The sequence below is a fragment of the Alternaria infectoria genome (assembly GCF_024043175.1).
Source record: "Alternaria infectoria strain BMP 0036 chromosome Unknown scaffold_10, whole genome shotgun sequence".
NCBI lineage: Eukaryota > Fungi > Ascomycota > Dothideomycetes > Pleosporales > Pleosporaceae > Alternaria > Alternaria infectoria.
The window spans coordinates 440195-1337658 of record NW_026250699.1 but is presented as its reverse complement, the minus strand read 5'-3'; the positions used below and the strand labels follow the sequence as shown (position 1 = coordinate 1337658).

At 51.3% G+C, this 897464-nt stretch overlaps 297 protein-coding genes and 2 non-coding genes across 299 annotated transcripts; 155 read left to right on the top strand and 144 right to left on the bottom strand.

The window, feature by feature from the left end:
• Nucleotides 1-30945: 30945 nt before the first annotated feature.
• On the top strand, nt 30946-31671 carry J4E92_006882 (uncharacterized protein; the record flags this gene model as incomplete). The annotated part of the gene is made up of 1 exon (XM_051498247.1): nt 30946-31671. A coding segment is annotated over one exon (726 nt), but the record flags the coding sequence as incomplete, so codon positions are not given.
• Nucleotides 31672-35904: 4233 nt separating this feature from the next.
• J4E92_006881 (uncharacterized protein) lies at nt 35905-38564 on the top strand (the record flags this gene model as incomplete). Its single annotated transcript, XM_051498246.1, is given in 2 exon segments — nt 35905-35913; nt 35925-38564. The coding sequence occupies 2 exon segments, from the start codon at nt 35905-35907 to the stop codon at nt 38562-38564; spliced, it is 2649 nt and encodes an 882-aa protein (XP_051351972.1).
• A 388-nt stretch (nt 38565-38952) lies between these two features.
• Nucleotides 38953-40328, top strand: J4E92_006880 (uncharacterized protein; the record flags this gene model as incomplete). The annotated part of the gene is made up of 2 exons (XM_051498245.1): nt 38953-38961; nt 39060-40328. The coding sequence occupies 2 exons, from the start codon at nt 38953-38955 to the stop codon at nt 40326-40328; spliced, it is 1278 nt and encodes a 425-aa protein (XP_051351971.1).
• Nucleotides 40329-41509: 1181 nt separating this feature from the next.
• Nucleotides 41510-47408, bottom strand: J4E92_006879 (uncharacterized protein; the record flags this gene model as incomplete). Its single annotated transcript, XM_051498244.1, has 2 exons — nt 41510-46825; nt 46872-47408. 2 exons carry the CDS (start codon nt 47406-47408, stop codon nt 41510-41512), a joined length of 5853 nt encoding a protein of 1950 aa, XP_051351970.1.
• Nucleotides 47409-49221: 1813 nt separating this feature from the next.
• On the bottom strand, nt 49222-50168 carry J4E92_006878 (uncharacterized protein; the record flags this gene model as incomplete). Its single annotated transcript, XM_051498243.1, has 2 exons — nt 49222-50001; nt 50055-50168. 2 exons carry the CDS (start codon nt 50166-50168, stop codon nt 49222-49224), a joined length of 894 nt encoding a protein of 297 aa, XP_051351969.1.
• Nucleotides 50169-51935: 1767 nt separating this feature from the next.
• J4E92_006877 (uncharacterized protein) lies at nt 51936-52913 on the top strand (the record flags this gene model as incomplete). The annotated part of the gene is made up of 1 exon (XM_051498242.1): nt 51936-52913. One exon carries the CDS (start codon nt 51936-51938, stop codon nt 52911-52913), a length of 978 nt encoding a protein of 325 aa, XP_051351968.1.
• Nucleotides 52914-54627: 1714 nt separating this feature from the next.
• J4E92_006876 (uncharacterized protein) lies at nt 54628-58113 on the top strand (the record flags this gene model as incomplete). The annotated part of the gene is made up of 3 exons (XM_051498241.1): nt 54628-54785; nt 54854-56621; nt 56668-58113. 3 exons carry the CDS (start codon nt 54628-54630, stop codon nt 58111-58113), a joined length of 3372 nt encoding a protein of 1123 aa, XP_051351967.1.
• Nucleotides 58114-58453: 340 nt separating this feature from the next.
• J4E92_006875 (uncharacterized protein) lies at nt 58454-59835 on the bottom strand (the record flags this gene model as incomplete). Its single annotated transcript, XM_051498240.1, has 4 exons — nt 58454-58614; nt 58673-58966; nt 59017-59087; nt 59138-59835. 4 exons carry the CDS (start codon nt 59833-59835, stop codon nt 58454-58456), a joined length of 1224 nt encoding a protein of 407 aa, XP_051351966.1.
• A 683-nt stretch (nt 59836-60518) lies between these two features.
• J4E92_006874 (uncharacterized protein) lies at nt 60519-62012 on the bottom strand (the record flags this gene model as incomplete). Its single annotated transcript, XM_051498239.1, has 4 exons — nt 60519-61063; nt 61114-61646; nt 61733-61877; nt 61949-62012. 4 exons carry the CDS (start codon nt 62010-62012, stop codon nt 60519-60521), a joined length of 1287 nt encoding a protein of 428 aa, XP_051351965.1.
• Nucleotides 62013-63278: 1266 nt separating this feature from the next.
• J4E92_006873 (uncharacterized protein) lies at nt 63279-64726 on the top strand (the record flags this gene model as incomplete). The annotated part of the gene is made up of 4 exons (XM_051498238.1): nt 63279-63401; nt 63450-63699; nt 63745-64507; nt 64567-64726. The coding sequence occupies 4 exons, from the start codon at nt 63279-63281 to the stop codon at nt 64724-64726; spliced, it is 1296 nt and encodes a 431-aa protein (XP_051351964.1).
• A 513-nt stretch (nt 64727-65239) lies between these two features.
• Nucleotides 65240-66667, top strand: J4E92_006872 (uncharacterized protein; the record flags this gene model as incomplete). Its single annotated transcript, XM_051498237.1, has 3 exons — nt 65240-65490; nt 65541-66387; nt 66440-66667. The coding sequence occupies 3 exons, from the start codon at nt 65240-65242 to the stop codon at nt 66665-66667; spliced, it is 1326 nt and encodes a 441-aa protein (XP_051351963.1).
• A 77-nt stretch (nt 66668-66744) lies between these two features.
• Nucleotides 66745-68522, bottom strand: J4E92_006871 (uncharacterized protein; the record flags this gene model as incomplete). Its single annotated transcript, XM_051498236.1, has 2 exons — nt 66745-68109; nt 68514-68522. The coding sequence occupies 2 exons, from the start codon at nt 68520-68522 to the stop codon at nt 66745-66747; spliced, it is 1374 nt and encodes a 457-aa protein (XP_051351962.1).
• Nucleotides 68523-73192: 4670 nt separating this feature from the next.
• Nucleotides 73193-75150, top strand: J4E92_006870 (uncharacterized protein; the record flags this gene model as incomplete). Its single annotated transcript, XM_051498235.1, has 5 exons — nt 73193-73217; nt 73286-73317; nt 73369-74550; nt 74599-74863; nt 74915-75150. 5 exons carry the CDS (start codon nt 73193-73195, stop codon nt 75148-75150), a joined length of 1740 nt encoding a protein of 579 aa, XP_051351961.1.
• Nucleotides 75151-75889: 739 nt separating this feature from the next.
• Nucleotides 75890-76929, top strand: J4E92_006869 (uncharacterized protein; the record flags this gene model as incomplete). Its single annotated transcript, XM_051498234.1, has 2 exons — nt 75890-76614; nt 76668-76929. 2 exons carry the CDS (start codon nt 75890-75892, stop codon nt 76927-76929), a joined length of 987 nt encoding a protein of 328 aa, XP_051351960.1.
• Nucleotides 76930-79224: 2295 nt separating this feature from the next.
• On the bottom strand, nt 79225-80280 carry J4E92_006868 (uncharacterized protein; the record flags this gene model as incomplete). Its single annotated transcript, XM_051498233.1, has 1 exon — nt 79225-80280. The coding sequence occupies one exon, from the start codon at nt 80278-80280 to the stop codon at nt 79225-79227; it is 1056 nt and encodes a 351-aa protein (XP_051351959.1).
• A 2181-nt stretch (nt 80281-82461) lies between these two features.
• J4E92_006867 (uncharacterized protein) lies at nt 82462-83786 on the top strand (the record flags this gene model as incomplete). The annotated part of the gene is made up of 2 exons (XM_051498232.1): nt 82462-82466; nt 82508-83786. The coding sequence occupies 2 exons, from the start codon at nt 82462-82464 to the stop codon at nt 83784-83786; spliced, it is 1284 nt and encodes a 427-aa protein (XP_051351958.1).
• A 2456-nt stretch (nt 83787-86242) lies between these two features.
• Nucleotides 86243-87581, bottom strand: J4E92_006866 (uncharacterized protein; the record flags this gene model as incomplete). The annotated part of the gene is made up of 3 exons (XM_051498231.1): nt 86243-86639; nt 86687-87291; nt 87339-87581. The coding sequence occupies 3 exons, from the start codon at nt 87579-87581 to the stop codon at nt 86243-86245; spliced, it is 1245 nt and encodes a 414-aa protein (XP_051351957.1).
• Nucleotides 87582-88081: 500 nt separating this feature from the next.
• On the top strand, nt 88082-92648 carry J4E92_006865 (uncharacterized protein; the record flags this gene model as incomplete). The annotated part of the gene is made up of 3 exons (XM_051498230.1): nt 88082-88520; nt 88571-92118; nt 92169-92648. 3 exons carry the CDS (start codon nt 88082-88084, stop codon nt 92646-92648), a joined length of 4467 nt encoding a protein of 1488 aa, XP_051351956.1.
• Nucleotides 92649-99271: 6623 nt separating this feature from the next.
• J4E92_006864 (uncharacterized protein) lies at nt 99272-100399 on the bottom strand (the record flags this gene model as incomplete). The annotated part of the gene is made up of 2 exons (XM_051498229.1): nt 99272-100359; nt 100393-100399. 2 exons carry the CDS (start codon nt 100397-100399, stop codon nt 99272-99274), a joined length of 1095 nt encoding a protein of 364 aa, XP_051351955.1.
• A 1210-nt stretch (nt 100400-101609) lies between these two features.
• Nucleotides 101610-102544, bottom strand: J4E92_006863 (uncharacterized protein; the record flags this gene model as incomplete). Its single annotated transcript, XM_051498228.1, has 2 exons — nt 101610-102479; nt 102539-102544. The coding sequence occupies 2 exons, from the start codon at nt 102542-102544 to the stop codon at nt 101610-101612; spliced, it is 876 nt and encodes a 291-aa protein (XP_051351954.1).
• Nucleotides 102545-105581: 3037 nt separating this feature from the next.
• Nucleotides 105582-106177, top strand: J4E92_006862 (uncharacterized protein; the record flags this gene model as incomplete). The annotated part of the gene is made up of 2 exons (XM_051498227.1): nt 105582-105588; nt 105651-106177. 2 exons carry the CDS (start codon nt 105582-105584, stop codon nt 106175-106177), a joined length of 534 nt encoding a protein of 177 aa, XP_051351953.1.
• Nucleotides 106178-106621: 444 nt separating this feature from the next.
• On the top strand, nt 106622-107816 carry J4E92_006861 (uncharacterized protein; the record flags this gene model as incomplete). Its single annotated transcript, XM_051498226.1, has 5 exons — nt 106622-106666; nt 106723-106783; nt 106835-106914; nt 106966-107570; nt 107624-107816. The coding sequence occupies 5 exons, from the start codon at nt 106622-106624 to the stop codon at nt 107814-107816; spliced, it is 984 nt and encodes a 327-aa protein (XP_051351952.1).
• A 9596-nt stretch (nt 107817-117412) lies between these two features.
• On the bottom strand, nt 117413-118730 carry J4E92_006860 (uncharacterized protein; the record flags this gene model as incomplete). Its single annotated transcript, XM_051498225.1, has 2 exons — nt 117413-118480; nt 118722-118730. The coding sequence occupies 2 exons, from the start codon at nt 118728-118730 to the stop codon at nt 117413-117415; spliced, it is 1077 nt and encodes a 358-aa protein (XP_051351951.1).
• A 4202-nt stretch (nt 118731-122932) lies between these two features.
• On the top strand, nt 122933-124022 carry PCN1 (DNA polymerase delta processivity factor; the record flags this gene model as incomplete). Its single annotated transcript, XM_051498224.1, has 4 exons — nt 122933-122937; nt 123367-123373; nt 123399-123404; nt 123540-124022. 4 exons carry the CDS (start codon nt 122933-122935, stop codon nt 124020-124022), a joined length of 501 nt encoding a protein of 166 aa, XP_051351950.1.
• Nucleotides 124023-125288: 1266 nt separating this feature from the next.
• On the top strand, nt 125289-126330 carry J4E92_006858 (uncharacterized protein; the record flags this gene model as incomplete). The annotated part of the gene is made up of 2 exons (XM_051498223.1): nt 125289-125293; nt 125415-126330. 2 exons carry the CDS (start codon nt 125289-125291, stop codon nt 126328-126330), a joined length of 921 nt encoding a protein of 306 aa, XP_051351949.1.
• A 3649-nt stretch (nt 126331-129979) lies between these two features.
• J4E92_006857 (uncharacterized protein) lies at nt 129980-131691 on the top strand (the record flags this gene model as incomplete). Its single annotated transcript, XM_051498222.1, has 3 exons — nt 129980-130077; nt 130124-131083; nt 131136-131691. The coding sequence occupies 3 exons, from the start codon at nt 129980-129982 to the stop codon at nt 131689-131691; spliced, it is 1614 nt and encodes a 537-aa protein (XP_051351948.1).
• A 1609-nt stretch (nt 131692-133300) lies between these two features.
• J4E92_006856 (uncharacterized protein) lies at nt 133301-134122 on the top strand (the record flags this gene model as incomplete). Its single annotated transcript, XM_051498221.1, is given in 2 exon segments — nt 133301-133304; nt 133323-134122. The coding sequence occupies 2 exon segments, from the start codon at nt 133301-133303 to the stop codon at nt 134120-134122; spliced, it is 804 nt and encodes a 267-aa protein (XP_051351947.1).
• Nucleotides 134123-134418: 296 nt separating this feature from the next.
• On the bottom strand, nt 134419-135377 carry J4E92_006855 (uncharacterized protein; the record flags this gene model as incomplete). The annotated part of the gene is made up of 2 exons (XM_051498220.1): nt 134419-135317; nt 135374-135377. The coding sequence occupies 2 exons, from the start codon at nt 135375-135377 to the stop codon at nt 134419-134421; spliced, it is 903 nt and encodes a 300-aa protein (XP_051351946.1).
• Nucleotides 135378-137051: 1674 nt separating this feature from the next.
• On the top strand, nt 137052-137704 carry J4E92_006854 (uncharacterized protein; the record flags this gene model as incomplete). Its single annotated transcript, XM_051498219.1, has 2 exons — nt 137052-137187; nt 137283-137704. The coding sequence occupies 2 exons, from the start codon at nt 137052-137054 to the stop codon at nt 137702-137704; spliced, it is 558 nt and encodes a 185-aa protein (XP_051351945.1).
• Nucleotides 137705-138226: 522 nt separating this feature from the next.
• Nucleotides 138227-139319, top strand: J4E92_006853 (uncharacterized protein; the record flags this gene model as incomplete). Its single annotated transcript, XM_051498218.1, has 3 exons — nt 138227-138316; nt 138414-138483; nt 138538-139319. 3 exons carry the CDS (start codon nt 138227-138229, stop codon nt 139317-139319), a joined length of 942 nt encoding a protein of 313 aa, XP_051351944.1.
• Nucleotides 139320-139446: 127 nt separating this feature from the next.
• J4E92_006852 (uncharacterized protein) lies at nt 139447-140367 on the bottom strand (the record flags this gene model as incomplete). The annotated part of the gene is made up of 2 exons (XM_051498217.1): nt 139447-140162; nt 140364-140367. 2 exons carry the CDS (start codon nt 140365-140367, stop codon nt 139447-139449), a joined length of 720 nt encoding a protein of 239 aa, XP_051351943.1.
• Nucleotides 140368-140944: 577 nt separating this feature from the next.
• J4E92_006851 (uncharacterized protein) lies at nt 140945-142503 on the bottom strand (the record flags this gene model as incomplete). Its single annotated transcript, XM_051498216.1, has 2 exons — nt 140945-142431; nt 142479-142503. The coding sequence occupies 2 exons, from the start codon at nt 142501-142503 to the stop codon at nt 140945-140947; spliced, it is 1512 nt and encodes a 503-aa protein (XP_051351942.1).
• Nucleotides 142504-143785: 1282 nt separating this feature from the next.
• Nucleotides 143786-144616, bottom strand: J4E92_006850 (uncharacterized protein; the record flags this gene model as incomplete). Its single annotated transcript, XM_051498215.1, has 1 exon — nt 143786-144616. One exon carries the CDS (start codon nt 144614-144616, stop codon nt 143786-143788), a length of 831 nt encoding a protein of 276 aa, XP_051351941.1.
• A 907-nt stretch (nt 144617-145523) lies between these two features.
• Nucleotides 145524-147256, top strand: J4E92_006849 (uncharacterized protein; the record flags this gene model as incomplete). Its single annotated transcript, XM_051498214.1, has 3 exons — nt 145524-146102; nt 146153-146393; nt 146454-147256. The coding sequence occupies 3 exons, from the start codon at nt 145524-145526 to the stop codon at nt 147254-147256; spliced, it is 1623 nt and encodes a 540-aa protein (XP_051351940.1).
• Nucleotides 147257-149512: 2256 nt separating this feature from the next.
• On the bottom strand, nt 149513-152226 carry J4E92_006848 (uncharacterized protein; the record flags this gene model as incomplete). The annotated part of the gene is made up of 4 exons (XM_051498213.1): nt 149513-150727; nt 150776-150826; nt 150876-150998; nt 151048-152226. 4 exons carry the CDS (start codon nt 152224-152226, stop codon nt 149513-149515), a joined length of 2568 nt encoding a protein of 855 aa, XP_051351939.1.
• Nucleotides 152227-153579: 1353 nt separating this feature from the next.
• J4E92_006847 (uncharacterized protein) lies at nt 153580-154299 on the bottom strand (the record flags this gene model as incomplete). The annotated part of the gene is made up of 1 exon (XM_051498212.1): nt 153580-154299. One exon carries the CDS (start codon nt 154297-154299, stop codon nt 153580-153582), a length of 720 nt encoding a protein of 239 aa, XP_051351938.1.
• Nucleotides 154300-155115: 816 nt separating this feature from the next.
• Nucleotides 155116-156185, bottom strand: J4E92_006846 (uncharacterized protein; the record flags this gene model as incomplete). The annotated part of the gene is made up of 2 exons (XM_051498211.1): nt 155116-155621; nt 155675-156185. 2 exons carry the CDS (start codon nt 156183-156185, stop codon nt 155116-155118), a joined length of 1017 nt encoding a protein of 338 aa, XP_051351937.1.
• Nucleotides 156186-156949: 764 nt separating this feature from the next.
• On the bottom strand, nt 156950-158662 carry J4E92_006845 (uncharacterized protein; the record flags this gene model as incomplete). Its single annotated transcript, XM_051498210.1, has 3 exons — nt 156950-157281; nt 157331-158320; nt 158368-158662. The coding sequence occupies 3 exons, from the start codon at nt 158660-158662 to the stop codon at nt 156950-156952; spliced, it is 1617 nt and encodes a 538-aa protein (XP_051351936.1).
• Nucleotides 158663-159111: 449 nt separating this feature from the next.
• J4E92_006844 (uncharacterized protein) lies at nt 159112-160539 on the bottom strand (the record flags this gene model as incomplete). The annotated part of the gene is made up of 1 exon (XM_051498209.1): nt 159112-160539. One exon carries the CDS (start codon nt 160537-160539, stop codon nt 159112-159114), a length of 1428 nt encoding a protein of 475 aa, XP_051351935.1.
• A 295-nt stretch (nt 160540-160834) lies between these two features.
• On the bottom strand, nt 160835-162014 carry J4E92_006843 (uncharacterized protein; the record flags this gene model as incomplete). The annotated part of the gene is made up of 3 exons (XM_051498208.1): nt 160835-161279; nt 161324-161961; nt 162009-162014. The coding sequence occupies 3 exons, from the start codon at nt 162012-162014 to the stop codon at nt 160835-160837; spliced, it is 1089 nt and encodes a 362-aa protein (XP_051351934.1).
• A 404-nt stretch (nt 162015-162418) lies between these two features.
• Nucleotides 162419-163675, top strand: J4E92_006842 (uncharacterized protein; the record flags this gene model as incomplete). The annotated part of the gene is made up of 5 exons (XM_051498207.1): nt 162419-162515; nt 162567-162729; nt 162780-163036; nt 163086-163147; nt 163205-163675. 5 exons carry the CDS (start codon nt 162419-162421, stop codon nt 163673-163675), a joined length of 1050 nt encoding a protein of 349 aa, XP_051351933.1.
• Nucleotides 163676-164474: 799 nt separating this feature from the next.
• J4E92_006841 (uncharacterized protein) lies at nt 164475-166227 on the top strand (the record flags this gene model as incomplete). Its single annotated transcript, XM_051498206.1, has 5 exons — nt 164475-164481; nt 164999-165397; nt 165451-165647; nt 165698-165845; nt 165899-166227. 5 exons carry the CDS (start codon nt 164475-164477, stop codon nt 166225-166227), a joined length of 1080 nt encoding a protein of 359 aa, XP_051351932.1.
• A 99-nt stretch (nt 166228-166326) lies between these two features.
• Nucleotides 166327-167329, bottom strand: J4E92_006840 (uncharacterized protein; the record flags this gene model as incomplete). Its single annotated transcript, XM_051498205.1, has 2 exons — nt 166327-167009; nt 167062-167329. 2 exons carry the CDS (start codon nt 167327-167329, stop codon nt 166327-166329), a joined length of 951 nt encoding a protein of 316 aa, XP_051351931.1.
• A 477-nt stretch (nt 167330-167806) lies between these two features.
• On the top strand, nt 167807-168787 carry J4E92_006839 (uncharacterized protein; the record flags this gene model as incomplete). Its single annotated transcript, XM_051498204.1, has 1 exon — nt 167807-168787. One exon carries the CDS (start codon nt 167807-167809, stop codon nt 168785-168787), a length of 981 nt encoding a protein of 326 aa, XP_051351930.1.
• A 74-nt stretch (nt 168788-168861) lies between these two features.
• On the bottom strand, nt 168862-170681 carry J4E92_006838 (uncharacterized protein; the record flags this gene model as incomplete). The annotated part of the gene is made up of 5 exons (XM_051498203.1): nt 168862-169488; nt 169538-169908; nt 169955-170130; nt 170177-170470; nt 170515-170681. The coding sequence occupies 5 exons, from the start codon at nt 170679-170681 to the stop codon at nt 168862-168864; spliced, it is 1635 nt and encodes a 544-aa protein (XP_051351929.1).
• Nucleotides 170682-171810: 1129 nt separating this feature from the next.
• On the top strand, nt 171811-172239 carry J4E92_006837 (uncharacterized protein; the record flags this gene model as incomplete). The annotated part of the gene is made up of 2 exons (XM_051498202.1): nt 171811-171817; nt 172052-172239. 2 exons carry the CDS (start codon nt 171811-171813, stop codon nt 172237-172239), a joined length of 195 nt encoding a protein of 64 aa, XP_051351928.1.
• A 1896-nt stretch (nt 172240-174135) lies between these two features.
• On the top strand, nt 174136-175549 carry J4E92_006836 (uncharacterized protein; the record flags this gene model as incomplete). Its single annotated transcript, XM_051498201.1, has 2 exons — nt 174136-174994; nt 175056-175549. 2 exons carry the CDS (start codon nt 174136-174138, stop codon nt 175547-175549), a joined length of 1353 nt encoding a protein of 450 aa, XP_051351927.1.
• A 1226-nt stretch (nt 175550-176775) lies between these two features.
• Nucleotides 176776-179219, top strand: J4E92_006835 (uncharacterized protein; the record flags this gene model as incomplete). The annotated part of the gene is made up of 2 exons (XM_051498200.1): nt 176776-176902; nt 176953-179219. 2 exons carry the CDS (start codon nt 176776-176778, stop codon nt 179217-179219), a joined length of 2394 nt encoding a protein of 797 aa, XP_051351926.1.
• A 490-nt stretch (nt 179220-179709) lies between these two features.
• Nucleotides 179710-180722, top strand: J4E92_006834 (uncharacterized protein; the record flags this gene model as incomplete). The annotated part of the gene is made up of 2 exons (XM_051498199.1): nt 179710-179716; nt 179740-180722. The coding sequence occupies 2 exons, from the start codon at nt 179710-179712 to the stop codon at nt 180720-180722; spliced, it is 990 nt and encodes a 329-aa protein (XP_051351925.1).
• A 3822-nt stretch (nt 180723-184544) lies between these two features.
• On the bottom strand, nt 184545-184958 carry J4E92_006833 (uncharacterized protein; the record flags this gene model as incomplete). Its single annotated transcript, XM_051498198.1, has 2 exons — nt 184545-184897; nt 184952-184958. 2 exons carry the CDS (start codon nt 184956-184958, stop codon nt 184545-184547), a joined length of 360 nt encoding a protein of 119 aa, XP_051351924.1.
• A 1819-nt stretch (nt 184959-186777) lies between these two features.
• On the bottom strand, nt 186778-188472 carry J4E92_006832 (uncharacterized protein; the record flags this gene model as incomplete). The annotated part of the gene is made up of 1 exon (XM_051498197.1): nt 186778-188472. The coding sequence occupies one exon, from the start codon at nt 188470-188472 to the stop codon at nt 186778-186780; it is 1695 nt and encodes a 564-aa protein (XP_051351923.1).
• Nucleotides 188473-191290: 2818 nt separating this feature from the next.
• Nucleotides 191291-191681, top strand: TIM10 (protein transporter tim10; the record flags this gene model as incomplete). The annotated part of the gene is made up of 2 exons (XM_051498196.1): nt 191291-191388; nt 191483-191681. The coding sequence occupies 2 exons, from the start codon at nt 191291-191293 to the stop codon at nt 191679-191681; spliced, it is 297 nt and encodes a 98-aa protein (XP_051351922.1).
• Nucleotides 191682-192473: 792 nt separating this feature from the next.
• On the bottom strand, nt 192474-193947 carry J4E92_006830 (uncharacterized protein; the record flags this gene model as incomplete). The annotated part of the gene is made up of 2 exons (XM_051498195.1): nt 192474-193619; nt 193942-193947. 2 exons carry the CDS (start codon nt 193945-193947, stop codon nt 192474-192476), a joined length of 1152 nt encoding a protein of 383 aa, XP_051351921.1.
• Nucleotides 193948-195080: 1133 nt separating this feature from the next.
• Nucleotides 195081-196606, top strand: J4E92_006829 (uncharacterized protein; the record flags this gene model as incomplete). Its single annotated transcript, XM_051498194.1, has 2 exons — nt 195081-195176; nt 195233-196606. The coding sequence occupies 2 exons, from the start codon at nt 195081-195083 to the stop codon at nt 196604-196606; spliced, it is 1470 nt and encodes a 489-aa protein (XP_051351920.1).
• Nucleotides 196607-197119: 513 nt separating this feature from the next.
• DLH1 (carboxymethylenebutenolidase) lies at nt 197120-197870 on the bottom strand (the record flags this gene model as incomplete). The annotated part of the gene is made up of 2 exons (XM_051498193.1): nt 197120-197349; nt 197864-197870. The coding sequence occupies 2 exons, from the start codon at nt 197868-197870 to the stop codon at nt 197120-197122; spliced, it is 237 nt and encodes a 78-aa protein (XP_051351919.1).
• A 3261-nt stretch (nt 197871-201131) lies between these two features.
• On the bottom strand, nt 201132-202925 carry J4E92_006827 (uncharacterized protein; the record flags this gene model as incomplete). The annotated part of the gene is made up of 4 exons (XM_051498192.1): nt 201132-201203; nt 201256-201990; nt 202050-202631; nt 202773-202925. The coding sequence occupies 4 exons, from the start codon at nt 202923-202925 to the stop codon at nt 201132-201134; spliced, it is 1542 nt and encodes a 513-aa protein (XP_051351918.1).
• Nucleotides 202926-203405: 480 nt separating this feature from the next.
• On the bottom strand, nt 203406-204791 carry J4E92_006826 (uncharacterized protein; the record flags this gene model as incomplete). Its single annotated transcript, XM_051498191.1, has 3 exons — nt 203406-203589; nt 203638-204412; nt 204464-204791. The coding sequence occupies 3 exons, from the start codon at nt 204789-204791 to the stop codon at nt 203406-203408; spliced, it is 1287 nt and encodes a 428-aa protein (XP_051351917.1).
• Nucleotides 204792-205298: 507 nt separating this feature from the next.
• J4E92_006825 (uncharacterized protein) lies at nt 205299-208055 on the top strand (the record flags this gene model as incomplete). Its single annotated transcript, XM_051498190.1, has 4 exons — nt 205299-205472; nt 205660-205726; nt 205964-207287; nt 207413-208055. 4 exons carry the CDS (start codon nt 205299-205301, stop codon nt 208053-208055), a joined length of 2208 nt encoding a protein of 735 aa, XP_051351916.1.
• Nucleotides 208056-210305: 2250 nt separating this feature from the next.
• Nucleotides 210306-211189, bottom strand: J4E92_006824 (uncharacterized protein; the record flags this gene model as incomplete). Its single annotated transcript, XM_051498189.1, has 2 exons — nt 210306-210522; nt 210582-211189. 2 exons carry the CDS (start codon nt 211187-211189, stop codon nt 210306-210308), a joined length of 825 nt encoding a protein of 274 aa, XP_051351915.1.
• A 488-nt stretch (nt 211190-211677) lies between these two features.
• Nucleotides 211678-212576, bottom strand: J4E92_006823 (uncharacterized protein; the record flags this gene model as incomplete). The annotated part of the gene is made up of 2 exons (XM_051498188.1): nt 211678-211767; nt 211818-212576. The coding sequence occupies 2 exons, from the start codon at nt 212574-212576 to the stop codon at nt 211678-211680; spliced, it is 849 nt and encodes a 282-aa protein (XP_051351914.1).
• Nucleotides 212577-212856: 280 nt separating this feature from the next.
• J4E92_006822 (uncharacterized protein) lies at nt 212857-214173 on the bottom strand (the record flags this gene model as incomplete). The annotated part of the gene is made up of 3 exons (XM_051498187.1): nt 212857-213598; nt 213659-213904; nt 213953-214173. The coding sequence occupies 3 exons, from the start codon at nt 214171-214173 to the stop codon at nt 212857-212859; spliced, it is 1209 nt and encodes a 402-aa protein (XP_051351913.1).
• A 4741-nt stretch (nt 214174-218914) lies between these two features.
• Nucleotides 218915-219781, top strand: J4E92_006821 (uncharacterized protein; the record flags this gene model as incomplete). Its single annotated transcript, XM_051498186.1, has 2 exons — nt 218915-219096; nt 219154-219781. The coding sequence occupies 2 exons, from the start codon at nt 218915-218917 to the stop codon at nt 219779-219781; spliced, it is 810 nt and encodes a 269-aa protein (XP_051351912.1).
• Nucleotides 219782-221777: 1996 nt separating this feature from the next.
• Nucleotides 221778-223384, bottom strand: J4E92_006820 (uncharacterized protein; the record flags this gene model as incomplete). The annotated part of the gene is made up of 4 exons (XM_051498185.1): nt 221778-221861; nt 221971-222403; nt 222452-222663; nt 222719-223384. The coding sequence occupies 4 exons, from the start codon at nt 223382-223384 to the stop codon at nt 221778-221780; spliced, it is 1395 nt and encodes a 464-aa protein (XP_051351911.1).
• Nucleotides 223385-223760: 376 nt separating this feature from the next.
• RPL20A (60S ribosomal protein L20A) lies at nt 223761-224738 on the top strand (the record flags this gene model as incomplete). The annotated part of the gene is made up of 4 exons (XM_051498184.1): nt 223761-223764; nt 224115-224299; nt 224350-224526; nt 224580-224738. The coding sequence occupies 4 exons, from the start codon at nt 223761-223763 to the stop codon at nt 224736-224738; spliced, it is 525 nt and encodes a 174-aa protein (XP_051351910.1).
• Nucleotides 224739-225039: 301 nt separating this feature from the next.
• Nucleotides 225040-226179, bottom strand: J4E92_006818 (uncharacterized protein; the record flags this gene model as incomplete). Its single annotated transcript, XM_051498183.1, has 3 exons — nt 225040-225196; nt 225245-225712; nt 225842-226179. The coding sequence occupies 3 exons, from the start codon at nt 226177-226179 to the stop codon at nt 225040-225042; spliced, it is 963 nt and encodes a 320-aa protein (XP_051351909.1).
• Nucleotides 226180-227598: 1419 nt separating this feature from the next.
• J4E92_006817 (uncharacterized protein) lies at nt 227599-229854 on the bottom strand (the record flags this gene model as incomplete). The annotated part of the gene is made up of 2 exons (XM_051498182.1): nt 227599-229730; nt 229848-229854. 2 exons carry the CDS (start codon nt 229852-229854, stop codon nt 227599-227601), a joined length of 2139 nt encoding a protein of 712 aa, XP_051351908.1.
• A 908-nt stretch (nt 229855-230762) lies between these two features.
• On the top strand, nt 230763-232696 carry J4E92_006816 (uncharacterized protein; the record flags this gene model as incomplete). Its single annotated transcript, XM_051498181.1, has 2 exons — nt 230763-230946; nt 230994-232696. 2 exons carry the CDS (start codon nt 230763-230765, stop codon nt 232694-232696), a joined length of 1887 nt encoding a protein of 628 aa, XP_051351907.1.
• A 718-nt stretch (nt 232697-233414) lies between these two features.
• On the top strand, nt 233415-234463 carry J4E92_006815 (uncharacterized protein; the record flags this gene model as incomplete). The annotated part of the gene is made up of 2 exons (XM_051498180.1): nt 233415-234021; nt 234078-234463. The coding sequence occupies 2 exons, from the start codon at nt 233415-233417 to the stop codon at nt 234461-234463; spliced, it is 993 nt and encodes a 330-aa protein (XP_051351906.1).
• Nucleotides 234464-240252: 5789 nt separating this feature from the next.
• On the bottom strand, nt 240253-242523 carry CAT1 (catalase A; the record flags this gene model as incomplete). The annotated part of the gene is made up of 2 exons (XM_051498179.1): nt 240253-242244; nt 242293-242523. 2 exons carry the CDS (start codon nt 242521-242523, stop codon nt 240253-240255), a joined length of 2223 nt encoding a protein of 740 aa, XP_051351905.1.
• Nucleotides 242524-249465: 6942 nt separating this feature from the next.
• On the top strand, nt 249466-250773 carry MDM12 (Mitochondrial distribution and morphology protein 12; the record flags this gene model as incomplete). The annotated part of the gene is made up of 1 exon (XM_051498178.1): nt 249466-250773. The coding sequence occupies one exon, from the start codon at nt 249466-249468 to the stop codon at nt 250771-250773; it is 1308 nt and encodes a 435-aa protein (XP_051351904.1).
• Nucleotides 250774-252592: 1819 nt separating this feature from the next.
• J4E92_006812 (uncharacterized protein) lies at nt 252593-254800 on the top strand (the record flags this gene model as incomplete). Its single annotated transcript, XM_051498177.1, has 2 exons — nt 252593-253339; nt 253391-254800. 2 exons carry the CDS (start codon nt 252593-252595, stop codon nt 254798-254800), a joined length of 2157 nt encoding a protein of 718 aa, XP_051351903.1.
• Nucleotides 254801-254967: 167 nt separating this feature from the next.
• Nucleotides 254968-255804, bottom strand: J4E92_006811 (uncharacterized protein; the record flags this gene model as incomplete). Its single annotated transcript, XM_051498176.1, has 1 exon — nt 254968-255804. One exon carries the CDS (start codon nt 255802-255804, stop codon nt 254968-254970), a length of 837 nt encoding a protein of 278 aa, XP_051351902.1.
• A 482-nt stretch (nt 255805-256286) lies between these two features.
• J4E92_006810 (uncharacterized protein) lies at nt 256287-257234 on the top strand (the record flags this gene model as incomplete). Its single annotated transcript, XM_051498175.1, has 1 exon — nt 256287-257234. One exon carries the CDS (start codon nt 256287-256289, stop codon nt 257232-257234), a length of 948 nt encoding a protein of 315 aa, XP_051351901.1.
• A 1942-nt stretch (nt 257235-259176) lies between these two features.
• J4E92_006809 (uncharacterized protein) lies at nt 259177-262800 on the top strand (the record flags this gene model as incomplete). The annotated part of the gene is made up of 3 exons (XM_051498174.1): nt 259177-259272; nt 259322-262465; nt 262516-262800. 3 exons carry the CDS (start codon nt 259177-259179, stop codon nt 262798-262800), a joined length of 3525 nt encoding a protein of 1174 aa, XP_051351900.1.
• A 962-nt stretch (nt 262801-263762) lies between these two features.
• J4E92_006808 (uncharacterized protein) lies at nt 263763-265112 on the bottom strand (the record flags this gene model as incomplete). Its single annotated transcript, XM_051498173.1, has 3 exons — nt 263763-264906; nt 264962-264994; nt 265045-265112. The coding sequence occupies 3 exons, from the start codon at nt 265110-265112 to the stop codon at nt 263763-263765; spliced, it is 1245 nt and encodes a 414-aa protein (XP_051351899.1).
• Nucleotides 265113-265751: 639 nt separating this feature from the next.
• Nucleotides 265752-267965, bottom strand: J4E92_006807 (uncharacterized protein; the record flags this gene model as incomplete). Its single annotated transcript, XM_051498172.1, has 4 exons — nt 265752-266096; nt 266145-266975; nt 267034-267803; nt 267863-267965. 4 exons carry the CDS (start codon nt 267963-267965, stop codon nt 265752-265754), a joined length of 2049 nt encoding a protein of 682 aa, XP_051351898.1.
• A 1601-nt stretch (nt 267966-269566) lies between these two features.
• Nucleotides 269567-270502, top strand: J4E92_006806 (uncharacterized protein; the record flags this gene model as incomplete). The annotated part of the gene is made up of 2 exons (XM_051498171.1): nt 269567-269732; nt 269781-270502. The coding sequence occupies 2 exons, from the start codon at nt 269567-269569 to the stop codon at nt 270500-270502; spliced, it is 888 nt and encodes a 295-aa protein (XP_051351897.1).
• A 4-nt stretch (nt 270503-270506) lies between these two features.
• Nucleotides 270507-271485, bottom strand: J4E92_006805 (uncharacterized protein; the record flags this gene model as incomplete). Its single annotated transcript, XM_051498170.1, has 3 exons — nt 270507-270745; nt 270795-271318; nt 271376-271485. 3 exons carry the CDS (start codon nt 271483-271485, stop codon nt 270507-270509), a joined length of 873 nt encoding a protein of 290 aa, XP_051351896.1.
• Nucleotides 271486-272556: 1071 nt separating this feature from the next.
• Nucleotides 272557-273205, top strand: J4E92_006804 (uncharacterized protein; the record flags this gene model as incomplete). Its single annotated transcript, XM_051498169.1, has 4 exons — nt 272557-272689; nt 272880-272993; nt 273041-273090; nt 273149-273205. The coding sequence occupies 4 exons, from the start codon at nt 272557-272559 to the stop codon at nt 273203-273205; spliced, it is 354 nt and encodes a 117-aa protein (XP_051351895.1).
• A 74-nt stretch (nt 273206-273279) lies between these two features.
• Nucleotides 273280-273371, top strand: J4E92_006803. Its single transcript has one exon. It is a non-coding gene; the product is annotated as a tRNA-Asn (tRNA).
• A 549-nt stretch (nt 273372-273920) lies between these two features.
• J4E92_006802 (uncharacterized protein) lies at nt 273921-274647 on the bottom strand (the record flags this gene model as incomplete). The annotated part of the gene is made up of 2 exons (XM_051498168.1): nt 273921-274463; nt 274525-274647. The coding sequence occupies 2 exons, from the start codon at nt 274645-274647 to the stop codon at nt 273921-273923; spliced, it is 666 nt and encodes a 221-aa protein (XP_051351894.1).
• Nucleotides 274648-278196: 3549 nt separating this feature from the next.
• Nucleotides 278197-279405, bottom strand: J4E92_006801 (uncharacterized protein; the record flags this gene model as incomplete). The annotated part of the gene is made up of 1 exon (XM_051498167.1): nt 278197-279405. One exon carries the CDS (start codon nt 279403-279405, stop codon nt 278197-278199), a length of 1209 nt encoding a protein of 402 aa, XP_051351893.1.
• Nucleotides 279406-280052: 647 nt separating this feature from the next.
• J4E92_006800 (uncharacterized protein) lies at nt 280053-283169 on the bottom strand (the record flags this gene model as incomplete). Its single annotated transcript, XM_051498166.1, has 2 exons — nt 280053-280963; nt 281300-283169. 2 exons carry the CDS (start codon nt 283167-283169, stop codon nt 280053-280055), a joined length of 2781 nt encoding a protein of 926 aa, XP_051351892.1.
• Nucleotides 283170-283726: 557 nt separating this feature from the next.
• J4E92_006799 (uncharacterized protein) lies at nt 283727-284608 on the bottom strand (the record flags this gene model as incomplete). The annotated part of the gene is made up of 1 exon (XM_051498165.1): nt 283727-284608. One exon carries the CDS (start codon nt 284606-284608, stop codon nt 283727-283729), a length of 882 nt encoding a protein of 293 aa, XP_051351891.1.
• Nucleotides 284609-286349: 1741 nt separating this feature from the next.
• Nucleotides 286350-288010, top strand: J4E92_006798 (uncharacterized protein; the record flags this gene model as incomplete). Its single annotated transcript, XM_051498164.1, has 2 exons — nt 286350-286602; nt 286656-288010. 2 exons carry the CDS (start codon nt 286350-286352, stop codon nt 288008-288010), a joined length of 1608 nt encoding a protein of 535 aa, XP_051351890.1.
• A 422-nt stretch (nt 288011-288432) lies between these two features.
• J4E92_006797 (uncharacterized protein) lies at nt 288433-288911 on the top strand (the record flags this gene model as incomplete). Its single annotated transcript, XM_051498163.1, has 3 exons — nt 288433-288469; nt 288534-288626; nt 288715-288911. 3 exons carry the CDS (start codon nt 288433-288435, stop codon nt 288909-288911), a joined length of 327 nt encoding a protein of 108 aa, XP_051351889.1.
• A 3261-nt stretch (nt 288912-292172) lies between these two features.
• Nucleotides 292173-292951, bottom strand: J4E92_006796 (uncharacterized protein; the record flags this gene model as incomplete). Its single annotated transcript, XM_051498162.1, has 2 exons — nt 292173-292773; nt 292824-292951. 2 exons carry the CDS (start codon nt 292949-292951, stop codon nt 292173-292175), a joined length of 729 nt encoding a protein of 242 aa, XP_051351888.1.
• A 275-nt stretch (nt 292952-293226) lies between these two features.
• J4E92_006795 (uncharacterized protein) lies at nt 293227-294012 on the bottom strand (the record flags this gene model as incomplete). Its single annotated transcript, XM_051498161.1, has 2 exons — nt 293227-293818; nt 293870-294012. The coding sequence occupies 2 exons, from the start codon at nt 294010-294012 to the stop codon at nt 293227-293229; spliced, it is 735 nt and encodes a 244-aa protein (XP_051351887.1).
• A 586-nt stretch (nt 294013-294598) lies between these two features.
• On the top strand, nt 294599-295349 carry J4E92_006794 (uncharacterized protein; the record flags this gene model as incomplete). The annotated part of the gene is made up of 2 exons (XM_051498160.1): nt 294599-294753; nt 294803-295349. The coding sequence occupies 2 exons, from the start codon at nt 294599-294601 to the stop codon at nt 295347-295349; spliced, it is 702 nt and encodes a 233-aa protein (XP_051351886.1).
• An 871-nt stretch (nt 295350-296220) lies between these two features.
• Nucleotides 296221-296902, bottom strand: J4E92_006793 (uncharacterized protein; the record flags this gene model as incomplete). The annotated part of the gene is made up of 2 exons (XM_051498159.1): nt 296221-296820; nt 296873-296902. The coding sequence occupies 2 exons, from the start codon at nt 296900-296902 to the stop codon at nt 296221-296223; spliced, it is 630 nt and encodes a 209-aa protein (XP_051351885.1).
• A 239-nt stretch (nt 296903-297141) lies between these two features.
• On the top strand, nt 297142-298166 carry J4E92_006792 (uncharacterized protein; the record flags this gene model as incomplete). The annotated part of the gene is made up of 2 exons (XM_051498158.1): nt 297142-297675; nt 298080-298166. The coding sequence occupies 2 exons, from the start codon at nt 297142-297144 to the stop codon at nt 298164-298166; spliced, it is 621 nt and encodes a 206-aa protein (XP_051351884.1).
• A 1867-nt stretch (nt 298167-300033) lies between these two features.
• On the top strand, nt 300034-300937 carry J4E92_006791 (uncharacterized protein; the record flags this gene model as incomplete). Its single annotated transcript, XM_051498157.1, has 2 exons — nt 300034-300334; nt 300387-300937. 2 exons carry the CDS (start codon nt 300034-300036, stop codon nt 300935-300937), a joined length of 852 nt encoding a protein of 283 aa, XP_051351883.1.
• A 5481-nt stretch (nt 300938-306418) lies between these two features.
• On the bottom strand, nt 306419-307239 carry J4E92_006790 (uncharacterized protein; the record flags this gene model as incomplete). Its single annotated transcript, XM_051498156.1, has 2 exons — nt 306419-306965; nt 307019-307239. 2 exons carry the CDS (start codon nt 307237-307239, stop codon nt 306419-306421), a joined length of 768 nt encoding a protein of 255 aa, XP_051351882.1.
• A 1351-nt stretch (nt 307240-308590) lies between these two features.
• On the top strand, nt 308591-309871 carry J4E92_006789 (uncharacterized protein; the record flags this gene model as incomplete). The annotated part of the gene is made up of 4 exons (XM_051498155.1): nt 308591-308760; nt 308814-308838; nt 308888-309140; nt 309189-309871. 4 exons carry the CDS (start codon nt 308591-308593, stop codon nt 309869-309871), a joined length of 1131 nt encoding a protein of 376 aa, XP_051351881.1.
• A 440-nt stretch (nt 309872-310311) lies between these two features.
• J4E92_006788 (uncharacterized protein) lies at nt 310312-312977 on the top strand (the record flags this gene model as incomplete). The annotated part of the gene is made up of 5 exons (XM_051498154.1): nt 310312-311043; nt 311092-311370; nt 311420-311535; nt 311582-312364; nt 312419-312977. The coding sequence occupies 5 exons, from the start codon at nt 310312-310314 to the stop codon at nt 312975-312977; spliced, it is 2469 nt and encodes an 822-aa protein (XP_051351880.1).
• A 139-nt stretch (nt 312978-313116) lies between these two features.
• On the bottom strand, nt 313117-313776 carry J4E92_006787 (uncharacterized protein; the record flags this gene model as incomplete). Its single annotated transcript, XM_051498153.1, has 2 exons — nt 313117-313676; nt 313734-313776. The coding sequence occupies 2 exons, from the start codon at nt 313774-313776 to the stop codon at nt 313117-313119; spliced, it is 603 nt and encodes a 200-aa protein (XP_051351879.1).
• A 268-nt stretch (nt 313777-314044) lies between these two features.
• On the top strand, nt 314045-316567 carry J4E92_006786 (uncharacterized protein; the record flags this gene model as incomplete). Its single annotated transcript, XM_051498152.1, has 1 exon — nt 314045-316567. One exon carries the CDS (start codon nt 314045-314047, stop codon nt 316565-316567), a length of 2523 nt encoding a protein of 840 aa, XP_051351878.1.
• A 3116-nt stretch (nt 316568-319683) lies between these two features.
• J4E92_006785 (uncharacterized protein) lies at nt 319684-322278 on the top strand (the record flags this gene model as incomplete). The annotated part of the gene is made up of 3 exons (XM_051498151.1): nt 319684-319969; nt 320019-320720; nt 320768-322278. The coding sequence occupies 3 exons, from the start codon at nt 319684-319686 to the stop codon at nt 322276-322278; spliced, it is 2499 nt and encodes an 832-aa protein (XP_051351877.1).
• A 693-nt stretch (nt 322279-322971) lies between these two features.
• J4E92_006784 (uncharacterized protein) lies at nt 322972-323673 on the bottom strand (the record flags this gene model as incomplete). The annotated part of the gene is made up of 1 exon (XM_051498150.1): nt 322972-323673. The coding sequence occupies one exon, from the start codon at nt 323671-323673 to the stop codon at nt 322972-322974; it is 702 nt and encodes a 233-aa protein (XP_051351876.1).
• A 1039-nt stretch (nt 323674-324712) lies between these two features.
• Nucleotides 324713-326156, bottom strand: J4E92_006783 (uncharacterized protein; the record flags this gene model as incomplete). Its single annotated transcript, XM_051498149.1, has 3 exons — nt 324713-324880; nt 324939-325710; nt 325783-326156. 3 exons carry the CDS (start codon nt 326154-326156, stop codon nt 324713-324715), a joined length of 1314 nt encoding a protein of 437 aa, XP_051351875.1.
• Nucleotides 326157-326756: 600 nt separating this feature from the next.
• J4E92_006782 (uncharacterized protein) lies at nt 326757-329953 on the bottom strand (the record flags this gene model as incomplete). Its single annotated transcript, XM_051498148.1, has 6 exons — nt 326757-326987; nt 327038-327595; nt 327648-329048; nt 329101-329409; nt 329467-329696; nt 329749-329953. The coding sequence occupies 6 exons, from the start codon at nt 329951-329953 to the stop codon at nt 326757-326759; spliced, it is 2934 nt and encodes a 977-aa protein (XP_051351874.1).
• Nucleotides 329954-330958: 1005 nt separating this feature from the next.
• Nucleotides 330959-333872, bottom strand: J4E92_006781 (uncharacterized protein; the record flags this gene model as incomplete). The annotated part of the gene is made up of 4 exons (XM_051498147.1): nt 330959-331465; nt 331517-333525; nt 333752-333807; nt 333859-333872. The coding sequence occupies 4 exons, from the start codon at nt 333870-333872 to the stop codon at nt 330959-330961; spliced, it is 2586 nt and encodes an 861-aa protein (XP_051351873.1).
• An 807-nt stretch (nt 333873-334679) lies between these two features.
• J4E92_006780 (uncharacterized protein) lies at nt 334680-335395 on the top strand (the record flags this gene model as incomplete). The annotated part of the gene is made up of 4 exons (XM_051498146.1): nt 334680-334791; nt 334842-335014; nt 335066-335281; nt 335339-335395. 4 exons carry the CDS (start codon nt 334680-334682, stop codon nt 335393-335395), a joined length of 558 nt encoding a protein of 185 aa, XP_051351872.1.
• Nucleotides 335396-337280: 1885 nt separating this feature from the next.
• Nucleotides 337281-338291, top strand: J4E92_006779 (uncharacterized protein; the record flags this gene model as incomplete). The annotated part of the gene is made up of 3 exons (XM_051498145.1): nt 337281-337361; nt 337597-337700; nt 337751-338291. 3 exons carry the CDS (start codon nt 337281-337283, stop codon nt 338289-338291), a joined length of 726 nt encoding a protein of 241 aa, XP_051351871.1.
• Nucleotides 338292-341205: 2914 nt separating this feature from the next.
• Nucleotides 341206-343739, top strand: J4E92_006778 (uncharacterized protein; the record flags this gene model as incomplete). Its single annotated transcript, XM_051498144.1, has 6 exons — nt 341206-341766; nt 341816-341855; nt 341908-342001; nt 342097-342403; nt 342669-342733; nt 343709-343739. The coding sequence occupies 6 exons, from the start codon at nt 341206-341208 to the stop codon at nt 343737-343739; spliced, it is 1098 nt and encodes a 365-aa protein (XP_051351870.1).
• A 2653-nt stretch (nt 343740-346392) lies between these two features.
• J4E92_006777 (uncharacterized protein) lies at nt 346393-348402 on the bottom strand (the record flags this gene model as incomplete). The annotated part of the gene is made up of 2 exons (XM_051498143.1): nt 346393-347533; nt 347633-348402. 2 exons carry the CDS (start codon nt 348400-348402, stop codon nt 346393-346395), a joined length of 1911 nt encoding a protein of 636 aa, XP_051351869.1.
• Nucleotides 348403-351571: 3169 nt separating this feature from the next.
• On the bottom strand, nt 351572-353221 carry J4E92_006776 (uncharacterized protein; the record flags this gene model as incomplete). The annotated part of the gene is made up of 2 exons (XM_051498142.1): nt 351572-353068; nt 353171-353221. The coding sequence occupies 2 exons, from the start codon at nt 353219-353221 to the stop codon at nt 351572-351574; spliced, it is 1548 nt and encodes a 515-aa protein (XP_051351868.1).
• A 273-nt stretch (nt 353222-353494) lies between these two features.
• J4E92_006775 (uncharacterized protein) lies at nt 353495-355005 on the top strand (the record flags this gene model as incomplete). The annotated part of the gene is made up of 2 exons (XM_051498141.1): nt 353495-353509; nt 353671-355005. 2 exons carry the CDS (start codon nt 353495-353497, stop codon nt 355003-355005), a joined length of 1350 nt encoding a protein of 449 aa, XP_051351867.1.
• An 800-nt stretch (nt 355006-355805) lies between these two features.
• Nucleotides 355806-357644, top strand: J4E92_006774 (uncharacterized protein; the record flags this gene model as incomplete). The annotated part of the gene is made up of 2 exons (XM_051498140.1): nt 355806-356783; nt 356832-357644. 2 exons carry the CDS (start codon nt 355806-355808, stop codon nt 357642-357644), a joined length of 1791 nt encoding a protein of 596 aa, XP_051351866.1.
• A 3650-nt stretch (nt 357645-361294) lies between these two features.
• J4E92_006773 (uncharacterized protein) lies at nt 361295-362965 on the bottom strand (the record flags this gene model as incomplete). The annotated part of the gene is made up of 1 exon (XM_051498139.1): nt 361295-362965. The coding sequence occupies one exon, from the start codon at nt 362963-362965 to the stop codon at nt 361295-361297; it is 1671 nt and encodes a 556-aa protein (XP_051351865.1).
• Nucleotides 362966-363274: 309 nt separating this feature from the next.
• On the top strand, nt 363275-364067 carry J4E92_006772 (uncharacterized protein; the record flags this gene model as incomplete). The annotated part of the gene is made up of 2 exons (XM_051498138.1): nt 363275-363770; nt 363823-364067. The coding sequence occupies 2 exons, from the start codon at nt 363275-363277 to the stop codon at nt 364065-364067; spliced, it is 741 nt and encodes a 246-aa protein (XP_051351864.1).
• An 853-nt stretch (nt 364068-364920) lies between these two features.
• Nucleotides 364921-365531, top strand: J4E92_006771 (uncharacterized protein; the record flags this gene model as incomplete). The annotated part of the gene is made up of 2 exons (XM_051498137.1): nt 364921-365321; nt 365375-365531. The coding sequence occupies 2 exons, from the start codon at nt 364921-364923 to the stop codon at nt 365529-365531; spliced, it is 558 nt and encodes a 185-aa protein (XP_051351863.1).
• Nucleotides 365532-366317: 786 nt separating this feature from the next.
• Nucleotides 366318-370649, bottom strand: J4E92_006770 (uncharacterized protein; the record flags this gene model as incomplete). The annotated part of the gene is made up of 4 exons (XM_051498136.1): nt 366318-367949; nt 367998-368224; nt 369278-369532; nt 370058-370649. The coding sequence occupies 4 exons, from the start codon at nt 370647-370649 to the stop codon at nt 366318-366320; spliced, it is 2706 nt and encodes a 901-aa protein (XP_051351862.1).
• A 1081-nt stretch (nt 370650-371730) lies between these two features.
• Nucleotides 371731-372816, bottom strand: J4E92_006769 (uncharacterized protein; the record flags this gene model as incomplete). The annotated part of the gene is made up of 3 exons (XM_051498135.1): nt 371731-372531; nt 372584-372681; nt 372738-372816. 3 exons carry the CDS (start codon nt 372814-372816, stop codon nt 371731-371733), a joined length of 978 nt encoding a protein of 325 aa, XP_051351861.1.
• A 637-nt stretch (nt 372817-373453) lies between these two features.
• On the bottom strand, nt 373454-375381 carry J4E92_006768 (uncharacterized protein; the record flags this gene model as incomplete). The annotated part of the gene is made up of 4 exons (XM_051498134.1): nt 373454-374203; nt 374253-374998; nt 375074-375169; nt 375231-375381. The coding sequence occupies 4 exons, from the start codon at nt 375379-375381 to the stop codon at nt 373454-373456; spliced, it is 1743 nt and encodes a 580-aa protein (XP_051351860.1).
• A 2905-nt stretch (nt 375382-378286) lies between these two features.
• Nucleotides 378287-378830, top strand: J4E92_006767 (uncharacterized protein; the record flags this gene model as incomplete). The annotated part of the gene is made up of 2 exons (XM_051498133.1): nt 378287-378364; nt 378411-378830. The coding sequence occupies 2 exons, from the start codon at nt 378287-378289 to the stop codon at nt 378828-378830; spliced, it is 498 nt and encodes a 165-aa protein (XP_051351859.1).
• Nucleotides 378831-379419: 589 nt separating this feature from the next.
• On the top strand, nt 379420-380697 carry J4E92_006766 (uncharacterized protein; the record flags this gene model as incomplete). The annotated part of the gene is made up of 3 exons (XM_051498132.1): nt 379420-379889; nt 379948-380591; nt 380642-380697. 3 exons carry the CDS (start codon nt 379420-379422, stop codon nt 380695-380697), a joined length of 1170 nt encoding a protein of 389 aa, XP_051351858.1.
• A 1366-nt stretch (nt 380698-382063) lies between these two features.
• On the bottom strand, nt 382064-382782 carry J4E92_006765 (uncharacterized protein; the record flags this gene model as incomplete). The annotated part of the gene is made up of 3 exons (XM_051498131.1): nt 382064-382324; nt 382374-382538; nt 382588-382782. The coding sequence occupies 3 exons, from the start codon at nt 382780-382782 to the stop codon at nt 382064-382066; spliced, it is 621 nt and encodes a 206-aa protein (XP_051351857.1).
• Nucleotides 382783-384101: 1319 nt separating this feature from the next.
• Nucleotides 384102-385453, top strand: J4E92_006764 (uncharacterized protein; the record flags this gene model as incomplete). Its single annotated transcript, XM_051498130.1, has 2 exons — nt 384102-385228; nt 385300-385453. The coding sequence occupies 2 exons, from the start codon at nt 384102-384104 to the stop codon at nt 385451-385453; spliced, it is 1281 nt and encodes a 426-aa protein (XP_051351856.1).
• Nucleotides 385454-386086: 633 nt separating this feature from the next.
• Nucleotides 386087-386464, bottom strand: J4E92_006763 (uncharacterized protein; the record flags this gene model as incomplete). The annotated part of the gene is made up of 2 exons (XM_051498129.1): nt 386087-386356; nt 386417-386464. The coding sequence occupies 2 exons, from the start codon at nt 386462-386464 to the stop codon at nt 386087-386089; spliced, it is 318 nt and encodes a 105-aa protein (XP_051351855.1).
• Nucleotides 386465-386789: 325 nt separating this feature from the next.
• J4E92_006762 (uncharacterized protein) lies at nt 386790-387793 on the top strand (the record flags this gene model as incomplete). The annotated part of the gene is made up of 3 exons (XM_051498128.1): nt 386790-386828; nt 387055-387292; nt 387366-387793. 3 exons carry the CDS (start codon nt 386790-386792, stop codon nt 387791-387793), a joined length of 705 nt encoding a protein of 234 aa, XP_051351854.1.
• A 1031-nt stretch (nt 387794-388824) lies between these two features.
• Nucleotides 388825-389658, bottom strand: J4E92_006761 (uncharacterized protein; the record flags this gene model as incomplete). The annotated part of the gene is made up of 1 exon (XM_051498127.1): nt 388825-389658. One exon carries the CDS (start codon nt 389656-389658, stop codon nt 388825-388827), a length of 834 nt encoding a protein of 277 aa, XP_051351853.1.
• Nucleotides 389659-390176: 518 nt separating this feature from the next.
• J4E92_006760 (uncharacterized protein) lies at nt 390177-391464 on the bottom strand (the record flags this gene model as incomplete). The annotated part of the gene is made up of 3 exons (XM_051498126.1): nt 390177-390547; nt 390596-390768; nt 390818-391464. 3 exons carry the CDS (start codon nt 391462-391464, stop codon nt 390177-390179), a joined length of 1191 nt encoding a protein of 396 aa, XP_051351852.1.
• A 113-nt stretch (nt 391465-391577) lies between these two features.
• On the bottom strand, nt 391578-392504 carry J4E92_006759 (uncharacterized protein; the record flags this gene model as incomplete). The annotated part of the gene is made up of 1 exon (XM_051498125.1): nt 391578-392504. One exon carries the CDS (start codon nt 392502-392504, stop codon nt 391578-391580), a length of 927 nt encoding a protein of 308 aa, XP_051351851.1.
• Nucleotides 392505-393724: 1220 nt separating this feature from the next.
• J4E92_006758 (uncharacterized protein) lies at nt 393725-394926 on the top strand (the record flags this gene model as incomplete). Its single annotated transcript, XM_051498124.1, has 2 exons — nt 393725-394176; nt 394224-394926. The coding sequence occupies 2 exons, from the start codon at nt 393725-393727 to the stop codon at nt 394924-394926; spliced, it is 1155 nt and encodes a 384-aa protein (XP_051351850.1).
• A 750-nt stretch (nt 394927-395676) lies between these two features.
• ATP1 (Alpha subunit of the F1 sector of mitochondrial F1F0 ATP synthase) lies at nt 395677-397738 on the bottom strand (the record flags this gene model as incomplete). Its single annotated transcript, XM_051498123.1, has 6 exons — nt 395677-396341; nt 396394-396507; nt 396569-396765; nt 396818-397213; nt 397267-397475; nt 397667-397738. The coding sequence occupies 6 exons, from the start codon at nt 397736-397738 to the stop codon at nt 395677-395679; spliced, it is 1653 nt and encodes a 550-aa protein (XP_051351849.1).
• A 903-nt stretch (nt 397739-398641) lies between these two features.
• On the bottom strand, nt 398642-399372 carry J4E92_006756 (uncharacterized protein; the record flags this gene model as incomplete). The annotated part of the gene is made up of 4 exons (XM_051498122.1): nt 398642-399103; nt 399152-399211; nt 399268-399291; nt 399340-399372. The coding sequence occupies 4 exons, from the start codon at nt 399370-399372 to the stop codon at nt 398642-398644; spliced, it is 579 nt and encodes a 192-aa protein (XP_051351848.1).
• A 631-nt stretch (nt 399373-400003) lies between these two features.
• Nucleotides 400004-400672, top strand: J4E92_006755 (uncharacterized protein; the record flags this gene model as incomplete). The annotated part of the gene is made up of 4 exons (XM_051498121.1): nt 400004-400252; nt 400305-400385; nt 400434-400592; nt 400646-400672. The coding sequence occupies 4 exons, from the start codon at nt 400004-400006 to the stop codon at nt 400670-400672; spliced, it is 516 nt and encodes a 171-aa protein (XP_051351847.1).
• Nucleotides 400673-401295: 623 nt separating this feature from the next.
• J4E92_006754 (uncharacterized protein) lies at nt 401296-404149 on the top strand (the record flags this gene model as incomplete). The annotated part of the gene is made up of 3 exons (XM_051498120.1): nt 401296-403657; nt 403706-403975; nt 404028-404149. The coding sequence occupies 3 exons, from the start codon at nt 401296-401298 to the stop codon at nt 404147-404149; spliced, it is 2754 nt and encodes a 917-aa protein (XP_051351846.1).
• A 499-nt stretch (nt 404150-404648) lies between these two features.
• Nucleotides 404649-405737, top strand: J4E92_006753 (uncharacterized protein; the record flags this gene model as incomplete). The annotated part of the gene is made up of 3 exons (XM_051498119.1): nt 404649-404747; nt 404832-405407; nt 405471-405737. The coding sequence occupies 3 exons, from the start codon at nt 404649-404651 to the stop codon at nt 405735-405737; spliced, it is 942 nt and encodes a 313-aa protein (XP_051351845.1).
• A 4642-nt stretch (nt 405738-410379) lies between these two features.
• J4E92_006752 (uncharacterized protein) lies at nt 410380-412107 on the bottom strand (the record flags this gene model as incomplete). Its single annotated transcript, XM_051498118.1, has 2 exons — nt 410380-411883; nt 411935-412107. The coding sequence occupies 2 exons, from the start codon at nt 412105-412107 to the stop codon at nt 410380-410382; spliced, it is 1677 nt and encodes a 558-aa protein (XP_051351844.1).
• Nucleotides 412108-413826: 1719 nt separating this feature from the next.
• J4E92_006751 (uncharacterized protein) lies at nt 413827-415013 on the top strand (the record flags this gene model as incomplete). Its single annotated transcript, XM_051498117.1, has 2 exons — nt 413827-414018; nt 414189-415013. The coding sequence occupies 2 exons, from the start codon at nt 413827-413829 to the stop codon at nt 415011-415013; spliced, it is 1017 nt and encodes a 338-aa protein (XP_051351843.1).
• Nucleotides 415014-415201: 188 nt separating this feature from the next.
• Nucleotides 415202-416914, top strand: J4E92_006750 (uncharacterized protein; the record flags this gene model as incomplete). Its single annotated transcript, XM_051498116.1, has 3 exons — nt 415202-415583; nt 415633-416025; nt 416079-416914. 3 exons carry the CDS (start codon nt 415202-415204, stop codon nt 416912-416914), a joined length of 1611 nt encoding a protein of 536 aa, XP_051351842.1.
• Nucleotides 416915-417210: 296 nt separating this feature from the next.
• On the top strand, nt 417211-417945 carry J4E92_006749 (uncharacterized protein; the record flags this gene model as incomplete). Its single annotated transcript, XM_051498115.1, has 1 exon — nt 417211-417945. One exon carries the CDS (start codon nt 417211-417213, stop codon nt 417943-417945), a length of 735 nt encoding a protein of 244 aa, XP_051351841.1.
• A 2608-nt stretch (nt 417946-420553) lies between these two features.
• J4E92_006748 (uncharacterized protein) lies at nt 420554-423179 on the bottom strand (the record flags this gene model as incomplete). The annotated part of the gene is made up of 3 exons (XM_051498114.1): nt 420554-421298; nt 421347-423034; nt 423084-423179. The coding sequence occupies 3 exons, from the start codon at nt 423177-423179 to the stop codon at nt 420554-420556; spliced, it is 2529 nt and encodes an 842-aa protein (XP_051351840.1).
• A 712-nt stretch (nt 423180-423891) lies between these two features.
• J4E92_006747 (uncharacterized protein) lies at nt 423892-425030 on the top strand (the record flags this gene model as incomplete). The annotated part of the gene is made up of 3 exons (XM_051498113.1): nt 423892-424420; nt 424472-424889; nt 424940-425030. The coding sequence occupies 3 exons, from the start codon at nt 423892-423894 to the stop codon at nt 425028-425030; spliced, it is 1038 nt and encodes a 345-aa protein (XP_051351839.1).
• Nucleotides 425031-425402: 372 nt separating this feature from the next.
• RPS15 (ribosomal protein S15) lies at nt 425403-426095 on the bottom strand (the record flags this gene model as incomplete). The annotated part of the gene is made up of 4 exons (XM_051498112.1): nt 425403-425647; nt 425698-425819; nt 425899-425956; nt 426059-426095. The coding sequence occupies 4 exons, from the start codon at nt 426093-426095 to the stop codon at nt 425403-425405; spliced, it is 462 nt and encodes a 153-aa protein (XP_051351838.1).
• Nucleotides 426096-426944: 849 nt separating this feature from the next.
• On the bottom strand, nt 426945-427341 carry ALTA5 (60S acidic ribosomal protein P2; the record flags this gene model as incomplete). Its single annotated transcript, XM_051498111.1, has 2 exons — nt 426945-427214; nt 427270-427341. The coding sequence occupies 2 exons, from the start codon at nt 427339-427341 to the stop codon at nt 426945-426947; spliced, it is 342 nt and encodes a 113-aa protein (XP_051351837.1).
• Nucleotides 427342-427839: 498 nt separating this feature from the next.
• J4E92_006744 (uncharacterized protein) lies at nt 427840-428994 on the top strand (the record flags this gene model as incomplete). Its single annotated transcript, XM_051498110.1, has 2 exons — nt 427840-427845; nt 427900-428994. The coding sequence occupies 2 exons, from the start codon at nt 427840-427842 to the stop codon at nt 428992-428994; spliced, it is 1101 nt and encodes a 366-aa protein (XP_051351836.1).
• A 540-nt stretch (nt 428995-429534) lies between these two features.
• Nucleotides 429535-431712, top strand: J4E92_006743 (uncharacterized protein; the record flags this gene model as incomplete). Its single annotated transcript, XM_051498109.1, has 2 exons — nt 429535-430323; nt 431038-431712. 2 exons carry the CDS (start codon nt 429535-429537, stop codon nt 431710-431712), a joined length of 1464 nt encoding a protein of 487 aa, XP_051351835.1.
• Nucleotides 431713-432037: 325 nt separating this feature from the next.
• J4E92_006742 (uncharacterized protein) lies at nt 432038-434821 on the top strand (the record flags this gene model as incomplete). The annotated part of the gene is made up of 4 exons (XM_051498108.1): nt 432038-432046; nt 432077-432471; nt 432519-433394; nt 433486-434821. The coding sequence occupies 4 exons, from the start codon at nt 432038-432040 to the stop codon at nt 434819-434821; spliced, it is 2616 nt and encodes an 871-aa protein (XP_051351834.1).
• A 1069-nt stretch (nt 434822-435890) lies between these two features.
• On the top strand, nt 435891-436787 carry J4E92_006741 (uncharacterized protein; the record flags this gene model as incomplete). Its single annotated transcript, XM_051498107.1, has 1 exon — nt 435891-436787. One exon carries the CDS (start codon nt 435891-435893, stop codon nt 436785-436787), a length of 897 nt encoding a protein of 298 aa, XP_051351833.1.
• Nucleotides 436788-437427: 640 nt separating this feature from the next.
• J4E92_006740 (uncharacterized protein) lies at nt 437428-438665 on the top strand (the record flags this gene model as incomplete). Its single annotated transcript, XM_051498106.1, has 2 exons — nt 437428-438453; nt 438501-438665. 2 exons carry the CDS (start codon nt 437428-437430, stop codon nt 438663-438665), a joined length of 1191 nt encoding a protein of 396 aa, XP_051351832.1.
• An 833-nt stretch (nt 438666-439498) lies between these two features.
• Nucleotides 439499-441353, top strand: J4E92_006739 (uncharacterized protein; the record flags this gene model as incomplete). The annotated part of the gene is made up of 2 exons (XM_051498105.1): nt 439499-439784; nt 439894-441353. 2 exons carry the CDS (start codon nt 439499-439501, stop codon nt 441351-441353), a joined length of 1746 nt encoding a protein of 581 aa, XP_051351831.1.
• A 1814-nt stretch (nt 441354-443167) lies between these two features.
• Nucleotides 443168-444850, top strand: J4E92_006738 (uncharacterized protein; the record flags this gene model as incomplete). The annotated part of the gene is made up of 3 exons (XM_051498104.1): nt 443168-443293; nt 443344-443430; nt 443480-444850. The coding sequence occupies 3 exons, from the start codon at nt 443168-443170 to the stop codon at nt 444848-444850; spliced, it is 1584 nt and encodes a 527-aa protein (XP_051351830.1).
• Nucleotides 444851-446865: 2015 nt separating this feature from the next.
• Nucleotides 446866-448802, top strand: J4E92_006737 (uncharacterized protein; the record flags this gene model as incomplete). Its single annotated transcript, XM_051498103.1, has 2 exons — nt 446866-446891; nt 446969-448802. 2 exons carry the CDS (start codon nt 446866-446868, stop codon nt 448800-448802), a joined length of 1860 nt encoding a protein of 619 aa, XP_051351829.1.
• Nucleotides 448803-449600: 798 nt separating this feature from the next.
• On the top strand, nt 449601-450287 carry J4E92_006736 (uncharacterized protein; the record flags this gene model as incomplete). Its single annotated transcript, XM_051498102.1, has 1 exon — nt 449601-450287. The coding sequence occupies one exon, from the start codon at nt 449601-449603 to the stop codon at nt 450285-450287; it is 687 nt and encodes a 228-aa protein (XP_051351828.1).
• Nucleotides 450288-450916: 629 nt separating this feature from the next.
• NUO49 (NADH:ubiquinone oxidoreductase 49kD subunit) lies at nt 450917-452394 on the bottom strand (the record flags this gene model as incomplete). The annotated part of the gene is made up of 2 exons (XM_051498101.1): nt 450917-451675; nt 451726-452394. 2 exons carry the CDS (start codon nt 452392-452394, stop codon nt 450917-450919), a joined length of 1428 nt encoding a protein of 475 aa, XP_051351827.1.
• Nucleotides 452395-452625: 231 nt separating this feature from the next.
• Nucleotides 452626-453867, top strand: J4E92_006734 (uncharacterized protein; the record flags this gene model as incomplete). Its single annotated transcript, XM_051498100.1, has 3 exons — nt 452626-452664; nt 452718-452822; nt 452881-453867. The coding sequence occupies 3 exons, from the start codon at nt 452626-452628 to the stop codon at nt 453865-453867; spliced, it is 1131 nt and encodes a 376-aa protein (XP_051351826.1).
• Nucleotides 453868-454461: 594 nt separating this feature from the next.
• Nucleotides 454462-455468, bottom strand: J4E92_006733 (uncharacterized protein; the record flags this gene model as incomplete). The annotated part of the gene is made up of 2 exons (XM_051498099.1): nt 454462-455244; nt 455340-455468. 2 exons carry the CDS (start codon nt 455466-455468, stop codon nt 454462-454464), a joined length of 912 nt encoding a protein of 303 aa, XP_051351825.1.
• A 1187-nt stretch (nt 455469-456655) lies between these two features.
• On the bottom strand, nt 456656-457725 carry J4E92_006732 (uncharacterized protein; the record flags this gene model as incomplete). The annotated part of the gene is made up of 3 exons (XM_051498098.1): nt 456656-456915; nt 456965-457554; nt 457664-457725. 3 exons carry the CDS (start codon nt 457723-457725, stop codon nt 456656-456658), a joined length of 912 nt encoding a protein of 303 aa, XP_051351824.1.
• An 803-nt stretch (nt 457726-458528) lies between these two features.
• On the top strand, nt 458529-461602 carry J4E92_006731 (uncharacterized protein; the record flags this gene model as incomplete). The annotated part of the gene is made up of 5 exons (XM_051498097.1): nt 458529-458577; nt 458776-459017; nt 459073-460917; nt 460968-461417; nt 461468-461602. 5 exons carry the CDS (start codon nt 458529-458531, stop codon nt 461600-461602), a joined length of 2721 nt encoding a protein of 906 aa, XP_051351823.1.
• Nucleotides 461603-463633: 2031 nt separating this feature from the next.
• On the top strand, nt 463634-464997 carry J4E92_006730 (uncharacterized protein; the record flags this gene model as incomplete). The annotated part of the gene is made up of 5 exons (XM_051498096.1): nt 463634-463676; nt 463735-463896; nt 463974-464537; nt 464591-464858; nt 464919-464997. 5 exons carry the CDS (start codon nt 463634-463636, stop codon nt 464995-464997), a joined length of 1116 nt encoding a protein of 371 aa, XP_051351822.1.
• A 674-nt stretch (nt 464998-465671) lies between these two features.
• J4E92_006729 (uncharacterized protein) lies at nt 465672-467666 on the bottom strand (the record flags this gene model as incomplete). Its single annotated transcript, XM_051498095.1, has 3 exons — nt 465672-466203; nt 467070-467450; nt 467494-467666. The coding sequence occupies 3 exons, from the start codon at nt 467664-467666 to the stop codon at nt 465672-465674; spliced, it is 1086 nt and encodes a 361-aa protein (XP_051351821.1).
• Nucleotides 467667-468543: 877 nt separating this feature from the next.
• On the top strand, nt 468544-470045 carry J4E92_006728 (uncharacterized protein; the record flags this gene model as incomplete). Its single annotated transcript, XM_051498094.1, has 2 exons — nt 468544-468651; nt 468708-470045. The coding sequence occupies 2 exons, from the start codon at nt 468544-468546 to the stop codon at nt 470043-470045; spliced, it is 1446 nt and encodes a 481-aa protein (XP_051351820.1).
• A 307-nt stretch (nt 470046-470352) lies between these two features.
• ATP3 (atp3 gamma subunit of the F1 sector of mitochondrial F1F0 ATP synthase) lies at nt 470353-471239 on the bottom strand (the record flags this gene model as incomplete). The annotated part of the gene is made up of 4 exons (XM_051498093.1): nt 470353-470372; nt 470422-470644; nt 470698-471149; nt 471209-471239. 4 exons carry the CDS (start codon nt 471237-471239, stop codon nt 470353-470355), a joined length of 726 nt encoding a protein of 241 aa, XP_051351819.1.
• A 205-nt stretch (nt 471240-471444) lies between these two features.
• J4E92_006726 (uncharacterized protein) lies at nt 471445-473137 on the top strand (the record flags this gene model as incomplete). Its single annotated transcript, XM_051498092.1, has 2 exons — nt 471445-472070; nt 472120-473137. 2 exons carry the CDS (start codon nt 471445-471447, stop codon nt 473135-473137), a joined length of 1644 nt encoding a protein of 547 aa, XP_051351818.1.
• Nucleotides 473138-474248: 1111 nt separating this feature from the next.
• Nucleotides 474249-474823, bottom strand: J4E92_006725 (uncharacterized protein; the record flags this gene model as incomplete). Its single annotated transcript, XM_051498091.1, has 2 exons — nt 474249-474541; nt 474595-474823. The coding sequence occupies 2 exons, from the start codon at nt 474821-474823 to the stop codon at nt 474249-474251; spliced, it is 522 nt and encodes a 173-aa protein (XP_051351817.1).
• A 2554-nt stretch (nt 474824-477377) lies between these two features.
• J4E92_006724 (uncharacterized protein) lies at nt 477378-479447 on the bottom strand (the record flags this gene model as incomplete). The annotated part of the gene is made up of 2 exons (XM_051498090.1): nt 477378-479031; nt 479080-479447. 2 exons carry the CDS (start codon nt 479445-479447, stop codon nt 477378-477380), a joined length of 2022 nt encoding a protein of 673 aa, XP_051351816.1.
• A 1966-nt stretch (nt 479448-481413) lies between these two features.
• J4E92_006723 (uncharacterized protein) lies at nt 481414-483927 on the bottom strand (the record flags this gene model as incomplete). The annotated part of the gene is made up of 1 exon (XM_051498089.1): nt 481414-483927. One exon carries the CDS (start codon nt 483925-483927, stop codon nt 481414-481416), a length of 2514 nt encoding a protein of 837 aa, XP_051351815.1.
• A 2639-nt stretch (nt 483928-486566) lies between these two features.
• On the top strand, nt 486567-488023 carry J4E92_006722 (uncharacterized protein; the record flags this gene model as incomplete). The annotated part of the gene is made up of 3 exons (XM_051498088.1): nt 486567-486957; nt 487013-487301; nt 487348-488023. 3 exons carry the CDS (start codon nt 486567-486569, stop codon nt 488021-488023), a joined length of 1356 nt encoding a protein of 451 aa, XP_051351814.1.
• Nucleotides 488024-489374: 1351 nt separating this feature from the next.
• Nucleotides 489375-490683, top strand: J4E92_006721 (uncharacterized protein; the record flags this gene model as incomplete). The annotated part of the gene is made up of 2 exons (XM_051498087.1): nt 489375-489498; nt 489569-490683. 2 exons carry the CDS (start codon nt 489375-489377, stop codon nt 490681-490683), a joined length of 1239 nt encoding a protein of 412 aa, XP_051351813.1.
• Nucleotides 490684-491255: 572 nt separating this feature from the next.
• On the bottom strand, nt 491256-492031 carry J4E92_006720 (uncharacterized protein; the record flags this gene model as incomplete). The annotated part of the gene is made up of 2 exons (XM_051498086.1): nt 491256-491934; nt 491991-492031. 2 exons carry the CDS (start codon nt 492029-492031, stop codon nt 491256-491258), a joined length of 720 nt encoding a protein of 239 aa, XP_051351812.1.
• A 1899-nt stretch (nt 492032-493930) lies between these two features.
• Nucleotides 493931-497653, bottom strand: ARG4 (argininosuccinate lyase; the record flags this gene model as incomplete). Its single annotated transcript, XM_051498085.1, has 5 exons — nt 493931-494035; nt 494087-495451; nt 495499-495695; nt 495750-497258; nt 497314-497653. The coding sequence occupies 5 exons, from the start codon at nt 497651-497653 to the stop codon at nt 493931-493933; spliced, it is 3516 nt and encodes a 1171-aa protein (XP_051351811.1).
• Nucleotides 497654-498597: 944 nt separating this feature from the next.
• Nucleotides 498598-499501, bottom strand: LCL3 (putative endonuclease lcl3; the record flags this gene model as incomplete). The annotated part of the gene is made up of 2 exons (XM_051498084.1): nt 498598-499050; nt 499130-499501. 2 exons carry the CDS (start codon nt 499499-499501, stop codon nt 498598-498600), a joined length of 825 nt encoding a protein of 274 aa, XP_051351810.1.
• Nucleotides 499502-501006: 1505 nt separating this feature from the next.
• Nucleotides 501007-504406, top strand: J4E92_006717 (uncharacterized protein; the record flags this gene model as incomplete). The annotated part of the gene is made up of 2 exons (XM_051498083.1): nt 501007-503226; nt 503276-504406. 2 exons carry the CDS (start codon nt 501007-501009, stop codon nt 504404-504406), a joined length of 3351 nt encoding a protein of 1116 aa, XP_051351809.1.
• A 1233-nt stretch (nt 504407-505639) lies between these two features.
• J4E92_006716 (uncharacterized protein) lies at nt 505640-508024 on the top strand (the record flags this gene model as incomplete). Its single annotated transcript, XM_051498082.1, has 3 exons — nt 505640-505675; nt 505726-505880; nt 505993-508024. The coding sequence occupies 3 exons, from the start codon at nt 505640-505642 to the stop codon at nt 508022-508024; spliced, it is 2223 nt and encodes a 740-aa protein (XP_051351808.1).
• Nucleotides 508025-509171: 1147 nt separating this feature from the next.
• Nucleotides 509172-510139, bottom strand: J4E92_006715 (uncharacterized protein; the record flags this gene model as incomplete). Its single annotated transcript, XM_051498081.1, has 2 exons — nt 509172-509596; nt 509644-510139. The coding sequence occupies 2 exons, from the start codon at nt 510137-510139 to the stop codon at nt 509172-509174; spliced, it is 921 nt and encodes a 306-aa protein (XP_051351807.1).
• A 515-nt stretch (nt 510140-510654) lies between these two features.
• J4E92_006714 (uncharacterized protein) lies at nt 510655-511304 on the top strand (the record flags this gene model as incomplete). The annotated part of the gene is made up of 2 exons (XM_051498080.1): nt 510655-511050; nt 511113-511304. 2 exons carry the CDS (start codon nt 510655-510657, stop codon nt 511302-511304), a joined length of 588 nt encoding a protein of 195 aa, XP_051351806.1.
• A 2803-nt stretch (nt 511305-514107) lies between these two features.
• J4E92_006713 (uncharacterized protein) lies at nt 514108-515284 on the bottom strand (the record flags this gene model as incomplete). The annotated part of the gene is made up of 2 exons (XM_051498079.1): nt 514108-514235; nt 514285-515284. 2 exons carry the CDS (start codon nt 515282-515284, stop codon nt 514108-514110), a joined length of 1128 nt encoding a protein of 375 aa, XP_051351805.1.
• Nucleotides 515285-519674: 4390 nt separating this feature from the next.
• On the bottom strand, nt 519675-524203 carry J4E92_006712 (uncharacterized protein; the record flags this gene model as incomplete). Its single annotated transcript, XM_051498078.1, has 10 exons — nt 519675-519769; nt 519993-520488; nt 520534-520575; nt 520636-520788; nt 520844-520994; nt 521048-521718; nt 521771-523230; nt 523282-523411; nt 523754-523930; nt 523982-524203. The coding sequence occupies 10 exons, from the start codon at nt 524201-524203 to the stop codon at nt 519675-519677; spliced, it is 3597 nt and encodes a 1198-aa protein (XP_051351804.1).
• A 3279-nt stretch (nt 524204-527482) lies between these two features.
• Nucleotides 527483-530115, bottom strand: J4E92_006711 (uncharacterized protein; the record flags this gene model as incomplete). The annotated part of the gene is made up of 2 exons (XM_051498077.1): nt 527483-529544; nt 529607-530115. The coding sequence occupies 2 exons, from the start codon at nt 530113-530115 to the stop codon at nt 527483-527485; spliced, it is 2571 nt and encodes an 856-aa protein (XP_051351803.1).
• Nucleotides 530116-533595: 3480 nt separating this feature from the next.
• Nucleotides 533596-535596, bottom strand: J4E92_006710 (uncharacterized protein; the record flags this gene model as incomplete). The annotated part of the gene is made up of 1 exon (XM_051498076.1): nt 533596-535596. The coding sequence occupies one exon, from the start codon at nt 535594-535596 to the stop codon at nt 533596-533598; it is 2001 nt and encodes a 666-aa protein (XP_051351802.1).
• Nucleotides 535597-537580: 1984 nt separating this feature from the next.
• J4E92_006709 (uncharacterized protein) lies at nt 537581-540351 on the bottom strand (the record flags this gene model as incomplete). Its single annotated transcript, XM_051498075.1, has 5 exons — nt 537581-538237; nt 539373-539985; nt 540066-540092; nt 540152-540267; nt 540328-540351. The coding sequence occupies 5 exons, from the start codon at nt 540349-540351 to the stop codon at nt 537581-537583; spliced, it is 1437 nt and encodes a 478-aa protein (XP_051351801.1).
• Nucleotides 540352-540922: 571 nt separating this feature from the next.
• Nucleotides 540923-541940, bottom strand: J4E92_006708 (uncharacterized protein; the record flags this gene model as incomplete). Its single annotated transcript, XM_051498074.1, has 2 exons — nt 540923-541597; nt 541647-541940. 2 exons carry the CDS (start codon nt 541938-541940, stop codon nt 540923-540925), a joined length of 969 nt encoding a protein of 322 aa, XP_051351800.1.
• Nucleotides 541941-542656: 716 nt separating this feature from the next.
• J4E92_006707 (uncharacterized protein) lies at nt 542657-543121 on the top strand (the record flags this gene model as incomplete). Its single annotated transcript, XM_051498073.1, has 3 exons — nt 542657-542729; nt 542782-542927; nt 542981-543121. The coding sequence occupies 3 exons, from the start codon at nt 542657-542659 to the stop codon at nt 543119-543121; spliced, it is 360 nt and encodes a 119-aa protein (XP_051351799.1).
• A 514-nt stretch (nt 543122-543635) lies between these two features.
• Nucleotides 543636-544886, top strand: J4E92_006706 (uncharacterized protein; the record flags this gene model as incomplete). The annotated part of the gene is made up of 3 exons (XM_051498072.1): nt 543636-544090; nt 544173-544552; nt 544606-544886. 3 exons carry the CDS (start codon nt 543636-543638, stop codon nt 544884-544886), a joined length of 1116 nt encoding a protein of 371 aa, XP_051351798.1.
• Nucleotides 544887-546609: 1723 nt separating this feature from the next.
• On the top strand, nt 546610-547317 carry J4E92_006705 (uncharacterized protein; the record flags this gene model as incomplete). Its single annotated transcript, XM_051498071.1, has 1 exon — nt 546610-547317. The coding sequence occupies one exon, from the start codon at nt 546610-546612 to the stop codon at nt 547315-547317; it is 708 nt and encodes a 235-aa protein (XP_051351797.1).
• A 3765-nt stretch (nt 547318-551082) lies between these two features.
• On the bottom strand, nt 551083-552183 carry J4E92_006704 (uncharacterized protein; the record flags this gene model as incomplete). The annotated part of the gene is made up of 1 exon (XM_051498070.1): nt 551083-552183. One exon carries the CDS (start codon nt 552181-552183, stop codon nt 551083-551085), a length of 1101 nt encoding a protein of 366 aa, XP_051351796.1.
• Nucleotides 552184-552579: 396 nt separating this feature from the next.
• J4E92_006703 (uncharacterized protein) lies at nt 552580-553069 on the bottom strand (the record flags this gene model as incomplete). Its single annotated transcript, XM_051498069.1, has 2 exons — nt 552580-552762; nt 552833-553069. 2 exons carry the CDS (start codon nt 553067-553069, stop codon nt 552580-552582), a joined length of 420 nt encoding a protein of 139 aa, XP_051351795.1.
• Nucleotides 553070-553347: 278 nt separating this feature from the next.
• J4E92_006702 (uncharacterized protein) lies at nt 553348-554265 on the bottom strand (the record flags this gene model as incomplete). The annotated part of the gene is made up of 1 exon (XM_051498068.1): nt 553348-554265. One exon carries the CDS (start codon nt 554263-554265, stop codon nt 553348-553350), a length of 918 nt encoding a protein of 305 aa, XP_051351794.1.
• A 1370-nt stretch (nt 554266-555635) lies between these two features.
• PRP10 (U2 snRNP component prp10) lies at nt 555636-559232 on the bottom strand (the record flags this gene model as incomplete). The annotated part of the gene is made up of 1 exon (XM_051498067.1): nt 555636-559232. The coding sequence occupies one exon, from the start codon at nt 559230-559232 to the stop codon at nt 555636-555638; it is 3597 nt and encodes a 1198-aa protein (XP_051351793.1).
• Nucleotides 559233-560679: 1447 nt separating this feature from the next.
• On the top strand, nt 560680-562631 carry J4E92_006700 (uncharacterized protein; the record flags this gene model as incomplete). Its single annotated transcript, XM_051498066.1, is given in 2 exon segments — nt 560680-560684; nt 560702-562631. The coding sequence occupies 2 exon segments, from the start codon at nt 560680-560682 to the stop codon at nt 562629-562631; spliced, it is 1935 nt and encodes a 644-aa protein (XP_051351792.1).
• A 480-nt stretch (nt 562632-563111) lies between these two features.
• Nucleotides 563112-563855, bottom strand: J4E92_006699 (uncharacterized protein; the record flags this gene model as incomplete). The annotated part of the gene is made up of 2 exons (XM_051498065.1): nt 563112-563407; nt 563465-563855. The coding sequence occupies 2 exons, from the start codon at nt 563853-563855 to the stop codon at nt 563112-563114; spliced, it is 687 nt and encodes a 228-aa protein (XP_051351791.1).
• Nucleotides 563856-564885: 1030 nt separating this feature from the next.
• J4E92_006698 (uncharacterized protein) lies at nt 564886-566241 on the top strand (the record flags this gene model as incomplete). Its single annotated transcript, XM_051498064.1, has 6 exons — nt 564886-564920; nt 565043-565289; nt 565340-565377; nt 565425-565526; nt 565575-565824; nt 565888-566241. 6 exons carry the CDS (start codon nt 564886-564888, stop codon nt 566239-566241), a joined length of 1026 nt encoding a protein of 341 aa, XP_051351790.1.
• Nucleotides 566242-568027: 1786 nt separating this feature from the next.
• On the top strand, nt 568028-569528 carry J4E92_006697 (uncharacterized protein; the record flags this gene model as incomplete). Its single annotated transcript, XM_051498063.1, has 5 exons — nt 568028-568316; nt 568365-568452; nt 568503-568916; nt 569051-569386; nt 569438-569528. The coding sequence occupies 5 exons, from the start codon at nt 568028-568030 to the stop codon at nt 569526-569528; spliced, it is 1218 nt and encodes a 405-aa protein (XP_051351789.1).
• A 406-nt stretch (nt 569529-569934) lies between these two features.
• J4E92_006696 (uncharacterized protein) lies at nt 569935-571564 on the top strand (the record flags this gene model as incomplete). The annotated part of the gene is made up of 2 exons (XM_051498062.1): nt 569935-570171; nt 570227-571564. 2 exons carry the CDS (start codon nt 569935-569937, stop codon nt 571562-571564), a joined length of 1575 nt encoding a protein of 524 aa, XP_051351788.1.
• A 296-nt stretch (nt 571565-571860) lies between these two features.
• J4E92_006695 (uncharacterized protein) lies at nt 571861-575376 on the bottom strand (the record flags this gene model as incomplete). Its single annotated transcript, XM_051498061.1, has 1 exon — nt 571861-575376. The coding sequence occupies one exon, from the start codon at nt 575374-575376 to the stop codon at nt 571861-571863; it is 3516 nt and encodes a 1171-aa protein (XP_051351787.1).
• Nucleotides 575377-575817: 441 nt separating this feature from the next.
• Nucleotides 575818-576246, top strand: VMA21 (vacuolar ATPase assembly integral membrane protein vma21; the record flags this gene model as incomplete). The annotated part of the gene is made up of 3 exons (XM_051498060.1): nt 575818-575915; nt 575975-576066; nt 576113-576246. 3 exons carry the CDS (start codon nt 575818-575820, stop codon nt 576244-576246), a joined length of 324 nt encoding a protein of 107 aa, XP_051351786.1.
• Nucleotides 576247-576716: 470 nt separating this feature from the next.
• J4E92_006693 (uncharacterized protein) lies at nt 576717-577888 on the bottom strand (the record flags this gene model as incomplete). Its single annotated transcript, XM_051498059.1, has 3 exons — nt 576717-577522; nt 577573-577650; nt 577702-577888. The coding sequence occupies 3 exons, from the start codon at nt 577886-577888 to the stop codon at nt 576717-576719; spliced, it is 1071 nt and encodes a 356-aa protein (XP_051351785.1).
• A 1204-nt stretch (nt 577889-579092) lies between these two features.
• Nucleotides 579093-580774, bottom strand: J4E92_006692 (uncharacterized protein; the record flags this gene model as incomplete). The annotated part of the gene is made up of 4 exons (XM_051498058.1): nt 579093-579269; nt 579320-579559; nt 579611-580254; nt 580306-580774. 4 exons carry the CDS (start codon nt 580772-580774, stop codon nt 579093-579095), a joined length of 1530 nt encoding a protein of 509 aa, XP_051351784.1.
• Nucleotides 580775-582172: 1398 nt separating this feature from the next.
• Nucleotides 582173-582464, top strand: J4E92_006691 (uncharacterized protein; the record flags this gene model as incomplete). Its single annotated transcript, XM_051498057.1, has 2 exons — nt 582173-582177; nt 582224-582464. 2 exons carry the CDS (start codon nt 582173-582175, stop codon nt 582462-582464), a joined length of 246 nt encoding a protein of 81 aa, XP_051351783.1.
• Nucleotides 582465-582797: 333 nt separating this feature from the next.
• J4E92_006690 (uncharacterized protein) lies at nt 582798-584699 on the bottom strand (the record flags this gene model as incomplete). Its single annotated transcript, XM_051498056.1, has 5 exons — nt 582798-583313; nt 583364-584017; nt 584063-584193; nt 584245-584527; nt 584580-584699. 5 exons carry the CDS (start codon nt 584697-584699, stop codon nt 582798-582800), a joined length of 1704 nt encoding a protein of 567 aa, XP_051351782.1.
• Nucleotides 584700-585472: 773 nt separating this feature from the next.
• J4E92_006689 (uncharacterized protein) lies at nt 585473-587322 on the bottom strand (the record flags this gene model as incomplete). The annotated part of the gene is made up of 2 exons (XM_051498055.1): nt 585473-586550; nt 586661-587322. The coding sequence occupies 2 exons, from the start codon at nt 587320-587322 to the stop codon at nt 585473-585475; spliced, it is 1740 nt and encodes a 579-aa protein (XP_051351781.1).
• A 1988-nt stretch (nt 587323-589310) lies between these two features.
• On the top strand, nt 589311-591342 carry J4E92_006688 (uncharacterized protein; the record flags this gene model as incomplete). Its single annotated transcript, XM_051498054.1, has 2 exons — nt 589311-590702; nt 590833-591342. The coding sequence occupies 2 exons, from the start codon at nt 589311-589313 to the stop codon at nt 591340-591342; spliced, it is 1902 nt and encodes a 633-aa protein (XP_051351780.1).
• A 1368-nt stretch (nt 591343-592710) lies between these two features.
• J4E92_006687 (uncharacterized protein) lies at nt 592711-593163 on the top strand (the record flags this gene model as incomplete). Its single annotated transcript, XM_051498053.1, has 2 exons — nt 592711-592936; nt 593075-593163. 2 exons carry the CDS (start codon nt 592711-592713, stop codon nt 593161-593163), a joined length of 315 nt encoding a protein of 104 aa, XP_051351779.1.
• Nucleotides 593164-593590: 427 nt separating this feature from the next.
• Nucleotides 593591-595063, top strand: J4E92_006686 (uncharacterized protein; the record flags this gene model as incomplete). Its single annotated transcript, XM_051498052.1, has 2 exons — nt 593591-594751; nt 594806-595063. The coding sequence occupies 2 exons, from the start codon at nt 593591-593593 to the stop codon at nt 595061-595063; spliced, it is 1419 nt and encodes a 472-aa protein (XP_051351778.1).
• A 71-nt stretch (nt 595064-595134) lies between these two features.
• Nucleotides 595135-596217, bottom strand: J4E92_006685 (uncharacterized protein; the record flags this gene model as incomplete). Its single annotated transcript, XM_051498051.1, has 1 exon — nt 595135-596217. The coding sequence occupies one exon, from the start codon at nt 596215-596217 to the stop codon at nt 595135-595137; it is 1083 nt and encodes a 360-aa protein (XP_051351777.1).
• A 1241-nt stretch (nt 596218-597458) lies between these two features.
• Nucleotides 597459-597544, bottom strand: J4E92_006684. The gene has a single exon. It is a non-coding gene; the product is annotated as a tRNA-Asp (tRNA).
• A 521-nt stretch (nt 597545-598065) lies between these two features.
• J4E92_006683 (uncharacterized protein) lies at nt 598066-599392 on the bottom strand (the record flags this gene model as incomplete). The annotated part of the gene is made up of 3 exons (XM_051498050.1): nt 598066-598300; nt 598354-598524; nt 598572-599392. 3 exons carry the CDS (start codon nt 599390-599392, stop codon nt 598066-598068), a joined length of 1227 nt encoding a protein of 408 aa, XP_051351776.1.
• A 4080-nt stretch (nt 599393-603472) lies between these two features.
• Nucleotides 603473-604640, top strand: J4E92_006682 (uncharacterized protein; the record flags this gene model as incomplete). The annotated part of the gene is made up of 4 exons (XM_051498049.1): nt 603473-603475; nt 603526-603577; nt 603639-603935; nt 603982-604640. The coding sequence occupies 4 exons, from the start codon at nt 603473-603475 to the stop codon at nt 604638-604640; spliced, it is 1011 nt and encodes a 336-aa protein (XP_051351775.1).
• A 50-nt stretch (nt 604641-604690) lies between these two features.
• Nucleotides 604691-606722, top strand: J4E92_006681 (uncharacterized protein; the record flags this gene model as incomplete). Its single annotated transcript, XM_051498048.1, has 2 exons — nt 604691-604696; nt 604929-606722. 2 exons carry the CDS (start codon nt 604691-604693, stop codon nt 606720-606722), a joined length of 1800 nt encoding a protein of 599 aa, XP_051351774.1.
• Nucleotides 606723-607137: 415 nt separating this feature from the next.
• J4E92_006680 (uncharacterized protein) lies at nt 607138-608130 on the top strand (the record flags this gene model as incomplete). The annotated part of the gene is made up of 3 exons (XM_051498047.1): nt 607138-607155; nt 607202-607273; nt 607327-608130. The coding sequence occupies 3 exons, from the start codon at nt 607138-607140 to the stop codon at nt 608128-608130; spliced, it is 894 nt and encodes a 297-aa protein (XP_051351773.1).
• Nucleotides 608131-608201: 71 nt separating this feature from the next.
• J4E92_006679 (uncharacterized protein) lies at nt 608202-611064 on the bottom strand (the record flags this gene model as incomplete). Its single annotated transcript, XM_051498046.1, has 2 exons — nt 608202-609162; nt 609212-611064. The coding sequence occupies 2 exons, from the start codon at nt 611062-611064 to the stop codon at nt 608202-608204; spliced, it is 2814 nt and encodes a 937-aa protein (XP_051351772.1).
• Nucleotides 611065-612381: 1317 nt separating this feature from the next.
• On the top strand, nt 612382-613834 carry J4E92_006678 (uncharacterized protein; the record flags this gene model as incomplete). Its single annotated transcript, XM_051498045.1, has 3 exons — nt 612382-612448; nt 612503-613561; nt 613617-613834. The coding sequence occupies 3 exons, from the start codon at nt 612382-612384 to the stop codon at nt 613832-613834; spliced, it is 1344 nt and encodes a 447-aa protein (XP_051351771.1).
• Nucleotides 613835-616360: 2526 nt separating this feature from the next.
• Nucleotides 616361-616942, bottom strand: J4E92_006677 (uncharacterized protein; the record flags this gene model as incomplete). Its single annotated transcript, XM_051498044.1, has 1 exon — nt 616361-616942. One exon carries the CDS (start codon nt 616940-616942, stop codon nt 616361-616363), a length of 582 nt encoding a protein of 193 aa, XP_051351770.1.
• Nucleotides 616943-620760: 3818 nt separating this feature from the next.
• Nucleotides 620761-621303, top strand: J4E92_006676 (uncharacterized protein; the record flags this gene model as incomplete). The annotated part of the gene is made up of 1 exon (XM_051498043.1): nt 620761-621303. One exon carries the CDS (start codon nt 620761-620763, stop codon nt 621301-621303), a length of 543 nt encoding a protein of 180 aa, XP_051351769.1.
• Nucleotides 621304-623197: 1894 nt separating this feature from the next.
• J4E92_006675 (uncharacterized protein) lies at nt 623198-624356 on the top strand (the record flags this gene model as incomplete). Its single annotated transcript, XM_051498042.1, has 2 exons — nt 623198-623563; nt 623613-624356. The coding sequence occupies 2 exons, from the start codon at nt 623198-623200 to the stop codon at nt 624354-624356; spliced, it is 1110 nt and encodes a 369-aa protein (XP_051351768.1).
• Nucleotides 624357-625077: 721 nt separating this feature from the next.
• J4E92_006674 (uncharacterized protein) lies at nt 625078-626054 on the top strand (the record flags this gene model as incomplete). Its single annotated transcript, XM_051498041.1, has 2 exons — nt 625078-625085; nt 625517-626054. The coding sequence occupies 2 exons, from the start codon at nt 625078-625080 to the stop codon at nt 626052-626054; spliced, it is 546 nt and encodes a 181-aa protein (XP_051351767.1).
• A 794-nt stretch (nt 626055-626848) lies between these two features.
• Nucleotides 626849-627670, bottom strand: J4E92_006673 (uncharacterized protein; the record flags this gene model as incomplete). Its single annotated transcript, XM_051498040.1, has 1 exon — nt 626849-627670. The coding sequence occupies one exon, from the start codon at nt 627668-627670 to the stop codon at nt 626849-626851; it is 822 nt and encodes a 273-aa protein (XP_051351766.1).
• A 599-nt stretch (nt 627671-628269) lies between these two features.
• Nucleotides 628270-631469, top strand: J4E92_006672 (uncharacterized protein; the record flags this gene model as incomplete). The annotated part of the gene is made up of 2 exons (XM_051498039.1): nt 628270-628706; nt 628760-631469. 2 exons carry the CDS (start codon nt 628270-628272, stop codon nt 631467-631469), a joined length of 3147 nt encoding a protein of 1048 aa, XP_051351765.1.
• A 186-nt stretch (nt 631470-631655) lies between these two features.
• Nucleotides 631656-633128, bottom strand: TRM5 (tRNA(m(1)G37)methyltransferase; the record flags this gene model as incomplete). The annotated part of the gene is made up of 2 exons (XM_051498038.1): nt 631656-632800; nt 632855-633128. The coding sequence occupies 2 exons, from the start codon at nt 633126-633128 to the stop codon at nt 631656-631658; spliced, it is 1419 nt and encodes a 472-aa protein (XP_051351764.1).
• Nucleotides 633129-633669: 541 nt separating this feature from the next.
• Nucleotides 633670-638598, top strand: J4E92_006670 (uncharacterized protein; the record flags this gene model as incomplete). Its single annotated transcript, XM_051498037.1, has 2 exons — nt 633670-633730; nt 633779-638598. 2 exons carry the CDS (start codon nt 633670-633672, stop codon nt 638596-638598), a joined length of 4881 nt encoding a protein of 1626 aa, XP_051351763.1.
• Nucleotides 638599-639130: 532 nt separating this feature from the next.
• Nucleotides 639131-640442, top strand: J4E92_006669 (uncharacterized protein; the record flags this gene model as incomplete). The annotated part of the gene is made up of 3 exons (XM_051498036.1): nt 639131-639463; nt 639525-640190; nt 640281-640442. The coding sequence occupies 3 exons, from the start codon at nt 639131-639133 to the stop codon at nt 640440-640442; spliced, it is 1161 nt and encodes a 386-aa protein (XP_051351762.1).
• A 1640-nt stretch (nt 640443-642082) lies between these two features.
• On the bottom strand, nt 642083-643930 carry J4E92_006668 (uncharacterized protein; the record flags this gene model as incomplete). The annotated part of the gene is made up of 2 exons (XM_051498035.1): nt 642083-642331; nt 642383-643930. 2 exons carry the CDS (start codon nt 643928-643930, stop codon nt 642083-642085), a joined length of 1797 nt encoding a protein of 598 aa, XP_051351761.1.
• A 2508-nt stretch (nt 643931-646438) lies between these two features.
• On the bottom strand, nt 646439-647589 carry J4E92_006667 (uncharacterized protein; the record flags this gene model as incomplete). The annotated part of the gene is made up of 3 exons (XM_051498034.1): nt 646439-647223; nt 647276-647459; nt 647521-647589. The coding sequence occupies 3 exons, from the start codon at nt 647587-647589 to the stop codon at nt 646439-646441; spliced, it is 1038 nt and encodes a 345-aa protein (XP_051351760.1).
• Nucleotides 647590-648231: 642 nt separating this feature from the next.
• TIF1 (translation initiation factor eIF4A) lies at nt 648232-649657 on the bottom strand (the record flags this gene model as incomplete). The annotated part of the gene is made up of 4 exons (XM_051498033.1): nt 648232-648242; nt 648298-649299; nt 649356-649499; nt 649624-649657. The coding sequence occupies 4 exons, from the start codon at nt 649655-649657 to the stop codon at nt 648232-648234; spliced, it is 1191 nt and encodes a 396-aa protein (XP_051351759.1).
• Nucleotides 649658-650119: 462 nt separating this feature from the next.
• Nucleotides 650120-652073, top strand: J4E92_006665 (uncharacterized protein; the record flags this gene model as incomplete). The annotated part of the gene is made up of 2 exons (XM_051498032.1): nt 650120-650472; nt 650897-652073. The coding sequence occupies 2 exons, from the start codon at nt 650120-650122 to the stop codon at nt 652071-652073; spliced, it is 1530 nt and encodes a 509-aa protein (XP_051351758.1).
• Nucleotides 652074-652283: 210 nt separating this feature from the next.
• Nucleotides 652284-653429, bottom strand: J4E92_006664 (uncharacterized protein; the record flags this gene model as incomplete). Its single annotated transcript, XM_051498031.1, has 3 exons — nt 652284-652407; nt 652457-653214; nt 653310-653429. 3 exons carry the CDS (start codon nt 653427-653429, stop codon nt 652284-652286), a joined length of 1002 nt encoding a protein of 333 aa, XP_051351757.1.
• A 335-nt stretch (nt 653430-653764) lies between these two features.
• On the top strand, nt 653765-656563 carry J4E92_006663 (uncharacterized protein; the record flags this gene model as incomplete). Its single annotated transcript, XM_051498030.1, has 1 exon — nt 653765-656563. The coding sequence occupies one exon, from the start codon at nt 653765-653767 to the stop codon at nt 656561-656563; it is 2799 nt and encodes a 932-aa protein (XP_051351756.1).
• A 296-nt stretch (nt 656564-656859) lies between these two features.
• Nucleotides 656860-658804, bottom strand: J4E92_006662 (uncharacterized protein; the record flags this gene model as incomplete). Its single annotated transcript, XM_051498029.1, has 2 exons — nt 656860-658325; nt 658378-658804. 2 exons carry the CDS (start codon nt 658802-658804, stop codon nt 656860-656862), a joined length of 1893 nt encoding a protein of 630 aa, XP_051351755.1.
• Nucleotides 658805-661701: 2897 nt separating this feature from the next.
• J4E92_006661 (uncharacterized protein) lies at nt 661702-662510 on the bottom strand (the record flags this gene model as incomplete). Its single annotated transcript, XM_051498028.1, has 2 exons — nt 661702-662413; nt 662506-662510. 2 exons carry the CDS (start codon nt 662508-662510, stop codon nt 661702-661704), a joined length of 717 nt encoding a protein of 238 aa, XP_051351754.1.
• Nucleotides 662511-664557: 2047 nt separating this feature from the next.
• Nucleotides 664558-667275, bottom strand: J4E92_006660 (uncharacterized protein; the record flags this gene model as incomplete). The annotated part of the gene is made up of 6 exons (XM_051498027.1): nt 664558-665754; nt 665804-666065; nt 666115-666653; nt 666709-666751; nt 666843-666937; nt 667192-667275. 6 exons carry the CDS (start codon nt 667273-667275, stop codon nt 664558-664560), a joined length of 2220 nt encoding a protein of 739 aa, XP_051351753.1.
• Nucleotides 667276-667689: 414 nt separating this feature from the next.
• Nucleotides 667690-669176, bottom strand: J4E92_006659 (uncharacterized protein; the record flags this gene model as incomplete). Its single annotated transcript, XM_051498026.1, has 6 exons — nt 667690-668106; nt 668154-668539; nt 668593-668749; nt 668802-669009; nt 669063-669114; nt 669170-669176. 6 exons carry the CDS (start codon nt 669174-669176, stop codon nt 667690-667692), a joined length of 1227 nt encoding a protein of 408 aa, XP_051351752.1.
• Nucleotides 669177-670174: 998 nt separating this feature from the next.
• Nucleotides 670175-670536, top strand: J4E92_006658 (uncharacterized protein; the record flags this gene model as incomplete). Its single annotated transcript, XM_051498025.1, has 2 exons — nt 670175-670328; nt 670382-670536. 2 exons carry the CDS (start codon nt 670175-670177, stop codon nt 670534-670536), a joined length of 309 nt encoding a protein of 102 aa, XP_051351751.1.
• Nucleotides 670537-671775: 1239 nt separating this feature from the next.
• J4E92_006657 (uncharacterized protein) lies at nt 671776-672846 on the bottom strand (the record flags this gene model as incomplete). The annotated part of the gene is made up of 4 exons (XM_051498024.1): nt 671776-672306; nt 672371-672427; nt 672490-672645; nt 672697-672846. The coding sequence occupies 4 exons, from the start codon at nt 672844-672846 to the stop codon at nt 671776-671778; spliced, it is 894 nt and encodes a 297-aa protein (XP_051351750.1).
• Nucleotides 672847-675310: 2464 nt separating this feature from the next.
• On the bottom strand, nt 675311-676843 carry J4E92_006656 (uncharacterized protein; the record flags this gene model as incomplete). Its single annotated transcript, XM_051498023.1, has 6 exons — nt 675311-675404; nt 675452-675521; nt 675568-676187; nt 676233-676351; nt 676415-676474; nt 676526-676843. 6 exons carry the CDS (start codon nt 676841-676843, stop codon nt 675311-675313), a joined length of 1281 nt encoding a protein of 426 aa, XP_051351749.1.
• Nucleotides 676844-677015: 172 nt separating this feature from the next.
• Nucleotides 677016-678601, top strand: J4E92_006655 (uncharacterized protein; the record flags this gene model as incomplete). The annotated part of the gene is made up of 3 exons (XM_051498022.1): nt 677016-677325; nt 677373-678343; nt 678392-678601. 3 exons carry the CDS (start codon nt 677016-677018, stop codon nt 678599-678601), a joined length of 1491 nt encoding a protein of 496 aa, XP_051351748.1.
• A 72-nt stretch (nt 678602-678673) lies between these two features.
• On the bottom strand, nt 678674-679704 carry J4E92_006654 (uncharacterized protein; the record flags this gene model as incomplete). Its single annotated transcript, XM_051498021.1, has 2 exons — nt 678674-679596; nt 679668-679704. The coding sequence occupies 2 exons, from the start codon at nt 679702-679704 to the stop codon at nt 678674-678676; spliced, it is 960 nt and encodes a 319-aa protein (XP_051351747.1).
• Nucleotides 679705-679973: 269 nt separating this feature from the next.
• On the top strand, nt 679974-680713 carry TVP23 (Golgi apparatus membrane protein tvp23; the record flags this gene model as incomplete). Its single annotated transcript, XM_051498020.1, has 3 exons — nt 679974-680070; nt 680158-680493; nt 680559-680713. The coding sequence occupies 3 exons, from the start codon at nt 679974-679976 to the stop codon at nt 680711-680713; spliced, it is 588 nt and encodes a 195-aa protein (XP_051351746.1).
• A 197-nt stretch (nt 680714-680910) lies between these two features.
• Nucleotides 680911-682367, bottom strand: J4E92_006652 (uncharacterized protein; the record flags this gene model as incomplete). Its single annotated transcript, XM_051498019.1, has 4 exons — nt 680911-681265; nt 681333-681552; nt 681641-681988; nt 682175-682367. 4 exons carry the CDS (start codon nt 682365-682367, stop codon nt 680911-680913), a joined length of 1116 nt encoding a protein of 371 aa, XP_051351745.1.
• Nucleotides 682368-685471: 3104 nt separating this feature from the next.
• J4E92_006651 (uncharacterized protein) lies at nt 685472-686768 on the bottom strand (the record flags this gene model as incomplete). The annotated part of the gene is made up of 3 exons (XM_051498018.1): nt 685472-686273; nt 686325-686713; nt 686763-686768. The coding sequence occupies 3 exons, from the start codon at nt 686766-686768 to the stop codon at nt 685472-685474; spliced, it is 1197 nt and encodes a 398-aa protein (XP_051351744.1).
• Nucleotides 686769-692545: 5777 nt separating this feature from the next.
• Nucleotides 692546-693629, top strand: J4E92_006650 (uncharacterized protein; the record flags this gene model as incomplete). The annotated part of the gene is made up of 2 exons (XM_051498017.1): nt 692546-692699; nt 692755-693629. 2 exons carry the CDS (start codon nt 692546-692548, stop codon nt 693627-693629), a joined length of 1029 nt encoding a protein of 342 aa, XP_051351743.1.
• A 209-nt stretch (nt 693630-693838) lies between these two features.
• J4E92_006649 (uncharacterized protein) lies at nt 693839-695400 on the bottom strand (the record flags this gene model as incomplete). The annotated part of the gene is made up of 5 exons (XM_051498016.1): nt 693839-694031; nt 694094-695053; nt 695127-695132; nt 695185-695289; nt 695342-695400. 5 exons carry the CDS (start codon nt 695398-695400, stop codon nt 693839-693841), a joined length of 1323 nt encoding a protein of 440 aa, XP_051351742.1.
• A 250-nt stretch (nt 695401-695650) lies between these two features.
• J4E92_006648 (uncharacterized protein) lies at nt 695651-698648 on the top strand (the record flags this gene model as incomplete). Its single annotated transcript, XM_051498015.1, has 4 exons — nt 695651-696434; nt 696483-696833; nt 696880-696966; nt 697015-698648. 4 exons carry the CDS (start codon nt 695651-695653, stop codon nt 698646-698648), a joined length of 2856 nt encoding a protein of 951 aa, XP_051351741.1.
• An 889-nt stretch (nt 698649-699537) lies between these two features.
• Nucleotides 699538-701301, top strand: J4E92_006647 (uncharacterized protein; the record flags this gene model as incomplete). The annotated part of the gene is made up of 3 exons (XM_051498014.1): nt 699538-699850; nt 699898-700068; nt 700118-701301. The coding sequence occupies 3 exons, from the start codon at nt 699538-699540 to the stop codon at nt 701299-701301; spliced, it is 1668 nt and encodes a 555-aa protein (XP_051351740.1).
• Nucleotides 701302-704551: 3250 nt separating this feature from the next.
• Nucleotides 704552-706816, top strand: J4E92_006646 (uncharacterized protein; the record flags this gene model as incomplete). The annotated part of the gene is made up of 1 exon (XM_051498013.1): nt 704552-706816. One exon carries the CDS (start codon nt 704552-704554, stop codon nt 706814-706816), a length of 2265 nt encoding a protein of 754 aa, XP_051351739.1.
• Nucleotides 706817-709418: 2602 nt separating this feature from the next.
• Nucleotides 709419-711158, top strand: J4E92_006645 (uncharacterized protein; the record flags this gene model as incomplete). Its single annotated transcript, XM_051498012.1, has 2 exons — nt 709419-709426; nt 709511-711158. 2 exons carry the CDS (start codon nt 709419-709421, stop codon nt 711156-711158), a joined length of 1656 nt encoding a protein of 551 aa, XP_051351738.1.
• A 1875-nt stretch (nt 711159-713033) lies between these two features.
• J4E92_006644 (uncharacterized protein) lies at nt 713034-714217 on the top strand (the record flags this gene model as incomplete). The annotated part of the gene is made up of 2 exons (XM_051498011.1): nt 713034-713504; nt 713558-714217. The coding sequence occupies 2 exons, from the start codon at nt 713034-713036 to the stop codon at nt 714215-714217; spliced, it is 1131 nt and encodes a 376-aa protein (XP_051351737.1).
• A 348-nt stretch (nt 714218-714565) lies between these two features.
• J4E92_006643 (uncharacterized protein) lies at nt 714566-715133 on the bottom strand (the record flags this gene model as incomplete). The annotated part of the gene is made up of 2 exons (XM_051498010.1): nt 714566-714758; nt 714805-715133. 2 exons carry the CDS (start codon nt 715131-715133, stop codon nt 714566-714568), a joined length of 522 nt encoding a protein of 173 aa, XP_051351736.1.
• A 1033-nt stretch (nt 715134-716166) lies between these two features.
• Nucleotides 716167-720484, bottom strand: J4E92_006642 (uncharacterized protein; the record flags this gene model as incomplete). Its single annotated transcript, XM_051498009.1, has 3 exons — nt 716167-720081; nt 720224-720266; nt 720363-720484. The coding sequence occupies 3 exons, from the start codon at nt 720482-720484 to the stop codon at nt 716167-716169; spliced, it is 4080 nt and encodes a 1359-aa protein (XP_051351735.1).
• A 1932-nt stretch (nt 720485-722416) lies between these two features.
• On the top strand, nt 722417-723676 carry J4E92_006641 (uncharacterized protein; the record flags this gene model as incomplete). Its single annotated transcript, XM_051498008.1, has 1 exon — nt 722417-723676. One exon carries the CDS (start codon nt 722417-722419, stop codon nt 723674-723676), a length of 1260 nt encoding a protein of 419 aa, XP_051351734.1.
• An 854-nt stretch (nt 723677-724530) lies between these two features.
• J4E92_006640 (uncharacterized protein) lies at nt 724531-726467 on the top strand (the record flags this gene model as incomplete). Its single annotated transcript, XM_051498007.1, has 3 exons — nt 724531-724810; nt 724862-726139; nt 726196-726467. 3 exons carry the CDS (start codon nt 724531-724533, stop codon nt 726465-726467), a joined length of 1830 nt encoding a protein of 609 aa, XP_051351733.1.
• A 1599-nt stretch (nt 726468-728066) lies between these two features.
• J4E92_006639 (uncharacterized protein) lies at nt 728067-730076 on the bottom strand (the record flags this gene model as incomplete). The annotated part of the gene is made up of 3 exons (XM_051498006.1): nt 728067-728426; nt 728476-729565; nt 729763-730076. The coding sequence occupies 3 exons, from the start codon at nt 730074-730076 to the stop codon at nt 728067-728069; spliced, it is 1764 nt and encodes a 587-aa protein (XP_051351732.1).
• A 674-nt stretch (nt 730077-730750) lies between these two features.
• On the top strand, nt 730751-732729 carry J4E92_006638 (uncharacterized protein; the record flags this gene model as incomplete). The annotated part of the gene is made up of 3 exons (XM_051498005.1): nt 730751-730987; nt 731047-731669; nt 731736-732729. 3 exons carry the CDS (start codon nt 730751-730753, stop codon nt 732727-732729), a joined length of 1854 nt encoding a protein of 617 aa, XP_051351731.1.
• Nucleotides 732730-733476: 747 nt separating this feature from the next.
• J4E92_006637 (uncharacterized protein) lies at nt 733477-734283 on the top strand (the record flags this gene model as incomplete). Its single annotated transcript, XM_051498004.1, has 1 exon — nt 733477-734283. The coding sequence occupies one exon, from the start codon at nt 733477-733479 to the stop codon at nt 734281-734283; it is 807 nt and encodes a 268-aa protein (XP_051351730.1).
• Nucleotides 734284-734520: 237 nt separating this feature from the next.
• Nucleotides 734521-735295, top strand: J4E92_006636 (uncharacterized protein; the record flags this gene model as incomplete). The annotated part of the gene is made up of 2 exons (XM_051498003.1): nt 734521-735162; nt 735215-735295. The coding sequence occupies 2 exons, from the start codon at nt 734521-734523 to the stop codon at nt 735293-735295; spliced, it is 723 nt and encodes a 240-aa protein (XP_051351729.1).
• A 493-nt stretch (nt 735296-735788) lies between these two features.
• On the bottom strand, nt 735789-736832 carry J4E92_006635 (uncharacterized protein; the record flags this gene model as incomplete). Its single annotated transcript, XM_051498002.1, has 3 exons — nt 735789-736076; nt 736134-736322; nt 736383-736832. 3 exons carry the CDS (start codon nt 736830-736832, stop codon nt 735789-735791), a joined length of 927 nt encoding a protein of 308 aa, XP_051351728.1.
• Nucleotides 736833-737877: 1045 nt separating this feature from the next.
• J4E92_006634 (uncharacterized protein) lies at nt 737878-740897 on the top strand (the record flags this gene model as incomplete). Its single annotated transcript, XM_051498001.1, has 3 exons — nt 737878-738407; nt 738485-740708; nt 740760-740897. The coding sequence occupies 3 exons, from the start codon at nt 737878-737880 to the stop codon at nt 740895-740897; spliced, it is 2892 nt and encodes a 963-aa protein (XP_051351727.1).
• A 2109-nt stretch (nt 740898-743006) lies between these two features.
• J4E92_006633 (uncharacterized protein) lies at nt 743007-744279 on the top strand (the record flags this gene model as incomplete). The annotated part of the gene is made up of 5 exons (XM_051498000.1): nt 743007-743020; nt 743123-743212; nt 743377-743508; nt 743663-743691; nt 744041-744279. 5 exons carry the CDS (start codon nt 743007-743009, stop codon nt 744277-744279), a joined length of 504 nt encoding a protein of 167 aa, XP_051351726.1.
• A 939-nt stretch (nt 744280-745218) lies between these two features.
• On the top strand, nt 745219-745836 carry J4E92_006632 (uncharacterized protein; the record flags this gene model as incomplete). The annotated part of the gene is made up of 1 exon (XM_051497999.1): nt 745219-745836. One exon carries the CDS (start codon nt 745219-745221, stop codon nt 745834-745836), a length of 618 nt encoding a protein of 205 aa, XP_051351725.1.
• Nucleotides 745837-746470: 634 nt separating this feature from the next.
• J4E92_006631 (uncharacterized protein) lies at nt 746471-747269 on the bottom strand (the record flags this gene model as incomplete). Its single annotated transcript, XM_051497998.1, has 2 exons — nt 746471-747004; nt 747057-747269. The coding sequence occupies 2 exons, from the start codon at nt 747267-747269 to the stop codon at nt 746471-746473; spliced, it is 747 nt and encodes a 248-aa protein (XP_051351724.1).
• A 548-nt stretch (nt 747270-747817) lies between these two features.
• J4E92_006630 (uncharacterized protein) lies at nt 747818-749142 on the top strand (the record flags this gene model as incomplete). The annotated part of the gene is made up of 3 exons (XM_051497997.1): nt 747818-747977; nt 748041-748525; nt 748573-749142. The coding sequence occupies 3 exons, from the start codon at nt 747818-747820 to the stop codon at nt 749140-749142; spliced, it is 1215 nt and encodes a 404-aa protein (XP_051351723.1).
• A 530-nt stretch (nt 749143-749672) lies between these two features.
• On the top strand, nt 749673-752006 carry J4E92_006629 (uncharacterized protein; the record flags this gene model as incomplete). The annotated part of the gene is made up of 3 exons (XM_051497996.1): nt 749673-750578; nt 750631-751001; nt 751052-752006. 3 exons carry the CDS (start codon nt 749673-749675, stop codon nt 752004-752006), a joined length of 2232 nt encoding a protein of 743 aa, XP_051351722.1.
• A 1183-nt stretch (nt 752007-753189) lies between these two features.
• Nucleotides 753190-757776, top strand: J4E92_006628 (uncharacterized protein; the record flags this gene model as incomplete). Its single annotated transcript, XM_051497995.1, has 6 exons — nt 753190-753330; nt 753615-754469; nt 754562-755314; nt 756217-756318; nt 756705-757687; nt 757737-757776. The coding sequence occupies 6 exons, from the start codon at nt 753190-753192 to the stop codon at nt 757774-757776; spliced, it is 2874 nt and encodes a 957-aa protein (XP_051351721.1).
• A 672-nt stretch (nt 757777-758448) lies between these two features.
• J4E92_006627 (uncharacterized protein) lies at nt 758449-759687 on the bottom strand (the record flags this gene model as incomplete). The annotated part of the gene is made up of 2 exons (XM_051497994.1): nt 758449-759473; nt 759531-759687. The coding sequence occupies 2 exons, from the start codon at nt 759685-759687 to the stop codon at nt 758449-758451; spliced, it is 1182 nt and encodes a 393-aa protein (XP_051351720.1).
• Nucleotides 759688-759813: 126 nt separating this feature from the next.
• J4E92_006626 (uncharacterized protein) lies at nt 759814-760206 on the bottom strand (the record flags this gene model as incomplete). The annotated part of the gene is made up of 4 exons (XM_051497993.1): nt 759814-759859; nt 759912-759966; nt 760018-760047; nt 760098-760206. 4 exons carry the CDS (start codon nt 760204-760206, stop codon nt 759814-759816), a joined length of 240 nt encoding a protein of 79 aa, XP_051351719.1.
• A 255-nt stretch (nt 760207-760461) lies between these two features.
• GCN5 (histone acetyltransferase) lies at nt 760462-761979 on the top strand (the record flags this gene model as incomplete). The annotated part of the gene is made up of 3 exons (XM_051497992.1): nt 760462-761009; nt 761066-761891; nt 761950-761979. The coding sequence occupies 3 exons, from the start codon at nt 760462-760464 to the stop codon at nt 761977-761979; spliced, it is 1404 nt and encodes a 467-aa protein (XP_051351718.1).
• A 2842-nt stretch (nt 761980-764821) lies between these two features.
• On the top strand, nt 764822-766864 carry J4E92_006624 (uncharacterized protein; the record flags this gene model as incomplete). The annotated part of the gene is made up of 2 exons (XM_051497991.1): nt 764822-765267; nt 765322-766864. 2 exons carry the CDS (start codon nt 764822-764824, stop codon nt 766862-766864), a joined length of 1989 nt encoding a protein of 662 aa, XP_051351717.1.
• Nucleotides 766865-768564: 1700 nt separating this feature from the next.
• On the top strand, nt 768565-770796 carry J4E92_006623 (uncharacterized protein; the record flags this gene model as incomplete). The annotated part of the gene is made up of 5 exons (XM_051497990.1): nt 768565-768635; nt 768681-769089; nt 769136-769238; nt 769292-769860; nt 769915-770796. 5 exons carry the CDS (start codon nt 768565-768567, stop codon nt 770794-770796), a joined length of 2034 nt encoding a protein of 677 aa, XP_051351716.1.
• A 712-nt stretch (nt 770797-771508) lies between these two features.
• On the top strand, nt 771509-772690 carry J4E92_006622 (uncharacterized protein; the record flags this gene model as incomplete). The annotated part of the gene is made up of 1 exon (XM_051497989.1): nt 771509-772690. One exon carries the CDS (start codon nt 771509-771511, stop codon nt 772688-772690), a length of 1182 nt encoding a protein of 393 aa, XP_051351715.1.
• Nucleotides 772691-772775: 85 nt separating this feature from the next.
• Nucleotides 772776-773510, bottom strand: J4E92_006621 (uncharacterized protein; the record flags this gene model as incomplete). The annotated part of the gene is made up of 1 exon (XM_051497988.1): nt 772776-773510. One exon carries the CDS (start codon nt 773508-773510, stop codon nt 772776-772778), a length of 735 nt encoding a protein of 244 aa, XP_051351714.1.
• Nucleotides 773511-773681: 171 nt separating this feature from the next.
• J4E92_006620 (uncharacterized protein) lies at nt 773682-775919 on the bottom strand (the record flags this gene model as incomplete). The annotated part of the gene is made up of 1 exon (XM_051497987.1): nt 773682-775919. The coding sequence occupies one exon, from the start codon at nt 775917-775919 to the stop codon at nt 773682-773684; it is 2238 nt and encodes a 745-aa protein (XP_051351713.1).
• Nucleotides 775920-776635: 716 nt separating this feature from the next.
• J4E92_006619 (uncharacterized protein) lies at nt 776636-777093 on the top strand (the record flags this gene model as incomplete). The annotated part of the gene is made up of 2 exons (XM_051497986.1): nt 776636-776651; nt 776720-777093. The coding sequence occupies 2 exons, from the start codon at nt 776636-776638 to the stop codon at nt 777091-777093; spliced, it is 390 nt and encodes a 129-aa protein (XP_051351712.1).
• A 619-nt stretch (nt 777094-777712) lies between these two features.
• On the bottom strand, nt 777713-779374 carry J4E92_006618 (uncharacterized protein; the record flags this gene model as incomplete). Its single annotated transcript, XM_051497985.1, has 2 exons — nt 777713-779166; nt 779215-779374. 2 exons carry the CDS (start codon nt 779372-779374, stop codon nt 777713-777715), a joined length of 1614 nt encoding a protein of 537 aa, XP_051351711.1.
• Nucleotides 779375-781098: 1724 nt separating this feature from the next.
• On the bottom strand, nt 781099-782642 carry J4E92_006617 (uncharacterized protein; the record flags this gene model as incomplete). The annotated part of the gene is made up of 2 exons (XM_051497984.1): nt 781099-782262; nt 782316-782642. The coding sequence occupies 2 exons, from the start codon at nt 782640-782642 to the stop codon at nt 781099-781101; spliced, it is 1491 nt and encodes a 496-aa protein (XP_051351710.1).
• Nucleotides 782643-783343: 701 nt separating this feature from the next.
• Nucleotides 783344-784783, bottom strand: J4E92_006616 (uncharacterized protein; the record flags this gene model as incomplete). The annotated part of the gene is made up of 8 exons (XM_051497983.1): nt 783344-783369; nt 783422-783456; nt 783510-783632; nt 783687-783921; nt 783968-784095; nt 784260-784492; nt 784538-784545; nt 784600-784783. The coding sequence occupies 8 exons, from the start codon at nt 784781-784783 to the stop codon at nt 783344-783346; spliced, it is 972 nt and encodes a 323-aa protein (XP_051351709.1).
• A 524-nt stretch (nt 784784-785307) lies between these two features.
• On the bottom strand, nt 785308-785921 carry J4E92_006615 (uncharacterized protein; the record flags this gene model as incomplete). The annotated part of the gene is made up of 5 exons (XM_051497982.1): nt 785308-785472; nt 785535-785635; nt 785747-785780; nt 785832-785870; nt 785919-785921. The coding sequence occupies 5 exons, from the start codon at nt 785919-785921 to the stop codon at nt 785308-785310; spliced, it is 342 nt and encodes a 113-aa protein (XP_051351708.1).
• Nucleotides 785922-786099: 178 nt separating this feature from the next.
• Nucleotides 786100-786404, top strand: J4E92_006614 (uncharacterized protein; the record flags this gene model as incomplete). Its single annotated transcript, XM_051497981.1, has 2 exons — nt 786100-786195; nt 786246-786404. 2 exons carry the CDS (start codon nt 786100-786102, stop codon nt 786402-786404), a joined length of 255 nt encoding a protein of 84 aa, XP_051351707.1.
• Nucleotides 786405-787896: 1492 nt separating this feature from the next.
• J4E92_006613 (uncharacterized protein) lies at nt 787897-788757 on the top strand (the record flags this gene model as incomplete). Its single annotated transcript, XM_051497980.1, has 1 exon — nt 787897-788757. The coding sequence occupies one exon, from the start codon at nt 787897-787899 to the stop codon at nt 788755-788757; it is 861 nt and encodes a 286-aa protein (XP_051351706.1).
• Nucleotides 788758-798228: 9471 nt separating this feature from the next.
• On the bottom strand, nt 798229-799070 carry J4E92_006612 (uncharacterized protein; the record flags this gene model as incomplete). Its single annotated transcript, XM_051497979.1, has 2 exons — nt 798229-798825; nt 798879-799070. The coding sequence occupies 2 exons, from the start codon at nt 799068-799070 to the stop codon at nt 798229-798231; spliced, it is 789 nt and encodes a 262-aa protein (XP_051351705.1).
• A 1836-nt stretch (nt 799071-800906) lies between these two features.
• J4E92_006611 (uncharacterized protein) lies at nt 800907-802858 on the bottom strand (the record flags this gene model as incomplete). The annotated part of the gene is made up of 2 exons (XM_051497978.1): nt 800907-802625; nt 802679-802858. 2 exons carry the CDS (start codon nt 802856-802858, stop codon nt 800907-800909), a joined length of 1899 nt encoding a protein of 632 aa, XP_051351704.1.
• Nucleotides 802859-803849: 991 nt separating this feature from the next.
• On the top strand, nt 803850-805479 carry J4E92_006610 (uncharacterized protein; the record flags this gene model as incomplete). Its single annotated transcript, XM_051497977.1, has 3 exons — nt 803850-804413; nt 804462-804875; nt 804928-805479. The coding sequence occupies 3 exons, from the start codon at nt 803850-803852 to the stop codon at nt 805477-805479; spliced, it is 1530 nt and encodes a 509-aa protein (XP_051351703.1).
• A 288-nt stretch (nt 805480-805767) lies between these two features.
• J4E92_006609 (uncharacterized protein) lies at nt 805768-806581 on the top strand (the record flags this gene model as incomplete). Its single annotated transcript, XM_051497976.1, has 2 exons — nt 805768-805894; nt 805947-806581. 2 exons carry the CDS (start codon nt 805768-805770, stop codon nt 806579-806581), a joined length of 762 nt encoding a protein of 253 aa, XP_051351702.1.
• Nucleotides 806582-807328: 747 nt separating this feature from the next.
• Nucleotides 807329-810630, top strand: J4E92_006608 (uncharacterized protein; the record flags this gene model as incomplete). The annotated part of the gene is made up of 2 exons (XM_051497975.1): nt 807329-807333; nt 807414-810630. The coding sequence occupies 2 exons, from the start codon at nt 807329-807331 to the stop codon at nt 810628-810630; spliced, it is 3222 nt and encodes a 1073-aa protein (XP_051351701.1).
• Nucleotides 810631-813423: 2793 nt separating this feature from the next.
• J4E92_006607 (uncharacterized protein) lies at nt 813424-814195 on the top strand (the record flags this gene model as incomplete). The annotated part of the gene is made up of 2 exons (XM_051497974.1): nt 813424-813912; nt 814019-814195. 2 exons carry the CDS (start codon nt 813424-813426, stop codon nt 814193-814195), a joined length of 666 nt encoding a protein of 221 aa, XP_051351700.1.
• A 1008-nt stretch (nt 814196-815203) lies between these two features.
• On the top strand, nt 815204-816499 carry J4E92_006606 (uncharacterized protein; the record flags this gene model as incomplete). Its single annotated transcript, XM_051497973.1, has 1 exon — nt 815204-816499. One exon carries the CDS (start codon nt 815204-815206, stop codon nt 816497-816499), a length of 1296 nt encoding a protein of 431 aa, XP_051351699.1.
• Nucleotides 816500-816837: 338 nt separating this feature from the next.
• Nucleotides 816838-817974, bottom strand: J4E92_006605 (uncharacterized protein; the record flags this gene model as incomplete). The annotated part of the gene is made up of 1 exon (XM_051497972.1): nt 816838-817974. The coding sequence occupies one exon, from the start codon at nt 817972-817974 to the stop codon at nt 816838-816840; it is 1137 nt and encodes a 378-aa protein (XP_051351698.1).
• A 682-nt stretch (nt 817975-818656) lies between these two features.
• Nucleotides 818657-820808, bottom strand: J4E92_006604 (uncharacterized protein; the record flags this gene model as incomplete). The annotated part of the gene is made up of 2 exons (XM_051497971.1): nt 818657-820517; nt 820567-820808. The coding sequence occupies 2 exons, from the start codon at nt 820806-820808 to the stop codon at nt 818657-818659; spliced, it is 2103 nt and encodes a 700-aa protein (XP_051351697.1).
• Nucleotides 820809-821095: 287 nt separating this feature from the next.
• Nucleotides 821096-822178, top strand: J4E92_006603 (uncharacterized protein; the record flags this gene model as incomplete). The annotated part of the gene is made up of 2 exons (XM_051497970.1): nt 821096-821276; nt 821334-822178. The coding sequence occupies 2 exons, from the start codon at nt 821096-821098 to the stop codon at nt 822176-822178; spliced, it is 1026 nt and encodes a 341-aa protein (XP_051351696.1).
• A 1411-nt stretch (nt 822179-823589) lies between these two features.
• J4E92_006602 (uncharacterized protein) lies at nt 823590-825416 on the top strand (the record flags this gene model as incomplete). The annotated part of the gene is made up of 4 exons (XM_051497969.1): nt 823590-823788; nt 823854-824848; nt 824901-825038; nt 825216-825416. The coding sequence occupies 4 exons, from the start codon at nt 823590-823592 to the stop codon at nt 825414-825416; spliced, it is 1533 nt and encodes a 510-aa protein (XP_051351695.1).
• A 1787-nt stretch (nt 825417-827203) lies between these two features.
• On the bottom strand, nt 827204-828744 carry J4E92_006601 (uncharacterized protein; the record flags this gene model as incomplete). The annotated part of the gene is made up of 3 exons (XM_051497968.1): nt 827204-827295; nt 827350-828437; nt 828491-828744. The coding sequence occupies 3 exons, from the start codon at nt 828742-828744 to the stop codon at nt 827204-827206; spliced, it is 1434 nt and encodes a 477-aa protein (XP_051351694.1).
• A 2329-nt stretch (nt 828745-831073) lies between these two features.
• Nucleotides 831074-833898, top strand: J4E92_006600 (uncharacterized protein; the record flags this gene model as incomplete). The annotated part of the gene is made up of 3 exons (XM_051497967.1): nt 831074-831253; nt 831304-833771; nt 833823-833898. 3 exons carry the CDS (start codon nt 831074-831076, stop codon nt 833896-833898), a joined length of 2724 nt encoding a protein of 907 aa, XP_051351693.1.
• Nucleotides 833899-835262: 1364 nt separating this feature from the next.
• J4E92_006599 (uncharacterized protein) lies at nt 835263-838426 on the top strand (the record flags this gene model as incomplete). Its single annotated transcript, XM_051497966.1, has 4 exons — nt 835263-835670; nt 835717-837614; nt 837664-838170; nt 838219-838426. The coding sequence occupies 4 exons, from the start codon at nt 835263-835265 to the stop codon at nt 838424-838426; spliced, it is 3021 nt and encodes a 1006-aa protein (XP_051351692.1).
• A 764-nt stretch (nt 838427-839190) lies between these two features.
• On the top strand, nt 839191-841038 carry J4E92_006598 (uncharacterized protein; the record flags this gene model as incomplete). Its single annotated transcript, XM_051497965.1, has 1 exon — nt 839191-841038. One exon carries the CDS (start codon nt 839191-839193, stop codon nt 841036-841038), a length of 1848 nt encoding a protein of 615 aa, XP_051351691.1.
• Nucleotides 841039-841264: 226 nt separating this feature from the next.
• On the bottom strand, nt 841265-843575 carry DUS3 (tRNA-dihydrouridine synthase 3; the record flags this gene model as incomplete). Its single annotated transcript, XM_051497964.1, has 3 exons — nt 841265-841352; nt 841403-843316; nt 843364-843575. 3 exons carry the CDS (start codon nt 843573-843575, stop codon nt 841265-841267), a joined length of 2214 nt encoding a protein of 737 aa, XP_051351690.1.
• Nucleotides 843576-843963: 388 nt separating this feature from the next.
• J4E92_006596 (uncharacterized protein) lies at nt 843964-844808 on the top strand (the record flags this gene model as incomplete). The annotated part of the gene is made up of 4 exons (XM_051497963.1): nt 843964-843984; nt 844126-844260; nt 844309-844409; nt 844457-844808. The coding sequence occupies 4 exons, from the start codon at nt 843964-843966 to the stop codon at nt 844806-844808; spliced, it is 609 nt and encodes a 202-aa protein (XP_051351689.1).
• A 569-nt stretch (nt 844809-845377) lies between these two features.
• On the top strand, nt 845378-847250 carry J4E92_006595 (uncharacterized protein; the record flags this gene model as incomplete). The annotated part of the gene is made up of 3 exons (XM_051497962.1): nt 845378-845514; nt 845560-846152; nt 846205-847250. The coding sequence occupies 3 exons, from the start codon at nt 845378-845380 to the stop codon at nt 847248-847250; spliced, it is 1776 nt and encodes a 591-aa protein (XP_051351688.1).
• A 2554-nt stretch (nt 847251-849804) lies between these two features.
• J4E92_006594 (uncharacterized protein) lies at nt 849805-850531 on the bottom strand (the record flags this gene model as incomplete). The annotated part of the gene is made up of 3 exons (XM_051497961.1): nt 849805-849898; nt 849948-850052; nt 850203-850531. The coding sequence occupies 3 exons, from the start codon at nt 850529-850531 to the stop codon at nt 849805-849807; spliced, it is 528 nt and encodes a 175-aa protein (XP_051351687.1).
• A 3803-nt stretch (nt 850532-854334) lies between these two features.
• J4E92_006593 (uncharacterized protein) lies at nt 854335-856174 on the top strand (the record flags this gene model as incomplete). The annotated part of the gene is made up of 4 exons (XM_051497960.1): nt 854335-854395; nt 854467-854514; nt 854579-855568; nt 855618-856174. 4 exons carry the CDS (start codon nt 854335-854337, stop codon nt 856172-856174), a joined length of 1656 nt encoding a protein of 551 aa, XP_051351686.1.
• Nucleotides 856175-856395: 221 nt separating this feature from the next.
• J4E92_006592 (uncharacterized protein) lies at nt 856396-857107 on the bottom strand (the record flags this gene model as incomplete). Its single annotated transcript, XM_051497959.1, has 2 exons — nt 856396-857051; nt 857101-857107. 2 exons carry the CDS (start codon nt 857105-857107, stop codon nt 856396-856398), a joined length of 663 nt encoding a protein of 220 aa, XP_051351685.1.
• A 382-nt stretch (nt 857108-857489) lies between these two features.
• On the bottom strand, nt 857490-858332 carry J4E92_006591 (uncharacterized protein; the record flags this gene model as incomplete). Its single annotated transcript, XM_051497958.1, has 2 exons — nt 857490-858244; nt 858302-858332. 2 exons carry the CDS (start codon nt 858330-858332, stop codon nt 857490-857492), a joined length of 786 nt encoding a protein of 261 aa, XP_051351684.1.
• Nucleotides 858333-858900: 568 nt separating this feature from the next.
• J4E92_006590 (uncharacterized protein) lies at nt 858901-860037 on the bottom strand (the record flags this gene model as incomplete). Its single annotated transcript, XM_051497957.1, has 1 exon — nt 858901-860037. One exon carries the CDS (start codon nt 860035-860037, stop codon nt 858901-858903), a length of 1137 nt encoding a protein of 378 aa, XP_051351683.1.
• A 2056-nt stretch (nt 860038-862093) lies between these two features.
• J4E92_006589 (uncharacterized protein) lies at nt 862094-863635 on the top strand (the record flags this gene model as incomplete). The annotated part of the gene is made up of 2 exons (XM_051497956.1): nt 862094-862213; nt 862268-863635. The coding sequence occupies 2 exons, from the start codon at nt 862094-862096 to the stop codon at nt 863633-863635; spliced, it is 1488 nt and encodes a 495-aa protein (XP_051351682.1).
• Nucleotides 863636-865122: 1487 nt separating this feature from the next.
• J4E92_006588 (uncharacterized protein) lies at nt 865123-866631 on the top strand (the record flags this gene model as incomplete). Its single annotated transcript, XM_051497955.1, has 4 exons — nt 865123-865184; nt 865309-865389; nt 865457-866266; nt 866319-866631. 4 exons carry the CDS (start codon nt 865123-865125, stop codon nt 866629-866631), a joined length of 1266 nt encoding a protein of 421 aa, XP_051351681.1.
• Nucleotides 866632-869338: 2707 nt separating this feature from the next.
• On the bottom strand, nt 869339-870244 carry J4E92_006587 (uncharacterized protein; the record flags this gene model as incomplete). Its single annotated transcript, XM_051497954.1, has 1 exon — nt 869339-870244. The coding sequence occupies one exon, from the start codon at nt 870242-870244 to the stop codon at nt 869339-869341; it is 906 nt and encodes a 301-aa protein (XP_051351680.1).
• An 898-nt stretch (nt 870245-871142) lies between these two features.
• Nucleotides 871143-872687, top strand: J4E92_006586 (uncharacterized protein; the record flags this gene model as incomplete). The annotated part of the gene is made up of 1 exon (XM_051497953.1): nt 871143-872687. One exon carries the CDS (start codon nt 871143-871145, stop codon nt 872685-872687), a length of 1545 nt encoding a protein of 514 aa, XP_051351679.1.
• A 66-nt stretch (nt 872688-872753) lies between these two features.
• J4E92_006585 (uncharacterized protein) lies at nt 872754-874849 on the bottom strand (the record flags this gene model as incomplete). The annotated part of the gene is made up of 4 exons (XM_051497952.1): nt 872754-873682; nt 873744-873995; nt 874047-874213; nt 874269-874849. The coding sequence occupies 4 exons, from the start codon at nt 874847-874849 to the stop codon at nt 872754-872756; spliced, it is 1929 nt and encodes a 642-aa protein (XP_051351678.1).
• Nucleotides 874850-875844: 995 nt separating this feature from the next.
• On the bottom strand, nt 875845-877350 carry J4E92_006584 (uncharacterized protein; the record flags this gene model as incomplete). Its single annotated transcript, XM_051497951.1, has 1 exon — nt 875845-877350. The coding sequence occupies one exon, from the start codon at nt 877348-877350 to the stop codon at nt 875845-875847; it is 1506 nt and encodes a 501-aa protein (XP_051351677.1).
• Between the last annotated feature and the right edge of the window lie 20114 nt (nt 877351-897464).

The window sequence follows — 897464 nt, the reverse complement described above, 5'->3', positions numbered from 1 at the left end:
AGGCAGAAATAGGCAGATATTTACGCAATTATTCTAGTAGCTATTTTCTATAAAAGAAATAGCAATTCTCTATAGTTATTCTTTACCTAGCAATAATATTATTACCTTTTACCTATTATCTACTTTGTAATTAATTATTACAATCTTTATTAGTTATACTATTTATTATAGTATTTAACTACTTTGTTCTAACAAAGCTATATTCTATTATTAGAGAATAGTTCTTGTTACCTATCTATTCTTTACATTATTTAAGTAAGTTATCTTAGACATTTATATTCTTAACTAAGAAATTCTCTTAATCTATACTTTCTAAATCTTTTATTAACTTTTTTAATACTATAGTTTTATTACTATAGTTTTAGTAATTTAGAGCTTAAAGCATTTACTAACTATTTAGTACTTAGTACTAAGTACTAAGATTTATAATCTATAATATTACTATAATCTTAAGAGAACTACGTAAATACTAGTAATAATAATAATATTCTATCTTATTTATCTTCTTTTCTATAAACTCTACTAGTAAGCTAAAATATCTAATTTCTATACTTAGATATAACTTTTCTTTTTTATTTATTATTATAGTTTTCTCTAGCTTTAGCTACTTATACTAAAAAGTATACTTTAGTTAGTAAGTTTTCTATAAATTACATAGTAATTTAAAGCTATACTATAATTTTATTCTTAAGAAGACTAAAAAGTAAATAAGTTTTTTAGGCTATATACTAGTAATACTTTATTAAGCTTTATTCTTAAAGAGGCTTTTCTTCTAGTCTATAAACCTTTAGCTCTTAATATATACTTTTATAATCTTACTACTAATACTTCTCTATATCTTATATAAGTATAATAGATCTAGCTAATGTTAACTATAATCTAAAATCTTAGCCTACTTTATACTACTTATTTATAAACATAAAAGCTTTTTTCTAGTAATAAAGCTATTAACTAGGTTAAATAAGTTGCTTACAAAACTAAATTTGTAAAGACTTAGTAATATATTAGTTTAAAAATTGTAATTATATTCTAGCTCTATCTATAGAGTATATATATTAGTATTTTAAATATAGCTTTTAAAGTGTATTATAAGAAGTAGTAGTATATAAATAGATCTATTAGAGAGATTATTTATTAATATTTCTAGTTATTATTAATATTATTATTCTATATATATAAGAAAAACAAAAGTTAGAAGAAAGTTAAAAGAACTAGAAAGTAGTATAGAAGAGAGTAGAGAGAGAGAGCTAATTATTATTATAAGATAAATAGATATCTATTCTTATAGAAACCTATCTATCTAAAGAGCTATAATATACTATAATTTAATTTACTAGTTTCTACTTTATAATAATATCTTATTAAAAGTTTAAGACTCTTATCTACTACTATTTATTTCTACTTTTCTTATATCTACGCGTTTTATTGTAATAGAAGTAATTAAAATACTTTCTCTAGTTTTACAATATACTATCTAGAATTTCTTATTTAATATTTTAACTAAACTTTCTAATAATTAAACACTAACTATACAAAGTATCTAGAAAGATCTAGAATTAAATTAGATAAGCTGTAAAACCTCGCTAGATCTTAATATTTAATACTAGAGTTTGTAGAGATACGTATAAAAAATATTAGTTATCTTTAGCTTCTTTAAGCTAGGTAAAAAGTTAAAATTAGTACTATAACTATTAACTAGAATATTATCTTCTTTACTATATAGTTTTAATTAGAGAGAGTATAGAGTTAGGTACTAATAGTAGCTACTAATTTATAGCGTATTTATAGAAGAGTACTTTAACTATAAGAGTAAAATATACGCTTTAGTAGAATAGAAAAAAAGCTAATTATTTTAGCATTATAAGTACGTTTAGAATAATTACTAAGTAGTAAAATAAGAGTTAGAAATCTCTAAACTTTACTAGTAACTCTACTATTATATTAGTTATCTAACCTATATTAGTAATTAAAATATTAACTATAGTAGTAGTAAATATACTAGTAGTATTAGGTATATTACTATTACTTTAATAAGGTTGCGTTCTAGCAAGTACTTTAGTACTAGAGTTTATAGTTTATAACTTATTTATCTCTAATTTCTAATTAATTAAAAATAATATATACATAGCTTAATAGTAAGCCTTACTTTATAATACTAATATCTTTTATTAGCTTTTTAAACTAATACTAAATAGTTATATATTATAGTACTAAAGCTATTTATAAAATATAATTATTACTAAATAAAAGCTTTTAAGAATACTACTATATTTATACTTATTATACTAGTCTGTTTAGCGTATATATAAGTATAAGAATAGCATCTTTCTATTACCTAAGATAAATTACTACTAAAGTAGTATCTATAATCTTAATTATTATACTTTTATCTTATAATATTCTATTTTATTATAAGAATTATTAAAGTAATTCTTTCTTAGCTATTATTAGTTTAATACTACTAATAAAATTAACCTTAAGATTACTTATAATTATTACAAATAAGTCTACTAAAATACTAAATAGTATAAAGTAAGATAGCTATATAGCTTAGAAATTATTTTAGAAAATTTAATGCTTTAAATACTTAATTTCTAGTTATTATAAAATAATTAAAAGCTTAGATAATAAAATACTAAGTATAAGTAATATAATAAAGTAGTATAAGTAATTTAATAAAGAAAATAGAAATCTATTTAGTTAGTAAGAGTAGCTATAAAAAAGACTAGTACTTACCTAGTATTCTAAGTAATAAAGTATAAGTAAGAAGTAGAGAAAAAGCTCTAGAGTAAGTTTTTACTTATATCTAAAGGTCTTCTCTCTTACTACTATAACTATACTATATAATTGTAGTTATCTTTATATCGAAAGAATCTTATAGAGATATATTCTAGCTATTAACTAAAATAATTACCTATAGCTTCTATAAAGAGCTTTAAGCCTAAGTCTATTACTCTAGCTATTTATTACTATAGGCAGGTAGAAAGTCTATTTTTCTAGAGACTTAACTTATTTAGAAGTCTCTAAGCTTTAGTATCTATTTTATAATTAAACAAAATCTAGATATAACTTTAAGTACTAATAGTAACTACTTCTCTTATTTTTATTCTAGCTATAGATATATAAAAAGTCTTTTTTATTAAACTATTAGCTATTAAACTATAATTAAAAAATTTATCTTCTAGTAAAAGAAGCTTTCTAATTATTAGTAGCGTAATTCTTTATTAACTACTAGATTACTTCTTATAATATAGTTTAATATCTTATAATTTTAATATTATAATAGAAAGTAAAATAAAAAACAAAGAGTATAGTTTTTAAATATTTAGTAAACTAAAAAAGTTTTTTTCTAAATATAATACCTTTTAGAAGGTAATTTAGTTCTCTACTAGAGTTATTACGTATAACGTGTAGTAAGCTATTATAGAATTGTTTATTCTTACTATATATTAAAAAGCTTAATTGTACAACTTACATTAGCGTACTAAAGCTTAGTATAGATATAGTTGTTTGTATAAAAAGAATTATTATCTTTCTTTTAAAGTTAGTATATAAGTATATATAACTTAGATAGCCTAAATCTTCTTTTAACTTAAGAACATTTATATTAGTAATTTTAGAGATATCTAGAATTATCTCTATTTTAATTAGAGAGTTTATATAGTGTTCTAATTATAGATAATAAATTATCTAGGTTTTAAGTATATAGCTAGAGATTTAATTCTACCTTTCTTATATAGTAGTAAGAATCTAAAGATTTTTAAATCTTTTATTCTTTATTATCTTTTTAGTTCTAATAGTAATAACTCTAGTAGCTTAACTTAAAGACTAGTTCTTACTATATATTTAAGCTTACTAGAAAAAAGATTAATAAATCTATCTATACTCTAGATTTAATACAAAGTTGTTATTAAAACTTTAATATAATATAAAACTATCTACTAACTTTCTTTTTAAACTTATTCTATCTTAATATTTCTCTTAGAATTTTTATAATAAGATTATAATACTAAATCTAGAAATATAAGTAAAGATAATATAGTTATTAAAGCTATTAGAATACTTCTCTAGAGAGAATAACATTCTAATATATATTCTCTACTTCTTAAGTAGTATATTAGCAAGAATACTATTTAGGTAAAATTATTTCCTATCTATTAAATATAAGAAATATAAAATTCTATATTTATAAGTTTCTATAATACTTATAGTTATAAATCTAAGAGACTAGTAAACCTTATTAAAATATAACTATAAAGTAAATATATAATTATACTTAAGCTTTCTATATAGTATAATATACATTAATAAAGATTTAGAAATTAGATTTATAGTAGATATACTTAAATAGCTAATTAATATAATTTAAGAAAAAAATAGCTTAATATATATAGTATTTAATTATAAAAGTAATACAGTTCTATTAGCTATTATAGATAAAAATCTTCTTATAAGATAAAGAAATAATTAAAAGTAAATAGCTTAGTCTCTTTCTAAGCCTCTTAGATAATTATCTTTCTATACTAATAGAGCTTTTTAGTATATAGTTTATATATATTATTATATACATCTTATTTAAATATAAGAAAGTTTAACAGAATAAAGCTAATTAACTAGCTAATAATTTTCTAAAAGATTAATACTTTTTAGCTACTTTAAGTTAAAGATTATCTTATAATTATTAATACTCTTATAGTAGTTAAGATATTTAGTTTTAAATAGATTTACTTATATTAATAAAATTAACTACTTACTATAACTTTATTTAAATATACTAGTATAGAAATTAAGGTATAACGTAGTTAAGTAATATAGTATATAATTAGAGTATAGGTATATTTTCTAAATATATTATTTTATAGTAGATAGTAGTATATATATTCTTACAAAAGTTCTAGAAATTAAAACTAAACTATAAAGTTTAATACTTCTAAACCTTATATAAAAGTTAAAAAGTAAAAGGCTAGATTTTAGTCTAGATTCTTTAAAAAAAAAAAAATATTAGTATTCTACGCGTTCTATATACCTCTAGAAAGGCATTTAGAAGTTGTCTATATCTTAACTACTTACATTAGCTTCTAGAAATAACTCTATTAACTCTTAGTAATATTAGTAAATTATTTAGTATAATTATTTATAAAAGATTTATTACTTTTAGAAATTGTAAAGCTAATCTAACCTTTAACACTTTTACTTATTTGTCTTTTACTTTAATTAAGTAAAGTAAGAAGTTCTTTAGCTTACTACTAAAATTCTACTCTTATACCTAAGTAGTAACAAAAACTAGAATCTAATAGTATATTTTTAGTTATAAACTATAATTAAAAATAATAAGTACTAGGTTATATACTTAGAAAACCTTTACTTTAATAACGTATTATATACTTTTACTATTAATAAGACAAATTTAGTAGCTTATATATAAACGTTTAGTAATTAAGTAAAAATATAAGCGCACTATCTAAATACTTAACTACTATACTTTAAATAATTTTACTCTTTAAAGAGCTTATTACTAAAACTTAAGCTTATATTTTAAGTACTATTCTTTAATTTTATTTATTTAAAGCAAATATAATTCTAAATAGTAGATCTATAGTTTACTAAGTTAATAATAAAGCTTGTTTTTTAGCTTAATTATCTTATTAAATAGATAAAATAATAACAAAAGCTTATTACTAAGTTATCTTAGTAACTAGTAGTAGTATTTATATACTTAGTTCTTTAATTAGTACTTCTAAAAGATTTTTAAAGACTAATTCTAAACTTACTAGTATAAAAGCTATCTTTAGATATAATAATTAGAATATTATAAAGAAGTATTTTCTTAAGAGTAGTATATACTATATAAGCTATTACTATATTATAATAAGAAATATACTAAAATAGTCTATTTCTTTTATTACTTTATAAAATGTACTAGTATAGAAATATAAGTATAACGTAGTTAAGTAATATAGTATATAATAATAATATAAGTATATTTTCTAAATATCTTATTTTATAATATAAAGTAGTATATTTTTTTTAAAGAGTTTAAAAATTAAAACTAAGCTATAAAGTTTAATACTTTTAAATCTTTTATAAAGGTATAAAAGTAAGAAGCTAGAATTTAGCCTAGATTCTATTAAGAAAGAAGAATAGAAGAGTATTTACGCGTTCTATATACCTTATACTAGAGGTATAAAGGTACGTAGGCGTTATATATATATCTTATTACTCTCTAGAAGCTCTATATAAAAGTAGAAGGTAGAGAGAGTTTAGTTCTTTTATAAGCTTCTAATATAGATCTTATCTTATTTCTATTAAATAGAATACTTAAATATATCTTTATAATTTTCTAATTATTAAGACTATTACTATATATTTTTAAGTTTTGTAGTTATTTATTTATTATACTATTGTTAAGTATTAAGATTAGAGTATTTAGTTAAGTAAGCTTTTATTACACTAGAGTATTAGTACAAAGTTAAGTAATAATCTATAGTTAGTAAGTCTATATAGTAATCTTATTATAAGTATATATTTTAAATACTTTATACTAACTATATTTAACTATAGAGTTTAAAAATACTCTTTCTATAATATTTACTATAAATATAGTACTTTAATAATAATATTAATTATAAATTATATAAAGTAATAGTAATAAAGGCTCTTCTATTACCTATAAGACTAGGTAGAAAACTAAAGTACTATATTAGTAACCTTTAGTTAGTAATAGAGTTAAAAAATAATCTAGAGAAAAGTAGCCTAAAAGAGATTATTAAAAATCCTAATATATAGAAACTACTTATTTTAATTTTTTTATTTTTTATATTTTTATATTTGTTATAATTTCTTAAAGATTTACTAATATATCTAATAAAAAGTAAAAACTTTCTAGACTAGATATCTTTTTTATACTTAGAATAGAAAGTATAAGTCTTATAATAAGAGTTATACCTAGTATAATAGAATATAGATAGTATATTTAACTTATTTGTTTTTTTAGAAACTCTTAAAAGAAAAACCTCTAGTATATAGCTATATAATAAAGCTAAAAAAAAGCTTTTATTAGAAGAGTAAAAAGTAGATTTAAGTTATTACTACTAATAGAAGACGTCTTATAGCTTAATATATAATAAGTATATACTACTCTACCTAAATAATATTATTTTATAATATTATAATAGTTATAAAAAAATAATTTTATTAGCTTAGTAAGATAGATAAAAAGCTTATTAGTTTTAAGCTAGTAATCTAAGATAAAGTTACCTTTATTATACTAATAGTAAGTAATATCTTTCTTAGCTAAAGAAAAGTAGCGCTCTACTAGTAGTAAAAGCTAGTATATATATAGTATAGTGTTAGGCTATACTAATAAATATGTTATATTAGATAGAATAAATAGTTAGTATATTAGAGAATAGCGTAATATAGCTAATAAGTTACTAGTAGACGTATAGATATTATATAGATATCTTAGATTAGTTTAAAAGCTTTATACTAGTAAAGATAGACTTTATTACTTTATTTCTTTTTAGTCTTATATAGGTATATAAAGCTAGTATAAGTACTAGTAAAGAGTCTAGATAGCTATTAGTAATATAGAATAAATACTAAGTAGTTAGCTTATTTTAATTACGTATAATATAAATATTATATTATATATAGTAGAAGTAGTATAGATATAAGTATTATAGTAAGTTATATATCTAGGCCTATGTTAAAGCCTTTAAAGTTTAGTATTAGATTTAATATAGAGTTAGGTTATTATATAGTTATTAAATTTTAAAAAACGTACGCTATAGACTCTATCTTCTAGACCTAGAGAGAGTAAGCTTTCTATAGCTATTCTAAAAGCTATCTAGAATTATAAGATTAGTAATATATACTATACTATATAGAGTATTTAGACTACTAGTTATTTTTATTAGAAATTCTTTGTAAACTTTATAAGCTATTACTATATTATTTCTATTAAATATTAATCTCTTTATAATACTTTTTAATAAGCTATAACCTTATTAATAAACTTTTATTATTAGAAAGACTAATTTTAAAACGCTTTATAGTTATTATCTACTATATAATTACTTAACTTTATAAAAGAAGTATTTATAAGCTATATAGCTATATCTAAGAAATATAAGTAGTTAAGATTAAAAATTATCTTTTTAATTTAGTTTACCTTAATATTCTTTTAGACAAAGTATCTAATGTAGAATTTATATACAAAAATAAATTATTATTTAAACTTTTACTATCTTTTTATAAGCTTATTAACTTAAAGCAAAGACTAGCTAATAGCTTATTACTAAGTTTATTAGAATACATATAAGCGCATATTTAGTATCTAAGCTTTAGCTAGTAGTTATAGAAATAGTAGCTTTAATCTAAAACTTAAATTTATTATAGCTTTAAAGCTATTAATTATCTAATTAAGTATTTTAAAAGAAGTTTAATAAATCTCTATTATATTACTAGCTATAAAATACTTAGTACTAATAACTAGCTTTTATTAAAACTAAAGTAAAATTTATAGCTTTAGCTATTATATATATTTACTTAATAGTACTTCTATAGCCTTTCTAATAAGTAAGCGCTACTACTAATTCTATTATAGGTATTATTATATACAGATATAATAAGGTACTAAAACTAAAAGTAATACTTTTGTAGTACTTTTAAATTATAGTAATTTATTTATATAGAGTAGAGTAATAATATATAGTTAGTAACTCTATATAGTAATCTTATTATAAGTATATTTTCTAAAAATCTTATTCTTACTAGATATAACTATATAAATAGAAAAAAACTCTTTTTATAGTATTTACTATAAATATAGTACTTTAATAATAATAATATTATACTTATAGAAAGTAATAGTAATAAAGAATTTTCTAGTAAACTTAAAGATAAACTTAAAAGTAGTAATAAGTAAGCTTTAGAGCTATAAAGCTATTAAAGTATAAAGTTATTTTCTATCTAGAGTATAAAGGAGAAATAAGCTTTCTAAAGTAGATTATTATAGTAAAAATAGAAGGCTTTTAGTAAATGTCTTAGTAGTAAAAGTAAACTATTAAATAATGTTTAATAAAAGCTATTTCTTTAACTAAAAATAAAGTATATAAGTAAGTAGAAAACTATATTAGAGGTAGTATTAAATTGTAGTATAATATAAGTAAACTATAGTAAGTAATAGTATTAAATTAGAGTATAAAATATAATAGCTAAGAAAAAGATTATATAAAGCTCTAAATATAGAGAATTCTTTTTTTTTCTATATTCTTCTTAAGACCTTTTTATACTTCTAAAAAGTTTACTAATATATCTACTATATAAAAAAATCTTTTTATACTTACTATTAACGCTTTAGTTTCTAAAAATATATATAGATTTTAATAATTAAAACTATAATAGTATATACTACTTTAGTAGTTTAAACTAGTTGTATATAAAGTATATTAAACTTTTTACTTCTTTTTAGAAAGTTCTTTATAAAAAAATTATAAAATATAGCTATAAGAATAGAGCTAATAATAAACCTTCTTTAAAATAGTAAAAACGTAAATAAAAATAATTTATACTAATAAAAGTTGCTTTATAAGTATATTTTATTTCTACTAAATAGACTTTCTTTAAAAAACTCTAGTAATTATAAGAAAATAATATAACTAGCTTAGTATATTAGATAAAAAGCTAGCTATAATAGTAAAGATATAAGTAACTAAAGTTAAGCTTAACTTTATTATATTTATAAAAAGTAATTATTTTCTTTACTAAAAAGAAGTAGCGCTTTACTAGCTATAAGAGGTAGAATATATATATAGTATAGTATTAAACTATACTACTAAATATATATTAATAAGAAAAATAAGTACTTAGTATACTAGAAAATTATGTAATATAGCTACTAATATAGCTAGGTGTATAAGTAGTTACGTATTTAATATAAGTTACTAGTTGTATATAGATATTATATAAGTATCTTAGGTTATCTTAGATTATTTTAGATTATCTTAGAAGTCTTATACTAGTATAGATAGACGTATTATATTACTTTTAAGAGTTACGTAATTATAAAAAGCTAGTATTAGTACTACTAGTTAATAGTTAAAATAACTATTAGTAATAAATTATAAATCCTAAGTAGTTAGTTAATTATAATTATATATATAGTAATAATTATATTAGTAGTAGTAGTAGTAGTATAAGTATAAGTATTATAGTAAGTTATAAACCTATAATTTTATTAGAGATTTTTAAATTTACTATTAGATAATATAGTAATATATTATTACGTAATTATATAATTATATAATTACTTAATTTTAAAATAAGTACGCTACAAGCTCTATCTCTTAGACCTAAAGAGGTTAGTACTTTTAAAGAGTAATACATTTTTTAAATATACTAGCTAAATACTCTTAAATAATATTTAAGATATAACTACTTCTTTTAGTAGTAGATCTAATAAAATAGAGTATCTATTAATATATCTATAGTTTATAATAGTTACCTACTCTACTATAAGCTTGTTATAAACCTAGTAGTATTATTTAATTATTCTAAATTTTCTTAATTGTTTTAATTACTATTTTTTTTCTTAATTTAAAGTTTCTATTATTAATTATTCTTTAATAATAAATTTTACTAGCTTAAGTTTTTATAATAGTATTATCTATATTAAGTTAAAGTATTTAAGAGTAAATAATATAATTCTTATTAAATTAGTCTATAAGTATAAAACCTAGTTATACTATATTACGAAATTAAGAGCTAGCTAATTCTAGTACTATTCTCTAAGTACTTTACGTATTTAGAAAAGCTACTATATATTTAACTTCTAAAGAAACTAGTTAATATATATACTTTTGTACTAAAAGAGTTCTTTTAGATAAAGTATTTAAGCTTCTTTTTAGTATTTAACTTTAATTTAACATAGAAGATATCAAGGTTTATACTTTCTATAATATAAATATATAAGCTTTAGAATCTTTACTATAGATTATAAAAACTATATCTATAAAGTTATATTCTAAGATAAAATTACAGAAGTACTAATCTAGAAAGAAGGTAGATAAAAATATATTTTAGAAAGTAGTCTAATTTAAGTATATTATTATTACTTTTCTTATGAATAGTTATACTTTTAAGAAATAGAAAGAAAGATAGCTTTTAAAGATATAGAAGATAAAAAGTAGAAAAAGAAAAAAAAGCTAGAAATAAATCTTTGTACTCTATTATTATAAGTAAAAGTCTAGTATATCTACGCTTCTAAAACTTTTACCTCTTAATTCTATTAATATTACTTTTTTACTAGCTTTATTTAGTTATTATATACTAGACTTAGAGTTATAATCTACTATTTATTACTACTTTAGAGCTTTATATTAGAAATAGTTTTTATTACCTTAAGTTCTTAGAGATTTATTTCTATTCTTTTCTATATTTCTAGATCTTTTTACTACTAACTTTAATACAAAGCTTCTAGATATTAATAGAATATAAAGAACTTTTTAAAGCTTTATTAAGCACTTTTTTATTATCTATCTAAATTATATAGTATTTATTCTTTTCTATCTCTTATTATAAGTGTATTAGATTAAAAGCTATTAAGCTTTATAGCTAAGTTTTTAATTCTACAACTTTTAGAAAAGTATCTTCTACTTAATATTCTAGAATAAGATATTTAAAAATAGACTTATACGTTAACTTTATACTTAACTACTAAAAGTTAATACCTTAGACCTAATAGAGCTTAGTAGACTTACTAGAGCTTATTAGATATAGTATATTACTAGCTATATATATATTACCTTAGGTAAAGAATATAATCTTAGTTATTCTTATCTTTTTAGATTATATTTGTCTAGTAGTCTAAGATTAAGTTCTTTTAACTTATTTATACTTAGATATCTATACTACTATGTCTAATAAGGTAGTTATTATAATACTAAACTATGTTATAGTAAGTATAATATATATATAGAAATACTTCTTTTCTACTTTCTTTATAATAGAGACTTTAATCTAGTAAAAAGTAGTAGAGCTATAACTTAGTATATACTATATCTAATTAGACGTTTATCTTTCTATATTATATATATTAAACTATTTTCTAATTGTCTTTAGTTCTAGACTTAGCTACTTTTTATTTTCTTTATTTATACTTCTTTTATAATAAAAGTATTAAAAAAAAAGTTACTTAAGCTTAATACACTTCTTAACTTCTTTCTATAGATATTACTTTTTAATATAAATAGAATATTCTATATATACTATATCTTAACTATAAAAACACTAAGAAACTACTTAGTATATTCTTTATCTTAATTCTTATAATTTAGAGATTATTTATTTATATAGCTAGTAACTTCTTAGTTTTTATTTATAAGATAAAGTTAAATATAATAATCTATATATAATATAATATAATATTATAGTTTCTATTATAAAATAGCTAGAACTTTTATAAAAAAAGAATTTTACTATTTACTTTTAGTGCTTTATAAAACTCTTAATACTATAGTAGTAAAAAGTCTTTCTAATTATAGAGCGCGTAATAAAGCTCTATAAAAGATATTAACTACTTAGAGTAACCTTTTTTCTATATAAATCTTATACTAGACCTTCTTTATAAAATTATACTCTAATAAAACTAAGTATTATTAATTTTCTATTATTCTAATTAGTTGTTCTTCTTTAAGTACAGAAATTTAATACTAACTATTTTTTAATATAATTAATTATTAAAAGTATATTAAACTTCTAAGTATATAGTCTAATAACGTAATTACCTCTTAGAACTTCTTAAAGTATTAGTAAATAATTATTTTATTATAATTACTAAGTATATAAGCTAAAACTTTAAAATTAAGATTTCTTTATTTAGTTTAATATTCTTAGTACTTAAAGAAGGTTTTAAAATAAGCTAAACTTAAATATCTTTAGGCTAATCTTTTACTTTAGGTTTTAATAGATATTTAAACAATACTTATAGAATTTTTTTTAATAATTATATTAAGCTAAATTTACTACTTTCTTTTACGTTTATTATATATTATAAATTAAGTAAAGTTTATAAGAAAATTATACTTATAATAAAAGAAATTTAGCTTTTTTACTATAATATAGACTTATAAATCTAGCTTTTAGGTAATTATTATAGTATTAAGAGTATTAAGAATATTTAGCTTTAAGTAAATTTCTATTTCTCTATTTTACTACTTTTTTTTAGTAATACTAATCTTTTTACTATTTTTAAAAAACTATAGTCTATTCTCTAATATTTAGACACTAAAAAGAAAAGAAAACTTTTATTTAAAATACACTCTTTACTTCTAAAGTCTAGTAGACTACTACTTATAAGTATAGAAACCTCTCTAGGTCTAAGAGATAGAGTCTATAGCGTACTTTTTTTAAAATTACATAATTATATAATTATATAATTACGTAATAACGTGTTACTATATTACTTAATAGTAAACTTAAAAATCTCTAATATAAGCCTAGATTTATAACTTATAATACTTATACTTATACTACTACTAATATAATATTTACTATACGCGTAATAATAATAAGCTAACTACTTTATAATTATTATATATTACTAATAGCTATCTAGACTATTAACTAGTAGTACTAATACTAGTCTTATATAACTATATATCTCTAAAAAGTAATCTAGTAAGCCTACTACTAGTATAAAGCTTAATCTAATCTAAGATACTTATATAACGCGTATATAATATCTATATAATTACTAGTAACTTATATCTTATATATAATTATCTCTAAGCCTAGCTATATTAGTAGCTATATTATATAACTACTACTTACTATCTATATTTACTCTTACCTACCTACTTACTTATCTACTTACTTATTCTCTATCTATACTAATAAGTTCTTAGCTTTTACTACTACTTTCTATACTTTATAATAATACTTAGATTATTCTAGAGCGCTTATAACTACTATTTCTTAGCTTACTAGTTTAGTTACTACTATACTTATACTTCTAGCTTATTTTTTTTTCTTTAAATAATTCTAAGTATCTTTAACTTCTAAAGTAAACTTTAAAAATAAAGTTCTTTATACTATATATACTTATCTACTACTATAACTACTAGCACTAGCTTTATTATAGTATAAGTATATATACTATTTACTATTTTCTAATACTTAAATTTCTTCTAAGTAAAGACTTTATCTTTCTTCTTTTTTATAGTATAGTATATAAATAGTATATTTATCTAAAATAGCTTAATTATAAAAAGTACGTTTATATAAAGATAAGTATATAGTACTAGATTTTCTAAATTAAACTTTACTAGAAGAATAATATTTTAGAAAGTTACTATTATATTATCTAAGTTAGTATTATATATCTAACTTCTAAAGTATAAAGTATTAAAAATTATATTAGTATTAGTAATACTTATACTATAAGAGACTAAGCTTATTAGTAGTACTAAATAACTATTATCTAAGCTAAGTATTAAAAAGTTAGAAGTACTTACTTAAGTAGTAAGTATAGAGAGAAAAGTAGTGTTTAATATCTTTAAAGTAATATTAGTATTAGTATTAAATTTAAAAGTAGTATCTAGATATTTAGAGTTTATAAAGATATAAAAAGCTTTTAGAGATATAAAAAGTTCTTTAAAATAGAAAGTTATTAGATAGAAAAAAAAAAAAAAAGAAAAAAAGTATTCTCTATATATAAAGCTTTTTATATTCTTTTTTAGGCTACTATTCTCTATACTATAGTTTATCTACGTAAATATTATTTATATTTTATAGTAGTATAGTACTATAATTTAATATTACTCTAGACTTAGAGTTTACTTATATAGTGTCTCTATTTATCTAGCTCTATAGCTAAGAAAAAAGCTTTATTATACTACGCTCTACTTTTTACTCTTTTTACTAAAACTTTTCTATTATTACTATTAGTATCTATACTTTAGAAAGCTTATTTTTACGTTAAATTCTAAAATTAAGAATATTTTAATATTTTTATAGTCTAATAGCTTTATAGCTTATTTATTACTACTTCTAAGTTTACTTCTAAGTATACTAAAAAAGCCTTTATTACTATTACTCTTTATAAGTACGTTATTATTATTATTATTATTAAAGTACTATATCTATAGTAAATATTAAAGAGAAAGTTTTATTAAATTTTATAGTTATATATAGTAAGTATAAAGTATTTAGAAAATAAACTTATAATAAGATTACTATATAAAGTTACTAACTACATTTTATTACTCTACTTTATATTAACACTTTACTATAATAAGTATAGAAACTATCTTTTAAGCACTAGAAAGTTTGTAAAAAATCTTATTTATTCTTTCTAAATTATTTAGCTCTAGTAAAAAACTTTAAAAAGTAGGTCTAGTACTTAGTATCTATACTTAAGAGAAATAAATTTAATTCTTTATTTATACTCTCTTCTTATTATAGTTAAAAAATTAACTTTTAGAGAAAATAAAAAGGTAAACTTATTAATTAAATTATATATTATATTATTATCTAGCTATTTTATACTAGTTTAAAGCTCTAGTATATTTACTAGTTTCTAACTAATCTTTATCTATAATCTTACTAATATATTTTTATAAGAGTAGTAAAATTATCTTATTAAATATATATAGTTATGTAAAGAATAGATAGGTAATAAGAACTATTCTCTAATAATAGAATATAGCTTTGTTAGAACAAAGTAGTTAAATACTATAATAAATAGTATAACTAATAAATATTGCAATAAAGTAATTGCAGAGTAGATAGTAGGTAAAAGGTAATAATATTATTGCTAGGTAAAGAATAACTATAGAGAATTGCTATTTCTTTTATAGAAAATAGCTACTAGAATAATTGCGTAAATATCTATCTATTTCTGCCTAAAGATAAAGATTTATAATTAAATCTACTTAATTTCTATTAATTTCTAGATTTATAATCTAAGTCTACTAAATTCTTCTTATCTTCTAGATTTATAATCTAGACTAGTACTAATTATATTAGTTTATGCGTTGTATTGTATAGACTAATAATTAGTTTATTACTAGATCTTTTAGCAATTATAGAAAGAGAGATAAGAAGATAAGAGTTATTAAATTACGTAATAACTCTAATATTAACTAGGCTAAGACAAATAGAGGTATTTTAGAATCTCTTAGTATAGCAGATTAAAACTAGCTACTAAAATCTTAATTACGTAAGTAATTAGATTTACTAGGAATTTTTCTAATTTATTAAGAAATAATAATAAGTGTAATCTTAACAAAGCTTAATAATAAAAAGATAATAATAACTAAGTTATTATAATCTTTACAAGTTACTTTTATTCTTATTAGATTCTAACTTAAATTATCTTTAAAAAATCTTTTAATTAAAAGCTTTAATTATAGAAGTTTCTACTCTAGTAAATTACTAGTAGTTACATAAAATTTTAAGTAAACGCTTAATAGCTAATATAATATCTAGTTTTAATAAAAAGCTTTGTCTTAAAGTCTATATTTAGATCTATAGCTATATATATTATACTTTGTTATTTAAAGTATTTAGTATAAAAAAGATAAGAGTAGATTTGTTTCTAGTGTAGTAAGAAGTTATTAGCCTCGTGTTTTATAATAAGTAGTAAATAGTAATACAAGATATTTTAATTCTTTCTATAATAGATACTTAAAAGATTAAAAGCTTTTAAGCTATTCTATACTATTCTTCTAAAGTTAACCTACTATATTAATAGTTACTTACTTAATTCTAATTAGAAGTATAGTACTTATAAGATTATCTTTATTTATCTAATAATATATATATAGTTAGCTTTTATTACTAAGCTTTTAAGCTTATATAAAGTAAGTAAAAGAATTAGAATCTTTAGTTCTTTCTTAATTACGTATTCTTCTAATTTCTATACTTTTACTAAGTAGTATTATAGTAATATACTTAGAATAAGAAATTTATTAAAGCTTATACTTATTATATTTAGAAAATATCTCTATATTTTATTTATATACTATATTACTTATCTACCTTATAACTATATTTCTGCACTACTACATTTAAAAAAGTAAAGATTATTATAGTACTCTAGTAGTAGTACTAAGCTTATAAAGACTAATTCTTAGAAAAATAAGTTACTTTCTCTTTAGTTAATAATAAGAAAGCTTATATATATAGTACATCTTATAAGAAAAAATTAAATAATATAGTATATAGCTTATTATATAGTATAAGATAAGAAAGTAGATTAAAGTATTATAATAGTATTATTTTAGATAATTTATACAAAATAAAATAGATTTTATAGATAGTAGCGTAGTAATAATCTTAAGTAAGATCTTAAATAGCGTTTTTTTAGATTTTAGATAACTTAAATAAAAGCTTTAATAGTATTTTTACTTTAATACCTTTATCTCTAATACTTATTACTAATACTACTAGTATATAACTAGACTAAACTAAACTAAGTAAGAATATTTATTCTTAACAAACTAGTAGAAGTAATAAATATATTAGGTCTATAAAATAGAAAGCTAAGATAAGTATATACTTCTAGCTTTTCTATCTTAATTATAGAAATATAGTATTTATACTATCTTTTACTATTTAAAGAAAGCTTCTTTAAAGTACTATTTTTAGTATATTTCTAAATAATATTTTTTTTAAATATAGAAAACTAGGTTTCTTTGTTAAAAAAAGTATTAATAACATAGTAAAGTATATAGATTCTAGTAAGTAAAAGATGTTAGCTACTAGGCTCTACTAGATACGTCTTAGCTAGTACTATAGTATTAAGTCTATTAATAATCTACTTATACTAATACTTTTAGATAAATATATTATTACTATCTAAGTAGTATATATACTATATACTATATATAACAAAGTTCTTTAAGATGTTTAGATACTTTATTAAAAGACTTACTTATAAAAGATTCTTATCTATAAATAATATTTTAATAAAAAGTACTTTATAATTTTTCTAGATTAATACCTAGGCTAGTCTTTAATATACGCTTTTTAATTTCTTTTCTTTAGTGTTTTTTATAGTATATTACTATTAAAGAGTTAAAATTCTTAGATTTTATACTATCTAGAAAGCTATAGTATTTTAATCTTCTTACTAGATAAACCTTTAATATTATTAGTACTCGTCTAGCTTAAATTTTAAAGTTTTAGATATTTTAGCTATAGCTAAAGTAAATACGTATAAGATTTGTAATTTTAATATTAGACTTAAGTTAAGAAAAGCTAGATAAACTATAGATTATATTAATAATTAAAAGTATATAATTGTTGTTGCAACAGGTGTTTAAGTACCTATTAGGTTAATTACGTGCTTTCTCTCTTTTATACTAGTATTTTACGCGCTTGCCTATATATATTACACTACTCTTATCTAATCTTATAAGAGTAGTAATTATAATTCTAATTACCTAAATCTATTATTTCTAGCTTAATTTTCTATATAGTTATAAGCCTAGCGCTTTAAAGTATAGGTATTACTCTCTCTACGTAATAATAATGCTGTAAATAATATATTTAGACGCTTCTCTAATCTTTATTTAACTTTTTATCTTATAATAAGTAAGATAACTAGCTTTCTATAGCTCTCTTTATATTAACTACCTACGCTTATAGTAGCGCTTCTCTCTAATAACTCTAAGTATATTAGTAATACGCGCGCTACTTACTACCTCTTCTATAAGTAGCTATAAGTAACTATAGCCTCTTAGTAAGCTTAACACTTATTCTAATAAGTAGCGTAATTCTTAAGAAACGCTCTACTTAGCCTAAGTAGTTTATATAGCTTAAATTTAACGCGCGTTCTCTAGAAGTATAGAAAAAGATTAACTTAGTAATACTCTTCTCTAGAAATAGCCTTTTTAAAGCTTCTAATTATTCTATCTACTTAAAGAAGAAAACTAGTAAGCGTAATAAAAAGGTACTCTAAAATAAGAAATTAGTAGTATAAAAGCTTAAATCTACTCTTCTAGTAAGTACTTAAAGTAGGCTTAGAAAGCTTAAGAAGTAGGTTAACGTAACTATTAATCTACTTCTACTACTCTTAGTATAGATTAAGCTAGCTAAGAGCTAAGACTAGTTTCTTTATATAATTATAAAGTCTCTTAAGATATAACTATAGCCTTATAATAATTTAACTAAAAAGTAGATTAAAAAGAACTACTATACTTACTTAAGTAAGGCTAAGCTAGTAAAGACTAACCTAGAGTAGTAGTACTATAAGTAGAACGTACTCTATATATGCGTAAAGGCGTATAAGCTTTCTAAAGTAGATAGTATACTTACTACTTATAACTTTCTTAATACGCTAATACTTAAAATAGTAATAAACTAAGTAATTTAAATAAAGCGTAATATAATTACTACTTAGGCGCTTAGTATAAAGATCTTTATACTTCTTTAGCTTAGAATCTTCTTTTTAGCGCTTATATAGTATTAGGTAGTCTACTCTAAGTTATATAGAATTTTTACCTTTATTAGAAAAGCTCTATCTACTAATAAGGCTAGCGCTAAGTTTAAGTTACTAAACTAAGCTAAGCCTACTACCTACTCTTACGCTACTTTAGAGTTTTAGACCTACTACTAGCTTATTAAAAAGTACTATAATATACTTACTACTATTAGAGCTAAGTAGAAGCGCTTTTAATAGCTCTTATAAGAAGATAAAAACGCTATTATTAAATACTTAGGTATAAAGTACTTTAGAAAGGCGCGTATAAAGCTTATTAGTAAGAGATACTCTATTCTAAGTCTTTTAGAAAGCTTATATAATAATAATAGATACTCTATAGGCGTAGTTACTACGCTTCTTAACTTAGGTATACTTTAGCTAACACTAGGTATCTACTCTACTATAGACTATAACGCTTACTCTTTCTTAGCTAGTACTATTCTTAATAATAAAGTAGCTATCTACTTAGTTAACTACTTCTCTCTATTATTAGACTTTAAACTAGCTAGAACTCTTAAGATAGTTAAAATAGGTATATAGGCTTTTTTTATTCTTAGTTATAGTACGTATATTCTAAAGAGCTTTATTAAGCTCTTAAGCAGTAAATGCGTTAATTTTACACTTACTAGTGTTATAGTTATAGAGCGCTTCTATATTAATATAGTCTTAGAAGCTTGCCTTAATTAAGCTAGAATTTAGTACCTAGGTCTTAATAATACTCTTTGTACTAGCTTACTAGTAAGAAGTACTATAGTAGCTACTTTATAGCGTAAGCTAAACTTTACATTTATAGAATATAAGCCTATTACTATTTATAATACTTTTATTATAAATATAATATCTAGAACTAGGCTTAGCTTTACCTCTTAGCTGCGCAGTAACTTAGAAGACCTTTAGTATACTTATACTAGGCACTTAGACTCTAAGGCGCTTAAGACTTTTATATATAATACTTAGAGAGTAAGAATTAAAGAGCTTATATATATATAGTATAAGTTCTACGCTCTAACTTATATAAAGTAAGTTATCTCTTATTAGCTAAAGAAGTAAGCTTTCTAACTCTTTTAGAGAATTATATAAGACCTTTTTAATATACTTAAAAAGCGCTTAGAAAAGAAGTAGATTCTACTTATTAAGAATAAGTATAGTAGTAAAGTCTACCTTTATCTACTTTTTTCTAAAAAGATAGAAGAGATAATAAAGGCTCTTAAGAAGTTTTAAGCGCTTATCTAGACCTATTATTATCTACTTATTATAAAGATTAGCTTTAATAATAACTCTTTAACTAATCTATAGCGTAGTAACTTACACTATAAAGTATAGATAAGAGAGTATAGTATTATACTAGAGCTTACTTCTTTATATACCTATAAGCCTAATAGAGTAGCTAAAAGAGCTAGATAAGAAATTATTACTAAATAGATTAAGATAAAAAAGAGAGCTAATCTATCTAAGCACCTCTAGATAGAGGTAGCGCTTACTACTACTTAGCTCTATAATATAAGTCTTTTATATACTTATACTTTACGCTCTTCTAATAAGAAGTTAAAGTAGTAGTTTATAAAATACTTTAGATAGTATTAGCTTAAGCTTATAAGAAGAGCTTCTACTAATCTATAATCTAATTAGAGTAGCGTATACGCCTATAAGTATTACGCCTATTCTTTAAATAAAAATAAAGTAGCTAGACGTAAGCTAAAGAGCTTTAAAACACTACTTAGAGAATATATTAGTTATTTAGTAGGCTATTAAGCTTCTAATATATACTATATATAGATTTTATTACTAAGAGAAGTGTTTACTACGCGTAATATAATATTTAATAAGTAGCTCTTCTATAGTAGTAGAGAGTAGAAGCCTTCTAAAGAGAATACTTATATTATAGTTAATATTCTCTATAAGAATAAGTAGAAGAACGTAGTAGAAGCCTATAATAAGCTTCTATTACTCTTTTAGTAAGGTAACGTAGATAATAGTAAGCTACTACCTAACTAAATAGATAAGCTACTTAATAGCTTATTAGAAGCTTATCTAAAAGAGTTAGGTCTTATATAAGTAGATCTCTAGGCTAAAGAGACGTAGAGAGTATATATAAAGCTTACTAAACGCGCTATAGAACTACTATTACTAGAGGCTATACTAGAGCTTTCTAATATAATAAGTATTACTAAGTAGCTTAGTAATAGACGCGTTAATTCTAGTAAGTACTAGTCTATAGTAACTAGATTAGTAAGCTTATTAAGTGCGTAGAGAGATAACTTCTAAGGTAATAAACTTCTATTACCTATAGTAATAAACGTCTCTTAGAATAAAGAAGTACTTAATAGCTCTCTACTTAATTTATAAAATCTATCTACTAAGTGTAAGTATATAAAAAAAGTCTATAGACCTTCTACACGTAAGAGTAAGTGTTACCTAAGTAGTTATAATAATTATAATAATCTTAGAGGTATAGATATCTACGTCTTACTATTTAACTCTAAGTAGCTTAATAACTTAGAAACCTACTATAGCGCTTCTAATTAGTTATTAGACTACGCGTACGTAATACTATATTATATTATTACTACTATAATTATAAATAAGCCTAATAAAGGCTAAGTCTATTAGAATAACTTTTTAATACTTCTAATACTTTAGAAGCACCTCTATAACTATCTCTATAGAGATAAGTTTAAAGTAGTAGCGCGTTAGAAAATTAATACACTACTTATAGCTAATACCTAGAAGAAAGTAGAGTATATAAGTAGTAAAGAACGCTTTCTACTACTTAAGTAGGTCTTTACGTATAAAGTAAATAAGAATAGCTACCTTATAAAGTATAAGGCACGCCTTATAGTGCGCAGAGATATATAAGCTAAGAATACACTAGCACTCTACTTAATCTATACTACTATGCTTACTACGCAATTCTTCTATCTAGTAATAGCTATTACTACTAAATTTAATATAAAGATCTAGTAGCTTAATATTATAGCAGCCTTCTTAAACACTAAGATTAGTAGTAATAGGCTAGTATACTATAAGCTTCTAGATAGCTTTTAGAGAAAGAGCTACTACACTAAGCTTAAGAAAGCTCTTTATAGTATACGTAAGAGCTCTTTTCTCTAGTATAATAACTTCTTAAATACTCTTTTAAAGCTTAGCTTATAAGCTAGTAAAGAGAAGCTCTATTTATACTATAACGCTACTTAACACGTCTTTATACTCTTCTATATAAATAATATTCTACTTATATTTACTAAGTTACACTACTTAGAGGTAACTAAGCTACTTAGTAGAATTAAAGAGACCTATAAGATTAATAATAGAAAAGTAGTAAACTAGTTCTTAGAGGTACGCGTTATATATAATTACTCTATAGATACTATTTTACTACTTTATAATATCTATCTTAATAAGGTTATAAAGAAGTTTAGTTTTAAAGATAGTAGCTACTTTCTAGAAATACCTCTACTAGCTAGTAAGCTTTTAAAGCACTAAGAGAACGCTTTAAAGTAGAAGATTAAAGCTTATTAAAAGTGTATTAGCTTAGTATTATACTCTACTATTATAATATACTCTAACGTTATATATATAGTTTTCTAGCTCTCTTAGTTTCTAACTAATCTCTCTCTAGCTTACCTTAAGGTAGTAGAGTATCTTATTATATACCTATACTACTTGTAATATAAAAGTATTATATATAGTAAAGAGGTAAAGTTAGATAAAAAGCTCTAGATCTATAGAGACGTAAGCTTTATAGATAATACTAAGACGCGCTACTTCTCTTATAAGTTTATTATAATACTATTTAGAGGCCTAATTATATAGTAGACTACTTGCTAGTTAATAGTTATAACCTTAACTACTAAGGTAAAGCTTCTTACTCTTAAAGCTATTACTAAAGAGACTATAGCTTTAAAGCGCTTATTTACTAAGCTTTAGCTACTTATTACTAGCGCCTAGTAGATTTTCTATAATAATTAATAGACTATTAGACTTATAGTAGAGAGTAATAAAAGAATTTCTACTAAGCTCTACTATATTAATATTTAGAATATATAGCTTTACTAGAAGTATAGTAAAAGCTCTTTTAAAGTACTTTATAAGCCTACTATTAATATATTAGTAGATAAGCTTACTAAGTACTTACCTAAGTAAAAGTTTAAAGCCTTTAAGAAGTAGCTAAATCTAAGATAGATAGCTTATAAAAATACTAATTAAAGCTTATAAGTAAGTAATAAGTATAAGAAAAGTTAGTAAGTCTAATTATATATTTATAGAGTAGTACTAGACTTTACTCTAGGCGCTCTATAACTAGATAAAGAGATCTTACCTTCTCTCTAAACACTTACTACCTCTCTATATAGCTAGTGTAAAAAAGCTTCTATTAAGCTACTATATACTCTAACTACTTAGCTTTACTAGTTAAAACTAAAGGTATAGGTAGAGAAGATACTTACTTAGAGCTTTTAACTTTACTAGAGGCTATTAAAGCTGCGTTGTCTACTTTAGCCTTAGCTTCTATACAACTATAAGCTACTCTATACTACTTAGTCTATATTAGTAAAGCGCTAATTCTATAAACTCTCTCTTTATTTAAAAGAAACTTAATAGCTACGTATAGCTTATTTTATTTTTACTTACTTCTAAACTAAAAAGAGTAGATAAACTTAAGAGCTATTAGCTCTATAATCTTAGGCCTATAAATAGTTAGTATAAGTAAATAGTAGTCTAGAAGTTTAAAGACTTATATAAAGTTATATAAGTACCTATAACTATACTACTTATACTAGATATTCTTTTTACTTACTTAGTTAAAGTAAAGTCTCTTACTATAACTAGTAAGCGCGCTTTAGACATACTTAATATAAAGTATTACTTTTAGTAGACGTAATAGAGAGAGAGTACTAATAAAGAGTCTAGGCTACTTCTTTTTCTTCTTTTATTTTTTGCGCACTACTATACTTAAAGCTTACTTCTTTTTATTCTAAGAAGTAGAGGCCTCTCTAGTAGTAGTAGTAGTAGTAGTATTATAGTAGATATAGATAGCTTAGCTAGTAGCTATAGCTACTAGGCGCTATTAAACTTATTTTTACTACTTATTAGCTAAAGAATTTATATAAATAGCTATAGTAAGCGTCTACTAATAAGTTAGACAGCTTATAGACTAATAGGCTATTAGCTTATAGTTAAACTACTTACTAGAAGTAGTAACTAGTACTATAAGTATCTAAAGTATCTTAGAGATAATCTTATAAGCTACTAGAGCTTTATATAGTAACTAGTAGACGCTTTAGAGTAAGATAGAAGCTTCTAAAAAGTACTTATAGTTAGTATTTTAGTAATTATTAAAGCTAAAAATATTAAAGAGTACTAGCTTTATTATTATTACGCGCGCCTAGACGCGTATAGCTTTACTTAATTATATAATACTTACATAAGTAGCGCGTAGCTAAAAATAAGTAACCTATATATAATATAGCTTACCTAGAAGGTATATTATAATAGGTATTTAAGTACCTATTAGGTTAATTACGTACTTTCTCTCTTTTATACTAGTGTTTTACGTGCTTACTTATATATATTACGCTACTCTTATCTAATCTTATAAAGGTAGTAATTACAATTCTAATTACCTAAATCTATTATTTCTAGCTTAATTTTCTATATAATTGTTAATACTAGTTTATTATAATAGTAATATATTAATTTTAAGTAGATTAATAATATAAAGCTAGTAATTCTATATAGTAATCTTATTTTAGATATATTCTATATATACTAATACTTACTATATATAATTTAAGAGATTATCTAGCTTAAAATACTTTTATAGAAATAAAAAAAGTTTCTATACTAGTAAGTTAATTATATAAGCTAGTAATGTAGTAAGTTTATAACTACCTTCTAGTAAAACAGACTATCTTCTAAGTATTAAACTTATTTTTAATAAGTATTTATTCTATTTCTAGTAATAATATAACACTATTATCTTTAACTATAATAAAATATATTTTAGAAAACTTAATATAAGCTAAAATAGATAAAGTAATAAAAATAAAAGATAAAAGAGAATATTTAATGTTTTTTATCTAAATATTAAAGTTTTTAATTTTTATTTCTATTTAACTTATAGTTCTATATATTTTTAACTAATAAAAGTATTAAACTAAATTTCTCTAATTTATTTCTAAGTCTTCTTTAATATAAGAGCTTAAAATAAAGTTATTCTACTAAGTTAGAACTAAAAGGTTTTTTACTATTTTATTAAAACTTAAGTTAATATAGTAGAATATTAATATAGAGTAGAGTAATAAAATATAGTCTAGTAGCTCTATATAGTAATCTTAATATAGGTATATTTTCTAAATACCTTCTATTTACTATAATATAGTAGTATATATTATTAATAAAACTCTCTTTATAACGTTTACTATAAATCTAAAGTATTAATAATATACTTATAAAGGTAATAGTAATAGAGAACTATTTAGTATACTTAAAAGTAAACTTAGAAGTACTAGAAGTAAGCTATAAAGCTATAAAGTTATTAAAATTCTAGAAATATATATTTAGATAAGCTATTAAAGCTAAGTTAAAACTAATAGTAATAATAAGTAACTTCTATTAGTAGAAGAGCTAAAATTTAGAAAGTAGTATAAAGTTTAATAAAAGCCTCTTTATTAGCTATAAAAGTAAGAAAATAACTATAGTTTATATAAAAGTAAATATCTTTATTAAGATTAATACTATAGTTAAAAAAATTATTACTTTCTATAGTATTAATATAAAAGCCTATATACTTAAATAATTCTCTTTACTAAAAATATTTTTTTCTAACTCTTTAAAACTTCTAAAATATTCTACTTTTTTTTAATAAATAATACTTAGTTTAAATTAACTTCTCTTCTATACTTATAAAGAATATTCTTATCTTTAATAGTATCTAAACGTCTAGCGTTATAGAAAATACTAACTTAAATAATATTACTATATTTATAAGTAGTTTAATTAATATTATAGTCTATACTAGCTACTCTATAATAGCTATTATATAAGCCTTAGCTATAAATATATAGCTAGTAAAGTACTAAAGTAAAAGCTTTAACTTTAATAGTATTACTATAATAAAGTTAATTAATAAATATCTAAAATAAGTAGTAAACTTATATTTTATAAGTATTTAGACCTTTATTTATATAAACTTTTCTTTTACTACTTATATAATTACTTTTAGGTAGCTTTTATAACTCTAAATACTAAATACTAAACTAGTAGCTAAAGTAAATAAAGTACTAGTAACGTTAAATAAGTAAGTATTTATTAACTTTATAGTAAGTAGTAGATTTAATAGCTAAAAGTAAGTAGTACTTTAACTAATTTAAAGAACGCTAAGTATATAGAAAGTAAAGTATTATACTATAAAGATAGTTATATAATATATTAGTTAATATAGCTAGCTTATAAGTAATTATATATAAAATATAAGTTACTAGTAATTATATAAGCTTTATATAAGTATCTTAGATTAGTTTAGAGACTTTATACTAGTAGTAGACTTACTAAGTTACTTTTTAGTATTAGAGGTTATATAAAATATACTTTAATACTAGTTAATAATCTAAATAGCTATTAGTATTATAGTATAAGTATAAAGTAGTTAGTATATTATAATTACGTATATAGTAAATATTATATTAGTAGTAGTATAAGTATAAGTATTATAAGTTATAAATCTAAGCTTATATTAGAGATTCTTAAGTTTAAATTTAGAGTCTAATATAGTAACGCGTTATTATATAATTATATAATTTTAGAAGAAGTATACTATAGACTCTATCTCTTAGGCCTAGAGAGAAAAAACTTATATTATTTTAAGCTTAGGTTTTAGCTTCTTTACTTAATAATTTAGATTAAAACTTTTTTTTAATCTAAAGTAGACAGTTTAAAAATATTCTTTTATACTTACTAGTAATAGACTTTTCTACTAATAGACTATTATTTTCTATTTATTAGTAATCTATTAAGTCTATAGCTTAAGCTAGTCTTAAATAAGTTTAGTTTATTATTAGTATATAGAAAAGTATATTTTTAAAATCTAGAAAATAATAGCGTTTAGTAGAATAAAATAATAATCTTTAGTAGTAGTACTTTTAGTATAGCTATAGCTTATAGTACTTAGACTAGTAAAGTATAGAACTTTTCTAGAATTACTAATATCTACTTATTCTAGAATAAATTATTAAATAATTATATATTCTTAATAGCTTATAACTAAAAGAGCTTTTAATAATAAAGTAATAAAATACTTAAATTCTAGTAAGTAAAGCTATATATCTACTCTATATATTAATTATTTATTATTTTTTTTCTTTTACTTAAAGTAATTAAAGAAAATAAAAATATTATAAATTCTTACTTATAGCTTAATATAATACTAAAGCAAGTAATATTTTATGCTAAATAAGCTCTTAACTATATCTATAATACTTAATACTTTTACTAGAACTTTCTTAAGTATTACTTAGTCTAAAGCTAATCTTATTACTAGTTATACTATTTTACTTTTTACTTATATTAAATATATTTTTATAATCTAGTTTATTACTTACTAAAGATTTTAGTAGAGCTATTTTATAGTTATTATATAGACTTTAATTAAAGCTATTATAAAAGCTATTATTAGAGCTTCTTTAGTCTACTCTACTTATATCTTATTCTAAGATATCTTTTTACTATAATACTATAATAAAAGTATTTATTAGATAGACTAAGATTCTTTATAGTATTTTATTATAGCTAAGATCTTAATTTATTTATAACTAAGATATAAAAGTATAATTTAAAAGTTTACTCTATTAAAATAGTTTATTATAATAATTAGTATATTAGTATTTTTAGAGTTTTATTAAGAGTAAAGCTATTTTATTTATTATAGTAGAATGTTAATATAGAGCAGAGTAATAAAACGTAGTCTAGTAACTCTATATAGTAATCTTAATATAAGTGTATTTCTTAAACACCTTATATTTACTATAATATAGTAGTAAGTATTAATAAAACTCTCTCTATAATATTTACTATAGATATAGTACTTTAATAATAATAGTAACGTACTTATAAGAGGTAATAGTAATAAAAGCTTCTTTAAAGAACTTAGAGAACTTAGAGAACTTAAAGAACTTAGAGGTAGTAATAGGTAAGCTATAGAGCTATAGAAATATTAAAATTCTAGAAATATACGTCTAGATAAGCTTTTAGAGCTAAGTAGAGGCTAATAGTAATAATAGGTAGCTCTTATTAGTAAAAGAGCTAGAATTTAAAAAGTAGTATAATATTAACTAAAAGCCTTTCTATTAGCTATAGAAGTAAGTAAATAACTATAGTTAGTATAAAGGTAAATATCTTTATAGAGGTTAATACTATAGTTTAGAAAATAGCTATTTTACGTAGTATTTATATAAAAGCTTATATACTTAAATAATACTTCTCTTTACTATAAATTTTCTTTTTTAACTTCTTAATACTTTTATCTCTATTCTCTAATATACTCTACTTCTTTCTTAATAGATAATACTTAGTCTAAATTAACTTTTTTTCTATACTTATAGAGAATGTTTTTATCTTTAATAATACTTAGACGCCTAGTATTATAGAAAATACTAACTTAAATAACCTTACTATATTTATAAGTAGCTTAATTAACGTTAATATTTATACTAGCTACTTTTTAATAAGTATTATATAAACTTTAGCTATAAATATAAAGCTTATATAGCGCTTTAGAGAGTACTTTTACTTTAATAGTATTAATATTATAAAGTAGATTAATAGATTAAAGCTAGTAGTAAGCTTATATCTTTTAAGTATATAGGTTCTTATCTATATAGACCTCTCTTCTACTACTTATATAATTACTTTAGAGTAGCTTTTATAACTCTAGATACTAGATACTAAGCTTATAGCTAGTATAAATAGAGTACTAGTAATACCTAATAAGTAGATATTTATTAACTTTATAGTAAGTAGTAAATTTAATAGCTAGAAGTAGATAGTACTTTAACTAATTTAGAAGGCGCTAAATATATAGAAAGTAAAGTATTAGACTATAGAGATAGTTATATAATATAGTAGCTAATATAGCTAGCTTATAGGTAATTATATATAAAATATAAGTTACTAGTAATTATATAAGCTTTATATAGGTATCTTAGGTTAGTTTAAAGGCTTTATACTAGCGTTAGACTTACTAGGTTACTTTTTAGTATTAGTAGTTACGTAAAACGCACTTTAATACTACTAGTTAATAATCTAGATAGCTATTAGTATTATATTATAAATATAAAGTAGTTAGTGTGTTATAATTACGCGCGTAGTAATTATTATATTAGTAGTATAGTTATAAGTATTATAAGTTATAAATCTAGGCTTATATTAGAGATTTTTAAGTTTAAATTTAGAGTCTAATATAGTAACGCGTTATTACGTAATTATATAATTACGTAATTCTATAATTTTAAAAAAGTACACTATAGGCTCTATCTCTTAGGTCTAGAGAGAAAAGCTATTTTATTTATTATTTCTATAATTTATAATAATAACTTCTAATATAAAGTTTAACTATTATATTTTTACTTAGAAAGGTAAAGATAACTATTATTTATATATATAAGATATAGATTAATATTCTTAGCTAAAATAATAATAGATTAAATAGAAAGATAATAATATTTAAAGTGTACTTTTAGTATAATAGTAGTACTAGATAATTAGTAGCTATATTATAGTTTTTACTATTATAGTTTCTTTTAAAAACTAAGCTATAATATATAAAGTAGTTATTATAGTTTAATTAAAATATTTTAAGTATTTAGCTAGTAATTATATATAGAAAGATATTTATTTACTAATATAAATATTACTTTATATAAAGTCTTTCTTTTAGTAAATCTTTAGATATTATTACTAATTAGTTTATATATAAGCTTTAGTAGTAATAGTAATATATTCTAGATATATTATTATACAAAAATCTTAAGTTCTCTTAGTAGTTTTAAGATAACTTAGAAGCTAGATATTATTTAATATCTTTTTACTAAATATAAGTTATTAAGATATATATAAGCTACTATAGCTAACTCTATAAACCTATAAGTCTACAAATTACTATAACTTACTATTGTAATCTGTACTAAGAAGAGTAAAAAGATCTATCTCTAAGAAGCGTTAGAGACGTGCGATTGTCTAATATTGCTATGCGTGTAAGTTTAGCCTAAGTTAGTCCTGCGCCGCAACCTGCAGCCTAATCGCGGGCTACTATAGTTAGCATAAGCTACAAAGGCAGGTCGTCTCGGCGTCCCGCGCTTCCTGGTTACCTTCAACCTACACATGCCGACATGTCTAGAGATATTCTTGAACCAACGGACAGCGCAAAACCACCGGCCTACGAAGTCTATCGCGAAGCGCAGCAGCCCATCGGTCTCAGTCTCGATGCCCAGCGTCTAAAGTGGGCGCTCGACGGCCCATTGAACCGCGCGATCGAGGTCATGCAGGCCATCAATTACGATCCCAACATCGCGATAGAGCCATATTGTGACAAGACAGCCTCGAATACCACCTGGCATCCGGTATCTCAATCGCCCCTCACCGAACCCAAAACTTCCTCCGTCATCGTTCACATTGACATTCTCGAAGACTGGGAGTTCCAGTGGCTCGAAATGCACCGCTTTTGTCATAATCCTGAGGACAATGGAGAGGACCCCGATGAGTTTCTCTTTGGAGAGCTTCAAGATTACGATTCGGACTCAGACGAGGTGGAGGAACCGCATCTATTAAGGTGTTGTCGCGCTGATCGGCCACGGAAGAAGGGTGAGACGCTCCTCGTCAAGGCCAGTGGCGCGTTCCTTACCATTCACGACTACGTCTTAGCGGTACACCCCTGGTTGCTAGGCCGACGTGAAGACATCTTTGGGGCAGAGGGGGACTTGAAGAAGAATGAGCCTCTGGCGGCAGACACCAAGTTGATGATTAGCTATGGTTTGCCGGACCAAGTGAACTTCGAAACAGTGGAAGATTGGCGAAAGAGCATGTCAGTAGATACTGTGAAGAATGACACCGCGGACTGGCGCTCCTCCGTCTTTCAGCGGCCTCTCGACTGGTCGTTTATGGACGGTTTCAACGGACCGGCCCCGTCGTGATATACCCCATGGATACAGGTGCACATGGAGAGCGCAGTGGGAAGTATTGTGTCGAGCGAGGTTTGTTTAATTTGCTTAATAGAAAACGATAGGATCAAGTGTGTGGTAAATCACCTAAGAGCTGCAATCAACACGCTTTCATTGAGACAGTGTTTTCAAGTACTAGGCTGGCGGAGCTACAATCAGCCTCTTGCTACCTAATCCATTCTTGCATTCATCGTACATCAAGCTACCGGAGCCCTTACAATCTTGACGATGATATCTTGATGTTTTGCGCCTGAGGCCTTGTAAGCAGGAGTGCTGTATGCCGGGTCCTTGTCATCAACTGTGACCCCCATCATACCGCCTCCAGACCCGCACGCTCCCAGCAAAGACTCTGCCATCTGAGCGGATGTCGCCTGTGCACCACCGTCGATAGTGCGAGCAAGGTCATAATAGGTGACCGAGGAGTTGGTGCGTGGTTTAGTGTGTTTGGCGAGCACAAGCACGGTCCCGGCGTCGGCTATTGGTAATCCCCACTCCGAGCAGTCAAACTCGGGCGGCATTGTCCATAGTGGGTTGTTGCTGTTGTCCGCCAGAAATCGCAAGTACGACGCGGCGTATGCGATGTCGGCCTCGTCGATGTTTTGCGCCTCACCACCGCCAATTCCGTAGCAGACACGGCCGCTGGTTTCGCCGCAAGTTTTCTTTTGAATTGTGGCTTTTGTTCCCCCTCTCAAGTTCGGTACGGTATCTCGAGAGCTTCTAGATTTGTGGCTGGACCCTAGAGCGGGAAAGATAGAAAGAAGGAGGAGTCCGAGTATCTGCATGACTGCGCTGGCGGTTCAAGAGAGTGAGTTTGCAGTGATGTTATGAATGTCACGATATTCGAGGAATTGCTGAACTGGCTTGATCAGAAACAAGTTCCTCGCAGCGGATGTTTCAACCCACGAGATGAGTGCACAAATGACATTAGCCTCAAATACATGCACATAGCCTTAATGTATGCAAATAGCCTCTATATTAGTGATCTCGTGTCTGCACATCGATAACAAGCGTGATCGTAATCACGGTCAATTACCTAGGTACCACGTCGCTTGCCGGATGCAACCCTAACTGTGTCACCAACCGCTACCACAACCATTCATCAGCACAGAGACCTCCCTGAGGTTGAACCCGTCATCTTTTATCCATTATCATTTGATCAGTACAATTAATAGCAATGCATCGTGGCTCGGTAGCAGTGCGGGACAATCCTACGACAACATTATTATATTGCGATACGCAGGGGCAACACTGCCGTGCGTTACACGACGTAGACTTCAGGCTATGTTGGATGCAGCATTCTGTCGATCGCTCAACGGTTTTAGTACCGAGCTTCACAGAGGCTTACCCGAATCCACAGTGCGCATGCCACTGGTGTCCCGACGACCGCCCGATTTTCGAGGCAGACGAGTTTGTAGGGGAGTGCACCTACTGGTATGTTTCTACCAGTCCATGTAGCTCAGCGCATCGTTCAACAAGCACTAACTTCTCACCTCATTCAGTCCAAAGAGTCACGTCGCTCTGTCCTCAAAAATGTCTTCTTTCAGAAGGCAGACATTGTTCACCATTCTTTTCACGTTGGCATTCTTCCCAACCGAATCGATCGCTGATGATTGCCGACCCGTTACGTGGTCCAACGATGCAAAGATTGCTCGTTTTGCAGAGATGACAGGTACTGCTACGCTGTCGACGCCAATCACGAGTTCTGTGAGGAACACTGGCGGCAGAATCAGGATTCTGGAAGTGAAGCCTGGCGAACTCAATTGTCGAGCTTGGGCCAGAACCCACGAGCATGTCAACTATTATACTTGCACAGAAATCTGCGACAAGTATCAAATCACGACCGACTATTTCTTCTGGTTGAACCCAACGCTGAAGACGGATTGCTCGGATATCCAGCCAAGATCGAGGTACTGTTACGATGGCTGTAAGTCTTCAATTACATACTCGTTCGAGCAAGATCAAGGTGCCAAGAATTGACACGAAAGATGCTAGATATCGAGCCTGTGAGGGCCTTGGATGGTCTTTGCGGCCCAAAGCACAATAATGCAACCTGTCTTGGGACCGAATTTCCGTGCTGCAATGCCAATACATTCACTTGCGGCGCATCTGAGTAAGAATCTTAGCAGAAACAGAAGTAGGAAAATCGAACTCAGCCTGACAATCATCTAGGGAGGATTGCGCTGATGGCACGTGTTACGAGGGCGGCTGCTTGGGGGACAAAACATACAGCACCGACGGTACCTGCGGTTTTGCACACAGGGATCGGCTTTGCGCAGGAAAATGGGGAAATTGTTGCAACCTTGACGGCAAGTGCGGCGATGGTGCATCTTTTTGCAATTTTGATTCTTGTCAGTCAGGGAACTGTACGCGTGCATCCCCCACTGCGACTATCCCGTTACCATGGCAGACTGGGACTACACCGGATGGTAGCTGTGGAGGCCCAAACAAATACACTTGCAACGTGGTTTATGGGGGCTGCTGCAACAAGAATGGTCAATGTGGGATACTTCCGGTTGACTGCGGTGCCGGCTGGTGAGTCTCCCTTCCGAACTCCATGAGACCCGCCCAGAATTCGTGTCAGCTGAAACTGACATCAATAAACACGTAGTCAACCTCAGTTTGGGCAATGCGGCTCTGCACCGTCAACGAGTGTAGTCAACTTGCGTTCATCCTCGTCCTGAGGCAGAGCATCTTCTACTTCGACTTGTCACTGGAGAGCTTTGACCTGCTTGGGGTAGCATGGCGAATTTCATTAAGCGTTGTGTCCGCTTCAAGATGGACCAAACAGCATGAATTATGTTTTCATCGTATTCTGCAACATTTGGCGCTCTGCTTGCTTTAGAACGTTTTGGTTCCACAGTAACGTGGTGAAGCCGCGCAGCCACGTCCTACGCATGGCTCTATCCTGACTCTTGCACGCTCAATATGCATTCGCCCTTGTCTATTGGCACTCAAATCTCTGCTGCATCTGTCTAAGAAACATGGGGGTACAAGCTTTGATCCAAATGACGTGTAACATATAGTTCATTTGCGCAACAATCTGGTGGCTGCGTGTGCTCGTCTGGATGTACAAGAAATTATCAATGCTTGGGCTTCGGACACTCTACTTACAATCTTCTCATAAGCAATGAGTAGGGATACCTTGGGTATCGATTGAAAGGTATATTGCCAATCTACCTGGCAGATGTCTATGAGTCTGGTACACTGTTGAGCAAGGACTTTGGCTAAACTCTAGTCTTACAAAGTCGAAAATCAAGGTGGTGTAGGGCTATACGACGGCTTCCACGGGTCAAATGTACTTCATTTGCTCCCAGTGTAGTCTCCTGCGTGATAGCTTCTCTGGTCGCTACACAGTATTGTCCTTATTACCGAAGGTGGATATACCGCTCAGGAAACAACATTGCACCCTGAGAAGAGACCTCTCTGCTCCTCATTGTCATCCCAAGAATGGCTTCATTGTATTTCTTGACGTGTCTTCTGGCCTTTCAAGGTGTGCTACTGGGACGTCTGGCCCTCGCTCAGCTCGACCAGGATTACAATGTCAGACGGGTGATCGATCCGATTACCAACAACTTCGTGGATGGATACTTCTAGTGAGTTTGGGATGACATTAGAGAGCTTGAAACTCGGCGACTAACGAGAGACTATGCAGCCGTCCCAATCCGAATGCGGCGGAGCAGCGCGTCATCGATGTCTCGCCAAAACAAGTGGTGCTAGTATATAACTGCAACTATTTGAGAGACATCTGCGAGAATGCCATGAACTGGTATAGCAGTTCACCACGAGCACAAACTGGTAGTACCAGTACACGTCGAACTCGTTTGCCAAACAGCGTTTTCGGCTATGACTTCAACACTGGCAAGAGAGCCAGATTCCGATCATACCAGCGTCGATCACAATCCTGCCCTGGATCTTGGAAAAACATTCATCCTTGCCCCGAGACGAGCCAGCGAGACGTAATGCGAAACGACGGTGTGTGGTGGCACAAAGATTTGGAGCCTGGCACTTCTATCAATCAGATTAGGAACCATCGCGTGGGCGCGATCACAACACTTTCCAAAATGCGGTACACGTGCGATGAATTTCCACCAGCTACATGGGTAGAGGGCGGAGGGGATCGCAGCGATCCTAACGTAGCATCACAGACACGCTGTGCTGCCATGAGTTGTGCACGAGGATGTAAAGCCGAACAGAATTGGCAGGCCGATGCGCATGGTAAGCTACAGCGTCAGCTCAAATCTATCATCGAAAAGCAGAGACGGGATTCTGGTTTCCGTCTACATCCCACGTATCAGAGCAAGGATAGCGTAGCATTCTTCCACTTCAGAGCCATCAATTCGGCGGACGGCGTCGCAGCAAGGGTCTGGACGTTTGACGACCCAGCCGGTAATGTGCGTTCTGACGAGAGAGTCGTCAACCAGCAAAGACGAGATGCACCCGAGACACACTATGCAAACATTTCAAGCAATTTGTTTGGCTCGAGACAAGGACTGGACATGGATCGTATCCAAGAGCTGATTGACGCCGGTCTTGGTAGCCAGTACATCGTCCCAGCAAATGACTCCGACGGTTACGACTCGTGGTCCGATGCGGATCTGACCGGCACGACGATCCCAATGTCTCACATGAACTCCACTCGCTGGATGGATGAGGAGGACGATGACGATGACGACATCTTCGACGAGCATTACGATATCGATGAAGAGAGTGAGATGGAACGACTTGAATCTCGTGAAGAGTCTACAAATGTTCAAACTGAGCCCCGCAACGAACAGGTGTCTCCATCGTACCCCATAGTCGCACGACAATCTGACACTAGAACCATCTCCGGATCTGATGTCACTCCCCTCTTGACCAACGCCTCACTGTCCGACCTGGAAAAAGCGCGAATCATCGTTGAGAAGGCTATCGCGGAGTCTTCCAAGCTCAACCAAGCCCGATTGTTGAACCCTATGCGAAACAACTATGGGCTGAAGCCTGGCACTTTCACCGGGCAGTCAAAGGCCAAGCGTCATCTACGTGTAAGAGAAGACGGCACACCGGTTCCACCCCTCCTGAACATTACCGACAGCATCGCGAATGCTGCAGCTCTAGTCGCTGAAGCTGATGCAGTTGGCATACCCGGAAATTTGACAAAGCGCGCTGTGCCTGCCAAGGGCACCTACTGGATGGGCAGTATCGCCAGGAAGGGTACGGTACCATGGGGCGATAACGCGACATACGCAGTATTCCGGAATGTGCTCGACTATGGTGCAGTTGGTAACGGTATTACAGACGACACCAAAGCGTTTAAAGCCGCCATGCTAGACGGTAAACGTTGCGGCAAGGGCTGCAACGGCTCTACACTCAAGAATGCCATCGTGTATATACCGCCAGGCACGTACCTGATCTCGACTACCATTCCGATGCCATTTGGGACGCAAGTAATTGGAGATGCAAACGATAGACCGACCGTTCTGGCATCCAAGTCGTTCATCGGTATGGGAGTGTTGTCGACAGACGAGTACACTGGTGGAGGGACTGGCGCGGACGGTCTAGATGAGGAGTACTACATCAACACGGCAAACTTCTACCGGCAAATTCGCAATGTGATTATCGACGTTAGACAGACCCGTGCTTCACAGAAGGTCTCCTGTTTGCATTACCAGGTTGCTCAGGCCACGAGCACCCAGAATGTACTCCTGATCGCCGGCCCGACACAGAATGGCATGTACGCTGAGAATGGCAGCGGTGGGCAGATATCAGATATAACCTTCCAAGGTGGAGCTATTGGTCTATATGGTGGCAGCCAGCAGTTCACAGCGCAGCGCTTGAAGTTCGAGGGCTGCACGATCGGTGTCCATCTCATCTGGGATTGGGGTTGGGTCTGGAAGTCCATTACCATGAACAACGTCGGTACAGGTTTCAAGCTTGTACCCGACAGTACTTCTGGTGCAGCGGCGGGCAACATTGGCTCAGCGTCTTTCCTCGACTCATCTTTCAACAATGTTAAGACAGTGGTACAAATTTCACCTCCCACTTCGACGGTCGGGTCAGGCAGTACCGGTCTCATCCTCGAAAATATCAAGCTTTCAGGCGTGGGTACTACCGTCGCCGATACAGGAGGAAAGACAATATTGGCCGGGTCCTCATCCAAGATCGACGAATGGGCCATGGGCCCAGTCTACAAAGGCTCGGCTGATAAGAAAGACCGCAAGTTCACCACGGGAGAGAAGGTCGGAAGTTTCCGTCGTCATTCAACACTTGTCGATAACGATGGGGCGTACTTTGAGCGTCCCAAGCCTCAGTACGAAGACCGTTCAGTGGGCGACTTCGTGCACATCAAGGACCTTGGAGCCAAAGGCGACGGTATCACTGACGACACGGCGGCGTTCCAAGCTGCACTGTATGCGAGTCTGGGAAGAATACTTTTCGTAGATGCTGGCTCTTACATACTCACTTCGACAGTGACGGTTCCCAGTGGCTCCAAGATTGTTGGCGAAACATGGTCTCAGTTGGTTGCTTCCGGGTCTTATTTCGAAGATGCGCTCCATCCCAAGGTGCTGCTCAAGGTCGGTACCAACGGCCAAGTAGGAGATGTAGAGATGCAGGACCTGTTCTTCACCACAGTCGGGGCAACGGCTGGAGCCATCCTGGTCGAGTGGAATCTGAAAGCATCGAGCGCTGGATCGGCTGCGCTATGGGATTGCCACGCACGTGTTGGAGGCGCCACCGGGACCAAGTTGACGCCAAAGGAATGCCCACCAGTCACCAGTGGTGTTGATCAAGGCTGCAGTGCCGCGAGCTTGATGTTTCACCTGACGTCGTCTGGCTCCGCGTATCTCGAAAACGCGTGGTTCTGGGTCGCAGATCACATGATTGAGTAAGTACGACCTGTTTTCCCTCGGCCAGTGCCTTTGGCTAACCCGCCTGCAGTGATCCCGATCTCGAAAGCGGTGCCAATAACATGGTACAAAATTCGGTCTATGTTGCGCGTGGCTTCTTGGCCGAAAGCACCGAGCCGACTTGGTAAGCTCAGCTCAATCTCCGCTCTCGCAGTCGTCGCAGTCAGGCTAATCAATACTAGGCTTTACGGTGTTGCATCCGAGCATGCTGTGTTTTATCAGTTCAACTTTCACCGAGCCCAAAACATCTTCGCGGGTTTACTCCAGACAGAGTCACCATACTATCAACCCACGCCATCTCCACCCGCTCCCTTCAAGTCCGCTCTTGGCGTCTTTTCAGGTGACCCAACATACGAATGTGCGGCTGGCGATGAGTTCAGTGGGTGTGACGAGTCGTGGGCGATCATAATGCGAGAATCGCAGAATGTCTTCATCGCAAGCGCGGGCCTATACTCGTGGTTTTCGACGTACGCGCAGACCTGCATCGACCAGCAACTATGCCAGAAAGCCCTGCTTTTGCTTGAAAAGAACTTCTCAAATGTCAGGATTCAGCACCTCGTTACCATCGGCGCCAAGTATATGGCAGTCATGGATGGCAAGGGCATACTAGCCAAGGATAATCTCAATGTCGATTCCCACCCCTTCTGGTCGCAGATATCGGTGTTGGATGTCAGCAGCAATGGCTCCATGTACGACGAGTACATCTGGGTAGACCCCAAAATCTGGGACATGGAACAGCCAGCGTTTACTTGCTCACCCCCTTGCAATGTCAAGATTCCCCCGTGGACCCGTGCTACAAGCACACTGAACTATCCACTGATCACGGTCAGCGATGGCGAATGGACAAGCACCATCACGAAACCGCCCATGACGATATCGGAGTGGGTGTTTGAGCCAGTGACACTGACTGGACAAGCTGTCAACCAGAAGCGCCAGGGCTTCGAGGCTTTTTGGCCCAAACCCGCGACCACACCCCACTGGCCTTCGGTGATCTACGCCGGTCCAGATGGTGATTCTACCACAGTAGGGCCTAAGATATCCTTTCCAAAGCCACCTCAATCTATCGGTCCCAATGCGCAGCCTCCACCGACGGGTAGCTGGCCCAAGAGGCAAATTCAGCCTATCATTGGTCAGATCGAGGAGCCGTTGGTCAAGGAGTGTGGCTTCATAGACTGGGTTTGCTTCACCGAACCATGGATCTTCGGCGACAACAACACCAACTCTGATGGGGATAACGGCGATTTCGACGAAAACTGGGAAGACAGCTGGGTCGTATGTCCAATACCGAGCAGTTCCTCGTCTAGTTCGACCTCTTCCAGGACGTCGACGAAAACGACAACAAGTGAAGACCCGCCGGAGCCTACGGCATCTCCGCGCGAAGGCGATCCAATGCAGAATGAAGTCGACTGTTACGGTGGCCTGGATCAAAAGACGGAGCATACGCGCATGGACAGCGCCATCCACGACTTCTGCATTGCGATAGGTAGCTCGGGTGACGTCTTCAAGGAAAATTACTTCAAGTCGTTAACTTACACATTCTACCACAGCACGGGAACCGGTGTCCAAATCCTCATTTCGCTCAGCGTCGACCCAGGCTGCCAGTTCAAGTATGACTACGACTTGTGCCACAAATACCTGGAGGTTCCTGTCAACAGCTGTCAATGTGGGGGTGTGAACGGGAAGCAGGGTGGGTTTCTGAATAACGACTGCTACGAGTGGAGGATTGATCCGCAAACGACGTTCTAATCGCAAAGCTCCGTTCTCTAGCCGATTGCTCTGTCGCGAGCTTGTAACATAGGATGTCTATGTTTCCTTTGTAGTATGCAATAGTCGATAGTCAACGAGGTATGGAAGCCGTACGGGTCATCGAATCGATCGCCTGCGCGCAATCGCTGGTCGAGGAGCGCATGTTCTCATACGAAAAGCGACAGTTCGTACCTATTTCATGCCCAGCGATACGTGCTCGTGCCATTGGCTCATCGCATCATTCACATGAGCGACTATCTGCGATTTAGCTCTACTCGAACTCTTCGTCAAGGTACGGAGTCGTAACTACTCTCTGAGATTGCCTGCAGCAAAAAATTCTTCAAAAAGAGTGCAGCGCGGGAGTAAGTAGAGACGATCCGTAATATCCCGCGAACCCCTCAAGCGTAGGCCGACCGCACTAGCTGGTAGTGGCTGTAGCGAGGCTGTAGACGGTTTCTCAGTTGTGCAAATCGAGATCGGTGTGTGCAGGAACCCTAGCGAATACATGTGCCATCATCCTCCATGGGTCTGGGTGAAACTGCGGCCTTCTTCAGCGAATAGTGTTTACAATCTCAAGAGAGAGCCGGCTTACTTCGTTTCGGGCATGGTCGCAGCGCCGAGATAGGCATGTTTCCGATGAGCGAGAAAACTTCAGTGAATGATCTTGTGTACAAGGTGATCTCCATTCAGCTATTTACGGCTGTTATATCGGTGACTTTCAAACCCGGAAGTACAAAAGTTTCGCAAACTTCAATACGATAATAGTACACCTGATACAGGCAGCAGCCAAAGAAGAAGCGAGCGACAGTCTGAATCCAACGAGCACTTCGTGTGTGGACTGGGTAACAACTTCAGTAAAGGAATGACAAAAGTGCCTCCTCCCAAGGCACATGATACGAACTCAAAAAACGTCCAAGCTGTGGTAAAGAGAAGAAGATGTTGACTATATGGACATTGCTTGGAAAACAAGGGCTCTCAAAACGACACGCAGTCGCGAAGCAACGAAAGTTGGACAGCGCGAAGAGACAAAGGAACTATGTCGAGTGTTTCCTAAACTCGCTGTCATTGGCGCACCTCCCGGTAGGAACACCGCCAACGCCATGCTGCGAAAGACGTGCTTAAAATGTAATATCAAGTGCGCAATTTATTAAATATGTGCGGGACAGCTGCCACGATGCTGCCTAGGGGTCCACTGGACTGTTCGCTCGGAGAGTTGGGTCTGGGTCGGGTGTCGTGGCAGGCTTTGCTTTGGGCGTGGGATCCGGATCCGGATCCGGACTAATCGCGTCCTTCTGCGCCTTGGGAGTTTCGATGACAAAGTCAGTCACATCATCGCCGGGTTCTTCGGGAAAGAGGACTGGCGGTGTGAGCGACGTAGGCGCGACTGCAGGTACGTCAAGGCTACCCTCATATTCCTCTGCCGCACGCTCCTCTGTGATCATTGGAGGCGGAGAAGAAGGTAGGGTTGAATCTGGCTGGCCAGGGTCTTCGACAGAGATGACGCTGCCTCTGCTGTTCGTTCGCATCATCTCAATTCCAAGTTTCGACGTAGACTTTGGTCTTGACCTTGGACTCCGAGTGCGCACTGGAGCATGACCCAGCTCGTCGTCTTCATCGTCCCCAGACTCCGCCGATTCGTGTTTGCGAGTCTCCAGAATGCGACGTTTGGCACCGACTTGCTCTGTCGATCTCTGGCGGCGGATCGTTGCCTCCTCGAGAACGGCTGGCGCGGAGTCCCCGTGGGGCAGGTCAGGTGCACCAACACGATTGGGAACAGCTGCTTTCGCATCGGCATTAGCTGCATCGTCGCAAATCCCTAAGCCACTCATAGCTCGTGCGATGTCGCGCTCCCGCCAATCGTCGGCGTTGTGAATTCTAACTGGCATATCCTCGCCTGCACGACTATCGTTGTCACCGAAGAAGCTAGAACTAATAGAGTCTTCGCGGCTCGAACCTCGGTAACTGGCAGAAGGGACGGGTGGGTATCCTGAAGAATTCGAGGTCGTGGGGCTGTCCTCCTGACGCGAAGACTCTTGTCGAAGCCCAGAGGGCATCATCGATGGATACAACTGGTTCGGCGTCCAGCCTGGCGGGGGTGCTTTCCATTGGCACAGTCTGCTCAACGTGTCCGTAAGCTTCGCCACAGTAGGAGGCTTTTCGATAAGTGCATCGAAATAGTGAGGCGCCTGCAGCTCCTTCAGGTATCCAGTAACAGCGACAATCGGAGTATGCGTATTGGCGTTCTTGGTGTCTCGGATCATGCGAGCGACATCTGCACCATTGACCTGAGGAAGGCGGAACTCCATCATGATCACATCAAATTTGACCTCGCCCATCGCATATCGTATAGCTTCTGAGCCATTGGTAACGGTCAAAGTGCGGCAGCGCAACTTCTCGAGCAGCTTCTCCATGACAAGCCGTGACACTGGGTGGTCCTCGCAAATCAATACGTCTAATGGCCGGAAGAAAGGACCGTCGCCAAAGCTGATCTGCGAGAGTCTTCGAGAACTCTGACGTCGTCGCTGGACACGAAGCAGCGCTTTCGCACGAGAGTCTTCCGTGTCCGACGACGATGGAGACACATCAAGCACTTGACTCCGGCGCTTGTAGTGCCCAGGTAAGAGATCGCGCACAACATCGTCCTCTTGAGACCCAAGCGTTTGGGACCGAGCACGTGGTGAAGAAGCATTGGTTTGTGCCGATGACTGGCGTTGTCCAGTGACGGGCTTCTCTTGAGAAGCCACGGGAGGTGCCGACGGTGTCTTTGAAAGCCTGTTTGGTGAGACAGCCTCTGGCGATGGTCGCAAGCCTGACACACGTGAAGGATCGAAGAAGCTTCCAGGTTGTAGCGAGGATGGGTTGCTAGTCGAATGTGACAACGTAGACGAGCTACTAGACGTCTTGCGTCGGTCATGTTGTCCCGTGCTGAACTGTACGAGTAGAGGAGATGAGGGCTGTGAACCACGACTTGGCGAGGAATGTGGCCCGCTCATTGAGGGAGAAGAAGGTCGTCCGGTGGCTCTATTGGAAGATAGCGTACGTTTGAGTGGGCCGGGTAGCATCGGGCTGTTCTCCAGCGATGGCGATGGCGACGTGACACTGGGCGACTGCAGAGGCGGTGCGGGCTTGTTTTGTGGAAGCATAGCTTCTGCACGCAACTTCTGGATGACGTCCTTGTTTGCTTTCTCCAGAACAGGCAAATTCTTGTAACTGAAATTACCAAAGTCGTCAGTTGCCATTGGTTCACTGAGTCTCCTAGACCGGCCTTCCCGCACATGAGCTGGGATATGAAGAGGGATCAGTCCTCGCTTCATAGTCGAGACAGTCACCTGGGAGCGTACTCTAGACAACGCATCGTGTGGTCGGTCAGGATAATCGGTACTTGGGGTTCCTGCTGGTGTAGTAGCTTGGTCTTCAAACTCAGGACTGAAGTTTGCCATGGCGGCTCCTCTGGTGTCGAAATATTCCGTATCCTCTGGGTTTTCAGGAGCAGGAATGAAGGATGCTTCGTCATCCCGCAAGGTCTCCCAGTTGACATCCGCAAACCACGGATGGCTGCGGATTTCCTCTCCACCACTAGCGTATTTGTCGTCCTTGTTCGCTCCAAGACGGTATGCAGGATCAGAGCACATCAACCGATTCATCAGATCCTTCGCATCGTCTGATATATCGTATAGCTCATCATCATCCTCTGGCCAGTCGATTCTACGCGCGAGAATATTTTGGAACACCTCATCGGGCGTATCAGCGTGGAATGGAGGATATCCGTACAAAGATTCGAAGAGGATGCAGCCTAAAGACCACCAATCGCTGACTTCATCCTGCCCATTACCAGCGATAGTTTCAGGGGCAAGATAGTCCGGTGTCCCGACGAATTTGCGGTGGCTATCTTCTGGGTCGAACAGAGCCATGGGTGGCGGTGGCATTGCTGACGACGAAGGCGCCAACGCACTATTTTGAGCTACTGCAGAGTGACTCAGAGAATGTGTAGCAGGGTAGAGGTCGGGAGAACCATCGTCGCTGTAGGCCTCCTCTTCTATCGGTGACCGTCCACGAGGCTGACCAAAGGAATCGTCAGCTATACTGAAGCGACGGAACATGGCTTGTAGCGCATCACTGTCTTGGCTGTCGCTCCGAGTGCCCGAAGTCCGCCTTGAAGGCTCACGACTTTGTTGGGAACCGTCTCGATTGAGGCTAAAGTACGACGGTTGACCGATGTCTCCAGCGAGAGCAGGTGTCATGGATGGCGTCTGTGAAGGCGAGTGGTTTAAGTCAAAGGATGCAGATCGTGAAGAGCCTACAGACGTAGCGCGATGGAACGGGCCGGTTTTGAGCAGGTCCGGCGCAGGCTCGACAGACTTGAGTGCACGTTTCTGTCGGCCAATCATACCCATCCGCGATAGACCGAAATCAGTCAGTTTTAGATGACCTTTTCCATCGATGAGCAGGTTGTCCGGTTTGAGATCGCGGTGGACGATACTTCGACTGTGCAAGTGTTCGACACCAAGTACCACCTCAGCGAGATACTTCTTCGCCCAGTCTTCTGGCAAAGCACCCAGGACCTTGATGAGCGAGGCGCAATCGCCACCGTTCAAGTATTCCATGACGAGATAGAGATAGTCTTTGCTAGAAAAGGTCCAATACAGCTTGGCAACAAAATCACTCTCGCCTTGCCACATCATGATAGCTCGCTCAGCCTTCACGTTGGTGACCTGGTTCTTGGCTACCATGTCGGCCTTTTTCAATACTTTGATAGCGTAGTATTCACCGGTGGACTTCTTCTTGGCGAGGTAAACGCTTCCGAAAGCGCCTTTGCTGATGGGCTTGATGATCTCGAAATCCTTTATTGACGGAGGAACTGCGCGGGGCTGTGGCTGAGTGGTGGGAATTAAACGAGGAGAGACAGGTCTTGGGCCGTCTGAACCAGCAGTAGACGACTGTCTCCGGTGATGATTTAGAGCATGCACCATTGCCGGCGAAGAGAATTCAGTAGTCGGCAAGATCGGTGACGTGATCGGTGATTGTAAGGCTTCCATGCCACTAGGCAGGCGCGGCTTGTTTGTTCGCAGAGGTGAAGATGGCGGAGGTATCATGGAACGGGCAGGCGAATGTTGTCGACTAGACATGACGCTCGGCAAGATCAGACTTTTGCGTTTGCGTTCACGTGAACTGGCTACCCTACTGAGTCCTACGTCGGATGTCGCTGGTGAATCAGCTCGGCGAGGGCCAGATAACACGGATGAACGCATGCTGGTATCACTCTCAGCACCAGCATCGCTCTCGAAATGCATGGATTGGCGCTTGCTGTGGGTCGCTATACTGATGGCGCCCGCGTGCGACCGCGGTGTTTGACAACCCCCTTTAGGACTGCTAGATCGATTTGAACCGGCTACAGAAGACTCACGCCGTCCGACTCGTGCTGGTAACGAGGCGTCAGAAGTGTTACGGAGAGCTTGTGCCATGGAAGAAGGCGCATCGAAAGATCCAGGGAATATGCCTTCTTCGCCGGGAGCTGTATCGGTGTCATTGGCGTCAGATTGAACCTCTTCTTCGGGTCGCTCGTCTTCAGAGGAGCTGTCCTCGCCGGCAGCGATACGAGCAGCTTTCAGGATCGCGGCCTCGATGCATTCCTGAACCAAGATGTCGAATTCAATGCGCAGTCGTTCAGAGTACTCAAGCACCCTCCTATGGCGAGTGACTGCATCGATCTTTGCCCTGGCAAGCCTGCTGGTATCTTCACACAACAGCTTCAGGCCCTCAGTGTGGTCGACCGAGCCTGTAGTAGGCGATTGCCATTGAAGAACTTGCGAGATACGGTTCTCCGACTGAGGCGATTGTGTGCGAATCTCCGTGGCTGCTTGACCACGTCCATTGTCCTTGACTGCTGGTGTGTTGATCTCAAGTGCGGTGTCACACAAGTCCAGAACAAGCTCAACGATGCGGGCTAAAGGTCTGCGGACAGCAAATGATCGCGCGCGATGATGACCAAAACCAGACGAGCGCTCTGAGCGTTCGCGTGATCTTGACGGCGGCGAAGCGGGAGAGTTGCGTCCAGAGGGTGTGCCAGACGATGGCGTCGATGTTGCGTGGATGATGAGGCCCTTGTACTCGGCGGGCTGAATTGGCTGTACCGAGTCTACTGCCGCAGCTCTTGAACGCTGACTGTGAGACTCCAGTGTGTCGAGGACCTTGACGATGGCATTGCGGTGCTCAGCAAGAGTCTCTTGCGCCATCTGCACATCCATCTCTGCACGATGCTCTTGTAGACACAGTTCAGAGTGCTTCTCGAACCACCAGGGTGTGATTTGTCGTTCGCAGATTCGGCAGAGGACTGGTAGCGGCGGGGCGTGTTCACCCGGGTTGGTTGCGCTCTGCTCGGCGAGGCCAGTGAGGTAATGGGCGAGAACCTCAGCGCCGACTCCGAGAGATTCCACGAGGACTTCCGGTAGGTCGATTGTCACTTCGCGAATGATCGATGGCCGGACCATCCACATAGTCTGTTGCGGTTAGTATAGTCAGAGGTCAGGATAGATCGGTACGTACATGGCTCTCTGCTCCAGTCGTTCGGTCGTATACCATAATTCCTTGAGCCTCGAGGTTCAACAGCTGCTCCTCCTCTTCCTCTACGTGGGTAGGCGACATTGGCATTGACTCCGGGGCCTCGGCGGCGTGCCTCGGTCGCTGCTTGCGCAGGATGGAATGAGGGCCCAGTCGTACGGTGAAACGGGCAATGTGACTCCGGGAGTCGTCTTTCCTAACCGACTCAATCGTCTCGGCGAAACCGTCGGCACCGCCGCATATGATTTCGAGTACAGGCTTGCCCGTGACTTCCTTGGGCAGGGAGCCAATGACGTCGGTCCACGAGGGGCTGACATAGCGGATCTTGCCCTCGAGGTCCAGGTCCATGATGATGTTCAGACTGTGCTCGGCGGCCTCCTTGAGGTCTGCACGCTCGTTGCGCATGTCCTGACTAACACTGCGCTCCATGTTCTGTCGGTGGCCGCTAGTGCCGACAGCCTCCTGCTTCAGGGCAGTGACTGCGGGCGGGGCCAGCGTCGGGGGTTTCTTCTCGTCGGCCATGGCTGCGGTGGGTGGTGCTATCGTCGCGAGAGCCCGTCGCCGGGGGGAATTGGGCGGGTGCCCGAGGGCTGGCGGGTGCTGAGCTATGCGCAGAGAGCTGCCAGGACCATGGTGGGAAAAAAGCGACGGTCCGGGAGAGTCGGGCGTGCAGCTGGGGAAGGTACGCGTTGACGAGCAGTGCGGTAGTGCTTGCTGACTGCAACGAGAGTGGGTCTCGAAACCGGGATGAGGGGACTAGACGAGCTGCATGGTAGTGCGAGCGTGGTCGAGGGCGAGGGGAGCAATTGGGCGATGTAATGAGCGTCGCGGGCTGGGGATGGACGAGGGCGGTGGGCAGCAGGCGGCGGCCGTGGCAGTCGTCGCCGTCGTGGTGGTGGACGGGGCGAGAGGGGTATACAATGGGCGTCGTCTCAGCCGGCAGCACAAGGCGTCGGCAGAAAGGCGTTGACAAAAAAGAAAGCACGCCAGGCGGGCGGATGAGCAGCTGCACGCATGGGATGGGCCTCGTCGGCACGCTATCCAGCTGGCAAAAGTCCCCACGCAGCACCCAAGCACGCGTCGAGAGAAAGTCACACGCAAAACAGCCGTGCACTGGTGCGCGCGGAGCTAAAGGGTATGCATGATGCTGGTGTAGGGAGGGTGCATTCACTGGCCCGAGCGCCCGACCGTGACGGCACATCCTGGCCGCCAACACAACGGCAGAACCTCTCGCGGGCTTGTCCAACAACACGGCCACAGTGCTGCGGCATTGGCAATCAATCGCGAATCAATCGAGACGGCCGTTGGCCTGTCGACAAGGCGGGGTACAGCACTGCAGCAGTCCTCCCTCTCTGCTCCCATTGTCATGACCTGCCGCAGACTCCCCCTCTACTGACCGCTTCGCTGCATGCTCCCGGTAATCCCTGGACGAGTGCAGGCCGTTGTGCTATTTGCTCGCCCATGTCTTTGGTCAGCTTGGGCAACACGAGACGAACCACGGGCAGCGCACTCCCAGACTGCCTGCGCGCACCTAAACACTATTCTGCAAAACAGCGCTTGTGTGTAATCAGCCCTTAGTGATCGCCAGCCCCTCCCCAGGGCCGGCTACGACACAGCCAGAGGACGACTATTCCCGTCGGACAATAACTCGAACGGCTGTGCAGCATCGCGAACGCATGTTCACGCCATCATCAGCCGAGCACCATCGCCGCTGCCCCCTCGACAAGACGGCCCAACGTTGCACGACTGCCCTCGTTATTGCGCGCGACAACAGACGAGCCCCTCGCCAGGACCTGCAGCGTCGCCGTGGATACACCACCTGGGGAGACGTGCAGATCGCTCCTGCCCGCCCAATCACACCCTCGTCGCATGCACCTCTGCTCCTTCCCCGTCTTGCCTGGATGCGGCCCAGGCCCGCTACGTCTGCAACTAAGCCCGTCCTGTCGGCGGTCATATAGACAGTACACACGGCGGAGCGAACAGCTTGCTATTCCCGCTCCGTACACTTCCTATTCGACCTTCGCCTGGTGAACCACGTCCAGACCTCGACGTTGGATGCATCCAGGCAACTACCTGGGTTTGAGTGCCGCATCACACCCTCACAACACTAGCTCTGCGCTACTGGCAATCGCCACCTGGACCACGACGTGCGTCGAGTCTGGAGTAATAGAATGGGTTTTGTTGACACAGCACTGCTGCTACATGCTACGGCACCTCCCTATTCACCGACGCCGAATAACGAGGATGACACGCGTGGACGATTGAGTTTGTCACGTGCTCCTCCGAACGTTCGTGAACTGGTGCTTCCAACTCCAGTTGGCAACACTACCATGCTCTAATCGAAATACACTGCCTCGGGCTTGTGTACACAAATCTTCCCCAATGCGTCGCTCTTCAACACCACCCTGGGATCCTCTTTGCTTGCCTTGACCTTCTTGCCGTCGACCTGCTTTTCTTCGTACAGAACCTCCACAACCTCGCCGTCAACGTAGCCAGGGAGCGAATGCCATTGAACTTTCTGGCCCTTCTTCGGCACACGGGTTATGTCGCCGGCAGCTGCAATAGGCTTATCGTGCTTGTTGACTGTGCTCTTCTGTCTCTTGTTGGCACTGGGAGCCTCTATGTTTGCGCCACGTCCTCGCTTTTGACCTGGATGATCGTCCTGCGGGGGACTCTTGGATTTCCGGCTGCTCTCCAAAAACTTCTGGTATGCCCGTTGATCCTCCTCCATGTGGTCCGGGTCGTCCCATTGTGTCGTGCAGTCCGTCTTGCTCTTCTTCTCGATCTTGGTAAAGCCACTCTTCTCGCCGTCTTTGGTCGCGTCTTTCTTCGCTTGTGCAGCCTTGGAGGTGTTGGCCACATGTTGCTTGCCCTCTTTGCCTCCCTCCTGCTTCTTGGCATCTGTCTCCTCCTTCTCCTTCTCGCTCATCTCCTCCCATGCCTTCTTCGGCAGGTAGCGGTGTTCCAAGCCGTTCTTGTCTTTTGCGCTTCCGCTGCCGTCCTTTGTCTGCCACTCTTCTTCCGTCCACTTATCCAGATGCTTCGCTTTCTCGTCCTTCTTGTCTGTGGTATATCCTCCACCGCGTTTCTTGTACTCGGATGCCATCATCTGTGCCTGCAATTGTCTATGTCAGTGGTGCAAAGGACACTCGCACTAGTGGAGCCTACCTTTCTGGCTGACCATTGGCCGGGCTCACCTCCCTTATCACCAGCTTGGATCTCCTCCTTGACTTCATCACGCAGTTGCGGATCCGTGTATTTGTCGTCGGTCTTGGAAGGCATTTTTGATGAGACTGAACGAAGAGCAAGTCTGAGAGGAGTCGTAGTCACACGAGGTGCGCGATATGCAGCAACAAGCAAAAAGGGTCGGGGGAGAAGCGTGCGATACATTCCAGAAGAACAAGCGTCCAGCAAACAATCTTTGTACTACCCCAGATTCCCTCCACTGACGTACAGGTACCTGCGCAAGCTTCAACCGTTCTCATCTTAAACAGCCAGCCACCCTGAATCACCTACATCATGAAGTCTTCACGATTCCGTATGGCGGCCAGAGCACCTTGGAAGCTGGTAGAGCACGTCTCGTTCCTCTCAAACGCGCGCCGGGATGACATCAATGACCTCTCGATAGACCCATTCGGGTTGGTGTGAGCGCTCGGACCTGATCGTGCGCTGAGATCGAGGAGAAGCCAGCTAGCGTGCGTCTGCCAGATCACCCACCAGACGTCCATGCCTTCTGGACTACCTAGGAAAGCGCGACCCAACATTTGTGCGCAGGCTGCTGCTTTTCCCAGCCACCCTTCTCATTTTCCTTGCTTTGACAGGAATTTGCTTATGCGTCAACTGTCGGATGGAAAAAGCTCCTTGGGCGATGTCTGCCCCAAGCCGATATGGGCCGGTCCGTAAGTAGCGTGCCACCGGTGTGTGCTATAGTTAAGTGCAGCCACCGCCCGGCAGATATTGCACATTGTCTTGGATTCGTCGGTGCGAGCAACTCGCACATTCCCTTCATCGTGTGTCTGGTAGCAACGGCTCTCAAGCCAATATCAGTGCGACTTTCAAACGTATCGTCGCGATACCGAAGCCAATGGCCCCTCTCGCAGCGAGGTCACACATATAAACCAAAGTACTTGCCGCAGACTTCGCAGGGCATTATCGCAAGCCATCATCGTTCGTTCTACAATGGCTCCATCTGTAATCTCTTCATTAGTGGTGTAACATGACAGTACCTTTTGTGAAAATGTCGGTCGCATCTCGCCGAGAAATGGAAGATTCGTCAGCGAAACCCTACACAATGAGACAATGCTCCCGTCACCTCCCAGAGCCATTGATGTCGCATGGGAGAGTGTTCGTCTTATACCTCTGCCTTGGTAGTCGTGCTGAAAGAGGTCCCTTCGTCCCGAGCAGCCGACGTCTTGTACATTAGTGACTGGTGACAAAGCAAGTCAAATCATTTTCGATTTTGCGACTTTTCCGATTGGCTCACATCTTTCGATGCAATGAATGTGGGCTCTGGCTAATGTACGTTTTAGTAGAAGTACGGTACACACTACCTTAGCAAGAGCTGTAGGTACCCCTCCATCATGGTATTCTGGGCGCGCCTTGACTGGAGCCAGGAGTGCAAGAGGATCGACCGTCGTTCCGTTCATCGGATTCATCTAGATGTGATGGAGAGGCTAAGATACCAATGAAGTCACAGCGACGCCTTTCTTCCATGCGGCTTCTGATGGCTTCCATATGCCTACTAGAATCCACATCTTCTACACTCGATGAAGGCTTCCGGTCGTGTCCTAGGGCACACTACAACATGCCGGCGTCCTTTCGGCCATGAGGTAGGAGTATCTAGGCCCGAGAAGGAGCGCCTGACTTACCCCAACAGGTGTCTACGGAAAAGGTCTGCCAAATACTGGACACTACTACAATTCGTGTATGACGCAGCGCGACCAGTGTGACATAATGGGAGTCGACGTCGCCATATAAAATCGTGAGCATGATATCGCAGTAACATATCATACTGATTTCATTCTACTATCTTCACCTCCAGACTTGAAAATGCGTCTCACACCATTCCTCTTCGTGGCATCCGCCACAGCCCTTCCCGCCATCTTCCGCTCACGAGCAGCTCTTGCAGATGCCCTCCTGCCCGAAATATCCCTCCCAATCGACTACTCTTTCGGCGTCCGGGTACCAACATCTTCCAACCCATCATCATCTAACCCTCTGGCACTACTTGTGAACGGCTACACAGTCAAGATCCCACTCATCGCCAGTTCAGGCACTCTCGTCTCATGGATAGCCAACTATGCAGACGGAAAGGCATACAACACACAGTTCACTTCCATCAATCCCTCGGCACCTAGAAACATCACTACGGACTCCGACTCCACCTCGCAGCAAGGTGGAAACAGCGTCTCAAACGCCACAGCACTGGCAGACGGACGGCAAGCTCGTGTCGTCACAACATCCTTCTCCTCAGGCAACGCCGCATCCGCCGCAGCTGCCGCCCTCGACGGCACAAACTCCGATTCCACGTCCTCATCCGGCGCCGCAAACAGCACAGCAGTAGCTACAACCAATGCCCTAGGCGAAGTCTTCATCTTCACCTCCGCCAACACGGCAAACGCCCTAAACTCCCAGTCCATCAAGAACGCCAAAGGCGCCGAAGCAGCCTCATCATGCGCCGCCGACTCCGGGCCTGCTGCGTCCGCGCAAGCAGAGCAAGTTAATAGCCTTTACATTCCTATTGGCACTTCTTCAGACGGCAAGGAAACACAATGGCTGAAGAGCTCGGCTTATGCGGCGTGTGCGGCGGGTGTTGATTCGCCGAATCAGGGAGGTAGTTCGAGTTCGGGGAGTCAGTCTAGTTTGACGGGGGTTAAGAGCAGTGTTACGTGTAATGGGGCGACAAGTACAGATCAGACGAAGAGCACGACGTATAAGGTTAGTGTTAAGGGGAGGTATACGCTGTTGAAGGGGTTTAATGGTGCGGTGGGTGGGCAGAGGGTTGCTGATAGTAAGAGTCAGTGTTAGATGTGTCGAGAGCGTTTGATCTGCAGCGAGCTTTGTAAAGCCCTTCAAGAGTATACATGTATCTTCTTAGTTTTTACTTTTCACTTAGTTGGATGGCATGTCTTGAAACCTGCAATATTTATCACAATGCAACAAACATCGACGTTTCATTTCATCAATCCTGCCTTTGTGTGAACATTATCATATACTCTCTTAAGTATGACAAAATTCTCAACATCATTTTATTCGCTCTACTGAGTATCTTCATATCCTGCTATCTGGGGAACCGGCCCCGGTCCCCTTTCACTTTCACCTTGGCGATCTCGTGCGCACCTTCACTTTCTCTTACTCTGCACTGACGCTGCTATTGACAAGCCGCATAGTGCATACTGACTCCTGAATTAGACTAGCTTGACGCGCGCTCCGCTTTGATAGAGACAATAGCAGAAGCTCAGTTACCTTTACGATGTGAAGACCCTTGCTGTGGAAGACACTCACCTCCTCATCGACAAGCCCATTTGCACATCATATCAGCGACATGCTTGACTTACTGTCTTCATTAATCTTCACACCTCTGGCTAGCAAGACGCCACCCCCCGACGTTTCGGACTTGACATCGTGCCTCCTCACCTCATATCCGCTCCAAAACACACCCTGGCGCGATCCATACTATCCCATATATGGCCACAGCCCACTGCGAGTAGAATACAAAATGCACAATGCATGGCCAGACGAGCGCAATGGTGAGGCGACAAGTCCCTTGATGTATCGCGACTCCTCCACACCACTCTCACAAGGGCCAACGTCGGCCCCAGCCAGCCACGAGATTTGGACTTCTGAGCCCGGCGAAACGCTTAAAGTCGAGCAGGGTGATACAGGCTATCGAGGTCCAGCGGCCAATCTGGTAGCCAGCAGACTACTACAGGTAGAGGCCAGTAAGACGAACCAGCGCCGTGAGAATGAAGACATCTACCGTATGCGAAGTATTTTGGACAAGAAGCGACGACAATGGGAAGATCGCATGGCGGTTCTGCTGGGTGAGAAGATGTTGGCAAATGGCATCAATCGACATCTGGGAGCCACGGAGGTGAAATATCTACCCGAAGATGAACACACAATGGGAAAAGGGACAATTGGTACAAACGGGCACCGAAGAATGCACGAATTCCTGCACAGCAAGGACAAGAAGAGGAAACGAAGTGTTGAAGACATTGGAGATGAGATCACGGATGATGAGAGTACCAAGAGGACGCGGACAGTGCCTCGGGGCATATTGAAGGTGCATACAGAGAAGAAAGATCGCCTATTAGCCAGCAGACATACCGGATGAACACGACATGGACCTGGCATACAAGAGACAAGTCAGACGCAGACGGAGTACAGCGATGTGGAACCACATATCGCGCCTGCATGATCACCCCAATGTCACCCAAATACGCTACAAATTCAGTCCGGATGGACGAGTATTGGCAGATTCACCGCCATGAGATGCCGAATATCCGCAAAGGGTGGAAAAGGAAGTTTGACTGCAAGATGGGACCAAGTGGAGATGAGTGGGTAATGGATCATGGGGCAGGGAGCATGGGCCTCCATCGCCAAGATGCGGGGAGAGCTCCTCCCCAACACAGCCGGAGCCATGCAAGGTACCACAGCTGCTGCAGCGTGCTGTTGACCTTGTCGACATTTCCACACCGCCTCGACCGATTTCCAATCCCCATCTCCAGCCTCATCCACCATGGGAGGAGAATCGCACCGCAACATGCCCGTGCCCGTGGCCAAAGACTACCCACAGCTGGCGGCTGGTCCCGTTGGCAAGCAGATCCACAGCATCTACCAGAGCCGACTGAGGCAGTTTCTCGATGCAGGACAGTACAGGGAACAGAGTCTGATTGGGTGAGTCTCAACCTTCGCGCCTTCCTAATCGTCTGTCCCCAGCTCCAACATGCTCATACGTCATACAGCAAGCTCACCGAAGCTGTCGCGTCCGGTACCGACTGGGTGAAGCTCTCCGTCTACTCGCCCCCGAACCTCTCGCGCCCGCTCTTCAAGGAAGCCACCTCCCATGCTTTCCACCCCACCAAAGTCGGCGAGTCATTTGGCCCCAGTTGGTCTACCCACTGGTTCAAGGTTCAGCTCACGGTGCCCAAGCACATGCTCGACAAGGAACATCTCGAATTCGTCTGGGACGCAAACAACGAGGGCCTGATTTGGACCGAAGATGGACATACTGTGCATGGACTGACGGGTGGCGGCGAACGCACACAATGGATCCTGCCCAAGGAGTTCAGAGACGGCAAAGAGCATACCTTCTACATCGAGATGGCCTGCAACGGCATGTTCGGCAACGCTCCCGGCGGCGACTCGATTCAGCCACCAGACCCAGACAAGTACTACACGCTGCACACTGCTGAGGTCCAGGCGGTCAACCTGGAGGCGAGAGGGCTATACTTTGACTTCTGGGAGATTGGAGATGCCGCTCGCGAGTTCCCTGGGGACTCGACGCAAGCCCACGATGCCCAGCAGGTCGGCAACCGCATCATCGACACTTTCATTGCGGGCAATGGAAGCCAAGAAAGCATCAAAGCATGCCGCAAGATTGCGGCTGAGTACGTCGGCAAGGACGTAGACTCGCACACAGTATACGAGACCGACCAGGAGGCTATCGTACACGGTATCGGCTACTGCCACATCGACACGTGCTGGCTCTGGCCGTTCGACGAGACCAAGCGAAAGGTCAACCGATCCTGGTCGAACCAGTGCGACCTCATCGAGCGATACCCCGAGCTTCGCTTCTGCTGCTCACAAGCGCAGCAATACAAGTGGCTCGAGCAGTACTACCCTTCCACATTCGATCGCGTCAAGAAGAAGGTCAAGGAAGGCAGCTTCCAGCCCATCGGCGGTAGTTGGGTCGAGCATGATACCAATCTTCCTGGCGGTGAGTCGCTCATCAGGCAATTCTTGTACGGCCAGCGCTACTTCGAGAGCAAGTTTGGCCAGCGGTGCCGCACTTTCTGGCTACCCGACACTTTCGGATACTCGACGCAATTACCACAGATCTGTCGCATTTCGGGTATGACCAGATTCCTGACTCAGAAGCTGAGCTGGAACAACATCAACAACTTCCCACATACGACATTCAACTGGGTCGCGTTGGACAACAGTCAGGTCATCTGTCATATGCCGCCATCTGAGACGTATACGTGCGAAGCGAACTTCGGTGACGTCAAGCGCAGCGTCACGCAGCACAAGTCTCTCGATCAAGACAAGTCATCGCTGATTGTCTTCGGTAAGGGAGACGGAGGTGGTGGCCCGACATGGCAGCACCTTGAGAAACTCAGGCGATGCCGTGGTATCAGCGACACTGCTGGTCTGTTGCCTCGCGTCAAGCTAGGCGACTCAGCAGACGACTTCTTCGACCGTCTGGAGAAGAAGGTCGAGAATGGTACTGAGCTCGTGACATGGTATGGCGAGCTGTACTTCGAGCTTCACCGTGGTACATACACTACACAGTCGAACAACAAGCGCAACAACAGGAAGTCGGAGATCATGCTGAGGGACATTGAGTACCTGGCGACTTTGGCGACGGTCAAGAACGGCTTCGGCAAGAAGAGCTCGTACAAGTACCCGAAGAAGGACATTGATGACATGTGGGAGAACGTGCTTTTGTGTCAGTTCCACGACTGTCTGCCTGGAAGCTCCATCGAAATGTGTTACGACGACTCCGATCGGGTATGTGGCTGATCCCCAAACTTGACTTTATGACTGACCTTTTTAGATTTACGCCGAAGTGTTTGCTACTGGAGAGAGGCTGCTTTCCGACGCCCTTGCTGAGCTTGGCTTCAACGATGAGACTAGCTGGGACCAAGACACCAAGCTATTCGCGATAAACACCTTACCATGGAGCCGTACCGAAATCATCAAGTTGCCGAGTGAGGCAAGTCGAACAAAGTATAGTCCTCCAGGGGCAGAGTACGGTCTTGCTCATCGTAACGGATCTCAGAAGGGTTTGGGCGCTCTGGACGTGTTCCCACTCCACTCTGCGTATCCTGCTCAGAAGGCGACTATTGAGGAGATCCATCCCAATGTCTACGAACTCCGCAACTCGCAATTCGTTGTACAGGTCAACAACGGTGCCATCACCTCACTCTTCGACATTGCCGCTGATCGCGAACTGATCCCGAAGGGTGCCAAAGCCGGTCAGCTTGTAATTTACGACGACAAGCCACTTTACTGGCAAGCCTGGGATGTCGAAGTCTACCACCTTCAGTCCCGGCAGGAACTCGAGCCCAGCAAGGTGACCATTGCGGAGAACAGCGTTCACCGTGTGAGCCTGGTAATCGAGACTAAGGTCTCAGACAAGTCGTGGGTCAAGACAACCATGAGTCTACCTGCAGCCGTAGGAAACACACCCAGTGCTATCGAGTTTGACGCAGAGATTGAATGGCACGAAACAATGAGGTTCCTCAAGGTCGAGTTCCCAGTCGACATTGTGAACACAGAAGCCAGCTACGAGACGCAGTTCGGCATCGTGCGCCGACCCACGCACTACAACACCACCTGGGATATGGCCAAATTCGAAGTCTGCTGCCACAAGTGGGCCGATCTTTCCGAGGCTACCTACGGTGTCTCGATCCTGAACGACAGCAAGTACGGTTTCGCAGTCGCCGGAAACGTCATGCGTCTGTCACTTCTTCGCTCTCCCAAGGCCCCCGACGCCCACGCCGACATGGGCAGCCACAAGACCCGCTACGCCATTTTCCCCCACAAGGGCGGTCTAGACGAACGCACAGTGCGCAAGGCTTTTGAGTTCAACAACCCGCTCAAGATCGTTGGCCGCCAGGGCCTGCACGCCCCGCCATCCACCATGCACAGTGGTCTTCTGAATCCCTTCCATATCTACGGCGCACCCAACCTCGTGCTCGACACCATCAAGCGCGGTGAAGACGACGAGGATGTCAGCCGTGGTGAACTGCCAATCAAGAAGGGTCATTCGATTATCCTACGCATCTACGACAGTCTGGGTGGAAAGAGCAAGGGCGTGCTTACTTGGGGTGACGTCGATGTCAAGAAGGTGATCAAGGTCAATGCGCTGGAGGACGAAGAGGGCGAGCCGCTGGACATAAGCGACATGAGGGTAGGAGCGGAAGAAGTCAAGGAGAAGGGTGTGCCAATCGAGATTCGCGCATTTGAAGTGGCGAGTTACAAGCTGTTGTTGGCGTAGGTATGGTCAAGGTGAAACGGTTGAGGGGTAATGAGTAATGAGAGTATGGGGTATAACATGGACGGTCCTTCGATCACTGGAAATGTCTTTGTTGGAGTACTGTCCGGGCGTTGAGTATACATAGTTGGGCATCAAGCATGAGCAATATTACGTGTCGTATCCAGTACGGTCAACCCGTTAATCAACATCAAGGTGAAAATAGTGTCATTGTGTCCAAAACGCCTATGATGCCGTACCCCATGCTCTATATCTCGATTGATGCCATCAAGCTACCGTGATCCTAGTATGGGCTTGGTTACACTCGAGACTAGCATCCCGCTCGCCTTGCTGGAGTGCAAACCTAGTGGATGCGATCCAACTTGAGCCTGTTCCTGGCAATCTTGTCATCGACCGAATCTGTCTTGCCAGTGATGCGTGTAATGTGCGTGTTCTGGTTATCGACCTCCTCGCCCATCGCGCGACCGAGTTGGTTGAGGTTCTTGGCCATGCCATGAAGTTGGTCTGTTGAAAGAAATCTTTTAGAATGCACGCATCAATGGAATAGATGGGGAGTACGTACCCAAGTTGTTATCGATCTCGTTCTCCATCTCGTCATCCTCCTCGTCAGCCTCGAACTGGAACTTCGAACGTGCAGCCAGCGAGCTCTTGTTGTTGCCCTGTGGACCACCGCCTGTCGCCAGCTTACGCTGAGCTTCGTTTGCGCGGGCTCCGGACTCCCACTTGGCCCGGTTGGTTTGCTCTCGGGTGTCGCGGTCGCGTGCGTGCTGGTCCATGGCTTGTTGCATCTGCTTCTCGCGCTTCGAGTTGCCTGTGAAGGGGTTGGGGACGATGGAGAACATGCTTGCGTTGATGCCTGGAGATGGGTTAGTCATGAATGATACGTGTTGAGGGGTGTGTCCTTACGGGCCAGTTCCTTAGTCTGTCCATTTGCTCTGTCGCTCTGGATAGAGGCAAGGTCGAGATTGCGTTCCGTGCTAGAAACGAGTTAGCTGTGTATAAACGTGTCCAGATCTGTTTGACGTACTTATGAATACGCTCTCCCTGTGCTGCTAGTGTCCCTAGAGTTCCTCGACCGGTTTCCAAGGCCTGCTCAGCTAGACGGAGAGCGTTCCTGGTGCTCGCAACATCTTGCTGCTTCATGAACTTGATCTCCTGCTTTGTGGCGTCGATGTCTTCTTCTTCTTGTTCTTCAGCCGTCAATTGTCGGTCCTCGTATGCTCCGTAGCCACCAGGCGCAGAGCCATAGCCGCCGGGGGCACCAGCTCCGTATCCGCCACCGGGCGTGCTTCCATAGGCACCGCTTTGCCCAAGAGCGCTAGGCTGCTGAGGTGGCTGCGCTTGCTGGCGTTGGGGAGCGTTGCCGAACAGCTCGTTCCTGCCTGCCTCGGTGCTCATGGTGTCGTTGGACGCAGTTCTTCCAAGGCCTCCGTAGCCGCCGGGCCGCTGTGGTGCGCCTCCGCCATAGCGATCGGCTCCATAGCCTGACTGTGCGCCGTAGCTGCCTCCTTGCGCGCCATATCCGCCTGGTCGCTGTCCGTAGCTCTGGCCCGGGCCGGTGACAGCGGGCGTCTTCTCTTGGCGGAAAGAGTTGTCCTGGCCGTCGTTCGAGTACGAGGGGGGTGGTTGTGCGTATGGGTCCTTGCCTACAGGCGCGGCATACGGGTTCTGGGCAGCTGGGCTCTCCTTTCCGCCCTTGTCCTTCTTCTTGGAGAATAGTCCCATGATTCAGGTGTAGAGTTTTCGATGTGGTGAAGAAGACGAGGAGATGAGTCGCGTCTTGTAGGCGTCGACGTCAGGGGTGGGTGCGGTGAGTGCTGACGGGTCGGGGAGCACCAAGGGAATTGTGGGGTGCGTTCCAAGGTTATCGATTGGGCGAGCCAAGGTTCAGGGTCTCGCGGCGGGAACTCGAAAAGTGAATGAAGGAAGGCACGAGATGAAGAGGCGATGCAGTAGTATATGAATGTCACAGGTAGAGGAAGTCGCGTTTGAGCAATGAATGTTTTGCAGCATCTGGTGTTTCAATCATTCGAAGCGCCCAATGCCGCTAGCGAAGGCGGAGCCCTGGGGTGAGTACGCCACCGCTTGTGGCTGAGGGCCGCTTGCAAGGAACCGCTCGAAATAGCTACAAGAGACGTTCCAACCGTGGGTTCGAGTGAAAGAAGGAAAAAATCTGCGTCTTGTTTCGAGAGTGTGTCCTGAGCAGCGAGTTCCAAACTCGAGTGCGAAGATTGGTAGGACTGTCGCATGGTTGGGCCCACATCATTTGGTCCCTGCAGCCGCACTCAGGCACCGCACCTAAATTGGCCCAGTTAAGATCCACCTATACGCATATGTCGAACCCTCCGACATTGTCTGGGTATCTTTCCTCCTGCAATCTATAGCGTGGATAGCTAGCATGTGCAAGACTACGTCGTCCAAATCGCGCTGTCCTCTTCATGTGTGACCTCTCCGTCAGAAGAGGGTAGATCCTCGTGCTCCTCTTTTGTCAAGATCTCGTTACCCGTCACCACGGGGAACGATGTCAAGACGCGGCTAATGTCTCCCCACCATACTTCGCCAAACCTCCGATACCAATCAACTGTAGCCTTTAGACCTTCATCAAAGCTCGTCTTGGGTTCCCAACCCAGGGCGCTCAGCTTGGTCCCGTCTGTCGCATAGCGCTGGTCGTTGAATGGTCGATCTTCCGTATGCTCCACCCATTTCGATAGCTCGGCAGGGGAGTCGTGGGGTATTTCGAATACATCTAGTAGCCTGCAACATATGTCTGAGTTCGATATCTCGTCCTTGGACGCGATGTTGTAGATCTGACCAATGTCGCCTTTGTGAAGTATGGTGTCTAGCGCATCGACAATGTCCCCTGCGTACAGATATCGTCGTGTGGGTGAGCCGTCGCCGTGGAGTAGGAGCTTTTGTTTTCGCTGTAGCAGCATGATGAACTTTGGGATGATCTCTGCATAAGTCAGCTCAGTCTCATTAACCCTAGAATCTAGGATGGCATACTCTCGGGAAACTGATGTGGCCCATATACATTGTTCGCACGAACGGTGATCAGCGGCAGCTTGAAGCTACTCCTGTACGCGCTGACCATCATCTCTGCCGCCGCCTTACTCGCCGAGTATGGGTTTGTAGGAGCCAGTATGCTGGTCTCGCCCAGGTCTGCCGCTCCGGCAGGTACATCGCCGTATACCTCATCTGTCGAGATATGTATGAACCTGTTGACACCATGTTCTCTGGCTCTCTCAAGCAGAACATGGGTGCCATATACATTGGTGTTCGTGAATTCGTAGGAATTGCCAAAGCTAAGGTCGACGTGCGATTGTGCCGCGAAATGGAAGAGCGTGTCGATTTTGTGTTTTCGCAAGACGCGCTTTACGTCCGCCGGTGACGTGATGTCACCCTGCTCGAAGGTGAAATTGGGTCGATCATCGAGGATTCGCGTGTTGTTGAGCGCAGCGCAGTAGTCCAGCTTGTCGAATGATACGACATTGTAGTGTGGGTATGTAAGTACCAGATGCCGTACGAACCAGCAAGCTCTACTCGCTGGTCAGTTGTGATGCATCATAAGGGAGGTTCAAGAGACGCACAGCTCACAACTTCCCGTGCTCTCGTCGCAACGTACATGAAGCCAGCTCCACCAGTTATCAAGATGTTCTTCGCATCAGGTAGAGGCTCGAAGTTGGTGCTGCCAATAAGTATCGGTGCCTGCTTCCATAGCTCCTGCTTTACATGCGACCTCGCATTGAGAACGGTTGACCGTCGCCGGCCTGGTGCTGTTAGCGTCGGGGTTGGACTGTGCCTTGCATTGCATCGTGCAGGTGCCCAGGTGGAGACTCACGCTTTACGCCATTGGTGCCACTGGGCACATAGTGGGCGCTGTCAGAGCCTTGGATGGAACCCATAGTAGCGGTAGCTTCTGTCGTCATCTACCAAGAGTCGTCGAACGCTTGCTTGACATGCTCGAGTTTAACATACAATAAGTTGTACTGGTCACGTATGCGCGCGCTGCTGGCCGCGTGTCTGCGACGAGCGCGATTCAGCACTAACCCGACACGGAGATGCATCCGTCATTGCGCGTTACGTCATCAGAATGGCGAAACTGCTCGACACCAGCTGGGCGAGAACGCTGCACCAACACCGCATATGCCCGCATTCCGATACAGCGAATCGTTGGATCCCGATACATACCACGCATTGGAACTTCGTTGAGCGAAGATTAGCCTTTCCGGCTCCGTAAATACCATATCTACATCACCGAAAGTCGAGCGATCAACGCTATGCATCAGTCTGAGCGAAAGGCGCATACTCTTCTACCTTGAAACCAAAGATCTTTTTCGGCTGGCCAGCGTAGTCTGCTCCACGTGTTTGTAGTTCAACGGAATCCAGTACAGGAGGCATGATAGCGAGTGCGTTACATATACCCCGCTTTTCCCCCAGCCCGTCAACACCTATCTACGCGTCTCGTAGCTTTCGCAGCGAATTGGATATGTCGGCGCGATGCACGTATTGCGGATTACGCATGTCTTTATTTCCGGCCCTCCCGCGAACAGCCAAAGCGGGCTGCCCCACCACGGTAATGTGGGGATGATCCCCCAGTCGTTGCCGTCGATTATCTGTGAAGCAACGGATCTAATCATGTAAAAGGACCAAGTATAAGCAACTCACCTAAGAGCTTTGGTCATCTCTGGCACCGGATTCTCTGCGCACTCCAGCTTTCCGGTTTACTATTGTGCTAATCGATTTCTGTGATTGCGAGCATGTGGGCTACTTATCTTCTTCTTCTGGGCATCATCGCTCTTGTACTAGACTACGGTCGCATGCTGTACCTAAGATGGCGAATGGTAACTGCCTACTCCTTTGCTATTCTCATGTTGGGCCTGTCACTAATATGCCAACAGCCTCCAGGACCATTGCCTTGGCCTATTGTTGGAAATACCTTTAGTCTACCGGAAGAAAAGCCTTGGTATCTCATGGAACAACTATCGAAACACTACAACTCACCGCTCATCACGTTCTGGATCGGGCGGTTAGTTGCACAGCAAACCTAACGTTATAGACTGAGAATAATACGGCATAGGAGACCGACAATCTGGATTAACGACGCATGGACTGCAGATGAGCTTCTCGTCAAGCGAGCAAATATCTACAACTCTAGACCCCGCATGCTGATGTTCGCTGAGCTCATGTCCGGCCAAATGAATCTGCTGCACAAATACACGTACACAAAAGAACAGCGTGAAAGGTTTCGCGACCTTAGGAGAGTTACCCACCAGGGTGTTGGGATACAGCAGGTCAGCATAATACACAGGGTATCATGGTGCTCATACTAACGTTACCAGATAAAACGCCATCGAAGCCTTCAAGACGACGAAAACAAGATAGTAGTATGCGACCTACTCGAGACCCCCGACAAATTCGTAGCTCATTTCGAGCGATACGCTACGAGCGTTGTGTCCATCATCGGCTTTGGACGTCGAATTGGAGACATACAAGATCCGTTAATCACTGAAGTTATCGCTCAGATGCAGACCTCTGCTAAGATGGCCGTCGTCGCCAAGGATTTCCCGCGACTGATGGAGACCTTCCCATGTAATTTTCGAACCCGTTTACTCAAATCCATACTAACAAAGACAGGGCTGGCCAAGTTTCCCAATTGGATGGCTCCCTGGAAGCGTGATACTCGACGTTCAGCAAAGCCCAAATACGGCCGCAATGATTTCTTCTATGCTTTGGCTGAAGAAGCCAAGCAATGTCCAGAAGAAAACTACTCCAAGTATCTGTTTCGCGAAGCACCTCACCTCAATCTTCATCCTCTCGAGATCTCCAATCTCGCCGCTAATCTACTCGGTGCTGGAGCGGACACATCAAGTAGCACTCTACAAACAGCGGTACTGGCCATGCGCGCATTCCCTGAGACCCTTGAACCCGCCTGGGAAGAGCTTGACCATGTAGTAGGCCGATCACGAAGTCCGACGCTCGATGATCATCTTCCATATCTACGCGCTTTCGTCAAAGAAGTTTTCCGTTGGCGTTCGGTCGCAGTGATAGGAGGTACTGCTCATGCACCTACCCAAGATGACTATTACAACGGCTACTATATCGCGAAGGGTACCTGGGTGCAAGGCAACGTTTGGGCGATACATCATAACGAGCGCGAATTTCCCGACCCTGATCGCTTCAATCCAAGGAGATTCCTCGACACGGATGATAAGAGACCGTTTCCTGGTGAGAAGGGATATATGACTTTCGGATGGGGTAGAAGAAGTTGTGCTGGTCAAGCGTTGGCTGAGCAGGGAACGCATCTCAGCATTGCGCGATTGGTGTGGGCATACAAGGTGGAGCCAGAGTTGGACCCAAAGACGGGGGAGGAGGTGCCTGTTGACATCTTCAAATTCACGTAAGTCGTGTTTCGAAACCCCAAGGCTATGAAGCGTTATCGGTACTGACGTTTAGCAGGAGCGGATCGAACTGGCGGCCCCAGCCATTCAAAGTCAAGTTTACACCCAGACACGAAGAGATTAAGCAAACCGTTATCCGAGAGGCGCTGCAAGCACGGCAAGACTTGGCGAAGTATGATCGCGAAACCAAGTACACGTTCAGCACTTTCTACGAGTAGGGATTGGCTGAGATACGATATCATTCATGGATTGTATGTATGCGCCGACTCGCGAGGTTGATCAACTCTCGAAATGGCAAGGTGTCGGGCATTTCCATACACCTTTGCATGACACCCCTGCCAGTGCGGAGAAGACATGGGTTTCTCCTCACTGCCCCACGATGCTAACCTCGCCTGACTCGTAGGTTTCGCTGTATAAGGCTGCGATCCCTTCTTCTCGCAGATGGATACTGGTCAGTCCCTGCGTGGGCAATAATGACAAAACTTCAGGAGACGTCCTTGTGGGCGAACCGCAAATGCTTACTAATATGCGCCGCTGTCGCTATCGCTAGCATGCAGTACGGCATTGATACTGCTGCAGTTGGTGGTCTGCAGGCTATGCCTGGATTTCTGATGGTCTTTGGGTATGAGGACCCGACAAGCCCGCTTGGCTATGGCATTGATGCAAGTCCACATAGCCTATGACATCGCGAAAGTTACTGACGCGCAAGATAGTCGACGGTGCAACAGCTCATGACCTCCTTGCTAAATTTGGGTTCATGCGTATCTGCCATCGCTGCCGGTGTCTTTGGTGGCTACTTCGGTCGCAGGAAGGCCTTGTGGCTCGCATGCATCATATGTCTGGCTGCAGTGTCGGTGCAGATTGGCTCTACCTCCAAGGCCGGTTTATACGTAGGTCGTCTGTTGCTAGGTTTCTCCAACGGCTTCTTTGTCGTATTCTCGACCGTGTACTGTAGCGAAGCAGCACCTGCGCATCTCCGGGAGTAAGTTTCCGGGTCTCTTCGCGGACCATTGATATACTGACGACGAGCAGAATCATGGTCGGACTCTTCTCTTTCTACGTGAATCTCGGAAGCATCATTGGTTCCATCATCGACAACTACACTTCACGCTACCTCTCGAAGCTCTCCTACCAAGTCCCCCTCGCCTGCATGTTCATCGTCCCGGTTCTACTCGGCACAGCGCTGTTCTTCGTCCCCGAGAGTCCGCGATGGCTTCTACATCGCGACCAACATGATGCGGCGCGCAAGTCCCTCGAGCGTCTTCGTTTCGACCATGGCGAAGAACTAGAGTTGGAGTGGGCGGAAATGATTCGTGGCGTAGAAGAAGAGCGTAGGCTTAATCAAAGCTCAGGCTTCTTGGATCTCTTCCGCGGCAACGACTTGAGACGCACACTACTTTGTTGGGGCACAATTGCCAGCCAGTCAGCGAGTGGCGTCTGGTTCTTCATCGGTTATCAGACCTACTTCTTGGCCATTGCTGGGATTACGAAAGCCTTCGAGTACAGCATTATGAACTCCTGTATCGGGTTCATCGGTGTTCACCTTGGTCTTTTCTCCATGAACAAACTCTTTGGCAGAAGGACGATTATGATTGCCGGGGCAATAGCGTGCGGTCTATGTGAACTTGCTTGCGGGATTGCAAGCAGCGTAAAGCCCGACTCGGTCGAGACAGGAAACGTATTGGTAGCGTTCACGGCACTATTCCTGTTCTGCTACAATGCCGGGGTGGGCGTTGCGACCAGTCCCCTAGCGACAGAGCTTGTTAGTTCCAGGCTTCGAGCCTGGACGGTGGGCAGCGCGAATGCTCTTGGATACTTCCTGGCTTGGCTAATCGGCTTTTGCTCGCCATATTTTATCAACCCTCAGGATCTTGACTGGGTAAGTAAGCATGCGATGGAATCTCCTGTCTATGAAACTGACAAGATCTTAGGGACCACAATACACGTACATATGGGCAGCTTCGAACTTCATTTCTGTCGCCTGGTTCTACTTCTTCCTCCCGGAGACGAAAGCGCGATCACTAGAGGAGCTAGATGAGATCTTTGAAGCCAAAGTGGCGGCACGAAAGTTCAAGCTGTATGAGTGCAGGATTGTGGAGGATGCAAAGCATGATGTTTATGGGAAGGAAAGTGTTGAGACAACAAAGCAAGCTGCTTAAGGGACTGTGTGTATTTTTGGCAGGTGTGAACTTAGACGCTGCACACTCTATGTTATTCTGCAGCTTTGCATCCACATCTATTCCTCCTCATTCTCGTGAGGTACTTTCACTCGGATTCTCACGATCTCATCAGCGATCGTGGAAGGGTCATCTGGTGCGGGGAGTTCATAGGACATTTTCCATCCCAGAGAAGGCAGAGCCAATACTTCTTCACGAGTCCGACTGGTATGCCAATGCGACTCCTGAAACCAGTCTGAGATCCATTGCCACGGGATCAATGCCTTCTCATAGCTCGTGAAGTCAGTCGTGGCCTTGTAAGTTTTGTCATCAACGGTGAAAGTAGATGATGTAGCAGTACCACGATCTTCTTTGTGGCTGAAACTCGCGACGGCAAGGGCAGCGATATCTGTGTATTTCATTGCTATCTTGCTTTGGTCAGCGACGAATTGATGGAATCGGATGCAACGGCCTTGGAAGATTGCCCGTTCCCAGGAGAGACCGCATTCGGGAAATGCGAAAATCCCGGCTTCTTCCTCGTTAGCAAAAGCTTCCATCGATAGACCTTGGGGATCATTGCACTTGAAGGTCGGAAATTTGTCGAGACAGTGGGCCAACTCATGGAGCAAGACGTGGGCGAGAAGGAATTGGGGTCCAAGGTTCTGTACGCTAGATGGAGGGGGAGGACCAGAACTATCTGTCACAGTTGTCTCGGAGTCTGGATCGAGCACTTTGCGAAAGAATGAGTGCAGGAGTACGCAAGGACTTGTCGGTGCTCCCCTCTCTGGTCGAAACCGCAAGCCCTCGCCCATCATATCGGCGCAATAAGCCAGCATACCGTTACGTACCTTGGCACTCCTATCCGCTTCGCGCCAATTGCAAAGCCTTAGAACCTCGTTATAAGTCTTGTCATTGGTCGCGCGGTCTGAGAAGGTTGTTCGGAGTTCATCAAAAGCGAAAGTCAATGCCAAATCCATGTCTGTCGGGGTACGGTCGGATGCTTGCACCTTCCAGGTCAAGACGCTAGCTAAGTTGCTAAGCTTCTCCCTCCAGTCGGCCATCAAGACGGAGGGGTGTTCGTTCTGAGAGGTCGAGGTGTAGATTAGTGGTGGCGGTTCATCTCTTACGAAGGTCTGGGAAGGCAACGTCCTGCTTCTCATCTGATGCCAGAAGTAGTCGAGAACTCGTTCGTCTCCCACAAATCGACTCGCAAGTTGCAGACCAGGCTTCATGTTATCGTACATGTTCTGTGAGACGCCAATGAACCGGTCGCGAGCGAAGATTGGTGCAATCTCGTTGCTGAGACTACTTGTACTCGAAGTGACATTGAAGAAGCCTTGTTCTTGTAGATACTGAATCGCTTCTTTGCGCACGTTATCGACATGGCCTTTGAATTCGTGCATGATTGATGAGATACGAATGATCATACTACCTTGTTCCGGGAGCTTTAAGTGTGCTATGGTATGTGTTTGCTCCTAGCAAAGCGTAGGCCTCATGTGCTACCTTTCTCACACTGAACGCAATGATTGCTTTATAGCACCTCATTTTGCCACACCATATGACAGGAAAACAGTTTGAAAAATTGTACGTGTTGAAGGACTGAATACAATCTACTGATTTGCAAGGCAACACCATTTCTACATCGTAATTATATACATGTAGATCGGTACATTTATCCTTATGTATTCGAAACAGGTTCTTGACTAAAGCCATGCCAAAATGCCGAGTGTTGCAGCTACAGCTAGAAGTGTCGCGCCAAGCGCGTGCTCACCCAAATTGCCTGTCGCCGCGTCTTGTTTAATTAGCAAGCTGTGATAGTGATACAGACTTAGATAAGACGGGTGCATACCTTCGACATCGGGAGTCTCCGTTGCTTCAGCGCCATCCCCTTCTGACTCAGTGGTGGAAGGCGACGCCTCAGTGGACTCGGGCGTCTGAGTCTCTGAGGAAGTAGACGGTGTCGATGCGACTCCGGTGTTGGATGATGATATCGCTGAAGTCGAGCTCGCAGACACGACTACACACGGTCCACCAAGGAAAGGGTACGAAGAAGGAGCCATGTCGTTGACGCAGTCAAAGAAATCGCTCCCATTGTCTGCCTCGCACCACTGAGTGCAGTCGTTCAAGATACGGATCTCGGCATCATTGTTGCAACAGGATGTGATGTTGACGTCGTTTGAAGGAACGTTGACCTGGCAGATCTGGCCTGTGAGTCCTGTAGTATTGAGACCATTAGGAGCAATGCCTGGAGAACAAGACGTAGGTGTAGGCAGTGCTTCGCTCGATGGAATCGGAACGAGTGTCGCTGCGACCGAACGGAGTGTTGAAGTCATGGTGTTGGGGAGAGGTACAGTCTCTATAGTGAATGCTGAAGTCATGATGTTGGTTAGAGATTCAGTCTCTGTGAAGAATGCGGAAACTAGGAATGAGCGAAGTAAGAAGGCGAAGAGGAAGAGCACAATACGTTATAATGCTCAAGTATACCTAGGTAGGTAGCAGCGATGCAACAAACGCGACGTCATCTGTCATACTGGAAGCCGACCGACCCGGAACCGTGTCTTGGTATATAGCCAAGACAGAGTAAGGCAGAATGAACATAACATCATCCTTTGTTGTCTCAGTGCATCGCCCACTCTGATGCCGCCTGGGAGCGCGCCAAGAGCGGGCACGGTTAGCGCGGCACTACTGGCGCCTTCAGGTACCCGTGCCTCTCACACCTCTACTTCCAGTTATCCGGCAACCTTGCGATACGGTACGCCCTATTATAGCAAGGCTTGAAATGATGTTGCTTTTGCGATTCAAGAAGAGGTAAGATCGTCGCGGCTTTCGCATCAAACGGAAGGTTGCAGCGTTGCGGCAAAGTTGACGGCTATTATACTACCGACGTTTGTGCTATCTAGACGCGTCCCTGACATGAGCTCTATGTTAAACATCGATTCTGTTTATACAGCGTGCTTATTAGAACAATGAGAGGAGGCTTATTATAATCGTTACACACGATGTTCGATAGCACTCACTGCTTGAGGCTGGCAAACTACAAGAGTGAGCAGCCAAGATGCAGTGTTCGATTGTATCAGCGTGTGCAGCAGTCGCTGTAAGCCGTTTGAGCAACTATGTTTTTGACAGTCAGGGGCTAGTTTACCCGCTTCGTGCTTTTCCATGGGCAACGGCTTCACATACTCCTACCCAAGAGTTGGAGGACGTGAACTGTCGCCGGAAATGAAAGGAAAAATGGAGTTTTCATGTTATCTCGCGCGAGGGTAACATGCCAACAACAGCAATTTCTAATTTATATAAACTACAACTTAGTTCTTTTGTAAATATAGTTTTTATACTGTTTACAAACTACTAAACTAGTAGTTCTATAATCAAGAGATTATCTAAAAACTAAGTTCTCAGCTTCTTAGATTCTCGACTTTGTCTAGTAGTTACTTCATCAATGTAGTATCTATCCTACTATCTATTATCTACAATAACTAAAATAGCGAATTGCTAGACTAGTGGTTCTGTAATGTGCTTCTTATCTTTTCGGTAGAATCTCCAGAACGCCAAATCGTCAGGGCGGGAATTACACAAATCTGCTTCCTACCTTTGTATAGAATTGCGGGATCGGCAAGATACTAGGGCGGCAATCATACAACTCTAATTCCTACCTTTCTGTAGAATTGCCAGAACGGCAAATTGCTAGTGCGGCAATTCTACAAATGTAATCCTGATCTTTCTGTAGATCTGCTAGATCGGTAAGATACTAGAGCGGCAATCCTGCAAATCTAATCCTAACCTTTCTGTAGAATTGGCAGAACAACATAATGCTAGAGCGGCATTCCTACAAATGTCATCCTAGTCTTTCCGTGGAATTGCCAGGACGGCAAATTGCCAGACCAACGAATCCACGAATCTGCTTCTCATCCTTTCTGTAGAATGACCAGAACAGCAGATTGCCAGAACGGCGAATCCACAAATCTGCTGCTCATGCTTTTTGTAGACTTGCCAGAACGTCGAAATGTCAGAACGTCAGATTTCCGAAAAGTCACGCTGCCAAAACGTCAGATTGCCAGAACGTCAGATTGCCAGGACGGCATTTCCTCATATGTATTCCTAACCTTTCAGTACAATTGCCAGAACGTCAAATCGTCAGAACGTTAAATGGCTAGAACGTCAAATCGTCAGAACGACAAATAGCCATAACATCAGGTTGCCAGACCGTCAGGTTGCCAGACCGTCAGGTTGCCAGACCGTCAGATTGCCAGACCGTCAGATTGCCAGACCGTCAGATTGCCAGATCGTCAAACTGTCAGGACATCAGACTGCCAGAACGTCAGACTGCCGGAACGGCAAATGGCCAGAACGGCAAATAGTCAGAACGGCAATTCTGCAATCCGCTCCTAATCTTTTCTGCCTGTGGACGAAAATACCAATTCCTTTTTGTCGCAGAACTCACTCCGGCAAGGCTCTAGACGAGCATTCTACGTAGTTATACCTGGACAGATATAGACAAGCCCGCAAGAAGCTTCCCTACAAGGACGCTTCCCCGCAAAGCTTAAAATACAATGATCACATTTGCTAGGGCGGTAGACTCGTGGAACACGACACTAGTGACTGGCAGCTATGAGCTATACGAGGATGAGGATGTTGAAGTCTTGATTGAAGGGCTAGTCTAAGCTCTTTGTCGCTTGCTCCTACGTGTGCCCTCTTGCTTCATCATGACCACTGGCTGCTCCTTGTCGGGCTCCTTCTTTATACGCTTCCGCTTGGCAGCCTCCTTCTTGGCTGTTGTATGTTTTTGATCTTTTTTGCGTGTGAGGGTAAAAAGAGCTTTTTTTTGGTTGCAGCGGTGCAATGATCGAACGTGACACTACGGTGACGGACAGCAATGAGCTGCCCAGTTGTACGAGGGTAAGGGTGTTAACGTGTTGATTGTAGGGCTGACCTAAGTTCTTTGTCGTTTGGTCCTGCGAGTTCCCTCTTTTTTCACTGTCACAGTCGGCTCTTCCTCAGGCTCCTTCTTTATACGCTTCCGCTTGACGAACTCCTTCTTGACTGTCTCTTCGAGAACAACGTCCTCTTCCTCCTTTTTTACTGTCACCTCTTCCTCCTTGACCTCAACCTTGGCGACAACCCGATCTGAGAATGCCTTGAGGTCCGCCGTGAACAAGACGGAATGCGCCCATCCAGCTTCTTTACCCCACAGCTTCCGAAAGAGGTTTCCAATGGCAGCGTATGTAGCAGCGGTCAAGCTGCTGTGCTTGCCCTTGCCGAACCTGTAGTCTTTCTGCGCAATCTGCCAGACATGGGTGTCGACGGGTACAGACTCGGACCAGCCGAGCCCAAAGAGACACACACAGTCTGCGACCTTTGGACCGACACCGTGGAGGGCAAGAAGCTCCTCATGTGCTTGGCGATATCCTTCTCGACCACCTTCAAGCATCTCTCCAGCGGGCTTCTCTTCTATGCCAAACTGTGGACACTCTGGATTGCTCAGGTCTTCCAGCCACTTTAAACCTTTGTCCTCGGAAACCATTCGCGCAGTCTTCGCGATGTACTTGGCGCGATATCCAAACCCAAGCTTCATGAGATGCGCTTCGACGTCGGGGCCCGAGAGGGCATCGGGTGTGGGGAAGTCGTGGTAGGGTATGTCGTCGATGGTGCCTATATGTGGTCCGTAGTGCAAGCAGAGATTGTGTACCATGCCCGATATGCGACTGATATTGTTGTTGCTACTGCATATGAACCCGATGAGTGCCTCCCAAGCATCTTGTCGCAGGATCCTGATACCCGTGAACTTGGGTGCGCGCTTCTTGAAGTTGGCGTCGGAGGCTGCCCATTGCTCGTACAGCTGGCCAAGATTGGGCGCGAGGTTGAAGTAGTGCTTGATAAGAGCAGCGGTATCGTCTTCTTCGGGGGCGACCGAGGGAGCTTTGGAAGGAGGTGGCGTAGGGAGAGCGGTGGTGACAGGCGGGTATGTGGCGCGATAATGGAGATAGTCGGCATCTTGACGGAGGGAGAGTATGCGGCCATGCAGAGCCATTGACCACACGTCATCAGCTGACTTGCGCCATCTGGTCGCACGTTAGGAGATGTTGCGACTCGAGTACTGAGGCAGAGAAAGATACCTGAATGATTGTCCACATCGCAAAGTCGTGTTGATGCATAGCTCAGTGAGGCTTGTAGGCAGCTTGTGCCACTCAGCAGCGCGTAAAGCCATTGTCGTTATAGTCGCGGTCTGCGCCAGGAGTGAATGATGCATCATGGTCTGGCCTCGGTGACAGGGGTAAGGCGCCAAGGGAACGGCGCGCTAAGGCAGGCCCCGACTTTCTCTCACACGTTTTCCGCGACGGCAACCGCAACCACCGCACAAGCATCGCGTCCTAGAGCCGGGACTGTTGCGAGTTGCTGATTCATCCACTGTTCCTTGATCAGATCTGCTAATTGCAGCTTCTCCCGCCATCTCACTCCCGACAGCAGCAGCATCTTACGCGGCTGAACACACGACGGCGCAAGAGCTCCTAGCAGCCACAACCGCCCACTATGAACGGCGATAGCTATTCCAGAGGTAAGCGAGTCTATCAGTACACGTACTGACTAGTGCACAGCTCCCAGAATCAAGACTAACAAAAGCAGACGGTGGCCGATCCAGCGGATCGCGCAACTACGTGAGTGCCGACACTCGTCGCGACAAAAGCGAGCGTACGCTGACTGAACAGTCCTCGAGAGATGACCATCGCGATCGCGGCGAACGGGGCGACCGTGGTGGCGACAGGCGCCGCCGTCGTTCTCGCTCCCCACGCCACGGCGGAGGCTCCCGCCGCGACTACGAGGTCGACACGTACTCTTCCAGCCGCGACTACCGTGAGCGCGAGCGCGAAGACACATACGCCCGCCGTGAGCGTCGCGATGACCGGGGCGAGCGTGGAGCAGAACGTGGTGCCGAGCGCGGTGCCTGGGGCGATTCCTACTCCCGACGCGACCGACCTCGAGGAGGAGACCGCGACCGTGACGACGACCGTGGCCACCGACGGGAACGCGGAGACCGCAACGAAAGGGGCGGCGACCGATTCGGAGGCGAAGAGCGCAGAGGCGGACGGGGAGGACGCGATGGAGGCTTTGGCGGCGGACGTGATAGGATGCGTGCGCAAAAAGAGGAGTCTCCGCCATTCAACAAGCCGCGCGAGGCCACACCAGACCTTACTACCTTCACAAACATCCAGAAGCGCGAGCGTCGCATGACGCAATGGGACATCAAGCCTGCAGGCTACGAGAACATCACCGCCGAGCAGGCCAAGCTGTCGGGCATGTTCCCGCTGCCGGGAGCTCCTCGCGCTGCGCCAATGGACCCGTCCAAACTCGCCGCTTTCATTTCGCCCTCCGCAGGAACCGCCACCGCTGCCGCCCTTGCAACATCTGGCGCGAAGCAGTCGAAGCGTCTCTATGTACACAACCTGCCCCAGGGCTGCACTTCCCAAGAGATTATGGAGTTCTTCAACAACCAGCTCAATGGTCTCAACGTGGTTTCTGGCAACGACCCCTGCCTATCAGCCCACATTGCTACCAGCAAGGAATACGCTGCATTGGAGTTCAAGGCAGCCGAAGACGCGACCCTCGCCCTCGCTATGAACGGCATTTCCATGCGCGATGACGGAGGCGCACCTGATAGGTCGGGTTTGTCTATCCGCCGTCCCAAGGACTACATTACTCCCACCGCCGACGAGAACGCATACCCGCCTGGCGACGAGGTTTCATCTGTTGTCAAGGACAGCCCCAACAAGCTGAGCATTGTCAACATCCCCACCTACATCGAGGAGGAGCAGATTCGAGAGCTCGTCGAGACCATGGGCAAGCTCAAGGCCTTCACTTTGGTCAAGGACACCGGCACCGACCAGCACCGCGTAGGCATCCTCCTAATCCACCGAATCCACTGAACTAACTCAGCCCAGGGTATTGCATTCTGCGAGTATGCTGACAACGGAGTTATCGACGCCGTTATCGAAGGTCTCAACGACATCCCACTCGGTGATGGTAACCTCAAGGTTTCGCGCGCAACTGTTGGACTTCAGCAGACGACTGGTCTCGACGGTGGAGTTGGCGCCATCTCAATGTTGGCAGGAGCCAGCGCTGCTGAGAACCACGAGCACAGCCGTGTCATCTGCCTGATGAACATGGTCACCTCGGACGAGCTGCTCAACGATGATGAATACGAAGGTAAGCTCGGCAACATCACTGGAAACATTGCACACTTCTAACATCGCACAGAAATCAAGGAAGACATCGAAGAGGAGTGCGGCAAGTACGGACCCATCATCGAGACCAAGATCCCCCGCCCCGCCGGTGCCCGCGTCAACCTCGGTGTTGGCAAGATCTACATCAAGTACAAGGATACAGAGTCCGCGCAGAAGGCTATCAAGGCGCTTGCCGGTCGTCAGTTCTCCCGGAGAACGGTTGTCGCGACAGAGTTCTCTGAGGAGGGCTTTGACGTTGATGCCTGGTAGATTTGAGATTGTTTGAGTTGCGCGTTCGACTTCTTCGGGTTGTTGCAGTTGCACGCCATTATTGCCGCGTTGAGGAGTACCAAAAAGAGAGAGTGAAGCTCAGCATTTGTACACTAATTTGGTTCCAGGGGATGTTAGTATGCCCATCGCTGAGATGGTACGAGTATGTGATCGTATCTTGAATACCTAGGCTAGATAGAGTGCCAGAGTGCGCTCAAAGTAGCTTGCCTAGATATCACACCGCATTGTTATTGCACTCGATGAATTTGCCATGTGAACACTGTTTACCGATGAAAAGGTGGTGGCCTTAACCGCCTACGGCAACGTTGGACCGCCCGTGGGATGATGATGAATAGAAGCTAATTCCGCCTTAATGCCGTAGCTGCCGTCGCTAAGCCCGACGCTACTGAAGATCAGAGAATCGTTTGGTCCGTCACGGTCCTATGTGGTTCGTCGCACTCCACAGTAGCTTGTTTTGGCGTGAGTCTCAAGGATGCTACGCAGGAAGGTCTGGAACTCGGTGATATCATATCCCAAGAATATACCCTCTCGGTGCGGGACGGAGAGATTGAAAGCGAACCCCCGCGTGCCGTCAAGGTGCGCGCTTGCCCTAGTCAAGCGCGACCTTCAAGCCCACCGTGATATCACGACGTTAAAAGCGCAGGACCGCCCTCAACATCGAAAAGCTTCATCACCTATTCAGACCAATACATCCCAGGCTCGTAGCCCAACAACCATCATGGCGAGCATCAGGCGTTTCTTCTACTCCCAACTGTTTGTTACGCCACCCAAGCCCACCGGCGACCTAACTGGCAAGACTGTCGTCGTCACTGGTTCTAATGTCGGTCTTGGAAAGGAAGCCGCACGTCACTTCACCCAGCTCAACGCCTCCACGGTCATTCTCGCCGTGCGCTCCATCGAGAAAGGCGAGGCAGCGCGCAAGGACATCGAATCAACCACAGGCCGCAGCAATGTAGTCAAAGTCATGCAACTCGACATGTCATCCTACCAGTCCGTCCTCGATTTTGCCCAGAAAGCAAGCAAAGAGCTCGAACGAGTGGACATCGCAGTCCTCAACGCCGGCGTTACCCGCGCCGCATGGGAAGTCTTCGAACAAGACGAGTCTACCATCACCGTGAACGTCGTTTCTACCTTCCTGCTGGCTTTTGCGTTGTTGCCTAAGCTTAAAGAAACGGCAAGCAAGTTCAACATGAGACCCACGCTTACCATTGTGAGCTCTGAGGTGCACGAATGGGCGACTTTCGACGAGAGGAAAGCACCCGAGGGCAAGCTCTTCGAGAGACTGAACGAGAAGGTCGTTAATGGGAAGGATGTTAGCCTAAACAACCGGTATCAAGTTAGCAAGCTACTCGAGGTACTCTTTGTCCGCGCATTCTGCGAGCGATACCCCGAATCGCAAATCCCAGTCACCGTCAACCTTGTTAACCCTGGCTTCTGCCACTCGTAAGTCTACTGCATTCCTCTTCACTGCCTGTCTCAAGCTAATCTTTTGAAAGCGAATTCGGTCGCGAAAATGGAATCGCCCTTGCGATTGCACGCTTACTGCTTGCGCGGAAAACGGAAGTCGGATCGAGGACTCTCACGCACGCTGGTATATCGGGTGTTGAGACGCATGGGAATTATCTCAGTGATTGTGAGATTACTGAACCGAGCCCGTACGTGCGGAGTGAGGAGGGGAAGAGGGATCAAGAGAGGGTTTGGAAAGAGCTGACGGCGAAGTTGGAGGGTATTAAGGCTGGGATTACAGAGAGCTTTTAGGGCGGTGATACAATGAATCTGCTTTTGAACTACATGAGCTGCAGTCAGTGACGCACAAAGCTCACTTCGACTGGCACAGAAACTCTTGGTTGGGTATTTTCGCCTGTGTTTTTGAGTTAACCCCTTGCAAAGTCCCGACATTCACCAGTTCTACGCACACACACGCTCAACTGAGAGCTCAGGTCTATAGCCATGGCCACCGGTATGAATACTGACTACCCCGTCGTGCCGATTCAAAGATATCTCGATGCTGTCGAAGACATGGCCGTACCGTCTAGACGCACACAGGGTATCGGCCGCGCATATATTCGTCCACCGTTGTCGTTGTTCGAGCAACTTCCGTTGGAAATTCGTCAAGAGATTTATGGATGGCTCGGCTTCCCCATCGGCGGCAAAGTATGGGAGCCTATTGCCACGAAGCAAGGTGGAATGTGTGTACGCCCGACTCTACAATATATCCTCTTCCCAAGGTGGGATTTGTTCCCAGAGGGTTTTTATGATATTAAGTATGCGACTACTCATTCACCAATACAAAAAAGGTGGGATTGCGTGGAAGAGGTAAATCACACGAGAGCAACTCGTACGTCACTAAAGCTCTGCAGCTATTCAGTTGGCGGTCTGGACTTCTATTCGTCTCTACAGGCATTCGACGCGAACTTTGGGATACGATTTTCCAGAGCATCGACGTAGTGTTTGGTTTCCAAGTCAGCAGCAAGGCTGTTCATTTCAGTGACCCACACGGAGGAGGGAACTACGGCAATGATCGACCGAGGTAAGCTTACCACATTGCCTAAATCACTAGTATTCGAGTCTGACCTTTCAGGGGCTTCTATCGCATGCACCTCCGGGATGAGCAATTTGCCAATCTGACCAAGATCACTCTCACCGAGAAATGCGGTCATACATATTCCATTGACAACCCTCATCGCATGGCCAAAGTATCACCCCGCTCTATACTAGTTCGCCAAGCGCATTCCGTACGATACATCGCAGATCACTGTCGCTTCCTTGTCTCCTTCCGGATACAACCTTACCTCCAAGGCTCCGTGACTTGGAGTTCACGTAAGCGCCGTGGTCTTCGTGGCGTTGCGCCAAAGTCTACAGAAGCTCTCATCCAGGCCATCGTATACCTCGTAGAGACGTGTGAGCATCTAGAGACCATCTGCATCCGATACGTAATCGAAGTTCACGAGACAGAGGACTGTTACCTGGATCAGAGGCTGTGCGAGGACTACTTCAGCGATTCGTGCAAGTGCCGGGAGCGAGACTATGAGTTTCTAGTACCAGAAATGGGTTACGTGGAACGTCTAGAGTGGGCAGAAGAGTGGACAAGGGATCATCTTGATTGGTTGCGGATGCAGAATCCAGAGTGGGAAACGTTGTAGCCTCGCGACGTTTAACGCAGGTGATGATTGTGTGTAATATCCCGGAAGACGTCAAATACTCGGAACAAAGCTATAGCATGGAGCTTCAACTACTCCTACATACACTCAATGACTTAATGTCCTGAAGAACGCTTGTATCGCGCGCCAGCCTAAATTCATCTCACTGCCGGTTGCTTGTCCTCACAAATCTATCTGAGCCGCAGGTCTCGCGATGTTGGTGCGCCAGGTGTGCGCATTCACTGGGTTCTTCTGGTAGACATTGACTTCGAAGAACTTGTTGTGAGCCGCACACCTGAAGTTCTTATACCTAAAATGCTGTTATTCACAAATAGCGTCAATTCATTGTCTTCGCTCCACTCACGTGTTCACCTTCTCGAAGTCTGCATCAATGAGCCATTGCTCAGTCACCTCAGCGAATGTGATATCAGAACCAGTAACAAAATATCTCTTGCTATCCAGTGGGCCGTACTTAGTTTGTTTGACAACTTGAACTGCGAATGTAACGTTGGTCGCTAGCGGCCCAGTACCAGTGTCGCTTGCTTTGGGGTAATTTGCCCAGTCCATGAAGATCTCGAACTTGGATTCGTGGGACAGATAACGGTTCCTATATCCCTGGATATCTGAGCAACAGAAGATCGAAAGCATGACAGGTAAGCAAATTGGATATCCGTTATAGTAAGCGGTTTCTGTGGCAGGGTAATGAGCTTCGCAAATGATGTGTCGCTCTTATAGTTGCGCAGTGTTTGTTAGCGACTGTCTCACAGCAGATATGAACAATGAAGGCCCATTACGTGCAGTTTGTATCACTGGTTCTTGCGACTATGGCATAGTTGGTGAGAAGGTAAGGCTCAATTCGTCTATACTACACAAACTACAACTAAAGGGTATCGTCTCATCTAATCATAAACTCCTAGTTCTTGAGCACGTAACGGTACCTGGGAAGGCCCTTCTCAAAGTCAACGATGACATCGTTGGCCTCGGACATAGGCCTGACCTGAACCCAAGCCTTGAGGTTGGTCTTCTTGGCCAACTCCAACATGTCGCGGATGTGCTGCCTGGTACCGATCAAGCTACCAGCGATCTTCAAGTTCTTGAAGATGAGGCCCATGGGGGAGAAAGAGGGCAATGGGTCGTCGGGAGCGCCGAGCTGAACGAAAGTACCGTTGACGTCGAGGAGGTTGAGGTACTGGTCGAGAGGGAAACCACCGGAGATGGTGGAGATGATGATGTCGAGGCCGGCGGCGTTCTTGTTCATCCAGTCGGGGTCCTCGCCGGTAGCGATGAACTTGTCAGCACCGAGCTCGAGAGCATCGGCCTTCTTGCTGGAGGAACGGGAGATGGCAACGACCTCGTCGCATCCGAGAGCCTTCGCGAAGAGGAGGGCGAAGTGACCGAGACCACCAATACCGACGACACCGACGCGCTTTCCTGGGCCGGCACCGTATGAGACGAGAGGGTTGTAGACAGTTACACCACCGCACATGAGGGGGGCGGCGAACTCTGAAGGAAGACCATCGGGGATGGGGATGGCGAAAGCGGCAGGTCCACGCCAGTTCTTTGCGTAACCACCCATGGCCTTGTCACCAGTGCTGTACTTGGCGTTGTAGGTCATGACGAAGCTGTTGCAGTTGCTCTCCTGCTTGGTCTTGCAGGGCCTGCATCCCTCGCAGCAGTCGCTCTGAGCACCAACACCAACGCGGTCACCGACCTTGAGGTCCTTGACATCGTCTCCTACACGGGTGACCTTTCCGATGATCTCGTGACCGACGACGAGGGGGTAGTCTGAGGGGCCCCAGCCGGAGCGGAGAGTGTGGATGTCGGAGCCGCAGACACCGCAGTGGCTGATCTCCATCTCGATGTCGGTAGACTCGAACTTCTTGGGGGTGTAGTCACCCCATTGCATGTTGCCATCGGCGGCGGAGGGGTCGTGGGCGACCCATCCCTTGAAGTCTGGTGAGGAAGACATGATTGTTTGGTGACGTTACTGAATCGAGGGAGAGTGATAAGTAGTTGTGAGTGAGGTTAGGATTGTTTGATGAGATGCAGAACCTACTACTACTTCTCGTCAGTCTTATACCTATACACATTTTCTAGAAGTTTTCCAGCATTTGTAATACATCAAGAGACGGTATGAGGTTGCCGTTTCGTTATCCTAGTGTTTTGCTCTTTCGCCGATCTACGCCGACGGCATCGGACCCACTTTGACGACGTTTTTGAGCCTCAAGCGGTGCGTGCGCACCATATCCGTTAAACCCGCCCTCACCGGTCCGATAAGGGTATGGGTCTGAGGCGACAAGACTGCAAAACTCTCGGACGAGGCTCGCGGTGAAGACGTCAATCTGGAGCCAGTCCCGTAACGTGTATCATCGATCTGCCGCGACACGTGGAAAGCTCAAGGAGGAAGGCGTTTCGCGCAGCGCTAATCTAGCTCCCGTTGACGTGTCGGGATTTAGAATCGGTTCGAATCTTTCTGTGCTTCTAGACCTGGTGGTGTTGTTATGTCAACATCTCAGAGATCTCCCTTTGCGTTGACCGCCAGGCTGAACACGCGCGCTTTCTTCAACATACAACCCACCTCATGCCATTGTCTCATGCACTTGGCCTGACACTACCGGTTTTTTTATCTCTCAGAAAGGGCCGGGGTTGTCATGCACAAGATCGTGTGACCGGAAGTTGCATCATGACAAGTTAGCATATCAGGGACCAATTGAAGTAATCGCAGATCTCAAGGAAAGACACTGCAGTTTTATTAGCGGAGAGGTTCCTTCTCACCATGCAAGTTTCTCCTTTATCCACTCAAGACCTTTTTTCAGCGCATGCTTCGCTTCTTCGTACTCTTGCCACTGAAGATTCACTTCGGCCCTTTTACGTTCAAGCGGTTCGCGTCCTGGTATCGAAAGCCTTGCGTCATAGGTTTCGGCGCCATTATCGAGTTTGATCTTGATGATGCGCTCCTCTTCGACATGACCGCAAAGGAGATCCCATACATGTTTCGTCACTTTGTCGAGTAAGAGTGTTGGTTTGTTGTCTTCGTATCGACAGATAATTGGCAGCTTGATGGAGAATCCGGAAGTGCGAGACCTCATCTCCAGGGGTAGTGTTCGTTCTCCGAAACCATGTTCGGAGCCATATAACGCCTCATCCAGGGCCTTGAGCGCACTTGTCCTCATAGACACTGTAAGCTTTTTTAGAGACATAGAAGATTAGCTAGCCAGAGTATGTGTGTAGAAGTTGATTGTGAGTTGCTTCGCGCAGATGACAAGGATCTTAGGTACTGTGTATTTTGCTTACCGGTAAGCAAGCCCAAAATTGCGCTGAAGTCACGCCTGCGGTTAGAGTGACCGTGCAAGAACCTTTCACAGTCGCTCAATGACAAGTCATATGTAGCTTGATGGAATCCTTGAAGGCGTGAGTTGGGCAGCGCCACGACTGCACCACGAGGCGTTTTAGCGTAGCACTTCCAGGCGCTGCGTCCGCGGGTATGTGAAGCATGGCGGTGAATTCTGGATACCAATATAAGAATATCAACAAAGTTAACAAGCTGCTGATAATGTAGCGATGAAGAACAATGGCTATGTTGAATTGCAGCTGTTGCATCGTGAAGATTGTTGGTGTTGAGATCTCGGGAGACATGGGCCGAAGCGGAAATGACGTCTAGCGTCTTGGCAGTCGTCATAGCCCAAACTATCGACAATTCCAGGGAAACCACGATGCCCTTCTACAGTCCCGAATGCGAACGTGTGACGTTTGGAGTCCACGCGGAAACGAGCATTATGGGGTCAGTATGGACGAAGTGCAGCGGGCAGCATTGTGAGCAGTTGAGCCCATGTCTTCAGATGATTGAGACAACGGCCACGGCTACGAGACATCAACAAGACCGCCTTCTTCACTGTGTCTAGGTGACTGTATAGTCTTTGCATGTGCGACAAACAGAGAGTTTAGGTTTCACATCATGGACGCCAGAACAAAGAAACCAACACTTATTTCATTGACAATGTATGCCCGTTGGAGCCTTACTCAAAATCTGACAACACCATCTCTCCCCGTCAATATTCGCGGTGCGCGAGTCGGAATTGGACGAATTGACTATCGACACGACCCCATCACGTGGAGAACATGGCGCCTGTCGAACCCTTGACCGATGAGCATGCCGTAGGCGACCAGACTGAAGCTGATGCGGTCTCTGTCATTAGCGATGATGAAGACATTGGAGAAGACGCGCGTAAAGATGTCCCGCTACCACCAGAAGTCAAACGCGGACCTAAAGATGAGCCTTTCGAAACTCTTAAGCACAAAGCTTCACAGCTCATCCTCGATCTTTTTCCTGGTTACTGCGCCCGAGACGTAAAGATCGAACGCATGCAAGACGGAGAAAACAATCGCTTCCTCAGCGTCACGCTTTGCAAGATCCCACCCAAGGCGCCATGGTACACTACTCAGAGAATTCTTGAGCTACTTCAGCCATGTCTTACAGGTCGGCCGACACGTCAAAATAAGCGAAAGCGTCTTGTTCTCCGCATACCACACCATCCTGATCAACACATGCACCATCAAGCTGTGATGCTAGCGTATCTAGGCCTGAAGCTCGAACATCCAGTCCCCAAGATTGTCACCTTCGATCCGACCGCAGATAACGCGCTAGGTCGATCATACATGCTCCAAAAGCGGCTGCCTGGCCAACGCCTGAACGTCCTCTGGCCAACGTTGAACCAAGCCCAGCGACTCAGTGCCGTGCGAGCCATCTCCACCATGCTGCTAAATGTAAGGAAGATAAGGAACAAGTGCCCTGGTCCCATCGGCATCCGCAACACGACCCGGGACCTTAAGCACGATTTCGTCAGCACAGAGCCGATACCCGTTCCCCGTTTCCGAAACATCAACCACCAAGTAGGCTTTAATGTCGCAATTTCAGAGCCGCAAAGCACGAAAGACTTCTTGCTCGATCTCTGTGCTCGCCAGCGTGCACATGCGACTGCTGCGAAACAACCTGGTGGCAAAGAAGTCTGGGTTAGGATCGTCAAAGTGATTGAGACATTACATGAGTCCGGCCTCATCCAGGATTCTTCACCGTTCTACTTCTACCATGGCGACTTCCATGCACGCAATCTTCTCGCCTCTGTCACTTCGGAGTCAGAAATAGCGATCACTGGAATTGTAGGCTGGGATTCTGCGCTATTTGCGCCGGCTTTGATGAGCACGCGCGCCCCATTCTTCCTATGGAGTGGCAATGTTGGCGAAAGAGGCGAGGAAGGCGGTGCGTTGGTCGAACCGGAGGGGGCGGATTTGTTGGAGGCTAAGCGTGCTTTCGAGGGTGTTGTGGGCGACAGCTTTCTGAAGGAGGCTTACTCCCCAGCGCTGATTCTCGCGCGCCGGTTGTGGCGCTTTCTGGTTACTGGTTTCACGAATGGTGCAGATATCTTTCTTGCGGAGGAGATTGTTGAGGAGTTCGAGAGCTTACACTCATCAGCGTAGGCTGGGTGTGGATGAGCAGTAAGGAGCTATCGTGACGTAGGGTCAAATTATTCGCCGATACGGTGGTAGCCGGTTAGAAAAACTCCAATTACGTGGTTTAATAGTAACGCGCTGCGATTGTACTAGGTGTTGACTCGGCAGCAAAGATAAAGAGGCTTCCTTCTCTGCAACGAGGTCGCTATGCCATCGCTTCCACCCCATATACAGGCATTCAGATTGGTATACTTACATTCAGTCATCATCGCGCTCCTTGAGGACAGCAGTCCTGCGATCAAGATCATACGCGTCGTCGTATGTATCGAAGAAAGCGGGTTTTGGGATACCCTGTAGTTGGTGGCCACACGATTGCCAGCTATTCGATACCCAGCCATCTGGACAATAGAGGTGCTGCATGTACTCATTCGCAATCTCTTCATTCGCTGTAGGCCATGCTTCAATAAAAGCTGGTAGAACTGTACACGTATAGTCAGTACGCGGAACGAGACATGCCAGTTGTGGGGTTGGCCTTACTATCTCCATGAGTGCGAACTTTGATGACAAAGTCAAAGTGAATCCCGCATTGTCTGCACTGGATGGCATATTCGTGGAAGTTGAAGTGTGCGTCAATCTCCGTCTCTGAGACGTCATGATTCTCGCCCAGCACATACATTATGATGCCAAATTTCTGAAGACGAATGCTGCCACTCTGACATGCATCAAGTAGTCTTTGGACATGTGGATCGCATTGAGGTCGTTCATACCGCAAGTCAAACACGCCTCGCCCGCCGCAAGAGTCCCAGCCCTTGCTGAGTACGAGTGTTTCCAGACCCATTGGCAGAAGCTTGTCGAGACTTCGCTCTTCCGGCTTGTCGAGAGGACCTTGCGTGGGTTAGCAAGTTACAGATCAATGACGGGTATTGCATACTAATCAAGAGTTCAAACGGTACAGCAAGATACCGCAGACTGGCAAACTTTTGGAGTGTACCCAACCTCGTATCGCTGTATTCACGGCGTTCGCACAACTCCAGAGCTTGAAGTCCGGGTTGTAGCGTCTCCAACAAGGCCTTAGCCTGAGACCACTGCCACTGAGTATTGCCTGTGGCATGTGTTGACGACCCCCAAGAGAAGGATGTAAGTGCCTTGCATGAGCCAAGAAGATTTTCCAACAATTCAAGATCACACTCGAAGTTTTCCAGTCGTATTTTTTCGACCCTGGACCTCTTCGGGGGACATCCCCAGGTAAAAGGGGGGTCGCTGAGACTGGATTCAAGGTAATCGTGGTCTGACAGGACCACTTCCCGTAGAGAGTCTAGCCGAAGGATGGGCGCTAACCAATTGATGTGCAATCCTTGCATTCGGATACTCAGTCTTTTCAGCCTTGTGAACTGGTGCACACGACCATAAGGGAACCCTAGGCTTGCGGAGAAAATAGGTAATAACGCCGCCTGTGGCTGGCGCTGGACCCAACTCGGATTCTCTCCTTCGGCGCGTGCTGCTCCTGGACAACAATTCAGGGCGACGGTCTCGATGTTGGGCGTGAGCCACAGGATCAAGGCTGACTCCAAAGCACTGTATGCGTCTTCACCTTTGCGTAAAAGTGTAGCATATTCTTCTGCTTGAGATATGCCGAGACTCTCCATCTTAGAGCAAATCATCTGTATGTCTTGAAAGCTGCGGATGCGAGAGCTCATGTGCTCGTCTCCGATAGATACCTGGCCAACCTCTTTCATCTCTTTTACCAACGCACCTAACGCAGGGTTGGTGATCAGACTCCTGATGAATCGGGTTGATGGTTCGGTATCGTAGCAATGATCATATTTTCTATACATCATGGTTGTGGCGGCGCGGTTAAGAGAGCGGCATGTCAGAGCTACCGATGCGTAGTCGAGAATCGGCCGTCGGGGCCGGATTGCGTCGCCTTCGAGGTCTGTCACTGTAAATTTACTCGTTGGGTGCACAATATCGGGTAGGTATTCCAGGATTCTCAGTAGTATCTCGTCCGGTAGTGCACTGATGTAATCTCCCTTGTTTGTCGATGTGTCCTTCGAAAGCGGGAGGGATTCTGACAGCCTAACGCCGCCTCTGGCAAGGCTCCATGTGGTCGGCCGTTCGCGGTCCGTCGCCTTGACCATGGTGATTGATGGGACTTTCGAAGTATGGGTCGTTGTAGAGACGTATGTGCCTGGAGAGGATGGGATGGATCGCACGAAGGCGGGCCCCGGCGGTCAAGCTCCCGAGGTCGCTCCGGTTGCCGCTAAAAACCAAGTTTGACCCCACCCGGCTGCTCCGCCGACGCGTCGGTTTCGCGTTCGCTGCGACGCCTATCTTGGCGACACTTGACCATGACATCGACACTCAACAGTAGATACGAGACTCACTTTTGGACGCGGTCAAATCGTCTGCACCTTATTCTATCAAGAAGACAATAACACAGCTATTTTGCCAGCGCCGCTGATGCATCGAGACTCAAGTCCTCCTTAAGCAGCCACAGTCTTTACATGGAAAGGATAATCTGTGTACCCCTTTTGCGGCGGATCAGCGCCATAGAAGGTGTCGCGATCATACTGATTCAGCTCTAGGCCCTCAGCGAGGCGCTTGGGCAGATCCGGATTCGCTATGAACCACCGACCGAATATGACGAGGTCAGCATCTCCGGACTCTACCTTCGGCGCGGCATTGTCTCTATTGAATCCACCAGCCGCAATGAACTTCACGCCACCCTTCTTTAAGATGCTTCGGAAGTTGACGAGCGTGTTGCCCTTGACCTTCACCGTCGCCTCCGCCTCCACGCCCTTGCCTCCTTGTGTGGTGTAAGCGGCCAGAGCGTCCATCTTGGCTTGCTCGTCGAGGACTTCATCGAAGCGCGGTTCGACCCTGGCTATCGTCAGCATCAGCCTGGGGACCGAAGTGGTTCAACTCACATGTGGACATATGCCGGCCTCTCACCCTGCGGGAGCGACGCGATCTTCTCGCATAGGTACTCCCAGTGATCGTTGGGATTGCTATCCTTGGTGTTCTGGAAATAGTTGTATGGGCTGAGACGGATGCCAACTCTGTCAGCACCGATGGCTTTGGAGCAGGCTTGTATGACTTCAAGCGGAAAGCGACTGCGACCTTCGATTGATCCGCCATACTGGTCCGTTCTCTTGTTGACATTGTCGTGTAGGAACTGATCAAGCAAGTACCCATTCGCGCCGTGGATCTCGATACCGTCGAAACCGGCCTCAACCGCCTTCTTCGCGGCTTCTGCCCAGGTCTTTGTCAACCCTTCGATTTCTTCAACAGCCAATGGCTTAGGTGGATGATCGGCGCACGCGACACCGTCAAGCCAGCTACCTTCCATGGGCACGTCGCTCGAGCTGACCGTTGGCGCTCCGGCCCGGAAGGACGGTGGACTAGCACGTCCAGTATGCCACAGCTGGCAGAAGATATACCCGCCTTTTGCGTGGACAGCATCGGTGACCTTCTTCCAGCCGGCGATTTGGGAGTCCGAGAATACACCCGGTACACCTGGGTATCCGCTGGCCTAGTACAAGTCAGCACGTTTGCTTCGACTGGTCGCGCACTACCCACGTATTTGGCAATGTCAGTGGCCTCCGTCAATTGCAATCCGCCCTTGCTTGCGCGTTGGCTGTAATACTCAATGTGTAGCTCTTTCGGTACGAACACTCCATCTTCCTCTTTGGTTGCTCGCATGCGTGTCAATGGCGCCTGCACTATTCTGTGCTCGAGATCCAGAGCTCCGAGTTTGAACGGCGAGAAAAGCGCAGTCTCTTTGAGTGGCTTGAAGCCTGTCGGGCTATCTGCTTTCGGCATATTTGTTGGTATCGCACTTGCACTGATGACTGCAAATAGGAGAGAATGAAGTCGTTGCTGCCACAAAACATTTGTAACAGCTACATGGCTGCTGCTCAGGGTCTCCTATGTACCTGGCGCTAGTGCCAGAAACGGTGGTCGCCATCGCCGCAGATCCCATGTTGGGGAGTGGTGTTTGCAGATACAGAAATGGGGGAGGGGCAGAGGCAGCAAAGCGTGTGACGAGGCTGGTGTTTGCGGAGTACGAACGAACAGCCATCTGTACGACGCTGTTGCGCTGTGGTCCAAGAGTGGGGTACTGCGGGCCCGGCCATCGGAAAGGCGAAATCGTCTATCATCGGAACAGTCGTCTCGCGCCAACAGACCAATCAGCGATAGCATTACGTGAGAAGGGTGTGAATACTGCGGAAACGGGTGTTGGGTAAGGATATTATGAAGAGAACATCGCGTTCTCTATCGCTTCGGCCTCATTACCTGTCTGCTTAGGCTTGACACCCGTCATGTCTCTGCCGATTCCGCCGAAAAGCAGTGCAGATCCGCCGCGGGGCCTTTCCGCTACCGAAGCCCTTACACCTCTCATCGAGACGACATTCAGAACACCGGACATAACAACGTGGATTAACGGAAGGAGAACGATCATCACGAATCCCAACCCGCATTGGACTCTGCTGGACTACATCCGCGCTCAGCCGAACCTCAAAGGCACGAAGCTGGGATGTGGCGAGGGTGGATGTGGTGCATGCACCGTTGTTCTGCAGGTTGCAGATTGGCAGTCTGAAAAGAAGAGAATCAAGCATTTATCGGTAAATGCGTGCCTGTTTCCGCTGGTCGGTATCGACGGCAAACATGTTATCACCGTGGAAGGCATCGGTAATGTTGGCAGACCGCATCCTCTGCAAGAGAGGATCGCGAAGTTGCACGGCAGCCAATGTGGCTTCTGTAAGTCAACGAGGCTTTGTTTCCTACACTGAAACTGACTATCTCCATAGGTACGCCTGGTATTGTGATGAGTTTGTACGCAGTGGTGCGCAACGCATACGACCCGGAGACGAAGAAGTTCCATCTCAGCGCACGAGAGATCGAAATGGAAGGTCACTTGGACGGCAACTTGTGCCGCTGTACAGGTTACAAACCGATACTTCAAGCTGCAAAGACATTCGTCACCGAGGATCTGAAAGGTCAATTAGCAGAAGAAGACGAGCCAACGACTGCCGACGCCGAGAAGTTTGAGAAAGATGTCATTGATCTGACTCGCAATGGCTGTGCAGGTCCTTCCAAGGTCTCCTGCGGGCGACCGGGTGGCTGCTGTAGGGATAGCCCGTCCGACAGCAGCTCAACAGACACCAAGTCAGATACCTCGTCACCTCCAACGGAGCCAACATCGGCGTCAGAGGACGAGCACATCACTGCCATCCTGGATGCAAAAAAACAGCCGCAACCGGATCCCGAAATTAGCGGCGCAGACTACGCGAAACCGCTGAAGAGTAAAGAGCATGGTGCGGCTGCCGAATCCAAGACTGTCACATCCACTGTCGAGGCACCGGCAGCGACTTCAGAGAAGGGTGTCCCCAAGATCGAGTTCTCTGAATACGTTTTTGATACCGAGCTCATCTTCCCTCCTGCGTTATGGAAGTATGAGCCGCAGCCGCTGTGCTACGGTAACGACAAGAAGATCTGGTTTCGTCCTACAAAGCTCGAGCAACTTGTGCATTTGAAAGATGCATACCCTTCAGCCAAGCTCATCGGCGGTGCCAGTGAAGTTCAAGTGGAAGTTCGCTTTAAGAACTCCGACTTTGCTGTTTCCGTGTACATCTCAGATATACCAGAACTGAAGCAAACGCGGATCCCGAAGCATGCTGAGCTTGAGACAGCCAAAGAACTCGTCGTTGCAGCGAACACCCCGCTCACTGAGCTTGAGGAGATTTGCAAAAAGGTTTACACAATGCTCGGAAAGCGTGCGATGGTGCTAGAGGCCCTTCGCAAACAACTGCGATATTTCGCGGGTCGTCAGATTCGTAACGTTGCATCGTTAGCTGGCAACATCGCAACAGCATCGCCAATCTCAGACGCCAACCCTGTGCTGCTTGCGGCTGGTGCTACCCTGGAAGCTGTAAACAAGAAAGATGGCAGCGTCGATCTCCCGATGTCAAGTTTCTTCATCGCTTACAGAACCACATCACTCCCGCCTGATGCAACGCTACATCGAATTCGAATTCCTTTGCCTCCGGAAGGATCACGAGAGGTTCTCAAGGCTTACAAGCAAGCCAAGCGCAAAGACGACGACATCGCAATCGTCACGGCTGCGTTCCGAGTGCGTCTGAATCCTGACGGCCTAGTGGAGGATGCTTCGATCGTATACGGCGGCATGGCGCCTATGACGAAAGAGTCACCCAAAACCCAGACTGCCCTCTTGGGTAAGCCCTGGTTTCATTCGGAAACCCTTGATGCTGCTCTCACGACATTGTTACAGGACTACGATCTTCCATACGGTGTTCCAGGCGGCATGGCAGACTATCGGAAAACACTTACCCTGTCGCTTTTCTTCCGGTTCTGGCACGAGTCTGCTGCTGAGTTTGGTCTTGGCAACGTTGACGAGCAGGTGATTGATGAGATTCACCGGGAGATCTCCAGTGGTGCTCGCGATGATTACAATCCCTACGAGCAGCGCGTAGTAGGTAAGCAGGTGGCACATCTATCTGCTTTGAAGCAGTGCACTGGCGAGGCGGAGTACATCGACGACATGCCACGATTAGATCGTGAGCTATTCGGTGGACTTGTCATGTCGACAAAGGCCCACGCTAAAATCCTGAGCATCGATTGGGAGCGAGCGCTTGAGCTGCCTGGTGTTGTTGGCTACATCGATCGACATAGCATACCCGCGGATGTCAACATCTGGGGTTCGATCAAGAAGGACGAAGCGTTCTTTGCTGAAGACAAGGTTCTCTATCACGGTCAGATCATTGGCATGATCTATGCAGAGTCAGCCTTGGAAGCTCAAGCGGCCGCGCGGGCTGTGAAAGTCGAATATGAAGAACTACCACCAATTCTCACTATCGACGAAGCTATCGCAGCTCAAAGCTACTTTCCGCATGGAAAGAATTTGAAGAAAGGTCTTGCAATCGATGACAAGATGGGCGACGCCTTCGCCCAATGCGACAAGATATTCGAAGGTGTGAACCGGCTAGGTGGGCAGGAGCACTTCTACCTCGAAACGAATGCAGCGCTATCCATACCTTCCGGTGAAGACGGAGCTATGGAGGTCTGGTCGTCGACACAGAACACCATGGAAACTCAAGAGTTTGTTAGCTCAGTGTTGGGTGTGCCAAGCAATCGCGTCAATGCCCGCGTGAAGCGCATGGGAGGCGGTTTCGGTGGCAAGGAGTCTCGCAGCGTGCCGTTCGCCGTATACACAGCGATAGCTGCTAGGAAGGAAAAGCGGCCAGTGCGTATCATGCTAAACCGCGATGAAGACATGCTGCTCAGCGGCCAGAGACATCCTTTCCAAGCTCGTTGGAAGGTCGGTGTTTCGAAAGAAGGCAAGCTCATCGCGCTTGAAGCTGATGTCTACAATAACGCTGGTTTCTCTCAAGATATGAGTGGGGCAGTCATGGACCGATGTCTGACGCACTTTGACAACTCTTATGAGTGTCCAAATGTGTTCCTGCGTGGTCACGTGTGCAGGACCAATATCCACAGCAACACTGCCTACCGAGGATTCGGAGCGCCTCAAGGCATGTACTTTTCTGAAACCGTCATGTACAACATTGCTGAAGGTCTGGGCATGGATGTGGACGAACTACGATTGAAGAACCTCTACAAGCCTGGACAACACACCCCATTCTTCCAAAAAATTGACGAGGATTGGCACGTTCCGATGCTTTTGCACCAGTTAAGCAAGTCTGCCGACTACGAGAACCGGAAAGCTGCCATCAAAGTCTTCAACTCAAAGAACCGATGGAGAAAGCGAGGTATCTGCCTCGTTCCTTCAAAGTTTGGTCTTAGCTTTGCGACAGCTCTACATCTCAATCAAGCTGGCGCTTACATCAAGATCTACCATGATGGTAGTGTACTCTTGCATCATGGAGGAACGGAGATGGGTCAAGGCCTCTACACCAAGATGTGTCAGATAGCAGCGCAAGAGCTTGGCACCCCGCTCGATGCCATCTACACCCAGGATAGTCAGACGTACCAGATTGCGAACGCATCGCCTACCGCTGCATCATCCGGATCAGACTTGAACGGCATGGCTGTCAAGAATGCATGCGATCAGATCAACGAACGATTGAAACCATATCGCGAGAAGTTGGGAAAAGATGCGCCACTGAAGGCGCTCGCTCATGCAGCTTATGTCGATCGTGTCAACCTTGCTGCGAACGGCTTTTGGAAGATGCCGAAAGTTGGGTATACATGGGGTGACACAAATCTGGAAACCGTCAAGCCTATGTACTACTACTGGACCCAAGGAGCGTGTTGTTCTGAAGTCGAACTTGACCTACTTACTGGAGACCACACCGTGTTACGGTCTGACATCATGATGGTAAGCGCTGCTTCATATGCGTCGATTATGGCCTACTAACAACGCTGCAGGACGTCGGTAACTCCATCAACCCAGCGATAGACTACGGACAGATTGAAGGCGCATTCATCCAAGGCCAAGGTCTTTTCACCATCGAAGAGACACTCTGGACTCGAAACGGCCAGCTCTTCACTCGGGGTCCTGGTACATACAAGATCCCCGGCTTCAGCGATATCCCACAAGTATTCAACGCCAGTATGCTTCGCCACGACAACGACGGCAACCCGCTGTCGTGGAACCACTTAAGGAGTGTTCAAAGTTCCAAGGGTATTGGTGAGCCACCGCTCTTCCTGGGATCAACGGTCTTCTTCGCGCTGAGAGAGGCGGTGTTGGCAGCGAGAAAGATGAACGGGAAGAACGACGAGGGGTGGAATTTGGATAGTCCGGCGACCTGTGAGAGGCTCAGGTTGGCGGTTGGAGATGACCTTGTTGACCGGGCAAGAACGGTAAAGACAGAGGGAGAGACGAATTTCTTGGTTGCTGTAGCGTGATCATGGGTATGGGAACACGCGTTCACCATTCCATATATCATTTCATTCAATGCAGGTATCCATTCTGCACGGCGCTTCTCTTGCGCATTGCTTTTGCGAGGTTTGACGCGTCCCGCACGCGTGCTACTCTTTGCTTGGCAAGAACATAAGTCGATGCTATCGCCCGTTTGAACAACTCCTACCGCGAATACATTATTCCTCTTCCGATAGCCTTCATTACAATCTCGTCGGTTGAGAAATGCCTATCGCGCAGCTTATCGGAAAGCGAAGCCGGTAACGATGACCTCAGCGGTGGCATGACTAATGGTCGCGCGGCAGTGTGTCAAGGAAGTCGCGTCGGGCCATGATAGAGCAGCTACCAACACCAACCGCATCCCTTGCATGAACGCAGCTTGCCTGAACAGGTTCCTAGAACTCCCGCGTCCTCCAATATGACAGCTCCACATGAGGCCACCATGGTTTATCCACATGCGAACCATGCGCGGCGGAGATAACCGCAAATTCTCCGCGCCTTGCTGCTGACGCGCCCGACAATCGAGCAGCATCGTCAACCACAGCATACGTACCTGCTGCCGTCTGCAAGGTCGATACACGGAAACCAAGATGAAATGAACGCGCTTGACGATGGATGTTGATGGCGTTGGGAAACCTCACCCCCACTCTTGGAAATGCGTTCCCAGAGCTACGCCACCACGCGCAACCCCGCCCACTAGCGGCACGACTCAACTCCACACTCGGCCGCGATAGTCGGACTCCTCGACCCCGATAAGCATGCCTCTATCCGATGCGATATCGTATAGCATTCCGGGAAGCGGAGTCTTGAGCCTCTCTTCACCCCATTTCATCTCCAGTGCCCCCATCCTTTGATCAGATCATCGAAATAATCTCTCAGATTCTGCGCTATGGCATCCACTACTGTCGACAGTGCGAGCTCAGGGACCCGCGGGCGCAAGAGAAGGAATTTGAGCAAGAATGAAGGGAAGAAGTATGTCTGCACGAATGACGGGTGTGGGCGGTCTTTCACTAGAGCCGAGCATCTGCAAAGGCACTTGCTGAATCATTCGACGGGAGAATACACGTGTGATCGATGTAGGGCTCACTTTAAGCGGAGAGATCTTCTTGGTAAGAATGATGCACTCTTTCCTTAGCTTCGAGAATGCATGGCTGTTCCTGCCCGTGAGCTGCTCTTCGCTGAGACGCACGGACCTACATGCCAGCAAGACGCCGCGCTCCTTTCGTGCTACAAGATGGAAGAGCTTCGCCTCATATACCGCATCTGAACTCTTGTTTGTTGGGTCTCGCATCGGATGTGTAGAATCGCGTTGTTGCTCTAGTATTGATCGTGGTCACTAACCCATTTGCGCAGAGAGGCACATCAGTCGCCATCGGCAAAAAGACGAAGAAGCCGGCGCTGAGGGTTGTGGAGTGCTCAATACCCGAAAGCGAATGTGGAAAGATGCCGAAGGCAAGATAGTCACGAAGAAGCCCAATTTATCTAAAGACGGTCAGAGAACCGGTTCGCTGTCGCTATCGCAAACCGAGGACCTCTTGCAGTCAATGCCAGACTTCGCCGAGTTCGCAACACATCAGGGCCTGCCTATATCACCACCGACATCGAATGGGCCGTCCCAACCCCATTCATTGGACGATAGAGACTCCGGCATAGGAATTAACTACCCCCAAACAAATCTCGATCTGAATAGCATTCCTTCATCTAGTTCATACTCGCCCACAGATCAGCGCTTCTGGTCCGCCAATACCACGCAGTCATCAACCGAGCCATTTACCTCTGCGGTTCACGACGATGCGCCATTTGACGAGATATTCAATCCAGATACAGCGAGTTCCTTTAATGCGCCCTTCACAACCATGAGTAACTACAATTGGCTCTTTGATATGGACTGGACGAGGAACGACCAGGCTCAACAAACGATCATAGAAGACCCATTCCCTTCCCTACCCTTCGAGGATAATGCGGTGTCTCAATCGATCCAGGGTTTAGATTTTCAATTGGAACAGGTGGACATGGAGGGGCCGCTATCGACGGTTGGCCAGTTTGGCTCACTTCCGTCCCAGCCAAATGAGTCTCTTCAACACCAGCACCATCACTCACCGACTGCACAATTGATCACGCCGCCGATTGATGACGCAATTAAAACAGCTGGTCCGCCGTCTAATAATGAGCCCTCCGTACTAGCGACAGACAACAATGCTTCCATCGACGTTGAGCGACCACTGTCTTTGCTGCAACCATCGCGAAGCCTACCGATCATTGATGAGCTAGCTCGTCAGCAGCTGCTCGATCTCATTGACATTGTACAACCTACTGTACCAGACGGCAGCATAGTCATGCGAGACCATCTGCTGCTCTCTTTATCATGCTTGCAAACATACTGCGATCTGTTCTTCACGCGTTTCAACACCACATATCCGTTGATACATATGTCTACTTTTGATCCATCAGAGGTCGACACACTTCTTCTCGTATCAGTCTTGCTGTTAGGCGCAACATATGGAGAGAAAGACGCACACCAGCTCGCAGTAAGTGAACTCGCAATATGGTCTTCAAGCTCCGACTGACTCGAACTAGGTATGCATCCATGACGTGCTGCGTCCACAGATCTTTGCCAATGCCGGGTTCTCGGCGAAGCCAGATCTCTGGGTCCTTCAAACTATCCTATTGGTCGAGTGTTTCGGTAAAAGCAGAGCTGGACAAAAGCAACACGACATGTCGCATCTTTTCCACGGCTTACTCATCAATCTCATTCGCCGCAGTGATTGCCAAAGTATCCGACCACCAACACCGGAAGAAGCCACGGATGATCTCGAAGATGACTGGCGGACATGGTGCGAAGCAGAGCAAAAGAAGAGGTATGTATTCATCAACTGAACCCTCACGGCACCTAGCTCAAAGTGCGCAGGCTGGCGTTCCTATGCTTCATGTGGGATACGCAACATGCAGTGCTTTTTTGCCAGTCGCTTTGTATGTCCGCTTTCGAGCTGCGCTCCAACATGCCATGCGATCAGGCTATCTGGGAGGCAGACTCAGCCGAGACATGGCATCAGTTGCGGCAGAGGCAGCCAACGACCCCATTGTTTCTGTCGTGCCTGAAGATGTATTTGCACCCCGATGCTGCGACAATACCCAAGAACCTGAACTCGTTATCCCGGTCGTTACTTCTACATGGCTTGATGTCTGTAGCATGGGACATGCAACGGCGCGACCAGACATCATTGGGCGTCATTGAGTCAAACCCACTCGGCAATTGGCAAGCTCGTCTCGCGGCCTCATACTCCGCGTGGCACGCAGACTACACTGCTTTCTGCGCCGCATATATTTCGTCGCTTCCACCATCCACACCCTTCCTCGCCAAAGAGTTCCACGTCTGCCGCACCGCCACACTAGCGCTTTATCACGCCGCCCACATCCTGCTCCACACACCCTTCCTGGACCTCCAAATCTACGCTGGCTCACGACATATCCTTGGTCGCCCAGTCGCGCGCCATGACTACGCACGGTCTCAGCGTGTAGTAAAAAAATGGGTAGCGGAGAACACGAACGAAGCCGGGAAAGCAGTCTGGCACGCCGCCGCTCTCGTCAGCGAAGGCGTGGAAGTTCTCGACGGCGATCTGAGCTGTTCAGACATCAGTGGAGGGAGACTTTGGCACCACCCTTGGACCGTGTACCTTGGTACGTTGGTGGTATGGGGTGTGTGGTATGCCCGGCCATCTCCACCACCACCATCTGGCGATCAATTGCCTCAGCATCTCCAGCATCTTGACGATGAGGATGAGATTATCTGGGATCCTGCTGCGGAAATGAGGACGTTGCTTGGCTCCATTCTCGTAGCTCAACCTGAGAAGCTGCTTGAAGCTGACAGTGAAGGCGTTTTCGCTGGCGGTATGGGGAAGAGGGGAACGAACGGGCTTGCAGCCGTCGTGAGCAAGTGTTTGAGTAAAGTGCGGTGGGCTGTCGTTCACGATGGTATGATGGTACTTAGAGGGCTTGTACAGTGGCGTTTAGTCGGCGGTAGTAATGGCCTATGAAATGCCAAGATCTAGAAATTTCATCGCGACATCTATCTCTTCGGCACCTAGTCGCTTCTTTCTCCTCGTGTAATTCCAAGCCATCTATGACGGTGACCCAGAGTCCTTACAGGCTTCTTATGTGGCCACTGTGCGTTCACTGTTGCTGATCTGGCCGGGCTATCACCGTTGGCGGTCGAGGATCGTGAACTAGGAGTCGAAGTACCCGAAACAGTGGTAGGCGTGCGCATGTTCTCTGTGTGTTCGGTGACATCGGCAGTCGATTCAGTTGTCGGGCTATCGTGCGTGGTTGCGTATTCTTCATAGAGTGTTTTCACCAGACTAGCAGCCCAGGACGAGTCACCTAACCCCAAGCGATATCGAATGGACGAACCGAGCGCAAAGGCCTTTAGCTCGCTAGCCAAGTTCAGCTCAAACTGAACGTACTTTGCTCTGGTGGCGGCCTTTGACTCCTGGTGTATGCGCTCGATACGTGATTTCTCTGCCCGATACCGCTTCGTGTGGGTTGATGTACAGGAGTGATACAATCGAGTTTTCGCAATCTTGAGCTGCTTGTTTGCGGCCGAATATCTCTGGGCGGCCAACTGCCTCGGGCCAGCGCACTCATCTAGATACCTCTTGCCATATACTGTTAGCAGATCTCTGTACTTTTGCGTCAGAATGACGAGGGAGCTATCTTCGACAAGCCAAGCAATGCTCTGAGCATCAGCAAGCAACTCCTCAAGACGGTCCAGATTCACCTCCGTGAACTCGTGTGCATACGCATTGCGGATGAAGCGAAGAGATTCAAGCCTTCTCTGGATGATCTTATAGAGGTGGCGCCAATGTTCGTCCTCGATCAGGAGTTTTTCAAAGTCCCAGATAGATAAACCTTCGGGGTCATTCAAGTTCTTCTCTTGCATTACATCGGGAAAATAACGTCGGCCAAATACGAATATGGCTCGTTTGAACTGTTCATGAACATCCCCCAGAATGTGGTGTTGGACTTGGTACGGCACCATGACCACGACATGTTTCGTAGCTCCACGGGCAGAAGTGGACCCCGGACTAGAGCCCAACTGCTGACCTATCGTGTCTGTCTCTGGCTCGATTGACAACACAGACGTGTTTTCTGCACGGAGTCTCTCAAGATAGTCGCCGGAAAAGAGCAGCTTAAGGCTAGTGACCTTGCTTTGCTTTTCAAGGACATGTTTTGACATCCCATCAAGCTTTGTGGTTCGCTTCAGGTTCTCCAGTGTTTCATTATAGAATGAACTCTGAGCTGCGCGCCAACGCTCCATCGCTTGAATCTCCTGTCGTAGAGTAGAGTGAGAGGCTCTTGTGAACGGATTAAAGGGCCGCCTCAACGTCGCAGTATCGATGGATGCATGCCCGAGTATTCGAAGCTGTCGGTACGATTGGTCGATGTCGTGCAGGAGTGCAGAAATCGTGCGTTTCTGAAGGCTCTTTGCTGAGCCCCTAGTTTCGTATTCTCGTGCCTTCGCCAACAGTATCGCGGTCGATTCACGAAAGAGCCTCGTTTGCTCATCCGGCGGTAGCCTTGGGGCAACGCGCCTGAACCAACCTTTTGCCATGTACTCATCATTGGCAAGCGACCTCTCAACGAATTGCGTGAAAGATTTTCGGGGCTCCGCCTTCTCCCCCTCTAGATTCGTGCCAGGAGTCTCGTCACTTGCTTTTATCTGCTTCTCATATTCAACGATATGATCTTTGTGCTTACACAAGAGCCGGAGTCGGCGCCTTAAGCGATCCCGTGGTGCCTTTTGTCCTGGCACTGTGCGCTTGTACATTGATCTCGTCAGTATGATATGAGGCCGTAAAAGCTCCAACAATGCAAGAGCCGCTGCTCTCTTATCAGAGGGTGTGGGCAAGAGTTTAACGTAATGCATCCATGGCATCGTGGTCGGGAAGCTTTTGTCGTCATCGATCGCAGCGCTAAGCGAATGAATTGCAGCTTCATGCCGTGATGTTGCCTCTGATGTCACTTCGTGTACAACATCTGCATCGTGCTTCGTACTTGTATCCAGGGCTGTTCCATCGCCCATTGATGGGTCGTGTTGCTGGGTGGCACGCGTCTCTTCCTCATCATCTCGCCTCTGCAACCCTTGCGACAACCACCTTGACGACGAGAACTGTATGCCTGCTGGCCTGCGCGAGACTCGGACCTTGCTATTCCAGCTTTGTCCCAGCGATGGCGTTGTTGTGCTTCGTGACGCAAGCCATGCGCGGCAACTTGCATGCGGAACGAGTGCGAGACTGCGCCAGAGAGAGTCAAAGTGCATCAATGATAAGGAATATGCGATGAATCATCGAAATGGACGCGTGAAGGGTATGGCAACGCGACGACAATTGGGGCTGCTATCTCGAAGGAAAATGTGGATCGAAGAAGGCCGTGCGTGCTAGTGGCTGCGCTTACCGCATCGGGCGGTGTCAACGCCATTGCTTGAGGGCGGGAACAGCGGAACGCAAAGCAATCCAAGCGGTGACTCTTGCAAAGAATGAGGTTGCATTCGTGTATACATTCCATCCACGCAACCTCTCGAAGTCACCCAGAAAGATAAACCATGCAGCTCTGCCTAAGTAAAGTATCTCCACATCTCACTCTCTTCCCCGTCGCCCAATTCGCTAGTTCTCACATCATCCGCCCTCAGTCTAACACCTTGCACTTTGTCTCTGCGTCGATTCTCCAGCTTCATCCATCCTCCCAGCCACAGTGTGAAGCAGATACACGTAACATTACAAGCCGCAGTTGCATAAAGCGTCGGCACATACTTTGGCGCGTACTCTTGTCTAAAGGTCGCAGCGGAGACGATGCCTCCAAGATTGCCGAGTCCGACCATGAGGCCGGTCGTAGCAGCGCGAGCGTTCTCATTGAGATTGTTGTTATTGTGCCAAGAGTGTACGAGACAGGAAGGCACGTACGCTCCTGCACATAGCAAGAAGCAAGCGAAGTATGCGACGGCTTTGTTGTTGAGAACGTCGATGGTTGCGAGAACGATGAGTCCGGCGAGAGAAATGCAAAGAGCGCCGCAGATGTGGAACGTGCGTTCGCGGAAGAAGTCGCTGCTGTACGTTATGCAGAGCAAGACGACGAAGCCCACCGCGTTTGGCGCTACGGTCCAGAGATTGGTCTTGATGACGGAGAATCCGAGGCGTTGGACGATCTGAGGCAGAAAGTTCGAGGTCGTGCTGAAAGCTACAGGGTAGGTGAAGGCGATGATGCACCAAGGAAGCATCTTCCACGTGTTCCACTCCTTGAAGCACTCTCTCATGTTAAACTCGTGGGAACCGGATGAGGATAGATCGCGGAGTGTACGACGTTCGGCTACGTTGCGTTCAGCCTCGTTCAAGAACCATGCCGATTGAGGTGTCGCTGGTAGCCAGGCATACGCTATCAAAGCGAGGACTATAGTAAGAGCGCCCTCTATGATGAAGAGAAACTTCCAGCCCGGGATGCTGATATGCTCAATCTGAAAGACGCCAAAGGAAATGAGGCCGCTGAAGGCCCCGGCGAGAAGTGCACTGCCAAAGAAGAGTGCGATGCGGAAGCCGAGTTCGCCGCGGGTGTAAAATAGCGTGAGGTAGAAGACGACGCCAGCGAAGAACCCGGCCTCGAAAGCACCGAGGAGGAGACGGATGACGAGCATGCCTGCGAAGTTGTGTGCTGCGCATTGGAAGAGAGCCATCGCGCCCCAACCTACCATCACTGCGGTTTATCGTCAGCTCATGTTGCGTGATCTGGAGAACACGGACTTACAAGTCGGAAGCATAACTCTGCCACTCCATTTCTTCGTCAACATGTTGAGTGGAAGATCGCAAAGTCCGTTCGGGATGTAGAATAGCAAGATCAACAAGCTATACTGTTCGCCAGTAAAGCCGAGGTCCTTGTCCATCCCATCTGTCTTTGCATTGCCCAGGTTCGATCGGTCAACGCTTGTGCCGGGTCAGTCTACCATGAAGGTGAGAGTATGAAGGAGACGAGCTCACCTGTTGAAGAAGTACATCAGCGAGAGGAATGGCAACAGATAGAAGTCGAGCTTTCGGACTGCATGATCTATCAACATGTGGTTATTGTTTGGTAATGATGAGTCAGAACATACCATAGGCGCTCTCCATGTTTTTGTCGAAAGTGTCAATGACTATACCAGCTTCTTCTTTCGATGTGCTCGAACCGGATAGCCTTCGGGGCTTCTCTTCAATCATGGTGATGTCTTTCTGCTGCTCGACTGGCATGGCAAGGTGCGCACTGAAGCAAGGGAGGACCTGAGAAGGTCGAAAGTACTAGAGAATTTGCTGGCTGGCTATCATACCAGTATTTGCTCAGTAAAGCGCGATGGCTTTAAGTAGCATCCTGTCATATAACATCTGAGCTGTTACTCATGCATGTACAACGCCACTGAGCCTCCCATTTTTGAAACCAGTGCACATGCGTCTATCTTGCCTATCGCCACCGAACAGATCAGCACCGTAGCGCATAAACGGTGTGAACCGAGCGTGCAGCACATTGGGGCCCGAAGGATCGCGCTGCAAGCGATCTTTATTGATAAAGCGGAAGTCTGAAAGAGGAATGTTGATAAGAGTGGGGGAGAGACACATGCAGAAGACTGACTAGGTGCAGCGGACATATACTGGAGATAGGCGTACGTCTGGCTAATGCCAAGCCCGCAAGAGAAGGGCTTGCCAGAGTTTCATACGAGTCTCCGTGGACGGGAGCTTTGTTACCATAGCCATGGTTGCGATACGCTGAAGCCAAGACTTACATTCGACACGTGAGTTGTTACCATGATGGTAGGAAACAGCGGTAATCATAGTCATGAATCTATCTCTGCCAGGTCGATACCTTGAATTCCCTTCAAACTCCAAAGCCATGCACTGGAATCTCGAAACTGTCGAGATGACCCAAAATGTCCGCTTCTACGTATCTCGCAGGAACTGCTCGTAGTATTCGTCCATCCATTGTACAGCAGCCATCCCGTTCTCCCTGGTGCCGTCGGCGAATCTCCGCACTGTTCCGACATAACCATCTGGACGTACGTTGACAACAACGACTTCCTTCTCATCAAGACCGTCCAGCCATTTGCCCATGCATGTCTGTTTCCGAGTGTCCTTGTCTGGAACATCATCGAGGTATAATGTGAAGGCGGACTCGCGAAGTACGGCTGGTAGGTCTCGGATTTCGAAGTTGTTGCGATCCTCGTCGGTCACTAGAGCATACGTGAAGACACCACTGACGGGAGTGTATCGCTCAGGCAAGACGAACTGATCGTGGGGTGCTGCGAGAGGTGGCTGCATGGTGTATGAGGCGTTGCCAGCAGCTGTTACGCGGCCAACGTATGAGTTGTTTCCTATGTGTGAGTGGCACACGTTCTCCAAGAATGGCATGGACGCATGAACATTGTGGGTAAAGAAGTAGACGCGGAATTGACCGAGGGCAGGTATGTCGGTCTGGATGTCGACCGGATTGGCATCGATGTAGCGTGTGACCTTGGCAGGTGGCAGCAGGTAGCCCGGTTTCAGATGCCCTCTGTTGTAACCCTTCGCTTGGACGTTGACAGTATTGAGGTCGTAGCTGACACCGTAGCCGGAGATGAACGCGACGTTCTTCGCGAAGTTTGCCGCGAGCGCTACGGGGTCTCCGTCGTGAAAAGCATTGGCGTGCTCGTAGTCGAAGTCGATTAGGTCTTTGGCAATCTTCTGTCGTTCCTGCTCGTATGATTCGAGTAGAGCAGGCTTCGCAAGACCGCGCGTCGCGAAATTGAGCTTCCAGGCCAAATTCCACGCGTCCTATAGAGAAAGAGAAGTCAGTACATGTTTTGCGTTCATTTCGCCCTGTCAGCACTTACATGCATTCCTGTGTTCATGCCCTGCGCCGCCTTTGGAGAATGTGTGTGGCTGGCATCGCCAGCGATAAAGACTCGTTGCTCGTCGTCCGTGAAACGCGCTGCAACTCGCTGTCCAATCTTGTAGCGTCCGAACCACTCGACTGTCTTCCACTCGAGACGGTATGGGTGTAGTATAGCCTGCGCCCGTTTTTGTACAAACTCTTGTGTAGTCTGTTGGGCTCCCATTGCCTCTGTCGACCCTGGCCGCAGTTCGATGTATAGACGGGTCAGACCTCTCTCGCGAGGAATCATCAAGACAGAGCCTAGAGCGTCTGACTGTATGACCACCTTGCTCCAGATATCGGGAAAGTCGGTTTCGAGGACACCATCGAGCACGCCCCAGACAGCATCAGTTGATGAGCCCACAGGTGTCGCTCCCGGTATGCAATGGCGCACTTTTGAGTGAGCTCCGTCGCAGCCGACTACGTACCGTGTGGCGAAGGTCTTCTTGGTGTGACTGACGTCTTGCTGACAGTTGACCGTCAGTGGACGGATAGACATGGGTGTGTAGTCAAAGCTGACAAAAGCTGTGTTCCTAGAAACGACGACGCCCCTTTCACGCAGGTCGTCTTCCAAGACCCCTTCGACCATGCCCTGGTGTACCAGCAAGATGTATGGATCAAGCAAGTCGACTACCGGTGGGTAGTGAATCTCCCGACCAGTGCGGTGAAGCGATTTGTCGGCCGTCGACTTCCAGAAAGCAATGTCATAGATCTTGACACCCTTTCGCAGTAACGGCTCGGCAAGGCGCATCTGTCGCAAAGTCTCGATCGTCTTTGGTTGGATTCCGTCGGCGCGTCCGGTCGAGGTGCGGTCGGGTCGGTCGTCGATGATGCGCGTCTTGATACCATATCGTACCAGGTTGTCGCTGTCACTGTTAGATGGTGTTTGCTCAATTGGGCTGCATTACCTACGCAAGCATCAGACCGGCTGGTCCTGCACCAACAACCATCACATCGCTCATGAAGCTTGAGTAGTCATCGTCTCTGGTATACGAGATCTGCGACGCAACCTCCAAGCTGTTTCCCGATGAACGAGACTCAGAGTCTGGCATCGCGATGCCAGGAGCCATCTTCTGTCTGACCGATGACGGCGGGCTATTGGACGTTGAGCGCTTCATCAGGTTCCATAATGAAGGAGCCATGCTATAAGGCATATGGGCTGCGCTGATGACCGGCCACTAGGGGCAAAGATGGGGGTCCGGATATACGTGTGGAGGATGGAGGGGCATCGTGACTCTCTGGCAAACATCTGCCCATTTTGATGCCATTGAAGAGTGCCATGGCGTCTGCAAGAGTGCGTCAACATGCTGCTGACCGCGAAAATGCTTGCTGCGATGGGGTGATGCGAGGCAAGGGGGAATAGCAGACACATGCACTCCGCCGTGGACGCGTTCAGTCCGGCGGGTGGGAGCGCGCGCCCGTCCACCTCGGCATCCCTGCATCGTCTCCCCCACCTGCGCCCCAAACGCCAGCAACACTACGCGCCTGCGAGTGTGATCAAAAGCCGATGGCTCTGGAATTGCCGTTATCTATACCATGCTGACGTTGTGCGATGCGTCTGATATGCGGGCATCGTTGATCGATTCATGAGTGACTTCCACGCCTCTCCAGTGCTCCCTCCCAGCCGTTCAACTACGCCCAATATGACGACATCTGAGTTACCGCAGTGGCTACAAACTGCTACTGAGAAGCGCAAGCTACGGGACGATGCTATTCAGAAATTTATTGATGCACAGGCACCGCTGGCCGAGGTACTTTACGCTCGAACGCGCCGAAGACACACATTGACGACGCCAGCAACCCAATGGAACCGGCGGATCCCATAGCAATCAAGATGTAACAGCCATCGACAATGTCCGACTCATTCCAGAAGCCATAAGGTCGCGTGCTGTGACGGCATCGCTGCTGCTCAATGCCTACATCAACCGGTGAGGTCCGCGGTTTGCTCCCGTATCGTACCATTCTCACGCCACATCTTCCAGCGCCATAGACGCCCACAAACGAGTACGACCCCACCACCGTATCCTAAGCTGTGAACGCAGAAATTTGCTAACATCTCTCCAAGACGAACTGGCACGTGCCCAACTCATGTTTATGCCCACATCAAAATACCTGCTGATTTACGCAGCCTCACGGAGATCCTCTTTGACGATGCGATCAGCCGAGCCAAAGCATTGGACGATCACTTTCGAGAAACTGGTCAACTGGTGGGACCCCTCCATGGGGTACCCATGACTCTTAAGGATCAGTTCGATGTGAAAGGCTACGATAGTACCCTTGGATATGTTGGGCGCGCCTTCAAACCTGCGCAGCAAGACTGCGTACTGGTGTCGCTTTTGAAGGAGATGGGCGCGATCATCGTCGCCAAGTCCAACCTGCCACAGAGCATCATGGTACGTCTTGCGATGAGCTTTCGCGTATGGTAGCATGACACTCATATCTTTCAGTGGTGCGAAACCGACAATCCGCTATGGGGCCTCACTACTCATCCGAAGAACGCCAACTTCACCCCTGGCGGCTCCACCGGTGGAGAAGCTACGCTTCTATCACTCCAAGGCACTGTGGTCGGCTGGGGTACTGATATTGGCGGCAGCGTGCGAATACCTTCACATATGAACGGGTTGTACGCACTGAAGCCTAGCAGCACTCGCCTACCATATCAGGGCGTATCCGTATCAACTGATGGTCAAGAACACGTTCCCTCGGTCATTGGGCCGATGACACGCGATATGGGGTCGCTTACTGCAGTCACCAAAGCTGTCATTGATGCAAAACCTTGGGAACAAGACCCGAAGTGCTGCCCGGTAACATGGCGATCTGAAGTTTTCGAAGATGCGCGTACACGACCGCTAGTAGTTGCTATCATGCGAGATGATGGAGTTGTGAGATGCCATCCGCCCATCACCCGCGTTTTAGATAAAGTCGCCGCAAAGCTTCAAAAGGCCGGACATGAGGTTGTATCGTGGACTCCGGGCACCCTCCATCAAGAGTGTATTGATATCATGGTAAGTGCTTGAGATCGGTGTATCCATTCCGAGCTAACGAGGATCAGGATCAGTACTACACAGCAGACGGTGGTGAAGACATCAGGCGGGATGTTGCTGCGGGTGGAGAGCCATTCATACCGCACGTAGAAGCCCTCGTCAACAGGGGAAAGGCCATCTCCGTCTACGACTATTGGCAGCTGAACAAGAAGAAGCTCGCGCTACAGAAGCGCTACCTCGACCTCTGGAACTCGACAAAGTCTGAAAGCTCTGGCAAACCGATTGATATTCTCCTCACACCCGTCATGCCTCACTCTGCGGTACCTCATCGGAAATGCAGATGGGTAGGATACACCAAAGTCTTCAACTTCGTCGATTACCCGGCAGTAGTACTGCCAGCTGGTGAAGTCTCGCAAGAGCTTGATAGTGAGGCTGCGAAGAAGATGGGCGAGTATGAGCCTAGGAATACACTAGATGAGTGGAACTGGAAGACCTTCGATTTGGACACAATGGATGGCATGCCGATAGGTATTCAGGTCGTTGCCCGAAGATTACAGGAGGAGAAGGCTCTAGGTGCAGCCACGGTTATCGTCAGCATATTGAAGCAGGCCTAGGACAGGTCTCTGCTATCACCAATGTATCTCGCACGTGTAACTTGTCCAAACTCGCATTGCAACTGTCCGCCACACGTGCGTTGCTCTGCAAAAGTACAAACGTGAAGATTGCGCTTTCCATACTAGTTGCCGAGTTCGCAGGATGAACGCTAATGCACGTGTACACGCGAGCACGCGTTGATAAGCACCGCAGCAGCCGTCGGCAGGTACAATGAATCATAGCATCACCCCACCTTCCAATCGAGCAATCAGCTCCACCAGACGGGTTACCCAGCATTGGCGGTTCGAAGAATAAGCGGGGTAGCTACGCATGCTATCATGAGCTATGCGACCGTCGCACTTGCTGCGCGTTTGCAGTAAATCTCACTGTCTTTCTTCCTGCCAGAATCATCGCGTCAACTTCTACTATACTGCAACATTGTCGCATCTGGAATAACAAAAACTATGGGAAAGAAGAAGGTTCTCGTGAGCTATGGAGTTGACATCGATGTAAGACTTGTTGTGAGCAGCAAGTTCTTGCGCAATTACTGACTGGGCGATACTAGGCTGTTGCTGGCTGGCTTGGTTCATATGGAGGTGAAGACTCCACGAGTGACATCAGTCGGGGTATGTTTGCTGTCTGGCACTGGATGTCGGGCTCTTGCTTACATGATGCAGGTCTCTGGGCTGGAACAATAGGAACCCAGCGCCTGCTGAAGCTTTTCGACAAGTACGGAATCAAGGCAACATGGTTCATCGTAAGCCCCAAAGCTTTCCAAAATCAAGATCGCTGAACTGATGGTCCATAGCCTGGCCACTCTCTCGACACCTTCCCCGAAGACTGCGCTGCTGTACGAGATGCAGGACACGAGATCGGACTACACGGCTACTCGCACGAGAACCCTGCCGACATGACCTTCGAGCAACAACGCGACGTTCTTGACAAAACCTACAAACAACTCACTGCTTTCTGCAATGGCAAACCTCCGCGAGGCTCCGTCGCACCCTGGTGGGAGACGTCCAAAGAGGGCACCGAGCTCCTGCTCAGCTACGGCATCGAATACGACCACTCAATGTCGCACGAAGACCATCGCTGCTACTGGCTACGCACGGGCGATGAGTGGACCAAGATCGACTATACCAAGAAGGCGACAGAATGGATGAAACCCCTCACGAAAGGGAAAGAAACGGGTCTGGTAGAGATACCGGGCAGTTGGTACATTGACGACCTACCGCCAATGATGTTCATGAAGAAGAGCGCGAACAGCCATGGATGGGTAAACCCTAGGGACGTGGAACAGATATGGATGGACCATTTCGATTACTTCTATCGGGAGTACGACGAGTTTGTCTTCCCAATGACAATCCACCCGGACGTCAGTGGAAGACCACATGTTGTGCTCATGCATGAAAGGTACGTCGGATGAGAACGTAGGATACGAAGAAGCGCGCTAATAGAAGTGGCAGAATCATCGAGCATATCAACAAACACGAGGGCGTGGAATGGGTGACCATGGAACAGATGGCGGACGACTTCAAGAAGAATAACAAGGTACCCGAGAATGCGATGATGCCATCGCCGCGCGGTGAAATTCTGAAGCTGCAGAAGGAGGGGAAGGCGTACTCTCTGCTTGATTACGATGGACCTGTGCCAAAATAGCGACCAGATAGTCCCATTGCTGTATAATTCAAGAGATGCGCAGAACTTCATTAGCCGTGACATCAGTCGTCTCCACGTCTGTGAATGGGACGCGCGTGTCTATCTCGGAATGATCGGAACAGGATTCCGCAGGTTGGAGCTATGGCCACCGCGTTACTGCATACCCCTCACGCCAGCCACCTGTGCATCTTCCAACCATGACGTTCCCCCCACTCTTGCATCAATGCACCAAACGACCATCCGTAGACGCGATTATGCCTTCATACCCACCAATCGAGCGTTCCCCCATCTTGGACCTCCACTGCACCAGAGCTCGGATGCCGGACTAGCTCGATAAGCGCTATGGACTTGACCTCCTTGCATCGGTCCAGTGACTGTCAGCCAACTAGCTGTCACGCGTATCAATCGCGATAGGTGGGTGAGCATGGCTATGTGTGATGACGGTTCGAGTATTGAATGTATGCTGGAAGTGTTTACACTCTTCATGGACGATACGTATTGACTGTAACGCTGGCATCGACCTTGCTTTTTCCTTGGTTATCCAATACTGAACTTACTTTCTTTCGTTGAGAGCTTCAAACTTGTGACATCATGGTTGGTGTTAAACCCCAGATTATCCAGAAGCAGCATAGAGATGAGTCCAGCAAGCTCGATGTAAGATTCGCCGATGAGCCTGGAAGAGCGACAGCTAATGAGAATATCAAGGTCATAATCGTCGGCGCTGGTTTAGGTGGTCTCGGTGCTGCCATATCAATCCTACTCGCCGGTCACAATGTACACATCCTCGAGTCTACGTCAGAGATAGGCGAAATCGGCGCCGGCATACAATGTCTCCCCAACTCATCGCGCGTCCTCATAGCCTGGGGTCTAGAAGACTACCTCTCGAAACACGCTACCTCGCCGCGCCTGTGCAACATGATCGGTTGGAAAGGCAATAAGATAAGCGAGATGGACTTCCACGAATACGAGAAGGAATGCGGCACACCCTTCTGGGACTTCCACAGGGCGAACCTGCACATGGGACTGTTGGAAAGAGCGGTGGAGCTTGGCGCGAAGCTCACGACAAAGGCGCGTGTCGTAGACGTTGAGTACGAGGCCGATGTGGAGAACAACGCCACAAGAGCCATCGCCGTGTGTCAGGACGGGACAAGACACAAAGCCGATCTAGTTGTAGGCGCCGATGGCATCAACTCGAAATGCAGAGAGATACTGCTCGGCCACGAGGACCCCCCACAACTCACTGGCGACCTGGCTTACCGACTACTGCTCAATACCGCGGACATGTTGAAGGATCCTGAGCTTAGAGGATTTGTGGAAGACCCGCAGGTCAACTACTGGATAGGCCCAGATGCCCACGCCGTCAATTACGTCCTCCGCGGTGGCAAGCTCTTCAACATGGTCTTGTTGGTGCCAGATGATATGCCCGCCGGCGCGAACACACTTGCTGGGAACGTCGAAGAGATGCGTGCCCTATACAAAGACTGGGATCCACGGATACCCAAGTTGCTTGCACTCTGCCAGGAGGTGGCCAAGTGGCGGCTGATGATTCGGCCTGGTCTCGATCCCACTTGGTCTCATGAAACTGGTGCATACACCATCCTCGGCGACGCTGCACATGCCACTCTTCCCTATCTTGCATCGGGCGCTGGCATGTCATTGGAAGACGGACATGTTCTTGGCCTATGCTTAGGTAAGATCAAGAGCAAATCCACGGCAGAGAAGAAACGTGCATTAGCAGTTTATGAACGCTGTCGTCGCGAACGCACTGAACGAGTCGTCTCCCGTGGTAACCGTCAGCAATATCTGTACCACGTTCACGATGGTCCTGAACAGGAAGAACGCGATCGTACGCTCCGCGCTTTTGGTGAGTTCAATGGTAAGGGAAGGATAAGCAAGGAGCAATATGAAGAAAAGGGACTAAAGGTTGGCGATGACCCTTTGGCGTGGAGATGGGGTGGTGTGGGAAGCTGGCTCATCACATATGTTTGTGAAGATGATGTTGAGAAGAAGTGGAAAGATTACGAGAGAGAGACGAGGGCTGAGGCAAGAAGTAATGGTGAAGTGAGGGCTGTGTTGTAAATTACGGATGATTAATGAGGTTGTTGTTGGTATTGCCGACGTTTTATGAAGAGCTGTATGTAAAGAAATCATCCAGCGTTTATCCGCTGGGTATATAATTTGTGTCAATCGAGCTGTCTCTCCGAAATACCAGGTGTCTGCCTAGAGAAATATCTGTCTACGCCACAGCCTGCAGGGTCTGTTGTGAGCAGGCATCAGCGCCACCACCATGCACAGCCGCAATGCTGCCACCATCGTCACTGACGCCAACAAGCCAAGCAGGCAGAACAACACGTCAGTCACCTTGAACTCTAAACATTCAAGCACCGAGATGATGCATGAAGTAACCTACGTGTCAGGCTCTCATTTCCCGCCTTCCAAAAGACGTGGCATACCAGCAGTGGTATAAACGCATCAGGCTGACCACTCCGCCCCATCTACCATGACGCAGCGGGCGTCACGAGGTACTTTCAGTGTGTAGCGGAGGAATAGCAATGCTTCACGTTTTCCGACTTGCATCGTCCGCTTCACTGTTTGGGAGACGAGGGCAAGTTGTAACTGATGCCCAACATGGTCGAATCGTATATCAAGATAGCGCATCTTCGTGCTTTCTGGTTCACCTTAGCTCCCGTCTCGCATGCTGCTGCTGTGCCCTGCGGGGCACGTTTTCTTCGCGCAACGAAGTGCTGTCATACCGCCGCCACAACTTGTCGATTACATTTTACCTAGGTACTCAGCCACGGTTGGGGGGAGCTGTCAGGCGTTGAGCTATCCGCCATTGCTCGGATTGGCTGTGTCGGACATATGAGTATGCTTATTCGCTGACTGAGAGTACAACGATGGATCTAGTGACCTAGATCGCTCTAGTATGCCTTGCAGGACTTACAGCGCTACCTGCACTCGTGCGACGTGGACTCGAAGCAAAAGAATAGGCAGACAATCTAGGGTCATCCCGGATACCCCTCAGGGCGACATCAGATCGTTTTGCGACACGTTGGACTTGCTAACACATAGCGTGCGCCGAGACAAGTCGACATTTCTTCCTGAGGCCGCCCTCTTGAGTCCGAAATGCCGGTATGGGCGCCCCCCGCCATGCGTAGCAGAGACGGTCATTCGTCCACGTAGGTTGGAGGACCGGTGAAGGAGAAGGCAACTAGTCGCCAGCTAATCGCAAAAGCGAGGCAACCACTGCCGTCAGCTTGGGTTGGGCGGCATCCGTTCCGACAGTTACTTTTCAAACATATCACTCGCCTCGGAATTCCTGTGGCAATGAGCTGTCCACGACACAAGGCAGGCATGATGAGCTGTCGTGTCCGAAGTGTCTCTTCGAAGACAGCGGCTCTTTGTGCCCTCCCAACAATTAGCTCGGCGGTCCTGATGTGACTGGTTAAAATCGTTGGCTACCCGGCTCCTGGGATTTGCATGTACTTACAACCGTACGCCTCATCTTTGGTAATCTGACCTTACTCACTGAGCTTGAACCGATTGCTAGGTAGACCAGGCCTACGATGCGGCCATGATGCCTGTACGGACAAACCGACCGTACAGATGGTCTCCCGATTTTGGCGGTATGGTTAGTAAAGCGACGCAAACTTCAAAGTGTTAGTGACTGTGCTAAATCAGATGCAGCATAGTCCAGATGAGTACGACCGAGACGAGACGTTCGACGATCCAGGCTTCCATGACGAGCACACGCTCGGACAAGACTACCATCCCGACTCATTACCATCAGCGGAGTACGCTTTCAACCTCTGGTCGCCGTCTCTGTATCAAGCTGCGCAGTATGCGTATCCGGCCTCTCTGCCGTTGAGGCAACTTCACAATATTCCCTCTGTAGATCGCGAGACACCGCCTGGAGAGTCATGGCAATCACCGAACACAGTCGTTCCCTCGCACCGAGAGGACAACCAGAGCCATGTGCAGTCATGGATGAACGGTGTGAGTCAACTACACCGTGGGAGCGTATTTGAAACGAGTCCCGTGGATCGTAGATCAAGCTCGACGTTAGACGACGCTAGGCCTCCAACTTCCGGTCATGGCAAGGGGCATGAATGTACCAAACCAAAAGCAGCTAAGTGAGCAGCCCGTCTTATCTCCTTAACGTCCGTTATTGACTTGCCCACAGCAAGAAGACAAGTCTACGATGCCTAATATGCGTAGATGGTACCCCCTTTACTGGCCAGTACGCGCAGCGGAACTTGAACCGCCACATGGAAAAGCATAACCCGTGCGCCGGAGCCAGTAGTCGAAGGCATATCCGTTGCGGGCAGCCAGGATGCGCGTCGACATTCGGACGGGAAGATGCATTGCTCGTCCATCTCAGGCGAAGCCATCCAGAGCTAAACACGCCGCCTGCGAAGAAGCGGAAAAGAGAAGACTAGACCATAAGACGCAACCAAAATCTTGTTCATTGGATCCTTCATAGGCGTTACAATCGGGGTCTTCTTTCGGGTTCGCGGATGGTGTTTCCATGGGTTCTTTAGAGCTTCGGTCTTGCATCTCAGCGTCGAAGCACAAACATGCGTGCTTATAGATTCCGCAGGATCGTTGGTCATTCGTACTACCACTCTGTAATCCCACGTTGTTAGAATAAAGTTAGCGTAACGTTGCTTCTTGCTTGTCGACTGATGGTACGACCAGCGCACTTGACGCCACCTGCTACATCTGTCGTGTAAGAAGGTCTTCCCTTAGGCTGTGTATCATAGCTTGCGAAACTACTTGCCGATAACCTCGATAGCGGACATACAAAAAGTTTCGTAGCATATCAATAGGTTTTTGAATAAGACATAACCATGCCGTCCGCGAAGCCTGACATCGTTTCGTGCTGGTGCTGCGGAGAAGCCTTGCCAGCCTTCGACGACACTGCGATGACGTATGCTGATGGTCGGACAGCGTGTGCAAGGTTCCAAATCCATCTCGCAGCGTGCTACGAGCAGCTTTAGAGTACCATGCTTCGTAAGTTTGCTGATATCCCTCTCGAACTCTACATGCAGTGCATCACGTTGCGTGCATGGATGATTCGTCTTCCCATGCATTTACTGCCCAATGTGGCGAGGGCGCAGCCTCGGGCCAGAAGGCCGCCAAATCCTCCGACGCATTGACAGCTTCAATGACTTGATCGGTGAGCATGGCTGGTTGAGGCGCCATCTTCAAGCATTCGAGATTCGCAGTCGCTGCATTTGACGAAGCTCCCAGATAGTGCAGCTTGCAGAGAAGGCAAACTTGCATGTCCACGATTGCATAGCTTCACCGCTTTTTCTTGCGCGAAGTCCTCTGCATGCGCACCCCGACATAATTTACCGCAGGTTATGGACTTCGAATGTGGGGGCTCTTTTGGTAGGTGAGAACCATCGGAGAAAGGCCAAGAGTAATGCAGCCATGTTGCTACTGCTCGTGTGTGTAATCCTTTCGACCAGTGTCGATCAGTGCGCGCAGAGTGTGCATGCACATATCGCACTATTTAGTAAGAACCCTGTTCACTTAGTGCCATTTTGTCGAATAGCTGCACGCAGTAATGATCAAAAGCGCGACGAGATGTGATTCGGGCCGTCATACATTCTTCGACCTAAGCCTCAGGTGTATGTACACTCCCGCTTCCCAAACCTTGTTTGCCGCGGGTCGTGTGGCTATGCAGCCATCTTCGTCATCGCCCTAGTAGCACGGCAAATCGAAACGTCGGTGTATGGGAGAGCGTAAAGAGTTTCTTTGTTCCGCAGGCCCGGGTCGCACCCACTACTATGGAGCCAAGTAGCCGGGTATACCTTTCGCGGCGGCAGTGAAAGAGACTGTTTCAATGGGTTGACTCTTTCCCAGAAGGGCACCCCTCTCGTTCCTCCTTTTCTGGATCCTCGTAGTTCCTTGCACCATAGTAGCGACCCCAGTGGGACAGTGAATGTAAGCATATGGGTCCAGAAATGTATTCGCCTGCTGTGCCTCGAAGTGACGCCTTTGCCGACAGACAGTGAATGCAAACATGCTTCATCATGCGGGAAGTTGCTCCCTGCGAATGGGAAAGGTCTCGGGCCGGCCGTGCTGATCGGTCAGGCACGATTGTGCGAGAACGTGTTCCACTAATAGCCGGTGCTGCGCCGGTCACGAGCCGTCCCGTCAACCCACTCTCTTTTTCGAAAAGACCGTCCTCGATACTGCAATATGCGTACCTGATCGGGAGAGCCCTTGATAGACGCTAGATGTTGGCGAAACGCCATGCGGCTTGGTATTCGTCACAGTGCCGCTGCAAGTAAGACGCGCAGATGGCAGGCACGGGCGACCGAGGCTAGAACGTATATTATACTCGTCCGATCCGCCCGTCCTGGGTCCTGTTGCCTATATCCGTGATATAACCATCAGATCTTGTACTAGTCTGACATTCCATTACGGCTATCCAGTCAAGAAGGTGCTAAGACGAGCATACAAGGGCTAGAATACAGCTGGATTTGCTTGTCGATTGGACTCGTATGAGCATTGGCCTTGTCAATGCGCTTTGAGCCTTAGTGGCGGGAAACCGATGGTCTACGCCTAGTGTTCAGAGATAAACGACTATGCGCGCACATGGCTTCAGGGTAGCCCGGCAGAAAATAAGCGTATATGCTTTTCCTGGTATATCTGCCTGCTTCTTGGGGTGGTCTTTGAGGATAAGCGTCCCGCTGCAGCAGCCGCAGCCGCAGTACACATTGAGCGACAAGGCCCATCGCATAAAGACCAACAAGTGTCATGTGCTGTGCCGCATCTGGTGCTACTGTTGCGTATCTGATTGGTGTACTGTAAACTAACGAATGTCGCACAATCCCTTGCCGTTTAAGTTGAGACGCAGATACGTCGACAGGGCTGATCCGCGTTCCGGTTCGACACTCGAACACGCGGTGAGGCGCGACATGCCCTGGCGTCGACTTTGCCGACTGTCGTGTCTCAGCTCAGGGTCCTCCATCGGCTCCAGCGCGTCTTCTTCCCCAATCGAATCGGTCGCCGTTGGATACGGATAGCGGCATAAACACTGTGCGGACCCCAGGTCACTAACGAAATCGCTCCTGCGTTCATTCTGTTTCTTTGCATCTGGAAGACTCTGGTTTGTAAGACTGGTTTTTTGTGGGGTAGTCTCTAGTTGAAGCGTGATAAAACTGACGGAGACATAGCGCACGGAGGTGCTTCGCTGAACTCAGTACAATTTGGAGGCCTTCGGACGAAATTCGCGTCACCTCATGGGCGTCGTCAAGATCGTTCTCTTGAAAAGATCATCCCTTTTCATATCTCTTCGTGGCCCAACCCTGCTCCACTTTGATCCGGGACGTTGTTGGGTAGCTCTGGCCGCATGGCGTACGATCAGACGCAGGGTGGCGACGAGGGCTCGTGGTCGCAGCGAAGCGATGCGTATAGAAGAAGAGCCCCGTTCCCAGCGACAGTAGTTTGCGATACTGGAGCTGAGCAGACTTTGAGAGTAACCGCACCTTCATCCGGATTCGGCGGATATCCTCAGCTCTGGGTGCCGGTATCGCCTGAGTATCCTCAGCCTTATGGAATACACTATCCCAACAGTGGTTACCAACAACCTCTGTCGCCAGGACACAATACCGTCGAGAGTAGTGCATATCAAGGTCATACTGACGCAGTAAGCGCTCCGCAGAGTAGTCCCATCGCGCAATTTGAGTACGCACCACCGAATCCCTTCCCTGGTGGGCACCGGTATGTGTCTGGATAAAGTCCAATATCGTCCGCCCGCTGACTGAGTAATAGCTACGTAAGTACCTATCCACCAATAGGATACAATACGCATCAAGGATACCATGCCATGGGAACGACCCAAGCGCCTTTGACGAACTCCATGAGTGCTAGCTAGTATGTGGTCTCCTCAAAGTTCGTTCGCTTATGCTGATGTTGCTGTGAAGCCAGGGTCCAACATATCCTTACGTGGCTCCGGCATCGAGCGTACCGGCGTCGCCTCCTACTGCCATATACCCGATACCGCCGATACAGGTTCCTGAAGGATCCCACATCGACGCCGAGTATAGCGTACCGTGCCCGTATCGCTGCGGAACCGTTCTGACAGGTGTACATGCGCTGGGAAACCTAACGCGTCACCTCAAAACCCAGGCTTGCGCAGGGTCCAGTCGGGCGAAGGTTCGTTATCCTTGCCCCATCGACGGATGTGGAAGACAGTACGCTCGTTCGGATGGGTTGAGAGTGCATATGCGCAGACGGCATGGTGCGCCTCCACCTGTGCCGAGGACCGATGGCGTCGTTGATGAGGATGAAGACTGAACGAGTTCCTGGCGGTGCCGTCTGTGTGGAGGGTTAAGTCGGCCCGATACAGCCATTCACAAAGAAGGCATTTTGTATGCTCGCTGGTCGTAGCTCTTTCATTATCCGTCTCTTTTGTGTGTTCATCTGTCAATTTTGACTCTTTCTGTTATATCGTCGATATCTTGGAGGGTTTGCTGCGCGCATATGTCGGTGTTGATGACGGAAAGAGCAATCAGGCGGTCTACGTAATCGGTAAAGGTCAGGGTCGTTAGCTGCGCTTTCCGCCGGAGACCCGGAAGAAGGCGCTCATGTCGGGGCGTTCGTCATCGGCAAGAGTTATAGAACAATGGTAGAATATGGCAGACTCAGTTGGGGCTCACCATGACTGGCGTGAAGCGATGGGTGAAGTGACGATGGTTCTCGGGGAAAGTAGAAACGGCGTCTGAGGTTCATGGCAGGGGCACTGAGGCGTCAGGCAGCCCAACGGGAAGGATCACCCGGTCGTCTTGGGCAAGAGCGGTTAGTCCACGGGTCGCAGTCGATCGTGAACCCAGTTTCAGCTGCTCCTCATCACCCTGGAAGCGGAACGTCACGGGCGTTTTTGCAACTGCCATCCAAAGCATCTCATGTTCATTCGATCCAGTAGTCATACGTTGTCCATTCGACTCTGCGCACGGATGAATCACGCCTTTCGCTGCTGAGGTCATCTGTCTTGCCTCCCATGTTGGTGGAGTAAGATTGGACCTAGATGGATGCCGTTTGCGCAAGAGCAAGTGACAGCGTCTCGCATCGTCATACAGTACCACGTACCTGACGTCAATACAATACGTATTGAGTGCATGAGGTGGTTTCGCAAGCCCTCGCATATGCAAGCTGTCCCAAAAGGCGTATACTATATAACTTGCCAATAGCCGCATCTCGCTACCGTGAGGTCCAGGGATGGTCAATTCTCCGCGGCCAACACCCGTCAGCCACGTCGACGCTCCATGGCCCGGAAGCCAAGTGCCGAACGAACGACAGATCGTTTGAGAGCACCCCGGCTGTGGTTCGCTGTGGTGGTATTGATATTTGTCATTACTATTCTGTGTGGATGTTCTGACCACAAGGTATGCGTTATAGACATTAAGCCTTCGACTCCAAGACATGTGTAGGAAAGTAAATGCGACCGCGGCAATGGTATAGCGTAAATGCCCAAAATCAAATTGAGACCCGATGCGCGCCAAGAAGTAGAGCAAGCGAAAGAAACGCGGCATCTAGCGACCGTCGTTAGTCCAACCGTATAAACAAAAGGAAAAGATGCCTCAAAGGCTCGTAATTCGAGCGCCAGCAGGGGGCGCCGAGACTCGATGTGGTCTGAGATTGATGACAGACTCTAATTCTCTCAGCATGTTGGTACTCGCATCTCGCTGCTCACGTAGCGAAGCTTGCCGAACGCGGTCTTCTTGGATCTTCTGCATCCGCTCTTCTCTCGACATAGTGGCTCGTGTCTTGGGTATAGCAATAGCTTCGAACACTTCGTCGTCGGAATTGCTGCCTTGATCGCTCGACGGAGCACTCTGATGGGGGCTCAGCAAGTCACCATTGAGGGCGCGTAGAGCATCAGACGGACTGCCTTCATCTACAGCAGTCAGGCCGCCTAGGCTTGGAACTGGCGAGCGCAGCCCACTCGATGCCTGCGATATTCTGCGTTCGTGGCGATCGATGTTCAGAGCCAGCGCGTTCTTGCCAGCTTCCCAAGCTTGGACCAAACTCTTGAGATCCGCGCCAATGGAGTCGTATTGCACTAGGAGAGAGTGGCCCAGATCGGTTACGTCTTCCGTGTCCTCTAAGCTTTTGCTGGTCTCTTCGCGAAGCACCTGCATCTTGGCCTGCAATCCTCGGATGCCACTCGACAGGCCCGACAGTTTGCGCACGGAATTTCGTATCTTTTCTCGGCCAGGGGTGGGTGCAACCTTGGCCGGCGATGGGAGTACGAACTGCTCTTCCTCGGCGAGCACGCGGTTGAACTTCTCACTCCATTCTCCCACAGGACGAGCCGTATTGAGCATCGAATCTACGACTGTGGACCACCGCGCAAAGTCAGGCTTGCCGCCGTCTGCCTCCATGGCAAGAAGGGAGCACAGGTATACGCGTCGGAGAATGGACAATCGATACTGCAGGATGCGCAGCGCTTTCAGCGTTTCGGCGTCATCAAATTCGGATTCGCTGTAACTCAAGGCGGCCTCTTGCATGTCCGGGTTGCTGATTTCGTACACATCGAGGTACTTTTCCAGATCATCCTCTTGTATCAATTGCTTCAGATTGTGACACTGTTCGGCGAGGATGGGGACGATGTCGGCGTATGCAGCGCGGAGGTTCCGACGCAGTCGCTGGCAACGGCGGGTCTGTCCCCTCTCTTCCATGCGCGAGATGGGAGGCAGAGGACTGCTCCTGCGCGACGTTAGTGTGGATACCATGGGCCGTGGTTAGATGGGAACGTACAATCGATAGCCACGAGAGACGAGTTCGACCTCCTGGATCAATGCAAGGGCAGACGATGTCGAGGCTTCGAACGCCTGCAGGTTCGCGACCAGGTCGGATGCGCCCTTGACTGCCTCCTGCCTCAGATACTGCAGCCATTGCCGTCGCAGGTACGTGTAGCCGGCGGTAGCAATGGCAGCGAAGACGAGAATGACCAGCAGGGTCCTACTCTTGCTGAATGCAGGTTGGCGTCGCGACCAGTGAACCAGCCATGCCAGTATGAAGGTCGCCGTGCCAATGAAAGCGGCGCCGACGGGGTTTATCGCTGCGACCTTGAATTCGTGAGGGCCAGGGCGTCCGTTGGCCGCGAAGCTGGGAATGGCGGATGCGCGAAGGCCTCCCTGCTCGCCGAGCAGCTGGGAAGCGACGATGAGGTAACGGAACTGCTCCAAAAAGCGCTCATTGTCGGCGCGCCCAATGCGAGAGTTGACGGCTTTCTAAGTCACGTTAATAAGCATCCATATGCTGCCGGGGGAATATCGCAGTCGTACCGAACACGCCGTGTGTATGCGAGCGATGGAGCCATGGCGGGCGTGGATGCGCAGCGGCTGGGGCAGCCTGTCTCGTATCCGCGATTGCAGCGTCGAAGGGCCTCGGGGCGCGAAGCTCTGCGGGAAGGCGGATTGCGATGGGGATTGCGCTGGGGAGTTGTCGGGTGACCCAGTACCTTGACCTAAGCCACAGCGGTTAGCATCCGCAATATCGTCATCGTCGTGGTGCGGCGGGTCGCACCTTCTAGTAACTGCGCAAGAGGCGAGCCGTCGGATATGATGTTCTCCATGTCGCTACCGCCGCATGGTGCGATTTCGAGTGTTGTTGTAGGGTCCCACTCCAACGCTTGTGATGACTGCGGGTGCTCTAGGCTAGGGAGGGAAGGTGCCCGTGATATGGAAATGGCGGGGATGGCTGCTGCAGGGGCCGGCGCGTGTTGTGCGTGGGATCCAATCGTGGGCGCTGTCAACGGGGAACGAGGCGGCTGGTGGCAGGAAAGGAGCGTGGGAGACACATGCGCGGTGTAGGTGAGTGTGAGTGGTTCTGGTAGTAATAGTGGTATAGGTCAGGGTCCGGAAATGAACTCGTGATTGGTGTGAAACAATCATGGGGAACGTTCGCTCGTTTACGCACCCCTCGACAAACGTGCCCCTGGTTCCTTGCATACGCGCGCCTGCTCTGTCCTCGAGGCCGACGTGTGCATGACGACCATGGCATGTGCGTGCATGCCACAGTGTGCATCGTCGTTTCCCTGCTAACATCTGGCTACACACCAACAACACCTCATCTAACGGCACTCTTAACTATCTATCACTTCCAAGGGCCGCTCACTCGCTCTCCGATATCGAGGCTGCGAGTCAGCCGCACGTCCTCCGACATGCCATCCTAGCCCTCGCACTGATGCTCCGGACTAATCTGTCCATTCCCATCTCCGCCGCATTGTATTGGCACCGGCGGTACACCAATTGCGCAGTTGCTGCGATGCACTCGGCCTTCCATTTCGACAATAACGTTGCCATGTTCGAAGAAGCGGAACCGCCTAAATTGGGCACCAAATGTGAACTTTACCCGCATTATGCTTTATCGGTACAGCGTTGCCCGGGTACCTGAGCAGTCTGCAATGTATGGTACAACCAAAGAAACAGCCGTTTCTATCCATGGATAATCGATAACGCTATCGATGACGTACCTGCAGCATCGCATCTACAAAAGCATGTGGCTTGCAGATCCCGCAAAAGCAACCTCCAGGTCGCATCAAAATTCTCCGTGCTGACCGCGGAAGCTAATGGAAAGGTGAGCCTCAAGCTTACAAAGCATGGAACGGCCGCCTGGTGAATATCCTCCCGTGGATAACTTCGGCGTTACAGACGGAACGAAACCGCAGGTAACGTACTGAGCACCATGTATCGATAACATCTCGAACTCGCCTAGATGTCACCTCTGACCGCTCGCCGCCACTGCCTCCTTGGCCGGATATAACTCTTATGGTCATGAGCATGGAAATGTCGCGAAATAGTCCTCCTTCGGTGCTTGATGCGCAGACTTGTCCGGGTCGGTGACTGAGTTGCAGACTAATCAGTCAGCTTACACTACACCTACACAATTCAATGACGAACAACGTTCGGCAACTCCCATTCGTCTTCCAGTCTATCCGGACGTCAAGGACAAGGCTGCGCCTCTGGACAGTCATAATGTGACAGGGTAACAGAACGCCACAGATTGTCAAGCAGGCTGCCTCTGGTAGCAATCTATCTTGACTTTATACTTTATGTATTGTCTTTGTCACGACCATGTGTAGCAATTATTGCTTTTCCCAACTAGCATTCATCGTTTTCTCATCAGCATGGACAACAGTATGATCGAACGTTTACTGACTACTGTCGACCTGATCAACACCAATCTCGATACATCACCTGATTCGTGGCAAGACCAATTGCCAGCCATTCAAAACATTACTGCCTCCTTCGAGATAAACGATACGACTCCCGACGAAGCACGCCGGCATTGGCAGGTACCTCTCATCAGCGTCTTTCAGCGTGTGGCTTTTGTCGATGCTGATCATGGTGCTGTCAAAGACTTAGCAGACTGGTGCCTGCGTCAGCTACTAGTTCTTCTACAAATATACCCAGAAGACGTCGACATCCAGGCTCGTGAGTTTTATCCAGATGATGTCGAGCAACGCTGACTGCTGCAGTAATTGGCCGCAACTGGTTACTGCGAGCGCAGAGGGCTTTGTCAAGCATCTCTCGGGCGGAGAGGGCATCTTTGAGCAGCGAAACAAGCAACACGGGATCGGCAACGAGGGCTTCGGTTAAGGCTGAAGAACGACTGCATGAGCCAGATTATGTCGAAGCCAGAGGATTGCTTTTACCAGCTACCGAATATCTCCAGCGTGCAGTATACGTAGCGACGGAACAGGGAGTGGTTACAGGTTACCTGCTGTCTACAATAAGTAAAGCCACAGTTGATATGTTCTCTCGTTAACTTTAACCAGGCTGCCGAATCCTTCATGAGTCTGGGAAATGTCACATCAGTAAGAGCCAACGGTCGATATTTTCAGCATGCGATTGCATATCTACGAGCCGCGAGAGAAATGCCAAACTACTTCCTGGCCCCACATTTGGAACGGTGAGTGCTCGTCCTGTACGATGAAGCGACGCATCGGGCTGACAGATCAAGGTATCTCGAGGGATATGGTCCCCTGTATGACGATATATGAGTGTATGTAGAGAACAGTAATCTCATTGAATAACTAGAGCGAAACCTAGATTGTGGAAATCTTGCTGTCAGACAAATTAAAGGGTGATGTGACAGGTGTTCGTAAGTCGTTCGTGTGCGCGGGCGCATCCATGGATGATGGCAGGGTCCAGGCACGGGCCACCCTCCACTCAACTCCACTACCGTCGGAAGGTCCAGCCAGCACTGCGACTACCCCAAGCAGCCAGCACAGCATCATCGCGCATTCACACGACACTTCGCGCATTCCACATACATCGCGGGCCTTTCCACCGCCTGCATATATCTACGACGTCACAATCGATCCTGCACAGAGGCGCTCCGGACGAAGCAGCAACCACACGGCCGAACTCATCGCCCGTGTCTTGACCGAACACCTATCTCCGCAACAACCAGTCGGGATCTGACGCTTCAATTGTCCGAGATCACAAGACATACACAATGGCGGCATCGGCACTGAACGAAGAGCGAGAACTCGCCATCCACCCAATTGTCGCAAGCAGCGTACAGCACAACACCCAGGTACGCCTTCCACCAAGCTCTTTGAGCCATATTGCGCGACATCAATCTTGTCTCTCTCTCGCTTTAATCTTCTTGGACTAACACAGACTCAATACAGGTCATCTCCAACATCCGCAGTCTCACCGCATCACTCTTCGGCGTCGCCGCAGGCACATTAGGCCTCGAGTCCTACACAGGCTTCATATTCTACCTCCTCGGATCGCTCGTGGTATCGGCGCTGCTATTTGCGCTCAAGACAAATGGCAAGCCCGGCGCATACTTTTACCGGCCGCTGGGTGACTTGTGGCTGGGCGATGTGTTTGGAGGGTTGAGTGGATTCGTTCTTACTTGGACGCTGTTCTATGGCTTGGTCAGAGCATGAGAAGGCAATGTTGCGATATAAATGGACTATTGGGTTGAGTGCGCATGTATACCACGGATGGTATGGTATCGATGGCTTAGAGAAGTGCTGGGCTTCAACGGTTGTGCGGTGGACATGGCCGCAAGTGACGGGTGCACGAGATACAAGCACATGGCCATGGAAAGAAGCATTCGGCGGCAGCTCAGAGGCTATGCGGTCCGTGCAGCTGGTAGAGTGAGCGAGCAGTAGTCGAAGGTACGAAGAGTGCTTTCGTGATGCGGATGGGTTGTTGATGCATCACCTCATCATGATACCCACCTGAATACATTGACGCGATGTTTGATATCTGAATCAAATTGACATGACAACGCATGTTCTGGAATGTTGCGAGCCCTCTAGTAGAAACGTAGTATCATGTCAGACACTCAAATGACAATGAACATATTCATTGTCAGGAGCAATTAGTACTACAGCAATCCGGAACAAGTCAAGCACGAAGGGTATGGTCTTGGCGGTACTTTATGCCCTGTGCTGAGTTAGCGCGTGGCCGACGCGTTCGCCAACCACTTTCGCGTTCCCCTCCATTGATTGTTGCCTCCACCGCAATTGTCTCCTGCACCACCACGCTTTGTATACCCCCGTCAGCGTTATCGTACCCTCTTAATCTCAATCCACAGTCAACAGTATGTATCTTCGTTGACATGTGGCTGACATAGTTAACCATCTGCAGTGCTCGAGGCAAAACTACCCCAGGCCCAAATCCTCAAGAAGGTACGTTCGCGTAGGAAGCGTAGCAAAAGCTCTTCTGACAGCAACAGGTCGTCGACGCCATCAAGGACCTCGTACAGGACTGCAACTTCGACTGCAATGACTCGGGCATCGCGCTCCAGGCCATGGACAACTCGCACGTCGCACTTGTTTCCATGATGCTCAAATCCGAAGCCTTCGATCCCTTCCGCTGCGACCGCAACATCGCGCTCGGAATCAACCTCGGTTCTCTTACAAAGGTTCTTCGTGCCGCTGGAAACGATGACGCCCTTACCATCAAGGCTGAGGACTCGCCTGATGTCGTCAACCTGCTCTTCGAATCCAGCACCACATCGAGGCTGAGCGAGTATGACATTAAGCTCATGGATATCGACCAGGAACATCTCGGTATTCCTGAGACGGACTACGCGGCAACAGTCTCGATGCCATCGGCTGAGTTCCAGCGCATCTGCAGGGACCTAGGCGCATTGTCCGAGTCAGGTACGTCCCGAACCAGACGCGACAGCGCGACAGCACACTATACAACAAACTAACTTTGCTACAGTTTCGATTGAGTGCACCAAGGATGGAATCAAATTCGCGTGCTCTGGCGACATTGGTTCGGGCTCCGTCATCCTCAAGACATCCACCAGCGTCGATAAGCCAGAGGAGAACGTTTCGGTTGAGATGAATGAACCTGTCTCACTCACTTTCTCTCTCAAGTACCTGATCAACTTCTGTAAGGCGAGCGGGCTGTCAACTCAAGTCAAGCTCTGTCTATCTAGCGAGGTTCCCCTTCTTGTCGAATACCCCTTTGAGTCTAGCTACCTGAGGTTCTACCTCGCACCCAAGGTATGTATCTATCCCATAAGACACCAACACATTGCTAACATGAACAGATTGGCGACGAGGACTAAACGCATCATGACTTCATTCACGCACGAGCGGCATGTTTCCAGGATAGATGTGGGGGATTTGCGGCGCAATGGCTTTGATATGCATCGAGCGTCTGTTAGTTCAAGGTTCTGGCGTGCGACATTGGCGAAAACGCGGTGCCGCGTGGTGTGTTCCGCGCCCTAGGCACAAAAGGAAAGCTACTGCCCCACCAACCGGTTCACGTCATGTCGCGGAATTTCAGATAAGGAGATCAACAGTAAATCAACAACGTACCCCGCCTGCACGCTCTATTTCACCCCACTTACCTGACTGTTTCTTACTATCATACAATATGGCCTCTGACACGCTGATACCGGACACGCGCGTGCTTGCGATTGCCAGTCATGTAAGACTCACGCGCGGGACATTGTTTCTTGCTAACATGCTATAGGTGGTCCATGGGTGAGTCGCGTGTCGTCGCGGTAGATGCAGTACACTGACATTGAGCTGAGCTATGTTGGGAACAAAATGGCCACTTTTGTCATGCAATCGCTAGGTTGCGACGTCTCTGCGATCAACACCGTGCACTACAGCAGGTAGCCCATTTCCGTCGACTGGCGCATAGCTAATATCTCAGGCAACCACACCGCATACAAGCAAGTCAAAGGCACAAAGACATCCGCGAGCGAAATTCTCGAACTGTACGAAGGTCTACAGCAAGCGAACCTTACCAACTTCGACGTACTCTTGACCGGATACATGCCCAGCGCCGAGGCCGTACAAACGATAGGGACGATTGGCAGAGATATCAAGTTCAATGCTGGCACGAAGCCGGGCAGCTTCTTCTGGGGTAGGTTCATGTGCGAGGTCGCACGATGCAGGACTGACCAAGGCAGTACTCGATCCAGTCATGGGCGACAATGGCAAGTTGTACATTCCGGAGGATGAAGTACCAGAGTACAAGGGACTGTTGCGCGAGGCAGATCTCATACTCCCGAACCAGTTCGAGGCCGAGTGCGTATATCTGAAGACCGGTCCAGCACATACAGCAGTTACTGACAGAGACACAGACTACTATCTGATACCCCCATCACCGACCTCAAGTCCCTCGCCGCCGCCATCCAAGTCCTCCACAAGACCTACCAAGTCCCGCACGTAATCATAACCTCCCTCCGCTTGACACGCGACAACCAGACCATACCCTCGAGACCAGTGTCCAAAGCCGGCACCGGCACCCACACTCCCTCAGACCCCCATCACCTCGACGCATCACCCTCACACCCAGCCCCCCAACTCCGCGCCCCCCAAATCGACCTCTCCGACATCGAAAACCTCACCATCATCGGCTCAACCGCAACCTCGGACTACAAACCGCGTCTCTTCCGCATCGACACCCCGCAACTCCCGCTCTTCTTCTCAGGAACAGGAGATATGTTCGCCGCGCTCACGATCCCGCGGTTGATAGAAGCCGTACACGATGCATCGACACCCGACTTTGATCTGCATGCGAAACCGAGCTGGCGCTCACCAGACGACGTTCTAGCTGAGAACTTGCCGTTGGCGAAAGCGTGTCAGAAGGTGCTTGCGTCCATGCAAGCGATACTCACACGCACGACGACGGCGTGTCAGGAGAAGATGGCTGCGTATGATGCGCGTGCTGCGAAGGAAGGGCGGGGTGAGGGTGATGAGGCGGATGAGGAGGTTGCCAAGAAAAGGCATTTGGCGCTTATGAATGCGAGTGAGGTAACGGTTCCGCGGTATGTCAAGGAGATGATTGATCCGCCGGATCTGGAGCGGTTCAGGCCACGGGCGGTGTATGAAGGGCAGAGTGTACCTGCGGATGTTGGGGAGAGGAAGCCGGATGAGTTGAACGTGCTGCATTTGGGTGTTGGCACGAAGGATGGTGGGGCGATGCAGGTGCTTCAGTCAGGGACGCAGGGCAGGGTTGTTGGAGAGGAAGAGAAGACGGAGGCGGGTGATTCATGATATCTGGTTGTGTAGACGTTACGCGTTGAATTCTATGAATGCCGAATTATCGTCAGTTCGTGGCTACGATCAACGGCTGAAGATGTGTTTCAACCCAGACCACCTCATACAAGAAAAAAACTAAACAGGTCTGCAGACTACATTAAAACAAGAACTTGCAAAGTAGGCGAGCTAACGTCAACGTAGGCTCTAGAGTGTTCATTTTTTTCCTAAGTTGGCGTGCAGCCACCTAAGCCTTCACACTGTCCTCGGCTACTTCTGCCACCTCGGCAGCTTCTGTCGCGGTCTCCGCCGCCTGGGTTGCAACGGCCGCCGCTGCGCCAAAGCCTCCTGTGCTGCCGAAGCCGCCAGCTCCACGTACGGTATCTTCCAATTGGTCGACGACGACCACACTGGGCATAACGACGCGCTCGACGATGAGTTGGGCGATGCGGTCACCGATCTTGACGGGGAAATCGTTCTCGGATAGGTTGGCGAGGATAACGCCGACGGGGCCGCGGTAGTCTGCGTCGATTACGCCGGCGAGGGTGTCGATGCCGTGTTTGTAGGCGAGACCGGAGCGGGGTGCTACTCTGCCATCTATTGAACCATGGTTAGTATGATGTCTACGGTAACCCCCTCAAAGGCTGGAGTATAGGACAGAATACGTACACGTCCCATCCGGTACTGAGATCTTGATATCCGTCGCTACCAATGCTCGCCCCCGCGCTGGAATCACAGTCTCCACTGCACTGTACAGATCGTGTCCAGCGGCGAAAGCGCTTCCCTTTGTCGGCGCCTTGGCATTTGGGCTCAGCAATTGTACTTGCAATTGTTGCTCCGCCGCCGCTGCACTAGCTAATGACGAGGCACCGACTGGCGCTGAAGGTTGTAGTGCTGCCATGTTGTCGTGGCTGGGAAGGTGTGAAGCTGCCAAGGGTGTTGGTGTCGCGGCGCCCGAGTCTGTTCCTCGCGGTAGAGTGGAGGCGTGCGAGAGAGGAGTGGGGTCAATGACTTTGGTTCGCTTTGGGAGGGGTGATGATGGCAGAGACGGCGGTTCGTGGATGGGAATTGGCGTGTCTGACATAATTTTTGCGACAATGGAAGTTGAGTTGTTTGGAGGGGCGGTGAGGGTGGACGAAAGACGCGTTTGGTGGGGAAGAGACGACGCGTTGCGGTGTGTTGTCATTGGCTGGTTGGCGAGGGAGGTGCGACTTGCTTCTGTTGACCGTGAGCACCTTTCTCTTTCTATGACTTACTCAAGGTTCTGCATCAACTTGATGTTTGCCAGAACGAGAAACCATGACATCTCCTGGATTAGAGCTTGAATCAAGTGTTGGGTCCTCAGACTACTTGTAACCCTCCTGTAAGCACCGAACTCGTCTCAAAAGTCGATGAGATCTTCCTCTATTGCAGAGTACCACATTGAGCTTGAAATGATACAATGGTAGTGGAGAGCTCCAAGAGCAGATGCGATTGGTGCCAGGTCGAGGGACGTCGCTTGCCTGGCCATCATTGCTTTCTGCTAATGGCGAGGAAAGGTCGCAGTCGCTTGCGAGGGTATATGCGCATTGAATGTATCCATTCTTAGATCCGGGGCAGGGCTCGTCATTCACATGTCAAGCGCGTACTGTGTTCCGTGGTAGACCTGGTGCTGCGTGCGCATGTTTTTCAGCTGATGTCGTGTCTCTCGTGACCTCGCAGACAGTGGCGGGAACATTGTGGCTTGCGTCGATCCCCCGCATTGATGTGCGCACTGCGCAGCCTGCAGATGCTGTCGTCATGTCTCCAGGGTTATGAGGAGGCGCCTGAGATCCTTACGATAAAATCGCTCTCGATTGAGACATTGCAGTCCAGCCATACATCAAGGAGTACTTCATGAGAGTGTGTCATGACATGCTCATACCGAGAACACTACGGGTCAGTGCCTCCGACTTCTCGGATCGGAGGAAGCGACTATCCGGCCTGGCGCCAGCGTGCCTCGGCCAAGCCGTCTTGGCTCACGAGCTTGAACGGGCATCCTACGAGCTTGACCTGACCTGCGAATTTGGCACAAACCCGTCAGCTCTGCAAAATCACCATCATCCTGGCACAAATGTCACGAGACAGCTGGATATCGAGTCTCGTGATCCCCATGAAACTCGTACTCCACGGGGAGTCACGCTGGTGTGACGCGCCCCATGCATAGTGGAGGCGACTCCGACCTTACCAACTCTCCGTGCCGCGATTCTCTCTAGACACGCCATATCGGAGCCGCCTTGGTGGATCTCGGTATCCAGACCACATGACCAGCCGTGTTCTGTTCCAAGAACACGTCTCGAGTGGACCCCAATTATTGAGCGGAGTTGCTGCCAGACTCCATGCATACGAGATTTTCGCCTCCAGATGCATTGCGCAGCTACACACTACCGGACTGCCAGCCCTACATCGGCTAGGCCAAGAAAATCCTCCCGACAGTTCGACCAAGCGCTGGGTGCATGGTTCGAGGCTACAGTAGCCGCCCCATCTGGTTGGCCGAGACCACGCCATCGTGCTCTAGCATGCTTGTTGAGCCTCACGGAGGGCATGGGAACTAATGCACCCCGTTTACCCTGGGGTCTTTCTGCGACTTTGGCGCGGCCAGAAGCAAAATCCTGCACGCTACTCATCTCCCCACCTCTTCGATATGCGCTTGACTTCCCACAGACTACCCGCTGGTACCAGCTCTTCGGCCAATGTTAGCAACACCGAGCACCGGAGTCGCGATATTCCAGAATCCTTCCACGACCATACTGCAAACAGCTGGATGCCGTCTGTCTAAGCAATCGCGCATGGAAAGGCTTGTCTGCATACGCGTTGCCAATTGGTGATCGTATTGACCAGCGAAACATCACGGATTCGTTGAGTAATGTGCTGTGCCCGTCTGGCGATCAACAGCAGGCGAACATCAGTTGATGGTTTGCTCCGCAACCACGTCTATCGAGCAGAGGCGATGAACGGTGTCTGCCTGCATACCAAGATGCATCCCCGCAAAATGAGGTCAGTGGTTCATGGCTTACACGCACCCGACTTGACAGGTCATGACGGCTAAAGGCGACGCTTACCATCTAGTGTCCTATCAGCTAGCTGCTCCTACGCCCCGTCTTCGCCCCGGCACGCGACTGTCATCTCACTGTTGGGTGCGTGTGCCAGCAGACTGACCATGCGTGTCACGTAACCCGACGATATTTGCCATCGTTTTCCAGCAACACGAACGTGGGACCGCTGGATAACGTTGCGCTAACTGAATCTCGGCTCCATGATTTCCAAATCTACTAGAATTGGCTCACGATGATTTGAACGCTATGGCATCCACAGGCCAGCGACGTGCTAGTGGTCAGCGTCTGGTCTGCTCTAGCTCCAACACCATCATGGCTAAGACCACCCACTAAGCTACCCCAGTCGCTTCGGACCTACTGTCGCTAGCCTGCTGGCCAGCCGCGGGACTAGCGCGCTGACCCCATGCTTCCAGTCTCCAGACTAGACAGCTGCCCATGGAGATCCCCAGGCTCGGTGAACAGTTCCCCAAATGTACTTAAAGATGGGCAGCCCGCCTTGGAGTGATAGTCATCCTCATCCGAGTACTCAACCATCTCTCTGGACTTGAGTCTTCCTTCCACACCCATTTTACTTTCACAGACAGTCGCCAATCATGGGTCTGATGCTGAAGAAGCCTGAGGGCGTAGCTGGCTCGACCGCGCCCGCCATCTTGGTCGGCCTGTTCGTTGCCTTTGGTGGTGTTTTGTTCGGGTATGCAAACTCGATCCCTCTTCAAGAGTTCTACTAACAAGTATAGTTATGATACTGGTACCATTGGTGGCATTCTTGGAATGCACCACTGGCGACAGCTTTTCAGCACTGGCTACGTCAACAAGAAGGACAACATGCTCGATGTCACCGCCGAGCAGACCTCCTTGATCGTCTCTATCCTCTCTGCCGGTACCTTCTTCGGTGCTCTCACCGCAGCACCCACTGCTGATTTCCTCGGTCGCCGCCTCGGACTTGTTGTCAGCAACATCGTCTTCTGCGTCGGTGTCATTCTCCAGACCGTCGCCACTGCCATCCCCATGTTCGTTGCCGGACGTTTCTTCGCTGGCTACGGTGTTGGTATGATCAGTGCCACCATCCCGCTCTATCAATCCGAGACTGCTCCCAAGTGGATTCGTGGTACCATTGTCGGTTGCTACCAGCTTGCTATCACCATCGGTCTTCTCCTCGCTGCTATCGTCAACAATTCCACAAAGGACAGGACCGACACTGGCTCCTACCGTATCCCTATCGCTGTTCAATTCGCCTGGGCTATCATCCTCTTCACCGGCTGCATCTGGCTTCCTGAGACTCCTCGCTGGTTCATCAAGAAGGGCCGCCCAGAAAAGGCTGCCAAGTCTCTCTCTACCCTTCGCCGCCTCAACGTTGACGACCCGGCTCTTGTTGAGGAGTTGGCTGAGATCACTGCCAACCACGAGTATGAGATGTCTCTTGGCAAGGCCACCTACCTCGACTGCTTCCGTGGTAACTTGGGCAAGCGCCTTTTCACTGGTTGCGCCCTCCAGTCTCTCCAGCAACTCACTGGTGTCAACTTCATCTTCTACTACGGAACATCCTTCTTCCAGAACTCGGGCATCAGCAACCCCTTCGTCGTCACCATGATTACTTCCTGCGTCAACGTTGCCTCCACCTTCCCCGGTCTCTACCTTGTCGAGAAGTGGGGTCGCCGCAACCTTCTCCTCTTCGGCGCCGTCGGTATGGCTGTCTGGTAAGTTCTGACTGTACGAAGTACAAATGAGACATATACTGACTTTCTGCAGCCAATTCATTGTTGCCATCACTGGTACCGTTGCTGGTATCGACAACCAGGCTGCCCAACAGGCCTTGATCGCATTCGTCTGCATCTACATCTTCTTCTTCGCCTGCTCATGGGGCCCTGTCGCATGGGTTGTGACTGGTGAGATCTTCCCTCTCAAGGTCCGCGCCAAGTCGCTCTCCATGACAACTGCATCCAACTGGCTCCTCAACTTTGCCATCGGATACGCCACCCCCTACATGGTCAACGACGGACCCGGAAACGCCAACATGGGTGCCAAGGTCTTCTTCGTCTGGGGCGGATGCTGCTTCATCTGCATCTTCTTCGTCTGGGCCATGATCTACGAGACCAAGGGTCTTTCCCTCGAGCAGGTCGACGAGCTCTACGGCAAGTGCTCCCAGGCCTGGAAGTCTCCCGGCTTCGTTCCTTCCATCTCCTTCCAGGACGTACAGGACATGCATGCCGACAACCGCCGTGCCAGCCTTACCGATATCGAGGCTGATGCTTCCCGCAAGAGGAGCGCTACCTACACTGAGTACCCTGAGAAGACTGTTGTCTAAGCATCTACTCCACGGAGCTTACGAAGAGTTATGAGAGATTCCCTACCACACTTGTAAATACCCGACTAGCTGTTTGATTTTCGCTTGATAGCGCAGCATTGTATATATCCATCATCTATGAATTATGATACTATCACTTCATCTACATTACCACATTACCACATGCTGTGCTTCCCCTCTCATTCCACCTGTTTTCAACCCCCATCTTCGTGTCTATCGGACTCATTCCACCGGAACGAATATAGCTCATAGTCCAGCTCTCAGATAGGCCTCGCCACTTGTGCGCCATTTTCCCAGCATGTCTTTAAGCGGACCAACCAGCGTGCGGGCCGTCTCACAACTGTATCTGCCATCGACATCCAGCCGGAGACACTCCGTGACGCCACGCGCGCTTTCCCCAGATCTACCCCAACTTTAGTGTTAAGGCTAAGCTAGCGGCGGACTTGCATCGAGCCGCTTGCAACCTTGATATGCATCAGATACGATGGCTTTTGGTCAGATGTTTGATCAGCGAGTGTGATGGATTGCGGAGATGCGCGTAGGTTGTGATCAATAGTGGATGTGGCTTGTCTAGAGATGCTAGATAGTGAATTTGGGTGGTAGCATGTGTACATGCATGTGACAACCCCTCGTTGTTTCAGGATCGACGATGGAGTAGCTTTTGATCTGCCAAAGGATTTGCGGCTCGATTTAATGATCTGTATAATATAGTGCGACGACGGATGATGATGCATTTTGCTGTTTTCAAGACTCAAGCTTTTCACTATGGAAACCTAAATTCCGGGTCGAAGGGTGAGTTGCAACGCTGCGAGCGTGTCCTATATCCTCAAAAACAAGGCTGCTTGGTGTTTTTGGTGAGTCTTAAAGCGAGTTTCAGCTTGCTTCAGAGAAGAAGGATCCAACGTCGCCCTGGCTTCGTTGCTGGGTGGCTGATTCTGGACGTTTGATTTCGCAAACGGAGAGAGGCGGTGGTACGTTCACAGCAATGGCAATTACACCCGCTTTTTGACAAGATCAACATAGTATTTAGCTTAAGCTGACACTTGAACATCTTTTGCGTATACTATTGAAGTCACTCGTATGGACTTTTCTCCAAGTTTGACGGCCGTGATGACCTCATCGTAAACATTCTTTCACCTTTCACTCACTCCAACAAACACCAGACAGATGAGACCACAAAAAGCTTGGCAGGGTCCATATCAAACGCACAATTGTGTATGAAATCTCTGATTCGAGCCTTTTGCTTATACACCACCGACGAGCGTTTCGCATCTTCCGAAATCCATACCACACTCAAACGAAAGAACCCTCAGATATGGCTAAGCTCGGCGTCGGATACGAAGTTGAGATTGAGGAATACACCTGGGAACTTGGGACTGGTTTGGACTCCAAGCGCCACTCGCTCAAATGGTCGGAACAAGATTCGGAAGGTAATGGAAAGTCGTGGTCGCTCTCGAATTTCATCTTACCACCCGACCATCGCTTCTCTTACACAGCGGAGAAGAGATATCTTTACTAGTAAGTCTTTCTTTGACACATTCAGATATCTTCTAACCTCGCATGTAGCACGCCTGGCGGGATCGATATACGCACTCGACTTGGAGAAAGCATGGGTAGACGTACACCGACAGCCGCCGGGAAGACCAAGCTGGAAACACTCCCAATCGCAAGTCTCATCATCACCCAGGGACGGGACTTCGTGTCCGAACTGTTCTTTTATCATTGGGAGCAAATCACCGGACGCAAGCTCTCGAATGTCCTCCTACCCGGGTGGCTCGGTGGTTTTCGCTTCCACCCGGATAGTAGGTATATTGCAGCGTCGTTCTTTGCTCAATCTGAGACCACACGCGCACTACCTTTCCCTTCGAAGGACTTGGACCCAGGCTCGATCGCCCGCTATGTCGCCAAAGTCCGGAAAGACTACTTACCCGCCAACGTCGGAGACTTGCTGTGGCTGATCGATCGGTTCTTGAAGTGGACGTTTCCTCGCGGTGACTACAAGCTCGACTTGATTCCGCTTTCCTGCGATCATCCCGACTCCATCTACCAACTCATCAAGACTTTTGGCGAAGAGGGAAGGTACCGACATCACCCTCACTTCCGAACCTTCCTCGCTTTCTCCAAGATGAGTGACATGGGCTCGGATGAGCGCGCTGTCACGAACAACACTCTGGTTATAGCTGCGAAAATCCTTGCAGGGCAATACACGATGAAGCGCAAGAGGGCAGAATTTCGCTTCAACGGCGGGGTAGTATCCGAAACCAGGAGCGTACTCATGCTGAGTGAGGACTGGCCTTCGTACAACGTGTGTCAAGAGGACCCAGAAGAGCTCAAACAGGACATTGTACTTATTTCGGACTTGACGGACGATGAGGGTTGCGATGGCGAAGAGGACGATGATGTTGATGGAAAGGATGATAAGAGCAAGTGAAGACGGCGCGTTTGCTGGAGGTGGAGTGACTAGAGGTTTCAAGTGATGAAGGAAAGAAGATGACAAAGTTGGAAGAGGGTGGAGCAAGACTTACGGCTTCTAAAAGTGCCCATTGTATGGGTCTGCTATGCCGCATTTGTCTCACTCATTTTGGTGCTCAAGAAGCGACAGTGATTAATGGAAATATTGAAATGGCCTATAATTACTTGGGTTTGATATACGTGGCATGTCCCTGGAGAGATTCCTCTAACGACGTTTCTTACACTATTGTGACGGAATCGCACTTTCTTACGACCCTAATCTTCTTCCCCATCATCGAAAATTCCACATACCTCCAGTTGAGGATAAGCCGCATTCCACTCTTTCAAAATCTCCTTCGCCTCATCATAGTCCATATTAGACCAAATTCCCATGATAGCCAATCTGGTGATATCCCTCGCAATCCTGTACTCAGGCGTATAGGCCAACTTGCAATAGTCCTCTCCGGCGGCATCCTCAAACGTCTTCTTTACGGCAGCAAGATCGACGTCTTCCGGTACGTCGTTGGCATCAGCCTCTTCCGGTTCGTCATCGCTCTCTTCGAAATTCCACAGCCAGTATGGGGACCGGCAATTCATGAAGGTGGGGGCGAAGACGGTTTCATCCCAGTCTAGGATCGCGGAGAGGGTAGCGGTGGTGGGAGAGGTAATGTGGATGAGCATGTTGCGTGGCTCGAGATCCATGTGTGTGAGTGCGTAGATGTTGTCGTTGAGGAAGCCGAGCGTGTGTAGATGCTGAATGATGGCTGTAAATGGCTTCCAAGGGTTCAGAAATTTACGATTGAGGGTTAGGTCGAATGCGCGTTGACGAGCGAATTGTGACAAGAGGAACTCTTGGACAGTTTGAGGGGTAGCTGCCACAAAGGGCTCATTGGTTTGGCGAAACGCATTTCGTGGTGGGCATTGTAAACGCAGGAGCTGCGGTTCTGATGATCCAGCGAGAATGCTGTCTGGGTTCAATGTGCCAGGAGATGGCGACTGGATCCTGCTCATCTCCTTTAGTGCAGAGCCTAGATCTCGCGCGAAGGAGATGCGCTGCTGCGTGTTGAGCTCAGAATAGACGTCAATTACTGACTTCCCCGGAACACGTGGCTGGATCGTGTATCGGCTACCAATTGGGTTCTCAGTCGAGAAACTGAAAGTCTTGATCCTGGGTACTGGAATGCTTGTCGCTGCAAGAAACTTAAGAATCGAAACTTCGTGCTCAACCCACGCATGCTCCATACGCGGTATGCGCAGCACATAGTCTCTGAGCTCCGTCTTGCGTAACATACCGGGACAAAACGTTCGAAGAAACCAGCGTATCTGCCGCTCAAGCCAGCTAGCTTGATATTGAGAACCGTCGACCTGGATGTTGATCACGCGGTTGTAAGAGCCACCATCCATACGTGTGATGGTAAAGGAGTCTTTAGAGAGATTCGGCCACTCCTTTTGACATAGCTCAACTACCTTGACCTGGAAAGTTTCGAAGGGCTCATGTTCGAACATTTCAGTAGAGTTAGTCGAAACGTCGGAACTCGCGATAGAAGCCGAGTCATTCCCAGTATCTCGCGCGGGCTCCGTCTGTTCCAAAGGCGTAGCGCTGGGTGACATCTTCGTATCGGACATATTTCCAGACCTATGGAGTGGTGGAGTCTGATTGGCAAACTCCAATAAAGGAACAGCGGTGTTCAACGTTATAAGAGGTCCTGAGAGCGTTGTGTGAAATGTAACAGTGCCGGAGGGCGACTTTCACAAAGAGAGTGTGGGACTCAATCCGACCCGAAAGGTTTCCGTGTGCGAATGAAGCAGCAAGATGAAGAACGAGGGCTAGAGAAAAGCAGTGGTTACACTGCTTTTCACCTTAACGCCCAATGGCCTGTCCCAAGAGTACTTAAAATACGCTGAGAACTCTCTAATCAGTCGAGTATAACACACGTATCAATTCACACCAACAGTCAACCGAACAGACTTCCCGACCCTTTTCAACTCTTACTATGGCACGAAAATATGGATCCAAGGTAACACACCACTGCTGGTGTGGACAGACTGGCTGGTGCAGAAAGCACCTGTTGCGATGTGAGGCGCACGGAATTGACTACTATGCAAGCGGTGGGTGCCAGGCTTGCGAGGGAGTAGCTGACGCTGCAGACCGAAGAGAATACAAGGAGCGACAAGATCAGAAGAAAGAAGCCGAGGAAGCAAAGAGAAAAGAAGAAGATGCCTGGTTCACGAGAACCAAGGGCCGGAAGTAGAGCTTGATAATAGGTAGAGTCGCGACTGGAAAAGCGACCACGCGTAGGTTGGGTAAAGGATGCGAATTCTAGGTGGCGTACCCGGATAAATTGAGGATGAAATGCTTTTCTTGAAATGTTTGTATGTTGGTGTTGGCATGAATGTAGCTTTGCTCTCCGAGATGGGTTAACAAAGAGAATGAGACAAAGAAAGTGGATTGGTCAAAACCGGTCCTGGGACGCATTCGGAAGTATTAGTCCTGTTGTCTTTAGCCATGACTGAGTGTTCAGATCTAGGTATGCTGTTTGGTTTGATGTCTTGTCGCTCAGCATGTATGCGGGGCGTGTTGTATTCGTTTGTGAGGCACGAGCCGACCGAGCTCGAGGAGACAACTGCAGCGTCCTGAGTACGGGCCAGGGCAGGGCCGCAACACGAGGTTTGCTATCATCAGCAGCACCATAAGAACTGTACCCATACGCTAGCAGAACTGTTATCTGACAACAACCAGTAGTCTGAACGACGTTGTATCTTCCGCAATGCATCGGAGGTGGCCGAACCTTCCTTTGTCGCCATAGCTCAGCGCCCCACTGGCAAACCTCGGCTGGCGTCATCCAGTTTCCCCAAATGATCCCCGCGTCGCGTCGCACTCTTCTCTTCCTTCCTTTCCTTTTCCCACCATGTCAACAACCGCCGTACCAAAGTTCAGCCCTGGTGAAGCTGTGACCGAGAAAGATGGGTTGATCCATGGCGTTTCGGCGCAGGAGCTGCAGGTTTTGGGCGAGCAGTGCTTTGATGCGAGGGCGAGGGCTTATTGTATGTTTTCTGGAGTTTTATGATGCAGCGCATGGTGGTAGAGGGTATTGAAGATACCTAAACAAAAGATTGGTGCTAACATAATGTTTGATTAGGCCCATACTCCCTCTTTCGCGTCGGCGCATCCCTCCTCCTGACCACTTCCTCCGCAACCGATACATCCGCCGCGCACACCATAATCGGCGCAAACGTAGAAAACGCGGCCTACCCCGTTGGAACATGCGCTGAGCGTGTCGCCATGGGTACCGCTGTCATCGCAGGCCACCGCATCGGAAGCTTCAAGGCTGTTGGCGTTACGACCGACATCGACGACTTCTGCTCGCCGTGCGGAATGTGCAGACAATTTCTGCGCGAATTTCTGGCACTAGAGACACCTATCTTCATGTTCAACAAGGAAGGAAAGTGGATTGTGAGGACGATGGGCGAGCTGCTTCCGCTCAGCTTTGGGCCCGACGTGCTGCCACCGAGGGAAAAGCTGAGGCAGAACCAGGAAGATGATAAAGCGAAGACGGCATAGAGTGTGTCATGGGAAGCAGGCATTGGCGGCGTTGTGAGGCAGATACCAGGGGTTTGAGCATCTTGAAGGGCGTTGGTGGGAGGTGTACGAGTATGATGGGACTGGCTGTCAGAACCAGGTGGTGAATGCTATACAACAGAGCTTCAAAGCTCACAAATGCACATATTAAAATCTTCCTCACATTTGCATCCCTATCATGTGTATACTCATTGGAGCTGTTCGTAAAGGAAGCTACCCTGGCTTTCTCCTGCCCCACGAGAGCCCCGCGGAAGCCACCATGCAGCCCGATAAGCTGCCGATAAGCTGGCATCCCTCCCAGCAATCGTACGCCTGTTCCGCATCTCCGCGCCCCGTGGATATGTACACTGACATAATACCTCCTGCCCAAGCAAGCAGCTGTCAATCAATAATTGACAATGATGTGATGTCCTATAGACGCGCTGTTGCGCGTGTCTTCTTTTTCACGTTGTCCTTTATTCGTTGCGACTTCCTAATTCCGAAGACCGGTGGATATCTGTAACCATGGCCAACAACACGAACGGAACTGGCGTTAGGGAGGCTGGTATCACTGATTCGGAGCACTTCTCGCCGTATAGAGCAGATGGGAAATTGGTAAGTTAATAACATTGCGAGAAACGGAACGGAAGACCCAGAAAACCTCGCGAAACAAAGCATAAAATGGAGTGGCTAACATTGCGATATGATATAGTACGGCTTCGTATGCGTAGTAACAGGCGCAACACAACTCGTAGGAAAAGCAATCGTCGCTGAACTCGCCGGTACATCACAACCCCTCAACCGCACCCACAACCACTTGCTAACACTCCTCCCAGCCCACGGCGCAGCATGCATATACGCCTGCTCCTCGCTCCCCTCCGAACCCTACGCCGAACTCGCCGACTCAATAAACGCACAATACCCCAACACAAAAGTAATCGGCTACCCCTACAAGATCAACTCCGAAGAAGACACCCTCGCCCTCATCGACGACGTGCTGAACTCCTGGGGCCGCCTCGATGTCTGGACATCTTCGACCGGTCTACTCGGCCCGCCGTCCATCAACCAAACAGGTCCGAAAGATCTGTACGCCGCGTTTGACACGAACGCCATGCCGGCTTTCTTCGCGCTCAAGTACGCGCCGGCTGCTATGCAGAAGACGACGCCCAAGGGGAGTTATCCGAATGCTGCGCCGAAGGATGTTCCGTATGGGAGTATTATTGTTGTGACTAGTGTGGCGGGGACGTATGGTGGGTGCTGGGCTCCGGCTTTTACTATGGCGTCACATGCTGCGCTTGGTGTTGTGCGCTCTGGGGTTTTGGTGCTGAAGGGGACGGGTGTGCGTATTAATGCCATCACGGCTGGGCAGATTGATGTGGGTGTTGATCTGAAGGACTGTGGGGTTAAAGAGATGGCGCAGGGTCAGTTTCCGCCTGCTGCGTTACAGGGAGAGGAGAGTCAGAAGAGGACGATTGGGCTGGAGAGGGCGGGTAGGCCGGAGGAGGTGGGTAGGACGGTGGGGTTCCTGGCGAGTGGGTTTAGTAGCTATATTACGGGCGCTGAGTTGAGGGTTGACGGCGGGGCAGGGGTTATGAACCCTATCACTGTTCCTGTTTAGAGTAGACGAATTGCGACCATGGCGCTGTTGTAGCTGTTGGTGAAGAGAAGATGATCGATGGCTGCATTTCTTCGGCATCTCGAGTCGTAGTATCGTACAAGAACCTTTCAATCTTCCACCACACCATCTAATGCTGCAGCACAACCGGCGCCCCCTTCTCCCAATTCTCAATGCTCTCTTTGATATTGACCCAATACCTCAACTTAACCGCCTCGCTCTTCGCAGCCTCTAAATCATCCCTCTTAAACGCCTTGTCAATTATCTCCGTACTCTCTGCTATCCTCTCTTCATTCCGCTCCCGCATCTCCACCAAATCTTCTTCGCTTTCTGCCTCTTCTATGCTCTCTCTGGCGTCCAACACCTCCATCAACAGCTCCGGGTCTTCTACCTTCGCTGTCTCATCTTCCGCTACCTCTATTCCGCGTAAGGATAGCAGATATTGTGCTCTTAGAAGCGGGTTCTGGAGTGTTTTGTAGGCCTCGTTGATGCGTGAGGAGAGGGCTTCGGCGCGTTTCTTGTCGGCTTGGGGATGTAGATCGGGGTGGGCGCGGGCTTGTAGTTGAAGGAATTCCTTCTTGAGAGCGGAGAGGTCGATGGCGAAGGGGCCGTTTGGCGGCGGGCCGGATGGCAAGGAGTTGGGGAAGAAGGAGTAGTGTGTTTGTGGAACTTGGGACGATTGCGCGGTGGAGGATTGTGGTGTCTCGAATGGCTTTTCGACTTTATTCGAGCTGGAAGAGGAGGATTGAAATCGACGTGATATCGTCTGGGGCGGTATGCGATGTGCGCAGAGCATGCACGGTGTTGCGCTTGGTCGCGTGCGGAATGGCGAGGTGGTGGTGGTTTCTGTGAGGGATGCGCGGATTCTGCGCGCTGCAGATGAACGTATAGATCGCATTGTTGAGATATTAGGAGGTGTATGGTACGATGATTAGGATGCGCGATGCAGTGGTGAGTTTCGTGGTGGATGTGAGTCTTCTAGAAGTGCGGCGGCGAGAGATTTCCGCGTCCAGTTCCGAATGGTTACGTCATCCATCGCCGTCTCACCCATGGCGATTATCGAGAAGCGCTGGCACGAATACACTGGATCGTTTGGAAAGCTCTGCAGGGTGTATCGTGCACTATCATGGGAGAGAGCTATAGTTTCTTCGCGGTCTATGAGAAATCCGGCCTTCTGAATGTTCTTTATTTTTACTACACTCATGGACAGCATACCTAGGTAGCTGACTACGAAAGTAAATTTCGGAGTGCTTCGACGCAATTGATGCACCCAGAGATATACATTGTTTTTTTCAAGAAGAGCAGCCCATTCCAGTGCCTCACAGACATCGATAGAATCGTCCGCAGACGAGGCCACGGATTCGCGTAGAGAGCATCATTCCTGCCTAGGTATCGCAGCTCGCACGGCTTGTTGTGCTTTTCTAGCTATGTATTCGGGCCATCAAGATGAACTCTTGACGTTGTTGAGTTTAAATTGCTCACCGTATCATGCATGATACGTACACCAACAGGCCAATAGTCTCGTGATATCAGTCGTTGCAGACGTATTCAACAGAAGAACCTCTAACGCCTGGCTTCGTGGGCTCATGACAAAGGCAGAGTATACCCAAGTGCAACCAAGATACATGTCAAGTAGGTTTCTGCTCACTATCCTCATCAACACCGCTTTGGCGAGGTTTTTCTTTCGCCTCCTCATCAGCCTCACGAACCCGATCCTCAAACCGTCGCAGCAAACGCCCAGTGGCTTCTACATTCTTCCGCATCTGCTCAGCATCCTCTTTCAGACGCTTGAGGTGCTCAGCGACGTGGAAACCGCTATCGGCTTCGGATATCTCACTGGCACGGGCGGCAGCGTGGTCGAAGTGTCGCAACAATTCTTTTTGTCTTGACCAGGTTGTGCGGATTCGCTCGGTGGCGATGCGCGGGCCACGGTGGTTGCTCTGAGCAACCTCGGCTGAATCGTGTGGAAATTCGTACGGCGCCGTGATGGATTGGGATGTTGCATCTGACTCGACGCTTGATCCTGTTTGCTCGATTTGCCGTAGTTGCTTCAGGGCATCGCGTTCGTGGTACTCGAGGATTGCACATCGGGTAACTATATCAGCGGCCATGTTGTTCAGCAGCTGGATTTCCCGTCGGAGCAGATCCTTCTCCCCGTCTTCCTCTGCATGCTGATAAAACTCGTCTTCTTTCTGCCCAAGATATCCCCAGACGTATTGCCATTCCGAACCGATCTTGTTCTTGAGCTCCCGAACTTGCTCCAACCAGTCTTGTATTTTGCTTGCATCTCTTGATTGGAGATTGTCTTTGTACGCGCGGTAGCCGTTCTCTACATCGGGTCCGGCAAGTTCACCCTCCTTGAACTCGGTCTGGAAGACAGTCTCTTTGTCCATCTCAGCCTTCAATGCATGCAATGGGCTACCATGCGGTGACTGCTGACCACCAGGACCACCGCTAACTCCTCCCATCCCTCCGATACCGCCGAGTTGTAGAGGACTCCGAAGAATAGTCATCGTCTGAGACGTGTGGAACCAGAGCGCGAGTTTGCCGATTCGAGAAAGAGACGATTTGGCCTTTTCGTTCTCCTGCAACTTTTCATACTCTTTTTGGCGGTTTGCCATTGTTGAATAATCATAGAGCTGGAGGAGTTGCGGGGGCAGGCGAACGATGTAGAATTGTCCGGCCTTGTATCCGAGCGCACACCCAACTGTAGCCGCTCCGAAGAATCGCGCGAAGCCGTAGACGCCGGGTAGAGCACGCGGGTTCAGTGCCAGGAATGCGCCCACCACTCCTCCCCCAAGTGTCGCATCTTCCCACGTCCAGTGCTTTGTCCGTTCCCATAGCTTACCCGGCTTGGGCTGTATCCCTTCCAACTTGAAGACGCCCCGGTGCAGTTCATGTTGCCCATAGATTCCCGAGGCGGTAAATGTGAGGTCTACGGCACCGATCAAGGCGGCGGACTTGAGGAACACACCAGGTCGTGAGCGGCCAACAAGGGCGAAGCCGCCAGTCACGGCTGCAGCGGCAATTGAAGATCGCCATGGCGATGCGATAAGGTCGCGTTGTGTAGCGATTGCGCCAGGTGGTCTCCCGGTGATGGCATGCTGACTCTCGCCTGGGTTATGTTAGGATACTACAGCTACATCTGGTCGCGTAACTCACCTTCAGGAACCAGCAACCGCACCATGGTGGATTATGACTTTTCCAGCGTGTGCAAAGGTGCAGGTAAAGCCGTGGTCGCCATCGGAGGTTGATGTTGCGACGTTGATGCGGCGTAGACGGAGGTGCTGGAAGGTACGCGCGCTTCCAAGATTCCGAGGAGCGCGTCCATGATGTCGAGGCGAAGATGCAGCGACCCTTGCGATAGCGCATCCGCCGCGACAATCGTACTTGAATACCCTTGCATTACCACTGTTATCACCAGTACTGAATCTCGGTAAATTGTGTGCACCTGGAAATGCTTGTGGTATGTTATTTTGTCCTGGAATCATTCTGTAAATCTCCAGGCTATTGCATCTTGTTGTACGCATCGTTGATTTAACTTAGTGTACTGCTTGTTTGGAGTGGCAAAAAGGAGATTGTGTATAAAAGTACCATGTCAACCTTACAACTTGAGTTACTTGAGCTTCTGACCATCTCAACGACCAATGGTCAAGTCACTCCAGGACTATCAGTGTGCATCGTCTCTACCATCGAAAGCTAGTCAGATTACCCCTCCATCGTTCGTGTTCGTGTTGTGGTCCCCACATATGCGAACGCAGCCGCCCGACACTGAGCCGTAGCTCCACCATGACTCAACCAATTACTTCATTATCAACATGGGTTGTCGATGCAGGGCGGGGCTACAGGACGCGGCCAGACCATTTGCACTCAGATGATATTGTTACTAATTGGCCATCACTCCATCAACAGCTGCAACAGCAAAAAATGGTCTTATGGTGTATGTACCAAGCATTCGTCTTCCGACCAACAATTTCTGACATACAACAGCTAGTGGTATGATTCTCGCTTAGTAAGTCAACTCAAACATGAGCCGCTATCATTCCTTCCTAACACCTTCAAGGGGTAAACCCAAGCACAGCTTGCGAGAGGCCCCGCGTTCGAGTCGCGGTAAGACCCATCTTTTTTGCTCTTCCAGAGGCTCTGGCAGTGTCAGAGTGATAAGGATTGGCAGCAAGAACTCTTTTTGCATCATCAGGTAGACTATTTAGGTAACTAGAGTGGTGGGTTGGCAGATACATATGCTCCCGTTAAGCAAATCAACTTAGTTGTACGGTAACGTGTGAAGACTTGATATGTTTAGTGCGCAGCGATGTGATACTCTATCTCGAGACAGAGAGAATGCCTGCATTGCGATTATAATCTACCATTGCGTATGATTGACCCGGAGAAACTTCGAACACGCCTACACATACGTCGAAAGACCATTGAGAAAATAGCAGTAGTTCAGCATCTACTATGTATCGTATCTACGTTCCATTTGACTTCGCAGTATTACCCTTCTGATTCTGCGCAACCCCAAATGTAGCTCCACCGTCCTCCATAAACCTCCTCTCCTCCTCTGTACTGGTCCTACCCAAGGCAGCATTTCGATGCGGATACCTACCAAACCGCTCCACTGGATCCCTGTGTTCCTTCGCAGCTTTCTGGTAGTTCTCAATCAACATCTTCGTGCCATTGTACCCGTCCAACCCCTCGAGTTCTCGCGCGAACTCCGCTATGATCTCCTCGGCGAGATCGTGTGCGGACAGATCTTCGCTGTGCATGAGCGGCATGTAGAACCACGTCCTATGCGCGGCAGAGAAACGGAGCGCAGGATGTTTGTCGGGGCGGCCAATGGGCGATGCGGGGGATAGAAGGTTGCGAACGAGCGCATCGCCCATGCGATCGTAATGCCCATACACCAGGCGCAGCCCTTCATCTGTGCGGTAGATATTCCGCGGCATCTGGTCTAACAAGAGTGCGAAGCTGAGTGCTGTCCATGCTGCATCTTCTCCTGTCGCGCCATCTGCCTTGTTCTCTTCCTCCGCAACGCGCGCAATCTCGTCTAGGAAAGGTTGCGCATTCGCTTCTGGGAAATTCTCTGGGCCAATAGCTTTAAGGGCTTTGCCACAGACATCTCTACATTGGCCGTCGAGGGCAAGTCGCTCTTCGGGACTGCCTGCGAACCAGCGCTTTGCGATGCTCATGTCAAACTCCTTGCCGCTGGTGTCGACGCCAGGGAACCATATGTCTGTTATCTTTTTGTACAGTGTCTTGTTGAAGATTGCAGAGTCGAGTGAGAAGGTAGAGGTAGACATCGTGCGCGGTAATGTGTTCGGGACGTTCAGCGATTGGAGGTTCGACGGGCGCAGACTGGACAAATACAGGCTGGATGTGAGGAAGCGCAAAGGCGTGCGAGCTGTGAGACGAGTAAGCATATCCTACGATGTCAGTTATGAGATTACACGCGCAAGGCTTTATACGTAGAGCTGAATGGACTCTATGACGCGCCTCGTGAGCTTGTGGTGCGCCTGAATCACGATTCTCTGGCTGCCTGGAGGAACGATGGATGCGCTCGGTGGCTACGAAGAGCCGACAGGGACGGCTGACTAAAGGACTGCCAGAATTGCGGATCCAGGGTCGCTCGGCCTTCGTCGCGCACTCTGATTACCTGAGACAATCTAATCATCCTGCGCATGTCATCGCAATGGAGGTAGTGTGTAGACAAAGTTAGCAGTACGCGACCTGTCCTTCCAAGGTTGGTGGTGAAGACTACGCGACGGATATCGGCCGACCTTGTGTCGGCGCGCAGTTTTGGAAGTACGCGCTACGAGACCTCGAGACCTTCCCCAACACCAAACTCGAAGTCTTCCAAGGTTGTACACGGACTGAATACGTCGGAAGTTGGAGTAACGTACATGTCCAAACAAACTCACAAGCTCACAAGCATGGCTCCAGGACTTACTCCGCATTCCCCTCTCCCGCTTTACGTATGCAAAGGGTACCTAGGTAGGATTCATCCACCCGAACATGTGGGGAACCTGCATGATCATGCATCAAACACTCTACGCTTCGCGATACGTTGATATACCATGGGCATATCCGCGCATGCCAAATCGTTAAGATATGTGGGTTGCTAGAGGACTACTCGATCCATCCTAAGTACTTCTGGTCAAGTTTCCTCTCCAATACTCATTGAACGATATCGTCCCCACGCAGCCCCACATGTATGCCATCACCCTCATCCTGTTCTCCTTTGGAATCTTTCTACTGTACAGGCGATACAGCAACAGACCGCCAACTGGCACGAAGGCCGCGCCAGGTCCCGCTGGTCTTCCGGTTCTTGGGAATGCACATCAATTGGGCCAGCAGCCGCACCAGCAAATCACTGCGTGGGCTCGCGAGTACGGCGAGGTCTACAAAATCCGTCTTGGCTGGAACGACTGGTACATGATTTGTTCTCCCGAAGCATGTAAGGAGATTCTGGATAAACAGTCTGCGCATACAAGCTCTCGAACGCCGTTGCCGGTATCTGGTGATGCACTTGGTGGTGGCATGCGATTCCTGTTTATGGAATATGGACCGGAATGGCGGAAGCTGAGAGGCATCAGTCATAAGCTTTTGACACCTGCTGTCAGTGCGACGTTCAAGCCCAGTCAGGATTTTGAGGCGAAGATGTTGCTTGAAGAGATACTGAAGGGTGCAGATGCAGCGAAAGGGAATGGAGTTAGCTACAAGGCCATCCGAAGATACACTGTGAGCGTCATCATGACTAGCACGTATGGGCGACGCATTCCAGAATGGGTGAGTAGTGCATTTGAACACATGAGAATATCAATGCTGACATGTGGCAGGATTGCGACGAAGTGCACGGTATCTACGACATAATGAACGACTTCTCCACGATCGCGAAACCAGGGACGTACCTAGCAGACACGCTTCCGTTTCTCGGCAAGCTCCCCCCGCAACTACAATGGTGGCGTAAGGGCGTCAAACCTTACTTTGACAAACAAGCCAATTTGTGGATGTCTTTCTGGAGTACACTCAAGACTCAGATGGAGACCAAACAGGCTCCGGAATGCTTCGTCAAGCAATGTGAGTGACGCCGCTGTAGGAAATGTACGTGAAGCATGTACTGATATCCTACGCCTCTAGTCATTGAGAGCGATTACGAGAAGCAAGGTATCAGTGAACTGCAGGCGGCGTTCCTAGCTGGTAGCATGATAGAAGCGGGCAGTGAGACAACATCCGCGGCACTCAACACTGCTATTCTCTACCTCAGCGCGAACCCGGACGCACGACAGAGAGCAATCGACGAAATCAGAGGTGTCGTTCCGCCTTCCCGATCACCGACATTCGAAGACGAACCACAACTACCCTATATCCGTGCCATCGTCAAAGAGACTCTACGCTTACGCCCTGTCACCAACATCGGTACGCCACATTACACGACTGCACCGATAACGTATAAAGGTATCCACATACCTGCCAAGTCAGTTGTATGTCTACAACAATACCCGATACACTACGACTCCAACGTGTTCGAGGACCCTAATAGCTTCAAACCCGAGCGCTATCTGAACCACCCTCATGGAAGTGGACACTATGCGGCCGGCCCAGCTGCAAGCCGCGACCACTGGGCCTTTGGTGCGGGTCGCAGGATCTGCTCGGGCGTGCATCTGGCCGAGAATAGTATGTTCATCGTGCTAGCCAAGCTGTTATGGGCTTTCGACATCTTGCCGCCGCTGGATCAACAGGGAAATGAAGTGCAGGTAGATACCAGCGATGAAGCGTTTGATGCTGTCGGAAGCACGACCATGGCGAAGCCGTACATGGTGAGATGGAAGCCGCGCAGTGAGGAGACTAAGGAGACGATCTCGAGAGAAGCGACTGAAGCTAGGAGGGATGGATACGTACTGAGGGGTGTTCGTGTTGGTGAGGAAGGTGTTGGGTTGTAGGCATGCTGATTTGGCTGTCACATGCGCCTGTTAGTACTTATCCCAAATTTGTTCAGACGTGCTTGCCCTGTTCTGATTTCGTCATCGCGCTTGTTGGTTGTTTGCCGCATGCACTTACCTAGGTAGACCGGGGCTCTTTCATCCCACGGCTTGTCCCTCTCTCGCAGTCGCCTTCCATCTTGATCGCGACTACCCCAACCAGAGAAGCATCATCCCACGTGTTTATCATGTCGTCACCAAACAACAAGACTCAAGATGGTCCGCAGCCACCGCCGAACACAATGCCTTCCACGCCCCCTCGACCAGCCTCATTAGACAACAGCCCATCTCTGCAAGACGACAATATGAGCTCTAGCTCAACACCCACCAACTCACGGGGTTCCAACTTTTCCCCAGCCGATTGTCGCACCCTCCAAAAGATTCTCCATGACGTACGCAGCCCTTCACCTCTCTCCGCAACGTCGTACTTTGACGAAACACCCGCAAAGAAGCTCGATATCACTGCAACACCTACTAGTAGCCTCGCGGAAGAGCGGGTCGCCCAGAAGGAGAAGGTGTTCGATTCTGGTGATGAACGAGAGGGAGGCTACGAGGATGAGGATGACAGTATGGAACTGAGTGATGGCGAAGACGCTTTTGGTATAGACGGAAAGGAAGCCGGGGACACAATCGAGGATGTTATGAATCTTCCTGGTAAGACTGCGCCACCTGCGCCTGTTCAGGACTACAGCAGCTTCTATGCCCACGATAAGCCCACGCCTGATGAGCCTGGCAAGCTGCAGCTTCGTCGGTCTTCGATCGAAAAAGACTTGAAGGAGCAATGTCGACAGCAGGAATGCGCATCGGCTATTGCTGCAACAGACGGCGTCTTTGACACCGACGCGCCAAACCACGGTATGTCAAGCCAGGCGTTAGCTATCGACGAGGGCAGTGATCTCAAGAATCTACAAGAAGATATTGGGATGCACCCAGTGGAAGACGAACAGGTGGCTGTCAGTGCGCTTGGTGTGAGTACCACCCATGGAGAGCTTGATCGACGTATACTGAATCTGTAACAGTCCCTTGAAGCCTACAGCGACCTACCTCGAGCGCAAATCTCATCCCGCAACGTCCGCCGTGCGTCTGAAGATGCACTACCAGTGTCTACCTCGTTCATCGCCTTCCCTTCCCCTGCACGTGCCGTCGTGCAAACTCCCAACGGCAGACACATCGACTTTGCGCCTTCAGCTACTACACCAGACACGCTTTTGACGAACAATTCCGGTTACTTTGATTCTCGCCAAGTCAAACATAACACGCCGCACAAGAGCCGCCGCAGTGCCTCTTCGCCGACAGAAATTGTCGACCTGGCACGGGAGGCTAGAGTGGACGAGGAGGAAGCGGCAGAGCAGAGGGAGCTGATAAATCTAGATCGATTTCGGGACATGGATCTTGCACCGATAAAGACTGTCATGGAGGGCGGACCAGCTGGCGACTTGATCATGTGCGGAACTCCTGCGAAAGCCAGTGACAAAGCCCTCTTTCTCCAAAGCGCATCGGATGCCGTGGACTCCGAGATGGAAGATTGGATCGACCTACCACGCCCGCAGTCCAGACTGCCTTCACCACGTCGACCAAACTTACTTGTCGAGCAGGAAGAGGAGAATGACGCCGATGTTGAGGAGTCAGATAGTACATCTGATCCAGAGGATCAGCAGCTCGCTGGCCTCCAACGATACCCTACTTTCATCACTGTCATCAGCATGATACCAGCGGCTATCTTCTGGGCTACTGCTGCATCAGTCGTTGACTGTAGTACCAAAGCATTCGATACACTCATCGAGAAGCTGACTGGGCTAAAGGTCTAGAGTGGGACTGGGCTCCAGTGCAACACCATTACTGTGTTTCCAAGAAGGGGACCACTAGGAGGAAATCGCGCGCTGCATGATTGGAATGAAGTATGATATATTAAGTAGATGGCCATGAGAAACACATTGCTTTTCGAGACCTCGGATCCGCATCCTAATTCTGCCTGTCGCTGTGCAACACCGTTACTATGCGACTCAACGCCACCCAATGCAAATCGTATACACCTTCCTGAACCAACAAACCCTCCGTACTGTTCTATACCACGCTGTTGAAGCGTCCCGAACTAGCTCTGATCACAATCAAAGACCACCAAGAGATCTTTATTTTTGGTTCTCTCAATCATCCTCTTCCCCACAGGCCTTGCAATTGAGTAATTGAAAGGCACTGCTGAGAAGAGGACGCTAACCGTCACCGGGAATTCCTTTCGCCCTCTTCTCCTTCGCCATCGACCTCGTCATCCCCGTCGTCGTTGCCGCGACCGTCGTAATCCGTTAGATCGTCGCTCATGATGTGTAGTATTTGGCTGAACGTTCTGCTCTTCCATCGGCCCATGCCTTCCATGAGGTCTGAACAATGTAGCAGAGTGCGGCGAGCAGCAAGATAGCCACCTTCCAGTGCGATTCCCGTTATGCTGAAGCTGCCGCCGCGGTGTATGAAGTTGACGACTTGGGTAGCGTCTCCGAACCCTATGGGCGATTGTGGCGTATCGATGAAGCCGAGTTGGCCGACGGAGATCCAGTCTACAAGGTCGAGGAGTTCAATGCAAGAGTCGCTCATGGGTCTGTTGTCGGTTGGTGGGAGGGCGAAGATATACAGGCCAAGGACGAGGGCGGCGTGGAAGAGCGCGACTACGCTGTGGGGGTTGACGATGTCGCTGACTTTGCGGTCGAAGAGTAGCTTGTAGATGTGTGCAGCGTGCAACACGCTCCTTCTCGCGCTTGGTGTTTGGCACCACATCGAGATGTCTTCTAGAGCGTTGACGGCAGGCTCGGGACCGGAGCGTCCTGCTGCGAGTTCGAAGTAGCGTATGTTTGCTCCAAGGACCATACAGGAGGCGTGCCAGAGGACGGCGGAGTTCAGATCCGCAGTACGAAGTGCGTCGATTGAAGAGCCGGAGAGGTTCACCAGCAAGGGAAGGATATCTCGACTCCGGGCATCTTCGGCGTATATCCGCCAAGGCTCAAGCTGCTTCTGGTTTCCTGTCGCGGGAGCAAGCCTGTCATTGCTCTCATAGATTCGCAGTAACAGGAGAGTCAGTAATGATCGGAAGCTTGATGCGTCGAGCTTTAAGCCTGGGGTCGGATGGAACGATGGTGTTATCCTCTGTGAGTGTATCCTCGCACCGCGCTGTACGAGATGGAACCACTTCGCCGCACTGTTGACGTGGTAGAGCGAGTAATCTGAGGGCGGCAGAATCTGGACTGTCTCGGGGCGAATCATTGGTGCTGTCGAGAGGTAGCCTGCCCACCAGCAGTCTGCTTCGATAAGACCAAAGATGATGCGTTTGCTGCATTCGACCTTTGACCAAGCCTTCCATTTTGAGTCGATATCGATCATCTCATCCAAAAGAGTATCTATCTTCACGCCCTCGTTGGCGGAGAAGAGACCTTGGCTTTGCGCAAACTAAGAGAGTCAGTCATGTTCGAAAGCGTGGTACAAGCGGCAACATACCCCGATAAGCTCGGCATACATCTTCTCTGCCTGCGCGATCCGACTTTTCCGCTACGTGAACGTTAGCTCATGACTTGCATGATCGATAATTACTACCTACTCCGGTGATGGAGGCTAGATTCAGGGCTAGCAAGCTAGTGGCAATGATCCGCATTTGCCGATGCGGCGGATGATCTGTTGTTGGAAGGGTCTGTAGCTCGGCCAACGCGAGTTGTAAAACAGCCTTGTCAAGGGTCAGTATATGTGAGATGTACAGCTATCGCATTGCTTACCGGGAATGTGCGAGTGACAAACTTGGCTGCACCTGCGGTACCAAGAATGCTCAGGCCGATGAGACACATGCAAAGTAGTAATGGTCGTGGCGCATTCTTTGCAGAGAACGTCGGAATGTGGATAATCGGAAGGGTTGGGTGGAAGTAGTAGAGATACATCTCGAGAGCGATGTCCAAGATCTCAGCGGGGGGAAATTGTACACCCTCGATGCTCGGACTTCCTGCGGCATCACCGCTCGAAGATGCAGTGTCGCCATATGATTCAGATCTTGGTGGATTAGATGCCGGTAAGTTGTGCAAGGCGCTTTGAAGTCTGCCTCTGCACTCCTCGTCTAATCCCCATCGCGAGTTCCGCCGCTCCCTTTCACTCATGGGCGTTTCCATAGCTCCAGAGCCGACCTCCGACAGTATGTTGGTACATTCACACGCTACAAGGTTCTGCCACAGATCGGGCATAAGCCGGGAGGATTTGCGATTCCGGGAGGGCCAACAACTTTGGACTCGCTGGAATCGTTCTCGCGGCACTCTGCTTGCTATTGAAACACTGCTGCCCGATGGACTGGCCTGGTTTTCTGGGAGTGCTTGGAATGCTCCGTGCTCGAAAAAGCCTTCCACGCCGAGGTGATGCGATCCTTGGGGAGTGTTCATATCGCCCTCAAGCGGAAATAGCCACGTTTGTAACGCATCCGCAGGAGTGCGGTTGGGGACTGGGTTGTTGCTTTGAACGAGTTCGAAAGCCCACTGGTCCAAACTTGAGACATGGCCAGCTGGCGAGAACGAGAGCGCTTCCATAGCTGGGTCGATAGGTGGACCCATACTCTCATGAGGATTTCGATTTGACATCTGAACATTCTCGGCACGCGCAATAATCATAGGCGATGGTGACCGCCAGGGTGTGTCTGTTCCAGGCTCTAGATGTTGGGCCGCGTTGATCAGCGCTTCGATCCGGTCCTCACCGGGTGACGGCGGTTGTAACCGCGATGAAGAATGACGGCCATCCGTGGGAGGTGATAGATGCGCATTGTAGTGGTTATTCACATTGATCTGCGGTATTTGCGACTCTCTCCTCCTGGACATGGGCGAGAAGTTGGAGTCTTCGCGGATCAATGGTGTTGCTGCTGGAGTCGGGCCGTTTACGTTCCGTGAGGCAGATGGTCGTGATGTTTGATTCTCGTCCATGGAGTTGTGTCGGAACTCTTGCTGGTCGTTGGTGTTTTGTTGTTCATTGCTCTTCATCCGGTTCATCGCATTCTGCGCATGGCCTTTGCAGTGCCGAAACAGGACATCGCTATATGAAGAGGTTGGACGCTAGTACGGAGGTTTTTCATTGGGGGCCTCACCTGCGCGAGAAGTGCTTTTTGCATGTCGGGCACTCATAGGGGCGCTCTCGTGTGTCTGAGATGGTGTTTAGCTCACGGCTGATGATGGAGGTTTGAGATGGACGAACGGGACCGCTCGTGCCGCTTCACGTGCTCTACTGGAATCGGGGTCAGTACACTGTCTACGCGCGTTCGGCAGCCACGTACACTTGGTGAATGTGCGATCGCACATGCTGCACTGCTTTAACGCCATGTCGCTCGTCGCAAAGATTTGATGTGTTGGCTGATGATCGGAGGACCCTTCGCAGGCCGGAGTCTGCAGGTGCTGTCGGTCGCCAAGCGATCGCGGCTGCGGGGGAAAGCAAGACCATGACTCGGCCTAAGCATTATAGGCTCATCTCAACTCATCTACAAAATGCATATAAACCTGCAATCCTGCTGCTGCAGATTGCGCCGCGCGCACATCTGCGCACCCGAAGACTACAGCTGATCCTTACGTTGGTGGTCCATAGTCGCCGCTTGGAGATACCTCCGGCGCTCGGGACCCTCATCTGATCGCCAAACACCGTACCAGCTCCTAGCACCACCGATCGCTCCGTGCCTTATCACGGCCGTTGGATGACGAGGTAAATGCTCCTTTGAATCGCCCTCAAATTACCAGACTTCTCGAAGGATTTCGTCCTACACCAACCCCGGATCGACTCGCATGTGGGACTATGAGGCGTACGCTAGTGGGGCCTCCCCTGACTGCTGACCGTTGTTGGAATCATCCACTGTCTCATTCGCCTCATTAAGGTGGCTAGCTGTGCTTGATCTGGTGCGCAGAATCAATCAATTGCTACTTTGGATATCGGCTAGTTGCGTTTTGTTGCGTCAATCTTCCGCTAGAGGGTCGCACATCAGACAATGGCGTCTCAGATAAGTAATCAACTAATCGACACTGAATCGCCACAACCACAGCGTCAGGTACTAGCAAGTTCGTGACATGTCTTTGCCTAGCTCGACGAGATTGTGAGGCTGTATAGTATTGGATGTTTGGTCAATACGCAGGGGCATGCAGTTGGCCATGGTTAGATACCCTCTGCCTTCGGCGGTATGTTGAAGACTCCGATATCAATATTAAAAATAGGCAAGCGAAGCACATCATCCTGAGCAGAACGGAAAGTCGGAGATCATTCGCACCGATACTTCCATTTTCAGAACACGAGGATGTCTATGCCACCTTGGCGAACATGTCCAACACTGCGGAATACACCACCAACAATACGCCACCACCAGGTCCAAACCTTAAGATCTTCGCCACATAGCCCTTGTACAACGCTCTGAACCCTTCTTCCCTCGCAACAACCCCCAAGCTCGGCCACGCCCAAGCGTACTTCTGCCTTACACCAGGCGTCTTGGCAACGCTCTGTATACGACTCTTGACAACATCTAGTGGTGTGTTGAACGTCGTCCCTACAACACCTCCTACGAACCCTGCTATGAGGTCGTTCCCCATCTTCTGCTTTCTTGGATTGCTCGAGGTTGCCGGGGCAGGCAGCTGAGCCCGTACCTGGAAGATGCAGCCAAAGTACCCGGCATTCCATACTATATGTCGCCATAACGTGGCTTCAAAGCCGTTGTACAACGCCAATGGACCTTCTTGGCGGACTACCTTGACAAGACAGTCGAGCAGCCCATTGTAGCGTGACGCAGATGTCTTGTCTTGAAGTCGGATCTTGAGGAGCTCGAAGGGAACGACAACAAGAGACTCGGTTGCGCCAGCGCTGGCACCGGTGAGGATGGCGAGAGGTTGGGTCAGGCTTGGGGCTGAGAAGAGGCGTTGATAGAACTGCGTGAAGGAGTCATTTGCGGAGAACTTGATAGCACTGTTTTCAATCAGTCGCAATCGACGAAGACATGCAATCGGGTCGTACCGCTTGGGAACCTCCATCAGTATAGGAGCAGTGATGCCGCGATATAATCTTGATACACCTTCATTGCGAATGATCTTTCGGAAGCAGTCCAGAACACCATTGTACCCTTCACCATCGATAACTTTGCCACGCTGAAGCTGGATTCGTGTTTTGACTACATCAAGTGGGTACCTATCTACATCCTTAGCACTCTCTTCTGACCTCCGATACCAAGACAATCTCACATTACCAAAATCTCCGATATCCCAGCTACAGCCCCAGCAGCAAACTGATAGCGGAAAGGCAGTGGTGCTGCATCGTTGTCATTGCCAACGGTAACATTCTTGGTCGCCATCTTGAAAACACGTACTCTGTACTTTCACGCGTTCAGCACGCCGTTACCAGCCATGCAGCCCTTCCACCATCCACCACACTACCAGTACGCCTCCCATCCCCACTACCTCCATGATTCCACACGAACGGCTCTTGCAATATCAAGACCACATGGCACATGCAGGGCACAATACACCCGCGATATGGCCAAGAGCACGTCGCGTGAAGGACGTTGTGGGGTGCATGGCGATGGCGCATGTGGGGCCAGGCGTTCCGGTGAGATGTGGGGCCTACGCGAAACGTCACTTTGCCGACAATCGACACGCGGCTCAGGAAATTTTGGTGGCTGACTCTCGGACAGTTGCGTCCCAATGCGTCGGAAGAATCGGACCTCGGAGATGAAATTGTCTGAATCATGTGAGGACGTGTGTGCTCGCGCTTGGTACTCTAGTTGTTTGTTTTCGGACGCGTCTTCGCGATGGGAATTTGGAATACTGGGTACGCGACTACTACGCCACCGTCTATGCGACTACTTTCTTCTCTCTCAGCTCTCTGATACCGGCCTCGTCGTACCCCAGTACGTCCCTCAATATCTCATCCGTATGCTGACCCAACAACGGCGGCGGACTCCTGATCCGCGGCTCTGCTCTCGAATATTTGACCGGATGATTGACAAGCTTCACCTTGCCTACAGCAGGGTGCTCAACCTCTTCGATCATATTACGCGCAAGAACATGCTCGTGCTCGACCGTGCCCTTGATGTCGTTGACAGCTGCGTATGGCATCCCGCTTCCCTCGAAGATCTCCAACCATTCCTGCGTTGTCTTGGTCATGAGCTCGGCCTCTACGAGCGTGTCGATCTCGGTACGGTGCTTGACACGGAGCGCGTTCGTAAGGAAGCGGGGATCGGTTTTCCATTCTGGACGCTGTAGCTTATCGCAGAGAATGCCGTACAGGCGGTCGTTGCAGCCGCCGACTGCGATGTTGGTGTCTTTTGTCTTGTAGGCTCGGTAAGGTACTACTGTTGCTATGGTAGAGTCAGCATGGCCATTCTGGCACATAGTTCATGTATGCGCTCACCGTGTGCAGTTCCCCATCGTCCGCTATCGCCCTTCCCTGTCACCAGCGCGCTGCTGGCGATGTTTGCCAACCCCGCGACCTGTACGTCGCTCAAACTCGCGTCGATCCACTGACCTAAGCCGGTCTCTTTCCGCGAATACAACGCTGCTTGTATGCCGATCGCAGTGTACATCCCGGTCATGATATCCGTCACCGCCACGCCGACCTTGACTGGGGGCCCGTCGCGCTCGCCAGTGATATGCATCAAGCCCATCTCGGCCTCAACCATGACGTCGTAGCCCGCGCGGTCGCGGTATGGCCCTGTTTGCCCATAGCCGGTGACAGACGCGTATATCAGAGAGGGATTGAGCTTCGCAAGCGTCGCGTAGTCGAGCTGGTACTTGGCGAGTGATCCGGGGAGGTAGTTTTCGACGAGGACATCGCACTCTTGGGCTAGTCTATGGAGGATGGAGATACCGGTGGGGTTGTTGAAAGCGAGTCCGACAGACTTCTTGTTGCGATTCACCTGCATGTTGTCAGCAATATGAACAACATAGTTGTGCTGCAAGTCGTACAGAAAGATAGTATGCGCTTTCGCCGGGGAATTGACGCTCGACGCCATCGGTGTAGGGCGCATCTGGTGGACCCCAAGATCTCGTGTCGTCGCCTCTTGTAGGATGCTCGATCTTGATAACGTCCGCTCTGAGCGCTCATCAGCATATGTGATGTATGAGTTTACGTCTACTGCCTACCCCAGATCTCCAAGAATTTGTGTACAGTATGGCTACTTGATGTTAGCGACCATGAGCCTCCGGCGAGGAAACATCTACGTACTCCTGCAAGCACCCGCGTCATATCCAATACTTTGATGCCAGCCAAAGGTAGTTTCTCAACCATATGCTTGTCTACATCGCTCTTCGTCGCAATGTTCCTCCTCCATGTTTGCGACGTTCGACTCGCGATCCGATTAGCTGCATGTCGAAAGTGTGCGCATTGTGCCGCTTTCGCGACATTTCCAAAGTAATACATTGTCTTACTCCAGACCTGCCATGCCAACACGCAGTCATGTTAAAGAATACGAGCATAACTTCTTGAAATTCCTTGCCCCACATGACGCTTGTGGGGTCGGCAAAGGGTATGGAGTGTGAATGCACAGACGTTTCTAGTTCGCTATGCCAAAACTTGCGATGCTCATTGTGTGGAATTGGAATTATCGTGTACATGTAGTATCGGAGAATGCAAAATTACATCGCTAAAACGCCTATAACGCTCAAGACCGTGAAAACAAAGGCCCAATCATGCGTGGACGCCGTTCGTCCCGTTGGTCTTTGATTCGGGGCTCAGATATTGCTTGAGCTCCTCCGCGTGAACACCATCTGTATCGCTGGTGTTTGCGCCATGTGAAAAGCCACCAAAGTAGTATGGTGCAAGCCTCTTCTTCTCAGCGATCTTGTCGTCTTTGATCCGGGCAAGCAACTCCTGGGCTCTCTTGTTGGCGGAGAAACGGTCGGGAAGAGCATCCCAGACCTTGTAATCGGTACCGTGGGTCTCGATTGTTCCGCAGCCTTTACGAGCGTACTCAGTAAAGAGGAATAGACGGCTTGATTCGACCATGATGGTCAATTGTTCTAAGAGGTTGTTAGTACGTATGACCACTCGGCGATGCGGTTAGCTTACCAGTCAGTATCTTCTCGGGCTGGCTCTCGTGTATCCGCATGCCGTGCTGGTATCCCTCATGGAATCCACCGTGAGGCGTGTGGCCACCCTCGAAACTACCACCGCCGGGCTGGAAGTCGTCGCTTCGTCCAAGACCTTGTCCGTACAAACAGGCAAGGAATTCTGACGCGGAATTGCGGTGGAAGTATGGTAACCTGAAAGTGTTGGTCGCAACATCCCATCTTGGGCCGAACCAGAGGAAGTCTGCGAGTGGTGTCATGGGATCGCGGGATTTAGCTGTGAGCACTGTGAAGATCGAAGGATCAGTGTGGTCGATAGATGTGCTGTTCTGTGACGAGAACTTCGTCAGATCGTATTTGTACGGTACGACATTGCCGTGCCATGCGACAAGGTCGAAGGGGCTGTGGTCTTGTTGGATCGCGACGAGCTGACCGTTCGTCTTGTTGACAATCTGCCAATCGACGTGCAGATCATCATCGATAGCAGCTACCGGGTAGAGGAAATCGCGAGGATTGGCAAGACCGTGGCCGCCTAGTGGGCCGAGATCAGGAAGCTCCCACATAGAGCCCCATACTTCTGTGATGTAGCCACGCGCCACTGGCGTACCCGGTGCTAGATTGAGGCAGAAGCGGATGCCGCGCTGGATGACACAGATTTCACCGGGCTGTAGGAAAATCTTGCCCATCTCTGTCTTGATATCTAGATTACCCTGTTGGGCACAGATGAGGAAGTCACCGTCGGTATTGCAGAACGCTCGCTGCTCCATACTAGAGTTAATCATATACACGTATAGCGCAAGACCCTCCTTGATGTTTGGGTCTCCGCTACCGCAGAGAGTATGCAGGCCATCCGCGAAGTCAATCTTCTCGTCGTCTTTTGGCAGTGGGAACGGACGCCATTCTGCTTGCTCGGGAAGCGTGTCGACCTTGGGATTGATGGACAAGAAGCAGTTTGTGATGTTGGACTTTGTCTCGATAGGAACGTAACCCTCTGTCACACGTTAGCCAATGTCTGCGAGAACTTGCCGCAATACGTACTGTGAGCAGCCGCTGGTCGACACCGGTACATATAAGTGCTGAAGTTGTGTGCACGTGGAGCTGCGAACGCTGAATACGTAATGCCTTCAGTGTAAAGTCCAAACCGGACTTCTTGGGGGTTGTTCTGAGCGACAGGTAGAGTGCCAGGAATGACCTCAGACTGATGTCGGTTTCCCCATCCTGCTTGGTAGTCGTAAGGATCGTTTGCACGCGTTGGCTTCAGTCTTTGGAGATCGGTGAAGTGAAATGCCTTTTGGGGGTCGGTAACGAGCTGGCGTTCTTTGAAGTCTTGCATGGTGTTTAGCGTATGACGATGATTGTAGGAGTGATCTAGCTTACCATGTAAAGATTTCAGCCTTATATTGGAGTATCCATGGCCGTGGAATGCTAGGCCGACATCTGCCGCACTTGGGTGGTCCGGCCTGCGCATCGTATGTGGTGGCGGGGCCCGACCCTGATAATAGCGGGGTTTCCGTTTCGGTAACTGGGCTACGGGAGCTGTGAGAGGCCCACATAGTGGCCGCGACCGGGTTAGTGGAACTCGTCAGATGAAAGTATGATAGCCTTTCCCACATGGAGGTCATGGTAATGTGGACGTGGCGCACTTGCGGGGTTCTTCATTGCTTCTGAGAAGAGCACCAATCGAGAATATAGTGCTGACTCAGATGAACCAGTCAGAATGTGGTTCTCCCTCATATCTACGCATGGCGATTGTTGTTCCCTGATGAATGACATGGATGTGATCTATTTGGATGCAGCTAAGACCTCGTCCACCATGAGTCCACATGAGCCTAGATAGTTCTTTGCATCGCACAATGAGCTCAGCTCTTCGCCGGAGATCTTATCGGTAATCTCGGGTCGTGTCTGTAGAGCTTCCAACAAGCTGGTGTCGTTCTCAATGCTTTCTTTGCATGCCTCGTAGACAACGTCGTGAGCTTTTGACCGACCGACGTGCGGAGCAAGACCCATCATGACAGCTTCTGCGACAATAAGACCTCTAGTGGAGTAGAGGTTCGTGAGCATCTGCTTCGAATTGACTACCAGACCAGAGAGCGCAAAGTCAGCTTGGTACAGCGCTCCGACAGCCATAACGAAGCTCTCCGGGACGGCCACCCATTCGAGATGCCATGGACCGGAAGCACGCTCGAAGTCCGATACCATGCCATCCAGCACCAAGCCAGCATTCGATCGCAGGACCTTCGATGCGGCTAAGATGACCTCGCTCGAGATGGGATTTCGCTTCTGAGGCATAGTTGAGGAAGCACCGCGGTGTGGTACAAAGGGCTCTGACACTTCCGAGAGCTCATTGGAAGACATGATGATAATGTCTAGGGCAAGCTTGCCGAGGGTACCACCAACAAGCGCGAGATAGTTGGTGATCTCTGCAACACCATCTCGGGCGACGTGCCAGGTGATCGGAGGATCTGTCAGACCCAGGTCTCTTGCCATTTCCTTTCGAACACGAATGCCATCATCGCCCGAACCTAGTGAAGCCAAAGAACCTGCGGCGCCTCCGAACTGTACCATCAAGGCGCGAGGTTTGAGCTGCTCAAGACGCTCGAGATGTCGTTGGAACCCAGATAGCCAAATAGCGCACTTGTGGCCAAAAGTGATAGGAAGAGCATGTTGAAGATGGGTGCGACCAGCCATGGGCGTATCCCGGTGCTTTCTTGACAGGTCTTCGAGGTTTTTGATGACGGAGCGGAGTGTGCGCTCAACGATCTCGAGGCCCTCCTTCATCTGCAGAATGCTTGCCAGATCCATAATGTCCTGTGTTGTTGCTCCCCAATGCACGTATCGCCCAGCCTCCTCACCGCACGATGCAGAGAGCTGTCGCACCAAAGGAAAGATGGGGTAGCCGACGATTTCAGTTTCGTTGCGTAGCCTATCGTAGTCCAGTTCGACTTCGCGAGCTTTGGCCGTCACAATCTCTCCGATATGAGATGGTATGACATTGCATTTTGATTGTGCTCTTGCCAAAGCAGTCTCAGCATCAACGCATCGATTGATATACGCTTTGTCGTCGAAGACCTTTCTGATCTCATCGGTTCCAAACAGCGTACGGAAGATTACTGAGTCGATAGCGCTCACGCTGCCGAGAGATCGCCGTTGGAGACGAAGGGTGGTTTGCCGGGGGATGGCACGCAGTGGGACGCGTCGAAACAGGAACATGATGTGTGTTGCAGTGGGTGCAGCACCTCAATGAGTTACGAAGGGGAGGTGAAGCCCCAAAAGGAGCTCCAGCACTATGCAAGACATAGTGGCCTTGAAGCGGTGGACGTGTGGGACGCGGGTGCAGCCAGCATCCATGGATCGTGTGGGGAAGACAATGCCGGCCTCCAAGCTCGGAAGCGGCCAGCCTCTGCACTCCACGCTAGCGATTGGAAGTGGCTAGACTCTTTGTACACGTGACGCACGCGACACTTTCGTGATTTGCATCATCAATGCTTAAAACATTTCTACGGAACTACGACTCTCGAACGAACAACGAAGCAACACCTAAGCCGGTACTCGCGCACATGCTGACAATACCCATCTCCTTGTCCTGGCGTAGCAGCTCGCCGAACAATGTGGCAGTCTGCCGTGCCCCGGTCGCGCCGGTGGGATGCCCAAGAGCTATCGCACCGCCATTCGGATTGACCTTGTCCTCATCGAGACCCAGCTCCCGAATGCACGCAATGGTCTGGCTTGCGAACGCCTCGTTGAGCTCAATGGTGTCAACGTCTTTTAGCCCAACGCCTGTCCACTTCAGCAATGCTGGTATGGCGTATATCGGGCCAATGCCCATCTCGTCGGGGGCGCAACCCTTGACCTGGGTGCCAACGAAGCGGCCAAGTGGCTTCAATCCACGTTCTTCAGCCCACGAACGTCGGGCGAGTATGGTAGAGGATGCGCCATCCGATATTTGGGATCTGAAAGGTCAGCTTTGCGAGGACTTTGAGTCATGTCTACTTACGAGTTGCCTGCGGTACTCTTGCCGTTCTCGCCGAACACAGGCTTGAGCGTCGACACTTTCTCAAAGGTCAACCCATGCCGAATGCCGTCGTCCTTGGTGACCTCATGCCCGGCAGGCTGGCCTGTTGCCTCGTCCATCCTCTGAACCGTCACGGGCTCGATCTCCCAATCAAAGCGACCTTCCTTTTGGGCGCGACTTGCGCGACCATGGCTTCGCACCGCATATTCATCTTGCGACTTCCTGTCAACCTTGTATCTTTCCGCTACGTTCTCAGACGTGATTCCCATAGGCATAAGACAGTCGCGCGCATCTTTGACGGTCGACCCAAGCAGCGTGGGTGAGACATCGGCTGGGATGCCCCGCGAGCTGTAGTTTCTCGACATGCTCTCTACACCGCCAGCCAGCCCCACGTCAATCTGACCCACCATGATCGAGTGTGAGATGTGGGTGATGGCTTGTAGACTGCTCGAGCATTGCCGGTTGACTGTATGGAAGGTCGTCGAGTTTGGAAAGCCGGCATGATTGAGCGCCATGCGTCCTGTCTTCGCGAAGCCCAGTTCGGCGAGTACATTCCCAATCATAACATCGTTCACGTCGACCTTTTCGATGCCAGCTCGCTGTACTGCCGCTTTCATAATCTGTTGTATTCAGCAACGGTGCAGCGCGTTCTCCTGCCGAGACTCACCGGCATCAGGATGTCTTCTGGATGAGCATCTTTGTAACCGCCCTTGAAACTACGATTGATTGGCGACCTGACCGCAGAAAGTAAAACTACATCGTTCGGGTTTTTCTGCAGCACATTGCGCGCGGCTTTGCTAAAGGATGCCATTTCGGCACAACGACTGACAATCTACGCGTCGCATTGGTACAGGAATGCCTATTGTATGATCTCACAGGGCCGAGAAAGTGCCGCATCGTGGTTGCGGCGAGAGCTGTGGCGGGGCGACGTGTATGTGTGGGGCAGGAGCGAGAGACCCCTCCATGCCGACTCGGGCAACAACGCAATGATGCTTGCCGAATCTAGCTTGCATGCGGACGCGACCATTTACTCTGAACATTTTCACACGCAAACTGATCGCAACAAGACATTACACGATGGCGCTGCCGAACAAGTACCAGAATGGCAGCATTGACTCCTCTACCAAGGGAGTGTACAGGGCATCGCCCGTCAAGCTCATGATATACGGAAATGGTAGGCAGACTGCGGTTGCGGATCGAAAATAAAACTTACGTGTTCGCACAGGAACGAGCAGCCAGCTTTCAGATGTCATTGCCGAGCTCGGTGCTACAAAGGCCTTCATCATCACCGGACGATCCCTATACGAGAAGACTCCCGTGATCAAGAACATTGAGAAGACACTTGGTTCTGCGCATGGTGGTACATTCAGCAAGATCGGTCAACATGCGTATGTGAAGAGCTGTTGAAGTATTAACAGCGCAGGCTGACAAGTCCAAGGCCGATTGGAGATATCAGAGAAGCCACCGCGCTGATGACAAAGTCCGGATGCGATGTACTCATATCGATAGGCGGTGGTTCACCCATCGACTCAGCCAAAGCCATTGCATACAATATCCACGCGGAGACCGGAAAGTGGATACCTAGTATCGCTGTACCAACAACACTGAGTGTAGCTGAGACGACGCAAAACGCTGGCTTCACCACCGAAGAAAAGCACAAGATCGCCGTGAGCAACCCAGAACTTGTACCCAAGGGTAAGCACGATGTCGGATGGTCGGAGAGACTTAGGCTAATCAAATTCAGCTGTGGTATACGATGGTGAACTTGCCGTATACACACCCTTGAACCTCTGGACAAGCACAGGAGTACGTTCATCACCTCCCCAGGCGCTGAAGTAGAACCTATCTCTGACACACTCGCAGATTCGATCACTGGACCACGCAGTTGAGCTGATGTACCACCCTCTCGCCGCCGAGATCCCCACAAAACGCATGTCTCTGGAAGCTATCAAGGATCTCTTCACATACCTACCGCAATCGAAAGCCAACCCTAACGACGCCGAAGTGCGAACAAAGCTCTTCGTTGCTTGTTACTCCTCACTCTTCCCCTTCCTGTACACCGGCGGAGTCGGCCTCAGCCACAGCATCGGCCATGCGATTGGTGCAACATATAGCATTCCGCATGGCATCACCAGCTGCCTCAGTCTCGCACCGACGGTACACTTCAAGGCGAGCAACCAAGAGGAGGCGAAGCAAATCGCCAGGATCATCCCATACATCGGAAAGCAAAGTACTGGCAGCGACGAGAAGGACTCCCACGTCGTTGCCGATGCTATTGCTGGACTGGTCGAAGAACTGGGACATAAAACCACGTTGACAGCTGTAAGTGTCTGAAGCATGTCGAGGAGGCCATTGCTAACATCGCATAGTACAACGTGCCGACTGGCGATGCGGAAGAAGAGGCTATCGCATCGCGTGCGCTACACAGCAAAGATCACAAGGACTTCGCTAGTTGTAAGTTGTCGTGCCTTTTCTCCAGAAATCCTTTAACTGACATTCCTGCAGTGAAGCAAATCGTGCACGACCTGTACTAACCGACTTGATGGGTTTGTCATGTAGCGTCTATAGTAATACATATCTACCAACTCTTCAATACAGACGTCCCAAATGTGCCCGCAGCTCGTCAATGACCATCAGCCTTTCGCACACGCGTTGGCGCGTCAGCACGTGAGCCAGCTTTGGCCGCTCGGCCTTGGAAATGTTTTCCACGTTGCCTTTTTCCGCGTGTGGCTTCGCCCAATGAACGTGCGTTTTGGCCGCAACCTCCGCATCTTGGCCGGCTAAGTCCTCATCCACCTCCGATTGTGGAGCTTTGCTCTTACCCGCCATCGGCACGGCATTTGCATCGGTCTGACCCAATCGGTTATCTGCTGTCATGCATGCCCTCGTGGTGCTCGTGTGGGGAGCGTCATCTCCGCTGTACGCCACAATTCTACACGCGGTCTTCGTGCACTGAGGTTTGTGGAGAGTCTGACGCTTCAATCTGGTGTCGATTGAGCTGAGCTTACACTTTGAAATTGGACAACGTCATCAACAACCTCTGTGCCATCGCAAGCTGGGACGAACGCTTCGAAGCCTATCGCTTCAACTTTCATTTCTCGATACTTCGCGACTCACGACTACGAACCTCAAGATGCAACGTTCTCTCCTTTTCTCGGCGCGCCGCCGCGGCCCAGCGACGGGCATGCGATTCTTCTCTGCCAGCGCGTCTCGACCAGCTATCAACAAGATCGTATCCTCCGCGCAAGAAGCTATCAAGGACATGAAATCCGATTCGACAGTTCTGGTCGGTGGATTCGGCTTCTCTGGAGTCCCCAACACCCTCATCAACGCTCTACGCGATCGGAGCGACCTTACAAACTTCACAGTGGTCAGCAACAACGCCGGCATGCCAGGCGTAGGGCTTGGACAGCTTCTGGAGACAAAGCAGATCGGCACGATGATTGCGAGTTACATTGGAGACAACAAGGTGTTTGAGCAAATGTACCTGAAGGGTCAATTGAGTCTGCAGTTGACCCCTCAGGGCACCATCGCAGAGAAGTGCGCTGCTGGTGCTGCGGGTGTTCCGGCTTTCTACACACCAGCGGCTTATGGAACAATAGGTACGCGAGTCTCGCCATGATTTGACAAGTGCAGGGCACAGCTAACACCTTCCAGTGCAAACCGGCGAACTCCCTGTACGATACAATACCGACGGCACCATTGCGAAAATGGCCCCTCCCAAAGAAACCCGCGAGTTCAACGGCAAATCCTACGTCATGGAAGAAGCCATCTTCGGTGACTACGCTTTCGTCAAAGTCGCCAAAGCCGATCGTCTCGGCAACTGCCAGTTCCGCAAAGCACAAAACAACTTCAACGAAGCCATGGGCAAGAACGCGAAGATGACGATTGTCGAGGCCGATGAGATCGTTGAGGATGGAGAGATCGCTCCAGAAGACATTCACCTCCAAGGCATATACGTCAAGAGGGTGATCAAGAGCACAGTGGGCAAGGAGATCGAGCGGAAGGTCTTCTGGAAGAGCCCCGAGGAGCAGAAGAAGGCACTACTGGAGGGTGGTAAGTTCAAGAAGACAATCGCATGAGAATACCGTGGCTAATGGTCTTGTTAGGCTCAACCGAATCATCACAGAAGCGCGAGCGCATTATCAAGCGCGCAGCACAAGAACTGAAGGATGGCATGTATGTCAACCTCGGTATTGGCATGCCGCTGGCAGCACCTGCCTTCCTACCCGAGGGCACCGAGATCGTTTTGGAGTCTGAGAACGGAATCTTGGGTATGGGACGGTATCCCAAGCCTGGCGAGGAGGTAAGAACACAATAACAGAGAGGTGTTGACAGTGTGGCTAATGCGCTCAGGACCCCGACCTTATCAACGCCGGAAAAGAGACCGTGACTTTGATCAAGGGTGCATCAACTTTTGGTAGCCACGAGTCCTTCGGCATGATCCGATCAGGCCGGATAGACGTCGCCATGCTGGGTGCCATGCAAGTGAACCAATACGGAGGTTCGTTCCATACTGTTATCGTGCATACCTTTCGTCCCACTAACTATACCTAGACCTCGCAAACTTCATGCTTCCCGGAAAGGTCAAAGGCATCGGCGGCGCAATGGACCTAGTCGCGAACCCCACACAGACCAAAGTCGTCATCACCATGGAACACGTCGACAAGAAGGGCAACCCCAAGATTCTGAACCAATGCACATTCCCTCTCACAGGACAAAAGTGCGTGAGCACTATCATTACGGACCTGGCAGTATTCGACTGCGATCGCGTCGAAGGTTTGACCCTGAAGGAGCATGCCAAGGGCGTCACCGTGGATGAGATCAGAAGCAAGACGGAGGCGCCATTCAAAGTCAGTGAGAATCTGAAGGAGATGAGCGTGTAGGGGAGATGAGCAAAAAAGATACCAAAGAAGAAATTCCAGCACTGAGCGCGCGAGCAAACACTCTCTACCCCTTCGTCAAAGGCTTTTGCTAATCCAAGTTTATCTACTACCACCCTCCACAGCATCCAAAAACACATACGCCGGCGCCGGCATATCCTCACTGATATCACCCCAAGCACTCCAATGTTTCCAGACCAATTTCTTCTCCTCAATCTCATCCGCAATCGCAATCGCCATATCCGCGACACTAATCCCTGTCAACCTCCCCTCAAACACATCTTTACCTTCCTGCTGCTCCCCCAGCAACACCATATCATCAACGCTGGTCTCATACTTCCCAGTCCTCTTCCCCGGACGGTACAAAGCAGACGGCGAAACAAAACTCCAATCAAAGTTCTTCCGGTCTTCAAAGAACATGTACGCCGTCCGCCCCGCTTTGATAAAGTCAGACGCGTTGTCTTTGGCGCGGATTTGTTTCTCGTAGTCCGCTATTACAGTTCTGTCTTCTTCCGTGGTCGTTCCCGAGCTCTCTGCTAATCTGGCTTCGCGGTATCGTCGCAGCGAGGTACCCATGATACCGAGGCGCTCTTCCATGTATGCAATGTGCGCTAGTGATGTGGAGATGGCGCGGCGGTAGGCGAGGAAGAAGTCTGGGTGGTCGACGCAGGAGATGTTAGTGCCAGGAACGTGGAGGGAGCCTGCGCCGCCGACAAAAACGAAATACGATGCGGGTCGTAGCTTGTAGGCTAGCAGGATCTTGCGAACGGATTCTAGGAACGGCACTGTTATGGATCAGTCACTGGTTATTGGTATCTTGAATTGGCTGAGACGTACTGTACAGCAAAGCCCCTGGACCAGCTGTATGCGGTCCAAACTCGCTGACCAAGACATCGAGGCCTTCAAAAACTTCCGATAGTTCCTCTATCGAGACTTGGTCGACATCTACTGGCCTGGGGATGTAGCGCGGATGCTTTCCTACTTTCTCAGGGTTGCGTGATATACCAACAACGGTATGGCCTCGGTTCAGCAGCTCGACGGTGAGATAGGAACCGCCAAAACCTGCAGGGCCGATAACACCTATCCGGAGGGGCTTTGAAGACATGGTGTAATAGGATAAAGATGAGGGTATCTGTGATTGCGCTCAGATTTTGGCACTTGAGTGTGAAGTAGGTAGGCACATGTCGCGTCGCGTTCACATGACCACCATGCTATGTCGTCAAATGCAAGGTTACGCGTGTTCAAAGGCGACGAGTTCGGAGTAGTACGCCGAGGTTGTTGTATTGGGGAAAGGCAATTGGGGAAGTGAGGGGATGATGTGGGGCTTGGGTAAACACCAAGGAACGAATGACGCTAGCCGATCAAATGTGTACATTGGAAGAAAGACGACGAGCGTTGTAAACTGAGGCATATTGAAGGGGAAAAAGTACCAGAAGGTTGATCCTACTACTGTTTCAAGATAGAGTATCACTTGGAAACATGACGTCGGCAGATAACTACGCATTCATCGGTGAGCATTCTTACCCAGTACCTTAGTAGGCATTACTAACAATGGCAAGGTCTCGGAGCGATGGGCTACGCAATGGCAGCCAACATCCGCAAGAAGATAGACCTATCTTCGACCCTCTACATCAACGACATCAACACCTCGGCGTGCTCCCGCTTCAAAACCCAATACTCGTCGCACGGCCCTGTAGAAATCGTCGCTACAGCGCGCGAAGCAGCGGAAAATGCGAAAGTACTGATATCCATCGTACCAGGAGGTGAAGATGTAAGGAAAGTGTATCTAGACGAGAAAGACGGAGTGATTGCAGCGAAGAAAGACCAAGACAGGGTAATGCTAGAATGCAGCACAATCGACGTCAACACTACAAAAGAAGTAGGCCAAAAGCTGAAGGAAGCGGAGATGGGAACATACATCGACGCCCCCGTATCCGGCGGCGTCCCAGCAGCAGAAGCAGGCACACTATCGATGTTGATCGGCCACCCACCGCCAGCGCAAACACCAACTTCTTCGGCTTCTCCGGGCTCTCGAATTACGACAACCCTCACAATGCTAGGTCCACCATCCAAAGCCTTCTACCTGAACACCCTCGGCGCCGGTCTTACCGCCAAGATATGCAACAACTACCTCTCCGGCACCATCCTCCTCGCCACCGCCGAAGCCCTCGCGATAGGCGTATCTCACGGTCTCGACCCCTCCGCTTTGTACTCCGTGATCAAGAACAGCACTGGTCAGTCCTGGATGTGCGATCACGTTATGCCTATCCCCAATGTGCAGAATGAGTATTGGGTGCCGAGTAACAGTGGGTATAAACCGGGGTTCAAGACGCAGATGATGCTGAAGGATCTGGGGTTGGGTATCGAGAGCGCGGGTCAGGTTGGGGTGAAGCCGAGTATGGCGGAGAGGGCGTTGGAGGTTTGGGAAGAGGCGGCGAAGGACGACAGGTGTGTGGACAGGGATGGTAGCAGTATATATTTGCATGTTGGAGGTCTTCTACCGAAGGGTTACGAAGACAAAGGCAGGAAGAATGAGGATGGAACGTGGGTGTTTGCGGAGTAAGGCTTCTGTCATCTTTAATATACATAGTGGTGTTGCGAATCCGTCTTGATGCACTCATGTAGTCTTCATACCGTCTACTTTCCTTGGAAGAAGTTCTGGAAGACCTCCATAATGGCATCAAACCCAGCTGTCTCTCCCAGCTTGAGTACCCTCTCATCTCTTCCAATCTTCGCTGGATCGCCATCTGGAACCCATCTGCTCGTGACACCATCGGCACTAGGCCCATAGACCTTGGCACACAGCTTGTCGGTCTTTACAGGCGGCCAAGGGTCCTCACCGTTGACGAATTTGATGAAGTCTTCTCCGTACTCTCGTGCTACCTTCTGCTGCGCATCGTCCAGGTGCTCGTTGTAGTTCTGGAAGAGGTACGATACATCGAGAATGTGGCCTGCTTCGCCCTTGAAGCGACCTTCCCAAGGTATTCCTTCGTTGAAGTGGTAGAGGAAAAACTTCGAGTCGGGTGTGTTGGGCCAGCCTTGGGCGAAGGCACGAGCGGGCGCGTAGAAAGATATTTCGGAACCAAAGCGCAATATTGAAAGCATGGCTTCCTCGTCCGGAATCTCGGGCGTTATCTTGTAGGATGTGAGAAGCTGTTCCGCAACCTCTGGCTTGGCGGACAATGTGGCGTTGCAGGAGTCAATGAACTTTTGCGCGACGCCCGGCTTGCGAGCATCGAGGCCAAGGTATGCAATGATGTTTGCCTAAAAAAAATGAGCTCACACATTCCGAGAATCACGATCTGAAACTTACGTCCAGCTTGGACTCTCCGATCATGAAGGCCTTGCACCACTTCCTGCCCGGCATCATGAAAGCTGGGCTGTCTTCTTGAGATGAGACGGTAAGGAAATCTGGTGAGCCTGGCATGGTATCTTTGTCAACGGAAGGCAGCATCACTGCTGTGGGTGGCACCTTCTGCCATAGATCATCCAAGGGTATACTGAGGAGGGCCTTGATACGATCCTCAGGCGACTTGTCCGTCAGGCCAAATGCTTCGATGGCTTTCTGATACGAGGACTCTGCCACAAAATCTGGGATGGGCTTGAACAGTAGCACAGCTCCTCCAGTACTAAGACAGCGCTTCATCAGCGGCTCCTCCGAGCAGAGCAATACTGTCGCAGACACTGCGTACGTTAGTCGAGCTCTAGATCAACAGCTCCCAAAACATACGTCCACCGGCGCTCTCTCCGCATACTGTGATCTCATCTGCATCTCCTCCGAATCCACCTATGAACTTCCTGATCCATTGCAGGGCCGTGCGCTGGTCGTGAAAGCCGTTGTTCGCTTTGTATCCTGCTTTGCGCAATTCTTCGGAAGTCGCAAACCCTGTGAAACCCAGTCGATAGCTGTATCTGTTAGTAGACGAGGTGTGCTTCAGGTTGTAAAACCCACTTGATGGTAATGCCGATGATGGGCTTTTTCCTCTCGACAGACATCTTCACAATGGGAGCTGGATCATAGTGCGGGTACCAGCTACTCCCAACAGCAAAGCCGCCTCCATGTATGAAGACAAAGACAGGCAACTTCGCGTTGGAATCAATAGCTCCATCCTTATTGGTCGGCACAGTGATGTTAAGGTTCAGACATTCGAGGTCGGAATGAGTCGGAACCTCTGGAAGTGGCAAGGAATGTTGAATGAAGCCGAACTCGCGTTCAATGGCACCGACTGGAGATACTGGAGGAGGACTATTCCATTAGTAAGTGGTAACCGGTGCCAACAGTTGACGTACCCAAACTTCGTGGCATCCGTAGTTCCAGATCCATAGCTATCAACAAGCTTGGGTGCAGCCAAGCGATCGTTTAACGAAGCATACTTCAGGCCAAGGAATTGGACAGCGTCATCTACTGGCTTTCCTTCTATTTCACCCAGGTGTTGGTGCTTGAGGGTCTCCGACATGTTGGCTGCTGCGTGGGATGGGATGGTAGGAAGCAAAGGATCGTTCCATAGACTAACGGATTGTTTACTATTGCCTAGTGTCTGTTTGGATTGGCCGAAGGAAGTTGCGCATCCCTGAAGCTGCTTCTCTGGAAGCAGGTACGTTGGGGGCAATGATGGTCCGATAATTACCCCGCACCTGTACCTGCCATTTCAGTAGTGGGGCAATCACCCGCGACCAAACGTCGCGTGCGGGATGTGGGGGTACTACAGCGACTGCGCCTCGCATCGATGAGGATATCGTAATTCGCTCGATATCTGAGTTCGGCAATTAGCAAGCATGTGTTCGGCTAGATAGGGTGCTACCTAGGTAGATGCACATGTTACACGCAGTCAGCTTCTTGCACAAATGACACCAACAATGGAGGCCGGCCTCCCTCGTACTGACGCCTTTGTCAGTCTTGCTCTCCTCGATGGCGGCAGCTTTCTGGGAGATCTGAGTCGCTTGCATGCTGGTGAGAGTGGCACATTCCGCATGTACAACTGGGCGTTTTACATATCGCACCAGGGAAGACACATACTTTGGGATCTTGGGTTGGATGAGGTGCGTAGGCCAATGTCGGGTTTGGCTACCACAATATTCTTCTGACTAGTTTCTTAAAGGACCGAAGTTGTTACACCCCTTGGGTTAACAAGTTCATGTTGGATATCGTCAATCACGTCGGACCACGGAGAACTATCGTTCAGCAGTTGGCGCAAAGAGGCGTGGCTGCGGAAGATGTCGATACTGTCTTGTTCAGGTATGGATCCAAGGGTGGCGTGAATGAAGTTCGCTGAGCAGCCTGCAGCCACGCTCATTGGGATCATTCGAGGCCTATCAGCGATTTATTTCCAAACGCGATGGCATACTTTGGTCCCGGCACGAGAGCAGCATGTCAGCCAGGGCATATGAGAGATCCAAGCCTACAGTGGGACGGCCGCTTCTTCGACCCGGAGAACTCGACAGAGAAATGGGATGAGCTACACGGCGTGTGGAAGCCCTTTGGTCCGTTCGAAAGAGCACTGGACTACTTCGGAGACGGCAGCTTCTGGATCCTCGACGCACCTGGCCATATGCCTGGTAACTTGGCTGCTGCTGCAAGGCTGCAAGATGGCGAGTGGGTAATACTTGGCAGCGATTGTGTGTTGTCCTAGGAAATTTCTATTGGCGCTCGCTAATCTTGTGCTAGGCTGTCATTCGCGGTACGTTAAATTGATTGCACCAGGCGTTTGCTGACGTGCATGGTGTATACGATCGGGCGTTTACTGACCGGTCAGGGATTTGCTGGACGGCACGCGAACAATTGCGGAGTTCCAAGGCCCAGGGGCAGTGAGCATGTCACTGCATACAGACCTTTCTTCAGCGAAAGAAACAATCGCTAAGATAGGACTGCTTGAAACCAAGTTTGGTGCTCATACAGCGCTCGCACACGATGCTAGCTGGCTGAAGAAGGGCACGGACCAGGTGCTCATGTCACTGCTGGACGACGAGATGCGAGTCGCAGCCCAGGAAAAGATACCGTATGATGAGATACCGTAGATGGAGTTTGAGACACGAACCAGATTTAGTAAACGGATGTTGGAGGCCTGATGATCAGTAAACGCGTCGGTGGGTTCGCTACGCGTTTTTTCGTGGCGCGATTGCTGTCCGCAGGTTAGACGCACGAATGTGGAATGCGTCAACGTTGTCTTGCTAGATGTCGATAAAGCAACAAGCCAGACGTGAATTGTTTTGAGGTCGCTTAGAGAAGTAAATGCAGACGTCCCTTAGATTTATCTACTTTGTTGCTGCCCTCTTAGAATAATAATATTTATTCTCTATTACTAATTAAGGTACTTAAACTAAATATAACTAATATTTACTTAATACTTATAATTAAATTCTATTTTTAGTTTTACCTTTTTAACTTTATAACTTAATTAATTTTTTATTAAATATTAATTTTATAAATAGCTTTAATAACTACTACTATTTATACTTAACTAAAACTTCTTTATAAAACTTTCTTAAAGTTCTTATTTATATTTTTTTTTTTTTTTAATATAGCTATTTTAATAGTATTTACTTAGTATTAAATATTAATACTAAGCTTAATATTTAAAATATTAAATATAAAGTATAAAACTTATATAGTATTTATACTATTTATATAAGTATAGAGTTTTTTATTTATAAAAACTCTTTAAATACTATATATACTATAGTAAAAAGCTTAATAATAGAGATTTATATTAGCTATATAAATAAGCTAAAAAACTTAAAAAGTAGCTTTATATATAGCTTTATTAATATTATTACTTATACTAGTTTTTACTAGTATAAACTTTAAAAAAAATACTAGTAAAGTAGTAGCTAAGTTAAATAATATAAAAAGTTAACTAAAAAGTAGCTTAATATACTACTTTTTATAAAGTATAAGTATTATATATATTAAAAAAAAAGTTTTAAATCTTAATAAAAAAAAAAAGTATAAAGCTAAAAATACTAGTAAAAATAGTAGTAGTAGTAAAAAAAGAAGTAGTAGTAAAAAAGCTATATAATAAATATTTTTTATATAAAAATTTATATTATTATAAAGCTTTATAATATTTAGTTACTTTATTATTATAACTAATAAGCTATAGTTATTATATTATAATTTTTATAGTTATATATAAAGTAATTATTATTACTTAATTTCTTTAAAAAAAGCTACTTTACTAAGTAATCTTTAGGTACTAAGCTATAAGGCTTAGCTTAAGCTTCTCTAAGCTAAGAATATATTATATTTACTTTTATTTTATAACTTTTTTAATACTAGTAAAGAGCTATACTAGACTTAGATACTTTCTTAATAATACTTAATAGCTTATATATTTATCTTAATGCAGACGTGTATTTTGCTGGGCGATGCTCGCGCATAGTCTATTCTAAGGTTTTGAGTTGGCTGTCTCACCCTAGCAATCACGCTAAAGACGCGCCTACCTCAACACCAACATCATGACGTCTCGCGGCGCAGGGTGCTGTAGCGCCCACACTACAGACAACGCCCCGCCAGCCTTACAAGATATACCGCAACCTAGGAGCCTAAAGCGCGTGATAGGCAATGGCAACGGAGGAGATGAAAGAGATGTTCAATAGAGGATACGTGGTGACGGCAGTGGCCATGGCTCAAGCAAGCAACGCCATCTTGTCACACCCTGAAGTCCATCTCCAACATCGCAAGCCTCTGACGATACGGGATCGATGCTTCCACGGTCGCAATTTACAAACATGCGCCTTTCCAACACACGCTAAAGATATCCCACCACCAAGCGCCACAGGATCGCTTAGTGCTGATTTACTCCACTCAAGCGCCAAGATGCCACGATCGGGGGGCCTGGATCAGCACAACCTCATATACCTAGGTACTTCCATCCTCCACACCTAGCAGACCTTACACTTTAGCTCTTCACAATGGCTCTTCGTGACCTACCATGGGTGACGATACTCTTCTCTGGCATCATTGCGGCGCTCGCATATGGCGTAATGAGACTGATCCAAGTTCGGCGTTTCTACAAAGATGTCGTACGTGGGCAGAACCCGGCACCGGCTATAAGCAAGACAGTACTGACAGTAGATCAGCCCAAACCGCCTCATAGCTTCTTCTTCGGCCATTTGAAACTGCTCGGCGAGACCTTCAAATCACTACCCAGTGATGTACATTACCAGGCAGCGGTGGTTACGATCGCCAGGAAGTACAACATGCCAGGTGTCTTCTACCTCGATTTGTGGCCTGCCTCATTTCAGCAAGTTGTGGTGACAGATCCGGATGTTGCACTTGACATGACAGTCATCCGGAATCACCCCAAACATGAAATGGAGGCAACTATGGTCGACCCCTTGATTGGAAGCGGCAACATCGTCACAACGAACGGCCCACAATGGAAGTATCTCCATAAGATGTTGAGTCCTGCTTTCGCCACTTCGCACATCACCAACATGAGGCCGATGGTTGCTGACGAGGTTATGAAATTTCGGTCGAAACTTTCCGAGAAAGCTGAATTGGGTGAGGTTTTCAGGTTGGAGGACCATACTCTGTGCATGACGTTTGATGTCATATCGACTATGACCTTTGGTCGATCTCTTGACGCGCAGACCAAAGGTAGCCCTGCTCTGCAGCACTTTGAAAAGATGTGCCGTGCTTTTATGATCACGCGAGAGTCTCATAATTACATCCGCAACTTCTTCGTCAACCGGACGGTTTTCGCCGAACGCGCAAAGTTTGATGCTATTGTGGAAGGGCTCATCAAAGAGAGATTCGAGATAGTCAAACGTAAGAAGCCCAATGAAGTCCCTGCATACTTGAACTTCGTGCGGCTAACACATAGCTGCAGGCGACAAGCTCGATCTCTCGGAGAAGCGAGGACTAGGGATCATGGACCTCATCTTGCGAGACTATATTGCAGAGCGACAGGGTGACGTAAAGGAGCTCGACCCCCAATTCACCAAAGATGCTCTCACACAAGTAAAGACTCTTTTGATCGCTGGACTTGGAACTACGTCGGATACCATCTGTTTCGGAGCTATGCTGCTTAGCGTTCACCCTGAAGTGGTACAAAGGATGCGCGAAGAGCACGACCGTGTTTTCACCCCTGGTATCGAAGCGACGTACGAGATGCTGAAGAGGGAGCCGTATAAGCTGAATGAGCTTACCTATACGAACAACGTCATCAAGGAAGTCCTGAGGTTCTATCCGATAGGAAATACCGCACGCAAGGGCATCGATACTCTGACGTATCAGGGTCGCGAATGGCCGACCAAAGATCGCATGATCTGCCCCGTCCAACTGGCTATGCATATGGATCCAGCGATATTCCCAGGCAAGTGACATCTATCGATCCTTCTTTGTGACACACATCCGGTTGCTAATGCTTCGTCCAGATCCGCTCAAGTTCGATCCAGACCGGTTTACACGAGAAGACCATCCGCGGCACGCCTGGCGTCCATTCGAGAGAGGACCGCGTGCGTGTCTGGGCCAACCGCTGGCTATGGACGAGTTCGTGATCGTATTCCTGCTGACAATACGCGATTTCGACTTTACTTGCGCGGATCTGAAACCCAACAAGACGCCTCGAGCAGAGTGGAATAATCTGGATCTGACATTCGGTGATCGCGCCTACCAGGAATTTGTTTTCGAGGCCAAACCACGAGACGGCATGCCGATGACCGTTAAGAAGCCCAACTGGCCACAGTAAGCGCGGCAACGGCTGCCAATTCGGGTCAATAGACGACATCAGTGGCGGTCGCTAGTATGGACCATCCCAGGGCTCCTGCTCCGCAACGCATGTGTGTATGTATTGACTCGGAAGGGGCGGATGGCGGATTGGGGTCGACGTGTCATGGGAAATTAGGAAATGTGCCATGGCTGTCATACGGTCAAGTCTTATTGCCTGATGCACGTCGACAAACTGCCGCGCGACACTGGCGGAACCTGGGGTAGGTAACTTCCAAGGTTGGAAGCATGGCTGTTGAGGCATAAGCAAATACCATCAAGGTTCCATCCCGTCTTCCGTCAGCCCACATTGGCGCATCCTTTGCGGAAGCTCGGCTGATGCTTATGCGAGACCATCCTGCAATTCCAGTATTTCACCGACGTCTTGTGCGTGTAGCTGCCGTGCCTTGAACTTACCGCTTCTCGGGTGTGGTGCTTACAGTCGTAGATTTACATTCAGCCTGAATGCATAGCCAGGCGCAGCCAATCGGAGGGCGGGGAGATCCACTTAGCACGAACCCCTCACAGATTTTGCAAGTACCATGGGGCTCCGCATGCGGCTCGGGTACATTCTTGGCTGCCGTATGCCTCTGGGCCAAGCATCGGGAGTGGCTTCGGACACAAGACTGGCTCGGCGCTCGGAAATAAGTGGACTTGCGACCGCTGCTCAACCGCGTGGCCGACGAGACCATGACGTACAGGAATCGTGGGCCATGGTGTTTACCAACCGCGTGCTGACGCAGGGTCGGTGACTACGGCTATTTACTGTGCTATAAGACATGGAGTGAGGACGACGACGAGCTGCATCCGGACCATCCGAACCAAACCAGACAACCGGCGTCATGTTTACCTCGACGCGTGCGCTGCAAGTGTTGGCCTTCGCTGCCACAGGAGCGTATGCTCAATACGTGTTCCCGGACTGCAGCAGTGGACGTTTGAGCAATGAGACCATCTGCGATCCTTCGGCGTGTGCGTTCATCTCCACTACACAACATTTCGTCCATACTAACGCTTTCCAGCTCCGCTAGCTCGTGCGAGAAACCTCGTGTCTCTCTACACTCTCGAGGAGAAGATCAATGCTACGAGCAGTGGCTCGCCAGGCGTTGCTCGTCTCGGCATACCACCTTACCAGTGGTGGAACGAGGGTCTTCACGGCATTGCTGGCCCTTACACCAACTTCAGCGATGAGGGAGAGTTTAGCTACTCCACCTCGTTCCCCCAGCCCATCTTGATGGGTGCGGCTTTCGACGATGAACTCATCACCGAAGTTGCAAAGGTCATCTCCACCGAAGCGCGTGCTTTCAACAACGCGAACAGGACTGGTCTTGACTTCTGGACACCAAACATCAACCCGTTCCGTGACCCTCGCTGGGGACGCGGACAGGAGACACCCGGTGAAGACTCCTACCATCTGTCTTCTTACGTCCAGGCCTTGATCCACGGTCTCCAGGGTGACGCGTCTGACCCGTACAAGCGTGTTGTCGCAACTTGCAAGCACTTCGCAGGTTATGACGTTGAGGACTGGAACGGAAACCTTCGCTACCAGAACGACGTGGAGATCTCTCAGCAGGATATGGTTGAGTACTATCTCGTTCCATTCCAGGCCTGTGTCCAAGCGAACGTCGGTGCTTTTATGTGCAGCTACAATGCGGTTAATGGTGCCCCACCATGTGCCGATCCTTACCTGCTGCAGACCATTCTGCGCGAGCACTGGGGCTGGACGAACGAAGAGCAATGGGTCACATCCGACTGTGATGCTGTTCAGAACGTCTACCTCCCGCACCAGTGGTCATCATCTCGCGGAGGTGCTGCCTACGACTCACTGAAGGCCGGTACCGATCTTACGTGCGGTACTTACATGCAGGAGCACCTCCCCGCTGCTGTCCAGCAAGGTATTTTTGATGAAGCTGTCCTTGACCAGGCTCTTGTCCGCCAGTACTCCTCGCTCGTCCGTCTCGGCTACTTCGACTCTGCCGATAACCAGCCATACCGCCAGCTCGGTTTCGACGCAGTCGCCACCAATGCTTCGCAAGCACTTGCACGTAGGGCCGCTGCCGAGGGTATCGTTCTGCTGAAGAACGATGGTACACTGCCACTCTCTGTCGATTCATCGATGTCAATCGGACTTTTCGGTGACTGGGCAAACGCAACCGACCAGCTCCTTGGTAACTACGCCGGTGTTGCTACATACCTTCACTCTCCTCTGTATGCTCTCGAGCAGCTCAATGTTACTATCAACTATGCTGGCGGAAATCCCGGTGGCCAGGGCGACCCAACGACCAACCGTTGGTCCAACCTCTATGGCGCGTACTCTACCAGCGACGTCCTAATGTACGTCGGAGGTATCGACAACAGCGTTGAGGCGGAAGATGACGACCGTACTTACCTCACATGGACTGGAGCTCAGCTCGATGTTATCAGCCTGCTCGCCGACACCGGAAAGCCAGTCATCGTTGTGGTCACTGGAGGTGGACAGATTGACAACACTCCTCTTGTCAACAACCCCAACATCTCTGCCATTCTCTGGGCCGGATACCCTGGTCAGGACGGAGGTTCCGCCATCATCGACATTGTTACCGGAAAGACTGCCCCCGCTGGACGTCTACCTACAACCCAGTACCCCTCCAACTACATTGCCCAGGTCTCCATGATGGACATGAACATGCGCCCTGGTGAGAACAACCCTGGTCGCACCTACAAGTGGTACAACGGTTCCGCCGTCTACGAGTTCGGTCACGGTCTGCACTACACCAACTTCTCCGCTGAGGTCACGAGCGAGCTTCAACAGAGCTACGCCATCTCTGCCCTCACGCAGAACTGCAACAGCACTGGAGGTTTCCTCGAGCGTTGCCCCTTCGTATCTGTCGATGTCGAGGTCTCCAACGACGGCGATGTTAGCTCTGACTACGTTACTCTTGGCTATATTGCTGGAGAGTTCGGTCCTGCGCCCCACCCCAAAAAGTCGCTCGTCTCTTACAAGCGCCTTCACAACATTGCTGGAGGCTCATCTGCCACTGCTACTCTCAACCTCACTCTTGCGTCTCTTGCCAGGGTTGACGAGATGGGCAACAAGGTCCTGTACCCCGGTGACTACACCATGATGATCGACAACCACCCGCTTGCGAGCGTCAACTTTACCTTGACTGGAGAGCATGCGATGCTAGACATGTGGCCTCAGCGTCCTAACCAGACTGCTCAGGGCGTCGAGTACGTTGGTGACTACTGGTACGGAGGTTATGGTAGCGACTATGGTGCTGAGCCTGCGGAGTTCCAGAGCACCATGTAAATGAGCTCTTGTATACCTATATATATGGAATGTGTATAGCAATCGACCAAATGACTGTCATATATACTGAAAGACTTGCAACATCTGAATCCAGTCTTGTCTTCATCCTCACCTTCACCGTCGAGCCTGCGCTCGGACCATTGATTCTGTTTGCTACAACGACTAGCTCTTTCCACCTTTTGCCATCCGCACCTTCCTACACATTTACCCAACCTCATTCGTGGACGACCAATCGACACAGCGATGACGCTTTGCGACGAGTGCGACAACGAGGGCGCACTACGTTGCGTTGGTTGCGGCTCCAGCTGGTACTGCTCGAAAGAGTGCCAGAAGAAAGCGTGGCCTCTTCACAAGATTCTCTGCAGGTCCACCAAGGACTTCCAAGACCGCCCCGAAGCCGAAGGACCTGGTGAGAAATACACTCGCGCTATCTACTTCCATCCCGATGAAGGCGCACCGCGATTCGTGTGGCTCAAGACCGTGACCAAAGATGGAGAGTACGGACACCCTTGTCTCGCAGCTTGCCCCGGTGTGCTGGCCGCCAACAACGAGAAGGAAACAGAGTCTGGAGAGGACATTGGTATGACAGATATGAAGATCCGCCATAATCACGCCCTCGCCCGTCGTCTCCCGTACAACTTGGTCTTGTCCTACCGCGAGAACTTTCTCCACGATGGATCGACACACAACATGGCCATCGACAAGATCATCGACTCCAATTCTCCTCACCTACACGCCTGGCGGGGTCCGATGATTGCGTATGGGACTGATGCCTTCGATGACGTTCCTTTCAGTCAAGATCCGTCTTACAGCCAAGATCTCGGTCCTTCCGACCTTCGTATTATCGCGCACAAGCTCAACACTTACTACTTCAAGTACGCAATTGGTTCGACGATTGAGGACATCAAGGAAGAGTTGAGTAGTGTAGTCGGCGTACGCATCAACTGCGATGGCGATGTCGAAGTTGAAGGTCGCCCTCGCTACGAGCCTATGGAACTTCCGGCCTACCGTTCGTTCTTCCACGCAGCCACCGATGTCTCAGAGCACATTGAGCTACCCATCGTTGTCCAGCGCCTCCCCGGAAGCATTCGCAAGTGGGGAACTAGGGCGAACACCAGTTCTTCTCCCTATACCAACACTGGAGCTACATTCCTCAACATTGGCTGCAAACCCGAGCGTAAAGAATGGGGTCTCAACTTCGGTCTCGCACCACTGGAATGGCAGGACTCTGTTTGCAGTGTCGTCGTAATGCGCAAAGACAGGAAAGCACTGCTGCCGGGACATGTCGACGCGCTTGTCAAATACCATCAGGAGCATCTCATGGGGTTCTTCCAGCATGAGTCCGAGACTACGTATGGAGGTACGGAGGATGAGGTGCAGCGGGGCAAGGCGCGAGTTATGGAGGAGATCACCAAGGAAAAGTTTGAGGAGTATTACGAGGCTTGGAAGCCGTGGCAGGCGGACGAGGTGATATTGCAGCAGGTCTCGCCCTACGACTTGTAGTGCTGCTGCGAGCTCAGTACCGGGTCGGCCTTGACTTTGTTCCTTCGTCCCGCAAGACTCAACGTCGCGCGAGCGAACTTTGAACTTTTTCGATTCGTAAGGACCTGAAGTAGAAGACGCGCCTAAATCGCATGGATATTGGCAATGGTTTCAAGAAGGGTCCTGACCTAACTAGTCATTAGCAAAGCTCGAACCATATAGCATGAATCCATCCAGATCACACTCTCGATTCGTAGATTTGGTGATGTAGTATCTTCCTTCATTATTGTCTAATATATCCTGTTCCCAACCAGCCTACAACTTGCTCTTAAACCCGCCTACATCCTTAACAATCATAACCGACATCGGCTCCCTAAGTAGGTCCTCCCCGTTGACCGCCGCTTGTAGCTTCTTCAATCCCGCGCTCTTGGCGTGGAACATCAGAGCATCTTTGTCCGCATATCTGATGGTTGTCAGTTTTGAATTTACCCCAGACATTGCGGCGTGACTTACGTTTCGAAGATGACAAAGCTCGGCGCGTCGCCCTTGGTTTCGCGCTGTAGGTGATACCGGGTCGTGCCGGGTTCAGTGGCTTTTACTTCTTGGGCTGCGATGTTGAGCAGTTCCTCTACCTGAGGATCATTAGTTATTTGCAGATGATGAGATACCAATTTCACGCGTACCCTGTCTTGGTTGCCAGGCTTGGGCTTGAGGATGGCGATGATTTCGTAGCCTCTGGACATGATGACGTAATGTTCGACGCGCAATTGTTGGCTTGGAGGAATGCAAATGTCTGAGCGCGCAAAAGAGCTATAGTATGCAGGAGTATTAAGAGATACGGGATATTCAGATGACGCAGCCAAGCCACAGGTCGCATCGTTGAGCTCGTCGCCGTCAGCTTACTTTCTCCGCTTTCTCAAAGTAGCGCCGAACCGAAAGATGCCGAGGCACGATTCAGGAGGCATCCACGCGTCGCAGCACATACTGCGCGTTAACTTTACTACCCGTCACATCACGGTCGCAATGTATAGCGGTTTTGTGACGAGAGTTGCCGCTTGGCAATACGGCTGCATACTCCACACGCGCCTCTGCCGATGCAGTTCGCTTGCAAGCATCGAGGGGTCACGAGGTGCGGGGCAGACGCGCACCCAGTCCGTGCCGCATCATTCACTCTAATACCTAGGTACTTATGATTCTAGTCATCACCATTTTCAGATACATTGACAATCATATTATCCTTGTATACGTCAGCATAGTATTCAGATAAGCTCTGGGAACTTGTACGTGCTTTCATATGGCAACGCTTAGCGCGATCTATTCTTCCAAGGTTGTTGTCGGTGCCAGGGTCTTGTTCTGCGAATTACATCCGATTGACCAAGGTCACCAGGAGCAATAACAGTTCGATAGATGGATCAGTCTGAAACACCGAAACCGACAATAGACATGAGCATGACAGATTTATCACTTGAATCGTTGTCGTCCGAGAAAGAGAGACTTTTAGCAAGGCTCGATCAGCTCGCAGACGAAATGTCCAAGGAACGGGCCGCACAGCTTGAAGATCCCCAAGCCGAAAGGGCCGAGTCTGGAGATGAAATTGTAGTGACAACGTCAGTCGGTGAAGGTCATGTTGACGTTTGTCCGGCTGCTGGACGGCGGTCGGACTTCACCATGAGCTGGGATGCGTGGGGGGTGTGCGTTCGATCGGGCTGTCCAGCATGTATCCTACGCCGCAAGATCGTACTGGACTCTGGGTACACAATGTCTCAAGACTCTCAGGACTTGCCCGCCCTCGTTCTTTATGATCACGACCTTCTATTCGACAGCTTTGAGTTTGATAAGAAGCTTTTCGAATGGGTCGTCGAAAAAAGCGACCTGGTCGAGGAGTCTGAGATATATGACAGACAAGTGAAGTTCGGTGGCACGGGGACTTACGGGCCAGATGTTGGGCGAATGCTACAACCATGTGATCCGAGTTTCGGGGCGAATCTACCCATGGCATTAGACTGGATCAACAAATGCGACAATGAGCATGCTTGCAGAACCGATAAGCTCCCACCTTTGCCGAAGAGGCTACTGGATCTCCGCGATGGAAGAGTACGGCTTGCTCGAACAGAGGGGAAGCGTGGACACTACGCTTGTCTCAGTCACCGATGGGGCTCAACCCTGATGTTACAGACAAACGCGGTAACAATGAAGAAGTTTGAACAGGATATTCCGTGGCTAACCATACCACAAACTTTCCAAGACGCGATTACATTTACACGTGGGCTTGGACTCGATTACCTATGGATCGATTGCGTGTGTATAATCCAAGACGATGCAGTGGACTGGCAGAAGCAATCCGGTGCGATGGCTGAGATCTACAGCAACTCCTATGTTACCTTGGCAGCAGCTGTGGCTGAGGACTCTAACTCTAGACTCCTGTCTCACGGCGATCGGAGGTGTAATTTTGAGAAAATGCCTGTCGAACTTACGGTAAATGGAGTCGAAATTCCTGTATTTGGCAGACAAGCTTTAGAGCACGGTTCTTTTCCGTTGCTAAAGCGCGGCTGGGTTCATCAGGAACGCCTTCTTTCGCCTCGCATCATCTACTTTACCAGCGAGGAGCTGCTTTGGGAGTGCGTCGAGAAAAGAGATTGCGAATGTGAAGGCCATCATGGTTGGGATCCCCGAGCTAAGATACCTAGAGAGTCCGCAGCCGATGGACCCAACGATGAGGCCAGCGATGAGGCCAGCGATGAGACCAGCATTGGTTCCAGCGATCCCTTCTCTGACATGATGGACCCCAAAGACCCCCACGAGATGTGGCGTGTTATCGTGACCGACTACTCCACACTGGACCTTACCTTCCCAAAAGACTGCTTACCAGCCTTGTCTGGAATCGCTCAAGTTTTCGGCAAAACAATGGATGACGATTATGTAGCCGGCTTGTGGAAGAAATTCCTCATATCAGATCTGCTCTGGTTCAGGAGTCTAGAAGAAGCAGAAATGATCGCAGAACACTGGAGAGCGCCATCCTGGTCATGGGCGTCTACACAATCGGTAGACGAGGTTCAATTTCATGAGGTCGAATGGCCGCTTGCAGAGCTTGTCGAAGCGGTTGTCGAACCAGCGGGCAGGGACCCTTACGGGGAGCTGACCTCTGCATATATCCGGATCAAAGCGAAAGGAGTTCGCGCAAACATCCAGCGTGACCCAACCTCGCCGACAGGATATACTGTAACTTTCCGTGCGGGTGACGACGCCCCCCTTCGCTTGAATCATCATGTTTGTCCACTGTTCAGCTTACGAACAACCAAGATCAAAGCGGAGGCTCTACAGCAAGTTATCATTGTCCCAATTGGAAGGAAGATCACATCCTATGGAGTAGCGATGCATTCAATACCTGAACATGGACTCAAGATTACATATACATATCCAGATGAGGCGCTATCATGTCTCCTAATTTCCAAGGACAAGACCGCTGGAGAGCGATGGCAGCGGATTGGGCTACTGCACCTTGGAAAATTTCCATTCCGGAACAAGGAGGATTGTACCGCTACTGAGGTATACATGCCGCGCGTATATTTAAAGCTGAAGAGGCAGTATGGCTTGTCAGACAAGGAGATTCAGTCGAGATACGAAGAAGGATTTGAAGCTCAAGAGGCCATTTTTCGAGCTTTCGATGACGAGCCTATGCAAGAATACACCCTTTGGTAGCTATCCACCTTCGCAGTCGTCACCGAGTTTTACCCTAGCTCCATGAACATTATGCTTTACCAAGAAGAGCGTGACTTTGGGCCTCGCAAGATGTTCCATCATAGATATGGGCAGGGCCTTCTCCATCATATCAATCCAGCGTTTTCATGCGTCGTCACCACTGCCAGTGCTTTCCGGCTCGATGACTGCTCTAGCCCCAAGATCATACCTATCACCTTCGCGCAGAAAGTAAAACCTCGCATTGGACGGCGGCAGGGGCCTCTCCCAGCTTCCTTCTCTCGACCAGAAACCACCATCGTATACCAACGCATACGTGCTGCCGATGACTTCCATCTCGTTTTTGTTGACCACCAGCGCGGTGTCTTCGTCGATTGCCAATCCTAGCAGCTTCGGGTAGGCGTTCAGGATCTCGAACATGTCGAAGTGCCTGTTGCGTACAAGGACGTGCTGATCGATGGCCGAGTTCTTCAAATATCCAAAGCCGACAGTATGATCGCCTGCAGAACTCATTAGCCTTTTTCTCTCTGGTGACGTGCATCAGAGAGGCTCACCTATCATAATGGTGTTGTTCGCGGTGTCACCACGAGCAAGGAAACTGCCAATGATACTCGCGCCAGCACTAGATCCAGAAATAACACCTCCGGCATCGAGAACATCCTGAAAAGCTGCTTCGGTTTTGGTGCCAGCGTAGGCATCCACGAGCCTCCATTGTCTGCCTCCACCGAAGAAGACGCCCTTCGCACCCAATAATGGAGCAATGAACTCATCGGTATCGGCAACCGCGGGATCATATGTATGCAATACCGTCACGTTGGTGGCACCATATTTGCGGAACGCTACTGCGGTCGTAAAGTTCTGATCGTATGTGTCCTCGCCGCCTGCCGTGGGAACCACAACAATCGATGCATCGGGGCCGCCAGCAAGGGCAATGATGCGCTGGTAAATGCTCTCGCTCTGCAAATTCCCTCCAACGATTACGAGATGGCCGTTTTCTGGACCGACATAGGTTGTGTTGGTGTCATTCGTTCCGTAGATGGGAGTCGCGATGGCCGTAACCGCAAGAGCAGCGGTATAGAAGAAAGTGGTAAGCCGCATAATGAAAACGTTGATACCCGACGGAATAGATAGTACTTAATGCGACCTCTTTCTTATCCCTTCTATATTTAATAGGCAGATTTAGTTATTATGTATCTTGTGTGTATTATAAGAGTTATAAGTAGCTTATTATTAATAAGTTATTATAGTACTATAAAATAGAATAGAACTAAATTTTAAGATTTTTACATATACTATATAAGTTAAAGAAAAGTATAGAAGCTTTATCTTTATAACTCTTTTTCTTCTCTTATATATAATATAATAGTATATCTTACTCTCTAGTTTATTACTTTTCTTATTTAGAATCTAAATAACTTAACTACAGCTATAATTACTTTTACTATCTTATTTAATATTATTACTACTACTTTTTTAGCTAAAAATACTACTTTTAAGTAATTAGCTATCTTATAAGCTCTTTAGTATCTTTTCTACTAAAAGTTATACGTAAAGCTTTTACGTAACTTAAAGATATATACCTACTATATAAATACTTAATAAGGTAAGTACTTACTATATTTTATATAAGTTCTACTAATATCTTAGAACTTATACTAGTAGCCTAAGCCTTTATCTAAAATAAGTAAGTAATAGTATATAAGCTACTAATAAAGATAATACTTTTTATATACTAGCCTACTCTAAAGAAGTAGTAGTTTATATATTAGGTATCTTTTACTAGTAACGTTAAACGCTAAAGAAGAATAAACTATATACTTACTCTATATAACGTATAAGTGCTAATATAAATAAATATATAAGGCTTAAAAAATAGTACTAAAAATATAATATTAGATAGACAATAGATAATAAAATATATAAATATTTATATTGTAGATAAAGCGTTTAGAGCGTGTGTAACGTGTATGCACTTAATGCGAAAGCCTACTACATATACCGTACACTGTCAGTGACGGCATCTTATCACATAGTTGATGCTGGGCATCGCATCATCGTGGGTCTTGATCTAATTGGGCGGAGATCGACAGCACCTGCCTGAAAGGTATTAAAACCTCAAGGGCAACCCCACTCACCCATTTCCCGGAGCATTGGCACGGAGATGCGCGGCGCAAGATGGAAACGTTTCGCACGGAATTGGTGATTTAAAGATGGAACTTAGGTACGATCTGGTGAGAAGAGTGAAAACACGCGGGGCGCTAAGCGAGGTGATGATGTCACGCGTTCGGTATCTTCGATTCCTGGATATGATAGATTACTGCTACCATTTCTTTTAAGACAATCCATCGCCTATCCTCAGTTAGAAGAGATTGGCATCCTTTCACCATTCGGCGTAGCTGGGCTTACGAGGCCAAATCATGAGTGCTAAGCTGTCCCACATTTTGCCAAGTGATATACAGCCTTCTTGGTGAAGAAACTCTTCCCGATGTCGCAACCTTTGTTCATATCTCTTCGCTTTCTTCGATATCGATTCTTGATTTTTGAACACCTGAGACTGGTCTGGTAACATTCTGATGACATCATCCGCGTGGTAGACGAGCTCCACTGGATGACCCTTGCCGTTGATGTAGACAGCCGGACAGCGCCTATGGCTTCTGTAGTCCTCGTCCTCGAAGACTTGAGACAGAACGATGAATACATTCAGTCTCAGCTGTTTGAGTGTGAATGAGGACTGGGTGTAGCTGCTGACACCGTCGCGTGATGAGCGCAACCGAACAGTTATGACCATGGAAGGGCGCGATTGATACGTGGCTCGAAGCAGCTCGATTATGTTGATGCGAACATCATCCATATCTTGATCCTCTGGCCGAACACTAATTTCAAGCAAGAGCTGGAAGTTTCTCGCCAAGAGGTCGACGTCGCTGGCGAAACCGTGTGGCCAGAGTTGGGCTTCATTCTCTGAGTCGGCTCTTACCATACGCAATCTCTCTATATATGAGAATCCGCCAAAATTGGGTCGGAGACCTTCTGAAGCGAGCATGAAGACGAACGAAGTGGTTCTATACGCATGGTATAGGGCGTCTGACCGTATCTTGCGATTGACACGGAACACAGGGGACTTCCACGGCGGCAGTATCGTAGAGAGCGGGCTAGCGAAGAGCTTTACGGTAGGCTGGACTGCATATGCAATGATAGCATGATAAACGGATGCAGGTAAAGCTGAGAGCTCCGGTTTCCGCGGAATTTGGCTCATAGTGACTACCTTCCCTTCATCTGAGCATGAGAAAGTAGATTGCACGTTCGCTTCGGGGGTAGTGCTTGCGAAGGTAACTGTGCCCATGGTCCCTTCAACCCTCAAGATCACCGATGCAAGTAGATTTGAATACCGTCTGAGGTTTAGCTGGTCTTCCTGAGCGATGGATCTGAAAGCGTTGTTGAATATGGCGGGCGCATCGTTATAACTTGGAGTCTCGATCGAGACTTGCAGCATTGCTCCAGACTCGGTCCAAAGCAATCGTAACAACGGCAGCAAGTCGAGAGCGACTACCCAAGTGGGGCCGTGATCTTCCTCCAGCTCGGAAGACAAAGCGGTGTAATCGATGGTGACATGTCTCAGGAATTGCGCCCGAGGACCGAGTTGTTCGGACCATCTCTTGAAATAAGCCTGTTCATACCAGGATGACACGAAGAAGTGGTTCCGTTGATATAGAACGCTGGCAGCTTCCCAGTAGACTTGGCGACAGCTGAAAAGTAGCCCAAAATCCAGCGCCGCTTCTGATTCGACACCTCCCCAACGTGCGCCCGTGTCCCATACGAAGAGTTGTTCATTCAAGACGTACAGTAGGTCGTATATCTGATTTCGGATCTCTGAGGGGAGCGAGATGAAAGAATGTGCGCTTGCGTCCGCCGGCAATGAGTACGTCTCTAGGATTGCCCTAACCCTGTCTTTCTTGTTGGATATTGCGGTGGTTGATTGCCTGGCTCTGTCATGTGCTGACAAGAGACTTGATATGGCCGTCTGCTGTTGAAGGCCAAAATTTTCGTTGGGATCGTTCGAGCCGAGACGTGTCTCCATGGCAGAAATGATGATGTGTAAGAAACAGTCGAGTGTAAAGTGCAGAGGAAAGAACGAAGAGTAGAAGACAAACAGTAGTAATCCACCGCAGATATAGGAAGTAGAAGTCACGCGCTTTGCGCCTTTACCTACACAGGCGGCCACTTACCGCATGCGGCCTCGTACGCAACTTCGCCGCTCTCACCTCGGAAAGTGGGTCCTCGTCAAGGCGCCCAATTACTTACCACGCAGCTCTCAGACCTTCACCCCATAGCGCGATCCTCAAATCATCCCACACCCTGATCAAGCTACCCGGAACTCGATTTTCGTCATCAGTCATCTCCTTACCCTCCCAAGTCTTTCCGCCCACAGGCACTAAATGCTTGAGCCACCTAGCGTAATGCTTACCGCGCTCCTCTGCTTTTGTTGGGTTGCTCATATCGTGGGTGGCGCCGTGAAACCTCGGCCCTCGGGGCTTGTTTGGATACGTGATCTCTACGGCGATACCAAAGCCGTTGATGTAGACGTTTGGGCATGTCCATCTGAACCTGCCGGGCTGGGCTTGCAGTACGTGAGATAGGATAACGAAAGTGTTAAGCTGTACATGGCGGAGGGTGAAGGCGCTTTCGTAGTGCGCCGTGTGACCATCTTTCCCAGGGCAAGTAAGTACGCATTTGATGGTGGCAGTAAAAGGTTCGTCCCATGTTGTCGTTTTAAGTAAGTCGATGATACTGACCCGTAAGCTCTCTAATGACGTTCTCTCGCAGAGATCGAATCGAAACTCAAATTGGACAGCCTTCATCCACCGCAGAATTGTTCGTGCGTCTTTTGTAGCCGTTGTCTGAGCCGCCTTCGCCTGATTGTCATTACGTCGTTGCCTAGCTTCGCGAGCCAGGCGCCAAGACATCATCTTTCTATCGATCACTCTTTCGAAAAACGTCACCGACAAAAGTTTGCGTTGTTCGGCGGCTGCTCTGGCGGTCGCCCTAGCTAATCTTTTGCCAGGTCTCCGTTTTGCTTCTTCTTTGACTCTGTGAACCGCCTCTGGGGCTATCGTGGCGGCCGTCCGAATGTCGAGCACGTCCATTCTCAGCCAAAAGAACAGGTGTGACATATCTCCATATGTTGCGCGTTTCGTGTGAATGTTCGTAATAAATGTGAACGTGTTCGAAGTGTAGATACTGGGCACGATAACGCCGAGGAGTCTCGGACGCTTCTTGACCAGGTTGAGCAGGTGAAATACCGGAAATATGCTTGTCTTCATGCCGAGGACGATGACTATGCTCTCAAGTAAGCTTAGTGCGTGTTCGCAAATTGTTCCCAGGACATCTGGTGGGAGGAAGAAGAGATTGGAAGTCGATTGGATGTGACTCTTGTGTATTGCCCAACTGTCTTCAGGAACTTTGAAGTTTATATTGGGCGCCAAACAACCAGTGATGGTGTGCCATCTGATGTTACCTTTGATCACAGACCTGTTAAAGGTGATGCACGAAAGACGGCGGCCTAAATCGCCAAGTCTACGAAGATCAAGTGGATCTTGTCTCACAAGTGTGTACAACGTTCCTTCCAGTAAGTCTTGATCCGGATCTTGATCCGGGGGAGATCTCCAATTGGAGTAACCCAAACGTAGGCGAGCGTTCGTGTAGTCTGGTACCGATGGGATTGACGGTAATTGTGGACTCAACGTGAAGTCAACCCACAATATTTCTTGAGGCGAGCCAATCATGCTGCTTAGTAAAGGAAGGAGATCTATACGCTTGTGGGGGTCGTCGTGATTGGGAAGGGTCGGTACAGATAGATCAACAACGACTGCTCTCAAGAGCGGGATCTCTGACCCAAAACACTTCAGCCAGGATCGAACAAACGGCAGGTGATCCCTGTCCCGGAAGGGGGAACAGTTACGCCGATTTTTGAACATGACTGTCGTCCCGTACAGGATCACACCCATGCCTTCGCGGTAGATTTGTCGGCAACACCGAAGCAGCTGTACAGACGGTATGTTACAGAAGAACACAGAATCGTTGGTTCCCAGACGTGGTGATGCGTTCATTGGCCTTCCGTCATCCGTTGAAGCAGCCGTGTGCGTGACCAATATAGTATGATTAAAGTCCTCGAAGACGTATTCGTAGATCGGATTCCGCACCTCAGGGGGAAAGCTTGTGAGGAAGCCATGATTCTTCGAAGGTAGCTGCTTGCGGATACGTGATCTGGATTTCATCGCGACAGAGACGAAGAGACGATACCAGAAATCGATCTTGGGGAGGCATACTTGTAGTAGCAACGAGAGTGGGCTTTGCGGTATCTGAAGTTTGTCAAACAGCAATATATGATCAGCTCGACAAGAAAAGCTTGAAGTCGTCGACTTTAGATATCTCATTGAGATATGAACAGTGTCTCTTCTTCATTGCAGGATCCCGGAGACTCATGCTGATGACAGCGAACTCGAATCTCGCCATTGCGCCAGATGCCCGGGGGTGCACGAGGTGATAGATGCGGCTAATGACTGAGAGAGCGAATGAAAGATGTAAAGCGACGTGATCAGTAGATGTGGCTTTGAAGTTTGCCAAAAGATGAAAAGACCCGTGGACCTTGGTGGCATGGCGCTGACGTACCGCGTCACCAGCGCTGCCATGCCGCACGTCCCCCACCGCGCACCCAGCTCCAAATTCCTGCTCGCGCGACATCATCGCCCGCCGTCACCCATGTCCAAATCCATCACCACGGCCACTCCACCCCAACAAGCCACCACTTACCCGTACCGTACCTACCAACCCAACCAACACGCCAATTGCGCACCCCTCGTCAACCCGAGAAAGGAAACAACCACCCACCACCCAGGATGTCAATGTTCTTCGGTCAAAAACCCCAAATCTCTTCGGAGCAAAAGATTGCACAGGCCGAAGCGGAAATCGACATGGTTTCCGACATGTACAGCCGGTGCGATCATCACCCTCCCATCACTCTGCCCCAACCCTCCCTTCCCCCCCAATCTTTCCAACTAACAAGCATTTACTAACTTCCACCACTCCAGCCTCGTCAAATCCTGCACATCCAAATGCATAGACACATCGTACCGCGAAGCCGATCTCAACAAGGGCGAATCCGTGTGCCTCGACCGCTGCGTATCCAAGTTCTTCGAGGTCAATGTCAAGGTTAGCGAGAAGATGCAGGGTGAGGCGCAAGGAAAGCAGGGTGGTGGTGGCGGCGGCATGTTCGGTGGTGGAATGTAAAGAAGGACACTATGTGGAATGCGCGATATGCTGAGGCTGGATGATATGGACATGCCTCGTCGTTTTCGCGTTGGAATGTGACAGGTCTTGCATTTGGAAGCAGAGGCGCCATGTTGTCGGGTGGGCATGGCTGTGGAGGAGCACAATATTGCAGCAAATGTTTCTCTAGTTGGAGATGCTGGAGGATTACTCTGCATGCTCCACTCCAGCCTCTTGACGTGCGACTGTTCATGTGGTTGCAGTCTCAGCAATGATCTAGCACGATACCAAGGACATGTACAATACAAAGTTTATGTTTTCAATTCGACCGGTCTATGTATCAGGGTATCTCCCAATGTCGCACCTTACGTGTTCATATGTAAGTGCAGTCCGGTCAACTCGTTCAGTATTCAGCCACTCCGTCTTCTAATCATTAGGTGATGTCCTTGCTGAATAATGAGCAAGACATCGTGTCGGTCCATGAGCGTGTGCTTTCATAGCATCGCGAAACCGTAAACTCAGGCAATCGTTGGGTATCGTACATTCGTCCCGCCATGGTGTATCTCTCATGTGAAAGAAGTGTCGATAAAAGGAAATGGAAGTGTACAAGCGGTCATCTGGTCCAGTAAAAACCGGAAAACCCAGATCTACGCAACAAGATCAAGTCGTAGATATGACCTTGCGTCAACCATGCAAAGAACGAGCCTTGAACAATAGCCGGGTGTGGTAGCAGAGCATACGAAGCGGTGCTCAAGGCGCGCTATTCCTCGTTAGCTGTTGGTCTGTGGGTACATCAGAAATGCCAACATACCTTCAACATGCTGTATGAAAGCCCGGCATAAATCCTCGGCGAATCTCCTCTCTCGATCGTTTGCGTTCAAATTTAGGTAGGAAACTCTTGATGTATCTCGTGGACTCAGCATCCATCGGCGTGGTGTCGAGTAGCTCGCGCAGGCGTGTGAATTCGGACGTGACGCGATCGGCATGATATTCCGCTTCAACAGCACTCTTCCTCGCTTCCATCGCGGCGATGTTGGCTTTTCGAGAACTATCGGCGGCCGAAATGATACACTGTTTATTTTGTACAGTCAGGACAAGCTCTTCTTCCGCAATGGCTTTCAATCGGAGGGCTTCATCGGCGGTGTTAATTCGCAGGGCTTCACTTACCTCTGCAATCTCCACGTGACGCAGACGCTCTTGTGAGTTCTCAGGTTGCGCATCTATACGGTCGACGATGTCGTGAAGCATCTCATCTGCGTGGCTCGGCCTTCCAGGCGATGGCTGTTCGGCCGGGGTGGCTCTACCGCTGGGAAATGCAGCGAACATGCCTGGCTGGAAGCTCTTCTTATTAGAGACGTGATCAGACTCAGTCTCCAGCTTCGATTCAGTCTTTCTTGGCAGATGAACTTTCGAGAGGCTCTTGGAATCGCGCAAGACCTTAGCGAGCGAGCTTCGCGTGCTACTCATGAATCCTTGCTTGGATGCCGCCGCTTCTGGTGATTTTGGGCTTGTCTTCTCACGGTTGAACAGGTTGCGAATGCTGCGTTTGGCTTTGATCCTGCTCGTAACAGTTTCCTTATCATGGTTGTCCGGGGGTGTATCTTCTGCAGGTGACGAAGAGACTACAGGTGTGACGTGGCGGCGAAAGGGCTGACGGGCTTTAGGTATTCCACGGCCCAATGCGTTATCAATACTGATCGACCTGGCAGTCTCCGCGGTCCTTGGCTTGGGAGGAGCCTGGGTGCGGGCCGTCTCGCGTGAAGGCTCGGCGTGAGGCAGTGACGAAGAACTCAATTCGGCAGCACTGCGGTTTGCGGTCGAGTCGTCCTCGACAGTAGGGTAAATCGAGCTTGGTGAGGGACTCGCGTTTTCGCGTGCTGGTGCTGTCCGTCTGACTTTGCTCACGGTGAGGGAGTCGTCGGGTCCTGGTACAATCGTAGGCTCAGAGAGCTCTTCAAGCTGTTCCTGATCTATCGTCAGTACTGTCACGTCGCGTAATCGGGTTCACATACCTGATAGGCGTCCCAGGAATCAACAGGCGGTTCAGAGGAATCTCGAAGCAACGGTACAGACCTGGGCTCAGGTGTAGGCGTCACGGATCTATCTGAGATCGGCGATACACTGCGCTCAGTCTCTACAATTACCTCAGGTGTGTCACTGACAGTTGTCGCGTCTGGGAAGATCATAGACGGAGACGAAGGTAGCTGGGGAGAATGAGCGTCAAGACTAGGCTTCCTCGCTGGCTGCATCGACCGGATGGGACTGATCTTAACAACTGGACTTCCATTTGCCGTGAGTTCTGCCGTGCTGTGCACTGGTGATGTAGTCGCAATGCTCAAGGATGCTTTGGACGTTGTCGCTCTGGTGAGGCGACTGGCAAGAGCACCTAGAGAACGCGGCTGAGAAGAACGCTCTGGTAGTACCGCGGGGATAGCGGGTACTGCCGGGATGGAGTCGCGCTGACCGAGAATGACTGCGTCTGCATCGGCAGAGATCGTGAGGATAGGTCCAGTTCCTGAGCTTGAGCCCGACGCCGTCGAATGCCATGAGAGGCGCTTCACCCTGTTGCCTTCCTTACCATTGGAAGGAGTTTGGCGGCCAGAGTTGATCCTGCTTCGCGTAGGGAGCGAGCTCCTCTTGGAACTCAGGCGAGGAGGAATGTTCTCTGGGGCGAGAATGGGCCAGTTCTCCAGGGTCGGGCTCGGCGTAAAGGCATCCACCAAGGTGCGCGCAGCCTTGGGAGGCGAGTTGGGGTCTACCACCTGCGCCACAGGCGGACTCGGCAGCGGTTTCTCGCTTTGAGGGCGACGAGGGAGGCGTGAAGTGCCCGTAGGCGTCGTCGTCGCGCGCGTTGCCGGCGACAATGCCCTCTCAGGCAGCGGACTTCTCACGCCAAACGAGGCCGGCCGTATGCTGGGTATCTTTGATTTGTTAGCGCCCGTCATGTTAGCATGTGTTGACAGCTTTGACAAGCTGTCAGGAGGTCACAGCAAAGAGGTTCGGCACGTGTCGGGGCGAGGCGGTCGCGATGCGGTGGGAAGGCGCCTGAAGTTTCTGTTGTAGCTGCCAGATCTGGAGTTCTGCGCACGGACGCGTCTACTCATAGAGGAGCAGTGATGGTGAAAGAGGAAGTCCGGACACGTGCAGTGCACTCCTACTCTTTCTGGCATCGCTGGTGAAAATCACACACCGTCCCATGATTTCGGTGTCAACTTTGATGACCCGTCCCCGGGTTTTGGCCATGTTCTCTACATCACGTTGTGCAGTGTACAGAAGAGGAGAGTGGAAGTCGCGATGTGTGAGGTCATCAAAGCTCGGGCCATGTTCCGTTTGCGAAAAGGCCAGCCAGACGCGTCAGGATGCACCAACCCTTGCACTGTATAGCAGACGACCAACTCGCGCAACGCTCTTTCTAGCATCATGGCGAAGACATACAAGCAAATGAAGGAGGCCTGGGTGTCTGGACACACCGGGAGCTCCGTAGCAGACGTGAACAGCGTCTCGCTCGCAATGCCTGTACCGTACACACACCCACTACTCAAGCAATGCACTCTTACTAACCGCATGCACAGCTGAGCATCCTACTTTGGTCCGTCATCCAGTCGCGCATGCGCCTCTTCACGCCGTACACGCCGCCTGCCTTCCTCGTCGACTTCCTGCTCAACTGCGGTGCCACGTTGTTCGCGACTACCATATACTCATCCTCGCCATGGGTCCTGAATCTCCTTCTGCTGCTCCCGGCAATCACGTTATACGTCTTCGAGAAACCGGTCGCGGTGAAGGACGCTCCAAGGCCGCCGAAGATCGATAAGTCGGTAAAGGACACGAAGCTCGATGCGCTGCCCGTCAAGCCGTTTATAACGAATTACCGGGGCGCGATGATGGTTATAACGTGTGTTGCTATTCTGGCAGTCGACTTCCGCGTCTTTCCGAGGCGCTTCGCGAAAGTAGAGAATTGGGGTACATCGCTGATGGATATGGGTGTGGGATCTTTCGTCTTCACAGCTGGGGTGGTGTCTGTCCGGGCGTCTCTCAAGGAAGGAGCTGGTCTTCAGCCACTGTCAAAGCGCTTGACAGCATCGGTCAGACATGCCATCCCACTGCTGGTTCTAGGCATCATACGACTCATCTCTGTAAAAGGACTGGACTATGCCGAGCATGTCACGGAGTATGGTGTACACTGGAACTTCTTCTTTACCCTAGGCTTCCTTCCCCCATTCGCCGCTCTCTTCCAGACGGCCTTTGACTTGGTACCTTCCTACGCCATCCTCTCTTTTTCTCTGGCTGCCGTCTACGAGATTGCTCTGGACTGGACTTCCCTCGGATCCTTTATACTGATAGCTCCACGAACGGATCTCTTCTCTCAGAACCGAGAAGGCATATTCTCTTTCTTCGGCTATCTCGCCATTTTCCTTGCAGGCCAATCTTTGGGCGCCTCCGCACTACCTAGGCAACAGCAGATCCCAAAGGATGCGTCATTCCAGACGAAGCTTCGGCAATCCACATTCGGAAAGCTGATCATGACCTCCATGCTTTGGACAGGGTTATTCTACTTCTCAACTAGCTACTACGGTCTTCGACTCCCTGTATCGCGCCGCCTAGCCAATCTGCCCTATTTCCTCTGGGTCTCGTCGTTCAACAGCTACCAAATTACCATTTGTTACGCTATCGAAAGTATCCTCTTTCCGAACTTGTACAAAGCTACGACCAAAAGCGAGGAATCGCGGAGAAGCAGGGATGCTACCAGCACTGTTCTTTATGCTTTCAACCGCAATGGTCTTGCAGTCTTCCTTGTGGCGAATCTGCTCACGGGTTTGGTTAACATGACGTTCCCGACCTTGCACATGAGTGTTGTGCAGTCCATGGCAATACTCGTCGCATACATTGCTGCGGTCACTGCAGTTGCGGTGGGCCTAGACATGTACAATCTTACTATAAAGCTGTAGACTTGCTGTTCGTAGACTACTGCAATGCGACTACTAAGGAATTTATCCACTTCAAGCCTTCTCATGATTGAGAATCATAGAAGTACATTACTCCGTCTCGTAAACCGCCACCTGTTCGTAAATCTTCCCTCATAGATGCACCGAAGCGAGATCACTACATATCTGTCACACCTTCTCCGGGTCGTTGATACCGCCGTTGGTAATGATGTACGTCGCCTCCTTCTCCGGCATGTCTAACGCAGTCTGTCAGTAGAGGTAGCAAGAGTAGTAGCAACGAAGGATGACATACCGGGAGAGTCTTGGATCTTGGCAACACGCTCCTCACCCCGACCCTTACGGAGCAGAATCCTCGTAGCAGAGGCGTGAGCAAGAATGTGGCCACCGATCGGCTTGCGACCGTCTGCGCCAGCGAAGAGAGCGCTCGCACCAGGGTCACTCTGAACTTGGTTTGTCAATAGCACAGCGACATTGAACTCTGAGTGATGTTAGCAGATATCAAAGATTGGGAGTAATCTATCGCGCACCTTCAGCGACATGCGTTAACTTGGAGAGGAACTGGTTGAGCTTCTGCTGGCGCTCATTCAGTTCACCTCGACCTGTATAATCGACACGAAACAGGGCCATGATGCTGTCGATGATGAGTAGTCGGTACTCGTTGCTGACGAAGAACTCGGCGACTTTGTTGAGCAGCTCCATCTGATGCTCCGAGTTAACAGCGCGAGCATAGGTGATGTTGTCTTGGGCTATGGACGGTCAGTAGAGACGCGATAGGGATGTGAGAACGGTACCCACCAGTCTCAGGGTCGACTCCAAAGCGCTCAGCGATTTGGGCTATCCTCTCAGGCCGGAAGGTACCCTCGGTATCTGCATTGTGGTCAGCGGCGTTCGAAGAGAGCGACATCCAACGTACCGATGTATGCTACTTTGCCTTCTGCACCACCCATATCCTTCGGCAGCTGCGCAATGACGGACATGGTGTGTGACAACTGGGTCTTTCCGCAGCGGAACTCTCCGAAGACCTCACTGATGCTCATGGTTTGGAAGCCACTGTTTACCGTCAGCGGCAACCCAAAGAGAATCGACTGGGTGTGCACTCACCCTCCGAGGACTGCATCGAGTGCCTTGCTACCAGTGGAGATCTTGATGACACGCTTGCGTAGATGCCCGAGCTCATGGGCGGTCTGGAAGCCTCCACCAGAAGGCTGCGACGTATGTCAGTGATGCGCACTCAAGTGATGGCCTACTGCAGTGACGTACCTGGCATTTGGCGATGGCGTCCTTGACTTTGTCGACCTTGATCTCACTGAAGCCCTTGATCTTGAGGAGGTTGCGACGAGTAGCCGAATGCACGGATGCGATCGTATAGTAGCCGTTTGACTTGAGCTTCGAGATGTCGACAGCGCCGATGCCGTGCGCCTGGATCGCATCGATGTCGACGATGAACCCATCCTATACGTGGTTAGCCAAGATCCCTCTTACTGTAGAAAGAGGCAGTCACTCACATCGTTGTTCGAGTCGTCGCTGGCCACTGAAGAAGCACCCATAGTAACTGCTGGTGATAACTGGCGCGAGTTGAGATGAAAAGGAACGATACGAACGAATTGCGAATGATGTGTTTGCGAGTGACGCTGCGAAGAATGCGAGGAGAGATGAGAGAAAATTCTACGGAGGTGAGATTGTGGAGGGAGGCATGATGGGAAGGAGCGCTAGGCTCAACTCCACGTGTATGACTGAGAGGAAGGAAGGGGTAGCCACCACCAACACGATGGCCTCCAACCCTGAAATAAAGCTGAACGTGCACCGGCTCGATCGTAAGCAGAATCCGAACACAAAGACGGTGATGTATGTCCCAGTCTAGTATGTCCATAAATCGCGACAACTCTTAAATTTGGGCAGCTCAGATGCTTACGGCCGCGACCGGTTACAGCAACAAAGTCAGACCTTGGCAAGTAAAATTTCATGATTGCATATATTCGAAATAGATGATACAATCTAGATCTATCATATGCAAGCACAAAGTGTAAACATGATAACAGACAGATATACCGACTCAGCTCCCGACAAACACACACAGTCTCCTTCACTCTTCCCCCTCAACCCCGGGGGGCACTCTTTCCACACCAAACCACCACAGCCGCCTCCAGCTCCATAAGCGAACCTGATCTATCCAAGCAAATTCGCATCAACAACGCTTCTGCCGAAGCCGCAGTCGATCCAAATCACTTGCATGCAGACAGGCCGCCGTCCAAATCGCCAAGCCGTCGTCTGTCGAAATAATGGTAGAATGGTTGAAGTAAGGGATACAATGTTCGTGGGGTATCAGTGTAAGAATCGTGAAGAACTTTTGCCGTATCCGTTGATGACTCGTGAATGCGTGAGATATGCCGATATGATGCTGAGATTGGCCAAGAAAACGATTGTGATGAAAGACAAACTAAGGGAAGGCATGGAAATGCATGCCAGGTAAGCCAGTGGTCGCCGTGATATTACTCGATGGTGGACCTCTGGCGAAGCTCACAGTCGTCTAAGCGACAGTAGCGGTGGGGGCAGCGGCCGGGACGGGAGCAGCAGCGACAGGGGCAGCGGTAGCATCGCCGTTGACCTCAGCCTGTGTGCAGTCGCGGGAGATGTGACCGGTCTCGCCGCAGCGGTAGCAGGTCTTGCCGGCAGTGTTCAATGGGCCGCCGTTGGGAGCAGTGCAATCGCGGGAGATGTGGCCTGGTTTGGTCAGAAATGTAACTAGAAATGCGCTCAGTTTACTCACCAAGCTTGCCGCAGGCGTAGCACTTCATGGCTTGGGCCTGGCAGTCACGGGCAAAGTGATTGGGTCCACCGCACTTGTAGCAGGTGGCCGGGCGAGCGCCGCCAGCGAAGCCGCCACGGAAACCTCCTCCGTATCCGCCACGGGGAGCACCAGCGCCGCGACCCATTCCAGGGTTGGGGCAGTTGCGGGCAAGGTGACCGGCGATACCGCAGCTGTAGCAACGTCCGCTTGTGCCGGCTCCGCTCAGGCGCAAAGTCGGGCAGTCAGCCTGGACGTGTCCGAGACCCTGGCAGTGGTAGCACTGCTTGGCTGTTCCTTTGTCAGCCCTTCATTCTCTATATGTATAGCCCCCTGTGTTCTCGACATGCGCCAGGACTCGGGGTGACGTACTCTCGGTGGTGCGTGGGTGCGGGCATCCGTTGGACTCGTGGCCTGGCTGCTTGCCTGTGCAAAGGTTAGTCCATAGTCGCAAGTGGTGGTTAGGTGTGGTCTTACAGTTGTAGCAGAGCCTCTCAGACGAAGAGCAGACCTCTGCGCGTTATTGTTAGTCGCATCATCTTGTGGAAGTTGCCTCGTTGCGCGAGGTCACGCGATGCAGATACCGCAGCCAGAGACGATGTTCGCGATACATGTCCCGATCATGCGACTGCAGCGCGCGCGCCGAGCAGATGCGCGGATATCGCTTACCGGCGTAGTGGCCAACGTTTCCGCACTTGAAGCACGCACGACGAGATAGAGAAGACATGATGATGTTTCTCTGCGTATATCTGGGCAGCGTATAAGTATGTAGTCGGTGGTTGTGTGAGCAGCGAGGAGGAGTGGATCGCGAATGAGGGGCGGTTGGTGGTGTGTTTGCTGCGACGTGTGCTTTGATCCTCTGGTTTGCTCGAGGGAGTGCGCGCCGAACAGCAGGATTGATAGGCGCACGTACCTGCTTCGTTTACTTCTTCAATTTCTTCACCTGCGTTCGCCAGTCAGTCGCAGATTTTTCGAGGGGCTGTTGTCGAGGGGTAAAGACTGCGGACGGAGCACGCGCCAGGGCGGAACCTCGCGCGCACCCTCGAGCCGGAGGAGTTCTCGGCAGGCGCAACCTACTTTCTTTCAACTTTCCAGACCTTCTTCCCGCTGCAACACTTCTTCAACCTCCTGCCAGTGGTGTATGTGGTGAGAGAATGAGGGGATCGTGGAATGTTCGGGCAACGGGCAAAATGCATCTCCCATGACGGTGGTCCCTGCTCCGTGCGCTAGCGAAATGCGCAATCTGGTTCTTCCCGAGGTCGAAAGTGCGTCCCAAACGGCCCCCAATTGCATCATGCGACGTTTCAAACGACTGCAACCTTACCCTCTTCACCCTAGACGACTTCCGTCTCCTATCCTCGTGCAGCAAAGGCGCTTTCCTCATGCCGTCGGCCCCTGACCTATCTTTTCCAGTTCCTCCGCTGCTGCCGCCAGCTCGAGAACTATGTTTCTGCCCCGCTTCATGACACCATTGCCGCAGTCGCATGTCTGGAGCTAGGACATAAAGTTAGCTTCTCCACAAGTCAGTTAGTAATCACCCTTTGGGAGGTCCAGATATGTCAGAGGCGCCGAAGAGGCAAGTGGCCGATATATTCATAAGTATTCGTGTCTATGTATTATTCAACGCCAACAGTAGTGGAGCTTCTGTTGTAAGTGTGGGTGGCCATATTCCTTACTCTACTGTGTCGTTCCGAAGAGAAGGTCTCGGGGCGTTTGCACGTTGCATCGAGATTTGTAGGTCTTCTAGTCTTCAGACTCGATGACCGCAGGTGCCTTGATTGTCCTGCTCTTGAGGAAGTCAAGGCCTTCGCCACCCTGTTTTCGATTAGCATATAGTCTCATATCTCAAACAGCCTCGAGAACTTACGTAGGAGATCAATGGTGAAACTTCGACGTAGGAGTCGGAGTCCTCGCTAACGACAGTCGCACCGGCGGCTTGCACCCATTTCCTGCCCTGGGTCATGATGTCCGCCTTGCTGGTATCCGGGTCGTCTTCACCAGTTCCGCGAGCGTTCTTCAAGGGCGAGAACTCGTCCTCACGCTTCACTTCCATGCATGCAAACTTCTCGAGAGTCAGGAAGGGGAAGCAGTCAAAGACAAACTGCTCCAGCTTGATGCCATTTGGCTTCTCTGGCTTGACTGTCTCTCCGGTCTCGGTGTTGACGAAAGGAATCTTCTTGCGGGCGACGTGGTGAGGCAGCTTCTTTGCCCACTCTGGAATGCTCTCGAGAAACTTGTATGAGTAGTAGTGGTTGACAATGTTGGCAGCACGGAACTTGAGCAGGCTGGAGTCCTTGGAGTCCTTGGCCTCTGCGTCCTCGGTAGAGATTTCCGAGTATTCGACAACATCTGGCTTGCCGTTCTTCTGCAGGATGAGACCAACGGACTCCTTGGCGTTGCGCTTGCGGACGACCTTGGTAGCAATGTCCACGTTCTTCGAGGCGGAGAAACCGATGAAGACGGGGTCGGCGACCTTGACGAGGCAGTTGTCGACACAGTAAGCGTGAATGTGCTGGATGCCGCGCTTGCCCATGTCTTGTACGACGCCGGACTGGATGAGAGCTTGGTAGAGACCGCCATTGCCATCGGGTGCGACGGCGACCTAGTTATTCTTAGTATGTTGTCCTGGTCTAACAGTACCCTGGATGAGAGCGAACGTACCTTTGACTTGCTCTCCAGCAGGATCTTGCCCTCGTTCGAGATGCATGGCAGGACACCCTGCTCGAAGATGACGACGTTCTCCTTCTTCAGGCCAAAGTAGTTGTGCTTCTCGAAGAAGTCGGCGGTAGGGCCGCGAGTAGGCCCGCTGGTCATGACGTACCACGGGATGGTTACGCTCTCCTTGTTGTGCTTCTTGGCGGCCAACATCTCGGCCTTCCTGATCCTCTCACCCTGCAGCTGGAACAGGCTCTTCTTGCTAGGAAGGCCAATGTCGAAGCATCCCTTGGGCGCTGAGCTACCCAGACGGGTGCCCTGGCCACCAGCCATGAGCACAACCGCGACCTTGTTCTCGGCGATCAGGTCCAGTCCGCTGTCGTACCACTTGTCGAGGTCCTCCTGGGAGGATGAGAGGACGGAGGATGTGGCATTCTCGGGGAGGGGCTCGAGCTTGTTCTCGCTGGCTTCGGTCTCGGCGGGGTGGAGGGCTCGCTCGGTGATTTCGTTGATGTAGTCGGGGCTGAAGTTGCTCAGCTGCTCGAAGAGGGTTGCCTTCTCGGCTGTGGAGAGCTTGTCGTAGAAGGCCTAATTGCGTCTGTCAGTAAAGATGCATGTGATGAGCACAAGTCCTGGGGCACGTCGCGGGGTTGAGCAAGCCATGCAGTGCTCACACAGTCCAGCGAGGTGCTCCCAGACTTGCAACACCAACGCCCGGGCTGCACTTACAAAAACCTGCTCTTGGCCAGCCTTCTGGTACTTGGCCTTGAGCTCGTTCAGCTGCTCCTCTGTTGGCTCCTTCGCCGGTGTGCCCTGGGGTGCGCCCCCGGTGATGTTGAGCTTCTCGAGCGCGCTGTTGACGGTATCCTTAATGGCGTCCATGGTGATGCGGGGTATTGGCGGGGTAATTCGTGCAATGCAGAAAGAGGTTGCAATTGATCTCGAAAGTGTATGCTTGATATACACACTGAATTCGTGGAAAGGTACAGTTTTGCTGGCTCACCGCGTCCTTATGAAGATTCGACTGCAGCATAGCACTGACGCCTCGTGTTGCCCCACTCGGCGTGCGTCCCTGCTGCACATGGGTGCGATCGAGCCTCCCGAGATCGTCAGCGCCCGCGTCACTAATTTTAGACCTGTTGTGTACCCTTCGTATTTCAAGAGCTGCGACTACATCGTAAAGCTAGCAGTATGGCCAGTCGCTTAATGCCATTCATAACTACACAATCCCAACCAGAGCCTCTAGTTGAGCAAACAACGAGCAAAATATATGCCGCTTCAGCGAAATGCTTAACACCAGGCCATCCAAAAAGCAAGCCATATGCAACTCCCGCAACGCCATGACGTCGTGTAACCATCTTACTAATGTCCGTTGACCTCCGCCTTCTCGGGCTCAGCAGGCTTGAGCGCTTTCTGCGGCGCTGGGTTCAGTATGCGAGTGGCGTCGATCAAGCCGGCGTTGGGGTTCAGCTTAAGACCAAAGCCTGGAAGGTCGAGAGTCTTGACGTCGAGATATCCCTTGGTGGGAATTGGCTCGTTGGTGAAGCTGCACAGCATTAGCACAACACTTTGCGCGAGCGGAAGGGAAACTTACAGGTTGCCGAACACGGGCAACACAGACTTGCCATCTGGTGAGTTCGCGAGGTACTCTTGGAAAGGCGAGTTGGCCTGAGAAACGACGAAATGGTACGAGTATGGTCCACTGGCGTGAGGAACAACGGGAATATCGTAGGCAGCAGCCATGGCCGAGATCTTGATGAGCTCAGTCATACCGCCAACCCACATAACATCGGGTTGAAGAATGTCTAGGTTGCGGCCTTCGATGAGTTTCCTGAAGCCATATCGTGAGTACTCGTGTTCGCCAGTGGTGAACTTCATGCGGGGGTGAGCGCGCTTGATCTGCTCAAAGCCGTCTGAGTCGTCGGGCGACAAGCACTCCTCCCACCAGTTCAAGTTGAGGTGCTCAGTGGCCTTGACCACTTCGATGGTGTAGGGTACGTTCAAGCTCATGTAGCAGTCGACCATGAGGGGAAAGTCTGGCCCCACGCTTTCGCGATGCTTGGTGAGGAATTCGACATTCTTCTTCAAGCCTTCGACACCCTCACCAGGGCCGTACGGGAGTGGAACTTTAGCGCCGAAAAAGCCCATCTCCTTTGCTGCCGCTGGCTCGGGACCAGTGCAGTAGAAGTTGAGCCTTTCCCGGGTTGCTCCACCAAGCATCTTGTATACGGGCTCGTTGCGAATGTGGCCGAGCAGATCCCAAATAGCAAGATCGATGACCGAGATGACAGCGACTGGAAGACCCTTGCGACCGTAGAACATGGACGCGCGGTACATTTGCTCGAACATGTGATTTGTGTCTCTGGGATCTGGCTTGGATCAGAATGAAGACTCGTAGCGTCGCACAAATGGATACTCACCTTGGCCTATTAAGAAGCGCTCAAAGTGTTCAGCGACTAGCCAGCACGCTGGCGGCCCTCCAAAGCCAGTAGCGAAACCTTTGGTGCCGTCGCTGGCCTCGAGCTCTACACAGAAAGACCCCAGAACATTGATTCCCCAGCTGGTTCTTGACTTTCGGTACTGCTCATATCCGCTCATGGGAGTGGATATCTTGCTGTCGATGAGCCAATGTCCGCCAGCGACATTATGGTAGTCTCCGCCGCTGCCGGGGCCCTGTGTTATGAATGTTCGCACGTGTTTGATGGTCGGGAAGGAGCGCGCTGCGCCAGAGTCTTCGGTGGAAGGCATGATCACGTCAGGGAGAGGAGTGTGGAATCGACAAAGTAGAAGATCACAGAGTATAGAGGAGGGGTAGATAAGTGCACGGAAGGTCAGAAATGGTATTTAAACCGCGGGACAGCGGCGTGCCAGGCTTCGCGTCTGATCAAGAGGGTCCCTCGGTCCATCTCGCTGCGATTTGCGACGATTTGCGACGACTTTGGAAGAGCCATTGATACCTGGGCTAAGAAGTGGAGCGCGAACGCGTGAGTAGGCGTCGCTGTGAGGCGTTCGGCACCCAGGTCGGAATGTGGACAAGGCCGAAGCATGTGTTTTTGCTGACGAGTATTGTACCGAAAAGCCAGCGGCCCACTCGGTGCCACCAATCGAAGGATGCGGAGGGCGCGCTTGCCGGTCTATACGATTTACGATATCTGGGGTAGGGAACTAGAGCGTGCAGGCGGGGCTGCAAGAGTAGAACCCTCGGTGTAGCTCTTCCGAACCTGCACGCCCCCAATCGCATTCGCTTTCATCATCATGGACGCCAGCACAACCCACCAGCAGGCGGCAAGTCCAAACGGCACTGCGAAGCTCTCCAACCACTCTCCTGGCGATGCGCAAGACTGGAGTGGTGATGATCGCTCCAGCGACGAAGAAGCCCACGACAGAAGCCAAAGCGGCACGTCGAACAAGCGGAAGCGGCCGCTTTCTGTGAGTTGTGAGACATGCAGTAAGTGTGACACAACATGATGAGGCTGTTGAGGCTCACCATGCGTAGAGCAGCGAAAAGTCAAATGCGACAGAGGCGCGCCTGCCTGTTCCTGGTGCTTGAAGAACCACTCAGCATGCGTCAGTTGCGCCATCCACTGACATCACCCCCAATACTCAATCGCATCAGGTCTACCTTCCGCGCAAGAAGCCCGGCCTGCGCGCTGGCTATGGACGGGAGCTCGAGTCGAGACTTGGTAAGTTGCGCATCCTCACCACCCTGTTCTGGAGTAGCCGAGGTCTGGATAAGCAGACTGAAGTTTGCCGTCATCGCTGGCAAACCTCGCGCGCCCACAGTCACGACAGTGCCCAGGTGGGACTTGATGGAGGTCACGACTGTCGCGCAGCTTGACTAAGCGGGCGCTCCTTCTGTCCGCCAGCCAGAGACCCTACAGGGCAATCGCGACCACAGCTGACAATCGTCCCTTCCTCAGACAAGCTCGAAGCGCTCCTCGTCCAGCAGCAGTCGCAAATCAACCATCTCTCCAGCACCCAAGTCGCCACGTCCGGCCCGTCACCGCAAGAGGTAGCCGCGTTCCGAAGCCCGCCCGTCATCCAAACCCCCCATATACCGCGTCCCGAAACGGCCCTCTTCATCCAGAAGCCCACGTTCCCTTCGCAGAGCGCAATACAGAACCAATATGGCAACGGCGTCACGGACAACAGACCCACCCCCTCGGTCACGGGGAATGGCTACCAGTCCGAGGATGTGAGCATGAGCGGTGGCTTGTCCAGAGATGGCTACACACCATACAATGAGCAATACCAGCCGGCCATATCGAGGACTCTCGGCCACGCGGATGCCGACTTCCCACCGTACGACCTTCTGTATGGCCTCGTCGATCTTTTCTTCAAGCACATCAACACCTGGTGTCCCATCCTCCACCGCCAGAGCACGCTGAACTCACTTTTCGGAGACGCGACGCTAGAAGAGGCCGATCGAATCATACTACACGCAGTTGTCGCAACGACTGTCAAGTTCTCTACCGACCAGCGCTTGTCTGCCGAGAAGCGCACGCGCTACCACAAGAACTCAAAAGAGAAGGTCCTGCTGTATGGCATCGAGAACAGCTCTGTAAAGTCGTTGCAGGCGCTTGTGATCCTCGCTCTGGACGTTGTTGGCTGCTCCAATGGCCCTCCCGGCTGGAACCTTCTGGCTCTTATTACGCGCTCAGTCGTCCAGCTAGGACTGTCGGTCGAAAGCTACTCACCGAGCGTCGCTCCACAATTTGCGTCAATATACACTTTGCGCGCCATGACGCTACCTGAGCCCAAGGACTGGATCGAGGAAGAGAGCCGACGCCGCCTTTTCTGGATGATTTACGTCCTAGACCGGTATGCGACCGTTGCCACGGCTTTCGAATTCGCTCTCGACGAAAAGGAGATCGATCGTCGGTTGCCGTGTCGCGACGACATGTATGCGCGAAACGTGCCCGTCGAGACGCGATGGTTCCACACTTCGACAAGATCTGACTACAGCATGAACAGACCAGAAAACTTAGGCTCCTTCTCATACTACGTCGAAGTCCTAGGGATTCTCACACGCATCCACAAATTCCTCAAGAAGCCTGTAGACATTACATCGTTGTCCGACGTCGAGACCTGGCAAAGCGAGTATCGTGAGCTTGACAATGCCATCGAGCAATGGAAGTACAATCTTCCTCAAGAATTTGGCAACTCTGCGAGATTGTTTGCAAAGCCGGGTATGGGACAGAATTTGGACAGTGGTTTGGTGATGCTCCATGCGGCCTTCCACACGTAAGTTTGTCTTCCCTTTGCCTTAAGGAAGAAACTAACTCTGGCAGCACTGTGATTCGTCTTCACTCATCTGCGGCGTACCCTACCCATCGTTCACCCATCTTCACACCGTCCTTCAGCGCTAGCCAGCGGTGTCTCAGTGCTGTTGAGAATATCACAGCCTTGTGTGCTACCGTACGCGACAACGGTTTGCTGAGCAAACTTGGCCCGCCCTTCGCATTCTCGCTCTGGGTAGCCGCACGTGTTCTCTTGGTCCACGGATCCACCATCGATCACCGAGTCGATCAATCCATCAACCTCCTGGTCAGCACTCTCCAGGACATGGGTCAGTACTGGGAAGTAGGCACGCGCTATGCAAGTCTTCTTTCACGCGTACTTTCCGAATATCAAGAGAGCCAGGACACCCCCGCTGGTGCGAATGGTGAACGCGTGACACCTTCAACCGTCAAGATCCTCGCCGACATGCGACGATGTGCATTTGATCTCGACTTCCTCATATCCCGTCAACCTAAGCTCAGCAACAAGCAAAATCTGAAGATACCATCGGTGACTCCAGCTCGAACACCTGCAGCGAATGAGCTAGAGTATCTCGATGTGTTCGACTTCTTCAACATGCCTCGACTCCCTGTGTCGATAGACGGAGCCATGAGTTACCCTGCGCCAGACGGCAACATACAATTACCGGACGGCGGGTTTGGAAACGAGTCGAACATTACCAACTACATGGTCGATGCGAGCTCAGATTGGTTTATGAAGCAGTCGGCATAATATTTCTTTTTGTGTCTTGGGTGCACGGGAAATGGACTGTAAAAGTTGGTTGATCTTTCGGTACATAACTATGCGTTTTGGACCCTGTTCATAGTCTTGTCCATACAATCTCTTCTTACTTTGAATGATACCCTATTTTATCTCTCATAGACTCGGCTGTCTTATCACCAGTGATCTGTGCATGCAATGAGTCCAAGCAGCTCGATGTTCAGGACCGTCCCTGGGCGTGGCTTGTAGTGTACGCTTGTCCGGAACCGCTCATTCCGATCGGAATGCCATCGGTGCGTTATCTGCATCCTCACTCGACCTCTGTAATCAACACTTGACAACACTTTTCGCTGGTCAAGCATTACTGTCCTCTCATCTACTGTAGTCTACGCAATTGCTTACATACTCTACCACGAGTGGGTCGATTTGGGATTCGTACAAGACTGTGTAGAAGACAGTCGCCGTTTACCGTCGGAATAGCCTGGTGAGACTCGGGATACGGGATAGCGTACAAGGTATGGGTGAATCTTACTCCGCCGAACTGAACGTACAAGAGAGATGAGTCATTGACATTCATATAGCTCTGTGCAATCCTTGAGCATTTGATACCCAGACTGAATTCAACGAAGAACTCGCATTTCGGTCTGAATATCGTCAAAGCATCTCGTCATCATCAACACCCTCAAACATCTCCCATATCGAAGCTATCTATTATCATCCAACCACCCATCATGGCTTCCGAAAAAGACCAACAACACGTCCTCATCCTCGGTGCTGGCGTAATCGGTCTAACAACCTCACTCGTCATATCCCACACGTACCCCACTGCCAAGATAACCGTAGTAGCAAAGCACTTCCCCGGAGACCGCTCCATAGAATACACATCGCCCTGGGCGGGCGCCAACTGGTCTTCTATGACCCACGACAACGGGCCACTTGAGAAATACGACGAGGTCACCTTCCACCGTTTCGGCGAGCTTATCGACGGGAAGAGTGTATTTGGTTGTCAGACTCTGAAGGCTGGTGAGACGGAAGGCATCGATGGGGTAAATGGAGGGGGCAATGAGGCGGGGCTGGGGAGAATGGGTATGTGGGCTGCATTCGACGAGCCGATTGAAGAGGCGGGTGTTTTGACTGAGGAGACGGGGAAGGTATGGTACGATCAGTTAGTCGGGGGTTTGAGGAAGTTGGGTGCAAGTGAGCTGCCCAAGGGAGCGAGCTTTGGGTTCGAGTTCCCAAGTACGTTCAGGATCAACACCCAGGTTTATCTGCAGTGGTACGTATTCCTGTTCCTCATTCCCATGATGCAAAGTCCTAGCTTCAGTGCCATTGATACTTCGCGAGACTGATCTTGTACCAGGCTCCAAGCTCAAGCTTTGTGCAAAGGCATCAGTCTCGTGCGCCGACACTACCCTTCCGTCTCAGAAGTCCTAAGCGACCACCCATCCACCACCCTTCTAGCGAACTGCACCGGTCTCGGCTCCCTCAAACTCTCCGATATCAAAGATACGAATCTATACCCAACACGTGGTCAAACACTACTGGTCGCCGAACCCAAAACGCCAATCACCAGAATGTATGAAATGGAACGAGTCAAGTACGACCATGCTATCCTACTTGCCTTCCTCCGCCCACCTGACTATTTTCTGTGTATTCAGTTTGACTGACGGTTTGAACTAGGTTTTTCCGATCTCCAAAGAGAATCGATCCCACGACAACCTACGTCTTCCCCCGTCCGCTAGGCGGCGGCGTGATTCTAGGTGGCAGTCGACAGGACAACGATTGGAGTGAAGAGTGGGATGAGGAACTCGGTCAGGATATCATGAAGCGGTGCTGTGAGTTGTGTCCTGAGTTGGGGAAGCCGGAGGATCTGCAGGTTATTGGGCGGAATGTGGGCTTGAGGCGTAAGTGTTATCGTGCGAGTCAATTCATGGGGGCTGGCTGACAGTATCTAGCGTCCCGTAAGGGCGGCCCGAGAATTGAGACGGAAATGGGCAGGTGGAAGGTCCCGGTTGTGCATTGCTATGGGCATGCTGGGGCGGGATATCAGTCTTCGTGGTGAGTACCCTGAAGCTCGGCTGTGTCGACAGTACAATACTAATGTTTCTTGCAGGGGCACCGCCGAGCGCGTCGTTGAGCTCGTTCAGAAGATGCTGACGCCCAGCTCGAAGCTATAAATGCTACATTAGACACTCTCAGCTGATCCAAACCAGGGTTGACTTCACCCAGCCAGCTATCATTCCAACTCCACTCTTGCTTAGCTCACATCTTCTCCTCTTTCCTCCCCTCATCCCTACTATTCCACTCCCGATCAAAAACCTGCAAACTCCTCTGTGCAGTAGGCACGACATCCAACGCCTTCACACTAACCCTATCCTTCTGACTCAGCATGAACGCTGCAGCTTCCGCAACATCTGGCGCAACAAGAGGCTCGAAGCCCGACATGAAAGTGTCGTAGCTCTGCTTTTCGTATCCAACACTGCATATCGTGTCAGCTCGAAGCACCGTCGCAGCACTAAAACAAGAAAGGGATCATACCGTTGTTCATGGAAGTTTGTTGCTACAACACCGGGCCGTAACGCGAGAACTTTGATATCAGTACCCACTAACTCCGTCCTCAGCACGTTGGTGAAAGCCTCCTGGCACGCTTTGCTAGCATGGTAGACAGCCTCGCCTGGGAACGGCGGTACCTCCAGTCCCGTGGTGCTGGTCACGTTCAGGATCGTCCCCTTGCCACGCTCCTTCATCTTTCCCTCGTTCAAAACCGTATAAGCAGCGAACATGTACCCATTGATGTTGGTGCTCGTCATTGTGATGATATCTTGGATCTTGAGGTCGGGGAAGCGTGACGGCGCACCTATAGCCAAACCGGCGTTGTTGATTAGAACATCGATGTGGGAGACTTGCTGGACGATGTTTGAGACGGCGGTGCTGAGGGATGTGTGGTCTTGTACGTCGACGACTGATGTGAAGATCTTCAGGTCTTTGTGTTCTTTTCTGAGTTCGTCGGAGAGGGCCTTTAGCTTGTCGTCTGAGCGTGCAAAGAGGATGAGTGTTGCGCTTTCAGCGGCTAGTCGACGTGCAATAGCTGCGCCGATGCCCATCGAAGCCCCTGTGATGAGGACGGTTTGGTCTTTGAGTGACATGGTAAGGAATAGAAGTATGAGGATGAGATGGACGGATGAATTGAGATAACAGTTCACTTGATGTGAACACTCGGGACTGTTTTGTTACGACTGACCGTGAGAAGACGATGAGAATGACAATGATTACACAGGGAGTACATGTGCGGAGGATGAACATGCTAGTAGGCTTTCGGTGGAGCAAGAATGACGTCATCAGCATCGCATTTGTCATCTATGAATGATGTCCGATGTGTATAACACGTTGCATTGGGTGTGTAGTAAATATAGTCCATAAGGGTATCTCTGTAAACAATCATTCTGACAGCGTGAGTCATGTAGCAAGTCAAAGGTCTCAGGCGTTGGCTTACAATTCGTATCTGGCATTGCCATCGCAGCGCGAGTCCGTATCTTGTGAAGAGCGCAACTTCCAGTCGCTTATGCTTATGAGCTTTAGACTTGGAATAGTCGAGGCATGTCGAAGAGTGTTGTTGGCTGTTCGGTAGGAATCATCAACCATCCCACCTCTGCGCCTCTTTGTTATAACCGATGAGCTTGAGGTCGATGTTGAGGGTCTTGAGCATCATGTCCATCGTGAACGACTGCATCAAGGTTAGTATCATGAAGTACGTGTACATCTCCGCGCACTCACATCATCGTCTGCTCCCTTGAACGTCTCCTTCTCCTCCTCTCCTTTGCCCCTCTCCGAGTCCATCTCGGCGTAGCGATCATACGCTTCTTCGGAAACCTCACCACTCTCTTTCGCCTCCTCCATCTTCTCACGTTCCGCCTCCATCTCTTCTTTATCCCATTGCATCTGCCGTTCCTTGGATTCTTTTTCACGTTCCTTCCATGCGCCTACCCCGCCCATCCTGTTGACCCTGTCTCTAGTGCTACCAAACAGCTCTTCCGCCGCCGCACGACTTGCTGTACGCCATTTGTCGACCAGTACGACCAGGTCGTCATCCTTTGTAGACGTTGCCAGGGTCTGAGCTTGTGTAAGCATCTGGATCTCATTGCGGATTTGCATGATCTCGCGTGCGACCGAGGGTTTCGACGGTGCCTTCTTCGACGCGACACGTGACGGGGTAGATAGGTTCGGACGTGAGACGAGAGGTTTCGAGACACGTGGTGTCACCTTAGACGTTGCTGGCGTTTTGGGGGGTTGCATAGAGGCGGTACAGGTGGCCGCTTGCTGTGCGCCATTGCCTGCAGGGGCGGTACTTCTAGCAGGAGCGATGGTTGTCCTAGGTGTATCAAGCGCAGGAGTGTGGACCTCAGGCGGATCTGAGGATGGCGGGTCGTCGCCTATGCTGGGCTTCAACGGTGTGCGGAACGGCGATTTGAACGGCTTCTGGAGCGTTTTCGTGGCTTCGTTCAGCCGGCGACGTTTGGCTTGCGGGGTCGACATCTTCGCGGGTGTTTGGGCATTGGTGTGGGTGGTCAATTCTCGAAGTGGGGGGGGGGGTGGTGAGTGTCTTGAGACTGGCGATGTCATCTGTCGCTTCTGATTGCGGATGGTCTGACGCGTCGCGCTAGAGCCTCGTCATCACGTGTCCATCAGGGTGTCTTTTCTAGGAACTGACGACCAGCAACTCTATCAAATCAGGTAGGTACGCAACTCATACGCGTTTTATGATAGACTCAATTTTTGGGACGAACGAACGTTGTATTGTGATAAGCACCATGATCTAAGCATATACATAGCACAGCGGCCCCGAGGTAGTAGAGAAGAACTCCTTGCTCGCGATGTGGTTCTGACCTGGCGGTGCCACCACATCCAACTCCTGCTGATCTGTCGGTTTACCTTTGGGACTGTTGGGTATCGACCAATGGGTGCCGCCTTCGTACATGCTTGTGCGAGACTTGACCTCCTTCTCTTGATACATGGCCCACATCCACCAGTGCCTGTCCAGCTGACCATGATGCAACCAGAAGGCTGGCTCCGCAGGGCTCACATAGACATCGCCTCCAGGATCACCCCAGATAGAGAAGTGACCGCCAATGTGCAACGCTGAAAGGCTGTTCGTCGCGTTGGTCTGGAGTGTGTCCTGGAAGGTACCAATGGCCTTATTGGTGGTGATATGGAATAGAAGATCTTGAGGCCGGAGGTAGCGCTCGGTGAAGAAGTTGCTTACGTCGCGACGGTGGCAACGTGGATTGTCACCATAGCCATCGGCGCGTGGGTTTGGTGGGATGTTGAGTTTAGGGTCCATGGTGGGCGCGAGGGGACCAAGACGAATGGTCAAATTGGTGAAAGGACCTTTACTGATACAGCCTCCTCCGGGTCCACCAGGAAGCGTCTCACCCGGCCATAGACTCATGCCTGCATGCGGTCCGATTGGATCACCATTCCCACCCATGCTCCATTCGTCGCCGTTGAAGATGGGGCTGTTAACGAGATCGGTGTACTTGGCCCAGTTCCAGTAGGGTCTGTGATGAGTAGGCGAGGTTAGTGTATGCTTTACACAAGATCTAAAGAAGAATACTCACTGGTAGCCTTTGTAGCCACATTCCGTGCGAAGCGCTGTTTCGTAAGCCCATATGTAGTAACGGTGCCAGTGCATGAAGTTTGCGGTGGCGTGAACCGTCGGTGTCATGTTCATATGCACCACAACAAAGTCTTCATAGCGAGACTTTGCTCCAGGATATTGACCAGCAGGAAGTTTGGAGGGCGCCTTGAGCATGCAATTGACGGCCGTGGTGTATGCTTTCCGTTCCTCTTTCGTGAGGTCGCCGCTATCGTGTGTTAGCATCATGACCGTGGCAGTGCCCAAATTTACTTACAACTCTTTGCGTACAGCAACAGTGTCCTTGTTACATGTCGCAGGCCTCGTCAGACCGTCTGACAGCGTCCCATCCAGTACCTTGTATGCATTTGCGAGAGCTTGCTTCTGGACGCCGTCGAGGGTAAGCGTGTCTTGCCTCTGAGTAAAAGGAGATGCTGAAGCGCTAGAGAACAGAGACAGAGATGCCACAAGGGCCTTGACAACCGCAATGCCTGCCATCGATTGATTTCTGGCGATTCAGCTAAGTGCGGATCTCAATGCTTTTATGTCGAGCACCATGATCAGCCTCCTTCTCCAATGCAGGCCAACATCAACCGTGCCATACTACTGCATGTGCTGGGTCATTTATTTAGAGGGTTGCCCGACGTGGGGCGAAGTTCTACAAAGCTCTGCTGTAATGAACACCCTTGGCATGCAACACACGTACCGACGAAATACTGCTGTGCAAGGGTGTTCCAATATCATGACTATCTCAACGAACAGCCATTCCTGTTCATGGGGTCTGCAGCATGCCATTCATGGTGGCCACGAGTGGTCACAGAGTCCATACTTTTGATGTCCAAGACCTGAGCTGCATCTGACCGCGTTGATGAGCGGCAGTCAACTGGAAGCGGTCAGCATCCTTGTATGCAATGTAAGGCGCCTGGTCAGGACTGTGAAATCAACTCCGATTTACTTTGAGATCGAGCTTTCCCCGTAATAAGCTCTAAAGGTTGTTTCTGTTGTGCGATGGCGAAGACCCTCGTGATACCTCGTCTCTTAGGTTGAAAGTGTCGAAAGCTACAAACAGGTTCAGACCAAGCGCCCGAAGCTCTTGATGTTCGTGGTCAGCGTACAAGTATGTGCCATTGGCAACAGGAAGATCGTCGTTGCCGTTATTCATCCCTTGCAAGCCAGATAGTCCCAACCGGACAATATGGCGTATGTAATACCGGCTATGATACCCCTGGTGTTCGGTAGGATTCTGCCGGGCGCAAGGTGTGTTTGCCAAGCTTGTACATGTTTCGATGAAACTGTAGGACATCAACATTGATTACTACTCAGTACACCTGAGGTGGTGGTATTCGTCAGCTGCGCCACGTAATTCTGCATCGAGGCATTCGCAAGGAGATGCGCGATACCTCATATAATGCACAGCGCGGCAGACTCTCCGGTAGTGTTCGCGTGTATGGAGGCGCATGGCGCTTGCTGAAAATGCATGCCGACGGAGGCTTCCATCAACTTCGCGCCATGCGTAAGAAGCCGGCCATTTATCTTCTCGTGAAAACTGGTGATGCTTAAGTAGATCAGCTTGGGAGAGCTTCGGCGACGTCCTTGGCGTCCAATTCGATTGATTGAAGGATCAGGATCCCTGGCGGTGCGTCGCCTTCGAACGAAAAGCACATCGAAGTAGATGGTAGATGGGGCGTATGCTTACAACCGGACGGAACACGGCATATGCCGAGGCCTGTCCTTGCTAGATTCAGATACTGTTGAACAAGTGTGGCGTGCGCTGTTGGATCGGGCTGCGAGCAAACCCAAGCAGAGCGGCGGAGCGGCGGAGCGAACGACGCAAATGGAACCCAATAGAGAGCATACTTTCGTGGCTTGAGGAGACGACTGACGATGCAATGACTGTTGGCGATCATTCCGATCTGCAGATGAGGGCAGCTCACACAGCTTGGACGGTGCGACATGTGGGACATGTTTCGGCTGTCAAGCGTGATGAAGAGGGGTAGAAACGACGAAGAACGGCGTTGTGAGAGCGGAAAGCTCTGCCGCACATCGATGCGTCACAAAATGATGCGTCCAAAGCATGCTGGGTGCTGCTGCCGTAATTTATGATGTTGCGGACGTAGTGAAACTGCGCTGTTACTTTTCCAACCCTAGAGGCAAATGTCAAAACATCAACCCCAGCAATTGCATTCTGCGTACGACAGACACTACAATGGACGATAAAGCCAAGGCATTCCTGGCTAATGTGGAAGGCGGAATCGTGCCAGTAACATGTCACGATGATGTCTTGCGAATCGCATACATTTATATCGATGAGGGGCTGTGGGACAGCCAGGGCGTATATGATGTTGTGGAGAAGCTGCACGCGCATGGCTGGTCTTTTGGTGAGGACGAGCTCCGCTTCAATCGGTAAGCTACATCCTCATATGAGAATCCCTCATACCGATGTACCCAGCACCTGCACGTGTGTGACTAAGATAAAACAGTACCTTGGATATATTTTATCTCGCCCAGATCGCAGCAGCCTACTACCGCTGGACCGACCAACTAAATGGAGACGACCCTCTCACCTTCTCAGACTTCGACGCCTTCTACACTGCGCACCATGACCTCTTGAGTCCCACAGCCTGGCGCTCCTACTACTCCACCGCATTCCTTACCCAACCCACCACAGCACGCTTCTACCGCATGCCCGACCTCCAGGATCTTCCGGACTCGTCCTCCCCACTGTGTCTGCCGCGTGACAATCCGGTATCCAAACACGTCCTAAAGCTCCCCCGCTGGGCTTATACTGTGGGGCGGACTTGCCACAGGCAACCGTTCCTTCCATTTGACACGATTACTGAAATAGCCCTCCGCACGCTTGACACAGCCTTGACACGCCTACACGCGGCCTACCCCAGCACACCCCCCTTTTCAGAACCACATGCGCGCTTCTGGCTAGACGAGTACTGCAAACCTCCCATCGCAGAATCGAAACAAGAAGCGTTGTCCACGAACACCAACACCCAGCTGGAGGGAGAGGAGAAGATCCCTTCATCTTCAAGTCCTACATCTGACGCATCGCCTCGCAAGGACAACCGCGAAGCATGGGGGCCCCATCACTTTGGGCTCAATGTCGCGTCGGGGTTGTATGATATACACAGTTTGGAAGCACAGTACCTCGCACAGGTTTCTTCGGGCAAGGTTGTCGAACCAGAACCTAGCAAGCCAGTGTTTTTCTGGTGTGGGATACCGGATGGAGGGACTGCAGATCAAGCGTTGCAGAGGGGGTGGCAGGAAGAGATTGGGAGTGAGGAGGAGGTCGAGTTCCTAGCCGCTGTTGCGATGGAGGAGACAGCCGGACTAGGAGCTGGAGCAATCAAGGTGGATGAGTTGGACTGTTCAATCCGGTCACATATCCTACTAGCGGTCATGCAGGCTGCGGTGGTAGAGAACATACAAGAGAGAGAGTATTTCTTGGGGGAGCTGGAGAGGCGGATGGTACAAAAGGGGAGGATTGGTGAGGAAAGAGCAGGGAGGTGGGTTAGGGAGGCCTTGGAAATTATGGTGCCTTATGTACGCGTGTGGCAGGGCAAATGGCCTGGTGCAGAGAAGAGAGGGGAAATGCTGCGCCGGATCTTGGTGGAGAATCCACTGCTCTTTGCGCGCTGGAAGTTGTCGCCTGTTCTAAGGCAGTTCGCTTTTGACGACGCAAAAGTTGACTGTCTCGGCTGCCAAGCGGCGTACTGTTAACTACTGTCGAGATCCTTTCACCCGGGTAGTAGACAACTGTTAGCATACCCTACTGGCGAATGTAGTCGACAATCGTGTAGTATCTACTGCCTAATACAGGCCGATACCTGGGTGGGCTCAAAGCAGAACTTGTGTCGCAGGACCGTGAATCTTGCTAATGATCAAAGCTGCTTTTGGACGGCTTTTGTAAGCTGTCATGAAATTCCACCGTCGCGGTTTACCACGCTGCGATGCCGCTTACATGTTTGCTTGGAATTCCCTTCTCTGGAAATCCTCGTAAGCGGCTACCAGAGATCGCCCCCCACAAAACTGACGTTGTATTCAAAGGAACAACGGCCAATGCGACAGCGGCTGGGTGCTGCTGCCGTCATACATGATGGTTGCGGACGTAGTGAAACTGCGCAGCCGTTGGGTTCCCTGATAGTGTTGCGCGCCATGCCGGATGCGGGCTTAATTGGCAGCCATGGAGGTAACGTGAAGACGCGAGGACGCGTCGAGGGGCGCTTTTCTTTGTGCGTGCCTGGCCAGCTCCACCGACGCGACCCATCGCGTCCGAGGTTCATTGATCAGCGACGCATAATTTCACGGCATTAGGGACCGTGTCATGGTCGCTGACATCGCCTTTGCCAGCCGCGAATCCTGTCATTGCGCGGAGCCGGATCGCAGCCTCGCGCTACGCCTCTCTCCCACCATCGGTCCTTCAACACGACATTTGCCCCTCAGGGGAACGCCAAACGGCCTCTAGTTGGGGCCTCCGGTGGACGGCCGCAATTCGTTGATTCGCGGATGCAAGCGATGAGCCGACGCTGGCTGTTGCACCGCGGCGGCGTCGATTGCTTTTCGCAAAGTTTCTTGGGTGCCTGGCCAAAGCTTCAACCCTTCAGAGAGCCCTGCGCAAAGAACGCGACCAGTCATCTCATCACTCTATCGTGCCGTGCGAATGCTCGTCGCATGCCTCAAGCAAAAAGCACGGTTTGAGACATTGGAAGTGTCGGTCCTCAGGTCCTGCTAACATGTCCTGAGCGGGCTCAGTTGTTTGCGGCAGAGGAACACGCCATGCCACCGGCGCACAACTAGCGCCATCAGCCTTCTTTGTTCCGCTCTTGTTTCACAACCTTGCACAAGTGTTACTTGGTCCAGGACCGGGGGCTCAGCCGTCCTGACTCTTAGCTCTGGAAGAGGCAAAGTGGAACATGTGATATCGCGTTTACGCGTTAGGTCCATTTACGCGTCCAATCGCGTCGCAATTCACCCTCACCCTGGCCGAGGGCCGGAGAGTGGCCTCCTGTGAGGAGTCAGGTATATATACACGGCTGCAGTCGCCTAGTACTTGCATGCTATCGTCCTATTTGCCCTACGACGTTTCTGCCTAAGGATCTTTCGGAGTCGTCTGCTTTGCCTACTTGTACTCGTACGCTTGCTGCCTACTCACTGCACCTATAAGTATCAGCGATACCTCTTCGCACCGGATCCATCCATCGTAACCACAGCATCTCAGCATCGCGTCATCATGTTCTCATCAAGCCGCACGCGCCATCAAGAGGGCAGCTTTTCGAAACATCGCGCATCCAAGTCCAAGTCACACAAGAAGAACCCCTCCTTCAGAGACTCACCGAGGAGAGTAGAACGACTAGCACAGCATGCCCAGGCATCATCACCACAATCGAACCAAACTTCTCCAACATTGGGAAGGTGAGTTTGTTCTCTTACGATGAAAGCCGAAGAAACTTTGCTGACAACTTTCATCAGTGCCATCATCACTATTTCCGTCGGCCGCGAGCAGCGACTCTTTGCAGCGCACGAAGACGTTCTATCCCATTCTCCCTGGTTCCAGACTCTCTGCAGCGGTCAGTTCTTCCAGTCTACCAACAAGCGCATCGACCTACCCGACGAAGAGCCCGAAGTCTTCTCATCGATCCTCGAATATCTCTACAAGGGCGACTACTACCCGCGCATGGAATATGACAAGAAGCGAAACAGCTGGAACCTTGAAGATGGTGGCAACGCCAACAACGCCCACGAAGCCATCGTTCAGTCTTCGGTTGGACCGATACTGAAAGACACGGTCATCTACTGTCAAGCCGACAAGTACGGACTCCAAGAACTGAAGAAGCTTGCGCTCAAGAAGCAGGGCCTTCAATCTGGCATCCAATGCTCGACTATCTTGACCTCCGCCCGTTACGCATATGCCAACACTCCTGACAACGACTCGAAGCTTCGCGCACATTACCTCGCGCTCATCATCCGCGCCCGACACACATTTAAGCGCAGCGGCACAATGCAGAACGAGATGGAGAACGGCGGCAAGCTCTTCTTCGACTTGTTCGTTGCCATGGTCAACCACATGGACGACCTTTCAGCGAAGTCACCGCACTAGGTTGCTGTCCTCACATTTGATCCTTTCGAGCTTCCCTTGACCAGCTTGCCCTCTTCATCGCCCCCAACTAATGACTCCTTTCATCTGCTATTTCTTGACCTTCTTGTATATACACCTTGCGTTTCAGCCTCGCGGCTATGCCTTTTCTTTACTGGGTTCTGCTTCAGTCTGGGTTTGTTGCTGCACGGCGTTACGGTCTGGATATACCTTTCTGGCACTCATTCACGCCACTGTTGTACTATACTTATCTCTTTACCTGGCTTGGTTTGCCTTGTCTTTCGCGTCTTCTCTATCGGCCTCAAAATTGCCTAGATGCGCAGGCCTTTTCGCATTGGTTCAACTTTCCTCTCTGCATCTCAAGACAGAAAACACTTCCTGGCTGTCATGCTACCAGAACGTTTGCGCTTTACTTATGTTCTTCGTCGCGTCTTCGACTCTTCTTTGGGGAAGCCAGTTGCTTCTCTACAATTGTTGCAGTATCAACTGCAGGACAGCGGCATCAAATTGTAACAGGATATGGTCGTATCTTTCGTACTATGTTTCAAGCGATTAATGATAGCATTCAATATCACGAACACTTACGCTTGGATTCTTGAGTACCGTATCTAACCTGACGTGATGGCGCAGTATTCTATTTAGGCCTCCAACTGCTTGTAGCGACCATGCTGCTCAGCCTTGATCCTCCGTCTCCACACTGGCTTGGCTGATATCATTGGCCGGCAACACGGCATCTACGCAGTACACACTTCACAACCTCCAAGTATATAGTTGGAACGATAACCAAGCGCATGTGGACTTGATGTTACAGTAGACACCGTGATTACCATATCCGCAGTACTTGCCAGTTTTGTCACAACTTTACACACCACGCAACACGATTACCGCAAAGCCACCACCATGTTCCCCGAAAAACCACCTCGACACTCAGCCCAAGCCATCGGCGCAAAACGCGTCGGAGGCAAGAAAGTTCCAAAGCAGTATCGCAAATATCACCCAAACCATAAGAACAACAGTAAAACGGGGGGCAATGTCGCTACCAAGTTTGCGCATAACCTGATACGCGGAGTGAAGTCTATCATCGAATCGCTCTAGACGTGGTTACCTCCGGAGCAAAGCAGCACGGTACATTGCGACTAAGGCATGTGGGCTGCGAGCGGAAGCAGGAGAAAAGAAGGAAAGACAGAAAGGGTGAGCCGTGAGCTGAGGTGCGTCGGCGAACGCTATACATGACGCCAGTCCGGGATGAACCATACAAAGCGGGATGGGGAACGAATGCAGCGTCTTGACGATGCCCGAAGACAAAGCCAAGTGGATAAGCAGGACTGGGCATGGAGACGAGGGAACACCGCCGATCAACACGCGTTGACTCATCTTGTCAAACGCTCCACATGCGCGGACTAGGCGTGGTACTGGTACTTGCTGGTACAGTCACAGTTATTCAGCCGGCATACTTCGCTGTTCATGCAAGATGCGACAAGGACACCATCTGCACGTCGAAGCGAGGCGGAAGCAATGTATCGCGTCGCGTCGCGTTGGGCTGGTAGTGCAAGTGGGGTAAAGATGGACAGGGCGGCGGATTGGGTGTGGGCGGGGGCCTGCAACGCGATATCAGCTGAGAGGGCGACAGCGCGTCTGTGCGGGACGCGGCTTGGGGTCCTGCACCAGTCACTGGCCGCGTCGAAGAGCCGGCTCGTCTCACGAACCATGCAAGGGAGGGGTTAGATAAAGGAAATACCAGGGATTCAAGGTTTGAGGCAGATCGGTAGCATTTATTGAGATATTGGCGATTTCAACTTGCCTTCCTTCGTCGTCAATCCCCACTTGGCGCGATGGTGTGGTGCATCGCACATCGTCGTTCCATGCGCATCGAGGCTGCTTACACATGCGATCGCGCATCTGCTCCCAGCTTGGACAGTGACGTGTCGTGGTTCGTGATTGTGATAGAGCAAGGAGTTGATCTGTATGGTAGTCGGGAGCAGGCCGACGTTTTTAGGCATCAGACCCCTGTTCCCGGAAATGCGCCCTTCTTGTTCATGACTACCATGCCGTGTTCGCGCGAGATGTAGCCTTTCATCAGACCCTGCAATCTGGGTTAGCCGAGTGGGTTCTTGGTGTGACATCCGTGACGAGGCTGCCTCAGAGCCGGGTAAGACCTATAGAAGCCCAACGCTGGGGCATAGCGTACGCACCTTGTAAATCTGGTTTGCCAATAGGCACTCGACCTCGTCGTCCTCCACTGCTTGGCCGCTGCCTTCGCCTGCAATACCCATCCTGAGCGCGGCGGCAAAGTTTGCTAGCGGTACTCGCGACTTCCGTATCCGGTCCTTCTCCGTCTGTCCTTCTTTGAGATCGTCAAAGCCACCAGCGAGGTAAACCTTTCGGAGAAGGTTGCGCAAAGCGATGTCGCGGCTCCGCTCCAGAGTAAGGAAGATGCGCCGTCTGACAAACTCTGGTTCGCCTTCTGCCAGTGCCTTGTCGAAGCCCGTAAGATCGCCTCGTTTTATGCAGGATACGAGGGGGCCGAAAATGCGTTCTAGACGAGGGGCTTCGGCGAGTAGGCTGGCGGTGGGAACCTTGTGTTGAGTGATCAGGCGGCAGGGAATGAGGTATGTGAGTATGAGCCTGAACTGTTAGTTCCGAGGAGTTATCCGTTAGATTGACCTAACTCACGATTTGTTTTGTTGCGACTTTGACCAGCAAGATTCCCATGCCTGTTGCAAGCTGCTTTCTGCCTTGGCGTAGTCCTCTTGCAGGAACGCCAGCACTCCAAGATAGTATTTGTATGTGACTCTATGCGCCCGCGGGTACAGCTCGAATGTAGGTAGGTCGGACTGTGCTTCGATCGATCGTACAACGTTCTTGGACAGGCTGATTGCTTTCAACTGGATACATGCGCATTAGCTATTGTTACACCATGCAATTTGTGATGGGGCTTACTTTGAAATACGTCTTGAACTGAAGGTTGGCTATGCAATATACACCCCACTTTCGCGATTGTGACATGTCGGGGTTCCTGTCACCCAGACAAAGGGCAAAGATCCTGTTGAATACTCGCGCAGCTTCTTCAAGCTTCTGATTTTGAGGTGCTGTGCTCACGATATCGTCTGAGTAGCCGGTGTTGAGAGCTGCTGGTTTCGACTTGGCCAATTGCTCGTCTGCTTTGATTGCTATCTTCCTAAGATGATTTGCAGTGAAGTACAGGGTGAATATGGCCCATGCTGGTAGCAGTCCACCAGATATGTGCTTGATGAAGATGCTCGTCAGGTCCTTCCACGTATCGTATACTGCCAGGTATTGACGCTCATTCAGCTTGCCCTGATTTGCTGCTTCGTCGGTCTTGATGATCTCTTTGACAGCGCGCCAATAAGTAGCAATGATATCAACCCAGGGAGAAGCCTTGGCCTTTTTGGGGTTCATTCGCTGTTCGAGCGCATAAATAACATCGCCTTCAATCTTCTCGTCACTGGATGCGCGGTAGAAGTCGTATAGCCGGCCAGGGTCATGCGCGGGTGCGACTGGACTGAAGAAGTCTGCGACGGGTTGCGCAAGGCCACTGGCCAGTGCCTGATGGAAAGGCACGAGTGCAGCTTGCATGGCGGCCATGAGGGATTCGGTCGGGTTACGGGATGTCGGTTGTCGCGTGAATCTGAAGGTTTGCGCGACTTCAGTTGGTACTCTCAGCCCTTTGACATGGTGCGGATTGTTTGCTGAGAACCAACTGGTGGGTGTTCTAGTGGTCCTCGAGGTGGTCGGGTGTTTGGGCTGTTTGTTCGCCGACGTCCATAGCGCCTGCCGCCAAGTTGTTGTGGGCCCCTGCTCAACTCGGCTAGCGCGCACAAGGTGGTGTCGAATTCGCTTGTCAATCCACGATGGAGACGACCTGACTGAACTTCTCAACTCAAGGTACTAACCTCACAGCACAATCAAGGTCAGTCTACGTCGCCAGCTCGTGCCCATACCGCCCGCTAACCAGTCGCAGATGGGTAAGCAATTTTCTTCGTCCGCAACACCGTCCCGTCCAGCAATTGCAGCCGATGGAATTTTCGAACGAGGCCAGCGCGACCATGACCGTCTCTCACCATCGCGATAAAACGACACCGAGCTGGGGTTGAGTGGGAAGGAGCTTTGGTGGTGTGCATGCACAGCGGACAGGCCAACGGCGCCGAAAACTTATGACAACGGCAGCGAAGCCCGTGAGATCGTCCGCATGCGACAAATTCGAATACGACCGTACTCGATTGCCCTAACCCGACCGCCTTCCCCAACCACGACTGCTGCAATTGCTGGACTAGGACAAAATATTGTTATTGAAGCAGTACTGACGATGCTTCAGCACGCTTCCAGGAATACCAGATCATCGGGCGCCATCTGCCCAGCGAGACCAACCCCTCGCCCAAGATCTACCGCATGCGCATCTTTGCGACCAACGAGGTTGTCGCCAAGTCGCGGTTCTGGTACTTCCTTGGCAAGCTCCGCAAGATCAAGAAGGCCAACGGTGAGATCGTCTCCGTAAACCAGGTATGTCGAGGCAGCAGAAGACGGCGCTACAACAAACTGACCCGGTTCAGATCCACGAGAAGAAGCCCCAGAAGGTCAAGAACTTCGGTATCTGGCTCAAGTACGACTCGCGCTCCGGTACCCACAACATGTACAAGGAGTACCGCGAGATGTCCCGTGTCGCCGCCGTCGATGCTCTGTACCAGGATATGGCCGCCCGTCACCGATCGCGCTTCAGGTCCGTTCAGGTATGATCAAATCGACTCAGCCGTCTGCGTCAAATCACTCACACTCAATCTAGATTCTCAAGGTTGTTGAGGTCGAGAAGGCCGACGACCTCCGCCGCCCATACATCAAGCAGCTCCTCACCAAGAACCTCAAGTTCCCGCTGCCCCACCGCATCAACAAGAAGGTTGGAAAGAAGGTCTTCTCCTCTACCCGACCATCCACTTTCTTCTAAGCGTGTTTCTCATTACGGAGTGCGGTCTGGATGGGAAGGGATGTTATGGGTTTCCCTCGGTTATGCATGCTTCACGAAAAGAAGTACATTAGGAACGAATGAAAATCCCTGATACCTCCATTCGGCCGTCGGTGCGCGTGATGCAGTTTGGGGTGCTAGCTAGCCACGCGCGTGAAGGCGATACTTGCAGGGACGTCGAACAAAGGCGATACCGAGGGATGAGTTGGACGATAGACAATGAAGTCATGCCAATACACTTGAGCAGTACATGTTGCATTTCGACCCATTTTCTAACATGCGATTAGATCTTCGCCCTCCCTGTTGGCGCCACCTTTGGCCTTCCCAGTGTGTCTATTGGCATCCACCATGGGTACCCAGTCACATTTGTCTTGTCCATGGTCCCCGTGAAATTCGCCGGCCTCTTCTCCATGAAGGACTTTACGCCCTCGGTATTATCCCTGTTGCTAGTCAGTTTATGGATACCAGTTGGTAGCAAGGAGACTTACGGCGATCCAAACAACTCGTAGATGACCCTGCTATCCAACAAATGCTGACCCTCAGGACTCCCCGCATCTCTGTACATAAGCTCCTTCATCAGATACGTACTCACGCCACTCGTATTCTTCACCACGTCCTCTGCAACCTCGAGCGCTCTCGGCAATACATCTTCCGCCTTGTCGCACACCTCCGCAAATAAGCCATCCCAGACCTTGTGGCTAGCAAGATAGGTGCTGCCTGTCGTCACGGCCTGCATAGCGCGACTATGGCCGATCAACCGGGGCAGGAAGAAGGAAGAACACGCTTCCATGATGAGTCCACGACGCGAGAAAACAAAGCCAATCTTCGCCGATGCATACGCTATGCGGATGTTCATGGGCAGCGTCATGGTGATGCCGATTCCCACTGCAGAACCTTGCAGCGCGGCGATGGAAGGCTTGCGGCAATGATGGATGGCTAGGGCTACGCGCCCGCCTCTGAATGTTCCTTCTGTTAGCACACTGTTCTTTGCCAATTTGACCAACCCAGTCTTGCTCTCTTCGACCGCGTGATAGCGGCTTGGAAAACACGTTATCCACCCATAGCATAAGGAAAGTTAAACATACCCATCCCGATGATCCTGCACCCTCTCCGCATCCGCCCCATTAACCCCCTCCCCAAACCCCTCATCTAGATCCGCGCCCGCGCAGAAAATCCGCCCATCTCCGGTCACCACGATGCATTTCACCCGCTCGTCGGCATCGAACATGCCGTATGCTTCTTCGATCTCCGCGCGCATCGTGTCGGTGAAGGCATTGTGGTTTCCGGGTCTGTATAGTGTGAGGATGATGACGGATGGTTCTTTTTCGTGGTGTTGAGTGCGGATTTGGGTGAATTTGAGGTCGTTGTAGGAGGTGGGGAGGTGGATGTCGGGTTTGTGGCGGGGGGTTTCTTTGGCGGGCATTTTGGCTGGAGTTTTGGGTTGATTTGAATGGGTGGGTGGATGACAGAAACGATTGACGTCTTGGGGAATTAAATGCTGGTTACATGCGCGTGGTACGTACGTACCCCATGTTGTCCGGGAGCGTGGTTGTCGCGTTGATGATGCGGGGAGACGCGGAACCGAGGTACGCGTTGGCGGTGTTCGACGTCGAAGCTTGGGTTCGGGTAAGCTCACCTCAGCCATTACAGCCTCTTTACACGGAAGATGCTTGTGAACACTATCTTTGTTTGCGGGGTGATGAAGTTATCCAAGCATACGATATAACACCTCTTGCGTGTTATGGAATTAATGTACATTTGTCAAAAACGCTCACGGTTGCTTAATCATGTTGTCAGCAGAACGCTGCTTCTTCAGTGTGAGAGGATGCAATGTCCAAATATCGTCTTTAATGGCCAAAGCCAAGTCGCTTTCTACTATTACATAGTGGTATCATTTCTCCGTACGAGACATCTAAGCGGTGACCTCTCCGTCAGCAAAAGCTCTGCCAATTTCCCTTGCAACTCCCAATCTGAGCACCGCAATAATATCTTCACTCTTTGCACCCTTCGGGAAGCCTTTCCGCCAATCCCACCCGCGCTTACTATCGTCTACGTGTCCACCCTTGACAAAGACCGTCGAGCCCTCTGCACTCTGACCATCTGCGGAGCCGAAATCAATCGAGCCTATAAGCGAATATTGGCTTGACGCTGTCGTCAAATTCGATGTCGATTTCGATAATTGTTGAGAGGCGTTGGGGTCGTGTGCGGAGAGGAGGGTAGTCGCAAGTACTTCCTCACATTGCGTTCGGATCATGCTAGGTGCGGTATCAAGGTCCTCGATGGCCGCGAGGAGGTCGTACAAGTGGCGGAGCGTCAACGTGCGCTTGGGTTGGTTGACAAAGATGAGTGCCTCGCCTAGCAACGGTAGGAGAACGTCGACTTGAACCACAGTTTCTATCTCTGGATCGTACAGTCCTCCACGAATGCTGGATGCCGCACTGGCGATGATGACCATGAGCGCGTTCGCTGCAGCCCGTTTCCGTGCCATGGGTCGATGTGCTGGCTTCTCTCCGGGCTTCAGCAACACCTCTTCATCTCGTAGGTCGTAGTATTTGCGTATTGTTGCGTAACCGCTCAGGTGGTTTGAAAGGAGGGAAGCTGCCTCGGAGTCTAAACTTGCGAGTTTTGTCAGGGTCTGCTTTGGTGAAGTAATGAGCGAGTTGAGCGACTCGTCCAGTTCATCTAGAGGCGGATAGGCGGTCGACTTGATAAGGCAGTGGGCGACCAAGACCCGTAGCACCTCCTGGATCTTTTGTGCGTCGTGGGCACGGGCGTAGTAGAGCAGTGTATCGCCATAGCTCTCGGTGTTGGTGCGGAGATGGTCGGCGTATTTCTGCAACTGTCAGCTTGTATCCGGGAGTGTTCCTGCTCTATAACATACCTGAGCGATGATGACGGCATGCTGTGAGAGGCCCAAGTTATGGCAAAGCTGGGTGATCTTGTCGACACGAGCTGAGGACTCGAGTTGCAAGTCGTTTAGTATCCGCTCGATGCGCTCGTTTGCTGTGATGCCGTCGTCCAGTCTACCGAGAATCTGCACCGCGATCTCCCATCCTTCTTTGGATGTCTGACCGTCTCTAGCCTTGAGTTCGCCCCTGGAAGGCAACAAATTGGCGTAGGCAATAAGTATGTCGTCTTTTCTCACACCCTTCGGCTGTTGCTGTTCAGTGTAACTCAGGACCATTAGATCACTCTGGTCGAACTGATCCATCAGGCCCCTTGCGCTTGTGAACCACTCTCCTGCACTGGCAAGCTCCGCGACTGCAGAGGCCATGGTGAGGGACCATCCCTGCAAGATTTGGAGAGCGCCCTCGATGTTGTCATCAAGTATACATGCTATGCCTACCTCGAAAGGGTCGACAGCATTGACACTGAAGTCTTCGTCGCTGTTCTGGATGACAGCCGCCAACGCGGAAGACAGCCGTTGGCAGTACGCTTTGACCGGAGTCACGTCGACAGGGCGCACTCGTTGAGACCGCATGATGGAGCGACGGCTTGCGGCCAGACTACCCTGTGCGGAATCTTCCTCTTCTCCATTCCACCAGACGCTCAGACCCACTACTGCTTCGATCCAGTCGGCCGATAATTCGAGGATCGCTTCTTCATCGCCCAGCAAGAGCTTGTAGACCGTGCTGAGGGCCTCGTACACTGACCAGGGCACTTTACTTTCGGCTTTGCGACTGGCCACACTAAGCTGGAAGCTTGCCTGAGTTTGCGATATGCCAAAATGTGCCGCCTTGAAAGGCTGGGAGATAGAGTGTCGGCTCACACTTTCGCCCTCGGCAAACTCCTCCAAGCTAGCACTCACTTGGTGAACGCGCTGCCTAAAGATGCTCCAATCGTGTCCCTTGATGTCCCAATCCTCCGATGCGATGGCTGGACATTCCCGGAGGAGATCGATTGCTTCCCGAAGCGCGTGGTTTGCGTATGAGAGGTGTGACCCGACGTAACCTGAAGTGCCCAATCCGTCGTGTTGAGCTGTCTCGGCGTGCTCAAGCTGAGCGCCCTGAAGTAGTCTCATAGTCTGCGAGAAGTTGCCCCTGACAGTAGACACATGGACAGCTTCCCAGAACGAGGAATGTCTTGAATATCCGCGGGTCTCCTTCAACACCAATTCAGCCTCGACCTGAGGGAATGTGCTGTTCAGCCAGTCGAGCAGCACTCGCGGGATGGGTGTGTATTGTTTCGAATCGGTTCGCGCTACGAGGGAGAGGGCGGAGGCTCGCTGGTTTAGGCCAATCTGTGGGGGATTGTGAAGGGTCAGCAGAAGAGCAGCAAGCTGGCGGGCTTGCGACAGCTCCTGTGAAGTCGACTTGTGTGCATCTGGCCAAGTTGCGATCAACTCCTGAGCGACTGTGCCAAGCACCTCAGTCCGCTTGTCTGGCGAGTCTGATTGAAGAGACTCGTGAACTCTCTCGACCAGACGCTCCGTCTCCAATATGATTTGGTCGGACTCGCGCAGAGCCTGTCGGTCGCTGTTGGAAGTCAGGCCCTTGGCGAGCGCAAGGAGATCGAATCGCGTTTGTTTTGCGCCTGACCGCACCAAGGCTGGACTTGGCTCCATGTCGGTTGCGCTTGTTCTTGAGACAATTGACTGGGAGAACCTGTTCTGTGTCTTGTTGCGGCGCTGCGGTGAGAGCGGCTCGTCCTCCTCGGTGCCCTCATCTTCGTCCATGTCGTCATCTTCTTCCTGATCTTCGTCCGTGTACTCTTCTTCTGATTCGCCCTCCGCGTCCTGGTGTAGGGTGTGTGTGGGCGCTTGGAACTGGCCAGAAGTTGCGATGCGTCCGCGTTGTGTTGGGGGCCGTCCGGAAGTCGAAGTGCCTATTGAGCCGAGCCCATTGCCTTCAAACATGCTTCCTTTGGGCGGTGAGCTGCCAAACAGCGAGTTGCTGGCGTAGTCATAGCTGTTCGGGTTGAAGGTTGGGCGTGCATTGCCGAAGAGTCCTTGGTTCATGCCTGGCGGCGGGCCAGCTGGTGTTGAGGAGGGATAGTGCGATTCGTCTAGGGGCGGAGGGCCAGCGGGTGTGGTCGAGGGTGCGTGTAGGCTGTCGTCGTAGTAGCTGCGGCCGGGTGTTGACGGTGGTCCACGAAACATTGCTCTCTAGTCGCAAGTTTACCTGGGTACGCGGTGGAACAGGCGAACAGGGATCCAAATCCAAGGTATTTTCTCCACTTAATTTCCCAGTTCACACGTTGCGCCGCACATGCGCCGTAATGAATTATTTCGCGTGGTGAAGGGATTTGATTGTTCTCGGACTAGCTACTGTCGCGGTCGCAAAACATAAACTCTGGATGAGCTCCAGCGACGCGCTCGGCTTGGCGCGTCCGCGGGCCGGCGTCCGGCGAAACCTTCCCCCGGCTTCACAAAGTGCGCGCGCCGTGCAAGAGCGGCACCTGCGTCCATGGATGTCTTGCTCGCAGCTTGCTTTTAGATTGCAGACCCGCCCGGCTATCTAGACTCGACGACACGTGCGCATGATTCACGACGCATGCCTAGTTCATCCCGCTTGTCTTGACTTTTGGTTTTTTCTGCTCGTTCCTGGTGGCGGCGCCATGAAAGCGTGCCTTCGCAACGAATCAGGCGGCGTGCATACCCCGAGATGGTGTGGCTGCCACCCGTGTTCAACCCCGCTACGGGCTGTTTCTGGTAAATCAATATCCCATCACCCTCACTAAGTCTTTTGTCGAGTCGTGGAGCGCAGGGGTCAAATCACTTGGTAATGCCTAGGGTTCCTTATTAAGGTACCCGATGCTAGACTGCGCCGTCGCCAGCCTCCGCCAGCATTAGCCTACAGCTGACGTACCGTGCGACTCAAAAACGGTTGGAGCCCGCTGGTCGACCACACCCGCTGCTTCCGTCGCCTGACCCTACTCTTTGCCTTTTCCTCGTGCGCGTTGTCCTACTTGAATGCTTCTCATCTCTAATGTGTAATGCTGCTTGCTGCGCACTCATACCCCTCGGCCCACCTCTGACGTAGTGCTGCCCATCCATAGCCCGCCATCATGGCGCTCTGGTCCACCGCGAAGACGCAGTCAAAGCAAGGTTTCGACAAGGTCTACACGTGGGTTGACAAGCTCGGTGTCCCCGTCAATCGACTGTCCAACAAGGTCGGCTCTGAAGCCTTCTGGCCTACAACGCTAGACATCGAGTCGGACAAGGCTGCGAGGATCCTCAAAAGCTTCTGCAGTACGTCAACTTCCGATGCGTCCCGCCAAGTACTAACACGTCCGCAGAGGATGGTTTCTACCAGGAAGAAGACCGACCCATCACCACCGACGTCCCCAAGGGAAAACAACGAGTCCTCAAGAAGATACCCTCCAAGGTCATCCAGAACGCCAAAGGCCTATGCATATTCACGACCATGCGGTCCGGCCTTTGGGTCTCCGGATCTGGCGGAGCCGGCATATTGGTCGCACGCAAGGCCGATGGAACATGGTCACCCCCGTCAGGCATCATGATGCACACCGTGGGTGTAGGCTTTCTCGTAGGCGTAGACATCTACGACTGCGTGATTGTCATCAACTCCGACAAGGCCATGGAGGCATTCCAGTCCATCCGCTGCACATTGGGAGGTGAAATCAGTGCAGTCGCAGGCCCAGCCGGCGTTGGCGGCATACTGGATTCGGAGATCCACAAGCGACAGTCACCACTTTTCACGTATATCAAATCGCGAGGATTCTATGCTGGCCTCCAATTAGACGGAACTATCATCATCGAGCGAACAGACGAGAACGAACGGTTTTACGGCGAACGTATAGGAGTCAAAGACATTTTGGCAGGCAAAGTGAGGCACCCGCCTTACGAGATAAGGAGACTCATGGAAACTCTCAAATCGGCTCAAGGCGATACAGACGTGGACGAGACTTTGATACCAGACGAGGCGCCACCTGCCGACTTTGAGATTACAGGTCCGGAAGACAAGACATTTGGTATTCCAGATGCTGTTGACCCCGACCCGTATGGCGTACTGGCATTACAAGAAGCTGGTCTAGAGATCAGGGAAGCTGGCACACACAGCCGTCCGGCAAGTGAACAATTCGAGTTCAAGCCGAGCCCCACAAGCCCCATCTACAACACTTTCAGAAACTCTACATTCCGGAGAAGCATGGACCGCTCGAGCTATGCTGGCAGTCGGCCAACGAGTTGGCGCACAAGCACCATCAGCGGCGTATTGGAACCCCGGACGCCAACAGTTGACATGAGCACCCAGACCGACGATCTACCGCCACCACCTCCGACCATCAGAAAGTCACCCCCCACGCTACCGCCAAGAACAAGCGTCGCACGCACACCTACTCCTCCCATAGTGGAAGTACCCGAGACCAGGGTCGAGCAAGCTACTCCGCCACGAGCTAGGAGTGTAGACAGACAGGCCGAAGAAGCAACACCTACCGCTGCAGGAACAAAGACAGACAAAGCTGCCGGCCCAAAGTCCGACGGCTCTCCTCGGAACTCCATAGCCACTGAAGAGGCTCATGATTCCGAGTCAAGTTCCGATTCGGAATCAGACGAAGAGGAGGAAGATGAGTTTGAGGAAGAGCCAATCGTCCACGAGGTCCACCAGGCCGCTGCCCCACAAGCCATTCGCGCACGCGTCGTCCAAGTTGCCAAGCCAATGCCTCCTGCTCTACCGGTCAGAAATCCATTCCGCAACCGCGTCTCAACGAACTCAGACGGCTCCCTGAACTCTCCAACCGTACCGAAGCATAGCCCGGAATCAACCCCCTCGCTTATGCGCGGTGATTCAACTTCTTCTCTGTCCTCCGTAGAAGACAACAGACTCGAGCAGATTGGCAACAGGCTCAAGCCCAAGTATTCTCACGAGCCATCACCTGATGACGAGAAGAAGGAGGACAAGGACGACGCCTTCCACTCGCTTCCAGAGTCCCCGATGAAGAGCATTCCAGGAGGTTTCAACTCAGCGACCGACGTCTAACATCCAATCGACTTCAGCCTCTCTCTACACCGCCCTTTCGCTGCACATATAGAGCTGGGATGACCATCTCATCCTGGACTACACCCTCACAGATTACGCTTACAAACTGGCGTTGCGACCCCAAGCGCATGATTACTGCGTCTTGCCACTTGCTTATTCGGCTTGGCCAAAACGCAACCATGCCCGGTCGATCACCACATCCTGATAGGAGACAGCCTTTCACCGTCGTTACGAATTATGATTCCCATTGATATCCACTTTATTGCTTTACTTGCCCTGCTCACGCATGGCTCGCCATAGCATCTGCATGTATCTAGTGCCATTTTAAAACTGCAATTCGTTTGCTTGTATACCGATAGTCACCATATAAGAATATTATGTCTAATTCGAATCAGCACATGTCTGGCCTTGTTCAAGGGTGATATATAACAAATTCATGGCTCATCTGGAAGGCAGTGAGAGCGTGGGCGACTGGCTGCGCTAACGCGGCCGTGACACCCCTGCCAAAATTTCGTGAACGGAATTCCACCATGAGCTCGACTTGCGCAGACACGCAAACCTCCCCACCAGCATTTGCACCCTGACGTACTGAGTCAGCGCGCTTCTTACATATTGCGCCCGAAGCCGATCTGCAAAAAGTCTCACACCGAGTCCTCTCGAAGGCCGACCGACACACCTTCCAACCACACAGCGCCGCCCGTCGCAACCCACACCCGCAATGGCACCCGAAGCGCCGCCAAAGACGAAGAAGTCTAAAGCAACGCCGAAAACAGTCGCCGACTTCACCGTTCTTCCCCTCACATTGCCCACGCTGTCTGGTCTGCCAGCGCACTGCAACGATGCAAAGCATTATATCTACGTCAAACCACATGCGCCCAGCATACCCACCGCCGATGACGAGCGCAGCCTCTTTGTCGCAAACATGCCCATCGATGCCTCCGAGCGCAACATCCGCGCGCTCTTCCAAGAACAATTAGGCGGCTCCATGGTCGAGCGCGTCGAGTTCGATGCCTCGGTCCCCGCGCAACCAATGCACAAGCGCTGGAAGAGCGATAAGCCTACGACGCAAGACGACTCAGCTACCTCCAGAGGCAAGAAGAGGAAGAGGACCGACGACGCGGCAGTAATAGCAGAGGGTGTGGTGGAAGACGCCGAGAGCGCGTTACCACGGTTATGGAACAGCGAAGTGCGAAAGAGCGGGAGCGGCGCCGTCATTGTCTTCGTAGACAAAAAGAGTGCGAGGGGAGCTCTAAAGGAGATCCAAAAGGCCGTAAAAGAGGGCAGAAGCATATCCTGGAAGGGAGGAGAAGGACTAGGCGTTGAGCGTAAGTCTACACAATCCCCTCTACACTCATCCCACGTCTAACCCAAAAAACAACAGGCTACAAATCCCACAACTCCCTCATCTACCCAACCTCCACCCTCCTCCAAGCCTCACTAAACGCCTACCTCACCCAATTCAACGCCCTCGAAACAGCGCGGAACCGCATTCGCAAGACATCCCGATCTGTTCCTGACGAGGAGGGCTTCATGACGGTTACAAGAGGCGGTCGCGTTGGGCCGGCTAGGCTGGAAGAGGCGGAGAAGAAGAAGGCTGAGCTGGATGAGCGCAAGAGGAATCACAGGGCTACGGATGACTTTTATAGGTTCCAGAATCGGGAGAGGAGGAAGGAGGCTGAGGGGTTGCTGAAGAGGAAGTTTGAGGAGGACAGGCGGAGGGTGGAGGGTATGAGGGAGAGGAGGGGGAGGGTTAGGCCGGAGACATGAGGACGGGATATGTGGTGGGCGTGTGATGAGGACTTTCTTTCAGGGAAATTGCTATATATGAGTCTTTGGAGTGCAGCTGCACGCAGCTTGTGCCACCACATGAAGTTCTTACTGAACTGTTCTCTTCAAATCACGACTCACTCGGCATGGCACACTTGTGAAGTAGATGAAAGCGATAAGTTCGTTCAAGATCATAAATTAGCACTCGTAAAACTCAAAATAACAAAGAAAATAGGAAACCAATCTCGATTCTTTCCTTGAAGAAAGAGAGACGAGTGTGCGTAGACCAACGACCTAAGTCATCCCATTCCCGTTCCCATATGCATTCCCATTCGCAATTCCACCACTCATTTCTTCATCCTCCCCTCCACCTGGGTTCTGTCCAGGTAGTGTTTTCGTCTGAAAACAAGCTTTGTTGAGCCGACGGCTCCCAGTCTTACTCCCACTCCTGCGAAACTGGCACATGGAAATCGATTGCGCCCCTTGGGTTTGGTCGCCTTCTATTCCATTGCAGACACTATCGCCTTGCTTGTTTGATGATTGGCATTCGCGCAGAGGAATCGCTAATGGAAGTGCGTGATGCGGCTCGGTGCTTGCAGAAGAGCGGACATGGTTGGCATGGGACGTACGGTCTTTCCGATTGTCCAGATAGTCGTTGTCGAAAGTGGTCTGGACTGGTTCCAGAAAGGAAGACAGGCCGTTCAGCATCAGCTGGACTGCGTTGCTGCTCTTGCTGTTCCCATTTGCAGCAGCGATTGGCATAGACGGTATACCTTGGTCAGATTCCGTATGCACCTTCTCCCAGACTAGTGCTGAGAGACCGCGAGGGAAGGTCTCAGAAGCCTTGAGCGTGTTGCATTCCCAGTACAACTGTTCACCCAAATGGAGGAAGCGTCGACTGAGTAGGCGGTCTTGTAGTGCCCATGCACGTGTATCCCAGCCGAAGTTGGGTGTAGTCAGGATGCCAGCTGGCAGCAAGGCAGAAGCCGGCTGTCGACCTGGAGTCGGGCTTGTGCTGTTTGCTGATCCAAGTAAGGACGCCGGGTAGTTCTTTTCAGGTATGCCCGACATGACCACTTCGCCAGTCAACTGGTCAAGTACGACTGTCAGTGCTGCGTTACGGAAGGTGGACGCCATCCTCGTGCACTCTTGTTGCTTGTCTTCTTCCGAATCTTGAAGCACACATAGTGAATCTAGCCAGCAATAATTGTGGCCCAGGCGGTGTGCTGTCGCAATCGCATTCGCGACTGTGATCGGGAGTGTTCCTAGTGGCAGCTCACTTCGCATGGTCAACAGCGTGCTGCTGGAGAGTACTGGCTGGTTGTCGCCCCATACGTAGCTCAAAGCGACATATTCGATAGTCGACTTCAGGCTGTCGGTCTGCACAATTCTCGCGCGAATCGTATCACCCGGACTGCCCGGAAGGATCTCGATCAGACGTGTGGGTAGGTTGCTGGCATCGCGCTTTGCTGTATGGTGACAAGCTTCGTGAGTGTGTCTACACTCGTCTAGCCAGCTCTTCGCATTCGAAAGGCTAGGCTCTGACTCGGTGCTGTTCTTGCCGTGAGCGTGGGACTGGCAGCAGGTTTCGTCGCCGCCTTGGTGAGCAAGCGTCTCTACTCCGCCGAGTTCCTCTTGTGGGCCAGGGTATGTCGCCTTGTCGTTCGGCCAGTTGAGACAGCATGGTGCGGGAGTAAAGATCATGGTCAATGATCGTGCGTCCGGCCGCTCATCTGGATCGGCACTCAACATGGTCTGAAGCGTACGCACAACGGTCTGCTCCGTCGTGGTATCTGCCTCAGCCAGGAATGCGGCAAGCTTGTCTTGTATACCGGAGACGTCCTGCCAGTAGTGCTTGCCAGTACGACCGCTGAATGTCTTGCGGAAAGCTAACCATTCCGTGTTGCCTTGGCTGAATGATACGGACGCCATCTCGGCGAAGACACAACCAAGACTCCATATGTCAGCTGCCTGCTTGCGAGTAAAGCCCTCAAAGACTTCAGGGGCGATGTATTGGCGTGTTAGCGGCTTGCGCTGGTCATCGCCCACTTCTTCTGCGGAGCTGACGCCAAAGTCGCTGAGCACGACGTGTGGGAATTCCTGATCGCCTTCTACGATCAAGATGTTCTGGGGCTTGATGTCCATGTGCTTGACAACAGGTCGCTGCTCGTGAAGATACCTCACTGACGAGGCAAGACAGCCAAACATCTTGGTAATAGTCTCTGGCAGGTTGGCAGGCTTCTGCAGCGCTGTTCGCTGCAGCCATCCTGCAAGCGTTGTTTCCGCAACGGGTGAGAGGAGGATCGACATCTTGTCGCCTCTAGAGTAGGCCCCAAGGAATCGAATAATGTGAGGGTGGCGAAGCTTCTGAAGAACGCTGACTTCCTTCTTGAGCTCCGCAATCGCAGTCTGGTCCCGGTTCTTGAGTGTCTTGCGACCGACGTGGAGTCCCGTTTGCTGATGCACGACTTCATCGACCGTACTAAAGCCTCCGGAGCCCAGAAGCTTGACACTTAGGAATGACGTCGTTGATGGACGTAGTTCTGTCCTGGATAGTGTCATGGCCGTATTGTCTTGAGTGGACGTCGTTGGCTTCGTATCCAATGATGCGTCGGAAGGCTGAATATCTGGATACTCTGGGCTGGAGAGAGGTGCGGCAGATGACCCTGGAGCAGCAGCGGCTACATCAGCCCTGGAATATTTCCAGTGAGGGTGTTCTGATAGTCGAGCATCCGTTCTACTGCCTGAGGATGAGTCCAGGAGTACACTCCTCACGGACTGGGAGAGCCCATCGCTGGCCAGAGAGATCTTGTGGTCTTCCTCTGTAGCAACGTGGCTGTTTTGCAGTAGTTGCTGATCGGTCGTTTCAGGTGAGATCGATGACTGAGAGATGTTCGGCGAAAGTGTAGTGGGTTTGATAAGTTGGTCCGCACAATACAACTGGCTCTCACCGAGTTGTGAGAGCTGGAATTGGAAGAATCCGCCGCTTGATGACTGGCCTGCAGAACCGCCGCTGCCGCCCGAGCCAGTGTGTTTGGAGCCACCGTCACCCTGTGGATGGAAAGGCGGTTGAGGGGAAGGCTTGCCACCGAAGCCGCCATCGCCTGGCCCGTCGTCATTGTCGTCGTCTGCGGAATCGAGGCTGTCGTTGTCTTCCTCGTCGCGCCAATCAAGCATAGTTTTGCCTTGCTTGAAGTGATCCGCAATGTGATCTATTCGTTCTTGTCTCGTCTCGAAGCGATGTCGGCAAAATCCACACTTGCGTGGGAATTCGGTCTCGGAGTACACGGTGCTGGCCTCGTCGAAGTCCTCCGCGTTCATCTCAGGGTGGATATTGCGGAAATGCTGGACAAAGTGGTACTTTCTGAAGCACGGTCGAACGTTATCGACACCCCCGACTGTACACAGGCTGCAGACCCATGATTTGCATGGGTAGCCTTCTTCCTCATTCCGCTTCCAGTCATTCTTACGGCCATACCGCTTGCCACATTTCCGAGTGCACTGGTAAATTTTTCTGGGGTCCCTACCGAGCAACTCCAGGTCTTCGGTAGGTGTGCACCGCTTCTTACCCCGTGTGGTGACTGACTGTACGGTGACAGTAGTGTTGTCGCAATTTGGAGACGAGCCGGGGGTGACCGTCTCTCCGAGTGCTTGTTGTATCGTGTTCCCATAAGCAGTGTATGCCCCTGAAAGCTCTGTTTGGTACGTCTGATCATCCCAAAAGAGGTCGGGCTGCTTCTGCTGCCGGTCTTGTTGGATGAGTGCTGTTTGGGACTTGTAGGCCGAATCGCTCTGGTTACCACCCATGCCCTGCTTCAAGAGCTGACCGAACCAGCTTCGGATGGCATCTGCAGGCTCACCGGTGAGCTGGCTTAGTGAGTCGATGTGCCTATCACTTTTGAACTGTTAGCATTGATAAACTTTACTCTGGTCTTACACACACGTATGCGCTACATGATATCGAAGCTGAGGAGGAAGTCGCCGGCCAGGGGATACATGTGTGCATGACTCGGATATGACCACGAAGCACAGCTCCTCGCACCCCATAAATGCATGGACGGACTTCCCTCTGGCCGTGATATCCGTCTCGCTGAACAATCTTGGTCGGAGGTCATGAGCTTACCTGGGCAGCACATTGTATTTATGGAACCACGTTGCGCAGACATCGGCTGCTTCATCTGGAAGACCTTCTACGGCCACGGGCGGGGTCGCCTCCAGACCCCAGCTGGATGTCGTCGTTGCAGGAGGTGTTGGGAATAATGGGAAATCAAAGCTTGCGTGACGCTTAGACTGAGGGTAGTCCTGCGTCTCAAGCTGCAGCGGCCGCTTGCCAAGCGCATTAAACTGCGTAGGCATGGCATCAAATGAGTGAAGTGGTGTTGGCGGATATGCCTTCGCGGTATGTTGGAGCTGCATATCAGGTGTGAGCTGTGCCATCCATGCTGGGGTCGCCGAGGTGTCATCCAAGGTCTGCCACATGGTTAGCAATTATGCGATATGGCGAAGGTAACAATAAGCTTACCAGACTTTGTTGCATTGTGCACTGCTGAGGGTTGGTTTCGAATACAGCCGGATCAATGAAAGATGATGATGCAGAAGTATCGATACCCTCGTCAGCGAAGAAGAAGCCAGAAGTGTTATCCGCTGGCGTGTACGACTGCTGCTGCTGCGGCGTCGCAAACATGTTGCTGAAATCCATGTTGGTGTCAAAGGCGAAACCTGCGCCCTGATGGTCCATGACTATGTGTGGTGTATTTGTCAGAGGGCGTTCAATTTCGTCGTAGTAGACGGTTAGCAATCACGGGCTCAAAGAAAGAGCGTGAGCGAAAATGATGGAATGTGAGTGTTCAGGAGCCTGAGGCTTGTCGCTCAGTATTTTAGATCAAAGGGCGCTGCGCCCACGAGTGTTGCAGTCGCTTTCGGAGTCATCCACGCAGCCCTTCAGCTCTGGGAAAGGGCGATGGAGATCCTAGGTTTAGGCAACCGGTCAGACGATTAGTGGGGAATCGCGGTAACTTTACGACTCCGCCAAGACGGTCGTTCGAGACACGATTGTGGCGCTGGGAGACCTGCGGGATTTGGCAAACCTCGTGAATCTTCCCAGTCGCCTTATATTTTCTCAAGGCGTGTCTAATGTAGGGAGTGCGAAATAGTGATAAAGTTCGGACGCGTCGTAAAATTCGGTGTCAAGGTCGAAAAGAAACGGCCGCACATTCGTAAGCGCTAATTTACTGTAACGCCCTTTTCTCGCTGCGCATCCAGATGGGGTTAGCCGAAAGTGGGGCGTGTGGCTGAGCTGCAGAAGATACGGAGAACGCGAACTTGATTGCATCCCCATATTGAGGTTTAGCTGCTTTTTCGACGGTGTGCTACCTAGGTATTCAGTAGTATCGCATATTCATCTCCCTGGACTTGCATAGTTTCTGCTCTAGCGAAACGCCATGTACACTAGTCAGTCGCTATGCAGCCAACCTTGAAGTGAACCACCCCCGCGTCCAGAACGATCCTTTGTCTGGGTCAGTGTGAGCAAACCAGAAACTCGAAGCATGTTGTAAACAGCGATACATACGATTGCTAGCAGAGTCGGTGTTGGTGGACGCCGTCTCCCCCATGTGTCACAGGGTCTTGCTCCCGCATTTTGGAATATAATCTCGGTAGAGCAACAACGAACATGAGTGGCTTGGAATGTCGTGTAAAATTGTTCATGTGGTATCATTGAAAATTATCTACGTTCATGAAAGGAAGGATCTCTTGGCCTCGTATCATCATCATTCTCTTCCCATCACGCCTTAAAAGGCAGCCATCTGGTTAAGCCCAGCAGTCTCGCGCTCAAAGTTCTTGTGTTGCGAGATGCTGAACAGGTACGCGCTGGTGAAGTCCTTGGCCTCCTTGGCCATGTTGACAGCCTCCTTGAAGCTATCGGCGTGAACTTGACCAGCAGTGACGACACCGTAGCTGTTGACAACATCAGCAGCAGCCGAGAACTCCATGCCGGGAAGGTCGACAGCCTGCTTGATGAACGACACGCCTTCGCCGGTAGCGCCGATCGCCTTCAAGTGACCGAAAGCTTCGCGGATCCAGTGAACAGCGCGGCCATTCTTGCGCAGGGTCTCGATGGACTTGGCGCCACCAGGCACGAAGACACTGTCGTACATGGTGGAGCGCTGGCCCTCAAGGTGGTGGTCTGCTACAACGCCGGAGCCGCTCTTGTCCTCACCTTCCGCGAAGATCTTGTTTCTCCTGGGAGAGATGGTGAAGGGAAGGGCGCCGGCAGCGGTCAGGGCGGCCTTGATGCCGTTGTAAGCGACCTTGTCGTAACCATCAGCAATGAGAATAGCGACCATGCGGGTGGCAATGGTAGGCTTCTCGGGCATGAAGTCCATTTGCGATAGACCCTTGGCCTTCTTGTTGTGCTTGGGGCGAGTTTGTTGAGTGGGCACATCGCTACCAACCATCTCCGCAACCGTCTGAGCAAGCTCAAGATCAATCTCGCAGAGACGCTCACAGAGGCGCTTGTAGACCACAGGGTCGTCGCAGTGGTCGAGCTCAAAGGCAAAAGCGTCCTTCATGTGCATTTTCTCGTTCTCCGACATGGAGTTGTAGAAGAGCTCGGCCTGGTTCTTGTGCTCCCTGAACTTGCTGCTCTGCATGCGAGCCTTGATACCGGCGGTCTTCTCTGGGTAGTCGATGTAAGCACCCTCATTCTCGGTGGCAGGGGGCACGGTCTGGTAGCGGTTAGGCCAGTAGTTGACCTTGCCCTTGGTGATGGTGTGGCGCATGGCACCGTCACGGTTGAAGTTCATGACGGGGCAAACTGGCTTGTTGATTGGCAACTCTTCCCAATTAATACCCAGACGAGAGAGCTGAGTGTCCTGGTAGGAGAAGTTGCGTCCTTGCAAGAGAGGGTCGTTACTGAAGCCGATACCAGGAACAATGTGGCTTGTGCAGAAGGCGACCTGCTCAGTCTGGGTGAAGAACTCGTCAGGGTTCTGGTTCAGCTCGAGCTGACCAATGTATCGGATAGGCACCAGCTCCTCAGGCCAGACCTTGGTAGCATCCAGAATGTCAAAGTCGAAGTCGTGCTCGCGAGACTCTGGGAGAACCTGGATACCAAACTTCCACTTGGGGTAGGCGCCGCTCTCGATAGCCATCCACAAGTCTTTGCGGTGGAAGTCAGGGTCTTGACCAGCTATCTTGAGTGCCTCGTCCCACACAAAGCTGTGTACACCGAGCTCGGGTGTGAAATGGAACTTGACAAAGCTCCTCTCGCCCTTGGCGTTGACGAGTGTGTAGGTGTTGACACCGAAACCCTGCATCATGCGGTATGAGCGGGGGATGGTACGGTCGGACATGGCCCACATGAACATGTGCGTCGCCTCTGGGTGCATGTACTGGAAGTCCCAGAAGTTGTTGTGTGCAGTTTGTGCCTGGGGGATTTCGCAGTCAGGCTCTGGCTTGCCGGAGTGAATGACATCGGGGAACTTCATGGAGTCCTGGATGAAGAAGACGGGAATGTTGTTGCCAACGATGTCCCAGTTGCCCTCCTCTGTGTAGAACTTTACGGCAAAACCGCGAACATCGCGCACGGTGTCTGCGGAGCCACGGCTACCCAGTACAGTGGAGAATCGTAGGAAGACGGGGGTCTCGCGCGATGTGTCGGTAAGGACGCCAGCTGAAGTAACGTCTTCGGCCGACTCGAAGAGAGTGAACTTTCCGAAGGCGCCGGAACCACGGGCGTGGACAACACGCTCGGGAATGCGCTCGTGATCGAAGCGGTGAATCTAACATTGTTACTACTCAATCTTGGTGGCCAGATCTAGTCTGCATACCTTCTCACGGGCGAAGTGGTCCTCCAAAAGAGAGGGACCGGTCTGGTCATCGGTCGCCACCTTCAGCCAGTCGTCGGTGTTGTTCTGCTTGACACCGAAGTCGCTGGTGATGCGCCACTTGTCGTCGTGTACATCCTTGGTGACGGCTGCGAGCTGGGCCATTTTGCCAGTCTTCTCGCCAGTGAGGCCCTTGGCCTTCTCTGCGACGTTGCCTATGATTTCGGACGCCATTTTGTCGAGTGTGCAAAGATTGAGTCGATTGGCGATGTCAATCGGTGTGGTGGCCGTTTGCTGCGCGCGCCGCGCCCGTCTTTGTACTGCCGGGACTGTTTACTTTTCGACGTCATAGCGACGTGTGTTCGCTGCACTTCGGCTTGGAGTTGCCTAATGCTTCTACCGTACAGCTCCATCAGGACAGCGACTGCGTGTTTGCGACGCGCTTGAAAGTGGAGTATGTGGAGCCCAGCCAATGGTAAAGAAGATGATGTTCGATCATCGTGATTGAACGTTTGCATCGACTGCCGAGCGATGCCGATGTGCCACGCGAGACTCAACTTTGCCATGTACCCGGCAGCTAGTCCCTGCCATTCGAGAATCGCATGCTGAGAAATGGCCTTTGCTGAAGCCCATCCTGGAACCCGCCACTACATTTTCTTTCTAGCGAACCAAGACCGAGTCGTCCGCGAATGTGAAAAATGCCGTTGCTCGCAAATATCCTGCTGTGACGTCAATGATGGAAAACCGTTAAGAGGCCCACGTGTGGATGCCCCGCACCGCCCCCACCAGCTGCATGTGCCAGAACAGATCATCACGATATTCTGGGCTGCGAGAGCTTCAGGCGCGAAGGGAGGGGATCGCAAGAAGAAGGTCCAGAATATTCAGGGCGACGAAGACGAGTTCTCAGGCTGCGTCGGGCTACGCATGGTCCGGCACATAAGCTTTCGCACTCGCTCCTGGCTCCTAAAACGTATCGCATCTTCCCCGACAAACTTTCCTAGAGCTAGCAACTCACCATTAACGCCGGACACTACGACGACCGTTGGCTTGCGTGCGAAACGCACATCCGCCGCGTGACCTGATCTTGGCGAACCGCGAAAGCCGGATGACTACGCGTCTATAGCCACACATAACGTCCGGAACTTTTCCTGGATCAATGCTCGCTTTGCAGCTTCATGCAACTCGAGTAGGCCGCTCTACGCTAATGCCGGGGTTGCTTTTTCGCACAGTAGGCCACTGGATTGCGAAGCGTTGATAGCGCGCTTCACAAAATCATCTGCTAGCCTATTTTGCACAGCGTGTATATGCGACTGGCTTATCTCCAAAGTCACGATGTGTTGACGCTGATCTATGTTATTTGCCGATGGTGTTTCGCAAATTAGTAGCAGCAAATGGTCTTGCCGCATCCTGCATCCGCCATGAGCCGTGATGTTCCGGACAATCCTTCCGCCAATGAACCACGAGTACGTTTTGCAGTGGTTAGCATTGCCTGCTCGGTCGCTTTGCCTGATGATCGACAGGCATTGTGCGTGTCAATTGTACCTTGCATCTATACCGAAGGCCTCCGCGGCTTCCGGAAGTTACAGTTGTCAAACGGCGGAAAAACTCTCTCGTCGGCATTTTGGCAATGGAACCGGTACGTCAGTAGCCTAAGCTTCGCTTTCGCTTAGAGGGGTGATATGAATGCGAGCATCCAAATTATATCTTATCACATCAGTGAACTAACCGTTGGCTTGTGCTAAGGCAGGCACTTTCGATATAACCCTTATGTCGTTCATGTTGTCGCTGCCTGAAAAGGTGCGCAAAACGCCCGTTTGGCCGCTTTTCTAAGTATTGATGATCTGCTGCTAACCCCACAAGCTTTATCGGTTTCAGTGTCCAATGCTTTCGAGTACGGATATAGATGAGCAACATTTATGCGGAGCTTGTACGCACCGTGAGGCTGCAATGGGCTCTGGAGCTGGGTTCCGGTAACTACCGCTGTCCATGGATGCATCTCCTGTGGAGCTGCATCCTAGCTGCATGTGCAACTATATTCTTTCTCACCCTATGCCAGCGAGCTTTCTGTTTCGGATGCAGGCCGTACTGTAGATGAGCTGACAAGGGAAGAGTCTCAACAACATGTAAGATTGCTTATGATGTCGTCGATTATAACCAAGAAGTCATAACGGTGCCGAGAGTAGACGAGACACCCTGTCCGTCATGAGGCGGGGCAGCCCCGGTCCTCATAGTTGCTGATCAGGCGTACGCCGAGGTTGACGCATGGCTTTGGTGCTAGTCATGGCGGCGGCCATGATATATGTACAGGTGGAGTGGGGCATGCTGTGCCTCTTAGCAATTGCTATCCTGATAGGAATGCTAGCGAGAGGAGCTGCCAACGGTTTTGTGGTCAGCGGAAGAATGTAAGGATAGGGCCGCTGTCACAAGCGCACCGTGGCATAGCGTGGCCTGAGCTAGTGCCTTCGCGTGTGGTAAGCGCAACCGAGATGCGCATCCTGGAGATTACCGCCAGGCTGACCTGAACGGCGCTGAGTCGCAAGTGATCCTTTGAGAATTGTGCGTGAATCGGCCGGCACTCGCATGGGCACTGGTGTGGCTCTTCTCGTAATCTCCACCTTGTACTGCACTGATCTGCGGACGATGCTGATCGTTGATCAGCTCTCGAGTGTGGTCGACTGCCGAGCAACAGCCGGAGCAGGTGACATGAGGCTGCTGTGATGCGTGGAGACGTGGGACAAGCCACACACAAAGGGGAAAACGAGTCACATCTTAATCTTACAGCCGCGAGCCTCCGTGCCTCAAACGTGGATGGATCTGCCGAAACACAACCCTGGCCCAAGTGGGCGATAGCCCCCAGGCGAGGGCAACAGACTTTACAGGATTGTTGCAGGTAGAAAGACGTAGGTTGCTTCTGCGCGCCAGTTCTGCAGTCGCGCGGACTTGATTCCTGCGTCTCGCAAAACGAAACAGTCCGCGTTGCTTTTTGATCACCGACGGCGCATCTGCACTTGTGGAGCTCCAGGTCGCACAAGTCGATCAGGTAAGAGCGGGCCGTGACGCTAGGCCGCGTCGGGCGAAGCGCGCAAAACTACCCCTGTCGCCCGTTGGAGACTGCTTGTGCAACACATTTTTTTGACAGGCTAGGTACACAGCATGCGACGAGTAGCGCCTGTATCTCGATCGCGGTCCGTAAGGGGACGTGTCCATTCGTGTAGGATGGCTCTGCGCTCCAGGTGACTGCTCGTACTGTTGCCGGGATGTGGAGACGGGCAGTCATCACGTCTGGTGAGCGACGGGCCAGCTGCGCAAGCCGGCTCAACCACGATCCCCTTCATACCGGCGCTGACGTGGTGGCTCATTTGACGGGCGTGATGTCGGCTAGATGTTTGCAATCCGCAGTTCGTTTGGTGCCAGGGTTCTAAATTGGGTAGGCGACTGAGGTGAGGACGTTTCCATCTCGTCTCGACTCATGGGCGTAGGTCGCAATCACTACGCTAAAGCTTGCGTCCAAATTTGGCCCACCGAACAACTAGACTCGACAGCAGACGCTTCACTTGACCTCGCCCTAAGGTAGCTGTCGTGGAGTTGCGTTGACGTTATGCAAGGACGGCCCTTATTATTGCCTCCAATGTTCCACCCGTGGTGTCCGTCGCGCTGGAATCGACAGCGCATGACGAGGACTGTAGAGCCCCGGGCGTGTTTTCATCATGTCGAATTGCATTCACAAGGGTGCCATGTGCCAGCGATGTGCGGTCGCGACAGGAACCAGGGTGCGTTTATTTGGTCGACGACCACTTCTGCTTGAGTCGAGGCGTGAGTCAGGACGCGCAAACAGACTCGGGCGCTGGCCGCCGACAATGCGACTGAGGTCAGTTGGCGATATCCACATTGGCGTCACAGGCGAGCATGCGGCTATCCGTCTGGCACAATGTTGCAACTAGCCTTGTAACGTACGGACTATTGCAGTAGTGGAGGTCAACGTCCATCAACAGCACATGTTGTACCGTACGAGTAAGATGCAGACGAGAGAGTCAGCCCTGTATGGTCTGATGCACGGGGCCCTCATCCGACCAGCCAAGGGAATGTGCTGCCGCGGCGAGAGTGCTGGCGTTGCATGTCCTGTTTGCGTGGTATCCAAGTACCTCAGGCGCAGATGAATGGAAATGGACGAGCATCGGAGCTGGCGCAGCGGGTGTTTCCTGGCAAAGTGCCGGGTTGACTCCGCAAGTGTGCAGACCCTGGGCAGGTGAAGGAGGAGAGCAACGGTCGTCGGGTGTCCAGGCACGGCGATTGGGCCATTCACGGCGTGTTGGTCACAGCACTGGCGCTCGACAAGGAGGCGGGATCACCCTGGCTGATGCGATGCTGGCTTGCTGGCTGCAGCTAGGCGTCAAGGCTAGTAGCTCCGCGTATGTATGTGCTTGCCTTTCCGCACGGAGCCAACGGCTGTACAAGACTGTCGCGTCTTGTTGCAAACGGGAGCGAAGGTAATCTAAGAGCTTTGGAGCGTACCGTCAGACTGGCTCGCTGCCATGTCGAAGTTATAAAACTCTCGACGCTGCCCGCTGCATCCCCTCTGGACGCTCCGACCAATTCCTCACCCGCTCGACCAAGTAGACCTACCCTGCTGCTGCTCTTCTGCTCTCCTCCCCGACCAGTCCAGCACCATCCCACGCCCGCCAACAAGCTTTGATACCTCCGCCGGCCGCCTATCTTCTCCGCGTCACGCTTGTTTTTTGGCCTGCCTTTCTTCTTCCTGCTCCAACTCCGTCTTCTCCTCTGCTTCCCCGCGAGCCCGTTGAGCTGCGCTCCGCACGGCAGTCTCGCCCTCACCTGCCTGCAAGAAGAAAGAGCTCCCGTCCGCCAGCCAATCAGCGCCCCCAAGCTGCCACCCCGCCTTCCTCGTCTCCCACGCCGCTGCAGAAGGCGCTACCCCCGCCGTACGACCGCGCCTGCCCCATTCGCCGGCCCCCGCCAACATGTGCACCAAGGTCGTACACAAATATGGCTGCGGCCACGAGATTGCTGAGAAGGCGCCATGCGCGACGTCAAGAACAGCTCCTTGCGGCGTCTGCAACACCAAGACCGTCAAGCACGACGAGAAGTGTGATAGATGCGACCATTGAGACAGGTGCGCCCGACCCTCCCCAAACCCTACGCGTCACACGTGTCTAACCCCCCTCGTCCTATAGTGTACTCCCGTCAAATTATTCGCACGATACCCCATCACGGCCAGCCAGTCACCCGCATCGAGCCCGCCTTCGCACTCGCATTCCAACCACCTCCTCTCTCTTAGCTTCTCGTCGCGCGACTCTCTGGCCCTGATACACAGCTAGCTCCCCATTGAGGCTCTAGCCCTAGGACTGCATTTCACGGCGTCACGGATTTCAAAAAAAGTATTGGTCCCCTTTGGGTATTGTCTCTTAATTGGACTGTGGGCACCGCAAGTCCGGCGTTTTGGATACAGGCTGGTGTTGCGAGACACTTTCTTACTCGTGCCACTCGGCAGCTTTCTTACTACATGGATACCACGCTCTCCTAATCTTGTCGCGCCATGCGCCGACGGCGAACCGCACCGGTTCTCTCTTCTTATCTTGTCATTGTTATCACTATATCTCTGTCTGCAGTCTCTGGCGCTCCGCGACGTTGACACGAGGGGAAACGGCCAGTATACGAGCAAGTCAATCAAACCCTGGGCATCCGAGATGGGCACTTCGTCCTCTCTCGGATTGCCATAATTCATCTGTTGAGCCCATTCTTCTATTGCGCCGCCTCCGCGGATCTCGAGACCGTCGCGGCCCAATCAATCTGCGCTGATCTGCGGTACAGTATCACGCATGAGGAACATATGCAATGCCGTTTTTCGCCAATCGCCCTGGCTTACGGCCTCTGCGATGCCATCAATCACATTTCATGTAGCTCTCGAACCACGTCGGCGAGCTGCGCCAATCACGCGAGCCGCCTATTTGCTCTGTATATTGGGTCTGACTCCCTTGTATACCAGCCCTGCACTAATACCCAGGTAAACGAGACGACGTGGTCAAGGCACCGTCTATTCTAAGCCCGTGATAGGATGCCATCAATCAAGCTCCAGTCTTGTCATGCAGCACATGCTAGCATGTGCACCGGGCACAAGTCTCAACCTGGGAACAGGAGCGTCGCCGTCGTATGATGCTCAAAATATGGCTGTCTTATTACACCTCCGATCATGCTGAGGGACGGGCCGTAGCATGTTCAACGCCGTAAGCTTAGAGGCGTCTCTCCCAGCCATGCTGCCACATGTATCTCAGCCTCCATGGCCGCCTGAAAACTCTCACAGTAAACCCAGTCCAAGTGAGTGCAGTGCTTTCATGTGACCAACAGCAAAGCCGCGGCCTGTGCAGACATGTATCCAGATCGCCAAATAACCGAGACTCTTGTATATTGGCACCTGATATGCGTCAAGCTCCGCACTGGTCATCTGCAGCCAACCGGGTAACGCGTCTTCTAGAAGGCATTCAGCCTGACCACCTTGACGGTTCAACCGAAGACTGAGCCACATAGACGCAGCAATAGCGTCCTTTGTCATGCGTGTGATTGTGCACCGGCCCCATCAGGCTTTTCTCGCCACGCTGTTGAAGCTAGTATGGTTGATTGAATCGACACTCGAGAGCGCCGTGGCCCCTCTGAATTGGCATCTTCAGTCTAATTTAATCCCCTGTGGTGGGTGTTTTGCATGTACCAGTGCCGACCCTTGTGACTACCACTCTATCCCTTGCTCTTGATTCCGCGAGACATCACATGGTCGATCTGCAGCAAGGCGCTTGTACTAGTACGTGCAGCGACGCAAAGCGGCTCCTTTCGCTTCATCAATTAGACGACCTTCGCTCGAGTGCAGTCGCATCCTGTGCCAACTTGAGACAACACCGGCAGCGGGTCTCGCTATGAAGTGTTGAGTCTAGTCGGCTCGGGGTCGGAGGAGTGACAGGGTGTTGATGCAGACGCGAATAGCTCATCACACCCGCACGTTTCGTGAAGAAATGAGATGCGCAAGCGATGACTTCGTTGTCAGGATGATGAGTGGTTCGACGGCTCGGCGTCGTTTGTGCGCTCGGCCCGGTAGTCGCTTCCTCATTCGGCCTCGGCAGCCGCGAGTTTCAATGTTCTGTCGACAACCCCAACCTCCACTCCGCAGCCATGTCGATTGATATCAACTGGGACACCATCACAGGCGGTGCAGAGGGCTCCGCGCGTGCTGAGACGATACGCGCCTTCATCCACGACCGGTTTCAGCAGGTGACGCTGCCACGCTTCATCCGCTCAGTTCACGTGCACTCATTCGACTTCGGCAGCGTACCCCCGGAGATTGAGATTAAAGACATATGCGACCCACTACCTGACTTTTACGAGGATGACGAGGACTACCCAGACGAACAAGGGGACGGGCCAGAGGAAGGCGACACGCAGCATGACGCCAAGTCACGCGACTCCAGCAACCCACCCAGTCGTTCACGAAGGGATAGCCATTCTAGGGAACGAGACCGAGAGGTAGACTTGGAGGAACACACTCCCATTCAGACCAGGTTACGCCCTTTTCAACCTCTTCCTCGGCCATCCACGAAACGCGCGTCATTGGCTCCCAACGAACTAGGCAGCCCATTCTTTCATGGAGCACTCACGCCAGGCATCCCTGGTGGCACCTCCAATATGAACTACTTCCATCTACCTTTGAGTGCAGGTCTCTCCGGCGCTACCACGCCTCTTGCTGCTGTAGCTGGTGCCCAATTGCATAATTGGCTTGAGAACCCTCACGGTCGGCCAACTACGCCAACAAATATGCGTCTGCGGAACGCAGCGTCCATGAACTCGCTAACCCTCACACCGCAATCTCACCCAGATCCAAGTTCAAGGCCTTCCTCAAGGCACCAACAGGACGAGGGAAAGAGGCCGTCCTTTGCCGGATCAGACGACGGTACTTCTCAGCATAGCTATGCGCGGACACCGTCTGCGTCTCCTCACCGCATGCGTGAGAAGAGTCCTGATGACATACAGGTTGTGACACATGTGCAATACTCCGGCGACATCAAAATGTCACTGACAGCGGAAATACTGTTGGATTACCCGATGCCAAGCTTTGTCGGCATTCCTCTTAAGCTAAACATCACCGGACTCACCTTTGACGGTGTTGCGATATTGGCATACATCAAAAAGCGGGCCCATTTCTGTTTCTTGTCACCAGATGACGCAGATGCTCTAGTCGGCGGCGAGACCGGCTTCAACGGTCTTCAAACAGACGCACAAGGCCAAAACCCGCGGCCTGTGCAACGACCCAAGATCGGAGGTCTGCTGGAAAACATCAAAGTCGAAAGCGAGATAGGTGGCCAGGGCAGTGGAAAGCAGGTCCTCAAGAATGTCGGGAAGGTGGAGTCTTTCGTGCTGGAGCAGGTCAGACGCATCTTCGAAGATGAGTTTGTCTATCCAAGTTTCTGGACGTTCCTCGTTTAGAGCTCTGGAAGTCGCTCCGCGTAAAGAGCGATTGTATGTATAATTGCATGCGCTACATACATTACATGTACAGCCAGCCAGCCTCAGCAACGAAATGGCGATGTGACATTCCGCATCGGCATTGTTCACCGCCAACGGTGGATGGGATTCATTCGAGCACAGCATTTCATCCGTCCATTATGGACCTTAACACACGGCATGCATGCATACAATTTCGGGGTCACACAACAGCGTTTTTCCCCACCCGAGTGACAAAACTAGTGTCTCACGGCAGAAAAGAGCCTTGTAGCAAGCCCTTCCTTTGTGTTCACTACAAGGGTCATACGGCAGACGCTCCGAGAACGTGGGTTACTTGCAGTCACCATGGGCACCCGCAGAAGCGATGAGGGACGGCATTTTGACAGCTATGTTACTGACAGCGGGTGTGACGGAGTTAGGCCACGTTGGTACCTTCAGAACAGGGACAAGGACAAATGAAGCATTCTTTTGAGCCGTTAGTGCGAGTGTAACCTGCCTGTCAAGATCACTACCCGTCGGCGTCGGCATCGGGCCCATACAGACAAGCCTCGCACCGCGGTTGTGTCCCGTCAACTAGCGCATTGCCCATCAACCTTGTTATCATGTGTGTTGATCATCGATGCCGCATCCTGTCCCTCGTTTCCCGCCATTCCCGCCTTCATTGTAATCACCCTGGCTGCATGCGCCCTTTGCTGGCATACAGGTATGCATTTCGCCAATGATACCCACATACGATGTTGTGCATTCAACCTCACCGGTCGTTGAACCGCCTTTGTACCGACTGACCAGTGATATAGAGGCACGACAGATCAGACCCAACAGATTCCGTACAGAGTCTGCAATTCCCCCAGACGATCACATTGACGCAACACCTTACTGCTAGAGTACTGCAATGGCCAATCCCAGTATGCCAACAATTCGCAATCTGGTAGCGCAATCTCACCACGTAAACTGAGATGAAATTCATGCCTCTCAACATCAAACACGAGCGCCTTCTAATGTTCTCAATCACATGCGACCTATTCTTGGACAATCATAAGATAGAGTTTCGATAACCCTTGGAATGGATGACAACCATGTCGCATGCTTTGCGCAATATTACCGTACCTTGTGCCGTTATTGTCACATATAGGCTCTTGGGGTCATAGTACCGGCAAGGATTGCGGCGCTATGGCGTGTCTTGCATGGCGGAAGTTGTCACGTCCGTCTACAACTGCTTTAGCCAAGCAAGCAACAGCACGTTCTGGTAAAGTTGAATGGTTTAATCTGACGATGATTGCTCGAATATGGCTGGACTGCGACGGTAAGACTACAGAGGTCGTACGAAAACATCCCGAAGCGGGATGCTCATGCAATAATGAAAACCACTTATATGTCCACGTCTATGCATTCCTCAATGGTCTTCGGCGCCCCGAGAGTTCACACTTCCCAGGCTTGGCACATCCATTTCTTTTGGAGGACGGCATAGAGGTCAATCTGTACCGATACCACACCATTGCTGATCGGTCTACAGCCTGGCGTATTTGTTACTACTGTATGAAATTGTCGCCAGCTAACTATAGTTTCCATCACTAATCTGGTTGACATCCGATCAGGCCTCCAGGCATTTTGAAACTTGGATGATGTGCATGCACCGTGCCTGCTGGTTAGGCTTGCCGACAAGGCCGCGTTCAAGCGAGGCTGGCTGACTGAGCGCGAATGGGCCAATGACGCACACCATTCCCCACATCGCGACCCCGCGCGTCATGATCCAAAATGACGCAGGACGCGCCTGTGCGCCCTGACGCTACTCGATCCACTCATGAGGCTGCGAAACTTCGTGCGCCACGCCCGCGTCACTCGAAATGCGCGGCTGCCTATGTTCAGCAACCGCAAACGCTATCAGTATGAGCGTCTGCCATCGCCTACTTGTATACGCCTATTGGAGCTCCTACCAGTGACAAGCAACGGCATCATTCGCTGCTCGTTGAAGGTTACTGAGCTTGCAGATGCGTCTTCCTTCAAAGCTCTGTCATACACATGGGGTAGTCCGCAAGCCAGTTCCGTATCAGGAACATCGAGACAGTATGAAGTAGGACTGAAACCTGCATCGAACGACGAAGTAGACTCGACCCGCCACCACACTATCATATGCGATGGCTGTCTTCTCAAGGTCACCAGTAACCTTCGAGATGCACTGCAAATGCTCAGCAACGCTATCAACATGCCACATATGCCGAAAACCCCGACCTACTACTGGATAGACCTTTTGTGCATGAATCAAACAGACATTGAGGAGAGGAATGCTCAGGTTGCCCGTATGGGTGATGTTTTCAAGAAGGCCGATGGAGTTGTTGTCTGGCTAGGCAAAGAGGATCAGTACACGCTGGATGCTGTCACTACCATGCGGAAGATAGCGGCTATTCCCGAGAAACACTGGCCGCTAGTACCTTACACATCTTTCTACAATCCCGAAGAGAGTCAGCTAGTATCCTCTACTGGTCTCACCTTCTACAACTGGCTAGGCTTCATAGTCCTCATCAACCGCCCATGGTTCAAGAGGGCTTGGGTGAGTGTGTAACGAATAGCTACATGCACAGCCGACGACTGATTCCATCAGGTCGTTCAAGAGATCGCACTTGGCAAATCGGCTCTGGTAGTCTGTGGTAACAAGGTTTTTCCTTGGGAAATTCTATCCAAAACGCTGTCTTTTGTCAAACTCACGAGGTGGTATCATCATCTCCATGCAGACAAACTAAAGCATGTCAAAGAGCTGCGGAAACATCCTGGCATCTACAAGCAAATTCTCAAGTCGAAGCTAGCTGTCGGCATCAGCCCTCTATATCTCAATGACACCCGGCTATTCGCATCTTCACTGATCGGAGACGACGGTCAAGCGACCAAACAACCGTCTTTTCGGAACCTGCTCGACAAGCACCGCTTTTCAGAGTCTTCAGATCCCAGGGACAAGGTGTACGCATTTCTCGGCCTGGCCAACCGGGGTATGTCTCCATTTCGCACGCAGCCCAACGCACTTACGCCGGATTACAATCTCAGTGTACATGAGGTCTTCACCCAAACTACAGCGGTACTCATGTCGTCTTACAAGAACCTTTCGTGGTTGTCACACGTGGAGGACTCCTCGCAAAGAAGGATATCGGGGTTGCCATCCTGGGTACCCGACTTGAGCGTGCCACTTCAACCTTACCCGCTTCGCTATCGTGGTCCGGCATACTGGCATGCTGCTGGCAACCGCGCCTGGCGTCCGGATGTAGAAAGCATGAAAAGAGGACTTCTCCCGGTCCAAGGACATCGATTAGATCAGATTGACCAGACCTCTCTGCTTACTGACGAATCAGAAGACCCTCCGGCGGTATGGGCAAGCATAGTGAACCTGGCCCTTGCGCTTGACTTATCCTACCCCGACCCAGGCGGCACTGGCAAGGCGCCATCGCGTGTCGAAGTACTATGGCGAACGCTAACTACCGACATCTACAACCATACATATCCTGCTCCTGTAAAAACAGGCGAGCTCTTCATTGATTACATCCTCAACCTCCAGATCCGGCATCGCTTGACTCCATGGTCCAGCGCTGACGATTTCCAACCCCACCATTCGCCATTAACAGAGTCTGTATATCCAGATTGGCGCAAACTCCTCGAGCTCGAACCACCGGACTCGCCGTACAGCTTCGACTCATATTCTAAGCGCTTAGTTGCCGTGGTGGAGAGTATGTTTAATGGTACATATTCGCCAATCGGGCTTGCGCAGCTACAACATGAGCTTGATCAAAGCGCGGGCCGGCAGCGAAGACTATTCAAAACACACGGAGGGTTCATGGGCACCGGAGCGAGGTCGCTGCGTGTAGGCGACGAGGTCTGGGTGCTGTATCGCGGTGGTCTTCCCTTTGTGCTGCGGCCTTTGCCTAATGGCCGTTATCGTCTTGTCGGAGAATCATTCGTGTACGGGGTGATGCATGGGGAAGCTCTGATGATGGATCTTCGGCGACAGAATATTGTTCTTGAGTAGGATGCTTGAGTCCGTGACAGTGGGAACTAAAATGTCCAGGTACTCGATATGTTCCCGTGCTATTTGCCGCCACGACAACAGCGCTTTTTACTTTCTAGTACCCCTTTACTTCGCGTGATATATCCTATCGAATGTTGCAACAACTATCGCTCCTCAAGAATGGTTCACTATACGCACACAAAGTACTTCTCCTGCAACGCATCATGCAACCTTCCAAACACACCTCCATGCCACGTCCGAAAATCGTCCCATTCTTCAGTGGGCATACAAGAAACCATCATGTTCACCCATCCACCCACAATCAAATCCGCATAGTTCGCCGTCTCACCCTCCAAGAACGGCCCCTCTTCATGAACCATGAAAAGATCTGCCAGCGACTTCAGCGCCGCCTTGAATGCTACCTTGAGCTGCTCCCTAGCCTCGCCTTGAATGCAGATACTATCCCAGGAACCCAAGTGAGCACGTTTGCTCATCTGTGCTTTCGCGGCGTCTGCCGTCTCGGGATTAAAAGGCATATACTGAGCAACAAGCACCACGTGAGCAGAGAATGTGGCGTCGACGTGCGTGTTGAACTTTGCATACGCCTCATGTTTGGCCCCCTCGTTCAACGTGAGGGGCGCATAGAACATGGTGTCCTTATTCGGACTCTCGTAGTCAAGTCCAGTGTGAGTAGACTCTTTAGGAAAAAGACAGCGGCCAGAGTTGGGAAACGTGTCTTCGAGGTAGTTGGCGATGTCGAAACTATCTCCGATGACCTTGTCTGCGGACAGGTCTTGTAGCATGGGTAGGGTGTGGAAGTCGGATCCATCGTCTAGCTTACGTGTGGCTGGGCAATTGAGTCCCTTGCGGACGGTGAAGATGTCGAGGAGATCGACCCAGGTTGTTTTGAAAGGTACGCCTTTGAAGCTTAGGGCGAGGCGGGCTTTGGAGGGGTTGGGCGCGTAGGAGCGGGGTTGTATTGGGGAGGAGATGTCGTAGAAGACGAGAGGGTTGGAGTCTGTCATTTTGGCAGTGTTTGTTGGTATAAGAGTAGAGATGATGTGTTACGAAGATAGGTGGGGTAGAGATGTAGAGTCAGGTAGCCGTGATGTGGAAGAGATGCAGACCATGCACGTAAGACTAAAGGAGCTTGGCGGGTTGCGGGGTGATACGTGACATGAAAAACAGTAGCGACTTGTCTTCGAATCTGTTGCAAGAGTTTACGATGGGGTTTGACAGGTCTCACGATGTTAGCTGATGTCGACTGAGTTGGTGCTCCTGCCGGTATCTCAGACAGGGCAAGAGCGCACGGACCCGAAAGCTGCTGTTAGAAGCAAGATGGATCTTGTTCCTGTGGAGCAGACACTGTCCCCACGAGCTTTGACGCGTCTGCAGTCCATGAAACCGATTTTACGACGGGGCGTTCATACTCGTTTGTTCGGCGTGTAGTGGCCGATGTGAGCAGCATCGGGCAGGTTCACGCGTGTAGCGATGACTAACACAGCGAATGACTGGCTCGGCACCAGCTCTTGTCCTCGTCATAGGCCAGCCGACTGCTCACACGCGCGATGGGTGTCGCATTCCCTACGAGTGCAATGCGTGCGGCGAGAGTATATATGCTACGGCTTTTGGACTAGTAGCAGACAAGACAACTAAATGCACCATGTCCGCCACTCTGCGTGCAAACGCCTTGGACTTCCTAGACGTCGAGCACGATGACGAGCTTCCTGGCTATGACGAGGCTATGCCAGCTCCTGCCTACGGCGCACACGACGGGCCCCTCGCTACCTACTGTCTCCGCCAGTATGATCGCAAGATACAGATGCTCGCCGCCTACGATGCGCCCATCGCTCCCTCGTACCGGATCACAACCAACAGCTTCCGCGTCTTCTCCAAGAAGCCGGAGATGGAGGTGCTCCATACTTCGCAGGACATGCGACAGCGCAACATAGCCGCACTGTCCTATGACAACGACGGAGGCTTCCCCTGGCGGCCCCGCGCGCATTTCGATTACACCGTGGAGGATGGCTCGTGTACGCGGTACAAGATGGAGTCGATGAACTTTGAGGACTGGAGCTGCACCATCGACGACAAGACGTACGTCTGGGCACTCGACATGCGACCAATTGCATTGGTGCTGAGCGACAAGGACTCTGCCAAAGTCATTGCGCGCTTTACATTCTCAGACAAGGGCGTGCTCGCGCTGAGAGGTGCAGAGGTTGGCGACTTGGCCATCTTCCACGACGGACTGACGCTGGCGCCAGGCGGTATCGACAAGGTGGTCTGTGGTGTCATGATTGTCGTTACCTTCTTCAAAAGAATGGGTAGGAACTATACGAACCCGAAGACGGATGGACTGGGGCGAGTCGGGTCGGTGGCCAGCGAGATGCCGCTACCGTCGCTGCATCGGGGCTCGACAGCAGGCTACTCGAGTTTGGGCAACTGGGCAGGATAGCATGCATGTAGCTGAAGGTTGGATATTAGATGGTGCAATGCAGATATTGGCTGACCGAAAGACGCGAAAGGTACCATGTTGCTGTGCTTGTGCCACGCGTGGAAGGGCCGAGAAAGCACCTAGAGATGAGATGGGTGTCGATCTGGGGCATGGCCTACCAGAGCGTGGGTGACGGCGTCATGAGGCTAGAAAACGGCGTGACAGCGCTCGCGCACTACTCGAGACAGCGGCGCGGACCGGGTAACGACTGCTAGCAACCACCTAACAGCCGTTGTAATGTTCGCCACAGTTATCGTTAGCTCTCTTTACTAGAAACTAGTACACTACTTAAGGCAACTATTAGTTATATTACTACTACTACCTAGCCTATATAAATATTTATAGCTAAAAATCTTCTACTACTAAACCTTTACTTATATATAACTCTAAAAAAATAGCAAATATTATACTAAATATAAGCACTTTCTTTCTACTCTTACATTTAACTTAGTCTAACTTATAAAGCTTACTATTTATAACTACTATATTATAGCTATCTTACTATATAACCTAAATAGTAATACTTTACTTATACCTAATAATTATAGTAATAAGACACTTTTATAGTAGTACTATTATAATAACTAAGAGCTTCTCTATTAGTAAACTAAGAGAACTTAGCTTACTACTATCTAGCTTAATCTTCTTAGTACTACTTATAAAGCTTATACTAATAAAAAGCTCTTAAAGCTAGATAAAGTTATAAGAGAACTTCTAGTAATTAAGTCTAGAACTCTAAATAGTTAGAAGAATAACTAAAAAAATAATAATAAAATTAAGGGCTTATGCGCTAAACTTAGCATTAAGATAGCTATTTATAGATAGAATAATTAATAACTATAGCCCTAGCTTCGCTTAAAATAATGTTTCGACGTGATGTTTTATTTCTTTGTGCCGGTGGCTTCATGCCAGTCATGCCTCGGAGGCGACGCAGGCTAGGACGCTTAACCCCTATGCGCGCCCGACCCGGGCGAAGGTTCTGGATCGCACCGACTCGAGCCAATCTGCCGATCAAAAGAGCAGGTGGAGACGGGCCCGTCCAAGACGACAAGGCCATCCCCGCTTGCCAAGTCGCTCGAACTCGTGTTTGCTGGTGGAGAGGCAACGCTGCGAGGGCGCCCCAAACACCACAGAGCAGACAGCGTGGTGACACCGAGTGTGGCTGACAGCAGTGCGCGTCCAGACTTGACGCCTCTGCACAGCGCAATCTGCTCTGTCCATGCATTGCCCTGGGCCAGCTTGCAAGCTGTGGCGAACCAAGCCTTCGCCTGGGTCTGGAGCCATCAGCCCATGTTCAACGTTCGAGGCGTCTAGCCCGAAGGGACCAACGCCTAATCTCGCCCCGGGAGGCCCGCCCTCTGCCCTTTTCCACCACCGTGGACGCGACTGCGACCTGCACCGAGCCGCCGCCGCCGAGCTGCTCGTCCAGCTTCACACTCATCGCCCGCGCCCGCCAGAGCACCCGCTCGTCCTCTCTTTTCGCCAGTCCGCTGCTCGCAATCGTTCGCCCGGGACCTGCGGCCAAAAGCAATATAAACCCTGCACCACCAGAGGCCGACGCACCTGTCGCGCTGCTTCGGGCCTAGCAGCCTTGGTCGTGCTTTCACTCCACCTCGCCTGCGTGCCTGCCCTCTGAGCCGCGCCCCAGAGTAATCGAGATCCTGTACTGATCGTCGACGATACGCTTGGAAAACTCCGCCGCCGCCCGCTGCGAGGAATGGGATTCGCACATTCCCCTCTGTCTACCCACAACACCCGCCCGTCATCGCGTCTGTCAGCTCGCCGGTACCGCTTGGACAGCTGAGTGAGATCCGCCCCGGCTGCGCATTCTCCCACTATTCCCGGGCTGCGTTGCTCCCCTCAAAGCACGTCGGTCGAATAGCCTGCGACTCCTCGCAGAGCCATGGTCAAGATGCGGATTCCCATCCGCGAACAGTTGGGATGTCTGGTTCTGCTGGCGTCCATGATAGGCCTGGCCGTCATAGCCGTCGCAACATGGGTATATATCGACGCTGCATACTCGTCCATGCTGGTACTGACTTTGCCAGCTCACCAACCACAACTTCGTGCTCAACATCCGCTCGACTCGCCTGACGCTGACAGCCTCGCTCAAAGCCGCCCAGCTCTCCTCGAATCTGAACTTGATGCAAATCCTCTCCCAGCAGGCTGCGAACCGCCTCTCCCCGCAGGCCGCCCTCAACCGATACTACGACGGCAACACCTCGGACGCGAACTGGGCCCGAGTCGACGAGGACTACGATGCCATCTTCTCTGGTGATATGCGGACCCGTGTGGCTGTCCAGGCCCAGATATACCCCTTCAATTCCTCCGAGCGCTCCGTCTTCCACCGGACCGCACAGAGCATGAGGGACGTTGTGCTGCCCATACTCAAACCCGACGGCACGAATGCGACGCTAGGCGATGACGAGTACGGCTTCATTCCCGAGCTCTACCCCAAGTTCTCTGTCGAGACGATTCCCTACAACGACACCTTCAACACCTACAAGGCACACTACGAAGGCAGGACCATTGACAACACGAGCTACCTCTTCACCGGGCCCTACCGCGTTAACGAAACACTCAGCTTGGTCTCGGTCACTATACCCATCATCAACAACACGTCCAACATTGACACCCTAGGATGGCTGACGGCTGTCCTGGACGCGTCGCTGATTACCAATGTCGTCAACGCCATGGAAGGTCTGGACAACAGTGGTCTTACCCTGCTGTTCGGCCCGGACAATGCCACGAATACCTTTCCTCCGGCATATCTGTACGACGCCGATGCCCCCAACGCTCCCGAGAACGTACAGGTTCGCTACCTCGCCCCGCCAACACAGCGAGCAAAGGTGCAACGGCATGGCCAATACGACACCTCTCTTGACCCGCCTCCGTTCGACTGGGCAAGATATCCCGCCATTCGCAAGGGTTTCACCAAGCCGACCGGCGCCACGAACAATGCTGGTAGCATCATCTCCACCAGAAACGAGGATGGTGACGATGTTGCCGTTGGATACGCTGTCGTTAACAGTCCCATGGTCGACTGGATGATTGTGGTAGAGCAGACCCACGATGAGGTCTGGGGACCCATCTACCACCTCCGGAACGTCATCCTTGCCTGTGTGTTTGGCACAATGGGTGCAATGCTACTTCTGGCGTTTCCCGTGGCACACTTCTCCAGTCAGCCCATCCGAAGATTACGCGACGCTACCAAAAAGACAGTAGCGCCTCACATGTTTGAGGACGACGACTTCAGCTCGCAAAACGACGGCGCCAACGACAGTTCGGAAGATGCGGCCCTTGCCCGCAAAGAGGGCTTCTTTGGTCAAATCATACATTACCGGAGAAACGCAAAAATGAACCGAGCAGAGAAGAAGGAAGCCGAAAGGCGGAGACAGTTCCGCATTCCAGGCAAAGTCAAGGACCGTAAACACTTCATTCACGATGAACTCACGGATCTGACAACGACCTTCAACGAGATGACGGATGAGTTGATGATGCAATATGAGAAGCTGGAAGAGCGGGTAGCACAAAGAACAGCTGAGCTCGAACAGAGCAAGAAGGCGGCCGAGGCGGCCAACGAGAGCAAGACGCTGTTCATTGCGAACATCTCGCACGAATTGAAGACGCCACTCAACGGCATTCTGGGCATGTGCGCCGTGTGCATGTCGGAAGACGACCCAAACAAGTTGAGACGGTCGCTAGGCATCATCTACAAGAGTGGAGACTTGCTACTCAATCTATTGACAGATCTCTTGACGTTTAGCAAGAACCAGGTCGGTCAACAGCTCAGTCTTGACGAAAAAGAGTTCCGGCTACGGGACATCAGTTCTCAAGTTTTGGCTATTTTCGAAAAGCAAGCAAGAGAGGGCGGCATTAAGCTCGCTGTCGAATTCGAGGGACCATACGAAAACAACCTGGACGATAGCGGACGGCCGAACGAGCTTCGCGACCTCGGACCTTTCGGGCTTGGTCGACTCAAGGACATGGTTCTGTACGGCGATCAACATCGAATACTTCAGGTGGTCATCAACCTGGTATCGAACAGTCTCAAGTTTACGCCACAGGGTGGTTCTGTCACGCTCACGATCCGTTGTCCTGGAGAGGCACACATGTCAGACAGTCGCAAGGCGTCTCTGCAATCACGGCAGAGCTCAACGCGCAATTCAAAAACTCGCGTAAGGGCCTCCGCTTCAGAGGTAGGGTCTGTCTCAATTGCGACACCGAGCGACAACTTCGGAACTGCCAACGTTATCAACGTCATGGGCAAGGGAGATGCGTTCTCCCGCTACATGGCTCAGGAGCGAGCCCCAACACCGCCACCGGGACGGTGGTTGTCTTTCGAGTTCGAAGTCGAGGACACTGGTCCAGGTATTCCCGACCATCTACATGCCAAGATTTTCGAGCCTTTCGTCCAGGGCGACTTGGGTCTAAGCAAGAAGTTTGGTGGCACCGGTCTTGGCCTGAGTATCGTCTCGCAGCTGGCTGGTTTGATGAAGGGCACGATCGGTCTCAAGAGTGAGGTCGGACACGGAAGCGTCTTCACTATGGTAATACCGTTGAAGCACCTTACAAGTCGGGCCGACAGTACAGCCAGCTCCAGGAACGTGAACCTGGAAACCGGGACACCGCGCCGTAGCTTATCGATCGACGAGCCGCCGCGAGGTCGCTCACATGATGACGCGCTTTCGGCCCGCTCGATACAGTCCGCTACAAGTGGCCCGATCGTCGCTGGGAACACCGCTGCTACTGCTCCGTCCGGGCCAGTTGCCTTTGACACCGATACCCAGCCTCGTCTTGTCGGCCTTAGTCAGCCTTTCTTTGCTTCCAATGCGCCATTGGAATCACCAAACTCGCAGGTCGCAGCTATGAAGCGCGTTGAAGCCGAAGCTACAAAACGTGGAGACAAAGTCAAGGTTCTCGTCGCCGAAGACAACAAGACAAATCAAGAGGTCGTACTGCGCATGTTAAAGCTTGAAGATGTGTACGATGTCACTGTCGCAAAGGACGGTCAGGAAGCGCTCGACTTGGTCATGGAAAGTATGGAACGCAAAGCTCCATACAACCTCATCTTTATGGATGTCCAAATGCCCAACCTGGACGGTCTGCAATCAACGCGACTGATCCGGCAGTCTGGTTTCTCGGCCCCCATTGTCGCTCTGACAGCTTACGCGGAGGAGAGTAACGTGAAGGTATGTAATCAGCGTTCTCATCTCGCTACTGTCATACTAACAAGCCATAGGAATGCCTCGACTCAGGCATGGACTTCTTCCTCTCGAAACCTATCCGCCGCCCCGCCCTCAAACACGTCCTCAAAACATACTGTCCTACTATTCCAGAAGAGGAGTCGGACACAACGCCACCCGGTTCCGCGGTCTTGACGCCGAAGCCAAATGGTGTAGCGGTGAAGCCTGCCCCACCAGCGGCGGGGTCCACGGCGCCATTCACCATCGTCTCGGGAACGAGCGATAACCGGCGTGCCGATGAATCGCCAGCCATATCGCCCATGACCTCGCCCGCAGCGTAGCGCTAGTGAGGCATTATCTTGCTGCGCTCCCATCTGATCTTTCTCGCTGGGTTCACCATCTCTGTCCAGCGACACCTCTGTCTACGAAGTTCCTTGTAATGTCCTAAGCACGATACCACTTAATCGCTACTTTTCTAATCTCGTTTGCGATCTTGTAGTTTTCCATTTTCTTTTGCGGCAAATGTACATAGCAAGCATGGCGCTGGTCGGGTATGGGGTCGATTTCCCTTTTTTTCTTCTGCTAGTCACATATCATCTGGGTGTGCGTTTTGGCGTTTACTCTTCGGCCTGCAATTGCCAGAGCCTTCTTATCGCTGGGCTTATTTCTTTGGAGAGATTCTGATTTGTCGTCATTCTTGAGGGTGTTTTCTTGGTGTTGATCAACGGGGCGATGTAACGTCCGGCGGGGTCTTTTACTAGGCAACAAAACATTTGGCGGGGATCTGGGATGAATCAATTGAACTTATCTTGCAACGCCATGTTGGCTGTTGCGCAACACTTAAACTGTCTGGACTGGTTGTATCAGTGTGTTGTCCTTGTGATACTCTGCGATAGATGTGAATATTTCACGAGATGGAAGATCTTGCATCTTAATACCACCTTGTGCAGCGAAGGTGCGCTGCAGTCTAAGTTGGCATAAAAAGGTATAATGACAAAATCCCAAGGCAGTGTGGTCTTCTAGGCCGACGGTTTTATGTGGGTGTTAGACTTTTCCTAGGATGTTGTGATACTATCCGCTTGTCTGCAGTGTCCTCACGTGAAAAAGGAAAGAGTAATGGGATGATTTTGTCTTTTCTTATATATCAGGGCTAGGGAATCTGAGATAGACACGATTATCTTTTGGCATCCATCATGATGTCTGCTAGCTCAACAGTAGTATCTAGTACTATACGCAGACGTTCGGGGCGTTAAGCACCAACGCACGCGTGTCCGAAACCGCAATGTATGAACAATGACCAGACTCAAAAAGAGCCCTCCAGATCGGAATCTCCATCAGGATGTGCGTAGTAGCCGGCGAACGGGTTAGGAACACTCCTCTTGGGACCTTCCAAGCCAGTCAAAGCCTTAACAAACGCCTCGTCTTCCAAGTTCTCTCGTTCTGAATCATCCATGAGGTCGTCGTCAACAATGCCGAAGTCAACTTCGACAGAGTTGTCGATGAACGCCATAATATGGTTCATGTAGGAGTCAGAGCGACGGCCCTCCAGACTTTGGTCTTCTCGCACCTTCTTTATCCACTTTGCCTGCCAGGCTTCCGGCGCAAGTTCGTAGTAGTCCGAGACGATGTACTCCGTTTGCTGGCACTTCTCCCAAGCAACCACAGTGACTACGGTACCCTCCTTCATCAACGCGTTGACAACGCGACGTGAGCGCTGCAAGACCGGCGTACAGTATATGAGAGCACCATTCCATTCGAGCTTGATCGTGAGGTGGAAACCCTTCTTGACTCGCACATCCAAAAGCTTCTCAAGATGGTACCCGAAGATGTCTAAGCCCTCCTTGCTCTGAATGGGGTCTTTTGATCGGCCTCCGTCTTGGATGTAAGCGTCCGGCGCCAGGGTGAGCTCCAGGCGACGAATATAGTCGAGAGGTTTGACGCCGAGGTGGAAGTGATCTTTAGACAGGAAGTGGGTGAGTTCATGGAGGTTATTAGCATCCAACTGACGGCCGGACATCTTGCGATAGTATGCTTTGGCGACTTCCTTTGCAACGTCCATACCGACATACTGGTGCTGGACCCAGAGTGGAAGCTCCCACCAAAGGAAACAGCGACAGTTGTCTCCCATGCAGGGTACGGACCAAGGCGCCAAATTGATCTTGTCCTGCCCTCGATGGCCAGTGGACGCGAAGGACCGTGGGAAACTTGTAGTGCTCGAAGTCTTCTCGTACAAGGTCACGTCATCGAAGACTAGCCTGAGCATGGGCTCATCCCAGACGTAGTCGTAGACCATCTCGCGGAGCTCTGGTGGTAGAGTGGTGTGGAACTTGTCGACGAATTTGCGGCACAGCTTCTCAGCGACGATGCGGCTGAGGTGATGACATGCCCTGCCTACGGTCTCTCGCCTGGTCTCGAGCTCTGCAACCTTGTTCTTCAATTCATCAAGCCTGCGTAGGTAATTAGCTATAAATCCTTGTGCGATCGCTCCAAAACAGGACCTACTCGGTCTGGACAGAAATCTCTTCTGCGAGAAGCCTATAAGGTATGAGCAATCGTTTGTAGATGTCGCGAATGTTATCACTGACCTTGACAGCTCTGCCTCGGTTGCCTCCAGCGTGGGCGCGTTGTCGCGGAAAGAGCTTGCGTTTGCCATGCTAAGGACTCAAATGTAGATTTTACGCTGAGAGTGTTTTTTGTGAAAGTATTGGGAGTCGTAGGCGTGGGATAGCGGATGTCAGGGTCCGCGCCAATGACGCGCTAACGCAATACTGGTGGTGTCACGAGAAAGGGACCGAGCTTTGAGACACCGGGCAGTTACGACGTTCGTGTTGCTGTTGAAGAGAAAGGGTATGAGTAGAGTGTTGATTATGATTGAGACAGTCCTTCCGGCCTTGGTGTCGCGCGTCTGTAGTCTAGAATCTTGCATTGACCCGTCCTCGTCGTCCATCCGCGGATGTGTGTATGACGGCCTCGCGCCGTATCTGTCTTTTCGAGCCTCCGTTTCCCCATTTGCATATCCCAATGCCTCATCCGCCGTTCATCCATACCTTGGTCCTTTCTCGCCAACTGCCGACGCTTGTCTCGTCCCTGAGCCTAGTACCATCTTCAAAGAACGAAGCCTCAGAAGAGTACAATTGCCCGAACGGAGGAGGAGCATAGTCTATTCTAGACTATTGCTGTACGCCCAAATGTGGCGATGGCGATTGAGAAGGTCGGGAGAGGGAGCAGTACTTCTGAAGTGGCATACAGCGCAGTTCGCAATCCATATGGATAGCCTCGATGTTCTGCCCCATCACCTATCATAGGGAGCGTCCGTCCTCATGATGTATATCTCGCCAACGAGAACGACTAGACCGACGAGCATGGTGATCGCAATGATGGGCAGATTGACGCGCGCAAACTCCAGACCGCCAACACGGATGTGCTTTCTGCCCAGGATATCGCGCCAAAGCATGCCCGCCAGCGATGCACTGAAGGCGAGACTGAAAGCACCATAATTGACACCGATTGCCATGCTGTATATGGTGCCCCAGAATGTTCGATCGGAAATTGGAATGCCGTTCTGACGGTGGATTTCTTGCCACGATTGAACCACCCTAGAGATGAGAATTGTGGTACCGATGTTAGTTCCAGCAAACTGGTCCAAGGTTAGCTACTGGAGTCTTATGGTGAAATACACACTCACGTTACACAGTATGACTGAAACGAAGCCCATGCCTCCAATCGCACCAACTGTTCCAGTCTTCTCAACCCAGTGGTCCCACCCATGTGCAAAGACCGGAACCCAGCCCTTGGTGACCAAAGCCTGGACCAGCACGAACATGCAAAAGGCGAAAGGAACGAGCGCCAGCGGGAGGTGATGAAAGACGGTCATAGTTGTCGGAAACGTCTCTTGTGCCCATCTATACGTGTCTGCGACGAGTGATGCGAGGGTGGTTGGCATCGGCCTCTTGGCTGGCTCTAGCTTCTTCTCGTCCTGCGATACGAGTTCAGCGCCCATCATCTCTCGTGTTCGACCGCTCAATATGTGACTGGACGCCTCAGCCGGTGGCTGCGACTTCTCCTCGGGGTTCTGGGCCGTTTTGTGATCCGCTTGAGTCGCAATCGCGTCCAGCTCTTCTTGTATGACAGACTGCCTCCTAGTCTCAGCTCTTTCAGCAAGTGCGGCCTCTGCCCTGCGTCGGCCCTCGTGGGCGATCTTACGTGTCTCTGCCCGGTTGAGCCAACCCATTGTGAGATCGAAGATAAGCATGACAAATGCAGCGGGTAAAGTGACCCAGAACACCGGACGTTCATGAGAGCCTTGAGAGGCAGCATTGATCGCCAAGACAGTAATCAGCGTAGCTGCCATGATGGCTGCTCCAAACATTGCGCCTTTCCTATCCAAGAAGGGGTTCAGGACTTCCTCGAGGGATAACTTCTTCTCTTGTTCGTCGTCATCACTGTTGGGGTCGCTCTCGTTCTCTTCTAGTCCACCTTTGGCGAAGGGAATATTGGGATTGATCGGTTTCTTGTTCTATTGGAGGAAGCTTTGTCAGCACATACTATAACACCTCGCTTGTGGGGGTGCTTACCTTGAGCTCATCTGGAAGGTCTTCCATCTTGATAGAGGCGGGGATGAGAGATTCGTCGTGGAAGATGATGTACAACAAGAAAGGATACAGTACAACTCCCGTGACAAGAACTGGTACGATAATGTTGGCCGTGTACTTGATGAATGTGATCCCAAACGCGCCGGCCAAGACTAGGTTGGTCGGGTTGGATGATACCAGTATCGCCGATGCGATGTTGGCGACCGAGAACTGTGTGAAGATCCACGCCCTTGGATGCTTGATGTTGCTTGATACACGCGTCATGTACGACAGGAACGCAGTGCCAGACAAAATGACCGGATCGTTACCGATGAACGCAGTGAGAAGGAAGAAGAAGGCATACAGGTAGAAGAAAAGCCGGTGACCGACTTTCCCTCCTTTCTGCAACACCTTGAAAGCTAGCCATCTAATGAGACCGGAAGCATCAACAGAAATGGCGATGTAAGCAAGAGAGAGGAAGAACAGCATGATATCGTATGGAACAATACCCTGATCACCCAGGGTGCCACCCTTTACTTCTTTTGCGCCAATAGCAAGGATGGCTAGTAGAAAGAGATCCGCTACCAGAGGTGTCGTAATGAAGTTCATGGGAAAGTCGAACCGGACGAATGGTCCAGGCTTGCCATTCCGGACCCTCGTTGGGTGTTGTGGTGGTGCAATGATGCGCAACGCGCTCATGGTCTTGACGAATGGGGTCCATATTATCCGCGGCACATAGATGGGTATGTGGAATGGAAAAAGAACATTGATGTCTACAAACATTTGCTCGTTAGTCCGCCATCTGCAATGTCAGTACACACACGCTACTTACTTGTCAATACGAAAACAATGAGCGTCACTATAGAGCGCCACTCTTTGATCTTGCTAGTATCAAGGTCAGGCCTCTCTGTCTCTGTGGCGCGCTGGTTCAACATGTTGCGCCCCGTTGCAATGCTGGAAATCCACACTGCAAGATGATCTTGGGGCCAGAAAAACCCCCAGGAGGTGTCCTGACGTTTAAAACGTGCAAGAACAAGCTTTTGGGTTCTGGGTAAGGGCCGATTGATGGGTACGTACGCCCGCTAGACGTTGCAGGCGATCTGTGAGCCGGCGTGCCTGGACCTCCGTCGCAACCGTGGACTTCAGTACCGATGCCGAGAAATTGCTTGTACGATGACACGCGACATGGGCATGGCGGCAGGCAAGTGAGGCTCTTGTATTGTCGCGACATCTGCAGCCCAGGAGGCTGAGCTCGCAGCCCAGGATGACAAGATGATGGCATCTCGGCGCCGGTTGGGCCGCTAGCGAGTAGCGCCTCCCGTATCGAGAAAGGGTCCAGCGCTGACAGGTCATGCCTTCCACTCAGCCTCTCGCCCTATGCAACTGCGACAGGCGAAGACGATATAGTTCACCGGTAATCTGCATTGCCCCAAACCATTGGAGATCTACATGGCACGCCTTACCCCGGAGTCGCGCCCTTATGCGCGCTGCGCAATACCTATGCCGCTGCTCTTCCTTCGTGACGGCTCATCCAGCAATGTCTTCATCTCATCTGTCTTTACCCATACCAGGGAAGCATGTCTGCAACTACAGCGCTATCCGATTTTGCGACCGCTACTTCGTCCGCTACAACGTCTAGCCCAACGCTACAAGTTGTCTGTGCCTGGCCCATTTCGTCCAACTATGGAGCAGGGTCGCGTGTTAGTACCAACTCCTTCCCACGTGTAGAGTGGGTCTGGACCTATCAGAAAACTGATGCATGAATACAGATCCTGTACTATGTTCTTGTTGCCGCATGTGTAACTTTTCGCAAAGCAGAATGGCTACGGAACACCTGTCTGGCTGCCGTTTTAATTCTGCCGGCCATCTCGGCCCTGCAGGCCCTCGTGCTAGCAGCCGCGCATACGAATGGTCAGTATAACGGCCACCAAGAACTCCAAGAAGCGCATTTCTGACCAAGAACCCTAACAGGCGGCGTCGATATGGATATTTACGGCGTAAGTTCTTGGTGCTAATATGCTGTGCGACAAACACTGATCGATCGTTTTCGCCTGTGCAGGCTTTCCAGTTCTGCGCAATTGGCATTTTAGCAGCGCCTCTCACTGTGAGACTGTCGCGAACTTATTTCCAGTCTCCTGGTCGCAACATCATATTTCTCTGGACGATACTGATCCTGATGGGGCTGTTGGCGCTCTGCGTCGAGTTCTACCGGGTCACTCCAACGGCCTGTAGCAGCGACGATGATGGGAATTCTTTCCGAGGTGCCGCTAACTTTCCGTACGAGCATGCTACTTGCAATCTGACTTGCTCTGAAAGCGTGGGTCCGAATTCTCCGATGCGAGGCGGATCTGCCGCCGACGTGTATGTCATTCCCGTGCCGCGCATCCTGACTTTCAACGCCGCCATGCTGCTCTCGGCCGGATTTTGCATACCTGCGATACTGTCCTTGATCTTCACCTGGGATAAAATTCTGGAGATCAACTGGAAAAGACGGCGTCACGTGGAGCCACTAGACGCTCGGATCGAGGGCGCCAACATGACCGTTGGAGAGATGAAAGGTATCAACAACGTCGTGAGAAAGTTCTTGAGTGTCATAGAGATCCCCCTATTCGGCGGAGTGATCATCACAATCATTGGGGTTGGCGAAGCAAATTTCTTCAGTCCTCAGGTGCGGTACATGACGGAACCTATGGCTTCGATTGGTGAGTTGTGTGACGCAGTGGTATGCTCGGTGCTAACAGAGTCCCCAGGGCAATGGTCACCCATAGCTGGAACAATCCTGGCCGCACTTGGCTCTCTATATATCCTGTGGTCGACTGGTGGTGACGAGGCTCAGCAGGGGAAGCCTGTGGATCATTATGAAAACTCTGGCTCATCGCGCCCCAGTCGTAGTAGCGAGCGACGACCATCTCCGCGGCCTCCTTCCTCCAACTACTTCAGCCCCAAGGGTATTGCAGAGAATGGCTTGGGTATACGCTCAGAGTCGCCCAATGCTATTGAACTGATCCCGACTATCACGCATCCCGGCTCCGAACATCCTCAACCCAGCCCTTCTTCTCACGATGAACAACAAGAGAATACCCAAGCTGATCAGCCGACGGCCGGTAGAAACGTTGTGCGTAAATGGCTGACGTCTGCTGGCAATTACCTGGGCGACGCTGCGCATGAGAAGCTCGATACAGATCATGTCGGCAACGACGAAGACACTCATAGGTTTCCCGAAGTTCCTGGCGAGATCCTACGAAATCCCGATCTAGAAAGGATCAGTCGCACGTACAGTAAGCTCCGCGAAGAGAGGGAAAACAGCGTATATGCGGCAAGCATTGCATCTACATCAGGTATCGAGGGCAGTACATCTCCGCCACCTATACAGGATTCGCCGCGTCCCGATATCAGCCCTGTCCGACGACCAGAACGAAGGGCTACGCTGGAAGTACCAAAGGAAGTGCATCGTAGAAGCGAGAGCCATTGACAGGTCACAGGCCAAACCAGGCTTCCGATACGGTCAGATGCGAAGGGACGCTATGGCCTACCCCTACTGCCCAAATACCTTCGACACTCGGTCCGAAGTCGTCAGTGCGGTAGTTGCGCTCTGGCGTATCTTTCTTCGAGCTTGTTGGTGTGGTACTGACGCCAAACACGTTGGTCCACTGCTTCAGCGTCTCGTCGTAGTTCTTCGGGCTCAACGTTCCATCTACCGAGCCATGCCAGAATTCTTGAGAAGTCAGTACGTGGTTCACAAGCGCACGAGACCTGGAACTTACGCATGCGCGGTCGGGTTCCGTTGTACCCGGGATCCATCCCTCGAACTACGTCACCCCAGTGCTGCGCGGTCGAGATGGACTGCCCGCCAGAGCAGGTGTTATTCCATGCTGCCGCTGCTCCGGATGCAGAGACGAAACATCCAGCCGGTACACCCGAGTATAGAGACACTGCGCTGATGAGCTCGGGATAGGTGGCGGCCAGAACGTTGCTCATCATGCCGCCTGAGGAGCCACCCGTAACGAACACTTTCTTGGGGTCAATCTTGTACTTGTCGATCGCATAGATGATCATGTTCGCGATCGCGTTCGAATCGCCACCGCCATTATGCGACAACGAAGCTTTGCTGGACACGTCCCAGCATTCAGTCGTGGAGCTCGGCCAAACCGTCACGTAGCCTTTGCTATCCGACCCTTTCTTCCATGGAATCAGGGAGTTTTGGAAATACTTCTGCGCCGATGACTGGCATGAGTGGATCGCCACGACTAGCGCATCGCTCTTGACCTGGTCAGGCACATATACCCACCTTGGGTGGCGTGTCAGTCAATTGCAGCCTTGGAAAGGAGGGGCGCGGATCACTCACATGCCTGGCTTTGCTCGCGCGCTACCGCCATAGTTGGGGATCTGTGTCAATTGCGCAGCGAGAACATCTGAAGCAAGTGCTAGGGTTGCAAAAAAGGTTCGGGTGAGCATCTTGGAGGAGCTGGAGGTAGTTTGACAGTTCCATGTCTGAGCCTGGTCACTATATACACGCATCAGCTCCGCATTGACAGAGTGGGGTCGACTTTCATTCGTGGAAGTTGACATCTTCGTCTTGTCATGTAGTGTCCGAAGCCTATGGCGCCACGTGAGGTGCAATGTTCATCAGAGCGTTTGTTAGGTAGCTCCGGATAAAGGGGAAGATGCTCGCAATCAAGCTTCATACCAAGCATTTTTCGCACATTACCCGCATATGTCTGTATCCCTGCATTCCACGTCTACCACTTTACAACTGCCGATACGAAACAGGAGGACTTGATGTTACTGGTCGGCCCATCCTCAGAGTCTAATCCAGCTACTCTAGGTGCCGGACGAAGCTCGACGTCAGGCGCAGCTTTTAGACAAGCCTCGCGACGCCTGGAAAGTAGCGCAATATAGGGACAAGTCAATGAGCAAGTGCTGATTACTGAGGCCCGCGGATAGAAGGGTGGCTGCGCTGAATATCTGGTACGTTATATGAGGCCGACATTGGTGCCATGTGGGGAGCTTCGCGCCGGTCGTCCTACTTTCTTTGAGGAACTTTGAGCAGACGACAAGACAGAATGTCTTCCTACGGATAGATCAAATTGCTCGAACAATTACTTGTAATCGCATTCCGATCAGGGTAAGGACACTCACGATGTGGCGTCTTCTTGGATACACCGCCGTACTCTTAGCCCGTCGGGTCTCCGCTCATGGCGGAGCTCTGAACTATACTGTCGGAGACACATGGTACCCTGGGTAAGGTCAAGATGCAGAGTCCTCAAAGAATGTAAATAAGTCGATCCAGTTAACGCTCTTCACAGCTACGATCCTTATGGCGACCAGGCCATGCAGGACGCTGCCGCATGGATGCCACAACGAAAATGGATTTCCAACAACCCCATTTTCGAAACCACCAACACATCTCTTTCCTGCAACACCCCCGGTACACCCGCTCGCGCATACATACCCATTCGCGCGGGCGAAAACATAACCGCCGTATATGCGTACTGGGTGCATACCGTCGGTCCTATGATAGCCTGGATGGCGTACTGCGACAACGCCGAGAATGACTGCACGACCTTTGCTAGCGAGACGGCAGATTGGTTCAAGATCGGCGAGAAGGGGTTGTTGGAAGGAAGCATCGAGACTGGAGAGTGGTTCCAGAAGGCGTTCAGTACGTGGGACGGAAGTCCAAGTCTGTGGAGTGAGACGGTGCCTGTAGGGCTGAAGGCGGGAAGGTACTTGGTGAGGCATGAGATTATCAGCTTGCATTCCGCAAATAGTATGTGCATGGTTCCCTCCTCTAGTTGTAGCTCCCCGAACATGAGGGAAGGTGCAACGCGCTAACTATCTGGGGTGCTCAGAACCCCAATTTTACCCCGAATGCGCGCATTTGGAAGTCACGAATGATGAAGAGGAAGGCTCGATTCCCAGCGAGGAGTATATGGTCAAGATTCCAGGCGTATGGAGTATGGAACGTACGTATGCTAATGTCCAGAAAGAGCATGCGACTGATCGTTGATAGAACCCGAGATCAATATCGACATTTATGACCCCGAGGTCTTGGTAAAGACGGTACGTTCGATAGAGACACGGGTTGCTTCAAGTGCCTTGTGCTGACGACATTACCTAGGTATACAACATCCCGGGCCCACCTGTATGGACTGGAAAGCCGCAGGTCGACGCGTAGAAGGCGTGATGGACTGAGCACGCTCCGGAATCACGGCCCAGTCAATCGAGGATTTGCACATCACAATTCAGTTATCCTCTGTGGCGCAATTGGCTAGCGCGTCTGACTGTTACAGCTCGCAGTAGCAGTCATCAGGAGGTTGGAAGTTCGAGCCTTCCCGGAGGAGTGAATTTTTTTGCTGCTTGTGCGGACAAGACGGTAGACTGGCGTGGATTGACGAAGGAGTACATTTTTGATGCTAGGGTTGTGGGTAGCATGGAGTGACAGCTGCCGAGGATCCACCTGGCTGTGGGATTACATAACCGGCAAACGTCATCGATTAGCGCTATGGCCATGCTCCTTCCTGCGCGTCCTCACAACAACACCACGCGTCGACACATACACAAGACGTCGAAAGCGGCAATTCATATCATCATGACGCGATACAACGCGTGTTTCAATGTGATCGTGATATTGTACGTTTCAAAATTCTCATTCGAAGTCTTTTGCCGCCTGACTGCCGAAGCTCTCCAGGGCTAGCACTATCCCAATGCACACTCCATACCATCCACCAAACCTATGCTCGCCCACACGCCACGCTATAATGTCGCCTTCCTTCGACAGACTTTGAAATATCGAGTCATCTCGGTCATCCGGTCTTTCCACGTGCAACCAGCCTTGACTTGGCGAGCGTCTTACCTCCTCTTACGCCGGTCTCACCTCTAGACCCCTTATCTCACTTGGCTCTCTGTCTCTTGGCTTTCTTGGTATCTTTTCGACGGGGTCGGGCGGGAGTCGTAGTGGGTAGGCATGGTGGAGACTGTCCTACTTCCTGGGCAGTATCCTCTTGGTCGACATCAAGCTCCTTCTCGAGAGTTTTGCGGAACGCGGCTTGGTCTTGCAGCTTCCGGTAGCGGTTCTTTTGAGGTTCGGTCATCCCTTCCTCCTTCTTCAACAACTCCTGTTGCTCCGTCTTGTTTGCCACCGCTGCATCATGCTCAGCCTTGAATGACTCGAAGATGGCCTTCCATTCGACCTTGACATTCGGGTAGTTGTTGCGCGCGTTCTTGACGTCGAGGTTAAAGCCCGCTAGGTATGGGTGCACGGCGCATCCTTTGGGGGAGATACACTGAAAGCGCTGCCCACAGATCACGACCTCGTTGTATGTGTCTAACTTCTTGTCCTGGTCGACAACGGGAGCAAGACACCAGCAGAAGTGCAGCGCGCTGACACATCTCATTGAGGGGCCGCCGCCGCACTCCTTGTCTTCGCAATGATGCTGTGGTTGGAGAGGTCAGTGTATTCTCTCAACACAATTCCAGTCCCTCCCGGCTACCTACAGCGCTGCTCATTCTCTCTTTGGTACGAATGTTCCTCATCATGGCGGCGTTGCTGTCGTTCTTGATATACTGGCCGAATATCTCGTCCAGGTCCAAGGAACTCTGTCGCGCGTAGTTGGGCATCTCTGTGGCGATTGCATTCGATGTTTCCTAGATAGTAGAGGTTTATGGGTAGCGCAATCAAGCAGATAGGGTCGGGAAAGTCGTGTAGGTCAGTGAGGTTGTACCTTTCGTCGGCAGAACGAAGGATCACTATTGGTTGTTGCAAGAGTTGTACGCCTTTACTACTCGGCTAATAGGCACTATTCACATTGTTATTGTTGTGGTTGCTGCCTATCTATTTACTCGGCTTAGGCTGCCTCGCTCGCTCCGAGTATCGCCGACATTGTGGTTATCTATCCCTACGAGCTTCACTGGAATAGTATCTGCTGAGAGCCCCCTCAGTACATTCGCACTTAAGGTCATGATGATCGGCCTATATCACGATAATCTGCTCACTGTTCCCCTAGCAGCGACTTGTACACGACGATGCAGACATAACGACTGGATATTTAATCAAATAAATCTGCGCAGCTCCTCCTCGATTCTACCCCGAGAAGAATACACCGCATTAGACACGCTTGTCTTAGTACACCTATACATATACTACAATCATAGACTCTCGGCTAGGCTCGCATAGGGAAGCATAGTCGAGGACTTAATTGAATATAGGCGATAACAGTCTTTATTAAGCTCTTAATTAGAGTTTTAGTAGTTATAATTAGGTGTAACATCCTGCAACGCCTAACCTACAAGAGACGAGGAGTAGAATTTTGATGTACTAAGTAAGACTATACACTCTCTGCAACTATGTTTAAGCCTAGTTGATTGCCTTACTACCTGTATCGAGAGACTCTGTGGTACAAAAGAATTATTTGGTTAAGAACAGTGCGGAAGGCAGCTGTCGCATTAGCTATGGAACGTGCTAAGTAATGCAGCAGAACGTTATACACTGGAAGCCTAGCTACTATCTCTACATCTATACACAATACGAAGACAAAATTAACATACAGTAGCTAACACCGTGATGCTCTTAAGTGAGTAGTCAAGAGAGACGCATCTGCCTCAGTAGCACAACATAGCGTCTCTTGGTCCTCTCGTCCATCAATCCGCACGTGTCTCCCACTCTTTTACGACACATGCTTCCTTCGACAGAGGGCGCTAATTGGGCCTCGTAGCATCTTCTTCAGTTCCTGATTTTCGTATCAAGTCTATTGCCAGCTCTAGCAACCCTTGCCATCCGTCATGAGTATTCAAATCTTTGATAAAGGTCGACAATATTACCATGGTCTCGACATCCGTCTCTAGTTTGTACGCGGTTCGATCGTAGAAAACACTGGAGGTATCGCTTGCGGTCATGCGTACTTTGTTGCTTATAGCTTCTATCATCTCCATTGACTGTTGCTGGATGTTGTGAATAAGCTGAGAAATATCGCCTGAAGCATGAGAGGCGAGTAGTGGTACATCAAGTGATGTGAACTTTGCGAAATCACTGACATACTCATGCGCGCGGGAAAATGTCCAGAAGAAGCCATCAACTGCATGGGTGGCGCAGGTAGTGGCGCATCGTGAGTCGCAAACTCCGAATACAACGTACGTATAACAAGACTCCGATCGCGTTGGCAGTTCACAGCACCTGGTCAGCTCGGCTGTTACGTCACTTTGCCCAGAAATGGTGTGCCATCGTGGCGTATACATTGCGACTTCGAGTCGCATGGAGACGGCGTGGTACGTGTTCATAGCTATAGCCATAGCCATCTCCATGGAGGAGCCTTCAGTGCGCGCGTACCGACTGTCATCGTCACCGCGTGGTTGCATAGGCCAGGCTCTCATCGGTTCCAGACTAACGTGACCGCCCATGTAGTCGTCTCTTTGTCCTTTGATAACATAACGACTGTACTCTTCGGCAAATTCGAAAGGAGACTTCAGGAAGTTTAGCGCCAAGATTTGCTGGAGAAGCTGCCATACGGTGAGGCTATAATCGACGATATTGATGAGCCTCCAGTTTTCTTCAGTCCCCTCGAGTAGGCCAAGTAAAGCGAAAACACCGTCTAGAGGGACTGATCGAGATAACATTCCAAAGAGCTCAAACAAATCTTCAAATGTTCTCCATGCTACACCTCGATAGCGTATGAGAGCGAACATCTTGTTTTTACTTTGCACTACGTCCTTCCATTCGTTAAAGAAAACGACTCCTCGTATGGTCTTCTCCAACTTGTTGTAGGGAAGTTTGTGTCTTCCCGACAATAAGTGGACGTCTTGTGCAAGAAGGAACTCCTGAACGATCCATATCCGTGACCAATACTCTGCTTGTAGTATGTACTTCTCCCGACGTCTTTGTCGTGTATGCTGGCGTTCATCTCCTCGGCATCGATAGTACAAATCTATTATGTACTGTAGGTCGAAAATGCCGGTATGAGGCATCGGCTCGTCGTAGCCAAGCCAGCTGTAAACGCACTTGGCGCCAGAATAGATTCGTTTCATCTCTTGAACTTGATGACTCCGCTCTTGAATGTCGTCCTGATTGATGCATATGGCATCCAGCCATATGACCTGCGGTTCGCGACGGCTGCGGAAGGCTTTCAAAAAGCGAAAGAGATTGTCTCGCACTTGAAAGGGCTCGCCATCCAAGAGTATAGATCGCTTCGGCTCGGGTGGACCCCAGACATAAGATCCAGCGATATATTTATCTCGTTCGCGTGAGATCGAAGACGTGAATAATTCGCATCGTATTGAAGAACCTTGGCGCCGGCTAGGCAGCACGCGCAAAAGTCGGAAACTGTCGCCGTTATGCAGAAGAGGCGAGTACCGGGTAGAGGCAGTCTGCCGGACTTGTGTTGAGTTGGTAGAGACACTGGTGCTTGTGTTGTTTGTTGACATAGCGAATGCCCTGGGCATAAGGTAAAGCTCCGGTTTCGACTGTGAGATGCGAGGCAGCAGTTACGAATGAAGGGGGTTTCTGAGGAGATATACTAACGGGAGTTGACAGAAACGAGGGAGGCTGAGCAACGCCACAGACTTGGCAGCTGACATCGGTACTAATACTGAGGCCACACCGATCGCATCCTCTGCGACAAGTTTCGAGGTCATCATCGCATAAAATGAAAGGCGAACCAGTTAGTTACACTGTATATTCATCACGCGGAAGACGATTATAAGGCCGTGACTATGAAAAGGTGTCTGGCGTGATGTACAGGTCGTGTCAACTCACATACCGACAGATGTAAGGGTCCAGGATGAGACGCAAAAATGGCGATGGAAGATATGCGGAAAGATGATACATGCATGGAGGTTGCGCCGTTGAAGAGAGCTGGATGCTTTGATAGCGACGGAAGGCGTCGTGTGCAATGTGAGAGATGTGGCTGCTGCTGTGAACCTGGACGAACAGGTAGCATTAGAGGGCCGCTACTACAAAGAAGATGCAGGATGCAGCGACAGAGCTAGCTCTTCGTGGAGCGTACCTGACTCTGACGTGTTCATTGTGCAGGATTCCGCAGCATATCAAATGGAAACACAGCGTACATCTCCATAGCGCAGAGTATATCAGGTACATATCGGGAATACGAGCTTGTCTGTATTGCGAGCGTTGTGGCCAAAAAGCAGCCTCGGGACTCCAAATACAGCTGTGAGTTGTTAGTCCCCAAACTCGATGAACTCGCCGTTCCTCCCTCCCGACAGCTGTTCCGCCTTCTTCTCCCATTGTCCCATAAACCACACCGGCCAGCCTCTCGCTCGTTTCCCATACGTCCGTCGAAGGGGCTTCGACACAGAGTGTGCAGTCTCGAGGTATGTCTCTCTGAAAGTATTCCACAACTGTCTACCTCCGTCATCTGTAGCCAAGGGATCGGGAAAGTATGGATCGTTACAGGTCACCGCTGTGACTAATCGCTGTATGGCGGCTTCGGGTCGATCGAAGGAGAGGAGCGAGGCTTTATCGAAATCGAGGACGTAAAGGCGCATTTCATCTGACATATGATGTGTTCGGTCCCATCGGTTCTGTCTCCAGTTGGGTTTCGACATCGGGGCGCCGAGAACGAGATTCGGCGGTGAGGAAGAGCAGAAGGGCTCAGAGGTCTCGAGATCGTTGGCAAGAATGACTTGCTCCCCATCCCAGTCATTTTCTCCTCCAAGTACAAACTCGATATCCATACCGTCTACGAGGGCATGCCAGTGTATGATAGCCAGGCCTGTAGCCATTTCTTTTGCCAATTCCATCGCCAAGTTGTCGTCGAATGGGAATGATGTGAGGTCCTCCCTTGTTAAAGGAAAGTTCCAAAGATTGTCCGACCTACACAACGGTTCGTCCTTGCGTGTTGCCAGTCCAAGATATGGTCGCACAAGACAAAACTCGTTCTCGGGATTGGCGAATACCGCGGCTTTGGATGTAGTGAACTCGTAGCGCGTCATCAGAGCGTGTCGAAACTCAGAGCCTAATGTAGGAATAAGGGACAGGGAAAACAGGAACGGTGCCGTCTCCTTGTCCTCGGCTTCCGTGAAACAGCCGGCGAATTCTGCCCAAAAGTCTTCTTTAGCTTCATCTGCTATCCAGCCCTTGATAGCTGGCACCCTGGGAGTGTAGTCTTTGATTTTCCAGTCGCGTTCTGACTCCGTCAACGACCGATGTACGTGAGCCGTCAGCCGTATATCATTCCATAGTGCGTCTCGGTTCCGACCAATCTTGTTTGCAGCCGTGGAGAGATCCACGCAGGTGTAGATGGTGCCGCATGTGCCGCGACCGATAACGTGGAGGTCTATGGGGTTGTCGTCTAATGCGCGCGCCGGGCTTATTTGGGAGCCATCTCGAAGGGTATCGTTCGCGTGGCCATGCTGTGTTTGCGCCATTGTGGCAGCTCTGCTTTGAGAATGGGTGGGCTAGATTGCTATTAGAGTATCGGCAAGGTCCGTGTTATATTTCTCAACAGGTGCGACACTGTCGTTGAATATCAGCCAAGTGCGGTTGACTCAGAGAGCGAGCCATGGTTCGTTCTAGCATGATTCTCCAGTCCAGGCATGCCAATTGGAGCGCGCGCAGACTTTACGCTAAGTGTCTTCATCGTTCGTGCCAGAGTAGATGGATAGAGTCGTCAGGTTGCGATAGCTTGCATGTGTGAAGCCGATATCGTAGTCGTTCGTGCTCGCATGCGCGTGTAACAATCCGCGTTCTGGGGCCGTGCCCGGGCTAGCCTGAGAACGCTTGGCACGTGACTACGCGACAACGATGACGCCATCTCAGAATCTGCCACTTTCTAAGTGCGGCGAACGTCTGTCATGGTGCAGGTTTACATCGCTGTTCTACACGCGTTGGTTATCCCTCAATCGTGATCAACAGACATTTTGGTATAAGATGTAAATTACAGGACCTCTCATTGCGCTCGATGCATCGAAGAACATCGAGGCTCGTACATCGTGAGCGTACAGATTTTACATACGTCTTCTGCACCTCTCATGCGTGCTTGTACTTCATCATCCGCAAGCCATATAACACATTCTCATTCCTCCACGAAGAATCTGGCCGCAAAAACGACATCGTTCTCACTGAACACTCCCTGCCTCTCACTCTTCACCTGCCTTAGAATGCCCTGTTTGTTCTTCTTGTCCTTGCTCTCTGCGTACGCGATGACACAATCCCGGTTCAGCGATGGGTTGCTGTTCGTCTTCAGACGTGTGGGACTGCGAGGCTCCTTCGGTAGGGTGCGGTTGAGGTTCTTGCGTTTCTTCGTAGCCGAGGATTGAGGTGTAGAGGGTTCGTGGCGCGCAAGTTGAGGTGTCGTTAGAGTTGAAGTGAGCTTCACTGGAGACGGAGTTTCATTGCCGCGACGTGATCCGCGCAAGTTTTTGCGTTCCGGTGAGCCATCCGCTTGCGGAATAGGTGCAGGAGACGATCTAATAGGTGCTCGAGGTGACCGGGTATATGAAATGGGCTCCATATCAGGCTCAGGAGTTGTATGTAGGCTGGATAGAGGAGAAGATGTAGCAGTGTCCCAGATCTTAGAGTTCTGGACGACCGGTATCGCGATCTTGGACGATGGAGCTGCGTCAGGCGTGTTTCTCGGTTTGGCGAAAGAGCGAGATCGACGTAGTCGCGCAGATGCTTCACGAAGTATCTCTTCTGGATCCTCGAACCAGAATGGATTTGCCTTTGGGCCTTGTACACTGAGAATGTTGTTGCTAGAAGTTGTACGACGCGAGAGTCTTGATTCGGTTGCATGTATACTCTGGTTGCTTGAGTCAGCATCCAGCTGGTCACCATGCAGCTTGACCTCCTCTACTTCAGGTCGTTCACCCGTTAGGATGGAGTTCTTGACAGTAGATGCGGGTTGTTTAAACACAACATTCGGTTGGAAAGCGCTGGTCTCTTGTGGGTTGTCGATAGCGAGGGGCAGGTCAGTCTTCGCGTGCTCTAATGGCGATGTAGGCGGCGGCGTTCCCATCCGGACCGTACTTTTTCTTGACCCGCGAAATTCGGTGCTTGCCTTCTCTGAATCAATAGATCTCTTCTGTTCATCATCTCCTGGGACGATATCCTGTCGAGTCGGATTCTGAACGGGGCGATTGGAAGCCAAGTCTAAACGCAGTTCAGGCTCCCACCTATGATCCACTATAATTGATCTATCTTGCCCATAAACTACCAAGCGTCTGACCACGATGTTGGAATTTGTCTTCATCGACTGTTTTGGAGGAGATGCTTTCTTCGGAGAGACACTTCGTTTTGGCTTTGTAGGTACTGAGTACAAACCTGCCGGCGGTAACGGCAGGGACAGTCTGCGATCAAACGGCGGAAATGACAGGTGTGGTGGCCGAGATTCCTGATATCCATGGAGGTTTGCGACTTGTGGTAACATGTTTGGCTTGTAGCTCTCGGGAGCTCCGCAGAAGTTGGGCCCCATACCGGACATGGTGTAGTCTCGACGCGTGTATTGGCTTTCGGGTAAGCCACCACGTGGTTCTCCAGGCAGAGAACCCGCATGCGGCCTATGACTTGAGGGTGCTTGCCTGAGCCCTGGTAAATGTGTAGGAAAAGGTGATGCGTACTGGTGACCTGGGCCCTGAAAAGCCGTGGGAAAGCGATCGAGCGGACTAGACGTCAGGCCGGCGTTGTCGCCCGGTATCTGACGCATGAGATCACTGGGTGCGACTCCTCCCAGTGTTGGATCCGAGAATTGAAAGGTATATGGTGATGGGAGCATGTGAGGCGTTTGCGAGTTTGGGGTCAGATCTGGATTCATCATCTTCGGAGTGAACCCTGCACGCGACGTGAGCTCCGCTTCTGAGATGCGTACTGCGTCGTGCGTATGCGCTCGTCCAGTCTCCGGTGCGCGCGGTATGTTGGAGGTATCTGCACTTCTTCGAACTGGTGAAGACGTAATTCTTGCATCTGTAATGTTTGGTGCTATCAGTGCTGGAATGCTTGATCCGACACCGGCGAGTGGTGGACTTGACAGCGTCAAGGGTTCCATGGTTAGAGCTGATGGCAAGACAGGTGACATATCCCGCATCGTCTGCACTCCGGACCGGAGAGCCCGTTTCTTTGTATGAGACCCATACTCTGGATCGCTGTCGCCTTCTGCATCGACGTCGATGACCTCTGAGCTCGGCTCGATGGTATCTTGAGGTTCCGCGTCACTCTCACTCTTGCCAGGCGCATCGACACGTAGATGCATAGTACTGCCGTCGGCTCCGAGCACGAACGGGTAACTCTCGTCAATCATGCGCTTCGGTGCCTTCAAGTAGCCCACGCCGCTAGTGAGCTTCCTACCCTCTCCAGATGTGATGACCACGTCAATGACTCCGAACGTCTTTCCACCCGGTCTCTGCATAGTGTGTACTTGCTCCGGCATCTGCGTTGTCGCAAGCGCGTGGAGGAACTCGGCAGTAGGAGGTATGTTGCCTTGTTCGTCGGTACCCCGTTCGCGTGCTTCAGCTTGGAGCGCCTGGCCAATGTGTTGCCAGCGCTGTTCTACCGAAGGTGGTGTGTTCTTCTTCGCAGTACTGCCATCTGCGGCGACTCCGGGTGGCAGGATGAGCCATGGCCGCTCAGCGAGAAAGTCGACTCTAGTGCCCGCGAAAACCTGGTGATGGTCTTTCGAGCCAGATTTGCCGTCGTAGTTGGGCATGGCCAAACATGCGGCGAGTGTTCCATTGAAGAAGACTTCGATCTTGAGCGATGTTCTCTGGTTGTAGAGGCCGGAGACATAAGTCTGGTCGGAGAGGTTGACGTGGAGGGTAAGTGCTTTCAGTGTGCGCTGCGAGACATCTGGGAAGCTATCGTTAGCCGCGGTGGTGCTCTTAGTATTAGGCAGAAGATGCGCACCCTTGGTCGCTCCCTGTACATCCCTAGAAGCTTCATCTTCGTATATGTCATTCCCGACCCGGGTCTGCATGAAAGGCGCTTGTGCAAGCCAGTTGAGCTGGAAGGCAGCCTCATCACCGGGGAAAGGCACTTGCTCTTCCTTCAACAACTTGCTCCCCAACAGCCTCTTTTCAGCCAATGCAGACTGCTGCTTGGCTGCCTCCCCCTTTCTCAGTATGATCTTTGCTGTAGTCGTATCACTGAGCGGAATCGCGCCCAGGCGCACCGAGACGCCACGCGCGAAGTAGGTAGGCATATTTGCAGGTGAAAGAATATACACGTATTATGACATGGCCGTCGCAAGAGGCAATGCCGCACTGCCCGGCGATTGGAAATTCTCGAGTCGGTTGGGTGCGGTAAGGCCGTCTAGAGCGTGTCGAGCATGGTGGGGGTGTATGGGGGACGCGTTGCGGTGACCGAGCGCTGCTGAAATCGCGTGACGTATATCGTGGGCTTCCGTTTCCGGCAGGTACCTCCAGTGCTCTTTCCGCGCACTCGTCCTCGCCGCCGTGGCCAGACTTGCGTCAATACACATCCTACCTGACGTATGGCAATCTTAAATGTACACAGGTGCCATGAAAGTGGATTTGGCTATGAGAATATACACGCGATGAATAAAAGTGATGGAGATGCAAATCAAGCAGCTTTGAGAAACCCCGACGCGCCGGCAGACCATGTAGAGAGAAGACTGAGTGTAACCATCCCAATCGTAATGAGTCATATGCGCACGAGGAGATACTTACAAAGAACGCCTAGTTTGCGTATGATTTCGCCTCAAACGGGTGCGCAGCTGACGGCAGCCGATACCATACATCAGAGCTCGACTTCACCCCCGGACTCAACGAAGCCTCCGCCGCTTCTTTGCTGCTCGGTGCCGTTGACGCCCCAGTCGTCGGTAATGATGCCAATCGGTGGACCGCCTAGGACATCGCCTAACTCGCCTATAGTCTTTTCGTACACACTCGCAACACCGCGCTCTTCCCAGTCCTCATCTTCCTCATCGTCGTCATTATCCTCGAAGCCTTCAAAAGTCACAGCGCCTTGACGCCCACCTGCCTCTGCCTCTGCCTCTGCCTCTTCTTCTGTATCCGTGTCCATAGCCTCACCTACATCGCCCTCGTCACCGACCACGCTGTCTCCGCTCATTACACGGGTGACCGTGAGCCTGGTCCGGTCTACAACGCCCTTCAAGCGAACCTTGTCCGTTGTGGTGACTGTACGACCATTCTCAAACCCAGGTAAGAACTCTCCGGTCGCAGTATCGTGCCCGGTAAGTAAAGAGGAGAAGGCGTAGTCGAGTTTCGAGAGAAGACGGAAAGTAGCCTGAGCGGAACGCGTTGAGGAATCGAATAGTGGGAGGAAGTCGGCGGTGAGGACGGCGAGGTTGAGCAGATAGGGTATCTGGAGGTTCGGTGATCCAGATACCCAGACAACATCTACCAGGCCATCGAGGTCTTTTGCGACTTCCCAGAACGCCTTGTATCCTTCCTCCTCGCCCGGCGCTGGCTTAAGCTTTCGGTTCGTCATGCGGTTGTCCACTCGCTTCTGGATGCTGTTGACGCCATGGTCGAGGTAGCGTATCAGATCAGATTCCCTCGGGCCGCCGGGCTTCAACGGGTGTTTGCGTGCTTGTGGGAGGGGCGACGCATGCTGTGACGGCGCGGACGACGCTGGAGGAGTAGGGATTTCGGCCATACTAAACACCCGGAGCCTACGTTGACTTTAGATCGCCTGATTTGCATAATTTTATCTTAATGTAGGCTGCAAACCTGTTCAGCTTTTCCGTTGTGCAAGGTGATAGTGTGTATATGGTTCCAGGGTTTTGTTCACCGTCACGGTGGTAGGTGAAGACGCAAGGCAGTGGGCGAGGGGTGAGGTGCAATCGTCATTCTACGCCGTAGGGTGAGCGCGTTCTTCTTCGTCGCGTGCGGGATCGACCCGCATCGTGAATTTTGAGCTGAGAAGTTGCACTGGTGCTGCGATAGCTGAGCGCGGAGCTCCTGATGGCGAGATGACGTTCGCGGAAGGTTCCTCCGTCATCCCAGCCCGTGCCCTGGATCATCCCGCAACACCACCTGCATCGACAGCAGAGCATCACCCAATTGTCGCCAAACCTCCGACACCGCATCTACCTCTGCCGTTGCTTACCATCAATCTGTTGGTGGGCTTTGTTTTGTCATCAGGTACTCCTATCACCGGAGAACCTGCAGTAGCTGAGGCAACGACAGTCACGCTCACGGCTTTTCCAACGGACACAGGATACGTTTCCGCTAGGAATGCGATACGAAGGAAAACTTGCATGCTTCGGAATAGCATGCCATCGGAGTTCAGCTGCTATGCCGTGTATCTCACAGCAAAGTAAGCCGCTGCCGCCATCGGCCCGTCCTGAGTGGCCAGGAGCAAGACAAGGGCGCTGATTAATCACCACCGCGCCCTTCTCCAACGCGTGCGCGTGCGCCCTACATGCAAGTTTCATACGTCCGCGACGCCGATATGCATGTCTAATTAAGCCGCCAACAATCAACCATGTCAGTATACTTATGATGGTCCACCAGGCGTCGCCCCTTTTCTGGAAGTTTTCTTAGCTGCAAGAAAGGGAAAATTTGCTAACAAACGCAACTTCGGAGAGCCCCGATTGTTGGATGAGGTTGAAACGCGACGTTTATTGACTCTACCACTTAACGGCATAACGTTGAAAATTTGCAATGAAGCCTATGACAAAAGGTATCCACCCGTCGTGTACTCTCAACGCGAGTAGTCAGGAACGTGTCGCGCTTGTTCAACTTTTGTGGCATGAGAACCTGTAGGGCTGGTTTGAGGCACATAACTGACCGCCAGAGTACCGCTATGGTTGGTGGGCGGGCCGCAAGCTAGCACGTTCGCGACGGGCAAGATCACAGAATCTGAGAAAAGCACATTCGAGACCATGTAACTTGTGGAGACGTCCTGATGTCGTCCAGTACTCAGCTTTGCGGAAATGTAGAGACAGGCACCTGTATGGGCTTAGCGCACGACGCTATTGGAGTCAAGGGCGTGGTTTGTGATGGATGCAGGATGACTCCCCCGCGTATCCGACGGCAAAGCAAGCCATCGCTCAGCGCATCATCCATCTGCAGCATGCAACCTTCTCATCACCTACCAGCCCTAGTTTTGTGCCGCTTGCAAATGACTCAACCCAGGGCGTGCCTGAGTGCCATGTATAAGACAACCTTAAGGCCCACTTGTTTGTGGTGCAGTCCTGGAGCAGACGTCTTATCTTCACTCGCCACCTACTAGTCTGATCTCTGCCTATTTGCACTACCCCAGCTGCCCAGCTCTCAGCTTCTCCGCATTCGAGACGTCTTATCTGAGCAGGCTTGTTCCCCGCTTTCTGGTGCGACCTCGCCTTGGCTATTGCGACTAGCAAGCCGACCTTAAGGCACGCGACAGCATCGACATGTCTTCTTCATCGAACACATCAGTGTTTGCGCCACCAGACAGGATGCAGGCGCTGGGCAATCAAATCGGCTACAAGGTCCGCAACATCTCGCATCATGGCCAGCCTACCATCGTGATCGATCTCAACGACAGCAATGGCCACTGCCACAAGTTCATCACAAGCTATTCTTCCATGGATACTATCGAGGGCACAGTCACCATCACTGCACCGCACGATACTCGTTTTGAGGATATCGACATCGCATTCACTGGTAAGCATAGATCATGCACGAACTTAGCAATGATCGTATCTGACAGCATACAGGTACAAGCCAGGTATATGTGGATAGGATGACGACTACGCCAACAATGACAGGACGAACAGAGGCAAAGCACCGGTTTTTGACTCTTAGACAGCCAATAGACCAATCAAACTTCCCCTCCCCAAGAATTTTTGAAGCTGGAAGACCCTACAAGTTTCCCTTCACATTTACCATCCCTTCGCAACTACTACCAAAAGCCTGCTCGCATACAGTAGTCTCGGACCACATACGCGAAGTACATCTCTCACTACCACCCAGCATTGGCGATCCCGATCTTGCTGGTTTTGGCAGTACACTGCTTGACGACCTTGCACCGGAAATGTCAAAGATCACCTACGGAATCCAAGTCAAAATCGCGCACACCCGCGGATCAGAAGGCATCTCGGTGCTTGCTGATAAGCTGAAGAAGGTGCGCGTGAAGCCAGCCTTTGCAGAGCAGCCCCCGCTGAACATTGACCACAATGACGAGTACCGATCGCGACAGGAAAAGACAGTCAAGAAGGGTTTGTTCAAAGGAAAGCTCGGGACATTGTCTGCGAAGACTATTCAGCCGCCGCCTCTTGTCATTCCGGGCGCAAGATCAACAGAGGGCAGAACGATCACGACTATGGCCAAGTTAGTTCTACGTTTTGATCCCACAGAGGAGACCAGCGCACCACCGAAACTCGGTTCATTAGGAACAAAGATGAAGGTCGTGACCTACTACGCCTCAGCTCCTAGGCAGAATCTACCGACGCGGTCTACGCTCGGGTTCGATCTGTCGCAAGGCCTGTACTCCGAGTACGTGCCGCTGTCCAATCTTTGCATCGCCTCCGCCCAATGGGAAAAGCACGATGCGGCACAAAACCCTAGCCCAGAAAGCCTAGTTCGACGCGACTCTGGTATTAGCGATTGCTCAACTCTGAGCGAAGCGGAGAAGGCCTTTGCGATTGGCATACTACCTGCATCCAAGGATTACAAGCAAGGTGCCTTCTACACAGCACAGATCTTGGTGCCAATCACGCTTCCTATGACACAAAACTTTATACCGACATTCCATTCCTGCCTCATCTCACGAACATACACCCTCGCGCTGCAGTTCTCCGCTCACGGAAGCTCGAGTATACACCTCAAGGTCCCGATCCAGATCTGCGCCGAAGGCAGTGATACTGGTATTGAAAATGCTAGGGCGAGGAGTGTTGAGGAGACGGCATTCAGAGCTGCCTCTGATGTCTTTGCTCCACGCAGCGTTGCGCCTCCGAGCCCTGAGACGGCTCGCAGCGCAAGTGTTGGTACGCGAGAAGAGATGCCGCCCGGCTATTCAGCTTTTGCGCCGCCCAGCACGAGGTACAGCGTGAGCCATTCAATCGTGACCTGATGATGTTCCAGGTTGTCACGGGAGGATCAGTGACGAAATCAAGATAATTTTTGTTGCGCAACACACTGACGATTATCGAGCGATGTTTTTCTTGGAGAAGGATTTCGCTTTTCGGCGTCTTGGTATGGAAGAGTGGCAGGGTTTTCATTCATCGCACCGCAGCTCATACTCTTTTGGAGTCGCCTTTTTCTATCGTTAGATCGCTCACCAGATACCCATACATGTAGTAATGAACTTAATACGTTGTCAATCTCATGCTAGTTGCATCTTCTGCTCTTACCCGTTTCCCAAGATAGTGTCATCGTGTCTTGGCACGTCCGTGCTGGCCCTCGGCAGCTTCCCAATCATTTCATCCTGTGGCACCACATCAGCACACCATCACTCACGAGCATCGCTTCTCATCAAACCAACGCAGGGAAATAATGGCCGAGCATCCGTCTTTCACATTGGCAGGCTTGTGTAAGTGCTACGACGCCATCTGCGTGTCTGGGTGTATGAGAGCTGACTGAGAAATGATGTGCAGTGGCCGTCGGAGGAACTGCTGGCTATCTCCGAACACGCTCAACACCAAGCCTTGTCGCTGGAATCGGATTGGGTGCTTCGTATGCTCTTGCTGGTAAGCTGTTTAGCCCATAGGCTGTGTTTCCGGCTGCATTGGACGTATACAGCTGCTTGTGAGCGCTTCAGCTAACCTGCGATCCAAGGCTACCGTATCAAGCAGAACCAGGATTACGGCACTGAACTTGCGCTTGGCAACAGCATCATGTTGATGGGCTCTGCGATACCGCGCATCATGAAGACCGGCGGACGCGCGCCTGTACCGATCGCTCTGGGTGCGACTGGTGCGCTGGCGACTTACTACTACCAGAAGAAGGTACGCGAGTTCAGGTATGGTGTCTGAGAAGCATTCAGTCTCTTTGAAAAGAGGGCTATCATGAAACGGCGGTGACGCCTTGTACAACTACTCAGGGTGGCTATATACTACCCTGCTCTACTCTTGAGTATCAATACCCCACTCCCATTCTCTTCTACTGAGTATATCCTCTCCCGCGCCGTTCCTTCATCTCCGATGCCCTCAAGCTTCGGGCTTCGCTGCGCAATCATCATCATACCATCAAGCTGTACCCATGGACCCGGTGCCATCCAGTACCGCAGTGTTTGATATATGCCAAAGCAAGACGACAACAGCACAATCGCGAGGACGGCAACGGCAACCCACTCCCAGCCTAGACGCGGACTGGACCCGTACAATTGCCATTGAATTGGATAGGATACAATCTTATCCTCCGATTGCGAAGGCAGAGATAACGGAAGAGGAGACCAGTACTTATTGCTCATGCTGAGGATGTTCTGGAATAGGATCCCTATGATGATCGACAGGCCAATGGCGTCGGAGTTCACAAGTGGATCGATTGCCTGTAGGTTGCGACTCATCAATAGGAATTGCGGCAGCAATCTTGTCGATGGAACCAATAGCTCAAGCCTCGGCATGACGTCCCGTGCCTGCATGCCTACTTCATTGGCAACATCAAAGTCGCTTGCAGTCGTGCGGTCGTAAACGATCTTCTGGTTCAATTCAGCGCCGTAATGGTTAAAGCTAAGGTCGGGACTTTCCCTATCCACGATCCACACATTGACTGCGTATAATCCGTGTCGGAACAAGCTGGAACAAGTGGCACCGGCAAAGCCTAGGGATGGAACTGGTCCAAAATCGGTTATGATCACGGCTTCCGACGATTCGTTTCTAGCTGGCGGCCGCACAACGATTGACGCCTCCGGGTTCAATGACTCCATTGTCGTGCAGACAGTGTTCAATACTGGCAGTATGAGCGTCAGGTTACCGGTCCAACCGATCGATGAAGATGTTGGCTGATGGTCCGTGTTCCTGAGCCAGTCGTAGACACTGGTTACTTGCCCATCGTCTGCGGAGGCCGTCTCGACTGACCCATTTGATAGGCCGAAGTCGGTATTGAGTGCAGTCCAGCGCTTCCATGAATCTCCGTCCAGCCGGTAATTATACACATGCCTCCAGCCTTTCCGCGTTTCCTTTACCGTGGATACAACATGCGTTAAGCCGGTGAACGCGAGAGAAGCGGACATGCCGAGCGCCCAGTCCCATGGTGGGTAGCCTTCCCCTCCAATATTGGATTGGCCGACACCGAGGATGTTTAGCCAGTCCACGCCGAGGAGTGATACTTTGGGATACTCAATCCTCATTGTCGTTCGGTCATGTGCCGTCGTTTTCCAACCGTTCTGGTAGTTAGGATACCAACGCTTCTTTGGTATAGCCACAGTATTCACGGCCAAGCCTTGCAACATAACCGAGACAGATACGCAAAGACAAAGCAAACAGCGAGCAACGCTCTTCCAGCTCAAGCTAGACCTTCGCCACCTTGTGACAAAACTGCTGACAGTCATCCACGGCTTCGTCAACTCCTCTCTCAAACCAAAGTCGCTGTACTTCACACCACGCGTATCACCCACTACAGGCGTCTGAGCCATCCAGACTGTGATAAAGAATGAAGCCATATATTCTAAAGAGCTCACCAAGAGGACATCGAGGCTTTTGTTGAAGAAACCAAGAAAGGCTAGCTTGAGATCCGCATCTACTTCTTCCCCAAATACACGGCTCAGGCCTATGGAGATGTATCTGCGCATCGCTCCGAGCGAGATTCCGGTGACGACAATTCCGATGGCAGACATACGAATGGCTAGCATCCAGTAGTCGGCGAACTTCAAGCCCGGTCGGGTCGCCACAGCTGGACGGTGTCTGATCTTGGCGTATATATCCTTGGCGACTACCACGAATCTTTCTCTGATGGCACTGTCAGTTCGAACGAGATGCAGCTGCCGGGCTATTACTTCAAGGCTATCATCATTTTGTAGCCGCGCATCCTGTTCGACAAACTCTTCGCTGGCGCTTTGGGAGCCATATTCTTGATCTGTACACAAATGGCGTTTCGTCGCTACGCGTCAGTCGCGAGGCTGTTGGTTTTCGCAAACGATTTCAAGAAATATCAGAGGCTCAAGGGCGGTTATATCTTCCATGGTAAGCATGCAAGGCTGAGAATGTGGCGAGGCTGAAAGATATACATATGGCGTGTTGGCTGCATGCATGACAGCCACAAGCTGCACGAATGTCCTTATCTGTACGACAAGACATGCGCGACTTCCACGAATCACACCCTAGAGAGAGGTAAAAGCCTGGTTTCTCCACCATTGACAAGGTTCGAGGCGAAGAATATCAACCACATACAGGTACAAGAGCAACGCGTCATCCAAGCCAGCGGATGCTACGACAAGCGACTACGACTCTTTCCGTCAACTGTTGGAGGCGTCGCAAACTTTAAGCGGGCTAGGAGTGCCAGAGTCTGTCCCCACAGAAGTAACTTGTGAGCCGAGCGTGCCACGTTCGCCTTCCGCGCGTCCCTTTCTCGCCGAATGGCCAGCAAGCGACTCCCATTTCTTTGCGCCAACCCCGTTATAACCGCCAAGACCACACCCAGAACACCGCTTGCATCAATATAAATCCACATGCACACCATCCATCGGGTATATGCCAATAGTGTATGTCTGCCTTTCCGCTCCGACAGGCTCGTTCGAAACCCCAGAGGCAATCCGGATATTTGGAAAGACTTGGAGAATTCGAATCACCGCATAGCTAGCTTCCATCAATGCGTAATCCTCTATCCGGCATCAGCATTTCGCGACTCAGAAATACACCGTTGTTCGCTTACTACCTAGACAAAGTCTTGGGCCGCCATTGAAGTCGACGAATCCAGCGCCTCGACGAGCCTTCTTAATCAACTCGCCACTCTCCCACCTTTCTGGCCGGAACACTCTTGCGTCTAGACCATAGATAGACTCAATACGGTGTAGGTGGTATACCGACCAGACGATCCTGGCGCCCTTAGGCACGAGGACGGGGGAAGTGCCATCTGGGCCTCCGCCTCGGGGCAATACGGTAGCTTTGTTCGTAAAGCGGAGATTCATCGGCAATGTTGGGTACAGTCGCAAGACTACATTCGTCAACGCGTGTCAGAAATCTGGCAAATGTGAAAGATGTTCAAGATGGACTGGGCTTCGAGACGTCAATGACATGCGCGTCGACACCACGTATCCAATATTCGATTATAGGTAATTACAGCAAAATTCTATCTCCTCATTGCACGTTGAAGTCATCTCCATGCAAGAAAGTCCAAATCCAATCATGACTACCTTGCCGAGCTTGGTATTCCAGCTTCACGTTCATGGTCTTACCGAGTCTCCCCTTCATCTTGTCCAACCCATCTAGTAATTCCTTAGTTGCTTCAGCATTGTACCCATAGTACGATATCTGAACTTGGGTCAACGCCGGCAGCTTCTTCAATTCCTTGGCAAAGTGTCTCGACATCCACTTTCGGAGTATGTACTCATAGCGGCCAAATTGTACCACATGAACAGCCTTTCGCTGAGAACTTGTCGCATGGTTGAGCCAATACATTAAACTGCCAAAGTGGTAAAAGCGAAAGACGCTGATATGGCGGGAGTACGCAGCAGCTTCCGAGCAGATCTGGCGGCTGACACGAAGGATGGCGAAGCGGTGCCTTGGTGCGGGGAATTCAGACGCACGCTCTTCAAACACGGATCTATATCTGAGCGGTTTGAGAGGTCCACCCCATGCTGGGCGGATGATAGGGTTTCCGATAGCGAGCTTCCAGATCATGGCGCGGATTTCGGCAGGAAGTCGTAAGAGGGGCGATTCTTTGGCGTTGCGCTGTACGCTACACTGGCATTAGTATTGTAAATTTAGATGTGGTGGTGCTGAGCTTACATAGCAATCTCGCTACCGGTGGGTTTGACATTGAGTAGGCCGTCTCTGGATTTTCTGTAGCCGCGCTTTCCTCGGCGAGGCTTGTCGTTAGGTGTGTCGATCTGAGGAGTAGTTTGAGCGGCCGACATGTTGAGTTCAAAGTATAATGGATGCGTTGGTAGGGCGGTGGAGAGAAAACAATCAAGCCAAAGATATTCTTTTATATCATAGCAAAGGGCTGCTTAGGGTGAAAGATCGCCCACTCTGGGATATGATAGATCTATACTGCTAGTGAAAGGAAATACGAAATGAAAAGAGTTTTGTGGGTAAGATGGGGTATTTGACTCGCACGTTCGCAATGAAACCAGACCACTTTCAGTGTACCTTTGCCAGAGGAGAAGAAAAATAGCAACCACCTCAACCCTTAGAAGTACAAGGGCTGTCTCTCACTCCTGACGAATTTGATCTCGCTGTTCTCTGTCTCATACAGACCTTTCATGAACTGCCAACCGCGTTCTTGCAGCTTCTTGCCATCTTGCGTGAAATCTCTTATCACTATGCCCACAACAAGCTGTACGTTCTTGAGAGAGGTCAAATTTGAAGACAGTCGCTTGTCTCCGTGGTCGACCATGATATCCCACATACCTGGTATGCCGTCGTGAAGGTCGAGCCATTGCTCCGGAGGAGAGGACGCTACGCAGGGATAGAGGCGTACCGAAGTGACAGCTTCAGCAAAAACCGAGGGAAAGTATTCGATCCACATATTGAACACCTGGGGATGTATAGCTGAGAAGGTGTTCGAGCTGAAGGGTAGCAAAGCGGTTTCAGCAAAGACTTGTCGGCAGACAGCGAGCAGAGCAAGGGTGTTCTTTGAGACCGTCATATTCTTTGCGATGCCTTGATATTCGTTGTAATCGATGTGGAATGTCTTGCCACCAAGTGCGTATCCGAAGATCAAGTGGCGAATCTCTGCTGGCAACCGCAACAATGGGGAGTTCCGCTGGTTCTGTCTCGCGCTGTGTTCAAGTCAGTGAACCACTTGAACCCAAGTCGATGGAAATACTGACATCTTGAGGTACTTCCCCGTCTTTTGCTCAACATTGAGCAGGCCGTTTGCATGAAAGCGAAGCTTCTTGTGACTGCGCTTGGCTACTCCTTCACCAGTGGAAGCCTTCATGCTCTTGGCGACGGTCGCAGTCTGGTTAGGCATTCGGGATGCCATAACGAGGTTGTCGATGATTTGGAAAGTGTAGAGTAGATGTGTAAGGAAAAGAGTAGAGTCGAGTTCTACTTGTGGGACTGTCGGGCCTAGCGGTCAGGTAAAGGCGCAGGTCGGGCTTACTAGGTGAGTCAGAAGAGATGAAGTACCTGAGACGAGCGTGATGTAGGAGGCGAAGGTGGGTGAGACGAGATATAATGTCAAGTAGCAGCACGAAGTAGATGGTAAAGTCCACTAACCATCCTCGTCTCCAACAGTAACGGCGCTCGCTCACACATGTCGCGTGAGGTGAGCGACGATGCGGCGTGAATTAGGTAGCAACCCATACCCAGTGATTCGTATCACCATCAACATCGTTCCTCCCCTCGCCAATCTCTGATCACTGCCACGTGCTTGCCGATTCGCTCAACGCACGGTCACACGCTAGTCTTACGCTGCTGCCTTCGTAGTAGTCCTCCGCTGCCAGGTCTTTCGCCGCTTTTACCTCAAAGGTCAATCCATCTCTTGATTGTACCCCAACCCAGAACACCGCGCATTGCTGGAACAACCTCAGTAATTCCGACGACCTGAACCATCAATGGCGCCCCGCAAGACCGCCGCCGGCGACAAAGCTCCGAAAGCACCTGTCACCAAAAAGTCCGCAAACAAAGTCATCAAGCGACCGGCGCGCGGATACCACAAATTTCGAAATGGCTTACTGAATGTCACGCCCAAAGGTGATGAAAAAGAGCTGTGAGTGTGACCAGTCTTTCTGTAAGAGCAACAGCTAACCGTCTGTCAGCGTCAAACAAAATGAGAGTTCTCCGCTGCTTCGTATGCCTGCTGAAATCCGCAATACAGTCTGGAAGCTTGTGTTGGGAGGGAAATTGTATAAGACAGATGCGAGAGGGAAATTCTATCCTTCACTAGCAGAGCCGAAGAACGCCACTGCTCTTCTGAGAACCTGTCGTCAGATCTACTCCGAAACCGCAATCATGCCGTTGGCTCTCACGGTGTTCTCCATATCTTCTGTCCAGCGGGCAAAGAGATCCTTCGGAAGATTCAAGCTACGGCAGCGCAAACAAATCACGATACTACAATTCGACATCGTTTCGCCCGAAAGCGTCATAGAGCTCACAGAGTTCTTCTTTGTGCGCAACAAGTTTATACTTGCTGACTCGCTGCCCGCATTGCAAGAGCTGCGAGTTGAAGTATACTCGGCCCAAGATCCAATTATGACCCGCGAGAAAACGGAGGAGGCTGTACACGAGTACCTCGAACCAAGCATCCGAGAAATGTCGGTCGAAGTAAAGGTACACCAGACCAATCGACCATGGTCTGGTCGTTGAAACTTGTAAGTCGACCAGATATGAAGCTGTGCGCATAGAACCATGCTAATGAAGCTATAGTCGATCCTGCAGTCCTTCGAATCACTTGATAATGAGATTTTTAGGCTATCTCATTCGACGGGTTGGAGACGGTTCACTCGCTGAACAACTCAAGTCCAACACGGCAGGAGCACTCACGTATAAAATAACGACACTTGACAGCGTTGCGGCGACCTCCCATTTAGCTACTTATCAAAAGTTTTTGCTGGATATTGAGCTTTCTTGTCTTCGATATTAGTGCTATTCTGGATAAGGTACCAGGGAGATAGATTGAAGACGCTGCTTTCATGACTTCAATGAAGATTTTGTTCTCACAACGGTATACCTAACTGATTGCTGGAATGCAATCAATTCTGCCGATTCTTATAGATTGTAGGTGCCGTGACCGTGGTCCAGAGAAGTCGCTAGATATGCCTCGGCGCAACCAAAGCTGCTGATCAGCTATGCGTCTCTTTCCCGCCTTCCGGTACATGTCGTTGTCTCAACTTCTTGACCCTGGTTCTTGTAACAGTCAGTACAATGATACGGATAGTATGTTGTGTGGTTGTGGAGAGAAGTGGTGCTCAGTGAGAAGATTATGAGTCGTCTTGGAAAGCGCCAGACGAGTCAAGAGATCAGGCCGCAAGCAGTCTTTCACCCTCGTCTCAAGCCTGTCGCCGGCTACGCCTAAGGATGATAACTAGGGTTTCATCATTGCATATGGGGGTGAAGAGAGAAGAGTACCTACGACTTGAGTCCGGCTGAGTGTTGTATCTGTTCCAAGCCAGCAGTTGGGGTGGAGGGGCTGCTGCATTGAACAATAGGTTGCCCATCAGTTGTCGTTGTTGTCGATTCAGTAGTCCAAATCGAGGGTCTCGTCCTTTTGCACGTCGGGCCCGTTGGCCTGGTGCCAGGCGTCCCATTCGTCGCTTCCATCGTCACTATCGCCGCTGTCTGCGCCGTCGCGCCCACTCCGTCTGCGCGGCAAGCCTCTCTCCAGCCTTCTTTCTTTCCTCCTCTTCGCGTATCTATCCCGCTTTCTCTTGGCCTTGGCTTTTGATGTGGCACTGTTGGTCGCCCACTGTTGCTTCTTCGGTTCTGCAGACGCATCAGGCAGCGTCTTGTCGACATCAGCCGTGCGCGAGGGGTCTTCTTGCGTGGGTGGAACAGCCGGCGCTGGACTTGCAGAGACAGCGTTGTCGTCAGAGATTTCGCCATTTTCCTTCCGTACTCGCCGTTTGCGGAGCATTGCATGGATTTCGGAGTGTCGAAACATGGCGATTTGCTCGTCGGTCAGGGTGCGCTTCGTGCCGTCGGGGTAGTAGCCCAGCCCATCGTCGGCTTCGTCGTAGTATCCTTCAGCTACTTCTACCTCTGGCTCGAAGCCGTGAAGTATGTGTTCTGGCGGCGGCGCGTGTGGAAAGTGTTGCGCATGGAAGGCGCGTAGGTCGTCCTGGGCTACTTAGCGACTGGCTACGGGCGCGATACTTGACTGCTGCACTCACGGTAGTGACGGTTAGTATCTGAAGCTCCATGGCGGGTATTTGAAACTCGGAGCGACTGGATTAGACGCGCTCCAGGGCGCGGGGTGTCACGTTGGTGAAGGCATGTGAGGAAAAGAAGAGTTGGTCCCCAAGCTCGGAAGGCCCCCGTGGACCCGTCGCGTGGTCACGAGGTCTTGGCTTCACCGCGGCATGACGTCTGTGCTCCCATCTTCAACGCCGCGTTCACCCAGAACCTGTAACGACACCCTAATGCACCATCTGGAACGATCATGAAGCCCGCATCTTTCGTCGCATATCCCCTCGCAACCATCGCCCTCACCCTTGCCACGTCTGCGCAAGCCCGCCCCTTCGACAGCATCATCCAGTCGTTCAACATCCTCAGCGAACAGTCACCTCTCCGAGACTACATCATGAGCAATCCTGAAGGCCAGGCGACTACTGGCGTCATCATATCCGATGTTATCGGCAAGACGCAGAACATCGCCATCTTCAGCGGCCTAACACGTGACATCGACGCAGTCTCCGGCCGCCTCGACAACGCCTCGCAGAATGCCACAGTGCTGGCACCGAATAACAGCATCATGCGCGACCTGAAGAGGAAGCCCTGGGAAGACCCCGACGACTACGATAGTTTTGGCGCGGACGCATACGAGGGCACCAGCGGCCAAGACCGAGCGCGGGGCAACCTCGAGCGCTTTGTGCAGCGCCACATCATACCAGAGAGCCCGTGGGAAGAGGGCAAGAAGGTCAAGACGCTTGCGGGCAATGAAATTTGGTGGGAATCCAAAGACGGCCAAAAGAAGGTAAGCCATGCCGCTATGTCGGTAGTCCCGCCCTCTGGTTGGCACTGCCCCACCATTCGTCCCACGCCCACACAGCCATCGATATATTCGTATCTCGCTGTCAACTTTCCATCAATTCCCTGTAGAGGACAGATGGCCGAGCTGGTTATGGCGCCAGGTTAAGGTTTCTTAACATTAAGTCTACGGTATTTCATTACCTCCAAGACATCCTGGTCACGAAAGTGGCGTGGGTTCGAGTCCCACTCTGTTCAGCATTCGTCTGGCTATAGTCAGATACTCCAGGATCTTTTTTTGCCCATGTTTTGGTCATTTTTGGCCATTTTTGGATTTTTGCTCGCATTTACCCAGCGACTAACTTAACCTGGTCCAAACTCTATATGTTCCCAGCTAACACAAGCCTACAGATTCAACCTGCCGACGTCGAAGTGACCAGCATCGCCGACAAGGTATCCAATGGCGAGGTTTGGGTTCTTGGAGGCTCTCTCGGATAGACATGATAAACTTATAAGATCCCACCAGTCGCACCGGTGACATCGCATCCGCTCTTATCCGATTTTTGTTCTTACGGACGATCTATTGCGATTGTACGTACTTGTTTCATGTCGAGCATTAGACGGTATTATGACAAGCCAGCTTCAACTTGGTGGATGTCACGGCCCCTATAGATTATGAACCTTCTTCACGATGCATTGTGTTCTGATGTATTTGCTCGCTACGCTGCATTCAATTCGTACCTACTGTTGCAGATCCTTAGCCCAACGACCTTCTTCTCCACTTGGATAAGTCATGAGGCCAGGCGTGATGTCAGATTCTGTATGGGATTTGTCTGAGCGTACTTGCTCTCTTCTGCGAGACCAAGATTTCGAGCGTCATGCACATAGCCGCAGTAACAATGGAAAAGGCTGCAGTGATGAACGAGGTGTTCAACCAGCCTCGATTGGCACTCGGAATGACAACGACGAGGCTGAAAACTTCAGGATAGAGGCGGTGTAGGCTCCCATAACCACCAATCCTGCTTGAACAACGCGAAGACTCATGGGCCATGGATCATCAGTCGAGGAGGGCCGGTACAAGATGTCATTCGGCCTCTAATTGTGTAATGGTTGTCTTCGCTGTCTATCAAGGCCGAAGGATCCGTCCGCACTGCAGACTTGGGCGCTTGTCATCAATTCTGGCATCGTGGTGGTGGCAACATCATCGCAAATAGCCAGGCGCAGGGCTTTTGGTGCAGTTGACGTGGAAGCCTGGACACCGCATCGTAAGAAGGCAATGTCATGAGCGTATTGTTCTGGTAGATGCAGCCCATCGTGATCCGTAGAACGCCATTGTCGCACAGCATCTACTGCTGCGAGGCAGAGTCATCTGATACCGCGGAAGCGCGCCAGCGGCATACAAGAAATGTCGATCCGGGGCCATTTTGTCGCTGTTAAAAGACTTCGGGGTTCTATTGCGCAGCAATCCGGGATGAATTGTGCTTGTTGCCTTACTTTCATTCGCGCACTCTCTGTGAGCCGCTCCCGAAGTAACAGCGGTTCTAGCTTGCCGGTTTGAGAGCGTAGATGGTGACTCTCGACGGCGGGGTTGTCGAGGTTTGGCGGTCTTCGGCCCCTAGGTTCGCTTGCCAACTAGCAGGAGCACTAAAGTCAAGAGCTTCAGCGCTGCTTCCCCATAGCCGTCAAGTCCAATCCTTGACGATATCCTTACGACTGCAAACCTTCCCGCGCGGAGCTTTCGGCACGGGTCGAGCCAGCCATCATAGCGTGTAATGATCAACTTCCAGGGGATGTTCCCTCAGCATGCATGTCCACACACCATCCCACGACCCCGGTCGACTCTTTTAACGCACCAGCATAGCCTCCCAAGGCCACGGAATACAGCGCTTGCTATAGCCCTTGATCGCGCGTGAATTATACATGTGGCTGTCTCGATCCATGTGCAACCGCGTCGTTCCCTGAGCTCGTCGTCGAGCCTATTGCGATGTCTACAGTCCCATTTCCGGTGAGGACTTGCTTGCGTCCGATTGTTGTGGTCCCAGAGATGGCCTCAAGCGGTGTAGTGGACGGTGAGACATGGGGGCAATGATTCGATCTCTTGAAGGCCAACTCATGCATACTCTGCGCTTCGGCGCGGCATTCTGGTGTCGCATATCTGCCTGACAGCTCAGCATGAGGCTCTTGAGGAGTGAAGGGTGGCGACAGGTCCGTAGTCCTTGTTGCGATGCCATCTCTCATCCGATGGACAAGTCGACTGTCAGCGAATCGTACTTATACTACTGAAGGCTGCTGGATGGCAGCAGGACATCCTTCACAATATTTTCCAATATATCTTGCACTTATCCCAACAAGTCAATTCGTCGTCATGTCAAAGCAAGCCTGCTCTGAGCTCGGTGGTGGACCTTCGGTCAAGGAACGCATCCAGGCTCTATACGATCACCGCGACCGCTTCGGAAAGATCGCCGAGTTTCCACAAGCTGGAGTCTACCTGACAGTACCAGAAGATCTTGCTAGAGTTCGAGCATACGTGGAAAGCGAGGTCTTCCGATGTAGGAGAGCCGTCAACTGCTACCTGCAGAAGAGCGTACAGCCTGGGGAACCCTCCCCCACTGAGGCCACTCATAGGGAGGTAATGATGCCTTACGTCGAGGCTATACTACTTTTCGGTTTGTGTACCCGCGAGTTTGGAGTTGCCCCAATAGCTGATAGGGTTTGAAGGACGTGTTGTCGAAACTTCCGAGAAATTTACTTCGTCTTCGCCACCCTCGAAGAAAGCCATGGACTTTTGGCGCGCCTGCAATCGTGTTAAAGTGCCTGGTATACGCGCAGCAAACGGAGAAATAGCTTCACTGTTGTACGGCCAGCGCGGTCAACCTATACCGTATGATATGGCCACGGTGAAGGACGAAAACCTCTCGCCGATGGCGCAATTTATCTGCGATTGGGTCATGGACCCCTTGGTCAAATACATCTCTGGACCTCCTAGGGACCTCTTTTCGAAACTACCGATGTACAAGCGAAGGGTTCCGGTCGAGGGCAAAGACAGCAGTCGCCGGATCTTCACCAAGAGTACAGTAGAAGGCGTTGCTAACGCATGCGTCTACGTGTTGGCCATACTGATCTTGATCGCCCCGATCGCTACCTTCACCGTCGTCGGTGAACAGTCGCAAAGAATTGTGATCATTCCGCTATTTTGCCTGCTCCTGGCTGCATCAGCACAGTTCATGGGTACCAGCGCAACGCCTTCCTTCATAATGGTGATCGCGTAAGAATACACCATCACCATTTTACTCTTACCAGCGTGTACTGACATTGTAATAGATACTTCCAGGCGATGACCTTTAACTTAGATAACTAGAATAACGGTAGCTAGATGGGTGAGTGGTGGTGTTCTAGTTGTACCGCGACGGCACTGCACGCCTGGTTTCTTTCACCGCCTGTTCGGACTAAGACCAAAACGGAATGGGTCTGAACTCCACAACACCACGTATCGTACCCCCTGTATCAATCGAAACATCACGAGCTATCGTTTCAAAGTCTCCGAATTTCTCACCAGTTTACCCACAAAGACTTATGTGTCTAGCCACATATCCTGCGATTGTGCATCGGGCCGTTCAGCGATCCAGATATTGACATCCCAAAGCTGTTTCGACGCGACGCTGCCATGTCCAGTCTTCGCTGTTGCTAGCGGGTGACCTGTCGTCGCGTTCCTCATCATGGGCAAGTTTTATCTTGCGCAAACTCGACAATGCCTTCGTAGCTTCGTCGTATCAAAGGTGCAGCAAGCTTCAATGCTAAGAGGGCAACTATCTCGGGTGGTCGTGTCATGCGCTCGCCTGGTCTGCTACCGTCCTGATTCGCAAGGCTGCCTTCTGCTGTTTGTCTGGACCATCGATCCGTTTCCGATACCACTCAGCCACAGGTCGCTTAAAGACCCCCGGGGCCACCAGCACTCCTAATTTCAGGAATGATACAGCGCTAATATTTCTACTTCTCCAAAGAGACTACCTCGCAGTTTTGTTTGGACCAAGATCATTCCACCACAAGCTCCTCCGTTCACTCCAGATTGAGACCAGACGCGTCCTTCTCTTGCTGCTAGAGCGTCATGGCTGGCGAGCGTACCCTGCGAGACATGCCTCTGATCACTGAACGTGATATCGATGACATTGGTAAGCTTCACATGTCCATGAGTGATGCCCAGATAGAGCTGACTGCAACCCAGAGGAGGAGTTTACCACGCCGACTCCGCCGGCGAGTGAGGCACCTAAGAGCGACAACGAAAGAGGGAACGAAAACGGCAGCGACAGCACAGAACCCAGCAGACAAACTACATCCACACGCGGTGGAGCGCATGCAATAGCTCCACGATCACGCCGCCGGTCTCAGTAAACTCGGTCGACATTAGAGAAGCTTTATAACGCGTCGCGTCGTTGGTTCCCCTCCAATTCACTCTCACACGGACACGCACACACACACCCTGACACACATGTATGAAAAAGGCAGAAGGAATTCTGAATCCGTAGTCATCGGCAAAGGGGATGTAATATCTACGGAGACACGCTGCAGTCATCTTCTCATACAGCCAACCTGTACTTTGAGCAGTGCTCGTCAATCGTGTACGTAGCACTCAGGCAGCAATAGTTTACAGTATTTAAAGGGTGGCATTGTAGGTCGCTCTCGCAACCGGTGTCTCCTTCATGTATTTGCAGAGTGTGCAGGATCGTACGCGTGCAACAGGCCTTGGGCACTAAGACGAACGACAACGCAAAGCCACGATCTGCGCCTCGTAGTTCATCTCATGGACCCCCTCGCGGCCAGCTTGTAGTCATACGATGCCGTCTCCAGCAGCATCCCTGAACTGCTATCTTATGCGTATAAGTAAAACCTGGTCCTCCAAATCCATGGAGTTGCTACACTGGAGTTCAAAAGCAGACAGTCCAGCTTCTCAAACGCGTGAAGGAGACTTGCAGGAGCTTTCAAAACCACCGAGTGAACCGTTATTGTATGACAGCCTCCCCATAAGCTGGGCATGCCACTGTGCTCATGAACAGCATGCCCCTATTGCTCGCCTAACCTAGCCACTGCGCTAGAAATAGTGCTACATCCATGCTACACCATCATTTGCGCGGCATTTGTATGTGGGGTTTTCTTGGGTCGATTACACGCTGTACCGGAAAAGGTAGGTGCTTTCGCGTCGTGGGCAAGGTCGCGTAACGTTCGGCGGAGCATGCGCTGCTAGTGTACGTGGGGATGGAAGTCTGGAAGGATCTAAAGTCGGCTTTTGAGATCCTGTTAGCTTTTTTCAGGAAGGGAGCGCAATACGGAGACAAACGTGGTGGGTACCTACCTAGGTATAAAGGAGGGATTCACCCGCCCCGAGACTTGACAGCTCGAGCCTTACAGACCTCGGGAGCGTTCCGCACTGAGACTGAGATTTCCGGCACAGTAGTCGTTCGTTGCTTTGCTTTGGTGCTAATCGAAAATATGGAAGAGTCTTTCCAACCATTACAGACGCTGGGGGAGGTATGTGCTTGAGCCAGCGTGGCGAGAAGCAGTGCTTAGTACGAGAATGATGTTCAAAAAGCCTAGCAAAAAAAGAGATAGAAATTAAGAAGAGGTGTACGGGAGGTGATGGGGGTCTGAGAGTTCAGAGGCGGACTGCTGGGAGACCAGAACGCACTGGCGCTGTGTGCCAAGGCTGCCCAGGTGAGGGACTTCGGCACGACGGGCAAGATCCGCGCGACACGATGAACTTATCACTATTCTGGCTTTGCAGGAAATATTATCCAGTCGATCTATGAGCTGTTGGAGTCGAAGACTGATTGCTGCTCACAGGAAATGCGATGGTAATCGGATTAGTATAAGGGTGCGAAGTCTGGCACCTTCACGCATGATGCAATACCACCAAGCGACGTTGAGACGCCCGTTTTGGCTTGCTCATTCAGCATCTGATTGCAACACCCTCATGAGTGCTATGTACCGCGCGCAGCCCCTACACCAGTAATTCAACAGCGGTACCTATGACACCGGGGACTTCGTCGTAGTCCCAGTACTTCAGCATCACACTCTGCTGGAGACTTTGTTGGTGGATCTTCTCACTATTTGTAGTCATTAGGCAGCAAGGACTATCGAGTTTATTCGAGGCTACAATGCGCGAGCTGGCTGCGGGACGAGTATGAGCAGCAATCAGCTGCAACCATGCTAGGCCTTACGCCTTTCCCTGCTATCCACATAGCCAGCCAAATGCTTTCTGCTCCAGTTTCAACACAGCAATAACTGCGTATACACTCGTCCATACGCAGCTTTCATCTTAGCGTCGCAGTGTACGCCCTCTCTCTAGCAACCAACCGATGCCCAGGTGTGCGGTTGAGATAAGCATTCGGGGCAGTTTGTAATAAAAGAACGGTCGATGGACAGACGCGCCGATGCGGGGCGCATGTAGGGCGAACAGGAGGGTGGTATGCTGTTGCAATTGGTACGCTTGCACTCGGCAGTGTGATGCACCTAGCGTCAAGGGTTTGATACGGTCGGAGAAGGGTAGCCCTAGATATTACTTTTGTGAGCAAGCCACATGTGAAGCCACAAGGCTATCAAATGTCCCAAAACGTCTCACAGTGTGTATTCGTGTCGTCCTGCATTCATCCCGTTGTAGCCTCATGCGTCGGGTTCTGGAGACCCTATAGCAATGGCATTTGAAGACCGCGTCAGGGGTCTTGTTACAGCGCACAAGTATAATGATTCGCAGGTACCTTGGACAAGATGTCAGATATGCTCATCTCTAAGTGTCATGTGTGATGGATGCGTCCAGCTGCATCTCTTCACGCCTTCACAGAATTGCTGGGTGGTTGCGAGAAGGCGCGCGGATAACCACTGAGAAAATGCAGATTTGTTCCAGTACCATTGGTGGAAAGCTCGCTTGCTCGTATGTCGAAAGCAGCAAATCCCTGAAGGTAGGCAGAAGCGCGGTTCGGTAGACTGAAGCGAGCTCAGTATTCGCGCTTTCGATGGGCGGGTTTCTTCAATCGATGGGTCGTCTTAGTCTGCATGCACTGGAGATGTATGAGCTACGTCTTGAACGAGCTGTCAACGAACGAGGTGATCAAGCTGACGAGTATGGATGAGTGTGTACTTACATTGTAGTTTTGGAGTATGGGTTTTCGTGAGCATGAAGATTCCAGGTACTTCAGATGATTGAGAATGAGAGAGACAAAGCCAGCAGTTCGACGGGAAAAAGAATGGAAACAGAGTCGCGTGTAGGATTCTTGGAGGCTGAGCCAAGCAGTGGTGCGTGTTGAGGCCACCCTGCCGCCGACAGGGCGGCGTTATCCCCCGGTGGGCGTCACGTTGGTATCCGGCATCGGTGCCTAGTCGCTTTCAACTTGTAAGTCAGACGCATGTCGTCGCTGTTTTGTCTAGCCAAAAGGTCAACAGTATTCGAAAGCATAAGCAGAATATGGCCCGCAGCGAGGTTTGTTGAACTCAGCTCCGTATCACGTTCTTCAACGGCCGCCGTTAGAGACTACTCGAGTGAAGGCAACATCGCGCGCACCAAACAACCATGAACCATTCAGAAAAGATCTGCGCTATGCATGCTGAAGTATTGGTCAGGTCAGGTGCTAGTTGTTTCATCTCCACATGTTGTGTGGAAATGTTTACCGTGAGGCTGATGCACTGGCTCACGGTACTCTCTGGGGATCGTCCTGACGCCACAAGGCCGTGCTCGGAGTCCTCCGCCTGCAGCGTCCAGGAGACTCGACCTTGGCTTGCATACCACTCTTGTCCGGGGGTTAACATGAAGCATGATACGTTTGCGACAGACGTGTTGGAGAAGACAGGCTCACAACAAGAAATTTCGCCTATGGCACCCAAAGCACAGGCTAACGCCGTCTGGAAACCCAGTATGCGCAAGAAAACACGGGGTTTGCGAAATAATTAGTACACCGGGCCGTTACCTCTCTGCCCAGAGAATGAACCAAACAGACCAAACGCCTGTGCGCGCATCCAAGCTACGGTTGTGCTTGCCGACCTTCTCTTTCTAATTCCGCCTACGGATTGGATACTCAATGCTCGCTTCTGTTTGTTCATAACGGTTACTACTTGGCCAAATCATGATGCCCAGTGTGCGTCGTGCATCCCAGCAGTCGCATGATGACTTCATGAAAGTCATGCGGTTCTAGACGGTGCAGAAGAGATGCCCAGTCAAGACAAAGTGAGTGAGGAGCGTGAGTAACACTAAAAACTGCAGACAACAGGAGCCTAAGCACATCGGTGCAGGAGAGGAACAGAATGGCTCGATTCGGTCAAGAAGCAGCTGTAATCGTTGAGGCGTTGTCGAGATCGTTTCTGGGAGGTTATCTCGGTCATGAAATAATCATCTAGTACCTGTCGAAAGTAGATGTGACTTGGAACAATGTAATAGTAATACTGGATGCCGTACCCTTCTCTTTGGGTCGAAGTTTTCAATCCGACAGTGGCTTCCTGTTGGACCAGTATCGCGCGATTAGCCCCCTACACCTTCCTTCCGGAAGCCTACTCAGATGGTATACCGGCATCCCTGACAACCATCCGAGCTAGGCCCTCTGGTGCTCCAGAGCCTCAAAGGGATGTCAAGCAGGTGGGGTATCGCTATCCTTTCCGTCTCGAGATTCCCGGCCTGTGTCCAATACGCGCCGGGCGCGATAGTCGGCCACTGCCCGAACGAAGGGCGTTTTGTAGCATTCTGGAGCTCCAGTGAGCCAAATGATAGCCAATCAGTATTCCCCACGTCCTCTACCACCCCTACCCCTCCGGCCTCCGCGCTTCTTGCGATCCCAGTTGCCCCTAAACCCGCGACCGCCTTGATGGCCGTTCCTCTCGTCGCGCTCGCGGTCTTCCTCTTCTCTCCTCATCATCTCGCGCTCGCGCTCTATCCGCTCTGCCTCAAGCTCCTCGGGGCTCTTCTCCACGCGCACCTCAGGCTTCTTGAGTTCCGTGGGGAACCGTGGGTGTGCACCGTACTTGCAGCCCTTTCCTTCAGGACAGAATCCGCAGAGGTAGAAAGGACACAGCTTCTCCTTCTTGTTGTGTTTGAGTGCGCAGTATGGCCCGAGTGGACAGAAGCCTCGATCGTAATGTGGACAGGATGGGCGCTTGGCTTCGGGGTCGATGTGGAGGTAGAGACAGTCGTCACCGTTAGAGCACGTCTGTGTTCGAGCGTAGTAGGAGCACTCGGGCATTCGTCGTAGGTTGTACTCGTGGAGGAACTCGCATGTTTCGCCCTTTTTACACAAGCCACGCAGCCAATGTTTGCATACGAGACTGGGATTTGTTAGTCTATGAGTGCACATGTGCTCCATTGCAAAGCCGCATACTTGTTGTAGGATGACGAGACGTTGTGTTTGTTTGGACACCTGTTTCCATCGGGACAGTGGCCTTGGAGATACGCTTTGCATACTGGACGTTCGGGACTGAGGCCGAAGCGATATTCGCGCCGAAGAAACTCGCTGAACTTGAATGTATATTGTGGCTGCTGAGCTTCTATCGGCTTCGGTTCAGGCGCGGGCGTTGGTACGGGGTTCATAACTTCAGTCATCGCGGCGCGCTCTGACTACCTCATGTGGGTGAGTAGTATGCGATAGTCGCAAAAGGACAGGGTTGGGGTGCCGTGTTGCTGTTGTGACGCCGCGGGAGCCCGCGCGATCACCAACCTCTAAAGATCAAGGGTCGCGAAATCACGTGGACGCTAGTGCTGAGGTTCATTGTTCCGGCCCGACGGCGATCACCGTACTCTCGCATCCACATCTGCAACTTACCGGATGCGTATCACATGGCAGTTACATCCCGCTCGGCCTTCGACCTACCCTGATCTACCCACTACATGTGCGTTTCCTGCGTGCCGTCGAACCGATCGTACGACCCTGAGACCCCCCACGCATACGACGCTTCACGGTGCTCACTTTGCTCTTCTCGGCCCGTCGATACGCTTTGCAGGAACTGTGATTTCTCATCAACGCGTTCGCAGTTATGATCGTTTCCAGGTTTTGCTTCCGTGCGGGGTCGTCCCTCCACCTAGTCACCATTCCTGCAACACGGCGTTTGATGCTCCTTGGCTGCTATACTTCTAGCCGCTTGCGTCATGCCCTCTCCCCACAAGGATCCGGAAAGCCGTTCCTGGTCGTGTAATCAGCAGTCAATATTTCGTCTGTGTTCCACAACAATTTGAGGAAATGTCTTCGGCTCAATATTGACTGCTTCGATACACAGTTTCGCATCACTATGTCCTTGCACTTCCGTTGATGTGGGTAGAGCTAAACCGTTTTGTGGTGGATTTCATCGTTCTACTCTTGAAGCACTAGGCCCACATTACGAGGTCGGAATATTGAGAAAAACTGCAACCTCGTACGCGACACAGTCCTGCTTCACGCGATCATGGATCCTTGGGGTGGTAGTCTAGTGTCTATTTGTAGTCCATCAGTTGCCAGACTGGGCCTCACCGTCTAATCTGTAGTAAAGCCACTATAGCAAGGCCTGCATGGAAGCCTTCGTCCTTTCTAGGATGATTGCGCGGTCCGTCGGTCTCAAGACGATCATCCGAAGCATTGCATCACCGATGGCCTCTGGTGCCACTATTGATTGCGTTGCATTTATATTCATATACAAGCAAGAAGTGCTTCAGAATTACACTGGACAATCTCGACCTATTCCTTCGCCTTCTCTTGCCTACTAACTTCTCGGCCACAGAATCTTCGACGCATACAACTCGTTCTTTTCGAACTACTGACATACCTGTACATTTTCGTTACCAAGACCAAATCTCAAAACCAAGACGAAAAGGAACTTCCGATATCCGTCCAACTTTGATCCTTCAAAGTCCGGGTACCCGCCTATACCTGCAGGGTATTCTGACGTGCAGCGAGCTAGGCTGTAGCTGACGACGACCGAAAATGAGCCGACACTACTTCAACCCGCCTGGTCACGACACCACTTTCTCTACACCGCTGCAAGCCATGTACTGGAACGGAGTCTATTATCCTAACTGGCGCATCTATCGCGACCAGCCACCCGTGTCGCTGAACTACGATGTCATTTCGCACGTTTTCTATGCGTTTGCCTGGTACGCTAAGTGCTGGATAGAGTTACTGGGTGAAAGGGCTAATACGGTCACAGGGTGAAAGACGATGGAACTGTCTACGTAAGTATGTCAGATGTACAGAAGTCTCACCGACTGACTCGCGTTGTAGCTGAGCGATGAATGGGCGGATGCTCAAATCGAGGTTCCAGGCACTGACGACATTCCTGCAACGAAGGGCTGCCTGAACTCGTTTGCTCTATTGAAGCGAAAATACACCAGACTACGGGTTGTACTGTCTGTCGGTGGAGGCGGGAAAGGCAGTGAGCCTTTTGCTGGTGTAGCTCGAGACCCTGCATGCCGTGAGCGTTTCGCTCAGTCGTCGCTGGCACTGGTACAGCAGTTTGGAATCGATGGAATCGATAGTCAGTTCTACGAACCAAGTTGAGGAGCCTCTACTGATCATGCAATAGTCGACTGGGAGCACCCTTCAGATGCCAGTCAAGGTCAGGATTACATCGCTCTTCTGGCTATACTTCGTCAGTACTTGCCAGCCCCTCAGTACACTCTTTCTTCGGCACTTCCAGCGGGCGAATGGGCCCTTCAACACATCAACCTGGGACATGCTTCGCACTATCTGGACATGATCAACCTTATGGCTTACGACTACTCTGGACCGTGGGTCAGCAAGTGCGGACATCAAGCTCAACTCTTCACACCACACATCCCGCACAGTCCCGAGGCCGCCATATCGTGCCACTCAGCTGTCTCGTACATGATGCAGCAAGGTGTTCCAAGACACAAGATTGTCATGGGTGTGCCAGCATATGGCCGCAGTTTCACCGGAACCCGTGGTATTGGCCACTCGTTCTCTGGGCAGGCAGGAGAGGAGGGCACATTCGAGTACCGAGATCTACCACGTCCGGGTGCGGAAGAGCACGTAGACGAGCAGCTGGGCGCAGCCTACTGCATTGGTGGTGATGGAGGCCTAGTCACATACGATACCCCGCACACAGTCAGGATGAAGGCCAACTACGTGCGTCAAAACGGACTAGGTGGACTATTCTATTGGACCGGTACAGGGGATGCAAGCTCGCTCACACAGAAAGACCGCAGTTTAGTATACAACGGGTTTCTGGGTCTCTTCCCGCAATAGTGCCTGGGGCGTAGGAGTAAGCCCCGCATTTCAAAATTGAGTGGTATCCAAATGTATTCATAGACTTTGATGTGCATGAGTGTTATGTTTGTACTTTGTATACGTTCAAAAGCGATGTTACCACACGTCAGGGTGCTCTAGCGCGATGAGCTCGGACCTCGGAGTACGGGACCCTGATTGAGGACGCGTGGGATATTGGCTTGTGAAGCATGGGGGACGTCAGGCAATTGCCAATAATACCAAATCGTGCGTACTGCGTCCTAGATAGATAGGACATCTCTCGTCTTAATTTGCACCCCGGCCGTGCCTTCCTTGCCGCTGCGACGACTGCAACCGTGTACCGCGAGCGCATGCCATTGACGCGGACGCCCGCCGAACCACATGCCTGCGCCCTCCACCTCGCTGGAATCTAGTACGCAGTCCCAGTAACACCCACAAGCATGGATTCCGCGCTGACGCTCAATGCAGCTTCATACGACCCCATCGATCACCTGAACGCCATCTTTTCCCACCCCGCCGCGCTCTCGTCCGTATCTGCCACGTCGGATGCCCTCCGCAGTTACCAGCATGACCTCGACGAAGACATCGCGGGCGTCGTCGCCTCACAGTCCACAGCCGATGCCGACAGCGTGCAGCGCATCCAGGCCGCCAAGGCAGAGCTGGCTGACCTCTTCAAGAAGATCGAGAGCGTCCGAGAGCGGGCCATGCAGACGGAGCAGACCATCACCGAGATGACTGCAGACATAAAGCGCTTAGATAGCACCAAGAAGAACCTGACGCTCTCCATGACAGCGTTGAAGCGCCTTCAGATGCTGACGACGGCATACGAACAACTACGGAGCCTCAGCAAGTCGCGGCAATATCGGGAATGCGCACAGCTTCTGCAGGCTGTGATACAGCTCGTGGCACACTTCAAGAGCTATCGCTCGATAGACCAGATCGCAACGCTGAGTCGCAACGTGGCAGATGTGCAGGGCGAATTGCTGGAGCAGGTCTGCGAGGACTTTGAAGTGACATTCGCCAAGGGCGAAACAGCCCAACGGAAAGGGATGCTGGCGGAAGCATGTCTGGTCATTGATGCGCTCGGAGAGCACGCTCGTACACGGCTTATCAACTGGTATTGCAATACGCAGCTCCGCGAGTACCGTCAGGTCTTCCGGGGCAACGACGAGGTGAGCCACTCGCATCTATCTATGGCAACACCCCGCTGACAACCGCAGGCTGGATCCTTGGACAATATCGGGCGAAGATACAGCTGGTTCAACCGGATGATGAAAACATATGATGTCGAACACGCTTCCATCTTCCCAGCCTACTGGAGAGTGAACGAGATGCTGGCCAACTCGTTCTGCGAAGGAACTCGCGAAGACTTCAAGTCTATATTACAAAAGGCTGTGCGGAGAGGCGACGGGCAGAGCCTGGACGTCGAACTCCTCCTTTCGTGCTTACAGGAGACGCTGGACTTCGAACACAGCTTGGAAAGGCGGTTCTCCAACGAGGTTTGTGAAGACAATCTATCATATTGTAATATGTACTCACTCCCCGCAGTCACGTTCTTCGATGGACACAGTCGCTTCTAAGGACGATCGTCCACATGGCTTTGGCCAGGCCATCTCCGAGGCTTTTGAACCCTACATGAGCCTCTGGGTCGAGTCTCAAGACAAGTAGGTCACACACACGTACCTGTCGGGGAAAAAGCTGACTTTTTAGGCAACTTGCCAATCTTATGCCAAAGTATCGGCAGCAACCCCTCCGAAATCCAGAAGAGGATTTCTCGCACCAGGCTGTGATACCTTCATCAACAGAACTGTTCCAATTCTATCGTATGACCTTGGCGCAGTGCGCCAAACTCTCGACTGGAACGAGGCTACAGGAGCTATCTATGACTTTTGCCAAGTATTTGGACCAGTACGGTCAGCAAGTGCTGTATTACTTCCTTAGTGAGAAAGCAGGACCGCAAGGACCATCTGTCGAAGACGCCATCCTCATTCTCAACACTGCGGACTATTGTTACATGACCTGCAATCAACTGGAAGAGAAAATAAGAGGTCGTATAGACGAAGAGTTCAAGGAAAAGGTCGATCTGCAGAGCCAGGCGGATGCCTTCATGGGTATCGCTAGCGCGACAGTCCGAATGCTTGTCCGGAAAGTGGAAATCGCATGCGAGCCCAGCTGGAGGGAGATGCGTAACACGCCTTGGGCAAAGCTCGAGAGCGTTGGCGATCAAAGTTCCTACGTGGGAGAGCTTCTGCGTAACGTGAAGGAGAGATCTGGAGAAATCCTGAAGTATCTTCACAAACAGCAATATGCGCGAGCTTTCAGCGATAACCTTGTCGACTTGATGGCTTCCACGTACATTGCGAACATAGTGCAGTGCAAGCTGATCTCCGAAGTTGGTGCGGAGCAGATGCTGCTAGATTCATACGTGCTGAAGAAAGGCTTCACGGAGCTACCCACGCTCAATGAGGAGCCTGGCACAGCACCACCAGCAAGGTAAGTTCTAAGTCGCTCCTTTTTGGCGCAACGTACAGCTAACTCAATTATCAGCTTCATCAAACGCGTAAACCAATCAATGTCTAAGATCGATCCCCTCCTCAAGACACTCCAAGTCCGCCCCTCGCCACCAGAGGCCCTCGTACAAGCCTACCTCATCCACATTGCCGACAAATCGGACACCAACTTCAAGAAGATCATGGATCTCAAGGGCATCCGCAAGGCTGAGCAAACCCAGCTCCTCGACCTCTTCTCTGCCTTCCGCGCATCGCCTAATCATGAAAACCTCGTGCAGAACTCGCCTTTCCTTACTCCACTGCAAATCCAGACAGGAGGTAGCGTTGGTAGTGCGGCGGGAAGTGTGATGGGTACGATGGGCACACCAAGTCTTGGTGGAGGCAGGTTTGACGCCACAGGTCTGGGCAACATGCTCGTCAATGCAGCGAGAGATGGTGTTGATCGATTCGGTAGTCCTGCGCCGGGTCAGCAACAACAAGCTGGAGGTGCTGATGGAGGCGCAAACCTGGAGAGTAATCTGAAGAACATTGGCAAGTTCTTCAGAAGAGATGTCGGAGGGTTTAGAGGCTTCGGACGCAGTGAGGATGGACGATAGGCACGCTGAGAAGACGCGCCCGCTGTTGTATATCGATAGAGATTCGAGGCAGTAATATGATAACATGAAAAGAAGATGTATTCTAACATCGATGGGTATCAAAATCCGTATTCCACACCATATCCATAACTTGGCGTCTTCAAGACACAAACAATGACTGTTCCTCATCATCGTGTTCTTCCTCCATCTCAGGTCCCCTCATGTAGACATCGTCACTTCCGATCAGCCCTTCACCATCACTTATCACCATGGCCTCTCTCCGTCTCCTCCTTAGATCCCTCTGCGAACCACTCCCCACTCCAGGCTGAACGACATCCCACCTGAACCTGTTGTTGGGCAACAACCCATCATCCCTCCAGACACCCATGTCGCCCAACAAATTGAAGGCCAACTGGGCGCGATGCAGTACTTCTCCGTCTGCACAATACAGGTCTTTGATAAGCAGGTCCTTGGCTGACTTGGAGGCGTAGAAGCGTGTGCATAGGATCTTTGTCGCGGAAGCGCGGATATCGTTGTTGTGACTCGTCGCCAGTGTCAAGAGCGAACTTGTCTTGATGGCATCTTCTTGGTGGGTCGGCGGTCCGGAGGGGATGGCGCGGCGCTGCTGGGGGATGTTTTGGGGGTCTCGGATCTCGGTGAGGGTGCGGATGTTGTTGAGGCCGTGGGAGACTTGCTGGACGGCTATGAAGGTGAAGACGCCTGGGAGATGGGTTAGCGGGGCTGATAGCGTGAGGTTGGTGGCAGAGGGAGTTGTACCGAGGCCGAGCCAGAGCCAGTGGTCGGGGATGTTGGATGCCATCGCGAAGAGTAGTTGGTCATGACGTGAAGCCTATGGCGGCGAGGCCGGAAGCATGATGCGGTCGTGGAGTCAGTTGCGCGCGGGCAGTCATGGCGCTCGTCGCGTGTGAAAGTGGGGCGCGGCTCACAGGTGGCGCTAGACCAGGATCACCATGCCCGAAGTTTTGGCTCTCGAAATAATTTCAGGTCGACCATCTCGAGCCGCCCACGAGCCTCGCAACGCCGAATTCTCTATCGGAAGGTCTCCAGGCTTTCGGATACCCGCAACGATGCCGCCCTCCCAGCTGAAGCGGCTAAAAGCCTCTCTGCGCGAACAGGGCATCACCGGCCCGCAAAAGTCGAAGAAGCAGAAGAAGTCGCAATCCAAGAACGCCGACCACCACGAACGGAAAGCCTCTGCGCTCGCCTCGATTCGCGAATCCTTCAATCCCTTCGAGTTCAAGCACCTTGCGCGCCCTCACAAGCATGAGTACGTCTCTGCGCAGGCTGAGAATGCCCCCAAGAAGATCCTCGGCCGGCCTGGCGTTACGAAGAGCGCGGGTGAAGAGGCACGAAGGAAGTCGCTGCTTCCGGAGATGCATCGCAAGAACAAAGTTGGAGGCATCCTGGATAGGCGGATAGGCGAGGATGACCCGACTATGAGCTTGGAGGATCGTGAGATGGCGCGCTTCGAGAGGGAACAACAGCGCAAGAGAGGTGGCAACGTATTCGATCTCGAGGACGATGCTGATGAGGTGGAGCTCACCCACGGAGGACAGTCTCTTCGTTTTGACGATGAGATTGGTGAGGAAGACTACGACGCGGCTAGCATTGCTGGATCAAGCGACGGCGAAGATGGCTTCTTGAAGAAGAAGAGGCGGAGAGACGATGACGATGAAGACGGCGAGGTGGACGGCGAAGCGGCTGCAGATCAGCCAGAGCGCAAGAAGAGCAAGGCAGAGGTCATGAAGGAAGTCGTGGCCAAGTCAAAGCAGCACAAATACGAGCGCCAGGCGCAAAAAGAGGACGACGATGAGCTGCGCGACGAACTCGACAAGGACCTCAACGACGTGCTGTCTGCCCTGCGAGGACACATCAACAAGAAGCCCGAGCCCGAGAAGCCAAAAGACCCCCAAGTCAACGAGTTTGGCATGAACGCCGACCGCGCTGCGCTCCTCGCTGGAACCACACAACAAGACAAGGACAGAGAATACGATAAACGCGTACGCCTGCTGATGCAAGACGAGCGAGCGAAGCCAACTGAGCGGACAAAGACGGAAGAGGAGAAGGCCAAGGAAGAGGCCGACCGCTTGAAGGAGCTCGAACAGAAGCGGTTGAAGAGGATGCGAGGAGAGCCAGTCAGCGACGACGAAGAGCCACGTAAGAATGGTGTCGAGGAGTCAGAGGAGGATGAAGATGAAGATGAAGACGACCTTGCCGATGATGCTGCCGAGTTCGGACTGAAACTGCCAGGCCAACTGCGACCAGAAGGCGTTGAAGATGAGGACGACTTCATCATGGACGACGATCTCGTGGCTACCGACTCGGAAGCAGACATGTCTGACGATGAGTCTGATGCTGGCTCTGCGATCGATGATACCATGGCCATGGATGAAGAGGATGCAGACTTCTTGAAGCACGTCATGCCAGAGCGGAAAGAGCAGCCCAAGGCTGTGAACGGCGTGCTTACTCTCGCCGCCGAGCCTTCGTCAAAATTGGCCTTTACATACGCGTGCCCGCGGTCTCACGAAGAGCTGCTGAAAGTTTTCAAGGACGTTGCTCCCAACGATACCTCCACTGTCATCCAAAGAATACGTGCGCTTTATCACGCTGGACTACACCAAGACAATAAGCACAAGCTTGCCGACTTCGCATGCGCGCTTGTTGATCACGTCTCCTACCTGTCGAACCAGACACCAGCTGCGTCGCTCGCTGTCATCGAAGCCATCATCCGTCATATTCACTCCATGACGCGGTCGTACCCAGTTCAGATTGCTACCAAAATCCGACAACACTTAAAGCAGCTTCAGATATCGAATGACCCAACTCCTGGCGATCTGGCTCTACTTGCAGCCATTGGCTCCATCTTTCCCACCTCTGACCACTTCCACCAAGTCGTCACTCCCGCCATCACTCTCATGGCTCGCTGGATGGGACTTACCTCACCTGCTTCTACTAAAGATGTTGCAACCGGTGCATTCATCGGTGCGCTATGTCTCCAATACCAAAGGCTATCCAAGCGATACATCCCCGAGTTCATCCGCTACACCGGACTGTCCCTCAAATCAGAGCACGCCACACCCACTCTCCTGGCCGCCCACAGCAAGAACGTCATCACAGCCGCCGAACTCTGGAGCGCCTCAACAGCCTTCATCGAGATCTTCACCCCGCTGCTCGCCCCCCTCAAATCCGCAAACCAAACCTCCACCCACCAGAACCTCCTCGCCCGCCTCTCCCTCGCGCGCTCAAAACGACGACCACTCCTCCTGCACCACCACCGCCCCCTCCCCATCAAATCCAGCATTCCCAAATTCGAAGAATCCTTCGATCCCAACCGCCACTACGACCCAGACAAGGAGCGCTCAGAAGCCAAGAAGCTGCAGAAGGAGTACAAGCGCGAGAGGAAAGGTGCGCTCAGGGAGCTGCGCAAGGATGCCAACTTCATTGCGAGAGAGACGCTCAAGGAGAAGAAGGAGAAGGATAAGGCGTATGAGACGAAGTATAGGAGGCTTGTGGCTGAGATTCAGGGTGAGGAGGGGAGGGAGAAGAATGCTTATGATCGGGCGAAGAAGGCTAGGAAGAGTGGTAGATAGATGGTTTTGTTGTGGAGGACCAGATCGGTGGATTTGCAATGCATTTGTTATGGCGTTGACGAGTCGATTGTTTTGTTGCGGCAATAAGGTTGTATCGAGCATTGCTATGGCTTCGTGAAGTCGACGTATATTCGACTACAAAATGGAATCACTATGACGTTGGTTCCTGAGCGCACAGTCACACATTCACTCGATTCACAATGCACACGTTCTTGAACTAATACTGCTACTCAATCGGGTTACCACTATATTTACTTCGTAAGCTTGGGTCGTCAACTTGTTGCTCACTCTTTTGAACCACACACTCTCAAGTTATATACCGCTTCAAACCATAACCATGGCCTACGTCCAAACAAAGTCCGAGGCCGCCGCATCTATGTGCGAACCAATGTAAGCTCTTGAGAACACCCCATCACCTCACCGACGCAAACTGACATCAGCAGAACCCTTCGCAACCAACGCAAATCCCCACTTCTTCGCCTCCCAGCCGAGCTTCGCAATCAGATATACACCTACGTACTAGGCGGCCATGAAATCCGTGCAGAAAGTCGTCCCCACGGCTGTGATATGTCCAGTCATCCTCCCATCCAACTATCCCACAACAACGACAGTTGGATTCGACCACACCACTTCCTCGCGCTAACAGCCACATCGCGACAATTGCGCTCCGAGACAGAGTGGCTACCCTTCAATCTGAACATCTTTCAGGCCCACCACAACCGCGGCTTCCAACATTTCCTTGGGACTCTGACATATCGACAGCGCAACGCTATTCGCACTATCCGACTGATGAAGGTGGGCTATTACTACCTTCCTAGGCATAACAGGTCGGCGGCAGGGTTTCTGTTCGAATGTCGGCATTTACTTAATGGGCTTGAGAAACTTATTAATGAGCGCACGGACAAGGATTAGGGTCTACGTATTGAGGTGCCGGTGATAGGGGGTTCTGGTAGAGAAGAAAGTGGGGGTGAGTTTGCGGGTTAGAGATGAGCGTCGGTAGGACGGAGTTGTTCCAGGACGTGATATGGAGTTGAAGACGGTTGGAGTGGGATTAGTGTTTGGCAAATCAATCCTTTGGTTCGTGTAGTATGATGATCTGGATACTTTTGAGTACAGAGTCTAAGTATTCATGGATAAGAAGCTTGTAGATTGAATAACCAAGTCGCTTCGCCGCAGGTAGCTCGATATACTAGACTAATATCAAATCTTTCACTTCTTTAGATATGCTGTGTCGTAGACTCCAGGCTAGTAGAAGATGGACAACCACACCTGTCTAGTGCCTTCATTGCATGGGTGTGGGGAAACCCTGAAAACTCTTAGAAGGATCGCCATGAACTATCTCTTGTGATAGACGTTATGCGCCGTAGATTTATATGACAGTGGGTTTCGAGCGGGCACATCTCTTGGATTACGGCATGACGACATCGGCCTAGATCGGACGGGCGGACTGACCCGACTCAGTCCTGGGCCTTTAGGGTGGAGGCATCGTGTCGTGAGAAAGTAATTGAGGTGGGCAAGCGGTGGAAACCGAGTACGTAGGACTGAGGGTCAGCCAAGAAGGAAGTCGGAAAGCGCTGACGCCGAACGCGCGAGACTAGCTTGATGTGGTCGCAGCACCTTTTGGAGTAACGCATCCATATCTTTGAGGTGTGCATCTCAATCAGAGCGGCATAGCTCGCCGCCCACTCATGGAAATCTAGAGCAGAGCTATCGTGAAAACCCATCAACTGTGTTTTGCTGAGTTTTGAGCATGGACAAAAGCGGTATGCACTTCTTGTGTCCAGCCTTCCTAAAAGAACCTACACCCCATATTTAAGTGGCGGCTGCTCGCTTAGTAAGGACCAGTTTTCCCCACGTGCGGGCTGGCATCCTGCAAAGAACCTTAATTGCACCCACAGACATCTTTTTCACGACAAACAGCGCCGGTTCTATCACGGGCTTATCGTGGTAGGCTGAGAGAATTGCCCTGGATTGGATGCAAGTTCCCGTCGAGGATCCAAGTGCCGTCTCAACGTACCCGCACAGCCGGCTTTCCCCAGAGCATGACGTCAGATGCTATTTTGCGACATCACGACTGCGCTCAACCAAGAGCCTCGGAGTTCTGAAAATGCCGCCTCTTACCATTGGAGGATCTTTCGATGCAGAGTCAATTTGTCGCACACACTGTAGGTACGCGTCAGGCTAGCTGCTGTGCTCAGCGTGGTTGCTCAAGACAAACACATGATGTAGCCGCACGTCAGCTGGAAATACAATTACGATTACTCGGAAGGATTTGGTGTGCCAATTGTGCCACACCTCAACCGTTTTCCAAGCTCACTTGGCGGACTCGCACCGAAGTCGACATCTTTGCTCCCGAGCACGCAATTCCGGCCTTGAATCTCTATTGGACACTAGTGCGAACCGTCAGCGACCATCACATCCTTCGCGCCCCATCCCTGTCGCCGCACCCGCACACCCTTGCAAGCTCGACCCATCGAGCATCAGATTGTTGCCGGTACCGCGGCGAAAAGCGTCACGGTCGCTAATAATCACTTAGATCTGATCGGCATATCAGGGCATTATGTCACTTGTCAGATCCCTTCACTCGGGCTTTGCTTGGAAATACTTCCTACCCATCTCATCCTCTCTATCGTAGCAGTGGCCTTATTGCCTCGACATTCCCCCTACTGCGCATAAACTATTAGCGTACGTCAACACCAACTCCGATCCAGTAACGGAAGCGATCACGCAATTTCTCGTCATATCAAGCAATCCCGAGGCGTCGTAAAGGCTTCGGTCCTTCCCACATCCAGGGCACTCAAGCTTCCCAAGCTACCTTGACTTCGAAGCTCACAGGCCGATCCTGGAGCCCAGACCGGCACAGCACCACCGCCATTCGTCCCAGAGAGACCGCGTGCGCTTCACTCCAAGCCTCCAATTGCTTGCGCTGTGCTTGTTCATACCCGCCCGTTCGGTGGACTGCATAGATAAGCTTTCGGACGTCCGTCAGCTCTTGTCGTTGCTTCTAAGGCTTATTCGGTCTTGTCAAACTTAGTACTGGGTTTCAGGCACGTGGCATTCCAGTGCTGATCCAGTGCATCTCCGTTCGAGCGCGTTGGAGACCTCTCATCGCAACGATGGCTTCTACAGCCAGTAAAGTCGGCGAAGGCCTGGCAAAAGTGTTCGGCATCGACTTGCACTACCGGAATGAAACTGGCTCGGAACGCATAACTCGAGGCGAAAGCGTCTTCACCATCGACTCCGCAGACACCTATGTCGAGGAAGAACCTACCGCGAAGGAATGGATCAAAGACACTCTTCCCAGTGGGCACGAGCTGAGAGAATACTGCTCCAGCTTGTTTCCGTTTCTTTCCTGGATAGGCCGATACAACGTACAATGGTTGATTGGAGATCTTGTTGCTGGTACGTCACATTTTAACAGTATCATTGTATAGCTATTAACTTTTGTCAGGTATCACTGTGGGCGCTGTTGTAGTTCCTCAGGGTATGGCCTATGCGAAGCTCGCTGAGCTTCCAGTCGAATTCGGATTGTACTCTTCCTTCATGGGTGTACTCATTTACTGGTTCTTTGCTACCTCGAAGGACATCACCATCGGACCCGTTGCCGTTCTATCCACAGTCACGGGCGGTGTCGTGCTGTCCGCAGAAGAGAAACTTGCTGGCCAAGACATCTCACGAGACATGATCGCGTCCGCCTTGGCCATCATTGCCGGATCAATCGTTCTCTTCTTGGGTCTTGTCCGCATGGGTTGGATTGTGGACCTCATCTCACTGCCTGCTATCTCGGCTTTCATGACCGGCTCTGCCCTTAGTATCGCTGCTGGGCAGTTCCCTGCCATGATGGGTATCACAGGATTCTCGACTAGGGACCCCACGTACAAAGTGGTCATCAACTCGCTGAAGTACCTTGGACGAACCGATCTCAACGCATCATTCGGCCTGACCTGCCTGTTTCTCCTATATGCGATCCGGTTTACCTGCGGTCAGCTAGCAAAGCGCTTCCCCACCCGCGCCAAGCTGTTTTTCTTCATCAACACCCTGCGAACGGTGTTCGTCATTTTGCTGTATATCCTATTCAGCTACCTGGCAAACCGAGAGCACAGGGCCAACGGAACCAAGCCGATCATCAAAACCCTTGGAACTGTTCCACGAGGTAAGATGCTTCCTGAGCTTGATCAAACTCATTACTTACATTTCCAGGCTTCCAACACGCGCGCGTGCCCAAGATTACGATTCCCATCATCAAGTCCTTCGCGACCGAACTCCCATCGACAGTCATCGTCCTCCTCATCGAGCACATCTCCATCGCCAAGTCTTTCGGACGTGTGAACAACTACGTTATCAACCCATCGCAAGAACTCGTAGCCATTGGTGTCTCCAACTGCCTCGGCCCCTTCCTGGGAGCATACCCCGCGACAGGTTCTTTCTCACGTACTGCCATCAAGTCCAAGGCTGGTGTGCGCACGCCTTTTGCAGGTGTCATTACGGCCGCCGTAGTGCTACTGGCCATCTACGCACTCCCAGCTATGTTTTGGTACATTCCCAACGCAGCGCTATCGGCAGTCATTATCCACGCAGTGCTGGACTTGATTACCCCGCCAAACACTGTATACCAATTCTGGAGGATCTCACCGCTTGAAGTTATCATCTTCTTCGTTGGTGTTCTCGTCACCGTCTTCTCCAGCATTGAGAATGGCATCTTCGTCACGGTGTCAGTGTCCGCAGGCATGTTTGCTTTCCGTCTCTTCAAGGCCAAGGGCCGCTTCATGGGTAGGGCCAAGATCCACTCCGTGATTGGCGACCATCTGTTGGACCCAACCGAGGAAGACAAGATGTCGCCGCCTGGTGTTCGGCAAAAGCCCTCGGAGGGAGAGCACTCTGTTCGTGAAGTCTTCCTACCCATCGATCACAAAGACGGATCCAACCCAAGCATTCAGCTGGAAGACCCTTACCCAGGTATCTTCATCTACCGATTCAGCGAAGGCTTCAACTACCCCAACGCAAACCACTACCTCGACCAGCTCACCGACATCATTTTTGCGAAGACGCGCCGTACAAACCAAGCGACCTACAACAGACCGGGAGACCGCCCATGGAACGACCCTGGCCCTCGCCGTGGCAAGGATACCCAAATTACCGACGACCGACCCACGCTCAAGGCTATCATCCTCGATTTCTCTTCAGTCAACAATGTCGACCTTACTTCAATTCAAAACCTGATCGATGTAAGAAATCAGCTCGACAAGTACGCGGCCCCAGACACCGTCGACTGGCACTTCTGCAACATCAACAACCGCTGGACCAAGCGCTCGCTCGCCGCCGCCGGCTTCGGCTACTACACTCCTGAGATGCCGGATAGCGGCATCACCCACCGCTGGAAACCGATTTTCAGCGTCGCCGAAATCGGCGGCTCCGACTCTGCCGCCGCGGAAGCAGAAGCACGCGAGAACCTCCTCGCACAACGCACATTATCGCAAGTACGAAGTCGCGACATTGAGGCTGCGCATCCCGACTCGGGCGATAGCTCCGAGACGGGTAGTATCACCAAGCAGCTGGAGCACAGCAAGGCGTATGGACACGCCGATGCGCAGGATGCTAGACATAGGGGCCGGATAGCGGTTGTTCAAGGGCTGAACAGGCCGCTGTTTCATGTGGATGTTACGGCTGCGCTTAACAGTGCGTTGGCTAATGCGCAGAGGAAGAGTCACTAAGCAGGGTGTTGCGGCCTTTGCGTTTGTGGTAATAAGGACGAGTTTTTCTTTCAGTACATACTATATAGAGATGATATCTATTTGCGCTCGGCTGTTTGCCTTGAGTGTTGCTTTTCCTGTTCAAAGACTAGTCCTACGATCTGCGTGCGTGATGACGTGAGCGTGCGATGTCGCTCTTGCTGGTAGCTGACGTGAGATGGTTCGTTAGGCGGCCATTTCGTCCTTTCTAGATTGATCACGATGGCAAAGGTGAGATCTGGTCGGTCATGGTGTCTTTGATGATTGTTTTCATTCCATTTAGTCCATTTTGGTGCTTCTGCTCCTGCTTTCGTACGCGTGGGTATATGTACCGCGTCATGCCCCAAATACAAAACATCAACGCCATGCTATGCTCTGTCCAGAACCATGTTTGCTTGCATCCATACAGTGAAAGAAAAGTCCTGCTCCTCGTGGTGAAAGCCAGATGCTGCCCCCAAGATGTCCGCGCCTGCTTGAAAGTCCCGCTCTCTTTGCGCAGACGTTCATGTTTCCAAAAAATGTGCTGCCTGAGTTGTGATACTGTAAAGGTGTAGCGACAACACTGGTTCTTGCTCTTCGTTGTTCCATGCCTGATGTCGTACAGATGACATCAGCGTCTTTTTCCTCCCATGTCCTGCGAACTCTCATCCCTGTGAGCTCGCAAACGATCGACGTCTAGTTGTACGCTTCAGCTGGCAAAGACTCGCGACTTTGTGCGAATAGAGCACCGGCTTGCTCAATGTTCCACTGTCCAGCTTCCAGGCACTGAATAGCGTAGTCGCGCTTAAGATTGGTTTCGCGCTGAACGTAAAGAATCATCTCTTCCTTCCTCTGCTGCTCCGGGTCGACGATTGCAGGTGCGGGTGTTGGTGTGGTAGCAGCCGGTATTTGCTGTGCGTTTGCTGCGTTGTTGTTTGCCGGTGCGTCAGGACGGACCTGATTGCCATTCAAGATTTTGAGTTTGGGGAACCACGAGACGATTTCATCTTGCCAGTTCGGGTTGGGAAACGGGTCGACGATGAGGTGTTCGACGTTTCTGAAGCGGCCTTTCCATGGCTTTAAGGCGTCCAGCGTCGCGAAAGCGTTGTTGCTTAGATCCAGGTTTTGAATGTGGCGGAAGTGGTTGCAGAGTTGGTAGACGGCGTGTGTGTTTTGAAGGTTGTTGCCGGCGAGTGTGACGCTGTGGATTGCTGCTTCTTTCGCTTCTTGCGTCTCGAGAATGGCGTCGCAAACAATCATGAGGGCGGGAAAGAACTTCTTTTGTGCGCCTTCCGATGCGAACATGCCGGATTGGAGAATTTCTTGGTCGCCGGCAATAGTTGATAAGTTCAACAGCTTGTTGGTTGCATCGTAGCGTCGTCCTAGGAAGCCTTCCATCAGCGGATATGATGGATTTGCCTTGAGTCTTTCCAGGGTTTCTTTGTCGATCGCCGGCTCTCGTGAGCGATTGTCTGTGCGATTGTCGTGCTGGAAGTGATTTTGGCCTCCCCTGAATCCTCGTCCTCGTCCTCGTCCCCTGCCCCGTCCGCGTGAAGACTCGCCATCGACCATCATCTGATCGTCGTCATGGTTTTGTGGTGTGAATGAGACGCTCCAGTTCCCGCGTCCTCGGCCGCGACCACGTCCTCGCCCACCTCTTGGTTGATCGTTCATGTTCATTGGAGTATGTTGGTTGTGTGTTAGAAGTGGAAGAGATTAATCAAGCAAGACTGAGCAGATGGGATTGTCTATAAAGTCGGAAGGTCTGTGCGCCGCCAAGCCACAGTTTTCCAGTTCGTCCAATTGTCATTGGCCAAAACCCATGGAACCTTCGACGTCGACCAAGTTCACTGCTATTGTGCTCTTGCTGTCACCTATTGTTTCATGCTCTTTAGTCATGCCCACTTATTGAAAATCGTGATCTGAGTGCAAACAATACGGTTCTCTCGTGCTGACTCCTCGGGTTGCAATCAGGCAGCAAGGCAGTCACTTTGATGACAGCCCAAGGAAATTGATCCCGTCAGCCAGCAAAGCCATCCACTAAGCTCTCTCCTGTCGACCCGGAGTGTGATTTAAGGGCCTTTGAGGCTCTAGTTGCACAATGCTTTCTATACTTACCAAAAGACCATGTTTTTGACACCCAGAAATGTCAGTATGATTGAACACAGGAAAGCAATGCATGTCATCTGGTAGTCGACTGAGACCGACAGTAAAGTAAGTGTGCGTTTGATAGATTTCCGATCTAAATGATACAAGCCTGGTTCAGAGGAAAATCTCTAAGTCCTGATACCTCTCCATACCTCCCACCACCTACCCCACTCTCCCAGACTTGTAGCGGGAGTCTACTCTTTCCGTTGATGTCCCGTGACGCCAAAAACTCCACACATGAACGCGCGTAAATGCAGCAATGAGACGACCTTCAGGCAACAATCGTCATCTAGTTTGAGTGGATCTTCTTGATCCTGTTGACACCCTCGTACAACGCGCGGTCCACGGCCGCAGCGACAGTAAGAGTGCCACCGATCACGGCGCAGAGACCGACGAGGAAGCCAGAGAAGGACTTTTCACGGGCTTCGCGGTTGATGACCTTCATAGGTGAGATGTCCTATTGCAACTATTAGTAACCATATCAAGCAACAAGGAGTTGGTGCTTGGAAACTTACATAAGAAAAGAAGACACCGGGGATACCACCCCGAGCGTGGATCCTCTCCTTGTGGCCCTCCTTCTCATCAGAACCACCCTGCAGACTCCTATGATGGCTGGTCACAGAGTACTGGTGCGTCTCAATGCTGCCCTTGTATGAAGCATCAATGGTCGCGCCAAGGAGCTCGTCATGTTTTGCGGAACGAGGAAGCTGGTTCTCCCAGCCGAGTGGCAAGTAAGCGGTCGACACGACCTTGATGAAGTACATGAAGTTGTAGGCCTTTTCGTCGGTGTGCTGCTCGGTGTTGTCCAGAGGGTTGATGTGGTGGTTCGACCATCCACCAGCGCCAGAGCCTGCGTGCTTCCTCTGCATGTCTTGGACAACGACATCGCTAAGCTGGGGGCCGAAGCGAAGCTGGTGAACCTTGTGGGTGAAGGTATGCGCGTACTCGTCTTTGAAGTAGTTCTCGAGATCGTGAACGTGTAGGTTGCCGTTCGAGAACGATTTTCCAGGCGCGATGTGAAAGTTACCGACAACCTTGTTGACGCGGATGCTACCCTCAAGACGGCATCCTTCCTGACGTTGTTGGTCGAGATGTTCGGCGTAGTGTTCCCGCTCGCATTGTTCGACTCCCTCTCCACGACCGAAAGACCAAGATATCGAGGCGTATGCGTCGCGGACTTCGTCGCAGGTATTGCAGCAGCCGGGTTTGATTGCGTTGGTGGGGGCAGGTGCGCCGTAACATTCGCCGCAGTAGTCGGGAGCAAGATGTGACGCTTCGTCCGCATGCCTGAAACCGTCGTTAGCACTCTGTTGCTTCCCGTGTATGTCTGCGCCCAACAGCGACTCCTTGTAGACTTACAGATCCAAAGCCTTGATATCAATAACCTTGCTACCCTCCTTCTCAGGGCTCAGTCGCACCTTGTTGATGCCATGCGTGACACCCATCTGCAACTCTCCGGAAACATCCATGACATCGAGTGTGAGCAGCTCGCATGGTACCCGTGGGAATGTTACGTTCAGGGCAATTTCCATGCGTTCGCCTCTGCCCTTATCAACCACCAATTCCGGTCGCACAGTCACTCTCCTGTAGTCGGCCCACTCGCCCCACGTTAACCAGAAGATAACCAACAAGCTGACTATGGTGACGATTCCACCAGATGTAGTGCGCACGCGCGCATCTTCGACCGTCTTGGTGAAGGCGTCGAGCCTCGTGAATCGCGATTTGGCGGGCATAACGGCGGGTTACCGCTGCAGGGTAGGCGTAATTGTAGGAAGTTGGTGTGAAGCCCTACAGTAGAAGGCAATTGGGGTCGAGACCAGTGGGGTTGAGGGTGTAGCCGAACGTTGTCTCGAGACGTGGTCGTAGCTCGCGTCTTGAACAAGGACCGAGTTGACTTGAACTGCAAACGCAATTGGCGCTGCTTGTTGAAAGAGGTGAAAGCGAAGGAATGAATATCAGCACTGTCCGTGCAAAAGCCGCAGTATCATCGTACAGAGAAGAGAACTGGCAAGCAAGTCAACGCGTGGACGCGGCAACGTTTCGGCTGGACTAAAGGACAGCTATGCGACTGAACACTAGCTCCGAGCGCCGCACCACGCTAGCGTGCTTCGGGTAGAGGCGCATACCGAGCACGTGGAGCTGCAGCCCTGGAGCGGTTCACCAATACCAGGAACCGTTTAGAAAAAGGGGGAATGGAGAGTTGCAGTCAAGTTGTACACAGAATCGAAGTAATTTCATTAGGTCTTAGAGGCATGCAGGATGCTCTGTCATACCGCTATTCAAAGGTGAACCAGATTGGCGTTATGCCATCTGAGGGGCATATTATAAATAGCCTACGAAGCGAGAACGTTTCTGAGCATGCTGTTGAAACCATCACTGAGCTTGTATAGCTCCACGATAGGTGGCTTTTTCGGTTCGCCTGCCTTTCTCCGAAGCTTCTCAGCAGCGCGCGCTCGGCTCTTGCGCTCAGCCTCAATCGGGTCTGCGATATCTGTATCGTCCATGTCTTCCGAGTCGGTGGAGTCGCTACCATCATCATCGAGTTCAAGATCCTGGAGGTCCATCTGTATCTCGTTAGTATATGGCCAATATGTTGTCAGAGAGGAGAACGAACCGCGTTCAGCCCAAAGTCGCTCGACTTGAAGCCGGCGATACCACCCATAAGCGGATCAGGGTCATCACCACCGCTCGCCATCTTTTGCCTTGTCTTGTCCGAATGCCACTTCTTCCTCGCCATTTGCCACTTGATCAGACTGTTGATCTCACGAATGGCCTTGTTCTTGTCGATCATATTTGAATCGATTCCACCCTGGAAGAGCGCATTCATATCAAGCTTACCGCCACTTCCAGGGCCGTGACGCAGGAAGTCCAAGATACCCTCTAGCCATCCCATGAGCTGGTCGAAGAGACCGTTGTCATGCTTGTGCACCTCGTGAACGAACTTGTAGAAGTTATCCTCGTGGCGGGCGCACAGATCTATGAAGGCCTGCACGGTTTGATTGGGGTCTGCAGAAATTTCTTGCCGTTGACAAGCTTCGATGGTTTTGATGGTGTCATCGGCGAACATGGCGAAGTCGGTAATACTGTTGTAAACGTTTGCGGATTTGTATACACGGACAAGAGGTTCGTAGAAGATGGTGAACAAATCCCGGAAGAGCTGCAGCGTGGTCGGCTAGAAGTACGTCAGTCATTCATCGCTGAAATCGCCTTTCCGTCAAACTTACTTCTTCGATGATCTGGAGCATCATGAGCTTATCCCTCTGTCTGAGACACAGCTTCAAGTATTGCTTGAGGTGCGCGAAAAGCTCAGCGCCAGATCGCATCTCCTTCTCGACCTGACCGGTCGCGTTAGTAGCTGTGCTGACGGTGCTGCGGGTGCTAGCTCTTCTGCTGAGGCGGCTCGATCTCACATTTTCGACCGCGTTGTTCCATGCAACGTAGGCATTGAAAACCTTCTCCACTTGTTGCGAAGACAATTCTGGTTGGAAGAACTCGGAGCGCAGTATGGTCACGACGACATCGACGTTGTCGCGCGCAGCTTCTTGTCGAATCGCTTCCTTGACACCTTCATCCGCTTGTACGTATGCTTTGATCTTGTCGCAAAGAACATCATCCTTGATCCTCGTGGAAGCAAGTGTGTCGATCGTCTTCTGTACAGAGTTGACACCGTCGTTGATAGCCATACCAAATATACGCTGAAGTAATGAACGAGCGCCGAACGGCTGTGCAAGGAACAGATCCAGAACCCCACTCATGACGGCTGCAGGGTTGGCTATCCTAATGACGTTCTTGAGGACACCGTAAGGAACGAGAGAATGTATGCGTTTCGCCTGTGCAAACAGCTCGGGGGAATTGTCCTCGGCTAGGAACAAATGGTAGATGGTAGCAGCCACTTCTATCCGTAACCACTCTGCGAACTTTTGGTACTCTGGCTTCAGGTCTCGGATGGTGTTCTTGACTCTGACCTCTTGGAACAGGTGTGAGAGTCCATTGCTCTCTACAATTTCTCTCCTGAACTTCTCCATGTGGATGTCAAGCTCCGCTGCTCGCTTCCGCGCGACTTCGTAGAACTGCTTTTGTTCCTCGATGCGCTTCTTGTCCATCTCTTCTCGCCTCTGGATGTCTTCCATTTCTTCCTCATTGACCTCAATGGGATCGTGTGTCAGGAATTCAGCCATGGCACTTGACTGGGCGATTCGCTCGTTGTGTAGGAATGATCGGAGGAATGCGCGAAGAGAAACACGTTGTTCTTCCCTGTACAGCTTACGAGGAGCTTTGTACGCTGAAAAGTCCGCTGAGGCTCTCGGCGAACGTCTTCCTAGTGATGTTTGTGAGGCGTTCTTCTTATGTCCGCCCCAGAGATAGCTACGCAAACCACCGCCACTGCTCTCAACAGGTTCAGGAGGGGGAGGTCCTTGCGTAGATCCTGACGAGATAGAGCTAATATCGTCGTCATCAGCACTTGATTGTAGGAGGCCATCTTTCGCATTCTTCCGAGGCAATGGAGCGAGCACTTTGCCGGGAAGTTCGAGACGTATGCGTTTGTGCAATTGAACGAAGTCTGCGTATCGGCGGCCAATGTAGAAGTCCTTGTCTCCGTCGTGCTTTACACGTATGAGGTACTCCTGCAAACGCATAATTAGGTTCTGTCTTCGGCCAAATTGTACGCCTACTTACCGCATGCGTGTGGTAGCGGAGATGTCTCTTCACCGATGTTGTTCTGACGCCTGCGACATTGACGTCCCAACCATTGATAGCGTGTCCGCTCGGCTCGTTCATTGTAAGACCCTTTTCATCTGCCTGTCGGTCCACGATCTCCATCTCGGCAAAGCGTATTCTTTCTTCGTAGCCTGACGCTGTGGGGATGCCAGAGACCATCATCAGCTCGACCAGCTTCTCGGCTTTGAGCGCTAGCTTTCTCCTCTTCGTTTCCTCCAGGCGGTCTTCTGAGGATGAGATGTCCTTGCTCGCAAATGACTCCAGGAACTAGAACGGCACCTTTGTCAGTTCCCTCTCTACGCAGTATGACCTCATACAACGTACAACTTGTAACTTGTCCTGCCAGAACTCCTTCTCTTTGGCCTTGTCCAAAAAGGGAAAGTTCCGGACATGATTGACGAATATGTAGCGGAGGAGGGGCAGCTCTGAGTCTTCCGGCGCAACTTCGCCGGCATCTGAGCGAAAGGGTGCGCCAAAGCGTCGCAGCGCTGTAGGAGAGGAGAGTTCGGCGATTTCGTACTTTGTTTGCTGGGAGATGAGTTCGCGCTTGAGGTCTGCGCTATCGTTAGCTTCGCCACGGGCTATGGATGATGTTGTACGGCTTACAGTGCTCTTGTTTGCCTGTCAATATGGAGCCCTCTGGCGGCACCGACATGGTCGAGAACTTGGAGTAGGACGTGTCATTGCGCTGAGGCACCGCCGGCCGCGCGGGCTCGCCAAAGTTCTGTACTGAGGGCTGAGGATTCATCGTGGTGGGCTCTGTGGCACCGTTGAGCTGGATGGCAGGCGGGGTGTCGAGGTTGGCGGGCATAGTTGGATTAATAGCAGCGTTAACGCGCGGGCTAGGGAGCCGCGATCCGAAAGAAAGAAGATAAGGTGTAGAAGGAGAAGGAATAGCGAAAAGCAGACTTTGGGGTCCCTGCAGATGACCGTCGACGCGTGTTGTATGACGCCTGACTAGCACCACGGAGTACCTGTGGCTGCAACTGAGGCTGGTGCACTGCGGAGATGCGGGCACGGCACCAAGGACAAGAGATACGATGGGTCTGCACCGCCCGTTCTTGCTCAAAGTGGATCAATTCAATGCTTGTCGGCACTGAAGCAGAGTCGGGCGCGTAAAGGATTGTGGCTGAGTGACGCAACCCGATGTCTTAGCTCATCTGACGTATGGAGCGCAGAGGCCCACGAGGCCAAACAAAGGAAGGAACGGCATCCTATGTCTTGGCCATGTTCGCCCGTCGTTTCCCATCTCGTCTGCACAATACGCGTCGCGTATCCTGGGAATGAATACGAGGCGTTCTGGTTGAACTGACAAGAGTACCCCTCCTCGGAACGGTGCCTAAGACTCGGAAGTACCTGAAATCGGACCGCATTCGGCTCGCTTCTGCTCTCGAAGATCGCACTCGCACATCGCCAGGCCATGCATGGCTGACTGACTCCCCTTGGCACAGCCTGTCACTCATATTGAGCAAGGAAATATGACATCGAACACGTTCTGGCCACGGGCCAAGATATCTGATTGACTAACTAGTACAACATCACGCCGGGTACTATCGTGTGCGAACATTAAGGTTTTCAGTTGCAATTTGACTAAGGTTGATATCTACTCAATTGTACTCGTACAAGCCCGATGGGTAAATAAATCAAAATGCCAGTCTATGGCGATAATTAGCCCAGGACGCCGGCCTGTTCTGTTCCCAAATTGCTGCCAAGGCCTTTCATGGCATTTCGGCAGAAGAATTCAAGTTACCCACGCTAACGCCAGCCCACTTCACATCTTACATGATAACCACCAATGCACTCGGAGGTCCGAGGCTCAGTAGTTGAGCTCGCCACTGCCACCACCGCCAACCGCATCCAAGTCTTCGTAGCTCTTGATTGATCGGCCTTGCACAGACTGTACAGGTCCAGGCCCGCCCTCACCGTATCGCTGAGGGCCTTGACGGCTACCACGAGGTGGAGGGGTCAATCGACCGCCGTTAACAACGGGACGAGCACGGCCGTCACGAGGTTGACGATCGTAAGGTCCGGTACGGTTGTTGAAGCGATGGCCGCCTCGTCGCATAGGTCCGGCACGGTCATCGTGGGCAGCATTGGGGTCCCAGTTACCGCCCATAGCAGGATTGAACAGAGCGCCCAAATGCACACCGTTCTGCATACCGTTGTTTGCCATTGCCATGTTCATGTTGGCCAAGTTGAACCCCCGCGGCGTTCCAGTGGCCTGGACATGATTGCCCATCGGGAAGTGGCCATTACTGTTGGCATCACTACGGGATGGAGCAATATGCGCAGGGTCGACAACATAGCTGTTGACCAGTCGCAGCTGTTTCGCATTAGCAAATGTATCCTTACAAACATTCGTGTAAACACTTACGTCCTTGTGTAATTTCTCAAGCCATTCAGGATGACGCTTTTCAGTATGCTTTCGCCAGAAGTGCTGGCCTTTGAACAACTTTGTGCATTCCGGAACCTTGCAGCGCCACTTGGATTCATCCTCCTGTTTGACATAACGTGAGAGTTCATCCTCGATAGCTTCATCTAGAGGCTTGCCGCCGAGCTTGCGGATATCAACATTTTCCGGCTCAAGTAGCTGTAGCAGTTTTTCCTCATACGTCTTCACCCAGTTGAATGCTCGTTGAAGTTGTTGTTGGTTCTTGGTACTCAACCGCATCGGCTTCTTCTCTTGCACAGGACTACCGCCCTCGCCATTCTCTGCGTCACCTGAAGACTCTTGCTTCCTGTAAGGAAAGAGGTCTCCGGTAGCCGTAGCTCTCGCGGTAGCCTTGGCCGCAGTTGTAAGACTAGCGCGCGGTCGGCGAAGATGTCCTCCCGCGCACTTGCGAATCAACTCGTGGACCGAGTCGCTCTCAAAGACGCAGAAGAAGCAGAAGTTGTAGACACGTCGGAGATACTCGATGAGGAGATCGAGCTTCTTCTTCTTGGCCAGCAGCTCTTCATCATCCACTTCATCATCGAAAGCACCCTCGTCGTCTTCCATGGTTTCATCTTCACCCTCCTCCAGGTCTTCTGGATCCCGCGCTTTCTTGGTCGGCACCGGGGCATTGGCTGGGGGCTGAAGCCAGCCTTTCGAGCGCAGAGCCTCGACACGTTCTTCGATCTTACTGACACCGTCGACGTTTGAGAACTCTTCTTCGTGTTGCGCCTTGAGGTCGGAGTCGAGCTTCCTCACGAGTCGTTCAGCAAGCTCTAGATCACGTTCGATTCTCTCAGGCGCAGAGAAGAGGTCCCAAAGTGCCTTCTTGCGAGGAGCGGCAGGAGGTTCATGAATGCCGACATGGCAGGTGAAATTGCCACGCTCTTCATCGATCACGGTCTTGCCGTTGAGAGCTTCGAGAGCCTTGTGAGCGGTAGACTGTGGGCCTTGGGCAGCTTCGGGCTTATCCTCAACAGCCCCTTCTTCGGCATCGTCATCGCGTCCATCACCACGGTCGTCGATGACCATTGGCTGCTCATCGCTTGGATTGAGAATGACCCAACCGATGCGGTGGCACTTCTTAAGTGGGTTAGGGTCGCTCATACTGAGCCACTTGAAGCCGCCAGGGCCTTCTCCTAAGTGCTCCTTGCAGAACTCCTCGACCTTCTCGCGGTTGACTGTGGGCGCAATGGTCTTGATGAGTAGCGTAGGCTGGAACGCAGTCTCATCGCGGATCTCGCCGCCTTTGCAAGGCAACAGATCGCCGACGCCCAGCACTTCGTTGGCAGCCGTTGTCTCGCCCTCTTCCTTTTCCACGATTCCTCCAGCACCGTTCGAATCGTTTTTGTAGATGCCTTCCAGCGTGAACTCGTCGAAGTAACCCTCGTCTATTTGTCTCTCCCACTCCTCATAGATGCCGTGGCGATATTGACGGAGCTTCTCCTTGAAGGCCAAGTCATAGTCTGGGTCGTAGCGCTCCTTGAACCACTCTTCGTTCTTATGCTTGTCTACAAACGTCTTCGCCATCTGGACTTGTAGCTTCTCCTTGTACTCGTCATACGCGGCCTGAATCTGTTCGCGCTCCTTGCCCCGTTCCTCTCGAGCCTCGCGCTCGCCTTTGAGACCTGGTTTGCGTCCACCGTTCTTTGCGCGCTCCTTCTCCTCCTTCATGAGCTGCTCCACACGCCACCACTCTGCAAAGTAGTTGAACCCGACCTGGTATTCGAGGTGCATGGGGTTCGGGACCGGGTTTGTGGTGAAGGTCGGCGCGAAGTTGTCCTGACCAGGCACGTACCGATCGATGCCTGCCTGCACGGGCGGAGGCGAGGAGCGTCGTCGGTTGCCATCTCGGCGGGGGCCGTCGTAGTCGCGCGCGCGATCAGGTTGGTATCGGTCGATGTTCTGAGGCGAGCGCGATCGACGCCTGCCTGCCCTACGGTCTCCGGAGCCTTTGTGACGCATGTTAGCTCAGTCTGATGTTTCAGAAGCGATTCAAGATGAGGTTCAGAAATGATGCCGGTCATGTCCAGGAGTCATACAGCGACGCCAAAGTACGCGCAATCGGTCTGTGCTAACAGCGCTTGGCGAGAGAGGCCCGAAGCAAACACGCGGCATAGTTTCGCGTGACAGTGAAAAGGAAAGTCCGTCACGTCTCAAAAAGGATATCTGGCTTACCTGGTGAGCGGCGTCTGTACGAATCCGCGGGCGGCCTGGAGTCCTCACGCGTGGCACTGCGAGCCGTCAGCATCGTACTTTGCGCACCGTCTTCTGCACCAACATACGTGTACGAGTCCATCGCTGCGGTATGCACGCGTGATAAGATGGTGAATGGTTATGAATATGTGGCGCGAAATCGAGATAGGCAGTCGTGTTAGGCGGCTCGGAGTGAGTGTAGTGCAGCGAGCCTGGGGGCAGCGCGCGTAGTCTTCGGTTGCTTTGACGCGCAATCTCGCCGGGAGTATGCGCTGGGTGGGAGTGGATGCTCGACAGGCAATCGGCGCGGGTAGCTGTTTGCCATGATGGCTCGGTCAGAGAGGGAACAAGTCAGGGACAAGGTGACGGAGAAGGAATGCGATTAGTAACGAGGAAGAAGAGGCGGGTAAGAAGTGACAAGAAGCCGACACGCCTGGTGCGATTGAGAGCACACGGGCAGCGCCGCAGGAAGATAAGGTCAGAGAGGCAGCTGGAGGGAGGCTGGGCGCAGGGCCACGGGGACGAAGCTGTCCGAGCTATCGAGACAGCTGTACAAGAGGAAGAAGGGGTACGAACAATGGGACAGCTGAAGGACGAGAAGGTGCACTCACGATGTGCTAAAGTGACTCCCGGGCAGAACGATGCCGGTGGAGAGGGCGATGGCAGAGAGAAGGGTGAGGTACGTCGCGGAGGGCTGGAGAGACCCGAACGACGGCTGAGACGGGGCTAGCGTTCCACGCGGAAAGTGGACCCGGCCTTCCACGCGTTGGCCGAGGCTGTGATTGGCGCTCCGAAAATATCACGAGATGCGGAGTGCAGGTACAGGACGCTTCCTCTTCTGGCGACGTCTTCTGTTGCGTAAGTGACATTGATCGACGGTTACACACAAACCTCATCACCAACCGCCATCATGACGAGCTACATCCCCTCTCTCACGCTTCCCAGCTTTGCCTTCGAGAACCCTGCAGTTGCTATCCTGCTACCTGTTTTGTGTGGAACGGCCACAGGATTTGCCATCAGCCGTAAGTCAGTGGTAGACTCGTACCGGAATGGTTTTCTGATTCCAAAACAGCAAGTGTATCTCAGACAGCATACCGAACGCTGAAGCAACCTCCACTACATCCTCCCGGTTATGTATTCGGACCAGTCTGGACAGCACTCTATGCCACCATGGGCTACACAGCCTATCGCGCGTACACTATTGGAGCGACGTCTGCTAACCCCAATACTGTTGCTCTGGCGAAGGTATGAAAATGCTATGCGCGATCTGCTAGTATCCGAGCTAACCCGGTGCAGCATGGAGCCACTCTTTACACTATCCAGCTCGCCTTGAATCTCGTGTGGACTCCTCTCTACTTTGGTCTCGGTCGTCCCATTCCCGCTTCAGTTGACATTCTCGCTCTCGGTGGAACTCTTGCCTACCTTATCAATATCTGGGGACAAGTGGACCCAGTTTGCGGATGGCTGCTCGCACCCTACCTAGGTTGGGTCAGCTTCGCAACATACCTCTGCGTAAGTACCATCACCATTCGACGTTCGTGAAATGCCAAAGGCTGATGCTGCAAACAGATTGGATCAGGTTACCTGAACAACTGGGACTTCAGGGCCATCTCGAAGAAAGATTAAGATATTCGTCGGTATCGACTAAGTCTCCAGAAAAGGTTACATCTCCACATCACTTGACAGTGTAACATAGATCCTCTTACGGGAGCTAAGTATACACATGTACTATCATATTGTCCAATAAATGTACATTACAATTCCTGGAGATACTGGTGCCCTCCCCCCTCCTTGACACTAACGTAACAAACTATTGTCATGATATTTGGCAAAGACGTTTCATCGAGTCCGAGGCCTCTCGGTTTCATTATCATGGTTTAGCCACTGCATATCTACTTTGCAAGTAATACAAAGTCTGCGCGGACTTAGCAAGCTTGCTATAGAGTGAGCCGGTGGAAGTGGTTGAGCACACAGAACTGGTCTGTAACGGAGAAAGAGACACAGGAAATATGAGCGAAAGACATTGAGCATGCGAAACAGACATCTGACAGGAAAGTGGTTGTACAGGATTTAAGCACTACACCAAGTCGTGACGTTTTACTCATACGTTCCGGGTTGCGGAGGCCTATAGGTCTGTGCACTTTTTCTGATTCATTCTTCACTATCGCCTCATTCTACGACTGCCTGATCCGTACCCCCTGGTTCTGGCATTTAGATTTCCAATCTCGCTCATTCCAGAGCCCTTCGACGGTCTCGACTACTCAACTTTAATATTGTAATACTATGTTACAAATCCAGTCGACACAACAACCACTTGAACGAATGGAGCAGGAAAACGATGGCCCAGAAGCTACAGCTGCACTCGCTGCCCTGTAGGTCATATCTCTTCTAGTATGGACTTCAGCTAACAGCTTCTAATAGCACTCTTCAGAATCAAGAGCAATGCGTTCTTCTCCGCCTTCCCCCAAAGCTTCGAAACGCAGTCTATCGGTACGTCTTTCAAGAAGACGACATAGAGATTTGCGCCCCAATTGGCGAGAATACCAACAGTGATCGTCACACACATTATCCTAGACAGAACCTACAGCTTCTCGGGACTTGCCGTCAAATCTATACCGAGGCCAGGCTACTTCCTTTCGCCTCGAATACATTCAAGGGTGGTCATTGGGCACTACGAAGGATTACAAGGCTTCTCAGTCGGGATCAAGCCGATGCCATATCGACTGTGTACATTGTGATCGATGACTATCACTTCAGTTTCGCCTTGGATGTGTCAAAAGACGGGAACTCATTCAAGAATTTATACGCGCCAGCCCGTTTGGTTTTACGTGATACTTTGCTATCGACGTTAGAGAGGCTTGCGATGCTACCGGAACTAAAGCAAATTCTTCTCTCTCCCTCGAAATACGAGGGCAACCCCTGGAAGCAAATCTGGAAAAACGGTTGGGCAGAGGATTGCAGACAGCTGGTAGTAGACGCATTGCGACAGCAGACAACTCGCGGGAAAAAGATAGAAATTTGTTCGCTGGTTGAAGAGTAACGGTATTGGATTTGGGTTTCTATATTGTGGCATCGAGACAGCCGATAGGCCACAGTAAGGAACTGGGCCGTTTGTGCTGTGATTTCATGTCGCCTCACCGACCCTATCGGCAGTCCGGGTTCGCATTTTGGCCACATCTAGAATCCATGAGCTGTTAAAAACCTGTTCAACTCTAATTCCAGTCTTTGCTGAGCGTCCATTACGCGAGGACAATGAATGATGAAGCAACCCATTTGTCGCATCTATGGATGCCAACCTTGGAATGATATCGGGGGGTTGCACCTGACCTACGTACCAAATCAGATGCTACCTGTGAAGCCGTGCATATCCGAGGCCTCTGGATGACTGTATTGTAGCCAGCGAGTAGTCGCTTTCGGCGTCTTGCTCCGAGTACGTGGAGTGAATGTACTCAACTGCAATACGAGCTCTTGTGGAACACGGGAAAACGTTTCTGGGTTGTATTATCCTGTCATGACACTGTTGGGAGTGAGTTACACCTTCCAGATTGTGAGCGTGGCAGCATTCAAAGATATCTCTTTTGGCGACGATGAGGTATGTCCTAGCACGTCAACACATCTAAACACTCCACGTATACTCAGTGAAACGTCCACGGGTTCGTTCGGGAATGCTCATTACGCAAGCACGTCATCTGGCCCTCACTTTCTCGCAATGGTTCGCGCCTTCCCTACACACCGTCCTTCTTGTTTACCGCCCCACTTTCCTCGCACATGCTCAAAAGTGATTACGCAGCCTTCTTAATCTTACCATCAGCACTCATAGCTCCCAGGGCTTTGTATTCGCCATGTACTCGTCCACTGAGGCTATGCCTGTTCCCGAACGTGTACTCTACTACGATCGCAGTGTTCTGCTCATGGAGCGTCTCGCAGCAATGTGAGTACTGGATATCGCATTTGTTGTACTGCTAGCTAACAAAGACACAGCTCACAGCGCAATCACCGAAAGTCACCCCTCCTTCGTCTTCCGGCAGAACTCCGCAACAAAATCTACAAATACGCTTTCCTCTCCCATCCAGTCCGCCCAACCCGTGAGCACAGAGAGTGGCCACACTGGGCATATCCAAGATCACAATTGAACCTACTGGAGACCTGCCGCCAGATCTACTTCGAAGCCAACCTCTTCCCGTTCGCCCTCAACGTTTTCGTCGGCTACGCAGAGCATGTCATCGAGCTGTTGTTGACGACTTTCACTCCTTCCCAAACCGACATTATATCCGATGTACGGCTATATGTTGACGCCTTCGGAGTGTACAGGGATGGCAAGATTCCAGAGGCCGGACTCAAGGCATGGTTCATTGAGGAACTGGGGGACCTGTGTCAGCTTGTCAGTCTGAAAGACGTAACACTGATTTGGTTTGGTAGTGACATTGAGGTTGTCAAGGAGCACTTGAATGCGACAGTGCTGGACGTCTTCAAGGAGGCGGGTCGAGGAGATATCAAGGTCGCGGTCCGGTACTTCGATTGAGGTGTCGTGTGTCTGAGTGCATGTTACATTTAGCTTCTACTGTATTACTTGTCGGAAATGAAACTCTTGTCATCCATTAATCCTAATCAGCCCCATAACGGAGGTGATTTGCCCTAAGCTGCTGTACCAGTGAGATCGCACTCTGGAGGTGTGCGCAGCGCTTGACACTATCATAAAGCAATTGGGTCGTATGCCTCCTGGGTGTGGTCTAGCTGGACGATAAAGAACATGATCGTTGAACATTCCGCTGTGACTGAATTACTTCAAATGAATTCTCCTTTGGGTGTAAAGAGAAGATGTTCAGCTAAAACTAAGCGTGCGAACACCGAAAGACTGTGGCGTCAGTTCCCTCCAGGGTGTGGGCGCAAACAGGCAGCACGTGACGTGGACCCTGCCAAGAGCTGCCGCAGCCTAACCGCTTGTATTATTCTTTGTTGCCCCACGCTCTGCTTTGGCAAAACCTCACCAACAACCGCCCGCCGAACGCCGAACCTCAAATCTCGCTGCAGTGGAAGGGGTGCGCATTACTAACAAGTGAAAGTGACAGATTTCCTGACCCGCCAGAGCTAACATGGCGCCGCTCGGTCCGCCTCCGTACACGGCCGAACAGCTCCAAGCGATAACCTCACAGGAGGAACGTATTCGCGCCCAGGCAGAGCTCACCAGTATGTGAAAGCCGAGTCGCAAGGTCAGAAATATACTTACGATCTACTTCTAGGCTACATTACGCGCGCCAGGAGAGAGAAGCAAGAGAGGGAAGAGCGCGAGAGGCTTCAGTCGAACGCTTATTCTGGCTCTGGTTACCGCACCACCTCCGGCAGCTTCAACCATTACACTCCTCCCTCCATTCCTTCCTACGCCCCCGTTCATAACCCCGTCTTCAATCCCGTCTACACCCCCGTCTCTAATACTTCCTACAACCCTCCGTACAACAAGTTCAACCAGCGCGGTGGCTATGGTAGAGGCAGAGGCCGTGGCGCCGTAGGCAGAGGCAGAGGCTACACACCCTACCACCCATACGCGCGTCCTCCCAATGCACCTATGTACACTGGATTCGCTACTGATTCCAATGGCACAAGTATCGTCACCCAACCACGCGAGGCCAAAGAGAACGAGGATCCAGCGCAGGCACCGGCGGCCAGCACCAGGTCCTCATCCAGAGATCACCAGCCGACCGAACCATCAAGACTTTGTGCCAACTTCACACATACAGGTATTTCGACGAAACGACATTTCGGGTCCTTTCCTCACCCATTGTTCGCCTCTAACTTTTGTCTAGGTCGGTGTTCCATCCCGGGTTGTCCTTTTGGTCATGATCCGGACACACAAACCGTATGCAAGTCGTTTCTCTTCAAAGGTGTTTGCTCCGACAGCAACTGTCAGCTATCCCATACTGCATCGTCGCACAACACGCCTACGTGCCAGCATTTTCAGGCAGGTCGATGCACCAAAGAAGACTGCCGCTTTGCTCATGTTCGTGTCAATCCATCTGCACCGAACTGCGAAGCTTTTGGACGCTTGGGCTACTGCCAGAAAGGAGACACCTGTGCCGAGTTGCATGCATATGAGTGTCCCACCTTTGCCAACACGGGAGAGTGTTCCTACACTGGTAGGTATCACTATCCACACGTTCGTCTCGCATCTCGCATGAGGAAGACCACTCGTCTGTCCTCTCCAGTCCAGTCCCCGCCTAACTCCCCGGTTCGTTCTCCGGCTCATTCTCCTTCGTCACACACCCCTGCTACTTCGGACGCTCCAGAGGATGATATGGATACTGCCGAGGATGCTCATGAGTGGATGATGCCGAAGGCTGGAACTTCTCCGAAGCCACAGCAGTTCACACAACAGGCGGACTTCGTTGCCTTTGAGATCGACGACGAGTAGCATGGCCCACTCACTGGATTCGTGACATCCGGACATAGTATGTGCCCCTCTGCTCAGCTTCCATTTCGGTCCTTCCTAATTTGAGGTTTCCAAAGTTTCGAACCCGTGGTTTTTTCCGACCTGGTAGGTAATCTCTGGAACCTTTCTAGCTTGTCTTGACTCTTGAAGGTCCAGAGCTATTCATGGCGTTCAGGGTTCTTTCGATGATACCCCCTCTTACGATTTCCTACCTCTCTTGTCTTTTCCTTGTTTCTAATCGAGCGAAATCTCTCGTTCCTGCTGCAAGTGTATCACACGACCCAATGCGACGTTGTACGCTTGGCGGATTTTGCACAGAGGCTCACGAAGTCGCTGCTGGCTTGCTGATGGATACAGTCGTCCCATGAAGGACATGTACGTGAAAGATCACAGAAGAAGAAAACGTGTAAAAAAAATGAAGAACTTAAGATAAATCTCTTCCGTCTGCTGTGTGATGCCATAGACTGCTACACGTAGCCAGTCGCCTTCTTCAACAGGCACTAATTAATGCTTCGACGCGGGCATCAGTAGCGTCAGGTACCATGATTCCTAGTGTGAGACGGGCTATTAGGCTTGACACCCTCATAGAAAATGTTCCCTCTTCATTGGAATGTCTTGTATGTGTTCGTGATAATGGTCTCACCACATACGTATGTCTCGTACCGCAGTATAACTACGAAATTGTGATTGCTGCGGTTCGTGGCGCTGCGTCTGACATATGAGGCGCGCAGTGGAGGCTGAGACGGGCTGCGGCTACCGCTTGGCCCTCGTCCTACAGTCAATCGTGCCTTACAATTCGACAGCCCGCGCCGGCAGGACCATGAGCGCTTTCACCTTTGCGATGAATCTACGGAGATATAGGACCACCCTCAGAATTGAATAATACCCGCCGCACGACGCTCGCTTTCCGTTGCGTGAAGTTACCCTTGGATATTGTTAGGTCTCGAGCCGCGTACCCCTTGCCTACGCTGGCAACGCGAAACTCGACGCGACAGCTCCTTTGCGCACCACCATGGCGCTCAAAGACTTGCTGAAGAAGAAGGACAAGATTAGGGATGAGGGCGCAACTCCTACGTCACCCACGGGCCCTACGCTGTCTCCCGATGTCCCAGAGTTCCAGTTCTTCCGCACCACGACTTCGACGCAAGAGACCATCGAGCCGCCCAGCTTCCCCGGCGATCCCACGCGCGAGTCTCCTCTATTGTCGCCGACGTCGCGCGGCAAGTTTGGCCGATTCAGAAGTCGCAGTAGCGCTTCCTCTCAGGGATCGCAAGCAGCTGGTGGGGAGCAGAAGCATGACAAACTGGCGGAGCGGTTGCACTTTGGACGGAGCAGGTCGAGCAGCTCAATAAACGTGCCGGACAATCTGCCAGAAGTCGGAGGAGACGGCGTCGCACGAACAGAGGAGGAAGAGGCAAAGTGGGAGACGAGGGCTACGGTGCTGGTCACACATTCGCAATACGGATCTAGTCAGCCCAATACACCAAGCCACGAGTCTGCGAATCCAATGTCACATGGACGACCGACGAGCGCAAGGAGTCGTAGTGGGACTGTCGGTGCGCCTGCGGACGAGGTATGCATAACTCTGGGAAAGGGCAAGAATTGGTCTAAGCTTTGCATAGGAGACGATCCAAGAGGCCATCCGTCTGCATGAGAGTAGTAGTGAGTAGTTACACGAGGTGGGTTTTCATGATGAAGCTGACAGGATGACCAGATCTTGAGGCCTCAACAGCGCTCTTCGGCAGACTCGCAGAACCAACGGGTGCGAACAATGCTTTAGCGCAGGTTCTCTACGGTCTCGCATTACGGTAGGTTCAGCCTCACTGATCGCAGCCTAATATCACCAGAGCATACCTGGATGTTGCCCTGGATGTTGCCCAAGGCAGTACTGACTAGAACATAGCCATGGCTGGGGATGTGAGCCTGACCAGGAACAAGCTGTCCAATACCTGTCCATGGCAGCGGCGAACAGCGCTGAGGTTGAGAAACTCGCCCTCGGAGCCGGCATGAAGAAAGGCGGTGCAGCCAAAGGGGAGCTCGTGCTGGCCATGTACGAACTCGCCAACTGCTTCCGCAATGGCTGGGGTATCAAGAAAGATCCCGCAGCCGCAAAGCAATACTACGAGACCGCCGCCAATCTAGGTGACACAGATGCGATGAACGAGGTAGCCTGGTGCTATACCGAGGGGTTTGGAACGAAGAAGGATAAGGTAAGCAAGCCGTGTCGTCTCTCCTCAGCCCAACTGTGGCCGTCCTGCAGTGCACGCCTGCGTCACCGGTCAATGTCGACTCGTTTAGAGGTTCATGCGATAGCGACGCGAACGGTCAGCCCGGAGGTCTTGTACAGCCTCGACCTCAGCCATCACGCGCAATATGCACTGAGACACGACTTCCCCTCGTTATCCCGCCTCATTGTTTGGGCAGCATTGATTGTATTCGGATTAAGCGGCAGGTATGCTAACTGCGCCTCGCCAGTTCAAAGCGGCTCAGTTTCTGCGCCTCGCGGAATCCAAAGGGAACAAGACGTTAGGCAACACATGGTAAGCCCCATAGATTCTTTCCTTCATCCCCTTCTGTATCGAGCACGAAGAGCGAGAATATGCCGGACCGAGGACCACCTTGACGCCGTGTGGATGGAGCACATGGTGGTCACCACGAGCAGCCATCACGACCTTCATCCGCGCGATCCCGTTCCAGCCGGTGTTGCATCCTCAATCAATCCTCAACACCAAGCCACCATAGCAACCAGACAGGATCCAACAATCCAACGCACAGCGCTACTGTCCGCATCGGCCGACCGGTTTCAACGCGCATCTGCCAAGCATAATCGATTGGCCCTCGATGCACCGTTTTGAACAGTCCTGCTCGCTTAGTCGATGCGGACGCTGGACGGCCCTCGCCCTCACCCGCAGCACGACCTGTCACACTTACTGCCAGTTCCCCGCTACGCACACATGATGGCATTCGCAAAGAAAAACTTGCCCAGTAGCACATGTCCCGTTTGGCACAAGCCTCGCTCTCCCGTTCCAATAATGGATAGTGGCATGCCTCCAGACCCGTTGCGCTGGGTGCATAGTACACACAAGCTTGTCTACGGGGATACACGTGGCGCGTCGCTGGTGGCCTCGGTTCCGAAGCGGAAGAGTAAGCGGAACGATGGGGAGGTTTAGCCAATTATGACGGAACCACGAACGTTGTGGTGTGTGTGGAGCACAGTCAGATGGTGCATTTACGGATGGTCTGAGCAAAGCTGGAGATTGAGTTGCATTGATGGCGCGACAATGGTGGTGCTGAAAGAGAAGCGGAATATTGTATGACGGCTATCGCGACAATGACGGCAGCCTCGGGACGACGACCAACGACCCATCAACAACTTCATCACGATCTGGATCTGGGTCTTTAGCCCGCAGTAGTCTCGGCATCCCGTTGCCTTCTTGGTCTGCACCGACTGGATACCGAGGATGTTTTGATTGATTGGTGGGATGAACAACGTGCTGACTTATCTCTCTCTACAGGATCTGGAAGGACAAATACAACCCCAAATAAGGCGCGATCCGCAACCCGCTTACGGACAGGTCCTTCCGTCCCGGTCCGACTCTACTTCAACAAGCCTTATCCTGGAAGTCATGAGGGCACACACCCGGAAGTGGTCGTGTGAGGACAGTGACGGAAGCCTGGTTCCTTTCCCGCGCGGGGAAAGGGAAAAACAAGCTATTGCTTTTGCTTTTCCTTTGCTCGGAAACTCACACCGTATGTCTTGCATAACGTTATTTCCAATAATTCACACTATTGCTGGCCTATCATCATCGCCGTACTATCTTGATTTTTTCCTTTACCCCCCATGACTGTTGCTTAGTTCACACGCTATCGTTTGCTGAGGATGCACGTAGAGTAAGTGGCTTGCTGAAAGGCCGTCATCTGGATCTGGGAAGCGAAGGTCCGGAGGGCTGTACACGGACAATGTCTCTGGTACGCGATAGGCTATGTTTCCGCTTTCAGAACGTGGGGAGCATATGGTGTGGCACAGCAACGGCGTATGTCGTAGTACAGCAGCCCGTTTCTTGTTAGTTTGTCAGATGAAGCTTGCTGGATGTTGCGTTTTAGGCGATGGTGTGTTTACCCGTATCGGATCGTGTGTGACGGTCAAGACATCGGTCTTTGGCCTTGCCCTTCTGATGTCCCCTTTCGATAGATCGTCCTCCCCAAGTGTCCATGTATCGTATATCGTGTTGACTACTGCAGGGAAACTGACCCTCTCTGCTCAGCCACTCACACCACGCATCTCAGGCTTCCCGCGACCCATCTGATCCCCTCAGAAAGAAGCGGTCCGAATATGAATCATCCATCATCCATGATACCATTCTCTGCTGCATTAGCCTCTCTATTCATCGTGTTTCACCATAGCTGCACGCTTCTGCACAGTCAAGTCAGATCCTTTCGACATGTTACCAATCAAGGTAGTTAACATAGGGTGGGGCGTAAGACAACATTCGTCATCCATCGGACGAGGGAAAAAAAGGTGGCTCAGCCCCACTGAGGGCCCGATAACTTGCATATTGCATGATATGCTGGACCCTGTGGTAAATCCGCAGTCCGCAGACGTTACTGTCCAGGTCTCACCTTGCGAGCAGAGTGGGGGATGTGCAGTTTTTTTCGGGCTATTGTTCCGCGTGAAGGAAGGTAATCGGCTGGGTGGCTTGCGTTGGCGAAGCGTCATACCCACAGTAAAGAGAGTGAATTACTGGACATGGTGAACGGCTGTGCAGTCAAAGGGTACGTGCTTCAGGCCATGCATTATGCACCGCGCGTAGACTTGTGAAGCATGTCAGAAAACCCGCGGATGGCGCGTTTTCCCGGTTGCTATGGAAGGGAGATCCTTTCATGGACGCTTCGCGCGATGCGAGGCACGCGACGGACGGTCAACCGCGTGGGTCCTCGACGGAAAAGCCGTAAGTGGAGAAGGGTTAATTCACACATGAAGCGGTGGAGACATGGACTGGCAGTCGATGAATGATTCACTGCGACCAAGTGGGCGGGCTGGCGTTGTCAGATGCAAGAGTCTCGAACATGGCAGTCAGTGGCGAGGACGACGGGTTTCACAGACCAGTGGGTGAAGTCGGGTGCACATTCAAGGAAGCGATGTAAGCGCTGGAATGGAAGGGCATCCGATAGCATTACTTGACTCGTTCGCACTTCTCTCCTCGCCAATAGAGTGGGCGACTACTTAGGTACAAAGACATTGTCCCGGTGGTGCCATGCCAACCAATTGAGCCCTGCCCACCAAGGCCCTGTGACAAAGGTCGCAGAAACGGCCGCATCTGTGACGCGACAAGGGAATAATCGTGAAAAAGCTGGTATCTCAAAACATGCGCGGACAACAGGTCCGGAAAGGGGGTATTACGAAAAGTGGTAGCGTAAGTAGGTGGCCGTGAGAAGCGTAAAGGTCGTAATAAAACTTATGTTAGTCGTAAGAGGAGGAGGAGGAAGGGGGGAGGAGAAGGGGAAAGCATCGTCTCTTTCAAGCAATAAAACAAAACTTGTAATCATCCTCCTCGCTCAAGTACCAGAAAATAAGAATGCTGCCAATCTGTCTCGCTCTCGTGCCGTCATATACAACTCTCGTCGTTTGTCGTCGGATACATGTCCCATGTCCTTCGTTTCAATCTCTCTCCATATCTCGTGGTAACGTTAAAGGAAAATATCCAACGCTCGCTACGCTTTGCAGTAAATACACAAGATGAAGCCAACCGCGAATGTGTGCTCGCTCTGCTCGCTGAACCAGTCTGATGCCAAAGGGAAAACCAAAGTACAAAGGAAACAATAAACACAAAACTAAATAGGTGAAGTCGTGAACCAGGTCTCGACGTGGAAGGAAAACAACCGCCATGTTATGCTCAAGCGAAGAAGGGTACCTGATGAGGTGGACCCAAAATTCGACGTTGCCGTCCCATATTGTAGAAGACTGGCAAGCGCCAGAGCTGTGGTAGAAAGGAAAATGGCGATGCCCATCGTAGGCGCTCAAAGGAGAAACGCGCAGAAGAACGAGGTTCCAGCCGGACCATGATGCAACTTGTGACCCTATAGGCACCCCTGTAGAAGGGGTGCTAAGAAGTGAAGCGCTATGCTGATAAATGACAAATGCAACTTAGGGGAGTACAAAGGAGAGGTAGTTTGTTGGTAGTGATCGTGGTGGGGCTATTTAGCCCATGTTCTCGACTTTGGTGCCGTCGGATGTGCTGGGTCGGGACATGGCAGCAGACTCCTCAACGATGCGCTTGAACTCGTGGACGACCTCGGGGGCGATCTTGTCCCAGAGCAGACTGCGAGTGTAGATCTCAGCAGCAGAGTCGCCCTTGCTTTGCTCACGCATAGCGGCGAGGGTCTCGGCAAGGTTGCGACGGTGCGATGGCTGAGAGCCGGGTGACAACGGGTCGCTGAGGTCGTCGCTGGTCATGCTGTAACGCGAGCGAGTGAAGTCGAGAGACGTCATGCTGTTGTACTGGTCGGGAGTGATGGAGAACAGCTGCTCGTGCTCTTGCTCCTTGGTAGGTCCAGTGAGGTGAGAGTGCAGTTGGTCGAGGTGCGAGCCAGAGATACCAGCAAGCTCAGAGCCAGACATGGTAGTCTTGGGCCAGGCCATGCCGGAAGGTGTAGGCTCGAGACCGGTGACGTGGCTGGCAATGAGACCTTGCTCGCCCATAGCGCTCGACACACCAGCATCCTTGAAGATGCTGTCGAGAACGGTAGCGGAAGCAGCACGGACCTCGTCGGGCATGCGAGGAATGGGAGGAGCGGCACCACCGGACTTGCTTGCGACAAATGCACCGCAGAGCAGGAGCATGAGCAGAAGGCCAGAAGCGACGGGCTTGTCCTCGTCCTTGCGGGACACAAGGGAGAGCTCTTGGTTCTGCTGAGGAGTGGGCTGGTCTTCCGAAGCGAAGTCGTTGACGAAGATGTAGTTGTCCCAGTCGCTGTTGCCCATGTTGAGGTTGTCCATCTCAGAGGCGAAGTCAGTGAAGGTGCTGCTGGGTGCGGCAGCCATGCCGGTGCTGCTGGCAGCCTCAAGGCGCTCGGTGAGGACCGAGACCTTCTTGCGAAGCTCGCCGGTCTCGAGAGTGTGGTTGCGCACAAGCTCCTCCTTGTCGAACTGCAGCTGGTTGATCATGTGGTGCATCTCCATGGACTCATGGTGCCACTTCTCCTTCTCAGCGACAAGGGAGTCGTACTCGATGCGCATGGAGGCAAAGTCATCTTGCATCTGGCAGATCTTCTCCATCCACTGCTTCTTCTCCTCTTCGAGCTCCTCGGTGTGCTTCTTCTTTCGTTGCCGGGAGTCAAGTCTATGATGATGTTAGCTGATGAATAGGGAGAGGATAGACCAAGAGGTAGATTGGACCAAACGTGGAGCGTGGAACCAAGAACCAAATGGGAGTACGTACGCGGCCTGGCGGTTGCGGAGGAGTCGTTTTTGCTGCTTGAGCTCCTTGAGGTCCTCTTCGTTGGTGCAGCTCTGGATGAGGTTGTCGATGTTGACGAGGGTGCGCTCGGCCGGGATGTCGAAGCGGGCGTTCTTCTTGCGGATGCCGCCGTCACGACGAGGAGAGAAGGAGCGGGGAGGGGTGTTGGGCCTCATGCGCTTGGGTCCGGGCCGTGCGTCCATCTCCTGCTGGTTGAAGGCCATCCAGTCGGAGTGGGTGTGGGGCGACATGGGCTGCTCTGGGGCTGAGGGGAAGACGGCACTAGGTCGGACATTTTGGTGCACGGGGAGTCCGTGGAAGGGCATCTGCTGCTGCTCGACGAAGGGTGCCGCTCCAAAGTCACCGGGGCCGAAGGGGTTCAGTGGCTTGGGGGCTGTGGGCGTCCTGGAACCAGAGTTGTCGGTCACGGGCCATGACTGCTGGCCGTAGGTAGCAGCTTGGTTGGGTGGTAACCGGGCGAAGGGGTTGTTACTTTGCTCGGTGAAGAAGGGGTTGTTGCCGTTGGTGTTGACGACGGAGCTGGTGGCGGTGCGGTCGACAAACTGGCCGGCGGAGAAGTCCTCCCAGATGGAGGTGTCGGGCGAGAAGATGCCCTGGGTGCTGGTGGTGGGCGACATGAGCACGGGCGTGTCCAGGATGGTAGAGTCGAGGGTGGCGTTGTCGTCAAAGGAAAAGGCGGAAGGTTTCCTGTCGAGGTTGTTCAGTGTGGAATTCGGCCTGTGAAAATCCATGTGATGTGCGTTGTTGGAGTATTGATGGTCCATGGCGGGCCTATGTATCAAAGTACCGGTGTGGGCTAGGACTGGCGGTGTGGATTGCTCTTTTCGGTAAAGGTGATCGCAGGATGTCCCCAGCGATTGTACTCAACTTCAACGGTTGCGGGTATTGGGGCAGGAAGACGGGCAGCAGAGGCGATGCGCGTCTGATAGCGAGCGATGGGCAGGTAGCGGCTCAGTGAGGGTCTGGGTGGTGGCAGGTGAAGGTGGGAGAGGGGGCTTAAAGCATGGTGGTAGGCTTCGGGCGGGGTGTGCAGGAAGCGCAAGCCTGCTTGAGCGCGACGACCGGGGTCACGCTTCCGTGGGATGCATCTGGGCACGAAACCGAGCAAGGCCCTGCGATAGGACGCCCCAATAGCGTCGGGTATTGATGCATCATTCCAGCACTCTTCCCAGCAGCGACTGGCTGGGGTTGTCCTGTCACGCCCGCCATGGGCCCATTCACCCTCCGCACCGATTACCCAGTGTTTGCCCTGGGGCCGGCGCTGCACGTCGCTGGACGAGCCGTCTGCGTAAGTGATGCTTTGCCGTTTGTCGCGCGCCCGCTGTCACGCATCTGCCTCTGGCTTTGGCTTCACGGGGACAGGGCCTTCTGTCACTGCCGCCGTCTACCAGACATGGCGCTTGGTACGACAGCTGCCACAGCTTCGGCTCAGCTCCCGTGCCGCCCTGCCTGTGCTCTGCGCTGCTGCACCGCTGCTCTGCCTCTATCGATACGCAGCATGACTGGCTAGCCTGCGCGGGCCGGCCCATGTACTGCCATATTCCACCGGACAACCCCATCGCGATTCGCCTATACCCTCCTCGGCCGCCCGCCGTGAAAACTCTGCTCGAAAGAGTCAAGATGCGATGCGCGCTTGTCGAAAAAATACCCTCCCGCAACTGTGGGAATTGCTGTTTCGTCCTGGTAGCGGCGCATCGCGGGCTTACAGCGTAATCGCCATCATGACTACTGTCTGCTGAGCACGACGCGGCCCGCCTAAGCCCCGGCCGCCCTCACGCAACGACACCCCGTCCCTCACCACAGCACCACAGCCACTCGCAGACGGCAGTTGGCCGTCAGCCGACTCTGATCTCATTTCCCTTCCTGCGCAGGGTGAGCCCTCTTGGCCGCCTCGGTGCTCTTCATCATGGTGTCATCTGTCCAAGTTCCGGCGCCCTCTGGCGTCCGCGAGTCATCTCACCGCTCCCTGCCCGCACCACCCTTCCCTGTCTATTTTGGCTTTTCGACTACCGTTCCTGTACTTCCGTGTCCGCTCTCGTTATTATCGTGGGCAGTTACTTGGTGCAAGGTACCAAGCGGCCGCCGCTCCGTCTGGCTGGACTCTTCTGCCTGCCCATCGAGAGGCAAACACCGCAGCCACAGCCTGCCGTCCTGTGCCACCCTCGAGATCCGACTGTCTCTTTTACCGAGGGTCTGGAAACTCTCCAGATTTTCCCCGCCGATCATTGGTCACTTTTCGCAAATCCTTATCATGCTTGCTTGTTGCCGCTTGTTATTCTCCCGCCGAGCATCATCGGACGGTTTGTCTCAAGTCTCGCATGATGCCCGTAGTAGGAAAAGTAGGACGCTGCGAAATCTTCATCTCCACCCCAATTACAATCTGCACGCCGTAATAGAGCCTTGCTATGGCGGTTTGTGCGCCCTGCCCGTGCCGTGCAACGCGTACTGCGGCTACTAAGACATCCATCCCCAAGCCAAACTCTCCAGATCGCGTTACACCAAATCAACGCGCCGTCTGTCGGAAATGGCAACGCGTCATTCTTCTTGTTGACAAGCTAGGTCAACTCGCCGACGCGTAAACGCTGCTCGCGCTGCATCTGGATCGGCCGTGGCTGTTGATCCTCTCTATCATGGCGCGTACTGTGGCTCGCGTTACTCGGGGCCAGGGACTGCATACTAAACCGAATGTAATGCTCCACTTATTGTATTCGGATGCTTCCGACCTGTCTACCCTGAGACGAGGGCTTCCAGTTGACCGGAACCCGCTACAGACGCTGATGCAAGAGGATCAAACAGACATCATCAGAAACACGTTGAAGCCCAATCTCTGGGGCGCATAACATGAATGGCCCCAATTCACGTCGACTAATCGTGTCTGTCAAAAAGGTGAGGCTGTAGCGGTGAAAGACCCACTCTCCGCATCCGCGCATGGGCCATCATCACTAGAACCTCGCCGTCATAGTTATTCCTGTCGTAGGGAATGTCCACGATCGTTGACATCTTGGCACCATGCACCGAGTTTTGATCTGAAACAATGAGTCACTCGTCTTCTTTCTCCGCACCCGGCTTTGACGTGGGGCCTGCATACCACCAAAAGCTTAGAGTACCGGCCGATGACGGCAAGGGCGTGGAAGACGGTGGAAAAGCTAGAAGTCGAGGCCATTGTGCCTTTACTCCATCGTAGTGGACCTGAAACACTTCGCGGGCCCGGTTACGCTTCCCGTCGGTCGTCCATTATCAAGCTAGACTGCCGGCCGATATCCAAGAACAGTCTATCGCACGTCTTGTTCCGATGTCGATCAATTTGCGGTGAAGAAGAAAGATTCTTGAATGTTCTCATCATTGCGGTGAAGAGACAGATTTGCTTGCTGAAACGGACGTGGTGTGTTTTGGAAATATGGGTAGATTCTTCCATAGAGAAGGTGACGCGATGCTACAGCCGGAAGGATAACCACATGCCTCTTCCTATGCGATGAATGCCGAGCGGTCTTCCGTTATCTCGCGATGATGAGCACATCACGACCACGCGAGCCGGATTGTGAGATTGGCATGTTGATCCAATGGAGCGCGGAAACGGGCAAGCAGCGGTGAGTTTCGGAATCGAAGAAAAGCAGCGAGCAAACATGTGAAGGAGGCTGGGTTGAAGAATGACGTTGCACACTCGTAGTTGCGCAACGTACTGTAAATTCGTTACTCCACGCGCTCGGGAGTACTGGGTATCTCGGTTCAAAGCTATGGACATTCTGTGTTCAACGTCCCCGTTTCAGTGTAGAGAGGGAAAGCACTAACCTTTGTGTCTCCTTTCAAACGTATGGCCTCCGCTCCCCTTGCTTTTGTCGCGTGTTCGTGGCTGTTGCCGTCTGACGTGATGAGTCATAGCGTTGTGTAGCAGCTCTGTTCTCATATTCCGCCGTTGTCGTCCCTGGCCCACAACTTGACAGTGCGATCTTTGCCTCCACTGACGATCCAAGACGCGTCACTCGTTACGTCGGTACTGAAAACAGGACCTGAGTGACCTTGAAGTGTCTTGCAGTGTGCCCAGTCATCTGCCGAGAAGATCTGAACGTTTTTGTCAAAGCCAGACGAGATGACAAACGTAGAGGCTTTCTTTGGTATGACTTCTCCTTCACTGTTCTCCTGTAACGGTACTCCGCTGGCCGGTCCATCTGTACCCTTAAACCATCGGAGGTCTGTGACACCTCCTGTGTTGGCTGCAATTGAGTTTGTCTCTCTCATCGCTCGAACGTCCCAGCACTTCATGAAACCGTCACCTGAACCGGACAGAAGGCGATGGCCGTCCGTTGACCAATCGAGACCGTAGATGGGCTTGATGTGGCTCTCCAACATGTAGATGACACGACCTGTACGCACATCCCACACGCGGCCGATACTGTCAAGGCCAGCACTTGCAACCAATGATCCATCACCGCTGAAGCTCACGGTATAGACTTCTTTTGAATGACCCTCTTGCATGAGAAGTTCCTGACCGGTGTTGACGTCCCAGAGTCGCCATGTCGTGTCGTCAGAAGCGGAAGCCAGGTATTGTCCCGACGGATGGAATGCTACTCTGCAGACGCGGTCGGTATGGCCTTCGAGGGTACGTAGGGGCTTGTCGTCATCCAGCGACCAAAGCTGAATCTTGCCCCCTGCTCCGCCAGATGCGAAGTTTACGCTAGAGGTTGAGACGTTGCTACCTTGTAATGTCGCGCCTGGCATCCAGTCTATGCCGGTAGCACGCTCCGTGTGTCCACCACGATACGCCTTCTTCTGTTCCAAGCTGGGAATCTCCAACAGCGCAACCTTTCCGCCCCAGGTACCATATGCGACATACTTGCCGTTGGGCGAGACGCGCACAATGCTCACTGGACGATCTGCGGTTTGCGACCCATACAGCTCGAACCCCTTGAGACGGTCCTTGATCTTGTTCCGGAACTCGACGTGGGTTTTGAGGGGAATGGTAGCTTCGCGACGCTGGAACGCGACGCGCTCCTTTGCGCGGGGTAAAGAGTATTTGGCCATGTTCCGTCGCGCGTCCAGTAGCGACTGCGTGCCTTGGGTATAGAACTCTTCCTGCTCATCACCCGGGGCTTCCTCCGCATCTTGCATGTCGACATCTGCCGCATCCTCGCCTAGTGCTTCTGCTGCCTCTGCAAGCAAAGCTCGGAGTCGGTCGCGTCGCTCAGAGGGCCCCTCGCCGAATAGGGTGATGGGCTCACCTCGCGATCGCAGCTTGGCTTTGACATCGCGGTCGGCGGTCGGTACGATTAACTGCGCTGCTCGTCGTTTGCGGTCGAAGTCCTCCATAAGGGAATGGGCCGACGCGTTTCCTCCGCCGGGCATGGCATGGTTACGGTCGAGCGGGACACTGGAAAGGTCGATGCCCTCCATCGCATCAGCCTGGGGGCTATGGTCAGCTTTTATGCGAACAGAAGTTGCGACTGAGCTACGAAGCCCGCGATGCTTCTGCGCCAGCCTATCGCTGCAACTCAGGGTACGTACCGCGCCATTCTCCTCCTCAACATAGGCTTGTCGCGCCGGGTGCATGCTCATGGTGACTACGGGTCCCGCGGCGGGGAAGGATGTTGGTGCTCGGGGGAAGTATCTCGAAAAGAAGTTCCGAGCCAGACCACGGGTTTAGGCGATAGGGCTGAGCTAGCGCCGGTTATGTCATACTCCGCGTTTGAGACGAAGCTTGAAGCACCTGCAGTGTTTGGTCTAGACGAGTATGCTCTGCAGGTAGAGACCAGATCTCAGTAAAACAATGCCTTTCTGTTATTCCTAGTTTGCTATTGGGGTATTTCCTGCTATATCTACCCAACAAGCATGCTTCAGATAATTGTAAGTACTCCACGAACTAGCCGATCGGCAATGACGACGGCCAATGTGATTTCTTAGCCCAGAAGTCCCTTTTCCTTCAACATAATTTGTCGCAGAGGTACGGCACCGCCAACAGGCGCTGATTCTGCTGCCAATTCCCACGTACTGACTCCCCTCTCCAGGCTCTGGCTGTGGCCATGTCATTTGCGATTACCAGCGCTGCGGGCCTTGCGCGACTTCCACCTGTGTCGCGACGCGCCTCATCTAGTGGCCTCTTCCTGTTTGCTCTCGCCGCATCTCCATTGGCAGCGCCTGCCTCATCTAGTCGAACAAGCGGCCTTCATTCGCAGCGCATGCCTTCCAATTTCGCACAACCAACCTGCCCGCTGAACAGAGATACCTCTCCGGCCACTGTCGGCTTACGCTCCTTTCATTCGACTTCACACAACTGGCGGAGTACGCCGCAATATACATACCATGTTGCGGCATCCTACTCAGCCAAGCAGGATCGCTTCAATGCGGAGCAGAATCTGTTTACACGACCGCTGCATGACCCCAGCAGTAGCAAGGTTGAGGACCTGCGCGAATGCAAGGAGGCCATAGACAAGCGGAAACGAGCGAAAAGTGGCCAGGATGCTTTCTTTTTCAGCCAGGTGGGAAACACAAAGACCACGACATTTGGTGTTGCAGATGGAGTAGGAGGATGGGTCGAGTCTGGATTGGACCCCGCCGACTTCTCTCACGGATTGTGCGAGTACATGGCTTGCGCCGCGCGCTCATGGCCGCACGGATTCAACACGACAGCATTACACCCGAAAGACCTCCTCCAGGTCGCGTACGACGAGGTCACGGATGATGACACCATTGAGGGTGGTGGTAGCACCGCATGCCTGGCTGTTGCCGAACCGGATGGCAACGTCGAAGTAGCCAACCTGGGAGATTCAGGATTCATGCATCTAGGACTCAATGCCGTACGACACTTCACGCAGCCTCAGACGCACGCCTTCAATACCCCGTATCAGCTTTCCAAAACTCCCCAGCGCATGCTCGTGCAAATGGCCGTATTCGGAGGCCCATCCACACTCTCGGATATGCCAAAGGAGTCGAGTATAACGCACCACAAAGTACGCCATGGCGACGTTCTACTCTTTGCAACCGATGGTGTGTGGGACAACCTGAGCCCACAGGATGCGCTCGGTATTGTCAGTCGTCACATGGTCGACCTGGGTGCTTGGGTCGAGAAAGATGGCACCATTGAGGTTGGACAGGATCTAGCAAAGCTGGTACAGGCCGACTCAGCTCGTAAAGCTGACAGCTCCTCCCTCCAAGCCAAGGTGGCTGTTGCGATCGCGAAGGAGGCAAAGGTGACGGGGCTTAACACTCGTCGGGATGGCCCCTTCGCCAAAGAAGTACAACGATACTACCCTGGGGAGAATTGGCACGGTGGCAAACCGGATGACATTGCTGCTGTGGTAGCTGTCGTGCTTGAGGATGCACCGCAGCGCGCAAAGCTATGATTATATGCATTAGATCTCTGTTGTTTGGCTGCATGGGTAGGCGATGGCGTTTTGGAGAGGACTCAGGCGCGGAATCGGAGGCGTATCTGCGCATGCCACTATGGGTTGGTAATCGTCTCAGCGTATGAAGTTCAGTGGTGGTTACGACTGTTTGAAGATTAGATAGCGACATCAAAAGATCGTTCATTACATCAGGCCCTCTCGATACATCTCTTGTGTAGATGCAGAGAGTGGACATGAAGCTGGGTGTGTTTAGATCACGGTATATTTGCTGTGGTTCTATCTCAGATGGGCAGTTTGCCCAACGTTCACATGATGCATGCATGCACTGTAGACAATGTAGACTATCAGCATCTATGCCATATTCCTACTCGCTACATTGATCATCTATCGACTACCTAGGTATTGATGCTACCATGTCTTCATCTGATGGCAGTAGGGTCACACGTCAAATCACTGATTGCTGCAACGTCTAAATGTCAAGACAGATAGAATGCACAGGCAGGCCTAGTCTTGCATAGCGAAGCAGCTTTGACGTCAAACGTGTGGGGCATTTTGCAGCATGGTGCCTCGGCTGTTTGTTTATCGCAGTTACCTCAGCAACGCGGCCACGCGAGTCTCAGGATTCGCGCGCTACCTAAGTATCCATGAACGCCAACTTCAACCCATCTTTACCACGAAATCGCCCGCCCACCTTCCGGATGAATGCGCAACTAACCCTTAGCTAACAATCGCTATCCACGTAACCCGACGAGCACATAGAAAGCAACGCGCTTGCCGAATCTCGACGCGACAATCGAATGGCTACACTTTCTCCCACGCCCTCGTATGGGCGCATGCGTGCGCATTCCTCAATACGACCCAGGAGAGACTCTCCGCTATCCGTACTGGGGCAGTCGCAGGGCTTCTCAGCGGATGCGCCCATGATGCAGAACATCAACATTGGCGACAGTTCCGATGATGAGATACCACAACCAATGAAGCTCAGCGCTTTGACGACGGCACTTCTTGCGCAAGGCAGTGACGTCGATTCGCCTGAGAAGAGGAAACCCAAGCTGAAGATATCGCGCAATGCCTCTGGCTCCAACACGCCAGTGCAGGATACCGTCACACCTGCACCAAGTTTGCGAATAAAGCGAGTGCCACTGCGAGGTGCGCCCATGAGACGGTTTCGGAGGACGCCCCAGAGCGAGGAGGAACACCATCCCTCTCAAGACCAGGAGAACATGCCCATCTCCGCGGTCAAGTCGCAGCCTGAGAACGTCCCGGATTCCGTCCTGAAGGTCACCGGTTCTGTCATGAAGGTTGCAGAGGATCGCCATATGCAACCACAACCAGAGCACCAATCACCGATACAACGATCTTCGCAGCAACAAGAAAAGCAGATGCCGCTCCAGGCGCTGAGTGCGAACACTCCACGACGACCGGCACCTCCGCCGCCGCCGAAGATGTCAGTGTTGGAGACGGCGACTACTGCTGCTGGAGCAGCCACAACGAAGACGAGAGAAAGAAAGAAGAGGAGCACACTATCAGTCAATGGAAAGCATTACTCGCAAATGGACAGGATAGGAAGAGGAGGCAGTTCGGCCGTGTACCGCGTCATGGCAGAGAATTTCAAGCTTTTGGCGCTGAAGAGAGTCAAGCTTGAGGATGCAGACGAAGCCACTGTACGGGGCTTCAAGGGCGAGATCGACCTTCTACAGAAGCTGAAGAACGTTGACCGCGTTGTGCGACTATACGATTGGGAGGTCGATGAGCAACGTCAAGTGCTGAGTGTGGTACGTGTATCTTGAAACAAGGCAAAGTTATATACTAACATGCCCCAGCTTATGGAACTCGGAGAATCTGACCTCGCCCGTATAATACGAATGAAGCTCGATCCCGCCGACGGAGACGGCAAACTAGACCTAAGCTTCACACGCTACTACTGGAAAGAAATGCTCGAATGCGTCGGCGCAGTCCACGACCACGACATTGTCCACTCTGACCTAAAACCCGCGAACTTTCTCCTCACCTCTGGCCGCTTAAAGCTCATCGACTTCGGCATTGCCAACGCCATCGAAGTCGACCACACCGTAAACGTGCACCGCGACTCGCACATCGGTACCCCAAACTACATGTCTCCAGAGTCGCTCGAAGACTCAGCCGGTGGCGCCCGAGGCCTGCTCTCCAACGGCAACGGCTCCAAGGACATGGCGCTCGGCAAACCCTCGGACGTCTGGAGTCTAGGCTGCATCCTCTACCAAATGGTCTACGGCCGCCCTCCCTTCGCACACATCACCAACCAAATGGCGCGTGTCCTCGCCATTGTAAACCGCGACTACAAGATCGAAATCCCCGACCTCGGTGTCGGCGATGTCCGCGTCCCTCCCGGCCTCAAAGCTACGCTCCGTCGCTGCTTGCAACGCGATGCCTCGCGCCGACCAAACGTAGCCCAACTCCTCGACGAGCGAGATCCTTTCCTCTACCCCGACGGCGGAGAAGACCTGAGAATACCACAGGAGTTGCTCGGCCAGATTATCCAACGGGTCGCAGATCGGTTTAGAGATCCGAATAAGAGCCCGCCCACCGACGATGAGATTCGTCAGTATCCAGCGAGTTTCTACGAGAAGATTAGACAGTTGCTGGAAAGCGATTGATCTTTGTCTTTCTTCTCTTTGATGTACTCTTGTCTATTCTTGGTGCTCCGTTTGCGGACACTGGCATGTACATACACGCCTTGTTTTTCTTTGTCTCTTTTCCCATCATCATCATGACGACTTGGCGCTGGGGTTTCTTTGCTTATCTCCATCTTGGGTTGTTTATTCTTGCTGCTGTCAGCTGCTACATTCTTGCTACCCACTTCTGTTCGCGCGGTATCGCCGCTTTTTTGAGCGTTGAAGCGTCGTCTTCCTTGTCAGGGTGTTCTATTTGTTTGGAAAAGGCGCATTGTCTCTTTTCGTTGGATGAACTCATGAATGGCGGTCTCACTCTAGTCGCATACGGTTTCTTTGGTTCGTTGTATATACCCGTGTTGGAGAGTTGGGGAAATCGATTCTTTTAATCGTTTATTGGATGATTTCATGCCGCTTGTGATATCGTGTGATGGTTCATGTGTAGCAACAGACGGCAGTAGACCTCAATGGTTTCTACATACAGTTTTGACGCTCTGACCTATGATCCTGAAGCAAAACAAAACTGTGTCAAAAGTACATGGTTATGCATCGAAGAGGCAGGCACTTTGGGAGTTGCTGGGTGCATGCAATGTATCTAGGATACCCTTCGAGAAAGAAGCTCGAAGCGTAGTCCCGTGAATTGTACCTCTACGAATCCGTTCTCACACTGGGAACTGTCTTGCCGATCACAGGTCTCATCACTTCGCACCGCAATACCTTCTCAAACAGGCATCTATCTGATGCGGATTACTTCCACCCGCCGGTTGCTTCTTCCTGACTCATATGAGAAGGCTTGAGTAGTGCCCAAACGTCTTTCTGCCAGGGCCCTAGGCCAGCCACCATAATCGTCATCAGGAGTAATAACCCCATCCATCGCCTCTCCATTCATGACATCACACATATAGGCTGGGAAAACAACGAGGAAGTGTGAAGCAGTACGACGAAGAACCATGGGTGTTGGACAGCCAAATAGAATCCATATCTCGTCATCAGTCTCCACCAGAGCTTTCCCTTCCGTGATGGCAAGAGTGGTGGCAGTAGATGTTGAAGCCAAGCATCCGGATGACAAAGTCTTGTGTGCTAGCTGGACGAAATGCCCGAAGCGCTCAGTCTGGTTATGTGTTTTCTGAATAGCAGCGGATAGACTTTCGAGGTCGAGCCAGCGAAGACATGGAGGGCGGAGATCACGGAACTTGCGCAAAGCTCTGAGTGTAACTTTCAAATCTCTCTGGGATTTATCGTAGACGTCCGTTGCGTAAGGAAGTAGATCGACAATGCGAATCCCAGGAGTGACGAATGAATAACCAAGCAGGATACCCGTGTAAAGAACGATTTCGTTGCGGCTAAAATAGTCAGGACCTATGCGGAGCTCGGAAATGGCTGGGCCAATGATCGTGGATCCGAGCTTCTTGATATCGTCAAAATTACATCCAGTGGAGTCTGTAGCAGAAATGAATAGATGTGATAAGACCGAGAGTGGAGAGAAGGCGTTGTTGGTAGATGAGAGTGTTTCGTTGACCTTAGCATACCGAAACCCCCTAGCGCGTAGAACATCGTCTTCGTCTTCGAGACCAAAAAAGGGCGTACCGTACATAGGCAAGTTGCCTGCGGCGTGAAAAGGGCCTGAGAAATAGTCTGCGTTTCCCGGCAAACCCCAATCTGGAACCCATGAAGGCAAGCCCTTGACAGCAGGATCTGAGTTGTTGTGAATTCTTGCCAGGGCCAGAAACTGGAGGCCGTTGCATTTGAATGGCAGTAGTCGAGTGACGCGTTTATAGCGTTCAGTAAGGCTCTGGTCGTAGCTCGTTTCGGTTCCATCGTCATTATAGTCGATGACTAGGTTTAGAGTGGCAATCACCCGATCTCTTGCCTCCGTTGCGTTCAAGGCCTGTGATAGCCGCAACATGCCCAATAAATAGATCGGACTTGTGCTCAGCGACGGACCCCATTTTATGGGATCAAGTTGCCAGTCGGCCTTTGGCGTGAGGAGGGAAAAGTCTGGTTGGAGAGTATGTGGATCGACTGGCACTTTGTTCTTCATCATCTCCCGCCAATAAGCTAAGTTCCGTGCTGGGGCCTTGGTGGTTGACACGAGCGGTCTGAACAGACTCCACACATTGTCTACGCCGAAAGGCCCCTCGTCACGAGCCGACTTTCGGAACATCTGATGTTGGAATGCCATCAAGCAGTCCCCGGTGATAGCCACTCCCCGGCAGTGGAATACCAATTTTGGAGCAAAGGCAAGTTCCTGTTGTATCCAGAGTCTGTCCCAATACTCGTTTTGAAGAATTGGGAGAAGTGGCTTCCAAAATTCGGGATCGTCGCCCAGCTGATCCTTAGTGCTTTGTAGGTGAAGTGTGAGGAGCCTCTTAACGACAGGACTCTTAGGATCAAGCTCCACATCAATCCAGACTCTCACAGTTCTGCACCGAGAGTATATCTCTTTCATCAGATAAACTTGATTACCGCGTTCTTCATCGTCGCTTTGATTAATGCAAACAGCGTCTGCCCAAATATAGCGCACACTGTGTGGTAGACGCACATGCCTCAGAGCATTCTCGAGTGACGGAGTCACAGGGAAAGGTTTGTCCTTGAGGATTATTCTACCCGTGAATTTCGGGTCTCCCCACCTGTACGAGAGTGCATCGTATACCGGGTTGCTTTCAAGTGCCGCAGTGCGCAATCGGCATCGTAACAGATCGCTGAATTCCCCAGGGAGAAGCTCGAGGATTCGAATATTGCCCTTCGTCTCCATGCGGTATTTCTCAACCGAAGCAGTGAGGCATAAAGCATCGTCAGGCAAATCTGGCAGAGGGAAGGTTCCGTCATTCTTGACCAACCATCGAACACCGTTTCCCAAAGGTAAGTAGTTATAATCTCCAGGATACTTGTTCATTTTGAACGGCTTCTGGTCACGCTGTCTTTCGAGCTGTTTTGTCGCTGTAATATCGCTCCGTGGAATAAAAACTACCAGGGTGTATGATCAGTCGTCACCATCGAGAGGAAAGCGATGCAGTACATATCTGGGTACTCACATATCCGCTAGCGCAGCAACTCCAGCGGTGTAGTTAAGGCGCATGGATAGACTCTGCACGACGGCTGTTCCGAGCACAACAAGCAGACCAGACAAATTAGATAAGACCCCAAATACTACGCCGCAGATGAACTCAAGGCACTGATGTTCAATGCTGATAGCGATAGACCATACCTGGGCACTGATGCGCATCGAGCGGGGCTAAAACTGAGGGCACCAGTAGCATGTAAGCTGACTCCAAATGTACTGCAGCTATGTTGCATGCGTGCAGCATTCGATAAACATATGAAGGAGTGGGTAGATTCGTGTTCGTTCCAAGTAGAAGGGGCCAATCAGTTTTCCTTCTCAAGAAGACAACCCTGAATCCGTGGATGGGCATCAGAGAATGTCACCCCTAGGACCTCTCTGGACGAATGATAATTGAAATTGGGAATATCCGCTATGGAGCCATAAATACTGCACCCAAGCATAGAAAAAACGCCATATGAATGCTCCGTGTCCAGTGAGAACGCCAAAGCGATGCTACATATGATAAACACCGCTACCCAACGTTCATGACCAACCCTTCAATGGAAAAGAACAAAACCTGGCCCAAGTATGATCACTCATCAGCCTCCTCGTTCAGCTGCTTACGCTTGATTGCAAGATCCGCCTTCTGCTTGTCGATTTGAGTTTGTGCGCGCTTCTTAAAGAGGAAGTTGGTGTGTCTGTCGCGTGCTTCTGTGCTTTGGACAATAGCTCTCTCCAACTCTGCGATTTCGCCCCGAAGCTGCTCTTGACGCTGTTCCTCTGCTGCGGCGGCCTCGTCCACCTCATCGACGTCCTCATCTGAGTCTTCGTCGTCGTCGTCATCATCGTCGTCTGCAGATGTCGCGGCTGCGGGTGTAGAGGCTGCCGTCTCGGTTTCGACAACCACGTTTCCGTTCTGGCTGAGAGCGTGCATGGCGACGTCGTGAGCGGTTGTTGGCGTGTCGGCTTGTTCGACTTGCACGTTGTCGTTGTTTGCGAGCAGGGCCTTCAGTTGGTCGTTGTCGCCCTGGAACTCGACCTCGTCATCCATGAGTCCTTCGGCAAGCATCTGCTCCAGTTGGTCGGCATCCATTTCTTCCACTTGAGTAGCGTCTGCCATCTCCTCGTCGTCGACCTCTTCTTCTGAACTCGACTCCTCTGAACTCTCGGCTTCGCTATCTACCATTTCATATTTGGTTGATTCAGCAAGCTCGTCGGCTTCCAGTAGTCGGTGTAACGATGCTTCGGCGCGCTCAACGTCGATGTATGATTTGCGTGGGCGGAAGCGTCGCTTGCGGGCCCACTTCATAGGTGGCGTCAGACCGTGGGGAAACCGGTGGGTATCTGGCGAGATGTAGGATGGCAGAGGGTACTTCTTCGCTTCCTCCTCGTTCTTAACTTCGTCCAGGACTAGCAGCATCTGGCAGACGTCTGCGGTCTTGACCCAGTCCTTCTTGTTCCAACTCTTCAGTGACTCTATAACTGCGGGTAGCTCGACCATAGTCGCAGCGTAGTGGCGGCCTTGTACAGTGAGCATAGCCCGACGGCCCTCGCGGTCGAAGAATCGGAAGTGTACGCCGGGCCCTCCCTGTGACACACTCTTGCCGATGGTCTTCTCTTCGATAGATTTGCGCAGTAGATCGCAGTCTGGACCTGGCTTCATACGCAACACAAACTGAGACTCGATTGCCGGATCAGGTTCCGCCTCTTCTGCCTCGCTGTCGTATCCGACACCATAGGGTCTAACTGGTGGCTTTCCAGCGCCTTTGACCTTTAGGATGGCTGGTCTCGCCGAGGTCATGCTTCCCTTTGGTTTGATCGAGAGCTTGATAGACTGAGTGCGGTTGTGTGACTTGATAGGCTGGGGCGGAGGTTGTTGGACTGCGGCGTAATCGTCGTCGTCGTCGCCGCTGTCGTTGGCCATGGCGAGGCTCTTCGCGGTGGGTTTCGGCTTGCGCTTCGCGGCAGGTGAGTCGACATCGTCGCCGTCTTCGCGTGCCCTCTTCTTGGGTCCAGGCTTTCCCGGGGGAATAACGTTGCCGCTTTCATCGAGTTTAGGCTTCTTGGTGTACTTGCGCTTGACTTTGGCACCTTCGCCGTTCTGGCCATCCGCAGGCTCACCCGCCGCGGGTCCTGAGGGCTTGAACTTGATCTTGAGACCTCCCGGCTTCGCGGAAACGGGTGTAGGCGCGTCGGCCGGGGGAGGTGCGGCGGGCGGCGCATCGCCAGAAGGCGCACCCAGGTTCTTGAGTTTGAGCTTCATCTTGGGCCGCGGTACGGGGAGTTTCGTTATTCAGGACGGAGTTTTCGGACTGCGCGCCTGGGTACGCGACATTTGCGAGGGCGCGCGGTTGTGGGAAAGTTGGGGCAGGTGAGTCGGAAGCGTTGGCATTCCACGGGCGGCGGCCTTGGCGGTCACCGCAGTGAAGGGCCAAAGCTTTCCAGTCGCGTACCTTCACTTTCCTTACACTCGCTGCGCCGGACAGTCCCACCATGCGCCTGCTGTTCCCGCCCTAACAGCACCACACCACAGCGGACCTCTGCATCTTCCATCGCCCGCACCGCCGCCAGCATGTCCCAGAACGACCTCTTCCTCAACTTGCTGCGGCCCGCCGTCCTCCACATTCTACGCGCCACGGGCTTCCAACACGGCAAACCCTCGGCCGTCGACACCATCGTGGACCTCACGGCACGCTATCTATCTCTACTGGCAGAGCGCACAGCCTACAATGCCTTCTCCAACCACAACGACCTCACACCAGACATTAGCGATGTGCGCATGGCGATGCAGGATTGCGCCCTTCTCGTGCCCACCATGACAGCCGGGGAAGAACTGTGGAAGGAAATCCTGCGCAAACCCCTCGATGAGTACAACGAGGAAACGGGCGCCCGCGAGAATGAGGCAGCCCGCCGCGACGCCGAGGACACAGCAGATGTGACCGAATTCATTGAATGGGTCAAAGGCGATCAGAACAAGGAGATCAGGCGCATAGCGGGTATCTACAAGCCAGTTGCGACGAATCCAACAGAGCAGCTTGATCAGGAGGAAATGGAGGATTACCTGAACAGTATGTCCGATTGCCTTTCAACACACCTGTATACTTACTAAGTGCTCCCTAGCTCTCATGAAGAAGCACAGCAAGACCGGCGTCGAATCACGTTTCCAAGGCACCGTTCTGGGAGTCCCAGCCGAACCCAAGACCATCAAAATTGAAGGAGGAGGCGCCGAATCGATAGAAGAGTGGTGTCGCAGAACCCGTGAAAGAGCCGCTAAAGCAGCCGAATCGAAACGAGAGAGCCGCGAAACGACAAACACCGTCGAAACAAGGGAGCCCTCGGCGGACGTGGAAATGGAAACGGAGTGATATCTGGCTGTTCATTTTTCAAGCATAGCGAAGGCGTTTGGTCAGGAATCATCTTTAAGGCGTTCAGGGAGATCTAGGCTATGGGCTGGTCGGCTTTGTAGCCCACAGGGTTGCTCATGGGATTGTTAGGAGTTCGAGCTCGCGTGCTCATCATTCCACGGCCTGTAGTGGTTACAGTGCGTATACCTCTATCATACATTAGGCGATACGAGGTTGTGGCGATGGTATGATATTTATTCCTACAATCAGCAGCATAACACTAGTTGAGTAAGGTCGTCCGAGGCGTGTTTCATTAGCAAGCACGCTCTCCGTCCAAGAGAAGTACTGAACCTGCCACCTACTATATCAGCAAGTAACAAACAATACTACAAATACTATATCTGTATGTACAACTCAGAAGTCTACATTAGTGCACCATTCTTCACCTCAGTACGTTAATTTTATTGTAGGCGGCAGCACAGACGAAGACCTGTGTGTATCTATCTGGTTTCTCGTTGCACGGCCGCATGCAAGTTTTGGGACCGATCTCGCACCTAGTCCTCCCGCCATCGTGCCGCGCCGATACCAATGACTACGAGACAAGACTAAAACGCGGCTCAGACGTTTGTTTTCCACGTCCTCACATGACAACGGCGCGCATTGGTGGGGCGGGAATGAATGACGGGCCCACCCCGCAGACGTCATAGCAGTGGCAGATAGCCAAAACAATATCCTCGAGAGCTCCAGCCTGATTTCCCATATACAAACCCAATCCACATAATTTCCAACTCACATACTTTGTACATCCAAATCCTCACCTGTCAATTGACATTCTACCTACCCACAACCACAACCACATCTACCAACACCAACCATGTCCGGTCTCGATCCCAAGGGCCCCTCGCAGCCCTCTCTAGACCAAGCCTACACCACACCCGGCAACCCAGCGCAAAAAGACCCAAAAGAGCAAGTCCAGACAGAGTTCAACGCCACCGACAACGCCGCCACCGTCGACCAGCGTATCCCCACCAAGCAAGCCACCGACGCCGAGGGCCTACGGAACGCAAAGTTTGAGGAAGGCATGGGCGTACACGGCGCACCAGCAGGCGAAGAGAGGAAAGGTCTGACTCATGAGGACGTAGGAAGGCACAAGGAGTTGGATGGGCAACAAATGGCTGCACCAGGCGAGGGACGTGTAGCCGATGCGGTGGCTCAGGGAGGGAAGGGTCTGGGTGGTGGTGGAGAGCAGCCTGATCTGGCGAGCGATCTGGACAGGTGAGTGGTGGATGCTATATGAGTGGGTTGGATGCGTGCTAACAATCGAATAGGAAGAAGGCTGAACAAGCTGAGGCGAGAGAGGCTATTAAGCAGTCAAAGGGCGAGGCAACACAGGCTGGTGGTGCATTGGGACAGACTGGTGGACCCGCCAACCCCGTCGACAACTCGACGCAGGGTGGTGGTAACTACCCCAACTCTAGCTACTAGATCTTTCTGGTCTAGAGGCGAAGCTGAGGACGCTATCTTGGGTTGTATGGGCTTCTTGAAGAAGTTGGCTAGTATACCTGCAGGCTTAGGGAATAGCAGGAGCAATGCACACGATATGCCATCGAGTCAATGTTCATTATCAGTCATACGACCCCTTCGTTTTGAAAATGAACAAAAGTACACGAAGGCTTGATGTTTGTAACCTACAATACAAACGACTTGCTGACGAGCATCTTCGTGACAGACATGACAATCGACAAAGGTGGGTAAAGACGTTGTCAAGAATCTATTCAGAGAAGACATGCGAGCATGGGAACACATCTACTTACTGTTCCTTGATATCGAAGGCAAGGATGGGAAGATGGGTAAGAGAGGAAAGGATATGACCAAGTATCACACCAACGCAGACATGTGTATTTTGATTATTGTATTTTTCTTTCTTTGAAGCCCGGTAGCAATAGCTACGCGAGCAATAACGTTATGCGACAGTAACATCGGTACGTTATGTGAGCGCCCCTAGGGACAGCGTCACTCTCTATAAGCCCAGCAAATCTCTACCATGTACGTCGACGAGCGTGAATAGACAAAACCAAGAAAGCGCCAAGATGCAGACCTACCACAGCTGCTCCATAGGAAGTCAAACTGGTGGTCAATACATCGAACGCCGAAGATGAAAAAAGCAAACAGCGCAGACCCAACGTTATATACATCAGCGACTCAAAGAGTCAAGCGAAAGGGGGTGAAGGAGGAAGGAGGAAGGAGGAAGGAGGAAAAGGATACATGGGCTCAAGGACCCATGTACGCGTCGAACTGGAAGTTACTCATGTCGGTGGGGACAGGAAGGTTGGGGTCGAAGAAGGTGTTGTTGTCAAACACCATGGGCTCATTCGCATGCATGTTCATACCGTAGTCCATGTATTGATTTGGGTCAATAGGGACTTGGTCCATCATGGGTACTTGCATGGGCATGGCCATGGGAAGCGGCTGTTGCGACGGAGGGTAGGCGGCAGCGGGAACAGCAGTGTTGTCTACTTCGTACGAAGAAGTGTCGAAGGTGTTGTCGATCTGTTCAGACGCGTCGTTGTCGGAAGCGCTTTCGGGTGACTGAGGAGTGGGCTTGTTGTCGACCTCCACCTCTTTGATCCAGTTTTGCTTGAGATACTCCATGGGAGGGTGGTCTCCGCCACCGATGCCACCACGCTTCTCGTCGTTCTTGCCCTTCCTGCCCCTCTTGCGGGGATGGAAGTGCGCACGGCGAAGGTGAGCGGCGGCGTTGTAGTACGCACCGTACACCTTCTTGTTACGGCAGTGCTTACAGTTGGCGAGGAACTTCTTGTCGGCTGAAGAGTCGACGCAGATGTAGCCCTTCCTGCGAGAGGCATGGGCGCGAGCAATGTGACGGTCAAGCTCATGTGTGCCACGGAACCCATCGGGTCGCTCGTTGCAAAAGTTACACTTGATCTTTGGGTGTTGAGGACGCACGTACGGTGTCTTTGACAGGACACCGACAGTCTTAGAGGATCCATCCTCAGACCTTATCCTTGTCATCTGAGCATTTGATGACGCAGACTCGGTCGCATCATTGTTGTCGATTGCCTTCGGGGCAATCTTGCGAGACGCAGCTTGCGCGTTGATCTCGCGTTCGCGTTGCGATTGACGAGAGTTGGTCGATGAAGGTGCAGAGACCTCGCTCGAGTAACCCTCGCTTGATGAAGCTGAAGTCGACCTCCGCATATCCTCCGCCAGGCACGACTGATCGTTGTCGGAAGACGCAAGTGCATGCGCACTTGCAGGAACAGATGAAGAAAGGAAAGCTTCACTGGAGGAGCCAGTGAAGTTGAGAAAATGAGAACCATCAGCGGACTCGCTGATGGGCTTGGATGCGACGTTAAAGGAATAAGGAAACGACCCATCCTCTGGGAGGATGGGCATACATGAAGAATTTGACTGATTGCGCGACATGGAAATGTTATCAAAAAACAGAGGGTTGTAACTACCCTGACGACTCATGTTACTAGATTGAGTAACAGGCGTCATCAGAGCGGTTGACGGTGTGCTGGGTGAAGAGGCGTCCGAAGACGAACTCCACTGCAAGCTGGGTGTCAGTTGCAACTGTTGTGAATGCTGGGGGGTGGGGAGGGAAGAAGAGTTGTCTGGCTGGATGCAGCTGCTGACGTAGTCGCCAACACTGTACTCAGCGATGCTGTTGTAAGCAGTCTCTGGCATCGACTGGAGAGTCGGCTGTCTTCGCATGGAAGTGTCAGAGTAGAGTGTGTAGTCGGTGTTGGACTCTTGGGACATTGAAGGCCAGCCAGAGTAGGTGGTGTTTGAGCGGTGTAGATTGTCGGTCATGGCCGAGTCTGAGCGGTTCATGACGGGAGCAGAACGAGTCCGGTCCATTGATTCGAAGCCAGTTGTCTAGTGGGTGTTAGATCAGGGACGAGAAGACCAAAAATGTGTCCATACTGGAAGCTGGGTCATATTTGACGTGTTGAAGGCCATTGACCGTGGGACCTGGTGGGCCATGGAGGGTTGCGACGGTTGGCAGGCAGCCTGGAACCACGCGCGGTTTAGCTCCTCCTCTGAGAGGTGTGCGTTGCTCATGCAGAAGTCGTGCTTGGCTTGTTCGAGGAAGGCGACGTAGGTATTACTACTACTACTGCTACTACTCGCAAGAGTCGAGGCCATGACGTCTGAGGGGTGGTGGGATGGGATGGTAAGAATAGTGGTAGCGGTGTAAGAAGCAAGCTGGGCGAAACGATGATCAGCAACAACGGCCAAAGAAGGGCTTGTCTGTGCAGGAAAATCTTACGGTGGTGGTAGATGGTGGTGGTGAAGAAGGAAGCAAATGGGGTAATGTCAGAATTGCGAGGCGATGAATAAGTGAGAATGCGGGTTGCGAAGGGGAAGATGTGCTTTTAGCACCACCTGGGTGCATGGGGGACGAGCGATGCGCTGGCTCGTGTCAGAGAGCGTCTGACGAATGCGGCCCGCGCTGAGCGGTGGACGAAGGGCCAAGGTGAGCTCAGAAGGGCTATCCTCGCCGGCGATCGATGCCATCCGTCTGGCGTTTCATTGGACATAAAGGGGCGGAAGCAATTTTCATTCGCTGCCTCACTTTTGGCACACGGAAGCCAACACCGTGGCCCTGGCCACTCGATCCTGGGGACTCCCCAGTGCTACCCTATCGTGAACCCACACTCGGTGAGGGACCACCAGGTTTCATGCGTCCATTCGCATTTGGCAAACTGTGCTGTCAGTGGCAGAGGCGTCACCCACACGTTTTTCCTCTGGCGCCGCGCCAATGTCCGTCTTATTCCCAAAGCGTCTACCGCACGGCTGAATCGCCAGCCATCAGTCGTCATCGCCCATGGGTACGCGAAATGCGGAAACGGCGGATCGCCATCAATTTTCTTCCTCGCGTTAGACATGTCAGCAGAAGAAGAGTCCAGGCTCAATGATCGTCTCCCATACTGGCAACCGCCAGCCCATGTGTCGTGAACTACCCGTTCAGGATGGCACCTCATCGCGATCACACCTTGGCAGAACATCACCCCAGGTACCCAGGTACCCCGGCCTGAATCGTGACACGCGGCTCATCTCCCTAAGGTTTGATTGATCCAATCTACACTATTGCTATCTTGGTCATGAACTTTCCATCTGCTGTCCGCGGCCTGCAGGGGACTTGAGAAAGGCTGCGCCAGGAAGGCCTGGTGATAGCAGTCCTCGCAGCCTGCTCCGCTTACGTTTTTCTGGTGGGTGCATAGAAACCACAGATGACGCGGACGAGAACGAGGACTTCAACCCAGGAGGACCTTGTGTGACACGGGGACCCATTGGCCCTACCTCCCTCACGCTTGATACGCTTGCCTTGCGGGCGACAAAGTCCTCCATCTCTTCATCCATGGCGTCGCTCATCTTTAGACTTTGTCGTAGCCAATACTGGTCAAAGGTGGCTTCAGTAACCTTTGCGACCACACCAAACTCCTCGAAAAAGATTACTATACTGTCCAGCCCTGCGGAATCCGATGTTCGCCTTCCTGGCGAGTCTAGTTTGGGGTCAAACGTAAATGGGTCAAGCGTTGCGACAGAATCTCTGCGAAGCTTAGCTGGATGCTCTGCCAGCATGATGGCCCCGGGTAGATAAACTCTCCGCCGTTCAGCCGCGTCAACATCTCCACGTTGGTGTTTGCGCTTTAGCGTATGGTGGGCTTCTACGTTTGGCCGTGCGGAGGAGGGCGAGTGGGTTGTATGAGCAACAGGTCTGACAGACCGGACTGACTTCCGACCCCACGAGCGAGATGAGCGTGGGCTACCTGAGGTTTCACTTGTCCCAAGCCGCTCTGGTGGTGTTGCGTAACATTCTCGTGGTGTTTCTAGCATCGAGCTGGGCGAGGTCGGTAATCTCTTCGACTCAAAGTCCGCCAAAGCAGTGTTCAGAGTGTTTAGCGTTCCAAGCTGCTTGTGTTTCACAGTCTCCTGCCCTCGTGATTTCTCGGGAAAGAAGCCGAGAGCACGCGTCGTACGATGAGGTGTCGCCTCGTTATCCTGGCATAATGGTGGTTTCGGCAATGCCTTGCGTGGTCCCAATCGCCCGTCCCTGGAGACCTTCTTGGTGTCCAAACAGTTCGCAACCCCCTCATCCGACTTCGGCCGCCTTCTCCTTATTGTGTTCGAGTAGCTCAACCTTACACTGATCGCTCGCCGTGGCTCCAGGGGTGGTGTAGCCTGTGCTTCAAAGCCGCCGGGAGGTGCTGTCTGGGACTTCTTCCTCAACCGTGGCCGATCTATCATGCTCTCATCGTTGCCCCAGCTTTCTCTCCATTGTCTCTCCTCATATCTGAGCGTCGGTGACGTTACTCTGATTGTTGGTCTTACTGGCGACTCTAATTGCGTCGGCGAAGGAGGTGATCTCGGTGGGGTCCGTTGTTGTAGAGCGGCTTCGTTGCCTTCTTCTGCGGCTTCGTCTTCGGACGAATAAGAGGAGGGTGAGAACATCAAATCCCAGAGCCCGTCGTACATGCCTATGCTGATGTCGCTCGTAGGGCGGCCTGCGAAGTTTGCAGACGGCAGCATCTCGACAGGCATGTCATAGTAATCTTCTGCAGAGTGTGCCATATTGCAACAATGATGATTAGAAGTGCAGAAGTGAGCCAACAGATGCACATACACACACACCTCGATGACGATAGCGTTGCTTAAAGGCTCCCTTTGTTTACACATGGCTGCACTGATCCTGCTGTTGCACAGACAGAGACGGGAATGCATTCCGATATTTTGGAGGACAAAGAAAGGCAACCGTTTGGGGCGAAGCGCGTACATACACCTAGACAGGAAGTTCTCTATCCGCCAACATCAAGTCCGTAGCCCCGAACCTGATCAAAGTCGCTTACTTTGGGGGTAGATTCCCGGGCTGTAATCCTCTTTCAGCCCGAATTCGCCCCTTGCATATGCGCAGTCGCCGAGCCTCATCAGCACAACCACCAACGCGATGCTCAATAACCGGAACATTTTCCACATGCACGCCGTCTATTTTCAGATGCCCTGCATATGACATCTTCCTTGAACCGTGTGACGTTTCTTGAGGTACCGTTTATTCCAGGTGTGCTACGTTTGCTGTAGTGTCCAGCCTTGAGTGGACATTCACGATACTGGGGAATTGCAAATAACTACGTTGCCTAGGAAGCCTGCTTGTACGTTGGGTTCTAGAGATCTTGTTCTGTACCTAGGTTGAGTACAATACGTTCGTCTAGGTAGATGTGTACATTCTCGCGTATAGTTTTGTTTCATTAGAGTAAAAAACTGTACATACGTGATAGGACATAATTCTGCCATACTCTTTTGTCAATTCCTCTTATCGAAGTCCAAGTTACTTAACACAATGTCCAGTATCCGAAGACTCCTTCAAACCGCGGGAGTCTGGCTCAGCGATTTGGGGCCCGCGCACAGCATATGTAAACATGAATTGGTAAATTGCCTGATCATTGACAACGCTTAGCAAGTCGTATGAGGATCAAGCGGCCTCATATACTCGGACAGAAGACCGCTATGTCGCTCAAAGGCACGAAAAAAAGGCGACCGAAAAGAGGATTTTGTACAAATCATTACATTTACTTATGCATTAACGCCAGTCTTTGACACTAGATGTGCTTTGCCATAGACGCTTGCTTTTATCATCCTGAACGGAACCATCTCCAGCTCACAACATAGGAGTCTCCTCCCTCTCGCCAATGACGTTGAGGAAAGCAGTGTGTACATGGCCAGTCAAGTCACTGGCTTGCAGCGACCTGCCCTTCTCCTTGAACGCCAGCTTCGAGCACTCCCTAGTGATGCATGATCCACCATACGCCGCAAGAGCAAGCGTCTCGCTCCTCGACATCTCAGTGCCAATGTCCCAGATCTTGTCGTGGTATGCTTTCCTGTACGCCAATAGGGTCGCCAGACTGCCGGTAAGAGTGTCACCTTGGCCACCAGAGCGCTTCAGGCCACCCTCGCCCTCAGATACGAGTGTGTGCGAACCGTTGGAGATGTAGTCCTTGGCGCCCTTCTGAATGATGGTGACACCGCCGAATGCCTTTGACAGCTTGGCGCACAGCTCTGAGGGATCGCCTTCGTCGACATTTACGCCCTTGGCCTTGGCTAGCCTTGCGAACTCGACAACGTTAGGTGTGAGAATGCATTCAGTGCAGCCGTCCACAAGTTCCGGCCTTGTCTGAGCGAGGTAGAGGCCGTCGGCGTCCAGCACGAATGGGATGCCCTGTTTCCTTGCCTCCTGGATGACCTGTGCGCAGGTTTCTTGCATGAGTTCATCGCGACCAAGACCAGGACCAATGACAATGACGTGGAGACGTGATAGCATGGCTACTACTTCCGAGGTGATGCTGTCTGCGCTCTCGGACTTGGCGAGGTTCTTTGATTGACGCATGTATGGGTGAACCATGAGGTTGGGAGAATATGTCTTGATTACCGCACCGGCGCCAGGTTCGCAAATTACATGGGACTGTAGAAAAGTGAGCACGTTGTTCAATACGAGAATGTCTGGATGTTCCTACCATGTCGCAACCTAGCTTTGCAGATGCCATAGCAGAGAAGTAAGGCGCACCAGTGTAGTCTTCACTGCCACCAATGACAGCTACACGACCCAATTGACCTGTTCGAATACATTAGAATCCACGTCGGGGGCTAGTATCATAGATCATTCTTTACCTTTGTGAAAGCTCTCGAGCATGGGCGGTACCATGTTGTAGACCTTCTTGAGTAGGTCTTTTCTAGTTGCGCTGGCCATCTTGAAATAGTGTTCAGGGTGTTGATTGATGTATTGAGTGTTTGTACGACAAAAAGTATCGAGTCTCGATTGTTGTTAATAGCTGCGAGGAGCTTTGCGCGGCTATGGTTTTGTTATGGAGCTCAACGCGCGAAGAGTACGTCATAATGATAGCGGGGCATCCATTGCTCCACGCGATGCGCGCGCCACACATTACCATGATACATGCGCAGAGAGAACAAAGATTTGAAGAGTAGTCAATGTGATCACTGTCAAAAACAGCAGCGGCATGTTCAAGAGATAACTCCAAGTGTTATTGATTGCTAAGACAGTCTCTTACTCCGCTAAAGCTCACTAATCTCCGAGAACCTATGAAAGAAGGCGCATGTCGCAAAGAATAAGCCCGCGTCTTCTCATCGGACTCCAATAACCCTGCTTGTTCAGCACTATATGTATATACACGGATGACCCTATCGTCCAAGTACGAAAGCTGGTGCGCCAGCTGTAGAGATAGCCGAACGCGTTTTGCTAAGGCATGCTCGTACCAACCATCGCAAGCCGTTGCGCTTCAGTATTGCAGTCAGGTTACTGCAGAAAGACAACCGCAACCGAGCCGAAGACGCCAGTTCCTTGCTCATTGCTCATGAGCGCGCCGCGTTTAGGTGGACGCATCATCTGTTGCCGCAGCAGCAGTCTCAGGCTCAGCTGTCGCCTTCTCGACGCCTTCTGCACTCTTTTCAGCATCTTCTTGCGCTGCAGGCGCATCCTTGATGACCTCTTTGTCGGCTTCCGACATTTGCACATCGCCATCCTCGTCAGCGGTCTTGGTGACGGCAGCATCGGTATTAGCATCGTCCTTCTTATCTTCCTCTGTGGTCTTCTCAGCAGACGGCGCCTCGTCTTTGGCAGACTCAGACTTCTCCCGATCTTCGCTCTTGACGCCGTTGGCAGCAGCAGGCTCAGACTCAGACGCCAGAGCAGGATTCCACTTGGAGAGAAGGTCACTGGAGCGCTGCTTGAAGTGGTACGCGTCCTCCATCGGGATAGTTTCAAGCTTCTGAATCGCCCTCAGTACCTTGTGAACCTTGGTTTTCCTTATGACATCGGCCTCGAGATCCTCGTGAGCCTCAAGCTGCTTCAGGTACTCGTCCATGCTCGTCATATCCTCGTCTTTTGGTTTCTGGTCGCGCGAGAGGAAGCCCTTTTGCAAGCGATGACGGAGGTAGAGAACTTGCTTCTCGCGCTTCACTAGCCGCTCCTCTTCGGTCAGAGGAGCCTCCTCTGGTGTTTCAGGCGCAGCTTCTTCACTCGCCTTCTTCTTAGTCTTGGGCTCCTTCTTAGGTTTCGCGGCCGATGCGGACTTTGGTGTCTTGCCAGTCGTCAACTTGATCTTGGGAGTCTTTACAGCCTGTAAGCAAATTAGAGTGCGTAAGTCGACGGGTCTATGCGGTGCATACCTTCTCGTTCTCGCCATCGCTCTGATCATCCTTCTTGCGCTTCTTAGTGGCCTTCGCCTTCTTTGCAGGGGCAGCATCGTCGCCAGCTTCTCCCATCTCAACGTCTTCTGAGTCGTCAGGGGCTGTGCTTTTACGCTTGGCTGACTTCTCAGCCTTCTCCTTCTTCTTTTGCTCCTTCTGCTCCACGTCTTCTTGCATCGCAGATTCGTGGGCAGCCAGCATCTCCTTGAAGTGTGCCAGGTCGTGACCCCCAGCCGCGATTTGATACGCTTCCCAGAGCTGCTTGTTCTTCTTGCCTTGATTGCCAGACTCCACGTCCTTCTTCACCTCCTCGATGTCGAATGACAACAGCTCAGTGTTGACCTGCCATGCGAATTCGTTGGTGCCCAGGAACATGACCGGGTATCTCCGATCCTTAGCGTTTTTGCCGCCCTCGAGAAAGTCTTCGCGATATGTACCGTCAATGCGCTTAGCACTGACAGGACGTTTGCTAAGCAGCGACTCTGGGAGCATTTGTTCATCGCAAACAATGACTGGCCACGGCTGGTAGCCCCGCATGGCGACCATGAACATGTCACCAGGCGAGACATTCAGACGCAGCTCAGGTGGCGGCTTCTTTCCCTTCTTAGCCGGTGTCTTCTTCTTGTGCTCGGGGACACCTGCGCCTGATTTGCGCTTGCCGTTGGCAGCCTTCTTCGGTGCTGGGGTGCCATTCGTTGCTGGCGCGTCGGAGGCAGGGGCGGCATCTGAGATGATGGGTTAGTACGCGATGGTAATACGCTGGTAGCCCGAGGCTCGGAATCACGCATGGCTGGACTTACCTGCGTCGTCGCTGGCCGTGGTTGGCTCTGCCTGCGCGTCAGCAGTGACGTCTTCCTTCGCGGCATCGTCTTTTTGAGCAGCGTCGTCTTCGGGAACTAGTTCGCGATCGCGTTAGCTACTGCGCCCTGTAAATTTCACGAGCAGATGATTGGTTACCTTCGGCGACACCTGAGGTGGCTATGACACCGTCCTCAGCCGGCTTTACCTCAGCGACAGCAGGCTCTGCAACAGCGTCTGAAGAACGCGTCGGCAGTTCAGCAGTGTTGGTGGTGTCCGCAGACACGGGTGGGTTGGCCTCGTCCGCCATTGTGCGAGTCGAGCTCACGCTTGTACGATGTCGTGTCGACGCGTAAGGGAGGCGCAGATTCGCGAATTACCTCGTCGATGTGTCGGGCGCGATGGCAGTGTCGCGTGATTGATGGTCGACCGGGTAGATCGATGGTGCGCGGTGGGTGAGGTGGTTGGGTCGTATTGTGGTGGTGTGGGGAGGGCAAGAAAGAAGAGATCGGAGACGCAACTCTTGAACTTTCCAGCGACGCCAGGCGCAGCACGTGACGTTCTTCGGCTTGCACGCACCACACGAGCTATCGCGTTCGAAAAAGCGCGAGGTAATTGGGATTCGTTCGTTTAGGCACCGGTGAAGTTTTGGTAATGTTGCAGCAAGTGTGGCGTGTTTGCTGCGTCGTGGGAGGTTTCGCGCGATGCGATGACTTGGGTCCGTGCAGGAGTACAGCCCTGAGAGCAGCCGCGCCTCCGGCCAAGCAAACCCACTGTTCTGATACTTGTGCACGAAGCTTGCTGATGATGCGAAAGTGACGGTTTTTCCACGTCGGCGCAGCTCTTTCGATTATGCCTTTCTCGCTTTGATGAGCTACGGTGAGCGGTCGATCGGCTGTGACTGAGAAGCCGCCACTGACGAGCTAGACGAATCCCTCGAGGTAAGAGCGCAGGCCGATGGCAGCGACACTTGTTGAGACCACCTTTCCCAGCTCTTTCTCGTTCTGTGAGGTCAGTGTGCTCGTCGCTAGAAGATGACGCTCGTGTTGCGACGATGGTGAGATATGAGCGGCTAAGTTGCGTGGCACCAAGTGAGAACGCTGAGCTGCGGGGTTTTGGACGTGCTCAGGGTAGGCTTGTCAGGGTATTTTGCATTTCGGTTACTACTAGAACATCGTCAGCTTAAGTATTGTTGAATTTAGATAAAACAAAGAAACACTCACCGTAGTCTAGCCTGCACTTTACCAAAATTCCGGATCTTACCATCGAGACAAAGCCAACGACCCTGCCAGCTCCATTGTCCCCTATGCCTTCGCGACCTCTCTCCTGCGCGACAGCTCTAGCTGCGCAGTCAAACTTGGGTGCAGATGAATACATTACCTAGATTGGATGAGATGGCCAGGATTTGAGCTCGCAGTCAAGCTGGCGTTATGGAAGTTTGGTACTTCTACCTTGATGAAGTACACCGCGACGTCTCCAAGGCGCTTCAGAGAGACCTTGTAGTATGATAGACGATATCAGTAAACCCCACCTCTAAAGACCGACCATCATGCTGTGTCAGTCCCATGATGATTGAAGCTTTGCTGTTCCTCGGATCTACTTTTCGGGCATCATGAACTCGTTAACCTGGCTGCGTACTTCAATACAGGCCGGTTCTTACGTCACTGTATCCCTGTACAGATCGCACAAGTTCCATCTCTTATCCGAATTCTCAGACGTGTCTTTCTCGAGTGAGTGAAGGCGCAATGTAAATGAAGATGCCCTGTACAGAATTGGAAAGGTAACAACAGCGGGACTTTGCGTACGATATGCAGGGAAAGTATGCATCGGAGAGGATCTGTAACCAACTCAAATACGGGATAGGAGCGCAATCATTAACGTGCTAATGGCCAGAATCTTGAGCCTCGACAGCGGTATTCGAAACAACACTGCGAGACCTAGGAATGGCCATGCTCCCGTACTGTCTGGATCACCTTGTAGAACCCGGGGATAAACAAGGGATGCACATCTGTTGCGCATGACAGATTTCCTAGAATAAGACATAGGGTCAGTAGTATCTTCAGTCAGGATTGAGAATGGTTCCCCCTAGATGGAAGGCTTCCCCGGATTGTCATAGTCCGAGACGGGGGTGGCCCGCATCCGCGTGATTATCGATAAGCCTGCATCTGCCGTCTCTTGTGTAATGCCCACGGCGGTAACACGGTTGTATATCGCTTCCAGGTGTAGACCCATGCTTGACCATTGTCTGGTGATCCGATATCGTGCAAATGCTGTGAAGCAAGATGGCTTGCTTTCTATCGCCTCGAGTAATTCAGTCGCCGGCAGCGTTCCTTTTTTGGATATGTGCGAAGCAATACCGAGAGACCCAATACGAAAATGTCCCCTGTTGTGGTATGCGATGATGATGATCATGATGGTTGTCGCGACCTCCGAACATAAAGCGCCCCGACAAGAGGCCTCGTCAAAGCGGCTTTCACAGAGCCAAGGCACGGGGGCCAGCACCAGGCCAGTATCGAGGCCTCAGCCATGCGGTCCCCATATCCATCAATGCCTTCGTCCGATATGGTTACTAGTGCGATGTATGCGATTGTCGTTCGTCCGACCGGTTTACGTGGGCGATCGAGGGGCAGTGGTGCGCTGGTAGTGCCATCGTGTGGTCGTCGTGCGGTACATAAATATTAAGAGTACAGAGCGGATATGCGAAATCTGCACATGAATGATGCAAGACATGGACTTGCTCGCGATGTGAGGGCGTTGATGGTGTTCGAAGCGGGCGGCTCCCACGAGCGAGACCTGTGGTTGTCGCTAGTGGACCGGCCATCACGTGTACCTTTAAGCGCTGCAAAACCATGTGTGCCCTAAGAAGAGCCGCAGTCTGAAAGTCCAATCTGGTCACGAAGACCAAGCTGACACGTGAAGGATGTAGCATGGAAAGCGGATTAGTCGGGACGATCAGACGGCAATGTCGAGGGTGCAATCAGGATACCTGCGGCCGTACCTGGGTAGGCTTACGCAGGTGCTTGCAGGCCGGCTAGAACATCTGTCATACGTTCTGAAACACACACAGGTACTGCAAAAGCCTTACCCGCTAGAGCCCGGTCCGCGCATGCTGCAATTACTAGCGCAAGGCAATCGAGGACCCGGCGATCTGCATCCCTAGCTTTCCTCTGAAAGTTGCGTAACAAACATCCCCGCAATATCTTCCCACCAGAACAATGGCAACTGAAGCGCCCACCGCCAACGGCACCTCTACCAGCGACTACCAAGCACTATGGGCGGACAAATACCGTGGTGTATGTATGCTCGATTACCCAGCATGCCAGGTCTAACGACCCGCAGGCCACCGTAGAAGACCTTGACCCCCCGCCTGCGCTGTCCATCCAGCCCTCGGACCCCATATCATGGGCGCTCATGTCCGGTCTTGAGCGCGACTACACACACCTCACAGTCATCTCGCAAACGAACCGCGCCCTACTCGGCTACATCAGCATCCCCCATCTCCAGCAACTCCTCAAAGAGGGTAAAGTCAAGGACAGCGACCCAGTTGAGGCTGCCATGCACAAGTTCCAACGTCGCGGCAGGCGATACAAGGTCATCACCACCGAGACGCCTCTGGAAGAGCTCGAGGAGTTCTTCGCCGGCGGGGTAGACGGAAGCGGGAAGCAGGAGTTTGCGGTGGTGACAGACGCGAGCAGGAAGTTCGTCCTGGGCGTGGCTACACGGGCGGATCTGGAGAATTTTGCGAAGAGGAGGGCATAAGCTGGCTTGGGATGCTCAGTGATGGGCAATGGAATAACCTCACAGGATGCATTGCAGGCGTTTATCTGGTATACCCTATGGCAATGCTATGGAAGCTCAATTCAACACGGCTTGGAGGACGATGATCCTCAGAAAGTAGTCATCTACGACACATGCTCTTTCAAAATATTATAAATACGTGTTTGCAGTACCCAGGCGTATCAGGCCCTGCGACAGCGCCAGAGGTAGTGATGATCTCTAGCCTGTCCACGCTGCACTAATACCTAAAAACGTGTACAAGATCATGTCCCGTAGATCATGTCTGTGCAACCTTACTCGATTATGTTAAATCTCCTTAATCTTTACATGGCCGTTTCTCGCGCGATGTGAACCGTCGACTCCCCCACACGTCATGGTAGACGGCAATACCACTTGCTGACTCATGTCCTCACATTCCCGATCCATGGTCGCCATGCGCAAACCGCATTCTCGGGTTCCCCACACACCGGAAGGTAGAGCGACGGCTCCGCATGGTTTTTTGGGTTGAACATTTCTGGACGCAAAAGTCCTCAACAGAACTTTTTCTTTCTCTGCATACTCCATCGCTGGCATGCTCGCACCTTCCTTTCGCATGCGCAGTAGACCCCTCCTCCAGCACCAACCATCACAAGCCTGGAGACTCGCACAACGAAAGTCGCCTGTGATCGTCTCCCCGCAACGTTTGAGATGGTCTTCTCAGCAAGCGTCCAAAGCGCAAACGGGCGCTGGCACGACTACGCCTGTTCCTGATAACGCTGCGCCGCCCAAGTCCAAGTTGCCTTTCTACTTCGAGGCTGGATATGCGCTGTTCGCAAAAAGGCCTTCGCGGCCGTTTCCTCCGCCTTTTCTGTCGCTGCCTTCGACGAGTTTCTCTGAGCCCCTGAGTACGCATAACAAGAGTCGTGATCGCCGGCCGACTGTCAACGGGCAGATGATAAGAGGCGTCACAAACGGGGACGATGCGGTGCTGGTCAGTGAGAGCTTTATTGCAGCGAACGACGGCGTGGGCGCATGGGCAACAAGAGCAAAGGGTCATGCTGCGTAAGTCGCGTGCCACCCGGTCGCTTCAAGATGTACAAGTGCTAACTATACTCTGCAGTCTATGGTCCCGCCTAATCGCACATTTCTGGTCCCTCGAAATCGAGAGCGCATCCTACTCCTCCACCTCACCTCCAAACCCCGTCACATACCTCCAGACCGCATACGAACTCACAAAGCAAGCGACCTCCTCGCCCAACGAATGGCACGGCACGACCACCGCCTGCGGAGCGCTTCTCGGTGCAGATAACGAGCAACCCGACCACCCTTTACTCTACGTAACGCAACTAGGCGATTCCCAGATCCTCGTTATACGACCGAGTAGCAAGGAGGTCATATACAAAACGCAAGAGCAGTGGCACTGGTTCGATTGCCCGCGGCAGTTAGGGACTAATAGTCCAGACACTCCGGACAACAACGCAGCCATGGATTGCGTAGAGATTCAGGAAGAAGATGTCGTCCTGGCAATGTCGGATGGCGTAGTAGATAACCTGTGGGAACATGAAATCGTAGAGAACATCTGCGAAAGCATGGAGAAGTGGAACGGTGACAAGGAGAAAGATACAGAAGATCAGACTTATGCTGATGGTATGCAATTCGTAGCGCAGCAGCTGGTCAATGCTGCGAGAGAGATTGCTCAAGACCCGTTTGCCGAGAGTCCGTATATGGAGAAGGCGATTGATGAGGGCCTGTCTATTGAAGGAGGTACGTACAGCTAGCTACATGCGCGAGGTTCTCTGCTGACATTATTCTAGGAAAGCTTGACGACATTAGTGTCGTAGCTGCACAGTGTAAACGGCGCAAAGGATGAAGTCACGAAACGCGGTTTTGATGACTGAACTTCTGCAAAAGACTACAGGTCTCACCACGCGCCGATGACCCCGGAAGGCACTAAGGTTCCGCTCTGGCCACGGGAGGCCACATGGCAAGGCCATGGAAAAGTACCGGATCACAGGTCACACCTTGTACCTCCGCGAACGGCCTTGCATGCGTGTGTTACTGTGTCATAGCGCCGCAGCGCCACGCCGAAGCCCGAGACATATATCGCGCCGAGAAGCGTATACTAGTATCTACGCGAAAGCCGCGAAGAAGTATGCAATACACCGCATTAATGTCAGGGACGTAGTAGAATGAGGATTGGAAATGAATGCTCAGGGTTGCGATATGTAAAACGGTCTAGAGTACAAATGACCATCGGAATATTAATGGGCGTAGTTGCAGTACAGACATTCTCTATCCATCCATATCATCATGTTTTGAGGTCCTCCATGGCGCGTGGGCAAGGATGTGATTCAAGCGTTTAGAGGGAAGCAGCGATTAAACCGATCATAGTCGCCTTTTCCCTTGCTTTTCAAACTTAAATGGCGGGGGCTTGCATCGATCGTATGCTCTCTTCACTGGGCGGCACCGCCAACACCGCTTCGCTTCTGCATAGGAAGAACGCGGTCCCGTTAAGCATGCTTTGCAGAGAGCGTGCTTATAGACAGCCTATGACTTGGGAGTACCCTCACGAGCCGGTGATCCTGTGGGTGAGCGAGTGACACGACGTCTAGCCCTACCGGTTTTGCTGCGAGATCGTGACCTGCTAGAGCTAACGGATCGTTTACGCTTTTTGATGTCGGCGCGAGAACCGTTTGAATCGGCCCCAGACGAAGTAGAACGTCTGCGCCGCCGCGGTCGTGCAGGGCTTATAGACATAGAGCTCGATGGGGAGCGACGCCGGCGGCGGGGAGGAGTTCGTGATCGCGAACGTGATCGCAGCCTGGGTGCTGGTGAGCTCGACTTGTTTCTGACTGGTGGGGAACTAGATCGCGAAATGGGCCTAGGTGGCCTCCTGCTGTCCCGGCTTCGAGACCGGTCTCTCCTTCGTCTTGCAGGTGGAGACTTGCTACGGGAAGGAGACCGACGACGCGCACGACGAGGAGGAGATCTTGAGCGGTCAGCTGACGGGGAACGCCGCGGTCGACGTCGTGGTGGTGGAGATCGAGAGGGTTCTGACGATGGTGAGCGACGTATACGACGAGCTGGTGGAGATGCAGAACGACTGCCCGAGGGTGAGCGACGACGCTCGCGAGACCTGTCGCGACGGCCTCCACGCCCGCGACCACGACCTCCTCCAGGTATGTAGACATCGCGCTCGCGATTCGGTGGGGAGGGTCTTCGTCTCCTGTCACATGTCAGCAGTCTTGATCTTCAGTGTAAATGCGAAGGACATACGGTGGTGATCTTGAGTCGCGATCGCGACGCGGCAGTCCTCTGTCAAAGTCCCTTCCACGTCCTCTACGATCACTACCACGGTATCGTCCTCCTCCTCCGCCACGGCCACGTTCAGGGCCACGCTCGGGTCGTTCCGGACGCTCGCTCTGACGGAACGAGTCAATCATAGCGTTCTGCGCTTGTTCTTCGGCACGACGAGCATCGGCAGCGGCTTTGGAAAGCTACGAGTTGTCAGCGATGGTAAATGAGCAAGCCTCCGACCTAACTTACCTGCTCCTGTTGCAATTCGGCTTTCTTGGCTTCGAGCAATTCTCGGGGCACACCCATGGGACTATCCTGCGCACTCAGCATGAGATCCCATAGTTCTTTGCAGAAAGGTGCCGTCTCCTTGTTGAGGAAGCCCGTGAGCTGAATCTGGATTTCCTTGATTTTGGGCTGCGTCCGTCAGCAAACATTCCGTTGTGTCAACTGGAGGGTTACTGACAAATTGATTCTGCTCAATGAGATTGTAGCACGTCTCGACCACAATGTCGTCTTCGTCACCGAGGATAGTGGTGATCCTGTTAGCAATCCACTTCTTCATCAGGTCGATGTTGACTTTCTCGATGTCGACCTTCTTGTCAAACTCGGGAGGGAACTTTGTCGCCTTGAGGCGCTTCTGATCGATGCTGAGCGCCATTTTGAGGACTTGAGATAGTGTGCAGTTGCAAGAGTAATGGGGTGACGCGTGTGCGGGAAGACGAGTTCGCGACAGTGAAAGCTGGAGCTCGGGCGGGCCCATCTGCGGGCTTGGCGGCAACCACCGGGAATTACGTCGTTCATGCAGGTACGACCGACGCTAACGCTGTCGTCACCCGTCCCAACCCTCACGCTTTCCCTGCCACATCTTGAACTCAGACACTACAGACCGCGATCCGCGGCAAACACTGCATTGCTGCGAGCGTACCACCTCATAAAAAAGAAAATCCGAACAGGTCTAGAGCCTACATTGACGTTAGGTTACCTACTTTGCATGTTTTTATCTTGATGTAGGCTCCACAGTGTTTAGAGTTTTCCTTGAATAAGGTGGTACGCTCGAGATACAAGGCCTTGCTATCATAGGCATGAGTCTACTGTACTCACCTTCGAACAACATCAAAGATTGAAGATGCGATGCGTGCTGCATGTCTTGAGGTAGAGCGCGGACCGCATATCTATATAAGCTACCGCCGGCAGACAGTCGCACACTAGGAACGTAGTAAGCACGTTTTATAATAACACAACCTCATGTCTCACGGCGGCATCTTCAAGGAAGACTCGCTGATACTGCCGCAGCGGCTGGCCTAGATGGAGACGCAGTCTCATCCAGCACAGCTCATAGAACTGCTTGTTAACGAATGGCAGCTCAGCGGCAGTGGCTACCTCCCTCATCAGTCGCACAGCCACCGCGGAAACGATGACGAAGCGCATCGCCTTAAAGGGATCTGCTCCGGCATCGACTCCATTCATCCATCAGGAATAGAAACACAAGCTAAGGCTTTAAGAAGTAGGCGGCTCCGCTGTGCTCAGGCGGGTCTTTGGGTGGCTCCCGCTCTCTCTGTTGTAGATGACAAATCGCCTGAATCTCCAGCCTCCTCTACTATCTCGTCGAAGTCGGCAGGGTAAGAGCTCCGGAAATAGTAGAACTCGCCAATCTCGACCCGCTCGATATCCGTGTCGAAAGCGATCATGCAGTGGCCGCGATCGCTAAACTCAGCAGTCCAAGTTGGGAAAGGCTGAACGCGTACTTGCTGTATTTACGCATCTCTTCCTGCCGTCACCCGATCAAGATGTTTGGGTCAAGGCTTCTCTTTCTGTTCCAGAGTCAAGCTATCTCGATCAAATAGGATGTGGCCACAACCATCCACTTACCTGGGCCAGCATACCATTTTCTCCCGCGTCCAATCTCACCGCTCGAATTGCTTCTCATAGCTCCTCCTTAGCATCTCTCGTCTATCATTAATTCCATCCGCACTTGTCATGGCGGGCCAAGCTGCGGCTTCGGACGTGCCTCTTGTGGAGCAACCCGAGAAGCATACCAAGCCCAAACGTCCTCACAAGCCTGCGAAGCCCGGACATCATGGCAGACCCGTACCACCACTGCCTGTCGAACCGCCTCCTAACCCATATCCTGAAGACACCGACACAGCTGCACCTGAGCCAGATGATGAGCCAGAACCACCGGAACTCGATTTCAAACCTCCTCCCAATCCACCAGAGGAGGGCCCTGGTGAAGCTCAGACTGATGGACCTGCTGAAGAGGCACCTGAAGCTACCCCAGAAGAGCCTGCAGCTGAGCCTGCAGCTGAGCCTGAAGCTGAGCCTACCCCGGATCAACCTCCCGCAGATCCTGCACCTGGGCCGGATACAGAACCTGAAGTTGCCCCCGAAGAACCACCAGCAGACCCACCAGCCGAAGAGCCTGAAGCTGCAACCGAACCTCCTGAGCCTGTAGAGGAGCCCCCTGAGGAAAAGCCGTCTGAATCTGCCGCTGAACCAACACCTGAGGGCGCACCGGAAGAGCCAGCAGCACAGCCTCCAGCTGAAGAGCCCGAAGCTGCTCCTGCTCCAGTCCAGCGTTCGGCAGATCCTGCACCTGAACCTGTCCCCGAGGAGCCGACAACAGAGCCACCAGCTGCAGAGCCCAAAGTTGAAACACCCGAGGAGGCTACATCAACAGAACCTGAGCCGGAAGCAGAGCCAACGTTGCAGGTGCCTGCTACAGAGCCCGTTGAGACAGAACCTGTAGAGCCTCCACCACCAGCTGCCGAGCCTGAACCTACGCCCGCGCCTGTTGAGAGTGCAGCCGAACCGGAGGTACCATCTGAACCAGTTCCAGATGCACCAACAGAACCTCCACCCGCACCACCTGTCGCGGAAGAGCCCGAGGCAGCACCGGCGACTGAACCCGAGGTCGCACCGGTGTCTAGGGCAGTAGAGCCAGAAGCACCAGCAGAAGTAGCACCCGAACCGGAAGCAGCACCTGCATACACTGCCGCAGAGACCGAAGACCTGCCTCCTCAGCCTCCAGAAGCGCCTGCGCCCGAACCGGCACCGTCTGTAGCAGAAACTGAGGCACCAGCCCCTTCCGTAGCCACTACTGCCACGTGAGTACACTAGCTCCTCCTCCGATATCGCTATACTACACTACCCTTACTTTCATACTAACATCCACCAGCAAAACCCGCAAACGCGACAAAGTCAAGCTTCTCGCAGCAATGCGCGCACCGCCCGAGTCCGTCCCTATAATGGTGCTTCTTCGCCAGAAGAAGAAGGCTGGTGAGGACGTCAAGGCCATTGCCGATGCCATGCTCGCGGCTGCGGGATCTTGAAGTGAATTGGAAGATTGGTATTTGGATCGTGGTGGCGAACTTCAAGTCCACCTAAGAATACCCTCCACCTGGCTTTGACTACCTACCCCTATGTAGATGCTACTCGTAGCTCAATTTCATCATTACCCTTGTCTTCATTCACGTGTAACGCCTCTTCTCTGCTTCATACCGTACATGATAAAGATCGAACCCCTCGTAGCATACTCTTCTTTGCGTACTACAACACGTGTAAGAAGGTTGCTGTGTTGATACAAAGGTAGCCCAGACGGCTACAATTCCCTGGAGCCCTCAATAAAATCTTCCCATCTATCGATGTAGACTACAGTACACGAGATGCACCTGGTGTCTCCTGTTCAGATTCTGTCTTGTATACTGCAACTCCGCGCAAGAAGTTACTGATGACATGAAGTGACGTGTATGTAGATACCACAATGTCTTCCTCCGTATTGGCGTTCCCATCCATTCCGTCTCCTCAATGCCCACCGCACAAGCTCTGCTATCGACCCTGACCCCAGACAAGGCTCGCTCTTGACCTTCGCCGCAGAGTCCCATCTTCTCGCGCTGGGCTTCCCCCAGCACTTCTCTATGCTTGCACTCATTATTTTGTAATCTCATCCTCAACCTCAACCCTCTTCACCCGCCAACAGCCTTCCTAACCAAACTCCTCGCTTCCTCCAGGCCTCTGCCCAACTCGCCCCTCTTATGCGCCTCCTTAACCTCGTAGTGGAATTTCAGTAGGTCTTTTGCGCGCTTCAGCTCTGGGTCTTGCTCATCGTCCACCGTTGTTGTCGTTGTTGGGTCTGTTATTGGTGTCTTTGCGGCGGCATCGTGAGAAGATGGGAGTGACGTGGAGGTAGAGGCATTCGCGTGCGCGGATACGAGGGCGAGTGCTGCGGCGGGGTCCTACATGCGAATCTGGATTAGAAAGGGTATACGTTTGTTGGTGTAGGGAGGGCAATGTACACAGACGCGCAGGGAGACGAGGTCGGATAGTATTTCCGCGAGTTGCATTGTGTTTCCTTGGGTTTGCGCCATTTCTGCTGTTGCTGACGGGAAGCTTGGTTCGGCGTGTTTGGTAACAGCTGTGTAATGCAGCGTGTGCGGGTTCTGATAGTTTGGTTGCGATGCGAGCGCAAGTGGGATGCATGTGGCCTGGAAGCTCTGACGTTCACCCCACATCTCGGTTCCCAGCTCCCCGTGGCGGGCAGGGGCCCAGATCAAAACTCCCGTCAATTGCCGGCTAAGTACTTTGCCGAAGACGGTGTGCGACTTTTGTTCTCAATCATCTCTGCGTGATTTTGGGTCATTGTCTTGAATACGTTCGTTGGTTATCATTATGGCGAGTATCCAGGCTATCCGGGCAAATTGCCGCAAGGTACGTGATTTCGTGTCATGTTCGCGCTATCAACGGATTAAGAGAAGAAGAAAGGGTTGAGAAGTCGCGTGAAAGTGAGGGCTGCAGTTGTAGAGTTGCTCACTTGTCGTCACATGTGAAGGCATATGCTGTCTCTCTGGCATACGTGTTATGAAGCTTGAGCTTGGGAACATTGAACGGAAGACATTTAGCAAAGACGCTCTTCGTGCAATCTAACATGTGACAGGTCATGTGCATAGGCAGAAACTATGCAGACCACATCAAGGAGTTGTCGAGTGCTACGCCTAAGCAGCCCTTCTTCTTTCTGAAGCCACCGTCGTCTATCTTGCTGCCAGGCGCTGGCCCAGTCCTACGCCCACGTGGTGTAAACATGCACTATGAAGTTGAGCTTGGTCTCATCATGGGAAAGACATTGAGGGATCTACATCCTGAAGATACCAAGGGTGCTATGGATGCTATCGAAGGTACTTAGAACGCCATACATCCAGCCAGATATAACAGTATATCGAGATCCATCCGACTGACATCCACGACCAGGCTACATTCTCGCTATCGATATGACAGCTCGTAACGTGCAGGACGAGGCGAAAAGAAAAGGACTCCCATGGTCTATCGCAAAAGGCTTCGACACGTTCATGCCCATCAGCAACTTCATCGCGAAAAACAGAATCCCAGACCCACAGAAAGCACACCTTTGGCTCTCAGTCAACAACGAAATGAAGCAGTCTGACAACACTGAGCTGATGCTTTTCCGAATCCCGAGACAGCTGAGCGACATTAGCAGGGTCATGACACTGGAGAAGGGCGACATCGTACTTACGGGAACCCCCAAGGGTGTGGGCCCAGTGAAAACGGGTGACGTTATGCGTGCAGGGCTGAAGGTCGATGGAAAAGACATCGAAGAGGCAAACTTGGAGGTGCCAGTTGCGGATCGCGAGGGGTTGTACGAGTTCAGCGAGACATAGAGTCAGTTCCCTAATCGAAGGCAATCAATGAGGCTCGTTTGCTTCCGATGGATACCAAAAATCATCGAGTTCCGATACCTCTTGTTTCGTCCTAAGAGGATTTTTTCTAGTGCCAGACCCAACAGCTAGCTCAACTCGGCTGCCCGTACTGCGAGAGCTCGAAGGCTTAGGAATGGCCTTCAAACGTGACAGTGGCGCTGCTGCTGCTTTGCGAGGTGACTTCTTAGCTCTGTCTGCCACAGTGGTATGCATATCATCGCTCTCGCTATGTGCAATCCCTGTCACTTTCTGCGGACTGCGTAGTACAACAACGAGTGACTTTCGCTGCTCCTCATTGGCAGCGCTCGGTCGAACTGGGGAACGATTCACCCTCTTGGCGGCGGAAGTGGTGGCTTTAGGTATGTTCGACTTGGCAGGACTTCTCGTTACCAACTGAGTGGGTTCAATCGCCGTATTCTTGCTTTGATTTGCAGCAGCATTGCGCTTTGCGGTTGCTGGAGCTCTGCCAATGGGACGTATCGCTGTGCTGGATCTGGACTTGATATGGTCTGATCCTTGATCATGGGCAGTCTTTTGCTTCTTGCGCAATGAAAGAGCTGGCTCGACCAACTGTGTTGGTGGGAGGAGTAATTCGCTACCTATTACATGAGGCTTCCGCTCTTGAGCATCCTGTTCTTGAATCTTCTTGGCTTGAGCGCGAGTCAGCCTTTGAGTGTGGGGCTCCTTTGTAGGCTGCTTTCGCTTCCGTGTGATGGTTTTGTCGGTCAACTGTGTTGGAGGCGGGGCGACTCTGGCACGTGGGCGAGGCTTTCGTGTAGGAACCGGCACTGGGGCTGGGGCTGGGACCGGAGCCGGGGGCGAAGGATGAGTAGGGCGGCTGTGATAGACCAGCTGTGTCGCAACTGGAGCAGCATATACTGATTGATCCGATTTTGGAGCAGGTGTTCGGATTTGTCTCTGTTCCTCTGCCAGATGTGGCAACATAGAGTTGTGGATCGAAGGTCTCTGCATCAGTCTCTGTCTTGCTGACTTCACTGGATGACCTGGAGGCACAGCTGGAGTAGACGTATCGACTGGTCCCCTGAAATAGTCGTTAGCGTTACAAAAGGTCGTTGCGAAGGTCGCTCTTGCCTCTGTCTTATCTCTGGACTCTGGGGTACTTGAATCTCTTCACGTACAGAACCCGGCATGAGTATCAGGTCTTCATCGTCCGTGTCACTTGTTGCTTCTGAAGTTTCGGCGTTGGGTAACTGAGACGGTGTCATAGATCTCAGCATGCCATGCTGAGGCCTGGAAACGGTCTGTGGGCCAGCGGTGTTAGAATTGGAGTTGGGATCCTGCCGCGTAGATTTGAGCCGGGTGACTTCTTCTTCTAAACTCTTGATCCGACGCGCGTCTTGATTACGACCAGCTTCGAGAAGATCAAGACGTCGAAGAACACCCTTCAGTTCTCTAGGGACATGTTTGAGCTTGTCGAGATCGTCCACAGCATGAGACACAACACTGTCCAGCTCGATCTGCTTCTGCCTGACGTGCTTGTTCGTGTCGACGAAGATGCCGAGGCGCGTCATCTCGCCTGCTGCCCACTTCTCGAAAGCCTTGTCGTCATCTTCGGCCTCGATCGCTGCGAGTTGTTGCTCCAAGTGTCGGACCCTCGATGTAGCAGCTTCGGCAGCCTCTGCAACGTGTTCGGTAGATCTGATGCGGGCTTCGTATTCTTCATGATGCTTCTGAAGTGTTCGCATCTCCGTGAGCAGGTGGGCGTGCTGTTGTTTCATCTCTGGCCCCCATAGCAGCGCCTCCGCCGATGCGAACGGCATACGTGAGTCGACATCTGTCGCCGAACTAGGTCTTCTGGGACCCATTGCGAGGGGATGCGAATCAGTGACGTCAATGCGTTAGCTAGTACGATGCGGTGATGAGGGTAGGTGATGTTGCCGGTGAGGCCAAGTAGAATACGCTACATGAGAGGTGACGAGAATGACTGGCTGTGTGCGCCGTAAGATGAGAGGCGATATTCGCGACGCGATGGTGGGTCCAGACGAGAGAAGCAGGCACGAGGTTGGGTGTGGCTTCCTCAGTCGAGCAGCTTCACCGAGCTGGCACATCTCCGCCACCCCATCAAGGGATAGACTGGACACCACCTATAGACGTGAATAGAAGCAAACAACCTGGAAATCTGCATCAAGTTAATAGTTTGCTGACTTCCGTTCTGATAACAACGTAGACTGCAGCGCACCTGCAAAGGTTCCTTTTCAACGTGGTGCGGCAACACATTAACCGCAACGCCTTAACGAAGACCAGATCAGAAGACAGTTAATGAAGTAAACTCTTTCTTATTTCATGCTACCTACTGGGCACACCCCACTTCCACTCAATCAGATCAAGCAGTACGCTTCGGTCCTTTCGGCGCATCTATTACATCATCTCTCTTCATGATGCGAATCTTCGTGTCTTTCTTTGCGCTATCTCCATCCGATTCAGATTCCTTCGGCCGTTCCGCCACACTCTTGTCGTAGCTACTCGGGTCGATACCAAGAATGCCACCTACATTGTTGCGGTCACCAGGGACAGAAAATTCGCGGAAGGCATAGCGCCATTCGTTCAGGAAGCCGCGAATAGCCTTGCCAACTTTGTCCTTGCCGTTCTTGGAGTGGTGACCTGTTCCTGTAATAGCGTAGACCGGACGCGAAGAAGAGCTGTGCTTGAGAAGGATGCCTTCGAGATACGAAACCGACTCATCTGGATGCAGACCTGGGTAATGTTAGTCTCGTCATGAACACACGACCTATCTCGACGTACCGTGAAGATCAACATACAGCTCTCTCGAGCCGTCGCTGTCCTTATTGCGATCTTCGTAAAGGATACGAGCAGCTTCACGGTGAGCTTCACGCATCAGGTTGTTCTCACTCTGCCCCCTAAGACTAAGAGCTTTAGCCGCGCGCGAATCGCTGCGATTCCAAGCTTGAGCAGCGCTGTGGTATGTTAGCGGTGGAATATCGTAGGACGAGGCATGCCGCTTACCTCTGCAAAAACTTGTTGCGCAGACTGCCATGCTTGAAAGCCTCGGCGCGAGCTTTGAGATAAGCCTGATTGCCCTTCTCACCTGTCTCCAGCCATGGAATGTGCTGAGGAGCGGGTATCGCCTGGGCAGCCACACTGTTCTCACGAGAGCCTGTAAAGCTCTTAGTCGGTCTCAATCCCTTGCGAGCCGGAGTGGCAGGAGCCGGAACAGGCGACATGCGAACGACATCTGCAAGATTGTTAGGTCCTGGAGCATCTTTGTGATGGCCATGTCCACCTCGCTTGCCGTGGTGACGCTTTCCAGTCTTAGCAGCAGCAGCGGAACCCAGACTAGGGAAAGCGTCGTTATCGTCGACTGCGAGCACCGAAGGTGTGGTGGCACGCGAAGTCTGGCGACTGCCGGTTCTAGACTGCGGGCGGCTACCGCCTCCGGGAGTGAAGTTTGCAAAAGGACTAAGTCCTGGTGGAGGGCGTGTGGGGCCACCACCTGTCAGGCCGTAGAGCTGTTCCAGAGAGGTCGCGGCTGATGTTATCGAGGGTGTGCCTAGGGGAGAGCCGTTGTAGTGGAGTGTGGGGAACTCATAATCGGACATCTGGAAGTTGGGTATTGGTGGAGTTTGGACGTCCGACACAGCCATACGAGCCATGAGCGCAGAGGGGTCATGTGAGAAGAGGCATGTATCGCCAGCTAGACAGTTTCCATTCAGAAAGTATCTGTATTGGGTGTTAGCCTGGACTACCTAGAGAGCTGTGTATATACCTACTTGCACAACGTCTTGCTGGTGTCATGGCTGAATCTGCAGTCTGCTCGCGCGCAATGTCCGGTTGACAGAAAGTACTTGCACACGATGTTGCTCTTCTGCTGGCCCACGGGTGTACTAGGCCTGAATGCTGGGCTCATAGACTTCCCGATGACGTATCCTGGGTGCTCGGAGGGCGTGGTAGGGAGTTGTTGTACGTCCAGTTGCTGTCCCATGAGTGCGAGGAGAGCGGCACTGAGGTCGTAGCCATTGGCCTCCAAGACCTTCTCTAGCTCTTCGTCTGATCGGTCGTCCCTGAGAATCGAGCGCAACATGTCGTATGGGCCCATGTCCATGGTCTGGGGCTGGACCCATTCGGCCGCGGCACCGTTGAGCGTGCCGTCGCCCAGGAGAGACGACTCAGTGCTCGCGGCGTCATCGTTGACTAGCCAGTCGACGGAGTGGCCATCGAGGTCGCCATACGACTCGGTGTTGGGACTTGCACATTCGCTGAACTGGTATGCGCTCAGGCTGGGGCTGTGGGGGATATGCGGTGTGGAAAAAGCAAGGCGAGGCGAGGGTCGCGGGGAAGTAAAGGGGGACGCGGTGGACGACTTTGTGCGCGCGAATCCAGGTGGCATGGGGAAGCCCGGCGGAGGGTGTACCATGCGCGGCGAGGCGTTGACAGGAGTAGGGGCGCGATTGGCCTGCCAGGGAGCTGGCGAGGGCCGGCGGATGATGGTATGGCGGCTCGGAGGAGAGCTGGACAAGCTGCCGGCGTCGCGATAGCGCCACAGGCAGTCCAGGACGATGTTCTCGAGTGATTTGCCCGTGAGGTTGGTCTCCTTGCGCATCAGCTCCTCGAGCTTGTCCGTCTTGTCCTCCTCATCCAGGGCCTCGTCCTGCAGCACAGGCAGCGCCTTCTCGTACAAGTCGTCGGCGACCATGGCGATTACTTCCAAGCAGGCAAAGGATACTGGGCGATGGGTGTTCGGGTGTGGCGCGCAGGACGGGTGAGGTCAGAGGTCAGAGGTCGGGGTCCAGGTCGAGACAGGAGGCCGTCGGGGATGATTACAAGTACTGCGGGTAATGGCAGAGGAGCGACCGGCGCGTCACAGGAGGAATGAAGCTGCAACGAAGGGCAATAACCAGTCCCGCAGCCTTCTTCTGCAGGACACACCAAGTGCGCCAAAACGGGCAGAGTGATGGAATGCCTGGGGCGATCTCGAGCGCGAATGAAGCTCAAGGGACTAGGCTCAACTACGTAGGGGTGGGGGATGCTTGCACCGTGCAGCAACGTCGACCATACAGCGGGAACGGTAATCTCCAGCACTTGCTCCCGGTCTGCCCTACATGGCCCTGGAGCCTCGAGCGGGTGGTGATGCGGTGCGTGTGCGTGTGAGTCTCAGCTGAGCGAGGATGACGACTGGGGCTGGATAAGAAGTGCTGCGATGGCATTCGTCGGCGGAAAAACAAGCTGCAACATATGCCTCAAGTACTTTCGAATAGGGCTATGGGCGCCACAGACTGCGAGAGGCTGAGTAATCACGTGCTTTGCGTCGTGTGGGTCCGCGGAAACATCCATGGATGCAGTACGTTGTAGGTTGCTCGGAGCTGTCTAACATGACCAGAGCACATGTCACACACAGTATATGCGCATACAATGCTGCAATCACCTTATACACGAAACAACTTGAACAGGTCTGCGGACTACATCACGACAAAAACCTGCAAAGTGGGTAACCCAACGTCAACGTAGGCTCCAGGGTGTTCAGTTTTTTGCTAGGTTGACTTGCAATCATCGAATTATAGTTGTCCCACGCGCATGCCGAGCAAGACTGCTTTTCAACTCGGGGCCGATCTGATCTAATCGCCTAATGCAGGGCGGATCCATGGCGGATGCACCGCGTTCGTCCGCCCGGATGACGATGAAACCCAGAGCTCTCCAACAGCGCCCACACCACACTAGCATTAGCATCTCACACCAAAGCTGCCTCCGACGCTCCACTACCACCACGCGGAATGTCCGTCTCCAGTTGTATCAGCTAGCATCTCCCATTATCCTTCTATTCAATTCCCTACCGCATTCACATCCTCTTACCTCCGCATACTTCCGCGCCACTCCGTTAGGCGCACCTCCCCGTATCGTATAGAGGCATCTATCAACATGCCAGCGAGCGATTATGATGTCCGCGCCCTTGCGCTCCCTTTAGACGATGAGGAAACAGGCCAGACGCCAATATGGAGCCGACGTCCGCAATCATCCACCTTCCGGCGCAACGCATCGCACCACAGTCAACAGAGCTCATGGCGGCAGCGCGCCATGGACAAGTACGATACACTCTCGCGACGAGTCCTCGATCAATATAACAAACTTTCTCCCCTGCAGAAAGTGCTGTTCTTCGTAGGAAACTTGGTGCTGGCAGTGGGCGGCATACTGTTCCTGGTGTACAACGAGCGCATATTCGGGGCCCTGTTACCCGTCGCGAAGAAATGGAGAGACGTGACGGCCGGATGGCTGATCCTCTGGGTCTTGATCTTCATCGTATCATTCCCGCCATTGATTGGCTATTCGAGTTTACTCACCATAGCCGGCTTTGTCTATGGCTTTCCCAACGGGTATGCTTCACACGTCATTCACAACATGCAATCTGACAGTATACCAGTTGGTTCATCGCCGCGACAGCAACCGTCGCCGGCAGCACAGCATCCTTCCTCCTCTCGCGCACCCTCCTCAAGTCTATGGTCCACCGCCTCATAGCCAATGACACGCGCTTCGCTGCCCTCTCCCTCACCCTCAAACACGACGGCCTCAAACTCCTCATCATGTACCGCTTATGCCCGCTACCATACTCCATCTCCAATGGTGCTGTCGCAACCTTCCCTACCGTACACTGGGCATCATACGCTCTAGCCACAGCCATAGTATCACCTAAGCTGATGCTACACATATTCATCGGCAGCCAGCTCGAGAAGATTGCCGAGAGTGGAGGCAAAATGGACCCCAGCACAAAAGCTCTATCCTACGTTTCCATCTTCATTGGTCTCGTTGCGGGTGTTACCACGGGCTGGCTCGTATACCGCAAGACCAAGGCCCGCGCTGCACAGCTAGAAGCTGAGGAGCGTGCGGGTATCCGTCGCATGAGTATCGAGGACCTTGAACATGAATACGCGGACGACCCGGGAGCGCTGGAAGCTGCCGAGAGATTACGCGAGGAAGATGACGATATTAGTCTCCGCACCACGTGGGACGATGAGTACAGAGATGAGCCACCCGAGACGGGTGATGCCGTGGAAATCGGCGACGATCCTTTCAAGGATGGCGATGCCAGTGACGGAGAAGAACGGGGACGCGGAAGGCAGAAGTAGACGGTCCTTTTGCTTAGATCGCTTGGATAAGGCGCGTACCTACTATAGACTACTAGAATTGAATCCGCATTGTCAAACAGCATTTCCTTCCAACTATGTTGTGAGACAGGCATCATCTGGCTACAAGCCAAGGGAATAGGCTCTGGATTTCGTTCCATATTCCAGACATTCTATATTACGTTTGCCTGCTACAGACAAGTTTGCGGTTTTAGAGAGTTTTTGATACTGGTCCTGGGAGATGTTCAGCGTTTGCCCCATTGACAGAGGTGTGGAGTATGAAGCAATTTACATATACAGGGTACCGCCACTATTTGTATGCTACCCAAAACGATCACGGTATGCCCCAAGACGATAGCTAAACACCACAGACATGACTTTCTCCCTGCGTAGTTTAGTATTAGTATCACCATCATCGTCATATGCGTCAGGAACAACAAGTATAACAGAGGAAACGTTCATTTGTCATATACAGAGCCTCCACCATCCCACTTCCATGAGCTGAAAAAGAGCCGTATATGTACCGCTAACAGGAGCACAGGGAATCACAAGAGGTATTCGTCGACCAAGGTAGGCGTGCGTTGCCAGGCTGATGTCAATGCAGAAAAACGAACAAATCTTCCATATTGAGACACAGCTGATGGCGAGGACGCATCTTCTATTATACATCTATTCTCAAAGACCAATCAGCACTTTTTTGGCCCCTCAGAACATTGGAATAGACAGTACCCACTCTTCCAGCCTTCAACTCGTTTATGCCGCGAAGCTCTTGGTGAAGCTCTGTGCAACCTCCCTGAGCTTGGACTCGAGGTCCTTGCTGAGCGCACCTTCCCGGTCGATCTGGTTGAGCATGTCCTGCTCGTTTGATCGGAGGTGGGCAAGGAAGTCAGCCTCCCACTGAAGAATCTTGCTGACGGGTACGGAGTCGAGGAGACCGTTGATACCAGCGTAGATCAAAGGAACCATCTCGTTGACGGCCATGGGAGAGTACTGCTTCTGCTTAAGGAGCTCAGTGAGACGCTCACCCCTCGAAAGTGTCTGCTTAGTCGCAGCATCGAGATCGGAACCGAATTGGGCGAAAGCAGCAACCTCACGGTACTGGGCCAAGAAGAGCTTGAGGGAACCGGCGACCTGCTTCATGGCCTTGACCTGGGCAGCGGAACCGACACGGGAGACAGAGAGACCGACGTTAATGGCGGGACGGATACCCTTGTAGAAGAGCTCGGCCTCCAAGAAGATCTGGCCATCAGTGATGGAAATGACGTTGGTAGGAATGTAAGCGGACACATCACCACCCTGGGTCTCAATGACGGGCAGAGCAGTGAGCGAACCACCACCAAGCTTGTCGTTCATCTTGGCGGCACGCTCAAGGAGACGAGAGTGGAGGTAGAAAACGTCACCGGGGTAAGCCTCACGACCTAAATGTTGTCAGTGTATGTCTTACATGCAGTTCGCACGGGGATAAAATACCGGGAGGGCGGCGAAGCAAGAGACTCATTTGACGGTAGGCAACGGCCTGCTTGGTCAAGTCATCGTAGATGATCAAGGCGTGCTTGCCGTTGTCACGGAACCATTCACCCATGGCTGTTCAAAATTGTCAGCGAATACATCCTGGCTACACTGTCGAATGTGTAAATGAACTTACAGCAACCAGCGAAGGGAGCAATGTATTGCAGAGGGGCGGCCTCAGAGGCGGTGGCGGCAACGATGATGGTGTACTTCATGGCGTCGTTCTCCTCGAGGGTCTTGACGAGCTGGGCAACGGTGGATCGCTTCTGACCGACGGCAACGTAGATACAGTAGAGCTTCTTCTTCTCGTCAGTACCCTTGTTCCATCGCTGTCTAATCTTCATGTCAGCTTGTGTTGCTTGCAGGTGGAAGAATATTTGCGTACTGGTTAAGCATGGCGTCGAGGGCAACGGCGGTCTTTCCGGTTTGACGGTCACCAATGATCAACTCACGCTGACCACGTCCAATGGGAACCATGGCGTCGACGGACTTGAGACCAGTCTGGACGGGCTCCTTGACGGACTGGCGGGGCAGGATACCGGGGGCCTTGAGCTGAGCACGGCGGCGCTCAGTGGTCTTGAGGGGACCCTTTCCGTCGATGGGGTTACCGAGAGCGTCAACGACACGTCCGAGAAGAGCCTCGCCAACGGGAACGTCGACAATCTCTCCGGTACGCTTGACGGTCTCGCCCTCCTTGACCAAACGGTCAGAACCGAAGAGCACGACACCGACCTGGCCGGCTTCCAAGTTCATGCACATGCCCTTGACACCGGAGGCGAACCTGTCACCCCGTTAGCTTCCATGGCAAATTGTCGTAATGTGCAGGTGGCGTACTCGACAAGCTCCTCAGCCTGGACGTTGTTCATGCCGTGGACACGGGCGATACCGTCACCGACGGACAGGACACGTCCAGTCTCGGAGAGGCTGTTCTCCTCCTGGACACCGCGGATCCTCTGCTCCAGGATGGAGGAAACCTCGGTGGGGGTGGCCTTCGCATCGGCGGCGTAGGATCGGATGGCGTTGGTGAACGCGGGAGCGCGGGTCTGTGGGCGGGCAAAAGGCGTCAGTGGTGCACTTGGGTAGAGGGGAGCTGGTCCCGCCGCCGCGCAGCCCGGGCAGTTCCATCAACGAAGCTCCATTGCGGCGCCAATGGCATCGGATATCGGTTCTGGAGGCTGCTGGCGATGGCTGGACGGGCGGCAGGCGCAATTGCAGGCGGTTGCGATGGACTTACCGACGCAATCCTGCTCGTGGCAGAGATTGCAGCGACCCGGCGGCTCGACTGGCGGATGGCCCTTGAGAACATGGCTGCAGCTGCTCAAGAGTCTAATTCGGAGGCTCTGCAACCAATTGAGATTGATGCAGGTATGGAAGAGGGGAGATGGTGATGGAGTGCAGGATGGGGAGCTCTGCTGTGAGGAAGAAAGTCCTGCGGTTCGGGAGGAAAGCGCGGACCTTGGCGTCTACCCTAATCCTAAAAAAGCCGCATCTCAACCGAGCTCTCTCACTGCAACACCACGTTGGCACTCGACGAGCCATGATTTGACTGGTGATTTTGAATGAAACACTAGACAACGAAACGTAGCATTCAGCTGCTACGCATTATCGCGTTGAACTCTTCGTACGACATCCCGATCCGATCCACGATCCTCGTCTACATGGCCAGTACCCCACACTTTGATAAAGATAAAGTAAATGTTTGTGGATACCTTCGGACTACGTTTCGGTGTACGGTGCAGCCGGGAGTGTAGCCTTCTTTGCAGCTTGATACTGTCACGATCAGTTAATTAGCATCGACTAGAAGCATATAGTGTACGATTGGCGTCTCTGTATCAATGGCCCTTCCAATGCATCATTATGCCAACTGTCGAGTATTCCCCAAGCACGGGTTGCTCAAGAGATCACGGCCGATATAATCAACATCATACGCTCCAAATTTAAAATAGCAACATTCTAAATTGGTATCCTACTATGTTATGTGAATCTTTAAAAACTCGCAGCCACTTATGCAAACTTGACTACCAAAGACAACGTATACCTCAAGACGCCGCGTACACCTTGCTCCTGCGCAATGCTCCTTCTCCTGCAGTATTCATACACTATTTGCACTGTCTTCTGGTCCTCCAATGTCTGCTTCGATTAACCTGCAAGTGCCAATAACTGGGTCCTTGTCTGCTCATGCGCTGTACATCCGTTGTCGAGTTGCGTCTCATTTCGCGGAGCCATTTTGACCCTTCTCCTTGCTCTTCCTAAACTTCTGAATCTCCAACTCAACAGCCTGGTCTATCCGGCGCTTGAGTTCGGGGCGGTAGCCGAGCATGAAGAGTATCTCGAACCAAACAAAGAACGGAGCCAGGAAGATGGCCTGCACAAGGTTGTCCAGAAGCGCTGGTGCTCTTCCTTCGAACTTTCCGTGTCCGACGAACTGGGCGATCCAGCATGCGATGTTGATTGCGCCGGCCCACGAGTTGGCAGTCGCACCGTACGTGGACGTAAGGTGGTTCGCATACGCGGTGCTGCCGATGAGGATCGGAGCAATCATGGCACCTGCGACAGGTTCCATGAGGATGTACAAGGTCGAGTACAGAACGGCTCCGGCGGTGCCGACGTTGAGCGGGAGATTAGGTACCGAGAGCCATGACGGTATGGGGACGGCAGGCGTGTTGGTGAGCTACTATCGTGTTAGAGGGGCCGCGATGAGAGCAGTCGGATTCCTCACCAGTAGGAAAGACGTCAACAGGATCGGAGGTACACAGAGCAGATGTATTCCGACGTTGACCTGACACATGGCATGTTAGCTGACATGTGAAGATGCTCTCTGACGGCAGAGCCTACTTTATTATGGTGGTATGCTCCGTACTAGATTCCAGTCAGCCAAGTACAGACATCTGTTGAAGAATGACGTACGAAGACGAGTTGTTTCTCTAGATTGAGAGACATGGTGCCGGATGGGGAACGTGGGCGCGTGTCAAAGAGTGGGATGGACGTCAAGGGACTAAATCATGTCTTGGAAGCGCAGGATGGAGAGTCGAGCTCGGGGAGTGTGGAAGGACCAAGGCACCGGCGGCGGGAGCCGAGAGATGATGGCGCAGGGTGAATGGGTATCACGACATGGGTGTGTGGGGGTGCGCAAGCTGGCAGGTGGGAGTTGGGTCGCTGCTCGGGCCTTAGCGAGTGATTTTCCGCGCCGAGAGCCCTGCAGCCCTTGGAGCTCACCTTTCCTGTCGCGACCATTGCACGGCTACAAGACACTCACTCCGCCCACATCTGCGACCACTGTACCCTCGGACTTGCACGGGCGCCGCGATCACACTGCGACTTGGGTGCATGGGCTGTTGCATATAAGAATCAGGGCTGCGTTGGAGGCCGAAGGCGCGTCTCGCTGAAGCACGCGCGCTGCCTACCGTACACTGTCGACTCTTGACTGGGCCGCTCAGCATAAAGACAATAAAGTCGCATAATAGCAAGGACGACGGTCCTGTCTCTACCTTGTTTCGATCTTCACCGTTGAACCGTGCAACTCATCCACACCGCGCATCTCCTCTACCGTATCCGCCGTACAACGCGCAACATGTTCTTCCTCAAAGAGCTTGAGAAGACGATCCAGCTGCATCCCTCGTACTTTGGCCCGCTCATCCGTCAGCACATCCACCGCGAGCTGCTACAGAAAGAGGAGGGATCGAGCACGGGAAAGTACACCATCGTGTGCATTCTGGACTCGTTCGACATCTCCGATGGCAAAGTGATGCCTGGCTCCGGCTCTGCGGAGTACGTTGTCCATTACAAGGCGGTCGTATGGCGGCCATATAAGGGCGAGGTGGTATGTGGAAGCGTCCGACGTGATCATCGAGTCCATTGCTAATAATGTGAAGATGGACGGCATTGTCACCTCAGTGCTCCGCACCGGATTCTTCGTCGACTGTGGATCTTTGCAGGCCTTTGTGGGACGCAGTGTACATCTCACCCTAATTCATGCCTCCATCCATTACTAACAGCGACAGATGATCCCCGCTGAAATCAAGTTCGACGCGAACGCTACACCCCCGCAGTGGACCGACGACGGAGAGCAGGTTATCGAGAAGGGCACCAACATCCGCATAAAGATCAAGGGTCTGAGATCAGAGGTGGACAAGATGTATGCGGTCGGCACCATGAAGGAGGTAAGAAAGATGAACGTCGGCCTTGGCGACCATCGGCTAAGCAAAACTTCTAGGATTATCTTGGCCCATTGCCCTCATAGTAGGACGAATCGACGGCCATTGACAGTATGCGCCATTGTGGAGGGCCAGTGCGTGAGCAGTCTACTCAAACAGGCATCTTCACTACAGAACAGATGTTATTGTTCGGCGGGACCATCTGGCAATTCATGCACAAATCAACACCGTCGTAGAAACACGAAGCGAAATATCGAATTCTTGGCTGTATCAGTACTCCTAGGGAGTAAGGCAATTGCTCAATTGGTTCAAGGGTTTGCAGAACCAGAGCAGATGTGGCTGTATTGAAGACCACAGCGGAAGGAAATCATACCATCTAGATTTGGCACAGTTTGTAGCGCCATGCATTCCAATAAATTCCCAGAGCAGGCTTGAATAGGAACGCGTCGCACAATCTCATTGTAATGCAAGTCTTAGTGCAGCGCGGGTGGCCCCTTGCGTCGAAGAGTGGCTTGGGGCGTTTCGGCCAACACCAGCTCCCGCACCTCCGCGTGAACTCCGCAACTCCGCCCAGCTGGACACAATTCATAACCCGCACCCGCGCCTTGCCACTATACCCATTTCTTGAGGCTGGTCTCATCTGATCCTGCGTCGCCTTCTACTATCATGTTATAATTGCTTGCGTTCTTGTTCATACTTGATCATTACCATGCCGCGACAGCGTGCCGCGAAGGAGGAGGAGACGGAGCTGCTAACCAAAGAAGAGAGATCCGCGCGCACTTCAGAAGACGGCTCCGAAACATCCATATCCTCCATTTCCACAACCTCGCTCGTCCTCGAACACATCAACGACCCGTCCCTCAATCGTGCGTCGCAACCGAAGCGTGGGGAGAAGTACACGGACGACGATGACGATGCAAGCCAGGCGCGCGAGCCGTTCGACGTCGAGGATGGGCGGTACAAGGCCCCCATTGCTGTAGACAAAAAGACAAGGAGGTGGCTGTGGATCGTGGGCACGGCCTGTGTAGCTGGATGGGCGCTTGCGCTCGTCTTCTTCTTGATGAACGGCAGCTACAAGCACGCTTCGTCCAGGCCACACGACCCTCTTGCCAGTTCTACCAAGGGCTCGGGCAGGAAGATCACGTTGGACGACGTCTTCGGAGGCCGCTTCTATGCCCAACAGCAAAGCGTCGCGTGGATACCGGGACCAAAGGGCGAGGATGGCCTGTTGCTTGAGAAGGGCTCGAGCAACGAGGAATACCTGGTCGTTGAGGACATAAGGTCCAAGGGCGAGGCAAAGTCTTCTGCGAGCAAGACTACGCTGATGAAGAAGAACACATTTGAGGTGGATGGCACATACGTCTATCCCAGTGATGTCCAGCCAAGTAAAGATTTCAAGAAGGTGCTTGTCACGTCGGATTACCAAAAGAACTGGCGACATTCCGGTACCGCAAAGTACTGGATCTTTGATGTTGAGACACAGACTGGCGAAGCTTTGGATCCGGACCAGCCAAACAGCGCAATCCAGCTAGCCTCGATATCTCCGCAGTCCGATGCGGTCGTGTTCACGAGAGACAACAACATGTTCCTGCGCAAGCTGAACTCCAAGGAGGTTATACAGATTACAAAAGACGGTGGCTCGGAGCTTTTCTATGGTGTACCTGACTGGGTATACGAGGAGGAGGTCTTCCAAGGAAATAGTGCGACATGGTGGTCCGAGGATGGCAAGTACATCGCTTTCCTGCGTACCGACGAGTCCACCGTCCCGACATACCCGGTCCAGTATTTCGTGTCACGGCCTAGCGGAGAGAAGCCCAAGGCTGGCGAAGAGAACTACCCCGAGGTTCGCGACATCAAGTACCCCAAGGCAGGCGCCCCCAATCCCATCGTCTCGCTGCAGTTCTACGACGTCGAAAAGGGCGAAGTCTTCAGTGTCGACATAGAAGACGACTTCAGTGACGAGAACCGTCTGATCACCGAGATCGTCTGGGCCGGAAAGACGAAGCAAGTACTTGTTCGCGAAACCAATCGCGAGAGCGACATCCTGAAGCTTGTCTTGATGGACGTCGAAAAGCGCACCGGCAAGACGGTAAGAACCGAGAACGTCGCTGAGCTGGACGGAGGCTGGATGGAGGTCTCACAGAAGACAACGTTCGTACCGGCTGATCCTGACAACGGTCGTAAGGATGATGGATACATTGATACAATCATTCACGAAGGCTACGACCATATTGGCTACTTTTCACCATTGGACAGTGACAAGCCTGTGTTGCTCACCCAGGGCGAGTGGGAAGTCGTTGATGCGCCTTCTCGCGTGGACCTGAAGAACAACCTGGTGTACTATGTTTCAACTGAGAAGAGCTCTATGGAACGACACGTCTACTCTGTACTCTTGAACGGTACTGGAAAGAGCGAAATGCTGGAGAATGGAGGCTCAGGCTACTACGACGCTTCCTTCTCAGCTGGTGGCTCTTACGCCTTGATCACCTACAACGGTCCCGGAATTCCATGGCAGAAGATCATCAGCACGCCATCGAATAATGACAAGTACGAAAAGGTCATTGAGGAAAACAAAGCGCTTGACCGCTTCGTACGCCGGCTTGAGATGCCCATTCTGAACTATCAGACAATCAACGTTGATGGCTTCGAGCTGAACGTCCTCGAGCGTCGTCCGCCGCACTTTAACCCGAAGAAGAAGTATCCTGTTCTTTTCTACCAATACAGCGGACCAGGCTCGCAGGAAGTCAACAAGAAGTTCAAGGTTGATTTCCAGTCATACATTGCCGCCAGTCTCGGGTACATTGTGGTGACAGTGGACGGGCGAGGTACGGGTTTCCTTGGTCGGAAGCTTCGATGCATCACGAGAGGCAACATTGGATACTACGAGGCGCACGATCAGATCGCCGCAGCCAAAATCTGGGCTGCCAAGAAGTACGTGGACGCTGATCGACTCGCGATCTGGGGCTGGAGTTACGGCGGTTTCAACACACTGAAGACGCTCGAGCAGGATGGAGGAGAGACGTTCAAATATGGGATGGCTGTCGCTCCTGTGACTGATTGGCGGTACTATGGTAAGAAGACTCACGATACTCATCTACTTCGCTAATTGTTTACCGCAGATTCCATCTACACGGAGCGCTACATGCACACGCCGCAGAACAATGCCGAAGGCTACGACAATTCCACCATCACCGATGTCACTTCCCTCGCGAAGAACGTTCGCTTCTTGGTTATGCACGGTGTCGCCGATGACAATGTTCACATGCAGAACACCCTCACCCTGCTTGACCGGCTAGATCTTGCAGGTATTGAAAACTACGATGTTCATGTGTTCCCCGATTCGGATCATAGTATATACTTCCACAACGCGAACAGGATTGTCTACGACAGTAAGTGACTTTGTGTGCCATTGATGCGACGAATTAGCTAACAGGATTCCAGAGCTTAAGTGGTGGCTTGTCAATGCTTTCAACGGCGAATGGTCGAGGATCACGAATGCAGTGCCAAAATCGCAACTTGATTCGAAGTCGATAGGAAGCGAGTCAAAGGCTCGGCATGTATAGTGTTTAACGCGTATAGAATGCGTAGGCGTTACAGGCGCGGAATTCCAATATCGTTACTTTGCAAAAGATATTTCCATCAACCATCCTGGATGTGCATATACTGTTGAACCTCGCAGCTAACAAGTCGACAAATGTAGTGAAGCCAGCCAAGATGCATGATGCAGTGTTTGTGCTTGTGTTTGCTGATTCGCTGCTTTTGAGTACCGGAGTAAACCTAGGAATATGCACAAGCAAGCCCCACACTTTCACGCGACTTTGAACTTACTTGACAGTCGTGATATCGCGATATGGTTATAAGACTTCTCGCTCGATGCATTTGCAGGCCCAAAAGTGGCTGTCATTGAGGAAGCTCTCATCAGCTGCTCTTTCCCCTCTCGAACCCCACTTTTGAAGCTACTACATCACACATCGCAAGCATGACGGCATCTTCGCCCATCCTTTTACATCTTTCGCCTCGAATAAGTTGTGGCTTGATATATAACCCTCAAATATTGACAGAATGAGTTTCGAGCCTAGTAATCTAGCCGTCTGCGAAACGTGCGGCACGCAATTCGACGTTCCGCTTGAGCAGCACCCGGAGACATGTCGGATCTGCGATGTATGTCCATCACCAACACTAAGAACCTGGAATCACCACGCCAGAATGCAAGACAGAAAAGCAGTAGAGCTGATCAGTGTCTAGGATCCCCGCCAATATGTTCCCGCATCAGGACAATCCTGGACTTCACTCTCAGCCTGCCAAGCCCTCCAAAAGAACACTTTCGAAACGGATAAAGAAGACTCTCGTATCCACTACATAACCACTGCACCTCTGTCTCCATCGGAACTTCCCGCGGGTCTGGCCGATTCTAGCACGACCCGCAAGCAACTTGGTATCGGTCAAAGAGCCATCTTACTACAAACATCCCGCGGAAACATCCTTTGGGACTGTGTCGCTTTCTTAAACCCTGCTACCATCGAGTTCATTAAGGGAAAGGGTGGGCTAAAGGCTATTGTGATCAGCCATCCGCATTTCTACACGACGCATTTGGAATGGGCGGGTGTGTTCGGGTGCCCGGTGTACATGTGCATAGGCGATGTGATGTGGTTGAACCGAGAGGATCAGAATGATGTGAGGAGGTTTGTGGGGGGCGTCGTTCCGATTGAAGAGGTTGGGGGCGAGGCCAAGATGATTCAATGCGGTGGGCACTTTGAGGGCAGCTCGGTGCTGTGGTGGGATCGGAAGCTTTTCATCGCTGATACGTTTATGAGTGTACCTGTCAGTCCTGTTCTCTTCTTTCTTCTACATTATTGGGGTTAACATGGCTGACAATCGTGGTAGTCTGGATTCAACAACGCGCACCGCGTCCCGGATACGACGTCCTACTCGTTCATGTGGGCGTATCCTAACATGATTCCACTAACGCCCAAGGCTATCCATGGGATATGGAAAGCGATCAAGCCGTTCGAGTTTGATAGGACGTATGGAGGGTTCCCGGGGCAGAATTTGAAGAGGTCGGATCTGAAGAAGCAAGTGCTCGAGAGTATGAAGATATTCCTGCGGAGAAGTGGGCATGAGAACGCAGATGTGTATGAGGAGAGTGTTTGAATGGAAGGAATTGTGAACTAGCCTGGACTAAAACGATCAGCTAACGTAATCTCGTTGATTGATGGTATCTACTAAGTAAAAGACTTTGGAACAAGCACGCTAAATTCATCTAAAACTGCTCTCTGGTGCGACACGAGGTCCTCGTTCGCTGATCTTCACAATAGTCATGTATATGCGGAGTCTTGAAGGTTCGTTGCGGTTGTCTTCGGACATGGCAGCGAGGTAGGGGTGACGATAGCTTGATGCTTCGCTGACGTGTAGACATCGTGTTTCACTCTCACGGATTTACAGGTGCAACAATTCAATGGAGGGAGACTTTGTTTCGTTGATAGAGTACAATGGCATGGACTGAAAGGATACAGGTACATTAGAAAGCCGTAGCATTTCACTAGGCTGTTCGAACACGTCGTAAGAAGCGCTGATGGCGATGCCTCTTCCAACTCCGTGAGCTTGTTCACACTTGAATCTATACGCTTTCTCTCGTGTTGTGTGACTAGCGATTTAGTCTGCCGCTTCGACGTTCCTTTTTATTTTGTTTTTTGGCTTCGTGTGGAGCGAGTGGGTGTGCAGGCGATGCATCCCAGTGTTGATGCAGGCAGTTGTGCTTCTTTGAAACTATGACACGCACACGTTAGCGACCGCATATGGTGTTGTTATGCAGGTCGAGCCGCTGGTTATCCGATCAGAGCCCTTGAAAGGCTTGATACTTCTAGTTCGAGGATGCTATGCTACTGACCTATTTCTTATTCGCTGGAGCTAGAGAATGGTTAGTTTGTGAGCTTAGTTGTGATCCGATTATTGCACTTCGCTGGGTGTGGATATTAACTCTTTGATAGCGGCAGAGCAGCAGCAGCAGCAGAGGAGAAAGACAGGGTTTCGTACTAGTTCTTAGGCGTACTTTAGGAAAATCTACAAAGTTACAGAAATTGCGCATAATGCACAACGACATGAGTATAGGTGCGAGGGCTCCCGAGGTTATTAAGCAACCACGCTAGCAGCGTCCACCACGAGCAATGCATGGAATACGACTACCAACACCGTTAAGACTTGCCTGATTGGACCTTTACGGACGCTAACCCACAGAACAGACGCTTTTCGCTCTCTTGGATTTGGTCGGGCTGATGTAATGTTCTGCTGTTGAATGCCTGGCAAGTGCATGCATACCTGGCGCAGCATTATGAAGTGCACGTCGCGGCTCTAGCGCGGCTCGGCGGCGTCCGAGTCTTGCAGCAGGTGCGTCTTATCTCTTATCTCTTCCATGATTTCCGGCTGTAGTTTGGCTAGACTAGGCGGAAGGGGCGGAGCAGGAATCGCGTGACATAAGCTACCTGAGCAGCGTAACTCGTGTGACATGCTTAGCCTGTTACAGTAAGTTGGGTAATAGCTCTACTGGGGCGCGGTGCTCCATCAGGCTGAGACTCAGCCACCACCGCGCGACGAGGTTGAAAACTGCACAGCCGCTTCATCTTAAGCTAAACATCATGTACAGGGCTCTGAAGCAGTTTCTGCGTGCTGTGGGCTCAACGTGTCGATAAAAAGGGGCCTCACGCGCAACGAAGTAACTCAGTGGTTGCCATGCCGTTACCGCAATTTCCCCACCCATCCACTCTCAGCCTCCCCACACCAACTTACACAAACATCACAACACACGATGCATCACCTACTACTACTGGGTCTATTCCAGCCCGTTCTGACCTCAATAATGCATCACCTACGCGAACTAGTCGGCGGCTATGTAACGTGTGCTTGTCACACTTTGTACTGCAAAAGCATGTTTCCCTGCTCAAAACCAATTTCGGCACATTAAACGAGATCTTCTTTCGAAGACTGTGCCTCATCTGCGACTACCTATACACACATCTGCGAAACCAGATCGATGCGCCCCTCATACGCCGCGATGAAAACATAGGCTCGAAGAATGTCGGATGCTGGATACGAACGAATATCATGAACCCCACGGAAATACTGGTAATCTACGACGGCGCAATGCGCTTTCGCTGTCAATTGATCGTGGATAGGCCTTGGAAACAACAGTCTGCTATGGACCTGGTCCTAGCCCATCGAATGCGCAGCTGGCAATGTCATGGCGATGGATCCTTGATCAACCCTCGCTGGGTGTCTGGCTTCATTGACAGTTGCTGTGGTGCACGTTCTGTGCACGACCGTGCCAATGGATGTGGCAGCAGTAGTAGGCGAACATCAGACGAGAAAACGATGAAGCTTATTCTCATTGACACGCAAAGGCTCTGCCTTGTCGAAGCGGATACGACCTCGCGTTACTGTTCGCTCAGTTATGTCTGGGGTGGTGCTCAGGTTCTCAGGACCACAAGTGAGAATCGCAAGGTCCTCATGCGACCTGGGGCACTCGAAAAGCTTTGCCCAGCGCCGGTTGTCCAGGATGCCATACAGCTTACTCGATCGATAGAAGTGAGATACTTGTGGGTCGATGGTCTTTGCATCCCACAAGACGAAGGGGTACTCACGGCTTTCTACATCAATCGCATGGACTACATTTACTCGCAGTCGGTCCTCACTATTATAGCCGCGTCCTCTACAAGTGCCATGGATAAGCTTCCCGGGATACGAACTGGGAGCAGGGCACCGCAGCAAACGCCGAAGATCGGACCCATGCGCTTAGTGAGAAGAACTCAGGAATTGGGAGTGCATCTCGACGATGTCACATATGAAGGTCGTGCGTGGAGTAAGCGCTGCATGGAGGGTGCAAAACAAGATGGTCACTAACCTCACTTCAGCCTTCCAAGAACGAATCCTATCGACCCGGTGCCTCGTCTTGACACATCTTGAAGCGTTTCTGACCTGCCCTTCGGTGCTATTCAGCGAGCTGTGTGGCAGTCTTCCCGAGGCGTGCATACGCTTCCATCCGCTGCGAAAGCTCATCCCGATAGAAGCCAGATGGGACAGCTTACGTGACATTACATCGTATCGCGATCTTGTCATCTCATTCACGAAAAGAAACTTAACATACGACTCTGATATCCTACGCGCATTTGCTGGAATAAGCGCATTCTTGGAGTCCAAGATGATCAAGCCCGAACGCATGATCTATGGTCTTCCTAGTACGGATCTTATCCTGGCAATGTCGTGGGTGTCTCAAGGTCTCTCAGCTAGACGCTACACATGCACATCCATGGATGGGGTAGGGATCTCATCGCTGCCCAGCTGGTCTTGGGCCGGATGGACAGGTAGCAAGAGCTGGCTACCGCCGTTTGGCTGCAACCATAGTTCCAGATGTCTATATGTCAAAGACGTTGAGATCGTGTCATTTGACGAGGACCTCGTTGGCTATTGCCTGCCAAAAGGCACGGCAACACCGTGCATGTTAAAATTCTCAGCAACTTGCCTGCCGACATCACAGTTCTTCACCAGCGAGTACAGAACTGGACCATCGAAAATGGCGCATCCGCACGCTACAACGAATCATTACGAGCTTCCTTTACCTGTGATAGAGAGCGTGTCTCTTGGATCTCCTGACCGGGTTTTAGTGGCTTTTGGTGTTGAGATGGAGGAACTGCAAGATCGAGGAACATTTCTGATACATCTAGCTGACGAATCCGGGTGGTTCGAGGAAGACGAAGATGCCCGCAAGTTGTATCCAAAGCCCTTTGATGAATTTGAAGCCCGTGCATTGTATGAGGACTGCTGGGCATCAAACTACAGAAAATCGGGCCCAGAGGAGTGCCTTGTTGCTAGGTGGATTAACGACGACTGTACTGTCTGCGAACGTATAGGATTCGCAAAATTGGATAACTGGGGGACTAACAGTTGGTGGACAGAAAGAGAGCAGCGAGTCTTATATCTTATTTAAAAATAATTAGAAGTAGTGTTGTTAATGTTCTTAACGCTGCTGTTGTTGCTATTGCTGCCTTTCTATGTTAGAATAGAGGATATCCCTCTATGCCTTAACGGGCTCGAAATCTAACATTAATCACACTTCTAATAGCTGTTTGTTAGTAATTGCATCTCTAATAGCTTTTAGTTGTAAATAAAAAATAAGGATCTATCGTGCGTAAAACTTATTTCAGAAGATTTGGGTATCCTGATTATATCCTACCCCTGAACTCCCCCTACGATGTGCGCAACGGTGTGGTACGGGAGCTGTTGAGCTTAATTGGCGCGCGCGCCACGATTTGGAACGCATGAAAAGCGTCGTAGGGCTACGTGTAAAAGAAGCCTGCATCCTCACCGCTTCAACTGTGACGTCATCTTGGTTTATGGTCATTTTGAAATGCTGCTCATTTGACTTCTATGTCATAGCCTTGCTCCGGTCCCATGGTGTCATATGCGAGACCATTATTGAATGGTATCTCAGTGGCTAGGTGCAGTGTTGACGCATGGGCTTATCTTCCCCGATGCCAGGCGTACACAGCTCTAGGCGCACGATACCCAGGTAAGGCTGATCCGATGGTTGAGCCGCATGTCTCAACCAATCAGTAAGAGCATAACAGAGGGCGAGAGTCTTCACAATCAAGAAACTCTGATTCATGACGCCTTAGAAGTGCAATGCTTGTGGGGAGGAGTGACAGTGCCGAATCAGCTTGTTGATCTAGCAATGGTATACGGCTAAAAAGATGAAAGCACACGCAAATAGAAAGAACATTCGAAACCGTTCTTTGGTGCCACTTTAGGCAATCCAGTACCAGATCTTCTGCCAAACGTTCTTTGGCACAGGCGCACCAGTAATATCGTCCTTACACAGCTCGTTCATCTCACGCACACCCGTTATGACATCGATGTGCTCGACCTTGATGGCAAACGGTGTCCTGAAGTAGATCTTGTGGCCAGCGTAAAGTACGATGAAGATTGGAATGGTGATATAAGCGGCAAGGAAGTCGGACACAGACCAGTTCGCTGGCACAAATACTTGGAAACCGTTGGTCAGAGTCAGGAGCGACACTACGCTGAGGACAAAATATGTGAGGTATGGCTGGAACGGTGTGCGGTAGGGAAGAGACTCGAGCAAATTGTGGAAGATCATGGCTTTGCGGAAGCGGATGTATGTGATCATGACGACAATCCAGGCAATAAATCCAGATATGGTGGAGATGTTGGAGAACCACAAGAAGACCTGGGCGCCAGTGCTGGAGACATTCAGGTAAGCGAGGAGTCCAATTGCCCATGTAGCAAGAACAGCCACATATGGTACACCTTTCTTGCTGGTCCTGCCGAAGATCTTAGGCGCTTCTCCGTTGAGAGCCATACCATACAAGACGCGGGATCCAGAGAACAAGAAAGCGTTTCCGGCAGACCACGCTGATGTCAAGACGGCCGCATTGACGACGTGGTTTAGACCTACGATTCCCGCACGCTGGATACCAATAACGAAGGGAGAAGCGGAAGCGTTGGAGCTCTTGCTGAGGAGGCGATCATCGTCTGATGGGACAATGACACCGATGATAAAGCTTCCCAGACCATAAAAGATGGCGAGACGGTAAACGAATCGGCCAGCAGCCTTGGGGATGTTTCGGCGTGGGGCAATAGTCTCTCCGGCAGCGAGCGCAATCAATTCAGGCGAAGTGATGAAAGCAAATCCGGCACGGACGAACGCAGTCCAGTAGGCCAGAAATCGCCCAGAGTTCCCTTCCACGATATACGGCTTGAATGCGCCTGGGTTGTTCCAGTATCTGAATCCCAACCTCCCTTGATCGTTAGGGCTCCCACCTAACATGATGACAAAGCCGAGAATAACAAGACCAATGATGGTGATGAACTTGATAGAAGCAAACCAGAACTCGGCTTCTCCAAATACCTCGACTGCAACGATGTTAAGGAACAAGACCACGACCAGAAAGATGGTAATCCAGACAGCATTGTGGACAGGCGTCTCCCAGTACTCGACAAGGATTGCTCCAGCCGTAGCTTCAGCGGCCACTAAAATTGCGTAGGCGTACCAGTAGTTCCAACCAGCGGCGAATGCGAGGCTCGGGTCTACGAATCGCTTGATGAAGTAAGGGATAGTGATACCGCGCATGGGAAGGTAGGTGACGATTTCAGCCAAGTTGTTCATAACGTTGTAAACGACAAGCATCATACTGAGGTAGGCCATGAACAACGGAGCAGGACCGACGAGGGCTAGGATAGATCCAGATCCGATGAAGAGACCTGTTCCGATAGCACCACCAAGCGCACTGGCAAGGTGTTAGCGATTGGTTCAGCGACACAAGAGAATGCGGACTTACAGAAACTGGATGTGTCGACTCTTCAGTCCACGATGTGTGTCTCCACCTCGTCCAGTCTCACCACCAACAGTAGCGGCGCCATGAACAAACGGCTCCTCAAAGCCAACTTGACTCTCGTCGTAGCCATACGGCACAGCCTCAGGCTTCTCGTCGGCCATGTGGTGGTTCGGCATGGTTAACACGAGACAGAAGGAAGGCTTGGTCGGCGGTACCAATCTTGCTTTCGCCTTAGGGGGATGCCTAGTGGTTATATAGATGGGATGCCAAAGGCGGCTGAAGAATGCGCCGGCCGTGATAGCAGATTTTGCAACAAATGTGGTGTATGGGCCGGCGCGAGAGGAGGATTATTCCACGTTCGCGGTTCGGACCTACCCAAACATGGTACGGCTTCGGTGGCCAAGTCCTTATCGAACGTATGGGACGATAGTAGCCCAGACCCTTGTCAGAACGGGTTCTGGGAACCAATTATCGTTGGCTAGTGCAAACTACCGGTAGGAAATGCGGGGAAAAATACCTCGAGCGCTGTGATGGTTGCAGCCCGTTACTTTACTCGTATGATGACGTCCCCTCTGAGCGGCGCGCATTCCTTCGGTTTTACTTCCTTGCGCCACGGGCACTGTTCATCTGTTGGGGACTTAAGACGCGCCCTACGTGCGGAGTGAGGTGATAAGAACTGAGCCGACGTAAACCGTGCATATTGTGTGCATGAGGCTCAAACTGGGCGTGTCCAGAGCCCGGACAAGCTTTGGGAGATATGCTTAGAAGCCTTAGCGCTCGAGGTACCCGCCGCTGGTTTGCGAGCTGGGTCTGGGTAGAAATGGAGCTGATCATGGGGCGCATGGAGAGTGCACTGACTGACAGTTAATTGCAAAACCTGGAGATCGCGGGGATGGCGGTTCGTGCTTCATCCGGCGGCGCTGTTATTTGGTCCCACCGGACAAGTCTCCGATGAAACCAACCAAGACTGTATGCGCCGTATAGGAATAGACGCAGTAGCTCGACATGTTGGTACCTATTCGCTTAGAAAATCTTGACATTCAACCGCAATACTATTAGGCCTCCCTTGTTATCATCATGTGCTACTGTTATCTTCAGCATTCGTACCATTGAGGTTTTCAAACGTAATACCTTCACCCAGGCAGGATCTCAGAAGCTTGGACGTCGCTTGGAGGATATTCACTGCGGGTCTCTTGTGGGTACATCATCCGTAGGGCCATGATGGCGCGACCCACTGTCGTACCAGACATCAATCTAGCAGCTTTAGCATGTACTCGAATTTATGAGTGAAGGAACCCTTTCGCATCTCATCCTAGTACTTACTTACTTGCCGACCTTCAAGAAAAAGCTGGCTGTCAGCTTCGGTAAATGTCAGTGCGGTAACACTGCGCGGGCGTCCGCCCCGGTCGACACGTGTCGGCTGGTCCTGCAATCCTGCGCACACCAACATGTGGGTCTCCTGATACCATTCAGTCCACCTGCATGCCCTTTTGAAGGCATGTAGCAACATACGACATGTCCTCTTGGAGCACACTCATCTCGTCTTTGAGCATACGTAACCCATGGAATCGCGCAGGGACGAGTCCTATACTTGGTAATGTAAGCTTACATCAGCCCCATATCCTCTACAGTAAATCATATCTCAGAACGTAAGTTGAGTCGTTCTCGTGGGCCTGTCGAGTTGGTTGGGTCAAGCTTCGAGGGTGCTTGGAAGGAACAATAACCCCTCACCAAGCTTTCTGCACCTGCCCGCGGCAGGAAGCGAAGGCGCGGAGATGACACCACATGCGCGCGTCGCGAACGTCATACAGCAGACGTGTAGGCACGCGCTTCGAAGCTACAAACCCCCTCGACCCCAGGAACCAACATAAAGCATCAATCGGGAAGTTCGCGATATGATTCCGCAGGTTGTGATCGACAAAGTTCTCTCCAAAGCGCAGGAATCTGCGTCACATAGCTGGGAGTACGGCACTGTATTTGAAGCGCTACTCGAGTACAGAGATCCTCACCACAGCATCTTCCATGACCCATTCCCAGGGGGCAAGATGCCAGAGTTGCCGGTAGAGGATGTAGAAGCGTTGCAATATGTGAGACCATTCATACAGACGAATAGCGCGAGACTGTGCGAAGGTAACGGTAAGCTCTCTTCTCTCAGAATACGTCCAACGCATGCTAAAGGCAGTGACTAGGTTCGTCGTCCGATCCGACATCTCTCTGCATTCCGGCCTTGTTGCTCTACAAATCGACAACTTTCCAGGCGTCTGACAATCCTTACCTCTCCGCGGTAAATCGCCAGCTGCACGATCTGCTCTCCACCACGCCCAGATACAGCAATGGCGCGATATCGCATCGCGATGCGTGCCCTTCTTTGTGGGCAGACTTCGTCTACATGGTACCGCCTGCTCTTGCATACCACGGTGTCTTCACCTCGGACATAGGCATGGTGAAAGAGAGTGTACGGCAGTGCCAGCTATACTGCGAGGTGCTGGGCACGTCGAGGGGGTATTGGCAACACATCGCCAATGCCGAGGGCACACACAGCGTAAAGAGCGATGACGGCGCATGGTGTACGAGCAATGCCTGGGCTGCAGCTGGGATGACTAGGGTGCTAGCAACATTGCGCAAATCTCAATACGAATCGGAAACCGCTGATGAGCAGAAGATGCTACTAGATATGACCAAAGGCATTCTTGACGGCGCGATAGAGGGCGATACTGATGCGTCGGGCCTGTTGCGCAACTATCTCGATGACGAGACATGGTTTGCAGAGGTTGCTGGGACAGCATTGATGGCAGCTACGGTCTTCAGAATGTCAATCCTCGAACCTGGCACATTCGGCGAACGGTACGTAGGATGGGCGAAGCGTAAGCTGGAGTCTGTCAGTCGCCATGTAGATGAGGATTCTGGTATTGTGGCGCCTGTCGTCAACTCCTTGACGGAAGCTCAGCGGACGCCGCTCAACGGTATCAATCCGGAGGGACAGGCTTTTGTAGTGTTGCTATACGCTGCATGGAGAGACCGGAGGACTGTTGCAGAAGATGCATCCGTCCCGATGGCCGGAACTGACGCGTCGAGGACATGAGCAGCGCGTGCGGCAGTGGCTCGCGTCATTTGTACCTCGGCAAATCGGACTCCTCACGTCAACCATGACTCTCCGGCATGCAATGGAAGCCATATCTTCAATCACGGGATACGTGACATAAAAAAGAACTGCATCTCGCGACCAAGAGGTCAGACTGCGCTCTTCTTCCGTTAATCCTATAACACGACATGACGTCCACCAATACCCCCGTGATCATCGGCGTAGGCGACATCAAGAACCGCTCCACCGCCATCGCGGATGCGAAGGAGCCCGCAACATTGATGCTAGAAGCCATCCAAAAGGCCATTAGCGACACTGCATCTCTTTCGAAGACCGATTTGCAGTTAGCAATCGACAGCATCGATGTCGTCAAGACGTGGACTTGGCCGTATCCAGATCTACCCGGGCTTTTGGCAGAGAAACTGGGCGTTGATCAGAGTCTGAAATGGAAGAGATATTCCGAACATGGAGGCGATAAACCAGGAAAGCTCTTCGATGAGGCCGCTAAGAGGATTGCAAAAGGCGAATGCAAAGTCGCGGTTGTAACTGGAGGTGAAGCATTAGCTTCGTGTACGTACTGCATGCCTTTCCGCCATCTCCACTCATCTAAGTGTACCAGTATCTGCATGCGCAGCTGCAAAGAAGCTTCCTCCGCCGGGCTGGACAGCTCCGTCCGAAGCCGTAGATTCGGTCTTCACACCAACAGGTCGCGACCTAGGAAATAGTGCGGTTTCCTCTCTCTGGCAGACCCTTTCTTCTACTGACTCTGGCAAAGACCTCGGTGCTATTCACAAGATTGGTGCACCAATACATGTCTACCCACTTTACGAAAACGCGTTCCGTGCGCATCGCGGACAGACGCTGAAGGCAAACCACGAAGAGAGCGCAAAGCTGTATGCTGAATTTGCAGACGTCGCAAAGAATAATGAGTACGCATGGAGTCAAGGAACTTCAAGTAGTGAGGAAGACATCAAGACTATTGGGAAGAAGAACAGGATGATATGCTATCCTTGTGGGTCTCACCTCTTTCCGCATTAGGAACGGACGCTTACATCACGCGCACAGATCCCCTGCTTATGAACGCCTTCAACACGGTTAATCTTGCCTCTGCAGTCATCCTTACATCGACTTCCTTCGCCAAAAGGTTAGGTGTTCCCGAGTCTAAATGGGTTTATCCGCTTGGTGGCGCAGGGACGAAGGATGCCGATGAATTCTGGAAACGACCAAACTTCTACACATCGCCCAGTATATCACGCTCTATCGATGCGAGTTTGAAGGTTTCTGATGCTACCAGGGAAGAGATGGATATCGTCGATATCTACTCCTGCTTCCCTATTGTGCCTAAGATTGCGGCGCAGCATCTAGGGATACCTGTGGTTGGTCGTCAAAAGCCATTGACCATACTTGGTGGTCTGACATCGTTCGGCGGAGCTGGAAACAACTACTCGATGCATGCGCTCACTGAAATGACGCGGCAGCTGAGAGACGGCAAAGGCCAGAAAGGACTTGTGCTCTGCAATGGCGGCGTTCTGAGCTATCAGTACGTCGTGATATTGTCGAAAGAGCCTAGAAGAGAAGGAAATTATTCGACAGAGAACCCTCTACCGCCGCAGATTACTGATGTGCCCGCGCCTGAGCTCGTTTTCGACCCAGAGGGCGAGGCTGTTGTCGAAACTTACACCGTAGAGTTCAACCGAGACGGCAGCCCGCTTCGAGGTCACATTATTGGTCGCTTAAAGAGCAGCAGCAAACGTTTCCTCTCGAATCATGGAGATGAAAGCACGTTGCGACAGATGGCCAGTGGCGCGGTCGAGATCGTGGGCAAAAGCGGATGGGTTTGGCAAGATGGTGAAAAGAAGGGGAGGTCGCTGTTTGCATTCGATAAGCCAGCAAGACTGTAGCGACTTATCAAGTGGGTGAAGAGAGCGATGAGCTAGAATATCTGCTATGAAGCGCTGACAGGTCGAGTGAATGGGAGTGTCATTTCTCTGCGAGTACATGTGGCGAATCTACCCAGGTGGGCCACGGAGTGCTGCGGTTTGGGCTTTGCACAGTCTGCTAGCCTACTTTTCTACCCGGGTGCAGTCTCCCATCAGCAATACACGCAGTTGAACATAACTCTATCTTCTTGGTCCCTCCACTCGCTCTGCATTCATCTCCAAGATACTGCAGCGCCATCGCGCAACATTTTCCAGTCATGTCTTCCTCATCCGCAACGTTAGACTGCATCACGACTTCCCTATCTGCGATAAAACTCAACCCTACTGTCTCACCCCCTCCAACTCAACCCGCACAATCTTCTCTCGAAAAGCTTCCCCTAGAAGTCCGACAGCAAGTCTACCGATACCTCTTCAACAAACGCGACCCTGATTCACTCTCGGTGGGTGTCCGCCTTTGCTACCGCCGCACCTTCCAAGCCCTCGAATCATCCGCGCGGCCCATCCTCTGGAGTCTCACATTGACAAGCCGCCAAATCTCCCAAGAGGTGCGCACTTACTTCTTCGGCTTCTACTGCTTCAATCTCATACCCGCACACGGGAAATACGGCTACCAGAGTCTCCTCACGACGTTTTGGCTGAAGATCGGGGCGCATAACCTTTGTCTTATACGGAAGCTTTCGCTGCCTTTGTACTCTATCCGTTTATTCGACGAAAGAAACGGTCTGGTGGAGCAGTCTAGATTATGGTTTGCGTCGAACCTTCTAGCGAAATTCCCGGCGCTTACCCATCTCGACCTGGGCTTGCTTGTGCTAGAGTGTCTACCACGCGATCACTTAGTCTTCTCCAAAACGCTACCAACGGCCGAGGAGATGAAAGCTATGAAAGAGTGGGAATGGAGTGGTATCGACGCCAATATACCTTTGCGAGAGTGCTTTGAGGAGATGGGCAGCGCTATACAGGGGAAGAACGTAGAGGTTGGGATATACTGGTGAGTGGGCTATAGCAAACGGAAAGATTCCAGTAACGTATTCTTACTGACATGCGATTAAGGTCAGACTTGCTTCACCTGGAACTACTGCGGGAGCATAAATGGCAGACATTTGACCGACTTGAGGCAGCCTATAAAGAGAGGCTGCTGGTGATACTGCAGAAGTGGCTTGAAGCGAAGTCAGTGCAGAGCAAAGGGCCACTTCGAGGCTTTCGAAGGGTTGATGATCAATCTTCTCGTGGTTATGACATTGTGGATAACTACTATTGAGCCATCGGGGTAGACGATAAGTTGACGGATTGTGTGGAAGATATGGAAAGATCACACAAGGAAGCATTATGTGAATCAGTGTTATTGAAAGCACTTCAATGCCTTTCATATCGTATGTGCTATCGGTATAGTAATCATTTGAAGACTTTTGCTGCTGTGCAGAAAGAAATGAGAGCTGAAGAAAGTCAAGCAGATTCTCCAAGGTAACCCAACCACTGGGAGTATTGATCGCTTTAGCTGAGAAGGTACTAAAGCCTTTGAGTCCGTCGCTGGTGGTAAGGCACCGGGTAGAATTCAACCCCCACCGATAGGACATGCCGATGTCCTTGACCGAGCTTAGCAAGCGTGACATGGTGAGGCGACATGTCTGAACATTCAGGTCAGCCGATATAGCGAAAAAAAATGGCGCAACAGTCACTTACTGATGAGCTGGTTAAGATCGCTCATACCACACTATGCTGAGCCCAACCTTCACAGCTTCAACCGTTCCATCAGGCTCGAAGCCTGCAATCTTCAGGGCTTCTTGGGTTGGTACTGTCCCACTTGAAATGCTGTAGCAATATAGCCCAATCCCCTTGATTCTCACCCACTCAGCTAAGAGAACCTTCAGATCCTCGAGGTCGCTGCGTAGTCCCCAAAATCCCCACATTATGGTCTGTATGGCATTTGCATGATGCGGCTGCAATATATGCATCCATCTGTTCATGGCTGAGGGACTTTCGATATGGTTGGGGCTGAAGATGTTGTTCTGGAAGAAAAGTAAACTTGTGTCATGGCGGAATTGGCGGCAGGTTCGGGAGAGAGCTGTCTGCTCACGCCAATGAAGACCCATGCCAAGTTTTCGGATGAGATAGTAGGATGGTTTTTCCACAGATGTCTCGTGAATCATGTAGCTCTGGCCTCCTATAACGTAGTCGTAGATCTGGTTCCGGATCTCTGCTGGTAGGCGAAGGAGAGGTGAGTTGCTGTTATGGAGAGCCCTAGAAACCATCTCATCAGCTGATGTCAAATGTCAGAAGGCTTTGAAAATACTTACATGGCTGCCCGACGTAATGTCTCACTTCTGGTGACGCGAGAAATACTGGGCTTTGCGACTCTACTTGTCGTCTTGGATGTGGGAGTCTTCCGACCGCGCTTCTCGATGTTGGGGCGCGCCATCGTATGGTGTAAAGAGTTGTGGAAGTCAACGTCGATGACAAGGCCAGTTTGTAGTCGGCTGGTGCTCGGGATCCGCGCTAGCGCGTGGTAAGTGGTGAGTGATGCCCAGGTGGGAAGCAACTGCGAGGGTAAAGGTAAACGGGAAGGTGCACTACACATGTTTGATGGTAGTTTATGGATGCGCAAACATGACACGGGTCCACTGAACGCCCAAGACCCGCGTTCTCGCGATAAGTGGGAATGTATCACGACCAGACTCCCCCATACGTTGATATTATCCTTGCTTTTCAGGTTGTTCCCTTTTCGCATCTGCGTTGGCCTGTCATAACAGCTCGCCCATGACATCTCTTCGTACTGCGCTCATGTCTATCACCCAGATTCCCACTTTTAATTAACCAAAGTACAGCACATACTCACTCTCACACCATATCCGCCCCTCCGTCCCATCATTCATCATCCCCCACTCATCCCCAAACCCAGAAACGCCGACCACCTAGTAAACACGTCTCGGAGCGTGCGAACGATGCGGATAATCTCTCGAACTCCTATGCGGATGCCCAGAACGCGTAGAGCGCTTGCTTGAACTTCGTCTTGGTTGGGGTTTCGATCTCGACTTCGATGAATGCGATTGTGAGCGTGAACGTGAGTGCGATGACGATTTGCCGCTAAAGCAGGCGAGCAACGCCACGAGGGCGCTTGTGATACAAATGGTTGCGGTTGGAGGGGTGCGTTGAGGGTGTATGAGGAGATGTAGTCGTGAAAGGAACGTAAAATGTTTGGAGACAGTGGTGGATAATGTTGATGTCGTGAAAGCCTGATTTATGGGTCATTACTTCCTCTTATACACCACATAGTGTGCAGTGCCGCACCTCACCTTGGACGTCACTTCCCTCCCGCTAAGTACTGATGACATGGGCTGAACCATACTTTCCAATAGTCGAGGCTTTTAGGTCTGAGTTACCAGCTCGACTATTAGCATTCAGACCCGCGATATCCGGACCCTGCATGAGTTTCGATGCTTGGCTGTGCGTGGCGTCCGGATGCTGCCGCCGGCATGATTGGTCGACAGACCAGCAAGATCCGTGGCGCATGTCCAAATGACGTTCGCTGTGTAGTTCGTGGACAGTTTCAATGTACTGGTAATGGATTCATAGCTCCGCAAGCTTTATATGAACGTTAAATCTTCACAAACCACTAAGCACGCTCTGTACCCCAATAGTTCCAACATCATCTCTCCTAGCAATAAAGCCCTTCAGCTCCTGCGCATCTTGTCCACCCGCAGCCCTAAGCCTATCCCTCAACGCCTCAGGCCCGATGATGAACAACGTACTGACATCCGTCAGCACATCCATAGCACCAGGTTCCAGCTCATCGCCCGTAGGCCATGCTCTCACGAGCTCAACATAGCGGTTCATGTCTTTGGATACACTGAGACCACCGACTTGCGAGATGGTGAACTTGAGGAGGTGGGATAGAACGAGGGATCGCAGACCGCGAGCGAGTTCGGCGAGGAAAAGGGAGAGATTGCGACCGGAGAGGGCGGCGGAGGCTTGAGAGGCGACGCGTGTTAGGAACGCGGAGACGTCGCGACAAGCTTGTGTTTCGGTTGTGACCATCAGATCGTCTTCTTTGGGTCGGAAGTCGGTCTTCTTTTGTTGGGACAGACATCTGCTCACCCAGTTGAGAGATGCTGTGAGTGTGAGATTGAGGATGTTGGATAGTTTAGATTCAAGGGTCGACGTTGTGCTGTTCGCAGACTTCTCGATATCGCGGCGAATGGTGAGATTGGGTGTGCAAAGGGGGAGGACGATGGTTGTAGTAGTTTGTTGGAGAAGATGGAGGATTGTGGTGATGGCATGTAGCGACGGGAAGTGGGCGAGATCGGGGGCTGTCTTGGAGTTCTCTTGAGAAACGGCATGGTCTTGTGCACTGTTTTGGTGTTAGTTAGGATGCGCAGTTAAAGCAGGTATTACTTACGCGTCTAGTGCCGTCTCTAGATAGATCTCGCCCATCTGCCGTAGCAGTAGGTTTAGTAGTATTTGCACGTCCTTCGGCGTCTCATTACCAGGCGACAGCTCAAGTCCACGCCCAACACCTTCTGCCAGCCACTTGAGCATACGCTTAGCGACTGGTAGCGATAGCCTGCCATCTTCATCAGTCACTTCGATGTCTTTCTTCTCTTGTTGGTCTTCTTTCAAGCCAGCAATGCGAAGCAGCGTTGCTTTTTGACTGGCGGGCAACTCGGTGCTTTCAAGGCGTTCCATGTACTTGTCACGAGCGGATGCAGCCAACTCCTTGCCTCGCTGGGCTAGCGATCCAAAGTACGAGGTTGGCATCTTGCTACGTCGCGAGTGGTAGATGGTGAACTTGAGCAATAGCGAAGAGTAAAGCTCCTCCAGGTTCTTCTTTTCGCGCTCGATGTACTTCTCTCCAATAAAGTAGGAGGAGAAGAGCTCTTCCAGCTGCTGATCAAGGGTAGCTGCGACCGCCGAAGTAGCAGGCTCCGGGTGCTCTGTCAACCCATGTGATTTTAGATCGTCCACCAACTGCGTGATGTAGCTCCTAGATGCCTGCAGTGAGCGCAGGAATGCTAGTGAAGACAATTCTCCTGCTTTGTCGAGCACCATCTCCAATCGGCTTTGTATGGACTGCTGGAAGATGCGCTCGAGGAACTTGATGAGCACCTCCTCGTAGTACGGGAATGCTCGTTTGATGATGGCAGACTCATCTTGAACGACAATCTTGACTTCGTCGATCAGAGACTGTAGTGTAGGCTCAACGCCCGGTGGTTCCGCATCAGGATCTTGAAGGCGATCCCAAGTCTCCAAATCCGTCGCTAGGTCCTCGCCATTCAATTGCATACGGTCGATGAAGAAAGAGTGCTGGTTGACATATGTTCCAATGACACTAGCTCCGTCGTTGAAGCCCTTGAGCGCAATGGCACAGTCGCGCATGCCAGCGTAGTTTGGACGCGCATAGCATTCCTGAAACTTGCTGAGGAGATCTTGCTCCAGGTTCTCCAAGAACTTCTCGATGACTTCCTTCGTGTTGTGTCTCGACTGGTGCACCGTTCTCCTCTTCATGCCGTTTTGTACCTCTCCGTTGACTCGCTGGCTGCCCTCTGGGTCGAGACGCGTGCTGATGCGCAGTAGTTGACGTGCAATCTCAGCGCATCGTACTATGTCGCCGTTCTTTCGCTGGTCCTCGAGGATCATGAGCTCGCCCCGTTCGCTGACTTCTTGCCAGCATTCAATCAGGAACTTTGCGTCCAGGGCTCGCTTCCGCTGGCGATCGAGCTCTTCGAGTCGCTCTCCGATGCGCATGGCAACATTGCCGCCAGTATCTGACCCTCCCTCATCATTGCCGTTCAGCGAGCTGTCTAGCCTTTGGAACTTATCCATGGCCGTCTCCAGCCTTCTCCCAAGCGATTCGACATTCTGGTTGTGTTGCAGCTCCGCACGGCGCACAGCCGTGGAAAGCTCAGTCTCCTTCTCTTCTAGGTCTTCGGAAAGACTGTTGAGCCGTGTGAGGGCGTGTTCGAACGTGCGAATAAGCGGCTTGGGGTCGAACGTCTGCTGGCCGGCAGCACCTCCGGAGCGTCGTGTCGCAGGTACGGCAATTTGGGAGAGGTCCTCGATGAAGTCTTTGACAAGGAAGTCTTTGCTCTATGAGAGTCAACAGAGGAAACCAGGCGGAAGCTGTACGGCTGCTTACGGTAAACTTCTCTAGGGTGAACTGCGGCGCGCGTATCGAATTCCTCGACGTCTGGTGGGTGAGTACCGACGAGCCATCGGAGCTGATGCGCTGCATGGTTGCAGAGGTGTGGGCAACTGCGCCTTGGGTGCTGGGTATCACTCGAGTCTACTATCACGGACGTCTATCGTAGCAGCCCAGCGCGCCAATGCCCCCGGTTGCCCTGGAGGTGCTGATTGAGCTGTCGCGGGGCATGAAATTGCCGGGTTTTGCTAAAGGATACGCCTCTTTCACTCCCGCATGGTATTAGGCGTAAATGTCTCCTGTTGCAGTGATTTGCATGTGGTGATGTAGCTTGGAACATGTCCGAGTCGCGACTGTGGCTTGTCGCACCCGTGGACACCCCACGCCTCGGTACCAGGTCCGCACTCGCAGCAGCTCCAGCCGAACGAACAACGGGTGACCCCATGCACTATGATGCCACCAGTCCAGCCTGGGTAGGCCGTATACAAAGATGCAAAACAATGCGTTCCTTGTCTACAGCCTCACAGTACTTGCGAAAGCATCCGCGTAATGACGCCTCAGCGCATGGCGGAGCAGGCGGGATGCGCGTCTATACTTGGCTGTGCTCGGCAGGCACGGCGCCACACGTACTTCGTATGCACCAGCCTCACCGGGATATTTCATCATCTTACGTCTGCCAGACATGGCCAGCTAACGCGCGCATTGTTCCTCTCCTTTCTGTCATACGCCAACTACTCGACCCTGTTTCCATAGACGTTGCCTGTCCCGTTCATTTTGTTGTTCAACACCCTCCACACCGCCCGTAATGGCTACCACAGGCCTGACTCCCACGCAAGAGGCCGCTTTTAGACGAAGCAAGCAACTCTCTGTCCAGCAACGCGAAGAACTTCTGAAGCCCTTTCTCCCCTCTGAGCCATCCGACAGCGAGACGCAGGCGCAGAAGAAGAAGGCCCTCCGCGACCGCCGCCAACGCGCAGCTCAACAGAACCGCAAGCCACTCGCAGGCCCCATCAAGACCTTCCTCCACCTCGCAATCTACCACGTCGTCGCTCTCTTGTTCAGCATCTTCTTCCGCTTCCGTCGCGCCTACCGACTTGTCAGGGGCAAGGTCGTCTCGCTGCTCAAGTACCATCACCGGACTCCAGAGTTCATCGCCCACGATGTCAAGGACCTTGAGAAGCTGCCCAAGCACCTCAGTGTGATAGTTGAATACCAAGATGACGACGGAAGCCAGGGTACAGCCGGATTGGAAGGGCTTGTAAACGATGTCTGTGAGATAGCAGCTTGGGCCGCGAGTGCCGGCATACCCTTTCTGAGTGTCTACGAACGGACGGGCAAGTCTTCTCCATTCTGACCGCAAGACGCCAACTAATAAAGATGAATAGGTGTACTTAAGAACTACCTCCCCCAGACCCACGCCTCCATCTGGTCAACTCTAGAAGCCTACTTTGGATCCCATCGCAAGCCTACGCTCTCCCTCCGTGCGCCGCACCTATCCTCCTACTCTCCTCCCAACACGCCTCCTCAGAGTGCAGACGATGACCTCAAAGGGGAAGAACGCCAGCATCTTACCGTCCTCCTCCTCTCCGAACACGACGGCCGCGACACCATTGTCGACCTGACGCGCACACTAGCCGAGATGGCCCAGAAGGGAGACGTACGACAAGAGCAGATCAACACGGACCTGATTGATGCGCAGTTGAACGACCACGTTTCGAGTGAACCGGATCTTCTGATTCTGTTCAGTCCTACAGTGCAGCTTAAAGGATACCCACCGTGGCAGCTGAGATTGACAGAGATCTTGTAAGTTGCCATACGTTGAACCACTAACTCCCTACTGACATACAATGCAGCCACCTACCAGACAACAAGGGTGTCAACTACCAGGTCTTCCTGCGAGCCCTGTACAACTTTGCAAAGGTCGAGATGCGCCTAGGGAGATAGCAGCATCGCATTCTTGTCGTATCTCTTATTGTAACAATACCCAATTTGATTACTGTTATCCATCGTCTAGTTGGCTTACCATGTCGTGGTACAATGTGAACATCGGAACGTAAAGTGCAGCATAGCGCCATGCTTGATTGACCAACGACTGCATCGTCACCATCACATGTGCATGTCACGTAATGAAGGAGCAGTCTTGGAGGTATCTCGAATGTCATGGTGGTGCTATCTACACCATATCTTCATGCCCGCTGTGACCGTTGTGTACGTCGTAGCCATCGAGAGTAAATGCACCTAACACCTTATTCATTGTAGGTCATCAAGTACATATCCGCCCCACGAAAGAACCCATGCAACCAAAACCCAGTTCGTTTACTTGAGAGGAATGAAACGGGAGGAGTGAGTGGCACCAATACCCGGCCTTCCGTGCTTGACGGGCCTGTATGAAATGGAGAACTCGGCGAGGTAGTGGCCGACCATCTCGGGCTTGATTTCGACCTGGTTGAACTCCTTTCCGGAGTAGACACCGATGACGGAGCCGATCATCTCGGGGACGACAATCATGTCACGGAGGTGGGTCTTGACAAGGTCGGGCTTCTCGTTGGGCTTGGCCTCCTCTGTGTTGTGTTAGCAATGACCCGTCGACTGGGCGGACAGTGGTGCGTACGCTTGGACTTCCTGAGCTTCTTGATGAGACCCATGGGCTTGCGCTTAAGACCACGGTTGAACCTGCGGCGGGCACGGGCGTGGACGAGGTCGCGGAGTTCCTCAGAGCCGAGGTCGAGGAGCCTGTGTATCGATCAGAATACAGCCACACTTGTATGCATTTCCAGCGCGTTCGGGGAGTCGCGGGGATCGGAAGACGTACTGGTCGAGGTCAACGCCGCGGTAAGAGAACTTGCGGAACGCCCTCTTGGCCTTAAGGGCTGTTGTGTTCGTTAGCCATGTCCATCACGTTGTGCGTCTACGTATCCAGGGAGAGCGGTGCGGGTGTGTGGGAAGGTCTGGTGCGGAGGGCAAGGGCGTACCAGCTGCGGCCTCGGGATCGTAGTCAGCGTCAGCCATGTTTGCGGTTGTCGAAGTGATGGGAGAACTTCGTTGGGTCGCGAGGGTAGTTGTCGGTCGTCAGTTCTCGATGGGCGATATTGAAATTAGAGCCCTGGAGGTGTAGCTGCCCCGTGCGCTAAGCGAGACCTCTTAGCGCCAGTCCAGACGGGCAGCTGCGATCATGCTATTCACCCAAGAACATCTAAAGAACATCTGAATTGATGTGAACATGATTATGACGATGAATTATCGCTCCATAGATGTAATCAGTCCCCACGCCCTGCAAAAAATTAGCAGGATATTCACAACACCCCCGCTTCACATAAGATGCATACAACGACTTCAAATACCTGATGACGCAGTGAGTTCACACGCGACTATTCTTCTCTAAGTCTAGATAATGATCCGGAATCACTTCAATACTTCCAAGATCATAACATTCTCTGTTATGCTCGTTCGTGGTGGCTGTGGTATCCCTATACATCTCACTGTCGGTTCGCCAGTCGCGAGATTTGACATGACATGTTGTAAGTAGATGAGAATGCGCCTTAGACTCCAACTGGGACCTGGTTTCATTGGAGACAACGCAACTTTAGTCAAAGATGGTCATGTCAAACAATCACAGCCACCATGCGGGATTGGTCGGGCATCACACGACACTAGTACACTTGATGAATGTTTGAGGGTGCATGGCTTCATTCCGGGTATCTCAGCAGGCAATTAATCTAGTAATGCCGCAGTGTCCTTCTCCAAATCCCTTGTAGTGCTCGCTCGACACTCCCCAAATCGAACTCGTTGCGCATGATTCTCGTAATGGTCGAGAGATTTGCTGGATCATACATCGTGAAGAGGTGGTTGGCGACGCGCTTAGTCGAAGAGTCCGAAACCCATGTCGTCGTCAGACTCCTCCTTCTCCTCCTCCTTGGCGGCCTCGGGAGCGGCCTCAGCCTCAGCGGCACCGCCAGCGGCAGCAGCACCACCGGAAGCGGCGGCGCCACCGGCACCACCAGAGGGAACGGAAGCAAGCTTCTCGGAACCGGAGGCGATGAGCTCGTTGATGTCCTTGCCCTCGAGCTCGGAGATCAGCTTGTCGAGACGGTCAGAGTCAGCCTCGATACCGACGGACTCAAGGACGGCCTGTTGCGTTGTTAGAACGTGATACAGCGAGTTGTGCTGAACAATTCCCTCTTACCTTGACATCAGCGGCGGAGGGGGAGGTGTTTCCACCGAGACCGAGAAGGAGGTATGCCGCGAGGTGCTTCATTGTGATTGTTGGGGTGGTTTGTCTGGAACAGGAGTTCAATCGATTTAACCTGCGCTTGTCAGTATTGCGCTGCTAGATGCGATTCCAAAGTGATGCGTACCGTCGGGGCCGGAGACTGAAGCTACAAGTTCTTCTGTAGGTTGTCGTAGAAAAGAAAAGTTCGAGGTCCGCGAATATTGACTTCGGGTGGGATCTCGCTACCTGGGCTATGCCGCAATGCGACTAGCGCAAAACGCCCGCATTGTCACGTGTCGTCGGGCTAGGCGCAAAGCCATGTATAAAAGCGACTTGTCTGCGCCGCCGCCGACCGCTCATTCTCTGGCCGCTCCCCTCTTCAATCCACGACCGGTCCCGTGCGCTCATCCTCCTCCCCGCGCGCGTGATCAGTCATCGCCGACTATCGACACCGGCGAATCTCCCCTGGAAAGCATGTACAACTTGTCCTCCAATCGATTTGACGACCGGTAGCCTGAGTCAAACGCTTATCAGTTGCCCATCATGAGTGTGAGTCCCGCGACTCATCCCCGCCAGCAGTCGTATGCTGACTGCATCATCTAGTCTCTCAAAGACATCATGTCTATAATCGACCGTACGGGCGCGAAGACGCAGGCGACGGTTTCGAAGCAAGGCCCGCCCCCCGGAGCCCCTAGGCCAGCGCCGCGACCGATCGGAGGGGCAAGTAGCGCCTCGCAAACCCCCCAGCTGAAGCGCAAGGCCTCCGGTCCAGTCGAGAGTACACAGGTCAAGATACAGAGGAAAGAGGCTGTCGGGGGATCAGCGCAGGCAAATGGTGCCGTGCGCGCCACCTCATCGCCTGCCACGTCGAAACCAGCTCCGTCCGCATCTACCACCGCCGTCCCGTATCGTGGCACTGCTGCACCAGCATCCTCAAAGCCGGCGAATCCCCCCGCGCGAAAACCTCTACAGTCGTCAAACGCGTCCGCTGCCAAACCGAAGGCTGCCGCTCCTGCACCCAAGCCTGCGCCCGCCGCCACCACCTCAACACCCGCCTCGTCTGCCGCACCCAAGAAAGGATATCTCGCTATGCTTCAGAAGGCGAAAGAGAAGGACTCAACGAAGCCTATCGCCCCACCAATCAAGCATGAACCAACAAAGATCCTTACACGAAAAGAACGCTTGGCACTCAAGGCAGAAGCAAGTGCCGGCGCAAAGGGCAAGAAGCCCGTCGCTGGATTACCCTCAAGAACAACAGACCCGAAAGCCGATCCATCGAAAGACAAGAAGAAGGCTGTCGAAGTCGGTTATCAAGGCACAGCACGACCTGCCAAGAAGCCTGTTGAGGTTGGCTACAAGGGAACCGCCCGTCCAACAAGCGCACCTGCAACGTCTAGTCGAAACGGCACACCAGCCGTCAAGGCCAAACCGAACCCAGGCAAAGGACGATATGACGGCTACGCAGACTGGGACGAGCTTAGTGAGATGGAGGACGAAGAAGAAGACTATGCCTCTGACGCTTCTTCTGATATGGAGGGCGGTATCTGGGACGTAGAAGAAGAAGAACAGATAGCCCTCAAGGTTGCTAAGAAGGAAGACGCGGAGGCACTAGCGGAGGAGAATCGGTTGAAGCGTGAGAAAGAAGAACGTAAGAAGAAGTTGATGGCTATGGCTGCCAAGGCGAAGAAGAGGTTTTGAGGTTCTTCGGCGTTACGGTTTACGATCACACGGCATGGGGGCGTTTCATCTGCATTCTCGCGGTTGCATAGCCATGGAGCGGTTTCTTCTTTTTTCATGGCGCATTTACGGTTGTTGCATACCCGGAAGAACGATCATGGCTTCACAGTAAGCATCTCGCTGCAAGAGATTACAATGCAAGTAGTGTATATTTATAACGCCGTCGGCAATAATACCTTCAGGCTCCAACATATCACGGTACCCCTCTACTCCGTTCCAACCTTACCGCATGGACTGTGCTCTGTCTGTGTTGTCCCTTCCAAACCATCGATATCACCTTTGCCGAGGATCAACGTGTCCAGATATTACCATGGCCACGCACCGCTCTGCGATTGCATTGAAGCGAATGTTCAGCCAGCGCGTTCACAAACGCCCCTTTGTCACAACCGAGCACATGGAACTGCCAAACAGCCCAGCATGTATCCTCACCATCGAACACTCATGTTCTGATCTCCTGTCCAGTATCTCCGCCACCTAACTCCCATTATCAGAACCACGACGATGCCATCCTTTCAGCGACTCAAACACCCATTCCGACGCCCTACTCATTATTACACCATACATGAGCCGTCCCCTACACCGAGGCAGCTAGAAACACAACGCGAGAAGGAGAGGCAAAGGGCTCTCGACAAAATCGAGAACGACCTCGATGACGGACGTATTGGGCCCAGAAGTAGTGACTCGCCTGACGAACTTCCGGTGATCATCGATAGGGGTCCGTACCGAGGCCATATATACCCACGAGAGCAGCTCTTCTTCAACAGCATCATGCTAGCTTCGGACGTTGAACCAATATACGCTGGTCCACCAGGTGGAGAGCTGCGGCAGGAGGTGCATAGGACTCCACTCCGGCGCCCAAAAACACAAGCAGAGCAGAAGCTTCCTCCAAGACCAGTACCGAGTGAGTACTTGACGGCCTCACAGAACAGAGAAAACCTGAGGAGGTGGGAAGAGAAGAACAACAAGTCTGCTGCGGCTGGGCAAACACAGCATCCAAGGCCTGTACCGAGTGAGTATCTGACTTCCGCACAAAACACGGAGAATCTCAGGCGATGGGAAGAGCGGAGCGGCAGGACTCCTACTGTTCGGCGAACACAGATTCCAGAGCGGCGGCCTTCTCCTCCAGGACAACCATCTCCACCGAGGGCGCCGATCACGCCAGGCACTAGTGAGTGGGATGGCTTCATGGACTTCCCCTCAGGTAATCATCAGTCCGGCGATCCTGGTGTACAGGCTACTGTGAATGAGTCGAACGCGTCACACAGTCTGCCGACAACGACAACCCCTACAGTACGAACGCACCCAGCAGCTCGGCCTCAGACCACTGTTGATTCGGCATTGCAGACGGATCCATTTCCTCCATTAGCTTCAGCAAGTACTATACATGTGCAAGTTCAAGCAGAACCCTCTACAGAACCGCCAAACGGACTCTCGGACCGGACCGAGCAGCCTGAATTACTGACATGGCTTACAGCGCTTAACAGAATCATTCGCAATGATGTTGTTGATCCGGCCACGAGAGCAAGAATCCAGGAAAGAGTGCGTCAAAACTCTACCACTGTTAATTCTGGGCATGGAGATCACCCTATCACGGTGGCAGACGCTGGTCTTGTTCCAAACTTCAGCTACCCGATTGCTGGAAGTGCGTTTTATGATCGCCATCATGCTGAGCAGACGCCTCCATCTCAGTCACTAGAAAATGTTAGGAGGAGTGAAGAGCAGCAGCAGCCGCCGCTAACAAATGGTGTTAGTCCTGGACATCACAGCGATTCAAGTTCAAGCCGCACTCTCTATCGCTCTCCCACGCCCAATAATCTGCCTTTACGAGGAGGCAGTGACGAGAGCCCAGCTCAACTAACGAATGGTGTACATCCAGGCTACTATCCCCCATCAAGCTCTAGCGGGGACTCGGGTAATGATGCTTTCCACTACCCGCCTGCGCTTCCCGACAACGTACCAGAGCATGTCTTCAACCTGCTCTGTTCGTTACTAACACCTTCCGAGCTCGCCCTCCACTACGACGTCGTCCAAGACTCAGCACCTCCGCATCTGCCACCATTCCCTGCACTTGTGCCGCCCAGTAATGCCGCATCAGATATTCCAATAGTAGTGCGTCTTGTCCAGAGGTTACATGCTGCTGTCTACGGTCTGCAAGATCGCGTCTGGGGCCTAGAAGAAGATCTCATTTCGCAGCTCAGCACGCAACTCGAAGAGAACCACCTCCAGATCAGGGAACTCGATCGAGAAAATAGTAGTTTACAAGATGAGATCACCGAGCTAAAGCGCATAGCAGATTTCAGCACTAAAGTTTTGACTGGATGCTGGGAGCGTGAATGGGAGGTTTGGCGTACACTCCTCGATATCCAGAGAAGGCGGGAGATGTACCGTAGTCCTTTGGCGTGCATCTTCTCGCGCAATCCGACGCCCAGTGTTCAAGACGACGGGCTTTTAGACTTTTGTAAGCCAGAAGGCTATGTCGCCCCGCCGCTGCCGACTGGAAAAGTAACACAGGCTCCTCTTAAGAAGAAGGAACTCGATGCTCTTCTGCTGATGGCAAAACAGAATGTCACTATACCTATTGAGGATTTGGGGGAGTTGAAGGGGTTGGCGGAGGCGTATGATAGGAGAAATGGGGCAGAGGAGGAGCGGCCTGTTGAAGGGTCGCGGAGGGATGTTTGATGATTTGTGTGGACTGGTAAGATGAACGTAGCACTTTAGCATTTCGATTTCATTTGAAGCAGCGACTACAAACGTAACCATGTTCTTAAGATGCATTAAGATGAATATATAAGCAAGTGGGTATCGTCAAAAAGGTGTCCAAGTCTGGTAACTTCAGATGCAACCATGGAACTGCTGATCGTTGAAGCTTGACCGTTAGGGAAGTGGCTGGGGTCCTCCCCGCCTTCGCGCTGAACTTCAGCTCTGACGCGCCTACCATCCTCGACTCCTACACTGCGCGCACTCACACTCATCGGCCACATACATTCATTGCTGATCACTTGTCATGGCTGAGGTCGTTGGTACAGTTGCATCTGTCGCTCAGCTTGTCCAACTGAGCGGTGCCCTACTCGCTGGCGGCTACAACTTCCTATCCAAGGTCGCGCGAGCGCCCAGCGAGGCTCGGAGTCTCCTGACGGAAACCGCGGCCGTCAACAGCCTTCTCGCGCAATTACAGCAAATCGCAGATACATCGCCTAAAGCAGCTGCTGACGATGCACTACAGGCTCTTGAACGGGTCGGTGTCTTTGAAGAATGTCGGTCAACGCTCAAGTCGATCGAGCGGGCGCTGGCAAAATGCGAGCAGGTCAATGGTCAAGATGCTAAGAATTTGGGCAGGAAATTGATGTGGCCGTTCAAAGAGAAAGAGACCAAAGACGCCTTGCAGAGACTTCATCACATGCGCGGACTACTTGTGAATGCTATTGAGGCCAACTCTGCGTGAGTATACATGCTCATTAATGGTATCTGGCCTAAACGGTCCACAGATCGGCAATTCGGCGCATCGAAGTAGGGCAAGGCCTCATATCAGACGAGATGAAGAATATGTCTGAGCAGCTCCGTGCGCAGATGAGTCGTGAGGAGACACAGAAGGTAATATCGTGGGTCTGTCCAACGCCGTCCGATGGTGCGCATGCCAGTCTTGCAAGCGCTATGAGTCGCCATATTCCTGGTACCGGAGAATGGCTCTTGCAATCCAAAGAGTTTCAAGATTGGAAAGACTCAGATGATGGCACCATGTGGATCACTGGTCTTCCTGGAGCAGGCAAAACGCTCCTCTGCGCATCTATCATTCGACACATTCAACGGCTTTGTACGGATACCGCCGCAGTCGTATACTTCTTCTGCGATCATCGCGATCGCGCGAAACTGACACACGAGAATTTCGCTTCAAGTGTTGCGAGACAAATGATGGAAGCTTCACCTTTGTGTCTCGAACAAGGCAGATTGCTCTTCAACGAGAAATCTAAGGAAGGCAGTCGCCCTTTCCAAAGCGACGATTACTTTCCACTGATCTGCTCATCTGTGGAACATCTAAAGAATGTTTTTATCATTCTGGACGCGCTCGATGAGTCCACTGAGGGTGATAGCATAGCCCGAAGTCTTGCGAGAATTCACGAATTCCAGAAAAGCGCAGGGTGCCGTATCAGGATTCTTTTGACGAGCCGATTCGATGCTCTTGTTCAAGGACGATATCCCAACCTTGCCACGACACATATCGTTCTTGCAGAGAACATGCGTCCCGACATCCAGTATTACGTTACGGAAGAACTTCAAGCGCGCGTCGCAAAAGGTGTGCTCAAAGTCAAGAACAAAGACATCTTGTCCTCGATGCGACAACAGATCGTCCTCTGTGCGGGCACGTAAGTCTCCTACGTCTTGCGTCGTCTGGTCCTCCACCTAGCTCCACGGCTATTCATCGACCCGTCATAATAGATTACTGATACAATGCAGGATGCTACAGGCATGTCTGAAGATCGACTATATTTGTACGGCGAAGTCAGATAAGGAGATCAAAATCATCTTGCAAAATCTACCGAGTGGGCTCAGACACACGTACGAAGCACTTTTGTGCGACATTGCGACGCGGTACCCAACAAGGATTGAAGAGGTACAAAAGTTGTTCCGGTGCCTTGTTGCTGCTGCGACACCATTGACCGCTCCCGAGCTAGCGGAGATCTTGGCCATGCAACCCGGTGAGCGCGACTTAGACCATGATGCCGTGGTCACAGATCCTTACGACGCTTTGGAACCTATCTCCACACTCATACGGATCGAAAGTTCCGAAGATCAGCGCAGTGTGATAAGACTATGCCATTTTACCCTAGAGCAATATCTTACCTCTACTACTATCCAAGAAAGTCCAGCTAGTCTATTCTATGTGTCTGATAGCGAGGCAGAAGCATGGATGGCCGATGTATGCCTTCAGCACCTCACCATGGATACCTTCAATGCGCCACTAGAGTATGGCCTAGATCTGGATCTTGATCAAGATTATGCATTTCGCACGTACGCTGCACTCAACTGGTTCAATCATGCAAGCGTTTCAGTATGTCGCTTACATCTATATGATCCGTCCCATCCTGCTCTTGGCAGGTTCCTGGACGCCGAGGAGGTACCACCTTGCTACAAGAGATGGCAGAGTCTGATTGCGAAGATCTTGCCCAATGCCGAATTCCTCGACTATTCGCCAACATGTATGTGCATCTGGGCCGAGTTGCACGTTACTGCAAGGGAGCTGTGCCAACGGCTACCAAACATGGACTACCATTTCGAAAATGGCCTCACCTGTCTTACAGTTGCCGCAAAGGAATACGACCAGTATCTGGTCACATATCTGTTAGAGCATGGCGCGAAGGTGGACGAGCCAACTCGCGAATTGGGACAGTTCAAAGCGTTGACTCCATTGCATTTCGCCGCCGAGTGGTGTGCGGAAGGGGTAGTGGATCTTCTACTAAACCATGGTGCTGATCCACACAGACCTTCGGTATCAGGCGCCACCCCGTTCTATCTAGCCTGTCGTGGCGGAGACCTAGACATAGTGAATCGACTCAAAAAGTGCGGATGCGACATCAACGCGCGGACTTGGAGTAATCGGACGCCGATCTTCGAGGCAATCGAGCACGATCACGAAGACGTACTTGATCTCTTATTGGAGTGGCATGTTGATCTGTCGGTCGTCACGTACGGAGGCTGGACAATACTGTCTTTCGCTGAAGCGCTCAAGAGAGAATCTATGCTGGAGAAACTGGAACACGCTGTAGCTGACTCCCGGGTTACCCTCCCTTAAAACCCACTCGAAGACTGTGGGAAAGCCTTTGAAGGGGATTGAGAGGCCAAAGCACGAAGTCATCCTGTAGCATGCTTCAATGCTATATCGATGTAGAACCTATTCGTTCTCTTCGGTGTCTTCACAACGGTCAAGGTCTTATCATGCTGAGTGTCATTGCCTCATTCAAAGAGCGAAATGAACATGTGAGTGGGGACTTACATCGGCGGACGTATCGACCGTTGGGGTGAAGCAAAAGCCTTCGCTGGTGCCACGTACGCTTGCAAGTCCGAACGAACGCGTTCGTCGCACAAACGAAGACGGATGACAGTAAACTGTATCATGTAATCGCTGTCGCGGCGAATCGGTCGACGTAATGTATTTCTCCAGCAGGTACATTGAACGATTCTTGGTTAGACCGTGGCTGGAAGCGTGGCTGAGGTGGCTGTGCTGTGTAGGGGTCCAGTTCGCAACCCATGTCGCTTGCGTGCTCGATGTCCCACCCCTCGGTCATCCCGTGTCCGATCGCACTTGCTCTATTCGCCCACGCCCACTCGATAGCTACCCCTCCAACTCTCCAGACGTGTCCGAACAAAGTGTAACCACGATCAGCCACCGCATTAATCCCGCAATTTCAGCTTCGGTGCATCCACGGTAATACTACAGGAGTTGGTGAGGTCGTTCTCTACTGTAACAGGCCACGTCAAACTCTCTCATCCTTCCTGGACCATTTCTTTGCGGTGGCTTTGCGGTGCCACAATGGAGACTCAGTTACTCACCATGACACTTTTGGTGATGAGCTGCCGCTGAACCAAGGCACATCCGGACTTTGCCGAGATCTAGAGCGGTCCGAATGTACGGCTCAGCTTCACAGGGGTCACAGCGATAGTAATACAGCATAGGCGGGATGAACAACACCAAACCTGCTTTCGGCATTGCGGGGTGATAGAGGGGTACGCTGCCCTCGAGAGGACGCATATAAAGAGGAAGAGGCCTGCCACGATAGTCAGTGTTCAGCAAACAGCAAGTAACTTCTCTACCAAATATTCCAACCCTTCAGAGTCTTTCACTCAAACACATCTCTCTCAACATGTCTTACAACGACAACGACCGCGAGGATCGTACCTCAGGCTACGGTAGCAGCAACCGTGAGGACAACGAGTATGGTTCCAAGTCTTCCGGATATGGAAATGACCAGGACTCGTCCTACGACAACAAGAAATCTAGCTATGGGTCGAATGACAACGATAGTACTTCGTACGGTTCCTCCAACCGTAAGAATGATGACGACGATACCTACGGGTCCGAGAAGAAGACATCAAGCTACGGCTCCTCAGACCGCAACGACGACTCTTATGGGTCTGGCAACAAGTCCTCCGGATACGGCTCCTCGAACCGCAACGGCAACGACGAGGACTCCTATGGTAGCAACAAGCAGTCTAGCTATGGCTCCTCCGACCGTAAGGACAGTGACGACACTTACGGTTCCGAGAACAAATCATCGAGCTATGGCTCATCGAACCGTAACGACAACGATGAAGACTCGTACGGCAGCAACAAGAAGTCCAGCTACGGTTCTTCGGACCGCAACGACAACGACAACAATGATTCCTCGTACGGCAGCAACAAACAGTCCAGCTACGGCTCTTCGGACCGTACCGATGACAACGACTCATATGGTAGCAAGAACCAGTCGAGCTACGGCTCATCGAACCGCAAGGACGATGATGACTCGTACGGCTCGTCCAACCGCAAGACGGACAGCGACAGCTACGGCTCCAGCAATAAGTCCTCCGGTGGCTTTGGAGCTTCTGAAGAGACTTCCTATGGCTCCGGCAACACTTCTTCTGGGTATGGAGGCTCTTCGGGCCGTGACGACAATGACTCGTACGGAAGCTCTGGACGCAAGAACGAAGACAGCTACGGCTCCAACGACCGCGAGAGCTCGGGATATGGTAGCTCAAACAAGAGAAGCGACGACTACTAAAGGTCGGTGTAATACCATGACGGTCGGTAGATTCGGTATGGCCGCTCATAGCTGCAAATCGTCGCTTGGCTCCCGTAGTGCAGTTTTTGCGCCGAGGCTACTATAGTATGTTTGTAGAAGTGCAAACCAATTGTACCCTAACGACTTTGACCGCCAATCGATGAATCGCGTGACGTGACATAACATGCGAGCCCAGACAATGCAGATGTTACTGTAACACTAGCGCGAATCATGACAGGGAAGCTTGCCGCGTGGTGTACGTCACTAGCGGGGCAATCTCATGCTGGGAGGGGCCCAGAGCTATAGCTGCCAGTCTGTCACTTGGAGCCTACGTCCCCTTAAACACACATCTACGCATACACAATTTGTCAACACTCAACCTATTCACTCTTCTACTCACCACACATTGTAAGTTTTTCACTCTCATAGGCATTGATCAGCTGCGAGCTTGGATGCTCGCCTCGGTCTAATGAAGCTTGGCTGCTCCTAAGCATCGGAGCAAGCTTCTGGTGAAGCGTTCTGAACGTTCGTCAGACTGGCAAGCATCGACGCTACGCTTCATACTTACATCGGCACTTACAGCGTAGTGCAGCTTGGCGCATCGATTGCTAACACGTATATAGACTCCCAATCCTACAAAATGTCCTACAACGACGACCGCCGCGAGTACGGCCAGGAGTCTGGCTACGGTGGCCGGGGAGACGACCGCCGCGGAAACGAACAAGGCGGATACGGCGGTGGTGGTGATCGCCGCGAAGAATACGGCCGTCCCCAGGAGGGAGGCTTCGGAGGACCTGCTCTTGGCGACGAAGAGAGGAGGGGTGGAGGTGGAGGTGGCTATGGCTCCTCAGGTGGCTACGGTGGGGGTGGTGAGCGCAGAGAAGAACATGGAAGACCACAGGAAGGCGGCTACGGTGGCCCTGCGCTAGGTGATGACAGACGCGAAGACCACGGTGGACGACGACAAGAGGGTGGAGAGTATGGCAGTGACCGCCCCAGTGGAGGTTACTCGGGTGGCGGAGGATATGGAGACGAAAGGCGCCAGGAGTCACGTCCAAGCGGTGGCTACTCAGGCGGCGGCGACAACTACAATGACCGTCCGTCTGGAGGCAGCAGCTACAACGATCGCCCATCCGGAGGCAGCAATTACAACGACCGCCCATCCGGAGGTGACAGCTACAACGACCGCCCATCAGGTGGCAGCTATGGAGGAGGAAACTCGGGAGGCTACGGCGGATCCGGTCACCATGAAGGCCAACAATCTTCTGGCACATCCTACGGCGGTGGCGGTGGCTACGGCGGCAGCTCAGATGATTTTTCTGGTGCAGCCCAGCACGCATCGAGCGAGTCTGGAAACAGCGGCGACAACGACCTCTTCAGCAATGTCCTTGGCATGCTGTCCGGCAAGAAGGACAAGCTCAAGGATGAGGATGTTGACGAGGACGACGCTGTCAAGCAGCACGAGAAGTTCTACGGTGGCGGTGGCCACGGCGGTAACGAGCAAGCCAGCTCAAACAACGTCGGAGCTGCTGCTGCTATGCAAGCCATGAAGATGTTCAACAACAGCAGCAACGAGGATGCCAAGGGCGGACAGAACAAGTTCATCGGCATGGCCATGGGACAGGCGGCCCAGCTTTTCGACAAGCAACAGAGCGAGGGCAAGACCGTAAGTCACAAGCTCAACATACCTGGTATCGTTACTGACACGCGTAGGACCCGAGTGCTACTAAGCAGGATGCCATTGCGCAGGCTGCACAGATGGCTCTCAAGTTCTACTTGAAGTCGCAGATGGGCGGAGGCAGTGCTGGTAGCGGCGGTAACTCTGGTGGCGGTCTTGGGAGTGTATTAAACATGGCCTCAAAGTTCATGAGCAAGTAGAGCCTGTCTGCACAACAGCCCAAGAGGTCAAGACGGTAACATAAGCCGACGAATTCATCCTGACTTGGCATCACGATGCATCCACCGACCCACAAGAACCTGCTTTATGTAAGTGGAGATATGATGCCGCGCTAACCATCAGTAATTTTCCGTAAAAACCTGGCAAGCGATAAGCGAGGGTGAAAGACTGTGGCGGTGGTGTACGAATCATCCTTCAAGCCCCGCTCGACGCGGCAGCCGCATTTCATTTTGTGGCGCACACGGCACAGTTGTCTGTATCATCAACGCGTGCCGTTAGCACGCCTAACTTCAGCCTGCTGTTTACTGTGCGTCACAACAAAGCCGTCGTCAGCCTGCGAACAGCGTCTGCAACTACCCAGCCGCAGAGCCAGAACCGGTGAATGGGCAGCATAATCATACGTGTAATAGATGGTTTGTAGGCTGCTATACTCTGGGCCCTTAACATGCCGCGGCCCCACACCCTGCAGCTGTCCAGCCAAAAGCTACAAGCTGCATCGAAGAGGATCACGTACCCCATGACCTGCGCCTAAGAGAGACGTATTAGGCCCAATGCGCGTGGCTTGCTCAGCTTATCCGGGCCAAGTGTAAGCAATCGACAGACCGGATTGAGGAGATGAGCTGGGAAGCCAACAGCCGCACCCTGGCCGGGGTACATGACGGCTGGCCGCCTTTTTTGTGCAGGTGCCTTTTGTTCTCAGCCTGATTGTCCTCTTTCTTTGTGCTCTGAATCCTTTACTACTATATCCTGTCGCTGCCTGCTGTCGCTTTCGTCTCGTTCTGCTCCAGTCAGTCGTTAAGTGTGTGCCGTCACGATGCGCGGAGTTCATTCAGTCGTTACTCAGGCTAGCCTTGCGCTGTTGCAGCTCTCGTCTCTACTACTGCCTCTCGTTACCGCGCAGGACTCTGTCAGTTATGACTTCGATAGCTATGGAGCTGAAGACCCAAGCGGCACGCCATACCAAACTTACAGATCCAATGTGGATGTGAAGCCACCGCAGATGCAGATCAATCGCAACGGCACCGCATTGATGAGTGGACATGTCTTTCTGGGAATCAACGGTCTGCCTACGAGTGGGCAGAATTGGCCAGCGATCTTTGGTACGTCGTTCTATTTCCCAGGAAGCTGGTTGAGGGTTGTGACATGAACCCTGCATTGAGTCAGCCCTATCGTATCACGCGACATCCATGTGCTAATCTGTGTAACCAGAGTTCTCGGACGACCGCATGGGCTCGCTTGTGTGGACCGGAAATTACAGCGAACCCTTCGATTTCAAGACGCAAACGTACAAGGGCGAACCTGTACTCACACTCTGGTCGGGCGAGCTACTGAACGGCTACGGACGCGGCTCGTACCATATCCTCAACCAGAGCTACGACGAGATTGCGCACTTCCAAGTTAGCCGGTTCGGAGACGAAATGGGCGATATCCACGAGTTCCTCATCACCGCCGATGACACTGCGATTGTCCTGATCTATCATGGTATTCCATGGGATCTGACAGCGTCTGGGGGTGTTGAGAACGGTTGGCTGTTCGAGAACACGTTCCAGGAAATCAACATCGAGACTGGGGATATTGTCTTTGAGTGGAACGCTAGTACACATGTTGGAATCAACGAGTCGTATAACTCTCTACCATCCGACGTTGGCCAGTCCGAAGAAGCGCCGTGGGATTACTTCCACATCAACTCGGTTGAAAAGGACAAGAACGGCGACTACCTAGTCTCAGCGCGTGTCATGGACTGCATCTACAAGATTTCTGGACAAGATGGAAGCATCATCTGGCGTCTTCAAGGCCGTCAGTCGGACTTTGATGTTGATCCAGCCGTCACCTTCGCGTTCCAGCACGATGCTCGCTGGGTGGACGAAGATCAAACACGCATGACGCTCTTCGACAACGGGCCCACCGAAACAATCGGCTACTCACGAGGCCTTCTGCTCGACGTAAACCAGGACGAGAAGACTGTCAAGCTTATCACCGAGTTCACCAATCTAGGCAAAACCTTTGGTACATTCGAAGGTAGCCTACAGGCCATCGATCCCTCCAACGAAACGACAAACTTCATGCTTGGATTTGGTAGCCAGCCCTACTTCACCGAGCTAGATCACGAAGGCAATGTCTTGCTCGATGTGCAATTCGGCAAGAGCAACGTCGTGAACGCATACCGAGCGTACCGCCAGCAATGGGAGGGTAAGCCATCAACCAAGCCGGATGTGCACTGGGACCAAGACGGCAACACGGCGTTCTTTTCTTGGAACGGCGCCACTGAGGTTGAGAGTTGGGTTGTGTGCACAGCCAATGCTAGCGATTCACGTACCTGGACCAATGTCACTGTGGCAAGGAGAACGGGCTTCGAAACGACGGTTGATCTGCAGGATGTCGATTTGGAAGGCTTTGTACGTGGAAAGGCTGTCAGCGGTGACGGTACCGCGTTGGGCTGGACGATGGCAACTGATGGGAATGAGCTCTTTGATGCGCCGGATGATGTTGAGGAGACTGGGTCTGCGAGGACTCCTACGCCTACTGCTTCTCCTTCGAGCTCAGCATCCAATACGGAAGCTGCCCCTGCGAGCACGTCGAGCGGTGCTGCGGCAAGAGCGACACATGGGGTTATGGAGCAGGTGTACGTTGCTGCTGTAGTGGTTGTTGGTGGGTTGGCGCTTGCATGAGGAAGCAGTTGGAAGAAGGGATGTAGTCATGATGGTATGTTGCTGGAACGTAATATTAATATTTATCATCATCAAGCGTTCGAGGTGTTGAAGTGGAACATGCGGCTTTGAATGAGCTTCCAAGGGTTATGCCCGATCAGCCGAGCGACAAGCCGATACCGTCACTTACGAACCAAGCAAGTGTTACCATGTCTAATAACACGCTCCCACTTTTACAACCTCTGCACAACTTCAGAAGCAACTGATGAGCGACCCTACATCATCTCGCGCGCTATCACCACTTGACCTGCCTTCGGCTGCTCTACACTATCACGCCCATGCTGAGCCCCACCCCGATTCCGAGGATGCAGTGCGCTACGAGCGACAGCGCTTTTCAAAGGAACTAGTTCCCGTACATCACGAAAGGATTGCTGAAGCAAACGAAGCGCATGCGACACCCGGTCTTGCTAGTCTACGATCACGCGACACATCACTGCGCAGCTCGTCGCATGGGTCTAGAGATGACCTAAGACGCCATACTTCCAATGTGGATGGTGTGAGTACGCAGATCGATGTGTATGAGGATCGAAGCGATGGAGAGGAAGTGGGTAGGAGAGAGCGGTGGTATGCCGCAGCCATTAGGTTCTGGACTAGACATGTCAGTCTTAGCATCGATGAAGGAGCGCATAGAGATCATCTAGGTACGTCTCCTTCCCTTTGCTTCTTCAAACAGTCCAATCGCTAATCTTGCGTTTAGCACTCGAACGCACTTTCCTGGGCTACCTTCGTACCTCCCTAATTCTTGTTATGATAGGTATCGTGACTGCCCAGCTGTTCCACTTGCAACACTCGTCTACGCCCGACTCGCACTTTGGCTTCTACAAGGTTGGGAAACCACTTGCAGCTACCTTCATCTGCATGGCTATTGTGGTGGTTATGATTGGAGCAATCAGGTTTTGGAGACTACAGCGAGCGCTTGTGAGAGGGAAGGCGATGGCGGGAGGGTGGGAGGTAGGACTCGTTATGGCGTTGATGGGAATGTTGCTGTTGGGGACGTTTGCAGTGCTCGTTGGAGTGGACGTGGAGAAGACGTACTTTGGAGGATGAGTAGTGCCTGTTCACATGCCACAGCATGTGGTTAGTCAGCGCACCAGCCACGGGTAGAAGTCATGAACTAGTCATGTAGGAGTTTTACGGGCGTCGTTACGCTTCAAACATGTCTCGAATAGCGGATAGTCATCGTTTGCTGTGGGTCCATGTAAGACCCTTTCGACTAGCCATGCTCACTGTTCAAGCTGCGGCACTGAAGTCGGCGGAAGGCACAGCGGCGAACCGTAGTAACTATGCGGGGCAAAGCGTTGGAAAGGTCTGCCGTCTTTGTGGGTAAGTTGGCTATTGAAATGGACGCATTTGGTCTTGGGCTTCGGTATACGTTGGAAGTGTTAGGGGCAGTCAGCGAGCAGCAAACAGGACCGCCAAATGTCCCCAAGAATTTGGAGAGATGATGATGTTTGAGGCGATTAAAGTTACATTGGGCAGATAGGGCCGTTACGCTGCCTCACAGAGCCATTTTGGGCGGAGTGCTTAGGGTGCTGAGGGCAGATGGTGGCGGGGGACGCGGACCGGCCTGGATGAGCCTTGACGCAATGTCTAGTGCGACTTTGTTTCTGAATTCAGCGCGCATTGTGAACCGTGGATCCAAACCCTTTTCTGCGTCCTTGCCAACACAACAAACCTCTGCAGTTGTATAATAGGCGACGAAGCCCCGATCGCACCCTTTGCGCCGCCATCACTCCAGTCCGATACAGCGTCCACGGCGCTCCGATACCGCCACCATGGGGCTCTCCAAATCGACGCGCATCATGATCCTGCTGGCTATCGACACGGCCTTCTTCTTTGTCGAGCTCATCGCGGGTTACACGGTGCACTCTTTGGCGCTGGTCGCCGACTCGTTCCACATGGTGCGTATATCTGGCCTCGCCGCCAGTGATGATGCTGACACGACGCGCAGTTGAACGATGTCATATCGCTCCTCGTTGGATTATGGGCCGTCAAGGTCGCTAGCCAAAAGACCAACTCGAAGACATACACATACGGAGTAAGAAGCCTCGCGTCTGGCATGCAATGGCTATGCTAACGTGGAGTAGTGGCAACGCGCGGAAACCCTGGGCGCCCTCATCAACGGCGTCTTCCTTGTCGCGCTGTGTCTCTCCATCTTCCTCGAGGCCATCCAGCGCTTCGTCGAGCCTCAGGACGTTTCCCACCCGGTTATCATCCTCATCGTCGGTTCTTGCGGCCTCCTGTCCAACATTGTCGGCCTCTTCCTCTTCCACGACCACGGTCACGGCGGCCATTCCCACGGCGGTCATTCACACGGAAACGACGCACACTCGCACGCTGAGGAGGGACACTCCCACGGCATCGATGCGCATGACCATGCCGTTGCGGACGAGCGCGGCAATATAGCCGATGTGCTGCCCCAGAACCGCGTTGCCTTCCCCTCGAACGTTACCCAAACCCCATCCAAAGCCACCGCAAAGAAGAACAAGCGCCACAGCCGGTCGCACTCGCGCAACTATGCCACCATCGACGAGATCTACGTACACCCCTCTTCCTTCAGGAACAGCATCATCGAGTCGTCCCGCGCGCACGATGATGAGGCAGATGACGAGGACAACGATGTCGTCGAGGACGAGGAGCCTACCGAGCAGACTTCGCTTCTATCTAAGCCTAAGAGCCACGGCTCGCACGACCACTCTCACGACCATGCTCACGGAAACGGCAAGACTAGCCAGAAGGACAACCACAAGGGCCACAAGCACAACCAGCCCAAGAAGGAGGCATCGGGAGGTGGACATGGTCACTCTCACGCTGATCTGAACATGCGCGGTGTTTTCCTACATGTCTTGGGTGATGCCCTGGGCAACATTGGTGTCATTGCCACTGCCCTGTTCATCTGGCTTACCGACTACTCCTGGAGGATGTATGCCGACCCCGCGGTATCTCTGCTCATCACCGTCATCATCCTCCTGTCTGCTCTACCCCTGTGCAAGGCTGCATCTCGTATCCTTCTTCAAGCCGTCCCGGAAAACCTGTCCATCGACGACATCACCGACGACATTACTGACCTCACAGGCATCGTCTCCTGCCATCACCTCCACGTCTGGCAACTATCAGACACTAAGCTCATCGCATCCCTCCACGTCCAGGTCGACTTTGACTTCAAGGGTCAGGGCTCAGCACGCTACATGGATCTCGCGCGCCAAATCCGCGAATGCCTCCACCAGTACGGTATTCACTCTTCGACCATCCAGCCCGAGTTCTGCCTCGACGCTAGCCACGACCACTCGGCACATGGCTCAGACGAAAGCGGCGCGGAAGATGGTGGTCGCAAGAGCAAGAACCCCAGCGTCAAGGGCGGCCCTGACGCCTGTCTTCTAGAGTGCCCCGACAGCTGTGGTGGAGGAAAGCAATGTTGTGACCCCAACACTACCGGTCCCAACGGTCCATCATCATAAGCGTCGACTGTTTCCTTCTGTTATTCACAGTACCCGACGCATCATGTGTCAACGTTCTTTATTGTTTGGGAGGATATTTGTACGAAAAGCTAAGGCGATAGGTTGTCGTCGATCGCGGGGTGCGTGTAGAGAGCCGGATGAAGCTTGATTGCATCGTTGTGTATTCGACGAGTAGATGAGGTAAACATAATTAAAAGATATCACAAAACGTGACTTTGCGTACTCGTATCCTTATCTCACCGTTTACACCAACCACCCAACTAAATTAGTAGCTGGCAGGTCGCGTGTCTCAGTTGCTCCGTGCTGATGCTGTGGGTAGTATACCCAAGTGGGCAACATCTCCACTCGCGCCCTGTGACACGAAGCACTCCAAGCATATACCAAGCTAATACTATGGAGCTTATGTGGGCACAAGGATAAGCAGCTTCCAGATCTGTGGGTTGAGCCGTGGGTACCGGCGTACCGCCATGCTTGCTGCAGGAGTGACCTTCTGGAAGCCTCAACGACAGGCACACGGAAAGCAGCAAGAATCGCATAGGCAAGGGAAAGCCCGGGATTAACGCGGGGATTGCGCGCTTAGCCAAGGGCCATGTAGGCGTCCCGAGGTTCAGGCGCGCCACTGCGCCGCTGACAGATTGATGTGTGTCGGCAACAAAGCTTGACCGCGCCTTCCGTGTCTGGGCGCTGCAGCCCAGCCGTGCTTGTAACGGAAATTGCGTGTGGTGACGGAATGGACATATTGAATCTCAGGAAACATCCTCCAATGCAGTGCTTTCACTTCCACATCACAGCGCTTTCACAGTAACGAGACACACGGCAATGACGACTGTCCAGTTATCACGCTGCCAGATCATCATCGTCTTACGCCCGTTACTCGCCTGATCCTCGGTCACCGCTATCAGACATTGATCCCACACCAACATCAAAGACCCAACCACCGCTTAAATTCCCCACTAAGCACCTAATAAGCGCGCGATGCGGAGATCCTCCCAGACCCATTGGCCATGTCGAGGCAGGAATCCCCAATCGAGCGTGTCTAGGCGAGATGACCATGCACGAGAGAACAGCTCCACGGCGGGTCAGAAGCTTATCTCTCTCGGCGTTGCCCGAGCTAGTGTGTACCCGGGACCGTTTAGAGAAGAAACCGAGGTCGTTAGATTCGGCGGACCTGGTCCCTGAAACCGGAGAGAATGGCAGAACCATTACTACTTTCCGCAAATCGGAGTGGGCCGGCCATGCAAATTTTCTGCAAACAGATGAGTGTCTGGAAGGCTGGAGATTGGAAAGATTATGGGTCGGTCGGTGCTGTGTAATGGAAAGTGCTGGATCTGTTGGTTGCAGTATTGCCGATGCCTTCCTATCTCTGCGGCGGCACAGTGGTTAGCATTACTGCAGCTAGACTTGCGTTTGCGGTTTTTTATACGAGTATTGATCATGCCGGGGTGTGCCTTACATCGAAGCGAACTGGCGGACTGGCGAACCACAACGACTGTATTTCCAGGCGAGGGCCCGGCAGCCCGGCACCACATTGAGGTGTGGTAACCAACTACTCTGTCACAAACACCAACGTAAGATCACCGCGTGCCATCGCCCTGTTTGGCAGGTGCTTGCAGGTGTTCCGGGTTGGGGGCGAATCGGTTGTCTGCACGCCGAGCGGGCAGTGGCGCGACTAAGCTGCCAAGGGAAGGCTTCGACAGGCTTTGTACCGGACGACTATGCTTATCTGGTTAGAACCAGGGCTATCAAGACGTTACATCGGGCCTGGCGAGAGTGCTTGTGCGTGCTTGGTCCCACTGCCCTTGAGCGACAGAGGCGACCGTCGGAGCCATTGGGTAGGTGAATGCCATGTGGGTACCGCGTGTGCTCAACGAGGGGGTGGGTTAAATATGGAGGTGTCTTCGTTCTTCTGGTATGACTCCAGGTGTTACCGGATTTCCCTCTCACCCTCTGGTCACACTCACTCTGGGCTGCCTCTCTATTGACCGAATCTTTGGTCGCAATTGAGATCTGAAACCATGGCTACCGCCCACGAGACTACTGCGTATGTTCTGCTTCCCCGTCGGCCCTTTGGTACTCGGGTCCACTGGGATTAATACGGGTTACTGACATGTTTGACAGCGCTGAGGCACTCCAGCACGGCCAAGAGGTCGCTGACAAGCACCCTCACCTCTACGGTGCCACCATCAACGACTCCAACGTTGCCGGCGCGCATGTTTCCACCGAGAAGGATGCTGCGCTCACTGCTGGCTCCCACTCCGATGCTGCTTCCTATGTCCAAGAAGAGGATGGCATCGGTGGTATCAGGCCCACCGCTGAGGAGTTGAAGACACTCCGCAAGGTTGGAGAGCCGCTCCCCAAGAGCGCTTTCCTTGTCGCTATCGTCGAGCTCTGCGAACGTTTCACCTACTATGGTGCTTCCGGTATCTTCCAAAACTACATCTCGCGTCCCCGCAGTGGTGAGGAAGGTCGCGGTGCGCTCGGTATGGGTCACCAGGGAGCCACTGGTCTCACCACCTTCTTCCAGTTCTGGTGCTATGTTACTCCCATTCTCGGTGCCATCATTGCCGATCAGTACCTTGGAAAGTACAACACCATCGTCATTTTCTGCTGCGTCTACATCCTCGGTCTCATCGTCCTCACCTGCACATCCATTCCTACCGCTCTGGATCACGGCGCCGGTCTCGCTGGTTACATTGTTGCCATTATCATCATCGGTCTCGGAACTGGAGGTATCAAGTCCAACGTCGCGCCTTTGATCGCCGATCAATACAAGAGGAGACAAATGGTCATTGGCACCGATGACAAGACTGGCGAGAAGGTTATCATTGACCCTGCGATCACTATTCAGAGGATTTACATGATCTTCTACTGGTGCATCAACGCCGGATCTCTGTCTCTGCTCGCTACTCCCTACCTGGAACGTGATCGCGACTTCTGGAGTGCCTACCTGCTCTGCCTCTGCGTCTTCTTCGTTGGACTGCTCGTCCTCGTCCTTGGCCGCAAGGTCTACGTTGTCCGACCTCCTCAGGGATCCATCATTACCGATGCCTTCCGTATTATCTGGATGATGATCAAGAACCGTAACATGGATGCTGCTAAGCCATCTTACCAGGCCGGCCTCGGCAAGACCAAGGTCCTCAACTGGGACGACCACTTTGTCGATGAGGTCAAGCGTGCTCTTATTGCTTGCCAGGTTTTCTGCTTCTACCCCATCTACTGGGTCGTCTACGGCAACTTCTCCAACAACTTCGTCACCCAGGCCGGTCAGATGCGTCTTCACGGCATTCCCAACGATCTGATGCAGAACTTCGATCCCATCGCTATTATCGTTTTCCTGCCCATTGTCGACCAGTGGCTCATGCCCACACTCCGCAAGCACAAGATCGCCTTCCCTCCCATCAACCGTATTGTCGCCGGCTTCTGGATTGCATCCTTCGCCATGATTTACGCTTGCGTCATCCAATACTACATTTACCACTCTGGTCCTTGCTACATGACCCCGCTAGCCTGCGACGCTGATCTTGTCGATGGCGTTCACCAGGGTAACAACATCCACGTTGCTGCCCAAACCGGTGCCTACATTCTCATTGGTCTTTCTGAGATCTTTGCCTCCGTCACTGGACTCGAGTATGCGTACACCAAGGCCCCGCCCAGCATGAAGTCCTTCGTCCAGTCTATGTACCTCCTTACCAACGCTTTCGGATCTGCCATCTCCGAGGCTCTTAACCCGCTTGTCGTTGACCCCAAGATCCAGTGGATGTTTGCTGGTCTTGCCGTTGCATCGTTCATCGCTGGTTGCCTCATCTGGATTCTGTTCCACCACCTCAACGAGACGGAGGACGAGATGAACCAGCTTGACCAGGACTACGACAAGGACGAGACTTTGAGGAGGAGCAGTGTGCACGGTGACCGCACTGTCGGTGTCCACCATTCTATTGATGAGAAGGCATAGATGGTGTTGGGGAGATCCCGAAAGGGATGCTAGTATGAAGTTAATGTGCCATATTGCATGGCAGCTATGATACCAAGATGAGAATTCAACTGTTCAAAACAAATCGTGTGTTCTTTGATAATGTGATGTGCAACTGAATGGCCTTTCTTCTGATTCCCGGAAAGCACTGGTGTCGATACAGTCTGGATTGTTCTACGTAGCTGGCCAGTGACCTACCTTGAGACCGCGTTCCCATGTTCCATGGTCCAATATCGTCCGGCGTCAAATTGAATGCGCGCTCGAGACCTGACTACCGCCAAGGAGCTAGCGGAGTGAGCCCCGCACCCCTCGTGAAGCTTACTCGCGAAGATTATTTACCCCCATGCACTTTATTCAATCCAGTAGATTGTTTGCTCAGCGAACGCTATAAGATAGATACCCAGAGTCGCTCTTCGCGTTTTGGCTTTCAAAACGTCCCTTCTCCGCAGAATGTCGACGATCGCGCTTACTATTTTAAGAAACTAAGAAAAGCAGTCACCTTCTAGTTCTGTCCTAATACTCGTATACTCCGTCACACACCTCGTATCCTTTGCCGCCTACGTTCGAGACACCGCTTCCTTCCACCTGTACTACGATATAGCTCTTTTGATCAGACGCGTCAGCTCGTGCGTTCGTTCCTAGCTGAAGTTTATCTTGTTTGCTTTTGTGGTGGTGCTCAACCTCCTTCAGCCTCTCTTTCTCGCTAGCTAGCTACTCGTCACTTACCACCTACCAACTTTCTCATTCGCATCACGCTACATGCAGCAACAACCGTTCAAAATGACGTCTACAATCACCACAACACCGACGACGACGTACAACTACGTCTACACAACCTACACAAATGCGTCGCCGAGCCCTTTCACCAAACCCACAGAGTTCCCGTCCATCTTCAGCTACGGCCCTGCAGTAGGATGCGCCTCCAACTCTGCCATGCCCGACACACCCGCGCAGCCTTCCAATTACCCTCTCGGTCGACCGTCCGGCCGCGATGGCGGATGCGTTATCAGCAACGACGCGGACTTCAACGACCATGCTTTCTGGGACATGTACGCGTGCTGTTCTGGCAACGACAGCACCGCGATGGGCAGCCCGTTTCCTTGCACGGCAATGTGCTCCGCTAGCGACGAACAAAGCTTCTTGGAACTGGGAGAGTGTCTGAGCAAGAGGGTCGACGTTGTCATTTGCACTCCACCGTTCGACGAGATTAGCAAGAATTCGACGGACCCGGATGCGGCTAGTAGCAGTGGTTCTATGGCGCAATCTTCATCGGCGGGTACGATGAGCGAGAGGGAGAGCGCGACTGCGAGCTCAAGTGGCGATGCGAGCGCGAGTGCTAGCTCTTCGAATGCGGACTCGACGGGCGCTGCCAGTGCCGTGGGCGTTACACATGGTGCGTTGTCAAAGGCTGGGCTGGCGGTATTCGGCATCGTGGCGCTCGGCTCGGCTGCGGGCATGTTCTTGTAGGAAGGCACGGAATAGGATAATGTATATTACAACTGAGCTGGTCTTACCTCAATGTCCTCTTTCAGTACTTTAGTGTAAGTTTCATATAGTCGGAACATAATCCATAAATTGCTCTCATCCGAATGGCGGTATCATAACCTCATTGCATAGCTAGTGCTTTCCTGAAATGGTCCTATTATCATGGACATCTCATCTACTAATATGCTCAAGGCTATGTCATAATGTGATGTCTTTTATATTGGGATAGAGTGACAAATAGAAAGGATCGAAGAACCAACGAGCACAACTTCCTGCAGATCATTCCAGGATGTGCATATAGAAAAAGACGAGATGAACATGCAAATGTCAATTGACTTTCAAGAAACACATAGGCACAGTATTTACAACCAGTCACCTAACCCGCTACCGCCGCTGCTGAGCCACCACACCGAAGATCAAATCGTCTTCGTGATTGATCTCGTTGACCATACGAGTGTCACCCATCGGCTCTGTATCCCTCATGCAACGCGACAAAAAATCATGCTGTGCAAATCGAAGCAAAATGCAACCGCCTTTCTATTCCTTTCTTCTACTTCTTACCGGTCAACTTCACCTGCAGAGGAAGTTAGTAAATGACACATATGCACTTCTTATAGATGGGACTTACCAAAGACCAAATCCATTGTTCCGATAATGGCGACAGCATCGGCGAGCAAATGACCTCTTGAAATTTGGTCCATGCAGGCCAAGTGTGCGAATCCAGGTGCCCTAATCTTACACCTGTATGGCCTCTCGCTACCATCTGAGACCAAGAAGACACCCATTTCTCCCTTGGGCGCCTCAATAGCGCTGTATGTCTCACCAGGTGGGACAGTGTAGCCCTTGCTGAAAAGCAAGAAGTGGTGGATGAGGGCCTCCATGTTCTCCTTCATAGCAGCACGTGGTGGCGGCGCGATCTTGTAGTCTTCAACCTTGACGGGGCCGGCTGGCATGTCGTTCAAGCACTGGTGGATGATGCGGAGAGACTGACGGAACTCCTCCATACGGCAGAGGTAACGGTCGTAGCAGTCACCGTTGACACCGACTGGGACATCGAAGTCAACCCTGTCGTAGGCGTCGTATGGCTGCGACTTGCGGACGTCCCAGGGAACACCGGATCCTCGGAGCATGACACCAGAGAAAGAGTAGTTGATGGCGTCGGCAGCTGAGACAACACCAACGCCCTTTGTGCGGCCAATCCAGATACGGTTGTCTGTCAACATCTCCTCAGTCTCGTCGATGCGGTCGCCGAACTGGGTAGCCCATTGGTAGATATCGTCGAGAAGACCGAGGGGGAGATCCTGAGACACACCGCCGGGGCGGACGTAGGCTGCGTGCAGACGGGCGCCGGAAACACGTTCGTAGAATTCCTAGACGTAATCAGCATGTGCAATCTATACTTTTGCCACGCACAACTCACCATGAGCTTCTCACGCTCCTCGAAACCCCACAAGAAGGGCGTAAGAGCACCGACATCCATAGCGTGGGACAAGACCGACATGAGATGGTTCAGAATGCGGGTGATTTCACCGAACAGGGTACGGATGTACTTGGCGCGGATTGGGATATCGATGTTCAGCAGCTTCTCGACAGCCAGCGAGAAGCACTGCTCGTTGGTCATCATGGAGACATAGTCGAGACGGTCAAAGTATGGCAGGGCCTGGAGGTACGTCCGGTACTCGATGAGCTTCTCTGTGCCTCGGTGCAGCAGGCCAACGTGCGGGTCGGCGCGCACAATCTCCTCTCCGTTCAGCTCCAGAATCAAGCGCAACACACCGTGGGCAGCGGGATGCTGGGGCCCGAAGTTGACAGTGTAATGCCGGATCTTCCTGGTGTCGACATGTTCGTCCTCCTCCGCTCTGGTTTCCTGGGCCGTCTCGGCCGGTGCAACGCCGCCGAAGTTGGAATCGGTCGGGACCAATCGTGTCCGCTGGCTCTCCTCGACTTCAGCGTATCGGCGGGGGAATGTAGTCGACAGGCAGCGTGCAATGGGCCGTGAAGGGATTGCCGATCGGAGCTGGGGTCGGGAGGCGTTGAGGCACGCTCGCTTCGCCGCGGGGCCGGCCAGACGCGCAAAGGAGACGGGCATGGTGGTGGTATCTCTCCCTACGTCGAGTATAGGGCCTCAATGGGCGTGTAGAGTGGAGAGTGAGGGCGTGGCGTTGGAGGGGAGCTTTCCTCATATCGATGATGCTACCAGATTGAGTCTACCGCCATTGGCTGCGTGGGTCTTGGCGTGCCGGCGCCTTCCTCGAACTTTTTGTGAACATGGAAAGTGCTCCCCTCCGAAAACACCAAACTTGACCCCAACACCGCAACCATGTCGACGCCGAGTGCACAGGAGCAGATCAAGCGCAAGGTACTTACGCGACTTGGAATATGGGGTTGATCTTCCGCTAATGCCACGATTAGACGCTTGGAGTTGGTCCAGAGACCGTCACCAACCAGCAGTCTACCGACTTCCCTGGACACTGGCCGGGCGAGAACCACGAATGGGACTTGGAATACTTCAAGGAGGTATGCGCGACTAGATTCACGTCAAAAATACATGACCTCGTACTAACCAAAGGTTCAGAACTTCAACGTCACCTTCCACAAATTTGTCCCCAACAACGCCGAGTTCTCCCTCACTGGTATCGACACCTCGGTCGCAAACGCCTTCCGCCGCATTCTCCTCTCCGAAATCCCTACGCTCGCCATAGAGGACGTCTTCATCTACCAAAACACATCCATCATCCAAGACGAAGTGCTCGCCCACCGCCTGGGCCTAATCCCCCTCTGCGGCGACCGCGAGGGTCTCCGCTGGCTGAAATGGTACAAGAAGCCCACAGACGACGACGAGGGCTCCGGAACACCCTCAGACTACAACACCATTGCGCTGCGATTAGACGTGGAATGCACATGGCAAGAGGGCGGTCTGCAACGAGCAGTAGCTGGAGAGACCGATCCCGATAAACTCTACGTCGGCCACAATGTCTACGCTAAAGACATCGTCTTCCAACCCCACGGCCGTCAAGAGGAGAAGTTTGCGCAAAGTGAAGGGAAAGATATTCGGTCTACCAACCCAGATATCCTGATCGCAAAGATGAGGCCAGGGCAGAGCATTTGTCTCAGCATGCACGCTATCAAGGGTATCGGACAAGACCATGCCAAGTTCTCGCCCGTCGCAACGGCTTCGTACCGCCTTATGCCTACCATCGACATCACGAAGCCCATCATCGGCGCCGACGCAAAGAAATTCGCGCGCTGTTTCCCCCGGGGCGTCATCAAGCTCGACAAGGTCACTTCCGAGGATGCTCAGAAATACGCCGAGCTGGAAGGCAAGGAAGGCGAGCCCAAGGCTGTAGTCGAGAACGCCATGAACGACACCGTCAGCAGAGAATGCTTAAGACATCCCGAATTCAAAGACAAGGTGAAGCTGGGTCGGATACGAGACCACTTCATCTTCAAGGTGGAAAGCACTGGCCAGTGGGAGAGCGACGAGCTGTTTTTGGAGAGTGTCAAGCTGCTCAAGATCAAGTGTCAAAGGATTAAGAGGGGATTGGATGAGATGCAAAAGTAGGAAGCTCTTCAGAACGGGAGTGTGGAAGAATTTGCATTGCAATGGCGTTTTAGGGCATTACGGTGGCGGGTTTCGAAAAGTCTACGATATCACGGAGCGACTTCTTTTGCATGGATTAGTCCATCTGGCATTGTGCCTTTGAGCGGTTGTCAAAAGGCATAATAAATGATTACACCATACTTTCACATCGCATCTCGCGTCGCATCTCGCATTAAGGGAGCAGGTTTCATGTGCATGATTTGGTACCTCGAACTCAAAACGTTTTCATTGACGTTGATGCCTGTGCTTGAACAAAATCGAAGTACAGTCTACACAGAAAAACAAGCGTGCTTCTATTGATACAACTAGACATTCGTAACTGACGCGTATTGGTACAAAGATCATAGCTTTACAAAGACGAAACCGACAAGTATCAACCGGGGTATATGAGAGTTTGTCCACCTGGGACACCTTGCTAAAAAAAAACATCAAAGAAAGTCGTGTAGGATGTGTCTCGTTGACCGTGACACAAAGCATGGGTATGTTCGTGGGCCATCCGCGTTGAATCGTTGCGACGAGAGTTGGGGAGGTTTCCACGAAAGAATATGCTGACAGCTACGAGAGCTCTGCCAGCGCATCGCTACACAGCTTCTGCACGCTTTCAGGGTTGAAGCGTGGGCGCCATGTCATGTTCTTCCTCTTCTGCTGCAGCTTCTCACGATCCTCGTCAGTGAGCATGCAGCTGCTGCGAGGATCCTTAAACTGCGACTTGGTGGGGGATGGCGACGGAGTCGGGAATGCGAACCGCACACCACGGACACCGGTCGTCTCTTTTAGGGTCCGCACACTAGTAAGATGGCCCTCTACCATGCGGACAAAGGCGGGGGTGCCACTCGGCAGCTGGACCCCTGGTTTCGATCGCACATGCTCTGTGGATAGAGGCGATAGGATGCTGTCGTTCTTGATGTGGCGGGACAAGGGTCTAGGGTCGGCACACGAGTCCCATTCCACGTTTTTGCCGGGTGGGGATGGAAAGCGGAAGTTCCTCAGCGCAAGATCTGGGTCTACCTCTAGGTCAAAGGCGTAGGAATCTGTGCTTGAGGTCGAGCTGCGATAGCTGCTTGTTGAGTCAAAGGACCTGACTCTGGATGACCGCCGGAACCAGGTCTGTTCGTTTGGAATGGTCGCAGAGTCTGGTGTCAGAGGCTGGTCGTCGTCGTCCTCCATCGGCGCAGTGGAAGATGGCGAAGGTGGTGTAAGAGCGACGATGGTCTCATTGTAGTACTTTTCCGCCGCGTTCAGTTCCTTGTAACGGTTTTTGAGGGTAGCTTCCCTTGCCAGTGTGTCGTGAGAGAGTGCAATGTAGAAGTTCAGATAAGCGGAGTGGATGGGATGGATCTGTTATTCGTTAGCTCTTGCTTCTCGTGTATGGCGCTTGCCTTGGCGACTTTCAATTTCTGGAGGGTGCGCGGCGTAGTGTTACTTTTACATACCTTGTCATTGATATCACCAAGTAAACGCTCCCCAAAACTTGCGCATTGTGTGTAGTGTCGACTAGCATACAGATCCTTGAGAGCCTGCATCTTCGCCTTCAACATGTATGTTCCAGCCTGCGCCAGCATATTGCTCAGTCGTTCGAAGTTGTGGGTCGGTGAATGTGGGTCGAACTTGATTGAAGAGCAAGCAGCGATTGCTTGTAGTTGCGAATGTGAGCTCGGGCGTGAAGTAGACCGGATACAGGCGGAAAGAAAAGAGAGAAGCGCAGCCTCAAAGAATGAAAAAGTGAAGCCGGCTTCAGGGTTTATTGAATTGGTAGCGATGTAAGCAGTAAAGGCAATAATGCAGGGTGCGCTTTCCTCTTCTCGATGCTCCTCAGAAAACAGCTACCTGAGCGCTTTTAGTGGGCGAACGAGATAAAAAGCAACCTTGGAATGCGAACGCCCATAATGGGCCATATTATATGATGCCTCAAGGGCCTGACCGTGCCTGACTAGGCCTGACGTACTATTTCTGCGGGTGAGGGTGTGGTAAGAGGGGCGAGTCCGTTTCGAATGCAGGTTACGTTTCATAAACCAGCTATCCCTACCCTTAGCGCGCCGAAGGAGGTCAGGTACGCAAACACTTGCCGTCATTGGGGTTGAAGCACGCATAAGGTTTGAAGAACCCTCGTGCAGACTGCTTGATTTGCAGTCTCATGGCAGTTGGTGTGCATAGTTGCTGCCTCACTGAGTAGTGGTGTAGTCGTCTGCCGGCGATTTTTTCCTCTGCCGTTGTCTGCGACTCATGACCTACAGCTGAGGGACAGGTCGGCATTGTAAGCCGGACATTAGCTTTGCCAAATTGCTGTTGGACCATGACGAGATATATCACACACACGCCAACTTGCAGATGACTGATCTAGATCCGAGGCCGATCGCGCTGCACTGCAACAGACATCCGCGTGGTGTTTACCCAAGCGACCGTTTCCGATCTGGCGTGGAGGTCGAAGCGAGGACGGAGGATGCCGAGGCGCTCTTTGAGGTGGCTGGTCATCTTAGCCTGCATTTCTGCGACGACAATGAGCAGGAGAGCTGACACACGTGATGAGCATGACAGTACCTGGATCTGCACGGTCTGCCCAGATGTGACGTACGCCGCAGCGTAGATGCGGTCGAGAAGCAGACATGACACAAGGCACGAGATTCAACCATGAATGTTTTCCACGAACTGGCTGGTACAAAAGAGCTATGAACAGATGGTTATTCTACACAGCCCATGAGGGAGATGGAACCAGATCATTGGGATATCAAGTCTAAAGCTCCTGGAGCGCTTAACCCTCGGAAGCAGCGGCACCGGTAATAATCTCGACAAGTTCGCCAGTAATGACGGCTTGACGCGTTCGGTTGTAGAGAATCTGGAACTTGTTGATCATGTCTCCAGCGTTCTTGGAAGCATTGTCCATGGCGTTTTGACGCGCAGACTGCTCGCAAGCGTGACCCTCAGCCAGCGCCCAGAAGAGCGAGTTGGCAAGGGCGTACTCGCGGAGGTTGGGGAGAACCTCATCCTCAATCTCGAAAGCAGAGAAGTTGGCTAGATAGATTGTCAGACATGAATTTTGCTACTTGGAGGTGTGACGTACCAGACTGGGCAATAGCCTCCTCAGAGTAGGCCTCCTGGATGGTGGCCTCGTAACTCGAAGCGTTGATGAACTTGTTGTAGACGATCTTGATGGAAGCGTATTCGGTGGGCAGCATGGAGATCTGGTCGGCAATGTGCAGGGAGTCGGCAAAGGTAGGAACGTCCTTTCCGGCACCGGCGAAGGACAAGACCATGTTCTTTCCGTTGGAACGACCAAGTTGCGCCTTGCACTTCTCGCCAATGACAGCCAACTCAATGTCGGAATTCTGTTGGAGCATAGCCCTGACCTTCCTCGACATTCCCGAGTGGATACCACCGCAGAGGCCCTTGTCGGAGCTGCAGACGATGACCAGGTTCTTCTTGCCCTCACTCTCGATGGGCTTGGTCTCGGCGCTCTCGAAAACGGTGTTGGACGTCTGGCCGTACTTGCGGGACTCGGTCATGGCCTTCTGGGCACGGGTGAGCTTGGTGGAGGCGACGACCTTCATGGTCTTGGTGATCTTCTCGATGTTGCGAATCGACTTGAGGCGGCCCTCGATTTCACGGAGGGTGGCATAGCCGGCAGCGTTGGAGACGGAGAGGGTGGCGGGCCTAGATACACAAGTTCCAGTCAGCACTCGATGCAGTGGGCGATGCAATGGCTCCGGCAATGGGGGGTCGCAGAGCGCGAGAAAAGCTGCGGGCTCAGGTGGGAGCGTACCGGGCGGCGGCGGCGGCCATGCCCGCCTTGAAGGCCGGGCGCGCAGCTCGTGACAGCATCATGGCTACGGATTGAGATGAGTGGAGATGGCGACAGCCGGTGGTGGTGCTTCACTGCTGTCTTTGCTGAGCGGAAGCTCTCATCGGGCAGTCGGGACACTGAATTGCTTTCCGCGCTAACACGCCAAGTGTCACGTGAGCGATCCCAGCAGAGGACACCGGATGCGGAGCCTCTCACCAGCGCCGCCACGCTCGTGGCAGTCTGCGTGCAGTGTAGAGTGTGTCTTTGAACCATGCTGAAGTCCGAGGAGTCTGAAAATGGCTCCAAAGACGACATCGTCGTGACAACATTAGGAGGACATAGGCACGAACAATGGAGGAACAGGTGGCAGGCACCAACTAGGCACCCACCAAAGCCTTGACGCACCGTTCCGCATGTTCCGTATTGTAGGAAAAGCAAGCAGCTTCCACAATGGCTGTGCTCGCTGGTAGCCGATTTGCAGCGTCCTAGTGCATCGATCGATGGTGAGGTTACGCATCTGCTGCAAAGGCCGAACGCCCGTGCGCTGGTGGACTTAGTGAAGCACAGCTGGGCAATGGCTCCCTGGCTGCGCTTCACTTAACTCAGCATCCTCTGTCCGCTCTCGTCTATTCCCTTCGTCCCTGCTGCCTCAAACTTCAACATCGCCTCAATCGCACGACGTGTTTGCCCGCAAGTGGCGCGCGTCTCTCCACAACTCTCACCCTTCCACGGGCTCCGCTCTTTCGTTCCCACTAGGTTTCCTCGATCTGCGCCAGATCTCGCTGAGCACGCCCGTCCTGTTTTTTATTACCCGCAATCTCGGCGCGCGCCTGTCTCTTCCATCATGTCCTCTTCAGACGACGACACTCCTCTTGTGAGAGGAAAGAACCAAGGTGAGTGCGCCCAGCAGTCTGCGCTATCTCCACGCGCCACGGCTATCTCCCTCTCACGCGCCCCGATCGCCCTTGTCAAATTCCACCCTTTCACCTCCCAACTATTACCAACCTCCTCCCTCGCTACCTTACCCAACGTAGCGCAACCAGTGCGCCTCCACTAAAGACGCAAAATGGCTAACGAAACTTTTCCAACAGCAAAGTCCAACGAACAGATCACCAAAGAAGAAGATAGAAAAATGGACGCCCAAGTCCCTTCCAACGGTCACGTCGAGCCCGGCATCTCAATCCGCATGGGTCCAGTCGCCGACGACGACAAGATGGATATCGATGCGCCCGAGACCAACGGCGCCAACGGAAAGCGCAAGTCGCGCAGCAGCGTCACAAACAGCAAATCGTACAAGGACGCCAGTAGCTCCGAGGATGACGACAAGCCTTTGGTAGGTCGCCCTTGATGAAATTCGCGCGCGTAAAGCTGGACTAACTTTTCAGCAGAGCAAGCGGCGGCGAACCTCACAGCAAGCGAAACCCACCCAGGACGACTCCGATTCAGAACTCAGCGATGTGCCTCTCAAGGCCAGGGTGCTCCCCAAAGCCAGCGCCGAACAAATCGGAGAGTCTGCCGACTCCGACGTGCCTCTCGCCACGAAGCTCACTAAGAAGAAGGAGTCTATCGAGAAGGCCGCTGCAAAGGAGGCCAAGGCCATGCGCAGCAAGGAGAAGGCCGCCCCGAAGCGCAAGCAAAAGGTAGAAAGCGACAGCGACGACGACATTCCTCTTGCGAAGAAGAAGGCGCCCGCCAAGAAGACAAACGGAGTCAAGAAGGAAGAGTCCGATTCTGACGCGCCGCTCGCCAAGAAGGCCGCCCCGAAGAAAGCCACCAAAGCGAAGCCTGCCGCCGCCGCACCTGTCAAGAAGGGCAAGGGCAAAGTCAAGAAAGAGGAGACTGAGCAGGACGAGGAGGCTGAGAACGAGGAGGAAGAGTACCGCTGGTGGGAGGACCCAGGCAAGAGTGATGGCACCAAGAAGTGGGACACGCTGGAACACGCCGGTGTTGTCTTTCCTCCCGAGTACGAGCCGCTTCCCAAACACGTCAAACTGGTGTACGATGGTGTACCTGTTACCCTGCACAAGGATGCCGAGGAGGTAGCTACTTTCTACGGAAGCATGCTGAACTCCACCCACAACGTCGAGAACCCTACCTTCAACAAAAACTTCTTCGAGGACTTTACTAAGGTTCTGGATAAGACTGGACACGGCAAGGACAAAGACGGAAACACAGTCAAGATCAAGAAGTTTGAGAAGTGCGACTTCAAGCCCATCTTCGAATGGTTCGACGCGGAGCGCGCTAAGAAGAAGGCTCTCTCGCAAGCCGAGAAGAAAGCGCTCAAGGCTGAGAAGGAGGCTGCTGAGGCTCAGTACATGTACTGCCTGTGGGACGGTCGCAAGCAAAAGGTCGGCAACTTCCGCGTTGAACCCCCTGGTCTTTTCCGTGGTCGTGGTGAGCATCCCAAGACCGGTCGCGTAAAGGAGCGCGTTATGCCCGAGCAAATCACCATCAACATTGGTGAGAATGCCAAAGTCCCTGAGCCACCCGCGGGTCACAAATGGAAGGCGGTCAAGCACGATCACGAAGGCACATGGCTGGCTATGTGGCAAGAAAACATCAACAGTGCTTATAAGTACGTCATGCTCGCTGCCAACTCCGACATCAAGGGCCAGAGCGATTTCAAGAAGTTCGAGAAGGCGCGAGAGCTCAAGAAGCACATCGACCGCATCCGCAAAGACTACCGCAAAGATCTCAATTCTAAGATGATGGCTGATCGTCAACGCGCTACCGCCATCTACCTCATTGATCAGTTCGCCCTCCGTGCTGGTAACGAGAAGGGAGAGGATGAGGCTGATACCGTCGGTTGCTGCTCGCTCAAGTTTCAGCATATCACTCTGAAGCCGCCGGAGACTGTCATCTTTGACTTCTTGGGTAAAGACAGTATTCGGTTCTACGACGAGGTCAAGGTCGATCCGCAAGTCTTCAAGAACCTGAAGCTGTTCAAGAAGGAGCCCAAGACTACAGGCGATGACATTTTCGATCGACTGACCACGTCGGGTCTCAACAAGCATCTGACAAGCTACATGCCTGGTCTCACCGCAAAAGTATTCCGTACCTACAACGCCTCGTACACAATGGCTCGGCTGCTCAAGGAGATGAAGGCTACTGGCACAGTCCAGGAGAAGGTGAAGGCTTACAACGATGCCAATCGTGAAGTTGCCATCCTGTGTAACCACAAGCGTACTGTCGCTGCGAGTCACGCAACCTCCATCGAGAAGATGAACGAGAGGGTATGTTTTCGTCGCACATTCCGCTGTTTTACTATGCTAACTTCTGTAAGATTAATGGTCTTCGTTATCAGGTCTGGAGGACCAAGATGATGATGATCGACGTGGATCCGAAGATCAAGAAGAAGAAGGGTGCTGAGTACTTTGAGCGACCCGAAGATCTCGACATGGAGTGGGTCAAACAGCACCAGGAGGCAGAGATCGAAGAGATGCGACAAAAGATCACCAAGAAGTTCGAGAAGGAGAACGAGAAGCTCAAGGCCGACGGCGAGAAGGAGATGAAGCCTAAGGAGCTCGAGGAGCGTATGGAGAAGGTAAATGAGCTGGCCGCCAAGTACAAGAAGGAAAACAAGACTGGCAAGGTCGAGGCTGAGGGCAAGGGTCCAACAGTCGACAAGCTTGAGGGTAACATCGACAAGCTCAACCAGCGCATTGAGAACATGAAGATCCAGATGGAGGACAAGGAGGGCAACAAGGAGGTTGCCCTTGGCACGTCCAAGATCGTAAGTCACTCCCTGTTCATCTTGCATGATCTCTGACTAACCGCAACTAGAACTACATCGACCCTCGTCTCACTGTAGTCTTCTCCAAGAAGTTCGACGTACCCATCGAGAAGTTCTTCTCCAAGACACTCCGCGAGAAGTTCGACTGGGCCATCAAGTCAGTCGACGAGACCTGGGAGTTTTAAAGCAAAGCATGCATACAAGGCGGGGTTTCCTTGTCTTCGGACATCTTCTTAGATTTGCATCGGGTGCACACAGCATCATAGGGTGAGACTGACTGGGCGACATGCGGCGAAGAAAAGCACGATGGCATTTAGTACTATTTCCGTATGAAAGGGCATGGGTGGTACGGTTCGGCGAGCATGCGATATGACGTTGCGATCTCATTTTACTGCAGGGAGTCCACTGCATAGCTTTAAGATATTCATAGTAGCTCTGCGATCTAGCCAGTCATCTACAGCAATATATCAAATAGAGACTCAGCTGAAAAGGATTACTGATGCATATGCAAGTGCGGGACGATCACCATCCTTAGTGACGTTCTATGCATGAACTGCTGTTCGACTCCGAGGTTGTGCATGCATGCCTGTCTGTCTTGAACTGCATCGTCACACAGCCTGCTCTGGACGCAAACTGCATGTCGGCCGGGTCGCACAATCACGATGGGTGGCATAGAGCGGTGTAAGAAAGTGCGTCGCAGCCAATGATACGGCCTGGGTACCTGCGTTACATTTATTGATAGGAGGTACAGATCGAAGAGATCTCTAGATTCGCACGCCGTGTGCTACGCTACCCGGCGCCGACAGGCCTCGGAGCCCGGAGCTGCATGACACAACGCCGGTACGAACTGTGTATGTTGGAGGCGCCGTCCCTTGGCTTGACAATGAATGTTAAGTCGCCGACGAGGGCGTTGGGCTGATGAGTAGTCCCCATTCCGCGGAATCACAGCAACATCTGACGGCATTCGTGCTGTCTAACTCGGCCGCTACGAGGTCTTACTTGACTCAATGACCATGATATTGAATACATATCGGCAATGCTACGAGCCGAATTTCTTGTCACGTTGCCTAGCCTAGTAGAAGTCATCTGAACTTGTTACGAAGCGAGGGTTTTATGCAGGCTAGACGTTAAGCTAGAAGGACAACCCCAGCATCGTGTCTGTAAAGGGGAAGGCGATTTAGCGACAGACCTCGCGGCTCCGCGTTTGTTTGCTTTTTATTCGGTAATCGCTCGTTGAAGGATGGCGAATGTGGCTTACACATTGTACACAACGTCGGAGAACGCCCAAGGATGGATGGCTACGTCAGCCAGGGATTGCCTGATAGCTCTGTTGGTGTGAACTCAGGGGGAGTTCACCCCCACTGTCGGGCTGTCATGCGCCCAAAGTATTGAAGCTCGAGACAAGGTCCAGCTTTGCGGGAGCGCGCCGTCGTTCACCGCCCGCTTCTTGTACATCTCCCGCGACAACCGCTATGTATCCAGGAGATAGGAACAGCAAACGTCATGCTGTGAATATGAGGGGATACGGTGGAGCGGATCGCATTGTGTGCTCGTGCCCAAGTTGCATAACGTGGCGGGTGGCGGCGGGCGCCTTCAATACAATTGTCGCGGGCTCGCTACATACGAAGCCCACATAATCTCGGTCGACTTGCTTGCGGAGCGGACCACTATGGTGTGCATTGGATCAGCCACAAGTGCCCGACCATGACTGCTACTGGCGGCCATAGTTGGTTTTTGAGCCTCAGTGATGGGGGTGGCCTCTTGCGAAGAGAATTATCGCCGGGCTTGGGTGTGCACATTTAAATATCGGCCTGACTGCCCCCCTCCTGCAGGTCAATGAGTCGCGCATATTGGGCCTGAGTTATATGACATCGTTGTGGTGCCGCGGTATCCTACTTGGAGTATCTCTCTTCGTGGTTAGTCCCTCTCGTTCCAGCTCGACGCCCGCGATCACGAACGCCGCGTGTTATCTTTCTTCCAACGTGAGCAAGACAGACGATCGCAGCAAGACGCTTCGCCTATAGCAGCCGTGATATTGTCCCTCGCCAGTTGGTTCCTCGCAAAGACGGTCTGAGCGCGATCCGCACCGCTCAAATCTCCACCCCCGACTTTGGCCTTAGCAGACACCATCCGCCCACTGCGCCCTTCAGAATCCCCTAGCGATCTCTTCTTGCGCGCACAGGAGACGCAGATCACGAACATACGCGACCCCAGAAATGGCTTCAGAAAAGCCTTCGGTGCTGATAATAGGAGGGTTGGGTAAGGCTCGCGCTGGGCACAACCCAAGCATGCCACGAGGGCTGACCATGTGCATTAGGCTACACCGGGCGACACCTCACCAAGTACATCCACGACAACAACCTCGCCTCGCAGATTCGCATCGTCGACAAACATCTCCCGGAGCTGGCATGGCTTGCACCTGAATTCAAGGAGGCGTGCTCAAGAGAGCGATTCATACAGGCGGATGCGGCGCAGGAGAGTGCGTACCCCTGACCATGTCTCTGGGTCCAAGGGATGTCTACAACAAGACGTTCGAGGCTAATTCGAACCCTACAGAATCCCTCCCGCGAATATTCGACCGTGAAGGCGGCGCCGAATTCGACTATGTCTTCAACTGCGGCGGCGAGACCCGCTTCGCCCAAGATGAGAAGGTCTACGAGCTCCGCTCCTACGGCCTGTCCATGGCCATTGGCCGCGAAGCCGCGAAACGCAAGGTCAAATGCTTCCTCGAAGTCAGCACCGGCATGGTCTACAAGCCCGACAGCGCACCCAGCAAAGAGTCAGACAAGCCGAAACCCTGGTCGAATCTCGCGAAATGGAAACTCAAGGCTGAGGAGGACCTGGCCAAGATCGAAGGCTTGAACCTGATAGTGATGAGGATGGCACACGTCTACGGGCCGTACACGAGCAAATACCTGAGCACGGCGCTTTGCATGGCGAGGGTATACCAGAGCAAAGGAAAGGAGATGCGCTTCCTGTGGAAAGAAGACCTGAAGACGAACCTGGTGCACATTGAAGACTCTACAAGGGCGCTGTGGCATGGTGTCGAGTGGTACATGAAGGGGCCCGCGGGACGCAGGCCGGCGCCTACGTTCAATATTGTCGATCATGCGAATCACTGTAAGCCTCTCCAGACTATATCCGATCTATTGCAGTACTGACATGACTTTCAGCACAAAAAGACACTGCCCAGCTCATGGGTAAGATCTTCAACATCGAAACTGGCTTCCACGGCACACTCATCTCAGCCTTTGCACGATTGAATCTCGACCATGTCGTCGACGAAGTCAACGACGAGACGCTAGACCCCTGGGCAGAACTGCAACAAAAAGCCGGCATCAGCCAATCGACACCGCTGACACCGTACATGGAGAAGGAGCTGCTGAAAGATGCGGATCTGAGCATGGACGGGAGTCTGTTCGAGAAGGAGACGGGCTTCAAGTAAGTCACACCACTATTCACATGGAAGATTAAGCCGGCGATATACTAACAACCCACCAGATACAACGTAGAGAAGATCACCAAAGAAAAGGTCGAAGAGGTCATTGAGAGCTACAAGAGGATGAACTGGTGGCCATAGCTTTGGCCGCTCGACTCGCCCACTTCATTTCCATCGATACCCTCCTTCTTGTCACGACCTTCCTCACGACGAACCCCCTTTCCCGTATACCCAACCACCAAAACCACCACCTTTACATCTTCCAAAAACGACGACCGATTGTTCAGTTCAGCATAGCATAGCAGCGAAAGCATGCATTACCTGGAGCTCTGGGCTCCCTTTGACCCGATTCGACAATTTCACCCCTTATGGTCTTCTCATGTCTTGCGGGCATTTGTATCTGGCAGTCGCTTTTCCCTTGTGTATGTGTGTGTCAATCTTCTTCCTGTATGTTTGGGGCATGTATCTGGTTTGCGCACGGTACTGTATGGTGTTGATCTTTGCTGCTGCTGTCGGAGCATGCGAGTCTTGGTGTTACATACCCCTCAATCTAGCATTTGTTCTTATACACCGCGACTTGTTGTAAGATGACTCATTGTGCTCATTGACTGTTGGCTTGTGCTATGGCTTCTGTGAGTTACGAAATGCTGAGAGCAGGTGCGTTGCCTGGGCTAGACCAGCAATGTAAAACATCGCCGGAATCCTACCCGCTGACTACATGCTATCGATCCCACTAATCTATCTCCATCACAGAAAAACTTATCGCATCCCTTATCCTGGATATTGATGACTGATTAGTTCGCCAGCTACCCAGCCTATGAATGATCTTCGGTGATGACCTCAAGCTTGATACCCTTCTGGATCCCGAGGTACTCCACCCAGGTGGTGCTCCCTCCCACCACAGCATCACGCTCTAACATGAACGTCAAAGTAACCCCCTGCAACGCAATCTTCTTCAAGTTTGGAAAAGTCCTCATACACGCCGTCCAGGGAAATTCCCACTGTCTTCCGTTCCAGAAGTAAATCCATGACTTGTAGAGAACAACGCTCTGGATCCTCTCCAACTGTTCGCGCGAGAGCGCGCACTTCCCGGCCCAGTAGCGGTCGAGGAAGGTGTCGTAGGGAAACTTAAAATTGTTTCCGGAGTAGAATACCAGACGCGATTCAATGTAGATTTGTCGACAAGTCCTCAGTAAAGCGAGGGCATGGGGGGCTAGTCCGCGGTCGAACTTGACGCGTCCCTTGTAGACGGTGACCTCCTTGTTGCTAATGAGGGCAAACTGGTAGATAATTTCTCGAATCTCTGCAGGCAGTGCGAGAAGACGTGTAAGCGCGTTGGATTGCGTGCTGTGTTTGGTTAGTTAAATCTTGCTACATTGATCGCTCTATTCCCTACCGAGGGCGCAGATATTCGGGAGTATTCCCTGGATTCGGTAGGGCATTCATGATGGCGTTAGTTGAGAGTCTGAGAAGGTGGAAGGGTTCGTTGCGATAAACACGCGACTGGTCAGACCACGACCAGAGCAGACAGTCGAGAGCCATACGCATCTGGGATAAAAATCTCTTTCACTGTGCTATCGGTTATCAGATCACTATAAGAGTAAGAACTTCTCGTAGTGATTCTCTCTTCGTGCATTCTCGACATCGGTAAGACACAATGTCAGTGAATGCATCGTTTTGTTTGGCAGACTATACGAGCTTGACGACTATTGCCATGTGGCACTTTAGATGGATAGTTTGATTTTGCATGAGCACTAGATACTCTGTCAAAACAAGTTCAATATAATCTTTGACTCTAGTGTGAGCCATCCCACCACACCAAAGCTTCCTGAATTTGGACGCTCTTACAAACACCCAACCGATGACGACAGCCTCAACCTCGGGCCAATACAATTGAAAGCATCTTCATAGACGCGCTCCGCCGAAACCGAATCAGGAGCTATTGGTCATCGATCTCGACAGGGTCAACAACCTCGACGACCTCAAGGACACCACGCTCCCGCATCGTCACATAATCCTTCCAATCATCGAAGCCAGCATGTTGCGCCAACAGCTTGACGAAATGGACGTCAGAACCAGTTTCAGTGACGTCAACTTCAATCCAAATTCGCCGCAAGTTCGGGAATACGAGCGTGAACGGCATAGCTAACGGTGGTGGGGAACGAGAACGGTAGGATTTCCACTCGAACGGGCAACTACATCCTCGTGCGTACCGTGAGCAGCCTCCAAACCCCGTCCCGTTGACCGAATCAAAAAGGAAGGGGTTATTAACTTGGATAGTTTGTATGGCTTCTAGCTGGGCTTGGTTGCGGTTTCCTGCAAAGGCATCGCGGTGGGAACGGCAGCTCACGGCGAACGTGTTGAGTGCGTAAGGTAATAGAGCGGTCTCTGTATAGATCTGGCGGCATACGTATGGCAGCACAAACGCGAGCTTTCGGAGTTCTCCAGGCTTGTAGTCATCACCACTATTCTGCCAAATATCGAGTCCGGGGACGTTCAATGATATCTGGAAGCCGCCTAGAACTTCTTTGAAGATCATGTTACGAATCTCCGCAGGCAGCAAGAGGAGATTCGTCGACGCGTTGTGTTGGGTCCTAGTACATTAGCGTCTGACGTAGCCTTGGAGATAGTACTTACTTGGACAGCAAATGCTCTGGAGTGGGATCCATCTGCACCAGTCCATTCTTCTGGTAAGTAACTGCTGGCGAAGGGCCTCGATAATAAGTGGCAGAGTGTCGAGGATTCACCATAATTTGAGCCAGCTTGCGCTGACGATCCAACGCTTTCCAGGCGCCGAGACAATTTGGCATGGCTACTAGATCTGACGGTTAGACGTATGATTGGAAGGACAGTGGCCGGTTTGTCGGGTCGTATAGAGCCGGTGATGGAGACTGGGCAACGGTTACAGTGGTAGTGTAGAACTGTGGTTCCTTCGAGATCGCTTATCTTATAATTGGGCAGATTATCAGAGTAGAGACCCGTTCTTTGAACGGCCAGTCACTTTGAGTACTTGCAGGGGAATTGCTCGACATCTGGCTGCCTGGGGACAGATTCGTTCGGTCACTCACGCTACTTTCATTGTCGGAGTACGCGCTACTCCTGTCACATATATCACTATCGTATAGTGAAACAGTTATAGTAATACAGCCGGAAACAGATAGGCGGAAACACTGGCCCTGTCTGATGGGTAGCAGTAATGAACAAGGGTTGAAGTGGCAGGAAGCGCAGCAGAATGGAGAGTCGGCTGGGGTGTCAGTGGCCGCCCAATCATCATCCGTGTGATGTTGGAAGCGGCCCCGGGGGGCTGCGCCCGAACCTTCCTGCCCTGCGACATCACTACAACGACATCCAAGCAAGTAGGTTGTCTATAATCTTTAGCAGCATACAAGCAAGACTTGCTGCAGTTCTATCAGATATGCGACCCATGTCCCTCTGCAGGTTGAGAACGCAAGCACATACAGATGAGCTGCGGGTGGAAGGCAAACGCGGCATGTAGCTCGCTCAGCCTCTCAAGATGCAGCCTGACCTTTACGTGCTCAGAAAGAATCAGTACTGCCTATTTTGAGGATAGGGACGGATGAATACGCTGCTGCGCCCTGTTGGTTTGATAGCTTCATATATCCATGACCAACATGGAAGAAAGGCAGGCGGCATTCTGTCTTCCCTCCTTGCTCCCTCTCCACCACAATGTCCCCTCTCCGCCGCACGAAGCGACCACCAGGCAAGATGGCTGCAAAGCCTATCTGTCACCTACTCCGCATGCCGCTGGCGATACTTCTCATTGTTATAGAAGACGTGCGTACCCGAACAAATGCTTCACATCGTTTCCCTCTTCTGACCACACCTGTCAGGTTTACGACACTGATCGGGAAGCCTTCTCCAACTTTCGTCTCGTCTCAAAAGCATGTCGCAACGAATCTCAGTACTTGTTCTTCCGCAACTTTACAATCCATGATCGCACTCTCCTTGGGCCAAGTCTGTCATCGCCGATGCTAGAGAGGCTCAGGGATAGAACGGAAAGGACTGGAGAATATGTCAGGTATCTAAAGATAGGTTCTTTCAAGGACGAAGAAAAGTTCAAGCTCGACATTTTGCCCTTGTTGGAGACCATCCTGAGGAGCGTCAGTAATTTACAAGACCTTACCTGGTGTGTGAACTGCGAGCTTCCGCCAGCCCTGCTCAGCTTGTTCTACGAATTGCATCCCTCGACACATTTGCACTGGATTTTGAAGAATCGCAGGTTCCATCCTCTAGACCACCGTCTGCTTTCATCTCCGCAACTTTACACTCTTGATGCGGAGATTTACGCGACCATACCCGAGCAGACCGGACACTCTCTGAGTGAACTTGCATATATCAAAAACACTGTACCAGCTAGTCTCCAAGTTCTGCGTCTCTCTACTATCGACGTCGATGGCTCTGTCCAGCGTGCGCAGTTCGAAAATTGGGAATACATAAAATACGGCATGTTTCATTTTGACTTTAAGCCTGGCGATCAGTTTGCTGCGCTCTTAGAGTTGGCCTTGCGGCAGGGCGATTTTGCGTTGACAGAGCAAAACTGTAACCTGTGGGCGCGCACAACGTCCTGGGAACGCCTAGAACGCTTAGATCTCCCCAACGGCACGTCGCCTCATTTCATCGCGTCCCTGACCAACCGCGCCATCAATATCAAATACCTCAGATTTCACATCAGTACGACGGGCTTCAGGAGCAGGAGACAATATCGCCCATACAGCGGTGGAGACTGGCTTAACGCCGGCGTTGACGCTATGTCTATCATGACAAGATTTCTAGCTTCGATCAAATCTCTCCACACCCTTGACTTCGCGTACGAAGACAACGAGACCCTAATGAGATATCTACGCTTCATGTTGCAGAGTCTTCATGGAAGTTTGAGGAGCTTGACCATATCTGACATGGGTGGTTACGATTACTTTCCCATGGACCCCTTACCATCCGGAAAGCCGTATTGGGATCCGGGGCAATACCGAGAGGTGCTTGAGCTGGCACCCGGCTTGGGGCATTTTGATGCGCGCATTGGTACGAGAGACAGTGTTGTGGGAGATTGGCAAGGCGAAGATCGCTATGCAGATGTAAAGGAGAAGTGGAGGACCGCGAAAAAGACCATCACCGCTTCCCCAAGGGTGAAAATACAGCGGGCCAAGAGAGCGCAAAAATTGATTGTATAGACGGCGTCGACGCTTACATGAGTCTGTACGCAGATGCGAAAGTGGGCTCAACGCAGGGCTTTGTGTATCGTTAGTGGACTGATGGTGGTGCCGAGTGACGATGCTAGTGGGGGTTTCCAGATTGCCAATGTCCCCCTTGTCTGAGACCGAACAGAAAGATACGGCAGAAAAGAGACTTGTATTCAGGAGACAGAACGAAATATTCCGGCCTTTTCCCAAGCCTGAGGTACTCTATATTGAACGAGCCTGACTATTGCACAGATTTATATAACATTGATTGACTTGACTGGTGGATGCTATAGGACGCTTATGCCTTCTGGACGATCCCTGTTGCTTGTTAGCTCATGCCGCACATTTGAAATGCAATGCCACATACTCTCAATGTCAGTGACGCTCTGGTCAAGGATCTGCTTGAGGGTCTTGGGGTTCTCGAGCTCCTTCTCAATCTTGGCGATGATGGACTCGGCGAGCTCCTTCTGCTGCCTCTGCTTGACCTGGCCCTCGTAGCGGACCCACGAGTCGAGGACGGACTTGGCCTCGGCGGCGATGGCGGTCTTCTGCTCAAGCTCGAAAGCCTGGGCCTCGAGCTGGGCGGTCTCCTGTGGGGGTGTCAGTGTGTGGTCCTCGCATGTCCTCTGCCGTCGCGTCGCACCTTTGAAACCTCGAAGAGGGTCTTGGTGATGTCAATGACACCGCCGAGGTCCTGGACGCTCTCGATGCGCTGCTTGACAGCGGTGGTGTGGTCCTGGCGGGCCGCGTTCAAGATGCCGGAGATCTTGTCGGCCTGCTGTTGCGCATACTCTCCCCAGGCAGGTCCGGCGTACTTGGCAACGGCCCAGAAGATGGTCAGGAGCGAGAGGGCGACAATGGACTCCTCGTTGACGACGTAGAGCTCGTTGCTGATAGCGGCGACACTGAGACCGGCGCCGGCGGAGAGGACGGCGGCCTTGGTGAGGGGGCTGTTGCCGGGGACGGGTATCGAGTCGAGGACGGTCTGGGCCTTCTTCTTGGGGTCCTCCTGGGGCAGGTTGGAGTTGTAGCGGGCCTGGACGGCGATGGAGGGCAGGGCGCGGAGAGGGAGCGATGGGCGGAGACGGGCGGCGCCTGTTGGGGTGAGCACGGGGTCAATGGCATCGCAGAATCATCGGGCAGGTGCTACTCACCGACCGCGCTCCTTGCAAGACGTGAGGCCATGGCTGTCTGATGGGCGTGGGGAGTTGGGGGTGCTGGTCGTCGTCGAGAGCTAGCTTTTCGTGATGCTGCGTGAACTCTGAGCCAAGCGCCGATGCCCTTGCGCTAGCCGAACTTCGCCCGGCCCGCCCTCACTTTTCGACATCGCCAACTTTTTTGCGCCCGCAAGCAATTCAACTCCACGCCAAAAAATCAGCCGCCGGAAAACATGTCGGGTGCAAAGTCGGCCAGCACGTCTGGTGTCAAGAGGAAGAGGGACCCAAGCAAGCCAGAGCGCGGCGAATCCAAATCGAAGAGCCGGCGCAAATCCCCCAGCGACGACGGCGAGGACATCCAGTCGGAAATTGTACAGCTCGAAGCACAGATCCTCGAATCGCGAAAACACTACAACAACATTGCAACTCTTTTGCAGCGAGCGAGACAGCCAGACGCCGAGAATGAGGGACCAATCCTTGCCGCCGTGGCCCTCTGCCGAGTCTTTTCACGACTACTCGTGACAGGCGACATGGTGAAGAGCAAGGGCATGAGCGAGGCAGAGGGTGTCATTGTCTCGTGGCTGAAAGAGCGCTACCGAGAACTGTCGGACGTTCTCATCGACGACTTCCTCGGCAGCGAGCACCCCCCGAAGCAGTCTGTGGCCCTGACACTGGTTCTGCGATTGGTCAAGGAGGAGGCAAAGTCACAGAAGGACTACAAGATCAAGAACGGGCCGCTGCCGAGACTGATTCGGGTGCTGCTATGTCTCCCGATAGACGATCTGAACCGCGAGGAATTTGCGGAGAAGTACCTCAAGCAGTTCGACGATATCCGATACCAGACCTTCCAGACCATCAAGTAAGTATATACACATGCTAAGCCTCATAGCTCCTATTAACACATCCAGGGATGTACTTGACAGCGAACTCGACATCACGACGCGCCAACTCGTAGCCGCGAACAGCCTTTCCCTCCTATTCACACTCACCGAAGTCCCCAAATCAAAGACCGACATCCAGAACTTCTACGTACAAGTGCAAGGGAAGAGCCCGATACCGTCCCTCCAAGCATACAAGGAGAAGGCACAGGCAGCATGGTTAGCAACGATGCGCACAGGTCTCTCCAAGGAGCAGCGCAAGTCTATCCTGCACAACTTCTCTCACCAGATTGCGCCATGGTTCCAGCAGCCTGAAATCTTGTCCGACTTCTTAACAGACTCTTACAACGTGGGCGGCGCAACCTCATTGCTGGCACTGTCCGGAATCTACTACCTAATCTCAGAGAAGAACCTCGACTACCCGTCATTCTACCTCAAGCTGTACTCCCTCCTCGACGAAGGCCTCCTCCACTCCAAACACCGGTCGCGTTTCTTCCGCCTACTAGACACATTTATGTCCTCCTCCCATTTGCCTGCCAACCTCGTCGCCAGTTTCATCAAGCGTCTCTCGCGATTAGCTCTTCACGGCCCGCCCGCCGGTGTCGTCGTCGTAATACCCTGGGTCTACAACATGTTCAAGAGACATCCAGCTTGCACCTTCATGATGCACCGCGAGATCCGGGACCCGGCTCTGCAAAAGGAGCTGGAAGAGGAAGGCATGGACGACCCGTTCGACATGGAGGAGCTGGACCCTCTCCTCACAAATGCTATTGACAGCAGTGTCTGGGAGCTAGAGGCACTGCAATCGCATTACCACCCCAACGTTGCGACGCTGGCAAAGATCATCTCGGAGCAATTCACGAAGCGAGCGTACAACCTGGAAGACTTCTTGGACCACTCCTACACGGCGCTGCTCGATGTCGAACTCGACCGTGACCTGAAGAAGGAGCCAGAAGTAGAGTTTGAGATACCCAAGCGCATTTTCACTGCGGATGAGGGGTTTAACGTATTTGGACAGTTGTTGACGCAGGTTGTAGAGGCAAGATAGTCGATACATGTATAGCTAGAATGATACCCGGAATATTCACATCACTTAAGCAATTTCCCGACCAACTGCCATACATTTATTCCGATAGCACACGAGCTCTCACACCTGCAAACGTTCATTCGTCGGAACAAGACGCCGCAGAACCCTCTCACCCGTCATCCAAGCATGAACATGTGGGGACACCTCTAGCTCCCTACCATTCCAGCCAAATCGCCCATCTAGACAGGGCCAAAACAAGTACACCAACACTACCACACGACAATTCCAAACTCCGCTTTCTAGCTCTGCTCCAAGATGATAAAATTGGTTGAGACGCACACTGCACTTGACCGGTGCTAGTTCAGCCAACCTGCCAAGTGCCATTTTCATCGTTTTCTAGCTGCAAAGCTTGCCCACGTAGCGTTTTGGCTAGTGGTGTGGAGCTAATGCGCTGGGGGCAGCTCGTTGGCTCGGGGTCGCCCGCGCGCCCGCTGTCTTTCTCGTATTGCGCTGAGGGGAGGACGCGCGATAAGAGACGTACGTCGCAGGCGGAGGCAGCAGCAGCAGGAAGAGTAGGTGTGGTCGTGTGGTCGCGCAAAGAGGGGAGGCAAGTCGCGTCTTGCGGGTTGACCGAGGCAGGGGCAGCTGGGAGGTCGGCGATTATCTTGCATGCGTTGGCGCGGTCGGTTCCAGGTACCACTTTCCTTTGCGCTGAGCTGCATATGTCGAGAGCTTTCACATGTGTCAAACGAGGTAGCCAGGAAAACTCTTCTGAACCACACGTCATGAAGACGGAGCATTGTTCAAGCGCATTCACAGGTGTAAGAGTAAAGTTTGGTTCAGAGCGCCTCTCGGCGACTGATATCTCAGTTGAATTAACTATCTATACATGTCAAGCCATGTGTATGCATCCCCATTGGAACATTGTCGCATTAGTAGGATACATGAGAAGAAGAATCATTCGTAACCCGCTAACCCCGACCTGAATGTTCCCCGAATTAAAAATCCCCGCCATTAATGCTTGGAAATGTGTTGTTACTCCGTGTTGCTTTTAAACAAACATGCAACCCAATCGTGACTGAGTTGGTGGTATATCGTGAAGAAGGGGAAAGAAAGGGTGGTGGTGAGGCGCTTATGCGACGATGGCGGCACCGATGGCGAGGACAAGGCCACCGAAGGAGACCATGTTGCCAGCGGCAGCACCGGTGGACTCGGGGATACCGCCGCTCTCGGTAGCGCTGCCAGCGACGCCGGAAGAGGTCTCCTCAGAGGCGGGGGTGGAGGCAGTGGCGGACATGGAGCCGGTACCGGTGACCATGGTGGTGTTGGAGCCCATGGGGACGGACATGGAGCCACCAGGAACGACGGGAGTGGCGGTGGGGACAACGACGACCGAGGTAACGGAAGCAGTCTCAGTGACGGCGACTGTGGTGTTGTTAGTATCGTGATGGGCTGAGTAGAGTCGCAGAGAAACTTACCAGTGGAGGTCATGTCGCCAGAGGGGACCATGGAGCCGGAGGGCATGGGGACAGCGGGGATCTCAGAGACCATGGAGCCAGAGGGCATGGGGACGGCGGGGATCATGCTGGTGGCAGGAGGAGCCTGGATCTGACCGTCGGAGATCTGGGAGATGGGCTGGACCTCGTACTGAGGAACAGCGGCGACGGCACCAGCCATGATGGCAACGGAGGCGATGGAGAAACGCATGTTGATGATGTGGGTTGGTAGTAGTTACTTGAAGATAGCGACTGTGTAGTGATCGACTCGTAGATTGGAGAGTTGAAGCGGGTGGAATCTGTTTGTGCGTTGGAGTGAGTGGATGAAGAAGAGAAAGGGAGGCAGCAAACGGGCTATCTATTTATTCGCCTGGAGCCGCAGGGCAACACACACGCAAGACTTGCGGCTGTTGTGTCGCAATGGGGTCGGGCGGACCCACCGTACCCAAAAGTGCCCTGTGCGCCCATGGACGTGGTAGGCAGAGTAATTGGAGAGGCTTTGCGCCCGTGTGTTTCGACAAGAGTAGAACAACCCAGCCCCGGCGCACAGACACGAGGCGAGTCCGCGATTGGCAGATGGACAAGCATCGTTCCAAGAATTTTATCCAAGTTGGCCCACCTGAACCGTTGGGCGAGGCTAGTCCCCTGCGAGAGAGCTTGTCATGCTGGTGAAAGCGGCCGAATTGCTTCGTTTTGATTGCCTGGGAGCTTCCAAGTCGCTGACCACCGCCAACTTCGACGTGTAACCAGCTTTTTCCCCTCTCCCAGACTGCCAGCCACACCAGCCATCGCCAACGCGCAAGCAGGCGAAAGAGTTTGACTTCAGAAGAGGCCCGTTTCGCAGTGCCACGCAACATCTCTCCACTGCTACTCGCTTGTGCGCACCTTATCGCGACGCCAGCAAACGCCTCCCGCCAGTGGCCGTGCGACTAGCAACCATAGTGCCAGGGGCAGGTCCGTCACCATTCGATCGCCTCAAGCCCGTCCATAACGCATGCAGATCGCTGCCCGGTACAGCTGGCGGCCCTATGCATCCCTCACGGTTATTGTTGGCAGCAGTTTGCCTACGCACCGCTGTCTGATCGTGTTTCGTCTGCTGGCCTGCGATGCTGCTTCGTTTTTACTATCCTTAGCAACAGGTGCCTGGGATTGCTCATAGCCCTCCTCGGCAGCTGCATCGGTTTTGTTGAATCCCGTGATCGTGGGTGCGGTGACGCGTGTCCCTTGCCCTTGTTTTCGCTCTGGTCGCTAACGCGCAATCAATCAATCGATCAATGCTGCCAGCACTTCGGTCCTCTCCTTCCCTCTCCTGATGATCCATCCCCGTCCCTTGCAGCTTGCTTCTAAGTAAGGAACATTCGCCACCAACACTAAACCATCTGTTCCATGGCCCGAGGGAAACCCAAGAATGTCGATTGAAACCCCTTGCAAACACAATATATTGAAACAAACAACGTGCAATCTGTACCTACATGTCGACGCATTCACCGGCAAATGCGAGCAAAAGGCTAAAGGGAATGAGGCGCACGGCCAGAAACACCCCAGTCCCCCATCTCCGGACTTTTCACCAGCATGCAAGGACCACGCTCGTAATTTCGTTTCGCAACGACGATTGCTTGCCGCTGCCGTAATACGTGATAAGGATTCAAGGAGAAGGAGATCATGACGTCGTCATATGCTCTCCTTCCCATCTCGTGTTTGACATATCCTCGATCTCGTCGCAACAACATGGTGTGGATAGGTGCCGGCGCAACTACGGAAAGACGGCCATGGAAGCACACTGAAGGAGAGTGCCTGCAAATCTTGCGCCTGCAGATTGTTCGGCGAAAAAGCCGCGAAAGCTTTCGGGAAGATTCCTTCCACCCTGTCCACACGTCTTGACCGACGCTGCGACTTGCATTTGACAAGCTGCACTTGCGCAGGTCCCAATGTCGTAGACATCTGCACAAGACACGACTGACACCAGACACCCAGCCTTGTTGCTGCGGTTCCCAAGCTGCCAGCTGTACTCTACACCGGTGTAGCGCCGGCGACCCGAAGTTCAGGCAGCTGTCACCGCCAAACCGCCGCGCGCATCGTGGAGAAAAAGCGGGTGGGTGATAGTTGCCCGGGCTACCACCCAGGCCTGCCCTTTTCCCAATTACCACGTCCTGCCACCATGGCTGACCGCTGAAACCAAGCGTGTACCGAAACCTGTGAAGGTTTGCGGTAAGGTTTCTTCATGTGCGCCGCCAACTGCAGGTGTCCGTCCGCCTATCTGTCGTGTCATCCCGAGGTGTCGCTCGTGAAACCAGAGGCTGTTGTTTGGGTTGCGCCCGGGGCTAGGCGCCGGTGGCTGTCTTGTTGGCTGGGTCGAACAGCCGAACAGAGGTTTTCTGTCCAAGCGACTGCTGTGCGTGCACAACTTTATGAATGCATGCTCAACATCGGTCACGACTGCACGTCGTGTATCAGAGAAGCTTAGCCGGGCGCGTTTATATTACTTCTGATCGAGTTCAACAATGCACCGAGATTCTGTCAATGACTGCTTTTGCCGCGCCGCTCTCCTCATCAAACTCAACAACTCAGGCTGGGAACGGAAACGGTCTGGATGGGTTCAAGTACATACTTTGTCATAACGATCTTCATTATATGTATCATGGTACAACCTCTGCGTCGAGCGCAAGACGATAGAAACGCCTTTGTAATGCTAAAAAGAACGATAACGCTAATAATCAACATTTTATCCATCGGATCTACAACGAAACTTCAAATTCGTAGCTCCACTAGAGCTGCTTCTCCCGCGTAATCTCATCCGCCGAGTCACTTTCCGACACCGTCTTGGGTGCCATCATGGGCTCAGGGCCGTGCGATGAACCAGGTGTGGTGCGCTTGAAGTAGTTGTGCACGTCGGCGTGGTCGTCCTCGTCCGCCTCAACACCTTCCCAACCGTTCTTCTCGGAGAACTTGTGCTGTTGGCGTTCGACCCAATCTGTGCGCATCTCAGCGATCTTCTGCTCGTAGTCGAGCTTGGCATCGTAGTCCTTGTGCTGGCCGCGGAAACGCTCCCACCAGGACATGTGCTTCCAGTGGACGGCAATACCGTGGTAGTCGTGCTCCTTGCCGGCGCGAATGTAAGCCCAACGACGCTCCTGCTCCTTGAGATCCAGACCAGTGGTGTCTGGGAGGAAAAGCAGAGTAAGGAGAGCACCGACGAGACCGAACCAGGGGACAAAGTAGAACTTGGTCTGGGTGTCGATGTAGTTGTACAGGACGGCAGCGAGCAGGGCACCCGCCTTACCGCAAGCAGCGCTGAATCCGTGGGCAGTGGCGCGGACGGGTGTAGGGAAGACCTCGGCAGCGACGAGGAAAGTAACACTGTTGGGTCCGAACTGGTTGAAGAAGGAGGACAAGAAGTACATGGCCTGGAAACCGTGAATGTTCTCGGGTTTGGTGAAGTATTCAAAGGCGAAACCGGGAATCATGAAGAGGACGAAGTCAGCCAGGAAACCAACGATCATCATCCATTTGCGGCCGTACAACTTGTTGTCGATGAGCAGGGAAGCGAGGTAGTAGCCACATAGCGATACACCGACGTTGATCAAGTTGTACAACCAGCCGGTCATGACGGACTTGTTGCCAGGCGTAATGATGTCGATGAACTGGTTCTGGAAGAGCTTGTTACCGTAGAAGAATACATCGTTGGCGAACCAAGCTCCCGCAGTGGCTAGGACACGGGGCCCGAAATACGTGAAGGTGAGCTTCAAAGACTGGACGTCGTAGCCGGTGACGTTGGACTTCTTCTTGGACAGCGCGAGCTGCTTTGAGGCAGACTTCATCTTGTAGTAACGGAAGTAGACGAGCCAGAGTGTACCGACAGCGGGGATGGCGAAGGACACGCGGTAGGTCCACTGAGCCAAGGTTTTCGAGTACGGGGGCGATGATCCACCGTGGAAGATGAGGAGCAAGATGATCAGAATAACCTGATTGAAGAATTGTCCCCAACCTTGCATCAGGAAAGCACTGGTGACTTTCCTACCACGGTGAAGACGGTCGTCCTTGGTGGAAACCTTGCCAGAGCCAACGGCGTTCTCCATACCGGCAGTAGCAGTCATCGGGTACTCGCCTCCAACACCGATACCGTAGAAGAAGAGAGCCCAGACATAGCAGATGACCCATCCGTTCTGGGTAACACCCCAGGCGGCGGTGAGCATGAGAAGACCGACGAACATGATGACGGCGTCCTGGATGAGACCAAAGCGACGACCAAGCCAGTCACCGATAATACCAACGAGGATCTGACCGACAATGATACCACAGATCTCTAGGTAGTCGACAGCCTGGAGCCAGGTCTTGTCGCAGATTTCGTGGTCATTCCAGCATTCCGGGAAAGCAGCCTGGAAGAGAGGCCTGACGTTGCCAATAGAGAAGAGCACGTATCTAGACTATTGTTAGTAATGATCTAAGCTACAGTGTTGTAGAACTTACCCCTCGAGACCAAGACCAGCACCGGGGATCACACATGTGCGGAAGTAGTGGCCCATAGGCGCAAGCGGGTCCTTCTTGAACATATCCCAGAAATAGCTCGCTTCGGCTTTCGCTTCAGCTTTGTCGACTTGGCCGATGAACTTGACCCGCTGACCCAGGGGCAGATCTGCCCAGTAGGTGCCGTTGGCATTGTAAAGGTCGTCCGGGTGCAACAGGGCATGGAATACGCTCGATTCATTTTCGCTCATGTCATTCCGGATGTCAATGTCTTGAGTTGCTTGGTGCTCGCCAGTCATGTTGGGTCCATGGGGTGCAGCGATACCATAATCCCGGAGGGAAGGTGGCGTAGGATCGCGGAGGTCCGGCATTGCAGCAAGTTCACGAGAATCGAAGCGATCTCGTTGTTGTATGCTGATGGTGGGGATGGCTGGTGAAAGCGTTGCCCAGAAGCGCGGGTCCTAGTGAAGCTTATATGCGCTTTGGTTGTATTGCAAGAATGCTAATGGTCCCACAGGGATACCGATCACCCGGTGGTGTCTGTTGCGCGAGTAGTCCCACGTACAATGCAGAGCAGTACCACGTTCGACGTGGGTGGCTCCTGAGTGGTGGATGGGATCTGCGATTCAACACGCTGCCAGATCCTAGTACTAGCCGGACGGTCCGATGACGAAACCGAGTCCCGGGGAGTGTGTATGCGCTGATTGATGATGAATACGCGCCTTCACGTGGTGGCAGTGCGCTTTTTTGTTCTTGAGGGTCGCAGTACGTAAGAACTGAGGGTCAGAGGTCCCACGCGTTCAGCCGGAAGGCAGAGAAGAGGCAGGGGCGCAGAGAGAGCGCGAACTTGGGTGAACAAAGTTGAGCATTTCGCAAGACGCCGATGCTACCAGGCTATATAAGGGACCACGGATGGGAAGAAAATTCTAGTGTAGAGACCGTCGCTTCCGGCGGGGGCATAACGTTACGGACGCGAGTATGCTACGAGTTTGGAGGGCCCACCCAGTCCGGAAGGAGCTCACGCGACAGCAAATCCCAGCCTTTTCGGCACAAGCAACAGCCTCTAATTGGGCCGAGAGCGAGCGCATCTGCTATGTGCCTTGCTCTATGCCCCATAGTGCTAAAGATTGTCTTTCTGAAAGACCCTTTTTGTGCCATGGACAGCGCCCAGTCCCCAGATTTCCGGTGTAACCAAGTTTACTTCGCGATAGCTGCTGGAGCGATGACGTTTCGGACAAGCCTTTTGCGGGCTTGGACAAGCACCACCAAGCCTGTGATCAGGAAGCATGGCAACAGATCAATTGCCCAGGCCGCCCGCGCCATTGACGCACTTTGACCCGCGTCGCCACTACTTTGCACGTACGAGGCGACGAAAGGTCTTCAAAGGATGAGGCGCTGGAGGGCCAATGAGAGCGGCGCACAGAGAACGTGGGCGAGATCAGTGGACATGGCGGGGTCCGAGAATCTGGGCCGTGCAGGGCTGCTAGACTGCTTAGTCGCATGCACCCTCGTCAGTTCTGCGGAGTATCCACCTTTCCTCCGCTGCCATCCTCCCACGTCCCTATCAACACCAATAACGCTTGCCAAGTGACATTGCCCTTATTATCTCCGAACGTGTTGGGGTACGCGCTGCCGCCTGACAGACGCATATCCGAGGAAGTCTCTGTTGCTTACTCCCGAAGTGGGACTACAAGGAACCACTTTCATATCCGAGGATTCGTCTCGAACGGCCACGGCAGTAGAGTCGGGATGATGGACCTGTCGTCGATTCTGCAGGAGAATGCAATATCACCCTGCCATGGAACTACCGGCATCATGTCTTTGCCACTACCACCAGCGTAATCATTCTCTCTTCACCCAATACACACATACGATACTCGGCATTTCAGCTCTCAAAACACAAGGCCCAGGATGTCAGCGGAGATGCCACGGTACCGTCCGACGGTACTGCACAGTATCCACAATCCCTCGAAATGGCTCGCCGAGCCGCATGTGGACCAAGCACATACTCAAGCTACGGCTACAGCTAGCCTTAGCGACCATGCACGGTGGAAGTGAACTGTTCGGTGTTCGTGTTTTGATATCAATATGTATTAACTAGGGATCCAAGCTAAGGATATTTTTATACAAGAAAGCCATCCAGTGGGTAAGTATTATAATCGAGCTTACTCCAGTCGCCGACGAGAGAGGCTGCAATTTTGATAACAAAAGTGAGAGACATGAAAAGGCGCAGTATCTTCTATGCGCAAAAGCCAAACGCTATGCAAGTTCCATCAACCTGGAAGTGTTCGTTCGACAAAGGAAAACTCATGACTGGGGTCCCGAGTGAGTGGACCCTTAACTCAACCAGTTCTGCCACTGGCATCGGCAGCCGCCAGTCCCACCGTCGATGGGTCCGCTGACACTTCCTTGTCCCTGCGTGCCCTTGACAAGGTTGCCTCCGAACCCGCGGTCTTCAAACTGGAACGACTTTTTCGACTCTTCGTCTTTGATGGAGCCGTCGTCCTCCATTTCGTAGCAATAAAGGTTCTTTTTCGATGGGTCGCCGCCGTGACGGTCCATAGTGACAGTGACTGGGTAAGGGAAGGTGCCTGGCCGCTTGAACACGTCTGATGCGCCTGAGGCCGAGTTCTGTAGCAGTGGCTTGCTTTCTTTGCTGCGTGTCCAGATCTGTACCAGGAAGCGTGTCTGCGAGTACGTACACCTCAGTTTCGCGGCGTCCTTTGCACTCCCTCCGTCGACGTCTGCAGGGTTGCCACCACGGTTGGTGCCGTTAATCTGCTTCAAGAAAATGGAGCGGTCGAAGTAGTTGTAGAAGCCGTAGTGCTCATTGTCCTTTCCGCGATTGTACAGTCGTAGAGGCTGCGCAGATGGGAAAGGCAGCAAGTTCGCAGGCGCGGCAGTTCCGTCAGAAGCCAACATCGGTGGTGGGATCGCCGCGGTGATGTTTGTCGGATCGCTCGCATCGGCACGCTTCATCAGTCGCGATGCGGTGACAGTGGGATCTTGCATGCTGATGAACAGGCCAGTCTCCTCACCCTCGAACGGTGCAGAATTGCCGTCAGTGGTCTGTCCCAGAAAACTCATGTCAGCAGTCGATGGAGGCGCAGGAGATGGCGAAGGTGCAGCACGTGCACGTAGCAATGACCGGACGAAAGCACCAGCGGAGACTGCATTTGCCGCCCTCTTTGCTCGTTGAGACTTTGGCAACTCGGCCGCACTGCCATTCTCAAACGTGATTTCGATCTTGAAGTTCGGTTGGTCGGGCTTGTTAGGCTCAATGGACTGCTGAAGCTCTTTCGGTAGTGCACAGCTCCACAACGTCGTAGGCGCAACGCAGCCGCTTTCTCCCTCCACAGCTTCGGGTTGTGCAACAGTCAAAATGCCCGTTGGTATGGGAGGGTAGTCGGTCAGGTTGAGCCACTGGTTGCCGACATCTGCGCTTGGCTGAGTTGCCGTGGGCTTGTCGTCGTTGCCCTTCCTGAGGAGGACCACGATTAGAGGGATGATGATTGCCAATAGTATGAGGAAGACCAGACAACAGCAACAGCCCCAGAAACAGATGCCTCGCTTCTTTTTCTTCTCCTTTGTGCCATCCTGGTTCTTTTGGATTGTCTTCTTCCCAAACGGCCAAAGGCTCATCATGTTGCAGACTTTGCGATGCTTCTTTCGTGATTTGAGATCAGGTGAAGACGCTTGTGAGCTGGAACGACTGACGTTATCGTAGCTCCAGTGTGAGGCCTTCTGGGCGAACTTGGGTGGCGGCGCAAATACTGGCAAGCTCTGCTGTGAGCTGTTGGCATTGGCGGATGGAGACACTCCCCTCTTCACTTGTTGTGCTGGCGCTGACGTGTGCGAGTTCTGTGCAGGCGGTGGGTAATTAGCTCGAACGGAATAGTTGTCCGGCATCGGTCGCCTATCTTGCAGTTCAATGTTGACGTTGATCTGCCGTGGCTCCTCGACCTGACGGGGCATCAATACAGTTCCGATGGCGGCCGTACCAACAACTGGCGAGGCTGACATAGTAGAAAGTGGCGACGTGACACCGCGATGAGGATCAGAAGGTGGTTCTTGCGACGAGTAGGCTAAGGCCTTCTCCGATTCTGCTTCCATTGAAACGCTGGATCCTGTGGCCGCCGTGGTGTTGGACGTGTTCGGAAGTGGCACTGATTCGTTTGCCTTTCGGGTACCATATTGGAAAGGGACCATCGGCACGTCTGGTGTTCGGTCCCCACCACGTTCGGTCCAGGTTGACGATTTTGGTGTCATAACAAATGGGGTTGTGATGACATTCCACCAACCTTGTGATCGTCGTGGAGTGGGCACCATAGATGTGTCAATAGCCAGAGAGTTCTCTACGGTTCTTTCTCTTAGAGGTGTTTCGTCCTCTTCGAAGACGGTACTGGTAGACATTATACGATCCTTCCTTTTAGCGTCATCGTCTTCTTCTTCAAAGGCAGTCCCCGCTGAATCCAAAGTGTCGTTCCTGGCGTGACCAGTCGCTCCTTGCATGTCTCTAGATGCGCTAGGGACTGGCGCCTGCGACATACCAGCAGGCAGAGCTGGGACTGGAGGAACGTTCGAGCTCGCGAAAGTCGATTGGTATCGAGAGTAAATGCTCGGCGTATAATCGGATTCTGTAAAGGGCGTATCTGGGGACCAAACGGACTTCACTGCTGCGGGAGTGATGATAATGCTTGGTGTCACAAGAGTAGCGTCACTGCCAGCGCGAGGTCGGTTGGCTTGCAGCGTGCTGAAGTCGGAGATGCTGTCGGTGGGTACCGATATTCCGATTGGGATGCGTCGATCCCAAGGTGATATTTCTTGCCAGGACTTGCCGCCGGGTGTCATCGAAATGGCTGTGTCTAGATCGTTCCGGTCGACGCTGGGCTTCTTCCGATGTGTACTGTTTGGTTGAGGTGTACCCTTGGTGATACCCAAACCCTTATTCCTGGTCGAAGATCGTCCTAAGCCAAACCATGGCGACCTGCGAACAGACCCGCTTCCTCTCTCCCCACCTTGGGGGAAGACCTGGTGGGGTTCGGTGCCTCTATGTCTTGTAAAGCTCGTATCGACAGTGATTCCAGGCTTCGCCGGTCTTCCCAGAAGCTCTCGCCGCCGACTCTTCTGCCTTGAAACGCGTCCTGCGAATGATCGCGAATTGTTTCTTGACGTTCTTCGTTGCGACTCAACATGGGGCTCGGTGTCCCACGTTGACCTGTCTAGGTTTGCGCTTCCATCAAACTCATCGTTGAAGTGCACTGATATTTGTTCTTCTCGATCCACCTGTGAGTCGTATGCGTAAGGATCGCTGTCCGTTTGGTGTGCGGTATTGAATGTCGACCTCGATGATGGCTTGAGAGATGGCTGCTGGCCGTATACGTCTCTCCTCGTCGAGCTCATCGTTGGCGCTATCCGTCGGTGTCTTCCGTCGGTGGATATTCGATACTAAACGAAGGTGATACCAACAATGGCTTATGTTGGCGTCGAAGTGATTGTGAAGCCGAGACGTTATGTGGCTGTGCTATTGTTGATGCTATTGTGGAGGTGTGTCGCGGGGCCCGAAATCTATTACGTGACGACGAAAAAAGAAACCGAGGAAAACGGCATAAAGCAAATGACAGCGAAAACTGTTAAAGAGAGTGATATAAAGGTACGGAAGACGGTAAAGGCGCAACAAAAGGAGAATGGTGAGGCTCTTGCTCTTGGGCGAACACGCAACCCCGGATCTTTACATGGCCATCGATGGCCTTGCCGCCTACCAGGCAAACTGCGGCCATACCGCATAGTGCATAGCTCCTTCACCTAGAGTTCTGCTCCAGCCTGTAATGTGGCAGCACTGGCGACTACGAATGAATGAGTCAAAGCGTGCTGGACGCAACAGGCGTTGTCAACGGGTCCCGAGTGAAGGTGATTGGAGCCACCAGGTGGATCTGCTTCATGAAGAGCGCCATGTATCCAGGCTTTAGGCTCAGTAACCGCCGTGGATTCGCTGGGCTGGAATTGTACAACACTATGCGAAATCTGAGACGCTCCAGAAGCATAGCTGGATGTCGTGTCTAGTGAAAGTTGAGATGGGCCAGTCAGGTGCGAGGACGACGTAACTCAAGCGCCAGATCAATCAGGGCTGCCACCAACCGTTGGACGAGAAAGGCGCCGCCAAGATGGCGCTAGCTAGCCGTCGGTGCGGTCTGTATGCGCCGACCATTTCCCTGTCTACCCTTTGGTGGATGCCTTTATAAGTACTTGCGGAGGCTCTTCTACATTTCATGAGCCTTTCGCAGTCAGTGGTAGCAGTGATGAACTTGTGGAGATTGGGTCAGTGGTGTTCAGCCGAACAGGTGCTTGGGACTCTTCCTCTTTGTACCACCACTATATAGATGCGACTCCATCGCCGATTATAGGTACTCTCGTGAACACACTGTCATGCTGTATAGCATATAGTGATATGCATACCTCTGCGACGTCTACCGTTAGGCGGCCACGGCTTAAGCGTGCACAATTTGGTCAGCCGAAGCTGCGACCACACGTTCGCATTTAACCTTCCGGGACACATGCAAACACACTGCAACGTGCCAGAATCATTTGGGAAACATCAGACACCTCATTTGGAGTTGCTGGACGCACAGCAACTCATGACCGCTGTTATCAAAGTCGGTCTTGCGCGCCTGCTGGCGATGTGGGTGCAGCTATCCGAATACGAACTATTAATATCACCACACGATGCCACAGCTGCTGTATATCAGCGTCTTTCGCGCCCCACGAGACGCATTGAAGCCACACAAGGCCGTAGAGCAGAGGTCTATCGTTGCCGCGGAGTAGACTGGAGTCTTGAAAGGTAGTCAATCCTGGAGGTGCGCTCAAGGCGGAATTAGCGTACTCCTTTTGGATCCACGCCAAGCAGCGAACTCGAAGACCTAGATTGGGTTATCGCCAGACTCCTTTCCAGCAGCTATACACCCCGACGTATTGTAGTATTTTATTGTTTCCCGTCCCTCGTTATATCAATTGCCATTGACGAGACGACAGCCTTGGACGTTGCACCGCATTCTCCCCAACGCTCCTTCCCGCTTCAAGTGCGACCGCCGCGCTCCTGCCGTTCGAGAACTTGGCTACCAGCCGCCAGCTGTCCTCAGTAATACCACAACGCTGCCTCTGCAGTGCCGCACGCTCGAGTAGCTGCCGTCGAATCACATCGGCGACTGTAGCTGACTGTCCCGTCGCCACGACCCTCACGTCGGCGTCGCTCCTCCATCCCACCCGGCCCGTTCAACGCCGCCAAAGTCACGCTGGCTTCCCAATCCTCCTTCTCCGCTTCCAGTGGCCAACGCAGGAGGCGCTCTTCTGCTGCAAGGCAATTGCCGCCCAGTAATATCAACCTTCCGGATAGTGCAGAGTCGCGAAGCAGGCTAGGCACAACCAGCGGTCTTCACGGCCGCTCGCTGGGCGAAGCCTTACCCTCCATTCCTGGCACGCCAGGCGCCTTCGAAATGTCGAGATCGCCTTCGCCTCAGCCAGGCGGATGGTCGAGCCCGGGCTTGAATACCCCATACGATAACAGTGGGCGGACGAGCCCCTACCCGAATGGCTCCTCTTCACACAATGTCACTTGGGCATCGGCTCAACAGCGGAGTGCTGAGGTGAAAGGATACCCCGGCTTCACCCCGAGAAACCAAGGCTTCTTCGGCAAGCACTTTCGCAGAATCTCTACGAGCTTGCCATTCAACCACGGTGACAAGGAGAAACTGGGTCGTGGGCGGTCGCAAAACAAAGTAATGCGGGCTTTGAATGGCATAGCGTGGACAATATGGCGTCTGCGGAAACGGGTCGCATTGGTACTATTCGTAGTATTCTTCTTCATTTTCTACAATTCAAACACACGTAAGTCACCACCCCCTCCAAGCCCCCCTCTCGCGATTCGCATTGACAGATCTAGCCATCCGTCGTATGTACAGACGGTCCGCATGGTTCGGCGGCGGCAGTAAATACGTCGTTATACTCGCAGCGAACCAAGGTGGAGGTGTTATGGAATGGAAAGGTCCCCGCGAATGGGCTATCGAACGCGACAGCGTCAAGAACAAGAAGAAGTACACAAGGAATTGGGGCTACGAATTGGAGATCGTAGACATGAGCACCAAGAAGCGTTATGCACACGAGTGGAGAGAAAGTTGGGAGAAGGTTGACACCATTCGCAACGCCATGCGCAAGTACCCGCATGCTGAATGGTACGTGCTGCGTGAAGATGATGTGGTCGAGGCTAATATTTCGCAGGTTCTGGTGGCTTGATACGAACACCTTTATTATGGAGCCGACCTACTCCCTTCAGAAGCATGTCTTCAAGCAGCTACAAGACGTGACGTATCGCGACATCAACGTTTACAACCCCCTCAACATCACCCATCCTCTGACCGATGAATACCTCGACCCCGAGACACGCTCACCAGTGGGAGACGGCAAGGTCGACTCTGTCAACATGCTCTTACCCCAAGACTGTGGCGGTTTCAATCTGGGCTCATTCATGGTGCGAAGAAGCGCGTGGACCGACAGGCTGCTTGACATCTGGTGGGACCCTGTCGGCTACGAACAAAAACATATGGAGTGGGAGCACAAGGAGCAGGACGCTTTCGAGTACATGTACCAGAATCAGCCCTGGATCAGGCCTCACGTCGCCTTTATCCAGCAACGCCAAATCATGAGTTTCCCACCAGGCGCATGCGGTGAGAATGGCGACAACCCCGATATCCACTACCAAGAGCAAGATCGCGACTTTATGGTCAACATGGCTGGCTGCGAATGGGGTCGCGACTGCTGGGCTGAGATGTACAAGTACCGCCAACTCAGTAACCACCTGAATCGCACACCCTGGGAGAAGTTCAAGGACGGCATTTCAGACTTCTTTAAGAGTAGGACTAAGAAGGAGGAGAAGAAAGAAGAGAAGAAGAACTAGAGATTTCACGAAACATGGGGGTTGGTCTGGATGAACTGGAACGCATTTCGATATATTTTGGATTTCCCTAAGCCTGCGGCTCGGCTTACGATTTTGCTATAATACCCGCACGCATAGAGGAGGATGTATGACCGTGGTATGATATCTGCATGGATCGGAGTCGATGTTCCATACCTGTACCATACGAAATTGACTTTCGGCGAACTGGACACCGAGCTGGACGGTGTGTTTGCATCTCATTCGTAGGATCGCTATTTGTATTGCAAGGTCTCCCCAGTTGTTCATACCAAGCCTGTGACGTACTCCAGAAGCAGTATGGGGATCAAGGAAAAGAGAACTTGAACTCGATACAGATGAGCGAACCTACAGTATGCGGTATTGGAGGACGCGAATCTCCTGCAAGGCATGCACGGGAGAGCTGGCCTCCCTTGTCAAGTCCATGTCGAAGAAGAACAAAGTCTACGTGGCGCAACTCGACTCGCTTCACACCCCAGATAATGACGTTATAGATAGCGTGTGGTAAACAAGCGTCGAGGAGGGTGGAATGATGATCGATCTGTATAAACTTTGGCATGGTTGTACGTAGCACTGAGATGAGGCTACGCGACTACGCGACCATGTCTTGCATACCGCAGACCACAGGGCAAATGCGCTCAGGAGATAGATGCGCATGTCCTGGTAAAAGGCAGGTGAGCACGTCTAGACTCGCCAGGCTTGGACAGGAAGGGGAGTGAGCGACGTCTGATTCGTCAGTCACCCACACCTACTGCCAATGGTCATACGCCAACGACCAGACGGGACACGGGGTCAGGAACGAGCAGCCGTCTACGTACTCCAGCCTCGACCTCGCGATATCTCTCCTTACATCAACTTGTCTCCTTCCGCTTGCTACGGTCGCTCTCTGTCGTGTTCCTTCGCGCCCCGCCCAAGGCGATTACCGTGATCTCCGCTTTCCACCCTTCCCCACGAAACGTCATTACGCCCAGACCCTGGCCGTGCGCAAGTTGGGGAGCCAGTCTACATAGCGTCAGCTCGTCCGCGGCCTTACCTTATCTCCAACGACGACTCGTAGCGTCGCCGCGACAGGATTCGGTGGCTCTGGGTGCCGTGCCTTGTTTCTGGGCCCCGATAAGCTGTTTCAGAGCTGCGCTGGCCTTTCTTGCTTGAATCAAGAAGCTGTAGCGTTCCCAGTCCTAACAAAGAACCGAAGTCGGAACGGCCCTTGGGATCCACTTGAGCGCATACCTCCACACCACCGGTCAACCCAGGGCTCGGGGATATAAGGACTATCGCTGAGGTCCAGCGCCGCAGAGCTCTTTTCAAGGCTCGGATTTGTGAAGGTTAGGGTGCCATGCACGATCACCGTCCACCGCGAGCAGGCAGACAGAACATAGGGGCCGACGACGCGAACCACCAGGACCAAGCCATGCCGCCTTCTCGACATGTCGCTGCGTCTTCAAGGCAACGCTCAGAGGGTATGACCCCTTCTCTTTCAATACTTCACTGCATCTGTACGTCGAGCAACAGCTGACACATCGTACACAGAGTCATGGATTGATCTCGCATCGGCGCCTTCGTCCACCTCCCTATCCTCTGCGACCGACGAGATCATCACAACGGGCCTCACAGTGCAGCACGACTCGAATGCGCATAGGCGGCCCAACAGACGCTCACGAGGCGGCGGTCAGTTCTCAATAGGGACTGGACACCGCATCACAGCGGGAGGAAACAGTAGTCAGGAGGAGTATGAGGAGAGCGAAAGCGAGTCGGACAGGGTCATGACATCCTCCAACGAGGCTATCGCTCCGTCACCTTTGAGGCAAACTCCGCAATCTGTCGCGTCTTCGGAGACCATGTCTGAGAGGGAAGATGATGACGATGAGAATGCGACGGCGGTCAACTACCCACGTTCCTCTAGACGGGAGTTCCAGCCACGGCCAAACGCCTTCTCGCACCCGAACAACCAACAAGCTATTCGGTCGCAGTCCGGCACCCTGTACACACCTCGCAGGAACCTGAGGCCAGCTGGACAGCGACAGCACTCCTACCCTCAGCATAATCCTTACAACGCCATGGCACCCAACTACCAACCCGACCACGACGAGGCCCTCCGCGCCAGCCTATCCACGTTGCTCTCGGCTGCTGCCGCTGTGCGTGGCCTCCCGAAGCCAGGCCAACCGCGCGCGAACACTCCCTCATCCACTCGAGTCGATCCATCCTCCCTCCGCATGGTCCCAGAGTCTGTGGCCTTGGGTAACATATCCGAAGAGACCGCATCCTCTCCATGCAGCACTAGCAGCAGTCCTTCTGATAAGCCCAAGCGCAAAGCAAGTCCGCCGGTACCCGGTGCTCGCAGCAGCAGCAAAGACCGCCGTACTGTCAAAAAGGCACGCAAGACAACCCCGATGATTGAGGAAATCAGCCCGACGCTGCTTACCTGGGTCGTCAGTGCTGGAGTCGTCGTCCTTGTCAGCGCCATTGGTTTCTCAGCTGGTTACGTCGTCGGCAAAGAAACTGGACATGCTGAGGCGATGGGTCAGATTGGAACCGCAGGTTCCGAAGCCGGACGCTGCGGTAAGGAAGCTGCTGCAGGCATGAAGGGCACTGGCCTCGGCCTGCGGAAGCTACGATGGGGTTCTGGCGCGGGAATCCGCGTCTAAGCATCCACGATAACGGTGACGACATGACATGCATAGCATTTAGCGAACACAAATTTGCAGGTATTGCGGGCGTTTCCATTCCTTTCTACTACGACAGTTTGCATATTGATATCACTCGGCATGGCGCTGGTTTGGCGTTGGGCTTGGTCTGAAAGTTAGGAAGTCTTGGGGTCGTGGCTACGACTCCATGGAAAGTGAGAAGATAGTTGGTGCTGTTGCATGCACGCATAATGTATTGGGATTGCTGGTCGCTTAGCTACGATGGCAGTTATAGACTCAATATAGGCATTTATTCTTATGATACATGCACGTCAACCTAGGGAAAAAGTGAACACCCTAGGGTCTACATCGATGTTAGCACACCTACTTTGCACGTACTCATGTTAACGTAGTCTGCAGACCTGTCTAGTTTTTCCCTTATATAAGGTGCATGTATTGCTATCGATATCGGAGCAACCTGTGAGGTCGTGCTCTGCAAGACGTTCATCGACGACAGTTGCAAGTAGGATAGTGTTACTTCTCTATAGGGTCGTCCTCTTCCACTGCAGTCTTGGTGTCCGATGACTTGCTTTTCATAGATGTAGACTCGTCGTCATCGCCACCAGTCCCTCGTCCTCAGGCTCAGCTTCTTCGTCGGGCGTTGTCTCTTCGTCGGACGTTGTCTCTTCTTCATCCACGTCCGTTTCCCCCTCAACATCGTCTTCATGCTTCAACGCATTTGTGACTTCAATTGGCTTACGCCGAGTATTCTTCCTAAGCGCCTCGCAAAATGCCTCGCACTCGCGCTCGAGTACATCATCCTCCTGGAGCCAACAGATCAACCTAACGCTTACCCTCTCGAGTCCCAGCATGTTTTTGAACTCCCTGGCGAACATTCTGCTCAAAGTAGTCAAGTTCGGCATACAGCCCTTTATGTCGTAGAAGATTATCTCTAGAGCTTTGATCGCTTCGAGCTGGTGCGGCTCTAGCTGCTCAACTATCTTGAAAATCTTTTGGTCGTCTATGATGATTACGTTGTTTTTGAACAGTAGCGTAGACGTGTCTGAACGGATTTGTCGGCACGTCGATGTGACGTCTAGTAGATCGGTGGGCTCACATCCTTCCGGCACGTAGTCTGTCTCGCTCGTGCGATAGTGGTGATGTGAGCGACCGAAGTAGACGCTGCCGACTGAGAAGACGTAGTCGAAGATCTTGTTACGGATCTCGCCTGGCAGCTTTAGGAGGGGCGACTCGAGCTGGTTGCGTTGTGTACTGTCAATGTAGTCAGCATGGGGGTCTGTCATGATGATTTCAACGTTCAGACGTACATTGTATCTGCCTCGGCCATCATATCTTCTTTATCGGACATGGTTGAGTGCAAGTTGTAGGATATCTAGAGTTGCGGAAGCGTGTTAAGTAGACTTTAGATGTGACAGGGGTAACAAATTCAGGGAGCAAGAATTTTTGTATCACGCCCGATGTTGATAGTATTGGGTGAATGGATAGGGTGTGAATTTCTTGTTATGTATTACCCTGTGAAGCTACCACTACAGTGTTGCGGGATCTGCGTAGGCATTCATTCTATTGTCACGTAGGAATGAAGAGCAAGGAATGAAGAGCAAGTTGGATATGCGGTCCTGGGTCACCGTTCGCTTCATCAGGCACATGGAATACAAAAGGTAGGTGTAAGTGATGTAAAGAATGCTCGATTTGTTCAGATGAATAGCTCTATCCTCTTCCAGTCAGCCAAAGAGCACCCTTTCCCAGCTGTTGCTCCAAAATTTGCCTATACGCCACGACCAGATTTCATTGGCCAGCTGGTGTCGTATGAATCCATGTCTTCGACGGCCTCGTGCCGATAGCCAAGAGGAAAAGTTCACCTCTCAAACTCAAGCAGGACGTCTACATCGTCTCGACCAAGCCCATTCTTGATAGTCTCGATTAGACTTCCAGGCTTCAATTGCTCCATGGTTGGACAGCCATAGACTACCACGCACTTTAACCCCTTCAGCGACCTGACCGCTGGCCAAGTTTCCCATGCTATGCCATTACAGGCGTCCCGGTAATGCGTACGTATGATTGATATGGCCTGACGCTGAGTGGTGTTCAGTCTCTCTATTTGATAATGGAACAAGGACCTTATGACATCCATAGTGCATAGTTCGAATGGTAGAATCCTGGTCTCCGCGTAGAGCTGCCGAGACACGAGCGTCAAGCCGACGAGTCGATGGAGAGGTGTGAGCGAGACGGACGGATCATAAGACAATGCAGAAAAGAGGGCCGATTTCCTGTTTCTGTAGGAGATGCGAATGTCCATACCACCGAGCGCGTATGCGCATATCTTGTTCCGTAGCTCAGCAGGTAGGCGAAGAAGAGGTGAGCGCTGGCGGTTGACCTCGGAGCTATACATCGGGTAAGCTTTTATGAAACGTTGTGTTACTTCAAACTTACATGACTTCTGCGGCTTCGCTAGAAAGTCTCTCGCCCGAAGGATCGATGATGGTATCGTAGTAATTTGGCATATTGTTCGTATGGAGTTTGCGCGTTTCGAAGGGTAGCTGTGGGAAGTAGAAGTGGAAGTGACAAGGTAAGAGATAGTGCCAAGGCTAGGCTCAGCTTCACTCTGGCCAGTGGTCGCACCTGCCTCCCAGAGCCTCTCATCTACGAAGGGAAAGCGAGTGACAACAAACAAAACGTGGCTTCCAGCACCTCATCTCAGGGAAGATAATAGAGCTGTCGAGATACACAGATAACTCAGGAGACTACATTGCCTCATTACTTTTTTTGATCCTGGTTTCATACTAATGTAGACGCCAGCGTACCTGTTGCTTATGCAAGCATTCCAGCTGTTTATTGCTACTATACTGTCGATAGGAATGTGCATCGTCGTCTCCATGTGGAAATAGAACGTGAAATGCCCCACGATCTTCTCGTGGTATCACAGGGTATCCACCTCAGCACAACACCTGTAAAGGCCAGCAGACTAGAGTAGAACTAAATGTATCCTTGACTACGTAGCCACATGAGCGGTAAACTTTTCAAGTAGATTGAAAGTAAAAGGAACTGATACAACTCCCGCTGACCGACCCATAGAGTCGATCACAAGCTGGAAACGCTATACACATGAGAACATAATCTTCATCCCGATCATCCTGTCCCAAGGTCTTGATCCCACCCGACCCTACATCTGGATATATCTCTTACAATGAACCATTCCTTTTCCCGATAAAACATCAACATTGCCGTAGTAACCAACAAGATTCTTCCTCTATGGTCGACCACCAACGAAGTCGCTCCATGACCTGACTTCACTTGGGATGCCCTCCTTCTTGGGAAGCTTCTCGCTCATGCATTGGGCGAACAGAACAGCAGTCTACGTCCAAATTAGCTTATTATTTCACGAATATCAGAATGATGAACTTACCTTGGGCTCCATGAATAGCGGAACACCGAAGTCGACCGCGTTCCTCCTCATTACGTAGTCCTCGTCAAACAAGCCGCTCGCCCTGTACTTGGCCAGGTTGAAGCAGCCACGGATGTCGTTCTTCTCAAACACCTCACGGAGTTTCCTCTTGTCATCCTTGGGGAACTCGATGACATCGACGCTGATGCCCTCGGTGTTCTTCTCCAAAAGCTCCTTGACGTCCTTGTTGGCAGCAAGGAACCTGTAGCCAAGTGCGTGAACGTACTTGGCGATCTGGATAAGGGAGTTCGAGTGGAGCGAACCGGGTGTGACATCACCACCGAACAGGAGACCCTCACCGGGCTGGGGAAGACGGAAGTTCATCTGCGATTGCGCGGAGGCCCAGTAGGCCTCGACCAGGTCCTTACCGAAGCAGGCCATTTCACCAGTAGATGACATCTCTACGCCAAGGTAGGGGTCAGCACCCGCCAACCTAGTCCAGGAGAACTGGGGAACCTTGGTGGCGAGGTAGTTCCTCTCAACGGTCATGAGGTCAGTTGGCTCGGGCACGTCACGGCCAACGAGGGCCTTTGTCGCAACTTCGATGAAGTTGGTACCAAGAACCTTGCTGACGAAGGGGAAGGAACGAGAGGCGCGGAGGTTGCACTCGATGACCTTGAGGTTAGGCTCAGAGCCCTCAACTTCTTCCTTGATGATCTGCATGTTGAAGGGACCAGTGATGTTCCAGGCCTTGGCAACCTTGTCTGCGATCTCCTTGACACGTTCCTGGATGCGCTTGTCGAGGTGGACAGGGGGCAGCACGAGGGTGGCATCTCCGGAGTGAACACCGGCGTTCTCAATGTGCTCACTGACAGCGTGAACAAGGACGTTGCCGTTGGAGGCGACAGCGTCGCAGTCAATCTCTTGAGCGCCGTCAATGAACTGAGTGATGACAACTGGGTGATCGGGCGAGACGTTGGAAGCGGCAAGGAGCTTCTCCTTCAGCTCGTCCTCACCGCGGATGACAGTCATGGCAGCACCTGACAGGACGTATGATGGGCGAACGAGAACTGGGTATCCGACGGAATTTGCGAACTTCTTCGCTTCCTCGTAGGAAGTAAGCTCCTTCCAGGCGGGCTGATCAACACCGATTGAGTCCAGGATGGAAGAGAACTTGTGGCGATCCTCCGCCTTGTCGATGTCGTGAGGGTCGGTTCCGAGAACCTTCGCCTTTCCAGATTCCTGGAGCTTGAGAGCAATGTTCTGGGGAAGTTGGCCACCGACAGAGACAACAACGCCGCTGGCAGTCTCCAACTCGTAGATATCCATGACACGCTCGTAACTGAGTTCTTCGAAGTATAGCTTGTCAGCAACGTCAAAGTCGGTCTGAAAAACGGTTAGTGTGATCCAATATATGCATTCATGCAACCTACAGAGTATGTCTCGGGGTTGTAGTTGATCATGACAGTCTTCTTTCCGAGCTCGTTGAGGGAGCGGGTAGCGTTGACGGCACACCAATCGAACTCGACTGAGCTTCCGATACGGTAGACACCCGAGCCCAGAACGATGATGCCATGGTCGTCGAATGTGACATCGTGAGAGGAGGCGTTGTAGGTGGTGTAGAGGTAGTCTGGGAATTGTTAGCAATGATCGTAAGCGGATAGAAAGGCACAAAAAAACGCACTCGTATCCGCCGGGAACTCCGCAGCAAGTGTGTCAATCTTCTTGACCCATGGCTTGACGCCGAAGCTCTTCCTGCGAGCGCGGACCTCGTCTTCAGTGCTGTTAACAGCCTTGGCAATTTGCTTGTCAGAGAAACCGAGCTTTTTGGCCTTGAGGATGATCTCCTTCTTCAGGCCGAACAAGCTGCCTATCTCCTCAAGCTCGTGTGTGCAGTCGACGATGTTCTGGAGCTTGTGCAGGAACCACTTGTCAATCTTGGTGAGGTCGTGAACCCTGTCGACAGTGTAGCCTTCGTGGAATAGCGCCTGGCCGACGGCGAGCCATCGGCGATCGGTGGGGTTCTTGAGTTCCTCGTCTAGACTCTCGCCGTACTTCTCGCCCTGGAAACCGAGGTACTTGGGGTCGACTTGGCGGCAAGCCTTCTGGAAAGACTCCTCGAATGTACGACCAATAGCCATGACTTCACCGACAGACTTCATGGAACTGCCGATGTCGCGCTTGACATTCTGGAACTTGCTAAGATCCCATCGAGGCATCTTGGTGACGACATAATCCAAGCTGGGCTCGAAGTTTGCGGTGGTGGTCTTGGTGACGGCGTTGGGCAATTCAGGGAGAGTGTGTCCGAGACCAATCTTGGCCGCGGTGTACGCGAGTGGGTAACCAGTGGCCTTGGATGCCAATGCAGATGAACGAGAAAGACGAGCGTTGACTTCGATGACCCTGTAGTCGAGACCGTCTGGCTGCAGACAGTATTGCACGTTGCACTCGCCAACGACTCCCAAGTGACGGACGATCTTGATGGACGCAGACCGGAGCATGTGGTATTCCTCGTCGCTGAATGTCTGACTGGGCGAAACGACGATACTGTCACCAGTGTGCACACCAAGAGGGTCGAAGTTCTCCATGTTGCAGACCGTGATGCAGTTGTCGCTTGCGTCGCGCACAACCTCATACTCAGCCTCTTTCCAGCCCTTCAGGGACTTCTCGACCAAGATCTGGGGTGAAAGTGTGAGGGAACGAGCTGACAAGTTCTTCAACTCCTCTGGGTTGTTCGCGAAACCTGAACCGAGACCACCGAGCGCATAAGCAGCACGGACGATAATGGGGTATCCGACCTTCTCGGCAGCGTCCAGTGCCTCGTCGACAGTGGAAACGGCAATCGACTTGGCGATGGGAATGTTGATCTCGTCGAGAGCGCGCGCGAAGAGGTCACGATCTTCACTGGTCTTCAAAGTCTGGACGCTGGTTCCGAGCACCTTGACGCCGTACTTCTCGAAGATACCCTTGGCATCCATCTGTACACCAAGGTTCAGCGCAGTTTGTCCACCGAAGCTGAGGAAGATGCCATCGGGCCTCTCCTTCTGGATGACATATTCGGCGTATTCGGGAGTTACAGGCAGGTAGTAGATTTCGTCGGCGAGCACGTGGGATGTTTGGATGGTAGCAATATTAGGGTTGAGAAGAACAGACTTGACGCCAGCTTCCTTCAGGGCCTTGAGTGCTTGTGAACCTGATGTTTGGTTAGCATGGCGCAAGTTTGCGTGTGCATGAGAATATATGCGCACCTGAGTAATCGAACTCTCCGGCTTGACCAATGCTGAGACCACCGCTGCCAATAACTAGGACTTTCTTGACATCTACCAAGTTCTGCGCGCCAGAAATGACGCCGCTCTTCAGGTATGCCTCTGCATTAGGCGCAGTCTGTGTCTTATTCCATGTCGACGCGACCTTTGTGAATGCCCGCAGCTGCCGGAGGGCGGCAGGTGACTCTGTGCTGGAGCGGAGCGAAGTCAACGGCCGAGCACTTCGGGTTGTGAAACTTCGAGAGTATGTGGAAGGAGCAACAGAGCGGGTGTGACCTGTAAGGGAAGGTACGCGACGTGCTAGACGTCCGCAGAGAGCCATTTGCAGGCAGTCAAGCAACTGGGTAGCTTCGGGCTCGACAAAGGATGAGGATGGAGGATCAGGCGTCGAACGCGCGGGAGGAAGGTCGCTCGGTGGCCGACGGGTGCAATTGAAGGCTTATAGCTCGACCCAGTTGAGCAGAGCACGAATGACTCCCTCCGGGTTTATGTATAATCTGTGGGGAAGATGTGATGCGGCAGCCAAAAAATTCCAATGATGCGCGACGGGCCAATCAAGCTATCTCCGATAACGCACAGATAAGACCGTCGGCGATCCTGGGAGACGGGAGGGACGAAGCGTGGTATGCGGTCATTTACTGCCTCTATTTAATTCGCATTTCTTCAAATTGATCCACTCATTATACGCGACCCAGTCACAAGTACGCCCGATGTAAATGCGAATTGCTCTGTTTGCTACCATATTGTCGCGAGCAACATCGATGCGGAGCACCGATTGCGGCGCCGAAACTCTGATCCCCAGCATTCTGGCACGCAAGCACGGATGAGAAGAAATTTTGACATGGTCGTGCAGAGCTTTCTCCATACAGTCACACTAGCGCGTCGCGGAAGTCATCGCATTACTGCTTTCAGCACCATGCGCACCTTCTTAGTAGTCATTCGTCTGTGAGAACGGGTAGCACGAGTCGTGACACTCCCAGACGTACACTCGTTGTAGTAGAGTATGCCAACAACTCGCGCCCTTCAAGACCGCTTTCTTTGCGGTCTCTGCGATCACACATCCACAAAATGCCAACATTGAACTAAACCAGTATCACATTGTGCCAATACGCTAATTCACTTTGTGGGGTCTTCGGACCGTTGGTGACTCCTCATGCTTGGGCCGGCACGATGAAGAAGCCTGGCGCGTTCCTGCCACGATCGCAGCACTCGTGTGCTTCTGCGCACGAGCAGGTGTATGACTGTGCCTCTAGCCGAACTTCCTCATCATGCCTTCTTTGCCTTATCTGCCTTGTCTGCAGCGGTGTGCCGATTCTTGTATTCGCGTGGGCTCTCCAGTGTCTTACTGCTGGCGCCTCCCATCCTCTGTATGAAGTTTGGCTTCGACCACATCCCGACCCTGTTCTCGCGAGCCTTTCTTTCTGCAGCACGATACTTTTCTTCAGCGGTACCGAACTCAGCACCTGTTTTGGCCTCGTATATGGTAGCCAATCCAGCCTTCAGCATCTCCAATCCAACGTCTTTCCTGAAAAGCCATCTGCGCACAAAGACCTGGGCGACGATGCGATCGTATTGATCACGTCGGTATATGTAGGCGCGTACTCGGCGGTTATGGATCAGATTGATGAGCCATTCATGGGCCTCTTTCGAATACGGCTGAGCTTCTCGGCCCCAGTGTGCAAGTTCTGGAGCGTCGACTCCAGCAATCCGAATATGTAGCTGGGCGCAAAGTTAGCCGTCGATAACGACGTGAAGTCCTACTGTGACGTCTAGTACCGTCTTGTTACAGAGCACTTACTGTCTGCCTGACGAGATCCTCTCTTTTCGATGGCACCTTCTTCCAGGGCAAGATACCCCACCCAGCTATTCTCCCACCTGGCGTGTGGAATAACCTGAAGTTGTCTGCATCTCCAACACTCGTGACTTGGCCAAATACGCCTTTGCGGCGGTAGTAGTTTGGCTTGATGTGGTTGACGGTTGGGATGCGACGCAGATAGGACTTGTAGAGCCGGACACCAGCAACCGTCGACACTGTGAGCGCGATCGCCGGAATCAGGGTCCTCGGCTCATACAGCGCGCTTGACCAGTTGTTTGGCTTCGCTGGCGCGATCCAATCTGCGAGTCCACCTTTCTTTTGGTCATCGTCGTTGCGTGACCACGGCCATCGCATTGTTTATTATGCGAGGTCGTGAGGTGTGGGAGGTGAAGACAGAAGACGGTGTGGGCCTCGAATTGTTGGCAATTGGCGCAGCGCGATCGCCTCGGTTTACATAGAAGGTTAGCGTCGATATGTATCACGTGATTCCATGCGTTGTCAAGACTCCACGACAAAGGCAGAGGATTTGGAGAGAACTGAAGATGTAAAGTGCATTTGACTAGACTATCAGACATTCTATCGTGTTCAGGTACATTGTCAGTATGTCAATGACGTGACGCCCAGTTGGCTTTCGACCCGGGACCTACAAAAGTACGGTGCGCCATGGTGAAAGCACACATTCTTCTAAGCGTCGATGTGTATTCGAGCGTTATATGTCCCAGAATCAGGCAAAGGCTGCGATGGGTTGTGCTAGCAGGATCTGGCAGCACTGAGCCCATGATGTAGCACCAGCTATTGTCTTAAAAGTATGCCATCGGCTTTGCAGGCTATCACAGCCCACGCAGCACCAAGGATTATGTGCAACGGATTACACGTAAGTCTGCGAAGGAGCAGAGGGCATCTCGAATAGTGCCTCGTAGACTACAACGCGCAGTCAAGATCGTCCAATTCCGATGTTAGGAAATCGGTACGCCGCGATCCGTATGAACGATATGTATGATGAGTCTCGATTGGTGGATATGATATAGTCGCAGTCTCGGATCTAGTACGGTGAAGGTTTGCGCAGGAATCTGTGAAAATAGGTGGCTTCTAGGGTCCTGGATGTTTAATCAGCCATGATCCAATCAGAGTGATATATACGTATCGAAGTACCTGCTATGTACAATAACATGTATTGCGTTTTTCCCCTCGTATGCTTCTATCGTTTCTCTCAGTTAGCTTCGCCAGTTGAGCCTTACCCCAAGAAGCGCAATGTGATGAATGCAGACATGCATGGAATGATCGAAAGCCTCGAAGCCATGCTATCGCGACTGCTGGTGAGGTATCAACAGATTGTGTGCATGTCTTGCGCAATATCCAGACCCAGGTGAAGGCCTTCGAGATGGAGATACGGATGTCTGGGGCTGGGTGTCGCAACGAGTTGTAGCACTGTTCGCTTCCGTAAGAGCGGGGTCGGCATTGCAGCTATCGGCGCTTCCTGGATGCCAAGCTACACATTAACATTGAGGAAGTATGCGCAAGTCCACCATGGCCATGATGGATGGCAGATGGGCGCCTCGAGGTGGGTGGGAGAGGGATGAAGTCAGGAACGACGGGGTTGGCTTGGACGGATTTTGCCTAGGTGGGTATGGCGCGTTTCTTTTCGTGCCTCGACCTCCAACTCTGGGCATCAGGTCTATCGTCTACTTGCATCCTGCCACCATCGCTACAACTTCAACCGAACCCCTCATGTTTTCGCAATAACTCTCACTCATTACACGTTCCGACATTCGTAGTGGAATTGTGGTCAACTACTGACTGCGGCCCGTAGCCGCTTCCTCGTCAGGTGCCTCCCATTCCCTCCCCGGGTCTCCATCAGCATGTTCTCCATCGCATCCACAGCCGATCCCACCGCACTCGATGACGGCACGTATCTCTTCGACCAAACTCACGATGATCTCCTATCGATGCCAATGTCTAATGATAGCATACATCTGAAAGGCGGCATCGCACCTATACCTGGGTTTAGCAACCTGGGCTACGGCCGCGAATCGAGTGCGTCGTCCGTGCACTACGGCGATTCTCGCGATACATCAGAACTGGGCACAAGTCACGAAGGGGAGGAGTCTACTCCAGGTGCATTCGTTAATGGATATGGAGCCAACTATACACCTTCGCCACTGCAAAAACCATTCACATCAAACTCAGGCATCAACGGCCTGACTAATATCCCGAACAAACATCCATCGCATCTGAAGAGCAGCGGTTCGCATGCGATTGTCAACGGAAACGACGCGAAACCTCACTCATCATTGAAAGACCATCGAAGGGACGCAGCGTTTACGACAAGAACACCACAGAGCCTGAGTCGCACATCACATGCATCTTCAACCCCCGAGCTTCCGCAGTCACACGAGCAGCCGAAGAAGCATCGAAGGACAAACTCTCTTCCGGCGAAAGGAAAGGTCATTGAGATGAAGGCGAATTCAAGCATACCTGCAGAGCTTTCCTGGCCAGAGTTTGGTAGGCAATGTATCCTAGCAGCAGAGAACAGTCGGCTCAACCCATTCACTCTACATCCTGCTGAGTACGAGCTATTACGAGATCATGTAACTCACGCCCAGGTTACCATCTACCTCAACATCAGGAACGCGATACTTCGCTTGTGGCATCGCAATCCTCTGGTATACGTCTCTCTTGAAGAAGCGGCGGGATGCGCTCGTGACAAGCGTTATTTTGGCCTCGCGAAGGTGGCACACTTGTGGCTCATGAGAAACGGATACATCAACTTCGGATGCGCTGAGGTGCCTGATACTACTGGTACACTACCCAAGTCGAAAGCCAAGGTCGCGCGAAGACGGACCATAATCGTGGTGGGTGCGGGTATGTCAGGGTTAGGATGCGCTCGCCATCTGGAAGGACTGTTCGCCCAGCTGGGTGATCAGTTGACAGAAGCAGGAGAACTTCCACCTAAGATTACTGTCCTTGAAGCTCGCCCACGCGTTGGGGGCCGTGTCTATTCACACCCCTTTCTCAAGCAGTCTGGCTCTACACTCCCGCCCGGGCATCGCTGTACAGCTGAGATGGGCGCTCAGATCGTTACTGGATTCGAACACGGCAACCCCTTGAATTCGATCATCCGGGGTCAGCTCGGCATACCCTACCACGGTCTTCGCGACAACACTATACTCTACGACTACGATGGCACGGTTGTAGAGAGGGGTCAAGACATCTTGGTGGAGAAGCTGTACAACGATGTCCTCGAACGAGCGGCAGCATACCGGAACAAGCCAGCAGCTCATAGAACAGTGGAAGGCGATCGTGACCTGATGGCCTTTGGCCGTGAGCCAGCTGATGCTGGTGGTCCTACCGTCGCCCAATTGGAACACTCCGATGCTCCTCTATCCGCAAACGCTGCGAGCACCGCGTCAATGAAGCAAGAGAAACCGACAACAGGAGTGGAGAAGCTAGCTGGTAGGGCGTACCAACTCAGCGCTGGCTTCAACCCGGATGTCACAGCAGCTGACACGGTGCAAAGTATGGGTTGGGAACTCAAAGCAGGTGCATTAGGGACGCAGTCTTTAGATCTTGACACGATTGCGAAAGCGTCCCAGTATCCCACACTTGGGCAGACAATGGACGAAGGTCTTCTTCAATACCAATCGCTTGTCGATCTGAAGCCTAGAGACATGCGTCTGTTGAACTGGCATCACGCTAATCTCGAATATGCGAATGCAGTAAGCGTCAACCAGCTCAGTCTGAGCGGCTGGGATCAGGACATCGGCAATGAGTTCGAGGGCGAGCACAGCGAGGTGATTGGAGGATATCAACAAGTTCCGCGCGGCCTCTGGCAATGTCCCAGTCAGCTTGACGTCCGTTTCAACACCCCTATCAAAGCCGTTCATTACAACACTGAGGAGCAGCACCTGGGCAAAGCTGTCAGGATTGAGTGCACGAACGGCGAGTTTTACGAGGCCGACCAGGTTGTTTTAACAACCCCACTGGGAGTGCTGAAGTCCGGGTCAATCAAGTTCGAGCCTCCTCTACCTGACTGGAAGCAGGACGTTATCGAACGAATGGGTTTCGGTCTCCTCAACAAGGTCAGATCAACTATGAGACGATTGCTACCCTTTCTAATAATGTGCATAGATTGTTCTCGTGTACGAAAAGGCATTCTGGGAGCCAGACCGAGACATGTTCGGCCTGCTCAACAAAGCAGAGGAGGAAGCCAGCATGCGACCGGAAGACTACTCTGCGAAACGCGGACGATTCTATCTCTTCTGGAACTGTATCAAAACAAGCGGAAAGCCAGTGCTGATAGCACTGATGGCAGGCGACGCTGCTCACTACGCCGAAGCGACATCGAACGATCAGCTCGTTAAAGAGGTCACGGACCGACTCGACGCGATGTTCGCACCGAACCACGTTCCACTCCCAACAGAAGCGATAGTGACGCGTTGGAAGAAAGATCCATTCGCCCGCGGCAGCTATTCATACGTTGGGCCACAGACACAAGCAGGAGACTATGATATCATGGCGCGACCCCATGGCCCACTACATTTCGCAGGAGAAGCGACTTGTGGTACACATCCCGCAACGGTGCACGGCGCATATCTGTCAGGCCTTCGAGTTGCTGCGGAGGTTGCTGAAACGATTTTCGGACCTATCAAGATACCCAGCCCACTTGTTGAGAAGAAAGTGGTCAAGATCGAACAGTCGCCAGGGACACCCAGCGTCGAGACGAAACGCCGATTCGAGCCTGCCGTTCCAGCATCAACTTCGAAGTCGAGAGACAACAAATCTGGGCGGATACAACGCGACGAAGACTATGAAGCTGCCATTATAGGGGCTATATTGGAACAGATTGGTGAACGTCCAATCAAGCCAGGACGTACAGGAGTCAACCCATTCCTGCTGTTCACCAAGGACTTCTGGTACATCTGCAAGCAGGAGTGCGACGACGCTCACAAAGCTAGGACGGGCAATCCTGAAGCCAAAGCACCGAAGCAGGAAATCCGCAATGCTGTGGGCTTACGGTGGCGCACAGCAGAGCAAGAAGTCAAGCAGCCCTACCTCGACCAAGCCAGCAACGCACGAAACGATGCGACGGCGAGTACAGCGGATTTCAAAGAGCGCGTAGACACATGGGACAAAGAAGCCGCACGCATACGGCGCGAGTACATTCAGGCCAACCCACCAGAGGGTGGAAACGAGGAGCTCATTCTTAACAGCCGCACAGCTATCGAGCTGGGAGCTGGCAAGCGACTGCGGAGACTTTAAGTCTTGTTTTTTTGTATCATTCCTGTGTTATATTTGTGTTCGGTGGGCTATCAGCATTTCGAGGAGTTGAGATGGAGTTCGGGTAAAAGGGTGGCTGATATTCTCGCGTGGCTATTTTCAACGGCAGGCGCACAACAATGCACACCCGCCTTGGGCATTTTCGTGAGGCAAGTGTATTTAGTACGTGTATACTTCTTGTAATTCGTCGTCCACTGCGACAGAGGTAGAAATGTAGTGAGTAATACGGAACTAAGATGAACGCATGACTGCCGCACACCCATTCGGACCCACCATGGATACCCTGTCGTCGAAGCTGATATGCGGGGGATGTGTGCCGTGCTGCATAAGACGGGAGGGTGCCCGCCTGCTATTGAATCATGTGCATGGCCCCGGCAATATGTTGAGATGGGTGTCGGTGTTGGACTTTGAGTGTAGTCGACAGCGACTTGGCGGGGGTGAAATTCTGGACTGTCAGGCCTGGTGTCGTCATGCTCTGGACTTTTGCAGTGCATGTCACAACCACAGTATGGGAAGACGCTAGAAGCAGTTCCCTCGTCCCCCAATGACGATCGCTCTCTGGGAGCCGACAAGCGCCACGGTTGCTTGCCAGTCTTGTTCTAGAAGCGCGGCGCATGACTGGTGGGAGTTTAGCCTCGATGCAGGCGGCTGAGCGTCTTGTCCATCAGGCACACCGTCGGCGGGCTGGGCAGCGTGCCGTCGAGGGTCAGCGTGCTGTGATGGGGCATCAGCATCAGATGTTCTATGCATGTTCTTCGGTATCGCGCCCCACCGCGTGGGTGATACAATTCGCTGGCCGGGACAGCATTGGATGGAACGGCTGGCTTCAGCGCGTTAGTCCGAGGCGGTTCCTCGTTGGCGGGGTCGCGTGTGCCAGGTCGTGGGGATCTCTCGGCATCGGCCTCTCTTATGGCGCCTCTAGTCGCGTTAGCTATCCCAAAGAGCCATGCCTCGCCTCGCCTTGGTCCGTCTTCCGGCTCTGCTTCCCAACCTGCCAGCCTTCCAAGCCGCTGTGCGTGAATTGCATCCTTCACGCCTCGTACCTCTGCCGGCCTCCATGTTGCCCTTCGCTCCTTCCACAACCCTGGGCCCGCACCCAGTAGCACCTTCCCCAGCCCGTTCGCACCACGACCGTGCCCACATCGCCTGAAGTGCTGTCGCATTAGCCCTCGTCCGCCTGCACCCCACCCTTTCCCTGCGCACGATACCCCAGCCATGAGTTCCTTTTTCAGTCGCATCAAGTCCGGTGCTGTGAGTCGCGCGTCCATCGGCAATGGCTGGCCCTGACTGACATACCACAGCCGCCGTTGAGCCCAGCGACCGGCAGCATACCCGTCAGGAAAGACCCCAACGCGCCCGAGGTGACGCCGCTCGAGAAGCTGCTGCTCAACGCGGGCCCTCTGCGCGGCGACGGCAGCGACAAGTTCTTTGGCTTTGAGAATGTAAGTCTGGCTACGTAACCGCCCTTCGCGAGCCGCCTGCTGACCGCGCTATGCTCTAGTTTGGAAGCACATGGTATGCACACGTCTCGTCCACTCCCGTCCCGACACATACTGACTGCCCGCCAGCTACTGCAACTCGATAGTCCAGTGTCTATACTACTCAGTGCCCTTTCGAGAACAGGTCATCAACTTTCCCGCGCGCTCGCCCCCAGAAGCCCTCGAGAGGCCCACGTCAGGCCCCCTCAAACTCAACACAAACCTCCCAAATGGCCAGAGTACAGCCCTCTCGCCCACGGGGCGCACCTCACTCTCCAGCCCAAATGCCAAAAGTCCCGCAAAGCCAGCAACCACGCCAGGCGCGACGAACCAGCCCCCAGGCACCAAGCCCGAGGATAACAAAGACTCGCCAGAGTACAAGAAGAAGCAGGCTCTGGCAGCCGGTCCGGTTCTGCAGATGGACTACGAGAACGCAAACGCATATGGCATGAACGAATCGCTATTTTCATCGCTGAAAGATATATTCGAGGCCGTCATAGCACACAGATCACGCATAGGCGTCGTCAGCCCACACAAACTTCTCGAGATATTGCGGCGGGACAATGAGATGTTCCGGACACCTATGCACCAGGATGCACACGAGTTCCTGAACTTGCTGCTGAACGAGGTCGTAGATAATGTTGAGAATTACTCCAAGAGTCGCCCAGCCCAAGTGGAAGAGATAACCGAGGACGGCGAGACTGTAACGGATGGCCAAGTAGTGACCGCGCGGAACTCGGTGGCCTCTGCAAAGTCAAACTCTGGGTGGGTACACGAGCTGTTTGAAGGCACATTAACGTCCGAAACACGATGCCTCACATGCGAAAACACATCACAGCGAGACGAGGCATTCCTGGACCTGTCTGTCGATCTGGAACAGCACTCGTCAGTGACGAGCTGTTTGCGCAAATTCTCAGAAGAGGAGATGTTGTGTGAACGGAACAAATTCCATTGCGACAACTGTGGAGGCCTGCAAGAGGCGGAAAAGAGGATGAAGATCAAGCGATTGCCCAAAATCCTGGCCTTGCATCTCAAGCGTTTTAAGTATACAGAGGATCTCCAGCGCCTGCAAAAGCTCTTCCACCGCGTCGTATACCCCTTCTACCTCCGGCTGTTCAACACCACCGATGAAGCAGAAGACCCAGACAGACTATACGAGCTATATGCAGTTGTGGTGCACATAGGAGGTGGGCCCTATCATGGTCACTACGTCTCCATCATCAAGACGCAGGATCGAGGCTGGCTATTGTTCGACGACGAGATGGTTGAGCCGGTAGACAAGGCCTACGTCAGGAACTTTTTCGGTGGAGAGAATGTGCTGGCTTGTGCATATGTCTTGTTTTACCAGGAGACAACAGAAGAAGCCATGATGAAGGAGCAAGAAGCCGACGCTCTCGCCGAAGCAGAGCAGGCTGCCAAGATGGCACAGGAAGAAGTCACAACACCGAAAGCGAACGGTGTCAACGGCCAGTCATATCATACCTTCCACAACGCGACCACCCCCACGATGGAAGAGGCCGACAAGTTCGCAAGCCTCGACCATGCAGCGACTGCCCCACCGCTTGCACAGGTTCAAACGAACACCGACCATCACCCAGTCGAACATACCACAACTCAGGTTCCCATACTCGCCCCGCGCAAAAGCAATCTCGGGCTCTTCGGTAAGAGCAAAGAAGAAAAGGAACGCAAGGCTCAGGAGAAGGAGCTTGAAAGGCAAGCGAGGGAAAAGCGCAAAGAGATGGAAATACAACGGCGCGAAAACTACCGCAAACAAGAAGATGACCTCCGTGCAGCACTCGAAGCCAGCAAAACATCAGCAGCTGAAGAAGAGAAGAAGCGCGTCGCGAGTGGGGAGGTTGTACCACCACCTCCAAGTGCGGTTGGGGAGAAGGACAAGGCTGCGAATGGCTTTGGCAGCGTCAAGGGTATGAGCGGATTGAGTCGTTTTAGGCACACATCAATGAGTCTCAAAGCCAAACCCAAATTCTGGTCCGGAGGCAAGGACAAGCACGACGGTACGACAGACGAGCACAACCCGCCCGATACACCCACCACCGACACCGACAAGGACGGCAAGAACCGCTTCAGTCTAGGGCGGAAGAAGAGCACGTTCAAGTTCTAGGAGACTTGGAATGCCGGGCCGTAACCGAGTGTCGTTGATTGTTGCGTTGTCAGCTTTGGATCCAACAAGTTCATCTGTTGGAGTCTCTTCTGAGCGGATGGGGACGAAAACCAAAGCGTCGGCGGTGCATTGCATAGTTACCTTTTTCTTTCCTCTCACAGTCTCTCTCTATCTATGTCTTGTTAACTTGACGATGGCGTTGTAATTACCACCCCGCATGGATTAGGCGGGTGTATTGTGCATATTCAATCTTCGGAATACCGTTGTAGCGTACTCGTTTGAGCAAAACTGCGAGTCCATGGCCACGACAAGAATAGCGAATTATACTGTTTCTCGAGCTGCTATGACCTCTTCGTTGTTATCGTTCTGACATCTATTGGGTTGTGCACGGGGAAGGTGTTCATTTCGTACCTCGACAGTGCTGTGCTTGGCCGGTGATATCAAGATGGCTTTGCATGTGGTCTATCGTTTGACAGGGGAAATTTTCGAGACTTTGATTTCTTGTGATTTCCAGGGATCATCTACTCTTACAACGCGGAGGAAAAATTTTGAAGTCTCAAAAGGTTTGTTGTAGCTCAACAGACTCGAAGCAAGGGAAGAAAGACGGCTCAAATCGTGTCAAAACATGAGAGCTTCTGTGTAGCGAGAGAGGTAATAACAAGGAGATGGGGCCTCAAGTCCGAACAAGACCTGAGCTCATATTGGTGGAGTTACTCCTATTGGCGATAGATATGCTGGTCTCCATTTGTAGAGCAAATCTATACATACAAGTGCCTTCACATGGTCATCTAGAAAGAAGACTGTTCTTACATCAAGTCTAAGTAACCTTCAGAGAACCCAAGAATATGGCAAACACATGCTAGAGAAGTGGATGAAAGAAGCAATGGTTGTGAAAGAATTGGGTCCAAATTATATTTGATATAGTAACCATATCCATCAGTGCCGAAAGAAGAGAAGCTTGCATCTGCTTTTTTCCTCCGCAGATTAGACTAGAAAAGTCGAAACGCAGACACTCTTCCGCAATGGACCGACGCCCTCGATGCCACCTTTATAAACGCCCGCTACTCAATGTTTGCCGCAACCCGCTATACTGATACACCACGCACGCGTACAATCTGCACCACACGTGAACACAATCGACCACCGTCTATGAGAACTTCCACCGGTTACCACAGTTCATGCACTCGCAGAACGTAGTCATAGGTTCATCAGCGGACCTAGTCTGTGCCTGACTGTAGCTAACCATCTTCTGCTTGCACTTTCCGCACTGGAACTCCTTGGAGATGGCTTTTTCGACTTGTGCAACCATGGCTTGGTTCATGTTGAGCTTCTCCAACTCCTCGTCCTCTTTTTTGCGCGCATCCGATTTCATTTCGTCGTGTGTCATGACGACAAACTGCTTGGCGGGTATGTCTCCGCTGAATACGCGCCTGCGGAGTTGAGGGTTCGATTTGTTCTTGAGGTTCTGGAAGAGAGAGCGCATCTTTTCCTTGTAGGTATTGTTTACGCTACCTGCGTTACTGTAGGCGGCGGCTTCGACTTGCTTCGCGACACCGAGGATCTCGTCCGGCACTGCACATGTCAGTCAAGTACAAGGTACACCATATGCTCCAACTTACTCGCTTCACTCATAAAGGCCAGGCCATCGTACATCAGCCTTACGCAGTTGTCGCGCGCCTCGTCCCCGGTGACCTGATATTTGACCTTGTCGGTCTTGTGATTGCGCTTGTCGGCGGCGACGTCGTGCTTCTTCTTGGCCAGGCTGGGGGCTGGTGACGCAGTCCCTGAGGGTGGAGGAGCTGGCGAAGATGCTGCACCTCCGTTCGCGGCTGCTTTTGCGGGACCATTCATCTTGGGTGGCTGCTTCTTCTTGACCTCGTCCCTCCACTTTGCTACCAGTTCTGTCGCCAGCTTTTGTACAGCCGGGTCCTTGTGCGATCGCAGACGATTGATGGTGACACCAATGCGGGTTGAGCGCAAGAGATCCTCGGTCGCTTGCACACCCGTCTTCAAGTCGTTGAGCAGCTTGATTACAGAAGCGCTTGGCTCGCCCTCGGCCACGGCTTTTCCGATGGCCTTGCCACGGAGCTCAATCTCTTTGGCGTCCATTGCCATGGTTCAGGCAGCAATCCTCGAGGTTTGGTATACACCGGGCGCAAGATTGTTGTTGTCTTGGTAAAACCGTCGACGATGTTTGTGAAGTCGCAAACACAGTAGGATGGGCCTGCTGCTTGGGTGATTGGGAGAGATTCTGTCGCTGTCACGCGGGCAAGGTCTCTCTGATTTGTTGTTGCGACTGAGAGGTCGGAGGTTCGGCGCGGGGTGCTTGAGCGCGTCCGGAGCAGGTATACGCGACGTTGGTAAGCGGAAGGTGTCGGCGACTGTACAGGCGACAGATGGCAGCTAGGCGGGAGAACGGAAGGAGGTGTGGAGCGATGGCATCGTTGCTCGAGATCTAGAAGTTGCGTTTGCTGAAGAGGCCCGAGCTCACCAACGCTAGCCTCCGCGTTCACCCAAAGGCAACCGCGACCGTTTACCTGGGATCTACCGGACTAGGGACCGACGACAACTGCTGCAGCCGTGAACCTCTACCTCCGGAATTACCAAAAGCCAACATCCGAAGTATCACTATGGCCGAAAACGCGGCGCCAGGAAGCGCAAACAACACGGGCGCAGACAGCTCGCGCGGAATGCCCTACTACGAGAGACTGCGACGCGACTTGCGCGAATCGCTCAACAAGAAGCGCATCATCGACAACAGTCTGGTCAGTACAGCCAATGACGCGTTTGTGAACTTGCGTGTTGACTTTCCATGGCAGCTACAACTAGAGGACAACATCCTCCGAGTCGAGACGCAATACCTCGAAGAGACGAGCGCCGGAAACATCATCAAGGGCTTCGACAACTACATCAAGGGCGCGGCGACTACCACAACAGCAGGAGGAGCAGGCACCGCGACCAGACGGAAAGCACCCATCAGTGATGCAGACCGGATATTCAGTCGGAGCTCTACAAGCTTCCTGAGGGTACGTGGAGATACCGCGCTTGCTCATGGACAGCCAGAGAATCGATGCTAACTGCACTCCAGGAATCTTCCACACCGGGCTCCGCGACGCCATCGCACGCTCCTACTCCAACTTCGTCCTTTCCTACGCGCGAATCGAGTCAACCTACAAACGGGGCGAGGCCAGGAGGAAGCAAGAAGAAGAAGGCAGCCGACGACGACGACGATGACGGCAACAAGACGAAGCGACAGAAAATTTCCTACGGACGCGAGTGAGCACCGATCCCAAGACTCCGACACCGCTCGCTTCGAAAGTGGCGGGATACAAGAATCCTGAAATTACAAAAGAGTACCAAAGTTTCTCCAGGCGAGCAATTTGCTCCAGAGGACGATTGCGCGTCCTATGGGTCCCGAGACACGGAATCTAACACGCCTACCAACAAAATAGGAAGGCACAAAAGCATCGGTTAGGCACCCGGAGCTGCGCGTGTTCAGCGTGTGGATACCTTACAACAGGCGCGGGAGGGCTGAAACTGTCGTAGATCAGACTTGGGAACGCGGGGTTGGTTCAATCTCGATATGAGACCCACTTTAGGGAGGATAACGTACTACACCACCAGCGGACGACAACGCATCTGTGCTGACTAGCTGGCGTTGTAGTGGAGATTACCTGATGCTTGAATTTGGTGCTTGCTTCGAGGAATGGCGGTGGAGTTCGGCTTGGCATTGTGTTACGCGCAAGCCGTGTTTGTAGTCTCTGCTGGCGGCTTCATCTCTGCGAAGCGGATTTCATGCTTGACGAGGGTTAGCATAGTGGATCACGAAGTAGAATGCAAAGTGCAAGTCCCGCTTGTCGCAGCCAGAGATTGTGAAGGATTCATAGTACATCATCTGGGGATAGCGGTAGCGAATGAGCTTTTCGAACCTGCTTCCTCAATTCTCCATGACATGATAGCACCGCAATGTGTAGTGAAGATGAGGCGTATGGTCATAGTCCTACCATCCTGGTCGTTAACCGCTGCAGAGACCCTTCTTTTCGTCAAGATCAAGAATAGCAAGGGCATTAATGCATGCAATCCCAAGCCTCATATGGTTGTGTTCAGGCGGCGTAGACACGACCAGGATTGAGATTATACTACCAGCCATGGTCGCTTAACGTGAGACGGCTGCGCAGGAAGTGCATGCTGGTAGGCTGTGGACTTCGCATCCTGGAATATCATGGTATGCGGAACTATAACCCAACGACACCAGTTCGCTTCAGCTAAGGCACTCCGCCCTCGCTTCGTGAGCGTGTCGGTGCATGGTACTACTTGGAGTCGCGATCGTCGGAGATTAGGATAGCAAAGCGAAAGGGTGTCTCCCTTACGAACCAACGGCCAAAAACGCAACACTGGCTTGCATGATGGCTTGCAATTCCGTGTGGTGGCCACAAGGTTTGCGGTTTCAAAGGCCGACCGAAATAGAGGAGCCGGAGCGGGTGGCGAAAAGACAGGTGTTTAGGACCATGGCGGAGATACTTTGTCCTGAGTGGTGGTTCGGCGGTATTGCAAGCTAGATTACAGCGCACTCTCCGGGCACCAACAGGCGCGGCGGAAACCAGTAGCAAGCGGAGCGAAAGAGTCACGCACTCGCCTCGTCACGTTCTCGTAACGCGATATGTTGCCTCAAGTTTCGCGATGCTGTAAGTCGTCGCGTCCTTACGACGATCTTTACTCGAAAAATGGCACGACTCTACAGCCGTCAGGCACACTACGATCTCATCTCAGGCTGCTTTCGGACCGTCTCCAGCGCGTGACCCACTGTTACAAGCGAGCATCGTGATTGGCACTCCCTGCAAAGCAGAGAAAATAAAAAGTCCCGCAGCCTACGCGACGCAGAGAGAAAGCCCGACGTCAGCAGCTATGGGGCTTTGCGCTTTCGAGTGAAACAAGTGACATCGTTGCGTCCCACTCAGCCTCGTACGCAACTCCGACTTTGATGGCAGGGGCTACCATGAGTGACGGGACCGGTGGGTGTGAAAGCGAATGATAGCATAGAACCAAAGCCTTTGGCGGCCCAAGGTGCGGCGGCAGACATCCCACTCGCTGAGGTAAGAAGGGTCTTGCGGCTAGCAAGGGGCTGACGCTGCATGACGGGAGCCAAGACTGACCCCTTGTCGTAAGCCCACCGCTCACGGGACGCCAAATGATGGCATTGCGGAGACAAGCTCATGACGAGGGTCGCGTTGGCTAAACCGGCGACCGAGGTATCGCAAGTGACGACCGGAGACCGCGCCATGGTCCCGAACCAAAGGGCCGCTGCCGTCACTATGTCAGCTGGTGAGAAGAATTTGGAAGTTTTCGAGACAGAGAAAAAACGGGAGATGGTATGCATGGGATTAAACAAGGGTCTTTGATTTCAGCCGCGTTCCTATCCACAATATGGAGGGATGCGTCATTTCGATCCCGCTGCCTGTACTCGACGACTCAGTGTCTGTCGGAAAGCCATCCTGGCTTGTACCCCCATTCGGTGGGTGGCACCTATGCGCGCGCGCTGCAAGCTACTACTGTACAAACGTCATTGTGCTAACCGACCCTCCGCACGACTCTATGTCGGGAAAGGGCGGTTGCTAAAAGAGAGTCTAAAATATTAAAGGGTATAAGCGAATGGTGATGACAAAATGCTCCATGACGACTATGGGTCAAAGCCCTTGTCGAGCAATGTCGAAAGATTAAATAAGCAACGGCGGGCGGCAAGGGACCAGGCCCGGATAAGACAAACGCGTAATGTTACAGGGTGTTGAAAATCGCTCGGAAACGGAATACTCGTAATTCGGAACACCAGAACGCCGTGGTGGTCTCTCGGGTCGAGGGCCAGGTGGTATCTCAGTAAAAAATCCGTGGTGGGCAGCGATGGGTAGAAGGGAAGGACCGTCCCAGATTGTTGTCGTTTCGATCTATGGTCGTGACTAGGAAACGCGCGACGGTGGTATCTCAAAACATTATATGTACTGAAGACGTGTGCGACGAAGCGGTTGAAGCGAGTCCTGGGACGGGGTCGAGACAAGCAAGGCACTAAGTGCGACCGAGGTGGTGATCACCTAGTGATCGACGCTCTCCGGTGAAGGGTGGTCGATGCTGCCGTCGTTCTTGTGAACCTTGCGATGTCTCCTCAGGTTGGATACGACGGAGAAGTGGCGGCCACAGCCATCGACTTCGCATGCGAATGCTGTCATAATGTTAGTGATGTAGGTGGTGATGTGCTAGGGAGTGCTTACGCTTCTCGCCAGTGTGGCTGTACATGTGCGTCTGTAGCGAACTTGGTCGTGTGAAGCGCTTGTCGCAGATCTTGCACTTGTGCTTCTTTTGCGAGCTGGAGGAGACCTTCGAGCTGAACTGGCTCATCATCGACGCAGGCGCGGGAGGCATGTTGGCACCGAGGAGCGCATTGGGGCGGGGCAAAGTGCGCGAGTTGCCAAGATCAACAGACTCCGATGCAGAGCTGTAATCTGTCACAGAGCCCTCACCACCGTAGTACCCGTTCGGGCCATAGCTGCCTGATGAGATTGACGAGTGTGTCGAGTGTGCGGAAGGGAAGCCGTAGGAGTCGGTCGAGCTGCGGCTGGTTCCTTGAGAGCCGTAGATATTCCTAGGAGTAATGTCTGACTGACTCAGGGAAACCATGCCACGGCTTGCGTCAAGCGCATCGCTAAAGCTGTTGCGCGGTTGCTGTGCGTTCATTCTGCTAAAGTCAACAAGTGAACTTTGGCGTTGTCGTTGGGCTGCGCTCTCTACGGACTCGTAGAAGGCTATTGAGGGGACTGACGGATGTGAAGAGCGGCGGGAGGCATCCTGTTGGTATGCGTACGGGCTCCTTTCTGTGTTGCCATATTCCACCTGAGAGTAGGGTGCGGAAGTAGGAGCATAGGTTTGGTTTGGTGATGACCCAGAGGTAGCATAGCCAGTAGGGTATCCTCGCGACATGATATCTTCAGACGTAACAAGTAAGTTCTCTGTTCCGAAAGTGCCGTCCGGGAGAGTAATACCTTGTCCCATGGGAGGAGCTGTGACTGGCAGACTGTGGAACGGGATCGCAATGCTGGTAGGCCGTTGCGCGTCTACATTGGGTGCGACCGTTGTTTGGTACAGTTGCTGCTGCGAGGCGCCGGTGGACACCCACGGGTTGGTGAAGTGTGGTTGTTGCTGGGGGTAGCGCATGTGATCGTAGCCCATGCTGCTAAGCTGGGGTTGCTGGCGGTTGTCGACTGCCATTGCCATTGCGATGTCGAGGGTTGCGGAGGTGAGGTGGAAAGGACCGGAGGAGAAGGTGGTACAAGAAGACGAATGTGAGTGTTACAACAGGCACTCTACTCGTAGATCCAGGTGTGAAACGTGATAGTTCGAGGGTTGAAAACGTGGAGATAGTCGATCACAGGTACTCAGTGGTGGGATCTGCGACCTTTTGAATTCACTCTGACACTGGGGACTCCCGTGCAGTGGTAGTCCAAGTCGAGTAAAGATAATCCCTCTGGTATGTCGATCAGTTGACCTGTACTAACCAGGAGCCGTGGCGATGAACCAGCGAGATTAGGTGTAGGGCGAAAGCGGACACCAGTGACTGGGTGGCAGACGCTCGAGCGTTTCAAGTGAAGCACAGTGCTTGCAAGGAGCAGAATGCCCAGCGGGTGCAGGGGCGGACCGTGTGGGCTGGGGTTGCGTGTTGCGTGTCGCGGTGGAAGGTTCGGTAACGTTATTCGCTCCAAAAGCAAACCAGCGACAAAGAAGTAAGGATGTGAGGGTAACGATGATGAAAGCAGTATTGATAGTCTCTGGTACGAGTTAAGGCAAGAGACAATTTAGGATTGAGTAAAGCTTAGAGGTTGGGGAGTGTTGATCAGCAGGCGATTTATCGGGGAAGAGACACTGATAAATTCCGCTCCTTGAAGCGTTTACGTCTTTTGGGTTCACAGCACCTCCATCATAGGCTGGCAGCCAAGCATAGTGAGCAGGCAAGCTGGCTGAAGACCCCGGAAGCACCTACGTCGGTGACGACAGGGATGGTTTGCGCTAAGGCATCTTTCTGCACGCTGCTTTTAAGCGTGTGGGGAGCGTTATTCAATGGCCTGCCCACGGCCGATGTGGCATCCGCGCCATTGAGCGCAGTGGGCTCAACAGCCTTCAGCTCCCGTTTACTCACGCCAGCGTCTACCGCTTCTCCATTGCGCTATCACCGGCAGCCCTCTCACCCGTGAAAGGCCAGTGGTGCGCCAAACAAGCCCTCGCCGCTAGGCAAGCCTTTCGTCTCTGCCAGACAGCTGCGAATCAGCGGGCGGTAGGCGCGGGAGGGATTTTTGGCTTTTGTTTTGGCGTGCATCCACTTGGCCAGGGTCGACGAGGGGCATGGAAGCGGACTAGTGCATTCACTCACAATTGCATCCTGCCGTTTTGGTCAATGAGCGCTAGCCTGATGAGCGATAAGAGTGAAATGCTCCGCAGTAATGCTGACGAGTGCGGCAGGCCTGGGAGTTGCCCTGTGTCCTCATCCTGGCGATATCTGATCACCCCCTAAGCATTGCTTCTGAGACTGTCGACACTCGACGCTGCAGAACAACGGTCGCCTAGCAGCACGCTCCACCGCAAGCAAGAAAGGGACCGAAAAGGCGGCTTCGCAAGCTTGCGGTTTCGAGGTGCATCGCGCCGGACACTGGCCGGAGAGGCTGCTTTCGCGTCGCGGAGTCGGACCGCCACAACTATCTCCACGTTGTTGCGTAAACTCGAACTCTGTGAGTTTCTCTCCCTCTGTCCTAGCGTTGGTTCCGCCCCTCTCCTGACTCTCCGTCGTGCACGGCGCACTCGGAAAAAAAAGCGCCCGACGTGAAATTAGTCCCCTGAAGCAGCGCCTGTGCGCATACCTAAGCAATGGGCAAGCGTTTGATCGCCGTCCATGTTGCTTTGGCTGCAACGACTGTAGCTTAGCCAGATGGCGGGTCACGAGCTGCGGCATCCACGACAGTCTCGGGAACTGCCTTGTCCAATAGGGGCACCACAGGCTCGTCGGTCGCAGTCGGTGTACCTGCTCGGCACCATGTAACTGTACTCGACTCACACGCTGGGCCGAGTCTTGAGGAAGACACCACTTTGGCTTCCCACAGAGCTCCAATCAGTCGCACTCCCCAATATCGGCTTGCCCTTGGGATGGAGGCGTCATGTGTAGCAGGGCTGGTTGTGTGTGCGGTCGCTATATCCACCAATGACGAAATCGTGAGCCGATAGCACAGCGTCGACGATTGGCCTGGGGCAGGTTGTTTCGTGCTCCGTATCTTCGGCCTGTCATTGACGCGGACCGGATGGTTAGCTGGGAGGAATGATGAGAGCCAAGGCCCATTTGCACACCCCGCTGACACGCGCGCTGGTGGAAGGTGCTGTAGGATGTGGGCGCATCATGGGTGCTTGCTGGCAATGTCGTCATAGGAAGCCCGCCCTAGCGCAGACGCTAGAGGCCGTAAGCGAGCTGTCATTGGCGCAGCCCCCAAGCGGTACCTGGCGACAGTGAAGGCCATGCAGGATGATGTAGGAGCGGTCAAGCATGCAGATGATTTGCCGCCCGGGATACTGAGCATGCTGCACAGCAGCCATTGTTGCAGTGCGTTATACCAGCGGGCAGAACGCTGTGTTGGGCGTTCAGCGCGCGTCGTGGCTTGGGGCCTTTGTCTGAATGCGAGCGCGAGCACGAGTGGCAATGGGCAGAAAGCATGCACTCGGAACCTGCCATCTCACCGCTGCATGCCTGGTCGACGTGAGTGGTTAGGTGTTGGGACAAAAGGGCCGCCTTGCATCTCAAGCGCACGGAGCTGCTCTGCAAACCCCCTCACTGTGTTCGTGGCTCCGCGGGGCCTGGTCATGCAGGGCAAGATCTGTTGGAGCAGCGCCATCCCGCTCAACATCGAGCGTGCAGCCTGCACTATCAAAGTCACTTGAGCGTCAGGCCTCCACTTCGCTGCGTCTGCCTCTGCCGCTACTCTGCGTGTGCAGCTGTCGGCGGGAGTGGTACCCTACTCGAGTGGCCGGTGAATCGAGTGCAGCATCTGACGCCGCGCAGTGCATCGCATCAGCATCAGAACAGCAGGCCAAAAAGAAGTGGACGTGACCCATCCCCAGCGCTATCTGCTGTCGCAAAGGTCGTAGGGTGTCGGCAGCCGCTCGCTCGGCATTTGGACATTGGACCCTGCATTCGCAAGCCATGCCAGATCACCGAAGTTTATTAGCCGTTGTCTGTGAGCATCCTGCGCCCACCTACGCCCACCGCCAAGCCATTTGGGTACTCGATAAGCTCTAGGGTGGATTGTTTTTTATTTCCGAGATCGCACACTAGCTTTGCAATACGAGCAATAGCACAAGGCGTGTGGAGAAGCAAAGCCGCCTCTCCAGATACCTGCGGCTTTGCAGACAATCTATGTGCAACAGCATCCCATAGTTCTGGAGATCTTCAGTAAGCGTTCCCCGCGATCTTCATATGAGCCAGATATGCGGCTCTGCGAGATCGATCAGCAGCGAGTGATTGTCAGGCACACGTGTTGGACACGTTCACGACGAAGCTGCGCAGCACCGAATTGGTTGCGCAAACCATCTCCGCCGAGGCTGGTGTGCAGCTAGTGCTCAACAACCGCTCCATAGCCACGTAGCGCACGAACAAACTCCTGCTAGATCCGGGCAGCAGGTGAACCGAACAGCGCCTAAACCAGCGACAAAAAGCCAGCAGTAAAACCGCAAAACAAAAGCAGTCGGCGAGGCAGCGAATCAAGTGCGCCCGACACTCTGGTACATTAACCACCAGGTCCATTTTGCTAGCAAAAACACTAGTCACGGGCAGCGGTGCAATTGCGCGCTACAGCCAATGGCAACGTGGTGAGCCAAGAGAGCGCTACGACTCGGCAAGCCGCACTTACGAGTTCTCAACCCGCCCGATGTAACGTTCATCGAAACTGCGGGAGTAACGCGGGCTGTCAGGCTGTCAATCTTGGGGGTGGCTGCGCAAGGCACGTCTGTGCCATAACAAAGTTTGACCTGGAGATTCTGCATGTCCGATTTCTATCGCATGATCTCCAGAAAGTTCCCGCCCTCCTAACGGACAAGGTACATGATCACCACTGTCAAGCCAAGGAATTGGGTACGAAAAGCAAACACTTTCCCCTTCGAGAGACACGAGAGACCAGGGACACGAGAATTGTGATGTGGTTCGCAGATCAAAATCTTTTTCTTTCCTAATCAGATTATGCGGCATTACAGCCGTTACTACAGCCCTATCTCCCCTTTATGCGCCCGAAAGGACGCGCAATGCCAATGCTTCTAACTTGCTGGTGGGGTACTTCTGACAGTTGACTCGAGTCGAAATCCACGTTTTCATTCTTTGACCGGCTTCAAGGAGAATCATCGGACTACCAGGATGTGATCAGATGCACATGATCTCCCCGAGCACGTGCATGCTGCATGAGGAAAGCTGCATTCTCCTTTCTGCCAGAACATCGCATGGGTCTTCGCATCTCGGGGCCTGAACGGGTCAGGTTATGCATTGGCATTGAAAGCCCTGCCAATGAAGTGAGGCTGCATGGTCGCCGAGCACCACCAGCATCTAACTTCCTGTCGCTACCCTATGATGCATCCCTATCTTTCAGAAAAGTTTCCGGTACTGTGGTTGAGTGTCTAAGCGTATCTGCATGACTTCTTTCTTGCAGACTGACTTGACCTTTCGAGCAAGTGGTGCAGCTGTGCGCTGTCAATGCTTCGTCTCTAAAAGGAAGGAAGGCGCGGGTGTCTTCCCGACATGTCGAGGCTCTATCGACGTTGAAATGACGGTGGTCATGATGGAGCATTCGTCTCTGAGCATTTCATCGAGTGACGTGCTCAACGACCGTCCGTTCACTGTCATGGAGGCGCGAATTTGAAAGCCCCGGTCGCGCCAAGGTAGCCTGTCTCGCGTTGCTCATACTATGAGCATTGTTTGCCCTATTCGAGTCGGCCTCATCCAGAGAACCGGGCTTCTTTGTTGTGAGAGAGTCTGTTTCTTGTTCATGGGCCAATTTCTCAATGTTTGCCTCGGTCAGAGGCATCGATGGTTCGTTGTGTGGCCCCTGAGAGCTGTTGTGACGGATGAGCTGTGGCCCGACTAACGAAAGCAGTTTTTCGTCGCGCAATTTCGTGTCTCTTTCCTCAGCGTGAATACGCCGCATGGCCCTCTCACCCTCGTTCTCGTTGGACCTTGTGAATGCTGCATCGCTCTGATAGTGGAGGCGGTCAAGTTCAGCGGTCAATGCCTGCGCCGTTGTTTCAGATTCAACCGACAAGTCTGCCGTTCGCGGGTGATCTTTTGCCCTAGAGCCCACCTTGGAGCTTGGGGTTGCGACGCCATGTCGATCATTGCCGTTTGTGGGCGGTTTGCTTTTTGCCGTCTTTCGCCGGCCTTCGAGTGCCCACTTCACAAGCATCTTATGATTGTTAGCGGACCCACCAGTTGGCTTGGGGAAACCTACCTTCTCCAGCAGCTTCCCTTTGACTGGCTTGGCGAGATAATCCTGCTGAGTCTTAGCATCTCCTATATCACGAATCTGAAGATGTGCCTGGTGAAAACTTACATCCATACCACACGATACACACTTCTCCTTGTCGCCCTGAATCGCGCTAGCCGTCATGGCTACGATCGGAACACCTCGAATTTCGGGCATATTGCGCCACGGCGATTCTGTCCTGATTGCGTGGGTAGCGGAGTAACCGTCTCGAATAGGCATCTGCATTTTCTGTCAGCAAGCAACACGTGCAAGGTCTCGTACGAAGCTGCCTCACTTGAACGTCCATCAGGATGATATCCGGGCGTGGGTGCGAAGGGCCGAACTCCTGCATTAGATACTCCAAAGCTTCTTGGCCGTTCCACACTGCATTGACCGAGAAGTGAAGCTTCTTGATCGTCTTGAGCGCGATTTGCTGGTTGATGTGACTGGTCGTTTGTTAATCACCTTTTCCATGAGAACATGCTCAAGCGCAACTTACTTGTCCTCGACAACGAGAACGTGAATCTCCTGCCTTTCATTGTCGGGAAGGCTCATCAGATGATCCGGAATTGCTGATTTGAGCAACGGGTATGATGAGTTCCCATTAGGAAGTTGCGGTGTCAACGGCGGTGTATGGCCTTCCGAGCTGCCACATGAGACTGACATGTCGCTCTGAAGTCGATCCGGAATTGACTCTAGATGAACCAAGGGTGATTCTCCATCTTGCGAGGGTGCGCGAGTAAATGGTATCCAGAAAGTAGCAGTAGTACCCTGCCCCAGCTTCGAGTCCAGCCATATCTGACCTTTCATGAGCTCAACAAGGTTCTTGCTGATGGTTAGACCCAGGCCAGTTCCGCCGAATCGTCGAGCCGTGGACGAATCTGCCTGACTAAAGGGCTGGAATAGTCGCTTGCGGACCTCCTCTTCTATACCAATCCCAGTGTCCTCAACGTTGAAGTTGACCGTGACCATATCTTTTGATTCTTGGCTGATGGAGACGGCAAGTCTTACAGTACCCACCGAGGTGAACTTGATGCTGTTGGTTAGCACATTGGTGAGAATTTGCCGTAATCTGCCTGGATCTCCCATTACGCGCAGGTCTGCCCCAACCTCATCTTGTATGGAACTCTGGTAATCCAGACCCTTCCTCTGTGCAGCAAAAGACATCATCTGAGCGGGTCAGTAAGGACAATGAGGTCATACGCTGTAGTCTGCGACATACCTTGTTCACGTCTCGGAGGACGACGCTGAGACTGAACTGCACCTCCTCAACGTCAAGCCGTCCTGACTCAACTTTCGAAAAGTCCAGAATGTCGTTGATTACCGTCAAGAGACTGTTGGCGCTTCGATGAATGTTCTCGGCACATTCTTTCTGTTCCTCGTCCAGGTTCATATCGAAGAGGAGTTCAGACATGCCAATTACGCCAGCGATAGGTGTTCGGATCTCGTGTGACATGTTAGCCAAGAACTGCGACTTCATCCGACTTGCTTCTTTCGCTGCCGCTTCGTTGGCCAGGAGCCTCGAATTCTCCTTCTCTTGCTCCTTGAGTTGTTCTTCTCTTTCTCGCAGCTCGGTTATATCCATAGAAACACCGATCACACCATTCACAAAAGTATTGCCGTCGACGCCTGCAGTCCTGGAAGTGCTCATGAGCGGTACTAGACGGGTCCGGTAGTAGCGAGCTTCCGACATGTATCTCCCGTTCACGATCTCAGCTGATTGTTTTCCCTGTAGGATCTCCTGAATAGGTCCATGCCATCGCGCTCGATCATTGCTGGGCAACTCAAAGACATCGAAAACATTTTTTCCAACCAATTTTTCCTTGTTGGTTCGTTCGGTAGCGGCCATATCGCCTTCCAGGACCTTGACCTCATTGTTGCGATCAATAACCCAGAGGACAATTTTCGCGTGCTGGATGACCTGCTGCAATTGCTCTCTTGTTTGACGAGCCTCTTGACGAGCCAAGACAAGATCGTGGATATCGGTGCATGTGCCGAACCACTTGACTATGCGTCCGGAGTCGTCGTAAAAGGGCAAAGCTCGTCCTAACATCCAGCGCCACTCTCCATCATAGCGCTGGCATCTGTATTCTGTGTTGTATTCTTCGCCTGTCTTGAGAGAGTGGAACCAACGTTGAGCGGTCGCTGCCATGTCATCTGGATGGAACGGTAGGCGCCAACCTTCGCCTATTGATTGATCGACTGTCAACCCTGTGTAGTCATACCACCGTTGAGAGAACCAGTCGTGAAGCCCATCAGGCGTAGTTGTCCATACCATGACCGGCATGAAGTTTGCAATGTATTCAAACTGCTTCTCGTTCTCTTCAATCTGGGCGGCAATTTGCTTGGTATACTCGGTGATATCCTTGAAGATCACTATACCACCAAGGAAATCCCCAGTTTCTTCGTGGAATACAGGCTCGCCGTTGATCTCATACACAATCCGAGTACCTGTAAGCGGATGCCGCATACCGATGCGCCGTCCTCCGACTCTCTCTCGTGTACGGCAGACCTCAATAATGGGGAACTCATCGAGGTTGAGAAGGCGCTGGAAATCTTCGGTCCAACAGTTGAACTGGCTGAGAAAATCTAGCTGGTCTCCGGGCGCATAGGTGGAATCTTTCGAAAGTAGCCGCAGGAGGGCTTTGTTTGGAATCCCGAAGCTTTGGTCTTTCCACATTGCTGTGAAAGAGTCAGTCAGGGATTCTCAGGTAGGTGTGGAATCATACATACCGTATGCGGGCATGGTAATAGAGTTCAGGATAGCATCCTTGAGTTGTGTTGCCTTTTGGAATATAGAGGCTGAATTCGCAATGTCGGCCTTGCCCCTAGTAGGAGGGCCTCGAGGTGGAAATTCTGGCTGCTGTAGAGTAGGCGTAACGGCTTTCGAAGTCGAATTCGAACTGCTTCCCGAACGCCGGCCTGAGGAAGAGCTCGACGAACCCGAACTTCGTGACTTGTCGAGGCGAGCTCCTGTGTTTGTACGAGTGACTATACGACTGGTGGGTGGTGGCGCCCTATCAGCAGCTACTGCACTTGTGAAAGTCAGCGTGTAGTATTGGTTATCATCAATGCTCCAGATGGATATGATGCAAGATGCCTGCATTGCATTCTCGTAATCTTTCTTTTTTTCTGACTTTTTCAAAGTGCCGTCGGGATCCAAAGAAAGCGGCGCAATGACCACCTCTACTGATACGTCGCGTACCATTGTTCGCGCAAGGTTTGTACTGCTCAGGCGCGGCAATGGTTTTGTTGACTGGGGTTCTCCTAGAGATGGCATGGTCGCTGCGGTCGGTGTGGTGTGGCCGCTGCCCATATGAGAATCTCCATCTTCGTCTAAGCTGCTTGCTATTGAGTCGTCGATTACGCAATCCAGAAAGCTCTACAAAAGTTAAATGGTTATCCATGGGCAAATGCATGGACTATAACGAACCTCCCATGTGATCAGAATTGGAGAGCCGTTCTGTAGAATATCTACACCAAGATCACCCATAGTCTTGTCCTGCAACGCTTCCGCTATTGAAAGATCATGATCACCTTCCAAGTCAATACCAAAAAGGCGACCCATGGCCTCGTTTGCAAGCACTACGGTCTTCTGGGCAGATAAGACAAGAACCGGTACTGGCAAGTACTGAAGCGCAGTAAATGCAGCCATGGTGGCTGACGGCTCTGTGAGATGGATTGACATTGAGTCGCTACGAATCGAGCTGGGAGACGCAGATCTGGAGCGAGAGCGCTCTCCCATAGGAAAGTAGCCGCCATCGCCGCTGTCGGTCTCTGTCATTATGATCACGGTGGTGTGGTGGCGCGAGTATTATGGCCGCGTAGGGTTGTGATGCGACTCGTGTATCCGCGAACCGTGGCGACTGCCGAAGATAGAGCCGATTCCGAGCGCCTCAACCAGACCAGTCAACAACATGGAGTAAACGCCGTATCCAGATCATAAGATGTGTCGCGCGCAGCCGTATTCGAGATCGGGAGAGAGAAGTGCGAGTTTGCGGCGTGGAAAGATGTTGGGCGGTGTTTGTCGACGCGCTTCGGTGATCGCTATACGAGGGGTCGATCGGTAAGTCTAGACCCTGACAGACGCTACCAAGGTAACAACTACCGATGCAGTGAAAAGTGAATCGAGAAAGGCGACAAGCACACAAAGGCACCACCAGGAAAACGTATGAGTGAAGGTCAGAGATGTCGCGAAGTTCTAGAATCACGCTTCCGGCATGCCGGGTGCTATAGCAATGACGCAAATTTGGCAGGTGAAAGAAGTCGACGCACCTTTGAGACGGCGCGCGTCCGTAGCGGCCATGGGGAATATGCCCGAGCTCTGCCATTCGACGGAACATGGTTGTCGGTTGTTTGGCGCGAGATCTGGGGGGTCGATTCCTTTGGCTGATGCGACGTCGATCATTGTGGGCTGAACACTGTTCGGTTAAGGGTCTCCACGGCTACCTTGGTAGGTACCTAGGTACTTCCCCGTCTTGTCTCTATCATTCTTGAACTGGGCATTACATTGTGTGTATTGAACATGTCGACAATTTGATCTGATAATGATCTCCACTAATGTTCACGGTCTTCTGTTGAGGTTGGGTATGATCGACTGGCGGTCTAGAATGCCGCCTTCTCTAAACGCGATTGACAAGCCATGCACGGCAATCGAGAAATTCCCATGATCACGATGCGAATGTATCTCTTCCGAGATCACGATAACTTACGCACATGCGGAACTGGTACTGAAGCAGACATAGCGCACACCGTATTCCCCTGCCCTTTTATTGCGGCGTTGTCCTGTTAAGAAGCCCGAGCTGCTTGCGGATACGCTGTGGTAGGCGTTGCGCTTACATAATCCCGATGATGGTGATGTTGAAGCCCAGGACGACAACTGTCTTTCTGCTAGGCAGCTACATCAACACTTGCGCTCTCAGCGATACCCTCTTCACACCTCCTAGTGCACGACACAACAATTCGATCCTGTCCAAAGCTTACAAATGTTCTTCTTCGGGCTCGGCGGACTGTTCACAGGTATTACATGTGAAGTCGCATCCGATAGATTCGCTCGCTAATACGCGCAGTCGCGGTCCTCCTTGTCAACGCCATAGCAATCCTCTCCGAAGACCGCTTCCTCGCACGCAGTACGTTTACCACGTCCTCATGACCCACCGCGACCTTTGCGCATCTACGCATCCACTGGCACACGCGAATCTACAATTGAGCATCCAACTGACCAGGACACAGTCGGCTGGACAGCATCTGCAGCAGAACCCGGTTTCGGCGGCCCTCGCGACGATGCCAGTATAAAGGCGCGACTGATCAACCTCGTATCCTCAGTACGGACGCTCATGAGGTGTACGTGTACCCCTCCATCCTCTCCATACCCACGTCCCTTAGAGAGGTGGAAGACAAAGCCAGGACACATTTGCTGACACAATGCAGTACCATTGATGTTGATCAACACCCTCATGATAATCTATCTACTGGTCCTCGGCTGAGCGCGGCGCATACACGTTACGAACCAAATCCCGACGATTTCGATTAGCATATACACGGCGCAGGAATGGGCGTACGCAAGCGTTTGGCAGTGCACGCTACAAAAGGTTGACTTTATATGATGGAGTTCATGGGGCCAAGTACTGCATTGAAGAGCATCTGATATCCCTGCTTGAAGCAAGCAACTTGAGACACGACATGGAGGAGAGCATACCCTGATGCGAATAGGCGGGGCTGTTGAACCACAAGATACCTTGCTATTCTTCCGTTGAGTGGGCATAATATATCTCACAAATCACTCTGCTTTCAGGCACAACACGAACGTGATCCAGATATCCTATTTATCCGACACGCAGTCGCACATTAGGAACTGCAAGCCTAGTCATTATGGCGTACAAGTAGACTGATCAGGTATATGAAGCGAGTGAGAGTAAACGGAAATATCGGGAGATTATGTGTAGATCTAATAACGAAAAGCGATTGTGTAGTCCAAATGTAGTGTGTAATCTTGTCATCTACGATCTCCGAGCCCCCTAGAGAAGAGTGTAAACCCCGCTTCCCGTCCAAGGAAAAAAACTACCAATTGATGTACTCGAATACCACTCTGATCTCTGGGTTTCCAGCACAGCGACGAATACACGCAGACACTTCTTTTTCTACGTGCTGAGTCCACACATTTTTATTCACACTGTCCAAAGAAACGCAGCCGTTGTTGTCCCAAGAAAAGCAGCCATAGATCACAACGCGCTCGAGGCCTCTCATTGTTTCCAGAGTTCGAAGGGCGGCCAATGCATTGTTCTGCGTTGGATGCCTGTGAATCACCGGGATAACGCCACTGGAGAACTCGAAAGCTTTTCTAGGGACCCTGAACGTGGTTATAGCATCTCGCTGCGCATTGCTGAGTTTGTTGATGAATATGCCAATATCCTTGGGCGACATCTGGAAAGCATGGAGCTTGAAGGGTAGGAGGCGCGTCTCAGCATGGATTTGACGGCTGACGGCGAGGAGCTGCAGATCCGCGGGGAGAGGTAGGCAGCGAATAGTATCTATCTTGTAAAGCTCCGAGAATGTGGGGATCGTGGTCTGGCAAAGCGCATGGGCATAGATTTGGTTGCGGATCTCGCCCGGGAGACGCAGAAAGGCCGACTCTCGCTGGTTGCGCGTGGAGCTGCAGCGATATTAGTTATAATCTGGGCAGCGCGAAAGTACCGTATAACTTACATGACTGCTGCTTCTTGAGCAAATCGAGCGTCGTTGCATGGCACCCATAGCATCGTGGTGTTTCGTACGCTATTCAAGCTTGGTGGTGAGCAAAGCAGAAGGAGCGTCGAAGGTGGTTTCCAAGGTTACGAAAACAGTCCAACCGGGCTAGTGAGAGCAAACAGCCCTCTGATGTCATCCATGGATTGCTTTGCAATATCGGAAGGTGCGCACCACCTCTTCTCTCACTTCAAACGACCTTCACCTCTTTAGCCACGGCAGCGCAAAGCTCGACCGTCACTCCCGCCCCAGAGAGCACATGTATCCAAAGCCTCTGTGTGTCACTCAAACGGTCGTTCTCACTTTTCACCTCCGCGAATTTGACTTCGCCCTTCTTCCCCTCTTCTTCTGGGACTCGCCAAAGGAATAGATCGGGTACACCGCCACCTCTCTGTCCATACTCTTGCGCCATGACTTTGCACACAGTTGCCAACGCCTCGCCGTCAAAGCAGCGAGCAATCTCAAGCAGATCAACAACGTCGTATGTCCAGTCCAGACCTACAACGCAAGTCCGACGCTCATGGTGGTCGTCGTAGATTCTTTGGATGATGGCGGGTGCGTCGCCGTTTGATATCTCGTTCAACCTTGCGTTGATCTCGGATATCCGAGAGGGATAGAAGGCGTCGGTATGTAGGTCCAACGGACAGGTCTGGTACGGAGTCTGGAAGACATTGGGTACGTAGGTGAATAGGACGTCGTAGAACAAGTATGCGAAAAGCGTGCGTACGATACCACCTTCAGCGTGATAGCCTTTCCAGCCCTGGTTACGGTAATGCGAAAGACACATTGCTTCGACCGAGCATTCGCCGTCTTCACGCGGATCAATCCATATCGTCTTTCCACCCCGTCGACCCGACTTCGCATGTGGTGAACTATTCCGTCTCGACAGTGAGGGTCTTTCACGTTCGATGCGCGTTCCCTCCATAACAACTTCGACCGGCTTCGTCAAGCGAACATGTGAGAAGTCATGTTGCAATCGTTTAACAAATTTCAGAGACAATTCAAGTTTGGTGATACGCTTCTGCAAATCATAGTGATAAATAATATGCACAAGGTTATCCTGCAACCCGTCTTCACAGGTCTGCAAAGCAATAAGCTTCCAATGCCTCTTTTGTTTCTCTGCGCTTCTGTTCTCCGCATCGGTCAAGGCGGCCATGTAGTGTTCTTCAAGCAATGCTTTGCGCTGATACCAAGCTCCTCTGCGAGAATGATGGAACAGTCGCTGTTGCAGCAGTTCATTCAAGAGTTCGTGCTCGCGCCTATGCTCCTTCCGTCGTCTGAGTATGTCAAGTGTCTTGTGAATGATGCGCGTGTATACCCAAGCTGGTGAAAGACGACGAAGGTATGACCCTTCGCCACTGTGGTAGACGCTGTCCTCTTTCCGCTGCTCTTCTTGGACAAGCACCTGCCAGCGGGGGTATACCTCCTCAAAGGTATCCAAAATTTCTTGATATCCTTTCTCCGTTGGTCTTCCGTTGAACTCCAAGATGCTATCTGTCCGGTACTGCGTTCGTATAGAAGCCTCATACTCGAGCAATAGGGACCGAGAGGCGAAGATGTTCGCAGATCGAGAGACAATATACTCTGGAAAGTTCCAACGCGCAATCTTCGCCAAGATGATGGTTGTCAATGACTTCTCGGTCCACTCGGTAGAGCGGTAAAAGACAAGATGCACACGTTCGAAGAGCTTCAAAGTGGCCAGCGAGAGTCGTATACAAGGGCCTGTTTCTTGCATGATCCTCCGTGTGAAGTGCGCATCGCGATTTGCATCATCGGAGAGATCAGCTTCGGGCTCCAGCTCGACATCGGGCGTCTCCGTTCGTGACCTGGATACAGAGGATGCTCGCGACATCTCTGAGTCCGACCGCGTCAACCCAACATGGCCCAGACCGGTCTGTCTCTGACTTGTGCGTCGTAAAGCCTTCAGAAGCTCACTCTTGTTCTTTCCCTTGACCTTGGCATCCTTTGCAAGAGCCTTCAGTTCATTGAGTTTCAGCAAGGATGATGCTTCCTCGAGTGTGCTTATCTCCTCCTCAGATCGATCCGCGAACGTGAATGTGCTGCCCAGTGTTGTGCCTGCTGGTGCCTCTAGTTCGCCCGGATGTGACTCGACTTCGGAGGAGGAGGCCGGCAGGTCGTATGTACGTTGCAGTGTTTCGGCTGCTGCGTCAAGGTCTGAGATGTCGCTGTGGTAGCCCAGGTTCTTTATGCGATGCCATGCGGAGGTCTTGCGAAGGAAAAGGCGTACGTATCTAGGAGAGAAGTCGAGGTTAGTATGACTCTACTGCTCATTATACTGGAACTTCCATCTTACAGATACTGCGCTTCGTAGCCTATCTCTCTCCACATCCGAAAGACATCTGTTTCGGCCTCATCAAAGAGGTGACCTTCCTCGTCCAGCACAGTATCCAGCGCGAGGTTGAATGCGTCGACATAGAGCGAGCTCTTGCCTCGAACCCATGACCGCTTTTCCAAGCGCTCATCTGTCCCGACTGTCTTGCTCTCTTCCTCCGCCTTGTACGCTTCGTATGCTTTGATGGCGTCATCGCCTGTGTCGACTTGGGGTAGCGCACTTTCTAGATCTGTCTTGTGTTCTTGTTCTTCCTCTTTAATCACAGTGCCACTACTCTCGTCGTCAGAGTCAAGCACTTCGCGCTTCACAGTCTTGCGTGGTGTTGGCGGTGGTTTCTTGGGGCTGTTGCCCGTCTTCTGGCGCTTGACCGGTCGATCTTGCTCGCCATCGAAGTTGGTGGATTTAGGATGCTTGATGAATCGGGTTATCATTTGATTGTGTACGGAAGGGCTCCGAGGATTGAGCGCCATTGCGAGGTCGCAGCAAGCTGCGGAGCGGCGCCTCGAACCAATGCAAGTAGCACTCGCCACAGGCCAGGGCGACGCGCTGGATCGCGCTGTCACGAGGCACTAACCCTAGTGGAATTTAGCGTGATCGGACCTCTGACGTCATCGCGATGCCCTTTCGATCCTCGAGTGAAGGACCTCCGCCAGCTTCAACGGACCTGAAAGATGCCTAATCGCGGAGAAAAGACATTTACATCAGAATATACGGTGGTATGTAAGGTGCTTGCATAGGACGTCGGTACTACGTGGAGTAAACCTCTACCCATTCTACAAACGTCCAACCGCCTTCCTAGGAGGTAGTCTAGGTGAAGATACCGCAGCTACAATCGACAGCTCTTAATACTTGCCTAACGCGGTAACGTCTGTCCCAGGTTGAGATGAGTTGCGACAGCAATGTACGTGTGAAATCCCACTCCCTAAAATCTACGGTGGAGAGAACCCATCTATAGAAGGGTATGCACCAAGAAGAATAGCAACGCTAGAGGAGTGGGTGGAGGGTAGAGGGTGAAGGATATGCTACCGCAATCAACGGCTTGCGATATTGCTTGATTGGGTAACGTCTGGTTCGAGATGAGATGAAATTTGATATATTCAGCACACCCGACGAAGCGCGTCAACTAACAACAGTCCCATAAGTTGGCATTATCATTTTCCTGCCTGCGCCTCCGGCCCTTCACACCGGACTACTCTCGATTGCGCCAACTCCAACCTACTTCCCATCCATTGGTCGCTCTGAATCTCTACTTCGGTATCAATCTGTACGCCCATGTAGGGTACACCATTCATTCCCTTCCGACCACTCCCCACTTCCAGATATTTCCTGTCGTCGCTCCTTTGGATATCTTCTCTTTCCACGAAGGGGTTCTCGCTTCCTAGTACTCTTTGCCCAGATGTATGTATCGAAGTAATGCCAGATTTGATGTCATAGGCGAGCTCAACGTCGTGTGAGCTGAGGTTTGTAAAGGTGCGAACACGGCTCTGGCGTTTGCTTATGGATAGGTTACCGTATCCATGCGAGCTCTGGCCAGGCATCTTTGATTGGCTGGTGGTATAATAGCTTGTGTGTTCACGAAGGAAGCGTATGTGTTCGCGGAGAAGAGGCCAGATGCCGGGGAGATTGGCTACGTAGACGGCAACGGATGCCTCACGCGTATACCACAGCATGTACGTGGTGGAGTATACGTCCGATAGATTGTAAACTTTTGTCAATATTGCCGCGACGATCTTATCGGTCGTGTCAGTAAGAAGAAACCACGAGATATCAGGAGGGAGGAACGTACAACGAAGATGCCCATGCTGAACAGTATGCCTAGGACGACCTTCTGTTTCAGAGGAAGTGAAAGCGACATGATCATCGGTATCGGCACAGCGATGATGAGGACATCGCTGCTTATGTTGAAAGTTGCCTGTACTATCGCAAAGTGCTCAAGAGTCGTGCATTGCGGATTTGGAGGCGGCACTGCCCAGTATCCTACGAATGGGCGACATGCACTGAAGAAAGTGATCTGGACAGCGAACCAGCCGATAACGACCCATAGTGCAGCCACTTTGATCCACTTCATGTTCGTTGTTCCAGTCAACATACGAGCAAACATGAACAGCATACAGGCTTTCAAGGACCATATAACGTTCAGCATACACTACGAGGTGTTAGTTGTGCGTCATAGTGTGTTTACATGTCTCATGGTCTGTTGACTTACTTGCTCGGAAACGACGACGATCTTCGATCCTTTGATTCTCTCATCAATTTCTCCTTGACTGAACGTGGAGAACAGCTCTGGTGGAAAGAGATTACTTCCACCTCCCGTTGCGATTGTGTTCAAGCATACAATCAACCCAGTGTAGAAGGTTGGTACGGCCGTTGCCATGATCCAATCATCTGCTGCAAAGGCGTTTAGGCTTCTGACTCGATGCCATCGCGCATATCTGTAGTTGAGTGTGAGCACGGCGGTATGGTTTGGCTCGGGGTCACACTAACGTGCGGAGTAAGATCATGACCATGCCGATGCCGTATAATATCCATGATTGCACCGACAATTGCTGCGGGAAGTCGGACATGTCGCTCTCGCCCATGTTCGGAAATAGGATAGTATCGCCTGAGAGTCGTTCGGCCAAGGGTATTGCCCAAGAGACCTTCTGTAGAGAAAACGAATGCTTGTAGTTATCAGTCGCACTTCCTCCGCATTTGATGCTCCATGCTTTGGATTGTTAACAGCTCGATCCAAACATCGTGTCGAGATAAAAGGTTTCACACTCTTGAGATGAGATGACAGCCTTGGATAATAACACCGATATACCGCGGGAAGTCTATTTCTTGGCCAAGATAGACATGGTTTCGCTGCACCTATCAACACACCGACATCAGATCATATTTGGATACGGCCCAAAATACGGGACGGGCATCCTGAGACTATACCCACATCAAACATCAATAGACATCTCCGAGAAGTTGTAATCGGTATCTTGGAATCCTTCGAGGCTCAATGGCGTGGATGGCCTATGGCGATGATCACCATCAAAATCGACCCAAATAGTTAGCATCCTGTGCCGGCCTATTCATCCTTCCAAGAGATGCCAGTGCGGATGCATGATTGGTGAGAATTGGCGCTGACAGCCAAGCTTGTCCCTGAACGAAGCGCGGGGTGCAACATTCAACGTGATGGGGTCGACCGCAAGCGTGGGATGTGGGCACTGTCCACGGGTCCGAGGCGGACGCCTCCAGCCGCACGGTAGGCATTGTCCGTATTGGTATCAGACATCGTAAGGATTCACGTGTAAGCGATGCTTGTGATAATCTTACTGACGGCAGGACGAGCGGTGAGTAACAGCCTCAACAACGAGGGAAACACCGTTTTCCAAGGTTGTTGACAGAAACGTGTATTCAACACGCATTGCTTCGCCCAGAACACTTTCAAAGGCTATGCAAGCCACTCAAGTTGCATACCTATGTATGAGTGCGGTGAGACTCCGGTAATAAGACACGACTTGTCATGCCGTATATGCGTCTGTCTGCGGCAATATCCACACGGAGACGTTGAAGCGTGGAGGCGGGGAGGTGCGCGATAAGGGAAAAAGAAACCACGACGGAATGCGGATGTCACCCGCCAAGCGATCCCTGCCACTGCCAAATCATACATTTCATAAGCTTTTAAAAACCAACCGAGGCTTGATTACAAGGGACCTATCTCAAAAGAAACATATATACATTCTCAAGATAAGGAAATATGCAGGTCCCAACAGAACCCTCCGGCACCATGAAACAGACAGCGGAGAAACCGGAACAGCTCCATAGGAGATCTGCATCCAGGTACCAAGCCACATCATGCAGGGAAGGACCGACCACGTACACCAGACCCAACGTCAAAAAACCGCTGAATGTAAACGCTAAACCGCTCAAAAAGCTCCATGTACAGGGAAGATACAATCCATGAGCGCAACACTCATCTAAAGCGCCCAACTGCCTTTCCTAACGGCGGTTCCACGCCCCCCAGCCATGAATTCATCTTCAGCCATGTGGGGGTGTTGCCTTGCCCATTCCTGGATATAGATGCGTAAGGCGCGCCAGCGCATGCACGTCTCCTCGGTAATCTGGGTGTCCTTCAAATTGCCGTCGTTACCTAGACGAATGTAGCCACGGGATGAGGCAAGGTGATCGTCTTGCCTCAACTCGGAAATGGGAATGTGCGAAATCTTTGAAAGCTCTTCATCGAACGGACGTGCCATTGATGGATAACCGAGTGACAGGTAATTGTACACTTGGGTGACAAAGTTGTCACCGAATTCTTCTTCGATGGACTGCTCGACAGCGAGCTTCTCATCGATGCCCGAGAAGTCTGTTTGCCCAAAAGTGATGCCGGAGCTCGATGCCGGAGGCGTAGGTGGTAAGAGGCTCGTAGAGGGCGTTGGACAAGGCGACATGGGGTTTGGCTTCTCATTGTGGGGTGTGAGTAGACCGGCTGGCCCGCGTGGGGACTTGTCTCCACCGTTGACGCAAAATCCACCCCACAATCCGTGCGTGCTCGAAGCTCGGCTGTTGGCATTGGACCACAATGATGGTGTTGTACTTGTTTGCCTGCCGTTGCCTTTTCCACACCATAAGCTTTCTCCTGTTTCAGACGCGGCCTTGGACTGCTCAGAGAGATAGCACATAGCCGTCCGGACCGCATCGCATCCTTGAGTAGGGTCAAAACGAGATGGCTCCGGTGATGCACATCGCGGGAATTTGATGTCCTGTCCAAGCATGGGAGGTCGGGCTTCTTTGCGCTGACGCTCTAATTCGGGGTCTTTTCGCTCTTTCGCAAACTTCTTGGCCGTAGCAGCATCCAGAAAGCCGGCTGGGTTTCCAAATGGACTGAAAGCAGGCTTGACATACTCCTTCTGCTTCTGCTCCTCTTTACCGGCTTTCTGCTTCTCTTGATACTCACGCATGGCAATTAAATCCCAATTAACCTGCGTGAAGGACGGTTCTCGCTGCGGCTTCGCCTCAGTGACTGATGGCTCTGAGCCTTCTGTATCATGATCCACGTAATGAGCCACGGGTTCGTGGAAGTCGCTGTTCGGGAATGCGGCCAAGGCCTGTTCCCGAAGCTGTTTCTCTGCAGCCTTAGCAGCCAACTCAAGTAGGTAGCCAGCAGAACTGTCGTCAACACTTTCTCGTCGTCGAGTAGCTTCTTTGTACATAAACGAATGGTCTGAAATATAAGGTGGCGACTCGGTCGGCGATGGCGGCGCAGATGCTTCAGACTCGGAAGACTCAATCGGGTCTAAGTCAGGAACACGGAACGAGTGTTGCGAGCAGCTAAAGTACGACCGGCGTCTACACGGTGAGGCGTTGCGTTGTATCTCCAAAAACAAAGGGTTCTGTTTGATATCAAAAGTCGGTGTGTTTGTTGGCGGTGTGGGAGGGATTCCCAGTATCCTTGCTTTCCGGGCACTTATTGCAGAGTCCGGGGTCGCCTCAGTCTTGTCGGACGGTTGTATTGCGGGAGTGTCGTCCCCAGCCTTGCGATGTCTTTGGGCAGTCTCGATCAATTGCGGTCGAAATTTCTTGGTAGGCAGTTTTAGAGAAGCCCTGTACTGGCTACTGTAGCTTGAAGCCGCTTCCATAGGATCCGCTTTGAACTTCCCGGTGGGGGATGTTTGCTCTTCCCAGTCCTTGGCAAACTTCTGACGACTGCTTCGTGTGGTCGTCTCCAAGGGCTCGGGAGCAAAGCGACGGTTGGACTTCTTGGTAGTCTCAACGGGCTCGGGCGCAAACCTACGGCTAGACTTGGAACTTGATTTTGTCGTCTCTATTGGCTGTGGTGCAAACCTCCGTGGCTTCGGCCTCTCGGCCTGCTGTGCCGGAGCTTTGTCCTGCTCTGCCGCAGCCTTGTCCTTGGAGGACGAGACAGTTGTCTCGATGGGCTCGACCTTGAAACGCCTGGGAGGAGCTGCTGACGCCATCTTTAAGTATTTCCAGCACTTGAAGGGAGCTCCCTGATGCTATACTTATACAGGCAATCGGATATATGACTAACGGTGTCTTCGCCAATCGCAAGACTATGCGGTCGCCCGGGTAGACTAGTGGCAGAGGCCTAGTATCTGGGGAGGTGCGGAACCGAAGCGGGGAATTTACTCGGAATATTTCGGAGGCATGTAACTGCGTAGGGGCGCTGTTGAGCGTGACAGCGACGGTGCGGACAATGCTCGGTGCAAAAGTAAGCACACGCAAGCCCCGCTGGCGGTATGTTGTGGTGGAAACGCTGGGATGGAGGGTGCAGCCGATGCTGGCTAGTTGGGGGCAGGGAATTGTCTACGGCGGTCGATTCGGAGGCGCGTAGGGCTCAAGGGTGCTCGTGTGGTCTTGGAGCATGTCAGTCGCGTGCCATTTTGCTTCTGGGCGTCTCCCACGCCCGGGCTCAACTTACTGGACCCCGTATCGCAGTTCCCACACGGCCAAGGGTTTGTCGAAGTGCGGAAAGCGTCTGAAGGAGAGGTTGCCGAGAAACATGTGAATGGCACAGTGTCTAGTAGCTGGCGCTGGCGTGTGTGGTGCAGGATGACGTATGGTGGAGCGACTGCTAGGGACAGCCCAGAGCTACCGCGGGGGTTTGCGGGTTTGGGAATGCGTGGGCGTGCACTGGTGGTGAGGGCCGTTGGTTATATCCAGGGCGGTCGCGGTCGTGTTCAGTCGTGGGCGCAGCTCGTTGGACGACAGGGTTGAGTTTCCAGCGTCTTGTTGAGGTTCGAGAGCTGGTCGGAGCGCCCTAGGAGTCTAGGACCAGCATCATCGAGGCCCTTAAATTGTCTTATCAATGCGTGCACCGCTATTGACACACGAGATATCCCTTGGACTTGGACTAAATGGGCTGTGGCAGAAAGTTCTAGGGCTCCATGGCTGTCGACCAGCTGCCCGATGACCAGCCTCGTGGGCGGAGCGGTCAATCAGTGGAGTCAGCACTCTGCACCCGACCGCATCTTCGGCACGTTAATTCGTTCCAGCATGCACGGTGCGAACGTGCAGCAGCCGTGTGGGTCTGCGATGAGAACTAGACAATTCCATGTCGAGCATCGGGGATCGACAAATGGCATGCGCTACTCCACGACTCCAGACTCCGCGCCCGCTTGCTGATCGAGAATGACTACAGTCTTTGGGGATTTCAGAAAGTCTGATCAGGCCTTTGCCTCGCAGTGAAAGCTATGCGGCATTTTGTGTGGAAATTAATGCTTTATTTACGGAAACCCTAGCCACGTACTGGTCTCCGCTGAGAAGAGCCCACAGAAGGTCATGGCGGCATCGTGTATTCCCGAATGCGGCCGCTGAGGCAGGAATCTTTCCATGTGTGCGTAGCCATAATGGCATAATTCATCACAATTCCACGACACAATTGCAGCATGCACATGCGCCTTCCGTTTACCGGCGTCGTGCTCAGAAAGCATACTTCGAGTTTAATCTGGTGCTGACCATCAGACGTTGTGAGGAGTGATCGGGCAGGTGCGGGCGATTTCGGGTGGCTTTTGCAGTTGACACATGCAGCATGAACGACGGTTACCGTAACCAAAATTAGAAAAATATACCACGACTCCACTTCGTGAGAGTACTCCTATCTTATTTTTGCTTTGTTCGCCCCGCTACGCCTGTATCGCTTTCCGCTTCACATTGGCCATGCATCTGGCTAAAGACTCACGACCACGTTTCTTTCCACTTATACAACTATTGGATACAGCTACTAACACAGTTCTATCAAACGCCAAAAGAAATACTCCATAGGTCAACTCGCTACACAACAATGAAATACAATCTGACTATCCGTCCCGAATACTGGAAGATAGGTACCTAGGTAATCTGAATGTCCATTCCGAAAAGCGCGCGCCTGAACTCCTACCACCAACCACCAATCAACAACCAACAAAAGCCTTCCAGTTGAACCGAATCCTACCGCCCAAACTATGGCGGCGAGATGTATCCATAAGCCGGCGAATACCCGTTCCACGACTGCTCCACCAGATACCAGAGGGGCGAGCGATCCGGCATGACAAGGTGACTCGCTGGGTCTCCGCGGCAATGCTCGTACTGGGGGCTGAGACGCAGCGGCGACTGCAGAAAAAAGTACTCAATAGGCAACGGCGTGGCAACCGGCATGCTGTGGGCAACCCAATAAAGAACACCCGGGTCGGGTGATCGGCTTCGAGCGCTGCCGCCGGCAGATGCTACTGGACTGTGGTCGATTGTGGCACAGGGTTCGACGACCATGCTGTCGGACATGGCGGCACAGTCTTGGACCGTATCTGTGGGGTTTAGGTCTGAAGAGTGTGTCGTGGCATCGTCTGCATCTTGGAAAACTCTGATATCCTCATCGTGGGACGCCGTCATCAAGTACGGTTCTTCGTCTGCATCAACGGCTGTCTCGTCGTCGCTCACTCCGCCACCTTCGTCGTCGCTGGCCTTCTCGCACCCTTCTCCGCAGTCGTAGCCACAATTTCTCCATTTGAATTGGGGCGGTCTATCAGAGGATGGGCTATCTAGAGCCGGCTGGTGGGAGGGGTCGTTCGGATCATCGTGGTCGTACATCGTGGCGCCAGTAAGAAGATCGAGCAGTCTTTCCTGGAGGCATGTTAGTTGACCTTACGTGGCATGGGTCCACATACTCAGCACCATTGCCGTATAAGGTGTGGACGTAGGTAACGTTGACTCATTGCATACATATAGAGAAGCAACGTATCTTACCTTGACAGCTCAATGAGAAGGAACAAGAACGGCTAGCGATAGAAGACAGCGCTGGATGTCACAAGATGAGAATCGTTTCAGCAAAAGTAATGGTATACAAGCTAATAATACAGATCAAGACACCTCCAGATTGACAAACGCTGGAGAAGGGACCGAAAACAACAACTACAACACATCCCTCCAAGTCTTTATACACACAGTACACGAGCGATCATCGGCCAGCCAGAATATACGACAGAACGAAAGGGAGTCATAACTGCCTCCGCGACAGACACGTTGCCCGCCCCCAAGCCTGAGTCGGTCACCTACCTGGCTCCAACAACCCATCACTGGACCTCCTTCCCCGCATTTATCGCAACCGAGATCACACCAGTACTCTGAAGGACCAACATCCTCCGCTCATCTATTACCGTATCCCGACACCGGCCAGCGTGCTCATAACCTGGAGTAGTCAACAGTACCCTCGAGTAACCACGCGACGGAAGGATAGCATAGGCTACGTCCAAGACGCGCTGGTAAAAGCCCGAAGGTAGCCGGCATGTAGAGTGTTCTGCCTGATGACGGCATGGGGACTTTGTTTTGGGGAGAACGCGTCGCGTGTGCGTGTCCGAGATGGGCTCACCGGAGGCCGCCTACATGGGCGTTGGAAGTGGGGTAAAAAGCCACCGGTCAACACCGAGAGCGATTGTAGACCAAGGAGTTAGCTATGACTCTGGTGAGATTGGTCGCTTCGTTTTGGCATGGTGCGGACCTATGTCACTGTGTATAACGGATATTTGAGGTCGTGTTAAGCAATACTGCCGCCTTTAACCTCGCCAGTCGGGAGATTTTGTTACTGGTGGATGGATTTAGAAAGGAGATCTAATTGTCTCATGATACTTTGGATATTTCCTGATATTCACTTTTTATCAAGGTCATGGTGTAGCGCGCCAATGTATATGCTTCTAAATTGCCGTGCATTCGCCTCCGCGTGCCGGGTTCTCGATCCAACCATGACGTCTTCTCCCGTCACTCGATGCCCTTCCTCTCCACTTTGCTCATTTGTTATGCCAAAGTAATGTCCGTAACGAGTTCCAATCGTCCGACTGAACATAACTGTCCACACGTTAGCGTAATCCCATATGCTTTCAGCTTCAAGAGATACCCACATATAACTCATACTGCTCCTCAAACTGCTCTGCACAGCCTCAGGATGCCACCTGAAAATATACATAACCATCGCCCAACTCAGACTGGCAAAAACCGGCCATCCGTTCTTCGCCATCGTTCTCCTCATCTCGCCATTACCGAACAGCTCCCATCCACCACCTCCTCCTTGAACTCCTTGTCCACTAGCTCCGCCTCCGACCTGTCGTGGTTGTACTGCCAGCTTTGCCAGCGCTAACAATACGCGTGCAGCTACGTATATGACGATTTGCTGAGACACGGAATTGTGAATTGTGCGACCAAAGACGGTGTAGCCGCCTAGAAGGCCGGCGAGGAAGGAATCGTAGTGTCGCTCTTTGCCGGTCGGGGACGCGTGTCGGAGGAAGATCATGCAGGATTTGTAGACGAGGGCGAAGAGGCCGAGGTTACGGGCGTGTTGGCGGGTCGCTTTGTAGACGAGCAAGCATTTCGATCGGAAACTGTTTGGCTTTTGTCAGCAAGAACACTCTCTAGTTATGGAGGAGAGAAGAGGTTTGGTAGTAAGGGGAGGTCTACGTACCTTCCAGATCTGAAGAGGAAGATCATTCTGCAACCACGCGTCAGCAATCCATCCCTCCATAAACGCACAATCCTGCGAGAACCTACACAAGCGCATGCGGAAAGCGCACTTTACTTCCGTACACAATGCCATTCCTTACACCTTTTACCAGTGTGAGGATATCATGGTACTTTGGGTCTAGCACAATCCTGTCGAGCGCAGCCTATTCGAATCATCAGCTCTCGCGCTGCGAAGATGCGACATCCGAGTTTCTGCAACATACTTCGAGGGCGTGTAATCTATCCATGTTGATCGTATATGTGTGTTATGACCTGGGTGTTGTGTTCTGTCGTTGCTTGCTTGCGTCCGGCGAAGAAGAGCCTCGGTCCAGCGCGCGCGTTGCGATGACGTTTGCCGCTACCTTTTACGGTCGCAGGAACTCTGAAGGAGAAAATCGAAGGAGTGAAGAGAAGAATGGAAGCACAGTGTACGTATCATGAGGCTGGCATGGGGACGAGAGCGAGGTTTGCGGTCGGGTATAGATAGCGCAGAGTCGCAGTCGCGGAATGGCTGCTGGCATCTGATCCTCGGCTCGCGTCACATTGCCGGTCGCTGCTTCCCCACATCCGTGGATTGGTGCGCTAAGAGAAGGAAAGGACAGGGGTGTTTGCGCTTTGACATGTGAAGGTAGAATAATCTGGGAAAAGTTGCATGTGCATGCGTTCTATGACCTAAGACTGCTGCTTCTTTTCTATGCGCTCAATGTAACAATACATGGTATCTCGACGCTCCCGCCTGATGCTATACAAACGCCCCCAAACACCATGATATGCTGCTCGACGAGTTCCGCGCATCCAGCGCGAAATCCCGTAACGGTCCTACTCTACCCGTCGAGTAGGCCATCGCTTCTTCAACTCTTCATATACGGTGAATATGAACGCCGAACTGGGTATGGATCTCGCAACTGTGATACCGCATCCACGGTACATGCCTTTGATACCGTGTTGCTTCCAAACCGCCTTTCCTACAGCGCTGAATGTTGACTTTCCGCCAGTCAATTGCTTGACATCTTCGGTCTGCATTCTCGACTTGATCGTGTCCGCAGGGTAGAACATGAAGTTGTAGGCTCCACCTGCGACAGAACCAGAGGCCATCCGCTGCCAGACGGGAATATCTTCGTCCTTGGCTGAAGTACTGGAGCCCTTGAACAGGATCTTCATGCCTTCATAGCCACCGAACCACGCTGCACCGCCTCCTGTCTCGCGAATCAAGGTTCCAAATTGTCCGTGCCAGTAGCCCTTGAGGCCCTGGTGACGATATATAGAAGCAATGACTCCTCTGATAGTTGGTGCGGCTACAACGCTGCCGGTTGTTTCTAGAGGAACTTGCATTTTGCATTTGACGAGTTCAATCGGTGTTAGGAAGAGTGAGGTGATAGCGCCTGCGACCATTCCGCAAAAGAGCATGCCAGAATAAGGTAGGTCTCGTTCCGGGTGTCTCTTTAATTCAGGATAAAAGCCTGAAGACTTGAGGGCATCGCCAGCCAGACGATACTGCAGATCGCATCAGCTTGATCCCCTTTTACGTTGGCATGCTACTCACACTAAAGAACAATGTGCTCGTCTCTACAGCAGCTCCCACCAGAGGCGCACTGATTCCCCGGTATATTCCAAGGAAGCCATCCTGCTGTAAGGACTTCTTGAAGCAGTCCAGTGGCCCGGTGTAGCGGAGTGGCACCTGGTCGGGCTGTGACTGTAGCCGAACCTTGACCGTGTCGAAGGGGTACTCGATGTACTTTCCGACAATTCCAGCTGCGGATCCACAGAGAACATCCTTCAGGGCCTCTTCGCCCTTTCCTATGGTATGTGCTACAGCAGGGCTCCGGACCTCTTCCATTGTGACTGGGTTGGGCAGCCGGCCTCTTCCCCCCACCACCGACACCGGACTCTCTTGTGCTTCCATGAATGCGGAATGTATGTGGCTCGTCAACGGATATGTGTGATTGTATTGAATGTATGGTTATGAGGCCGAGCGCATGTTGCGTGCGAAGAGTCGTGGGCGGTGAGAGGGCGCGTGGCTACTGTTATGAATCGGAGCCCATGTCAATGATAGAGTACACCGGTAGCGTTTGCGTTATGGCGAGTGGAGGAAGGTTCGGAAGTGTGTAACACGACGAAGAGAGTTTGCTCGAGGGAGCATGTAGCGGGCCGTGTGTGCGACGGGGATGGAGAAGATGATAACGCCCAACGTTGTACCAAACAGGGTCGACCTTTCTTTAGCTAGCCTAGGAAAATTCTGCAGTATCGGAAGAAAGTATTACAGGAGTGGAAAGCGCACAGCGCTTGCTAAGCCAGACCATCTGCATGCGCGAATAAAGTGTGAGCGCAACGAGCAGTTGGGGACGCGCTCCGGCCGCACTTCTGCTGATGCAGCTTATCAGATCAATTCGATCTGATAACATTTGGGTTGGGCGGGATTTGGGGATCCCTGGCTGGCAGCCCGCGCCGGCAAAGTGCGCTAGTTATCGATAATCGGCATTAACTTTTCTCGCGCCGCCGTGTTCTGGGTTCGAGAACTTCTGCGAGATCCACTGGTCGCGCAACACCGCAACCATGTCTGAATCTGTGATAATCGAGGCGCCTCCTGCGACGGAAACTGCCCCTGTCAAGGGCATGAAGAAGAACGGTATGCGACCCTGTGCGTGGTAGTTGCGACATGGCGATCTAACTTTCCCCAGGCAAGCAATGGCATGACAACAAGGGCCCCTTCCGACCAAAGGCTGGCCAGACCTCATGGGAGAAGCGCAGTGAGGAGAGGAAAGCGCTCGCTGCTGTCAAGGCGAAGGAGAAGGAGCTGAAGGATGAGAAGGAGTCTGAGAGACAGGTAGGAAACCACGGCTTTTGGTTACAAATAGACAGGAGCTGACTGTGCAATAGCGACGAGTCGAAGCTATCAAAACCAAGCGCGCCGCCAAAGCAGAACGAGAGCGATTCGCCCAGATGGAGGAGAAGATGCACAAGAAGCGCGTCGAGCGCCTGAAGAGGAGGGAGAAGCGCAACAAGATGCTGAAGTCATGAGCTCGGGTCGGTTAGACTAGAGCCGAAGCATAAAATGCGGTCAAGGAAATGCCGCTTCGGGGGGGATGTTGAAAAGGTGCAGAGGCAGGCGCGACTGCACTGCCTAGAGACCACCGGGAAAGCAAGAGCAACCGGAACCAGCCCAGATAAGTCCAGTCTGTAGAGCGGGATGCGAGCAATGATACCCTATCGAGACTTCCCACAGTGGAAGACGGAGCAAAAAGCAATCATATTAGAACCTTGCCCATGAACGAAGAATTGAAATGTCATTCCCTACTGAAAGTACCATAACCATGGACGTGGAATCACCTATACAGGCAACTTGCAATATAATATCTGCAAAACTGCAATCATCATGACTGTCTAGGCTGTTTCATGACTCTCTTCACATGCGCTTCCCCAGCTGGCTAGCGGAAGGAGACCCCTGCAATGACACGCGAAACTCGGAAGTCGATCTTGGAACCCAGCAGCACCGACAACTGCCTCGTTGCGCCGACCCAACCACCACCATGACATGGACGGCCAGCTTCACCTCCATGCCGGCCTGGCCGACCCCAGGTCTTTCCGTCCCAACCTCTACAGCTCCCGTTCGGCGACGCGCGTGACGACTGACCCCGAGAAGAAGTCGCATTCCCACCTGCACAAGCACAAGTCGTCGCGACACCACCACGACCGTCACGATGACCGGCACCGCCACAGCTCCAGCCGACGCCATGCTGCCAAAGAGGCGATGCAGTCAGCCATCCAGATACAGCCGCCAACTAGCTTCGGAGACCTGCTGAGGCAGGCGCGAGGGAGCAGAGACACGAGCCCCAGTCACAGTCGCAGGGAGAGCGTCGCACCAGGCCAGGCGGATGGGAGCGTGCATGGGAAGGAGGAAAGCACTCCAGGCATCACCATCCCGCCGCGGAGACCAATCCGGCGGGCGGATGTGGAGCTAGAGGCTAAGAGAGTTGAGGCTAGAGAACGGTGCGTCTGCGTCATTCACTATCAACCCCCCATGATGCTCCGTAGCGTTCCCCCAAGATGCCTTCTCTAACATGGCCCGCAGAGACCTTCGTGCGGTTCTCCAGACCCTTTCCGACCAGTCTCTCAAGACGTCGCGCCGGCTAGACGACACCTACTATTCCATCCTCGAGAAGGTCTCCGTATTGCGCCAGACCATCGGAACACTGCAAGAGCTCTCTGGCCTGACCAAGGAGCTCCACGAGAACTTCGAGTCGGACACCACAGAGTTACTGGAGGATGTGACGGGCCAAGTGGAAGCTTTCGATGGCTTCAAGACACAACAGGAGCAAGTGAGCGGATTAGAAGAGCGCATCAAGGCGGGCAAAGAGAAAGCCGATGCACTAACGGCGAGGCTCGAACGAGCGAAAGAGCGTGTCGATGCGAGGGCCAAATCGGAAGCGCAGTGGCAGGCGAAGAACACCCGTATGGCTATCCTCGTAACCTTCTTTGTTTCCGTCCCAACTGACATCACACAGATCGCGTGCGCATATTCTGGGCTATAGTGGGCTTTGTAGCTGCACTCATACTAGCTCTCGTTTTCTTCCGCCCGTCGCAACCGACCGCTAACCCACACGAACCGAAGAACACACTCGATCCTGCGACCAGAGAGGCAATCTTGAATGCCGACATTCCAGACATAGCGAAAGAGGCAATCATAGGGCCGTCATCCAGTACTGCAAGTCCAAAAATGGAGACACCCGAAGCGCAGCCTGTACTAGATGACGATGAGCGACTGCGCGCATTCGACGAGTTGTAATACTTCGAGCTACTTTCCTGCCTACTTTGCTTTCGAACACCAAGATACCCCTGCGATAGTTTTGCCACGTCCAATATCAATCTCCAAATGATCAAGTTCTTTTGGTGTTACCGTCCACATCATCCTAGCCGTCAGGAGACCTATCCACGCCACCCAAGAAAAAAACTGAACAGGTCTGCAGCCCACATCAACTCATAACCCTACAAGATAGGTGACTTAGCGTTAATGTAGGCTCTAGACCTGTTTAGTTTTTTTCTTGTATGAGGTGTATCACTGTTGTTTGACACAGGTATATTCGCGTGCGTTGCAGATCGTCGAACACAGCGTCAGGTGTTACTAGGCAGGACGCCTTGCCAAACCATAGCCAATGGTCAGAATCTGTACAACACCTCAGCCGCTTTTGGCCCCCACCCAGCCGAAGCCACCCAAGCCACTAGGCCAGCGGCCTTTCGCATATGACAATACTTAGTCCTGTCGACTCCTCGCAGATCTTGACACACGAAGCTATCGCTGCTTCCCCGGATTCTGAGCATGGCTTCATCTCGCTCTGCCTCTATGCGTTCGCTGGAGCTCAGCCAAGAGTACCTTCCGACGGCCACTACTCCAGTCAGAGTAGACCCACTTGCGGGCGGTCTTAATCAGGACCGTTTACATGGTATCCCGGATCACGGCCAGTCCACTTACAGTGAAAGACTGCTCGGTAGCAACCTAGCATGGAGTTCAGAAGGACCAGAATCCAGATCTTCGAAGGAACAGGCCATTGTTAGAACGCACTACGATCCACCGAAGCGTTCTGGAAGCTTTCATTGGGGAGATTGGCGGTGGGAGGTTGCATCCGCAGTCTTCAGTCTCCTGTGCGTTGTTGCCATAACAATCATACTGAAAGTCTACCAGGAGAGGCCCTTGTCCGATTGGCATTTTGTTCACAACATTACGCTGAACACCGTTGTTGCACTTCTTTCGACCCTATCGCGGACAGCCCTGATAGTACCAGTTGCATCATGCTTGAGTCAACTTAAGTGGATTCACCTGGTCAGGTCACCACGCCCGCTGCGAGAGATGCAAATCTTCGACGACGCCAGTCGTGGACCTTGGGGCTCTCTGGAACTAGTTTGGAGATTGCATCTTAAGACCAAGTTGGCAACATGGGGTTCTCTCATCACGATACTGTCCCTGGCCATGGGCCCCTTGTCACAGCAGTTGCTTTCGTATCCTTCAAGATTGCGTTTCGATACCTCTGGTGCGACCTTCTACAAAAACCAAATCTATGATTCCGGCGCCGCCAGGGGCGTCACCGGACGAGGTGTTATCAGTAAGTTATATGTGTAACTTCTTTAGAAGCCGTTCCAAGCTGACAAACCGAACAGGGCGGATGATGGACCCCAAAATACAGGGTGCTATTCTTAACGGACTCTATAACCTCAGCGCGCCGGTGCAGGTTGAATGTCAGACTGGAAACTGTCAATGGGATGACTTCACAACCCTGGCAGTGGCTAGCAACTGTAGGAATGTCACATCCGCCTCCCACATTATCTGTGGCAGTATACATGCAGGGAGAAGCTGCAATTATACAACACCATCTGATTTCTTCATTGAGTCGTCTTCCCATCAAAGCTCAGGCGGCGGAGGATCAACTCAATTCAACAGTACCGCTCATATACAGAGCGCATCTCAAATAGGCAGCGTACTCAACAGCACCATCGTCAGTTTCGCTACCGCCAGCATGGTGTCGCCTTTTAGCATGGACAATCCAGACCTCACTGAGTGTGACATGCGTTGGGTCGGTCGGCATGTCCGTAACATGAACGTCGTGAACGGTACCTTCAACCCTGGAATCATACAAGACTATGAACTTTACGGCATCGCCAATCCATTCAACCCGGACTATTGGGTCTCTTTCAACGTCTCAAACGAGACTACAACATTCTCCGGTAACACAACTTTCAGCGTTGGTCCAGTCGACAACGAGGGAATGATGACGTTTCTCTCCGGTATATTTTCCTCTACAATCAAGGACGCGTACGGTCTTGCCTTGCAAAACTCTACAAATCTCACACAGACTGTGCAAGCTATTAGCACTTCACTGACGTACGCCTTCGGCCAGGGGCCTAGCAGTATCAACCTCCCTGGCAGAACAATCACGACGGAGCAATACATAAAAGTCCACTGGGCCTGGATAAGCGTACCAGTTGTTGAAGTCATTATGGGCATTGCGTTCTTCGTAGCTACGCTCGTACATACATGGAGGAGAGGCGTAGTGGCTTGGAAGAGTTCTGCCATCGTACCACTATTCACGCACATGGAAGGATGGCATCCCGAAGAAAGTCGAATGGGCAGCGCAAGAGAGGTGGAGAAGAGGGCCAAGGAGATGAGAGGACTGCTAGAGAGAGATGAGGACGGTGGGCAGAGGTTCAGACGCATGGATGCATGAGCTATCCCAGGAGCCACAAGATGTACGACCATGACAATACGACGCCGACGCCGATGAAACCCCCCAACTCCGCACCTGACGATACGCTGCGTGTTGCGATTCCTGCGATGACCGCTACGAGTGTCGCAATAGCGAAGGATAGGGCAAGTGGCCACACCAGATACCTTTTGTCGACGACATGACCGATGCACAAGACTTTCCGCTTCGATGATGCCTCTGTGTTCTCCACGTCGAACCACCCCGTTTCGTGGAACATCCTCCCACTCTCACGTAGGAGCCCCGGCCTGAGCAAAGCAGCTGATAACGCATGCAACGTCTCAATGTTCTCGAAGTGCACCTCCAAAGGAAATACACATCTCTGGGTGTTAACCTAGATGAAGTCAGCATACGGCGGATCGCATCGGATTTGGCGGCATGGATTTACCGTCATGACTTCGCATATCTGAATGACAGGTCTCTGGCACCATAGCCAACGCAACATGACACGTTCCGTCGCGCTGAAGCGTAGCATGTAGAACTCGCTAATATAGCGTACTTGCTGTTCCGTGTTGAGTGCTTTGGCTTGCTTGTCGAGGTAGTTACGGCCGTGTTTAGTGTATCCGACCCAGATCTCGAGCTCTGGGTTGGGCACAGTCGTTGTCATGACTTGCTCGACTGGGCTGGTGAAGGCGGACATTTCCATTGAGCTGAAGCAGGCTGAGGTGATGAGCCTTCATTCTTATTATTCACACGCCCATACATCATATATGATGGGCTATTGTACGCGGCGTATCTCAGCAGTGCTCTGCTGCGGCTCGGACAAAGTGTTTTGCAACCCTAATCATTTGCATCAAGATGCTTTTTGATGCCTACAATTCATCAGCTCTCTGACTCTTTGATACAACGACCGTAAAAAACGGTATTCCATGTCAAAAACAACGAAACAATCTGTTTACATACAGATTGGTGCCGATGTTATGGAGATAGGGTAAGCCACCTCTTGGCTGCATGGGTGGCGTTCAAGTACTCGGGATTTGGGGGCCAAACAATTTGTTCGCGTTGCTGGCAATTCGTGGCGACGCGTCCAGACCCATCGACACGGCGGGTGCCATCTGCTGCCTATCCATACCTGCCGCACTGCATTCGCTCCCTGTGTTATCATATTCCAACCTCCCACGTCCCGTGTCTCACTCGTAATCCTCTTTCGACAGCTATGGCTATGAGTCATAGATCTTATCTAGAGTTGTTCGAAGTCAGCAGGCCACCTACCCACCGCAACGACGTACAGGCACGATATGAATCCGAAGTGCCTGAATTGTCTCAGCAGCCGGATCAACTCGACGGTTTCATGCCTGTCGACAATGAACGTGCAGCTCAAGCCATCCTAGTACTTCAACAGCAAGGGGAAACGGCTACTCCGAAAAGACCCATTAAGGCTCGAGCGCGGAAGACAAGAGAAGAATTCTTCCCACAGCTAAGCTTCCTGTGGGGAGATGGTGACAGTGGATACGGTGGGTCTCCCGAAATCTATGCGGAGGGCATACCACAACCACCTGGCGCCTTGCTGTTCAGCCCTGCGAAGAAAACCAGCGGTGACGAACTACACGTCATCAAACGAGAAGCTTCAGACCACACAGAGAGCATCACACTGTGCAGCGAAATTTCTACTTCGCAACCTCACTTCCTTCCGCAGACCCCGAAAGCTTCAAGACTATGGCCAGGTCTTTCTGCGAGTGCCAATGCAATGCCCGCTGGGCACCCGCGGAAGGCCTGGCGCATAGCTTCCGCTAAGAGAAATCACTCTCAGGAAGAATCCTACTCAGAAACGCTAGCAGGAACTGCAGCAATAAATGGAGAACAATCGGAACCCTTTCTCAACGAGGCTACCACGGCAAAAGAAGAGTTGATTCACGACCCCACCCCGATTGATATAGGGAGAAAGCCAAACACTAGTCTTCTTTGTCCATCCGACCAGGGCTTGGATACTCAAGATACCGCAAGAATTGGAGTTCTCCAATGGGTCGACGCAACCAAAGATGCCAGCACGTACCCACCTTCCACTCCCCCAGCGATTACGAGTGCAAGCATCAGCAATAGGAGCTCCCCAGCTGCTCCAGTCCAAGCTTTTAGTCCAAGAGAAGGTCCGGTATCATCTTCGAGGGCACTGGTCCTGGAATTCTGGTGTATCCTACAGGATGGGGACCATGACTATGACGCATACGAGTCATTACAGGCACATGATAGCACAGAGTGGTTTACTGACGACACACATTCGTTGCGAACATCAACAAACGGGTCTGGATCAAACGGGTCCCCAAACAGCTCTGCAACGTCGAACAGCACTCCAATCGGATCTGCTAGCAAGAATGCACTATCGACCAACAAAAGAAGCCGAGAAGGAGAAGGCGATGAAGACGAATGTTCCAATAGGAGACCCACTAGGGAACAAGGTGTTCGTGTTCCAGATGCACTTCAAGATTCTAATTATCCCGGTCAGATGTCTTGCCCAATGCATGAGTTACATGACTGTCAAGGGACGAATACGACAATATCAGAACTGATGCGAAGTCTCATGAATCGCCATCGCATAGTCATATGCAAGGAATGCTGCACGCGATTACCCATATCAGACGAGGAGAAGAGGCCAGTGAATATACTACAGAAACATGCATCGGATGGCTGCGAGAGGTACTGCATCGGTACTTCTTGCGCCGATACTTTCGACGACTCCACACCTTTTCACCGTCGGACGGAAAGATGTCCCTCTTGGGCGACGCTTACTAAGGAAGCGAGATGGACTTTTATATGGAGATTGGTGAATCCCGAATCAAATCCGCCGGAACCAAATTTTCTTCCCGGGCCAGCTTTCGAGCACAGCCAGATACGGAGGCCATGTAAACAACAAGCTCGTGCTAGGGGCAGTGAGATATGCGCACAGCTTATGCGAGATATTGAAGCTAAAGAAAGACGCATCAGTACACTCGAGAACGATTTGATCACAGTCAAGAATGAGAAGATGCAGACACAGCAACGATGCAACGAGAAGACAGCCAATCTGGAGAACATCATCGAGACTCTCTTAGAACGGCTATGTGAGAATAGAATTGGTCTACCAGGATCATTACGAAAGCGATTGCAGAACGAGTGCCCCGAAGCCATGGCTGCAATCTTCGTCAAAGAATCGCAGACTGTATCTACGCTACCAACATCAACTCTTACGCCAAATCATGCATACTACACCGGTTCAGGCGTGTCATCGACGTGGGGAAACATGACCTGTCCACCACCAACAATGCCCACGATGCCTGTAACCTGGGATGCGGTCCCTCAGCAAATGGTTGGGTCAAACCCAGGTTACTACTTCCCAGATTTCAACGACAAAGCTTCCACAACGAGCGCGATGTATCCAAGCAATGCCTATATTCCAGTTTCGAATTCCATAAACATGAGTCCTAGTACCATGCACGCACAAGTCGGAAGATACAGCTCTTCCGAAACACCGGAGACCGTATAGCCGTGTGAGTGACGGGAACAAGACTATCGCGGCATACCTGCTGAATGTGTGCGTAGAAAACTTTTCCGTTTCGTTTTCCCTCGAATGTGTGTCACCGAGAGTCGTTTTCTATGTATCACACGTCACGGTTTCATTCATGGTGTCGCTTCACTAGCGTTCTTACTGTGCAACATTTGAGTACTTCTTACTCACCTGCAACTTCGGATAGTTTCTATAATAGCTGCAAGCTCATCTTTCAATTTTTTTTGCAGGGGTTTCCTACGGAGAACGATCTAAATGCCATGGGTCTTAGCTAGCTCTTCGTCCACCACAAACAACATCTTTCCCTTAATCGCACTTCCATGGATGAGAAGCTCATGCGCATCAATCGCATCGCTCAGCCTCATCAGCTTCGCAATAACCGGGTCCAATTTCCCTTCTCTCACCTTCTCTACAAGCGCAAAGAATTCCGCCACTTCCTTCTTCTTTGGGTACTCGATATCAAGCGACCAGAAGCTTACTCGTGGTGGCTGGAGTATTGCTTCCAGGAGCTCGTCGACGTTCGCCAACATCTTACTCCCATCCGCAGCAATGCCCCCCATAACTCCGAAAACAACCACTTTGCCGACATCCCGCTTAGTTGCTGCGAGGAAGTCTTGGGTGCTCTTCTCACTGCCAACACCATCGTATGCGACATCCACCCCCTTACCATCCGTCAGCGCATGGACCTGGTCCACAAGATCCGGGGCGTTTCGGTCAAGCGGTTCCACACCCAGTGAGCGCACGTAGTCGAACTTGCCCGGCGAACATGTACCAAACATCTTGATGCCCATGTCGAATGCCTTGACAAGCTGAGCCATAGCTGTTCCCAGTCCTCCACTTACACTCCCGATCAGGATGCTCGAGCCGGGTCGTAAATCGACACCACTGTGCTTCAACAGACCCCATGAAGTCATGTAGTTCAGCGGAAGTGCGCAAGTTTTCAGGAGGTCATCTTCATGCTGCAGTTTCATGACTTCTTCGTGCGGCAGGACGATGTGTGTAGCATGTGCGCCAAAGATGCTCAACGCTGCCACTCTGTCCCCAATGTTTAGTTCTCTTCCCTTTGGAACAGCATCGCCCAGCGCAACTATCTCGCCTACGAGGTCGTAGCCAGGTGTGAAGCCCGGTGCCTTGGCTAGGGGATGAGGGTAACCGCCGACACGCTGAATGTTGTCGACTCCGGCGATACCAGCAACCAGGATGCGAACGAGCACTCCGCCAGCAGACAGCGCGGCCATGGGATCAAATGCTTCCCATCTCAGCACGGATGGTTTGCCGAACTCTGTTATAACCCAACGGCCCGGTGAGGTTGGTGTAGGTGACGTGTTGGGCGTGGAGAGTGATGGAGACATAGTTTGAATGAGTTGGGGAAGCGCTTGTTCAGTGAACGGAGGTTTCTGAATTGGTCAATAGCAGAGAAAGGAGACTGTGTCAGCTATTTATCAACGAAACGTATGTCTCGTACTACCGCCCAAACCTATTATGTCCGATTCAGATACTAGAGTCGAGTCTCGTATGTCCAATTTTATAGTTTCACTAACAATGGCACGCCTTACAGCAGGATGAAGTCGCATTTATAATCTTGAATATCCGACTTTTGTCAGCAAGTATGAACTGTACATGCAAAATCATAACGAATGAAGAGCGACCGGCCCCTCACATCGCCAACTCCGGTCTTCGTTAGCCCTTTCCCGACTAACACCATACACGCCTAACACCATCTGCGCCAACAACCCCGCTGCAAACTCTCAGAAGCTCTTTCCGTCGACAGACTTGCGTTTCAATTTCTCAAGCTCAACGCCCTGCAGCATGCGTGCATTGATACACGTCATACCGGCAAAGAAATTGGGGTCCTTGGAGCGGATCATGCACGATGCACCGCAGGTACCGCAGAAGTAGTGGCCCATTCTCTTCGTTCCGAACGAGTAAGACTGTGAACTAACATCAGCTAATCTAATCTTTTGCGGTATTTACTACGTCGCTAGTGACATATTTGCCTACCTTGAGTTGCTCGATGCTACCGTTTGAGAAAACGATACGCTCGTTGGGCACGTAGATAAGAAGATAACCGTTCGATACGCAGATACTGCAATTGCATTCCACTAGAACCGCGCTGGGGTCGTCGAGCGGAGGAGACGCAGTGACGGAGTACTTGAAGGCGCCGCAGTGGCATGACGCGTCGTAGGTTTTGGTTGGAGCGTCGGCTGGGGGCGCGCCAGGAGGACCAGTATCGGACATGATGTAGTAGTTGATGAAGCTTTGCCTTCCAAATTTGGTATGAGATAGTTAAACACAGTAGTCTGTTTTTTGTGTACCTAGATACAGCAGGTGAGGTTGTTTTTAGAGAGGATATTTATTGAGATCTAGTGGCTGCTGCCTAAAGTGTCGCATTGCATCTACGTCCAAGCTGGGAAACTCCACTTCGCGTCGCGTAAGAGTCGCGTTGTCATACGTAGGGCGCCCTGTTGCTAACGCGAATAGGATGTCCCTAGGTGTTGGCACGCCTCGACCGGCTTCTAAGTACACAGCGCCTTCCCCATGAAATCAGCTAGCCTTGGAACACTCTCCTCAGTATCAGCATATAAATCGAGATGTCCTTTTCCTTCAATGACGAAAAGTTCCTTCGGCTCCTTGGCCTTCTTGATTGCATCCTTGCTGTAGCAAGCGGTGTCGGCTGGGCCTCCATTACCCGTATCTGCCAAACTTCCCGTAATCATCAACAGCGGTCGCGGAGAGATCCAGTCGATGAAAGCAAGAGAATCGTATGTGGAAAGCTTTTCGAAGCTCCTCACAAGTTGCAGGTTGTTGCATTTGGGATGGTACCCGCGGGGTGTCGAATAGTATGACTTTGCCTCTTCGAAAACGTCTAGCGTGCTGAATGCGGCAGGCTTTCCTCCCTTGGCTTCTGAGGTGCGCTCTTGCGCTGCAAAACTCAGGCGCTGATGCAGTGTTTCTAGGTTGATATTTCCAGAGTCGTCTCTCAAACTGTTGCGAGTCATACCACCTACGCAAACGCCGACTACGGTCGCCACGGCCTTCATGCGCACATCAGTCTGTGAAGCGAAGATTGCGTAGCCTCCAGAAGCACAGATTCCAACAACTCCGATCCTTTCGGGGTCGACGTCGCCGTCAAGAGTTGAAAGGAATGTTACGGCGCTCTTGAGGTCCTCGACTCGTTGGTACGGATCTTCTAGGTAACGTGGCTCCCCTCCGCTCTCACCTTGGAAGGCTGCATCGTACGCGAGAGTGATGAAGCCATGTTCGGCTAGCTTTCTGGCATATAATCCAGACGCTTGTTCCTTGATAGCTGTACCGGGGTGGCCGACAATAAGGGCGGCATTTTTGCGGTCTGGTGCGTTTGGGGAGGGTAGGTATAGATCGCCGATTACGTTGATGCCATGGCTGAGGAAGTTAACTTTGCGAACAGTGGCCATCGCAGTTGATGCGTAAGAAGAATCGGGTTGCTTGGTAGTTCGTGGAAGCAAGTTGATAAGGATACGTAAGAGACGATGGTCTTATTCGTCTGTACGAGCTGCTCAAGGTTTCTGCTAAACGCTGACGTGAAATGCCAGGTGTTTATGTATTCTTGCCAAGAAGATGTGTAGATTCATAGGGACTACGATACCGCCGCGATACTCACCATGCTCGTGTTTGAGCCTGTACTTTCAGTTACCCCCCGGCTGAGGCTCCATCAGCACTCATTCGTTCCTCAGACATTCATGTCGCATACCACGCTCAAACGTCTCTGGCATTAACGCATATTGCTAGGATGCCAGTACACGGATTTAGGATTTAGGACTTTCTCGGCCAAGGTTTCGCGCGCATTCGATCGTATACATTCGTCCGCGCACCAATAGAAAGTTGGGGATTTTCCCCGACCTCAGCATCGCCCACTTCTTTTCTCAACCGTGAGGTGCGACATCAACTCAAAATCTTCTTAACGCTGAATGATAACTTTTCATGCAATGATGTATGGAACGGATTACAGGATCTTGCAAACGTTGGGCTGTGATTGAGAAATGCTTGAGTTTGCGCCGTTGAACTGCGCAGCTGATATTCTGGTATCAAAAGTCAACGACACTGGCCCAGCACACTCACGCTGTATCATAACTGTGAACTGATGCTGGATATAAGACAGTGAAGACCATGCATCTGTCTGACCCGCTTGAAGGCCAGCGACTATGGCAGCAGATCAAAGCTTGACTCCGGCAACATTCAAGCACAGTCCAACGAAAATGATCATCATAGTGCTGGGGCATTAGACGACGAGAGTGATATCCAACATAGTATCCGATGGCCAAGAACGAAACGGGGTGAAAAGCACGTATACTTGTCCCGGTTTAACGTGTGTGAGTGAATGACATAGACGTACTCCCCTCTGGTAGGGAGCGCGGGTTCTCTTCGATGGTTCAGCATACAGGACAGCGGCAAGCACCGACTTACCTTCTGACAACGATCAAGGGCTGGGATAGATGAGATGACTTCACAGAAACCTAAAGGTGATCAGCGTGTAAAGTGGTTGCAGATTATCTTTTTGTTACCATAAGAGGTCCTAAACTGAAGTGGCCTGGTAATGGCGACTCATGCTCTCTCTGATCTTAGCGTACTGTAACGCCGCATACTCCGATCCAACCCTACTGTGATGTACATGATAAGCTAGACAAGCCCAGACCCTGACAGGGTTGGCCTACCATTGTTCCAACTATAACCAATTCCCAGTTCGCTGAAAGCAAGAAAGTGCAACAAATCCCCGGGGTAGTGGCCCCAGGAAAGAAAGCAAAAGAAGGTACTGGGGATCTTACGTTTAGATGAAAATATCCAGCTCATGTCTCCTGACCTCGTCCTCCTCGAAAGTTGGGAAAGCTGGGACCATGGCGTCGGCGTTCTGAACGTAGGCATCGTTGTAGATGCGCCAGTAAGGGTTTCGCACTTTGCGTGCTGGATGGAAGAGACCAGCCCAGACGTAGTTCATGACAAGCGGGGTACCGATCGCGTTGCGGACACCTTCGATAGCCTCGATGATGCGGTCGATGACGTGAGGACTGGTTTCGAACAAGTTTGGCCAAAGAAGGTTGAGCAAGTGAATCATCGCATCTTCGCAGTCGAGACCGACACAGCCAAGAGCAACGTGCTTGACGACCGAAGCGGCAGTCTGGCGATGCACTTGATCTCGGTCGATGAGGGCATCCTCTAGAAGTGGTGTGATGGCATAGACATAGTCCTTTGCCATCTCGCCGATGTACTCGAACATGAAGGACAATGATTTGAGGACACCATTCTGTACGTTGAGCTCCGGTACGCGGTACTCGTTCATAAGAGCCGGTAGGACAGTGAAGGGTGCACAAGTTTCGGCGACGATACCAATGGCGACGGCAGTACAGACACGGGACTGACGCTCCTGAACTCGAAGGTTACCAAGCAAAGTGGCCAGCACATCCTGGGGACCGATAGCTTTGGCAATATAACCGAAGGTGTTGTTGGCAGCACGACGAATACCCTTCTTATGAGCCTTGAGCATGTCCAAGAGTTCGAAGCAGATACGCATCCACTCACGAGGGTTGACGTAGTTTGCACCTCGATCAGCAATACGTCCTACCAGATCGATGGTGTTCTCCTGTACCTTCTCATGTCGGTTACGAAGGATGGGCGTAAGGCGGGGCAACAGATCCTTGATAGGCGGTTGCATGGCGTGGAGACCGACGACTGTGACGATAGCACGAAGAGCACCGAGAATGGAACCAAGAACCTCAGGATACTCCTCACCAAGGTATTCGTACAACGCCTGCGCAAGCTTGATGAGTTGTGGGTCCTCGTCGCACTTCTGCATCACGAAGGTGATTCGCGAGATGAGATCTGCTGCTTGCTGACGGACGGTTGCGGATTTGTTGTTGAGCCTAGCAAGAACTGTTGCGACGATCTGCGGGAGATAGGTCTTGGTACGCTCACCCAGTGCGTTGACGACCGTAGCAAAACCGTCGATGACAATGGGGTCCTCGATGGTTTGGTCCTGGAACGCAACAAGCACACCATCAATTAGCTGTTCTTCCAAACGCTGGTCGACGTCGTGCGCTCCTAGTGTGCTGATAACCTTGTCGACAGTCTCGACAGTCATCTTGCGGTATGCTTCGTTCTCGTCCTTCATGTTGTTAACAATCCTGCCGACGATCTCAGCAACACCAGCTTTCTGCGCCAGGTCCACGGTCGTGTCCACCACTTGTCGGTAGTTGCGCTTGTCAAGAGCCATGCGGCGTACCCAGAAGTGCTTGAAGAATTCAGGGAGAACATTGTCCTTGAGGTAGACTGGGGTTACTCCTGCGGTGTTCGAGCACTGAGAAACGACCTTGAGCACGACCTTCTTCATCTCTTCATCGGGTGATTGAAACTCGCGAATGACGATCTCCATGATCTGACTGGTATAGTAGTTGGAGTACTCCTCGTCCATGAGCGGGATGACATAACCGACCGCCTTCAGGAAGGATGCAAGAGCCTTACCACGTTGGCGACGGGCTCCGGTCCAGAGAGGGTTCAGAATATCGTCGAATGACTCGATACCGTACGGGCTCGCGGCTTCAGCTAAAGCTGCAAGTGCAAGAGCTGTGACCATGCGGACCTTTGGCTGTTCGTCATTCAGGTTGTCGCCGATGCACTCCACAAGTCCCTTGAGGTGAGGAAGAATAGCACAACCCATAAGGATAGGGATCTGCTGAACAATCTTCACACCAGTATGACGTGCGTGCCACGACTTCTTGGATCGACACACAGCGCGGAGGAAGGGAAGGAGGGCGGGGATACCGAGGGCAGATGCGACGACAGCGAAGGCTCGAGCGGTGGTGTTTCGGACGTATTCGTCTTGGTGGTCTAAATCGGGACGCATTGTACTGATCATGTGTGCGAGACCAGCGGCCTTTGCAAGGTTAGAAATAATCTCTCGACCTTCGACACGGGCGTAGTAGTCTTGGTCGATAAGGAGAGGCTCAATGACGACGAGGATCTTGTGGACGTAGGGCCGAACAAGGTCGTCGAGCTTGTAGAGGACACGATCGATGACTTTGACGAGCAAATGTCGCTCCTGATCCTCCAAGGTGCGCTCCATGAGGAGAGGCAAGATCTGGTTGAAGAGAGCGCCAGCACCGAACTGCCGGGCGTTGTCGGTAAGTTGTCGAAGCGCGGTCTTTCGCATGGGTGGTGTTCCGTTCTTGACCTTGAGCAAGAGTCGCATGATTTTGCGCTCCTTGAGTTCCTCGACGGTCATGTCGTTCTCGTCTGCACCGTCTGTGAGCTTTCCAAAGTATTTCATGTCCTCGTTCTTGAAGAACTGAAGATCACCGACACCTGGAATCTCTGTGGGCAGCTGCTTGCCCATGGCAGCCAAGCTGTTGTCTGCTTCCGGAAGCAAGAAGCCTTGGTATCCCGTGGGAAGTGCTGGCATGCCCACTGGTCGCCGCACTGGCTCGTACCCAGGAGGGGCCTCGAGGACCTTGTAACCTTCAGCCTCACCAGGCAGCATCATGTCGAGCTGCTCGTCGGATAAGGGAGCGTTGCGGTTGGAGATATCGGTGCCGAATGCGAACGTCTGCGCGACTGGACGGGCGCCGTTGGTGGCGGGAGCAGGCGTTGCGGCGCTGGCGGGGGCTACAGCTGTGGTATCCCAACGCGATCGAGCCGGTTGAGCAGCCTCAGCAGACTTGTCTTCTGCCTTTTCTTCCTCGGGTGCCGGTGACCATCGCGATCGCTTCTTGGGCTCGCCATCTGCCGTGGCCTCGTCGGCCTCTTCTTTGATCGCAGGTGTTTCGCCGTCGCCGCTCTCGTCCCAGCGTCTCCTCTTGCGAGTCTTCTTCATGGGTGGGGTCTTGTCGCCATCGACAGGGGCGGATCCGTCGTCCTGGAGCGTTGGCTTGTGGTCAAGGACTTCGTTGCCTCCCTCCCTCTCCCTCTCCTCGATGAGCCTCTTCACACGCGCCTCTTCGCGCTCAAACTCGCGTTGCTTCATCACGTCCTTGTACGATTGGCCGCCATCTTCGCCATCCTTCGCGAAGGGGTCCGCTCGCGACGGAGAAAGGGCGCGGTCGAATCGTCGTCGTTGGTAGTCGGTCTCGCGTGATGCGATCTGAGCCTGCTTCTCGCGACTGTCGAGGATGTCCGCCTCTCCGGCATCACCATGCGCAAACTCGTTCATCATCTCCTTGGATGCCGTGTATTGGCCCACAAGGCTCCGGCCGTTCAGCTGCACGTCGTCCATGTCGGCGTCGTCGTCAGCAACGGCGATGGAACTGACGTAGTCGCCATTGTTTCCGCCGTAGAGCTCCTTGTCGAGGGGCTCGTTGAGCGATTGCTTGTTGTTGGACGTGTCCCCGTTGGCAGCGCCGTTGGCCCTCGAGTTTCCTGCGCGCGGTCCGGCCATGTTTGCAGCAGGTGGTGACGGGTAGATTGGGGTTGGGGTGATTGGGGCGACGACAGCCTGTGAGCTTCTCCAAAGTTTCGCGATCCAGGGCTTGGCAGAGCGGCCGCATTGGCACTAGCGTGAGCGGCTTAGTCACCCACCCCCTTCCTCTCGAAACCCATGGCTTGGAGTCTCAACACAGGCGTGCAAAAGGTCGCCAGGCTGCATCACGTCGCTGCAAGGCCCACAGACAATGACTTCATCGATACCCGCCACATCCAAGCCGAGCGGCGCAGCCTCTCTTCTCACTGTGCCCACGCCCGGTACCCTAGTCCGCCTCGCAATATATCGAAATGCGGCACAGCCATCTACCAACGGGCGAACGTAGGTCATATAGCATTGTCCGTCCACTCACGCCAGCTTTGTGTGCATTGTCCCTGGGTTCAACTCAGAGTCAAAGTTCTAGTTTACTCATCGGCGACAAATGCCAGAGCCTGCAAGAATGCGGGCCCGACACGTTGCTTCTTCTGATCGTCCCGAACATCTTACATGTGTGCTGCATGATCTTCGAAGGCGCGAGATAGGCCTGGACTGATCCGTCTTGAGTTCTGTCGCCTTGGTGGCGCCTAGCCTGCATGCGCGTCTCCCTACAATGGGTGGCACACCAAGTGGCTACTCATCAGCAAAATAGATCCCAAGAAGCCGAGGAGCTCCAGGTCTCCCATGTCTCGAGCACCAGAGGCGACAGACCCACTCCAGAAACTAAATTGAAGCACAGGCACGACAGCGGGCACTGTTCGTCAGTCGATTATGTGGCTCGCTGATCTTTTTCGTTACCTGAGATTGCGCCAGCCATCACGCGATGCTCACACCGCCAGCGCGAACCACGCGTCGTCATCGTGGAACTTTGCAGCCTCATGTCGACGCAGTTACAGCCATTGCAGGAGATTTTGTCAATGACCACAAGTGTCGGCATCGCGTGGGCTATCCGTAGCCATGCCCACCAAGCCCTACTACTAGTTCTAAAAATACGTCTCACGCGGCGGGGACCACTCAAAACCGCCGAACTACTCTGACTGCAGGCCTCGCAATACGGGCCCTAGCAACGAATAATCGAAGGCGCAGTGTTGCGCGAGCCAAGCTAACGGTGATTTACGCAGCTCCGGGCTCTCTGCGCAAGGGCTTGAAACGGATTGTCGGTTCTGTGCTGCTGCCAGCCACACAGTAAAGTCGTACCGTGCCGGGGTCCGTGGTAGTGGTAGGGTCGCGGCATGTTGCTGATATGGAGGGACGCTGTCCCACGTTCTTACGAGGGGTTGATCCTGCCTCTTGTTTTATTGTGTTGCTCGTGCCCACTGTTTCGTTCCCCCCAACCACGTTCGCTGTTGTTGGTATTTCTCCAGGCCTCCCTCGTTTCGGCTGAACGGCTTCACAACTATGGCGGCTGTGGCGCAGAGTCATGTTCAAGATGACGTACATCCACTTTTGAGGCATCCACGGCCGATTAAGAGGGATTCTGCAAAGGCGCAACGCATGCTTGGCTTGATCGCAGATTCTGAGGAAGCTCTAAGAAATTTGCAACGCGAAAAATCGGTAACAACACGATGGTTGGAACGACCGATGTACGAGCATTTGGAGATTTCCGATGTCGAAGAAGAAAAAGACGAGTCTCGAGCGGTGATACAAGAGCAGAAAACGGAGGCCGTCGTCGAAAAGGTAGTGATTGAGGACAAACCAATCGAGGAGAAGCCAAAGGAGGACAGCGACTCTGACCTGCTGGACAAATGGACGAATCCGAACCGCCCGGCTTCCTCTTTCAATCCCGAAGAAACATTGAGCAAGCTTCCGGAGACAGAACCAAGCACGAAAGTCAATACATCCCCGATTAAGCGACGACCGCTACCGCTCACACGACCGACATCATACAACGCGCAACACCTGTTATCGCCAGAATGGATTGCTTCGCCAGCCACCATGAGCCCTAATACACCAGGTCAAGGGCCTGCATCATCGTATCTTGACAGTTCAGACAAGCCCAGGAGCAGCATTTCTTCCCGCGGCAGTTGTGAATGTGAGAGGCCACAAGTAAACCCTACGCAGTGGACATATCCGCCGATGAACGATGCAAACGGTCCACACACGCAACGACCCATCTCATATCACCCTCAAAGCTCCACTGCACTCGACAGCCCGCCAATGCAGCCGCGACCACGACCTACATCCTTCGCGACCTACCACCAACGGAATCGCTCCGGAACCAAGATTGCGTCCTCGCGAGGACTACGGAACAACAGCTACCCACAAAACCGCTCGCGACCCGTGTCAGGGTGTGCGCCTAAAGCCATCGCAGGGGAGAACATTGAGAATGACATGGTTTATCAGCAGTACGGGGATGACGAAGTCGGTCCACCCACGCCTGTAACATCCTCGAAACTTGCGTTTTCACCCCCACCCGTCTTCTCTGCTACGCCAGCAACACCAATACACCCCACGTTGGATGCCTTCGCGACATCGGAAGAGAAGAACAAACCAGAGAAGAAGATCAAGCACAGATGGTCAACCATACCGCAAGCGTTGAAGAACTTTGGCGCTAGGAGAAGAGACTCTTCAGCTCAACATGAGCAGCCAAAGTTTGCAACGGTTGTCGAAGATCTGCGGAGAATGAACTTAACGCAGGAAAACCTGCAGGTCTACGAAGCCGAAGCCAACCAGGACCCAGCAGCATCCAAACGTCTCTCGGCGGTCGACCTCATCCCGACACCAACCTACTCGCCCTTTGACATGAGCGTCAAGTCAGCCCAACTCGAAGCACCCCTTCCAGCACCCTTCGCGCCCTGGACCGACGCCCCACCAAGTCCCGCCGCCTCCGCAGAGCGACGCCGCAGCAGCGGAAACTCGCTATCACCAACTACACTACCCTCACAGCTATCCAACGAAAACTTGCGGCAAGTACGTCCCGTATCGATGCAATCCCAAGGACGACCCGTTTCGATGCAATCCCAAGGACGTCCTGTTTCGTGGCAATCCCAAGGACGCCCCGTGTCGATGCAATCCCAACGTAGCAGCATAGTCGCCCTACCTTCTCCGAACATTACCTGCACCGCTCCCCAGCCATACCAGCGCCCCGCCTTCGACGCCTCTCTTAGCCCTCGAGCGATGACCCCTGGTTCCCGCCGCAACACACCAGCTATTGAACGCACGTGCATTCTCTGCAAGACGTCAAGGCCAGTATTCGAGTTCAGCGAGCGCAGGATCACAGCGAATTGTTGGCACGAGCCTGCGACTTGTGTTGGGTGCTTGCAGGCGTGGGTCAGGCAGTGTGCGGGTACGCATGGATTGGATGGATGCACATGTCCTGAGTGTGGAGAGCTTATGTCGAGGGAAGATGTCGGGGCTTGGGGTGAGGTGTCACCGATTTGAGTTGGACGATGGTATTATACATTCATTGGTAGAAGACTTTATGATATGTCTGCTTGTATATATTTAAGCATAGTAGCGCTCTTATATTCGTTCTCTTCTTTCTCTTCAGCCAACGCGATGTATCGGCCATTCATTCCTACTAGCCAGGTTGCTTTAGTATAATGTATTCAACATAGGATAAACACGCCACGTAAACAGCCTGATATCTTCACATCCTGTAACGATGCATGATCATTTCTTACGATATTTACTTTCAAAGAGGTATCGTGTGAATGCAGAGATGTCGCGTAGCCAATATACAAACACGGCGCACACATGGTAGATCATGAAGTTGATATGATTGTATAGGAAATTCGTAAGTCGTTACATCTGAAAACTCCACCTCTAGTGAAGCATACTAGCATAGGCCAACCAAAACCAATGCGCCGTGAATGAATCCTCCGTGCCACCAATCCAGTATCGTGACATATCTCAGTCTCCTTACTGGACGTTGGGCGTGCTGGCGGTCCAGAGAGCGTCACGCTCATCAGCAAGCGAAGTGTTGACGCACTTCGTCAAGAAGTTGTGCCAGCCCTCGATGGTGGCCGCGTCAAGACCGGCTCTGACGTCCTCAGTGCACGTAGTAACGTACCAGGCCGCGGAACCGAAACTCTTCTCGTCGTCAGAGTTGACCAGGTCGAGAACGGCATCGACTCCAGTGGCCTTTGCTGTCGCGACGGCGTCTGCACCGACAACAGCGGTTGCGTACTTCTCGATAACTTCTGGCATGGCCATCACTAAGCATGAAAGTTAGTTTTTGTCACATATGCAGCCCATCTGGTGGTGATACTTACTCCTTGTGCCCTGACCAGGTTTACCTGGCGCGGGGAAGTGGTTCCTCTTGTACTTGAAGTTTCCGCTCTCAAAGAGCTCATACGCAACGATCGCCGCCCTCTCGCCCTTGGATGTGATCTTGTAGGTCTCGAAGCCCTTGTTGATAGCAGTAGCGGCTGCCGTTGCATCTGCACACTCGTCGGGGAATGGTGCACCATCGCAGGACGCGGTGGTGGGGGCGATGGCGATCAAGTTGTCTGCAGTCAGGCTCGCCTCGGTGGTTGGGGCATCTGCTGGGGGAGCTGCCGGGGCATCTTCAAGGTCGCAATCGGGGCCCCGGGCGGGGACAGGTGCTGCGAAAGCGCAGAGTGCAAAGGCACTTGCGACGAGGATGTTCTTCTTGAAACCCATGTTGTTGATCGGCTGATTGGTGAAGTATATAGGTATATAGTTGTAAGGTCGATGTTCTTTGATGATGTTGGTGTATATATAATGAGTGCTGTTTGAGGCCAAGTCTGGTGCGAGGTGATGGTCTTAAGTACGAAGGAGCTCTTGAATAGGCCGAATGCAAAAGTTGTATTGTAAAGTGAGTGGCCGGAACAGTGCTCTTGAATGAGTGACGTTGAATGGAATTTGCTTCAGGCCTGCAGAAGCTAGTGATCTAAACAAGGGATTGAGAGACCGTGAGGAGGCAGTGTATAGAAGCGATAAAGGAAGGTGACGGCTAAGATATATGACCTTAGGCGCGCCTCGACGCCCCCTTCAGGTGCGCCGTCAGCACAATAGTCAGGAACCCGTCTTGCCGTATTCCCCAGATCAACAAGCAGTGACGGCCAATCATTGCCTGTGCGAGGTGACGAACAATGCACGTGAATACGCGTTGTGCGACTGTGATTGGTTCTGCGCCACCGAGCTGCCGGGGATGTTTGAAACATGAAACGAGCGAGGTCAAGCTTTCGCCAATGCCGCTGGACAGGAGTTAGACATGAGTTTAAACAGCTTCCCGTGCCACCGCAACAAAATTATAGGGTAATTGTGGGACGATAGGCATCCAGCGAAGAGTTGAATGGGACATTCTGGTTGGTCGCGGGCGGAAGAAAGGTTGTTGCGGCTTACGAGCTTGTCCACGGGTCCATGTCTCAGCCCTGACCCGCCGCAAATGTGATAGCCGTAAGTAAGGCGGAAGGTTGCGCCGCTTGGTTTGTACAGTGGCTGATCTTTCCCAAGTCTTTCAGTCGCGTTTACCCAAGGCATACGGCAATTCTTCTACCTTGTGCCGTTACGGAGTTTACCTTAACCCCGCATGACGTGACCTCATCATAGTTGCCGTCCACGGTGGGGCAACTGCTTCTCTATGCCTAGGTGTCCTGCCTGCCCCTCATTTAAGCTCATACACAACCAAATTTCCTCTTCAGCAAACAACTCGTAATAAACATCCAAAATGCCTGCCGTCGAGACAAAGTTTGACCCCAAGGAGTAAGTCACGTCAATTGCTAGTACGAAATAGTCTGCCTCGATGCGTGGTTGTGTTCAATTCGCAATTTGACATGTGTACTCTTACATCTGTTACATCTGAACATTTGCTAATGTCAAGATAGCATGCAGTTCCGTCGCCTTGGACCCGCTGGGTTGAAGGTCTCGGTCCTGTCCTTGGGAGGTTGGTTGACATACGGAGGAACGCAGAAGGGTTCCATCGTGAAGGACTGCATGCAAGAGGCTTGGAACCATGGCATCAACTTCTTCGACACTGCCGAGGTATACGCAGCCGGTGAGTGCGAACTTGAGATGGGCAAGGCTTTCAAGGAGCTGCAGTGGCCGCGTGACGAGTACGTCTTGTCGACAAAGGTAAGATCAGTCTCATCATGCCATGAGTGGGGACTGACAGTAATGGAAAGGTCTTCTTCGGAACTCAGAGGAAGGAGCCAAACACCAGGTAATATGGCCGTCTTGCATACTCTTACTCAACTAATGAACGTGTAGGGGTCTATCCAAGAAGCACATTGTCGAGGGCTTGAAGAGCTCCTTGAAGCGTCTTGACCACGACTACGTCGACGTTGTTTTTGCTCATCGCTACGACCCTGAGTATGTATTAGCTTTCTGCTTTCCGAGTGCCTACTAACGTATGTTTAGCGTTGGCATGAAGGAGATCGTTGAAGCTTTCACCCAGACAATCCAGATGAACTTGGCATACTACTGGGGTACATCCGAATGGTCTGCGGATCAGATCCAGGAGGCATGCGATATCGCCGAGAAGTACAACCTAATCGCCCCTATCGTGGAGCAGCCTCAGTACAACGCTTTCCACCGTGAGCGCTTCGAGAAGGAATACGCTCCATTGTACAAGAAGTACCAATACGGAACGACCATCTGGTCACCTCTGGTAAGAACTCAGAACGAACCTACTACATCCGAGATCTATGCTAACGCGTGTACCAACACTTAGGCTTCGGGCATGTTGACTGGCAAATACAACGATGGCATTCCGTCCGACTCCCGATTCGCGACTAACCCCGAATTCTTCAAGAACTCAATCGAGGCGCTGAAGAGCGACGAGGGACAGGCTAAGATCAAGAAGGTCAAGGAACTGACTAAGATTGCTGAGAAACTTGGAGGCACCACGACTCAACTCGCGCTTGCCTGGGCAGCTAAGAACCCGAATGTGTCTACTGTTATTCTTGGCGCAACGAAGCCCGAACAGGTCAAGGACAACTGTGGCGCTCTCAAGCTGCTCGAGAAGTTGACACCGGAGCTCATGGAGGAGATTGAGAAGATCCTCGACAACAAGCCAAAGCTATAGGCACTCCGATACGGCTGCGGGATCTGCTCAAAGGCCACAGTGATTACTCAACCGATCTGGAGCATCTAGAGCAGGCTATATAGTACAATGGAGGATATGTGACCAGTCTTGCTTCCTAATCGCATTCCGATGGTACGATCAAGTAGGCGCTATGTCGTAAGGGTCGACGTCAGGAAATATAGCGATTGGCTGCCCCGCAAATCGTATATACCGCACAACGTGACCGTACGGAGTAGGCAACTGCATGTCTAAGTGGATAGCTGTTATACGAAGTACGTTGAAGTGTGGTAGAGCAGAATGCACCCGCCACAGGACCTCGGGAAGGCGTGCCCGAGACTTATCGGGCGGTCGAAGTGGCTGGGCCAGGTTTTGATACCCAGCCCTGACCATGCATCGCCCATGACACAATGCCATGGGGTATTTTGCGCGCCGACCCTTTGTTTTTGCGCTGTAAAGCTGGGATGTTGGGTGTCGCACGGCGCCACTGCACTGCACGCCAGCTGCAAGCTCTAGACCGGAGTCGCTGCAGAGCCGCAGAATGAAGCCGCTAAACACCAGCGGATCACAAGCTGCTTCCGCGCTCTGGCTGTGATTGCTCCAAAGGCTGTTTGGCTCGATCTTGTGCACTGACCGCCTCATCTTGCAACCTCCAGACCCGGATGGCAGGCAGATTCCAAATCGCTAGCTGGGGCTGTGTTCTCGCCGACGATCTCGAGTGTGTAGCGCATTATTGCGTGCATGGCTGGCTACTAAATCGCCTTGAACATCGCACTGCAAGTGTAGGAGTCGAGCTACCCTGGCACGTCCGTCCAGACCAGCGTGCCCTCTCCTGTGCTACATTCAACTCTGCGACGCCAAGGGCACCATCGCTTGTCTCAATTGACCGGCAGCTCGTCGCCCATTGCAACCGTCTCTTCATCATCGCCGTCTGGCCCAACTCGGAAGCACGGAACAGGAGGACCTCGGCCGCATTCCACTACAACTAGACGTACCCTCAAAGTCTCGCTGCTCAAATACCCAAACACCCCACGGCAGAACCGCGGGCACCGGCTCTGTCTACTCGTCATCTCTGCGCGCCGACGAGCCCGACTTTTGTACGTTTCGGATGTGCGCAGGGGTTCATTGTCGCCCTGTGGACTGACTTGCGTCTAGCGCATCGCTCACTGCAACTCGACGGCTTCTCCGCCATTTCGGCGCCGAGGGTGAGAACCGTTTACCCATAAGTGCGCGTTGCTGCCAATGCCGCTCCTATAGCATGGCAACTACTATCAAAACCGACCCCTCCTCCGAGGGTGCCAGTCATCGCGACAACAGCAGTGGTATGTGGAATTTCTCTTGGCAGTCTCCAGCGCTTTAATCGCTCCACGTTTTGAAGTTGTATCTGTTTTGGCTCCGCTTCGCGATTCCTACAGTTTGTTCTTGGCACGTAGACATGGCATCCGCCATTGGGTCGCCGCTGCTGAAGCTTCTCGCGTCGTTACTCCACTCCCAGAAACGTGCTGCAGAGACATGACCAGTCTCGCCATGACAACCTTGACAGCTCTGCTCGTGTTAGCATGAACGTTGCAACATTCCCCGCGGCTCGCATGGTTGCCGGCCGTTGAGTTGAGATCGATGCATTAACGGCCAAAGACCCTGCGAACGCTTGCGTGCCTCACCCGGCGAGGCGCTGGCGACACTACATATACATGGCCGCACTACTCTCCTTTCTCGTCAAAGCTCATCATACACACATACATAATATTCCTTTTTGTTTCTTTCATCTCTTACCTAATATCGAAACATCATGTCGCATGCTCGTTATATGTCCTGGCCTAATGCGCATGCGCTGACCATGGCGCCCACCTACCCTCCATCCGGCGCTGCCATCGAGTACCCCTCACCTGCTGCTTCTCGTCGGGCTTCCGAGTGTTTCTCTGAAGTGAGCATGAGCAGCAGCAGGCGGGGCAGCTTGGCTGGATTTGCGTCGGACATGGAGAGTACCGGGCAGTGGCACTCTGTAGGAAGCGAATCTAAGAGTCCTCTAGCACAATTTGGATTCTTCAAGGGTCTGACCGACAAGAAGACAACAAGAGGTTCGTTCATCGAGATATCGCCTCGATATGGTGGCTGACTCCTGCAAGATGGCCAACCACCCAAGAGAAGAGGACCCAAACCGGATAGCAAACCGGCTTTGACCAGACGGCAAGAGCTGAACCGCCAGGCGCAGAGGTAACATCAGCCAAGCCATGTATTGTATCACGCACTGACTTGATGACAAGAACACATCGAGAGCGAAAGGAGCTATACATCAAGGCCCTCGAGCAGGAGGTGATCCGTCTCAAGGATACCTTTGCGGCTACTACGAGGGAACGGGACGCTTTCGCAGACGAGAACCGCCGACTGAGAGAGCTACTTATGGCACACGGCATCTCCTTCGACCACTCCAGCCCGGGGAGCAATGGCATGGGCCGCGTCGACAGCTCCGCCTACGGAAGCTCCACTGGCAGCATGTCAGGCTACGGGCCAGGATCAGCGTCGACTGGCTACACATCGCCACCAACACGCGGATCCAGCTCTCATGATGGAATGAACGGTCAAGCCTTGACTCTTCAACAACAACAAGCCCAGCAGTCTGGTCACCATCATCAACATTCGATGGACTATGATCAGATCGGCATTGACTTCGTCTTAACGTACGACCGATCGCCTTATCTTTCTCCTCCACCCCAGCAGTAATGCGCTTACGTCTTTTCTTCTTCATTCTTTTTAGCCTCCGTACGTCATTCGTTATCTTTACGAGATCTGTTCTGACGACTGCGTCTAACAGGCTCGAGCGACCCTGCATGGACCACATGCAGTTTCTAATGGTCCGCGCCAACGAGGCCGACGAGAACATCAGCGGCCATGCGCTCATGGCAACGGCACCTCCCGATGCGCATATCACGAATTGCCCCGAGGAGAAGTATCCACATCAGATGCCGGACGTCAAGATGCCGGATTTGATGAAACTACTCGATCTCAGCAATCGTCTGCCCCTTGATGGGGAAATCACGCCTATCATGGCCTGGGCGAAGATCCTCCAAGACGAATGCTTCAGGGATCTTTCCAAAGAGGACATTGAGCTCGTGAAGAAGGAGCTCCTTGCCAAAGTCCGCTGCTACGGGTATGTTGGTATCATTCTGATTTCATCTGAGCATGCACTGACCCTACCTAGCTTTGGCGCAGTCCTCGAGGAATTCGAAGTCAGCGACGCCCTGATGACAGTTCTTGCTAGCAAATACTCCAATGGTCCCACGCCAGCATAATGTGTAGTCACGAGAAAAACGGCACTAGTTATGTTTTCTGGAATAATCTGTAATGTCATTCGCTCGATATGAATAATGCAAACATATCTTCAACTTTAAAATCCCAAATGGTGTTTGACATGTGCATGGTGACTCGCGAGTTGGCGCATGCCCGCCGATCTACTCTCTTGTGAAATAAAGGGTCCAAGCTAGCGCCCCACTAGACCCTCGTCCTGTCAGGGCGGTGTTATGAAACCCGTGGACTTATGAAACTACAATCGCTACACGTCGTCGTCTCGAGGCCTATAAAACCTCCGCAATATACGCCGGCTTGCCTTCCTGTTCTTTCTGCCTCTTTCGCCACCGTCACGAGGGCACATCACAGCTATCCTCCGTACCCCGCGCGACTCCCGACCGAGCCTCAGTCATGGCCGAACTCAGCGTCTACGACAACGACCCGACGATATATCTCTTTACCTCGCTGACTGCCGGGTCCTCTCACATCGTTACTGCCACGTCTCGAATCGAAACAATCCTAAGGGCGAACAAGATCCCTTTCAAGGGAGTCGACACGGCGACAGATGAGCTCGCAAAGAAGCTGTTCCAGCGGAGAGCTAGCGGGAAGAAGCTACCGTTGATAGTCAAAGAGGGATACGTTCTGGGTGTAGGTATAGGAGAAAGCGCGTAGCTGGGGCACGAGGCTAATGCGTGTCTTGCAGGGCATCACCGAGATCGAAGAATGGAACGAGTACGACGAGATTCGAGAAGCGCTGGGCGTCACGGCAGCCTTCACGCCCTTTCCTGCGAAGCCCGGCCCACCGCCCATGGCTGCGCCAGCTACGACCACCTCCTCCTTCTCATCCACAAGCGCAGCTGCGAAGAAGGAGAATGTCATCATACCCAGTCCAGAGACAAACCTGGCGCTCCGTGAGCTAGGCGCGGAAGCTGCGAAGAAGGCCGCGTCGATGAAGCCTACTCCAAGCAACATCAAGACTACGAACCCATTGCTGGCTGAGAAAACGAACACACCGACCTCGGCGACGTCCAGGAAGAGCCCTACAAAGGAAGACCCTAGCAGCATCCTCTCGCCGAAATCTGTCCCATTACCCGACACGCCGAAGCTTGCGACGCCTGCTACACCGACTGCGACCGAGACCACGACCAAAGATACAAAGGCTGCTGTCTCGACTGCCAAAGCGGAGGCCAAGCCTGTAGCCACGACCGCAGCGACGAAAGATGCGAAGAGCACGAAAGACGCGAAAGCCCCTACAGCGAGTACGAGCAAAGACACCAAGGCGAAGGATACTAAGGCAAAAGACGCGAAGGACGCGAAAGCAAAGGACACCAAGGCGAAAGACACCAAGGCAAAGACTACCACATCCTCAAAAGATGTAAAGTCAAAGTCTACAAGAAAACCCGCAACAGGAGGACTCTTCGGTCTCGGAAAGCCCGTCGCAAAGTCAAAGTCGTCGAAACCCTCAAGCAGCAAAGACACAAAGAGCAAAGATACAAAATCGAAGAGCACAAAAGACACCAAGGCTGCCGCGAAACCGGGTATCCCCAAGCTCTCGGACCTGCAGAAACCCGTACATGCGCCTCCATCCATGCACGACGATGCGAAGAACCCTGCGCTTAGCGCTGGACCGATAAGCTCGACCAAGAAGGAAGACGAGGAGAATGATGAGGAGGATGAAGATAGCGAGGAAGAAGAATCCGAGGAGGAGAGCTCCGAAGAAGAGGATGCCGATGCGGATCAACCAGCAGCAGCTAAAGCCCCAGGAAAAGCGACTGCAGCAGCTGAAGAGAGCAGCGAAGATGAGGAAGAAGAAAGTGAGGAGGAAGACAGCGAAGAAGACAAGAAACCCGCACCATTGGCTACAAAAGGGAAACCCGCAACACAAGCCAAGAAAGAAGCTGAAGCAGAGGAGAGTTCAGAAGAGGAAGACAGCGACGAAGATGATGACGAGGAGAGCTCAGAGGAAGAAGAAGAAACAGCCAAGACGCAGAAGCAATCTGCCAAGGACGCGAGTAAAGCTGGAGTGAGTGTGAAGGACTAGATAAGAACGAGGTTTCATGTGGGTAATCGCGAGTAGACAGTGTATATAGTTTCAAGTACAAGATAGTAGTACATAATTCAAGTTTGGGCAAATGCCGTAATATTGCATGTGCAGATAAATCGCATCATTTCAACGCCATCGCTGGATGCTGACTCTGCATACGCAGTACAGAAAAGACCACATCTAACCAACTAGAAAAACATCTATAACCCTCTGGATGACAAAGGCCGTCAGGAATCTGTGCCAACAACACCTCGCACACTCCACTCGATCCATTATGTGCCGATGAAATAGAATCAAGCAGCAACATCCAAACCCGCCTTCTTCAAGCCATTCAAAAACTGCTCTTTAACATCCCCCTCACCACCCACAGCCTCAGCCGTCTTCTCCACCTCTGCAGCCTCCGGCGCACCAAGCTGCGCCATCATCATCTTCTCCACAGCCGCAATACCCGCCTCCTCCGCTTTACTCAGACTATCAGCCGCACCGGCCACCTCGTCCTTCTTCTTCGCTTTGCCCTTACCCTTGGCGCCCTCCTCACTCTCCTCGCCCTGGACCATCTTATCCAGTTCCAGTTTACTTACACCGAGCGCGTAGATCTGCTCTTCGACTGTTCCCTTGGTGACTAGTCTGACGACTTCGACCTCTCGCGTCTGACCAACGCGGTGCGCGCGGTTCTCTGCTTGGATGTCATCCTGGGGATTGAAACTTGAGTCGAAGATGATGACTTTGTTTGCACAGGCAAGATTGATACCTGCGCCGCCGCTCTTGGTGCTGATCATGAAGAGTTGGATGGATTCGTCCTGGTAGAAGACGTCCATGAGGGATTGGCGTTCTTGGATCGGTGTAGAGCCGTCCATGCGCATGAAGTTGATGTCGTGGTCGTCAAAGACCCAGCCGAGAATGTCCATGACGGACGTGAATTGCGAGAAGACTAGGGCGCGGTCGCCGTTCTCTTTATACTTTTTCAGCAAAGCGAGGAGCGCGGCGACTTTGCCAGAGTCCATCCATTCCTGGTCCTGGAGCTCGAATTTCTTGAGCGCGCGGTACTTGGAGGCGAGCTGGTGGCATTGGTAGTCTTGGTATAGCTGCAGTTCTTCGTAGATGATGTCGGGGCTGCTTTCGGCGAACATGTCTTCTTTGAGACACGCCTTTGACATCTTCCGGATCTTGTCGTCGTTGTACCGGTGGCGGAAGAGTAGGGGGTGGATGGCTGCTTGTCGTAGCTTCATCATAACGTTGGCATGGTCCTTGACGGGTATGCCTGCTGCTCGGTCTTCAAGGATCTTGCGCTGCTTGGCCAACTGCTCGTTGTAAAGCGTCTTTTGCGTATCGGTAAGATTGCAGTACTCGACACGGGACGTCTTCTTTGGTAGATGCTTGAGCACCTGAGCCTTCTTTCGTCGGAGGATGAACGGCGTCAGCATCGTACGAGCGCGCTGGATACGCTGTGCAGAAAGCAGTGAGCTATGCGAGTCGCTCTCCATAGTCTTGGCTTTGTGCTTGAACAAAATCTGCAGCATCTCCTGAACCTCCTCCTGCTGGTCGCCATAGAAAACCTGCGGCATGAGGAAACCCAGAATCGACATGAGCTCTTGAAGACTGTTCTGAAGTGGCGTTCCTGTCAAAAGAATTCTGCAAGTCGTAGGAATCTTCATCAAGCTCTTGTACCGGATCGTGTTGGCGTTTTTGAGCATATGCCCTTCGTCAAAGATACAGATCTCAGGCCTGCACTTTCTCAAGAACGAAGAGTCGTCCTTTCTAAAGGTAAGGTCATATGTCGTGATGATAACATCGCACGTTCCCTGGCGGATGTTTTGGAGAATGCTCTCCTGGTGAGAGAACCGCTCCGCCTGTGATCCATAGTAGGGCGTAAAGTTGATCGTGTTGGAGAAGCGCTCAAATTCACGACACCAGTTCTCTAGTGTAGATCCAGGCACAACGATAAGCGCAGGCTTTCCGACGCCTTCTTCTTTGAGGTGTGACAGAAAAGCGATGATCTGGCATGTCTTTCCCAGACCCATATCGTCGGCCAAGATACCAGAGGTTTTGGTCTTCCAAAGTAAGTTCAGCCAATTAAGACCTACAACCTGGTAATCCTTGAGTTCAATGTCGTCGTTCATGATCGCGGGCTGTGTCAAAAGCTTCGTACGAGTGACCGCTTTTCGTATGCTGTTAGGCTCCGTATCGCTGCCATTCGGGCTCCGAGGAGTATGATAACCTGAGTCGCGAGAAGAGTTCGTGTCGCTAACATCATCGAGACTTGTAATCTCGACTCCATCCTCTGTGGAAGCACCAAAGATATCAATGCCCCATTTTGCCATGCCCGCAACCATCGGCTTGCCCAGAGCCTCACATTGCTGAACGACCGAGTCGATGGTGTTGTATGCATTCCACATGGCCTCGGTAGATTCCACAAGTCGCTGTCCGGTTGTTATACGTGGCTTGCGAGACTTCTTCTTGCCCTTCTCTACTGGCGTGAGATCCACATGGACCTTGCGAATAGCGTCGAGAGACTTGAATGGGCGGTGTTTGAAGATCTCCTTGATGTCCTCTTCTTTGTGACTGGATAAGTCGATCAACTCCTCCACTGTACAAGTGTTGAAGAGGTTCAACAATTTACTATCGTCAAAGCTGTTCTCCACTACCGAGCCACCTGCTTCCGAATCGTCGTCGATCATGAGATCCGCAGCAATACCCTCGTCCTCGTCAGAGGAGACAACAATCGCCGCCTCCTTCTTTGTTTTCTGTTGCGGTCGTACGGGTGCGGGTTCGGGGGAGGGCGAGAAAACGGCTTTCTTGCGGTCCTTTCCGCTCTTCAGTCGACGTTTTGGCTTCGGTGGTTCCTTCTCAGGGCTTTCGATTGTGACAGGGCTATTCTGAGTCGCGCCTAACTTCGAGTACTTGTTCTGCAATGATTGTACAGGCTGCTTAAGACCTCGCTGTGCCGTCTTCTTTACAACTGGATTTGATGCTGTACGGGCTACTCCTGGGCGAGGTGGCGACCGTAGCAGCTCATCCTCAGACTCCTGTTCCGCCAGATACTCGGAAGCGTCGTTGAAGTTGCCCTTTCGCTTTGTCAAAGCATCATGTATTTGCTTGACAGAGCGGTTCGGGTATATAGCCTGTAATCGCTTGACTTTGGTATACGTGCTCAGGTCATGGATGTCTTCCATGGTCATCTCCTTGTCTTCGGTCAAGTCTATAGGTATAGCGCGTGAAGGCCCCCCTTGCGGCTGCAGAGGTTTCTGTCGCTTAGGTGGTGTACTCGACTCAAATCGTTCCGCTGGTCGTTTACGCGACTGGTCGCTGCCGTATTTATAACTCGAAAGGTCCCAGGTCGGCTTCTGCGGTGTCTCTTCGATCCTCGATGTCATGGATGCCATTTCGATCTTGGACAAGGGTATATTAGACCTATATTCCGACTCGTCCTCGTCTGGGTCGCGCTCAACCGGCGGGTCGTCCGAGGTGAGGTCGACGACTGGTTTGCGGACTGCTTGTGGGGGGAAGAAGCCTGTGCCAGGCGGTGCCATTGGGTTGCTGTAGCCCCCGTATGGGCGTTGCGACTGCGACGGCGGCGACATGACAGGCGACGACTCGCGCTGAGGGGCGGGTGACGAACGTGGGACTTGTAATTGCGACGAAGAAGCCGTGGCTTGGACTGGATGCGCGCGCGGCGTGACTATGAGTGTGGGCTGCGTGGTATCAGACGGCGCCGCAAAGAAAGGCGAGCGCTCCCCGAGGATTTGCGTAGGCTGCGTGACGTAGGTATCGCGCTCGTCGTCGCTGTGCGGAGAGGTGCGCGGTGCCATCGGGGGCGGAGAAGACGACAGTATGGGATCGCGGCGGTACATGGTGCGACTGCACTATGGCAGCGGGTTGAGCAGAGTAAGGATGCCGTCGTGGTAGTGGATGCCGTAGTCGATTTCGCCGCTTCGTTCGCGGGCGGAAGAAGTAGAGCAGCGCAAAGAGAAGACGCAGAGAACAACGGCCAAGCGCACTAACAAAGGCGAAGTGGACAAAGCAACGGGTATGCTAAAACACCCACAGAGCGTAGGCAGGAAGGAGCCGTGGAAGGGTTTGCCTGGCGACGCGGATCACCAAACACAACGCGTTAAAACCACTTTACTACGCGTAAAGATATTGAGCTTGGACCATTCTGAGAGCCTATTACGTTGCTGAATTCGGCTGAGGGCCTGGTCCGTCGCTTCCTCACGAGCCAGAACACCACGACATACAGGCCCATCTGCAGAATGACGACTAGAAGGATTGTAAACGAGCAGAAGTCGTCTCTAGACTACGATGGAAAGGGTGCTCCCGAGCCCTCCAACACCTCGCCAGCGGTGCCATCGTGAGTCGCCTTTATGCTGGATATCATGGCTATAGTGCAATGGCTGACAATGGCGACAGATCGGTCATTTGGAAGTTGATGAGCTTCACATTTGCCATGATCACACTGCCAATTGGCACATACTTCTTCTCAGTCAACTTTGTCTTCAAGGGTAAGTTGTTCATGAGAGGTTTGGAACTGGCACTGACTCTACCCAGGCAACGCAACATGGGCGGGTGGTTTGGCAGCACTCATGGCGAACGTGGTCTTAATCGCATATGTAATCATGGCATTCAAAGATGATCAGGAGGAGATGCGAGAAGAAGCAGAGAAGTCCAAGAAGAAGTTGTAGGGCTTGCTCGTCGAGATGGCTGGGGCATCGATGCATGTTAGAAGGATCGGCTCGACTGCGTAAAGTCGCCAACACATGTTCTTGGGGCACATGCGTGGTAACGATAGTGACTGAATCACACATCACTTGAAACGATTAAACGAAGACCATTTACTCATCAACCATTATGATTACCACATTACCAGCCGGCTCAAGGAGCGAACTTCTACTGTAGCAGCACATTTCAAAACTACAAGGAGTGACAATCGCGGTATATACCCTTTCCACATTCCTAAAACGCCACAGTAACGCCAACATGCTGTATGCGCAGGCTCGCGCAACAGTGATTCGACCAGAGGACTCCAGAGCCCCATGGTGAAGATATTCATTCATCATCATGGCAAGCTCGCGCCTCTCATTGTGGAATAGATTCCCAGGAGCGCCGTTCGTTATAGCTAGTCGCCATCTTCCTCTCTATCATCGCTCGTGGCTTAGTCTTTGCTGAACCGTCTCTTAAACCAGCTCTTGCGCTTCTCGCCAGCATCGCTGCTCTTCTTCGAAAGCATAGCTGGTCTTGTGTTCTCGGTAGCGGGCGGTCCACCACCACCGAGTTTGATCGGTGCTGCCTGGGTGGAGTGCCTCGGGGGCGGTGGTGGCATGGCGTGAGCGGGCGGTTGCGGTGGTCCTTGTGAGTAGTTACCCGACCCCCGTGCGTACTCCTCCATGATGGGGCCCCTTCCGAATCCATTAAATCCGTACTGTGCACCCATGTCCTGTTGTGGTGGTTGCACGGGCATGCCGCGTTCGATGGAGCTGTTCTCGCTGTTGCTGTGGTCGTTGGAGTATGGGCCATCGCTGTGGCTGCCATTCGAGCCGTTGGTGTTGACGGTGTCGCGCGACTGTTGGTAGCCGTTCATGGGGTAGACACCACCATGGGCGCTCTGTCTGTTGTTCCAGCCCGGGTCAGACTGCATGCGGTTGCCGTATCGCATGCGTTGTGGCTGTGCGCCAACAGGCCCGCCGTTGCCGTAGCCATCGACATAGCTGTCGCGCTGCGTCTGTCTTTGCGGAAAGTAGCCGCTGACGGACGAGAAGCGGTTCTGGTCGTTGTATCCGCCGCCGCCGCCGCCATAGTAGCTGCTCCGTCGGCTCGCGTAGCTCATGACGTCGGTCTGGTCGGCGCGCATTGACTGCGCGCGGCGTCGGTATTCGCCATCAATGGCAGCCTCGAAGGAGCGGATCGTGTCGAGTGGTCGCTCCCATCGCGAGCGCGTGGGGTTGGAGAGATCGGGATCGGCTGGTACTGGTTAGATGACGAATGTGCAGAGCGCTGACGACACGACTTACCAATGGGATTACCGGCTGAGTCGGTATGGTTGAAGGAGCGGAGAGAGGCGAGAGTGGGCTTGGTGAGGGCTTCGGCGACTGGGGCAGGTTAGCCACGATAAGATAGACAGGGTGCACACGACGGCATACTGGGCTGCTGTTCGTTCATGGCGGCGTTGGGGTTCGCCTTTGAGTTTGGGTCGTAGTGGTCAGAGTATTTGCGCTGGTGCTTGGTCGGGCTTTTGGGCGACGCGGGAGTCTCGCGGCTCTTGTTGCTCTTGTTGCTGTGGAAGCTGAGACCGCGCGGGCGCGATGGCTGCTGTGCCGCTTGCTCCATTCTTGCAACGATGGGCGATACCCAGTTTTTTCTGCGGAGCGTCTAACGAGTCGTGCGAGCCGGGTAACTCGGTGGAGCTGGTGCTGTAATGTGGCGCGTGGTGAGCAAGTGGAGCGTGCGGCGTATCGTAGTAACTGAGACGAGAGATGTCGCAGAAGCAAATTGATGAAGGATCAAGAATGCGTGCCGGTAGAGCTATGGAAACTGGGTGTTAACACACGAAAGGCGGACCAAGTCTAGGCTGCGTAGTAAGACAACGTACCTAGGTAGTGACGCGCGGTCCATTCACTCTTCCACGCCGAGACGCGACTCGTCATCAAGCCACGACCAGACTAAACGGTTGGGGAATATCACCATCACCCACTCTGAAACAAAAGTACCGAGCAAGGGTGTCTATCTACTCTTATCGCTCTGCCGTGCACTTCTCCCAGCCTTACTCTACAATGATACACCCACTCCACCGCGACCGTCCGTTCATCTGTGAGACAATGGAGGGTCAAGTCTCACTGCACAGCCTACTAGTTCAACCCAAACGCCCCTCGTATCTCCCGTTAGCTGGCAAATTTAGACAGCGTCAATAGTTTACTTCCGGAAGCGGACGCTATCTTCTCACCCGCACCTCCACGCCAGCCACCGCGAAACTCAATTCACCATCTCAATTACATTCAAGAGAACCACCACCTGTTAATTGCGCAGCACAGCACAATCTGGCTATCACGGCACCTGCACTGCTGTCGCAGCACCTTTGATCTTCGTCGTGCATCCCGCAAATGCTATCTATGGTACACCATGCAGGCTAGTGGCTGAGGCGTCCCTTCAATCCAGCAACCAGCAGAAATCTAGCCGCGTAGCCGGACTCTTGCAGAATCTCTGACAAACATGGACAGCTTGCATTTTGCCGCTGTTCTTCGTGTGTCAAATCCCATCTTTAACAAAAGCCATGGAAGATCGCGACATGGGTTACGCGCGGGGCTGTGGATACTATCATCGTCACCTAGGATACGTCAAGCACTTCGATAGGCACGGCGCGGCTTTGCCGACGTTTCCAACGCGCCAAGATTCCCACTGTTAACTCGGGTGGGCTTGCATCACTTTGCTCCCCGTGAACATGACCCTTGCGCGCTAGCCATCATTTATTCGTTCATGAGTGCTATATGCTCATCATATCCATTACATATGCTTTATCCTTTTTCACGTCCCCCCACTAGCTGTGTGTAGGCATATTGACCGATGCCTTCGTCGCGACCGCATCTTCACTCCTCCAAAGACTTGTTACGGTCTTCTGTTGTGTGTAGAACTGGAGACCTGGCTTTCCGTAGAAAGTGTTTGCACCGCCGCCTGCGACCGACTTCTTGTTGCCAGTGAAGGAGAACATGGGGAGCTGCTGATATTAGCGATTATTCGTTACGTTTGGTTACAAAGAAAACTTACAGGTACGGGAATGGGTACGTTGATACCAACCTGACCGGCTTCAATCTCACGCTGGAACTTGCCCGCAGTGGCACCTGAGCGAGTGAAGATGGCGGTACCGTTACCATACTCGTTTGCGTTGATCATGTCGATAGCCTCGTCGATGGTCTCGACGTTTAGGCAGACAAGGACAGGGCCGAAGATCTCCTCGGTGTAGCACTTCATGTGTGGCTTGACGTTGGCGATGATGGTAGGACCGACCTGAACAGCCCAGTCAGTATGCGATCATTCTCACATATCAGCAAGACTTACCCAGTTGCCGTTGGCGTACTTGTCGGACGGAGGCTTCTGACCACGTCCGTCAAGGAGGATAGTCGCACCCTCTTCCTCGGCGCTCGCAATAAGGTCTTCAATCCTCTTCTTGGACTGAGGGCTGATGACGGGACCAAGATCGGCGCCCTCCTCAAAACCGCCGTTCATCGACAGTTCCTTTGCGCGCTCAGCGATCTCAGGAACCCATTCCTTGGTCTCGCCGATCATGACCAGAGTGCTCAAAGCCATGCATCGCTGACCAGCAGCGCCAAAGGCAGCACCGGCAATCGCGTTCAGAGCATGGTTCTTGTTGCAGTCGGGAAGGACAGCAGCGTGGTTCTTTGCGCCCAAGTTGGCCTGAACACGCTTGCCCTGGGCCGATGCGCGCGAATAGATGTATTCTCCAGCCTTGTTGCTACCGACGAAGCTTATCGCCTTGATGCGGGGCTCGTCGATGATGAAGTCAACTGTCTTGGCTGAACCGTGTACAATGTTGATTACACCAGCGGGGAATCCAGCCTTCTCCGCAAGCTCGGCAAGGATCATGCAAGCGCCGGGGTCGCGTTCCGAGGGCTTGATAACGACAGTGTTACCGGTAACAGCAGCGATGGGGATGGTCCAGAGGGGAATCATAGCGGGGAAGTCTGGGGTAGCACATCAGCACAAACCTCATTTACCGCCAGTCGTGCACTTACTGAAAGGGCAAATGGCAGCTACAACACCCAATGGCTCTCTGTAGCTGCGTGTCTCCATGTCCTTGGCGACCTCGAGGACTTCGCCAGTCATCTGTGTTGTGATACCGCATGCGGTTTCCGCAACCTGCAAGCCGCGAAGCACATCACCACGCGCGTCTCCAAATGTCTTGCCCTGTTCCAGTGTGATGCTAGCAGCCAAACGGTCCCAGTTCTCGCGAATCAAGTGTGTGTATTTGAAAAGAATCTGCTGCCTGTGAAGCAAGCTGGTCTCTTTCCATGGCTTGAAGGCCTTCTCAGCGCTGTCCACCGCGGCCTTGAGCTCCTCGTCTGTGCTCTGCGGCACGCGTGTAACCAGGTTGTTGGTCGCGGGGTCATGTAGATCTATCCATTGTGTTGCTTTCGATGCCACGAACTTATTGTCGAGGAAGTTTGGTGTGTCCGCGGGCGACTGGATTGGCTCGTGGTCCATGGGGTACGACTGGGCCGCTGACGATGCGGGCTTCAGGTGCTGCGCCGTGGCATGCAGCCGCCGTGCGGCGACTTTACTTTGGCTGACTGGCGACGACATTCTCGTACAGAGAGGGGCCGCGCGCGCGACAGACGAGCGAGCACTCAATGTTGGGAGGCGTGAAAGCGCGCGACGAGAGAACATGATTGGGAGCAAGGTAAGCTCAACGCAACCTTGGAAGACGCAATTGAAGTGGAACAAGTCTTCTGCAGGATCAAGCAATGGAGATTGAACCTAATCAAAGAAGAAACCACGTAGTAAACAACCGGCACTTGCGGCTATAGGGAAAGTGAATCCGGGTTGCCTTTCATAGCAGCAGCGTGTACAGCCGAACTCTCCCCGCAATGCCAGCTGCGCATCCGTCGATAACCAGCTCCCGAGGTCGGTGGTCTCTCTTCCGCGGCGTGTGCAGCGTTTATGTCATCAACTGCCCCACTTTCACATACACTGATACACACATCTTCACATTTCATATGGCTGTCGAGTTGGAGAGTGTATCTTTTATCCATATTCTTACATGCAAAATATGGCCAAGAACCCTGGGACGCCGCACCTTCTTCGTAGGAGCGCATACACTTTTGTCCGTTGCCCAAACATTATCCAGCACATTCAAGATACCTAGGTATGCTTCCCGTAGCTAGGGTCGTAGAGCATCCCGATATTGACCTCCAGAAGTGCGCGCTACATGAACTAGATTGGGTCTTCTTGCACGTTGCTGTAACTCAGTATCCCGTGGTAAAATAGACTTTTGAGTAGCATGCTCAGCGGCGTACTGCTCTGTGCGTGCAGGCTCGAGATCATAGCTGATCTGGTACCTCTACAGACGTTGCTGTCGTAGATGTCGTTGCTGCAGCCTGCCTTTTGACCATGGAGCGACTCCTAGGTTCGTTCCAAAAGTAGACACGGTCCAATACAGAGGTGCAATTGTTAGCGACGACGGTGCCCAGACTGCGACCGTTTTTCCCCAATGACTCTGTGTTTGTTCCTTTTGGTGCGCTGATCGATGTAGACAGTCTACAAAATATCAATACTAGTACGGCTCGTAAGGATGGATGCATCCCGAAAATGATTGCTCACGTCGAATACAACCGTCTCCACTTTGGGACTCTCTTCGTGATGGCGCTTCAACTCCATGGTTGGTCGACGGATACGGGAACGCATCCGGGATGTCGCTTTGGGGTTACATTTTGCGGGGCACATGTGCATGGTGGAGACGCTGAAATCGACAGGGACTCGCTCAAACGCAAAGTCAGTGTCGATTGGATAGATATCTACTCTAACGGTTATTCCCCCACCTGCACCACGCCATTACCAGAACGTTGACAATATCTGCGACTATGCCGCCCCTCAGCCCGCTTGATGAGGTGTGTGCCGACAGGTTCCACGCCGTGACTAACCTGTCCCGCGAAGAGAAGTACGAGGAGGCATACGCTGCTTGTCGGAAGTAGAAGACGCGGAAAATGACGAGATTGACGAGATTGAAGATTACTATGTACTGGATGAGCCGCAGGTAATCTTGTCTAGCGACGAAGAGGACCCCGATACCAGCGACTCTGACGCTAGCAACGAAGATATGTTTGATGACAGTGATGAAGAGGATCCCGCCGATACAGGCGATGAGGAACTGGACGTCAGCGACAAGGGCAAGTGAAGCGTGCGAGAAGAGGAGACACGAGAAGAAGCTGAGTAACAGCACACATTCAAACAAGTCATAGGCTTATCGATGAAATCTGAACATATGTTTCTACACTCCCTATCTCCCAGCCTGTGACCCGGGGAGTTGAACATCCCATTTTCAGGAACAAAGCCTCAATACATAATCATAGCGCCGAGAACCTCGAAATGACGTGTAACTGCAAATCAGGAATCCAATCGGGGATGGGGCGAAGAAATGCCCTCTGAACCACACTTTTTGGTAGTCTGTTCCTCGTACTCTGTATCTCCCAACAGGGTACTACTCCTTTCGCTCAACAGCCAATACTGCCTATGAAGCGTTTGAGCGAGTGGTGCGCTTGTTGATCTCAGCCTGGGCCTTCTCAGATCCAGTAGCGACGGCCTCGGCGGCCTTGTCCTTAGCGTCAACAGCAGACTTCTTGGCCTTGTTTGCCTGGGCCTTGACCTGCTCCTTGGAAGGAGCGGCACCAGAGCCGAGAAGAACGGAGGCAAGGATAGCGAAGATGGTGACAGCGATAACACCAATACCACCAGCGACCTCAGGGACGAACTTGGCAGCCTCAACAGGGTCGCGCTTGGCGATCTCGAGGAAGAGGGCCACCTTCTCCTTGACGTAAAGGACTGGGTCATCCTTGAAGACGAGGTCAGAGGGCGACTTGGGTGTGTCCTTGGGCTTGGGCTTGTTGGCCTCCTCGTCAGCCTTCTCAGCGGGGTGCTTGAGATCGAAGGTCTCAGCCTTGAGCTTCTCAGCGTCGTCGATGGAGTGGCCAATGTAGATGTTGTCGAAGAGAATGTCCTTCTGCATGGTCCAGATTTCGAAACCAATCTACGGCATATTAGCAAAGAGTCCGTGAAATCAAGATAGGGTCAACTTACAGCACCGATGGGCTCAAAGTTGGCAGGGGTCTTGTCCTCGAAGTAGTCAGGGTTGGCGATCTTCTTGGGGGCCCAGACGCCCTTGTAAGCCGGGTTGTCGATGAAGGGAGCGGTCCACTTGCCCTTGTAGGCAGGGTTCTTCTTCATAGGAGGCTCCCACTTGCCGCAGCCAGAAACCTCGTCACACTTAGGGTTGGGAACGGTGGGAGGAACCCAGTCACCATCCTCCTCGTCATCCCAGTCTTCGGGCTTCTCAGCCTCGGGGTCGGGGATGGTGGTGGGCTCATCCTCAAGCCAGTCTTCAGGCTTGGTGGCCTCCTCGTCGACAATCTCGAACGGCGCATCCTCATCCCAGTCCTCGGGCTTGGTAGCCTCAGGGTCAGCGATGCGGGCCTCGTCAACCCAGTCTTCAGGCTTTGTGTCGTTGGGGTCGTCAATCTCCTCAGCGGGGTTGACGGAGGGAGTGAAGTCCTCCAGGAGGGTTCCGTTGCGAACGGACTCGCCGTCGATCTTCATCTCGAAGCTCTGGTCGGGCTTGACAATGAGAGTGTAGAGACTGGTGGTCTTGACGATACGAGCCATGGGAGGGTTCTTGAGGTGCTTCTCCTCGTACTCGCCGGTCTTGGGGTTCTTGTGGCGGAAGATGAAGTGAACCTAGAAATGTCAGCGTAATTGGCTATATTGAGAGAAGCACCGTACCTTGTTGGTAGCACCGCACTTGTCGGGTCCGAACATGATGATGTAGGGAGAAGCGTTGGAGAACTCCTCAGCGTGGAGGGCTGCGTTGTCCTGAAGGAGCTTCATGTACGCACCACCGCACTCGAGGCCATCTGTCCGTTGTTAGAATAACGTGATATCCCAAATTTGGCTGGAAAACCTACCCTGAAGCTTGACTTCGTACTGAACAACAAGGGTGTCATCCTTGTTGTCAATGGCCTTGGGGAACTTGGCAGAGATGGCATGGTGAGCCGCCTTGTCCTTGATGACCAGTCCCTTGTCACCCTCCATACCCTTCAGTACGGAAGGCTCCTCAACGGACCAAGTGCCAACGTATGCCCATTCCTCGTCATCAGCCTTGACGTCCTTCTTCGCGTGTGAGGGGTTCCATCGGGACTCCCAGTCGTCGGTGAACTGCTCGAGGAAAGGTGCCTTGAGTTTTGTGGGCTATACGAGTGTTAGAGAGAGCCTCGGCTACGTGACTGATTCAGAGACGTACAGTAAAGGTCGGCTTTGCGACCGTGGTCGAGGAAGAAGACGCTGACTCGGAGGAGCTGGCGTCGTCTGCGCGCACAACGGCGGCAGCGAGCGCAACGGTGGCGCCAATTGCAAAACGCATTGTGCTTGCCTTGGTTGAGGGTTGAAGTGGAGGAGAAGAGTTCACGGAATCAACGTTGGGGCAAGGTGACAGTTAAATGCCCAGTACACAGAAAGGCCACCTTAGTGAAATGTGGCAGGAAGCGGGCCCTTGGAGCTCCCCACTAGCGCCGCGACCCATGCACGGTTATGCTCCAGGGTTATGGATGCTTCTCGAATGGCTTTCACGCCAGCTGGCCAGATCTGATACACTTTCACTTGAGGACTTCATTACAGGCAATTACTGTCAAGTGGTCAAGAAGTGCTAATAGCCCATGCACCTGCCTAGGTGTTTGCTCACGATCGCTCTTTCCAGGATTCTGTGTCCGCGGCGCTAGTGCAGACCTCGGGAAGAACAAACGTGTTCTCCACACGTCAACCCCGAATCCAAAGGTCCCAAGATAAGGAACACAGTTCAGGCTGCTTTTCGAATCTCAAGGAGATACTTCAAACAGGCCACGTTGTGCACAACAAACTCGCATCGATCACGCTCATGCGCTGTACGACCAACACAACACACTGCATCACCCAGTACTGTCATTGAACGTCATTGAACGTATGTGGTATCGATTGTAGGTGAGCTAAATCCATAGTCACACCAATGCATGCAGCCAACGGCGCTTCAGTGTAGGTATTCCCAAAACTCCGCCGCCTAGCCAGGTCGTAAGATGTGGTCTGCGTATGTATGCTACCTGTTCCCAAGTCCATCCCGCAAGTAGTACAAAGCCGCGAACGCCATACGCTAAAGTCAAAGTTCTAATTACTCCATGCCGCATTCCATATGACATGGCCTATGTCGCGTGCAGTATTTACGGTGTCAACAACTCTGCCGATGAGAGTGGGTGGTAAAGGCTCTTCTTCGTCGCCTTCAAATGGCATGAACATGCCGGATGGTGTTCTTCGTAGTGCGCCGCTTTCCAGTGAGGCTGACGACCCACTCCGGCGCAATGAGTACGGATCCGAAGCAGTGGGAGTGCCGGCCCTTTTTGAGCCGTAAGCGCTAGAGGGCTTGAGGAACTCCTCACTCTCTTCGTCGTCTTCTTCCAGCAGGAAATTTCGTGATGGATTTGACGGCTTCAGGGTCTCGGAGGACGGCGACGGAGAGAGCCCGCTGCGCGACTTCCACATGGCGAGGGAGTGATGTTGCTGCGTCTCGGGAACGTCGGGAGAGTCTGTCCGGTACTTGAGCGTCGTCGATGGAAGCTTAGCAATGGTCTTGTTGTCCGTGCTGATGCTGACGGACGAGGCAGTCCGTGAAAGAGGCTTCTTCCGGCGCGACCGCTTCATCATGACGACGCCCTCGTCCGACGAGGAATCCGCTTCCTGGTACTTGGCCCAGGGGTTGTGGTTGCAGTCATCCTCCTCATCGTCGGCGTCTTTGCACTCGACGGCGATACATTGCTCGACCTTGTCGTCGAAGCGGATGTGCCGCTTCTCCCCGTGATCGGGAGTGTGCAGTCCGGAGGTGGACTTTGAGGAGAAGTAGTCCGTGCCTTCCCAAAGCAGGCCTCGGGACAATGTGGAAGATGTGGGGAAGTCGGGGGTTACACGGCCGATGATTGGTCGGGGCCGTCGCAACTCCAGCGTCACACCGGTTGTTTGCTGGGCCTGCACCGACTCGGCCGCTTGTTGCAGCAGTGACGACGACGACAGTGACTTTTGCAGCATGGCCTCGGACATGCTGCGCTTCTTGAGAATTGGCTTCTTGACGCCATTGACGAAGGAGTTCGTCTTGGACAGGCGGCTGGCTGGCTCGGAATTCTGCTGCGAGCAGAAGCGATTTGAGGCAGGCTGCATGGGCCCGTACAGCCAGGTCACGTCAACGTCTTTGAGCCTGGTGATTCGTTAGCAGTGCCCAAGAGTTAAAAAATCTGCAAGATGGTGCACGGATGGGGGTGATCGACACCCCTGCCGTGGCTGCAGATCGAAATATTCGGGACTCACCAATTCAATGTCTCGGGCGAGATGGTCTTGAGCTTAAACTGGGCCTTGGCCCACGTTCGCCACGAGGCATTTTCGAGCCTGGAGCGCTCGCCGTAGACGCTGCGGTGCTCGACGATGTGCCGCCACGACGACCAGATGTCCTCCTCGCGCCACTCGTACGAGAGGTAGTCGACGTGGTGTGAGGGCTCCTTGCGCACGGCCGTGTCGTCTTCGGACATGGGCATGGGGTCTGGCGTGGTCATGGGAGTGTCGGAGGAGAAGCCTTCGGTCGGCGACGGTGAAGGCAGCGAGCCCGGGCGCATGGCTGAGGATGCAGGCTTCAACGAGGCCATGTCGATGGGCGTGACGCCGTGACTGATGCCCTTGCCCTTTGCAACACCCTTTCCCTTTCTGTACTGCCGCGCCGAGGTGTAATTGGGAAACGCCAGGCCATCGTCTTCGCTGCTCGACTCGTCTGACTTGGGATCGAGCGAGACGCTGCTGGAGGGCGTCGAGTGCATGGACGAGGTGCGCGAGGAGCCGCTCAGCGACGGCGAGCGCAGGTCGGGCAGCGAGTACTGGTTCTTGCGGATGGGCGTGTAGGTGTCGTAGGCGAGGGACGCGGACGAGGGCGAGCGCTGGAAGGGCGGGTTGTCTCGCGGGAGCGACAGCATGGCCGTCATACCGGGCGGGTGCGGGTCAATGCCTCAATATCTATCACAGCGTGGGCCCGGCGGCGGCGAGGGAAAATCTCAGATTGTTCGGCGTAGACATGCGGTCGTGACTTGGTATGTATGGGCGTGCGGGGACGGAGGTGCAGTGGAGCGTGGCCAGGAATCGGGCTGACGACGCAACGGCGGATGTAAAGGCAGCTGTTGAGCAGTGGGAGGTGCGGAGATTGTCGAGACAGAACCACGAAGCGGAGTAGCGGCACTGGCCTAGCCACGAACTCTGGAAACCTGAAGAGGCGCCCCTGCACCCTCACACCAGGGCTACTCTGGGGTCCCGTCCAGCCTTTCACGTCACCCCTCGCCTTCAAGCCACAAAGGACCGACCGCTCTGCCGCTGCGCATCCGTTTGCCCTCCAAGCACGCTTCGCTGCACCTACGGGGTAGCTGCAGAAGGCCTTTCGGTGATCAGCCTGCAGATGCCCAACAGAAGCATGTGTAGTCTAGACCGTCGCTAGCACCCTCGCGTGGAGGCGCCTTTCACATCCTGTCGCGACACAGTGCCGGGGGCTGCCTCATTTCCGAGATGCGCCGGCCGTTGCTGCACCTCAGCAGCGCCGAAAGTGAACTGCGGAGAACCTTGAGAACCTTAAGAGCCAGCTGCGCATGTGTGCTCACCCTCGTTTCCCCCGGCTCCAACGACGTTGACGGCGAACGCCAAAGCCATGCACTGCGATGCACCCCCCACTCAGATGCAGGTTAACTTAGCCTTCACTTAGCCTCTCAACACGATGCCTCTGCTCCATCACTTCACCGATGCTCAGCATACAGCAGTATGACGAAAACCATCCATGCTTCTCGTCCAAACACCTGCTCCTCCACATGCGCTTCCTCTCTCGGCGCCTGGGGATTTTGTGGAGAATGACGCGCTGCTCATCGATCGAACTTCAACACTTCAATCTTGCCTTGATATCTTCTTGGTCGACCTCCAGACCGCTCAGAAAGCACGACAAGCCAAAAGCACTTAAATCTTGGTCAAGACACACATTTCGCGTGGATCAAGGATTTTCCCCCATACTAAAGCGCGATTTAAACTGCTCGCCTTGCCAGATGCCATAGTTTTAACAAAATAAAGGACTGCAGACGACTTTAGTACGTTTCGTATCAGGACCAAACTCCTTCGCAAGCTCCGTGCTGCGTGCAACCATGAAATGGTCCTCTGCTAGCCCTCGCCTTGCTAATCATAGCTCACCCTAGAGCGCGCGAAGAAGCGAAGAACAAACTACCCACGGGTATTACAGTGGGGATGAGTCGGGGTTCAAAAGGAATCATCTCGTTAGGGCCTTGGTGTGAACATCAGCAACACAACATGTTAAAGTACAGTCGTACTCCTGTCGTCCTTTCTCTCCGCGGCATTTGCAACCATGTCTTTGCCCCCGGCTCTTCAGTGGCACTGCGTCCATGCCGCTGCTCCAGCCGCATGGCAGTCCACCACACATCGATAATGGAAATACCATTTGTAGCAACCCGAAGATAAGCCATGCGTTCCCCAACGGCGTGGCAGACTTGGTCAGTCTGTGCAACGTCGCACAGCAATAGCCTCGTCATGGACGGTTCATCAGTTTGCAGGGCCAAGCCGCGCCTCTCCAACGACCACGAACGTCAAAGGGGCTTTATCAGTCGCACATCGTCTCGCACAGCAATCTCGCGAGCATTTATGCTATCTGCGAACTGCAGCAGCCCCTGGGATTTATTTCCGGTAAAATGCAGAACGGGAATGATCCAGCTCGTGCGATCGATCTCAGCGCAGTATGTAGCGCCATGACGCATGTCGCGTCGGTGTTCGAGAGCCCCGAGAGGCGCGAAAGCGACCCAGTTTGTGTCATCGCCTGTCGCAAACGTTTTGCACTCAGTTCTGCACTCAGCCTTGTGTGCGCCTTTATAACATGTCACGGCCGCGTCACACGTAAACTTTATAATAGTCATTCCTTAGCACTCATAATATGAGCGCAACACACGATGCGCCAGCCCCAGCTGGGGACTCACACCTCGACTCGAACGCGCCGAACGGACGTCACGATATCACGACTTCTTCGACCGATGTCAGTCTCACCGAGAGAGACGGAACAACACAAAATGGAGAGAAGACTGTAGAAGAGGGCGCTACTGGAGCGAATGGCGCCGCTGTTGCACCGGGCGCACCTGGTGCGCAAGATGAATTCCCTCAGAGAACGAAGCTACAGATCTTCTTGATCATGCTTTCTCTGGCTGTGGCGGTTCTACTCGTTGCCCTGGATATTACCATCGTCACGACCGCCCTACCCACGATTTCCGCAGAGTTCAACAGCGCTTCGGGATATACATGGATAGGCTCGGCGTACCTCATCGCACAGTCAGCAGCCACGCCAATCTGGGGCAAGATCTCTGATATCTTCGGACGAAAGCCCATCCTGTTGCTCACAAACGCCATCTTCTTCGTCGGTTCCCTCCTTGCAGGCGTGGCTGTCAACATGGATATGTTGATCGCTGCAAGGGTGATACAGGGTATTGGTGGTGGAGGTCTCATCACACTGGTCAACATTACCATATCCGACCTTTTCTCTGTGCGGGACCGAGGTGCATACTTTGGAATCATCGGCGGTGTATGGGCCTTGGCGAGTTCTCTAGGACCTGTTGTTGGAGGGCTCTTCACGCAAAAGGTCTCGTGGAGATGGTGCTTCTACATCAATCTACCTTTCGACGGTGTTGCGTTCCTCATCCTCCTGTTCTTCCTCGATGTCAAGACACCAAAGACTCCGCTCCGTGAAGGCCTCAAAGCTGTCGATTGGCTGGGTTCGCTCGCCATGGTCGGTGGAGTCATTATGCTGCTCCTCGGCCTGGAATTCGGAGGCATCTCACATCCTTGGGATTCTGCCACAGTGCTGTGTCTCATCATCTTCGGAGCCGTAGTCATTGGCATCTTCTTCGCCATTGAGTGGCGGGTAGCACCGTATCCTCTCATGCCCCTCGATCTCTTCTCGAAGCGATCGAACTTGGCTGCGTTGGCTACCTGCTTCTTCCACTCCTTCGTCTTCATCAGCGGCAACTACTTCCTCCCACTTTACTTCCAGGCTGTGCTTGGCGCGACACCTATTCTTTCGGGAGTGTATCTACTGCCTACCGCAGTCTCACTCTCATTCCTCTCTGCTTTCACTGGTATCTTCATCAAGAAAACCGGGCAGTATCTACCTATGATCTGGTTTGGCATGATTATGATGACACTGGGCTTTGGACTTTTCATCGACTTTGACGTCAATAGTTCTTGGGCAAAGATCATCGTCTATCAGATCATTGCTGGAATTGGTGTCGGTCCAAACTTTCAATCACCGCTCATTGCACTCCAGAGTCTCGTACCGGTAAGTTCCATCAAAAGTTTCTTTTTCTGCGCCTGCACATGTGATCATTACACATGACACTAGAGGCGGGGTTGCGGTAGAGCAACCATAGTTGCCATTCGTTAGTCTACCGATGCTGACATGCTCCAAGAAACGCGACATCGCTACTGCGACTGCAACATTCGGCTTTACTCGGAACCTTGGTAGCGCCATCTCGGTCGTTGTAGGTGGGGTCATCTTCAACAACGAGATGAAGTCGAAGCAGTCTCAACTGGCCACTTCGCTCGGTCCCGAAACTGCGTCGAGGTTCGGTGGAGGTTCCGCCGGCGCCAACGTCGGGATTATTCAGTCCCTCCCCGATGAGCAAAAGTTTGTTGCGCGAAAGGCATTCGCAGATTCGCTGAGCACCATGTGGATACTCTACGTCGCATTTGCTGTCGTGGGTCTCGTAGTCAGCCTCTTAATCACGCGTAACAAGCTCGACAAACAGCACGAAGAGACCAAGACTGGAATCGAGGTAGAAAAGGCAAAGAGGCTCGAGAGGGAAGCCGAGCGTGCAGAGAGGCGGAGGAAGAGGGCCAGTAAGGGGTCATTACCGCTCGACCCTGAGGCGCAGGCAAGCAATCCTGATGTCGCGAAAGAGAAGGAGACAGCGGTATGATGAATTCTCAACGATTCTTTGTAGCATCAAGCATAGCGTAGGTGTTCGTGTCAACATCCTTCAATAGTTCGTTCAAGATACCACTGTATGTGAAATTGTAATATGACAGCCGCGTAGGCACATAGAAGTGTCAATGCGTTCCCGTCATAGTGTGCTCTTACTCACACTCCCGTTTGCCCACAGGGTCTGACCCTCCGGTGAGTCTTTGTCAATACGAAATTAGACTTGTTCGCGGTGAAGTAGACAAAGCATTACTGGTACACGTTTCATAACAGCGTGTTCAGCGAGCAATCACCACTCACTACACCAACATCTTAAACAAAGCCCCATGTTCCTAGACAGAGTCTGTTGTCAACGTCAACGCAATGTGCTACTATCGACTTTACATCTTTGTTGGCTGCGGTCACTCAACTTTTTCAGAGACGCCGGTTAGGCACTGTAAGGATGCGCAGACGAAGAGCGCAAAGAAGTCGAATTCGCCATCAACACAACATAAAGATCTAGCTACCGGAGGCGAGAGTGCCTCGGGAAGCAGTCGCAAGGGCAGAGACTCGCAAATGACGTTGGTGCCAGACGATGACTCCACCGAAAGAACAGACAAAACAACCACGTACGGAGATACTTCGCAGAATTTACACTCTGCTATACAAGCAGACCATAACACGACATATCACACAGATCTTCTGTCAACTACCGACGCTTTCCTGACTCCAAACGCAGATGGTAGAACTGCCTCGTCGCACACGACCTCACCTACAATCACTTCAAGAGCCAGAACTTCGCCGCCGAATCTTCCAGCTCTAGAGGACAACGATACCCAGCCGACTTGCGAAGAAGGTCGTGTACATCCCCTGCACACTGTCCGGCTCGAGCGCATGTGCCCACTCTGTGAACAAGAGAGAGAAGAAAGACTACGACTATTGTACTCTTCCATGAGGGAGATCAGATTTGACCCTGCGAGATGGCATGTGAAGTATCAAGGAGATGTGAAGTTGCAAAGTGATGGGAAACAGCAGACGGGTGCGGGTTGGGGTGTTGCGATGGGTGGGTGGTGGGATCGGGGTAAGAAGGAGGATAAGGATGGTGTGACATGAAGATGAGTTGATTGTATCTAAAAGAGGGAAGAAACAATACCATAGCGAAAACTGAGAGTGGTCTTGCGCGGTCTTGGAAGGCGCTGGTGGTGATGCAGCATCACGTGCACCGCCGCCAATCGCAGCTCGGCCCTTTCAAAGCTCACCAACGATCACGACCACGACACCTCGCAACACCGCCAATTGCCCCGTCGCACGTCTTTAAATCTCTCGACGGAGTCCTCGGAAACCATATACACGACCGCCACCCCCGAACGCACTCCCCGCCGCCGCAATGCCGACGCCAGAGTCCGAACTCTTCCTTGCCAAAAAGCCCAAGGTTGCGCCAACCTTTGACGGTGTCGACTACGAGGACAACACTGCGCTCAAGGGCGCGCAAGATGCTATCATCAGGGAGCAGTGGGTGAGGAGTATGATGGCGAGGCTGGTGAGGGACGAGATGGGCAAGTGCTACCGGAGGGAGGGGGTCAACCACTTGGAGAAGTGTGGACATTTGCGAGGTAGGTCTTCTTTTATTCCACGGGCTAGAAGAATGCGCGCAGAAGAAAAAGAGCTCGAATTTGGGGCTGGTTGCAGAGGTGCAAGGCCGTCTGAGGATGTACGCCATGACAGAGCGAAGGCTAACACAGGCTGAACAGAGCGTTACTTCGAGCTCCTCAAAGACGCAAAGGTCAAGGGATACCTCTTTGCCCAACAAAACTACGTCGACGATGCGTTGAAGCGATAAGCGGCCCGCCAACAGCGGTGATCGCTCGCATGAAGGACGGACAACAGGCAGACCATACACGACACGCAGCGGGAGACACCATCAGACGAAGACAAGGGTTTATGGCGTTCGGCAAGCGTATGCTGAAGAAACGCACCACTTCTCTCGTACTGGCGAAACTGTACATATACATGCCGGAGGAGAGATCGATGTAGCACGAATTATTGGATCAAGTGTACAATTGCAGTGGTACAGTTCGTGTATTTTCTTTTCCTACTGACGTGAAACCTCAAATTTCTAGGTCTTCTGTTCCAGACGCGTATGTCGGACTCTTTGTGGCTCCCCAGGTCCTTGACATGATGAAGCCAAGGCTAGCTCCTCAACCCCGCTACCATCGCGTACCTGCGTCAACAGCCGCTCCGACCAGCAACTGTCAACAGTCAACACGATGCCCTTCCCCTTCGTCCTACCCACTACTTCCAGTATTTCCTTCACCGAATACTTCAACAGCAGCACCCATCCGTCCCTGCCGAACTGCGCGACCACTGCGCGAGGCGTCCTTCGAGACGTACTCAAGCGACACAAGCGCATACCGCCTGCCTCACAGGCCTCGAACCTCTCCACCGTAACATCCGCCCTCAACGACTACATACCATACCTGTTCGCCCTCGATGCGGGACTGAGTGGTGCAAGCTGCGCCGGCGAAGAGATCGACCTGGTCTTGGTCAAGGAGCTGGAAGTAGAATGGCGCTCGACGCTGGGCTCTTCGATACCGGGCCGCGAGCCAGCAAGAGTTAAGCTCAAGAGTCTTGAGAGCGAGCTCTGCTATACTCTCTCGACATTGGCATACGTATACAGCCTCCAGGCTCGAGCACAGCTACACACCCTCTACAATGCGACCGTACCCTCACCTGAACAACGCGCAACCGCGATCGGCGCTGCTATGAAGCACTTTCTCGAAGCAAACTCCATACATACATACTTGGTGAACCGCGCAGGGCAGTACAACTCACAGCCCGCGGCTATAGACATATCCGCGGCTGTGCTGGGAGCGTTGGCGGAGCTCACTATGGCTGAAGCTACACTCATCACCGTCCTGAAGGACGATCCATACCCAGCGGTCGTGATAGAAGACCGGAACAAGCAGAACAAAGACTGGATGTTTAGGGGCGTCGATATACCCAAGGTCCGCGCGCATCTCTTCGCTCGACTGTGCCTTGCTTCTTCAGAACACGCTGCGAAAGCCCAGGCTATGTTGGGGCGGTCTTCCAAGATCAATGACGATCTGCTGAAATATGTGGATGATCTGAGGCGGACCGCCAAAGGCAAGGCGTGTCGGTTCCTTGCCTGCGATGCTGAAGGCGGTGGTAAAACAGGCGACGGCATCGCATGGCTACGAGGCGCAAAGAAGGAGCTGGGTTTTGCATCGCTGGGCGCGGAAGAAGAGAAGAAGTCATCTGGTTTCTCCAAACTGAAGAAGGAGTGGCAGGAGAAGCGGGAAGATCGTAAGATTGAAAAAGGTGTGGACTGGGGAACCGATGCTGGCAAGTTCGAAGAAGGACGGATTGTCGATATGTTGTTGAAGAAGTGGGAAAAACAGAACGACACTGTATGTATACCCGCCTTGGCTGGTTTATTGCGCATGATTAACTGACTGTATCAGGTTGGCATTCAAATAGTACCTCCCTCAGAGCCATTGCTAGCAAGCATGCCCTCTGGACGCGAGTACCATACCACCAAGATGTTCATTGTCCCGGCACTCGACGAGGATGCTTTGATCCGCATGCGGGCACCACCAGATCCAAGCGAAGCATTCGAAGGAAACGAAGACGATAGCGCGGACGAGGATGACCGCAACCCTCCCGCCGGCGCTTTCCCAGGCACAAAAGCGGACTATGCACCAAGCTCGAGCTATTATTGAATTGTAAGAGTATATAATACAATTGGAATAAGACGATCTCTGAACAAACAAAAGAGCTACCAAACATGCCATCATACCCCATACCCAAGATCCCTCCAAAACTCCGCGACCTCACCCGAAACATCTCTCTGCACCCTACCCTCCTCCCAGACATCTCTTGCACCCTCCAACATACCACTCCACGCCATCAGCAAAGTGCCCCTGTTCCCCCTCCCCGCAAAATGAACAAGGTAATCCCCCCTCCTCACATCCCTTTCCTTCAACCCCTCCACATCTTCCCTCTCCAGAAACTTCTGCGTGCCCTCCTCTTCATACCCGTTGAACCAATGTTGCGGCACATATCTCGCTTGGTCTCTGAACTGCTCTGTTTTGAGCACCTCTTCCATGGCAGATTGCTCTGTGAAGGGGAGGTCGATCTCCGGTTTGTAGTGGCGGAATGCGAGGATGGCGGTGAAGAGTTCGATGGCCCAGGCGTTGACGCGGAGGAGGAAGATGCCGTTGTTGAGACCGTTCCAGTCGCGTGTTACGAGGAGGTGTGTTGTGTTTGCTGGTGCTGACGTTGTTTCGTCGTCGTCGCGGCGCCACCAAGAACCGAAGCGCGCTTTCTCTGGTGGCAGGAAACTCGATATCGGACGGCACTGGTCGAGGATGATGGTGTCTCGATCGACCCATTGTATCCATTCCAACCGTTCCTTCTCTGGCTTCAACATCTCCCGCATGAGTAGGTTGAGAATGAAAGCAGGTTTGTTCCACAGATCATCGACAATCGGATCGCACATGACCCTAATCTCCGTACCATGCACCAGCGCATGCTGGAGATGCGTCTTGAGCGCTTTCTGATAGTGTTCCTGGGGCTTGCCGAAATGCGCCGTCACAGTCGCGATGCGCGCCCGCCCCGTTGCAAAAGGTGAGTACTTCCGACAAGTAGCGCGTTTCGCAGTCGCTGCTTCGATGAGCTCAGCCGACACTTCAGGTAAGCATTTCGAGTCGCCGTGGGCAACGAATTGGGCGTTGGGTCGCGGTTGGGGTCGGGCATACGGAACGGAGAGGTTCTCCAAGTTTGGGTGGTTCCAGAGGAGGATGGGGAAGCCGATGAGGAAAAGACAGAGCCAGATGAAGAACTTGCCCGTGAGGAAGCGCGGAGGTGCGTACATGGCTTTGGAACGAGTGGAAGGGGATGGCGAAGGGATGGAGATGGGTGCGTAGCTTGGATGTCCGAACATCTTATTGCTACTGGGTGCTAGCTATGTATGTATGTGTAAACAAGAAGAAGAAGGGGGGTAGAAAAGGGACTTGGAAGAGGTCCTTCCAAGACATGGTCGAGATGACAAGCTACACGAGGTGACGAATGCTACGGCGGTATTCTCTTGGGATGCCAACGTCGCCGGATTATGCGGCTGTGTATTCGTGGTCAATGGGCGTCAGGTTGACAGCCAGCCCGGGTTGGCGGCGTTGGCATGTCCGGTCCCAAGAGCTTCGCTGTGCTTGTCTTGAGCACAGAGGTTCTGGCATTGATCTTTCTAGGCAGATTATACTACTAGCGGATTTTGTCTCCAATTTGGTGCATGACGGAGGCTTACACAGCGAACGCGCTGTGGTCGGACTTTGCGGTCAGGTATGGTATTTGCGGAGTGTGGTTACACATCCCGCCCACGGACTTGCTGGGCCTGCTCTAATACGCGAGTTCTGAACGGAGATTGTCGAAGGGATGGTGTAAATGGAGACATGTATTTTGGTGCAAGTTCTCAGTACGGTTTGGAGCTGACGAGTTCATTGCATTACATGTTTCTGCTGCTCGGGGAGATACCTTGGCCTCTCGTCAGTCTTGGCTTGGTTGGCGTCAGCGTCACTACAATGAAGCATAATGTAGATCTGAAACAGATTGAGGCTTCCGAAAGAGCCTCATCAGTATTTGGAGGCTGATGGAGTTCCGACGGAGCGGTGCGCCCTGATGGTCTTGGTCAATATACCGCCGACGCGCATGCTGTTCGTTTTACAGCGTCGCGGCACGCGTCGTTTCTGCGCATTAGAGTATGATAGTGAGGAGACATCTGGGCTGTTAGCTCTGAGATATGTTCTGAAGATCGTGGTGTCTCGAAATATTCCGGACGGTTCGGGGAGTATGGTGGGGACGGAGGTAGCTGCGAGGGTCGCATCGGCGGAGGCATCGCAGACGCGAGCCACGCCCTTGGCAAGGACTTGAACGAAGTACGACATAACACTCACGATAGACCAACATTAGCGTTGACTTTGTGACGTGACTTGCATCGGAAAAAAAAAAGTGCAGATTCTCCAAAGGATGCATGGGATTGCCGACCTCAAACCAATGGACATCCTGCCGGTGGAATGACATGGCTGGGGTCTTCGACTGACACGCAAAAACAAAAAATGAGAGCTCTCCAGCGGGGAATTGAACCCCGGTCTCCCGCGAGTTGCCTGATAGGTGACAAGCGGAAATACTGACCACTATACTACTGAAGATTGATCAACCTGATGGTTGAGTAGTTGGTTGATGGCATAGTGGCCCAATATAGAATTTATAATCTCACAAGGTGCGGCGAACACATCAGCTTGGATGTAGTTATGCCATACACTGCTTCAATCAAGTCTCCAGCTTGCCGATCAAAGGTGGCGTAAGTTCGCTCATGTGCCCCGCGACACGCCGTCTTGCAGCCGAAGCGCGGGGCCATTGACCAGCACCTGACCCACCCAAAAGTCGCGACACCATGCTTATACGAATATGTGGTCCCGCAAAGCTCATTGTGTGACACGAACGAACCCAGGTGTAGCCCCGGCGGATCCTCTGGGTAAATTAGGCTTATTTGTGTGACCACATGTATCTGTGAGGATCATGTCCTAGCCGGTGCATCACTGTCCATGTACACATTCAGACTAATTGGTATATTTTCCTGTTCAAACAGTAGGCCCGAGAAAACTCAGTAATACAGCATGCCCTGTTATACTGCTCATGCGAGTTTCCGCACACCATGTTCAACCTTAATTTACGACTTTGTGATCTCCTCCGGACTTTTCATATCACCCAACGAGTTATCACCATCCTTACCATCGCCCACTGACCCCTGTCCGATCAGAACGGCTTCTTCCCGTCCAAGCATCATGTGCTCGATGTTTACCTTGGGGCCCTTGAACCACTTGTGTGCGGAAACGAACCACCATATCGTTACCAAGAACATCGGACCACCGTAAACGACGCATGTCCAGTTCATGTCTGCCACGCTATTGGTGCGTTAGTCTTGTCAAAGCAGCGTGAATTTTTTAGTGAGACTTACGTCAAGTCCGGTCCGGTTACGCTGGGGAAGCATAAGATAGGTATCATGAGCAAGACAAAGATGCATGCAACGCTGCCAATAGCGCTGGAGTACTTCCCCAAGTTCCATGGACCCGGTCTAAAGCGATTGCCCACGAAGAAAACGCGGATAGCAATGGGTATGGTAAAGGCGCTATCAGATGTTAGTAGAGCACGCACACCATGCTTACCAGCACTTACACGAAAGCTGCGATGGCACCAATGGAGAACAGCGCTCCAACAGCCAGCTCGCCGCCAAATATGAGCAGCAGACACAGTATGCCGATCGCGCAATTGAACCAAACGGCATTCGCAGGTGTCTGTGTGTGTTTGTTGACCCTCTTCCAGTACTTGGATAACGGGAAGCAGTCATCACGCGCGTACGCGAATGTCACTCTGCTTGCCGCAATCATACATCCTTGACCCATGCTAAACCCGGCTATAATGGTGAGGGCGAGGATGGCCAGCGTCATCTTCTGCGACATGCATTGCATCAGGTAGGCAGCGAAGGGCTGCCCAAGCTCAGACTCGAGGACTAGGTCGATATCCACGACGGTGTATGCCACGACAAGCTGAAGGAACCAGCCAAAGAAGCCTCCGGTAGCGGATGTCAGAACAATAGCGCGCGGAGAAGCCAGGTTAGCGTTGGAGCATTCTTCCGCAAGATGGAATGGCGAGTCGTAGCCTGACATGGTCCAGATGACGCCGATAAAGGACATCAGGACTGATATACCAGCTGGGAAGGATGTGCCTTCGTATATCGTGCCCCAGACCTCGCTCGAAGGGGCAAAACGGGGTAGACCGCGCTCTGTACGGTCTGTGCCCGCTGGGATCATTATGATGACCACAATCAGCGCAATGAAGTTGAATGTGGAACCAGCGGAGTTGAACTTTGCAAGCCAACGTGTCGGCATAGAGGAAAGGATCGCATGGAGAATCATGATGAAGACCGTCAACAGGAAAGTCTGATAATCCGTGGGGACGTAAGACGGGTCATTGATACTAGCCGCCGCCAGTATCATGGCCGCAATTCCATAATTGACTACTCAAACAGTCAATTCTATGTTCATACCCGTCGCAAACGAGATAGCGGTTTGTACTTGCCGGACGGTGCCGCCGTGATCTGGGCCAGCCAATTACTCCAGCCAGTAAGCCAAGCAGCAAAAGGTCCCCAACCAGGTGGTGCCAGGACAGCAGAAGCATAGTATAAACCTCCGCTCGTGGGCATGCTACTACACAGCTCCGCCATACTCATTGCCACACATTGAATACCAACCATGGCCACAATCCAACCCCAAGTCATTCCAGCCGTTCCCGCATAGCCCATGCCATAGTAGAGCGTAGACGCGAAACTAGGCAGTAGACCCAGAACCGCAAAACTGACACAGAATGTGGTGAACAGCGAAAACTCTCTCTTGAACTCCGATTTGTATCCAAGGGCCGCTAGGACTTCTTCATCTGGGTTGAGTGAATGCGTGGGATCGTAGGGTATATCGCCATCTGGAAGAACAGATGTCACCGGTTCTTCCGCGACGGAGTGGTTCCGATGCTGGGGAGTCGTCATCGTTGCAACGCGAAATACATGCGCGCGCCGTCGCAGTCGCAGCCAAAAAAAATAAGAAGCCGCGACACGAATTCTTACTCCGAGAATGTAGCAACACACTGAAGCGCAACAACTTGTCTATATACACCCACACCCCAGTCTGCATATCACCGCGCAGCAGGGTTGCAAGCGGGGTGTCACTACTCCAAGTGGGAGAGTACACGCGAAGCCATGCTGCAACGGTGTTTGGGTGCGGCGTCATAATCTCTTAGTAGGGGTGGTAGGCGTTCGTCATTCGCTGCGCGAACGCCTATCTCTCTGCTCTTTATCAGTTGCGTGGTTCGGCGGTTCGGCTAGACTAACTTAGAGGGAGAGGTGTGGAGGAGATCGCGGGCTGCGACACGCCAGGGCACACGACACCCACGACAAAATGGTGGCTTGTCAAGAGGTTGGGCAGCCGTATCCTCCGACCGCCATCTTTCTTGTGTTGTGCGATCCGTGCAGCGAAGTTGTAGGAGGTACACAGAGGTATGGAAATGGGTGACCGCTTACATGAATGGATTAGTGGTCGCGATGGATAAGACACCTTGGGTGCTTCCAAGGTTCCAAGATTTGTTCGGAAATATTCCGCCCGATATCTGCGACCGGGGATTGCATATCGAGGTACCGTTTCCTGGGATACCTCAACGCTGCGATCCGGCTGGACATGCTTCAATTGGCATAGGCTTTCGTAGAATAGATTTGCCTGTCAGATTCCACGTGGCGTGGCAGGAGCGATAAGCTCACCGTTGATGTCACTCGTTGAGAGATGGCGAGACGCCTACGAGCTGCTTACCGTAGCTACATTATCAGGAGCGCGTTATGGATAAGCAAACGCTGCTGCGATATCAGATGGATTGATACGTATGCGCAGCTGCTTGCTTGCGTTGAAATACCTTGGTGCCCAGGTGAGTCCCTAGCACAGCATGGGCTGATGCCCCTTGCTATCCCTGTTCGTCGATCCCATGGGTAACGTCTACCCCAAAAACATTGATGATTAAACATACATCCGCTGTTCGTTTGAGATTGCATGATGGAGATTGACCAAACGCTCTTTCCGGGCTGATCCTCTCCTCCATGTCGAACGAGGCCATGATCACCATGCAACTGCCTGTATTTGTATGAGCAGTCACGTCTGTGCTAGAGTGTACATGCCAAACTATCACTTTCTTTGAAAGTATTTCCAGTGGCCCTCATCGCTTGGAGTTCCTCTTCAGATATTCAATTCGGTACGCGAGACTGCCCAGGTGTGCACTCACGAGGGCCCGGGTCAATTCTGCGAGATCAGTGCAAGTTTCAGCTGGACGCCGGCGTGTAGCTCCTAGGCAACATCACTGTGTGGGATTTCGGTCCAATGATCCCATATCCTTACCTTTACATAGGTCTTTAAAGCCATCCTCCATCTTTCTCCGTCATGGTTGACCATGAGCACCTTTCAAAGAAAAAGAAAAGTCCTCCCCAAACTGGCACATGCGGCGCAACGGCACCGGTGTCAGATACAAGAGTCACCGAACAAGCTGAGTCGGCCTTATGTGTGTTATATCGAATCTGCTCTGGGTTCGTACGGCTTACATGATGTGGGTCGGGCGTGAGGGTTGATCATTCAAGTTCCTCTTCATTGGCAAACGCGAAACCACTGACTCGGTCCTCCGCGGGTGTGGCGATACGACACATTCACGTGCAGTTCGCGCATCGCCGACAGAATGTCACCCCTGGTGCTGCTTTGCCGAATCTGACAGTAGCCATCGCTCAATGCCGACTGAAACTGCCCAGGTGAGTCTGAGCTTTCTTCTCGAAGGCTGAGTCCTCTAAGCCGCTGTTTCCAAGGTCGTGGTGTCGGGTCTTCCTTGTCTATATCCCGCAGGTATTTCAATGTTTTCGACAGTTTCCGAAACTTGCATTCGATAACCTGACTGTTTGGCGATTGAACTTCAAGACCTTTGTGGGTGACATGTGTTTGCTGGTCAGTCTTCGCTGTCTTTCAATCGCAGAGATTGCGATTTGCATGACCAACAGCGGACGGTAGGACTCTACCAATTGTGGATGTGCTGAAGTCAATCATGTCTGTGTTCGAAAGAGACCCGGGTTTGGGGTACTCGGCGGAACGCTGCGACTTCCCTTCGCCCTCGTGCTTCTGAGGCGCCGACGCCGCTACACTACCTATGCACACCCATGACAGCACAGTCTCTTTCCAGAGCTATCTGTATCAGCGACAAGGCTCCTGGGAGTTTCTTGTCACTGCGCGATTTTCATTTCTCCTTGACTGAACGCCTGAAGCAAGGACGAAAATTATGCGAGTGTTGACCTCGGGACCAGTACAACTTACGGCTACGGCCCGCCAAAGGCGTCAAACTAAGCGTGCCGGGACACCCGATGTCACTCACGCAAGCTGACGGGCACCGCCAAACTTTCCTTAACGCCTTCAATTTGCGCTGCGATGTTACCGATATCTTTTGCGAGTCAGAATTCTAGTGACACTGGCAACAGCTGTATAGCATACCTACGATATTGCTCGCCTGAAGTCGCAGTTTGCAACACTACCAGGCATGAAATCACCGAAGCAGCGCCGGGAAACCCATCGCGCATTGGACGCATTTGATTTGCTGTGACATTTCTTCTTGAACCGTACCACGAATCGTCGCGAAATGTTTCCGGTCAGCAGCCAACATCGCCATATTGCCGCGGCCTTCGAATTGGACGCGCCTCTCTGACACCTGGGCAGCCTCAACCCAGGTCTGAGTCGTCAAACTCGTCATCCAATTGGCGCTACCGCGAGTCCCACAAGTGTCGAAGCTGGACCAGGGACGTCCGTCTTTAGTCGATTGTGCAGATCATCGAGGATGCACAGCTCCATTGAAAGTGGCGCTTGCGACACTTTTAGATGCCTAGTCTGATATCTTGGGGTCCGGGGGTCCGCGATTTCTGAACGCTGTCTCCTCAATCCGAATACTTCCATTGAAACACTGCGCGACGCGACCACCCCAGGGCATCCATCCACAGCGCCACCCCGGAACAGTCCAACCAAGCAACATCCCAGAGCACCTATCAAATTGTCAATGAAGCATTTTGTGACGGAAAGCCGCCGACATCACAGAGAAATGCCGAGTGATTGCTGAGTTCACACCCGGTCTTCACAACATAGCGCCTGTGGTCACAACAAGGCTGCTGACCGGACGCTCGGCAGTTCTTCATCGATTTACTCTGTTTCCCCAACGCACCGTGGTCCCTATCGCATCGATAGATTTCCCCTGATATTTACGACAACTTTTGATCAACACCCACTAAAGCCCTGAGCAACCAACTCCGAGACTACTCGCCGTCTACTGGCCCGGCCTTTGAACGTCCCCACAACCTCGGCTCGCGAGCCAACCACTTATCTATGGCCGGAGTTCTTGAGCCTGAGGCTGGAATTTTCTACGGCGTGTGCTGGATCGTCGTCATCATCCGACTAATATCAAGAAGAATTCATCGTGGATCATGGAAATTATTGCAATTAGATGATTACTTAATACTTGTAGCCATGGTTTGTGACCCGCAGCATCGAGCGACTACAAGTACTGATTGTGACACAAGGCTACCGACACAGTGCTGATTGCTATCATGCACGAAGTCACAAAGACTAGCAGTACGTCTTTCCATGTGCAAACTGCAAGAGAGACACACGCTGACTCTATACCGGTACTTAGGCAACCTAATACCGCCGGGAGACGACGTCTCTCAATATTCAGATGCCGAAATCAAGATGCGTATATACGGATCCAAGCTGGTCTTGGTAGTAGAGCAGATGCAACTCCTTACCATATGGCTGGTCAAGGCATGCCTACTCATTATGTACAACCGTATGACGATGGTCCTCCCGCAACACAAGATCGTCATCGCCACCTCCATATATGTCGCTGTCGCATTTGTGGTCATGGAAATATTGTACCTTGGCGTTTGGTGTCGGCCGTTCTCGCAATACTGGGCAGTACCGCCGAATTCGAGTAAGTGCCTTTGCAACATCTAATCACACGATACTGACAATACCAGAACAATGCTCGGCAGCGACCAATCATCTCATCACAAACGCCGTCTTCAACATCTCCAGTGATCTAATCATCATCAGCATACCCATGCCGTTGCTCTTCAAAGTACGCCTACCGAAGAAGAACAAAACGATCCTTTTCGTGATCTTCTGTATAGGAGCGTTCACCATCGTCGCAGCAGTCCTCAACAAATACTACTCGTTCACAAATCCCTTTGGAACTGAGTGGACGATCTGGTACCTTCGAGAGTCGTATACAGCGATACTCTGCGCCAATCTGCCCTTGACCTATCCGCTTATACAACGGGTTCTCGGTCTAAGAAACTGGAGCTCCAACACATACACTGCGGAGAACACATACGGGGCCAATACCGTCACACGCGCGACACAGTCTGCACACACGCGCGCCTATTGGCCGGAACCTAGAGCGGAACCGATACCTAGAGGCTTCCGTGATATTTTCAGGCGGACGGAGAGTCAAGAAGACATGAATGGCGGTCTTGGGAAGCAAAGGGAGGATCAGGACCCACAATTTATCACCAGCGCGATCGAAATGGAGGACGCGAGGTCATTACGAGTGTCGAGCGTGAGTAATCCTGCCAGTTGGCGAACGTCCGCAACGACGGAGGGCCATAAGGACCAGGAGATTTTCCATGCCGTATGAATGAATACACGAGTTCTCATCAACACAATAGGCTACACTTCCGCTCACACATGCGCGTAATTGCTACTTTTCAGAAAAGCTGTGAATGAACATGTGCTCGAATTGATCTGAGCCTCTGGCATCGGTCCGTCTTTGTACGTGGAGTCGTGTTCTCGTCATCGTGTGCCTTTAGCACCATGATGGATGCACCCGATTTGGAACGCTAGCCATCAGGTACTCACATGGGCACAAGACACTCGAAGTATTTCGACGTTTCATGATACATACGGTCTTCAGTAAACCCACAAGCCTTTACTCCCAGACTGCAACACGATGCACATCCACGACGTACTCATCATCGGTGGAGGCCCGGCTGGCCTAGCAGTAGCAGCACGGCTCCGTGAACAGACACCCTCGGCAACCTTCACAGATGATGAACATCAACGTTACCACTGGATTCGTAAACATGGTCGGAAAATGAACATCAAAAACTACCGAACGAACAAGGACTCACTGCCAACGCCACCGTCAACTCCCGGTAACTCGGACTGTGGCTGCGACCATGAGACAGCACCCGAAGAAGCAATAGATATGCTAGTACTCGATGCCGATGGAGCAGACTGGATGTCAAAGTGGAAGCGCCTCTTCAAGACTTTTCATATTGACTACCTTCGAAGTCCGATGTTCTTCCATGTCGACCCTGCTGATCGAGATGCGCTGCTCGGGTATACGTACGAGAAAGAGAGAGACAAAGACATCCAAGCACTACCTGGAGTTGCTGGGAAGGAAGTGAGCAAGCACAAAAAGAAGAAGAACCTGAAGTCGCAAGGAAGATTTTTGAGCCGCACGCCGGACGTCGATGAAAGGGACCGAAAGGACTACTTTGTACCCCGTACCGATTTGTTCGACGCTCACTGTGAAGAGGTCATCAAGAGATATCGCCTTGGCAAGGATTTATTGAGGAAAGAGAGCGTCATGAACATCGAATACGACAATATCTCGAAGTTCGACGAAGCGGACCTTGACAGTGTCGTCTCAGATGATGTGATGGCGGACGAGAGAAAAGTCTTCCGTGTCTCAACAGACCAGGGCGTGCGTTTCGCCTCCCTCGTCGTTTTGGCTGTAGGTCCTGGGAATGCGCCCTCGATACCTCCTGTTCCCGGCCTACCAGCTCAACGTCCGCACGAAGGTTTCGCGCACGCGATGCAGATTAAGCAGTTCCCGCCACCTCACGTAATGGCCAAAGTTAAGGCTCGCCAGTCGACTAGCATGCTCATAGTCGGTGGGGGCTTGACAAGCATTCAGCTGGCAGATCTAGCAATCAAGCGAGGCGTGAACAAAGTATGGATGCTCATGCGCGGTCCGCTCAAGGTCAAGCACTTTGACGTGGACCTTGAGTGGGTGGGCAAGTTTCGGAATTTTAAGCAAGCCGAATTCTGGACGGCAGATACTGATGAAGGTATGTCAACGCTCCCACTTGGTAATCGCATTTACCAATCGATGATAGAACGCTTCGAGATGATAGTGCAAGCCCGTAACGGAGGAAGTATGACGCCGCGGTACAGGAAAATTCTCGATACGCATGTCGCACACGGAAAGATCGAGCTTCAAACCTATACTCAACTCCAGTCCGTATCGTGGGACCAAAGCTCGAAAACATGGGCCTGTGAAGCCGCGTCCACAGATTCGGAGCCCAAATTGCCGTCTATCGACTACATGGTCTTTGCCACTGGCATTCAGTCAGACATCCGCACCATCCCCTACCTTCAGAACATCCAACAAGAGTATCCTATCAAGTACGTTGGCGGTCTGCCATGCTTGAATGAAGACTTGATGTGGGACGATGACGTTCCTCTGTTCGTGACAGGACGACTGGCCGGATTGAGACTTGGCCCTGGCGCGCCGAATCTGGTCGGCGCAAGAGTAGGCGCTGAGCGAATCGCTTGGAATGTGGACGATGCTTTGAAGAAACTGGGGAAGCTGAGTAGCAGAGCGCAGGACGAAAGCGACGACAACAGTGGCGACGAGAAGATGGCGGCTTATGCTGCAGCGAGGGATAACCGGTTCGATAGTTTGTTCGAGTTGGATGATGCGGCAGCGTAGTCACAGTAGGCAAATCTGCCTCGGAACCAATGAAATATAAGTGTTTCAATGGATTGGTGCTTCTGGAGTCCAGTAGTTTCCGGTGTCGCGTGCCTTGAAGGTCGCGTCTACGGGCTTCCGTCCAGGAGCCCTGAAAAGACCCGCTGACGTCATGCGCCACACGAGACACTTTGGACAACCTCAGGAGCCTGAATATGCGCGGGCAGTGCGTAAGAATGCAATTTGAGTTTGAAGTAGCCTCTCCCATGGCCGTGATATCATTCGGTTCGGCGCGTCGCTTTCGTGTTCCATGGTCGATGCCGCTGAGGACACCCGGAACGGAACCGCTTCGGCTATATCTGCATCTTTTCTGTCGACCATCCCGAGGTCACTTTTCATCACAACATCATCTTTATCCCTATTTTCCTAGACGCAAATGGTTTCAGGCGGCGATGTAAGCTCACTCGCAATGTCTAAAGATCAAGTTTAACAATTCAAAGGACAAGAACACACCTGCGGTAGTCTCTCTAGCCGCCGGCGGCATAGCTGGCGGTGTGGAAGGCTTTCTTTCGGTACGTCCAAAGAGGCGTTCCGGCCCAGATCCCGTGACTCATACAAATCGCAGTATCCTCTAGAGTTTGCGAAAACGCGTGTGCAATTAAGAGCTGAGAAGGGCGTGCCGACGCCGCGAAATCCCTTCCTAGTCGTGACCCAAGTCTATCAGAATGAAGGCATTAGAGCGCTATACAAAGGCTGCGGAGCGCTGGTCTTTGGCTCAGTAGGCAAAGATGCCGTCCGCTTTCTCTTCTTCGACCAGATCAAGTCGTCTTTTGCAGACCCAGAGACGGGAACGCTCTCCCCTCTGCGCAATTTGTTGGCCGGCATGACCGCGGGAGTAATCGCGTCGATCACCGCAGTTACACCCACAGAGCGCATCAAGACTGCCCTAATCGACGATGCCAGGAACGAAAGGCGCTTTCGGTCCGGTTTCCACGCTACCACCACCATTTGGAAGGAACACGGTATCCTCGGTTTATACCGCGGGTTCGCAGGCACTACCCTGAAACAAGCATCAGCAACGGCTTTCAGAATGGGGACCTACAACATCCTCAAGGATTATGAGAAGGCCAAGAATATCGAACAAAATACGCTGGTGAACTTCGCAAACGGATCAGTAGCAGGCGTTGTGACAACGCTTGCAACGCAGCCTTTTGACGTTATCAAGACGCGTTCACAGAGTGCGAAAGGCACGAGTACTGCCGAGGCTGTAAAGAGTGTTCTGTTGGATTATGGGATCAAAGGTTTCTGGAAAGGCACGACGATGAGATTGGGTCGCACGGTGTTTAGTGGAGGTATTCTATTCACAAGCTACGAGGCTGCGGTGAAGATCATCCTGCCGTTATATCCTGGCACAAAGCAGGCCGAGTAATTCTAGACGCAAAGACATCTAAAACACCGCATACCTACTCAACCAGTTCAGCCAAGTGCCGGGCCTGGCGCTCATGCCTTTCCGTCATATTCGTCGATAACGCTGACAGGCTTCACAAACTTGCCCAAAGGTTTGTACTCCAGATGGTCCAGCCCAAATGCCTTCGGACCTCCAATCTCGATACCCTTCGGACTAGTCCAGCGCTCACTCGCGGTGATACCGATCACCGAGACTAGTAGTCCGTACCGATACTCTGGCGTTCCGATAGCCTCGCCATTTTGCGCATCAATGACCGCGATAAGGTCGGGAACGATAGCCAGAACGTCTTCGTTCTTTTCCTCTCCAGTCGTGCTTTCTCCGGTATCTGGTATCCGTATCGCAGCAATGTTCTCGTTCTTAAATGGTATCTTGATCTTGCCCTGGTACTCGCTTCCCGTAGCTTCTATGATCACCTCGCCGTACACATGGCCCATGTATAGCTTGCGCTCTACACCGACAATCTTGCCCTTGAAAAGCGCACGGCCTGTTTCAGAACCTCCAACCGCATCGATGATTGATTGCGCGACGTTGTCAATTCTGTTCTCTTTTCGGGCGCGTGCTACTTCTCTCCCTATCCTCCACGATAGCGAGATCGTGTGTTCAACGGCCCAACGTCTTGTTTCAGCGCCTGTAACCGGGGCATCAGCTGTTCCGACGGAGCTACCCATCTGGCTCAATGCTGCTCTGATGACCTGTTCGACTTTGAGGTCACTCGTTGCGGTCGGCATGTATAGTGTGTTGCCGTTACCATCGGCCACCGCGACAGGCGCGAACACGATTTCTCGCTCGCCGAAGACGACCGGGGTTGTCTGCCACTTTGTTGGATATGCTCGGCCCATCCAGTCACCGTCTACACATGGCACATTCATGTTAGTTGATGCACCCAATACGAGACCCTGCAAGCCGTTCGAGCCGCCGATTTCGAGAGGGATGATGTGCGTCGCGTAACCACCCTTGATGAGATCGTAGAGGTGATTCTGAGCATCCATCATTCTGAATGAAGGTTAGCAGAGACATGGCGTGATGCCAATACATGACTTACTCATCAGCGGACAGCTTCTCGATGCCGACAGTTGGGCTACCAGCACCGCCACCACTTCCCACTCGCGCATCATCTTTGAGATCATCTGGGCTGACAACGCGAACTTTCCCACCAGACCGTAGGATACCACGCACTCTGAGCATGGTAGAGTAAGGAGAACCTCCGCCGCCAGTACCGAGTATGTAGCAGCCGATGGTGATCCAGTCGAGATCGGTCTCAGATATCCACCACTCTCGGTTGGCTACTTTGGGCTTATACGCAACGATGTCAACCTCCGTTGCTGCATCAACTTCGCTAGAAGCCTCTTCGGTCGAAGGTGCTGCGATGGCATCGCCCGTACCCTTTGACCCAGTCTCTACGTTGCCTCCTTCCTGGTTGACGTTCAGATCTATGAAATCTCCAGCTCGTGAGAAGTCAAAGTCTCCCGCAGCTCTGACCATAAACCGTGTTTTGTGGGCTACGTATTGTAATGGTAGATCCTCCACTTCGACGATAGAGACCGTCTCCGCTGATGCACCTGCTTCGATGGTCTTCCGTTTGGCCTCCTCGCATATTTCAGCTAGTAGTTCTTTCTGCGTCTGCTTCTCCGTAGACTTGACCGTGTCGACTACGGCACTCACTCGCGCCATTGCAGCACCAATAGCGTTAGCTACACCGGACCATTGAGGCTTGATTACTCTGCTTGCTCCCTTCAACTCGTCGGGAGCTATGACTGCACCACCACCGACAAGCAGGACGGGAAGATCATCAGGTGATGTCTTCATCTTGTCAATGATTGATTCAAGCATCTTTGTCGTCTCAACTTTGAAGGCTTGGATGTCATCGTCTTGCAGCTTCCCTCGTACTTTTTCTGGCTGGCCAATCGCAACCTCGGATGAAGCAGCGACGGTGTAGTCAGTCGCTGTCGGAACATCACCACCGAAGACGAGCGCCTTTTCTGGTAGCTTATAACCCACGGACTCCGGCCCCACTTGCATCTTCTCTCCAACTCTTCTCACCAAGCTACCACCTCCTAATCCTATACTCTTCACATCGGGATACGAGAAGTTCATCCTCACACCCGAAAGCTCCGAGTACGCGGCCTGTTGCCTGGGAAAGCCGTTTGCGAGCAACAAGCCCACGTCGGTGGTAGTTCCACCGACATCCACAACCATCATTGCTTCGCCATTCTCTTGCCTTCCGACAAGGAAAGCAGCACCACGCATACTGTTCGTTGGGCCGGATGAGAATGTTCGGATCGGTAGTCGGCTTGCGGCTTCGCCACTCAGTATCGTGCCGTCATTTTGGGTAATGAAAACAGGGCAGTTCAGTCCAAGTGCCTTGATTGGTGTCTGGAATGATGCTATCGTCTTCCTGGCGAATGACAGAATCGAGGCGTTGAGTATCGCAGCGTTCTCGCGCTCTAGGAATCCCAGGTTTGCGACGGTCTTGCTAAGAACGATATCGACACCGGCTCCTAGCTCACGCCGAATGATGTCCGCAGTACGCTCTTCTTGCTTCTCTACCGTATCGATAGGGCTGAAGACGCCGTTCACGACTATACTCTTGATTTTCTTCTCTTTGATAATCCTGCATTGCTCTACTATCTCGTGCTCTTTGATGTCGGAGATCAGGCTTCCATCCACCTCCAGCCCTCCTTTGATGAGCGCATAGTGTCCAAGGATGATGTTACGAAGAGAAGCTGGCCAGTCGACACATGGCGGTGCATGTTTGCTGAAAGACCCAGAGAGACGGAGGACGGCGACTTGAGAAAGACGCGTTCGGTCGCGGGTTACGACCGCGTTGACAAAGTGGGTCGTTCCGATTGTCACGCTCGCAACGGAGGATGGATCGACTGAGGCGGATTTGAACATCGTGGTGATGGCGTCGGCGATGCCATGGCTTGGGTCGGTAGTAGTGGGTGCCTTGTGCCTGAGTTATGGTAAGAGCTCGCGTTCTCATCAGGGGGTGATCGACTTCCGGTAGGCATCATCATGGATGTTCTTTGGGTCTTATGAAGGAGCAAGGAAGCGTGGCGTTCAACGTATGGGTATAGGACTCGTACCAAGCAACAATTCCCCGGTCATCTTCACCCGATCTTATAGGATCAATGATGACTCCGTCAGTGTTGGTTCTATGCGCAGTATTAGCCTCATGGCTCTCGTAGTTCTGATGCACAGTACATGCCCACCGACGTCAACGCCTATTCGCAGATTCTTTCCTGTCGTCATCGTAGCCGTGGATACTTCCAAGATGAAAGCCTCTTCTGATCGAATTGGAGCTGGCTGGTCACGATGCGTCCAGAATCCATCTGATAAGATTTCGATTGGTGGGGCGGGCTAAGTCCGGGATTCGGAGGTTCGCGCCCCAAGCCGCCTTCCTACTTCATCGCTCACACATACCCCACTTTTGGAGTTACCTGCTACTCCAATCCTTTACCCCGTCATCAACAGTTTGCCCATTGGTAGCAGCAGAGGTTGAGACGGGATTTCTTCGGCGCTGATCACTGCGCTCGGATGATCAGATAAGATAGGCGCAAATACCCCTCTTTCTAACGGCGGATAAGGTGCTTCCCGCGTATGCTGCATCGTCGCCCCCGTCGGCGCATTATCATCTTCACTAAACTTGGGTCGGCGTTAGATCAGCTAGATTGGGGTGACTCCGAGCGCGGTTGATAACAAGGGTAGCAACACTAAGATGGCAGAAAGAGCTTACCACTGGCGTTCGTCGCAATTACTTCTCTCCCAGCCTCCTTGACTAGCGACGCGTCCCTCGATTCGCGTTCATCATGACTTTGAGACAGCGCTTGAGGAATATCGATGAGAAAGTACGTCTTCGTGGAGACGATGCGAAGCATGAGCAAACAGATGCATGGAGCAACCGCGATTTAATCCCCCTCCCGCCGGAGCGTAGGACATGGGGCTGGTTCAATTTCTTCGGGTTTTGGGCGATTTCATCGCTGAACCTCGCGAATTGGCAAACACCAAGTACCTTCTTGAGTAAGCTACATCACCTGACTTTTGTCGCTCTCGATCGCTGATATCACCGAAGCTATGGGTTTATCTGTCTCACAATCTATTCTTATCATCGTTGTGAGCTGCCTTTTGATCGCTTTCTTCTCCACACTTATTGCCTGGGTTGGATTGAAGTGGCATATTGGCTTCACGGTACAGAACAGGTATAGTTGGGGAATGCGCGGAAGCTTCATACCTTTGTCGCAAAGAATCCTGCTCAACTTCATTTGGAACGCCGTTCAATGTAAGTTGGAGTACTTGAGGATGAGCCTGGTACTATGATGCTAATCTGAACCAGGTTGGAATGGTGGCCGTCTAGTCGCTGTATGCTTGACCGCGATCTGGCCTTCGTATGCCCGTATGCCGAATACTTTTAGCCCCAACTTCCCTGCTACCACCGACCAGTTTGTGGGATTCGTGGTCTTCTGGTTCATATCGACACCTTTCTTGTGGCTGCGACCAGAGAAGTTCAAGATACCGTTCCTCATAGTCTGCCTCTGGTGCGGCATCGGAATGTTGGCATGGATGATCTGGGCAGTGACGACCGCTAAAGGTGTAGGCCCTCTATGGAATGCTGGCGAGAATATTCCTTCGGGTTCCGCTTGGGGTACGTCGTGGCTCATAATGGCTGGCATCAACCAGAGTCTTGGCGGAATTGCTGCTGGCATTACGAATGGTAGCGACTTCTCACGCTACTCGCGTGGGAGAACACCCTACATGGTCGGTACTATCACTAGCTGTGTGATCACCAGCGTCATCGTCTCGCTAGTTGGTCTTGTTACGACTGCTTCGGGACAAAAGTTGTACGGAGAAATCTATTGGAACCCACCCGATCTACTCATGCGCATGATGGACAACGGTAACGGCTCGTCGAAGGCACGTGCGGGGGTATTCTTCCTGGCTGCAGGTTTCGCATTTACCGCAATGTTCGAGAACATTTGCGGAAATGCTGTCTCTGGTGGTATCGACCTTGCTGGCCTTTTTCCACGCTACATCAACATACGTCGTGGTGCCATCATTACGTTTGTGGCGGCATGGGTCGTTCAACCCTGGCAGCTCATCAACCGTGCCACTACGTTTATCGCCGTACTGTCTTCCTTTTCGGTCTTTCTAGCACCAATCATCGGCATAATGGCATGCGACTACTTCCTTTTGCGAAAGAGAAGGATCCGCTTGAGTCATTTATATCGAACTGAAAACTCGTCGTATTGGTTCAGCAAAGGTTTCAACTGGCGCGCGATACCCTCATGGCTATGTGGATGGATCCCGACGATTGGGGGTCTCATAGTGACAGTAAGGGGAGATGTCGATCCACCACGGGCTTTGGTACAGCTCTACAATATGGCCTTCTTCATAGGTGAGTAAATTGTCTTACGACATTGGAAACTGAAGGGCCACTGACACCTTGATAGGATTCTTCATCAGCGCTTTCATCTTCTACGTCCTTAACAAGATCTTCCCAGTTCCAGATATGGATCAGATCGATCCCATCGATCTATATGGTACCTTCACAGAAGCGGAGGCAAAGCGAGCTGGTGTAGCTCCGCTAGACGACAGCCCTGTTTTGGGAGGGGTACCTGGGCGAAGATCGACCGAAGATGTTGTTATTTACGGAGAGAAGTGTGCGTGAGTGGGGTAGCATGTTAATTAACTACTACGTAGAGATCAGTCATGTGCAGGCATGGAATGTAGGCTCAGCCAATCGTTTCACGTTACAAACCTAGCAATGCAGCGACGCCGCATTGCTGCATATGCACCGCCCCAAAGCGTAATGCGCAACGTTCAGAGTCTAGCAAAATGGCGGGGCTGAGCGAAAGACCGGGTTCAGACGAGAAGTACCTGCTACTCCGTGACCCGTCGCTCATGTCCATCTTTTCGCTCCTTTTGCCCTCACTTAGGCTACACACTCGATACGCTTCTAATCGTAACCTCGACGCACGATCGAACACCAGGATCTCGCGATGACTGATTGCCAACCTGATAGCTCACTAGCAAAAGCCGATTCGCCGCTGATACGCGACACCAAACAATGCGACGCTACATCCACCCCACAACCCCTACCAGCTCATCATGAACATGATGCTAGCTCGCAAACACGTGCAAAGATCCATTGGCTCACTCCAACTACTATGCTCCTCTCCTACCTTCTGGGCATCGGCCTCGCTGTAGGGCATCATCGATACTATACCATGCTAGATGGGGACGTCATTGGCTCAACGGAACGACAACAATGGTCATTACGGTATTTACCATGACAGACGCTTGTATTTCAGAACTGACCTTGGAGAGATTTGGCAACGCCTTCGCAATCAGCATTTCTCTGAGCCTCAAAATCGCGGTCGGAATTGCGTACACTCAATTTCTTTGGATGCGTCTCCAGAAGCGATCAATCAGCCTCGGGTCTATCAACGACTCTTTCGATATTTCGAGCAATCTTTATGCCTTCTTCAACTTTGAGCTCATTCGGAAGCTCCAGCTAGGGCTTTTAGTCGCACTCATGTTATGGTAAGTCGTTGATACATTGTTGGACGGCTATTACTCACCGTACCACAGGTGCCTACCGTTACCAACATTATTCGCTCCTGCAACGTTATCAGTCGAGTCCAGGACATCGCAATCCAATTCGATGGAGCAAGCCCTGAGAGCGGATGTCAACAATCGCACCGCATCAGACGCGTTCGTGTACAGGGACGCGTCGGATCTGATCTACATCACCGGTCCATCGGCTCGAATGGGAAGAATCACTAGTGCAGTCGTAGGTTCAGGTAGTCGTCTACCCTTCGACAGCCCTTCCTCTCATCAAAACACGTCGTACGAAACGCAGAACTTCTTACCATCGCTGAAATGCGATACTGCAGATTCCACTGTGATCGAGGATGTAGTGAAGTCAGTGGACGGAGACCTTTTCAGTGGCGTTACGAATATACAAAACAGAACCGCGGACAGCTTGAACTGGAACGGAGATCAATATAGAGGAGAGATTGGCTATCTTGGACTTATCTACCCTCGAGGTCTAGGTTATCCTAACCCAAGCTTAACCTGGAACAACAATCAATCGGCCAGCACGAATCATTACGTCTTTGCTATACAGAGACGGCCAACAGATCTCGAGCACCTATCAGACACAGAATATCTGTCGTGTGTTTTGTGGAATGCCTCCGTATCCTATACCGTAAAGACGCGAAATGGAATTGTCGGCATTGAAGACATTCACCAGGACTTCGTTAACGAATTTGATCCGAGGTATGCCATTGTTGATACCTGCAGGGAGTTACCTTGCTCAGGGGGCCTAGGATCTCCGGCCTATTCCGGATATTCGCTTGCATTATCAAGCTACTTGCTTGGATATGTCGCTTGGCGCCAGGATGACGCGCGCTCTCGGTATCTGTCCGCTGGCCCAATTGGCACGACAGCTCTATCTACGGGAGAGCAGTTCTATAACATGACTCGCAATATGAATGAGGCTAGTAAAACTATCGGCAACATTCAAAGCCCTTCAAACGTTCGGAACATTACTTTTCGTGAGGACATCGAAGCGTTTGCGTTGAATGTATCATTGAGTATTCTCAATGATGCTTCGCTCTGGTCAGTCACTAGTCTTACAATTTGTCAAAAGCTAACATTATGACCTAAAGCACGAAAGTACCCGTAAATTTAACCATATATAACGACGCTTTTGTCTACACGTACAACCCGCAAAATCTCCTCATATCCTACGGGGTGGCTATATTCGGCAGTACTATCGCCATATGTTTTGGACTTTTCGCAATCCTCAGAAATGGCGCATGCTACGACAATCGAGTCTCCACTTTCAGCGCTGCAATGCAAAGTTTTGATGTAAGTGCGAACCGTGATGACACCTCTGGTCAGTAGCTGATAGCAAGTCAGATCAAGGAAGCGCTCGAAGATTCCCAAGCACGTGTAGCACAGCCGCTGAACAACAAAACTGCGAAGATCAAACTGAAATTTGATGCAAAAGAAGGTTTTGTGCTTGGTAAGCGCCGGCAGGCTAGCGAAAGTTGAACTATCTGCATCACTGAGCAAGACTGGTATGCATGCAAGGTCTAGGTACTTTTGGGAAAACACTTCCATTGTCGTTTCGGATAATGATGCCTCTTATAGAGTGAATAGAATCGACTGAATCAATCGCAAACATCTAATTAATCTCCGAAGCCTTCACAACCGTACCAAACATATCATCAATCTCCGTCAACGCAATCTTCTTGACCTGTGCAGCCGGAATATCCTTCATATCGCGCTGACCAACACCGTCTTCCACAACAAGAGCCTCGTATCCCAAAGTAGTCGCTTCGCGAGCGGTACTCGACACACAACCATGCACCATGTATCCGGTAAGAACAAGTTTCTTAAGCCCAGTCTTCTTAACAACCTCTGCTAGATCAGTCTCAGAGAAAGATCCAGCGTGTTTCTTCCACACGACAGGCTCGCCGTTGATAGCTTCGATGCCGTCCATCTCCTTGGTGAGCTTGCCGTTGGGCTTGAAGATAGCCGCTTTGTCGTCGCCCGTGTTGTGCAGGACGTGGACGATGTGGCCGTTTTGCTTTCGGTATTTCTCAAGGAGGCTGGAAATGGCGACGTTAACCTCCTTGTAGTCTTGAGCGGGTAGACTTCCGTGGATGTATTCGTCCTGGGCGTCGATGATGACGAGAACGGAGTCCTTGACCGATGCTGTTGAGTTGGGGACTCCGATGACCGAGCGAAGAGAGGGAGTTGACATCTCGGAAGGCTGGTTTTGGGTAATTGGGAAGTTGAGGAGTAGATAGTGTATATAGAAATGATCAATCGTCAGGCAGTTGATTGAAGCGCCGAGGGTGATGGATGTGTTGGTTGACCATTTCTGTAAACCCGTCGACCTTTATATCGTCGACCGATAACCCCTGCGAGATCCTCCTACCTTCGTCCGTCACATACCGAGACCAAAATTCTGATCTGATATCGTAAGCCAGCGTTATGTTTCCTTAATTGTTCGGACCGTGCTGTTTGGTGAGCTAGCAAAGAAATAATGTTACCCCATACGGTTAGCCGGATTTCTGTGGACTGATCACTAACCAGAGCCTCTTACTAAGGCGGACACGTCTCGTGCGAACATCACTTCCTGTCCCTCACTCAACACCTGTCACATCGTATAGTGTGCGATTCAGCCCCTCTAGTCCAGCAACGCTCAGTCTCCCCCCTACAGCTTTCGCACGCTTTTGGCTCCCGATTAGGAAAAGATCCGTAGTCTGAAGAAGGGAGGACTTGAAAGGTTGGTACGGATACAGAGGCGCGCTCGAAGAGCTGGAACGTACTTGTAGGATGCGCACATCTACGGGCAAACTGTGGATCGGGGAAAGGAGGAGGCATTAGATCTTCGCGGCGGAGAGGGGTGGAGGGAGGGATGACAGAGAACCTTGGAAGGCAACTGTGGCACGTGTTAGATTGGGGCGCTGGTTGTAGCTATGGGTCTGTACTTGCAGGAGGAAGAGAATGATGTTGATATTGAGATCGGATCGCTCTTTGTGCCGGTGCTGTCATGCGCCTTTTGATGTGCACGTGTAGTACTCTCCGCGTCGTCTCTAGCCTGGAAAGAGCTCGCGTCAAGCCGCTTACAAGCCGTCTTCTTGTATGAGGTGAGCTCTAGATCTTCGGCCTTTCTCTTTGCTGCCATGATGAATATCGAGTGGAAACCTAGTCTAGTAGGTGTTAGTAAGGCAGCATGTGTAACGGTTGAGAATGAACAAACCGCGCGACTAGGCCTCGAGGCTTAGTATGAGCGTAGTGCAGCTGCTTAGTAGCTTCTTTGGTCTGACTATGCCTAATAGCACTGTGGCAGAGAGAGCCTGTTGATGTAGGCGGCATAAGTCGTTGCTTGATGGGAGGAGCATCTAGATATCCCCCAAGTCGGCGCTCGGTTAATAGCTAGGGACGTGCAGTCTCGCAATCGGCAGAACGGTGAATTTATAACTAGTCAATGAAAAGCATTCTTGGGGAGAGTTTACTTGTGCTAAGACTGCTATATATGCGCTATGAAGATTAGATTGAACTGTGTACTTTTGCTTATCGCGTTCTTCTATGCATTGTCTCTTGCCTGCCTTTCCTTGCGCTCCTTAGTTACTGTGGCCTGGCAACCGCTACAAACTCTCCATCTACACCATGACGTTTTGCACCTTACGCACTGGTGCCACTCGGGCGCGTGGACATCGCAAACCATAGCCCCGCCACAACCAATCTGCCGTAGCGTCTCTCCATGGTCGGTCTTATTGCAGTCGTCAACATGACAACGGTGTCGTACACTGCTAGCGCATTTTCCACCCTTTCTACCTCGGCATACAGGCCCCTGTTTCACCTCTTCTTGGGAGTAGTATTCGATGCTGTCGCATGTGTCGCATTGTCTCAGGCCAGCTGCGTGGCGCTCGCACACTCCAATGCCTGGAGAGAAGTATAAAGTTAGTATACGTCTCACATGCGCTCGGTACAGCGAGCACTTACCGAAAATGAGCAAAACCGCTATATGATCACGACAGTCCTGGACTCGGCACCGCCTGCTATTGTACTCCATATCATTGGGCAGCCTGATTACCCGCTCGTTTGCGTTGCGGTAGCTGGTTTGCCACGGCCTGAAGCTTATCTTCCTCTTCTTGTTCGGTGGTAGAGCAGGTGACGTTTTCTCTGATATCTCAAAGCTTATCTTCCTCTTCTTGCTCGATGATAGAGCAGGTCCCTCATACTATGGGCACCTGTCACATCGTACAGTCTGCAATTCAGCACCTCTAGTCCAGCAACGCTCAGTCTCCCCTCCACAGCTTTCGCACGCTTTTGGCTCGCTCTGGGTGTTGTTCATCTTGTCGGGCAGGGTATGTCGCGGAATGGTCAGACGCTTTACCTCGTCGGGCTTCTCAAGCTGTTGCGGTGGAAGGCCAATGATGAGTAGACTCGTGGTGATGGAGTACGGATAGCCACCAAAGAAATCGGTGCTCTTTCGGTCGCTGCAAAACCCGTAGTGTAGGGTCGTTGCTGGTTTTCCTTATAGCCCACTCCGCAGCGAGATCGTCCACTTTAAGGTGCGCGAATGAATATGTTCCCTTCTTCGTATACAAACAAGGGTATTAATTACGGCTGTAAACACACGGGATGAAAACAGGATAGCAGCATATTCGTAAGAGTGAAAGCTTAGGACTCTGAAAAAAACAAAAACAAACAAAAACAAACAAGGGTATTTGTCTGCGAACGTATCGTAATTCATACTCGTCAGGCTGAACTGTACAAGAGGAAACTGTCCCGCCATCTGCCCCCACGACCTGTTGGAGGTCGTGAGTCCGTCACAACCTGGGAAAATGAAGAGCACACGGATCGGGCGCCCTGCTAGCTCTTGGTAGTGTAGGATAGCCTGCTTGATCGACTCGCAGTAATGAGAGGTTTGGCTTAGCTGACCGAAGACGGTTTCCATGGAGGAGTCGTGTCCCAAAAAATACGGTAGGTATATTGGCGATGCGATTTCCATTTCCCACACGTTATCAGGATGCGCGAGTCTAGTGTGGGGCGCAGCCAGACGATTGCAGACACGGTTCCATGTGTTGTATAGCGCATCCATGTGAGCGTGCGCTTCCGTCTCTGCGTCCTGGCATGCGGAATCTTCCTTGGATCGGGGTCCGCTGGATCGCGAACAAGACAGCACGATATCGAAGGTCTCTCTAATATCGTCGGCATTGTTGTGGACATGTACGTCTGTCCCAAATAGTGCTCTTGCGTCAGGGCAGCACGCATAACTGACGGCAGGGTTGATAGTAATCGGTCTGTCTGAGCGGGTGAGAGAAGGTCGCACGTCGACTCCGTCTTCGTCGATCTGTATGAGTAGACCCTTTGAGCTGCTGAAATCTCTCCATTTAGGCCCCTTTATATTGGCGGTCCTCGTAGCCGACCAACGTCTCGTCAATCTCGTGAAGAGGGCGTTCGGTATCAGGCCGTCCGGCTCGTGCTCGAGAACAGCCATGATTGTGCGAAGCTTTGTGACTACGAATGCCTTTCTTTGAACGAGTATATCCATGTCGTCGGATGTCGCTCGAGCCAGTATGTCGGCATTGGGCGCTGAACTGGACACGGATTTGGACGCTGAGGGGGACGCGGAGGTGGGCGCGGGGGCAGCGATGATGGTACAGTATTCATCCTGAATGGCCTTGCTCCATGGTCCCACTTCAGTCGTCTCAGCCGTACGGCGCCAGAGTAATTTGGCTTTTTGTGTCGAACATCCGATCCATGGCTGGGTGATGGCGTTCGGGTCTTCCTTCTATGAAACGGTACGATGGTAGGTAGGTGTACTCAGCATACGCACTGCATCGGGTGCACTCGACCATATTTCTTTTCCACTCGGACCGATCGCAAAGGCGAATCTAGATGCCGACTTCCTAGTAGCGTTGCATCGCGCGAGATCTAGCTCTTCAAACTACACCTACGTCATCGATCCGGTAGTGCCGAGCATCAACTATATCCAACTGAAATCCATCACCATACTTGGTATCCTTACCTCCCTCAATACCAGAGAACAAGCTTTCAGACACCATGGCACCAGGCGATAACCTACCCGATTTTCTCACGAACACCAAGCTCGACCCCAGCTTCGACAAAGACATTCTCGACACACATCTAATCTACGATTACGATGCGCAAGACAACGATGGCAACCCCGAAAAATGGCGGTACGAACTATGGTGTTTCTCTTCGGAACGTGTCGTATATGCCATCCACGGTGGTCCAATGGCTGGCCGTATCAACTACCAGCGCGCAACATACCAATGTATCCGCCCCGGCGAACTATGGCAGATCAACTGGCTCGAAGAGACAGGCAGCATAGTTTCTGCAGTCTACGACATCAAGGAGAAGAAGATGACGACGTTGATCGCCTTCTCGGAGGGCCACTGGAAGAGGGCGAAAGAGGCGCTGGGCGACAAGAGGAAGAAGGAGGATCTGGAGAGATGGAGGGGGCTGGCTGGTGTGGGAAACCAGACGTCGAGGTTTATGCTGAGCGAGCAGGCTCATGTTGTAGAGGTGTTCAAAGGCAAGGGTGAACTGGTGCCGATCAAAGAGAGAGATCCCCTGTTTTGAGTGTGTATAACCGATGGACATCAACCAATGAAGCCGTTACCATGTACCATTCATCTCGCATGGTATGTCCGTTCTTGACTATGACAAAGATGTTGAACGAGACCATGATGTTGGTACCATTGCATGGCATGAGATGAGCTTTTCAAGGGATCGCAACCTGTCGGAACCATAGTGCCGGTAATGAAGTCGAAGCAACGTACCTTGCATTGCAGACTGGCAGTGCGATCATCCACGCGATGCTGTGTATCAAGCCAGTGCCACAATGTAACCGAAGCGGTGAGCCATCCTGCCACAGTTCGGCGACCTGTTCGGCGTTCTGGCATACCGTTACATGTTGTCGCAGACATCCATTACGACGCCATTCGGGTTCTCGTGCGCATACGATACGCGTTTGTCCTCCAGACTTGGTATCTTTGTGTGTATGTCTCAAGGGCTTATGACATGTGGAAACCGTCGCCCAGGACTTCTCTCCATATTCCTCTGGCACTCCTCGCTTGAGCACACAAGATGCGTTACACCGAGAGAGCGGGAGGCGGAGGACCGATGTGGGAATGTCTCAATATCGCTTGGTTTCAATAAGTCAACAAAACAGTCGGATTCCGTTAGGGTCAGAAGATGCGCTCGGAGCAGTAGTAGCAAGTCTCGCTTGTGATCCGGTGGGTGCCGGGGCATTACCGACCCGGTGGTCCTTTGTTCCTATGGGATACTCCATGCTTGTGATGATCTTGGTCTTTTGGCAGGTTTCTTTAGTACGACGAAGGCTATAATGTGCTGCGGTCAGAATGTAAAGGCATTGCTGACGTCGCCCTTCAGTACGTGTCGTCATCTTTCCGAACTCTTACGTTGCTTTTGCTCGCATTCTATAGGAACATCGTGTAGTCACTTGCGACCACGTGCGGTGCTGCAGGTGTCGCTGTACTTGAAGAAGTAATGGATTGGTTTTCTCCTCCCGTACAGCCGGGCGAAGGCGCTGCACATGTCTGATAACGGTGTGGGGTAATGCCCGTCAGCAGCCAGGTCCCAGCGCAACGCTCCCTCGTATGCCCAGCGGGCTTCACGGCATTCCTTCAGCGCGAGGTCCTCTGGCCCTGCGTAAGATATAGGCAAGGTTTGTACCGGACGTTTCAGTCGCTTCTCGAAGACACTGAAGATCCAGGGATGGTGGGAGCGGCGCACGCCGTGGCTGTTAGCGGCATGTTGTGAGTGGTGTGTGGCTTGGTTGGACAAAGAACAGACCGCATGTTCGGAGTCCGATGCCTGCTAAGCGCCCGCAGTCTGCTGCTGTAAGGACGGTGAGACTCGTCATGCGCCATTGGACTGGTCTTGCGCTAAGGCCAGATGTGTAGAGAGATTGAGCAAACGAAAGGACTCCATGGCAATTTCCACTCACGCCATGTTAGACCTCGGGATGATGGACGAAGGCGTGCCGACAGCTCCAGGCCATCGCACGAAAGCATAACAGATCGTCGGAACCGCCGGAGACATGCTACCAACCGTGCTTTGATGCTGCAAATGAGGGAAAAGTTAAAGGGCAGAGTTAATTTTCCGATGCATTGCTCCAGAGCCGAATGCGGCCGTGCGTGAACCCTATGCCACGGTGACTTCTGGCCCCCAGCCAGTACGCCATGTACCACAACAGCAGACGGGGGATGCAGCGCGACGCTACTCGCCCATGGACTCTTATGGTGCTTCATCAGCTGCTGCGAGCCTAGCAGCTATGTCCAGCCCGCCGTCCCTCATTCCTCGTGTGCCTCCATATTCCTTTTGCTGCCTCGCGACCCCAGGCTGAATCACCACCCCGTTTCATTTCGACTTGCTTTTTACTCCTCGGTCTGGAACAAGTCGCCTTCAAATATTCGCCAGTCTGAACTTTCACACCACACAAACCCCAACCATGGACCGCCCAGCACTCACATCACGGGAGCATCTGGAGCTCTTGCGAAGCTCTGCGTTTGAATCCGAACATGCCTGGCTCTACGACACTTCCTATCTGCAACACGAGGCAGCAGCGATGGCGTTGGAGCAAGAGATTGAGCAATCGCATGCCAGTATATCGCCAGACGACAACTCAGACGAGCAAGTGCGCATCATCAAGACGCAGATCAATATCCACAGGGAGAGGCAGCGGGCGCTAAGGCCGCATCTTGAAAGCGGGAGCGACCAGATCGACGAAGACGGGAACGAGTGCGTCTTTGTACCAGCACCGAACCAATGGGGCGCGAATGGGGATCTGGACGAGGAGAGCGAGAGTCTGTCTGCAGTGAGTAGCAATTTCCGTTCACTGTTGGGTTGTGACTGACATGCCTCAGATCCACAACCTCCTCACTTGGCAAACTTCATACTCGCCCGTCTCACATGCCCCGCGTGACGAACTTCCCTCTCCAAATACACCGTACCACTCGCTGCTCGACCCTCACCAGCCCACGACCACGTACAATCTTCACCGCACGCGAGAATGGACGGGATCTTCAGGCTTTAGGAAATTCATCTACAGCGCACGCGACTACTCGGATAAATACGCTCTATACATGCTTGAAGCCACCCACCGCGACGACAGCCAAGTCAACGCTGCAGACTTCTTCCGTGTCGCCGAATACCCACAACCATGCATAAACATCCTTCTCTCCGGCATCGACAAGAAGCGCGCAATGACCAAAGACGCAGCCTACAAGTCGCGGGGCATACATTTGCGCGGGCCATTCTCACAACCGATCAAGGAATACCCAGACAGGCAACAGAAGATACCATGGTCACCGCGACGATTTAAATATGGTGGACGTCGCTTCGTGTGGAAGCAAGGAGATCCCAACGACGATGCCATGCCGGAGACTTTGTACGAATATCAGCAAGACTGGGTAAAGCCAGGAAGCAGGACGGGCAAGCGATGCGACGATGCAAAGCTGATCAAACTTGTCTGGGGAGAAAAGAAGAGGAAGGGTAAAGTGGACAGTTACACGATCCATTTCAAAGGCGGCATGGATCAAGTCTTTAGGGAGATCTTGCTGGCCAGTCAGATGGCCAGGCAAGTATGTCTCTTCACCGCGATGGACTGAAGTCGCTATTTTTCGTTGGCCAAGGTTGAAATTGTATTTGTATATAACCACACAGCGCGAGGCGTTTAAAGGGGCCGTGGAACACGGGACGGATACCATGGAACAGCATTTTGCAGTCAGTTCCCAGCGGAGCTTTCTGCTATTACAGTTTACAAGATCTTAGGAGTGGGCAGCAGGCTTCTCTACTACCTTGGACATAATTTAGGCCCAAGGGCAACACTAATCAAACTCAAATACTAGTCCTTCCACAGGGCAGCAACACAGTCTTCTACCAGCTTCTCACTTGACAACTACTCACTCGAAAGAAATTGCAAATAACTGATTGAATTGCGTGACATCTGTATGCAATCCATCTGACTCATCTGAATGCCCACGTTCAAGCGAAGAGACGGAACCACCGCAGGACCGTTACATTGTGTAAGCTGCATATGCATGCTACGCTGTAGATTAGATGATAGCCTTGCTAACATACGCCCCTTACGGTATGTTGGCGCTGGTCGCATTGGCTGACCCTGCGATAATTGCGTTGGGTACTTTTTGGGAATACAAAATTATGCACCATCGGCCGTGGCTGAAGTTGGTCGCAGGTGGTAATGAGCATGTTGTTTTTTGTGGCGTGGCTCTACGCGCGAAATCCAATGCACTTGACCAACTTGAATACCACTAGGATAGGCAGGCTCGGATCTCTCGGAGGAATGCGATTCAGGAAGGCGTGCTCAGCATGCTCAGGTAGAACAAAGCTCCTCCCTGCCATGTCGCCTGAGCCAGCATGTAAATGCAGGCGCTGTACACCGGTGTAGATAAATATCACGATGACTTCATCGCCAGGCATTCGTGCATGCTCTCCAAACCCATCATCGATCGCATCTCCCCACGCACTCATATCGCAATATTGGTCACAGCGTACCCACCTGTGATATTCGTTACTGATATCTTTCCTGGATCAAGGGCATCAATTCGACGTTGAAAGCTGCCAAACCCAAAATCTTACCTGCGTCTTCGGCTGACGCCCACCGCTTCGCAACAGAACCGACAACCTGTTAGCACACCCTGGTGCGTACGCCACTTTGCGGGTATATCAAATCACAACTCGGAGCGTGCGTTACTGCATACGACCCGACCGATCAGCACGCAACAGGGCCCACGTACATCGCTTACAGCTTACAGCGAGGGCCAGCAACACCAACATACCCGCTTCACCGTCTCGGAAGGACCCTCGCAGAGGAAGACCCACCAGTCATGTTTGCAGATCGCAATATGGAGCTGCGAATGTCAACATACCTCTTCTGCTGCGCGTTGATCTCGCCCCCTCCTCCCTCAGACCTCCTATCAAATTACTTCACCAAGTCGCCCAAGATCACAGAGCACGGCCCTGAGTGGTCACGCTCGCGGCTGCCTTTCCTAGCCAAGACATTCTCTGGCAAAGACGGTTGCGAGGAGTACTTCAAGCTGATGACCGATGTGCTGGACATGGCCTTGCCGAATGATGCGTTCCCACGAGACAGCGGGTTCATTGTGGATGCAGATGCTGGGATGGTGAGTGTTGTTGGCAAAGGAAGGTTTACGAGTAAGAAGACGGGCAAGGGATGGGATGAGCAGTTCGTCTATCGGTTCAGTGAGTTTGATCATGAGGGGAAGATAGGGCATTGGGAGATTTGGGCGGATCCTTTGAGTGCTTGGGAGGCTGTTGGGGAGTGAGCCTTCTCATGTTATCGTTGGAACTCGTGGATATCGAAGGACCGATTGAGGATTCGAAAGCTAGGTATATACCTTCAGCAACAAGCTTAAACTGCTAAAGATTCGAAGTTTACAGAGCAAATGTATGGATACAGGTGGAGCTAGCTAGTGAATGCCGTTAGCGTCTCGCTTGAATAATGTGGGTCCCTGGCGGCGGCTTCTGCAGCTTCCTCCGAGCCCTCAACTTTTCTTCATCCGTTCTTACACGCCGCCAAACCAACTCTTCAACACCATGGTGCAAGCTGCGCAAAGCCCTACGGAGCAGTGGCGCGCATCAATATTAGCTCGCTGATTGCTCTACACTAACCTACAGCCGCTGCTTGCTGTGCTTCATTTCTCATGGTACGTTCAACATCTCCTTCTGTTCACAGCATCCGCATCCTCGCGACGCGCGCGCACAGCTCAAAAGATGATATGTACATCGACCATTAAACACTTTAGGAAGAGCCGGAAAAGGTATGGCTAGCATCGACAAATGCTACGCCGTCGCTGCTTATAACTTGGTCTCTGAAGAGCATCATCAATTTCACGTTATGGAAACTGGGCTTCGAACTGTCGCTGACGATGCAAAGATTAGGTGCCTGTTATTTACGATGTGCTAAGCGACCGCTACACACAACGCGTGACGTACACGACGCGCGATGTCAACTCGGCGGTATGGATGCGTCATGTCGCGCGAGCAGGTGTGATGATATGGGCACAATGCGACATCTTGAGAGATGCGCATGTCATATTATGTATTGACGCTACGGAGGCTACGTCTGCAGAGTACTGCTTGCGCTATCGCTGTCGAACAAGGCCGCAGCATCCAACTCGAGTGTGGAGACGGACGGCCTCGCCTTCTCGTACAAACCCATAGTGTCTGGCAACCCTAGGAAGGGGTCGGCAAGGTTGTCGCAGCCGGCAGGCCACGAGACCGAGTGGCCGAACGCATAGCTGTCGCTCCAAGACTGGATAAAGTTGGTCATGTCAAAGTCGAGATCGGGATTGATCATAGACAATTGCCCTTCGAGTACGGCGGGATCATCCGTGTTGAGGGCATTCGCGTCTGTACCCAAGTCGACTAGATCGTTGAAATCAAACGTATCCCAATCCCAAGACTGGTTACTTCCATCTGCTGCTGTCACCGATGTCGATACCGTGCTGGGGCTGTCGCGCTCGGTCGCCTTTCTCTTTGCGTACTCCTTCGGTGTCAATCCTGTCTTGTCCTTGAAGATCTTATGGAAGTACCGCGGCGTGAGATTGACCTTCTTGGCTAGATCTTGCAGTCTCAATGCGCTGGCGTCCTCGTTCTTTAAGGCTTCATCAATCAATACACATGCTTTTTCTACCGCCCGCTCCTGTGGATCTTCGAGTACGGTGTTGGGCTTGCATCTCTTGCAAGCCCTGAACCCAGCTGCCTCTGCTTCTAGTGGTGTCGCATAAAATCCGACATTTGCTCTCCTCGCTAGTCGTCCAGGACACGTTGGCCGACAGTAGATTCGGGTAGATTTGACGGAGTAAATGAAGTGCCCATTCGCGTCTGCGTCTCGTGTCGAAAGGGCTCGCCACCGTGCAGCATCCGTCGCATAAGCCATGGTATAGAATTCGTATAAACAGACTACGTAGTTAGCATGAATTAAAGTCTCGCAGCGATGGTGCGCAAAGTATACCTTCTATGTATGTTGTAAACCTGGAAAAAGTTTCAGACGGTAGGAAAGTGTGAAGCTCAACGCGACTGTACAGCAGGCTGGAATTCGTCTTGCGCGAAACTCAGATGGTAAAAAAACACACAGTCAGATGCGTACAGCGATAGTAATCGCGGCAACGGGCCCTCTTAAGAGCTCTGGAAGTCTTCCCGCACCCCAAGGCTATCTACGCTGTGATTGGATACTTTGAGAGCCAGTTTGAGAGCACGCGATGACGCACGCTAAACTCATCTCTATTAACACCTAAACATCGCGTATGAACACGCGATTCACGCAGCGTTTCTTACATAGCAAAGACCAATGTAGACGAGATGAGTGCGCACGCGAAGCAGTCGGCGCGTCGCGTCGGGCTCTTTCCACGTCGGACGCGACTTCGGTGGAAGAGGTAGGCACGATAGAGGCACCGACTACCAAACCATGAGTCTCACTCGAGCTCAATCTTCTGCCACCGATGGGACCTCCGCAAGTTCATTCCCGCTCCTACCAGCATGGCGGAAGACCTCGACAGTGTTGCGGTACCCAGCATCGCGGCTCTCCCACCAACGACAACGCGACAGATCGGTTCCGGACAGGTCCTCGTTGATCCCAGTTCCGTCGTCAAGGAGCTCATAGACAACGCTCTAGATGCGCGAGCGAAGAGCATATTCGTGGACATCACAGCTAACACGGTCGACTCTATCCAAGTCAAAGATGATGGCCATGGTATACCAGCTGAAGATCGCCCTCTTGTATGTCGCCGCTACTGCACCAGCAAGATTAGAGACTTTCATGACTTGAGAGAGGTCGGAGGGAAATGGTTGGGCTTTCGTGGTGAGGCACTATCAAGCATGGCCGACATGAGTGGCTCGCTTTCTGTCACTACTCGAGTAGAAGGAGAGCCAGTTGCTGTCAAGCTGAAGTATGATCGGAACGGCGAGCTGGCTTCGTAAGACATCAATGGTAATCTCACGGATAGCTATCACGGACTAATGTATGCAGCACTGAACACGACTCCCATCCAGTCGGCACGACGGTCAAGGTTACCAAGTTCTTTGACTTCATACCCGTCCGAAAGGAGACAGCGATCAAGAACTCAGCGAAAATGCTTGCGAAGATCCGGCGGCTGATGCAAGCCTATGCACTGGCCAGGCCTACTATACGCTTTAGGCTTCGCGTACTGAAAGCGAAGAATAACAATGGCGACTTCGTCTATGCGCCGAAGGCCGATGCCAACGTCGAAGATGCAGTTCTTAAAGTCATCGGTAAGGATTGCGCTCTGCAGTGTGACTGGACTGCTTTAGAGGCCGATGGCTTTGAGATTCATGCTTTCCTGCCCAAGCCAGGTGCAAGCGGACCGAAGATAGCCCATCAAGGGGCGTTCGTCTCGATCGATGCAAGGCCTGTGTCGAACAGTCGTGGTACTATCAAGCGGATCATCACAACTTACAAGGAGCGACTCCGCAAATCAACGCCTTCGCTGGCTGGCGTCAAGGACCCGTTCTTTTGCATGAACATCCTTTGTCCGCCTGACAGTTACGACCCCAACATTGAGCCAGCCAAAGACGACGTCATGCTCGATAACAGCGAAGTGGTTGTTGCGGTCGTGGATAAGCTGCTCGGAGCTTACTATCCTGAGGCCATCCAGGATATTCCAGATATTCAGGATGCTGAGATACCGACCTCTGCACAGCAGCAATATGAGCCACAATTTGAGGAGCTACCGAGTCAGGTCGAAAGCTCCATGATGATACACGAGGATGGACCTACAACGCGGTATGAGCAACCTCCGACTGATCCAGCTCAAGCGCTGCCACGCTGGAGGTCCAGCATGTATGGTATTGATGAGGACGACCTAGAGTTTCTGCAAGAAAACCCAGCACCTGTGGTCGAAGAGGAAGATGAGAAGGGTCTACGCGCAGTGGAGGTGTCTAATCCATGGACCATTGCTCGAATGAACACTACGATTAAGCCCAAGCAAGCTGTCAATAATGAACAGCTGCTGAGCCCTGCCAAAAGCCAGAGAGGCGGTGACTCGCATCTTACCTCTCCCAGCCCTGCTGTTACTCCACGTCGTCCATTGTCAGCGGCGCCCCTGACGCCTCAGACTTTGTCAAAGACGAATATGAGGTCTTCTTTGGACGCCGAGCTGGAGCGTAGTATCCAGCATATGTCGCACCCTAGTTCAGAAGCTGGTACTCTCAACGACAGGACACAAGAGCGGGACACGGACAGTCGAGATCGTCACGAGCGTCTCGGTGCTCCGCCACAGAACGCCTTGTCGAGCCATTTCGCACGATCTGACATCAACTCCATCAAGTCAGGACTCACAGACCACAATCACTTTGGAGCAGGCTCGCAGCGGTTGACCTCTCCAGTAACGTCAGTCCCTCGTAATCGACGCACTCAACCGACCTATGTAAATACACCATTTGCACCACCAAAGCAAAGGTCGAATGCTATGGGGCTTGGAGAGTATGTACTTGGCACACAAGCTCTCGAACCAGCTCGTCGACAGAAGAAGGCCAAGAAGACTGGAGGAGCACCGTTGCTAAACAACGCCTCATCTTCTCCAAGCAGACCCACGTTGAACCCAGCAGACCGGCCAGTGGCAATACAACTTCATTCAAACGACAATACTGATATCCGTAACTTCTTTGGACGCGGCAGAGACACGGACATAGCTGAATCGTTGGTTGATGGTCTTTCTCCAGCTGCCTCGGTGGGACCGCAGTCATACTCAAAGCGCGTCAGAGAATCTTCACTGGTCAACGATGACGGTCAGATGAATATCGATCCGCGACGAGTGGCTGATCAGTTTCGAGCTTTTGCTGAACACGAAGAACATCCCTTTGATTCTCAAACATCTACCCAAATCTCAAAGCCTCCAGCGACGCACCGTCCCGACCAAAGCGCCAAAGAGATGGAAGCATACTTCCAAACGCAAGAACAGCAACACTCCAGCTCCCCGTCCCGCCCCCAAAAAGCATCTCAAAAGCAAGAGCCTCGCATCGCACCACCCCACGAAACGTCAAAGAAGCCGCATCGACTCAGACGCCGCACGACAGACGCTCTCGAGCGCACCAAGTCATCCAAACTCCCATTGGAGCGCACACCCGATGGTTTCCAGATCCAAGACCTGATCTTTCGCCTTCCAGCCAGCATCCACACCATCGTACAAAGCTCGCGTAAACTCGACATGCAGCGCAACAGTCCAGAGTGGGGTTACGCGTCGGAAAGCGCATACGACGTGTTCGGTGAGCCGGTGTTTGAAAAGAAGATCATGGAGTGGGTGGTTACGTTGGATGCACTGTTATGTAAGCGGTATGAGAGGATCGATGGACCGGATGCGCGGTGTGAGATGCATGAGGGTATTCAGCGGGCGCTTGATGCGAGGAATGAGGCAGATGATGTCACGCAGAGGGAGGAGGGTTTGAGTCAAGATGTACAGCGCGCTGCAGGCGAGAGATTGGAACATGATGTCTCGATGGATTTCGGTGATGCTTCTGGCGTTGTGGTTCAGCAGCTTATCATCGAAGAAGAGAAGAAGGTGCACGACGATGGCGAGTTCGATTTCGATATGGAGGAATTTGTTGATCTCACAGGAGGGGATGAGAGGCAGATTGTGGGGACAGCAGGAGAGGCAGATGTGAGTGGAATCAAGGGTGAGTTTGATGACGATATCGAAGACGAGATGTTGATGGATTTATAGAGTACGTGGGAGAAAGCGACGTGATGGACGAAGAACAATCGGATTTAATCTATTCCCAACTTAGAAGGCGTATCCAAGCAGGAAAAGCGTCTACTGCCTCCGCAATTCGTCGATATCATGACAAAATCTACGATCCATAACATCCCTCGCCATCTCTCCCCATCCCTGATCATGTACAGTGACCCCTCAAACCTGCCTAAAAGCTACCTCTTCAGGCAACCTGAAACTAGCACAGAACATCCTCTTCTTCGGCGCCACATCTCTCACATCATACACGTTCACATCGTCCATGTCGGGTGTGATCACGGTGCCCAACTGCCTGCTAACCTCTTCGCAAATGCCCTTGATCTCCTCCACATTGTCGTCGCTCTTGGTAGAAAAGCAGTGTACATGGATCATAGGCAATTTCTGCGAAGTGTGCGGCGCGAGGAGTTTCTTGATCTCAGAGGCAGGATGTCCGGGGACGTTGGCGTAAAGACCGATGAAGGAGGGGAGGAAGGTAATGGCGGAGGCGGGGAGGTTCATGACGTAGTGCGAAAAGAATCGTGGTTGGACGAGCGTCTTGAGGGGTTCAGGCTGTTTCTTCTCTTCTGGTTTGCTGCGCGAAGACTTGGTTTTGGGGTAGATAGAGACCGAGTGCTCGTCGCTTGTCAACAGATCCGCAGAGGCTTGACGGATAAACGCCCCACCGTCGGTGTTGAAAGAACGGACAAAGTCGCCTACTTTGTTGATCTTGATGTTTCCCACGAGCGAGTTGTAGGATTCGGGGTTGAGGTCGTTGGCCCAGACGAAGCACTTCTTCTTGCCCGCGGGTATGGCAAAGGGTCCTACGCCGGCCATGACGTCGCAGATTGCCTCGCCTTCGCGAAACATGTTGCAGAGCCGCTCGTGCTCCGTGTGTAGACGCGTGTTCCAGTATACTTTTGCAAAGTCGAATTTGAAGGTGCAGCCCTGCTCGCGCAGCTCGACATTCATGTCGTCTGGGCCGTGGAGCACTTCATATTGGAAGGTGCGGAATGCGTTCTCGGTGCCTACATTGTCGAGCTTGTTGATGACCGTCTTGACCATGGGGTTCTTGTCTGCGAGGACGGTTGCGATGAGGTGCTTGTAGGGCCAGTACCGTTCGCGGAGGTTCAGGTGGGCGACGTGGCCGGCGAGAGCGAAGCCCTGGGGTATCTCATCGTCGTGGACAGACTCGGGTGGGGGGATGGTTGCGCTCGTGATTTCGGAGTAGGTGAAGTAGTCGTAGTTGAGCTGCAGCTGGTAGGGAATGACGCCTAGCGTGCCGTCTTGCTCGAGATCGCGCAGCTTAGGAGACCAGGTCGTCCGATCTGCCTGGTTTCAGACTCAGTACTCCCATGTACTACCGCCGTGGGGTGACTCACCGGAGTGGACGACTTCTGGGCGCAAGAGCAGGCACTTGCTGCCTTTCGACGCTTGTTCTGAATCGGGGTCGACTCTTATCGGGTCTATGCGATTGCTTGGCAGCGTGTCCTTGCTGGCGGTGAGTTCCTTGCGGCAGCGCGATATGTCCTTGGGGTTGAAGATGCGGGCGGCCGAGGTGGGGATGGTCTTTTGGAAGAAGCTGCGGTCCAGCACCTTCATGGCGCGGTTCACGGGGGGCGCGAACATGTCGGTCGTCGCTTCTGTGGCCGACATTGAATCGTGGGCGCGTGGAGAATGGGTGTCGCGTGGGTGTGTCGCGGCTGGGGAATTATTTTTTGGTGAGGGATGACGCAGGCACCGTTAGGATGACCCCAGCATGGCACATGTCAGGTACCGAACGCGGGCGCTTTGGGCGTGACCCTCGAGACGTGAAAGACATACAGAGTAGTATTCAACTTGTATCCGTCTCGACTACGTTTGAGTGTCAGTGTGCTGAACGGCGTCAGGGTCCGCTGCACAGGTGACGACAGGCCAGTCCAAGCTTCGTGGTCGGCTGCAGGGGTCGGGACACCAGGATCGCGTACCTAATCTTGCACCGGCGTGGTCAATCAACAAAACAACTTCGCCATAGCACCGCCTCCTGAGCCGTGGATGACCGCGACCGCGCCCTCGCCCTCGCCCGTCCACCGCCGTCGCCGCCCATGAAGTCTCCCGGATCCCGCCTCTGACCGCTGCATAGACCGAGCGGCCCGTTGCCATCTCCTTTGTCCGCATACCCCGGATTCCGAGCACGAACAAAGTCACCACGCCCACCATGGCGTCTGGCGGAGGAAACATCAAGGTCGTGGTGCGATGCAGGCCCTTCAACGGCCGAGGTAGGCAGCCCCTTGCTTTACTATTACGTCGCAACTAACAACGCGCAGAGAAGGCGCGCAATGCACAGTGTATCGTGCAGATGAAGGGCGACCAGACCATCCTCTCCCCTCCCCAACATGCCGATATCAAGGGGAAAGCCGCCAAAGCCGCCTCCGAGGGCACCAAGACGTTCGCCTTCGACAGGTCATACTGGTCTTTCGACCGCGACGCTCCCAACTATGCCGGCCAGGACAACCTCCACGAGGATCTTGGCAAGCCGCTGCTCGACAATGCCTTCCAGGGGTACAACAACTGTATCTTCGCCTACGGCCAGACGGGTTCGGGCAAGTCGTACTCTATGATGGGCTATGGCGCTGAGTACGGAATCATCCCCAAGATTTGCCAGGACATGTTCGAGAGGATCAAGGGGTTACAAGCCGACAAGAACTCGTCCTGCACCGTCGAAGTGTCCTACCTGGAAATCTACAATGAGCGCGTACGCGACCTGCTGAACCCGTCGAATAAAGGCAACCTGCGAGTTCGCGAGCATCCGTCCACCGGTCCCTATGTCGAAGATCTCGCCAAGTTGGTCGTCCAGTCCTTTCCCGAGATCGAGAACCTCATGGACGAGGGAAACAAGGCCCGTACCGTGGCTGCCACCAACATGAACGAGACGTCCTCGCGATCGCACGCCGTCTTCACCCTTACCCTCACCCAGAAGCGCCACGATGTCGAGACGAGCATGAGCGGGGAGAGGGTCGCCAAGATCAGTCTGGTCGATTTGGCCGGATCAGAACGAGCTCAGTCGACGGGTGCGACTGGCGCGAGATTGAAGGAGGGTGCCGAGATCAACAGGTCTCTGTCTACACTGGGTCGTGTCATTGCAGCGCTTGCAGACCAGTCGTCGGGAGGCAAGAAGAAGGGTACCCAAGTGCCGTACCGAGACTCCATCTTGACATGGCTCTTGAAAGACTCTCTGGGAGGAAACAGTATGACAGCCATGATTGCTGCCATCTCCCCAGCCGATATCAACTTCGAGGAGACGCTCTCGACCCTCCGCTACGCCGACTCCGCAAAACGCATCAAGAACCACGCTGTCGTAAACGAAGACCCGAACGCGCGCATGATCCGCGAGCTCAAGGAAGAACTGTCAAAACTGCGGACTCAGCTGGGTGGAGGAGGCGGTGGAGTTGCCGGAGCGAATGGCATCATAGAAGAACAGTACGCACCCGACACACCGTTGGAGAAGCAGATCGTTTCCATCACACAAGCAGACGGTTCGATCAAGAAGGTATCCAAGGCCGAGATTGCAGAGCAGCTTGATCAATCAGAGAAACTCTATACCGAGTTGAACCAAACTTGGGAAGAGAAGCTGCAAAAGACTGAAGAAATCCACAAGGAACGAGAAGCCGCGCTGGAAGAACTTGGTATCAGCATCGAAAAAGGTTTCGTTGGTCTGTCAACACCAAAGAACATGCCTCATTTGGTCAACTTGAGTGATGATCCACTCTTGACTGAATGTCTCGTCTACAACCTAAAACCGGGCACGACGACCGTTGGCAATTCTGATGTTGAAGGCCAAACCGCACAAATACGTCTGAATGGCTCGCAGATTCTTGCCGAACACTGTCACTTCGAAAACGTGGACGGCAAGGTGACGGTGATACCCCAGGAAACCGCTAGCGTCATGGTCAATGGTGTACGCATCGACAAGCCAAGGTTACTCAAGAGCGGCCACCGCATCATCCTTGGCGACTTCCACATCTTTCGCTTCAACAACCCGCAAGAGGCAAGAGCTGAGCGTGCTGAAGTAGGCACAAGCCTACTTCGACAGACGGTTACTGCCAGCCAGCTCAACTCTCCCTCGCCTGCACCAAGACCCGGTCACGACAGATCATACAGCGCCATCAGTATCGCAAACTCTGACTTCGACCCCGATAGTCCAAGGGCAGGATCGCCTGCATTCTGGCAACGCGGTCGTGAATCCGAGTTCTCCTACGCACGCAGAGAAGCTCTTACTGCGTGGTTGGGGCCAGACAAACGCATCGAAAATCTCCCAGACGAAGACTTTGAGGCACTGTTTGAAGATCTCAGCAGGTTGCGCGAGACCCGCAAAGCACGTCCCGAGAGTCGCATCTTCAGCGACGAGGATACAGAGTCGATGTCATCATATCCTGTACGAGAGAAGTACGCTTCTGGTGGGACGCTAGACAACTTCTCGCTCGATACCATGTTGACGATGCCATCTACGCCTCGGCAAGACGGCAGCGAAAAGATGGAGGAGATACGAGAAGACATGGAAGAGAAAATGGACAAGAGAAAAGAGGACTACAGTGCAAAGCTGAAAGCTGACGCAGAAGCTAAAGTCGAGCTGGAAGAGCTGCGAGCTGCGAAGGAAGAAATGCAGAAGCAGCTACAACAGCAGAAGGAGGCTTTTGCACGTCAAATGAAAGAGCTTGGACACGAGTGGGTACCTGAACCTGAAAGCAGCGGAACGCCGGAAGCCGAAGCCGAGGCCGAAGCGGAAGCAAAGGATGCACAGAACGAGCAGAATGAGCAGCAACTTGAGTTGATCCGGACTGTTTTCAAACAGTGGCGGCGAAGGAAGTACGTCACCATGGCGGAGACACTTCTGCAGAACGCTGCTGTTCTGAAGGAGGCTCAAGTTATGAGTCAACAGATGGACAAGCGCGTCGTCTTCCAATTCTGCATTGTCGATATCGGGCATACTGTCCCGTCATCTTACGACTTGGTGAACATGGGCATTCCAGGTGAAGACGACGAATACCTCGACAGCCAGTCCAAGCCCTGCGTTGGTGTTCGCGTCATCGACTTCAAGAACGAAGTGGTGCACCTATGGTCATTACAGAAGCTGCGCGATCGCGTACGACGGATGCATCAGATGCATCAGTACATGAACCGACCAGAATACTTCCAGCACTTCAACCCGGAGTCGCCATTCTCAGAACCCTGCATGCCCGAGTTCTCGCGCATCGGCGATGTGGACGTTCCGCTCGCTGCTGTGTTCGAATCAAGAGTACGAGACTTCAGCCTGGACGTCATCTCTCCTTACACAGCAAACCCCATCGGTATCATCCGACTATCGCTAGAGCCTTCGTCTGCCGAAGCACCTTCGACTACGCTCAAGTTCAATGTCGGTATGCATGAGCTTGTTGGATTTCCGGAACGGGAGGGCACCCAAGTCCACGCTGTGCTCTTTGTACCCGGCATCTCCGATGAGAGTGGAGCCACGACCACAACCTGGATCACCGATTTCAACGAAGGCCCTATCCGCTTTGAGAGTGTGCACAGCATGAGTCTTCCTTACCCGAGCCCGCGCGATACCTTCCTTCGAATTTCCATCTTTGCAAAGGTCACGGATATTCACCTCGATAAATTGCTGAGTTGGGATGACATGCGCGACTCTGCGGAGAAGCCCAAGCAGAAGCGCCGTCACGCTCGGTTACCGGAGTCGGAGTTCTACACAGAAGATACACATGACATCTTCTCCCGCATTCAGATTCAAGAAATTACTGACGATGGGACATACCAACCCGTCGAGGTCACGCAGAGCAACGTCATGGACGCTGGGGTATACCAACTCCACCAGGGTCTAGCGCGCCGCATCGTTGTCAACCTCACCCATACTTCTGGAGACACAATACAGTGGGAGGATGTCAAGTCGCTGCGCATGGGTCACATCCGATTGGTCGATGCAGCTGGTAACAGTCCTAACTACGGCTCACCCGTCAAAGAAGTGCCTGTCGATCTGACATCCCCACCTGTCATCAGGAAGAACGCCGATGGCACCACAAATGTCAAATTTGTAGGACGATGGGACAGTACGGCTCACGCGTCTCAAATTCTTGATCGGGCGACAAAGGATAACTTCCGCGTGAAAGTCACGCTGCTGTTCGACGTCACATCTTCCAAGCTTATCGAACCGATGTCGTTCTCCTTCGACCTCTTCGTACAAATCCGGGGCCGTTCTTACATGCGCCAGACATCTCTCTTCTCGTTAGCGAACATCTGGAATACGGTGAAGGTCGTTCACTCGACAGTAGGAATCTTCAACGTTGCCATTCGCCCCACCTCCGTCAAGCGTGCGACAGATCTCTGGCGAATGAACACGAAAGACGACTACGTGAAGGGTGAAGAGCAGCTCGCAGGCTGGACGCCGCGCGGTGTTTCGCTGGTACGCGACTTCATTCACATAGAAAAGCGCCGCGCTCGAATCGCAGAGATAGAAACAGCGCGTTCTGTTTTGTCGTCCAAGGCATTGAGCATACCTGCTTCCGCACTTGCTTCCTCAAAGGATAAACCCTTGGAAGAGGCTCAGATAGCACTCCTCCAACGCATGGTCTCGCTCTGGAAGACCAAGAAAGCGCCTGCAGAAATCATCCTCAACCCCACGAATCTTGAGCCTCCCACCAACGGCGCCGCCTTTGCGGCACGCTCTCCTTCTCCATCGCCAAACCCAACCCCCAGCTTGACAGCTACCGTCCGCTTCATCAGCAAGAACCCTAACTTAATGAAAGCGTCCTACCTCCTCACCCCAGATCCGACGAACACGCGCTGGATACGGCGATACGTCGAATTACGAAAGCCATACCTCCACATCTACTCATCAGACGGCGACGAGATCAACGCCATCAATGTCAGCACAGCGCGTATCGACCATTCGCCGCAAATCGCAAAACTACTTGGAGGCGGACAGCAAAGCAACGGCCAAGGAAATGCCGGCGCGCACAAGGACGTTGTCTTTGCTGTCTTCGCGAGAAGCAACACGTACATCTTCCGAGCGCGAAGCGAGAGGGAAAAGATTGAATGGATATTGCGATTAGATCAAAGTTACTTCAGCAGCGAAGGAAGCGAGGCGTCGACGTGAGGACGCGTAATGAGTATTTGGCTGGAAAAGTTACATGTAGACATTCGGCGCCATGTGGAAGGGTTTTAATTCTTGTACCGAAGTTGTAGAACAGTGGAAAGACGGTCGGTCGAGGTGTTGTTGTTGCTGTCCCCGTCAGGCTTTGGCGTTATAGTCGGGCTTTTGTATAGCTTTTCTTGGGATACCCAGAGTATAGTTGATACTCTCCTTTTGCGCGATAATTTAGCGTAGAGATTTTGTCAATTCAGCTTCATTGCTAGACTATGGCTTCGTTCTGACCCTGATGTCGTTCATCTTCGCAGTAGTTGCATCTCGTTGTACTGCGCGCTGCTCACATGCACCCCGCAAGCACTAGCCTGTTTCTAGAACCCCCACACGCGATTGCCCGAGGCTAACTTTAGGATCGACACAGCTTACTCGCACACGACCACGACGCCAATGTATACCTTCAGTAGCACCATGGGTTTTACGTATCTACTTGTCTGTGACGCGATAGCTGTTATCGAAGGAATCAGGCAAAACGCACTTCACAATGGCCGATGGACAGAAAGAGAAGACGCAACATGATCTGGACGACCAAAAGCTTGGTCTGTACCTGCAGCAAGAGATACCCAATCTGAAGACGCCTATCCTATCGACAAAGATCGGATATGGACAAAGCAATCCGACTTACTATGTCGATGATGCCGCTGGTACACGCTACATACTCCGAAAGAAACCCAGCGGCACCATCATCTCACCTGTAGCACACCAAGTCGATCGAGAGTACAAGGTTTTGAAAGCACTGGGGTCTGTTCAAGGTTTCCCAGTTCCAAGAGTATACTGTCTATGTATGGATGCATCAATCATCGGAACAGCGTTCTACGTACGTCCCAGCTACCCTCCAGATGAATGATTGCAATCTAACGTACCTACCTCTCCACTAGGTCATGGAGTACATTCAAGGCCGTATAATTACCGACCCCAACCTGTCTACCCTGCCCCTCTCCGACCGTCGCGCAGCATGGGAATCCGTCATCTCAACCCTAGCCTGGCTACACTCCATCAACCCCGACACCATCGGCCTCTCCTCCTTCGGCAAAAAAACCAACTTCTACGCCCGCCACTGCAACACCTTCTCCCTTATCGAAGCCCAACAAGCCCAAGTCCGCGACACCACCACAGGCCAGCAACTCGGCCGCGCGCACCCGCATTTCGACGAAATCGTATCCTACATACGAAGTCACCTACCCCAGGAGCGCACCTGCATCATCCACGGCGACTACAAGTTTGATAACATTATATTGCATCCTACTGAGCCCCGGGTGGTTGCTATCTTGGATTGGGAGTTGAGTACGCTGGGACATCCGCTTATGGATGTTGTGTATGTGACGGGGCCGTATTGGAATCGGGCTAGTAAGGTGGGGATGCCTGGGGGGCCGATGGTGCAGACGGTGAGGGATGATCAGGGGGGTGATGTTTATGATGAGGCAAACCAGGCGGACAATGGGTTGCCGAGTATGCAGGAGTTATTGGGGGTTTATGAAAAGAAGACGGGGTGGGATCCGAGGCGGGATCGATGGGATGTGGCGAGGGTTTTTCATTTGATGAGAGTGAGTTTCTAATCTTCATCTTGTTTTGGTTGTCGCGTGGCGGAGAACTAGATGGATACAGAAAACAGCACAAGCTAACACAGATACCAGGGAAGTGTGATCAGCCACGGTATCCAGGCGCGAACCATCAGCGGGCAAGCCAGCAGCTCCTTCTCACATGTGTACTTCGAGAACACGAAACGGGGACTTGACGAAGCACTCCGACTAGTTCGTTCGATGAAGGACAAAGAAGCGCCCAAGAGCACGCTATAGTAGGAATCATACATTTCAATCATAACCGCCACAACGTCATAACGGCCGACTCTCCACCTCCCCGCTACAACATTACGCGTCAAACGTGCTTGAAGCGCTGGCCAGCTTCACACGTACCATACAACACGCATTCACTGATCTACATCTCCACCTTCCCCATCCAATGCTCCCCAACACTCCATCTTTCCCTCTCCACTACACTGTCAGAGAACGTACTCAGTCTCCACCCCATCATCATCCCGTCTCCACGCGCGGTATCTACTCGCCAAGTCCGCATCACTCGCTATCCGGGGAGGGAGGATACGTAGACCAACGCATCAATCACGCTCACAGCCCCAGCCCAGCGACAAAGCCCTTGCACGCATGTTCCTCTTTCATCACACACACAGTCTCAGTCAGTCCCATTCCCTTCCGATTCATTTTCGTGGCTCCCCATCCTCCCCATGTCACAAACGCCAACCACACCCACCCACACCCACCCCAAGCTTTCCCAAGGTTCAATTGCAAATCCCACGACCTGCATCCTAAATCCCCCCCCAAACTACCAAGCCCTATGCAAATACATGAAATCCCACGCGCCCCCCCAAGCCCGTCTTGGCTCCCGCGCACGCATCAAACAAAAGCGCTTATCTCAGAGCGCAGCGCGAAAACGCACGGGCCATATGCGGCAATTTGAATCGTCGTGTTACAGTGCAGAGGCATGTGAAATTCCGCCAAGCGGGCCAAGCTTTTTTGCTGAATGAGATGCGAAGGGCTGGCGCGGCCCCTAGGATCTGAGACTGTTGGGGTGTTTCATTTACTGTGTTATCTGCCGTGTGGGAGTGGAATTTTGTTTTGGTGCTTGTCTTGCGGGAGTTTGGACTGCGTATGTGGCAAAATGGTGTTTCCTTTATGATGATGGAGATGGGGATTAGTTGCCTAAGGACGGGAAGTTACGTAGATGGATATCTGGCCGATCGTAATCTGGCTATCGTGAAGCTTGCGAAGCCATCAGGAACGGAAGAAAAGCGAAGACGAAAACACGATAATATGGTGGGAAAGAGCAACAAACGCGCGCATGCATTCGAACATTTTTTGTGGAAGCTATCTACAACTATCGGAACGGGTGTCTTGACTAACTTTCAATATCTCCGTCCTCCAGCCCCCATCAAAGTGCAGTGCAGCGCAAAACTTCGTGTCGAGAGAAATGAAGTATGTATAAGAAAAGATTGCCCGTGGTATCTGTTGCCCCTTCCCGATTTTTTATGACGCCGACGCTATGCAAAAGCCGATGGATAGAGAGTAAAATGGATAAAACTCGGGGAATACAAAGAGTGATGGTGTGTGTGTGTGTGTGTGCATTACAAGTGTCTGTTGGCGCGCCCTAGGTCTAATGCTGGAATGGAGATGGAGAGTGTGGTGTCTAAACGAGGGAAGCCTGTAGACCTGCTGGCGGCTTCGGAGAAGGTACGGAGAAGCGATGGCGGAAACATGGGGGTATAAAAGGAGCGTGGTGCTTTTGATAGACTCACGACAGGCGTATACGTGGTGGTACAACGAGTGAGAGAAACGTAAACCGAAGAGAAACGCCGTTGAAAGCAAGTTGGTAGCAGAGATCGCACGGCGGGGAGCGACGGTGCTGAGATTACTGGGTTTGGCGTTTAGTGGTCTGCAATGTCCTCGTCCATGCCGGGGTAGATGATGTCGGCGACATAGATCGCCTGTACGTGTTTGAATAGGACGAAGCACCACATCGTGATGATGGCGATGGTGAGGCCATTCCCCACGAAGAGCACCGTTTCGTCTTTCAGCGCGTTGCCGATCGAGATGGTGGCGATGACGAATCCGGTGTTGGGGAAGACCATGGCCCACCATCCGAGATGGAAGTAGACAGCCCACGAGTTGATGACCTGGAACCGATGTTAGTAGTGTTATAGAACGAGACACTGTGGCGAACCTACGGCGACGAGGGTGATCATGAAGAACCACATAGCCAATACCCAAAGGAAGAGTGCGACAATGAGAGCCAGAGTCCGGAGTAGCTTCGCGTCGACAAGGCCGTCACCTTGCAAGTCAAAGTCGTCAGGAAGAGCGTTGGCCATACCAATCAGGGCCAAGCAGGTGAAAGAAGGCGGTCCGACAGCGATAAACATGGCTCCTCGATGCTCACGATCGGGGTATCCGACCTGCATGAGACGACCAATATAGTGTGCATACATGAGGATAGCAACCGTGAATCCAAGACCCTGACATCCAAGTCCGGCAACCAGGATAGGCATTCTGGACGACACGGGCTGTGATTTGGCAATGACCGAGGCGATTGTACCCGCAAGCATGATAGGGAAGATGGGGAGCAGCCACGAGGGCATGAAGCTGGTAAGCTTGTAGGTGTGACTGCAGAACAGGAACGAGTACTGGAAGGAAGCCAAGCAGAAAGTGATGAAGGTGTATGCCCAGAAAGCGACTGCCATGGTAGTGATCGCCCACGCACGATTCGGGTGATCCTCCTCGTACGCTTCTATGACATATTTCTGCGTTCCGGTAATGATTGTAGCGATCGACAGGAAGAAGGGTCCGAGGAAGAGTCCTTCACGTTCGTGTTTGATAGATTCCTTGAAGGATCCAGCGTACTTGGTGAAGCGGAGGACCATTGTCATTGTGACGGCAGTGAACAGCATGAGGTTGAGAATGTAGAAAACGGCGCCGATGGTGATGAGACCGGGGAAAGAATGGGGCTGGATGGCGATAAGCGTGCCGAGACCACCAGTAGCCATCGTCAGGGTGTAGTTCGCCCATGTGTAGTGCTTGAGCCGTTGTCCGAAAGTGAGGTATGGCTGGTTGGGATCCTTCCTGCCAGGGATCTTGGTGTGCTTGTCCCATTCCGAGTGGCCATCGGCATGCTTGTGCTTCTCGAGATCGATATCGTCCATCTGGGGTGGCGACTGAGGAGGTTGGTCCCTGAAGGGGTTCTCTGGCTCTGGCTGCCTCTCCTTCGTGTCGATGCGGTATCCATTAGCATCAACCGGACCGGGAAAGTAGCCTCCTCCATTAGATGCGTACATAGGCGCAGGTGTTGCTGCTGGTGAGTTGGCTGCCCATGTGTTGGTGCGAGTAGTCTCGCCGGACTCAAAGGAGAACTGGTTCTGTTGTGCGACCTGAGGTTGCGGCTGGTACTGATTTGGATGTAGCTGTTGTTGCTCGGGTGTTTGTTGTTGCTGTTGAGGGTTGGACAGGCGGGAGTAGTTGTTCACATCTCGACTTGATTGAGGAGAATGTTGACGGGGTCCAGAAGGTAGACCATACTGTCCTTGCTGCTGAGGAGTTTGCATACGAGGTCCGGAAGGTAGACCGCCGTACTGCTGGCTCATATGCTGAGGCTGAGGTGGAGGTGCATATTGAGGTTGCTGCTGGTTTGGTGGGAGAGGGAATTGACCGTTGTTCTCGAAATTAGGGCTGAAGGTGTCTTTTGGTCCAAAGGACAGGCCTTCTGGTTGGTAGCGAGTATCCATTGCTGAAATGATAGAATAGGTGTCCTGCACCGTAGAGACTAAATGACGGAAGAGACGGCAAATAAAGGAAAGAAACCAAAGAAACTATGACCACAAAACGCGCAATAGGGACAAGTATTGACCTGCACGGGGCAATTTGATAGAAACCCGAGAGGCGATGCTCGGGAATAGACCAGTGTATTAACACGCGCCGAGCGGGATCAGCATGGGTCTGCCTCTCTAGTATCGGTCCTGTTTCGAACTGCGTGCCAATCTAGCGCAAATACCTCTGGCAGCTAGTCAATGAGGCTCCACGGAGTCATGGTGGGATCTCAGAGTGCTTGGCGAGGACGAAGTGTTGCGTACATCCTCCTGGTATCCACATCAAAGCGTCGAATAAGCTCCGAGCAGCGGCCAGCGCACGTACACCTAGATAACGACCTGAGGTCCTCTTCGCTTCATCTAGTTCCAGGAATGGTAACTCCACCTTGGCGGTGCACGATGCGCCAAGATGTTGAGCTAGCTTCCGTCGCTTAGTACATTCAAGACGAATGCTTATCGCCTTCCATGATCTGCATCGTGGCTATGCTGCTTGCGTACCCTGTGGATAACTCAGTGTATGATGGATAGTATTCGTGCACTGCATCCACGTAGTTGCCATATTGCAGTTGTCCACTCAGATTGACAGTACTGGGGAGTCCTTCCTTACTTCATGTCCGTCATACATAGACATCTTACCTGTCATATTTGGGCCTAGAGCGAACCTGACGCATCGCTTTCAGGGCAGCAGGACCGAATAGCTGTGACGCGGGCGTCGGCTTCGCGCCGCAATGCAGGGAGAGTCCCTTCGACTTGAGAGCCCCCCTAGACGACAGGCATGGCGGTCTCCAATCTGGATCACCATGCGATGGTGCGGTCCGGATTCCTCCGACTTGACTAGGGCATGCTAAGCGCGGAACATGGACTGGGCAACGAGAAAATAAGATGCGGCTCAAGCTGTCGAGGGACGGTGATTCGTGGTGCCAAAAAGGGGCGTCGAAACGGATGACGAAACGCTTAAAGCGGAGCCCGTTGCGTCGGCTTCGTTGCCAAGCATCCCGCGCAAGACACAACCAAACAAGGGGCCACCGTTTCGCAGCCCGATGCAGCCACAGCCGCATACTAGAACGCAAATAAGGTTGAGGGAAGTTTGACACTGGCGGCTCTGATTGCTTGCGTGTGTGCGAAGCTTGTCGGGCCAAGATCATCGGGTGGAAGCTCGAAGCTGTCTCAACAATGCCAGAACCCTCGCCCAAGCTCCACTCTGGTGTTTGACTCTGCTTCGGCCAAGGCTAAGCCTTAGGCAAAAAGCCTATCTCGACTTATCGTCATTCCTCAAAAAGCGCCGAGTCCCCACGTGCGTTCCAGAAGCCTGCCCGTATAGTTGATGCCGCCGCAAGGTGAGCGCGTACAAGCCTGGAGGTTGCTTGTAGAGAGTGGGAACTGATTGAGGGCCTGCGAACTTCGACTCCGGCTTGTCCTCGTCGTGAGTGGATTACACGCACTGCGTCGCGTCCGGTGGGTCTGTAATGATGAGTTGCTCTCTGGGCGTGGGCGGTGCACTCAACGTCTTTTCAAATCCGACTTGAGTCGACCAATCGGGCCGTGATCCAGTGTTCATGGCAGTGCTGAGTACGTCGGTGCGTCGATGATACGCAGAGCCCAAAGGCGATGCAAATTGTGAATGATCGGAGACAAGGAAGGAGCAAGGGCATGTGAAGATGGCCAACGGGGCAAGAGCTGCCGGATGATGATGATCTACACCTGGGCCTGAGGCTGAACGCTAAAAAGCGGGCTGCGCCGTGCACTGCCAAGGACCATCGTTGGGCTTTTCACATGTCAACATCGCTATGATCACAAAATGCACTCCGTCGCTCGCGGGCGGACAGGACGGCGCGTCGCGGAGCACTGCGGAAGAGACAAGAGTTCGCCAAGCAGATGCATGTGTGTCGTCACTGGTAGTAGAGAAATTGCACTTGCCCCTTATCTGGCAGCGGTTAAAGGCGTTGCTCACTGATTGCTTTTCAGGCAGTTATGCTGTAGAGGCACGGTTTCATGCAGAGAGGTGCTTCTTGGTGTGGTTGGCCTTCGCATGTGCTGCAGAATCCTCTCATTGAAGTAACGCCGCTGAGGTCTCGGGTTGAAAAGAAAACGCCCGAGATCACCCGAATCGCCGTGGTAATACGATGTCATCGCCTTCCCGACGATGCCCATGTGTAAAAAATCTTATCGTATCAAGATGGATCGTGCAGCGGTATCCTTTCCTGCGCCCAACGAGCCTTGTCGCCTCGTATCTTTGGAAGCCGCTGGGCGAGGTCCACATGGCGACCTTGGCTTCGAAAGACAAAACAGGCATAAATGAAGAATGTGGATACTTCATGTTAGTATTAAAGTGTAGCGGTTACCTATACCATGCCTCCCCCGTTACCTGTGATATGTCGTGGCGTATAATGGTACGATTGTCTGGCTGACTTCGCCTTCTCTATTCTTCTAGATTTTACTGGCTTCTTTCAGTACCTCGCGCGTAAGTACCTCACCTTTCTTCCTCACTTCACTGAGCCTGCCCATCTTCAGCAACCTCCCTATCATCTCCTCGTCTCCGTGGTGGCTGTTGTGCTCAAATTCAGGCTCTTCGCCATATGCTACTCGGGCCGCATCGACTAGTATTCTTGCTGTCATGCCAAATACTCTGAACGTGGTGAGGCTGTCGAATGCGCTAGGCTCTGAGCGAGGGTCATCTCCATCAGGTAAAGTTTGATGCGAAGAAGGTTGTGGTGTGGATGGCAGAGAGGACCGCGCGGAATTGCGTAGGAGTGTCGGGGATGGAGGGGGTCGTGGCATGTAGAAATTGTGCATTCGCCAGCGTGACTCGTGCCAGTCTGTCCAAGAGCCTCGATACCATTTCTCGGGTCTACCGTCTTTCTGCACTGGTGGCGGGCCTTCACCCTCCCACCCTTTGCGCAGGAAGTTGTGAAACGGCGCCGTGAAGACGGCTGCTACTTCCCTGGGGTCAAGTCGCGGCATAAGCCTTTCTTCTACGGATTGACCATTCGTGTCGGAGGAAGCGGGCACGACGGAGGATATCTCAGCCGGACGCAGAAAGGCTACGCAGGGCCGTACTCCGAGCTCGGTCTTTGCGAGATTCGCAGGGAGTTCGCAAAGGTGCTCCACGGTAAATCCTCGAAGCTTCTCCTCATTCATGGGCAGCCCAATCTCTTCGTCGGCTTCGCGTCGTGCGACGTCCCACGGCGACTCGTCGAGTGTATCTGCTTTGCCTGAACCGTGTCAGCATGCACGTCCAATCCAACTCCATGTGTGATGCAGTACCTCCGGGCAGCGCAGCCTGTCCCGCGTAGTTGCGTAACTGCGCACTGCGCATCGTGAGGACCACCTTGAGCTCCCCATGCCGGTCCGGAAAGAGCAATATAAGGACAGCCGCGCGTCTCGTAAGGGGGCAATTATACCATTGCGTTGGCGGAGGGGAATACGTTCGGAGGCGGTCCAAGGCGCGCTGTTGGGCGTATTAACAAGATGAAGGCCTGCTGCGGAGCGCAATTGTATAGGATACTTACAACAGATCTTTGGGAAAGCGCCATTGTCGCAATAGCTTTGCTTTGGGCGAGCCATGCTGTCGGTCTCATGGGATGCGCGTGCGTCGGGAGGGTGAAGCTCAGTGGGGTCGTGGACCGAGGTTATCGATAGGCGGCATGCAAGAGCCTCGTGGCAGCCCCAGAATCTCCCGCGCCTTAAATAGATGCCGTGTGGAGATCGTCACGTCGGTCATTAGTCGACGTAACTAGTAGTCACACCACTCAGTTGTATGGCGAAGAGCAAGTTAAGTAACTTTCATGCAATTGAATCGCATCTCTATATGAAAGGAAACTCCCGATCGTTATCATCGACATGCGTGGCCATGGTGAAGTGCTACATATCCCACCGCGTGAGCATGCGTTGACGACGTGCAGCAGATCCCCGAGGACATAGGAAAGTAGCATGAAATTGCAAAACAGGACCCATCCGTCAACTACGCACCGTAAGTCTATCATATGCAGACATTCTTTTAGGGAAATCATTTCGCACATGAGAGACCAACGCCAAGATGCCGCGATGTATAGACGATTACTCGTCCTACCTCGAACCACTTTTGAACCGGACCAAACAGAGAGCACCCCTGGCCGTGCAGGCGTACTCGTATTAGAAGACCACCGCCTCTATCCAATGCGCCACTGAAGCGTTAGTGGGCAGAGTGAGGCGGCGATGAGAAGATAGCAGAGCACCACTTCTTAGATGAGGTCTGTCGAGCACGTTAGTAATCAGGCTTGAAGTACGGGGACTCAATGGACACTTACCAGCCACGTTCATGGGCATCTCCTCGATCTGTGTGCTGTAGAACTGCTCGATTTCGCGCATCATGCGGACATCGTCGGCGGTGACGAAGTTGATGGCAACACCCTTACGTCCGAAACGTCCACCACGACCGATGCGGTGGATGTAGTTCTCGCGGTTGGCGGGCAAGTCGTAGTTGATGACCAGGGAGACCTGCTGGACATCGATACCACGGGCCAGAAGGTCAGTGGCGATGAGGACACGGGAAGATCCGGAACGGAACTCCTTCATGATGACATCACGCTGAGCCTGGTCCATGTCACCGTGCATGGCCGAGACAGTGAAGTCACGGGCAGTGAGCTTGTCGGTGAGCCAGTCGACCTTCCTGCGGGTGTTGCAGAAGATGACGGCTTGGGTGATGGTGACAGTCTCGTACAAGTCGGACAAGGTGTCGAGCTTCCAGTCCTCCTTCTCGACGGCAATGTAGAACTGCTTAATACCTTCGAGGGTAAGCTCGTCCTTCTTGACGAGGATACGGACGGGGTCGCGCATGAACTTGGTGGTGACCTCGAGGACGTCCTGGGGCATGGTAGCGGAGAGGAGGACGACCTGGGTGGACTGGGGGAGCAGCTGGAAGATGTCGTAGATCTGCTCGGTGAAACCGCGAGACAACATCTCGTCGGCCTCGTCGAGGACGAACATCTTCATGTGGTCGGTCTTCAGGACACGACGCTGGATCATGTCGTGGACACGGCCGGGAGTACCGACAACGACCTGGGGGCCGTCCTGGAGGGCCTTCATGTCGTCACGGACGCTGGTACCACCGATGCAGGCGTGGCACTGGACGTCCATGAAGTCACCAATGGCGACAACGACCTTCTGGATCTGCTGAGCGAGCTCGCGGGTGGGGGCGAGGATGAGCGCCTGGCAGGCCTTGACGTTGGAGTCGATCTTCTGGAGGGTCGAGATGGAGAAGGTAGCCGTCTTACCGGTACCGGACTGGGCCTGGGCGATGACATCGTTGCCTAAAATATGTCAGTCGCTTGTTGGGTTGTGCGGTGGTGGGGGTGGGCAAACGTACCCTTGATGACGGGCATGATGGCGCGCTGCTGGATAGCAGAGGGGCGCTCGAAACCGTAGGCGTAGACTCCACGGAGGAGCTCAGCCTTGAGGTTCATGTTGTCGAACGAGTCGGTGATCTCATCGTAGTTGGACTCGATCTGGCCTGCGCGTGGGTTAGCCTGGGCTCGCAGAAGTGTTTGCAGGTGAGGCTATCGTCGCCGCCGCCCTCGCACTGCGGGGCGCGCAGTTTCGAGGAGCGGCGGGACAGCACTCGGGGCACAACTCACCCTCGGGCACGTCCTCAAGACCTTTGTCAGCCATGATTGCGACTGGAAGGAGCGACTACTGGTGCGGGACCGTAGTCGAAGTGTTGCTCGTGGCGGGGTTAAAGCGGAGGATCCTCTGGATGCCGCCGCGTGTGTAGAAAGTTGTGTGGTAAAAACTAGATACCAGATCCTCTGCAAGAGAATCGAACGGGTATCTAGGGTAGTGTGTGTATTGGTTGTGTGGTGGATTTGGTGATGGAGGGACAGAGAAGGTGGGCGCTTTTTGGCTTAAGAGGTCGGCCACAAAAAATCTCAGCAGTGTGCTAGTGCCAAAAGCACGCTAGTTCAAATGCGCCCACGGCTCCCACCTTAGGTCCGCCTTCACTTCCACTGGCTCGCTCCAGTGTCAGCCTATGACTCTGTTCATTGTCCCTTGGTTTGCCTCCTAGACCACTTGCAGCCGCGAAAACGTCTGCGCTGAGCAAACACCAAGCATTGTGCCCGGTCCATCTTTGACATGGCGCCCGGCATTCTGGACCACCCCGGCATTGCCACTGTCGAATCACGACCTTCGAAAAGAGTCAAGACTTCTGTGGCGACTGAAGTCGAGAGCGACGACGATGATGTGGCGGCGGCGGCGGCGATCGCAGTCCCCTCGCATCCCCTGGGTATCAAGCCGGCCGGCAATGCGTATACTGCGTCCGAGAATATCAAATCGAGATGCGGACTGTTCGCCAGTTTACCCGATGAACTGCTGAGCCACATCTTTGAGTCATTCGAAGCTGACGTCCTGATACGCTTGGGGAGTACATGCCGCGCTTTGTATGCCTTTACGAGGTTGGACGAATTATGGCGGGCTTTGTTCGTAAGGTGAGTACCACGGTTGCTACACACAACATGTTGCATTCCCCATCTTTTTCGTATACAGTCATTATTACGTTTCCAGTCATCGTCCAGTCATATAACCGGTCAGGCGGTGTATGTGAGGGAAGGCGTTCCTTGTAAACTCTCTTGGATCGGTATGACTGTGCCTGCACGCCTGACCGCGCCTCGGCCGTGGAAGTGCAGGACACAAAATCATTTCAGGGCGTTCTATATTTCCCCGGGATAAAGTGGTAGATCGTTGTTCGAGTTGATTGTGTGTAAATTCGTGGTATATACGGAACTGCATTTTCCCAACGGAATAGAGCGTTGCTTCTACTTTATACCATGCTCAACATGCACCACTCGTTTGCTTGCGTTGAGAATACCAGACAAACACACCTTTACCAATCGAACGCTAACAATCAAACAGCTCCCCGTCTGAAAACTTCGAGTGGCGTGGAACCTGGCGAGCAACCTACCTGAAGATCCCAAGAGAGCACGTCACTTCAATATCATGCACCAACCTCTTCTCAGACACTCTTTATCGACCATTTCAGTGCGCCCACACAGAACTAAACTCCTACGCGGTCAAAATCCCGAAACAAAATGAGATAGCCCGACTATCAGATCTGACTTACGAAGAGTACGCGGAAACCTGGGTGGACAAGCCCTTTGTGCTTACTACACCTGTCAAGCAATGGCCTGTATACGGTACCTGGACGCCAGAGTGCCTCCTCGAGAAATTCCCAGAAACCAAATTCCGCGCGGAAGCAGTAGACTGGCCCATGAAGAAGTACATGTCCTACATGCACGACAACGCCGACGAGTCACCCCTGTACCTCTTCGATCGCGCATTCGCCGAGAAGACCGGTGTGGACATAACAGCGGCACCACATTCTAAGGAAGCCGCATACTGGAGCCCAACATGTTTCGGCGACGATCTCTTCAGTGTCGTAGGCGAACACCGGCCGGACTGCCGATGGATGATCATGGGTCCCAAGCGCAGCGGCTCTACGTTCCACAAGGATCCAAACGCAACTTCAGCATGGAACGCAGTCTTGACAGGCAGCAAGTACTGGCTCATGTTCCCCGCCGGCCCAGGCATCGAACCACCACCCGGTGTCATCGTCAGCGACGATCAATCTGAGATCACCTCTCCGCTCAGCATCGCGGAGTACATGCTCACTTTCCATGAACTCGCCCGCCAAACGCCCGGCTGCAAAGAAGGCATCTGCTACGCTGGTGAAGTACTCCATGTACCGTCCGGCTGGTTCCACCTAGTGCTCAATCTTGAAGACAGCCTCGCTTTGACGCAGAACTTTGTACCCCGCAAGAAATTGCCTGATGTACTAGGCTTCCTTCGTGACCAGCGCGGCGAAGTAAGCGGGTTCAAAGAGGACGTTTGCGATCGTGCATATGAGCTCTTCGTCGAGAGGCTGCAGGAACAACACCCCGAGTTGCTGGAGGAGGGCCTCGCGGAGTTAGAAAGGAAAGGGAAGAAGGGGAAGGGCAAGTGGGAGCAGCTGACGAAGGGAGACGAGGAGGAAGAAGTCGGAGGGTTTAGCTTTGGCTTTGGTGGGGATGACGATGATGCTGACATTCCATGAGTGTTGCAGTGATCGTAGTGACAGCAATCCCGCATTTACTCGCATGCACATAGTGTTCAACAGCATTATAACTAGAAGAATCGTTTTCTAATCGTGAAATTCATACATTGCTATTTGCAAGCCATCTCTCGTGGGTATCATCTAATCGTTAGGTCGTATCATACATCATAATCGCAGCGTCATATCTCATCCTCCCCGTTCTGCGCCAGCTCACTTTGCGTGGTTGATGATCTCAGCGTACATGTCCTCAGGTATCTTGCCGGCGAAGCTCATAGCAACGGCGACAATCTTCTGAGCGTTAAGACCAGGCAGGTTACGTAGGATCGTATTGGGGCTATAAATACGTCAGTCTTGCTTCAGATATGCGTGGAGAATGTACTCACCTCGGGCTGTTCAGGATGTCCCCTCGGATCAAAACTAACTGAGCCACAATGCACAGAATGTTCAGGTGAGGTCCATACGCGAAGAGGAAGTCCCAGAGCTGTAGCACCTCTGGCAACGGGGGTGTGCATGCGCACATGGTGAGTACGGATGCGAAAGCGTAGATCTTGGCTTCCATGTGGTGTGCCATAAGATGGCCGTATAGCTTAGGGTCGACCACCTCTAGCACCCTGTCCACCAACGCGAGACCTTTGTGCACACCCTCCATCGATCCTCTCACATAGCCTGGACACTCGTATGTGATGAGCCGTTCGAAGCCCGTGAAAGCCTCAACTTCGCTCCTCGCCGCGTACAGAAACGGCCCACAGAGCACATTCATGCCCTGCACGTAACCAATCTGCTCAGCATCGTTCGTAGTCGATGCCTCTGTACGGGTACCCGCAGTGAGGGAATGCCGCGACATCATCGAGGTATCTGGGCTACCGCCGAACTCGGATAGTGTTGGTGGGGACTGCCAGCCATTGACGCGTGCTTCGTGCGCATCGTTCAGCCTCCACGCGACGGCGTTGAGCACACGCGTAATGCTGTTCTGAGTGACGCGTCGTCGGAAGAGGGGATCTCCCTGGAAGGTGCGGAAGGTGTCGTTTTGGATTTTGGCGTGCGCGGGGGAGGCGCCTTGACGGACAAGATCGAGATATACGTCGGTGCGAAGAGGAGGCGCGTTGAGTAGGATGAGCCAGATGTATATGCGCAGCTCGGACTGGACCGGTAGAAATTAGTATACAGAATTCATTGAGCGGTTCTAGATTGCGCCCATGCGCAGTATGATCGCATGGGGTAGTGTGGAGAACATACCATGCCCTCGCTGTTGGCGGGAATGCCTTCGGTCAAGATTGTGTAGCGCAATTCTTGGAGACCCTCCTCTGGATTGCTCGCAGAGGCTCCTTTGAGCAGCAGCATATCCAGATTCGTCATTTTGGTGAATTGGCTATGAAGGGGTTGGACTCGCTCACAATTCGAAACTCTGGTTGGGGTCTCCGCATGGCGGTCTGCACTGACGCCTTGGCGCTGGACCTAGGAATTGTCCCGCGTCATCCGAAGGCGCTCACTCCACTATCCTCAACACATACGCTGCATCGAGATTTGTGTGCCTTTCTTCACTCCTAGATCGGTTTGGAGCTGATCCTGTATCTTTAGGATTCCTACCACTATTTCATTTCTCCCTCCAACAAAACACTTCTGAATTCGCATGACAGTCTGTGACCCGCCACAGTAATGTCTTCTCATACCTTTGTGCTTTGCCCGTACTTATGTTGGCAGCAATCTTGATCATGAAGCTACCGCCAGAAACAGAATACAACCGCAGCGAGTATAAGCGCGACACCAAATACATCGCAGGATATCTTCTGAAGAGTTCACTGAAATGCGGTTTTGTACCGACACCTTCCAACAACTCCAAGGATTATGAGGTTGCAGAACGCGACTTTGAGCCAATGGCGAGGTGTATCGCGGAAAACTCCAAGAAAACACCCATACCATCATTCATACTCACCATCCTTGTTCGAGCTATTCGGTTCAGGCGAGAAGTGACGGCCTGGTATCGACTCAAAAGTTGCGACCCAGATGCGGATCAGCAGCATGATGCTTTCGTTTCGCGCCTTCAAAGAACACTAGATATCTTGCGACCGTATACACCCAAGCCGGAGAATAAGCAGACAAACGCAACACCGGCGTCTTCGAGGACAACCGCATTGGAGGTAGAGTTTGCCAAATTGGACTTACAGGACACGACCGAAGATGACGAGGAAGATACCGAGCCGCCCATTGTTGTGGGAGATCTGCCATCTGTCCCATCAGTGGAGATCAATCTGAACGATGAGAGTTTGGAAGAAAACTTCTTCCTTGATATCATAACTTTCTTGAAGGAGATGCAGTCTATCCGGAACTATGTCTTGAAACGCTGGGCGGGCGGGTCTGATATCACGACCAAAGCGTTTGTTACCAATACAGCGATCAACATCGTGCGACAGAAAGAATACGAGTTTGACCAAAGTCTATCACGCCCTCGTCAGTATCCCGTGGACAAATACCCTGTTTGGTGCCTGCCTGCTTTACTCCTTCATCGGGCCAATAAGAGGAAGAAACTAGGGCATACGCGACCCCTCGAGCCGTTCATCAAGCCTTCTCCTATGGCCATTACATTGACCGTCTTGGGTCAACATTCTTCGCTTTGCTTCTATCCTGTGTACAATGGTCTAAAGAAGCTTCTCCACGACGTCAAGAGCGCTCCTCGAGCGCGGCCCAGAGCAGAGTTCTTGTTTCACAATCTCAGACGGCAGTATGAGGATTTGGTCATGCATCCAAACTTTTTCGATGCGCGGGACATGGCTTCAGCGATTTACGTTATGGATGAACAGCCGACATATTTACGATTCCTCCCAGAAGATGAAGTCACACGTGGTATCCGACATATGTTCAGAGTACGGAAAATACCCTTCTGGGTTACCTTTGCTATGCAGATTCTACTCGACATTAACGACCTCCCCGAGGGTTCTGTGGGAAACCCGTACAATGATCTACGACGAGAAGTGACAAAGACCTCGATCATTCTTCAGGAGATCAAGACGCATCCTAATAGACTTGTCGATGTTCATAGAGAGGGGGACTTTAAAGCATTCGAGCGTCTCGTGACTAGCCTCAAAGCGATACTTTTCGAAGATGGAGTTACCGAAATGCTACAAGGAGCTATAGAGGATATACCGCAAAGCAAACTACTGGGCTGCAGCGACGGAGCTGTCTATTACCTACAAGAAGCTGTGGAAGGGATGTCATTTACAGACGACGATCTCGTTCCATTGGTGTCTTTGGTTTACGAGAAAGGCCTGTTCTGGCGCCGCCATCACCTTAGATGTGGCGTCCTCATATACGTGCTAAGACTTTACGTGCGTAAGTTCACAATACGTCACGACGAGGACTATTGTCACGTACTCAGCGTTGCTCATCTGTACAACATATGCCGCAATCTGTTCCCTGATGCTCCGCACTTTCCTGATATGGAGTTCTTCATCCAACGACAGGATCTGGAAAGGTTTTTCTACGGAAAGATTCCCCAGGATATCGACGAAGCTCAGAGGCAACTTGAACTCGTCATGCGGGGTGCAACTGATGCAATTGGCGGCCACTCGTACCGTACGATTAGCAAGATCGGGAAACGCCTCATGCAGAGCAGATGTATTCGCAGTCCTTCCGATACGGATGCTGTGTTAGGAAATCGATTCGATTTTCGCGAACATCCATTGCTTCCGAAGGAAGCCGACGAGTCGACTCGTCACTTCCTAAACAGCTTTCGCGATAAGAAGCAAGAAAATGAGCGAATAAAGCTGTTCAACTGGCCAGATGATGCACGTACTCCCGATGGCTCGACTTACCATAGGCTGTACTTCCACGAATTTGATAACACGTGGGATCCGCTTCCAGCCTTGCGGTCGGTCATGTTATGGCTCGAAGCGGATGTCGTTAATCTCAACTTCTGCACGCCGAAGTTTGTCCTCCTCTGTACCGACATCCTTTTGGAGATTCTTGAGATGTTTCGGAACGACCCTGTTTTCGAGAAAGACTTTAAAAAGGGATCAGTGAATGCATCCACCTTGGCGCCAGATGTCGCTCTTCGCCTTCTGACACTCACCGCCAACGAGACTAAACTACGCCAACGACAGCCAGGTCTCCCAGCGAAGAGAATGGATCAGCTCCGCGAAGTCTACAACATTATGCAAAAGCACTACCTGCGACCTGTGAGAACCAAGCCAGGCGAAAAGACCTGGGCCGGCGATGTCTGCATTGCGAACCTAGTCAACACGGAAAAGGAACCTCAGATCGGCGAGTATTGGAGTGCAGTGAACTTTTTCAGTGGCCGCGACATATTCGGGCACCCTGGGCGCAACATTGACCCAGATAATTTGGGGCCTGCTGCTGCTGAGAATTTGTACAAGAATTGGGACTTTGGCGGGAGTAAAGAGGAGAGCAGGATGTTCAACGCCCTCTCTAGGTTTCATGCTGGGTGGGGTTCGAAGGCAATCGTGAGAAGAGCTATGGAGGGGCGCTACGGATAGCTTCTTGTAGGCGCGCCGAACAAATCACTTCTTCGCGGCCGGGTGCTCGGGGCAAGTGGTAGGGTGGTCAACAAGCATACACCATTCCATGAAATCAGTATCGCCTCTACCGCACGGGCTACATGTTCACATTGTCAGACTAGGGGTGTCATTGTGGTGAAAAAGAGAATATCATTGAATGATCTCGCTATATAAGGAATGTCGTGTCGTCATGATATGTATCCCACCTGCCTCTAAAACGCCTTGAAAGATTATGTACAGAAAGAAAAGCAACGCCTAAAACCTTCAACCCTCTTTTATCTTCTCCTGGTGGACGATGTCGATGTCTTCTTGTCATCCCTCCTCGTACTTGTACTTGTCGCTTTGGGCGCTGGAGTTATCGTCGCAGAGGAAGAGATAAGTCTAGCTGCGGCTGAACTAGTTGTCTGCAACGTCGTGGAAGAAGCAGCATCCGTAGCAGACGAGGACGATGAAGAAGAAGAAGAAGAAGAAGCTGGTCGAGTGCTGGTAACTAGCGTGCTAGGTCCCTTGCCTCCATTGGCCCAGTACTCCACAAGCGCCTGCTCAACCTTTTCAGGTTCAGTGTAAGCCTCTAGAGCCTCAAGCTCAGCGCACTTCTCATCGATGTGCTTGTCGTCGTATTCATTGATGTCTTTGGAGCGGTACTTCTCCTCCATCGGGTCAATGAACTTGGTTGTCTCGGGGTAGCCGAAGTTGGCAAGGCTGGTGACGTTGAAGGCAGCCATCATGTCGTGGTCCTCGTGGATGAGGTTGTGGCAGTGGAACATGTATACACCATCGTATGGAGCATAACGAGCGATGACTGTGACCTTCTCGTTTGTGCCAAGCAAGACGACGTCCTTCAAAGCTTCTCGTTCGTAGGGAAGAACGCTTCGTTTACCTCCAGTGCGGCTCAGGATCTGGAAGTCGACGAGATGGATATGCACGGGATGGCTCCAGCCGCCGGATGAATTCTCAAGCTCCCAGACTTCGACAGCGCCGCGCTGGGGCTTTGCGAGGATGCGGTTATTGACGTCCGCAAAGGTGACGCCGTTGACGGTCCATTCTCCGCCGGTGCGTCCAAATTTGAAGCTCCTATCGATGCCACTCTTCTTGGGTGGGAAAGGTACTGTACGTAGAGAGCCTGGGAGAGCGCCGTTGCCGGCGGTGCTGGAGACGGAGGAACCGACGACAAATCGCATGACCTTGTCAGTGCTGTTGTAATCCTCGTCTGCTTGTACGTCGCGGGCATTCTTCATCGTTACGTTCTTTCCGGCATATGCGCTGAAGTCGACGACGATCTCCCAGCGTTCAGCCATTGAGATCTCGAGGTTGTCGGTCGGCACAGGCTTGGACATGAGACCAGTGTCTGCGGCGATGACATTGAATGGAACCTTCTTGGCTGAGGGGTCCTCAAGAGTGAGCTTGAAGGCGCGGCTGATGGCTGTGTTGAGCACCCTGAAGCGGTACTTGCGTGGCTCTACCTTCAGGTAAGGCCATGGTTGGCCGTTGACGTGGATGACATCACCCCAGAGGGAAACGGTCTCGCTTGCCGGATCAAAAAGCGTGCCGTCACTGTTGTACTGCTTTGAGGCCAGTGCCAGAGGTACATCGTATGCGCCCGAAGGAAGTTTTAATTCATCCTCGGCAGGGTCATGGAGAATGTAGAAGCCAGCTTGTCCGAAGTAGGCGTTCTCCGCAGTGTGATGAATGGCATGGTCGTGGTACCACAAAGTTCGTGCACTCTGCTTGTTGGGGTAGTCTATAATTATTAGCAATCATGTGGCATAATGCCAGTGACAGCCGGTACTCACAATAGTCTTTGTATTGTCCGTTCTTGGTAGTGTCCTCGGCCCACCCATCGAAAGGTGCTCGGCTGTAGGAACCATGAAGATGCACCGAAAGGTCCTTGGGGCCGTGGTTCTTGAATCGAACAATGGCTTCACGACCTTTGGTCATGCGGAAAGTAGGACCAGGTGATACTCCATCGTATCCAACAAGATTGGCAGGCTTAAGCCCAGGGTAGACTTGTTGTGTGAATGGCTTCACATCGACCTCGTAGAAGTCAATCTCATTTCCTGTCGTCTTGTTTCGGTAGGTGTACGAAACGGCCTTATCCTGGGGGATAGGAAGCGGGTTCTGAAAAATCTGCTTGTAGACTGGGCTGAGCCACTCGTCGTCGCCAGCAAGTGCTTGTGATGCCAAGAGGGCTGTGACTCCAATTGAAAGATAGTTCTTCATGGCGTAGTGAAGGCGGATGAAGATCAGGACATGAGCAGATATGAGTGAATTGGGCTGATGCTCTGTTGTACACTGGCGTCTTGGAACAATTTATACATCCCCAGCTCATGGTATACAGGAGCTAAAAGGTCTCGAATACGCCTACTTCATGGTATCCTGCCAGACCCCCGTTCCCACCATCCCTCATCGTAGCAAGTGTACTCCCACAAGAATGGGATGTGAAGTCTAGGGCCGGCAGGAGACGCCATTCGGCGTTCTCGCTACTGTTGCCTGAGTGTGTCGACATTCACCATATCGTAGTCTGCTTCAAGCCACTGCCTGGAAAGGCCGAGAATATGTGATTCATGCCTAGACATGGCTTGAGAGGCTTGGTATGATCAAGAGCTAGGCGATGAGCGAAAGCTGATGAGTCTTGGCGACCAGTAGGATGACTAGCCCATGCTGATAGAACAGCATGAGAGACTAATCCATTTACAAATGCGGAATGAATTCAATCAGTATCTCCGAATGGTGCATATGAGCAGGTGATGCTGAACTCAATCTTGACTCATCTGGATCTTCTCGACCACGAGAACCCCAGGTCTTCCCTGCTCTTCACCACGACCACGTGACGGATATCAGTAGGCAAAGTGAACAACGGACGAGTTGCAGAGTCTGTTTCGGGAAGACCGACAGTCTCAACTCGGAAAGGTGTAGTCAAGAAGGTCCTCGTTTACGGATGGCGCTCTACATGCCTAGACGACGGCTGGGTACGAGCGGTCAACACGATTCAGGCCCTCCATGAGAACTTTCGTAGCAGTCTCGCCCTGCTAGGGCTGAACATTGTTGCCAGCGTGTGAGCTGTGAGGCGCTAATTGCTAGTGCATCGTGGTACGCGAGAGACCGGTCAACTTGGCCAGGCTTGTTTAGGAGTCCCGTCGATCCAGGAATAGCAGTTCCACGTCCGGGGGACTGCTTGCCAGTGTGCCGGTGCTGGTGTGTGTGTGTTCATTGCAAGCGGAGAATGTTGGAGGGAGGCTGCGGAAAGGGAGGTCTGGACTGTGACCAAGCTGCGATCGGCGCTAAGCTAGCGCCCGCGGGCCTTGGCGTGGAGATCGCTCAGCCTGTCATTCGAAGCCCTCCAAGCCACCACGCCTCTCCACAGCTTAACCTCAGCTACCCCGTAATGCAGCATCAGCGCGGAATTCATGCATGCCGAATGCACGGCTCGTGTCTTCCCTTTTCATTACACAGCTTCACCATTGGCCAAGTCGTACCATCGCGTGTACAAGCCTCGAATCCCTTCCCGTCACGATCCGCCAAAACAACTGCCTCGCCGAACTGGAGTTGACCCAAGAACCAAAACAAAAAGCATCTGAGAACGATGAGTTTGACTTTGTCGATAGCCTTGCGCGCAATGTCGAGCCTCAACACTCAATGCCATGTTCTTACTACCACCTCCACATAGGATCGCGCAGCGATCATTGTCTGGAACAGCTGTCGCACCACGCTGGGATCAGACATGGTGGAACGAGAATACCACCACTCTGGTCCGATCACGGACTAACAGTAGCAAGATCATGCAATTGCTATATCAGAGTGGAGTTTGTCCTTCACACCTACTTCGCAATTGATTCCGAGCTGAGCTCGACCATGGCACAGCGTCGGAAAATATCTAGCATGGGAAAATTCCCGCTAATTCGACATCCATCCGCTTACCCCTGCGAGACCACCCCGCGACGGCACTTGGGCACGCGAGAAGGGTGATACTAAATCGGGGGCCCTGTTCACCAGCAGACCCCTGTCAGCAGTACCGCCTCTGATGTCTCTCCACGCCTTCGTACAAACCGCTGTCAATTTTCCAATAGACTCATGGCATGCAAATGTTGACACTGCATTGGAAAATTCCACGTCGTCTGTGCTACCATCGTGTTGCTTCGCTGTCTTCGCAATGGCGCCGCCATTTTCTCAAGTCCGATAAGCTGAGGCTGTCAGTGTGCAGTAGCGAAGGACTAGATGGGACTTCTGCGGCACTTTTCCATTCTGGTCTCACCGATGCTGTTCGAGAATGTCGCCTCGTTCAATAATGGCTTGCAGATTGCCAAGTCCGCTCAGCAAGACGCGAAAGCTTGGCCTCTGCTAGACCCATGGGAATACGACGAGCCTCAGCTGTGGCTCCCGTTGCTACTGCAATATCGTGTCCGGTGACCTGGTAAGCCGTCGTTTATACCGCGTTGCTCTACCTCGGTCCCGTGGCAGGCAACAGTCGGAGTCCGTTTTCGTATACATCGCCTACTTGCGGACGAACGATATCATATTCGTTCACATGTCAGACCTGTACTCTCGAGAACTTGAGAGGAACGCCGTCGCGAGACTGGAATAGCTTTCCAGGCCTGCCCGCACCTACATTATTTGCAGATTCTTCGGCGCTCAGCCGTGTCTTCCCTCATCCAGAACCGAAAGCTTGTTTCAATCGCACGACTAACGTAAAGAATCGCCGAATAGAAGCCTCGGTTGGTGCACAAGAAGGTTGTTGATGCGTAACAAGTACCCTAGCGATAGCTTGTCATGGTTTGTTGAGGTGAGATCTCATGATGTACTCATCGTTGCCGTGCTATCAATCACTACGAGTATCTATGATGCGTTCCAGATCTTTCACGAAGGCCCCCAACTAGTCTTTCTGACAACTCTATCGAGGTCAGCGGGACTGTGTCTGGGCACCTCTGCAATCGAGCATGACCAATCGCCACCACATTCCGGACAGCGCACTTTCAACACCTTTCCCGCAGACATGAACACGAGGCCACCATGTGCGGGAGGAAGCGAATTCCGCCATTGCTTTTGCGATACCGCGCTAACCTTCCCCGTTTCCATTCCGCCAAGGAGCCGACAGAAGAGGAAATACTCTACGCGATCAGTCAAGGTTCCAGAGCCTTTTGTCGTTCTCGCCGACCAGAGAACACCCGTATACTCAGCTCCTTGGGATCTTGTGTCGTCCAGAACCTTTTCATTGCCGCGCTGTCATCGAAGTCCTTGTACGTTACACGCACACGAGGAAGCATCCGTTCCATTGTTTTGGTGAAGTTGTCTCTGGCTTCCTCGATGTCATCATTCTCATAACGGGTTGATTCAACCTCCTCCGCCTCCTCGTCGTCTTCGTTCTCAGAATCACTAAAGACCCCCGTAGCGGACAATAGTAGTTCCACATGCGTTAGATTCTCGAAAGCACGGAATGTAGGACGACGATATTCACCCGTTTCCTCATGTCGATCATCGTCAGTCCCCGGATCTATTATCTCGGCTAGCATGTATGAATCCGAAGGATCGACGCCAAGCTGTATGGAGTGTATGAAGCGATTCTTGTACTTTGCTCCTTCAACATCGAATATGTTCCAAAAGAAGATTTCGTAGTCTGGAATGCAGCTGAGAGACCAGGTAAGGAATGGACCCGCAAGACTGATAGCTTCGGTGTAGATTTGTCGACATGCCACAAGGACGCTGAATGGAGAGGACCAGGAAGCCCCACTGTAAACGGGTTTTACAGTTCCCGTAAAAGTAAGGGTCCAGATGAGATCGCGCAATTCGCGAGGTAGACGGAGCAGAGGCGATTCAAGTGCATTACGCTCAATGCTACTTGATGTTAGTATGCGATACCCTGGAGTAGAGTATCATGTGACTGACGCGGACTTTTGCCAGTCGGTTTTTGGTGCGACATCAAACACTCCATTCTCTGTCCTTGACAATGCTGTATGAGATTCCGGTATCAGCGACATGGTTCAGGACCAGGCTTCAACGTTGGGTGTGGAAAGGGAGAACGATAGAGGCATCGGGATTGTGCTCACGGCGGTGTGTAGCTCCGTTGATGCGGGGTGATGTCACCCCTCATGACCGACGCTCAGGAATCCACGGGCTCACAACACAACTAAATTTCACGTCCTACCTCCTGCGCGCATTGTACATCGAGCATCGGTGATATCTACAACACTAAATGAAGACAGGCGGAAATCATATCGCAAAGCGTCATTATCTAGGCATAACGCACACATTGGAAGATTGTGAAGCATACCTACATCCTCCATCAGCATCTCAGCCCTTGGGAACCCAATTCGACCCAGACAACGAGGGCCCTCTCAATCAGCCCATAAAAACCTCTCCTTCCCAGACCCCAAACTCGATCCGCCCATCCCCCACCTTGCCCCTCTCCTGCTCAACCCACCCTTCCACCAACATAATAGCATGCCCTCTGACCAACGTCTCCCCCTCCTCATCAACCAACAAAAGCAGCACCATCCACTCCCCCCTCCCATCACTACCAATCAACGGATGAGAGTCCGGCTGCGCCTCCACCCCCGCCCATTTATACAACGACGAGTACGGCTTCAGAGCCGGCGGAACCACAGCTTTGAAGCGAGCAAGCAGAGAGTCATGAAGAGTCCGCGGCACACTATCTCCCTCCACCCCAACCCCAAGTGTCGCATCGATATACACAGTAACAAGCACAGATTTCGGCGCTGCGCCCATCCGCGAAACGAGATGCTTTGGTAGACGTTGAAACGGCATCTCACCTTCCCTTTCCAACCCCCCTACTTCTTCATAGACAGCAAACTCTGCGTCCACAATATCAAACACCATCTTCTCCTCCCCTTCCTCCTCTTCTTCCAGAAACCCCACGCCCACCTCTCCCTCCTCTAACTTCCTGCTCTTTTCCAGGTTCAGTCTTCGACTGATGCTCATGTATGCTTCCGTCTTTAGAAACGCAATGTCATCCATCAGGCACGTGTAGAAGTATTTTGGCATCGCCCTCTTGCTGTCATTTCCTTCTCCTGCTTCTTTCTTGTCATGCCCATACCCATCATCGCCCTCCGGTGCAACGAACCGCAAGTCTTGTGTGACGCGACCGGAACCCGTGTCGGGTATGTTGAGCATATCTCTGAAATGGAGTTTCGTCCAGCGGAGGAACGTGGTAGCATTGGCTGGGGTGGGGTCGTGGAGGCGGGGGTGTACGAGGAGGAGACCTGGTTTGGGGCGAGCTTGGGGCGGTGGTGAGGGATTTCGGGATGGGAGGGTCATGATTGTGAGTCTTGGATGCTTGCGATTCGAGATTGTAAAGGGAGGGAAGGTGCTGGTAGTCGGGCTTTTATATGCGTGTCGAGTCCCCGTTCCTTTCATGTTGCGCCCGCCGTCGTGTATCCTCGGACGGTAAGCGCGGAGTTCCGAAGCTGCAGCTGCATGAATATCCTGACTGCATACTGAACCTTGACTTCTTCCCGAACGATTAATTTGAGTTGCTGCTTGGCTCCCGAGATGTGCAGTTCGGCTAGGAACGAGGTCTGGAGGTGCATGTCGCCAGGGTAGTCAATGTAGATTGCGAGACGACGCACTGTACGCACAACCATCCAACCCATGCAGAATGTATGTTTTTCAAATATTTAATTCGTTTCAAAGAAACTAAGTAGATAGATGTGCACGTCTCGATCGACAAGGCCCTATTCTTACAACGCGGAATTTTACATCGCGCTTCCTCCCCCATAGTCTCAATCCTCTGTTATCCCGTTCCCATTCTCCCAGCTTGACAACACGCTCCAATTTCAGGTATACCGCCAGAAATAAAAGCAAGCAAGCACCGTAACTCCTGTCATCCTGATGCTGATGCCCACCGCAATGGTAAACGCCAATACCCCAGGCGTTCAAGAAACAATATGAGCGTCCAGCCATGACGCGAGCGAGTCCAACCATTTGTATCCAGGGTCTGCCCTGTCCAAGTCGTCGGATGCCTAATGCGTCGGTTGCCGAGGTAAATGTAGGAAGATTGTACACTTTTCAATCTCGACATCCTCTTTCTTTGCAGTGCCACTCTCAGGCTGAACCTTGCGCTCCTTCTCCGCGACGATCTCAACCTCGATACGATTGACGCCAGCTACGAGTTTCGCTTCGAACAGTGGCTCGCCCTTCTTCTTACCGCCCTCGTAACTGGGACTTGGGCTTGTGCCGTTGATGCCTGCCGTGACAGGAACACGATTTGCTTCGAGTGTCTTGTTGCCATTCACGGTGACGAAGAGGCGGTACATCCGGCTTGTAAGCGCGATAGGGACCTTGGGTACAACTTGAATGTAAGAGTTGGACGGTGCGACCACCATCGTGGCACTATACATGGTCTTTTGTTTGTTCGCCAGGATGCTCGTAGACCATGGCTTCGATGGGTTAAGCGCTGGGTGGGTATTGAGTGTGATTTTGGGTATTAGTGCTTCGTCGACGCCTGCGTTTGTTAATGGAAGATCTCTTGAATCAGGATTGCTACACTTACTCTTGAGTGGCACCTTTCTGAAACTGTCTACGCGGGCTACTGGTGGAGGCGCGTAGTAAGTTGGCGTTTGGAATGAGGGAACGTGATTTCCATTCTGCAGCCCGATACCGTTCGGATGTGGACTGCCGCTTGCCTGGCGAGACACACTCTGTGGAGGGGCCATACTCGGATGTGGAGTCTGCGCTGGGACGCTGAGTCGGGCAGCCTGGCTATCCGGTGCAGTGCTGGCCGGCCTGATGGCACTCAGGGCAGGGGATTGGACGTCTTGCTTGACACCGTTGACGGCGGGCGGGGATCCTGCGGTTTTGTTCTGGGCGGCAGAGAGTGGTGCAATCGACGAAGCACCACCTCTCGGTCCAGTGAACGGATTGGCAGGTGCTGTTGGCGTCGCGGCTTTCCCAGGTGGGGCTTGAGATAATCGGTTGCCCACGCTATCGAGAACATGTCGTTGTTGTCGCTGAAGGGCATCGTTGTCAACAATGACGCCAGGCGTCGCAGAATCGCGAGCACTTGGAGTGTTACGCTCTGATCCCGGGCTCGGCTTCAGCTTCAGCTTGAGCTGCTGTTTTGGAGCCGCTGCGGCGCTGGACATGTTAAGCTTCAGCTTCGGTTGCGTTGGCTCGCTGACTTTGGATCTGGCTTCTTCGAGTTTCTTGTTGAAGATTTCCTACGCCGGTGAGTACTCAGGTATGAGAGCATGCAGACAGTGTACGTACTTCAAGCTCGAGCGAGAGGTTGTAGATGTCGCTACCATCTTCGTTGTAGATACGAGCATTCTTCCAAATCAGACTGAAAGCTTCTTCGAAAGCGTCCCAGCTCTTGAACAATGTATGGCCTGTCGGAGCCTCGCGTCCTACCACTCCACGAACCTTCTTCTGTATGGCGGCCAACGACATGGGATCTTTGATCAGCTGGTAGTAGTCCTTCAGGCTGCGCGACGGGAGGTTTTGGAAGGGTAGGAATATCTGCAGTCCTTGGCTGGAGAGTGTTAGCTGGCTGGTATTTCAGCACGGAGCGTGCAACTTACTCCTCATAATCAAGAATTTCCCTCACGATCTGCTCTTGTGCCTGCTGGAATGTCTTTCCTGCATAATCAGCACTATCATCGTCTTCTTCCAGCGCAGCAGACGCCGACTGTCGCAACTTCGACGGTGCTGGTGTAGCCGACGCCGCGATGGCAGCTGCACGTCGAGGGCGGTCGGCTGTATCTTGCGTGGCAGGTGTATGTGCGTGGGCGGTTCTTGGGGTCGAGGTAACGCGGGGGGAAGGTTTCGACGGGGTGAAGTTGTCTTCGCCTGGGATCGGGGTGGCTGTTGCGACATAGTTGCCGTCACGGTAGGCGGGATTGTGCTTGACCATCCAATTGGAGGCGGTCTTGCGTAGACGCTCGGCATCTTGGTATATGACGGAGTTCTTGTCGTTGAAGGCCTTTGCGTTGTTGACCAGTCGCTTGCAGTCGCTCTCGACTTGAGCGAGGGACGCGTATTCGCCGTTGTTGAGTTTGTTCTCGATAGTATCAATAGCAATAGGCAATTTCGTGAACTCGTAGTAGTCGGGCACTTCGGCCTGCATGCAATTGTCAGTGGACCTGGTGCATGTAGGGAGTGCAATGGGGGCATACCTTGTCGGGGAGAGTGAGGAAGTGGACGGCGATGGGGCGTCCGCTGCAAGCTGTCAGTGGGGGTTCCTACGTCGGCACACTGGGAGTATGGAAGCTGCCAGTGCGACAGGCGGCGTAAGGAGGGCGTCACGTACGTCTTGTCCTTGGCCTGCTTCAAGCTGTCGAGGAACTTCAAGCCTGCCGTCGTGGTCGACTCGACCGTCTCTGATCTGGAATTGGGCGTCTCGGCCTGCACGGAAGCGGTCTCCTGTTAGCATTGTTCCCATTGTTATCTGAGCCGATTTCCCCATGGCTGACTGCATCGCCGGCGCGCGCGTGGTGTTGAGGATTGATGAGGGGCCGACGGGGTGATGGCCTGGTCGTCGAACCCCCCAGGTGTCGCGCTGGTGGACTAAGGAGCATCCCGCAACGCGCCCATCACGCCTCGTCCATCTCCAGGACACGCCCGACGATGCATCGCCCACCACCACAGCCTGCACGTACCGTCCCTTTTTGTCGCTTCGCAGGGCGCCCGTCGTGGTCGCCCGCTGCAGCACTCGCGGCTTTGCGCTTGGCCGCGCTCTCCATTTCCGGTTGATTCGTGATCGCGTAGTCGGACTGAGTGGTTTACCAAGCGTCTCGGGGCTTGTAGGGATCGTGGCGGCGGTGCAGTGAAATGCGCGTTCCGTCGTCAACCCGGTGGACGCGCCGCAGTGTTCAATCTAGGCTTCCCAGTTTTGCCAAGCCCTGCGCACGGTCCGCTTGCATCACCAGATGCGTCCTCCACCACACCATGGCCACGGCAAATAGTAAACACTTGGACTTGCAGCATCACGCTTCAAACAATCAAATTCAACCAATCAACTGTTTCTAGGTAGTGGGGCCTGGTCGCTATCTTCCAGGGGTATACTTGGGAAACGAGACCTCCGCTAATACTGCAGCAAACTCAACATGTTTGTAGGATTACGCCAGAAACAAGGAAAGTCGTCCAGAGCTTCTCTCTCACTTCTGCACCGGCTCCGACGCCTTCTTCTCGAACTCTGCTCGCGCCTCCGCTTCCTTCATCTCGCGCACCTTGGCTAGCACAACTTCCCTGAAGATTGCGCCCTTTGCGATCCTGCTCAGGCGTCCAGGTCCCTTGCCTGTGTCTGCATTCTCCTTGGTTGCCAGACTCTTGTCCTCGGAATGCGATGCAATGGCTTCGCCGGCTGCCTCGCGGGCGTTGGCGGGCACGTCTGCCTCGCCTGGTACATCCTCTTCCTCGTCTTCTTGCATCTTGAGCGCTTCGATGCGGTTGGCAAGCTTGACGAGCTCGATGCCGCGCTTGAGGCGGGCCTTTGCCGCGTACGCCTTGATCTCTGGCACCAAGTTGTGGTCGGTAGCAGTGCTTCCGCTGAGCCAAACGTGCTTGAGGGCAGCCTAGTATTGTTAGTGCATTCCAACAGACCCAGACTGCTTCATCTTACTTCACTGGTCGGTCGCTTGTCCGGGTTGGGCTCTAGCAGCTTCTTGATGAACTCCTTGGCTTCCGGGCTCACTTCCTTCCAGTAGCGCTCGTGGAAGATGACGCGACCGTTCTTGCATTCCTCAATCAGGTCCGCAAGGTTCTCTGACCGGAACGGCGAGTATCCGCACAGCAGTGTGTATGTGATGACGCCCATGGACCACATGTCAACGGGCTTTCCGTGACCCTTCTTGAGCATGACCTCAGGAGCAGCGTATCCGAACGAACCAGCCATGGTGGTCAGGACTTCGCTCTTCGAGTCAAGCATCTTGGCGATACCGAAATCCGCAAGTACGAGGGAGGAGTTCGCGTCGCGTGTGAGGTACAACAGGTTCTCTGGCTTGAGATCTGTTCAGTAATTAGCTGCTGTAGTCGCATCTGATCCGACGCGGAGAATATACCTCTGTGAACGACATTGTTCTTGTGGAGGTAGTTGACTGCGTCGAGTACTTGTCGGATTGTCTCAGCAGCGTCCTTTTCTGTGAACTTGCCCTTTTCGCAAATGCGATCGAAGAGCTCTCCACCCGTCGCCAATTGGGTTACAATGTAGTACTTGTCCTGGCAGGTGTCAGCTCCACAGTCCCACAGAAGGGACCCGTATCGCGCGTACCCTTGACTCGAACCAATCGTGGAACTTGACAATGTGAGGGTGCTTCATGCGCTGCAGCATCTCCAACTCATCGTACACCATCTGCTCGTTGCCGCGCACATTCTTCTTCAAGATGATCTTGACAGCGACCTTGCCCTCGGGGCAGTCAGCTTCTCTGACGATACCGTAGGTTCCGGCGCCGAGTGTCTTTCCGAAGCGGTATCGTGATCTGTGAATGGCATGTTCAGTACACGTCGGGGCGCAGGGCAGCAGGGTACAGACTTGCGATCATAGCTGTCGGGCTGGCCGTGCAGCTTGTTGAGCATGTTTGTCACTAGGCCAGCAGTCAGTCCTGGATATCGCAATGCGCACCGCAGGGAGGGAAGTACAACTCATGATGGGCGAGCTGGTAAGCAGTTATACGACTGCCGCGAGCGTCGTCTCAGGCTGAGGGTGAGATTTGGGGTGCCTATCAGGCGCGTTCAGCTGGTGGTGGGGTGGGTGAGGGGTAAGAAACAACAGTTAGGTAGCAATGCTGTCTTAGGAGCAAAAGGCAAGGCTGCAAAGGAAAGTCGTGAAAAGGAGGCACGGAATTGGACCGGGTCAGCAACAAAGGTCGAGCGTCTTGGAAGGCTTGCTGGAGTAGCACCTAGCCTGGCTGTGGGGCAGGCGCATTCGATGTTCGTGTCCGCCTCGCGGCCTCCAGGGTTTGAGCCTTTGAGGCGCAGCGCCAGCGGATGGCTCAAAACCTAGCAGCCGCCCTCAACGCTTTCTCCATGCCATATTTGTCAGGCTCAATTGAACACAGGTCGATGCTACCACGTACTATCAGATGAATGGGCGGACATTGCATACACGTTCCGTTGCAGTATACACGCGTCGGGCAGGCTCAACAGGGACTGTCATCTTGACTCGCGAAGCATAGACATCTCTCTGCTCGCAGCTTCTTAATCATATCCTTAAGAGCCGAACAGTAAGGCTCTCTTCTAGTACGAGAGAGTCCGTACTTTTCGTATATTCCATAATGGTCTGCTCTAGTATGCCGACACCAACGGCCGCTAGACAATGCACAGTTGCATTCGCAGTATGACTCTACTGCAGCTTGGAGACGCGACCATTTCAATGCTCTCAGAATGCACGCGCCACAGCAGGTAGGGCCCAGTTCATGCCAAGAAGGAACCGCTCGTTTGGTCCCGCAGTCGCAACGCGCGCAGGTTTGCATGTGGAATTCCTACGTCATGCCCTCCCGTCTACATAATCTGGGCCTTGATCGACAAACACCCACCATACCACGCACATCACTTCTTTATTCTGCCAAATCTCCTCTGTAGCAGCACTACACACCAATTTCCTCACAAACTCTCACACAAACGAGCAACCGCACAGTCTCCACTATGGCTATCGGCATCTTCACCATCCTCGCTGGCTTGATCGCCTTGGCCGCCGGCTACTTCTACTTCTTCGGAATCTCCCCGGAGATGAAGCGCAAGATGGAGAAGCAAGCCCTCCAGACCATGGGCGAGAACAAGATGTCCTACATGGCCAAGGGTGGGTCTTTCCATACTCACAAACACCACTCAGCAAACACTGACATCTCCCAGACCAGATCAACAAGATCCCCACCACCGACCAAGAAGACGTCAAAAACCTCAAGCAGGGCATCAGCAACCTCGCGGGTGGCGCCATGCAGAACCCCATTGGAGAGCAAGCTGGTGAAAGCGCTGATAGACTCACATCTCCGCTCACCGGTCGCTAATGCCTCTTTTTTGTACAGTCCGAGCGGCGACCCAAGTCTGGGACCAGACGAAGGACGTATCGAAGAAGATCTCGGACCGGTTCCACTAGGAGGTGGTGAAGGCGTGTCTGAGGGCATTGCTTGAGTGTCTCCGGGGCTGGGTTATCGCATCCAAGGAGAAGATTCAGAGGGACGTCCGGAAGGAAATGGAGTAGCGACACGATAGCGGAGGAGAAATGTTGGGCATACCCCTCGGTAGGCGTTTGGTGGTTCCTTTGTGGCTCCTCTCGCGGTGGCCTTTTCCTTGTATACCATCCGAGCCGGTCTACACCGTACTCTCACGACCGTCATGACTCTCATAACGGCCTCCCATATCCCTAATGAAATCTCTTCCCCGTCGTCTTGATAGACTTGTTCCAATTCCTCATCATCCAACCTGTACCCCACCACTCCACACGAGCCACGCGACACCCTCCCAGCCCAGAACAATCCCCCAGAACACAGCCTGAAACCTCACCTTCCTCGTCTTGTGCTGGAAATAGTGCATGCCTGCCAATGCACCCGGCCACCCTCCCACCATCGCCAGTGTATGCAACGTCACTTCTTTGACCCTCCACTCCAGGTTCCGCGCCTGCATCTTATCGTAGCCATAGAAAAGAAACGTTATTCCACTTATGAAGCCAGCGTAGATGAGCGAGTATACGGGTAGCGCCGCGATGGTGTAGAGGCGGATGAGCGTGACGGTGGGTAGGATGAGCGATGCGGTACCGCAGATGGTTGCGATGGTCAAGGGTCGGTGACGGGGACGCGCGCGTGGTGGCATTGTCACGATGGTCGGTGGTGGCGTGAGAGAACCCGCGGGCTCGGGCGCATCGTGAGCGGGGAAGGAGCAGTATTGGCGACGTGCTGGTGAGTGATGGGCGAACGCGAGCGAAGCTTTGCCGATGCTCTGTCGATCTCCCGGGCCGTTGGCGGTTTGGTGCTTGGACGGAAGAGGTTTAGTTCTACCGGAGGGCTAGCGTGAGGTCGTCAATTCGGCTGCGGCTCTTTATCATCGGCCTCCAAGGTTTGCCGTTGGCATACACGGCCTCACATGCATGGTGGTACATTGTACAATCCAGGAGGAGATATAGGTTCAGCTATCGTTGCTCGGGAGAGTATTACCACCCCGGAGGTACTACAAATGATCTGGAACATCCGCTCTACCCACTTCACCCCTCCGTCAACGCGAGATGAGCCACCAGAAGGCTCTTTCGCATCTTAATGGTAGTAAAGATCTTTGTTGTCGTACGGCCCGTATCTCCGACCGTCATACGTATGCAACCAATATCGCTTGGAACCCTCTGACGATGAACCTGTCTTACCCGGGACTTCCACCACATACATCTTATCAGTATTCCACAAGGCATTGATCTTCTCGGCAACTTCCCAATTGCTGCTCAGAAATTCCGCATATTCCGCATCCTCGTCCTCGTCCGCAGACGGCGAATCACTGTCCCTATCAAGGAGATATCCGTACGATGGAGCATCAGTGCCTTCGTTTGCTGGCATTGACTCAAACGGTCCATCTCTCAGCGCGGCAGTTCGCTTGACATCTTCTTCGGGGTTCCCCTCTCTTGCCAGTCCTTCCATCTCATCTGTCGTACTAAGAGTGAACTGCCTGTTCAGGTTCTCGAAACCTTCCAAAGCGTGTCTGTAGTGGTCTTTTGAGTCTGACTCATCGAAACAGGTCGTCTTCTCGAGCTTTTCCGCAAACGCCAAAAGACTCTCCGCATCAAGGATATCTCGCCGCTGCCATTCGGTCAGTACGTCTCTTCCAGCACCGAGATGAATTAAATCCTTGCTGCAAACTTACGGATGTGACTCCCTCACCTTCTTTTCCGCGAGCCTCTGTGCGATAGGAGTTGGGTGTCTGCGTTGAATAAGTAAGTTTTCCAGGGACGCATTCTGGCAAGAGTAAGATTTGGAACTTACTGCACTCAACGGCGTAGCAAGTTTCCTGAGCATATCATCATATCCGAGGTATACCGCTGCTTCTTTGTCGAGTTCGCATCTTTCCAAGCAGAACATCGCGATGTTCCACTCAGCCTCGGTTTCGTGGGAGAGAGGGCTAACGCATTTCTTCGCACACTACGTGTCGTCAGACTTCATGAACTGCTGAGATCTACTCTCAAATCATACATCGGTATCGGCTTTGCTTTCGGATACGGGGCCACTGGGCTGGGCTTTCGTAATCTCAATGTCGGAAGTTTGCTGTGGGTCGGGTGCCTGTGCAGTGACTGCAACAGCAGTGCACAGGACAGCACCGAGGATATTGGTGAGGGGCTTCATGTTAAAGGAGATGATTTGTGAAGGTTCGCGGCTGACTGCTTATTTAAATAGATTTGAACCCTTTTGAAGGGCCTGTGTGAGATCGCTTCAGTGCGGAGAGCGTAGAGGGGGTGTAGTCCCTGAACCCTTGAGTGATGGCTTGATCCATTGAACTCCATGCCCTATCCAATGAGCCATCGTCAAAACGCTCAACATCCTGAAGACGCGCGTCTCCATTCAGCGATCAAACGATGGCCATGTGCCAAAGAAGAAAACCGTATGGAGAAGAGTGAGTGTTCTAGGCTTAGACACCCATGTGGTTTGTTGTACGCTCGTCATCGAACTTGCACTTTGGTGGATGAATGTATTCGATGGTTAGAGCCGCTGAACGTCTCATCAGAAAGCTACAATATGCACGCGCTTCAGTCCCCTAAAACGTTCAATCGCAACGCAAACCACACCCCTCTCAACAGCCCAAGCGCTTCAAATGCTCCGGAAGATCCATAACATCACGCGGACGCTCCTTCATAAACTCATCTGCCACGCGCTCACAATCCTTCGCCTGCAACACAAACATCGCCCGCCACGTCTCAGTAGGCTGTTCAGCATACTACACCCTCGTCAGCACACTCAAGTCCACAATGACACCCAACAGAATGCTCAGACGTTTATCCTAGTCCCACTCACGTTCGGATCCTCTTTGCATGACTTCAAGCAGCGGATGTAATTCCAATCTCCCTCTCCGCCTCGGCGGGTTTTGTACTTGAGCGTGTCCATGCAGTAGTTGTAGCACTAGGTTTTGTTAGGCGATTTTTTCATGCAGGGGGGGGATTTAGTGTTCTTGACTTACCTGTTTGAGGGGTGTTGTGGGTTCGAGATCGGCGAGAGGGATTGTGTCGGGGTTTTGACGCAGCTGGGATTCGGATAGGTGGACGGAGGCGGTGGCGGCGGCGCAGAGGGCTAGGCGGAGGATGGTGGTGCAGAGCTTCATGGTTGCGTGAATGGTGTGTTCAATATATGAGCTGAGGAGTCTCAAGTTTGGTGTTGGAAGTATTTTATGCTATTGTGTGAGGGATATGGAATGGTTTTGCGGTTTGCGAACCCATGGTTGAAATTCGGTACTACCAGAATTACACACATCCAATACCCTGTCCACGGATTGCTGCAATCTGATCACTATTGTTGGGGCACGGGAAGTTAGAGTTAAGGGGATGTATTGCTGCCATATACGAAGCTTGTTAAGGCAACACTCTAACAAAGCTGCAACCTCCCTTCATCCTCACGCATGACCGGCACGCCCGACACCCTTCGAAGCCCTCACGGCCTACTAACAGGACCCTGATAAAATTTCCTCAGCACCTTCTCCTCCTCATCCGTAATCCTCCTTTGAATCTTGTTCCTCAAAATCTCAATCTGACGATCATACTCCCACCGCGGCGTATCTGCACCCCTCATACCAATGAACCTCGCAAACATCCTCATCTTGATCTTTAACCTTTCCAGCTCACCTAGTTTACAGTTTTCGGGCAAGGCATCGCTGGCGTCTAAGAAGGGTTGTTGCCAGTTCATTGTCTGTGGATATTGGTTTGTGAGGTCTGTTGAATGTGTTTGGGAATAGTAGGCGGCTAGCGCATCGAGTTGCGCTTCGGTGAGGAGGAAAAGATCGAGCATTGTAGAGGGGAACTCGGGTGCTGGTATCCCTGTCTCCACGTGCACTATGGGGGCGATGGTGAGGCGCATTTCGGCGATTTTATTTGCAAGGGCTGGGTTGCGATTCCATGGTGACATCTTTCTTGCTATTCGCCTTTGCACAATGCTCGATGTAGGACTTATTGCTTTGTTGATTCCGTTTGTATCGCTCATGCGTCGGTTAGGCATATGTTCGTTTGGTAAAGAGATTCTGATCGGGCAAGGGCTTGCTGAATGGAGAAAGTTTGCTGCGGGAAGACGTGTGCGACGATATTTGGTATGAACCAGCCGGGAGTGTGTAGCATGCAGGGTTGAGGGCTCGCCGTAGTATATAAAGGCGACACAAACGGGCGTGGCGGCTGTCAGAAGAATGGGTTTTGTTGGAGCTTTGCTCTTTGTTAAGACACCGCCGCTCAAGACTTGCTCTTCTGACTCCCAGTATCCCGTGAAGAGTAGAACCTTTGTCTTTCTTCTGTCACGTGTCCATTGTCTCCGTGTGGATGATGGAAGGCTGCTACTGCACAATGCTGCGCATCCATGGTGGTGATGGTAGTGCTTGATGAAGGCGGGGGCTGATCACCCTTGTTAAGGATGCGGTGGCGTGTTGGCTGACATTGTGATGCGTTGGCAAATCTTTCAGGATCTGAACGCCGCTGTACAGCTCCGTTTCAGACACAACCAGCGGTGAATTGTCAACCTCTTCGTTTTCGAAAACTGTGGTGTGGTTAGATAATGGGAATGAAGTCCTTGGATGCGTCAGGTATCTGAAGGCACATTGCGTTAATGGAAGGAGGCCTCAAGCGTCGAGAATGGCTTGGAGAGACACATCGTTCTCGGCGCCACCAACTGGTTCGGTATTTTTCCAGAACTTGCTCAAGTGCCTTGCACCACTGTGAAGATGTTAGTACGTACTTAGGATTCTGAGACATGGTCTTACCTGTCGCATAATATGGTGACGATGCGGTGTCCTGGACCAAGTGTCTTTGCAAGTTTCGTGGCAGCGACGCCTTCAATAAGTCAGTGCCGCCTGCTGTTGAACGCTTCACAACTTACAATTCACAGCACTAGAGCTTCCAACAAAGATGCCATCGTGCTCAACCAACCAGCGCGCCATGGAAATTGCTTGGTCGTCGTTAACCCTGATGGCATCGTCGATCAGCTCCCTACCAACGTCGAAGTTGTGAGTCACTCTGTTGATGCCGATCCCTTCAACGATTGTGTCCACCTGGTGTCGCCGCCGCGTTCCTTCTCTTTCCTTGGGGTCGAACATGACACCGTACTTGACGCGGTTGAACAAGCCGCTGCCAGGGGGATCCGCAAGGACGACCCTGATGTCGGGTAATTTGGACTTTAGGAATAACGCTACTCCAGAGATAGTTCCTCCAGTGCCAGCGCCGCTAACGAAAGCATCCACACGACGCCCAGTTTGCTCATAGATCTCAGGTCCCGTGCCAGTGAAGTGTGCGCGCCAGTTGGCTTCCGTTTCGAATTGATCGGCAAACAGTCCTCTCCCAGGCTTTTCGGAACTTGCAGTGTGCTCTTCTGCTCGCGATCGTGCGAGGTTGACAAATTGTTTCTGGTCCACGATAGGCGCCGGGCGCACTCTTTCTACTTCAGCACCAAGCTTCAGGAGGAGATCTGACTTCTCGATTGCCATGTCGTTTGGCATGCAGCTTCGCTTGTCAGCCAACACACCTCTGAGTCAGATGACGACTTACATGTGTGCTTTGTAGCCTCTTGCTCTGCAAATAGCGGCTAACGATATGCCAGTGCTCCCCACAGTGCCTTCGTATATGGTGTCACCAGAGTGTGGGATCAAAAGACCCTTCTCTTCAGCCTGTTATGAGTATCAGCAAACATGAGTGACATAAACGGGAGGCGGAGTAGAGTCTTCTCTTACCATCTCGATGATGCTTAGAGCGACTCTGTCTTTTGGACTGTTGCCGGCTCCATTGAGAAACTGTTGCTCACGTTAGCGAACGTTCGAGTCAAATTCATGTAAGTTCTCTACCTCAGCTTTTGCAAGTATGTCACATCCCGTGAATTCCGAAAGTGACTTGATTTTGATGAGGGGCGTGTCGCCTATGCATCCTTCGATACCTTCCTTGATGTTGACTGCGCCGTGTCCACCACCGAACTCCAGTAAACTCTTCTTCAACGTTTCCAAGTCATTAGTTTTTGCGAGTTGCGATAGCCATTTTTGTTGCCGTGCCAGAAGTTGATCTGCATTATCTATTCCTTCTATCGACCTCTTTTTGTTGTATGCAGTCGTCAGAGCAATCCCTAGCAGAAAAGCGCCTAAGAAATAATACTTGGAGCGATCCGCCATTTTGAAAAAGTTGGGGAGTTGTGGCGTGCAGTTTGCAGAGTTGACGCGATCGGAGCTGGTGGTATCCCCGTCTTGGCGCGGCTGCCCGCAAAGCTCACCACGTGCATCCGCGCGGAAGACCACTGCCACCACTGCTGTCGCGACGCATTCGTGACAATTGTCTCTGGCGCCAATGGACTCGCCGCTCGCCACGCAACTCTTCCGCCAGCTGTTCTCGCATCGAGCGTCGCAATGTCTTGCCCGCGGAGCTCGACCAGCGCTCGCAGGCGCCCGCATACCACACCACCAAAGACGAGGCAAGGCCACACGGTTGGGTGAGGGAGAAACGAAGCGCGAGAGCAGGTGGACACCGAGGAAGAATGCATTCCCTCACGAGAGGACGGAAGAGTTTGAGAGATACCCAATGGTCACAGCGGACATGCTGCGGAGTAGGAGAGAAAGACCGCGCAGAGTCAAGATGCTGTTGCGCGACTTTATAGAAGGTTGGGAATTTCACCTGTGGTGTAGTACTGTACTAATGGATGTGCAGACAGCTTATACAACCCCAATTACGGCTACTTCTCCAAGCAAGTCGTCATCTTCTCTCCGGGCGATCCATTCGACTTCAACTCCATGGGCTCCGAGCACGAATTCTTCCAGCAGCTGCGGCACCGCTATACCGCCTTCGAAGACGATCTTGATTACCAAGAACCGAACGACCTGCGCCAACTCTGGCATACGCCCACCGAACTCTTCTCGCCCTACTACGGAGAAGCAATCGCACGCTACCTCGTAGAGGACTACAAGTACAATTTCTACCCATACCATGATTTGAACATATACGAAATGGGCGCGGGTAACGGTACAATGATGTTGAACATTCTCGACTTCATACGGGATGTGCACCCAGACGTGTACGAGCGCACCAAGTTCAAGATCATCGAGATCTCCAGTCAACTGGCCGACCTGCAACAGAAGGGTCTAGGACACTCAGCATATGCGCGAGGTCACTCTGACAAAGTGGAAATCATAAATCGCAGTGTTTTTGACTGGAACATCTACGTCTCCTCACCCTGTTACTTCCTCGCATTGGAAGTCTTCGACAACTTCGCACACGATGCCCTAAAGTACGACTTCGAAACGGGCCTCCCATATCAATCCCACGTCGTCATAGATCCTCGTGGAGAGCTCTTCGAATACTACTCGCGCACTATAGACCCCCTCGTTACTCAATTCCTCGAGCGCAGACACGCTGCCTGTACCACATACCCGCATCCGCTGCAAGGCTCGCGACTCATGAACAACCTGAAGAGCTTGGTACCGTTCCGCTCTAATATGAGCATGCCGGAGTACATCCCAACGCGGCTGATGCAGTTCTTCTACATGCTGTACGAGAAGTTTCCAAACCACAAATTGATTAGCAGCGACTTCCACAAGCTGGGCGATGCGGTCGAAGGTATCAATGCGCCTGTTGTGCAAACGAGGTATAAGAGGCAGATGATTCCTGTCTCGACACCTCTTGTAAGTCTATTACCGTTTTGTTACAAGACAGCCACTAATACGTCCCAGGTGCACCAGGGCTACTTTGACATACTCTTCCCCACTGACTTCGAGGTCATGGAACCCATGTACACGTCGATAACCGGACGCTTCGCACGAACATACCTACACGAAGACTTCATGGCCGGCAGGGCAGACATTGCGGAGACCACGACGAAGAATGGTGACAACCCCTTGCTGAGCTGGTACAAGAACGCCAGTGTCATGATTACAGTATAAATCAGAGCCATACGGTCCTCTTACGATCATCATGTAGGAGAACAATATGAAGATGCCAACATGCATTGGCAGCTACTCAGGCTCCTGTCCCTTCCATGTCTCCTTGACAGCACTTACATCCATCTCACATACCTCAGCATGTCTCAGTATCGCATGCGCCTTCTTCACGACTGGCGCATCGATCATCTTGCCATCCAATGTCCAGGCCCCTCGTCCAGCTTTGCTTGCCTTCTCATCCGCTATGACTACCCTTGTCGCCCACTCGAGCTCCTTCTCCCCAGGGCTAAACGCTTTATGACACACGGCGACTTGGCTCGGGTGTATGCATTGCTTGCCGTTGAACCCGAGCCCTTTGCCATTCAAGCACTCTTCCTCCAGTGTCTTGAGCCCCTGCTCGCCCTTGTAGCTCGTACATACCAAGTCAATAGTACTAGGAAGTCTGGCAGCCCTCGCCGCCGTCGCAATCGCACTCCTTGCATACAAAAACTCCGTGAGCGAGGGTGTACGTGTGAGACTCATATCCTTTGCAAAGTCCTCTGCTGCAAAGACGAGCCCCGAAATATACGGCGAAGCAGCGCAAATTTCACTCAGATTCTGGATCGCCCTTGCGCTCTCTATCAGCGCTATTATGCGTACTGGCTCCCTCTTCCCTTGTGTCCCTGCACTAGGATGGCGGTCGGGCGAGAGATGCCGTATCACGTCCGTGACGAAATGCAGGTCTGCAGCGCTTTCGCACTTGGGCAGCATGATGGCATCGAGGTGCTCGCCTTTGAGCACTTCGGTCAGGTCATCCAGCGCAAGGCCCGTGTCTACGCTGTTTATCCTTACGCACATCTCTTTTATCCCGGCGGGTCGGGGCTTGTTGAGGATGGAACGGAGGTTGGAGCGCGCTTCGGGCTTCATATGCGGGGCGACGCTGTCTTCGAGGTCGTAGGTTACGTTGTCGGCGGTCATGGCGAAGGACTTTTCGAGCATGCGCTTGGAGGAGGAGGGCACTGTGAGGAGTGTCAGTATGGTACTGGTGGAACTGCTTGTATGGTATGTGAATGGAGTGGTGATGGTATACCGTACATGCACGCCCTCCGTATAATCGGCGCCGCCATCCTGCTTCAGAACTGACTGAATTACTTCCTCCGAGATACCTGCCTCGAGCACAAAACTGTATAAGCTTCAATGGCAGAAAGTCATATAGCCGTTACACACCTCGGGCACTCTCGCTAGCCTATGACGTGCGGGGAAGTCGCAGCTCCACCAAAGCTCCCCCCAAACGCCGATCGCCGACGCGTCCCTGAGAAAGCCACGTGAAGCTGATCTTCACACGTCTCGGACTGTTTCCCCCAGCACCACGCACACCCCGACGGCACCAGAAACCATGGAGAACGCACAACAAGAGCCGGCGCCTGGTTCGCTGAGCTGGAGACTAAGCAGCCATCCCATCACGCTGCTTACCTTCCTCGCCTTTCGCATCTGTATGTTATTCCAACCTGCAAGCTACAGGCACCATATCCATACATGCCCAGTATATTATCACATTCACAGCTAACCCTCTCCCCCAGCCTCCCTACTAGTCTACCTCCTCGGCCTCCGCCTCCTCACCGCAAACTTCGTCATGATCTTCATCATCACCATCCTGCTCCTCGCAATGGACTTCTACTACCTCAAGAATATTGCTGGCCGCCGCCTCGTCGGCCTCCGCTGGTGGAATGAAGTCGACGCCAACACGGGAGACGGGCGCTGGGTGTTTGAGAGTCTGGATCCGGAAACGGGGCGCCAGATCAATGCGACGGATAAGCGCTTCTTTTGGCTCGCGCTGTATGCGCAGCCTGTGTTGTGGGTGCTGCTGGCGATTGTGGCGCTCGTCAGCTTGGAGTTTATTTGGTTGACGCTTGTTGGTATGTGGTGACCTTCTCTTTCGAGGTGATTACGAAAGGAGCATGTGCTAACGTTTTGGTCTCAGTTATCGCGCTCGTCCTTACCATCACGAATACCCTCGCCTTCTCCCGATGCGACAAGTTCAGCCAAGCGACGGGCTTCGCCTCAAACGCCATGTACGGTTCGGGTCTCGCGAGGAATCTGGCTGGCGGCATGATCTCTGGGCTGTTCAGGCGGTGATACACGGACGTTTTGGTGTTTGCGCGGATTTCTCGTTTCCCTGCTCTGGCTGTTGAGACGAAAGCAGGAGAGTCTTGTACGACTAGGCATATGGTCTATTACTTGGAGTCTACACAGGGCGTCTATGATACCCTATATCGATCTATCAATTCGAATTGAATGTTCTACGGAGCTATAGTCTAGGCTGTTGTGCTGGCTCAATAGCCTCTCTCGCGGTTCACCTCATTGATCAGCTTGCTGTTACTTCGGTCCCTCTTTATGTTCTCAATCAATAACTGGAACGCGCGGTCGGCATACGCGTCTGACGCTCCACTGCAGTGCGGTGTGATCAGCACATTTGGTGCATCCCACAGCGGATCATCCTTAGGCAGAGGTTCGGGATCAGTAACGTCAAGGGCAGCACCACTGATATGTTCCTTCTCCAGAGCAGTGATGAGAGCCTTCTGGTCAATGATTTGCCCCCGCGCGATGTTCGCGATGTAGGTGCCCTTTGGATTGGACTTATGCAGGAGCTCAAATTCCTCGGTGGAGAGGAGATGCGTTGTCGCTTTTCTAGTTTATGTGTTAGTGAAAAATGATCGACCTGTCTCTCAGTACATGACATGGGCTGATTACTCACGTTAGCGGCACAGCAACCACCAATAGGTCGATTTCCTGCTTCAAGAACTCGTGCACATCTTCTTTGCTAGTTCCGCTGTACCACGCGCTGGGAATACTGCCATCAGGATCACCGGTTCCAGGGACGATGTACCCGTTGTCGTGCTTGGACTCTGTGGTTTTGCGTGGTGAGGCTGTGTAGGCTATTACGTCCATGCCCATTGCCTTTGCTACGTGAGCGACTGCTGTGGATTAGCATAGCTTCCATATGCAGCAAGTATGCTAGCAACCGCTGTGCCACTCCGGCTTTTCGAAGTTGATTAAACATACCTTGTCGACCAATGCTACCATAACCCAATATACCCACTCTCTTCCCCACCCGATCACTCACACTAAGTCCCACTTTCTGGTCCCAAACCCTGTTCTTCTGGTTGTCATAAAGCTTGGTGTAGCTATGACTGTGCACCAAATTCATCATGATGACCCATTCGGCAATCTGCGGGCCATGAACGCCATTGGCAGAGCATAGCGGGATCTTAGAGTCAGTGTAGATTGGGTGGCTGGAAACGTGGTTTGTGCCTGCAGAGAAGAATTGGATGAGCTTGGTGTTTGGAATGAAGGATGCGGATTCCGGGAGCCAGGATAGCGTCGCAATATAGGTTGCGCGCTTGATGTCGTCTGGGATGATATTAGCCACGTTCATTGTGTAACAGGTATAATCGCGGGAAGCATGGAAGCTCTGCAGCTGCAGATGAATGTCCTTGTTGGACGACTGGTAACGCGCGAACCCGTCATCTCGGTTTCGACGCCTTCTTCAAAACATCCGATACTTTGCAAGTGTGTGTGTGTTTACTGCCAACTAACCTTCAGGTGCGTCCATCTCCGACTTGCCACTATCCCACTTGACTTGGAAGTACTTCACTTCCACATCGTCAAAAGCTTCTCTGAGAACTTTTAGGCCACGCTCGCATAGCTCTTGAGGCCAGTGCAATGCGCACAGCACAAGCTCCTTCTCTTTCGATGCACTTCGAGACGGTAAATCTGGACCACCTCCCATCGCGACCATGCTAGCTTTGGATACAAGCAGTGGGTGTGGACTGTGGGGCTAAGGAAGAGCTGTACAGTGCGATATGCGAATTGATCGTGTTGGCGATGGCGGAAGTCGAAAGTCGTACCTCGTTGCTTGGTAATGACGATGGAAGTGGGGATGGAGTTGGTACGTACACCTAGGTACGCTACATGGTGGGGTATCGCCTTCCTTCCCCTTCGCCCTGACCCTTGAAGTCATGACGTTGTTTAGATCCTTAAAGTCTAGAACACGCACACGTTCTTGTGCCATATGTTGCGACTCCGTTACTTAACTTTGTCAATGATGCTTTCTGGGGGAGTATGAGTAAGAGTTAGGTGGGCTCCAAGATCTGTGCCTGGTGTTACGGGAGACATGGCTTATGTGAACAATGTGTTTGTGACATCAGCGCCTGTGTTGAAAGCTCATCTTGTGCGACGTTAAATTTAAGCTGATTCTAAAAGTTTTAGCCAGACTCTGCTATGCAATACTAGGTAATTTCGGTCTGGGATTCAGGATGTAGTGGAGTCGCCAGCCAGCAGTGGAAGCTGTCACACCACCACGCTAATTGCACCGACTGACATCCGCTCTTCTTAGGAACCTATGCACTATCAGATATTCATCACTGGCCTGCGCAAGGGCTTCCTGGCTTTAACAGCGAACAGCGCAGTAGAGATGTGCAACATCGCAGGCCGATTTTGCTGAGTTAGTGCGCGTCAGCTGTCAAGGCATACGCAGCATATTCCAGTGCTCATAGTAGCATGGTCATGTCGAGACATGTATTGTTCCAAGCCTGCGATGATTAGAAGGTATACTTCGTATGGGTGCTATCGGCCTTAATTGTGTGTAGCAGGCTCGAGGGCGACTGGAAGGAGCGTTCAGTACATGAAGGTGGAGCTGCACGACTATCACGCCGAACTGTACGAAGGGAGAGCCTGATGCTGCAGGCGACGCGGATAATAACAAATCTTTCCGCCGCGGACCGGTCCACTTCTCTTATTCAGGCGCACATGGAAAACGGAGCATAGTCGCAGAGTCTGTCAGGAGCCCTGCGTACATCTATCGCACGCAAGCTGAAACTGAGTCGACTTTCATGCCTCGTGTGGGGCCTCAACGTCCGACTTCGAAGCCGCTCCCACAACCCATGCTTTCGTCGACAACTCTTCTATCGGACCGTCCACGAGGCACCACGTAAGGCTATAAGTGCCGAAATTATCATGTCTGACAAGTCAATACATCCCGCAGATACCGACTTCGCTATCGCGTCCAGCATTTCCCCCCAGGGCACATCAGCCCTCAATCTCGGTTGCTCTTACGGCCTGCTGAGCCGAGCCGTTGGATAAATCCTGCCTCGAGACGCGCGGGCCACGCAACACCCATGTCACGTCAGGCCAACCGCTCTGCGGCCCAGATACCTGTTCCTGCAGCTCGAGCCGAGCACGCGTTCATGCCTGCTCCTAAAGAGGCGTTTCGCTATACCGATAAAAACAAGGGGCCGCTGTCAAGATGCGCCCGTGTACCCACACGTGGAAGGGGGACCTTCTCTTTCCATAACGTTCCTCCGTCATGTCAGTCGCGTGTCTTCCCGGGGAACGATGTTCTGGAAACTGGGGCCTTTTGTTGAGGAGGATGTGCAAAGGGAAGGAGTAGTGCAGATCCATTCCCACCATGCAATGTGAATGTGACCTGATTCCCTTGCTCCTGCAGCCGCGGAAGTGGAAACAATTCTTTTTGAAAGGTGGAGTCGAAAGACTGCATCGCATTGATGGGTTCTGGTCGCTGCTGCTGGGCGGAGAGAGGTGCGGAGTACGGAGGTGTCAGGAATCCCTCTGAAAATGGTATAGCGACCCAATGGCATGGTGAAGAATGGGGCGTAAGCACGGCATAACGCTCATTCGCTGTTATCGAGTAAAGTTCGCAAAATCCCGCGTGCGCATGTCATTACACGAACGACTAGTCAAAGTCTGTCTTCAACACGACGTCGCTGATGGAACCGAGCAAGGGTTCCATCATCAGGGAGGAAAGGATGTGCCTCCCATTACCACATTTTCTGTGCTGTTTCTTTTTGCTCGGCGACGTCTTCCTTGACCCTGCCAAGATCGACATAGCATATGCTTCGAATTTACCCATATTACCGGTACAAGCCAGGTCCCGGCCCGTTCAAAAGCGATCGCACAACGGCATTGGACGTTCAGCCGATCCATGCGGCAGCGGACGGGTGGAGGTACGCGAGTAGAAGTAAGGTTTTCGATGCGTTCGGCTCTTAATTTACGTATTTTATTGTAGGATAACTATACTGGCTATATATGTGAGCTATGGTAGAGCTACTACCAAGAGAAGCGGGTCTTAAGTTCGCGTGGAAGGCAAGCGTGGGAGCCGACGAGCTTGTGGCTTCGTGCGATGCTGAATCCGGTACATGCGAATGATCGACTCCGTACAAGGGCGAGAAGATCGCCTGCAATGATGATACAGGGACGGATGAGTTGCACCGAGTTCCATTCCGTGCAACGAACGAATATGTAAGAATACAGTAAGAAACGACCCGGAGAAAGGAACTACCACGGCCTTGGCCAGGCGACAAGACTGTTGCTGTTGCAGTGACAGACTGTCATCTGCATACACACCCATGTATTCTTTCATACAAGGCGACGTGTGCTGGGGCGGGTGTAGTGATGCCCAACCCCTCATTCGTCTTTGGCGATGAATCAGCGATAGAGTGTGTGAGAGTCTTTGAACTCTATATCAGCAGTACACTTAGTCAGAGATGCCAAGCTAATGGTCTGACATGTAGTTCAGAGACAAAAAAGGAATGGCGTCACTCGTTGACATGAGAATGGCTGCGTTGAGGCTGATACATATCATGGTCTCGCGCAAAGACCGCGTATCCTCTGTCGCGACCCATGGCCATATGCTGGTGCATGGCCAAGTGTGCTAGTCTCGCGACTGCAACTCGCTGAACTGGGAACCTTGAAGCGGCTCGCGTGTAGTGACGGGTAAATCAGACGGTTGATTTCATACCCAGAGCATGATCATCCCAGATTCAGCACTAATATGATGTGATGGAGTGTAGCGAAGGAAAATTGTTGTATTCATGCTCAGATCTTAGATTCGTAGTCTGGAGGATGCAGTCCGAGTCCTCCTCTTGCCATGGATGATCTAGGATCCCAGTCGACATGGGTAGCCGCCCGTGATTGGGGTCTTGGAGTCGAAAAGCTCAGTGTCGGGCTCTTGTAGTCGCGCTGAGTTTCTTTGTGGAAATGATCCGGGGTGTCCGATCGCTCGTTCCCCATAGCGTAGCTAGCAAGTCCAGGAGTACCATAGTATGCATCTGCTGTCGATTTCGGCTCGAAGTTCTTCATTTCGAAATGGCGTACATCTTCCTGGGGATTCCTGGCGTCCAAGGATACGAATTCGCGGTTCTTACTGAACTTGCTTCTGATCAAATCTCGCCAGCCGACCACCATGCTCCATCGGCTAAGCAGGAAGAACACTTGAAGACCGGCAATGGACAGCATCATCAAGATTGCTGTCACTGTAGATTGGTCGACAGCGAGAGATTGGCCGAGTGCATAACATGGCTCTGGACCGTCGTCGGCGTGTGTTACCAGACAAAAGACATACGGAAGGAATTTGTCGAGGTCCTCAGTGGCGTGCGATGTTACGGAGTTCAGCCAGATAAAAACGATAGAGAAGAAGATGACGTCCACGAGGATGAAGACCACGATGGTTATGCCGCGCCACTGCAGGTATAGGACTTTGCGAACACGCCGGTAAACAGCTCGTGCAGATCGGTTCCGTATGCTGGTCGTGTAAGAGGGGAGGCCAGCGCTACTTTGTGTTTCGGTCTTGTCGTCGCTGAACATGTTCTGAAGATACACCTTGATACAGTATACGAAGCTGATAACGATGTTAGTAATGTCGTCTCATTGTCTCTCCCGATTGACTTACGTTGCGACCTGAATAACCATAGCTGCACCTGCAATGGCCAACAAGGGACCCCAAAAGTCCTTCATTGAGTGCTCGGCATTGACGTGGCAGACGTCGCCGAATCTGAACGAGACTCCAGTGATCGTGATAGTGATGGTGAAGAACGTGGCCGCAACTGACCAACCCAGACCTTGCGCCCAGTAGAAGAACTTCTGTCCTGGCGTGACGTCCCAGCAGATTTGAAGATGCATTGAGAGAGCGCGAATGAAGATCCAAACTGCCATCGACATACCTCCCGAGATGAGGAAAGCACCGGAGAAAGCACACGTCAGACTTGAGTACATATCGTTTGGGGTGATCTCATCGTAGCACTGCTCTGGTTGAGCACCAAAGGGTATCACAAAGCCAAGCTAAAGTCGATCAGCATATGCAGGCTGGGTAGGCTGAGTTCAGACTTACTGCCATAAGAATTGCGGCTATGATGAGACAATAGCTGAGATAATGTCGACGAGTCTTTTCGGCCGGCAAGACCAAGTACGTGATGAGCAGGATGACCAGACAGATGAGACCAGCCACATTGAGCGCTTCAGCTGCGCGATAGGCGGTATTGAAACCTAGAAAAGATTAGGAACGTGAATCTCAATGTGGGCTTTCCAGGTACCTACTTTCTGGGTACAGGAAGTCTGTCAGAGGACAGGGCAAGCAGCAGATAATGTCACTGCCTGGTGTAACCGGCGCACAAAACCTTCCAGCAAGAACTATGAATGTCAGCAACTGTATAAAAGCTGAATTAGAGCACTTACAGCCGTCGAATCCAAATTTCGACACATCATAGAAAGGCGGCGGGCATTGTCCCCGCAGCAGTGTGGTGTTCGCCATGTCAAATATTCTTACTTCTCACCAAACGAACCGAAGCGTTCAGTTAATATGCAGCATGAGAGTCCTTCCAGCGGTGATCCCCACTCTTGTCCAAAGTGCGATGTAACAGGGTTATAGGCAGTACGTGGACCCTACCGGCAAGACTGTCTCTGAGCTTCAGTCAAGCGCGGACGTGGGCTGGTATAGGATGGCTTCTTGGAAGACAATGCCGTGTAGATGAAACTGGTGACAGTATAGGCAGTGTCAGGCGGAACGGATGTCGCAGATGAGAAAACGAAACGATTGTGGAGTGAGTTGGTTGCCGTTAGCTCGAACGCGGAGAGTCTAAAGAGTGAATAAGGTTTTGGTCGGATTAAGGGCGCGTAGGGCCGAGCAGATGCAAAAAGAACGACGGGACGTTTTGGCAGAAGTAAGAAAAGCCGTCACGGCATGAGAGCGAAGCCGCAGTGATGCAGGAAGACGGCCTGGTCTTGAATGTGGCTCCTGGTTGGGCGGCCTGGGGGTAGGTCAAGTGGGTGCGGCGATCCAAAAGGGAACGGACCATCTTCACCCCTGCAGGTACACTTCTCCCCTGGTTTAGCGCGGCCTCACCCCCAGAAGCTTAGTGGCCAAGACATGCGAGGACGGCTAGGATTCGTAGCAGAGGGCGGGTCTGCAGACATGGATTACGGTTGGGTTCAGGAACAGGGCTCGCATGCGCAAGGACACTGGCTCGAAGGAGCCGAAGGCAGCACGGTCAGCTCGCATGTCTTTTCCCAGCTCGTGCATCGTGATTCGCGACAACGGACAAAGGGCTTTCCACACCGAAGCGCGACAGCATCCAAGACGGAATCAACGGGCGTCTAGCAAAGATCTTTGCGGCGTAGTAGCTCGCAGAGGTTGAGATTAAAAATCCCCCCTTCCAACAGGATCCTTTTGTGGAGAGGCCCAAATCATCGGTTCTGGTGGTGTTGCGATGGAGTCGAGACTCGACAGGCTGCCTGCAGGATTGGCTTTCCAGCCACCACGGATCTGCGAGATTGCTGCTGACTGAACGCCCAGCACTGATGCTATCGCGAGCCTTCTCGTACAGAACTGTCTGGCGCGTCCAATTGACTATCGGCAACGACCCTCCGAGAACCGTTGAGGAAATCAATAGCTCGCTACAAGTGGTCCCGGGTCATCGTTCACAATCCCTAGCGGTTCATCACTGACGTCCGGTGGCGGGAAGCCCAACTGCTCCTCGATCCACTTGGTCACCATGAAGAGTGGCCATCGATCGAGGTCTCCTGCTGTGGACCTGTGAACTATTCAGCTTGCTTGTGCCTGCTCTGCCGGTTGGAGTAAGCAAAAAACGCGCGGGAAGCACGAACTGTCCCATAAATCTCCGGTCTGACACCTGCGATGAGAGCCTCGATCGTAAGCTGCACCAACCAGGCTCCGGTGAGCACTGGGTGGCGTAGTCAGCTCTGCAACGTCCGGCGGTTTCGAGCACTCTTTCCCGCGTTAGCGCCGCTTGGTGGGGTTCCCCAACAAACGCGTGCCGACGCGTAAAAACTTCTCGTTGTTTTGATCGGGTCACGATACTGACTCGATTAGGACAGGCTTCGTCATTGTGATGCTGCGCCGCTGACTTGCTTGTGGGACACGAGTTTGTGTTGTCCGAACGTTGGATGAGGTCTGTCCACGGGTGGCAGGTCGGCACGTGTCCTGACCCTGTCTAGGTATGACGCACGAACCGACCATCCCAACTCGTTCCCAAACCATCTATGGATGTCTCAAGTAGAGCATTCTCTCGCAGTGACCTGCTCTTGATGCACCCTCATCGCGCGATGATTTCTGGCCTTTTCGACTGGCTTGTGGGAAGGGCGCTATGCCTCAGAAACAGTGTGGTCCGTCTGAGGTAGCGAGACGGAGAACGCGCATTAGCCCTGCACTGTGCCTGCAGAAACCCCTTCGCCTTCTTAGGCATCGTTCGGGCTGGAGACGCACAAAACTCTGATTGGCGGACATTTCAGCAGACTTCTTCTTGGTACATGTTGGCCCGTACTCACGAACCACCGCTTGAAAGGCAAGATGAACCCGAGCCGCTGTCGTCGTGCCGTTGGATTCGTGGGGAAGGGAGAAGTTGGAGCAAGTTCAAACAGTTCGGTCGTCTTGGTACCGCCACTCTATATGTGCCTAGGCTCACGAAACCCGCGTAGAAGTATCTATCCCAACATACTAATCATTAGCCTTCCGCCCTGCAAGGAGACCGTCGTCGTCCGAAGTCACCAACTGCCTGGTTCAGACTACTCTGTCTCGTATGACCCAAGGACCTGGCTTGCCACGTCTGATCTACCGCGAGCTACTCATCCCATGGTTCTGCAGAACGCTAAGAGACGCTACAATCACTTCACACCATCCGCAGCCTGCACGAGCAAGTGCTTGCGACCCAAATAGAACCCGAAGAACGCCTCGTTGGTGGGTCAGTATGCGTAGAGGCGGTAAACCATCGCGATTGGGGAGCTGGTCCGAACTAGAACGTCACAATCCTTCGAAGCATCTGAGAGTAGTCGGCCCGTAGTCAGATCAGTACATGTGTCTCGGCCCTGGGCATATTGTGACTACATGTCCACACTGCGGTAGGTTACATCACAAAACGCCCGTGAACTGCGCACTCTGATACTCGTATCACGGCCTGATAGGTCTGCGGCTGACGTCTCAGAATCACTCGGCAGGCGGAGTAATCGTTCTCCGCATGAACCAAGGAACCTACCCTGAGAGCGGCAGCCTTACCAGCCGTGTTTCCAAGCACTCGATGCCAGCATGCAAAGGATAAACTATGATTGGCATCCGTTAGGCGTTATCGATGTCCGCACACAACTGTGATAACCTTCCCACCTCATACAAGGGAAAAACTGACCACCCTAGAGCCTACGTTGACGTAGAGCCACCTACTTTGCACATTTTCATATTGATGTAAGCTCCAGGATGTTCAGCTGTTCTCGTGTATGAGGTGCTCCGGGAAGAGCATCTTGACAGTCGACTACTATAACCCAGGAACAAGACGGCATTGAGCCGTCGATATCTCATCTCGATAATACGATCAGCTCGCCATAAGTACGCCATACCTCGAAGCGACGCACGAACCCATGTTAACTATGCATTACCTCCAGCCCTATAAGCTCGCGTCGATGAACCCGTCAAGCCTTATCGCCATATGCGATCTTTTATACCTAGGAAGAAAGCAATCCATCGACATACTAGCTATATCTATGAGTGAAATGTAGGTCATCCCGCTTCTCCCTCCACATTACGACTCTTTCCAAGGGTCTCGAACTTGGACCAAGAAGCCGTCTTCCAATGCAACCCTCGATGTGGTGGCGGGTATGGCGTTTGTTAACGGGCGTGGCTGTCGTTTTGGGGTCGATGTCCGGACGGGGATGCTGGGACTTCGAGCCACGAGCCGCATCGCCTTCGCTTATGCTTGCGATGTGATTATAATGAACATATGCTATTGCTCGACAACTACATGATGGCTTGGAGAATGTAATCATCTGGTATTCAGCTATTAGTAACGTGGATAGGTCCAGTAGTGGCGAGGAGTAGAGATGAGTAGAGATTTACCCGACAGTTTAGTACGTAACGTACTGCTGGCGTCAGATCCTTCGTTCCATTCACCTACACTACCTAGGTACCGAGGGCTTGGGTGAGCGCATACACGGGACGTTCACTAGGATGACAAGCCAATCGATTGAAAAATATCAGGGTGTGGAAAGATCGGTGTGCTGAAGTGACCTCCCGTGTTGCCGAAAAAGCAAGTGCTGGTCCACTGGAAGGGTCTCGACGCTCCGGGACGGCACGCCTTGTTGATACAATTGGCAAAATTGACGCTACCGGATGTCATTGGGTCTCTCGGAGCATTTTCGAGAGGAAAAGCAAGAAGGCACTGTGATGTAGCTCGCGTGAGATCGTCCGCTTTCATTTTTCAAGTACAACGACCTTTGGTAATGCCAATCATGTGGTTACTGTCACTGTCACTCTGCACTAACAAATGTGGCAAGATTTTACAAGAAATGTTACATCTAAACGTATGAACAGATACGAACATTAGGGAGTTTTGTGTACATTGAGCTTCCTCTGACCCCGACAAACCCCCAAGAATCAAACGACACTTTATAGCTTTTTGGTCTTCTTTACATCGACTACAGTGCGAAACCCAACACCTCGTTTATCAGGTACATACATAGATACAAAGAGAACAGTTCTCTAATTCAGACATAGCCTAACATTTCTTCAGTTCCCCAGAGTTTTCTAACAATGACTCGGACTTGCGTGGGTAGCCTGCTACGTGTGACTAGGCATACGTTACAGTTGCTTCCAGGAAATTCCAGCATACCAATCGATGGCCGTAAAGCAAAGCCGTAGGTGTATGCCAAAACGCGCCACGGAGAATTTCCAAAAGTGTGGTGATACAAGATGAAGCCAGAAGATTCGTTACTCGCGAACAGGTTGGATGCGAACACGCTGCATTTCAAAGTGTCGCAAAGAACCAAGAGCCGAGGAAAATTGAGTGAGATGGGCCGTAGACACGTCGATGGTCGTCAGAGGGAACGGGCAGGGTTCTTCAGTAGCCCTTTCCAGTCCCACCCATGATACGGTCCTTTGTAGATTTCTGCTTGGACTCCTTGGGCTTGTATACGGCATTGGATTCATTCGCAGCAATCTCAGCTTCGAGCTTCTGCTGAGCCTCGTGGAGTTTGCGTTGGCGACTAGCCTCCCACTGCTCAATGTCCGCCTGGGTGAGGGTGATTGTGGTGGGGGTGCGTCGGAGCATAGCGATAATGTATGGCCGTGGAATTGAGAAAGTGGAATGATATGCGGATGCGCTTGAAGTAGCACGGAATAGGTCCGTATAGAAGACTGTGTCTCAAGGAGAGGCAGACGGAAGTGATGATGTGTGTTTGTTGTTGATGTTGTGCCGGTTTCAAGTGATGCGCCGTTGAGGCAGACTGCAGTTGAGGTGGAATGCAACAGTGTGTTTAAAGAACGACTACAGTTTGTGTATAGGAGCCCAAAAGAGTGGCGACCGAAGAGTCGGGTTGCAGGTGGTGTAGATGAGTTGCGATGAAAGGGTCGAGGGTGTCGTTGAATTGGAGTTACAGTCACGCGCACGCGACACGAAGAACGTGTTTTCAAAACAAAGCTTAGCTCTTTTGAGACGAGATGACTGGAGTACAGTGAATGTGTCGCGGAACTGTCACTGCGCCCTTTGTCGGCGGAGTGAGAGCGGAGCACGTGGTGCGGAGGCTCAGCGGGCAAGATCCCTGTCTGCCAAGACATCGCGATCTTGAACTTTTGGAGTTTGGAGTGGCAGTGCCGAATGCAGCCATCCACACAGCATGGCTCAGCGACACATGTGCCCTTCGATGGGCGCTTTGAGGCGCTCATTGGCAGCGGATATATCAAAACTGCCCAAGTGCTCAGTGAGGACACTCCACAGCACCGCGAAGAGACTGGAAGAGCAACCCAGCGACGCAGCATCTCCAGCCCACCGTACGCCTTGAAGACGCTCAATGGCCCTGTCAAGTCAATGCTGATAGAGATTCAGCATCAAACACCCGCAAAGCCCGGCAAGCGACGGCTCTCAAGCAAATCACCTCGCTCCAAAATCGCCGCATCCAGCCCGGCGCACTCGCACGAGGCTCTTTCCCCAGCGGCCAAACGGCACGACGAAGTCCGGGCTCGCCTTCTTCTCAAGCCAGCAAGGACGGCTTCATCCCCGAAAGCAACGCCCCCGCCGATGCGCAGCCAGACGCGAACCCCCGCTTCGCCCGCAACACAGCGCGCCCGACGACGACCCGCGGCTCCACCCCTCCCCAGGGCCAGATGGTCCGCGCCCCCTCCACCCTGCGTATAACCCGCGAAAAGGTTGATGGTCCTGCTCGCGGGCCTGGTGGTCCCCGAGGACCCAACCTCCGTGGGCCCAATCTACGTGGCCGAGAAGGCGGTAGACCAGGACCAGGTGGAAAAGGCCGCACTGGTGCGGCAGGTAACAAGGGCAGCGGAGGAGGCCCTAAGAAGCGCGAGAGGAAAGCCGGCGGCGACGAAAGGATGGGCACCAAACTCGCCGACATCAGGCTTGGCGATACTGTCTCGGATAGCATGAAGCAGCAGCTCCTGCGCCTGCAAAGGAAGGAGTGGGATCGCGTGACTTATGAGCCCAAGTACGCCAAGGGCAGTTTTGCGGCCAACGAGCTGATTCACGCTGGACGGGAGCTGTTCAAGGGCGAGGCGCCACCAGTCAAGATTTGGGGGCCTTTGGAGAGGAGGATTGGCGTTGTAGGCATGTTTGGAGCCGAGGCAACGCTTAAGGTTCGCAGGGTGCTTGATGGGGATGCGGAGCCGTTTGGGCAGGAGATACTTGAGGAGGAAGGACCAGTCGAGGTCAGCGGTGCAGAGAAGAAGCAGGCTGTTGTACAATAAAGGGCCATGGATATCTGTATTGTAGCTGTACATTTACGGACACCAAAGACACATGATAGCATACCGTGCGGTTGTCTCTTTCGTGGCATGGCATCGATTAACATATCGTGCAGCATATTTACGTTGCTCTGACGGGCGCTATGTGTCCGGCAGGATCATTCTGCCGGCTTCCCCCTATCAGGTAGCTCAATGCGACTGGGTCCCGATACCTACTTGGATGCCCATACGACCTTGTACTTGAACTGGGTGGGGAAGCTCCTATCCGTGATGAGCAGCTCCTCTCCCTCTTCCACCAGGTCGACCATCTTCTTCTCTAGATTGGGTCGGGTCTGTTCTTCGAGACCTGCGAGCTGCATGTAGAGTGACTTCTCGCCTGTACGAATGGAAGGCTTCTTGAGTTGACTGGGTAGGTCAGTATACTGTAGACAAAGTTCGGGATATGAGATCAGGATTGGGGTACATACGCTTCTGGTCGCTCTGCCAGTCCCTCAATGAACTCCTGCAGCGTGATCCCGGGAAGAACTTGGAGAGGACGAGCAATGTTACCAGCGCCACAGACGGGGCAGTCATCTTTCTTCTGGTGCTCAAATGTATATGTGTAGACGGAGTCATCGCCAGTATACATCATGTAGTTGTCTGTACCGGGGAAACCCATGAAAGGAGCCGTGTTTGTCGCCACCTTAAACGCTTCGTTGCAGCAACTGGCTGCTACAATCGCGTTTGTACTCGCGATGGCCGGAATAATGTTCTTAACGACACCTTGCGTCATGCTGTAGGTAACACCTTCGATGTTGAACTCCTTGGCACGAGTGGAAGCCTTGTTGAACAGCCAGGTGATGTGCTCCGGGTCGTCGGTGTCGAGAGTTATATCTTTGCGCTCCTCGTCCCAGGCGATGATATGCGCCCATTCGATACAATGTTGTGGTTGACGTGGAATAGTAGCAAGTGTGCAAAGAGGGACTGCCGCGCGAGGAGCGTGCATATCCAGTTGGCACTCGATGCATGAGGTCATGGTTGGGAAGATGACACGTGCTTGGCCCTTGAAACCCTCTGTTCCTCCGTCGATTAACGGCTTCATCGAATCCGGGTCATTCTCATCCACCATCCCCACCAAAGTTGCGTTGATCCATCGTCTCGCTTCTATGGAATCCAGACCGCATACGATGAGACCGAATTGCATGTAGTAGCTTTCGTCCTTGTCCTGGATTTTGCCACAGTAGGGAGTGATTTTGACGCCTTTGACACGCTTCTCGACGAAAGCGGCAGCTGTCTCGGCCTTATATTTTCCTACATCCGAGGCGCGGAATAGGAATTGTCGGTTCAGGTTGCTGACGTCAATGGTATCCATATCGATAACGTGAATGTCTTTGAATCCGGATAGGGCAAGATTCTTGAGGATTTCGCATCCTAGGCCACCAGCTCCGCTAAACAATAGTTAGTAGAGATGCGGCATGAGGGGCGGTCGTTCATTATCATCGAGTATTGGTATAGACGTACATGACGCTGCAAATGGTTAGCTATGACACCCTGCGCTTCGGAAACGAGGTGATCCTACAGAACTTTAAGATTACTCAGATATTCGATAACTTGTTCGCCGGCCATGAAAGCTTCATCATCTGTGAATGGGCCTTTGCGAGTAAGGAAGTTGTCCAGGTACTTCCTATTGCATGCTATCAGTCAAGAGCTCTTACCTCCCTCATTATCCAGCTTACCATCTCGCTCGCGGGCTACTTGTCGATGCCGCACTCATGTTATCGATGCTGACAGCCATCCCGTAGAAATGTGTGGAGAACGATTGTTGGCAGAGTCAAGGGCAGCAAACGGTGGTTGTAGGCATCAGAGCGTAGACGGTTTGCCAAGGCGCTAGTCTGTGGGCCCTCGCATGGGGAAGGAAACACCGATTGGGTAAGGTCCACTGAGCGTCTGCCTTTCGCATTGATCACGAATAGAGCAGGAACAACGACTCGCGCTTCCGTTGAACTGGTGTGGGTATGCACGCTTGAACACCTTTTTCAAACGCCATGGCCGACTTTCTCACGGCCGTATCCACCCGAAAAGTCAAAAAGGAAGAACCTCTCATTCGGGAAGTCAAGAGCTTGAGCATACAAGAAGATGTAATTTCCATCAACTCCACAGAATCAGCACTTGAGGCACTCAAAAACCAACCCAGTCGCAACACCGTCAATGCCGTTTTGAGCTATCTCACCACAGCAGGGTTCAGCCTCCTACTACCAGAACCGTTAAACGCAAGCATCGCGCATCAACTCATCAACGATACCATTCCAAACTACTGGAGAACTATCAAGGACGCCGGCGAAGTTTCAAAGCTCGAGAAGATATTCCGAAACCCAACATGTCTTGGACATCTTAACACGAGGCTTCGTTCCCTTGTTCAGGACAATCACCAAAAGAAGGCACCCGGTGAAGCGCGAAACACAGCTGAGCACATTGCGGATGCACTCCAAGTCTTAAGTCTGGTGCTAAGCCGCGACGAAACATCCCATCTCGTGTTGCAAGACGTTTTAGCGTTTGGGAAAAGCCCAACACAAAGAAAACTCATCTGGAGAGAGTACATCACGCAGGTTGCTTCCGGTCGTTTACTATCAATGGCAGCGGAGGCCGAGGATGTGCTCAAGAAGAGTGATGAGGCTCACCAAGACACAAGCTGGGTCGCGGATGGCAAGCAGTATGCAGCGTGGCTGGGACGCAACATCGCTGTCTCGCTTGAGCGCAACTCAAATAACGAGGAGTATCTTGCTGCCATTGTTGAGTTATGTTCGAAATCGCTAGGATTGGGTTACACCGGTACGTCAAAACTCTGTCAAGCTCTGTTGCTACATACCGACAATATAGATCATATCATGAGCGCCCTTGTTCCGACATTGATTGGTAGCGGGGCCATTGAGCGCCTGCCCAATCTTTTGTCCCAGATGAAAACGTTCGAGCAACGAAAGTATCTTAACGCTGTAGTCGCATTCGTGGCCAAGAAGTATTTCAGTACGGAAACTGTTAGTAAAGACGACGCCCCCGTTGCAACCTCTGTCAACATATCATCTGCCGCCGCTCTGTTTCACATGCTAATCAAGGATAATGACGTCCTCAAAGAGCAGCTCGTGATATCACTTACGAGGTCAACGGTTCCTGCGCTTGATGACTCCCTATCAGCCAGGCGAAGTGTTCTAGCTGCTTTGGCCAAAGACGAAGGTCCGCGATCATAAGCCCATTGATATTCAAGACTGACGATATTCAGACAAGCTATATACTCTTCTGGAGGGTCTCGTAAAGATGTTTGGCGATTCAGTATACATCAGGCACACGCCTGTGGTGCAACAAGAAGGTATTTCGAATTTGCACTCTATCGCTATACCTCACTAATGTACTCTAGCTCTTTCTCAGACGTTGGCCATATGCAGTGGCTATGTAAAGCGTTCCCAGCCCATGTTCCTCACCATGATGGCAAAGTCAACCCATCACGTCAATGGCATGTCAAATCGCATAGGAGCGGCATCCACAAGGGCTCGCTTTCTAGGTATCGCAGTTGGTGTTGCTATCTCGAAGATGGTGGACAAACCGGAACTTCAACTCAAGTTCGAGTTGGAGGGTAGCGAGGCAGAAGAAGCAAGCTGGTATCAACGCCTTACTAAGGTCGACGATAAGATTGGAGAAGTCACGAATCTTGCGACTAAACAGGATACCGTGGCGAAAACGAAGAGAGTCCAGTCGAAGCCTAAGCCGCCTCCCAAGGTATCCAAAGCTTCTGGAATTACCGAGATACAAGGCCCAAGGGTTGTGGAAGTCTTGTCTGACTCCGAGGACGAGGATGCAGATCTGATGGTGTACGAAAAGCCAGACTCTGATCCAGAAGACGATACAGACGATGCAACGGCTATAAATCGTAACAAGCCCACCGCGCCCGTCTACATCCGAGACCTGATAGCAGGGCTGCGTGATCAAGAGAACTACGATCGCCATGAGCTCGCTTTAGCTACCGCAGCATCATTGATTCGACGAAAAGCGAACTTTGGAACTGAAGTCATCGATCATCTCGAAGAGCTAGCGACTTTGCTTACCGGATTGCAAGACAACTCAGAGCTGGGAGGCTTCGCGCAGCAACGGCAGCAAGCCTTGATTGCCGTGCTCCTAGCGAAACCAGCGCAAATGGCACAATGGTTCGCTCGATCGTTCTTCTCAGGTGACTACAGTCTACAGCAACGCATCGCCATGCTCACGACTCTCGGCCTCGGGGCGCGTGAGTTGGCGGGCATGAAGGACACATCGACCGACGATTTGGTGCCTGCAAAGCCGGACTTTCTTAGCAAACAGCTTCCGCCACACCTTCACAAGATGTACGCCGAGGATAACAAGGCACCCACAGTAGCCAAGATCTCAAGCAGCATGGTGCGTGAAATGCTATCGCCTATGGCTAGTCAAGCAGCCGATCAGCTCAGCGGCCCGAACATACTCAAAGTCCGAACCTTCTCCTCGCGCATGGAAGTCGAGAAGAAGCGACATAAGCCAATACCTAACGCGCTTGCGCAAATTGTGGCAGATAACTTCTTCTTCCCACTCACGGGCCGTTGGTGGCTGCAGATTCGCGCGAACAACGACTCGATATACGCGTCTACTCACCTCCTTCCACCCTTTCTGCAGACTCTGTCATTGTTGATCAACGCGTCAGGCCCGAACACGCTCGCGTTGCCGCAGATGACGCGCGAGTATTGGGATCTGCTACTGTCGATGCGCGGGCTGGCGAGCAAGGATAAGAATATCCTGAACGCGGTTTTGTTCGGCTTTTTGATGTTGTTGGAGACCAACGAGAACAAGGAGCGAGTGGCTTCGGAGCAAGGCAAGGAGCTTATGGAGACGCAGGCCTGGGTGAGGATGGTCTTCGAGGGTCTAGGGGCGGGGAGCGAGGAGGACGAGAGGGTGCGCGTGTTGGCTGCTGGCGTGGTGGTTCGTTGCCAGGAGGTGATTGAGAAGTATCAGAGGAGGCTGGCGGGTGAACTGATGAATTATTAGCGAGTAGGTAAAGTTGGTCGAATACTAGCTGTGAACTGCGACTCTGAGCGACCGACGAGGTAATACCTGGAAATTTCAAAATTTCAAAACCTCAGCCAGACTGCTACCTGGGCTCAAGATAGTGACCGAACGTTACATATACGTAGGGTAGAAAGATATATCATATTGAAAGCGGTTGAATTGAAGCGATATAATACCATGTATGCAGCAAAGCGATGCGAAAATCTTCTTCCTCAAGACACTGCATAGAGCAATGTCATCAATGAAAAAGCAACACAGATGTGTGACCAGCAAAAATTGCCCCGCCGAGATTCCCGAAGGAAGCTCGTGAGAGCCCAGTACCGCGTTGTGCAATGCAGACCAGGCGCTCAGATTAACCTAATCTTTGAGCTAGGTAATCGCAAGAAGGTCTAAGGTTGTTAGCAGGTGTACTTCGTAAACGTAGAGGGGTGGTTGGGGAATACGAACAAGTATTCAGAGCATGGAGGGGAAGGGGGCGGCGCAGTATAAGTAGCCATATGGTCTTGGCACGCTAGAGGTCACGTGAAAGAGCACAGACGCTCCAAAGAGGCTTTCTGGACGCTATATGCTCGCTTAACGGCTAGACTCCGGGCGCTGGGTGGGCTGCCGTCCGAGCTGTGAAGTTCTCTCACCTTGATCTTCTTCACTGCTTGTCATTGCATGCCATGACAGGCATGTTCCAGAGAAAGGTAAGTTCGGCGCTCTCAATTTATACACACCCTTTCCTATGATGATCCAAAACAACCTTAGAACCGTTGCGAATGACGCCTTCGGGCGGTTGACTTCACCATACCCTTTACTGAACCACTCTATTGCAACTTGTTACAAAGCCTTGTCAGCGACATGTAGCTAACAAGACAAAGGAACCATGAGCCGCCCAGTCCTCAACTTTCTCCGTCCATACCTTCACCAGGCTAGTCGCTCCGTTAAACCGGAATATGCTCGCGCGTACCTCGCTGTTCAGCGGCGCTTTGCTCAGAGCCTAGCCGCCGATACATACACCGGCCCACATGACGTCGAGAAGCAGAAGCGCCTGGAGCACTTGGGCAAGGTAAAGCCGTTGGGCGACTACCACCCCAGGTTGGTTCACTCTGCGGATGCTCAGAACTTGTCGATACGCGACTTCAACGCCAAGTACGATGGCGTCCAGGAGACGAAGGAGGACCTTGTGTCTGTGTTTGGTAGGGTGCACCACCCATGAGCACCAGTCTGGTTCTGACAATGTCAGGAAGGGTGCGCTCAGTGCGACTGCTCGGCTCCAAGTTGATGTTCCTCGATATCGAACGCGACACCCAGCGATTGCAAGTCATGGTGGAGCTCAAGAAGCTCACGCCGCAAGATAACTTGGACGAGAACTACAAGAGTTTCAAGAAGGTCGCCAGAATTGGCGATTGGGTGTGTAAGTAGACAAATCATTCAGCTTCAGATCAGACTCTTATTCCGTATAGCTATCAAAGGCAATCCTACGAAGACATCTACTGGACAACTCTCTGTCCTTGCTCTTGATGTACCTCAAATCCTCGCGCCATGCCTTCACCACCTCCCGGAGAGGATTGACGATGCCGAGACACTTGCCCGACGACCGCACATCCACGCGCTCACGAGCGACGAGCCCGGCGATGTCCTTCGATTGCGAGCGCTGATCTACGACTACGTGCGTACATACTTTATACAAAGTGGGTTTCTGGAAGTGGAGACTCCCATGTTCGACGTCAACGCTGGAGGTGCCATTGCGCGACCCTTCGAGACTGTCGCGAATGAAGTTTCCAACACCCCTGTACGGCTTAGGATAGCACCTGAGCTCAACCTCAAGCGATTGATTGTTGGGGGCCAAGACAAGATCTTCGAGATCGGACGCGCCTTCAGAAATGAGGGTGTCGACAACACGCATAACCCAGAGTTCTCGACTTGCGAGTTCTACGAAGTTGGCGCGACCCTACCCACTGTCGTCGCCAGGACGGAGCAACTGGTACACGGACTCCATACTGCGATCGAGTCGCTAAGGCCGACGTACTTCCCTACCCTAGCGGCGCCGGAAGATATCGACTTCGCACAGCCCTTCGCTCAGCTTCCCTTCATACCCACTATCGAGCAAGCCTGTGGTCGCAAGCTGCCTGATCTGTTATCGCCGAATGCTTCCAAGGAGCTGCTTCAGCTGTTTGACGACCTTGAACTCACCGCTCCGCCCAACCCCACACTTCCACGTCTTCTCGACACTCTTGCTGAGATATACATCGAGCCGCTCTGCAAGAATCCCACGTTCATCACTCAACACCCTGAAGCGCTCTCTCCACTTTCAAAGTCGTATCTTGACGAGGCTACTGGACAACGCGTTGCATCTCGCGTGGAAATGTTCATCCATGGCCGCGAATACGTCAACGCATATGAAGAGGAAAATTCTCCGTTTGAACAGCGTCGCAAGTTCATGCAGCAGCGTGATTTCCACCCTGAGGGTGAAGGCGCGATTGACGAAAGTTATCTTGAGGCGCTGGAGTGGGGTATGCCTCCCACTGGTGGCTGGGGTTGTGGGTTGGATAGATTGGTTATGCTGTTCGCCAGCAAGAAGAGGATAGCAGACGTGCTACCTTTCGGTACACTGCGAAACGTTGTTAGCATTTCCAAGACGAAGTGAAGTGCTTCGCTCTTCAATAGAGGAACTTTTCGTGCAGCTCTCTCCCACCACTGAGATTACAGAAACCGTGACGCTTGCCGCGTGCCGCTTATATTCTGCTATGGTGTTCTTGGTTTACTGTGTGCAAGGTGATGTGCGTCTACACCCGTGCGTTATAATGTAGTTGATATAATGTTGCTCTTTTACAGGTGTCTGAAGCAAGACGAATTGTTCAGCTTCGCAGTTTTGGAGCCTGGTACGCCTCGACCCGAACATAGGGCACACGCAACCCACGCGTACCCACAATCGCACATCGTCCCACGCTACTCAATGATGCAGTGGATGCAGAAAACTCCCAATGGTTGTGTCGTGTTACTCCATCGTTACAGTAGATGAGGGACGCCCTCCAGTATAGCCAGCCGCAGTCAGCATGGCTTGAGGCGTTGTTTCAGGCGCCCAGCAGCCCGCGGCTGCAGTCAACAGGCACCCGCTCCTTCACACGCTCGGCCTTCACGCTTGCCTCACAAACTTCGCGTAGTCTTTTCTTTGCTAAGACATGTTCTGCTTCTGTTGATCATTCTCATTGAGATCTTCTCCGAAGGTTCCCGTTTTCTGGGGTAATGCGCGTTGCGCATAGCGCGTACTGTACAACAACGCCCCGTGTTGATTAACATGTTTTGGGATGGGGCGAAATCTTGCAGATCTTCCTATACTTGAAGACGTCAGCCCTATTTCCTACTGCGCTGCTCATCCCAAGACGTCAGCTTAGCAGGAAATACCATGTCGTCGCCGATTCCTAATCCCCAATGGCAGGGCTGGGAGACACATCGGCAACAGCAGTCGCCGCCGCAACAGCCAGTGTACCCATACAACCGATACTCGCAGGCCTCTTCGCCCAACCACTCATACTATGGACACTATGCACCTGCGCCAGCATCATATATTCAACCACACTACAGCGAAGATGCGCCAGTGCCTTTCATCGCAGAGCTGCCAGCGCCCTTGCCTCCAGCTCCACCAACTACGACGTCGGAAGAGCAATTGAAGCAGGATGAGCTGCTCGCGCATAGGATGCAGCATTTGGAGGTGGAAGGTGTTCGGAAGAGATCGCTTAGTGCAGTAAGCCAACAGGAACGCCCTGCCAGTATGATGCCGCCCAGCTCCCAGCGTCTGTCACCACTCCTACATCAACAGCGATCGGCGCAAGCTTTGCGGTTACATTCAAAAAGCGTTTCATCCTTCGTCGACCAGAGACCAGTAAGCATGGCGCCAGTGACCACCCAGCTTGCGCCTCTACCTCTAGCGCATCAACACTCTGCACAATCGCTTCGACCTCACTCGAGAAGTGTCGGAGCGGCCGCCGAACCATGGAGTCCTGGATCTTTCGAACAACCGCGAGATCCAAATCTGTTCAGCACTTTACCGGAAGTGGTCATAGAGCAGCATCCAGATAAAGATCCCGAGCCATCGCTTGAAAATTTACCGATCCCAGTCTTGCTGGATCAACAGCCCACGGAACGGCTACAACAGCCTATTAGACGCCCATCAGTCGCACTAGAATCAATGTCACTGCCAGGGTATCTCGAGCAGTATCGCCAAGCACCGTATCCGCCTCAGTGGAGTCTTCCACCCGTTGTTTCTACACTGCATGCTTACCAGGAAAGCAAACGGTCATCCGGGTCCAGCTGGTTGGACACGCCAGAGTCGTGTGCATGGCGAACAATACGCCCCTCTGAACATGCACGTAACCCTATTCCACCGGCGTTTACATTCAAATTCAAAAGCACGACTGGCAGCTTCCGTAGTCCCAAATTCTCGTGGACAATGACATGTCCCGATGAGCCGACAGAGTCAGGAAAGAAGGTACCGAAATCACAGCAGACCGCATGGTCTTACGAACTGAAGCTGGACCCCAGGACCAATTTACGAAAGTCGGAAGTCTTACTCCAAGGTGGCCCAAACGCAAGATCCATTCTGACAACTTACGTGCATGCGCTCAATTACGACTCACTGCGTTTCATCGGTCCAGACGGACGTGCATATATGTGGGTTACAAGCACCAAGGTCTCCTCCATCCACGGTTCACGCTACGACACGCTGAGACATGCGCTCTTCGCTGCGATAGGGAACAATCCTGATCCGCTGTATGGTGGTATCGTGGCAGATCACTGCTTCTGGGACGGACATGTCGACACAAGCGGAGGTTATGCCCCTGATGAATCTGTCTACATACGTCAGACGACTGTGGACCCGGCACTTGTCGTAGCGACGTTGCAAGTGATGAAAGAATGGGAAAAGCATACACTCAGACAAGAGAAAAGGAAGAACTATAAAGCCTTTGCAGCAGCTGAAGAAGAAGCCCGGAGATGTGAGCTTGGAGCATCTAGCTATTGGCAAACATGAGAGGTCTGACAACACCGGACGCGCAGAGCCAGTCCTAAATCATCAACACCTGGCATCAAATTGGTGGAGATTCGCTAAGAAGTTACCGCGACGCGTCATTGTAGGAAGACTTTCCAAGCTATACGTTTGGCTCCAGCCTCGTATTGCACTTCATCTGCGCTGGCGTGTAAATACCTTGCACCGCGTTGTTGAGCGGTGTGCGCCTGTGGCTGTCTCGAACTGGAAGCTGTCTCAGGGTATGAAAGGGAACACTGGCACTACCGTATCTATCCTGCTTCCTGACAAGATGTTCAAGAGCTCTCCCGAGGGCGCTTTGAAGGAGCGGCTCGATGCGCTCGTTCAGGTTATTGTCTTTGCCGAGAGCTTCTATGTAGAGGCTTGCACTGCGAATACGGAGGCCTCCGGCCGGAAGGCGACCGTCAGGCTGCGTTGGGGCTGCAAATCAACTTGTAGGCTCTGCTATCGCCACCGTCTTCAACGCTAGTTTCCGTGCATGCAGATCGATTGCGCATCGCATTATCTTCATTTCGCTTGTATCCGTAATTCAGTTCATAGCCCGCAACAAGATAGCTCAAGAGTATCGCAAAACAATGTTGTGGTACTAATAACAACAACCCTGAGATTTCACACAGTGTAATTCTAAAGAATACACAACGCATATGCTCAATGGAAGTATACGAGATCCTCCTATGTCTTCGTCTAATCCTTTATCATTCTACGAGACTCGAGAGCTTGCTTGGTCCCAGACGCCATCAGCACGCTTGCGCACAGAGTACCGTCCTGCACCTGTTCCCGTTGATCAATGAAAGGCAGGATCTCGAACTTAGTTCCGCGTCGACATCCTATTGTACAAGGCAAACTCAATACCATGAGTTCTTCGGCTACGCCTCAAGATGTACGAGCCTCTGGTAGACGGTTAACTCCTCCTCGGTTTGAAGAGTTAGAATTGCCTTCGACCTTTGAGTCACTTACGCCTTTACGTCAATATACCTCTGCATCCGTCATAGAGGAGACAGAGAACGGAAATGACTACCTGGATGTCTTTGCAGAAGTTACTGACGCCGACGAAGTCTTTGCCGAGCAGTGGGAATCTGGAGCAACCGAGCAGTCTACAACGCCTCTGCTAAAGCGCATCGATTCCTTCGATTTCTTTGCAGGAGGAGTCAATGAGCCATCATCGATAGCAAAGACCCGGACAATGTCGACTATTACTACATTGGAGCCAGTCAAAGAGGACACGCAGCCGGCCTGCGCTTCTTTCTGCAGGGCTCCTGCGTATGTGGAGCTGCTCTTCGATGCAGAGACTCCATATGCCAGCGACGAAGATCTAGCCAACCGCAGTATGTTTACTACTGGCTCTTTTCCTGAGATAGCGACGTATCCGCTGATACATCATCAGGAACGTTTGCTGGCTCCAGATCTTCTCGATACCAGTGATCTGAAACTTCAACCGTCCCTGGCGGTGCCTGAACTACACGATGATGGATCACTTGCGTTGGACTCCGACGCCTCTCCGATCTTTCCAGAAGATCGATCTACCATTCCTGAGCTCACATGTAGACGCTCCGGTCGGTCTTTGACGCAACTTTCCGGGTCAGCCACCACGGGAATTACAGCTACCGAGGAGCGCTGGCAACTCGAGCACGACCCCGTCCTCCGATATGCTACTAGTCGTTCATTTCTTCCGGGACGAGATTCTCTTTGCAACATCACCACCTGCTCCTTAGCTGTCGAATACGATCGCGATATCGAAGACCTCTATCGCGCAACTACTTGCTTTCTTGGCGATTGCCATGATGGCGAGTGTACCTGTTTGGACAACAAGAGAGGTACTCGTTGTGTGCCCGGAGAAGATTTCGTCCTCGCTGACAAGTATGATGACTTCAATTTGTCATTGAGGTATCCCACGGCAAAAGACATTTTTGAGCTCATAGACGAGCTAGTTGATGTGGACATGTTCGACATGGAAGATGGCTTTGGGAACAGCGCGGAAGAACCACAGGCCTTTCCAGACACTTCGCTTACCACTTCACTAGACACAGACGCCTTTGTCGCATGCGGCCCGCTGCTGTACTCACCTACTTTTGACGATGTCTCAAATGTGTGTGACAGCGACAATGTCTCAGAGACATCGGAGACAAACGACAAACCAGGTTTGTCACCACCTCGATACCCTGAAATAGCATATGTCGATGCTGAAACGCACAAATGCGTCGCGTATACCGCTTTGAACCAATTATTATCGATGCAAGAAGACCGACCGCGTCCGGTGATCCACCGAGACATCCCCGAGGATGAGGATTACGACTCAGCTGAGCTGAAGGAACACAGCTATCTCAATCTAGAAGATCAAGGCCGCAAGTCCCGGCCATCGCTACGAGATGACCCTTGTCCGAGCAGATTCTGGTCTGATTTCACATCAGGTATTGGCCACCCACCAGCACCGCCACAGACCAGTCTTCAACGCCAGTCAGCTGTGCGCCAACAGTGTCTACCGTTTGGGCTGTACTCCAGCAATCTGCCTCACCATCAACGTCGCTTTCCACAGCTGACACTTGCTACTCAGCTCGTGCCTGCATCAGAGCCTTTGTCCACGGTCGACGAGGAACAGCTGTCTTGGCCCAGCCCGTCTTCCTCAGGAGACTCTATCGGCTTTGCTGATTACCAGGGGTTTGCGAAACCCCTTGAGGAGCGCCAACAAGGGTTTTCAAATGACGCAGACGAAGAAAGAGGGACCTACGTTGAACATGGCTTAGAGGCGCCGGTGATGCCGAGCTCACCTCCACTCCTCACATGCGAGGATATGTTCACTGATGTTGTTTGGGACAGCGCACCCGATCTCACACTCACTCAGCCCCATTGCGAACCACATGCAGCAGCTACAATAACGTCGCGTATACCTTCAGCCCCACTTCTCGAAGCGTTCGAGACTGAAGTTCATAATCGTCTCACGTTCATCTTCAGCTGCATGAACGATGGACGCTATGATGAGCTACCAGTTTTGTGCAATGACCTTCACTGGACCTTGTGCGCTCTCGCGCATGATTATCCAGCTATGGCAGTATTGGACAGCCTAGGAGCAGCTGTAGAGATCCTAGCTGAGCGGATAATAGCCTCGACGCCTGCTTCGTAACTTGACGCCCTAGAGCGTACGTTGACCTTAGATTACTTACTTTGCATATTTTAATCTTAATGTAAGCAGCAGACCTGCTAGGAGTTTCCTTGAACGAGATGGATGCGGACGACAGACAGAATGAAGCTGATGTAGGTGCTAAGAGTAGCTGATCTGAGCGCCGCCCACCTTTAGTGAATCTTATCAAGTCAACCGTTACTGCCTCCTTTGTGATCAACAAGGACTGCAAAGTTGGAGAAGTATCTGTGCCCCGTGTATTCGGCATGCTGCAACGGGAGTGACTGTTCTCCGAAATTAGCGAGTGTGCTGTAGCCTCAGGCTGTTGCTTCTGCCTCTTGCGGGGACACCGGACCCGTCGTCATCGCTACCAGCCCAAGTCCTGATAGTGCCAAGCTGCCAAACCAAGCCCTGTACTGAGCCCAACATGCATTAATCTCACAGCTTCGCTGCACCTGGAGATAATAGTGCAGGTTTTACAATGCCTTTATCGCATTCCTGTTCTAGTGTGGTGACAGTCTGGCTGTAGTTCCCTCGTGGGAGCTGGGTACCAACGGCCTGTTGCTGTGCGCTGGACAGTATCGAGACCTGGATCTAGAGCGATAGCCTAGTGTGGCTGGACCGCCATCCGATGCTAATAATGGCACTCTTCGGTGGAATGACCATGCTGATGCTCGTATCAGCAGAATATCGCATGACAGTGCGCTGAGTTGACAATGATCACGACATTTTACCCACGCCATGACGAAAACTGCATCAGACCATATTCCTCTTGCGAACTCGGTGAAGGTACGCTGGTATGAACATCCGGTTTGAGCTTGTGATCAGCAGGATGTTCTCTTCCAACTTCGGTATGGATACAGATGGCCGTCTGGGCAAATCCGCTGTTTCGCCAAATAATTATTGCGAATTTGCATTCGTTGCGATGAAGCTAGTCCTTCTAGCCATGAAGACGAAGTCAAACGTAAATGGCAGCGGGTGTGTTTGCGAACGGCCTATACGGCATCGCTGAGGCGCCAGACAAGGTCCGCCGGTGCATTCGAATGTTCTGGTAACAGAAGTACCGAAATCTTGATCGTGCTCCCAGCTCAATCAAGGAACAACCGAAGACTCTGGGGCCTACATTGACGCCAGATCTTCCGATTCGTTCGTTTTATCGTAGCGTAGTCTGCAGATCTGTGCAGGATTTTGTTGTCTGAGGTACTCTGCTTGCTATGATCTGTGAGAAGCTTGAGAGAAATAAGCTTCCACCAGATTCAACAAAGAGCGGAGGCAAGTCGAGTTGTGGGCACAACCAGCACTAATTCGATGTGTGATGTATGTGGCTGATATGCTATATAGCCGAGCCTTCCTAATAGCCCGGTATATTCCTGGAGGTAGTGATCCTAGTGGCTGTCGATTGGAAAATACGAGTAGCGTAGTGGAGGGGGGAGAGGCATTTGCCCAACCCAACGCTTGCATCTCGTGTCAGTGCGCACACGGCTCTACTCGCGCAGAGTACTGCAGGTTCAGTCACATAGCTTCATGGGACGCGGCATAGAACGTTTTCTGCCGCATTCGCTAGTGGGTATGACGGCCGACGCTCATGTGCATAGAGACTTGGGTCAGCGGTGCAACGTTCATGCCAGGTCGGACGCCACAGACCATCAGCGCATTGCTTGTTCTTCGCGTAGATAACCCTGGAGGGTAAAGCCGACATCTCGTAACTGCAAGTCAGCATATGTGGCGTCGCTGGCGATGGAGTAAGGAAGTATTGACTGCGCAATGAGGAAAGGCGATAATACAATACTCATCCGGATCACCGAGGGTCTGTTATCAAAGACCCGATTAGGTATAGCCTCCACGGTGGCTGGTAGTAGACATCTAGAAAATTCAGGCTCCGGCTCGTGGGTCGCCCGAGGCTACGGCCCTGGTGGATCTTCAGGAACGTGGCCGGCTATCTTTGGGAGCGGAACGTGGGTAGCGTAGCAACACCGGCAGTGTCTCCGAATGCGCGAAAGTCGCGAACGGCTGTTGTTGAGGTCTGACGGACGATGGGCTGGACTGAGATGAGGGTGATGCGATACGTGCTCCGGGTGCCGTGAGTGGATGACAGCCCCACGCTAGTCCGGAAACAGCCAAAGCGTGATGCAGAAATAGCCCACAACGGTCGCTCATCCCGGCAGCGCCGGCATCACTGTGCGGTAGGGCTGTGCCTCTACTCGCTCAACCCCTGCGGGTTTTTCTCGCTGATGCTACTGTCGGGCTGCTCACGCTATCGACAGCTCGTACGTAGAGCGGAGCCCTTCACATGGCGAGATGTTACTTCGTGTTGACAAAGTGGAGACGGCATCGACGTCAGCCATTATGGAAGCGTATAGACTCTGGAGACTACGGTATATAACTTTCGTTCCATCTCAACTATCATACTCATCCACCAACCATCACCTTCGCTTTCCAACAGTTTTCCTACACCAACACTCGCTACGGTGTCCTCACAAAAGCCTTCTAATACTTAATACCATCTCGACAACTTCCGGATCAATCACCTAGGACTCAAATCAGCAATACCATCAAGATGCGTTACTCTTACGTTGCTGCCACCCTCGTCGGCTCGGCCTTGGCCATGCCTCAGTACGGCTACTCAGCGGTTGTCCCCACTGGATACCAGCCTGCACCAACTTCTTCAAAGCCGTATGAAGCAGCATCCACTTCCAGTGCTTACCACGCCTCGACTCCCTCTTCCAAGCCGTACGAAGCGTCCACACCCAGCAGTGAGGTTCACTACCCAGCTAGCACACCGGTCTACGAGGCATCCACCCCTCCCGCTTACAGCGCATCCACTCCTGCCGCAAGCTCATCGGTATACCATGCTTCAACTCCTCTCTACAGCGCGTCTGTCCCCGCCTACAGCGCTTCCAAGCCTGCTGAGAGCTCATCGGTCTACCACGCCTCCACCCCTGTCTACAGCGCGTCTACTCCCATTTACAGCGCTTCCAAGCCAGCTGAGAGCTCGTCGGTTTACCACGCCTCCACCCCGGTCTACAGCGCGTCGACTCCTGCAGTGAGCTCGTCCGCATACCACGCCTCCACTCCAGTCTACAGCGCTTCTGTCCCCGTCTACAGTGCTTCCAAGCCTGCCGAGAGCACTCCGGTCTACCATGCTTCAACTCCCATCTACAGTGCCTCCAAGCCTGTCTACAGCGCATCTCACCCAGCCTACAGTGCCTCCACCCCCGTCTACCACGCCTCTTCCTACGGAACTGGTTACGTCAAGCCTACTCCTAAGCCTTCATCGGCTGTCGAGTACCCCCACAGCGACATCACGACCACGCTCACCTCCACCCACACAGCTTGGGTGCCATGCAGCACCTCTGTTGGCCACGGAGAGCACTCCAGCGTCATCTACTCAACCTACTTGACCCCAACCTACAACACTGTCACCGTGACATCGACCATCCACGGCTCGAAGCCCACATCCGACATGCCCGTTTACCCAGCTGAGACTCCTTCGGCCCACCAGCCCACTTACCCTGCTGGAACTCCTGAGGCTCCCAAGCCCACGTACCCAGCAGGCACTCCTGAGGCTCCCAAGCCATCCCACCCAGCCGAGACCCACCCCGCTGGAACTCCTGAGGCTCCCAAGCCAACCTATCCAGCAGGCACCCCCGAGGCCCCCAAGCCTACATACCCCGCTGAGACTCACCCCGCTGGAACTCCCGAGGCCCCTAAGCCAACCTACGCTGTCGGTGTCCCTCCCGCTCCTCAGTGCCCTGCCCAGGTCACTGTCACCAAGACTGAGCACGTAGTCGAGACCAAGACCGTCACTGTCGGTGGAGCTTACACTCCCGGCCCAGCCCCTTCTGCCTACCCCGAGGGTATGAAGCCATCCACTCCTGCGGAGCACTACTCGGAGGCCCCTAAGCCATCAGAGTCCGGAAAGCCATACCCAGTCGGCCCCAAGCCTTCAGCTTCCACCAAGCCCTACCCTGTTGGTCCCAAGCCTTCTTCTGAGGTAAAGCCTCCCTACCCTTCCTCCGGTAGCTCGATCCACTACAGTGCTTCGTCCGCGCCTTACCCAATCCACACTCCCTCCTCCTCCAAGGCCTACCCCACCGCGTACCCTACCGCTTCGTCATCCACTAAGGAGTACCCGGCTGCCACCCCTTCATCCTCCAAGGGCTACCCAGTTGCCACACCCTCTTCTTCCACCAAGGAGTACCCAGCTGCTACCCCCTCCTCGTCCACTAAGGAGTACCCCGCTGCCACCCCTTCAAGCTCGGCGGCTCACTACCCCGTGAACACTCCTTCGTCCTCGAAGGTGACCCCCCAGCCCACCGGCTACGTCGCCTACCCTCACTACTAAGCTACTCGGGTAGCTTGAGCGGATTCTCTTCACTTATCAAGCAAAGATTTCGGGCGGTCTAGGTGTTTTGACGGCAAAACAATTGCTGTAGCTCTTCTGTCTTGGAGCCTTCATTCCCTCGCCTTGTATAGCTCCAGCGTTTTAGTCCTGCTTTATCATGGTTTTCACGCGTTTGGATTTTCCTCTTCAACTGTTTATATTGAACGAACAACTGGTATAGAATGGTTATGACGGGTACGAGTTTAGTAGTAGTAGACAGAAATTATGACCAACTTTTGTCACTCCTTCAAAAGTGCTTGTTCATCTTTCCCCGTGAGTATTTTGTTAAGTGACTTCGAAGCATGTGCGACACCAACAGACAGCTCTAGCACCCAATGACGTCAGCAAAACTACTCACACAATATTTCTCAGATACTAGCACTGGCTGGCGCAAAAGAGCCAACAACGCGCTTATGCACGTACAATCAATCTATGCAACCCCGTACTCGTGTTACCAGCGACGTTGCCGCATTCGGCAGTCTTCCCGCGCAATCGATAGTCTATCTCGTATCAGTGCGCGCGAACATTTCTTTCACATCGTCAACCCACGAACATGCATCGTGAAATGTGCGCATGATGGCTTTCGTCAAATCCTGCGATAAGACACTGCGGGTGACTCCGTATTTCTGGATATGAGACGAATGACCGACATTTGGCACCGACATGCTCAAAACTTGCTCATCCAAGCAAGCTTTCATGTTGAGAGACTTGTTCGGCTAGTCGATGGAGCGGGATGACTGCATGCGATGGCCTGGATGGGCACTGTTCTTTGTCATCGGCTGTCGCAAAGACTTGTATGTGCTAGGGTGTAGCCAATACTCGCTGAAGTTTATCGGCTGGACGGCAAGCCTAGACAGACTCAACAAGTGTACTAGTAAGGAACACAGTGGGAGACGGCTTGAATTTGTATTTTCTTCAGCGATCAAGATAGGTAGAAGGATCGAGGGTTATCAGTAGAAGACTCTCGTAGAGTAATGGCTTACGGCAGAAAGTAGAGAGGATGGCGGCGCACTGAGCGCCGTCGAGCGCGATAAGCGTTTGAGATGACTGGTAGAAGGGGGATGTAGTTGCTTTGAGGCATTGGACTGGAATGATTGACCAGTCATCGTTTGGCTTATCACCGTCCTTCCCGTCTCTTGCAAACTCAATATCAATGACACTGATGATGCCTACAAGCTTCATCAGATGACAGAAATGAAAAAGTTAGGAGGAAATCTCCCACAGACTGCGATAAACGGTGGCTCAGGTCGACGTCCTTTCGCGTCTTCGATCCTAGACATGTAAAAGAGCTAGTGATATCATCGAAATAGTGGTCCGTAAGTCCATGAGGATGCGACCAGTTGTGGTTTTGTTATACCGAGCGTGAGATGCTACGTCCAAGAAACAAACCAGAAAACTCGGCTTGCACAGTCATTCTGGTGGGAGCAAAGCGTTCACGTTCTGGATTATGGCGCGGAGATTGTGGTAAATTGATGGGCGACGAAGACTTTTCGATTGGGGAACCATCCCTATGGCAGGGTCCATGTGATCATATCGTCGCTCCGAGATCAAGATAACCCAGTGGTTTCGTTGACACAGATACAAAAGCAATTGTGAGATGACTGTCTGAATGTCGCAAAGCTGCCCAGGTGAGGTCGTGAGGATGGAATGAGGCAACGGGGGCCTTCCATGTCGCCCGTGCGTCATCGCCACGATTTCCCCAGCCTCCGTTAGCGCCTTTTCGTCGCATCGTCACCGTCTCGACGCGCCAGATGTCGCCCTGAAGTGCGCAAATCCGGCGCGTCCATCTAGCGCAACCGCAGAATCAGCGCGAACATACCACGACACACTCGAAACATGGACGATCCATCTTCACAACTCCACCTCGAGATTCGCGACGCCGTCGTTCGCGCGCTCGCAACGCGCCGGCCCATCCTCCACCACCTGAACGCCGATTCGTCTTGGCTTCTTCAGATACCGCGTCCAGCAAACGCCGTCAAACACGGGAGCCGGGTATACTACAATGTCTTGATAGATCCGTGGTTCGTTGGTGGGCAGAGCGATGTCGCAAAATGGTTCAGTCAGCAGTTCCACGCGACGGAGAGCGCTGTAAAGAGTATTGCCGAGGTGGAGGAGTTGGCACGACAGGTCGAAATAATGGCTGGAGGACTACGACTAGGCAGAGGAAGAAGCAAAAAGAGGAAGGTGGAAGAGGTGGATGAGGAAAGTTATGTGGATTGTGTGGCTGTTAGCCATGAATTTACCGACCACTGCCATAAAGAGACGCTTTTAGAGGTTCATCGTGATGTGCCTGTGCTCGCGACAGAGGTATGTTCTCGTGCGCCATGATCAAGGGTAATTTGAGCTGACAAGCATCGCAGCAAGCCGCCAACCTCATATCCTCCTGGAACCATTTCCGCACCGTAATAACAACACCCACCTTCGCCGACCACTCCGACTGGCACGACTACAGTCTCTCGCCGCTCCCCTCATGGCTCAGCATATCGCGTCTCACAGCGTCCGGAGACTCTCTCTACCTCCACTCCGCGCTCCTAATAACCTTCGCCACGCATCCCTTCCTGTCAACAGCGACGCCTAAGAAGCGTCTCTCTACACTCAGTATTAATGGCGATGGAGCGGAGGAACTATCATCTAATATCAACGGCGAAGAAGCGGAATGTGTAATCTACACACCACACGGCATCCCCCACGAAGCCCTCAGCCCAATCGCCACAGCCGACCCACCACTACATACCCTCGCTTTCCTACACGGCCTCCACGATGTCTCTATATCCTCTGCCCAACAACTCAACCTCGGCGCGAAGAACGGCATCCTCGCACAACGCACACTTCGAGCAAAGTACTGGGTCGCGACACACGACGAGGTGAAAAAGGGAGGAGGCCTGATAAGTTGGTTCCTCCGCCGAAAGGTGTGGACAGTGGAAGACGCATTGAAAGAGGCCAGAGCACAAGATGGGGATGTCTTTGAAGATGTACACTTTCAGGGTATGAAGAATGGAGAGAGTAGGGTTTTGGAGTAATAAGCACCGTTTCTTTGGAGGGAAGGCGAAGATCGGCTGTAAGTAATTTGTTTTGGTCCCGAGTATATACCCAATTTCGCGAAGCAGGGCCGAATCAAAGGCATTTTCCAGATCATCGACGTATGCAACACTCGCAGTACTCTTCCACCTCAACCTAGGGAAAAACTAAACAGATCTGCAAACCCAGGGAAGAACTGAATAGGTCTGCAGGCTACGTTTTTTTTTTGTAGTTACAGCATACATCAACATGAAAACATGCAAAGTAGGAGATCTAACGTTAATGTAGGCTCTAGGCCTGTTCGGTTTTTTTCTTGTATAAGGTGCTTCCACTGACGAAGGGGGTAATCACTACCGTGGGCTCAGATCATAGTTGCTTCTTACAGCCCCGCAAGCTGGCCCCGGATCCTCTGCCTCCACTTCCCCTTTCGCTATTTTCTCTTCCAGGATTCTTCGTTCTTCGTTGAATCGATCTCTCTCTGCCATACGCTCGTTCTTAGTACTTGGAGATGGCAAAACACCAGGAAGTGGATTGAACCATTGTCTAGAGAAGGCGTCAGCTTATTGCCACGTCATACCGCAACACTTACTCTTTCGGTGTATTCCTGCCATCGAAACCACGGAACCGGTCTTCAGTCGCCTGACTCCAGTCGTGTCGATCAAGGTACGCCTTCAACAGGAACGGTGACATGGGCTGTGCATCATAGACCTCTATGCCAGTTGGCTCGTCATCCGGTCCTGGCATCCAACGAAGGGTCCTGCAGATGCCGTCACAGCCTATTTGGCGGAAGCACTTGAAATCTGCTGGGCGCTTCATCGTTGCGGAGAACTCGGCAAGCGCAGCTTTGCCCTTCGAAGGGTCTGCAGGGCCCGCTTCGTGGACGCCGGTCTTCTTTGGATGGGGTTGTGGCGTAGACATGCTGATGTGTAGAAATATCGATGCTGTTGAACGCAGATATGAGGGGTGTTGCTATTGCGGCACAGGCGCACAATATGAGGGGAATGTGCTGACTTTATGAACAGGTCTGCAGACTACATTAAGTTAAAAACTTGCGAAGTAGGTGACTAAACGTGGATGTAGGCTCTAGACCTGTTTATTGATTTTCTTGTCCAAGGCAATAGCCATCTTGTAGAAGTCTCTAGGCAGCTTAACAGCGGACGAGCGCGAGCACGCGACAACGTAGGCTACTGTTTAATCTTCGCCCGCCCACACTTTCCTTGTTGTGCCGAGAACTTGTCAGTTTTTGGGGAGGCTGATAGATGCTGCATACCTAGGTAGCTGTTCAAGAGGGCACATACCGCAGTCTCGGCATGAATAATCACTCAACATACGTTTGACTAATTGGTATCCAAATTCATCTTCACGGCGATTGGGAGATTGCACGTCATGGGTAAAACCATCTATCAGTTGTCCACAACGGGAATTCCAGGCCGAGAACTCGAAGTAGCTTCGTCTACGTGCGGTGTTAGGAGTGTGTATAGCACCACAGTTACATGTAGTCATGCACGTGAACGTCTCAAAATCGGTGTTCGGAAGATAGCGCGACTAATGCGCTGATGCATATTAAGGAAGAAGGCTCATAGTATACTACATGAAGATCAAGATCCCATTTTTCCATCCATCGTCGCTTCGCATAGAAAAACACAAATCAAGAGGGGCTCCTTGCCACCAACGCCATTACTATGCAATGCTCATCTCTCTGTGATGATGTTCCAACAAGCCCGAAGTAAAGGGGGAATGAAGAAGGTAGTCGCTGGGGGAAAAACAAACAATGTCGCCAATCTTGTGGGAATATATAGGTACACGTGTATGGAGGTGTCAACGGAAACAGGGGTAAAGTGAACAAACAAATGCAAACAAAGTGATCGAATCCGTGGATGCAGGTGATGAGCTAGACGCTCAACCCCACGGTTCGTAGAATGGGTATGAATGTCGATATGGACAAGGTCGCTTACTGCGATTTAGGTACACACTCTGTGTACTTCGCTGCGAGTTCTTGTGCAATCTCAGGCGTCTTGACTGCGTAAAGAACAGACTGGAGTCCGCCTTCCTTGGCAGGCTTGGTCGCCATGACCATCTTCTTGCTACCGCCAGTGACGGTGGCAGGCAGCGCAGGTAGAATCTGGTAGTTGACTGGGGTGGCACCGCTCGGGATGCGCACTCGCACAGAGCATTTGCCCGTCTGCTTGTCCTTGAGGATCCAGAGCGGGCCCTTTGCGATGTTCGTCCAGCCCTTCTCTCCCTCCTGGTGTTTGGCGAGTACGACTTCGGTGTGGAAGACAATGTCGTAAGTGTTGAGCTCATCCTCAGTCAACTTGGTCAAGTCAATCTGTTCTTGCTTGCCACCCTCTTCGTCATCCTCTGCTGCAGATGCGGCACTGGTATCACCAGCTTCAGAGAGAGGCGTGTTTGCGCGCGAAGAGAATACAGAAGAGGTCACGGAGTTACCGCCGGATGGAGCGAAAAGCGAAGATCCACCTGTGGACGGGGCGAAATTGAAGATCGAGCTGGGTGGTGGTTTCGCCGGAGTTGTGGAGAACTCGCCAGCACCAGGCGTAGCAGGCTGGAAGTTAAATTTGGGTGCAGTGTCCTTCTTCTCAGTAGCAGGAGCTCCGCCAAACTTGATCGGAGTACCCACCTTGAAAGTCTGATCGCCGGCAAACGTGTCGGTCTTCGGCGGCGCGGTCTTGGATGCAGCACCGAAATCGAAGAACTGGAAAGGTTTGTTGGAGGGAGTTGTAGTACCGTTACTCTGTCCGAACAGAGAAGAGGCGCCACTGTTCTCCTTCTCTGCCTCGGAATCATTGTCCCTGGTGATCCTTGAGAACAAGCTGCCCTTGGAACTTGACTCCTGCTGATTGTGTTGTTGGGTATCTTCGGATTCGGTCTCCGATGCATCGACGGAGCGCTTCGGAGGCGAAGGCGGCTCTGCTGACCCAGCATTGTCTTGTTGTTGGTCGTCGTCATCCGACTCTTCCTGGTTGCTGGAAGAAGGACCTGATAGGTGGCCGAAGATATTGGGGGATGATGCTTGCGACGTGGAGGCGTTGAAAACCGATTGACTGCCTGTAGACGGCGCCGGGCTGGGAGCTTTGGGAGTGGAAACTCCGCTCTTAGGCTTCAAAAGTCCAGTGAACGGGTTCTCCTTGGGTGAAGTACTTCCAGAACTACCAGGTATCACAAATTTGGTCGAGGCAGCAATCTCCTTCTCTTTGGCGAGACGCTCAGCCTCCGCCTTGTCGTACCTGGCAGACCACTCCTCCTTGGTCTCATCATCTGAGTCGTAGTCCTCGTCCATAGCCTTCCTCTTGCGTTCTGCGGCGAGTTCCTCGTAAGTCTTCGCGGTCTTAGTGAACTGAGCCATAAAGCCGCCTGCCGGAGCACTGCCGAAGTTCGGCTTGAAACCAGCAGAACCTGATGTACTGGTGGAGGAAGCACCGAAGCTTGGCTTGAAGCCAGACGAGGCTGCCGAAGTTTCTGCACCGTTAGTGGTGGGAACTGAGGGCTTGAAACCGAAACCGGGTGTCGATGCAGCTGGCTGCGAGGGCTCGGTGGTGGACTTTTCAGCTGTCTTTGGGGCGAACAGGCTTGTCGATGACGCTGGCGCAGGTGTGGAGGGCTTGTTTCCGATAGCCTTGGCAAACATGTTTGATGTCGCCGTGGCTGGGGCACTGAGCTTCGGTGTAGAAGCCGAGAGCTGCGGAGTCGGACCAGCAGATGCTTCCGTCGCACGAGCTCGCTTGGAAGGGGATGGATCACGGACTTCGTGGCTGTCATCGTTGACCTTGCGCTTCGTGGACAAGCTTGATTCATTGCCGGTGATACCTCGTCCGGCTGCACGTTGCTTCTTCACGTTGTCGATCTTCTTCTTAATGTCGACCGCATGCTGGTAGTGCCAAAGCGACACGCTTGACCAGTCTGCCGTGGGAGGAAGGTTGCTCAGCTGTTGTCGGTACTTTTCGTTCAACATTTGCAGTTGAGCAGTCAGATCGGATATCTGCTTCAGTAGGCCATCGCTGCTCTGCGCGCGAACGGCACCTGGAACAGCCCAGTCTTTGGGAACGTGCACCTTGGGAACCTTGGGCATCTCAGGTGCCTGCGATTCTCCCCTCGACTCGGAGGTAGTGCTGTTGAAGATCGATGTGGCCGGCGCAGGGGAGGGTTGCGAGGGTTCCTTCGAAGCGCTGAACAAGTTGGGACGATCTGTCGAAGGTTTGGGCAAAGAGGCAAAGGGGTTGGAAGCCTCAGGTGCAGCCTTGGGTGTTTCTGATGCCGATGTCGATGCAGAGGGGAAGCTTGACTGTGGCTTCTTGAACAAATTGCTGGAATTATTGTTCTCGGGCTGGAACGTTTGGGAGAAGAGGCCAGAGCTGGTTTTGGGCTGAGCAGCAGTAAACATGCCGCCTTGCGACTTCTCCACGTCGGCTGTCTTCGCTGGCTGTGGTGTGCTGAACGGCTGGAATAGACTTGACTTTGGCGCTTCGGGAGCCTTCACTGTTGCTGCGCCCGCATCCTTGTTGGCACCAAATATGCTGAAACCTGAACTGCTTCCTGTAGTGGTAGGTGTGTCGGCTGGCTTGGGAAGTGCCGCGAACGGGTTGGACTTGGGGGTATCGGCGGAGAGGCTGCTGCCAGACTCTTCAGGCTTCTTGAGGCTGCTGAACAGGTTTGTTGGTGCAGCTGTTCCAGAAGACGTGTTTTCGGCGGTCGGGAGGTTTGCGAACGGATTGCTGGACGGAGCAGAACCAAAGAGGTTTGTTGGAGGGGCGCTTGACGTCGTGCTGTCAGACTTCTGCGCATTCGCACCGAAGTTGAATAGATTCGACGCAGGAGCGGTGGCCGTCGCGTTTGGCGTGCCTTGCGCGCTCGTACCCAAGCCTCCAAAGAAGTTGTTCTGCTTCGGCGTTTCCGAGGTACCCTCCGGCTTCTGTGCGTTAGGACCGAAACCACCAAACATGTTGTTTTGGGGCGCAGCCGCCTGCTTGGAGGCATCTTCCTTCTGCGCACCGGCACCAAAGCCGCCGAACGTGCTTGGTTGTGAAGGCGCCGTAGATTGTGTTGAGTTGCCAAATCCGCTGAAGATACCGCTCGTCGCCGGCGTACTCGCGGTGTTCGAGGCTGTCGTCGTTGCGGCGCCGAATGTGAAGGGGTTGGATGCGGGAGCGGCGGTGCTCGTAGCGTTTGGGGCTCCGCTGGTGGTGCCAAACATGCCACCGGGGGCAGCACTCGATGTGCCAAACATACCACCTGAGGTCGCAGCGCTAGATGTACCAAACATTCCACCGGAAGAAGCGGCGGTGGATGTACCGAACATACCTCCTGATGATGGTGCAGCACTCGATGTTCCAAACATGCCTCCAGTAGGCGCAGCGCTGGACGACCCAAACATACCGCCTGTGGGAGCTGAACTGGTAGTACCGAACATACCGCCTGATGAGGCTGCGCTTGTGGTGTTGTTCTGACCTAGGCCGCCAAAGGGATTACTTTGCGCCTGGTCGTTGTTGCCAAACATGGACGATCCCCCAAATGCGGGCGCAGGCGTGCTGCCATTGGTCGCGGGTCCCGAGTTGGCCGTCGCGAATGGGTTTGCACCTCCAGCTGTGAAGTTGAAGCCCGCAGACGAGGGCGGTGTAGGGTTGAAGCCTGTGCCCTGGTTGCTTCCTCCGAACGCTGGAAAGGACGAGGCAGCGAAGTTGTTGCTCGGGGCAGCGGACTGCGCGGGTGGGAAGCTGTTGGTTGCGCCGCCGCCGAAGGCATTGCCGCCACCGAAACCGTTCGCGCCGTTGCTCGCGGGGGCGGGTGTTGAGGCACCGAAGCCAAAGGCGTTTTGTTGTGGTGCGCCAAAGTTCGCGCTCTGTGATAGACCCTGGTGAGCGCGTGCGTTAGCAAAGGCCTGCATCCTGCGTTGCAAATCGCGTCGCCCTTTCGGGGTGTGGCGGTTGGTCGACATGCTTGCGCAGCCGTCGAGGGTGCGGTGGGGAGTGTGGTGTTGTGGTTGGGGTACTCACGGAGGTGGCGCCTGCTGGTCGTCGGGCTTTCGCGGTCTTGATTCTGGGGGACAAAGAGTCAGCACGCGACAGACAAAGCGCATCGTGACTAAAGAGGTCTGGGATAGACTCCAAGCGATGACTGGTGAGTGTGACTTACTTGCGGGCTGCCAGCTGTGCTGCCGTCGCCTTCTGGGGTACATCCGCGACTTCATCGCGATCGTCGTAGGGGTTTTCGGGCCTCCCCTGGTCAAAAATGTTGCCCCGCTTGTTGGACGACATGGTCGCGATCACTCGAGGAGTCTAAAAGTGATGGATGCGGTCGGTGGCTGGTTGGGATGGTTATAACTCCATGGGACGCGCGTGGTGGATGAAGATGGTGCTGAGATGTTTTTGATGTTGGTAGGGAAGTTGCGACCCGTGCTCGACGTCAGGGTGGGCCTTGTCCATTGCCCAGCAACGCCGGGACTTTCTCTCACCCTGACAAACTAGCCCTGCCAGAGAATAGCAACACCGCATACGAAGGACTGACTATGGCGCGTCTACTTCATATTCACAAACTCTTACCACCACACATTTATTCTATCATATCCAACGCCTCTTGTCGGGTAAAGCCATGGCCTGCCTTGCAGCACTATCGAATACAAATTTTTCGATGAGCCTAAACCAATTCAGATGCTGACTACTCTCGAGCACATTCGTCATTCTTTCGATGCTCGAAACGCATCCAATATTGTGGCACAGCGTTGAATGGTAGCGCATCGCGTTGTGACACAACTAAGAAAAGAAGGTTGTCAAGAATGCATTACACGCAGCATTCTGACATGAATTCGCTAGGTCATAAGGCGTCTTTCCTCGTGATCGTATTCTTCAAGGTGATGTCTTTCCAATGTGACACATCGTTGATGGCGGAACGCGTGCTGGCTCCAGATATGCGTAGCGTCAAGGTTCCAAGGTTTCAAGGTGCATGCTGTTGGTGCAAGACCGACCAGAGGAATCACAGTTCTTGTCCGTATGGGTGTTGTCATACATACCCGACTCTCAAAATCGAGGAATGGTGCACGTATGGTATCGCTTGAAAGTGTTAGAGAGGAGATGGTTGGGCAAGAGTGAGGGGTAAAAGATGTGTTTCATCCCAGTGTGTTTGAGGCGGGCCGCGGTGAAGAGCGCGCACGTGAGGAGGTACTCGAGGGCTTTTGTGGGCCAGGCCTTCTCTCGTCACATGCATACTGCGTTGATAACAGCCTTGAATGTTTGATGTGGCTTGGGCTAGGACCAGGATTGGTACTGCGGGGTAAGAGTATCGTGAGATATCAGCCAATTCCACGATGGGCGGAGCACTTGCATGGCTGAGTCGTGCGGGCTATGAGAATCTAGGTCAGCTTCAGCTTTGCAGCATCTCCGCGCCGCGAATCGACTCGTGGCCTCTAGTGACGAAGTGCTGCGCGTTCTGAGCTGCTGTGCCACTAGATTGCGCGGTGTTGATACGCGACGGGGCATACGGGGCGGGGCGAAAGAGGAGCGAGATGGAGGTAGCGGTACGGAAAGCGCTGAGGCATATCGTCGGACGGCACGGTAGCACTCTATTCCGTGGCTCACGAGCGGTGAGGCTCCCCCAGCCAGTCATATTGCTATCTCGTTCCAAGCAGGCGGCGATTCCGCTTCAGCCGGTCTCCTCTCCTAGGTGTACCTCCACCATCCTGCATCTACTAGACAAGACGCTCACAGCAGCGAGCGCATATAAGCACCCAGGCCCCTAAACGCCGTGGGCGTCTGCGTCTCGAGGTGATGCTCCTCTTATCACCCCCGGCAACATAAATCTCTCACCTACTCTCCCACCGCCTAGCCGTCTAGGCGCTTAGAGCTGGGGCCGGCTGCCTTGATCTGAGCGTTCGCAGCTAGTCGGACCAGTCCACGGGTTCCAGCAACCAAGAAACCAAGGAAGCGTCTGCCGGCTAGAGAGGAAACCGCCGTCTTGTCTACGCCATCGCTACCCCGGATCCCGCGCACGAGTTGACACCTTCGTTTCGTCACCATTTTGTGGGCGCTTGACAGCCGCGGAACCGTCGGAAGATTGCCGCCAGTCCTGGTCCTGACGTTGGCTTGGTGATATGCTATTGCGTGCAACAACCACCTGCGCCGATCTCTCCTGGCCTACTTACAGCGTACTTTGACATGCGCCGATAACACGCGCGAGCACTCACTCCGCCCACAATGTCCAACCGGCATGCGCGTCTCCACAAACGAGGCTACTCCGCCTCTGCTGTATCGAGTCCGCGCCCTCTGAGCCCCGTTGCTGACTACGACGTCGTTACCTTTAACCGTTCAGACACGCCCAAGGTCTACGAAGAGTCTTGGATAGAGACACAACGCCCCATGCCGTCTGCGACTTCCTCCCACCAGCTCAAGATCAAGCCTTACCTGCGCAAGCTCTCGTCCAAGGAGACCAGCGGGCTCGATCTATCACGCCCTGCTGCCGAGAACGACCTCACCGGTCTGGGTATATCAGAATATGGCGCCCATTCACGGTCCATATCCGATGTTTCTTTTTCGCCCGTCAACGGCCGCCACAGACACAACCGCTCCACATCCAACACCTCGCAGTTCTCCTCGTCGTCTGGTCTGCAGCGGCCGACGCCCCTGCCTGCCATCCGCCAGACTCCACAGCCATACACACCGCCAATAGCCCACTCGTCGCCGCCATCAATTCTCGGGAGCGAGCACGAGGGCGATGATATCATGTCGGACGACGAGTTCCGCTTGAGACAAAACGCGTATGAACCCGCGCGCAGATCCGGTTCCATCTCCTCGGCACAGGGAACATCCCTACGCATCCACACCAACAACTCGTCCACCCGCCTTGCTGGCAGCTACTCCCAGTCGTCCGTCTCGCTCACCTCTCCGATTGCCCAACCCAGGGCGCGTGGTGACACGCTCAAGTCCATCGACACCACCTCGCCCAGTTCGCGTACCTCCTTCGATCAGACCTACCGCTTTATCCGCGGCGGTCGCGACTCTCCCGTAGACCCCGCCTCGAGAGCTGCCTCCATCCGGGCTGCGCGACAGAAGTTCGAGGAGGAGCAGCGAGCCAAGGAGCGAAAGTACGAAAAGGTGGCACACAAGCAGCAGGAACGCGACTACCGCAAGCAGCAGAAGAAGGAGGATCACCAACGTCGCAAGTCAGAGACGCTCGACCGATCAGAGATAAACCGCACGCGCACTGTGTCCACCGACTATGAGAAGACGCCACGGCCCTCGATAGCCGGACGCCCTTCAGTGGGTGGACGCCAATATTCAGACCACCGTGAGGCGCACTCCAACTCGCTGCCAAAGATTGTGGCAACGGTCGACCCCGAGAAAGCAGCCGCCTTCTCCTCTACGCCCAAAGTGACCAAAAGCCGAGCCGCGAAGGGTACGTGGCAGCGTTTCGTGATCTGGCTCAAGACTCGACTGCTGCGCATGTCTGGAAAGTAGGCCGCATGCACCGCCACAGACACGCGCAGCGGATATGGACAGTCTAGCCGCGTAAGCAGTCGCCTTAGGTGCCACCCCACTACCTCTAACCCCGATGCCCTACACACCCCTCTCACTTGGCCCGACACTTGAGCAGATTGGTTTTGCATCTTATCCTTATACCCCATTCTTTCTTGCATATATTCTTTCGTGTTTTTAGCATGGCGTTTGGTTTGGGATTACGGCCTTTTTCATGATACATGCTCCTCCCATGCTTATGCTATACATCTTGCGAGCATCTTCAGAGACTTAGCATTCTTCCTTTGGGCGCATTGGTAGAGACCTGCTTTGTTTACTTGCTTTTCACCATATCTTACACACTCATCACTTGGACATGCACAGGCGTTGGATATGCTCTGGGTACCTCTCTCAAGGCCGGCACTATGTGTCTGGCGGCGTTGCGAGAATTTGGGTACGGCGACTGGGTTTGCTTTCGGTATAACACGCTCTGGTATCGGCCATCGAGCTTCTCAAATGCATTCTATCCTTATCAAATCTACATCGACCACATGTGATGCTTGCTTTTGTTCGCATGTCGTAGTTTGACAGGCTTACACGTGATGACGCATCTTTTCTAACAGATCCCGATGTCGTGATATCTGCCAGTAATTGCTCAGTGTGAGATTACGCATGAACCCTTCTCCACTACCACATAGAACGCTCATCACTGGTTGCGACATGCATACAGAACTCTTGGCGGTCTCTTAAGTCCGGGATTTACCCGCGCAGCATCATCGTTCAACTCACATGCAAAGCTTTCCCCGCTTTTGTCGCATCGACGCCTACGACATGAATCACCGTCAATTGTAGTCGCAATGCCTCTACGAAGCCTGCCACAAGGCTCATTCGCCGTAAGAGGCGCAACGGGAGGAGCGCTATGGCGGACTTGCGGAGCTGGTGCGGGAGTCGGAAGAATAACGCAGAGGCGATGGGCGAGCGAAAGAAAACCGATGGGCAGGGAGGACGAAAAGCCATTCTACCTGCAACTCAATGAGAGTATCTACGAGCGTGTACAGAAAGAGAAGGCCGAGCAGATCCAGATTCAGTCATTACAGCAAAGAACGGCAAGAGGACAATTCTTTGCGACGGTGTTTGGTACCGGCAATTCATACACCCCAGTTGTCGCATATACTAACAGTTGAGTAGCATGTCTTATGACCGCAAGCATCGGCTACTACTATGGCCAGATGATGCCTCCAACCACAGACACGAGTTCGACCGCACCGCTCGAAACCTTCAACCCTCCTAAGCACAATATCTCAGAGGCAAACATGGAAGCAGCGTGGACAGACTTCCGCGACATTGTCGGAAAGGAGAATCTTACACTGGATCCCAACGACCTAGAGTCGCACAGCGGATCGTCGTGGTCTTCGCATCCCTCTCAACCAGGCGATGTGCCATTCTGCGTCGTGAAGCCAGGCAGCACACAAGAAGTCAGCGCGATCATGAAGGTCTGCCACGAACGCAAAATACCAGTCACTCCTTATAGTGGAGGCACAAGTCTGGAGGGTCACTTCGCAGCAACAAAGGGTGGCATCTGCATCGACTTCAGCCGCATGGACAAGATTATAAAGCTACACAAGGACGACATGGATGTTGTGGTTCAACCAGCAGTGGGCTGGGAACTTCTGAACGAAGAGCTTTCAAAAGAAGGTCTCTTCTTCCCTCCCGACCCAGGTCCAGGCGCAATGATCGGCGGCATGGTCGGGACAGGATGCTCCGGCACCAACGCATACCGTTATGGCACAATGAAGGACTGGGTCGTGTCACTCACCGTAGTCCTGGCTGATGGAACTGTTATCAAGACGCGACAACGGCCGCGAAAGTCCTCCGCTGGATACGACCTTACGCGCATGTTCATCGGTAGCGAAGGCACGTTAGGTCTCGTCACAGAAGCTACGCTGAAAGTCATTGTAAAGCCACAACACACCAGTGTAGCCGTATGCGCGTTCCCATCCATCCGCGCAGCAGCAGATTGCGTCTTCAAGGTCGTTGGTGCTGGCGTACCTATCGCTGCCATTGAGATCCTCGATGATGTTCAGATGCAATGTATCAATGATGCGGGACAGACTTCCAAGACCTGGAAGAATGCCCCGACGCTCTTCTTCAAGTTCGCCGGCACTCAAAGCTCCGTCAAGGAACAAATTAGCCAGGTGCAAGGTCTTGCCAAGAAGACCGGCTCAGTAAGCTTTGAGTTCGCCAAGTCCGAACAAGAGAAGGAGGACCTATGGCAGGCGCGAAAGGAAGCACTCTGGAGCGTTATGGCCAAGGGCGAGGGCAACCCAGACATGGCTGTCTGGACCACAGACGTCGCCGTCCCGATATCCAAGCTGCCACAAATCATCGAAGAGACCAAGGAGAAGATTCGACAGAGTGGACTACTCGCCAGTATCGTAGGACATGTTGGAGACGGAAACTTCCACTGTAGGCCCATGCATTCATCCTCATCTTATGACTCTTTCGCTCACATATCATTCTAGCCATCATCCTCTACAACCGCAACCAGGACTTCGACAAAGCCTCCCACCTCGTCCACGAAATGGTCAAGCGCGCTATCGAACTCGAAGGTACAGCCACAGGTGAACATGGCGTCGGCCTCGTCAAGAGAGACTACCTACCACACGAAGTGGGCCAAACTACTGTGGACGCAATGAGGCAGCTTAAGAAGGCATTCGATCCTCTTTGCTTGCTCAACTGCGATAAAGTTGTTCGAGCGACACTGCCCAAGCAAGGTGAAGTCGCTGAGTGGTGAGGTGTGTGGCCATAAGACCAATTTCCTGTAGGAATATACTTTTCAAGGAGTCCTGCACACTTCGCTATATATGCGATCATGTATTACTACTTCTTTTCCAGCCTCAGTCGTGTGCTTTCCCATACTTGCACACTAAACAAACATCCCATACACCCAATACCCAGGGTCCCTCCACGCTCCATTAAGCCACACCTTCCCCTCTTCATGCTTCCATCCCAGTTTCTTGAAGCCAAGTTTCTCCAATACCTTTACGCTACCAGGATTACCCTCGTCTACTGCTGCTTCGATGTACGTCTTCCCTTTTTGTGGTTCGATTCCGTCGTTGTCTTCTTGAGCGCCCGGGAATGAGGAAGATGAAGATACGAAAGCAGTATAGGCGTTCAGCAGCGCATGACCGGCTTCCGTCGCATATCCCTTTCCCCACGCTGACGGAAAAAAAGCGTATCCCAGCACCCTCATATTGGCCGTTGTGGATGTCTGTGAGATTGGGAGAGAGGGACCGCTAGGTTGAAGACGTAGGCTTACGCTGCCTATATGCTTCCCCAGCCCAGTGTCATCATCGCCAATAGAGGCTGAGTTTGATGTGTCGGCTTTGACAAATACAGAATAAAACATGCTATCGAATTCAGGCGCCAATTGCTCTTTCATCCACTCGTAGCTTTCGGGGAGGGAATGCGTGGGCCCGTGCAGACTCCATGCTGTGGCGTCGGGACTCGACCAGTTTTCGTGGAAGAGGCGGACGTGTGGGGATGAAGGGAAGGAGACGTCTGTTAGGCGGAGGAGCGTTAGGCGGTGGGTGTGGAGGAGTGCTTCCATGGCTTGAGAGGCTCGGATTGAGATAGGTGTGTTTGATCGGAAAGTATGGGAGGCTTATGAAGGCTGATCTACTTGTAGCGGAATAAATATATATCAGATGAAAGGAGTCACGTCAAGGATGTATGAGTCAATGGTGCTTAGTCTTGATGATGAAGCTTTTCGTGTGGATATGGAAGGCACGAATGACGTTAGCTCTAACGACGTCTCGCATAGTCGCCCAACACATTGGAGGAAAGAACTAAACACCCTGCAGGCTACATTGGTGTTCATGTAGAAGTTAGCAAAGTCTTAACGCAATGTAGACTTCTAGGTTGTTTACATCCATTATCCCCCTAGGTAGATGTTCATCCTTTTGCTTAGAAGACGTGCGCCTGCATTTAACAGTCTGCCAGTATGTGGGAATTCGTTCGTCTAGTTTATGTGAGAATGGTTGAGCTTGTGAGATGCCCCGGTGGCTATCAAACTGTAGTCACGTGAAGACGCGAGGACGCGTCGGCTAGCGCGCTTTCCCAGCGGCAGCTCGCTTTCCTTCTTCCCGAGGTCGCCTCTTTAATTGAACACACCAAAGTCAGGTTTCGCGACAAATTCGGTTCAACAAATTCATGCCTTGATACGTCCCTCCCAGCTGTCTCCTTGCCCTTGCTACGTCAACCCAGGGAAAAATTGAACACCCTGGGGTCTACATCGATGTTAATACACCCACTTTTCATGTACTCATTTGAATGTAGTCTGCAGACCTATTCAGTTTTTTCCTTGTATGAGGTCTTGCCGAAAAAGATGACATTACGCGACAACCTCGGTCATCAGGTTCTTTGGCCACACCGGCTGATCGACACCATTTCCTCGCGTCCCTACATTATATCCCAACTTCACCTTCCCTTGTGGATATTGGATAATGGGCTTGACTCCCTTTACGTCTTTGCCCATCGCGCCCGCGTGTCTCATCTCGAAGAAATCGGGTTTAAAGAGCACAGATCCTGAGTTCTCGAATAGCATCTTCATGTAGCGCGGCAACGTATACTGCATGTTGTGGTAATGGCGGAATACTTGGCGGCCATTGCGTGTCCAGACATCTTCCCAGACGTCTGTGGGATAGGTGCCGACGCTGTTTACGAGCCATTGGGAGTAGTAGTTCAAGGCAATCTGTAGAAGTTAGCGTCCACAACGCTACCGAACGGTGGAGCTGACTTACATCGACTTTGTAGGAGCCTCCTTCAGCGCCCCTTCGGGTTATCGCGTTCAAGACGGCGATGACGCCAGAAGTACCAGTGCAGAAGTCGCTGTTGGGGAAAACTGGTGTAACAGGCTCGTCATTGCCCATGGCTCGTCCAAACTCCATCGAGACGCCACAGCACGCGTCAGATATTTGTTGCCACCCGCTGCGATACGACCAAGGACCATACCAACCATAGCAGTTCTCCCGCACAACAATGAGACCTCGCTCTCGATCTTTCGTCAGGTCGAGTAGGCCTTCAGGAGAGAAACCATATTTGTCCAGCACACCAGGCCGATAGCCTTGTACTACGACATCGGCTTCTCGGACCAGAGCGCGCAGCTTCTCTCTGTCCTCTTCTTTCCGGAAATCCAGATGTGAATTCCACTTTCCCCAGCTGAGATCGACGTGTAGCATGGACATATCGGTGACATGCTCTGCTGTTACTCGCATCACCGAAGCACCCAGTTCGGCAAGACCTCGAGTTAGAGCCGGAGCAGCAATCACACGGGTCAGGTCGACGACTTTGAGACCCGCGAGTGGCCTCTTTGCGCCAGTTTCCGGGCTATCTGGCCACCAGCACGCCGGTTGTTTCACATTCTTGATATCGTGGATCTCGTAGAGGCCTACATGGGCATTTGCTTTCCCGTGTTCGCTATTCTTGAACTCCTCGGTTGTCCAGCAAATTGTACCAGCTTGCTTGTACACATCCGACGCCAACCTTTGCATCTCGTCGGATTCAATACCTGCTAGCTTCTCTTCGTATGGTTTCCATGGATCCTCCGACTCAGCCAAGTCCATATCATGCGGTAACCCAACACTCTCTTGTGTGGGTTCAGGGTTCATGGAGCCATGTAAATGGAAGTACCTTCCATCTTTGCACCGGTAGATGTTCGTAGCCGCCACGCGATACGAATTCCTACTAGTATCATGCAGATCGCAGTTCTTGAAGTATCTGTTGTATGCGTCCGATCCACTCGCGAATGGTTTGGTCAAGAACTCGATGTGTTCGCCATCGGGATCGATGACGTTCAATAGGATCGACATGAAGAAAAGCTGCGCATGGTCGCTTCACCGACACGCGTTAGCTACTCAATGGCAACAACTCCCAATAACAGAAGCACCTTATACAAGAAAAAGACCGAACAGGCCTGCAGCCTACATTAACATAGAAACCTACAAGATAGGTGACCTAGCGTTGATGAAGGCTGTAGGCCTGTTGGGCTTTTTCTTCAATAACGTGGAAGCTCGGATATTTCGACTTACGTATCTATGACAGCTTCTTGGGGTTCCAGTCCATATTTCTGCTTCAGAAGGACGTTGATCATGGCGGCTTCCAGACCCTTGAGTGCCGAGATGCTTTCGGCGAAGCGCCAGTTGATAGGTATACTGGGCTTATCGCTGCCTTTGAACTGGACTTTCTTTGCGCATTCTGCGATGTCGTTGGGTAATGTTGGAGCAATGAGGGGATTGCTCAATATGCCCTTCTCGAAGATGTGTTGGGTTTCGCGAGGGACAGAGTAGTCCTTGTGGCTACCATTCGTGCCGTTCGTATGACCGTTCGTCATAGTATTTGACATTTCTAATAGTTGTAGAGCCTTGACTTCGACTTGGGAGAACTGAGAGTGTGGCAACGAGACGCGGATAGCATGAGCTTTATCGTTTGCGCTGTCCGAAACACGTCCCACTCGACCCCATCAACTACTTGGTCGCCTTGTAACATGGTGCCAGCAACGCCAATCGGCGCATCAGCTCCATCGTCCTAGTTGTCACCGGTCTTACTCAAGCACTGCCGATCATGGTAGATGAACGGCAATTCGTTTTCGGCCCTCGGGCGAGTAAGTCGACTAGCTCAGTCTACCCGATAAGGTGGGGTATCACCCCGCAATCTGGATACACGTTACGCAAGAAGAGGATCAGGTCTGTTGACATAGCAGTCTGATGTGGAGATGTTTGTGATTGGAAGTTTGGTGGGAGGATTTAAGTTGCGGCTGTATCGCGATAATGCAAGTCTGCTTTACGCGCATGCGTTAGCGATCTAATCCCAGAATACACATAAGATTGCACCACAAGGCTTTTCCCAGCTGTGTTTATTGAAACAGTAGCTATGACATCGTCAGACTACAGCACGAGATGGACAGCGCAGCGCGGAAGCCGTCCAGTGAGGATAGCAAACTGCTCAGGCTACAAAGGTAATAGCAGCCTTACCTATGCTAAACCAGTCTGACGAATGCAAGGGGATCCCGGATATCATATGCTTTACCAAGCAGAGCTAGGAGACACGGATTTCATTACTGGTGACTATCTTGCCGAAGTCAACATCGCGGAAAACGCCCAGGCACATGCAGCGGGCAAGCATCCCGGATGGGAGAAAACAGCTTGGGTCGGTATCGAGCAGACGATCGACCTATTGAACGAGAAGAGGATCAAAGTCGTTGTCAATGGTGGTGCGCATAATCCGAAGGGGTTGGCGGAGAAGGTGCATGAACTCGTGAGTCTCTTCTCATCTATGTAGTCGCTACACGGTCTAGTTAACTGACAGACGAGCAGGTCTTAAGCAAAGGATATGATCTGAAGGTTGCGTACGTGTCTGGTGACAACCTAATGGACGAAATGAAGGATATCAAAGACAAGGGTTTACCGCCGCATCTAGATTCTGATAACAGCGAGGTAACGGTCGCGGACCAAACGCTTGACGTCCTAAAATCCGACAAACCGATCGTCAGTGCGAACGTCTACCTCGGTGCTCGCGAAATTGTCAAAGGTCTCGAAGAAGGCGCAGACATTATTATTGCTGGTCGTGTTGCGGACGCCAGCCCCGTCATCGGCGCTGCATGGTACTGGTACTCGTGGCGTGACACCGACTTCGATGCGCTTGCAGGCGCACTGATTGCAGGCCATCTCATCGAATGCAGTGGCTATGTAACAGGCTCGAATTTCGCTGGCTTCTACGAGTATCCGCTGGATGACCTGTACGACATCACTTTTGGTATCGCAGAAGTCGAAAAGGACGGGACATGTGTGATCACGAAGCACGAAGCTAGGAAAGGTTTTGTTACAGAAGACACTGTCAAATGTCAGTTTCTATACGAGCTTCAGGGCAATGTATATCTGAATAGCGATGTCAAGGCTATCTTGAATGAGGTTCAGGTCAAAGCTGAAGGCAAGAACAGGTACGATCAAATATCCCTCACTTACATGGCATGCTGGCAGGATTAAAGTCGCTAACAATCAGAAAGAGTTCGTCTGTGGGGCGTCAAAGGCAAACCACCCCCACCCACCACGAAGCTCGCAATCTTCTATCATGCAGGTTACCAATCCGAGATTGTCGTTAATGCAACCGGGTATGCCACGGCTGAGAAATTCGATCTCTGGGAACGCATGATCAAGTTTGGCCTGAAGCAGAAGGGCATACTGGACCGATTCGACATCTTGGAATTCCAGCGCATAGGCATACCGGAGACCGACCCGAAGAGCCAGCTCAGAAGTACATCGTATTGTCGGATCTTCGCGGAGAGCGGCGATCCGAACGTGAACCTTGGCCTAGCGAGTCTACTGGCAGACTTTGCGATGCAGCACTACTCAGGCTTTCATAGTACGATGGATCATCGCACGGCGATACCGAAACCGTACTTGAGCTTCTATCCAGCGATTTGGCCGCAGAGCAAGCTGAAGACGGCGATCAATCTTCTCGAATCTGGCGAGACAAGGACGCTGATGACCGTGCCGCCACCGAAGTCAGAAGAGATTGGGAGGCGCGAAAGCTATGAAACTGCGAATCCCGTGGATCTTCGTTCTTTTGGCCCAATGACGCGTGCGCGGCTGGGGGACATCGTGCTCGCTCGCTCCGGCGACAAAGGTGGCAACGCGAACATTGGCTTCTTTATACCCACGAGCCTACCTTCCTCCTACCCACAGTCATCGCCCCTGTATGCCGAAAGTTGGGACTGGCTCCGCAGCTTTCTCACCATGCCCAAACTCAAGGAAATGTTTGGAGAAAGCTGGAGCGACAGCTTCTTCGTAGAAAGAGTGGAGTTCGAAGGTATTATGGCGGTGCATTTCGTGGTTTATGGGGTGTTGGGCAGAGGCGTTAGCGGGAGTAGCAGGCTAGATGCTTTCGCGAAAGGATTGGGCGATTGGTTGAGGGACGTAGAAGTCGAGGCTCCCGTGAGGTTTATAGAAGGAAGGGTCCGCGGCAAGGCTTTGGCTGGAAGGTATGCGGGGGATGCGTAACCGACGGTCTGTTTGTTAGATTTTAATCGCGTAACGTTTGTTGGAGCGCGACATCAGCGATCGTGGCTGGGGTCTGTGCTCCGGAGACCCTGCCAAGCCACCAGCAATGACGTAGACGGTTGGGTGACAATCAACTCGGGGTTTGTTGCGCGTGCACAGCCACAACCGGCCACCTTCGCTACATCATCATTCAAGTGCGCCCGCTTCCCTAGTAGTGTGACTCCACAACCCTACACACCCCCTGATACAATCTTTCCGACATCTACCACTTATCCACCAAATTAGAATAAGACCTTTTCTTGCACTGCTCTTAGTTCCCAGGCCAACCTTGGCACCATGTTCAAGAAGTTCAAGGACAAGATAAAGGGCGACGACAGCTCTTCAAGGCCGTCATATGGGACAGACCAACATAATCAGTATTCAAACAACCCTTACTACAGCTCGCCTCAGGACCAGCAGCATAACATAGCGCCGACGGAGAAGTATCAAGCACCGCCTGGCCCGCCGCCGAACCAGGCTTCATCCTCATCTGGGTACTCCGCTCCGCCAGGTCCTCCACCGAGCCACGGGTCGTCTTCTTATACTGCTCCCCCAGGGCCTCCACCTAAACAAGAGTTTTCAGGTTACGCACCCCCAGCAGGGCCACCTCCTTCGTATCCTCAGCAACCCCCTCCTAGCTGGGATCCTCCGCCATACCACGACTGGACAGTCGTACCTGACACTTCACTTCTACCCCCACCACCTTCGATGGGTTACGATAGTTCTCCCACTGCCAATGCATCTACTGAAGATGGCGATCGTGCCTTGGCTTGGACCAACATGAATCCTTTGTGGCCACCGCAGAACCTGCAGCCTAGCACTCATGCTGCGATCCAGAACGGTCAGCTTGCTCTACTGAAAGCGCCGTCGTATCTGGGCGATTTACTCCCTCAACCTCAAGCAGGCCACTGGCGTTGTCGCACCCATGCGAACTGCAGGGATTCCAGTATTCTCACAAATCTGCCCATGTACAGCGTGTTTTGGGACTCACCGCTCAACACACAACGCTCCAAGACTGTCTACTTCGAACTCAAAGTCCTTGGAATCGGTCGCGGTGGCTTCTCATTCTCGGAAGCAGACGCCGGTATCGCGATAGGCTTCGTCGCGCCGCCTTATCCTACGTTCCGTCTCCCAGGTTGGGAGCGTGCCAGTCTTGGAGTGCATGGTGATGATGGAAGAAAGTACGTCAACGATGCATGGGGCGGTATCGACTTCACCTCGGCTTTCAAGCCCGGGGATACTGTAGGTATCGGTATCACCTTCTCGGTTCCGCGCAACCCACCATCATACGAGCAGTCGCAACAAGGAAGGATGTTGGATATCGACGTGTTTTTCACGCGTAATGGAGTAAAGGAAGGTGGCTGGGATGGCAATGAGGAGCTCGACGTGCGAAGCGAGGGGGGCAATACTGGCCTGAGGGGCGAGTGCGACCTATTTCCGGCGATTGGCGTGTTTGGCGGTGTGGATTTCGATGTCTTCTTTCATCCATCGCAGTGGCTATACCGCCCATACTGAGATGACTTGGGTGTTTGATCAAGACTCTCAGGTAAAGGCAGTATGGCACTTGCGGTGAGATAGAGGTCATGCGAGCTCATTTGTACGCGTACGACTAATTCTACTATATCTTCTAATCTCACAGCTTGCTTGTTGATCTCTCTATTTCCTTTTTTGAGTTCCAAGCTAGGGTGCATTCTCTAACCATAATCCACTCCTGATACCGCTCTGATAATCTCGACTCTACAGCCGCTCGCCATGTCCTCAACTACACCATACTCATCCCAGGACTTTGGCTATCCGTTGATGCTCGAAGACTACGTCCCTGTCCCTCCTCTACCCACTGGTGTTGCAGATCAGTGCGCTTCCTGTCGTACTCCCGGCGCGAAGAAGATATGTGGCCAATGCAAGAGCATGCTCTACTGCTCGGCAGCCTGTCAAGAACGCGACTGGGTCTCCAGCCACAAGCTCGCCTGCAAGCCCTACGCCAAAGCCATCAAACAATTCGTTCCTAACAACATGCGGCGCGTTTTGCGTTTCCCCGTCGATTCAACCAAACCTGTCTTCTCCGTTCTGTCGTTCGATGAGGAAGGCACGGTAAGGGGCCTTAGTTATCATTTCCCCGGTGTGCCGGCCCAGGAGATCAAGAAACTATCATTCCACAACCGCTACTTTACGTATTTCATTCAGATCAACTACGACATGAATGCGAAGAGAGAGCGTGCACTGTTGGAGAACAAGAGCCTTGGACTGCCGTTTCGCGGTCCAGTCGTCGTCTTGGCATATGACCTGGACATTGCGCTCAGTGGTCCAGCGTTGAACGCTGATGCCTCGATCATGCGGCCTTTGATGGAGTACGTTCAGCTGTTGCGCGAGTACGATGGACCGAAATTCGTGGAGGTAAGTTGGTGAGGGAGCATGTTAGGGTGATGTTGCTAATTGTGCTTTGCAGCAGCCGCAACGGAGGTATACGGAGGCAGAGTTGGAGATTATTATGGGCTCGGCATCTTCGTCTGGTGAAGAAAGGGCATGAGTTAGTGTGGATGGAGACGAACAAGTCAGAACTTGAGTATGAGAGAAAAAGAGCTTTGCTGGAAAACTAACTGCCGACCTTTCATTGGGTTGTCCTCTTGTTCTTTGGCACATCGAAACTTCCAGGCCATCTCGTATGGAAAAGGTAGCTACGATTCTAAGCTATACCATGCCGCCACGCCAACCTAGGAAAAAAATGAACACCCTGCAGTCTACATTAACGTTGTGTCACCTACTTTGCATGCTTTTAAATTGATGTAGTCTGCAGACCTGTTCAGTTTTTCCTTTGAATGAGGTGCCGCAATGCGCATTACTATGCTGCTGCTTGCTCACAGATGCTTCAAGATAAGCTCTACCTCTGCATCTGCCGCCTCCAAGATGTGCTTCGGCTCATGGTCTGGTCTCCAAGTTAAGCTATAGGCCCTCTTCGCTTCAAGTGTGCATCTGTGTCTGGCGTCAACATCTGGTCCATGCTTGTGAGCATACAAGTAGGCTTACTTTCCACCCAGCTGAACTGCAACAAGCTCTTTAGGGCAACCCAAGGCCTGTGCCATCTTATCTAGCGCTGCTTCATCCGCTATCTTAACTTCCGGGCTGTCGATGATACCACGGTTCGCAAGCGCTTTCGCCATTGCGGCATATATGTCGTACCAGGCCACACTTCCGGAGGAAGCAAGATAGTACCCATTCTCGCCATATTCTGGATTCTCGTCGCGTAGAATACTCTTCAGCAATTCCACGTACAGTTTCGAGTTGTCGTCGATATGACATACGGGCCAAGTCTGAGTATATCGTCAGTATGCGAGTGGTTGGCTTGATGACGATTCAATAACACCTACCCAGCCTTCCGGGTTGACATCGTACACGGCGCCGGCCCCCTTCGCGGCTTTGACCACAGCTGTGGTTTGGATCGAGATTTTGTTACCAAAACCTTTGCCTTCACCGTATACGATACATGGGATGAAGATATAGCTGCGAACCCCATGTTCCTCCGCTGTTTCGATGATGACATTGTTCGTGTTCGTCGCCTGAGGTCATTTGAGTAAGAGAGATTGACCTTGAGCCGCGTGCATGTAGTTGCCTCATACCTGCGTTAAGAGTTGATGAGGAGCCTTGGAGCTCTTTTGTAATTTGTACAGACCAGCATCTGTATCGGGAAGTGGTCGATCGATAGGCATCCCCGCATGTTCGCTGAAGATCTTTGCGCCACTGGTGTGCAAAAAGTGGACTTCGCGTCCAGTTTGCTTCTTGACTTCTGCGAGGGCTTTTATCATGGGAACCTGCATATCGGAGTTCATAGCGTCAACGAGGAAGAATATGACGGATATCTGCGCATCGACGATGCTCTTGATCACACTCTCTTCATCTTGTAAATTGAGAGTGAGAGGGCGCGCGCCATACTTCTTCACCGCTTCCGCTTGGTCTGGAGATCTGACGAGAGCATATATGTCTTTGTGCTCTGGAAGTTCGTCGTTGTGCAGTGCCGCAAGCAGCGAGCCACCGAGATACCCAGAGGCTCCCGTGATAAGGACAGACATTGTGGAAAGTGAGGCTCAGTATGAATGTGTAACCGATAGAGTTTTGTTCTTACATGAAAATGTGTTTTGTATCTCAGGCCTATATCAAGTGGTGCTAGAGATCAATCGTGACATGCTTTGTAATGTCTGGTTGGGCGATTGAGCGAGTAACCACTCAACGGCTATCTCGACGAAATGACGTAACGCTTACAAACCGCCAGTGGAGCAGAACTAACCCTGGAAACACCAAACGTCGACAGTTGTAATATTCGAAAAGAGGAGAAATTCTTGTTGGCCGACAGCAGTAGGCTCTCATCAATCTTACAGTTTGATTCGTAACACGGTAGCAGAGCAATGCAGTACACAGGTATCCCTGCATATACAACCAGCGATTGGCATCTCTGTTGCATCCGGTGAAGAGTGCGGCGAGGTGAGTCAGACACGCTTGGTTCGGACAGACATGATACGAGCGAGTGGGTTGCAGTACTGGAGTAGTATCGGGCGTGAATGCGATGGGCAGCGACGAGCATCTAGCTGCATCCGGCGAGGCTGCAAACACGGCGGATACAGCGCCCCCTGTTCTGCCATGTTGAAAAGACGGTGATCGGTCGATGAAGAAAAAGGATCACCCGCTTGTGGCGTCGTAATGCCTGTGGAGGAGAAGGTTTGCTCCGCCAAACAGCGGCTGTCTTGCTGCTGCGCGAGGTCTGAATCTCGTTTGCTCCCATACAGCGTGTCTCGGGGGACGTAGATGTACAGGGTTGGTACGAGGGCATGCAGATGGGTTCAAAGGGCATGTGGCCCGGGGCGAGGCGATGGGAATCTCGGCAGATCGGCATGTGCGAGGGGAGGTATGAGATGCATCTTCGATTGTGCCCCGTGCCCACATGCAATCGACGCCAGTACTGGCCGAAGAAGCACCGCCGCAGCCAAAACCGAAGCATCGCATGGGAATAAGATAACCGGGGCCTGACCGCGTCAGTCTGCGCAAACGTCGATTCCTTTTGAGGATGCTGCAGCCACTTTGTATCTCCCTCGCGACTGCCACTTCTGCGCCGGCAGCTACATGCAGATGCTCACCCCTCCCCCAGACGAAGACGGCTTCGGCGCTCCTCCCATGAACCCCGACGATGAATGCGCATACGATGATTGGACCGCGGCGCTACCTCAGACCGACCATATCGCCTTCTTCCGCACCACGGACTGGTCGCGCAGCCGCCTGGGGCCACTGAGCACGTGGAGCCCGACGCTGCGCATGTTCGCAAGTTATGTACTGGCCGATTCGCGCGGAGCCTGCCTCTGGTGGGGAGAGGACATCTCCAACCTCACTGCCATATACAACGAGGCCTATGCTCCCTTGGCCGGGGGCGCTCACCCCAACCTCATGGGCTCCCTCTTCCAGGATGGCTTTCCCGATCTCTGGCCGTCCATCAGCCAGTACTTCATACAGGCCAAGCGGACAGGCACTGGGGTCAATTATAGCTCGGCCATGCCCACGGTTGTCGAGCGCAAAGGCTACCAAGAGGAGGCCTTCTTCTCTGGCGGTTTTGTTCCAGTAGGCATGCCAGGCGCTATCGAGGGCTTCATGAATACAACGTGAGTTACGTGTAGTAACCAAGCTAGAAAACGCGTTTCCCAGTGACCTATTTCCAATACACAGCTGACCCAACTAGCTACGAGGTAACAAGCCAGAAGCTCGCAGACCGCCGTACCACCTGCCTGAATACGCTCGCCTCCGTGCCCTCACAATGTGTCGACGCAGTCTGCTCTCACATTCTCACCACGCTCGAAGCCAACGCCAACGATGTGCCCATGTCCATGCTCTATCGAATGGACTCAACCCCAGGCTCGAACCAGTTGATACTCCATGGCCAATTTGGTTTCCCCGAGGGGCACGACCTTCTTGTCCAGACAGCCACTATAGACAGTGAGCAAGGACTAATACCAGATCTGCGACGGGCTGGCACAGACACTATGGTTATCGAGCATGACGAACGATTTCTCGCTACCTCGTGGAGAGGTTGGAGCGCGCCTTCCAAGAAGATTGTCGTAATGCCCATCATGAGTGGAACACGCCTTTTCGGCTACCTCGTCTTCGGCACCAATCCATTTCGCCCCCACGACGATATATGCACGCAATTTATCCGGGACCTAGGTCGCATGGTGTCAAGTATCATATCTTCTGCCGTTGACAATGAATCCACCAAGAAGCGTCAAGAGCAGCTCGAGACTGATCTGGCTTTCAGTGATCTCAAGCTACGCCATCTGATTGATCACGCGTCTGTTGGCATGTGCCATGTATCTCTTGACGGTAATATGCTCTGGGCCAACGATCACTACTATGAGCTAGCTGGGAAATCTCCTTCGGAACATGCCATCGGTCTTGCCTTTCTTGACGCATATCACGAGGATGATCGGTTAAAAGCTGATGATGTTTGGGAGCGTCTGATTAGAGGCGCCGACCACGTCACAGCCGACTTGCGCATGAAGCGCATGTACACGCCTCCTACTGGGGATCCCGAGCCCGCCCAGATCCAGGTTCTGGCCTTCCCGTACCGCGACGAGCATGGAAGCGTGAGAAGCGTAATGGCTTGTACGACTGACATTAGCAGGCTGTGCTGGGCGCAGACCTTCCAGGCTCGATTAGCCGCCGAAGCAAGAGAAGCAAAAAGACAGCAGGAAGCCTTCATTGACGTAGTTTCACACGAGATGCGGAACCCATTGAGCGCCATTGTACATTGCGCAGATGCGATTGCCAACGCGGTTGTCGAGTGCCAGACGCAGCTCGCCGATATACCTGTACCGTGTCTCGATACTCTCAATGACAACATACAAAGCGCAAACGTCATCATGCAATGTGCAAATCATCAGAAGCGTATTATCGACGATGTACTTACTTTGAGTAAGCTCGACTCCATGCTCTTGTCCATCACGCCCGTCGCAGTCAAACCCGCAAAGCTCGTGGAATCCATCGTCAACATCTTCCAAGCTGAGATGAAGACGCACAACATCTCTTACAGTGTCACACCTGACACGTCGTTCTTGAGCCTAGGCATTGACCACCTTCATCTGGATCCGTCCCGCGTGACACAAGTCTTCATCAATCTACTGACGAATGCCATCAAGTTCGTCAAACCATCGAAAGAGCCATCCCTCTCCATCCGCTATGGCGCCAGCACCTCAGATCCCCGAGAACTCTTTCCTGAAGACATGTTCTGGGCTACCGAGGGTAAGCAAGACGGCGATGTTACAAGCAATCCAGATTGGGGCACCGGTGAAGAAATCTATCTTGCGTTCACCGTCAAGGACTCGGGAATTGGCTTGCAAGAGAAGGAAATTCACAAGATATTCGAGCGCTTCCGCCAAGCGAACGTGAAGACGCATGTCAAATACGGCGGCAGTGGGCTAGGTCTATTTATCTCAAAGGAGCTTACTGAGAAGCAAGGCGGTGAAATAGGCGTGTCATCCGTTCAGGGCCAAGGTTCGACTTTTGGCTTCTACGTCAAGACGCGAAGAGTAGAATGGAAGCCCAGGACCCTCAAAGAGATGTTTCAACAAACCGGCAATGAGGAAGCGGCAATGCGACAACTCCACGTACTGTTGGTCGAAGACAACATCATCAACCAGCAAGTGCTCGGCAAACAACTTAAGAAAGCGGGATGCCACGTCTCCGTCGCAAACCATGGCCTGGAGGCGCTCGAGATACTGGAGAGAGAAACGTTTGACATCGTGTTGATGGATCTGGAGATGCCGGTACTTGATGGGCTTGGCGCGATGCGCGAGATACGGAAAAGGGAGGAAGAGCAGGGGGTGCTGTCTTCTGAACGGTTGCCTGTGATTGCTGTCACGGCGAACGTTCGGAAAGAGCAGATCGATACTGCTATTGCTGCTGGAGCAGTAAGTATATGATAACCGTCGAAAGCGTTTCTAGGCTAACAGGCTGTACAGGACCGCATCATGCAGAAGCCGTTCAAAGCAGCCGACTTGGTGTTGATGATGAAATCCTTGATGCCGCAACTGGCACCTTTATCCATCGACCCGCCGACACCGGGCCTCGGCCTCCGATCTAATGCATTGGTGCCTTGAAATGAGTTTCTTTGGCACTTTGCTTAATTCATTCGACATCTCAATCGGCGAGTCTAGAAGTCTCCACATGGACTCGTGTCCCACCTCGAAGCGGTCCCTGGAGTACCTAATTTGAAGCTGCGGGAAGGACCAGAATCATGTGTTCTTGTCCTTTAGTCCACAGCTGTGCACCAACTTCTGTGCATATTACATTGCTATCGGGATAGGCCCTCGACACCTGGTTGCACACATGCAATTATCGGAGTTCTAGCAAGAACCCACCCACAAAAGTGTTTTCCGAAACATCACCAGCCAGTCTAAGTCTAGTCGCATGGAGTATCACAAGATAGTGCTTGACGCCGGACGACTACATCTCATCGGCAATCAAGCGGTGCGGTGCGCAAGGACAGGCGAAAGAAGGTCGGTTTTTCGAGAGCGGTGGGATTGGCGCACGATGCACAGAGAAAATGGACGTCAGGGATATGGTTTTGTGAACCCTTTATTCTCTCGAGAAAAATGAACATCTTGCAACATGCTTCCATCTTAACCTCGACGTCCTCATCGCAGAGTCATCACATACACAACCACCTAACGTACCACTCGAAGTAGTTGCAATCGGATCATCACAGGACGAGCGCGAACACAAGATCTCGACGTTGAGGTCGGGCTTGGGGGTGATTATTCAGAAAGTCTTGCTTCTAGCTGTCGTATGCCATCTAGAATTGATACTAACAGGCATAGACTAACCACGTCATAGACCCATGACGCCAGCGTCGCCAATACCCGTCGTGTAAGAACTAGATCAAAAGTCTTGGCCACTACGTTTGTTTCTGGCCGAGCCGTGAGAACGGCCCTTTTCACATGCTGTCTTTGGAACATATATGTGCCAAGACACGAGATCGACCGACGATCCAAAGTTGAGATGTGCGGGACGGGACCTGCAGTAAATAGCGGAGAATAACAAGGCCGAGATTGATGTTTTGATGCGCCGGCCCGGCTTTTTGTTTGTGGTAATGCCTGGTGCTGCTGAGAACTAATTGTAATTGTGAGTATGCCGATCGCTGAGTGGCTGACGCACTTTGGTTACCACCACCAGGAGAATACTCTCGCTAGGCTATCGCTCAAGGAAGAGGACAAAGCTCAGGAGGAATAAACAAGGGTGCAGAGTTCATGCTGCTGTATGAACCCCCACAGATCTTTGGGCAACAACCTAAATCCTCAACGCGGCGATTTGACGAAGACGCTGCTGCAGATTCCGGAGGTTGAGACGTATATTGTGGCGATAGAGGCTATAGAACCGGTGGATAGGAGCTATCCGGAAAGATTTCGGTAGTGTTTGTATACATTGCATGGTGTTGTTGTTTGAGGATGGCGTAGCGGCTGGCCTTAGTTGGATTCCTAAAGAACCGGTGTCCCGTATGCGTCAGGCTACGCCATCCCTCCCAGCATGAAGCCCGTAGCAGGTGCCACACGTGGCTGTTATTTGCGAGAAGCACAGGCACGCGTCTGAGCACATTCACCGCTCGCTCCGCTCCGGCAACTACGTATGGGTCGGGAGATGCCGCATGTCCGAGTGCTTCATGCGTCTGTCTGTGCGATGAGGGGGAGATGCTAGAGTGGCTTGGCGCAAGGACGCGTACAACTCTGCTTTGTACACTGAAGCTCTTTCTCTTGGTGCATGAAAGCGATAAGGTGGTGGTCGTGTGTCGGCGGGCGCGTTGCTTTGCTGGAGAGGAAGGCGTTGGCCCGAGCGCCTGAGATCGTCCGGAACGGAGTGTGGGGACTTATCCCATGTTCAAAGACTTTGCGACCCGCGGGTAACCCACGCAATGCATGATAGCCAGTTCGGAGGGTGCCAATTGCGCGCTCGTTATCCGCGCTTCAGTCGGCTCGAGAAGCTTGTCGCGGTAGCTGCATTACATCTGCAAACCTGAAACACCGTCTTTTGCTGTACTGCACACCGGGTTAGCCTAAGCCCCGGACTCTCAGCCTTCAAAACCACACTCACGCACTCCTGAGCAGCAAACAAGCTCACGCTGACGTCCGTCAATTCTTGTCTTTCATCGCTCAAAGACTATGCCGTGCGCCTGTGCAGGGGCAGAAAGGTTGTTATCTGCAGAGAGGCCATAAATGGCGAACAGCAAGTGAGTAATCAATAGCTTTTCGAAGCGGGTGGGGAAGCTGCCGCCAACGTCCAGAGCTGGCCGCCTGCACGAGCTCACCGGACCTCAACTAACGGACTCCAGATTCGAATACGTGCGCGGGTTCGAGCAGCCCGACAATCTGATTCCCAACACCTGGATCGTAGTACGGATAGACGGACGTGGCTTTTCCAAGTACGCTCACCAATTCTCTCTCCCTCACTTGCGCCGTGGCAAACTTTCTTGGTCCGGGATATGCAGGTACCCGTCACCATGTTGCATGAACGGAATTGCTGCCCCAGGCCAACATCTCGGCTATTGTACACCAACAAGGGCCATTGTTAACAACGCGCGAACAGATTCACGTCCAAATATGAGTTCCTCAAGCCAAACGACAAGAATGGCCTTGATGTCATGAATGCTGCAGCTGTAGCGGTCATGAAGGAGCTGCCCGACCTTGTCCTTGCATTTGGCAACAGCGACGAATACAGGTATGTTGCATTCTTTTATTCGAGCACGTTGTGTTTGAGATTGATTATGCCTCCATCGAGCTGCCCAATGTTCCCAGCGCGGTATACACAGGGGTGGGGCAGCATGTTTCGGGGCGGCTTAGCTGACGTGGGTCGCAGTTTCGTCTTTCACAAGGACTGCGCCTTATTCGAACGACGAGCCAGGTACGGGAATCCTCCTATTGGTGCAACTTTATCACCTCCGGTGGTCATTCGTCTAGAACTGATCCCCGTTTAGCAAACTGACTACGACGATTGTCTCGACTTTCACTGCTTACTATGTGTATTCTTGGTCAACATACTTTCCGGATAAGCCACTCACAGCACCCCTACCGACATTCGATGGGCGTGCGGTTCTATACCCAAGCGATATCAACCTTCGACACTATATGAGCTGGCGGCAAGCCGATTGTAAGTATTTTGATGCATCACCTTCATCCTGCCTTTTCTTGTTAGACTGGATCTTTTGCTTGCTCTTGGTGTCAGTCGTAGAGTGGATCTGACCATCGTGCAGGTCATATCAACAATCTGTACAACACCACTTTCTGGACCCTTGTTCAGCAGGGTGGCATGGGAGCGCGAGAAGCAGAGCAAAGACTCAAAGGCACAGTGTCATCCGACAAGAACGAGATTTTGTTCAAGGAGTTCGGAATCAACTACAACAACGAACCAGAGTGCTTCAAGAAAGGCACGGTGCTGTACAGAGACGTAAGAGACACTTCAGCACCATCAATATTCACGTCCACGTTCTAACTGTGACAGTTTTTCCCTACACCACCGACCGAGCAATTATCATCACCCGTGCTGTCGGACTTTCCAACGCCACCAATCGCTCAGCCAACACCAAAGCGAGCGTCCAATCACCACGCATCACAGTCTATTGAAAGGTCTATCCCTTATCTACCGGATAAGAAGGAGATGACGGAGAATCCAGGTCTGTGCAGACGTCCAACCTTTCTCTCCACAACATCGACGCCATCACCACCGCCATCGCCGCCTACGATGTCGAGATCAGCATTCCCCAACCCACTCAGGTCAAATCCGATTGGCTCCGATGGTGAGGGTGATGTGCCAGGTTCGTCCATGCCGCTCTCTCCGCCAACGACTGCCACCTGGAACAACAATGGTTCCTTGAATGGCAAGCAACACCTGCCCTCGTTGACGCCTTTGCCGCTGTCCCCGCCAATATTGAAGCCAAGCAGCAAGCCTCCGATGTCCTTGAGCCAACCAAATCCGACAACACGTACCAACTTCTCCCCAGTGACACCACAGGGCGACTTTCCTGCAGATTTTCCCATAGCAGGCTACCGCCACCATGCCACTGCAGCGGCCAGCCATGGATTCTCCCACTCCGCTTCTGCTTCTTTGACACATTCATACCCACCTCAAGTGAAGCCTTCGCGTGTCAAACAACGATCGCCGAGCCAACCTTCTCTACCTTCATATTTTGCATCATCTAGCACACCTGCAGTGAAGCCTCCGTCTATACCACTGCGAATATCCAGCATTCCTGCCAACAGCAAGCCGCGGAAACTGTCTTTACCGGTCCATCGATCAACGTCAACACTCAAAGCCACGAGAGATACTTTGGATGAGAAGGAGAGCATCGTCAGCCCCCGAGATGCGACATCGACGCCGCCCCGCAAAGTCAGCCCGCCGATCCAAAAGAACAAGGCTTTGCCCAGTCCGCCAATGAGCGCAGAAGAAGAGATGCGCACGCGAGAGAAGGTCAAGGGTAACAGCCCACGGCAAGACTGGAGCAAGTATGCCATCAACGGCAGTGAGTCGCCTCAGCGAAGGCCGAGCGACTCAGACAACAGAGCGGGTCAAGGCTGGGGCACCCAAGACCACATCTCCCACCCAGGTATTGCAGAACTCCACGCCTTTTCCACACCAACACAGTCTGCGCCCACATCAGCAACCTTACCATACCCTCATTCAGGCCCCGATCTCCACACCCTAATCTCCTCAACGTCCGCTGCGGGGCCAAGTTCCCAAGCCTTTCCCACCAGTCGCCCGTCCACCAGCAGTCGCAACAAAGACACCAGCACATCCAAACCCTCCAAGTCCAACTCTTCAAAGGCCAGGCCGGATAAAGGCAAACAACCACAGTCGCAAACGAATGGTAAGGCTGCAGCTACTGCGTCTCAACAGGCGAATGAAGGATGGCCCGTACCCATGAGTCGCACGCAGAGGGACAAAGATAAGAAGAAGCGGAGTAAGGCGATGGTGCTGATGGAGCACGTGGATATCATCAAAGATGATTTTTGGGAGAAGAGGCCCTGGATTCTGAGTGGGAAGACGGGTTGAATTAGCTTGAGGAGAGGTGATTTATTGACAAACTTCTGCTTTTGGTAGGTTTTTTCTTGTCGATGAGTTTAGTGGGGTTTCTTTCCCTTCTCGACTGATGATGACGATTTTTACGATGGGGTTGTTTGTGTGTATTGTTGAAACGAAGCAGTGTATAATAGTGGGGATGAGATGATGGTGAAATGTAAGATGTGGATGCTGTTCATGTTGTTTATTTGAGTGATCGAATAATACTCGTCTACAACATCGCGACATTGGTATGATACAGTATTCCGCACGTACGACGTGCGCCTAGAAGTCCCGACTCTACAACATTGCGCTTCCCGGTCAATTCTCTGCACCGGTGCTCTCGTTGTGGCCCTTGTTTTGCTATCAGACCAGGTTCCTTGGGTAGTCGTCAGCGGCCCCTACAGACTTGGGTATCATTCCTGACGATAACGCCCGGCTCATTGAAGATGGATCGGCGGCATATAGCCCCTCGAGCCAGAATCCTTTTACTTCTGCTCTCCGCGCAGCTCCCGCATGCGCTTCGAGGGCTGGTCCACCCTGAAAAGGCTGCGAGCATCCTGCGCCGACCCTGCGAGTGATGTGATCCTCTACTGTTCTCTCCATCTACACCATTGTATCTTCGTGGTTATTGCGCCTTCTTGCTCTTCTTTTCCTTTTTATCTGACTTCGATTTCTTGTCCTTGATCGCTTCGACCGGCTTGGGAGCGCGTGTTTCTGTCTTCTTCTGAATGCGACGGAGGACGTATTGCTCGAGTGTCTGGCCCTTTGCTTTCGCGCGTGTCTCGTAGTCGTTCTTTTCTTCGGTGTTCAGCTTCGCGAGCTTCTTCGTTACGGCCTTCAGGTCTTTGCCCGTGACTCCAGCCGGGCTTTGTTCATTCTTCGATTCGACCGCGTCGCTCTTCACCTTTTTGCTAACTGAAGCATCTCCCTCGTCTCGTTTGCGCTTCTTCTTCTTGTCGGATTTCCCCTTGGTAGGCGCGGGCGTTTCGGTGTCGGATGCGGATGTGGGAGGCGTGCTTGCGCCGGAAGTGGGATTCGATGCGTCTGTCGTGGTCGCTGAGGATTCTCCAATCGTACCTCCAATCATCTCGCCCTTTACGAAGAAGCCATAGAGACCACCGCGATAGATGCCTTGGGTGCGGATCTGGTCAAGCGTGCTCTGAGCGGGAAATTAGCTGTTTGATCGCGCGCAGTGGTGCATGACTGCATACGTCCTTGCCTGTACCAATGCTCTGCAGACTCTGGTCGAATGCGCGCAACCACCACTGGTCGTCTGTCGTATGCGCCGCCTTCTTCTTGCCGAGTCCTAGCTGGTCGTTCTTGTGCGCGATGAGAAGCGGCTTCTTGATGCCGCGGCCGGTCTGGTCGAGCGAGTGACCTGAGCCCTGCCAGCCTTGCTTGCGCAGATAAGCCTCGGCGTTCATGGCGGCGGAGGTGAAGGACTGATCCCCAACTTCGCGTCTGGAAATTTTGGTGGGGAAGTCTTGGCTAGCGCGACCGTCCAGAGCGGACCCCCGGCCGTTCATTCCCTGCCTACCTTCCTCCACGCTTCAAATAGCCCCAATCTTGAGTGGGCTGGTATTGGGGCCGTTCGTCCTTGTGTTTCTGTCGGAATGGCATTAGATTGTGCGTGATGAGGAGATTGTAGGGGAATTGAGACAACACACACGACTGCTGCATCTGAGGTAGGCGGCATCGACGTTACAACGTAAAGTATCAACAATACCTGAGTTGAGTTCAATCAGCTCTTTCCCATGATGCCGCTCGCTCTTCACTTTCGACCCCGTTGGGTTGTAGGCCCCCACGCCCCTTCCTGACTTTCACCCTCGCTATCTGCGTGAGCAATTTTTTCACTCTCGCTCTCTTCCTTTGCTTGCAATGCACCCTCACTTCCACTGATCTTGCTTCACCTTCGGCTCGACTACCTGCTGCCTCTAAGTGCATCAACTTACAACATCCCACTTAGCCCGTTATGGCTGCCTTGAAGTCTACCCAATTCATCTGGCTGCTGGCTTCAACGGTGAGTGCCGCTGTGCTTCACAGCAGATCCGCGCCCTACTATGCAGGTATCCAATTCGCTGCGGATAGACAGTTGTCGATTTCCGTCTTCAGTGATCTTCACTTCGGTGAGCGTAAGTCATCGCATCTCTCTGCGTCGTATGAACCTGAAACTAGTATATACTAACGACTTGTAGCTGAGTCTCAGCGTGGCCGTCCATTCGCAGACCTTAAAACAATGGGTGTCATGAACTCAGTCCTCGACAACGAGCAGCCCGAATTCGTCGTCCTCAACGGTGATCTCCTCTCCTGTGAGTGGGTGGCCCCTCAGGACGCAAATCCGTTGATCGATCAGATCGTGGCTCCACTCGTCGCCCGCAACCTGCCTTTCGGTGCAACATTCGGCAATCATGATGCTTCCAAGACTTGCAGCACTAGTGCCATGTCCGAACACATGTGGTCGGACGTCAAGGGCAACAATGGCAAGAAACTCTCCTTCACGACGCAGTCCGTGTCTGGCGATATCAATCAAGTCGGCTGGAGCAACTATTTCGTCCCGGTGTACAGCTCTACGGATGCTTCTGATCTGAAGATGCTGTTGTGGTTCTTTGATAGCAAAGGAGGCATGAAGTATCAACCCACTGGTGATGATGTCGGTGTTCCGAACTGGGTCGACGAGAAGGTATGAGACTCTTGTTACAGGGATTCATAACGTACTGATTCTTGCAGGTTGTCGAATGGTTTCGCAATACCAATAACGCGTTTCGCCAGCGATATGGCCGCGCGGTTCCTAGCATGGCTTTCGTGCACATTCCGATACACGCTGCAGATTCTTTTCAACATAACGGGCGTTCCAAGACGGCGAACCCAGGCATCAACGAGGAGAGTGTAGGAAACCAGGGCGATATTTGCGATCATACTGGGAACAACTGCAAGTACAGTGGAGCCGACATTCCCTTCATGAAGGCGCTCGTAGAGACGGAAAACCTCATGGCCGTTTTCTCGGGTCACGACCATGGTGTAGACTGGTGCATGAAATGGGCCAAAGACCTCCCTGGCAACTCTCCTAGCAACGGAAACGGGCTGAACATCTGCTTCAATCGTCACTCAGGCTACGGTGGCTACACTGATTGGACACGGGGCGCGCGTCAGATCGTCGTCAAGGAGGATATGTTGGATGCGAAGGTGGTCGACACGTGGATCCGTATGGAGAACGGTAAGATTTCGGGACAGGTGTCGCTCAACTCTACGTTCGGTACCGATCAATATCCAGTGGTGGACAGGTCGAAGACCTCATAGCCTGAGCCAAAGCGACCGAGTCTGCATCCATGATATGTTTGGCGCATGTCTTCTGTCTATCTCGCGTTATGTGCTATATTGCACACTGTGCAACTTTTGGAAAAGTATGTTATCCATCATCTTAGTTGATAGCTCAATTCAACATGACTTAAATTGAACGCCAGCAGATTCGCGTCATGCTTGATGTGGGCCGAGTGTCTCCGCTCGTCAGGGACGGCGAAGTGGTATCGGCCCCACTTACGCGCTCCACGGGAACCGGCCCATGACATCATCGGCATTCTCACAAAACACCAAACACTACAGCTAGGTCTCCCGGGCGCATCCGCACAGTCTCGCCAGCGGGGCAAGCGTTTCAGGCGGGGCCTCCTAGCGCCTGCTAAGCATGGCGAAGCATTCTCGGCCGTTGTTCTTCGCGATCGCTGTATCGCTTTCATCACCCTGAGGCGTGGTCCTACCGCGTCCGTTTTGTTACGCGCTTTTTCTTCTAAGATACCCTCGATCATCCTTCACACCACCGCTTGCCATCGACCATGTCTTTCCTTGAGCGTCAAAAGACGCGCATCACGGGTGACGAAGATGACGCCCGTCGACACAGCATCCTCAATCCCTCGTCCTCGGGCAAGATACCCAACGCGAAGAAACCACGCACGAGACCACCGGCATCGATACGCGATCATCTCCCTTACCCGAACTCGACCCTCTCTCCCACTTCAGGACCATACTCTATAGGCAGCATGGAGATAGAAGTCCCCGTCGAACACCCTCGTCCGATCTCCAACATCAAGCGCAAGGGCCGGCACCTTCTGCAGTTAGAGACTGTTTTGTTTACACTATATTACCCAGCCTCGTTCGGGAGTGGTAACGGGAACGCCCCAGGAGGAGAGAAGAAATGGAGTCGCGAGACATGGCTTCCAAGGCCGCGCATGGAGACGGCGAAGGGATATGCGCGGTTTGCTGGCATACCGAGCCCTATAAGCATCGGCGTCTTTGGCGCGACTACCATGCTCACCAAATTGCGCGGTTTTAGGAACGCCCCTCCTGCGACCCATTGGCCTCCGGAAGGCAACATGAAGAAAGACGGGTATGAGATCAAGAACCAGCAGGGTAGTCCGCCCGAGGGCATGAACGATGAGCCCATGTTGCCACTGTTGATGTTTAGTCATGGTCTTGGTGGCTCTAGAACCGCATACAGCAGCCTATGCTCTGAATTCGCGAGCTACGGCTTCGTCGTGTGCGCGGTGGAGCATAGGGACGGGAGTGGACCGCGGACTTTCATTAATCACAAGAAGCGAGGGAAGCGGAGAAAGGATGCCCAAGGAGGAGGGAAAGCGAACCATACGGATTGCGACGGAGACGTAGAATACGACAAAGACTTTGCCAAGTTCCAGCATCTGGATCACACTGACGAAGAAATTGCGCAAGGTTATCACTATGTCGTGCGTAGTGTGAGGTTCTGTAATACAGGAACTATTAGGCTGACTATAGCAGGACTACATCTTCCCCAAAGATAACCCGATGGACACCGCACCGAACAATGAGCACGGCGTCGACGGCGAACTGCGCAGCGCACAGATAGAGCTGCGCCTTTGCGAGCTCGAGGAAGCATACCGTGTACTCAAGATGATATCTGACGGCGATGGAGAGGAAATCGCACGACAGAATCTCCGAGGCGAAGGCTACGTTGGAGGCTCTTCCAGAGGTCTGGGCGGAATCGATTGGGCACAATGGAAACATCGTTTTCACGTAGATAAAATGACAGTGGCTGGTCATAGTTTCGGAGCAGCAACAGTGGTAGAAGTGCTCAGGCACACCGAAAGATTTACTAATGTGCAAGCGGGGATAATCTACGATATCTGGGGGTGACTATATCTTTCTCCCCATCGTTACATTGGAACTAACACATTTGTAGCGCGCCTGTAAAGCCACCTGTGGAAGACCCGAAGCACCGAATACACCTCCCCCTGCTGGGAATCGCCAGTGAAGCGTTCATGTATTGGCAGAAAAACTGGGATGCGTCCATGTCCCTGATGAAGGAGGCCAGCGAGCATGGTGCCCCTGCGTATCTTCTTACGGTCCGAGGCTCCGTTCATATCAACCAAAGCGACTTCTCGATCTTGTATAAGCATGTCTCATCGTTGTTCATGAAGGCCACCGTCCATCCGCAAAGAGCTATTGATCTCAACGTCAGCACTAGCCTCGAGTTCCTCCGCTTGGTCACGCCCGACTCGGGAGGCGGAAAGTCCATCATCAATCGATGTATGACAGATGAGAAGATTCTGGACACGCCTCTTATGGAAGATATGCCCAACGACCACCGACCGAACGACCAGTGGATAGCTGCCCGACTACGAGTTGACAATGAGTTCAGGAAACGGTTAGCTGCTGGTCTGCAAAGAAAGTTTAAGCGCAACTTTCAAGGCGGTATGGGCACTGGATACACGACTTCTGATGAGATGTGGTGTTTCCATAAACCTTCAGAGGAGGATCTGCAAACATGGATCAAGGCAGAAGACAGAGGAGAAAAGCGCATAGATGAGGATCGTGCTATTTTATCGGCGGAGGAATCTCGGACTAGTCATCATGCGGCTGCCGATGCGCCTAGATCTGCAAGCCCCTCCCGGAGAGAGGCAGAGAGAAGCGAAAGACCGGTACGGGAACATGAGGCGGAGGTAAAGGATGCAAGCAGTCAGCAAACAGGGCATGGAGTTCGAGATAGATATGATGATGCGGAGAAGAACACTAGTGGGGAGTCTGGGGGTGGGCACGCAGCGGCCGCTGCAGAGCAGGGCGAAGATGAACAATCGAACAACTGGTTGGGCGTCGTGCCGAAGCTTAGACACGGTCCAGGGCAAGCATCAGCATAGATATACAACGTTAGATTATGTGATCATACACAAGCTCTAAATATCCTTGACCGGGCTAGTGCATTGGTACCTGAGACGCATGGAAGTCGTGATTGTGACATCGTCAACTTGTAAGTTGGACAGTCTCGTTCACTCGTTCATTAAAACATTGACGTCATGATCTGTATAATCTAGGATCTACGTTGTTCCCGGTGCCGCGTCGCCCGTATGCCGTATTGACTTGGCTGAAGCTACCCAAGGAAGCGCCTGCCCAGGTATCGCGCCCTGAAGCGTAAAGGGGGCCGTTTGCTTTACCAAGCTAGAGAGGTTTAAACAGCTTATATAATCAAGCGCTGACAAGAAACCAGCTGACAATGAAGGGAGGGAAAAATTTATAACCGCCAGCCCTGCAGACTGCTGACAGGAGTCACCTTGGTTGTCACGTGCAGCGCTTGGCATGCGGCACTTGCCGTTCCGGGAAATTTGTTGTTCAGTAATCATGCTGCCAAAGCCTCCCGAACTGCACCAGAGCTACAAGACGCACAACGAAACAATTGGTCACACCCAGCTACTAAGCTCCGACGACCTCGGTCTCAAACATCTCACCATCAAGAATGTCTAGGATAGGCTTGCGAGTTATAAATTTGCACGCAAATAAACCCACGTGGATGGGACCACAACGCCTGCAAACCTATGGTCATGAACCCACCCGCCCATGCACTCGTCCGCCTCTTCGCCCTACAGACAGCAGGAACTAGCCGCATCCTGTGCGGAGACGCGCATTAGCCCCGTGTAACAGCGGACCCTTGATCGATCTCGAACCTTGTGAGCTGTAGCGGCCGTTCACTGAATCGGCGCCGGAGCATCTTTTGCTTTTCCATACCTACCGTCTGGCTTGCGTCAGGTTGAACTAGTCCTGGATGCAATCTACATGTACACAACGTCTTCCCGCTATTTTTACGCGAACCAAATTACTCCATTGAGAATCTGTACGAAGCGTTTACGATTTTCCTCACAAGTGAACGATAGCGGTGTTTCAAGAGTCGGAACGGAGTGATTAGTAGTCCGTGGAGACCGACTTCGGTTCAGCATCCTTTCGCCTTTCGTAGTCAGTCTCGCTATTGGTTCCACCGAACTCCTTCGGTGACATACCTCCGGACCTTACTCTGTTCGATCAGCGGTATCAGAAGCGAAAACCAGAATCATGACGAGCTCAGAATCAGAACAGGCGCAGACATCACGGAAGCGCTCACGCAGGAGGGACAGCGTCGATGACGGTGGTGCTGGAGGAAAGAAGGCTAGGGGCCGTCCACGGGTAGACACACAGGACGCCACGGCTGCAGATGTGAGTGGAGACGCAACGTCCTTTTTGTTCTATCTACCCGATTCGTCGTTGTCAACTCTTGGAGCGGGAGGGTAAACGGGACATGCGCACCTGTCCTGATCGAAGAAGCTGTCAAGTTGTTGATGTGTTCTCCAGCTCGACCCACTGTGAGCTCCTCATCGTCATCCCCACCTCCTGTGAACGACGCTGATGAGCCTGCCGTGCTCCAGATGACACTGCCCAGCATGAAGCTCCTCGCGATCCGATCTCAGCATTCATGTCGGATGTACTGACAGATGTACCAGAGACGAAGAACTCAAATCCGGCTTGCGCAGCGTGCATATCGGCAGCGGAAGGAAACCACCATCGCGTCGTTGAAGAGTCAAAGCACACAGCTCCACTCGATTATCGAGCAGATGAACAAGGCCTTTCTAAAGCTAAACGAGTCCACCGTCAAGTCAGGTCTGTTACAGCTGAATCCGAGTTTGGCCCAAGAGTTCAAGCTGGTAACGGAGACGTTCGCGAGCTTGACAAAGACAGCCAACGAGGGCCAGTACGACGGAGACGAAGATGGTGAACACGGCGAACACGGGATTGAAGGGAATGGTGCACCAAAGCTAGCCGAACCAGAGCCTGAAGTGCAGCACATTGGATGGGGATATTCCGCAGTTCCGAAACCAGCCGCTGAGAAGCGTCCGCAGCCCCAATTGTCAACACCGGATAGCTACCTCGCCCACATCAGTGCTGCATATGGCAATGTAGACTCCCGCAGGAGCGATCTGGTGGGTTGCCGTCAGTTTGGAGCTGGTTCGGTCTTCGACCAGTCGCACCGATCCTCGCAGCCTCCAGCAGACCCATCACCATCGCATACTTCATCCCAACCGACGCAACTGCCTTTCGGCCTTGTAGACCTTCTGAGTCAGCACCAAGCACCGTATGGAACAACAAACCTACACACGTACTCCGTCCGTGTACCGACGCCTGAAGCGACACCGCCATCGAACAGACTGCCCACGCCGCCTCTATCGAAAATATCGTCGAAGACGCTCCCTCCGGTCACAACGTACAGTTTCCAAGAAACAACATTTGCGAGACGATTGTCGAGGGCGGCGCTTGAGGCGGGGTTTCATTTGCTTAGCAACGCCCAAGCTCGCCCTACGGTACGTTTTCAGCTAGTCGATGTAGGAATTGTTTCTGTGGCTTCACTGCCTTTTCTCCTGAGTAGTGATACAAGGCTAATCATGGCAGCTAGGCAATCAACCGTGTCTTCAAGCTTTCTCTACCTCATGAGACCCTCGATCAAATACGAAGCCGCTTCCGAACTATCATGGCCCGTGGCATTGACGAAGACCTGGACTGGTGGGAGTCGCCATTCCTCCATCTCGGTGGTGCAGGAACTCATTATCCGCGACGGGACGCTGCCGGCAACGTAAAGTCTGTCAGAAACGGATGGAACGTACGGCAAATTGGGCCAACAGAGAACAAGGTGCTCATAATAGAGAATACAGAAGACGGCAGGAGTGAAGAGCTACGCGGTGTGGACCTCCGTGGATACGAGGGGGAATGGTTCGATTGTTACGACGTACAGGGCTACTTGGAAGAAAAATACTCGTGCAAGCTCGACCCGAAGAGCTCGTTTGCCGAGTGTGTCATCGAAGTTGACGACGAAGAACTGTCTAGAGCCCCCAACAGCGCACTACGGCAACGACCACACAACGCGACGAGTCTGCCTCCTCTTCACCAGAACTCCGCAAACGCATCGGCAGCTCCGTCAACCACTTCGACAAATCCGCCAAACAACTCTTACAACATCGCGGATAGTGGAGCTTATGGGCTAGACCTGTCTTTTGGGAACACCGGTGAATACCCTAGGCTTGTCAACTACGAAATCTCATATGATCAGACCCTGGGTTTGGATCTCGCACCTGGGTATGATTATGGGTTTTCGCATACACCCGCCTTTCACATGGACAACATAGATCTGGGCATGAACATGATGAGCGATGTAGCGGCAGCTCTACCAGTGGTGAGGCAGAAACGGAAGAAGACTGCCTGGCTAGACGTTTCGAAGCTGATTGATGGTGAGTGTACACATTCACGAGAGGTCAACAGTTGGCTGACAATTACGACAGAGATCATTATACACGGCGTGTGTCTCGGGCGATCACCGGGGTATAGGCGCAAGGACGTCGATGCAGCGGTACAAAAGGCTTTGGTGCATGATCATTAGCCGGTAGCGATTGCGAGGAGCATGCCAAGATACCCAGGTGCGATTCGAGTGCAGTGGCGGGAGTTTTGCTTCTTATGGGATGCAGTTGGCTGTTTGAGGTGCAATTGATGAACTGACGACGTTTGTACCAACATTTGAATCGGTTCGTATGTATATTGATTATGAGCACTACTATATTTCGAATCTGCCTGAACGTTGCATCGCGTTCTTTGGATGTTGAGCTGTGAGCGTAGTCACGTGTGGCGCTAGAGTAGCGTTAGGCGCTAAGGAACCGGCGCCCTCAATGATTGCCGGAACGCCGCTCACTATCACTCATACACCCACGACCCCGAAAGCTGAGGGCACCCGAACACGTCGTACAAAGCCTTCCGTCTGGGCTAGCGATATCCGTAGAACTTCCTTGACCGCGCAGAAGCTTCCTCAAGCGCGCGCACCTCTCTGCAGCCTCAAGCGCTGACGTCGCCTGCCTGGCTTGCCTGCCTATTCCTCAGTCCTCTGCACGCGAGCAACCATCACAAGCCGTCGCGCAGCTATCACAGAGCTCGCACCGTATACTAGATAGCTCAGACCATATCAAACAGTCGCGATCATGTCGAACTCGGTCGTGGTTAGTATCCCCAAAGCGCGCATGCGAGCGGTGGAAGGGTAAAGGCAGGCTTGCTAACAGCAACCACCAGGGCGGCGTGTACCAGCAGATCATCGAGAAGGTGATCCAGACCTCGCAGAATGACTTCGAGGAGTCGGGCGTCGATCATAGCACGCTCGACGAGATGAAGCAGGTATGTTGCAACCTGGCCTCCATCTCGGCCAGCGCGCCTTCCTTTTCTTTATCGCAGCACACTTGCGACCGCCGTCACACCGCTTTTTATATCTCTCACTTTTCTTGTCAATTCATTTCTCGCATCGGTTTCGCTGGCTGCTGCGATCGCGCGGTGACCGCCTGGCTTGGGTGATGGGCGGCTGGAAGCGGGGCGGAGTTGCCGGTCGGTCTGGCAGCTCCGGGGGCGCCTCAGTATTTGAGATGCCTTCTTATAGCCCCTGCACAGCTCCCCCACCCGCCAAGACCAACGCATCATTTCCCAACAAGGCATAGTCTGTCATGTGACGGCTGTTCACACATCACGTTTTGTTGTAGTTGTGCTGAGCATATACTAACTATCGCTAGGGCTGGCAAGAGAGGCTATCCGCTCTCAAGATTGCTCACTTCCCATGGGACCCTGCTCCTGAGCCTGTTCGTCAGCCGCCTACGGTACCGTCCAACGTAAAGGTTGACAATGATATGCCTTCCGTGTCCGGACCTCAGGAGGCTCTCAACTTCCCCAACGTGCCCGTGAAGCAAGAAGGAGGATATCAGCCACCAGTTGCCAACTATCCTCCTGCTCAAACTGCGAACAACGGCTACGGCGGTACTTATGATCAAAACCAGCAGCTCGCGCACCAGCGTGCAGCTGCTCTGGTACAGCAGCGAGTGCAGCAGCAAGGACATGTGCAGCAGAACTTTCCCAATCTGGCGCAACAGGGCCATCTGCCTCAAATGCCTATGCAGAACCAGCAGCAGCAGCAACAGCAGCGCATGATGGCACAACAGCAACAACAACAGCAGCAGCATCAACGACCCCCGCAACAGCAACAGCAGGGAATGCCACAGCAGCGTCCCCCACCGCAAAATCACATGTACACCTCACAGACTGATGGTTCGGGTGATGCTATGGCTGACTGGGAGGCCTTGAAGGCCGCACGCGCTGCTGATGCAGTAGAGCGCATGGCGGCGGACGACTTCATGCGTTCTCGCGTTGATGCCATGGCCATGCGTCAGGACAGTGGTCTCATGGTACCGCTCGATTCGATGCCAAAGGGCAGAAAGCGTAAGGCGGCTATGCGTGTCCTGCAGGCCGAAGACGCAGAGGCCTCGTCAAGCGCACCGGTTCCCGCGCGCTTTGACGGTGACGACGATGTGAAGCCAGAAGAAGATCCGGATGACGCCATTAATTCTGACCTAGATGACTCCGAGGACGAACTTGGGGATGGCGATAACAGCGACGATGAAATGGTCGACTATATGTTGTGCACCTACGACAAAGTCCAGCGCGTAAAGAACAAGTGGAAGTGCACGCTCAAGGACGGCATCTTGACCACGAACAAGAAGGAGTAAGTTGAGTGCTGAGACCTTGAAGAGATTTTGCTAACGATAAGGAAGATACCTGTTCCACAAAGCAAATGGTGAATTCGAATGGTGAACATTCGCCACCCATTGCTAATGCCCGTGGTAGCTGAACTCGAGTTCTAAGTCGCTCCGTGCAGCGCACGAACCCCACTCGATCGAGACGCGAGTCTAACACGCCTGATACACGACTCACCAAGCTCAATCCCCCTTCGCGACGACAAAGCGGCTCGGTACGAACATCGATAACGGGCATCAGATTGGATACTATGGCCTGGCGCGACACTCGAGAAAGAAGAAAACAAGAAAGAAGCTGTTTCCCATGACGCATTACATAAAACTATGGACAGGACGACTGGGCGTCCGGAGTACTCCTAGTTTACGCTATCCAGATTGATTTTGCACTCAGGTCAGGACTAGACGTTTGGCTGACCTCACGTGTCCAAGCACAGGCGTATGGACTCCATGGCAGGTTTATATTTCATCAGGTGGAGTTTTTCAGCTTGAGTAAAAGAAGGAATTGTCGAGTTTGGGGCCTTATTCACAGCAAAACGTCAGGACTTCTAAGTAAGAGGCTGTCAAACAAAGGCTCTTGGTTGCTCTATCGCAGAAGACATTGTACGATTGTGCATTTCATTTCCTACTCTGTTCGGGTCTGGACAGACTAGCAAATATAAGAATTGGCAAAATCGACATATGCTGAGCTCAAGCTCCCTGTTTTCTGCCAGTAGTGATGCCTATCATGCTCTCATAGCATATCGTAAGCGCCACCCTCGTCTTCGCTTCCTGGGCCATTGTGCATCAGGGTCTCGTCAACGTCTGCACCCTCGGCTTCCTCGTCATCCTCTTCTACCAGCGGGACGAAGCGAAAGTCGACGAAACTCACTTGTCCGCCTGTTGCCCCTCCAGGCCCAGTTTGAGAAGCCGACCCACTACCTTCGACCTCAATCATGAACTGTAGACTCAGCACGCCTTGGGTATCGGCTCGTATACTGACTTTAGTCGCAACGTTCATGGCGCGCGCGGCCTTTTGTATCAAGCTAAACTTGTAGGACGAGCGGAGTACGGCTTGTGGATCGCTGAGCTGAAAGGTCTCGAGCAGATTGGTAGGTTTCTGATCTGCTGCCTCATTGTTCGTGTTGAGGTTCGTGGATGCAGGAGTGCGGTAGGCAGAGGGCTGGGGCTGGGGCTGATTGTTGAACTCGACGCGCGCTGAGCCTAGAGTGCCTGATGACGATAGAGCGAAGAAGGGTTTGCCGCGCACGGTTTTGGCGTACATGGTGAGCTTCTCTGGGCTTGTAGATGATAGCTCTTGTACCGCATCATACAACCAGTTGCCTCGCATGATGATTTTCAGGGCGAGGGCTTGTCGATCAAAGGGTATTTCGTCTGTGTACTCTGGCTCGTACGTCGTGAGATCGCATTGCGTGCGTATGCTCGCCTCTGTCAAGGTGACCGCCAGTGGAGCGCCGGGGCCATCGTAGCTTATCCGACAGAGGTTGTTCATGCCGCCTAATATGTTGTTCCCAGTGAAGGCTGTGCTGGTGGGATATGCACCATCGCGCGCCCATGGTGGTTTGGAAGTGGAGGGGTCGGTGAGGCCGAAGATTTGGAGGGTCTCAAGGAGAGCGGGAAGGGATATTTGAAACGCGGGAGTGGTAGTAGATGTTGGGTCGAGTTCATCGTCGCTGTCGGAATGTTGTGAGTTCGGCAGTGGGGCGGGCGCGTTGAAGGTGTAGGTTGTGAAGAGAGACTTGTCGAGGAAGGCGGATGCTATAGTCGTGTCAGCTTTGGAATGTGCCAAATACCATGCATCTAGACGCTACGTACCTTCCATGACGCTCGCCTCATCCACAGCGAGCTTCATGCCAATGTCGCTGATCTGGACATGAGCCTTGTTGGAGAAGGCGATGCAGCGGAGGAGCAGGTACAATTGTCGCGCGGAGCTTGACACTGCCGTGAGGATTGGGGGCTCTTCTTCATCCATGGTGCTGTTTTGTGAGTGTATGGGCTATGGAGTATCGCGCAGGTAGATTCGAGAGTCTTGAACTTTTATTGGTATTCCATAGATTGTACACAGTATGCCCCTAACGCCGGATGGAGAAGTAGGAAACTAGACGTATACGCCGACTGCGCAGATCATGTAGACAGCGCCGAAGCTGTTTGCAGTCAGTGGGCGCATGTTGCAGCTGGGTTTCCGAGGCCACGTACCCGAATGCTAATGACGCGGGAACACCGAGAACGGGGAGGTTGATGAAGGAGCGGTCTGTGTGCGCATAAGTAGGGTTCGCTAGAGGGGCGTGGCTATGTCGCGTACTCAAGCCGAAGATGGTAGTCAAGATGAGAGCTGCGCGCGTTGTTAGCAGAGGTCCACTAAGCAGCAGAGCTTCAACATACAGATGGCTAGCAGCACGAAGCCGACTGTGAACTGCGTGTTCTTTCCAACGGCAGGGCTGAAGGGCGAGGACGCAGCAGCCTCCCAGACGTCTACAAGTGGGCTCGACATGTGTGCAGGCGTGCAATTGGGTTATGTAAGTGTCTCTCTCTCGTGAAGCTGCTTTGGTGGCCTTTCGTGTTCACTCGCAGGTGATCGGCCGTGATTGGTGTGGGGCGACTAGCGCGGGAGGCGCAACTTCCCCGACATTCAGTCAACACCACGCACAGGGCTGAGAGAAGGCGCGACGGCACACAGAAGGCGCCCTATACTGCAACATGGCGGGCGCGACCGACGACAGTAAGTGCGCATACCCCCTCCAGCTTCATGCGCGTCAACAGACGTGCATCGTACCCACAAGCCGGCATGTCTCCCCGCAACGACATCCCGCAGTTGCGCGACGTGTTGGGCTATCCCACCTCTCCTCCAACTTCACCACTGCTCGCTCCTCCCCCCATACCTCGCCGACACACCCGGCAGTCCTCTTCCAACACACGACTTCGCGAACTACAAGCTAACCTGTCCCGCGATGAAGCTAAGCGCAAAGCGACCACCGACCCTCCCAACGGCTCTCCCAAGCGCATAAAGCAGGACCCCTCGACACCTTCTGCCGCCGACGATGCCCCCGCGCCTCCCGTGAAACGTATAGTGCCGTTCCCCGAGAAGCCTGCTGTCATAGAAGAGCGCAATGGGGAGATTGAATTCAGGGTGGTCAACAATGATGGGGAGAGGGAGAGCACCATCATCTTGACAGGCTTGAAGTGTATCTTCCAGAAACAGTTGCCCAAAATGCCAAAGGACTATATTGCGCGCCTCGTCTACGACAGGACCCATCTGAGCATAGCCATCGTGAAGCATCCCCTCGAGGTGGTAGGGTATGTAAAGGCTCTCGTCCCATGTCTGGCCAGACGCTGACAATACAACGTTCCAGTGGCATCACATACCGTCCCTTCGACAAAGGCCAGTTCGCCGAAATCGTCTTTTGCGCCATCTCCTCGGATCAACAGGTTAAGGGCTACGGTGCCCATCTCATGTCCCATCTCAAAGACTACGTCAAAGCCACCTCGCAGGTCATGCACTTCTTGACCTACGCCGACAACTACGCCATCGGATACTTCAAAAAACAAGGCTTCACCAAAGAGATCACCCTGGAAAAGTCAAGATGGATGGGCTACATCAAGGACTACGAAGGCGGCACCATCATGCAGTGTAGCATGGTGCCCAAGATAAGATACTTGGAAAGCGGCAGAATGCTCTTGAAGCAGAAGGAATGCGCAAACGCCAAGATAAGGGCCGTGAGCAAGAGCTACGAAGTCCACGCGCCGCCAACGCAATGGGCAAAGGGCGAACTGAAAGCCATCGACCCCCTGACCATTCCTGCCATCAAGAACTCCGGCTGGTCACCTGTCATGGACGAACTCGCTCGCGCGCCCCGCCACGGACCCAACTACAATGCCCTTCTCCATCTCCTCAACGACATGCAGAACAACAGCAACGCCTGGCCGTTCCAACAGCCCGTCAATAAGGATGAGGTGCTTGACTATTACGACGTCATCAAAGAGCCCATGGACCTCGCGACCATGGAAGAGAAACACGAAAAGGATCTTTATCCTACCCCCGAGGACTTCATCAGAGATGCGAAGCTCATCTTCGACAATTGCCGCAAGTACAACAATGAAAGCACGCCGTACGCGAAGGCGGCGAATCGTTTGGAAAGATATATGTGGCAGCGGATACGTGACATTCCAGAGTGGTCGGTAAGTATTCAACACTTTCGTGCCTGACACAGTAACATCATGACTAACAAACTATCAGCACCTGGAAGGCGAGTTGACAGGCAAGTAAGAGGCTTGGGGTTCCATCACTCTGATTTCGCCGTGCATAGGGGGCGTTCGTTATGTGGGTTATGGCAACTTGTATTATCATCATCAACGGTATTGTTGTTTAGCGGCATTGGGTACGGTGTAAGGTGCATGGTATGGTAGTATTGGTTGAGGGTTCGGTCGGGCTGATTATACCCTTTGTCGTTACGTATTCGAATCACTTGTTCGTACTCATCTTATGAGAACATGCAGTGTGATACTGGCTCTGCAGCGAACCTGTGGACATGTGGTTGAGCAATCACATGGGGCGCAAAGTGTGATCAAGTGGCATACCGATGTTGGAATATTGATTTATCCATGTGGCCTATTTGCTATGTGAGCAGGCCTTCCCCATTACGTCGAGCACATTCTCAATTCGTCACTATTCACATTACAAAATACGTGACTACTTGTTTGCTCTCCGCATGAGGTTCACATCACGGGTTAGCACGCGGTAGTACCAAGCACACGTTCGCAAGGCTAGGTACGTGGGACCAGATTCTGTGATCAACCTAAACGAAAGTAGGTAGCCGTGGGCCAAACATGCTTGGTACAATCGCACAATGCTAACATGTCGTGTCCCGCAACCTTATTGTGGCGTCCGTAGTGGTTGATGTACTCGGTTGATGAGGTTTGAATAAGGCTTCGCGGTTTAGCGACGGGGTGACAGCCACGACAGAGAAGCGAGTGAACAAACAAGCTTTGTGGCCGGTAAGGAGGCTTGTGCAGTGCGCGCTAGGAAGTATGAGCTGCAGTGCGGTGGACGAAGAAGATGAGGATGCTAAGCTCATTGGGATAAATAACGCGCGAGAATAGCCAAAGGCCGTTCGGAGGCTGCGCTGATCGTGTTTCGGGGGAACCGTGATTTGATCAGTGAAAGTACAACAATATTAAAGAAAGATGACTTGCCCAAAAGAAAGTGTGTTCAGCGATTCAATTCACAACCCCAAAATGGAGCTGTGCTATGGATCTAGGGGCACACCTTCCTGTCGCTGACGGGTATGCCTAGATCAGCTCTGGAAATCCCGGCATGTGCTTCGCAAACATACGATTATAATCGTGATATCGCTGTGATTTGCACCCAATACTAGTCGAAAAGCCTTACGCAATAGCGCAGATGTACAGGCTCGTGTTTGCTTGACGTGGTGTACACACATGTATTCCTCACCCGTGTTTCGTCTCGGAAAGTGGAGACTCTCTCCCAGACACTGATAGGAACCGACCGAGATGACGGACAGCACGGATGCAAAAAGTAAGTGTTCCGGATTGCGAATAAGGTGCTGCATCGACCATAATCCTTCGAATCGAATATATGTAATCAGTGGATGGAGGCTCCGCGGATGGCTGTGCCTCTTAGTTGTTGGTATTCCGTGATTATGCTCTTAGCAGACGCCACGTAAAGTATGATTAGGTACAGTAAATTGTAACCATTCGGTTGGCCTCGGGTGGGGTGGTAAGCCTGACATGGGAGAAGTGCCGACAACTTGGCCTAGTGCAAAGCGTAGGACGTTAAGCTGGAGCAACGCGATGCAGACATTTCCCCATGTGATGAGCACTGTGAAGTAGGAATTCGGGAGGGCTGGCTTCGCAGTCCAGCTCAAAATGATGCCAGCCCACACGATGTGCTACCGCATGGAGCTGGGCCCGCTGCGGGGAAGGGACAAGGCTAGTCCCAAGGCCACCTGCGGATCTTGAACGGCATTCATTACAATGCGTCTGGCGTCCAAAAGCATGTCAGGATCGCTCGGCCAGCCAAGACAGCGGCTATCCAAAGTGTATACACAGGCGAAGTCCGCGACATGATTCGGCGCATATATCTCGATGCGTGCCCTCGTGATAAGAACCCCAGCTTCCCTCAGCTGCAGGACACCACAAGCGCGCTCGGTGGTCCAGCGTCCCTAGCGTAGACCTGGTTATCGGAATGATGGTGATAGCGCTGGTCGAGACCCGTTGGTCAGATAGGTAGCATTGAGGGACACCAATCCAACACTCGCTGATGGAGGCGCACGCCGTGTGCTACCATGGCGTTCGCGCGTGTCCCGCTGCAGCGTACTGATAGGAGTGGGTTGGCCTCCTTGCGTCAGACGGAGTACCCGGTCTGATCTGCATTCCGGAGGGTCCACAAAGACAAAGTACAAGCGAAATTCAGCGACCACGACGGTTCGCAGATGCTGTCTTCGCCCCTGTGCAATTGCTGCGAGACCCTGGGAATTGCTTCTGCACATGACCCAGGGCAGCGGAAACGTCGACCTCGGGGAAGACGATGGAGGTCGGGTTGTCAAGGCAGAGGTGTTGCTTCGAGAACGCCACGCGAAGCCCAAAACAGAGCCTCAACCGAGGAGGGGCGCATATTCGCCGCCGCTTATCACGGACTAGGCGGGCGTTCCAGCACGTTCATCTCCGTGATTGGCGCTTGGACAGGCTATCAAGGCTGGGGAAAGATAAGAACCTGGTCCGGGTTGCAGAAGCGCGGTAGGTCGGCCGGTACTGGGTCGGGTTGACACAAGAGACAGGCGTGTGAACAGCGAGTAAGCGAGCACCAACATGAGACGGTAGATATTCCAGAAAGCGGAGACGACCGGGAGCCAATGGAACCCTGTGCTACTGTGCTCTAGCCAGTGCAAAAGAGGAAGTTGCCAAGTGACCGTCTGGAGCCCGTTCAACTGTTTGTCTGGGCCAGCGACGGTGCGATCCCTCCACTTTGGTGGTAGCGCGTGCCACGGTGCGAAAATATAATTCCGCGAGGGCCGACCTCGATATGAGAACCAACAGTTCCTCGTCGTTCAACCTCTGTTCAGGAATTGCCCTTGTGCCTATTCGTCGCCATGGCTGATATCCGCGACCAACATAACGGCTCACCAATGCCCGGTGTCGCCCGCAATGACGACCCGGCGCTAGACATTGCGCGCGAGCACCACCACGAACACGTGCACCACAGCGCGCGTGCGGCCCACCCTGACAACGTTGTCTACACCACCGGAACCACAGACGAGCCGACCAGCAAGTTGTTCCGGCCCAGTGGTCTTGACAGCGCCAGCCAATTCACGCCCATTGGTGTTGACAGCACCAACCTCCACCAGCGCCACCCTGTCAACGAGAAGCATGACATTGAGAAGGCCGGTGGCTACGACTACGAAGTCGAGAAGGCTACGCGCAGCTCTTCTGATCCCGAAATGGAGGCAGAGAAGAAGCCCTGGTACTCTTCCTTTGGTGCTTTCTACCGGGCGTTCAGACTGCCTGTCCACATCTTTATTGGAGCGCTCTTCACCGGGTAAGACGCATTTTAACGTCCATCGTCTCGAGTGCTTCGGGCTAACAGTATCAGATGGTGGATTGCCAGTGTAGTCGTGCACCGCAACGACAAGAACTGGATCATTCCATTCTTGTTCTGGCTGGCCATTATGATCCGCCTGATCACTCTGCACGTTCCCATCACCATTGTCACCAAACCCATGCACTGGGTCTGGGCCAACACTGGAACGAGAATTGCCAACCTCATCCCGGAGAAGATGCGCATTCCTGCCGCTGCTTGCCTTGCCATCGCTGTCATCATTGTCGGATCATTCGCCAGCGAAGAGAGCGAGGACAACACCCGCGCAAACCGAGCCGTTTCGCTGTTCGGTCTCGCCGTCTTCATCTTCATGTTCTGGGCGACTTCCCGCAACCGCAGCAAGATTGTATGGCATACCGTCATCGTCGGTATGCTCATGCAGTTCATTATCGCGCTGTTCGTTCTCCGTACCAAGGCTGGATACGACATTTTCAACTTCATCTCTGAGCTTGCTCGCCTGCTCTTGGGTTTCGCTAGGGATGGTGTCGCTTTCTTGACCACCCCAGAGATATCTGAGAACACGTACTTCATGTTCAGCGTCATTCCGGCCATCATCTTCTTCGTCTCTTTCGTCCAGCTCTTGTACTACTGGGGCATTCTCCAGTGGTTCATCGGCAAATTCGCCGTCTTCTTCTTCTGGTCTATGCGAGTATCCGGTGCTGAGGCAGTGGTCGCGTCTGCGTCTCCTTTCATCGGTCAGGGTGAATCCGCTATGTTGATCAAGCCCTTCGTTGCTCATCTCACCATGGCCGAGATGCACCAGGTCATGTGCTCTGGATTCGCTACCATTGCCGGTAGTGTTTTGGTCGCCTACATCGGTATGGGCCTTAACCCGCAAGCCCTGATTTCATCTTGCGTCATGAGTATCCCTGCATCGCTTGCTTTCAGTAAGCTGCGATACCCGGAGACTGAGGAGACTCTTACCGCCGGTCGTGTTGTCGTGCCCGACGACGATGAGCACAAGGCCGCCAACGCTCTCCACGCCTTTGCCAACGGTGCCTGGCTCGGTCTCAAGATCGCCGGTATGATCGTTTCTACGCTCTTGTGTATTATCGCTCTTCTCAACCTGGTCGACGGTCTGCTCACCTGGTGGGGACGTTACATCAACCTCGACGGCGACTACGACTTGACACTCGAGTTGATCCTCGGTTACCTTTTGTACCCTGTCGCTTTCCTCCTCGGTGTATCGCGTCAAGGCAACGACCTGATTCTTGTCGCTCGTCTCATCGGTATCAAGGTCATCACCAACGAGTTCGTTGCGTTCCAATCGCTCACCGACGAGGACCCCGCGTCCCCCTACCACGACCTGAGCCCACGCTCCCGCCTTATCGCTACCTATGCTCTCTGCGGTTTCGGAAACATTGGTTCCCTGGGTACACAAATCGGTGTGCTCAGTCAGATTAGTCCTGGCCGCAGTGGTGACGTGTCGCGTCTCGCAATGTCTGCTCTCATTACAGGTGTTTTCTCCACTCTGTCCAGTGCGACGGTCGCAGGTCTTGTCGTTCTAGACGGATCCAATTTCAGCTCAGGCTCGTAGGCCTGGAGCTGGAAATGTCTGAAATGTTGCATTGCTGAGGAGTCGCTGTTTGGTGGTCCTAAAATATTATGTTTAGCCAGTTTTGGTGTACGAGATACCCACAGTAGTACATGGATTTGATGAAGAATCAATACTCTCACTTCAAACCTCTTTCTCGAAACCCAAATGTGAGACATGATCATGACTTTAAATGTGGACACGAGGTGGTTCATACCTTCCGCCCTTGAGCACAAGCTCTACCTTGGCGTCGCCCTTTTACTCACGACATGTTGCCTCAATCCGGTTAGCGTCTCCAAGGACGGCAGTCTCTCCAACATGAACAACACAGCAATCTCGCTTGCGATATGGGTTAGCCTGTGCGGCGTACTGACGACTAAGAGTATCGTGGGGATAATGATAGCTTGGAGTAGGATCTGCTTTGATACTGGTGTTCACACTGCACTTGGGCAGCTGCTGATGAGCACGTGCTGAGGCCACGACAGCGTTCGTGGACTTGAAGAAACTACGAGCTCTCATATCAATGATCGTGCGAGTCTATTTGACCATCATATGTCTCATTAAACTCGCAAAATGCGACGATGCAAGGTCGAGGTTTACAGCGTTGATGTTTGCTCCTGCTCCGCCAAGCCTGAGCTAGCTGTGTCAATGGAAAGACCGCCAGCAATACCATGATTCTCGCTCCTTCTTAAAGTTCAAGTCCAGTACTCTACGCTGGTCGCGCAACACACACTGAGCCAAATGTACAATGCATCGGCGACACGTCGAAGGGAAGGGTACGTTTCGCATACAATAGCGCAAGCAGGTGCCATGCCACACCGTTGAAAGGCAAGATCGAACGCCTGCCCGACCCGCACAGACCGAATGCATTCGGTGATCCCCGCTGACGACGTGATCCCAATGCTGCCAATCCCGCCAGAAAGATAAGAGATGCTGAACAGCCAATGACGCGTCGCGACCGGCAACTAAGCGAGCCTGCTAAGATTGCCGCTGGAAGCTTGACGGAAGAGACGCTGGACGAATGCTTTTTCCGTGTTCCAACGGCTTTCCTGCATCTTGCCATCGAGTCTACAACCTTCGCCTTGGTAGTTTTGACGTTCATGGCTGGAAGGCTGCGCGTCCGTTGGCGTTCATCTCTCGCGATACCATGCACTCAACGCGACCACGTGCATCAGCGCTTTGACGACCGCGAGCAGCTGCCTGACCTGGACGGTCTCGAATCTGTGCAAGCCTGCGATTGGTTGCAGCTTGGCTGTGAGTAAAAGATGCCACACAAGAGTTCGCATCTTATCTACATTGTTCCGCTGCGTTATCGGACCATACCGGGATTGGAAGATCGTTTCCGCACATGGTGTGCATCCTACTGTTGCCCAACCCCACGAAAGCCTGCAGAACCATGCAGATGTCGAGCTGTGATCGTTGTCGCCTTGAATAATTGTCCGCGAATATGCACGCTAGCCCTACGGTTGGCTACACCTGCCTTGTGTGTCCGGCCGATGAACGGTAATGCTCGTGCTTTATCATGATTAAAGCCCTCTCCTAGAGATCGTATGCCGGCAGATCATGACCGAAGCTTTCTGCAAAATCTCCCAAGCGAAGCTAAGCAATAAGGTTAATTATATTTCAACTTCCGGCATCCCTCTGGCATCGCACTTTCCACTTGCCAACCGCTCGTTACCTGAGGTGTCTTTAACTCACCCAGCATGAGTACACCTCCGCCGCTAAGCCAAGGCTTTGGCTATGGCATTGTGATCGGTCTAGGCTTTGCCTTCTCGTAGGTCTTACATCCCCATACGTGAACGTCACTAACTCGGCAAAGCTTCGGTATGATTTTGACGACCTTCGTGCTGAAGAGGTACAACTATGAACTCCAAACCTCAGAGATGTTCTCGACAGCTGGTCGTACAGTAAAATCGGGACTGGTCGCGTCAGCCGTAGTATCATCTTGGACATGGGCGGCAACACTTCTCCAATCGAGCGCAGTCGCCTACCGATATGGAGTATCTGGCCCTTTCTGGTACGCCTCGGGAGCGACTGTGCAGATCATCTTATTTGCTACGATTGCTATCGAGCTGAAACGAAGAGCACCTAATGCGCATACCTTCCTTGAGGTTATCCGAGCCAGATACGGTCCAGTCACGCACGTCGTTTTTATGGTCTTTGGTCTCTTTACCAACATCCTTGTCACTTCGATGTTGTTGACTGGAGGCTCCGCTGTTGTGACTTCGGTACGTCAAACGCGGCGAATGATATATCTGTACTAACCTACTCAAGCTCACCGGCATGCCAACTGCTGCTGCTTGCTTCCTGTTACCGGTTGGTGTAGTTCTTTACACCATGTTTGGAGGCATCAAGGCCACTTTCTTGACTGACTACGGTAAGTTACTCCCTTCTACATTTGCAGCAAAAAGTCGCTAAGATCACCTCTAGCACACACTGTTGTCATTCTGATCATCCTCTTGATGTTTGCCTTCACCGCATATGCGACCAACGAGAATCTCGGAAGCCCTGGGAAAGTCTTCGATCTACTGGTACAAGCCGCATCGGATCACCCAGTCGAAGGGAACGCCGGAGGCTCTTACCTAACCATGCGATCGAAAGAAGGTGCAATCTTCTTCGTGATCAACATCGTGGGCAACTTCGGTACTGTGTTCTGCGACAACGGATATTATAACAAAGCCATCGCTGCCAGTCCCGTCGATGCTCTTCCCGGATACATCATTGGTGGTCTGTCCTGGTTCGCGATTCCATGGCTAGCCGCTACCACGATGGGTCTCAGCGCGATCGCCCTGGAGAACAACCCTGTTTTCCCCGGCTATCCTAACCGCATGGCTGATGCTGATGTGACGGCTGGGCTTGTGTTGCCCACGGCCGCTGTTGCCCTGATGGGTTCGGGAGGAGCGGCTGCAGTTCTGCTTCTCGTCTTCATGGCTGTGACCAGCGCCATGTCTGCTGAGCTGATTGCTGTATCTTCCATTTTCACTTATGACTTCTACCAGGTGAGCATGGCTATACTGGTCATGAAAACGGGATTTTGAGCTGACGCAATGTAGACCTACGTCAACCCTAAAGCTACAGGCAAACAACTCATCTACATGTCTCACACCATGGTAGTCGGCTTCGCTGTCGCGATGGCAGCCTGGAGTACAGGGCTTTACTACATCGGCATCAGCATGGGCTACCTATATCTCCTCATGGGTGTTATAATCTCGTCCGCTGTCCTACCCGCCACTCTAACGCTGATGTGGTCGAAGATGAACTGGGTCGCAGCAACCTTCACACCACCTCTCGGCTTCGCCTGCTCCCTCATTGCTTGGCTTATCACCGCACAGAAAGAGAGCGGAGAACTCACTGTGCTCACTACAGGCGCCAACAACCCTATGCTAGCAGGAAACGTTGTCGCCCTCCTCTCCCCCATTGTTTTCATCCCGGTCTTCACGTACGCTTTTGGACCCCAGAATTACGATTGGCAGAGCATGAAGGCTATCCGCAGGGGCGACGACCACGATCTTGCTGTTGCCGCAAACGTCGATCTAGAACGGATCCCCGGTGAACAACGACGAGCCATCGAAGCTGATGAAGAGGAACAAGCCAAATTGCTCAAAGCATCGCGTATTGCGCGCTGGCTCACGCTCTTCATGGCAATATCATTCCTCGTGCTTTGGCCCATGCCCATGTACGGTTCTTCGTATATTTTCAGCAAGAAGTTCTTCACTGGATGGGTTGTTGTGGGCATTTTGTGGATGTTTTGCTCGTGCTTCGCAGTAGGGTTATATCCGCTTTGGGAGGGGAGAAAAACAAGTGTCAGGACATTCAAGTCGATATACATGGACATCACTGGGAGGAAGAAGCCGGGTAAGGGGCCGATGGTTGTGGAGGGTGAAGGCACGGATACACCTCCGGAGGCTATGGATGAGAAGATGGTGGAGAAATGAATTGTAATCGGAAGAGAGCAGGATTGTCCATCACTGTCTACCTAAGAACACGATCGTAAAGGCCGCGTAGCCAGAGACTGAGCAGCCTGGGCATTAGCCCACAAGGCGGTTCCAAGCCACTAGTGCTACAATCGACGTGTTGCGCGAGATTCCTGATAGAGTATACCAAGATGTTTCAAGGCTATTTCCGTCGGCACAATTCGTATTTGCCGGTGTTGACCGAAGTTTTCTAGGATGGGTCTCTGACCATTGGATCTGGTAGCTAGGCCTTCCGTGGTATAGCGTCGATGAGGCTCGGCTGAGCGACCCACGTGGCAATAGCCATCCCACGCAAAAATCACTACCCCTAGATGTACCGGCTGGCCCATCTACAGTGCCGCATACCGTCTTATATATGTGGAGTGTGACGGTTACTAGGGTTTTAATGTATTGTGCAAGTCCGACCAAGCAAGCACGTCCTGTGCACCTACCTTTTCGATCCAAACATACGCCCACGATGTCAAATGACAGGCGGTGAAAAGATCTAGAAGTCACGACTTTGCCCGAGCGTGAGGCTAAACTAAGTATCGTCAAATTGTCCCTTGCCTTGGCCGCTTGATTTTTCTGACTGAGCCCTTGTCTCCACGTCTTCTCCAGTTCTTTCTTCCTTCTCTCCACATTCCTTTTCCCTGTGTGCGTTCCTTGGTCTGTTCATTTGTTAGCGAGGCGTCAGATGAGTGTCACTCTTACAGGCAGTTGTCTGCCACCATCAAGCAGTTTACCACCTATCCGTTCGCTACTATCGGCATCGGAAAATCAGATCTTCGCCGCTCTTAAGAACCTACAGACGCTATACTGTCCTGTACGCCTTCCAACTACTATCTCACACCCGACATCGAAAAGAGAGCACACATCTATCGTCTCACCCCCTGGACCCGCTGATTCCGGTTATGCGTCTCAAGACGAAGGCGAAGATGATGAGAACCAGGTCACACCCGAAGAGGTGACAGCAGCTCTCCGTGCAGACCCATTCGAGCGCACTTTTGCCACCCAATGGCTGAACTCGCTCCTCGCGCGCTCGGAAGAGATGGAAGTCGATGACGATGTACGAGAAAAGCTTGTCGATGATGCCGGCTTCATTCTTTCAACCCTATTCGATAACGCCGATGAAGAGGAAGAGGCGCTGACACGAGACTTCTGCTTCCCCACTTCATCTGGAGATACAGTTAAGGTCACGCTAAATGATGCGCCACTGTCGAGTACAGACCATACAGCTGTCGGACTACAGTCTTGGGGGGCCAGCATCGTACTCAGTAGCATGATGTGCGCCGAGCCAGAGCGCTTTGGACTGACTGAAAACAGTCTTGCAAGGAAGCGGACAATCATCGAGCTCGGTGCAGGTACTGGACTCGTCAGCTTAGCAGTCGCGAAATTACTTCCTGTGGTCGGCGCTGGACCCGTCAGCATCACGGCGACCGACTATCACCCTGCGGTTCTGGAGAACTGCAACGCAAACATCGAGACAAATTTCCCTTCGAGCTCATATGACACACTACCTGTAGAGACCGCAATACTGGACTGGGCCCAACCTCCCACACACATGAAATCAGCATCAGATCTTCTCATTGCCTCGGACGTGGTCTACGCTCCTGAACATGCCGCCTGGCTACGTGAATGCGCGGCGCATCTCCTGGCTCGGAACGGTGTTTTCTGGCTTATGGTCACAGTGCGCAAGACGGGCAAATTTGAAGGCATTCCCGATACTGTCGAAGCCGCTTTCGAACCAGAGCTCTGTCCGAAGAGCGACAGCGGTTTGACATTCAGAATTCTGGAAAGAGAGTTTGTAGAGAAGAGACGGGGTATTGGAAGAGGTGACGAGAGTGGATATAGTCTCTATAGAATTGGATGGGCATAGACTAGAGCGATTTATAGATTAGACAGCGCAAGCGACCTAGCGGGCTTCATCAGTGCCCACGATGTTACGAATTCAAGGCCCAGATCTAAGACCTTCGCAACGAACTAAGGTGTTCTTGCGTACGCACCAGACACTTCCTCATCCTCTGACACTCAGTAATCCCCAATTTGTATCTTTGTCGCGCAAGTTTGTCCGCTTCTGGGTACTTTTCGATGTTGACAGCCACAGTCGCAACACCGAGGGGGATATCAACCGTCCGCACGATGCCCAATAACCTTATTGCAAACACCCACATCCTGTCGTTGATCTCTAATCCCTTGACTACGAACGGCTCAAGTGGCCGCGCCAGCTCCTCGATTGGTATGAGCACAGCAAGCTTCTCGAGCGTGTTCTCCATATTGTCAAGTCTCGCCTGTATGCCAGGAATTATTTTTAATCCAACATCCCAAGCCTCCCTCATATGCTTGAAGTAGGCGCTATGAACCTTTCTCGCCATGAGGAATCTGGCGTTGTTCATGGGATCGGTCGGGTTGTCGAGCCATTCTGCACCGGCTATTTGTGCTTCCGTTTCTACCTGCTTCAGTTTGATCTCTGCCAAGTCGATGAGCTTTCGCAGAAAGTTTTGTGTCATGTTCAGCAGTCTTCCAGTATCCTTCATGGGACCATTGATCAGGTTTACAAGAGCAGGATCCGGAGCATTTTCGGCGAAGTCTTTCCATGCCCTGCGCTGCGATTGAAAGATCGAGTTGATGTGAGTGAACAGGTATGTAAGCGGGGTAAGAGAGAATTTCAGGACGAGCTTTTTAGTCTGGGAAGACATGCTTTGGTTGAGTGATTGGTGTTGGTTCTTGGAGGGCGGTGAAGAAGCAAGTGATACGCTCGTTTGCTTCTTGTTTGCATGATCGTAAAGAGAACGGTGAACAAAGTCGAAGGTGTCGCAAAGCCAGAACTTCATAAACTGTCAATCATTTGAAGAGATAGATCGCATGTACTAGCTGCCACCATCCCACTTCCTCTTCCTCTTCCTTCCCCCGTCGCCTGCTACGGATTCTACCCGATGTCGATCTTCGGTAATGCCCGCGAGAGGAAAGACATATTTTCCCATTGACTGACGTTGCGCGTACCAAACTCCATTCACCCATCCAGCGCTATACAGCAAACAATCCCGCTTGCCACGAGCTTCTTGGATCCTCCTACCGACTTCCAAGCTTGCCAGTCGTTCAGAATCATGTGATTGATCCCAGCTCGTGAAAATCTTTGCAAGGCAAGGTGCTCCGTCAGAGTTTAAGTGGGTTGCTTGCTCTGTCCTCCAACCATCTGGCTCCGGCCTGATGAAGATGGCAGTTGGCTCTGTATGCGGACGTGCTGAAGCCAGCCGCCCCAAACGAAGCTCTTGATCGTCGCGAAGAGCTTGATAGAGTGCGAACATCATGTCTAGTACGTACGGTGCAGACGGTGGTAAATCTGATCGCGACAGATGTTCATCAAAAAACAGTTGTCTGCGCATGTAGCTGGCGAGCTTGCTACCTGGCCATAGTGCTTCCAACTTCTGAATCAGTGCATCCAATGCCGTATGTGCATCCTCGTCGAGCTTCGTACCCCGAAGCACTGGACCTCGGCCTAGATCAGATAGAGCTTCTCGATCCGAATCGGTGAGACGGAGGCTGAGCTGGTCTGCTCGTATTCTTGATCGCTCACGAGGGAATAGTTCGAAAAGCCAGCCTTCCGTCTGAAGACCACGAGACGTGATAGTTGGGGATTTGAGACGACAGTGGTCGACGAAAGTTTGCTGGAATCGCAGATTAGGGACACTAAACTCGAGTTGACATGCCGCGAGATACGATTGTAACGTGTGCTGCATCAGGTTACTTTCGCAGGGCAGACGCGCACGGTCAGATGGTTCCCATGTCGTACTCTTCAATATCTCCCCATTCACCAGTATCAGTGCGAGCAGAGCTACAGAGAGGCTGTATTTGTCTGGCTTATGTATCGGAGATCCTTTCCCGATATCTATGCGCTTAGTAAATCTTAGAGCGTTTGCAAGGATAGCGATTCTGTCCTCCTCGTTCTCCAACGAACGGCTGCAAATATCGTCGAGCACACAGTTCGTAGTCGTTCGGTACGCTGAAATCTCGTAGTTGCTTCCGCGCCGATGGTTCTTGTCATCGCCAGTATTAACGCGAACGCCATTGCTCCCGGAACGCAACAGATGGTCTTCCTGTAGCGGTTTGTAGCTCTTGTTGCAGATGTTGTATTGTTTGAGCTTTTTCAGTATGTCGGTATTAGGCCGCCGTTCCTCAGGACGAGCCAAACAAAACATGGTCGCATTTTGTCGGAGATCCTTAAGTTTGATCTTCAAATCCCCAAGGATATCACCAAAGTCATAGCCCCGATCTTTTCGAATACTTGCACCGCACGGTATGAGCAAGGTCATCCTGTTCGAAGCCAAGTGATCTTCTTGGAAGATCCAGCCACGATCCCAGCGAGGGTCGCTAAGAATGCGCTGAATCAGCCTTTGTACTGCTAGAACATTGACTTCGGGTCTCAACTTTGGATTTTCTCTGTCTCTGGGGTCGACGAAAATGCGGCCCTGCAGGAGTTCAGATAGAAGATCAACTTCGTGTTGACGCGTAAGCTTCACGGTGAGTAAGCCAACCGAGACTTTGCTGTCGCCGTAGACTACGTCCATGATCTGAACGCCCAGTTCCTTGTCTTTTGGCCACTTTCTTTCGTCCCCCGCTCTCTGATATATGCATTCCTTGTCGATCCATACTTTGGACACATTGACGCTCTGTGCGAATTGTATTACCCGATCCATGTAGCCGTCCGGAAAGTCACTCTTGTGCGGCTTCGCACCCGGTCTCCTGATCCGATAATCAAATACAGGGGTTTCAGCCTCATGTTTGAGCACAGCCCATCTCCATGAGACAGCAATGTACGCGTCTTCGTCGTCGTCTTCACGCTTCGTGATGGGGACTTCGCATGACGGTATCTTTCGCTCGTAGAAATAACCGCGAGCCTCAGCTCGTGCGTAGCGGCGGTCTCGTTCCGGCTTCTCTGCCTGTAGATCTGATACCCCGGAAACATCCAGAAAGCGCAAATTCTTTGCCCATTCTTCAGCCTCGCTTCGATCAGTTTCGAAATGTTGGACCTCTAGTAATTGTTTGCGGAAAGCGGTTGGGTCGTCGTTGAAAATCTCGCCGAACGTCTGACGAAGATCATTTTTCATGGTGCAAGTAGATGTTCAAGTCTTTTGGTTGATGTTGAGCAGGCGGAGTGATGAGATGAGACGAGAGCGAGAACGCGTCTCAGGTCCCCGCATGAGACGCGCTGTTCCACGTCATCACGTGTTCAGCTTGGCGGCGACGTAATAACGCGCAACCATCCCGACCTCTTCATGCAACAGCATTAGTCGAGTCAAACGCAGAAGTGGATGCGCCGCAAGCTGCTCGGTCTCAATGTCCGCCGCAACTACCTCGCCAGCGTCCAGAACTATCAGGTCGTAGCAATGACACTTCGTGGAAACACAGATTGACTGCAATGGTGCGACGAAATGCAACAGAGTAAGCCGATGCGAACAGGTTCAATTTACTTCCTAGCAACTTGAAGGTGTTGTCCGTTGCTAGGGATCGTTAAACTTTGAAGTAGTATGAGGAAAGAGATGCGAGCGTGCCGAAGAACTAGTCCACGTGCTCCATCCAAAAGCGGTTATGCCTCGGCATGATCGTTTCAAGGGTCTCGGCCCACTCACTCATTCACATGCTTCCCCAGATTCGCAGCTGCATACATCATCACTGCTGTCACAAGCCTCCGAAGCTCTTATATACCCCAGACTGTTCCGCACTCGCGACTTCGACTCCACAAAACTCTTCCACCTAGCTATCATCGCCATCAGTCTCTACCTCCCCCGAACGCGCATCACCACTCTAGCAACACATCGCCAACATGTCTCTCAAGAACGGTATGCACATGTCGACCCTACCAAATCTCCTATGGAACCTCAGAACACTGTAACTAACACACCTCTAGACGAATTCCCCGCCTCCGCCGCCTTCGACGAGATCGCGCAAGCCCTTTCCGCTTCCGACGCCGACCGCAAAGACGCCATCAAGAACGGCAAGGCCATCTTCGCTTTCACACTCAAGAACAAGGCCGGCACACAAGAAACATGGTACCTTGATCTCAAGGAGACTGGCACGGTCGGCAAGGGTCCCGCCCCGGCTGGCAAGAAGGCTACCGCCACACTGGTGCTGAGCGACGAGGACTTTGGCAAGCTTGCGGCCGGCAACGCGAATGCTCAAAAGCTTTTTATGAGCGGGAAGTTGAAGGTCAAGGGAAACGTTATGAGCGCGACGAAGCTGGAGCCTATCTTCAAGAAGGTGCAGAACAAGGCTAAGCTATAGATGCGAGGCTGGAGGCGAATATATATACCAATTCAAGCGGGTGTTACGCAATACTCGCAGTCTGCTTCAATAACCACATTTCTAATGCATGGGTGCCCAATGACTAAACCGATGCGAATGACTACCATCTCTGCACGTGCTATAGATCCTGGGCTTTAGGCGCAAACGTGACCTGTAAACAAATGTGCGGACACCTTGCAGATACGGCGAAATATGAGCACAGTCCTGGAGTTGGTTCATCTCAAAGTAGACATCCAAATCACGTTGAACCGACGCGATGACCGCAAACATAAGGTAAGGACCAGAAGGAAATATCATTGAAGGATCGTAAGGTCATACTATTCTACTCATACCATCGTAACTATGCGCAAACGTGATTTTCGGAGTAGTCGTAAAGGCCGTAGAGACGTTGAGTCGTAAAGAGCGTGAGGAAGACAAGACAAAGGAAAGACGAAAAGAGAGGACATAAGAGGCCGTTATCCGAAACCCAACAACAAGAACGATAAAGAAAGACAGAAAGCAGACGCCATTAACCATGCCCGAGGGGTATCAACCGTGACATACCACAGCAAAACTCCCTAGTACCAGACAAGAACCCAGGAAAACAAGCACAGCCACTTCATCTTACCATGACAGGCGAGCTGCCCTTCCAGCTCGAAAGATGTAGGAGCCTTTTTCCTCCGCCCCAGAAGCTATCTTTCTTACTCGACTGTCGCGGTCTACCCAACCATCTCGACAGCGCATGTTCTCTCCTCTCCTTTCTACTAACCTCTTCGATGGCCTGTTCGACCTCCTCGAGCAACGGGCCCATGACCCGCGGCTCGGCATCAATAGGCGAGAGCATGATGGGAACATCCATGACCTCTTCTTGGTACTGCTTCCATCGATCGCTTCCAGAGATGGTAGTCAGAGGTTCAAGCGCGAGATCCCAGTCGCCCTCGCGCAGCTTGACGTCTTCAAAGTTGAACTCGCGGAGGGAGCGCTTGTGCTTGGTGATGAAGTCGCTGATTTGCGCGGAGTCCATGAGCGCATTTTCTAGCTCCATGACGCGAAGGCGAGGGAACTTCAGGGGGCGGGGACCATTGGTTTGGCCGCGGAGAGAGGGGTGGGTGGACTCCTCTCGGCTGGGAAGCATGCAAGGTTCACGGTCGAGTGAGAGGGGTGAAGGGCCTCGCTCGCCTTTCCAGCGGAAGAAGACACGCGTTAGGCCGCGCGAGAGTGTGGCGAGGTAGGCGTGTAGGATGCGGAGGTGTTCTAGAGATTGGGCGCGGGTGCGCGATGAGCTTGAGTTGAAGGGTATGCTTTCCATGCAGATTGAGAGGCGACGGATTTGACCCCAGCGCTTGGCTGAGGATGGTGTGCTGCCGAAGCCGTGCATGGGGTGGAGGTATAGGAGGCCACCAGGATGGATGGGGTGGAGGGAAAGAGCAGAGAGGCTGTACAATGGAGCGCGCTCAATGGCGATGCGGAGAGAGATGAGCGCATAGTCGACTACACCTCGTCGGTGTCGAAGTGAGCCAGTAGATCCCGGACATGAGACCTTGAGATGCGTGAGGTTGATCAGTTCAGAGAAGGCGGCGCAAAATGCAGGGACATTGGTCGCGGCATGGAATAGTGGTGGGTACTGTTTGATGAGCAAGTCCTGCATCTCCCAGTTGCCATACTTGGGTGCCTTGTCTTTGGCTGGTCCATGTTGCGGTGTCTGGACTTGGGGCTCGTAGATGAACTGCTTCTCTGTGCCAGTGCACGGGTCGATGATGGGTGGCAAGCAGGTCTCTGGGCCATGTGGCATGTGGAAGGTAAAGGTCTTGACGTGACGGCCTATCCTCGATAGCGCTTCGATGCGCGCTGGCTTGGAGAAGGTAGATGTCTTGAAGGTCACAGTCATCTTCTCAAAGAGCCGTGGCGCAGCCTTTGATGAGAAGTCATGGCATACAAGGCGGAAATTGGATAGGTCTTCAGTTTCCATGTGATCCAGTACGTTGTCGCGGCAGGCGTCGTTTAACCAGAAGCGCAAGAAGACTGAGCTTGTGGAGAGGACCAGGTTGCAGATGGAGCCATTGGAACGAATCGCTTCATAACGTTAGGATGAATGCGCGCGCATTGCGACGGGGTACTTACATCGTCCATCTACTGTCGTCGCAGGTGTCAATGGGATCTCTCCAAACAGTAACTTGGAGCTTGCGCGCGATACTGTTGTCGCAGCGCTGGCATAGCTGTTCTGGCTCTCACCCGAATGCGAGCGCTTCAGTGGCGGTGGCGACGATCGCTGTGAGTACATGTTGTAATAGTCGAGTGGGTCGCATGCAATAGTGTTTGTTCGTAAAAAGGTCGTTTATTCTTCAAGGTATCAATCTCGTGGTAAATCTCAAGTAAATCGTAAAAGTCGTTTCAAACATCCAGCATTCGAAAGAGTAAGAGCGAAACCTCAGGAAACAGAGAATCTGACGGGACCAGCCACGACCTCGTCCCCAGCTGTATTTACCACAGCGCGGTGCATGGTTGCAAAGCGGGGCCAGACGCTACTACACGTGAGCTGCAGGTGTGAGTCAAAGGTCGTTCCCCTAGATGCCAACGAGCCCGCCACCGGATTCCCAACTCTTAACGCAAAGCAGCCGAAGAATTGATCAGAAAACGCGACCATCTCGCGGTGGGTAGACGTGTATATATGGTGTTAGACGCGACGATTCGACCAAGTGGTCGAGTGGGGCTGCAGCCTGGAGCCGGCTTGAAACGTTTCACGCATTCTGACCAACCGGCTCGAAGCATGCACGGGATAGTGTATGCGGCTCTTGCATTAGTCTGGCATCGTGTCTGCATCCGGGTCTTGGAAGCTGTGGCTAAACAGTCACGACTGGCGGTCAGCGATCCCGTCGCGTGCAGGGCTGTTACTCATCCCGTAAGTCAGGCACGACGCGTCTGTTAGTGCGCACAGTGGGCTCTGGACGTTGCTCTGGAGAGTCGCGATTCGAGGACCACAACAACAACAAATGCCGTACTTGCATTGGTGCCGGCTATGCGCGTCTGTTTTGAAGGTGAAGGCTGTTTTGGACCAAGCTATCGATAGCTAGCCGGAAGGCGCGTCTGTGGCTAAGGCAGTCACTCAGTGTCAACACCATCAGAGTATCGTGACCGCATTGTGTCGCGTCGAATGCACGATGCAGCCTTGGGAGTAGGCGGTAGGTCTTTGTTTGTGGTTTTGGTACATCCGATACCTACAGCGCGTTCGCAATGTTGCTCCCACAGACGCGTCTGCGCAAAGCTCCCAACCACAACAAAGCTAGCGGTCGCAAACATCTACCAGTGGCACACCATGACCGCGTTAATGCCTCACACGCCTCACTTGATGGCTGGTGACAGGCATGGCTTGCATAGTGCCATTCTGCCGCTCTCCACCGATCTGCCGTGTAGCTTCACCGGTCACACGGTATGCCCCGCACCTGAACACATCTATCCAAGACTGCCGTCTAGACGTACAAACGTTTTGAATGATTACATTGAGCTACATAGTGATTCGGTATTAAAGCCAACTGTAACGAGGAAAAGCCTGCGACATACACCATGCTACAATATACTGTTTCAGATTGCTCCGCCGATAACTACAGAAAAGCTATTAGCAAGGGTGATTACTGGGTAGAAAGAGATCAACCTCCGCCATAGAACTGCTGCATGCCCCCCACTTCGGTTGCAGCACGCATGCTTCTTAGGCCGTTCGCTGCGGCCCAAAGGTTCTTCTTGGTCGCATGTCGCCCGCCTAGACTCGCTCATCCCCTACCATATCGCCACTTCTCGACGCGTCCAGGGTGCTGATCCGCGGCATAGCCCTGTTCCTTGACGTTTACAGAGGAATTCGTTTCCTCTCAGGTGGTAACCATTATATGGTGTCCATGGAAGGCTTTGGCGGTGATTCGTGTTGATGTACCGACAAACACGTAGTGTAATCCTCAGGGTGCACAGCAGCTAGACTTCAGGCTGTAGAAACGAACATAGGCGTAGTATACGTCTTCATCGTCTCTTTTCGTCGGAAAACCTAGGCGCGCCTTCGGGTGCAGGAGGGGGCTGGTAACTACCTCTGTACCCATTGATCGGGGGAAGATCCTGTCCAATCGCGTCCTCGTAGCTCGGCGGCGCATCGTCATAAGCGGGAGCATGCTGGGGCTGTACTGGCTGCCCAAAAGACGCGTTAGATGCGTTGAAACCTCCTTGTGTTGGCGTTGTTGGTGTGTGAGCAGCTGCTTGGGGCGGTGGGGCAAGTGTGGTGGGTTTGTCTGCAGGGAAACCACCTTCCAGGAGTGCTTTGGGTGGCGCGATGCCCGAGTAGACCTTGACTGGTAGTCTGAGGGGTAAGACAATGAGCTGATCTTCACCGTGCTTGTAGCTCCCATAGCCAACGCCAACACGTATCTCCAACTCGTAGAAACGCGCGAGGTTGCAGGACGTGAAGGTGGGTGGCACCGTATTGGGTACCGGCTTCCCAGACCAGTACTCGGCATTAATGGGCACTTCCGTATCCAGAGGGTCAGAAGGACTTCCAATGGGAATGGCCATGTTACTGAAAGAGCACAGAATCCAGCTGTTCGACTCTGTCCGTGACACCTCATGCGCGCGTACCTTGGTATACCCTATCAGCTCAATCTGGAGCATCTGCAGATATATGTTCTTTGTGCGCGCGCTGACGTTCTTCACAAGTAGTCTCAGCGGTAAGTCTTGGTTGCTAGTGAGAATGGCAGGATTAGGCAATCGGGCATCAATGGCTATCCGAGGTGGCACACTGCCTGTCGTCGGTGATGGCGGAGCACTTCCTGTCGAGTTCTTTCTATCAAAGAAGCTCATTCGTTTGCCTGCCGCTACACTGGGAGCATTCTCAAGGAACTCATGTTGTCGCCTCGCATACGCCTCGCCGTCTGTCTTGTCGGGTCTCGGAGGTTCAATCGGAAGGAAATTGAAGTTCGCAATTGCCCTGGGATTCTCCTTGAAGAACTGCGGTCTGTTTACTGTGACCTTGACAAAGTATCGTATCTCTGCCTCCCCCGGAAATCCACCCAGTGTAGGAGGTAGTGTCGCCTTTACGTGTTGTGTCGGAGTCTTTGCGAATTCGGGTATCGCGTTCGAAAAGGAAACGTTGGAGATGGGGTTATTCGTCTGCTGGCATTGCGTATTGAGAGGAAGCTGAGAGGGTTGTTAGCTATATGCGATATGTTGACGTGTATTGCGCGTTGTACCTTGAACTGGAACGGGTACTCAAAGGACCCGGCGTTGATGGTGAAGGCTGCCTTCGGATTCTGGGCGACATCTTCGGGGCGCACATTTGTCGGCCACACCACCTGTGTCTTGTACAGGAACTTGTGGACTTCCAGCACTGGTCGCTGTTTGTCTGGTCTGTTTGGGTGTATGGGTGCCAGCAGTCGCGTCCTGCTTTCGCCCTCTAGCTTCACGATAATGCTGCTAATGTTGGTCGGATTCGGCACCCGCAGATGGACTCTGCCTTGGATGACGTCGAGATTGGTGTAGTGCTCGTGAGGGTTCTCGAGCACTATGTTGACGATCATCTTGAAGGTTCGCGTTCAGGATTAGTGGCCAGTATTTCAATGTTGCTTCCAGGCACCGGGTGGCTAAGTAAACGGGTAGTCGCGAAGCTTGTAGAAGTGAACCGACATGTCAAGGATAAAGGTTGTAGCTGGGGAGCAGACGATCAATTTAGCGCATGAAGTCAGTCGGTGATGCAGCGGCTAAGCCTGGGGAACGCGTGTCATGTCGTGGGAGTGTTTGCGATGCGGGCTGGGCATCTCCAGAACGGATGCCCGCGGGGTTCCTTCTGCCTGACCAGGGTCCGTCCCCAACGTCATAACCCAACGCGAAGGCTTTTCAACGCAACGATCACCCAAACCACTCTCTTGCACGGCTTCTGCGGCAACGCTCAAGGTTGCACCCTGAAGAGAGTTTCTTTTTGCGTATTTACTTAAACTTTGAGTGTACATATTCGGCATGCCATGTGCCCATTTCGGACAATGTGCCGGACACAGCCACAGCCATAGCCGCACTTCCGGGCTGAAGCTGACCCCTGTCTTACATGAGCATCGCGTCGTGTGACTGGGCGCAACGCTTCCTCAGCTGAGGCTCATTAATCAATAGCCTTCTCTCAAAGGGCGGAGCTGAATTCCACGACGACGCACAAGCTTGCTCAGACGTCAGATACAGGAGGACCAGAACGCATCCACAACTGCGACTTGTTGGTGTGCATCTGGCAAGTTCACAGATCTTCTTTGGCCAGCATATCTGTGATCTGTGTCAGTGATCTGTCACCAAAGTTTGGACCAGAGCTACTGACCGCATATGTCAAGATAGAATGCAATGGCATTGAAGCTACATCATGGTCAGCTCAAGTTCAGCAGTCGTTGTGAGCGTTGCTTTCATACTTGCGCTTGCTGCCCGTAAGCTCCCAAAAGAACCACTTCAGCCGGTTCGTCCAGTTGATCAGGTCGAGATGGCTTACACCAATCAAGGTGCCTTTGTAGTCGCCCCACCGACTCGACTCGACGCTATCAACGTGGTTAGTTGTCATTAAGCGTACCAAACGCCAGCCGTCCACGCACCTGACCAGGCCATCGTCGATGCCCTCCTTTGCCTTGACGATACTGTGGGAAGGCGCAAAGACGGACCACCGAGTGGGTTCGAGAGATGCGCCATATGAGTAATACTTGACATCAGGTATGTCTGGCGTCTTGGGATTGAAGTTATTCTTCATGTACTCTTGCGTGAGTTGGGAGAAGGCACCAGTCTCAAGACCAAAGTACTCCATAACACTGTAGACGCGTTTGATTCTGCGTGCTAGAAATAGTTTAGTAGAAGCATTCAAGAGGTATCACTGACGTACGACCGATCGTCTCGAACATGTAGTCTGCAAAAGCAGAACCCCTGTGTGGAGTGGCTATGGTGGTCAACGAGAGAATCTTGAAGTCAGTCGGCCGGAGCTGGCTGATCATATATCGTGAGTCGAGACCCCTACGTGTATTTAGTGACTGCACTGCGTGGGTGTAGGCACTGATTACCCCTAAGTAGAGGTCAGTCACTGATTGTTGTACCATGTCAATGTGCCAATACCATGCTATGTCTATGAATTGTCAGTGGTCTGCTATGCAGCATCTCATTGGGTCAATGCGGCTCACGCGATAATGTTGACCTGCTTTCCCTTCGCTTTGAGCGCAATGCTCTCGGCCAATTTCGCAGAGCGCGCCTCGATACTGCCACTGGCCGGGACCGCAGCCACAATAACCTCGATGCCCTTGTGCGCCAGCGCATCTGTGATGCCCCGCCAGTATTGTATGCCAGGTATGAACTGTCCTGCGAGCCGTAGTTCGTCGAAGCCTAGCAAACCGTGTGCAAGGACTATGGTGTGTTTCTGGAAGGGTCAGGGGTGCGATGTGCGAAGGACGAAAGCACATACAGGTGCATCTACTTTTCGTTAGCTACTTCCAGAAGTTGAATTTGATAGTGGCATGGGCATACCATATTTCTCGCGCATTACGGCAAACTCATCTACAATCTCGCGACCAAAGTCGGAGATGCGCGGGTCTTCTTTGCGACATTGCGAGCTGCTGAATTGGCGTGTCACATTTATTGGTGAGAGTGTACATGATGTGGTTCTGTATACAGACGAGCGAATGGTCGCTCGAGCACAGATTCGTATCATTGGGTGCAGCGCATTGTATTGCAGTCTGGGGACGCGTTGATGCTCGAGCGATAAAGTTCCACAGCAGTGACGTAGGCCCTCGGGAAGCTAGGACGAACGTGGGCCAGGGTCCGCAACGAGTAGAGAGGTGCAGCAACAACGGAAGATATAAGCATTTAGTCTGCTATCCATACCTGCGAGGTTAAGAACATAGTACATATGCATACTTCTAGGAAGTCACCAATGCAGTTGTATGGGCTATACAAGAGTGTCGGGTTGGTGACCTTGGAAGACTGGAACGCATGTCACGGATAAATATCAACTTGACTATTGAGCCTAGAAGACAAAGGCATATTGAACTGTAATCCATTCACCAAACTCGCAGCATATCGTCTATTGTTGGTATGTTCGAGGCCGATAGATCGACCTTGACTGTCTCGGGCCCGTCAAAGATCATGTACAAGGAGCGCTCTTCTTCATATGTCTCCTCAACAGCATCGCACCAGTCTGACCCCACGCTTCGTCCCACCACTTGTGTTGGCGCTCTAGTCCTGCTTGCCCGGTGGCTTGGGGTGCGCGTTTACGACGGCCTCGATGAGCTGGTCGACGACCTTGCTGCCAGACTTGTTGCCGATCTCGTCAATCTCCTTGACCTTGGCATCTGTGTCCTTCTTCGCGTCCTCTTCAGCCTTCTGGTTGCCTGAGCTGTGCTGCGCTATTGTTAGTCTCCCACTTCCGTTACGCGTATAGTAGGTCGTCTCGGCCAACGCACTTTCTTCTCGAACTCCTGGTATTCGGACTCCTTCTCTTTTCTGTAGTCCTCGATCTCCTTCTGTGCTTCGTTTCGGGCGTCCTTTACTCGCTTCGTACGGTCTGGGTCGGTTAGAGTGTTGATGCGGCTGGGTACGTCGGGCGGTGTTTACATTCTCTTGCTGGTGAGTGGTTAGCGACTACCCGAACAGGCAAGCTTGTGTGCTGAAATACCTTGCTGAACAATCTTCTGAGCTTCGCGCTCGGCCTAGGTGCAGTGTGAGCTATGCGGAGGTTGTAGTGGGTTGCGCTGCCTTACATCGAGCAGGGTCTGGATTCCCGCGGAGTTTTGGGCGGACTGCAGCTGTCAGTGTTCGCTCCAGCTTCCTAATATTGATGTCCTCACCATCTTGAGTGCTGATTTGCGGGGATGTTGGTTGTCACAGGGTAGAGTTGCGGAGAGGCACGATGCAGCCGTCGACTTGGCGGAACGAGCTCCAAGGCCCGAGCTCCCACCCGCAGAGAAGCCGCTCCAACTTTACACAAGGCCCCGTCCCCAACTTCGCCTCTACTCCACGGTCCCCGCCATGTCTCGAGCGTCGCAGATCACACTGGCGACTACGTGCGTCACCGCAATCGGTACCGTAGCATTTGTGCACTGGTCGCAGAGGAACGACAAAGCCGTGAGTACTGCGGAACGGACATGGTCCAGAAATTATCTAACTTGTATCAGGCAATGCATATGGGCGTCATCCGGGACTTCGAACAGCAACGAGTCAAGCGCGAACGACAGGCCGACTTCGAGATGCAGAGAGAACTCGAGCAGGAATACAGGAAATATCAGACAGTGTCGGATGGAGGCCCCGCTGAACCACCACCGCAAGCACGATGATAGCCCGAGTAGACCATGTCTGCTGCGCAAAGCCCGGCAACTCATAGGCATAGCGCCACATCAGCCTTGCTGCCCGCAGATACGGTCACGAAGTACCAGGCCTACCATGTGCCCTGGCTGCGCCACCGTTGAACCCAGACCAAGGAACCGGCGTATACATAGCCCTACGACTATCGGTGGCCCATCAACGGCTCGAGATGCGGAAACTCCATTCGCATGTGCAGTAACAACATGTAGGGTCGCGCGAACAAATCAACAATTATATCGTAGAAATTGTTCACAATGAGGACCAGGCGCTCGACGGACAACAAAGAGCTTTACTGAAGAAGCAGGCCGGCGGAGGAATGGAGCATGTGGTGCGGCCATTATCCAAGTATCACGAAGCATCGTTTACCGTTTAGGCGTCCTACACCGCAGTACGATGATACTCCGTCACAATTGCCAAGCCTTTTACTCCGGTCCTGTCGTTAATCCTGCCACGATGCTGCCCATTGTCAATACCGGGTTGTGCCAACAAAGCATCATGCGCTTCGAGATCCATACATGCAAGACACAACATTCATTGTTATGGTTCGCGCACATTGATGCGTGCAGTCACACACACCCAAGATTGCGTTCTTGGCGTTCGTTGTTTCCGCGCCGTATGCCCAGAGCACATTTGCGCACCAATGACGAGATTCCATGGTAGTGATTCATAGCGATTGCAATGCCTCCCGCTAGCAAACCACATCGAGGCGCAATCGGATATTCGGCAGAGCTTGCTCTCTGGTTTGTTGGTCATCCAGTCTGTGATGCGTTTGGCCACACCTCTGGTTCGGGAGGCTCGTTTAGTGCCTCGGCAGATCAGCAACTATGAGGTCATATACCCTGAGTAATTCGATGCACTTGATCGATTTGCACGTCATGAATATTCTACAGTGAAGACTTTCAGGGACAGACTCAGGTTGTGGTCGAGAATGAGAAGGTATCCAAAATGTGTCAGGCATCTGTGCAGCATTGCGCCCATTCGAGCAGATCAACGGCGCTTTTACGGCGTATATCAACGGGCGCCCAAAGGAATCGCATGCTTCAGCCACAAAGATCAATGTGATTTAGCCTATAGCATGGTCAGATCGGGAACAACTGGTCAGGCACCCAACTGCCTGCTAGATTATGGCGTTGAGCTTGGCTGGTATGGTGGCGGGTCGCAACCGACTAAGCTTTACCCTTTGCCCCAGGCTTTCTTTGATGACGCAGGGCTGTGCAACCCATGTCTTGCGCCAGCACAACATTAAAGACCCACGCCTGCCTCTTCACAAACCCGTACATTGATCCTACCCTATACCTAGCAACTCCGCTACACAATCACACTGCAAACATCTCACGTTTTGCTTTCTCATACCACACTACTATCACATCCCTGTAGCTTTATCGGTATTACCTCGACCCGACATCTGGTGTCGCAAATTACATCCGCGATTCTCCTGTATCACCGTCACACATCAACTTCATCATGAAGTTCTCACAAATCCTCACCGGCCTCGTTGCCGCACAAGTAATTAGCGCCGCCTCGATACCCGAATCCAACGCCCTCAACGTCCTCGAACAGCGACGGGTTGTTCCTCCCTCCGAGATCGTCTCACCAGACCACACACTAGAGCGTCGCAAGGGAGGCGGTGGCCGTGGAGGTGGTGGCGGAGGCGGTGGCAGTCGCTCGGGTGGAGGAAGCGGCAGTGGCGGCTCTTCAGGACGTACATCACCCTCGTCCAACGCTGGTGGCCTATCCTCCGCTGGATCAGGTCGACCGCGCACTTTCGGCGGTGGACAATTCTATGGCGGCGGTGCTCGAACACCCTACACCGCTGGTTCGAGAACGCCCAAGGGACTCGTCGCCGCTCCTCTGATTGGAGTAGCCCTCGTAGTGGCCATCATGCCCGGCCTGTGGCTCCACAGCGCCTACCCTTACTATTACAACAACCCCTACCGTTTTTACAACCAGTCCGCGACCAACGACGATGACGACAACGACAATGATCGGCGCGCACTGTGGACACGCCAAACGCAGGGCCGCAATGAGACTCTTCCCGTAGTGTGCTTGTGCGAAGAGGACTTCGTCTGTGGATGCGACGAGAACGACGACCAGCAATACCTCAACGATCTTGTCGGTAACGGCAGCTATGCCGCACTCAACAAGACCCTCGTCACCGTTTCTGATGTCAATGGCACCAGGTCTCTTGTTCTAAATGGTACCCTTGAGAAAGGCACCACTGCGCCTGGTGGCACTGACGAAAGCGGAGCTATAAGCTTGAGTGCCGGAAAGTACGTCGGATACTACGCCGTTGGCATGATGGTGTTGGCTGGAGTCTTGATGTAAGACCAAGCAACGCTCGACTTCATGGATGGGAGATGTATAATATGACGACGTTACGATTATTTTAGAAGAACACCGGGGGCGTTTGGGGGATTTTTCTTTGTTCAGCGGGATTCTTGTCTGGATAGGACATTTGATCCCGCCAGGCTTGGTGGAAGATATGGATATACCCACAAGTTGATTGTTTGGCTTCATCTGCGTTGAGGACCTTTATACGTATCACTCAATAATAGACCCTCACATTTTCGAACAGGACGTTTGCCCGTTGTTGGGATATGCTGTAAGGAACAGGTGAATCTCCACTGTGACTTATCGTAAGCTTTATAAGCTGTTAACCCTGTCGTGATTCCTTCGTGTCGCCTCGGGCAACGAACGATGTTGGGTTGCTCGTCCTGCGTACAATGATTCCGGTCAAAACAGTGACGCCTTGCTACTGACTCATAGGTTATTGTGACTTCGTGGAACCAACACGCGGAGGAGCAACCGAACGTTTGGAGATAAAGAAGGCGGTGTATACCATGTATAGAATGATGCAAGTGGGATATCGTATCCAATGCTATCGAAAGAACATACGAACAGCAACCGGATATATCTTCGCCCTGTTTCCGGTGAGTGATAACTAGGCAGTGCCGACATCGTTACAGGTCCCGAGACACTCGCCTGGTACCGTATCTGCGGGAACGATGGGCGAGATGGTGCGTGGGGTATTCGAGCGCGCATGTAAGTCAGCTGACGCGGGGTCTGAGCGGTGAAGTGGCACATCGTACAATTGCTACTTAGGAGCATATGAAGCGATGGTCTGCCCGGACATGCGCTTCTCGCTTGTTTGTACGGGCGCATCCGTGGAGCGCGATAGGTCTACGAAGCGCGGAGATATATCGGTAGTAAGGCTGCTCTGTCAGCTTGGTGGCGTTGAGAATATAGCATCTTTGTTCTTTGGCTAACCTATTCCATGAATGCTGCTGCATTTTCTACATACCAATCGTGATGCCTCGGCAGGTCATCGTGACTCTGCTAGCGTTGCGTTGCTCAAGGAGATGGACACCCCGCGCAGCGCAGGGCCTCGCACAACGGTGTCACTCTATTTTGGTTGGTACCTAAAGGTAGATGGCAGTACGTGCGCTGGTCGCAGGTACGGTCGGACCTGCGTTCGCTGCCCGCAGTCATTTTACGGTGTCACCTCTTCCCTTCGCTAGCTGAGTTGTGTTCGCAACGTTCAACGGATATCCTGGAGGTGAAGTCGGACAAAGCTGTCTGTACAATTACGAGCACACAGTGACTTGAGCGGACCGGATGAAATAAGACAAGCACGATTGCATCATGCCCGTCTTTTGGTGGACCAGTTGTAGGGTTGGGGGCCGAAAGTTCTGATGACTGCTGCGGACCTACATTTTCGTTTACTGAAACAAGTAACAATGGCATGGGGCCGGTGTGACACGCACACTTTCCAAAGCGCTTGCGGCCATGCAAAGGATGATGGTCGTCAAGGTTATTGGAGATGCGACCGGTAACCGCAAATGAAAACGTAGGCGGTGCTGCATCCGACATACTGACCGCCACCACGTGTTCCCAGGAAACGGGAGGGTGCATAGGGCTGCATGATTGTCGAACGTTGCAGGTCAGCCTCGAGCCGTGTAACAAGCCAGTGGCAGGGTCTTCAGCCCTAACAGGGGATCGGACGCAATACTGGACCAACCAGAGGATAGCCATTGGGTAGACGAGGGTGTTTCGATATGATAATGACGCGATGGAAGCTCTTGAAGCTATCCGCATCTGATTGTATCAGCGGTGTACTCAAACACTTGACGTAGGTAAAGGAACTTTGCATGCTCGACAGATGCAGAAAGTTACTCAGTCATGGAATGTGACCAATGAGAGAAGCGGATATGCATCTGTTTTCGAATCGTCGACGTAGCTCTGGCGTCGACCCATAGGTCGCCAGGCAGCACTCAGCTGGTCAGCCTGAAGCTCCAGGCAGTCCCGCCCATGGACTTCAATGGGAAGTTGGTGAAGACCGTTAGCTTGCGCAGCCATGTAAAGTAATCGGCTTTGCGATTGAGTAAACCTGGTTCATTGGAGTGTGGTGGATGGAAAAGGGCGGAAGCACCAAGAATACTTTGTACTGCTAATTGCCCCGCAACGGAGACTTCCACGTTCATTGGAGCGCAAAGACGCGCACGTGCCTCTTCCTACCCCAGCTTCGACTTCCGCGTCGTCGGCCTGCCCACGCACTCTTCTTCTCACCTTAAACCTTTTGCTCGGTAGCAGCTCCGACCCGCGCGACAGGCGCCACTGCCCAAACGATACTTCTCCAGCGAAACCGCCGTGGTCCGCGAAGAGGCCCGAACCTGAGTAATCTACGTCAGAAATGACACTGCCCCTCCTTGCCTACCAACAGATCGATCGCTATATCAGGGAACGTGGCTGGGACTAAGCGGGCTGTCAGATACGATTAGAGTCACGCAGCTATCGTGACACCCACCTCGTACACTACGTACCGATTTGAACATGAACTCTTGTGCGGTATCGTGGCACGTTCACATGGTCCGCGCGCTACAGGGGTTTTGCAGCCCCGGTTAGCTTCTACTGCGCTTCCACACCCTGTACAGCTCTGCTTTGCTGCGCGCCCCGTTCAAATCTCTACTGATGTGCTCAGCGAACCGGCAATATTAGATGGTATTGGCCACTGACCAATTAGAACATGGGATGTACCATGCACAACAGCAGAGAGCCTCCAAGAAGCGAACTACCAACCCCTGCTGGATGTCAAGACCAAACCTTTTTCCCTACCGTCAACAAGCTAACGGCCACGATGGCTGTGTTAGTTGCCTCTGGGAATCCCATCTTAGCAGCGTCCGGCTGACTGTGCACTCATCCCTACACTTGGTCCCCGTTGCCTGACGGACCTGCGGGTAGTCAACGATGCCTACCGGGTGACCCACACTGGCCTATGCGTCCGAGTAGACTTCACGCCTATCGCTATATATGCTACCGCTTGCCACGTCGAGTCAGGATTCATCACTACAAGTCTCAGTTCACTCTTGTCAACACATCTTCTTTTGTACCATATCGTTGGCATTCACGCTATCCACATCTTCAATTTCCCCGGGCTATTTCACATTTGGGCACTGATATACCCAACCACACACTTCTCGACATGTGCTATCAAGTCATTGAGCGCTATTCGGTCTGCCGGTGCCTATACTACAAACACGCAATCGATCCATGCGCCGCCCATGGTCAACGAGGACATGGGATCCAAGAGAAGACAGTTCTCGTAGGCTACGCCTGCAGCTCTCATAGCCACCATCGACCTCAAGCCTACCATGCCGGTGTTCTCCCAGATTCCGGCTATGGTAGCGGCGGGTTTTCTCCGGCATACCTACGATGAATGCATGAGGTTGTATGTCCACAACTCACGTTCAGCTGCGAAGACAGGCTATCATTCCATCGCCAGGCCGTTTGCTCACTTTAACACACAACTATCTTCTCGAGCTGGTTACTCAGTGCTGTATCTTCAGCCACTTTACGTTCGCATCATTTCACACTTTCGACGATACACGCATTACCATGGAGTTTAAGAGGGTTTGGATCGACATGATGGGTTACACGCATGGAACATGGGAACACGGGAAGGAAGGAGGAATTGGCGTTTTTCTTTTGAGTCCGCACTGCAACATCACGAGGATATGGGAGTCTTGATAAGAATTGGCGTGTTGCGCATGCTTCGGGCAACACCAAACTGCTTCGCTCTTTGTTACATCAGTAGCAGATTCAATTTTCCACGTCGTATGGTTTCCTTACTCACAGTTTCTACTTCAATCGTAGCGTTAAGCTTCAATGTCATTGTGCTATTTTTACGAGCACATTTGAGTCTGCCTTGTGCAAGGCATCACCCCAATGAAGCCCACTATTCCTAGACGGAGAAATTCGCCCCGTTCAGCCCCGATAATTGAGTTGAGTCAACACGAGAACTTGTTGTATGTAGTCGTAATGATTCAGGTCTAGGTGATAGAATGAAGCATCGTAGCGTGTTCGCAAGTGCATACAGAGTTCAGTGAGACGTCATCTTCGCCAAGCAGACCCACCTTTGGCGGCCCATGCACGTGCCACTTCAAGGGTCACCGCCATCTCCATGAGCAGAACGAAAAGTATACACCTAAAACTCGCCTTATCCGTCGGTGTAGAAACCGTTACTCCCCACCCCACACTTCAGTTGTCGTATCACAAATGTGTAGTCTATCTAGATCGCGACCACGCCCCGATGGTGCTTGCAGGACGACTCACACCCCGGCCGCTTCCGACGTCGCCGGTGAACGACATCCGGCATTCTCAAGTCTCGGCGAGTCGGATCATTGCGCCACAGTCCATCGGAATCCCTACATACCGTTGGTGCCGTGAAGGCGATGCACCTCGTCATGACCCACGAAGGCCGTTGCTTCCGCTGCAAGCTCACGAATCCACCCTGTAACGGACCACGCGTAGGCTAGGCGCAGGGCGAAGGGGTCACATTGCCGTAGCCAACGGTACCGCGACTGCCGCTGGATAGATCCAAGTCTCCCATCCTCGTATCCGTGCATTGAGGCTTGCGTGGCAACTCTACAGTCATAGCTTGAAAGCTAGGCATCCATTGCTTCTCACCACCGGTTGGCTGGATTTTCTCGATGCCTTCATCTGCTCGCCTTGCTCTCAACATGACAATGCTATATTCTTGTGCGGTATCCAATATTTCCGGCATGCTAGTGCTGCTAGTTGGGGTCGAGGAAGCCCATTCTCCAGATTCGAGCCAACATGGTATCGTATCTCTAAAGCTTCCTAGTGCTCCGCCTATCAGCTTGCCCAGCTTCATAGACCCAGATCTTTCTCATGAGCTAACATTTCAAGCCAGGTTGCATTACCCCTTAGGCGCGTTTGGCGCAACCCTTCCCCTGTTGGTCATCTCCGACAATCGACCTTGAGCCGTTGTGCACTAGATCGGGTATAAGATGCGTCCTAGCCGAGAGGCTCCCGAACGGACGCTGCCGAGACATCGATTCAGCCTTGTGGACTGCTCGCGAGGACGCTGGGTAGTCGGCTGTTGATCCACTGCGGCAAGACGGGTCGTGGATCCATTGCCATCCCGAATCTACCGTCACCAACACGCTGGTGTCACGAAAGACCCCTGCATTAGCTCCAAGTCTACAGAACATGTTACCATTGGAAGCTCGATGTTGTACATATGATTGGAGACGAGGCTAATACTTCGAGATGCATTGGCACTGCTTGTTTTGCCTAATCTGGTCATCAGGCATCCTAATGTCCTCATTCGTCCAGGTTGGCTCCAATACTCATAGACCTACTCACCATCGCACTGTTCTGGAAGTCCAGACAATCATTACGCCCACGTTCACCGACCAGCAAGTACTCAGCCCCCAGCTCTGCATTCTTTAGGCCTTCCAGCATCAAACAAGTATCCTACCCCAGATGATCGAAGGATTAAACGTACCGACTGGCTTCATCAACCCATCGAAAAGATATTGGTAACCTCGGCATCCACACCGCGCACCAATCATATTCTTCAAACCCAATCGCCTTGGCACCAAATCCCGCCTTACGTGAGCCTGCCCCTACAAGCGCTGCACTAGCGTACACTGGCACATATTCGCATACCCACCAACCACTCCATGCCCCACTTTAATCAGTCACTGCCTCCACATGAGCCTCTTCTGGGAAACCCATGATAAGGCTTAGTGGGCGTTTCCATCGTGGCGAGCGGGATCCGGCCAGGGGCAAACGCTCTCGCGTAGTATTCATTCTAAGCCAGCGGCGCAGTAGAACGGAGGCTGATTATGGGGCTGGAGCATCTTGCTAGGGATGCAGGCGGCCTTGCAGCAAGGCGTGGTCATGTGTTATTGAGGGACTAAGTGACGATTCATTCGTTAGGTGACAATACTCGTAATACATGGACCCAATACCAATTAGTGTATTCTTCTAAGATACAACTTTTCTCGATGGCAGTAAGCATTTTTCCCGCAATCTCTTGTTCTCTCCGTTTAGCTACGCTCCAGAACTAAGCCAAGGTGCTATAGCAGCGCATCCAATCGAAGCTTGCCCAAAGCAGCGTCTTTCATGACCGATCTACTAGGGCAACTTGAAGGTCCTAGTAGACACCAAGCTACTACATCCGAGTCACCTCATTCCAGGACAATTGTCTCGAACTTCGGCGATGCTTCAACCCATCTCTTCAGATAAACCCTTCCAATGCCCAGTCTCCGGTATATGACGTCGCCGTCTTCTTGAACTGGAACCAGCGCAACTGCCATTACATACAACTCAGGTATGCACTTTAAATCGTGAATAGGATTACCGTCGATGCCAAAATAGCTCAATCCCTCCCAGTGCTTAACAAACGCCCTTGCTTTCTCGGTCTGTCTCTGCCCAGGAGCAAATCTGTCGTTGGGAGACAGTAGTTCACAGTAAGGGCTGGGTGTATCGAAATCCATGTGTTTGGGACACTCTACCAGATGTGCTTCCGGTTCTAAATCGATGGTCCCGTTTGACGAGCACACACATCCAAAGAACTCGCTGAGCGACGAGCTGTCAGATGGCGAATCGAAGCACGGCATTACTGGCGGGAATCTATGACTCCCAGGGTCTACTGAGAGTGCAATCAGGTCCACGTCACAACAATCAATCTCTCGGCTTCCGGTGCTATCGATGAGGTCTTCGTCGAGCTCTACAGCACCTGCTACCAGGCCCTTGCTGCGAATCATGATCGTGGCATTCCCTGGGTGTTCAGATGCTCGTGACTTGTCGCTTCCAATTCGGCTACTTCGATCCAGGGTGAAGGAAGCCTTTTGTGTGTGCACTATGATGCGTCTAGTGTTATATGAGAGATTACCAGGGACGCTCTCAAACAGCTCATCCGTTTTATACTCGCGAAAAGCATCTCTCCAGTATTCGGTGGGATCATCATCGCACCATCTCTCCTCGAGACGTTTCTCGTACTCCGCACTCGAGCAGTCGATCTTGAGATAGGCTGGTGGTTTTGAGCGCACGCAGCCAGCCAACCATGCAAGCGCGGCTACAGCGTGCTCTTTCCCCTCTCTTTCAAGGTGACATGTTCGGTTCGATGGTCCAATGACAACCTTCACCACCCTGTCTTCGTCGTAAAGGAACCTGCCCCAGTAAGCAAGGCTGTACAAATAACAGTACCTCTGGTAAAACTCTATGGGTCCTCCAACCGATGTCCAAGACCATGTGGGCATGTCGTCCTCTTGTTCCTGGGTTCTTGGTTCAATTTTCGATCCTCGTCGTCGCCACAGAACACTGCGATCGAAATCGTCGATGGGCATTCCGTACGTTGTTCTATTGCCATGGGTCGCATACAGTATTCCCGAGAAACCACGCAGTCTATCCGATGAGTGCGTAAGCGACTTGGCCGTGTATGTCTCACATGCGTCGAACGGATTTTGTAGTCGGTCATATGTGGATTGGTGTACCGCGGGTGCTTCGGCGTACACTTCAATCGAGCCGGGTTCCGATCTGTGACCAACGTAAAGTCCATGTTCGGTGAAGAACATCATGGTCGTTGATGACAGATACTCCTGAAATGTCCAAGCACGACTGCTCCATGTGGTCTTGCGTAAGACCTGTTTGAGGTCTGGGGCGGGTTTTACCAGCTGGAGGCCACTGTGAAACTTCAGTTGCTTTTGCTCTTCCCTCGCGCGGCTCACTCCCAGTAACCCATGTGCTGCATTGGAACCTGCAGCTGCAACAATTGTCAAGGCTGCTTGGTGGTATAGACTTGCCATCTGCTCTAACTGGATTGCTTCCGCGTAAAGTTCGTCTTGTATAATGCAAAGTCGGTCTATCCATAGGAATCGACGTTTTAGCTGTCTGCATACTGTGATGGCATCTGATATTGTCGACGGCAAGTCAATCTTATCCAGGCTACCGGGGGTTTCAAGGTCGCGCAAATTGGTGCGCAAGGTCCGAAAGTCTTTGGCGGAGTCTGGTCCCCATACATACGACAGGGCAACGTACTCGGCTTCTCGAGGTAAATGTACGATGCACGCATCCACAACATCTACCACGCGAACGTCTTGGAGTGCTTGTCGTAAGAACAGTCCTCCAGGCTTCTCCTCCGATGATCTCAGTAATGGTAGGCTTCCGAACCAAGTCCGGTGTTGGCTCCAGTCAATATAAGGATGGAGATGCGACATTGATGCTTTGGTGTTTTTCTCTGGCACAGAGGATGATGATACCCCTGCATCGAAAAAGGCACGATCAATAGGTCGGTCTATGGTGTCTACGATATATTCGTGGTCGCCCGCAAAAGGCTCTTCTTTGCCATTGATGATGGCGGATAACATGTAGAGAATGCAGCGCACGAGTCCGTCGCCACTGTCACTACGAATCACGAATTTGACGCTGTCGGCATCTTGAAGGTTCAGAGTTCCTCCATATCCTCTACTAGAGTCTTGCGCAGCTGAGATGACGGAATGGCAGAAGTCGCAATGCCCCTGGCTTTCGTGACAGTGTTTGAGGAGACCATCCCATTCCATCTGGCCACGGCAGGTGAGCAAATGCCAGATACGGAAGTGACGACAGGCCTCGCACAAGCGTAACGAGGGATCCAGCTCCGTATTGTCGCATTTTGGACAGGGCTCATGGAGAAAAAGAGAGGCGTCGTCCCATCGAAAAAAGCCTTCAGTGTCTATACCTTTTGTCTTTAGGCGAATTCCGTTCAACTGACATTTTTGACATTTGGCGTCATTTTCAGTGGCTTCCATAATGGTGTGCGCAAGGGCAAAGATCAGGTTTCAGACGAGGGGTCTTAGAAATGGCAAGACCGATGGGGTAGGTGGATTCCAAAGAGGTGGCGTTGTTGTGTTGGTAATAGAGCGGGCCAAGAGAGGCAATGAAGATGATGGTGTCGCGTCAGAACGGTGACCTGAACCTGTTGAGCTAGGCAGTTACCCCTCAACGAACGTGGGGAAGCTGCGACAGCTGGACCTGACGAGGCCACGATGCACCCTGCCGCTTACAATGCCTCGAAGTCACTCAGGGTGCATATTTAAAAAGTGATGTATCTTTCCGCGCACGAGCGCATGCGGATCCGTAGATTTAGTAAACTATAGACTACATGAGCGTGCATTGGCACGATGAGAACATCTAGCGTGTTCTCTGGGTGGCTTGTTAAGCCATTGTCGTAAGGTGCAGGCAGTTGCCTCGTTTCCCCCCAGCATAAAACCCATGGGCAGCTCCCATACCAGCAGCAATAATACCCGTCATAATATTCCAAAGAGCGGAAGCCAGCCTCTGAACATGAGGCCGGTCGTAGTTGATAGAACAAGATAAGAAAGAAGATTCGTAATCATAATATGCACAGAAGAAAGAGGTTGAAAAGGCGCATCGGCACACTGCGGTAGAAGATGCAAGGATGCAGGTGTCGATGACGGAACAATGGTATCCAGGAAGGTAGTGAGGCACTTAGGAGCGGATGACGACACCCTGGCGGCGGGTGGTCTTCTCCTCGTACACGTACTCGTCCTCGGAGGAGCAGTCAGATGAGTCATCAGAGTATCCGCAGCGAGCACCACCGCAGTCGAGCTTGACGCGGTCACCAGCGCGGGTGATTCCGTAGCGTTCGCATGTGCAGCATGAGCTACCAGAGCTGACACTGGACGGGCTGGAGCTGTTGGTGGAGCGGCTGGTGAGCGAGGGAACGTCGGAGCCCTCGTCGGAGTCGTAGTCTGAGTCGTCGGACGACTCCTCGATTTGCTGCTTGGCAAAGCGGCGGTTCAGGTCCTCAAGAGTGGTCTTGTCGTACTGGGTGTTGATGACCTGGCGGGTCTCGTGTGGGCGCTGGGGCTTAGGCGCGACGATGCGCTCTGGGCTGAGGCCACGGCCCTTGGGGATGGTGGCGGTCGAGACGCGGCGGGACTTGCGGTCTGAGCTGGAGGTGGTTGTCTTGGAGCTCGACTTGGCAGCGGGGATGTCGATGATGTTAAGCTTGCGGCCAGTGGTGGGTTCGGTGGTGTGGTCCTTAGCGGGGTCGTGCGAGACGTGGTAGCCGTCGATGATGTACTGGGCAGATGTTAGCTTCCAGTTCACCATGCAGTGCTAGAGGAGAGACATACGTAGTACCAGTAGCGCTGTCCCTGCTTCAAGGTCTGTCCTTGGAACTTGAAGCATCCGACCCAGCCTCCGGACTTCTTGGGGTCCTTGGAGAGCGGGAGCTGACCCTGGTAGCCGTCCCAGGAGCCGAGCAAGTGCACGGTCTTGCAGTTGGAGGAAGTGCGGAGAGTGAAGTTAAGCTGGATAGCGGCCATTGTGAAGTTGTTTCGTTCTTTCTGTTGTAAAGATTGGTATTATGATGTAGTCGTTTCTTTCAAATTCGTCCGATGCCAAACTAATGGATAGACGTCAAGATTGCTGAAGAAGCTGTGTGTTGAGAGTTTCGTAAAGGTTTGCGAGTATTGCGTTGTCGTTGTGAGTTTGAAAGTTCGTTTCGAGCAAGTAGAACTGTGTATTACGTGAAAGTGGACCGGCCACAAAGAATTGGATTATTGTAAAAGGGTGGGTATAAAGGTCGACGGTGAGGTAGTGGGAATTAAATGGCACCAGGCCTGGAGAGTAGAGGGGGAGAAGGGGAGGGGTAAAAAGAATAGACAAAAGACGAACACAACAGCTCTGAACTTGACACACTTGCTGAAGAAAAAAAGACGAGATGTGAGCGGCGCCAGGCCTACTTATCTATAGACACAGCATCGCACAGCTGCTGAGCGACCATTGGGCGTTAGCGAGGGGCTGGCAGGCCGGCACATTGCACTACGCCAACTATGGGCCAGGTCTCGCTGCACCCGGTAGCGATTGATTACCTGCGCTGCGTAGACACGCCATGTTCGCAGGGTGTAAGCTGGTAGCGGGTGTGGAGAGCAGTCTATCGAATGTACGGCGAGCGCTTGATGGTGAAGCGGGAGTGGTGGGCGGGCTTGACGTGTGTAGCCGGGCGTCTTGCTTCTGCGCCCTCATTCGCCAACGCGGGCGGGGAATACATAAGTGGGCCGTCACGTAGCGCACGGGCTTGGGGTGAAAACACCACACCAATGAGCAGCAGAGAACAGGTGAGCCATGTGATGCCGGGATGTGCAAGGTGCAGATAATCGCCTGTCACACTGCATAACAGTGCATCTTCGACGGGGGAACTGTGGCTCGAGGGCTGACGACAGATGCAGAGAAATTTGCTTTCCAAGGCTGCTACCTTGATCGCGCTGCAGCTATCCTCCCTGCCGCATAGAGACCTATTTACAGCCATTCTGCATCCGCATCTCGCCTTCTGCCCAATCACTGGAGCTGTGCTCATATCATCCATCACCTAATGTCCCGAATGAGGACAATGGGCGGCTAATAAACTTAGTGGCTTGCAACGCCGTCCAACCACAACACCACATCACCAACCTCAGGAATGCTGGAGGCGGAGCGAGCGAATTTTACGGCCACACTGCGGTCACAATGTGCGCCATGTGGAGGAAAACCGGTGTCTCTCGTGATGATGTGCAAAGGTGCATGTGAAGACTGGAGATTGTTCGAGTGCAGAGTTGTCAGGAGGAATGACGGGCGGGCGGGAGGATTCAGGTACGCGAAGCGACCGAAGACGATAACATTATCGATGCCCGACTATGAGCACTTCCACCAAGGCATGTCACTGCGTCGGATACGCAGCCCCTTGGGCACACAAGAAGCAGGGGAGATGCTGTGTTGCTGCTGTGCCATGGCCCATTCGCACGATGAGGTAGGTCATTTCTCATGGACGTCCTTCAAAATCAAGACCGTTCACAGTCGCGCATTGACCGAACCTGTGCGAGCTCATGAGTGGGCCTGGCGAGACTTGATAGTCCAGCCGAGGAGGGCCTCAGGATACGCGCCGTTACCCAGTGCATAAGGGCCACAAACGCACTGGCATCTATGACCTACCCAATGGGGAGAGCATGGGTCACGCCCATCATTCACTCCACCGACCGACTCCTCAACATGCAAGCCTCGCATATAACTGGAAGCCAGTTGATGGCATGATCTTGCATGACCAGCCGCCGATGCTGCCTCGAGTCGCTATCAAGTCCTAGTTCACGGTGCCATCGTGAGGATCGCACATGCTCCAACCTAGTCTAGCAGCCTAGAAGATTTGCCAGCTCCTCTGGCGTCAAGGTGCTTTTTCTCCTCTTTGGCCTCCCACTGATTCGTGTCTTGACGGGAGATCTAGGTGCCCGCTTCTTAGGGTTTTCCTCGGACACTTCGGTGCTTTCGTCCGACTTCTTGGTGGAGATGTCTCCGTCGGTTACAGCGGCTGCTTCCGCGGCCTCTCGTAACTTGTCTTGGACCGATAGCTTCGGCGATCGCTCGTCGGGATGGGCACGTGGGCTCGACAAGCGCTTCTTGGTCTGTCGTAGATTGTCAGATTTGTTGAGGGATGGGTGTCGTGCTGATGGGCTGGAGGATGTGGAGGGAGTGGACGTAGAGGGAAAGATGTCACAACGTACATGGCGTGGTCTGTCTTGACTTGTTGGTCTTGACGCTCGTTCTTCTGAACGAGGCGGTTTGGCTGCAGAGGTTGGCCGACTAACCTTCTCCGCATCGACTAGATCTATCCCAGACGTGTCTGCGTTCTCTCCGTCCACCTGAGACGGTGTATTCGGTATGGACGCTGAGAAGGCGACTTTGCGGGGCGATCGACTGGGCGACTTGTTGCCGTTGGTCTCCCTCAGCGCTGGCTGGCTGGGTTGCAACTTGATGCTGAAGACATCGGGCCCGGTTGTCTTGTCTGGTCTCGCGTGTGGCTTGGGTGAGGGCAGGTAGACCGCCTCCTCTTGCTCTTCTGTATTGTCCACGTCTTCTTCTAAGGCTGAGCTTGCAGCTTCCTCAGCCTCGCTTTCTTCATCGATCACGGAGAATCCTTCCCTGTCGACCGTCTCGAACCCTTCGCCAAATCCTAGTCCCATCCTAAGCTCCTCGAGATTGATGGTGTCGCCATTGGTCATGCGCTTTCGCCAGGAGTCCATGAGGAGGAACGACTCGCGCAGCCGAGCCTCCATCTTCTCCCAGCCCGCCCGCAGCCTGTGTATCTCCTCCTCGCGCATCTCGACCTCGTCCACTGCTACAAAGTTTGGATTTGTGAGGAGGTTCTTCAGGTTGTCCAAGACCGTGTCCATGTCGTCGGCGAGAGTCTCGTAGTCGGTAGGCAGCGTGTGCAGCATGTCCTGTTGCGTGTCGTCTTGCTCGTCGCCCGCGACCGAGGCGTCGTCTGCGTCTTGTTTGCGATTGACTTCGGGCATGCCTTGTAGCTCTCGTAGCGTCACCAGGGCGCTCCGCACGAGGCCGATGAGGTTGTCGTTCTCGTCGCTCAAGCTCTGGCTCAGCTGCGTCAAGAACTCGGTCGTCTCCTGCTTCAGGCTGTATTCGGGGTCGTCGACATTGGGCGACTCGTCGCGCGCATGGCCCGTGGCGGCGCCCAAGCCTGTGCTGCCGGGGTTGATGGTGATGCTGGCGCCGACGAGGCCCGTCTTGTTGCCGCGCTGCTGGCTCGTCAGGTGGCTCTTGAGCCGTGCAATCTCCTTGTCGCGCTTGCGCACGTCGTTGGTGCAGCTGGTGCGCACTTGGTCGACCGTCGTCTTGAGGCGCTGCATCTCGGCGCGCAGCTTCCGCGCCGACGACTCGGCCGTGTGCAGGGCTTTGCGCGCCGACTGCTCTTGCGCCTGGGCGAGCGAGAGCTGTCGCGATAGGTCGGCATTGCGGTTGTGCTGCTTCTCGAGGGCGGCCGTCTGGCGCGTCGACTCGGCGCGCAGGCTTCGCAGCGTGTCGGCGCTGGATTCGCGGTATTCCTGGTCGCGCTATCTGCTCATTAGGACCCTCTCCACCAGAACGTAAACGTGCATGTGCCTACATCGCGCTTCAATATCAGGTCGTGCACCAGGTTGATGATCTGGGCCATGGTGGCCTCTTTCCCCCCTTCTCCCCTCGACGGATGCGCAAACTCAATGGGCGTGCCATTGCGCAACAACCCCCGCGCAAGCAGCAGGTTGTTGATGTACGTCGACGCCGTCTTGAGATTGTACGAGTCCATGGTGAGTGCAGCCGTCGTCGTCGGCTACCGGCGGCGTCGTCGGATGCGGCGGCGTTGTGAGCTTGTCGGCCACTGTTTGTTTATCCCTGGGTTCCGATGCCCAGGTAGGAGGTAGAAGGAGCAACCGAACAAGCACGGACCTACGCGTTCCGATCCTTCCGCCACGACTCCATGCAATGTCGACGTGATACGACGACGTCCACCTTCAGCCAGCCCGTCACAGCCGTGCATGCAGCCTCTTCGTGTCCTTCTCGCATCATCACCATCGTTGCATCCGCCTGCACCCGGCTTCACCTCCACTCGCGCTTCAGCAATTATCGTGATTACAAGCGACATACATATACTTCTCTAGCGTATCTGTGCGTGACTCTCGTTTCGCATGGCCCAGAAGTTTAATGCCACAGACGTGTTTTTCCCCTGAGGTCGGACTCGGACTCGGTCCCACCATCAGCGCACCCCACCATGACCGTCGATGACAATTATACGCACTGCTTGTCTGACAAACCTTCGGGTTCCGAGACTGCCAGTCCTGCAATTCGGCACTCAAGTACCGTTTCCAATACTGGGCTCGCCTTATCCTATCCAGGCTAAATACCCATTCAAGCAAACCATATAGTTTTACGACGGTGTGCGTCGATTCCCCTCAAATGTCGGGCCCATTGCCGTAAGCTTCGCAGGGACTCACACATGATCTGCACTCAATTCCTGATTTCATGCGTCGCCATTGGAGGGGGTTTGCCGTATTTTACGATTCTTCCACGCGACCTGCCCTAGCCATGGTTCTCCCCAGCTTGTGTACATGTGCTGCTCTCTGCATGGCTGCCATGGCGTCTGGAACCAAGACCGGGGACAGCTAAACCTAACGTCGAAGAAGCCCACATTGTAGTACTTAAGGCACGTCGCTCATCAAGAGGTGGTCTGTAGGCTGCGTTCGTTCTTCTGCGCTTTCGTCCATCTTTCCCTCGTTCCTTACATTCATTCACTTCTAGACATGGACAAGTTCGTCTCCCTCGCTCTTGCGACTCTCCTGTTAGGAGCCCAATCCGCCTTTGCTATTCCCACAGAGGCCACTACCAAAGCATGTAACGAAATCAACAATGCTCTTCCAGGAAAAGTTCTCACTCCGGGACTTCTCAAGCTCGAATACGCACATGAGACGCAACAGTACTGGGCTACCAATCTCCGCGAAGTCGATCCTGCATGCATTGTTCAACCAGACTCTGCCCAAGATGTGTCTATTGCTATCAAGATCTTGAACAAGTACCCGACTGTCAAGCTTGCTACACGGAGCGGAGGTCACGATCCAAACAAGCAACATGCTGCGGTCCAAGACGGTGTTCTCATCGCCATGACCAATCTAGTCGGAGCGACGTATGACGCAGCAGAAGATGTTGCATACGTCCGACCGGGAGGCGAATGGAACGACGTCATTGGCGACCTTGAGAAGAGCGGCGTGGCAATCGCTGGAGGACGACTTGGTCTCGTCGGTGTCGCTGGTCTGCTGCTGGGTGGAGGTCTTTCATTCCTCGGTGCTCAAGAGGGTCTTGCAGCCGATGTCAGTTTTCCGCTATATGCAAAGGACAGCTATGCTAACAAGCGATAGAACATCATCGAATGGGAGACTGTTATGGCGAACGGGTCTGTCGTCAACGTCAACGCCGCAAAGCATCCCGACCTTGCGCAAGCTATGCGTGGTTCCGGTAGCCAGTTCGGTATTGTCACCCAGTTCAAGACTAAAGTCCATCACATGGGCGACGTCTGGGGTGGCTCATGCGTCTTCGACGACTCAAAATCCGACGCGCTATACGCTGCTTTGCACAACTTCATGGCACACGGTGCCGAAGACCCCAAAGCGGCCATCATTCTCACGGACCTCGTAGTCGCAGCTGGAATCAAGACGAAAATCCTCTTTTCCTTTTACGACAACCCTAAGCCACCTACATCGGGTCCGTTCGCCGATTTCTTCAAGATCGTCAACCCTTTGTGTCTACCCAAGACACAAAAGTACTCTGAGCTAGTAAGTCTATAATCTAACTTCAATGTGCCGTACAAGAATTAACAATTCTCAGCTGAAGGCGAACGGCGAGCCAGTCCGACTCTTGAACGCCCGCGCATTCTTCCGTACTTACACTGTCCCATACATTGCATCCCGGCCTCAGATGTACAAGGAGATTCGCGACAAGCTTGCTGAACTCACTGGTATCTTCCTCAACACCCTACCTGTCGTTCGCGCTATCCAGTTCAGCGTTGACTTCCAACCTCTTCCATCCCGCTTTGGAAAGATGTCCGAGTCCAAGGGCGGAAACGCCATGGGACTTTCGTCCTCCGACCCTGACCGCATCATCCTAATCTACCAAGGAGCGTGGAACTTGCCCACAGACGACGGTCTTGCGTTTGGCATCGCCAGGGAATTGACGGCTTGGTTGGACAAGGTCGTGCCTCAATGGATAGCAGAAGCGGGTATGCCAAGCGACATGTACATGCCATTATTTATCAACGATGCCATGTGGGACCAGCCAGTTTTCCAGAGCTACAAGGATTACAACAAGTTCAAGGCATTGCAGAAGAGTGTTGACCCGAAGGGCTTGTGGAGCACCAGGGCAGGCGGCTTTAAGTATTAGGTCCTTGTCGCCAACGTCGTTATTATCTAGTACATACAATAATGTGTATTTTGAATACCATCGTGTCAATCGCATCTTTCGCACGCTTGCTGCCGTTAGTCAGTCGCATCCTGGGAGCAGAATAGGAAGGTGTTCTTGAAGCAGCGGGGCCACTATACTGGAAGCGGGGTAGTCGTACCTAGGTGTCTGACTCCATCACTACCAGTATGACTGTCTTGCATACACGTCGACTACAAAAGCCCCTTCATCTTCTTGTCTCGCCGCAAATTTCGTATCTACTACCAACGCATGATGGCTCAAACACTCCAGTTCACCAGCTACGAGCATGAAGATGCCTGGGACGTGAATTGGCTGCGCGTGGATGACACCCATGAACTTTACTATCAACAGTTCGGCAAGAAGGACGGAAAGCCTGGTACAAGTGCCAGCCATGTTGTCCAACCTTCCTGATAATTAACGCTTTGCAGTCATCTACCTCCATGGTGGGCCTGGCGGGAACTGCTCCAAAACCAACACCGTCTTCTTCAACCCCTCTGAATACCGAGTGGTTCTGCTCGACCAGCGAGGCTGTGGTCAATCGCGCCCTAATGCCAACACAACAGACAACACTACTTGGCATCTCGTCGAAGACATCGAAAAGCTGCGCAAGCATCTGAAGTTTTCCAAATGGCACATGGTCTTTGGTGGCTCCTGGGGATCCACACTCGCTCTAGCATATGCGCAAACACACCCCGATAGTGTAGGTAGTCTAGTCCTGCGCGGCATCTTCACCGTGCGAGACATCGAACTCAAGTGGACCAACCATGCAGGCGGCGCGCAAATGCTGTTTCCCGACCGCTGGGAGGACTTTATCAAGTTTTTACCAGAGGAAGAACGTTCCGATCATATCGGCAACTACCACAAACGCCTCATGTCTTCAGACTCGTCTATCAGTCATCCCGCGGCTGAGGCGTGGAACACGTGGGAGCTATCAATCAGCACCCTGTATCCTGACCCACACGCGTACAAGAAACTGAAAGAACCAGCCTATCTCCTCGCACATGCTAGGATGGAGATTCACTACTTCATCAACAAAGCATGGATGGAAGACGGGCAGCTGTAAGTCTTGGCTGTATGGAATGCAAATGATTACTGACTTCGTCCTGCAGGTTGAGGAAGGAGAACGTGGACCGGATCCGGAACATTCCGACGACCATCGTGCAAGGCAGGTACGATGTTGTCTGCCCGCCGGTTACAGCCTGGGAGTTGTACAAGCAGTGGCCGGAGAGCAAATTGCACTTCATAGACGACGCTGGGCACAGTGTTATGGAGCCCGGGACGAGAAGGAAGCTGACTGAAGTGTGCGACGAATACGCGTCTCTGAGCGTTTAGCCCTATGCAGCCGTGGAACCCGTGTTAGGCTAGCGTTATCCTGAGACATCACGATCCGATGAATTTGACGGAAAATTAAGCCGTGCTCGAGCATCGCAGCTTTGGTTTTACGGGCCGTTTATGTGTTGGCTGACTAACGCCAAGACTGTCTGCTAAAGCCCAGAAGACTGCTGGGGCCCGCGCAAACGTCGCACGCAGCACCAGCAGTCTTCATTCTATGTGAGTGACGTAATGGACCATGGCTACGACCGCGCCCATCTCGACCACGACGCCACCCGCAGCTATCGATAACCACGAACGGGTACGCGCATACGAGATCGCCGCGTGAGAATTGCCAGCCGACGTCACATTGCCGATTCCTGTTGCTAACACGGCCCTAGATATCTCTCTGCCGCGTCGTTCCCCTTCCACATCGCAGAAGGACCGCCGTCCGAACCAGTCCCCAGCAGCGACATAACCCTCAACGCCCTCGTCCAGCATGGCGTACATAAGATGGACTGCGATCGCGCATTCCTTTCGCTCATTGATAATCGAAATCAATTCATATGCGCAGAGATGACGAGGCACCAGTCGCTTTCGAGTGCAGACCCGGCCGAGCCGCTCTTGCTGGGTACTTCCCGAATCGCCCTCGAATGGGGCGTCTGCCCATTCACCATGTGCATCTTCCAGGGAAAACCAGTGCCTATGCCGGAAAGTCCCTATATCATTGCCGACAAGTCGTATTTCTGCATAAAAGACTTTCGCCAGGTTCCCACATTTGCCGAGCGCCCGTTCGTGGCTGGCTACCCGCACATGGTTTCATACCTCGAGATACCGCTGTTTGCAATGTCTGGGCACATATTGGGCAGCTACTGTGTTGTTGACACTAAAGAACGGGACTTTCTGCATCCCAAGTCTCTGAGCACTCTTCGCGAAACCACCTCGGCTATCAGTGCATACCTCGATATGCGACGCGCCGAAGCTTGTAAGTCTCGATCTGCTGAGATGATGCAAGGTCTTCGCCGCTTCGTAGCTTCAGATGACATGGTTCCAAGGTCTGTGGCCCCTGTGCGCCCTGGAGCTCACACAAGCCAATTCGACCTAGATGTTTTTGGCGCCGCCTCGCGAAGAAAACCTGACAAGAAGTTGTCCGACGGTACGAATGCAAGCGTCACCATGTCAGACCATGTCCAGTCATTGCCTGTTTGCGATACATCTGTTATCGTTCCGCCCCAAGATAATGTCTCGAAACGGGTCAAATCTGACTTTGCTACTCAAGTCGACACTCTCTTCATGAGAGCCGCAGATAGTATTGGCGATGCTATGGGTCTGGATGGCCTAGTTTTCTTTGACACTGTTTCAACTGGCGCTCGAAACAAAGGTTGCCAGGTACGAGACATGTCTCCTGACAATACATCTTCGCCAACATGCGATCTCTTTGCGGTACCTCTGTCCTATTACCACAGAGATAACGCCCTCGGAAAGCTGAAATTGCGTCAGTCGCTCATCCAGCGCTTGACTGCCAAGTACCCTCGAGGGCATGTCTTCGCAGTCGATGAACATGGGGTCTTCCAACACGATTGCGATGACGAACTTGACTCTGCTGCGGATGACAGATGGAATGACCTCTTCAGTTTATTGCCAAAGACCCGCTACGTAATATTCCTGCCTATGTTTCACTACTCAAGAGAAGCTTGCTACTCTACCTGCCTAGCTTGGGTATCTGACACAGGCAAAACACTTGATACTGGCGATGTCAATTCATTGACAGCTTTCGGTAACTCACTGATGGCTGAGGTCTTTCGCTTAGAAGCATGCGAAAATACACTTTCCAAGTCGGATTTTGTTTCGACCATCAGTCACGAGTTACGAAGTCCCTTGCATGGCATTTTGGCCAGCATTGAGCTGATCCAAGAAAACTGCCAGGGATCTGGTTTGATGTCGGAGATCTCCATGATTGAGTCTTGTGCGGTTACTCTTCTCGATACATTTGACCATCTGTTGGAATATTCCAAAGTGAATAGCCGCGCCAGCGTTGGACAAAGAGGCGGAAATGGAGATCCTCGTTCCACCACCCACGTTCATCACGGTGCAGTAGCTGTCGACCTGGCTTCTATGGTGGAAGATGTCATTGGGACTGTTTCCGTAGGTCATGACCATTCTTCGCGCCTCTCTTCTGGACTTAATAAAGAGCGTCAAGATTTGTTGGCTGGATCGCCCGCAACGGCACAAACCGAGCCTGTCGTCGTCACCACACACATTGAAAAGGCCCGTGATTGGACCTTTGTCATTGACAAGGGTGCTTGGAAGCGCATTTTACTTAATGTCGTCAGCAACGCATTGAAGTATACCAAGTCGGGCTACATTCACGTAGGTCTAGCATTTATGGAGGCTGCCGATGACAGTCAGTCGCAAATCAGTCTTTCTGTGACCGACACGGGTGTAGGCATGAGTGAGGATTTCCTCAAGTACCATCTTTTTACACCCTTCACTCAGGAGAATCTACTAAGTCCAGGAACTGGGCTAGGTTTGAGCTTAGTGAAGAGCATCGTGGAGTCACTACACGGAACTATATCAGTCTCTAGTCGTTTGGGCAAGGGAACGAAGATCATCATCAACATTCCGGCTAGTCAAACGGCGCAGAGACCAAATGCGCCACGTAGCGAGAACGTTTCCTCTCACGAAAGCCTACGCGGAAAGGCAATCGGTATGCTCAGTCTCTCTCTACTCGAAGAGCAAGGCAAAGAATTTGCACCCTCTATCGATTCGCCTCCCGAAGCGCTGGAGCGGGCCGTTCAAAATATCTGCGAGGATCGCTTCGGCATGAGGTTCACCACTGTTTCCACAGACACACTTCCGGTTCTGGATGTACTCCTCATCGATCACCATACCATCTCTTCGACACTCACGTACGACTTGAAAACATTGTTCCCTACGTATACGGGAGGGACTTACCCGGTCATGGTCGACCTGCGCAATATGAAAGGCGCACCTCCCGAATCTGGCACTAGCAAGGCCATGCACACGGTACTAGTCACTGCAAACTCGCTCGGACCTGCACTCATCTCGGCTATGAAGGATGCCACTAACAAGGAGACGGCAGACTCGGTGCCGTCCATAGAAGTCAGAAGCAGACCTGACATGGAGCCAACAGAGCAATCAGAACATGCCGACACAATCCTAGAGCCAGACCCGCAAACCAAAGTACTTCCACACCGCAGCTTATCGTTGCCGCGTGTGACACTAGCCGACGCCGCCACAAGTCCTGTTCTACAAGCACCATTACCAACACAACCACCTACCCCGCTTACAAGCAGCCCAACATGCCGATTCCGCCGTCTGCTCTTGGTAGACGATAACCCCATAAATCTAAAGATGCTTTGCGCTTTTGCAAAACGCCTCGGCGTACCGTATTCCAGTGCCACCGACGGCGCAGAAGCGGTGCGTCTCTATCAAACCGCCACTGAGCAAGAGGACCCAAAAGCAAATTTTGACTGCATATTCATGGACATCAGCATGCCAGTTATGGATGGCTTCCAGGCCGTGTCAAAGATTCGTGGAATCGAACACGGTTTGATGGAAAAAGGCACACCAAGACAGTCCGATGACGCTGCGAGACATGGTCTAGATGGTACTCTAGAGGATGAGAGAGGTATCCGGGCGTACATCTTCGCATTAACGGGTCTTGGTAGCGAGAAAGCGCGAAAGCAAGCGAAGAATAGCGGTTTTGACGAGTTCCTTCTCAAGCCAGTGAGGTTCAAAGACGTCCTACCGTTGTTGGCACGTCTGCCGACTGCATGAGGACTATGGGTCATCTGTCGCATTGAATGCAGACTTATTTATGGGGGCGTTGGTTTCATTTAGTCTATGTAACATGCTGGCGTTCAGATTCTGGGGAAGCTCTACTAAGAGCATATGGATGTAATAATGACCTTGGGAATAAGGCTTCCGGTAGCACCGCTTGCTCAACATACGAACAATTTCAGAACAGTGAAAGCATCCTGAGTGTACGCTACTCACTGACGGTTGTCTTGGTTAGCCTTCATCATGTCTGTCAGTGTTTGCTTTTCCATGTCTTATAGCAAGGCGCTTGTAAGTCGGTTCAACCCCTCCGACGGCAATGAGAGGAGCTACGAAAGCCCGCTCTGTAGTTGCAAAGAACGAAAAAGTAAAGAAACACGGACAGGAGGCTGAAAGTAGAAGGTGCCGTTCTGCTTGGAGGACTAGGAGCTTAGCCTCGACCAAACATCTATAATGGTAGATGCTGTCATGCGGAGGCGCCTCACGACTTCGTGACGCCTGAGGGATAGAGAGCTGGATCGCATTCTTGTTGGCGGAGCTCGATATTGAGGTGACGTTGTGGCGCCGTCACATGGATGAGGACTGTCTCGTCTATGGTCTTTGCTTGACGTTTGTTGGTGCGTTAATGATGGGGTTGGAGTCTGAGCGCCTAGTTGAGGACTACCCAGGCATGTTATATGCACACGCACTTGTAATTGAGGTTCAAGGCGAGTCTTCTACTCACTGCTGTACGTAGCCGTAGTCTGTCTGGAGGTCTGTAGAAGTACGGCCGACTTCACAAAAGACTGGCTCGTACATGAAAGAAGCCAGTAAGAATCAATCAGCGTATTGAGCCCGACTCGGTACAACATCAAAGTGAGTGCTGCCCAGTGGCGTCAGGATGTGGAGTTTAGCGTTCTGTGCCAAAGCCTTTCGCCTAGGCACGCGCAAGTTACATGGCAGTGCAGACAGTACGGAACACCCGGCATCGTGCTTTGTACTGGTGTAAATTGCCAACGTGCTTTTTCGTTTTCGTTGCTTTGTTCATGGAGGCTATTTAGGAGTTTGGTAGCTTACAGGGTTGGTCACAACGGTCGCGAGTGAATACCCGCAGCAAATGCGCCTCTGCAATTAGTTGGTGGTTAAGCACAAGCTGGCATCACATCAAGTACGCCGGCAATATACCGGTGGTTTTTGCGGCCAATGGTGTTGGCCTAAGGTACGATCTCACTAAACTTTGAGCTGACGTAGCTATCTGGGAAGGATCGGCCGATTTATACCTATCTGGACATTCACTCTTAATACCATGTCTCTCATTTCCTAATCGACATGTGTTGAGTATTCCGGTCGCTACAAATCAGCAGAAATTGTGCAGCGAAGTCGCCGAAGTTGAGCTACCATGAGAGCACAGGAGCTAGCTCCTCGCCAAAGTATAGGAGCTGTCTGTACGGCTAGTGTCGGCGAGCGTCCGCGACTCAGCGGGCTCGGCATTATTCCGAGCCCTGACTTGGACAAAAGAAACAACAACACATCAGCCGGACCCTTTGTGTTGCTTTTGGCGGACCGCGCCACGCAGCGAACATGTCGCATTTCCCTTTTCCAGGTAGTCACCTGCATGCCGTTGTACATTATGAGACTAGATTGCCATCTACACGAGGGGCAACAAAGGCCTCCACGTGACTTGGCATTGGTTGCGGCCGCTCCGGACACGGAAAAAGCAGATCTGCATAAGGCTCGGCGACCCTACTTCGTTGCTGGGATTTCTGACTGGACGATCGTAGGTGCCTGCTTCTGCATGTTCGGGCGGCTGCATCATCGCACTGATGTTCGACGGCTACGCCCGCAGAAGGATCGCCGACCCGTAGATACCGCTACTACACTACACCCTTTCCAGTGGGGCGCCGCTTGCCAACAAAGAGCTACTAACTGAACAACCTCAGCTGAACTCGGGCACGTCGACAAGAAGCCTTGTTCACAGAAGGTAGCGATCTACTATGCTACTGCAAGGCTAATCTTGGCGCGGTGAAGCGATCGGGGTAGTCTGAGCTCACCCTACAAGTTGGGAAGTGACATGAGCCCCTTAGCCCTGAGATCGGTTAGTGCTCTCTACCCAATACGGCGTCTCTTGATTCACTGGGAGTAAATTGTTGATCATGTATTAGACGAGAGTAGTGGAAATCGATGATCGCAATGCCATGTGCAGATTCAGCCGCAAAAGCCCCACTCGGCGATGGATCATGGCAGATCTCTCTGCCAAAGACGAGTTCGGTAGACCCTGTCGATAATCACTGTGAGGTAACATCAACCACAACGCTGAGAGCAAAGTGGTTACCGACGATAGTTGAAAGCTGCTTCAACATGATACGATACAACGTGTCAACTTATGCCATACTCCTATCAATGATCTCTTATGATCAACGTGCAAGCAACTTTTGCCAACTGATTCAGAGGCCTACACGCAAGTATCTGAGTGTGTTCGGTCAAGGCAAAGTGGGTTGTAGTGCATAGCCTCACTTGTCATTAAACTTTGTTCTTTTGACAGTAGCGTACGCTACATCACCCACCTTCTGGGTTATGGGCTTGATTGGCATCTCAACGCGGTGTACAGGAGGATCAGCGAACCTAGTTGTGGTTCAGGACTACGGGAAGCATTTGCTCCGTTGACTCGAGCTTGGCTACATCGCACGTCGGGTATAAAGACACCGCAGTCTCCCATGAAAAGAAGGTATCGCACACCTTCATCTGCAATCATCACTCCTCACTTCTACCATCTACCACCAACAACCGCTTTCACAGCTTCTTCCCACCGCAATCATGGTCTCATTCCGCAACTTCTTCACCGCCGCCTTGGCCTTCTCCGTGCCTATCTCGGCTGCTATCACGCCTGCTGAGGTTGTCACCAACATTAAATCTATTACGACGAAGAGCATGGCGCTTCAGGCGCCGGCCAAAAGCGTCACCATTGTCAGCGGACAACTGCTCCTCATCGGTCAGGGACCATTCCCCGAGATCATTAGGGGCTTCGCAGACATTGTAACTACTGCCACCACCGCCATCGCTCAGATGCAGGGCATGCCCAAAGAGCCCGCAGGCGCTTCTACTGATGCCGTCTTCGAAGCCTTCCGCGAAGTGAGTACCATCTGTTCCACAGATATACATGTTGCTTACGACGAGAAACAGTTTGTCCGAGTTCATCAAGCGCTGCTCAACATCCTCATTGGCAAGGCCGGTTTGTTCAGTACTGTCCCTTTCGTCGGTGCGCCCGTTGCGGCTGTACTCAGGCAGATCGAGAAGGTCGTTGATGTAAGTCTTTCTTCTCTTGTAGTTTTCACGCCTAGCGCCCGCTCCGATACTATCTGTTGAACTCGAACGTAATTCCTTGAGTCTGCTCGCTAACAGCCTTTCGCAGACGATTGCCTTCATGTTGATTGATACCTTCGAGGCCCGCGCCGCAGATTTCAAGGATGAAGCAGGTGCCCTTTCCGGAACTCTTACTGTTTGCATCAACCAGTACCAAGGCATTGCCACCGGTATCACCAAGAGGAACCTCAGGTTCGCGCGCCGCGAGATGGTCGCTGCTGCTTAGATAGGCTTTCAGCCCAAAGACCACCAGGCGGAAAGCTCTTGGAGCTGAACGGTATCTGTGGATGGAGTAGAGGAGGAGTGTCGAGGACGATGGGCAGTATTCGTAGAGCCTTCAAAGGTCTCAGGACAGTCATTACCACATGGTTGGCCATGTTTCTGTTTGATAGCTGCGCTTTACGGTCGATCGCATAGTTAATGTAAAGTCACTTTCGTCCAAGAGTCCACCATCACGATATGAGTGTTTTGCATCTATTCCTTGCCTCTGCGCATAAGTCGTAGGGACTAATCACCAGCGCTCTTCTAACACCTCTCATCTCGGGTACATGTCTCTATGTTTGCTACTCAGCAAGCGTCAGCGCACTTGCGGGACGGCTGGCTGCTGACGTCGATATTAGCGCCGGGAGACGGGTGGACACATCCTTCGGGCCATGGGTCCTTGAAGAGAAGCCAGCGAAACAAGCACCGATAAACAAAGTCTTCATATCTAGTCTCGGTGATGTTTGGAGTAGTTTGTGGGTGGAATGCCTGCTCAAGTGCAATTGAAGAAAGAGCGACACTCTCTTCTGGCCTAGCGTGGTGACATCATCCCTTCTTGTCTCCTTGACTGCTCCTTCCCTCTTCATTCCTCTGTCCATTCACCCAAAGAACACAATGCGTGTTCTCTAGGTTCAGTCGGATTCTTTCAATCCTCGGTCACGTACTGTTGCCAGTGTGCGGCTGGCAGACAGATATGAGAGCGCAGGCTACACTCTCATGACCGTAGCTCGTAGAGCAACTCCAGAAATCGACAATATTCACTGGTGGTCTGACCAAATCATGTAGTCACCGTTGGTGCACGGACAGGCTTTATCACCTAGGCAGCGGTAGCTTTTGACCTCTAGACTACAGCAATTCTGGCTCTCTACGTTCGGTCAACATAAACCCATCACTCAACCTAGCATCATTTGACTAACCCTCTGGAGACCATACAGGGCAATTTTCCTGATTAGAGCACCAGCGAAAAGACAAAATGGACTTGATCGAGCTTCCAGTAGAGCTCCTCAGCCGAGTATGTCGCTTCCTCGGACGAGCGTCGGGTACCAACAACAACAAGTATTCATACAAGAACAGAGACTTTGGATCGCTACGATCGACATGCAAAGCCATCTACGCTAGGACCGAGTTCGACGCAAGCATTCGGTACGGCCTCCAGGAATGCCGCTTTTATCTCGAGCCGTCGTCGCTTGCTCTCTTCCTACACTTGTCCCGTATCCCCGCCTTCCGCAATCGAATGTTGCGCATAACTGTATGCCCGCCCAAAAAACCCAAGACGATAAGCGACTACGAGTGGTATCTGCTACACGAGGACGAGTACAGCTTTGTGAGGTCTGGTGAAGCCGCCCGTGTGCTCGCCCAATGTTTCCGACAACATCAAGACGCGGACTCTTTCATCGAGCTAGAGCTACCCTTTGGGACTCATATCATCAGTGAACAGACAACTGTGTTGCGAGCACTGCAGCTGTCGCAGTTTCCAGAGAAGGTCGCCTATGTCTACCTCTGGCTGCAGAACTCTCAGAAGCCCGAATGGGCGCTGTTTGCAAACTCATTGTCGGAATTTCGACCTTGGATCATGAAAGCTATCTTCTTAACACAAAATGCATACGGCAAAGATGTTGCGAAGAGTCGCGAAGTTGGAGCTCACATCAAGAATGTGCGCCCGGTCCATCCCGATGTATTGAAAGTTGTTGCTGCCACTACTAGTGTTGAACGCCTACAACTCCTAGGGTGCAACGAAGTTCCTGAGCTTAGGATATGCCATGGCTGCGAAAGTCTCTTCTCTACACACATGATGGCCCGCTCGTACGAGCATTTGCAGTCACTAGAGCTTTCCGATCTGTACCTAAGTGGTAGCCGACTCCGAGGATTTCTCAAGCGCGCCGAGAAATTGGTGTGGTTCGAGGCAACGGAAGCGACCTTAACGGACGGATCATGGAAGTCGATATACCAGAGATTGAGGAAGCTACCGCTCTGGCATGTCTACCTCGGTCGAAATTACCAGAAAGGTGGGCCTCTCACACCAGCCGTACTTCCCCACGCTTGCCGTGACGGCCACGCAAACAAGGGCAGGAAAGGAGCCTACCATGACAATATCAACGTGCTACTCGATGCTATGATAACGTACTTTCACGTTTGTCGCGTGCACAGAGAACAGGAGTATCGTGGTCCGAAGTACTTCGAGGTCTGTTTCTTCGATATCCCGGAGTTGCGTAGAGAAAATTACCAGAGCGATATACAGAGGTATGCTGCAGAGTTAGAAGGGAACTAAAACAGCAGAGGCAACATCCACGACAGTTTGCGGTTTAGGTAGCGAATTGAGCTAGCAACCATACCATCTTGTTGAATAAAACGCTCAACACGAGATCTGTGAACTGCAGAGCAAAAGGCCGCCTGGTTTCAGCTGTTCATTATGTCACTGACATGTGATGACGCGGCAATGTTGTTATATTTGATACATTTGATCTCACTGGGGTTGAACCGTTACTTCATAATACATACATGGACCAGTCGTTGAGACCTGATCAGACCACTTTTACACAACACCGTACTCATGCTTTCATCTCAGTACCAGCACCTCAAACTCCCTCAACCGAAACAAGACTCTGCTTACTTGCTAATATCATCGCCCCAGACCTGCTTGGCAATCTCTACACTCAGCTTGACCTTAGCCCATTGCTCCTCCTCCGTCAACTCGTTACCCTCAGCTGTGGAGCTGAATCCACACTGGTGGCTCACGCAAAGCTGATCGAGACCCTTGGGGGCAATCTTAGCCGCCTCATGTAGCCTCTTGATGATCTCCTCCTTGTCATCTAAGGTGTTCTTCTTGCTGCTCATGACACCGAGCACAACAACTTTGTGCTCGGGCAGATGGCGCAGCGGGGAGAAGTCGCCAGATCGCGCATCGTCGTACTCGAGGAAGTAGGCATCAACGTTGAGCTCCTTGAAGAGAACTTCGGAGACGGGCTCGTAGCCGCCAGAGGCGAACCACTTGGAGCGGTAGTTGCCACGGCAGAGGTGGATGCCGATCTTCATGTCTGCAGGTCGCTTCTCGATAGCCTTGTTGATGAGCTCGGCGTATTTGCGGGGGAGGGTGCTGAGGTCTTCGTTGCGTTCCTGCTCGGCGGCTTTGCGCATGTCGGGGTCGCATAGGTAGGCCAGGTTGGTGTCGTCGAGTTGGACGAAGCGGCAGCCAGCCTTGTACAGGCTGTCTAGCTCCTCCTGGTATACGCGGGCGAGGTCCTCGAAGAAGACATCAAGGTCGGGGTATGCGGAGATGTCGATCGAGGCACGTCCACCACGGAAGTGCACCATTGTTGGCGATGGGATGGCGACTTTTGTGCTCGCCTTGCCGCCATTCTCTTTGATCGCTTGCTCAAGGAACTGGAAATCCTTGACCTGAATGGCCTCGGGGTGGGCCAGCTTTCCCTTTACGACCAGCGTTGGTGGCGAGAAGCCATCCTTGTGCCTGATGTTCCCCACTTGACCCTTCTCCTCGATACCTTCGACGTGCTTGAGGAAGTCGAGATGGAAGTATGCGCGGCGGAACTCGCCGTCAGTTATGGACCGGAGACCGCTCTCTATTTGCTTCTTTGCGACGTGTTTGATGTGTTCGTCTTCGACATTGCGGAGCTCGTCGGCGGTGATCTCACCGTTGGCTGCCTTTGTACGCGCTTCGAGGACGGCTTTGGGGCGGAGGAAGGAGCCGACGTGGTCGGCCCGATATACACCAGTGGGAAGAGGCATTGTGTCTAGTTCTGTACGACGGTTAGCATGCTGTGGCACTATCGCGGCATCAACACTTACATGAGATGTTGTGGTTTTTGCTATGCAATTGTTTGTCCGTCAGACACAATGATGCTGTAGTTTGGCTAGAGGCTTAGCAATAAGATGACGAGACGGGACGCATCTGCCGAAAATTCGTACACGGCCTCGTCGGTTCTCCATCGCATAACGACCCGTCCACGTCTAATCATGAAACTAGTGGGCCACGGCAGTTACAATTTTGGGGCTAAGACCCTGAATTGGGGGCGCCGAGGAATAGCGGGCGCGGGCAACTTGCTCCGAAGGGAAGTCACACCGCCGGCGAAGGCTTGTAGGAAACATCAAACGCAGGCAAAGACCCTGTGTACATGAGACGCTCGCCATGGGAAACTTATCCCGTGGTAATGAGTAGTGCCGGTGGCTGTCAGCTCTGCAGCTTCTGGACCTGGAGGGGTTTGCATGACGTTCGGCGGGGTAACCTCACCAAACTCCAGTTCGCGACACCACACTCGGATTCACGGACCGTGCACCTACCCAAATGTCAAAAGTAGATGAAATTGGGTATATTGAAAGATGTACGATGAAGCAAGATAGAGCGTGTTACATGTGGCCGATAACCATACGAACGGTCGACCAAGCAACGACGCATACCTCGTGGTATCACTTATGCAGCCTTCACAAGCTTCGCTTCAAGTAGCTCGCCAAATGAGCCTTCCCACAAGCCCTCATCCTCGTCGTCCTCTTCCATGAGGAGAGCGTCGGCCGCGTTGTAGATGCGATTGCCTTTGCTGTCAAACTTCTTCTCCCTCTTTGGGAGATCGCGCAAAGCAATCTTGAGCTGGATCGTACCAGCGCCAGGGCCTGAGTCGCCTTCTTGCTCTACAGTAGCTGTCTTGTATCCGCTAATCTCGGGTGTAACAGTGACGGGATTCACAGTAAAGAACTTGCAGGCGATGACAGCACCAGCCTTCATGTCGGACGACGTGAGATCTGGCAGGGTGCTCATGTCTTCAGGAAGTGGTGGCAGATCAGACTGCGCAGCCATTGCAAGATCTTGACGCAGCTGGTCCTCGACGGCTGCGTTGATGGACTCAGAGTCGGGGTTCGTTGTGGGAGCATCGTCGTAGTCTAAGATGATCTTCTCCTCCTCCTCCTCCTCTTCTACTGGCGTTGCCTCCTGCTGCACGTTACTCCGCCTCTTTTGCTTCTTTTTCCTAGCCTTGTCATGCATAAGCTTGCTGGCTGGGTCCCAGTGCTGCTGAAACGGGAAGGGCGGGGCGCTGAGCTCAAAGTCCTCTTCCCAGCATTCAAACGCCGAGAGATTGATCCGTGTCTTCCAGAAATCGGGATTTGACCACTCTTCAGGCTCAGGTGTCGGTGCCTTCGCTTTTGTCTTCCGAACAGGCCCAGCCTGTCGAGCAAGTATCCGACCAATGGCGCGGGTGTCTGGTCGCAGTCTTCTGGAGGTAGGCTCTTTCTTCGCTGGTGGCTCTTCTTCCACTAGGGTAGTAGTGGCTTTCTCAACGCCCGGAGTCGTTGGCTGTATGGCCTCGTCCGCTGGTGCCGTCGCTTCTGTGCTTTCTCCGAACCTCGCCATCAGGTCCCGTTTCCTTCGCTCCAGCTCTGTTGTGTCTTCCGCGACCTCCTCTGCCGGCTCATCTTCGTCTAATCGTTTTCTCTTGCCTTGGGATTTGGCAAAAGGTTGTGTGTGTCGAGGTTCTTCCTCATCCAGACCATACCTGCCGTCTTCGTAGGCGGCCAGGTCGCTGAACGTAGCGTTTTCGGGAAGCTTGCCCGACGCCTTGAGACTACGCAGACGATTAGCTCTTGTACGCCGCGAGTTCCTCAGCTTTGTAGCTTTGAGTCCATCTCCGGGGGGTACATGCGTTGTGGCTGCTTTGGTCTTGCGACCGTCTTTGGAAGACAAGACATCGGGCGGTGAGCTGGCGTCGCTATCGTCGGAGTCGGAGTCGGAATCGCTTGAGGTGTCTGTCTCTGAATCTGAATCCGAGGTATCTGAAGCGCTAGACGACGCGTCCGACTTTGCCTTTGCCGTTGCGTCTGCCTCTGAATCTGAGTCTGAGTCCGAGTCCGAGTCCGAGTCGTCTGAAGAGGACGCCTCCTCCTCTGCTTCTTCGGGTGCAAAGTCATCATCGTCTTCCTCGCTGTCGTCCGAATCATCAATGTCTGGCTGCTTGAACTGCACCGACTTGGCTACCCGTTGCGCCCTTGATGCTTTATTTCCCAAACCCTTGTGACCGCTCAGCGTCGCAACATCGTCGCGCGCTTCGGATGGTTCTCCATGCTCCGTTAGAAGTCCCACAGCTTCAGTATCGTCGTCGGACTGCCCGTCGTCCAGTCGGCGTCGTTTGCGCGGAGGTATGCGAACAGCAGGTCGGTTTGGTTGTCGCAAGTAGGGTCGACCGAAGGGGACGCCATCGACGAGATGTTGGCCTCCGTCTGATATTTGATCACGGCCGGTGAGGGTGCGCGCGCGCACTTCGGCCGTCATAAGTGGGCGGATGCTGGTAGGCTGTTAGCAGATGTTAGGCTAGAGATTCTAGAATCACATACGAAACATGGTCGTCTTCTTTGAGCGCATTCGTGACGGGCATAAAGTGCAGGCACTCGAAGCCGCCCACCTCGACGACATAGTGCTCCAGGCCCCAGTGCTCGGCCTCTAGCGGGATAATGTGGTTGACATCCTCGAGCAGACGCGTAATGGTGTATGCCTGCGTGCTGTTCGTCTCAGGCACGCTCCAGAGTATGTTGGCGGCAGGCAGGCCATTCCGCTGGACCGTCAGTCGAAGCCTCATGATGGCGTGTTGAGGCGCATGTGTTCGCGCGTGAAATGCCATGGTCGCGAACTTTTGGAAGGAGCTAGGGTGATGACGATCCCTGCATTCCAGCCTAGCCCCATCTGCTTAGCCCCTTCTCCACTTCTCAGATTCACCAGCATGTCACTGCAAACAGCAGGTGTATTACCACCCGCACATGACGCAATCCTCGATTTTGATCTGAGCTATATATCACTAATCTAGGACTACAAGTTCGAAATAGTCAATTGCTGTCCGTTCCAGTTCAGAGTTCACAAACTGCAACGATGCCTATGATGCCCATCAGTACGCTCAAAGGCTCCTGGAAGCGTCTTCTCGACGACGAACGTCTGCGCCGATCTTCCCAAGTCCTTTCCGTTATCGACGATCATGTCTGCATCTTCGGTGGTGAAGTGAAGCCAAGGGAGCCGCTGGATGATAAAGTCGATATTGTCTCGCTCAAGTCTGGTATTACTTCCCCTCATTGTAGTAGGCCATCAAGGTACAGCACTAACGACGCCACAGATGCAAAGCGTTTGGAGACGAAGGATGTTTCTTCGGCGCCCACTCCGCGTGTTGGAAGTGCGTCGGCTGTATTGAATGGAAGAATGTACCTTTTCTCTGGTCGGGGTGGCATCGACATGGCCCCAATAGAGGAAGATGGCGCAGTGTGGTGCTTCGATCCTTCAAGCTCAGCCTGGTTCAAGATCATGCCTGCTGATTCATCTGTCCCATATCCGCCAGCTCGCAGTTATCACTGCTCTACTAGCGATGGCAAAGATACCTTCTTTCTCCATGCTGGATGCCCCGCAAGTGGCCGTCTCTCAGATCTGTGGATGTTCAACATCAACGAGCGTACATGGAAACAAGCCCCCGACGCTCCGGTGCCACATCGAGGAGGAACTTCTATCGCTTACAGTGGTGGCAAGCTTTACAGGATGAATGGATTTGATGGAACCACGGAGCAGGGTGGTAGTATCGACGTCTTCGACCTTGCCAACAATACTTGGTCAACTGACACATTCAAAGCGGATGGCAATGATGGACCTGAAGCTCGCAGTGTCTGTGTTCTTCTGCCAGTCAAGCTGGCTCGAAAAGATAAGCTCCTTACTCTCTTCGGTGAACATGATCCTTCATCGCTCGGTCATGCCGGTGCAGGCAAGATGTTGAAGGACGTTTGGATCTATGACATCAGCGAGAAGTGGTGGACTCAACTACACCCCGATGGCAGCGATGGTACTCCTGACCCCCGTGGTTGGTTTGATGCTGATGTGGTCAAGGCTGAGAGCGGCAACGACAGCATCATTATTCATGGTGGGCTTGGCGAGAATAACGAGCGTCTGACCGACATGTGGCAACTTGCCTTCTAGACATGTACATGATACACAATGGATACCTCTTACTGCGTTTGCGGTCACAGATTCTTTTACCGCTTTGATTTGGTCATCAGTCGTGAGTTGCTCATTGTAGCACCTACGCCTGAGTACCCAAACCGCAGCTCAGTGATCATGCAACTATGTTCAGCTAGAAACATTGTGACACCTGGATTGATTATCATCCATGGCTCTTGAGTCCAAGGCCCCCGCTGGTGATCGCGTGTCAGCAAGTCTGGGTAGTACCTTCCGTGCCTGTGCTCACACTGGGGAAGGAGCCTTCATCTGGGAGATACCAAAAATAAGCCACGGCAAGTATACTAGCATATCAGCTTCACACGAGGTAGAATATGCTACTGCTATACAAGCCAGCTGAATGCATGTCGTTGCTGCTGCTGCCATAAACAAACGTCACCGGTTCGGCACGAGTTTCATGGGCTTTCGAGGGGAAATAGCCGACTGTTTAGGTGTACCCAGAAAGCGTTATCACTAGTTCATTGCTGCGGAATGAAACCTCAGGGTCGTGATAAGGAGACCCAGTCCGGCTCTGTAGATTTGAAGAAGCCACCTGAGCTTTGGAACTGAGAGTTGCGCAGCCGCACATTCTCGATGGTCCGACCGCCAGAACAGGAATCTCGACGTGTTCGGTCCCAAATGACCCGGTGCTCACGATAAATGAGCGTTTTTCCCAAGACCTTTGTCTAATCTGGCTTCTAGTCGGAATGTGGAGGAGGGTGTAGAGTACTCCCCGTGGTATCTACTCTGCTCGTCTGGGCTAATACACAAATGCTGTTGCATACAATAGAGCCCTGTACCTAGAATGGGGCTTTAGATACTTCTAGATGCGCGACACGAAAATTTCGCTGATGCGATCATAGTGGGCAGGATGCATGCAGCAATGGCTCAGATGGTTGGTAAGTCTGAAAACCTTGATTCTGCTAATTGTTCCCCAGCTTTCTGTAGAACACTCAGATCATCTGAAAATAGAAGAATCCGTAGGCATACTTTTAGTGTTGACATGGTGGGACGGTGGTGCTTCTTCATCGGATGCAGTTCGTGTCAAGGACGCGTTTACCTCGGCTACACGACTTTGATGTCTGCACATCGATCCCATTCACCCAACAACGCGTTTCGCTGTATCATCTCTCAACCGCCGAAATGGCCAGTATATGCCGAACGCAAATGATGTGAGGTCTCCAGATTCTGTTCAATGTTCGTACGAGCGTGCTAGGCTCCGCTCCACATCCCGCTCCCGCCATCCGCTCCTTCTCCGCGCGTCATCGCTTCCCCGCACAAGGAACCTTCGGACGAGCCTAAACATGTAGCAGATCGCGTGAGATGCGTCGCGAAAGCTATAAGAGAACATCGCGGTTAGGCTGCTGTTGTATATGTGACTGAGTTTGTCAAAATGCATTCCGAAGTTCTTGCATTCGCAGCTGTCGTAGCAGTTGTCGCGCGCATCCTCTTTCCGTTCTTCAAAAATGTATCTTCACCATTGCGAAATGTACCTGGACCAGCCGCAACGCGGTTTACAGACCTGTGGTATCTTTGGAGAGTGAGAAGAGGAGGCTTTGAACAGGACAACATTGAGCTGCATCGAAAGCATGGTGAGTTGGACCCTGCCGGCCTGTTCCTGATCTGTCCTGATACCATACTTACACTATTACCACAGGCGAAATAGTCCGCTACGGTCCGAATCGATACTCCCTCTCCTCTCCCGAAGCTCAGAAAACGGTCTACGGGCATGGCGCCAAATTTCCAAAGTCTTCGTGGTACGCAACCTGGCAGAACCCGTCGCCCTCGCAGTGGTCCCTCTTCGCCGACCAATCCATACCAAGACACAGCGAGAACCGGAGGCAATATCAAAGCGCATACACCATGTCATCGCTCGTCAGCTACGAGCCGTACGTCGACGAGTGCACAGACCTGTTCAGCCAGCGCCTCCAGGAGGTAGCGAGTGCGGGTGCGTATGCCGACATGGGGCATTGGCTGCAATGCTATGCCTTCGATGTTATTGGATTGATCACATACTCGAAGCGACTGGGCTTTTTGGATAGGGGTGAGGACATTCGTGGCGTGATCGCGGCTCTCGAAGATCACCTGTGGTACGCTACCTTTACGGGCATCTTCTCCTGGCTGCACAAATATCTCTTTCCCATCCGAAATTGGCTGGCTGGTCCGACAGGCACTGGGAGGGCGTATGTCATGAAGTTCACGCAAGAGCGCATTGCAGAACACGAGAAGGGGGAGACCAAAGCCATTCCTGTCGATGGCATGGAGGAAGGCAAGACGAGCATGGACTTCCTTTCCAAATTCTTCAAGAAGAACGCAGATGACCCCAAGGCGTTTACAATGTACCATCTCAGCATGGGCTGCGTTTCGAACATGGTCGCTGGTTCAGATACTACAGCAATCAGTCTCTCCGCAATCCTCTATTACCTACTCAAGTTCCCGCAAACCTTCGAGACTCTGCGTCAAGAGATCGACGAGCGGCAGCGCGAAGGCAAGATTGGCCACTACATCACATTCAAGGAAAGCCAGGAAATGCCGTATCTTCAAGCCGTCATGAAGGAGGCGCTGCGAATGCACCCAGCTACTGGCCTACCACTCGAGCGCGTGGTACCCGCTGGAGGAGCGAGCATATGTGATCAGTTCTTTCCCGAGGGCGTAAGTTGCCGTGCATGTCAAATCGCGCTCCCTAGGCTGACTGCTTGTGTAGACTATCGTCGGAATCAACTCCTGGGTGGCTCACCGCAACACATCTGTTTTCGGCCCTGACGCAGACGTGTTCAGACCTGAGCGCTGGCTCAGCTCCGATAAAGAAAAGCTTAGTCTCATGGACCGCAACTGGATGCCGGTAAGTCGTAGCACCCGGATGTCACCTTGCTCGGCTTCTGCCGACCGCTGCGTCGTCGTTTCCACAAACATAACGCCACTCGTTCACCATTGCCTCTTTCGCCATCTCAGCCAGCCTCACCAAATCCTTCATCTCTTTTCTCTCACGATGGACAGCGGCTAACAAAAGTGGCAACAGTTTGGTCTAGGCTCACGAACGTGCATCGGAAGACATATCTCGCACTTGGAAATGTCCAAGCTAATCCCCATGCTGGTGCGCGACTTTGATTTTTCGCTCGCCCCCCACCTGCAGGCTGCAGATTGGGAAACGACGAATTACTGGTTCGTCAAGCCGAGGGATTTCCAAGTCAAGGTCATGGTAAGGCGACAGGGTCTCTGATGTTGAGGCACGTATCGCAGCAGCGACGGCCCGTCGGGTAGCTGAGTACCCGGTTCTGGGTGCGACTGTGATTGTCGGTTGCTATACTTGGAATGACAGATAGAGTAGTTGAGCAATCGAAGGACGAGATTGACATGGTAACGTGCAGTAGCGGAGTGGAACTGCAAGGTATCATAGGCCCGATGTGAGCTGGCAGATAACAGCCCAATCGCAAAGTAAAAAGTACTTACCCTGTTGCTGCAACTGCTAGGGCTAGCGAGCATCGCAATGCATAGACGAAGTATTGTATATTGTGAGAAGCCTTGGTGGCGCTCCGAGTTGCAATCTACACCTTCTGGAATACCGTGGCGCCCAGCCGAAGCCTCCGCGGATTGTGCCGTCCCACGTTGTCCTCAGCCCGCCTCATCATGGGTTCTGGCTTGCAGTATGCAAGGCGATGGAGCAGACAAGTTGCCACCGGTAAATCCCTCGCGTGGCTGCCTAGCAAGGCTGTTGCCGCGGTTGATGAGCGACAAGAAAAAACCTGAAAGTAGGGAGATTGGTGTTGGAGACCAGAGTGGATGATGCCTTGATTGTAAGCACACCATGATGTTGGAATATGCACGAGAGATGAGAGGGTGTTGGCTAGTCGCTGCCCCTCCTCTGCGGTATGTAGTCCAAGTAGGCAACCCCTCTTGCATCATACCTGTGATGAACCATGGGTGAATCGCGGTACCCTAGCCACGCCCCTGATCCCACGCCTGCGGACTTGGAAGTTCGGAAAAGCAAACAAAACCTCCTGCGGTGACTGAAACGGCCAACCCCAGAAGGTCCCAAAAAAGTAAACACCCTCCCAGTTGCCAACTTACCTGGGTACCGGCCTGCCAACTGTGGGACAAGTGGGACGAGACAATCAAAATCGGGATGATGCGGCGCAGTTCGTGCGCTCCCGTGTACAGATAAGCGGAAGCGCCTCCGCCGGTGAGCCCCTGCAGCAACTTAAACAGGTGGGAGTCGTGCTCGCGCCCAAGGCCTCTGATTCGCCGACATTAGCGTTGCGACTACTGCATTTGGATTAAGAGACTGAGTCGCTGGCTAAGTCGTGTGGAGATTAGTGCGAATGTTCAACAGAAAGTTTATCGCGCTTTGGCATCGACACCGTACGTGATTTTCTCAGGGGTGCGATGCATAGCTGCGCAAAGGCGAGAACGGGCGATGGACATGGAGATGCGCGGGGGTGCATTGTCTGCGTGTTCGCTGGGTCAGGGAAGGAAGGTGAGACACGAGTGCTGACGCGACATGCAAGTGATGGACGCGAAGCTGCGAGTGTCTTCGATGCGAGGCTGGAGTGGATGCTTCGCGAGGCTTGTGGGACCATGATTGCGGATACGAGATGCGTCGTACATACGGCGATTATGCACGACGGTGAATTCGTTTATGTCGTGTCGCTGGAGGCCTGTCGCTAGGCTGTCAACTTCCGCTGCACGTAAGCTGCATGGGAATGGTGTGATTGCATAGAAGCGATTGGTGAGAAAAAAATCTATTAGATACTACAGTATTGTTTTGTCCTTATCTGTAAAATGTTCGATGCGGACGTTTGATGCCCAAGACGCCTCGGCGCCTCTACCATGCCAGGGAGGAAAAGAAATGGGAAACGTTCATCTAATGTGCCCTTGTGCCCTGACTGACGTTGTGAAAAAGAAATGTGATACGTCCGTGATCGTGAACCCGGTTTATAGTGTGAAGTGGACCCGTGGGGTTATCGGATAGAAAAAGGAAGGAGCGTTCGGCAGTCAGACGCTGGTGGTCTAGCACTTGCCGGCCTGCCACATCTTGACAGACTTGACAGTCATGCCGCGCTCGGTGCCCTCGCCCCAGGTTGGGAGCCAGTCATCCTTGGCTATTGGAGAGTTAGTATAGTGATCATATTGTTGCGAAGTGGGTGTGAACATACCATTCCAGAAGTCGCGGACAGCAAAGTCACTGCCATCAACCCAGGGCTTGTTACCCTCGCCATCAAAGAACCATCCGTTTTGCGCACCGACGGCGACGTTGAGAATGAGGTAGAACTTCTCGTCGAAAGGCGCGTTCTTACCGCCCTGCTTCCAGGGGTCCTCGAAGAGAGTACCGTTGCTGGTGGTCAGACCGTTGAAGCCACCCTTGTTCCACAGCTTGTTCTTCTCATTGAACTTGAAGTACATGACCTGCTTGAGACGGCTGTCGAGGTACAGCATGAGGTAGTTCTCAGTCCATTCCATACCGAATGTGTGCCAGCTGGAAGCGAAGTCTGTGCGGCGGAAGAAGGCAGTACCGTGGGTGTTGATGTAGCCGTCGTGCTTGTAGTCGGGACCCCAGTGAAGCGTAGAAGAAACGAAGTCACGACCCTCAGGGTACTTGTACGAGTTACCGCGGAACTCAGCAATGTCGATTTCTCCACTGCGAGGCCATTCACCGTACTTGTCCTCTTCGGGCATCATCCAGATGGCGGGCCAGAGCCAGTCACCCTTGGCTGTCTTTGCCACAACCTCGACGCGGCCGTACTTGATCGACTTCTTGCCCTTGGTGGTCATGCGTGCGGATCGAACAGGAGGAATGATAGTTCCAGTGGTCGAGTTGGAGCGGATACCGCAAGACTTGTAGTCGCTGGATGTGCAAGAGCCGTCACCGTCTGCCTTGGTGATGTTCAGTGTGTAGCCATTGACAATCTGCTCCTCGGTAATACTGGTCGATTCGGTGGTGAGGGTTGGGACAATGTGAAGACCTTCTGCGTCGACGAAGCTGTTCTTGGGGTCGTTGGTAGTCCAGTCAAACTCTCCGTTTCCGTAGCCGCCAGTCTGGATCTCGTAGCCCCAGTTGGCGGGGTCGATCTTCTCGAAGTTGTCTTCCATGATAAGACATTGCTCAGGTATCTGGGCCTCTTGCACACCAGTGTACATGATGTATCCACTGACACAGAAGCCGATGATGATGAAGCCAAGGGTGATCCAGTTGCCGACCTTGGTCTTCTTCATCCTTGGGTCGTCGACCCATGGCTGCTCACGCCTAACATGGATATTAGATCAAAGTTGACAGCGGGTGGAATGGGTACTACATACTCGCCCCGTAGCCTGTAGCTTCTGAAGGGTCGCGGTTGTTTCCGTATCTCGGAAGCGCTGATCTGGCTCCCATATATAGGACCGAATGACAGGTTGGAAGGGTTTCTGGGAATGTATGCTCCCTGGTTTGAGGACTCGGGACGCATCCTTTGTGACATGCCGGCAGGAAGGTCTGGGACATCTTGGGAGTGGGCCTGAGGCGGTGCGTCCTCCTCAGGGCTGGCCTTCTTGTTGCGCTTGAAGAAGGAAGGCATTGTCGTACTGTAGAATGAAAGTATCAAAAGCGGAATCGAAATGCCAAAGTATTAGCGATGGGCAAGGTAGTTTATTGCCGTATGCGACCTCGTCTAAGGAGATTAGAAGAATACACAAAACGACGCAGGGGACGTTGTTGGGAGCTGAAGTATCGATACCACAAGCCGAGCGAGCGCCGCGCTGAGTATGCGGCACCGATAAATCGATAGTAGCCTCAAGCGGCGTCGGAAAGAGCGAGGTTCACGGATTCCAAAAGCCTAGATTTAGAACATTCAACAGGCTCTAGGCGTATCTGCCGTTCTCGACGTGATGGCTTCTGCAAGTGCAAGGGGCGGGCAGTGCCCATGGCAGTTTCATCCCAGTCGCTTGTTACGGTCTTGGAAATAGTGCACAGTAGCGTGGCTGTTTCTAGCGTTCGTTTAGACGCAGGTACGTCAGGAAAGATGAGATAGGCGCAGAACTAGTGTGACAGCCTTGCAGTCAACGTGCCAGGGGGTAAAGCCACACACCGCTAAGGATACGGAAGGATTTGACCGGCCGGTGCTAGGCTTGTGCTTGAGACTTGACGTTGGAGAGTTGACTTGGATCTCGGGCGCCACGGCACATCAATCCATGGTTCATGTTTTGTCTAGCGCCCGGTCGATCGCTTTTCAAAACCCGCGCGATCTACACTTGGGTTTTCCACGCTTGTACCCAGAAAAGTGTGGACCTGTAGATACGCCTCCGTAGCCCTTGATGCAGCCGTCTATGCATTGGCGGGTCAGCCTAGACGCGGCTTGCCAGTATGCAAGCTTCTGATGTTGTATTCTCCCCTCCGTATCTGCACGTTGGTGGCTAAATCCTGCACCTCGGCTTGCTGACCAGAAGCTGTTGATTGACTTATCGGCGAGCCGGCTAAACGCACTAACCACGACGGGTGTCGCATATCCAGTAGCTCCGCTGCTGCAATCGAACTCTGTTGACTAGCAATTGTGCTGACTCGAATTAACCCAGCTGAGCATCGCGTCATGCAAAGTTAAAGAGTTGAGGCAGAAAATCTGTGACGTGTGGCTGATGGTGGCGAGCTGCTTTGTGTGTTGTTCGATATGTAGACGGGGGTACAGGATCAATAGAGGCGGAACAAAGTCCTAATCTTAACCACGGGAGAGTCAGCAAGGGTGCTTATCAAGGGCAACATGCAGTAAGCTGCGCATTGATCATTGGCTTGTTTGCGACGTGGGATTCATCCGCTCCCGGAACGTGGGCATCCTGTAAAAGCAATTTGCAGGGTCTTGTCCCCCTTCTGAGGATGTGTACCGCTCGCCCAGAGGTTGTCGGGATGGCGCACGCGTGGGCCAGGACCTCATCTTGGCTTGCAGGACGTCACTGTATTTGCGGCGTAGGGTGCCGGCAAGACTGAGCGGCCCAGCGCTCCAGATGCCCGGTTCGGCGCTGAGCTAGGCGGCCAGCTGTCTCCACTTCCGACCTGACTCTTAATCGCAACGTAGGAGGCTGGCTGGACAGGTCCGCTACGTGACGCCGAGGAGCTGACCGAACGTCGAGAAAAGTAAATTCTCCTCCGGCGGAACGTCAAAAAGTGGTGGCGCACGCCCAGTATAGCAGCCGCTAGGCTAAACCGTTCCACTTAGCTCAGGCACAAGCGTGGGCGTGCAAGGTACCCGAATGCGACAAACAATTGCACATCCCCTTTTGCTTCAGATCTCGATGATGACCCATAGCTTGATGGTGTTGCACCGGCGAAACATATGTTCGTCGATGCTAGTAAGGGAGCCACTGTCCCAACATTGAGGACCACCATGGCCCAGCTGACGGGAGAGCGACCGGGGCGTGCGCTGGCGAAATAATCGATAGATGGAAGGATTGCTAGGTGCAGCTGGCGGTCTGCGCTGCCGCCGATTCTGGATGGTGGTGAATGCGAGATAGCGTTTGTGACAGACGCAGTGACCTTAATCGGGACATTCGCGTAGCAGGTCTTGTTGAGACTCGAACGTGCTAGACAAGGGGTCTGCCGAACATTCGATAGTGTGTAGCATGAGTGTATCTTTGACCTAGTCGCTAAGGATTGTGGCGGGGCCCTGTTTCGCGTAGTCGGAGAGAATTGTGTAGACACTACCAACTGTGCCGCGTTGATAACCTCTGCTCGTCGACCGCTTCCGTTCTCTTTCCAGTCTCTACACACTCGCGCTTTACTGATCTTCGCAGGGCTCCTTGCCCATTCTCTCGTTTCTTGGCTCCGACCACAGCACCTGTCTTTAACAGACTCGTCTGCTCCTTACAATCGCTTACTACCCCTACCACTCCTCTTAATTCTTTTGACATCCCCTCGGCATGTCTTCCGCCACGCCTTCCCACGATGGGGACAGGCCCTTCATCCCCTCCAGCAGGCAATCGTTCAGTGGCAGTGTCAATGACTCCTCCCGCTACTCCGTACCCCAGACACCGACGAGTCGTCCGGCCCTGTCGCGGCCGTTGACCATGAAGATCGACGAAGACTCAAGATACCGTGCCGTAAGTACAAACAACCTCAAGATTGCATAACAATGTCTCACACCACCTAGATCATCAAGCACCTTTACGCTAAGGCATGCTCCATGCGATGGATGACATCCAGTGCCCTGACACCTGGCTCCTGCGAAGGTGTCCTGATCCGAAAGGGTCAAGGAGAATACGTCACAGAACCCGTCGCGGCCAACAAGGACCTTCTCTCGGCAGTAAAGAGGATCAACCCTGGTGTCGCCCTCACCATGAGCACCGATGGTACCCAGGCCATCTTTGATGTTCTCGAGCCCTTTGAGACGGAGTTGATGTTCCAGAACGGCTCCCAGATCCAGATCTTCGAGTCAATGGCAGAGGTCGCTACCTCGAGTACCATCCGCAAGTTCCAATACGCAGCTCTTATCCGCCAGGAGAGGCTCCTCCTTGTATGGCACGATGACCTCGGTGCGATCCTTTCCCAGGCGATGGAGATCGAATCAAGGATCCTGGCCTTGGTTTGGGGTACATCAAAGAACCCCTTCAGTGGTTTCGACAGCGCCATCCAGTCCAGTGCCAACTCCACCCTTGGAGGATCAACCGTCGACTTCGCTATCGACAGCAAGAAGGACGATGTTGAGGTCAACGCTGAGGAGGTTGATGGTGACCTCGAGAAGGCCGAAGGTCCTAAGGAGTCGCTCGCACGTCCTCTCATCTTCACAAGTTCCATCTTCGTCGGTCTTGCCATGGTTTTGATCATCGTCCTCGTCATCGGTCTCGGAAACAAGGCCATCATTCTCCAGACTATGACCGATCACTTCTACCCCCGTATCCTTCTCGTCCTAACCGAGCCACTGTGGATCGCCCTTGGTCTCTTCTTCGTCGTTGTCGTCCTGGGTAACATCTTCGAGGTGTTCGGACCCGTCACTGGTGTCAAGTCTAACAGCCGCTTCCACTCCGCCGTCAAGCCCAACCTTGCCCAGGCACGCGCCATGGGATTCACGCCGTCGACCATCACCATCCAGATGCCCATCTACACTGAGTCCCTTGAGGGTGTCGTCAAGCCCACCGTCGCCAGTTTGCAAGCCGCCATCTCCTACTACGAGTCCCGTGGTGGAACTGCACGCATCTTCATCAACGATGATGGTATGGCCGTCCGATCGGCTGAGGATAACGAGAAGTTCCTGCGATTCTACGAGAACAACAACATTGGATGGGTCTCGCGCCCCAAGCACAACCACGAAGGCTTCGTTCGCCGCGGAAAGTTCAAGAAGGCCTCGAACATGAACTTCGCTCTCAACACCTCCAACAAGGTCGAGGATGTACTTCAAAGCATGGTCGACAACCGTTTCGACAAGGCTGATGGTGATGCTTCGATCTCCGAGGAGGAGGAGCTCGCCCTCTATCACGAGGCTCTCGAACAGGTTCTCACCGCGGACCCCCGCGCGAAGGCTGGCGGTAACATCCGTATGGGTGAAATCATTCTCATTGTCGACTCCGATACCATCGTTCCTGAAGACTGCCTCATGTACGGTGCAGCCGAAATGTACCTGTCGCCCGAAGTCGCCATTGTTCAGCACGCTACTGGTGTCATGCAAGTCTCTTGGGATTACTTCGAGAACGGTATCACCTATTTCACTAACCTTGTCTACACCGCCATTCGCTTCTCAGTTGGTAGCGGTGAAGTCGCACCCTTCGTCGGTCACAACGCTTTCTTGCGATGGCAAGCTGTCCAGTCCGTCGGCAACCCTCCGGAAGATGACGGCTACGTCTGCTTCTGGTCCGAGAGCCACGTGTCCGAGGATTTCGATATCGCGCTTCGTCTCCAGATCAAGGGTAACATTGTCCGCTTGGCCAGTTACCACGGTCGTGGTTTCAAGGAGGGTGTGTCTCTTTCCATCTTCGACGAGTTGGACCGATGGGAGAAGTACGCGTACGGTTGCAACGAACTGGTCTTCAACCCTGTGCACACCTGGTTGTGGAAGTCCCCCTTCACCAAGCTCTTCCGCACCTTCATCTTCTCCAACATCCAGCTGTCGTCCAAGATCTCCATCTGCGGTTACATCTTCTCCTACTACGCTCTCGGATCGGCCGTTCCCCTCGGTTGCCTCAACTACTTCCTGGTCGGATGGCTCAACGGTGATCTCGACAAGTACTATGTCGAATCGTGGAAGATCTTCATCGTCCTGCTCATCGTGTTCAACGGAATGTCCAACGTCTGCTTCGCCATCATGCGCTACCGTATCGGTGAGGCCAGTCTACTGGGTGCCTTCTTCGAGAACCTCAAGTGGATGCCCTTCTTCATGATCTTCTTCGGTGGTGTCTCGTTCCACATCCTCCTCGCCATTTGCTCGCACATGTTCTGTATCGACATGAGCTGGGGTGCCACAGCCAAGGAAAAGGACAACTCCAACTTCTTCGCCGAGCTGCCCAAGATCTGGAAGCGCTTCAAGTGGATGTACATGATCATGATCCTCATGATCGGAGGTATGATCTACCTCGGATGCTTCGCTCCCCACGGCTGGGAGATTACCGGTCTGACTGCCGTTCTGCCGTAAGTACCCTCCTACTCTCATATCATTGACATCTCGCTAACAATACCTAGTTGGGCCGTAACGGTTATCATGCACTGCCTGTTGCCCATCGTACTGAACCCGTCATTGACGGTGTTCAACTACTAGTTGGGTCATGACTGGATGTATTTTCTTTTGTTCGATTCACCTGTTGCGGCGTTGGGAATTGGAAGCCAGTTGGCACCATGGATCGGGATACATAGAGCGGGTCATCGCATCATGGAGGGCACCATTCCCTTGTCGGCGTTGGTTCTAGAGTTGTATGACCTACTTTACAGGTTAATTTCTAATCTCGTTACAAAAATGACAGTTCTTCCACCTACACATGCTCACCGCTTGATGACTATGCCCCCAGCGATATGCATGGGGGAGTCGCATTGGTTCCGCATGATTTCGCCGAGTTGAGGTCGTGTGAGAGGCGATGGCGATGAGATGGAAGGAGTTGCGGAGGTGTGGTGTTACCTGGGGGCGTGATGGCAGCTGTGTGCTCTTCATACGGCAGTCGCGGGCGGGCTGGCGGTGGAAAGCGTAACACGGCGCAACTTGGACCGCGCACCAGGCCATCAAGCCACAACTCACTACCGTCACCACATGGCCATTCCTAGCCATTCACAACACCACATAACCGAACAGATTTCAGCCCATCGCGAAACCCCAATCAGCATGAAGTCGATCGTCTCGACACAGCTGCGCTCTGACCAGGGTTCCCGTCGCGGCTTGCGCTTTCCTACCTGGCCAGTTGAGGCAGCACCATTCAGATGATAGAACATCACACCTCGCCATGGATCTAGATGCTACGGTCGGCGTGCACATCGACGATATGTGCAGTCTCTTCAGCGACGGCGTTTTCTGCCGCGCCCGTCTCAGCGCACTTCGTTGAGAGTGGGAGAACTTTGCATGCAGCAATGCGAAAACATCTGAAGGGACATCCGCATAATGCGACTATGGTATTGAACAGCTAGTAAACAAGCCGATGCATACATCGGTACGGGGTATACATTATGAGTTGTGGAGATGGCGGTTCTGTAGAGATCTACCTCATGCGACACAGATTCTATCATGGCCTGGTGCGCTTACTAGGTAGCCGCCTGGGGCTACATGCCAGCTGAGGATGCACGGCAATTTCATGCAGTAGGAAGCGGACATCCAATGACACGCGTAACTGTGGTATCGCGCACGTCAGGGCAAGGGCGAGGTTTGCGCGAAACGAGGGATACGCGTGTTTGACGGGTGTAAGAGGTAGTTTGGTCGAACAGCGCTCGCGGGCGATCTGTTGGGCGTGTGGGTGGGTTGTGGCCCCTCTACGTCAGCTGTGGTGGGGTAAGCTCAAGCAAGACCAGCCACTGAAACATGCCACTAGCAACATTCACATAGACACCGGTGTACACAAGGCACCCCTCTCTCCTCGACCTACAATCTCTTCCTAGACTCTTCCGTGCATATCAACAAGAGTATACGAAATCACGAGCACGATGCCGCAAATCAGCGACATCTGGCTGCCATGCCTCATCGTCATGGTGTTGTGGGCGCGCCCCACGGCAGCTTTCGGTGCGGGCAACATTGCAAGCCTGAGCGCCATTGAGGGACAGAACTGGCGCCATGGAGATATCGAGGATACGCTACTCACCCTGCTTATCAGCGGCCAGACGGGCAAGAAGTTCAGCAAGATGGATGTCAAGCGTGTCTACTTTGGCAACTGGCTACGCGACTACTCCCAGGCCGTCGATGTCGGCACTGTCAAGATGGTCTCTGCAGAGGCTATCCGCATCCTCCTCTGGGTGCTCGGATTCATGAGCTTCGGCTACGGAACCAAGGAGTTCGAGGTCACCCGCGACCGCCTTGGTTGCTACAGACCTGAAGAGCACATTGACAACCCCAAGGTCGGTACACCGCTTTATTGCTCAAGTCCTGATACTGACTACCCAGGACTACGCCGACAACCTCGATGCCCGCGACTACGACCGCCGCCTGCGAGGCCCCGTTGACGAGAGACGCGAGCTCAGCGTCGACGAGCGAACCGGCCTGAAGAACTACATCGCTTCCGAAGACTTGGGTATTACAACATCGGCTGGCATGGTCCGTGACCTGCTTCGGCGTTGCATCGACCTGGGACGTCGCTCACGAGGAAAGGGTCCCGACTTCTACGAAGCCTTGAGGCTGCTTGGTACTGCGACCCACTGTCTAGAAGACTACTCTGCCCACTCCAACTATGTCGAGCTTGCCTTGATTGAACTCGACGAAGACAACCGGGGCATTTTCCCCCACGTCGGAAGGAACGCCCTGTTCGATGTCCGCGCCGCTGGAAAGCAGGTATACCCCATCATCACAGGCACATTCGGTGGCGTCGACTTTTTGCACTCGGTCTGCGGTGAGATTACCGACAAGGCTACACAGTCCGAGCTGCAGGAACTTGAAGGCGCAATTGCCAATGCCGACAGGAACGAGAACAAGAGCAAGATCCAAGAGCTCCTTGCTAAGCTCCCAGACGGCATCTTTGGTGGCAAAGACGAAGCTGGTAAGGCCGAGGAGCTTGCCGACAACTCCAACGCTGCTGCGATGGGCAACATCCAGATCACCCCTAAGGAGCCTGAGGCATTTACTGAGCAGATTGGAGAGCTAGTCAAGCAGATCTACCCCATCATGGAGTTCCACGATGAAATCATGCAGTCCATCACCGAATTCATTGAGAAGATCCCAATTCTGCCAGATCTGATCGAGGAGGTCCAGAGCCAGGTCACTATCTTCGTCTTCAGTCTTCTTGCTCCCTACGTTCTGCCCATTCTTAGCCAAGTCAAGTCTGAGCTTGAGACGGGATCCAGCGAAGTCATTGCAAGCTCTCGTGAGAAGCAACACATCGTCTTCAATGACGATGACTGTACCGACCCGACCCACAGCATGCTTTCCAAGGACCATTTCTCCAACGTGCTCAACGAGCCTGCTGGTCGCGTAGCATCTGCCGTGCTGAGCTGGGCTGTTCCGCAAGTCGTCCAGTGCTGGGACGGTGAGGCCGACCCTGAGGAAACCATTGACCGCATCATCAAGGGCGTGTTCCACCACCCTGCGGTTGCTGCGGCAGAGAGAAACCATGGAGGACGGGGTGATCGCGGGGTCCAGGAATGCCACCAAATCATGTTTGACACAGTTGGAAAGTGGTGGAGCTCCAAGGACAGGCGCGCACAGGAGGAGTTCCGTGATCAGCTCAGTCGGGACGGCGTACAGAATCTCCGCAACCACAAGGAGAACGTGCACGACAAGGGCCATGGTTGTGGCAAACCTCTGGGTATGGCCAACAACTTTGGCTCTTCCGGCGGACAAGGTGGTGTCAACCCACAGATCCAGCAGGCCTCTGACCATGTTGGCAAGCTCGCAGGCGAAGCCGTTGGTGGTGGCGCCCTAGGCGGCCTTGTCGGTGGTCTTGTTGGCGGCATCGGTGGCTCTCTGCTTGGTGACGCTTTTGGTGGAAAGGAAAAGAAGAGCCACAAGGAGGAGAGCTACGGTCAAGACGGCTCTTACACTCAGTCCTACTCGGAAACTGGTCATCACCAGGCATCTTCGTATGGCGACAACGATCGCTATGGCCGCGCCGAGTACGAGCAGACACAATACCCGAGTGGTGGGCGTCGCGAGGAATACTCTCGTCAGGAACGGGACGACCGTGGCGGATCCTACAGCTACGAACAGCGTGTCGAGACTTCGAGCTACAGCAACACCGGTGGATATGAGCGTCGCGAGGAGCGTCGCGTCCAGCATGGCGATCAATGGCGCTCTGAAGAGACACGCGAAGGGATCGATCGGTCTGGAGAATACTACTCCGAGGAGAGAGAGTAAGCGAAATCCTCAATTCATGACGATGATAGGCTAACAATTGTGCAGACGACGTGGTAAGTCCAAGAAACACTCCGATGACGACGATTCGAACGATTCGGGCGGCGAAGATTCATACGAGAAGCGGATGAAGAAGGAGCGCAAGAAGCGTGAGAAGGAGGAGAAGAAGCGCAATAAGCACAAGAAACACGGCAGTGGCGATGACGATTCGGACGATGCTGACAAGCGTCGATCAGGATCTGGTGAACATAGGCGTCGCTCTCGCTCCCGTGAGCATGAACACCGTCGCAAGAAGAGCGGCAGCCGCTCGCCCCAACGCCAGTCCGGAGGATACTCGCAAGGCTACGGCCAAGAGCAGCGCTACGGCGAGCAGTCAGGCTACGGTCGTGAAGAGCCATCCAGGTATGGACGCCAGGAGTACGTCGGAGACGCTGGAGGCTACGGCCGTCAGCAACCGCAGTATGGTGCTGACTCTTATAGCACTGGCGGATACGGTCGCCAAGAGGAGTCTGGATATGGCCGTCGCCAGGAAGAGTCGAGCTACGGTCGTCAAGAGTACGTTGGCGAATCTTCTCACTGGGGCTATGGTACTAACCCTTACAGATCCAGCGGATACGGTCGTTCGGAGGGCCTGGAATACGGTGGTGAGCGTCCGGATCAATCTTACGGCGCTTCTGGTGTTCCCGGTGGTTTCGGTGAAGAGACTCAAGGCTATGGCCGCCGCCGTGACGATGAAGACGAATATGGCCAGCGAAGGCAGGAGTATGGCTCCGGTGGTTATGGTGAGGAGGGGTATGGAAGGCGTTACTAGACATGACGTCTTTTCCGCGGGGTCTTAACGTGGCTTGGGGCTGCTGGGCCGTGTCCGGAGCACCATGATGACTATGCTGTAGTACCTGCATGAACCGCTCAACTCAGTAGATAGACTCACCAATCTGAACATCATCGTGGCTGACATTACCAATACGCTTAGTTATACAGTGGCTTCTACAGTGAACCGTTTGATTATGCGCTTGAACTATGCTACCCTCGTGTAGAGTGAACGGGCCTTCTTGTGAGTAGGAACTGGAATGCAGATGGCGATATATGCAAGTGGGCTTTGCACTCTGCAACAGTACATGTGTTATAACTTTCAAGAGTATCTAGCAGCCCAGATTTCGGTACCGGGGAGGAGGAAGCAGCATTCCACTTCATCCCTATCAGTGACACTTTCATGACGTGCAATAGCAACGCTCGAGTAAAGCAGGAGACCGTGCGACAGGAACGATATGCTTGGTATGAATAAAGAAGTGAAATTGGTTCGTGGATGTTTACTACATTTTTTTTTGGGTGAGCAGAGTAAACTCATTCGTGCGGATAATGTACAGCGAATGGAGAGGGTGCGTGTGAGAAGTGGATCCAACACAGGTGAGCACTTGCCCAGGTGAGCATTGCGGCGGAGAAAACGCGCTAGTGCCGAGCTGGGACCAGCTGGATTCCCAATGTTCAGCGACTCGTAAAGACGCGACAAGTCGACCAATTCCGCTTCGCTGTACTCGCCTTTCTTCTGCTTCTGCTCACGTCGCATCGCGCATCATGACGAGCATCGACGACCTCTTCAAAAGCGCAAACGGTTCGGCAAAACGCAAGTTCGAGAACCCAAACGAAGCCGACCCGACCCAATCATACAAATCTGCAAAGCTGGACGCAGATGACGATGTCAAAGCCCCAGCGCAAGCCTCGGTAGCCGACGAAGATGACGACGACGAGGCCGGCCCCTCGTTACCGCCCGACTTCGAGGACGGGCCCGGCGACGACGACGAAGGACGCTTCTTTGGCGATGGCCTGGACGAGAATGCGCGGGACGCCATGGAGTACATCGACGCGCAAGACGGCGATGGAGCTATAGGCGAAGAGAAATACGACGTGCCGTGGGTGCGCAAGCTGGCGCTCAACTTTGAGAAGAAGGTCAACAAGAACGCATCGCTGCGCGCAAAGTACGAGGACGACCCCACCAAGTTCATGGAGTCGGAAGGCGATCTGGACGAAGGCATAAAGGCGCTCAGCATACTGTCGGAGCACCCGGAGCTATACGAAGAGTTTGCGAAAAGCACAGCGGCCTCCAAGTTGGTGGAACTACTAGCGCATGAGAACACAGACATTGCAATCGCCGCGATCGAGATGGTCTCAGAGCTCACAGACGAGGACATTGGAGGGGAGCAAGAACAATGGGATGCGCTCGTCACCGCCTTCATGGAGGCCGACCTGCTCAGCCTGCTCGTATCCAACTTCTCACGCTTCGACGAGACCGACGAAGCCGACGCATCGGGCGTCTACAACTCCCTCAGCGTCATCGAGAACCTCCTATCACAACCCACATACACAGACATAATAGGCAGGGAGACAGCTCTGCTAAAGTGGCTACTGGACAGGATACAGAAGCCTGAGAAACCCACAACACAGAACAAACAATACGCCTCCGAGATCCTCTCCATCCTCACACAATCCTCGCGACCGAATCGAAACCACGTAGCCGACGCAAACGGTGTCGAAATCTTCCTCACAAACCTCGCGCCGTACCGTAGAGACGACCCAGAAAAGGACAGCAACGAGGAGGAATACATGGAGAACCTGTTCAACTGCCTCTCGTCAGTGACAGAAGAGCCTCTTGGAAAAGCCAAATTCCTAGAAGCAGAAGGTGTAGAGCTCTGTCTCCTCTTCGTCCGCGACGGTAAGACCAGCAAGAGCCGCGCCCTGAAAGTACTAGACCACGCCTGCGGCTACGCAGAAGAAACAACACCACCACAAACCAACGGCAACACAAGCGCAAAAGGCAAAGAAGCCGCAGCAGAACTCCCCGAAGCCACAAACAGCGCCACAGCCGTCTGCACCAAACTCGTCGACAGCCGCGGCCTGAAACCTCTCTTTAGCACCTTTTCCAAAACGAAAAAGTCCCACGACCCCCAGCAAACCGAACACATACTCGGCATCTTCGCCTCACTCCTCCGCTCCTTACCCGGAAACTCCGATACCCGTTTCCGTCTCCTAGCCAAGTTCCTCGAGAAGGACTACGACAAGATACACAAACTGGTTGAATTGCGCAGAGGTTACGTCACCCGGTTATCTGCTTTCGATAGCAAACTGGCGGACAAGAAGAAGGCGTTGCGGATAAGTGGGAAAGACGAGCTCGAAGCTTTTGAGCTGGAAAATATTCCAGACCGGTTGAGTGAGGGGCTGTATTGTCTTGAGAGGATCGATGCTGTGTTGGCCTGGTTGGTTGCTGAGGACGGTGGTGCCAAGGTGGCTATTGAGAAGGCGCTGGCGGAGAGGGACGAAGGACTCGGAGACGTCAAGAGGACGTTGCAGGCGCAGCTCGATGGCGTGATGGCTGTTGAGCCAGCTGAGAGGGAGATGCTGGAGACGCTTGTGGGATTTTTGGTGTAGATATATTACGGAAGAAAATGCAACGAGCAAACGCACGGGATGAATGTTTCTGGTATACAAACATGACTTTTCCATGCGAAGCCCTAGGGAGGCACCTACCGAGACCTGAAGACTTGAAATATATTCATGCAAATGCATCGCTGTCGCCACGCTTTTCTGCTCCTCAACCAATGCATATACGCGGAAGCTCCCCATAACAATATGATTCCTTCATTTCACCCATGCTCTAACCCTCCGCCTCAATCTCATAAGCATTGGACTTGTGTTTAGGCTCAAATTTGAAGTTAGGGTGAGCAGGACCCAAGAACATCTCACTGCAAACACGTTAGCCAAAATACCTTCCCACGTCGTAAGTAGAACATACCTGAGCTTGATCCAGTCCGTGTAGTGCTCGCTAGCCATCAACGTCTCCAGGTCATTCCTACCCTTGAACCTCGGGGGACGATCCTGGATGTTCGGGGGCAAGTGTTCCAATAGACCAACCGGCACATAGCGATGCGCAAAGCTTAGCCATTCAAGGAGGAAACGACGAGTCGTGCCAATGCCCATCTCATCAGAACCCCAAGTCTGGAGACCGTACTTGGTAAACTTCTCAATGTAGGAGAGGCGCTCTGACGCGGACTTGTCAAGGTATTGGCCCTTTTCAATCTCTTCGAAGAGCCAGGGCTTGATGAGTGCGCCACGACCGACCATGACGGTGTCAACCTTGGCGTTTTCCAGATGGTTGTAGTAGTCCTCGTGCGAGTAGCAGTCGCCGTTGCCGACAAAGTAGACATGGCCGCCGTTTGCGAGGTCACGGGGATCAGCTTCCGCGGCGGTATCTGTTTTGGCCGCTTGTTCTTTGCGGAGTCGGTTGATCAGGGCGGAACATTCGGCGATGTAGGACCAGTCTGCGCTTCGGGAGTATCGCTGTTGCTTACTCCTGCCGTGGAGGGTAATGGCTGCGATACCCGAGAGACCCTTTCCAGACTCTACGGCTTCGTGGCCACCTAGTACAAGACGCTTGATGAGTTTTTGCGCGGTCGGGTGGTTGTCCTTGGTACCCATGCGGATCTTGACGGTGATGGGGACCTCCTTGGATACATAGGTCATTCCACGGAGGATACTTTCCAGTTTTGCCTCGCTATCGAGTAGTGCGGAACCGCTTCCCTTCTCACAGACGAGGTTGATGGGGCATCCGCAGTTGAGATCGATAGCGCGCAGCTTCGGGCAGTATTCAGTCAGTACTTCAACCGTCTTGGTGGCCAGCCATGGCTTGTTCGCCGCGATTTGTGCGCCGAACTTGAGATCAGTCGAGTTGTCGTAGCCCTGGACCACAGTGTTCTTGCCCAAGAACTTTGGAGGGGTTACCTCAGATTCGTGGGCTTTGAGAAGTGGCCATTCGCCCTTGTCACCTTGGATCAATGGCATACCCATGGCCATCTCACTCCAAGTCACTTGGCAGCCAAAATCCACGCAGAGCCGGCGGTACGGCATGTTGCCTTGAGTGGTGAGGGGTGCGAGCATTGGTGTCTCGGGTCCGTAGTAGAGCCTACGCTTCTCTGATGGCCTGAAGGGCGCCTCCACAAACTCCGCTCTGCGCGCCTCCTTCTCCTCCTTGAGAACGTCCATGTCCATCTGAGCTGCATCGAACATTTCTCTTTCGTTGCGAGCATTGGTCTCGATCCATTGCAGGTACTGGTCAGAGCGCGGGGTTCCAATCTTCCGTCTCGATAAACCAATCTTGATATCCTTTGGCACGATGTTGACTACTTCAGCCTCTGCTTCGTCGTCGAAGCTGGAGAACTTGGATTTCCGGTCGGCATCTTCTTTCAGGACTAATTCTTTCCGGCCGTCTTCTAGGGTGCGCTCTTCGGAATGGCTACCGACAAATCGACACTTCCAGCCGAAGTGGCAGAATCCCTTGACGGCATAGACTGGACATTGGCCATCAAAGGTAGTAAGATCTTCTCGTCGGCCTTCCTTCAGGTACTTGCGGATGTCGTGTTCGAACTTGCACTTCTCGCCAAACGGACACTCCTTGGGTGAAAATTCATTGAAGGATGCGCGAGTACCACAGAGCGGTATCTTATCGCGCGAGCTGCCGAAAGTGCGGCTGGTGTTTTGGCCCTTTTGCTTTTTGTCTTTCTTGTTGTTCTTGCCCTTTCTGGGACCATCGCGAGAATCAGTCTTTGGTAGGCCTTCAGATTTGTGCTCAGCATCGGCGCCCTCAGCTGCATCGTCGTCAATGACTCTGTCCTTGGTGGTGGCCTTGTTGTTATCCAGTCGTATCAGGAATCTGATGTTCTTAGCATGCGAATTACTTCAAGCGGGTGGCGCATGTACTCTGCCTTGATGGGTGCGACACCCTTGACTCGCTTCACAGAAGTATCCGCATCCTCAATGTCTTGACTGCTAGTCCTGTTCCTCTTCTTGGGGCTCGCAGGTGGTTCGGACTGCACATCGACTGTACCATTGCCGCCATTGATGCCATTGGAGACAGCACCGTCTGGGGCCGAATGGTCGGGCTCGAGCTTGGTTCCTTCACCTGTCGTCATCTTATGCAAGAAAGGTGGCCAGGCTGAGAATAGGCGTGCGTGGTTGGCGTTGCTGCTCAAAAGAGAAAAGCACTCGCTCAAATTGTGAGGGCAAATGCGGCTAGAAGAGGCTAGACCGGCGGCCCATGCGCTAGTGAGCAAGTTGGGAAAGCTGCGATCATACGTCACAGCCAGGCACTTGCGGCTCCCCTACATCACATCGCGTTTCCCGTTCCCACTTTCACATCAACCCTACTGCAATCCTCTCAGGCCCTCCGCACGATTCTCATCTCCCTGCTGGTCCTTTGCACGCATACGCAAGCCAGCTCCTCCCAGATCCATTGTTGATCCAGCTCAACCCCGCTCCCACACAAACACACACACCAGACAATAATACCACGTAGCCATCATGACGCTCTACTACAGTCTGGTAAGCAGCCCCTCTCCTTGCAGGAAAGCAGCGGTCGAGAGAGATGCCAATGGTGTCGTCTCGTCACTGCTCGCGTGCACGCCTACGCGCCTTACCTCACAACCGCGTATGTGGCCTTTGTACTAACTCTTCATCTTCTAGGTCTTCCTCCTCCTGGTGACGGAGATGCTCATCTTCTGCGCCCTCATCGTTCCTCTGCCCTTCACATGGCGCCGCAAGCTCTTCACCTTCATTTCGGAGAGCCCTATAATAGCAAAGCTGCAATATGGCATGAAGGTATGGGAGTCACTGTATCCACGTGGAGGACCCGTCTGACATGCGTAGATTACGTTCATCTTCATCCTGATTCTGTTCATTGACAGTGTCAACCGCGTATACCGCGTGCAGATTGAGCTCTCTGGCTCAGACGACCAGGGCCGCGGATCGTAAGTTAAAGCATCCCACCTACAAAGTGCTGTACTAACGACACAAGAAGCGTTGCTGCTGGAGGCATCGAGCGCATGGAGGTCCAGGCCCGCAAGTTCTACTCGCAGCGCAACATGTACCTGTGCGGTTTCACCCTCTTCCTGTCGCTCATCCTCAACCGTACCTACGTCATGATCCTCGATGTTCTCCGTCTCGAGGAGGAGGTCAAGACCCTCAAGGGCGACCCCAGCACCAAGAAGGGCTCTTCGCTGAAGAACGTTGGTGGTGCTGGCGAGGTTGGAGCTCTCAAGGAAGAGCTTGCTGCCAAGGACCGCGACATGGCGAACCTGAAGAAGCAGGTTGAGAACATGCAGAAGGAGTACAACCGCATGGGCGACCAGGTCTCTGGCAAGCAGTAGACGCGTACGAATGGCTTCGAACGGACACGGAATGCAGGCTTCGGCTATCCTGTAGGACGGCAGGCGCACGCCCGGGAGAGGTCGACACTACAATTATACTTTCAAAGTTGAAGTTTCAAGGGCTCTATGCTGGTGGATGCCACGCATACGACTATTTTATCTTTGTCCTCTGGGTGTTGCGGTGTGGTAACTAGTTTTGAGGGGGAAGGAGAGCTACAGTGCTGACGTAACTTTCGCATATGGCTCAGCAGCAATAGACAGTAAACACGATTGGATTCATATGCTCTTTGATCAGTATCGGACCTTGTTCGGAAAGCTTCTTCTGTTGTTGCTTACGTTGGGACCTTCGGACGTCTTGGACCTCGGGAGCTTGCGCGATGACAAAACACCCCAACTAGTAGCATGTGAAAGCTAGCGCAGTGCTTCAGGTATCCCGAGCACTTGAGGCTTATCAAGATTCCGCATAAAGGCAGTGGAGGAGCATACAAGCGTTTACCAGTGTTACCAAAGGCCCAATTGCATATCGCTTCAGCTTCACTTGCCATTGGTTCCGTGCAGCCACGGCCAAGATGTCGGGAAGCAGCCAGACATCCCCGCGCTTCTTCAATTATCCGCGCTCCAAACCTCACGACGCGCCATACAAGGCCCCGCCGCCCGGGAAGAACCCCGTAGTCAAGGGCGCCTTGCTGCACTATCTTTCCAATCTGTTAGTCAATTCAACATTCTTTTGTCACCAAGCTAACAGCTCCAGAGTCGCGACTGTACCGCTAGTCCCTGGCATCCTGTGGAGCAATGCCGGCTTCAGCTCCTTGCGAGAATGCAGGCAACTCGACGGCATCGACCCGCGCTATGATCCCACCGTAATCCCGCTGCCTGAATCCGACGATGCTCCCCTCAACTACACCGACAAATCCAACTTTCGCGCATCGTACCCGCACACGTCCTCCAACCGATTCTACTCGATCAAAGACTTCCACGATGCCTACTCGAGCGGCACACTCACACCGACCGACGTAGTAGAACACCTCCTGCCCCTCATACGCAGAGATGTTGCACAGCGCTCGCCCTATTCGACAGCCTTCATGGACAGCAAAGTAGACATGGTTAGACAAGCTGCTGAAGCCTCCACGCAACGGTACAAGCAGGGGCAGCCATTGGGTATACTGGATGGCGTGCCGTTCGGAGTCAAGGACGACCTTAAGGTCACGGGATACAAGCATTATGTCGGCACCACTTACGACTACAGCCATGGAGGAAATAAGGAAACGAGCTGGTGTGCGAAGATGCTTGAGAAGGAAGGCGCGGTCTTGGTCGGCACGCTGACTATGCATGAGATGGGAATGGGTGAGTGGAAGCGTCGGTTCTGTGTTTTCATGGAAGATACTGACTGTTGTAGATACCACAAACAACAACCCTAACTGGGGCACACCGCGGAACCCATACAACAGTTCATACTACCCAGGAGGCTCATCGGGAGGCGCTGCGTCTGCAGTAGGGCATGGCCTCATACCCTTTGCTATTGGATCAGATGGAGGCGGCTCAGTCCGAATTCCCAGCAACTACTGTGGTCTATATGGTCTGAAGCCATCGCACTCCCGTGTCTCCGTCGCGCCCATGCCAGACGCCGGGAAATCCGTCACCGTTCGCGGGCCCCTCGCGAGCAACATGTCAGATCTCGAGATCGCATACCGCGTCCTTGCACAGCCCGACCCATCAACATACCCCTCATCAGAATTCAACCCACCCAAGAAGCACACTGGGCTTCGAAACAAAGTACTAGGTGTATACAAAGCCTGGATCGACCGCGCAGACCCTTCAGTACAGGAGGCCTGTCAATCAGCCCTGCGGTACTTTGAGTCGGAACTGGGATACCAAATTGTCGATATCAGCATCCCGCTGCTGACAGAGGGTCAACTGGCCCACGCAATGACTATCATGGCCGAAGGCGCAGCAGGACACAGGACGTCCATATACGACCTCACACCCGCCAACAGGATTCTCATGAGTGTGGCGAAACAGACCCCAGCAACTGACTTTCTGCTTGCCCAGCGTCTGCGCAACGTTCTCATGGAACATCTTGCCGACCTTTTCCGCAAGTATCCTGGTCTCATCATCGTCACGCCTACGACGCCAAATGCGGGCTGGCCTATTGATGAAGCTGAACTTTCACATGGGGTGACGAACGGCAATATGCAAATCAGGAACATGGAGTATGTTTGGCTGGCGAACTTCACAGGGATCCCATGCATACAATTCCCTATTGCATATGTGGACGGCGTGAAGGGCACTGGCAAGGTCCCGATCGGGCTGAGTGGGAACGGAGAGTGGGGAAGTGAAGATGCGCTGATTGAGTTTGGGTTTGATGGAGAGCAGTGGCTGCTTAATGGATATAAGGGTGGGAAGGTCATGCCAGAAGGATGGGTGGATGTCATGAAAGCTTAGGAGAGTGTGAATAAACACCGGTTCTGACGGTACTCTATCTCACTGATCCAAGGAATTGTTGTGATTATCTCACTGCCTCCAGTAGCCGGTGTTGATGCTTGGTATACTAGAATATGGGCGTGAATTCACACTACCCTGATGCCTAGCAGTCAAGAAGTCTGGTGGACGAAAGGATCAAGAAGATTTTCAAGTTCGCGATATGGTCAACCGATATCTTGCCGCAGCCTATGTGTGAAAATTCCGGCTTCGGTGCGGGTGTAGCATCCAAGGCATCGACGATGTGGCATACTCCATTACCACTTTTTACATCAGTCAAAGGTAGGTACAAGTCTCCAATGCCCGGATCGGAGGGAAATGACTCAGACCATGCATATACAGCATCGTGGATCAGACGATGACCAGACAAGCTCATGTGCGGACACGTACACCTAGTCATCACACTTCATCTGCAACAACCCGTTGGCGACTGCAGGAGACCGTGTCAACTGCGGGTCAGTAGCGCCTTCCTCAGATCTACAGAAGAGGAAGTCGACGAGACCAAAGTGGAAAGTTTCGAGAGCTCCATGGAAGCATACGTGTTCAGCTCCGCAAGCACAGTACCGAGATTGACATGAATGCCGGCGCATGTGAGCGGTTGTTATCGTGGTATTCGCGTGTCGTCGGAGTACCAGGGCAAGATGGGGAAGTCGTGATGCAAGGCTGATAAAGATCGTCGGCGTGTTCCCCTCACCGCACCGATACCGAAGATGAACAACAACAACAATACAACGTGCCCACCGAGCGCGATGGCCTGCCCTTGGCTTGAGCTCATGAGCTTGTCAATCCCAATATTATCGATAGCAACTAGCACTCCCACCCATCTCGCTTGCTAAGTTGATGTCGCGGAACCCCCTCCCCAAGCGCAGGGCGGCCAATTTCGCCCCCACGAATCATAATATCCGCACCTTAATCTCCCATTTCCCTCGACGGGTTCCGCACCAATCATGGCATGCAAGAAGCTGCGGACCAACACCCGAGTCGAGCAAGGTAGAGAGTTTCAAGATTTATTCCCATAACCTTCCTCCACCTTGCGCTTGCTTTGCTTCCTTCCTTCCGGTAACAACTCGGCAAGTGCGATGACCTCCTGCACATGTGAGCCTTCCCACGGCAGAGCAGAGTGGAGTGCACCTGCATTACCGCAGCGTGGGCTTAGCGCACAAGTCAGACACATGAGATCTGTGACACGACGTTGCAACGGCGAATCGCACACTAGAGGCTTGTGTATGATTGATGATTGCATCGCGTGGGCGCCCACGCGCTAAAGCGGAACGTAGGCAAGCAAGCGAGAGGCGCAAGAGAAGAAAAAAACAGCATGAGTCGTTAGATTTGCGCGTGATGGAATAGAGTTCTTTGGTGCTTTAGTTCATCGTGGGCAGTCTGATCGCTTTCGCTTGGATGCAAGCGGAGAGAAACAAGAAAGCGTCAAAGTAGGAACAACGGAGAGCGGAGACGGGCGTGCGTTACCAGGGAGGTGGGTGTTGTCTGCGTGGTTTTCTTAGTTCAGTCAAGCTTAGTGTGGCGGCTGTCAGTTTTCCTTGTCTTGCGTGCTTTGGGTTGGAGCATGGTCCGACAAAGAGAGGGGCAGCGGTGCGGGTCTGCTCGAACAGTTTTTCTTGCGTTGCGGCAGCCTTGTCATGTTCCTTCGTGGAGCTTTGGACGGGTCATCTGCTACGCAGCTCACCGTATCTGGCATGGGCATGCAGGGTCCTGCCTGTTTCGATGCTAGATTGGGCATACATGCACTGGCACACATGCAGTCATGGAGTTGTCATCTACATTGAAGAATCGTGATGGCAATGTTGGGCGGCAGGAACAAAACGGTTGTGCGGTGGTTCTGTGCATGAATAACCATTGTGCTTATTCGCTCGTGCAAACCATGTTACTTCTAATTTTCTCTCAAATAAGATGAAGCCTTACATAGCGCCGAGTATCAGACAAAGCACCGATACTTCAGCTATAGGCTGGAAGAGGTTGATTCAACTCTTCCATTGGTAGCAAAAACAAAGGGGGCTTGGGTACCGTACAGAATCCTGCCATGGTATAGAATGGAAACAAACAGGAACTCCTATAACACCGTAGTCGCCATGGCCCCGTAAAGTGGTCGGGTGAAAGTGTAAAGTTATTGTAATGTAAAACCCAATGGTCAAGGGCGCAATGTGCCGTGGTATAATCGCAAAATCGAGTGCGACAACACTGAGCCAGCGGTGCCGAGTTCAAATGGTTGTCGGAAGGGTGGTAAGACAGAAGCTGTATGCTGAATCGAAGTGTAATGACGAACGCCGGTTCCCCAATCCTGTGCCGCTATGCAGATGCTCATAAACGCGGTATCAACGTGCGTGTTTCGTGTATTGGAAGGAGGTGGTGATGATCAGTATGTGAGACAGTAGACCATCATGATTGCGTGGTAGTAGGGGTTCGAGAGCCGAGTGGCGTCCATGATGAGTCGGGGCCTGGGAGGAATGCCGACGTAGTGGAGGCTCACCGCGCCTGTGGGTAGGAGTACGAGGACTGATTGTTATTTGATAACCCTGCCCTTGCCCTTGACTTTGGACGCTTTGCCAGCGCCGGTGGAGGTGAGCTTGCTGGTCTGCATCAGCTCGCCAATATATCTGCGCGCCGTTAGCCAGTCGTCACAATGGAGATGCGGAGAGTACTTACGATTGGAGAAACTTGTTGCCGCCCTCGAGCTTCTCGTGTTCGTTCTTGACGACCTCGACGCGGTCGACAATCTGCATGAGGCTGGCTTGGAGGGCTTTTGCTTGTCTAGCGAAACGGTTAGTCTGGTAAGGGCTGGGACGAAAGTCAAAAACGCGCACACAAACGAGAGAGGTAGCACAGTGGGCGACAGCGACACCGAGGGGGGTCGCAGCGTTGCATGCCACGTACGTGGAGATGCAGGGTTGAGTTACTTACTCTATCAGAGCTTGGCGAGCATCCTGGCCCATCTTCTCAATCTCTTCGCTACTCCGGCGAGGGCTCATGGTGCGCGCATCGCCGTCGTCGTACTCCTCCTCTTCCTCCTTCATCTCGACGTTGGGGCTGTCGCGGGGTATTATGATGGTGCCGCTCGACTTTCTGCTGCCTAGCCGGGGCCGGGCCTGTAGTGTGGGGTCGTTCTTCATCTCCTGGTCGCTGATGGAAGAGTTGGAGGAGGAAGTCGACATGTCGTCGGGGTAGGAGGGGCGGCGGTCGTCTTGCGTTGAAGTAGACGGGTAGGAGGTGATGGAAATGTGCGGGTTCATGGCACGAGACAGTATAGTGCGGCTCTCAGAGTGTAGGTTAGGGATGGAGCCAGGTGGGCGAGCGTCGGCAAGAGTATGCCGTGGGTGGATTCAGGCCAAGATAAAGCCACACGGTTGATGTGGAAGGATGTTAGAGTGGGTGGGCCCCTGTCCGCGCTAAGCCAGATAATGCTTCAGGGTCTCCCGAGACGAGGATCCCTGCGCGCGGGCGTCGAATGTGCACGCAGCGAGCGCACCTAGGTGACAGCTCGGGGTGGCGGCGGCGGCAGCAGGCAATAGCGCTCTCGTATGGCTACCAGCGGCGTGTACTGTACTCACGAGATGACTGTGACTGTGTTTTGTTGTCGACACGCAGGCAAGGTTTGCGTTGCTGATCGGCAAGGGCAAAAGCACCCACCAGAGGCGCGGATGATTAGAAGCGGTCAATTAGCGCTGCGATGGCCGAACAGCTATTGCCAGGCCTGCGAGAGGGCAACTGGGGCGTGTTGGCGAATGTGGTGCGGGCAGGCAGTGGATGAGCGCAGCGTGGACCGTGTCGTCGGCGTGATTCAGGGCGTGCGCGCGGGCGAGGGGGTTGAAGACGTCGCTGCGGCGCTGCGACTGCAGAGGTCATGATGGAGGCCGAAAGCGGTGCATGACGTCGCCGGCCGCTGTGAGACATGGGAGAGCTGATCACTTGCCCCATTCCGCCACGTCCCACCGCACACTGAGCACGGCTGCGCGTTGCGGGCGGCTGACATCACTGAACACTGCCGTGGGTTCCGTCAACCGCCAATGGCGTCGTCGCTGACGTCTCTGCGCGTGTGCTGGGCGCGGCGACGACGGTGCCTGCGTCCAACGTTGAAAGTCACGATGCGAGCGGGCAGCCTCATCGCTGCGTGCACCCAGCCAGCAGTGCATCACCACCACGCTGTCTCCGCCCAAACTACCTAGGTATTGTACCCACAGCGCACAGCGACGCGTTACAGACCGACTGACTGCGGGTCATGCTGTCCATGCGCACATCACCAGCCGCTCATGTTGGGCGTGGTTGCTGATCCCTCTTTGTGAGCCATCCGTTTCGTCGAGCTTGCGCACCAGGAATATATAAGATCGGCTAAGGGGACCCTGCGGCGGCGGCGTTGGCCTGCCATTTTGGCTTGCATGGTATTTTGTAGATTGCCGTTGCCACCAATCCTCGCCCGTTGGCACCACCAGCACGCACACAGCCAGCGCCCGGCACACACAAAAGCCCTTTTCGAGCCTCGTCGCCAGCCCCTCACACTCCCTCGCGAGCGCCAGAGACCCTTAGATCTCGTGTGCGTTGACTCCGCACTATGCCATGACCAATGACGAAATTCTCGTTTGATCAGCACGTCACCCTGGCCGCTGAGCAACCGCTCACGGTGCTTCTATTCGACCTTTGCGCGCCGGGCCAAGAGCTTCTTTTCGTGCAATATGACAGCCGTGATTCTGTCATAAGTGCATGGAACATTTCCCGCCTCCGCCGCGACTCTGTCGCACTTTGTCCAATCCGTACTTCTCCTGCATTTGACAACGGCGATCTCCAGGATCATGACGTTGAACGTTCCAACGTGAGAAAACATACTCGTCTGAGTGGCCTACCGCTTCCCCATTATCAATAAGTTGTTTCAGCGCGCATAGCTCCACCTCGCCGGTACGATCCGCATCTCGCTAGGTTGCGACTTGCGCTGGGTGAGCTTTCTGAAGCATCCAAAGGTCACCGCTGTTCTGCCTCGCGACGATCCTTCGGGAACACGGCTGCTTGGGGCAAGACTGAGGAACGAGTGTCATTTTCCCGCGGGTATTCGAGTAGGACCGGCTGATGCCGGCCTTGCAACTACTATCTTTGCTTTATTCGGTCCGGCCTTGCGCAGCATGCTTCACCACGCGTCTACATACCTTGCCAGCGTGCCACTGCTGTTTTCAGTCGGCGACGATCCGCACGGGGTTTCAAGGCGACACACATGCTCTGTAACGTGAGAGCGACAGGCCGACGCGCCTGCAAGACATCATGACAATTAACATTTCTGCGCGACTCGCATGGGAGTGTGACTGCATCACACTGTCCTTCCACTGGGATACCGTTTGCTTTGCTTTGCTTTGACTTCCTTCTGCAAAACTTTCTACTCCAACGTCTCCAACATCTCCGACATCTCCAACTCAACAAAACCGTCACCACAGCTCGCTTATTTCACTCAATCAATCGGTTTGCATGCTGCTAGCACTCTTCCCGTTGTCTCTGCATCATCGCTGGTCCGGCAATTCGCTGTAGGGTGTCCACTTTTCGTTCTTCGGTGGTTCTCCAGCAGATGGTACCTGAGTCATGCTCTTGCTGTCCAGGGTCCACCTGGTACACGCAACCAATACACTTGTATCGGTCCGACACCTCACTTGATATTTCAGAACAAGGCGACATCAATCACGACACTTCGATCATGGAAGGCTACCGAACCCAGTAATCAATCGCTGCCGAACCAAGTCACAACATGCCGCTGTTGCGCCGGCGTGCGAGCAATTGTGGAGCTGCGGTTTATATGTCCGGTAGGGCTGCATTCGGAGACAGTGCGGCGATTTGTGTTGCAGAGTGACGCCGCTGGGATGTGGTGATGTAACTCGCAAAGGACGCCTGGTATGCATCACGGGGCATGAAGAGCTGGACGCGAGACACCGACAAATTCGCCGGTGGTGGATTCCGACAACCACGCGTCCCTATAACATGCGATATATACCTATTAGACCTGGCCTCTGGAAGAAACAGTATCCAGATGCCTCTGTGCACTGGACGAAAACTGCCTTCAACTCCGGCGTGCGAGGTCTATATATATCTACTTTGGAAACGCCAATTTCCCGTCACTGGATATAAAAGGTGACTGTCATTCGAAGAGACAGTCATCAGACACGGTGTAGGTAGATCATAGAACACACTGACACCAGAGATATGTATGAAGCGCTGCCATATCGATTAGCAGTCTTTCCCCACTTGATTCGGATATGGCGCTTCCAGACCAGACAGCTGGGGATTCCCCGGATCCCCTGCGGCCACAAACATAGTTTTCTGAAGATCATCGTTGCCCATCTCCGTGGCCGAGGAGTCAAGACCATATGGGAACTTAATGAGGCAACTAAAGCGCCGACGCGAGGTCCCGACAAACTCTTTAGATTCTCTTATTGATCGCCATTCATCAACGATCTTCGGAGAACATTGGTCTGAGAAATCGGCGATCGATCTGCAGTTGCGTGAATGTAGTTGACCGCAATCTCCAGATAAGGGTTCGTGGAGACAATCTGGCGTCGCGGCATTAAGCCTCACCCTCATCTAGCCTTCCCACCTCATATCAAGCCCTGAAGGTACATCAACCATGTAAATGCGATTTAAAGTCAGGAAAAATCAGTTGCCATGCGTCCCAGCTGTTCGCAGCTATGATGTTGTACACGACGGCGCGTGCGTTCATCTTTTTGTATCCTATGCGTGATGAGTCAAAACATGACCATGGTGCACGAAGAACAGTTCGTCCGCAGTACACATTTCTCAACTCTCGAGCGCGAGCGGAATGCGAAACACCCATGTGGGCGATATGGTCCAGGATACCGTGTTGGACAGCCCTCGGCATTGCGTCACTGCCAACTCCAACGCCTGGCCCAAGCTCAAGCTGTCTCTTAACAATCTGGACGCGAAAACTCCAGTGTAGCGACAGCGACGTGTAGTGACGCGGTGATTTGTTTGCAGAACGTCCATCGCACCTACCTCATTAGACCTGGACTTTGCACGTTGCTGAGTAAGAGCTCGCAGCTACCCCACCATGCACGGCATCCTCGAGCTCTCGCTGCAGCTCCTCAACTCGTTTAGCCCGGCCAATCTCGGTGCGTACGCCTCATCCACTAGCCACCTACTGTTGCTGTGGCTTAAATTAACAGTCACTAATGATGAACAGGTCGATCTGGGGCTCAAGTACCTCTTCAAGGCGAACAGGATGTGAAGTGTCGGTACTCCCTAATCTTACTGGTTAGGCCAGCAGATTGAAGCAGCAACTAACAAACGCACAGCAATACCAACAAAGTCATCTGTTCCAGACTACTTTGTCACGGACGATGGACACTTCCAAGGTCCTACCAAGACGGGCGCTGCACCGTTCATGGCGCAGACAAACCTAGCACCTTTTGCCGGCGTGTCATACATTCCAAATACGCCTCTGGAAACACAAATCCCCATTGCTGGCAATGCGGAAAACAAGAACATATTCCAAAGTATGGCAAACATCAGCCCTTACTTCCCTAATCCCCGAGGCTTCGGAGTAAACGAGTACTCGATACCGCCTGGCACCAACGTAACATGGCTCAACATGGTCCATCGCCATGGAAGCCGGTACCCCGAAGTCAGTGGTGAAGCTGCAGAGCGGACTTTAGGGAAGAAGCTCACGGATGCGGCTGGCAAGTTCACAGGTCACGGACCCCTTTCGTTCCTCAACGATTGGCAATTCCTACTGGGTGCTGAGATCCTCGTTCCCAATGGCAAGCAAGAGCTATTTACTTCTGGTACTCTGCACTACTACCAGTATGGCCATTTGTATCCCAACAATGGAAGCAAGATTATCGTCCGGAGTACGACCCAACGACGCATGACCGAGTCGGCGGAGTACTTCCTTGCCGGCTTTTTCGGTCTAGGCTGGGCGCAAAATGCAACGCTTGAGCTGGCAATTGAGGCGCCCGGCTTCAACAATACGCTTGCTGGCTACAAGCAGTGCAACCATTCGAGTTGGCCGACGGCTCGACAAGGGCTCATGGAATGGATCGGCGTGTACCTTCATGATGCTCATCAGAGGTTCAGAAGCAACATCACCGGTGACCTTGACTGGACAATCACCGATACGTACAACGCTCAAGCTTTGTGTTCGTACGAGACAATTTCGCTTGGCTTCTCTCACTGGTGCGGCCTGTTTACCTACGAGGAATGGGAAGGCTACGAGTACGCCCTGGATCTTTCATTCCAGGCAGGCACAGGATTTGGCTCTTCAGTCGGCCGTGCTATTGGAATCGGTAAGGATTGACGATGTCTCTTCTACCTCACTATACTAATATTGCACAGGCTACGTGGAGGAAGTCCTCGCCCGCATGCAGCACCACGTTATCACCTCCCCTTCTGCCCAAATCAACGTAACCCTTGACAATAACACGGTCACCTTTCCCATCGATCAGAACCTGAACCTAGACTTTAGCCATGACGCCGGTATCATCAGTATTCTCGTCGCATTCGGCATCACGCAGTTCAGCGAGGTACTGCCCACGACCCACATCAAGACGCCCCGCGAATTCATCCTCTCGCATCTCCAACCGTTCGCTGGTCGTCTCGACATCGAAGTCATCAAAGCACCTGCGCCCGTCAACCCTAACCGGACGGACGAGAAGATATATCTTGACGGGCCGCCGACGAGCTACGTTCATTTTATTCTCAACCAAAGGACTATTCCACTGGGTCGTAGTCACAAGGAATGTGGTGATAGAGACGACGGGTGGTGCGAGATGGAAACATTCCTGAAGGTCCAGCAAAAGCAGATTGAGCTTGCGGATTACGATTTCGCTTGCTTTGGAGAGTACGACGATCCGACGTACGGAGAGGTCACAGATGGACGGCCGCTGAGATAGGCGCTGGGATTCTGTTGAGAATGATGGCGGGATAATGATTTGGATACGTCGCGATGACAATATCTTTGTTGCTAATGAATGTACGCCATTAAAGTCTCATCGTTGAATTATTCTATTCGCGACATCACTATGCTGGTAACCATACGTTTCGGCAAGGTCTTGTTCGCTCTTGCAGTTACTGATAGCACAGCAACAAGTTCCCGGCTTATCATCATTCTTGCTCAGTATCCAAAAGGTTCCGAATCATAATCAAAATCGTCATCTGAGTCGTCCATTCCATCCCAGACACCAACGTAACGCACAGAGTCAGGCAATCCTTTGCACCTCAATTTGTTGCCTGGAAAGCAGAGCTCCAAAACACCCTCACCCAAGAACATGAGTTGACAATCAAAGGCAGCCTCATCCACAGTGCCATAGGCAAACGTTCCAGCCGGGTCTTGTGACGCGAACTGCGGAGGGCTCCTGATGTCCATCCAAAACCCGTCTTCCGGTTCGTCAATGAGATCGAGCTTGACTCCAATTTCTTTATCACCTTTAGGCAACAGTGGCTCTAAGTACTGCCTACCGATTTTCAGGCTTCCGGCTTCCCAGTCTTCGATGTTATTTCTCTTTTCCCACCACTGGTCTGGGTTCTGAGCATATATGTCCAAATGTTGAGACGAGTAAAGCGTATAGTTGCCGCTGATGTCTCCCAGAGGTATCCTCTCGCCATTTTGTAGTCTTTTCTTGAGAGCTTGTGCTTGATCCTCGAAACGGGTTGCTTCGGTCTTGTGTTCGGCAGCAACTTCTTGATGATTTACGTAGTATTCCTCTTCCTCGTCCGTTTCTGTTTCTTCATCTTCGCACTCTTCTTCTTTCTTTGCAACCGGCGTCTCTTCTAGAGTATGTAAACTTTCATCTGAACAAGAGTCGTGGCATCTTACCACTATGCATGCCAAACCCTCTCGGATTGTCGTGATTATGCTGCGTCGCCATACCGAAACGGAACAAAGCTCTTCTGGTTTGAACACTCCAGGGAGAGGATTACGGTTCGATTCTTCGCCTATACAGGTCTATGCGCAGATGGAAGAAGTAAATTCGTTGGTGGAGAGAGATAATCTGTGATGCTCAAGGTCGGGTTGAGGGTCGCGCCGAGACGCGTTGCATTGTTTTTGGTCTACCAAGAGTAGTGCATTGGGTTCGGCCCGACGCCACATCGTCATCACACGTCGAATTCACGATCAGAGATCCTCGCACTACAAAACCAAAAGGATATATTACAAAGTCGTAAATGACAAGATTGAAGTGTATACAAATTCGGAGATCGCATGCTTTCTCATTCTCCATCTTCGTTATCGTCCTCATCGTCGCTCTCGTCAAAGCTCCCAGAATCAGAGTCTTCCAAGCCATCGGGCACCCCAAACCCGGCCAGCATATTCGACGGGTGCGTATGCCTGGTATACTTGCAATTCCGCCACTCGTCATCGAATTCCTCGGCTGCGCGCTTCACAGCTTTCCGATCTTGGACCAGAATCCCAGCAAAGTAGATACCATCCATGTGCAACTCCAAGTAGCCATCTCCGAGAAACCTGAGTTCGACGTAGATCTGGTCTTCTTCACCCTCATCGAAGAGCTGGACGCTTTCGGGAAGCGTGGATGTATATTTCGGTTTGTTGAACGTGGTCGCATGGGCGTCTACAGGCCCACCCCAGATTTCGAGTTGCATGCCCATATTGCCAGCATAGGGACCAAAATCTTCGACGATGAGGTGCTTTCCAAACTCGATGCTTCCCACACCGTCGGTCCAGTCGTTATCTTCGAGGTCTTGGCCATCCTTGCTTGCATATTCTTCCACCCATTGCGCGGAGTAGAGGTGCCACTTTCCGCGTATGTCACCTACTTTACGCTCTGTGTCCCCAAGCTTTTCGGCGGCGGCCTTGACTTTTTCTTCTTCTTTAGCTTGATCTGCTTTCACTTCTTCGAGCAGCGCTTCGGGGTCTTCTTCGTCGGTTTCCTCTGCGCCTGAGCTCTCAGCTTCCGATTCTGTTCCCAGTTCCACTTCGCTGTTCTCCTCTCGGTTCCGTTCCTGCGCTAGTGGAATCGGTTAGAGCGTCACAACAAGCTAGCTGGAGGCGTGAATGAACTCACCTGGATTCGCGCTGGGTTGTGTAGCAGGCATATTGAGGTTGATCCGTGTCGTGGCCTCCGCTACAATAGAGATGCATGTGTTATGGAGAGGAAGTGTTTACATTTAAGGTTTCTAGAAAAGCCATTGTGACGTAGCTGCGGAGATCTTCCCGACTGGGGTGTTCGCGCTACGGCAGGAACGCCTGACGCGACGACGCGTTGCCCCATCTCCTCGCCCCAGCTTTGCGTCCAACACGGCGCTATGGCGCTCCCTCGCTCATGCTTGGAATCAAATGTCGCTTCCATCACCAGCGATCCTTCGGCAGCTTTATGAGCTTTCGCATGTGAAACGAATGCTAGGCGGCTTCGCTCCCCAGGTCATCTAAACGAAAAGAAAGCAATCCTTGGAAGGCGCACCGGATCCCCAGAAACCGGTCAATATCGCGCGCCCGTACTCATCATGTCTAGGGGTATACAAGCGTCTCAAACAGTTCCCAGAATGGTCACCCCGACCCAAGTAGTCTCAAAGCCTAGTGTTTTCCTAAAGGTCGAATCCTTAGTTTCGTAGCGGCAATCACGACCCTGAGCTTCGCACACTCTCGCACACCAAGTGCGGTGGTCTACCTCACTTCCGTCTCCCCACTTCGTGCTAGCATTTCCATCTTCAGCTTCTCCAGGTCCAAGTGCGGAGCAACCTTGTTCGCCCACCAAAGCGCCACCCAGCCTCTGCTCGTCTCTTTCAGCTTATCCGCCAACATCTGCTCCTGCTCTTGTTCTGCTGACTCATCATCGTAGTGCTTCTCCATATCCTCGCGCGACATGCTAAGGAAGCTAGTATTCACCTTTTCGCTAAAAGCATCCGATGCCCATACGCCGGGTGTGTAGGCTGAAGTTGTGCGATGGAACTTAGGTCGCGGGCGATGGTTTTCGGCAAGTGTATGTTCGGCGTGGGGCAGCACAACCGCAGTGCGAGAGAGCGACTGGAAGGGCGAGGGATTGACGACGTAATGATGCTCGGGTGATATAGTCACCGAATCTGTTGTACGGACCCGTTTAGGCGATGGTGAGGCGGATTGGCTGCCTGGAATGGTGCGAGTGCGTAGGCGCTTAAGGATCGATTTGGGGACTGCGGAGTTATGCTGGGATGCTAGCGGGGTTGCAGTCATTGCTGTGGCTGTGGGATGTGCGTCTAAACTTTCTTTCGGTTCCGGTTCTGGTGCTGAAATCCACTGAGACTCCGGTGGCTGACTGCGCAAAGCTTCCACTAACGGATCCAATCCAGTTGACTCCGGCATCGTGAGCACCTGCTGCGGTTCATTCAATCCTGCCGTGGATACGGATGTTACCTCGTCTCTCCACTCTTCTTTCATCTCTTTCTCGATCACCATCCTCACCCATTTCATCAACAAACGCGCGCCCTCCTTCTCCAACTCGGTCGGCTCTCCTTCTTCTGCACCGTCAACGTATCTTAGACCCGGCACTCTACCCAGCAAGACCTTCTTGTAGTTCCAAATATTGAGCGCTTCTCTCAGCTTGGTAAGGTCCTGGACTGGCACACTTGTGTCGTTGAGTAAGTCTTCGAACAACTCCACAGTATTGGTTAGTGCAATTTTTGCCCTGCGCCAGTTCCTTCTGACGGCCTTGTGGCCAGGGCTCGCATGGTCGCCTTTGCCGCCTTCTTTGGACTGGAAAAGACCACCGCGCATGTCAAACTGTTCCTGTACAGCCTCGATGTCTCGGGTTTGTGAAATTATCATGCATGATGGGCAGAGTTGTGGCGATGGGAGCCTGGAAGCAAGAGTGGTCGGTACCGGGTGTGCGCATGCGCTCAGAACAGGCGTGGCAAAGTTGGATCGTACCATCTTGGAGAAGTCGTGGGAGTTGAGCGTCGGGGTTTAATGGACGAGTTGCTGTATGCGACAGTTTGCTGCGGCTCTGCGTGAGCAAGGGTCATCTGTGTCTGTGCGTTAATGTCCTTCTTTTCTCAGACAGGAGAAGCGAGTTTAGGTCCAGGCTGCCACAATATGACGTAATAGTGGAGTTTCAAGTGAATAACCACGGTACTGCGACGACCTGTAAACGACGAGTCACTCACAACTCCCATAATGCCAATGAGATAACGGTGGCAAGCCCCCTTCCCACGAGGGGCCTCAAAGAAAAAGGTGTGAAGTAGAGTAGAAGAGCTATCGCATGGCTCGTTAAAATGGATAGAAGCTGGGTCCATCAGTATGATAGTCAAATTCGACCGGCCTTCACGAAGGCGCACCTCATATAAGCGTAAACTGAACATACGCGCTGAAGTCGACGTTATTCTCAAAACGCAAGTCTGCAAGTTCTTACGACAATGTAGTCTTACCAGTCATTCGTTTTCGTACTTTGTTGATGGGGATGGGCATTTGATCCTCAAGCGTACATGATATCGGGTGGTAATGCCAGGTACTGATGGAACCGGCAGAAAGTGAAGTCGGTAGTTACCACATGAAACCGCCCGACTACAGAGCGCCGCTTTCCATATTTCTTTCTGAAAACGTCCGATGTGTATGAGACAGCTAAGGAAAGAATGTGAGTGTTTGACCAGCCGATTCGAGAGGTGGCCAGCTTATGACGCAATGCATCCTTTTAGTCACCGTGATGGCATTTTGTCTGATTACACCCCCTACTTGAAGTTCACAGCCTGTCCATCTGAAACACATTTACGCATTCACAAAGGCAAGGCCAAAATACATGCTCCCAAGACGTGTCGACGGAATGAGCAATATTGTTGGTGGAAAGATTCGGCGACTTGTGATGGCAACACAGATAGGAGACCAGAAAGAAGCAAAGAAACAGTATAACGGTGATGTCATGGATTATATTGTGAGGTGTAGTATGCCGACAGAACCGAGTGAGGGAGATCGATATATAATGGGAAGAGATGCCCACTTGGCGAGGCTGAGACCGAAATGTCGCGGTACGTCCACCCCAGTATTCTAACGGGGTTCAAGCTCTTCCAGCACATATCTTGAGAATCCACTCACTATCCAGTTTGGAGACATGAACGCAGGTCTTGTACCAGACATCGCAACAGGTACGCTACGTGCCAGCTGTGCAATACGATGTACATGCGCTTGCCTTGCCAAAAGGTCTGGTCAGTCCACCATGGCTCCTCACACGCGCTCCAAGACGAGTCGGCACTCTACCAGCAAAAGCATCGCAATCATTCACAGATTGGTCCGGACCAGATGACCATGCAGTCCGTTCTCCATCGGCATGATCTATCTTCCGCACAGCTGAGGCACGTGGCGCGATATGGCTCTCACGTGGCTGCCATGATGTTCCACACATGGCCGGACATTACTCGTTCATGGAAAAGTAAAGGCCAGTCGGTAGTGCAATTGAATGACACCATATGGGCGACGAGAGAGTTGGAGTCCTGCTTGTAGAGAAGAGGTCTCGAGGTGGGGGGTCCCATGCAGGCAATACGCTAGTCAAGGCCGCGGCAAAAACGAGGCTGGGATCACGCCACGAAGAGAGCCGTTGCATGAGCACCAGCACACACGCCACGAATACTGCATCGCATCGCATCGCATCGTCCTTCATCGACCTGCAGTCTTTTGAATTGCAGCAATATGCATTGCTGATAGTCAGTGATAGAGCAGAGAGGATAAATACGCATGGTGTGGACGTGATCGTCGTACCGCAATCTTCGCATCCATGGACGATCGTTTAGATGAGGGGCCGCATGAGAACCGTGGTACTGCTCCGGGTCCTCATAGGGGAACTGTTGTACAAATAGATTCCGCGGCGCCTCAAGCAATAGCAGTACAGAACAGCATGTCGACTTCCTCATGGCTGTCGTCATTGACGCAGCATGGATCCAAACCACCGGTTATGCTCAAAGTTAGAAGCTCGGATGCCTTCATTATCGGGACTGTGTCTTTGGCCGTCTTCACAGTAAGTCTTTAATCCGGGTGTAGCTAGGTGCAGAACAAGAGCTGATTCAAGAAGGACATGTTTCTGTACGGCGTCATTGTACCCGTCATCCCATTCGCAATACGTTCGCGTAGTCACATTGAGGAGGACCAAGTTCAATACTGGGTCTCGGTACTGGTTGCTGTATATGGCGCTGCTCTTCTTGCATTCTCGCCCATATGCGGATGGCTTGCGGACCGCGGGTCGACGCGTCGCTTTCCTCTTCTGATGGGCTTGTTCGTTCTCCTAGGAGCTACAATCCTGCTGAACCTTGGCAACTCGACTGGAGCTTTGATTGTCGGAAGGCTCCTGCAGGGGGCTTCGGCAGCTGTGGTATGGGTCGTTGGCCTGGCCTTGCTGGCTGATACGGTGCCCCAGGAACGACTTGCAACTGCTGCTGGGTGGCTGACCATAGGCATGTCGATCGGAATGCTCATATCGCCTCTACTCGGTGGCATAGTCTACGACAAGGCTGGTTATAATGCCGTCTTCGGCATGTGCTATGCATTAGTCGGCTTGGATGTGATTCTCAGACTGTTGCTCGTGGAGAAGAAGGTGGCTGCGAGATGGGACGCAACAGTCATGGGACACTCATCTGGCGAGGGAGACGCATCCTCAGAGGATAAAGAACTAGGCTCCATCGCCATCGCAAGTCGAAGCGACAGCTTAGGTCTCACCAGGACGACAACTCAGCAAGACGCAGAGTCTGCTGAAGCGCAACAAGGAAGTCCGCCTCAGCAACGTGTGCGCGACCGCCTTCCTCCTGTGCTTTCACTCCTGTATTCCCGACGCCTGCTTGCCTCGCTATTCTGTGCGCTCATTCAAGCAACATTGTTGACGGCCTTCGACTCTGTCCTCGCCATCCACGCCGCCAACACATTCAACTGGTCCTCGACAGGCGCTGCGCTTCTTTTCCTTCCGATTGTCATACCAAGTCTCCTCTCGCCGCTGTGGGGCTGGTTGAGTGACACATACGGAGGACGCTATGTGGTAGTCGTTGGCTTTCTGGGCGGTTGCCCTCCCCTCGTCTGCCTCCGGTTTGTCGATGAGAACACGATGAAGGACAAGGTGCTGCTATGCGCGTTACTGGCGGTCACGGGGCTCTTTGTGGGCATGACGTTCGCGCCAGTCATGGCAGAGGTATCGGCTGTCGCTGAGGCCAAGGAAAGAAAGATGATCGCAGATGGACGCCCAGGATTCGGCAAAGGCGGTGCATTTGCGCAGGCTTACGCACTATACAACTCCGCGTTCGCTGCCGGCTGCATGGCGGGACCTCTGTTGGCCGGGTTTCTTGCGGAGGACAGCGGCTGGGGGACTATGGCGGCCGTCTTGGGCGCGCTGTCTGCTGTCACTGCCGTCCCAGGTTTTCTCTGGCTAGGTGGATGGGTGCTAGCAAAGAACTAGGCACGGCCGATAGGATAGTCTCTCCGAACATCGGCCGCATACACAGACATCTAGTCGGTTGCACTCTGCGTGTTGTGAGTCGTGATACATGGCGTCATTGCCTCGGCTTCGTCCCCACTGCCGTTGTTGCCCGACGCCTGGACCCTGCAACTGGCCGGGAGGCGCCACGCCACACCTTGATCGCACTCTCCCTTCTGTCTTCCACCACACGTCCATCTCCGCTCGCCACCGCCTGCATCGCTACATCGGCATCTCACTGTCAAGCGCCTCATTGGGTCTTCGAAACGGGGTTCCATCTCTCCTATGTGGCGATGGCATTTGCTCCTGCATCATCTCCGGCGCTCACCCCAATCTATCACTGCACGTCCAGGTCCAATCGCCACTTCACCCGGGAGATGCATGCTGCGTGCAATCAAACCCCTTTTACAACTCTCTTTCCAAGATTTGCACCGCCAGTGCAGTTGCAGCAACAGAGTTCATTGGCATCAGAACGCTAATGAGAGCCTTATACAATGCCATCACTACGTCATGCACCGAGAAGTAGACATAGGAGGCGCGGAGCAAACACCGCAACCCCGCCTGACAACAGGTTCCCTCTGACGGCCTGGAACAACGCATGGAGATAGGCGAGCGTGTTGCGATTCCCCTTCGACGATGTAATAGGTTGTCAAAAGATTAGTCTGCAGATCTGGGGTCAGATGGTCCATGCCATGCATCTTAGGTTCCAAGATCGTCAGGAACAGCCTCTCTGAGTACTAACACACGGTGCTAACTTTACTCCGAACGCTTTAGGCTCGCATCCCACAAGCCGCTTGGTGCGTTAGAAGGGGTCCAACTTGATCAGGTGTTTCAGATTCAAGCAACTACCCACACCGCTACAAATTTCACCATGGCTGATGATCACTCCACGGCAAATTTTTCTACTTCAGGCTTCTCCACGGCAGTCACATTTCATGTGCGAGTATGCACTACAAGATGTCTAGTTTAGAATGCTCATCGCTACCAGAATCTGAATGCGATGTAGGTCGTTCATTCGTGTGAACGCGTCACATGCGCCTCGGCGTGCTGAGCAAACCCGCCTCCTGACCGCGTCGTCATCCATGTAGCTTTCTGTCCCGATCCGCGTCTCCGGGGGAAGACGTTCACTACAATCCCCCAGATTGCGTTTCTAGTTAGATCGAAGGGTCCAACACCAATCACAACCCGGGAGACCCGTGGGCTTACCAACTTAGATGCCCAGTTCGGACTAGAGGATATCCGTCACATGGCCATAACACAGCAGTCGCGACTCCATCGAGTTCGCTGCCTCCAGGAAAGCGCGCAAACTCCACCTTGGCCGCATCCACAGTGTTCGCTCGGCAACTTGTTAAATGCACTCACTTGGTCCCATCTACAGACATACCATCACATCTTATTTGGATTGAGCGCCACCGCATCTTCAGAGCCCGTACTGCTACCCTTGATTTCCAACAATACTACCCGACAACATGATTATCAGTCGTGCACTTACTGCGTTATCGCTATGCGCCGCCGCGATTGCAGCTCCAACGTAAGTCACGCGCACGATGCGGAAGAGAACGTCTTTCCTTTTCCGGTGATGGAGCAGTCACTTCCGCATTCGACACTCCTTTCGTCCCAACGCACATATGACGCAACCGCTAACCCATCTAAAGAGAGAAGCGCGGTGTCGACTTCAAGTGGGGGTCTGACAAGATTCGTGGTGTTAACATTGGTGGATGGTTGGTCTTGGAACCGTACGTATTCCTGAGAGTCTTCGTCACCAGTCGCCACCCAGTTGTGTTGCTAAACATCTCTACGCAGTTGGATTACGCCTTCTATCTTTGATGGAGCGAACCAAGGCCGCCCGCAGAGGGACATCGTTGACGAATACACATTGGGCGAGAAGCTTGGTAGAGATGCGGCGGGAAGTATCCTACGGAAGCACTGGGACTCGTTCGTATCATGGCACGACTTCAACAAGATCAAGCAGTCAGGCTTCAATGTCGTTCGTATCCCCATCGGGTTCTGGGCATACGACACTTTTGGTACACCTTACGTCAGCGGTGCGAGTGTCTACATCGACGCTGCCATCGACTGGTCTCGAAGTCTAGGGCTGAAGATCATCATCGACCTCCATGGTGCACCAGGCTCTCAAAACGGATTCGACAATTCCGGCCAACGAATGGACTACCCTGGATGGCAACGCGGCGACACCGTAAAGCAGACTGTCCAAGTTCTACGGACAATCTCGCAAAAGTATGCTCGGACAGAGTATCAGGACGTCGTTGTCGGTATCCAACTGCTCAACGAGCCCGCATTGTACACTGGCATCAGCGAAGACGTGACCAGGCAGTTCTATCGCGATGGTTACGGTCAGGTTCGTGAGGTTTCCGACACCCCAGTCATCATTCACGACGGGTTCAAGCCTCCGAACACGTGGAACGGCTTCCTTACTCCTTCGGATGCGAACGCGGTGAACGTCGCGGTTGACCACCACGAATATCAAGTGTTTGACAGCAATCTCCTCCGCATGTCACCTATGGATCACGCACGCTACGCTTGCAGCAACTCTCAGACTATCGGCGGTGCAGACAAATGGACGTTTGTTGGCGAGTGGACATCGGCTATGACGTGAGCAGTCCGCATCCTTACAGTTTACGAGACGTCTACTAACGTGTACCAGGGATTGCGCAAAGTACCTCAACGGCTTCGACCGTGGCGCCCGCTACGATGGAACCCTCCCAGGCAGCTCCAGGATTGGATCTTGCGATTGGCAAAACGACCTATCACGGTGGTCAGCCTCCTACAAGGACGACAGCCGACGTTACATTGAAGCCCAGATCGCCGCTTTCGAGAGCAAGACCCAGGGCTGGTTCTGGTGGAACTTCAAGACGGAGGGTGCGGCTGAATGGGACGCATTCCGACTTATCGACGCTGGCGTCTTTCCGGCAATTAGGAATGGACAGGTGGAGTATAAGTTCGCCCGTATTTGTTAGGAGCGAAATGGGACGGTGACTTATCAACCTCCGGGTAATTGGACTGACACCTAGAGTCGTGGATAGACAGGGCCATATACACGAGTAAGGTAACGCACATTATTCAGTTGTTTGAGGGGCTATATACCAGAATACATTTGCGTGCATTTGGAACTCGGGGATTCTGCAACGTGAGAAAAGCAAGTCGCGCGAACCACCGGGACATGCGATCGCGTGACGTCCGCCAACCGTTGGACCGCTTCCGACCGGTATGACCTTCCAGCTGGAGAACTTACCGCCAGCCGCCAACGGAACACATTATGCGACAGCGCACAACAACGCCGCCAATAGTTCGCTATCTCTCCACAAAAAGCACGTTGTCGGCTCCAGTTCTTCCCCAGATTCCCAGCCAAAGGGCGCCGCTTGCGAACCTAGAACCAGGAATCCCACACACAATCTGCTGATCGGCGTCAAAAATGCGACCGAGAAGTCTTGGATAGTGTTCATTCTGACAGTATATTACGATAAGATCTGCAGGCCAAGCTTAGTGGCTGAACAAGCGGAGCGCGCATGTTTGCTATACTGTAGCACGGTGCGGGGAAAAGTCTTGGTGAGATCCTGTGCCAATACCACGCCAAGCAGTTGATTGGAACATGCGTGTGAACATACCATGCCACCTATCATGCATTCAAAAGGAAAGCGCATGCCCTCTGCATACCGGTACGTTCTACCTGTTGACCTTTTCGAGAGAGACGCTCGAAAGTTCCAGCCGAAATGGATACAAAACGCCAACCCGTAGTCGAGCCGACAGACGAGAAGCCCACAATCGTGGCGCACTTGGAAGACAAGAGTGAGCTTGGTCCAGATAAGCATGCTGGTGCTGTGGACTACACCGGCGCAGAGGCGAAGACAGACCCAGAAGAGATTGCGCTCGTAAGGAAGATTGACTGGAGATTGATGGTACGTATTGCAATGATAGATCTAGACACGGCTGCTAATGTTATCGCAGCCAACATTATGTGTCATGTACTTCCTCAACTACGTTGATCGTAATGCCATCGCCCAGGCGCGGTTGAACAATCTCGAAGAGGATTTAGGAATGTCTGGCGTCCAGTTCAACACTTGTGTTAGCATGTTAGTATTACACGGAAACTCGCTCGTACTCGAGAAGCAATAGTGACGAACAGGCTAACCTTCTTGCAGTCTCTTCGTGGGATATGTGCTTATGCAAATTCCTAGTAACATGCTTATAACAAGGATACGTCCCGGTATCTACATGAGCAGTTGGATGTTCATCTGGGCCATCGTATCAGCTTGCACAGCGCTGGTTCAGAACTTCGGCGGACTGGTCGCATGTCGGTTCTTCCTGGGTATTACTGAGGCACCCTTCTACCCCGGAGCGACGTACATGCTCTCAATCTTCTACACCAGGAAGGAAGTGGCGACACGTATCGCGTTGCTATACTGTGCGCAGATTCTGGCTACAGGCTTCAGTGGATTGATCGCGGCCGGCGTATTCCAACTGGATGGCGCCAGAGGTATCTCGGGATGGCGATGGCTGTTCATCATGAAAGTCTATCTTCTCTTGCCTGAACATACATCGCGCTAACTCATCAACAGCGAAGGAGCCGTGACCGCATTGGTCGCCATCTGGGGTTTCTTCATGCTTCCCAACACCCCACTCACCACGAGCTGGCTTAACCCACGCGAGCGCGAACTCGCCCATGCACGTATGGAGCGTGACCGAGTCGGCGATTCCACCGAGCCTGTCAGCATGATGGAGGGACTGAGGCAGGCGTGCCGCGACAAGAGGACGTGGCTGTTCTGTCTCATGCAGAACTTCCATCTCAGTGCTTGCTCGTTCAACTCTTTCTTCCCAACGTAAGTACATTCGAATACTCGCGGGAAAGTTAGCTGACAATGCTGGTAGTGTTATCAAGACCCTCGGTTTCAATACAACGATTACTCTCCTACTGACCTGCCCTCCCTTCTTACTTGCCGGCGCGGCAGGTATCGCTACAGGCTGGAGCTCAGGACGTATGCATGAGCGCACTTGGCATATCACTGGTGGACTATTAGTCGCTATTGTCGGATTCGTCATCGCTGCCAGTACGATGAACACAGCGGGTCGATACGTTGCGTGCTTCATTTTCCCCATGGGCGCCTATTCCGTCAACTCCGTCATCATTGGTTGGGCATCTTCGACCCTCAGTCAGACGAAAGAGAAGAAAGCTGTCGTGTTGGCGATGACGAACGTCGGAGGCCAGATCGGATACATCTACGGCGCTTACCTCTGGCCAGACACCGACAAGCCTCGATACGGAATTGGATTCGGTGCATCTGCTGGTTTCGCGCTGCTGTCGATCGCTTGTGCCTGGGCGATTCGCGTGATGCTCATCAAGGAGAACCAGAGGCTCAAGGCGTCGACGAATGAGCGTGTCAACTTGTACGGATACTAGGCGGGTAGCTGAATTTGAGGGGAATTCACAGACCGGACGTTGGCTTGCATATGCCGGGACGGTTTGGCATATCACGGAGTATGTTATAGGCCAACAACTACGAACTTTTGGAGATAACTACACACTTCGCTGTGCCACTCATCTCTACAAATGAAAATGAACAATATTGTTCTTTCCTCGTCGCTAGCTGAAGTTTCATCAACTCGAGCCCCCAGGTGACAAGGAAGTGGAACAGAAATGCGGGCCGTCGGGGATGTCGCAGTTATGCCCTAAATGGTGCTTGGTGCTGAACCAAATTCTATGCTCCTCGCAGCAGGAAGACTTAGACATAACGCCTCCATAAGCATGTCCTGGGCCTTTTTCTCAATCACCCCACTGCATCTGCCTGCGAAATTCCGTTTCTTGTCAAGGAAGTCATCCCAGATAATGCGAATATCGAGGTTGGCGATCCCTACGAGGTTTGCAAGTGCTCCAAATCCACCCGGAAGCGGTCCACTCTGAAGCAGATTCATCCAATCAACCAAGCAAGTGGCTTCAAACTTTATGGCGTCTTCTGGGTTTCTTTGCAAGCAGTCAATGATGTCGAGACGGAGATCCAGTTTCGTGAGCGAAGGAAGCGTAATGGGTAGCAGCTGCATACCTCCTGCGATGTCCTTCTTGATTTGCATAATTATCAAGAGCCTATCAAAGGATGTCGAGGATGTCGTAGCGCCTAGACGTGTGAAGTAATCAGAGTAGGGCCTCGGTATAGACGGTTCCTCCAATCCCAGGTTCTCGAAGCTTGTGGACTGAGTCGCAGGATTGATGAGACCATACACGGTGACCCGAGGCAGATAGGCATGCTTGATTCGCTGTCGAACTTCCATTGGGACCGAATTTCGGAAAGCACGGAGAAGGTATCGATATGGCTGTGTATCGCTGCTGAAGACCCACCGAAAAATTGATCCTGTAAGATACTCCAAGGCCTGATTGTACGCCTTGGCTGAGTACTGGTCCTTTAACTTCGTGAGCAGGTCGACTGCTGGTGCATCAAGCCGGTCATCGTTATCGTGCAAAAGCCTGATCTGGATCTCGCTGCTGTTGTCGCTCGCTGCCCATTTGAAGATTATCTGCTTGATCTCGAGTGGTAAGAGCTCGTCAAATGCCTTTGCGAATGACATGTCCTTGGAAGACATGTTGGGGATGAGTTGTGCTGGTGGTAGTCTGGTCGACCGTACTTTTGTTGATTATTGCAGTCCGACTTGGTAAGATTTTGGTAGTACCTGGTAGCTGTAGGCTTAGTCGGAAAGAGAGCCCCGGAGGATCTGAATGTACCTTAAATAGCTGGATTGCAAAGTCTTGTTATACTAGCAAACATAGTATCTAGGGATTGTTGTACTCAACCTGTGCTCTCACCTTCGGCGGTCACCGTGCGTTCTCAGCTCCACTAGTCACCTTCACCATGCTATCTCACTTGACGAAGGCGAGCATCTAATCGAGTAAGGAACAATTGCCCACGGCGACGATAATGGAACGTGACTTTGCAATAAAGCATTTTCCTCAACCACAAGCCTACGAAGACCCAAAAGATCTGTCGTGAGCGCTATGTTACTGGTTTGAGATCCGTTCACTTAACGTATCGCGCTGGTAATGAAGTTGTTGGAGACACGCGACGCGCGATCGAAAGCGCAGGAGCCTGGCGATGACGAAATCTGGCCCCACTTTTACCGCGGGGCAGACTCGGCCGCGCAGCATCTCCAAACCAGCACAGCAAACGTCGGTAGTAACGCCGTTAAGGTCGCTCAAAGATGATCTAGAACGCGCTTTGATGGAGTCGCGCGTATGCAGGCAGCGCCACAGGCGAGTCAGGCAAGATGCAACCTCCCAGCTTAAACCCGTCTCGGGTTTAACGCCCACACTAGCAACGCGGGTGGTCACCAGTCTTTTGTAGGATGAGATCTTTTCCGTGCTTTTCCGTTTCTCTTCACCTTTTCTTCTCGACATCTATAAGCAGTTGATGTTGAGTTTGTGTTCCTACGAAACGTCAACTCGCGTTCTCTGATCCAACACGCGGCACAGTCCAACATTGCCACCATGGCTCCCACGGCGATATCGCGGATCGCTGGATTTCTCGGCATCACATCACTCAACGCGACTGGACGAGATGCATACATCATCATCACATTGCGATCGTTGAGGATGTTCACGGCCGGCATTCCGTCGCTGATTCTCGCCCTCTTCTTCTCCTCGCTCAAATTTCCGGATTCGAGGATTGGGGTCTTCATGACATTGACATTGCTTGGAGATGTCCTACTGTCATTGCTGCTCACTCTCGTGGCGGACAAAATAGGCAGGAGAAAGATTCTGTTCATGGGCAGTGTGATGATGGCTTGTTCAGGCGTCGCATTTGCGCTGTCGGAGAACTTCTTCATTCTTTTGGTTGCGGCGGTGTTCGGCATCATTTCTGTCACCGGTGCTGACTGTGGTCCTTTTAGGGCTGTCGAGGAGAGCATGTTGAGTGGCCTAACAGACGAGACAACAAGAAGCGATGTACTCTCGTGGTATGTTACAGCGACGACATTGGCAGGGGCCATTGGCGCAGAAGTCGCAGGGAGAACGGTAAATGCTCTCGAGAAGAGCAGCGGTAATGTGACCAAGGCATACCATGCCCTTTTCTGGGGCTATGCAGCCTTCGGAGTACTTGGGAGCATCCTTTGTCTGGGTTTGAGTAGCAGATGCGAGGCTGCAGGTGAGAAGCGGGCGGAGATGCAAGAGCGAGGACGTGGTGGGGGCCATGGCGAAGAGGAAGAAGTGCTACTGGAGGCGATGACACCCAGCACCACGGACGGTTTCGACCAAGACCGCGAGCACGTAGGAAGACCAGCGGGTGTCAGGAATCCGCCATCGCAAAAGAAAGCAAGCTACTTTAGTCAGATCTCGCAGAGTACACGATCCGTCATGTACAAGCTCTGGATTCTCTTAGCTGTTGACAGTCTAGCAGACGGCATGACACCTTACTCGTTGATGAACTACTACGTCGACCAAAAGTTCCACGTCTCAAAGTCTACGCTTGGGGATATTACCTCGGCTTCGCAGTTTCTCTGCGCAGTTGGAGCTATCTTCGCCGGACCATTGGCCAAACGCATAGGTCTCATCAACACCATGGTCTTCACCCACCTCCCGTCATCGATCGCCAGCGGCTTCATCCCATTACCTTCAAAAGTCGGTTGGACAGTGGGCCTGTTGCTATTCCGAGCTTCCCTCAATAGCATGGATCAAGCACCGCGTACAGCTTTCATCGCAGCAGTCGTGAAGCCTGAAGAGCGTACAGGTGTCATGGGCATCACTAGTATGCTGCGCACGTTGGCCATGAGCGTTGGGCCATCAATCACCGGCTTCCTCTCCGGTAGCGATAACTTCTGGGTGGCCTTCGTGGCTACGAGTATTTGTAGGATCACCTACGATATTGGATTATGGATGTTGTTCGTAAACGTCAAGGTAGAGAAGGACGTTGGAAGAGAAGACGATAGGGACAGCGTCGATGATGATGCTTGGAATGGATTGCTCAGCGACACAGAAAGTGACATTAGTAGCGAGGGGGGAAAGAGCAAGGATATTGATCGCGAAAGTAGGGTATAACCCAAAGATTGTATTGAGTGAGGTGTTGTTTTGCCTATCGAAGCATGATCACCATCGCCTTTCAAACTAGCATGCAGCCTTCTCTGCTCCAAGCATTGTGCTATCCCGATTGTCTGTAAACAATTTGACCTTTACCGCTCTTGCCTGTCTCTTCTGAGCTGGCAAACTGTCTTTAGTACCGAACCTCTCCTTAGTATGATGATCCAAGCCGTGTAACAACGGTACAAGCGCACTGCTTTTCCACACTTGCGTACCAGACGTATGCGTCATCGTCATCGTCGCGAGCAAGAAGATCAGAGTGGCCACGACAGCCGCGATCGGTAGGACAGCAAAACCCCATCGGATGTGGACATAGGACTCTACCGTTATCGACTTGCCGTTCGTATCAACAGCTCCATTGAAGCCGCGAAAAGCGGTTGTCATCGATACGGCCAAGTCGCTCATTAGCATATTGAGTCCATCGGCGTACTCGTAGTAGTTCCAGTAGAACGCTGTGACAATATCCGTGTCGAAGAAAGTCTCGCCTGATGAGATACCGACTGTGAGATTGACAACTACAGCACGGTCTGGATCTGTGACGCTTCGGGTGAAATCGCTAGTTGTACGGGTGGCAGAGCCGTTGGTAAAGATTGCACTAAACCATCCGCGTATGCTCAAAAGCGCTTCCATGCCAAGCAAGTACGCAGTGTCATCGGACTTGCCAGTGATATAAACACCATAGTCGGCGGCAGGATCGGGGGAGCTCATGTCGATGACAGTGTGGTTGAGAACAGAGTGTGTGACATTCTCTTGGTGCGTACCGTTTGTGACCGATGCGGACAGCGTATTTGCACATGCTTGCAGGCTGCATTGTGATGCCCAAGGGTTCAGAGCGTTGGGTGTATCTTGAAGCTCTGTACCCATGAAGATGAGTCGGATTATCGTGGAGTGGGGCATGTCGCCATACGCTGACGGAATGAAGGATGTCATACTGAATACATCGGAGCTCGTGTTGACTAAAAAACAGTGTAAGCAATAAGTACCCGCTAATTTACAATTTGCACATGCGAAACTTACGATGAGCTCCTTGTGGTACTTGCCATCCGCATGAGGACATGTTTGGCGATGCACCCAATTCAGATGGACAGTAGCGCGTCATGAGCGGAGTGATGTCTGTGCACTCATGGCAAACAGCCAGCGTCTCGAAGGGTTCCCAGGTGCAAGTACCACTCTGGCACTTGAATGGTAGTGACGCAGCTGGTCTATTGTTCTCCGCGAACAAGCCGTTGTAGACTGCGGCTTTAAGTGGGAGAATTGGCACAAAACCCGCTAGAAACCTACGTCAACGAATGATATCGAAATGCGCTTGATGCTACTTACTCGTGCTGGTGTTACCCGGTAACGCAGGGGTGAAGTTGAGGGCTCTAGGCATGATGGCGCCAAAGTCACTTTCCACGTTACGGATTTTATAAGTTGCGATCTGCTGCGCGAAAGGTCCAAGGGCGAGACCTATAACAGCGACGATAGCGCCGAAAGACCCGAGAAATCTGATCAAGCATTCGTAAGTCATCTGTCAACCATGTCTTGAGCTGAGAAACGTACCCTCCTCTGGCAGTCGCCAGCAGTTTGATAGAGCCCCACGAACCACGACTAGCGTCATCGAAGGCCTCCATATCAGACAATGGAGCCGATGTCTGCTTGAAACGGATCCATTTCGCCTGCGATAGTCCACTCGACAGGCAAACCGACATTGCAGCGTTTGCAAAAGTAGCCAACAGGGCAATGAGAGCGTTCAAAGTTATGCTGTAAGGCCAGTCTGGCAATGCGTGTCCATTGTATTTGGCTACCACGCCGACAATGGCGGCGACAGCACCCAGCCCGATTGCGACAGCCATGATCTCGAAAGCCCAAGACCGCGCACGGGACGCGCCAGCCTTGCTGTCAGACTTTGTGCTACATACCTCCGACGACGTCACAGCTGTGCTGTTGGTAGACGAACTCCAATGCGTTACATGCTTCTTGATAGAAGGTGATTTAACAGTCGAACGTGGACTCGTGGGGCTGAAATCGAAGTCTCGTATCTCTTCATAGTTTTGCAGAGTGGACGAAGGCGGAGTGTAGTCCTCGTTGACCGGCGTCACTTCCACGTTGTGCTGCAATTTGGGTAGTTGCTGGTACGCCATCGCGAGGCTGAGACTGAGGCTGAGGCTGAAGCAGGTAGTACCCGAAGATGAGCCCGAATTGCAGTGTTTCACAATGCGGCGAAATGCTCAGGTCTGAGTAACCTAGATATCTATGAATATATAAGGGATTCCCACTTTGGTCAGCCGCTGTATAGTGCCACTCCTTCCAAGCGTGATAAGCACAGACAACCCGCTCTCAAGAAATGGTAAGCTTATGCCGCCATGCCCACGTTTGGGGTTCAGCTCACACAGCGCCACATCGATGCAGCTTCGTGGTGCAGGCGTACTCGTTCTCATTCGCCAGTCACGCTGCAAAGATTACCTGCCACATGCGAGGCCCTTGTATTAGGCACTGATTGTCTTGGAAACAATGGAGGATGTTGGCGATAAGCAAGGTGGCGGCGCAGTATGTTCATGGTAGATCGGCCAAGAGTGCCTCGTGGAGCAAGCGTAGTATATGATCGGCAAGACCATGCAGAAGCTCTAGATTGCATTCACCTCTCGGTATTCAGACTCCGAGCCTGATTCGCATCATTAGCAATCATTCTCGCTATATATAGAGAAGCTACTGCGACGCCCGCACTTTCCGCCCCATCCTCGGTCGACATAGCTTCATCCGGCGTTTGTGATCTTGGCAAGATATGGCTGCAGAAATGCGCTAGAGCACCATTTGATGGTACATGGTATGCGAACAGGTCTTATCGCGCGGGGCTCGCGCAATGTCTAGGAAGGATTGCCGTGCATATCGTGGTAGAAAGGGCCTCCCTGGTGGCTGTCGAGAGGTGGGGCCGAACACCACCTGGACACTTCAGCCGGCTTGGCGCAGACATACGAGCAGCATCAACAGACAACCCATTCTGCACTTTTGTCGATGTATGCGACTATACAGAACAGGCTAAGCCGCACAGATTCCAGTGGGGGGTGTGGACGCAGAGCGACAGGGTGGCATTGCCGTGGACAGAGGTATGGTTGCTTCGTCAAAGCATGGCGAATGCTCAGAAGTCTTCGTCTTCGTCATCGAAGTCGTCCTCGGCTAAGGTGGCTGCGGCATTCGTAGCATCCAGGTAGGCTTTGATATGCGCGATGGTTTGCTTCTGAGCCTTCCACCTTATCAGGTTCTGGCTCTCGCGATCCACGACTTCCTTGGACCAAGTCATCGGATTGGGATCAACGTCATGATCAATTTCCATACGACCTAGGCTTAGATTTGGTAACCCGAGCAAGCTCTCCTGCCATTTCTTGAATTGCTCGTCGACCTCCGCCACTTCCCTGTGCATTATAGCTCTTTCCTCTTTCATTGTGTACAATGCATCTCGTTCCCGAGATGACATTGAAGCTTCTCTTCGCAAGAGCATGAGGGTTTGAGCGGCATTGCGCTCGGCAAGTTCCACATCTTCGTAGTCCCGGATAACGGTCATCGAAGAGTATTTGCCCCATAATGGGGTCATGTTGTCCATCTTCCAAATGTCTCTACCGTGCTTATTGTTACGTGGATTCAACTTCGAACGATAGCGCTTACGTCGCATGTCTCGAAGGCCGTCCTCTAGATGGCTGTATGTAAATTCGTCTTCTTCGGTGTCTTTGAGCAACAGGTTCAGAGCTCGTTCTTCTCGAAAGACATTCTTCAGCATACGCTTCCAATTCGTAACCCGGACAATGATGGTGTCTTCGTCTTCGCGCTCCACCAGTTCAATATCCACGTCTTGCTCGTCTGCCATGCCAAAATCGACAACCGTTGGGCCTACTTTGACACACCAACGTAGCTGCCCGTGCACTGAAGATGGCTTTCGTAAATCAAGACATTGTACGGTATGGTGCCACCACGGATTGTCGGGTTCAATCTCGCCGACACTGCGGACAAACGTGTCATACCAGGACTCCTTGATGCGAAAGTACGCATTTTGTGGATCCCATACGGCTTGGTTGCCCACGCGCTCATCTAGACGTTCGAAAGTCGCGTTGACAAATGCCAAGTCCCAGTAATCTGCCGCATTCAGTTGCTCCATGAGTTGACCTTCTTTCGGTCCGAGATAGCCGATCAACTCCACAAGTTGGATGTGATAATAAAGCACAGACGTGTCAATCACTTCTTTGAAGGCTTTGCATACGAGCCGGTGGTCCAAGATGTCCGCTGGGTCGGCGTTGTCAAGGACGGTCAAAAGGACTTCGGCAGGTAGAGTCGGTAGCTTAGATGGCGATGCTTTCTGGCTTGCTGCGAGGCTGCTCAAAAGTAAATCGTGGTCTCTGCCCTTCTCTGGTGGCTGAGATGTAGCTGGGAGATTGGACGGATCGCTCTCGTTGTCCTCTTCATCGTCGTCGTCGTCCAGGACCACACGACGCACTCTTTTGTGTGTTGTTGTGGGCGAAACATCGTCAGATCCCGAATCGGAGTCGTCCACAACTAGCGGTCGTTTGCGAGGAGATATTTGAGGAGCTCCAATACTCTTCTTCTCTCTCTCGGACTCCTCACGAACAATCCGGCGATTCCGGGGGCTGACCATCTCGCATGTGACTTGCGTTGGCAGGCAGGGTGGGGTGAATGGCGATGTGCACGAGTTCGGTGCAAACGATACAGGGACGATGTATTTCCTGTGGAATTGAGGTCAGTGGTGATAACACGTTGGTGTTGATGCAAACAGGAGAGCACAAAGAGCAAGGTGGGCCAGCCCGAAGCCGGCGGGGACTGCTGCAGGAACCCGGCGGGTCCATCCAATCACGCACCGAACTGCCGGTGGTGACCGACCCCAGCGTCATCACTTTCCTTGTTTCTCCAGTGTCTGCGCGTTTGAGTTGTAGCGCTGGTCCATTCGCACTCGTCTTGTAATAATCCAGTAGCATTGATTTTGGGGCGTACTTTGGCTGGGTGTATAATGACGACGCCAATTTGGCGGCGGCAGTGATCGTGTTCCGTCTCCGTCTTCAACGTGACTGTTCAGCACATTTTACGTGTTCGTCGTGCTCAAAATAGCGTACGCTGTTCCAGGTATCGCGGACACGACTGGAGTTTGGCGATTAAAGGAATTGGGGTTCGGCGCTTTTGCTGGCAGGGCGCTGTATCCGCTTGCTTCTGTGACTACACGCGCCGATCGTCGCTGGGGCACCACATGATCGCGGGTATACGCAGAGCTTTAGCACCAAGACACATGAATGTTCGCGTCGTGGTCATTCATCATACATAGTGGTATTAGGATAGCGCGTTGGCATTGATTAACCTCTTCCCAAACCTAAAGGGCTCTAATAAACGCTGCAGTAGAGAGCAGACCAAGTGTGCTAGGACAACAATGGTATTGTCGTATCTACAAGGCTTGTGTAAATTTCTAGCGCGCTCAGCATTCAAGACCATAAGATTTCTTGACCTTCACCGAGACGACAAGCCACAGCAGAGATTTTTGATCTTATCCAATTGCATACGCACCGAAGCAATGGATCAGGTCCCGCTCTTCATATCCTTTATGAGTCTCTCGAGAACTGTGTCGGTAAATGCCCAAACAGTTGAGCTGTATTGCGCTCCCCAAGCGTATCCAGTATACCACATATTTCTATATCCCTGCAGGGCATATAAGTCTTGAACAAAACCTGCTCGAAACCGCTCAGCAGACCGCGGCCACCAAGGGCGGCTATGATCCGAAAGCGCTTCAAATTCCGCTTCGCAATCCGCGGGGACAGTTCCAGCATCCTGTATTCCTTTGACGCTTTCCAAGACTATGTTTGTGAAGGCGTGCGGATATATCGTATAGTTGGCGCCGAAGACGACTCGGAAGAGACCTTGGCCTGGAGGCCCTGTCGAGTCTAGACGCAGACTGTATGGCCAGTCCTTGATCGCAAGCTGGTCAGCCAGTACCGCTGCTGAAGGCAAATACGTGATGGAGTAGTTTTCTGGTAAGCAAGGCGCCTTCAGAATTCCTACGAAGTTGGCCTCTTCGATCCAGTTTGAGAAGGCAGCCGTTTCCTTGTTGTTGAGATGAAAAGGAGCCAAATTTTCCAGGCTCGGGCCTGCGGTATACAGAATACGACGTGCCTTGATGATGTAGCTGGTATCGCCCTGCTTTATTAATAGCCTCACCCCGTTCTTGGTTCGCTTCACATCCTGAACGTTGCTCGATAATAGTACGTCCGGCTTAAGGAGCTCGAGCGCGCGTTCGTAGAGGACACCGTTATTGCCAACAGGTCTGAAAAGTGTGCCGCTCAATAGACCTAAGAACAGTAAGCTGAGACCCCCAGCGAAAGAGAGTCTCAATTTGTGAACAAGCCTGCAACATCGACTGACCTTCTGTAAGTGAGGCCCCAAAAGCCTGCAAGACGGTGAGCGTCAAAAGATTGCGAATGCCTCCATAGCCCACACCAGATATTACGACTATCCGTGGAACGGCGGCTTCCAACTGATGGAGCTTAGCAAAATCACCGAATGGCGTAAGAAGATCTTCAGGGATATCTGCTGGAGATGGAAATTGCCAGAGGCCGGGCTCCAATATATCTCTGTATTTCGACGTGATCGCAAGCCATCGCTGCAATGCTTCGTTGGTTGCATTTGCACTCGGGGCGCTGTAGTCCTCCAGCTCCTCACCCGTCTCGACATCGATATTGAGTGCCGTCAACCTCTGATTAGTGGGGATCACCGTATCAATCCCAAAGCGTGTAAAGAAATCGGTAGCCGGTCCGTAAGGTATATAGCTTTGGACTCCGTAATCAATCGAAATGTTTGTTTCGGGAATGTGGTAGGTGCTAGTGTGACCACCCAGAACTGGTCTGGGCTCGATGAGCACTATGGTCGTGTTTAGGTCTTCGCGAAGTCGAACGGCGGCGTACGTCCCCGATGCGCCTCCGCCGATTATTGCAACATCTCTGATCAGCTCGATATGATTTGGGGTAATTTTGCCCTCGGCAGTTGCCAACGTGACGCAAGAATACAGAGAGCGCACTAATATATTGATCAATCGAGTCATGGCGAGGATGGGGTGATAGATAGCAGACTTAAGGAAGGCTCAAGGTAGGCCTTAAGTATGACCTGACGCACTGTGTGCAGCAGACGTCTTACCGGCTTCAACAACATTGCTAGTTGAGTGCACAAGAAAAGCCGCCGGAACAGCCGGAGTCGAGTACGAGTGGCTGTAGACGAAGCTCATAGGACATGCAGCATAAGGTGTGAGCTTCCAGTCATCGGTGGCGCCTGCGAGATGCATGGCCATGCACCTGGGCAGCTGAAGGGTCTTTCCGAGGAAGCGTGGTTTAAGTGTCGTTGGAAGATAGACGCATCAATGCATCCTCGCAGTGAGAAATTCAGGCGCCGCGATCGACCTGTTTCTCAGAGCTTGCTGCACACCTGGGCCAGGCGCAAGGCCGCCGTGACTGAGAAGAGTTGGGATGCGGAAGCAGCAGTGGAGACACCCCCGGGCCCCGGAAGGCTTTCTTGGCACGCTAAAGCCACTCAAGTCAGGTAGCGAGGGCTAACGCCGACGCGCTACTTCTCTAGTAACACAGAAAGAATAGAGTGCGCCTTTAACTTAGACTATAGTTTAGTTTTTAGTTAAGCTAAGTTTTTAAAATAGTACTTTAGTATATAGTATAATTATAATAGCTTTAATATTATTTACTAAAGTACTATTTAGTATATTACTATAGTACTATAGTTATTAATAAAGCTAATAATTTAAAAAAATACTATTAGTTAAAAAAATACTAGTAACTTTTAAAAAAATATTTCTTAGTTATAATAAGTTAAAGATTTTTAAGTATAATAGTATATAAAGCTATTTATATACTACTAATTTTCTTTTATCTTTTTATATAATACTTATACTATAATATTAACTTTAATACTAACTTTTATAATTTTAAGTACTTTTATAATAGCTAAAGTTATATTTAAGCTAGTACTTTTAAAGCTATAAGCTAATAATACTAAGCTTTTAATTTAAATAATATAAAAAATACTTATAAACTTATAAAAAGTTTAAATACTATTTTATAATACTTTAGCGCTATAGTAAAGTAGTATTTTAAGTAAGTTATAAATAAAAACTTTATTATTATTTAATACTAATAGCTTAAGCTATTACTTTAAGTTAAGAAGAGGTAGTAAGTATAATTATTATAGCTATAAATAGAATAGAAAGTATAAATAAAGTAAGTATAAGTTAAGTAGCTAAAATATAGTAGATATTTTAAATTAATTTAAGTTATATATTAGAGCGTAGTAGCTAAAGAGCTAAGAAGAAAAGAGCTAAAAGAGAAGTATAGTTATAAGAGTATAGTTATAAAAATATAGTAGTAAAAAGTATACTTTAAAAGAACTTTATTTAGTATAAAAAAATATATTCTTAAATATTTTATTTAAAGTAAGAAACTAGTAAGTAAGCTAAAGTATATAGCTAATTTCTATAAAACTATCTAAAAAGGCTAGTAAGTATTATAAAAGTATATATATATATATATATAGGCGCTAATTAAGTATAGAAAGAACTAGTAAAAAGAAACTTATATATAAGCTTTTATAAGTAGTAAATCTTATAAATCTAAATATTAAAACTATTAAGAAGTAAGAGAAAGTAAAAGTAGTAAGTTATAAAAAAAAGGTAAAAAACTTATTAAATATATAGATTCTAAAGTTATTTAGATAGTTTTTTAAAAATATTAAGGCATAAAGTATATAAGCGTAGAGAGTAAGTAGTAGATAATAAGTAAAAGCTAATAGTAGGTAAAAGTAATATATAATAATAGCTTTATAAGTAAGTAGCTAAAGTAGCTAAAAAAGCTAGTAAAAAAAGTACTAGGTATTCTTAATTTAAAGAGTAGTAGTATAGCTTTAAATAAAAATAAAATAACTAGTAAATAAAGAATCTAGATAGACGCTATTAAGGCGTAAAATAGTCTAGTATTATACTTAAGTATCTAAGCGCTAAGACGCGTAGTATAATATATTAGTTAAGTATTATAAAAGTTTTATAAAGATTAGATAATTAAGATATATAAAGGTAATAAAGTTATTATAGTAGAGAGCTTTAAGAGAAGCTATTAGAGGTAAATATATATAGTAGAAGTGTTAGCTTAATAAAGGCTAATAGAGCTCTAGACCTAAAACTATTATATATCTTTTTCTAAAACGCGCTTAAAGTTCTAACTAACGCGTAAATAATAAAAAGAAATAAAAGTACCTCTTAATAAGAATACCTAAAAAGAGAAACTATATTACTATTCTTTAGGTTAACCTTTGCCTAAGCTAGTAGTGTTAGTAAAGTTAGTAGTGTTATTATAATTTATAGCAGCGTTATAACTATAAAAATCTAAAGCTAAAAGATCTAGAGATAACTACTAGAGTACTATAGAGAATACGTATCTAGCTAAAGCTAGTAGGTAGTAAGCTAAGTAGTAAACTACCTTATAGCTACTAATAGCTATAGAGGCTAAAGTTAGGTAGAAACGTATATTATAATTAACCTAGTAGGCTTTAATAGCTTCTTAGCTAGGTAAGTTTTTAAATAACTAGCTAGTTCTTTTTAAGTACTTAAAGTTTAATAGCTAGAGTAGAGTAATAGTAAGCTTTTTATTATTATTATAGTTATAAAAAGTAATATATAAGTCTAGGTAGTTAGAATTATAGTTATAGAAGTTCTAGATTAATTTCTTATAATCTTTTAGGTTACTATATAGCTACTATACGTTAGACTAATTATTACTAACTTATATAACTTTATACTATAGAAGACTATATTCTTTAGTGTAGAGGTTAATAAGCTACTAGTGTACGTAGAAGTTAATAATCTAAGAGATAATATATTTAGTAGCGCTATTATCTATAAAGTAGACTTCTAGTAGAGTAAGAAGCTCTAGATAAAGCTAACTAAGTAGAGTATTATTCTTATAAGCTTATAATAGCTAGAGATAGAAAGTAGAGAAAATAGCTTTAAGCTTCTATAGTAAGTTAAGCTTATAAACTATATTATTAATAATACGTATAACTTAGTAAAGCTTTATATTCTTATAATTAAAAAACTTAACTAGTTACTTAGTGCGTATATACTTAGCGTTAAGTATTACCTAATTACTAATAAAGAACTATAGTGTAGAGAAGTAGTTTGCGTCTATAAATTTCTTTATCTTTACTTATATCTATAATATCTCTTACTAAAGAAAGGTATATATAAATTTAATATAGTAATAAAGAGTATTAGTAGCGCATTATTATTACGTAATAGTAAAGTTAGTATAAAGATTATAATTATAGAGAGCGTATATAGACTCTAGGCTAGATCTTAGCTATTAGCTCTTTACAGCCTAGAATAGAGATAAGCCTATAGTAGTGCTTATTACTAAGTTAGCTTTAAATTCTACTAATAGTAGTAACTAAGCCTAATCTATTTATAGATAATTAATATATAATTATAAATACTATTTAAAGTTAGCGTTTACGTTCTCTATCTAACTATCTATCTTAGAGTAGTGCGTAGTTAATAGCTTTAGCTAAGTACTAACGTAATTATAGAAGTAGTTCTAGAAATAGAAAGTAAACTAATATCTATAATCTAAAATAATTATATAAGAGTACTTTTTAGTTCTCTAAATATATTCTATAAACTTATTAATAATAGTAGAGACTTCTAGATTCTCTATAGTAATAAACTTCTTTATCTTTAAAAAGTAGTTTACTATAACTATAATATATTAATAAGAGTAGCTACACTATAAGAAGATAAGTAGAGAAGTAATAAAGTTAATAAAGATATTATTCTAGTAATAAGTTAGCACTAGCAAAGAGTGTAGAAGTCTATACTTTATAGTTCTATTAACCTTTAAGTAATAATAAGTAGTATAGCTATTAGTAAACCTAGTAATAGTGTTAGTTATACCTTACTAGTAGTACTATTTACTAACTTATTAATAAGTTATTATTCTATCTTTATAACTACTAGGTAGGCTATTATAGATATACTTAATAATATAGGTATACAGCTTCTTACTAAAGAGAACTACTAAGCGCCTACTTTTAATAAATAACTAGCTCTTATTACTAGACTCTAGATCTCTAAGTTCTATCTAGATGCTCTTAGTAATAAGGTAGTATAGAATATAACGCTTATCTTTGTCTAGAGCGCGTTAGATGTCTATAAGATATAGATTACTAAAGTATAGCTCTAGAATAACTTTATCTAATAGCTAATTATTAGAATAGTTTAGAGTATTATAAAAGTTCTTAGTTTCTTTTAGAGAGAACTAGGCTAAGCTAACTATTAGAGTGCTTTAGAATAGCGTAGAGCCTTTTTCTATCTCTTAGATAAAAGTTAGAACTAATCTAAGATTATATTTATTATTATCTATATATAGCCTAGCTAGCTATATAGCAGCGTAGCTGCTGCTATTAGTACTATAATCTTCTTTAACCTATTACTTATCTTCTAGTATTATCTAATATTAGTAGGTAACGCGATTATTAGAGATTTATTTAGAGAGATTACTAGTGTAATAGATAAGGCTATTAGGTTTTGTACTTTATTTACTAGATTAATACTATATCTTAAAATTAAACTTCTTAAGAAACTTAGCTTACTATACTTACTATCTATTAAGATTATATTTTATATAGAAATATTCTAAGCTATAGTAGTTAGTAAGAATATTAATAGAGTTAGATACGCTAGTAAGCTTAGATTACTATTCTTTAAACGCTCTAATAATAGCTAGAAGCTTCTTATTATAAATAGCGTAGTTATACTTTATTAAAGTTATCTTCTTTAAAAGGTACGCTATAGAACGTATAAAACTATCTTTCTAGACTTATAATAAGATAGTAGCGTAAATATAGTTAGATATATCTATCTCTAGAATATAATAGAGATTAGTATTAAAGTGCGTAAGAATAATATTACTATAGAACGCCTTCTTTAATATAAGAAAAGTCTTTTTAGCTTTACGCGTTATATAGAAGAACTTTAGATTTCTACGCGTAAGGTAAGTAAGTAGTTTAGTAATATTAGAGTATCTATATATAAAGTAATAATAGAAGTTAGTAAATCTAAGAAATACCTAAACATTCTTAAGAAATTATAGTAACTTCTAATTCTATATAGCACTAACCTTATTAGAATCTATCTTAATACTATTAGTAGTAATAATAAAGTCTAGAAACTTTATCTTAGACTTTATAAATTTAGACTTTAGTATATCTATAGATAAACTAGAGTCTATAAGCCTAGTAACTACCTTAACTAGATATTTCTTATATTAGGCTTTAGTCTTACTAAAGATAATAACGTTATCTAAGTAAGCTATATAGAACTTATCTAGGTACTTATAGAAAATGTTGTTAATATAAGCTTAAAATATACTAGAGCTATTATATATTCTAAATAGTATAATAGTGTACTAATATAGCCTATATAGTATAATAAAGGTAAAAAGATACTTATACTTATTTTTAATATAAATCTTATTAAATATAGTAATAACGTCTACCTTAGAAAAGAACTTAAACCTTACTAGCTTAGCTAGTATATTCTTTATTAAGAGAGAGGTATTCTAGTTCTTTACTATATAAGTATTAAGTCTATAGTAATTAACGTAGATATAGATACTACTTCTTAGTTTATATATAACTAATAGTAGTATAGCTTACGTAGAGGTACTTCTTTTAATATAGCTCTTCTTAACTATATTATTAATATATAACTTTACTACTTAGACTTTATTATAGAATATAGAACGTAGGTATTATAATAATAGTGTAGAAAGCTACCTATTATCTTCTAGAATAAGTTTAATCTTATAGTTAAGGTTCTCTTAATACGTAGGTAGCTTATTAGCTTTTTTAGAGTTAAAGCCTTAATATAGTAGCTAAAGAACTTTAAGTAAATATTATAAGATATTATCTTTTAATATATAGAGATATTCTATCTTATTCTAGAACTTCTTATAGTTCTTAGGTAGTACTTTAGCGCTAGTAGTATGTAACTATTAAGTGTCTTTCTACTCTTAGTTAGATATCTCTACTAGATAATAGATCTTATTATATAAGGTAATACTAACGTCTAGGTTATAATAAACTACTATAGTAGCTATCTAACTAGAGATATACGCTACGTTAATTAGTAGAGAAGCTTTAGAATATTATAGTATCTTTATAAAAGTAGAATAGGTTAATATAGAATTATATAAACGTAAACCTCTACTAAGTAATCTAAGTAGAGCTATTACTTATAAGAGGTTTCTTTAAGTTTCTATACTAGTAGAGCCTACGCTTACGTAGGCTAGTATAGTCTAGAAAGGTCTAGAAAGATCTAGAGTAGTCTATAACTAAGTAGTTATAATAAAGTTTTTCTTCTCTCTAAAAGTGCGTTCTATATAAGATAGAGAATTAAAAAAATTTAAAAGATTATATAAGTGCTAAGCCTAGGCTAAAATATAGCTTATACGTTAATATTAGAAAATCTCTTTTTAGGCTACTTACCTAAACTTCTTACTTCTACTTATTATTTAGTAAGTATTTCTAAAATCTTTATATATTAGAATTAGTCTAGACTACTCTAGATTAGAGTAGATCTAGGCTAGCCTAGCGTAGTCTAGCTTTATCTTTTTCTTTCTTTTACTAATAAGTGTAGAAGCCTATTAACTAATACTATTAACTATAATCTAGTATAATTTTACGCTATCTATCTCTATTTTCTACTATTTAGAGTATTTTAGTAATAACTAGCTATCTTTAATTCTAATCTAGTTTTATTTATACTAATCTAGTTGTAATATAAGCGCTTAGAGCCTAGTAACTAAAAAATATAACTACTAAGGCTAAATATAACCTAAATAGTTATATACGCTATAGTAATATCTTATATACTACTATTAAGAATAACTAGTAAACTAATCTAGTGCTTTACTACTATTTACTAGATAAGAACTATAAGATATAGGTTAGTACTTCTTTCTAGAGCTATTTATACTAATTTATACTAACTTAGACTTTATAGAGTAGAACTACTATAATAGCGTTTTATACTATTAGTAAAAAAAAAGCTCTAACTCTTCTTTACTATATTCTCTATAACTTATCTAGTTAAAATTATTTTTAAGTAAGTAATGCTATTTTAGTATAATCTAAGCTAATCTAGACTAATCTAGCTATCTAAGTACACTATTTCTAGTATTATTATAATATAAGTAAAGATTTATAGAATATACTTTTAGGTACTCTTAAATGCTCTAGTCTATAATATCTTAAACGCTTCTACTATAGATAAGTTATTTCTAAAGTAAAATATTAAGACTTAGACTACTACCTTTACTATATAAGTAATCTAGAGTTATTTATACTAATCTATACTAATCTAAGTAGAAACACTATCTAATACGTTAATAATAAAAATACGCTTCTACACTTTAGTAAGCATGTTTAGTTTAATACTAAAGTTCTTAAAGTTACCTAAAAAGCTAAGTTTTATAGTAATACTAATAGAGCTTCTAAAACTCTTAGTAAGCACGTAAGTATACTTTCTCTTATTCTAATCTAGATCTATCTAATCTAGTTTAGAAGAAGAAGAACGTAGATTTCTTTAAAAAGAAAGTTCTAGCTCTAGAGACTAAGGTTAAGAGTTTTATTAACTTACTATTCTTAATTAAGAGTAAGCTATCTAAGGCTACTAGAGATAGCTTCTAGACTAATTACTTTACTCTACTCTAGGTTAACCTAGCGTAGCCTAGATCTATCTAGAGCTATCTCTAGGTTAATTTAAGTAGTCTTATTCTAGTTAGTATTTTCTAGTTATAGAGTTTAGCGTCTAAGATACTCTAGTATAGATTAGTCTAGATTAGGCTCTCTAGAGTTCTTTCTAGTCTTAATCTATCTATTATTATTCTTTATATAGTAATTAGTTACTATCTAATCTAAATAAATCTAGATTAGTATAGATTAGCTTTAGCTCTAGAAATATAATTATTAATTTCTTTATACTTATAATTAAGATTTAAGTAATTTTAGAGTCTATTATACTTAGAAAATTTATTAATTTATTTAATCTAATATATTCTCTAGCCTACTTTATTAGAATATTAGACTAAACTAATCTAAACTTATCTAGCTCTTTCTAGGCCTACTCTAGCGTAATTATCTCTAGTTAAAGTGCTCTTAGAACTTCTTAAACACTTTTATAGCGCTAAGAGAGATTTTCTCTAAAAGTAGCTATTAATTATTAGAGTCTAGGTAGCCTATCTACTTAACTAAGTATATTTAAGAGTCTTTTACTCTTTACTTCTTAAGTATTCTATCTACCTTATATATATTATTATCTATTTATAAAGTAATATAATAGAGTAGATCTTAGTCTCTCTAGACTAGACTAGTATTAGAAGCGTTTTCTAGTAGACTAACATAAAAGACTAGGTAAATTCTACTATCTTCTAAGAGGTCTAGTTAGTAAACTTACTTACTAATCTATTCTATTACTTTAAGTAAGCTCTAGTACTTATAGTTTAGTTTCTTTTTAGGCCTAGTTATATAGATATTATATATATCTAGTATAATCTAATTACTAACCTTAAACTTCTTAGGCTTATAGCTTTTATTATACGCTTTCTATTAGTACTCTTAAGCTCTTACTAGGTTTTATTATACTATTTTATATACTTTTTTATATAGTTTTTAGTTTTAGAGCGCGTACTTAAATAGTCTAGTTAGATCTAAGCTAGTTAACTTTAGTGTAGATAAAATTATATAGCTATATACTAGCTTAAATAAAGTAATACTAGTTAAGTTATATTTAGAGTTATTATACGCAAACTTAGTATTAGCTAGTAGAGTTATCTAGTTATTTTATTTATAGTTTATATAGGCTCTAAAGTATTACTCTAGAACCTAATTTATACGCTCTATCTAGCTATTAGTCTAGAGGTAAAAGGCTATTAATAGTAGTTGTCTAGTTTCTAAGTATTAAGTAAAAGTGCTCTAGTACGCTAACGTAAACAGCACCTTTCTATTAGTAACTACTAACTTTAGTAGGCTATAGAAATATATAATCTTCTAATAAAAGGTTTTATCTAGTTTTAGTATATTTAGGTTATTTTTAGATAGTATAAAGTGTACTATTTTAGAGAAGTAGTATATAACTATAAGTATACTATTATACTTTTACTTTTCTAGAGTACTTAGAGGTAACTTAGTAATAAAGTTTATTATAATATTCTTCTAGATATTAGCTAGTATAGGTAGCAACTATAGTTCTTTATATCTAGTATACCTAGTAGGTTTTATTCTTGCGTAGGTTATATAAAACTAATAGTAGTTCTTAACTATTTATTAGACTTCTAGCTACTAGAATTCTCTTAATATAAGATTTAGAGTTTAGGTAAACCTAAAGTAACTTACTAAGAGGTTATTATAGTAAGCTTATAAGACTTTAATGTAGGCTACTTCTAGAATATAAAGTCTTCTTTTATAAAGAAGTATATTATCTAATTCTATACTTTATTAGTTTATCTAATATAGTTAAGTATTATCTAGTATTAATAGTACTTCTCTAGTAAGGTCTACGTACTTATTACTAAGTATACCTTCTTTAATAGTATTATATATAAAGTGTAGTAGCCTAGTCTAGTTAGTAAGTAATATTAGTTAGCCTAGAGTAATAGCTCTAGTTATGCCTATAACTACTTTAATTTAAAGTTTTTTTACCTTTTCTAGAGTAACTACGCGCTTTTTAGAGCTATCTATGTTAGTTAACTATAGCTTACGCTAAAGCTCTACTAGTAACTTCTTATTACTACTAGCTAAACCTACTATATTTTTACTTAACTTATAATCTAGGCGTTTAGATAGTCTATTAGTAAAGTTAGTCTATCTAGAGTAGTAGACTATAGTAAAGTAGAAGGCTGCTAGCTATTCTACCTATTTAGCCTATTTATATAATAGTACTTTAGTAAATATAAACTTTTATAGGTTATAGTAGTTTATATAGAGAGTAATATTATAAGCTATACTTTTAAAGTAATACTTCTAGTATTTAAAGGCCTCTACTACTATAAGAAGTTCTCTATTATATATATTATAATTACGCTTAGTAGAAGTTATTTTATATAAATAGTACGTAATTAGATACTATAGATTCTTACTATTAGGTTTTAGTCTAAACTAGTTTAGAATTCTAGAGATTATAAAGTCTAAAGCGTTAGTTTTTACTTTATAGAGTAGGCTAGAGTTAAAGTAGACTAAAATAGAGCTTATAGTAAATCTTTCTTTAAGAATTTTAAAGGCTTTAATAGCGTTAGGTTCTAGCTTAATTAAATATAATTCTTCTTATTATTACTAGTAGCTACTTTTACTTACCTTAGGTAGCTTTTAAGTAATCTAGTAAAGAGAAGTAGCTATTCTAGAGAACTTTTCTATAAAGCGCTAGTAGTAGTTAGTAAAGTTTAGAAAAATCTAGACGTCTCTAACTAAGGTAGGTATAGGCTAGAATTAAATAGTGTTAATATAATTAGTCTCTATCTCTACTTCTTATAAAGTAACTATAAAACTTAAGTAGCTTACTCTCTAGGTATAGAAGTTATACTTAAAGAGTTTAGTGTATAGTCTATACTAGATAAGTCTAGATAACACTTCTTAGATCTAGCTAATATATTTCTTCTTATTCTAGAAGTAGATAAGAATATTATTAAGGTATATAATATAGTAGATGTCTAGTAGGTCTAATAGAATTAAGTTAATATAATTCTAGAATACTATAAAGGTATTAGTAAGGCTAAATAGTATTACTATATATTTAAAATAGCTATACCTAGTATAGAAAGCTATCTTCTACTTATCTTTCTTTTTAATATAAATATAATAGTAAGTATTCTATAGGTCTAGTTTAGTATAGATTAATATAGATCTAAGTTAATTAAGAAACTTTTTTATAAGTAGTAGTAGATAGTAGTTCTTTATAGTAATTATATTAAGGCTGTAGTAGTCTATATATAACTAGAAAGAGCTATTCTTCTTTTTTATAAATAGAATTAGCGTTTTTACCTTAAAGGTAAAGCGCTTAATCTATTTTCTAGCTAAGTTCTTATTAATATATTTATGTAGTATCTTAGCTTTTATTACTAATAAGCTATAAAGTAGTTTATAAAGTAGATTTTTCTTTTTCTCTAGGTTAATTACTATCTTATATAGCTTATATTTAGCTAGAATAGTAGCGTTTTCTTTAAAAAAGGCTCTTGCCTAGAAGCTATAGTACTAATAGAGTAGAGTACTATTATCTAGGCCTATCTAGCCTACTACTAGTAGAAAGCTATTATTATTTTTATTAAGAAGTATAGCTATAAATTATTTAGAGGTCTCTAGAGTAATCTTATAGTATCTAGTCTACTTTATAAATCTTATAGATTTTAAGATAAAGTTTAAAGTAGGTTACTATTACTCTAGCTATAGTATATCTAGAATTATATTAAATTTTTTAAAGTTTTCTAGATAGAACTCTTTCTACTCTTCTTAAGTAGTATTATAGCTATTAGTTATAGTGTACTTTACATCTACCTAGCCTAATATAGCTAGCTTTTAGCTATTAAGGCTATAGAACTAGATTATACTATCTTAGTATAGTACGTATTTAGCTTTACTAGCTATAGCTTAACTAATAAAGTTAGCCTTAGTGCTGCTATTAAGAAGCGCCTAGATATAAATAGATCTAGACTTAGCTAGAATAGTGCCTTCTATAGTAATTAGAAATAAGCTTACTATTTTTAACCTAGTCTTACGCTTACTACTTATAGTAGTAATAAGACTTTTAAAGTATATAATAAGTTTCTTAGACTATAGAGTTAGGTAGCCTAAAAGTACACTTTTTCTTTTTAAGTACTAGTAGAGTTAAAATACTTTCTCTTATAGTACTCTTTATAGTAGTAGTTATAGTATTTAACTTAACTAATATTTTTTATACTTATTTAGGCTACTAAAGTAGTTATAGATTCTCTCTTAAGTAGTGCGTATAGTTTTACCTTTTAGCTAGGTAAACTACGCTAGTTAGTATTATACTATATCTACTTAAAAAGTAACTAGTCTCTTCTAGTGTTATCTATACTTATCTAAATCTATCTAACCTAAAGTGTAGATTCTAGAGCTTTATACTACTAGTTAGTTTTAGCCTCTAGTACTATAAGGCTATACTACTTCTACTTAATATTATTTAGTTATTTACGTATCTTTAGGTTAAGAGTAGAGTAGAAGTTATAGATATAATTCTTATTAGTGTTATTAAGAGTAGCTTAGGCGTTAAGCTTCTTTTATTATATTTTAAGGTAGTTAAAAAGCTTAGTAGAAGTATAATAATACTATCTTATATTTTTAATCTTCTTTTTAGCTATCTACTTACGTTTAAAGAGAGAGCTAAGTAACTCTAGTATAGCTAACTTTAGAGTAGTCTAAGTTAAAACTAGCGCTTCTAGATTAGTTATAATAGCTCTAGCTATCTTTTTCTAATAGTTTAGTTAGTAGTTTCTAAGCTATCTAATTGTAAAGTTAACTTATATAGTTAGGTTAGTTAAAGTAAAGTTACTTTTAAAAAAGTATTTATAAGCTTTAGCCTAGCTATTAAGTTATACTCTATTCTTATCTTTAAAATGTATTAAAAAGTTAGATTTTAAAAGTAAAATTTTAAAAGGTCTAGTTTAGTGTAGAGTACTCTTAGTAGGCGTAGCTAGAGCTAGTATTAGTATAAGTAGTAATAGAGTCTAAAGGTTACTACTAGTAAGTATAGCCTTAAGAGCCTTATATTAAGTGTATAGAGTAGTAATCTTTATATACTATTTAGCTTCTAATAAAAGCTATTCTTTTTATTTAAGTTCTTACTAGAAAGTTAATAGTATTAGTTTATTAATAGATATTTTTTTCTTAACTAGTAGTATTCTTATAGTAGGTATTAGAGCTTATAATTTCTTTTTAGTAGTAGTTAGAGCTAATAGAGTATTAGCTAGCCTAGGCTAGGTCTAGAAAGCTGCGTTTTCTACTACGCTGCGTAATTATAATAAAACTATATTTATAGTATTACTAATAGTTATAGATAGAGGTTTATATTATAAAAGTAGAATAAGTTAATATAGAATTATATAAACGTAAACCTCTACTAAGTAATCTAGGTAGAGCTATTACTTATAAGAGGTTTCTCTAGGTTTCTACGCTAGTAAAGTCTACGCTTATATAGACTAGTATAGTCTAGAGAGGTCTAGAAGAATCTAGAGTAGTCTATAACTAAGTAGTTATAATAATCTTTTTATAAAGATCTAGAGTAATAGAAAAAGATTACTTTTAGTAGTAACTACTCTAAGTATATATAGAGTAATAATTATAAATACACTAGAATAGATAATACTCTAAGTAGAAACTTAGTAATATATCTTTCTAGTTAATATAAGACTTATAAGTCTAGAACTAAAGTGTTTCTAAGATTATTTAGACTCTAGAGAGCTTAGTAATATAAGCTAGAACGTTTTTAGAGTAGTTACTAAAGATAACGTATACTCTAGCTATATAGATAACTCTATCTACTATAGACTTATTAGTAAGTTCTAAGGTAGTAGGTTATATAAGTATAATTAGTTTATAGTAGTTTACGTAGGTATAAGAAAAGTTAATAAAGAGAGATATATAGCTAGTGTTATCTATAAGTTTAGCGTATTAAGGTAGAGAAGCGTAGTTAGATAATAATATAATACCTTTAAAAACTAATTACTAACCTATATAGAGTTAATATATATTACTACGTATAGTAGTAGTAGTAATAGTTAAGATAGTAATATATAACTTAGTTAGGTTCTTCTATTTAAGAATTCTAACGTAATCTATAATTACCTAGAGAGTAGAGTTAGAATTATTATTATTAGTATTACTAACTTCTACTAGAGAAGATAAGAATAGAGTAATAGAGAAGCTAGAAACTAACTTTTTATCTTTACTATCTTTAATAGTTAGTGTAAGAGGTAAATAGATAGAGAAATTAGATACTAATACTAGTGCTAGTACTAATACTAGTGTAGGTGTAAATAGCTTCTTATACTAAAAAGGTCTCTAGAGATAATAATTACTAGAGATATCTAGTTTTCTAAATTAGTAGAAGAGCTATTAATAGCGTTAACACTAATAGTAGTACTAGAGGTCTACTTAGAATACACTAGGTCTCTAACTAGAACTTTATTATTAGTAATAGTCTTCTCTAAAGTATTCTAGATATTCTATTTAGAACTAAAGAGAGTAGAAGACTAACTAAAGTAGTAGCTATCTTTAGACTTATAGCTATAGTTCTTTTTAAAATAGTTATAGTAATAGTTTAGGTAGCGTAGAACTTTAATTTAGATCTTAGAGTAACTCTAAGAATCTAAGTTAGAGCTATTACTATTACTACTACTACCTCTACTACTATAACTTCTACTAGTATTATTCTTATTCTATCTATCTTAGTTACTACTTTATTTACTACTACTATAGATTATAATAGAGAAGCGCTATAGATTAGACTATTTAAAAAGATAGAGAGTATAGTAGAACTTTAGGTAAGTAAGATTAGATTTAAGAATCTCTATTATAGTTATATTCTTTTACTAAGCTAGAAGATAGTTACGTATAAACTAAAGCTTAATATAGTTAGGCTATTATAAGGCAAAGACACTAACGTTAAAATAAGTAATAAACTTACTTATAGACTTGCTAGACCTTATATATAACTAGAAGCTTTTATACTATTACTAAGCTATAACTACTATATTAAGAGAGTAATAGACTATATCTAGAATAGTCTAAACCTTACTACTATAGGTAAAGCTAGCTTTATTATTAAAGAATCTATTCTAAATATTACTAAATGCTTTATTTTTAGTTTTCTAATAGAAGTAGCTTAGTTTCTTAGCTTTAGAGGTAAAGTTATATAGATACTTCTTAAACTAGTTATAGATGTTTATCTTCTACTTAGTATAGTTAAACTTTATAGTATTAACTTCTAAGAAGATATTAAGCTTAGATTTCTTAAAGTAGTAATAGTAAGATTCTTAGTTATAAATAATAGTGTTAGCTACTAGTTTATAGGTATCTAGACCTAGAGGTTCTCTAGTAGAGCTACTTACAAAGCTACTATAAGATTTATTATTACTAATATTATTATTAGAGTTAGAGTAGTCTAGAGAAGTTAGGTCTGCGTAGGTTTAATCTATTCTATCTTTTCTTATAGCCTTAGCCTTATAGAGCTAGATCTTAAAGTCTTAGACTAGCGCATTAGTAGTAGTAAAAGCTTTATTAGTAGTAGTAACTATATTATATTTCTTATAGTACTTATTCTTATAAGCCTTCTTACTAAGAGCTATTACTTTAAGCTTAAGGTAGATATTATAAAGATTCTAGTTATTATAGTAAAGAGCGCTACGTAGATTCTATAACTATTTCTCTAGCTACGTAACCTTAAGGTTAGCTACCTCTTACTATTATTAGAAGGTATTAGCGCTAGTAAGCGCGTTTTCTAGATTACCTTTATATATATTAGCGTTATTTTAGAACTTATAAAAGTAGTTTTATAGAGACTTTACTAGCTTAGTATACTCTAAGTAGCGCTTACTAAAAAAGTTAGTGTAAAAATACTTATTATTAATATTATAAGTTATAGAGCGTAGCTACTCTATAATATTACTAATAAAAGTAATATACTTATTAGTATTAGTAGCGCTAATATTCTCTAAGTTAGTAAGCTTTACTAGATCTTTCTTAAGTGTAGCGTAACTATTAATATTAGTCTTCTAGACTTTAAAGATAGTAGAGTTATTATTATAGAGAAGAATAAAGAACTTAGAAGATTATTACTTATAGTACGTACGCTAGAGTAACTTAGGCTTAGTATTAGAGAAAGTATTATAAGAGATAGAGTAATATAGGCTAGTCTAGACGTCTTCTAGTTTAGAGTTTTTATTAATATAAAGTTATTAAGAAGAATAATAGTTAGCGCTTATTAATAGGTAGTAGATATTAAGAGTGTCTTTATAGACGTTATTATAAGTGTTATTACTAAAGGTAACTAACTTCTTCTTATAGTAAGTAATTATAGTAGTAGACTTACTATTATTCTTAGAGTTAGAGAGCTTAAGCTTACGTTCTTAAATATACTATAAACTATTAGTATTACTAGTATTGCTAATATTATTACTATATAAGATATATTATCTAGGTATATAGTAGTAAGGTTCTTAGAGTAAGTTATTAGTATCTAGTAACTAAAGAAGAGCGCTTAAGTAGTAGATTAGTGTAGAGAACATAGTAATAGACGTAAAGAGTAACTATAATAGTTATATTATAGAAGTAGTAGCGTAAGAGTATCTAATAGTATAGAAGAACTATCTAGAGTTCTAGATCTAGGTATTTCTACTAACACTACTACTACTACTACTAATAGAAGCGCGCGCGTAGTTAAGAGTAGTAGTAGTGTTCTACTAATAATAAGGTATTAGAGCTAAAGTATATAGATTAGTTACTATTATAAAGACTAGAGTTTCTAGAGTATTATAGCGCTGCGTATAGTTATAATTAGTATTCTTTTATATAATAAAAAAGTTACTAAGAGTAAAGAAGCTAGAAAGTAGAGTATTAGAACGCCTTAACTAGTTTATAATAGTTACTAGTACTACTCTTTTAAGTTGCGCTAGTAGATAGTATTTAAATATTAACTATAATAATATATAAAAGTTTTATAAAGATTAAATAATTAAGGTATATAGAAGTAATAAAGTTATTATAGTAGAGAGCTTTAAAAGAAGCTATTAAAGGTAAATATATATAGTAAAGACGTTAGCTTAATAAGAGCTAATAGAGCTTTAGGCCTAAAACTATTATAAGTATTATATTAGTATAAGTATTTATATATAGATAGTAGAGTATTTATATATAATAGTAATAGTAATAGTATTATAATATTACTAGTAATAGTATTTCTATAAGAGTAGCTAAATATAAAGCTATATTTAGTATATTAGTATATATATATAATATAATATAATATATATAGTATAGAGTAATTACGTATTACGTAGTACGTAAAGTAGTATATAAAATAGGTATATAGTAGATAAGTATAAGTATATTATAAAGGTACTAGCTAAATAGCTACTTAAGGTAGTAGACGTCTAAAGCGCTATATAGTCTTAGTAGACTTAAGAGCTCTAGAGCTACGTTAAGTAGACGTACGTAGGTAGATTATTTTAACTTAGACTAGAGAGTCTAGGTTAAAAGCTCTACTTTAAGTTAAAAAGCTAAAAAAAAAAGCTAAAATTATAGTAATTATAGCGCTATATAATACTACTTATAATTAGTTTTTTTTTCTTTTTTCTATATAAACTTACTTTTTTTAAAATTTTATAAATTACTATAAGTAAATAATAGATAACTTAGCGCTACTATATAAACTTTAAAGTAAGTTAGTAAGTTATTATTAAAGATAAATTATATAGCTAGTATAAGTTAAGTAGCGTAGCTAAAAGTAGTAAGGTAGTAATAAACTAGCCTTTAGCAAAATTAATAAGGTGCATTAAAATATCCTTAAAGACTTTGTCTCCCTAGTAACACGCCAACTTTAATGTTAGCACGCGTCGCGACAAGTCAACTTCCTTCATTTACGAGACATGCCCGCAT